Genomic DNA, 1,153,433 nt, shown 5'->3' on the forward strand with positions numbered 1-1,153,433 from the left:
GCTGAACCTTACAGCAACAAATATTTCTGAAACATTACAACAATATCAGGAGGTTCTAGAGAATGGCAGAAAGCAAATGTGGTACCAATCTTCAGAAAAGAAAAACACATTAATCTTGGCAGTTACAGTCTGCTAAATCTAATTTTAATCCATAGTAAATTAATGGAACAATTATTAAAGATCTGTGTTTGTACAGGCACTCAGATGCCATGGTGAGGTGTGTCACAGTTAGACAGACAGGGAGCCAATGGTGCCAGACAAGCTTGATTGCTTTGTTTGACAGAATTACAAAATTAGTGGATGAAGGAAACTTGACACGCTTACTAGATCTGTATTTTAGTAAAGCATGTGATAGCCTTTTATGGAATGAAACCTGACTCTAACAATTAACTCAGATTGGCTTGGATATAAAAACTGTCACATGGATCAGGGACTGGTTGCTATCCATGTGGCAGTATTCATACCTAAGGATATCTACTTGTGGGGTACTGCAGTGATGTGTATCTTATTTAAGATCTTCATTAATGATCTTGAAGGAATGTGTAAAAGGAACGTTAATTACATTTGCAGAGGATACTAAAATGGGTGGGTGTTGCAAACACTCACGTGGAAAGAAATAACACAAAAAACCCCTAGAGAAATTAGAAATAAGAGCAGAAAAAAGCAAAATCATATTCAAATAAATCATTTGGGGAACATAATCTGAAGCACTGATTTGCTGATTTGGGAGAGAGAATTCTGGCAAGCAATAATGCTGAAAAAGCACTTGGACTGACATGCCGATATAGTTTGTTCAGTAAAGTACTGAATTTTTAATCTGAAGGCCCAGGATTCAAGCACCTGTGTAGACAAAAACATACGGATGCTAGGACAATGAGTGTAGTAAAAGAATCTGAATAGTCATGAAATTATATAACTGTTTTGATGCCAAGCCATTTTTAAAACTTGTCAGTGCGACTTGGGAGTATCACATCATTTAGCACCAAAGACCAATATCTCTTTATATGTATTTGTGGATAATCTAAGCATTATACCCAGATGCACAGACACTTTTCTTAACCTGTGTATTACATAATTTTTAACATTCGTTTTAATCACATGTCGAGGTGTTACTTAATATTGCATAGCAGAGTTTTATTTGAAAAGGAAACTCTCAGGATAGATCTTGTATAACTCTTAAAATCTAGTTCTGTTTCCCTACTGAAATTTGTCTTATTCTTTGGCTCAAATACTTCTGTTTTGCTCTTGTGGGTGCTAGAATATAGGCCCTGATCATATTACCAAGAAAGCAAAGCATTAACTTGTTCTTTTTTGTGCATTCGCTCCTCTTTCCTGCTCATAGCACACTAATAATTACTTGAGGACCCTGATTTATCAAAGTAGTCTAACTGGGGTGAACCATAAGTACAGGAAAACATCTGTACTCAGGATAATACTTAAGCATGTGCTTAACTTTAAGCGGAAGCTTAAGTGCTGTCCTGAGTAGCAACGGAGATAAGCATATGCTTAAGTGCTTTCCTGAATCAGGGACCAAGTTAGGCAAGCAGGATTTATCCCAGTGTCCCATAAACAATATTGGGAGTACAAGGACTGTGCAGATGTGTCTGGTGACTGGGATATAATTTGGTATACTGTTCATTGTTATATTCATGGCATACACAAAGAAGTTAGATAGAAACATAAAATGCTCTCTCTGGAAGAGCAATTTCTTAGAATTCAGAGCAAGAACACACAAGAACCAAAAAACAGGGAGAAAACAGGCTGCTCCCTAAAACACAAGCACAACTCACCCCACCTTACTCTAAGCTGCTGGCTACAGACTGACTCCTGTCGCTCCCATGCTTCTCTACAGAGCCCCCTGGCCTGCAAGCAGGACCAGGAAGCCCCACTCTTAAAGTGGTAGCTTGCAATCCTAACACAGTCCTCACTACACCACACTCATATATGAACACGTACAGTGCGTGCTATGTACCTTATATTCATGAGTTGGTTCTCTAGAGGGGAGTCTGCTAACTAAGGGATGCTTACCCTGCAGTTGATTAAGTCACTGGGGATCTTGGGTGAGGAAAGACTGCAAAGACGTAGCCCTGGGTGCTTTGTAGAATCAAGTTTACTACTTTTTCAAAACACCACAGAAGCACTTGCCTTCTATACATGTGAAAAGTTTGCCTCTATATATTTCTTTTCTTACAGAAAACATTTCAATTTTACATCATTCGCACAAAACAAACAAAAAAATCAAGAAAAATATTAATAATTTCAGCAAGCACTTCCCAGCCCAGAGGCCCTTTACAAACATCTAAAATATAATAAAGTATAAACTAACAATAACAAGATTATACTATCTATTATTACTTACAGCTGCATAGTTATAATTACCAGAAGGGTGGAGGCACACAGCCCCACACCTTAAGCTTTCAACCTGGAGAGGAGACAGCTGTGGTTTTGTCCTTCTCCCCGTGGGCGCCAGAGTTGTATAATTTTTGGTGGTGTCTAGAACGGATCCAAGCAAAGCCGTCCTGTTCATAGGACAGACCAGGGCAACTGCCTCAGGCCCCGCGCTTCAGGGGCACGCGGGGTCCAGGACGGCCTTGGGGGTTAGTGAAGGGCCTAGCGCTGGTAGCAGCGAGTGACCTGGCCCAGCCCACTCCACTCCTCCCCCACCCCCAGCTCCCAGTGTCGCTCGGGGGAGGGGGCGGAAGCTGGAAAGAGGTGGGGCGGGCGCTTGGCAAAGGGGTGGAATGGGGGCGGGGAGGGGCAGAGCAGGGGCGGGAAGAGGCAGAGCGGGGTGGGCTGGGTCTCTCACTGCTACCGGTGCCAGGCCCCTCGCTAACCCCCCATGCCGCCCTGGACCCCACATCCCCCTGAAGCGCGGGGCCCGGGGCGGTTGCCTCAGTCTGTCCTAAGGACAGGATGGATCTGAAAATATCAGCCCAAACATTGGTGGAGCCAGGCCCACATTCCTGAATATTGGTGGTGCACGGGCACCAAGGGCCCATATAACTCGCCATCTATGTTTCTCCCAACTCGAATCTAGCTAACCCACACACCCTTCTCACCTGCACTGCCAGTCTGCTTCCTCTCCTGCAAGAACTGCAGGGGGAACTCCTGGAAGGCAGATATTGGAGGGGACAGAAGGCAGACCTAGGAGGATGGGGTGGATTGGAGGTGGGGAAGCAGGAAGTGTGGGAGTGTAAGAGGGACATAGATTGGGAGGATGAAAGTTCAGTAGGGGCGTGGGGAGTAAGAGACTAGGGGGAAGGCATGGAAAATGGGGCTAGGCAGGGACTGAAAGGGATGTAGGTGGGCACTGGGGGAGAAGTTAGGTACAAGGTTGGAAGCTGATGGGAAGCACAGGCAAGGAACCCATGAGATAAGGTAGAGAGGTGGGGAACTCGGGCGAAGATGGGGATTTGGTGGAAAACTGTGGGGAGGCAGCTGAAGCGGAAAGAGGAGAGCAGTCAGGAAGAAGAAGCAATGGAAAGAGACAGAAAGCTGGAGGAGGTAGGAGGTGTTACTGGAGGCTTTTTAATACGAGTATAGCTGTAGATAGGTGAGTTATGCAAATAGTTAACAGAAAGTGCATCATTTACTGGCGTACAAAGATATGTTACATTGTTTATGAATTTGTCATATCAATGAAGTTAGTGTTGTTGCACACTGCAAATACCTCATTTTGCAAAGCTCTTAAAATGGTGTGAGCCGCTGGAATGGTTTGAAAGTGACTTGTTGCTGGGTGTCCTGACGCCATCCAGCATCTTTACAGTGTTGCTAATCCCCCAAATTCAAAACCCGGTAGTCAGACCCCCAAAACTCATGAGATTGGCCCACAAGGCAGGAGATTTGTTTAAAAAGCCCAAACAATTATACTGTGTTTTTTGGTCTGTCTTGATTTTTTAACTCCCCTTGTCCACCATGTGTGTGCATGTATGACTTAGTGTTCCCAGTGTTCCCAAATGCATAGCATGGTGCTGGCCTCCACTGCTGGCTGTCTGGTGGTGTGGCATTCCCAGTGTTTTCCCCAAAATCTAATTAATTGTGTTCCCCCCTCATCCCTACATCTACCCACCCCCAGCCCATCAAGTAAATATGCAGCTCCCCAACCCTCAGTGCTGCCACCATATCAGTACTGCCCTCCACCTCTGCTCCTCCAGCAGCTGCAGAAGTTCTTCATCCTCCTCTCCCTACCAGTCCTGGCATTGCAGGAACATAAGAGCGGCCATACTGGGTCAGACCAAAGGTCCATCTAGCCCAGTATCCTGTCTACCGACAGTGGCCAATGTCAGGTGCCCCAGAGGGAATGAACAGAACAGGGAATCATCAAGTGATCCATCCCCTGTCGCCCATTTCCAGCTTCTGGCAGTCAGAGGTTTAGGGACACCCAGAGAATGGGGTTGCATCCCTGACCATCTTTGGATAATAGACATCCATGGACCTATCCTCCGTGAACATACCTAGTTCTTTTCTGAACCCCATTATAGTTTTGCCCTTTACAACATCCCCTTTCAACAAGATCCACAGGTTGATTGTGTGTTGTGTGAAGTACTTCCTTTTGTTTGCCTATTAATTTCATTGGGTGGCCACTGGTTCGTTATGTGGAGGAGTAAATAACACTTCCTTATTCACTTTCTGCACACCATACATGATTTTATAGATCTCTATCTATCTTGGTCATCTCTTTTCCAAGCTGAAAAGTCCTCGTCTTTTTACTCTTTCCTCATACGAAAGCGATTCCATACCCCTAATCATTTTGTTGCCCTTCTCTGTAGAGGGTGACCATATGTTCCGTTTTGGCCAGGATAGTCTCTTTTTAAAGCTCTGTCCTGGCTGTCCCGACTTTTTTGGCAAAAGTGAGCATTTGTCCCATTTGCTCTTGCCAACTTGATCAGTTGGCAAGAGGAAATGGGACAAATACTCGCTTTTGTCAAAAAGTGAGGTGTAGAGGAACATGTAGGGGGAGCGAGTGGCGATGCCATTCCCACGTAGAGGAGGAGGCAGGGCTTGGGTGGGGGACAAGCAGGGCTCTAGCGAGCAGCAATGCCAGCTCCAGCCTCCAATGGGGGGGGGGGAGGGAAGGGGGGAGGGCTAGCCCAACAGTGTCCAGAACGACATGCAGTATTCAAGGTGCGGACGAACCATGGATTTATATAGTGGCATTATGAAGTTTTCTGACTTCTCATTTATCCTTTTCCTAATGGTTCGTAATATTCTGTTTGCTTTTCTGACTGCTGCTGCGTATTGAGTGGATGTCAGAGAACTATTGACAATGACTCCAAGATCTCCTTCTTGAGTGGTAACAGCTAATTCAGACCCCATCATTTTGTATGTATCGCTGGGATTATGTTTTCCAATATGCATTACTTTGCATTTATCAACATTGAATTTCATCTGCCATTTTGTTGCCCAGTCACCCAGTTTTGTGAGATCCTTTTGTAGCTCTTCACAGTAAGTAATTTTGTATGGAGAGGGGAGAGGAGAGGAGCAGAGAACTGACTGACTCATTGTATGACCTGTTGGGCTCTTTCTGCTCCCTCTCCCTGTTTCCCCTCAGTAGCCAGAGTTTTTTGGGATAGAGGATGGGGGGAGAGCTTTGCCTGCCTCTTGCAGCCACCCTGATTGGCTGCTCTTCCCTTAGGAGGCAGGGCAATGGGGAAGGCAGCCAATTAAATGGGTGTTTCCTCTTGAGCATGGCTGAACATCCCACCTGAGTGGGAGCTTCTCAGACTGGTTCCCTCAGGGGCTAAGATCTAGTTACTTGCCAGAATTGGCAGCATTAGTATAATCATCCTCCTGTCAGAAGAGCTGGAAGGGGAAGTCCAAGGAGAGGCAGGGCAGGGAGGGAAGAGGAGAATATGCAGGCTGGGGTGGGGGAGGGAATGAGAGTGCAGTAGGGTCTCAGAGAGGGAAGAGGATGAAATTTGAGAGCCCTTGTGTGCAGAGGGAGAGGAAGCTAAGGGAAGCTGAGAGGTTGAATGGAGGGGTAAGAGAGGCAAATAGAGCTGTGGTCAGAGTAGCAGGAGAGAAGTGGGGAGGACTAGGAGGTTTTGGATGGTAGGACCAATGGAGACAGGAGAGAGTAAGAGAAAGGTATGGAAAGCTTTAGGGACAAGGTGGAGAGCATGGGCATCAGCTTCGGATGGCAGCTGAGGAAACCTGGAGGTGCATGGTGTTGTAGGAGCAGCAGTGATCTGTATGCTCTGTATAACCTGTATGTTCAAAAGGTGTGTTACACCTTCACCCCCTTTTTGTCTCCTCTCCCTCTTTGAATACCTGTGAAGTGGCTTTCCCCCTCCCCCTTCCTCCTGGAATTAGGGTGACCTAGGGTGACCAGATGTCCCAATTTTATAGGGACAGTCCCGATTTTGGGGTCTTTTTCTCATATAGGCTCCTATTACGCCCCACCCCCGTCCCGATTTTTCACACTTGCTGTCTGGTCATCCTAGGGTGACCAGACAGCAAATGTGAAAAATCGGGACGGGGGTGGGGGTAATAGGAGCCTATATAAGGGGAAAAAAAAATCGGGACAGTCCCTATAAAATCGGGACAACTGGTCACCCTACCTGGAATGCTTGTGGAATGAATGGGCTGGTTCAACAGCTGGAAGATCAGAAGAGCTCCCAGGTAGACAAGGTATCTGGGACTCTAATTAGGCAGCGATCACAAACCCAATGCATGGACACTGCCTGAGGTGGAGTGTGACCAACCAGTCATCTCTAGTCACAGGCCATGAGGAGCAGGTCCGTAGAAGGGGAAGGGGCCATGTGCTCAGCAGTGCACTCACAAGATTGTACCTCCGGTGAAGGCCCTTCACCCGGACTGCCCAGCCAGAGGTTCGCTGCGTTGCATGCCATCGTGCCTCGGGAAGACATACCTTCATCACACCATCCATTGCTGCGCTGCGGGACACTTACCTTGAAGGATCCTGACATCTCCAGTACCGTGCCTGTCCTGGGAGCATCAGTATGCGAATATGAGTGTGATAGCTTAGATATCAATATAATAAACGTGCTGCTTTCTGCCAAACTCTGGTGGGTCATTACTCCACCCTAAGCTTACTAGCTGACCGAGTTTCGGGTAACACATGGGTGTGCTCCTCTAGGAGCATGGCCAAAAGGGCAGTGCTGAAGTGCAGGAGTGCTGGGGTGACCATGGGGGCACTGTGCTATCGTGCAGGATAGGGAGGGGGGCTTTCCCTTCCCCTCACTTTAATAATAATGAATATTTGAGTATTTTTTGCATTAGAGATCCCCCTGAGAACAGGGTCCAGTTGTACTCCACGCTGTACATACACACGGTAATAGACAGCCCCTTCCTCAAAGACCCTACAACTTCACCTGCTGGGGGGGGGGCACAGGCAAGCGTCTCCCCGTGTCTGTGCCTCAGTTTCCCCTGCCCCCCTTTTGTGTGCTTCGGAGGCTAAGCTGGTAGGCTCTGTGCGGGCAGGGCCTGGCTCCGGCTGTGGGCATGTACAGCTCCTAGCACCGCGGGGCTGCAGTGGGCGCTAGCGTGCTGCACGCCGTGTCCTCAGACCCTAAGCCCGGAGTCAGGGGGCCCCGGGCGAGGGTTCGCCGCCCCCGGAGCCCTAGCCCGTCTCCTGCCCCTCCGAAGGCGCAGGGGGGGGGCGCCCCCAGCCTCCCCCCTCAGTGCGCGTGCCGCGCGGTAGGTGGAGCCCGCGTCCGCGCAGCCAGCACTGGGCTCCGGAGCCGGGTTTTGCGTGCGGCCGCCGGCTGGCTCTCGGCTCCGCCGCCCTCCCGCATCCCCAGCCCGGCTCGCTCGCTCGTTCGCTCCGGGGCTGCAGGCGGCGGCTGGTTGCCCGGCTCCCCGGCGATGAGGAGGAGGCGGCTCCCGCCCGCCCGCAGCTGCCCGGCTCGCTAAGGAGGGGTGGGCTCTGCCGGGAGGGGAAGGGGCGGCGGCGGCGGCGGGGGGGGCCCGAGGAGCAGCAGCCCCGTTGGCCCCGGCAGCCCCCTGCAGAGCGAGGCGGCCGCGCGGCGGGGAAGGCGGCTCCGAGCCCAGCTGGTGCCGGCGGAGGAGGTGGAGAAGGCAGGAGACGCGGGGGGAGGGGGGATGGTTTTTTCTCCCGGTCTCTCTTCCGCGGCGTCTTTGCTCCGCGAGCAGCGGCAGCCCGGGGAATGACTCTGCCGCAGCCGAGCCGCTCTGCTCCGGGGGGTGCGCGGGGCCGCCGGCCGCTGCCCTGAGCGCGCTCCGAAGTTGGGAGGCGAGGGCGCCGCCGGGCTCGCCCCGCTGGCGGAGCGGCAGGACCAGGAGGCAAAGGAGCGACTTGGGGTGCTTGCCCCCCCCCGCCCCCTTCCCGGGGCGGCCACCCCGCGCCCATGGCTGGCTCCGGGAGGCAGCGCGCCGCCGCCGCAGGTTGCTGATGGGGACGGAGCGCTCCGGACCGGACTGAAGGTAACTGCTCCTAAGGGCCCCCCCCGCCATCGCCTCCCCCGCCCCCTGCGGAGCGCGGAGTCCCGCCGCCCCCGGGGCACCGAGCGGGGCTGTTTCCCCAGGATAGTTTCCTCCAGGAGCCGCGAGCGCGTGTTGTCCTGGAAATAGCGCGGTGCGCATCGCGGGCGGCGGTGCCGTGCCGTGCCGCGGGCAGTGCCTGGTGCCCGGCCGGCGGGGAGCGGTGCAGGTGATGGCTCTGGGCTGCAGGGAGGGGTGGCTCAGCTTGGGGAGGGGGGATAAAGGAGACCCGATGGGGTTTTATTTTATTTTTCCTTCTCTTTCCCCCCCCCCCCCCTTTCTGGCTTCCCTAGGCAAGGCACCGCGTCTGGCTGCTGGGTTTGTGGGTGTTCTGCGAAATGCCGGCTGTGCAAACCCTTCCGTGGCTGGCTACCAGGGAGGGATGCCTGGAAGGGTGGCCCCAATAAACCACCACTTTCCCGGGCGGCGTGCGAGGAGGGGGCGCGAGCGGGGATATTCGGGTTGAGCTGGGGAGTGTGGGTGTGGGGGGAAAGAGGTTTTCATCCTACCTTCCCCAGCCTCTCCGGGCACCTCCTCGCCCGGCAAGGGGGGAGAGACACGGCTGAGGTAGACCACAAAGGATTTTAAGAGCCATCAAAGCTTGTCCCCCTCCCCCTTGGAGATCTGGATTTTGAAGCAGCCCCTTTGCCTGCTACAGGAGTAGGGCTGGCGTACAGCAGAGCGAGGGATATGTGAGCAAGAGGGGCCGGCACAGAAGGGTGGAGGATGAAAATTACATCCCTTTCTTGAGCGCTCGCTTTATTTTCCCATTTCATTATTTATTTGCCGTTCCCTTGCAATCATCCTGTGACTGTTTAACTTGGAAATCTGGTTGCACGGCTGCTGATTGGTACAGGCGGTGAGCCCGGTTGAGGAACCCGTCCCCATATTCTAGTCTAACAAAGCTCGGCGCATTTAGTGCTCGTGAAGATGTTAGGTGCAGCGCCCCAAAATCTGCACTGTGTCCCTGGGATTTTGTCTTCGAGGGCTGGATCTCATTAACAGACTTAAGTACAATGTCGCCAATGGCAACAATATATTCCAGGATCAGTTGTTTTGTTCATCCCCCACCCTCCCCATAGAGGCACAGATGTTTATATTTTCGCGAGAGAGATTGGGAGCTAGGTATAAAAGGAACCTCTCGAGTAGGCTTCGCCTGTGATTTTTCTCTGCGGTTGTTAAAACAATTTGTAAACCGCCGAAGAAATGAATTGCTGTGTATCGCTGCAACAATCGTAGTTACAGCCAAAACAACTGATGTCTGTTGTATTTACTTTCCCATTCACATTACTCGTTAGGAAGTATTAGAATTCTTGCACTCCCGGTTTGGATTCCATGCAGCCAGCTGCTTAGGAAATGTGGAGATGGCTAGAGCCGGGGAAAGGGGGAAAATGCCTTCTGTGTCTTGCTATAAGGCAGATAGGCAGCCTGCTAGTTATAATTGCTCTCTGTATTGTTGCACTGATTATTCCAAAGCATTAGATCAAGATTTTCAAAACCAAGCCAAGAAAAAGAAATCATTCTTCAATGAAGTCCTTTGAAGGCTTCTCCATTATCATTTTGAAATGCTATCTAGTAAGAGAGCGTAGCCAATACTAGCTGTTCGATATTGAGAAATAGTGGGGGTTTTGTGGAGCCAATATATCATAATTTCCAGGGTTTTGGGGTACAAAAATGCTTCCACTGTGTATTCATTTTGGAAAAATTCTTCTATAGATTTATGGGCTATATAAAGTGTACAAGTTAAAGGGATTGCTGTCCAAAAAAGAGAGAAAAATCTACCCTGTCCTTATTTAACAGCAAGAAGAGAGAAAAATCCATGTATCAGTGCCAATGTTTGGTTACAAACTTAAGGTTAGTGCTCTATTATGACTGGTTTTTCTTAAGGTAGAACAACTCACCTCAAATTTTAGTAGCCGCAATATTAATAGTGGTGATACAATCCCTTTGTTGTGATTCAAACTGCTGCTGTTTTGGTGTTTGTTATAAGCCTGGTTTCCTTATTTAGCGTAGAGCACTAAAGGTAACTGTATTGTCTCCTGTTACTACACCAAACCAAAACAACAACAGAGTGAACACAGATGGAAAGCCTTTGCATATCCATTTCCAAATGTTCTGAGGTTCTTAAAAGGAAAATATTGAATTTTGACTCACCCTTCACTCAGATTAATTAATATGTAGTTTATCTTTTGGAATGCATGGGGTGAAAGGAAACATTTAATATTAGTATAAAGCGTGTTTAATGGCAATCCAGGTTAGCCAAAGAAAAACAGTGAACTGTAATTTTTGAATATATATAAGCAATTTAATACTGTTTAGCAAGCGTAAGGTTACCAAGTCTCCCTTCAGCTATTTTGCTCCACAAGACAGGAGTTGGCTGTTGAGGGAACATGGAATGATTTGTTTCTCAATCTAGAAAATTCATCCTAAGTGTTTCCAAGGCTGTACATTTGAAGATTTGGTATCATCAATGTCCTTTGTTTCCTAGCAGCATGTGTTCCATAGTATTCATACATTCCACAGGTTGTGATGTCATCAGAGTTGTGTCCATCTCTATTGTAGAGTTTAGCCGAAGGTGATGTGGTAGGAGTGCTTGAGTTTTGTTTCCCAGCTGCTCTTGTTAATTAAAGAATACAGCACACACCCTGTTGCTTCCCTGAGATACAGTTGGTTGTATTGTCTGCAGATGATAAAAGAAATGATTGCTTCGTTAGGTACATGTAAAATGTGAGCAGAGTTTAGGTGAAGATGTAAGGTCTCCCATTGAATCTACTGACTGGACAGTGGTACATTTTCAAGTGTTACAACATAGTAAATTACAAAGCTCCTCAAGGTATTTCACAGCCTTGTGAGAGAAACCAGATCATTCTTTCCATAAATTGGAAGATCTTTAAAAATACTTGTGCTAGATGAAGTCTGTTATATTGAATGGGGTTTTTGGGTGTGTGTGCTTTTTTCAATCTCCTTTTTGGTGAGTTTATAAACGTGTGGCATGGACCTCATTAGCCAACACTGTTGTTTTATTAGACATAATTTCTGGTGATCTGAGAAGATTAAAGAACATTAAAATAGATTTGTTTCCATTATTTTCTAATTCATTTAGGATTTATGGGAGTGGATAACCTACGAAACAATTAAGAATTAAGGATGGGCAAACTATATTAGTATTTGACATTTGTATAGCGTGTCTGACTTATACACTTGGTCAGTGTGTCCAACCAAGAATATTTTCCCTGCCCTGAGGATTTTTCATGTTGGAAGCATGAATAAGTACAGTGACAATAAAAACAAGTATGATCTATAGAGAAGAGTGTGGTCATTGGAACAGGAATGGGGACATTAGAACTGGGGACATTTCAGGAACTTTTGATCTAAGTGCATGTGGGGAGAGAGGAGGACTGGTGTGCATTTACTAGAGGATTATTTTACACATACCTGAAATAAGGTGCAAAGACAGGTGAAGGAGGTGGGACTGAGAGAGCAGGAAGGGGTTATAGGAAGAGATAGGGTGTGTAGACTAGCGTGGAGTTTTGGCCAGAAACGTTACCTGGACTGCAATCTGTTCATTTAAGTTTCACGTGAGTGCCGGCTCTGTATTTCTCTTGGAAAAAATTAAGTTGCACAGTAGATGTGAGAGGTTCTATGCTAGGATCTAGGGTGATTCTGGCTAGAAAAATCCTTCTCTTGGTATGCCCCTATCTAGAGAAAATCCAGAAATAATACTAAAAATTTTGATCTCAGAGATGCTTAGGTCATGCTGAGTGCTGGGTCTCATAATCTTAGTAGATTATTGGGGAGAGTTCTGGGGCTGTTGGATAGCATAGAGATGCACAGAGACTTGCCACTCTTTTGCTGCTATCATTGGTTGGGCTGCTTGTTGTAGTGGGATTAAGAGGCACCTACTACATGTGTAAGAACTCAAATGACCTCACTCCAGTTCCTTGAACTTCTAGCTGTTCTCTGCTGCTGTCTTTTTCCTCCTACAGCTGCCCAGTTGATATAGCAAGAATACTGAAAATGCACCGTATCTAGATCTAAAAATGGAAATATTTATAGTGTGAAGAACCACGTTCTGGCTTTGTTTGTAGCCATTTACTGTCCTATGGGATATTTATAGAACACTGGGACATTCTTTGTCATTCTTAAGTATGGCCATGCCAGCCTCTGGTAGAAAGTTTTCACAACTGCTGTTTGGCAAGCGTTTCAAGTTACAGCTCCTAACTCCTTATGTAGACACCTATGCAAATTTTCTAATTTTCACAGGCGCTGAGCATCCAGCAGTAACCATTGATTTTTTTGAAGACTCGCAGAGCTTATGTGTGCTCAGTACATCTGAAAATCAGGCCACCTACGTTAGGTGCCTAAACAGAACTGTAGGAGCCTGACCATAGGCACCCACTTTTAAAGTCTTGGCTATTTATCTAGAGAGAAACTGACTTGTACTCAAATCTTTGATGTGATTCCTTACATCCTAAAATTGTATTCCATTGTCCATACTGTAGCTCTGAGTTAGCTGTAGTTGGAGAAATGCACAAGATACTTAGTTTAAAACACTTGTCATTTGTCATATTCCTGTATGCCGGCCACGGTGCTTTAAAGTTGGATTGTGCGGGGACCAACTCGATCTTAAGTTTGGTTGTCCCCAATTAATTCCTCATTAACGTCAGCAAGAAGCAATTTCATTCCAGACTACACTTTGTGTAGAGTGCGTATGTAGATGTGTTCTTGCTCCCCCTAAAGTCAACAGTGGCAAAACTTCTGTTGAATTTAATGGGAGAAGGTTGGAGCCTGGAATTAAGTATCTATGTCAATATAGGGCCAACTGGCAGAGGTGAGGCAGAAAAGAAATGTGATAAATTGATGGGCCCATTGCGCAAATTATGAGTTCCTCCATTTAGTGGTGTATATGAGGAAGTTGAAGCATGAAGCCAGCTTCCAATTTCAGCTGCAGAACGGATGTGTTGGTCATTCAGTGCACCAAAGGTTTGCTTATGGTAGGGTAGAAGCTTGCCTGGCAAGCAATAACAAGTTAAATTTCTCTTTTCTAGACTACTTTTGTGGTTGTACAACAGCTCTGTCCAATGGGATTTATCCTAACTGATTGAAACCACCATTCATTTCCTCTAGGAGAGACTGGGATAACTTGGTGTACATAGACTAAAACAAAACACGTTTTGAAATGTCTTTGTTGCGGATCATGGTATGGTACAAATTAATACCATACAATATTGCAATTCTGCCACCAGTTAATCAGAATTTCATTGCCACGTTTTTTCATTTATACTTCAAACAATTTGCATACCCTTCCAAGGGAATACTATTGAGTTCAGCAAGAGTTGGATTGGACCTTAGGGGTTGGAAGGCGGGTGCATGTGTAAAATATATATGTATGCGCGTGAGTATATATTTGAACATATAAGCCAACAGATCATTTTGTTGAAAACTTGAGCTGTTGGAAAATATTGTGACTTCTACCACATCATCTGTAGTTAAACACTTCAGTACAGAAGTGCACAACATCTGACAGCGTAGTCTGTAGAATATATTGTGTGCAATTGAAACAAATTCAGCTAGGAAACCTAACACAGATCAAGTCTTCGGTTTCTGGTTTTTTGGAACCACTTAGAATGAACAGTCAAGATGGAGAAAAGAATATCTATTGATCAGAATTGAAAAGGACTGACACTCAAAGGAGACCTAGCTACAGTATTGTTTCAAATGTATTTCTATGTATTTTCAGCATCACTGTTCTAGCAGTTGATATAATATTTCAGTCTTAATGAACCAGTGTAAATAATTGAGAACTTGAAGTCTGCTCTGTGTATTTTTAAAACTGTAGTGGGAACATATAAATGAAAATCAACATAGGTTGCATTTCATGGGTCATGAAAGGAATCTGGCTCGAAGGAGAGTAAAGTTGTATTTAGAAGCTGTCACAGTCTGATATTAAATTACGCATATAATTTAAATGCCTAATTGTCATTAAGTTTACATAGCATCTGTTAAGAAATAGCATAACAACGTCAATTTTATGAAATGATACCTTTTATTTGGTAAATACTACAGTTAACATTTCAGTGATTAAACCGGAGGAATTCTAGTAATTATAAACTGAATACTTCAAATCTAACTCCCATTGCAGTCAATGGCAAAACTTTGACTTCAGTGGATACAAGTTTGGGCCCTTGGTTTAATTTTTCTCACTACATTTGCTTTAAGCAGATTAAGTCAGATCCTCAACTGGTATAAATTGGCATATGCTGATTACACCATCTGAGAATCTGACCCACTGTATCTGAACTCAGGGGAGGGATAGTTCAGTGATTTGAGCAGTGGCCTGCTAAACCTAGGGTTGTGAGTTCAATCCTCGAGGGGGTCATTTAGGGTTCTGGGGCAAAAATTGGGAGTTGGTCCTGCTTTGAGCAGGGGGTTGGACTAGATGACCTCCTGAGGTCCCTTCCAACCCTGTTTTTCTATGAATCTACAGCTATGGGAATTGAATGTTTCTGAAACTTAAGTCAAACATCAAGACTAAAGGGCCTGATTCTACAAAAGAAGCTCAATGATTGTGATTTTATGACCATGTGGAGTCGCACTGAAGTCACTGGGGCAGTGTATGGGCATAAGGGTCTTTGAAGGATTACTGACTTAAAGTGTGTGCATATAAGTGGCTCTTTTATAATTAGGTCCCTCATAAATGACTTATTTGTTTGGGTCTTCACCAAGAAGTCTGAAGGAATGCCTAACATAGTGAATGCTAATGGGAAGGGGGTAGGCTTAGCAGATAAAATAAAAAAAGAACAAGGTAAAAATCACTTAGAAAAGTTAGATGCCTGCAAGTCACCAGGGCCTGATGAAATGCATCCTAGAATACTCAAGGAGCTAATAGAGGAGGTATCTGAGCCTCTAGCTATTATCTTTGGAAAATCATGGGAGACGGGAGAGATTCCAGAAGACTGGAAAAGGGCAAATATAGTGCCCATCTATAAAAAGGGAAATAAAAACAACCCAGGAAACTACAGACCAGTTAGTTTAACTTCTGTGCCAGGGAAGATAATGGAGCAAGTAATTAAGGAAATCACCTGCAAACACTTGGAAGGTGGTAAGGTGATAGGAAACAGCCAGCATGGATTTGTAAAGAACAAATCGTGTCAAACCAATTTGATAGCTTTCTTTGATAGGATAACGAGTCTTGTGGATAAGGGAGAAGCTGTGGATGTGGTATACCTAGACTTTAGTAAGGCATTTGATACGGTTTCGCATGATATTCTTATCGATAAACTAGGCAAATACAATTTAGATGGGGCTACTATAAGGTGGGTGCATAACTGGCTGGATAACCGTATTCAGAGAGTTGTTATTAATGGTTCCCAATCCTGCTGGAAAGGCATAACGAGTGGGGTTCCGCAGGGGTCTGTTTTGGGACCGGCTCTGTTCAATATCTTCATTAATGACTTAGATATTGGCATAGAAAGTACGCTTATTAAGTTTGTGGATGATACCAATCTGGGAGGGATTGCAACTGCTTTGGAGGACATGGTCATAATTCAAAATGATCTGGACAAATTGGAGAAATGGTCTGAGGTAAACACGATGAAGTTTAACAAAGACAAATGCAAACTGCTCCACTTAAGAAGGAAAAATCAGTTTCACACATACAGAATGGGAAGAGACTGTCTAGGAAGGAGTACGGCAGAAAGGGATCTAGGGGTTATAGTGGACCACAAGCTAAATATGAGTCAACAGTGTGATGCTGTTGCAAAAAAAGCAAACATGATTCTGGGATGTATTAACAGGTGTGTTGTGAGCAAGACACGAGAAGTCATTCTTCCGCTCTACTCTGCTCTGGTTAGGCCTCAACTGGAGTATTGTGTCCAGTTCTGGGCACCACAATTTAAGAAAGACGTGGAGAAATTGGAAAGGGTCCAGAGAAGAGCAACAAGAATGATTAAAGGTCTTGAGAACATGACCTATGAAGGAAGGCTGAAAGAATTGGGTTTGTTTAGTTTGGAAAAGAGAAGACTGAGAGGGGACATGATAGCAGTTTTCAGGTGTCTAAAAGGGTGTCATAAGGAGGAGGGAGAAAACTTGTTCACCTTAGCCTCTAAGGATAGAACAAGAAGCAATGGGCTTAAACTGCAGCAAGGGAGGTCTAGGTTGGACATTAGGAAAAAGTTCCTAACTGTCAGGGTGGTTAAACACTGGAATAAATTGCCTAGGGAGGTTGTGGAATCTCCATCTCTGGAGATATTTAAGAGTAGGTTAGATAAATGTCTATCAGGGATGGTCTAGACAGTATTTGCTCCTGCCATGAGGGCAGGGGACTGGACTCGATGACCTCTCGAGGTCCCTTCCAGTCCTAGAATCTGTGAATCTATGATCTATAAGGAGTTGAAATGTTTGATTCCAGTGCCCCAAAAGCTGATTTCTCCTGTTCTGAAGACTGACCTAATGGAGGTGAAGCTCTGAGCAATTTGTAAATCTCCCGTGAACTACTTACATTTTTAATAATCATATATACATACACACAATATATAGTATCTTTTAAAAAGATGTCAGTCTTCTCCCTAACGACCCTTTCACCCATCCCCCCCACTTACCAGCCAAGTAGCTAGTTATAGATGTAAATCTACTGTTTGAACTTTTGAAGGGGACCCTCTGCTCAAAATTAGAGGGATAGGAACGTTTAGCAAATCCAGTGATTTCTGTTAGACATGAGGTAACATTATTTTTCATTCTAACTATTGAAAGTGGAAACAAAATGCTGTTTGTTGAGATGTTGTAACTTTCTGTTTTTTGCTTTAAAATGCTTAAATTTTTGGAATTGTGTAGAGAGAAAATGTTGTTTTGCTTTTTATTTTTTTCCTTTGTTCCTTCCCTTATGTGTTAAAGATGTAGGTATGAAGAAAAGAAAATCTTGGGTCAAAATGCTCAAACATGGCTGCCTGAAGTTAAGCAACAACATCCAAATTTAGGCACCTAAATAAAAGTGGCCCAATTTTCCGAAGCACTGAGGAGCCACAGATTTCGTTGAAGTCTGTGTGGGCTCTTGTTTATGTATTCCTGCAGCCTCTTCCCACTCTGAAGGGATTGGACCCAATCCATCTTCCATTGTGGTCAATGGGAATTTTTCAGCTAGCTTCAACTGGAATGGGATTGGAACTGTAATCTCATCATGAATGTAAATTTCACAACTACTAATGGTGGCATCCCAGGATTGACTTCAACCGGAGATACATTACAAAGAGCCATTAATCTTACGGAAAACTTTGGGGGGAAAAAACTATTTAAAAAATGGACGGGGATGCATCATTTTGCCAGTATCAGGACTTTTATGTACAAACCATGTTTTGTTTTCAAGTTTATCACCAGCTTTTTAAGCTTTGTATTAGTGGAGTTAACTGGAAATGGGCAAAAACAACAACAAAACCATGATTTGAGGGATTTCTTCAGTGGATGGCACTCATACCGCCCAAAAGTTTGCTTACAGCACTGTTGTAAAACAAGATGAGACCTTGCATTTCAGATTCCAAAGATGATTTAAATCAGAAAGGAACTACAGGAGTTCCAGAGTTACACAGGTTTAAATCTGAAATAAGCAAATTGCTCATTTTGTGCAGAAATGAATAACATTTTTTTTAAAAGCTGGGGATAAAACATTTAAATTAAACAGCTGTATCCATATCTGTGTGGGTCTGCTTTCCCATTGGAATGAGGGAAAGGCTGTACGTTAAAGGACATTAACACATGGAGCTCTAGAGCAGTTGACCTTTTTTTAATGTACCAGATTTGTTGTGCTAGAGTATGCCACAAGAAAAGGGAAACATGAAGTAGAAACTATACCCCCGTTCTATTTGATCGGCTTGTATTGCTGTTTACAAGTCCTGCAGAGGCAGTGTGTGTTGCTATTCAGTACAGCTCCAGAAACTCAGCATTAGCTTAAGCCTGTGAGAATAGGGGAGGGACCAAAGCCCAGTTTTTGATGTTCTGCATGGGTGGGTATCCTGAATACTAAAATGCATTCCATTGACAGCTGACCCCGTAAGGAGATTTTTCAATGGCTCCCTGTTTTTTTTTCACCTTCCTTCCCTCAAAGCTATTCCAAAGGATGGTGGGGGCGGGAGGGGGGAGAGTCCTCATAGTCATCTTTGTGAATAGATTTCACCGCTGGGTAGAACTGAAGAGGGTTTCAAAGATTGTGTTTAACTCCTTTGCTTTCACAGAATTTTGGCCAGTATTTGTGTCACAGTCTGACACTTTGTCAGTTCAAAATGATGCAAATTCCTGTCAATTACTTCAGGGAGGATGGCTATCCCTTTTTTTTTTTTAATGAGCCTTAAATACTACAAATTTTGTACCAAAAATGTCTGCCATATAACTTAAAACCCTTGGTTGCTGTTTTATGTATGTATGTGTTTATTTTATTTAGTTGCATCTGTATTTTTCAATAATAATAGGGTACGGTATTGGGGACTATGCCAAATGGATAGCTGTGTTAGGCTTGGCTTTGATGTATTTACTCACATTGAGTAGTACCTTACTCCTCATGTAGCCCCATTGATAGGACAAGTATCAGAGGGGTAGCCGTGTTAGTCTGAATCTGTAAAAAGCAACAGAGGGTCCTGTGGCACCTTTGAGACTAACAGAAGTAGTGGGAGCATAAGCTTTCGTGGGTAAGAACCTCACTTCTTGCATCTGAAGAAGTGAGGTTCTTACCCACGAAAGCTTATGCTCCCACTACATCTGTTAGTCTCAAAGGTGCCACAGGACCCTCTGTTGCTTTTTATTGATAGGACAGTTTGTGGTGTAAGGTGGTATTCAGTGTAGGGTGACCAGACAGCAAATGTGAAAAATCGGGACAGGGGGTGGGGGGTAATAGGAGCCTATATAAGAAAATGACCCAAAAATCGGGACTGTCCCTATAAAATCGGGACATCTGGTCACCCTAATTCAGTGTGAGTGAGGATGTCACAATGTGGGCCTTGAATCATTAGAAAGAATCATAGACTCATAGACTATCAGGGTTGGAAGGGACCACAGGAGGTCGTCTAGTCCAACCTCCTGCTCAAAGCAGGACCAATCCCCAACTAAATCATCCCAGCCAGGGCTTTGTCAAGCCTGACCTTAAAAACCTCTAAGGAAGGAGATTCCACCACCTCCCTAGGTAACCCATTCCAGTGCTTCACCACCCTCCTAGTGAAAAAGTTTTTTCCTAATATCCAACCTGGACCTCCCCCACTCCAGTATGTACTCCATTTTCTTCCAGAGGAAGTGAATAGTGTGAGCATGAGACATCATTGATGTTTCATAGTGTAAAGCTGCTGTAGTGGGAGGTCATTTCTGTTCTCTTTAATGGATACCATTTTTCTTTTTTTGAGGGAGGGGTAAGAAATATTAAATATTGTTTTTTAAACCTTGGTTCCAAAGTAATATATGCATTCTCATGCCAAATTCAGTTTGATAGGTGTTTTAAATAGCTCTCAGCTTGTTTTATGGAGAGGTAAATTGTTACTATAGACAAGTAGTCAACAGTTAGTACTGTAGCATACTTGGTGGAGCATTAGAAATGGATTGACCAATCAGGACCTGCCTCTAGATAGTACGTATGTATAACAAACACCGTGTGGAAGATGGCCCTTCCATGTGGAATAGTGTTCATTTTGGAACCTTGGACTTCACGCATAAAACTAGAGTGGTGTTCTAGCACTCCTAATTTGCCAAGAATTGCCGGTGTACATCCCCCGTCCATCAAGGGCTCGATCCCGCTGTTCTTTCTTCAGGGTCAGACTCTGTTCCCCTGAAGCTGAGTAGAACACCTTACTCTGAACAATCCCATTGATTTCAGCGGGAGTATACTTGAGCAGTAAGATAACACTTGGTGTGAGTCAGGATCTGGCCCTCAGTTTTTACTCAGGCCTTATTAGGCACAGCTCTAATGACTTCATCAGCAGTTTACCTGAGTCAGACCAGAGAGTCTGATTGTCCCTTCCCGTGGGAAAACCTGGGTCTCCAGTGAGTGCCCTGTTGCCATATGGCTCCCTTGGAGAATGTGTGACAGGGCTCCTGAAGCAGACATTTTGCGGCCCGGAGTGCACTGTTAAGGCGGCTCCCCATTGCAGGGGAAGATAATACAGTTTGGGTCTGTATTATCCTTCCATCCTGGTCTTTGGAGGGGGTCAATTTGTTTCCCCCATAATCCTGGCCCTGCCCACTCAGCCCCTTCCACCACGTGGATCCCAGTACCCATAGAACACCCTCCTGAGAAATTTGTGTGGGAGGGAGAGCTCTGGGTGTGGAGAATCCCACAGATGTAGGGGCTGCAATTTGGCCCGGAGTAAGGATGTCCAGGTTGGCCCCAGAACTCATGTAGTTTTGAGGCAAAGCAGATGTGTCTCTGTAGCATTGCTGGAAACATGAAAAATTAGATCATAGACTTAGAAGTCTGCATGATATACAAGCTACCGGTGACTACTTTATCTCCATCACATCACATCATGGGAATCTGGCCTGGCCGGTGCAGATCATAAAGTCCAGAATTCTTGGGCTGATTCCTGCTGTTCTTAAAGGATAGTCTTGCTGCAGTCAAAATAAATGGTAAAGCTCACATTGTGTGTTCTGGCCACGATTCCTTATTTAACCCGAACTCCAGCTTACCGCAACAGGAGCTGTAGCCAAATGAGTGGATGATCGAGAAAGGAGAGCTCTTTTTTGTAACTTAACTATATGTTATAACATCTAAGCAGCCACTGATGTTGGTGGTTCCTTATTAACTACTGAGGTTGTTAATTCTGTCATCAATCTACACACAATATATTGATTTAGCAGTGGTGGTGTTAATACAAATGAATTGTATCACAATGCCTAAGAGCCTCGATCATGGATTAGGACCCCATTGTGTTATGCCTTTATATCAATCATACTTGGATAGAATGTGTGCAGCTGTTTCATTTCAAATGAAGAGGGACTGCCACCGTTTTGGGCAAAACTATGGTTAAGTGGCTGGAGTAGACCGGTCCGGAGAGTAGCCAGCACTTACCAGAAACCCTAATTAGTAGAAATCCCATGTACGCTTGACCTTGGCTATTGAGTCAACCCTCAAAGAAGAAAGAACGCTAAAAATTAGTATGCCATCAACACTGCACTTTTATTATTTGACGTTATTAAGCAAACTTGGTGTGTATTTCTTTTTTGAAGCGTTTGATTAAATGTGTGATCTTATCTTGCTGAAATAGCCCGCTGGGCTGCAGACACTGGTGTTCAGAAATGAAATTTGTTTAGAGACTCTGAACAGACATTTATTCAATGAGACCTTTCTTGAATAATAGATGACAGTGAGATAGCTGTGCAATGACAGTTTTTTTTCCTGCCTAGAGAGGGTGATGAGAGAGAGAGAGAGAGAAGAGAGAGGGAATGAACAGATAACACAAGTGCACAAGAGCAAATAGGCTGTATGCACGGGAAAATCAGTCTATCATACTTTGTAGCAGAAATGAGAAACCTTACAAAGGTTGTTGTTTACCTCTTAGGACCTGATCCTGTAGAGTTATATAGGTGTTTAATTTTATGGACTGTATGTCAGTATATCTTGAAGCCTATGTAATCCTTTGCACACCTATTTGGTTGTATATAATAAACATTTTTGCTTAATTGACATTTAAAGCCTGGGGCCAGATTCAGCTACCATTACTCACAACGAGTAATACTAGTACAGGTGACAATCTGGCCCTTAGTATTTACATGTTATGTTAGATCTGATGCTGCTTAAATATGGTCTCTAGATAAATGTTCTCTTCAACTTCTCCAGGTTCTTGTAGATTCCAGTAATATACAATCATAGTGCTTCCTTATGAAATCACAGTTACTATGGCACTTCCAATCTAATTATGGTAAATATACTCATTCCTGTAAAGTAGTCCATGGTATGTTATCTGATGTATGCAACATATGTTTTTCCCCCCACCAACACACTTCATTGTAATTTTCTGTGTAACTCCTAGGTTCACAGGGATGAGATTTCATTGAGTGTTTGGCATGCATAGGATTTCCAGCTGCTGACACATGGTTATGTTCCTTACTTTTCCTTATATGTGGGGCTGACAATGAACATAAAATACCTAGCAGTATTTTTACATGTTTGAAATATGACCACACACACTGCTGTCAAGTATGTTCTGAGGGTGAGAAATGGGACTTTTAGAGCAACTTATGCTTTCCCTGTTTAAAAAAAAGAAGACTTTTTTTGTTTTTTTGTTTAAAAGGAAGTTTGCTCATGAATGAAGCAAGCCCTGGAGCACCTCTGCTCTAAACCTGCATTCTGTTCCATCCTGGTTTTCCCCTGCACTGAGCAGCAGTTGTGTATACTCTTTTATTTCAGGGCAGAGTGGTGATTAAGTGGTTTTTCCTCCTAGAAATAAAACCAAAGCTGCTGCTTGTATGGGTCAGTCGAGGATGTGAGTTCATTGCCTTAATGATATGGCAAGGTGTGGCCTTTTGAGTCCGCTAGCGTCTGATGCTCCAGCTGCTCGTGTTCTGTGCTCCCCGATTAGTTGGTCTGTTTTCTGTAAAGCTATATTAAGTCATGTGGCCCAGATCCATGACGGTACTTGCGTGTCACTGCAATACACAAAATTTCTGCTTGGCTGCCACTTCACCCAATAGGCCCCTAAAGTCACTTGAAGCCATTCCACTGCATATAAATCATGAAAGAGTGATGGGAGCAGGGGGACTAGCCCCTGGGTCTCCCAAATGGTTGCCTTTACCACCAGGTAATCCAGCTGTTCTCTCATCAGTTATTTAATCGGAAATGGAACAGCTTCAGGAGGAGAGACTGAGGCAGCCCCACATCAGAATAGTCCAGAGTCCAGTGGTTAGAACACTCTCCTGAGAGGTGTGGGAGACCCCTGTTCAAATCCTATCTCCTCCTTTGGCAAGATGGGGGCACTGAACTTTGATCTGCCACATCCCTGGTGAGTGCTCTAAGCACTGGGCTAAAGGTGGGCCGCTCCTCCTCCCACTGTTGTGTGTGGAGTGAGGCAGGCACCTAACTCATTCTCACAAGGAAAAATGTAGGTGCCCAACGTGCCTGCCTCCAGCGCAGGTGTTCCTGGCTGTGGATCAAAAGCAGAGACAGGCGCTTCCCTACAGCTTGGATTTAGGCACCTGTCTCTGTAGCAGGGCTGGGCCTCTCCCGTTGGCTAGCATATGGGGGTTTTCTTGTTTTTTCTGGGACATCTAGCTTTCCCCATGCATTGGATTGGGAGCCTAGGTGCCTAACTCAGGCTTTGGGGGTCACATTATTTCTGTCACTTTCTAAAAGTGACATGTTGTGTGAGCATCCCAACACCGAAGTCTCTTTGTGGATCTGGGCCTTTATTACTTTCAATCACGCAGAAATTCTTCTTTTCTCAGCATAACTAATCCCAATGGATGTGAAATATTTTCCTGGAGATTACAGGAAATACAGGAATTTGTGCGTCTGGGAGCCCAGTGCATTCTGCTGTGACTTTTGATTGGCCTAGCTAGGAGGTTACTTCTCACGATCAGGCTATTTGGACAGTGAGTTGCATTGTCTCCTAGTGTATGGGAAAGAAAGTCATTGATAAATATGTGGCATATAGGAAGCTTTCCCCAAACATGGTTTTGAGGCATTTGTCCACAAATCTACAACTAGATATCATAGGAGCAGTTTTTTCCACTATAGGAAGAGTGTGGGAGTTAGAAATGGGGAACACCAGAATGAGCTCTCGACTCGTATAACCTCAAATGGCTAATTTTACAGAGGTTAATTTATAGAATAACAAGGGCTGTCAAAAATCGTCATCCCTGAATTCCTGGAGGGTGTCATTTGGGCGTAGTCCGGTGTTGATGGCCGGGTGGAGCTGTGCCGTGTTGAGCGAGCTCAGGAAAGGATTCCCCGTGGTTGCTCTGCAGGAACATCACTAATACAGCTCTTTCCAGGGCTAGGGTGACTAGACAGCAAATCTGAAAAATCGGAACGGGGGTGGGGGGTAATAGGAGCCTGTATAAGAAAAAGACCCCAAAATTGGGACTGTCCCTATAAAATCAGGACATCTGGTCACCCTATCCAGGGCACAGCTTATTCTCCCTGGCATAGGTGTTGATTCCATGGGTGCTCTGGGGCTGGAGCACCCACAGGGGAAAAAAGAGTGGGTGCTCAGCACCTACCAGCAGGCCCCGCCGACCAGCTCCTCCCCCTTCCCCCAGCGCCTCCTGCCCACTGCTGAACAGCTGTTCAGCGGCGGACAGGAGGCGCTGGGGGGGGAGGGGAGGAGCAGGGGAGGAAAGAGGCAGTGCGAGGGTGGGGCGTGCTCAGTGGAGGGGGTGGAATGGAGTGGGGCAGGGGTGGGGCCTTGGGGGAAGGGGTGGAATGGGGGTGGGGCAGGGGTGGAGGACCCCCAGGGAAATCAGATAGTCGGCACCTGTTCTCCCTGGTCATATGCCCACTCTCATTCACTCCACTGGGCACTGGAAGGGGCCCTATGCACCCATGAGTGAGGATGGAAGGAGCAGTTCCTGTGCTCACTGGAGTGCAGGGGCTGCAGATGGGCCTGTCTATTACATGCACTATGTAAGGGGCAAGGGAAAGGAATCTTCTGTCCTCTCCACTCCCCTGCCTGAGGGGTAGGCCCTAAGGTGAGACCCTGCATATGGATGTATTTTTACCTTAGAGCCATTTCCTCACCTTCAGAGAAGTTTATGGTCCGATTCCATTCTGTACGATTGAAATTGGAAGTCCGTAGATAAAATGAAGCTGAAAACTTGGCCAGATTAAATCCTATTTGCCATTTAATTTTCTCTAGAAATACATGGCCTAATTAGGTTCTCAGATAGTGGCCCTATAGGAAAATTGCAAAGCTGAGCCTCTGTAAAAGTCCTGGTAATGTGTTTTTGAAATTTTAATGATCATTTGAAATAAAATGCACATCTTCATTTTTCCTCTTTAGGTGAGACACTTCAGAACAGCAACATTAAAAAGAAGTATTAATACTTAACATTGTAGCTACTAAAAGGATTGTAAAGTTAAAAGGTCCACTGCAGACAAATTTCAAGAGTGGCTTTAAAAAAAAAAAGAGTAAATTTTATCTGGCATCCGTTGAAGTTTAACGGAAGTTAAGTTTTAATTAAAAAGGAAGAGTGCAGCAGGGTGGTGATTGGGTTACGTGCCTGTAGTGTAAGTCTATGTGCACATGCAAGTCCTGGCTCGCAGCCGGAGACTGCAGATTGCATTGCAGCTGCCCCTTCCCCTTTTCCAGGGCTGTCCGAGAATTGGTTAATCTGGCTGCTTGTCGCTCTGTCTCACTCCTGCTACTGAGAGGCAGATACCTAGCCTGCACTCCTTATCTCTCTTGTGCTCGGAGGGATGTTGGGCAGGGTGAGGTGAGCAGACAAAGGAGCCTGGATTTAAGAAGGGGACTGGTTGTGGTGGAATTGGGATGCCCACTGGGTAGTGAAGACTGGGGCTTCAGTTTGGTTCCGCACTTTGCACTGCCACTAAATTCATGCAATTAAAATAATAATAATAATTCATAATAAGGGTGTCAAAATCTGTCCCTACTGTGAGCTGCCCCTTTTTCCAGATGTGGATCCATTGACTTCGCTGAAGGCTACTGATGGAGAGAAGTATTGTTCAGCGCAAATAAGGGACTTGGATTCTGTCCCCTAGTGAGCGCTCACAGCACAGAATAGTAAATAGCACAGGGCCAGGTTCTGCCACCCTTTCTGAGACTGACTAGCACTTGACGAGAAGTCTTGTTGATTCTAGTGAGGCTGCTGACAGACTAAGTTGCTACTCAGCGTAATGGCAACAGAGTCAGGTCCACATTTATTGACCGTCGTTCACTTTGGAAGGCCTTGCAAAGTCCCTTCTGTGTCCCTGTGTTTCTGCTACAAGGTGCTAGGAGAATATTGCACGCAGGCTTCTGGAGCCTTGTGTGTGCAGGAGGTCAGCATGCTAGTGTGTGCTACCGATACCTGAATGTCATGCCAGTACGGCCTCTGCTTTCACAGGCGTTTGCAAACAAACAAACAACCCCCCCCCCCCCCCCGCGTCCCCCCCCTCAAAAAAGCTGAATAATTGGTGAAAGTCTGTTTGAAAAAAGACCATGGGCTGGATCTTCAGGCGACAAGCCACCCGCTTTGTTTTAAGGCCGTAAGACTGAAGCTGAGGATTCTGACTGTGGCAGTGCCTTTTTAAAGGGTTTGTTTCATCAGCCTACTCCAGTGCAAGGTAAAAGAGTCATGGTCCCCGTACTACAGGAAAAGCTAGAGCAGAATAAAGCAGCACGCTTGATAGGCTGCGAGCGTGTTCAACCGGTGCTTTGTGATCTGCTTATGGGGTTCTGAGTGCAGAGTAAAGGGTTGGTATTGATGTATAAAGCCCTAAGGTCCAGGTCCCCCAAAGTAATTAGGCTCCTTACTTCCTTTGAGTTCATTTGAGGATCTGGGGCTAAATGACCAACAGCCTGCCTACATGAGAGATACTGCCTCTCTCCCTATGCTATAGTGCTGCAGTTTAGTTTGAGTGCCTGTGCAGACCTTGACATGCATTCTCCCCCCCCCACACACACTGCCCCCCCCCAATCTCAGAAGGAATTGTTCAGAAGGAATTGCTGTCAGGAAGTTCTTTGGGAGGGCCCTTTTCTTGTGGAATGCACTCTGTTCCCCCCTCCCCCAGCCATCTTGTGCACAATATCTCGAAGCTGTTGACTTCCAGTGAGCACTCCTGCAAAGCTCTCCTTCGGTAAGAGCTGTGGAGGAAGTCAGTGCTACACAAAGGGTGACAGGCAGGCAAAGTGAGGAATTTATTATTATTTATTTCTAGTATTGCAGTAGCCCCTAGAGGCCAGGGCCCCATTGCAGTAGCCCTGCACAAAACATAAAAGAGAGGGATGGTACTTGCCCTGCAGTGAGAACAAACTAAGTAAGTTATTAAGCTTGTGCAGCTTGGCTATTTGCTTACCCTGTTTTGTGAGGTTGCTGCTTGATTTATGTGCATATTGGTTACATTGAATTATTGGTTCTTAAGTTAGTATAGCTGCCTAGGGTGCAAATTAGGCACCTGTTGTCATTTATTAAATACATCCTCTCTAGACTTTGGGCTCCTATCTATGGTTGACAGGAGAGGCTGTCTAGTCTCTGTTTAATCAACTGTTTCTAAGACATCTATCACCTTGCTATTTATGGCCCACTCTTGCATGTTTCTAACTTTTTTTTTTTTTTTTTGGTCTCTTGGTAGAATGGGAGCAGTTAAAGATGTACATGTTTGCAGGGTAGGCATTGACGGTTGAGCTGCTTCCACATTAAACTCTGTACCCTCCTCACTGGTGTCTTGTTAGTGACTGGGGAGGGAAGTTGAAGATCCCATTGGCCAGTGTTCCCCTTTCAGTAAAACAGGTTTGAACTTCCCAAGGGCCTTTGCTTGTCTCCAGGTATGCAATGACTGCTCTGTTTTCTTCCAATCCCTGCACCACCGTTCTCTAACTCATTACACAAAGTGCTTTTCGAGATCCAAAGTACGAAAAGGTGATATAGAAAGACTTAGACCACTGTAATGTGGTGAAAATATTTAAATTAAGGAAGGAGGACATCTTTCATCAATAGGGGCACATAGAATAACCATCAGTAGGAGTGCCCCTTTGTGTAACATAGACCAGTGCTTTCTGTAGCCAGCCTTCAACAGCTGGAGAGGCACAAATTAATCACATCATGATGTCTTTGATGGAGATGCTGGGAGCCACAAATTAATCACATCATGATGTCTTGATGTTTCTTTGCAATATTGGTGTTGTGCTGTTCTGCAATATGGGGTGATGTTGCATGGTAGAAACAAGAAATCAGCATGGACTGATGCAAAAAGATAAATGAACATCCTTGCACCTCTTTCTATTTTATGACAGGTTTCAGAGTAGCAGCCGTGTTAGTCTGTATCCGCAAAAAGAAGAACAGGAGTACTTGTGGCACCTTAGAGACTAACAAATTTATTAGAGCATAAGCTTTCGTGGACTACAGCCCACTTCTTCGAAGAAGAAGAGCTTATACTCTAATAAATTTGTTAGTCTCTAAGGTGCCACAAGTACTCCTGTTCTTCTTTTTTCTATTTTATGACTACTGCAAAGGTGGGAAGGGGGGAATCCTTGTTTTCCTTTTTATCTATTGCCCCGAATATAGGTCCCTGTTTCATTTATATTTTGGAAGAAGTCATCACTGGGAAATGGAGGATCTCATTATCTTTCCTATTGCTAGGTCTATTTGCTTGGTACTTCTTGCTCATGTATTATGGAGAGACAGTTTCCTTTCTCTAATTAAGGTGAAACCTGCTTTCCCTTATAATCCTGATTTTGACTATTTCTCTAAAATCCTCAAAAAGGTCCTTTCCGCTTCATGTTTTGTATGTTTGGTCTCTAGCCAGCCGGGAATATTTTTTGCCAAAATTTTGCAGTGATTCAGATGAGTCATTTTTGAGATGGAGTTTGGACTTAGCAAAATAGGTTTTAATCAAGTTTAGAAAATTCTAATCCCCCAACGCACAACATCTTACCTCAAAACTGGCTTTGCCTAGAAACTTCAAATGAAGTTGATCTAGTGCATTTAATTTTGAATTGACTATGGGCATACTTGAGAAATAATTCAGCTGTGATTCAGGAATGTTAGAATAGTGTGTGGAATGCTGGGCTTCTAGGCGTTCATTTTTCAGAATGTGTACTCTAGCCATTTTCCTAACAAAAAGACAGCGTTCAAATGTATACCATATTTGCTGCAGATTGAAGTCAGCAAAGTTCAAAACTGGAAATAAGGCACAATTTTTTAAAGAGGGTAATTAACTATTGGAACTGATTACCAAGGGAAGTGGTAAATGTTCAATCTGTTGGAATCTTTAAACCAAGAATTCTAAAACGAATGCGCTAGTTAAGAAGTTGAGTTTCATGCAAGAAACACTGGGTGAAATTCTGTGTCCTGTGCTGGAGTTGAAATTAGATGATCACAATGGTTCCTTCTGGCCTTAGAAATCTATGAATATGTAAAGAAAACCCAAACAGAATCCCAGAGTCAACTCATCCCAGCCCCCGTCATGATTTGTGCTCTTGCTAGTGAATAGTGCAAAAATGTTCTGTGGGTATTCAGTTGAACTTCTTCATGAATTTACTTCAGCCGTGTTTACACTCCTGTTTTGTTTGCTTTGTGTGAATATTTGAATTATCACATTTTGCTAGTGTGTATTGTTTATGGAAAGCAAATTTCAAAGTTGCACTGTGAGTAGTTGTGTGGGAATTGTTTGCCTATTTGTCTGCCCAGGGACCAGAAACAGTACCCTGTGACTTCCCAATCAAATAGCGATCATACTCTCAGAGAAAAGTTTGCAGTCAAGTCATAGAATTTAAAACATTTGCAGAAGAATCTGTTGAGTGGTTGTGAACTGGAGATGTTGATCTGCTCACTGATCCTCCATGAATGGAAGAAGAGGCGAAAGTACTCTGATTATTAGTTACGAATTATTAATTAATCTCTACAAGCAGCAAGAGCACCTAACTCAGGAACCTACTTCTGGCATTCTGGGCCCCCACTGCACCCTACCAAAAGGGACTGTGTAATAAGGAGAATATACATCTGATCCTGCAGAGGTTCCCCTTAATCCTTCCTGGGGAAATGAAGTCCCACTGAGTTGAATGTATTGTGAAGTCATTTGAGTTCTAAGGAGTTAATTAAGATACCAAGTGGCAACAGTTATACAAGTGTCTTTGGACACAGTTAATGATTCAATATATACACCTGGGGGAATTCTGTGCCACTTCACAATGCAGAATTTTGCAGAAATTAATGTTTTTTGTGCAGAATTTTCTATCTCCCCACAGAAATGGGCTGCAGTGCTGCTGGCTGCCAGTGGGGGCCGCTGGATCAGGTAGAGCCCAGCTCGCATGTAGAAGACAGTGCCAGGGGGAGGGCATGAGGGGTGGAGCGCAGGAAAATCCACACAAGTCTGGGCTGAGCATCAGACTGTTTTTTTTCCCTCTGGATTCCTGGACTCTGAGGGGTGGGGTGGGGCATCTGGGCTGGGGGGGCACCCAGCTGAACTCTGGGGGGAAGGGGGTGCAAGTATCTGGGCTGGGGGGGGGCGTGGCTAGGCTCTTGGGGGTAAGGAATTTGGGTGTATTGGCCGGGAGGGGGGCTGCAGCTGGGCTCTGGAGGGGAGGGGTTGTGGGTGTCTGGCCCCCCAGCTAGGCTCGGGGGGGAGGGGAAGAGAAACAGGAACTGGGCTGTCAAAGGAGTTGCTTTAACTCTCTACTCCTGGGGGGATTTTTGTGGCTCTGAATTGTTACAGACATACTTGCTGACAGGTATTTTGCAATAAATTACCAAAATAATTGAAACTGGCATGATTATGTAGTGTTATGTTTGACAACATTTTCAGAATTTTGCAGAGTTTTAAAGTATCGTGTGCAGAATTTTTATTTTTTGGTGCAGAATATTTTTATTTTTTGGCGCAGAATTCCTCAAAGAGAAAATGTACACAAACCGCCTACACCAGATTACGAAACTAATCGACATGCTTTGTCTGCATGCTAACCAGGGTGGATAAAAGTCGATAAGATAAAAAATAAAAATAAAATGTATTGGATTTTTATCAGATTTGTTATTTAAATTTTAAATTAAATACAAGTTTATTAACTAAAAGTATTAAAATTAAATTTGAAATTGACAGTCTATATTAATGCCTAAACTTACTATAATATATTAAAATTAATTAAAACAAAAGATAATGTTAAGCAGTGCGTGTTTGCTGTCAAATTTTAAAGAAAATCAATTCACTGAATTGGTGGAAGTCACTGGCTAAGCAGCTGGAGCCAGAGTTTGTTGATGTGGTAGAACTGCTTCTGACAGCAGTAGCCTCTTCTGCAGATACAGAGAGAATATTTTCTTTGTTTCAAATGGATTAAATTTGTTCAATTCAATAAGTAGTTTATTAAAAGTTAATAAACCAAGTGGGAGTTGAAAAAGCAGGAAAGCTTGTTTTTTTTCTTCCACACTGTGAATAAAAAACTAGGTGTGAGAGGGTGTGAAATCTACTAGTTCTAAAATCTTGAAGACATGGTGACCAGAAACAACCAGTTCAATTCACTAAACACAGCACACAAACTGTTTAATAAATCAGTGAGTTTTAAATGCAAAACACGGATTGATAAACTTGTGTCCAGCGCTTCTAAGGTAGTTTTATTTAATTAAAAATGCTGTTTGCGTGCATTTTTAATTGAATTTGAATTTCCATCCAAATGGAGTTTGACATACATCACAAATAAAATATTAATCATCTTGTAAATAACAAGCACACCCGTTGCCATTTTCTAACATAATAAAAATGTAAAAAATAAGAATTTGAATAAATTTTAAGCTATATAATTGCTTACATAAATATGTATATCTATAATGTATCCTCCTGGTTAGCACAAAGAAACACCAAATTTAGTGTAAGGGTTGTATTTAGTTGCAAATCAACATGTTTTAAGGGCTGCTAACTAATGAGAATCAACCTTTCTTTAGAAAAATAGATAAAAAGTACAAATGCAAAACACAATTAAAATTGATTATTTAAATCAAGGTTTTCTGCTTGCTGATTTAAATTGCTTTGATTTAAATCAGCCCACCTTGACAATAACCTTTTGTTATTTCATGAATTGCACTTGCTTTTGGGGAGGTTTGTGCATGAAACCAATTATTTAATCACATTTCAATTCACCACCTAAAAGGCGGATACATAAAGTGGCTTCCTGAATCATATGATGTGCACAGTGGGCCAAGGGCTGCCGATTTGTGAAAGACCTTAGAAGAGTTCTTGGATCCAAAAATAACATCTCTTACATACTGGACAAGAAAGGAAGATGGAAGGGAAGGGAAGTTCAGAGGTTACTGTTAATGCAGAGGCAGAGTTACGTTATTTGGGTGCCTTATCCTTATATTTCCATATTTACAAATGCTTGGGTTTTTTTTTTTTTTTTTTTTGCATTCATCCATGGCTCTGAATTTCCTGGGCTTCCAATGGTTGCTTTTCCATGGTTGCAGTGGTCTTGTAAGCTTGCCTGTTTGTTTTTTTGCTTAACCCTTAAATTACTGAACAAAGTTTTTTGAGAGTATCAAGGAACTTGGAAAGCTTTCCAGGAACCAGTGGTCTGTGTACTTTGCCTGGTATGCAGGCTAAGGAATTGGGCATCCATCGGCATCCACTACACCCTACCAAAATGGACTATGTCATAAGCACCAACTGCAATGCCAGTTAGACCGATGGAGCCCAGAAGTGCCATTGCTAGGGCCCTAAAGAGCCACATACTGTACAGACAAAGAGCCATGGGATGAGGTTCATTTGTGCAGATGGATAGTCTGTAGAACGTGAACGTGGTTAGCACACATTGACTTTAAAAGGCTTTTGTGACGATGCTGGAATTTGATGCACAGGACATGTATACTTCTGCCTTGTCTATTTATGCCACAGGTATCTCCTTAAGTAGGTATTTCTATTGTACTACTGCATTTTCTGTGATAGAAATGGAATTTTTTTTAATAGCAGAAAAAATAGAAAACCAATCTCTAGGGCCTAGAAATTCATTTCCAATTTTAAATTTAATCTGTGTGGCAAACTTGTACCTAATGCTACAGTGTCAATCCAGCCAATGGCTGAAAGTTTATTCAAAGACATTGAAATAACATATGGTCCTTAAGGGCCCTGGACCCTTGAAAAAAACTCTCCATTACTCCCAAGGGCCGGTGGCTGATGTTGAATTAGCATAAGGCACGTTCCTTGAATGCTGCAGAAATAAATAAAAGCACAATGGAATCTGAATGACTGGCAATTTTCCCTCTGTTGTTTTTAGCCACTTGTAAACAATTCATCTGTGCTCTACATATTGTGAATATATCGCTTGTGACACCCCGTGATGTGTTTTTGCTACTCTCCTTTTCTTTTTTCATAGTAATCTTTCCACGTAGAGACACACTACCTCCAGTCATAAAGATTGAAATGTTATTAAAAGCAATTCTAAAGCGATGTTAAAAAGGCAAAGGATTAGTTAATACATCGTGGGGGATATATCTGCATTGACTTCAGTGGGAGTTACCATTATTATCTGTATAACAGTAGTGCCAGCTGAGGTCAGGTCCCTTTGTGCTAGGACTGTGCAAACACATAGTGGGTATGTGTATGCTGCAATCTGGAGGCCTTATTAACATCTTTTTCTTTATAAAGGTTGTAAACTTAGGGCAAAACTATGTCTTGGGGATGGGCACATGAGGAGAGAAGAACAGAGGCAGATGAACAGCAGTGGTTCCTTGAGTCAGTCAGCCCCCAGTAAAGATTCATAGATTCTCATGCTAGAAGGGACCATTGTGATCATCTGGTCTGACCTCCTGTATAACGCAGGCCAGAGAACTTGCCCAAAATAACTCCTAGAGCAGGTCTCTCAGGAAAACATCCCCCCTTGATTTAGAAATTGTCAGTGATGGAGTATCCATCATGACTGTTGGTAAATTTCCAGTGGTTATTTACTCTCGCTGTTAAAAATGTACACTTTATTTCCAGTCTGAATTTTTCTAGCTTCAATGTCCAGCCATTGGATCATGTTGGACCTTTCTCTGCTTGATTGCAGAGCCCATTATTAAATGTTTGTTCCTGTATAGGTGCTAATAGACTGTGATTAAGCCACCTGTTAACCTCCTCATTGTTGAGCTAACTAGATTGAGCTCTTTGAATTTATCACTATAAGGCATGTCTTCTAATCCTTTAATCATTATTGTGGCTCTTTTCTGAACCGTCTCCAATCTGTCAACATCCTTCTTGATGAAGATGAAGACTGTGGGCCTGCAACGTGCACTTAGGGTCTACATGGCCCTTCAGTGCTGCTTCCAAAAGGAGCAGAATGTGTTCCCCTCCATAATGTCTGCTGTGGATGATAGAATAGGTACATGAGGGCTGGGCCTATCTCCATGCTCCTGAGATCAATGGAAAGATCCCACTGGCCTGGTTTTCTGAGGGCTCCCAGGTCCACCCTGATTCCAGTGGGAACTGCAGCTGACTATCCCCTTTGCAAATCAGACCCCTGCCATGTTAGCTGGGCTCTGTGCCTAGAGCTCCAGAGACTGCTAGATCACTATATCTTGCCCTGCTTCTGCAAGGTTATATTTCTTCTTCCCAATTCTGGCATAGTCATATAAGACAGGACAACATTTTTTCTTTACTTTGTGTTGAGTCATTATGAAACTCACGCAGAACTCCAGTAATCTGAGAATTAACATGAGGGAAAACTATAATTCTAGTGTCTTAGACAGAGTCCTTTGTATACACAGCTCACACCACAAGCCTATCAGTATTGCAAATGTGATGTGCTAAACCTACTGTCCCAGTTTCTAGCTACTTAATGCTGGTTTTCTGCCTGGGCTGTTGGTTTTATTTTTTAAGCAGGTGACTACATTCTTAAACTGCCATTTCTCTTGAATTAGACATAGGAGTATGCTTATGTGGAAGAATTTATTTGGACTAACATAGAAATACATGCTGCAGCAGAATAAGTGAACAAAGGAACACGCTCTGCTCCTTTTATTTGACTTGTGAGATCCTTGTACTTCAAAGGTGCTTACTTAATGTGATGCCAGTATTTATGGACTCTCTGGTAGCTGTTGCATTCAATTAAGAGCTAGTGACCTCAGCATTCTAAATTACAGTATGTAAAGCAGATACATTTGTAAGCCACCTTCTGCTATTGAAAAACTTCGTTTTTTAGGCTTTGCCAAGAAAAGAAAATCACATGTATACTGACAATATGTCTTGTGTAATACTATTGTTTGTGTCTGCTTTAATGTGACTTACACAAGCTTATTTTGTGTAAATGTAACATTATGTACATCTTTTTGTGTGGCTAAAAGGAAACTAAACAGTTAAATACTGCATATCGGATAGTTATGAAGGAATGTTTAAAAGTCCAGATCATTTTTAACTGAAAATGTCATTGAGTTTTCACTTAATTGTAGATTAAAAATTCACTTTTTCATTTTACATGTAGTTGTAAATGTCCTATCCAAACAATGAATCAAATGCAGCCAGTGTAGTCTTAAAGGAAAAAAATACCATGTTTAATTTTTTAGCTTTGTTGTTGAAAATAAATAGTTATAGTGCAGATGTTTTACTGTGTTCTGTTGTTACTAAGAAGGCCTTTGGCTTCCTCATTTTGCCAACCATGTTTCAAAATAAAATCCCTGAAATGGACAAATAATATATATCTTGCCCTGTACCCGCCTCCCCCCCCCCCCATAATATTATGATCCAACGTATATGTTTCATTGCAATTGTTTTAATTCAGTGACACTATGTTGTTCTTATCAACATGGGTTAAATGTGCCATACCCACATTTAGGTGTTTTGTTTTGGTTTAAATTTTGTGTCTATTACTTAGCAAAGTTGGCATTAGCCCCAGTCTCTTGTGGCCAAACGAAATGCTATGCACAGATCTGCCTGCTTGGATTAAACCAAAACCCATAGAAAAAGGTGTATACAATTTGAAACATGCATCAGAGAGGCCCTGATTTGGGAATGCACTTATGCATGAGTTTTTCTATCCATTACTTTCCAGGACAGCACCTACACATATGGTCAAGTCCCATGGGATTTAAACACATGCTTAAATTTAAGCATCAACCTTTATTACCGGTATATCTATCTGCTTTAGAATATGTTTTTTATTTTTTCAAATTTAGCAAATTCTGAAAAAAATAAAAATAAAATATAAACAAATCCTAACTGTAATAAAGAAAATACTTCCGGTTGAATCCTGAAGGTAAATCAGGATCCAAGTTAATAGAGCTTTGATATTTGTATCTTAAAAAATAAATTGGTTGAATTTGGGGCAGTATATTAACACTGTTTTTAAGTTAAGGATACAGTTGAATAATGTCAGCTAAAATTTGATCTGTTTTAAAACTGTAATGTAGGGAGCATTTTCCTCCTGGATTCTCATCCTCAATCTTCATTTTTGCATATTTTCTCCTCTCGTTGTGAGAAACTTAAATATTAATTATTTTAATGTGGGCTTGTGTTCCCTCTGGTTTTGCAGCAGCTGTTAACACAAACTGTTCCTAGAACTGTTCTGACTTCTGTGAGGTTGATTTTTCAAGGGTTTTTTTTTGTTAATTTCAAGCTCCATTAGAAAAATTGGGGCATGGGGAATGCTTGACATACGTATGTAAAAGGACAGCAGTTGCGAAGAACAAATTTATTTTCAAGCTTCTGAGCAATGAGAAGTTAAAAGTAGCACATAATAATTTGATTTTTTTTAAACCAAACTGTTTAATACGTGTAGATTGCGTTCAGTTCATCAATGCCACTCTGTTGCTGCTCCTTAACATTTAAGTAATGTGTGAAAACTGGAGAGTCAAATGACAACCGTAATTTTTAGCTGTCTGTGTAAAAGACAGTCAAGGCTGCAAGTATATGTAGAACAGGGGTTCTCAAACTTGGACCCCTCAGGGGGTCACGCGGTTATTACATGGGCGGGTCGCGAGCTGTCAAGCTCCACCTCAAACCCTGCTTTGTCTCCAGCATTTCTAATGGTGTTATAAATTAAAAACACGTTTTTATATATTTAAGGGGGGGTCGCACTCACAGGCTTGCTATGTGAAAGGGGTCACCAGTACAAACGTTTGAGAACCCCTGATGTAGAACCTCTGGAGAAAATTCCAAAGGTAGCAGAAAGCTACTATATATTACTCGGAAGCTGTAGCAGTTAACCAAGCTGGCAAGTTTTCGCGGTGTGTGGATTTTGCCCAAGTAAATGATAAATTCAGTAAAGTAGTTCACGTGGGTAGTATTTTCCCTGTCTCTCTCCCACCAGCCTGCCCTTAATCACTGAAGAGACCTTTTTCCTTGGAGATAGGTGAAAGATCAGGAGTCGTGCTGGACCGTAGATCTTTATTAGGAATTCAAGCACTATGTATTTAGTTCCTTTCACCGCTTTCACAGGAGGCAGACAGACTCTTCCTCTGTGGTATGAAAAGGTATGAGGGGTGGCTGGGACATAGCCTCTTACCGTCAAGCTTTCAGATTCCAAACCTTTCCTGACCATTTGACATTTTTCACAGAGCCAGAATGGCAAGACCCCTCATTCCATTTCAGCCCAATCTCAGCTGCTAGAGGTCTTTATGGCATTGCATCCTTGGCTAGCCATTTGTGTGTCTCTAAGCTACTAAGACATTTCTTGAGGCAATGACTATCCAGGGAACATATCCCTTAGCAATGGAAAGGGGGACCTGCCTTAGGATAGAGAGTTGTGGAGCATGGGAAATAGAAAGCCCATTTAGACGGCAACTTCTTTAAGTTGTTTAATAACTCTCTTTCATGAAGGGTCTTTCTTAAAATCTAGGACCCTCTTCAGCAGGCTGAATTAATTAGCTTTGCCTTCTGCAGCTTGTTTCCAATGGAAGGCAGTGGATGAATACTTCTGGATTGTTTCTTGTGTGGCCATTTTAGATGTTCAGTTGAGAGAAGGTATGTATGTCAAACAATATCCATCAGGGTAAAATTTGTCAAGCAACTTTCCAGGTTTAATATTTTTTCTGCATTACTCATTGCTAAGGGGAAACCGATCTATTCATAAGATGTTTTTTTCTGGTAGGTTTTCTCTAATAGTAGCTTTTTTTGTGTGTGTGTGAAATGTTTGGTACATACAATCTGTAGGTATTTATGCTGGGAGCATAACTTCAAAGAATGTTTGTCATTTTAGCTCCATTCCCGATGTTGCTGCAGCTTACCTTTTTTGTAAATAATAAAATAAGTGTGTATTGACATTTAGTGAATGACACTTAGTTATCATCTTCGTGTAATCACTCTTTGTGTTTAAAAGAAAATCGAAGATTAATAAGCAGTAATTGTTGCATTCGATCAACATTAGTGGTGTTTGAAAGCCAGAATTACAAATGCTGTAGGATTTGTTCTTTTCATTGGTCCATAGGTATTGTGTGATCTGTTGGTTGACTGGAGAGAAACTAAAGTAAGGTCCTGATTCAGCACAGCATTTAAGCATGTGTGATAATGTGATTTAAACTTGCCCTTAAAACAAACTATGAGTGTGAGCTTAAATGTTTTGCTGAATTGGGCCCAAGAGTCTGATGCTGCAAGACATGGACTTTTATTTCAAGTTGAGGTGACTCAGCATCACACAGGAGGTGCTCAGTGCGCTGCAATAATGGATCCAAATACAGCAGGAGGAACTGGTGAATATTACATGTTGAGCAAAGTAGAAGTTAAACAGGGTCACCAATTAACCGTCTCTCTTTGCTTACAGGTAGTAAAGAAAGTCAGACAGCTTTGCTTTGGTTTAAGGTTGCTTTAGAATGCATCCCTTCTTAACAAACTCAAACATTTACTGAAGGTATTTCTCCTGTTTTAGGTGAGATGAACTTTTAAAACTATTACAGTAAATAAGAGACTAGTAAATTCTGTTTCAGGATGGGACAAATGGAAAGTACTCCACTTAGGAAGGAACAATCAGTTGCATACATACAAAGTGAGAGATGACTGCCTAGGAAGGAGTACTGCGGAAAGGGATCTGGGGGTCATAGTGGACTACAAGCTAAATATGAGTCAACAGTGTAACACTGCAAAAAAAGCAAACATCATTCTGGGATGTATTAGCAGGAGTATTGTAAGCAAGACACGAGAAGTAATTCTTCTGCTCTACTCCATGCTGATTAGTCCTCCGCTAGAGTATTGCGTCCAGTTCTGGGCACCCCCGTTCAGGAAAGATGTGGACAAACTGGAGAAAGTCCAGAGAAGAGCAATGATTAAAGGTCTAGAAAACATGACCTATGAGGGAAGATTGAAACAATTGGGTTTGTTTAGTCTGGAAAAGAAAGACTGAGAGGGGACATAACAGTTTTCAAGTACATAAAAGGTTGTTACAAGGAGAAGGGAGAAAAATTGTTCTCATTAACCTCTGGTGATAGAACAAGAAGCAATGGGCTTAAATTGCAGCAAGAATGGTTTAGGGTGGACATTAGCAAAAACTTCCTGTCAGGGTGGTTAAGCACTGGAATAAATTGCCTAGGGAGGTTGTGGAATCTCCATCATTGGAGATCTTTAAGAGCAGGTTAGCCAAACCTGTCAGGATGGTTTAGATAGCACGTAGTCCTGCCATGAGTGAAGGGAACTGGACTAGATGACTTCTGAAGGTCAATTCCAGTTCTATGATTCTATGGAATATAAAGTGAGATATTTGGAATCTCTTGCACTGCACTGATCTTTGATACTTTCATTGTGGCAATTATTGATGCTATGTGGAGGTGCACTGGGGTGAAACAATTGTTTCTGGAAGAGCGGGGATGCTAGGTCTGCTATTTCTAAGGGGTCTGTTGCCTACCTGGATTTTCATATCCTAAATCCCATTGGATCAGACATATGAGGTAATATATGAGTGTTATTCAGAGTCATATAAACATTGATCAAATCCAAGAAGGTGTTAATCTCTGGTTTGTACCTGTGCTTGATTTTTTTTTCTTGGTTACATCAGAAATTTCAGTAAAATAATATTTAATCAAATTTTATTATTTGTCCTATTTTTGTTGGAAAATGTTAGCTATTGCATCAAATTACTGTTGTAAACTAGTCTGTTGTTAGTTTTGTACAAACGAAGGTCAAATTGATATACTTGAACATAGCTTCCACTAACATAAACAGCCATTGCCTATTTTTACCTCCTGAAGACCTGGGCTTTGCTGATAGATTTTGTATCTTTCACAAAGAGAGTGTAAGTTATGTGAACTCTTTACAATCCAAAGTAATAAAAAAGATAAAAATTGTCACCATTTCTTCCTTATCTCATCACAAGACTGTTTCCCGAGTAAAGTATGCACACAGGCTTTAGTCCAGTGAAATATGCAGATATAATTTAATTTGCATACATTAAAAAACTTAGCTTAATTAATGATTTAAGACTTTTTTTTTCAGCTGAAAGCCTCTTTCACATTTTTCCTGATTGAATTGCCTATTCTATTTAAATCAGGCTTTGATAGTGTTTCTTGTGCATTACAAAATTATACTGGTAACTTTTTGTTACACCTTTTATCAACATGACTAATTCATAACTGGTTTCAGTTTATTATTAGCTGTAGATGTATTGTAGAGTACCACTTTCCCCAAAGTAGAAATTGTAAAGTGCTTGTATGATGACCGTTTCTTTAAAAGCGTGTCCAGGGATATCCCTATAGAGTATAGAGATACATATGGTAGATGAAGATAGGAAATACACCACATGTGAAAAGAACATTTTAATATTAACATGGAGAAAAATGCAGTATGCCTGGCTTGTGATTTCCTTAGAAATACAAATATAAACCACCACGCCCAAGGCAAGGTTCTGTTTGTTGCATGTTGTAGTAAAGCAACACACAGGAAACATTTTAAGCTAGCTCAGTGCTAAATAATTTAAGAACCTTATTTTATTACTGTCCTAACATGAATTTTAAATTTTGCTATTTTCAGTGTGGGTTTCTTATTTTTCTTGAGGGGAGATAAGAAAATTGGACATTATTTGATATGTGACTACTTCCCGTGTCCCACATTCCATCAATAGATATCCTTCTGGAGTACAGTAAGTGTTATGGCATACCCCATAGCGTTCCATATTCACTGCAGTCAGAATTTCCAATTTCCAGTCATCAGCAATTTCTTCAGAGAAGCAAACCTGCCAACCTCCTTGAAAAGCACAGTAGTCCATCTGGTCCTCAAAAAGCCAACAGTGGATGAAGATATTCTGTTAAATATCATCCCATCTCCAACCATCCCTCCACTGCCTCCCAGCGTATTTGCATTGTGAGTTCAAGGCCTTAGATCCAGATCCTCAAAGGTATTTAGGCTTTAGTCCTTAGCTTCAAGGCTGTCAGTAGGGTCAAGACTCAGCAACTGCATTTTCTCCTTGACCTGCCAAGACAACTTTGTTCCTCCAGGGTAGCGCATTTCACAATCCAGGAGAACCAGAGGCATCGTTCTCAGTTGAATAGCTCTGGCTATGAAATTAGATTCCAGAGGGGTCTGGCTGCTTTCAGGGCATGCTGCGGGAACTCCTTCTTTAACAGGAAATTACCACCATAGCCAAAGTAATAAGGGAGAGAGTTTAGGGGGAGCAGGAGAAAGCCACAAAGACATGCACGCAGAACCCTCTCCTTCCTGAGAAGGTACAGTGCTAAACACTGCTCAAGTCCGTACAGCCCTCACTGATCCGTGAAACACCTACTACCATAATATCGTAGCACTCTGGGAAACCCAAAGACAGGTAGAAATGACCAATTTGCTTCGCCTATCTAGGCTTCGTTCACCCACCCTGCCGGTGCAGGGTTTACTGGTTGCAATCCCCCAGCACCCGCAGGGACCTCTGTGCCCCAGGGTTGGGCATTGGTGCTACTGTGGTATCCAGCACAATGCCGCGCTGTGTGTATGCGCTGTCCATACATTCCATCCTGTGTGATACTGCCATGTGCACAACGGAGGGGGTGGCAGAGGGGGGAATTAGTCCCTCTCTGCCTCTAGGATATGCAGCCTCGGACAATGGGGCTTCTGTGGTTCAGGCAGTGTAGTGTTACTGCGGGAGAAGCCGAGATTCGGAGGGGTTAAGTGTCTTGCCTGGGGAGGGCTGTGGCCTCACAGATTAAGCGTGGCCCTGAGAGTGGGAATAATCGTTTAAAGGTTTACGATTTTCATGGCAACCGATCTGATTTTATTTATTTATTATATTTATGCCAGCAGGAGCAGTGTGTGCAGGGCAGAGGGACACCGGGCAGCTCAGCAGCATGTCTGGAGCAGGAGTGGGGAGAAAAAACCCTGCAGCAGGAACTCACATGCAGGGCAGGGGTAGGACCAGGAAGAGAGGATTGTGCTGCTGTGGGGGAAGAAGGGGTGCTGTAGGTGGGAGGGCAGATGAATGAAGAGCAAAAGGAGAAAGTGGGATTAATGTTTTTTCCAAAAGGTGTAACTCTCTCCCTCCCCAACAATTTTCATAATGAAAACTGCTGAAAATGTTCACCCTCTTCACGTGTCAGAATTTGCTACCAGGCTGTTACGCAGCTGTGGAGGCATCTCTTTTAAGAGGTGGTCACACTATAGAAAGAGCTTGAGAACCCCTGCTCTAGAACTGCCATCTGTCTAACAATTTCCGCTAGCATTAAACACACTGATTGTTTCTTTCAATCATTCTTCACATTCTACCCCAGCTCTCTCTTCTCTGTGTAGTGCACCTGGCTAAACATGCAGAGATTCTGAGACACCATTTACTGCAAGCAGTTAGGTGATAGAATGTAAACCAAGTTGTTACAATTACCAACCTTGGCTCAAATCCTGCAAACACATGTGTGTGTGCTTAACTTTTTAGCATGCAAATAGCCCCGTTGATTTAAATGGGGTTTCTCGGGGGCTTAAAATTAAGCATGTTCCATGAGTGTTTGCAGGATTGGGACCTATGTTTGGAATACCCTGACATATTTTAGGGTAAGGTTCTTTTTGCATATCAGTAGTGTTGCAATTCCAAAGAGAGAGGGAGGCTAAAGAAGAAACGAATGGGATGAGAAGAAAAAGTTAACATGGATTGCTGAGAACAGACAAAATAATGCATTGCAGAAAAATCTTTTGTTTTCACTGAAACATATTTGCAAAAACATACAAATGCCGACATTTGCTCTTGAGCACTCTCAATATTCTTCGGTATTAATTGAACCAAGGGCTAAAATTCCTACTTTCAGTGGATTCGTTTTGTTTTTTGAATTTTGCAAATTGATTAATATTTTCATTTTGAAAAGCGATGCCGACTCAGCAGAAGATGTGATCTTCTAATTAGCACATGTCAGGATTAGAATTAGTGTTGAGTTGTAATTAGCATTTGTACATATAGCAAAAGACCCAGGCTAAGCTTGGCCGCAAGTAGAATAAAATTATAGGTAGGGCTCTAACTTGGCTCTTCCCAGCCCTGCGCCTGTAAGTTTTGGGAGAAAAGCACAGTACACAAGTGTTATGTTGAGCAACACATGGATTCTAGTGGATTAATTTCCAACAGAAGAATTACATACAAATGATTGGTATGTGTTATGCATGTTAAATAACCACTTTTATGGGCCTGTTGGAAATTAATATAGCTAATTGCCACACACTGACACCCTTCAGCTTAAGGCATTGAAGTGGCAATAGTTTCTTGGCTAGATCTGCTAGGGCCCATGCATACAGATTAATGTTTCTGAATGTGAAAATAGGGTGCATCTCTAGGTCAGTATAGTCCTATTTTGATTCAGCTTCAAGTCCTTTCTGTGAAGAGCAGGATCTCACACTGCATGTTTCTCATCTGAGATTATTTTTGCAGTGAACAGTCATCGCATAGATGGTATGTAACTTGAGTGTCCAAAACACTTCATTGCATACTGGCATCTGGGCACTTGAGCACAATATTGCCCTCTACCCCCCCCCCCCAGCAAACAACCCCCTCCCACACACTCATTGTAATAAATCTATACACACCTTCAAGCTCAATGCATAATTTAGGAGTTGATCTCCAATTGTGGGAAATGGAGAGCAATAATACCTAACTCTTGTACTGTATTTTTCATCAGTAAATATCAGAGCATTTTGCAATTTTTAATGTATTTATCCTCACAACAGCCCTGTGAGGTAGAGAGAGATTATCCCCACTTTACAGCGTATTGTGTCGGCTGGTGATGCCAGCTAGTTCCAAGCAAGAAAAAGCAAGAGGTTTGGAACACGACTGAGCACTTATCACTCTTCTGACATACTCGGGGAGGTTTATAGGGATTCTAATATAGAAGGTAATGGAATCTGAATGGGAATGGAAAGCAGGCTTTTCCTCCAATGGTGGTGATAAACCAGCTTCATTCAAAATAGATGGAAAGTAGACATAAATGCTTGGTGTTGGAAGTAAGAGCTGTTTGTCATTGAGATAGTGAGGGGAAAGTATATCAGATAGTGTTTTATCCATGTAATTAGGTCAATGTAATTGAAGCCAGTTCACTTGTTAGTGAACATTTGTCTAACAAGTTTAATTCACTTCAGTGCATCTAAGTTTAAACATCAAGGGGGAAAAAGCAACTCAAGCAGGATTTTTTTTAGTATGTGTGTGTGTGTGTGTGTGTGTGTGTGTAAATATTTGGGAGACCTGGGTTCTAGTCTCAGCTCTGCCACTGGTTTGATGGGTGACCTGGGGCAAGTCACAACCCTGCTCTGTGCCTCAGTTTCCCCAATTGTGAAATGGGGATAATGCTACTGACCTCCTTAGTAAAGTGCTTTGAGATCTGCTGATGGAAAAACACTAGGTAAGAGCTAGGGATTAGCATTGGTTCTGAACTAGACCACTTGAGCAATTCATTCCCCTTCAGTTTGCCTCTTGCTTATCCCTATTTGAAGGAACACTCCATGTTATGGACCCAACATGTATTTTTGGATGGAGCCGCTAAGAAGAAAGAGGACAGCATGGACCTGATTTAGAAATGCTTTCTTGTGTGTTTGATACTGTTGCTTATTTGCAAGGAGCTGGCCTGTGGATTCAGAGAAGCATTAAGAAACATCCCTTTTCCTGAGCTGCCAATGTGGTCTGAAAGTGAGAGCAAGGGCTTGGCAATCCAAAGGCGGGGAGTCTGTTCCCAGCTCTGTCACAGACTTTGAGGTTGTAGGCAAAGCTTCACAGCTCTCTGCCTCAGTTCGCTGGTCTGTAGAATGGGGGTATTAGCAGTGACTCATCAAAACACATAAGCATATGCTTCATTTTAAACCATTCCTCCTTGTTTAGTCCAGTTTTCAGTTCACTTGGCCTAATCCTTCCCTTTCTGCCACCTCCCCACTTTTATAACATACTGTTGACTTTGTGAAATGGAATCAAAGGTCAGTAAAAGTTACCTTTCTGGAATTAAATGGGGTGTCTGGACTGCATTTTAAAAGCCTGAATAACATGAGCTCTTTGTAGATCAGTGGTTTTTGCAGCAGGCATACATTTTTCATGAATAGCACAGCCAGTAATGCAGAATATGCATAGAAATTCCCAGTGCACAAGTTATTATTAATGCCTCAAGGCTGTTAGCATACAGTTTGTCCAAAATTGTTTAGGAAGATTTTCCTATCTGTTGTGTAAATATAGTACTGTGCATGTAATTTTTGTCTTCTGAGGTTAACACTTAGCCACTTATAGATATGTTATATGTCCCTGAGATGTGTAAAGACGAATGTCTTAGTCATAGTCAACTGGCCCAATGAGAACAGATGAATTTCAAGATATGCCAAGTTAAAAGTGGTATAAATTGCTTGATGTAGAAGGGAAAGAAAATTAATCTCTTTAAGATTGTTTAATTTCTCCAAGAAGAGCCTTTTTAAAACACACTTTTGACTTCCCTATTTGGCTGTTTCTGAAAGCAAAAAGAAATGGTTTCAAAGACCAAATCCTTTCCAGTTGTTGACCTTTCTTTGAAAGGTCATGTTACACTTTATAGTAGTGCAAACCCTGAGAGATCATTCAATAAAATAACATTAAAAGCTATCATACATCTGATTTTCAAATGAAGAACTAGCACATCTTACCTTCCAGCTGAACAAATAAAACCTGTAGTAGTTTCATACTGTGATCATAACATAATTGAAATGATATTGTTTCAATGTGCAATTCAATAAAACTAACCACAGTAGTGGGGTTATCGATTTAAATTCAGTTAAAGCAGTTGAAATATTCAGTTCAAAATATTCTGATGAATATCAGCTTTGGTAATATGATTTTCTGCATTCAGGAGCAGAAAATAAATTATCAGTCTGAAATATCTGATATAACCTTGGGGAAGGGCTTGCTTTAGTACAGTTGGCCTGGTTGGTGTAAGCTTTTACATTTTGATAGCATTCTCTCTTATATTGCATGTGTTTCAGGTAAATACTTGTTGTTTCATGTTAACAATTGATCACTTAATTACACTTGGCCAGATTCCACAAATACTTTTTGTTTGAACCAGTTGCTTGTTGTGGGCATGATATTTTGTCATGTAAACGTGAATGCTCTTCTGAATCAAAGGGAAGATTCTCTGGTAATTACTTGGGTATTTCCAAGTGTAATTAGCAAGTTATCTGCAGTGACATCTAAGTACAACATATGTAGTCAGCATGCAAGTAAATAAGAGCTTTCATGGTGTTTTGTGAATTGTAAAATAGGGTTGTCCTTTTAAAATGCTAATTGTAGTACCCCAGGACAGTCTTATACAGTGCACTAACTTTCCAGGCTACTTCCAAAAGGTCACTTATGAACATGGGAAGCTATGGAGTAGAACATTTCACATGAGGAGATATGAAAAAATGTACTCTACCTATCTTTGTATATTGTCTTTTACTCTGTGCTCCTTACCGTAGTATTTAAGCACCTTCCAGTAGTGCATTAAGCAACATAACTCATGTCTGTCAGGTGGTGTTGGTTCTCTCATCCTCTCCCCAGAGGGAGAAGTGTGTGCAGTGGAGTGATGACTTATTTCTGTAGGTTGGGGGGAGGCAGCAGAAATAATCCAGTCCTGGGAGGCTAAAGTGCCCTTTTTCCCTATTTTTACCCCACTCCCAGGAAGATCCTACATTATGGCCATCGTCCCTGTGTCTGATGACTAGATGAGGCTATATGTTTATTCAGTCATCACCACCCCTTAACCAGCTGGAGAGGAATCATGACTGAATGACAAAGGACACCAGCTCTGCTTGCTCATGGTGACACACAGGGAGGCCAGTGCCTAGACAATCTTGAATACTGGTGCTCTCTTACAATATGTGAAACCTCTCCAAGACAAAACAGATCCATTGGTTGTTTCATAAGTATTCTTTACAGCCCACCCACGTTAGGGGACTCGGGGTGGGGAGGCGGGGAACCATCTGGAAACAAGGAAAGGAAGTGGTGCTGTGCACTTGTAAAGCTAAACTGACTTACAAAACGGAAGGACACATTTCAGTTCAATCTTTGTGCTGCTCTAGCAAAGAGACACAGGTGCTGGCTTTTTCCTGTGCCCAGGGGTGCTCAACCCCCATTCAGCCCCAGGCCCCACTCTACCCCGTCCCCCAAGGCCCTACCCTGCCCCACCTTTTCCTGCCCCACTCCCCCACCGGCCGTGCCCACTCCACCCTTTCCTCCAAGGCCCCACACCTGGCCTGCCTCTTCCGGCCCCGTTCTGCCCTGTTCCCGCTCTCCCCCTCCCCCCAGTGCCTCCTCCATGCCGCGGAACAGCTGATCGCGGCGGGTGGGAGGTGCTGGGAGGGAGGGGGAGGAGTTGATTGGCAGGGCCTCCGGCAGACGGGAGACACAGGAGGGGAGAAGGGGAGCTGGCTGCCAGTGGGTGCTAAGCAAAGTTGGTGCCTGTGCAAAGAGATAAAAGACAGTTTAGGGTCAGACCTTGGCCTCCTGCACTGAGCCCAGGAAAGCAAGGTTTGCACAGGGGACCTATGTGCAGGCTGGGGGAACGGGAATCCTCACTCACAGTCCAGCTGCAGGGTGTGACGCAGCGGAGCTGAGCTCCGCTCTCAAGGAATGGGGTCACTTCCAGGCCTCCCGCCGTCCTCCCCAGCAGAGCGCACCAGAACAGGGAGAAAGGATTCCGGGACAACTTTCAAAGTTACTTTTTGGTTCCCAGGATTTGAAATGGACCCATTCTCCCCCTCCCCCCCACTCTTCTGTGATTTTAATGGAATTTTTTTGCATGTGAAAATCCAGTTTTCACTGGAATCCAGTGCAGTTTTGGGTAAATGGAAAACTCTCGATAATGATTTAGGTAAACGCTTCTATTAAAAAAGTATAGGAAAAATGGAAAATGTTGATAATGTTGACACACGTTTGCAAAACATTTAGGTTTGGTTTTGGTGCACTTTATCACACAGAAAAAAACTTTTATCAGGTCTACCCCCGTTGTGCAGTCATGGCTCCAGTAATCCCACTTCCCATATCCCTTGCTCCCCTCATTGCTGTGAACCCCTGTTTTCTGCCATGCGAGCAGTGTACAGATTCCATGTCTATCTTGCACCTCTTGTCTTCCTCACACCTCCATGAAGCTGCAGCAGTTCTGCTGCTTTTCAGGCCTTTCCCTCCTGATCCTAAGGGTACAGTTTCTGCCCGTAAGGTCACTTTTCGATAGATGTATAGGTTTCAAAGCAAAGGCTTCTCTCTTTTCTTGCGTTACTAGTGAAATGCTTCTTAATTCACAAAGTTCCATGTAACTATGGTTATTTTCAATTAGATGGATGAAGTCATAATGGCTGTTTATCTAATGCTTTCATCAAAGTGATAGAACTAAGGTTGGATTTTCAGAAGCACTCAACATTGTACTAACTCAGCTCCCACGGACGTCACTGGCAGGGTTAGACAACTCTGAGTGCTTTTGAAAATCTCACCCTTGACTTTCTCAGCTTTTACCTGTGAGCAATATAAAATATACAGATTTTTTTTCATTCCCTATTTTAGCAGATCTATTGTATACACAGTGACTCCTATTACTTTTGTATAACTTGATTGCAGCAGGCATTTTGCTGAGCCATTGTACTCCGGATGAATGAGCTACATTAAATATATGAAGCTGGCTTTAAATCTTTGACCTGGTCTATTAAGTTTTACTTCTTCCCAGTGAACATGTATTCCAAGATTTGTTTCATAACATGTGCAATATGGCGGTGATGAAATAGTTAATAACCAAAAGCATGTGGACAAAATCTTTAATGAATTTAAAATTCGATTCCTTGCGTTTTTCTAAAATACTTTTATATTCTTAGAGACACAACCCATTTTTTCTTTCAGCAGCACATCTAAACAATTTCAAAGTGAGGACAAAATAAAGCCAGAGCCAGTGGTAAAAATGATGCCTCCTTGAAATGTTCTGAGTGCTGGAATTTATTTTATAATAGCAGCTAAGGAGGACTGTGCCCTAAAAAGCAGGGAATGAATAGTGTCTAAATCTGCTTTAGGAGAGAGCTTGTTCATCAGACTATACCTCACTTTCCTTTATCTGTCACTCTGTAAATAATAGGGAGAGTTCCTTGGTTGGTTGTACCCAACATGTACCAAATATAGCGTATAATCAACCAGCTGGAGTTGTTCTCATTCGATCACAAAATACCTTTCTCCTGGCAGATCTGTTCTCTGTTTTTTATCATATGAGCCAGGCAGAACTGTATAGTTTGTACAGTAACTTTATTAAACTTCAAACCAAACAGGGACCTATGGGATACATTTTCCAAAGACTGTTTTTGCACCTGCAGATTAGAATACTTGAACGCGTAACTATGCACATCAGTAGCACCGCTTGTTTAAGCGCTGACCAACAGACATACAGGCTGCATAATCTTGTTTTGTAGGATTTGCACATACAGATACACCTCTACCTCGATGTAATGTGACCCGATATAACACGAATTCGGATATAATGCGGTAAAGCAGTGCTCCGGGGGTGGGGTTGGGGGGTTGCGCACTCTGGTGGATCAAAGCAAGTTCAATATAACGCGATTTCACCTATAACGCAGTAAGATTTTTTGGCTCCCGAGGACAGCATTATATCGGGGTAGAGATGTAGTTAGGTGTGTTAGATTTGCACCCACAGTTCCATTGCAAGTTGGAAAAAGTGAAAGGGCTGATTTTGTAGATGCAAAAAGGGAGGACAGGTCTCAGCCCCGTGGAAAATGTGACCTCCGTCATGCACTGTAAATTATATGCATATTTATATCGTATGCATACGCACATGCCGTATTTTACAAACTCATTGGAGATTAAGGAGTTAATAAAATCAAAAAGCTCATAAAATGGAACATCTCAGAATCACAGCTGGTATGGCGCATAAGTTGCAGAGTGGTGCATTGAGCCACTTTCTTCTTGTCCTTCCAACCCTTGCAGAGTGATTTCAAATGCACAGAAGGCATTTGAATGTGAAGGGCTGTTGACCTGTTCTTCATTGACATCACTTCCGTTATGTGATACTTTTCCACCGAGAAAATGGCTCTTATGACTGGTCATTTGTAAGACTGGTATAGAGATTGGTTCTACTGTAACTTGTTTGCTCCATGTGTGACAACTTGCATTGTAAAGGACCCTGTTCTGCATACTTGCTCACCTGCATCTGGGAGTCAAAAGTTCATGAGGTTTAGGTCTAAGTGTTTCCCTGGCATTTTCATTGAGAAGGTGGGTAGGAAAGAAGCCAGAGGTTCTACCCTTCTCAAACCTACAGATTCCTGAGATAAGCATGGGGCTTCTATGTAGCTCTCAGTCCTGTGCATGTTCCTGGAGAAGGAAAATTCCTTTCACCAGACCCAGCATTTCCCAGAAACATTTGGAAATGGCTCCTGGTTGACTCAGAATAATTCAGAGGCAGAGTAAAATGTGTGTCTGTTAGCCATGCATGTAAATGCATTGAAGTCTACTTTCTCTTATAATATTGCTGAGAAATCGTACCAGTCATGCACAAAACGTGGATTATATTTTCCCCCAAAGGCCCATAACTGGGTTGAATAAAAACCAGTTTTCACTGGACAACTCAGACACTTCTCAATGAGCGATATGTCCATATCAAATTTCAGGTCTCCCCTAACCCTTTGCCACACAAGCCTACCTTCAAAAAATGTCACAAGAATACTTTATATAATGGAGGAAATGGGTCCTCCCTCTTTCCATACTCTTCCTAGTGCTAGTGACTTAACAACATTTGCAGACGCTCTTCTAAAAAGTGACCTTTGGGAAGAGAGCCAGCTTGGAGAATTTCATCCTGAAAGATGAACATTTTGGAAAATTAATAGTGATTGAAAATGGGTTTAGAACAGAGAGTTTGCGTAAGTCTGTCACCCATTTCAAAGAGCAGAAGTGCAAACCTGAGTCTAGTTGTTAATTACATTTCTGATGAAGCTGTTTTGAAACAGAAATTGATTTCACATTCTGTCACCATAAACATAAGGGTATCATCACAAATTCATATTTTTGCTACTTGCTCTTTATAAATCCTAATTCTCTGTTTGAGAGTTAAACAGTTGCAGATAAAAGCACTTTGAAATGATGATGGTGCAAACTGATGCAGCGCCACTGAAGTTAGGGGAGCTATACTGATTTACACCAGCTCAGGTTCTGGTAGCAAATGTCAGCTTCTTTGAAATGAGAAAATGCGTGAATATCTCATTAGTTGAAGAGAACACAACATGTATGTGTTGTTTTAAAGAACTGAAGTCGCACAGTTTTTGATGTCTGGTGTAAGGGGGTTAAATTGTTTTCTCTAAGGAGCGAAGGTTGATACTTTGTCAAGGTACCTTATGAAATACAGTAGCCTAAATACACTCTGCAGAATTGGGGATGTGCTAGAAGCTCTCGGTGTTTTCCAGAAACTACTGATTAAAACTCCATCATCAAATGGAAGGGAAGGCTCTGGTGGCTTCCCTGCTGCCGTGGCTACTGTTCAGACATTCCTATCAGACATCTGAGCCCTGGAGCTCATAAAAATACTTCAGGACAATGGGCCAGATCCTTGGCTGGAGTATATCAGTGCAGCTCCCTTGAAGTAAACAAGGTTATGATTTACACCAGCTGAGTATCTGGCCCATTGACTTTAACAGATCTAGGCTAGTTTCACCTGCTGACGATGGGGCACAATACTCCGGATTGCATCGAGTCAGATATTTTCAAAGTAAATTGCCAGGGAAAGGAATCTGACTCACCCTCTCCCCACTACAGTGTCTTACCCACAATCCATTTCAAAAGTCACATGTTGAAGTCCACGCGATGCTATCAATAGATTCTATATATTGTTTCAGCAATTGGCTGTAAACGTATCCAGTGAACCACACTTGTTGATGTTGCCTGTTACTTTGCTTGTGGCTTGAAGAAACTGGGTTTGTTTGAATGAGAGGAAAAAATAGATTCCTTCCTCCCTTTATTCTGTAAGCGCATGCGCTGCTAAGACAGAAGCTTTATCACAAACTCAAGGAGATCATTTCTGCAGGAGCTGTTTGTGGAATTGCCGGTAGCACATCACTTTGCAGAGTCCTACTGGCTGAGCCTTAATTTGCTACAAAGTTACAGACGATTAACGCACATGTTCACTTCTGCGCTAGATGTTGACCGAATTTCCTGGAGCATGAGTTATTTGCTGTCACATTGTTCAAAGTTTTAGAAAGACGTGTGTTTTTGTTATTAGGTTTAGATTTTAAAAGGAGATGTTGATTCGATCATGTCTGCTTGACCTTGACAGTCACCCAAGTTGCGGAATAAGCAAGATTACAGGATAGTCTGTGTCTAAGAGTTCCCCATGAGTTTTCTCATGCAGTCTTGCCCTAGTGTGGCCTATTAAAGTGGTAGAAAACAGAGTCTCATTAATAAAAAAGAAAGCCAACGCTTTTGTAATCACTCCAATTTTTGGCTTCAGTTTGTATCGCACAGCACCATGCCATTCAGTGGATGCGCTCTTAGCACGCTGCACAGTTCCATGGGATCTGTGGTATACTCGAATGCTTGAGATCCTACTGAAGAGTTAAGGGGATCTGAATGTTCTCAGTTGGACACATTCAGAGGCTGGATCCCTCTATGGGCCCAATCATCTCACACTGAAGGCAACAGGACTTCCATTGACTTAAGTGAGGGCTGGATTAGGTCACTTCTTTCTTTATTGGCATAACTATCTGGGTATTGAAAAACCAGCTTGCCTGGAAGTTGGCTCCTTCTCTGACTAGAAAGGGTGCAGATAGGGAGCAGAGCAAAGGTGCACAGCAGATCAGGTGCGGTTTCTTTAAGAGAAGGGAAGGGTGGAACTGGGTCAAGGTGCAGAGTTGAGGGCAGTGGGCCTTTTGCCTACCCAGGAAGGCAAAGAAAGAAAGCAGAAAGAAGTCCTGGCCAGAGGTGGTGGTCAGAGTGGGGAATGATTTGTTTGGGAGGATTATCAAAGTGAGTGGGGGAGCAGGAGAATTAATTTATATGGGGGGGGCACAGGAAGGGCTGGAATTGGATTTTATAGTGTTGGACATGAAGCTTTGCTAATATAAATTTAAAAAGCCCGCATGGAGGTGCGCAGGGTTGGTTATTCAGCTATTTTTGCCTGGGGCTATGACTAATACTTGCTTGAGAATGTGTCCCAGTAAATTTTCAAGCCCCGAGTATTGTGTGCATGCATGGACATGAGTATAATTCAGAACGCCAGGGTATATTCCTACCCTGAGCCTCTTGTACCAGTTACTTAAGGGAGACTTTATTGGTATTTAGCCCCTGTTGCTCATGAAAGGAGCAAGTGTCCAAACGGAGTGCCTCCCTCTGTCCTGGAAGGAAATGCCAAATGTTTTTTGTCTTGTTTCTTCCACCTTGGAGCTCATCAGTTTGCACCATGTATGAATTGTTAACAGGTTAGCATTTTTTTCAGAGTAGCACCAAACGATTAATTATAATGTTGTACAAAATTAATTGAAACACAATGTAATCCCTGTTAAGGAAGGTCACTGGAATGATCTTAAAATAGACCCCAGAAGAAATAGTTGAAATCTCTCAATAGAAAAGGTTGGCAAATTTCCTGTGCCAGTCCTCAGAGAGGCTTTCTTTTGCTATTAAAATATGTTCAGCTTTGCTGTGTTCTCTCTCAAAACGCCTATCGTGCGTGGGGAAGGAAAGGCATCTTCACTATCATGTTCATATCTGCCAATGTTATGTCCTCCTCTGTGCAGATAATTGGGGTCAGAGCCAAACACTAACTGATAGGGGATCAGTCATCCCATCATTGTTCATTACCAGGATCCTTGCACCTTCCTCTAAGGCATCTAGTGCTGGCTACTGTCAGCGATGGGATACAGGACTAAATGGACCTTGGGTGTAATCCTGTCTGGCAATTCCTGTGTTTTTATCATGGATCTAAGACTGAGAAGCTTCACCCTTTTGCGTTCCTGCCAGGCACACAGTCTCCATAACAGAGTATATTGATGGCAATTCATTTGTCATATGCATCTTGCATGATGCTTAAGGAAATCTCTAAAAAAAATAATGGAGAAGCAAGTTGTATCTGTGGTGTGGTTCCATTCCTAAAGCTCTCCTTGCTGCATTGGACAGCTCAGAATTGTTTTATTAGCATTCCTTTCAAGCTGTGTTTTTGGGACTCCTTGTTGGCGAGAGTCACTGCACACTTTCCTGCGTGAGATGGGGAAGTTGAACAAGGCCGGCTCACTCCATATCCAAACCACTCTAAATACATGTAAAAAGCAACAGAGGGTCCTGTGGCACCTTTAAGACGAACAGAAGTATTGGGAGCCTAAGCTTTCGTGGGTAAGAACCTCACTTCTTCAGATGTCTTGCATCTGAAGAAGTGACATCTGAAGAAGTGAGGTTCTGACCCACGAAAGCTTATGCTCCCAATACTTCTGTTCGTCTTAAAGGTGCCACAGGACCCTCTGTTGCTTTTTACAGATTCAGACTAACACGGCTACCCCTCTGATACTCTAAATACATGGTATGTCTTCAACCCCCCATAGAGGGGTGATTGTTGTGCACCATTCCCAAGTGCGGAGGCTGCAGTGAATGCATGTTTTGGAATCTGCAGAAGGCAGGAGCTGCAGTTCATCTGCCTGTCCATTCCTGGTTTACAGTCTGCTGCAGCACACCGCAGGGGGATACCACTTACCCTTTTATAGCACTTTAATCATCTGTTCATTAAAGGGCACCTAGACCTTCCATTTCTCCACTCAGCACTGTCTCATTCATTTGAGTGTGTTTGCTAAGTTCTCCAAGCTTTCTGTTAGAGCTGGTGCAAAGCATTCAGTTCTTAGTGCATACCAAACACATGTGAAACAGTACAAGCAAAATTCGTGGAAAGACAAACACCCCAGTTTCACACCAGGTTCAGGTACAGCACTACTCCACAGTCCTTGCTATTTTCAATCTTAGTGGCCATGCCCGTACGTTGTTCATTTTTTTCTGCTTTCAGAGATCTTTTAAAGAAAAGCAGGTAATTTTGAGGTTGAAGTCAGATCAAAGTTTTCTCTGGTAATGTGAGGCTCATTTTGTTGGAGAGTTGGCCATTAATGTTAGGCCTCATCTGCACTAGAAAACTGCACCGGTTTCATTTAAATTGGTTTTTAAAACTGTTTAGCTAAACCACTGCCACACCCCATGTGGACACTTTTATTTTGGGTAAATAGTGGGTTGTTTTGTTTAGCTTAAGCTTCTTCCTATGCGACTGAAGTGAAACCCAAATAAGCCATCCTTAAAGCAAAGTGTCTGCACAGAGTTTGTTCTTGTTTGCTAAATTAGTTTAAAGTCACACTGTTATCTAAACCAGTGAAACTTTCTCATGTAGACAAGGCCTTAGGCACCTGTTTGTATTTAGGTAGTTTCAACAGTGATTAGATGCATAGCTTTATGCAGCCAAGTTCAAAAGTTGGGTTCTAGGGCAAAAATATTGAGCAAATATAGGGATGGACAGACCTCTCATTTCTTACTTGTGCCCATGGCTTTACTTTTCATGAAAATGTTGAGCCATGTGGTTCCATTTGAAAGTTACAACTCATGTAGAAGTGACTTCAGGACAATTGGGTTTTAGCCCGAGCTTGTCGGTGTCTTGTGGATGGGAACACTTGCCATCTGGAATGAGTCTGATCTTTTTTTTTTAAGTAATGTCTACCACATTTTAAAAAGTAAATTGCTCTTTGGAAAGTTAAAACCACGTCTTATTGACAAAGTGGAAGTAAACGTGGACAGAGCAAACTTCTGGCAGCCTGAGTACGAAGTACAGTGACCTTTTTCAGGCTCTGGTTTCTATTTCAGCATTGGGAAGTCCTTTTCTCTGACTGCAGACAAATCGCCTTCCAATCAGAGGCTAGATGACTGAGATCAGAACACAACTAGAAGAGCTGCTGCGTTGCCTGATGCTATGATTCGTCTCCTGACTGGAACTGTTTTTTTTCCAATTTACCAAAAGGGTGCCTTGGAAACATGCATCTCCAAGAGGGCAAAATCTCTCAAAGAGAATCCTTTGGATCTCAGACCTGGGTGAAAAATGACTGTTTCCATGGCAGTATATAGTTCTAAAGAGCTGAGACCTGCAGCTTCTGTTAACAGGCGCTCATAGAAGTGCGTTTCAATAGTGCTGAGGAACAACTGTGTAAAGATAGAATTACCTACCTTTGTGAAAAGTTAACCTCGGTTGTGATGAATCTCATTGCTTCATGTTGAGGTTACCGCTGCTATTCAGCTCTGGCCTTGTCTTCGCTGCTAGGAAAGGTATATTTTTGACCACATAATGTATTGGGTAACCAAGAATTGGGCCTCATCTGCCAAAAGTTGTAAAATGCTATAAAATGGGATTTATTTTATTGTGCTTATTTATGTAGGATTTATACATCAAGGCATGAAAGGCTTTAAAGGCAGTAATTGTAGTGAGTGCCATTCACAATACTATCTGTTAGGGTAAACATTACATTTGATAACGTCTGACTGTCACCTTTGTGCGAGGTGAGGACAGTGCCCCGGCAGAAAGAATGAACTAATGTTTGACTAGATTTCTAAGACTCTACCCAGTTTTTGTATGTTAAGACACAGAGGGCCCTTTCTGCTTTTCAGTGTGGGTACTATGAAATGGGCACAGACCAATGCCATCCAGAATTGGCCTGTCAGGGTAGAAGTAGGGAGAGGAGATTCAGTGACATCATTACCCCACCTGAACCTGGGAAACCTTTCTACATCAGTAGTGTACATTTGGTGTGGGGAGAGGGCAGAGAATCATCAGTTTGGAAGGTTTCTTCTTTAAGGGACAACAAGTTAAGAACTGAGAAGGCTCAGGTGTGCATGGCAATAACGTCTCCCTTAACTACCTGGTCTGAGATACGCAGGGTGGGAACGTACCTATTTCAGGATGGTAGGTGTAGCAAGAGCATGGCTGTTCTACATGGCATCGTTCCCCTAAGGAGGGCCCGGTGGAATTTCCCATAGGCACGAATGCTGAAGCTGTCAGCATGTAACCACCTGCTCTCTACGCTCTGCCCTCAGAAGGGGCTCGTGTAGCACCAGCTTGGGTGAGAACACTGCTCCGAACAAAGTTATGCTGCCATGCGGGGAGAAGGTTGGTGCAGAGGGGCCCCCTCTCCAGGCACTTGGAAATTCCAGTGGTTCTTGCGATGTTTGTGGGATTGGAGGGCCATGTCCCGTTCCCCATGACAAGGCCAACATGAGATTGTCTCATGATGCCTCAGCAGCTCCATGGCTTCACCGTTTTCTGAGTCACTTCTGAGTTTTTCTGCCCCAGGGGTTGATATGTAAAAATCCAACCGTTTGCGGTATCAGGACCTTACTTTGTAGTAATGGAAGCCTTACGCATGTGCTTAGGGACCAAAGAGAAATGTGGTTAGCAGCATACCTGTTCCATTTTATTGGAGAGAATGGACAGGCCCAACTTTAAACCATGTACAATGCATCCTTGTGACATGCCCTAAAAATGCCTGCAATGGTAATGAATAATAAATATCTGACCCTGTTTCACACAGAGCTGGAGCGTGTTTTAATATGAGGAGTAAATGCTTTTGTACGCACTGGCTGGGCGACGGCACATGTATTTCTGAGATAAGGGCACCAGAAAGAGTCTGGCATGCCGCTAGCATCTAATAAAAGTTGTCGTTAAATGTGGTGAGAGTATTACTCTGTGTTACTGTGTCAGTTCCAGCTGCAGGGACACTAACAATGGCCATTCAGTTTCTAAAATAAAAAAGGTCAGGGTCTGGGGTGCCAGTGAAAGGGAAGTAGCTGAATACCAAGGTGTTCCTAGGAGTGAAGTAGCACATGCTAAATTATGAATGGACAGCAAAGCTATTGTACTTGCAAACAGGCTGGTGTTTCTTTAGTTCTAACCAATTAGAGCAGATTTGGTCCAGGTTAATTGCTTGGCTTTCGTCTTACAATAAAAAAACTGTAAGCAGTAGAGCAAAGGCTATCTGATGTTTTGGGGGTGAAATGGTGAGGAGTGGGGACATGAGGACCTGCCTGAGAGCGCATAACAACGTGGATTCAGACACTGCATAGGCAATGGTAACTGGTTGCTAACTCTGAATGTATTCAGTCTAGTGACAAGTACTACTCTGGAGAATTGTTAACGGTCGCAGACTTTGATTTCATTCAGTTAAGCTGGTGGTAACCTTTTTAAAGAACTGCTTGGGACAAAGCCAGTAATTCTAGTCGACTGGATTTTAGAGGAATTAAACAGCAATTGCTACAGCCCAGAAAACCCACCAGCTTGCTTTTTTTTTTTTTCCCCTCTCAAGCAAGAGCTCTGCTTCTCCTCTGCCTTTTGCCTGTGAAGAGGGAGCGTGGTCTCTTAGCTGCAGCAGAATGGGAGTGTTGCGATCCTGCTGCACAGGTGCAAAGGACTGTGCTGTCTGTTGCATGTGACTACAGCTCTCCATTCTGCTTTGGGGTAGCACACTATGCTTCCACCAGTGTAAATGGCTGCACAGGCCCATGTAGAGCAATGTCGGTTCTAATTAAGGGCTCAGTTGGGTTGTATAGTAGGGTTACCATATTTAAAAAATAAAAAAAGAGGACACTCCACGGGGCCCTGGCCCCGCCCCTTTCCCACCCTGGCCCCGCCCCAACTCCGCCCCTTCCCCACCCCAACTCTGCCCAGTCCCCGCCCATTCCCCAAAGTCCCCGCCCTAACTCCCCCTCCTCCCTCCCAGCCACGCGAAAAGGGCTGCCCAAGCGCTACCGGCCTCATGGTTTGCCGGGCAGCCTCCATGCCTCCGGACCCTGCGCCCCCGGCCGGGCACTTCCCCTCCCGGGCTCCAGCTGCTCTGCTCCTCCCCTGACTCTTCGGCTCTGTTTAAGAGCCGAGCGCTCCGGCTTTGGCAGCCCCCTTGCCTCCGGACCCCAGCCGCCGGCTGGGCACTTCCCCTTCCCAGCTCCAGCTGCTCTGCTCCTCCCCTGACTCAGACTTCGACTCTGTTTAAGAGCCTGTGCCTCCGGACCCTGCGCCGCCGGAGCAGAGCAGCTGGAGCCGGGGAGAAGTGCCCGGCTGGCGGCTCGGGGTCCGGAGGCACGGGGGCTGCCCTAAGCCGGTAGCGCTGGCTCGGGCAGCCCAGCTCTTAAACAGAGCCGAAGTCTGAGTCAGGGGAGGAGCAGAGCAGCCGCGGGAGGGGAAGTGCCCGGCCGGTATTTTTCCCGGACATGTTTGGCTTTTTGGCAGTTCCCCCTGGACGGGGGGTTGATTGCCGAAAAGCCGGACATGTCCGGGAAAAACCAGACGTATGGTAACCCTAACTGTATAGGTGTGGCTCCAGGAGCTGTCTCAGTGCGTGTAATTGCCTCCTGGAGCTCCCTAGCATGATTGATGCCGTGGTGTGTGTCTGGTGTCACCTACTTTCAGGAGGTCAGCACGCACTTCCCTCTGTGGCCAACCAGCTCAGCAGGCTGGTGGAGGGAGAAGCCATAGACTTGTCTCCTTCCCACTCCGTGGTAAGGCGCTGCAGGACTAAAACCTGGGACTGTGGTGGTTCTAGGCGGCTGACACTTCCACGTTACCATTGGACGCTCAGGCTGGGTTTTTGCTGGAGGATCTTGTGAAGCTAAATGCTTCAGGACGTACCACCTAGCAGGGTCTGAGTGATGGCCCCCCGCAGCCGACTGATTGGGTCATGCTGGTATATGAATGCATGTGGAGCTGTCAGAGCAGCGATGCAGACTGCTTGCTTCCACTTCAGACCTTGCCTTTTTGTGGAGTCTAGACTCCAGCTTCTGACCCTGGTTCGTCCCCAACTCTGCTGCTTGCCTTGTGTCGGTAACCCGGTGCCTGACGCTGACTCCTTGGTATCCTGACCTAGATTGACCCTGACGCTGCGACGTGTCTCCTGACTGCCACTTGGTAACAGAGCGACACACACAGGACACCTCGCCTGGCCCTGGCACCCTCTCTGCCCCCCTTTCTGCAGGACTCGCGTTGCTGCCCTTCTGCTGTCCTTGAGTTCACCTGGACGCAAGGCGCACAACCATGGCCAGTCGTGTGCAGGGGGCAGGTTACAAAGTGAACTGGGCTTCTGTCCGTGGTGCCAACTCCAAGCCTTCAAAAATCATGAGTCAAGTCCCCCGAAGTCATGAGATTGGCTTAACTGTCATGAGCTTTTAAAGAAATGATAAATGTTGGGATCTTTTTATTTGCCTTCTGAGCTGTTTGCCTTGAGGGGTCATGCGTACAAGCTTTTCTCTGCAGTGATGAGGTAGGGCTTTAACAGAAACATCTGATATTGCAAGACATGCCATGGTGAGGTTTGCAGCACTGTGGGTGCGATGAATCTCTCTTATCGTTTCATTTGTCACGCCCACCAAGGATCCGATCTCAGTGTCAAACTTAAGATGAAGAACAGGAGGACTTGTGGCACCTTAGAGACTAACAAATTTATTAGAGCATAAGCTTTCGTGGACTACAGCCCACTTCTTCGGATGCATATAGAATGGAACATATATTGAGGAGATATATATACACACATACAGAGAGCATAAACAGGTGGGAGTTGTCTTACCACCTCTGAGAGGCCAATTAATTAAGAGAAAAAAAACTTTTGAAGTGATAATCAAGCTAGCCTAGTACAGACAGACAGTCTGTCTGGTCATTCAGTGACAGACCTGCGGGTGGCTATATTACAACAGAAAAACTTCAAAAACAGACTCCAACGAGAAACTGCTGAGCTAGAATTGATATGCAAACTAGACACAATCAACTCCGGTTTGAATAAGGACTGGGAATGGCTGAGCCATTACAGACATTGAATCAGTCTCCCCTTGTAAGTATTCTCACACTTGTTATCTAACTGTCTGTCTGTACTAGGCTAGCTTGATTATCACTTCAAAAGTTTTTTTTCTCTTAATTAATTGGCCTCTCAGAGGTGGTAAGACAACTCCCACCTGTTTATGCTCTCTGTATGTGTGTATATATATCTCCTCAATATATGTTCCATTCTATATGCATCCGAAGAAGTGGGCTGTAGTCCACGAAAGCTTATGCTCTAATAAATTTGTTAGTCTCTAAGGTGCCACAAGTCCTCCTGTTCTTCTTTTTGCGGATACAGACTAACACGGCTGCTACTCTGAAACTTAAGATGGAAATAGAAGGAAAATTATTTATTTTCAAAGCTTGTACCCTGAGAGGATGGCCCACTGCTGAGAGAGAAGGGACAGCTGTATTTGTACAATGGAGTCCTGGCCCATGACTGGACTCCTAGGTGCTATGATAATACAAACAGTAAATGATAATAGCCTGGGACTTGGGAAACCCAGGTTGAATTCCATGCTATGCCACAGACTTCCTTTGTGACCAAGTCACTTGGCCTCTCTGAGCCTCAGTTTCCCATCTGTAACATGGGAATAACAGCACTTCCAGGTGTTGTGAAGTTGAATTCATTAAAGATTGTGAGGTGCTCAGAGACTATATTAATCGGGAAGTGGGGTACCTAAGTACCTTAGACTGTGTCATTAGAATATATTTATTTTGTGCATTTACTTCATGATGTAGGCTATGTCTACACTTACGGCGGCGTGTGGCGTACAGGCACTAGATGTGTAGCTACGCACTGCAGTGAAAGGCAGGCTACGTCCACAATGGTCTATGCTGGTGGCTGCTTCCGGCAGCGGGGAGGTAGTGGGATGCTACATTGCTGAAAATAGCAGTGTAGATGGGGAATCACTGCTTGGGCATGCAGAGAGCCATGAATGGTACGTACCTTGAGGGTTCAGGTGTGTAGGGAACTGTACTCTGCTCTCCTAAGTAGTGCCTCACTGCTACACTGCTGTTTATACCCAGGATGGGGGGTGGTGGTGTAGCGCCAGTACTCTACGCGGTGCCACGAGTATAGACATAGCTTTTATTTTTAATTCACTCAGAGATTTAAAACAAATTCGAACCCCCCTTAAATCTGAGTCCTTCTGTTGTTTTGGTAAATAGAGACTGTTTCAAAAATGTATGCCATATAAACTACGGGCCAAGGTGGGTCCCTTGACTTGTGCCACACCAAGTGAGGGAGTGTGATGCAAGATACAATCAATAGAGCCTTAAATGTTCTTCCCATGCAGCGATAAAGGCCCAGATCCTTGAAGATATTTAGGTAGGAAGTTAGGCATTTGGGAAAGTTGGGGATCTGAGCCAGAGTGCTTAGGTAGTGCAGTATGTCACATGTGACATATCCTTCTTCCTGTAAAACCAGCAGTATACCATACACAATCTGGAGAGTGGAATAGGGAGGAAGCTAGCGGAACAGTGGGATGGGGTCAGCTGGGAAACCATTTGCGATGAATGCTTCCCAAGCTAAAGGCCCTGAAAGTTATTGTTGCCAGAGGTGCAACTTGTGGTGTGCTGGCAACCTAGATAGTTGACAGGCAATTTATTGTAAGAATTCCCTCTAGCTGCTGACAGTTTACCAAGTCCAGTATCAGGAAAGGTCATTTACTGCCCAAGGAGATATTGAGGGATTTTTTCCCTGGCTTCCACAGATTCCCTATGGTGGTGTCTGTCTGTGTGTGGAGTTGGGTTGGTTGGTCTTTATCGGTGTTACTCTGCCCTGCTGCTTTTTGTATTGCCAAGGGCTGGGCTGGGCTGGAGGGTGTTTGTCTCCATGTGCCCCACTCCTTGTGACATGTACACTTGTGCATGAACAATGGCCTGCTGCATTTCGGTCACTCTGCTCACGCCATCTCATTCCTTTTTCTAGAGGAGGAGACCATTCAGCCCTAATGGTATGTTTGGGAAATGTGTAATTTTAGGGAGTGTTACTGAAAGCAGCGTCACATAGTAATGGCTCGAAAGGTAAATTGTAAAATCTCTCATGGGAGACTTGATCCTTTTGAATCACTGACCAGAGCATCACACGTCCACGTGGACACCTGAAAATTGCAGGTGAAACTACTCTGCTAGATTTAGTGCACGGATCCAGTGAAACTATTATTTTACAAAATTACAAAAAGTCCCCCCTCCCACGCCAATATAAATAAATAAATACAAAAGTAGGCTCAGAGGGCCTGGTTCTAAACCCATTAATGTCAGCAGGAAACTTTCCTTTGACTTTCATAAGCTTTGAATCAGTCCCCCAAAAAGCATACTATTGTTTTGTTGCAATTGTGTTGCAAGTGACAGACAAAGAATTCTGTGTAAATGCTGTTTTTAAAACCATTGCCTCCAGGTTGAGGCTTTGAGACAGATGCTTTTCTCCAGCGTCTTGCATGGTGACTCACACGGGTGAGAAGCACTGACATTCCACTCTGGTAGTGTTTTATACCTGCTTCTCACAGGTGATTTGACGACTGGGTAACTGAGAATCAGTCCCATGTGCCCTAAGTTTCTGTGCAAGTTGTAAAAATGCTATAAACTGGGATCTGTTTTATTGTTTATTTAGGATTTATATAAAAATAAATAGACGCACCTATCCTAAGTGCTAGGCGCCTCTGACACAAGTTACAAGCACAATAAAAATTAAAGAGCAGCTTTGCCCTCCTTTCTGACAGCCAACAGAGCTTTGCTTTATCAAAGGGAATGCTAACCCTTAAAGATAGTATTGTGAGTGGTGCTCATTATGGTTATTGATTTAACCAATCTTCTAGGCACTGGTATGCCACAAGCACATCTTTCATCTACAGTACTATTATTTATTTGTACTACAGTTGTTCCCAGAGCTTCCAACCAGGATCAGGGCTCCCTGCGGATACCTGGTAAAAGAAAAGCTCTCCGAAAAACTTACAAACTTTTACGGTGTAGCCGCATTTTTTTTAATCCTGTGTAACTCTGGGATAAAGTATGTGAATGATGCTACAGGCTACAAATAAAGGCTTCAACTTGCACTGCTGATCGAGGTGAAATTTCCAGTGTTCCCAACTCTCTGAATTTCTGTTGTAAGCTTTCAATATTTGGTATTTTTCTTAAAGTCCCAGCTCCTGGATTCATGTGTATTACAAGAGAATCTCAGCTTTCATTTAAAATGTAAGTTTCTAGCCCTCATAGTTGCAGAGAAACGTTTGAAAATATGAACCATATAGACAATGACACCAATAAAACGATCCCCAGAGTTGTTGTTTTAAAAAATCTCATGACTTTAAAGCCAATCTCATGATTTTTGACTATTTCAGGTTGGCAGTATTGCATTCCCTATAAGCCATTGGCTACAACGGATGCAGGGAAAGACTGTAATGTGAATTTGGGCAGGACAGCAAGTTTGTTAGTTTCTCTTTCATCTTGATTTTTGCTCTCTTCCTATGGCCAATCACAATAACTGCAAAAGAAGAGTAATTATTTAAGTGGTTGCGTTGTTCTTCTAAATACTTTCTTGGGAACTTTATTTTGACTGTTGGGTACAATGAGAGTTTAAATTAAAAGCTCCAGTTTGTGAACTATATGTGACTCAAACTATGATAAATTACTAAATATACTGGATACCGTGGGCTTTTGAACAAGGAAATATACTCATTGCAGAGGAAATGGAGTTTCCAGTAAATGGAGGATAGCGACAGTGAATAAGAAGACATGAGAAACTACTTTCAGTCTAAGACATTTGGCCTTCATCACTTTATTACGACGTTAAATGAGATTTATTTATTTGATGTATTTATTATTTCTTAAAGTGTCCATCTCCTGATGGATTATCTGGAATGCAGTACCAGATATTTAAAAGAAGGTTGTGCAGCCAGCACAGACACAACAGACCAACAGCACTGGGCAAGGCGGGTGGTAGGAATCCAAAATGGAGGGCTGGAGACAAAAGGAGGGTAAAAAGGGATATAGACTTGACTTTGCTGGGTCAGCATCAGAACCCTACTCGGGGAAGGATGGGGTCTAGGAACTGAGAAGGTCCAGCTGTCAGAAGGAAGCATAGAGCAGAGATCAAAGACAATGCGTGGGATCCCTGTTGCCCTGAAGGTGTAAGCTCTGAGGTTGTCTTCACTGCCAAAATAGGGGTTTTATGCAGGGGATAACTAATGCATGCTATAGCGGTCTCTTGCTGCAAAATCCTAGCGGAGACAATGAACCTGTCGTTTTTATCGCAAAGTAGTTTGGCTAAATCCTCTCTATCTGCCCCGCCTGGGGATGACCTCTTAGCTACACCGCAGCAAGAACTACAAAGCCTTGTCTGCACTAGGGTTTTTACAGTGAGCTACAGCTAGCGCGCGTCAGCTGTAAAACACAACCCTTTTGCTGGTGAAGACATGGCCTAATGAGGGTGGAAGTTCAAATATTTTTAACCTTTCTCCTGCTTTCAGCGAATCAGTGAAAATATTATCAGTGAGTTCAGTAGGAGTAGCATTATATTCTATTTGCAAGACAATGAGCCCCATTTTGGTTATTTGGATAGATGTGGCCCCTTGCTTTAAACAACAACAACGACAACTTGAGATAAAAGCTTGTGGAGAAAATGATGAATGCAGTAATTTTGGATTAGAATTTACCCTTCCTGCCATGCCCACATCATGTAGACAAGTAAATTTTCATAGTCCTTTTTTAATATTCTGTTCTTTAAATCCATGGCTTAGGTGTGAGATGATTGCTGACATTTCAGCTCTGTCTTCATATTGTATTTTTTAATCCGGAGCTAGTGCTTGATTTTAAATAAATACAGATGAGACAACTCAGCTGACTCCAATAAGTAATAATAAGGATTGCAGGTTTTATTCTTTTCAGTATAATTAATAGCATGGTATATGAAGGACCTTTGCAAAGTAACTTTTCTGTAAACTCATTATGGTGCATTCTTATATAAATTGGTATGCAGAATACAGCTGACTACGTCCAGGATCTTGCATAACCAACATAATCACATTTACACTTGACAGGAATCTTATATTTTCCTGAACAGACTTTCACCCTCTGCAGTTATACGGTTATTGTCTTTTTCCAAAAGCAAGATTGTTAGGCAGAGCAGGGCTTCAAAAGAGGGGTGGTATTATATCAGAACACTAATAAATGATGTATTCCTATCTTCCCTACTCCACTTCCCAACTAATTTGTAACCAACCTTTTAACGGGACACAAAATATGCAGGCCAATTGCAGAAATGTGTTTAGCTTCGTTTGATAGCATTTTTTTTCAACACAATGACAAAAGAAATGTCCCACATAGCTAATTACAAATATGCAGGGCAAACAAACATGCAAAGGGTATATAAACAATGTTTTTATAAATATAGTGCTGTGAAGTCCACAGCTATAAATAGCGTGGATAGAAGGAGTGGGTGCATGAAGGAATTAAGATTATATATACATAGACTACATAACCTATATGCTAGATATTTTATATCACTGTATCATATTCATGCAACTGCTGACTGCAGTATTTCTCTGATCTTAATTATATACCAGGGAATCTTCAGAACATGACGTGGTAAACATTCTATTAAAGTAGGAATCCTGGGCATGATACGAACGATGGTCGGGAAAGCTAATTACTAAAACTTAACTAAAAATAAGTGGTTGCCTAGCTCACCTTCTGAAAACGCATCAACCCTTTGTTTCACTCCCAAGCTACCATTTCTATAGGTAAAAATACATATGGATCAGCCATATAGAAATAGCTATTTAATCCCTTCTAAATCACTTGAAGTTTATCTGGAGAAGCTGCTCATACAGAGGGAAAGTGAGCCTTTAAGGGTCCCGTTCTGCAAAATATGGACCTGCTACTGTGTACAGGATCCATTACCCACTCCGTCCCTCTCCATCCACAGACCAGAGGCTGGAACTGGCTACCAGTTGCTGTGATGCTGTTCAGGGGAAATCCAAAACCCAGGCTTCCAGATGCACCTGGATAGCTCAGGCAATCATGCGTAAGTTGTCAAAACAATGCTGCAAACAAAAATGTGCATCTGAGCCGTGTAGAGCATGCATGCAATGAGCTGGGGCCATCTGCAACCTTGTATCCCTCTGTTGCACTGAAACAGTACTTCGTAATTGGCATACTTCAGCTCCATCAGTGCTTCTGTTGTGTGGTGACTGTTCCTTCAGCTGGAAAGCTGGAACATTTCATCACTGTGATAGGCTTAATGCACAGCTCTTCGGGCCCGCACAGTATGCGAGTCACTGCCCTGATGTTCCCCCACCTAATATACCCACTTTTAAGCCTGTACGGGGGTAGAATCTTCCATTGTTTTAGCCCGAGCGAGGTGCAAACCACTTTGCACGCTGGTGCTCCTGTGTATGTTGCCTGCTGCTGGGATGCAGAGGCAGTAGTACTGTCAATTCCTATAAAGAATTTGCCCTTAGAGATATCATTTTTGAAGCCAGGCTTGTGTTTCTTAGGTTACATTTGGGATTGTGTGGCTGCATTCACTCCCAAGGCCTCCCCCCCCCTTCCCCATCTCATATCATATAAAACAATAATCTCTGTCTGCATGAAATAAAAGCCACAATAATGAAGCTATACTTTCCTTCTTGGATCAGACCTAATTAAATTTTGTGTCATCCCCCCCCCCCCCCCAGTAGTCTTATGAACACCCAGGTACAGGCTTGGAATCAGGTACAACTTACATGCTGCTTTAGGCATCAGGATGTTTTACCGGCAGGTAGAATATTGGCAGCATTCTCTAGCAAACTTTCCTGAAATAGAGCTTTAACTCCAAGAGAGAAGTCACCTTGGCGTAACTCCTTGACGTCTGAAGAACGGACGCTTTAACGGCTTACCCTTTTCTACCAGTGTGCTGCAGAGTCAGTATTGACAGCGAGGTCAGGCCTCAGCGGGAGGCGCTGCAGTCAGCACTGGGGCCAGAGACAACAGTTGCTGCCATCTGAGCCATCCTGCCACCTGTCCCACTGGTATTGGTCATTGATCAAGATCTGGCATTTACAGAACTGATCTGATATCCTGTGCATTAAGCTTGTATCTATACTTGAGAAATGAGATGTGTCCCATGCTATTCAGAGTAACTTTTCACTCTGAATTACTTGTTCAGTCAGAAAAATGGATCTTTATTGATACGCTAGTGCAAATACTCAGTACCACAGATCTAGAGTTTAGCCTCCAGTGGCTTACGCTGACGATTATCCCTGCCATACTTCTGTGGCTTGTGCTTTGGTCCAAGGGCTTCCTGCTTGCAGGCTCAAGCTCTGTTCTGTGAGCCTATGCGTGTGTTGGTTTTTTTTAAACAAAACCTAAGTGCAGCTGAAACTCCCTAATGCAGTGTTGTTCCATCCCAATTTATTTGCTTCATGAACTGTTTTTCTGGTTTTGCAAAAATAGCAATTGGTAACTATAACCCTGATTTTACAGAAGTTTACGTGTCTTGCATGTTTTTACATCGGGTCTGTTTTTCAGTCTTCTGTACATTACCTTTTAGCATGGTGGCATAGTATCTGTTCTGGGCAGGTGATATTCTTTAATTGGAGTATGTTTACTTTTTGTTTTTTGCCAAGTTTTTCCTTAATTTATAGCTTGATGTTAACTTAATTACATTTATTTTGTGTGTGTTTGTTTTTCTTTAAATCTTATAAAAGTATAACAAAACAGGTGGTTGTGGGGTTTTTTTTTTTTTGGATTGCCAGTCCTGTCCAATCTTTAGTTAATTTCATCAAGCACTAATGTGGTTTTTTTCCTCAGAGACTGCTGATTGTTTGAAACACTGGATCCAGAAGCATGGCTTTTAGATTCCTCTTTCTCACAATCAGCAGACATGCTACAGACCACCTTTCTCCTCCCTGGGTCTGAGGCTAAACTGATATTAGTAGGTTTAAAGATTATTTCAGAGTTAATAAGAAGAATGTTCAGTTATTTGTATCGCTCCTGACAGATTATGCAAATATTGCCTTTATTGTAACATCTTGTACAATTCAGATATTAGATGTCCTTTGATAATTTTACAAGCTGTGTTTTGCCTAATTATTTGGTTCCTAATTAATTCAGGTTACATTTCACATCAGGACAATACAGTGTGCAGTTCTATCTGATGTGCCATAGATGCTTAGGAAGGAATTTCCAGCAAATATGGATTCCTAGGCTTGTATGGGCTAGCAGGCTGCTTGTGGCAATAGATTTCTCTCACACCAATGAAAATAGCAGGTGGATGACTTTCCGATCAAGAACCTGGCATTTGATTCACACGGTTAGCACAAGATATGTGTTAGCGTTTCAGTGGAAAACTAGGCTGCGTTGCGAACTCACATGATTTTATTGTGAGTTTTGCAATATTAAGTGTTTTTTCTTAAAGCCCCACAACTTCTGGAGTCCTCCGCTTCTGAGTGAGAAGCTCAGCTTTCATTTAACCTCCTCCACCCCCAAGTTTCTAGCCCTGTTGGTTGTGGAGAAAACCTTGAAAATCTGACCCCTAACAGCTCAACAGGTAGAAGGCCAATAGGAAGACTCCCGAATATGTGTGATTTTTTTAAACCAGTCTCATTTTGGGGGGCTTGACTTATGATTTCTGAACACTTGGGCTTGGCAATCCTGCATTAGCTGGCAGTAGCAAAGGGTAGTCAGAGCGGCGCCAACCGAACACTTTGGGGGAAAGAGACTGAGGTGGCAAGGCCCAAGTACCCACTTTCCCCACCATTTTCCACCCAAATGGGTCAGCAGTGATCTACTTGGCCAAGGATCAATCCGTGAAAGGCCTCAGTACTGCTTGAGCAAACAGCAGCAGGGGACAGGGGCAAGGACTAGGAAGGGCCATCTCTCCCCCTCAGACATACACTCAGCCCTTGGAGAGAGACGCTGATGAGGGAAGTGTGGTCTGAGTTACTCCTGCCATTAACTACATGCAGCTGTATCCCTGCTCATCCCTCGGAAAGGTCCCAGATCTCTCTAGAAGACAAAAGCAGCTGAGCGGTGGCAGGTACTTGTGGTTCATCCCTGGTGTTTAACTGTGGATGGTTTGTTTAAAGGGGACTTGACTTCCTGGGGAGAAAATGGCTGTGACTGGACCATGAGGAGAGCAAAGGCGGCAGAAAAAATGACGCACAGAGGTCTGACTCTATTGGGATTCTTGTTTGGATTTTACTTTTTTGAAGTTATGAAATAAAAAAGGTTAATAGAAAAGGGTTAAAATATATATATTTTTAAATTTGGGGTTAAACAGTCAGGGGGTTATTAAAAAACCCAAATCAAAAAAATCCACCAATGACCACCCCACCACACACCACGGAAGGAGGCGAAGATTTAAAAATAATTGGAATTAGACAAAGGTAGATGGGGCGGGGGGTAAATTAATAAAACTAAGAAAAGCAGGGGGTTATTTTTGGAAAAAAAGAAGGAAAAAGAGGTTAAAATGAGGAAAAATTGAAATAGGCTCCTGCTCACATGGCTGCCATTACCACAGTCTGTTTAACCGATTTATCCCCACAACACCCTTTGATTGTCCCCTTGATACAGGCTGGAAACTGAGACACAGAGAGACCAGTTGAGTCACTGAAGGTCATGCAGGAAGTCTGTGGTGGAACAGGGAACGGAACCCAGGTTTGCCACTTCCCATAACTGTGGATCGTTCTTCTGGGGGTCATACACAACTTGTGCTCTAGCAACCCATGATCTCCCCTCTGTAACTGTGGTCGTTCCCCTTTGTGTGTGTTATGCCCACTTGTTGCATCTTGTCATAAAATTAGATTGTAAGTTGTGGGGGCCGGGGACCATTTCTTTCAGAAGCTCCAATTCTGCCAAGACTTTTGCACGTGCTAGCTTTGCTCCCTAGGAATAATCCCTTTGAAAGCAATGGTACTGTTCAGCTTCACTTGCTGTAAGTCTCTGCAGGGTTAGAGGCTATGTTGGTATACTGCTTATTAACACAATGGGATGCTATTATGAGCGAGGCTTCTGTGGGCTGCTGTAAGTGTGATTCTAGTAACAATAGGATCACTCACTGCATCAGTTGTAGTTTTTTTAACAGTACCATGCTGGCTTAGCAGAATAGTTTTGCAGGACGGTCCTAGAAGCTCTTTCTAACCCCCCGTTTGGGTGCTTGGCAGGAATCTGCACATTTCCTAACTACGGTGTATAAAAGTGGCCTTTCTAGTTGCTGTTCCATCTTCCAGAAGTATAAGTGCATGGGGAAGGTGAGCCATCCCGAAGCCCCTTCCTAGGATCACCGTCAGGGTGTTTTTATGATCATCAGCAGAGCCAGCTCTGAAAATCAATTCTGCCTTTTGTTAGAATCAAAGCCTCGCTCTCCTCATTTTATCTGTGTCCATGTCATCTTGAAGCGGTCCAGCTGCACACCTTTGATGTCAAACAGGTAATTAAATATTACCAGAGCAGGACTGAGAGTTTCAGGAAATTACACACCTTATTTGTACTGTGTGGAAATCATAAACTGCGATCTAAAGCAACTGTTTCCAGGTGGGGGAAACCTACAGTTGATGGAACCCTATGAATTTCAGCAGGATTCTCTGGGGACCCTGAGATCAACGAGGTCCCTTGGACAGATAGAGCCCAGAGTAGTGCACCATGGCTTTTGGACATGATATGCGACATGTTACTGCAACTGATGCTGTTGCCAGCTTTTGTGTCCTTCATGCATTATTTAATAACTTTTGTTCATTTGGGTTTGTTTGCGTTTTTAAATGTCTCTCCCTTATGCTGGATTCTTTCTGTGATTATTTATTAATCACCTAGCAGTCCCAGTCATGGACCAGACCCGCAGTGTGCTAGGCACTGTACAAACACAGAACAAAAAGATGGCTCCTGCTCCAGTGAGCCTTCTGCATTCTATGCATGCATGTTGGAGGCTAAGAAGCGGGTGGGGGGCTGATTTCCCACGGCTGTATGCGGGGGTTCTCAGTATTCAGGGCTTCCGACAGAGGTAATTGTGTTTTCCCCTTTTGCTTTTTCTCTCCTCTCTCTTGAACTCCTGAGCTGCCGCACTGAATTTAATATTTTAAATCGGCAGAAGTCAGTGTGTTGAGGCTGGAAGATACATTTGGCTTGACAAATAAAGCTTTTGCTCCCGGCTAGTGGGTGGGCTGTGCTTGAAGAGTGCCTCTCAAATTGATGGGTATCAAAGCCATTGTGTGTGAATGTTATTTTACAAGTAGGGAAAATTGTCCTGATCACTTGTTATGTTTGTTCAATCTCGAGTAGTTGGTATCTTTTTAAAAAGACCAAAATTACTCAAAATAACTGGATTTGCAGTAGTGAAAGTCTGCTGTGAAGTAATTTTGCAATCATTTTGTTGACTGAGACTGCTGTATGTTATATTTCTGTTCCAGCTGTCTCCTAAGACTTTCTGGAAATGAGATCTTCTACCTCATGAGCTTGTCAAAGTGACTGCATTTTAATCCAAATGTGAAGAGATCAGTCAATTTAATTTTCTTGGTGATCAGCCCAGCCCTAGTGGCTTTCACAGAGCGTTCAGTTAACTTTGCTGTAGGATTGCTCAGTAATCTGCACTGACTAAATTAATGCGGGACAGTCAGAGTTTTTCTGTTTGGGGACAGTAATTTTGCTGTTCATGCCCATTTTTCTATTACAGGCCATGGGGAAGGTTTCATTCTCCATGTCGAGTACTTTGACTTTGGATAGGAACACAAGGCTGATATGGGGAGATATAGCCACGCTTCAACCTTCTGTCTAGTCTGCCATTTCTTCCCAATGGGACACATTCGTGCCTCAATTGCATGTACTGTATCCCCAGTGGTTCAGGAGCGTCCGAAGTCAGAATTTTGCCCACTAAACCCAACTTCCACATTCCCTAAGTATCTGTAGCTGCACTGCAGCAAATCCCTCTTTAGTAGATCTAGGTTGGGTGGTTAGAAAATCACTGGAGCCTACTCCATCCTCTGGAGGTTTAATGGAATGCTTTCTGCAGTGTGCCCAACTCTACAGTTAGAATGCGGCATGCTATTTTTCTCTAAATGCTGCATGTGCGAACGTGAAGTGTTACCCATCAAGCTGTTGTGCCATGCGTACTTATCAGTCCAGCAGTTCATGTATTGCCTGTCCCAAGGGCAGAGAAGCATTGTTTTTTGCAAACCAGCTGTGGTTTATCCAAAACAGAGGTGAAGTTAAAGCAGTAGTTCTATCCAATAAGCTCTCCTTTCCAAGAAAAAAGGTTTCCAACAGGTAGTTCTGTGCGTTGCTTATGCAACAATAATCTATGGGTGAATGAGTGGAAATGTTGTCACTGATCAGTTCTTTGCAGAGGCTGATATTGGTGAGCTCTTAATTTGGGAGAAGGTACAGTAGGCACTTAGCTTGTATCAGTAAGAGGGAATGGCTAGAGCATGCATAAGAAAGATGTGAATGTGATACAGCCCTAAAAGGCACTGAACAAAGCTGTAATGCAAGATACAAAACAAAGTTTAAAATCTTGACCAACCTTGAACAGCTGTGGGTTTCCGTTTAGGAAATGGTTTGAAGCTAAAAAGAGATTAGAAAAGTCTACCCTTGATATAAGGTCAGTAAAACTACAAAGAATAGCAGCTCCTCCTCTAAAAGTAAAACATGAGTGGAAAGTAGAAAATGTTAGTAAAGCAATGACATTTGACCTTAGGCAACAGGTAAATATTTCATAAGAGAAAATATTTTTTCCCTCTTCATTTTAACAGGGCAAAAGGTGCTCAATTTCTGTCTCCATTCTAAACCGTCCAAAGTGATTATTCTGTTTGACTCTTGCAGAATTTAGATAATTTGACATTGCGCTACTAAGGCCTGGTCTACACCTAAATATTAGATCAGCCCAATTGGATTGCTCAGGGCTGTGAAGGATTTTGCACCTTAGTCAACCTAATCCTTAAGGTAGATGCGGCAAAGTTGACAGAAGAATTTTTCCACCAATCTACCGGTAGTTACTGCCTCTTGGAGAGTTGAATTGATGGGAGGAAAACCTAGAGTTGCCAGTTTTGGTTGTACATTTTCTTGGAGGCTTCATCACGTGACATAATTAATTTTTAATTATAGATTGATCTTTAATTTCCTGGAGACTCCAGGACAATCCTGGAGGGTTGGCAACGCAAGAAACCCTTCTGTTGATGCCCATCTTCTATACTATACTGATAGGAGCTATGAATCTGTAGCCGCTGTAATGTAGACATGGCCTTAGATACACTAACAAATATACACCTCTACCCTGATACAACACGACCCGATATAACACGAATTCCGATACAACGTGGTAAAGCAGTGCTCCGGGGGGGCGGGGCTGCGCAGTCCGGCGGATCAAAGCAAGTTTGATATAACACGGTTTCACCTATAACGCGGTAAGATTTTTTATATCGAGGTAGAAGTGTACAGTGACTACAATCAAAGTCAGTGTTCAGAGAGAATTTGATTTTTGGGCAGTGGGTGAAGTCCTTTTGATCTGTGACGATTGTACTACTTCATGCTGTATTTTAAAAGCTGTAATTTTCAACACTGTATCGCATATTTTATTCTAAAAATAATAATTATTCATCTTTGAAAGAAATAATGAGAAACACAGGATAACTGCTTAGCCTGTATTTCTAGTAGAGCTTTTTTGAATAAAAGGGTGTTTGTCGTTAAATGGCCTTTTTTTTTACAAAATCAGAATTTTTCAATAAAAATTACTGGCAGTGCAAAATAAAATTGTGCCTATTTTTCATTTTTTTTTCAATTGTTGTATGAAAATTTAGAATTTTTAAATTTTGATAACATTTTGATGCAATTGTTAATGCCAATAAAACTATTAAACCCCCCCAAATTGGAAAAAGGTCTATTTTGAACATTTCAAAATTAAAATTTTGAAAATTTTCACAAAAAATGTTTTCATTTTCTGACAATCTCTTCTTTCTGGAGACCTCTGAACTGTTATGGAGAACTACACTGAATAATCAAATACCCTGCAGACCTTTGCTTTTCATTTCAGATGTTTACTTGCAATGAGAAATAAAAGGATGTCTACCTGACAAGGTATGCTTCCATATGTGCTAAATCTGGGCTTTTACTAGTGGGGGACAAACAATTTTTACAAGTTTAGTATTGGAAAGAGCAATGATGCATCCAAAAAGGCATATCCCGCTCGGAATTTGAAAACAGGCAAAATATATTCAGTTGTAGCATTTACTGCTGCCATTATAGAACATTTATTCTTCAGGGATCAATTTTGAGTCTCTGCAACAACAACCACTGAATTGGGTTTTGGGGAATTAAAAGATTTTTGTTTAATTTGTTAGCTGCCGAACTATTAACTTATGAATGTAACCCATCGTAAGCCAGGATTTTCAAAGACGTTAACCTAAGGAAATTCAGTGGCGGGGTGGGTGGTAGTAGAGCTGACTGAATAATTGTATTTCTCTTTCAAGGCTGAATAGAAAATGTGTCCTGCTCCTTCTGACCCCGCAAAAAGAGTTTGAACCAGAATTGAATTTTTCTGTTTTTTTTCACACTGATGTGAAAATGCTTGTTCAACCCAGTAAGAAACTTTTTTGAATAATTTGATGTAAAACAATATTTTTCCTTTTTAGTTTGGGGTCATTTTGGGGTGTTTTTTCACCCTTTTAATTTTTTTAAAGTTAACTTTTGGTGGAAAACACCATTTTCAAACAAAAAGCCGAAGTGTTCTGTTTTAAAAGAATACAAATTTCAAAATGGCTGAAATGAAATATTCAATTAGAAATGGCCAAAATGAATCATTTTGACTTTTTTGAGATTTTTTTCATTTTTTTTCCCAACTAAAATGATTTGCCGAATTTGATGTGAGTTCACTAATAGTTTTGGTAACCAAAAAATCATTTCTTTGGTGAATTTACTATTCACTAAAAAAAATATACCCTGCTCTACATGCTAATATCAACAGTGCTGGGAATCCCAACCCTAAAGTGTATGTTGTGTAGCACAGGCTACTGAGGGCTTATAGACACTTTGAGCAAGGATATTATATTCTGAAATCTTAGTGCCCATCTCTCTCTCTTTTTTAAATCATAATATAATCTTAAGGTTGAAAACACCTTTAACAAGTGAACATTCTTTCATTCATGGTAATGAAGCAGGATGTTTCAACCGGATTCTTTCTGCAACTGCTCTATCTCTTAATGAGATGTCTTGCTTCTGAGTGAGAAACAGCCAAGACTGTGTAAGCGAAAAATGTGACAAAGTAATAAAATTAGATATTTGACACAGTCATGATGAGCTGCTTTCATTATTATGACAATCCTTATTTAATTTCTATCATCATGTTGTTTTCAGTGTTGTTATGAAAATCAGTCACCCAAAGGGAATTGTTTCTAGAGACATGGAAAAATATTCCCCCCACTACTAAGTGATAGGAGGTAAAATGATCAATATTTGCCGTGAGGAGTATGGAGAGGGACATTTTGAAAACCACTTCAGTGATTTAGGCACCTAAGTACACACTTTCAAAAGTGACTTAGGCCCAGGTCTTTGAAGGAATTTAGGCACCCAAGCCCCGTTAATGTCAATGGGAGTTAGATCCACAAAAGTGTTTGTGTCTGGGCCTACGGAGTCTAAACGCTTCTCTACACTGTGCGTTAGTCCACACTAGAGGTGTAAATTCTAGTGCTCACTAGCGTGTTACTAACTGGCGCCCTGTGCACATTAATGCAATACTGTTTGAAATGGACTATATTAATGTACTCTAGGGAACTGTTAGTGAATGCCAGGAGGGTACCTATGGGCCAGTCAGTGTGCAACACCCTATGTGCATTAGAATTTCCTTCCCTTTAGTGTGGACTAATGCACAGTGTAGACAAGTCCTAAGACTCATTGCGAGTCAGTGGAATTTAGGCTCTGAAGTCAATACAGTGCTTGTGAAAAATGTTATCTAAGACTTTAGGAGTGCAAGTCCCACTGAAAGCCCCTGGGATTTGTGCCTCAAAGTCCCTTAAGCACTTGACAATCTACCCCAAAATGATTGTGAGCTTATTTCCTTGACTGAAACCAGATTGACCTCTCTGTGACCAAAGATCATTCTTCACCATATCTGCCCATCGTCTTTCATTCAAAAAGTCGAAGCTGCCCAACCGTTCGTGTGTGAGCATTAGCCAGGGGACGAGAAGCTACTTTTCCCTAAAGTAATGTCAACATTTTAATTATGGAGATTTAGGAAAAGAGAAGCATTTTTCCTGTTAATACGGAATGTATTATTGCTCCTTAGACAAACTGGGAAATCAATTCTTATGTTTTGCAAAATAAATTCGCAGGCAAATGGATCTAACATTGAGCTGCACATAGGGAAATACATGAGCTTGCTGCTGGCCACACGGATGTGAAAAAGGGCCCACTGAGCTTCTGCAGGGCTTTCACAACTTGCCTGCCGCAAAGGTTAATCTGGTGCCTAATTCTGCTATTAAAATGTGCAGTTGATATTGTTGGAGCTGCGAGGCAAGGCCCGGGTCTGTAGAAATCCCCATATGTGGAAAAAAATCTCTGGTTTCTGATGAGTTGAGAATTTAACACAGATTTTTCTCTTGATTTTTATTTATTTATTTATTTATTATTAAACTTTACAGTTTGGCTGGTTCCCAAGTACCAGGTAGTGTGATAGAATGAAAGAGGAGAGTCCAGAGAAGAAGTGACTCCACCAACCTCCTTCATTAATCACATATGTAGGATACAATAAAGTGAGATGCAGACTTTATGAAATCTAAAAGGATCATCACCAAAAACAACTAGGGCCAGATTTTCAAAAGCACTCCTCACCCAGAGGTTTGTGTTTTCCTTATGCCTAAATGGGAGCTGAGCTGTTTTGAAAATCTGACCCTTAGGGCAAGCACTTTTGAAAAAACAACCGAATTAGTGTTAGCTACAAGTGCATGGGGAGGGGACAGTTTTCAACTTTCTGCTCTCACTTTTTAACTCCAATAATTTTAGGCCCAGGTTCAACAAGACACTTAAGCCCATGACTAGCTTTAAGTTTTGGTTAAATACTTTTCTGAATCCTAGCTCAAGTTAATGGTAACATTAAAATTATGACCATATTTTATTTTATTTTATTTAAATATCAAGATTTTATACCATTTCACTGCTAGTTGGCATACCAGTGAGATCCAGCCAGTGGGTTTACTCATAGTGCTCACAGATGTATGTTTGGAACTTCTTGATGTTTTGTGTTAAAAGAATGTTACACACTAAATAATGATGTAAGCTTGAAAACAATGCAAACACAATACTTAGCTCCAGAGATTCTTTGGTTATTAGGATAATGAAGGCACTTGTTAATGTCCTTAAATTTAGGGTAAAAAATGGTGTTTGCTGTGTACTGCTGTTGGCTAAAACATTTTTGGATTCTTGTAGGGCAGCTTAATTATTTATCCATCAAATTTAACCCTGCATCTGTAAAATCATTTCACTTTAATCATCTCTCTCATGCTTCTGCATATTAGGGGGTAGCCGTGTTAGTCTGTATCTACAAAAACAACAAGGAGTCTGGTGGCACCTTAAAGACTAACAGATTTATTTGGGCATAAGCTTTCGTGGGTAAAAACCTCACTTCTTCAGATGCATCTTAAGTGCACTCGATATGCACTTAAAAAACGTTCACTCTGGTCTTATGAAGAGAAAAATGATACATGAACATGCCATCCAGTGTAACAAAACGGAGCCAGCTTTGAGGATTTATTAGAGCTGAGCATCAGCTCCTGTTTGAGTAGATATCTGCCCTGTTTTCAAAACTCATGATGTAATTTAGCCTTCCACAATACAGCTTACATTCCTGTGGAAGTCAATGGCAGTTTGCTGCTTTGAAATACATTGTAATATCACTCATGAATTCTCTGCAATCAAATTGATGAAAAGAGAGAGCTTGGAAGAGAAACCAGAAGTGCAATGAAAATTGCTCATTGAACATTTATTTAAAACTTCTAAATTGTTAAAAAGAGAGAATGACACTATCCGTAATGAGTGAAGTGCCAGCAGAGAGGCACAAAATCCAACCTCTAAACAGAAACCAGTGTGCTAGATGCATCTGAAGAAGTGAGGTTTTTACCCACGAAAGCTTATGCCCAAATAAATCTGTTAGTCTTTAAGGTGCCACCAGACTCCTTGATGCTTCTGAATGGCACTCTTATGGAATAGCTAGTCTTAACATAGAAGAATAGGACCACATAGAATAATAATATAACCCCATTTCCCGTTTACCAACACAGCTTACAGAAATTGTTATATCTCTATTGTTCCTATCTCAGGCTTCTTCAAAGAAAAACTACAGAAGTAAGTAAATACTTTCTTTAAAAATATTTCTAAAGACAGAAAGTTATGGAGCAAAGCCCAGATTTTACAATAATATGTCAGCCTTGTGTGGGACTGTGTACTACTGGTGAAAAGAAACCCAAAGTGTTTTCATCACCATGCTATAGTACAGTAAATGGAAGGAACCCCAGCAGCCCCTGCTGGAGTGGCAGTGGGTCTCTTCCTGCCCTACGCAGATCAGCGTGGACGTGGAGGGTAGCATAGGGGTGAGCATGCAGCTAGTTGGCAAGGTCCCACTGGATGTGTATTTCCCTGCATAAGTGGTGTGTTGGTGTTACTCCAGTCCATAAGCTCTGAGTAGTGGCTGTTTGGTCCTAGCACACTGGTTTCTGTTTAGTTAGGGTTGAGGGAACAAGTCCAGATAAAATCAGAACTGCCCTGAAATGTTAAAATGTTTCTGAAGGTAGGGTTACCATATGTCCGTTTTTTCCCGGACATGTCCGGCTTTTCGGCAATCAAAGCCCCGTCCGGGGGGAATTGCCAAAAAGCCAAACATGTCCGGGAAAAATACCGGCCGGGCACTTCCTCTCCCGCGGCTGCTCTGCTCCTCCCCTGACTCAGACTTCGGCTCTGTTTAAGAGCCAAGCTGCCCGAGCCAGCGCTACCGGCTTCGGGCAGCCCCCATGCCTCCGGACCCTGCACCGCCAGAGCAGAGCAGCTGGAGCCGGGGAGGAGAAGTGCCCGGCCGGCGGCTGGGATCCGGAGGCATAGGGGCTGCCCGAAGCCCGAGTGCTACCGGCTTCATGGTTTGCTGGGCAGCCTCCAGACCCTGCGCCCCCGGCTGGGCGCTTCCCCTCCCGGGCTCTAGCTGCGCTGGGGAAGCACCGGCCGGGGGCACAGGGTCTGGAGGCTGCCCAGCAAACCGTAAAGCCGGTAGCGCTCGGGCAGCCCTTTTCGCGTGGCTGGGAGGGAGGAGGGGGAGTTAGGGCGGGGACTTTGGGGAAGGGGCGGGGAAAGGGCGGAGTTGGGGCAGGGCCGGGGTGGGAAGGGGGCGGGGCTAGGGCCCGTGGAGTGTCCTCTTTTCTTAATTTTTAAATATGGTAACCCTACTGAAGGGCCAGAGGCTGCGCTAAACCGTTAAAACAAAATTCCTTTCCTTGGCCACTCTGCACTATCCAGTTCTAGTCAGGACCAGAAGCTAAGTGCTAAGATAGTGTCAGGGAAGCTGTTTCCATGATATTCCTCCCAATCCTGCAAGTACACGCAACCTTACACAAGTAAGTAACCTTGCACAAGTCATCACACTAAAGTCAACGGGCTACTCGCATGCATGAAGTTTCTCATTTGTGTAAGTCTTTGCAGGGTTGGGGCCATAGACCTTTCACAGTCGCTGCTTTGGAGCATGAGGACTTCCCGCACATGCTCTTTCAGATTGAGAGGACAGGAGCAGGTTCCAATTTTTGAAAATCTCCATTCTCTTTCCTTCATCTCCCCCAGCTACACTCTCCCATCCACATCCTCATGCTCCGCTTTCCTCTCCTCTTCTCTACACCTGTCCAGTTCAAGCTCTCTTCTCCGTTCACCTCTTCCCCCTAGTTCTCTCTCTCCGGTGGTGATGGAGAGTTGGAGGACTCTGGGTCTTTAGAAAGTGCAATCTCATTTCCCCAATCTGTGCTCCCCGCTACTGGTGGACACTCAGAGAGGCTGCTTTTGTCTTTGCTGATGGTAACAGGCAGCCGACAGGCTGTAGGCGAAGATGACTCGACTGAGTAATGGCTGCCGGCAGGGAGCAAACTTGCAAGGAGAGGAAAGTTCTTATACTCCCTCCAAAGCCCAACTATCCCTCTAGCACCAGTAGTTGGGGGAGGGGAGAGGAGAACATGGCTCTGCCCAGGCACTCTGGAGAGCCAAGAAGAAAGGCCCTTTCTCAACACTAGTGCTCTTCCTCCAGCCCCACCCACATGTCTTTGGTTTGTGTGCAAAGCCTTGTCCCTTCTCCAAAGAGTGCTCATCCAACTGCAAACAAACTGCCCTAGGTCTGCAGGATCCAGCTAGGGTGACCAGATGAGGGGAAGAAAATATCGGACACATGGCGGGGGGGACAGGGGGGGTGCCCGCCAGCAGAGCAAAAAAAAAACCCTAGTCCTGCCGGCTGAATAAAAAAAACCCCAAAAAACCCCACAGTGCTGCCGGCGGATATCGGGACAAAATGCGTGCCGACCAAAGATCGGTCGGGACACTGGACAGACACCGAAATATCAGGACGGTCCCGATTTTATCGGGACGTCCGGTCACCCTAGATCCAGCTGAATTGTGCTGCCGAGCAGAATTCTCCCACTCGGGGTTGCCTCAAGAACTGTGGGGAACAGCAGAAAAGCACAGGCTTCCTGCTGCCATATGCGGAGTTGAAGCTTTGCCCTCTGAATCGCTGGTGACTGCAGTCCTGGCTCACCAACCAGTACGGAGCATTGTTAGTCGTTGAGGATGACTGGCCGTCTAGTCATGGAGGAGCTACAAGAAGCTGTTCTAGTTGCAGGGGAGAGAGAAGATGGTTAAACGCTTTGTTAGGAGGCTGAGCGCAGCACCCTATGTTTCACTGGAGAGCTCGCCACCTCTCTCCCCTTTGGCATGCTCTGCTTTTCCTGGAGAACCTGAGAGTTGTAAAATCTCAGCAAGCTATTGACTATCTCACGGGCTGTTGGAATGAAATAGCTCATGGAGAACAAAAAATGGTCCTTTCGTAGAGGTACATCTTCTCTGGAGAGAGACGCAGATGGGGACTTGGAAACTGATGCTTGGCTGTAGCCACTGCCATTATTCACTAGCTTTCATGAGCAATAAAAAAATCCATTCTACAAAAACAGAGCGTCTCTTTCTTTTGACCTTGGTGTAAAAAAGAAAGGAGGAAAGTGACTCGCACCAGAAGGCATAATATTTAATTAGGAAGTTAAACTTCACTCACAGACAACTATGTCCAGATGTCTCAAATGAGAACTTTTCAGGGGCCTGAGTACCATTAGCTGAGCCGCATGTAGCTAAGAACCTTCCTGGGAAACGAGGTAGGTCGTTAACAGGTGTGGGGAAGAGGGCAGGAGCTGTAAGTATTCTATTGATCCCTCTAGACCTGCTGACGGATAGACTTTTTCCCTTTGATTTCTTTTCTAGGACTGTAAGCCCTCAGGGGGACCTTTGACGAGAACATTTTTCAGTAATCGGTACAGTTACATTTTAGCCCCAGTTATGTTTGCTGACCTTGTCCGGTGTTGGTGGCTGTTCGTGTCAGATTCCACCTGCAGCGGGATCTCTCCCCTGTCAATTGGCTGAGCTGTAAGAATGGTTTGGAGATCTTTTAGCTGATGCGTTAGCCGTGAACAGCTTAGCTGAGGGAATTTTTCATGTACAGCAAAGTTGTCAGCAAAATTGCAAGACAAACTACCATCAGCTATCTCCCTTATCGACTCTGGGCTGCTTAATTTCTGTTTCACTCTGCTAAGATAACTATGTTGTGGGCTGCATGTAGTTGTATTGTATAATTCTGGAACCGCATTGTCCAGTATTATTATTGCGTTAGCTGATTCTGAAATGTCATCATCTACCAGTAGTACTATAGCGGGTGCAAATGCATAGGCAGGAACGGTGATGCTACTTCTCTGCCACAGTCTCCCACTCTGGCCTTGGGCAAGTCACTTTGTCTCTCTGTACGATAGTTCACCATCTGTAAACATGGGGATAATAGCACTGTCCCAGTTCACAGGGAGGTTGTGCCGGTAAATGTCTTATATCTATATCATGAGAGGCTCAGATAAAACAGTGATAGGGTCAGAAAAGTACCATAGATAGGTTCCAAGTAGCACCTCTTCCAGTTAGGGATGGATTTCAGCTTCCACTTTACAGTAATGTTTTTCATTGCTTATAACATACTTATATGCCCAGTGTATTTTTTTATGGGGGATCTCTGCCCAGAAGGGAATACGAAGAGAAAAGATGAGAACAAAATTCAAATACTATGGTGATAAGCCCCATAGAAATGCCCATAACTAAATTATTTATTGATATTGGCCAAAACTGTCAAAAATGCTGAACGATTCTGGGTACCTCAGTTCATGGGTAACTTGAGGTACTTGAAAGGGGCCTGATTTCAGAGAGTGTTGGCATCTGCCTGCCAAAAAGCAAACCTCTTTGAAATGTGTCCAGCTGGGCACCTAAGAATGAAGGCATTCAACAAAGTAACTTGCCCGTTTCTTTTAGAAGTCAAGCAGTGTATGGTAATAAAACACAACCACCTTGATCACTTTTAGCTGATGACTGTATTTGAACCAAAGTGCTATAATATTTTGTAATGACAAATAATTATATAAGCCATTGAGTTATTTGACCATTAAGAGGGTTAGCCTCAATGCGAAACATATGAAAATATGACACTGTATTTTATGGTTCAGATTAATAAGAAATGCTTACGCACACAGTAAGCACCCTTTTATAGATTACTCAAACACAAGCTTGATGATGCATTGTACACAAGTTTTAGAAAACTGTAGACCTAAGCAAAGATTTACTGTATCAGCATCTGAGTGAGGGGAGCTGAGCAGAGTGCAAATAAAGTAGAAAGATGGAATTGAAAAGGCAGTTTGGGCAAATATCTGATCATGTCCATATGGTGAACGAAGTGTGGTTGGTGAAGTGACGGGGCCATTATCTCCTCAGTCCACTAGGACAAGTTAATGACAACCAGGAAAATCGTTTGAAAGGTCAGATGCAATCTCACTGGATAGTGCTTGAGTCACTAATGGCAAATACCTACACTTCAAACTTCAGAGCTAAATTCTTCCTGTCTGCAGAAACTTTAGTCTAATGGCGAGAAATGTCCTCAGCCAGGCTCCAATTCAGCAAAACATTTAAGGGCATGCTTACGCACGTCCCTAGTCAGGAAAGCACATACTTAACTTTTAAGAATGACTCTGGTCCAGTGGTTAGGGCGCTCACCCAAGAGGCGTGAAATGCCTGTTCAACTCCCTTCTCCTCATCAGATGGGGGAGGGGGGCTTAACCTGGGTCTCCCACATCCTGGGTGAGATCCCTAACCGCTGGGTTAAGGTTATAAGGTAGGCAGCCTCCTCCTCTCACCTCCCTTGGCTGTTTATGTGGAGTCAGGTGTGCCCCACCCCTGTCTTGCAAGAAATGGCATAAGCACCTGGCTCCTGCAGAGAGGTTCCCAGCTGTGGATTGCAAGCCGAGATAGGCACCTCCCTCCGGCCTGGACTGTGGTGCCTAATTTCCAGAGGGGGGCAGGGCTTAACACTCCCCCCCACGCTGGCATCTGCTGTTGTCTACTTTCCATGACTCTCTATCTTGCATATTGACTTTTGTGGATTCCTTTCGCGGGCACCTCTCTCTCCTCGTGCATTGTATAGGGAGCTAGGTGCCAACCCCCTGGCTCTGAGCACTGCAATGCCTGAATTCCTTTGTGGATCTGGACTCGTCCCCTGTGGACAACTTAGCTGCAGTTACTGTTCCCCAATTCACATCTAAAGCTTTTCAGAGCCTCATGATGTTCCAAACTGCTAGAGCTTTGACTAGATCTGCAAATTCAAATACAAAACAAAGTTGCAATGTGCTGGCTTTAAACGTTCCTAACTGTAAAGTACTGAATCATTATATCTCAAATATGGCTTTTTTTTTTTTTTAATGAGTCTGAATAAGATCTATGAAGGAAAACCAAAGCTGAGAAACAGTGGTTTGGTAGTTGTAAAGGTATGATGTTTTAAATTCAGCAAATGTATCCTTTGCTGAGACATCCTTAATAAATGAATTCTAAGAGTGTTTCACAAAACTGGACAGAGGAATTGTCAGCCTCCTATATTAACACATTAAACACTCCAAAGTTTTAAACTACTGAATTAATTTCCTTCAAGGTTGTTTGATTTTCTAAAGTCTCAGGACCTCAACTGAACAAGCTTGGCTTGTAGCTTCTCCCTCTGGTTTTGAGCAATACCTGGGCAGACCATGTGCAAAAACGGTGTTCTTTTCCTAAGTGTGTAACTCAAACACATGTGAACTGACTGCCTCCCAATAATTATAAATGCATTACAGTTCCTATGAAAGGTAGCACTCTCTTCCCCCAGTCGTCTGGTTTCTTAGAGTGACGTTGATTGATTCCTTTTGCACTGGATGTCACTCTCACGTAGTTGTTGGTGGATAGCCTTGTTTAAACAGGTGTGTCTAGCAGGATGGTTTGCAGGAAGATATGAGCTCCTTCTCCAAAGTGTTCTGTACCAAGAGCATTCTTGGAGGGAGCATTGCCAAATGACACCTGGGGTCCAACAGGCAAAGGGTCATGGTGGTCCATGGGGTGGACTGCATAGCAAGAGTTGATTCCTGAGGTCATTGGGCCCTAGCCCATTGAAGAGGAGGACCTTGAATGGCACCTTCAATTTGACTGGCAGTGAATGAGGCATGTGCCACTTTCAGTTTAGAACAAACTCAGTCTAGTCACATGTCCAGAATTAAAATTTCTCATTAGCTCATGGCTAGCTGTTTGCTGTTCTGAAAAGAACATTGTACTGTAGAACAAGACACACCATTTACAGGAGTTCGGCCTGTCCACTTCTGACATGCAAATGGAATTTAATTTTTCCCCCTGCCAGGTCAGAGAGAGGCTTCTGTTGAAATCTTTTATTATTTTTTTTTTCTCAAGGGAAATTTTGTTTTAAATGCCTCATCCCTTTTAATCTTCTGGAGAATTGTGGTTCATGCTTGTGGTCACTAAACCACTCACCATTCTTTGAGTTGACTAGCAAAAGGATAATGCAGATTTCTTACTCCCAATATCAATACAAAAAGCCAAATTAGCTATTTCCAGAGTTTACTTTTCCTGAGCCCGAATGTTAATAGCTCTTGAAAAGTGGTTGTTGAGAGTAATAAACATCACACTGTGTGCTCGGGTGTCACCGGGCCAGCTAGAGGAGAAGTTTTTAGTAACATACAGGTAAGGTTACAATCATATTGCATCTTGTGGTCATTGCCTTCTGCGGTATAAATATACGTAATGATCTTGTTAAATGTGATACATTCCATTTCACTATATTGACATTTCCATTTTAGTGCGATATACCTGTCTGGTAAGTCTATCTTTAATGCCTACCACAAGTATAAAAATCATCCTGGGAAAAGGAAAGCAGCCCACTTGAAGAAATGGTAGGTAATTTAGGGTAGTATTACTTCTGGGAAAGTTTTATGCTTGAACAAATGTTGCCATTTCTCAGAGCCTGTATAAACCTTGGAATGTGTTCTGTAACCAGCCTAATAAAATGGCGGTCAGGCCGTGAGAAAAGATGCCGCTCTACCCATGGGGAACGGCATTCCTTTTTATTCATTTAATCTATGGACATAGTCACAAGGAGCTGAGACTATATTATGCTGGACTCACCTCTTAGCACCTGAATTTAAATCTTTATTAAGCTAATTTGAAGATGCAATCGGAGCCTTTTGGGAACAGAGCTCCACCTCGGAAGATCACACTGCCTTAAACAATGAGGCACCTTTTAAGAAGCTGCAATGCAAGAGATGGCAGAATTTAAAATGCAATCATTGCTATAATTACCAGTCTGTCCTATGGGAGCATGCTGCCAGTGAATGGGGTATACAGTGGTGAGAGCGTGCAGGTTATAAGCTATCACTGGGCTTGCAGGGTAGGGGCTTTGTAGGATAGTGTGTGATCTGGGGCTGGGAACAGTTAGTATGCAGAGAACTAGCTTAGAGTATGTTGGGGTGAGTTGTGCCCCTCTGCCTGAGGGAGCAGCCTGCTTGGGGTGTGTCTGCTTTTGTTTTGTGTGTGTTGGGGTTCTGGATTCTAAGAAAGAAAGTGGTGCAGCCCCACAGAAAAAATATTTTTTGTTTTTATCCAACTTTTGTGTATGCGCCATGATTGTAACGTGAGGTGAGTAAACTACTCTACTCTTGTGTAAATTACAGTTGGTGGTAAGTTCCATGGCCCAAAGATTTAAATTCCCTCTCCCATGAAATGAGAAAGCAGAGGTACAAGAAGAGAAAAGGACTCGTTAGTTTGTTTGCAATTGTCCCCCTCTGCTGCTGGGGGCGCTAGCATGCTGTGATGCACTATGGCTCAGAGTTCTACTGCTTCCTAGAGGTTTGCACGCCCAATTCCCATTTATTTTAATGAAAATTGGGTATCCAAATCCCTGGGGACTCTAACCCTAACCCTTCCCGGATCACCAGTAGCGCCGGGCTAAGCCTGATGACAGTTTTGCCTCTAGGTTCTGTAGGGTTTCTCTCTGGGGAACTCCCAAGGAGCACTTCCCCTTGTGGCTCAAAGGAAAAGGTTTAATTGCTGGAGCTGGCAGGCAGGGGAGGGTGCAAATGCCCTAGGGATAGTGGCTTCATAGATACTTACAATAAACGGTTGCATTCATTCCTATCCTGATTTCTAGGGAGCACCCCAGTAGGGTGATACACAGCTAGGCTTGGCCCAGGGGGCTCCTCTAAAGTGTCCTGGATCCTTTCCTTTATTAGAGAACAGCTAATTATCATCAGCCAAGATTCTTCCTGTTGTCTCATCTCGTCCTCCCTCTGTTTGTTTGCCCCCTCTTTCTTTTTCCAGTGAGGAGCCTGCTGCCAGAGCTGCCTCCTAGCGCTCTGCTCCTGGCCTGTCACCCATCCCCGCTGCCGGCTACCCAAATGTCCCCTGTGCAGCCAGCTCCAGACCCTGCCTGCTGCTCCTGGCTCTCGCCCACTCCCCTTTGCCTTCCAGGTGTGGTGGCCTTTTCCCCCTCTCCAGACACCTGGGACCTCTGCTGACTAGGCGATGAATTGGATCATCCAGTGGGCCACTCCCTGCCGGCAAGTCAGGTGGGAGCAGGTACCCACTCATGAGTTAGCAGGTACTCATCATTTGAGACCTCTCCTTCCTGCTTCCTTCGTAAGTCACTTCCTGTCAGACTGCGGTAAGATCTAAAGGCCTATTTAGACATTACACTAGATCATACACGTTATGCTAGGCCACTTATTGCAACTAACCACTAGAACCTTGTGATTAAGCTTTCATCATGTATCTGTCTAGATGTAGGTACTTATCTGTCCCCTATCACCACAGTATCTGGGCACCTCACAGTCTGTAATGCATTTATCCTTCCAGCACCCTGTGAGGTAGGCCAGTGCTATTATCCCAATTGTACAGATGGGGAAAGTGAGGCACAAGTGACTTCCCTAAGGTAGAGCAGAGACCTGAAGCCCAGTCTCTCGAGTTAGAGGCCGCTGCCCTAGCCAATGGACCATACTTCCTCCCTGCCTCCTTACTGGCTAAAACTGACATTTGGAACTCGAAGTGGTCGCAGAACTTGATCTTGCCTCTGCTTACTTCGAAGCCAAACTGGGGTTTGTCCGAGTAAAGAAAACTAGATCTGGGTCAATAACCCTTGAACAGGTTGGATGAAAAAGTATGAAAATTAAAAAAAAAAAGTCACAGAAAGGTTAAGCCAGGCTCGGGGGCCATCTGCTGTGATTGACCCTTGTGAAATCAGCTGGATGGACTCTGACCCTTGTGTGACATTAGTGCATGCATAGGCAAAAATGAAAATGCTCTTCTCTTTCTCCTCTGGAACCCTCCCACCTGCTGCTGCTAGCCTCCCCTAATGTCCTCCTGACCAAAGCTTTGTCTGTGTCCCCTTCCCATCCTGCCGCTCCCTGCTCAGCCTTCAGGGGAAGGAAGCAAAATGCTGGAATAGTTCCTCCACTTCTCCTCAAAAACTGTTTCCTACCTTGAACACTGAGGTGACACTGAGGGACGGGGGGACACCAGAAAGTAAAGGGAGGGCGTAGAGGGAGAGAGAATGATAAATTAAGAGTGTGCGCGGAAAAAAGAACAAATTCCAGTGTGTGTGAATAGACTTGGACAGGGCAAGGAGATTGGGGGGTGGGAGGGAGGGCAGTGTGCATGTGTGTCTGGTTTGATTGGGGAGAGGGAAGTGCAGTACTGGGTGTGTAATTTTGCAGGGAGCAGGTAGTGTATATGTGGGAGGGATTCGGTGGCTGGCTTCTAATTCAGCTGTAGCATTTTAGGGAGGAAGAGAAAAAATTGAGACTTCCCTCCCCCCCCCCACGTATAGTACCCCTGAAAAGTCTGTGCAGCGTTCTAGTCTGCAGCATAGAGTTCTAGTTAGCAACACAAACTTTAATCGGTTGTTAGCACATAAGGTAAAATATCATCTCTGGGTGTTTTGAAAATAATAAAGTCAAGCTGCCAGCTTGTTCCTTTATGACAGACATCTATATTTCCGCCAGTGCCTGCTCCCGGAGGGCACTGTTTGTGCAGCGTAGTATGCAGATTAAACTGAACCTTGCTCTAAATAAATAAATAAATAAAAAGTCTACGTCCTCCATCAGAGCCCTGACAAATACAATTGGTAACTTTTGTATATGAAAACAGGCTGAGCGGGAAGCAGCAGTTATAGATTATTAGGAGTAAATACGAATTGACATGGTAGACAGGAACGGCTCTGAATCAGCAGTTCTGTTCCATTGTGTCGTGCTGATTAAAGGTCATTTAGAGGGCATAGGGACATGCTGGTTAGGCCTATTGTGTCCGTCTGCACATTAATGACCACTGAGATCAGAGGCAGTTGAAAAAACACAGGGATGAATTCTGTTCTCAAATCCACCTGCGTAAATGCAGAGTGACTCTACTAAAGCCAACGGAACTACCCTGGGTTTGCCCCGGGTAACCGAATAGATGTCCCTCCCCCCACCCCCCTTTTCATAAAATCCTGGGCTTGGTTCACTCCTGCTGACAGGTTGAATTGCCTGTCCCTGAACCAAAAGTGGCTGCTTGGCTGTGGAGGGATATGTCCCTGAGGGAAGGCTGTGGGATCTGGTTGGGAGGGAAGTCTTATGTGACAGTCCGGTTCCATCCAGAGACCATATTGACCGCAGGTTATCTGCCATTTGCCCTCACCACGTCTCCCCAGCCAGGCAGCAGTTGGGGATCTAGATGGGTAGGTCAGTAGCCTTTTCCTGACTTGAACCATGTCGCTCAGTCATAATTGGCTCATGGTTGAGCCTCCTGTCACTGATGGCAATGGAAGTAGGTGGCAGTATTGGAATCTTTGCATCTAGTCCCTGAGGTTCCAAAAGTCTTTGCAAAAAGTCTGATACTAAAGATGAAAATGTCGGTGTTCTTTCTAGCTGGACAGCATTGTACAGCATGTTCTTGGCACCTGTATTGGTTCTTGTTTCTTAACATGGTACAAAACGCGTTACTGGTGTATAACTTGCTGTTTCGTCTCACTCCAAACAGGCTTGGTAAATATAGTAGTGTCTTGTTTTCATTGGCAGCTTCCCACAGTGGCTGGCAGCACAGGCCGACCTGAAGAAGCAAGGTGTCGTGTAGGGTGTGTCTACACGGCACAACTCTTAGGGCGTCATGTAAATAATACATGTAACTAGCCCCGCCAGCACGAATCTAAATAGCAGTGTAGACAGTGAGGTTCTGCTTAGGTGAGTAAAGACATGCCAGAACCTTAGGGCTCTCTACTCACCCAAGCAGTACCTCCACCGTCTACACTGTTTTTTTTGTTTTGTTTTGTTTTTTGTTTTTTTGGTTTTTTTAGCAGCGTAATGTTCTGCTGCCAGAGCCGAAAGGCTCAATGCTGCTGGAGTCTTTCCCCACTGCTTTCCAGAGCCCTTGCCGCCAGTGGTGTGCAGTGTGGACATTTCTCTAGTTTTACCATGGATATGAGAGCTAGATATTCCTCTAGTCCAATCCCAGCTGCGCCACTGATTGATCCTTTGGCCTTGGTCAAGTCACTTTATAATACTTGGCACTTACATAGCACCTCCTGTTTGAAGATCTCAAGTTGCTCTATAAACATTAATGAATTAAAGTTCACAGCATCCCCTGATAGGTGAAGTAGTATTGTTCTCATTTTCGTAGTTGGAAGGATTCAACTGTCTACATGAGGGATTTTTGCACTGCTGTGGCTGCTGTGATGTAGGTAGGCCGTGCAAACCCCTAGGATAGATGTAGTGCATCAGTACAAAGCAGGGATTGTAGTGGTGGGTACAATTTAACCCTGAGGCTAAGCTACACCAGAGCAAAAATCCCTTGTATAGACTGACCCTGAGGGGCATAGAAAAATGTGCTGATTTGCCCAAGTGTCATGGCAAACGTGTAGCAATGCAGGGAGCAAAAATCCACATTTTCAGGGACATGGTTTTGTGTGTGCTCACCATTTAGTCACCTCACCATCCTCCTGCACTTATGCCTATACTGCAATTAAACACCCATGGCTGGCTTGTGTCAACTGACTTGGGCACAGGGACTCCAGGATGGGGGAGGGTCCCAGAGACCAGGCTCTAGCCCAAGCCTGAACATCTACACCGCAGTGTTTAGCCTTGTCAGATCGTCAGCTGATTCGGGCCAGCTGCAGTCATGCTGCATGTCTTATTCCAGTGGAGACGTACCTTTAGAGTCTCTCTGTTCCTTGTCTGTGCAAGGAGGATTTATTTCCTTACCCACCTCACAGTGGCATTGAGAAGATTGATTCGTTAATATTTGTAAAGTGCTTTGACGATGGAAAGCACTATGTAAATGCAAAGTGCCTGATTTTCCCCTCTCGGTGTGAAATGGGTGTGATGTGTCAGATTCATATTATAAGGCCAGAATGGACCATTGTGATCATCTAGCTTGACCTCCTGTACCACACAGGTCACAGAACAACCCTGAATTCTGTAATGCCACTGACTTCAGCACGGTTATTCCTAACTCTAATGGGAGAGACGACTCAGATTCTAAATATTAGAAGTAGGAGTTGAACATTTTTTATTCTCTGAAACTAAATGCTTATTTTATATATGTGTGTGCATGTGTGTTTGTTTGTGTGTATGTATTTTTCACTTTTATCAAGTATAACAAGATTCACCCTGCCCCAATAAAAATAAATAGGTTTGGGTTTAATGCAAATATTTGAGTTCTTGTTCAGCTTTGGGAGGCCACATGTGAGGGGGTAACACAACTTAGCATTGTGTTAGAAAGCAATGATGAAAAATCAGAACCAGATCACTACTAGCTGAGAGGCACAGGAAATGAAACAGAAGGTAGAATGACCCCTTTGCTGAAGAACAGGTCTTTCAGGTTGATGGAATGTCAGGCGAGAGGAACAAAAGCAAATGCTTTACTTGTGCTGAGTAAATATCTTGCAAAAGTAGGAGTAAGGAAACCTTTCAGAACTCCATACGCCTTTCAGCAAACCTACCGATTTCAATACACATGAGAAATGGAAATCAACAGCTAGACTACAGACACTGGCATGCCTTATGTTTTGAAACATAAATTACCGTTGCTGTAGACTAAAGGATAAAATGGGGTTGACAGTGGGGATAATAGGTCTTGGACTGGAATTAAGAGTTTTCTTTTAAACAGTAAACTAAGATTACTGCATGTCAAAACACAAAATGCTGAGCAAATGTCAATAAGAGAAGGCTTTACTTTGAAACCTTAGGGTTGGTGAACTATGACTGTGGTGTTTCCATAGTTTAATATCAGTATCAGACATGATATTGTGTGATTATAGCTAAGGCTAGAAAAGTAAGCGTTCAAACAGACAGGCCATGCAGCAGAATTAAAAACAGGTGTTAAACCGCATTTCAAAGACATTACCACTGGAAAATGTATTTTTTTAAACTGTCCAGACCTCTATTGGTTTACATGCCTTTTCTCTATGCTGTGTATGACTACATGATACCCAGCTTCTGAATCTATTACCCTTTGGGCACATTCTCAGTGTTGCCAACTCTTGTGATTTTTGTCATGAGTCCCATCATTTTTAGTGTTTTTTCTTAAAGCTCCAGCTGCTGGAATCATGGGCTTGCAATGAAAATCTCAGCTTTCATTAAAAAAAAAAATGTTTCTTGTCCTCATAACTGCAGAGAAAAAACTTTGAAAATGTGAAGTGAGTATACCCTACGGCTCAAAAGCCAGGAGATAGATTAAAAGAATCCAATATTTATTTAAAAACCAACAAACAAAAAACCCAAATCCTCCTGATTTTCAAGCCAATCTCCTGATTTTGGGGAGGGGCAGACTTGTGATTTTTGAACATTTGGGGTTGGCGATTCTGATTTCTGCTCCTGCCCTTTCCCATTGCAATCCAGGGAGGTGGAGCACATTTGTCTGAGAGTGGGATATGGACTATTGCATGCCAGAATTAGACATACCTTCTACAGAGTAGTCAGGGCCCACTAACCCAGTGAAGGACCATCAAAGGCCTAACCTAACCTAACTCCTCATGGTGCTGTTATCCCTAGGGCCTGTTGGCACATATTTCCTTGCTGCAGTGAAGGATTTTGGTGCACGGGGAACACGGGTGGATCTAAAGATGCTTTTTGCCTAGGTAATGCTGCACATTTTGAGCAACGTGGTCTGTTCTAACTTGTCATCCTTTTACTCCTCTGTTTTGTTAGAGGAAATTAATAATTATTATCTTCAGGATATAGGATCAAGTCTAGCTTCAATCGATGAGGCTCACTTTGAAGTTAGGGGAATTGTACTTTCTTACACCAAGGCTGAATCTTGCCCCAAGAATGAAATCCTGGCCCCTTTGAAGTGAATGGCAAAGAGCCCAGTTGACTTGAAGGGGGCCAGGAGTTTACCTCTAGTACTTTTGCAGCATTTACAGCTAATGAGTTTTCTGTATCATGGCAAACTGTGAAGTATAAACCAAAGGCAAGAAGGGCCTCAGCCATTGCTAATTGCAGTGGGGAGCACATGATCGCTCCATGGTTTTGAAACATTTTGATTGTATTTTCCCTGTTCAGTCCTGATACAAAGCTAGCTGAAATCAGTGGGTGTCTTCCCATTGTGTTCAATGGGCTTTGGAGCAGGCTCTTAGCATAGAGCATCATGAGGCAGGTTGCTTTGTTGCTTTGTTCTTAAATAAAGATTTGTTTCTAAAGCCTAGAGGGGAAATATAGCTAGGTCTGAATCCACAAAACATCTCCTAGTTTTCAAACTCATCTCCTGTGCTACAGAAGATAATGCGGTATAATTGTTTCAGGCGTAACTGTAGAAGACAAGCCATGCTGGGTCAAAAGCACTCCGCACCCACAAATGAAGCCAGAGGAGGGTCATTTTGAGACCAATGGAATCTGCTGGGTGCTGAGTCCTATTGAAAACACCCTCGTTTCTCTTAGGTGCCTTAATGGCATAGTAGGAGAGCTGAGCTTCAAATCAAGAGGTGAGGCCTGCAGTAACTCAGCCAGAGGGTACAGTCCTATTACAGGAGTGGCTGGGTGATGTGCAGGAGGTCAGGGGTGGGCAAACGTTTTGGCCCGAGGGCCACATCGGGGTTGTGCAACTGTATGGAGGGCCGGGTAGGGAAGGCTGTTCCTCCCCAAACAGCCTGGCCCCCGCCCCCTATCCGCCCCCTCCCACTTCCCGCCCCCTGACTGCCCGCCTCAGAACCTCTGACCCATCCAACCCACCCTGCTCCTTTTCCCCTGACTGCCCCCTCCCGGGATCCCCGCCCCTTATCCACGCCCCCTGACCCCTGACTGCTCCAACCCCTATCCACACCCCTGCCCCCATACAGCCCCCCCCCGGGACTCCCACCCCCTATCCAACCGCCGTATGCTCCTCATCCTCTGACCACCCCCTCCCGGGATCCCCCACCCCGAACTGCCCCCCAGGATCCCACCCCCTTATCCAGCCCCCCCGCTCCCTGTCCCCTGACTGCCCTCCCAACCCCTATCCACATCCCGGCCCCCCTGGGACTCCCACAGCCAACCCTCCCTGTTACCCATCCCCTGACCACCACCCCCAGAACCTCTGTCCCATCCAACCGCCCCCTTCTCCTTGACTGGCCCACAGGACCCCCCGCTCCCTTACCCAACCCCCCTGCTTCCCGCCCCTTTACCAGCAGCAGGAGCTCGCAGCCGCGACATCCGGCCAGAGCCAGCTGCGCTCCCCACGCTGCCCAGCAGGCGTGGCGGGGCAGAGTGTGGCCCGCGTGGCTGCGGGTGAGGGGCCGGGGACTAGGCTCCCCGGCTGGGAGCTCAGGGGCTGGGTAGGACAGTCGAGTCCCACAGGCCGGATGTGGCCCGCGGGCTGTGGTTTGCCCACCTCTGGACTAGATGATTGTGCTGGCCCCTTCTGGCCTTGAAGTCTGTGGGGAAGTCTACACTGCAATAAAGAACCCCATAGCTGGCCCGAGCCTGCTAAGGTGACCAGAGGTCCTGATTTTATAGGGACAGTCCCGATTTTTGGGTCTTTTTCTTATATAGGCTCCTATTACCCCCCCACCCGATTTTTCACATTTGCTGTCTGGTCACCCTAGTGCCTGCAGACTCTGTGGGGCTTAAAATTACAGTATAAGCATTCAGACTCCAGCTGGAGCACAAAGCTCTACACTGCAGTTGTATAACCCTGCAGCCCAAGACCCGCAAACCCGAGTCAGCTGACCTGGGTCAGCTGTGGGTGTTTTATTGCGGTGTAGACATGCCGTATGAGTCTTTGAGCTCATGAAAAACTGGTCCGAATAGTGTTTTGGTGTCCCCCCTGCCCCAAACCTCCTTTAATGCACTTCTCCTGATTTATGATGTCCAATTCTGATGCTAAACCAAAAATGTTTTTGGCTGGTATTTAATTTCTCATGCTTGACAGCGTTCATGATAAAAAGTCTTTCCCATGCTTTGCACTCCAGCACATCTCCGTTTACTGCTCATACGACAAAGTTTTTTAATTGGAGTTTCTATTTATTTGGGTAGCAGATGCCAGTACGGTATGACTCTGTAGCAGGTTTACATCTTTTGCTGAGTTAATGCGTACTCCTGCAATAAGCTGCCTGAAACAAAAGTGCTTGTTTCTTGTTATGGTCAAATGCAAGATCTTTGGGGGCAGGGACCATCCGTACTGTGTGTGTACAACACCTCGGTCAGTGGGCTACGGTCCATGACTGGGGCGGCTAGGTGCTATTGCAATAAAAACAATACATGTAATTGATCACAATGTGTTTAAAATCTGTTTGTTTAATGTTAAATCTCAATTAATTTTTAAGGAGAAAAATAACTGCATGTTAATTATGTTCCAGAAGAATCTAAGCAAACCAATGTCCTTACCTATGGGAAGATGTTTAAATGTTCTCTTCCTTATATATATTATTTTTTCATGAAGGGCCAAATTCCCCCTTGTAAGTAAGCAGGCATGACTCCCCTTGTAGTCAAGTGCCCCCTTTTACACCGGGGCTGAATTTTGTCTGAGACCCCTCTGGACCTTGAGAATTACTAACATGGGAAATCCTGTAACAGTATCAGAATTGGAATAAAAGCAACAGAAGCATAGTAATTCTGCTTACAATATGTTAACCAGAATACATTCACAATTCTTTCTACTTAGGGACACAATCTGCTTGCTGTATTATGCCAGTAGAGATAACCCTTAATTCCTCTCCTATCCGGTTTTTGAATCATTTTGTTAAACAAAGGCCTTTGAGTCTTCCTTTGTTGCTGAGAACAAATGGTGAGATTTTCGGAACTGTAGCTACTTTTGTTATTCACAAATTCCAGAGCCTTTCAAAATTCATCATCATTCACATTCTCAGCTCCACCACACAATCAGTCATTATGTCAGCAGCTGCCCGGGGAGTCTCACTTCGGCTCATTCAGCCAAATAATAAGCATCAGGACAACCACTACTGCATTTAATAATAATAAATAAGTAAGCAATAATAATAATAATAATAATAAATTATTAATAAATACTAAATAAATAAAAATGATTAATAAAATAAGCACAGAGCCATGTTGCCGTCTTTTGCTTTTTGACACGTCTTTGCCTAAAAGTCAGTTCTGTGTTTGTGGCACAACTCCTCACTCTGTTTTATGCATATATTAAAGTAAATATGTGCATTTCAGAAATTAACTGGTTTTGTCTGAACGATGCTTCAGTAATGCAAAAGCTTCTAAAGGCTGTGCTTTTCAAACAAATTATAACATTTGTTCTTCAGTTCTGACATAGGGAAAACACCCTCTTAGTGTCAGCGGGAGTTGGAATTCTACCCAATTTCAGGATGTATTTGGAAGGCATTATTTTACACTGGCATAACTTCATGGAAGTTCTTATGCATTTTAGCTTGCTCACATGTTCTACTATACACAACTCCATTACTGATATGTTAATGGTATGTATTTAATACATCCTATCAAGTAATATGATGATGTTTGAATCATAGACTATCAGGGTTGGAAGGGACCTTAGGAGGTCATCTAGTCCAATCCCTTGCTCAAAGCAGGACCAATCTCCAATTAAATCCTCAAATCCCCCCCCCAAGGATTGAACTCACAACCCTGGGTTTAGCAGGCCAGTGCTCAAACCACTGAGCTATCCCTCCCCCTGCCAAGGATTGTAAATGGATAAAATGTCACTGGTCTGGCTTTATATGATTTGTTTTTTTATTTTTCTTAAGTATGTGTTGGAAGTAGTGCAGAGCTAACTAAAACAACATCATAATGTTAGTGTGATGCTTTCCTTCTCCTCCTTCATCATGACGAGGAATGTAATTTTCAAAGTGAAGCAGGATTAGTCTTTTCAGTTTGAGGTGGCCTCCTGTACAGATGTATGTAAATATGAAACAGAAGTTGAGTCCAAATTACGGTTGCTGTAATCTGCACAGTACTTGACTAATCCCAACTAGATTGATCCAGATGTCTTGCTATCCAAAAGTCTTAAGTGATAGCCAGTGTTACACCATGCGTGTGCCATCACCTCGTTAATCTAAATAAAAATTGGATTTAAACACTGATGCAAATGAACAAGGTAAAGCTGCAGTTTGCTTTTCAGTCACAGACGGATTTGGATGCATCAGCCAAGAAGTGATAGAAATAATGTTAAAAGGTCTTTGATTTCTCCTTTGTTTCTCATAACAGCAGGGGGATGTCTTACATTCTAGAGGGTTTTTTTTGCATTTGTCCACCTTGAGAAGCTGTTACCATTTTTAACTCTCTATTTTAATGCAGGAGCAACCCTTCTGAACAATCTTGATTAGACTCTTCTGTTTAAACCTGAGCATGCGGCCATATGAGGCTTTCTTATCTAACCCATTCTTGGTCCCGTTAACTTATTGGAGAAAAAAAAGAAAATGTAACTTAATTGTAGTTTTGGCTTATTCTTTTGAGTAAGGCATGGAGAGTGTGTATATAACAATTACATTATTTTATTTAAACATTGCATAACATAGCAACAACAGCCGCCTGTATACTGCTGCCTGCCACAGTCTGTCCTGCCCCCTGCAGGCAGGAGCTCTGAGCTGGCATCCTTTGCTCTGCAAGAGAGGATTGCAGCCTATGATGTAGATGGTTTGCAGTGTCTCATGACTGAATAGGCCAGACAGGAGCTCTACCTTCCAAAATGCAAGGTGACCTTTGGGCTTTGCAGCCACACCTCCATCACTACATAATAATCGCAGCTGCTCCACACAGTGGATGCTGTTAATTTTTACCTTCAGACATGTTAACTTTCTTTTTTCTAGCTTGCGTTTGAAAGTGAGAATGCATTGCTTTTAAATCACATTGAAATAGTGATTTGCTCTCAAATTGTATTATTTTATGTATGGTCTGTGTGTGTTCAGGTGTCTACATGTTAGATTGTAAACTGTTTATAGCCGATGCCGTATCTTTCTTTTCTGCTTGTATAGCAAGTTATCCATGGGGGTCCTTACTCTGAGTAGAGTGTCTATTGCAACAGAAATAATAGTTGTGTGTCTTATTGCAATCTAAGGCTCTGATCTTGTAAAGCACATGTATGGCTTCAACAGGACAGCTCCTGTGCTTAAAGTTGTACATGTTTCTAAGCATGATGCTGGCTCGGGGCCAGAATGCAGTAAATGATTAGGACCTGTACTTTGGACCAAACTAATGGTGTATCAGCACACAGTGTGTTTATAAGCAGGTTATATAGTGTACATTTTCTGTGTTCTTCATCTGTATAAACTACAGAGTTGTACAGGTCAATACAGGCCTCCCTTGGCCTGAGATGTATGGAAGAGGCCATATGTACGTAAGCCAAAATATAATGGAGAATGAAAAAGATGGAACGAGAATGGAAACTATGCTGAGTGTATAGATCACGCTTGTTAGACACCCTTATCTGTGACAGCATTGCAAGGCTAGGTGCCTGCGGATGAAATTAGTATTCTTGGCGAAAAAATTGTTCTAACACACAACGCACAAGAATGATTTTTCTTTAACATCAGGCATATGTGGTGACCTGTTATAATTTTTTAATCTTGAATAGTTGTGTTTATCAAGGCTTTAACGGCGCACAGTTGGTGGTCAAATCATTTCCTAGCGATTCTGAGTCGTGGGGCGGGGAAGATGGAAAGAGGAAGAATCACAGATTAGAGAAGGCTTTATTCCCCTCCACAAGTTATTGGTGAAACATCTCCCCAATGAAACACTGATTCACCTATATGGCTTGTCAGCAGCAGGGATTGAACCTGGGATTTCTGGATCTTAATGCAGGTGCCTCCAATACCTAAGCTCCAGCTCTGTTAACCAAAATGTAGCAGGCTTGTCAATCCCTTGCTGGCCTAGCCACCACCAGAGGCGGATGGAGTGCCACATGCCCACCAAGTGGCATGGCTTATACTAATTTTCTCACTCTCCTATGTCTGCCCGGAGTCCCACTTGTCCATGAATGTCTTGTCTTGTCTCTCCACTCCTCCCATTTTCCCCTTTTGCCTGAAAAGCTTCGGGGCATGATACAAGGTACATCTTTTCCCCCAGGCTTTTGAAAATGATGAAGGGAGAACTGTACGGTGAGGAGTTTTGGAGAGGCAGGGCTGATGATGGGTTCTACATTGGACGGTATTGCTGCATTTTAGTTTTACCGGAGTGGTGTTCTTGAGTTACGTCAAGGGCTCCAAGACTCTATGGATAGTTGGTCTTTCTTAGAATTTGTATAATCCTACCACCCAGAATGTGCAATTACATCAAAAAAAGAGATGGGGGCAGGGCAGAGAGATTTCATTTGCACATCTCCTGGAGCAGGCGCTGTTTGAAAAGTACCAAATGTTTTTCTCGTATTTTTTTTGTAATGTCCCATTAATGTTTTCATTTTTTTAAAATGAAAAACTGAAAACCATTTCAGTTTTAGGTGAAAACAATTTAAAACTGAAAAATTTTGACTGAAAACTAAAACTTCTTTGGAAGAAAAAATGCATTTTGGTCAAAAAGCCTGTGTGTGTTTGCGTGCGTGTGTGTTTGTGTGTGTGTGTGTGTGAAAAAATAGTCTGACTTAGGCATGGTTGCAAATCCCGTGGGTCCGGAGTAGTCAATAGGTGGCCTCTGGGCAAAATCTGGACCGCCAGACGCTTTTAAACGGACCCCAAAATCTTTTCATTTACTTATTATTTATTATTTTCTTTGGAGTCTCTGGTTGACTAGACCTTGACCAAGAAATTTGGACCTTGATAAAAAATAATTGATACCTCCCCTCTCCCCCCCCGCCGCAGGGCATGTAAGGCCAGCATGAGTCTGTCCCTATGGGGCGCTGCTAGACACTGAGGTAATGCACCCTGCACCCTATCAGAGGGGAATGAGTTTCCCACTGGCCTACAGTCCTCCAGAACCCTCATAGGTGTCACACAATGCCTTTGGAGACTCCCACTGGAGTCCCTCCATGCCCACCTGCTAATGGTGACTGTCTTTATAAAAACAACACTATCGCCCAGACCTAGTAGCACAATAGATTTTTATGTGTGATTTTTTTTTTTAAATATTCATAAAGAAACAATAAAAAACCAAAAAGGTAAATGATGTACAGCTTGTAACTGAATGTTGCACATTTAACGGGCTAGCCAATAAAATTATATAATTACACGACTTTACAACTTATCAATGTTACAAGACTAGACAATACAAAATTAGACAATATAACACAGTCATAACATGTTGGGGGGTAACCAGAAAAGAAGTTACATATATAAGTAGGCAAAAAAGGGTAGTGTGTGAAGGAGGGAAAGAGTGGAGTGGTCAGCTAGAATGGAACTCTGACATTATTTCAACCGTCTCAGCATTTTTCATCCAAATGTATCAAGAAATGGAGTCCAAATTTTGTCAAATTTATAGAATTGCTCTCTAGTCAACAAGCTATTCTTTCTTTTCCTGCTAAGTCAGACAGGTCCAAATACCGCTCTGTTCTGGCAGAAGCCTCTCCTCCATGGTTGTAAGATCATGCGCTTGGTGATCATTGCAGCCCTCAAGTACCAAAGTCTTCATAGTGGAGTTAAACCCACTGTAGTAGGTACCTAACCTGTGATATAATTTTCAGCTGATGTTTGGTTGTTGAAGCCAAACACTGTTTTCACTCTTGTTTCCTTAGCCTCTTCCCACAGCTGCCTGGCTGTTGTACAGTCCCATAGCATATATATCAAGTTTCTTTTTTCTTTATTACAGCTCCAGCAAGTATCAGAGGACAAAGCCCCCATTTTGCACAGCCTCTGCAATGTCCAATACATTTTGATTATAATCTTTTGCTGTGTCAGGCATAGTCTCAGATCCACAGAGAAGCATTTTTATGTAGCCTGTGGATTAAACCTAAAAGCTAGAGGCTGATAGGAAAGCTGACGTGCGTGGGGAAGGAACCCCCCGGAGAGGTCAAAGGTCCTGGTTCCCACTCACAGATGCTGGGAAGGGGAGCTTGCTTGGACTCCTACCAGGATGCTTTTCCTGGACCCTGCTCAGCCCTGCATGTTTCATATTTGCCTCTAGGGTTAAGTGTGTGATTCATTTGAAGTTCCCTTCTCTGCAGCTAGAAAGGAGAAAGGGTTGTCCTCCTCTTTTCCCCACCCCATCCTAGTTAGTGTGGAAATGGGTCCACAATCTCCCCCTTTTTGGTGACTTGGCTGCTGCAATTTTACCCCACTTCCAGCCTCTGGGATCCTTCTCCCCAGGAATGGTACCAGCAGTGCCTTCCCCTGCATCTACTCATAACAAGCCACAGCAGACTGTAACCGAGCCTTGTCAGTTTCATTGCTGTCTTCCATGTTGTGAATAGCGTGGAGGGTAGTTGCCTCCCGCCCCCCACTCGAGCTGTTTGGCAAAGTTCTGTGTGTCAGTAGAGATGGGAGAGCTGTCTGCTTGCAGAGTTAGGAACTTAGCACTGCATTGATTCCCATTTTCAGGGCTGCGTTTGCAAATATAAGAGCTGAAAACCTGAGGCCTGATTCCCTTCTCATTGGCATCAGTTTCAGGCTTGTTGCTCTGTTGACTTCAGTGGCGTTACCACCGTCTTACGCTGGTGTGAGTAGGATCAGAGCGAGTTCTTTGGCCCTCTAAAAGCTAGAAACTGAAATTCTGCAGAAGCTGATGAATCAGGCCCCTTCACTTGCTGGCAAATGTTTACTACTTGTCGCTGGTGAGTGGGAGAGAAGAAAACTTGAAGCGCTCCTTTGAGAATGCTGCGTTTTGCTGATGAGGTATCAGTTTAAAGCTGAAATCACCCTGGGACTGTGCACTACAAATGTATTCTTCCTGGGACACCCTGATAGCTGTCTCTTTGAGTTGTGGAATTGATGTTCTTTCTGTGACTGTGGGCCAGATCCTGCTGTCTTGGCTTAGCCTTGACTTGGATGGAAATGTCACCTGTAGGATTTGGCCAGAGATTAGTGCCTGGAGGATGTTCAGTTAGTTGACCCAAGAGTGAGGAGTGTCCTCATTGCTCTCAGGTCTCTGTAAGTAAAGAGACCTCTCATTTCAGACAAATATTTACCTCCACCCGGGTGGATCGGATAGGAACCGATCTTTTTATTGCTGTAATTTACTGACATCAAAAATGTTGCGTCATGAAACCATGACTGGGGAATTCTCGGTGACAGATCTGAGCCTTATAACACACAAAACTTCCCCTGCATTTCTGTCCATTAGCTTGAGTCTCTGTCACACGTTTTGAGGGCAGGTGTTGCACTGTTAGGCGATGAGGATTTAAATCTCTGGCGATGCTATTGCCGGATGATGTGAAGCTTGATAGGCATCAGATACGTGTGGGCTGCCGTAGTTTTTCCATGGAGTAACAGGCAGTTAACTAGCTTTATGAATGGCTTTAAAAGCATGTATGTTAAATTATTAGAAACCATACTTGGTCCTCTTAAATTTACTGTGAGTAGAGCAACCAACTAGCGTATCTGCTGTTAGTACAATGAATAGGCCATGGGAATGCATAAAATATAATTTTAAAAGGTATTAAAGTATTAAAAACTGTGTGGGTACCGTGTTATAATGAATGAAACACTGGTAGTTGGCTACATTGCAGTAAATTGGAAGCTTCTGTACATATGGCTGAATTTTGTGTAGGAGTTGCTTGTAATGTGTCTCGTGTTTTTCAAGGGTGAGAGCATCTTTTCCTGACGGAGGTAGCAGCTGTGACTGCTGTGCACAGATGTGAAAAAACACTCCAGGTAAATGAGAGATGCAGTGTTGTTTGAAGAGCAGCTGCTGTTAATTGTCGAATATTTGTGCAGGATCCCTCCTACTTTGTTTTGTAGAAACCCTGGTGGTGAAGGTTGCTTCCCTCTGAAGAGTGTTGTATTTTAATTAACCAATTGTTTCCTTGTTTGTTGCTGGGCTTCTTGGCGGGGGTGGGGGCGAGGGTAATAATGCGCATCTATGTATATGTGTATTTTATTTTAATCAGATAGAGGGGTAGCTCCCCAGGGAATATTTCTGGAACTTTGTGAAACATTCCCTCTGACAGGCCTGGGTACAGTGCAGTCCATTTGCTTTTTGTTGTAGCTACCTCTGATATAGCGATTAAAGCCACACCCAGTAATGCAGGTTGTGCTGCAGGAAAAACAAGCACCAAATTAGTCACAGCTAGTGATGTAAACTAGCGCTTTGCCTGTCACCTGAGATGTGGTGCTTTAACGGGAACAGTTAAATGCTCCAGGAGTATTTCTAATCCTGGAATGTTCATCGGGTTTTGTCTGTTTGCCTCTTTCTAAAATTAAATCCTTTTCAGCAGTAATTGATTTTTGGGAAGGAGGGGAAAATGTTTTGGTTGAGGTTCATAAACGGGGGTTTTGCTCACCACATTTGGAATGGGAGTTTTTGCATTGGGATTCATGGCTCTTCTCTGTCTCCTTTTTAGATTACTACATGCCAATTCTAAGCAGTGTAGAGTAGAAGGCATTAGCAAAACCATGAGTGTACCAAACCTCTGAAGGGAAGGGTTGAAAGTTTCTCCTGCAGGCAAAGAAAATGAGGGGCCCCAGACAATCTGGTGGATGAATCAAGTCAGATGGTGAGAAGCCTGCCTCCAGCTCCTGTCACTGGATACTGGTGCTTGTGGCTTAGTCAAAGAAGGCAGAGCCCCAGGCCTCAGTCACAATTCATTAAAGTGGAAGGCTGGACTAGGTATGCTTTCTTTTTACAGTATCAAAGAGACCTAGTATTTGTTGTCAATCATGATTTTTTTTTTAAACAAATTATTTTGGTACATATTTATAGCAGTAGGGTGCATGCAGCATGGCAGGTAGGCATATCTCAATGAGTTGTCCTTTCCACTTGCCTTTAATGTTACACTTTTCTATGACTCTTAAAACATCCTAAAAATATAAGTTATTCCATGAACAAAGTGAAAGTTTATGCACTGCAAACCACTCCAGGATTGTAGTATCATATAGTCTCATCTCTGTTTGCCAGAAGATGGGAATGGGCGACAGGGGATGGATCACTTGATGATTACCTGTTCTGTTCATTTCCTCTGGGGCACCTGACATTGGCCACTGTCGGAAAGCAGGATACTGGGCTAGATGGATCTTTGGTCTGACCCAGTATGGCTGTTCTTGTGTTCATCGCTCCCAGCTGACCTTCTCTATACTATTTATTATATTGTATGCTTCTGTTCTCTTCCTTCTCTAATTAAACATCCTTTCAATCATTCCTCCTACGGAAACTTTTCCAGGCATTTCTAATCATTCTTTTTTTCTGTCTCTGGACCCCTTCTATTTCTGCTGTAGCTTTTTTCAGACAGGGTTAGCAGAACTGAACATCATCTTCCAGATGATCTTCTAAGCAATGTCCTTATCCTCTTTAATTACTCCTTTAACAACCTGGTAGTCCAGCTGATTCCCAGTTCTCTCTGATTCCCTGCTTCTGATATCCTTAGAAAAAATTGTGATATATATTTTTCAGCTGTTGGTGCTGCAGGTTCACTCTTACCTCTCCTAATTTTTATCTCACATTTTATCTGCCATAATTTATTGTCCTTTCTGCTGCCTTCATTTGAGCCGCATTTCCATTGGCTAAGAGATATCGGTTTGTCTCAGATAACTTCGTAATCTTGCCATTTAATCAGGCTGTGCTTTTTCCCCCTTGCCTTCCTGCTTCTGGTTTACTTTAGAGGCATGCATACCTTCTATGAGTCGATTGTGACATGCTTAAGGAGCCTCCATTCTGGGTCTGTGGAGTTCAGTTTCCGCATTTTTTACTTCCTCATTGTTTGGGGAAAAACCCAACCTTTTTTAATTTTAGTGTAACTGTTTTTGGTAACTTTCCTTTAACAAGGATATTGAGGGTAATGATACTGTGGTCACTATTATAAGTGTTTCAGTTATAGTTACTTTGGGTTAAGTTGAGAATAGCCTCTCATCGTATGTATTATGGAGCTAGCTAGTTACAAGAAGCAGTCCTTTAAGCTATCAGTAAATTACTTCTCTAAATCACATCTCAGTGGGGCATTTGATCCATTTAGATACAGGTATTTGAAGTCACCCATTATTACTGTTTTTCAGTCTCTTTGATTCTCCACATTGTACACTCATCCGTATGTACTCATAGGTATGCATCCGAAGAAGTGGGCTGTAGTCCACGAAAGCTTATGCTCTAATAAATTTGTTAGTCTCTAAGGTGCCACAAGTACTCCTGTTCTTTTTATTGTACACTCAATATCTTTTTCCTGTTCAGAAGGTTACGTTTAGAGCTGATGGAAATTTTTCAGATGAAAGGGGTATTTTCATTGAAAAATGGCCTCATTTTGAAAGAAAAAGTTTTGTAAAAAATCATCATCATTATAGATATTTTTCATTAAGCACAAACTGTTTCACAATTTTTAAAAATGTTGTTGAAATGTTTATTCAGAGGGGAACAGAAAATTTTCAGTTACTAAATACCGGGAATTTCAATAAGTTAAAAGTTTTGGTGACCTCTTTGATTCAAAAAGAATTAAAATAAAATCTATAAATATCATAGAAAATTGCTAGTCTACTTCAAACTCCATGAAAAGAAAATAGCTTTGATTTTGTTGGAGATTTTTTTCTTTTTTCAGCCAGCCCTAATTATGTGTCTTTTCTTATGACTTGGGTTGCGTAGTGTGTGGTCCTCTCCATTTGGCAACTCTATCTCATTAGAGGCTATGGAATCCCTTTAGATATAGTGCTACTGTCTCACACCTGCTATCTGACCTGTCCGTCCTGTAAAATTCGTAGCTAAGTATTTTGGTATGCTGTTGAGTTTTGTGATTCCATCATCTTTCGGAGGTTCCTGTCATGTTAAGGCCCTCTTCCATTGCCCAGCATTCCAGTTCAACTCCTTGTGTTTTTAAACTTCTCACAATTGGTATATGATCATTTGTGGGCTTTATTTTTGGCTAGATGCTCTTTTTATTTAACTTTTTTTGTCTGACATCCTGTTATGTTTGCAGAATGCAAACCTCAAGTCAACCTGTCCCACCTCCAGCTACCGATACCCCTAGCAAATGTCCTTCTCTGAACTGAGTGCTCCTCAGACCTGTTGGTTTTCCTGTTCCTTAGTTCAAATAATCCCCTAAACAACATCAATGTTCTCTGCCAGCATCCTGCTTCCACTTTGGTTAAGGTGGAATCTATCCCTTCTTTAGAGGCTCTTCCTTCCCCGAAAAGTTGCTCACCTACTTGTTATACATTGTGAATACGGCTGTCAAGCGATTAAAAAATTAATCACAATGAATAGCGTGAATAAAAAATTAATTGTAATTAATTGCGCAAATAAAGATTAATCACAATTAATCATGCTGTTAATAATAGAATACCATTCATTTAAATATTTTGGATGTTTTCTACATTTTCAAATATATTGATTTCAATTACAATACAGAATACAAAGTGTATAGTGCTCACTTTATTGTTATTTTTGATTACAAATATTTGCACTGTAAAAAACAAAAGAAATAGTATTTTTCAATTCACCTCATACAAGTACTCTAGTGAAATCTCTTTCATGTTAAAGTTGAACTTACAAATGTAGAATTATGTACCAAAAATAATTGCTTTTAAAAATAAAATAATGGAAAAATTTAGAGCCTACGAGTTCGTTTAGTCCTACTTCCTGTTCAGCCAATCGCTCACAAAAACAAGTTTGGTTACATTTGCAGGAGATAATGCTGCATGCTTCTTGTTTACAGTGTCATCTGAAAATGAGAACAGGCATTCACATGGCACTGTTGTAGCCCGTGTCTCAAGATATTTACGTGCCAGATGCACTAAAGATTCATATGTCCCTTCATGCTTCAACCACCATTCCAGAGGACATGCGCCCATGCTGATGATGCGTTTTACTCAATAACAAACCAAAGCAGTACGGACCGACTTACGTTTGTTTTCATCATCTGAGTCAGATGTCACCAGCAGAAGGTAGATTTTCTCTTTTGGTGGTTCGGGTTTTGTAGTTTCCGCATCGGAATGTTGCTCTTTTAACACTTCTGAAAGCATGCTCCACACCTTGTCCTCTTCAGATTTTGGAAGGCACTTCAGATTCTTAAATCTTGGGTTGAGTGCTGTAACTATCTTTAGAAATCTCACATAGGTACCTTCTTTGCATTTTGTCAAATCTGCGGTGAAGGTGTTCTTAAGACGAACAACATGTGCTGGGTCATCATCTGAGACTGTGGTAACATGAAATATATGGCAGAATGTGGGTAAAACAGAGCAGGAGACAGACAGTTCAGTCACAAATTTAAATAAAATAAATATTTTTTTAATGAGCGTAATCAGCATAGAAGCACGTCCTCTGGAATGGTGGCTGAAGTATGATGAATGTTTAGCATATCTGGCACATAAATACCTTGCAATGCTGGCTACAAAAATTGCCACGTGAATGCCTGTTTTCATTTTCAGGTTACATTGTAAATAAGCGGGCAGCATTATCTCCCGTAAATGTAAACAAACTTGTTTCTCTTAGCGATTGGCTGACCAAGAAGTAGAACTGAGTGGACTTGTAGGCGCTAAAGTTTTACATTGTTTTGTTTTTGAGTGCAGTTATGTAATAAAAAAAATCTATATTTGTAAATTGCATTTTCACGATAGAGATTGCACTAAGGTACTTTTATGAGGCGAATTGAAAAATACTTTTTTTTTGTTTATCATTTTTACTTTGCAAATATTTGTAATGAAAATAATATAAAGCAATCACTGTATACTTTGTATTCTGTGTTGTAATTGAAATAAATATATTTGAAAATGTAGAAAAACACGCAAAAATACTTAATAAGTTCCAATTGGTATTCTATTGTTTAACAGTGCAATTAAAACTGTGATTAACCGCGATTAATTTTTTTGAGTTAATCGTGTGAGTTAACTGCGGTTAATCAACAGCCCTAATTATGACCCTGAAGTCCTTTACCTACCTGGCCCCACATGTAGAAGTAGAAGCAGAATCATTTCATAGAAATAGAAAAATGTACCTGTTTAGCCTTTTTCTTTTAAAGTGATTTTTTGGGGGGTGAGGGGAGGGGGAGGAGGTTGGTTTAGCAGCTCCAAAGGGATTAACCCTGCTCTTGCAATCCAGGGGAATTAACCCACTTCCCTTTAACCTGCAGATTTGATTGGTAACTCTTCGTTTAATCAGGGTTTCTCTGTATTAAATATTACCTTAATGTGATAACAAGGGCAGGGAGCGGACATTAGCAACCACACAAGCACTGTACAATTACTAACAAGGAACTTCTTTTCACTTAGGGCTTGTCTACACTTACCGGGGAATAGACGAGCAGCGATCGATGCATCAGCAGTCGATTTAACAGTTTAACAGTCGATTTAATCGACCGCGGATTGCTCTCCCGTCGACTCCTGTACTCCCCCAAATCGAGACTAGTAGGGGGAGTCAACGGGAGAGCGTCTTCCGTTGACATCGCATAGTGTGGACCCCGCGGTAAGTAGGTCTAAGCTACGTCGATTTGAGTTACGCTATTCACGTAACTCAAATTGCATAGCTTAGATCAACTTTTCCCTTTAGTGTAGACAAGGCCTTAGGCTTTTAAGTGGTGCTTTGGGGCTGAAACCCCGGGGTGTGGTCAAGCCAGGATGGGGCTATGTGTTGAATGTGCACCATGGCGGAAGGAATGTGACTGAGAGCCATAACTTTTTCATTCTTCGACTTCTGAATATTGAAAATGACAGGGTGGGGTTTTCTAGAGCCCTTGCTGGTGGCCTAACTCTGCTCTTATTAAAGAATATGCATGAAATCCTGGCCCCACTGATGTCAGTGGCAAAACTTCCATTTCATCCAGTGATGGGAGCTTGGCTGCTGACTCTAGTGGGGGCAGAGTTAGGCCAGCACTGGCTTCTATTGCAAATCCCACCCTTATCCTATAATATTATCTGAACAGAAGTCTTTTGTGTTTGATAATCAGGTGTCCTTTTTCATACGAGACACACTTTGGAAGTAAGCATATCAGGTAGATATTATTTCCTCAGCTTATTTATTATTTTCTAAATAGTTGAAGTAGCACTGTTATAATAGAACTCTTACATTGTGACTGTGTATCCGGGTGAGAAAATCCGTGTTTTACTCGTGCTGTTTATTGCTTGGAAGAGGATACACAGGTTATTTGCATTCAAATATCCAAAATGACTTTCAACTATTTGGTTAAAGCACAAAGAAGTCGTTCATAACAGACTGAGATTTTAATAATTTAAACTAGCCTTCCACCTAGGAAAAATTGTTAACAATATGTATGAAAGGGAACTGACTGTTGTGTAGGATAACATTTCAAAACATAACTACTCTTCATAGATTTCCTTACAATCTTTGGACTTCTCTAGTATCAGATTTTCTTCATGTAGCTGGCTTTTTTCCTGTGGTCTCAACACAACTGGAGTTTTTCTGAGTTGAGTGACATGCAAATGTTTGCATATGAATAAATTCATCTTTTTAAGATTTCCCAGTGGGACTCTTAACTATGCTTAGTCTGTTTATCCACTCAAATCGGCTGTTACAGTGTTTTAAAACTTGAAATCATAACTGCATCTAAATTTCACCATGAAATAAAATCTAAGTGAGGACACATGTTAGTAATCAAAACAAGTTATTTAAAAAAAGCTCTTGTGTTGCAGAGAGAGAGAAATCTTTTGCAGAAAAGTATTGACAGGCTTTGATCAGTAAAATGTTAGGGCAACATTTGCAAATGCGGGTACCTAAATCTGCATTTAAGCACTTAACTAATTTGACCTGGTTTCCAGAGGTGCTCAGCAAGCTAAAAATCAAGTCAGATGATTTAGGTTTTTAACTGTGGATTTAGATCCCTAGCCTGAGCCAGCTGGGTGTGATCATATAGTGGTGCGGTTGGAACTGCAAAACTGTTCATGGGTCTCCTAGAATTCTACATCTTACGGTATCTGAGGCCCGTCTCATAATGAGACGTGCCGCTGTCTGCTGGATCCTTTCATTCCACCAAAGGAAGGAAGTGTCCAAAAGAAGTTTCCTTCCTGAGTCAGTCCTCCTCTCCTGCCCCTTTTCACTTGAATATGCAGTTTGTGAGGCTAAGGAGCAGGTCCATTCGGTAAGCAAATGGAGCAGTGATGCTGCAGAAATGAGAATTCTCATCTGTTAATTTTATTTCTCAATTCTGCAACACCAGCTCAGGACGACCCTTCCCGAAGCTCACAGACAATTCAGTAAAGTGAGGAAGTATGGCCAAGACTTTCAAGTGACAAGTGATTTTGGGTGCTTGAGTTATTGGAACCCAACTTGAAACACTTTAAAGAGACCTGATTCTCAAACAGTGAGTGCTCAGTTTCCTCTGACAATCAAGTCCCTGTATGGAGTCATGAGTTGTACACCATAATCGCTAGTCTCTTTTGAAAATCTTGGCCATACTTCCTAACTATACTCCTGCCTGTATTCCCCTCTAGTTATGGGAATTAAATAACCAGGTATTGGTTAGAAGTTCTAAAGAATTGTAAGTTACAGTATATTACAATACTGTGGTGGCCATAGGAAAAATACGGGGACATATTGTTGGGGATTGCGAGTGGAGGAGCTAGAAGTGGACTGTTGCTATCAGTTGAGAAAGGAGGAGCAGCTCATCTGTTCTGCTTTGGTGTAAAAGGTTGCAGAAACCTAACAGTAAGAATTTAATACCTTCGGTGCTAAATAGGATTTTTGTGCTTTGCAAGTCTCGGGTTGTTTTTTAAATTGAAATTATTTCTACTTCTAAGCCACTCTGAAGTTACTTCATTCATGTGGTGTATTTTTCCCACCTGCATGTGTTAGCACAATAATAAAAAAGGAAACCTGTGATCCCATTGAACATGTGCACAGTGCTGCTGTATGGTAGCCAGTCTTTTCTAATGACTCTTCCTTTTTTTAATCAGTACTTTGAAACTTTACCGGCTCTGCCACCCAACTGTAATTTCTATCACCTGGTTCTCACTGCAGGAACCATCCCTTGTTTTAAACCAAGATGAATTTTTGCCTTACTGAGTCTGGTTATTATCTCACTTCAGTGTTTTCAGATGTGTGTACACTGGGAATTCAGAAATGACAGCAAATGTTGTTTAGAGTGAAGAATTTACCCTCCCATTTTAAGCTTTCATTGCTAATTTTACCTTGCTTCTTTTATTCTGGGACTTTGTCCTATATTTGCTTTTTAGCAGGTTGAAAGATAAGCAGCAGCATGAAAATGGCATGCTCTGGCAACTTGCATTTTTAAATGCTGTTAGTAGTTCTCCTGCTTGCTGTCAGGTTTGTGCAGGGTCATTTTGCTTATTTTAGTTTCCTGGATTACAAAGCTTTGCTGCTTTTACTGTTACCTTCCAGCTGACTCCCATGTGATCCTTTTGATGTATGAGATGCAGAAAATGAGCGAGAGTGAGGGAGACTGAGAAGAGCACAGTTGTAGTTGGAAGAAGAGATTATAAATGATAGGACTCAACAGGTCTATAAGCAGAAGGAATTCAGGAAAAAAAACAATAGAGCTAGTTAAAGCAAAGAAAGAGAAAGAGAAAAACGTTAAATTCAAGCATATGCTAACATATGCTTTATAAATTGGTGCGGTTTATATGCAAATACAGTAGAAGAAATCCTGGCCGCATTGAAGACTATGGCAAAACTTCCATTGATTTCAGTGGGGTCAGTATTTCACCTAGTATACCTAATACTTTTTGTGGACACCTTGATTCTTGTTTATATTAATATGGTAGAATAGTTAGAGCATGAGTTGGGAGGCAAGTGTTTGACAATCTCTAGTGTTTTGCCATACTGCAGTCATTGGAACCAACTAGGAATAATATTCTATTTCCCTATAAAATGAGGTGCACTTTGCCAGCGTTCACTATAAGTAAATTTCATTTTACCTGAGCTAGAAATAAAAATAGTATAGTAATTATCAGCTCTAGTGCCAGTTCTGGGGATTGGTTTGTACTGAAACATTTTACTCTCGTCGTTTAAACTCAGTGGGAAGTTCTAACTGTGTTTTGTGTAAACTGTCTTGTGTCCTTTTTCTTTATTGTATATAAAATCTTTGCTGAATATGTATTTAAGGTGTCTAAATTTAGGCACCCAAAAATTGCCAGTGAAAGTTCACCATTGGAAGTGGTGCTATTAACTGCTTAGCTGTGAAGCATTACCTTGAGTAGTTACTGTAAAGCGATCTCTAAGGTTGCTGTTGAACTTTGTGTTCTGAGAGGCAAGACGGTCCAGTGGTTAGGACAGTAACCTAAGATCTGAAAGAAGTGGGTTCAAGCCCCTCTTTTCCTTTGTGAAATGGGGTAAGTCACAAAGTTGCTCTGTGCCTCAGTTTCCCATCTGTAAAATGGGGACAACAGCACTTCTCTGCTTCACAGGGATGTTCTAAGGATTAAAGATGGTGAGGGGCTTGGACGCTATGGTAATGCGAGGCCATATAGGTACTGAAGACAGATGGAGCCAATGCTTTCTGTGTGGAAGAATTTCTGCAACAAACTTAATTAACAAGCTTATTTTGAAGTGTTTTGTTCAGAGAAGTTGAGAGGGTCATGAGGGCTCTAGGGAGGTGCTGCATGGGAGTTCAGTTGGCCTCTGTTTATTTTCTCTTTTAATGATCATGCAGTTAGTAATTTATACATGGCTGGATCTAAGGATGGGCAGGCAAGGCGGTTGCTCTGGGTGCCAACTTTCAGCGGGTGGTGCACTGGCTGCTTTTTCCTTTTGCTCCACTGATTGGTCAGGCTTTTTTTGTGTGCGTGCTTAGCCACTCCAGGGAGCACTGAAAACTCTATCCATCTTGCCGGCAAAACGCCTGGGGACAGCCCAGGATTTCTAAGTCAAAATGAATTGGATCTTGTGTGGCGTTCCCCTCTTTCTGAGTGTTGGAGAGACTGCCAAGGCACCTAAAATCCAAACGAATATTGCAAAGGGCATTTCTAGCTGGTGGGATCAGTGTCAGAGAGTGAAAGATGTGGCTTGGATCTCCTTGGAAGTCAGCCTCAGTAACAGGTTTTCTCCCTGTTAGACATTTTTAAAATATCTCTGTTATGTTGGTCAGAAAGAGTGATGCTTAAAACAAGCATCTGGATCACTTCCTGGAAGCCACGAGTAACATACATAATACTTTTGAAAGCTGGGGGAGCCAAGTCATAGTCTTAGAGACAACTCAGGAACGGTTGATGTAGAAGTGCTAGAATAATGCCATGCCTGATTGTGGAGTGAACCTGGGACCTCTGGCTATAAAACCCTGAGTCCTGCTGGTTGGGCTGAAAGACCCCTCTCTCAGCCAAGGCTTTAGCAAGCTCATCAGCTTTTGTGTGGCCCAGTCACCCCTACAAGGGAAGGAGCAACACCCTGAGAGGGTGCGGGTTACTTTGTGAGAAAGGAAACGGTAAGTACGTCATGCATGTTGGGTCTTCACCGCTGCAGGAGTCCCCTGTGCAAGGCCACTTTGTCAGCTGGACACTTAAACCAATTGTACCTCTGCTTCGTGGTGCAGGAACAATGCGAAGCAAAGTCCATGGGTGGTCCACTGCGGGCCACACCTGCAGTTAAGCTGACACTGTTCCATTGACTTCAGTGGAACTGCGCTGATGTACAGCAGCTGGGTCTCTGGCTCCCTCGACTCCCGGGTCGCTACGGCTGACTTGCAGCAGCTGGGAATCTGGACTTCTGAAATAAATAATTAAATAATGCACGTCAGGTACATCTGGCTGTGCCTAAGCCTACCTTCCTCCGTTAATTAGCTGGCTGATTACTTGTAGGCAGGCTGAAAGTATTCCTTTTGAGGAGATGCTGACAGCTCCTCCTTGTCTGCAGAGTATCCCCGATAGTGGGCTCTGTGGTCATTTACTTTGGAGCTGGCTGTTGTATGACGGTGAGGATGTGCTGGTTTACTGTACGGGGGCATGGGCTGCGGCCTTTAGGACGGTGTCTGACTCAAGTATCCATTGTCTTCACCTGCCAGGGCTGCCATTAACTTGACTGGGAGCAGAATCTGGCTCTGAACTTGACCCATCGCTGAGGCCAGGGACCAAAAAGGGGACACTTGCCATTTGACACATCAGATGGCCCGGCTGTCACGACCTTATTGTTCTGAATTTAGCAGGGCAACACCTGGCATCATCTGAAAGTGGGTGAGGACATGCTAGACCTGCGCTATCCGTACCCTCGTTTCAGAGCTCATATAACAATGAGCTCCTGTTGCTCGTCCCACCTACTCCCACGCCTGACGCCGTGCCCAAACTGGGCAATCGGCAGATTTCACATCGGGCCAGCATGCTTCTTCCAATCCCGCCTCTGCTGGCCCGGGGTGATGGGTTGACATGCTATTGTTCAAGAGGGAGGCGGTATTGCCTACTTCCCAACTGGCACTTGGATTCCACAACAGCGTCTCTCAAGAAGGATGGTGTGCCACTGGCTGACAAGTGCTGCAGCCACACTAAACGCCTCTCCTGGTACATAGCACCAGCAGTTAGAACGAGTGCCCCATTCTGTGCAGACACCGCAGGGAGTCTGTGAACAAGAAAGGCCGCCAATACAGCATATACATATGGTAATATCTAGACCCATAGGGAGTGAGGTAGGAATGGGAAGATCTTCTACCATATTTCCTTGCTTTCGGAGGATTCACTTAGTCTCATAGGTGTACATTTTCAGCACAGTGTGTGTTGTGATTGAGCCATGCAACTCTTATTGGCCGTAATGGGAATCTCTTGGCTCAATCCCCACACTCTGTGTTGAAAATGTACCCCCTAATGCTGCCATAGTTTTAGACTATCAGAGACGCTAACCCAACACTATTACAGTCTGTGGTATAAATACATAGTTAGATTTGAAAACATTTACTCAGCAGACAGAGAAGACAGAAGTGCTACAGGTTTCCAAATTAGTACTCTGCAGTGTCCAGATCTGTAGTTTGTGCGGCAGCTCTTACACAGTATGGGGGGAGGAAGCTGATCCGTTTCACTTTGCTCACTGGGCTCACCAGAAGCCGCTCTGGGAAGAACAGAGCCTGGGTCCTGTGCATGTGTTAAAACCGTGCTGTGTGTTTTGTGAAGTGCTTTGAGCATCTCTCAGTGTAAGGACAAGATTTTGTGCAGGTTAGTCCAAATCCATGCCTAGTTTCTAAACTTGGGGGCTCAACTCCCCGTAGATCTGAGCCAAACAGAGGACACCTGAAGAGGGCCATGAGCGTAAGTGCATGAGCACATGGTCTCCACCCCCTTGTCCTGTGGTGCACGGTGCCGAATCAACACCTCCTTCTTGGGGAGATCAGTGGGTGTTTGCAGTCATGTTTTGGAGAGTCATCCTGGGCCAAGCAGCAGTAATTCTTGGTTGGATTTCTGATCAGAATTGTGCTAGACCAGAGTGAAGCAGCCCATGCACAGAGGCAGTTCACCTGTGACTCTTATCCACTGTTCTTGAACCACCCTTCCTGCCACTGAATTCCATGGTGTCTAGGGGGAACATTGAAGAATGCCCTTGTTGTCATGTCACTTTGGCTTCCCTCCACTTCTCCTACAGGTCGGTACACGGCACACTGCAAGTGGAGAGCAGCACGCAGGACTGTGGAACCAAGTGTCCTATCGTAGGTGCCCATGTCTGACAACCGGGCACTGTGTTTTGTCCTTCATTGACCTAAGCATTGTTCTACTAGTTTAACAGCCGTGATTTCAAATGTATGTTTTATTCCATTATACTAAAGGTGTTTCCTCCTAAGACCCAGAATGGTTAGAAGTAAATAGTAATCTATCGTGGCAAGTGGCAGGTCTACAAAGAACATGCCATCACTAGTCATTTTTAGCACCAGCATGGGCTTCTATTGCGTTGTGAGAGCCAGAATCTGTGAAATCCTATGCATACGGAGCAAATCAGAGAATTTTAATTATTGGAAGATGGGCGCATAGGATCAGCAAGTCATGCAAAGTCTCTCTTTAATACAAAGCTCTTTCCCTTAAAGAAATAGGGAGAGGAGGGAAATCTATCTTCGGTTGAATAGCTTGAATGATACAGCAAAAAGTGATGATTTAGTACAGGGGTCGGCAACCTTTCAGAAGTGGTGTGCCGAGTCTTCATTTATTCACTCTAATTTAAGGTTTCGCGTGCCAGTAATACATTTGAACGTTTTTAGAAGGGCTCTTTCTATAAGTCTATATTACATTCAACAATAGTTTAGTTATATAAAGAAAATAAGGTTTTTAAAATGTTTAAGAAGCTTCATTTAAAATTTAATTAAAATGTAGAGTCCCCTGGACTGGTGGCCAGGACCCGGGCAGTGTGAGTGCCACTGAAAATCAGCTCACGTGCCACCTTCGGCACGCGTGCCATAGGTTGCCTACTCCTGATTTAGTACATGCTTTAAAATGTAGGGGATATTTTCATTATAGAACCCACCTTTAAATAACATGTTCTGGGATAAAAAAAAATAGTGGCTTCTTTGTGTGCAGGCTTTTATTTGACATGGTTGGGTAGGCGATTGAATCCCACTCCTGCCTCAGCTTCACCGGGTACTCGATGTTCTCCACAGTACCTCAAGCTGAAAATTGATTTCCAGTCAATACTGTGCAATGATTCGACCCGCTCCATAATCAGCCCCACTCTGTGAATGAAACTCATCAGGGGAGGCCTGATTATTGTCTCTGTTAGGGTTGACCTGATTGAAAGGGCTGTCAGGCTCTCTGAAATTCGGACACTTTGGATGTTTGCTATCAGGAATTATCTGTGCTCGCAGAAGGGGCTAAATTGAGCAGACATGAAGTGGCTGGTGCTTTACTGATTTATTTATTTTTTTCTCACCACAAGTGGGTAGAGCAGGGGCAGATACAACCTTAGCTCCTGTGTGCCAAGCATTTGAGTAACACCGCTCTAGTACACATGCAGCTTTCTCTGATCCTGGTTCAAGTTAACTTCGGTGCACACTATTTTTATTTTTTTAAAGAAAGCTCATTTCAGATGATGCTAAGTCCACAGAGGAGTTTGTTTACCTGTTTAGGGCTAGATCATGCCTTTCAGGCCATTTGTACACGCAGGCATTGCACTGATAAACTAAAATTACTTTCAAAACCAATTTAGTTAAGCCAGCCTGAACACTCTTTTGTATTGGTATCAGACTTGGTCTACCACTTTCGCTCCCATCTGTACATTAATGACACAAGCTAAACTCCTGTAAGCCAGGTTGAAATCATTTAAAGAGGGTCCAGACAGGAGTCTGCACCAGTTGAATGAAATCCGTTTAAAAGCACATCGTTAATGTGGTGGAACTGCGTGTACAGAAGAGGCTTTAGGCACAGTTCTGTGCTGTGGATGGCAGCACAGGGGGGAACCCCACGGGTACTACCTCCAGGAATGCTACCGCCAGTTTCCCATTCGGTCGGGAGGCAGGGGCCACAGGACATCACAACAGCTCTGTATCAGGTTCTGTGTCCTCTCCCTATGAGTGGTGGCGCTAAAGCCATGGCCTCACCTATACCCCACCACTCCCCAACCTCTTTTTGGATAGTTGCTCCCAGGGAGGAAGAACTCAGCCACTGTTCTTGAGCTGCCCTGAGCGCAAGGGCTATGATTCTGCTTTGCTCAACTATGGACCAGGAATGGGATGTGTGTGTGTGTGTGTCTCTGTTCCCTCCTGTGCCCTTGCAGAACTGTGTTACGTAGGAGCCTAACAGTCTGGCCCTGAATAAACACATGGGATCCCTAAACTGTCCACAAGGCAGCAGGAATGGTTAGGAACAGTTGTCAGTCTATGGACAGTGCAAAACACAAGCCAAATCCTTCTACTCCCCAGCGAGAGCATGTGACCACCATTTAAAGTACACCACCCTGGGAGATACGCTAATCATGGAGTATGGAACGTGTTTTAAGTTTGACTGCCAGCAGGACATTTTGTGCCAGCATAGTAAAGGGCCCGTTAGTGTTTTTGCAGTGAAATGGTGCCATGTGTTGCCCATTTTTAAAGACTTTTTTTTCTTATATGACCATAAATTTGCCCTCTTTCCTCAACCCCTACACAGGACCATTGGAGACCCTAAAGAAACAAGACGCTGGCAGTTTTTTACCCTCTCCCCTCCCACTGGTATATGGATTTCAGCTGGGCTGATAATATATGTATTGACAAAGTCCAGTGTCCCCTGACATGACTATATGGCACTGACTTGTTAGACTTTATTCAGAGGCATCTCTTTGACATATTCAAGTGGTACTATTTTAAAAAGTACTCAAACCTGTGTTTGTTTGCTAGCAGTGCGGGAATATTTTTAAAAGTCAGGAGGCGCAGGGGTATCAGAAGTGTGCGTTTCTGTTTTGCTCATTCCCAGCCCATGCACGTTTCGCTGGCAGTGCCACACCAGAAAACTTTGCCTTAATGAAGAGCCATATAGTTAATCAATAGTTGGGCCAGTCTAGTTTGTGGCACTGGACTGGAAAAAAAACCATCTTTATGGACAACTGTCCTGCCACTGGCTTGACGGAGCGGGGATGAAATCCTGGTCCTATTGAAATCAGTGGCAAAACTTCCCTTGGCTTTAGTGGGGCTAAGATTTCACCCCACAGTTCTGTTAAATGTAGGCACTGGAGGCTTTAATATATTGAAACCCATGGCTCTTCAACAAGACTGTCTACCCGTTCATAATGTGCTAAGCTGATAACACTGATGTAGAATTATGTCGTCAGGGCCAATGTCCTGCCCTCATGGAAGCCAAATGGCAATTTTCCCCTCGGCTTCAAAGGGTGCAGAATCAGGCACTTAGTGCACAATATCAGGTACAAGCATTTACATAGCTTTTTTTTTTTTAGGGCCTCCTTTAGCACATTATATATGGAAATCTGCTTCTTGCTCGGAGTGGGAGTTTCTGCCAGGACTAGAACCTAGGTCTGTGGGGACAGGGGGCTGACACTGCCATACTGCTGCCTAGCAGCTGTGAAGGGCCTCTATGCATTATCACATAGACCCTATGGGGATAAACACCACCTCGGAAGGCCGGACTGGCAGCTTACCTAGAGGCCCTAGATTGGTCCAGGTGCCCCAGGTAAGCTCAGGAGGTGTCTGTGCAGGAGAGGACTCTTCTGCCAGCTGCAGCGGTGGACCTGTCTCTTGGCTCTGACCTTCAGCGCTGTTCCTGGCCTCTGACCCTTGATGCTCTGGCCATTAGGCCTGACAGCTCAAGCCCTGGTTGTGATGGTCGGAGGTTTTCCGGGGAGCACAGAGGAGGAGGTCAGCCGTGACCATCTTTGTTCTCAGACCCCACAGGATCCTGGGGCCTGTGGGCAGGAGTGGGAGACACTAGATGAAGAGAAGGGCATACATCAGACCCTCCCGCCATTACAGGCCCTGCAGGGAACATGGATCAGCCCAACCTGAGGCTGCACCCACTTTCCTGTGGGATGTTTTCCACACTGTGGTGCAATAGCAGGGCAGTTGCCGGGTAGGCAGTTCTTACAATCACAATGGCACTGTGCTGCAGGGAAATGGAGGGGCCCTGGAGCTACAGCAGAGGCATGGAAACCTCCCTGTGAACCCATCTCTGCACATCCCCTGAGATCCATGGGCTGTGAATGGAAGCCCCTTGCGCCTTCTTTGAAAGGACAAAACCACACTGCGACTGAGGAGATCTGGGGAATGCCTGCCTGCCCACAGCTCACCCCACTGTAATGGACAGACTTCTTAGTCTATTCGCTTTCAAGTGGAATCTGTTGACTGTGGGTCAGATGCTCAGCTGGTGTAATTTGGCAAAGAGTTATTGACATCAGGGGAGCTACTACACCAATTCACACCATCTGTGAACCTGGCCTGGCATCTTCTGATGTTCCTGTATTAAATATTTAGTCAGAAGTAGTGTGAGCAGATAAGTGATTTTGATGGTTCAGGCAACAGAAAGAATTATGTGATCTGTTATGTTGAGGATATAGAATTTATAGCCTTATGAAAGATTCCAGGATTGGGTGCTGGCATATATTCTATGGAATGTCTACAACTGTCTACTATTAATGGGCGAACTCTTAATCTGTGTGATAAATACTGTGATTGACAAAGATGTAAAATGACAGGATTTATTCCCTCCACTATGACCCCAAGAAGCTAGAGTTCGTCTTTGCTGCCTTAGTCAAAAAATCCATTTGGTGGAACAAAATATACTAAAATATTGCACAGCAAACGGCTATAAAAATGTCGTTTGAATATCACATTTGAAGTGAATTATGCTCAGAACAACTGTTGAACTTAGCTAACCTTTATGAAAACTTCCAGAGAAAATTTAAGGGCTAACCTCCTCCCAGTGCTCTGATATAACTGATGTTTAATGTGTTAAGAGGTGCTAAGTGGGGGCAAAAATGTGGATGTGTTAAGTCGATGTGAAGACATACCCCTCACAGTACGTTAGCATTTAAGAAGAGAGAGACTAGGAATTTTACTCTTTACTAATGCAAGCCTTCCTAGTGAATTCCATGGGATAACTCCCTTCCCAAGCTTATGTTTTCCACAAGGCCTCTCTGCATCTGCTGTTTTCCCCGCAACCAAAGGGTCATGCCCACCTCCCTAATGCCCAGGTACAGTTAACAAGCTACACCTGCCTCAATTAGTCAGCAGGAATTTTATTTGGGGTTTTAACACCTGTTAACAGCATGGCAGGGTCAGCTGGGGAGTTCTGCAGCCTTATGTGGGATTGTATATCCTGCGGTGCTGACACAGGGACACATGCCAAACTGGTATTTTCACCACCAACCAATTCCAGGTAATATAGGTAAAGAATGTTTCTTCCTGGAAAGGTACATAAAATGTCTTTACACAAGAAAACCGTTGGTTTAATATCACTCGTTTAGGACTCAAAGAGGAAGGATGGTCTTGTGGTTAAGTCACTAAACAGGGATTCAGGAGAGCTGTTTTCATTTCCTGGCTCTGGCATAGGTTTTCTGTCTGACCTTGAGCAAGTCATATACGCCCAAATTTTCAGAAGTGACTGTTGACATTGGATGCCTCAGTTTATGGGTGCTCAATTTGAAGCATCTCACAAGGGCTTGATTTTGAGAGGGTGGGTTTTCAACGCCTTCTGAAAACCAGGCCACTTCAAGGTGTGTCTCGTTGGATGAGCTGACCCCAAATCTCTAGTTCCTTGAAAACTCTTTGTCTCATTTCCCCATCTGTGAAACAGGGGTAATGATACTTCCTTTGTCTGTGCCTGCTCTGAGCGGTCTAGATTGTGTACCCCTCCGTTCAGAGGTGATCTTTTACTGAGTCTGACTACAGTGCAACGGGGCCCTGATCTTGATTGAGGTTGCTAACTGCTACCATAATACAAACAATAAATGGGAGGAAACCTAAGTTCCCTCTAAGCTGCGCAGCTGCCCAGCAGGCCATCAAGTGCCACACACTTCGGTGCCTCCCCCCCACACACACTGCTGCGCTGCTTCTGCCCTCAAGCTGCTCCCGGGAGTCTGCTGCTTGCTATGCAGAGTGGGGAGGGGAGAGCAGGTGCTGATGTCAGGGTGTCTCACTCCTCCTGCCTCCCGGTACCCCATCTCTGCAGAGCGGGGGAATGGGATGTGACAGAGCTTAGGAGTGGGATGGAGGGAGCTTGCTGGTGGCTGCTGCTGTCTACTTTGAGTGCCAATCTACTTATAAGGGCAACATACTTAAAGGGGCAACACGTCTCTCTCTCATACACAGAGTCTCTTGCATCTGAAGAAGTGAGGTTCTTACCCACAAAAACTTATGCTCCCAATACTTCTGTTAGTCTTAAAGGTGCCACAGGACCCTCTGTTGCTTTTTACACTTCACTGTGTGTGTCTCTCTCTCTCGCTCACACACACACACATACACACACTGTTTTTCACACTCACCTCTCAACACATACTTGTGTTGTTGTTGTTGTTACTTCTTGGTACTTCCTGCAATGCACATATATTCTCTGTAATTTTATTCTTTCAAAGTGCTGTTATTTGAGTTTTTCGCCTGGTCTATTCATTTCATAATTTTTATTTCTCTCTTACGCTTAAATTTAATTCCTTGAGTAGTGAGTTCTAAAATGCTTAACCTGTCCTGGCTGGAGTAATTATCCCTATGGTAACTTTAAAAAAATATATATACACCAGACCCTCACTAGAACACGCGTCTATATAGTGTGAATTCGCATATAATGCGGTCGCAGCCATGGATCCCAAATTTAATTACAATTCATTTTAACGCGGTCCCTGCTTTAATGCGGTCCCATGCATGGATCCCAAATCCCGCGTTCTAGCGAGGGTCCGGTGTATTATATCTAGGTTTTTTGTTTCTACTGGGGGCGGACATCCACACATTGCCTCGGTAATTTGGTGCACGTAAAAAAATTCATTCCACACATGGATGGAAAAATATTAGAGGGAACATTGGAGGAAACCATGGTACATGTTATCTCTCATAACCAGTGTAACATCTTGTGCCTAAAAGGCTACCATATCTGTGGCAAATTGGTCTCAGGCAATCATGAGTCAGTGTAGCAATTAATAGGTGATGTGTAGATTGTCCAGACAGCCAAACTTTCACAGTTTTCTTTTAGTGCCAGTTCTGGATATCCCAATCTACATAATCTCATTACCTGCTGAAGCTTTTTATATTTTCATTTAATCAGTTTAGTGGTGCAGCATAGTTCCAGCAAGACAGGCTGAAGAAAATAAAATTGACATGCAAAAGCCCTTGAGGTGTTCAAGGTGCTATACTAGAATAAAGAACTGCTGTTGAAATTTTTGTAAAGTTGATCACATCATTGCTTCAGTTACTGAATCAAAACCTTGAGTTCTTGTTCTAAGATCCATATTTAGCCTTACTGGAAAACAGCCTTAATTTTGTTTTGTGGCTTTGTTTTGTTCTTACAAATGTGTACTGAAAGAACCACATTCAAAGTTGTAACACATATTAGCCAAGTGGCTTTAGATCCATTTTTTTAAAGCAAATTTGACCAAAATGGGCTAGAATTAGTCCCAAGAATGTATCACTTAAAAGTTTAGAGGTAGATTCATCAGAATTTTCTTTTGATAGACAAAATATACATCCATGTTAAAATAGTTTGGCAATAAAAAGGATGTATATATTTTAGATGCACAGGGGAGTCTCACTCGACTGTAAAATTGAGCATACTAGTATTTTTTTGAGAAGTTAACTTGACAAGTTCAATGGAAGGGCTGGGACACAAAGCAGCGTTCTCAGGAAACATAATACAGTACGTAGCACATAATGCTGAAATTCTTCCACTCAAAATAGTGGGAATAGTCAGATTTCAGTTGTAACAGGCAACTGAAAAGTTTATACCAGTGATCTTCTGTGCCATCGTTGTGTTGTAACTACTCTGATGAAGGTGAGCTTGGAGCCTGCAGTTTAATTGAATGAAGAGCCCCTTAATTTCAGGTTCTGGATAAAGTGCTCCTTTCCTGCACATATAGAAAAGGGATACTTCTCTTATGGCTGTATTCGATTTTCACTTACAACTCTTTCTTGTCTACATCACATCCCTAGTAACTGTTGCTTGCATCTGAAATGGGTTATCCTGTATTTGTGTTGTTATAGATACATGGGATGCTACAAAACTGAGCAAGTCTCGCAAATGTCCTTTTTGTTTCTATGTTTGATTTAATTCTTTGAACCTCTTAGAAATGAATTACAGACATTATTTCCTTAGAGGTTGATTTGTTTGTGGTGTTTGATGGAACAGTTTGAAAAGACCCATTATATATCTGGTGGAGGATGAGTACATCTGTTAGATCCAGTGAACTTGCTTGGCTCAAGTGCTTTTAGGCTCATAGGGAAAAATCTGAAAAACTGTGTTTTTAATGCACAATGGCCTCTTTTTATTTTCTGAGAAGATATTCCCACTCCTCTTTCTTCTAGAATTAGGAAGGTCTTTGTCACTACTGATTAAGTTTATTCCAATAATGAAGAATCACAACATGAATTTTTAAATGGTTCCACTTTATGCTTTATTTATTTATTTTCTAGCGTGATTATAAATGCATGAGAAAATGTATGGTTACTCAGGGCAAATTTATCATTAGGCAATGATTTTTATGTTCTAAAGTTTACTTATAAATCTACATGCCAAAATGTTGAAGGGTGTACATTTTGGACCTGCATGTCTCTTCCACTTTTGGCTGCAGGGAGCAGTTGCAATTTATATAAGGCACAAGATGGTTTATAAGACATAGGAACAGCAACTTGACTGATGAAAAAGGCAACAAATGGATGTCTCTCTATTTCATGCTTTAATAATTGAATTTAGCCTCCAAATTTAGCCCAATAACTCTTAAGGGCACAATTGGATTTTCTGCAGCGTTTGATTGTTAGACTATTTACTAGCTTCCGCAGAGAAAACCTTGAAATATCATTTTAAAATATGTTCCCCGAGAATCTGATTCACTTTGCATCCTTGTAGCAATCCTGTCAAACTCCAAACTTCGCGCTCTCTCTCTCGCTCTCTCTCGCTCTCTCTCGCTCTCTCTCTCTCACACACACACACACACACACAAAAAATAACTGGACGTAGATCTGCACAGAAAAGTAAAAAAAAAAAATACCAGATCCACTAGCAATGTCTCTTCTGTGATGCTATCTCCCTGACCAGTGGGAATGGAGAAGTGGCTGGCTTGTGCCCTGAAACATTAAGGTTTCTATCGTTTCTAAGTGTGGCTTAACATTCTATTTAATACACTTGTGGATGCTCTCATTATCCATACAAATGTCTAACCATCTTATGAAACCTACTAAGCCCTTGACCCCAGCAATGTCTTGTGCCATTGAGTTCCGTAAGTTAATTATTTGCTGTGCCATGGGGTGTGTGTGTGTGTGTGTGTGTGTGTGTGTGTGTGTGTGTGTGAACAAACAAAACAAACCCCTCTAATCAGTCCCACATTTGCTACCTTTCTGTTTCACTGAATGTTCCCTTGGTCTCGTATTTGATAAAGGATAGATTGGAGCGCCTGTTTTACCATTCGAATACTATTAATTATTTTGCGTACCTCTCTTGTGTACCCTTTTATTTCTATTCACTCTGTGCTAAACTGTCCCAATATTTTTAGTCTTTCTTCATCCAGAAGTCTCTTCAGGTGGGCAGTGTCTGAACCCTCGACTGTATTTGCTTTGAGGCACGGTGACCAGAATTCCATTGATACGAGGGGATTACAAAATTGCCTGTCTCATTCTCTGTCCCATTCCTTATGCATCTTACTATGAGTGAGGAAGGATAGTCCAGTGGTTAGGGTACTAGCCTGGGACTCTAGAAACCAGAGTTGGGATCCCGGTTTTACCATGGGCTCCCTGTCTGACCTGCAGCCAGTCGTTTTGACCCAGATGCACAAAGCTATTTAGGTTCCTAACTTCCATTGATTTCAAATAATGTGATCTGAAATCAGTGGACATTAGGAGCCTAAGTAGCGTTGTGGGTCTGGGCTGTAGTCTCTTTGCTCCCTCTCTGTGCAATGCTTCACAAGGGTGTTGGGAGGATAATGCATTAAAAATGGTGTCATGCTCAGAACCTGTGGTAATGGGGCCAGGTAAGTACCTACAACAGAACTGAGTTGGCTTTTGATCTCCACACCTGCCTGGAGATCAACCGTCTCTGCTCAGGTGTCCACAGTGGTCCCAGGTCTCTCTCCTGAGTGGTTACATTTGCTGGCCTTCCCACTTTGTCTTCCTCCCTGGCTCCTCGCTACCACGCTAACCAGGCTCTTTCTAGCCCTACCTCTGTCTCCGCGACAACACCCTGTTTGTCTCCTCCATGGGACAGGACCCCCTTTTACAAAGGGAATCGCCATTCCGGGGTCACTTTGAAGGCTCCTCTCTAGCAAGCCACAGGAGGGTCATCGGGCTGACAAGATTCCTTCCAAGTAGAACTGCAAGCTTGGCTCCTCCAGCTACGTTGGCTTTATCTTGCTCCCTGTCCTCTCCTACCGTGCCCCAGCCCGTGTTCTCAATCAGTGACAGGAAGAGGAGGACAATCCAGCCGGCTGCCTGAGCGGTGGAGCTTGTTCATTTACAACAGCATCCTGTTCCTCACAAGCCACGTTAAAAAGCCTGATTCGAAGTCAGTTCAAGTCAGGGGACGTCTTCCCATTGACCTCAGTGGACTATGGATAAAGCCCCAAATGCACAATGGTAGCTGTGATGCAATACTCGCGTACAAACAACAGTATCTTAATCCATCTGGGTTAGGGCTGTGTGTTTGTGAATGTCAGGCCATGCTGGTGTGCATGTGGTTGGATAGACACTAGAATGTAATGAAAGTTTGGGGAAACCGAGGCACCTGAGTGTTTTGTATTGATGATGAAACGGCAGGAGAAGTGTATTATGTTGGGCTGCATGTAAACATAGGCTTGACTAGTGATTTCCTAGATTTTTGGGGGGAGATTTTCAAAAGGGCCCAAGAGATTTAGGACCAGAAGTCCCAGGTACTTTTGAAAATCTCCTTCTTGAGCAACCTTAACTTAAATTTCTTCTTCGGGTGATTGCTCATGTGTATTCCACTATAGGTGTGCGTGCACCGGTGCCGGAAGTTTTTCCCTTAGCAGTATCAGTAAGGAGCACCGCTGCAACCCCTGGAGTGATGCCGGTATATTGCACCATAAAGGGGGCTGCATGCTCCCCGCACCCTCAGTTCCTTCTTGCCGCCAGTGAAGGTAGTCGGAACTTGCTCCAGCCTTGGCTGCAATGCTTATAGCCTTTAGTGGTATCCAGTTCGGTCGGACGAAGCGGGAGCATGAGATCTGATTCCGGGCCCTACTAATGGAGTCGGCATTGGCACCGGCGCGTCGACCACCTCAGTCGGGCCCTGGTCCCGTGGAAAGCCGCCCTTGGGCACCCATCAGCACTCCCCGGAGGTATCGGATGTTGAGGTACCTTCCTGAGTAGAAGGGCCGAGCTGAGGCCCGCGTCGCACTTCTACTCCACAAGCTGGGTCTTCTGCAAGCGAGTCTAACTCCTCCGGTCTCGGGGACCGTAGAGGTGATAAGAGGCGATGCCGTTCCTCCTCGAGCCAGCCTGAGAGGAACAGGTCTTGCCGCCGTCGGCACTGACGCTCGTACTCTAGCGCCCGTCGTCAGAGACGCCCGAGAGTCCCTGGCACCGAGGCGCATTGGCCACAGGTCCCGAAGGGAGTCCAGAGACAGCTCCTCTGACATCTACCTGTCCTCATCGTCTAGGTTGAAGTCTCGGGGCGGGAGACGTCATGTTAGAGACCACTACAGTCGTTCGTACGGCACCGTGCGCTCGTCCAGGACTTCGGCGGCGGCGCGCAGCCGTCCCTCCCCGGGCCGCTCCGCTCCGCTCCGCAGGAGCAACCGGCTCTGCCAGGGCCCATGCGTCACAGTGCCAGGCTGTTCCCTGACAAGGACAATGGTGCCAGTGGGCACCGTGGCCTCAGGGACCCGCACAGCCGGGATCCCGCTCCGTGGCGGGAGCCTCTCAGGCCGCTCGGCGTCGCCTCCTCGGCACCATGATCTGGCCGTGGGTGCCGAACCACCGGCACCAACCTCGGGATAGGGCCCAGACGTCGACCCACCAATGCCTCCGGCCTCTCAGGAGGACTTTAAGGCGCACCAGGAGCTGCTTAGGAGGGTGGCATCAAACCTCCAGCTCCAGGCCGAGGAGATGGAGGAGCCCTCAGACACTTTGTTTAATGTCCTCACCTCCTCGGCACCGGGGCATGTGGCCCTCCCGTTGTAACAAGGGGTGGCCAGTATCACCACTGGCCTCTGGCAGACCCCGGCCTCTCTTGGGCCCATTTCCAAGAGGGCCGAAAGGAAGTATTTTGTTCCCACATAGGGGCATGAGTACCTATACGCCCACCCAGCTCCGAACTCTTTGGTGGTAGAGTCGGTTCACCACCATGAGCGGAACGGCCAGCCCGCGCCCACCCCCAAGGACAAGGACGCTCGGTGGCTTGATGCCTTTGGAAAAAAGGTTTATTCCTCCGCGAGTTTCCAGCTCAGAGTGGCCAACCACCACGCGCTACTGAGCCACTATGATTTTAACCTTTGGGGATCCCTTCCCAAGTTCGAACCCCTCCTCCAAGACAAGGACGGGAAGGAGTTCCGGGCCTTGGTGGAGGAAGGTGCTGCGGCGGCAAAGGCGATACTTCAGGCAGCTTCCGATGCAGCGGACACAACCGCCTGTTCGATGGCTGCGGCCGTCTCCATGCAAAGGGCGTCGTGGCTTTCGCTCTTGGGCCTGTCAGTGGAGTCCCAGTCCATTGTGCAGGACCTGCCATTCGACTGCAGGGCTCTGTTTGCGGAACAAACGGACACACGTCTGCATGGGATGAAGGATTCCCATATGGCCTTGCAGACGCTAGGCCTGCTAAGGACAAGCCCAGGCCTCAAACCTCCACTCCTCCGGCTCAGGGCAGATACGAGCCCCCACCTAAAAGGCAGAGGGAGCAGAGGTGTCGATCCCAACACCAATCCCGTTTGGCCCCATGACCCGGCCCCTTAAAGGCCAAGAGGCCTGGGAAACGGCGTTTTTGACTCGTTGCGGGGGGTCACCGGGCCTGTCGCCAGTGTACCCGCCCCCAGTTAATAAAGTTGAGTTTTGCCAACCGTTTATCGGCATTCCGACTGCAATGGTCCCGTATAACGTCGGACCGATGGGTCCTCAGCACCATCTCCCAAGGGTACAGGTTACAGTTCGTTTCGCCCCCTCCCCACCATCCTCCGTCCTGGGAGCCAGCCGGGGACCCCGGAGCATGCCCTCCTACTCAGCCAGGAGGTAGAGCGCCTTCTCTCCCTGGGAGCTGTGGAGAGAGTACTTCGGGAATTCCAGAGCAAAGGTTTTTACTCCAGGTATTTCCTCATCCCCAAGGCGAAGGGCGGGCTTCGGCCTATCCTCGATCTGCGGAATCTCAACCAGTTCCTGGTTCGTTGCAAGTTCCGCATGGTGTCCCTGGCCTCTATTATTCCCTCCCTAGACCCAGTGGATTGGTTTATGGCTCTGGACCTTCAGGATGCGTACTTTCACATCCACATTTTCGAGGGCCACAGGCGCTTCCTCCGTTTCCTGGTGGGTCAGGACCACTACCAGTTTACGGTCCTCCCCTTTGGCCTTTCTACTGCCCCCAGGGTCTTTACAAAGTGTATGGCGGTGGTGGAGGCCCATCTCAGGAGAAAAGGGCTGCAGATCTTCCCCTACCTCGACGATTGGCTGCTCAAAGGCAAGTCTCAGTCTCCGGTGCAGAAGCAGATGACCTTTCTGCTAAACACCTGCGCAGCTCTGGGCCTAGTGGTGAACGAGGAGAAATCTATGTTAGTCCTGGTTCAGCGTATAAGTTTCATAGGAGCGCTGTTAGATTCCCGGGTGGTCACGGCCTCCCTCCCATGGGACAGATTCGAGACGCTCAAAGCTCTCATCGCCTCGGTCACGGCCTTTCCGGTAACCACGGCACGGGTGTGCCTCCAAATCCTAGGCCACATGGCAGCATGCACCTATGTGGTGCGACATGCCAGGCTCCGGATGAGGCTCCTCCAGCTTTGGCTGGCCTCCCGGTACTCCCAGGCCAGGGACGGCCTGGACAAGGTCGTCACGGTGCCACCAACGGTGGTGGCAGACCTGCAATGGTGGTCCCTCCCGAGCAACATGCTCCGCGGTATCCCCTTCCGAGAGCTCCCTCCCTCACTAGATCTAGTGTCGAATGCCTCGGACCTGGGCTGGGGAGCCCACGTGGGGGACTTCAGGACCCAGGGTATGTGGTCACCCGAGGACCTGGCCCTGCACATAAACGTCAGGGAGCTCAGGGCCATACGCCTGGCGTGCATGGCTTTTTGCCAGAACATAGAGGGGAAGGTGGTCAGAGTCCTCACGGACAATACGACCACCATGTATTATGTCAACAAGCAGGGGGACGCGCGTTCCCGGGCCTTATGTCAGGAAGCCCAGCTCCTGTGGGAGTTCTGTATAGCCCACAACATACTCCTGTGGGCCTTTTGAGCAGGGTTTTCTCCCAACAGCATGAGTGGTCCCTGCACAGGGAGGTGGCCAGGTGGATCTTCCTACAGTGGGGTACTCCCCAGGTAGATTTGTTCGCCACCGCCCAGAATCGCCAGTGTCCCTGATTCTGCTCCAGAGCGGGAGATGGCGACGGGGCGATATCTGATGTGTTCCTGCTTCCATGGTCAGGGCCCCTCTTGTATCCCTTCCCGCCCTTCCCTCTGATAGGCAGGGTCCTACAGAAGGTGAAGTCAGACGGGGTGCGGGTTATCCTCGTAGCCCTGGACTGGGCCCATCAACATTGGTACGGGACCCTACTGCAACTCTTAACGGCCCTCCCCTCGCAGGCTGCCGCTCCATCCGGACCTCCTCTCCCAGGAGGAAGGTCATCTCCTTCACCCCAACCTGGCCCCGCTCCACCTGACTGCGTGGCTGCGCCATGGTTGAATGAGGAGGAAGGGAGGTGTTCTGAGGATGTGAGACGGGTCCTGCTGGAAAGTAGGAAACCCTCTATGCGTCGAACCTACCTGGCCAAGTGGTATCGGTTCTCTATGTGGGCGAGGGATAGAGGTTCCTCTCCCTCTTCTGCATCTATCCAGCTTGTCCTCGATTACCTCCTGTCCCTTAGGACCCGGGGCTGACGCCCTCCTCAATCAAGATACACCTAGCGGCCATCTCAGCTTTCCACCCCCCGGTGCAAGGCTTTTCGGTGTTTTCACATCACATGACGTACCGGTTTCTAAAAGGGTTAGATCGGGTATTCCCTTACGCCAGACCCCCGGTCCCGCTCTGGGACCTGAACCTAGTGCTCTCCCGCCTCACAGGGCCTCCTTTCGATCCTTTAGCCACGTATTTGTGGTCCCACTTATCATGGAAGGTGGCATTCCTGGTGGCTATCCCCTCAGCCCGCCGGGTCTCTGAGCTCAGGGCCCTGACCTCTGAACCGCCGTATATGGTCTTCCACAAGGACAAGGTTCAGCTCCGCCCTCACCCCGCCTTTTTGCCAAAGGTAGTCTCGGCTTTTCACATGGATCAGGATATTTTCCTCCTGATCCTCTGTCCTAAGCCCCATTCCTCCAATGAGGAACGCCGCCTGCACATGTTAGACGTGCGCAGAGCGCTGGTCTTTTACCTGGACAGAACCAGGCCAGTTAGGAAGTCCCCCCCCAGCTTTTTATTGCATCGTCTGAGCGCATGAGGGGGCGACCGGTTTCCACCCAGCGGATCTCCCGCTGGATCACCTCGTGCATTCGCACCTGTTACGACCTGGCAGGGGTTCCCCCACCTCCTATAGTGAAGGCTCATTTGACGAGAGCTCAGGCCTCGTCAGCAGCCTATGTGGCTCATGTCCCTATTCAGAACATATGCAGGGTTGCTACATGGTCCTCTGTCCACACCTTCTCCTCGCATTATGCGATCGTCTCCCAAACGAGGGATGACGCCGGGTTTGGTAGGGCGGTGTTCCGCCCAGGTAACCCATAAAACTGAAGACGTAAAACTCCTACTCACCTCCATCAGGTATAGCTTGGAGTCACCTATAGTGGAATACACACGAGCAATCACTCGAAGAAGAAAGGACAGTTACCTGTTCCGTAACTGGCGTTCTTCGAGATGTGTTGCTCAGGTGTATTCCAAATCCCGCCCTCCTTCCCCTGTGTCGGAGTTGTCTGGCAAGAAGGAACGGAGGGTGGGGGGAGCGCGCAGCCCCCGTTATGGCGCGATATACAGGCTCCACTCCAGGGGTCGCAGCGGGGCTCCCCCACTACGGGTACTGCTAAGGGAAAAACTTCCGGCACTGGTGCACGTGGCAAGCACGCACACCTATAGTGGAATACACCTGAGCAACACATCTCGAAGAATGCCAGTTACGGAACAACTCACTGTCCTTTCTGAAGTATTGTATGGATCCATGTGTGTATGAATTCATATCTTATATACATATATTCATACATCCACATCCCAAAGCACTTTATGGCAGAGTGGCTAACTTAGTCCCAGTATCCTGACCAAATTCCACTGAGTAATTACTTAGAGAATTTTTCACTTGACCAGTTCCTCAAAATTTCCCTACAGTTCTGACACACTATGGCATTCTAATTCACTTCCCACTCAACTGTTGTATAGTGTTGCTGTTCAGACTTTGATTCATCAAAATAGTGAAGTACCTGCCTACCTTTAATTATCTGTTTATGTTCCTTGTTGAATTAGGGCCTTAATGCTGAGGTGGCTCCTTATCAGTGATGGGCAAAATGATCTTATAAAATCTGTAAAAACACTTTAGGGAATCCTTGGCCGAAAGTTGCAGTATAAGTATCTGTCATCATTACTATTATTGTTTTATTATTCTCTGGACTTTCCCCCTACGCTAGGATAAGATGGACCACACTAATCTCAATTCTTATCTGGTGTTCTTTTCATTAAGATCAGGATAGAAAAATCTACCCTATGAAATGGTTGGTTAGCTATGAGATGATACTTTGGAGTTTATTTTTCATAGCGTGCTAAGTATATCCTTGCCTTCGGCAGTACAAGACATTGTCATGCTGTCAGAGTACAGAAGTACCAATTTAAAAAAGTTTCATGTTCCAGCCTTAAATACAGTGAGATGGCAAATGAATCTGGTGGAAACCTTTAGGCGTTCGACACCTTTGTAAATAATATAGAAAAAACGTAATTTAGCGAGAACGCTGATTATGCACAGTGTCCCTCTGCTGTGCTGTCACCCACACCCTCAACCTTATCAAAACAGCTGTTAGAAAGAGGATCTGTGTGCTGTAAACGGAACACCATCAACTTTAAAATCACCTACCTGCCTAACATCTTTCAACCTGCTGTTACAAGTAACACCTAAAATGACTATGATTGAGAGAGGAAAAAAATCTTTCTTATTCTGTTCAGTTTCTTCACAGTTTTGCAGCACTTTGCAAAGAGTCATTTTCCCTGCTTCTCCTCTATATTTAGTTAGACGGTTTCCACCATTGTTTTTGTGTCTTTTTTTCCACACAGGAACAGGGAAGAAAAGAACACTTTTTTAGAAATAGGAAAATGACAGTAAAATGGCAAAACTGGCAAATGTGTAGTACCTGAAACTATCTTTAACTCTTTTTTTTTTTAAATTAGAATATATTTCAAGTTGGTCATGTCCCTTTAAGCATGAATTATGTATCCAGGTCCTACGCAAACTGGATGCCAGGTGTGCTATTTATATATGCAACCACTACAAAATTTGAATAAACTATTTACAAGGTCCTTAACTTGTGATCACATCATGGAGCGAAGGTGTACTGTACCTCTTTGCTCATTGCTTGCTCTCTTGTAAACATGCCAGGCACCTTGCAACGCTATTTGATCTTTGTAAAGGGATCCACAGACTTTCCTGACAGCTGCATGCTGTGTACTCACTTAGCTGTCATTCATGAGTATGGAACATGAGGTCCTTTGTTATGCACAGGTGAGGCAGGAAAAAGGGGCGGACATAGAAGTGGAAAATAAAGACACGGGGATAATGTTTTCAAATGTCTTTTGAGGGGGGAGGGGCATTCCCCTTGTCTTTCTTTTTCATGGCCCCATTGCTAAGGATGGAGATGTAGTCTGGTCCTTATTGCATGCAGCTTTAAAGGGATTATTGTCTCAGCAGATCCACTTTGCTCCCTGAATAATGCTTGGTTGGCACTGTGCTGGCACAAGGGGTCAGTTGTGACCCTGCATTTCCCCCTGGCCATTTTGTGCCGAGGGAGTATGAACAAGCTAATATAGCCACTCAGGCAAAGTTCTCAGCTCATAATCAGGCAAAACTCCCCATTAGAGACAACACGACATTTCCTGCAGCAGTCTGAGAGGAAGGAGGGTCCAATGGTTAGAGCTGAGGAGACCCAGGTTCAGTTCCCTGCTCTGTGTCAGACTTCCTGCGCTCTGTGCCTTAGCTCTCCCCAGTATAATGGGGTAACAATATTGCCCTACCTCACAGGAGTGCTGTAGTGATTGTGAGGTGCTCAGACACGTCAGTAATCGGGGGCTGATAAGCATAACACATGCTTTGCCCTGTCTCTTGGCTGTCGTCTCTTTGTTTCCTTTCAGGCAGTAAGTTAGTTTTTCCTTACAGACCCTGTTAGGGTACCCAGACCTCAGAGCAATCCTAAAACACCCTGAGCAGAAAGGGTGAAAAGCTTGTCTGTGGCTTGGTGGGCCACCTCCTGTGCCGTGTTCGTCTGGCTCACGATAGGGGTAGAGAGTGGTGATGAAAATAGCCCGAGGGACAGCTACAAACAAAAGGGCAGGGGCTTTTCTTTGGGTTGTCAAATATCTTGGAGCCCAGAAAGAGGGAGTTTAGGAGGCGGAAAGGAGCCATTGATACAATGTCAGAATAGATCCAATGTGGTGTAGGAGATGATCTGTGCTGTGCGGCTCACTCCTCTCTGCTGTGGTGGCTGAGCTCTCTGCGACATGCACCTTCCTTTCCCTTCCCCATCAGTGGAGAGTTCGCATTGGAGCGTGCTCAGTAAGGGTTGACGTTTGTTCCTTTCCAAGTGGAAATAACGGGGTTCCCTTTAGAAGTGGGAATTATTGATGAGATGACCAACCTGAGGAAAGGGCAATTTGTTAACTGCAAACTAGTCCAGTCCAAAACCTCACATAGCCATGACCCTCTGAAGCTTGGATGTTGGAACTTAGAGTGAGGGAGGAATAGCGCAGTGGTTTGAGCATTGGCCTGCTAAACCCAGGGTTGTGAGTTCAGTCCTTGAGGGGCCCATTTAGGGGTCTGGGGCAAAAATCTGTCTGTGGATTGGTCCTGCTTTGAGCAGGGGGTTGGACTAGATGACCTCCTGAGGTCCCTTCCAACCCTGATAGTCTATGATTTTATGAACTTGCCTGAGGTTCTAGGGGGGATGTGGAATGATGCTGTGGAGTTGGTGCTCCCTTCTTCTAAAGCCTCTCCAACTAGATCTCGTCCCTTCTTCACTCCTAGAACCAGAGGGGATGATCTGGCCCTTCATGATACACAACTTCAGATAACCAACACCCTGGTTGCCTGAAGGTTGGTTTGTTCTGACAGCAATAAACATTATACAGTTTCCTGCCCTTCTGAGAAATTGACTGATTTGGATGTGTCCAGAAACATCTAGGTGACTGTATTTCTAACGTATTCTAACCTTACTTATGTTTTCCATAGCAAACAATATCTTGTACTGACAGTTGCAATATAGGCTCGCTGAAGACGCTTGAATTCTTTTCTTTTAGCTGAGAATGGTAAACTAAGCTTAGTGTCTGAGAAGTCCGTTCTGTTTCCTAACCTTTTTCCCTTTAGCAAACAGGCATCTTTTATTTCAGGTGGCACAAGCATATACCCAGCCCTGTAGCTAACACACGTGCAGTATATATTGATATTGCACATGCAAAATCTATGTTAAAAATCAAGAACTCAACATTTAGGAAATGCCAGTGTTAAAGTTGTCCATTGGTGCGACCAGCTCACTTCTATAATTAGCTGGTCAAGCTGGCCCTCTAGATTGGCAGCAATTATGCATGATGAAGTATCGGAGACTTTTGGGACCATTCCTGGGTCTCTTGCTGCCTGGGTTTGTGGATTTCGGGTGCACGGCATGAGGACTTCCTACCAGCTGACTCCTTCTCCGCGAAGGAAGCTCGCGTGCATCCGTGCAGAAGGCAGCAGAATTCAGCAAGGAGAGGAAAATGAGGATACCTGTTTCTTAAATAGGAGGGTTGGGATCATCAGGACGTCCTTTGTTAGGTTGGCTGCAGGTCTGAGGAAAAGCCATGCTCAGATGGCTGAAGGGCGCACCATCGCGTGGATGTGGGTATGTTTATGCTGGCTGCCATATTGTAAAACCGCGAGAGAAAGAAACAAGCTGCCAATGTGTCCTCTTGCTGAGTCTGTGTTTTAGCAAAGAGTATGCCCGTGGCAGACAAGAATATCTGACCATATAAGCAGTGGGGCAGCATTCGCTCCACACCATTCCTGAAGGGCTTAAGGGAGCTAGATGGGCCAATTAACCACATAGGCAGTACCTGGAGGAGAGCCAGGGCTCAACAGTACTTAATGAAGGCTGAAGCTCGTGGACAGGAACAGGCAAGGCTTCTATAAAGCTAAGAGGCGGAGAACAGAAGGGGGCTGCAGGGGCAAGCAGTCTACTCTCACTCCCTGACAGGAAGGAGGGGTTTTGGAGATTCCAGGGTCTGGCAGGTACCGAAAAGGGGAAGCAGCCATGGGCAGTGGAGGGAGCTTGGACAGATGGTACACTTAGAGGTGCCAGAGGATAGGAGGAGGAAGTAGGAGAGAGCCCAGGGAAGCAGCAATCAGGTCTGGGAGTAAGTAGACCGTAGTTGTGGAGCACAGGGTCCCTGAGCTGGAAAGCAGAGCAGAGGGTGACTGGGCCTAGATTCCCTGATCAGCCCCTGGGGAAGTGGCACGGCTTTGGGCGTAGGGCTGCCTGGAAGGGCAGAGGGACAGCTTGTCCAGAGAGACATTCACAGACCCTGGAAGGGGCAACTATAGTGAGCTGGCCACAGGGCCAAGTCACGAAGAGGGACAGCCACGCCGCAAAGAAGATGACTGCCCTGAGTCCTGGAGAGTAAGATTGAGACACCAGGCTGAGGGACTGCAGGGAGGGGCGTCTGAGCATGGCGAGCTAATCCCCAGAGGAGCCAGGAGGGAGGTGTGCCAGCTGTGAGTAATGAACCCTGTTACAAGCAGGACAAAGTGTGAGTATTTTGGTAAGGTAGGGTCTCAGAGTGTTGTTTCAAAGCAGAGTCTGACATAAAATACACAGTGGAGCATAGATGTCTGTTCTGCAGAATGGGAAAAATACCTTTTATCCTTTCCCCCAAAGGGTATGGGTGTCCGGCTGTTCAGCTTCTGGCCAAATAGGTTATTTTAAACGTGTCTAGGGGCCTTCAAGGCAGATTCTCTATCTTGTTCTGCTCCCTTTGCGCCACTCAGGCAATGCAAAGGGAGTGGAAACCACCTGAACACTGCTACTAGGGGTTCACCTGGCACCAGGGCAGTTGCCCATGGGCAGAGAGCTGATGTAGCACTCTCCTACATCGCCTGCCCCAAAGGCCCCTACTGCTAGGCGTGTGCTGAAGGGTACTGTCACAGTTCAGGGCAGCTACCTTGCATAATCCCTCTCTCCAGCAAGGGCACCCGCTCTAGACTCCTGGCTCCTCAGCCGTCAGCTCACTTGCATCTCTTTCCCTTGTGACTGAAGTGTTTTAGGGGTTTGGAGAGGGTCCCATATGAGGAGAGATTAAAGAGGCTAGGACTTTTCAGCTTGGAAAAGAGGAGACTAAGGGGGGATATGATAGAGGTATATAAAATGTTGAGTCATGTGGAGAAAGTGGATAAGGAAAAGTTATTTACTTATTCCCATAATACAAGAACTAGGGGCCACCAAATGAAATTAATAGGCAGCAGGTTTAAAACAAATAAAAGGAAGTTCTTCTTCACGCAGCGCACAGTCAACTTGTGGAACTCCTTACCTGAGGAGGTTGTGAAGGCTAGGACTATAACAGGGTTTAAAAGAGAACTGGATAAATTCATGGAGGTTAAGTCCATTAATGGCTATTAGCCAGGACGGGTAAGGAATGGTGTCCCTAGCCTCTGTTTGTCAGAGGGTGGAGATGGATGGCAGGAGAGAGATCACTTGATCATTACCTGTTAGGTTCACTCCTTCTGGGGCACCTGGCATTGGCCACTGTTGGTAGACAGGATACTGGGCTGGATGGACCTTCGGTCTGACCCAGTACGGACGTTCTTATGTTCTTATGTTTTGAGGCTGTGCAGTCCCCTGACTATACTGTGATCTCCCCCAGCAAAAGGCAGACTGCCTAAGATAAGCCTGCTTCAGCTCTCTTCTCAGAGGCTATAAACAGCATAATTGCCCAAAGTTAAGGTACTACACAGTTCTTTCTGAGCAATCACATTTATTCTCAAGGAAAAGGCACTACAGAGAAAATGTATTAAAAACAATAAAAGAACCTACACCCATGCTGATTAGCTCACCAGAGATTACCCCTTCACTTGGTGATTGGTCCTGCAATCCCCACACAGGGATTTTTCTGTGGTTACAAGTTCATCACAGAACGAGCACCCAGCCTGGGGCAGGTCCTTCCAGCAATTCCCTCCGGGGAGTCACTTTACTGACAAATTGGAATAATAGTCAAGGATCACAGTTGGGGCAGCCTACAAATGCGAAATCTCTAACTATGGGTCTTAATCATAACGAAGCAAGTGTTTGAGCTCCAATCCTAGAAAGAGTTGTCTGTCAAACTTATCATAGCAAGTGCCAAGATCTGAACAACGGCCAGCCCTGTTAGTCAGGGACAGAGAGAGGAGACTTCTCTTTGAGGGTCAAATGTTTTCTAGAGGGGAGCTTCTGCTATGATATCCCTGGTTACATTCAAGTTCTGTCGTGAGACAAAATAAATAGGGTGAGTCATTAAGAGGAGGTTTCACTTACTAGGTTCTGAACAAGGCAGGAGATTTCCATCGCCATTCAGCAGTGAAAACCTGCCACCATCAGAAAACAATTTAAAATCCTGGAAAATTACTAGGGAGGTTTTCAAAGCCACCTAAAGGATCTGAACACCCAACTGCCATTAGAAATTTATGAAAACTGGGCATCCAAGGCCCTGTGGCAGTTTTTAAAATCATACCCAAGATGTATATCCATCTCTTTAGGGCCTACCTGTCAAGGGTACCATATGTGGAGGGATGCCAGAAGTTACCTATGTTCCATAGAATGTGGTGTCTCGTCACTCTTTTTAAAAATAATTATTGAAAAGAATCCCAAAACAGGTTTTTGATGGAGTTATTTAGGCTAAAGGAAAGACCACCACATCAGTAGTTTAGTATGCTTTGGTCTAATTCTGGTCGGGGGCTGGGTGTATTGGTGGCTGGGTGGTGTTGGTGGCATGTGATATGCAGGAGGTCAGATTAGATGATCTGGTGGGCCCTTCTAGCTTTATATTCTATGACTGTATGACATCATTTTAAGTTTCCTGAATGAATAGTTTTGGGTCTTGGGAGTCCCATGTTTAGGCCTTGGCACGTTGAGAATTATGGTATTTCTTCACACAATGCACAGTCAACCTGTGGAACCCGTTGCCAGGGGATGTTGTGAAGGCCAAAACTATAACAGGGTTAAAAAAAAACATTAGGTACGTTCATGGAGGTTAGTTCCATCAATTGCTATGAGCCAGGATGGACAGGGATGCAACCCCATGTTCTGGGTATTCCTAATTTCTGATTGCCAGAAGCTGGGAGTGGACAACAGGTGATGGATCACTTGATCATTGCTTGTTCTGTTCGTTCCCTCTGAAGCACCTGCCATTGGCCACTGTCAGAAGACAAGATATTGGGCTAGATGGACCATTGGTCTGACCCAATATGACTGTTCTTATGTTTGGATTGTAGAAATCTTAAAGTCCCAATGGTGACACCAGCCTTCATCACCCACTTGTTAAATTAGGGTGAAGTAGAGATTCTGCCCCACATGCTAGACAGGGTGCACTAATGCACACTTGACTTAAGACTGTATTTCTGTGCCCATTATAAACCACTTTCCCGGTAGCTCGTAACTTTTAGAAAACTTGTTACATTTTCAAACAGATAACCACATGCTTTTCCCCCATGCTGCCTCTCACACTTCAGAGGATTTTGCCACAAACACCACATTACTCTCCTTAAAACTCTCCTTTGCTGTCATGCCTACAAAAAACATGGCATGACATGGCAGCTGTGCTGCCCAAAATTGTCTCATTGTTTCCCTGGGTACTTTGTTTATCTCCACCTGTTGTCCACTGTCTTCTATTTTAATTGTATGTCCTTTGAGGCAGGGACTGTCTCTTTGTTCTATGTTTGAACAGCACCTAGCAGAATGAGACACTGGTCCATTACTAGGGCTCCTAGATGCTACCGCGGTGCAAATATGGTTCGACGATAGAATGGTGATACAGGCAACATAAGAAGCTATTTAGAATATACGAACAATTATTAATAATAATACCACATTAGCTGTAGATGTATGTTCTCCTCGTGAACCATCCATGGCATTGCCTTGACGTTAATGTAAATTCTGCCAGGTGTCCAACAGTCTATAGTTCATAGGCTGATTCCAAGAGTGTTCACTGTATTGTAGACATTGCATGAAGCTTGCTTGTTACTAGATGGCAAAGAGTATGCACACGCTCCTTTTTCTTTTCTCAGTTGTATAGCTGGACATATCGCTGTTGATATGGTCAAAGATGCACAGAATAATCCAGACTATTTACTCTCCTAATTGCCACATTAAAAGATAGAGCTGTATTCTGTAAATCTTCGAGGATGAATATTAGAAGTTCTCTGATGTTCTGGAAAATAGACACTGTTAAAATGGATCCAAAAGGTCTCATCTGCGAAGACTTTTCCTTCTTTTCTTTTTTGTCTCTTTTATTTCGTTGGTTAATAGATCATTTTACAAGCTGCATTCACCACATCCTGCCTGCTAGATGACTCCGACTTGGAAATTTTCATGACAGTGGAGACGATCCAAAGCAGAATTTTTGCACAGTGCCTATGGCTCTTCTCAATCTTAAAATTGTCTCAGCCTTCCAGACCTCAGATATTGGTTAGGTATCTGGCTGATTGTTGAGGTCACAAATCAGGTTGAAACATCAAGCCTGATAATAATAATAATTAATAATTAATAATAAACAAAACCCCTAAGAAAATGAGTGTTCTATAGATTCTCAGGAGCTAGGGAACCACAGACTTCCCATGCATGCAGCACCACAAGTAATTCATTAGTTTGCATTTATGCTTTGAAGATGAAGAGCACTATATAAATGCAAAGTTTTACATTCCTATTTAGTAGTGCTGGTGGAAATATTTTTTGAAACATTTTCTTTTTGACCAAAAAAGACTTTACACGGAGAACAAACATTTTAATTTTAGTTGCAGTTTTTACTGGCTTGTCAATTTAAAAAAATGTGGAAAACTTATGGGGGAAATTAAAAAAAAAATTCCCAGCAAAACACAGTTGGCATTTTTTGATAAGTTATGATATTTATCATAATTTGATTACAGCTCTGTATTCTGGATCTTTTCATTTCCCCCATTGGGGCCACACCACCTGTCACCATTCCTAGTTCCCTGTGACTGGAGTAAACCATGTGTATGTCTCCAGGATAGAAAGGGAGAATGATCCTAGCCTCCGGCCTCCTGAATGTAAGGATACTTGTGGTGGTGCAGCTGGCCTCTGGTAGTCCATTAGTTGTGTCTGTCCGCAGTTACTGGGCTCAATGCAGAAGAACCTGGGTTATAGAGGACGTCAGACTACATGTTTAATGGTCCCTTCTGGCCCTAGAATCTATTAATCTAATCCAGTGGTTCTCAATCTGTTTACCATTGTGGGCTGCCTATGCAGCTCTCAGTGTTATGTGGGCTGCATCCACTAGGGTTACCATACGTCCGGATTTTCCCGGACATGTCCGGCTTTTGGGGGCTCAAATCCCCGTCCGGGGGGAAATCCCCAAAAGCCGGGCATGTCCGGGAAAATCGGGAGGCTCGGCGGGGGCCTCTTTGTCCGGGGCCGGGGCATGGTGCAGGGGGCCGGGCTGGGCGCGGGGCCGGGAGCCGGGGGGCGCGGTGCCGGTCCGGGCCCGCGGAGCCGGGTCGGGGAGCCGGGCCGGGCCCGCGGAGCTGGGAGCTGGGCCGGGGTCGGGGAGTGCGCCGGGCCCGCGGGGCTGGGAGCCGGGGGGTGCGCCGGGCCGGGAGCCCGGGTCGGGGAGCCGGGGGGTGCGCCGGGGTCGGGGAGCCGGGGAGGGGGCCGGGGTCGGGGAGCCGGGCTGGGAGCCGGGGTCGGGGGGCCGGGGCGTGCGCCGGGGTCGGGGAGCCGGGGCCGGGGAGCCGGGGGGTGCGCCGGGGCCGGGGAGCCGGGGCTGGGAGCCGGGGAGTGCGCCGGGGTCGGGGAGCTGGGCTGGGAGCCGGGGTCGGGGAGCCGGGGAGTGCGCCGGGGTCTGGGAGCCGGGTTCGGGGAGCCAGGGGGTGCGCCGGGCCGGGAGCCGGGGTCGGGGAGCCGGGGGGTGCGCCGGGCCCGCGGGGCTGGGAGCCGGGGGGTGGTCGGTCGGGGCCGGCACCCCAGGGCCCGAGCCGACCCAGGCTGGAGCCGTGGGGGGACCAGCCTGGGCCGCGCCTCCTCCCCCCCCTTACCTGCTTCAGGCTTCCCGCGAATTAAATGTTCGCGGGAAGCAGGGGAGGGGGCGGAGACTTTGGGAGGGGGCGGAGTTGGGGCGGGGGGCGGGGGCGGGGCTGGGGGTGGGGGCGGGGGCGGGGCTGGGGGTGGGGCCGGGCCCCCGGGGAGTGTCCTCCATTTGGAGGCACAAAATATGGTAACCCTAGCATCCACACAATAAATATATTACCTGTATGGCCTTGAGGATGTCACATGGGCCAGAGCTGTGTGCTAATTGGGCTGGGGGTTGAGAACCACTGATCTAATCTGTTTATCCAGGCCTCCCCCCTCTCCCTCCAGAAATGAGTGTCAATATGATGATATGTGGAACAGGGCACTATTCCAGTATAGGGTGGCAGAATCTGGCCTTTATTGACCACTTACCTGATGCTTTAATATCTATAGGGGTCTGTGTCAAAGTGCTGCAAATAAGCCTCCATTTTCCTTTCTACCAGAACATCTTTGGCCCCGTTGCTGCAAAGCTCATGTGAATGTGCCTTATTTAGACAGGTAGCCCTGTTGTTTTCAATTAATATAGACTACTCATCTGATTCAGGGTTGTAACACGAGAGCCTTTATGAACATACAGTGGTGAAAAGATATGCGAGGAGGGATTTATTCCTCTAAAAATTCTAGGGTGAGACTGTCACCCCTGCTACTGTCCCTGTACATTGCTTGTAAAGGCCCTGTAGGGACTGGGGAAGAATTCCATCCCCTGCCTGGTACAGGTGCCATCTAGGGTGTTTAACTTTGTAAGGGGGCAGGAAGAAGGGTGTCAGGGTTGGTCAGTGCTAGGGACATTTTAGGCTGCACTGCTACTGACAGAAAGCCCAGGCCAGGTTGTTGTAACTTAGACCAGCCCACTTTGGGCATCCTAACTTATATGGGGGCCTTTCCATCTTCTGGGGTAAGCCAGGAATTGGGAGTGTGTAAACGTGGCTTTAAGCCACGTGTCTCCCCCGCACCCACGCCCCTCAATCCAGGAGCTGCAATCTCGGTGCTTTGTCCCCAGGCAGTACAGCACTGAATATCAGCTCTTAACATTTTTCACCTTTTCAATCCCAAGCATATATTAAAACAGAGAATATGAGTCATCTGGTATATTTAAGAGCAAAGCTTCAGAGAAAAGATCTCTTAAATTGTCGTTTCCACTGGAAGTTGATAAGCTTATTAAATATGCAAAAGTGAACGTGTATCTCAGGCAAAGCCGACGTATGACCAAGCAGAGAAGACCAGTCGGAAATATAAAATATATGTAACAGTGAATTTAAATACCATACTAAATCATTGCCATGCCATTTTATTGGACATTGTTTCATAAACGGTGAAAGCTTTAGCTATCATATAAATCTGTCTCTTAATAGGCAGTGGTTACATTTCTTTATAATTTATTTCTCTGATATGGCTCAGCAGAAATGTGCCTTCCATGTAACTTCATTGATATTCCACATTTTGTTGATTACAGCAGCTCAGTTTTTTTGCCATTCCATCTCCCCTGGTTCCATATGAGGAATATTGTCTTGGTGGTGATGGAAGAGGAGACGAGCTATGGGAATGCATGTGAGGGTCCCAGCCTTGTTGACCGCGGGCAGGGAAGTGGTAGACTTTTTACTAGTTAACTGTGGGGAGTACTGAGGTTTTGTAAATTAAAATGGGCTTCCAGGGACCATTGTGCATTCAGAGTGGCTCCAGTAAAAATTTATACCAGTGCAACTGAGATCAGAATTTGGCTTGTGTCTCATTAACATATATTTTAATGGTAGAGTTGAAATGCATTTGATGATGGGTCTTGCACTAGTGTGATGTGTTTAAACGGGAAACTCTGGGACATTATGGGGTGGCTTTCATTTCAATGCAGTCTAATTTTAAACCCTGTAATGTAATTTTAATGCCCCATTTTGCTGTTCAGAGTAACTTTAACCACGTCATGTTTTTCATGTATATAAACAGAGGTTGATCAACCGCCATTGAGACTGGGCACTGTCATGATTTAGCTCAATACTACTTTTTTGAGTGCTTAGCAAAGTCACTTGGTATGAACATGGAAATAGTGGTGAGTTTCTTCAAAAAAACAATTTTAAAAGACCCTGATTTACTTGAATCCAGTTGGTCAAAGTTTAGTGGTATTGTACAATACCAATGATGGAGAATGCTGGCCAACTTTGCACTCCACGTGGCTTTAAGGATGTTTCAGCTAGAATGGCCTCTTCATAGCTGTTCGGTCTGTAAAGGCTGATAGTATTCTAGGGTTGGGAATGAAGCCTCCATCCTGCTCTCACTGAAGTGAGTTGGTGTTTTACCATTGATTGCAGTTGGGATAGGATCTTTACGAGCTTGCTAGCCATTTCCTTTTTTACGTTTGTTTCATCCGGTGGCTATGCACAGGCTACGGAATTGAAGATTGACAGCTTTTATGGGGATTAAGACACGCTATAGTGCAGACTGATGATACAGTCCTAATTTTTACTGATTGCAGACCTGTGTGTAAACTGTGTGACTGCTATACTAAATTTGCATATGATCTGCTCAATAGTAATGACTGAAAATTTGAGCCGTTGATACATAATACGCATGAAAATAGATTACTTTTTTAGGGTTTTATTTTATTTGTGTGCATAATTCTACATAAAACCAGATAAAAGGCTTTATCCACAGTAGAAATGTTGCTGATAATACAAAATACTTGATGAAAACATATTGCCACCTAATATTCTATTAAATGACTACCACTGTTTTTTCGTGCTGTTTAAAGGATCATGTTCTTCCTTTTCAGTTGTCTGATGTTTGTTCAGCCAACATTCTTTCTTTGGTGAAACGTTTTGAATGTCTGTGGAGAAGTACTAGTGTGAATGGCTCTGAGCAGAGATTTCTCCATGCTATATCACAGTTGACACGTTTTGGCTAAACTATGTCTGTAATGAGTCATGAGAATAAGAGGGAAAATGGAGCTGTTTGCTTTTCTTCAGCATCAACTGCCAGAGGTTTTATTTTCTTATTTCGGGTCAGATTATTCATGAAACAAATTTATTTTCTTGGCCTTCCAGTGGTTCCACGTCTTCCACTCATAGTGACGTTGAGTAGTGTCTACTCCTTGGAATCCCCTGGGGCCACTCAAGAACGAAGGTACTGCCCACCATGGGTAGCAGTTTTGTATGCATATCACACGGTTTAATAATCCTTTTATTTTCCTGGTATTTTCTTGCTGTAATCCATAAAGCTCTGGAACTCTTACCCCAAGTAAGACAAGACCTGCTGCCTCTCGATTTACTTTCTGGATTAAGTTTTGGTGATGGAATGTCTGTTTGTGTTTCATCTCTTAAGGCATCTTGCATTCTAGGAGCTGGCAGGCATCACACCTAGTCCCAGAACCATTCATCCTATGCAGCACAGAAGCAGGCAGAATGCGTGTTTAGGCAGAGGAAAATGCTCAGAGGTTACCTCTGCTTTTTCCTCCACAGTCATTCTAAAGCTTTATACTTAGACTGTAAGCAGTTTGGGGCAGGGGACTGTCTTTTGTTCTTTCTGTGCAGCGCCTAGCACAGTAGGGTCCTGGTTCATAACTGGGGGTACTACTGCAATACAAACAATAAATAGTAATGTTCTATCACCAGCTGGTGTCCCATTTGGAGGAACTACTGGAAGCATTCGTAGTCCCTCATCCTTGCTGTAGCCCAGCCATAATGTTGCATCTTTAGAATCCTTGTATTTCACCAGCTGAAGGAGACCACTTTTCTTTGTCGTTGAAGGCGCGGACACTGGCTCCTTGCTACAATTGTACAGCTCTTAGAACGTGGCGCAGGGAGTTTGACAAGCAGCTGTGTCTTTGATTTTTACCCCCAAACACTTTTTTAAAGGTTCAGTTATAAATATTTCATTAACAGTGTACCTCGGTTTTGCAGATTCAGAGTGCAGTACCAGTGTGTGACTGAGACTCATCCCTAGATAGCAAGACATCTCAATGGCCAACAACTACCTTTTGTGTCATTTCTGGACCCCTTTCATGAGGTTTGCATGTTCTTCCCTAGTCTCTGTTCTGCCTCCTCATTTCACATTTCAGCATCACCGTCATTTTGCTTTTGTTCATTATTTTTCCTTTCTACTCTTTTCCTCCTCTAAAACCCTTGAAGTAAATGGGAGTCTTTCCATTCATTTAGATAGGCTGTGAATCAAACCCTAAACTCTGTCAAGTCTTAATCTCTGTACCTAATGGGACAATCCCATAACGAAAAGCAAAAGACTTTTATATCTAGAGATGAATGTTTCTCTACTATGAGGTAACCCATAGTTCCGGAAAGATGTTGGGTGTGAGTTGCTTATCTTGTGTATGAAAAACTTTGAAAATGCTCAAACTTAAAACAATGAAAATTGTTTTTAAAATCAAACTTGGCTTGATATTTATTTCTTACAGAAATCTAAAAAATAAGCTCAGGCTGAATAACATCACTGCAACTACTGAGATATGCTTATGCGAAATTTCGAATAGGAACATATGGGTAAAGTGAACTTTTTTTTGAGCAGGCTGAGTTCAAACATGGCTGATTCAGTTGACTAACTTTCTCAAAACAACAGCAATAAAACCAAGAACCCTACATCTGGGAGGTGGCCAAGTATGGAAAATATCAGCCCCAAATGAATTTGATTTCCTAAAACTTAGAAGCTGCAGGAAATGTGGGCTTGGGTACAGAAATTCAGTCTTATCTAGTGTGCACCTGACCTTGACAGCACCGCTACACGTATTATACACTAGACTATGGGGCAGAATCCCTGCTTCACTCCTGTTCTGGTGTCTCTGCCAGCAAAGGTTGGCTTTGTGCAATATATTTTTGATTACAAGAGGGGAACTTATATGTAGCTATTTGTGATTATAGAATCTATCAATATCAAATCTAAAACTGAAACCAATCTAGTTTTTGGGAGAGGAAGGCTCATCCAGTGGTTAGGGCACTAGTCTAAGGTTTGGAAGATCCTGGGTTGATTCCCTGCTCTGCTACATATTTCCTGCATGACCTTAGACAAGTCACTTAGCCTCTCTGTGTCTCAGTTCCCCATCTGTTAAAGGGAGATAATAGCACTGCCCTACTTCATAGGGATGTTGTGAGGAGAAATACATTAAAGATTATAAAGCACTCTGAGATCTACTGATGACAAGTATTATGTAGATTCCAACCATCCCATCCAGAGTGTTTATAGAATGTAAACAGGTGTGTAATTTAGCATATACATTTAGAAGGGGATGAAAAGGAGCTAAATTATTACCTGAAGCAAATGTGTAAGAACATGTATTTTTACTTGCTTATGCTTGTTTTCTTATAAATATGCCAGGCTACTAATGATAATACATAATTAAATGAATATTAGATTAAAAGATTTGTAACAAATGCAAATCTAATTGGTTAATCCAGTTATGTTTGGGGGGGATAGCTCAGTGGCTTGAGCATTGGCCTGCTAAACCCAGGGTTGTGAGTTTAATCCTTGAGGGGGCTATTTAGGGATCTGGGGCAAAAATCTGTCTGGGGATTGATCCTGCTTTGAGCGGGGGTTGGACTAGATGACCTCCTGGGGTCCCTTCTAACCCTGGTATTCTATGATCTAATGTGACCAGCATTTTGTTGGAAAAAATACATTTAGGTCCCAGACTAGGAAAGCACATTCTTAACTTTAAGCACGTCACTAGTGTAATTGCAGTGAGACTGCTCACATGCTTAAAGTTAAATGTGTGCTTAAGAGCTTCACTAGAGGGGACTTAATGCTGTGTTTTAAGCCCTGGTTCAGGTTGGCACTTAAGCATGGGCTTAGGTCCCATTGATTTCAGTAGGATTTAAGCACATGCTTAAAGTTAAACGTGTTTAAGTGCTTTCCTGAATTCCCTTAAGTGGTAAATATATCTGTAAATTAAATGACAGATGAGTGTTAGCCACTGGCTTGAGATGATAACCCATCCTATTTGAAATGCAAAGAGAAAAGGAAAGCTGCATTTTTGTTATTTGGTCAGGTGTGTCTAATGAAAACTGCAGCTCCCAACCGCAGAACTCTTCGGTCACAGATATTTAAGCAAGTTATTATAACACTTATTCTTGTCCTTTCCCTGAAAAAGTATGGTAAAGATTTGCAAGATGCTTTGTTTATGCTGACTGACTGCAAGCAAAACTTTATAATTTATTTATTTATGTTTAAATTTAGGATGAAACCAAGCAAATAAATTTAAAAGGCTGTTTAGAAGCAGTGACCTTGTCAAATACACAGAGAAAATGTGTTAGCTAGAATGGTTTATGATCCACATCTGTGTACCAATACAGGTGGTAATTAGAATATAGTTGATTTCTCTGGAATGAGAAATGGAATGGATTAGCTTCTTGGTGGCTTTTTATATTTCACAACTTGGAAGTTTTTTGCCTTTTTTTTCTCCAGAAGAAGCAGCAGGTTTACTCTAAAAGCCCCTGGGAATAATCAGTGTGTTTAGCTTTGTGTTCAGTGTATTATTAGCACACCGACAAGTTGTCTATTTTGTTACTGGCTTACACCGATCACAGTAGACCCGTCCGTATGGGATTCCACACTTCAGTGGGATGATACAGTTCAAGGCCAAAACTTTGATCCTTAGATGTCCAAATCCATGTTAAGGCATACTATAATTATTATTTTTAGTAATCTGAAGAAGTGAGGTTTTTTACCCACGAAAGCTTCTGCCCAAATAAATCTGTTAATCTTTAAAGTGCAACCGACTCCTTGTTACACCTTAGAGACTAACAAATTTATTAGAGCATAAGCTTTCGTGGACTACAGCCCACTTCTTCGGATGCATCCGAAGAAGTGGGCTGTAGTCCACGAAAGCTTATGCTCTAATAAATTTGTTAGTCTCTAAGGTGCCACAAGTACTCCTGTTCTTCTTTTTGCGGATACAGACTAACACGGCTGCTACTCTAAAACGACTCCTTGTTGTTTTTGTGGATACAGACTAACACGGCTACCCCCTGATACTTGATATAATTATTATTATTTATTATGTTATGATGTATGTGTACTATCATAGCGCCTAGGAGAGCCCATCAACGACTAGGACCCCGTTGTGCTTGCTGCTGTACAAACACAAATGGCCTAATTTCCAGGTGTCTTGAGCACCTGTAGCTGCCATTGGCTTTAATGGGAGTTGTGGGCTTTCAGCAGCTATGGAAATCAGGCAACTGTTATGTAGATGCCTCATTGTGGACTTAGGTGCCTAACGCTGAGGCACCCACATTCAAAAAGGTTGGGCAAGCTCTTCTAAGAGTGCTTGCTCCCTTGTGGTTAAGATACATATGGCATTTCACTGTAGAGTTACCAGCAGTACAGGCAATTGCTCCAACAATTTCCCCATAAATCAGCCTGTTTGCACTTTTAAGGTGTAACATCTCATGAAGCACAAGGGCTTCATCCTGTACAAATGTTATATGAGTAACTGGAAAGCATGCAGCCCCAGTTCTGAAATGAGATAAAGCTGTGTGTTTCGGGACCTCGCAGTTAGAAATTCAGATCTTCCGAGTTCTCACTAGTTTGGAGCTGTGTGTATTGAGTTTTGGTTTTAGTCTCTGCTGTCACTTTTGGGGGGGTGAAGAAAATATTTTTGTTGAAAAAAGACGTATCAAAAAGGTACAGCTGTTTGAAAGTTACTCAGACATATGGTGTATTAGAAATAGTGCCAGCTGAGATGGATTAGCAGGCTGAGTTCAAGCGAGGAGGTCAAATATGCAAACTGAATGCAATTTATCTTATGGTACTGCAGTTCATCACATAGCAGTAGAAATAAAGAAATAACACACACAATAATTTAAGAGTAACTGGGAAAAAAAGGTGAAAACAATAAAAGGCTTCTGATGACATCACATCACACAAGTGATCAAAACCAGGATGATTTAAGGGACTTTCATAACACCTGTACCCAGAGATGTCTTTATGTGTATATAATGTATTTCTGTTTTCTTTTGCAATTCGCAGGTCAGAATAAAATGATTACCCACTACTCCTGTATATTAGTGTGATGTACGTTCCCACTAGGGAAGTATTTCCAATAGTTTCCTCTGGTTGAATTTTTACAACTAAAGTGACTTTTAAATGGCATACATTTCGGTTAAGCATATTGGTGTCACGTTAATAATAAAAGAGTACGACAGACCTATCCTGAGATGTATACGATGTAGAGAATCGGAGCTAAACATAAATTAGGAGATGAGTTTTCATATAGTGCAGCCTTGTCACCAGTGGGGAATCATTGACTAAGTGGAGTGAACCACTTTCTGACTTTCTCCCCTGGAGCCACTGTGATGAAAAAAGACCATGGTGGCACTCTTCTAAGTGAACACCAGCCCTTATAGCCCTGGTCAAATGCCTGTGGAAGTCAGTGAAAAGGCAGCTACTGACATCAATGGGCTTTGGGTCAGACTCTTAAACAGGGCTGTAACAGAGTTATGGGGCGACATGGAAGGTACGTTTTGCCCCCATGCCGCTGATCTGTTAGTCCTGAAAATGGGAGGCATTATGAACAAACCAGCTTTTCTTTCTGCTTGTGATTTCACTTTAACTGGTTTGGTGAGGAGCACTGGCAGCGTCAAAGACTTGCTTATGTCAAAGTTATTTTGAGACGTGATCCCTGCATGACCCCTTGAGTTTGCATGTCAGTAACTTTTCCTTACCCCCAGCTAGGAAATATTAACTAGAACAGGCTGCATATTTCTCAGTGCCTCCACAACACATGCCCAGTTTCCCGTTATGGTATGAGTGAGCTTGGTGCCTATGAAAGGTCCTGAGAAGTGGATTCTTTGGTCAATAAAAGTGACCAAAGAATGGGTAGCAGCCCTCTGAACATTCCAAGGCATCACTTCCGCTGTGCCTTAGTTGTTCAGTCTTTGGCCTGGGTGCTCACTCTTCCAAGAAGGATGTTGGTTAATATCAGTTGTGTGGGTGTTTTTTTGTGACTTGAAATCCTGTGTAACGAAGTTGGGATTTTCAAAGGGGCCAATGGGAATTAGGCACTTAGGCCCATCATCTCAAGGGTATTTTGGCATCTTATTCCTAATGAAATCAACAGCAGTGAGGTGCCTAAATACTTTTAGGGACCTGGTCCTGAAACCCTGTTGCAACTCAGTATTTGCAATTCACATTAGTGATCTCAGTCACCCATGTGACTGAACAGCTGTCAAAGTACAATTTTTGGTCACTGCTAACTAAAGTTAAATTAGAACCATCAATTAAACCGGGCAGGGCGCTTCCTTTACCAAATCCTTGAGACACCTCGTTTCCACAGTTCATCTTTTGCTAATACACAGTTGTGCTCAAAGGTGTAAAAGCTCGAGAACTAAATCATAAAGATGCCCAGTGTGTGTGAAAGCGCAAACATTGAAATAAATAAATATGACTTCTTACTGAAGGAGAAGTGCAGTACAGTGTTTGTAGTAATTATCTGTGTGAGGACATTAGCATTTTAAAAACACACTAGGCAGGCATGAAGAAACAGATGGCATTTTTAGTTTAGGGTGCAGGTGCTTGTTTGGGTGTTCTGTGGTAGGTTTACTGTTTTTTGTAGGAATTGTGAGGGGTCTAGATTTTTATCATGCTACATGTTTTATGGCACATTTTAAATGTCTATAATATAAATAGCTTTGCCATCAACAGGCATAAATGTCAGGCTATTGACACATTATAAAGGTACAAATGGAATGTAATCTGGCATGCTGGTTCTGGTGTTGAGACTTAATAGTCCATCTGTATCATTTATCCCAGTGGGAAATAACACAGGATGTTGCCTTGTAATTTTTTACTACTGTATAATAAAATGTAACCATAATAAATGGTGTCTAAGCAAATAACATAGCAGATTCTGGCGTGTATCCAGTTTGTCTTCACCACTTAACTTAGTTCAAGTTTTTCCTTTAAGCAGCTATGTATTCTAAAGGTTCTGACTGGATACGGTTTGCATTTGGATTTCTTTTTAACGTGGTAGATAGCAGAGGAGGAGACGGATACCAAGCCAGATCCATCCCTTATCCACCATAGGTAGAGTCCCTGGAGTGAGACAGGCGATAGATTCGTCCCTCCATGTTTTCATTTACAGACTAAATCCAGGGTCTCTGCCCTGCATTTCTGTCATTATGCCTACTCTAGAACTTGAACTCCTGTGCCACGTGTCCATGCAGTGGCACTTGGATAGCCTTGTGATAAGAAATGGGTTAAGGGCTTTCTTCTGCAGCGAGAAGAAATTGTGTATGTCACATGTTTCAGGAACAGAACTACAACGTTCAGTGAGGAGTTACTGTACTGACATTTTACATCATCAGGTTACAATGCCAATCTCCTTTTTCCCTCTAATGGGTTTGGGGCAAAGTTGGACTAGTTGGGTCACTGGCCAGGAAGCAGAGCTGCAAGCAGAAGTCTTACCCAATTTGCCTGTGTACCTCTGTAAACCTTGCCCTTCTCCCCTGACCTGCTCCATAGACAACAGCCTCTCCTGAGCCATAGTCTGCTCCCTGGTTCCCATTGAGAGAATGCTTCACCTCCCTGCCCCTGGCCTGCTAGTAGAGACATACCCTACTCTGCCTCCTCTCTACCCCACTGTGAGAGAGACAGCCCACCTTTGCTTTGCTTGTTAGCTTCTCCCTCCTGTCCCGTCTGCCTCTCTGCTGCAGCTGGCTGGCTTTGCAGGGTTGATTTTTTTTCAGGGGAACCGTTGCTCCGTGTGTGTGTGTGTGTGTGTGATGATACTTGTGGTGTTGCTTGGTTTGTGTTTCTCCGGTGGAAGACAGTAAGGTGGCAGGTCACTGCTCAGGTCAGGTTGCCTTATTGCTGGCCATATGTGGTCGGGCTGCTCTGTATCTCCCAGGGTCACTGGAATAGGCCTCCCTTGGAGATGCAGTCACATGCTCTCCAGCCTATGGATTTCGGTACATTCCTTCCTATGCTGCGCTTCAAAATGAAGGCAGCCTCTAGGGAAACAACTTTTGCAGAAATTCACTAGATGTAACACAGTATTAACTCGGAGGAGCAGCCCAAGGACACTCTCTGGCTAATGGGAAGACAGCGACCCCTTTAAGGGCAGTACATTGGGGGAAACACAGTGCCCAAAGCAGCAGTCTCTGGGAGGGTGTGTGCCTCGATGCTGTTCCCTGCCCTTCGCTGTGGTTTTAAGATGCCCTGAGTGTCAGATGTTAGAAAGTGCTCAGCACCTGTTTAGGTGCAAATCTGGGCCTTGTTTAGGTGCCTAGATGGATGCTGAGCACTTCCCAACATCTGGCCCTTAATATTGCAAGTGTAGAAAAATACAAAAACATTATTCTGTGTGTATTCGAGTATTGCACGTTTGTATAAAGAGACAATTAACATTGAAATGAGAGAGGCTTTTGAGTCATCAAGTAGATACAACAGACTGTATCATTTTCTTGATTTTCATTTTAATTAGGATTAATCATTTTTATCTCCTAAATACTTCGCCAGGAATTTACACGAAGCAGAAGAGTTTGGAGAGTGTTATGCCAACATAATATCCAGTGCTTGAAGAAGAGCTGTTAAAATATATTGCTGGGAAATCGCTGTTAACTAAGCTGTAAATATTGCATAGTTCCAAACTGTGGATCAATTTTGCTCTCCTCTATGTATGAGCAATCCCCATGGGCTGCAGTAGGTGTCAATCTAGGGTGAAATCCGGGCCCAATTGACGTTAGGATTCACTGCATATATTTTTCAAAGGGCAGAATTTCACTTTGGAATCTAAGCTGCTTGCAGTGATGGTATGTCTTTTTCTCTGATTGGCTTTCTGTGCTTTATAACATACAACAAAGAGTCTTACTATGGGAAGAAAAACTGCTGTGTCGACTGGAGGTGAAAATTCTGCCCTCTAATTTGATCTTTTAAAAAATGTGTAATTTTCTTAAACGGTAGAAATTGTAAATATTTCCTGCCAACTCTAGCAGAACCAAATTTGATCTGCAATGGGCCCAAAGGGATGTGTCATGGGTAGGTTCTAAGCTTGTAGTACATTCACATAGTGAGTTTGAAAATCATTAGGCATTAGAGCAAGGAGGAGAGAGAGAGCCAGAAAGCAAAAATTGCTGAAGAGGAAATTGTTCAGGAAACCTACCAAGTTATCCTTGGGTTAGGGAAATGAGCTGCTCCGTTCTTTACTGCAGAAGTGTTAAAATGAGAGCCAGCATCCCCTCTGCTTCGAATCATTAATCTGTTATGTCTGGGCTGTATTTAGATTGCTAGACTGAATCCTCTTCTGGCCACTATGGGCCTGCGTCTGTTCCAGGTGAAGTTAATGGGAGTTTACCATTAATTTAATTGAGAGCAGGATTGGTGTTACTGTAATGCACCCTGTTACAGAGTATCAGTGGGGTAGCCGTGTTAGTCTGGATCTGTAAACGCAGCAAAGAGCCCTGTGGCACCTTATAGACTAACCGACGTATTGGAGCATGAGCTTTCGTGTTAGTCTATAAGGTGCCACAGGACTCTTTGCTGCATGTTACAGAGGATAATGTACAGCCCTGTGATACGCAGCCATAGTGGTAGGCTCTAACATTTTAAATGGTAAACCAAAGTAATCCATAATATGAGCTACAGGCAATTGCCTCTAATTCTTGCCGAAGATTAATTTAGCATTGCTATTAATATTTTATGTGCTAACATTGTTTGCGAAGGCTAAAAGCTTTATTCATTTTGCACACTTTTACTTTTTCCATCCTTTCTTTGTGAAACGCGAAATTCTCTCTCCTTTTCAGATTAATTGTATAGAAGGCAGTTTAATAAAGTTCCAGCCTCGCTGTGTTTGAAGGACTTTGCTAGTAATCTGCGGAAAATAGATCACATTTATTTTGACATTAGTGTGTTAGATTTTCAGGAAAAAGATAGTTAGAAATGTAACCTTTTGTAATATCACTGGTTACATATTAATATTTTAAGTATCTAAACACTTACATATGAGGGACTCGAGTTTCTGACTTGCAAATGTTACTGTAGATTTTCAGTACATAATCCTATTAAAATTTAAGAGCATGAGATAAAATGGCCCATTTACCCTGAAATTTGTGCATATCTAGTTGGACCATTTCTTAAAAGTTGTAAACATGAGGTTGAGAAGAATGTATGAGTATCAGCCTCTCTGTGGAAAGTGGCAATTGAAGAAGAAAGAGCTAACAAGATCGATGTGTCTCTAATGTACCCAGCAAGTGTGAAACCATTCCTTTGGAAGATAAAAGAAAAGGGTAGGGGTAGCGGTGTCCATGTGGAGAGAGGAGTCGTTTTGTCTTTATGGAGCTTTGTACAAATTCATGCATAAGAAGTGTGAGAAGTAGACTTGCTGACGCCAGCACAGCGTCCTGTCTTAGCGCTTCACCCAGCTTGTATTGGCAGGGCTGAATTGAGGACATCTGTGGCCCTACACCCACCCTATGTGGGGACCCAGGCTAGTCCCACCTAAATGGGAGCTCAGCTCTGGTGTAAGTCGAGCCTCACATATGGCAGCTGAGCACTCTTGAAAATTTGACCCTTGGTATAACTGTGTCAACCATGTTTCATTTGTGTGGCTGCATATGAGCGCTAGGTACAGTATGAATTGTTCGATCTGCACTTTGCATTTGATAAATCAAGTTGGTTAGTAGTTGACCAGCTTATTACTGGAGAGGCAGCATGACTGAGGGGCTAGGAAGCTGCATTGGGAGATAGGAGAGCTGTTATATTCCCGAGTCTGCCGCAGACCTGCTGTGTGAGCTTTAGCAAGTGCAACCCCCTCTCCATGCATTTATTTCCCCTCCCACCTTTTGCACATCTTGTCTATTTAGATTGTAAGCTCCTTGAGGGTTTGTTTTTTTGAGACCAAAAAGGCTTTCATCTCCGTTGAAGCTTCTAGGGGCTGCTGTGATGCTGCTAATAATTGTTAACTTTAATAGCGGTTATCAAAATAGTTCCGTAGTGGAGGATGGTAATATTTGTGTTTGAAAAGCATGTTGCATGTTTGTTAATGTAGTTCTAGTAGGTTGAAGTTCATATTGTGATCCACAGGACTGGTACAGCAAGGGCAGTGACAATGGAAACTTCCCTACACTATCGCATGATTGGTTTTCGCCATGACCTGGATCTAGGAGTTCTTCAGACTGGGTAGCTGTTCGTTTCTCTCTGCTGAGACTTAGTGATAGTGGCAGTGGTTTTTGTGTTGTGGGCAGCAATCTACCATACGTAGGACCAACGCTAAATATATGTAACATCTCGCTAGTTAAAACTAAACTGCACGCACCAAATAACTGAACCAAATGCATTTTGTAGAACATTAACCTCATGCTCCTCATTCACTGAGTTCACTTATTAATTTACAAAACTCACAACACCCTCAATTTTGAAAAGTGATTTTTTGGGGTGTCTAATTTGTGGCACCTTAAGGGCCCTGATTATTAGAGATTGGGTGCTTGGCACCTTTAAATTGTCTAAAGATGGGCACCCAAAATTGAGACTCACTTTTGGAAGTTTAGGCCAGTGGGTCTCCCAGCATTAGTGTGAATGTTCAGTAGTCTTCTGTTTTGCAGCATTGGTGGAGTAAAACAACCTATGCTTACATCATCTATATCTTGTTGAATTGGTAGAGTAGATGGCATTTATCATTGCTTCTTCTAAGAATACTGTCTGGGGTGGTGTAGAAGTCAGGAAGCCAGAATAGTTTTAGTTTAATTGTCTTCATCTTGGCACATGTAGAGGCTGAGTGGTGCCCTTGCTCCTTTACACAAATGCATTAGTCCCAGAGGATATGGAGACATGAACCTTTAGAGCACCGGCAGGACCATTAGCAGGAGTTGACTGTGTTGATGCAGCTGTGCTATCCATTTAGCAGTAATCTTGGCAGTTGTGGCCTGAGTGTAGATTATTTGGATTGTTCTCCCACCGTGGGATGGAGTGAGAGAGACAAGATTCCCCACTTAACCTGGCTCTTCATCAAAGAGTCCTGGGTGATGCCACTTGTCAAAGTTCCAAGATGCACCTGGAATCTGTTGTGTCAGGCTGCAAACAACTGAGTTAGAAACAACACATGGTTTTTGAGAACACATTGGATAAGTGCAGAGGGTGGGGGACTAAGACTTGGAGAGTGGCTAGCTTGAGTGGGATGGGGCAAGAGGGAACTTCTGGTCTGTGTGGGGAATTAACTGTAACTCCTCTTAATGTTAACGAGAGTCAACGTTAAAACAACACCCACTGTATTTAAACTGTATCCTGGGGAGAACAGGATGGGATACCATGTACTTTCCATAAGTTAGGGCTTCAGATGACTCTGAATCCAAGCAGTTCCTCTGCCCTGCCAAATACTTTGCAAAGTCTGTCTAGCGCACATCCATTTGGTTGGTTCCTTGTGTGATTAAAATAAAAGGAATCCCCAAACTACATTAGAAATTGGCATGTGAATAGTGTGCAAAGGGTTATGCCAGCTCAGGGTAATACATCTGGAATTTGTGGGGAAGAATATTCTGTAGCCAGCACTCTAGTCTTATAAAAGAAGATGCAGGGGGTGAGGGGAAACATGCACTGAATGGGAAACTGACACAACAGAGCCATAAACCACTGTACATTGTGCTACCTGTACAATTTTATATACAGGGAAATGTGAAATCAGGGGTGTTGTAAATGAAATTAAGAGCCTGTTGTTTGAATTTTATTTGAAAAATTGTTGCCAGGTAATTGGGAGGCAAACAAATATTAACTGCTTGAGACTATTATGGCAAACCATTGTTTCTGCCATATAGTGCTGCAGTCAGATAAAAGTGATTCTCCAGTGGTTTTTTAAAGCATAGTGTAGTGGCTGCTATAATATATAACTGCCGTAGTCCAACCAAATCACACCTTGTCTAGAAATAAAAGCATGTTGGATGTTCCTCTTGAGGTGTTGCATAGACTATTCTGCACTTGTAAAACCGTATTTCCTTCTCAAAATCATCCACTTTGAATCAAATTCCAAGGCTGGAAGCAGTTAGCATCTGGTTCTTTCATGGGCAGGGTAAAATGACAGCTAACCTTACCTTGAGCCCAAGTACACACTTCTTTCTTTTTGCTGAATAACGACTGTAGGATCAGACCCCTTATAAAAGTTCACATTAATTGTTCCTGTTCATGTGTACTTGTACGCTGTGGACAAACTTTAAAAAAACGGCAGCCTGAAGGTTAGTGTCATGGGGCAGCTGCCCTGGATGGGGCGTTAGGGCTCAGTCTGCCCGTGACTGTCTTATGAAGGTCCCATCTGGGGGTAACTGATTGATTAGTAAATGAGCATCTGGACCTAATAAAGGTTCCCCACGCTCAGTTAGTGGGGAGCTCCTAAGGGAGGGAGGACGCTCCTGTAGAGAGGAGCTCCCGGGAGAGGCCTTAGTCAGAGGGTTGAGCTGGGAGCCTAGAGGGTGACCTCGGTGGGGAACCCACCAGAATGGGGAGTGTGTAAGATGAGAGCCTCCTAAATGGGTGCCAGCAGTTGACAGTTACCCAAGCAGGGCTGGATTTCCAATTAGGCACAGTAGGCCCGGGCCTAGGAGTGCTTTAGCTCTCTAAAATTGTATCCAACACAAAGGACAGCTGTAGGCAAGTGGGGGAGGAGGGCACTGAAGATGCTGTGCTTGGGGCGTGTAACTCTAGCCCTGGATCCAAGAGGGTCTGGTCTCAGCCATGGGTCTCCCAGTCACTGACTGGAAGCCCAGCCTGGCAAGGATCACCCCTGTCCCTGGAGTAGAGTCGCAGGGGATGGACCTCCCTACCCCTTCTCCTGAGAAGGATCCTACTCTGGCAGATGCAAGAGGCCTACCAGCAGAGGCAGAACCGAGAGATCTCCTGAGGAAGAGTGTGGTTAGAGGCGAGCACTGAACTCAGGTGTGGGACAGATGGGCTAAGATCGGCCTGGTCACCCAGCTGAGATGTTGGGGCGAAGGCTTGGTTCATGTTCTGCGTTGGCTTTTCTGTTATGAAATGAGACTGACCATAAAGGAGTGTTCTTTAGCATTTAGTGAACTGTCTGGACTTGTTGATACCCTGGGTGAGGGAAAAGTCAAGTAAGGGCTCACCTGCAACACCACATCCACCTACAAGGGGGCGTGCCCGGTCAGCCATGAACCGTGACCTATAGGCTGCCAAGTCCACACTTAGGTTCCTAGATAAATTTTCCTGATTTTCAAAAGTCTTGAGCATCTTCAGCTACAGTTGACTGCTCTTTAGCATTGCTGTACAGCTAACCAGAGAAGATCGCATTAGAGTCCTAGGCTAACCACAAGACCAGCCTTCCTTTCACAGCGCCAAAGGAGCAGAAGAATATGAAGAATTGGGTTGAAATCCTGGCTTTGCTAAAGTCAAGAACACAGCTCCCATTGGCTTAAGTAGGGCCAGGATTTCACCCATGTCACCTTGTATAGCTCCATTAACTGACCCAGGTTCAACATTGTTGCGCTGAAATTTGCTAGCATTTTATTCAGTAGGGTCCTCACTTGTGGACGGATATCCCTATTCAGAACAAGGCTCATTGGGCATCACTTCAAAGGAAAAGGGCCTCTAGTTCCTGGATATATCTCACTCCAGTGGTGAAATCTTGACCCAGGGAAGTCAGTGGGGCCAGAATTTCACTATAGGTTGATGGTTCTGAACCCATGGTCCTTGGACCCAGTAGTGGATTAGTCACTGGGCCTATGGGGTCTGTGCCCAGGAGCTCTGGCCAACTGGGGCTCCCCGGAGTCCCAGGTGGGCTGGTGAAGCCCTCACACCCCGACCCAGCTTCCGGACAGTGGCAACGAGGGGAACCCCCACACCCCCGACCCGCTCCCTGGTGGTCGGGCAGGGCAAACCCCTGCGCACCCAACCCCGCTCCCCACCAGTGGGTGCAGGAAGACCCCATTCTCCTGCACCCTGACTCTAGCAGAAGCTGGCTGGCCACAGGGGAAGCCCCCAGCACCCCCCACCCTGTCCCTGACAGAAGCTGGCCGGCAGCAGGGGAAGCCCCAGCACCAGGACCCCTGCTGCGGCCCTGGGACTGGAGGAGCTCTCGCTACCTGCCACAGCCTCAGGGCTGGGGAGCTGTTACTCCTGCTGCAGCCTGGGGCCGTGGCAGGGGGATAGAGCTTCTCTGGTCTTGGGGCTGTAGTGGGGGGGGGGGGGGGGCGGGGAGGTGGCAGGGACCCTGGGTGGAACTGGGGCAGGACTCTGGGGAAGGGGCAGAAAAGGGTGGGGCCATAGGCAGGGTCACATGCAGAGGGGGCGGAACCACAGGTGGAAGGGGTGGTGAGGGGCCCCCCACTTGCTCTGGCTCACGGCCCCAGGAAACCTTAATCCACCTCTGCGTGGACCACCTCTGGTTTGCAGATCCGACTATGATTAGAATGAAATTTCTTGATAAGCACTTAGCAGAGAACTTGGATTCTGGTAGAGGAGATGACACAGAAGAAATCTCTTTCCAATGAAATAGTCCATATTATGAAAGATGTAGAGAACCGCTGCTTTAGGTGATTCTTTGGCAATGACTAGACTTCATTAACACTGGATTCCACCTTACTGGGACTTAACGGCTTTTAATTTCTTTTTGTCATTTTAATATGTGACTCATAAATGAAATAAGTCATTGTCCCCTCCCCTGTACGTTATAGAAATGTAATAGATGTGTAAATAAATTTGGAAAGAAAACTAAGGCATAAAAACTTGTTCCTGCACCTCTTGAGTGGAATAGTTGATATAAAATGGAAGCAGCTTTGCACCTTAGAATTATATAAATACAAAAATGTTTCTGATATGGAACATAAGTACATAGCCCTTTCTTTGCCAATGTTGTTTTCTCTCCTTTTCTTTCTAATTGGCATTGAGAGCTGTCAGTATTTTCTTTAATCTAGGGGAGGTATGCACCCTGGTTGCTATCCGTAAAAAGATATGCTCTGTAAATATTCACATTAAAAATTCACATAGTCCTTACTAAACCAGATCTATATATCCCGGAAGAACTGTGCTAATCGGTGTGTGTTGTGAACATGTATCAGAAAAACATTTTCATAGCTGTGTAATAAGTCCTCAGAGGCAAGTGCAAATGAGCCTAATTTTTTTCTTTTTTTTTTTTTCTTCCAGAAATGCTGATTTCAGTAATTTGCAAAAAATAGCGTATGGATTTTTAGCAACTGAAGAACAAGATAAGGTAATTATTAGTTCATAGAGTCTAGCCTTCTTTGTTAGCTGTTGCAAAATGTTTGAAGCACTGGTATAGATAACTGTGTCACACTGTGCAAATCTATAGCAATACTGTCATTGCTTATGGCATTAAAAAATGTCATTTCGTAGGCACAGTCCTATTTCTTTACAGTGCTCCTTTTCCATAAGAGCAATGTGGGAATAAAAGTAACAAAACAAGATGTTGATGAAATAAAAAGACGCAGACTATCACACTGTGAAATGATGCAGCATGCATATGGGTTAAAGAGGTGAAAGAGAAAAACAGGTGTTCATACGCTCCAGTGAAAAAGGCTGCGCAATCATCTACCTGGTATAGCTATTTAGTATACTTGTATAGCTTTGGGCAAGTGTGTTGGTCCCTGTTTCAATCTCTAGCATGAAACAAAATGGTGGTCATCGCGCTTGCATGAGCCATGCTGCTCAGAGCAGCTCCTGACTGAAGGGATTGCAAACAGCAGAAGGGGAAACCATGTGCGTTACCATAGCCTCAATCTCTAGTTTCTTTGCCAAGCTGCTCTGCAAGATTGGGAGGGTTTTCTCACTTGACCTGTGCGAGCTCTGCAGAGCTCAAGTCACCCATGGCTGGCTTCCATTGTGTGTGGGCAAGCACTCCTTCCTCTTGTGATTCCAAGGCAAGGAACCAGGGGTGCAGACTTCCCTCTGCGCTGGGATGTAGGGGAGGGAATGGGTCCCAAAGGTAACTTTCAAAGTGGGGAGAAATCAGAGATGCCACAGTGTGTAAAGTGAAAGGAAATACATAGATTGTATGTGTTGGATGTTTTTAATATAAATAAGCAAACTTTAGGAACTAACCCACCAGAAAATGTAACCAAAATGCAAAGAACCTAAGGAGAGGAAATTACACGAAGATCAGGAAAGAGCCTGCAGAAACATTTAAAGGATTCGTATGAGACATTATTTCACTGCTCTCTTTTGAAAACTGCAGTGGAGTGATGACTTAAATTCTCTACATCTACATTGCTGCATCCTTGATAAATTAGCACAATGCACTTCGGTAGTGATCAATAAGCAAAGACAGCAAAAATAAATAGACTACAATATTACAAGGCTGTATTTTGTTATGTAGGCATGTGTATGCTTTAGAAATGTATATATTTCTTGTCTAGAAGTAGATCTAGCTCCTCATTCATCAGGAAAGGCTGGTAGAGGGAAGTGTGCTGTGAGAGAAGCAGAGCCTTTGATCACAGCAGTGTCCTGAATGGTGGGTGGGGATTCCATGATTAGGGGACCTATAAAGAAGCCAGCCAACAAACAAAGCTGAAAACAGGAGAGTTTGAGGGGGAGTTTGTAAGGGGAATTTGGGGAAGGGTGTGTGTGGTGGTGTGGTTTTGTTTTGCGTGTGGGTTGGTTTTTCTCTTGCCAGGAGTTTAGGCGGGAAAACTATGACAGATACAGAGGCAGCACTGGTTGTGATCCAAGGAATGGATGAGACAGTGAAGATAACCGGATGTGGAAGCTGTGGGATGTACATTATCCTGGAGCAGGGACCCGAAAAGAGCTTTGTTTGTTTATTTGTATGAAGTGCTTATGGAAGAGAAGATCCGAGGTCTGGAGATGCAGGTGGAAACTACGGATTGGAGAACTGTGAGGGGAGACCGCTGGGTGGGGAATGTGGCCAATGGAAGCATGTGACTGGAAGAACCAGGCAGAGGTCAAGACTGGCTAATGAAGGAGAAATAGAGCTGAGTTACAGGTTTGCTGAGCTGGATAATGAAGGCGTGCAGCAGGCAGTTACAGAGGTGGGAGAGAGAGGCAGGAGAGAAGAGTGGATAGCCCTACAAGAAGAGGGGATGAAGCAATAGAGATAGCCAGAGTTCGGAGCCCCCAGAGGATAGAAGATGACTCGCAAAAGATTGCAAGGAACAACAAAAAGAGAAGAGGACTGGGAGCCAGAAAGAACAGGAGGAGGAAGGCCAGAGAATCACACCAACCCCAGGAAGAGGCAAGTCTACATCACTGGGGACTCCCTACTAAGAAGAACGGACAGGCCTATCACCAGAGCTAATCTGGATAACAGAAGGGTGTGCTGTCTGCTGGGAGCTTAAGATACAGGATGTGGACCTGAGTGTGAAGTGGGGGCCTAATGATAGCAGGAAGAAATCCAATTATTGTCCTTCACATAGGAACAAATGGTACACATTGTGCCAAGCTGGGGAAGACGCTTAAGGAATTGGAGGTCTGGGTGATCTTCAGTGGAATTTTACCTGTCCCTACAGGAGAAGAATGAAGGTGTGACAAGATTATGATGATGGACAGACGGCTCAGGCAGTGATGCTGTAAGGAGGGCTTTGGGATGTTTGACCACTGGGAGGCATTCACGGACAGAAGACTGGCACAACTGATTAAAAGAACTTTAAACTGGGAGTTCAGGGGAGACAGATGGGAAATCAAGAAAGCGAGGATGCAGCAATGGAGAAAGGAACAGCAGAGGGTAGGAGAATGGACATTAAGAGGAAAGATAGTGCCAGTACCGATAATGCTAACAGGCAGGACAACCTTGGTTCAGATGATCATGAGCTAGTTCAGTCTACACTAAATGGAAGGATAAACAAAAATAAGTCTGCAACAAGGGTCTTTGATTTGAAAAAAGCAAAAAAAAAAAAAAATCAGGGAATTAGGGGAGTGGATTGGACTGAAGAACTCAAGGATCTGAATGCGGAGGAGGTTTGAAATTACTTTGTCAGAGTTCCTGAAGCCTGCATCCCAAGCAAGGGGAAAAAAATGCGTAGGGGAGGGTTGCAGACCAGCCTGGGTGAGGAAGCATCTGTGACATACCTGGGCACAATCCAGACCATTGAGTAGCTGTGTCACCCCTTCCCTGTAGCCTGGGGAGGGGGGGGCCCTTTACAATGTCTTGCTGCTCACAAACCGCCTCCAGCATGCAAGCCACTCCCAGCTATGTCTGTGTGTGCTACAGCCAGCCAGCCACCCCTTGGGTCTCACCAGCCTTACAGATTATCACCTGGTGTCCCCAGCACACTCCCAGTCCCACGTGTTCCCCCAGAGACGCATGTCCTGTACTGCCCAGCCCTCTCCTGGACAGTGCAAATACACTGAGTGTGTTATTTCTTTAAGGGAATAATATGCATACAACTTGTTACCCCACATGGAGTTACCAGACACTTCAGCTTGAACACACTGGTTTAGAGAAAACAACTTTATTAACTAGAGAGAGAGAGAGAGAGATTTTAAGTGAATACAAGTAATGAGGCATAAAAGTCAGAAATGGTTACAAGGAAAATAAAGAGAAAACACTTACTGCTGCCTAACTTTCTCACCCCATGCTTTCAGCAGCGTTACTGACCAAACTCTTTAGATCAGGACCCCTCCCTCAGAGTCCAACAGCTGCTTTCTTTGTCTGTTCAGGTGGAGTGACTGCGATGGGCAAGGAGAGAGAGAAGGGGGGTGCCTTCGGGTGTTTCCCCCTGCTTTTTATAGTTTCAGTCCCCCTCTTGAAAAACATTTCCAGCTGGGAGCCAGGCGACAGACGGTCTGTGTGGAAGGGAACTCCATGCTGTTTCTTTGCTAAAAATGTAGATTTTTGCCCCTGCCCCCTTTTTCCTGCCAAAGAATGGCCAATTAGGTAATGGTCCATCAGCCTTGTTTACACCTGGCTGAGGCATCTTCTTGACCTTTGTATTCAAGGAACTGGTTTCGCCACTCCCCAGACTTATTTGGAAAATACACTTTTAGTCATGATCTCAGTTTGCTTATAACTTCATATATTCTGCTGCTATGTGCTCTTTGCCATGATGTTATTGATCCAACAAATTTGGCGTTTTCAAATGGTACCTTATAAGGCATACTTTGTGCGAAGATAGATACAGTAGTGTGTTTTGTGTGAATACAGGGGTATATTCCATCGCAGCATCTCAAACAGGTTATTAAGAGAAAGCAGGAATGGAAGATGGGATGGATCAAAAAGGAAGATACCTCTTGGAGGTCAGAAAGTGTAGGGGAAAAGTGAGAAGTGCCAAAAGCCAAGCAGAGTTGGACCTTTCAAAGGAATTTAAAACGAATAGTAAAAGGTTCTATAGCCATATGAATAAAGAGAAAACAAGGAAAGAAGATGTGGGACCGCTAAGCACTGAGGATGGGATGGAGAGTAAAGATAATCTAGGCATGGCCCAACACCTAAATGAATACTTTGTCTCAGTTTTTAATATGGGTGATGAAGAAGGTAGAGATAGTGGCAGGATGGCTAATGGTAAATGAGGATATGTAAATTACCAAATCTGACGTGGAAGTCAAACTGAAGCATTTTAAGGGGACCAAATCGGGTAACCTGGATAATCTCCATCCAAGAATATTAAAGGAACCAGCATATGAAATTGCAAGCCCAATAGCAAGAATTTTTAATAAATCCATAAACTCAGGGGTGGTACGCTATGACTGGAGAATTGCTAATATAGTACCTATTTTTAAGAAAAGGCAAAAAAGTAATCCAGGAAACTACAATCTTGTTATTTTGATCTCAGTTGTATACAAGGTTATGGAACAAATTTTGAAAGAGAAAGTAGTTAGGGACATAGAGGTAATTGGGATAAAATACATCATGGTTTGTCAAAAGGTAGATCGTGCCAGACCAACCTCATCTTCCTTTGAGAAGAATAACTGATTTTTTTAGACAATAGAAATGCAATAGATTTAATCTACCTGGATTTCAATAAGGCATTTGATACATTTCCACATAGGGAATTATTAGCTAATTTAGAAGGTGAGGATTAATATGAGAACTGAAAGGTGAATAAGGAACTGGTTAAAGGGGAGACTACAATGGGTCATACTGAAAGGTGAACTGTCAGGCTACAGGGAGGTTACTAGTGGAGTTCCTCAGGGATCAGTCTTGGGACCAATCTTATTTAACATTTTCATTACTGACTTTGGTACAATAAGTGGGAGTGTGCTAATAAAATCTGTGGTGACCCAAAGTTGGGAGGTGTTGACAATATGGAGGACAACTGGAATGTCATACAAGAAGATCTTGACGACCTTGAAAACTGGAGTAATAGAAGTGGGATGAAATTTAACAGTGCAAAGTGCAAGGTCATGCACTTAATGGCTAACAACAAGATTTTTTGCCAAAAGCTGGGGATGTATCAGTTGGAAGCGACAGAGGAAGAGAAGGACCTCGGTGTATTGGTTGATCACAGGATGACTATGAGCCGCCAATGTGATATGGCTGTGAAACAGGCTAATGCAATCCTTGAATGCACCAGGCAAGGTATTTACAGTAGAGATAGAGAAGTGTTAGTACCATTATACAAGGAACTGGTGAGACCTCATCTAGAATACTGTGTGCAATTTTGGTCTCCCATGTTTAAGAAAGATGAATTAAAACTGGAACAGGTGCAGAGAAGAGCTATTAGCATGACCAGAGGAAACCTACCTTATGAGAGAAGACTCAAAGAGCTTGGCTTGTCTAGCCTAACCAAATGAAGGCTGAGGGGAGATATGATTGTTCTCTATACATACACCAGAGAGATAAATACCAGGGAGGGAGATGAGTTATTTAAGTTGGAGACCAATGTGGACAAATGGATATAACCTGGCCATCAAACGGTTTAGGATTGAAATTAGATGAAGGTTTGGAAGAGCCTTCCAAGGGAAGAAGTGGGGGCAAACAACCTAACTGGCTTCAAGACTCAGCTTGATAAATTTATTGGGTGGGAAGGGTATGATAAAACTGCCTACTACAGAGAATTCTTTCTCATATGTCTTGCTGGTAGGGTTTGCGTTCAGGGTCCACCTGATCACCATATTTGGATCAGGATGGAATTTTTTCCCAGGTCAGATTGGCTGAGACCTGGGGGTGGGTGGGAGGTTGCCTTCCTCTGCAGCATGGATCACAGGTTGCTTGCAGGTTTAAACTAGAGTAAATGGTGGATTGTCTGTAACTTGAAGTCTTTAAATCATGATTTGAGGATAACTCAGTAACTCAGCCAAAGGCTAGGGGTCTATTACAGGAGTGGGTGGGTGAAGTTCTGTGGCCTGCAATGTGCAGGAAGTCAGACTAAAGCCAGATGTGACCATCATGATCACCTAAAATCTGAGTCTATGAAACATACGGCTGCTTCAGGTCCTTTTATAGTGCTGTACTGTGTTTGCAGTTTAATACCAAATATATACCTGGCAAGAAAACATGCAGGGAAGATGTACGGACCAAATGTTTAGCCTCCAAAAAGTGTTTAAATATAACTGTTGGTCTTTTTACAGAAATATCACCCTCTGTAGTTTCTGCTCTTACAGATTTCAATTGCCTTGCTAATGATGATGGGTGAAATTCTTTTAGCAAGTAATTGCATTAGGAATTATAATGCTGTTTAAAGCTCCATGAGAACTTCTGTCTTTGAGATCTCCCTCTCATCCAGCCTAGTTTGCTTTTTTCTCTTCACCTGAAATAATTCAGAGACAAGTTATCTGTAAATGGTAATTGGGGATAGTTGTCTATTAGGATTTGAACACTCATTGTTCTGAGTGCATGCTCTATTATGCATGTCAAAAAGGGAGAATCACAATCTGTTTTTTTCTAAAATCATGTAAGTCCCTGAATTTTAAAAAAAGGAACAATAAAAAGGTATTAATGGCTCCTGTAGAATTATATTTTAGATATCCTGCAGGTTACAATAACATGCTGTATGTTGGCAAAGAGAGAGATTATGCTGCTCTATTGTATTTTACTTGACATTTTGATTACTTGGTGCTCCTTTATAGGAAAGTGAAATATTAGTCCCTAACTTAGCTGAGAAATTTAAAATAATTTCAGTGAAACCATTCATTGTTATTTATTATGGTTTTGGAGTGCTTACAGTTGTAAATCAGATTTTAAACTCGATTGCTGTTTTCAGATAAATAAGAAACTAAAAAATGCCGCAAAAATACAGCATGGCTAAATGCTTTCCAAGGACTTGGAAAGTAACCCTGTATGCTGTAATGGGATGTGACTGTAGATCCTCAAACATCTGAATTATTTCCATTGGTTTTCTGAAATGCTGTAGACACTATTGATTTAGAATTTAAGTAGGAGCAGTGCAGTATTGTAAGAAAATAAGGCTATGCATGGTGCAAACAAATAGTAATTGGTATTTATTGTCATATTCGTCTATTTGATGAATATGTAACATTTATTAGCCTCTCTCATTCTCTCTGGGATCAGGCAGTAAGTAGTGAGCAGTTCATTTTAGCTGTGGAAGGATTCCTGGCTAATCATTTGGCTGGATAACTATAGGCGTAGATCAGCTGGGCATACAGTAACTACTAGGTTTAACAGGGTTTTTACATTTTGTGCATTGTGGCACTAGGTAACGGCAGCTCTGGTTGAAGTATGTTTTGTATATTTACATTGTTCTCCATCATGTTGAGCAAATCCCAACTGCTGGGCGTGAATTCTTCCAGGGTAGTGTTTTCTGCAGCTGTCTTGATGGATCATTGGGGCTGAATCCCCACCCATATAAAATAGGAGTCTTAATCTTGAGGCTCATACATTTGGCATAAGGGTCCCTTATAACCTCAGAAACCAGGATTACTCAGAGATACTGAGTTCTAGAAACCTGGCTATGTTTTATTCTTTGCATGACCAGGCCAAAGTAAGACTTTCCAGGGCTCAAGGGCATTAATACCACTCCCAACTCATTTTGTATTCAGTGCCTTTTTTTAACTGGTTGGCCATGACATTAAGATTTCTAATTAATTTAGAAACCACAGGCAGTTGAAGAGAGTGAACAATGTAATAACTGGGCCATCGGGCAGAGTAAAAGCACATCAATTATTCAGGCAGTCTTTCCTGCTCTTTCCATTCCTGGAGATGTGCTTGCTGTCAGTGTGTGTCAGCCATCCAGCAAATGCCCTTCAGAATCTACATGCATAAACACTGGCCTTTTGAAATCTGCATGAAGATACCTTCAGCATTTGGAACGATAGCTGCCAGTGCAATGAGGAAAACGTGAACTGTCTGGCTGCTGCTTAGTGCCTTAAACAACATTTTGAGTTTCCAGTCAAAACTGACTGTATCACAGGAACCTCTGGAAGGAATAACTAACTCCTCAAAGAGGTTAGCCATATCCTACTCATTGGAAAGTAATAGAACAATATTACTCTAAAATGCTATGCGCTTTTGAATGTATTTTTCTCTGAACAGATGAAGACCAATATCTTTAGAAAATATCAACCTCTCTTCTTATTTCTCTGAAATCCCCGAAGTGCAGAGTACATGGATTCCACAGATAGTTCCCTGGGAAATTACCTTGACTGGAACAGACACAACTACTGTATGCAGATGAATGTTAGTAAGTAGAGCAGTTTTCCCACCAAAGGCAGTCCTTTCTGCTTTTTCCCAGTCACTCCCATCGCTTCAAGCAGAACGTTACCCCATGCGATTCAGCTTAGAAGCGTGAAAGTTTGAAAACTAAGATGCTTTTCTTCATGTGACTTAATAGATTTTAAGGAAGCATTATGATCATTTAGTGAGTCTGACCTCTAGCATTGCACAGGCCAGAGAATTCCAGCCGTGATTCCTGCATCGAGCCTGATAACTTGTGGCTGGGCTAGAACATGACTTTTAGAAATGCACACATTCTTGATGTAAAGATTTTGTATAATGGATAATCCACCCGAGTGGTGAAATGGAACTGCAAATAAGGGGCCAGTCCTTCTGAAGTGAAGTTTTGACACTGACTGCATTAGGAGTGTGAGGTTCTGTTCTGAATTACAACTGGCATTGTCCTGTCTAAGCCTGTTGTTGGGGGCAGCCATATTGCTTTTAAAAAGTGCCGTGGTTCATGACAGCACCAGTACTGTATTGATGTTACTAATGATATAACTTCCTGGCAAAATGACCACTTCCAGCTGCAGGTTTGGACATGCTAGTTGTAATTAATAGTGGAAATTTAATTCTCTGATCTATGTGACCATTTAAGAATCAGTTCTTCCCATGGAAACTCTTTCAAATCTGTCTCACTGTTTGCCTGAGCAAAACAGATAAAATAGTTTTGCCTTAATAGACTTGGCTGTAACTTAAACACTTGAAATGATATTAGACATCCTTTCTCCATTAGCATTGCACGTTGATCCTGACCATATATCAGTTGAGCTCAGTGTTCATTAAATTAAAGGAACTAAACTCTGTCGACAAATGCTTTGGCTAAATGGTGCCTTCAGTGTACCGAGAACAAGAATGCAATTAGCTGAAATGTATGTTTACAAAATTTTAATTCCTGGGGAGTATCTTCTCAAATTGCCTGTTACAGTTGTTTGGCTGGCGAGCTTTCCAAGGATTGTAATTTGACAGATTTTGTAAAGCTTGGTTGTAACACATGTACAATGGAGTGTTTAACTGATCTATTATATAGCTGAATAAAACTAAAGAATATCAACTCTGTAGACAGACTGTACGGCTACATGCCCCTTCACTGTCTCCAAAAGTAAATGCACAAGCCTTCTGACTTGTAAAATTACTCCAACAACATGCTTTATGGATTAATTTTTCTAATTTCCCTCACCTCACAATTCTTACTGGATTTGATCTTCAATCCTTAGGATGATCCCGAACGTCAGGTGTTTAGTCTCACAGTGCCAAAGTCCTTGCGCGGAGTGGATTTGCGTTTTGCACACAGAGGTAGTGCACAGGCCTGTATAGTTTGCTGTAATTGGAAACAGGAGGCCTTGCTGGGCTAGAAGGTCCTGCATTTTCAAAACCATCTGAGTTACTTAGGAGCGCAGATCTCATTGGAAGTCAATGGGACTACTTGTGCTTCTAAGCCACGTAGGTGCTTTTGCAAGCTCCACTCTTCGGCCTATGTTTTCTAAAGTGACTGGTGATTCTGGATGCCTTGTTTTTTGGGGTATCTAGCTTGAGACACCATAGAGGGACTGGATTTTGCAGAAGGTGGGTGCTTAGCATTTCTAAAAACCAGACTCCTTTAAGGTGTCTCAAATTGGGCAGCCAAAATGATAGGTGTCTAGAATCACTATCCACTTTTGAAAGTGTAGCCCTTAACTCAGAGGTGGGCAAACTACGGCCCACATCCAGCCCGCGGGACCGTCCTGCCCGGTGCATGAGCTCCCAGCCCCTTCCCCACTGCCCCCCCTCCCCCACAGTCACGCCGCTGTGCGAGCAGCGCGGCAGTGTGTCTGGCTCCGGCCGGGTGGCGCGGCTGCCAGACATGCTGCTCTGAGTGGCATGGTAAGGGGGCTGGGGCTGGATAAGGGGTGGGAGGTCCTGGGGGGCAGTCAGGGGACAGGGAGCAGGGGGTGGTTGGATGGGGCGGAGGTTCTGGGGGGCGGTCAGGGGATGGGGTACGGGGGGGGGGTTAGATAAGCGTGGGAGTCCTGGGGCAGGGGTGGGGGTGTGGATAGGGGTCAGAGCAGTCAGGGGACTGGGAGCAGGGGGGTTGGATAGGGGGTGGGGTCCTGGGGGCGGTTGGGGTGGGGGGGTCCCGGGAGGGGGTGGTTAAGGGACAAGAAACAGGGGGGGTTGGATGGGTCAGAGGTTCTGAGGGGGGCAGTCAGGGGGCAGGAAGTGGGAGGGGGCGGATCGGGGGCAGGGGCCATGCTGTTTGGGGAGGCACAGCCTTCTCTACCCTGCCCTCCATACAGTTTTGCAACCCCACTGTGGCCCTTGTGCCAAAAAGTTTGCCCACCCCGCCTTAAACTCATCCTTTTCAGTACTCAGTATTTTAAAGACTGTATACTCAATATGCCGTTGTCCTAAGTGACACTCAAGGTAACTAGATCTGCTTCCCCACACCCCTTCCATTTGTTTACCCTGGTCATTTGACAGCACTCTGTAGGAAGTCCATTGTACTTCTGTGTGGATGGGCAATTCCACCCTCCTGCATTATTCTGAGCTTTCCGAGCTTTCCGAGTTGGGCTGAGTGGGACACTCCATAAGTGAGATTAATAATTAATACTTATTTCTAAATAGTAAATTAATAGGTTGCAAAGAGGCTGGCGGGGATGGGGGCGGGGTTGGCACTCTCAGGGGATGGAAGCTACCCCAAGGGAAGCAGCAGAGCGTAAGTTGTTCCAGGAAAATGAACAGCTTTCTAAAAGCATTGCAGCAGCTGCATTTCGCCTGGAGTCGCTGGGGCAGTGCACCTCTGCACGATCTCCAGGAACAGTCCAATGGTGGAAAAGCCACAGGTTGATTCAGTGCTTAGGCCTAGCTCCTCAGAGGTATTCAGGGTATTACAGTAGAGTCTCAGAGGTAGAACACCAGAGTTACGAATGCACCGGTCAAGCACACACCTATTTGGAACCGGAAGTACGCAATCAGGCAGCAGCAGAGACCCCCCCGCCCCCAAAAAAGCAAATACAGCAAAGTACTGTGTTAAACGTAAACTACTAAAAACATAAAGGGAAAGTTTAAAAAAAAATGATCTGACATAGTAAGGAAACTTTCTGTGCTTGTTTTATTTAAATTAAGATGGTTAAAAGCAGCATTTTTCTTCTGCATAGTAAAGTTTCAAAGCTGTATTAAGTCAGTGTTCGGTTTTAAACTTTTGAAAGCACAACCATAACATTTTGAACAGAGTTATGAACTACCTCCATTCCCACCGTGTTTGTGACTCTGCGGTTCTAGTGTAACTTGAAAGTTAGGAAATCTTTTTATCTCCCAAGTCTGTCATGTAGTTGAAAGATTATAGTAAGGCCAGAGAGAGGAGGGAAAAGAGCAGATAAGAAAATGTTGTAGGCAAAACAAAACTAAAATAGTTCATGGTGCTTTTAATTTTCATGGTCCTGAATATTGATTTTGATCTCACCCTGTACTGTGTAGAGTTTATGGTGTGGAAAGGATAAGGCATTTTGAGTGTGCATAGATAACAACAAAATGGCACCTATTAACTTCAAGCATTACTAAAATGTTACTTTGTGGGCTAAGACGCATAGTGTCCGTATTTATTAGTTCATTTTATTCTTACTGTATGCTAGAGCACAGATTTCTTTGCAGCTATTTTTTGTCGTTTCCATTCAGATGAAGAGTGCGTTTTGGACGTATTGGGTAAGTAAGCATTTCATGGGCTTGGATGTCTAGCGACAAACATTAAACACTTACCAGAATAATATAATTTGCTTCCTACTTACTGATTGCAGGATATAAATGGAATACTCTGTCTAATCTGTTTGGCAATAGCTTATAGACCTGTTGAATGATGGAGAATGGACTAATAAAGACCAAGCTCTTGATGGAGTTTGGGCTACAATTTATCAGCCCCACAGCCATTGGAATAACACATGACTTTGGTTGTCCGATTCAGTGTTTCTCAGTCGTTTGGATACCAGGGACTGGTTTGCTGCCTTCCTAAATTGTGTCAGGGAGATCTCAGGGACCAGCGTCGGTCCATGGACCAGTAGTTGAGAGCCACTGCTCTAATTCACATGATGGCAGGAGGTGCGAGGCTCCAGAGCACTGCTGCAATGTAATGTCAAAGCGTAAAATGCATGGAATGTAATAGGGTTGTAAAGATGGTTGAGAGTACAGTGCTGTTGTTGCATGTGCTGGAAGCCATACTTACTGGGCCATATTCAGCTCTTGGAGTCATGCCATTGAGTTCTTGGAGCCAATGTGTTTAGTTGGCAGGGCACTGGACTGGGATTCAGGGGACCTGGGTTCTGTTCCGGACTCTGCCACTGATGTGCTGTGTGACCCTGGGCAAGTCACTTCACCTCTCTGACTGTTTCGCCTTTTGTCTGTCTTGTCCACTTCAGTGCTTTGGAGCAGGGACTGTCTCCTACTATCTGTTTCTACAGTGCCTACCACAGTGGGGTCCCAATATCAGGTGATGCCCTAAGGAGCTACTGTATGACAGATAATAATAAAGTATTAATTCCCAACAGTGTAGCTGACGGGGGGATTTGGCAGAGATTGTTCAGTTATGAACAATGGACCAACTCTCACAGCCCTTACAAAGGTCCCACTTGGGCCTTTTGATCACCTCACAGAGGGTCCTCTTAGTGTGTGGATCTCATTTCCCCCATGCACATGGAAACGGGGGGAACCTGTTCCCCAGCAACATTTCCCCTTTCCCGCAACACTGCTCAGGGTGCTCCATGAGTCCAGGAATTCATGTGGGGGAGGGATGGACTAATGGAAGAGTGAGTGAACTGGGGTGATTCCAGGTAGGGCACATGGGGCCTGTTTTTTAAAGGTGTCTAAAGATGCAGATAATGTCCTGTTTTCTTTCCTTCCTCCTCCTCTCCCCCACAAGTCCACATTCAGGTGGGACTTCCCTGGAAAGCTAATACAGCCAGGTTTTGTGCTCCTTACCATATCCCTCAGTACAGGACACCTCTCAGGACAGCCACCAGGTTTGTGGGTCTGACCCTTGATTTTTCTCCCAGGTTGTGGAAGGAAAGCGGGAAGACAAACCCCATCTCCCCAGTAGAAGGCATAGGGAATATCACAAGAGGACCCTGACACTGGCCCTGATTCAGCAACACACTTGACTTCACTGGGAGCTATATGTTTTCTTAAGTGCTCTGCTGTAATCTGGGTTATCGGTGTGTTAACGCCGAGAGGTATGATCAGAACCTCCCTATTCACACAGTGCTTACCCAGGCAAACAACCAGTGTCTCCACTAGGAATTTCCTGGGTGAGGGACCTTTGGGATTTGGTCCCAGTCCACAAAAAGAAGAACAGGAGTACTTGTGGCACCTTAGAGACTAACAAATTTATTAGAGCATAAGCTTTCGTGAACTACAGCCCACTTTTTCGGATGCATAGTTTAGTCCACGAAAGCTTATGCTCTAATAAATTTGTTAGTCTCTAAGGTGCCACAAGTACTCCTGTTCTTCTTTTTGCGGATACAGACTAACACGGCTGCTACTCTGAAATCTGGTCCCAGTCCAATATTTTTTTAAAATATTGTTTTTTTTTTATTTTAAATATTGACAATGACCAATGCTTTCTGTACTAACTTGCAAGTAAAGTCGTCTGGGAATATGTGGCTCACACACACATCACATGCCCCAGACAATACGTGGATATATCTCCCATGACAGGTGATTGCATTATTAGGAGGATGGCCCTATAAATGAATAAGGTGCATTTATTTGGGATGTAAGAAGATTTCCGCTGAGGTGGTGGAAATCCTCCCTTGTCTCAGATTTTACTTAAATCTTTGCCTCCCAATTGTGAAAACTGTTCTTGAAAGAGAAGATACCTGATCAGATCAAGACACACAACTAGAACTGAAGACAAGGAATGACTTATGTTCTTCTGTTTATGTTCTGATTGAAATGAAAGGGGGTGAAATTCTCAGTGCGGATGGCTTGAGGTTTAGTTTTTCACATGGCATGAGATATTCATTAGGAAACGACATGGCTGACTGGGTCACCTACAGTCACTTGGTAGGAAGGCAAGGTGAGTGGAAGTGCAACGTTTTCCTATATCCCCATCTCTCCCCTTCACTCCCCACCAAGGGCTCAATTGTGGCTTTGCTGCAAGTAAGGGCAGACCTGGGGAATGTATTGTGACTCAGTCTGGTTCCTGGTTCCCTGCCTTATTCTGGGGTGAGGTGATGGAGGGGGATTTATCTTTTCCAGCCCTACGGCTGGCCCAGTTACTTCCCTTGGTGTGTCAGCTCAGCTGCACTGGTTGATGCGTGGAGCTGGGGGAGAGCTCTCCGACCCTGTTGGTCTACTTCCCACCCACCTGAAGATGTTAAATCTTCTCTTGCCCCCCTGTGGTGCAGGTAGTCTGTGCAAGGGAGTAAGGGGGTGTTTTATCCCTCCTGAGTCCCGTTTGTGCGTGCGTAACACCATTCACATCTGAGTCTTCAGGTCTCAGAATGTAGCAATTTGATTAAAGTCTAAATCAGAAAACGTCTTAAAACTGTGTGTCCTTCCATGCAAACTAAATTGAAGGGTTTAAATGCACTCAGTTTGGCTTAGTCATTTCCCTGCGGTTCATGACTGTACTTTTATATTTAGGCTGTGTACTTTGTGAAACAAACTGAATTGACTTGATGATTTGTTTCACAGAAGTTGTACGGCCTGAGGATGAAGTTTGAAGGGTTTAGTACAGTGTAGAAATGGCAGTGCCTGTAGAACTGCGAGGGCCTGATCCTGCTCCCATAGAAGTCAATAGAAAGCCTGAATTGATTAAAGGTGCATATATGCTGCCCCTGCAGTTTGTACTACAGGGGAGTGAATAGCAATGCACACCAAAGCGCGTGGTGTAACTCCCCTGTGTGGATGCACAACTAAAAGGTTCCCACTTTGCATTAATGTCGTCCTGTTTGAAGAGAACTATGTGAATACAAACTTAACAATCTTTTCGTTCACGCCGCAGCGGCCACATCGGGGAGGTATGGTGGAGCCCCGGGGGCGCTGTAATTCTCATCCAGGTGGTCTGAACTGCAGGGTGGTGTTGACATGCCCTAAATGAGAAGGGGCAAAAATTCCTCTGTGCAGTGGCATCCCTTGCAGCATAGCAAAGTGACATTACCGTGTGCATGTTTCTTTACTGCAGAACAGAGAGGACCAGTCCAAATTTTTGGGTGCCCAACTAAAGGCAAGACAAAATTAAGGGACCCTTCTGAAAACGTAGACTCCACATTAACAAGCCCTACTTCTAGATTCCTAAAAATGTGAGAGAAAAGATTCTATCTGATTATATTAAGATAAAGATATTTTAAATTTAATAGCTTTAGGTACGTGGGTTTTTTTTTTTTTACTATAAATATACCCCAAAGGAATAATTCTATTTTTAAGAGGAGTTTAGTATTATGATGATATGAAAGTGTATAATTTATTATTCCAATTGGAGGTGAAGGAATTTAACATGTCAGATTCTCTATTCATTACTCCAGCAGTCAGGACTAACAGGCTGTTCCTTCACATATGCTGTCAATCATTTAGATAGACCAATTATAGATTCAGGTTTGGATTTTTTAAGCTTTAAAAGAAAAAATTACAGTAGAATAAAGTACAGTACGTGAATGGGGAAAAAGTCCTGAGACAAGAATGGTCATCGCCATTTTTATAAGCTTGTGGCCACAATTCTAATGCTGCATTGAGCCTCTCCGCTATAGATTGTCGGCTTGACGTCAGAGATGCTTCTCCTGTGGCTCTGTGTAGAAGGCAGGAGCTGTTATGCCAGTTAGAAGTATATGCAAAAAAAAAGGGGGACCAGGATTTTCAAAATGGAAGGCCTAAAGTTAGGCTCCTAAATCCATATTTAAGTCCTGCTCCTGCAAAAACTTACACGCCTGCTCCTCTCTCCACATTGTAAGCAGTTGATTAGCTTCAGTAACACTAGTCGCAGCATGTAAGGTTAAGCACATTTGTAAGTCTTTGCAGGATTGGGGTTGTAGGCTCCTAATAAGGCCCTATTCCTGCACCATTGAAGTCAATGGGAACAGGATCAAATCCTAAATTACCTGGTTTTGAAAAGTGTTGTGTAGCCAGCCCACTGACTTGGATGGGAGCTGATGGGTGCTCACTACTTTTGTAAATCAGGTCCATTATTTAGGAGTGTAAGTCTGGAGTTAGGAGTCTACAAACCTCATCTTAAAATTGAATTAGTGCTTATGGGTATATTTATAACTAGAATACTTGTGGTGTGTATTTTGGTCAACGTAACTTAATGTAGTCTAATTGGTTGGGAGCAGAGATAGGCTAGCTCTAAGTGCTTTAGAAAATCTCACCCTGGATTTCTAGGGGTGAAGGCCCAGAGCCTCATCTCATTATGCCACATCCTCCTGGGGAGGAAGAAGGGATATATTTTTCTAATTAGAGAGGTTTCAATGAGACACAGAATAGGAAACAAACTGGAGGAGGAGGATCTGCACCCACGTTAGCAAATATCCAGCTTTGTCCAATCTCCCAAACCGAAAGGCTGATGCCCTAAAGTTAATAGGTTCAACTGTGCCTTCAGCTTTTTCACATCACGCATGACTGGTGTGTAACAACGGGCACCCTGTCTTTTGGACAACAGTGTTACCATGTTATGGTGATGCCGTCATATCTGAAGTGCAGCATATGCCAGGACTTCAGGTCAGAGCCTTCAAATTGACAGCCATAAATTTCTCTTTGGTTTTGACTTCTCTGAAACAAGGGTGTGAAGAAATTCTGTGGCTCTTGGAATCATTGAAATCTCTTACACTGGGAACCGATTTCCTTTTCTCCATTTGGTATTTAAAATGTGCAGCATATGCTGCTGAACAACTTGAGTCTCTCTCTCTCAAATGTCCGAAAAGACTGAAGGTCACTCGCGGTCTTTATATGGTGAGAACTCATGAGAATTGTTTATTTAAACTTTTTATAAAAGCAGCTTTTTTTCATGGCCTCCGTCCAGTAAACACTTATATGCATATGTATCTTAAAGCATGTGAGTAGCTCTGTTGACTTTCATAGGTTTAATCATATGCTTAAAGTTAAGTATGTGTGTATGTTTCTGCAGGATTGGGGCCCTTGTTTACAGTTTTCTTGTATGCTACAAATGTGGCTTGCAAGATTTGTCTACATATATTGGCAACTTGTAGAGGAAAAATAAGGTAGGAGTGAATGAGATGCCCTATCTGAGGTATGATAATTCCTTCAGGCAGAAACATCCATTTCAGTATGCAGTGTTAAGACACTATAAAAGTGTCTAGTAATTATTATTTGAGTATGTGCTCAGTGTGTATCCCACCATAGTGCATGTGTGCCCAAGGTATTCGATTGTTTTTGGAATACCCATGTCTGTTCAGGCCATGCATGCACCCAGTATCTCCGCATGTTCCCATGCATGGGCATACAGGGCAGAGCCGCTGGCAACCTCTCTCACTTCCTTCTTATTACCCGTGGCAGAGAGATGGAAGCTGGTGAGGGTCTAACCCACAACTCTCTTCAGTTTAACTTCTAAACTACGTTTTGTGAAGAAATCCTTCTTCACGTTTTTTAATTTGTTTATTTTTAGGTGGCCATTTAAATACAAATAAAAGGCCTATAGGGTACCGCCTGGACACTGCTCCCTGTACAGTGGGGCTAGGCACCCAGTGCCAACCGCCACGGTGGATTCTAAGGCTTCAGGGTTTAATCCCTGCCTGACCTGTGGCAGACTCATCCCCCTGGTTTGTGGGTACAGACGATATCTTTTCTGTCTGAGGAAAGGTACATCCCCTTGCTGCATAAATCCTTCTTGTTGAGGACTCGCAAGTTGAGGGGCATGCGGCTAAAACTTTACCTGCTCGAGCAATTGCCACACGTTGCCGCAGACCCAGCAGAGACATCCACCTCAGCAAGTGCCTCTCTCTCAGCTGGCACCACACTCTGGTCCTGCATCAAGCAGAAGACAGGGAGGAAAACCCTATCAAAATTGGCCTGGGGCTCATCAACGTCAATTGCTCTGACAGCGGGGCTGCCAAGGCAGCCGATGCCGACAATGCCTTCTGGCACCAACAGATCAGCGCTGACCTCGGCAGCAGTGAAGTCCTCTTGAGAGCTGACACCAAGAGGTAGGACCAAGTGGAGACCAGCTGTGGCTCCAAACACAGAAACGCTGCCCATAGAAAGGAACAAAGACATCATTGCTCCTGGGACAAGGCGTCTAAGTGCACTGCCAGAGGAGTAGTGTTAAGCTAGCTGACACTGCCAGCACTGGCACCAATTACGGGCCCGAGGTGCACACACCCACACCGAACTGTTGGAACCCCTCCAGGGATGTCATTGATCTTTATACAGCAGTGGGGCCAGAGTTGAGAACATCACCCCTCAGCACCACTACTCTCAGAATATTTCTCTTCATCACCCCTGCTCAATCACACAGTCCCACTGGTGTCAAGCAGGGATGCCTCTGCACTATGCTTTGAAAGTGGCTTTTGAGTTGTACAGGAGACCTCCCTCCAGGGCACTGACCCAGCAGAGACATGAGTGCCAGTGGGCTGATCAGCCAAACCCAGGCCAGTACCCAATCAATGTGCCACCTTGGCCATACTGGCCCTAATGGGCACCATCATGCCACATGTCCCATAGCAGGTCCCCTTCCTCCTGATCCAGGAAGCTCGGGGGTTAGACATACCATTGCTGCCTAGACCGTCAGTGCTGATAAGGTAGTCCAACCAGCCCCTGGATTCCCTGACTCATCATGGATACCCTGGATATAGAAATGATGGTCATACAGAAGAGAGCCCCTAAACTCTTTGACATCCTAATTGCATCAGATCACCCTTGCCTATCAATGAAGGCACGCTGGAGCTGGCTAAGGGCTCCTGGGGAACCCTGACCACAATTCAGCCAATGTACAAGGAGGTGCAGAAATGCTACCAAGCGCCCCCTAAAATTTTCAAGTACTTTTACGCCCCCATCCAAATCCCGCGTCGTTAGTAGTTGCAGAAGCGCCCATTGGCCTGGAGCGGTGAACTGCAGCCAGTGGGAGCCGCGATCGGCCAAACCTGCGGACGCGGCAGGTAAACAAACCAGCCCGGCCCTCCAGGGGCTTTCCCTGAACAAGTGGCGGCCCTAGTTTGATAACCACTGGTCTAGAGCTTGGACCCATCAGACTGGCCGGTTCTCCAAAATTCAATAGTATGGAACTTCACAGACAGCATGACAGCCATGACTACATGAACAAGCAAGGGGGTGCCCACTCCCCCCACTCTGCCCAGAAGACATTGACTTTGGGAACTGGTGCCATTGGAACGAGGTAACACTGATGGTCCTTCACCTCCTGGCAGTGACTTAGCAGACTTCCTGAGCTGGATGTTAGTGACCAACCAGGAAAGGTTATTGCACGGATCAGGCACAGAAGCAGTCTTCCATCAGTGAGGATTCACCACAATTGACGTATTTGCCATGAAGGATGACACACAGGGTCAGCACTTCTGCTCAAGAGGAGGCCTGAATCCAGGGTCGCTCTCAGATGCTTTCCTCCTGCCGTGGAACAGTGGTTGGCTGAATACCTGCCCACCAATCCCCCTGATTTTCAGAGCGATTTCCAAGACCAAGAGACAAAACCACAATCATTCTGTGGCTCTATAATGGATGAATCCGTTTCAGCTTCCAGATGTCCATTCCATGCAGGAATGTCTGATCCAGTCTGGATCCGCACCATGGATGGGTATTCTGTCCAAACCTGAACTAACGGCAGCTCATGCCCTGGCTGGCTCTGAGCACCATGGACAGAGACTGCTCCCTACAGGACCAGGAGATCCTGATACAAAGCAGGAAAACCTTTGCTGGAAGAATGGATTCTTTAAAACATCAGAGGTTCTCAATGTGGGCAGCTCAGAAAGGCTTGGCCCAGGCTTCGGTACTGCACATTCTTGACTACTTACTACATGTCAAGGAGACTGGTCTTTCACTCAGCTCCATTAGAGTCCATCTCACAGCGATTTCAGCTCATCACCCACCTATAAATTGTGCTCAGTTTTCTCTCCTCTCACAGTATATTAAAGTTTCTTAAAGAGCTACGACACACTTCTCCACCTGTCGGAGAACCCACTCCTGCCTGGGACCTCAAAATAGTCCTCCAGAGGCTGGAGAGCCTCTATTTGAGTCTCTTTCTGAATGCTCCTGCACCACCTCGCTCTGAAGATGATCTTACTCTCCTGGCTGAAGTGATAGTGACTAGGTGTGATGGGGTCCCTGGGATGCAATCTGGACTGTGGGACTGCTGAGCTCTCTATCCTACCAACTTGGGCTGCCTCTCACACTGTGATGCTGAAGTCAAGTTACAAGTCTCTGACAGGTACTGCACTTACACAGATATCCACAGGCAAGGACACACCCAACTGAGTTACATGAATGATCTCCCAGCCACTCATGAATCATCAATAGAGAGGTTCCAGCCAATTTCCCCAGCTCCTCAGCCTTGCACCCCAGAAATATACCATCTTGCACTGCTCAAGGTTCCCTTGGACAGTGCAAACTCATTAATAAGTTTACCACTTCTTCATAGGAAAGTGGACATGCACCAATTTGAAGATACACAGTTACAGTAGGGTAAGGAACTGTTCTTTAATACTTACTCAACGGGTCTGAACCTGATCTCACTTACACAGGCTTTAACTTGGCATAACCCCACTGACTTTGATGCATGTACTCCTGATTTTACTCTGCTAACAGGAACAGAGGGTCCTGTGGCACCTTTGAGACTAACAGAAGTACTGGGAGCATAAGCTTTCGTGGGTAAGAACCTCACTTCTTCAGATGCAAGAAGTGAGGTTCTTACCCACGAAAGCTTATGCTCCCAGCACTTCTGTTAGTCTCAAAGGTGCCACAGGACCCTCTGTTGCTTTTTACAGATTCAGACTAACACAGCTACCCCTCTGCTAACAGGGAGACTAGATCAGGCCCACTGTCTAGAAGTTGTTCACCAGAAAATCATTCTACTTATTACGAAGGAATAAATGCACTAGGAAGCTAGTGTGTTTGCAGTTTAGCATAATAACGTGCTTCCCTTTATCATAAGCATGCACAAATGCAGCCCCATGGTCTCTGATTCTCCTTCTCTCTTTGCATGCCAGGCTTAGCCAAGAGAAAAAAACAATCTAATTGGAAGGCACTTTATGCTGCTGAAGAACCTCCCTTTGGCATATGTTCAGAGGATGAAGGTGCTTCTCCTTCTGTAAGCCGGGGCTTCCTGGTGTGAGATGTATGCAAGCTGCTTGTGTCTCTTCTCCTTCCAGGAGCAGCTGTGTTATTGTAAGCCCCCTGAGGAAGGCAAGCCTGCCAGTCTCTCTAATATTTAAAGAGTCACTTTGTCTCTCCTTATAACTACTTTAGTTTACTCAAGTGATAGTTTTGTCTGCAAATCAGTCTTTCTTTTAAGCCACATGTTCGCAATTTTAAGGTTTTAAAAAATCCTGCATAAGCATTTTTTATTCTTTAAAAAAAAATCTGCAAAAGTACAGTCTCTTTTTATAAGTGTACGTGGCTGTTTACCACATTAGAGTGCACAAGTTAAACCTCTTCATTTGCTTTATATGCTTATGATTTTTATGTACACCCCCACACCCACCAAGTAGGCCTAGTATATACATGTAATTGACAAGTGTCTTCATAATATTTAACCTGGGATGCAATGTTGGTATTAGACTTCAGAGTATTGTAGCTGTAACCTTCTACAGACTCTGCCGAAGAACAAAGGTCATTATTGCGGTGGTATGTATTTGTGTGCTCGTCACTGTACATACATGCAACGAAAAGACAGTCCCTGTCCTCAAACACCTCACAATCCAAGCGTAAGATGAGCGACAACAATGACCAGATCGGGCAGCACAAAGCATGGGTGAGACGATGGTAAGTGTACCATGCAGCGATCGCAGCAAACCGGCTGCCTCGTCAGTGCCAAGTCATTTGTAGGCATCACAGCAGAGGTGAATTTTAAGGGGAGGTTTGAAGGAGAATACAGGACTGTCATGGCTCTGACGCTTTTCCCGTGCATAAGGGGGTGCATAAGAGAAAGCAGGAAGGTTATTACTTTAATATAACCCTGTGTTATTTATTTATACATAATCTTGATAGTAAGGCAAAATAATAATGGGCCATGTCCTCTGCGACAAGTGGAACTACGCCAGTTTCCACCAGCTGAGGATCTGTCCCAACATTTAGCGCTCACTCAGTACTTTTCATCTTCAGACTGCTTCCAAACGTTAACTAATTAACCCTGCTGGGGAGCATGCAAGTAAGTATTATTATAATCATCTTGCAGATTGAGAAATGGGGGAGAGCGAACGAGATGGCAAGGACAACATTTTCTTGCTAGCAAGGAGTGTAGTTGGGTAGGCGTTGCTTTTCAAGGGATAGGGTGTGAACTCTGCCTCCGGGCCAATAACCTCTGGGATTTCCCTGGCTGCCGGCACCCCAGAGACCATGGGCTAGATCCCCCCCCACCCCCAAGAAAGGACTTAAGCATCAAACTACCACCCTAGGCACCTCAAAACCCCAGGATCAGGCCCCACAGGGAGTCACAAAGCCCAGCACAGCTGCCCCCAAACCCTGTAGGTGCCTAAATTTGCTTGGCACCTAAATGTTTGCCTGAGGGGAAGTAGGGATTTGAACTAGGATCTAACATGTCTTTTGTGAGCCTCCGAGCCACTGGGCTATGGGATATGCTGGGGTGGGGCTCCCTCGTCTCTCCTGTTGAAGCTGTTCCACTGTGGATAAATAGTTAATAAAAGTCGTTGGAGCAGGAGGACTGGACCTGGGTCTGCCACTGCCCAGATGAATGCTCTAACCCCCAGGATACGGAGTCATTCCCATGACTGTTCTCCCTCTGGCCCCATTCATCTTTCATTCCTTATCCAGACTGGAACAGATTCAGTAGGTGAGACTGAGAGACCCCGCCCTCTGCTACACACACGTCAGAATATCCCATATCCCTGGGCCCTCACCTGAGATGTGCTTGAGTCTCTTTCAAATCTCTTCTCCCCCTCAGCTGGAGTGAGGACTTGAACCATGGGTCTCCCATGTCCCAGGTAAGGACCCTGGTGACCGGGTTAAAGTTATCAGGGAGAGTGGCCTTCTTGCAAAAATGGTGTAGGTGCCTAACACCAAAGAGAGTTCACTGCAGAGAATCCCAAGCAGAAGGAGGCACCTCCCTGCAGCCTAGATGTAGGCACATATCTCCATGAGAGGGGCAGGGCTTAGCACACACCCCTTGCCAAGGCATCTCCCATGGGCTAGCTTAGGCAAGGAGCTGCCTAGCATGCTGACTTTGTGAATCCCATTCTCAGGTGCCCATCTCTCCCCATCCGGCACCGAAAGCAGGTTTTGTGAATCCCAGTGATTTTCCAGGAGCCTAAAAGTTAGGCTCTGAAATGATCAGTCTCATCACACCTAAGTTTCTTTGCTTGTATAAATAGTGATTGAGTAAAATTATGCTAGTGCATCAGGGTTGGCAGGATCTGGCCTTATACTATTATGTATGTTGACCATGAGTCAAGAAATAAAAGTAGTTGTAATTATTTCCTGGTTTACTTTATTTGTGTTGCTGTGGAACACCAGACAAAGTGCTAAATACAACCTCTTGAATGTGAACGCTGAGGCCTTGTAAGGATGCTCTGGAACATTGCTTTTCATTGGAGAAATGTGTTACATCTGCTGTGTTTATATTAGATGTAGAATACCACATCAGCTGAATCAGTGACTGCATTCTTAAAAAGAACCCCTGGAAGATGACATGTAACAGTGTGAAATAACTATTAGTTAACTGTAAAACGTCGGCGTAATTTGAGGCTGGGGTGGACTCTCTGCTTGCTGACCTTCCCCATCTTTGCTGTGTGTTAGGAAGTGAAGCAGTGTTTTGTTGCATTCAGGATTACAGAATTTCAAAGATTATGAAGATGCTGTTGTTGGCCCTGCTCCTGCTCCCAGTGAAGTAACTGGGCGTTTTGCAATTGGCTTCAGCAGGAACAGAGTTGGACCCAGCATCAGATCCTCAACTATTGCTGAGGCCCATTTGGTGCCCTTTGCATTTCCCCCAGTCCTGGCACTGCTCTGCCCCACCCCAGCAGTCCCTCTTATGAAGGTTGCTTGCAATGTTCGGCCAATGGCCACAAGAGGCATCACCGTAGATAGGGCGCATGGGAGATTCCTACCTAGAGCCATAGGACTTGCCAAATGGGATCAGATCCACAGTCCATCTTGCCCAGTATCCTGTCCCTGACGGTGACCAGCACCAGTTGTTTCAGAGGAAGGTGCAAGCAACCCTGCAGGACGTAACAGTGGGATACACTGTCCCAGGCAAGTTTTGTTTTAAACCCCATTAGTTGGCTTATGCCTGAAGCACATGGACTTATATCCCGTCCAGACCTCGTGTTTATTAATGTTCACTGGCCATGCCTCCTATTCTACTGGTTGGGAGGTGGGGGTCACTCGGGAGCTGCCCTGCAAGAATACCTGTGTAGTCAGGAGCCATTCGTTCAGCTGACATAATTTATGTTGGGGTGAGGCTGTCCTGAGAAGCTTTTATAAGCCCTTGCAGTGAAACTGGCATTTGCCTGGCATGTCCAAACACAAAGACAGCTGCTAGTGGTGTTCCCTTCAGTGTTGTTCCCCTCTCCTCATGCCACTTTTTGGTATTGTAAATCTTCGATATGGAAAATGGATGCGAGTGAAAAGACATGGGAGAGCTTCATTTCAGAGAGTAGTGGGACTGTAAAGAGATTCCTCTGGATGGAAATCTGCAGTGGATTGAATCCTAATCCCTGCTTTGTCCTAAAAACTCTCTTCAAGATGCTTTATAAAATTGGATTTTAATATATCCTCTCCCACCCCATGCCCCTGACATACTCAGTGGAGATTACTCTGATGTGGCAGATAAAGTCAGTGTATCAACCGTTATATTGATATAATTTGATTGGAGAAACACCCTAGGACTTCTGAGTTGGCTTGAATGGGAATGGAAGACAGCACCACACAGAATCAAGCCCATAGTGCATAATTGGATTTGGGCCTGACTCTGCAGACCATATTCAGATGAGTAATCCCATGGAAGCTAATTAGACTCCTTGCATGTGTCAGGTTTAGTAGTCGTTAGAATAATCAGAACTTCTTAAAATAAAGAGCAAATGCATTTACAACAACATATTTTAGACTTATTCAGAGAGGCATCTTGCCGGAAAGATCCTGGCTCTGGTACAGTGTACTGAAATGTTTTGCGTACAGATTTAAAACGGCTGTCTTCTGAATTTTATTTCTAAAGTGCACAATAATTACATTATTGTGTAAGAGATTGTAAGAGTTTATGTAGCACCATTTATATTGTTCTGTACATATAAAATCCCAAGACTGCTGTTTTCCCTGCTTTTAATTTCCCACCCTTTATATGACTTCAACACATGTCTGAGTGCCTGAATCTTTCTTTCTAGCCTTGAGACAGTGCCATTTCTAAGTTTTCAAATGGGTGATGTGAGGCTCTCTTGAGGCTGCAATCAGATATGTTTATGTTAAATGTTAGTGTTCCGTCACTTCTTGCCATCTCAAGAGTGAAAAAATAAACGTAATGGGCCTAGATTTGTTGCAGTCCCAAAGCTGAGAGAGGGTGTGTTGATCTCTGACTTAGTTGCATGTTTCTAATTTTATAGGCTCCTCTTGTTAAACAATTTTTTAGTGTAACTAAGAGTTGTATTAAATATTAAACAAATGGCCTGATGATTCATGAAGAGGGTCCTTAATGGGAGTTAGAAATTTAGTCTCCAGCTGGTTTCAGTATAATCTGTGGTAATATATCCAGGGTCAGAGAACAACTTCACCTTCAGATAACTATCCCGTGGCCAGAACTTCCCCACTACACCCAGGAGTTCTGGGAAAAACCTGGTTAGTGCCTTCTCCACCTGAGTGGAGAAACAAGTTGATCTGAGTAGCATAAACCCTAAAAAAAATCCATCCCCTTTGTGAGAGTCGTATGAGCCTATATTGTGGAGACCACACTAATGATTAAAGGCTGCTTCACTCCTACCCTAGTTGCTCTCATGTAAAGGATAGAAAACGTAGCACGTTCCCCTCTGCAGTGTTTGGTTTGTGTGATTCCCCACTGTTGAGAAATGGTGGAAGATTTGGCTGCTCCAAGCCAGCAGAACATGGGGAAGCACGGCAATGTCTCTGAGCAGGCCCCTGTGACTAGCGGTTCCTCCCAGAAGGCCTGACTTTGGACCCCTGAAAGCAGTGAGATGCTCAGCCTAGATTTTATGCTAGCTGTTTCAGTGCCTAGGCTACTTCCTTCAAATAGAAGTTACCAGAGGATTACCCCTTCCCTGGGCGGTGTTTTGCTTATCTTGGGAAGAACTCAACTGGAGACAGCCGGAACAGGCTCCCCCAAATCCTCTTCTTTCCCGCCTTTGTCTCACAACCACGTGTAGGGTAAGAAATCAGTCGGTCAATACAGATGGATCAGAGTATCAGGAATGATCTTTCCCAGAAAGAAATTACCTGCTGTATAGTGCACAGAGCTGGGGCGATGAACATCTTCCCTCACCCCCACCCTTACTTCTGCAAGGTTACCACTGAATTAACTCCTGGCCTGCCTTGGGATTTGCAGTCTACACCTAGCAACCAGGCCTGCTCAGGTTATGTCTACACTGCAGACTAGTGCTAGTGGGGTTTGAGCTAGTGTGCTAAAAATAGCCGTGTGGACCTTTGCAGCTTGGGCTAGCCACCTGACCCTCTAGGTGTGAGGCTCAGCTCCAGCGTCCGCACTATTTGTAGCACACTAGCTTGAGCCCGGCCCGTGTGGGTTTGCCTCCCAGCTGGGAGGCTTGCTGCCAGCTGCCGTGTCGCTGTTCTCGTGCTGCCTTGAACTGGGCCGTGCACAGCGTACCGAGCCAAGCGCTGCTTGGAGTGTCACTTCAGAAATGACCAAGGATTGTAAGCACCGAAATGCTTGTGGAAAAATCCGCCAAAATACTGAAAGGGAGGAACTTCATTTCAGACTGCTGGTTAATGATGATTGGTTTCTATTGTCTAGTCATTGTGCATTCCCACTAAATACCGATAGCTGGGCCGCAAGTCCGTCCTCAAGCTGATTGCTTGTTTGAATCTGAAAAGCCTCCCATAGTTCCTTGCCCCAATAGCGATGCCACCTTTTATTATTATCTGTTTGTGTGTTGCTTTGCCTTGGCTTACTGTGTGGAAGCTAGTGGCCTGCTGGCTATGCAAATTACTCTGAGAGCTTTGTTTGTTTGTGAGCTTTATGCAGATTAACTTATTTGACAGTAAAACATTATCTTGGCTAAACATGGAAATTCTGCTTCTGGCCTGTGAAAAGTCACTTTATTTAAATAAGCAATTTGCATAATATGTTCTTGAATGAATTACTGGAGAAGCAACTCCTGGAGTTTACATTTTGGCTCAGTTTCATCTCAAGTTTGAGCTGTAGCCGATTTTGGTCACTTCTGTGTTGTGCAGGTTAGAGCTGTGATCATCCACACAAAACAGCAGCGGGGCCAGACTGTGCCCTTGGCAGTGTGGAGGCCACAGGGCGCCCCGGGGGGAGCTTGGGGAAGCAGTGACTCACAGGCAATGATGTAGCACAGCTCCTAAGCACGGGCTTAGCTTTAGGAATGTCGGCGGGACTACTTCCATACTTAGATGCCATGCTTAAAGTTCAGCATGTGCATAAATACTTGGTTGAATCGGGGCCATAATGCCAGACCTCGCAGTATGCCGTGTGAGCATGCTCGTCGCACCACCCCTTAGAAGAGTGCTCCGCATGCTGCCTTCGCAGCTGGGCACTGCAGAAGAGGTAGGGGATGACATGATCCTGCCTTCACCCTGCCTTTTCTTTTTGGATCACTTATTCTCTAACGGACTCCAGCTCAAAAATGAGCAGAGACTGCAGTTGTACCTGGCACCAGCCACGGTTGGAAGACAGGGTACTGGGCTAGAACAGTCATTGGTCTGACCCGCTATGACCATTCTTCCGTCCTTGGGCAAGGAAGGCAATGGTAGGAGAAAGTACAGGGGCACAAGCAAGGAACAAGGGCAAGCCACAATCCAACTGAACATAATGGGGGCGGGGATGGGACCACAGGAATCCATTCAGACTCAGTAAAATAACTCATCCCTTGCAATAGAGGTGTTCTTTAAATGTCCCAGGGAGAAAGCTTAAAATCACTTAATCAGCAATACGTGCACAGACCCCTGATTAACGAGGGGGGGGGGAAGAGAGAGAAAAGAAAATCCAAGGTCTAATTTTAAAAATTATTTAATCTACTTAAGTGGCGTTAAAAACATGCAATTAGTAGAGTATGCAAATGATTACGCAAGCAGAAATTTAGTATATAATTGTAAATTATATAGACAGCTGCAGGATATCAGTAGACATATGGCAGAAATGTAAATAGTTTGCTCACACTTCAGTGACATCCTACAAAGCTGTATGTAAACTTTCCTAAGTGAAGATAGAAAAGATGATTTACTAGGAGAGAGAATTTCCAAGAGAAATAATCACAAATATAATAATCTGAAACTCATGCAATATAAAAAAAATGCTCCATTTTGCAACACTGCATTTTCACATAGTTAATGTATACCAAGCAAAGAGTCAGATGCGTTTAGAAGATATTGATTATCCGATTGCTGAAACAGTTGTAGATCACAGCTAGCTACTTCTCCATGGGATTTGTATGCTTGCTTCAGTAGAAATTTATGGCAAATGCTTCATTTGTTAAGGCTTAGCAGAAATTATGAAGCGGGGTCTAAAGAGAGAGGAATTCAACAGTGAGCGTTAAATTCCTGAGTATAAATTCATATACCATTGGCCAAATCATATATTTCATACTCCAGCAGAACTCCCATCAAAGTGAATGGGGGATATGACCATGGACTAGCTGAAGGGGTTGGTGTTGCACACATCAAAATGTAAGGCTTTAAGGCCAGGTCCTAGAAAGTATTTAGGGGCTGTGACAGGGTGGGACTCACCCCCTTGGCGCCTCCTGCTGGCCGTGCTGGGAATTAGCTCTTGGTTGCCGGTGCGCCTTCCTCTAGTGATGTCTCACCGTCTTCACTTCTCTGCTCCACCTCTAAGACCCGCGTCACTCCCTGGACCGCGACATCCTCTTCTGGGCATGGCGCTCCGATTGTGCCCCACTCCGCCTTTTCCCCCCTTCCGGGGGAACCAGCTGTCTCTAGTCCATTTACTTGCTGCTGTGGCTTACTGCAGCCCTCGTTCTAGCCCCTCACCTCAGGGGATAAACTGCAGTCTGAATACTGGCCAGCCCTCTGTGGCAAGCAGGGGAAAAGAAGAGGGGGGGCGGGCCCGTCCACCACTCCGGGCCCTGACGCAGGGCCCATATACCCAGTGGCCATGTGCTGCTGCTACTCTAACTCCCACCGCCTATTTCCCTGGACCACTTCCCCATAGCGCTAACCCCTTCCCAGCCCTTTGTATCAGGGGCCTTAGTCTGGCCATCCTCAGGCTGGTGCTCCCTATTGTTCCCCTGACCCTGCCTAGCACTGCTCTATCTAAGGTGCTCGTCTAAGGCAACCAGTGCTTCTCTCTTGCACTCCAGGGAGAGACTGCTTCTGCTTTGTTGAGCAACTCTCCTTATATGGCCATCCCTGGCCCTGATTGGCTGCTCCAAAAAACCTTCCCCTGATTGGCTCTCTACAAGCCCTCCTCCCATTGGTTGGCTTTTGCGCAGCCTCTGTGAGGGCTGCTTTAATCCTCCATCTTCCCGTGTGGGGCAGCCGCCCCACCACAGGGGCCTATCTCCCAATGAGAATTGGGGCCTCAGTATTTATGTGGAGTGCAGTGATATTAGCTATTGTATTACACTGGAAATCAACCAAAGTGTCAAAATATTTAGCATTGTTTTGTTAGGGACTGCCCTCCTTGTGCTTTTTGATTCATCTAGGTCAGGGGTCGGCAACCTTTCAGAAGTGCTGTGCTGAGTCTTCATTGAATCACTCTAATTTAAGGTTTCGCGTGCCAGTGATACATTTTAATGTTTTTAGAAGGTCTCTTTCTTATTGTTGTATGTAAAGTAAATAAGGTTTTTAAAATGTTTAAGAAGCTTCATTTAAAATTAAATTAAAATGCAGAGCCCCCCCAGACGGGTGGCCAGGACCCGGGCAGTGTGAGTGCCACTGAAAATCAGCTCCCGTGCCGCCTTTGGCACACGTGCCATAGGTTGCCTATCCCGATCTAGGGCAATAAACAATTTACCAGTCCACAGCTATTGAACAGAGGGTTTCCATCTTATAGATTTTGAGTAGTTGTCATGCAAGAGTAAATGCTGTATGGTATACTTCTTAACTTGAGTTCTGCACAGATTTCTGTTTACTCCTTTTGTAGTCAGTACCACAATGTTAAAGGTTCAGAAAACTCATTATTTCTGCTTCGCTGGTGAAGTTCAGTGGTTTAATTCTTGTAAATGATCAGCTTTCTTATCATGTTTAATTTTTTTTAAGGATACAGAGATTAGTGTTTCTATTCCAGAAAAAAAATAAGAGACGAAAATCAAAAAAATCCAGACCTCAAGTAATGTTTTAAAAGTACATTTCACTAGGGAGTTTTCCTTAACGATCTTTCAAAAATGACATGATGGAAAATTTGGGTCATTAATCACTGATGTTATCTTTTTGTTGGTTTTATGAACATTTTTTTAAAAATTAAGATTAGCATCTGGTTCAGGCTACAAAGTATTTCTAGAATTGTAAAACTTTCAGTAACCATGAATTACTTAACAAAATGTGTGCGGGATTAAATATTAAGAAAAAGGAAAAACACTGCTAGCATTGTTCTTTAATAGGTGAGCTTATCTGCTGTAATTGCTAAATTATGTCACTGGTATTTCCTTAGGCTAATAACTGCAAAACATGATGCACAAATCATTCCTTGAAATCAGCAGTCGTCAAAATATAAGGTTTTATATTACAACTGAGATTGAAAGCAACAAAACTGATCTTTAACAGAAAAATTACTTGAGAATGATCTGAGTGACTTGCATTGAATTGGCGGGTTTGAAATGCTCTGAGTCAAGCTGTTCTGAGGTGTTAGCAGTAGGTCACTGTAATTTCACTTTTATTTGTAAAGACCTAATTTCTAATAGAAATTATCCCCAGTGCTTCCAAATAAGAAATTGGAAGCTTTTGAATATTTTACCCTCTGCTTTCCACTCATGAAGTGTAACAGGAATGCATCTCAACGTTGGCCTGTTGGGTCTGTTTCCCTCCAAGTCAGGGTGATGTTCTCTGCCAAAGAGATGTCTCTCTTTCCCCCTGCTCTCCCAAAATATCTCAAGCTGGTGTGCCTATTTCCAGCAGCCGTTTTCACAATTCAGCTTGGAGAGGGACTGTCCTAAGAAAAAACCTCTCAGTTCTCTGTGTTATAGGTCAAATTTCTGGTTTTGTCCATTTACACAACCAATCTTTTACCTCGTCCTTTCTGTACCAAAACTTCCTGAATGTCTGTCTGCCCCAGATGCATCATAACTTTCCAGAAAGGGAAAACACAATAGGAAGAGAGATGTGGCAAACAGCAGCTGGTAGTTATAAAATGGACCTTTAAGGAATGCAGCTATAATTTTGTCTCCCAAAAATAAAGGGCCAATCTCAGATTGACATGATGGGAGAGTGGGGGAATTCCTAGAAGATGGCAAACCTGCACTGCAGAGAATTAGTGGGGACCAAGAAGTCATAAAGGAAGGTGCCTTGGTGTTTGCACTTGTTGTTGCTCCTATCACAGGGCCTTTCCAGTTCAATGTGGAACAAGTTTGTTTCCTGTAATATCCAGATTGAGTGGCCTGTCCTCTTGCGTGTAGCCAAGTGAGCTTCTGGATCATTGTCTTGCCACAGTCCAGCAACTCTGGGATCTTTCTAGATGTGGGTGGAGCAGACATCACAATCATGGTGTGTGTGTGTGCTAAGTTACCCATCAGGGCTGATTCTCTCCCTGGTACGCTTGTGGAACCCATGGTTCAGAGTGTTACAGATCTCCCTCTGTGCCCGATTGTAACGGGGTCGCACTCTCCTCTCGTGAGTGCCTCCTGGCCAGGTGCGTGTGCCTGTGCTCTTAGTCTGCAGTGACCTCTGGTGGTGGTTTCTCTGGCAGGTTTTCAACGACACAGCCCTCCAGCTGAGTCACACACAGTCTGTATGTGGAACAAAGAAAGCCCTTCCGAAGTAAACAGTCCAATAGGGGCCTATCCCAATGCCCTTCCGTTGGTATCTCTGTAGCCCTCCCCAGGCTCAGTCTTTAAATAGTCTTAGCCCTGGTATGAGGCTGTGCTCCCACGGCTTCCTCCTTGGAGACACTGTCTTCGCCGGCTCCTGGCCTTTCTGATCCTAGGTGGGCCATTAAACCATCCCATCCCTTTCCGGAGGTATCAAAGCACCAAAGCTGGGGTTGGTCCTGCTGTAAGCAGGGGTTTGGATTAGATGACCGCCTGAGATCTCATCCAACCCTACTCTTCTATGATTCAAAGGCTGACCCTCTTCCAGGTCTTCAGCCCTTTTCCTGGGCTTATGCAAATTCCCCTTCTTCGGACCTAATGCTATTTCCCTAGTGGCTAATGTGGGGGGGATCCAGGTCCGCCCACTACTCAGAGTCCCAGCCTAGGGACCTTATGCTGCTGTGCCCCCTTTAAGTTGTCACTGTGCTGCTGCAGTTCACAGGCCACTTCCCCAGGGCCCCAGCACCTTCACAAATGCTTCGCCCTTACACTAGGGCTGAAGCCTTTTACTCAGTCCCAGCAGCCAGCCAAGTGCTCCTTCTTGATCCCCTAGTCCCTGCCAGCAACTGCCTCGGGCTCAGTGCCAGCAGCGCTCCAGCAGCTCCTTTTTGTGCCCCTGGTCTCTGCCAGCAACTGATCTGTCAGTGGTTCTGCCGCTCCCTCAGCCAGCAAGGAACACAGTTCTCACTCCTTCAGCTCTAGGCATCAACTGACTGTCTCTAGCTTGCTTTTATATGGTCCTCCTTGTCTCTGATTGGCTGCTCCTTGCAGTTTCTCTCATTGGCTGCTTCCCCTGCAGCCACTCTAGGGAGCTTGGAGGACTTCTCTACTGCTCCTTTCTAGGACAAGGTGTGGTAGGACCCTGAGGCCTCCAGCCAAGCTGTTGAAGACAGGCTGTTCGTGGGCTTGATCTTACGAAAGAGGAATCTCAGCCATCCTGGTTGAAAACACTGGGAGAAGGACTTGATGTAGCTATTCCGTAGGAGACAGGGGAACGTCTTGTGAGTCAAGTTTGGGCTCTAGAAAGCATGTTATGGTTCTCTTTTATGTGTAACCATGTGTTTCCAATGGCTTTACTTACTCTCATTTGAATCTCTGTTCTGTGATATTAAGCTTCTATTTGCAGTGAAAAAAAGAATATATATGTTGTGTGCGTGAAGCGGGGTGGGGATCCTGAGTTGGATCTAGGAAGCTGGTGTGTGCTGTTCCTTTGGGAGCAGAGAATCAGAGTGCAGCGAGCTGAGTGGATCAGGGGGTGGGTGCTCCAGAAGGAGGGCGCTGGGGTTGGTGTGAGCCAATCAGTAACCGGCACCAAGAGAGCGGGGCCTGCGGGGGCCTGGCAGGCCGGGCTGGTGTTGCCAGAGGCAGGGAACTGATCCCCGGCAAGTCCAGACCAGGCACCCTCATGCTAACGAGAGGTTAGTGAGGTGCCTCACAACCCTGGGAACCCCTGGAAGTGCCTCACAAGTGCCCCATGAGAAACCCAGAGTCCTCTGAGCAAACCCCAAGCATCCTGGTACTCCCCCCACCATTGATAAAACGGGTGTATTTTACCACTGTGAGGAAGCCGCCTTAAAACAGACGTTATCATTTACAAAACTTTTTTAAAAAATCCATTCTCTGTAGATTGTGGTAAGTTGCCAGACGAAGTATTCTTGGCCATTTGTCACGCGTGTTACCACTGGTCAGTCTGAAGGCTGAGGGATATGAGGAGGAGTTCTAATGATCAGGATCGATTCACCAAAAATCATGACTTTCCAGCAGTTTGTGTGTCCTCTTTCTCTTCTAGCTTCTTGTTCACAATTTGCCTTTCTGCTTTCAGCTCTTCAAATTCATACTTCTCTGGCCCAATTGTCATAGGCCAGGGGTGAAATTAACCCATGTCTGGAAGTATATTCCTAGATTTTTTTCCTTGACTAGATTTGTCTTCTTTCCTTCCCTTGACTAGATTTAAAGCCTGCCAACCTGGGAAGACTTGCTGAACCAGGAACCCATTGCTCATTCTGACCCTTGAAATGCCAACTGACCACTTGGCTGACTGAGTTCAACACCCCAAGAAAAAGTAGACTATGCCACATACATTTAAAATTATTTACTATCAAAAATGCATCTGGCAAAACTGAATAACTTTATAAAAATTGTCAAAAACCTGGCAAGTTTAAGGTAGTTACTAGAACAGATCCTTCTATTTGTGTGATACAGATAAGAAATTCTTTTCTGTGGGAACACTGAATATTTTTCTGGTTGCTTAGGAAGAATTTTAAAATGTCTGCCTCTCCTTAGATGCAAGGATTTTGTCTGTGACATGTTCCCTCCAAAGGGAAGGGAATTACAATGAGAGGATTGTAAGGGACTTTGTATAGGTGTGTGAAGGAAAAGTTTTGCTTTGAAACTGTGTTTTCCCTAAATAAAAACACAAATAAAACAGACTGTATTGCAGTTACCACTTCTGTAAAAATTATCACATACATTTTTGGACACTATTACACTAAGTTATTGAAATGAAAAAACAACAACAACAACAAACCCCTGAACCTGTTGTTTGTTCATTATCTTTGGTTGCCAATGAAATACAAAGAATACATCAGATGCCAAAATATGTGCATGGCATTACTAGGTGCTGCAAAATCAAGATGCAGCTTGCATTGTTTCCTGAGAAAGTTGCGATAAGCTGCAGACACAGGTCAGCAGAAAAGAAAAGGTGGTGTTTTTTCATAGTGAATAGACCCCACATTCGTTGCTTTTCATTCTTCTGATATGACAGTTCCTTTGTTATTCCTTCCACCTAAAGTCTATCATGTCATTCGGAACAATGGTGCCTTTTTGTAGCAGATGACAGATGTAGCATTCTTTGCCACGGGACTGGGAGCATCTTGGTGCTTTGTTCCTTCATTAGCCTGTCGTGTCTTGTAATCAAAGTATAAAGATGCTTTTAGTCATACGTATTTCTAAAGTACAGGTTGTGTACAATCTGAGCGGTGTGTTTTAAGTGGAAGCTCACTTTCTAGGCGGAAGTGAATCCCTTTTGGTAAACAGTATATTACAGTTCAAGGTAGAAAAGTGTGGCCTTGTGAAATCCTAACTTCCTTTGAGCAGTCTGGGCTTTTTACTGGCTTATTCTAAATGCTTTATCCCACTGATTGTGCCAAGAAGCTCAATAAACATTGACACCCCCCCTCCAACTTTTATCTCTGCAGACACAGATCATCATTTTAGTTACAGCAGTGCTCATTTTTCAGTCCCACTGGTATCTCTGTTTGCCTAAGCAATACAGCGGAAGTGGTTTGTGGCAGGAGGTCCCAGTCGGACCAATAAAATAAACTGAATTATTTTGAAGACACCTAGGGGACCTCAACAGGAATCAGACTTCTGCCACACTCAAGATCTGATTCTTGATATGCTGTAGAAATATCCTTTGTAGGAACAGTATTCAGCCGCCACCTGTGAGTTGATTTGGGAGGGCAAGCTAAAAGGTGGTCTAGGTAAAAGGAACTTGATGCTATCACACTAAGAAAACTATAGTGAATATCTTTATTCTTCTAGTGCATGATCCAGCACTGATTGGATTAGATCCAGCATTGGTCGAGGCCCCATAAGAACACTTAGAAATGAATTCCTAAAATATTAAAACATGCTTTTAGCTTCTCCCGATGAAAGTGCAGGTGGTACGTATATAGTGTTGTAAGCAGCCCAGCCATCACCCCCTTCTTCTTTCCTTCCAACCCAAAGTTTCTGTTCTGCTGTCCTGTTCTATATAGATTCATACAACAGTGTCATCAGCATCCTTTCTGAGTGCTTTCCAGTAGTGCATTAAGCAATGTGACCAACATCTGTTGTGTTTGGGATTTGGGGGGGATTTTTTTAATACTATTTTTTTAATACTTTTTTTTCATGGTGGAGCTACCATGAAATCATAGATTAAAAGCAGTGCATGTCTGCAATTTATTTTTGTTTAAATGAATAGCTTCCTATATGTCTATTCCTTTTCCTCCTCCCTTCCCTGTTCACTTGGTATCCACCACATACTGTACTTATCTTCTGTCTTTGAAGGAGTCTCTTTTCTCCTTTCCAGTTCTCCTTCCTGGGAGTGGCTTCTGTCCCTCTTTCCTTCTCCGCTGGCCCTTCTCTTCTTCTCTGTCCTCCACCTGATGGTGGCTGCAGTGCAAACTAGCCTGCCTTGGCGCATAGTCTGCACTCAGGGGGGATGAGGAGCTGTGCGGATTCAGGGCCATGCTTACGCACTCAGCAGCCGCAGTCTGTACCAGCCTGGGGGATAAGTTGTTGACTGGGAGATGGAAGGAAAGGAGCTCGGAGCGTCTCTAGGGAATTGTGAGGAAACCTTGGGTTTTTGGACAACTTTTTACTGTGTGGTGGTTTTTTTTTTTTTTTGCGTGGGGGGGCAGTTGATAACAAGTTGAAGTTTTCTGATACAAATGGGTTTATTTTTTTTCCTATACATTTTCTGGGGAACCCCCCCCCCATACATTCCTATTTTGTGACCAGCTCTATTCCTGACCTTTGGGAGACCACGGTCAGAGAGGGGGAGTGATGCCACAGAGCCAGCACTGGCCCCTCCTGGCAAGGGATCCTCAGGCATTGGTACCCCTCTCGAGGGATGATTTGTGCCTTGAAGATTAAGGCCAGATTTTTGAAGGGTATCAGCATCCAGTAACTCCCATTGTTCTGAGTGATGTTCTCAATGGGAGTTGCTAGGTGCTGAGAACTTGGAAAATCCAGGCCCTGTGTGTGGGCACTAAATCCCTCTGAAAATCTATCCCCAAATGATTCTATCTTAATCCAAGTAAAGCAATACCTTGCTCTGCTGGAAAGAAATATTACTAATGAATCTTGGAACATACCTGTTGATAGAAATAGCAATTTCTGGCAATATCTTGGGCAAACCTTAATGAATTAAGTGTAAGTGTCTTAGAAGCTCATTGTATTATAAATGCAAATGTTTGTGTGTTATTGTGGGGTTGTATGGAACTTTTCTAGGATCCATGACTAATGTAAACTTTGGAAGTGTGACAAGCTTCAAAAGTCTCTTTGAAACAATGTGCTAGACAAAGTTAAGTGGGATTTCTAGGAAATTCTTGGGAGGAGAGGAAGGCAACTTCTCACCTTCAGACCTTACCTTTGGAGTTGTGCCCTGAGGAGAAACCCGTTGTCTGCTGATCACCTGTTACATGAGGACCAGACCAGAGGTCCAAACTGCATAAAAGAGTGAATCTCAGATTCACGAGTATGCTTGTTCTGAGCTGAGAGCTGTTATGAACTTGTGGTACCTTAACTGTGGGTAATTATGCTGTTTGTAGCCTCTGAGGAGAAAGCAAAGCAGGCCTGCTGAGGAAGTCTGTATTATTGGGGGATTCATAGTGAAGGCAGGAAACTGTGCAGCTTTAAAACCCCAGTGTGGAAGGAGTGAGATGCTTGTTTCCTCCCAAGAGCACTGATGGCTGGGGAGCCAGAAGCCCAAGAGTGGGTGCCCTGGCTGGACTATAGAGGGGGAATACAGGTGCTGTGGCCCTGAACTGTGACACCTGTTAAACAAACAAACAAACCCAAAAACAAAACCTCAGTTTTTTTCCAGCTTCTACTTGTTGATTGTCTTGACAACCCTACCATCTGGGCTCATATATATGGAATTTGCATATAAATTACACTGTTTACTAATGCATAATTTTTTTCCATTGTTTTGGGCTGACATATTTCACTGTGTGTAGAATTTGTGTGTTTTGTCATCTCTCAGAGAAAACTCAAAAGAGCTTATTCATATTTACCAGGCATTTAAAAATGCTCTTGTCGTGTCTATATTCAGAAAATTTTGGGAGCAGGGTCGTCTGTCATCCAATATGTACTTCGTACTAAGTTTGCGTCTTGTGTCTGTGTATAACTTACACATGAAGCACAAATGACATATGTTCAGATTTTTAGCAAGCTAATATAGTTTGGTTAGAGCTGCATACAATTATGTAATGAATTCTTCAGTGTAAAAGTTACAGCCCGGAGGTTTCAAAGTGGAATGTTGATAAAAGATTTCTAAAAGATTTGTGGTTGAGCCCACTTATAAAAATAAATCTTGATCCATTTTTGGCAGAAAAGAACCATTTTGATCCAAACAATAAAATATTGAAAGACTCTCAGAACTATTTTCATTCCCGTTTACAGAACTGCACATAGATCAAGAGGAAAAATTATTTAACCAGTGAAAGCTCATTTTCATTTTAATAAAGAACCTGTAATGTACATTTTTATTATTTTAAAAACATTGTTCTGTCTGCATCTGATGGCTTTTAATTTGCCGAGGTATTTCCTGACCCTAAGCTTGACTTTTGTAAATAGTCTGCTGAACCCTGGCTTACCTTTATAAAATGTGGCTAGCTAGCGAACTTATATAAAACTGCAAGCAAACAGCCTTCGACTCTCCCGAACGTACAGAGAGTTTCAGCTATGTTTGTGACATTGATTTCTTTTAATAGATTTTTTTTTGGTTTGCTTTTCCTTCCCAGGTGTTTCTTGTGGTTTCTTGACCTGTTCTTTTTCTTCTGCTTCTGATATTAAAGAATCTCAGGACAATGACTGCTGATTTGTACCATATATACATCAATATCTGTGTTTAACAAGGTTTCATTAAGGGCATACTTTCATTTTTTGGTCTGAATTTCCTGTCTTTCATAGGTTCAAAAGAATTTTAATGTTTTTTGCACCATAAAGTAACTGTTTTCCTTTTGGATATGAAGCCTTTTAAAATAATTGCGAGTTCGGTATTCTTCTCTAGCATTAGCTAATGGGCTTTTGAATCAATGACTCTATTACCATTATGTTTCTGATGTTCCAGAGAAAATAAAACAAAAGATTAGTCATTTTAACTCCATCTTATGTTCATAGCCAAGATTTGTCAAAAAGAGACGTGTAAAATAAGAAACTTTGTTTTTAAAAGGGCTAGGTACCCAGAAGCTCCTATTGGCTTCTGTATGAGTTGTTAGGCACTCAGCAATTTTAAAAATCAGATTGCTTATGTAAAATGTTCAGAGGTACCTAAGTCACTTAGGCGACTCTGTCCCTATTGGCGTTTAGTGAGAATTAGACTCAGATTCTTGAAGGGTTTAAGCACTTAGCTTCCACTAATTTCAATAGGAGTTAGGTACCTAAATACCTGTTAGGATCTAGCCTTGAGTCTGTTTGGTTATCTGGTCACTTTTGAAAATTTTGCCCTCGGAGCCTAACGTTAGACTTCTGTTATTGAAGGTCTTGGCTATGGAGAGTAAAACAAAAAAGTAATAGGTGACTTTTGAAAAGCAACTAAAGGATTCAAGAGCACAAGTCCCATTGAAAGTCATTTTTGAAAAATTCCGCCTGGTCCTCCAAGGGTGAAATCTTGGCCCTATTGATGCCAATGGGAATCTTGCCATTGGCTTAAATTGCCAAGGATTTCACTGAATAGGATTAAAGGGACCATGTGCCCTGATACAGTTTAAGGTCACAGAATGAATAAAAGCTTCCTACAAAGGCAGCCTCAAAAGTCTGAGCCAAAACCTCCTACTTGGTATGAAGTCATCCCTCCTGACCATTCCAAAAGAGTCCCATGGAAGAGATACTGAAAAAATCAACAAAAAGCATAACTGGGAGCATGAGCTATGGAAGCATGAGTGTAGTCAGGGAAAAGTCACATTACGCTGTATTCCTTCTCTCTTTCTAGGGTAACTTACGACTGAAAATACAAAGCAAGTTGTTGCTTCTCTGTCCAGCAGCAACTTGCTATTGGCAGAAAGCCACCCCTTGGACTGGGATGAAAGCACACAGGGCCATCTGCAAACCTTGAGTGTGTATGGGCTGTACCTTTCACTGCAAAGGACTCAGATACTGCTGATTACAGGCATCCTGAGCTCGTAATCTAAATGCTGCCATATGGGCTGTGGTGGTTCTTCAAGGAGGTTTTATCTATGTTTTTGGCTATCTTCAGGGGACGGGTGGGTGGTTTCAAGCAGGACGCTTACTATAAACATTATTTACGTGATCATCAAGGGTCTAATTCTGCAAACACCTGTGCACATGCATCACTTTCCTTGTGTGAGTAGTGACATATCAGTAAAGTGATGCATGCGTGTATTTGTAGGAGTCCTGTTCTTTAATAGATTTGGATCAATTGCTGCCCAAATTTAGTAGTAGTATTTCCTACCACACACTATGAGACTTGGTTAGCCCTACTGTGTAGCTGTGAACGGAAAATAAGATTCTCCTGCACGGTGAGGATGATGGCTTCCTGTTTATAAAATAGTGACCATTCAGAACATTAGGGAATCCCAGGTTCAGGAACTAATGAGCTATAATTGGCCAAAGTGTGATGTTCCTATATACTACCCAGAGGGGAGGTAGCATGATAGAGCCTGTTTTAATCAACTTTAATTAGCTCATTTCTTTATTTTTCCTTTTGTGGTGACAGAAGTCCAGTTTTATCATATATGATCAAAGTTATCTTGGGCAAGACAGCTATTCCATGAGCCTGATCTTATTCATATTAAATTTTGTACCAAGTGATGTCCAACTCAGCATGTCAGAATGGAGATGACAGCTGTTTGATGTCCACATTAGCAGCTTTGCTTAAACCATACAACTGGGCAAAGGGATCTTTGAATAAATGCTTCTTTGACATCAAAAGCAAAACACAATTAAGCCAAGTTGTGTAGTTTCTATAAAATCACTGTCCCCACCCTCTCTGCTAGGCAGAACTTGATGTGTTTTTAAGTGCAAATTGAAGATGAGATAATAATTAGCATTTTGTTCATTTGTCACCTTAAGAGAGGAAAGGTCAAGTGTAGTCTGCATGAGAACTATTTTGCCTTGCATTTTCCCCTTGTAGTATTTAATTAGCTTTTTCCATACACTGTTGGGGGTGGGGGGTGGGGAAGAGATGGCACTTTGAATGAGGAAGTTTGAATAACTGGTTTGAATAACTCATCTGTATGACTATTTTGTTCTCCTTCAGAACATATTTTGTATTGGTTAACAGGCTTACTCCATCCCTTTGCTCCTCTTCTGCTTCAGACATGTTTGTAACTTGCCTGGAAAGGTATGGAGTTTGAAATTGTGACTGCTTTTTAAACAGAAATATGTAGCTGTTACTAGTTTTCATAAGTAAGGGTCTTACTCAATAATTTTAAAAATGATGGCACAGTATAGTAAAAGTCCTGCAAGTTAGAGGAAATACCCAAAACAGAAGGCTTGCAGCTTCCACATTGTTCTCCAGGAATACTTGTACGTATTTACATAAGCAGTTCTTTTAAATTGATGAATTATTCCTCAGTTTGTGCTGGTAATATTTTTTTGTTTGTGCACATTGTTTAGCTTTTATCCAAATGAAAAACACTAGATAACCAAAATTGTATATGTTACTTGATAACAGTGATCTATGTTCAAACTCTAATATATACGTATGCCATTAACTGTGCTTCTTTAATTCAGCTGACAATCTTTCCTTCCAGACTTACCAGATAGCTGATGATGGCAAAGCCAAGTGAGATCTGTTCTTACCTGACTGTCTACATCTGATGTATGCTGCCTGGTGCTCAAAACACCCATGATGCAGACTATTTTAAATTAAGCTAAATTGGCTGAATCCCAAGCATTTGATGTACGCCCGCTTGTCCATTTATCCTCCCCGTTAAACCAGTGTATCAATATAGTTTTAATCCCTATACATGGTTGCTTTCTTTGCCTGCCATCCCCTCATGTGCTGGGAACAGCTTCTGTTATGAGTAACAAGGAATTACAGTGCTGGACCCTTAAATTTCCAGATGCCTTGTAGGACAAGAGTATAGTTTTATTTTTTACAGGAGCTCTGTGATATTCAATGGAATTGACCCCACAGGACAATGGATCCTTTGTGGGAGGGTTGGAACTTTAAGGCTCCAGCCCGGAACATTATAACACTTCTTTAAGTAATACTATTTAATAATACAAGATGGCATTGGAACAGTCTTAGGTAAGCCACTAACAAATCAAAATGCAAACTGAGGTTCTGTTGGTTACATGGCACGATATACCTTAAACATTTCTCTCTCCTGTTCATTACACATGTCTTCTAATGCTTCACAATTACATAATGTTTTCTTTAAAGCAACTATGAATTTTGTTTATAAGAGATCGTTATGTGCAGCTGGTAGGGCAAGTAACTTATTAGGTTATTTTTGTTCCAGAATACAATTTACATATCTGCATTTTCAGGTATGTACACATATATACAGATAGGTGTATATATATATGAGTGTAATATAGCGTAATGTAATGGAGAACATTTCAATAACTTGTTGGTGTAACATAAGAGTGTTAAATTGTTACATTAATTAACTTATTGGACCCTAAACTATTGTTTAGACTTCACAAATTATGGGCAAAGATGAGCCCTCTGCTGTGCAGGTTTGCAAGAGGGGGAATGGGGAACAGCACTGGGGTGTGATGCTAAATCCTTCATCCATTAAACCAAGGACAAAATTCTCAGCAACTTCGGTGGGTGCAGGATGGTAGCTGTAATCAGCCACTGATCATTAACCAGTAAACTTGCTACCCCAGCTCATGTACCTCTCTCCCTAGTGCTGCTGTTGTCTGCAAGTTTGGCCAGCCAGAACTCGCTGTGCCGTGTGCTGTAGCAATGACATGCACTAGAGGGGAGTGACAATGGCTCTTTTTTTTTTTTAATGGAGCAGCAGTGAGCTGTGCTCCCTAGTGCATCCCCCAGTACACTCACAAAATAAACCATCATACTCTGAGCTGACCTGCTCTGTCAGGCTGGCTCAGTCCAAAGCAAAGCTGTTTCCACTGCATTTACCCACACCCGTAGGTGGCTATGTATGGTGAGGGCAAGCTTTGTGTTTGCAGTGTATGCATGTGATGCTGCAAACACAAAGCTAAAGAACAGGATCACTTTTCCCATGCATACATACCTTAAGAGTAATGCCAAAGTTAAAATATGCCAACTCTGCCATGTTGCCTATCCTAGGTATTTTAAGCCATGCATTAAAGTACATATTTAAAAAGAAAAAAAAAACCAGCACAACCTAATATACAATATTTGCAATTTCATGATGCTGTGAGAACTGTAATCTCACAGATATTTCCTCCCCCACCTGTGGTTTTTATTTTAGGTGTGAGCCAAAATTTGAAATGCTTCTAAATCCTTTCTTTTTGTCATCTTTATTTTATCCAATAATGCAAAGATCGCTGAGAGGATTGCGCAACCTGAAAATGTTAATGTTTAAAGTTCAGTGAGTTTTGAGTTACATGTGAGCTAAAACATCATCTCAAATTTTTCCTGGAGGAAAATAATCTATTTTGCATTTGCATATAATTCAAAAACTCCTGAAGAAAGTTTGCTCACATTTTCCAGAACAGTTCACCTCTGGGCTAAGACTAAACATGGAAACTTTCTGCCACAAAGGGAATTTTTCAGAAGGTTCTGAGCATGTGCAAACAGGCAGTTATAATGAAAGCCCCAATGGAGCCTAAGCAGAGCAAGTTCTGCTAGTCTCTTGCTAAATTACTATTCTGTCTTCACAAAAAATCATGTGCAGTTCAGGTTCTATTCTGTGACTGAATGTTGAGGAATTGGAGATTGAGGGACAGATTTTCAAGAGCAACAGAGGGTCCTGTGATATTCAAGAGATCAGCACGTTGCAGCTCCCATTTTTTTTTTAACACAGGCTTCTTGGTGGGGAGCCTTTTTTGAAAATCGGGGCTCTTACTTATATGCCTAAATGGCAGCTGAATTCTTCTGAAAGATCTGGGTCTGCACACAATTCTGCCAAGATGTTTGAGGCCATGCAAAATTGATTGGCATGTTCCAAAAAGTTCTTCCTTTAGAAATGCAAAAGTACTTCATGTCAAAAAATTAAGGCACGCAATCATGGTAGTCTACCACTGAAAACAGTTAGTGTCTATTTAAAATGAAGAGAGGAAGACAGAATTAGTATCCGACCCAGAAAAAAAGGGTTTAGAATGTCTTAGTACAGTCAAAAAGTGACCATGGCTTTTTCAGTGATATGAGTACATCATATTATTTCTAACACGTGTCTGTATTCATGCTATTTAATTGTCGTTACAGTAACGATTCAAAAGTCAATATTGTATTCAAATGGGGATCTCAGTTATTTCTCTGCCGTGGGGTTCCAGCTGAGATCACATTCGGCTTTAGTTAGAGCTGAGCGAATAGTTCATAACGAATTATTTAAGCCAGCTCTACACTGCAAATTTTGCCATCATAGCTACGTTGGTCAAGTGTGGTGAGGTGTGATTTGCAACTAAAACTGCACTGACAAAAGCCCCTACTGTAGATGCAGTTACACTGGCAAAATCACTTTTGCTAGTGTACCTAATTTTACTCAGAAGGCCGGAATAGGCTATGCTGACAAAAATACAGTTTTGCTGGTATACACTGTGTATACTAGAAGTACTTTGCTAATAAAACTCTACCGGCAAAGCCTTCTAAGTGTACGCCTTGCCTGAGTCAACACCTGTAGCCTACTTTCTGCTCTTGAATTTGTTATTCAACAACTTTGATTTAACCTTATGGATGATTGATCATGGACTAGGCAAGTGTTCAGTGCTCACTCTTGAGGCTGGATTGGTTCGTTGCGATTGCTTGTATAAGTCGCATGGGATTGTTTCTTTTCTCTAAGCAGGTATATGCACAAGCCGATCTGGTATAAATGTAAGCTACTCTTTCCAGAAACATTTGCATGTGTGACTTTGAATTTCATTTTCCATTAAGGTTTCTGCAAGTAAAACTCAGTCTCTTGGATGTACATCAAAAGCAAATGCAAAAAGGGCTATGGAGATGACTGAAGAGAATTTGTTTAAAAATTCAAAGAAATTTTCATGGATAATAATTTTGCACTCTTACCTGGCTGTAGTTTTTTATCTGATGATCTTCTTGAGAAGAGCTTATTACAGTTTTATTACTGCTTAAGAAACTTTAATAATTTCCCTAAATCTCTTAGTGAAAATGCCACGTAATTGCTATTCAAGTTGATCTGTCAGACATGGTCTCATATAAAGTAATCTCTCTTTTAAATAATGAGTTTGAAATCATTGCCAAAGTTTGGTCTAGAGAACTGGAGGGGATGTTACAGTGTGTGACAAACTGGGTTACAGGAGAGCAAACATGGGCAAAACAAAATGGGAAGATTTTGCTAAAAATGTGTGAAGCTGCATGCCGTCTTGTTCTGCCTGTTGTTTCTGGGGTCTTACTCCTAGGGGACATCACTGGGAAGTTGAAGGGGAAGAGTCTGCCATGGGGGCAGGGTGCCAGCGACACCTTTTGAACCTCTGAGCAATGATACCGTTCTGTCGGGTAACGTCCAGGATGAGCCACAAATGACAAGCTGCTGGTGAAATCCCCAGTTTGCACTTAAATGCTCCTATGGGTAGAGGGATGGGTCACACCTTCTTGAAATCAACGTCACTGTGCCTCTTCCCTTTGAGTCCCGCTGACAGCTGTGCCTGTGTCCCAGAGATGCTTCCACTGATCGTCTTCTTTTGGCCCCAAACTCAGTTTCATCAGGGATTTCTTATATGCCGGCTGACCTGCATTAATCTCTGAATAATATACTGGCTACAGGTTGCTATAATTGAGTTGGTGTCCATCATATAATTGATTCTGTTACCTTTACACTCCTTTCCCACCTTTGTAAAGGAATTGTCTTTGTTCTGGTCTTTCTGCCATTGCTGCGTGGCCTGTAATGGACAGTCAGTTCTCCCACTTCTTTTCCCATTTTGGCCTACTGGCTAAAGAGCAGAAATTGGGAGATGTAACCTTGGCATGTCTTGGAGTCTGGAGAACGTTGAGTTCTCTCTCTCTCCTATTCCACTCGATTTGATATTTCTAGGCCTCATCTCTGCTCTACAGTGCTGTTGATACACCCAAACATATTCTCTTGGGGAACAAAACTGCTTTAGTTATTCAGCAGAGACTTGTAATAATTAGCCAGCACTTACTTAGTGCTTTCAGCCTCCATGCACTTGAACAATGTTAATTGGTTAATGTTCACAATACCTCATTGCTGGGGATAAGCAAGTATTATCCCCATATTAGAGAGGAATAGATACCCTGGCTGAATTGCTGGGGGAAATTCCCTTTCACTTACACAGGGATCTACTGTCACCAGGTCGACACAAGACTATTAATGCCTCCATCTTCAAGGTATCTTCACTCTTCAATATTTGTATCGGGGTAGCCGTGTTAGTCTGTATCTACAAAAAACAACAAGGAGTCTGGTGGCACCTTAAAGACTAACAGATTTATTTGGGCATAAGCTTTTGTGGGATGCATCCGAAGAAGTGAGGTTTTTACCCACGAAAGCTTATGCTCAAATAAATCTGTTAGTCTTTAAGGTGCCACCAGACTCCTTGTTGTTCTTTAATATTTGAAATTACGTGTAATAAACAATTTGCCCTTGCTACAATGAATACAGTGTTTTTTAAAAAATCAATTCTTCACCCCCCCCCTTGCAGTTTGTACAGTATGATTGGAAGCTCTTTGTTCTGTGTGTGTACAGTGCCTAGCACAGTGAAGTCCTGGTCTTTGACTAGGACTCGTAGGTGCTACTGCAGTACAACTAATTAATATTAATAATGCCATTTCCTGTTTACAGTTACAACTGATGCAGTTAGCTTAAAATATCCCTATTGCTGATGAATACAAGAGATGTTCTCTCGGTTACATGGCCTCATTTATTTTGTTCAGGAGTAAAGCTTGCATATTTACCATAGCAACTCTACATCGCATGAGACCTAAAGCAAGCAGTGATTTAGGATGTGCCCCGTCAAAGTAGCTTTTCATCAATCTACAATGTGTACCATGTTCCCTTTATATGTTGTTGTAAGTAAAAGAGATGTTCTATTTGTTTTAAAGTAAACTTTAATTTTAAGGTGTGTTATGTGAGTTTTCTGCTTCCTATCTAAAAAGTGAGATCAGGGCGTGAGGAACTATATCCCAGAACTGTGACGCATTGCCACTTTATTACTGTGATGTCTTCATGATTTCAGTCAGAGCACCCTGGCTGTAATGAGACACCTTTGTGGAGACTAGGTCCAAATCTGCCTTCTGAGGCTTCATGGCGAGCTTCTTCTTTTTTGGTTTACAGCTGTCCCCAGGATGGCGATTAGTTTAGTTCATTTTGCATGTTAGTTTCAGTCAGTTTAAAATGTGCAAATTAATAGCACAGACTGTGGGCAGGATTCTGATGCGGTACACTGAAAGTACAGCTGTAATTCACTTCTGATTTATTAATTAAACCCCACCCCAGCACTAGAGGCTGCATTATGTGCTGTTGGTTGCCAGCTCCCTGTAGTATAAATGCCATCAGATGCATAAAGTTACAAATTGCTTTCATAACTTTCACAACTAATTGGTAATCACCCTGCAGTTAATGGAACAGGGAAAACACCTCTTGCTAAATGCATTGTCTTCATTTCCTCCTGCATAATTTCCAGTATGTAGAGATCATATTCTACATTGGCCAATAATAGCAACACTACAAGAAAGGGCAGATGGTAAATTTCAACCATATTCTTGCTTGTGTTTCTCTCTTTGAGTTCAAACATAAATACGCTAGTCAGTTCTCTAATGTCCTTTGTCTGGTGTTGCTTTGTGCATAGCTTTAGCGTTTTACTGCCAGTTAGTTTCCAGTAAACCTTCCCAGCTAAATCTAAGTGATGTTGCAGACAAGTTTGCCGGAGGCAGTCCTGCTAAAGAGTGGGCTCTGTGCACTCAGACAGATGGAGGATTATTTTCTGAACTATAGTCACCTGTGATTTTTAATTGAATAACTCTCCCCTAAATGTGCAATTAACCCAAACATTCAGAGCACCTTTGTAAAACTAGTTGAGTTGGAGGATTACAGCTTGTGATATAATAATTCTAAAAGTCTCCCCCCAACCCCCAAATTGGAAAAGCTACAAGAACTTGCCTCAGGAAAAATTCCATAAAATTGTATCAGCATTTAAGAATTAAATTAGTGGCCAGCAGTTGACGACACAAGAATTAAGTCGATGGCACTGGACGGTGTGACACACTTTACCTCTATCTATTGATAGATTTCACAGGCACTAATGTTCCCTAATAAACATCTGAAGGTAATTTCAAAGAGTGGGAGAGGTTAGCGGAGAGAACAGAATGGTGGTTTGTAGTTAAGATTGCCCATATATTAGATAGCTCTGACAGAGCGTGTAATTAACTTTTTAAGTGTTTATACTAAAGAATAAATAACTAGTAATACATAAGGCTTGTTATAAATGTTTCAAATAAACTCTGCTTGTGCAGGATTTAAATCAGCAACTTGAGATTTTCCGAATTATTATTGTTTTTAAGAGAAGAGATTTAGGTACAATCAGCAGCTTTGTTCTGTCAATCTACAGAGAGATTTTCAAAGGTATTTAATGCCCATTGAGGCACTGAAATGAATTGGCCTGATTTCAGGAAGGTCACAGCACGGAGGCTCCAATTGGGCATGTGCTTAAGCAGTTTGTGGAATTGGGGCTTCAGCAGTTCCTGTTCTCAGTAGGAGCTGGGTGCCGTGCAGAGCCCTCTGAAAATCTGGCCAGTTCACGTGGGTGCTTAACTGGGAGCTGAGCTCCCTTGAAATTGTGACCCTAACTCCTCTACGATCTATGATTTTATAGGCAGTGTGTCAGAATAATAGATCAGATTCCTACACACAAACACAAAGCAACAAAGAAGAAACACTTCTAATATAAACATTGGTACTGTCTATTTGTTATGTTCAGAAATGTTATTGTTGCACAGAATAATTCAAGTATTTATAGCTAGTATTTCAGCCAGTACTTGGCTCACAGTGGTTGCCTTCTTTCAAGTCTCAATTGAGTCATGTTTAGTTTTACGCTGAGTATTTCTTTCTGTGCTCTGTGTAAACCTTCTTATACAATGAAAGGCAGGCAAGCAGGTGGGTGTTTGGGACGTGCTGAAAAATTGGGAGCCAGACCCCTGCTGATGTAAATTGAAGTCAGTGGAGCTGCAGCAGCAGTGGGGAATTTGGTCCTTATTTCATTACTGGTGCAGTTAATCCAGATGCAAAAGGCCCTAAGGCCTAATGCACTAGTTAAGACAGTGCTGGAGGCAGAGGTGGAGGGAGATTGGAGTAGAGGTGGACGAGGAAATCTGATGTTCCATAGATACGCTGCACTCTTCCCCATGGGACATTCACCCTCCATTGGGCTTGCTAGGGCTGGGAAGATTACTCCAGGGTTGCCCATGACCAACAAATGTGGTTTTAAACACCACTGCCTTTGTCTGTTTAAAAATGTGTTAATTACACCTCATCCCAAACACCGCTCCTGGCAGACTTGCTCATTGTCTTTGTCTACGTGGGGCCCCAGTTGGAGGAGTCTCTTTCAAGCAGCTTTGTTGCCACTCTGGGGCCATGTGGAAAGCATTCTTCTCACTTACCCTGCCATGGTGGAATCTTTGAGTTGGGTAATGAGATCTGGATTTGCCTTTCACCGTAGGACTTAAATGGTAGATGTAGGACCTTGTGCTCCTCCTCTATACTGAGGGGGAGGAGGGCAGGAGATTTAACTCTCGCTTAGGAGAATGCACATATAGGCATTTGAACATTTTACATGTTTTCTTTTACTCAGTGTTGTTGTAGCCGTATTGGTACCCGGATATTAGAGACACAAGGTGGGTGAATGAATATCTTTTATTGAACCGACTTGTTGCTTCTTGTTCAAGTTTGTCTCTCTCACCACACAAGTTGGTCCAAAAAAAGATATTCCCTCACCCACCTTGTCTGTCTTTTACTCTGCATTTAAATTCCTTGCCATCTAGTGGAGAGATAAAGAAGCGATAACATTGTCAACATTGAGGAGCATGGTATATATTAAAAGGCTATAGTTTCCATTGAGCAGTCAGAAGATGGTGGCATGAAGTTATTGTAATTATTGTGATGAGAATTGTGCTTTCAAAGACTCTTCAATTATTGCAAACTGCACTTCTGGGATATGTATGGGAAGCAGCCATTTTAATTAGGAAGATACGCTTGGAAATGAAAAGTCATTTTTAATGGTAATTTCCTTTGTGAATGTTTTACTGACCAGTGGAATGTATTTATCACACAGTGCTCGCAGTAAAATAGGTATTTATAGGTTAGTTTTCAATTAGATATCATGACTTGTAGAATTGAATTGATTAATGATTTTATCTGTATATTGGTTGGGGTAGTCCTAGGGAATGATAGGCCTATTAACTACTTCAAGAGGGGCCTGACTGAATCTTTTGTCTTTCTAATAATAATAAATAAAATAGCAACTGTGCTCTTATTTAGAAGAGGAAAATTAAGAGGTATCTATAGCAAATCTGAAGCATGGATGACTGAAGATGTTTTAACAAATTTGGATTTAAAGAAACAAGTACATTTTTGCCTGTCATATGCCATTGAAGTTCTTTATAAATAATTAATTTAAAAAAACCCCATGATGTGACTCAATGATTCTGAATGGAACTTGGAAGGCGTCAACCAGTGATGACAGATTTATGATATAAGTATGTGTGACCCCAGACTGGCTGTTGAGATGGCTGGGCAGATGCATAAGGAACATCATTCCACAAGGGAACACTGATTTACAAGAAGCTAATTTTTAGAAGAGTGGTGGGGTATAGAGATTAAAAGAATGCACATCGCTAGCTTATATTATTACAGTAGACATCAGTTGGGAGTTTGGGGAATATATTCTTATTCTGTAGCCCAGAGATTTATGCATGTAACGCCGATTAGCTTTATTAAGTTCCTTACTGAGTTCTTTGTTCCCATCTGCCTCAAGAGTTTTTTACCCTATTAGCATTTGAAAATGCTCTGCAATATACATTTTAACATTTTCCAAGAAACTGCCTGACTTAAAGTCCATAACATTTTAATGCTGGAAAGAATTGGACTTAAACATCTGTCTGGATATGAAATTGACAGAGAGGAGATAAGAGCTAGTGGTAACATTGTCTGGAAAAGCTGTAAGATGTCACAATATATGCACAAATAAAGGTATTTTTGATGCAGAATTGTAAGAAGCTAGTGTTGCGATAAGATTCTTCTTTTTATTGAACTGTCTTGCCAGAAGTATTTCCGCACAGTCAATATTCTAAGGTGGGTGGGTAAATCCAGTAGGAAATTTGTGTGTGCACGCATGCGTGCTATTAGGCAAGCTAAATATTTGCCTGACAAATACTCATCCCTATGCAACATGACCAGGAACCCTGAAGCTGGTAGCATACCCCCTGGTGACCCAGGTGCAGCTGTAAGTCCTGAACACTGGCCGCTTGCTCTGAGCTGCATAAAACCAGAGGGAGGGGGCGGGGGTGGAGGAGAAATCCTGATAAACCCACTCGCCTAGCTTGAGTCAGCAGGGAGAATAGACATCTTGTCAGGCTCCCCACACCCTCACTTTCTTGTCTTCAGTTGTCTTCAGGCATGTATCAGGAAATTGGCTGTCTTCCCCCACTCTAACTACAGCTTTACAAGGGTGACACCTGAGTCATTCCTTCCACTCAGATTTTCATATAATGGACGCCTGGCCTGCTCCTGCATCTTGTGTTTTTAGGGACTAGGAATGTAGGCCTACTCCCTCTACCAAAGCCATCTTGTCTGCCCCATTCTACAGCAGCTGTGGCCAACACATCACCCCTGCTTCTCCTTCAGGTCCTTGAACCTTGGGGCCATACAGACACCCAGGGCCGGTGCTTCCACTAGGCGACCTTAGGCGGTCGCCTAGGGCGGCAGGATTTGGGGGGTGGCATTTTGCCGTCCTCGGCGGAAATTCGGCGGCGGGGGTCCTTCCGCTCTGGGTCTTTGGCAGAAATTCGACAGCAGGTCCTTCACTCGCTCCGGAACCCACCGCCGAAGCGCCCCGAAGACGCAGAGCGGAAGGACCCCTGCTGCCAAATGCTCTGAGGAGGAGTGCTGCCGCCTAGGGTGGCAAAAACCCTGGTGCCGCTCCTGGAGACACCCCAGAGTTCACTGATTTAGTGCACACATCCCAAAGGCTTGAATGGGCCTGAGGGAGTTGTAATTGAAGACCCTTACAAGTATAGAAGTGTATGTGCGCTCTAATGGGCCTGCACTGTCAGACATTCAGTTCAAGAATGGGGGGAGAGAAGGCAGATTCCCCTCCTCCCCACCCCTCCGCAAAAAGTCTCTATCCAGAGAGGGGTTAGGTCAGATACACGTTTATATTTGGAAGTCTGAATACAAACACCTTGTGGATCCAAAAATGGGCTATTTGCCACTTGCTAGTTGCTTCCTTCTAAACATATTCTACATATTTTTACACTTTGAAAATATTTAATTATCCTTAAAAGAATCTACGATATTTTTACTTTTCCAAGTCCATAGGAACCCACCAGTGCTGAAAAAGGCTGACATTCTGATTCTCAGGTTTTGTTTCTGTAATAGAGAATAAGGGGATAATGGACACACACAGAATAGTTTTTTTCAATCTTCTCATCATGGCAAGCTTTATTATTACTCTGAATCCCACTGGCTTTTATTAAATTGTGCTACTGTTTGAGTTTGTAATATCAGTGCTTCAAGAACCGCCCTCTGCAGCAGTTTTTAATAGTCTACGTGTTCATTGTTCACCAAGTGATCTTGAAAATGAACCAAACTTTGCATTGATCCAGCAAAGTTGCTAAGTTTACTACTAAGCCTGATATAATATATATCAAATCACACAGATTTGAGATCATCCTTGATAATGTACAGAGGGATGAAACAAAGTGCCTATAACATCACTCTTGGATTTCCTTAACAAAATGGACTTTGGAAATGCAGCTTCAATTCAATTTGCATTTGTAAAATAAAAGTGTCATGCCATACGGTCCAATGGGAAATTTCCATGGCACTCAGGTTCTTTTAGAAGTGTTAATCAAATATTCAGTTGCAGTGCACACATCGTTTCCAGCTTTAAGTAGATAGCACTTGGGTTCAGTTTGGTATGAAAGTAACATACTGTTGTTACTGGTACCTTGAAGAAATACAATGATCGGACTATGGAAATATTAAGCTGTTTTGAACTGATGCTTAATGATGTGAAAAGTAGTTTTTAATTCGGTTTCTCTCTCTCCTCTAAAACTTGATGTGGCAATCAGCAAATCATTACGAGGTGGGTTTGTCTTGACCCGTTTGTGGTTCTGTGCAGTACAGGTGACCTTTTCAAAACTGCCTAAGGGATTATGACACCATTACATCTAAGGGGAATTGGGCATCTCAACCCTGTAGGTAGCTGTGAATATCTCAGCCTACCTGTGTCCTCTATTTTTCCTTCCTTTTTAAAAGGAAATGTAAGGGCCAGATCCAGGGATTCAGCATGCAGCCCAAAGATTAACCTTTCTGCTGGGTATCTCCACAAGGAACCAGAGGAACAGGGTGCTAGGGTGCTGCTCCAGATGTCACAATGACTTGGTGTCCATGTAGTACTTGATGTTCAAAACAAGACCCTGATATTGGAGAGTTTTGGGATAGTGGATCCATTGCCTTCCCCCCCCCCCAGCACTAAGTACCAGTGGAGCTGCTGCCATGTAGAAGTTGCCCAATCCCTTGGGTCTGACAGGACATCAAGTGCCCGCACTACTTCCGCCAGAGGGAGCCCAGAAGTTTCTGTGCATATAATGTTATTTTATTGATTTTAATATGAGAACCACAAACTCAACAGACACTCAACTTTTCTCACCCCGACTGTCTTTTGTGATGAATTTTCTGGTGCTTCATCTCTATGAAGAAACTTCTCATTTAAAATGTTATAAATATTCCCCCAACACACAACTGAGCTGCATCTACACTAACACTTTTGTTGGTCAGGAGTGTGGAAAAAAAACACACCCCTGACCAACATAAGTTGCACCAACAAAAGCGCTGGTGTGGACAGTGCTATGTCAGTGAGAGACGCTCTCCCGCCGACAAAACTACCTCCAATCATTGAAGGTGCTTTACATATGCTGATGGGAGAGCTCTTTCCTGTCGGTGTAGAGCGGCTACACAGGAGACCGTAGAGTAGTGCAGTGGTACAACTGTGCCGTTGTAAGGTCTGTAGTGTAGACAGAGCCTTAGCCTGTGGAATTCATTGCCACAAGACTGTTCTGTTCTGCATCAGAGGGGTAGCCGTGTTAGTCTGAATCTGTAAAAAGCAACAGAGGGTCCTGTGGCACCTTTGAGACTAACAGAGGTACTGGGAGCATAAGCTTTCGTGGGTAAGAACCTCACTTCTACAGATGCAAGTAATGGAAATCTCCAGAGGCAGGTATATATCAGTGTGGAGATAACGAGGTTAGTTCAATCAGGGAGGGTGAGGTGCTCTGCTAGCAGTTGAGGTGTGAACACCAAGGGAGGAGAAACTGTTTCTGTAGTTGGATAGCCATTCACAGTCTTTGTTTAATCCTGATCTGATGGTGTCAAATTTGCAAATGAACTGGAGCTCAGCAGTTTCTCTTTGGAGTCTGGTCCTGAAGTTTTTTTGCTGTAAGATGGCAACCTTTACATCTGCTATTGTGTGGCCAGGGAGGTTGAAGTGTTCTCCTACAGGTTTTTGTATATTGCCATTCCTGATATCTGACTTGTGGCAATATACAAAAACCTGTAGGAGAACACTTCAACCTTATGGCAATATACAAAAACCTGTAGGAGAACACTTCAACCTCCCTGGCCACACAATAGCAGATGTAAAGGTTGCCATCTTACAGCAAAAAAACTTCAGGACCAGACTCCAAAGAGAAACTGCTGAGCTCCAGTTCATTTGCAAATTTGACACCATCAGATCAGGATTAAACAAAGACTGTGAATGGCTATCCAACTACAGAAACAGTTTCTCCTCCCTTGGTGTTCACACCTCAACTGCTAGCAGAGCACCTCACCCTCCCTGATTGAACTAACCTCGTTATCTCCACACTGATATATACCTGCCTCTGGAGATTTCCATTACTTGCATCTGTAGAAGTGAGGTTCTTACCCACGAAAGCTTATGCTCCCAGTACCTCTGTTAGTCTCAAAGGTGCCACAGGACCCTCTGTTGCTTTCTGTTCTGCAGAGATTCCTGTACACCACACACCATCATAGAATCATAGAAGATTATGGTTGGAAGAGACCTCAGGACCAACCCCAACTAAATCATCCCAGCTAGGGCTTTGTCAAGCTGGAACTTAATAACCTCTACTGATGGAGATTCCACCACCTCCCTAGGTAACCCACTTCAGTGCTTCACCACCATCCTAGTGAAACAGAGGTTCCTAATATCCAATCTAGACCTCCCCCACTGCAACTCGAGACCTTTGTTCCTTGTTCTGCAATCTGCCACCACTGAGAACAGCTGAGCTCCATCCTCTTTGGATATAAACTACCTGCAGGTAGTTGAAAGCTGCTATCAAATCCCCCCTCACGCTGCTTTTCTGCAGACTAAATTAGCCCAGTTCCCTCAGCCTCTCCTCATAAGTCATGTGCCCCAGCCCCCTAATCATTTTCATTGCCTTCTGCTGGACTCTCTCCAATTTGTCCACATCCTTTCTGTAGTGGGGGGCCCAAAACTGGATGCAATACTCCAGATGTGGCCTCACCCATGCCGAATAGAGGGGAATAATCACTTCCCTCGATCTGCTGGCAATGCTCCCACTAATGCAGCCCAATATGCCGTTAGTATCTGACATAACTGAAGGAAAGAGTTTAGCAGGATTTGGTGGCCTATTCTATGCTGGGGTGTCTCTCTGAGGCTTGTGGGGGCCGCTCTATGGCAGGTATATGACCTCCTGGGGGGTCCTAATCGCTGTGTTCTCAGCACCACACCACACTTGCTGCCTGGACAGACAGCAGCTGCAGTGGCCTGGCCTGAAACTGAGTGCAGAGCTAGACAGGGTGTGGGGCTGGGCTGGTTCCATGGGATGGGGGACTGAGGGCCAGGCAGCAGCCGTTTCTCTCTCTTGAACTCAGCTTCCTGTCAGTCCTGGACATATAGTAATTAGGAGCCACAGCCCTCCCCACAGCGGCCCCTGCAGGCCCATGAGAGACACTGCAGCATAAAACCAAGCACCGAGTCCCTCTGCACTAGATCGTTGCAATCCAAACCGAAGGGACCCGACTACAAGTGTTGGGTTCGGGTATGGCAGGAAAACAACTCGATGCGCTCGGGTCTGGTTTGGGTTGGCTCTGGTCTGACTGGGTTCAGATCAGGTTTTAAAATTAGACCTTAACAGACCTCGTCTTGTCACTGTCAGCAACGGGATACTGAGCTAAATGCACCACTGGTCAGATCCACTCTGGCCATTCCACGTTCCTATCCTTTCAACCATAGTGCATGATCAGAAAGCGAAGAACAAATGTTTTTCTTGCCAAAAAACAAAAAAATTGCATTAGGATAACATGAACCTGTCCGTTGTTTAAAGTCACACACTTGGCATGTATGCTGTCCTGAATGAGGGCTGGCCATGAGAGGAAGAGTGCTTACTGGACATTCACAGTCTAAGGGCCTGATCCGCAGCCCTTTCCTTGACTTCAGTGGGTTTGGGATTAGGCCCTAGGTTGTTTTCCTTAACTTCTTGTATATATCCTTATGAGTGATGTGTGCTGAGACGCCACACGTACAATTTTAATTGAAAAGCTGTTGGGGGAAGAGGGATGGTGTGTTCTTTATTCATCATCTAGAGAGCCTATTTGGTATTTTACAGCCAGTGTGTGTACGGTAAATATGGTTTTCATTAAAAAGGAAGCATTGATCTTATCACATTGATGATAGCTCAGGAGTAGAAAATATTGGCACTTATTGCAATAAAGTCAATATTGTGATAAGTTCTTCCTTTTTAATATAAACCTTTGCACTATGCTTTCTAAAAAACTTAGGATTTTGGGGTTGGGTTGATCTGAGTCCAGTATGTTCCCCCCCCCCCCCCACACGTTATAACCCTTGTTAACTTGTCAAGTACATAGTGGCTTATAAAATTTTAAAGCTAATAGGATGCTCTGTAGGGATCACAGCGCTATAGTAGATGTTTGAGTGCTTCCTAAGATAAATAAGTCATGAAGTCATGGAAAGTTGCAATTAAAGGAGCAAAATCAGTATTTTTGAAATACTGTGCCTGGTCTCATCTGGCTTTAACAGATAATCAGGGCTGGATGATGTCCATACTTAAACTGGAGGTATCCAAAGGAAAAGGGAGTCTGTGGAACACGTCTCTTTTTGGGCATCAGACTGATATTTACAGATCTCAAATAGGATTATTGTTGATAGAGAGAGCAGATTCTCCTTCAGCTCAATAGATAGACATGTTGCTTTTGGATACCAAAGTCCCTGATTCAATTTCTTGCTGGAATGGCTTCCTCATAAATAAGGATAATCCTTCATTTGATGTTTACTCAGTTGGTGACCTTCTTGTAGTCTGCAGAATTCACATAAGGCATTGCAGGTTATATTTCTTTCCAGAATGCACTTTTGCATTAGCTGTTGTGATTCAGATGGCGCTTTCATTCCCAGTCCCTATTTTCAGGGATTTATAACTTTCACAAACCATTAGTTTTGGGAGCAAAATTTCTCAGATCTGGTCTCAGCAGTGAATTTGTTTTTCTGGAGGAGTGAGCAAAAATTCCAGCCAGCCAAATTTGAGGATTGGACATTCCCATGAAGAGCTCGATTCTGAGCTCATGAAGTCAATGGGAACTTCGACATTAACATCAATGGGATCACAGCTGGACTCTGAGACTTTAACGGTAGATACCTGAGTAGTCCCATTGACTTCAGCAGCACTACTCAGGTGTTGAAAGTACAAACATAGGGAAATGTTTGCAGGAATGAGGCCTCCCTTAAGTATGTTGTTTGGTGCTTGTTGTAATATGTTATTTCTTGTTTTCCTTTAATTTCTCCTTTTTTGGCTTTGAAGAATCAATAAAAATGCAAAAGACATTCAATATTAAAGCAGAGGTTTAACTGCAGACAAATCAGGAAATTTTATAATCAGTGTTTCTGCAACAACATTCCATCTCCTTTGTATGTTTACACTATAATAAGGTATTTTATTATGCGGTTACATAGACACACACAGACACACACACAGAGATAAAAATGTCTGAACACGGGCAGTTTAAACTGAACGCAGACATACAGAATTATGCTTACTTAATTGGGTTGGGTCAGATGTGCTGTGTTTTTATGTGTGACTGCTTCTCTTCGAGTTCTAGTCTTAGTAGGATGGCTTGACCTGACCAACGCCTTTGGGTCCATACCCCACCATCACATCTTTGCCAGCCTGGGAGAGTTCGGGATGCCAGAAACCTTTATCCAGATCCTCCGGGACCTCTACAAGGACTGCACCACCACCATCCGCGCCACGGACGGAGAGACGGACGCCATCCCCATCTGCCGCGGCGTGAAACAAGGATGTCCCCTTAGCCCCATCATCTTCAACCTGACCGTGGAACCGCTCATCCGAGCCATCTCCAGCAGCCCGACCAGCTTCGACCTGCACGGCAAGAAACTCAGCATTCTGGCCTACGCGGATGATCTGGTCCTGACCGTGGACGACCCAGAGAGCCTCCAAGGTATGCTAGATGCCACCAGCCGAGCTACTGACTGGATGGGGCTCCGCTTCAATGCGAAGAAGTGCGGAACTCTGCACATTGACGGCAGCAAAAGGGACTCGGTGCAGACAACGGGGTTCCAGATCCAGGGTGAGCCCGTCATCCCCCTGGCAGAGGGGCAGGCATACCAGCACCTGGGCACGCCAACAGGGTTCCGTGTCCAGCAGATACCCAAGGACACCATCCAGGAGATCTTGCAGGACGCCGCCAAGATTGATGCCTCCCTGCTGGCACCGTGGCAGAAGATAAACACCCTGAACTCCTTCCTGATCCCACGCATCTCGTTCACCCTAAGGGGATCCGCCGTGGCGAAGGTGCCCCTCAACAAGGCAGACAAGATCATCCAGAAGCTGGTGAAGTGGCTGTTCCTTCCCCAGAGAGCCAGCAACGAACTGGTCTACATCACCCACAGGCACGGCGGTGCCAATGTCCCCTGCATGGGTGATCTGTGCGACGTCGCGGTGATCACCCACGCCTTCCGTCTGCTGACATGTCCCGACGCCACTGTGAGGAACATTGCGGCGAACGCCCTGCGTGATGCGACAGAGAAGCGGATCAGCAGAGCCCCCTCGAACCAAGACATTGCCACCTTCCTGAGCGGCTCCCTGGATGGGGAATTCGGATGGGACAGGCACGACATCGCTTCACTGTGGTCCCGCACTCGCAACGCCACGCGTCGCCTGGGGAAGCGCATCGGCTGCCGCTGGGAGTGGTGTGAGGAGCGCCAGGAGCTGGGAGTCCGGGTGACGCAGATCAGGTCCGACGACAACACCATCATCACCCCGACGGCCAGGGGCTTGCTGGAGAGGACTCTGAAAGCCGCCATCCGCTCGTTGTACGTGGAAACCCTGAAGCCTAAACCGGACCAGGGTAAAGCCTTTGAGTTGACCAGCAAGTGGGACGCCAGCAGCCGCTTCCTCGCCGAAGGCGGCTTCACCCGTTTCGCCGACTGGCGGTTCATCCACCGTGCCCGGCTCAACTGTGTCCCGCTCAACAGAGCCGTCCATCATGGGAACAGAGACAAGCGTTGCAGGAAGTGCGGCTACCTCACTGAGACCTGGCCCCACGTCCTGTGCAGCTGCAAACCCCACTCTAGAGCCTGGCAGCTGCGCCACAACGCCATCCAGAACCGCCTGGTGAAAGCCATCCAGATCCGCCTGGGGGAGATCTCCGTGAACTGCACCATCCCCGGTACTGACAGCCAGCTACGACCTGACGTGGTCGTCACCGACGAGGCCCAGTAAACATCATCCTCCTCGACGTCACGGTCTCCTTTGAGAACAGGACTCCGGCATTTTGCGAAGCCTGAGCTCGTAAGCTGGAAAAGTACGCCCCCCTGGCTGACACCCTGAGAGCGAAGGGCTACGAGGTGCAGATGGACGCCCTGACTGTCGGAGCCCTGGGCGCCTGGGACCCCTGCAACGAGCATGTGCTGCGGACCAAAGGGATCGGTTGACGCTATGCACGTCTCATGCGGCGCCTCATGGTCTCAGACGCCATCCGATGGTCCAGGGACATCTACCTCAAGCACATCACCGGCCACCGACAGTACCAGGAGGCGTGATCCAGAGTGACATCATTCTCCCACTACGAGAAAGGGACCAAGTGACCTTCTCCGTTGGATCATATGAACTGGAACCATAAACTCCCTAAACATTAAATCTCACCAAATGAGGGTCAATCCATCCTCATCATCATATCCACTCATTATACTTTATATCCGAACATAGCCACTTTATGAACTTCATACCCTCATATCTCAATGTCTGTACTTGGACCCATCAACCTTTTACCCCCAATCGGGGATATTGCAGATTATGTATTCCTCATGCCACTTTATCTTAAACCAAACTTTGCACCCTCGATAATCTGTATGTTATTCCCTGATAACCAGAAACTTCTAGGCTCAAACTCTGTTCACTATTTTTTTTTTAACATCATCTTAATAAAATTTTTAAATCTGAGCGCCTCTCAATAGTGCATTAAATAACGTGACTAGTCTCTGCCCCATGTTGTTCCCTCATCCCCTCCCCATGGGGAGAAATAGTGCTGTGGAGTGTCTTGCACAGACGAGCTTTACCCTTCTTCTAGAGAGTTCCATTGTGCCACGGGAGCAGAGTTGTTGGCCATCGTCTTCAGGCTCTTTTTTGGTAGCCTAGTGCCAGGCCATTGAGCGCTTTGAAGATATGGACCAAGAACTTGCTTCGCTCTTCTGTGGAAAGCCAGTGTAGGTCGTGGACGACAGGTCTGATGAGTTCCTGAGGAGACGTGCTGCTGCTGTGCTTGAGTTGCACAAACTGCAGTTACGTTCCAGTGGGCCCCATCCTGCACCCCGAAGAACACACAGAGAGAACCCTTTGGGTAGAGAGCACAACCCTTGCGTGCAGCAGCATAGCTCAGCCAAATCTCTGGCCCCCATTCCCTACCTTTGTGGTGTCGAGGACCTGACACCTCTACCTTTAAGGACTCTGTTTCTGAGCCATTGCTGTTAAAACAAACAAAAACGGATGCTGTGGAAACTGCTCTTCAAGGATTTGGGGATGCTAGTGAAATAAAGGCACGTGCACTTTGGCATGAATCTTTGTGAAGAAAGAAGAGGTGGTGGTGGGGAGTGTCTTGCCTTTGTTGAGTCACTTCAAATTTACATTGAAGTGACATGCAAAAAGATGAGATTCTTGTTAGAGCACCGCCCCCACCACCACAATTATCCCCTGGGGAAGCAGTAACTACTTGTCTATTTCCATGTCTGTTCCTCAGCGACATTTTTCAGTAGGTCAGTTCATTGTGCTGCAATCAATAGTGAGCTTGCTTTAACCAACTGCACTAAAGATTAATGTTCGGCTGTGCTAATTGGTGGAGTTTAGAGATGAGTGACTTGGCAAAGGTATGAAAGAATTACAAGGGATTTCCCTTGTATTTGTATTAACAAGGAGCCCTAATATATACGAGTGTGTTTTGTTGTTGTTAATACTTATCACTCTGTTTTTAAAGAGACAAAGCAGTCTGACCTGATGTACACCGACCAAACTTCAGAACTCACCAGTCAAAAATTACAGCTCAAACTTCTTTGTTAACTAGCCGACTTTTCATTCTCTGGATTACTCCATAGTAGAGCTTCTCATTAGCTACCTTCCCTCCATGGACCAGTGATGGTCTACAAACTGCAGCTGGAGAAGCGCTTTTAGATAAGATAGCAGCATCAACAGAGACTCGTCATGAGGTTCAGTTGCAGTTCACCTTCATTTATACTCTTTCTGGACAAAAGATTTGCAATGCCAAACGTCTACCACTGAACAGGCTAGTCAAGATGCAAGTTTTAGAAAAATAATGAAAACGAATATGCAGTATTGTGTAAGTGCTAACAATTCAAGAGTTATCCCGTTCTGTGTAATATTTTCAAAGGAGCCTAAGGGAGTTAGGCACCTGAATCTCATTCAGTCTAATCTTTAAGTTGATAGATCTCAAATATAGGCAGCGATTTCCCCGGCACGGAGAAACCTGCCCCTTAATCACATCTGTCCTCTCCACCAATTACTCCATGTTGCTGCCAAAATCACTCATCTTCCCTGCTACCACCCATAATCCCTTGCTCCAAACCCCACCTATCCCACATCCCCCACTTCCTGCTGCTCTGCCCACCTCAGCCAACAACCTCTCCCCAGCTAGCAACCCTCCACTACCCCCATGCGAACTACCCTGTCAGCCCCTCCCAACTGCCTCTCCATAAACTGCTGTCTCCCCCGAGCCTGTGCATTCCCCATCCATTGCTCTTCTGCTGCTGTCTTCCCAAGGACTTCTTCTGCTTCTCTAGACACAGTTCTCCTAAATCCCAGGCCTATCACTGCCCACTGTGTGCCCCACTAACCGGCCCTTGCTGCCCTCTCTCTGTCACTCATGTCTTCCCCTGCACTCCTAATCAGCACCTTCTCAGGGGTGCAAATCTTCTGTCCAAATGATTTGGGGAGATGTAGTTGGATGAGGGAGCCTGGCCTATAGAGGACAGCGGGAGCATGAGGCATGCAAACTACAATTCCCATGAGGCAAAATGGCCCCTTTGGGGCCAAAATGTTTTTTGAATTTTTGCCCAAAATAGCTATTTTCTGCTGGAGAAAACCCCATTTTTTGACCAGCTCTAATTTTAAACTAGTGATTATGCTTGAACTGACCTATTACCATTCTTTTTAGAAAAAGCTTTAAAAGGGTTAAGGTTCCATTTAAAAAAACCAACCAACCAACCAACCCAGCATACAAAACTAGGCCATTGTGAATCTTACAGGACCACAAGTAAGGTCACTCAAACAACTTTAACTCTGGCCCTCTAGGACGGTTGCACTTCTGTCTTAGATTGTAACTTTAAATCTGGAGAAGGTACTGAAGTTTTATGGTGTGTGGGCGGATTATGGAAGATGTGACCTGGGCCGCCGCCCTGGGGCCCGAGCCAGGCCTGAGCCGCTGGGGCCAGTGCCGGAGCCGCTGGGGCTGCCGGGCCCTGCTCAACCTGGGCCGGAGGGAGCCACTCAGCCAGGGCCGCACCTCCCCGGAGCTCTCCTTCCCCCCCCCCCAGCTTACCTGCTGCTGCCACCCACCTGCCCCTGCTTCTTTTCAGACTTCCCGCGAAGATCTGATTCGCAGGAAGCGGGGAGGGGGAGGAGCAGGGGGCGGAGCGTTCAGGGGAGGGGAGGAGGGGGAAGACAGCTGCGGGGCCGGACGGCGTGGTAAGGCTGCAGGGGATGCGGGGAGCAGGGAAGGGGCTTTGGCTGCCTAGCAGTGCTTGGCCGCCGCTTTTCTGTCTATAAATAGCCGACCGGGGGGAAATCCCGGACATTTTTAGATTTTTAGAACCCCCCCCCCGGACGGCTATTTATAGACCGAAAAGCCGGACATGTCTGGGGAAATCCAGACACACGGTAGCCCTAGTTTTCTGTGTAAGGGCCATAACATCATGAAGGCGCTTGTTTGAAAATGTTACATGTAGGTGAAGAAGGGCAGCATTTGTGGCAGGGCGGATGCGGGGGTGACATCTCTGTTGCACAGAAGAGAAGACAGATAGTGTGGGGATAGGCTGTGAAGGGCCTTAAAGATGAAGACAAGTTTCTGTTTGTTGCCATACCAGAGAGAGAGAGAAAGAAAGAGAAGGGGGAGCCAGTGAAGAAATACAAAGAGGGGTGAATGGTCAAACCACACACTAGAAAAAGGATCTTTGCAATAGCATTTTGCATGGGTGAGCATGCAGCAAGAGAAGAGAATGTTGCATTGGCCGAGATGGTGAGAACCTGGATGAGCGTCTTAGCTGCATGAATGGTGAGGAAAGACTGTATCTTAGTGATGGAACTTAAGTGGTGCCAGAGGCCTTCAGTCTCCTCACGCAGACAGTGTAACCTTGCCTTTCAAATAGTCCTATTGATTTCCATGGGCTTGAATGTCCCTTGGGACATGCAGGCATGCAGGGGCATAAGGGGCGGGGGTAGGAATCCCCCTTAAACACCCAGAACTAATGTCGAGGAAGGCTACACAGGTGTTTAAGGGGGATTCCTACCCCCCCCCCCCCTTATGCCCCTGCATGCCTCCACTCCACCCTGGGGAGGTGGGTAGAGCCAGCACATAAGGAGTGGCAGTTTGCTTCTGGCGTGGACCAACAGCAAATTATGACAGCAAGAGAAAAAAGGGAGGGAACTGTGCACTGCTTGGGTAGCATGCCGTGCTCTGCCTCTCACACAATGGGACTACTGCAGTTAATATAAATATATGGAGCTATACCTATCTCATAGAGCTGGAAGGGACCCTGAAAGGTCATGGAGTCCACTCCCCTGCCTTTGCTAGCAGGACCAAGAGTACTGATTTTGCCCCAGATCCCTCAGTGGCCTCCTCAGGGATTGAACTCACAACCCTGGGTTTAGCAAGCTAATGCTCAAACCACTGAGTTATCCCTCCCCCCTAAATTGTCTCTTTGCTGTAGGGCGAGTCTCAGAATGGGGCTGCCCGAGTATGGAGAAAGGTATTATGCTTCATCTGGTCACTTGTGCAATGAACCTTCGTGACAGATAATTGTCACAGAGCATCTCTTTTTCTGTGGCCATGTTAAGGTTGTTTGAGCCCTGACTTGTGGCTTATCATGGTTCATATTTTTTCCTCTTTGTTATTTTTGTTTTTAAGTGAAACGTTAAGTTGTTGGTTGAGAGTGTTTTTTTCAAAAGCAAGAGTTAAATGGCCAACACTCATCAAAAGTCAGTAGGACATGGGCACTTAACGGCCTTAGTTGGTTTTAGAAATAGCATCATAAAAGTTTGTGTCTACGTTTTTAAAAAAACTGCTTTTAAGGCTTTTTCTGAAAGGACTGACGGAACATCTGTTCAGCCTTAACTCCAAGGTAATGGTATTTCTTGGGTGGCTCTTGTACTCATGATTTTATAGATTTTGTTTTTTAAGGCTGAAAAGAGCAATTCAGATTGACTAGTCTGATTTCTTGCATAATACAAGCCATAGAATTCCATCTAGTTCCGGCATCAGGCAATATATCGTGTATACACCAACATGCAGTAAATCACAGTTCCTTCTGACTAATTTCTCCCATTCCTTTCAGGAATATTTAGATCCATTTTGTGCTATGTGAAACTCTAATGAAGCTTCCTCAGAGACGCAAGCAATGAGAGGAAAGGTGACATGAAAATCAGACCCAAATATAAAGTGTCTGACACAATGCTGAGATTTGCTAGTGGAAAGTCATTTTAAGAATGCTTAATTGGTTCTACGGAGTAAATGAGTATGTAAATGTTTGTAGTTCTGGGCTGCTCGGAAAAATTTCATTAAGAGGAATATGACTATGAGAATTAATTTTACTTACATATAATCAACACTCAGAGCTGACAGGCACCGAATGAAGAACGTGAGGCACCACAGGAGCTTTTGTTGCTGTTGTATATATGGTCTGGCACCTCATCTGCGTTACCTTCCTTTTCTGTTTTTTCTGTATTGCATATCTGTGAATATATTTCATGAGACTAACCTTCTCTCACTTATCATGAATTCCTATGTAATTGTGCCCATGAGGTGGCCAAGTGTAACAGTGCATTGGTACATTGAGTTATAGGTAAGCATTACTGGCCTGCATCCATGCCAGTAATGACCAATTAATGACCACTGACGTAAGCTAATGAGAAGCCAGGGGTGCTTAATGCTTTAACTAGTTATTGCCTGACCAAAACAGAACTATAGAGAGGGGGGTTATTATTTCTGTGGAGGTTTTTAATGGATATTTCAGATGAGTACAAAACGGACTGCACAGGTTGGTGGATTGTAATCACACTGTACATCCAGTCGGTGTGTTTCTTTGTAACAGCACCAAAAAATGTGCAAAAATCCCAGCTCTTGATGGGAAATAAGAGATCATTAAGCAGCCATTCAGCGAGGTGGGCGGTCACTCTAAGGACAGTGGGTGGGAGTTTTTGAAAGTGCTTAGAGCTGGTGTAACTTGTCTCCTATTGAAACCAATGGGAGCAGCTTGAGTTATTATTAGGAAAGTCAGGACACTTTTGGGGCCTAAATCTGGATCTAGGGATGTAATTTTCCATTTTGAGAATCTTGGCCTATTTTGTTATTTGTGGTTCCCTGATATATTAATATACATGTCAGTTTTATTTTGTACTTTGTGTACTTGATTCTCCTATGATGCTGAATGATGTAAATCCGGAATAGCTGCATTGAAGTCAATGGAAACTGCCTGAGAAATTAGGGAGACCACTTCCCAGCCTATAGGGCCAAGAATGAGCCCAGTTCTGCCCAGTGACACTCGTTCAGCCCCATTGACATCATTAAGGTTGCACGGATGTAACTGAGGGCAGAATTTGTACGGCAATCTTGCCAAGTACTTAAATAGGTGCTTATGTGTTCTCTGCCTGTGGCATACAATAGTCTAGTTTCCTGAGGGCTGGAATACTCTGGTCTAATTCTGGTTGTCGGGTTTAGCATGTGGGTGATGGGTGGCCGGTTGCGCACCGCGGGTCAGACTGGATGATCTGGTGAGTCCTTCTGGCCGTAAAATCTATGACACTATGAGGTGAGTTGTACCATTAAAGTCAATGGGTCTTCTCACATCTTAAAAGGATACACATGCTCTATTGGATTGCCGACATAGCTGGGGCATAGTGTTGAAACAAAAGAGGAAGAGCAGGTGAAAAAACGACGTAATGTAATCCTAAATGTAGGAAACTAGGGACCCGATCTTGCTCTCATTGACTTCAGTGGGAACAAGCTCCAGCCTTATTTTAAACAACTCTGGCATACTCAACCCATAAGTAGCTTTAACAGAGATTGTGGATCTGACAGTGCCTCACTCACTCTGACCTGTGGGGAGCATGCAGAATGTTTCCTGTATGAGCACATTCATCGTGGGTGTGGGAATTGCTTGGTCACCCTGTATGTCTCTCAGCAGCCAGTTAAAGTTAGTAAGGGGAGAACACTCTTTCCTCATACCTGCTAAGACATAGCGAGAGACGGGGGGAAATGCTCCATCCTTTGCAGCAGCCAGGCTAAGAGATGAGAAAATGAAAGAATAATGGGAGATCCCTTTTGGCAGCCAGGGGAGGGCATAAAGAGGAAAGACTCCTTCCTTTCCCAGAAGTTAGGACACCAAAGGGCTAATCAGAGAAGGGAAACAGACTATGGCAAGCATGTTTCCAGCATAGCTCCTCATTGGGCCACTCTTGGCACTTTGTTACATCTCTTCAAATCACTGTACGTAAACAGCTAATTAGAAGCACAGGAGAAACGTATGTTTTCCATTGCACCATATGACAACAAATTGAAATGAGTTCACTGCTGTGTTGACCAGAAGACACTGTATAAGGCTTTAGAAATAAATCAGTATGGCTAAACTCATAATGTTGCTGATGTGTTTTGTGCAAATTCCATGGAACCAAAACCTTGTGAGAGTTAATAATGATAGTATTCAACAGACTATCCTAGGGATTTCATAACCATAAACAGTATATTTACCTTTAAATAAAATTCTCCTTTGACCATTGCATAGTTTTCTTATATGATTGGAACCCTTACACATCAGGAGTGAAATCTTGGCCCTATTGAAGTCAATGGCAAAACTCTCATTGACTTCAGTAGGGTAAAGATTTCAGTCCATATTTACACAATCATATGACTACTATGATTGGATTTTCTAAAGAGCCTAGGAATTAGATGCTCAAATCCCACTGACTTTCAATGGAAATTGGGTGCCAAATCTCCTTTGGTTCTTCTGGAAATGTCCTCCTATGTATTTTTTAATATATAAATTACTCTCAAGTAATGTATAAGTGAAACAGATATTCCAGCTGTTTACATGATTTGTAATGTACAATACCAATAAATGGGACTATTTAGATTGATAGTTCAGCTAGAGAAACAAGGGGACTTTATACTGTTAAAAGAACTTGGGCATTGGGCACTTACTACGGCTGATAAAACAGGTGATTCAGAGAGCCTAACTGGGAAGCACCATCTGCTGACTCCAGGTGTTACTGTGACACGACAGCTAGCAGTGGACTCTGTTTAGTTAGGGGGAAAGTATTGTTGAGATTGAGTGACACAATGAGACTTGTTACAAAACTAAGAAGTGCAAGTGAAAGAAGGAGATGACACCACGGCTGAATGGGGGATGGTCAAAGTAGATTTTGCTCACCACAGACTCAAACTGTTATTTTGTCCTGTTCTGAAATGGGAACTCTCATCTGTAGCAGTTCAAAAGTTATGGTCATGTTTATTTTAGCAATTTTTAATCTGTAATCTTCTTTGCCCAATTCTACTTTCAGTTACCCTGCCTCAGGGATCCTAGTTTTCTGTGATAAAACCCCCAAAATTCTCCCATAAAAAACATAAAGATTTGTGGTTTTCCGTGTTTAAAATGAAATGCGGAACTTTAGTTTCAGTAGCCTATATATGTATATCAGTTGAACACAATGTTTCATTGAAACAGTGGAACCCCATTTGTCTGATCTGATTGGGACTGGGGCTAGATTGGATAATCAAAAATGTGGTTAATCCAGAGAGCTTCAGCCCTGGGTGGCAGGGTTCGGTCTTCAGCGGGAGCCCCAGTTTGACTAGTATGGGGAGGTAGATAATGGAGGCTCGGATAAATGGGGTTCTACTGTATGTTTTTATTTTTTCACAAAATGTAAAAAATAAAGATTCTGTGTAAAAACACAAATTCCGCATTTTTCTGCGGCACACAGATTTCCAGGATCCCTGCTCAGCTGTAATTCCTATTGACTTCAATACAGTCTTTGAAACACAGTTGAAAAATGTATGAGAGTATCAGCCTCATAGATGCTAATGGCCCCTCTCTGCTCTGAGAGACCCTTCCGTGAATCAGGATCTCTGTAAGAGGCAGGGGAGTTGCTCAGGATTCGTGCTAGTATAAATGAGGGCAGAACTTGGTACAATCCCTGTATGTACAGTGGCAGTCATTCCTTGGCATCCACTGAGGTTTTCTTTAGTTTTCAAGGATGTTTGACATTGGGAAGGTGTCACATACTATCAGTTAAACTTCAGATATGCACCTGCTTACACTTATTTGCTGTGCAAAATCAGGGACAGTTCTGCCACCTTTAGTCACATTGACTAGTGCCTTACTGCCCAAATAGACTTGCTGATTTCGGTGGGATTATTCAGAAGACGGTACTAGTGAACTGAATAATGGTGGCAGACTCTGCCCCTTGGAGACATTTAGATAAAACATATTATGTATAATATAATGCCCACTGAAGATCGTATTTTGAAACCAAAGAGTAGTGGGGGAAATGATCGGCTAAAAGCTCCCATCTGTTTTCTTTGACAATAATGGACCCTGACTCTACTCTCTCAGGTTTAAATCTGGAGTAACTCCACTGAGGTCGTTGTAATCGCACCTGTGTAAACTAACTTAAGTGAGAGCACAATAACCTCATCCAAGGTCCTTTGGCCTAAATTAGCTGCAGCTGGGTTGAGATTTCATTTAAACTAAGATCTTGTGACCCTCACCAATGACAGAGCTGTAAATCTAACAATAAGGACGATGAGTTTGGATAAATATAAGGGAAACATATTTTGAACTTTAACAATTCCTGTTCTTCATGTTCACTTTCACATTTAAATCTTACTTAAATGTAGTTGGGGACAACTCCTGAGGTCTTTGAGGATATTCTTCCTGGTATTTTTGCATTTTTTCTTATTATTTTTGTATTCTGCAGTGTTTGGCAAAAAGCGTCAAAGTTAAGAACTATCCCATGCTTAGTGCAACATCGTGGGCACAAATTATATTGTTTCAAATAAGGAAAGTTGCCGGACACTGAGCTGCATCAGCACAGACCTGGCTCCACTGAAGTTAATGGAAGTTTTGTCACTGGCTTCAGTGGGCCCAGGATTTCACCTCTTACGTTGAGGAGTTCTTTATTGTAGGTCACAGGGCCATGTGAGCTTGTCTCAAGGCTAGATCCCTTACGATTTAGGCTAAGAAAAGCTATTGGATAGTGGAAAAAAATTGGTTTTGGTCAGAGGATACTGTTTAAGCCATTTACAGTGCTGGCCATTCTAAAGGTTCATATATTTTTAAATGTTTGGTCGAAGGATTTATTTATTTTATGTAGATTTTCCTAGCTTTGGCTTTAAATGGCACTGTGTATTGGCTCACTGGTCGGAGGGCACGTTGCATTGCTCTATGGGACACTCAAAGGTTCTGTTTCCAAAGCAAATCATGTTGTTATTGAGGTGACAGCACATCAGTGAAGAGCTGCCTTTTTTCCTGTAATAACTGTTATGGAAACAGAGTAGTAAATCCTGTGGCAGCCCACACACATAGAAAGAAGCAACAGCAGCCATACCTCATGCATGTTGAGGGGTGGTCCAGGGGACAAGGTACTAGCCTGGAAATCAGGAGGGGCCGGTTTCTATTCCCAGCTCTGTCGCTGACCTTGGGCAACTCTCTTTCCCTTGCCATCCTTTGTGTGTCTTGCTTAGTTATGCGTCTGCCTGGTGCCTAGCAGCATGGGACCGCAATCACGGTTGGATACTCTAGGCACTACTGTCAAAGAAATGAATAACTACATCAGGGGGCAGGGATAAAGCACAGAACCTTTAGCAACAAAAGTACAAGCCAAAGAAAACCTCTGGGTAGCTGTGAATTTTCTGAAAATTGATATCCTCTTTGTAGGCCAGCTGGTTCTTACTGTCCAGTAATAATAATGCATATGTAGCACTTTTCACCCACAGATATCCAATCTCTTCACAAAGATGAGTAACTATCCAGACCCCTGTTCTTACAGATGGGAATACTGAGTCGAGGAGAGATTCGTGACACTGTGAGTGGAAGAGCCGGGAATAAGAGTTCTCATTACCAATCCCATGTTCCAGTCCCATGTTCCAGACACCCTGCCTTCTCCCAAGACAGCTGTAGCTACCAGAACCTACTGCCTTCACAGTGTGTTAATGGGAGTCAAGCGTGTGCATAGACTAGTACAATGGTGTGATGATCCTAGGCTTTCTAATATTGGCTTCTTTGCCTATGTCTTTATGATTTTTATTAATGAACTTTTACGTGTTAAATCAGGAAACATAGACGAGTGGTTTTTTTGAATTGCCAGACAGCAAAAAGAGCATTATTATAATAGCAGAAAGAGACAAATGGGGAAATGCTTGTAAATTCATGATTTGAAAGCAAATGTATTTATATTCAAGGCTAAAGAAGAAGAAAACAATTATTTGAACACCCCACCCCCAGTTGCTTTGGCCATGGAATGCTGGGCGTGGCTGTGAGGTTCTCAGAATGCTCAACAACTTCTCTTAAGGGAAAGGTTAAAAGGTTGACGTGCTTCCCGCTGAGATAGGTGGGATGAGTTCCAGTACCTTATAACGATTGTTACACAGCACTGCAGAGTGTTGGTTATGTGAGATCCTGCGGGATCTTTTGTTTGATTGGAGTGTGTTTTCTGGTAACCCCAAACCAGATTGTGGTTCTGCCACAAACCCTGAATAAGGACCAAGCAGCTGTGTAGCACTCCAGGGACCGTATTGTAACTTGGTTGGAATATGGCTGCTGGTTTTCCCAAGGAGCAAGTAATTCCCACCAGCCTGTATACCAGGGGTAGATTGCTACATCCTCCACACTTGCCAATATGAGCTGACTGGCATGCTGGGGACCACAATCAAGTTCAGCAGAGGAGGGGGAGGACAGTCGCATGGAAGCTGTTGTTCCCCCGTCCTGCTAGCTATGATACAGGTACCTTTGTGCCTCTTTGTGCAGGTGTGTTACGCAGGTCCCAGTTGTGCCCCAAATATGTTGTTAATATTTAAAATTAATGATCCCTAATGTCCTCAGTAATGTCATTGAATCTGGGCGTGGAACAAGAAATTGCAGATGAAGGTAACATTGTGCAGCAAATAATCCTGTTGCTCTGAAATGGTTTATACTGCTTTGACTATCCAGGGAGAAGCAGAGGCAAGAAACAACCAGGTTGCAGATAGCTTCACATCTCCAACCCCCTTTTTTCATTACTATGCAGTGCAAGTGCCTGTTGGCACAAGGACAAATTCCACTGTAAATTATGTGTGATTTACATGAGAAGCTCATTAATTCTCTCACACCAGATTTAGGTAGTTCCATTTGTAAAAGGTGTCGTTTTAAACACTGCCCAAATATATTTGCTTCTATCTGCTGACTCAGTGTGTGCTAAAAGATGATAAAACAATAAAGCGGGTGTATTTTTTTAAGTAGATTTACCTTTCAGTTTGGAGGTCAGGTCTGCTACACACTATTGGATGCAGTGTTGTTGTAGTCATGTTGGTCCCAGGATATTAGAGAGACAAGGTGAAGGAGGGTAGTATCTTCAGCCCTGAAGAACAGCTTGCCGTAGCTTGAAAGCTTGTCTTTCTCACCATCAGAAGTTGGTCCAATAAAAGATATTCTCTCCCCCACCTTGTCTCTCACACAAATTGAGTCAATTTATGTTAATTTTAACTGTCTCAGAATGCACGCACAGAGCTGGTCCTAATATTCCTTGTTAGCACCTCCGGTTTTTCCTTCTCCTGCCTGACACCAGCGTCTGTTATGACTGTACATCAATAAGCCAAACGTCACACACTGGAAAAATAAGCAAGTGATGCCAGCAGCAAGACTCCATAAGTGCAAATTAAGCAATGAGATGTGGCTATGCTATTCATAGTGTCCAAATTACACGCGGCAATCCCATTGCGTTGACGTGTGTGTGTATGTTCTACAGAGGTGTGTTGCCAGCTGCAATTAACACATTATCTCTTTCATGATGTGACAGCACTTATAGATTTAGAATCCTTTTGTGCAAAGGCAAAATCATTTAGTACAAATTGTGTTCATTTCAGGTGTCATTGCTCTATGCGGGCCAGTGTCTGCTCCCAGCGACACCCGAGTGAAGGTGAAGTAACAGAGCCTGAATACTCTTACAGTGGGATTTTCAAAAGCGGTCATTATTGGCCCGACTCTGTTATTGCTGAAACTGCCATTGGCTTCAATGGGATTAGAACTAGGCCAGGGCTGAGTGCTTTTCAGAATCCCACTCATATTTGTGCTGTATAAATAACATTTGCATGACAGAACAATGCAAAAATCCTACTTAGAATGATTTTCATCACCAATGATTTTCATATGCAATGCCACAGAAACAGGCGTTCTGAATGCATTCACCGCCCACGTGTCTTTTCCATCTAATAGCCTGAGCCCGTTACAAAAGTAATGTTGAGTTCAAAAAGAGCAAGAGCGGGCCTGAAAGTAGCATTGTGGTTTTATAGGCATGCAAGTCTCTGCAAACCAAGACATGTGCTGGGGAGGGGGGCGTAGGGATGGGGCAAATAAGGAAATCAGACACGATTTTTGCAAAGGGAAAAAAAAAAGCGCTCTTTTACTTCTTGCCTATACTGAGGTGTATAAATTTGACTGCACGGGAGGTGTTCATAGCGGTTAAGCAAAAAAAAAAAAAAAAAAATCCTGTGTGGCCAACTGGCATACAAAAGAAGTTTGCAGTGGAATCTATACCTGCCCTTGATATTTCTCCCGGAAAGATAGTTTTACAGCCCTGACAATCAAAGGAAATGTATGAGACTTCAACAACGAGTTAATCCAGTCCATAACTCTCGTTTAACCAAACCGCAGCATTAAGCAGCATGAGCATTTCACATAAGCTGAAAGAACTATATGCTCATTTGCAGTTTTTATTTATTGTTTTAATCCAGCATCTGGATTCAGTTGTTTTCTGATGTAGAGCTGGCACTGAAAATCAGATGATGGCATAAGTGTTCTATCATAGATTCACGTGCGGCATGGTTTCAAATTGCTAACGATAATTATTTAAAATGGGCAGTTACTCTTAAAAATTTTCAGGCTGATTCAAGCAGAAAGAGCGGGACAAGCTGCCAGACTCACCTTTGAAGTCTCTGGCCTAAGGAAACTGTTTCTTGACATCTCATTACTTTCCTCCTATTATTAAAAACAAATGTAGACCTCCTACACGTAGATTAACAAATGTAACACAATTGATTTACAGCAGTTCAGAAGAAGAAAATAGGCTGCATTGTTGTGAAGCTGTGTTTGCCAGGATATCATTCTGCATATTTTATGTTTTCTAAAGTAGCAGCACAGGACAAGAATGATTTTTTCTGTAACTGTAAATCCACTGTGATAGCCATACAATTATATACATATTGAAACAGTGTCACTGAGAGGGAAACACCCACTATCCCTTTCTAGCCCAAACATCTGCAGGTGGTGGTCTTCATACTTGCTTATAGTTTGGCTGAGGAGCAATGTGGAGGTTGTGTGTGTGTGTGGAGGCAGGCCGGGGGGAGGGGGGATTCATTAATCCCTAATTTATAAGATGTCCACAACAGACCTTCTATGACCTCTGTTCTGTCCCAGGGCTGGAAGAGATGCATCACTTGTATCGGCTTTATGGCCACTGATTCCATGTAATTGTAAACGCAGCTGGCCTTTTTTTCCTGACAGAAAACAGTTTTTTTCCTAAAAGAAAATTTCCACAGGAAAATGTGTTTAAAAAAACAAAACAAAACACATGCAAAACAAAACTGAACATTTTTCAATTTTTACAGAAAAATTGTTTGGGTTTTGGTTTAAAAAATGTTTTTCACTGAAAAACTGCAAGACTTTCACAGGAAATTTAAAACCATTTTCTTCAAAAGTCTCTACAAAAAAAATAGACCAGCTGCATCTCAAACCCAATAGCAATCCCTCCTCCGTTTCTTCGGACTGTCTCCAACTACCTTATGTCAGAGCCTAAGGAGAGTGGAATAGGGTAGCATGGTGGGGTTATGTGGTGGTGGAGTAAAGACCTCGCAGAGAGCCATCCCTCAGATCACCACCACTAGCAATAGTGCAGTGGCATTTAGAGACCTCCTGACCGAGCTCATGGCAGAGTGAGACCCCACAGTGATGAATGATCTGGAAAAGGAAGTGAAAGGTGAAGTAGCAAAATTTACAGATGATACAAAATTATTCAAGACAGTCCAAAGCTGACTGCAAAGAGTTACAGGGGAATCTCACACAACTGGGGAGTGGTCAACAAAATGGCAGATGAAATTCAGTGTTGATAAATGCAAAGTAATGCCCATTGGAAAACGTAATCCCAACCACACATATAGAGAGATGGGGTCTAAATGAGCTGTTGCCACTCAAGAAAGAGATCTTGGAGTCATTGTGGAAAGTTCTCTCAACATGCGGCAGCAGTCAAAAAGGCTAATGGAATGTTAGGAACCATTAGGAAAAGGATAGAAAATAAGACAGAAAATATCATGTCACTCTTGGTAGTATGCCCATACCTTAAATATTGTGTCCAGTTCTGGCTGCCCCATCTCCAAAAGAATATAGTGGAACTGGAAGAGGTTCAGAGATGGGCAGCAAAAGTATAACTGGGTTCACAACAGAACTAGATAAGTTCATGGAAGATAGGTACATTGATTGCTGTTAGTCAAGATGGTCAGGGATGGACTCCCATGCCCAGAGCAACCCTAAACTTCTGACTACGAAAAACTGGGAGGAGCACGCACGGGTGGATCTCTCCAAAGTTGCCCTGTGCTGTAGTTCTGTTGCCCTGAAGCTCTGGTACTGGTCACCGTTGGAAACAGGATACTGGGCTAGACAGAACATTGGTCTGACCCAGTATGGCAGTTCTTATGGTCTTATGATTATGCTGCATTGGGGCTTTCTACAGCACATGCTCAATGAGTGACTTCCACCCTATTAGCTGGTCACTACATAAACTCAGTGTAAACAGGCTGTGTTTTACTATATGAACTGAACAACATTTTCCTATAGAACCTTCTTTTCACAACCCCAGCACTCACACAGCTATAACACGAAGTAATTTATATTAATTGGTTTATATTGGCTATACATTAGATTTGGCAAATTGTTTTAAAATTATTTCATATTCTTCCTGAGAAAACTCTCCAGTCTGATCTGATATTTTTTTTTTTTGTAATTTATTTTGAAACTGTCCCAAATAATGACATGAGGGCTACCCTCTGAAAATGGATAGGTCCTAAAGATAGATTTAAAACATGACATTCCCTTGGATGGGCTGAGGGCCAGATCCTCCTCTTGTGCAAATCAATGACACTCCATCAAAGTCAATGGACCTGTGCCAATTTACGCCAACCGTGGATCTCTCTTGGGTGTGTAATATCATGTGAGTTACCATGGCTCCTCAGGGTCATGTTGTAATACAGTGTAATTTCCCAAAGAAGTCAAACCCCTTTGATATTTCCCCCCTTCAATATTTAGTGAAACTTTTTTTTCATTTAATTGAGGGTAGATATGTATTTGTTTGTGATTTTTCATCTGATATTGCTTGTATATTATTTCTATTACAGGAGTCTTTAGGCGCCCCCCCCCCCCCCATGCAAGGTGCATAGTTAGTCCCTGTCCTGCAAAATGTACACTGTATGTAGACAAGACAGACAAAGGGTGGAAGAAGGGACAGACTATTTTCCCTATTGTACAAATGAGCAACTGAGGCAGCCTAGAGATTTTTACGGTCCCAATTCGGCGAAGACTTATATACGTGTATTACTTTACACATGCGAGCAGTCCCACGTGGCAAAATAAAATGGAAAATCTGTCACAGTTTGTACTTAAGTTTATGTGGGACTTACTCTATATGATAGCATTTGGCAAAGTAAAATAAATAAAACCTATAATGTTTCTTGAGAAATACTCTTCTCTATAGAGAGAACATTTAGGTGTCTGTTCATCTGTTAATATGAAAAAAGAACTCCCACATTGATAGGAGGTGAGAGCTTAAAACTTGTCTCTTTGTGATTGTGCAGCTGAGAGAGAGATGAGAAAAGAAACCTCCCTAGATGTTTCAAATGTGGCATTCCTACGTAGTGAGTCATGCATTTTTATTTCTTCATGTTACTATATAATATACATTGGCAACGTATGTAGGTCATTTCATCAAAAGCAAATCACTGAAGATTATCTGTAGTTAATATTGTGTAAAATGAGAGGGGGAAAGGGTATGACCTGTAATATGACAAGGTATTAAATTCTTACGTCAAAGAAATAAGCTGGACTGCTGTCCAGCTCTCGATTGTTTTGCCAAATAGATTTCAGCTAAGTGAGGCAAATGTTGATAACATAAAATTAACGTTGAAGGCACTTCACTTTAGTATGTTGAGAGACAGCATCCTGTTTTAGGCACTGATTCAAGAAAGCACTTAAGCACCTGTTTAAATTTAAGCACATGCTTTTAAATCCCTTTGGCTTCGGAACTTTAAACACATGCTTAAAGTTAAGCACGTGCTTCAATTAGAGCTGGGAGGGAAACTGTTTTATAAGATTTCAGAAATGTTCCCTTTCTGCACTGGGACGAACGTGAGTCTTTCTGAAGGTTTTAATGAAAAACAAGACAGAGATGACACCCACCCCAGACTAGACAAATGCCTGGTGATCAGCTCACTTATCTGGAGTGTGGGAGACATAGGTTCAAATCTCTGCCCTGCGTGATTTGGAATACAGACATGAACTCAAGTCTACCCCATACTAGGTGAGGATCCCCTAATCTCCAGTCCATTGGCTAGGCTAGTCTGGGATGGATCGTTCTCTCTCAAGTTTTGACCAGAAATTCAACCTTGGACTAGAGAACCCATCATGACACGAGTGTAGTGGAATCTAACCCTTTCCTGTGAAAAGTTTTGGTTTGGATGAATTGGCATTGTCCAATGAAAAACTCTTGTGTTGAAAAATTCTTGATCAGTTCTAGCTTAAATGCTTTCATGAAGAGTGATATTTTCCTGAACTGGGGCTGTAATGCTGAACTGCAGTCTGGAAAAAAAAAGTTAACAGAATAACTAAACCTTGTGGGTCTGTTTCTTTTCTGTTATGCTGGTTTTTTGCCAGTGTAACTACATCGATGTAGCAGAGTGACACCAGTTTAATGGATTGGAGAATCAGGCTCTGGTTGTTTTTTTTAAATAATCCTTGTTTCAATGCCATTTTTTACATTTTCTTTGCTAGCTGTTAAAAACATCACTGTAAAATCCATGGAATATGAGACTGCTCTTTTTCCAACACGGTGTTCATTTAATTGAGTAATTGCACCATCATATACCTCAAGTATCATCAGCCCAATGTACCGGAGGAGCCCTGGGCCACTGAGAGCTTTGTGTTGTCCACTTTTGTAACTGTGTGTGATTTACAAGGCAGATCATCAGACCACTGCACAGCGGAGCTGGCATTCCAGATAATGGAGATCTTAATAAAGAGAATGAGAAACAGTTGCTTAAAGCATCTAAACCCCTAACTACAAACAGACCAGAGGAGACTCAAAGCAACAAGAGATTGACATCTGTGTGACAATGCCCATACTGGACTTGGGTTTATAAGTTCTTAGGTGGGTAAATCATATAATCTACCCACCCCTTATGTATGGGGGTGTGTCCCAATCCTGGTATGACAAGCCGCTGTGTGTCCCAATCCTGGTATGACAAGCCATTGCCACCTTCTCAAGTCTCATGCAATGGCCACAAGGAGTGACTTAATATATTTTTTTAAGTTAATGGATTTCTCCAAGATTGCTTCAATTTTTCGAGTTTTTCTAGTGGGTTATGTCTAAGCAGTATGTGTCTTTAAAACCATAGTCCTGACAGCAGTAGGGCTTCTGTTCAACTTTCATCCCCGGAGTAGTCCCACGGAAGTCAAGACCAGACTAAGAACTATTTGGGAGAAGCATACTAGTTCCTAAAATGTCTAGACAGGTCTTTCATTCTTCTGTGTTTTGTAAATCTTTGTCTCTGGTTAACAAGAGTTCTTTAATCAAAGTAATACGAAACAATAGTGAGATATGAAACTATGGGTAAAATTCTGTTCTCAATGCCATTTTCTCTAATAAGGAAATACATTTTTAAACTCGACTTCCCAAAGAGGTGGTGGGCGCCGGGCACTAGGTGTGGTCAATCCCAAATGGATAACATCAGATTGAAGCGGAGCAGAGCTATCGACTGAGCCCAAGATATGCCCAAAAATCCGTTATAAACTGTAAAATTTGGATGTCTCGATGTCTTAGGGGACTTGTATCTGAGGATTTACTGTAAATTACTGTACATTTGGAGCACAAACCAGGCTCCAGCCCTGAGTGATGAACAGCAATTTTTAAGGCAGTGTGGTGCAGCCTGTGGCTGTCAGAACACTTAGAAAAATCAGGTGATAAACAATAAACTGGTCTCAACCTTATGCATTGCTACAGCCCCGCTGTAATCGCTGTACCCCGTGCTCCTCACCATCGTGTCTGAGGTCCTGCGTTGAACTAGAAGTGAAGATGTGCAATGGAGAGCAGAAGTTGGCCCAAAATGCTTCAATCATGAAGTGCAGAGATGATAAATGTTCATACACGCTGACTGAACTCTCAGCATCTTGTCTCTGTTCAGTGGGGTCAATGAAAAAATTGGGGTGGATTTTCCTGAGGGAAGTCTCTCCTTTGACTTTTCTGAAGTCTTGTTCAGGAGTCTGGCTGAGGTAGTTCTGAAGACTGCATTTTGTAACGGAGAAACGGACGAGTGCTTCCCATCCACTACAATAATAGTTTCTAATATTAAATAAGAGAAGCCATTAAGGGAGAACCTCACATGTCATGGAGGCTAGGCATTGTTATATGAGTACGTTCCCCCTGCGTAGTCTGCCTGCTGAATTCATTACACGATTTCACAATGGATAAAGATTAGAACCTTGTTTATATTTCTAGGAACATTTTTGCTGAAAGACAGAGATAAGAAGTAGGGAAAATAGTTATATTGAACTTATTTGGTTTCTGGGGCTCTGACAGACAATGGAGGCAGTAATTTCAAAGTCATGCAGTGTAGAAAGGATTTACTGTCACTTTCAATACTATTCAGGAAACAATGTGCATGCAGCCTAGATAGCTCATGATAACTTATTTGTGTTTGAAAATGGCATATTGAATAGGCATAGAAGAAAACTGCAGTTCTAAACCATGAGGTTTCCATCTTCTCTAGGATAAGAGATGTGTTTATAATACATGCCAGCTAGCCAATGTGGTGATCCCAGTGTAGTCAGGAGAATGTGTATTGGCACATGTACAATATAGTAGGGATTGGATCAATCCCTAGGAGCTAAAACATGAACTGCCCTGTCTACACTAGGGTTTGTTAGTTAGCACATGTTAAAAACACATATTTTACTCTAGTGAAGAGAAACCTTCCTGAAGTGGGAACCCTTATAAATTGGGGGAGATTCTGAACTGATTCTCTACTATAAGTAGCAGTCCTTTGCAGTTGTGCAAAATGTGTGTAAAAATTGAGGTAAAATGCAAACAAATCAGAATGGCAGCACGTCATACCCACTTTGCACTCACTCTGCGCAAGCATAAACAAGCTGCCGTGCAGCAGAAATTCTGGCCCTTTGTATGTAGTGACTTATGCTGCCTTCCCTTGCTTTTGTGGGGACAGGGAAGCATCGCGTGCAACTTGCCCAGCTCCTCTTCCTTCTGTCCCCAGCCTGCCCTTCCTCCCTGCCTCCCGCAATACCATGAAGCTTCAAGCTGATGGAACAGTCTTGCCATGAAGTGGCACTCTTCTCTTTTCCAATCCTAAGTGTAGATCCTTGGGTGCAAGCTACACTCCATTAAAAGAAATGGAGGGGAGCACTGGGGTTGGACTGCAAATCTGAATGCATATGGGGTATAGTCCCTAGGATATTGTAACTGTATGCCACTGATCACATCTGTTATGCCATATTCATTCAGCAAAAATGTAATTGCCGGGCATTGCACACACATGTGGAATGGTTAACATATCCTCATGCCATCAGTTTCCTTTAAATTCATTTTTTTCTCTATAAAATGGCTAGAGCGGCTTATGGGAAAAAACAATAAAAAGAATAATACTTTAGTCGAGCATTAGCTACAGTATGCTATTTGCAGCCTAATTTGACAGTGTTATGCTTTAAAACTAGGATGTATTGACTCCTTTTTTTTTTCATTAGATGCCATCAATTTCGACATCTTCTGCTTTTGCTCCTTTTGATCAGGCTGAAGGACCAGTCAGGATTTATCCAATTTCGATGCGTCTGTCTTTGTCAATTGTTTTGCCCTGCAGTTTTCTTCTATGCAAATAGGCATGGAGAAGCTGGGAAATGTAGCTAAGTGAGCAGGAAATACAGATCAACTTCATGCTGTTACTGGAGAAAATGTCTTTCTGTAGACAGGGCTGCCCAGAGGATTCAGGGGGCTTGGGGCAAAGTGGGGGAGCGGACATACTCACCGGGCGGCACTCCGAGTCTGCGGCAGTGGCGGCGGGTCCTTCAGTCGCTCCGCGTTTTCGGCAGCACTGAAGGACATGCCGCCGAAATGCCACCGAAGACCCGGAGCGACTGAAGGGCCCCCCGGCGCCAAAATGCCGCCCAAGACCCGGACCACCGCTGGGTAAGCAAAAAGGCGCCTCTAGCCAGGAAAGGGATTCTCGACCAGGGCTCACAGGGCCCCTGCGGGGCCCAGGGCCTGAGGCAAATTGCCCCACTTGCCCCCCCACTCCCCCCCCCGGGGCGGCCCTGTCTGTAAAGGAGAATGGAAAATGTAGACTATGCCAGTGAAGCTTACGTTATCATTTTTGAGTCTCTGTGCTGGAGGGGAGGGGATTCTGTCCCCGAGTACTTTGCAAGGATGAATCTGAACATTTTACATGGTAGCTAATATATTGATATTGAAACTGGGTAGTGGTGGAGGGGGCAAGTTACCAGAGCTTTTTTCTTCAACTGTACATTTACCTTCAGAAGATGGTCAAATGGTGCAGAGAGTGGGAGCTGTCCTGGAGAATTATTTGGTACATATCTTCTTCAAACAGGACTATATGAGTGCGAACTAGGGACTTGGTTAGTATCGGCAGCATCCGCGCGGGGGGGTTACAGCACAGCACTTTGATGTACACTGCTATTCCCGCCATTGTAGTCCAAACTGGGGGGCAGTGTGAGCAGGCCTTTGGATTGTAAGGTCTTTGGGGCAGGGGCCTATGGAATCCTGATACATCAGCAAGGCAGTGGTGAAATGACAATGGGATCTCTTCTTCGAAAGACAGACTGGAAGTCAGAGGTTTGGGCAGTGTTTTTTGTAGGCTCTTAATCTTTAGCTTTATAGCGTGTCTGATGATCAACTTTCCTTTTGTGTATGCTGCTCGTTAGTCTAAGGTAACATGTTACTGTAGAAAGAGAAGATTTCTACTATTACTGCCATCAAGATACACTGCTTGAGTCAGGCAGCTTGGTCCTGAGCTATATTCAAAAGAAAATAAGGGCTAATATTTTGGACACCTTTTCCATTTTCCTTTCTATATCAAAACCACCACAATTCCCTTCTCGCGGTGAACTTTCGGATCACCACAAAGATCACATTTTATTTTCTGATAATTTTTCAGTTAGAGATCAAGATCCATCTGCTGTGAGTAAACTAATCTGAGTGATGTTCATCTTGGGATTCTGATTTTCCCCAGGCTTTCTCCTATGACACACTATGGAAGGAAATCTGTAATGAGTTTAACGTTTACCGTTTGAGAAATGAGTGCATCTGAACTGATCATGCACAGGGCTGAGCTGTGGGTGGACTTTGACAGGAAATTCTGGTATTACTTTCATGCAGATGATGCTAGCTGAGCTGGAGAAAGAGAGAGCTCCCAGGAATGAATTTTTAAATGAAGAAGGGGAGATTTTTGAAATTGACTGTTTCTCTGTAGGCAAACCACAATGCATATAGAGCTAAAAAACAAAGCATTAAAGATGGAAGAAACTTATTAGATTATCTAGTCCACTCCATACATTTTCTCTAGTATAATGTATATATTTACTGTTCTGATCAGTTAAAATTGAACTGATTCAGGTGATTTTTCCATCCCTTCCCAGGGATGACTAGTCCAGAATCTAACAGAGTGATGGCAAATACTGTAACATTCCTGATTCTGTTAGTCGCACAAGTTGTGCACACATAGAAGTCAATGGAGTCAATTCTTATTTATACCTTTGTAAATAAGAGCAAACTACGTACACGCATCCACATATGCAAAATGAAACGTGTGTGTAGGTATTACTTTTAGTCTGATTAATGCCTAAGGGGGAGGGAAATTATATTTGTATGGGTAGAAGCGCTGACTTCTTTTAAAACAAACAGTATATAAGGAAGTACAGAAGGAAAAGCTAATGACATAGAGGAAAACCATGGATTTTATGTGCTATTTCTAAATCCTGATTACCAGCATGGAAGTGGAGGGAAGCTGAGAATAATCAATATGCAGCTCTTTGGCTGTTAAATGACCATATGTCGCTGAAATCACTTTAACTGCAATAGATCCTATTCCTGACGTTCACTTCACTCTCCAGAAATCAAGTGTTTAGGAATGGCCCCCTCTTAATTAAATCACTGTGCATATGGCTGTAACCAAACAAATTATTACGTAGTTTCTTTAGCATTACTAGTGATGGACATGCTCTGTAGTGTCTTTAGAGCAAGGAGTCTGGGAGCCAGGTTTCCTAGATTCTGCCACTGATTGAGTTACCTGCTTGATCTTGGGCAAGTCACCAAGAATATATCTCCACTGCATTGCCACCTGGGTCAGTGGGACCTGGGCTTCTGAACTTAGTGTTTGTTCCAAGCTCATGCTTGAGCATCCACACTGCATTGTAAATCTGGGTTTACAATTCCTGGGCCTGGGTCTCCCTGAATGTGTCCGTTCTGCACTACGCAGACTTTCTGATTCAGGTCTGCAGCTTGGGCTGTGTCCACACTGCAAAATGACAGGCCTCGGAACGGAGTCTCTTATCAGGACTCGGGCTGTGACTACCCTCCTAGCACGATCCTAGGACCTGGGTCCTGAGTGCTTACTGACCAGAGTCAGACTGATTTGTGTGAGCGGGGAAGGGGACACTTTGGCTCAAACCTGAGTCTGAGCCCAGGCTGATGTAGTATAGACATAATTTTCCCATCTGTAAAATGGAGATTATAATCGTTACGCAGTTTTGTAAAGTGCTTTGAGATATTCAGATGAATACGTATCTCTGTAAGTGATAAATATTTTGGTCTCAATCCTGAAACTGTGTCCATAGATTTGCGGGACTGGGGCCTAAAAAAGGCTGATCCCATAGGTATTGCAAATGTTGGTATGTACAGTAAGACTGCATGTTGTCATGTTAATTATTGCAGAAACCATTACTAGACTTGAGCAAAATATAGCTTTTAATGGTCACTATTTTCCATGCATCATCACCATTTCCCCTCATTTATGAAGAAGTTAATGCTAGAATAAGAGAGACCTCCTGCTGTGCATTGTACAAAGATGTCTAGCTCAATTATTTCATCTTCTGAAAAGTCCTGTGTTCATCTCGTCACCAAACAAGAGCTCTTTCTCTCTGACCAACCCTACCACTCAACTTGGCAAGATTCAGCTTTGGACCTTCCATTGTAGCGCTCTGAGTTTAATTTTTGAATAAAAGTTTCAAACACTACAGGAAAAGAAATTTTATGAATGTTCTAATTCACCCTTCCCCCCCATTCCCCAGGAATGTCCCCAATTAGTTACTAGGGCCTGAATGCACAAAAGGAGTTGGGTGTTGTGACACTCACAATGCCTAATTTTTAGGCGCCTAGAAAATCACTGCGCTTCACAAAGCCTGAGCCTGGCGCCTAGGCTCCCTGTGAGATGAATAGGGTGAGAGATATGCTGAAGAACAGGATTCACAAAAGCCTGGATGCTAGGCGGCTTCCCACCTAAGCTAGCCAATGGGAGATGCCAGCTAGAGAGTTGGTGCTAAGCCCTGCCCCTCTCACGGACCTAGACACTGATCTGCTTGTGAATCTCAGCTGTGACCCCTCAGCTGGAGTTAGATGTCTGTGCTTTTTCAGCACAGGAGAAGGACTAATGACGGTTTAAATATTTATCCACCGTGGAACAGTCACTGGGGCAGAGAGACAGAGTGTGGGAATGCCGCTAGTGGAGTGGTTGGGGCACCCACCTGGGAGGTTGGGACACTCTGGGTCCTGTTGTCAGTGCAGTGGCAACGCTGCTCCATGCTGCTGTTCTGCACTAGCAGAGAGTGCAGCTTGCCCATTCAGCAAACCTGGATGTTGTTCATACCGAGAAACCACAGGCTCGGTTCGGTGGTGAAGGAGCACGGCCAGGTTTATTGTCCACAAAGCACAGTACCAGCGCCCGACTCCGTGGTTCTAGGTACGCTAACGTGTGTGCCTGTGCCAAGGTACCCGCTCAGTCAACACACCAGGATGCTGTCCACTTGGCAAGTACTTCTCCTTTTATACATTGATTCAGACAAGGTACTCATTGCGCTCCAGATGTTGTTTGTTACCGGCCTTACCCTTGAACCTGCTAGTTCGAGCAAAACAGCCTTATCCTGCCGTCCCATCTTTTCACGGGGTGCACCACTGGGCTGGCGCCTCCTCCTGGTACCTGGGGATTAGTCCAGGCCGACGCCCCCCCCGTCCGCGGTTCGCACATAGTCACTCCGTCTCGGCTGTACGCCAGCAGTCCCAGGAACTGCAGCACCCTCCTCGTAGCTCAGCCCCTATCTGTCTCCCCGTTAGTAGCCCTAGGCAGTCTTCCCCACTCACTGCCTTGCTGCCATTCGCCCAGTGGCTGGTAGGGGAACCCGGACCTGCCCTCTTCTCCGGGGTCCAGCCCAGAGACCCTCAGCTCAGCAGTCTGCACCTTCTCCCTCTGGCCTCACTGCTCTATCCCTGGGCTGCTTCCTACCACTGCTTCCCCGTTTTTTTCCTGGGCATACCAGTTCCAAAAGCCTCCTCCCTCTTCCCAGGGAGTGATTGCAGCCTACAGTTTCCACTCACTCCTCCCTTTCTCCTGGGAGAGTCTGCCTTTTTCCAGTAGCCTCTCTTCATTTCATCTCCTGGGATTTATAGCCCTCCCCCCCCATTCCTGCCCAGCTGAACCCCCTTAATTAGCAGCTTAATTGATTATTTGGCCCATCTGGCCTCTGTGAAACCCTGCAGGGTGAGTGTGGGGTAGTCACCCCGTCACACCAGCCTTATTTGACTCCGGGTCGGTGTGTCCCTGTTCTGTCTCCTAGGAATGTGTTTACGCTATCACTTGAGAACTCTGGGTGTTCCCGTACCATCCTCTCAGGTCAGGAATGTGCTTCCTTGGTATTCACTAATACCTGGGGTGTTGCCATTGAGCCAAGGCCAGACCTCCTCTGGTTCACAGCCTTTGGTTCACACTTTTAGTTATGCCTTGGGCTCCAACCACTCTTTCATTGGTTATCAACAGTGGGGCAGCTTCAACAGGAGTGACTGAGGGCACCTCCACAGCAGAATAGCCCAGAGCGCAGCAATAAAAACTCTTGTCTGGGTTGGCGGAGACCCAGGTTCAGTCCCCCCATCTCCCCCACCAGAGCGGGGGAGAAGATCTGAACAGGGAGTCTCCCCCTCTTAGGGGAGTTATAAGGTGAGCACCACAACCACCACCTCTTTTTCTGCCTGGATTTTGAATATGGCTCTGAGGTGGCCTCTGAGCATGTCTTCCTGATTGGGCTCCCCAGGTAACTTAGGTGGACAAATCCCTATCTTCCTCTGGTTTGTGAATCGCTCTGGGGCTTAAGCGGGAGATAGGCCTAAAGGGTGGCATCAGTGGTCTGCTCAGAGGCAGAAACATAAGTACCTAGGGAACTTTTACCCTGACATCTCAAAAAAGATATACTGGTACTAGAAAAGGTTCAGAAAAGGGCAACTAAAATGATTAAGGGTTTGGAACAGGTCCCATATGAGGAGAGATTAAAGAGGCTAGACTCTTCAGCTTGGAAAAGAGGAGACTAAGGGGGGATATGACAGAGGTATATAAAATCATGAGTGATGTGGAGAAAGTGGATAAGGAAAAGTTATTTACTTATTCCCATAATACAAGAACTAGGGTCATCAAATGAAATTAATAGGCAGCAGGTTTAAAACAAATAAAAGGAAGTTCTTCTTCACACAGCGCACAGTCAACTTGTGGAACTCCTTACCTGAGGAGGTTGTGAAGGCTAGGACTATAACAGAGTTTAAAAGAGAACTGGATAAATTCATGGTGGTTAAGTCCATTAATGGCTATTAGCCAGGATGGGTAAGGAATGGTGTCCCTAGCCTCTGTCTGTCAGAGGGTGGAGATGGATGGCAGGAGAGAGGTCACTTGATCATTGCCTGTTAGGTTCACTCCCTCCGGGGCACCTGGCATTGGCCACTGTCGGTAGACAGGATACTGGGCTAGATGGACCTTTGGTCTGACCCGGTACAGCCTTTCTTATGTTCTTATGAGATCTTAGGTGCTGAGTGAGTTTAGGTGCCTATAAGGGTTAAGTGGGAGTTCTATGCATCGCAGTGGTCCCGAAACTGGGACTTAGGTACCTAACTCCTTTTTGTGCATTCAGGCCAAAGTCAGTTTTTTCTTAAGAGGCAGAATTTGTGCAATAAGTGGAGCAACTCTCCAAATTCTGTATAAACGTTAGGAGAGCTCGGGCTGAGAGTTTGCCCAATGGGAGAAACTCTTGTGTCATGATAGCGTATCATCATGGTGCAATGCAGTGTCATGATGTTACATTGCAGTTGCTGATGTAATTCAAACACATGGTATGTGAATGTAGTGCTTCGGAGTCCCTGTGAGTTTTTTTCAGGATTTATAAGCATCCTGTAAAATAGGCTTTCAGGATGTGGTAATCAAGTTGATTATAAGGGGGAAAGGAGAAAACAAACATAAATTAATGCTAAGAAATTCCAAGTTAAGCTGAACCTGCACTCTTATCTCATGGCTTTGTGGGGGGAGGAATTGCAAGAAGGTGTCAAGGACAGATTGCCACCATTAACATTCAATTCCTGACATTGGGGTGGGGGGATTAAAAAGATTTGCGGGTATAAGGGTGTTTCTTTGATTATTTTTTAGTATTTAATTTCCCTGTTTTTTTCTTTAATGGGAAGATATCAAGAAGCAGCCTTCCTTTATGGGACGTTTATAAAGCCAAGAAAAAATAATTCAAGGCTTTCAATAGGTAAAATATAACTTTTAAGTAAACATTTTTCCTTGCCCTAAAAACAGTGCCACAAAACTTTGTCTAAGAGTGCAGAATTAAAGCTTTTCTTTAGTTGCATTCTTTTTTGTGGCTCTTTGAGAGATGTCAAATAAATAAAGAATGAATGTATATTTTATTGATTTATTTACAGAGACTAGAACAACTCTAGCATTACATACTCCATTTTAAGACCTGTTCCACAGTGTCAGTAATAAAAAGTATTTTGAAAAGTTTACTAGTCAAGAGTTTCAAAAATAGGGGCCTAACTAGCTGTTAAATCCATATTTGGGCATCTAAATAACGATCATATATAAATGGGCTGTGCACATTGACTGTCCGGTTATCAAACTCCCCCCCTCCCAGCATATCTCAAAAATATCTCAATCTAAAAGCTTCCAATCTGCTTTAAACGTAATACCTTGATGAGCATCCATGCAATGGACCATTTTCATTAAGGGCCAGGTGGAAAAACTGAACTTGCTAGGTACTAAGGTTTATATTCCATGGAGGTCTCTGTGAACATTTTTAAATCCATGGGCGATCCTGCAGATGCTACATGAATTGTGAGAGTGGCTGGCTAGTTGTAAATTATGTAGGACCAATAATTAGGGAAGACCGTGAGAGAATTTGCATTTTAAAGCTAATTTTAACTATCTCTTTCTCAAAACAAGAGACACCTCCCCCCGGCTCCCCGAAATCTCCTTTCCCTCTGAAATTTGCCATGACATTTTTTTGGAAGAGGAGGAAATAGTTGGGGAAAGGGTGATATTAATCTGACACAATGTCTAGAGATATAAAAGTGTGATAACAGGTTTGCCATTATTTGAAAAGTCTTTTAATGTTCATTGGAACATTTTACCTCAAAGATGGCTCGGACTAGAAACTCCACATAAGTTCTCATTCATTTGTGCTCAATGAGATCTAGTGCACAACACTATTTTTAGAAAATTGGGGGGGGCGGCAGATTTTTCAATGAGCTCAGCAGCTCCTAAGAAGAACAAAGGGAGCTGAGCTTTTTTGAAAATCTAACCATGACGATCTTCGGGTATTGACCACGAAGATTACAAGTTGTTTGAGTGCAGTTTGTTCTTTATCTGGTTCATAGGGCAGCACATACGGAATTTATAGATTTGACATAGAATCACAGACGTGTAGGACTGGAAGGGACCTCAATAGGTCATCTAGTCCAGTCCCCTGCACTTAGAATAGACTATCAGGGTTGGATGGGACCTCAGGAGGTCATCTAGTCCAACCCCCTGCTCAAAAGAGGACCAATCCCCAGACTGATTTTTTTTTTTTGCCCCAGATCCCTAAATGGCCCCCCTCAAGAATTGAACTCACAACCCTGGGTTTAGCAGGTCAATCCCTTCCCGCACTTAAAGAAGGACTAACTAATAAATATGAAGCCACAGACTCCAACATATACTTCTAAGGTCCACAGGCATTGCCTATGGAGCTTACAAACTTAATAGGTTTTTCCTGCTGATGAAATAAGGTCTGCAGGCTATAAATTCTGTTCTGATTACTGCGAACCCCTTGCAACATTTGCAAGACAAGCACTTCAGAGACTGTGATGGCCTGACTGCATCTATGCACCTTATAATCTCTACAGGCATCACCTCTAGTGCAAATTAAAATACTCCCTGAGCCCTTCATTTCAGGTTTTATTGAGCTGACAAACTCCTCTGGCAAAATGATACGTTATGTAATCTCCGCGAGTTAGTCATTCATTTCAGGGCTCATGAAATTTAAAAGCCCATCAGGCCGACCAGAAGTACTCGTAAAGTCTGAATCTTTCCTTTCCGGTCCAGAGATTTTAAAAACTCCAACAACGAGCTGATGGCCATTAGAATTTGTATGGGTTCCTTCATGAAAGGAGTTGACATATCCTCTGGTAAACCAGTGGGCTAATGTCACCTAGCACCCAGTTTCTTCTGGGACTCCATTAAGATTTATAACAGCCCTGAATCCATCCTTTTAGGACACAGGAAGTTTACCAGTTCCCTGGGGAAACTCACCAATGTTTATAACTCTCCTCCACTCTGCATTGCTGTGGATTTTCTTCCTGCGAGTGGTACTCCTCTCTTCCACTTGAGACCAGCCAGCTTCCACCTGCAAACAGACAATTTTGGAAACATCGACTACAAGTGAAAATGTAATACATTGTACAGACAGATTTTGTGTATCTTCAAAAACTCACCTTGCAAATTACCACTGGCATTTTGACTTAAATGTAAAAGGACCCCTTTTAACTATCTGTTGGTTTTCTTAACACAACCTGCACATCTCATGCTTGTGTGCCCTATTTGGTATTAATGAAGTGTCAGAAAATATTTTCACAGCTGGGGGAGTGCTTAATGAAAAGGTTAGATGTCGGTAAAAGTTTGGTGATGGAGTGGTTTGTCTGGAGAAGCACAGGAGTGGTTAAGTCAGGGTCTGGTTGGATGAATAAGTGGCATCTGCTAGTAGGAGGTGGCGTTTTCTATTTCTAGCTGCTATCACTGCTGAAATATCTGGGTGTGCCCAGTTAGATGAATGGAGAACTGTATGCCCATGAGGCATAGAGGAGAATTTCAGGGTGGCAAATACATTTCATTTACCTGCCAAGCTATTAAGGAACAAGTGGTAAGAACTGCCCCTGCCCCTGTACTCATGGAGGCCCCGCTAGGAGCAGAACTGGTGCGGTTCCAGCACATGAGGAGAGCACACACTGCCTCATGCACGATGCGTGCTGCAGAGATCTGCTGTATAGAATCACTCTGCTCTGCAATGCACAGGCGATGTGGCATAGTTGGGCTGGGGAAAAGGCAGGGATGTGCAGAGCGGGGCTCATAACAGTTCTTGCTGTTCCTTGTGCATCTACCCAGCACATAACCTGTAACTCAGGCTGTATCCCGAGCTCAGGATTTATCCCTCAGCATTAATTGCTTTTCAAAGTCATAGGGCCAGATCTTTGCTTGGTGTAAATGCATCCAGTGGAGCTAAACTGATTTATACCAGCTGGGGATTGGGCCCATAATTCCGAAAGCTACTGCCTGACTTCTTGCATGTTTGATTCCCTTAAACTCTCTTTTTAGGACATTGCTCAGATAACATACAACACAGATGCAATATTTTTCAGTATAAATTTTACTTTGAGGGGGAGATTTATTTGGGGGGGGATGTAGTCAGGGTGTTATTGTTTGAAAGCTGTGATGTAGTGGTGCAGGGTTTTAGAGCATGGAGAGCTTGATTTATAACCCTGAATAGTTAATGGGAATAAGTCATAAATTACAACATTAGGCTTGCTGCAGGTTTGATTTCTGCTGTATTTGGTGCAAGACAGTGGAAAGCAGGCTAAGCAAGCAGCCTGTTTTTCTTTATTCACCCCCCAGCTTTTTATACACCGAGTTAACATCATTCTGAGAGGCCAAAAAGAAACATTTTCATTTCAAAATTACTGAAATTGAGAAGAACAGACTTCATTCCTTTTTTTGTATTTGCCAGCAGCCCAGCTCCCCATGTATGCGTGACCACTGCACTATGGCTCCAACTCTGAGTCATTAATCAATGCCAACATTAGTACAGAGATAAGGTTAGGAAGTAGTAGGAGTGACCGGCAGGATAAATTGCCTACAGACAAGCTTGAACACAGAGACACTCGAATGTTAAAGAACTGTTGGGAAAGCAGGACATAGGCTGTTACTGCAGCAAACGTTGGGTATGCGTATCGCTCTGCAATGCTCTGATTACCCTGGCTTCACTAAGATGCACCCAAAGGCATTCAGGCCCATATCTTCACAAGCATTTAAGTGCATAGCTCCCACTGAAGTCAAGAGTTAGGTGTCTAAATACCTTTTGAGGATCTGGGCCTCAGCCCCCTAAAATTTGTTTGCCTACCTGCTGTGGCCATAATTCAGATCCTACAAATGGGAGGGCTGGTATTTTCTGTCATTGTAGCCTCAGATCTTTAAAAATGTCTCCGTAGTCTCATAGAAACACTAATGCAGAGCCCCAGTGAGCAAATGAGAATTGCTGCCGTGGTGTGCTGGGTAAACGCTCTGCCTGCGGAATGAACGACGCCCTGCACCAGACCAGCCTGCAGACAGTCTCGTCTGTCCACACGCCAGCCATTTCCATGGGTTGCTTCTCCTTCAGTTGAATTCAAAGTGTTTGTCAGTGGGAGTCAGTGGGACTCCTCATGTGCCTGAAATGTAGCATGGGTGTAAAGTAGTGGAGGAACAGAATGAAAGTTAAGAATGACAAGGTGGGAGAAGTAATATCTTTTACCTTTGATCTGGAGGGGGAGGGTTTGCAAGGCTAGGGAGAGCATAAAGGCAATGGAGTATTTCAAGTGAGAAATTAGGGCACAACCGTTGTTAATAATATATTTGATCTTCCAGCCAGAAGTAGGAAGGCTGGTCTAGTGGACAGGGCACCCTATGTGGGCTAAAGAGACTTGGGTTTCATTCCTTACCTGTAAAGAGGGTGAGAACTTGCCTGCCTCAGAGGGTGGGGTGACAATACAGTGTATTCATGATCGGAAGGTCCTTGAGTATTAAGGTAACGAGAGCCATATACTGAGAGAGAGGGTACTTCAGTAATTGTTTGAAGGATAAATCAGTAACTTGTCATAAGGATGTCACAAAAAAACCTACCCACCCTCTAATGGCAAAGTGTAGCAATGATAGATTGGGGGCACAGCTGATACTGGTTGGTATTAGAGGAATGCTAACAATTGCTCTAGGTATGGTGGTGGCTCATTTTATCCCCTCCCAACTTTGGTTAAAGAGTAGCAGCCGCCCTCTGTCAAAACAATGCTTGAGGGGAGGAGAGAGGGGGGTTTACACCCTTTGGGCAATAATTTATTACCTCACCTGGCTTCTTAGACAGTTTTTGTCCCAGACTGGAAAGTGAGGGCTGTTAAGTGCTTCTCGGATGTTAAGTTAATTGTCTGAAAATAAGTGCCTGAGGGTGGATCAAGTATTGTCTCATCAGTATTCCGTGCCAGAAAACAAACCGGGGGAAAAGAAACACCAGGAACCTAGGAAGACAAGTAGAAGAGTAAGAGGAAATATGACTCTGCTGTGTAACTCCGCCATAACCTGCTCTGAGCATAAGCGGCCAGCAAAGTGTTCCTGATACCCTCCTCCTTGTTTACCCTTGCTGCATGGGACATCTGTCATGAGGTTGCGTCTCTTCAGTGCAGTGCAGTGCAGCGGGATTTATCTTTTTTCCCTTGAGCAAATCTGGAGTGAAATCTTTAACCTATTTATTGTGCCTGTTTTCAGATATTGCAAATCCTTAAAATTCTACTGCTGATATTGTTTCCTTTCCCTATTTCTTTGACTTATGGGGATGCTAACCAGGTGTTCCTGGGTTTCCCTTTAGCGATTCACGGGCATCCTTTGACTACTACACAGGATGACTTTTAGTTAATTTTTAGACAGAGGCCTAGTTGTGGTAGCAGTCATGAAATGTTGATGCAAACATATTAATTACAGGACGGCATCTTACATATCAGAGATTGGAAAAACCCAGTTAGATCATAAGCATCCACCCATGTGCAGAGATGTAATATAGTGCCCAGCTGGAGGAATAGTCATATTTGAAAACAATACATCTTATAACTCTTCTTTTCTCTCTGTACCATGAAAAACAAACCAAGAACCATAGCCAGGCTCTGTAATGAGAGCATGTTTGTTTGAAACTCAGGGCTGGATTTTCATAGAGTACAGCACCCAACAGCTCCCATTGAGGCAGGTGAATGAAATGGCCAGATTTTCAAAGGGACTCAGAGAAGAACGGGAGCTGCTGAGCCATTTTTGAAAGGTGGTTTTGTTAGGTGCTGAAATGGCAGCTGAGTTCTACGCCAGCGTTTTTGCCGCCCCAAGCGGCGGAAAAAAAAAAAAAAGCCACCATCAGTTGCACTTCGTCGGCAGCTCTACCGCCACCGCTTCATTATTCTTCGGCGGCAGGTCCTTCCCTCCGAAAGGGGCTGAGGGACTTGCCGCCCCTCTCCGTTGGCCGCCCCGAGCACCTGGTGCCTGGAGCCGGCCCTGGTTCTACTAAAAAATCCAGGGCTTTGGAGCGGAGCCTGGAGCGTGGAGCAGCTCCGGAGCAGTGGAGCTGCAGGTTTTTGCCTGGAGCTGGAGCGGAGCCTGGAAAAATCCATTGCCAGCTGTGGGTGTTGGGCATCAGCCTGGTCCCACCTTATTAATAGGTTTGGTCCCAGTGTGTAAACAGATTCATGCCTGCTCGCTTTCCTGATTGAAGTAAATTCGTACTCCCTTCTTTGCTCCTATTAGAATAGCAGAGCCAATAGATTTTCATATATAAAACCTTTATCACTTGTGATGTCAGCACTAGGAGGTACTTGCCTGACTTTCATATCCCAATTGAAGGACTGGCAGGTAGAAATGCAATCCATGTACTAGTAAATTGAGGAAATTAGATATAAACATGAAACTATACACAGCGATTTGTAGTCACTTTGGAAAACGTGCATGTGCTTCAAAAGCCCCTTCAGATTTTCAATACTGATCTCTAAGCCACTAAAGTTACTCTCCTTTGCTTGACTAGTAAGCAATGAAAATAAATAGAATATGGTTGGAAAGCATTTGAAAATCATTGCTGTTTCTTTAATAAATGCTCACAATCTACATTTAATGTCTGTCTGATGCACAATCCTTGACTTATGCCAAACCTCCACATTTCTCTACTATCCATCTCTTAATGTTACCTTTCACTCAGTTATTACATGCATTTCAAAGGAGCCCAACACCTTAATGTCTGTGCATCTGCCGTGTAACTCATTCATCAGGCAATTTCAGACTCATAACCAATAGCAGAGTGTCTGAACAGCCAATGCACTACACCAAGCTTAAGAGCTAAAGTAGTACATTTGGACTCAAATGTTCACCAATATTCAGCCAGTAGGCTTTCATTTATGACTTTGCCAATGCTCACACAATAACACAAATTTAATAACCTCCCTGAAGAAAAGTAAATACATTTAACATTGGTAATAATTTGACTATTGTTGCTGGCAGCAAAGAATGAGTTTTTGAGGCAGCCCAGTTGTCATATCCCATGAGGGACAATGATGATGAAAGAAACATTGCAGCATTCTCCAGCGCACATTTGATCCATCAATCATCCAGACAAAGTGTGAACTCCGAAACTGTTAAAGTGTGAAATCCTCTCCTTTACTTAGACCTTTGAGTTTACTGGCTTTAAAGAAAACAAGTGAGTCAATTAAGAACAAAACTGAAAGTGGAGAGAGAAAAAAAGTATTAAAAATATTAACTTGACATATTCAGGTTTGTTTGATAAGGTAACAGACTGCTAATATTTAATTTTAAAAGCCTGGCCACTCTTCAAAGCAAACTTATTAATAACATAAGTCATATTAAAGCAAGCTTTCATTAGGCAACAGCTTTCTCATAATTAGTTTCAGCAAAAGAATCTGCTCTTAAAGAAATTACAGCATTATTCTACTTTGGTAACAGAACTTTTTGATAAAGATTTTTTTTTCATAGGGTAACTCCAGAGAATCTTGGCATTTCACGGTGAGATAAAGTGGGACTTACACATGCTTGGCAAAATTCAGACCGGGGTCCAACTCTGTGTTGAGTTACATCCCATGAGATTCCATGGACTTGAATGTTGTGATAGAATTTAGACTCTCCCTACAGCGAGCAGGTGTGGTTTCTGGGGAAGTCACATTTTTTGGTGATGAAAATGCTGGTGTTAGTTACCCATTGAATGACTTGTCAGAAAAAAAGGTGTGTGTGATGGAGTAGCTTTGATCTGGAATTCATTAGGTGTGTGAAACGAGTGTAATTTACACGCCAAGGTGGAGGAATGGGGGATAGTAGGAACAGCAGCTAAGAGGAGGAAGTCAGATGAGGCAGCCTCCCTGCCTGATGTCACACCCATTGCACGCCCAGATTGGTGCAAGTTGTACTACTCTCCTGCTGATACACATTGTCTGACCAATTTAAATCCAGTGTATGACTTACAACACTCTGTACATTGCCAGAGAATTTGACTGATTTACTTTTCCCTTGGTATTTCCTTTTATAATGTTTTCTCTCCTAAATTTCATAAAGAAAATGGTTATTGGCTGTTGGAAAAATAAATGGCTATAAAGATGAGATTTTCAAAAGAGGCCAATGGAGTTAGAAAGTCTCATCTAACCAAGTTATTATTTCTAACCCTGTGTAATCTCCTACCATGTTACGTATTTGACACGGGAGAGTAATCATCCCTAGTTCTCTGTAATGATGGAAGAGTAGTGCATATTGTATTATTCTTTGGAACACATATATTTTAAGTGTCTGCACGCTGGAATTCACATCTGTATTTTACCAGAGTTTGTATATCCTGGGTGAAATGAACAAAGTGTGGAAAGAAAAGAGTTCAGAGGTGATATTGGAAAGAAGCAGTAAAGAGCTACCATATCATAAGAACATAAGAATGGCCATACTGGATCAGACCAAAGGTCCATCCAGCCCAGTATCCTGTCTACCGACAGTGACAAATGCCAGGTGCCCCAGAGGGAGTGAACCTAACAGGTAATGATCAAGTGATCTCTCTCCTGACATCCATCTCCACCCTCTGACAAACAGAGGCTAGGGACACCATTCCTTACCCATCCTGGCTAATAGCCATTAATGGACTTAACCACCATGAATTTATCTAGTTCTCTTTTAAACCCTGTTATAGTCCTAGCCTTCACAACCTCAGTCAAGGAGTTCCACAGGTTGATTGTGTGCTGTGTGAAGAAGAACTTCATTTTATGTGTTTTAAACCTGCTGCCTATTAATTTCATTTGGTGGCCCCTAGTTCTTATATTATGGGAACAAGTAAATAACTTTTCCTTATTCACTTTCTCCACACCACTCATGATTTTATATACCTCTATCATATCCCCCTTAGTCTCCTCTTTTCCAAGCTGAAAAGTCCTAGCCTCTTTAATCTCTCCTCATATGGGACCCATTCCAAACCCCTAATCATTTTAGTTGCCCTTTTCTGAACTCTTTCTAATGCCAGTATATCTTTTTTGAGATGAGGAGACCACATCTGAACGCAGTATTCAAGATGTGGGTGTACCGTGGATTTATATAAGGGCAATAAGATAGTCTCTGTCTTATTCTCTATCCCTTTTTTAATGATTCCTAACATCCTGTTTGCTTTTTTGACTGCCACCGCACACTGCGTGGACATCTTCAGAGAACTATCCACGATGTCTCCAAGATCTCTTTCCTGATTAGGGTGTAGCTAAATTAGCCCCTATCATATTGTATGTGTAGTTGGGATTATTTTTTCCATTGTGCATTACTTTACATTTATCCACCTTAAATTTCATTTGCCTTTTTGTTGCCCAATCACTTAGTTTTGTGAGATCTTTTTGAAGTTCTTCACAGTCTGCTTTGGTCTTAACTATTTTGAGCAGTTTAGTATCATCTGCAAACTTTGCCGCCTCACTGTTTACCCCATTCTCCAGATCATTTATGAATAAGTTGAATAGGATTGGTCTAAGGACTGAACTTTGGGGAACACCAGTAGTTACCCCTCTCCATTCTGAAAAGTTACCATTTATTCCTATGCTTTGTTCCCTGTCGTTTAACCAGTTCTCAATCCATGAAAGGACCTTCCCTCTTATCCCATGGCAGCTTAATTTATGTAAGAGCCTTTGGTGAGGGACCTTGTCAAAGGCTTTTTGGAAATCTAAGTACACTATGTCCACTGGATCCCCCTTGTCCACATGTTTGTTGACCCCTTCAGAGAACTCTAATAGATTAGTAAGACATGATTTCCCTTTACAGAAACCATGTTGACTTTTGCCCAACAAGTTATGTTCTTCTATGGGTCTGACAATTTTATTCTTTACTATTGTTCAAAAGCTCCACGTCCATTTCCAGCAGGCAAGAGAGTTCACCTTCTTGACAGCTTTCCCTTCAAGGTCTTTAGTTCAGCTTTTAGTTGGCATGCTCATTAACAGAGCCACTATGAGGAAGGGGAGCCAAATTTATATTCTGTCAGCACCTCCCGGGAGGACCATGCTAAACAAATAAGTTTTTCACTATCTCTCCCAGCTTCCTCGTGATGGCTCAGGTTTGCAGGGCTGCTATAAACCCCAATAAATATAACAGCCATTAATAGCTGATTGCCCCAAGGGGTTTATGTAATCTCAGGATTACGAATGCTAATTCCTTTCTCCAGTCATGTTTCTTTATTTTATTGATTGGTGAACTGGCTGTAAAACTGATTTAAACGAATGGCAGCACACACGATGGTGGCCTGTTTGATGCCAAAGCACTGGTTGGGCGGAGTGGTGCTGAGCCAGTATTTGAAAAGGGAGGGGCTGGGAATCGGAAGTAGTTACTGTCGTTAGTACAGTTTCTCTGATCATTACAATTGCTCTTTTTATTGTGCTGCTTCTACAGTAAAACCTTTCTAGTACAACACATCTCTCTTCCTCCCGCCTACACTCGCAGGAGATGTGCATCCCATTGCAAATGTTTCTTTTTCTTGAATGTTAATCTTCCTCACAGGGCCAGTAGACCATTTGGATTTGCAGGCCCAAGACTGGATTGAAGTGGTGTTCAAATATGCAGCAGAGGCAGTGAAACACAACGGTGCCTTTCTCCTGGAAGGGCTTGTGTTCTACATGCAGAGGGGTCTTCTTTAATATTAAGGCAAGGCACAGGACATGTGGGCTGCCCTCTGGATCCATGAGAGGGAAAGGGACAAAAGCTAATCTGGAAATTCCATGCATGACAACCACCACCACCCTGAAAAACCAGAGGAACAGCCGTGCTTCTCCTGCATTCTGATCTGAAAAGGTGGAGAGGGAAATTAGACCGGCCACTGCCCAGTTGCATTGAAGTTAGGGAAGAAGAAGCAGGGAGCTCCTTCCCTGTGCTGTTGTATCCCACAAAGGAGGCTGTCCTAATGTAGCTGCCTGTGCTCCTTGAGCTGAAAAGGAAGGCACCTTTTGATGCCAGCCCCTCACACCCAGTGGCTTGTGGGTGGCGCAGAACCCTGGCACTCTCCACAAAAGCTAGCTGCAGAAGGATGGCACTGGGAGGAGTGCGCTCTCTGCCCTTTGAAAAAAAGTGCATCAGTGACCACTGATGAGCTCGTTTCCCCAGGGTCTGCTGGGGGCATGATGCCTGCCTTTGTATTACAGGGCATAATGCCTCCAGCCGGTGCTGATTGGTGGCCTCAGCCCCTATGCACCACAGCTTTAAGGCAAACATGTCTATATACAATATAATATCCTGCAAACACAAGTATATAGTAAGATTCCAGGACTGTCACTCTGAAGCCTAGAATGTCTGTTGAGTCAGCGCAAAGCAATGGCAGCAGCTGCAAACGTGGTGGGAAGCTCTTTTTGTTCAGAAAATCCTGGTTTCATGGTCTGCTACCATCCAATTTTTAAGTTTTTAGTCATTTTGACTTTATGAATTACACCCAGACAGTGTTCAGCTCAGGAAAGCATGTATCTATGCCATACTATGATTCTTGGACCACTGTGACAGCAGAGGTGACTCAACCAATCACCATCCTTACTCTGCAGTTTCTTTGCATGTAACAATTTCATTGGTTGCATGAGGGAGACTGCACATACGGTGGAATTCTTGGCCCAACTGCCAGAGGTCTTCAAAACCACCCATGCAACAACACAACCAGCACACACAATAACCCCGAACACACGCAACTCCTCATTGCAGCACACACTCCTCAGTCACCCCCCACACAAATCAACACAAATCTTCCAGGATTGTCACTCTGTCTGTCTGTGTCACTCTGAAGCCGAGATATTCTAAACAGAAAGTGCCCTCAACCATGCTTGGAAACAGGATTGAGGCCTCAGAGACATTAACTGAGCCCTGAAAGGGTGAAACTCAAAGCAGTGCAAGGAAGTGCGAGGGAATTTGCTGTAAGAGTTAAGGCCTGGAAGTGCTCTGCTGATTTACAAGGGATGCCCCAGGCAGCTTGTTAAGCCAGCTTTCCATCAGCGTCCTGTTGCCGGAGTGGCATAACCAAGCCTACTGCCAGGGAGACTTGGGGCTGCATGTTCTCACAGCTCTTACCGAAGCCTGAGAGTTATATGGCATAGCAGCTTATTCCCTGAAGGAAAAAGAATCAAGTATGTGGCTGAGTTTAATCATCTTTAAATAATTCTTGTAAATTTTGAAAAAAAAAAATCGTAGAGAATCTTATTTATGCTGGGCCTGAGATTCAGAAGAGCTCTGCCCCCTTTGAGCGCAATGAGTGTGCCGAGCGCTTGTGAAAATCTGGCCCGCCATGTCTTAATGCGTGTTAAACTCAAAGGCACAGCATCCTGCTTTTTTGATCTCCCTGTTTAGTTCCCCCCCAAAACAATAATGTAAAGGCATAGGTGCTTTACAACAAGAGTATCGTTTTAACAACAAGGAGAGTTTCAAATACACCTAAGAGATGTGGGAGCACAGAGCTCCTCAAATGGCAATGGGACTTGTGCTCCTAAATCCCTTAAGCTATTTTCCCTTCTCTCTTTAAGCTGAGTCTGCTAACTGGGCAATTCCTTGATCATTAGGTCAGCGTGGCAGTATATAGAGCACTCTTTAAACCCGAAAAATGACTTCATTTCCAAAGGCAGCAGTGAAATAAATCCTGATGTGTGGGTTGCTCAGTTTGTTATATTGTGGATATTTTAGTATTACCAATTTAGAATTAATGAACATGGCGGAAGTGCTGTAAATGGTGATTCATAATTTGCTGTATGGTATTGCTTACTTTTTTTGATTTGTGACTAGGTACTAAAGAAACATAACTCAAGTTACAGCTATAAGCTGTAGACAGATGAAAATGTATGTAGGCTAGTCTATATTTAAAGCAGTCTGTGAAGAGCACATCTAATGAGCCATCTTTTTTCTATCTTAAAATAAATGAAATGAAGTTGAACAAACGCAGAATAGAAAACATGAGACATCAATGAGCTACAGTCAGTGTTTGTAATGAAAAATGTGCACTTAATTCCCAGAGCAGAGAATGCAGGTGGTAGAGTGTGTGGAATGCCTTTGAAAGTGTTGCATGCCAGCTACATCTGAAAGATATCAAAACCAAATCTCCTCGACAACGCTGGAACTCCCATCAGCTCTGTCAGAGAAAATCCTCTCAAAGTGGCTGCTGGAGAACAGCAGACAGTAAGCGGAGTTGAAATGTGTTTCATCCTAATTTCAGAGCTGAACATTCCCCCAAAGCTTTATTTGAGAACCACCGTTTACAATGTAGCCTTCGTGATTAAAAGATTGAGCCACCCAAGCCCATCGCTTCCCCTTTCTATATAACAAGCTGCAGAAGGTGACCTCTTGGAAAGGGTGCAGATGTCTACAAGCAATGGCCACTTTCCCATGCATCTTCTCCACTGGAGATACTCCTGCCAGCGAAGTAGAATGGCTAAGGGTGAGTGGCTGCCAGTTTTCAGGCTCTCTGCGCTGCTGGCCTGCCTACCACATGTGCAGTCTCTCCTCTGGGGGGTCTCCAAGCCAGAGGAATGTTCCAGCAGTAACTTACTGTGGAGCATTTTCATCATACGGAATGTTGCCCTGAAAGCGAGACCAGGCCTCTTAGACAGACTATTCCCAGTCATCCCACTGGGTGGGTCCGTCACCCTTTATCGGCGCTCAGTGCATACTCTGCAGCCGCAGCAGGGCAACAAAGGGCCATGTTTCTTCAGAGAATCCCACCCCATTTCCAGATAATTCTATGACTTATTGGCCCTTGATTTGGTGCTCACCTCTCCACAGAGTTGAGTACGGAAACAGAATAGAGGCATTAGTCGTTATTCCCAAATTTATTAACATATGCTGATTTTTCTTTTCATTTAGCTTTCTTAGTAGCAGCTCAGAGCTTCCTGATTTGGAACCAGTAAACGGGCTCGTTCTTTCAGGACAACAGGAGTGGGCAGTGGACACTGGATAAAGACATTGTCCTCGTCTGCTTTTATTGCAGATGTACAGTTCCTGCAGATGGAGCTGAATGCCAACATGCACATATGGGCTAGATGCTGCTCGGGGGCCTGAGGCCGATCATTACTGCTGCTGTCTGGGTCGCAGTTCCCAGTGGTCGTTTTTCCTGTCTGATTTAAGGTTGAGTTGTGCCCTGAGGGCACAGCCTATGGTGAGAGTAGTGCGGACGGCAGCACTGTCTCAGGGACGCCTCCCAAGCTCTGTGCTGCACAGAGGGAGCACGCCTACTGTTGCATGACTTTACTGTCCTTATACACTGGTTGCACTCTATGGGCTGGTGCAATGAGTGGTGGAAAGGGTCAGGATCACAGCTGCCTTTGGAGTCCTGGATGCCCCCAGGGCTGCACAGAGGGATGGCAGTCGTACTTGGTCCTTTCACAGCCTTAGCCCATCGTGGTACCTTGGAAAGGGCCAAGAGCAACCAGCTCGTCAGACAGATCATTAGATTTGAGTGTCCCTGCATTTAGCTGTAGAAGCCTTGCCAGCGTAACTGGCTGATTCCAAACTTAATTTCGTGCCAAGGTCTCAGTTCTCAGTCTGGACTGCTCTTGTGCCCCAAGCTTAACTAATGCAATGGAAAGCGACTCGCACGCGTGACTTAAAACCAACTCATCAGAGGGACCAGATTCAGTATGATGGCTTGGGGGGAGGGATGAGCAATAATTACACTTTAAAAAAATGATTATCAGAAGATAATTAATCGTGAAAATTAAGATTATCCGATTAATCTTTGCTGCCCGGCTGAGTCTCAAAGGCTGCCAACATGAAAACGGAAGTAGCGTCTAAAAGGCAGTGGTTGGGGTCGGGGAGGCAGTAGGAGGTGCAGTGTTGCAGGTTTGAGCAGAGATAAAGGGGTGGGGCTGGAAGGGTTCCAAAGCACTCGATGTTGCTCTAACTGTGAACCAGTGGGAGTTTTACCACTGACTTCCAGAGGAACGGGGTGAGCACTTTGAAAATCCTCCTGAAAAGACAGATGGGTGTATTAGCAGAAAATATGTAAGTAGCAAATTACGTCAGATTATCAGAGTGCCTGAAGCGATGCTGCTGGTGCAGCCTGGAGAGAGAGAACAGAGATCCAGGGTCACATTTTCAGAAGTGTCTCCGGGCTTGTCTGCAGGCAGGGGTGTGAATCTACCCTACACAGTCTGATGTCACTAATAGTCCATGTGGACCATGCTGTTGCTCATTAACTCATTAGTGTGCTTTGACGTAGAGGGCCACATCAGAGCGCCCTGATGAACAGTTAATGCATGTCACAGTTAGTGTGTGGCAGGTTAGTGTGGGATAGCTTGTCATGGACTAAATGTTCCTGTAGACAAACCCTAAGTGACTTAGGAGCTTAAGTTTCCTTTTCAGAAATGATGTAGATACTTAAAAGTCAATGGGACTTAGGCTACTAAGTCACTTGGGTGCTCTTGAAAATATTACTCAAAGTCTAGGAAATGAAACAATTAAGAGACGTACATATTTTTCTTTACAAGCTGGCGAAACTGACTATTATTCCAACGCATGAGCCCAATACTAAATTTGATGACATCAATGGGCATTTTGCTGCTGACTTCAGTGGGAGCTGGTCTAAGTCCCTCGTTCGGGATTGGAAAAGGGAGTTACAGAAAACGAAAGGCCTCTACAGTGTTATGCCTTTTCATCCTGGCCTCTGTTCACATGCATTTAATAGCTCTTGTTCATTATGCTATTTACTTCTCTATAAAAGTTAGCATTGCCTTCCTTGTTTTAAACATTGTGTGTGGGACTTGTCCCACCCCACGGTAGGCACCTCACAGACTTTATCTCTGTCTCCTCCACTCCCCGTTGTGTGCGCCTCCCTTTTCTCCTTCCACCCAATCTCCTCACTGCTGGAACAACTGGGGCAGCATTCCTGTGTTTCTCCAATTCTCCTGTCTCTTCTCCCTGGCCCCTGCCTCTTAATTTCCCCTTCCTTTACTGTTCGGTGTTTTTTTTTTCCTCTGTAATTGTGCCACTTCACTCATGACAGTGCACTGGGGATCCAGTTTATATGAGAGATGCTGTACCAAATATAAATGTATTGGATCATGTCCCTTTGGCAGGCCATATGCTTTAATGGAGTGCACAGTGAATGTCGTTTATGTCAGGCTAACGGATCTGTGGTTCAGTTTGTCCCATGATGTGAGGCTACTGTCAGCACATAATGTGCTATGTGCCCATTAAATATATTTTGACAATTCTGAGTGGCCATGATGTGTGTCTGAGGCATGTGTTGCACCTTTTGTTCAGCCACACTTGCTTCCCCACTCATCGCGCTCTGATCTGGCATGCGTTCTTGGGCACAAAACTGTAGGCAGCTCTGAGAGCCATGTGGTGCCTATGTGCCTCCCCAGAAGAAATGTCATTTTGCACTGCTAGGCAGGCTACTCCGTTAATTCTACCCACCCTTAGCTTAACTTGTTTTGCAACCCCCTTTGTCTTGCTGCCTTTCTACATTTACTCCACAGTGAGATCAGGATGTAGTGGAGGTGTTGCAGATGTGCCTCATCCTTACGGAGTCTTTTATGTTTCTTTGGACTCGGTTTTACAATTTACTTTGTAAATTAATGCGGAGGAGGATGAATTACAAAAAAATAAAATGCACTGTAGCTTACTCTGTCTTAGAAAAGTACTGCTTTCAACACTCTCGAGGTGTTCTGCCAGCTGATCTCTCTGAGGTCATGAGCTTAGACGTTTGTGTGGGTAACAAAAATATACAGATTTATCAAAGTACATATTAAAAAAACCAAACAAATGAGGAATTGTGGATTTCAGGAGATTCGGTAGGCCCTTGGGGGTAGCTGTACGAGGAGAAAGGCAATCACAGGGAGTGTTGCTCTAAGAGGATTCAAAAGAACATTTTGGCAACCATGCGTCTCAGAGGTACCTGCAGAACCACCAGACAATGAACAACTCTCCAATCCATTTGGCAAAGATTTGGAGTCAGCCAGACTCCACTTAAGATACATGATGGCATTTCAGTGAGTGATGTCATATTAAGGCTCAGCACAGACACAGCTAGGCCCCAAATTCAGCATCCAGATGAGGAAAGCTGGAAGGTCAGTGACTGGTTAGTAGGTACTATGGCAGGGCGGTCTCTAGAAGATGTCTACACACTGTCAACTACTTCCACAGTAAGACCCCGATTCAGCAAAACACTTAACTTTGTCAGTGGGACTTAAACACAGTCTTAACATTAAACATGTATTGAAGTGTTTTGCTGTATTGGGCCCAAAGTCCCTTTCAGAATGACAGCTCACCTCCAATCCTATCTATTAATTTAATCCCCTGCCCCCAATAATCTTACAGAAAGAGGTCTATGAGTTTTTAAATTAAAAATAAAATATCTGAGCACTGTAGAGATGAACACCTATTATTGTTACAGGGACATTTGGGGCCAGATTCTGCAACCCTTTGTTTCCTTAAGAAGCTCTTCCTTCTTCAAGCAACCCTGCGGATTTCATTGGGAACTATTGTATGATATGCACCATTCAGTGAGTGTGAGTGGGTGGCAGAATCTGGTCTCATTATCTTGTGTGCTGTATTAAAACTTTGTAATTAAAAGGGAAAAATAGTTTCAAGGCATTATTTTTTCATATAATCTCTCTCAACAAATGTATCTTTTTGAAAAGTCGTCAGCACGGAGTATATCTCTGCACAGAAGGAGAAACAAACACTGGGTATGACATCAACTTCATTCTTTCTCAGGCTTGGGAGATAACAGTATAAAACATGACATTTAACATCAGGCTTTTCTAAAGGCTTCTTGATAATTGTGAAGGATCCCTTTGTCTGAACCAGTCACTTTCACGGCTCTTCTGCAAAAACGTTGAAGGGAAAGATCAAGAGAGACGACCCCTCCCACCTGGTTTGGCAAATTGCACAATGGGGTCAGTTTAGCATTGTGCCTTGCCTTGAAAGTGACATGGTGCAGGCGTTGGTTGGTAGGAGGAATGGTTTATGCTGGTCCAGTCCTTGTTCTTTTTTTCCCCCATCAGAACCAGAAATGAGCAGGTTCATTATCACAAACACACAAACTTGTGCTAAGGTTTATGGTTGCCTCAGATTAAGTGGGTGGGGATTTCATGGTTTTGAGAAATAACATAGGGCGCCTATTACCATCGCTTACCATGCTGAGGAGTATTGTCTCATTGTTACCTTGAGCTCTCCCTTCCTGTTTGCTGTGTCCACGTGTTGTCTCCTAGATTGTAAACTCTTCAGGACAGGGTCTATGTTCTTTTGTTAGGTGTGTACAACGTGCAGTGGGGCCCAGATCCATGATTGTGGCTCCTAAAGGCAACCATAATTAGCATGGGGGAAACATTTTGATTCACTGTGGGGTGCCACATGAACTAAAAATGTACCAGCACCATTGTCAGACAGCCACATATGACAAGGTATCCCTTTGGTGGCACTGTATATTGGGCCATCCATGCATTGCCAGGCTTGTTTGTCAGTGTAAGGGCATGAAGTCAATGTAGGAGTTTTCTTCAAATTAAAATAAAAGTGATCTTAGTTAAAGCAGGGCTTTATTTCAACCATGCAATGAATGGTAGCTATTATTTATGTGATACTAGGTGCTAGATGCCTCATTGTTCTAGGTGCTGTATGTACATATGGCGAGAGACAGGCTCTACCCCCAAGAACTTTCGATCTAAATAGGACAGTTACAAGGTGGGAGGGGAAATGAAGGCACAGAAAGGAGATGTGACTAGACCAATGTCAAAATAGCAAGCCAGTGGCAGAAACTGAAATTGAATGGAGGTCTCCTGAGTCCGAGGCCAGTGCCCTACCCACAGGACCACTCTCCAACAGTAGCACACAACAAAATAATGCATTAGGTAAGAAGAACCCTTGCAGTTTCAGGGAATTAGACCAGGAGTAGGATTTGGAATATAGTGTAACTTGCATTGGAGGGAGTTTGGAGTCCCCTCGCCCCCTTAAGGATCATCTTGAATTCTTAGATTCAAATGTGAAAATGCAAAGTGAAACTCAGGTTTCGGGTTAACCCCATGGAAAATTGTCCATTTACATGTGGTTTCAAGTCAAAGCTATAAACCCAGAAAAGGATCTCGTAGGTTATACTGCATCACTAATTGAATAGGAGTCAACAGTGTGATGCTGTTGCGAAGAACGAACCATGCCAGATGAACCTAATTTCCTTCTTTGACAGGGTTACTTGCCTAGTGGACATGGGATAAGCAGTACATGTAATATACCTTGATTTTAGTAAGGCTTTTGACCAGGGCCGGCTCTAACTTTTTTGCTGCCCCAGGCAAAAAAGAAGAGCGCCGCCCTGCCGTAAGACACCACCCCCCCCAGTGACTCACTGCTGACCCCTCCGCCCCCCCGCCGCTCCAGGCCGCTCAAACCCCCGCCCCCCCACCCAAGCGCCGCACCGGGCCGCCCAAACCCCAGCCCCCCCGAGTGCCGCACCGGGCCGCCCAAACCCCCGCCCGCCCCCGCCCCGGAGCGCTGCGCCGGGCTGCCCAAATCCTTGGAGTGCCTCACCGGGCCAGCCAAGCGCCGCGACTCCCCCTAAAGCGCCGTGCCTCACCGGGCCGCCCAAACCCCCGGAGTGCCGTGCCGCTCAAACCCCCGCCCCTCCCCCTCAAGCGCCGGGCCAGGCTGGGCTGCCCAAACCCCTGCCCCCCGAGCGCCGCCAAATCCCCTATCCCCGAAACACCCCCCGCGCTGCCCGGCCGAAACAAAACGAAAAACAAAAAAAAACCCCTCGAGCGCCGCCCCGCCGAACAACAAAAAAAAAACAACCACCGCGAGCGCCCCCCCCCACCCCAACATTGGACTCCCCTTCTAAGCCTGGAGCCGGCCCTGCTTTTGACACAGTCCCCCATGACAGTCTCGTAGGCAAACTAGGGAAATGCGGTCTAGATGAAATTATTATAAGGTGGATGCAAAATTGGTTGAAAGACCATACTCAAAGTGCTGTCAAACCAGGAGGATGTATCTAGTGGGATCCTGCAAGGGTCAGTCCTGGGTCCAGTACTATTCAATATTGTCATTAATGACTTGACTAATGGAGTGTTGAGTATGTTTATAATATTTGTGGCTGACACCCAGGTGGGAGTGATTGCAAATACTTTGGAGGAGAGGATTAGAATTCAAAATGACCTTGACAAATTGGAGAATTGGTGTGAAATCAACAAGATGCAATTTAATAAAGACAAGTGCAAAGTACTACATTTAGGAATGAAAAATCAAATGCAAAACTACAATCTGGGGAATAACTGGCTAAGTGGTAGTAATGCTGAAAAGGATCTGGGTGTTGTAATCAATCAGAAACGGAATGAGTGAACAATGTGATGCAGGGGCAAAAAAATGCTAATATCATTCTGAGCTGTATTAACAGGAATGTTGTATGTAAGACACGGGAGGTAGTTGCCCTGCTCTACTCAGCACTGGTGAGACCTCAGCTGAAGTACTGTGTCCAGTTCTGGGCACCCCACTTTAAGAATAAAGCAGGGTGGAGAGAAACATTGGTCTCTGCCCAAGAGATTCGAGAGACAAGGTGGGGGAGGTAATATCTTTTATTGGACCAATTTCTGTTGGTGAAAGAGACAAGCTTTCGAGCTACACAGAGCTCTTCTTCAGGTCTGGGAAAGGTACTCCGAGTGTCACAGCTAAGTACAAGATCGAGAGGTGATGGCTGAGGAGCCAGAAGCCTAGAGTGGGTGCTGTTGGTGGACCCTGGATGGGAAACACCGGTGCAGTTTCCTGGACCTGTGTCATAAATATTTGCCTCTCTTGACTCTGCACCCCAAGTCTTTCTTGTAAACCAAGACGGTTTGAACTCTTCACCAGCTATATTAAATGTAAGTGTTTCCTGCCTTTGCCTTTTCACCACTTGTGCCCTTACAAGCTCTGCCTCTCAATCAAAATGAACACAGAGGGGCAAAGAGATATTGTGTGTAGCGGAACCATGTAGTCAACATTGAAACCTAGGATCTTCGGGCAATGTCTTGGGACAGCCCCTCCGGATTCTAGATCAGGACTTCAAGGTAACAAAAGAAGAGTCTGCTGCCAAAAAAGCCACCCCAGGGTCTACCTTGAGCTCAGTGCATGCAGGCCACATATTGAGTGAGTGGTGTGTGAAACTGGTATAGTGCAGACATGTGCCGTGAAGCTCAACCCAAGCTATCCGGATGGTAGTGCCTTTATTTAAAGAGTGCCTGGTAACTGGTGAAAGGACACACCCAAAAATACATTGGGAGAACTACTGCCCAGAAGGGTTAAGTATGTTGGACACAAGATATGTCTAGTTCTGAGTTGATCACCCAAAATCCTATTGTTGTCCAGGCCTTCTCATTTATGTTTGTAAGGTGTTTGCATTTAATTGTGCGCTCTGCAGGGTGAGGAGGAAGGTAAGACCCAGGAAGGCAATTGCTTCCTCAGTTAGAATTAAATATATGTCTAGCCTTAGGAACTATGTGTTTTAATGGAAACTCTTCTGATTTTTAAAATAAGAAAAGGATAAGGGGGAGAGAGATATTTAGAACCAACTATAGGTGGTCTATAGGTCCAGAGGCATTGAGGAGTTCAGCAGCTCTGAAAATCAGTCTCTTGTTAAAATTTAGCTTTATGATTAAAAGCTCTTTGCTTTATTCCATATAAAATTAATGTTATTAATTTGCACATCTAGGGATTGCGTCCACATGTATTGATTGCATATTGATGTTTTTATTCTGTGATTAAAATAACTCTGCCTCTTTATACTACTTTGGCATAATGAAATAGTTAGCTATCCTGTACAGCATTTGGTAATTCATCCCGTTACTTAAGCTTTACGATCTTTCTTTTTAATTAATTAGGGCTGAGCGTACTCACCTTGAAATCAGTGAGAGTTCCGCCATTGACTTGGATGGAACTAGGACTTGGGACTTACCATTGACTTCAATGGGCTCTGGCTCGGGCCCTCCTAGAATGCTTTGAAATTAGAAAGTGCTATATCTGTGGCAGGGTCAGTATTATTATGGGTGGACAGACTCGTGCTAGCCCCGTTTGAGCTGGTGCACTCAAAGGAGCAGAGTGGAGGTTGCAGCTCGGGCAGCAGCTCAGGCTCTCAAGCCCAGCCTACCCCCTTGGATTGATCTCGGAGGGCTGCCCGGAGTCTCTGCCGGAGCCACCACAGCCATACTGCTATTTTCGATGTGCTAGCTCAAGCGAAGGTAGCCCAAGTCTGTCGACGCAGCTGACAGGCTTGCTCCGAGCTGCAGCGGAGACAATAACCTCTATGTGCTGCTTCGGCAGTGCAAATCGGCCCTCTCCACCCAGTTTCAAGACTCATAGGACTTCTCTGGTGCTGAGGGAACACTGTAGCATCTCCTAGGGTACCTCCCTCTTCTTTTCAGGTGCTGTGGCTAGGGCTGGTGGTACAGTTGCATGGCTAGTTGCTGGAGCAACTCCTTGGAAGCTCAGGGCAACAGGTGCAAAGTGGACTGAAGTGGTGCCTACTCTTGCAGTTTTATCACAAGTTGTGTTATTTAGTGTTTTCCTTAAAGCCCCAACTTCTGGAATCAAGTGATTACATGAGAATCTCCACTTAAAATACACACACACACACACACACACACACACACACACACACACACACACACACACACACACACACACATCCCAGAATGTATTATTATTTTTAAAATCTAATCATTTTTGAGGCCAGACTAGTACTTTTTGAATGCTCGGGGTTGAGAATACTGAGAGCAGCTTTCAGGCTGCTCTACATTATACGGTGTGGCGTGGCTCAGAGACCAAGGACTAGAGGAGAGTGAAGTTGGCATAAAGCCACCGTTGCACTACTCCTTCCTGATCTGCTTTAGGTGCAAAAGGCTGTACCTGAGAACTGGACCCTTAATTATTCCAAACTTCATGTGTTTCTGATTTGTGTGCATCTTCCATTCCATTCTGAGAAATTAAAACCAAATAAATGATTGGCTTAGATAGCTTGTGAAATATAACACCTTTCCAAAATAATCAGGGAAGCTAGTTATTAAACTCACCCCTTTATCCATGGCTTTAAGGTTGCTACCTCAATTAAGATAGGAAAGGTGTATGGTTCAATCCAGCTATTCATGAACTATGTTGGTGGTTTTGTAAGGTTTCATTTGAAACAATATATCTGAAAAAAAAAAAAACCAACAACAACCCAACAACACTGTTTACTGGTGGTCAGTCCACCCATGGGTGATAAGTTTCATCATTATCTGCTGGCAGAGAATTTAAAACCAACAGATCTATTCCTTGTGGAGATAAAGCTCTTGCAAGCACCTAATTATCAACTCATCTGTTTTGATGTTAACATCCTCTTAGCCTCTGAGAAGCAACTATTTTAAAACACTCTTGTGTCAAGAACTTGGGACTATATCCCTGTGCTTGTTTACTGGCTTGGCAGGCTTGCAGTCAGGGGATGATAGAAAGGTGCAGACGTTTTACAAAGTTAGCCCACATGTCAGCGGACATATTTATTTCACTATTTATAGAGTTGGATTTCCATGTTAAAGGAAGATTACCTCCTCCTGTACAAACACAGGTCACCCTTGCAACTCTGCCCATTAGAGCATCATGTTAGTTGCAGAGAAATGAGAGAGGAGAATTTGCACACTTATACCTCCCTTCCACCTGCACTACTGGGTCTTGCATTGGGGTGGGAATAAACAGCGGTTCTGTGCCGAGATAAGGTTTTGTGTGCTTGGCCTGCATTGCAGTGGTGGTTGACAGATAGCCTGCAGTGTGGGGTCTGCTGCGCATTTGCAGTGCTGCCATGACGTTAAGAAAGAGAGGCGGAGATGTGAGTTTTGGTGGAACACAGGCCAGCAGTTTTATCAGACACCAGAACAATCAGATGTTATAGGCATGTAATCTGTGTTCTATTCTGAGAGCTACAGAGCCTCTCATCCGCCTAACGTTATACACAATTCGCAGGTGTCACTACCCCTAGTACTTACATTTGCTGATGCTAAACTCTGCAGAGAAAGGGCTCTGCTTTCTTCTATGACTTGCTCAGTTTATTGGCCCTTAAGAAAAAAAAATCTGCTATGAAGAGAACTCAAAGGGTCACATCCTCTCCCTACCAGCCTACCTGGCCTGCAGAGAGATCTCTTGCCATCAAAACATGAGTGGGTGGAAGATGTTAGATAGATGCGTTCCCAGTGGGGCAATGATAGGTGATGCTCCCATTCTTCCAAAAATGTCATCAGCAGTGTCACCACCTGCCACATCTCTCTCTGACCCAGTTTCTGAGATCTCGCAGTTGCAAAAGGCATTGAGAGCTTCCCTTCAAACCCAGCCAGAAATAGCTGCTGGCCATGGAAAAAATATTTTATAGCTTCTCCCAGACCTCAGTAATTCTACCTCTGTTCGATTCAAGAAGTGTTTTCCTCCCTCAAGATACAGTGGCATCTGGCCGGCCTCCTTTGTACTTCACGTTAAGTGGAACTGGATGAGGCCAGTGCCTTTCCAATGACAGGCTTTTTGGGCTCCACGCCCAGCTGAAAGTGCAGTCCCACTTGGACTCTCTCTTTCCAGCCCCAGGCACAATTCTGAGGCTGCAGCTCCACATTGCTAGTGGCCACCTGACTCCTGGGAAGGGATAATAATGCCAAGGCAAAAACAGACACGTGGCACGGAACAGAGTGAACAAGGAGCTCCTCGGAAGATGCACAATACTATCCCCCCACCATGTGTGTCTCCCAAACTCCCCATCGTTACCCAAATCCAACAGGGATGGGTTCCAAACTGACTAGGGGGAAACGATAGCTGTATGAAACACCATGGAGAAATAATACCTTGTGATGAGCTGTTCGTCCTCTTTGTACGGTGTAGAGCCTGACATCCGAGGGTGAGTGTATAAACCAGGAGCTGGCCAGCTGCACCAGAATTCACACATCCCTTTAGTCAGTCTCTGAAAAATAGAGGGGTAGTTTCACTTGTATCCTTTTGTCATTAGATTTTGTCCAACCATATCCTTGTGCTAGATTCCCTGCCAAACAGAGCAACCACATGTGCTTCATAAACTTCATCTTCTCTTCCGCTATCCCCACGTCTTCTCCTTGTTCTCTTCCTCCTTGTGTGTCATGTCTAATCTTAGCTATTTCCGGCCAGGAACCTTTTCTCTGCAAGCAAAGCAGCTTGTGCGTTTTGAGAGCTGTATAATAAAGAATTATTAGACGTGTCCCTCCCACTCTAAAAGCTGCAAAGAAAGTAAAAATAAACACTGAATGGAACAAAAGATAATCAAATCTTGATGAACAAACCCACAAGCAGTTAGCAGAGTAACTATAATGTCTCCAGACATCTGTCCTCTCTCCTCTGCCAGCTCTCCATATGGCTTATCGTTTGTATGCTGAAAGCAAAGAGGAAATCCCCCATGAAATGTATTGCTTTGTTTGATGGGTCCATGCTCTGCCTAATCATTGCCATGATAAAACCTTGAAATTGGCCTCCTCATGCTTAGAGTGATGGAACACTTCATCATACCAAAAACCGTCACAGGCTAAGAGCCCAGAAGGTATCTGGTATCACAGCAGGGTCCAAGTCTGTGCAGGGGATGAAGCAGTCAGTGAGCACAACTTTGTTTGTAGGGAAATTTACCACCCATAGAAAAACCCAGATGGTTGGAATCAACTGGGGATACAGGTAACAGCCAGAATGTAGAGTTCGTATTGCAGATATCCATCATGTCCTTTCCCTGTGTGTCTGAGTTTAGACAGCCAGAGAGTCTAAAGACCGACGTGATATGCTAGTCCGCCAGCCTGCCCCTCCTACGAAAGCAGGACACTGCGAGGTACTGTTTGTGTTTTCAGACTCCCGAGTTCTACTGCACAGAACTAGCTACAGCAACAAGAAGGAAGTATAAAAACTACACCTGGCTAGACAGAGACACGTTTTTAGTAAAAAGTTTCTCCCAAAAAAGTGACTCTCTTTATCAGAATATCTAGACATTTGAACATTTTTGACCAGTTCTACTGCAAACCCTACGTGAGAGAGAGAAAAGTGCCAAGGGTCTAGTTGGCTCACGTCTTATCAGTATGATACAGGTACACACATGCAAGTCCTTCTGATTATGTCTTGCACTGTAGTTTATCCTGTTCTGTTAGACCTTTAAAAACATAGGAATTGCTAGACTGGGTCAGGCCACTGGTCTATTTTTTCCAAAGTCCTCCCTCCAATAGTGACCAGCACCCCCAGCATCAGAGAAACAAGCCAAACACTGGGCTGATATGGGATTACCTGCCCGCCGGGGATGTTTCCTCTGAATGTCTCAGTTTCTGCTATAAATCTCTATTTTATTTAGACATTTATAAAATTTAAAATACTGTGATGCTCTTGGCCTTGCAGAAGTCTTGTGACAATGAGTTCCACAGTCTAATTGTGATTTGTCTGAGAAAAGTAATTCCTTGTAGCAGTTTTGAATTTACCCTGTTTAAAATTCATTGCATGCCCCCTTGATCTTTTCTTATGACACTATGACTAACAGTTCCACTTCTACCTTCTCTATACCATTCACTATTTCATATACTTTTATCACTCCTTTTAACATTGTTTTAAATGCACTGTTTGTTCCATGAGCTTACAATGAGCTATGATCTGCAGTAGTACATTTTGCTTATTAGAAAAGGCATCTATAACTCACTCATGCTTTGACAGTCATTAATTATTGGCTCCCTTTTGGGCCTATGGGATAAATAGATTTCACCCTTACTTCTATTTTCTACAAGCAGTGATGTTCTTCATTTCTATCATTCCCCTCTCCCTGCCCTTGAGGAATATAAAATTGCTTGTTAAATTAACAAACTACTAGCTAAATGCCCATTAAATCTTAACTAACCAATCAAGCAATGCAACATTTGTGGTGCTAAAATATATATATATATTTATTTACAATTCTTACAGTAAGAAAATAAAAATGTTTATGTCCTGAGAAAGAAAGTAAAGCATTCTAGAAAACAGAAAAAAACCATGAAGTAAATGTCCTTTGGCTGCGCTATAATTGCAAATTCTGACCGAGTTTGCCATACACCAAGGCATGTCTGGTGTTCCTTCATATGTCATTGAGTAGGGCTGCAGCATTTATTATGGGTCACGGTCCACAAGATTGCGGTATTCTGGTCATGAAGAAATTCATTTGAATCATGGGATTTTAAGCACAGATCATTTGTGCAGAAAGGGGATAAAATAAATTGGGGGAGCCATGAACAACAATGATTAAAATTTATTGCAGAAGTACTGTAATTGGTACCTCAACTGAGAGAGAAGTGAAGTACTCCAAGCTAGTTGTATTAAATGTTCATTTCTAAGAGGCTGACAAAGATTTATGGCTTCTTTTCTGTAAGTCCCATTTAGTCCTCGTGGCACTACATCTTTCCTGATGCATATAAGAAACAGTTAGTGTTAATGGCAAGACAGTTTCTGTCAAGGATACCTTTAACATTTGAATTTTTTGGGGGGGAAAAAGTTAGCAAGTCTTAAACTACTTTCTTTTTTAAATGATGAATGATGTATGCAAAGTGTGCCGTAGGTGTCCATTAACACTCCTTAAACCAACAACCTAGGTCATCTTCCTTTGGTGAAAAATGCCTGCCAAATTACAAACTCTTCTGATGATGCTGGTGTCTTTGGACCCTTCAGGAATTTAAGTCTCAGACAAATCTAAGATATTAAATCTGGAACAATGAGGCTTCTGCCTACCATTATTATTGTAGCCTTCCTGCACATGTGGGACTTGCTGTGCTAAAAGGCATAGGTGCGATGTTGTCATCTTTGACGTGTATTTAATACCTCTTATAACTAGATATAAAAGAACACAGAGGCCCTAATTCTCCTCTCACTCATATCGGTGTAAAACAGGAGCATCTCCATTGATTTAAATGCAATTACATGAGTGTAAAGCCAATTTGATGAGAGAAGAGACAAGCCCCGCTTTGCACCTTGTGTAGCTTTATATACTTGGGCAAAGCGGATGAACAACAGGGCTTTCTTTTCTTCAAAAATGGATGTTGCAGATTGGGGTCCTGCTCTTGTCTCTTGTCCAGTTACAAACAGCTCAGAGTTCTTCTTCTGGTAAGCACCTTGTGTGGTTTATTTCACAGTGTCCTTTTAGAGAGGCATGCAGCCCTGTGTTTACAATCACACATACTCCTTAGCTTCTCTGGCCAAGGAGGAGGAAGATCCCTCTAGGCTCTGACTCTGAAATCCTTCCTCTCTCTTTCTCTGTCTTCTCTTTGCACTTCCTTCCTGGGTCTTTTCTACCATCTGCCTAATAGGCTAATTAGCCTCTTAGTTCTTCTCAGCCCATCCCAATCTATCAACTAGTGACAGCTCCTCTAAAGCCATTAATGAGAGCTGCAGTGACCAGAGTGCTGGCTCAGCTGCGAATGCCCAGTACTCTGCCACAATGGACTCAAAACAAAACATTTTTTTCCTCCTGGAAAAGGAAGGGGAAGGAGGGAAAAGTTGGGGGAAGGAGAAACTAAACAAAAATCTTGTTCTGATTCTATTTGATGGTAACTGAAAAATTTTCATTTAAAAAAAATGGAAAATTTTGAGCGATCTTAAAAAAAAATGGTGACAATGTTTGAATAGTACAAAAAGGCATTTTTTGTCAAAAAGAAACAAATTTTTTTGGCCATCTCCAGTGTGAAACATTGCCAGATCGTAATGGTGGCATTGTACACCTGCTGTGCACTGCTGTGAGTTGCTGCCCAAGCCGGTGGAGAATCAGTGTATTACTCTCTACAATCATCCTTCACATTCTAGTCCTTTCTATTAGCCTCCTGGAACTCATGTTCATAGTTCAGAAGTAACAGAATCTGCTTACAAATTCTGCAGTTCTGTGCTGATCTTTTTGCTCAATCTTTTCTGACGTTGGTAGTTATGTAGCCGGTATTTATTATTTTAGCAATGTGCTTATAGCCAACTCTTTTCTCACGACAAACCTGGTTTCAATGCATGCAACCATAAAAGATGTGTAGGGGGAGGGGTCAGCACAGCTTCAAAAATGGCTGAGCTCACTGGAGCCGAGAAGACCAAAATGGCTGAAAGGTATACAGCCCCTTACTGGGGTCTTCTGTGGTCAGCTAGTGCTCGTTTATATCTCCTTGTGTGGACCTAAAGTATTTAATAATCTGACCTCTCAGTGTCTTGTAGTAATTTATCCATTGTGCACAATTCTAGCTATCTAATATATCCTGAATGTGCCTATGGTAATTTACGGATTAAAGTTACCACCCCATAGCTTTTGGGACTAAATTATTTGATATTTTGGGGTTAAAAACCTGTTCTGAAATAAGCTGGAGATGTATTTTTCTGTTGACTGGATATACAAAAGCTACATTAATAAACAGGAGAACAGTCCAGCAGAGTTCAGTAAATCAGACCTTAATTACTGATGTTTGAAGAATGCATTGATGCCTTGATTTAAATGTTGTTTAAGACATATTTTGCTATTTTGTTTTGTATACGCTACCATGTTGTCAGCAAGAACAATTGTCTGCCAATCAAAGTCAGGGCATACCAGTACACTGCTAAACATCACCTTGTTCCGTTATCTCAGATTGTCATAATTAAGTTTTCATCCTGATAATGCTGTAGAAGAATCAATTAAAACCTGTTTTATTCTCAACATACAGTATTTTGACACACATGACAAGCAGCAATGTTCAGGAGAGGTTTCTGTGCAGTTTTCTAAGTGATACATGATTTCAATGTTATTAAAACTATTGAAATTAGTAGTATTCGTCTCCACTTCAATTTTTTTTTATAAGGGAAAAAACTCTTTCAGAAGCTGGAGAGAATAAGGTGGAAATATAATACATGCTAGAAGTAAGAATGGGTTAGAACTGCTACAGAATGAGTAGATTTTTACATCACTGTTCCCTTGGTTAGAGGTTTATCAATATTGGTGCTGAACAATATTGATTTTGCTTTTCTCTATCGCTATAACATAGGTCTGCTTTATACCAAGGAAATAGAATTCATATGTCTTCAATCCACAGTGATTTTCAAATGGATTCCCCTAGGAATTGCAAAGACCTATGTACAGAATTGTTGGATTTGTACAGATGAGCTCTAGCTACTCTGGTCAGCCTTAAAGACTTTTCAGTTTTGCCTTTGATAACTAGAAAACGTGATCATGGTATTTATGATGTTCCCTATTTGTCCCTATACTGTGTTAACGTTAGTTACAATGACAGTGGGATTTCTTTAAGGGTGGCCACTGTATTTTATATAAACTACATCAATTTAAATCACACCTAAGAGAATGTGAGTGGCGATAAGAAAGGCTCAATTCCAGTACAATCTTGTAGTGTATTGTGGTTATTCCGTGAAACTATACATGTGGCACTGGCTTCGTTAGATCGGGTGAACCAGTCTGAGTGACATTCCGTCTGAAATTGGATAAAGTCACGCTGCTAAGTGGAATGCTGATATTCTGAAGGTGCTGGGTCCCTTCTGAGTAAAGTACCATGGGGAGTAAGGAAGGCAGTTATACTGATCACAAGTTATTCAGGATTCATATTTTTAAGGGACAAATCAGTGATAGCAGCTTTAATAGCAGTTACCCCCTGACATGAGCTTTCGGGGCTAGACTGCTCACCTGGACAACATAGGGGGCCTGTCTAAGTGACTGTACAGCATCAGTCACTTGGAAAGCAGAGACTCAGATTGGGTCACAGAAAGATCAGTGAAAGAACACTTCAATCTCACCCCTACCTTTGAAAAGTGAACATGAGTGAGTGTGTTTCAATGCAGGTAGAAGGCAATGTACAGAGAGAGTGTTGTAACACAGAAAGCCGCACAGAGGCGAGTACTTGAACCAATTGTGTGCCTCTTGATAGTTGCATTATTGGGACACCGATCTGCTTCTTGATCTTTTTCCTCTTTTGTTTAAGTAGCTCTGAAGTTAGGAGGGGTGGACAGAAAAGGGTTCTCAGCCCATTCTTGGCTGTTTGCAATAAGGGAGTTTTCTGCTTCGGAGCAGATTAGTGAGAGCTAAGTCAGGTGACAGCAGGAAGTGGATGTTTCATTCGATAGCAAAATGGCTTTGTGGCTGAATTTGTTGTCCTTTCACAGGATAATTCCCAGTCACTTATTAAATGTGCAGATTGTTCTTGAGAGGGCTGTGTGCTGGGGGTCTTGTCCACGGGCCCCTCAGCTTTTCTCCACCCACCTCCATAAAACCATCTGCTGCTTCTTGCTGTGACCACAATCCTTTGTTGTCTGCAAGGATTTATGGGAGTGGGATCGTGGGAAGAAACAGTGATGCGGGTTGGAATGGTGGTGCTGGGCAGTGGTTGTTAGGTTTGGGGGGTCTAAGTTGGGGAATGGTGCTGGGGGGGTTGGAGGCTGAGTGTGGGGTACTTAGTAACAGGGCACTGTGTGGGCATTGGCTCTGGAGGCTGTAGCAAGAGGGTGCTGGTGGCAGAGGACAGAATACTCCCTTCCCTCCTTGCACGGGGTTCAGCTCCAAGGAAGGCACTTCTGAAGGAAGGCGTAGAGCCGGTTGGGCAATCCAGCGGATGGAGCCTGTCTCCAAACCTTCCCCAGGAGGCGGTTGCTGGTAGTACTGTGTGTGGAGGGGAGGTGCGGGCAGCAGTAGGGGCGTGAAGTGTACTTCTCCTTTCCTCCATGTCTCTCCTCTCAGATCTGAGTTACCACATGCGAAGAAGCAGGCTGATATTGGTCTAGAGAGGGGTGTTGGGCATCACTCTCACCAAGGGTCCAAAGTTAGCGTTTTTGGTCAAGGCTGAAAAATGTTTATTTTTTCCCTCCACGTCCCTCCAGCATAACTGACTCCTGTTCACTATAATCACCCAGAGCCCTCGCTCAGCCCCGGGACCATGGGGACAGTCAGCAATGGGATTCTCTAGGATATACTCCAAACCTAACTCACATACTAAACGTGGGTACAGGGGCAGCGTGGTGTGGGTTACTTGGGTTCCTCCCTCTGCCTCTAGCTACAGAGGTGGGGTCTCAGCTGCTTCTTTCCTCCTGCTTCAACGGGCTTGCCTTGGTTTATGCAAGGGGGTAAGTTTTGGAGGCTGTACTTGGGAGGGAAAGGACTAATGACTGACTTTGCAGAAGCAGGCTCTGTAGACCTCAAAACCACCTGGACTATTGGGAGCCTCAAAACCACCTGGGAGAGGACTATTGGGAGCCCTTCAACAAAATCCAGCCATGCCTCTGAAGGGAAAGATGAGGTGATTTCTGTACCTCTGTCCCTACATCCCCCTTGCCAGAGATGACTTGACTTTATTCTCTAGGCTCATACTTCTGAAGACCTAATGTTTTGCCTTTTGAATGGATCAGATTGCTCCAAATGAAGAAGCATTTTTAGGGGGAAAAAAAAAGAAGAAAAATAACACCACCAGGAGAGGAGATACCTAAAAGGTTCCCATCCCTGTTCCTTGTCAAATGCACACGCTGCACACTCTGGTGCATGGAGAATAGTTTCTCATGGATGAATAATAAATACTTGTCCTTAGTATGAAGCTGCTTGCCAAGCAGAGCTGTCCAACTCCCTGCAAGCGTTTATGCCTGTATTATCTCCTCTGCACTCTGGGCTAGGCACACCCTTGGCATAGCTTTTTGGTTTGTAATCACAGACTCAGAAGACAAATGACTCTGGAAACTCCTTGTTAAAATATGGGCAACATGTTGCTGACCCTCCACACCCTCTCCCATCCCACCCACGAGATCCAGCTTGGGACTTCAGCCCCCCAGAATTGAGATCTGCTGAGATTTAATGCATTGGCTTTACATCGCTGCATTTGTCACCAAACTGACAGGCTGCTCATGGCGCTTGAATCCAATTTATAAAGGGTTGCTGCTGTTTTTGTCCAGTTAGGAGGCAATCTTTGGCTGGGTTTTTGCCATCCTGATTCATGTACGGTGTAATCATGAATCCGAATAACCAAACCTGTATTCAATTTATCCTGTGCTCCCAATGGAAATAAAGGCTGAGAGAGAGGGAGCACGGAGTGTGGAAGGTAGTAATGGACAACTAGATTAGGAGAGAGATTGAACCAAAAAAATAATAGCCCTGCCGAGTGAGTGACTATAACCGGAGGAAGGGGTGGGCAAGCTGAACTGGAGAATGTTCCTTGATAGAAAATGAATGTTAGGAATCTTCTTTTCTTTTGTTGTTGGCAAAGTTAGATCAGCTAGAGATCTCGACCTTCCTTTAATTGAAATAAGTATTCTTTTTCAATTTATTTATAACTTGTTTTGGGTCTCTTCATGTATCGTCATGCTAGAGAGAGAGACTGCTATAAATGTAAGGTAAGCGTTGGGTGAAAGGGCCGTGATGTCAGATTTTTAGCCATCAGTTGGCTCTATTACATCTGATACATTTCCCATCACAGCCTATCTGTGTTCTCTCTTGCTCAATTCCTGGCTGGAGCCAAGTGCTAAAGAATGACACGATATATCTTTCTGCACAGTTTGCCAATTGTGGTTACTTTTGAAGCCCGGTGCTCTATGTGAATCTCCCTTCTAAATGGGAGAGTGCAGACAAAGGAGTGATTGCTTTAACAAAACCTTAGAATCTTTTTTTTTTTAAGTAGACACTCATAGTAGTTATGACAGTTATCATTTATTGTCTGTCCTGAATGGCTTTTCAAATTATTGGACGGAATATTACTTTTATAACCATTTCTTTTGCAGCCTGATCATAAAGTACAGGGATATAGCTTCATGTCCACTATATTTAGGGTGAGATTTTCAAAGGAACGGGAGTGTTGTCCTAACTCTGCTCATTGATCAATGGGAGTTTTACCATTAACAGGAGCAGAGGTAGGCCAGTACTGAGTGTTTTCAAAATTTCCACCTGTGGGGTGTCTGAAACATGAACTTACTCTGTTGCTCTCCATAAAAGAGGATTCCCCCTCCTACCCATTGATCTCACACAACAGTCTTGTATGTGGAACAAAATTTGGCTAGCTACAGAGCTGTCTTGCAAAACACAGCGGCTGACACTTCCATGCACCAGACAATTTATCTTACTTTACAGGTGACACAGATGCTTATTTACTTCTCTAGAATCAAACCTAGTATCCAAAAGTAACCATTTTTTCCAGACCGCTGTGACATTTTACCTCTGCTTAATTATGCCACTGGACTGGGGATAAAATCAGAAGCTAGCTTTTCCTTGTAATAATCCACATAATCTAGTAATTCTCCAAACGTATTAAGGCAGAAGATAAAAAGTCCTATTAGTGGAAGGGCAAAATATCCAAACCGCTTTCTAAAGAGCCATTCTAACTATGCATGTCATTTCATTCTCATACTTCGTGTTATTACCAGAGCCTAATTGAATGATATCTTTGCATTAGATGCCTGACTATCTGCTATTTTGAAATTTGACTTTATATATCTCTCTATGTATGTGTGCGTGTGTGTGTGTATAACATTTATTTATTTTCATAGATATTGTCATGTTAATTTTTTTTTAAGTTACAAAATATCACTGAAAGGTTTCAAACTTCTGTAAAATTCCTTCAATTTTGTAAACTGCAGTTGAGACTCCTAATGTAAGTAAAATCACTCACAATGGCCCCCATCTGACAAGGACTTGCATACTTGCTTAATTTCATGCATTGTGAATTTCAATAGGAGATGGATGACTAACTCCCATAGGCTCCTTTGAAAATCCAAGTTTATGATTCATCCCATTGACTTCAGTGGGACAACTCTCAGTGCACAAATGTAAGCACACACTTAATGTTTGGAGGACCACACTGTACAGAAGACCAATAAAGGATGGTGACAATAGCATATTAAAATAATTATTTTTATAAACATATACATTTTTGAAAACTCAGCACTGGAAAAGTTTCTGCTGAAAACATTCCAACTTTGCTTTAAAAAAAAAACAACAGAGGAAAAATATAAAAAGAAAACATGATGTTGGTGTTCATGGTATCCAGGCAAACTGGCTCTCTTCATATATGTAGTCAGCAGAACTATCCATAATACATATGGAAACTAAATAAATAGAAAGTGTGAAAGAAAGATATACTTGTTTTGTCTTCTGTAAAGTCTCTCTTTAAAACGTTAGAGCAGAAATATTGCATCATCTGCTTGGAACCTTAGATAACCTCCCTTGGTAGGAACAGCCTTCAATTCCCCTTGGATCTTTTAGTGACTGATACTCTATAATGGGCCATTAAGGAATGTGTTTAATTTGAGGCTTATCCAGGCAAGCACATCTTAGATTGGCTAATTTCAAAATAGGTGTATTTTCTCTTTTGGCTGCTTAATGCCCATACTCTGTCTATGAGGCATGAAAAAGAGGGAAAGTATATCACATTCCTTCTTCAGCCACCCAAAACCAGTTCTCTTCTCTAAAAGCATGCTTGTCCTGATTGTCCTAGCAATTAATTTCTGCAAGAAAGCACTCAAGGAATTAATTACATTTTAGCCTTTCACCACCCAAACGCTTTATTATTTAGAAATTTTATAGTACCCTTTAAAATGGACACTTGCTCAAAATGGTTTGTTTTTCTTTGAAAGAACAGGTGCTTTCTATTTAAAAATCAGATTTTGGAGGGTTAATCATTCACCTAAAGCCCCAGCTTATGTTTGCTAAAAATGCCATGGCATGTTTTGCAAGAATGGGGGTTTTAACCTGGAGGTTCTGGTGAAATTCCAGTTGGTTAATGAGTTCTATGTATCTAAATTCCCCCTTGTAGTTTTAGTTGGAAATGCTGGACTTCACTTACTTTTTTTTTTTTTTAAGTGTAGTATTTCTGGTACATAATGTCTGCCTTGTTACACCCAGAGAATAGCAGCTATTTCATTGTGGGGCCGTGGATCCGAGGACTGTCACGTGCTTTGGCATCCTTCCCAAGGAAAGGTACCTTAGGATTATACGGTATTCTTTATTAATGGCAAAGGAGATGTAGTTGGTGAGCTACATTCCGATCTTGAGACCAGTGGACAGATCCTGGATTTATACCAGTGTAAAGGCTCAGAAACTGGCACCAACTTAGTCATTTGGGCATATTGCTCAAAAGGTGGTTGTGCGGTGTTAGCCAAATTCTCTAGTGTCCTCCTAGCTAGCTACTGAAGGCTAGGGGAAGGTGGCAGAGAAAGGACAGAAGAGTCCATTTTGCATCCGAAGGCATCAGTGGGAGCATTGCTAGTGGGTTCAGTGGCATCCAAGTTGAGCTATAGAATTCACCCCTGTGGTGGTAATCTTGGAAGAGTTTTAGGGGAGCGATAACTTGAAGCTCTCTTGCTAGTGATAGCTGTTGGGTCTCTGTGACAGTGTGAGTAGCTAAGGCTGACACACCACTCTATGCACTTTGGAAGTGCACTTTGGAATTGGAACTGTTTGCAGTGAGGATCCAGGGTGAGAGAACCCTACCCTGTCACAGTCTCCTTAAACATGGCCGTGGTTTCTTACAGTAATTGTAAAGAAATTGATGAGGTGATAGTTTAAGTACCAAGTGATTAACTAATTAGGTGGCTAATTCAGATGAGAGACAGGTGGGGGGAAGCCCAGAAGGAAGGGCTGGAGTAGTCCAATAGCTCAGAGAGGTGAGATCTTGGCTCCCTTATGTCCTATGCCGTGGTAGTAGTAAAAGCCTGGTGGAACGGCCTTATGCTGGGGGGAAGAAACATTTGTAAAGCACATTGTAAATAAAGCACTCGGTGTGGACTTGCCACTGGTGTGTGTTAAGGACTGCACTGTTTGCAGTGAGGATCCAGGGTGAGAGAACCCTACCCTGTCACAGTCTCCTTAAACATGGCCGTGGTTTCTTACAGTAATTGTAAAGAAAACAGATCAGTACCTAGGAGAGGAAAGATGGTCTTGTGTGTAAGGTAATGAAGTGGGGATTCAGTTCTCATCCTTGGAGCGGACTGTTCCTGTGTGGCTTTGAGGAAGTCACTAAAGAACAAAAGTGGCTAAAGTTTGGCTTCTCAGCCCATATTTAGGTACTGAAATAAACGGGCTGATTTTCGATCGGGCTGAGCCACCCAGCCTCTCCTGCTGAGGCCAGCTGAAAAGCAGCACACTTGAGTGCCTAAATTTCCAGGTTAACTTTAGACACCCAAGTTTGAAAGTCGTAGCCTTAATCTCGCTGAACCACTGTTCCTCTTCTGCAAAATAGGGGCAAAATTATCTTTTGCCCACCCTTTGCATATCTCGTCCATTTGTATTGTATGCTTTTTGGGGCAGGAACTTTCTCTTATTATGGATACATACAGCACCTAGCACCATGGGGCCTTGGGCTGGGCTGTGGCCTCTAGACACTACTGGACTGCAAATAATAAACGTGCCGACACAGAAAAAAATGCAATAGGTAAATATTTGTTGTTTCCAAAATCAAAGGAACCATACTTAATTTCAATTATAACATGAGGAAAATAGTGTGTTTAATGTGGAAGATAACCTTTTTTTTTTTTTTTTTTTTTTAGTACCACTCTTGTTTTTGCTTTAGGGAGCTGTGTGTGTATGTGTCGTAGCCACCTTTATTCTTATTTCTGCTGCTTATTTCATTTTGTGGACCTATCACATCTGATATTTAGATTTAATAGTTCTTGGTTTCCATATTTATGTTTATTTCCCTAACACAAAAATTTCTTTCTGCATTACTGCCCTTATCTCAGGTTTCAGAGTAGCAGCCGTGTTAGTCTGTATCCGCAAAAAGAAGAACAGGAGTACTTGTGGCACCTTAGAGACTAACAAATTTATTAGCGCATAAGCTTTCGTGGACTACAGCCCACTTCTTCAAGAAGTGGGCTGTAGTCCACGAAAGCTTATGCGCTAATAAATTTGTTAGTCTCTAAGGTGCCACAAGTACTCCTGTTCTTCTTTTTGCCCTTATCTCGTTATTTAAATCTGTAATGACATTGCTTTTCTCAGCTGCTCCTCCAAGTCAGACCGCATGAAAACACTTTTTATGTTTTGCTCACTAGTTCCCTTCCCTACACATGCCCTCCTCTTGGGCTGGTCCACTGACTTTGGGGATTGTGTGTCAAGGACCCGAGATGAGTCATCCTTCTAATATAGAGAACATTTATCCTGGCCACTTGTGTTAAGAAGTGAACTCAGATTTCTAAAACTTGGTATTTCTCACTTATTAATCCCTGGTTTTTGAGAATATCCACAAAAGAGCTGATAATATACCCTCAACCAGGCAAGGTCAGGAATGTTTTGAGTTTTATTCCTATCAATACTATTCTTAATTTGTATCATTTGGTTGAATAATATAACCTTCCTAATGTTTTCCAAGCCAGTTACACTTTAGTAATCACATATACTTATCTTCAGCATAGACCTAATTGATATTATTTCTCACTGAAAACATCAATGATGGCAAACCTGTCCTATTGGCTTGCAGTCTATTAGAAATAAAATTATATTAAATGTCTTGTGGGGTGTGAAGAAGTTAACTCAAGGAGAGTTTGCAAGAAAATCATCCTGGTGTAAAACATAAATCTGTTTTAGACTTAAACTACATGTCACCTTCCAGCCAAAAATAGCAATGATAATTAAAACCCAATTTGCTACTAAACATTAATAGACATTTATTATATCACAACAGATTGGAAAGACAATTAAACTTACCTTTTTCATATAGAACTTTCTCCTTAAAAAATTGTTACCCACATGGAGTTTGTTGCTATCTCATTTGCCAGTAATGTTTATACACACACACATTTTCACTAGTTTAAAACTGATCATTGATCTGATTGTCAGCATTTTTTTAAAATCAAAACCAATCTTGGGTAAACTATTCTTTAATTATAAAGCAGAAAAATAAAGAGTGGGCACAATCACATTTTCTTGGTTCGAAGAAACAAGTATCTGAGTTATTTATTGTCCATTTGAGAAGGAAATAGTGACCATAAGCACAGCTCATAAATGCGCTGACGTGACTGGTGTCCTGCATGTACACAAAAGGTCAGTGCAACTGATCAGCCAGGTTCTGTTCCTGTAAAACAAACAGAAAAATATTAATGAAGGGAATGAATGGAGATACAAAATAATTAGGCAAGTCTGAACTGAGGTCACAGCCAGGTAAGGAAATCCAGAATTAAAGATAACCTTCTAGCCATGGCGAATGCCATTATATCCAAAGTATTGTAATTCACCTGTTACTGTCTGTCAGAGGGCTAGAGCCATTGGGCCCCTGAACCTACTGATCAGATAGACTGAAGTGCACACCGAGGGAGGTCCAGATTGCCTGGCATCCTCAGCTATTCATTTATTTCTTTTTTTTGTAGTCTATTGTTAATATACTAAGAGCACACTGTGTCTGGCCCATGCCTGTTGTGTTGGGCAGGGGGATGGGTAAGTAAGGGCACCCCACCTCCCCCCTCCCCCGGCATGATGCACGGAAGGGTTGATCACAATATTTTCCTGTGAGCAGAGTCTCCTTGGTGCTTCCTCCCTTTGGGGAAGAAAAAAATCAGAAAGGGGTAGGGAGGAGACTGTGCCATAGGCCCCCTCACTCCATCTTGCTGGCAGACCTGGGCAGATGGGCTCAAGGGCGCAATCTGTACCATCCTGATGAATGGCACAGTTTACGCTCATGCCCCTGTGCACGACAGACAGCCCTCTTGGGGCAGTGGGGCTCTGCCCCGCCCCATACGCGAGTCAACTGCAAATTGCTCTGTCGATCCCTGTGTCTGTTCCAAGGCCCTTTGCTTTCTGTGATTCGGTGTGGAACTTGGGGCCAGCTGCAGAAATGAAGCTGAGGAGAGTGAACGGTGTCCAACTCTGCTCTCCATTCTTACATCGGCAGACGTTGGTCAGCATGGGTTAAGGAGCACCTTTATAATGAGGGAGAGATTGAGGCCGAGAGGGAAGGCAAGAAGGAAAAGGAGATCAAGGTGGAGGAAATGATGCTATGGAATGTTTTAAACAGATTAAAACCATTTCATTTAATCAGTAAGCCTAGAGTCACTTAGTTGAAGACATTTTCCTAACTCTCAAACTTAGAGGCAGCCACTTGATCTTTCATTTGTTCCCCATACTTTTCCTTACCATACTTACTCCAACAGAGTCTCTCTTTATTTCTGAATTGAAAGTGAGACCTAATGCAGAATCTGTGATACCACAAGGAAGTTTGTGTGGAAGGTTGGTTTCTTATGAGAGTATCCAGTTCTGAGAGCTCATTCTTAATCTTTCCCTGTTTGCTGTATAGGATGCTGATCAGGTGGTTTCGCAGTTTCTAATAAATTTGTTAGTCTCTAAGGTGCCACAAGTACTCCTGTTCTTTTTGCGGATACAGACTAACACGGCTTCTACTCTGAAACCTGTGATACCACAGTTATACCTAACAAAACACTTGAGCTTAGGGAGAACCAACTGGACCTGTGTGAGAGAGATTGACAATGCTAGCAAAAGGAAGTTAGAACTGCACGTGCTGAGAATATATCTCTGTAGACATGCACATGTGTGCGTCTACCCACCCAAGTACATTTAGTTTTTCACAAAATAATTGTAAGGGATGCTTTGCGTGTATGTGCAAATAAGCAGCATTGCCAACGCCAAGTGTTTAAATATTATGAGCCGGGCCTCAAGGAATCATGAGATTGGCTTACAAGTAGGGCTTTCAAACAATAAAAAAAATTAATCACTATTAACTGTTAGACAATAACAGAATACCAATTTAAATTTTTTATAAATATTTTTGGATGTTTTTCTACTCTACACTGTAGAGTGCTCACTTTATAGTATTACTTTTTATTACAAATACTTGCGCTGTAAAAAAAGGATAAACAAAAGTGCAATCTACAGGTCAAAGCATGAAGAGGCATACAAGTGATTAGCATATCTGACACATAAATACCTTGCAACACCAGCTACAACAATGCCATGCAAACACCTCTTCTCACTTTCAGGTGACATTTTAAATAAGTAGTGGGCAGCATTATCTCCCATAAATGGAAACAAACTTGTTTGTCTTAGCAATTGGCTGAACAAGAAGTAGGACTGAGTGGACTTGTAGGCTCTAAAGTTTTACATTGTTTTGTTTTTGAGTGTAGTTCTGTTAAAAAAAAAACATTTGTAAATTGCACTTTCATGATTAGCGATTGCACTACAGTACTTGTATGAGGTGAATTGAAAAATACTATTTCTTTTATCATTTTTACAGTGGGAAATATTTGTAATAAAATAATATGGTGATCACTGTACACTGTATTCTGTGTTGCAATTGAAATCAATATATTTGAAAATTTAGAAAAACACCCAAAATATTTATAATAAATTTAAATTGTATTCTATTATTGTACATCAGTGCAATTAAAACTGCGATTAATCACAATTAATTTTTTTAATTGAGTTAATTTGTTATGGGTTAATCACTTGAGTTAACTGTGATTAATTGATAGCCCTAAAAGTCACAAGATTTATAAACAAACATACATTTGGGGTTGTATATTATTTGCCTTCTGTTTCTTGAGCCCCTATTGGTTACAGTCCCACCTGACCTTCCACTTACGTCCTGGGGCAGCTAGCCCAGTGCGCTACTCGAGCAGAGCTTGTGTGTGTCCATCCACGTGAGCTGGGAACTACACTTCCCAGCTCAGCAGTGTAGACGTACACTTAGAGCCAAAACAGTTTCTAATACACACAGCTCACTCTCTTAGTTTCATATGAAACCGCCCTGCTCTGAGTCGTGAACCTGGATTCAGGGAATAAATAAATCGTAGATTGCTTAAGTTTCCCTTTGACCTTAAGAAAGGGCCAAAAAACTATATGTAGCCTACAGGGGAAAAAACCAGTAGACTTGGCTGGTCTGCATTTGTGTTTGCTTGTCAAGGACTTGCTAAATCTGAAATGAATTAACTCTCTTAACATTTGACAGTGACCTTGCACGTTGTTTTGCTGTAAAGCTATTACTACATCCAAAGGATTCGTTGTCGTTTTAAATTCTAGGTTAAACAGGTGGTGCATGGGACTATATTTGATTCAACAACAGTTCCAAGCTGTTCGGACTGCTCATCGCAGGGGAATGTAAATAGCATTGTAGTGTTATTTAAGAAGCTCTGATAAACTGGTATTTATGAGATGTTGCCACTGTTTTTGCTTACTGTACACCTTTGAAAATATTTATGAAGAGAAGCTGCATAATACGTAGAGGAGAAGTAAAGGAATGGATTTAGTGTAGTTAAATAACATACTATATAACAAGTGAATGGCACCCAAACTTTCAGAGCGACTGTACTGCTTCCCTGGAGGAAGACCTGGGCTATGCCAGCCAGCATTTGCTGCCTCCCATTTAGGGATGTAGGTGTGAACATGCAGTGGACAATTAGGGCATATCTACATGGGGCATTAGTGCGCCGTAAGCCAGCGCCCTAGCTTGTCATGCAGTAACATCCCATGTGGACACTTCTCCAGGGCAGTAGAAGTATCGTAGTGCACTTTAATGTTCTGCTGTTGAAATGAAAGGACATTAAATGCGTTACAGGAGTTTGTGTGCTGTAGGGGTGTTCATGTGGGACGTTCCTGTGTAGCAAGCGAGTGCGCTGTAGTCACACCCTGCTTGGGGTGCACTCATATGCTGTGTAGGGAAGCCCACAGCTATTTTAAACCCAGTTCTTGCAGCATAGAGACTGGGGTATGGAGCAGTCCAAACTCTCTTGAGGGTTAGTGAACGAATAATGAAAGGGATAAGCAGCCAACTATTTGTGCTTACAGGCCCAAGGGCGCAGAATTGGGATCCACAGTAGAAAAGGGAAACTGTCTAGTTGAGCGGGTGGAAACATTTCAAATTCTGAAATTTTTCTGTTGGAAAAATGGAGACAGTTTTTGTGAAAACTCTGAATTTCCTTGCTTGTGTGGTTTCACGTGAAACTTTGAGAGGGACAATGTCAGGTCAACCTCAGCACCAAATCTAAGTTTTCAGGCAAATCTACCTTTACAATACCTCAGAAATGTTTACGTGGTTATTTAAAAATTCCAGTGGAAAGAGTTTTAAAGAAATAACTATGTCCCTGCAGTATTTACAATCTACACATTGCAATGTGGTGGTAGTGGAAGCATGAAAGTGAAAATGACTTGAAACTGGTTGGTGGGGAGGGAGCAGAGGAGGGAGACATTCTCTTTTCATTTATTTATTCCACTCTGTATGCATCCGAAGAAGTGGGCTGTAGTCCACGAAAGCTTATGCAATAATAAATTTGTTAGTCTCTAAGGTGCCACAAGTACTCCTGTTCTTTTTGCGGATACAGACTAACACGGCTGCTACTTGAAACCTCTCTTTTCATTGTTGGAACTGAAAGAAATGCACAAAACATGGAGAGAGAGGAAAAAAAACACAAATGTTTACAATTCTTTCTGTTTTTAACAATATAAAGTTGTGTTAGTAAGACAGGTAACTTTTTTTTTTAACTTGAACGTTTCTTTTTACTTTACTTTAATATTGTTTGTAATTTAGGCATTTTTTTCAGAGGGTATATTTTTTCCGTTTTGCTGCATTACCCCTCCTATCTCTCCCCCACACTGAGTGAAATTATGAAAATATTTCCTGAAGTAGCTTCTTGTTAAATGACAGATGTTGAAAATGGAGACCTGCATTCATCCTGGGGCTAGATTTTCCCATAATCACTAGCATCAAAGGGTTAATTACTTGCAGGAATTTTCTCTTGCAAACACTGAATTTAATCAATATCTGTGTAAAGCATTCAGCTTATTTCCCACTAAGTAAGCAACTTTTACAAAAGACAGAGATAAGAAATGCAGTGCTGTTTTTCTATTAAAGAATACAAAGCTGTGATGCTTTGTTTGTTTAAAACTATTAGGCAAGTAGTGTCTGGCTGTCTGGCTGACTAGCTTTAGTGCTACTGAAGATCTAAAGAAAAAATAACAAATCAAGTTATTATTGGGTACTTCCAAAGCTGTTTACTCTTGTGCATAATTTCAGTATGTTTCTTCCATAGCTATTAAATTATATCCATGCATCCTTAACAGGGATAAACATCACATCTATGTTAAATTGGATATTAAATTTACTTTTCTTTTCTTTTTTAATTTTAGTGATTGATAATGGGGCTGATTCTTGCACTTTGTGTGGTCTTTTGCCCCTGTGCACTATGAACACCTGCTTGATTATGTAACAATGCCAAATCAGAGTGCTGGTATTTTACACCCACTTTGCACCACTGTAAATCATCACACATGGTTTAAGGCATTGGCACGTCCAGTGACTCAATGCGGTTTGAACACATTTTATTTGTGCTGCTGTAATTCCGCTTTGAAGTCAGCACATCTAGCCATTGACTAGCTCTTGTCAATTTCCTTATTTCTTTTTCCTCCCTTAGACTAATGTCATTAAACTAACACAAGGACTCCTTGGTGTGCTGGTTGATATAAAGCACTGAAGAATGGAGTTGTTAGGTGTTGCATCCATCAGTATATCCATAATGTCAAGTATCAGGGGGTAGCTGTGTTAGTCTGTATTTACAAAAACAACAAGGAGTCTGGTGGCACCCTAAAGACTAACAGATTTATTTGGGCATAAGCTACAATACCCACCTAGGGAAGTGAGGAAACAGATTGACAGAGCAAGACGGGTACCCAGAAATCACCTACTACAGGACAGGCCCAACAAGGACAATAACAGAACACCACTGGTTTCAGAGTAACAGCCGTGTTAGTCTGTATCCGCAAAAAGAAGAACAGGCGTACTTGTGGCACCTTAGAGACTAACAAATTTATTAGAGCATAAGCTTTCGTGGACTACAGCCCACTTCTTCGGATGCATATAGAATGGAACATATATTGAGGAGATATATATACACACATACAGAGAGCATAAACAGGTGGGAGTTGTCTTACCAACTCTGAGAGGCCAATTAATTAAGAGAAAAAAAACTTTTGAAGTGATAATCAAGCTAGCCGAGTACAGACAGTTTGATAAGAAGTGTGAGAATACTTACAAGGGGAGATAGTCAATGTCTGTAATGGCTCAGCCATTGACTATCTCCCCTTGTAAGTACTCTCACACTTATTATCAAACTGTCTGTACTGGGCTAGCTTGATTATCACTTCAAAAGTTTTTTTTCTCTTAATTAATTGGCCTCTCAGAGTTGGTAAGACAACTCCCACCTGTTTATGCTCTCTGTATGTGTGTATATATATCTCCTCAATATATGTTCCATTCTATATGCATCCGAAGAAGTGGGCTGTAGTCCACGAAAGCTTATGCTCTAATAAATTTGTTAGTCTCTAAGGTGCCACAAGTACTCCTGTTCTTCTTTTTGCAGAACACCACTGGCCATCACATACAGCCCCCAGCTAAAACCTCTCCAGCGCATTATCCACGATCTACAACCTATCCTGGAAAATGATCCCTCACTCTCACAGACCTTGGGAGGCAGGCCAGTCCTCGCTTACAGACAACCCCCCAACTTGAAGTAAATACTCACCAGCAACTACACACCACACCATAGAAACACCAACCCAGGAACCAATCCCTGTAGCAAACCTCGTTGCCTACTCTGTCCCCATATCTACTCTGGCGACACCATCAGAGAACCCAACTACATCAGCCGCACCATCAAGGGCTCATTCACCTGCACATCCACTAATGTTATATATGCCATCATGTGCCAGCAATGCCCCTCTGCCATGTACATTGGCCAAACCGGACAGTCCCTCCGCAAAAGAATAAATGGACACAAATCGGACATCAGGAATGGTAACATACACAAGCCAGTAAGTGAACACTTCAGTCTCCCTGATCATTCTATTACAGATTTAAAAGTCACTATCCTTGAACAAAAAAACTTCAGAAACAGACTTCAAAGAGAAACAGCAGAACTAAAATTCATTTGCAAATTTAACACCATTAAGCTGGGCTTGAATAGGGACTGGGAGTGGCTGGATCATTACAGAAGCAGCTTTTCCTCTCCTGGAATTGACACCTCCTCATCTATTATTGGGAGTGGACTATATCCACCCTGATTGAATTGGCCCTGTCAACACTGGTTCTCCACTTGCAAAGTAACTCCCTGCTCTCCATGTGTCAGTATATAATGCCTGCATCTGTAACTTTCACTCTATGCATCTGAAGAAGTGAGGTTTTTATCCACGAAAGCTTATGCCCAAATAAATCTGTTAGTCTTTAAGGTGCCACCAGGCTCCTTGTTGTTTTTATATCCATAATACCTTTTAAAGAACGCTCATCTTGAACAAGTATCGCACAGTACATTTTTGGTTCCTAATGCCTTAGTTTCCTTGGGCTCTCTGCTTTTCAGTCAGTTCTGTTCTGAAGAGTTGTGCTTTTGTAAATCACTTTAGTGCGATGCTTGACAGCAGATCAGGATGTGATGCTTATGGTGGCATCCCTGCAGCCAGAAAGGTCAGTGTTCAGCAGAACCTTCTTGTAAATTAATGCAGCATGCCTTTGCCTGGTGGTTCAAATCCAGTCCGCTGTAGGTCAAATGTAACTTTTCATTTGTTTGCATTGGAGGTGTGTCCCTTGCCTGCTATCAATAAATTAAATGTTCTACGCTGGACAATTCATAGCTGCTCTCTCTCATTGTCTTTGGCCAAATATTACCTCCAGAGAACCCAGTAGATGGGATTTGTTTTATTTTGCGAGCCTCTTTCTGCTTCTTGTAATGCTTTTTTTGAGTGTGTTCCTCCAACCCCCTTTCCCCACCATCAAAAGGCTTGACCCGTAACAATTTCATTTTTACCCCTACAGATGTTCATTGTATTTAGGAGATATAATTTAAAATATTCAATCATTTTGTTCCATTTTAGAAATTAGGCTTAAAATGTTGTAAGTGGACGTGATGACTCGTGGTTAGAATAGCAAAGCCCTGAAAACGTGCATGATGCTGAGACAGAGATCATCACTAGCAGTGTGACCGTAAACAAGTCGCTTGACTACCCACTAACCTTGGGCTTCCAGTCCTCCCAGCTGCAAAGCTGGGTAAAAGCTTTGAAAAACAAGTGCCACCATTCAGTTGAGTGAGCAAATGACAGCAGGAGGAAAAAATAGTTCAGACTAAACTGTGATACAAGCAAATATTTTTTGTTGGAAGCAATGATACTTGGTTATACAGAGTATAAATCAGAACAATGCGGGGTTTGATTTAGCAGGGACTGAAGGGCAAAACAAAGGAAACATTGTTATGTCCAAGCTTCAGAAATATACCCAGATAGCAGTGGCATGCAACAAGCTTTTTCATATGCTTTTTGGCTCACACTGGGTTTTGTGTAAGAACCAAAGTTGGCAAAAACAGCAAGCATTGCTCAGACAAGAATAGCCTATGCTGATGACAGATTTTGGAGAGATTTTTAATTAGGCCAGTGCTGTGAAGGCTACAAAGTCTTGGGACTTCAAAACAAATATTTTACAATTGATCATATTTTACAAATCGGTTTTAAGCAGAAATCACCACTGCAGTCAATGGGGAATTTAAGCTTAAAACTGGTAGCATGATTTAACTCTATAGTTGTTGTTTTCTTCAAGGTTTGGTTCACTATATCCTTCAATCCTCCTCTATGAGGACAAAAAATGGTGGCTAGTCAGAATCTTTCTTGCGATTAAGAAGGGGACTGTTTCCATTCAAACATACAGTTTCCAGTTTCCCTACACTTCCCTATATAAGAGTGTAGGTTGGATCAGAACATTTCATTGGGTCCCCAAATGAGTAATTGCAGGGCTGAACTGAAGTTGGTCGAATGAGGTGCTGATGGGCAGGCACTGTGACGGGGTTGGAAAGGAGATATGGACGCTTTCATTCCATGACCACTGGGTCAGAACCTGGCCTGGTTTGAAGTCAGGGACCCAGCGCTTAGTCCGTCTGATGTCTGTTCTGAAGGCCTGAGTAGAAAGTCCCAAGCCAGGTTCTAGCCGACGTATCACACAACCCCAGCACCATTGGTACGGACTGGCCACCCAGGGTATGTCTACACCACAATAACAGGCCAGTCACGGATTTCCAATTGCAGTATAGACGTACCCTCGGAGGCAGTTGCAAAAGAGAGGCCACGGGACAAATTAAAAGGTTCCTGAAGGTAATGATTGTGGCTCTGTGTGGGGCTGCCCGCAGAAGCTGGCGCTGCTTCCCCCTGTATTGGGCGTGGCTGTATGGAGAATGCCAGTGTCCGGAGCTATCCCTTTGGTGGGGTCACAAGGAGAAATAGACGAACCCACCCATCCCCCACAAAAAAGCCTTTGCAAGCCAAACATCTCCAACAGGAGGCCTGTGGTGCATGTGCCAGGGTATATCTGTGACCATGCATGGCGCTGCTCCGGCTGACATACCCACACATGGCTGATGTACCCGCTGGCCTGTGGCTGGGACTGTGTGTCAACACAGGAGAGTAAGGGGAAGGAAGAACTCCCCTTATTCCTCGCTGAGGGCTCCATACTCCTTATTCCCTGTCTTGCAAAGCTGAGCTGGCATTGGGTGTGTTGTGATTTGCTGCTGCTGTGGGATAGCAGGAAGTTCCTACCCACCCAGAGTAAAGGGGGAAGCAGAGAGGGCTGGTGCCTCAGAGAAGCGTCTGAGTCACAGCGCCTTCTGGGGCTACTCTTGGAACAGGGCAGTTTATGCTCCGCCCCTTGCTCAGGGCTGTGCTTAAAGGCACGGTCGAGCCCAAGTGCCTGACTGGACTCTCGCATGTGCAGTCCCTTGATGTGCACATACAACCACAAGGGCACGCTCTCCTGAATGTATTGGTGCCTGTGCTTTGGCTCTGTATGTCAGGCACTGGAGCGGGAAAGTGGGTTATTGGGGTTACAATTCACCCCTGTGCAGAAGGCTTCCATGAGGTCTGGCCACCACATAAAGCCATTGAAGCCCTGGCTCAAGGCCTGGCCCTCTGCACAGGGGTACATTGTGTGTTCCTACCAAACAACTAATAATGGCCTGTGAGGGGAGTGATTCTCAACCTTTTTCATTTGCAGACCCCTAAAATAGCTCGAACGGAGGTGTGGACTCCTTTGGAAATCTATTGTCTGTGTATATAATTGAATTCTGTTCAGTCAGTTTTCAGTCTGTCTTTCGCAGACCCTTTAGACGTAGTCTGCGGATCACAGATTGAGAACCACTGTGTTAAGGGAGCCCCTGTTTATACTTAAACCTGCTTGATTGCCATGCACTAATCACCTGTTTTTTGTTACTGACCTCGCTCTTTCTCTTTTGTTTGCAGGTCTCGATTCTGGATATTGGTTGTGGGTTTTTTTTTTTAATTTTTATTATTATAATTTTTGGTTGGCTTTTTCCCCTTCCCCTGTGGATGTGAATTGAGGACCTACGGAGGAGCTCTGGACGAGGGAACAGGAGGACGCTTACTTCATTTTATTTGGAAACGCTCGTTGCCGCGGTACCTTCAAGTTATATTCCACAGTCATGTGGTCATCACAGCTGCTGTTCTTCACAATGCTCTTAGCACCAGCAGTGCATGGTAAGAGAGAGGTGGGGGGAGTTGGTGGGGTGCTTAGGTTTTTTGCCTCTATCATCTGTGTGAAATTGATTTTTCTAGGGCCAAGGGGACCTAAGGCAGTGAGGAGGCCAAATCCCATTGAAACTCAGTAGAGTTTGGCACCACACTCCTTTACATCTCTTTGAAAAACCCAGCTGATATTATTGCAAAATAGGCCTGCAATAAAGAACCATTATTCGGCCTTAGGTAAAAAAGCTGTTTATGAACTAAACTGCTTGATGCGCGTGAGGTCATGTTGGAGATTTACATTAGACAGTCTGTCCTGTACACGATAGCTGAGTTTCTGCCCTGTGCTCAGGGCCAGCACGCAGGGTAGGCACCACTTAAGTCACACCTTGTCCTGGCCCTGTGCATGGGGGTTGAATTTCACCCTGTGTGACTAGATATCTCTGAGATGCATTGTACAGCGTAACCTACATTAACCACAGCTACAGAGAGGATGGGATCTCACTAAATTATCATCACTGTTGCTGTTAGCACACATATTAACGTGCCACGGTGGCCATCGTATTTTGTATTATCTTAAGCAAGTAGTTATAATCTATCCTTCATCACAGATTAAGGAAAAGTGAAAACGGATCCATCTCACTATGTGGATAGGGCTTATAGGGCAACGTTTTTAACAATAGGAACCCAAAGTTAAGCTCCGAAAATAATTGGCCTGATTTCTAAATTGCTGAGTGCCTAGAAGAACCTGCTGGTGGGGGGGAGGGGATCAGCATTTTTGAAAATCTGGCAACTCCATTTGGGGGCCTTAAGGGGAGCTGAGCTCTTTTGAAATTCTGGCCTTAATGTCAGGTCATTGGGAGCACGCTGGACAATCCAAGCCATTGATTTAGGTGTAGGCTTTAGGCTCCTAGTTTTGAATATCTTGGAGAGAATTCCACATCCACTCTCGGCACGTGGTAGTTTCCCAAAGCTAAGGCTTTAGAGTTAGTGGGGAAGGAAAAACAACAACAAAAATACATAGTGCATCGAGTCTACTGGCATCGCTTTTACCACCTTTATGCCCTAGAGCGCTCTCTCTCTCTCTTAGTGTTTAAGCAAACTTTCCCACTGATTTCAACATTTTAATTTATAATTAAATGGTGTCAAAAAATTGTGGCTGGGAAAAAACCCAAGCTATTATGGAAGGAGCTGTTGGTTCTACTCAGGAAGTTAAATGGTAAATGTTGTTTTGCAAATCTTTATAATTAAACAATATTAATAGTTAAAGCAATTCACAATTTAAATGCCCCTCTGGCAGTTTTGGTTTTAGTCAGAATGCCAGTGTAGTCTGAGAGCTCGCTTGCTAGTTTTGCTGAATGAAAATGCCAGAATACTAGGAGCCAAGTTGCCCCACAAATGAGCAGACACCAAAGATGCAAAAACTGTGGGGGCCTGATTTTTCCCACAGATCTGCTCTTTGGCGAGTCATTTACTCCTATGCAAACTGAGTGGAAAGCATGGCTGGTGGGAAATCAGGCCCCTCGGTGTTAGCGATGACCCTTTGTAACCCACCCATCAGTGTGTGTTACATGTCCTCCAGTGTGGCTGATCCACAGAGGTTATGAGTCTGTTACAGCTGCAGCACCTGGCTTTTTGGTTCAAGTGGTATGAGCTCTGGAGAGTTCTGGTTCAACCCCTGCTGGTGGCCAAGCCAGCAGCCATCCCACCAGAGCCTGGACCCACTGCAGTTCATGGTGTTTCTGCTAAGAGGAGGGTAATAGGAGTAATTTGTGAGCATGCATTTAGCCTAAGGTAGGGGGAAGGGTGCACCCACTAAAATATGAGTTACGCAGAAGGTCAGAGTAGATGATCTAATGGTCCCTTTGGGTATCAAAATCTGCGAAGCTCAATACCTGCTGCTCTTTCTGGCCCTATCCCGTACCATTTGCACAGCAGTGTATCCATGAGTGGGGTGGGGAAGCAGATTAAGTGTGGAATTTTCTGCTCTCCAGTTTGAGGATCATTTTGGAGCGTTTGTGTAAGTACACACAGCGGCCAGAATTCAGCCGTGTGCTAAATATGAAATTGATCTGGTTAAGACCTTCTCATTCTTGTCTCCTAAGAGATCTCTTTAATGTAGACAGAAGGTTTGCCTGGGAAGCTGTTTTCTAAGACCGTATCAAGATTTAATGTTTTAGATTCTATTGTTACAAACTGTGAAAGTATCTGGTGATCAGGATAATTCCAGGGATGTGTATTAATTGGTGGGGTTTTATTTGTATTGGGGTATTTTTTGAGTCTTATTTTTCAGGTAATCTGATTGCCCCTTCTTCCATCTGCAGCTTGTACATTACGCTTTGTTCTTGTATGTTGGGACAATGGAAGGATTGCTGCATATATAGATATATATCTAGGCATGGCCCATGCTGCCATACATTTGTTTTTGTGGCTACATTTTCCCACCTCCGATAAATGTGTAAGGTTCAAAGTCACACAGTTGTGTAAGAAGACGTGCCAGGTATACCATTTCTGGGCGCATATTCTGTGCCTCAGGTTGTGATTTCAGGTGTGGGGTCAGAGGACGCTTGACTGCACTGCTGTGTGAGACGAAACAACCCCCTAGAGACGCTGCCTGAGTGGGATGCTTTCATGTTGCTGTTCAGCAGAAATGATACAGGGAAAAAACCTCAATTGCTGCATTTCCTTGGTGATATTGTCATGGTTGCTGCACCATAAACACCACCCAGACACAGACCTCCAGTTTTGTCCAGTGCTGCTTCATGCCTCACATACCAGTGAAATTCTCCCTGCCCGTAGGCCTGGGTTTGGGCTGTAGTGGGACTGAAGTGATGCACAGGACTTGTGCTGGCCCTCTGTACCTCTACGCAAGACCATGACCTGCTAATTTATTCAGTAGGAAACTCCTTCACTGCAGTCCCGTTTGAAAGGTGATGCTGCTGCCCTAATGAAGCCAGTCAACCCAAGAGTTGACCCTTTGCTGTGTTAGCTGCACCCAGTACACAAAGTTCTAGAGTTAGCTGAAGTGAAAAACAGCAACGTTAAAAGAAAAAATAACATCGTAACGTCGGAGGGCTCTGGAATGACGGGAATTTGCCGCTGAGCTCGCTGGGATTCATAGGAGTCATGCAGTATCTGGGGGAGATGCACATTTCGGGCCAGACTGCAGCCCAAAGCCATTGGCTCTGCTCTGCATTTGGGGAGGGGATGACAAGGGGTCTGCTGCAATTCCTCTTGGGGGCTCTGCAACACACGGCACACAGCTGGATCTGCCACTCTTTGAAAGGTGGCGCGTGGAGAAGGGAGTGTAAGACCATGGCCCTGCACCCACCACTGCTGGCTCCCTTTGAAGAGAATCCCTTCATTGTCCAGGGGGTACAAGGTCCAGACTTGTGTCTGGCCTTTGAACAGGACTTTCAGGGAGCATTGTCTTCGCTCACTTGCCCCAATGTGCACCTGAGCAAGCCATCTGCAAGCTGTACCTTAGCCAGTTCTGGAACAAGCATGTTTATTGTAGATGGATAATGACCTTCTCAGATGTTACAGCCCCACCTCGCCAACCCCACCAAGTAACCTGCCCTCCCCCCAACGAGGTGGATTTCTTTCCGTCTTAAAAGGGGTGAACAGACAGAGCTCCATGAACTCCATTTGCTCTAATGCCAGTCTAATGTGGAAAACACTCAGACGCTGATGATGGGCAGCAAACCCCTAGGCTGCCCTGGCATCTTATTTAAACACAAATGTATTGCTAAAGGTGAGTTTAGATGTAAAGCTTCTCAGTGCATTGGATAAAAACAAAATTCAGACTTCTACATCACTAACCAGCATGCCGAGAGAGATGCAACGCAGGCCGAGAGAGATGCAACACAGGTGTGTGTGGTCTGAAATTACACTGATCTCTAACCAGATAATGATCTCTTACTTCGAACCTCTTAATAGCTCTGAAAAAATGATGCAAACCTCTGCAGCCCCGAGAGATCTATACACTGAATGTCTTGTCACATGATTATTTTTGGTCCCCTTTTGGATTTCCAGAAACCAGGATGCCCAAGAGGATTTGTACTCCAGCCAGATCTAGCAAAATCATTTTCAACTGACCTCTGTATATTTAGGACATGGGCTATCTTGGCTTTCTGTTTCAGAGAACTAGTCTAAGCTGGGGCTGAAGTACTGTAACTGTTGTTTGCCAGGCGGAAAAGCAATTTGCAATCCTGTCCAGTCATGCATTGCAGCAGCTGGGAGGAGAGGGTCCCACCTGCTATTCTGTTCCCAGCCTTCCTAAGGCCTTTGTACCATTTACTGCCATTTTTGGTGCAGCTGTGGGGGGAGGTCTCTTCTTTGTAAGGAGATGGCGTTCACAGGACAAGCTGATTTCTCACTGCATTAGCAGGTCAGGGTACAGGGCCAGGTTCTGTGTTGTTTTTGGTGGGCGCCTTGGAAATATTTATTACTCAACAAGACTGGAAGTTGTCTGGTGACAATGATACTGTTAAAGCAATCAGCATTATCTTTCTTTGGGAAGTATACGATGCCAGCAAGCTGGTCCTTGGTGATAGAGAGCTGCTTAACGTGAGCTGAACGTTTGCTTTCTTACTTTTGGAAAACTGTGGAAGCACGGCCACCTTTTAAAATACATACTATGTTGCTTTTACACTTGTACAAGTGTTATGTTAGCTTGTGAATGGAGGGTAATTGCCTTTTGTATGCTACTCTTTATATAGTCACAGTGAAATACAAGAGACATGTTTTATTAGTTGTGAAATAGCCAAGTTGACATCCAGGCTTCTGCCTAACTTCATTGTTTTAAAAGATTAATCATCCTTGAAATATTTATAATATTTGCTAGGCTAGGCAGTTGGTATTACTGCAGCAGAGCCACCATTTTTATAGGAGACGAGGTGATGAAAGAAAAGCTTTTCCTAGTAAAAGGGCTGACCACAGATGTATACCACAGGGTTTTTATTAGCAGCACAGTACTAAATTCAGGAGTATTAAATTCTCCAGCTGATGGCGGTCTGATCTATAAGCCGGTAGAGGGTGAAATTCAACCCTGCAAAGGTCCTATCCACCACTTAATTCTCACTTAAGCCATTAAGTGGTGCAAAGGGCAGTGTGCAGGGCCCTCTCTACACAGGGGTGAATTTCACACAGAGTAAATAGGGGGATTTCTGTTTTTTTTTTATCCTTCTTCTTCAGTGTTCTGCAACCGTGCCTGCTCAAAGAGTTCTTACACACCAATGCATTATGGAGGCTAAAAGCAAGCAAAATCTTCTTTCACTTGCAATCCACAATGTTTGCTAGGCACATGCAAATTTGTCATGAATTTCCCAGCTCTCTCACACCTAGAAAACTAGATAGTAGCTATGAGTTGGCAAAGCATTCTGGCTATGAGCATGCAAATAAACATATCAAGGGATTACCACCTCCTTTTGTTTTTCAAATATGTATGTTACATCGATCCAGAACACATGGGTTTTTTGTTCTGGACCAAAGCATTGTACAACACTGATTTAGATGAGTCTACTTGCTCTCACTATTCTAGAAGGAAAGTGGGATTCTTAGGCTTGGTCTACACTAAACCCCCAAATTGAACTAAGGTACGCAACTTCAGCTACGTGAATAACGTAGCTGAAGTCGAAGTACCTTAGTTCGAACTTACCGCCGTCCAGACCCGGCAGGCAGGCTCCCCCGTCGACTCCGAGTACTCCTCGTGGCGAGCAGGATTACCGGAGTCGACGGGGAGCACTTCTGAGTTCGATTTATCGCGTCCAGACTAGACGCGATAAATCGAACCCAGAAGTTCGATTGCCTGCCGCCGAACCAGCGCGGTAAGTATAGACAAGCCCCCAGTGAATAATCTGTATGCCACTACCCGTGATACGTGACCAGCTTGGAGCTGTTGCATGGCAAGCCTGGTGCCTGAGCCCTGGCAGTCAACTAAATGTGTGTGCTCTGAGTTCATAGTGGTAATTAAGCCATACAATATGACAGCATGCGAATTACAGTGTGGTAATTCACCCACGAAGCATTTAGGCACAAAGGATGAAGGCCAAATGGCCTTTGTGCATCTAAGTGTGAATTATTGTACCATAATTTACTCTCCATCACATTTGACTGTAATTTTAAAATGTTTTTGTTTTATTTTTTTCCAAAGTTATAAAATGCCCCAAAATATAGTATTGAGAAGTCTAACACACGTTCACGAAGAGAACAGCAGGAGAGAAAGACAGGAATTTGCTGGGTCCTAAGGTCTCAGGAGTTGTTTTAGATGCATTTATTCACCCTAGCCACTAAATGAGTTTTGTGATGTGGACACCTGCCTGCCAAAAACTGCACTGGGATCAGCAACTCATTTCACATAGGCTATCAAACAGTCATTCTGTAGGGTAATTTATTTCAGTTACTTATTATCTGATCTCGATGTGATCTGGAGACCTTATCCCAGGGCCAGTCTTCTGAGCCATTCAATCTCTGTCTAGTTCATAAAGTAGACAGACACCCCCACAACAAAAATCACCATTACAGCTGGCAGCCTTGTTACCAGTCTCAGCAAAGGTTGACTAATCATAGAGACTGCACTGTCTGGAGCAAATTGGCAGCAGGGTGATGCTGCTGCTGGTAAGTTTGATCTGCTGTAGCTCACGTCACAAGTGTCATAAAAACAGACTCTAAAAATTGGCACAAAAACACTGGGAGAAAATGATTGGAAAATGCCTTAAAACCTTACATTTAAAATGGGTTCTGTTCTGCAGGAAAGGGTTGTCTTAATGATAAGAATGCAGTGTTGTTCATTGGAATTCATTCTGTAGGTCAATACATCCTTCTGGGACAGGTAGTCATGGGTTGCTAACATCACTGCGTCACGTGCTCATAGCCATGTAGATACATTCTTTTAAACCAAACAAACCTGTGATAGACAGGGTATCAGAGCAGGTGATCTAAGCATCCCACCTGGCCTGAAACACCATGAAATTACAGAACACCGTTTTATTGTAGAGTAATTCATCTGCCATTCAAACAACATCAACATTTTTGTCAGCTATGGGTGGAACACCTGTAGCTAAGATTGCCTAAGTGTTCCCGTTATAACAAGAGGCCATTGCATGTTTGATATTTTCTACACTCTGACTACAGATAGTGAGCTCCCGGAGCGCGGAACTGTTTTCTTTGCTTCTTGTCTATGTGGCATCTGGCACACTGGGGCCCTGATCCTCAATTAGGTTCCTCGGTACTACAATAATACAAATAATGGATACTAACTGCAGATGTTTACCTTTATGAGAGAGGTGTCCCTGTTCTTTCCCTCCCTTCTAAGTTATTCCTTTCTGGATTTGTTACAGTATTTATATCTCTGTCTTTCTTTCTGATAATGCTCTTAATGCTGAAATGTGTAGCGGAAGGAAGGCGACCCATTCGTGGCTAGCCTGGCCCTTGCCCTGCACCAAGTGCAGTCTGCATCAGGGCTGGCTTGCAGTCAGTGCCCATGGGAAATGCAGGCACTGTGTGTTACTTGCCTCTCTGGGCATGCATGGTGTTCCGAAGGGGTTGGAGCCATGCCGAGGGAGATCAGTACAGCAAGGGGAGGGAGGAGTAGGCTGCATCCCCGTCTGCATGCTTGTGAACTAAGAGAACATTTGTCTTCCAATTCCTCTCCGAATCCCATCAGGTCCACCTGGGATGCTGTGCTCCACACTGGCCTTACTGTTGTGCTTTGCCTATATAGAAGAATTGAGCCATAACTGTCTGAGCAGTGGCCTTGTCTATAGTTTGTCATATTATTGCATATTCTAAAGCTACTCTTCAAAAGGTGGCAGTAGCATCCATAATCGAAATGACATTTGAAAGTGCTTTAACTTCTGGAAACATGCTGAGCAATGAGATTCTGTGTGGCACCCCATGGGATGGGGATGGCTCTGAGCCACCTGTGTGCCCTCCCGATCTGGAGGCTGGAGGGACGCTCCCTGGCATAATTTAGATTGTCCCAATGGCCTGTCTAATTTAGAGCAGCCTGGGCTCCTACCCTCAGTCTCTGCTGGGGGGTGTTTCTGAAAGGGTGCAGTACTCACTCCCCTCTGAGCCTGGAGAGTTCTGGCCTCCTCCTCCTCCCTGCTCATGTGGAGAGTCCATTGGGGGTGGTGGGACTAACTGCTCGGGGAACAAAGGAAGCACTGTGTGCCCAGCCCTTGCTCAGCTGGGGTAACTGCCTTGCCCCTTCTCAGAAACAAGCACATCTTGCCTTCAGTCGTTTGCTTTTTTGGAGCCCAGCACATCGCATGGGGGTGGGAGGAAGAAATTCAGCCCACGATTGGTGAGGATAATGTATTTGCTGCTCTCTCGTGCATTGCTGCTCACCTTCAAACTGTTCTAGACGTACGTAGCATCATAGCTACTGCTCCAGTTAGATTGGGATTGTTCTTCTCTTATTACAGCTTAAAAATGGGTGAGGGTCATTTATTAATGTTTAATTGTATTATTCTAAAACTGGAGGTTGCAAAGGGCATGATTTAGTAATGAGAGTGGATCACAAATCCACCGCCGCGCATCCTGTCTTGTGTGGTACGCTCTCTCAGGAGAACGCTAGGCAATCAGACGCTTTAGGCTGGCGACAATAGCGCAGAACAGTTGGAATGGCCCCGGTAACTCAGCAGCTTTGTAAATTACAGGCTGTTGTGAACCTTGCTGCATGGCAGAATCTCTGCAGGCAGATAAAACTAGCGTGTCGTTATAAAAAATAGAAGGCTGATAATAATCACACAGGGTGTATACCACCTATATCACCCAACAGATCCTCTCTGTTCCTTTTAATGTGTGGCCCCTCTGGTAGGAAGGAGGATTCAGGCATTGAGGCTGACAAAATCTCATGTGGAAAGAAGTCCCGTTATTCCACTGGCTGAGACACAGATTTGCTTTGCAAGACAGAAGTCGGCCATTAAAATAACAAGATGGATTTATGGCCAAAACCTGTTTATCACTGAAATAATGTTTTGCCAACTTATTTGCCCACATAGCAGTGTGTAATTGGCAACATGTTTCATGTGAGAATGCTCTTTTTTAATAGCTGAATCCCATCTTCCATCCAAATCCAGGTCACTGAATATTAAAAACCAAGCAAAAAGCTAAACTTTTACACAGGTGAGTCATCTACAATGTGACTAATGGAAGGGTTCTATTTTTAACACTTCCATTTCACTGACATGAATTGAAATCTGTCCTGTCATTGCTGTCTGTGATCTTACAGGCATGTTTAATTAAAATTTTTACTATTAGTTATCATTGTGAGGGATTCTAGGGACTCCAAATTAATAATGTTTGGTTGTTTTACTTCATTTGATTGAAAAAAGAAATTGGCCTGTTGGTCAGAAGCCAAATACATAATAAATTTCTATAATCAGTAGACACCTTCCAGCCTGCATGCACCGCTGACAGAACTGCTTGGAAGTCATATATTATAATATCAGACAGCCATAAAAATAAATAAACTCTAGTTGCTTGTTTCCGTGCACAGCGAAGAGAGCACACTGAGCCGGCCTGGCACGGATACTGACTTTGCGAGCTGATAAACGCTAATTGGTAAGTGAATATTCTGACAGGGTCTTAACTCTTTAATCCTTTCTACTGCTGCCAGACGTGGAACGATCACCTTGATACACTCCAGCTCTCCCTTGTATTTAGGCTGGAGTACTCAGCGGAGCTTAAGGGAGTCGGGCACACAACTTCTGCTGGAATCCAACAGGATTTGGGTGCCGGACCAAATTAATTAGGAATTCAGTTGTCCAAGACATACTGTTGATAGGATTTACCATTAAAACTACTAAAACAATGGAACGAGAGCACTCTTATAGCAAGTAAAACAACTGTCGCCTTTCAATGTGGATTGCTTTCACCTATAGTTCGATATGTCTGTCCTGTTCAGTTGAATAACCATGATGCCCATTACCATGAACAAGGTACAAGTTGAGCATACAGATTTCATAGTTCCAATGAGCGGAAGGGGGCATAACATCCTATCTAGATACCTATGTGCCCTTCTTGGCTTACCACCTTACAATCTATTAATGTATATATCCTCACAACACCCGTGTGAGGCAGAGAAGTGGTATTATCCCCATTGTATAGATGGGAAAATAAGGGACAGGATAGAAAAAGTGACTTGGAACCTTTGGCTGAGCTGGGAACTGAAATGAAGTCTTGCTTCTGACTTCCCTACATGATATGGTCTTCGTGCATCTAGAGAACTGGATACTGGTGGAGGTAGAAATCCTGTTGGGAAGAACACAAATTATTTGATTAATCCTGTGTGCATCATGAGTTGATGCATCAAAGGTAAGAATGTCCTAGCAGATTGCAAACCTTGTGGAAAAATATGATGTCCCATGGATCAAGCCTCTTGATAAAAGTTGGGGTAGGTGGATAAGAGTAAGGGCAGACCGGCACATAATCAGGTCACCTAGTAATGTTGTAATGATATAAAATAATTACAGATAAAAATTTGCTATTAAAATTATTATGCCATTCACAAACTTTAAGAGGTTTTATGCGTCCTTTTTTTGGCTACAATTATTGCAGGCTTATTCAGGTGTATTTTATAGATAGTCAAGTGCTTATTTTATTCCTAACATTTTTTTTTTATCCTGGTGGAATCTTAGGCTGAAGGAAAAGGGTGATTTACCTGAAAGTTATTCTTTAAATATGCAAGCTGACAGTAATGCAACAAAAAATTAACATTTGCAAGTCATTTTCCAAATGTTCATGCTGGGAATAAACAGCCCAAGTACCAAAAAACCCACCAGTAACCCTTCAGTAACATTAACAGGGCAATAGAATCACTGTATGGAATCCATGGCTTTGCTTGCTGACCTCATTTCTCTGCTCTGCCATACATGTCAGAGATCGTCTAGGCATCTTTGAGCCTGCCTCAGTGTGGGGAGTGGACTGGATGACCTTTTGAGGTCTTTTCCAGCCCTACAGTCCTATGTGTCTATATAGTCCCTCTTTACCCAATCTTTTCTATTTTCCTTATAGTTTAAAATCTCTAGGGGCTGCATGGGTGAGCTTTATAATCTCAGAGTCAGGTGATTTTGTATGCACTGAGACTCAGAAACTCAGCACTGTGGGGGCAGAGGAGGTATCCTTTGTTTTTAATACAATCCCCTTTTTTGGATACTAAATTTATAATGTGCATAAAATACTTGACCTCTGGAGAGGTGCTGACATGTCGAGCTGCATCATCCCTTGTTGGCCAGTTGATAGAATGGCGCTGAAAATAACATTTAAGCAGGTCCTGTGTATTCATTATCGCTCTGGAATGCCATTGTGGTGAGAAGTTTAAAGTAGGGCAACCTTAGGGACGTAAGGAAACTGAGGCTTGGTCTACACTACCCCCCTAATTCGAACTAAGGTACGCAACTTCAGCTACGTGAATAACGTAGCTGAAGTCGAAGTACCTTAGTTCGAACTTACCTTGGTCCACACTCGGCAGGCAGGCTCCCCCGTCGACTCCGCGGTACTCCTCTCGCTGAGCTGGAGTACCGCAGTCGACGGCGAGCACTTCCGGGTTCGAGTTATCGCGTCCAGACTAGACGCGATAAGTCGAACCCAGAAGTTCGATTTCCAGCCGTTGAACTAGCGGGTAAGTGTAGCCAAGGCCTAAGACAATGAGATAGGAATGGCAGCAGTCATCAAACCATAGTATTGCTGGAGTTTTTAATGCATTAATTGTATAGAAGTCAGTGTAGGCTGTAGGCTGTGTGCATCTATGGAAACGGGGCTTCTGAATAAAAGCGGTCTGAGTATAGATTGTTTTGGCTTCTTCCTCCACTCCCACTTAAGCATGCACACACATCCAGCTCCGATTAGAAATTGTATGATCTACATTCCCCTTAATCTGCATAGCTTGATGTGATTTTCACTCCGGAGCTGCTGCTACTTCCTCCATCATTTTATTCATCTATAGAGTCACTGATTGATAGTGCTTATGTTAGCACAACATTATTTGTACATGATGATATTAATTTAAAATAATAGTAACCAATCAGGTAATCTGAAAATATTTCAAAAGCTAGTTAGAGCTGTGTAGAAGCATTGTAACAAATTATATGCTTTCGATGGACATTTGATTTTTTTCATTAAAAATGAAACCCCCAAAGCTGAAATATTTCAGCTATACATTTAAATATTTTTATATGGAAATGTTGCTGTGTTGATTCATGGCCCTTGTAGTTCCTATTGCCACATGTCCCCATTCTCCTCTGTGAGCTGGGTTCCCCATCCAGACCACATCTTCCATGAGCCATCATGGCCAGGGAATGCCATGATGCACCGCCTCCCTTTTCCAAAGGTGAAATTGTAGTGCATTATGGGAGATGTAGTCCTACCAGGGCTATCTAGAGAGAAGAATGTGGCCACGAGGCACCTGAACTACAGCTCCCTTGACACACTGTGGCAGTATTTCCAAATCAAAAGTAATTTTGTGGGCTGAAATTTTCAATATTCAAATTTCTGCTGAAAAAAAAAAATAATTTTCTGTTTGACAAAAATCCCATGTTTTGACCAGTCCGACAAACCCTGAACTTCACCAAAAGCTTGATCGAAGTTTGCTAGTAAGCATCCATATGCAATTGTAGTTGTAACCTATTTTCAGCTCAGTAATTTATTTTTTGCATGGTTTCATCCCTGAACTAGACAAATCTTGGTGGTTTCTTATATGTTCTGCCGTCAGGGGTGGCTTTCCTCTACTGTTTGACTTTATCCAAATCTAAAATTCAAAGCTAAATTTGGAGGGCGCCCCCAAAAAAGAATAAAAATAAACAAGCTCACACATATACCTGTGAACTATACACCTTTAATGCTAATACAATTTAATTGTCTCATATGCTGTGGGGGAGGGGTGTACAATGCAATATCCTACAAAAAGGGCAGTTAAAAAACAAACAAAAAGCCCCAACCATAGTTCTTATTGGCTGATGACAGTTATAACATTCTGGCAGTCTGTGTAGTTAGATACTACTATGTATCCAGTGTAGCTTCATGTTTGAGATCTCATCAGGGGTGTTATCCTTTAAAGTGTGTCCTGTGTGACAAGTTGAGTCCCAGTGCGGCATAGGCCTTGAAGGTATTTCCATATTGGCTTGAACCCTTTGTAATGCACCATCAACAACGGAACTCTCCCAGGCATAACGTGATACATGGCAACACTACGTTTTATTAGCAAATATAACCATTGATGCGTAAAGGCAAAGACAGTTAAGAAGCTGCTTAGTCTTTAGTGTCAATCCTCACAATGTCCTGGAAGATAACGGGTGCCTGCTGTAGTTGCACACCAGCATTCGCACATGCTGGTGCTGACCCAATTTCCTGTTGGCCTGCAGAGCAATTGTATGAAGAGAACAACTCCTATGTTCTCACAGCCAACCAATGTAAGGATGTGGTACAGTATTTACATAGAGGCAAGGGTGGGTATAATGCAAATGTTATGATGCCAATGAGGATACATGATACTGCCATTGAAATGAAATGCTATACGGCACAATTAGAGACAGGGTTTGATTTTCACAAATTTCCTGGACTTGACACCAGTTTCCTTAATGTGACACCTCTTTGTTCATACAGAATATCAAAATGGCACTTAAATTACCCTTTGAGTAGAGAAGGTAATAATAACCATGCATTATAATGTGTTTAAAACACAGTGTTGCTTCAGTCGGCGTTTCAGATTTAACTTTCAAATGCTTTTCATCTGCAGATTGCAAATTTGACAGACACTTTTTATTGGTTTTAGCCTGCAAAGACTATTTTAACTTCCTAAACGGAACAGTGTTTATTTGCATTTGGCAGGAGTTTGTAGCACAGTGAATTAGCAGTAAACTGATACTTAAGTTCTGATGTACATAGAAATTAATTCTTCACAGGTTTTGATTGTCTGCCTTTCTCTATGCCATCGTGTGTTTACACAAAAATTATTTCTTCAGAGCAGGGAATCCTTTTTCCTGTTCAGGAGCTTGAATAAGACTTTGCATTGAGTAATTTGCACAACTCAACAAAACCATGTATTAAATAAAAATATAATAATATTGAACGAGACTACTTTAGTGCACCAAGCAGATCATCTTGCGTGCTCTTAGATTCCATATAAGTAGAACAGATCAATGTTGATCTATAGTATATATTGTCTGGATGTGCCTAGTACAGAATGGCTATGCTAAATATTATCTGTATTTCAATTGTATATGAAATTAAAAATCCCACTGTTAACGCAGCATTGAGTCTGTGGCGTAAGTAATCAGAAATTAAGCAATGTAAAAATCCAGGTTCCAACAGCAAGGCTAAGTTGGCCATATTGCACCTGCTATCTAATGTAATATAGTGGGAATCTGTCGTCATCACACTTGCACTGTAAACTCTTAGGAGCAGGGTCTGTCTCTCTTTATGTTTGTACAGCACTTAGGAAAACGCAGCCCTGAACTCTAGGCGCTACCATACCAGTCCTGGTGAACTCTTACCATTCCCTACCCCCCCACCCAGGCATGCATTTTAATTAGGGCTGTCAATTAATCACAGTTAACTCATGCGATTAACTGAAAAAAAGTAATCGTGATTACAACAATTAATCGTGATTAATCGCACTTCTAACAATAGAATACCAATTGAAATGTATTAAATATTCTTGGATATTTTTCTACATTTTCAATATTGATTTCAGTTACAACACAGAATACAAAGTGCACAGTGCTCACTTTATATTATTTTTTATTACAAATATTTGCACTGTAAAAATGATAAACAAAAGAAATAGTATTTTTCAGTTCACTTCATACAAGTACTGAAGTGCAATCTCTTGATCATGAAAATGTAATTTACAAATGCAGATTGTTTTTGGTTACATAACTGCACTCAAAAACAAAACAGTGTAAAACTTTAGAGCTTATACGTCCACTCAGTCCTACTTCTTATTCTGCCAATCGCTAAGACAAACAAGTTTGTTTACAGTGACGGGAGATAATGCTGCCTGCTTCTTATTTACAATGTCACCTGAAAGTGAGAACAGGCATTTGCATGGCAGTTTTGTAGCCGGCGTTGCAAGGTATGTACATGCCAGATTTGCTAAACATATGCTTTGGTCACCATAAAGTGGACATGCTTCCATGCTGATGAGGCTTGTTAAAAGAATAATGCATCAATTAAATTTGTGACTGTACTCCTTGAGGAAAGAGTTGTATGTCTCCTGCTCTGTTTTACCCACATTCTGCCATATATTTCATGTTTTAGCAGTCTCAGATGATGACCCAGCACATATTCGTTTTAAGAACACTTTCACAATAGACTTAACAAAACGCAAAGAAGGTACCAATGTGAGATTTTTAAAAATAGCTACAGCACTCAACCCAAGGTTTAAGAATCTGAAGTGCTGTCCAAAATCTGAGGGACGAGGTGTGGAGCATGCTTTCAGAAGTCTTAAAAGAGCAACACGCTGATGGGGAAACTACAGAACCCAAACCACCAAAAAAGAAAATCAACCTTCTGCTGGTGGCATCTGACTCAGATTATGAAAATGAACATGTGTCAGTCCGCACTGCTTTGGATCATTATCAAGCAGAACCAGCCATCAGCATGGATGCATGTCCTCTGGAATGGTGGTTGAAGCGTGAAGGGACATATGAATCTTTAGCGCATCTGGCATATAAATATTTTGCAATGCTGGCTACAACAGTGCCATGTGAATGCCTGTTCTTACTTTCAGGTGACATTGTAAACAAGAAGAAGGCAGCGTTACCTCCTGCAAATAGTAACCCAACCTTCTTTGTCTGAGTGATTGGCTGACCAAGAAGTAGGACTGAGTGGACTTGTAGGCTCTAAAGTTTTATATTGTTTTACTTTTGAATGCAGTTCTTTTTGTACAGAAGTCTACATTTGTAACTTCAACTTTCATGATACGGAGATTGCACTACAGTACTTGTATGAGGTGAATTGAAAAAACGTTTTGTTTTGTATTTTACAGTGCAAATATTTGTAATAAAAATAAATAAAAGTGAGCACTGTACACTTTGTATTGTGTTGTTATTGAAATTAATATATTTGAAAATACAGTAAACATCCAAAAATATTTTAAATAAATGGTATTCTATTGTTTAATAGCGTGATTAATCACAATTAATTTTTTAAATCACACGATTAATCGTGATTAATTTTTTTTAATTGCTTGACAGCCCTAAATTAAATTATTTTTAATCAAAATGGGCTCCCTGCCCTCTCTCCCCACCAGTCATTGGCTGGTGCTGAATTGAGGACCGGGGCTCTGCCAGACCTTGTTTTTAGACTTTGGTTTTGAGGTGCCCTGGGCGATACCTTTTGGCCATACTCCAAAAGTAGTGTGGTTATTGTAAGGTTATTATAAACGAAATAACAACTGCTCTTTGTGTATGTGTGTGGGGAGGAGAGCAGAGAAATTGAGGTATCTGGAATATTCTCCCCCAGCAACTGCGTTTGGGGGAAAACAAAAACAAAAAAAAACCCAAACACTACCCACCCTATTTATTTGCTGTATCCTGGTGTATTCTAAAGCTTTATATTTTTAAGGCCAGATTTTAAGAAGTGCTCGGCACCCAGCAGCTCCCATTGAGAACAATGGAGAATTCCCCACTGACAGCAATGGGAGCTGTTGGGTGCTGTTTGAAAACCTGGTTCTAAGTCGCTTTCCAAGAGTACTAATGCTCTAGGGATAAGAGTCAGTTGAGGCAGGGACTGGATGAAGGGTGACTTCCACTTCCAAAGGCAGAGAAATGTCCCCCATGCACCCACTGCACAGCCATGTGACCCCTGTGCATTACTGTCTTTACCTTCCTTCTTCCGACACCTTCACGGTTCGCCTTTTTCGTGAATAATTATAAATATTTCACTTCCTCTACTTGCTGCTTTTGCTTTCCCTTCTCTTCCTTTCCTGTTCTTTCACCCCCCTCCTTCCATCCTTTCTGTTGAATGTCTAGTATCTCTCCCTTTGTCCATTTTTGTTTCCTTCCTTCTCCTTTTCCTGCATTGCATTTTTTCCCTTTTTCTGCCATGGACTTTCAGTCACTCCCCATTCCTCCTGACCTCTCCTTGCTGTTATTGCTCATTCCCCCATCTCCCATCGTTTCCAAAGTACAACAGACTATGATTCTAGAAAAGCTTTCTTTTTGGTAAATCATGACCGGGAGTTTGTTAGTGATAGATCTAATTTTTTTTCTGGACTGGCTATATTGATAGCAATCTGGGGCAGCATCACTACATTAGATACAGTGCCTGCACTGATGATTTCTGTGCAACTTCTAACCTTACTGTGATGCAAATAACTCGTGCCTTTAATGTCAATAGCTATGTCCCATGGAAATGCTGGGAACGTACACAGAGGGAACAGTTCATTGGATTCATGAGGTTTAGAAAAAAAAGTTTTCCTATTTAAAGTGTTGACATTTTCCTTCTGCAGCATCAGAGCCAGCTGTCAGATGAGTTTGGCTGGAACCATACAGTATGTGCTGGTGGAGGTCAAATCTTTATCTTGCTTACAACTTCTGAAGACCCCTAAAAGCTCAGGATATGTCTACACGGTAGCTGGAGGTGTAACTTGCAGCTCAGCTTGAGGAGACGTACCAGTGATAGCTCAATCAGAGATAGGGTGCCAAAAATAGGACTTAGCCCTGGAGGCTGTGAGTGGCAGGAGGGGATAGCCATCCCCAGTATGATCCTAGCTGAGATCTTAGGTACATATTCAGGTCAGCTAGCCCCTCCCACTGCTTGTGCTGATGTGGCCACACTCCTATTTATAGCACGCTAGCTCAGTCAGAGCTAGCCCGGGTATGTCTGAGCTGGAAATGACACCTGCAGCTACAGTGTAGACATACCCTCAAACACCAACAGGCAAATAACAAAGAACCCAACCTAGATTCTTTTTTGAAAGTCTCATGATTTTTAAGCCAGTCTTACGATCTTTGGGGGCTCATGATTTTCCAATGCTTTGGGTAAGCATTATTGTTACCATTTGAGCAGGCCTTCTGAATTCATTACCTGGTGCTTATGCTCTTAACTGAGTGCAAGAAAAGTTTCAAGCAAGGGAAAAAGGTCAAACTGTAGGCTCAAAGGGGAGGGCAGAACTTCCTGTACACAGCATGGGAAATAAGCAGAGAAATCATGGGGCCGCCCTAGTTCTCCAACTATCCTTGTGTGCCATGTGGCTGGTTGGTTTACGTTCTATGAAAGCAAACCTAAAATGGCCTAGGATAGTAGCCAGCCCTGGAAACACACAACCTCATCAGTGATGGAGAAGAAGTACATACCCATTCCTTCAGCCCCAGCCAAGGAGCCATGTGGATTCCAATAAGACCTGTAACCCAGTCACAGCTCCCCATTACCTGGCATAGGTGCTGGCACACAGACCTACACTGTGGGGAGGTTATGCAAGGGGAATATCAGTGAGGGAAATCCGACAACACAGCAGCATGAAGAAGAGCAGCCGATGTGGTACAATCCCCAGAGATTTTGTGCCATGTATCGTGCACGGGTAGTGTGGTTATAGCAATGAGCTTGTCCAGTCACTTCCTTCTGTAGACCCCTGGCTGCAGGATACCTGCGTCTATGGATGTTGTTTATAATAGAGCATTCGGGGCCTTTGCAGTTAAATATCTTTTTCTTCATTTGGTTGTGGAAACCACACACAAAAAACCAAAAACTTGAGGTGATATCTTGACACTAGTGAAGTCCATGGGAATTTTGCCGCCATGCTGGACACTGTACCCGCATATAAGAAAAAGAATAGCTCTTCCTTGAAGAGTGTATATGGGGAGATTTTCAAAGGCACAAAGAAGGGCAGGTTCCGTTCTCCTGCAATCTGAGTAAAGAGTGAAACAAGAGACAATTGTAAGGGAACGGGAAAGGGCTATAAATATGGCCCTCATTCTGCAAAGATTTACTTCTATGCTCCTTACTGCTGTCCATGCTGCCAGTGTATGGCATCATGAACCACGGGAGCAAGGGGTAGGCTGGGTCTCCCAGGATCACGATTGGCATTTTGACATCGCCAATGGTTATTTTGCAGTCTGGAAAGAAAGTCCCTGCTTGCAGCTTTCTGAACAGACCTGTGTTCCTAAAGATGTGCGCGTCATGCACCTTTCCTGACCATCCCATGTTGATGTTGGTGAAACGGTTCCTGTGATCCATCAGCGCTTGCAACACCACTGAGAAGTACCCCTTTCGGTTTATGTACTCTTTGGCAAGATGGTCTGGTGCCAAGATAGGGATATGCATCCTGTCGCCCCAACGCAGTTAGGGAACCCCATTGTGATAAAACCAGCCACTATGTACTGCACGTTGCACATTACCCTTTTTAGCAGAAGTCTGCTAATGGCCCTGCAAACTTGGATCACAACAGATCCCAAGGCAGATTTACCCACTCCAAATTGATGGCCCACTGACTGGTGTTCCAAGCTTCCATGGAGCTAACGCCACTCGCTTCTCCACTGTCAGAGCAGCTGTCGTTTTAGTATTGCTGTGGTTCAGGGCTGGGGAAAGTTCTTCACACAGTTCCTGGAAAGTGTCCTTATGCATTCAAAAGTTCTGCTCATCATCCCACAACCGCATAATAATGCGGTCCCACCAATCAGTGCTTGTTTCCTGGGCCCAGAAACGGTGCTCAACCATGTCAAGGTGATGCGTGACTGTAGCCAGCAATTGTGAATTGCTCTGTTCTACGTCTTCCAGCAGGGCTGCTTGCCCGGCATCACATTGTTCCACGAGGCGGCTCCAGTATCTGTTGTGTAAATACTGCAGGATAAGGTGTGAGGTGTTTGTAATGCTCACAAAAACAGTGTATAGCTGAGTGGGATCCATGCTATGGCATCTGCACGGGTAACCAAGGCTTATGAAAAAAGGTGCGAAAAAGGCCCGGTTTGTTTGCCGTTGATTTCAGGGAGGGAGGGAGGTAAGTGCATCATGGAAGGCTAACACCATGTCCCCATAAGCACTCACACCAATGTTTTGGTCCCATAATGCATCGCAAGCCCCACCCAAAATTCCATTCGTCTACGTGCACTGTGGGATAGCTACCCACAGGGCAGCGCTGCGTGCGTTGATGCAAGCCCTGCTAGTGCGGATGCACTCCGCCGGCACACTGAGCATAGTGTGGACAAGCAAGATCGACTTGCTTAAATCATAGCTCGATGTCGACTTACATAAAGTCGACTTAACTCTGTTGTGCTTCACATTTTAGGAGATTGAACCCATCTTGTTGACTTGCAGTTTTCATGTTATCCCTATCGTGTGTCTTTCGTAAGCCAAGATTGCTAATAGTGGCTTTGTGGTATGAAATAATAGGGAGTAGAGTGAGACCTGAAATTGATTTTCTGATCTGCAATGTGAAAGATCTTGGGTGTGTACATTCCTCCATTTCACCACATTACTCCATTCATTATTACTTTACTTTAGTTGGGTCAAGCATGTATTTTTTAGCAGCCACTGATTTGTAAGTAAACAGTTAGCGGAAAGTCTGTAAGAATGGAGAGGTACGAATCTCTAAAGATTCATTTCTTCTATGAATTCTTATTTTTTACTTTGTCTGTTCAAGACATATTACATGAGACTGCCTGTTGTGATGCATTTTAAATGTATGGCTGGCTAGGAATGCAAAATTATATCATTCTACCAAACACACAAGAAGATGTAGTTCAATGAGAAGTTTTAACACACTCCTGGTGCCATGTCACTTGGGAAGGAAAGGTCATATACATACCTTGGTGGTGCATCAGTAATGAATGGAGGTACCAAAAATGCAAAGTAAAGGTTATGAATTTGTATTTGTCGACATAGCTGTCTCCAGAAGTCTATCATTAATTAGAGAAATATTCCACTACAAATTATGAAAATTAGCAGGAGGCTGATTTCAGTTACTCTCATTTGCTCTCATTAACACTTTAGCATAATGCACACTGTAGTCAAATAAAAAATGGAACCTTTATTTGTGTCTTTTGAGAGTGCCTCAAAAAAGCGCCTTGATTTATACTCTACTTTTTAGTCTAATTAAAACTGATGATTAAAACATGCAAGTCCCATAAGATGACTCTTCTAAAGTGATTTTTTTAAATAAATCAAATAATGTTAAATGTTCAGGGTTATACAGTCTAAATAAAGAATGCTATCACTGTAGCTCATTACGCTGTGTATTCAAACTCCAGTAATTATCACCAACACCCCAGCTGGTGGGGAATATTACTTTATTGAAGAACATTGCACAAACTTGCTAAAAAAAAACCCAAACAAGTATTAATGTTCAGAAAGTCATGACCTTAGGCCTTGATCCTGCAGTATTGGAAAATTGATTGGCTTATGTTTTCTCAGCTGCGGCCTGTGGTGCAAAATAATTGAACAAAAATTTTGTTGTAGTATTTCTTCTGCTTCCCCTGTGTTATTCATATTCATGCTTTTGCTAGGGCCGTTTTAAAATGTATTCTTGCTTTTGTTGCTTTTCGCTGTAAATGGTGCTTCCATGTGTGTACTGTTCAGTGCTTCTACCTATGGTACGGAGATGTTCATGCTGTCACGGTGCAGAATCCGCTGTATAATTTGCTTTGCAGACTCAGGAGGGCTTCACCTTGCATGGTGCCTCCTGCTGAGCTGAGATGCTGGCAGAAGCAAGGGAGATCCGCACATCAAGAAATGCATTGTATGCAGATCTTACCCCTTTTCCACAGCACTGCTCCCACTGCCATGGACTGTATGGTGAGCTCTCCTGGGAGCTAGAAGTAAAACTGGGTGAATTTTTTGGACCTAAACATTTTTGGGGGGGAGAAATGCAGATTCAGTGACCCTGAAACATTTTGCAAATTTGTGTTGCTTTTGCCAACCTGCTCTTGTCAAAAAGCAAACAAAAACTGTATTTTTTTTAAATGAGATGTTTGACGTTTTAAAAGAGATTTCATTTGCTTTTATGGGATTTGGAGCACTCAATCTAAACAAAATGTGTTCATCCTGAAATGAAATGTGTGAATTAAAAAATATGTTCTGGTTTTGGGTCAACCCCAAACTAATTAGTTTTCCAGTTTTTCAGAGTTGCCAGTGATCTGAAAAATCATTTATTTGCACAGCTCTCGTTCTGAGTCTGTGAGGATAAGTAGGCAGGTCAGGAAGGAATGGATGCATGTCCCTCCCAGCTGGTTCCATGAAGTTCAAGGCAAAAATGTATACATCCTGTATTACTTTTCCATAACTCACTCTCTCTGTGGTACAGAGCCCATTTTTCAGAGGGGGTCATGGGGCATAGGAGTCAGTCTGCTAGAGGATGAATGGGGGGAGACCCAGAGCCAGTGCATTCAGATATCCCAAGCAAGCTGCAGACCCCCAGGGATTTGTGTGTTTGATGGCTGGTTCTTGACAGAATGATTCAAGAGGAGACGCTGCAAAGAGAATAAAGCTTGCAGAGATTTCCTACCTCATCCTGTGTGTGTGTTCCGCCCCATAGCACCTCACAGGAGCTTGCAAGTCGGAGCCTTCAATCACGTGAATGCAGCCTGTCTTGTTCCAGTATAATACAATATGCCCTTTAAAATGCGGTGTGAGCTCTCCTGCTTTTATGTGGTACTCTAGCATCACTCTAGATTAACGGTTGTGTTCTGCTGTCGTATTAATGGTGCATAAGTTGGGTTTGATTTCATATTATATTTTTGGTGAGCGATTTGGACAAGCCACACAATTTGGTTTATATTCAAGATATATCACCTTGTGAGATGCTGTGGAAGATGCTTTGCTGAGTACCTTCCAGGCCCATTGGCTCTTATTGCAGCTAAGACCATGCACTGTTTCTGGTCACGTTACCTGTACATGACGGGGAAGTAGAGTGTGTCCTTTGTGAAGGGGGCAAAAATTGAGCTGAAAAGACTACTGCTAATGGCCTGGACTAGTAGCCAAAAATTCTGTCTTATAACAAAACAGTTAACAGTGCAAAGGCCGAAATGTGTGCTGCAAAGTGTTAGAGGGCTCGGTATCCAAAATGTTTCCAGTGGCTGGTCCCCTGAGGCCTCACTACCTCCCCCCCCACCCCGCTTCAAGAAACCACACAGCTAGATCCCTGGGAAGGACCTTGAGGTTTGTACTCCCTCTGAGAGACTCACAGGATTTCAGTCTCTTTCACTTGCGGAAGATGACAGTCTAGGTCTGGCAGCCCAAGGCTGCCCTCATTTATGTGGTGCAACTCCCACAGACTTCAAAATGCAGATGTGTAGCAAGGGAGATTTGCTGATGGACTGGTTTAAAGCTTGTAATGTCACTATTAAATATCAGGTGCTATCATTTGATGTGATTGTGTAAGAATATTGAGCAGGTTGTAAAATACTAGTGGTAAAATATTTTCATAGAGACATCAACTGCCTATTTTCACGTCTTTCTACCTTGCAAAGTAGAGGGTTTTAATCCAGTGTGCTTAGAAAGGAGTCAAGAAACTACAGAAACAGATATCAAGGTAAACTGAATGTTTAATTTTGCTTGTTTTGGAATCCGTGTCCTTGAAATGAATTTTGTGTGCACTCTATTTTACATCTGAAATAAAATAATAATTTCTCCTAAATGTATCTACGGTGTATGTACCCATTTGTCTCAACTACTCACTGTTCTTTCAGAGAAAATCTTATTGATTCTGCTTAGATTTCCACTATCATAGCTTAACTATGCTTTTTTTCATGAGATGTCAGATTGGCACATAGGTCTAGATGAGGGCAGTCAAGCGAGTAAAAAAGTTAATAGTGATTAATCGCAAGACTAATAAAATTAATTGTGATTAATTGCATGATTAAAAACAATCGTGATTAATCGCATGATTAATCGCACTGTTAAACAATAATAGAATACCATTTATTTAAATATTTTTGGATGTTTTCTACATTTTCAAATATATTGATTTCAATTACAACACAGAACACAAAGTGTACAGTGCTCACTTCATTTTTGATTACAAATATTTGTGCTATAAAAAACAAAAGAAATAGTCTTTTTAAATTCACCTCATACAAGTACTGTAATGTAGTCTCTTTTTCATGAAAATTGAACTTACAAATGGAGAATTATGTACAAAAAAACCTGCATTAAAAATAAAACAATGTAAAACTTTAGAGTCTACAAGTCCACTCAGTCCTACTTCTTGTTCAGTCAGTCACTCAGACAAGTTTGTTTACATTTGCAGGAGATAATGCTGCTCACTTCTTGTTTACAGTGTCACCTGAAAGTGAGAACAGGTGTTTGCATGGCACTGTTGTAGCCGGCGTTGCAAGATATTTACATGCCAGATGTGTTTAAGATTCATATGTCCCTTCATGCTTCAGTCACCATTATAGAGGACATATGTCCATGCTAATGAAGGGTTCTGCTCGATAACGATCCAAAGCAGTGTAGACTGATGCATGTTCACTTTCCTCACCTGAGTCAGATGCCACCAGCAGAAAGTTGGTTTTCTTTTTTGGTGGTTCGGGTTCTGTAATTTCCACATCGGAGAGTTGCTCTTTTAAGACTTCTGAAAGCATGCTGCACACCTCATCCCTCTCAGATTTTGGAAGGCACTTCAGATTCTTAAACCTTGGGTCGAGTGCTGTAGCTAGCTTTAGACATCTCACATAGGTACCTTCTTTGCATTTTGTCAAATCTGCAGTGAAAGTGTTCTTAAAAGGAACAACATGTGCTGGCTCATCATCCGAGACTGCTAGAACATGAAATATGTGGCAGAATGTAGTAAAACAGAGCAGGAGACATACAATACCCCCCAGAAAGAGTTCTGTCATGAATTTAATTAACACATTATTTTTTTAATGAGCATCATCAGCATGGAAGCATGTCCTCTGGAATGGTGGCTGAAGCATGAAGGGGCATACGAATGTTTAGCATAGTGGCATGTAAACACCTTGCAATGCTGGCTACAAAAGTGCCATGCGAACACCTGTTCTCACTTTCAGGTGACATTGTAAATAAGAAGTGGGCAGCATTATCTCCCCTAAATGTAACCAAACTTGTTTGTCTTAGTGATTGGCTGAACAAGAAGTAGGACTGAGTTGACTTGCAGGCTCTAAAGTTTTACATTGTTTTGTTTTTGAATACAGTTACGTAACAAAAAAAAATCTGCATTTGTAAGTTGCACTTTCACAAAGACATTGTACTGCGGTACTTGTATGAGGTGAATTGAAAAATACTGTTTCTTTTGTTTATCATTTTTGCAGTACAAATATTTATGATAAAAATAATATGAACTGAGTAATGTACACTTTGTATTCTATATGCATCCGAAGAAGTGGGCTGTAGTCCACGAAAGCTTATGCTCTAATAAATTTGTTAGTCTCTAAGGTGCCACAAGTACTCCTGTTCTTTTTGTGGATACAGACTAACACAGCTGCTACTCTGAAACCTTTGTATTCTGGGTTGTAACTGAAATCAATATATTTGAAAATGTAGAAAAAAATCCAAATATTTAATAAATTTCAATTGGTATTTGATTGTTTAGCAGTGGGATTAAAACTGCGATTAATTTTTAAATCACGATAATTATGTTGATTTAATCGCGTGAGTTAACTGTGATTAATCGACTGCCCTAGTCTAGACTGAATTGTTCTGTATATTGAGGCACACTTTGAATGGGTGTAAATAGTGACTGAGACCCGCTGTGCATCTGGCCCCTTAATGGAAAGTCTGGAGATTGGAAAATATCCTCTCAAAATACACAATTTCTCTTGGCCCCAAGGTAGTGAAAAATGAATTGTCCATATCCTTTCGGCGTTTTGTAACATGCTGAGCGTGGTTGTTGGTTAGCCAGAACCCTTTTCACTGACAAAAGAATGTTGTGGCGCTAGAGAAAAGCCAGAATGAGAGACACTTCACACAGGTCACCCGTGTCTTTGTCCCTCTATTTAGAGTACTTGGTCCGGTTATCCACAGATTGCAGTACTGGGCTAAACCCTCCACTGGTGTAAATCCGTTGTGGATCTATGCCAGTTTGCACCTGCTGTATATTCTAAGAATTGTGCATACACTGGGCGTGTAGCAGCATCCAATTTTCTGTCTATTGCCTCTGTTCTAATTTATGCCGGAAATGAGCCTTGTCAGCAGGTGAGCCTCTGCATTCCTTCCCCATCTTAAAGATTCATACACAGAAGAAAGACACCTGTTAGGACACTTGTCTCTAATCCAGCAATTTAGGACCCCAGTCAGCTCCATAGAAGTCAGTGGAAAGACTCCCATTGACCGCAGTGGGGATTTGGATCAGGCGCTTCCAACGGCTCTCATCACCATGGTATCTGAGTGCCTTGTTGTCCCCCAGAAAGCCCTAATTACGTGATATGTCACTTTGGACCATGACTGTTTGTGGTTGTATCCACTGGGGACTGTCTTTCCATGGAAAGGATGATCCGGTGATTCGAGTGCTAGTCTCGGACCTGAGACACAGACAGTTCCCTGCTCAGCTAGGTAGTGGAGATGCATCCTACATAGATGGAGGGTGGTTTTTTCATTGATGTAGTTAATCCAACTCTCTGAGATGCAGTGACTAGATCGATTGAGGAATTTTTCTGCCTATCTAGATGTGAGTACTGTTGAGAAGGGGGGTTATGTCGATCTAAAGGCTTCACCCAGGGCATGACGTTTTTCACAGCCCTGAGCGATGTAGCTAGGTTGACCTAAGTTTTAGGTGTAGACCAGGCCTTAGTTTCTCTATACTGAAACTACCCATCTATACATGGGGATACTGCAAAAAAAGCAAACATCATTCTGGGATGTATTAGCAGGAGTTGTAAGCAAGACACGAGAAGTAATTCTTCTGCTCTACTCTGCGCTGATTAGGCCTCAACTGGAGTATTGTGTTCCGTTCTGGGTGCCACATCGCAGGAAAGATGTGGACAAACTGGAGAAAGTCCACAGAAGAGCAACAAAAAATATTAAAGGTCTAGAAAAGGTCTTTTCCTATGAGGAAAGATTGAAAAAAATGGGGTTGTTTAGAAGATTGAGAGGGGACATAACAGTTTTCAAGTTCATAAAAGGTTGTTACAAGGAGGAGGGAGAAAAAGATTGTTCTCATTAACCTCTGAGGATAGGACAAGAAGCAATGGGCTTAAATTGCAGCATGGGCTGTTTGGACATTAAGAAAAACTTCCTAACTATCAGGGTGGTTAAGCACTGGAATAAATTGCCTGGTGAGGTTGTGGAATCTCCATCATTGGAGATTTTTAAGAGCAGGTTGGACAAACCCTTGTCAGGGATGGTCTAGATAATACTTAGTCCTGGCAGTAGTGCAGGGGACTGGACTAGACGACCTCTCGAGGTCCCTTCCAGTCCTACAATTCTATGATTCTATAATCGCACTGCCTATCTCACAAGGGCGTGGATTAAAAATTGTGAGGTGCTCACTTACTGGCAATACTCAGGTACTGGGAGCCATATAGGAGATATAGAGTTCATTTAAAAAGATGTGAAAAATATTTACATTTATTCCCATCATAATTTTACTGAGTGTTTTTTGGACTGTATTAGTGCAGCATTCCTAGGTATGGAGGCAAATATCAGATGACATATAACCAATTTTTTTCTTTCCTAAGGAGGGCTAATGATTTCCATATGCATTTTTAATTTTTCTTTTACTGTTACTGAACATGGCAGGCAGATAATTTAGTAGTTTTGCTTCCTTATTGGAGGAAGTCTCTAGTTTAGCAAAATCAGGTCTGTTTTTACATCTCATTCTCATAATAAAAGGAATGTGAAAGGAGTTCCACTGAGTTAATGAAAAAGAGTTTTATTATAATAGCTACTAAAGGTGAATTTTAAAATTTATTTTTTAATGAAGCCATGGAAGGCACGGGCAATATTAACTGTGTGCTTAGATCTCCTTTTTAAATGAAAAATACATCTGCTGGTGTCCTTTTGGTTAATGCATTTAGTAAACAATTTGAAAAGTGAAGAGCTTCAGGAAGGGGACATGGAATTAATAAGCAGAGAGGCAAAACAATAGGTTTAAATTGCATGGTTCCAGTGAAAGATTGTAATTGTCTTTTAACTGTACAGAGCTCATGGACCCTGCAACAAGTATTTAATCTTCCAAACTGTCATAAATTCGCTGTGTGGGGAGCTGAAAATGAAAGGGGCACTCCAAAAATGGCTAGTGGTTTGGTTAAGCGCCACAAGTTTGCATTCAAGGAGTTTCTTTCACATCCGTTCTGTTGTGGGGGGCAGAATGTGTCCTTTCTACTCCATCACCTACTGCCTAAATCTGAGTGTGTGCCTTGAGCCACATTTCACCTTGGCTATTACAGCTTTTTCTCTGTGTCCTCCTGCTGACACCCTAGCTCTCCCCAGTCCATCCATTACAGTGCAGTCCCACTGATGAGAGCACTTGCCCCCTCCCATAAATCCCTTCACTCACTTCCCTGTCTCTTTCTGCATCACGTTCAAGCGGGGCAACCGCACCTTCATAGCTATTAGAGAGACAAGGTGGGTGAGGTAATATATTTTATTGGACTCACGTCTCTTGTTGGGAGAGACAAGCTTTTTTGCCACACAGAGCTCTTCTTCGGGTCCGGGAAATGTGATCTAAAGTAGCCAGTCCAATACAAGATACTACCTCACCCACCTTGTCTCTTAATATCCTGGGACCATCACGGGTACAACAACACTGCAAACCTTCATAACTGTGCTGTTCCCCCTAATGTAGATCTCAGTCTGTTCTTTCTCCTTACTTTCCCCTCTGTCTTTTCCCCCATTCATGGCTTCCCACCTTTTTCCATGCTGCTTTCTGCATCCTTAAAATCCTTTTCTTCTGCAGCTCCTCACCCGCCTGATCTTGTCCACCGTGTGACTGCACACCTTCTCCCGCCTGACTGTCGCTCTCTGTTTTGGTCAGTGTCAGATATTAAGGTCATCTTCTTTGCTTGATAAGGTGCCATGTACACTTATGGCCCTACAGACATTAATGATAATAACAGGGAGAACAATACAGCAGAGTGGATCTGGGAGGAAAATTTGTGCTTGAAGGGTTGAGAGTTTATAACTGTTCCTTATGAAACTTTGTCCCTTGTACCGTTTTGACAAACTCTGTCACTTTGGGAAGGGAGATTTGAGGTCATGAAACAATTCATAAATCGCTTCTCCCCGTATCCCTGCTTAAAGTGAGCCGCTCCTGTTGGCACTAAGAGACGCTGTAGTGCCGCATTAATGTCAAAAGCATTGAGATAAATGACAGCTACATTAATTGAATAGGCATTTGGGCTCAATTTGAGATTCTAACGTTTTTATAGGTACACTGAGGGGTAGCAGTGAGAGGTGTGTTGAAGTGTATTGGCAGTTGATATTAGCTGCTAGGAACTTTAATGTAAACACAGATGCTGTATCTGTAAGTCATGAAACAAAGGTGATGATCTTGCGTGTTGCAGCGCGCCCATCTTGGAAGGCTACATCCCAACTGGGCCCATCCGTTTCTTTAGATACTGTGAAGTTTAACAAGAGCAAGAGGATACAAGCAAATGATGATAATACACCTCTACCCTGTAATAACGCAACCCGATCTAACACGGGTTCGCATATAGCGCGGTAGCAGCGGAGCTCCGGTGGCGCTTTAAAGGGCCTGGGGCTCTGGCTGCTGCAGGGAGCCCCAGGCCCTTTAAATCGCCGCTGGAGCCCTGCTGCTGCTATCCCGGCGCTGCGGCAGCAGGGCTCACCGGCGATTTAAAGGGCCCAGGCTCCCCGCAGCAGCCGGAGCCTGGAGCTCTTTAAATCACCGCCGGAGCCCTGCCGCCCGTACCCCGCTATAACGGGGTTTCAGCTATAACGCTGTAGGGATTTTTGGCTCCCCATGATGGCGTTATAGCCGGGTAGAGATATACCTAGCTCCTATATAGAGCTTTTCCTCAGGAGATCTCAAAGCACGGCACGTAGGAGATCATTATCCCTGTTTTACAGATGGGGAAACTGTGGCATAGAACAGCAAGCGATTTGTATAATGTCACCCGACAGCTGATCTGGAAATTTAACCCAGCCCTCCTGAGTCCCAGACTCGTGTTTTATCCACTAGGCCAGACTATCTCCTGCGATAAATCTACATGTCAAGTAGCTTTTGAATAAAGTATAAAATCTGTTTCTTAAAGTCCTTATTCCTTGACCTATTACAATGAGCAAATGCAAGTTGTTTTTTAACCCTACTCTTCTACCCCACTCACAACTGATATAATGCATCTGAACATTGACCCAACCCCATTTCAAACCAAGGTGGGTCTTTCCAGTACATGAATCAAAGCTTAACTCAGTGGGTGGTTTCACTCTCCTGAGTGGATTGCTGCTTTGGCTTTTCCCCTCACTGTAAATAGCAGGGTCCCTGGTTCAGAGAATTCAGCAAGCCGAAAATCAAATACTTGGCACAGCGGTTGGCCTCTCTTCATGGTAGATTCCCAGAGTCCAAGGGAATTAATATGGAGGTCACCAGTGGAGATAATAAACCAGGCATCCATTAAAAAATGACTTGGTTATTGTTCTCATAGTGTGAATGACACTCACTATGCTTTAAAGACATGGCAAAAGTGATTATCACTGTGAGGGGGGGGAAGTTTATTATCAGGATCATTAATAACCTGGGACTCAGGTTCTCAAATTACAATTAGCTCCTCAACAGCTGTGACCTTCATGAGTTGCTCATTATTGTTGATCTCACTAGTTCACTCCATACCGTACCTCTCTTCAGAAATAGTTCCTCTGACGGCATTGACCCCAAGGGTCCCAGTGAGAAATTAGTCTTCAAACAGTCATTGTTACTTCTGCCTATAAAGTGTAACACTTTCTTGTATTAAAAATGCAGTAAATTGTTAATACAGCCGTTGTAAATCCAGCTGTTCAGTCAGATCCCAATTAGCATGATGGCTATTAGACTTCTGGAGACTCCTGGGAGCAGTTTATAACTGACTAAGCTTCTAAACAGTTGCAAACTCGCTCATAATACTGAACTCTAGTCTGCCCTGTGTACAGTTGGGTTGTACTTCTCAAGTGAGTTATCGACTGAGAGAAGAATTTAGATCATCAGGTTTTATTCATCTGAAAAAATCTTCACCAAAAAAACCCCAAAAACAAATCCACCACAGGAGTGTGCCAGAAGTGTAACCTCCTTCCCTTCTCACGCTGTCTTCTTGGGAAAAGACACTTGGTTCCAGAATGACATACCAGTAGGTACCTTTGTGAATTTGGGCCTTGGTCACGCCCACCCAAGTATGCTCCGTAGAGTTGCGGACACAGCATTCCGTGGCAGCTGGTGGAGAGAGAAGTTGTAATTTGTTTCCAACTCCCCAGAACTGCATGTGAGGTGAAAGTACCAGTCCTAATTAGCTCTCAGGAAAGCTTTACTGAGGTCTTTACTGAAAGTCCTGCTGCTGTAGATGTCTCCAGACTTGAATCCTGCTGCACTTGCTGCCTGAGATGGCTTTGGACTGTCTTGCTGCTGTTGGTGATTTAGAAATCTTTGGAGCTCTTTTTACTTACCCAGCCAGCCTCAAGGACTGAGGGTTAGTGTAGACATTTGGAACAGCTTATTGTTTTTATTACCCCCATGATATCCCACTTAGTAAGAACTGGAGCATATGATAAGCTTTGTTTTGTTTTATATTGTCATATATATTTAATATAAAGACATTATGTACCATTCATAATTCTTGTTCATTATTCTTATTCGTCACAGAAGTTTAAAGGCAGAATGTAGCCAGTCCGGATAGTAAAGGAACTGAGCATGGCCCCTCTGCTATAACAACACAATTACCCTACCTGAGAAGTAGATATGGGCAGGAAATGGGCTTAGAATCATAGGGTTTGAAGGGATATTTCAAGACTAATTTAGATACTGTGGCTTCTTATAATTGGTTTGTATTGTGTTGCACGTGTGCATTTAATTTTCTATCTGATTGCTCACACTGCTTTTTACACCAATAAAAAGAGAATTCCAAAATATACGTTAACCACATCTGAGAGAACAAGCAAACCAGGTTTTCTTAGTTAGCAAGAATTCAGTTTATTAGTTTGTTGTGTTGGGTGGATACGTTTCACAACAGGCGAAATGTAGTTGCTCTTCACAAATAACTGTTTTACTGGGCAGGCATTTTCGTATGTATCTCGGGCTGTATAAAGTAAGTATGTGGTTTTGCTAGTTTTAAAAACTATTCTCATACTTGAAACTGAAATAATAACGGGGCAATATGGCCATGGCTTATTTGCTTTCTGAAGTCAACTATCGAGTTAATCAGAGTAAAAATAGCATGTATGATCTGAAAACCATATTTTGTATACCTGGCTTCAAGTCACAAACTGCTATTTCCTTAATTTTTAGGAGAGGTGGAGATTATAATAATCCTCTTATAATAAAGCTCTTCTCATGCTTTTCGTCAGTAGATCTCAAAATGTTTTACAAAGGAGGTTGGTACAATCATCCCCATTTTACAGATGGGGAAGCCGAGGCATAGGGCGGTGAGGTGACTTACCCACAGCCACACATGAAGCTGCAAGTAGAATCCAGGTTTCCTGAGTCCAGTGCTCTGTCCATGAGGCTATGCTGCCTCTCTCAAGGTTGGCCAAGTGGTTAGAGTGCTAGCCTGGGAATTAGGAGACCCTGGTTCAATTCCTTGTTCTACCACAGACTTCCTGTGTGACTTTGGGCAAGTCACGTAGCAGCTCAGGGCCTTGTCTGTACAATGGGAATATTAGCACTGCCCTGCCTGATGGGGATGTTGTGAGGATAGTATGTTAAAGACTGCGAGCGAGGGGGACCATGCAAGTACCATAGGTAGGTGTCCTGTAGATGGAGGCATTTCTGATTAGGCTGTAACTTGTTCAATACAAAGGAAATGTGGAGATTCTCTAATACAGAGCTGTTGGTCACTGGCATGATTATTCTTCACCTTCAAGGCCCAGCTGTTCTTCCTATGAGTTATTCCATCCAGAAGTGCTTTCAGCTGTGTACGGTGGCTGCTTCCTTCAAGTTCACAAAGGGACGTTCTAACCTAACAAGCAGTATTAGTCACTTAAACTGAGGATTTCTTGAGAGACTGCTGTAAACAATCTTGAAGAAGAAGGTACATATCAAGTTTTGTTTGAGGCGTGAGGATACATATTCTAGGTCACTAGTTCTTGGAAAAGCCCCTTGTGGACATGATTTTTATTTTTAGTATTATAGGAATCCAGTGTGAAAATGTGTTCAGGATGTTGCTAATGTCAGTAAATTTCCAATCTTCTTATCGATCTTGTCAGTGTCTTGATCTTTCTCCACCAGTACAACAAAATACAAAGAGTGTGCAGATATCTTTCATGTTGACCCACAGTAAACTAGCCCTGGTGCTTCCTGGACTGCAGTGACACGCGCTGCCCATAGAGCACTGATGTGGATTTACAGTGAGTGGAAATACTGTTATTTTCAATTGTCGGCATCCTACACTTGATCAAACAGATTGTGAAATGGTGCGGTAGAAAACCATTATAATAATTATGAGAAAAAATGTCTTGTCTTAATCTGAATATGTGGAACTGTCTCTGAGAATTGAGTTGATTCCATATGCTTTGGTATGCTCCATCCTGCACACATCACTAGTTTTAATAATCCATGGAACAACTGTCGGGGCAGCTGACTAGTTTGCAGCTTCGGAGCCAAAATGCTCGGAATGGAATGCTGCCTTCACTGAAATCCGCATCAACACTTCTATGGTCTTCAGTGTGGCCAGGATTTCACTCCCTGGGTCAGATTCAGCCACTGTTATACATACCAAAATATGTATAATCCCATGGATTTCAGTGAGGTTACTTGAGTCAGGTGTGTGAGCAGGCTAAAATCTGTTCTCCGATCTGTGACGTTGCCTGATGAAACCAGCTATCACAGGAAATTCAACCCCCAACACCAATTCAACACGTTTTTTAGCACATACCTAACTTAAGCATGCAAGATGTCCTGCTTAATTCAGTGAGATTATCAGTGTACTTGAAGTTAGGCACATGCATAAATGCCTTGAGAATTTTAAATTTGTAAAGTACAATGGCATAGAAATGAAACGCACTCTAGCCATGTTTTGCTGTCCCATGCCAGACTGTGTAAATCAGCTATGTTCACACCGTTCCATGAGTAGGGTTGCATTCTCTGTAAAATGCTATCCTGTTCTGTGGGGCTTTTTACTTTTGTTTGTTTGTTTGTTTTTCCCTTGCCTAACTAACCTTAGAGACAGGTCTTATTGTTTCTAAAGCACATATTACTCAAATTCCTAAAATATAACGATTTAGATAGCTCTCTAAAACAATCGGAGACATTAACATCTCAGTGTAATTACAGCACTCATTATAATTTGCAGGGGAGGTGGGGCGGGGGCAAAGAAAGACAGACAGACAGAAGTAATTCAGGGGCCAGTTATTATTAAGCCATAGATATAGCTTTTTAGCTGGAGAGCTGCTTATATCATACAAAGTATGTAAATGCCCTTACACAAATAATATTATCCTTTTGGCCTTATTTGTTTGCTGCTGTGGAAAGTCTGTGACCCTGTAATGTATCATTTCCAGGAACTTGCTTTCTGTATTTCATGATTGATTGTAAAAATTGAGGGCCTCTGTAGCTTGTTTCTGAAATGACACTCCAGTTGTGTTTGTAGTCCGTGACTGCTTTCATGTTACAGCTCTCACATGCAGTTTCACATACCATGGTAAGAACTCTAGAGTGGGGGATTTAACTTGTGGTTGGTAAACCCATAATTGCAATGTTCTGTGGACGGAGATCACATCATGTACAGTTTACACAGCATATACATTCAATTAAAGTTTGGTAAGTTTTTGCCTCCAATGGAGGACAAGAAGGGAATCCAGCCTGAATTATTGCATGGATCCCATATGAACTTTGCTGGAGAGGAAGCAGCAAAACCTGAGTGATTTGTATTAATAAAATCCATGCTAGAGATCATGGGGAAATGTTTTATCATCATCCAGAACTACTGTATCTTTGTTATGGTGATTTAAAATGGCAAGAACAAAATGAAGCCTTGAAATTAATTTGACTGTTAAAATGTAAAATTGCCTTGATCTTAAAATAGGGCCACGGAGTCCAATTAATTCTTTTTACACATCGATATAAGTGTTTGACAGCTGCACCTTCCTGTCGGTTATAGGATGTGTTGCATTTGATGAATAGTTATTGTATAATTAGGCCTCCAGGATGGTGGCCGAGCCCTGGGAAGATAACTAGAAACTTGCTGCTTTAAGGCTTGGGAGTTGGGTTTGGTAGAAGGTGTGAATCCATGGGCTGGAGGGGGTGTCCAGTAGTGGGGGGAAAGGGCAGGGCAGGACTCCTGTCTAGAGTGAATCTGGTTCCCTAAAGCCACCTTGTTGTAGGCCAGAACACCTCCCTGACCCTTGCACATGGGCTTCTAGCCAACCCTACTGCCAACAGCTGGTTCCTGGGCCAACTGATAGAGTGGGGAGCAGAAGCAGGGAGTCAGGTTGGATAGTCACGGAGGATGAACCCAGAAGGTTGTGTGAGGGCTGCAGTGTGGAAGGGGAAGGAAGAAAACAGCTATAGAGGCACAGATTGCACACTGTGGTTCTTGTATTGAGGAAACAGACAGCAGAGTTGAGGCATGTTGTGGGAAGACTAGAATTACAGTGTATTTCTTTCTTTTTCCCTTCATGGTGCCAACACTGAGAAGGGCATTATCAGGTCTATTTCACAGGAGTGTTGTGAGTCTGAATAAATCAGTCTTTATGAGGCACCGTGAGTTCCCTGGAAGGAACACAAGATACACTACAAGAATGAATTCCTTACCAGTAATTATCTCTGTCAGGATACCCACTTCCCCCATTCCGCTTCCACCTGGCTCCCTTGCTGTCTGTATATACGATAGCTGCTGCTGAAGGACACTTCTTTAGGGAAGGAGGGGAGCGTCTGGCAATATGCACCCGCCCCGAGTCACAGCCTCTTTTGCCTCCTGGATTTCTGGTCGGTGATGGTACACCCCACTCCGCACAGACTGTAAGGGGAACTGCAAGTGCTCAGCACATCTGGAAAGGAGGTCGCTTGTTGATGGTCGATTTAGGTGCCTAATTTTGGACACACAAATTTGAAAAAAATGTGCTCAAAGTCTATAATGTAAGAGTGTTTTCGAAATGTGGTCCTCTGCATGACCTCTTTGCTCCTGTCTGGCCGTGCCCATGATTACATTTGGCCTTAGTGTTTGAGGTAACAGGACAAATATTAAAGGAAAAATTTGGAGCAAAAGCAAATGGGGGGAGGGGGTGCGCTGCAATTATTTAAATGATTAAAATAAGAGATTACCTGGGAAACTGGAGGTGTGTGATTTTGTGTAATCACTGGTGGTTATTTTCTGGTCTCCTTTAGGCCCTGTGCCACCCCATCGTAACAATGTTAGGGGGAGAGGTGATTGTGTTTCTATCAAATAAATTAGCCTCTCTGGACACTGCTGATTTGATTCTGCTCTGATTCACATCTGCGTTTGTTTTTTCCTTCTTTCTCCTTTCTCCCTCCCATATCATTTTAAATCAGTTTGAAGATCATTTGAGACCCCGTGGGAAAGGTAGAGAAAGCCAGTACCCAGTGCGCTGGCTGCCTTTGCTGTTCATGGACAGCGTTCTCATTCCCTCTGACAATACAAGCTATGTTGACCTTTGTTGTCTAACCATTATACCCACTTTGTATCCTGAATATTACATGTGTGGCAGGGAAGTTTTGTAGATTGCATCTGAGATGAAATGATTGTCCTGGTGTGCAGTAGAGGCAGCAAGTTGATGTGGGGCAGTGGGGGAAGGATGGGAAGTTAAAGTCATTCCCTTCTTTCTTATCCCTCATCCTAAAGGAAAAACAGAGAAAAGATGGAGCTGGTAACCATTCAGGCCATATCTGCACTACAGATATACCCCTATTTTTGTATCCAGTTTGTGACAACTTCTTTTAAAAGGTTGCAGCAAACCCCACTGAGATGTGTCCACAGAACAGCTTTCTTTTCTTTTCCCCACCATGTGTGTCATCCATGACTGTGTCCCAGCTGCTACCACAGCCATCTTTGGATGAGTGAGTTCTGGGACAATCTGGACAGATGTAGAGTAGCCAGGAACTTAGCTTTCTTTCTCGGCTGCACTCAGTGTTCCACTCCAACACCAGGAGTCCCAGAGGGGTCTTTTGAGTGATGAGCTATTTTCTGTGCTTGAGGACTCTGAATGTGGAGTTGCACTTTTTCATACTGCTCAGTTGAGGCTGGGTTCTCTCTCTATCCTGTCTGTGAGTTAGGATTTACAATAAAACGAAAGGTCCAAAATGCAGAATCTTTCCCATTAATGCCTCATGAGTTCACAGCAGGTGATTTACTAATTGGGACCAACCAACTTCTTCATGGCTGTGTCGATCATCTTTCTTGCAGCAGTATTGTCTGTCTGTTGGTCACACATGCGCACACCATTCCCTCTGTCTTCTTGCTTCACTCCTAGCTGGTGTGCTGCTCACACTGGTTGGCCAGTGTTCTGAGAAGCCCCTGAAGGGAATGGAAGAGCAGCACCTGAGCATGCGTTTTAATAGGTCACTCACTCTGAAGCAGGACCCTTAAACAGCTGGATAGAGCCTAATGATCCCATTGGCATTGGCAGGAAATCTGGGCCACTTGTGAGGAATGCGTTTATTTGTGCATGGGATAATTTACTCCTGTGTTTGTTCCTTCTGACCCTTTTCTTCAGTGCTTTGAGTTTCTTGTGAGCATTTCCCCGTCTTATGGAGCAATTTCCTCCATGCTGACTGAATTTTCCATTGTGTGGGTGTAGGTAACTGGGAGGGAGAGATGCTAAACCTTTTCACAAATTGGGACTGGCCTGCTAACCCCATAGTGTCAGGCCAAAGCAGTGCCAGAAGGGGGCTATCACTAATGAAGGCAAATAGTTTACAATGTTTTCCTCATGTGAGGGCATTCTGTTATTGCCCTTCATTAGCCAACCTTACTATTCCACACTGAGTGGTGGAGGGAAAGCAGACAGGGCTGCCGGTGGAGTGACTCTCTCACAGGCATATCTTAGAGACATGGCCCCAGGTGGCTTCTGAGCCGGGGCAGAGTCTGCACTGGACCTTCGGAGAGGCACATCCAATGGGAAGGTGCAAAGGCAGGGTTTGTGTTTTTGTGCTGCCTGGATAGTTGATGGTTGTAGGGGCCACAGAGGTGCCTAAGGTGAGTTAGAGCAGCCCCGGGGCACTTTGAATTGTGGCAGCTCTCCATGGCTGCCTGGGGCTTGTGCAGTCCAGGCTCCCCAAAGCACTGAGTGGTATGGGCACACCCTTCTTGCCCTGGTCCATCTCCAGCGTGGCCTGCAAGGAGGTGCAGGATGTGTAGGGTCACTTGTGCTGTCCCTGTGCCGAAGGAATTCTTCCCTGGCATGTGGAGGCCACAGCAGGGTCCAGGACTGAGCACGACACTCCTGCATGCAGCCTCCCATCCTGTGTGCCTGCAGCCCAGCCAGAGTTCGCTTCTCAGTGGAGATCAGCCTAGACTCTATAGTGCCTGATGAGCAGGGGCCGCTCGCTACTTCTCCTGCTGTTCCCAGCCACGTGGAGCAGCGGAGAGGGAAGGGGTGTATGTGTGTGTGTGGGAGTTAGCAACCTCAGAGTCCCGCAGGCAGGGTCGGTGAGGATCTGTGGGACAGGGCAGGGGAGAAAGGGGGGACAGACAGCACAGGATCTGTTGTGGAGAGCAGGGGCTAACATGGAAATGGAATGGGGGGGACAGGGGCCAATGCGACCTGAGGGAACCCTTCCTCCAGCTTCACTCCCACCCAGCAACCACATATCCCACCCTCAGCAATCCCTGGGGGGGTGGTGGTGTGCATTATCACAACACCTAGGAGCCCTGGCATGACGTGATCCTCCATCCCCATCTCTTCTGAGAGGTGTGGAAGGAAGGCAGGCCTGCCTCCCGTTGCTCGGGGCAGCCGTGGGAGGGAAAGGCAGTGTCAATCCAACACCTCCCACCAGCACCAGACCTGCATGGCTATCTCGAAACTGATATGTGGATTGTTGGCAAATTAGCTCTTTTGCGTCATCTGTCACACGTGGGGCTGGGGAACACTCTGCAACCGGGCACTTCTCCAAAGCAAAGACTCACCTGCCGTTGGCCACTGTGAGTGGTGCTCCAGAGGAGATGCGAGCAGGCTTCTCTCAGCTGCAGCGCTGGAGGCCATAGTACTGCTGAGTCAGTCCCAGCATTTAACATAGTTTAAAAATCATTTTGAGGTAGGTGGGAGGGAAATTAAAGACATAGGAAGCCTTAGTGCAGGTCGGAAAATGGGTATGTGGAGGTGAGAACTTGGCAGTGTATCAGGAATGGGAAGGAGGAAAAAGAAAGTAAGTGGAATATTCGCTGTCAGACAGAGAGGATGTATCAAGTGGAGTCCTGTGCTGAGTCCAAAACTATTCAACATGTTCACTAATGACTGGGATGATGGACTGGAGAGTGTGCTTGTAAAATTTGCAGATGATATTAAGCTGGTGTGTGTGAGTGTGTGAGCACTTTGGAGGACAGGATTAGATTTCAAAATGATTTAGATAAATTGGACAATTGGTCTGATATAAAAAAATGAAATTCAATAAAGGCAAGTGCAAAGTATTGCACTTAGGAAGGAAAAATCAAATTCATAAATAAAACATGCAGAATAAGTGGCTAGGCAGTACTACTGCAGGAAAGGATCTGTGGGTTATAATGGGTCACAAATTGAATCAGTAGAAAATGTGATACAGTTGTGAGAAAGACAAATGTCATTCTGGGATGTATTAACAGGAGTGTCGTATGTAAGAGACAGGAGGTATTTGTCCCATTCTTCTTGGCCCTGGTGAGGCCTCAGCTGGAGTACTGGGTTCAGTTTTGGGTGCCACACTTTTAGAAAGATGCAATCAAATTGGAGAGAGTCCAGAGGAGATCAGTAAAAATGATACGATGTTTAGAAAACCTGACCCATGAGAAAAAGTTGAAAGAATTTGAGTGTGTTTAATCAAGAGAAGAGAGGGACATGTTAACAGCCTTCAAATATGTTAAAGGCTGTTACAAAGCAGACAGTGATCAATTGTTCTCCATGTCCACTGAAGGTAGGACAAGAAGTAATTGGCTTAGTTTGCAGCAAGGGAGATTCAGGTTAGATTTTAGGAAAAAAACTTTCCAACTATAAGGGTAGTTCAGCACTGGAGCAGAATATGTGGGAAGGTTGTGGAATCCCCATTACTGGAATTTTTTAACAGCAGGTTAGATAGATGACCTCCTGTCACGGATGGTCTAGGTCTACTCAATCTTTCCTCAGAGCAGGGGGGGTGGACAAGACGATCTCTTGAGATACCACTCTGCGCTACATTTCCATGCCCGTGATTAAGGTGAAAAAAGGTGCTTGTGTTTGAAACATTTTCTTTCATTTTAGATCAGGTCTTTTAACTTAACTTTCTTTTTAACCTAATCTAACTCCTTTTTAAGGTTGCCAGGTGTCTGGTTTTTGATAGGAACGCCTGGTCGAAAAGGGACTCGGCTCTGGTCGGCGGCGTAACGGGGCTAAGGCAGGCTCCCTGCCTGGCTCCCAGAAGCGGCCAGCATTTCCGGCTCCTAGGCATGGGGTAGCAACGGGGGCTCCGTGCGCCCTGGCCATGCCTCCTTCCAGGGGCCAGACATGCCAGTCAGAGCCCGCACCCTGAAACCCCTCCCACACCCCAACCCCCTGCCCCAGCCCTGAGCCCCCTCCCACACCCCAACCCCCTGCCCCAGCCCTGAGCTCCCTCCCTCACCCCAACCCCCTGCCCCAGCCCTGAGCCCCCTCCCACACCCCACCCCCTGACCCAGCCCTGAGCTCCCTCCCTCACCCCAACGTCCCGTCCCAGCCCGGTGACAGAGAGGGGGGCTGGAGGAGAGGGAGGGGGGATGGAGTGAGCAGAATTGGGGCCTCAGAGAAGGGGCAGGGCAGGGGTGGGGCCACAGGGCAGGGGCTGGGCAGGAGGGTGGGGCAAGGGTGTTCAGTTTTGTGAGAATAGAAAGTTAGCAGCCCTACTCCTTTTGCACGCAAAGGGACATAAACAACTGATACAATTTTTGCATTGCTATAATATTTGCACAGGACCATTTTCTAATTATAATTATTTATGGAACATCACAGGAGTACATGGCACCTTACAGACAGAAGTGAAAGGGTCTGAGTATTGCCATGCACCTTGTGTAGTCATTTACTCCTCTGCAAAGTGAGTGTAAAACACGCCCATTCTAGTGTTTTGCACCCATTTACTCCCAAATGACTATACAAGATGCATAGCGTAGGCCCACTGTCCCTGCTCAAAGAGTTCATGTTCAAAGAGTCAGATTCTGATCTCTCTTACACTGTTACAACTCAAACAATCCATCACTGTGGATTTACACCAGAGTAACTGGTTTTCGAATGTGCTGCAGAGTAATCACATTCCGCTGCTCAGGGTGCGTGATGTTTGGGCTATCACATTGCTGTGCTCAGCTTTTGGCCTAATGCCGAACTTACCCCCGGCATGATGATATCCCAGCAAGACACAGGCCTGCTGCAGTGTCTTTATTGCCTAAATCTATACATTAACTATAGAATATTATTGATCCAGCGTCACTGGATCCCTCAACCCTCATCGCATACGGTATCTGTGACACGAAGTAAACATTTCAGAGTCGATTGTGTGACAATATTAACAACAGATTTACCCTCCTTCGGAAGTCTTTGTTTGCTGAACTGCAGTGATATGTTCTGGTTTCTTAGCTGCTTGTCTTTTATAGCACAAGAATCTGATCATCTTCTCCCTGTCTAGCATTACTAGAAGCAAGCTGTTTGGTTCTCTTTCTCACGGGCAACTGCAGGAATCAATCACAGCTCCCTGATGTGCAGAGTAACAAAGGCTATGAAGCCCTGTTCATTGATTCAAAGCAAAAGAGCCAAAGTGTATACTTTGATTTCAGAGAAACCACACCCTATGAGAGATTTACAAGGTTAGTTTTGACCGCTCTTATTAGTTGTGACTCTCGAGATCTGGAGCACTTTGGCATTAGAGAAAAGTGAAAGAGAAGTAGTCAGGCCTGATTTAATTTTACATTAATAAAATGTGACTTATAAATGCCACTATAAGGCAACTGTATCCACTAGAATGTTTGCAGTGTTGTTGTAGCTGCGTTGGTTCCAGGATATTAGAGAGACAAGATGGGTGAGATATCATCTTTTACTGGACCAACTTCTGTTAGTGCGAAAAACAAGCTTTCAAGCTACATAGAATTCTTCTTCAGGTCTGTGTAGCGGCAAAGCGTGTCTCTTTCATCAACAGAGGTTAGTCCAGCAAAAGATATTACCTCACCCACACTGTCCCTCTTCTAGAATGGTAAGGCTGTCATTTTAAAATGGCTAACTCTGGATAGGGTACACATTGGTAACGAATGGGTTATCAACCTTTACTGAGATTTTGACAAAAGCTCCATTCTGGATCTAAGGACTCCAACAAATCCTGGTGCCAGAGGTTGTAATGTATTATGTGAATCAGGAACGTATTAGTTATACAAACAACCAAACCATGCATCCATTAAGGACTCCTAATAGAAATTTGTTTTAGGTTGCATACTCTGTATATGGATTCATGCTAATTAAAGATGAAGTATGTCTTTCAAGCAGTGTGTGTCTATGGGAGCGTGTATATACACAACCTAGATCTTTAATCACATTTATTTTTAACTTAAAGGTGAACTGAAATACAAATATAAACAGCAAAGAGTCCTGTAGCACCTTATAGACTAACAGACGTATTGGAGCATGAGCTTTCGTGGGTGAATACCCACTTCTTCGGATGCATGTAGTGGAAATATCCAGGGGCAGGTATAAATATGCAAGCAAGAGTGCAAGCAAGCAGTATGCAACCCCGACCGGGGTTATTCTATCTACTACCCAAGATCCACAAACCCGGAAATCCTGGATGCCCTATCATCTCAGGCATTGGCACCCTCACTGAAGGACTGTCTGGATATATGGACTCCCTACTCAGACCCTACGCCACCAGCACTCCCAGCTATTTCCGTGACACCACTGATTTCCTGAGAAAACTACAATGCATTGGTGACCTTCCAGAAAACATCGTCCTAGCCACCATGGATGTAGAGGCTCTCTACACAAACATCGCACACACAGATGGAATACAAGCTGTCAGGAACAGTATCCCTAATGATCTCACAGCGCAACTGGCTGCTGAGCTCAGTGACTTTATCCTCACACACAACTATTTCAAATTTGATGACAATATATAACTTCAGACCAGTGGCACCGCTATGGGCACCCGCACGGCCCCACAATATGCCAACATTTTTATGGCTGACCTGGAACAACGCTTCCTCAGCTCTCGTCCACTCATACCCCTTCTCTACCTAGGCTACATTGATGACATCTTCATCATCTGGACCCATGGGAAGGAGACTCTGGAAAAATTTCACCACGATTTCAACAGCTTCCACCCCACCATCAACCTCAGCCTGGACCAATCTACACGGGAGGTCCACTTCCTAGACACCATGGTGCAAGTAAGTGATGGTCACGTTAACACCACCCTATACCAAAAACCCACCGACCGCTATGCCTACCTTCATGCCTCCAGCTTCCATCCCGGACACACCACACGATCCATTGTCTACAGCCAAGCACTGAGATACAACCGTATCTGCTCTAACCCCTCAGACAGAGACCAACACCTACAAAATCTTCACCAAGCATTCTCAAAACTATGATACCCGCATGAGGAAATAAGGAAACAGATCAACAGAGCCAGACGTGTACCCAGAAGCCTCCTACTGCAAGACAAGCCCAAGAAAGAAACCAATAGAACTCCACTGGCCATCACATACATCCCCAGCTAAAACCTCTCCAATGTATCATCAGTGATCTACAACCCATCCTGGACAACGATCCCTCACTTTCACAGACCTTGGGAGGCAGGCCAGCCCTCGCCCACAGACAACTCGCCAACCTGAAGCATATTCTCACCAATAACTACACACCACACCATAATAACTCTAACTCAGGAACCAATCCATGCAACAAACCTCGATGCCAACTCTGCCCACATATCTACACCAGCGACACCATCACAGGACCTAACCAGATCAGCCACACCATCACCGGTTCATTCACCTGCATGTCCACCAATGTAATGTACACCATCATATGCCAGCAATGCCTCTCTGCTATGTACATCGGCGAAACTGGACAATCTCTACATAAAAGGATAAATGGACACAAATCAGATATTAGGAATGGCCATATCCAAAAACCTGTAGGAGAACACTTCAACCTCCCTGGACACACAATAGCAGATTTAAAGGTAGCCATCCTGCAGCAAAAAAACGTCAGGACCAGACTTCAAAGAGAAACTGCTGAGCTTCAGTTCATCTGCAAATTTGACACCATCAGCTCAGGATTAAACAAAGACTGTGAATGCCTAGCCAACTACAAAAACAGTTTCTCCTCCGTTGGTGTTCACACCTCAACTGCTAGAAGAGGGCCTCATCCTCCCTGATTGAACTAACCTCGTTATCTCTAGCATTACTCACTCTTGCTTGCATATTTATACCTGCCCCTGGATATTTCCACTACATGTATCCGACGAAGTGGGCATTCCCCCACGAAAGCTCATGCTCCTATACGTCTGTTAGTCTATAAGGTGCCACAGGACTCTTTGCTGCTTTTACAGATCCAGACTAACATGGCTACCCCTCTGATACTTGACAAATATAAACAACTCCTTTAAAGTCCAAAACATGAACAGAACGTGAGCCTGCTGCAAAGCCACAATATACACGTGCTGAAGGTGACATCTATCTATGCGGACTAATCACGGTAATGAGCAATACATATGGCAATAAGTGCTTGCGGCATCCAGGCCTTAGATAACTTTCACTTGGCTCCATGTTCAAGTGCATGAGCCTGGTTTTGTACTCATTCTGATTATACAGTCTAAGGGAAATGAAGAGACAGGTAAGAGAAGGCAGGAAAAGGGATTGGTAGAGGAATAGAGGACAGATCTGATGATCTATAAACATTTCCCCCTTTATTTTATATTGCACCAGTCTCACATCAAAGGTTAAGTAACCTAACATAAATTTAGAGATTAGCTAACAGACTTTGCATTATCGTAGCTCATTAGCTAACCCTATTAGAGAGCAAAACTACTGATAAATAGCCGTGAATAAACTGGGCATCCTTTCAACAAGCATCCCTCCGTATTGGTGCCTGTCACTGAGAATTCAGTGAATCTTCAATAAGGAAGAGCTACTGTATGTGATAAACAATGGGTGAGAAAACAATTCACATGCTAAAGCCATTCTCTCTATATTACAGAACAACACATTAAAAATCTTTTGAATTATGCAGAGCATTGCTCATTACTAAAACAAAACTCTGACTGGAATCTCTCCCTTGATTTGCTCTCAACAATTTCTTCCCTCTCCCCAAGCTGTCTGTGTTAGGTCCACATAGATTTAAAAAAGCTACCTCTGTACTTCTTTGCCAACTCAGAAAAAGTACATAAAGCCTAGATATAAACCTTCAGTACATGGACTGGCTTCTAAAAAGCTCTCTGGAGACCTCTCCTGGGTGCCTTTTCAGACTCATGGAAATTTTAAATGTTCCACGTTAGATATTTCAAGCAGTCTTAGGAAAGAAAAGTCTGTTTCAAGACTCCATCATCTCATTAAGAATTGATCATGTTGCAACTTTTTCCTATTCACTCCTTCCACCACCATGTGAGTCAGAACATCAGACACTTTTTCATTGAACTTGGGAGCATGAAACCTTCCTCATTGTATAGTATCTGCATCCATGTGTCGTGGTGTGGCCATCTTTTCAGGTACTACAGCACCAGGCTGGAACATTTCTATGTCACAAAGACCTATTAACCTCCTGACTATTGTAGTAAGTGGGTAGGACCATTCCTATGCTTAAAGTTAAGTACGTGCTCAGATACCTTGCTGAACTGGGACCTAAAAAGCAGAATCTAAAGTGGTATGTTGGGGGTTCCATCCAAAGTCTCTTTCGTTTGTGATTTAACTACTAAGCTGGATCTGACTTTAATGACGTTTAAGGCCCCGATCTAGCAAAACACGTAGGCATATGCCTAGCTTTAAGTACATGAGCAGTGTAGTTGATTTAAATGGGACTCAGTCAGCCTCACCTCAGTCCCTGGAAAAATCATGGAGCAGGTCCTCAAGGAATCAATTATGAAACATTTAGAGGAGAGGAAAGTGATCAGGAACAGTCAGCATGGATTCACGAAGGGGAAGTCGTGCCTGACTAACCTAATTGCCTTCTATGATGAGATAACTGGCTCTGTGGATGAGGGGAAAGCAGTGGATGTGTTATTCCTTGACTTTAGCAAAGCTTTTGATACGGTCTCCCACAGTATTTTTGCCGCCAAGTTAAAGAAGTATGGGCTGGATGAATGGACTGTAAGGTGGATAGAAAGCTGGCTAGATCGTCGGGCTCAACGGGTAGTGATCAATGGCTCCATGTCTAGTTGGCAGCCGGTTTCAAGCGGAGTGCCCCAAGGGTCGGTCCTGGGGCCAGTTTTGTTTAATATCTTTATTAATGATCTGGAGGATGGTGTGGACTGCACTCTCAGCAAGTTTGCAGATGACACTAAACTAGGAGGCGTGGTAGATACACTAGAGGGTAGCGATCGGATACAGAGGGACCTAGACAAATTAGAGGATTGGGCCGAAAAAAACCTGATGAGGTTCAACAAGGACAAGTGCAGAGTCCTGCACTTAGGACGGAAGAATCCCATGCACTGCTACAGACTAGGGACCGAATGGCTAGGTAGCAGTTCTGCAGAAAAGGACCTAGGGGTCACAGTGGACGAGAAGCTGGATATGAGTTAACAGTGAACCCTTGTTGCCAAGAAGGCTAACGGCATTTTGGGCTGTATAAGTAGGGGCATTGCCAGCAGATCGAGGAACGTGATCGTTCCCCTTTATTCGACATTGGTGAGGCCTCATCTGGAATACTGTGTCCAGTTTTGGTCCCCACACTACAAGAAGGATGTGGAAAAATTGGAAAGAGTCCAGCGGAGGGCAACAAAAATGATTAGGGGTCTGGAGCACATGACTTATGAGGAGAGGCTGAGGGAACTGGGATTGTTTAGTCTCCAGAAGAGAAGAATGAGGGGGGATTTGATAGCAGCCTTGAACTACCTGAAGGGGGGTTCCAACAAGGATGGAGCTCGGCTGTTCTCAGTGGTGGCAGATGATAGAACAAGGAGCAATGGTCTCAAGTTGCAGTAGGGGAGGTTTAGGTTGGATATTAGGAAAATATTTTTCACTAGGAGGGTGGTGAAGCACTGGAATGCGTTACCTAGGGAGGTGGTGGAGTATCCTTCCTTAGAGGTTTTTAAGGCCCAGCTTGACAAAGCCCTGGCTGGGATGATTTAGTTGGGGTTGGTCCTGCTTTGAGCAGGGGGTTGGACTAGATGACCTCGTGAGGTCCCTTCCAACCCTAATATTCTATGATTCTATGTGCTTAATTGCTTTTCTGGACCAGAGCCTAAGGCTGGATGTTTGTTGCAGCCACAATTATTGTGACCAAAAAACTTGTGAAAAGCCACCTTGTCGTCGTCCTCCTAATCCCTCCTTGAACCTTTCCTGTGCTGTGATGCCTGTAAAAACTCAACCCCGGCTGTGTCGCTGGTGAGCTGTAACCATTCCATGTCACACCACCGAGCAGGCGCCCCTTCTTGGCCACTCACTAGGACTGTGCTGGGGGAATCCAGGCCTCTGGGCTCTTGATCCCTGGTGTGTTTCAAGCTCCTTGAAGCTTGAGTTGAGTCCAGCCACTGCCCCAATCTCGGGGTTCCTACACATGCAGAGGGCGCAGACCTATCTGGCATCACCCTCCGAGTGCTGGAACCCACTGTCCAGCCGCCGGAGCCCAGAGAAGGGATCATCGGTGTCCAGGCAGGCAGGGTCCTCCATCCCTTTGCCTCCCTTACCCCTGCAGCAGCCTCCCTCATCTTAATTTGGTGCAAGCTAGCTCTTTCCCGGCCTGAGTCCCTTTATCGTCTCCTGCAGAGGTCACCTGCTTCTTTTGTTCTGCTTTTTGGTAGCTTCCCATTACTCTCCAGCCCCCGTCCTTTCAGACGGGAGCAGGAAGTGTCTGCTCCCAAGCAGAACAAACCTATTGCCCCCAAGATGTTTTACTTTGAATGGATGATCGCTGAGTGCGGATCACTCACCATTGTTTCTGGCCTGGCAGACGACTGGCTAAGTGAGGATGGATCCACCTACATGTAGACTTTCCCTCACATAGTCATTTCCTTATGCAACTCCATCAATCATCCACAATTCAGAAGAGAACCTCCAGGTAGTCACACTGACCATCACCATCTCATTGTTTCCTTGTGCTCACTCTTGTCTCTTTGTTGTCTTGTTCTTATGCTGTCAGGTTTTCAGGGCAGGGACTGTCTTTTTTTTTCAGTGTGTGTACAGCACCTAGCAAAATGGGTCCCGGTTCCCTGGTCCCTAGTCGGGGTTCCAATGTGCTACGTTAATACAAATCAATGGTAATGATTATAGGGATTTTTATAAAACATTATGGTCTTTTTACCCGGCTAGTGTTATTTTTATAGGCTTTTAAACTACTACTTAGAGGAGAGGAAAGTGATCAGGAACAGTCAGCATGGATTCACCAAGGGCAAATCATGCCTGGCTAACCTAATTGCCTTCTGTGAGGAGATAACTGGGTCTGTGGATGAGGGGAAAGCAGTGGATGTGTTATTCCTTGACTTTAGCAAAGCTTTTGATACGGTCTCCCAGAGTATGGGCTGGATGAATGGACTATAAGATGGATAGAAAACTGGCTAGATGGTCTGGCTCAATGGGTAGTGATCAATGGTTCCATGTCTAGTTGGCAGCCGGTATCAAGCAGAGTGCCCCAAGGGTTGGTCCTGGGGCCGGTTTTGTTCAATATCTTAATTAATGATCTGGAGGATGGCATGAACTGCACTCTCAGCAAGTTTGCAGATGACACTAAACTGGGAGGAGTGGTAGATACGCTGGAGGGTAGGGATAGGATACAGAGGGACCTAGACAAATTAGAGGATTGGGCCAAAAGAAACCTGATGAGGTTCGACAAGGACAAGTACAGAGTCCTGCACTTAGGACAGAAGAATCCCATGTGCTGCTAAAGACTAGGGACCAAATGGCTAGGCAGTAGTTCTGCAGAAAAGGAGCTTGGGGTTACAGTGGACGAGAAGCTGGATATGAGTTAACAGTGAACCCTTGTTGCCAAGAAGGCTAACGACATTTGGGGCTGTATAAGTAGGGATATTGCCAGCAAATCGAGGGATGTGATTGTTCCCCTCTATTCGACACTGGTGAGGCCTCATCTGTAGTACTGTGTCCAATATTGAGCCCCACAGTACAAGAAGAATGTTGATAATTTGGAAAGAGTCCAGCGGAGGGCAACAAAAATGATTAGGGGGCTGGGGCACATGACTTATGAGGAGAGGCTGAGGGAACTGGGATTGTTTTGTCTGCAGAAGAGAAGAATGAGGTGGGATTTGATAGCTGCTTTCAACTACCTGAAAGGGGGTTCCAAAGAGGATGGATCTAGACTGTTCTCAGTGGTAGCAGATGACAGAACAAGGAGTAATGGTCTCAAGTTGCAGTGGGGGAGGTTTAGGTTGGATATTAGGAAAAAAAATTTCACTAGTAGGGTGATGAAGCACTGGAATGGGTTACCTAGGGAGGTGGTGGAATCTCCTTCCTTAGAGGTTTTTAAGGTCAGGCTTGACAAAGCCCTGGCTGGGATGATTTAGTTGGGAATTGGTCCTGCTTTGAGCAGGGGGTTGGACTAGATGACCTCCTGAGGTCCCTTCCAATCCTGATAGTCTATGATTCTATGATTCTACCCACAGCTTTGGTCACGGAAAAAAGAATGAAAATATTGCATGTTGTGATGTTTCCTGTTTATTTTAAATGCAAATTAGGACTTTTGGGGTGGATGGGGGTTTCTATTGTGATGAAGACACTATGGCATTTCCCACTTTTTTGATATGACAGCCAGCGTTAATGACATTACACTGAGATGGTGTGTGTCACACCTGCCCTGTACAAGCTGCGCTCCTGAGGTTGAACATGAATAGCAAGAGCTGATGGAGCTATGGATTTTTGAGGTTGCATCATGTTGTGATGTCATTATAAAAATGCCTTCATGTTTGCGTCCAATCGGTCTGCCAGTAGGGCGTAGTTGGACCCGTGTGAATACATGGAATTCAGAAACATTCTTACCATTTGTGGAACTTTTCACCCAACTCTGGTAGGAACGTCTGTCTGTGAAGAGTCTCTTTTCTGAAGTCTACAGATGAATTATCTAATACTTTCCATTAGGGCTGTCAAGTGATTAAAAAGATTAATCGTGATTAATCACGTGATTAAAAAGATTAATCGTGATTAATCACGTGATTAATCACACTGTTGTTAATAGAATACTATTTATTTAAATATTTTGGATGTTTTCTACATTTTCAAATATGTTGATTTCAATTACAACATAGAATACAAAGTGTGCAGTGCTCACTTTATATTTATTTTAGATTACAAATATTTGCACTGTAAAAAACAAAACTAAAAATGTTTCAGTTCACCTCATACAAGTACTGTAATACAGTCTCTTTATCATGAAAGTTGAACTTACAAACGTAGAATTATGTACAAAAAATCTGCATTCAAAAACAAAACAATGTATATCTTTAGAGCCTACAAGTCCACTCAGTCCTACTTCTTGTTCAGCCAATTGCTCAAACAAGTTTGTTTACATATGCAGGAGATACTGCTGCCCGTTTCTTGTTTACAGTGTCACCTGAAAGTGAGAACAGGCGTTCTCATGGCACTGTTGTAGTGTGCATCGTAAGATATTTACATACCAGATGTGTTTAAGATTCATATGTCCCTTCATGCTTCAACCACCATTCCAGAGGACATTTATCCATGCTGATGACGGGTTCTGCTTGATAACGATCCAAAGCAGTGCGGACTGACGCATGTTCATTTTCATTATTTGAGTCAGATGCCACCTGCAGAAGGTTGATTTTCTCTTTTGGTGGTTTGGGTTCTATAGTTTCTGCTTCTCAGTGTTGCTCTTTTAAGACTTCTGAAAGCATGCTCCACACCTCATCCCTCTCAGATTTTGGAAGGCACTTCGGATTCTTAAACCTTGGGTCGAGTGCTGTAGCTATCTTTAGACATTTCACATTGCTACCTGCTTTGCGTTTTGTTATATCTGCAGTGAAAGTGTTCTTAAAGCGAACAACATGTGCTGGGTCATCATTCGAGACTGCTAAAACATCGCGTGAGTTAACTGCAATTAATTGACAGCCCTGCTTTCCATGCTTTTGGCTGCCAGGGCTCATCTAACGATGGGTTTTACTCTATGGTCTCTAAGGTGCCACAAGTACTCCTGTTCTCTATGCCTAGTGTGGTCTGTGCTGGACCAGGTTACTGAACTTTGAACAAGGGAAAGGATTTCATCATGGATAGAGCTGTGTGGGAAATAAAAAAAAATTGCAACACACATACACACAAAACCGGGCTGGGGGGAGGGAAATCCAGCAGTTTCCTGATAAGTGAAACATTGTGCAGCTTCCCATCAAAGGCTTTACCATTTTCTGCTGAAGTGGGTGATGTCTGCAGGCAGAAGACTGCCATTTCCCTAAAGAGCCGCCTGTTTTCACTATGATGACTGTGATTTTATTTTTAACCTAGGGCAAATGTGTGAAATTTTCAGTTTAGTCCCAGGCTTTAATTCCACTTCTATTTTTTAATCAAGGAAACCCCCATTGGTGGAAATGGCGAAATTTTGTTGTTGGCCAGATTCACAAATAGTTGCATATATTTCTGCATTTCTGAGGCATTTTTGGGGTGAAATTCTGATCCCATTGAAGTATCAGAGGGGTAGCTGTGTTAGTCTGGATCTGTAAAAAACAACAGAGAGTCCTGTGCACCTTTAAGGCTAACAGATGTATTGGAGCATAAGCTTTCGTCACATGCATCCGACGAAGTGGGCATTCACCCACGAAAGCTTATGCTCCAATACATCTGTTAGTCTTAAAGGTACCACAGGACTCTCTGATCCCATTGAAGTTAGTGGGAGTTTTGCCATTGACTTTGATTGTGCCAGGAATTCACTTTTGGCCTGGGTGTATAGCCTAAACCAGTTTAAAGGATTACAAGTAGTGGCTTGACATGGGTACGTCGGGTTTCCATTGTCAGGTCAATATCAAGGAGATACTGTTAATTTATCTACTTCTGAGTGTCTGACAATAGACTAATCGATACTGTGCATTGGACTATGGAGACTCTAGTTAACAAGTTCAGGCCTGCACAGAGCAGAGATGGAGGGATCCACTGATAAGCCCCCAACTTCAGAAAAGCAGGTGGCTTTAAGGGTCTCAAGTTGAGCACCCCAGGTCCCTCGGAACCGTTGGAAATTTGGACCTTTGAGTTTTGCCTGTTTTCCACCCCAAGCCATGCAAATCTCTACCAGTTTCAGGTTTCTTTATTAAAGGTTCACACAGTTACAACTAGTGGAAAGAACACATTTTCTCTAGTTATTTATGGCAGCGACTCAGAGAAACTGTGATGTCTAAAGCACCAAAACAAATCCATTTGTTATTTTAATGATCTACAGTTCAACTATACGACGAACTGAATATGGCTAGGTTTCAACATCTGGATAATTTTCAGTAAAATGAAGTAATAAGGATTGAATCTCGTTCTCCTGAGTAGTGCTTTTGGTTTTGGCCCCTAGACACCTATAAGTCTTTTGGAACTCCAACACAATACAAGTGTCTAATATGGATGGCTAGATTCTTCTTTTTCTTCGTCTCTGGACAATTGTTCAGGTTTCATACAGCTCCTCTTTCTGGGCAATGACATAAGAATAGATTTAATGCAATAGTAAACAAGTCCATAAACAGTACAAAGCAATCCTTATCTCACCATTCATCATTTCTTTAATAATGCAAATATTTTTACAGAAGCTTTAATGTTTCCCTTTAGGGACTACTCAAGGGACCACAAATCCAGATTAAACTTTAACTTTGAAGAGATTTTAGGAATACATTACTTTAAATCATTCTATGCTTCAGTAAACTCCAGATGCACCCAGCTGCTCTGACTCTCATCTCTTTTACAGAGTTTTCTATACCTTTGTGGTTCCCTTGACTTAACTGGAACAGCTCCCAATTTACACCCTAGTGAGAGAAGAATCAGACCTGTCTCTGTTGCATTATACTATTTCCTGTCACGGACCGATTCTAATGTAGACTACTAAAGGATCTTATTCTTCTCACACTTACACCATTTCTGCAGTATAACTCCATTGATTTTGTTGGGGCTGCTCCTGATTTACAATGGTGTAAGTGAGAGGAGAATCAGGTCCTTATAATTTGTATTTTTCCAGCTCAGGACTTTTGACTTGGGATTGCCACACCCAGGAGCCAGATTTCAATGTCAGTTACAGATTCTGATGTCAGTTACGCCAATGTATGTCTAAAAAACTCCATTGGCTTCAGCGCTCCAGAATTACACCAGTTTAACAGAGATCAGAAATTGGTCCATTGTTTTAAAGTTGACATAATCATAAAGAAAAGTCTAATATCAAGTATATAATATGTACTTATAATACATACATAATATATGATTCAATAAAAACTATAATTGGGACTAATGAGGAGAATTATTACTCTTTTCTCTTTAAAAGCTTGTTCTCTTACAATTAAACCCTGAGCACCAGTCTGTTTAAATGCCTTTATGATCATGAATACTGTGATGGTATAGAAAAGTTTTTATCTAAGCACAAGCCCTCCCCCCCCCTCAAAAAAAAACCCACCCTACTGAAGACTCCTATAAAAAGCTACAGTAGAGTCATTTAAATTGTAGGTGTATTTTGTTACTGCTGGAATTGTACTTGCTTCACCACATTAATTTGTCGCATGAAATTTGAGGCTTCAAGGTTGTGCAGCAATGTCAAAGCCCAAGGCATGCTACCTTTTGAAGAGGCAGTTGTGGGTCTATCCAGATCTTCTGGACTTAGGCCCAAGTAACTCTGACTTGGATGCAATACAATATAACTGTTCACGTTAGAGTAGCTCCTGGAAGTCACAACAAAGGTCAGGGCCCCTTTGTGCTAGTACCATATGGACACATAATAAGAGGCAGTCCCTGTTGCTATGAATTTACAATCTAGCTCTTCAAGGGAAGTCTTAATTTCTGCATTTGATGGATGGGGAATCAAGGCCCTGTGAGTTTGTGACACAGGGTCACCTAGCGAGTCTGTGTCAGAATTAAACCCCGCTCTCCTGAGTGTAAGGATCTAGGGTCTAGAACCAAGGTCAGAAGAGCCTGGGACAGCCGATGTTCCCACAGTGCCATCAGGAGGCAGTGCACAGGCACAACCAGGGAGCTCTGTAGAGAATAGGCACCGCAGGATGTACCACCCAAGAGACCCAGAGTGACTGCACCCTGCACCTCTCTGATTGGCCAAGCGCCCTATTTAACCCTGGAGAGTGTCCATGAAGTTGTGTGGGCCTGCTGCGTCTCCAGGCCTTATCTTGTCTCCTGAGTTCTGGCCTCTGATCCCAGCCTGACTCTGACCCCTATTCTTGTCTCCTGATTCCACCCTGGTACTATCTCTGATCTCTGCTCTCCGACCCCAGCCTGACTTCGCTCCCGACTCTTGCTCATTGAACCCAGTGCCAGCAGTTCCTCTAACTCCTGTTCACTGACTGTTGTCCCTGACATGTGGACCACAGCCCAGCTGTGACCACTAGGCCAGACTGCCCACACCCTTACTCAGAGTCTCATTCCAGTGCCTCCAGTACCAGATCATTCCCTAATACTAAGGGGTTGTTCAAATTGGGAATTTAATTTGGATTAAGGAAGGGAGTGAATTTAAAGCACAATAGCTATTCCTAATTAATTCCAGGTGTGGACATTCTTATTCAGGAAGAACAGTGTCCACAGACAGGGCTGTGCAGGAATAGTTATTCTAGAATTGTTATTCCTGTGTAGATATTCTAGGATAACTCCATGTGTAGACTAACCCAAAACATCAGTGGTGCTTGCCTGTCTTGCAGTTACCCCTTGGAAACTATATGTTGTGTGTCCAATTTCCTTCCCTCTACAGTAACGCCTCACTTAAAGTCATCCTGGATAATGTTGTTTCGTTGTTACGTTGCTGATCAATTAGGGCACATGCTCATTTAAAGTTGTGCAATGCTCCCTTCTAACGTTGTTTGGCAGCCGCCTGCTTTGGCCACTGCTTGCAGGAAGAGCGGCCCGTTCATTTGCCCTTCTTGTGCGGGCGAGCAGGGCATTGCAGTGCTGCTCTAGAGGGTGGTGGTGGTTGTCGCCTGCCACAGAGATAGAGGCCAAAAGCGTGAGATTGTCCTGTTCTCGCTGGCAGTGTGAACAAACATAAACATGCCAGGAAGGTCCAGGCTGTGAGTGAAGAGCATTCACCTGGCTCTGTCCCATCCAACCCTAGCCCCTTTATGCTGCTACGCTGTTCCCGCAGGTCCAGCTCTGCTTTGTTCTTGTGAAACCTCCCCGGGCCTGACGCCTTCATTTCTTGTTACTGTTCCCTCTGCGCTTTATCATCCTGCTCCCACTGCTGGGCTTTTGTCCCTAGGTGTCTGAGCTTTTGTGGGTTTTTTCTCTCTCTCTCTCTTTAAGCATCCCCACCCTCCCTGTCAGTTTATATTCCCAAATAATCCCCCATTCCTCATCTCTTGGGATCTAGATCTCCTCACACACACATCGGCCTCCCCTTACCTCCCCTCTCCATGGCTTTGAGGTCGCGTTCCCCATGTGGCCCTCTGAATGCCATGACCCCAATATTTCTTCCTTTTATGTCTTCCAGGATATTCCTGTACCTTTTCCCCCTCCCAGACCTCTCCTTCTTGTCTTCATCTTTCTCTACTTAGGACTGATCTGATGCTGTGGTATGGGAGAATGCTCTCTGCACTCAGAGCTGGGGGAGACGGGAGGGGAAAAGCGGAGGACCTGTGAGCTGCGAGGGGCAGAGAGGTTGCAATGTACGCACAGACCATCGTCAGCCCCTGGTGGTGGAAAGCTGGGGTGTAGGAGCAGCGGTCATTGAGGGGCACTGGAGTGGAGCCGATGACTGGCTGTGGGGCTGCAGAAGGGATGTGCGTTATGCCCTGGGATGCTGTGTGAGACCTGAGCTTGAGAGGTGTTTAGAAATTTAAAACAAGGAATGTTCTCAGTGAATGAAATGCAGATGGGAAGAAAATGAACCTTCAGGAGCCGAGCCTGGGGACGGAGGTTGTAGTGCAGCCGGCAATCCATTCCATGACGGATTAGCTCAGGCCAGGACCTTGGTGAGCTGGAGAGCCTGGCAGTGTGAGCAGTGCCCCTTTGTGTTTACCACACTCTGCTCATGTGCCCCTTCTCCAACATAAGGGAACTGTGTAGTTCAAACGCTCCAGCATGGCCATGCAGGGACATTTATTATTTCCCACTCACGTAGTCTAGACGCGAATCCCCAGTGAGGGTCACTTGAGTTTTCTAGTGGGATAGATGAAGCAGCTAATGGCACCAGAGTCTATATGAAAGGAACGTAGATGGAAGTTGCTGTTAAAACTAAGGTCCTTGTAGCTGTTTCTTGTTTGGCGTACAACAGGAAGCTCCAATTGGCCAGGTTATGGTTAGGGCTGCAAAGGATAGGTTTCTTGGCATGAGGGTTAGGGTTGTAAAAGCGTAGGGCTCTCTTTAGTTTAGCATCCCCAGCCAGACTCTAATTAGAGACCTTCTCTTAATTCCAGTAGCACCGCAGGAAAGCCAATATCACCTCATACTACTGCGGCTCAGTTACTGAGAACAGAACATGGTGGTTTGACACGAACAGGGAAGCAGCCTGGGTCCATTTTAGCAGGGCACAGAAACACTAGCTGAGTTTCACATGATTTACATTCCAGTAACAGCTGGGACTGAAAATCGCACTGGTCCCAAGTCCAGGGCATGGCACCAGTGCACACAGATGCTCCTGGACAAAATTCTGATATCTGAGGAGCCAATGACAACTCTAAGGTCTGTTGTCCCATGAACACACTTTGAACCCTTTTAGTACCATTATTTATATTACAATAGCACCTGCCAGATCTCCCTGAGATCCCTGTTGTGCCGGTTGCTGTATATATACATTGTAAGTTCTTCTTCTTCTTACTATCTAAGGGCCTGATTCAGGAAAGCATATAAGCATGTTTACCTTAAATCATAAGCTGCTTATGTCCCATTGAAGTAATTTTCTGAAAAGGGATAGATGTAAACATGTGCTTAAGAGCTTTCCTGAGTCAGGACCTAAATAGACCAGGCAAGCAAAGGGAAGGAAAAAGGAAGTAGTATTATTTCCATATTACAGAAAGGGAACTAAGGCACAGGGAGATGAATTGACTTATCCAAGATCATCCAGGAAGCCTGAGATAGAGTGGGAATCAAACCTAGATCTCCTTGCTGAATCTTGCAGTTTTACCCCGAGTTTCTGCTGTTTGGTGCTTTACTTAAATCCCAGGCTCCTGGAGGCAAGTGATTATTGACACTGAGATTGTCACCTAAAAAATAAACCCAACATTTCTAGCCCTGAAAAGCCCGAAAATATCACCTGAGTGAAACACAAAGGGTCAGAAATCAGATAGTAAATAAAACCCTTTTGGTTTTCTAACCTCATGATTTTTAAGCCAATCTCATGATTTGTGGGGGGCTGACATAATGGCAATGCTGAAATCAAGTGCCTTCACCACAGGACCATCCAACCTCCCCATGTGCACATTCACTGCATCCCAGTGGTATACAACGTTCATTCATAGCCCTGGTGGCTCCGGAGACAACAGACTTCGGAAATACATCCTTCAGATCACTATCTCATTACAGACTTCGACTTGAATATCTACGAGCTTCTATCAGCCTTTATCTTGCGAGCTACTAGAGTTAAAGATAAATGTAGGGGCCTGATTTACTACTTTGTTACTCTGGTTTTATGCCAGCGCAGCTCCTACAGTGGAACCATACCAGTGTTAAATTAGACTAATGCCATGGTGAATCATGGCCTTTATACAGCAATTCCACACCCTAATAATGATATTGCTGGCAGGTGCGTCAGAGGCAGGCCAGTATCCGCCTGGGATCTTTAACCCTTTCCTGTTCTGGGAACAGTGTTGTTTGTTTTTTTCCCCCTACCCCACAGCAGTAACATAAGCAGAAAAGGATGCACAGTTCCTAACTATTAAATATTTTCAGTCTGGGTAGTGAGAAAAAGAGAGTGATTTCTATCTTCATATTGCAGTCATGAGTTAGTTTTTCAGCCACTCTGAAATAACAAGCATTTCAGAGAAAGAGGTTTGACAAACCAGAATTAATATGTGTGAGTAATTAAAGGGGATTTGGAAAGGGAAGAATCCTTTTCAGTTAAATAAACATTTGCAGTAATAGTCTTTAAATGAATTTTCACTTTCCACTAATATTCTTCTTGATGACAAAGGCCAGAGGGGAAAAAGAAGCATTTAGATGTATGTTTATATACTGCAAATTAGGGCACTAGTAATACTTTGTTTTAAATAGAAAGAGCCAAGTATTCTAAACAAGGCCTCAATGTAGTAAAGCACTTAAGCCTATGCTTAACTTTAAGTAAGTGCTTAAGGCCCAATGACTTCAGTGATTTAAAGTTAAGCACATACTTAAGCAGGCTTCCTGAATAGATTTTTTTTTTCTGAATCAAGACCTAATATGGGGCTGTTGGCTAGTGAGAAATTGCAAACACAAAAACATTTCCCTGAATTTGTAGGGGGGGAAATGATGCATTGCACTTGAATGTGGGAGCAGTAAGTTATTTAACTGGGCAGTTCCCATATTGTTACCTGCATAGAATTACTGAAAATAATTATTCTTTGCATGTGCATTTTTCTGCATCATTGCCCCAACATGTGCACTTAAAATGCACTCTGAAAATCTGGCTGCAATGTTTTTCAGGGGAAATTACACATGAATTCTAATTAAAAACATCAACCCACAATTTCTTTGAAAGTACATCTGCTGCCATCATGCTTCTAACTGTAATGAAGCTCAGCAAGTCTGTAGCAACCGAGAATACATGTAATTTAAAGGATATTTTAACATTTGATGAAGTGCAGCAGTAATAACTACGAGCCGATGCCCTGCAGGCATGACAAGGGGCAATTATGTTTTGAGGTCAAAAGTGAAGGGGTCAGGAGGAAAGCGAAAGATTTTGATGACTTGTTTAATTTTCCAACTCTAGAAATTAACAAAGAAGAAGAAATTCTGTATTGCCTAGATAAATCCTGTCATTACCTGTTACCATCTCACCCTCAGTTACTGCTTGGCCCTGTGTAATTTCAGCAGCATGAGGTTCCATCGTAGGTTGTCCTGGATGTCGTTACAAAAGTAAAATTGTCACCACATCTGCCTTCAGCAGTGTTGAGTAAAACACCCTGCTGCTGTTCTTACTGAGCACTAGCCAATAAGCAAGCTAACTGAAATTAAACAGAGGAGGATAATAGGACAGTTCTAACATTTGGATGTGAAGAGACACTAGCCTCTTACCCTTGATTTTCGCACCTCATATCCTTTAGGTCAAGATTTTAAAAAATAAGTGAATCTGGATTTAGGCTCCTGAATAAAGCACTTGATCTGAATACCTGAATAAGGTGCTTGATTTCAATAGGAGCTGTTGGGTATTGATCTATTTTGAAAATCAGTGTGGCAGGAGGCATTTCAGAGTCTTTGGAAGTTCTCACAACATCCAGGAGTCATGTTGAGTCTGGGTCATTCCTGATTTTGTCTGAAATAAAGCACTTTACCCCGCTCAGGTGATGGGTGCCCCTGAATGCTCCCCACTCCTGTCTGCCCCACAAATGGACAATCAGGTCATTTATTTAGGAGCCTCTATAAGGATCTGTGTGTGAGATGGAGATTGTAAAGATGGGAGATTATTCAAAAGCGGGTGGGGGAGGCATTGGTTTGAAATTGCCCGGCTCACTGGTGGTAGGTTGTACTAACTACTGCTGCACTCTGAGGGGATATTTTTAAAGTTATATCAAAGGAGCCTATAGTATATGGATAGACAGCTTTTTTTTAAAGAAAAAGCATTTCTATAAATCGAACTATGGGATGCTTGTAATGAGTGTTATCCTTCATGTTTGGATTTCAACATATGTGATTTCATAGCAGAAATCTTTGCAATTCATAGAGAAATCAAGGGAAATTGCTTAAGTGAGGTTATTATATAGGACCAAAACATTAAATAATAATAATAGATTTGCTTAAAAGGACCTCAAAATATCAAACACTTGAAATATTTACTGCAGCCGTCATGAAAGATGAATGTGATATGGGCTACACTAATATTTGGAGGAAGCCGGAAAGGGTGATTAATAGTGATTTCCATAAAACATAGACAGCAGCCTTTGGTAATCACACTGTGGTATCTGAGATATATACGTTTTCTTTCCAATAGAGAGAGGAAATAATTATCTATGGTGCCTTTAGATATGTCCTCACGCTAAACCTAGAACATAACTATAGTCGCACAGCACATGTGGTATCGCTATGTTAATGTTGTCTTTTTGAGGACCAGCACTCATGTCCCTGGGAGGTTATTGTTTGAGTAGCCTATGTCAGAATACTGTTTTCCAGGACATTATAAATAATGTCTGGTCATGTTTGAGTCTGGCACAACATGTGCTAGGGCAGCGTGTGCTATTGTTGTCCCTTAATGGGAAGTAAACCATAGATGTTTCTTTGGAAGCGCTATATTTGGGGATTAACTTTGAGTGTTCAGCAGATCAATGCCGTACAGACTCCATCTTCCTTCTGTATCTTCCAGTAGAGGTAAGAAACTGAAATGTACTCTCACACCTCATTGAAAAACATGCATACTGCTTTTATTAATCCTCTATACATTCACAGTAATTGCAAAATCAAATTCTGCAGTATCATGAGCCCCAAATATTGAACCGTTACTGTCTGTAGAGTCAACTTCTGTAGCGTCAATTTGAGGTTGGAGCAATAGGGTCAGACTGAAATCCCTCAGTTAAACATATATTCTAACAAAACCATATTATTAGTAATAACTCCCCATCTTCAATTTACACCAGTTGTGATATGAATGAGGTTCAACAATATATGCTCAAGTTTGCCATTCGACAGATGTGTCAAATTTGTACATGTGAACACCAGATTGGTTAATTTCTGTTTGTTTAAATTTGGTATTCTCTAGCCACTTCATTTTGAACTCCAATTTAATTTAACAGCATAGATTTGTTTAAATAAATAAAACAACCCAACAACGCAGATCAAGTATAGAAATCAAAAGCAGAAACCTACTTCGGAAAGTATTTGATTTAGAGCTCATGTATAACGAGGTGGCGACAGGGGTGTCAGAGATACTTAGACCATGCCTCTCAAGCCGCTGAGGTCTGTGTATGTGCCCCAAAACCCCAAAGTAGGGCAAACAATGACCAAAAAGTCCCTCTTCAGTGCAAGCTTCCTCTTCGTTATGTGTAAAACACAGATGGCTACTGTCTGCCCTGAGAGAAAATCCAGATTGCCAGAGGAGCCAGCCAACAAACAGAGCTCCAAAACTCAGCCAAACCAGCAGACATTGGTTGGACTCTTCATCTTGCCACTGTCTCTGGCAGCTAATAAGAGTTCTCTGAGGACTTGGCACTAGGAGGGAATGAAGTCGGCCCTATCTCTGTGCTAAAATCCACCATTCTGCTCAAAAAGTCAGTGATAGGTATAAAAATTGCTTCAGTGAGAACTCGCACAGCTCTTCCCCAAAAGCTGGTTGCCTTTGAGAGGGGCCAATACCAAAGAAAATATGTGCAAACAAGAATACTTCCCTGACCACTTTTTAGCCCAGTGTTCCACAAAACAGGGTGAACTTTCAGACCTTGTATCTTTGCGATTGGAGCTCTGCAAACCCTTCCAAATTTACTTTAAAATGGAGTTGCAAGTTTCTTGTGTGTGAAAACCACCTGGGTTGGCAGGCACTGATGTTCCAACATGTTCAAATTTCAGCAAACATGGTTCCCCATCCCCCCTGCCCTCTATGGTTGAGTTGAAGTCTCTGGTGAAACTAGAGTTGCCATCACATGACATAATCTTTAATGAAAGATTAATTTTGAATTCCTGGAGTCTCCAGGACAATCCTGGAGGGTTGGGTAACCATTGGTGCAACAGAGACATCAAGAAAACAATAGAGTTCTGATCTCTGGGAAAGACTGTTCTTTGTGTAAAACTGGGATACATTTATTTTATGAGCTAAAACATGAACTAATACTAAGGTAATTAGAGAAGGAGTGCACAGCCCTCTTTCAGGAGTTCACAAGGATTAGACCACAGCTCTGATACAACAACAGAACTCTGATCTCAGGGTAATCCTTACCAGTGTCTAAATGCCAGAATATATTTACTGGAGCCAGAGTACAAATGAATGACAAGGTAGTGTGCACTGATAGAACACTATACAGAAATGAATGTAATATCCTGGGATGCTGCTTGCCAGTCATAGAATATGAGGGTTGGAAGGGACCTCAGGAGGTCATCTAGTCCAACCCCCTGCTCAAAGCAGGACCAATTCCCAGACAGATTTTTACCCCAGTTCCCTAAGTGGCCCCCTCAAGGATTGAACTCACAACCCTAGGTTTAGCAGGCCAATGCTCAAACCACTGAGCTATCCCTCACCTGTCAGTCACTCAGACACAGGGGTGAGGACAGGAAGAAAATATATTTTCCCTGGCTGGATAGGAGGACCCTGCTCTTACTGATTAAAGCCAGAAGAAAGGGCTTCTGCTAAGCAGGCTACTGATCATATGGGAGAAACTCAGATCAAGAACACAGGAGAAATGCAATGTGCCTTGACGCAAAGAGTGTATCCTGTGATGTATCCCAGTAGACCAGGATCAAAGATGAAGTATACCACACATCTCATTCCCATACATTTCATAGTTATCCACATATAAAAATTACTCAGATTTCTAGGAACATTTGAAGGACCTGGGCAAAATTCAGGTATACACAGACGCAGTTCCAGGGCTTTTTTTGAGTGCTTGGTGGGTGGGATTTTGAAAAGTACTCAGCATTGGCCTAACTCTGCTTCCATTGAAGCCACTGGTAAAACCGAGGGAGGTCATTAGGGAAATGTTATCTACGGACACTGGAAAAGCCATGTTCCCTCACAAAGAGTGCCATGCAAGAGAGACCGAGCACACAGAACCCTGCCATTTAAAGCCTCATCCAAAAGATAATTTCCCCACTTAAGAGCAATAAAGAGACGTGGAATTTGGTAACTGTGTGAAGCTTTTCGCATAGAACATAATCATAAAATAATTTGATGCTTAAAGTTCTTGTAACTTGTGAAGGCTATTTGTTTAAAAACAAAACAGAATGTCCCCATGGTGTAATATTGAAGGAAATAATATATCTATCTCTTTTGTAGCACTTTTCAATCAGTAGACCTCAAAGTACTTACAAAGGAGGTCAGTTTCATCATCCCCTTTTTACAGGTGGGGAAACTGAGGTACAGAGTGATGAAGTGACTTGTCCATGGTCACCCAGCAGTTCCATGGTAGAGTCAGGAATAGCACCCAGGTCTCCTCAGTCCCTGTCCAGTGCTCTAGCCACACTGCAAGGGTAGTCAAGTACAGGTATCACCTAGTGCCAAACCCTTTAGAAAAGGTCTTACTATACAGTACAAAAACAATTAAAAAGGCAGTGTTCCTGCTCTTAATCCTATTCTCCACGCTGAAGATAAATGCTTTGTTTTATCCTCTCTAGCTTTCAGTCGTGCCCCCGTTCCTATGGCCGTGGTCCGACGGGAACTGTCCTGTGAGAGCTATCCAATAGAACTTCGCTGCCCGGGAACAGATGTCATCATGATTGAAAGTGCCAACTATGGTAGGACCGATGATAAAATCTGTGACTCTGATCCTGCTCAGATGGAGAATATCCGCTGTTATCTGCCAGATGCCTATAAGATTATGACTCAAAGGTATGGTATTTAACATTCTTTGCTTGTTGGATGTTTGATTTAATCCAGTACGTATATATGCATTGCTGTGTGTTTGCATGAGATTACACAGGTACTAGGAGTTTGTGCATGTGGGTACAGTGTAATGGTCATAGGCTGTGAAATGAGCACATTCCATAGTATGCTAGGATCAAAAGAGACATGCTATAGCTAATATTTGTGACTATTGGTAGGTCACTCTGATTCTGTCTCTTCCTGTGCCTTGATCTTGTGTCCCAAATGCCTGAATATTGAGGCATTTATTAGCTAACAGAAATCCTTTTCTTTTGTGCTCCTTTCCCGTTTCTTGTGCTGTTGTCAAATAGAAGGTTGTAAAGTTGATTTAAGCAATACACGCTGTTGATTACTCGCAGTTTGCCATGGTCATTATATACAGAAGCTAAAATCCCATGCAAGATGACTTGATTTATGCTTTTATGGAAGCCTTTCTATGATAGGAGTCATGTGTACTGTATCAGCTAAGCTTTAAGTGCCAATCCTGAGTTTGTGCCATTTCACTGGGAGGTGTCCACCTACATGGAGTTTATTTGCAGGACCTGGGTTCAAAAATGTAATCCAACATGGTTGTGAAAAGCAATTGTTAACTGCTAAATATTTCAGGATATTTTCTGGCACTCAAAATGTTTGCGAAGGATTCACAAACTCTTGTTCCTGTTCAGTTAATCACATTCAGTGTGTTTCCCTTTGTAACTACACACAGAATTATTAAATACAGTTTATTATTGATTAAGAAATAATAAAATCAGCATTGTGTGGTATTAACAATATCAACTTAGGCAAAGTATGCTCATTGAAGTCATGACAACATTTATGTAGCCCGTAATGATTAAGGTAATGTTATTTTTGGTGTAGTGTAATACACTTCTGCCCTTCTCTTCCACTGAATGAAGCCGCATGAAAAAAAGTAGTTTTCAGTTGTATTTGACACATTAATGTGGTATTTGTTTTAGCTTTACTTAGAATGGTTCAACATTGGGAGTATAAAGTTGAAAATACCAACGGAGTGGTCTCTCTTGACAACTTTTGTTGCATGTGGAAAGTAAGCCTTTTTGACTCAGAATTTCTGTGTGTTTAAATCAAATCCTTAAGTGCAGATTTTTGTTGCGGCTATCTGTGGGAATTTGTTCATTACATTTCTCCTTAAAATAAAGAGCAATGGCAACAACATCAAAGCAGCTGGTTGCTTGGTTGTGGTGGGATTGTAGTGGAGTTATGATAATTCTTTTGTTGAGGACATTAATGGCTTAAAATAAAAGCCGTTAATCCATTGTGTGCAGGCAAAATAAAAAAAAAAATGTTCTGCCCCCGTAGGGCCAGAAGCAGATATTTTTTGGTATCTGGTGGTGTCCACCACGTGCCAGCCTTTTCCCAAAAATATATGAAGAAGGCCTAGTGGCTGCCCAGCATGCTGCAAATCTGAATGAAGTGTTAGCCATGAGACTCAGTGCCAGGACTTTGGAAGATATGGTATGTCTGTGGGCTTTAAGAAACCCCTATTTTGATGACTAATCTCTAGCTCTTGTTGCCTCCACCTGATCCAAGTTGCTTAGCAAAAACTCGTTGGGTTAGCAGAAGGCTTGTGCTGATCCTCTATCCTTCTCAATAGTGCAGGTGATGATGTGGCCATTATAGGTAGGGTACTTTGGTTAGAGTGGGAAAGGTAAAATGGATACAGGGAATCCTACTAAATAACAATGTCCATGGGATCTGGCCAAAGCCCATTGAAGACAAAGGGAGACTCAATAAAGCATAGCCACTTATTCCATTTGAACTGTTGGACAATTGTAATGGACTTTTTTTGTCAAGAAGTGCAAAGTTACAGTATTAACTAGCCACCTCTGAATTCCACAAAAATAACTGAAACATAGTTTTCATTGTGGGAGCAGAAAAAATGGTTGCATTTTTATACCATTTTTTTAAAAAATCTCCATTAATTCAAACAGCTGAAACAATGTTAAAAGGAAACCATTATATGACAGAACTAACACATTCCCAGTCTACCAGTTTTCAGCTCAGAATACATGTTTGGGGATTGGTCCTGCTTTGAGCAGAGGGTTGGACTAGATGACCTCCTGAGGTCCCTTCCAGCCCTGGTAATCTATGATTCTATGTTTACAGCTGAACCTCGGAGAAGAGTCGTTTGCACCAGAGGAGCTTACAGAATGGGAAATGCCATTTTGTCCTAAAAAGCATCTATATGTTGATAGATTATTGCTTATGATCAGTGCCCCAAGTGCCAAATTCATCGGTTCAGCAGTTTTTATGCTGGATTCACAAATGAATGCAGATTTTAATTCCACGAGTTTGGCTTTACTAGTAATAATAATATTAACAACAATAATAACAACAAAAGAACTGGAAACCAAATTCCTCCTGACAAGGAATCCTGTGCAATGCAGTCTGCGAGTGAAAAGGAAATCAACACACATGACACACACCTCTCATTCACATGTCAATTAAGTACTGAATTAATGAATACACAGTCCCACTGTAGGTTTGCTAGTAGCTTTATGACTGTAGTCAATTCTTAATCAGCAGCTCTGTGTGCCCAATTTCATATGTATTACGTTATTTCTGTGGGTTGGTTGTGAAAGCAAGGAAGTGTGTGTGACAGAAGTGTAAGTGTGTGAAACAGCATGTGAGTGATCAGATTTATGGTAGATATTAAAAAACACTCAAAAACCATCCAAGTGAGTCTGTTCCTTTCTTCTCTGTTTATTTAAATTAATTTTGTAGCTGGAAACATGGGGTTATTTGGGAAGGGAACACCATAAATCTGCGGGTGTGTTCGTGGAATCTCCTGGGCAGTGAGAACACAAGCAGCGCTTATTGGAAGTGTTGCAGTACAAATCTCAAAAATCTTCAGAGTATTGGTCTAGCTAAGGAAAGTTTAAACAGCTTGTGGGGAGCTATTTTATAGGAAATTAAATCTCTGTGGCCTCTCCATTCTGTTTCTACACTTGCCAGCTCTTCCTTCCAGCATTAAAGCAGCAGATGCCCATAAAAGCTCAGAAAGTCCATTTTGGATTGAAGTTTGTCTGGTATAATTAGAGAAAATTGTATTTCATAGAATGTTTGCTTTGGAGAAATGACTTTCTGAGGACTATAACAAATGATTGAATTCAAACCGTGTCCATTATAAATGGAGTGCAGTGTACCATGGGAGATTGTACTGTTCTCCCTCCAGCAACTGTGCCACAAAATTAACATATCATCCATCCAAGCAGTTGGGAAGAGTTAGGCAGAATTGGAAAAAGCTGTGTCACATTTTCATTTAAAAAAAAGTCTTTGACTTTATGGCATTAACATTGCAAATGATTTAAACAAAAAAAGGCAGAAAACTCCTTTGATTTGTTTCTCTTGAGTTTCCCCTTTGGGTGCTTTGTCCCTGTAAGAGCCCAGATCCAGCAATGCATCTAAGCATGTGCTTAACCTTCAGGATGTGAGTAGCCCCCATTGAAGTCAATAAGGCTGTTTGGATATTTGAAGTCACACACATGCTTACGGCACCAATTCAGTAAAGCATTTAAGCACGTGCAAAGTCTGTCCTTATTCAGCAAAGCACTGAAGCACATGCTTAATGTTAAGGGTGTTCCTAAGTGCTTTGCTGAATAGAGAGGGGCTACCGAACCACAGACTGTCTAAGTATATTGCTGGGCCAAAGCCAATGGAAAGAAGGGAATGCCAAGGAAATGCTCATTCTAGGGTTTTTCAAAATATATATATGGTGGGGGTTTCCTCACTGTATTTTAATGCTTAATTTTAAACAAATCAATTCACTTGTGGTAGCCTTTCTATTGGGCTTTGACCTTGTGTGTTTTAGTCAAAGGGAGGAGGAGGAGGAGGAGCAGTAAAGTTAAGAAAATACAGAGAAATATTGATTTGTTTTAACTTTAAAGGTAAGCTCAATATTTTCCTCTTTTCTCAAAATATCAGGGCCGCTGGGATCCTCCTCCATTTGAACTGCCATGTGCGGTTGGGGGGGGGGGGGGGAGGGAGGGGATTGGGTTATAACCAGATCATACCAATAGGTGGAACTAAGGATCAAAGGGGAAGCGTTCATAGGCTTGCACAGCTGTTTTTAGAATCAAAACAAAACTGCTTATGCCTTCTGGAGGCCCAGCGTATTGATAACCATTATCTGGGAGCGCTCTTCTCTTCCCTACATTGCAAAGAGCCCTGTTTGCAAAGGGACAGGCTTGCACGGGATCCTATTGTGGGACTTCTCTTCCGGGTTGTGCTATCACGTGCCAGTGGGTTTACGTGCTGATTGAGAATGTTTGTCAGCAGCACCACTGAGGATATGAAGCTAGCGGCTAGAGAGCATCTCGCTAGTGCAGCCCTGTACTGGGGGCAGTGCAAAGGCCCCCAGCCCCAGCGGAAACACTATGGGCCTCCTGTTCTGTGCAGGCACAGTGCCTCCCGGAGCTGCTTGCTGCACCGAGTAGTGCAGAAACTGCAGTGTCTATTCTGCATGGGGTGGCCAGCCACCTGTCCTCTGCCCCGCTGCACCTTTTTGCGGTGCCCCAGGGGAGTATTTAGGGTACCAAAGGGACTGCACCCTGAGTACAGTTCTCTCTGGTTCTTACATGAGCTGTGCAGAGAGGGATGGGGAGTATCAGAACTATTTCTAAAAACCACCTAGGAGGCATAGTTGGTAGCTGCCAGATGTCCAGCAGGGGAATAGTTGTTTGAAGTAGGTTATTCCTGGATTTTTTACTCATTTCTGTGGCTCGTGCTATCACTCTTTCCTCTGGTTACAGTGCTGGTAGTGCCCCAGTGACTGTATAACACTGTCAGACAACAGTTGTCCGTGGGCAGAATCGAACCTGTGGCCTCTGGAGCTTAGTGCATGAGCTTCTACCTCATGAGCTAAAAGCCATATGGCTCCTAGTTAAGGTGTGTGTGTGTGTGTGTGTGTGTGTGTGTGTGTGTGTGTGTGTGTGTGTGTGTGTGTGTGTGTGTGTGTGTGTGTGTGTGTGTGTGTGTGTGTGTGTGTGTGTGTGTGTGTGTGTGTGTGTGTGTGTGTGTGTCGCTCTCTTCTCCTTCCTCCCCTCCTGATGGGACAGAATACCACACCCAGGAGGTATGTGGGATACAGGCCTGGAGTAAGAGACAAGTCAATGGGAATGGCAGTCTTGACATGTCGCATTGACTTCCAGGCACAACATCTGGCCGTAGTATAGAGTCTGATTCTACGAGATGTGGGGTGCCCTCAACTCACCCTGTCGCCTGAAGGAGTTGGGGGCACTCATTGCCTTATAGCATGGGTAGATAACGAGGAAGCTGTCTGATGCAGCCAGAAAGACATGGCTGAGATTTACCATCTCCTGAAGACTTGATTGTTAATATGTTTTGGTTGGTTTCTGTGAAAAAAAAAATCACAGTCTAAAAATAATGTGATGATGATGACGATGATGATGCTAACAATGTGCATTTTGCGGCACGTTCTGTCTGAGAATTTAAAAACACTTTTCCAGCTCTTGGTACAACTTACCAAGGGTCCTGGTGGATTCTCCATTGTCTCGATGACCACTTATAAAAGATCTGCTCTAAGAGGAATTACTTCAGGGAAGTTTTTTGCCCTGTGTTCTACAGGAGGTCAGACTTCTGGCCTTGGAATCTATGAAAATAATGAACTAAGCTCCCCTTATGCAATAGAAGAGGATTGTTACCTTATTGTACAGGGGGAACTGATGTGCAGTGAGCTTAAGGCCAACAATTTGCAAAAGTGGCTACTAATTTGGAATGCCTCTGTTTTGGGGTGCCCCGTTGACACCTTTGAATCAAGTGATGTTCCTTAGGTCCCATGGGAAGTGTGTGGAAGGGACACAGATCACCACTCACCCTGTTTTATGCCTTAAAGAAAAGATCACGCTTCCACTAGGATTGAATTAGAAGACTTCAGCTAAGTTGTAGCACAGTTGTGTCATGCTCTACACAATTAATGACACATTTCTCAGAAAACAAAATGGAATGTTGTTGCAGACTTCTATCACAGGGATGTTGTAAGACTTAATGCACTGGTGCTTACACAGCTGTGTATGATCCACAGATGGAAAGCAGGATAGATAGGCAAACTATTATTATTGATAACTGCAGCATTTCCCGTAATTGGCAGGAATTGTAGATTTTACCCAAGAGAGAATAGAGAATATTGAGATTCACAGTGCCCTGATTCTGATCTTTGAACCTCAAACAAAACCTTACCAGAATTCTGGTTAGTCTGTTATTTGTGTCTTGCAGAAAGACACTTTAAAACAAGGCACAAAGTATTTATTTGAGGAGCCTCTGTCCCAAGCTTTAGCAATTTGTATGTTGTAGTTAAAAAAAAAAATCCATAGACAGTTCTAATGGAGCAATATGCATGAAACTTCCAAATCATCATGCCCTTTCCAACCCTCCAGCACATCAGAAAAATACTCTCAGCAAGGAAGAGAGCAAGTACCAGGCTGTCAGCCTGAGCACGTCCGCTGTTTGCAGCTGCCATGGTAACAGATATGTAGAGGGGGTGGTTTTTAAAGTACTGCAATTAGGTTCCTACCCATGTGAAGCTTTATATATATAAAAAATAATACCCGAGACTGCTCTAGTTGCCAGTGCAGATGAAAGTACCCAGCTTAATAAGCAAGCCAGCCATGCACTGCCTGACTTTCCTGACTGCTTTTAACGTGTTACCACCCCCGTATGCACAACTCTTTGCCATGATCTGGTTTTAATGTGATGAGGGCACAAACAGCTGACACGGTGCACTTCCAAAAGGAAAGCTCTCAGCCTTCTCGAGAAGCATAGATGGAAAAGAAGTGAGCTTGGCTACTGCTGTTGCCTGAATGTCTAGGAATAAAAAAGGATCCAACGTGACACCCAGGCTGTAATCCTGAGTAATAAATGTCAGACAAAGCTCCCTCTTTTGAGGGACCTGGTGTCATCTCTTCCAACTGTAACTATTGCATTCTCCAGCTTGACAGCATTCCTTCGGTCTTCTCTTAATTGAGCCTTAGCCAGCTAGCTCTCGCCCATAATCCAGCTCAGTCTCTGAGCCAGGTCTGGAAACAAGTTGATGGAGATCCAGAAAGCATAAGGACTTGAGGTAGTGTTGGAGTGGCCTCTTCTACCATCTCAGTGATCATTCCCCTGAAATGAGAGACAAAAGAAGGGATTATTTGCGGGATTGGCTATACCCAAAGACAGATTGCGGAGTAAGCGCTCAACTATTGTTTCTTTGCAAGGAGCTACTACAGTCCAAAACAACAGCAAAAACCCAAACCACAAAGAACAAATGAACAAACCCCTGCCAGAGTAAAAATAACACAGGCAGCAGTTCAGCAGCAGAGTGAGGGTTATCCAATTTATCACACCACATGCAGCATGTGTGATTACCATGTGGTCAGGTGGCATACGTGTGCATTTGGTGCAAGCAATTCATGGTCCTCTGAGAATGAGTATGGGCTCTTGGGACCAGAGTGGCTGAACTGGAAGAGCTAAGGGAGACAGAGAGGTACATAGATGAGACTGTTAGAGATGCAGTAGAGCAGTTCCACCGGCAGTCAGACAGTCTCTGGCTGTTGAGAACTATGAAAATCTTGGGGAAGGAGAACATCAAGCAGGAGTGCAGGTAAACAATCCCATAGTTGCGACCTTCCTTGCAAATGATGTCATGGTATCCTCTTGCACTGAGTATATTCCTCCTGGGGAGAGGACTTCTGTTGTTAGGAAGAGACAGGTAATAGTAAAGAGGGATTTGATTATTAGAAATGTAGATAGTTGGAATTGTTATGATCGGGAGAACCTCATGGTGAATTGCTTATGGTGTGAAGGCTGCAGACCTCTCGAGACATCCAGATAGACTTATGTGCAGTGCTGGGAAGGAGCCTGTGGTCGTGGTACATTTAGGTATCAATGAGATAAGGAAAGATACAAGAGAGAGATCCTGGAGGACAAATTTAGGCTGCTAGGTGAGAGATTAAAGTCCAGGACTTCCAATTTTTGAAATGCTTCCAGTTTCATGCACAGGGCCAGTTGGACAGGCAGAACTGCAGGATCTCATTGCGTGGATGAGACTAAGGTGTTGGGAGGAGGGATTTAGGTTTATTAGGAACTGGGGAACCTTTTGGGCAAGGAGGAGACTATACAGGAATGATGGGCTCCACCTAAACCAAAACAGAACCAGATTGCTGGCATGTAAAATGGAAGAGGTTGTAGAGAAGTTTTTAAAGTAAGGGCTGGGGGAAAGTCGACAGGTGCCGGGGAAAACATGGTTTGGACAAAGACATCCCTGAGGGATGATTTATTAAAGGGGATATTTTATATCCTAATAAAGGACAAGAGATAGAAATTGATCTAGTTCAAGTGGGAACTGAAGAGAAACGAAAGAGTCCCATTCAGTTACATCACATGAAGGCAGACAGCTAAAAAGTGACATGTCTAAGTGCTTGTATACAAATGCTGCAAGTCTAAATACTAAGATGGATGAACTTGAGTGCCTGGTATTAATTGGGCATATTCACATAATATATCTCACAGAATCTTGGTGGAATGAGGATAATCAGTGGGATACGGTAATATCAGGATACAAAATATATCCGAATGACAGAGTAGGTTGTACTGTTGGGGGAGTGGGCACTATATGTGAAAGAAAGCACAGAGTCAATTAGAGTAAAATCTTAAATGATTCAATCGGTACCATAGAATGTCTCTGGATAGAAATTCCAAGCTTGAACAATAAGAGTATAGTAGCAGAAATATACAACTGACCATCTCACCAGAATGGTGACGGTGATTGTGAAAAGCTCAGGGAGAGGCTACAAAACCAGAAAACACAAGAATAATGGGGAATTTCAACTATCCCCATGTTCCCTGGGAGCATATCACCTCAAGACGGGATGCAAAGATGACATTTCTAGACACCATTAATGACTGCTTCTGGGAACAGCTAGTCCTAGAACCCACATGGGGAGATGCAATTCTTGATTTAGTCCTAAGTGACACACAGGATCTAGTCCAAGAGGTGAATATCGTTGAAATGCTCTATAATAGCAACCACAATGCAATTAAATATAACATCTGTGTGTGTGTGTGGGAGGGGGGAGACAAAGAAATCCACCACAGTAGCATTTAATATAAAAAAGAGGAACTACACATAAATGAGGAAGTTAGTTGCATGGAAATTAAAAAGGGACAGTCACAAAGGTGAAATGCCCGCAAGCTGCGTGAAAGCTATTTAAAAACACCATAGAGGCTCAAACTAAATGTATATTCTAAATAAATTAAACAGTAAGAGGACCAAAAAAAAGGCCACCAAAACAGCCATGTAAAAAAGGTCTTTAGAAGCAAAAAGACATCCTTTACAAATCTGAAGTGAAATCCTAATGAAGAACATAGAAAGGAATATGAACTTTAGCAAGTGAAGTGTAAAATTATAATTAGACCAAAAAAGAATTTGAAGACCAACTAGCAAAAAAAACCCCAAAACCTTTAAGTACATCAGAAGCATGAAGCCTGCCAAACAATCAGTGGGGCCACTGGACAATTGAAGTGCTAAAGCAGCACTCGGCGAAAACAATGCTATTGTAGAGAAGCTAAATGAATCTTTGCATCAGTCTTCATTGCAGAGGTTGTGAGGGAGATTTCCAAACCAGTGCCATTCTTTTTGGGTGACAGATCTGAGGAACTGTGCCAGATTGAGGTGTTAATAGAGAAGGTTGGAGAACAAAATAATACACTAAACGGTAATAATTCAGCAGTTCCAGATGGTATTCACACAAGAGTTCTGAAGGAACTCAATAATGAAATTGCAGAACTATTAACTGTGGTATGTAACCTATCGCTTAAATCAGATTCTGTACCATATGACTGGAAGATAGCTAATGTGACTCTGATTTGTAAAAAAGGCTCCAGTGGAGATCTTGGCAATTACAGGTTGGTAAGCCTAACTGTAGTACCAGGCAAATTGGTTAAAACTATAGTAAAGAACAGAATTATCAGACACATAGATGACCACAACATGTTGAGGAAGAGTCAACACAGCTTTTGTGAAGGGAAATCATGCCTCACCCATTTATTAGAATTCTTTGAGGAGGTCATCAAACATGCAGACAAGGATAATCCAGTGGATATAGTGTACTTTGATTTTCAGAAACCCTTTGACAAGGTGCCTCACCAAAGGCTCTTAAGCAAAGTAAGCAGTCATGGAATAACAGGGACGGTCTTCCCATGGATCAGTAACTGGTTAAAAGACAGGAAACAAAAGGTAGAAATAAACGGTCTGTTTTCACAGAGGAAAGAGGTAAATCACTCTTGGGGGAATTCTGTGCCAAAACATTAAAAATTCTGTGCCAGAAAATTAAAAATTCTGCGCATAATATTTTAAAATTCCCCTCCTCTTCAGAGCCTAGCTGCGGGATGCCCTCCTCCCCAGTCAAGACACCCACACCCCTCCCTCCCAGACCTGGTGGCGCCCCACCCAAGCCCAGACACCTACACACCCTAACCCCCCGAGTCCAGAGATCCACAGGGAGAAACAGCCTGATGCTGCGTCCCGGGCTTGTACGGAGATTCCTGTATCCTGCCTTCTTCCTTTAGGGTGTGCTGAGACCTGCAGTTGCCAGGACCCCTCCTGTTCTCTCCCCATGGCAGTGTCTTCTATTTGTGAGCTGGGCCATTCCAGGTCCAGTGGCCACTAGTGGTGGCCATCAGCACTGCAGCCCATTTCTGTGGGGGAGGAAAAGGAAATTCTGTGCACACAACATTAATTTTATGCAAATTCTGCATGTGCAGTGGTGCAGAATTCCCCCCAGGAATAGTAAATAGATGGGTATGCCAGGGACCTCTACTGGGACCAGTGCTGTTCAACATATTCATAAATGATCTGGAAAAAGGGGTAAATGGCAAGGTTTGCAGACAATGCAAAATTATTAAAGATGGTAAAGTCCAAAGCTGACTGTTAAGAGTTCTAGAGGAATCTTCCAAAACTGGGTGTCTCGGCAAGAAAATGGCAGATGAAATTCAGTGTTAATAAATGCAAAGTAATGCATATCAGAAAACATTCTGAGTCTACCTATAAAAAGATGGGGTCTAAATTAGCTGTTACCACTCAAGGAAAAGATCTTGGAGTCATTGTGGATATTTCTCTGTAAACATCTGCTCAATGGTAAAGCAGCAGTAGTCAAAAAGGGTAACAGAATGTTAGGAACCATTAGGAAAAGGATAGATAATAGAACAAAAATGTCATAATGCCACTATATAAATCCATGGTACGCTCACACCTTGAATAATGCATGCAGTTCTGGTTGCCCCACTCAGAAAAGATATATTAGAATTGGAAAAAGTACAGAGAAGGGCAACAAAAATGATTAGGGACATTGAACAGCTTCCATATGAGGAGAGATAACAAGACTGGACCTCTTCAGTTTAGAAAAGAGTCGACTAAGGGGTGATATGATAGAGGTCTATAATATGAATGATGTGGCTAAAGTGAATAAGGAAGAGATCTTCACATAATACAAGTGGCAGGGCCACCAATGAAATGAATAGGTAGCAGGTTTAGAATAAACATAAAGAAGTATTTCTTCACATACTGCACAGTCAACCCGTGGAAGGCCAAAAGTATAAGTGGGTTCAAAAATGAATGAGATAAGTTCATGGAGGATAGGTCCATCCGTGGTGGTGTCGTGGTCAAAGACACCCACACATTGATTTTAGTTCAAAGACTCAAGCCTGAGGCCAGTTTATTGACATACATACCAATGCATTGGGGTAATAGTCTGAAGACTGCCACCCCTAGGTCAGCGTGCAGGCTGCCTTTATTTAATCAAACCGCAAGCACAGTACAAATTATACGTCATTTGCGAGAAATTAATGTTGGGGCCTGCCCCCCTATTCCTGGCACCTTCCTTATTATTTTACGAGAATTGGGTGCATATTAGGTAAGGGGTCTCTTGGTGGTTTCCGTTATGGGTGTTACTTGGCACCACTTTGGGGGTATTTCTCGTCAGAGTACATATTATTTTTCTGGGGTTTTACGGTTATGGGCATAGGGGGTTAACACAGGACGCCCAAAGAAGATATATGATTGGCTAATTTTGCAGATAGCTGGAACTACAGGAGAAGTTGGCCTTTGCAAAGCAATTTCTTCATATAAGCCATTACTATTGTTTCATCAGTAAGCAGTTATTATGGTTTTTTTCATTAACAAGTGGTTATCATGTTGCTAAGGCCTTTCACATGGCTTCCTTCCCCTCCCTCTTCTGGTCATGACCCATGACCGAGTTTGGCAGGGAATTGTACAGCTTAGTCATGGTCAGGCCCTGGCCTGTACTGCCTTTTGTAAGGGCAGTCAGTATATCGAGCCTCTGTCAGAGAGCCTAATTTTTGGGCTTTCGGTGTTACTTTGGCTGTCATAAAGAAGGCCCCCTAGTTCTTTTTTCCACAGTGGTTAACTAAGATGGTCAGGGATGCAACCCCATGCTCAGGGTGTCTCTAAGCCTATGACTGCCAGAAGCTGAGACTGAACCACAGAAGGGGGACCACTCCATAATTGCCCGATTCTGTTCATTCCCTCTGAAGCATTTGGCACCGGCCCCTGTTGGAAGTCAGGTTAGTGGGCTAGAAGGACCATTGGTTTGACTGGGTGTGGCCATTCTTATATTCCTGCCTTCCTGGAAAAAGCTGCTAATCATTTCCCCCAGTAATGAACAGACTAGCTTTCCCATTGGCCTTCACCATCCAAAAAAGACATCAGACCAGGTTGTAGGTCGGCCACGGGCTGAAGTTGACTCAAGAACTCAGCACACAGGACTGGCTGAAATTTAAGCAGAGAAAACTCCATTTGTCCTTTTATCCATGTCTGCTGCCATAGAAGCTGATAGCTCTGACTCTTCAAAACAAAAGAACCAGGTAATCCCTCTCATCACACAGTGTGTGTATTTGTCACTGTGCAGAGATCACCCAGATCAGCAGACTGTCCACCACGGGGAATCGGTTTCCTGATGAGTGCCTGGCTCACACTCTAGTAGTGGAAGTGAGAATTAAGCCTCCTTTACCTCTTGCCAAGTCTCCATAGAAGATTTTGATATGAGTTGGTGCCTCCTTTTTAAAATGTGTTCCTATTCCTTTTCTGCTGTATCGCTTCACATGAAGATATCTTCCAGTGATAAGTGAAATAACACTACGATTGTTGGGGGTAAATGTAAATGTGTGTTTGAGGGGCAGATGGGAGGGCTCGGATGCTACTATGTCAGGACTGGGCTAGAAATGTCCTCTGCATCCTGAAAACCTATCCTGCGCTGGCTGAGTGAGCAAGGTGCTTGGCTACTATTCTGAACATTGTGGGCTCAAGTCTCACTCCATCTCATGCTGAAAGGCCACCTTCAGTTCACCCACCTGCAAAATGGGTACCTGATCCATTGGGTTAGAGCAGTCAAAGGCAGTCAGATGTGAAGTCGGCCATCAGGGCCAGCTCCAGGCACCAGCGGAGGAAGCACATTCCTGGGGCGGCACATGCTAAGGGGCGGCATTCCGTCCACTCTTGGGGTGGCACAGTCCGGGCGTCTTTTTTTATTTTTATTTTTGCTTGGGGTGGCAAAAATGGTAGAGCCGGCCCTGTCGGCCACATCACTCCCTTGTGTACCATTGACTGTGCAACTGGTGTGCCTTTACTGCATCAGCCTGATGAGCCATTGGCATGGGGGAACTCTGACTTCTGTGGGGTGGGTTGTTTCATGAGTGGATGAGCTTTATTCTTGTAAAATGGTGGGGGAGGAGCATGGTGGGAAGATGCTCCTGTTATAATTTTCTCCTGAGTGTTTGAGGCTTCTTGGGAGCATCAGCTACTAAATAATACCTGTGCAGGAAGAGTTTGGCACAGGGAAACATTGCTGAGATTGAAGCATGCTAGCTGAAGAAGGTGTGCGCCATTTTTGTTATTACCTTGGAGCATATGAGTGCAAAAGCACAGAATAGGAATTCCATTAAGCGCAAATGAGGGATGAAAAAGATTAAATCTGAAGAGCTGGGAACTGTTTGGATGAGTGTCTTAAATGACCCCCTCTCCCCAGTGCACAGTAGGATTTTCTGACCATTACTTGTAGTGGAAAATGTCCCAGTGCAATCTATGTAACTAACACAGAGTGCTAGCTTAATAAGGGCCAGACGGGGGCGTTTGTTTATTTGGGGACATCCAGGAAAATTAATCCAAATTTAGTAAAGGTATGAATTTGACGTGGATTAGTTAAACCACATTAAACCCTTATGTGAAAATCCTCATTCAGAATTAAAGTAGCCTTAACTGGGTTTAGTTTAATTAACTTTCAAATTGAATTAAGCTAAAAAGGGCACTTTAATTTTGAATAACAGCATCCTCACAGGGATTTAATGTGATTTAATTAATCCACTTTAAATTCACACCTTTTGTTAATTCAAATTAATTTTCCTAGTTGTACCCATGTAGCCGAGTCCTGGCTACCTTTCCCCTATGCTGACTAGTACCCCATTCCTTGGGTAATGTCATTGAATTTGGTGGGTAAGGTATTACTCAACATGAGGATTGCAGTTCAGCCCTGCAGCTATTCTTCTCCACAGTTTCTGAAATCCATGCTTTATTATCCAGAGCATCAGCTAAGGTTTTCAAAAGCAAGAGAATAAAGTTAGGCATTCATATCCATATTAAGAGATGGAAGTAAGAGGTCTGGTTTTTCAGAAGTTCTGAGCACCTAGCAGCCTCCATTGGATCGGCCTGCATCCTCTTCCCTTGTCCCCCTGCAGTCACCCAGGGCAGAATGCCACCCTAAATGTCCCACAGTGTATGTAACACACATCCCTCGTGACCCAACAGTTAAGGTGGGATTTCTGATTGTCAGTAATACATTGATCTGAAGCATTGTGTGCTAGGCACAAATGAGTCATATTGATTTATATTGTCTAAAAATAACAAAGAACCCAGTGTGTATATATTGCTAAGGATGAGTACAACATAAAAGGAAGGCAAATAGGAACAAAATCCAAAAAGCGGAGGCATAAAATGAGTTACACCTAGCAAGGACATAAAAGGAAATAAGAAAAGGTTCTATAAATACATTAAGAGCTAGAGAAAGTCTCGGTCTTTTTAGTCAGAAGGAAAGCTAACAACAGATGGCATCAAAAAGGCTGAGGTGTTCAATGCCTATCTTTCTTCAGTCTTCACTAAAAAATGTTAATGGTGACCAGATACTGAACACTATTAATATTAACAACAAGGGGGGAGGAACACAAGCCAAAATAGGGAAAGAACTGGTTCAAGAATATTTAGATAAGTTAGATGTATTCAAGTCAGCAAGCAGGGACTGCTTATAGGGTACTTAAGAAACTAGCTGAAGCAATCTCGGAACCATTAACTATTATTTTTGATAACTCATGGAGGATGGGTAAGGTCAAAGAAGATGGCAGAAGGGCAAACGTAGTACCTATTTATTTATTTTTTAAAGAAAGTGGAAAAAAGCATACCTGGGGAATTACAGACAAGTCAGCCTCATTTTGATACCTGGAAAGGTATTGGAACAAACAATGAAATAATTCTCTTGTAAGTGTCTAGAGGATAATAGGGTTTTAAGTAATAGCCAACATGGATTTGTCATGAACAAGTTATGCCAAACCAACTTAATTTTGTTCTTTGACAGGGTTACTGGCCTCATCGATGGGTGGTGGGAAGCAGTAGGTACAATTTATCTTGGCTTTACTAAAGCTTTTGACACATTCTCACATGACATTCTCATAAGCAAAGTAAGGAAATGTGATCTAGATGAAATTTCACTGTAAGGTAGGAGCACAACTGGTGGAGAAACTGTACTCAGAGTGGTTATCAATGGTTCACTGTCAAACTGGGAGGACATGTCTGATGGGGTCCTACAGGGGTCTGGTACTATTCAATATTTTCCTTTATGACTTGGATAATGGAGTGGAGGGCATGCTTATAAAATTTGTGGATGACACCAAGCTGAGAAAGGTTGCTAGCACTTTGGAGGACAGGATTAGAATTCTGAATGACCTTGACAAATTAGAGGATCGGTCTGAAATCTACAAGATGAAAATCAATAAAGAAAAGTGGAAACTTCTACATTTAGGAAGGACAAATCAAATATACAACTACAAAATGGGGAATAACTGGGTAGATAGTAATACTGCCAGAAAGGATCTGGGGGTAATAGTGGGTTACAAATTGAACATGAGTCAACAATGTGATTTAGCTGCTAAAAAGTGTTGTGTGTATGTATGACACAGGAGGTAGCAGTCCCACTCTGTTAAGCACTGGTGAAGCCTCAGCTGGAGTCCTCTGTCCAGTTCTGCATGCATTAAGACAGTAAGAAAGATGTGGACAAATTGAAAACAGTTCAGAAGAGAGCAATAAAAACAATAAAAGATTTAAAAAACCTGACCTCTGAGAGAAGGTTAAAGAAACTCGCCATGTTTAGTCCTCAGAAAAGAAGACTGAGGTGGGACCTGAAAGCAGTCTTCAAAAATGTTAAGAGTTGTTGTAAAGAGGACTGTGATCAGTTGTGGCCCGTGTCCAATGAAGGAAGGACAAGAAGTACTGAGCTTAATCTGCAGTTAGGTAGATTTAGGTTAGATATGAGGAAAAACTTTCTAAGCATAGTTAAATATTGGAACAGGCTTCCAAGGGAGATTGTGGAATCCCCATCACTAGAGGTTTTTAAGTACATGTTGGACAAACACCTGTCAGAGATGGTCTAGGAGGTATACTTAGTCCTGTAGCCCTATATTTATATGATTGTGTATGTGAATGTGAGCGGGTGTGTGTGCTGTGTTACCCCTCTACTTCACTGTCTGTCTTGAAATAATTACTAAAGTGCCCATGAGGTAAGGGAGAGACAAGGGGGGTGAGGTAACAGCTTTTATTGGACCAACTTCTGTTGGTGAAAGGAACAAGCTTCCAGACTACACAGAGCTGTTCTGCAGGTTTGCGAAAGGTACTCAGCGTCACAGCTAAATACGAGCTGGGGCAGATGGTTTAGCATAAGTAGTTAACAAATATTCTAAGGGACCATCATGACTGACAGGAGTATTTCTGTATCAATGTATTTTCTTTTGTATATACAAGCTTAGTTGGTTTGTGCCTGAGGTCACAAAAGGGTTTTTACACAGAGGATAGTGTATTCTCCAGGATATTTCAAAGCTTTCATTCAGTGGATTTGATGACATCATTATTCATTGAACCATTGGGGTTTTACTGTATATCCGTTTGTAAAATCCACACTGGGCATACCTGCATGGGGGGATGAGGGGTGTGTGTGTGTGTGTGTGTGTGTGCGCATAGAGAGAGAGAGAGGGATCTATATGTCTATATCATAGAAACCTGGAAATATATCTATAGATATCTGGTGCATGCGCACATCTATGCACACTTGCAGCTCAACAGCCTTATTGGCTTTGTGTTTTTGCAACCACTCAGCTAATTTTAAATATTTTTTCAACTTTAACTTTTTGCCAAGATATCTATTTTCTCAAGATACCATGTGATGGCAAAGCCGAAGAGGATAAAATGCAAGAGGGTCTAGAACTGCAAATCATTTGCTTCCAATGTCAAAAATTAAAATAAATGACTAAAGCAATCGTACTTGACCCTCAGTTCAACATGATTTTGAAATTAAAGGATAAATTTTGCCAGCAACATAAATTATTGTTTATTTCAGTCTCTTGGGAATGTGGCGAGGCAGGGGGCGGTATGAAAATATTTTACGTTAAATCAGTGACTAAGGAAAAGGTTTACTTTTTTTCTGATTGGGAGGAGTGTTTTATTCATTGGTAAGTGGAGGGAGTGCTGTGCGCAGGAGGTTCCTGCCAGAATCTATGATCTGGAAAGAGGCAGATTATGGGATTTATGATCAGAACCATGCTCTATGCTCTCTACACAGAATAATACATTGGTGTTAGTTCTATACAGTAGAAGGTTTAATTCAATTGCGGAGTCCTGCTGACATCATAAACTGAGAGACAGCAAGTAGTTTATGAGCAACAGTAGAACCTTAGGACTGAATTATGGTCTTGGTATTCGGTCTGCTACCGGGTATTGCAATTTCTATTACACAGTATATTATACAGTTTTACTCAGTGTAGACCCAGTGACAAAGAAGAGAAAAGTTTATTGCCCAGGCAGTGCAAGGGGTGGAATATGCTAATATAAAATGTACTGTACTGCAAAGCTAACATAAGGGGAAGGAAATGAATATAAGGAAGTAGAGTTGACTTGGAGCAAAGGTGTTGGGACAGGAAATGCTCAGCATAACTCTAGTGGTCCATAGTGCCAGTGTCCTGTCTCTGGCAGTGGTCGGTACCAGATGCTTCAGAGGAAGGTATAAGAACCCAGCAGTAGTAGATGGTGAGATATTCTCCCACATTAAGTCTCATCCTGATCTCTAACGATTTGAGATTGGCTTAAACCATATCCCTTTCAGATTGTTCGTGATCATGAATTATGATAACTCTGAGTATTCTTGATAACCGTATAAATATCGAGTTCCTTTCTGAATCCCGTTACGTTCTTGGCCTCAACAGCCACCTATGACAATGAGATCCACAGTTGTGCCGTGTGAAAATGTGTTTCCTTTTGTCAGATTTGAATTTCCTACCTTTAATTCCATTGCCTGTCCCCTGGTTCTTAGTTATGAGACAAGGAGAACAAAAGCTTCTGATCTGGCATCTTTGTGACATTCATTCTTTTACATGCTTTGATCATGTCGCCACCTATTCATTTCCTTTGTAAGGTCAACAGTCCCAATCTTTTCAATATCTCCTGCTATGAGACTTGTTTCCAGGCTCTGATCATTCTTGGCGTTCTTCTCTGAACCCCCTCTAGTTCTGAAGTGTCTTTTTGAGATGGATTGATCAAATATATTGACCATTATTATTTAATTTTCACGGCTCTAAAAAAGCCATGCACTGGGACAGAATACTCTATTCATGTCTGCTTGAATTATCAGGAATAATTTACAAAGTGGAGCATGTCCACTAAAATGAATGAATAAATAAGTGAGTTTATGGAAAAGTCCTGCCAAGTCTGATTGGGGGCTCTTCTCCATAAAATAATTAATTCATTTTTTTAATCATGTTAGTTCTTTCAGTGTTTCTTTGCAGTTGAGTGTCTAAATATCTTCACCATTAATTTCATTTCCTCGGTGTCGGTATGGGAAATCTTGATTGTGTAACCTGTTTTGCCCTCAGGTTACATCTTAATCCCTTTATCCCAGGGAACACCCTTGGATTTGGCAAGTACTGTGAGATTTTAAAATGTGTAACATATTGATAACATGTATATGCAATTAGGGCCTTCAGGTTCCTATTTGAATTCTGAGCATGTAGGACATTTTTGTTCTTTCAGGGGAGAAACTTCTCCATCAAGTTTTTATGCATAATTTCATTTAAGTATTGCAGGAAGAATAAGGCAACTTTGGCATAGAAACATGGGCTAAGAATCCATCACTTATTTTATGCTCACAAATGTTGTTAAAGCTTTTATAGAAAAAATAGGACATGTATCAGACCAGCTAAAGCTCAATTCCAGCAGTCGTTGGTGAGAACTGAACTGAAATTGAAATAACTTAATGTTAAACAACTTAAATCCACATTTGGTATGATGGTAGGAGGGAGCTGTTTTTTTTTTTCTTTTAAAGTGTTGGAGTGTGAGATGTTGCCAGAGACTAAAGCCACCAATGTCTTCCGTGTGATGATGGTCATTAACAGCAATAGGTCACCCTGAAATGATCTTGAAAATGGTTGTGAACTGCTGGTGTAGATGGAGCTAAAACGTTTTCAATCCCACTACAGAAAATGCGATTTGAAATATCATGGCATTAAGTGTCAAGAATGACCTGTCTAATGCTGCTGAAAATGGGTCTGCCCCATCGAGGCTAGCAGTTAAGTGCTTTTCAGAAATAATTCAGGTGCATCCTTTGATGACAAAAGCAGTCAGTGAAAAGCTGGTTTCCTAATGTATCCATCTGCCTGTATGCTAAGCTTTCTGTGGTACCAGTTCCTGTGCAGTATTTACAGAGCAATAGGAAATAAATGATAGGTTAGTTAGATGAAGAATTTGAGTTGTCTGTATAAAAGCTTTATTCCTCCTAATTCCCATTGCATAAGAAAGCTGTATAAATACATTCGGTAAGTAAATGTGTATATATAAATATACAAGGGGGGGGTGTGTATCTATCTGAGAGAGAAATGTACAGCAAAATACATACAAAGAAACATAAAAATAAATGACATACTCAACAGTTTTCTAAAAAAAGGCACTTCAATGCTAACATCTACTGCATCCTTGGAGAGTTCTCCACCAAGCAGAATAGATCTAACATTGAAAGGGAAAAGAGTATATCGAGTAGCAAGCTACAGCAGTGCACCAAAACTTAGCAAGCAGATAATGAAATGACTATGCTAGCTATGTCATGAGGAGCTGAAAACTGTGTTTATTGTCCATTATGTACATTATTCATCTTTTAACATGTGCCCGTATTTTACTGTGATGATTCTAGGTTTCTTTTCAAACTGTGAAAGAAAGAAAACTCCACCAGTCCAAATTTTCATTAGAATTGTTCTGCTTCAAAACTTAATTTTCAGATGTATTTGCTACTGCTGCTCTTAGTTGGCACATAAATATCATGGACACTTGAGCTCAGCACCTCCAAACCATTCTGAGTCTTAACCACCTGTTGCACACAGTGAGATAGTATTTTGAAGTGCCAAGTTAATTTGCTAATGACAGCCTCTCTTTGGCCAATGGAACCTGCCTCACAGGAGAATTTAGCCATTGGATTATATCTGCCAAAATCCCCCTGGTACACCTCATAGATTATTCTATTACATTTAATATCCACTCGCTGTTAAGTGGTGGTAAATACTTCGGATTTTGCGTCAACATTTTCCGTTTCCTCTTCATGTTAGATCCACTCTGCTTTGCAGAGGACTCCCTAGCCGTGCAGTAGGTATTAACCTCCAAATCCTTTTCTTTTAGAACAATTCCAGGAAACCACCACATCTCACTGGGAACTGTGGAACTAAGAAAATTGTCTTTGTAATTCCAAATGGCTGAAACATCCTTGTAATTTAGCTGCGGGTGGCACAGACATATTTCGGTCGTCCACATTACAAAAAAAAAAAAAAAAGATGCCCAGATCCTCAACAACTATAAATCATGCTAACTCCATTGAGTTGAATGAGACTGCATTGATCTACAACAGCTGTGGATCTGGCCCTGTAAACTGTAGATTTCATGCAACTATAGTAGGTGTCTTCTGCTTCCAGAAAGCCTCAGAGATACACCTCTACCCTGATATAACGCGACCTGACATAACACGAATTCGGATATAACGCGGTAAAGCAGTGCTCCGTGGGGGTGTGTCTGCATACTCCGGCGGATCAAAGCAGGTTTGATATAACGCTGTTTCACCTATAACGCGGTAAGATTTTTTGGTTCCCGAGGACAGCGTTATATCGAGGTAGAGGTGTATTGCCACCAGTTGGCATAATCAGTGCCGATTCTTTTTTCAGTGGATTCCTATGATTAGTTAATTAAGTTATAAATGCTGCAAGATGTGAGCAGACATGCACACACGGACACCTCTTTGAAGTCAATGGAACTTGTGAGTATGTGTCTGATGGCCAAGTCTGGCATCAAGGCACTGCCGGCAATATGCTTTGAGGCAAACATGAGAGAGAGACGGACAAACATCTTGAGGCAGTGGAAGATGTGATTAAACAGTAATTAGTCAACTGCAAAACGTTTGTATGTCCAATTGGTTTGAGATAAACATCCCAGAGTCTGGACAGTTATTGGGATGGTAAAAACATGTTAGCAGGCCTTTCTGCTATCCTTGTGCCCACCTCCTTCCCTTTTATCAGTAGTTCCCACATTCTCCCACTTTGTGTGTGTTCCTCTTAGGGGTTGGTTAGACTAGCTGTCTTCCTTTAGCATGTCTCCTCCTCACAAGATTGGTCTCTGCCATTCAGCGCACTGTGACCCTAACAGCAACTTAATGCCAGAGGGTGAGGGACTTACTGATATCGGGTAGTGAGTTTTATCTGGCCTGACCAGTTCAGTGTACCCCAACTCTCCAAAGTCATAGCCTGTATCCGGGTATGATGTAATATATCAATAGAAAGCTAATAACAGACTGATCTTTAGTAGTATTGTGTGGTGTAATTATGGAGGGCAAATGTAAAATTACAAACATATTGGGAATTATGTTCTTAAAGTGTGTCTGCCAGGCAGGGCTGAAGTTACTCCACCCTAGACAAAGGAATCTGGTTCTGCCATCTTGAAGGTACTTCCAAGGTAGTTTGAGACAAAGGTAAACAGAACCATCAAGCTAATAAGGGGAGGAGATGACCACTCAGTATCACAGCATCGGAGGGCGGGGGAGATTTCAGGAGCAGATCAATTTGCATTTTAGCAAACACCAGCAGGGGAAGAAACCAGCATGGAACTTCCTTCATCCCCAGACTCCACAGCTTCTTCCTCACAACCTGAATTAACTTTACTGGGGGCGTAACATTCAGCAGAATCCATTTCAAAGGTTCACTGGACGATAAAAGAGAAGGGCAAAGAATCCCAAAAACAACAAGGAGTCTGATGGCACCTTAAAGACTAACAGATTTATTTGGGCATAAGCTTTCGTGGGTAACAACCTCACTTCTTCAGATGCGAAGAAGTGAGGTTTTTACCCACGAAAGCTTATGCCCAAATAAATCTGTTAGTCTTTAAGGTGCCACCAGACTCCTTGTTGTTTTTGTAGATACAGACTAACACGGCTACCCCCTGATACTTGACACCATGCAAAGAATCCCAAGTTATCTTTCACTGAAGATCCTGACCAAGGCAATGGTCAGTCATTTTGCTGGAAGTGTGGTAAGAATCTGACCTTGAACCCAGACTGTAGTTTTGTTAAGTCTAGTCTCTAGAAAGTATTTTTCACTTTTTTTTCTTTGTAATCATTACTAACTCGTTCCTTTGTACTTGAACTCACTTAAAATCCGACCTCCTCTTGTTAATGAACTTGTTTTATTTTTAGTTTAAACCGACCCTGTGTTGTGTGTGAAACGAAGTGTGTGTTAACTCCAGTGAATGTGATAAGTTGTGCAGTGAGTCTTTTAAGAGATGTAATCTAACCTTATTGTTTCTCTGACTGGTCCAGGAAAGGGCTGGACTTTGCAGAGCACATGGGTTTTGAGAAAAGCCAGAACTGAGGGTTTGGGGTCATCTTACCCGGTGGAAGCAAGGATGGTGGATACCAGAGCATGGCTGGGGTGTAACAAGCTGGCTGCTGGATCAGAGCTCTGATACACAGCTGCTTAACACACACACACTCAGTGCTTGCTTGTCCACTGGCTGTCTGTGTGCAGGCTTTGAGCCATAGCAGCAGAGCATTTAGTGCATCCAAGGTTACAGGGCAGGCAGTGACACAAACTCTCATTGGTCTGGATAGCACTCCAAAATGTGACACCCCCTACAGTGTTTTCTTCTCCGCTCCTGTACTGTCCTTCCTTCTTTTCTATTCAGGAGGGTCCTAATGCTTTGGGACACACTCACTAGCCCTTGAGTTGTGCCTGCTAACCAGGCACTTTCCCAGTTTACATCGTTAGCCCTTCAAGACAGGGACTGTCTCTCACTATGAACGTGTACAGTGCCAAGCACAATGGGGCCCTGATCTCCAGGTGCTATTATAATGCAAATTATACTAATGTTTAAATACTTCCTCACGCTGCCTCAGACTGCATTGTGGGATAGTAATACCCCTGAGCATATGGGATCCTTCCCCCTTTCAACTATATTTCAAATGGACATTCATGCTTCACTGATGCTGCAGATATGCAGGACCAGCTAAATTCTATTGCAGGTTGGAAGGCACACGATTACATGAACTGGCTGCAAATACTGCTCAGTCCTTAGCCTGGTCAACTTTTGTAAAGATGTTTACTACTCTTTGGAGCAGAAACAACACTGAGGCTATGTCTACACTGCAAAGCCTATGCTGGCATAGCTGTGTGTCGGCATGGCTGTGCTGGCATAACTCCCTAGTGTAGATGCAGTGTGTGCCAACAGACGTTTTTTCTGCCAGTCTAGGACACCATTTTCCTAAGGACATGATTTATGTTGACAGAAGGGGTTTAGATACTGAGTATTTTTACTGAACTCAAAGGGATTATTCATGTGAAAATAGTTACTCTTGTGTGGAAGTATTTGCAGAATCTGGCCCATTGATTTCTAGTGTCTCATGCTGCTGATCTCATGAGACCATGAAGGAAAGAAAGAGAGAAGGAAGATAAAAGTGCAGGGTAGTTTTAAAGTGAATCCTTCGCTTTAAAAATGGTTCTTTTCATAATGTAGTAAATTCATTAGTTCTGCACAGTGAAGAAGGAAGTTGATTTATGACTGTAACCATCCTGAATTGACAAACAAAGCTTCTTGAAATGTAGTAGCCAAAATTAAGGCCTCTGCAGGCATCAGTAGGTTAGAACACTTAAAACAATGTAATCATTTATTTGTTACAGATGGGAGAAGGTATTTCTAGAGTGATATGTATTACTTCAAACATATTTTAATATACAAATGTTTGCATTTGTGCGGGTGATTGTAACAGTTGACTACTGATAAATGACCAACACAAATGGCCAAGGGCAACAGATAAAATAAGGGACACATGAAACAGATGTGGGAGCTTCCTTAATCCAGTTAGTCCAGCAATTCAATCCAGGTTGGAAGAATGGCTGGTATTCTTCCTATGCGTCTCTACTGTAAGACATAATTAAAAAACCGAAAGGAAGGTGTTGAATAGCGCTATGTAAACTGGGCTGAAAATATTGTGAACCGTGCATGTTGTTATTATTTATCATTTATATTGCTGTAGCACCTAAATCATGTGAGGCCCTATTACACTAGGCCCTGGACAAACATAATTCCCACCCTGAATTTGTTACAAGCTATCATATCACGTCGTCTGGGCACTAACCTCTTCAATTGAAGTGGCTTCGGTTTAGATTCTTCTCTTTAAATTGGGCGCTATCCAGAAAGGCCAGGAAAAACAAAGGCAATTTAAATTGTTGAACACAATCTGATAAAGAGAGGCTGAAGGGATGGCTCAGTCACTTGGGTGTTAAATTAAAGTTGTTTTTGTTGTTCTTGATGGATTATCTGTTTTAACGTTATTACAATTTATTTTGATTTTGTTAAGAGGGGAAAAAATGGAAATGACAAATCCATGATTGGAAGAATTTGAATAATAAGGTGTTGCTCATACATACAATCATTATAAAATATTATTTTATTGCTTATTTTTGCTGCATTTATAAATGTATTGTAATATTCTTCCTTTTTACATCGAGAGCTTGTGTGTGTGTGTGTGTGTGTGTGTGTGAGAGAGCGCGCGCGCATGTGAGTCAGGAAGCTTTCAGCGTGTACACAATAGTGTCAATAACTACAGTGAACAAATGGTTTGAATTCTGTGACTCTGGTCTGTAGCTAAAATGAAGGTGTTAGGCATTCCTAAAGAAAAGAGGGCTAATCTTGCATGGGCATATCTCAGACTATATTAATTACACACCTCTTTGAGGGGCCAATGCTGATGAATGTATGGGAAAGCTCTTTACTTTACTTCAAGCAGCCTCAAGAGTGTTAGTAGTGTAGCTGAGATGTCTATAAAGGAAGATTCAAGTTGCATTATAGTGAGGGAACAAAGGACCCTTTTATTTAAAAAAAAAGCCTCTGATGGTTGATCGGGGCATGATCGAGCCTATTATGAAGATCTGCACAACATATTGTGAAATGGAGTGATTGGAGTCTGTGTTGTGAGTGGAACCTGGGGAGAGAAGCCACTTCTCAACTTTCTCTCTGTCTGCCTCCTGCCCGAGTGAATTCACTATTTTTGCTGTTCCTCTTACGCTCACAGTACCTGCCGACACACAGTCCTGCACCACGATTTTTAATAACTATGGGGAGCAGCCAAGATTTTCAAAAGTGCTGAGCGTCCAGTAGCACCAGTTGACTTCACTGACACATAGACATGTAGGGTTTGCCAGACTAGATCAGGTCACTGGTCCACGTAGTCTCCAGCAGCTCTTGTTTCACAGGAAGGTGCAAGAAGCCCTGCAGTAGGAAGTAATGAGAAAACCTCCCCTCTGGGAAAGTTAGTTAGAGATCGGTTTGGGTTTTAAAACATTTACTGCTGTATAGCTGGATAGTCTTGTTGTACAAATACATTTCTAATCATTTTATGAATCCTTCTAAACAGTTGGCTCCAATGTTATCCTGTGACAGTGAGGCCCACAAGTTAATAGTGTAAAAAATGACCTTCCCAACACCCTTGCCAGGCTGTACAGCTGTCTGGCAGTACAGGACCAGGATTTCCGTCATCTGGAAGAAATCCAGCATGCTGATCTGACAGAGAGGGCCCACTGTTGCAAAAGATGGAAACTTCAACCTAAAAGACAGTTTCCAGCTGCTTCCGTCTCTACAATCCATCTATACTTCCTGAATGGGCACAGGCTGGATCACGACCCAACGCCTGGGTATCTGGTGTTACATGGGACCGTACCTTGACTTGCCAGGAACGCCTTACCAAGACCTCACTGAAAATAAAGACGGGAAACAACCTGATCAGCAAACTAGGGGGTCCTACTTGGGGAGAAAATGCACACACACTAAAACTCTGTAGCAGAGTATTGCTCTCCAATGTGATTCAGCTGCCCCCCCCCCCCCCCCCCGAGTGCTAATAGACACTCAGCTGAATGAAACCATGTGTATAGTGACAGGTACCAAGAGACCAACCACCCTGGCCTGACTGCTGGGGCTCTCCAACGTTGTCTATCCAGACATCAGGCAACAAGTCGCTGTGCAGAATTGCTCCTTAAAGTGCAAGACATGCCACATCTACCCGTCTAAAGATGTGTTTAATCCACTGAGCCGCCGTTTTAGCTCCAGCATCTCATTTGGGTGGTTGCCCCCAAGGATCCTCAATATCCTCTCCAGCTGGCATACTAGGTGGCAAGGACAAAATATATCCTAATATAAATCTGTTACAAATAATCAAACCTATCCGAAAATAAGCAACTTATAAGAAAAGATCTATCTATCTATCTATCTATCTATCTATCTATCTATCTATCTATCTATCTATCTATCAGCAAGCAGGCTAGCCTTAAATGTATCTCATGTACCTATTATGTACGTCAGGACACTTCTGTGATTGGATTATTTACCTGTAGTCAGAGCTTCCCCTTAAACTCTATTTTGAGCTCCTCAAATACTTGTGGTTTTTCCGTTGGGCCGTTTATCTGTTCAAAGTTCATAGGTCTCAAGCCTTATGCTAACTTGCTGAAGGTAATGTCTTACAGGACATAAGCCTGTAGGTTTCTTGCATTACTGCTGAATATAATGCAAAGCAGTAAATATAATGAAGGCAGACTAGCCCACGCTACAGTTGTTGAGAAGCTAAGATCCCTGCTCCGAAGCAAACGCACTGTTAGCATGTCAGGCTGGGAGGGCAAAGCAGTGTGAACTTCTCACACTCGCTGCTCCTGGAGACTCAGCCCCCAAATTGCATCAAGAAGAAGGAAAACTTTAAGGGGTTGATACATTGTTGTGGTGGGTTTTTTACTATGTATAATAGACCTACTGCTCGGAATAAGAGTTGGAGTCATTCACAACACTCCATTGCCATGTAACAAACCACTGTCACTGCCTGTCTTTGTAACAAAAATCTTCAAAGAAGTGGTAGTTGGTAAGTATAGTTGAAGCCTCTTAGGCATTCCGCATTCCAGAGACCATCCTGATAATGGCCATCTGTGCGCTTACCTCAAGGCCAGTGATGGCTTCTCTCCAAACTGTACAGCAGCAGGCATTTTCCGAAATGGAATGATCATACAAAACGGTGCCCTCCAACCGCGACTGTTTGTGATGCAATGGCGGCTGATATACACGATAGCTATGTAATCAGTGTACTCGTCCCCGGGCTGTGACCACGGTGTCAGAAGGGGTGAAAAGGAGAAATGTGTGATTCTTTTGGGTAGAACGTGGCTGGTAACGTCAGTGCAGTAGGAGGCTGGGGAGCTGGGTTTGATGCGCTTTTGTTCAGCAGCACCAATTTCATGGCTAATGTACATGGTGTAAAAAATTAACACCTAGGAAGGACAAGGACAAGGTCCCTTCCCAGATGAGAGATGTCAAAGACAGCGAGGAAGACGTTGTACTAAGTCATCCCAAAAAGGCAAACAACAGCACGGCAGCAACCTATCAACTGAGACAGTCCAGCTGCTGTCTCTGTGCTATCCTCATACTGACAGTTTCTGTGGCAGTGTCTTGCACGAGAGTGGGAGGAACATTCTGTTATCTGGATAGCAAACTCAGTTGCTGTTCAGGAGTACATAGTGTACATTTAGTCGATAGACTTAGCTTCATGGTCAAACAGCGGGGCAGCACTGAAACCGCGTAGGGATGGAAGCTCATCATGAAAGGAATTGGCTGAAAACATATGTGAGTTTGTATGACAGATGCCAATGCCCTGTTTAATCAGCCTTCTTTCTCTGTAATTTAAGGTCACCAGGTTTTTGACCCTAGGCAGTGGAAGCTATTGAGGAGTTCAATGAGCAAAGTAACAGAAGAGAGATTCCTTCTGTGTGAGGCAATACATGTGTGCTTTGGATTAAGAGAGAACAAAAAAAAATGGCACCACAAAAATTCTGGAAAGAAATCATGGAGACACTGAGATTGTGCTTCAATGTTGGGTGTAAATTTGTCTCTTGACTCCCCTCAAGCCATGATGCTGAAAGATCATTTTTCAGCTAATGGCAAAGTTGTGCTAACTGTCTCCATTCCAATTACTACCCAAAACTTCCCATGCTGCAGTCTCATTTTGATCAATCTTGTGAACGGAGAGAATTCACTCTGATGACCGCTACAATGGTTACTGGTATTAACTTGCCATTTTTAATTCCATTTCCTGCTTAGTGGCAGTTTGAAGTAATTAGCATGGGAGATATGTGTACTTTAACATTTATTTGTATAGGACAGATTACTTGGGAACATTAAATAAAACTCTATGACCAAGGACAATGAGGCAAATGTAGTAGAAAATTCAATATTTGCAATATTTCTTTGTAATATAGATGATCATATCAAGAGATGTGAAAATTCTTAGAATCTATTTTGTGATGCTTCAGACATTAGCATGGTATTATAGAGGAGGTACTGGTCTTTCTATTGCCAGCTTTTGATTCTAAGCTCAAGTTTTGATTCTTTCTATTGCTCAATAAAAGGGGTCTTGCCCTTGAAATTTGGTAAAGGCTTTGGCCAGAGAAAAACATTTTGGCCAGCTCTGAGGTGCCTGCCACATTTCACCTGTGTGTGGTTCTGTGTCACCATCTATGAAATAAGGATAATGGCATTTCAGTTGCCTTGCAGATGGGCTGTTAGGGTTACAGCACAGTGCTTGAGAATGCAAAGTACTTTAGCGTCATCCTTGTTGTTAGCTGTTACATGGGCATGGTCATCAACCTCACGGTTCGTGCATGTGTTAGAGCACTAAGAATGTCCTCAGGCGGTTAGCTTAGTACACTTCCAAAGTGCACTCCACTAGTGCGCACAATGGCATTCCTAGTGTGCAGTAGGAGTGTCCACACAGGGAGTTAGTGCGGAGTATACCAGCTACTGTGAGCACTTTCCCCATGCAGACCAGCACTTAGCCAGCCAGTTGGCCTCCTTTCCCCCCCCTCACAGGGAACTCTCTATCTCCCAACCACTGTCTTTGGGGAAGAGCAGTGTTGGCTGAGCTCTGGTCCTACCAGTGGTTCTATCCGCCAGTTCCTCCATGTCATGTCTTGTTGGTGTGGCTGCGAGGAGGGCCACCTCTCCCTCCCCCAGCAAGTCCCCAGGGCTGACAGGAAGCACCTTGAATCCCATCCCACAGGGCTGTCGGTGAGAGAAACTCCCACAGCACTTAAGCCTGGGTGGAAGCAGTATTTCAGAAGGCCTCCTGCAGTAGGGAGGGAATCCTTTGTGGTTGCCTAGCAATCACACACAAGCATTTACTGGGCTTCAATTCTTGGAGCGAGACTCCACAACCTCCCTAGGTAAGTTTTTCCTGTGTTTAACTATCTTTGGGCTAGAAAAATTCTTCCCTAATATCTAACCTAAATCTCCCTTGCTACAAACTAAGCTGATGACTTCTTGTCCTTCCCTCAGTGGACTTGGAGAACATTTGATCACCGTCCTCTTTGAAACAACCTTTTACATATTTGGAGACTGTTATGTCCCCCCTCAGCCTTCTCTAGACTAAACATGTCCAATTCTTTCAACCTTACCTTGTAGGTCAGGTTTTCTAAACCTTTTATCATTTTTGTTGTTCTCCTGTGGACTCTCTCCAATTTGTTCACAGCTTTTCTTAAAGTGTGGTGCCCAGAACTGGGCACACTACTTCAGCCGAGGCCTCACCAGTGTTTAGCAAATAGGGACAAGTATCTGAAGACGTGAGGTTTTTACCCACGAAAGCTTATGCCCAAATAAATCTGTTAATCTTTAAGGTGCCACCAGACTCCTTGTTGTTTTTGAATAGGGACAATTACTGCCTGTGTCTTACAATGCTCCTGACTTGTATTCAACCCCCAGATCCTTTTCAGCAGTACTGCTGCCTGCTCAGTTATTCCCCATTTTGTAGCTGTGCATTGGATTTTTCCCTCCCCGGTGTAGTACCTGGCATTTGTCTTCATTGAGTTTCATTGTATTGAATTAGTGATTTCAGGCCCTGAGGCATAGGGCGGTAGCGTACTGAGGTCAGGTAGTAGCAGGTGGGCAGTACTCATGGTGGACCCAGCACTGAGGCAGCTGGGCACGGTCAGGATTAAGTTTATTTTATCTATGGTTTCTGACAGCCCAAAGAATTAATCTAAATGGCAGCGACAAGCTTTGCTGCCTACCTGAGGGTTGTGAGATGTTGGGGGTGAAGGGACATTTGGGAGAGGAGAGGCGCTGAGGAAGAAGAGGAGGAAGGCATGTGGGATTAAGGTAAGGGGGGATGTCTATTGGAGTTAAGCAGAGAGGAACTATCTCTTTATGAGAGGTCAAACCTGTTGAAGGATCTATACCCCAGTCAATCTCCCCCAGCTGTGGGAGAGGAGGCAAGCCTTTTGTGTTAGCACCTTTCAGTTCAAAATGAGATTACTCCCATAAGGTGAGATGTAATTTAATTCAATCTGAGAGCCTCGTTCAGGCAGGGCTGAGACATTAGCGCTGCGTTACAAACAGTCCGATGACTTCACTCTGCATTCATTATCCTTGCCCATTCTCTTGTCACTCCTTCCATTTTCCAGTTGATAAGAGCCTTCTACCTTTCCATTTGGCCAATTAGATGCTGTAAATTCAGCGACAAGGGCAGCATTAAATTTCTAGGACGTGTGTCTTATCATGGAGCTCCTTCCATGTTGCTAACAGTATTTGATTCATACTGAAGGAAAATTGATGAGCTGAATCCTCCTCACATAACAGCTTCATTGTTAACATCTCTTGTTCTCTCTCACCCCCTTTTTTCCCTCCCATTCAATTTGTCAAGCACACTTTAGGCAATCAAAGGCCAGAAAATCACTTTCATTCTTGAGGAAGATATTCTGTGTCATTTTATCTAGATCCAGAACTACTAATTCTCTGAAGAAAAAGCTAATAGAAACGGGGACTTAGTGCAATGGTTGCAGTTTCACGGTGTCTCGCAAGTCAAGTTACTGTGGAACTGCAGAGATGACACCCCTCCATTCAAGATTAAAGAAAACTCCCTTGCACGCTTGAGAAGCTGTGGGTACAATTACCTTTCCCTTTGTGTTAGTGTTTAATGCAAAAAGGCACAGAGCCAGCTCTGAGGTGTAGTAGACTGGTAGGAAAGCAGCTTTGAAAGTGTGTAGTTTACATGCTGCGGAATGTGCACATGTAGATGTAAAAGAAAAGAGAAATATAAAGTGTTGAAATGAGCTTTTAACAAATTCTAGACTGGCCGTAGCATCAGCATGAACCGAAACGCACTCTCACAACATCGGGAAGGCAGAATTCCAAAAGAGTTTAATTCTTGTGTGTTGTGTGTATATTCACACTGTGCTTGTGGATTGGAAGAGAGGTCGAGATCCTCAAAGCTATGTAGGCACCTAACTCTCGCTGACATAAATGGAAGTTAGAAGCCTAAATACCTTGCGGAATCTGGGCCACAGTCCCCACTATGGAATGATATGTTAGTAACTAATTCTATCAGGGATGCTGGAACAATTTTTATAGCGCAGGTGCTGAGAGCCATTGAACCAAACAGTACACCCTGTATATAATGGAACCCACTTCAAGTCAAGGGGTGCTGCAGATCACATCCCCACCCCTGCACTCCTAGTCCCAGCACCTATGAATTCTAATACAATGATATTACTAGTACCCATTTTAACACTCTCTTGGCAGAACATAAAACCAGTAATGATTATCTATTAATCATATAGGCACAGGCCTAGGTCAAGAAGAGCACTTAAACTCTTAAGGTCCCGGAAAACACCTGCACACATGCTCAATCTCACTGGTGTCAGTGAGACTTAAGCATGTGCTTAAAGTGAAGGTGGGTTTTTAGCAATTCTAGTCTGTATGCAAGAATGGATGGGAATATTAGTAATTATAATATTACACAGTTATGTTAATAACAAGTTCCATTTGATGATATTAGTGGTTTTGCAAAGGGTAATTTCTGTAACTGACCTGTTTTGCAGGTTGTAATGGGTATAGCCATTGGTCCATATGGATACCACTTTATAGACATACTTCATGGACATACACTTTACATCCCCAATAGATTCCTTTTGCAAAGGCACATATGACTTCAAGGCAACATGCCTATCACATAAATGGAATCCAACTTGAATAACGTATATCAAGTGACATGTCATGAAACATGATGGAAAATCTAAATGTCCCTATTTCTGCTCCAGTTGAACTGAGAATTTTGCTCTTGGCTACAATCTGAGCGGGAACAGGCCCAAAGAAACTTTGGGATAGATCCTTAGCTTGTATAAATGGTCATAGCTCCACTGATTTACATTAGCCGAGGATCTGTACTTTAGAGTGGTGTTCTGCCCATTTTATTGGGATTTCTTAAAGTTCCCCATTGTAGCACTATCTGTCCATTTATTTATAATATGTCAGTGCATCCATAAATGGTACTAGGGACATTCAACCATTTCTTTTCTCCGTTTCTCTGCTGTCTTCAGTGGATTTACAGAGATAAATATCAGCCCCCTGATGTACTTTTAGGAAAGGAAGTAAATTAAATTATTTCATACGCAGGAATCTGGTTTCCCCCCATCGTCCTCACATTCTCCCTGCCCTGGCCACCACCTGTTCAGGGACATTAGAAAAGAAGGAAAGAGGAAGAAAAAGAAAACTGCTACCATAATTTAAATCAGCTGAGTGGGTATATGTTTTTTACTTATATTTCTTAATATGTCTCTTGTTTTAGCAGTTGTAACCTGTCAAGGGTCTCTCTGTGGAAGGAGGTTGTCTTTATAAGGCTGACAAAAGTACGGATTCAGGGGCAGGTCTAGACTAGCTGCCAGCAACTGGCGCCCTAGGCGAACCATGCAGTCGACGCCCCACACCCCCAAGCCCCAAGGGCAGATCTAGACTGAGGTTTTTGGTAAAGTGGGAAACATTTTGCCCCTTTTTTACTTTTAATGCTTTTTAAGTTTTGTTTGTTTGTTTTTTTAAACAGAGGCTTAATTATTCGGTTTGTCTGTCTGTCCAACCAATGTTTCTGAGATCAGATAAAATAGAGACACAAATTTTTTCAGAATAGATTTGTACACGACAGCTAGATGATATTTCAGTCTGATTTCAAATAAAAATGCATTAAAAACATTAATTATAATTTTTATTATTACAAATCCAAAACCATCCATTATGCTATCCTGCTTTAACTGCCATTACCACCACATCCAATATAGAAAGAAATAAGAAAACTCTTCAATGAACTTTAACCTGTATGTACAAAACACTCAATAAAAAACACTCTTTGCTCTTAAAACATGAATTTTCTTGCTTTAAGTTTTGAAAATTCAGTCACTAGTTCTTTTAGATCCAGTTTTCCAGCTATTTCATGCTCTATTGATATTGTGGCAAGTCCAACAAGTCTTTCTTGCACCATTGTTGAACGCAGATATGTTTTTATCAATTTTAACTTTGAGAAGCTATGTTCCCCACTAGCTACAGAAACTGGCAAAGTTAAAAGAATGCGTAGAGCTATAAAAATGTTTGGAAAACTATCTGTGAGTTTATTTTCACAAACAAACTTCAGTACTTCTTCAGGAGTGGAATGTTTCTTAAGTCGTCTTGAAAAAGCCTGAAGCTCACTACACAAATCTGTAGCATCAATGTCTTTTGAATTTTCATGAGTCAATGCTGACTCCAGTTTAATACAAAATTCTCTTATCTGTTTTGCTGTTTTGCAAGCTGTGGATATCATATAGAAAGTCAAATACTGACTCTAGCTGCTGCAACTGTTGAAATCTTTCGTCAACCGAGTGAATAGTAGTATCAAGGACTGCAAAATAGAAATTCACTTTGAACCTTTGTTTTGGGTTCTGAATGGGTGTATCTCGTCCTCCATATGAAAACTGCTGTTTCTTTTGCCAAATGAGAAATGGCTCTGGTTCAAATTCTGTTGGAAAGTCTATTTTTTTCAGCAAGCTGAAGAGAATCTACCAGTGTTCTTTCGAACCCTTCATCATTTCTGAATTCCTCCAGAATATTTTTAGTTTACTGCAGTTTTTGAATAGCAGAATGTATGTTTAAGTTCTTTTCCTGAAGCTGCTTACTAGTGAGGTTAATTTCGAAAAGGATATTATACCACAAAATGAGTGAAGTCACAAATTTGAATTTGGAAAGGTCATTTGCATGAGCTTCTGCATCATTGCCAGATGATCCAGTAAAGGTAGTGTCCTCAGAAATTTCAGTTAGGGCATCATAAATGTTTCCAAGTTCATAGTGAAGAGGCTTCAAAGCATCAATGAGACTCTCCCATTTTGTCTGACTAAGTGGTTTCACAGTTAGAGAATTCACATGGCGAGTCAGAATCTCCCAACGGCGTGTTGAGCCTGAGAAAAACACATAAACACGTTGCACCTGATCAAAGAAACTGCATGCCTCCAAACAGCATCTAGCAGCATCATTGACAACCAATGATTCAGAGAATGCGCACTGCAAGGAACGAAAAAGGCCCTACAGCGTTTACACGGAAACAAAATGGCCTTTTTCGACATTATAACCCAACACCAGTTGTTTGGAAAGTAATCCTCTTCCTCACGGTTACCCGCTTGGAGTATGATGTCATCACTTTCGTAGTCTGTTAAGCGTTAACGATGTTACTTTTCTTTTATGGACCTTATTTATTACATGTGAACCAGTTATAACAAAGAAAAGTTCATAATTATACAGCCCGATGATAACGCTAAGATTTAATAACGCTTAAAGATACTCACATTTTGGATTTATAATGCTGAAACACAATTTTCCACAGTATTGGCTCGATTATTAACCATCTCCCTGTGCCGTGTGTTAAAATGACCGTTTGACATGTATCAACTTGCAATATCTCCACTCTACATGAATTTCCAGCTATGCGACTTTGATGTATCTTCGAGTTAGGTGTCACTAGCATTGCAGCTCTTGCTGCTGGCAGATGTGTTTCATTGTGGCTGAGTTATTGCTTATCAAAATTGCAGAGTGGGTCGTCATGACCCTACGTCGCAAATTAAAAAAAAAATCACTAAAATATTATTTTTGCAGTAAATAAACGATTTGACATATTAATACATTCTCAGACATGTAGAGAAATGAATTATAATTAATATTCCCTCCGTATGTGCACGGGAATTGAAATAATGACATCTTCGTTATTTCATTTGTATTTTTGTTCATCTTTTTCTTTTTTTTTTTTTTTTTGCCTATATGGACAGATTCCATTTGGAATTTTTTTCCTGTAGTCCATACTCATCATAGTCACAGTCCTGTAAAGCAGTTGCTTAGTGTGAGAAGAATTTTATAGTTAATAATTCTGTGTTCCACTGTTTTTGCTCCTTTTCTGCTGCAGTGACCTATGTTCCAGCCCTGTATTCTCTCTCTCTCTCTCTCTCTCTCTTTCACTCACTCAAACTGCAATAGAACATCTGAATTACAAACACCTCGGGAATGGAGGTTGTTCATAACTCTGAAATGTTCCTAACTCTGACCAAAACATTATGGGTGTTCTTTCAGAAGTTTACAGCTGACGATTGACTTAATACTGCTTTGAAACTTTACTATGCAGAAGAAAAATGCTGCTTTTGACCATCTTAATTTAAATGAAACAAGCACAGAAAGTTTCCATACCTAGTAAATCTTTTTTTTTTAAACCTTTCCCTTTATTTTTTTAGTATTTTACGTTTAACACTGTAATCTACTGCATTTTTTATTTTTTTTATCTCTGCTGCTGCCTGATTGCATGTTTCCAGTTCCAGATGAGGTATGTGGTTGACAGGTCAGTTTGTAACTCTGGTGTTTGTAACTCTGAGGTTCAACAGTGCTTGATTCATAATATATTTTAATAACTTGAGTAAACTGAGGCATAAAGGGCATAGTGAAAGGATAACAAATTGGGTTATTTTGCCAGATGTGATCTTGGGGCTTTTTGTTTGGGGGTTTATTTAGAATATTTGTTAAATTTTGTTTGCTTGTTTTGGGTATCAAAAATGCATGAATGCAATCATTCTGAAATGCTAATTCTATTCAAGTAAAAAAAATATATATAGAAGTTGAATTGTCAGTCATGTGTACTTACTATGGATGTTGTCTTAGCCTTCAGACCTGTAGATTCTGTTGTGTTTTTAATTTAGATAATTGGATTTGGCGCTTTTGGAGTGTTTAGGTGATATTTTCACCCTGGCTGTCTTCTGGTGCTCACAGCAGCATTTGTTTTCTCCATCAGGGACTTTTTTTTTCTTTACACCTTCTCTCTAATGTTCTTTATGTTACTGTAGAACTCTCTGCAGAATATCCTTGGCTCCAGGCACCGATCCAGCCCTGGTGTTAGCTCGGAGGTGCTGATTTGCTTTAATCCCTTCACACAGCTAATTTATTTTTTACTTACTGTCTTCGGGAGATCAGAGCTAATTATTTTGACTGCAGCTGTGTGTGTGTCTAAGAGAGAGAGAGAGAGCATTTAAAATTGCAGTGCAAAAATTCTTCTCTGCTTGCATTAACTATTTGCAGTTTCACAGATCCAAGAGCTCCGTTACACTTCTGGGTTTGTATTTAAATTTGGGGCAAAGATACTTCCCTAACACATCTCCATATGCTGTATATGTGTGTCATTTTCTGTTCTGCAAGCCATGGAACCAAGCTGCTGTGTATGTTTTCTTATAAAGGAACCACCTACTGTACCTATCAGCTGGCAGTGGTGAATTTATCTTCACTCCAGTGTGGCTTTCACTGATCCCTTTCCTGAAAGTTTACAGACATTATGGTTCAGGCATGCAGCCAACAGAGAGGATTTGTGTTGGTGTTTCTTTATTTCAGTGCCAAAGTAGGATTAGCTTGCCCTGAAAGGAGGAAAGAGGTGAGCTAGAAATGCTTGACCTGGTCTTTACTAGCTAGTTGCTCTTTATTTTCTTTTGAGCATTCCATAAGCCTTTCTTTACTCACATGGGTGAGAATAGATTAAAATCCGTGAAGACCTGCTAAAGCCATACAAATCTCCTTGCCAGCTTTATTAAACCAAATCCAACACCTCCTGGAAAAGGAAGGGGCCATGCCATTTTCTCCATGAGACTTTGGGATTGGTTTTAGAGCTTGTTTGTGGATAATTTACGTTCTGTGGGCAACATGTAGGAAGAGACAAATTACCAATTAATTAGCGCACTTTTCTAACTGCATCCTGATGACTTCCCCTGACTTTGTGCTGTGTTTAAAGATCTCCTTGTTTGCTTTTGACTGTGTTTGGGTGAGAGCTGTAAATTCTCCGTAACCTATCTGTGATTTGTTCGGCTGTGGCATGAGCAGGGAAAACAGGGACAACTCTTTGATCTCTGACATCGTGATATCAGCAGGGGAGAAAATAAAAAAAGCACTTTAGATTCAAGTTGGATTAAATTAGTTGGAATGTAAATTGACAGAGATTTGGCAGTAGATGTACAGTATAAAATCACTATCCCTTTGAATCAAGTATGAGTGTTTTCCAGTGATGGAAACAAATTTGCCCTAAAGCTTTTGTCTAAGAAAACTGGTACAATTCCAGGCAGAGAACATAACATTTACATGCCAAAACTAAGGATTTCTAGTACTATGAATGCATTAAAAATAATCATAATAAAATAATAATAAGGTGTCTTAATACATCTTGTGAGAAGCACTTTATTTTCATTTGGAACTCATAACATTTATTTTATCTGCATTTCCTATTAATAGGTTATTGGGCTGTTTCTGAACCAAAAACAATTTGTGCCTTTCTCGTTGTATGACAATTTGGTTTGTTTGTTGATTCCTTCCCTAGATTGCGTACTAAACAAAAATAGGGTAGTTCATTTAACAACCAAAATATTGCAAGATATAAATCCATAATATGGACTAGCACAGTAAGATCTTTAAATCTTCACAGTATGTTTGATTAGAATACGCAGAGTATGAACAGTTACATTGACACAACAAAAGCCACTAAGGGGTCTCACTGTTTCAGTGATCAGTGAACTAAGCATGTGCCCAGCGCTCAGCTGTAGGCCATACTTTGAAGGAATGAACATACCGCCAAGGTGTTCAGGTTAGCAGACCATAATGTAAAAGTCAATACATACATTTCTATACCCAGTAAACACTATACAAGCTTCTTAAATACTGGTGTAAATACAGAAACAAGGAGCCTTTAAGGCCTTTTGAGTCACCTGCTATAAACCTTATTGGAGAGATTTGTACCGGAGCCTGTCTATAAGAATTTCTCACGTGGTAGAGATGACACACATTCTAAATTGTTTGCGTGCAGATCATTTGTGTGAGAAACCCAACAACAGCTTTTCAGAGAGACTAAAGATGCTGGTTGACGTCAGAGTGGAATGAGGATATGGAGGTAGAAATTACCACTTTCAAGGTGGAAATCAAACTCAAACAGCTTAATAGGACTAAATCAGGGATGGGAAGGTGGGGGAGGGGGGTAATCTCCATTCAACAATATTAAAGGAACTGGCACATGAAATTGCAATTCCAATTGTAAGGATTTTTAATGTATCTTTAAACTCGGGGTTTGTACCCTATGACTGGAGAATTGATAATATAGTTCCTATTTAAAAAAAAAAAATAAATGGAACAAAAATGAGCCAGGAAATTACAGGCCTGTTAGTTTGGCCTCAAATGTGTGAAGGTCTTGGAACAAATTTTGGAAGAGAAAGTAGTTAAGGACATAGAGGTGAACGGTAATTGGGATAAAATACAACATGGTTTTACAAAGGGCAGATCATACCAAACCAACTTGATTTTCTTCTTTGAAAAGAGAGCTGATTTTTTAGACAACGGAAATGCAGTAGATCTAATCTACCTGGATTTCAGTAAGGCATTTGATACAGTTCCACATGGGAAAATATTAGTTACATTGGAGAAAATGGGGATTAATATGAAGATTGAAAGGTGGATAAGGAACTGGTTAAAGGGGAGACTACAACAGGACATTCTGAAAGGTGAACTGTCAGGCTGCAGGGAGGTGTCTAGTGGAGTTCCTCAGGGATCGGTCTTGAGACTGATCTTACTAACATTTTTATTAATGACCTTCACACAAAAAGTGGGAGTGTGCTAATCAAATTTGCAGGTGACACAAAGTTAGGACATATTGCCAATACAGAGGCGGACCGGAATATCACACAAGAGGATCTGGACTATATTGAAAACTGGAGTAATAGAATTAGGATGAAATTTAATAATCCAATGTATAAGATCATGCACTGAAGAACTAACAACTAGAGTTTTTTGTTATAAGCTAGCGTATCAGTTGGAAGTGATAGAAAAGAAGAAATACCTGGGTGTATTGGTTTATACAGGACGGTGTGGGCCCCTTACTGAATGAGGGAGGCAACCTAGTGACCGAGGATGTGGAAAAAGCTAATGTACTCAATGTTTCTTTTGCCTCTGTCTTCACAAACAAGGTCAGCTCCCAGACTACTGCACTGGGCAGCACAGTATGGGGAAGAGGTGACCAGCCCTCTGTGGAGAAAGAAGTGGTTCAGGACTATTTAGAACAGCTGGAGGAGCACAAGTCCAAGGGGCCGGATGCGCTGCATCCGAGGGTGCTAAAGAAGTTGGCAGATGTGATTGCAGAGCCATTGGCCATTATCTATGAAAACTCATGGTGATCGGGGGAGGTCCCGGATGACTGGAAAAAGGCTAATGTAGTGCCCATCTTTAAAAAAGGGAAGAAGGAGGATCTGGGGAACTACAGGCCGGTCAGCCTCACCTCAGTCCCTGGAAAAATCATGGAGCAGGTCCTCAAGGAATCAATTCTGAAGCACTTGGAGGAGAGGAAAGTGATCAGAACAGTCAGTATGGATTCACCAAGGACAAGTCATGCCTGACTAATGTAATTGCCTTCTATGATGAGATAACTGGGTCTGTGGATGAGGGGAAAGCAGTGGATGTGTTATTCCTTGACTTTAGCAAAGGTTTTGATACGGTCTCCCACAGTATTCTTGCCAGCAAGTTTAAGAAGTATGGACTGGATGAATGGACTATAAGGTGGATAGAAAGCTGGCTAGATCATCGGGCTCAATGGGTAGTGATCAATGTTTCCATGTCTAGTTGGCAGCTGGTATCAAGCGGAGTGCTCCAAGGGTCGGTCCTGGGGCTGGTTTTGTTCAATATCTTCATTAATGACCTGGAGGATGGCGTGGACTGAATGGCTAGGCAGCGGTTCTGCAGAAAAGGACCTAGGGGTTACAGTGGACGAGAAGCTGGATATGAGTCAACAGTGCGCCCTTGTTGCCAAGAAGGCTAACGGCATTTTGGGCTGTATAAGTGGGGCATTGCCAGCAGATTGAGGGACGTGATCGTTCCCCTCTATTTGACATTGGTGAGGCCTCATCTGTCGTTCCCCTCTATTCGACATTGGTGAGGCCTCATCTGGAGTACTGTGTACAGTTTTGGGCCCCACACTACAAGAAGGATGTGGAAAAATTGGAAAAAGTCCAGCGGATGGCAACAAAAATGATTAGGGGGCTGGGGCACATGACTTATGAGAAGAGGTTGAGGGAACTGGGATTGTTTAGTCTCCAGAAGAGAAGAATGAGGGGGGATTTGATAGCTGCTTTCAACTACCTGAAAGGGAGTTCTAAAGAGGATGGATCTAGACTGTTCTCAGTGGTAGCAGATGACAGAACAAGGAGTAATGGTCTCAAGTTGCAGTGGGGGAGGTTTAGGTTGGATATTAGGAAAAACTTTGTCACTAGGAGGGTGGTGAAGCACTGGAATGGGTTACCTAGGGAGGTGGTGGAATCTCCTTCCTTAGAGGTTTTTAAGGTCAGGCTTGACAAAGCCCTGGCTGGGATGATTTAGTTGCGGAATGGTCCTGCTTTGAGCAGGGGGTTGGACTAGATGACCTCCTGAGGTCCCTTCCAACCCTGATATTCTATGATTCTATGATCACAGGATGACTATGAGCCACCAATGTCATGTGGCCGTGAAAAAGGCTAATGCAATCCTAGGATGCATCAGGTCAGCTATTTCCAGCAGAGATAGGGAAATGTTAATACCATTATACAAGGCACTGGTGAGTCCTCATCTGGAATACTGGGTGCAATTCTGGTCTCCCATGTTTAAGAAAGATTAATTCAAACTAGAACCAGTGCAGAGAAGGGCTACTAGGATGATCAGAGAACTGGAAAACCTGCCTTATGAGAGGAGACTCAAAGAGCTTGGCTTGTTTAGTCCAGCCAAAAGAAGGCTGAGGGGAGATATGATTGCTCTCTATAAATACATCCGAGGGGTAAATAGCAGGGAGGGAGAGGAGTTATTTAAGTTAAGCACCAATGTAGACACAAGCACAAATGTATATAAACTGGCGAAGAACAAGTTTAGGCTTGAAATTAGATGAAAGTTTCTAACCATCGGAGGAGTGAAGTTCTGGAACAGCCTCCCAAGGGGAGCAGTGGGGGCAAAAAACCTCTCTGGCTTCAAGACTGAGCTTGATAAGTTTATGGAGGGGATGATATGATGAGACTCCTACAATGGCATGTGGCTGATCTGTGACTGCTAGCAGCGAATATCTCCAACAGCTGGTGACGGGACACTGGAAGGAGAGGGCTCTGAGTTACTACTGAGAATTCTTTCCAAACTGTCTGGGTGGTGAGTCTTGTCCACACATGCTGAGGATCTAACTGATTGCCATATTTTGGGTCAGGAAGGAATTTTCCCTATTCCCTGAAATTGGCAGAGACCCGGGAGGGGGGGGAGGGAGGGGAGGGGCTTCGCCTTCTTCTGCAGTATGGGGCATGGGTCATTTTCAGGTTTAAACAAGTACAAAAGATGGATTCTGTGTAAATCCTGTTTACATCGCAATTTGAGGAATTCCATAACCCAGCCAGAGGTTATGGATCTATTGCAGGAGTGAGCGAGTGAGGTTCTGTGGCCTGCAATGTGCAGGAGGTCAGACTAGATGATCATGATGGTCCCTTCTGGCCTTAAAGTCTATGAGTCTATTGTAAGGAAACACATATGATATTTAGGCTCGAAGGGCAAGATTTTCAATAATGGAAGCCTAACTGTATAGCTCCTAAGGTGGGATTTTGCAAAGTCCTTAGTGTTGGCCTAACTCTGCTTGCATTAACATGAGTGGGAACGGAGTTCAGACAGTGTTAAGCACCTTGGAAAATCTCACCATTAAGGGTACATCTGTGACAGCATCTCGAGTAGGCATCGCTGAGCTAGCTTTGATCTAGCTAGCTGGGATACCGGAGCAGTGAAGCCATGGTCGTGCAGGCTATCCCCCTAAGTAATTACCCTGGGTTCCAGGAAATGCACAAGTCTGCTCTGAAGCCTGTATAGCCATGGCTTCACTGCTCCAGGACCCGAGCAAGCTAGATTAAAGCACGCTTGCGTATGTCTACCTACTCAAGCTGCAGTCACACCTTGTGATGGCAGTGTAGACATACCCTTAGTCTGTACTGAGGTATCTAACTAAATAGCCTGGTTTTCAAAAGTGTTGTGCACCCAGCAGCTCTCACTATCGCCTGAAACCTTTGGTGTGTGTGTGTGTGTGTGTGTGTGTGTTGTGTTCACATCATAGTGGAGGGCAATGGTATAAATCAATGCTGATGGAGTTTAGGTCAGGAATTCCCCCGGCGTTGAGGGTGCTGGTGACTGAGGACACAGTGCCAGGTAAATCAGTCATTATACACCCATCCCATCAAACCCTTTCCCTAACTTAGGGTTACCATTCGTCCGGATTCCCCCGGACATGTCTGGCTTTTTGAGCTAAAAATAGCGTCCGGGGGGAATTTGTAAATGTCCGGACTTCCCCCCCCCCCCCCCCCCCCATGCACAGCGTGCGCGGCTAACAGGGCAGCCGGCCGGATGGTGCCACTTACATGGGGCTCCGACAGCCAGAGAGAGCCCCTCCTCCTCTCCCCTGCAGCAGAGATCACTCCCTACCTCCCTGAATTCAGAGATCACCTCCGGCAGTCTGGAACTCCTCCCCCACTGCTGCCCAGCGGGCCGGGACGTGGCTCAGGCCGTTCCTAAGCAAGTTCACAGAGACGTTAGGCGAAGGTCAACAACAAGGGGGCCAGGGGGTCGGAGAAGGGGCAGGGAGGTTTTGGAGGGGGCAGTCAAGAGACGGGGGGGGGGGGGGGTCGGGAGTTCGGGGGGGGCTTTCTGGGGGTGGGGGTGTGGATAAGGTTTTGGGCAGTCAGGGTACAGGTAGGGCGTAGAGTCCTAGGGGGCCACTTAGGATGGGGGGAGGGTCTCAGGAGGGGGCAGTCAGGGGACAAGAGGCAGGGAGGCTTAGGTAGGGGGTGGAGTCCTGGGAGCAGTTAGGGGCATGGGTCCCAGGAGGGGGCAGTCAGGGGACAAGGAGCGGGGGGAGGGTTGGGGGTCCTGGGGGGGGGAAGTAGGAGGGATAGGGGCGGAGCTAAGGCAGGACGGGGGCGGGACTAGGACGGGGCTCCTCCCATCCTCTTTTTTGCTTGCTGAAATATGGTAACCCTAGCATCTGTATAATTTAAATTTGTGATCATTTGCCTCAATAGTTATCATAACTGCTAACAATAACTTACAGGCCCGGCTTGCAAAGCATAAGAATATCTAGCGTGCTTGCATATCTGCCGGCAGCTTGTTTTCCACCCATACATGTGGAAGCTGGGATGATTTAGCTAGTTCAATCAATACAACAGAAAGAGAAGCACTATTCACTTCAACTCATGCACTCTGATCCTGCAGACACATGCAAGGTTCTTCCATCCATTCGTGTTTGCTGGATCAGGAACCATAGTTTGCTTTTTTGAAGCTTTCAGGATGAAACCTTAGCCGCACTGAAATCAGTGGGAGCTTTGCCATTGAGGCTGTTAGAGCCAGGGCTCCACCCTCGGTGTTTAGAGGAAGCAGTGCTGGTTTTCTAGGGTTACCATATGTCAGTTTTTTCCCGGACATGTCTGGCTTTTCGGCACTCAAACCCCCATCCGGGGGGAATTGCCAAAAAGCCGAACATGTCCGGGAAAATGCCGGCCAGGCACTTCCCCTCCCGCGGCGGCTCTGCTCCTCCCCTGACTCTTCGGCTCTGTTTAAGAGCCGAGCGCTACTGGCTTCGGGCAGCCCCCATGCCTCCGGACACTGCGCCGCCGGAGCCCGGGAGGGGAAGTGCCCGGCTGGGGGCGCAGGGTCCGGAGGCAAGGGGGCTGCCCGAAGCCCAAGCGCTACCGGCTTCACGGTTTGCCGGGCAGCCTCCAGACCTTGCGCCCCCGGCTGGGCGCTTCCCCTCCCGGGCTCCAGCTGCGCTGGGGAAGCGCCGGCCGGGGGCGCAGGGTCTGGGGGCTGCCCGGCAAACCGTGAAGCCGGTAGCGCTCGGGCAGCCCTTTCCGCGTGGCTGGGAGTGGGAGGGAGGAGGGGGCGGAGTTAGGGTGGGAAGGGGCGGAGTTGGGGCGGGGCCGGGGGTGGGAAATGGGCGGGGGCAGGACCCCGTGGAGGGTCCTCTTTTTTTTATTTGTTAAGTATGGTAACCCTAGGTTTTCGGATGTAGTAGTGGCAGCTTTTGTATGTGAAAGACTCAGCTTGACTTTAAAACAAGTAAGTTTCTCGCCCTTATTGCAGAACAAAGCTTGAAAACGTGATCCCTAAAAGCTCAAAAATCAGAAGGCAAATAAAAAGAACTGTTAAGCCAATTGCACGATTGGGGGTTGGTGGGCTGGCTCATGATTTTTGAATGCTTGGGATTGGTGATATTATGAAGTTGTCACTAACAGCAAGTTTTAGCCAAATCGAATTCTCTGTTTCAGCCCAGCACTGTTTGTTAGATAACTTTTAAATTTGAACCTTTTTACATGGTTGGCTATAATCAGTGGAGTGTAAAATGACAAAAAGAAAACAAAAAGCCTCTCCCTGAGTAGTTATGAAATGCATTTGTCTCACTCCGTAATAAAGCACTGTACTAAAGAAAACACTGATAGTACACTGGCAAAATAGCTATTCTAACAAGTACATCTGTATCCAGTTTATCATTTCACATAGTTTTGGTGGTTTTTACTGTTGTACTAGCTATGAAAATTGTGCAGAACTCAGTAGCCATAAATATAATCTAGGTTTTCAATTAAACGTCTCCACTTACAGATCAAAGTTTTAAGAAATGGATTTGACTGCAGCCATGTACTTTTCTTACAAGATATTACGTTAAGGTATGGGCTGGGAGGGTGAAAACCCATTAACAGTTTGCATTGAGCAATTAATCATTCTTTGTCCTCCAGACATGGTATAATAATAATCTCAGCAAATGCAGCAGTGCTATTGCTGTGTTCCATCTCCTTCATTCTTTTGTCTTGCAACTGTATCCAATGTGATCAAACAGCTCTCACACTCATTCCTATTACATAATGCCTGAACAAGGTGGCAAATGCTTTTTTTTAAGCTATGCCAAAGTGAGTCAAAATTCATTGAAAATTGTTTTCGTCAAGCATTCATTTAAAGGGACAGACTGATCCCTTGGGGTGTATCCCCTGACAGATATATATTGCCTTCTGGGGACTTTGGAGTAATGAACCAATTTTTCTCCCCAGGGAAAACTACAAAAAACAACAAAATAGAACCTGTTCAGTTTCATATGTAAAGGTTGTGATGAGATCAGTGTTCTTTTTAAACTAAGTCATATGTAATGCAATTCTCATGTACACCGTTGTTTAAAAACTAGATCACAAGAGCTCATTATGGTAAACTTGGTGTATTAAAGTTTTCTATCTCAGGTGTTTCTAGGTTATAAGTATAACTTTTATCATGAAAGCTCACTGATAAAGCAAGTTAATGATGGTTGTGAGCTTGTCTTATCCCTCCAGTTATGTCAGCTCAGCATTCTTTACTAGCTAGGGAGGGAAGTCAAAGTGGTGGTGGTGATTCAATAGAGGCTGTCACATTTTCTTGGGAGTCACTGCTGAGCCTGTTCCTTAGCATGGTGCTAAAGGGCACTGGGCAAGTGTATTTGGAAGAGCTATAGAACGTGGGTGCTGACTGCACTGAGCTTTTAAATGTCTCTGGCATGTTTTGCCAATTAGGCAATTGTATTTTGTCTATTTAAATTCACCCTACAGTTTCAGCTGGAAGCAGTGTTCTTCACTTCCTGCCCTAATCTGTTACATATTGTTGCTGTGCACTGTTTAGCACCTGCCACATTCCTCCCCAGCTTGAGATGCACCTAACTGATGAGTGAAGTAATTCCTATAGATAGAGTTGGCAGAATTTGATTATTTTTTAAATATGTTGATGGATAATATCAATGTTTATTTGTAAGCATTTTTTCAATGTTTATTTTCAGAGTTGTGAAAAATTATGGGTGGGTCGGAGGGGGTCAGACAATAATTTTACTGACAGTAGGCATTGAGATTCAAGAGGGTGAAGCTTTACAACCATTAAAACATAAATTGTCAACACCACATGTCAAAATATACAAGGTAAATATCCTGACATCAAACACTAAGTTCTCAAGGAACAGTTTTCTTTCTTTGACTATCTGTAAAGGTTGATTATTATTGATGGAAATATTTATTTGTTGATATTTGTGTGAAGGGTGAAAACTGACATTTACTGACCCTCACTGACAAAAATCTAATCCTTCTAAGTCTACCTCTAGGTGTTATAGTCTGAGGTTCATTCCAGCTGAGAAGCACGATAGAAAGTTATGCCATTAGTAGTATCAACTTCTTTGTTGTTTTTATTTGGTGGTGGGGTGTGTGTGTGTGTGCGTGCATGCGCATGTGCGGGGTGGGGGGAAGAACTGATTCTTGACTGTATAATCGTGTTGGTCCATTGTGAACAATGGCTTATATTATCACCCCTGGTGACAGTGATGTCACTTGCCTCTTATGCTTGTACTGTTAAATGATGTACGATTCTATTTTCTATTACTGAGTTATGTGCCTATCTTACTAGCTCATAGAGTAAATAGGTGTTCTGTACTTTGGATGCAATTGATTTGGTCACATCCAAACAAGCATAGTTCAAGCTGCCAAAAGTTGGATCACTTGCATTGGACATGTGTCCTAATTGTATCAGTTTTCTGGCATGGTATTCTGTAGAGACTAATTTCAAATTAGTCAAATTTCAAATGCTGTCTAAACATACTAGATTTCCCATCAATTACTATGCTAAATCTTTGACAGACTCTCTGCCAATCTTTGGGTAAATGCCACCCCATATTTCCATTTGAACAGCCAAATGGAGACGAGCAAAATGAGAACTACATTAACTTTCCAGGGTGTACTGAATGTGAAGCATGGGTAATTTCAGAGTACAAGTATGTTTGAGGTCTCTGAGCTTTGTTGGCATTCTGGTATTGTACAATACAATAGCCCTTGATTGTGACAGTCTCTTTAAATGCTTTGCAATCAGTTCTTAAAGTTCCAGGGGATTGTGCTAGCACTCAGTTTATAGTGAAGTTTCCCTAATAAATACAGACATAAGGGCATTTTGGATTGGAATGTTTTTACAGAAAATACATTTGATCACAAAACAAAGAACCCCGAATCTTAGCTTTGCATTAATTACTGCCATCATTTACCCCTGAACACACCTAGATTTAAAGCTGTTGTTTTATCTTTATACAGTTTGAAAAGTTCAAGCACAACTAAAGTCTTTTCTTTCATTTGTTCTGTCCAGTGTGATGCTGGGCTTTTTTCTTTAAATTAGTTTAAAAAATAATGAACTATACGTAAAAATGTACTTAAATTCTACTAGCTTACTATTTAATGTTTTTTTCCCTTTAAGGACTGGTTTGTGCACAGGTTTTTTTACCATTTTGATATGGCGTAAGGGGTATAATTTCTGTGCAGATATAGTTAAATCAATACAAAAACTGTATGTGGAGAAGTTCCAAATCAACATATGATGGTTATGGGAGAAATACCGATCCTGTTGAAGTCAACAGGAGTTTTTAATGAAGCCAGGATTTCACCCCACATACTTACATGGGAATGAAGGTTAAAGAAAAAAAATATGTCTGATCAATGGGGATTTGATAATGCCATGTCGATAGACATAGCATAACTCATGAAAAGAAAAAGGAAAATTAATTAGGGAAAGAGAAACCATGATTTATTGTTCCAGGGTTTGTATTTCTTTGTCCCTTAAAACTAATGGTATCTTCAGTGGTTCCATTTAGAGTAAGCAGATATTAAAGAGGGGAGGCAGAGTTGATTTACCACAATTGGTTCATAATGGCTAGTGGATAAAATTTGTTGTTTGCTTCTATGTGGATACAATCAGGTAAGATTATGTGAATGAATGTAACTTTGCAACAGTTTATACCAAGATAAAAGCCAGGACTTCTTTTCTAGATTAGTCTGAATGGAAGGGATTTTCCCTTGGGGTTAAAAATCTGGTGCCTATGTAATTTTTAACAAAATGTAAATATTTCTAAGGAATTCTCAGTACTCAGTAAGCATTTGGATTCTACATCGATAGGTGCTATAGAACCCGTTTGGCCTTGTATATACTAGAAAAGTGCAATGGTAAATAGCCAATTTATGCTAAACTGACATAAGTAAAATTAAACCAGTATTAGTGCATCTCATCTAGGGGCTTGCATCAGTTTAACTAGATCAGTTTTTAAATGGGTTTAATTAAGATGGTAGACTTTTCTAGAATCATAGAATATCAAGGTTGGAAGGGACCTCAGGAGGTCATCTAGTCCAACCCCCTGCTCAAAGGAGGACCAATCCCCAACTAAATCAGTTTTCTTTTTAAAACATTTCTTTTTTTTTTTTAATAAGGAGATATACCCATCTCATAGAACTGGAACGGACCTTGAAAGGTCATTGAGTCCAATCCCCTGCCTTTGCAGCAGGACCAAGTACCATCCCTGACAGATTTTTTTGCCCCAGATCCCTAAATGGCCCCCTCGAGGAGTGAACTCACAACGCTGGGTTTAGAAGGCTAATGCTCAAACCACTGAGCTATCTCTCTCCCCCACAAATAGACAAGGGGTCACATTTTTAAAAAAGTGCCTAAGGGTATGTCTACACTGTACAATTAATTGGCTTTTCTCTTGATTTTAGCCCAAATTCCCCTACCATCCACCCACACAAACCTCTGACCCAGGTTTGGAGGTGCTTTAAGGTCAGATTAGCTTACATGGCTTGGAATATAGGTTAGAACCAGGTTTCCCCTTTAATTTGGCCTAGAACCCACCCATTATGCAGTGAGGACATGGGCTAAAACACCCAAGTGCTGATAGTCCTCCAATTTCCCACAGTTCCCCCCAAAGGAGAGGCCAGACACGACTGACTGGGAAAGAACCCTAGAGTGTCTCAGAACAAAGAAGCGTGGAATATGTCCCCAAACACACCCAGACAATAGCAGAGACAGTGAGGACACAAGTATCAGAGGGGTAGCCATGTTAGTCTGGATCTGTAAAAAGCAACAAAGAGTCCTGTGGCATCTTAAAAACTAACAGATGTATTGGAGCATAAGCTTTCATGGGTGAATGCCCACTTCGTCAGATGCATGCGTGTATTCACCCACGAAAGCTTATGCTCCAATACATCTGTTAGTCTTTATGGTGCCACAGGACTCTCTGTTGCTTTTTAGTGAGGACACAGTAATGAGATTAGGGGCTTTGCAGTATTGCTGTTCACAACTGGTCTAGTCTAACCTGGGTACTCAGAGCTGAGTTCCAATCATCCCTGTTAACTATCCAATGAGGAACAGACCGTTAGTGACTTAGCCACATAATTCCCAAGACTTTCATTGGAATTTAGGCAAAGTCACTTAGATGCTTTTGACAGTATGACCCAAGGAGGGAGATAGATTTCTAAGAATGCTTTTGTAAATGACAAGTGATTATTTTACTTTATTTTCAGTAATTGAAATTGCCTTTTTTTACATGATTTTTTCAATGGAGACCTCCCTCTCTTCGCCTCCCCCCTCCTGCCCTTTATTTTTAAAGAGAACTGTTTATTAGGTTTACTTGCGGATAGTGATCCATCCATGCCATGCCCTGTCACCCAATCCCAGCTTCTGACAAACAGAGGCTAGGGACACCATTCTTGCCCTAGTGTAGTGTACTAGTTATTCTTAAGCAAAATGTATGTATTATGTGGCAGTCACATAGAATTAACATAGAATGAGAGTTGCTTTTTAATCCCTTAAACAGGCCTGAACAGTGAAGAAGTGTGCTCATTCAAGACAGTGCAGGGAAGCCATAGTGAAAATAGAAGGCTATATTGTTTAAGAATGACTGAAGGAAGCTGCAGTCTGTATTACTCTTTCCGCCTTTCTTTACCCCAAAATGACCATCTTAGGAGGAGCCTTCATTCACTCTTTAGATGTGTTCTTTTTCATTGGGCCTACTTTGAGGGGAATGGGGGGAAGAAACATTGCTGAATGCCTCCATATGAGGACTGGTCCTTGTTGTGGCAGTCAGGTTAACGCATGACACACACACAGAGCTATAGTTCTTCCAAAATAAGAAAGGTATCGACCCAAACGAACATTGACATCAGTCAAACAGGATTGGTCACAATAAAGGGTTGGTGGATGAACTTGAATGTACAACATACTCTGAAATCGGAGGTTCTGACACTGCAATCACATCCATGCAAGCAGATCCTATTGGGCTTTGTCAGGGTTCAGGGGGTGTGCCCACATAGAAGACTGGGCCCAAATTACCCTCGTCTCATATAGATATAGTGTTCTCAGACCTTCAAGAGAGCATCCATCACCGTACTGGTGACATCAGGCCATGAGTTCTCATACCCTGTGTTCTTGGCAACAGAATAAAGGATTAAATGGAAATTAAAATCCACCTGGAAAGGATTTCTATCACCCAGTATGGATTTGGAGTGAATAAGGGATTTGATTAATGCAGTTAATACAATCTTTTATCATACCCTACTGAAAATGATTAGCTAGGGTGGCTGGAAGGTCAGATAGCGATGGTGAGGTTAAAATGGCTGATTCAATTCTGGAATATTTTGCTTTGAATTAAGCAAATTCCAAATTGCTTGAAATCCTACTTTTCTGACTGGTCCCTTTTCATTTCTGGTGGAAGCTTTACATCTTCCTTTTGTATCTCCTGTACTCCAAGACTCTGTCTTTGCCTGCTCCTCACACCCCATCCACCCTGTACCCTCTCTCTAGTATGTCACTTTGCTAGTCTTCAGCCTTAGACTCTACTTTTCTGGAAACAACACCTAATTGTACCTCTCTGCCAATGCATTCACAAAGCCCTGTCTGCTTCCCAACACATGAGCATCTTATGCTTCCTACCACCCAATCCTTCAAAGAAAGAAAGTCCTCCTCTTATTGTGTATAAAAGCCCTATCCTACTCCCCTGGAGTCCTATTTGTCTCTGACTTCACTCTCAGTTGAATTCAGACATTAGATCTGGTCAAAAAAATGTTCTGTTGTCTGAAAAAAGATCACAAAATGGGACTTTCTGAAAAAACATCTGTGTGATCCAAAAAACCCAACCCATTTTGTTCGGAATAAAATTTGATGACATTCTAACTTCACTGCCCCACAAGGCCAGACATCTTTGCCTTACCTTGGATCCCCAAAGCACTTGAACCTCTCAAAAGTCTTTTCTCGTGTAGTATTGTTGTAAAGCTATCATCCACTGTACAATATGGGCATTGTCAAAATGCATCCCCACCTTGATCTTGCCTCTGCTCTAATCCTCCTCCAGGCATGAGTTAGTTCCAGTTTTGATTATTCATAGATTCTAAGGCCAGAAGGGACCATTATGGTGAATAGCACAGGCCATAGAACTTTTCCAAAATAAGAACTTCCCCAAAATTCCATGATCAACTGAAATTCTTACTCTTTTTATTTAAATGCTGCAGTAAGATTATGCTCTTACTGCTGAAAAAGTGATCATAGCGCTCTGTGATAAAGATAGTTATAACTATAGGGTAATTTACCATCTCTTAATTTACCTAATACCAGATACAGTATATTTAACTCGGAGAGTTATGTAGTGGCAGTTCGTGGTTGTTTATATGTACAACTGATAGCATGTGTTACACCCTATATGTAGGTTATTCTTGGGCTTGGAAAGATTATATTTTCATCAGTAAATGTGGGTAAACATCGATTTCACCGTATACATAGAAACCAATGGATTTTTTTTCCATTTGTAATAACTGAAATTTACAGCTAGGCTAAGTCAGAAAAATGTTGCCTAAGACCTTATGAGAGTGTGATGTAAAGATATTTACATTGTATATTTTATCATGTGATGTTGACAATTTGTGTTTTAATGGTTATAAAGCTTTAACGTTGTGAATCTGTGTCTATTGTCATCAAATAATTGTTTGTCGCCTGTTATTGTCTGACCTCCCCATAATTCCCCACAACAGAGAAAATTAAAATCGATAAACATTGAAAAAATGCTTAAAATACACATTGATATTGTCAGTCAAAATGATAAGAAAATAAAACTTGAATTCTGCCAAGCTTCGTTATTCTTAAGCAAAATGCCTTGGAAATGTTAATACAATTAACAATTAAGACAGGCAGTGTGGCCTAATGGGTAGTACACTGGAGTGGGAATTGGGAGATGTGGGTTCAATCGTTATCTTTGCCACTTGTTTTGCTGGTCGATCTTGACTTCAAATATTTACGTCGCAGTTTCCCCATCTGTGAAATGGGGATAATTATACTGACCTTCTTTGTAAAGCACTTTGAGATCTACTGATCAAAAAACACTATGTAAGAGCTAGGTATTGTTGTTATCCCTCAGTATTATATCATGGCAATGTTTTTGTTTGTTTTTAAACAAACAACCTTCATAACATACAAGATCTTTAAGCCTTACAAAGAGCAATGGTACTGTTTAAAATTTATCCCCAAGAGTCACCAGTAAATCCTGACCATGAACCGACTCTGCAGGTTTGAGTAATCAGGAGTTGTGTTAACCCCTTTGCAGAATTCCTGCATTTTAGATGCTCAAATGCACTCGTTCTTTATTTTCCTTAAAATTCCCCCGGTACCCAAGAGTGCTGTTTGCTGGAGATCACTATTGTGTTCCTGAGCTGCTTATTCAGACCTGTAGGGATCCCTCCAAGTGCTCCAACAATGGCTGGGATCTTCTTTGTTTTCGTTTTCCATCGTCGTTCTACTTTGAGGCAGAGTTCTTCATTCTTCGCCAACTTTTCTTGTTTCTTTTTGGTGTTTCTGTCTGCTGCTCTGGCAATACACTTCTACCCCGATATAACGTGACCCGATATAACCCAAATTCGGATATAAAGCGGTAAAGCAGTGCTCCAGGGGTGCATGGCTGCGCACTCCAGCGGATCAAAGCAAGTTCGATATAACGCGGTTTCACCTATAATGCGGTAAGATTTTTTGGCTCCCGAGGACAGCGTTATATCGAGGTAGAGGTGTATCAATTAACATGGGCTTGTTTATCGTCTTTTCTACAACAGCTGTGTCTGACCTGTTTGCCTGCACAATTTGGCTGTGATAGTTGCAAGATCCCATAAAAGCTTAGCCTCTTCTGTCTCTAGAGCACTTTCAGTTTGGTGGGCGTAATACTGCATGGTGCTTTTACGTCCATACTTGCGACAGAGGCTCCAATGCAGACACTTGGTGACCTCATTGTGTCTGTTCCTATGTTCTTAACCAGCCAGGCTCCTGCAGGCACTCAGCATATGCTCCATTGTCTTCCTTTTCGGAACACGTTCTGCAGTTCAGGGAGCAGTTCTGTCGGTCAGTTTTGTTCAGAATGTGATTAAGCCGTAAGGACTGCTTCTGTGCACTCAGCATGAGGCTCCCTGTCTCTTCTGAGGTATTCTTCTGCAAGCCATAATGTTGTTAATCTTCTATCACTAATGTGTTCAGTCTCTCTCCACCACTGTCTATGCATTGATTTCTGTGTAAATCTTTTGAGTCTTTCTTTGGTGATTTGCTTTCTCCTTTCTTTTATGCTTTCTTGGCTGAGCGTGTATCCCAGCCTATCACTTATTATTGCAACCAGATGATCTTTTACTCTGGTTGACTTATACATTTTGATGTTATATTTTTCATTGCCAATTGTTTCCTTCACAGACAGTAGATTCTTTCCTCCATCACATCATTGGATGTATGTCCTGTCTGTGCCTTGATTGATATTCATTGTTCTGTGCATCATTAGGAGTTTTCTTGTTTTGGATGTCAATTTTTTTTCTTCTCTTCTTGATTCTACATGATCATTCCAACAGTGCATCACCCAAATAATTCTTTGAGTTGAGTTTTGTCCTCAGAGAATTTACTATTTGTTTGTAATATTATTTCCTCACTTCTTCTTTGACTTCCTTATGTTGTAACTCCGACAGTTCCCTGATTCCAAGCTATTTGCAAGGGACGTGTTGAGAGATATCTTGGATAGTACCGTTGTTACCTTGCATGCCATCTGATTGTACCAGTTTGCCCCTCTTTACTGATGCAGATGCACATTTAGCCAAGCCAACCCACAGCTTTATATCTTCACCAGACATTTCAGCATGTGTCATCAGTTTCTGTATCCCCTTTTGTGGCTGTCCATATAGTTTCAGATCATCCATGTGTAACAAATGATTAACTGGTGGTGGTTGTTTGCTGATATGAAAACCACTCTTTATTTCTTGGACCATCCATATCAAAGGCAACATGGCTACCACAAACAACACTGGGGATAAGGAATCTCCTTGAAAGAGATTCCTCTTTTAATTCAGACCTTATCAATGATAGTCCCTTTCAGGTAAAGTTGAACGTTCTAATTAATCATAGATGGCTGCAGAAAAGAAATGATCTTTGGATGAATCTGGTGCATTTTCAGTTTCTCAGTCTGCGAATGTGGGACACTGTCATATGCTGATTGGTAGTCTATCCACACCATCTCTAATTTGTTGTTGTCCTTTTGTATTGTTTTGCATTTTCTGTGATCCTTTTGTTCAGCCTGAAGTGGTCTTTTGTCCCTTTCATGTTTGTTGTGCTGCCTTTTTGCTCAGGAGGCAGCATTCCATTGCGAGCTAGCACTGTCCGGATCTTCTTTGCCAGAATTGCTGTTTCAGGTTTCCAAATAGTTGGTGTACACGTGATTGGCCTGTAATTCATAGTATCACTGGACCTGCCTTTCTTTTTCTGTGTAAGGACAGTTCTCCTTGTCACCATGCATCTTGGGCATCCGTTCTTCAAATATTTATGTTGTTGTTGTTAGGGGTGAGTGCTCAGTTATTTTCTAGTGGCTATACATGGTGTTTCTGTATCAAGGTTTCAAGGGTTAAGCTATATGGATATGTAGTCACAAACTTATTTAATTTTGTTGCGGTATTTATAACCTCTTTGAAAAGACATTCTGCAGCCCACAGTCTCACATGTCAAAGCTAAAAAAACACCTTTGCCCCTTTATCCATGTATTAACCATAGCTTCCAGTCTTCCAGTATCTTTCATTCATTTAGGGCCTGCACTCTGCTTAGTTTGAAGTTGATGGGAGCTGGATTGGACTTATAAACACTCTGTCAGGACTGTCATTAGCTAATTACTATTGCCTTTTGTGGTCAAGCTTTCTTTTATGAGTGTTAATTAATCATGAAGACCTCTCTTATTTGGAAAAATGGGACTGCAATGGTGAGATAAGATCTTATGACTTCTTTGCCAGGTCTGCTACAGTCTTGGACTCTCTTCCTCCTGCATACCAATCAGCTCTGCGAGAGTTAGCAAATCACCCTTTGGGTGAGAAACTGAGCAAGCCGTTTCACAGTTTGGGAAAAAAAAAATGCCGCTCACTAACCCCCCTTCCACACACATTTTATCCTGTCTTTTCTTGCAGGGTGCTGTCAGTATTTGACTGATTCCATATAGAGTTCTCTGTGATTAGTTGACATAATACCTATTGTTCAACAGGGTCATTCTGAGGAAAGTGCACAGGTCTGGGAGTCAGGTGATCATGAGTTCTCATCCTGGCTTTGTTGCTGACACATTCTGTGGTATGGAGCCTGTCATTTCAAAAATGGGGGTAACAATATTTACCTGATAGCTCAGTTAGGTTGTGAGATTTTATTAGTCTGTGTCTGTACAGTGCTTTCAAGTGCTGTACAAACAACTATTCTTAATATTAGCCTCATTGAGTTTTGTTCTCCAGTCTGAGTGGGAGCTTAAAGTGATTTCCTAGGAGCAATTTTATTTTGTACTTTATCTCTAATATTACTGTTCATATTTTTTCTTAAGTGATGTCTTGATGCAGATTTGTATTGTGTCTGTGCAGGTGGCCATTAAAAGATGATAGCTATACTCACAATAGCCTTTGAAAAGTAAAATCAAATAAAGGGACCTTTGCTACTAATTCCCCTCCCCCCCCCACACACACTTTTGGAGGATTTAGCAATAGTTATTTTATCTGCTTTGAGCAGGGGGTTGGACTAGATACCTCCTGAGGTCCCTTCCAACCCTGATATTTTATGATTCTATGATTTTTTTTCTCCTTAACGCCATTAGCATAGTTGATGTTGGGCTGGTGTTCTCTCCCCCAGGCAGGTATCTCTCAATGCTGTTTTGGAAGCATTTATCTTTTCAACTGAAAAAGGTTTTCCTTCTTTACCTATGGTTCCAAAGAGGATGGAGATCGGCTCTTCTCAGTGGTAGCAGATGACAGAACAAGGAGTAATGGTCTCAAGGTGCAGTGGGGGAGGTCTAGGTTGGATATTAGGAAACACTATTTCACTAGGAGGGTGGTGAAGCACTGGAATGGGTTACCTAGGGAGGTGGTGGAATCTCCTTCCTTAGAGGTTTTTAAGGCCTCGCTTGACAATGCCCTGGCTGGGATGATTTAGTTAGTGTTGGCCCTGCTTTGAGCAGGGGATTGGACTAGATACCTCCTGAGGTCTTTTCCAACCCTGATATTCTATGATTCTATGACCTTCTCCTACTATGGATTGAGCCAGCTATTGTAACTTTAAGGGTGGAGACTGGCAACATGATGTTTTCCCTGGGAATTTATTTTTCTTGCTGGGGATCAGACTAGTTTCTGTTTAAGAATCATGGATGGTTAATAGTGAAACCAAAGTATTTAAATTGGAGGGATCAAAATATAAACTGTTTACAGGTGCTTTGTCTACTTCCCATATAGAAGCTGATGACAGCCATCTTGGTCTCTCTTTAGATCTATATCAAGTTTATAGTCTATGTATCATATGAAAAGCACAGGGATGGGGCAACTGAATTAATGCTCTTGTTCTTTTCTAATTAAGGCCCTCTCAATCCAACAGCTGTTTCAAGCACACACTTACCATGAAGCAGACGAGCAAGTCCCATTGCTTGGGAAAGGGGCAGTCTTAGCACAAACACCCCTGGTCAGCACCTCTCCTTGGCTAGCTTAGGTGGGAGGCTGCCTAGCATGCAGGCTCTTGGGCATTGCAGTCTAAGGCACCTATCTTTCCCCATTCGTTGTATAGGGAGCCGAGGCACCCCACTCAGGCTTTGTGAATCACAGTGATTTTCTGGGTGCTTAAAAGTTAAGTGCTGTGACGCTCATTGTCGCCACGGTTAACTTCTCTTGTGCATCCAGCTCCAGTCCCTAAATATCTGGAGTAACACCATTGTTCTGGAGTGGTCTAGGTGTCATTCTAAACACCCAGCAAAGCCATCTGGAGCTCCATTTTTGAAATGACAGGCTCAGTACCACAGAATGGGTCAGCAACAAAGCCAGGATGAGACCTGTACTAAGAAACTTTCCCACTCATCAGCAGAAATTCATTATTTTGGCAATCGCTGAGCTCTGTGCTGCCCATTGCTGACATATGTAACCTAGCAAGCATTGTTAAGAGGTCTTCCATCTTTTTTTGAACCCTGACTTGGTATGATAGTTTAACACCTATAACTGTAAGGATAACTCCTGTTACCAAAATTCAAGGTTATTGCTAAGATAACTCCCATCCTTCCAGCTTTCTTACCTTCCTCTCCGACAGTGATTCATATTTGCTGACCTCCTACACCCTCCTGGTCAGAATTAACATCCCCCTACTCCTGGACCCAACTATTTTGCTTCCCCACTCTTGGCTTCCCTAACATTTCCCCTACGTTAGGAATCACTCTCTGTTTTCTCCTTTCCTGCCTTCGGGAGTGAAACAAAGCTTCCCTCAGCTGGATGGAGATTGCCCAAATGTGGATTAGTCTGAAGGCATTTTTTCCCAGTATCTCGCTCTTACAATCAAGGGGTTTCTCACATGTATTAGCCAGGCACTTTGAATCTCACTCAGGTTCAGACTGTCACAGCTCGACCACCCCGCTTCAAGACATGGCTACTTTTTCCTTTATGAATTTCACCTCAGCTTAAAGCCTTCTTTTTCATATGAATGATCCTTAAAACATTGTTTAATACCGGGCACTGTATGAAGGGCACTAGGCAAAAATTTATCTTTGCCGAGTTCACATGTAACATGCTGCTCATTAAACTGGAGTCAAAGGATTAGAAGAAATTGTGTATATGTGTGTGCGTGTTTAAAACATGCATGTATTTATACTGTGTGTGTACATCCTCAGATATAAAATAGTTAAGTTCTTACACTGCCCATAAAAATTCTCCAGAAAAAAAACATCAAAGTGAATTAAGTTCTATTGAAATAATCTTTCTTACTGTATGTGGTTTATGTCCCAGCTGAATCCTCTGAAAAGCCAATGCAGGGGGTGAGAAGGAGAGAGAGGGGCCCTTATTTATATGAAGTCTGTACCTCTGTTTGACTTTCTGCTGCCAGAAACAGAAAGAAAGGCTTCCATAGTGTGTCCAAGCTTCTGGTGAATAGCTTCTTTGGGTGCGGAAGTGAGATCCACAGATCCTTTCAGATGAATAGAACACTTAATGAGTGGTTCTCTGTTCTGCACTGCTGGAATGAGACACATCCCTCTTTCTAGGTCACTAAGTTAATCAAGTCAAGGATTTCTGCCCATTGTCCCCCTTATCAGCCACAGCTGCATTTGCATTAGGAAGCTTTCTGTTTCTTTAAGCTTTATTCATGGACTGATTAAATCCTCTTTCACGTTTGCAAAAGTAAATGCCTAATGCACTATATAGCCATCTCCCAACTCAAATAAAAACATATAGCAGAATATATTCTGAACAAATAAGAGGGGAAAAATTCATGTCTCAATTTATCTGATGCCGAGCGCTTGGACCTAGGGAGAAAGTAAGTTGTAGCTTAAGTGTTTAATATGTTGTGATTTTTAACTTGTCTGTGTGGTTGTTGCTTTGCCCTGACACTGATGCCACACGACATACAAGGGGGGCTGCAAAACTGCACCTCTTCGATGTCTGTGAAAATAATATGTTGTATAGTTTAGTCAATTTTAAACATTTCATTTGTTGCAATTGATTAAGTAAAAAATTGTCTTAGCAGCAAGGTTTTACTTCCCTGTGATGATTAAAGGAAAAAGTAAGAGGAAGGAAGCTATCATTGTTGCAAAAAAGCTGCCGTTAAAGATTTCCATGTGCTGGGGGAATGATGTAAAAGCTGACCATCAATGTCGAGTGGAGATCTTTTCTTTTCTTTTCTTTTCTTTTCTTTTCTTTTCTTTTCTTTTCTTTTCTTTACATTCACTCAATCTCTCATCATTAAGAGATCTACCTCTCCCCATCAAGATGTGGTCATGGCTCAGTTTCCCCATTGATTCGTAGTCTCCCTCTTGCTGGTTGGGTACTTTGGCCCTACAACTAAACTAGAGAGATTCCATCATGTTTGGGTAAACAGAAGTCCAAACAAAATCAATAGTCTTCCGAGCCCCCTCTGCAGGGCCTGTGCCATCTTCTCCTTTTGAATCAGAGGGGTTCACAAGTGTAGGGGTATAATTGCACTACCCCTAGGTGGCCCTTCTGAGTCATAGGGAACTAATGACCTCCATGTCCCATAACACCGGCCTCTGGCCCTAGACTGTAAACAACTATCCACGCCCAAAACAACTCTGTCCATATTGTACCTTCCTCAGGGCTACTATTCACATTTCCTGTTTCTGTGGATGCTGCAGGAAAAGCCCCTCTGTGAGCAGCCCCGCTAGCATCACCCAGGGATTCCCCTCATCCCCCTCCCCACGGTTCCTTGCCCTTCCTCTTGTACCCCCTTCGGAGACTCTTTCAGGGAAATCTTCTACTCCTTCCCAGGCTCTCTACCGCAGCCTGGCCTTTTCCACACTCCCTCAGCAGGCCGAGCATCTGCAGGCCCTCATCTCTCCTTTACAGGGCAAAAGGAAACTCTTTTACCTTTGTGCCCTGTTTCCCAGCATGCATTGCTGCCAAGTCCGCAGCTCCCAGCAGACAACTCACAGCCTCCCTACATCAGCTTTGCGACCCCCCACAACCCCGCTTTGGGTCGGGATCCCCACGGTTACAACACCATGAAATTTTGAAATCGACCAATTTTAAAACCCTCTGGCCATGAAATTGGTCAAAATGGACTGAATTTGGTCAGGTCCTAGTGATGTGATACTGGCAAACGTCACTGCTAGCTATTGTAAGACCTGCATAGACATTTTGTTCTTGACTATGACAACCAATGGTCGTATTGCATTGTAACTGGGTGCCCAGCATTACTTCTGCAGTCGTCTTTGAGAGAAAAATCATTTGTAAAAGGCTCTGCTCATTAGTTCCTTTTTAGAGTGTGAAATTATCAGAGTTGAGTGTAAATTTGTATAACAAATCCCCAAATCTGACAGTTTTTTTTTTTCATGTTTCCCTGCACTTGGGTCAGACTGGCAGTTTCTTCCTTCTCACTGAGACACCTCATCCTAAACACAGGGTCTGTCCCCTGTCCCCCCTGCCATCTACCCCACCATAATTCCCTCTTAGCCTGGTGTTCTCTCCAGGCCATCAATTTACCTCATTTAGTCTCTGATGTCTACATATAGATTCCGTCACTTCCCCACCCTGTGAAATACTGTAACCAGCCAGATTTGGAGAGGGAGCAAGTACCTCCCTAGGACCAAGGGAGGGAGGGCCAAAGTGAGGAGAATGCACTAGGAAAGGCCAAGGAGGATAGAAATTGTGAAGCTAAAAAATTTTTATTACTGGGGAAAGATTAGGATATTGAGGCAAAAAGGTGTGTGGGAACCGGAATTTTCATTTTATGGCATATTCTGCCATTCTGAATCAGAACAAATCTGAAGAATTTGAGGTTGCCTGAGAAATTGAATGTGTGATTTTTTTAATTTTTTTTTGTAAATAGAAATGTGTTGACTTTAAAAACATTCTATTGTTTTTAATATTCTAATGTACTATACTTATCTTATAAAATATAAAAGTAATATTAAATGTATTTCAAACAAAGTCATTTCACCAAGAAAAATGGAAACACTTAATTTTTACACACACACTTTCCTTGCAATCAACACCTACCTGCAGAAAGTTTCAGTTTCTCCAAATCGGCATTTTCTGACAGAAAAATGTACAGTTGGAAAGTTTTTGACTAGCTCTAGTAAAGTATGTGTATTAAACTACCAAGCTCTATTGATGGGACATAGATGCATGTGCGGATTCATGTCAACTTCCACCAAAACAAGGAGACTTGTGTCGGTTTTGAATGTAGACCAGGCCAAGAGACGATGGGTCAAATCCTCAGCTGGTGTCAATTGTTGTAAACCATTGGAGCTTCACTGATTTACACCCTGTGAGGCTCTGACCCAGTAACTGTAGAAGATAAAACTGTCTCAAACTTCTATAATGTATTCAGTGGCAGATGACAGCTAAGCTAGTGATTTGAGTTGCTTAACAATTCTTATCGTTTGCCGATGTTAATGCTTGGTTTCAGGAACTGCCTTGTGATTAAACTTCTCTAATTACAAATATTCATTGACATCAAGAATACTCCTTGCATGCCCCTAAACTGCAATACATTAGCTCCCATTTACTAGTTAGTGTTGTCTGCTGAGTCCTCTCCCACCCAAAGCTGTAGTTCAGCTAGTTAGCTGCTGCAGTGCTGATCTACATAGCTTTTGTAGCAGTATTTTTCTCATTAAAAATGTAGCAGCTATAATTGATGGAGTAGGAGGGGAAAATGAAGTTTCTTAGTTGCTTTAGTAGTCAATTGGAATTTTTAAGTGGAGAAACAGTGATGGATATTACACAAAACCCTTCAGAACAGTGGTTAACAGCATTAGCAATGGAAGTCAACCATGGGTCTAGGCTGTACAGACACAAGTATTCAATGTCTGAATGATCAACTTCAACTTATTCAGAATAAAAAAACTCATGACATTCGAGAGGCCCATTTGGATAAAGGGGATTTGACTACCCTGGAGAAAGTCCATAAGAAGGAGCAACTAGAATGACAAAGGATTTAAGGCAAACGGTTAGGGAGACTTCAGGCTTCTGCCTGTGTTATTCCATTGGGGTTAATGGAGTTACATTGGTGTAACTGAAGTAACACCGTCTAGAATCTGTGTGACCTTTTGTGGATCATCCAGATCAGTAAGGGGTTCTGTCACTGCTTGTCTTGTAACTTTGGGTCTCTTAATGCCATGCTGCTCGGGCTCAGAGCTATGACACCAGTAGCCAGCCTACATGCGTAAAGATCTCGCCCTGGCTTCCACCCACCAAGTTACTCCTTGAAGGGTGACCCCAACAGCCTTTCTGATCCCGAATCTCCGCAGGTCAATCCTCCAATGTCTTAGCTATCAGACACTTGGACTTTTTCCCTTCTGGTTCGTCACCCTTGAAGGTGTGAAACCTACCCCCAGTTATAAGTCCACTCCACCCAGATTAAACTTGCTTGGGATAAAAATAAAGAAAATGTGTATCCAATGGGAAAGTCACACCTTAAAAAATGAAATAGTAAGAAAAAACAAACACATCCAAGCTAGGCAGAAAATAACCAGAGAGAGACACCTCAGGCGTCTATAAGTTCTCTGAGACAGGGGTTTTCTTTTCAGTTTCAGTGTTTTCCCATTAACTTTAATGGTCCACCATTATCTTTTCCTTGGTTGTACAATGCTAGGTGCTTGGAGTTAGTTTCCAGTAAAGAACTAGCCTGGGCAGTGCCCCTGCCGGATTGCTTCCCCACACTGCTGGGAGGCGATGCTTGAGTTGCACCGCAGTAACAGTGGCAATTTTCTACATATGCCTGCATTCATAACAGTAACCTGGATACAGATATCCTAATGACTGTCAGAACATTGCAAGCTTTCCTAAGAGACCTTACTTAACATATACTTTACTACTGAGGGCATTCTGTGCCAAAAAATAAAAATTCTGCACACAATATTTTAAAATTCTGCAAGTTTTATTTGTCAGTAAATAAATGCGGAGGCTCCAGCATGGCAGTGGGAAGCACAGGCCACTGGCTGCATGAAGGTTGAAGATCACCCTGCAGCCCCCCACACCCCCAGGACGTGGACTCAGCGGTGAGGCTGCATCTGACCCTGACACAGGACAAGACCTGGGCCTGTCTCAAGGCACGTCTTCACTACCTGCCGGATCGGCGGGTAGCGATCTATCTATCGGGGATCGATTTATCGCATCTAGAGTAGACGCGATAAAATCGATCCCCGATCGCTGTGCTGTCGACTCCAGAACTCCACCACAGCGAGAGGTGGAAGCGGAGTCGACGGGGGAGCGGCAGTGGTTGACTCGCCGCCATCCTCACAGCCAGGTAAGTCGACCTAAAATATGCAACTTCAGCTACGCTATTCGCGTAGCTGAAGTTGCGTATCTTAGGTCGACCCCGCCCCGAAGTGTAGACCTAGCCTCAGAAACACTGTGGGGCAATGCCCCTCTGTACCAAGTGCACCAGGTGTGGGGCAGGCAGGCTCAACCAGACAGGATCCAAGTGTGGAGGGGCTCAGTAGGGTGTGAGGATCCAGATGTGGGGTGAGAGTTCTGTGTGGGACAATCTGGGTGCAGGCAGCTTAGTGCGGGGTTTAGGTGTGGGGATATCTGGATGCACAGAGGCTTGTTGGGGGGTGAGGGGGTTCCAGTGCAGGGACAATGGAACTCTGCAGGGGTTTCCAGGTGAAGGAGGTTGGGGCTCAGCGGTGGGGTCTGGGTGTGGGGGTCTCAGCGGGGGGAGGGGTCTGGGTGCTCGGGAAGTAGGTCTTGGTGGGGTGGGGGCCTGGGTGCAGCTACTTGGGGGTCTGGATGTGGAGGCTCAGGGTGGGGGTTTGAGTGGGGGGAGCTCAGTGGGGGGTGGTCTGGGTGCAGGGGTGGGGGTATGGAGGCAGGGGGTCTAGGTTCAGGGGGGCTCCAGATGCAGGGGTTGAGGTTTAGTGGGGTTTGGGTATGGCAGGCTAGGGGGTTCTGAGTGAACGGGGTGAGGCTTGGTGGGGGTGTCTGGGTATGGGAGGTCCGGATGCACAGGGGTTGGCTGAATAGGGGAGCAGCTCCCCATACAGTGACCTCTCCCCCCACAGCTGAGGAGCGATGGGGGCAGGAAGCAGGGGAGGATGCTGAGCTTCCTGCAGCTGGGGGGGGGCGGGATCCTGGCAGTGGGTCTGACCAGCCCCAGCCACTCCTTGCAGAGGAAGAGGAAGTCCTGTCTTCTCCTGCCTCCAGCCCAACTGGGACTAGCAGCTGATTCCAGCTCAGGGTAGGAGACACTGGCTGGGGTGTCCCCAGATCTGCGGTGATTTACCTCTCTGCCAGCTGCTCCAGGTGCCTGAAACGATGTACTTGCACTGCCAGGGAGTGGTGCGTGACTGCCCTTGTAGCTTCCCTTTGCTTTCCTGTCAGAAAGTCATTTTTCTGCAGGCAAGCAAAGAAATCTGTGGGGGGACATGAATTCTGCGCACATGAAGTGGCACAGATTTCCCCCAGGAGTAATATTTCTACACAACAGCATTGGATATACCCATTTGATTCAATTGCTTACTCTTTGGGGTTCAGACCCCTGTTGTCCCTTTGGGGTGCTTGGACCCTGATTGTCAGTCAGGCCTCAGCGCCAGAGTTTTGAAGGTATTTAGGCACATGTAGGTGTCTAGTGGGATTTTCAAAAGTGCTTAAGCATCTAACACCCATTGGAAGTAGATGCCAAGGAACCTTTGAAAATATCCCACTAGATGCTATCTGCAGCTTTGTCTACATTAGAAAGTTTTACCAGTGTAGCTAAATCTGTTTGGAGTGTGTGTTTGTTGGGGGGGGGGGGGGGAATCACTCCTCTAACTGATATAGCTATGCCAGCAAAGGTCCTAGTGTAGAGGCAGCTACATAAGCAAATAAGCTAATTCAGAGGTAGAGCTTATTTGGTTTTGGTAACTGGTTTAAGCCTATATTGGCAAAAGGACTCTTGTTGACATTATAGGTTGCATCTCCACTATGTTGGAAGGGTTGGGGATTTCTGCCTTACAGCTCTATTGGATATCTGTACCAGCAAACTCTTTTAAGTGTAGACAAGACCTGCATCTTTACATGTCTAAATACCCTTATGAATCTGGCCCTAAGTCTCTATTCTTTGGGGGAAACAGGAGCTGTAGCAATATTCTGTATTCTCATCTTGATGTTTAAGGAGATGCATATTGAGATCTGCTAATTGAAATCCTTTAATGGGGACAATATCAAGGTGAAGGCTTCGGTTTAAGTTGATTTTCAATGTGAAGTAGGTTTAACTTCTGGGTTTGTTTTAACTCTGTTTGTTTTAATTAATTGCTGTTATGCAGTGGCTAGGCAGGTGGCCAACAGGGACTACCGATCTCATTAATACCCCTTCTCTATTTACACCAGAAAATCAACAGCCAACCAACCCCCTCAATGTCTATAGTCTACATGCAACTACTTTGGGTAACCACACGTTCCCTTCACTGTCCCTTGCATCCTCCTCCCTTCCCATCATCTATGTATTACACCCACCCGTTGCATTTTTTTCCTCGTGGACCCAGCAACTGCATGAAGCTCACTGCAGGATCTGAGCCCTAGATGAATGTAAGCTCTTCAGATCAGAGGCTATCTCTGACTCTGTGTTTGTACAGCTCCTACCCCGGGGGTGGGGAAGGGTGATCTTGTTGGTAGTTAAAATAACGCTCATCAGAAGAAATGTTTACGTAATACAAAATCTGGTTTTATGTGTGTGTGTGTGTGTGTGTGTGTGTGTGTGTATATATATATATATATATATATAAAAATTAAAAATAGTGAAGTCAGACCATAAGCACAGCTGAACAAATGTACCGTATGAGCTATTATTATTTTTTTTGCTCTCAAACTTATAGCGGACGTTTCACCAAACAGAAGAAGAAAGCTGTCATCTTGCTATGAGTTCGTGTCAGTTATTTCATTTGGTATAACGAGTTCCAGGTGGACAGTCAAAATTGCTTTCACTCCTAATGCGTGTGTGTGTGTGTGTGTGTGTGTTTTGTAAATACAAGCTGGGTTTTACTCTTACATCATCAAGTGAAAGGGCTGACCATTTATCACACTCAGAAGTGACCCCTCCCAAAAAACCATGTTTCTTAGCAATGGGTATCATAATACTCTTCAACACAAACAGGATAAACCAGTAGCCTGATTCACTGCTACATTACTCCACTTTTCCACTGAGGTAACTCAGCTGAAATCAGTGCAGTTACACCAGTGTCAAACTGGAGTGACCCACAGGTGAATTGAGCTTGGTATTTCCTTTCCTGGAAATGAACTGAGGGCTAGATTGTACTCAGCTGTATATGTAGTAGTCCTGTTGATTCTAATTAGATTACTCATGTGAGTAACTATTCACCAGTTCCTGTTTTCCAGTAGAAATTGGCTGTTCAGAAATCATCTTACGTCAGTTTAGGTCGCCACTTAAATCACCGTAATGAAACTGGTTTGGAATAGATGCTGTGGGTGGTTTTTAGTTTTGTTTGTTTTTTTCCAGCATTGCTGAAGAACAAACTAATTCTTAACTGTTGCATGGATGATGATATTTTATCTCCTTGTTTGGAATAATAGGTAAGAGATCCGCATAATTAGCTTGAAAAAAGGAAAGAGAACTAAATGTGTCGTGCTTTGTTTAGATGTAAGTACAGGTTGGATTCCAAGGACCCAGCTGCAATTCTGAAAGTGGATAAAAGAGAAATATGCAGAGGGGGTGGGGAGAAATAAAAATAAAAAATACAGGGGAAGGAGTAAAGTTAAAAGCACAAAGAGTTACAGCTGGCAGCTTTGTTAGCAGGCCCAGCATAGGTAAAGAACTGAAGAGCTAGGGGAAACTTCAGTCATTGTACCCCTAAGTTATGTCTACACTGCAATTAAATGCCCATGTCAGCTGACTCGGGCTCAGACTGCCGGGCTGTAAATTTGCAGTGTATATGTTTGGGATAGGCTGGAGCCCAGGCTCTGGGACCCTCCCCTTTCACGGGGTCCCAGAGCCCTGACTCCCGCCTGAGCCCGAATGTCAACACTGCAATTAAACAGCCTGGTGTGCCTAGTCAGTTGACACGGGCCTGCCGTGGGTGTGTAATTGCAGCATGGACATACCCCAGTAGTAGGTCGTGCAGCTTGGTTTGAGAAGTTTGGTGGAGCAGCTGTGGGATGTATGCATCCTGGCTACCAGTGTTGTACCATTTGATTTGGTTCTTTTTTCCAGTTATATCAATTTGTGGCAGAACAATGGGGCCTTAGGGCCCATCGCTGCAGGCTGTGCTAGTCACTGCTTTGGGGATGGGAAGGAGATTGGCCAACGCTGGTTGGGTTTTTTTCTCCTTCCTTGCAGCTCAATCTAGGGGTTGGATTTTGGGCAACTGGAGGTCTGGAATTCTCTCCATTCTGGGGGTCACAGTTTGGACCTATGTGAGAGTCGTTTAGTTGTCACAACTTTTGGCAAGTGCCTGGTGCATGAACTCATTGCTTTATGCTCCAAATCCAACAAGGTAACAGTGGGCATCCTGGGAGCATCTCCTTATGAGATGGGGGCATTGTATCTAACTCCCTTGGGGCAAATGCGAACCAGGGGCTGAGGCATTACCCTGGGGAGGAGGGAACTGCCCTGCTAATGCACTTGATGGAGGTGCTGGCTGGGGGTCAAGGTCCCCTCTTGCCTCAACCCCCAAAAGGGGAATGATGCTAGTGGGCAAGAGGAGGCATCCAGAAACCCTCCGTGTGTGATGATTGGCTCCCTCTTCTGTGGGAGCCCCTGCGTTGACTAATAAAGTTATGGCCTGGTTAAAATACATATGACCTGTCCTTGCCTTCCTCTGTGTGGTGAGCACACCAACAGAGACCTTGGTCTCAAATTCTGTGGGGCATTAGATATTCCGGATGCATGGAAGGGATGGTGCCTCAGTTGAATACCCTTGGTCCATCCAATTGAGAAGTGGCAGCTGTAGGCTCTGAGGTGAATTCTATTAAGTTCTGTGTGCACCAGATTGGTCGAATGGAAGCAGCGATCATGTGGTCTGGAGGGAAAAGGTATCGAGTGGGGTAGAATGCCAGGATCCTGACAGCTATGACAAAGTTGGAGAAGTTTCCTGGGATGGGGGGAAAGGGCAAAGCTATGGTCTTTTTCATGTTCTGGCCAGTCCTACTGGTTCAATTAAAGGTGTGGTTTTAAACCCATTTAGTTTCACCAGCACAAACCTGTGTGTGGACACTCTAATTTTGGCTTAAGGGAGACTTATTTTGGTTTATCTGAATTGATTAGAAACAAATTTTGTCTAAATTGATATGAGCCACTCTTAAACCGGTGTAAGAGTATCCACACAGGGGTTTGCACCAGCTTAACAAACCCAGTTTAATTAAATCAGTGCAGATAAGGCCTAAGATTTCTCCATATTGCCTTTACTTAACAGACATTTTCCAGGAAGGGCCCCTGACAAGCGTTTTGGGGGTGGGTGCCCACAAGCGAGCAATAATCTAGCTAGCTCTGCCCATATTTATCTAAGATTATTTCTACACTTAAATCACTGCAGTAGTAAGACCAGCCTTAAGCATTTATAAGGTGCCAGTGACCTTGGTATCCCGCTAATGTAGAGATTTAAATCTGCCCACAAATTCAATTCATTGCCTTGGCATCTCTGCTGGCAGACCAGTAAACAGTTTCTATGCAGAATGTGATTTTCTAGCTTAGGAATAGAGCCATTCAGATTAGAACTCAGCGTTTTAGTGAGAAATGTCTAAAACGTTTACATAACCTATTTACATATGAATGCAAACATTACAGACTTTATATTAACAGCCCTTGTTGTTGCTCATTACTATGCATAGAAAAAGACATCACAATTTCCAGTAGTGTCTACAAAATTATAAATATGTGATAGAGTAATTACTGATTTGGAAATCCAAATTATATTAAAATGATTGTAGCATCTGTGTCTCCAAAAAACCTCTCCATTTGTCAATTCCAGTCCTTTATTACTCAGGCAATAAACATGATTCTGATGTCTGTTTACATAGTTCTTTATTAATCCCCTATTTTTAAAGACTTGATGCCCAAGTATTGGAAATCAGCCTTTCGTCCCCACAAAAACAATGAAGGGAGGGGGGAGAGAAATAACAATAGTCCTTGTGGGATTATTTTGATGGGCACTTTTCTATGTGTGGGTTAGTCCCATTGCATGCAGTAGCTGGATGCAATTCAAGTCTTCCTGACTTGTGTATGCCAGGTAAAAATTGAGGGCCGTATTCTGATGGCCTTACTCACGTTGAGTAGTATCTTACTTCCAACAAAGTCCAAATGGAGTCATTGGGGATATTTATGGAGTAAGGAGCTAGTCCGTATGAGTAAGAGTATCAAAATCTGGCCTTCAGTAAGTAAGTAATAATGATACCTAGCTCTTATGCAGCGCGTTTCATCCATAGATCTCAAAGCGCTTTACACAGGAGGTCAGTAGGGTTGCCAACTTTCTGAGTGCAGAAAACCGAGCACCCTTGCCCTGCCCCTGCCCCACTCCTTCCTCAAGGTCCCGCCCCTTCTCTTAGGCCCCGCTCCCAATCACTCCAGCCCCCCTTCTTCCATCACTCACTCTCCCACACCCTTGCTTGCTCATTTTCACTGAGCTGGGGCAGGGGGTTGGGGTGCAGGAGGAGGTGAGGGCTCTGGCTGGGGCTGCAGGCTCCAGGGTGAGGCCAGAAATGAGGGGTCCAGGGTGCAGGGAGGGGACTCTGGGCTGGGGCAGGGTGTTGAGGTGGGGGGGTGGGTGAGGGCTCTGGCTGGGGGTGCTGGCTCTGGTGTGGGGCTGGGGATGAGGGGTTTGGAGTGCAAGAGGGGGCTCTGGGCTGGGGTTGAGGGGGTTGGTGTGTGGGAGGGGGTGTGGGCTCTGGGAGGGGGTTCAGGGCTGGGGCAGAGGGTTGGGGTGTGGGAGGGGGCTCAGGGCTGGGGCAGGAGATTGGGGAGTGGGGTCTGGGTGGCGCTTACATCAGGCGGCTCCTGGAGGCGGCCAGCATGTCCCCGCGGCCCCTAGGCACAGGGGCAGCCAGGGAGGCTCCGCTTGCTGCTTGGCCTCGCCCACAGGCACCACCCCCACTGTTCTCATTGGCCGTGGTTCCCAGCCAATGGGAGCTGTGGAGCCGCATGGAGCCAGGGCAGGCAGGGAGCCTGCCTTAGCCCACTGCGCTGCCGACCAGACTTTTAATGGCCCTTCAGCGGTGCTGATCAGAGCTGCCAGGGTCCCTTTTCGACCGGGCATTCCGGCTGAAAACCGGATGCCTGCCAACCCTAGCGGTCAGTATTATTATCCCCATTTTACAGCTGGGGAAACTAAGACCTAGGGAGATGATGTGACTTGCCCAAGGTCCATGGCTGAGCTGGAGATAGAAGCAGGTCTCCTGAGTTCCAGTTCAGTGTTCTATCCACTAGGCAACACTGCTTAAAGGAATTTATTTACTGCCCACTGTAATTCCTCCATTAGCACCCAACTTATGACAGCAGCGAGTTCCAAACTGTCCTGCTGGGGGTGACTGGGCTCTTGCAAAGTCAGTGGGAAGACTCCCATTGACTTCAGTGGGACAGGATTTCACTCCTGGTTTTGAAAAGAACGCTGTTTGTGCTCCAGGCTACTTGAAAGTCCTTATTTCTTTTTCCTCCCCTGCCCGTTCCTTCTGCTAAGTGCTACCACTTTAGCCACAGTCTTGCCTCTCTGGGTGCCAGAGCCTTTGCCCTTTCCGCATCGATTGCTGAGATCATCTTACCGCTTCTTGCACCTCCGTCACTATTCAAAACTCACCTGAAAACCTGCCCTGCATTGCTAGCCTCTTAATTTCTTTTTACCTGTTACACTAGCTGCATTGCATACTCCCTTACCTGTATCAGCTGTTAGCTGAATGGGTCATGTAGCTTGTATACAAAGCTGTAATTCTCTGATTTCTGTAACCTGTTTTGAGATGCATGGGCATGAAGGACACTATATACAGAACTTATAACAATATTACTAAGCAAACAGCTTCCATTCCAGCCTTTCTCCAAAGGTCATGTATGCTATTGGACTGATCATAACTGGCTAAGCATGAATGTCCAAGGTGGGGACAATTAACATACACAATGAGCCTTCTACCGACCATCGTTCTGTCCCTGGGAATGGCCAGCCATGGCTCATATGGGACTCACAAGCACTGTGCTAGGCTAGAGCTGGCATTGGCAATGACCTCCTCAGAGGTCGGCAATGAGAACAGAGCCACGTGTCCGTCTCCAAGTGGACAGTCAAGCAGAGCTGTGCAAGACCGCGCTGCTACTGCAACATGCACCCTCAGAGCTTCAGCTGGAGTTGTGGCTGAGTCAGCCAGAATGCCATCATTGGCTCCCGTTCCGGCCCAGCCCTCACTCCATCCCTCTTCACAATGCAGCCAGGGGCTCAGAGCCCTATATTAGCATAGTAATGTTTTTGGAAGCCAAAATGATGTCATGAGAATAAAGCATTTAGCACACCTGCGGAGACATTTGAATAACATTCAGAATAGTTCTTACTGCAGGAGCGATGAAAGATCGGAATTGACAAATGGTGTGTGTGCCACAGATAAAGAGCATTATTTATTTACTCGGCGAAGTTGGAATAAGGCTCTCACTGTCTTTTGAGAAAGATGGCACAATATTTGTGAAGGCTGGGGACCCCACGGCTGGATTTTAGCCATAACTCTCTAGCTCCAATTTTTCTGCAACTGCCTGGTGGGTCGGCAGCCTTTAGTTAGGAACCGGTTCAAGTGAACTTACAGATATGAACTTCCATTTCTATTGTAGGGATTATTTGAATTGGTCAATATTTTAGTATTTCTCTCTGAATCTGTTTACACTACACTGTTTCTGAGCAGCATCCGTGTGTGCATACTGGCCAAGTCAGTATAATGAAATCATTTTATAAGTGTAGAGTATTTGGGAACATGAACGTGAATAATGCTTTAAGGAGCATTTACTGCATAAAAATCCTTTTCATCTTCCCAGCAATTGAGCAATGTTGAACTTCCAGGGAACTGCTGAAAAATGGACGGGAGTTAATTGGGTGCTATATGTGGCTGAATGTCCCCTTTGACTTATGGGACAAGCACTATTTGCACTAATAGAGGAAATACAATGCCTTCATTGTTTTTGTTTGCCTTTTACTGCCCTTGGGACTTAAAGTTACTCAGTCTTGTCCACCAAGTCTGAATGGTATGTTATCTTTAGTGCATTACGGTCAGTATGTTTTTTCTGTGTAGGGGGCATGATTTACCATCTTATTTTTTCCTATCTATATTTGTTTTGTTTTTTTAAATATTAAATGCAATATTTGAAGTCCTGTAAACCTGAATGTGATGATGCAGAGTCGGGTGAATAGTGCAAAAGAAAATCCGACCAATAATTTGAAATCTTGCATGTTTTTGCCTAGGCGAGTGCTGGCTTTTTGTGCTTGCTTTCTGTGATCTCATGGGGAATTAAGTTTTAAGAATAAAATTTTTGAACAAAGTGAATTACAAGTTGCTTGTATGAGGCGTCATGGAAAACAACATTTAAACACACCTGCACAAGTATTTCCACCAGAATTCCTTACAAGTGTATGTAGTCCTGGAATAACAACACCACAATGCAACGTGTTTGTGTGGTTAACGCACTGGACTAGTTTGCAGGAGATTTGGGGCCTGGCTCTCCTAGGTCCATTGCGGATATTCACCATGGCCGTACACATGTGAATAGTCTTGGTGAAGTTATTGTTATTCCTTTTTGATCTGAGTGGCCAATCAGAGTTCGGGGCTGTGGGGATTTTCCATTGGGAAGCAGAAACGAATGATGGAGTCTGGTATTTCCTTTGATGCAGTCTAATTTATTTACTCATTTATTTATTAACTCCACCCATCACACGGTTTAACCCAGCTCGTAACACCAGTCATCAATGTATTCATGTACGTGAGCTGTTTAGCTGATACTGGAATGAACACTATATAGAAAAATCTATAAACAAACAAGAATTAATCAATCAGATCAGCCACAATTAGTTTAGACCGCTTCAGATATCTTTAATCAATCCATAAACATTGAAAAGATATCAAATTAATCAAATTAAAAAAATCTACCCCACTTTGAAACCAGTTTGAGTCTCACTGTTGCAAATCACATTTAACAGGGTACATCACGTGTGTGCTAGGGGTTCACACAGATCTGTTTCCATCAGCGTAACTACACCAGTGCAAAAAAACCCCCAAAACAAATCAAACCCAATATAGACAAGGTAATAAACAAGAGTGAGAAGTCCAGTGGGGGCTTCTCCAAATCTTCCTGGACTTCATTTCTTGTTCCCTTTGCTTAGGCTCCACCTGGTTAGTTTTAATGGTTTCTGCAGTGTACCTCTGGCTGGGCTGGCAAGAGAGTGGTATCCCTCAATCTGACGCAAGTGCACCTCTATAATTAGACATCAGGGAATGCTACAGAAGGAAATAGTCAGCCCTATCCTTGCCCCAGGAGAGTGTCTGTCACCTCTGCACCACAGCCTTCACCTGCCTGAGAGAGCAAGGGATTGATAAATATAAATGTAAACATGCACACACAGAATTGGACACGGTAAAAAGCCCAGTGACAACTAGCAAAGGCGGTGGTGTCCTCCGAGGGCTGTGATGTCATTTGAGGCACAGTATTTCACTGGAGCAAAAAACCACAGCCCTCATGTCCACACTGCCCACAAATCCATATTTCCTGGCATTCTCAAGCGCGGACCTGAGGGCTGTTGAAGTGTTGCACAGCACTGGCTCCTCACACTGTTTGTGACTGCCATCTTGGACTTGCTTCTCATTGGGTAGAAATCCCCGTAGTCATCACTGAAACTTTTACAGCTTGATTTTATGTATGTTTAGTAGAAGAAACCCGACTGTCCAGTGAATCTAAGCCGTTGGCTCTGAGTGTGCGTTTGCAGTTGCTTTGAACACTTTACATGCTTAGCTTTATTGTTTGTGAAAGGCTAAGGACTGGATTGCTTCCCTAAACCAGCTCCTTCACCCCACTGAAGTGAAACGGAGACCATAGAGGAGCGAGTTATGGCATTGAGGGCAGAATACAGGGGTGTGGACAAGGTTTTTAGCCAATGGGAGGGCGTAGAAGCAGTACATTTCCGATCTGTTGTAGAGAACGTAGAGGCAGCCGAGATGCATGCGTTGGAAATGGGTGGAAATGACCCTGAGGAAGGAAAGATGGTGGCACTCTGTATGCCAATACAGAGAGGAGAGGGAGGAGAGGCTTTAGGAGGCAAGAAGAGGATTTAGGGATTCTTAATGATCTCACAAACTATTATTTATTATTAATCATGTTTATTCTGGTAGTGCCTAAGGACCAACAAAGAATAGGTCTCCACAGCGCTAGGTGCTGTACAGACATGGAGTAGTAGAGAGACCCTGCCGCAAATACATATACCTAGACAAGACAGACACAGGGTGAACTACTCTCCTGTGATGGTCTCCTAATAGCATGAGGACCCTTCAATATACACTCAGTTATACTTCAGTTACCCAAATAATATCTTTCTGGTCCAGCTCCTATTCAAGACAGTGGGAGTCATTGCACGGACTTGAGGGGCAGTTGTTATCAAGCTCTTCATCCACAGATGATACATTAGCAGCGTAACATTTATGCAGGTCCAGATTGTAATCCCCTTATTCACACTGATGGGCGCTTACTTCCCCGAGTAGTCCTGGGTGAATAGTGACTTCTTACCCATGTGATTAAGGTGTTTACAAGGTAGCACATACCATGGTCTCCATCCTGGCAAAATGAACAAGTATGTTGTTCTCATTCTAATGCAATTTGAAGGAATCTGTGGCGTGAGGGGGGAAGCATTTTTGGGGGGGAAATCCCACTGCAAGATGTTTTTTTAAAACCCTCAAGTTCTCTGTCAGAAACCATGGGTTTTAATTTAATTTTATTATTTGCTTTTGTTAAGTAACAGAAGCTTAATTAAGTTCCTTCTGAATGTAATAAAGCAGTAGGGCCAAATGTAGGTCAGTCCCAAGTAATAGTTTCATTGTGTTGGCAGCTGTTTAACTGATGCTCACGTGTTAAATAAAAATACTGGATTCTAAAAAAAGCTAAGTGGTGTTTTCCATAGGTTCAAGGCTGGAAGGACCATTGTGATCATTGAGTCTGACCTGTCTATAACACAGGCCAGAGAAGTGCCCCAAAACAATCCCTAGAGCAGACCTTTTTAGAAAAAAAAAAAATCTAATCTTGATTTTAAAATGGTCCGTGATGGAGAATCCATCCATAGCCCTTGGTAAGTTGTTCTAAAGGTTAATTACTCTCACGCTTAAAAATGTATGCCTTATTTCCAGTCTATCTCCAACTTCCAGCTTGTATTCTACCTTTTTCTGCTAGATTAAAGAGCACATTGTTAAATATTTGATTCCCATGTAGGTACTTATAGACTGTGATCAAGTCACCCCCTAAACTTCTCTTTAAGCTAAATAGATTGAGCTCCTTTAGTCTGTCACTCTAAGGCAGGTTTTCTAATCCTTTAATCAGTCTCATGGCTCTTCTCTGAACCCTCTCCAATTTATCAATATCCTTATTGAATTGTGGGCACCAGAATGGGACACAGGATTCCAGGAGCATTGCCACTTTTGAACCTAGTTACTCAACAGTGAGGTTCTGAGATTGCTGGATGTCCAGTGGTCTTTAATTACTCACTTGTGGAGTCACTTGTTTTCCTTTGACCAGCTAGTATTAAATTTTTTCAGTAATAAGTCTCTGCTTTTGTTTCTGAATAACTGATGCTGAAGTTGTGATGTCAGTAAGATTCACAGGACGACATGCTTGACAAAAAGGATGGCATTATCTGTTAATATAATACAAGAATTCTCCAGATATCTTGCTATCACTCTCTTTCATTAAATGTGAAAGTTAAAGACAGAAATGATACTATATTTTGTTCCAGGTCTGCTTCTGACATTCCAGAGCTCAGTCTACCTATCAAGCACCCACCATTCTTCTCAAAAATATTTCCTTCTTTCTCTGAAGTGTGGAATTTCCCCCCAAAGTTATAGGATTTGTAAGGCAGTACAGTTGAGTGTCGGTCGTGCACCAGTGACAGGCTTCAGGTCCAATGTCCTGCATTATGGTCAGAGCTAGGAATTTGATAGCACTGGAGGAGAATTGTGAGTTCCCACTTGCCAACAGGGCACAGGTCTTTCTTCTAGCACTGGGAGATGGGTGTGAGAAATTGGCCTCCAAAATGCGTGACAATAATGTGTAGAGAGGTCATTTTTCAAAGATTCCAAAATGAATATTATAATTGCTCTCTCTCCATATTGGACCCACTGCTCCAAGGCACCTAAAATTTCAAATACATTTAACCAAAACCACAGCATAGATGTGAAATACGATGATTTGTGGAGTTATGTGGTTAATTTATCATGCACCTTTGCCCTCTAATCCAAATCCGCAGGACTTATGTTAGTAGGCCTGCGTGGCTTCCACCAGTCACCATTTTACAAAGTCAACCTGGCACAGAAATGTTTTGTCCCCTCCAATTTAGAATTTCCAGTTCCTGCCCCAGTTGCATCTGTCTAAGGCTCAGGATGAGTGAGATTCAGTACTGATCCAGTGACAGCTTTTTCTTTCCATAAACATATCAGAGCTGGATTACCAGAAGAGCTCAGTTTCCATTCAGGCACCTGAACGAAACGAGGAGGTTTGCAAAAAAACTGTCACTGCCTAGGAGCTCTCGTATGGGAAGTCCTGTGTACTGAGCCCTCTTGAAAAGCTACTTTATTTAGGTGCCTAAATGGGAACTGAACCCTATTGAAAGTCCAGGCCCGGTTGTGGGAGATGAGCTTTTCTGAAAACGTGGACTTCACCATTTCATTTTACCAAGGACAATTTAACGTTGCATGTATAGGATAGTATTTAATTGTCTATAGCATTTAGAATATTTTTTGCAAAACTCAGCCAACTAAAGAAAAAACATCCTTGAGGTTTCCCAAGGCCTCCAAGGTTTTATTGTTCCTGGTTGGTGTTATCTCACAAAGGTTCAGTTCAAAAGTCCCCTTATCTATCAGATTGTTCTCACCAGGGCATGTCTGTCTGTCTGTCTGTCTATTTTACACTCTATGCGGAGAGTTACACTGTGTGGAACAAGCCTGCCCTTACTGGAAGGGTGAACAGGTCGGGTGAGGGGATGGCCATCCAAGTATGGTGCAAAAGGCATTCTAGGGCCTAGGGCAGGCTAGGTCCAGGCACACTAGGGGAGGGCACTCTGGTGGGTGGTCACAGTCGGTAAGCATGTGTGATGCCTGGCCTCTCTCAGTGTTCTATTGAGTGCCTCAGAGGAAAGCGGCTTCGTTACTGCTGGGCAGAGGTTCTGGACAAAGAGGCTCCCAAGCTGCCGTGTGCATGCTCAGAAGATTCTACCTGTGGGCACAAAGTAGATGACTACTTTTTAGACAGTGATAGTTTCAAATAACTCTGCTAAGGTTAAAGATAATCTACCCTTCACTTATCCAAATCTTTTGACGTGGCTGAACTGAGATGGAAAGCCCATGTGCACATCCCCATAGACACAGGCCGCACTTTATTTAACAACTATAGTGCCACACAGATGTCTTCCCTTCGCTCCTAAATTTCTTGGGGGGCGGGGGGGAGTTACCTAGCTTTGCCTTTCTGGACTATGGGCTGTGTTTGTTTATACTCCATCTACTCAGTCAGTTATTGGATCAAGTTTGAGCTGGCGTTCAATACAAGTGAGTTTAGCCTAAAGCATACTTTACCCGGCAATCTAGAGGTGGAAGGTTAGTACATTAAACCCGCTCACACAAATGTTCATAGCACACTTGGATACTATGTTTTCAACCCAGAAGTGCCCTTTAATGTTTCTCTGTCCTTTTGCAGTCTTTGCTGATTGGAAGGAGGACACACATGACTGGTGACCAATTACAGTGCGATAAAAAAACGGCAACAGAGCTGCCAGTAATTAATTGTGGCCAGACTATTTTTTAAACCTTACGTCCCCAAAGTGACACATTAATCCACAGAAATGCAGTGGAAAGAGTGTCTGTCTTCCTCCCTTTTGTTAACGATATTACTGAGAGAACATCGCCTTTTATGAACAATACTTTGACAATCTCACGTTCACTGTTACTTTTAATTAAATTAGAGTATAATTAACTTTCACTGATGAAAGAGGGGAGGGGAAAAAAGCCCAGTAGCCTTCCCTTGAGAGTGACAACAAAGGAAAATTGAGTCCTTTATTCATCCCTCCTTATGGACAGAGCAGAATGCTTACCATAACTAGCCCTTTCTATCCACACAAGCACACTTAAGAAATGGCTGGAAACTCAGGAATGAGAAAACACGAGATAAAATGTTTGAGTTGCCATGACGGAGAGCCATTGAACGAGGTGCAAAGTATGCTGCCCCCTCCTCCCAGTGTATTTACTTACTTTTAGATTCATGGCCAGCTCTTAGACAAATGTGAGGTGCTCCCTGCAGACAAGGTTGGCTCTCATTAGGAAGTGCCTTTGCTGTCACTTGAGTCAATATAAGATGGATCAACTAGTGGAGTCTTTTGGTTCTTAACTCCTCAGCTGTAGAAGCTGGGTCTTTCCAGCTGTGAGTGGCATGTTCATTATCTCAGGATATGGGGGGCAGAACGAATGCTATTGTACCTCTCTATCAAGTGACCTATAACTCAACATTAGCTCCAGATTAGAGGTTGCTGCCCACTCAGCAGATACGGTGGGAGTTATGTTAGTGGTGGGGTTGGGGGTTGAAAGTAAAAAGAGAATCTTTGTAGGGAAAACAAAGCTCTGAAAGGCTTGTTATCTCCGCTCTCGGATTGTACTGTGAATATGTGTAAAGTATATTTTTTTATCTGGGTGCTACTGAAGTTGACAGTGTGGGAATAAGAGAGCTAGTTAGCTTGATACATAGATATGTGAAAAGCTAGGGTGTGCTTTAAAAAAATAGGCGAAGTCAGTAGTATTGTTGCAGGTCACTGAGCAAAAATCTTTCATACAATGGTGCCCTGTTTCTTTGAAAAATCCAATGCCACTTGCACTGTTTAAAAATAAACTTTCCTTGTGCCAAAATCCTGCTCAGCTTATCTGGGCATGGGGAGCAAGGGGGCATAACCCTGTACTGCCATACAAAGCAGCCATGCTCTGGGGCTCCACGGAGATGGTTGTTCTGTTCTGCAGGAAGCTGGAACAGAGGGGACCAACTTGCATGGGGACAGCAGTTTTGGAGCTGCTCGGGGTGATGGTGGCAAGTTCATGGAAATACATTCCTTGTTCCCCTAACTGCCTAACACTGATCCTGGTGCTGGCTGTCACCCAGCTGGGGAGCCCTGGAATCGCAGCAGGCCATGGTCTGTGTAGCTCCAGTGGATCAGGTGGGGGAGGAAAAGAGACAGAATGGAGCAAGATCCCTCTGTTGTGCTGGGAATTTGGTTAGCCACTAGGAGTGGAATCTTCTCCTCTTGCCCTTTCCAATTATCAGGCATGTGCCTGTCTCTGACTTGGTGGGCCCCCTCTAAGATCATGGTCTCACATCTTATTTAGAGCCATCTCTCCATGATGTTCTCCTTGAGAATTTGACCCAGTCTCTGCCTCTTACCACCCAGTGGCAGGTAGGGCAGTCAGGCTGGATGGTCATGGACTCTACCGCGCCGAGCTGCTGGGGAGGGAGCAGCATGCATCTGTCATTGGCTTGATTGTGAGGGGATGCTGTCGCAGAACCTGTGAGAGATTGTGGGTCGGGTATGAGGCAGGAGAGAATGAGTCAGTGGGAAGGAGGGGGTGTGTGGCATTTTGCTGGAGGAGACAGGAGAGTGTGTGAGAGAGGATGAAGATGCAGAGAGCACAAAGAGTTTGGAAAGGAATGATGGCGGGAGAGAGAGGAGAGTGAAAATGTGAATGGAGGCGGAAGAGAACACAACAGAGGGAAAAGCAAGATGGTGGAGAAGAGAAGGAAAGAGAAAACAGTTATTACACAACATAGGAAAACCATGCTGAGGGGGAAAGAGTTTGTGGAAAAGAGATAATAAGATCCATGGCAGAGGAAAGATGGGCATGGGAGAGTGAAATGCAAAGAGAGAGGGGAAAGAAGTGCAACAGCGACGAAGGATATTAAGCATGTTTTACTTAGTAGAAAGGGTAGATGGAAAATGATGCAATACCTCGCCAAATTTAAGTTTGTTTGTGTTTCTAAATGAATGGGATGAAATGTGCTTTGAAAGTGGATTAAGTTAAACAGGATCAAGGCACTCTTATTCCAGAATAAGAGTGTTCACACATGGAGTTAATCAGGAATAACACCATGTGTAGACAAGCCCTATTTAGTTCGGTCCCCATGGAAATACTCATCCAGAGGTATTTTGTTACAGAGTCTGGAGTCTGGATCACTTGTGGCTTGGGCTGGTTCTCTCTCTCTCTCTCTCTCTTTTAATTTTTTTTTAAGTCTTATGTAACAAACTGGGGCTGAAGGTAGATGAAGGAAAAACTTGCTCAAGTAAACCCAACAAGACTTAACAGCAATCAAAATAATGCGTAATTGTGATTCTTTCATTAGGACTGGATTTTTTATTTTTGGCATATTTCTACAGAGAGCCTTGAAGAGGCTGCAGTTAGTTCACTTTGATCCTGTAAGAAGAGAGCTATCCAAAAGCGCTAGGCCCCCTGATAGATAATTAAACCTGTCAATAAAAAAACAACAAAATGCAGCAGGTAGCGAGACTCTTGTGCAAACATTATACATCCCTGATCGTTATACCTCAGGAAAGGTTAGGAAGTCAGCTGTTCTGTGCTGAGAAAGAGCAACATAAAAGGACCATTCATAATGAAGAAAATGTTAGAGAATATCATCTCCCTGTCACCGCCCCCTCCCCTTTCATCCTTTGGAGGAAAAAACAACAACAACCATTTCTGCTTAGGGATTCTTTGTTTCTGAAAGCTAAACACAAACAGAGACTTTCCATTTGCTTTTGAGCTGCACGTTATTGAAAGGAAATGTGGTGAGCCAAAGACTTTTCTCTTCACTTGTGTTCCCCCGCATGCACCCTCCCCCCATGTGCAGGCCATCATTTGAACTCTATTTAGACGCCTATTTTGAGTGAAATTTCTCTTTGCTTCCTATTTACTTTCTCCAGGCTATTATTTTCTCCCCCCTCAGTCCTCCCTAAAGGGTTGATTTGGAAATATCACATATTGACAGGGGAGAACGCACTCCTAGCTGACTTATTGACTGTGACAGCTTCTTTGCTAAGGTAGCCATCCAGAGAGGAGATTTTGTGTTTCAGAGAGGGAAAAGGATATCTTGCAGCGTTGCCATGAAGGATAATGAATTAAGCCTCTCTCTTACTGTAAACCCATTAGAAAAGTAAAATAGGCCTCGAGAAACAGGCTTGGATATTGATGTCTCAGCTATATTTGTGTGTCTGGTCATGTGGAGCCCGCCCTGCCTTTGCAGAAATATGAAGTTTTCTGGGATTTGCAATAATGAATGCAGACATGCTCTCTTGGCAAGCACACGTAGACATTAAAGAGGTCTCCTGTTATAAACATCAGTAAATAGAAGATACCCAAAGTTACAAATGGAGCTGGTAGTGACACCTATGGTTAGAATCGCCAAACACTTCCCAGTATAAACCTCTGTTTTCAGTCACTTATAACTTTGCTGAATTTTAACCGTTTGGGCTGAAATTCTCCATGCCGGGTCTGTGTCTCCGACTGATTTTAATGTGAAAGATCCAGCAAAAATAGTTCAGCTACATGGGAGAGCAAAGTTGGGAAAATATATATATTTTTGGCTATGTTAAAAAAAAAAATCCAACAATTTCTTGAGGAGGTTTAGCAACTCCAGGATTTGGCATAGGAACTTGAAATTTGGCAGGGGAATGGTAGTGGGGACATGTAATTTTGTTGTCTCCCCCCAGCCCCCCATGAAAATTCCCCCAGATTAAGCTAAATTATAAACCTCTGAAATTGCTATACTCAATGGGGTTTGGTAGAGACTTGCTGCTAAAACCTCTGAACGCTCCATAGGCACTGAGCATGCGCCATTGCTGGAGACTGCTCTGATTTACAGGAGTATTAACTTGCTGCTCATAGGATTCTCTACAGTTCTGAATTGCTGGAGCGTTCTGTTCTCTGGCCACCTGCTCTCTCACTCCCGGCATGCACCCACGCCCAGGGCTGGGCAGGGCAGGTCAAGCAGGCAGATTCCACGGTCTTTTAGGTCACCTTACATTCTGTGCGGACTGACAGAAAATACCATCTCAAAAATCAACAGCTCTCCTTGCACACTTTGTGAACCACACCCCTGTCAGAGTGACCACATGAGTCCACCTCCAGGGAAAGGGGTGAGGGCAATGCATGCATAACGTGTACCAGAATCTACGGGCAGGGCCGGCTCTAACTTTTTTGCTGCCCCAAGCAGCAAAAAAAAGCACCACCCCGCCGAGCCCCCCCCCCCCGAGCGCTGCGCCCCGCGCCGCCCCCCCGCCGAGCGCTGTGCCGCCGGAGCCCCCCCCCTCCCTGCTATACAATCCCCAACTTGGTGCGCCAGAGGTTGGTCCTGGCAGGAGTTACCAGAATCGGAGTCGTCCTGGATAATGTCCGGGGAGGCAGGGTGGATCCCCTGGCGATCAGTCTGCGCATGGGGCCCTCCACCCTTCGAATTCCCCAGCGTTTACTTCATAGGGTTGCCAACGTTCTAATAGCAGAAAAATGAACACCCTTGCCCTGCCCCCGATGCCCTGCCCCTTCTTTGAGCCCCCCCCCCCCCCCATCGCTCACTCTCACCCACCCTCACTCACTCGCTCATTTTCAACAGGCTAGCTCAGGGGGTTGGGAATTGGGAGGGGTTGAGGGCTCCAGCTGGGGGTGCAGGCTCTTGGGTGGGGCCTGGGATGAGGGGTTTGAGGTGTAGGAGGGGGCTCTGGGCTGGGGGGTGGGGTGTTGGGGTGTGGGAGGGTGTATGGGCTCTGGGTTGGGTGTGCGGACTCAGGGGTGGGGCTAGAAATGTGAGGTTTGGACTGTGGGAGGAGGCTTCCGGCTGGGGCAGGGGGGCTGAGGTGTGGGGGTGTCAGGGCTCTGGCTTGGGATCTGCATTCTGGTGTGGGGCTGGGGATGAGGGGTTTGGAATGCAGCAGGGGGCTTGGAGTGGGGGTAGTGCGTGGAGCCACCTGGCCACCCCTGCGCCTGCGAGCCACTGGACATATTGCCGCTTCCGGGAGCCACATGGAGACAGGGCAGGCTGGGAGCTGGCCTTAGCCCTGCTGCACCACCAACCGGACTTTTAGTAGTGCCCCCACGGTCCCTTTTTGACTGGGCATTCCGGTCAAAAACCAGACACCTGGCAACCCTAGTACTCCAGGAAGTGAGGGCAGCCTTATCGCCCGTCTCCCGGGTTTACCTCGAGCAGGTTCCTCAAGAGGGTGTTCCCCACCCACCCCTCAGCCCGGGCTCTCCAGACCTTTTCACTGTGCTCCTGCCCCGTAAGCCCCACCAACCGACCCAGATGCACACCTCGAGCTGGCTGCGCAACCTGCAGCTAGTTTGCTTCTGAACCGCGCCAAGGGCAAATCTGGACACGCTCATGTGCGATACTCTCCTCATGTCCCACCCGGACACTAAGTGGCGGGACCTGTTGCCACCTATTGAGGTGAGGAACCCTGGTGGGCCAGCCTGTATTCCGCCGGGAATATTAGTTGATGGCTCCTTCATGGAGCCGTGACCATGGGTGTGTACCTGGTACAGTTCACCTCTATCCCTGATGCCTATTCCTTTTGCGGGATGAGGGAGTCCCTAGCACATGCCTACCTTGAGTGCGCTAGGTTGCAGCACCTTTTCTGGATCCTTCTGGGACCCAGGTTTGCATTTTTGGCTGCACTTCTCCCCACACCTTGCACACTCCATCCGCGGCCCCACCAAGCTGTGAGACGTCCTCGTCAACCTACTCTTAGTGCTGGCCAGAGCGGCCATCTATAGCACCCGGGAGAGAAGGTTGGCTGAGGGGTTCTCTGCGACTGTGGGGCCTCTTTCTGTTCCTCTCTCCATTCACGTATCCAGGCAGAGTTCCTCTGGGCGGCGTCCGCTGGCTCCCTTGACACATTTGAGGAGCAGTGGGCAGGGCCAGCTCCAGGTTTTCTGCTGCCCCAAGTGGGGGAAAAAAAAAAAAGCCGTGGCAGCGAGATCTCACCGCTCCACTCTTCAGTGGCAATTCGGCAGAGATCCTTCACTCCGAGAGAGACTGGGGGACCCGCCGCCGAAGACCCGGACATGCCACTCCAATAGCGGCCGGAGTGCCGCCCCTTGGTATTGGCCGCCCCAAGCACCTGCTTCTTTAGCTGGTGCCTGGAGCCGGCCCTGGCAGTGGGTGCTGCCCGGGGTTCTCTACTCAGTGTCCCCTTCAGGTTCCCTACTTTTGACCCTTTCACCCTCACACTTGTCCTTGTTATTTTTTCTGTTGTCCCCTGTATTCATTTGAGTCCTGGGCTCCTCCCCTTAGGCTGAGGGAGGGGCCTTTAGCTCCTGGAACCCAATAGATCTCTCTGCTGCTGCATATATTTCACAACCACTTTTCTTTCTTCTGTACCTTTTCTGCAGTGATTGTGGCAGTTCAGTTCAGCTGGACAGGCCACCAGTGCGCTTAGTGGTTTTGAGTCTAAAATGATTAATTCTGAAAAGCCACACTTTAGGATTGATCTTCTATTTTATGCCATCTTTGCATTTCGGTGGTAACAAATGTATTGCCTCAAACTTGGTTAACCTCTCACTAATACTGAGCCAATGCTACTAATGCCTTGTGTTCCTGCAAAGACGTAAAATAAACATTACCTTGCAGAATATCCTTGTTTTAATGTCTGCAATGTCAATACTGTGTTTCTTCCCCATCCCCACCAAAAGATGACCTTGTCACTTAAAAAGCATAAGCATGTTCATAAAGAAAAGCCATGCAAATGCAGCCAAGGGAAATGGTGCTTTTTAAAGCCTGAATCAGGGGAAACAAACCGAGTTGAGCCCTGCAGCTAGTTCGGAATCTGACTGAACTGAAATGCTTCCTTCAGTCCCACTGCCTACAGCACAAGCAAACACCAAATTTATATGCACTGTTTCATGTTAACAGCCTAGAAAGGCTTTTTGAAGTGGAACAAGGAATTGTTCTACTGAAATGTACTCTAGATGTAGGTGTACGATTTATAGTTAGTGCATTTGTTATGTTAGATCGGCACAACTCTTTTGGGGTAAATATTTGTCCACATTTTGAATAACATTAATGGATACACCGAGAGATTGGGGTGGGGGGAATAGCTGGAGTGAAGTGCTACTAAATAATGGTATTTCTTATAACTGAGGAAAGGACTCTTTTTTTTGCATTAATTATGGGTGATTCCTGTTTTGGATGCTCAAACGAAGGCCTGATTTTCAGAAGAGCTTTGAGTGCACTGTTCCCTCGAAAATCAGGGTCCAGCTATCTCAAGTTGGGTTGCACTTTAGCAAATGCAGACTGCTCAGATTTTACTTTCTACTTTCCCAGCTCTCAGGTGAAAACCAGAGAGCAAATTGGTTCTATGATGACTGACTCCTAGGGTCTGATGAAGAGCACTTTCGTACTAGGATCTGGATACTAGGATCTGACTGCCCTGTCTCATCTCATCTGTAGGCATTCATCCCTGGGCAAAGTGGGTTCAACACTCTAGAATTCTAATCTGGAATCATTTTACCCTCTTTGCACAGCTATAAATGACCGCACAAGGCCAAGGCAACGGAGAATCAGGCATTAGATTTCTTGCAAAATGGAAAAGTAATGGTGTCTGAAACTTCCCTGCACTTCGAACTTGTGTACATATGGAGTCATTCCTGATTAACTATCTCTGAGTAACTCCACATTGGGACTCTTTATTCCAGAATAAGTGTGTCCCCATATGGAGTTACTCAGGGATAGTTAATCAGGAATAACTCCATGTGCAGACAAGTCTTAAATCACAGTGATTAAGTGTGTGGTGTTCCCAGTGAAGGGGTGAGATTGGCATTCTCTCGGCTGAGTGAGACAAGACCCCACTCCCCCTTCATCTTCCCCTGTCCATGCTAGGGAGTTAAAGTGGGAGAAAAATGACTGCAGGTAGAAATATGCGTTTTGGGGGGGGGGAAAAGACGACTTAATAAAAGATTACAGCTCCCTGTCAGATCTCATAGCAAATGGAAATAAAGAAAGCTAAAAGCACCTTAAGTTCTCCTTTGATGCTCACAAGTCTTCAAACTCGGTTTGTAAAATGCTGCGACTTAGCAGCTAACAAAATGGGTATTGTTTATCTATACTAGTGAAATCGTCTATCCAGCTTCGCAAATCCCCTCTGATCCCCTCCCGCGCTCATTCTCAGCTTGCATGGTGTTAGAACAATTGAAGAAGGGGAAAAAAAATTAAGATCCCCCACTGTGCAAATATTTCTTTGGAGGAGGCAGACGAGGTTATTTAGTCTGGGAGAGCCGCCATGTTTGGAAATGTGTTCTGTTGACTTGTTTTCCATAACAGCTTAGCTCAGCCGTGTTCTGGACTTGGATATGAAGAGCTTGAGAGCAGGGTCAAAGAGTGGCTAGTTTGCGATATGCCCTCATATTGTTGGCTAGTTCTTATTGGAAAGGGTCTTTTTCTACCTGTCCTCCAGATGAGAGATTGTCAAAACCACAGATAAAACAGAGAGCCATCTGCTGTGATGCTGGGGCATTCCAGTCTGAACCAGCTGGAGCAAGGGAGAAGATCCTAAGATCAGACATATAGAGCTGAAAAGCAGGGCATCCCAGACTTTTCCAGTTTAGGGTCAGGCGGCCACTTGGAGAAGATCATGTACACATGAACAAGCAGGAATCAGTCACTGGGGCAGAGCCCAAGCAGGGCAGAAGGACAAATGCTGTGAATAGAAGTAGGAAACCACAGGAGCAGAAGGGGAAGTTATGGGGATAGAAAGGGAACCAGAACATTTTCAAAGGATGTTTTCTTAAATAAGTCTGGGGGCCACTAGAGGTTTTTATCCCATCTCTGGTGAGGTTTAGGTGATTTTGTCTCTCTCTCACCTTCTAAACATCTGGGAGCCCAGGTGGAACTGTCCCTGGCAAAGTGTTTTAAAGGTCACTAAGAATGCAGTGGAGCTAGAGAATGAAAGCAAGGGAGGGAAGCTGAGGTGGGATGGAGGAAGAGAGACAAGGAGAAGGGAAGAGGAATACATTTAGAGAGTGGAAGAGAACTTTGCAAGGCAGAGAACAGGGAGGCGAGCGCTAGGAATCACATATTGAGGAAGGATGGTCCGGTGCTTAGCGCACTAGCCTGAACCTCAGAGACCGGAGTTCCATTCCTTTCTCCGCCACTGGGTCGCTCTGTAATACCAGGGTATAAAATATATTGGAAGGACAGAACAGGTCGTGCTGGTGGGGGAATGGCACTATATGTGAAAGAAAGTGTTGAGTCAAATGAAGTAAAACTCTTAAATGAACCAAACTTTACCCTAGAATCTCTATGGATAGTAATTCCATGATTTAATAATAAGAACATAGCAGTAGGGATATACTACGGACCACCTTACCAGGATGGTGAAAGTGACTTAGAAACGCTCAAGAAATTAGAGAGGCTATAAAAATTTAAAAAATCAATAATAATGGGGGATTTCAACTATCCCCATATTGATTGGGTACATGTCACCTCAGGATGAGATGCAGAGATAAAGTTTCTGGACACTTTAAATGAATGCTTCTTGGAGCAGCTAGTTCTGGAACCCACAAGAGAGGAGAGGCAATTCTTGATTTAGTCATAAGTGGAGCACAGGACCTGGTCCAAGAAATGAATATAGCTCACTTGCTTGGTAATAGTGACCATAACATAATAAAATTTTGCATCCCTGTGGAGGGAGGAGGGGGACACCAAATAAATCCACCATTGTAGCATTTAATTTCAGAAAGCGGGACAACACAAAAATGAGGACGTTAGTTAAAGAGAAATTAAAAGGCCAAAAGTGAAATCCCTGCAAGCTGCATGGAAACTTTTTAAAGACACCATAATAGAGGCTCAATTTAAATGTATCCCTCAAATTAAAAAAACAAAACAAAACAAAAAACAGTAAGAGAACCAAAAAAGTGCCACCGTGGCTAAACCACAAAGTAAAAAAGCGGTTAGAGGCAAAAAGGCATCCTTTAGAAAGTGGAAGTTAAATCCTATTGAAGAAAATAGAAAGGAGCATAAACTCTGGCAAGTGAAGTGTAAAAATATAATTAGGAAGGCCAAAAAAGAATTTGAAGACCAGCTAATCAAAGACTCAAAAAGTAACTGCAAAAAAAAAAAATGTAAGCACATCAGAAGCATGAAACCTGCTAAACAACCGGGGGAGGGGGGCTCTGGATGATTTAGATGCTAAAGGAGCACTCAAGGAAGACAAGGCCATTGCAGAGAAACTAAATGAATTCTTTATATCAGTCACTGAGGCTGAGGATCTGAGGGAGACTCCCAAACCTGAGACATTCGTTGTAGGTGGCAAATCTGAGGAACTGTCCCAGATTGAGGTGTCATTTGAGGAGGTTTTGGAACAAATTGAAAAATTAAACAGTAATAAGTCACCAGGACCAGATGGTATCACCCGAGAGTTCTGAAGGAACTCAAATGTGAAATTGCAGGACTGCTAACTGTGGCACGTCACCTATCATTTAAATCAGCGTCTGTACCAAATGCTTGGAGGATAGCTAATGTGCCATCAATTTTTTAATGGCTGGTAAGCCTAACTTCAGTACCAGGCAAATGGGTTGAAACTATAGCAAAGAACAGAATTATCAGACACACATATTAACACAATTTTTGGGGAAGAATCAACATGGTTTTTGTAAAGGGAAATCATGTCTCACCAATCTACAAGAATTCTTTGAGGGGGTCAACAAGCATGTGGACAAGGGTGATCCAGTGGATATAATGTAATTAGATTCTCAGGCCTTGGCTACACTTACCGGCAAGTTCGACGGCTGGAAATCGAACTTCTGGGTTCGACTTATCGCGTCTAGTCTGGACGCGATAAGTCGAACCCGGAAGTGCTCGCCGTCGACTGCGGTACTCCAGCTCGCCGAGAGGAGTACCGCGGAGTCGACGGGGGAGCCTGCCTGCCGAGTGTGGACCAAGGTAAGTTTGAACTAATTCGAAATAAGGTACTTCGAACTTCAGCTACGTTATTCACGTAGCTGAAGTTGCGTACCTTAGTTCGAATTAGGGGGGGTAGTGTAGACCAAGCCTCAGAAAGCTTTTGATGAGATCCCTCACCAAAGGCTCTTAAGCAAAGTAAGCTCTCATGGGATAAGAGGGAAGGTTCTCTCCTGGATCAGTAACTGGTTAAAAGATAGGAAACAAAGGGTAGAAATAAATGGTCAGTTTTCAGAATGGAGAGAGGTAAATAGTGGTGTCCCCTAGGGGCCTGTACTGGGACAAGTACTGTTCAACATATTCATAAATGATCTGAAAAAGGGGATAAACAGTGAGGTGGCAAAATTTGCAGATGATACAAAACTACTCAAGATAGTTAAGTCTAAAGCAGACTGCAAAGATTTACAAAAGGATCTCACAAAACTGGGTGACTGAGGAACAAAGTGGCAGATGAAACTCAATGTTGATAAATGCGAAGTAACACACGTTGGAAAACATAATCCCAACTATACAATACTATATCAATAGGCAGAAGGTTTAAAACAAACAAAAGGAAGTACATCTTCACACAGTGCACAATCAATCTGTGGAACTCCTTGCCAGAGGACATTATGAAGGCCAAGACTATAACAGGGTTCAAAAAAGAACTAGATAAGTTCATGGAGGATAGGTCCATCAATGGCTATTAGCTAGGATGGGCAGGGATGCAACCCCATACTCTGAAGTGCCCCTAGCCTCTGTTTGCCAGAAGCTGGGAATGGGTGATAGGGGGATAGGTCACTTGATGATTACCTGTTTGGTTTATTCCCTTTCAAGCACCTGACATTGATGATGGACAATTGGTCTGACCCAGTATGGCTATTTTATGTTCTTAATCTGGTGGATGACCCAGTGCTCCCAACCAACCTTTACACTTTGGGAACTAACTAATAGTTATTGCTGGTAATTTATAAGCTACTGTCACACCCCTCCCTCCCTTAATGCTTGATCCTTTTTGTCTGTTTGGTGGTGTCCGTGTCCCAGATCGCACACTGTGCTGGAAGAGAGTGAAAGATTCGCATTCGAATTCAGGACCTATGCTGAGAATGTGTGTTTGGAAAGTTGCTGGGCCCAGGATTGCCAACTCTTGCGATTTTATTGCGATGCCCACAGTATTGGGGGCGGGGGTGTTGGTGGTGTTTTTTTTTAAAGCACCAGCACCTTGGTTCATTTGCTAACATGAGAAGCTGAGCTTTCACTTATAAAACAAAACAAAAGCAAATTTCTCGCTGGCATGGTTGCAGAGAAAACTTGAAAATATGAAGCGAGTGCATCCCGCAAGGCTATAGAAATCAGAAAGTAAATAAAAAGAACTCACACTTTATTTATTTATTTACATGTCATGATTTTGAAGCCAACCTCCTGATTTTTTTTGAGCCTGACTCATGATTTTGAAGCATACCTTTTACATGCATTATTGTTCTTCTATGTAACATGGTGGGGACTGTCCATGAAGCCATAGACACTATGGATTAGCCCAACACTATTGCATTTTGAAAGGCACATTGAGCTCAATAAAAGCTTTTTGTTGGAAGTGAAATTTTGGATTATGTTCAAAGACTCTGCTTGGAAGCCTGCCTGCACACACTGTCCTAACTATCTGTATATCCTTGCCAAGCCACCTGTCTCGCAGTAGCAAGGGTGAGGACAACAAAATTAGCCCTCAAGTTAATACATTTATTCCTCCATTTATATGATAAAAGTAGTCTCTTGTCTGTGACAACCATCGGCTGGCATAAATCTCAATAGGCAAACGTTAGAGCATTCCAGCCCTCTGGATTATCTGTTATCCCGCTAAATTGCCTGATGAGTAGGGTATCAGGTTTTATTAATCTTTCTGTAATTTTTTTTTTTAATATTGAGCTTAAGGCACTCACTAATGAATCAGTTTTAATTTATGGGCTAAAATAAAATCCTCATTAAGGCTGACAAACTGTAGCCTCAGGTAAACACAAAACATTTCCACTCAGAGCTAAATGAGTTCTGCTCTGGATGCTGGTGCTTCTGCCAATAGAAAGGTGGGGTCAGAGGTCCAATGTCATATCAGAGGAAGAAGCATTTTAGTGAAAGTAACTGCAATGCTCTATCCCCGAGGAATTCTATATCCAGTATGGAAAGGGATGAAAACGAAGGAGTATATTGTCATTTTTCCCCCTGAACAAACACTTGCATCTGAAGAAGTGAGGTTCTTACCCACGAAAGCTTATGCTCCCAGTACTTCTGTTAGTCTCAAAGGTGCCACAGGACCCTCTGTTACTTCAGGAATATTCTGTTTAGAACCACTGTTTGCTAAATTAGTCTGTATCCCAAACCCATTAATCAAATATTCCAATAGCTCCTTTAGGAACATACCCAGTGCAAATGTATACTTTGGATGCACATACACATTTTTCAGTAACACTAAGGGGAGTCAAATGGAGGCCGTATCTCTGGACTCAATACTGCAACCGTTTATACATGCAAATAACTTCACTTACGTGATTAGCCCTGCTAACATCAAAGAGACTATTTGCCTGAGTAAGGTAGCTCTTGCCTCAATGTGTCTGTAGAATCGGCTCTCCAGTGAGAGCAAGCTTACTTTTGGAAATATGTAATATCTGAGTCACGTGCATTGCAGCTCTGTATGACAAATGTAAATGTACTGTGTGCATTTGGGTGTAAAATACCATTCTTTAGGCATTAAAGCAGAACAGCTTTGTTCTTTAGACTGTTTACTTGATGATTGATTGTTTCTTTCCTGTTTGTCACTGTTTCCAGTCACCTTTTTGAATTATATGTCATTATTCTATAAACGCTATTTAAAGGGACACGGTTGATATGAATATCAGATTCTTGTTCATTTAAAAATATTTGTGTTTAGTTACAACTAATACTAATAACAACTGATATATGTTGATTTACTCTTTGCATTTTGTCTTGAACAGTGCAACTTAAAGTTACATTAGATTTCTGTTCCCATTCATTTTAGCAAAATGCAGTTGAGTTTGGATTTCCAACATTGACAGAGAGTGTTTTTAAAAAATACAACTCCTGTTTCCAATGAAATAAAAACAACATTAAAACATTTACAAGCAAAGAAAAGCCACAAAATGTTGGGTTTAAATTATGTCAGCATTTTTCAATTAATGGGTACAATAATTTATAATCAAGTCACTGACACAGTCAATGCAGTGCTTTGTTTGTTTAGATTTTAAAGATTGATTATTGTCTTACTGACTATGGATAATCTAGTTCCAAATGTTGGGCCCAGTTGTGCAACTTTGCTAGTCATCCTTGAAAGGGTTGTGGAATTAAGTCTCTTGTCTTTTGAACAAGTGTCTCTATAGTGACGTATCTGTGACCATTTAGTATAATGTAAGGCCCTGATCCCGCAATCACTAAAAGACGTGCAAAAGTGTCTGCAGGATTAGGGCCTAAATAAATGAATCTGTCAAGGCTCATATTCTTATGAATAATCTCGTTGACTTCAATGGGAGCCCCTACAGATATGAGAGTCTGATTGCGTAGACCCCTTGTAGGATCAGGACCTCAGTGGATATTTCAGCTGCATGCTACATGCTTTACATTTGCTGTTGATATTCGGGGTACACTGAATGGATACACTTCAGACGTTCACTTGTATAACTGTCATACAAAAAACAATAAAAATGAAGTCAAAGCTTAAAAAAAGAAATCCCAAACAACTTAAAATTATTAGCTCTCAGTAGCTTAGATGGAACTAAAATGATAAATAATGGGTAAAAAAGCACTTGAGTGACATAAGAGCCTATGCCCCATTTTCAAAAGCGATGTACTCCTACGCTCCATTGAAAGTCAATGAGACTGAGGCAGGGAAATCACTTTTGAAAATGGGACTTAGATGCCTAAGTAACTTGGACTCTTATGAACATTTTACCCAACATCATCTCCATCTGTATTTTGATTGTCATTGTCTTTGCCTTTCAGATGCAGTAATCGTACACAGTGCGCCGTGGTAGCAGGCCCTGATGTGTTTCCAGACCCTTGCCCGGGAACGTACAAATACCTGGAAGTGCAGTATGAATGTGTTCCTTACAGTATGTATAGTAATATATTTTCACTTCTCATTGATAGAGATCTCATTTTGCTTGCAGATTAGGCCTTGAACCCATGGGGGGAAAAAACAAACCACAATTCAATGGCAAAATTGGCAAAAGTGTATACACCACACCAGATTCAGTTGATGAAGGTTTGAAAATCTCACTCATTGTGTGATGGATGCTCCTGTTAAATGAAACACTACTATTAATTAGGGTGGTTTTTTTTTATTGCTCACTATACAGTTTTCTGATTGTAATTTGTATATCAAAGTTTTTTAGACTGATCTATGTTATTTTAATTAGTGCCATTTTATCGTTACCTTTTAAGTCCCATATTACATCTCTTTGCAGGGACAAGCAAATAGGAAGCTAATTGATGAGAGCATAATGTTGATGGTAGGAATTATGAAACTGTAAGTTTGTGAATTGATTAAAGGAATTTACATGCAGGCCCTGAAAGCCTTACTTTTTTTCTAGGTTTAGAAAAACTTTCATCTGTGGTTGTTGTATTATATTTTTAATAGAGCAAAATCAGCATTACCAAAAAGTAAAGCATGCCTCAGAATTTGCTTTTCATAGCAGCAGGACTCATTTACAATTCTGCTATCAAAAAAATTGTGTATCGCAAAGAGGAATATAAATATTTGGTTAGCAATAGTAAAGAATCAAGTCATGCAAAACTAAATCATTTCTCGGTTTCTTACCCTGGATTTCTTAAAGCTCTCAAATTGTGCACCTCAGGGAACAATTTAGGCAAAACTAAAATCACCCCTGGTCTTCCCTAATTAGTTAAATATGTGTGGGATCGAGTAGTGAGAGCCAGCCAGAAAACACTTCATTCTTCTGAAGTACAGCAATTGACCCGTGGAAGAAGATAGCTGGGATCATAAACAAATAGGCTCGTGCTTGGATGTCAAGCCACAGCTGAAGGAATGTGTCTTGGAAGTGACAAAAATGATCTCCTCAGGGAAAGTTATGAGCTTCCTTGGTCATGCTTCCAGTCCCTCAAACTGTACGCACCTCTCACCGAGGAGCTGGCTGCCCGTCGGCCCTGGGGACTGAAAGGGTTGAAAGGTGATGTGGCTGTCGATAGATGGCTGGAACTGAAAAGTGAGGGATGCAATTAAAACAAAAGCACTCACTGCCCTTGTCCCTGAACAAAAGTGACGTACTCTGCCAAGGGACCCTTAGTCTGTCTCAATCAGTTGGGGGAAACAGGGCTCAACATTAGGACTATGTCCATGTCTCAGTATTAAAAACAAAAACCATGAAGCTTCTAGATGCAACAACTGATGTCTTACATTGGGGCTGATTCAAAACCCATTGAAGGCAATGAAAAGATTGACATCCATGTGCTTTGGATGTGACCCATAGAGCTTTATACAAAATGACTAGTTTGCAGGTGACCTACTAGCAAGGCCGTGTTTCATTTCATTACCAAAAAAAAAAAAATTGTGTGTGGGGGGAGTGGGGGTGAAGAGGTTGTACTTACCGTAAGTCGTATTTCTTACGATTTGCAATTTACATGGCATGTATTATTTCCTCCTGAGATCATTCTGGTAAAGAACTAGTCATTACCAATAGCCTTTGTTGCATAGAAAACAAAGAAGAATAGTGGTGCATTGTTAGAAAGGTAATATGTGAATATTATGCCCTGAGGTGCTAATCGGTCTTATGTGCAAGATGTAAAATAACTCTTGCGGCAGGCTATTCTGTACCAAATGTACAGTAGGGACTGAATGTTTTTAATGATCCAAATGTGAAAAATGATGCCTTTAAAATCAGGTTACGGTGTTTGTATGGCTGTGGGTTTTTTAATACCTACTGGAGTAATCTTTATATACTGCTGGAGGCGGCGATAATCATTGTGGTGAATTCTGACTTTTCCTAGTTCTGATTTGCAAAATTGCAGCATTTGTGATTAACATTTTGGGCCAGATCCTCAGCTGGTATATAGCTCCATTAATTACAGAGAGCTACACTGCCATACCCCAGCGAAGGACCTGGCACGTTGTGCGGGAGTGTCCGTGTCCATGTGTCCCTGTCCCCCCAAAGGCAACAGGGTCTAGTGAACTGAGCACAGGGCTTTCACACCAGAATTTCTCGATTCTGTTCTTGTCTGTGTCTGGGGTTGGCAACGTGTTACACTTCTGTAGTAGTTTGCAAACACTATTTAGTTATGTCCCACAACATCCCCATCGCATGAGGCAGGGAACAATCACCCTGTGGCTTTCACAGTGAAAGTCGCAAGAGAGTGTCAAGAGCAACATTACAATCCAGGAGTGAAATCTTACCTCATTGATGTCAATGACAAAACCGCCTTTGACTTTAATGGGACCAGGATTGAACCCCAGAACTTGTGCTTAATCCACTGAGCTGCACTGCCCCTAGGGAAGTCAATGTGAGTTTTGCAGTGTCTGTTTCCTCTGAAATAGGGATAACACTTTATTTACCTGATTATCTATCACATGGCTTTCTTGCTGACTGTGAAGCTGTCACACCATTTACTAGCAGTCTCATTTGCAGACTTGTAGTGGTGTATGGGGGAGGGGTTTATCCTCTGAGAAGACAAACAGGCCAGTCATCTGACCACCCATTCTCTTCATGTGAGAGCACCATCTGGGTCACCTTTGAGGAGGGACTCAGCTGTGGAGATGCAGTGAGGCCAATTCTGCAGCCACAACCATTAGTAGGGCATGCTGTGCACATGCAAGTATCAGAGGGGTAGCCGTGTTAGTCTGGATCTGTAAAAAGCAACAGAGGGTCCTGTGGCACGTTTAAGACTAACAGACGTATTGGAGCATGAGCTTTCATGGGTGAATGCCCTCTTCGTCAGACGCATGTAATGGAAATTTCCAGAGGCAGGTATAAATATGCAGGCAAGAATCTCCATACTGATTCTTGCCTGCATATTTATACCTGCCTCTGGAAATTTCCATTACATGCGTCTGACGAAGTGGGCATTCACCCACGAAAGCTCATGCTTCAATACGTCTGTTAGTCTTAAAGGTGCCACAGGACCCTCTGTTGCTGTGCACATACAGTTTGCAGCACTCATCGGCTGGGGTAAGTGATAAATGAATGGCTGAGTGAGACCTCTCTCTTCGTGCTGGTCTACACTATGGGGTGGGGAGGAATGATCCAAGTTATGCAACTTCAGCTACGTGAATAACGTAGCTGAAGTCGCCGTATTTAGATCTACTCACCATGGTGTCTTCACTGTGCTGTGTCGACGGGAGATGCTCTTCTGTCGATTCCCCTTGTGCTTCTCATTGAGGTGGAGTACCGGAGTCGATGCTAGAGCAATCGGCGATTGATTTATCGTGTCTATATTAGACACGACAAGTCGACCCCCGCTGGATCGATCACTGCCCATCAATCCGGCTGGTAGTCTAGACAAGCCCTTCCTTGCATTTGTTACTTTAGACCATATTAGTGCCAACACACTGTGTGCAGTGATGGTTGCCATCTTTTGGCCAGTCAAACACAGAAGTTATCTCTACCCATGGCTATTCTCCAGTTTCTTCCAACAAGACCTACCTAGTCGCTCCTGCTTTGGGTTTAGTCTAGACGGTGAGGTTTAAGCTGCCTTTTGAGTGCCTTACAAGTTAAAAGTGGCTTACACAGCACCACTGAGTAAACCTGAATTCCTTCTTGTCTATTTGCCGAGGTAAAATGGACTATAGTTTTTGGGTAATTTCCTGCTTCCATTGCAGATTTTCCGTGGCATAGTGGGGCTATTCTCAGGAACCGCTTGGATTCAGACTGTTACTAATGCCGGAAACCTAGTGCCCTGTTACCTTTTTGAACTAAGCTTTGCAATGTGCTATTCTCCTAAAGAAGTGCATCAGCTTTTGTAATTAAGGCATTAATGTTTCATCACACGTTCCATTAGAATGTAATCTCAGCCTGCTAGGTCTAAGTTGTCGGTTTACTCCGTAAGGTTTCAAATCATGGGCTATATATGTTTCCGTAGCATTAATGGAAATATTCGCTGAACAGCAAAGGAAAGTTGAGTATATGTTCAAGTAGAGCAGCATTTGGGAATTGTCTGTAGTGTGATGCTATAGCTGACCTTGAGCACTGATGCTCAATAGAACACTGTTGTGCCTGTTCCCTCAAAGAAAAACATATGGAATATTTTAAACTCTCTGTTGGTTCCCCCGTCCTGCCTTGCATTGGTTTTGTTTTTTCTTCCGTTTCTCCAAATTTCCATAACTTCCATCAGTTGCGGGAAGACTTGCTGGTGACAGTGCATTGTCCACTGAAACCCTCTCCATTTCTTTCTGAAAAATGTAGACTCTTAAGACTTTACCAGCCCATGTTCTCTTTTGAAAATGGCTGCTGTATTATATATCCTGAGTCCTCCTTTCCGCCAGCTTCACTCACTCTGGGAATTATTTGTTTTAAGAAAAAAAATGGATCTGGCTTCTAACGAGGGATAGATTGTCCTGACTTCTCTCCCCTCTGGCTAAGCAGGGCTAGTCAATATCAACAGGTGACCAATTCTCTCTCATGCTTAGAATAGTCCCCTATATTTTTAAATGCTGACAAGGTGATGGGGGGTGGGGGGGAAGGCAACATTTAACTATCAGTCATCTCTTTGTTAAAGACTGGTTTAAAAAAATCATAGATGTTGAATTCACATTTCCCTGTTGTGGTATTGATGAAAAAAGGGTAATTTCTTTGCTAGAAATACTCTTTTTATTGCCGACAGAAGAGTGGGTTGGCTTACATATCAATAAATGTGAAGGATGTTAAGTGTGATGTGGGAACAGAATTCAATAAAGTTTTATTGTATCACAAGTGGACAGAAGTGCGTTTAAAAACATTAAATGAAAGCTCACAATATCTGCTCCACTGGACCTTAGGGCCAGTGAATAGACAGATAATTGAATAATGACAGTTTTAAGAGAATCCAAGCACTAGAAAGCAATCTGATATTTTTATTGCTTTAAGATTGCTGAGGGGAGGGAGAAGATGAGAGAAAATTGCAACCTGAAAACAATTTAATGAAACCACTTCTCCCAAGAATACTGGTCTTAATTATTTTTCAGTGCCATACGATTTTTGAATCCTGTATCCTCACCTCCCTTGCCTTTCTTTGTGAGGGTTTCCTTTCTGCAGTTCTTAACCACTGACAGCTGAGAAACAATGTTTTCAAGCTCTCACTGCAATGCATTGCTGGGTGCCAGTTTTTATTACATAAATGGTCCTGTGGTTCCTTCAGATTCCATCCCTCTGGGTTATTTCCTTCCCAGGGGGCAGGCCATCCCTCCATGCTCTCCCCACATCCCCCAAGAGAAAATAACAAGTGTTCCTAAGGGGTTAAACATGGTTGTGCACACTGTGGTTTGGTAATGAAAGCATCCCTGCTAAAGCAAAGCTTCCCGTGTTCTACTTAGTTAAATGAATGATTTGCGTGCGTAGGCTGGGGACCATAAAAATACTAACCTAACCACCCATTATGGTTATTTCTTATTCTGAGCAAAGAATCTTTACTTTGTATCCTGCTGACAAACTGCCTTTCTTCCAAGGCATACAATTTCATAGGCATTGCAGCCAAACAAACAAACGAAATCAAAACAAAACACAAAAATCAGTTTTGTATTCATTGGAATTCCCAGATTCCCTTGTTAGTTCTTTTTCTTCCTCGGAGTCAGAAACAAAGGATGCATTACTTACCCCACCAATCTCCTTTCACTGTATTATTGGTGGGGAGAGTGCACATTTACAAGTGCTAACAGAAATGTGCCCTTAATTGAAATAATTTAATACTATGTGGATTTTGCAAATCAGCAGTCTCTTAGCCTGCAGGTTTAGAGACCAGCATAGACGTGCACACAGTTTTCAAGAATGAAATAAAAACTGATGCTGGTGTTCAGGAAGAATAAATATTTTAGATGAATCAAAAAACTTAGGAGATTGAAATTTAAAACGAAATATTGAATGATACTCTGGGAAACAGATTCACAAATAAGAAAGGGTATTTTTCCTTCCTAGGTTTGGTTTTAAACTTGAAGGCCCAATTTAAAGGAACTAAGCCTTTTTAGTAGGTGTTAGTGGGCATAATTTATGCACACATGTCAGAGGCCTGCTGAAAGCAATGGAGGTGTTGGAGCTTCTCAAAAAAGAAAGATTGAAAAGATCTGTTGTAATGGGTTGATACGCAACCTAAATATTAGGGTTGCTACCAGCTCCCCCTGTAATTTTCAGTGTGCTCCTAACAAAGGCCCATTTAAGCAGCTCAAAGCCATGTGTTTTTTAAATTTCTTTCTGATGTGTATCAATCTGCACTAAGCATTGCCCAACCAAGGAGCCCAGTAGGTCTCATAGAGGAGAGGTGACTGGGGCAATCTCTTTCAGGGAAGGTAAGTCTTTATTCTCTATCTAAAGTACTTACTTGGTTCCCCTTATTGTAATATTTGAGCATCTCATATCTATTTATCCTCATAACACTCCTTTCAGGTAGAAAGTCCTATTATCCCCCTTTAACAGATGGGAAACTGAGGCACAGAGAGGCCAACTGATGTGCCCCAAGTCGTACAGGAAGTCTGTGGCGGTAAGGGATTTGAACTTAGATCTCCCAAATCCCAAGCTAGTGCCCTAGACTCTGGACCATCCTTCCTCCCCGTGTGTTCTCTTAAATGCCCCTGTTGGTTAGCTGCAGAAATGGCAACACCATCTCAAATGAGTTGCACATGCTTCATGGCAGTAAGGACACGGCAGCATTCTCTCATTGTGGGTACAGCTGTACTTAAGGAGTGTGTGCTGAGCAAACATCCCACACCTAGCTGCCTTCTGGTCCTCCCATTGCAAACGTCAGAAAAGAAATCTGGGAAAGAGAGCTGGGATCTCCATGAGCCTGTCCGCTGATCTCTGATTGTAGAGCTTGTATTGCACAGTGGTGATGTGTCAAGGGCAGTAAGAACACGGCTTGTTGGACATGTATTAGCACTTAGAAAAAAAAGCTTATGGCTTTTAAAGTGAACCGATTTTTTATGGAAGAGTCATGGAGAAGGAGTATAAACCCAACCACTGCTTTTTAATTTTTTTAACAGAATCACTTGTCAGACTATCACCAGCACTTTAAACTAACTTCCTGATTTATAGAGATTGATCGATCTTAGACCAATCATAGACCAGACTTTGATCTGCACATCCTCACCGTTCAGAGGTGGTCAAGGTTTTGGGTCAGGTGCATTTCCAAGCTAAGAACGTAAGAACAGCCATAGTGGGTCAGACCAAAGGTCCATCAAGCCCAATATCCTGTCCTCTGACAGTGGCCAATGGCAGGTGCCCCAAAGGGAATGAACAGACAGGTTACCATCAAATGATCCATCCCCTATCACCCAATCCCAGCTTCTGGCAAACAGAGGCTAGGGACACCTAGCCATTGATGGACCTATCTTTCATGAATCTATTTAGCTCCCTTTTGAACCCTGTTATAGTATTGGCCTTCACAACACCCTCTGGCAATGAGTTCCAGAGGTTGACAGTGCGTTGTTTGAAAAAATACTTTCTTGTGTTTGTTTTAAACCTGCTACCTATTCATTTCATTTGGTGGCCCCTTGTTCTTGTATTATGAGAAGGAGTAAACAGCACTTCCTTATTTACTTTCTCTATACCACTCATGATTTTATAGACCTCTATCATATCCCCCTTAGTCGTCTCTTTTCTAAGCTGAAAAGTCCCAGTCTTATTAATCTCTTCTCATACAGAAGCCGTTCTATACCCCTAATCATTTTTGTTGTCCTTTTCTGAACCTTTTCCAATTCCAATACATCTTTTTTGAGATGGGGCGACCACATCTGCATGCAGTATTCAAGGTGTGGGCGTGCCATGGATTTATATAGAGGCAATATGATATTTTCTGTCTTATTATCTATCCCTTTCTTGATGATTCCCAACCTTCTGTTCGCTTTTTTGACTGCCGCTGCACATTGAGTGGATGATTTCAGAGAACTATCCACAGTGACTCCAAGATCTCTTTCTTAAGTGGTAACAGGTAATTTAGACCCCATCATTGTATATGTATACTTAGGATTATGTTTTCCAATGTGCATTACTTGGCATTTATCAACATTAAATTTCATCTGCCATTTTGTTGCCCAGTCACCCAGTTTTGTGAGATCCTTTTGTAGCTCTTCGCAGTCTGCCTGGGACTTAACTATCTTGAGTAGTTTTGTATCATCTGCAAATTTTGCCATCTCACTGTTTACCCCTTTTTCCAGATTGTTTATGAATATGTTAAATAGGACTGAGCCCAGTACAGATCCCTGGGGGACGCCACTACTTACCTGTCTCCATTCTGAAAACTAAGAAATGGTTTGGTGGAAGAGGTAGGGCATCGCCAGGGAATGTTTTACATAGGGCATCACCAGGGAATGTTTTACATATTCTGGAAGTACTACTGTATTATGATCTTAAGGTTCGTGAGAATCATGGATAATGGAGAGATCACACAGGCTGGGTGGAATGTTAGCAAGAGCGCTCCCAAAGCTAAACGTTGCAGTAATCTTGATTTTCAGAAGAGGGGGGGAAACTTTTTTTTTTTTAATTTGGCCAGAAGCAAAGTTTTGTTCTTTGAGTAGATGCAACAGTGTATTCCAAGTAGGTGTATTCCATAATTGCAGCCCTCACCAAGACCCATATGAGCTCCAAAGCTCCTGCAGCATCAGTAGCTGTAAAAACAATGGCTAATATTGAGAACAATGGGAGCTGTTGGGTGCTGAGCACTTTTGAAAACCTGGTGCCCAAACGGGAGCTGAGTTCTACTGAAAATCAGTCCCTTAGTGTTAGAGAACAAACTGGAGAGACTTAAGCCATCTATACTACTGTGTAAGGCCCCAATTCAGGAAAGCACTCAAGCCCATGTCTGTCAATCCCTGTTCAGTATCGCACTTAAGCATATGGTTAAAACCTATTAACTTCAGTGAGACTTAAGCATGTTTTTAAGTTCTCTCTTAAATAGGGATGCTGTCTTGAGAAGGGGCCTAAAAGAGGATTCCATGTCTCTGCAATAAAACTGGGGGGGGGGGAGGGGAAAAAAGGAATATTTATAATGCTCATGACAGTTGTGGGCATAGAGCTGACAATCTGTCCCTCAGGGGGAAGAGGTGATGGGGAACCTGCCTAGAAAAAACAAACAGTTGATCTTGAAGACTGTTTTTGCTGAATTTGTCCCAGAATGTTCAAACGGAAGATAAATAGCTTCAACATTCTAACCTCACTTGAGAGAGGGAAATCTGTGTGGCTGGGTTGTTCTCTAACTGTAAAATTATATTTAGGCTTGGAAGGATTAGTTTTTTATTGGTAAATGTCAGTAAACATCAATTTCACTGTACACACAGAAATCAATGAAAAAATATATCCATCGATGGTAATCAAAATGTACAGATAGGTAAAGTAAGAAACGAGCTTCTTGAGAACTTATTAGAGTTTGGTATAAGGATATTTGTGTATTTTAACTGTTATAAAGCTTCAACTTTTCAGAATCTCTACATCTACCATTATTAAATATTTATTTCCCCCAACCCCATTGTGTAACCCCCATAATATCCCACAACTGTGAAAATTTAAATTGATTTTAAAAAAATGCTTAAAACCCATAATTTTGCACAACTTTGAGAACTTAAATACTTATAAATCTGCAAAAAAAAATGCTTTAAAATAAACACGAATACCCTTCCAATACAGAGAGAGTGTAAGTTTTTCTACAGGTTGGTTGCTCTCTCCGCCCCTTTCCCCCAAGTGGCACAATTCACAGTTGATGGAGTTAGCAAAGTGTCAGAAGCAGGTTCAGAAAACACCAGCAACCATGTCAGTGTGTTACTTTATACTAAGAGGGGAGAGGAAAATACTGCTGGTGTGGTGTATTTCTGCATTTGGGCATCTTTCTTGACCTCCAGTCAGCCACTCCACACAGTGCCGCAAACATCTAGCAGGGTTCGCTTCTTCTTAGCAGTCTGATGGAAAAAGGGGCCAGATGATATTAATTTTGTCTTGGATGATACTGACCTAAGTTAAGCATGCTGTCTGTGATGACTCTATAAACCAGGCTTCTACAACAGTATGTACATGAGAGAAGACAGTTGATTGTCATGATATAATGTATGGAAGGAAAAGCTCCCAGGAATTGCTTACAACACTTCATCATACACACACTGATACTCATGTTAAATGGCTTTTCACAGTCAAAATCAGCCCCAATCTCATTAATTATGAATGGCTGTTGTGTGACAGATGGTATGTATTACTATTTTTAAGAATGAGTGATAAGTGTAAAATGAGAAACACATGTTGCATGACAGCTTTAGCTCCCATGTATCGAAGAGAACCAGCTTTTCCCCCGGTTGGACAGCATCCTGTTTTAATAACCTTAAGATGGAGATCATGAAATATACCGGGGTAGGAAACACTGGACAAACATAGACTCTGATGTACGAGGATGCACCTCTCACTGAGCTCACTCAGGGTTTCACCTGTTTGTGCCAGGGCTGCAATTGGCCTTTCTAGTAGGAATATTGATCAGGCACATGGTTTTACTAAGAGCCCTTAGCCTGTGGAGATACACAAGTTTAAACAATGTGTCTTGAAGGGAATGAATAGCTTAGGTCAGTGCTTTAGCCAACGGTTGACATACACAAAATTTATAGTATTCTTAAATAGTCTGATTTCCTTCTAAACATGTTTCTATAGTGTTACTTTCTTCATGAAATAGGTTTCAGAAACTCTTGTACATGAACAATAATTGGGGCGGGGGGAGGGTAGTATAAACAATTCTTTTAATTAGATGTAGATAATAGGCTTGTGAATACTTTTTTTTTATTTTGCTGATCTGCAGCCAGATAATTGTCAGAATCAAGCCTGACCATTTCTTGCAAGAGGAGGGCCTAACACAGTAGCAAGAGCACAGTAGTTACAAAGTCTTTATTACTTTTACAAAACATATTCCATGAACTTAAATACTGTAATGTGAAACGTTATAACATGAAGCTGCATGTGGTCAGAATAAATGGATCAAATATATTTTGTGATACAGTAGTAGCCTTTAAAAAATAAAATCCTGTTGATTTGTTTGCCTGCGTGCTTACTTGTAAAGTGAGTTTGCAATGTGTAGGAAGTGTAACCTAGTGACATTTCTATGGCATGTTCTTTTCTCTTAGGGCTGAGATAGGGACTGAAAAGCACACATGTACTTCATTTTACCTTTTTGTATTCAAGCTTAACATTCATAATACAGCAAAATGTTATTTTTGCTTCTTTAAATCAATCGTATTAGTTATTCCCTTGTTGAATTTGGTTCTTATTCAAATACACTAACTGCTGTCCTTGAAAAGAAATTCTGGCTCAATTTCTTTAGAACTCAGCCTTTCTTTAGTGCCTTGATAACAGTGTTATCTTATTCCGTAATGCTTCACCATACAGAGTAATCTAAAACCCAGGGAAGCATGCCAAAAGATGCTAGAAAAAAGGGCCTTTACAAAAGGCTGGACTTTTCCCTCTAACATTGCAGAGTTTACATTGCTCTCTCTTATTCAAAGAAAATGAATAATTCAAAATAAATTTGGAAAGTAAACAGAGCAAGATTTGTTTTTGGAAAAGTGCATTAAATTTGATAACGTATTTTAGTGGGTAAAAGTTCTTTCCTTTTCAATGTTGTCAGATTAAATTGGATTGCACTACTCTTTACTAGCCAAGGGGTGTGTGGGGGGAATTATTGCCCCTTGTCTTTAGTCCCATCTGACTGAGGCTATAATAGGCTCTTGAGGACATGTCCTACTAAGGTATTCTGGAAGGTTTCCCCAGTCTAAAACCTCCCCTCCTCACCCAGATCCATGGTAGCTGAGCTTGGTGCAGTGAGCTTGTGTGGAGGCTAAAGAAATTCTCCTCCATAGGCTTCAAAATTACAATAGACAGTCTTGGTCACAGGTACCCAACCCTGGATGTTGGCACTATCCCTACCACTCAGCTTTCCCGTGGAGGCACAAAGCACCCCTGCTTCCCCTATAACCCACTCCTCCCAACCGCCAAATCCAGCTGCATGAGGATACATGGGGGGACAAATATCTTGTATCTGAGGTCCTCCATCATCAAAGAGGGGATTCATTAGGGGTTGCCCCACAATAAGGAACCATCATCAACCATAACATATACACAAGGAGCAAGAACCCTATTCTACCCTTAAGAGACTTCCAGAGTGAAGTAATCCATCTCCTTGCTGACCTATCACAAAGAAACAGTGGCTGTCATGAGAAGACCCCTGTATTCAGGGTGAGTGTCACCCTCCACCTTACGATTGTCCCTCCGCAACCTTTCCACACAAGATAAGGACTGTCCATGTCAGGCTAATCTACATGCCCACGCTGCTGCAGCCACCATCCCAGTGCCTCTTAGAACAGATTCACTGCCTTCCCAGCGCCTTGAAATGACAGCCACCCCTTCTGTCCCACTAGAGCGCCAACGCCTTCTGCACGCTAGGTCAGGCAAGTGCCAGCGGGCGATGGCCGGGGGTGAAGAGACAGATGTACCTTTGGGATCTGTTGGAATAAAGTGCCTCTGCTCCAGAACAGCAAAATGACAGGGTACCACTGCCAGAGCCGATCCAGAAGGAAATAATCACCTAGGCCTTCCCTTTCCTCAGGTCAGTCTTTCTCACGCCCTGTGTGTCCAGATGGCCTGTTGACTGAGCAGCCTATTCCACAGGGAAGGTGTTGTCTCTCAGGTTTTGTCTCCAAGACAGTAAAGCTGGTTCCCCCTATGCATACATTTTCCACAGATTGAGAGAGCAGACTTCAAGGCCTCCTTGTTATATCTTTTCCCCTCCTGATGGTTAACTAAAGCCGAAGTCTGGCACTTTAGGCCAGTGGCTGGAAACGGCCTGATCTAAATCCTTGTCTTCAGGATGGATCATTAACTTTTTCTGCCCTGGCGGTGTGGGAGTGGTGTACATTCCATCACGTTGGCTTTCCCCACTTCATAAAAACATAGGAACAGTCACGCTGGGTCAGATCAATGATCCATCTAGACCAGCATCCTGTCTCTGACAATGGCAGAGCCCACTGCTTCAAAAGCAATGAACAGGTCATTATAGAGTGATCCATCCCTTCTCATCCAGCTTGCAGCACTCAGAGATTTATGGACACCCAGATCATGAGGTTGCATCCCTGACCATGTTGGCTAATCGCTGTTGATGGACCTATCCTCCAAGAACTTATCTAATTCCTTTTTGAACTCATCTGGTCCTGGTGACTTATGTGTCAGTTTGTTCCAAAATCTCCTCTCTTGACACCTCAATCTGGGATGGTTCCTCAGATTTGTCACCTAAAAAGAATGGTTCAAGTGTGAGAATTTCCTCACATCCTCTGTAATGAAGCCTGATGCAAAGAATTAATTTAGCTTCTCTATATTCCTTGTATTCCTTGAGTTCTCCTTTAGAACCTCAATTGTCCCAGGGCCCCACTGGCTGTTTTGTAGGCTTCCTGCTTCTATGTATTTAAAAGAATACAGTTTGTTTTTGTGTTTTTAGCTAGTTGCTATTAAAATTCTTTTTTGCCTTGCCTAATTATACTTTTACACTTGACTTGCCAGAGTTTATGTTCCTTTCAATTTTCCTCATTAGGATTTCACTTCCAATTTGTAAAAAATGCCTTTTTGCCTCTAGCCACCTATTTTATTCTTCTGTATACATGATTATTTTTGTTCTCTTACTGTTTAGCTTATTTAGGGTATATATTTCATTTGAGCCTCTATGGTGTTTTTAAATAGCTTCCATGCAGCTTGCAGGCATTTCACCTTTGTGACTGTTCTTTTTAATTTTCATGTAACTAGCTTCCTCATTTTGTGCACTTCCCATTTTTGATGTTAAATGATACTGTTGTGGGTTTCTTTGGTATGTTTCCCCCCGAAAGGATGCCCAGTTTAATTATGTTATGGTTGCTATTACCGAGAAGATCATCTATATTCTATTATTGGACCAGATCCTTTGTGCCACTGAGGACTAAATCAAGAATTACCTCTCCCCTTGTGGGTTCCAGGACCAGCTGCTCCAAGAAGCAATAATTAATGGTGTCTAGAAATTTTATATCTGCATCCCATCCTAAGGTGACATGCATCTAGTCAATATGGGGATATTGAAATCCCCCATTATTGCTGAGTTTTCTGTTTTTCTAGCCTCTCTAATCTCCCTGAACATTTCACAGTCTCCGTCACCATCCTGGCCAAGTGATCAGTAGTATATCCCTACTGCTGTACTCTTATTATTCAAGTATGGAATTTTTATCCAGAGAGATTCTGTGATACAGTTTGATTCATTTAAGATTGTTACTATATTTAGATTACTATATATACTATATATAGATTACTATATTTAACTCTCTGCTTTCTTTCACATATAGTGCCACTCTTCCACCAGCACAACCTACTCTGTCATTCCTGTATATTTTGTACCTTGGTATTACCATGTCCCATTTATTATCATTGTTCTGCCAAGTTTCCATGATTCCTATTATGTCAGTATGTTCATTTAATACCAGGCCATTTGCCCATCTTAGTATTTAGCCTTCTTGCATTTGTATACAAACACTTATAAAATGTGCCTAATATATAGTTGTGTCTTCAGATGATGTAATTGAACAGGACTCTTTTGTTTGACTGTTTCTCTTCAGTTCCCATCTGTACTTTATCAACTTCTCTTCTCTGCTCTTTACTAGGATATAGAGTATCTCCTTTAATAAATCCTCCCTCAGGGATGTCTCTGTTCAAACCATGTGCTCCTTGGCACCTGTCGGCTTTCTCCAGCCCTTAATTTTACATGCCAACAATCTGGTTCTGTTTTCGTTTAGGTGGAGCCCATCTAGTCCTGAATGAACTGTTCCCCAGTTCATAATAAACCTAAATCCTTCCTCCCAACACCATTGTTTCATCCATGAAGTAAGATCCTGCAGTTCTGCGAGTGTGATAGGCCATGTGTATGGAACAGAAGCAATGCAGAGGATGCTACCGTGGAAGGCCTGGACTTTAATCTCTTACCTAGCAGTGTAATTTTGGCCTCCAGGATCTCTCTTGCCTTTTCCTATGTCATTGGTGCCTACATGTACCAAGACCACAGGCTCCTTGCCAGCACTAAACCACAATCTGTCTGGATGTCTCAAGAAGTCTGCATCCTTCACAGCCGGCAGGCAATTCTCCAGGCAGTTCTCCTGGTCATCACAAATCCAGCAATCTGTATTTCTAATAATCAAATCCCCCTTTACCGTTATCTGTCTCTTCCTAATAAAAGGGTCCTTCCCCCTGAGAGGTATCCTCAGTGCGAGAGGATACCATGACATCATCTGGAGGGAGTGTTCCAATTATGGGATCCTTTCCTCTGCGCAAGTTTGATGTTCTTTCCCTAGGGGCTTGTCTCCACTTATTAGTGGATTAGCGTTCTGGTGATCAATCCACCGGGGATCGATTTAGCGGGTCTAGTGAAGACCCACACTAGACTCCCATCGACTCCAGTACTCCACCGGAACAAGGCGCATAAGGTAAGCTGATGGGAGAGTGTCTTCCGTTGACCCAGCGCGGTGTCTACGCAATAAGTTGACCTAAGGTACGTCGATTCCAACTGTGTTATTCACGTAGCTGGAGTTGCGTAATTTAGGTCGACTTAGTCCCGTAGTGTAGACCTGCCCTGAGTCTGTTCTACTGTGTCCCTGAAAGTCTCCTCTATGTGTTTGCCTGTCTCCCTCAGCTCCTCCAGTTCAGGGACTATGGTCTCAAAAGTCCATATGCCGTCTCTGAGGGCCATGAGCTGCTTGCGCTGAATATACTCATATGCCGCCTGCTCATATGTGCTGCATTCAGTGCAATAAACTGGGTAGCCCCACTCTGCTTCTGGACATCTGCCTGCAGTATTTTAACTCTGGCAGGGTTTTTAAAATTATTTTGGGGGGAGGTGTTATTGGCTTAAATTTAGCGTATGTTTGTTAGGCCTCTCACACTCTGTCTCTAAACGCCCCTGTTTGCTTCTCCTGTTCGCTAGCTCCTCTGGGTGCTTAAAAGCTCACTTTTTAAACCCCTGTTCTCCCTGAGTTTTCCCTGCCCCTTTGTCTAGGGATCCTAAAGAGCTTACAAATCAAAGGAGAGCACATTAGCGCATCCTCAGTAAGCTCCCACCCTAGCCTAGCAGGCCACTTAGCTCAGCACACAATCCCCAAAACAGACCACACTATAACCTTCAAGCAATAAGTAAGCAGAGGACAAGCAACCTAACTGACAGCCTCACCCAATGATCACCAGAAGAGCTCCCTTGCAAGACTCCGCTGTTTGCGACTCCTGGTTGCTAGCTCTTTCCTCTGCCACCCTTCCCTCTCCCCCCCCCCCGCCATTTCTTCTCTGCCAAAAATGCTTCTACAACCACTTTGTCCTTATCTTAATTAAGAAGGACTCAGTGATGACTGTATCTCCATTTCTATTTAATACAAAGTCAGGTATCGTGTCCTGCAACCTGCAGCCCCTGGGAATGGACCCCATGGACACACACATTCTGAAAGAATCGTCATGGGGAGGAGTCCCAGATGCCAAGGCTAGCTAGCTGTCTGTCTACTTAAGCTTTAGATCCAAGGGCGCCGAAACAGGGGGGGCAGGGAGTCATGGCCCTCCCACTTTTTGAAAGTGGACAGGCCTGGCTCCATCCAATTTTCACCATGGGCCTCCCCACCCCTCCTCTTCCCCCCGAGGCCACACCCTCCTGGCTAGCCCAGCAGCTGGAGTGCTGCACCGCAGACCCTTCACCTACCCAGGACAGGGGGGCCGAGAGCAGCCCCTGGCCCATGTCCCCGTCCCCCGGGCTCCCTGCCCACAGCAGGTGGAGGGTCTGTGCCAGGGATCCACACATCTGCCCAGCCGTGTGACTCTTACCATGGCCGGGCTGTGGCTTCAAGGCCCTGTCCCCCAGAGCTGCGCCGGCAGCTGTTGGGAGCCGCGGACCCTCCACCTTCCCTAGGTCGGGGGGCCTAAGGGGCAGGGACATGCGCTGAGGACTGCACTTTGCCCCCCACACTGGGCAGGTGGAGGGTCTGCGGGTCCTGACCCTCTCCGGCTTCCAGCTTGGCTGGGGGCGGGGCCTTGGATGGAAGGGGCCACGGAGGGGCAGTGGCCCATGCCCCCCCCACTTTTGGGAAGGCTCCAACACCCCTGTTTAAATCACACCCACCTGTATGGTATCTGAGCACCTTACAGCGCTGAAGTAGTCCATGTAAGAGATCTACACGAAGGCCAGATTTTCCACTTCTCTCACTGTGACCAGAGGCAGAAAGGGTTCATTACGACCGCATCTCTCTCTCCTTGCCCTTCTATTCTTATTCTCCTTCGTTCTTCTGTTTCGCCCCGTCCTGCCACAAAGAAACAAATCCTGCTGGCGATGGCTGAACTATCTTGAAAAGTCTAACTCCAAATGTCATTTTTAAATCCGCCCTTCCCCATAAGTAGCAAAGCCCCTCGTGGAAAACCAGATTCTGGAAGAATGTCCGCCTTTCCACTTGTAGGATGCAGGAGCTGCAATTTATCAGTCAGCTCAGAAGTTCTGCAAGTTGATTCTTACCACTCGCCCTTGTGAACAGTCCTGAAAAGCTACACCGCCTCCGAGATGCAGAGTTAACCCGGCTTGATGCCTGCATGGCTGCTGGGGTATTGATATTCTGTTTTAGTTTGGTCAGTCAATAAGGTCAAGGGGTTTAAATTTTATCTGGTTTTCATTGGTGTTTGCCTGAAGTAAAATAGGTATCCAATTAAATTTTCCAATATTGAACAAGCATGGAGTGGTAGCATCAGCTCTTTCACAAATGGATATTAAATTACATCCTGTAAAAGTGGCTGAAGACAATACCCAGCAATAACATGACCTAGTTATGTGTTTATCGAATTTACAAGACAATGAGATCCGATTTCTTTGCCAGCTGCATGGTAGCTAATGGTCAGTAAGAGAGCCTCAGAATGAGAAGATCTTATGTTCTATATGGTGGACTCAACGCTGAGTTTCAAACCTTCCCCACCTGAATTGTGGTTCCAGTGGTAAGGAAAGCATGCTTCATGTAAGACTAACAATACATTGGCCATGTGCAGTGATGAGGAGCCTATTTCTATGCTGATATGATTCCTTAGACTTCGGTCATGTCACCCGCGATGTACACCGGCGTGAGAGAGTGGAGAATGAGGCCTGAGAAGACAGATGCAGAAGCCTAAAATGGTGCTTCCTCTTCAAACTGACAGTTGTATTGCAATCACCTGTCTTAGCCACATCACGCAAGCTCTTTAGCAAAGTGGCCTGTCCAGCTTGGTATTCTAAAAACTCATTATGATAACCAGCAGGATGGAAAGTCTGTGTATTATATTAAGTATTCAGTTACACATTATTTCAGAAAACAAAGAAGTCAATTAGATCTTTCTTTCAGCGCCTGAAGAGGGTTTTCTTTCAAATGAAATAGTACTGATTGTTTTCAGTCAATTCAAAAGTAGGCATTGACGTTCCAAAGAGTGATATTTACCAGAAAATTTAAATTGGAGGCACAACATGAAAATTAATGTTTTATAATAAAACTTTCTTTGGTTGCTGTTTTCAGAGTGAGTGGGCTGAGAGTTTAGCCCTGTTTACCATAAATAATGTGTATTTCGGTAGCACATTTCGTTTGAGGATCCCTAATTTCTTTCACACGCGTTAATTAATTGAGTCTCACAACATTCCCCTCTGGGAGAGGTGCATAAGCCAGATTTCACCTGCTACTGAAATGAAGACATTGCTGAGGTGCAAAGTGGCACCTATATAAGTGTGCACAGCAAAAGTATGTAACTGTTTAGGACAATAAGTGAAGAATATGCCATACGATTGTAAAACTCCTGCTTCTAGTTCTGAAGGGCAATGATATATGGACCTTAAATCCAGACTGGATGTTTCCCATCTTGGGCCTTAGGCTAGTTTAAGGTTAGAGGGAACAACAAAGACTCATTTCTCCAGCAGGGTGATTTAAAGGGGGAGGGGGGGAAGCCGCTTTTTGAAGCCGCTCAGAGGTTTGAAATGTTAGAAGCAATCCTGAGAGGCAGGTGGTGTGCGTAGGCTATATGTATACACACACACACACAAGTGTGTTTGTGCATATGTTTATGAGTATTTGCATATAAAATTAAAAAGAGAAATTGCTTCACCTGCCACTGAATTTTGATCATATTAGGGTAAAGGAAAGCAGCCAGGTAGACAACTGTGAAATGTCCAGTATATAAATAGGGAACATAGTGGATACTTCAAGCCTGGGCGGATCTTTTGTGCTGTGCATCTAAGAGAACTCACATCCCAGGGGGAGGGAGGGGACTAGGGTAACACTGCATGCTGACACCCTCCCCTGCCTCGTTCTTCCTCTGGCCAGCACCACCCCAGTACACTCTCTAGGCTAGAGCTTGCAAGGTGATCCTCAGAGCGCAGCCGTACACCTGTCCCCTGCAGTGCCGGCCCTGAGGCAATTGTCACTCAGCTGCAAAAGGGGCTTTTAGGGCCTCTTTACGCCTCTCCGGGCCTTTTACATGGCATAAAAAGAGTGGAGTGGGGGGGAGGATCTCACCCCAATGCTTAAACCACTAAGCCATTCCCTCCATCTCAGTTCAAACCAAAGACTTTTCTTTCCACATAAGATAGATACGAAATGGAGGGAACCTTCAGTCCTTTACACAGGCCAAACTTCCATCGTGGTCAGTAGCTATTTGGGCTGTACAAAGGTCCAGTCCAAAACCAATCTAAAGTTTACTGGAAAGGCCCCTATTGACTTCAGTTTTGAATCAGGCCCAATGTCTGCCAATCCAAGCCCATAATTTCCACAGATACCCTATAAATTACCACCACAGAGCTATATATTTATAGCTAGGAAATTTAAACAAGACTTTGTTAATCTACTGACTGCCGCTCTTTCCCACACCAGGGTAAAGTATTTCAAGGGCTGTAGGCAGGTGAATTCCATGTTGACTATCCCTCGTGTAGGACTGAATTCAAATATTTAGAACATTTTGAGACAGGCTTGCAGGGTAAAACAAGACTTTTTCAAGTCTGCTCATGTTTCAGTTAGGTTTAAACTACAAGTGATGATTGATGTATCCTTGTCTGATGGTTATCATGCTAACGGTGCTTTGCAGTGGACATCTCATACTGTCTGTCCTACTCCTGGCTGCACAGGGAGCTGACTAATTGTAAAAGTACAAGTGAGAAAAACAGTGAGCTTGACAGGAGAACTTTACAAGTGAAATCGTAGATTAAGTAATCTTCTTTCATAAAGTAAAGCACCATCTTTATTTAAAATTCTTGGATTCCCTTGCTCCTTGGCCCGAAGGTCTAATCGTTGACAATCTCTCTGTTAGAAGAGTGACATTTTAAAATGTCATTTCTATTTACTTAAGATGGAATTTTGCCAGCAGTATTGATGTAAGGATTTAAATGTCTTTAAGCAAATTGACCACATAAAATAATAATAAATAGAGTCCATTGACTATGGGTTCATGTATCTTTTATCGTAAGCCTATAAACTTGTAGGCAGATTCCCAGCTTCTTACTATAAATTTCTTTTTGAGAATTGTAGCGGTAATAAGAAAAATAGATTACTCAAAGGAATCTTATTACTGTTGTTCCCTGGTGCATCTTTATTTTTCACCATTGGTATGGGTTTTTGTTTGGTTTGCAAAAGCTAGCAGTTACCATTGGTGACATGAAGACACTGATGGCACTTGCATCCCTCATCGAAATGAATGGGATTAGCATTTCTGGAAATCAGACTATTCCTCTAATTCATGGAGGTTACTGTAGAGCCACTGGGGTGAGTTCATTCCCTGGGTTCCTCCAGCTTCTGGTGGCAGACCCCATGCTGCAGGTTCCAAGCTGTGGAAAATCTGCCTGGAGCAATGCCACAGAGCCAGCAATGGACTTGGGCTTAGAAGCAGCTGGTGCAGCCCAAAAGAGGGTAGGCTGGTTTGGCAGGGGGCCAGGGCATGTGGGACATCTCTGGAGACTCCCCTGCAGGTTTCTTCTACAATATGCAGGCACAGTCGAGGTTCAGAGCACCCCTCTCCTGCTGAACCCCGTGTAGGACAGTGGATAGCAGGGGTGAAGGGGGTGGAGTCTGTGATCATGGAGGTGAATCAAGCCTGATATCTACCCACATTTTTATACCCTAAATAACAATAGGTAACATGGTAGGCAATGCAGAGCTGGAAGATACGTAGCTGGCAGGGGTCGCTTGCTGCTCTGGCGCAGTCCTGCCCAAAGGTGTGGGCTTTCTGCCAAGTGGTGCATAAGACTAGCAGATATTGGCATTCAGTGGGGCATAAGGGCACCTTGGGTGTGCCATGTACCGTGGCCCAGGTGGGGAGGTAGTACAGAACCCACTTCCACTCTGCTGCCACTTCTCCTGAACAGTCCTCCATGCAGGGAGCATTCTCAAGGGGCCAGATCTACTGGCTTTCCAGCTTTCCTGTGCTATCCCAATGGGGACCTGGATTTCATCCATAAAGTGCTATGTTGGAGCTACATGTACATGTAATTGGTTAGGTACAAACAGCTGCCCCTCCTCCTTTCATAGCATATTAATTGTAGAATGGTTGACAAATTCTAACTTGTGTGCCATTTGGTTACAAAATAGCTTTATTACATTGTTTTTTTTTTCTAAAAATGTGCTCAAAATAAGTTTTTAAATTTGAAATATTCAGGTAATGTACAGTAGCAAATTCTGGGTTTTTTTCCACAAAAAATTGAGTGGATTGTCTGGGCATCAGCTTTAATTCTGAAATCAGTTTACAACATATTGTGGTACTGCAGGGAATTTGGATTGAGGTTTACAGTTCCTAAGGGTATGTCTACATTACAAACTGAAGTTGAACTATATTAGGTTACTTACAGCCACCACAGTAATTACTGCGGTGGTGCATGTCCACACTACCTTCCGTGGGTTGCTGGTGCACGTCCTCACCAGGAGCGCTTCTGCCACCTAAGAGGTACAGTGTGGGGAGCTGAGAGCCCGGTCTCTCAGCTCCACTGGCAGCTCCCTGTCAGGAGCCTGGCTGCCCCCTTGGTTCCCGGTGGGCCTGCCCCACTCTTCGGCCCCGTTCCCTGCTGGGAGTGGGGGCGAAGCTACCCAGGGCGTCTGACCTCCTTTTCTCTGCTGGAAGTGGAGGGAACTGGGCTTCTCACCCACAGGGAGTAGGTTTTATCTGCCCTGACTTCTTGCCCTGCCCACTTTCCACCGGGCAGCCTTGTCAATTTCATAGCTGAGTGAACCGTGAAATTGACAAGACAGCGGATGTAAGTAACACAGTGTCTACACACCCTAACTATGCCAACATAAGCTTTATGCCTTTTGTGGAGGTGAAGTTGTTATGCTGGTGTAATAGGGCACTTATATCAGTGGGTGGAAGGCTGAGTATAGACACTGACATAATTAGGTTGATGTAAACTATTTTATGTCGACCTAACTGTGCAGTGTAGACCAGCCCTCAGTGTGTGAGGTGGAGGTGGTCGGGGGGTTGGTTCTACATTATACTGAATGAAAACATAGTATGCTGTTTATAAAGATACTTGATTCTAAAGCTGTCCATTGATGTTTTCGATACCCGCCTTAGTTCTGAGTCTTAGTGTATGAAATGCTGACAGTTTCATTCTATGGTCCTGGAGAACATGTGTACTGAAAAGTGCTGAATGGCACTCTTGGTTTGGAAACTAGGCTGTACAGAAGACAGGATGTGTAACAGTGTTGAAAATCTAATCAGGAATGCTTCATGGGGTTGCAAACTCATTGCTGGCTAAAACGTTTTCACAGGAAAGTGAAGCTATAATTGCCCAAGGTCATGATTGCGAACGCTGTGTTACTGTGCAGCCTCCTGTCGGCTAACATTTACATTCCCGTTTCCCTCTTGTAATGTAGCCATTACATGGCGAAAGGTTAGAGGACTGAGCAGAAATTCTGATTACAGTCAACACGATCAGCATTCTCCACACTCAAATCCCGAGCACGATAACATTGTGTGTGGCAACAGCACTTTTCTGTATTGGCTGTGTAAGCAGGACCCTTTCCCAACCTGCTCAGTCCACGTAGTCTCTACTATATGTAAAGTCCAAACTCACCCTCTTCCTGGTATGCAGTTTTATTAATAAAGAAAGCAACAATAAGACAGCATGAAGGTAAATTACAAGATTGCTCAGTCTACCAGGGGTCGGCAACCTTTCAGAAGTGCTGTGCCGAGTCTTCATTTATTCATTCTGATTTAAGGTTTCGTGTGCCAGTCATACATTTTAATGTTTTTAGAAGGTCTCTTTCTATAAGTCTATAATATATAACTAAACTATTGTTGTATGTAAAGTAAATAAGGTTTTTGAAGTGTTTATGAAGCTTCATTTAAAATTAAATTAAAATGCAGAGCCCCCCGGACCCGGGCAGTGTGAGTGCCACTGAAAATCCGCTCATGTTCCGCCTTCGGCATGCGTGCCATAGGTTGCCTACCCCTGTCTAGACCCTCTTCCCACAGACCCCACCCTATCTCCCTTGCTTGTGAGTGGGGTAATGAGTCATCTACCTCAGTGAGTCAACAAACCCAACGTAACCCTTTCCCAGCTGGAATTCATTACCAGTCCATTTTTCAATTGTTGTTTTTTTAAACCTTGGGTTTACTAGAACAAATATGCAAAATTAATCTCAAATATAGTCTAGCAGGCCGAATTTTGAGGTCCTTAGTCAATTTTTATTCAGCCTTACTCAAGCTAAACTCCTCGTAAATTAATAAAAGGGTGTGTGAGTGAAATTGATTTTAGGATTTGTTCCACCATTGAACACTACCACACACAATTCTGAATCTTCACAGTTATAGGTAAGGCTGCGATGGCAAACCACTCAGTTAGGAAACTCAGAGCCAAAGACTCCATGGCTTCCTGAACTGACCCTTTTTGTATTTGTCCCTGCACATGTTCCAGTTTGTAAAACCGTTCTTTGTTCTGAGACCCCTGGCAGGACAACCATATGTGCTACGGTATCTGTTGTAAACATAGCAGGGCAGAATTAAGGACACACTAACAGGCTTAACTCCGTGTGTTCTGTTTGTATTGGTGTGCTTCAGTATCTATTTTCCTGGCGCTTTTGGTTGTTTCATGTCTCTTCTCTCAGGCTAACACTAGAACCCTGTCGCCTTGTTGTCTTGCCGTGTTCCTGATGTCCTGTTCTCACCGTGCCTTTTCAACCCTTGTAATGGTGATGGGTCTGTGGCTTTCCAAGGTGTCATCACTGTAGTGCCTCACTACTCCCGGGGGAGGGATAGCTCAGTTTTGAGCATTGGCCTGCTAAACCCAGGGTTGTGAGTTTAATCCCTGAGAAGGGGGCCACTTAGGGTTTGGGGGCAAAATCAGTACTTGGTTCTGCTAGTGAAGGCCGGGGGCTGGACTCGATGATCTTTCAGGGGCCGTCCCAGTTCTAGCATAGGGATATCTCCATAGATAGGGATATCTCCATATATTTTATATTACCCTTTGCATTATGAAGAAGGAAAATATTATAAACCAGAGCCTCATCTGGTGTGAACCAGCGTTAATGAAGCTCTACCAATTTACCCAAGTTGAGGATCTGACTCTCCATTTTTCCTACGTCAATACTATATACTGTGAATTCTCCCACAGCGACCAAACTGATACCATAAAGAGGAGCAGACTGCTGAGATTACCAGGCAAGAATCTAATTGCCAAGAAGCTGTCAATAACCTCCTGTTAATCGGAAACCTGACCACAGAGAGGCTTCATATGACAAAGTACGGGGCAGATTGGGGCTGGGTCTCTGCGATAGCAGTGAATGAAGGAGAGGAAGAGCCAGTGTGAGTGAAGTCCAGAGCGAAGCTGGCTTTGTAGCACCTGGCACCAGCGGGGCATGCTTCTCAAAAATATGCCTTCCAGCAGCACTGACTGCAGCTTGGGCAGTGTCCCTTTTCCCCTTCACCAGTTGGCTCAGACCGTTATGCTCTCTAATTGTTCCTACATGATGCTAGGTTTAGGCCTGGAGGGATTCCTAGCAGTACTGAGTGCCAGAGGCGAGGGCTAGTTCTCAGCTCTGTTCTTTTGCCATTTCCAGATGGTTGTGACTGCCAAGGACTGCCCTGAAAACACGACTACTGTGATAATGGGGTGCAGAGGACAGACTTACTCCTAAGCCATTTCAAGTCTTTTAGTGATTGGGGGCTTGACTTGCACCAGGAAGCGAATTGGATTGGCAGCCTATACAGAGCATGGAACGCAGGTCCTCTCTCTATTGATCTACCTGATCTAAATGATGGGCAGCTCTTCTTTGCACTAACCCATTAGAGCAGACTAGTCTTATAGTGACAAAGGTAACAATAAGCATGGCAAAGCCCACCTGGGCAGGGAAAGGGCGAGGTATCTTGATGAGCTGAAGAGCGAAGGAGGAGTTTCTGACCCTGGTGGCTTTCTGGGAATCTAGCAGCACCGAGTCCAAAAAGACCACGACATTGCAAACCACCTTAATAGTTGGCAGGTGAACTTCCTAGTGGAGGCTAAAGTGATAACCCCTCAGTACCTGAAAATGCCTCCCCCTGCCAGCAAGCATCACCTCAGTCTAATCCAGACCAAGCCCATTCCAGCAAGCTCCCAGCCAAGGCCTGTCCCAGCCAGACACCGGGAGTGCAAGAAGATATCTCTGTTTGCACTCAGAGAAAAGGTGTCAGAGAGCTGAATGACAATACCCTATGCCACAGCACTACATCACGTCCCACAGTGGCTAACTGCATGTGCTGAACCAGAGAATTGCCAGGATTGAACCCTGTGGGACTCATAGGAGACGCAAAATTACCCATCCTACGTGTCAGGGATCTCTGACAGGAAATTACCATGAAGTGACTCCATCCACCCTTCCTTACAAGGTCCAGCAGGGAAGTTATTGCCACCTCAGGTTCAGTATTTGCTCTCCCTGGCCAAATGGCTATCCATTATCATCATGAATGACTGTGAACTGCAGAAAGATAGTGAGGATGCGGCTACAGTCTGGTCCTTGGGGTACTCAGGGATGGTGTGGGAGACCCATCCTCAAATCCCTACTCCAACCGCTCTTGAGGAGGACTGCATCAAGGGGTGAGGTTGAGAAAGCCCCATACCAGAATATCCCAGAGCTCAGTGGTTAGGGTACTTCCTTGTAATGTGGAAGGCCCAAGTTCAGATCATTTTTCCACATCAGGCAGAGAGGGGAACTCTATATCCCAGAGGAGTGCCTTACTCACTGGAATAAAGCTTTAAAGGGAGGCGCACCCTCTTCTGGACATTTTGTGAATCCCTTGCTTTGGTCAAAATGCCTGAAAGATTAAATGGTTTGTTTCAACATTACCCAAATGTTTGGACTCATATTTTTGTCTCAGAAATGTTGAAACATTTTGATTCATTTCGACTTGAAATGTTTTTGTTTTCGATTCGCTGATTTTTTTTTAAGTGCCATTTTTTTTTCAACCCCCCAAAAACTTCTTACAGTTTATTTTTATTTTGCAATTTGCCAGTGAACTGAAAATTCCATTCTGGACCCAGCTTTACTCCTGAATGCTAATCCCAGCTGGGCAGTGGCCTCACGCTAGAACTTTGGTCAGGCCACAGCAATGTGTGTTACAGTTTCCTCAACTGTAAAATAGGCAAGGATTTGGGAGGTTTTATTTGGGCAATGTATGTTCAGTGCATTGAACGTGCAAAGTGCTACATAGTGTTACAACAGTACAAGAATTGTCCCTTAATAGCGTATTTCGCAAACTCCCCAAGACATTGGTGTAAACAGTCACCAATGATTGGATACCAGGGAAGCAGTCCGTTTCCAGTTTTTAGTTCTCACCCATTTGTCATGACAGGAGTGATACAACAGCCTGCCCCTAAGGTTCCCAGAGGCTTAGAAACAGAGGCATCTGCTGGGGTTATGAACTGGTTAGTGGCTCAGCTCAGCAGCAGGGGATCCTGTAAACTGATCAGATCTGTCTTTACCTATAGGTTTCACAGCTGTCATGGGGAATGCTGTATTTGCTGTACAGCTTCAGGGGTGATAGACTTCAATCCGTATTTGGATGATATTGTGTCACAGGACTGGAGCAGAAGATGATCAGAAAGACGGATTTGGTTGGTTGGTTTTCAGTTGGAGTATGTTCGATTTTGGAAATGTTCTAAGAAAAGAGGGTGATTATTTTTTTCTTTGCCTCCCTTGAATTTAGTATGAAGTGTCTGTAGAGACAAAGCTGAGAGGTTTCCGCCATATTTTACATTCTATTCCACTGGCATATTCTGACAGCAAATGTTCTCCCAATTATACCCAGGTCTTTGGTTTCAAATTTAATCTATCCTATGACATATATATTTTAAATCATATTTGTCTGTCACAAACAAACCTTTTCCCACCCTCTTTCTGTATCCCACCTGACATCTTGTGCAGTGTTCATGTTATCTGTGACATGGTCAATGGTGCAACCTCATTCCTTTCCATCCACACCTCTCTCAGCCATGGATACTACGTGTTGCTAAGAGTTAGGGAGCTGCAGTATTTGCAGTCATTTCTGGTAGCCTTTCTTCTGCTTGCAATCAGGGACTGATGCCTACACGTGCCTTTCTCAGGCGCTAGGTTGCTTTTGTGCCTGATAGATCCCTTGCCACGGTGATGGTGAGGCGCTTTGGGGAACCTCTGAGTTGTTGGAAGTCCTCTTTCTCCTCAGAGACGGAGAACAGATGTTGATGGTGAAAAGAGGAGGGATTTTGGCTGTTTTTAGGTGGGTGGGTGTGGCCGGGGGAGCGCCGAAATTGTAAGAACACCACCCCCACAGAAGCCCTTAATGGCACAGTGACAAATTGACTGTTGCCCTGCACCTGACCTGTTGATTTACCTCAGTGCAGAGTGTGTATAAAGCACCTCCATTCTGATCTGGACGTACTTCTGGTTTGGCAGTGGAGATTCAGGCCCACAGTGTCTGGTAACTGGTGGGAGAAAGGGCTGGCTCAAAACCAACCTGCCCTGGAAAAGAGAGCAGCATGAGTGTTAGAAACTGTGTATTGTCCTGGCAGGGACTCCACAGCTGATGTGCACACCTGCACTCCTAACCATATGATGGGGCATCCAAAGCCGGGCTTGGGCCGGTGGCATCACACTGTTGAACTGCACTCAAACTAAAAGATCCCTCTACTACAAGACACACATCCCCGTGTCAGCTGTATCTCCCAGCTGCTTATGAACACATAGTGTATCAGCGGAACCATTTAGCATTTTTTCCCTTCCTCCGTTTCAGCGTTTGACACAAGAATCGGCAGCACCAGCTGTGATGAGTCTTTTTTTGTTGTATTTCTTTCTGCTGCTGTCAAAGAAATCAGTATGTTGCCTTTTATGTAACCTATCAACTTTAGCTCTCTCTCCTACCTTTCTTTTTCTTGAACCATTAACCTAACCTGGAGTGATTAGGGAGTGCATTGGCGTTTCAGCGTACCGCTGTGTGAAAAGGGCAGTCGGCTCAGACGCCAAAAGAGACTCGTTGGACCTGAGTGTCTGCACCATTATAATGGATGGCGAAACTCCACCGAGGCTAACCGAGTTATACCAGTGCAAACCCCGTGTAACAGAGTGGCAGTCAGGCCCAATGAGTTTAGAGTAATAGCATGCAATCTCTTCATTAACAAATGCAAATGTGATTGCTGTATGGAAAAGAATGAGGCTGAGAAAACGCTGTATGTTTTGGTGCTGCTGTATATTTTAAGGAATGCATTTTCCATTATGAAATATGGTCTATATTTAAAAAGCAACAGAGGGTCCTGTGGCACCTTTGAGACTAACAGAAGTATTGGGAGCATAAGCTTTCGTGGGTAAGAACCTCACTTCGTCAGATGCAAGGTCTATATTTAATGCATGTGGACGAGGTATATGTGGTTCACTGGCTACACAGCAGACTGAATATTGACCTACATTGTTGAAAGTGCCTAGTGCAAAATGTGCAGGTGTCCAACTTGAGACAACTTACGTTTTCAGAAACTGCTGAGCACCCACCCGCTGGGAATCAGGGCCCTTTTTAAAGGCATCTCCCGGGCATCTGATTATTGTGGCGCCCAAAATCACTAGGCATTTTTGACAATTTAGGACAGCGTTTCTAAAGCTGTGAATCAGATCTGCCACCTTCATAAATTTGTCAGAAGGGAGAACAACAATATTTACTTTCCTGTTTTTTTTATTATTATTATTTCCACGTTTTGTGTGTTAAGAAGATGAAAATAGTATAAAAGAGCCCAAAGGCAAGAGAGTTTTAAAGGGAGACAGTCAATTTAAACTGGTTCAAAAGTTACACTTTGTGTAAACAAGGTTTTTGTGAAAGCTAGCGCCAATAGGCAAGTTTTCACATTTATTTTTCCGATTCCCGTGCTGTTTTTTTTTAAACAAATAAGCATCTTCCAACTGTGTTTAAAACCCAAATATTGAAGCACTAACAACCACAAAGTGAAACAAGATTCATCGATTATAAGGTTACAAGGGACATTGTCATCATCTAGTCTGACCTCCTGTGTAACAGGAAGCTGACTTTCTTAGCCCAGCTGAGAAAAATGCAAATAATAATAATAATAAAATAAAATAAACAAAGTTCATAATATCATCAGGTGTTTTGTTTTGTTTTAACTTCTTTCATATTTTCGTAAAGAAATCTATTTGTGTAATCCACACCCACTCAGCTTGGTGCACTGTTGTCCTCTAATGGTAGCTGGGCCATGGGTAGAGGTCGATGAGCCTGCTACAACCTTGTTTGACAGAGGTGGATCTTTTAGTTCAAGTCTCAGAGGCCCATGCTTTAAAATCCAGAGGTCTGTTGTTTGATCTCCACTTCCAGTGATCCTGCAGACCTCCCAATGCCAGAGAAGTGGTGTTCCATTCACATTTTAAGTTTAAGTTAAGAGAGTCTCTTATGTATTTTTTTCTGAAATGACCAAAGGAATTGAATTTGTTAGGAACGTATCTACAACAACATGCACAGGCTGCTGGCATGACGATAGCCCTCCATACTGTCAAGTCACAATATGGGGATCTTGGCCTCCATCCCTTTACTCTCTGAGTAGTCCTTACTCCTGCAAATAGGCCTAATGATTCGTTCGATTGGGGTTCTGCAGGACCGTGCCCCTTCACATGGCATTTTTAAGGCTGGGGTTGGAAGGAAAGTATATCTATCTTTTTGCCATCACTGGAGTTGTTTAGGAACAGGTTGGACAAACACTTCAGGGTTGGTCTAGGTATACTTGGTCCTGTCTTGGTGCAGGGGGCTGGACTTGATGACCTCTCAAGGAATCTTCCAGCCCAATGTTTCTGTGATTCTCCCTGTATATTATTTTATTTGCTATTTTGTTACTCTGCAGAAATCATTTTCTACCACAGAGGCGTGCGTGGGGAAAGAGCAGGTTGGATTAACCATAAGCATCAACTTTGACAGTTGCCTGCTGAGCCAAGTGGTGTCCCATGGCCACGAAATTGTGAATTTTGCAAACTATGACAGTTTTTCTTCACTTTGGACTGGGAAAAAATATATATTTTTCTCCACAAACATAGCACGCACTTCCCCACTCCAGCCATCCCCCATCTCCTCCCACCACCAGCCATACCATTTTCTCCCATTCTCCTCACTGTGCTTTTGTTTGACTGCTGTCAAAAGCACCACCTTTTCTCAACGCAGTTATACAGTGGGTTTGACTTGGGGGATACATTCAGGCACTTTCGTAGTTTCAAAAGGTAATTTACAAACAAAAGAACCCAGGTGATGCCGCAACTGTAGCAATGATCTCAAACTCATTTCTTACAGCGCCAAACATACTGCATTGTAGTGATACAGACGAGACAAAACAAAAACTACCCTTCAAGGTCCCCAGTGCTCCATCTGCTCATCTCAGTTAAGACATGTTTTAGCTTGCACAAGAAATGTCCTCCCTTGCCTACAACTCAGTGTAGCTCCATTGAATTCAGTGGGCCAAATCATCAGCTAGTGTAAGTCACCTTAATGCTATTGGACACAATGGAGCTATGCCAATTTCCTCCTCTGAAAATGTGGTCTTAAGATTCTGTACACCTCTCTCTTCCTTTCTTATTACTAGCACGGCTGTGAGACTGGACAAAAATAAAAACTGAAGTGAAGCCTGAATTCTTTTCCCTGGTTAAATTTTGCAAGATAAATATGTTCTGCTTTTAGATGAAAGTGGGCATCACTAAACTGGACATATTTATTGAATTGCCTCATAGCAAAATGTGTCTCCTCCATTTTCACATACTTCCTCTACCCCCCTCTCTGGTAAGGAATGTTTTAATCTACTGATGACAGGGAGAAAATGCTACATTAGCCATGACATAGAGAGAAGGCACTATTCACTGGCTGTTCCAATAATGTATATTGTGCAGAAAATACTTTGCAAGAGCGTAATTACCCTGATTTCAAATGCTTAATATATGTAGGTTAAGCCATTGTAGAGAACATAAGAACAGCCACGCTGGGTGACACCAAAGGTCCATCTAGCCCATTATCCTCTCTTCCAACAGTGGCCAATGCCAGGTGCTTCAGAGGGAATGAACAGAACAGGCATCATCGAGTGATCCACTCCCAACTTCTGGCAATCAGAGGCTAGGGTCACCCAGAGCATGGGGTTGCATCCCTGACCATCTTGGCTAACAGGAGTATATAACACTTACTTTGTCCATCTCATTCATGATTTTGAACTCAGGCATACACAAAGGGCTGCTCTGGACCCTTATGAACTCAGACATTTTCAATTAGAAATGGAATTAGTCTTTTTTCATGAATGGTGAAGACGGTAGGTCTTAGTATGCATAGTGCTAAATTCATTGAAAATAAGACTATTTCTGTGCAGTAACTACATGTATGTTATTTATAATGTGTGGTTTTCACAAGCAGGATATCCTTTTTACTTCACTGCATATACCAGTTTAAGCTAAAGTGCTCTGCTGTGTTTCTTTAAAGTGGCAGTGCCCAGTTCAATACAAAGAGGTCCTTACCGTATATCACTTTGACATAGTTTGTGCCAGTTCATTTTAAAATAAACCAACGCAACACGTAATTTAATCCTCCACTGCCCCCAGTTAAAATGAAATCAAGGAGACAAATGCTGAATTCTATGCTTTTTTTTTTTTTTTTAATTAATCCCTACACAAGCAAATTCCCCTTGAAGTCAGAGTAAGGCCTGCATATATGTTGAGAGCTTCAAGATCTGGTCTGGCGTGACCAGCTCTACATTAACTAATCAATGTGTGCGTATGTCAGTACGGAAACACATTCCAGCATCATGCTTCCTAAGGGAGTGTTAGAAATGATTGGGGATTCGTATTGGTTGCTAAAGCGTCAGCCACATGACTGTGGATGTGAGGTGCACTGCACCGGCCACCCTGGCCACAGCTGCTCTTGCTCTTAAGAGTACAGATGTGCAGAAGAGGCAACCAAAATCCACAGAGACGCATGCATATGTGGCAACTGCTACCTCCTTTACAAGGGGGCAGCATGTGCTCCCACCAGTGCCCGCCGGTCAGGGAAGGGGGGTATAGTTGGGGTATGTAATGCTGCCCTCAGAGAGAGAAAATAGTTACATTTTGGCTGCCTCACAGTCAGGTGTGCAAATGTGGGAAGACTCTTTACATCCTACACATGTGTACCCCACTTCACACCCAGCCATTTGTGAAAAGGTGTTACAGACACTGCTATGGGGTCTTTCCTTTAACCATCCCCACTGTTCATATCCTTCTCTAAAACATCTCTCAGCTGCAGCTTTGTGTCTACCCCATGGCTGAAGCAGTCATAGGGGCATCGTTTTTCATGACATTTTAATAGGCGGTTTTGTCCTGGCAGTGCCCATCTCCAGTGATAGGGCAGGGAATCAAACCCAGGTCTCCAAGAACTTAGACCAGTGCCTCAACCACTGGATTGTCTTTCCTCTTTGACTTAGTGGTTAGAAGTTTCAAAAGCTAAAGCTGCTTGATATAAGTTGTAAGATAAAGTGAAGTTTCTTAAACAGTTTTCTGTGACGGTTCCTTTGGCGCGTGGTGGATGAGATGCACACATTTCAGTACGGCAGCCCTCAGGATCGCTTTCTGAATGGGAACAAGTTCAATCAGTGTCATTACCTTTGTGTCGCACATTGCTTAAATATATCGCTTTCCAGTTAATTATCTTAATTAAAAACAGAAAAGGTCACACCTTTGCTTTGGTGGTAAATGTATTCAGAACAGTCATCTTTTATGTGTATCGTTACAATTTGTTAGATTGTTAAATTTCGTCCCAAAAGGCCAATCCCTTAAAGAGTAATGTGTCCAGTTACACCATTCCCTACACTTCACTCAATCTCCAAAATGAGTCGTGACCAAACATCCCTCACATCCAACTGTTCAGTATGTATTTGGCTGCCTCCCCAAGCAGTTAGAGGGGAGGAGAAAAAGAGAGAGAGAAAAGTTTCCCAAAGACTATTTTGTTTTGTTTGGTGGACACCTTTTGTGGATCATAAAAAAATCCCTTCACTACTGCATCATGTTATGACTAATGTAGATACTATTGAGAAAGGCACATCATGCTTGCCTCCTCTTTTCAGCCCTTTTTAAAGTGGTGTTAGACCTACTGAGAATTATGAAAGGGAAATGCAGCCATAGGTGCTGATGTCAGCACCATGCCGTGTGATCGAACAAGAAATATGGTAGATACTTTAACTCACAAAGACATGAGATACCAGCCAAGGCTTACATTACTGCAAAGCTGAGAGCTTTTCAAAAATATTTTCTCTGAGGAGAATCAGATTTCACTCATACTTCTCTCAGCACAGACATGCCTGAGCAATGATTATTAGCTTCTTTTTGGACCTATGCAATCCACTATTATACAGCTAGTCCTTTAGCTGGCAATATGACAAACAGTTCATTCTTCTTCTTGATGGAAATATTATCAAAACACATGGAGCCTTGATTTAGCTCACCCCCAAAGCAAAAATATATCCTGTAATTTTGCAGACTTTTTTCACCTCCTCATTCTTTAGGGTGAGATACTTCCTGAGTGCTATGAGAGTCTGTTGGCATCCCCAGATTCACCTCATGACTGGATGACAACAGATCTTAATGAACGTCAGGGTTTTATCCCTTTTGAACTCAAACAATAAGTCATTAACATCAATCTAGCCAGGACGATACAAGGAAATATGCAAATTATTTCTAACTAGGTACAGTCCATGGGATCCTGCCATGTTGCCAGCTTAGTCTTTAATGCCATAGATGTTGGACATTCCTGGAGTAGGATGTATTCTGGATATATGGTTATTAGGATGAAAATATCGGCATTACATAATCAGATTAGGATCAGAATTTCATGAACGGCCACACTAAATATACAAGTGACAGACTGAAGCACATCTACAAGTGGGTTCTATAAAATGATTCTCAAAATGGGCAAGCATATTTCTGAGACCACTGCTTTTCAACGTTTTATCTTTTAGTATTTTTAAGATGTAGCTTATTTTCTTTTTTATGGAGGAGTCATGTTTAATCGTGGTGCAATCTAATAGGGCCCCATTCTTCAGCTGCCATGTTGGAAACGATAGCAATTCATTTGCCAATAAAGTTTTGCAGGATAAATGGAACGCATAATTCAGTTTCATACAGCATTGAACAGACTGCCCGAAGCAGTCTTACATTAATTCATCTTGCTGCTTATTTTTAATAGTCACTATAGATTAAGAAGGTACTGCTATTTGTCTTATCACGAGTTAATAGCATTGCAGACTGTTTTACGCAATCAGATCATATGTGCAAGTGATGCAGTTTTGTTCAGTAAAAATTATTCACCTCTGATGAGCCAATCACACAGCATATGGAAATATTTTTCCTGAATGGCTTATCAGTGATGAATAGGCTTTTAGACCTCATCTGCTATTCAGAAAGTTACTTTAAATTTGGGAGGGGCCTGCTTCAGTTTTGAGATTCATGGCCATAAGAAAATATTTCCAACTAATTCTCATAGATATGTACTAAGTATATAACACTACTTGCTTTGTTTTGTTTTGTTTTCCACTGAGGTAAATATTGACACTTATTGTCCCTTTTAGTGAAATATCTTGACTGAGGAAAAAAAATTCCTCTTGGATAAATTAAATGTAGATATTCAACTCAACAGAATTCAATATCTGCTTAATGAAATGTTCATCAGGAAATTCACTCACTGTGACTAGGATGAGAGGTATAAATGATTAAAAATCCACAATATGTGTTACTGGATGAATAGAGTTTGGAGAAATCTGAACATAGAGTGTTTCTGCAACTTGCTTGGGGCCAGTAGAGTTGGGCACAGTTTTTCAGAGGAATCGTTTATTCACCAAAAAATGAAGTTTGGGTTGACCTGAAACTGGTTATGACTTTGACATACATGGTTTTAGTCCTTCAAAAAATAGCTGGAGAAGGTGGTGATGGTGGACCCTGGCTTTGCTCCCCCCCAAAACAAACAAATGAAAAACCCACACAGCTTTAGCTAGATGACTAGGGCACTGGCCTGCAATGTAGCACATCTAACTTCAAATCCCTTCAAATTTGCAACGGACGCAAAATGGACTTTTTCATTTGGCCAAACATTCTGTACAAATTCAGATTTGGTTCCACCCAAATCAATCTCCCCACCCCCGATTGATTGATTCATTTCGGAACGGCCACCAGACTGAAAAATCAGTATTTCCCTCGCTCTAGAGTGGCCATCTGAATGGGATTGTATGTTCATTGAAGTTGGTACAGGATTTTCAGCACTTGCATAATTGGGTCTATAACATATTTTTTGTTTGCTTTTTGTTGTTGTTGATTTTAACATAGGCCTTCAGAATCAGATTCAAAATAACATTTTTTCCCTAATACAATATAAGGGCCCATTTTTAAACTTCTGTATGCCTAAAGCTTGGCAATTAAGTACATATTTTAATGAGTCTGAATGGAATAATAGAACACCAGGGGAAAACATTACTTATTTATTTGTATTGCGGTATTAATCAAGAGGCGCCAATCAGGGATTAGGACCCCATTATGCTGGGTGTTATACAGACATATGACAAAAAGATGGCCCCTTCCCCAAAGAGCTTAAAATTAAGGTCAGGTCTAAACTAGAAAGTTAGGTTGACCCACTACGTTGGTCAGAGGTTTGAAAAATCCACACTGCTGTGCCATGTAGTGAAGCCGACCTAACCCCAGTGTACACAGCGTTAGGTCAATGGAACAATTCTTCCATCAATTTAGCTACCATCTATTGGTGGGTGGATTAACTATAGCGATGGGAGAACCATTCCCGCTGCTGTAGTGAGTGTCTACACTGAAACGCTTCAGCGGCACTCCTACAGCATTTCTAGTGAAGACACAGTCATCATAAAAAAACGCACTAGGTAACTTGTGAGCAAAATGTAACTATTATGGTCACACAGGTGTGGTCCTAAAGAATCTCTAGTGGACAGCAGATAGTGCTCAACCATGGGCATTCTAGTTCCTGATTAACTAAATATTATATAGAGTTTACTTTTGATATTACTAAGTAAAAAAACCAAACCTGTGTACTATTATGTTTAGTATTACGTTCAAAAGAGCAGACTAAGATCACTGTTTACATGTGAAGGACCACGTTAATAGGGTGGAAAGTTTGACAAATCAATCAGATGAACGGAAAGCTAATAGAAAACTCCCATGAAAAAAGCATTGGTTTCTACACCATCCTTAGATATCACATTTAAGAGTTTAATTTAGAATATGTCTGGTAAAAGCATTTGTGGATTATTGACATTTTCAGTCTGCCCACTTCAGAGTGAAATTCGTTAGGAGGTAATAATTTTGGAGTCACATTATAGGAAGCATTGTAATACGAGGTGCTTGAGTGGCACTTTCATTCACTGGTGCATGGGTATTATTTGAAAAACATAATTTAAAAACTGAGCCACTGAGATTACGCTTGCCTCTTATTAAATGAAGGATTAGCAGCACTTCATTTGCCCAGAGAGACAGATGGCTGTCAGGCATTTTTGCTGTATAATACGTAAAGATTTTAATGAAGACCATATTGTGGAGATATAGATTGTGTTTGTTTACTGAAGCACTTTTATATCTTCATGGCAATATGCACATTTCAAGCTAAATGTGCCCCACAAGAGGTCTTGCCCTGTTGCATCGTTTTAATTGAAAGAACCATGCCTATGAAAAGATCATACAATGGGTGCTGTATTGGACCAATACAAACAGGAGCGAAATCCTGTCCTTCAATGGAGGCAGCCAGCACATGGAGGATGAGCCAAGAATCTGCCTGGTGACAGCGTTGTGTGTGTCCGTATTCCAGCTACAGGGCATGGGGAGCCCCTGGGTCCGTTGTCTGGCTCACTCATGTCCAGCAGGGTACTGTTCTGTGTTGCTCAATACACAGAAGTAGCAATTCCTTAGGTTTTCTCCCCCCCCCCCCCGGCTCTTTTGCATCGGTGCGGGATTGGGCAGGATCTAACCGTGGCGGTGTGGTTTTAATTATGCATTGGGAAAATACAACAAAGCAGAGATTCAGACACACTGAGGGTTTCAAGCCTTTCAAGTTTGTTTGCCAAAATAGTTTGTGCCGTCTGTATGTTGTGCTGCCTTTTTCTGTGGGTTTTTTATAAGCTTGCTGTGGTTTTTAACTGCAGATAAGAAGGAATCGAGTATGTGCACTACCAGGGCTTATGTCTGTCTATTGAAAATCTGCTGTGGAAAACTTGTGCTACTTTCCCTCCAGCCTCCACAGTCATCTCAGAACGTCCCAGTGAAACCCCCGTGTTCCATCACAGGTTTGGGGCCAATATTAGTATTAACGATCATATCTAAACAGATCTTCCCAGGCAGAGTAGGGTCTTGTATGGATGTCTTAGCCCCACACCCTTCTTCCTGTCAGACCCTTTCCCGGGGGCAGGTTATCCTGTAACCTATGCAGGGTTTCTTAGGCATCAGATGCCGGCCACTAGCAGAGACTTGACTAGATGATCTATCAGTCTAATAAAGGTACAACTGTTGGTATATTCCACGCTACCAAGACTCTTCCTAGCTATGGTAACTTCTCAGAAGGCATTGGCTACTGGGTATGCTTTGGTCTCTTGGATTTAAATGGATGATTTACTTACTTGAACCTTCTTTGGACTAAATCCTGCAGAGAGGCCAAGCACCTAGGCTTCTTTCTGTTTGGGCTAGAGAGGTGAGAGCAGTGGGGAAGAAGTTTCTGGTCTTCACATCGACAATCAGAATCCAACAGCTGCTATCAATATCCAAAACAAATAACAATATCAGCCTTCCATGCAGACCCCAGTGCCACTCTGTCCACTGTGGTGTGGTGTACTCATTTGGTACTCACTTGCAGACTCTGCGTCATATGTTTCCCTTACATGTAAAAACCCACAGAAGGGAGGGAGAAATCATTTGGAACAGCAAGATTCATCACAGACTTCCACCCTGCCTCTTTGTGATGTGGGGTTGGCTGTGGATTCTTAGCTGCCATGTAATGGAGCGTGAGGAACACATGGGGCCTGGGATCTATGGGAAAATGAAAAGCCTGTGGGTCTCTGGCCATCCTTGTGCAGCAGCCCTGACTCCATACCTCTTCCAGAATCCTCTCCAAAGCACTGTCAGAACAGCTGATGTGAGGCTATTGGATGGACAAAGTCTGCAATCTTGTAGGGGGGACAGTATAACCTCAATGGTGGTCATAGAGACCATGTTGCTCTATGCAGCAGCATCTTACGGGACTGAGACTAGCTCAGTCTAACTAGCTCAACTACCAGAGGAGAACAAGTCATAAAGAGCAAAATGCTATCCTGCACTTGCCCCTTTCAATTCAATCCCATCCCTTTTCCCCGTAGGCATCACAGAACATGAGTTGTTGGCATTAGTGCTGATTCGGTTATGTGCACTAAGAGCAATGGACAACATAGTAGTATTTCACTTCTGCATGATAGTGGATCAACTCATTTTTTCTCCCCTACATGCGTGGAGCAGAACCTAATATGGGAACCCAAGATTGCATCCAGATCAATACAGTGGACAATACAGTCCCTAACGTCAAATGAAGACTCTTCACAAAAATTATGTAATTATGTGGTTTTTTGTGAAGGACGCTAACAGCATTTTTTGGATTGTTACTGTCTGATGTGGGAAATAAGCTAACATGGCAGGAGAAGTCTAACGCAGAAACCGAAATGTGCATCTGTGATACTTCTCGGTGTCCAGGGAATTGCTACATCTGCTTACAGTGTGACAGAGCCAGCTCTGGGCCCACTGGCAGAAATCCTCTGCTCACCACTGGCAGCACAAGAGCTCTGCTCTGGGCTCCGCCTGCCCCACTCTTTCTCCCTACACAGCCACTTCCTGACACTCTGCACTCAAGCGCTCAGCCCCTTGTCTTCTGGACATACATAGCATACCTGGGGAGAAAGTAACTTAAAGGACTTACCGGTACACCGGAGTCCTGAGCAGGAGGCGGGGCCTCATCCAGAAGAGGCGGGGCCTTTAAATCCCGGGCCCTTTAAATCGAGATTTAAAGAGCCCAGGGCTCCGGCTGCAGTAGCAGTGACTTGGGAGCCCTGGACCCTTTAAATCAGGGCAGGAGCAATAGCTGCGGCGGCGGCCGAGAGCCCCGGGGCTCCAGCGGTGATGTAAAGGGCCCAGGGCTCCGCTGTGGTAGAGGCGGCCAGAGCCCCTGGCCCTTTAAATCACCGCCAGAGCGCCGCTGCCGGAGCCCCAGTGTAAAAGGCTGCTTATATATAAATAAATATCGAACAACTCCTTCAACTCTCAGCCTACCCGCTTTCTCAAGCTCCCTGCCCCCAGTGTGTGGCTTTGCAGTGCACCAAGAACGTTAACAAATGTGGGTTCTGGCAGATCATGGTTTGGACCTGAGGACCCCCAGCCACCTCTTGTTCATATCCAGAGTTCAAGCACTTCCCCTGCTCTCAATGGTGGCTGTTCACCATGGAGAGAGGTGTAGGACGTAAACCAACAGGCATTGGGATGGCTGATGCAGTCCTTCACTCCCAGCTCAAACAGTTTTACATAGAATCATTGAATTGTAAGACTGGAAGGGACCTCAAGAGGTCATCTGGTCCAGGCCCCTGCACTCATAGCAGGACTAAGTATTATCTAGACCATCCCTGACAGGAGTTTTTCTAACCTGCTTTTAAAAATCTCCAATGATGGAGATTCCACAACCTCCCTAGGCAATTTATTCCAGTGCTTAACCACCCTGACAGTTAGGAAGCTTTTCCTAATGTCCAACCGAAACCTCCCTTGCTGCAATTTAAGCCCATTGCTTCTTGTCCTATCCTCAGAGGTTAAGAAGAACAATTTTTCTCCCTCCTTGTATCAACCTTTTATGTACTTGAAAATTGTTATCATCTCCCCCCTCAGTCTTCTCTTCTCCAGACTAAACAAACCCCATTTTTTTCAATCTTTCCTTGTAGGTCATGTTTTCTAGACCTTTGATCATTTAGATTTATTTTTAAAAAAATCTCATTTTTTATGATGGAATAAACACAGACCGGATGATCCGTTCTTGATAGCATTTTGTCACTAAATAAAATCCTTAACTTGAGTTAAACAAAGGGATAGATAGGGGGCTGGGGGATGGATGGATAGATAGATAGATGTAAATTTTTAACTCTTCTTGAGGGGAGAGGAAAATGGAGCCATCCTCTCTTAATATACTATCTGGTGTGACACCTTTTATAAAAGCTGGAAAAGCACAGGACACAATTCTTTAGTTTTAAACCTTCCCCCGCCCGCTGTATTCTCCTTTAAACAATTCATCTTTGAGTTGTCTGCTCCTGTTGTGTGTTTGAATGTGTAGCAAAGTCTCACCTTTCCAGTCCAAGGACAGTTATAAAACTGGAGTGTTATTAAATATTCAAACCCAAACGAACACAGCTGGCACAAGCCCCATTGCTGCTATGTCCTTTGAGAGCGTACCAAACTCTGGTGCAACCACACCCTGCTCTCCAGAACTGCCCTTATCTTCAGCTGAGCAAAAATGGAGCAAGAGAGGGTCCTAAGAATCTGGGCTAAGGTTTAAATTGATGAAATGGGAAAGCGAGGGACCAATCAGCTCCCCCACCAACCCTGGCTGACCAATGAGTGGATAGAGTCTCCAGAGGAGGAGGGGCCATCTTTTCATTCCCCCGGTATGTGCTCCCCTCTCTCTTCTACTGGGGCTATCTCAATCACTTCAAGACCCATCAAGTTTCCCAGGCATTGGGGCGGGTACCTACACCCCTGTTATTCCCTTGTGTGTGCTACCAAAGTGGAGAGTCCCATGCAGGACTGTACTTGTGACACAGTGGTGGCTGTCTCCTACGTGTGCCCTATGAATGGCTGAACAGAACTATACTCGTTTCTAGTTAGATATTAGAAAGACAATAGTTCATGTTATATTTTGCTCAAGTGGGTTAATTGTGCTGGAGACTATTAAGAGGCAATTTTCAGAGAGACGACCATTCAGTGCTGTCAACATGTTTTTTGTTAATGGGAACCCTGGGTGTCATCATGGAATCTGTGTATTTATTGTGGCAATAGGGTGACCAGATGTCCTGATTTTATAGGGACAGTCCCGATTTTTGGGTCTTTTTCTTATATAGGCTCCTATTACCCCCCACCCCCATCCTGATTTTTCACACTTGCTGTCTTGTCACCCTATGTGGCAACTATGGAGATCAGATATAGTCCTTGCGAGGAGTACATGTGAACTATACTAGTCAAAAGAAACATCAGAAGGAATTGGGGTATGGAGACAGTAACACGTCCCAGGCTTGTACAGTAGTTCTTTGAATTGCTGCTATGCTAGCATAGTGATGTTGATATTAATGGTGGCCATGTTGGAAACAGCACAGGAGGTGTAGGGGATACCGTTGATCCGTGCTAATGAGTGCAGTAACAAGAATAGGTGTAGCAGGACTTGTTGTCAGAGAAATAAACATGTCTACAGTTGCTTCAGTTGTGATGAAGTGTTAGGACAACCTCAATGATATATGCAGCATGTGAATTTTGTGAACTGAAATCTTTATCGTTAAAGTACTGTAGCCCATTCAAACGTTGCAACTATGACACGGACTTCTCTGTAATTAATGCTCTCTGACCAAATTGTTAAATTCTGTGAATGGCAGTGCTGATCGTTTTTAAACGTCATTCCATAGTACACTATGAAGGAATCAGAGATATAGTGAAAACTGCTCAGTACGTTTAATTTTTTCATATTATTATATGATACGCGAACCAAGGGACACTCAGTGGGTTAAATTCTCCAGGCTTCCAAGATACCTCAGTGCAACTCCTTTAAAGCCATGTGGAGTTGCACCAGTATAATCAAGAGGAGAATTTGGCCCATTGAAATTCCAGAGCAATAAATTTAGATCCAATAGGAGGACATACTTATTTGCTTGACCTATGGAAACCACCAAGCAGGAGGTGGTCATCTACTGTGGCTGGCATTTTAAAAGGATTGGATACTGTTACAACCACTAATAATGTGTAGTTCGGCAAGGTAAGTATAATGAATTCTTCACAATGCTCAGCTGGTCATGAGTAAATTCTCTCCTCCAGCCTGTTTCCCCCTACCTATAGCATTGCACAATTGTTTCAGTGCATTATGAAAGGATTTTGCCATCCTCTGAAGCATAAATTCCTCTCCACTACACTGCCAGCAGTACAGTAGGAAAGATAGATCAGTAACAATTCCTATGGGGCTAGAAGCTTTGAGACACATCACCTATGCCTTTAAAAAAAAACAAACCTCATTTTTCAAGAAAATGAATTATGGCCAGCTACAGCCAGGTGTAGTGTTGGCAGGTGCTGTGCAAGTTTCTCTGTAACTGCTGGGTCCACTTGGTTTTAATCCTGACTGGTCGCATCACTGCTTTTGCAGTGCTAGTGTCACCCTCTTTCCTGCAGAATCAGCCGTGTCGCTAAGTCCACTGAGGCCTTGACTGTGGACAGCTCGAGTCATTTCACTTTTCACCTCAACCTGTTTTAAGCTAGACATGAATCTGAGCCAAGGCCCCACATCCAGAGACTACTGAACTTTGAAGAAATTTGCAGCAGGATCTGCCCCCTATGGGTGGCTCATGCTTCTTTCCCCATCAGGAGCTGTACATTGAAACACCATATATAGAATAATAGATATAGATAATATTCAAATCCTGTTCCTGCAATTTTTCTCTTTGAACTTGGAGAGCTGGCAGGATCAGTCTCACAGAGGAGCCACGGCCTGGAAATGCCTGTTGCAAATTCTTGGCAGGCTAAAAAAAACCACATATACCTTCCTCTGTGGTATTGTCCCTTGTCCTTGGAAGTGTCTCTCTCTGTTCTCTGAACCTCACCGTGCTGCCAGTAAATATTCACTTCTCTCAGAAAGCAGTGACATCCCTCAGTGATATTCTATGGGTTTTGTTGTCCCCTCCACCTCCAGTGGATGAGGCACCAAGAGCCCAGCAGAACAGAATTTGGGTAGCACGTAAGCCATTTCCAGCCTATGGCCCTAGATAGATGTATTCTTATTTTACTTTTCAGTGAAACACCATTCACATTGCTATATAAAATATGATTGTTAGCAGTAACAGTAGTATTTAGGTTGTAAGTCTACTTCTGATCATGATACAGATGTCCAAGATTAAGACTGGTGCATCCTTACCTATGAATACAGAAATCACATTATCTACAACAGAATCATTAACACGTCATAATTTGCCAACTCTTCTCATACAGTTACCATAGGTATCTCCTAATTCTAAGTGCAGGGAGGAACTGTTAATTTCAGATGTCTCTGAAGCTTTCAGTAGTGCTCTGTAAAATGTTGACTTTTTAATGGTGAGCCATTTGGTGTGTCTTCTGTTGACTGGACTATGGCTTATTCCCTGCATAATTAGCTATAGCTCTCATTCAGAGTGAATTCATGCAAAGTGTTCCTCTTACCTCTCCTGTTGTCATCAGTTTTAAGATGTGTTGTCTGTTTTGTTGCTGTTGTGTTAGATGGATCACAACTTCTTTCTTAAACTTTGATACTGCAGCAGCTGACTTTGTGTGTCTCTTATTTTCTCTGGTGGGGTCATAGAAGGTGTTGGTTCTTTATCAGGGCTGTTTCTTGTCTTCAGTGTGCTTTCCTTCCCACGAACTAGTGATTTTCAACAGATACAAGCATGCTAGCAGTGTCATATAAGCTACACAACTAAAGCATGCATTACCATGCACCAGTGACTTGGTTCAGATTGACTGCACAACTAGTGACCTCATACAGTGCAAGGTTGTGACACAAGCAGGAGGGCAGACAGGAAATAGGTCAATGCCTCATCTACTGTAGGAACATCAAATTTACCTGATGCCAACAGCAGCTTGAGAGCTGATTGTTAAACCCCTGCCTGTATTGTGGTCTTAAGGAGAGGAAAGGGGCCTGCTATCTGCTGATTCTGTGCAAGGGTGACTGTGACCAGAGTCCCTCGGGAGTCAACTGAGGTCACTCAATTAGGGTGAACTGCAAAGAATGGGGCAGACAATCCCCAAAGCTGGTGGATATTCCAATATGTAGATTTACCAACCAGCACAAAACAGCTTCTTTATTACCTCACTGATTGCCCAGAAGCAAACAACACAGTTCCCTTAAAGTGACCCAACTTCAGGCCTCCACCCAGACACCCAGGATTACTGAAAATCTTATTCATCATATAAGAAAGTTCTACCAATCCCAAAGGATCTGACACATTACCTCCTAGGTTAATGCATATTCCAGATCTTACCCAAATACACGCTTACAGCCAGTTCTTATTAACTGAACTACAATGTATTAAAAAAAGAAAAGGGAGAGAGATTGGTTAAAAGATCAGTATACACACAGACATGAGTACAATCTTGAAATTCAGATTCATAGCAGAGATGGTGAGCTTTGTAGCAGGAAAAGAGTTCTTTTAGAATTTAGTCCATAGGTTATAGTTCAGTGTCCAATATCATATTCAGGACGTTCCAGTTTAGGATTGGGACCTCAATCTTGCGACTCAAACTTCCCCTGATGAAGCTTAAGTAGATCTGAGATAAAAAGGATTGAGACCCAAGGGTGGTTTATACAGTTTTCTAGCAGCCACTTGATCATAGAGTCCTGGGTGAACAATAGGCTTTTGATGTAACCTTCTGTTTCCTAAACCTCACCGGTAATTAACTACATGAATGAACATAAGATAATTTATCCAGTAAGCAGTTTGTGATAAACTTTAAAGAGGCATATAGACAATGACATTATTGCACCCAAAATTCATCTACATGTTAATATTCCCTTTTGATATCTGAATCAATAGCTATAGTGACAGACAAGAACTGTCTGTTTACATGGCCAGCATCTATAAGTAAACACATATAATTAGCATCACCTCTAATTTTCTAACAATACAGGTTTTCATTTCAAAGTTCTAGCCTATTTAGCATTGGATGGCCCTAATTACCATTTGCATACTTTCTAACGTGTTCAAAGGTTGGCTTTGGGTTAGTTAGCCTGCAAGCTGTTTAACCCTTTCTGGCCATGTGTTATACTTTGTATAAGATTCATTGCAATTATATAACAGTGGTAGCAATAATGATTTTCATGGTTATATTTTAATTAGCATCATATATAGGAATGGTGCATATAAAATGGAGTAGTGCAGTGGAAGGGAAAGCATAGGGCATCCATCTCTTCTAAGACTCTACACAAGGCTTCTGGGTGTAAAGTCTATATCGGCTCTGCAAGCATGGGCGGCAGGTGAACAAGCTGTTGGGGGAGGCTAGCTCCCGGCTCCTCCCCCTCTGCCCAAGCCCCCTCCCCTGCCTCCATCCCGTCTGCCCCCTCCCCTGCCAGAGCCCAGAGTACCCCCTCCTGGACCCCGCGAACCCCCAGCCCCAGCCCCGGAGTACCGGATGGGCAGTGCAGCTGGAGTGCCCCCAGCCCCAGCATGCTCGGCGGGCAGTGAGGCCGGCACGCCCCCAGCTCCAGAGCGCTGGGTGAGCGGCACAGTTCCAGCACCCCCAGTGCCGGGCAGGCAGCGTGTCGTAGCCCCAGCCCCAGGCCTTGTCAGCACTGGCACCAGCCTGCCTGCACCAGCCTCTCTGCCCCGAAGAGCGGGAAGGTAACTGGGAGTAGGCAAGAAAGTCCTCGGGGCACAGCATGGGCGGGGCCATGTCAGGCACAGCCTCCCCCAGCCTATGATACCCACCGCCTATGTCTGCAAGGGCCTGATCCGAAGCAGATTGACTTCAATGGATTTTGGCTCAGGCCGTAAATGCTTCTTGGGATAGGCTGTAAGGTTATGGCACCAAAGCCTTTCAGCAGTGTACACATGTGCTGAATAGGTTTGTTCCAGCAGTGAGGGGCTCAGGTCTGCTAAAAAGGATGAATCTCATTGAAAGCCCTATAGTGCCTGATAAACAAAATAGGTGTGCGTTACAGGAGATGGGCTTTTTGGTAGCACATTAATATTAGTAACATGTTAATATTTTAACAGCCATAAATATTTACATTCATATTTACAACTAGTGGTGTATTTAAACCCTTCCCATTGTTTTGTTGTTAATGAGGGAGGCCATGATGACGATGATGATTTTGTAAGTGCTGACAGCATGCTTGGTTCTGCACAAGACCTAGACCCAAATCCTGTGAACACCTAGGTACCTGTGTGACTTTACTCACATGAGCAGTCCACTCAGGGCCAGTGGAAATACTCTCCTAGGTAACGTTGTGCAGGCTGATTTGATTTTTCAGGATTTGAGCCAAGACAGTCCCTATCCTGAATAGTTTATTCTATCTAGAAATCTGTTTCAACCCTATTTCAATGAATAAAAATCTTATTTTATGCTCTGGGCATGATCCAAAGGCAATGGAAAAATCTCTGAGTTCAGTGGACTTTGGATCCGGCCCTGATTGCTTTTAAGATTGTAGTACAGCTAAGTCACGTGCCTGCATTTTATTTAGTGTATATCAGAGGAAAAGATGTTTTACATATTTATATATATATATAACATTCACAAAATATAGCAATAACTGAAGTAAATTTATAATACTTCCTTTCATTTGGAAGAGGTATAGAAAAGTACCTGGCCAATACAGTACCATTAATCTATTCTCTTTTCTCCTTTCTCTCTTTACTTCTCTCTCTACAATAGAAGTGGAACAAAAAGGTAATTAAATACCTTTCAAATTATATATATTACTTATTTATAGGCTAAGTTATTTAACAGTTTAACGTTTAGTTGAAATACCTTTGTCATTAATTCTCACTTTTTTTTTTTTGGTTAAAGTTTATTTAGTTTCTCTGCTGCTCAACTTCACAAGATAATATATATATTTTGGCTGAAAAGATTTACTGGTCTAGTTTTCTTTCTCAATCTTCTACTCTAAAAACATGATTTTTTTTAAAAAAAAAAGACCTTGTAGACACAGTGCCCCATACATTAGCTACTGTAAAACAGTCACAGCTTCATTGGCTCCACTGGAGTTCTGTCCATTTATACTAGCTGAGGTTGTGGCCCAAAATTTCGTGTATCGTTTGAATTTGTGATTTTTCCCATGTTCTCTCTTTTTTTCAGGGGGCTTAATCAACTTCTGCACTGTTGAAAATAATTGGTTGACTTCTAATCAAGAAGTGATAATGCAACTGCCCTGTATACCAGCCCCATGCTAATAGAAATGTCCAATGGGACACTTGTGCCTGCCCAGTTGTTATGTTTCAGGTCATCTTCATACCGCAATCACACACACAAGAACATTGACTCAATTGTAATATGTGATGAGCCCCCTCCAACTCACACGGACGTCAATGGCAAAACTCCCATTGACCTCACGGAGAGTTCGGTCAACCCCCTGGGTATTGTGCCCAGAACTCACGTAGCTTAAAGTCATTCTTCCATGTCGATTTGCATCAGCACCAGGGTCCGCCACTGGATCAGTTGCAGGAGTAGGACCTCGGTGTGCACTTGAAATTTACTTTGTCTCCATCAATTTGTTTTTTATATTGTAATATCCCGTAGCACTCCCTGTATGCCAACACACATACATTTGCAGTATATTCTTCCCTTAATACAGATGCATAACTCCAGTGAATGAGAGTTAAACAGGGCATCAAAGGGAGAATGTAAACCCTACACTGCACTGTAGTTTGCTGTCACATGCTGCAATCATTTCACTGCTTGCCAGGTTGTGCTCTGGCCCACGCTGTGTGTACTGCACTGTAGCACATAGTTCTCCTTCAGCTTATCAAAGATAAGATTTAAGTGTTACTTTAATTCTTACGTCGGCAGGGCACATGTGCTGTGCCTTCTCCTAACCTCTGTCCATGCAACATATCACCCTAAAATCAAACCAAGCCAGCTGATCCCTGTCCCATTTCCATTCTGAAGTCTGAGCAGCAAAGCACAGCTAGCCAAACCGTTCCTGTATGCTCCTCTCATGTAACCATAGAAGGTATATGTTTTAAGTTTGAATACTACTGTGTTTAACAGGACATTTTTAACTGATTAAAATCTAGACTTGGGTTCCTCTCCAGTGAACTTTATTCTTTTCCTTCCTTTCTTCCTTCCTTGCTTCCTGTCGTTTCTTTCTCCTCTCAGTATTCATCCATTGTTCATTTTTAATTGTGTGGACTGCATGTTCTGTGTGTTCTGTAGCAGCTTCAAAAATCATATTGCTAGTTATGGCCCATACTAGGGTATTTTTGTCTTCCTATTTGCTTTCAGTGTTCCTTTGAGTTGCCAAGGGATTTGCCTCTGTTTTGCTATGGTACCTTTAAAATATTTAATTCCACCTGGGCTATAAGGATGGGAATTTTTTTTTTTAATTTCCATTTCTAGGGCAATCTTCAGCAGACTGTTCAAATTAAATATATGGAACAATTCCCCAGAAATTTACCCCTTCACCTAGCAGGTATAGATATAGTGTAGAATATAATCTGAAAATACAAACCCATAAACCCCTTGGGAATACATATTCATTTCAGAGTTTAGAAAGGCGTATAGTCCAAGTAAGTACACCAGTAAAAATAGATTCCAAAAGCAGTAAGAAAATGCACTGATGTTGATTGAAAAGGCAGCAAAAATCAATATGGAGGAACACGTCCTGTTCTAGACCACTCACTGCCTGTGGTGAAGGTAACCTGCAAATAGACTACATTTGTTGTGGGCTGATCCTACTCTGCTGCAGTTAGAACAATTAGAAGTTAATGCCAAACTATCAGAGCTCTTTTTAACTTTCTTTTTTTGTGTTTAACTCTTTTCCCCTCCAACAGTTTTTCTTTGTCCTGGCCTACTAAAAGGTGTATACCAGAGTGAACATTTATTTGAGTCAGACCATCAGTCTGGGGCTTGGTGCAAGGATCCTCTACAGGCTTCTGACAAGATTTACTACATGCCCTGGACCCCATACAGAACTGACACCCTGACGGAGTATTCTTCCAAGGATGATTTCATAGCTGGGAGACCAACGACCACCTATAAGCTCCCTCACCGGGTAGATGGCACTGGATTTGTAGTGTACGATGGGGCTTTGTTCTTCAACAAGGAGCGAACCAGGAATATAGTCAAGTTTGACTTGAGGACAAGAATAAAAAGCGGGGAGGCTATCATAGCAAATGCCAATTACCATGACACCTCTCCTTACAGGTGGGGAGGCAAGTCCGACATAGACCTAGCGGTGGATGAGAACGGGCTATGGGTAATCTATGCAACAGAACAAAACAATGGCAAAATTGTCATTAGCCAGTTAAACCCTTACACCTTAAGGATCGAAGGGACGTGGGATACAGCCTATGACAAAAGGTCGGCTTCCAACGCTTTCATGATCTGTGGGATTTTATATGTGGTGAAGTCGGTGTATGAAGATGACGACAATGAAGCCACAGGAAATAAGATAGACTATATTTACAACACTGACCAAAGCAAGGATAGTCTGGTGGATGTTCCCTTTCCAAACTCGTACCAGTACATCGCTGCTGTGGATTATAACCCCAGGGACAACCTCCTTTATGTATGGAACAACTATCATGTGGTGAAATATTCTCTGGATTTTGGACCACTGGACAGCAGATCAGGTAAGGTTCTGTGCTAAGTTTTGCTTTTGTCTTCCATTATCTATAACCTGAAGCTGGTTTGTTTTTTCTGTGAAGTTCAAGTATATTTCTCTTTGATTGCATGTGTGTGTGCATGACTTAAGGCCTAGTTCTCCTCACCCTTAATGCTTAGCTGCTTCAAAGAGACACTTTACTGTTTACAGAACATTTTCTTTATAGCTTACTTTGAAAATAAATGGAAATAGGAATAAATTGTCAGTGATAAGCCTGAGCCAATCTTCAAATATCCAAGTTCCTGTTCAGATCATCAGAATCACCAGTGGAGATGCCTGTTTCATTGTATTTATTCTATCCATGAATCCCCCTTGCTTTTATGACCATGCCAGAACATTACTTTTGTGAAACATAGCTCAGATGTTGCTCTCATTGTAAATACCATGGGGCAGATCCTCAGCTGGTTTAAATCAGTGTAGCTGCAGTGAAGTCAATAAAATATTGAAGAATGACATGAGCTGAGAATCTGAGCCCAGATATGTGCGTGCATATGTGCGCGCACACACACACACACACGTTTTGTTTGTTGTCCTGTGTATTCGTGATTAATTTCAGAGTAGGAAACATGATCCAGACAGGTTTTTCTTGTTTCTCTGGGTCATTCATGTTGCTGTTCTGTTAAAAAATAGTTTGGGCTGGTCATATTGTTTAAATCTTAATAGAAGGAAATTATATTCCATCACTAAGTAAAGACGAAAGCTTATGCTCCAATACGTCTGTTAGTCTATAAGGTGCCACAGGACTCTCTGTTGCTTTTTACAGTCCAGACTAACATGGCTACCCCTCTGATAAGTAAAGACTGGAATCCAACTTCCAGTGGATTTCCATCAGACATCATCACCATAATTATATTTGGCTGATTTTTTCATTAATTTGGATCAAATTCTTCCTTGTACATAAGTCTAAATCCAGAGTTACTCCATTGTCAGTCAATTTGGCTCTAATTCACTAAATCATGCAGAAGTCTCAATTATTTTCTTTTAGGTTTTAAAGTGTTTACTCCTATACAAACTATCTGCAATAATGATTTAAATTCAGTTTATCTATGATAGATTATATCTTTCCTGAATGCTGAGCAGGTAACAGGAAAAGTAGAATTAATATAATTTAGAAGGTGAATCATTTAGTTATTAATGTGTTGTTTTTTTCTCCTAAAATGTTACCATTCTGTTAAATACGATGACAAAGAAAAGACTATGGGCATGTCTACACGAACACGTTAGTTGGCAGAAAGCTGGGGTCTGAATCTACCTTGCACAGTGAGGCACACTCACTGTCTCTGTGGACCCTGATACCACACTGTAAAAGTTCCCTAAGCACTTTGGTCTGCTCCCGTGTCCAAGCTAGGTAGATCAAAGTGCACTACAGAACTTTTAGTGCACCACGGCAGCGGCCATGTGGACGCTCAGGACTTGTCTATGCTACCCCGCAGTTCAGACTACAGGCATCTGAATAGAGGTGAGCACCAAAATGTTGTGCTGTAACTCCCTGTGTGGATGCTGCAGGCGCAAACTAAAAGGTTCCCAGTTCATATTAATGTAGTCGTCTTCTAAGAGGACTTGCAAAGTAGGAACCTAACTGTAGGACAGTGTAAGACATGCCCTTCGGCAGGGCTGTGGAAGGATGTTTCGCGCCCTAGGCGAAACTTCAACCTTGCGCCCCCCCGTCCCTGAGCCCCCGCCCTGAGGTGCCCCCTCTGTGGCAGCTCCCCACCCCCTACCCTGAGGCACCCCTCCCCCGCCCCAGCTCACCCCTGCCCCGCCTCCTCCCCAGAACACCGTCGCTGCTTCACTTCTCCCGCCTCCCAGGCTTGGGGTGCCAATCAGCTTAGGCGCCGCAAGCCTGGGAGGCGGGAGAAGTGAAGGAGCCACGGCGTGCTCGGGGAGGAGGCGGGGCAGGGGTGAGCTGGGGCGGGGAGTTCCCCTGCGTGCCACCCCTCCTGCCCCCCTTGCTGCAGGGGGCCCTCCCCGCGCTCCACTGCCCCAGCTCCCTCCGCCTAAATGCCGGCGGCGACTGGGGCGGCCGAAGATCCGGCCACTGCGGTCTCTGCCAAAGAAAATGGCGCCCCCCAAATCCTAGCGCCCTAGGTGACTGCCTAGGTCACCTAAATGGTTGCACTGGCCCTGCCCTTCGGGGGCGGAAGGCTAACGCGGAGTAGATTTACACCCCAGGTTGCTGTAAACTTAAGTGGTTCCTATAGACAAGTCCTGAAGAAGTCCCGAAGAAGTAGTTCAAGGTCTTTAGGTTGCAGGAGAGGAGTAATACAATGTTCTGATCCCTCTGATCCATCCATTTCTCTGTATTCAGGCTGTGATTACTGTGCACAACAATACTTTTAGATAAAGAGATTTTGAATGAAATTGTGACTTTGCAAATCTGGGAATGAGCAGAAGTGAAAATAAGTTCCAGCCCTACAGCAAAATGCAGGGAAATGAGGAGAAACATGAGACAAAAGACCCGGAGTTGGAACTGTGAGAAGGAAGAACAAGGAGAGTGTAAGGGTATTGATCTATGAAAGATTTCAGATGGGGAGAAAAAATGAAAAGTATTGCTTCACTCCACAAGTTAATGATGAGCACATACTTTGTGAGTGGTGGAGTGAAACGGAACAATATGTGAGTTATTGGTCATCCGAAAGGAGCAAAAATCAATTGCATTCTTTTCTTATTCTAGTGTATTTTATCCTTTTTGAGAAATCTTTTCCATATACTTCCATGGAGTCAGTGCTGTCCCTTTTCAGATGGTGGCTGTGGACCGTAATTGAATCTGTTACAAAAAAAATTAATCTCGCCTTCAGTGAAAAATGAGGTGGTTGCAGGTTTGTGAACAAGAGAAATATTTTTTTGTTGTTCTTTCCTTTCTGAGCTCAGAAGTTCAGAGTGAGAACTGAGCAATCTTTGGGGCTATTTGGATGCTGTGCTTAGTGTTGCTTCATTATAGAGGTAAGGGCTATTCGTGACATTTTGATCTGGATTTGAAGTTCCCCTCATTTTAGAAGAGTTTCGGTAAAATTAAATATTGAGTGAAAATTAAAATTGCAGGTGGAAAACATTTTACTGGGGGAAAATATTTGTTGTGGAAAATGGCAAGAATTGTTTGAGATTCACTTCAGGTAATTTTGCAGTTGCAACAGGGGATTGACTGTCACCAGCTTTAGGCCTTCCCCTTCCTTCCCCTCCTACCCCCCAAAAACCTCCCCCCTCCTGTTTGCAGTTGTTCCAAAGCATGGAATTTAACCCTGTTGGAATACATCATCCTGTGATGTCACAGGTCTCCAGGACTGCGTGGGACTTGTGAGGTCATTGATCCTAAAAAATGATGCGTTCTCAAATAGAGAGCCAGGATGGGCCAAGGACCCTTCACAAAGACAAATAAGTGAACTTGGCTGCAAAATTCCCCACACAGCCTCATTGGTGGGGTCATTATTTTACTTCCAAATCCAACAGACTCACCCATTTCTGAGTGAGTGGGTGAGTCGACGTTTACTAGACTTGTACATTTGGATGTGTTTGTGGATAAGGGAGAGAATCTTCATTCTGTAGAGAATGTCTGTGGCTCTTTCCTTCTCTCATGAGTTAAGGCCCAATATACTGCACTTTGAAGTCAATGGGAGTTTTTTACGTTGACATCAGTGGGTATTGGATCAGGCCCCAAAATGTCACCTTTAACAAGGAACAGCACAACAGCTGAGGAAGCGGACAGCAATAACAGCTGTAGCAGTCTGGTAAGCAGTGAAGGAATCTGATCTCTTTCTAAGAAAAATTCATGGATAGCTTAATATTTTTTTTTCCTGTTTTAAAAATGCCTGAGATGTACAGTGCCTTTACAGCCAATTGGTGTCTTTAGTCCAAGCACGAAACAGTTAAGTAGCACTTTCCTATAACGTCACAATTTCAGAGTAGCAAAACATGTAAACAATATGTGTTTAATTAGAAAATAAAGAAAAAGATGATAAAATTGATGGGGAGAATTGCCTGTTAAAAATCAATTAGGAGAGAAGTTTAGAAAAAAAGGCCTTTGAAAAACAAAAGTTGCCGGCAACAAGAAAATTGATTCATCACACAACCTAAATAGCGAGTAGCATATTGGAAATATATTTTAATAAAAACTCCAAGCATACAAACATAAAAACAAACAACCAGGTGTTTGAGTCTTTGCTTTCCTTGAGATAATCATTCTTTTTACCTTCTCTCAAAACAATCTAGAGGAATAAGTCTTTTAATTGCATCCGTTTGTTTCCCCCCCAATTAATACTTTTTTGTGGACTTTAATTGAAAGGTGCATCTCCAAATGTAGCTTTTATACACATTGGAGAGCACTGCTATAAAAATGTTTTCTACATGCGATTGCTGAAATGAAACAATAGGCCTTTGCTCCTTGCAGGGAATCGGTGGCAAAGGATCATGGGAATTCAGCAGCTTGGCCTCTGTAGTGATTTAAAGAAGTAGACAAGGGGGCACGTTGAAATCTTAGATCTGTAGCAAAGTCAAGTGAAATTCAATTGAGCTGGAGACAGCCAGTTCAGTGCTTTTTACAGAGTGAAACCAAATATTGATTTTTTTCTCAAAAACTGCTAATTAAATGCTGCATTTTAAGGAGTTTCCTCCCTTTGTTATTTTATTGGGAGCTGGATTCAATTTCTGTAAAGGAATCTTTTGAAGAAAGGTCGGCTTAGGGTCCACAAAACCTATGAAGCTGATTGTTAACCCATATCTCCAGGAGGTGATATTGGATAGAAGGAAATGATCTATCCCTCCTGTTCTTCAGTCTCTACTGGGGCCATTTGCTTCATGGATGCCTGTCGGTGGATTGGTCCCTTCTTATATCGATCTTCTGCTAGTCTGTTTCCTTGCCTGTTGGGTGGAAGTAACATTGAAAACGACTCTCCACTTCCATCAGTATTCTCCATAACAAATGCTCCAAGAACTTCAACTAAAATAATAGTGTTCATGTTCTGGTGTACCGCTGGCAACATTATGCTCCAGAATTGAGCTGAGGACAAAATTGTGAGTGGCGCACATGAAATAAAGACCCTTTCCTGTACCTTTTATGATCCTATTAACCCGAGCTATTCATTCTGATCACTCCCGTCTGGTGACCCAGATGGCATAAATCATCTGAAAAACCCCACCCTTGTCTCCTTCTGTACTACTGGAGTAAAACAAGGATGGCGTTTGGACAGTTACACCCACGGATAGGGTGTGGTTTATCCTCCACAGTAGCAGTGCTGCCTCTGCCTCCTCACCGAGGAGCAGTCCTTGAGAACTCCACTCGTTATGTGAGGTCCTTCGCTCTGCTCTGTACCCCTGTAAGAGACAGGTATAGTCTAGCCTGCTGACATTTGAGCCTGTAGGTGTAAGTAAATGCTACTCGGCGTGACTGAGACCTGCAGAATTGATCCCTGAAGCCCCAGCCTGTCCCATAACAAATGCTGGGATTAAAAATAAGTAATGTTGCTTGTCAGGATTCAAGGCCATGCATCAAATTCCACTCTTACCGCAGTGGGAATCCAGAGTAATCTCACTGGTTTCAGCAGAGTTATTGTGGATTTACACCAATGTCACTGGGAGCAGAATGATTGTACCAGAGCAATCTGTCCAGAAACACGTGTTCACCCTCTAGAGAAGAATTTTCTGTTGTATTTTAGGTGTAATTCATGCTGGGACATACATATGCAGGGTTCAGGGGCTAGTCTAATGCAGTCCTTTTTGACACAGATGGACTTCTGCCACTGGTGAAAGGTGTGGGGGGGTGGGGTCGGGGTGGGGGGGGTGACATAGTTTCTCCTGACCTGTACACTCTTACAGTAAGGAGTGTAGGGCTCTCCGATGTTGTATTATTGCAGGGAGTTAGTTACATGTGACTGTGCAGGACACGGTGTCAGTTTTGAACAGCTACAGTCAAACCAATGAATTCTTGAATCCATTTCTCAAGACATGTCCAGTTTCCGTATTCTGGGCAGGTGAAACAGAATAACATATATTCTGCTTACCTCTTCTGTGGCAGAGCTGAAAACTAGTTGGTTTGAGCTCTGACATCACTGCAATTAACTGGAGATATCTACACTTCAGTTAGCCTCCCCTGAGTCAGAGCAGCCAGGCTGCAAAATAACTCTTTGAGCTGCACTGAGTGATTGGAGCAGTTGCTGATTTGTGCTAACTCAAGCTGTCGCTAGACCCCTGCTGGGCCAGCAGGCTTGAATTTAAAGTGCCATCACACTCCAGCTAAAGATTCTTGCCTGTGTGTGGGTGTTAGGTTAGGGGCAGCACTTGAGTTAACTCTGCAATGAAGACAAGCCCTTAAGCTTACCCTGGATACAATGGTGGTGACATTTGTTGGCAGGGGAAACATTTTGAGGAAGTGTCAGTTGTTGTGGGTGCACCCTTAGTTGTGAGGGCATTAGCTCTCCGGGTGTTAAAATGCTTTGCTTTCTCAAGCTCTTACTGGGACTGGGTTCATCTGCTGCTCCTAGCACTTCAAGAAACAGAGGTGGATGGAAATGCCCACAGTTGGTTGGAGATTGCCTCCTTTACTCATGGCAGTGGCCCACACCTTTGTCAGTCAACAGCCACACTTCTGTGAGGTGTTCTAGCCAGGCTAACTCTGAAGGCCCTTGAGCAGCGTAAGCTATTATTGAATGGGGCTGCATGGTCTTTTAGGTAGGCTAGAGGCTACCAAGAGCATGTTACAACTATGCCGCCTAATCCACACTGGTTGCACAGCCTTTCTCTGGAGTTGATTACTATCTGTAAACTCTAAATGGTCTAGCTCCGAGTTACCTTAGAGACCACCCATAAACCCTGATGTGACACCTGAAACCTGCCCTGCTTAGGGTGAAACCTCCCGGAGCAAGATTGTCTGGCGTGCAGAATTATCTCCTGCTGGAAATCTCTCTGAGTCTAAGCATATCTATTTTTAGAACATGATGCAAGATTCACGTTTTCATTCAGTCTTTTTTTAGTAACTGTGAGTGTTGGAATTTCCTTGGCAGTCAGTTTCCTAGCTGGAAACCCTCCACTCTGATTCTGGTCTGTTCAGGATAGCTGATTAGTTTGCTTTAGTGGGCTTAGAAATATATGCTTCCTGTTTTGGAGGAACTGTTTTATTCTCTTGATCTAAGCTATGCCCAGGAGCCCATCCATTACAGTGCTGTGTACCTGACAAACGTGAAATTAATAAATAGTTATGCCCCTCTGGTAACATGTAGCATTCATATAATGCCTACATGTGTGTTGGAGACTTCTATATATTGTATATTAGCACTGTGTTTTACCAGGCATGCAGTGAAATGTGGTACTAAACTATTGTACCTACCTTTGACATTTAAAAAAATGCACAGAATGCATGTTAAACTTTTATCCCAGGTTTGTGTTTAGTATTGGAGTAGGCTCTCTTGACGTGTGATGGCAACCATTTAATTCAGTAAATTCCCCGGCTTCTTCTTTGTCTTCTTTTTTTAAGCAGTTTTACAATGCAGATAAGGTGAACCCTCTGTCCTTAAAATATGCTAATTAAGTGCATTTGCGTCTCAGTTAAAAGATGTGGCTGTGTAGTGATGAATAAGAACTTTAAACACATATGACACCTCGTTAAAATGTAATTTTCACATCATAACTCTGAGCCCTTTACTTTGACAGCTGAGTAATGTGAATGGTGGGCAGAGAATCTTGAACATTTTCACAGCAGTCACGTGCTAATAGGTAGCTGAAAGCCGCTTCCTGCATTGTTCAGCTTGAAACATCCTTGCCAGGGAAATACATCAAGAGAGCTGTAGAATTTTAAATCACGCTTGTGTACAGGATATGAATTGCTACAGTTTCAAGATCCCAGGGTGATAAGACACATTTCCTGTCTTTGAAATTTAATCCAGGCTGCATTTCAAAATCCAAACTGAACCTTGGTGTTGTACATCTCCTTATGCTGGATGAGGGCACTATTTCAGGGGGCTGCTAGTTGTTAATTGCAGATGATTCTGTATTTTTATTTTCCAGTTGATTTCCTCTGAGCATCCCCAGCTCTCCTCTCCAGCTCTTCTTCACCGCTTGCAGCGGTTGCTGTTGGCCTACGTACATTGTTGCTGGAGTTGTTATAGGAAGCCCAGCCATTGCTTAAGGTAGCAGTCACATGGGTGTTCATGATGAACTAAATTGTTGGCTTATAGTCTTTAATATCTCCCTTTTTGTGATTGTGTCCCAGTAGTTGAAGAAGGTTACCCTTTAAATAAATTGTGTTCCTTTCTGCTGTGTAGCCAGAAGGGTCTGTCAGTCCTGGCGAGGTCAAGAATTCAGCCCAACTGACTCACTGTGTTTGGAATGACACTTGCACCTTAGTGTTAATTTGTTGGTCTAGCTACTTATTTAAAAGCATCAAGCTAATGAGATAACGCCCAAAGACCAGTTAATACATTTGTTGGACATTACGGCGTCTGCCTTTTTTTCTTCTTCTTTTACTCATTAAAAACGGTGCTTGTTAAAAATGATAACGTAGTACTATTGGCAGCTCGTATAACGGTCATCCTGCCATTCAGCAACCAACACTGGAGTGGGAACTTTCTTCTGTCCTGCCTTCTCATGAGAACTCTCAAATTCCTGCAGTGCGAGATCCCCAATATTCCAAATGCTCCTTTTGTGGAGCGGCTCAGACATTTCACTAGAGCTTGGCTTGCACAAAGTGAGAGTCTTCTCGGCCTGTCCAGGAAAAACAGATGTGTGGCTTCTTGCTCCCCTGAAATAAAATCATCCTCTATAAATGGGAAATAGCTTTGCCGAGGGGAGATAGAGGGTTCATAGTATTCCCTCAATCACTACTCTTCTCACTGCACCTATTCACATCGTCCTGAAGAAAATGTCACAGCAGTCCAGCCAGTGGGAGAGTTGGACATATATTTTGCTGCTTCGAAGACCCAGCTGTATCTCTCCGGGGTTTAAAAACCACTATTGTAAAGAAATGTAAATTCACCATCTAAAAACTACAACAAATAGATAAATGTGTTTTCCTTTCACCAGTTACTTATGATCATTTGTGTATATCCACATGCTACACCTCCCCAGTATAGTATGTTTTAGTGAGGGCTGAGGTTTGATGATCTTTTATTTTCCCCCAGAATAACTTTTTCATATCAGCTCCAAACAGGGTGGATTTGATTTAAATCATGATTTAAATCACTAGTCAGGAAGACTCGATTTAATCATGGTTTTCTCCATAAAAGTGCATTCTTTTGGTTGTTATAACCTTAATACGTATTCTTCACAACTCAGAGATAGATGTAGGTTTCATTTTTAGAAGGTACACGCTATACATTTTAAAGTGATTTATTTTGAAAACTTTTCAGATTAGTTTACAGCTATATCAGAAAATGAATGATTGTTTGGTTATTTCATTTACCAAGGTAATTGAAGCAGATATTTATGATGTCATTGGGAGGTGAACTATCTCCAATTCAACAGGTTAATCATTAAGGGTTCGTCTATACTTACCTCCGGGTTCGGCGGTAAGCAATCGATCTTCTGCGATTGATTTATCGTGTCTTGTCTAGACGCGATAAATCTATCCCGGAAGTGCTCGCCGTCGACGCCGGTACTCCTGCTCTGCGAGAGGAGTACACCAAGTCGACGGGGGAGCCTGCCTGCCATGTGTGGACCCGCGGTAAGTACCTTGTAGTTCGAACTAAGGTACTTCGACTTCAGCTACGTTATTCACATAGCTGAAGTTGCGTATCTTAGTTCGAACTGGGGGGTTAGTGTGGACCAGCCCCAATATTTGAAGTATTTTCTTGCCATTCTGTATTAGGGGGAGAACATCAGACAGACATTTAAATTGTTTTATTTAACTAAAACAACAATGTTAAGTATTCTGGATTTTTTTTTCTTCAACATCAAACATAGTATTTTAACAAAACAAGCATATGAATTTTTTAATTTAGTTGAACATTCATGTTTTTTAAAACCAGGTTTGTTTTTGCTGTGACTTTCTTTAAAACATCATCAGCAAACATATATTTCTTGAATGGTTCACCCTTAGCTTTGAAGTATATTATAGTTGGCATTATGGATGGATGATTGCTAGATGTCCATGCCATAGCCAACTCCTCTTCTTCAACAGTTAAGGTTTGACCCTGGTAGCGAGTATTGAGAATATTTGCAAGAAAATTAGCTGGAGATAGTGTTTGTCCCATTCTTTTTTTTAATGCTTGTAATTTAACTCTGTCATTGCATATTTCTCTTTTTAAGAACTCATTCAGTTCCTTCCAAATTTCAACAGAGTCAGCAATAAAACAGCTATTTCCCTGCATTTTGTTCAAGGCTACAGAAATAGGCTTCAGGGTACTCAGCATGTGTTCAACATTTCTCTTAAGCCCAAGTTGAGAACTTGGGCTGTGACCGTGCCATCTATTTTTTCACGATTTTTTGCACAAACTGTCATCAGATTAGGCCAGTTCTTGATATAGTGCTGAAAACAGGCCACTAGCGTTCCATCACACATCTTGTGGTAGAGTTAGCTTGGTTCCTCCCACTTTTTTCAGAGCAGCTGCTGCAAAGTGGTTGTTATGGAAGTATTTTGCAATTTCAACAACATTGGCCTTTATTTCTGGAACACTTTCTCATCCTCAGTGCTCAAAGCACTAACATCTGTAAGTGTTATTATCCAGGATGGCTTGATTTAAATCACAGATTTTAATCATGATTTAAATCAGCAAGCAGGAAACCTTTATTTAAATAATCACTTTTAATCTTATTTTTTATGTATATGTTTTAGGTTTTTTTTCCTAAAGAGGAGTTGATTCTCATTGGCTAGTAACCATTCAAATCGTGACTTGCAACTAAATACTTTAAATCTGGGGCTTCTGTTTTGCTAACCAGTAGGATCTATACACATTTATTTAAGCAGTTATATAGTTTAACATACAGAAAAAAGTATCTTTGTTTTTACATTTTTGATTGTTAGAAAATGGTGAATGATGCATTTCTTCTTTACTAGACAACAATTAATTGTTTACTTATGATTTGTGTGAAGCTGCATTTGAATTAAAATTGGAAATAAATTAAAATGCACAAAAACAGCTTCTTAAAAATATTCTTTATTATTTTTATTATTACTTAAAGAAGATTTGCTTAAATGTGCTGGGATATATAAGGAAAAAGTAAATGTATCAAAACATGTTTTGCATTTAAAACTAACTGATTTATTAAACAAAGGAAGTATTAGCTGTAGTTTGTGACTTGAACTGATTGTTTCTGGTCACCATGTCCTTCAAGATTTTAGAAGTATTAGATCTCATCTGCCCGCATTTAATTTTTTTCATAGATTGGAAGAAGAAAACAAGCTTTACTGCTTTTTCCCTCAGTGTCTCAGCTTTGAATGAACTAGTCATTGAACTCAATTAGTTGAATAAATTGAAATGAAGAAAATATTCTCTCTGCTCCTGAAGAGCCTACTGCTGTCTTAAGGCAATTTAGCACTTCAGTGGGCTCCTGTTCCAGGTGCTTAGACAGTTCAGTGGTCTGACTTCCTATAAAACTTCAACAGCAAACATGTGCTGCTTGTTTTTTATTATTGTTTAGTTTAAATTGCTTTGATAAATCATATTAAGTTTAGGCTGTAACATAGATTGTCAGTATTCCAAATTTAATTTTGAATGGGTTTATTTTAAGGAGAAAAATATATTTCATTTAAATAAAAAAATCCCTAGTTTAAAAAATATTGATTTTTATCCACCCTGATATTATCCCAGTTTTACAACTTGCCTTCCTAAGGATAGAGATTTAACATACTTATTGGCAGAGGCACTGTGTTATAGTGGATAAATCCACCATCGCCTTGGAGATCAGGGGTCTGTTACCCGTTCTGTTACAACCTGCCTGTGTGACCTTTGGGAAGTCACTTACTCTGTTACTCACTTGCTGATCTAGAAGATGGACCTTCATTGGCCCATCCCCTCTTGGGCTGAGGAGGAATTTTGGGGGAAATTCAGGAAGTAAAGTAATAATGCGATTGAGGTCAGTGGGAGCTCTGATTTCACCCCTCATCCCTGAGTTTCCATCCATGCTCTGGCTGGTTCAGAGGAAAACACATTTTTGACCTACGCACCCCACTGTAACACTGCATTTAATCACACACACACACACACACACACACACACACACACACACACACACACACACACACACACACAATTTAAAATGAACATAAACAAAGGCCAGCTCCGGTGCCTAAAGAGACGAGAAAGAAAGATACAACTATGCACTTTTAATGTGCACTTTATTTGTGAAATAACAATGGTGATAGGTGTCTTATATGAGCCTAGGCAGAGAAATAGACAAACAGCAAAACTATTTTTTTCCTGTGTGTTTTCCTCCATTGGCTTTGAGGAGAAAGAACCCTAACTAATTGTTAAATCGAGTAAATTTCTTCAATATTTTACTCTTCCTGCCCTTGAAAACTGGCTCTGGTATGAGACAGTGCCAAGAGTTGCCTATATTTCAAGTTTTGTGACGCAGGTGATTTTTGTTGGCCAGATCTAGAAATATTAGACATTTTACAAATGATGTCATAAAGGAGCCAATATTTCCGCCTCCAAAAGTACTTACCCTATTCAGTCTGAATTTTCAGGAAGATATTCTGGTTTTCAATGACACTTAACCCTGAAAAATAGAAATACATGTATTTATTTACTCACTTTTTTATTGTTGCCAAGTGGCTTAAAGTCTTCTTTATAATTGGACTGTAGCCATAACTTGAGCTATGGAGAGGAGACCAACTATATATAATAAAACAGTACCACACACTTGACGGCCCAGAACTATAAAATCTAAGGCCTCTAGGTCCAAAAAACCACAGGTCTCTATCCCTGGACCTAAAGGTTGATGTCTGTTTGTTGTAGAAATAAACTTTTGTGTTTTCCACCCCAATCTTCAAGCAACCAAGAGATGGCAGTTTACTTATGCACAGATAGTCCAAGATTCAGCAATGCAATTAAGCGCTTGGTGAATCAGGGTGGTGATGGACAAACCTGCTTCTTCTGAAGTCATGGTAAAACACTCCTGTTACCATCAGTGGGAGCAGATTTGTGTCCCCAAACTATCCACTGCAAAATTTGCAAATAGCCTGGCTAATATAGAACTATTTTTCTCCAAATGTAGCTGACACACCAGCTGTCAAGGAGCTGCAGTTTTCACATGAGCCTAAAAGAGTTAGGGGCCCAAATACCCATTGTAAATCAATGGGGTTTAGGCCACTGTCTCCCTTAGACACCTATAAAAGTGCCAACCATACTTATATGGGAAGTGTTTTAAAGTGGTAGTACCAAGATTGTTTTGAACTAGAAGGAGAAAAAGAAACTTTAGACCTTTTTGCTGCTCTGGCATTTTAAAGGGGACTGAAAGGGGGACTAAATTTACACCCAGTGTCTGGCACCTTCACAGTGCCAGAGAAGTGGAAAAGGGCCTCAGTATAAAAGATAATATGGTTCTCTATGTTCGTACAGTGCCTAGCACAGTGGAGCCCCATTCTGGTTGAGGCCTCTAGATGTCACCACTTCCATTGTTAAATAAAAGCAATAATGGAAGAGGTGGGAAATAAAGTGCATCAGAAGGGACACAAAATGTGTTAAGTTAATGGAAAAATGTGCACTCTTTCATTGCAGAACAAAGCTGTGTACATGCATTTTTAGTGCACCTTTCCACCAGAAAATACATCTGTTTGCTACGGCTTTGGAACCCTCGTACAATGAGTGGTCACTTCCAAACTTCTTTTTATATCCACTGTGTTTTTATCTCCTCAGTCCACCTTGCTGTACCTAACTTAATCATAGGACTCTAAATAAAAAACCCCACATCTGTGATGACTCAAACCTTCTGTCATCTAACACAGAGTCTGTTTGAATGGGTTTACGTCTTTTGCATTAGAACGATGTTCTCATCAACAACAAAATTGGAACTAGAATGTGAAGGGTTAAATGTCACCCCAATTCATGCAAATAGAAGTGCTAGTCAGTGAACAACAATATGTAAACTTTGCAGAGTGAAAGTTTCATCTAAGTAAGAAAGAAATGTAGGTTAGGAAATCTGTTCAGTAATATTCAGTATACAGTAAATGTCCTAAAAATGGAGGGTGGTTTTTTTCTATCAGTATAGAAATATCTCTATAATTACTAGTTAATTATATGCCCTTTCTTTGTACTCTGAAATTTCCCTTTCAAAGTAGCAACCTTCTGATATTCTTTTTCAAAGCACAACAAAAAATGTAGATTAACCAAAGGCTCCTGCAGAAGGTAACCTTCAAACCAGTGTGTGGCTCAAAGAAGCCAAATCAAGCATCATGTTTGTGCTCCCCCCGCTTCTTTCCCTGAATGTTTTCAAAGTCTACTACAACTATGATGCCTTGAACTAATACTAACAGTCACATTGTCTCTTGTTAGTGAAGGAAAGCTCTGTCTTTGAAAAACCGTATTTAATTAGATTTAACCCCCCCCCCCCAAACTCCTATATTAAGGAGATGCTAAGGATGCAGTGTTAAGCACTTTGAAGCCAGGGAATGCCAAATTTAAGGTGATACACTCAACCTTAGCCCCATTAAAATACTGTCTTTCTTCGTATGATCGTATGTCTCTTTTCCATACATACTGTGTTTCAACAGCCTTAGATACACAGGGAGAAAACACTAGGTATTAAAGGGCTCTTTAATCTAGCAGAGGAAGGCAGAACAAAAACCAACAGCTGGAAGTTAGAGCCAAGCAAATTCAGATTAGAAATATGGCATCTATTTTTAACAGGGAGGGTGACTAACCACTGGAACAGACTGCCCAGGGGAGTGGTGGATTCTCCATCTCGTGGTGTCTTCAGATCAAGATTTGATGTCTTTCTGGACATCGTGCCTCAGTAAAACACAAGTTAATAGGTGAATATGGGAGGAGCCGTATGAAATGTATGGCCTGTGCTATGCAGGTGGCCAGATTAGATGTTCGAATGGTCCCATCTGGCCTGAAGATCTAGGAGCGAGCTTTGGGTGCTGGTTAGAACTCCGTCCTCCTCTCTGTGCCAACCTGGAAAAAGCGCTGTGTGTCGCTCAAAAGCTTGTTTCTTTCACTAACAGACGATCATCTAAGAAAGGAGATTGCCTCACCCGCCTTGTCTGTCTAGAGGCAATTAGTCATTTATATGAAGAGAACACATTAAACCTTACTCATTCAACATAATTTAATTGAGTGCACAACACAGAGTAGCAGTGAAGATGTGCTGGCATTTACAGGCTACCTAAAGGCCTGATCCAATTCAGACTGAAGTCACGGAGAGTCTTTTTTCATCGACTTGAGTGGGAGGTTAAGTTTGCAACCAAGGAGTGGGTTCAGGAAGTAGAGCTGGCAGGTTCAGAGCCTCAGACATGCCAAGGAGGGAGCAGCAGTGACAGGCGTCTTGTTAAGAGCGAGTGGTGGGAGGGTGGAACTGACTTATTGGTGGGAGAATGAACGTGTGCCTCAGTAAATTGAATAAATATTCATCTTCCAGAGTGTGGCTAAAGGGAGGAAGGGAGGGAATGAGGTCCAGTTATTTTTTTCCTTCATTCTACAAGGCTGAGTGTGTCTCAAGGATGCATTTCAATCCATGAAATCCTTTTCCAGGCTTTGAGTCATAAACAAAGTGCCAGAGCCTTCCCAGCACCTGCCTATCCGCCCTCACTTTTTTCATGGAAACTTGTGCTCTGCCAGTTTTGGGTTCTGGTATCTGACTTGAGTAGCGCTGTCACTCTCACTTTTAAGAGTCCATCACTTTCACCTTGGGGTTCTGATCCAGTTGCTCCAAGAACATCCCTCAGATGGACAGTCAAAGTTAGGTAAAGAGTCAATGAGATCGATTACATGTAACTAACTCTCACTCTTGTAACAAGCAAATATTTGGCAGTTATTCCTATTATTCAGTGGGGAAAGGGAAAGTGTAAGAGGAGAAGCCAAATATGTCCCTTTTTCTATAGCCATTAGTCACTGTTCATCCTGAGTTTAGGCATACTCCACCAGCTAGACACATTGCATTATCTTTCCCCCGCAAACCACACTCCCGCTTTTCCCTCTACAGCACCACTTACCTCTTCCAGCTTTTCCCTTATGAAATCGCACAGCCCTGTGTTCTGACAAAGACAGGAGCTAGTTGCTTGACTCAAAGGTACGGTGGTCTGACACAGAGTGGGCACGTCACCTGCATTCTCTCCGATCGGCCCTGGCAAACTAGAGAGCCATTCATGCATGCCTTGAATAGCTGGACTGGACTTACACAATTAGATGGGCAATTGAATTGTAGTCAGCTATTCAGTGCTTCAAAACAGCTCATCAACTAGTGTTTAGGAAAGACACCGGGAATAGACTTATAACTTCCTAGGGTGTGAAAAGCTCAGAGAGGCTTTGCTCTTCTCCTAGCATATCTACAGTCTTTGCCCTTTTTAATTTCTCTCATTGTACCTTATGGAATCTATTATTTTAAGTGAAGAACAGATTCTCGCATCCCAGGCTTGATTAGGGGAGACACTGATTGTTTTTTTGCTAAACCTACTGCAGCTGCTCAGTAAAGAGCAAATGATCACATTCCTTGGTCTATTCCCAGTGTCTTTCCAGAACATAAGCAATGAAAAGCTATTGTTTAGTCCTGTATCGCTGCCTAAAGCCCAATTGCTCCATTGACTGCGTTAATTTATTCCACCTATTCAAGGCAACTACTATGCCAACCCCAATGGGCATGAAGGCAGGTGACTTGCCCATCTTGTGTCAAGGCCTCTGCCTAGCTTCTGTAGTTTTCAGCTCTGCTGCTTCTTCCCTTTTGAGTCCCAAACAGCTGATAGCTTTGTGACGATACAGGAAAAAAAAGCGACTCCCGAAAATGAAATACCCAGTTTGCTTATACAGTGCAAGGCTGTTTAAATTGAATCCCATGTTATAGTGAAATTGTCCTTAAGTCTCATTTCCGCTCAGTGTATCTTAATCAAGCAAAAATCCTGTTATATCGAAGAAATCCTGTTATTATGAACAATCACTGGGTTGTTTTAATGGACACAACCCTTTTAAGTAAGCCTTTGTCATCTGCGTTGCCCCTTAATCACACAAGTCAGTTCAACATAAAAAAGCAGGACAGATATTGCAAGTGACTTGAATTCGTATGAATAGTTGTTATCCATTCCAGCATGTAGCATCATGTTTTGCTTTTCTGATATCTTAGATTGTCCTCCAATGAAATTAAATTTGCTTCATAGCAAACTGAAATTCACCATGGACTCAGTCCTGAAGTGTTCAGGCAAAACTTCCACTGGCTTCAGAAAGTTTGCCTGAAGCGCTGAATAGAAACTGTGAAAGGACTTCAGGCTTTGGTCCTGTAAGAGTGTTTCACTTTATTACTATGCGTACATGCCCAGCTAACAGACGAACCATCCAATGAGCATGGACACATTATACCAATGTTTTACCAGTGTTATTTCACATCACAAGTTCTTTGTTGTCACATAGCTGCCATGCCAAATAGATTAGGAAGGTGTATTTTAGGTTGCCATGTGGACAGGAAGGTCAGTCTTTCCCTTTCAAACAGCTGGCATTTCAAGATCCTTTGCTAGATGGTCCCACCAATCTCAGGAGGTTTTAAAGTTGTCAGTAGAGGAGGAGGAATCAGCAGTCGTGGCCACCTGGAGAGGCAGAAGTTGAAGGGGCAGGTTTTATGGAGATCAGAGCTTCTTTATACCTCCTTGCATCTTTCTCTTTGTCACTTGGGAGGTCATTATTTAGACTGGTGCATCCCTAGGATGAGGAGTATTGAACTGACTCTCTTGCATGGTTAGGATAAGTAGGATGAGTTTTGGATCATTTGCTGTAGATGGTGACCTCTTGGGCAATACATCATGAAGCCCTAATCCTATTCCAAATGCTATTCAGGTCAATCCGGGATCCAAGTCAGGTGTACTCAGAGGATAGCGAGCGGAGACCTGGAACCACTTGTCCTGTGAAATCAGAAACTGAGAACTCTCTGTTCTAGTGAGAAAGGAAAATAGATAGTTATATTCTTGAGCTCACTGTAAGAAACAAAACATCCTTCAGATCCCAGGGCAGCAGCAAAACTGGACAAGCAGTAGGAGACTCTGCATCAGTCTCCAGATCTGAGAAAACCAAAACCAAGGTTGCCACAGTTTGAGAAGCAGCAGGATCAAAAGACTTACTATTGCTGACAGATGCCCAGTCCTATGGCCCTTACAGAATTGCTTGGCCATGGCCTCTGTAGGTTCAGGCATGAAGACAGTGTTCATCTCTGTTTCCTTTTTCCTGAGAACCAAGGACAGTGGCACTGAGGGCATCCAACACATGGCTTTGTGAGTGTTTTGTTTCCAAAGCAGCCCTGCATCTGCTGGGAGCTGGTGCTTTGGAGGGTTACCTTTCTTCTGGGGATGTGAGTGTCTTTTGCAAATGTGACTGATGTTCTGCAGCAGCCCTGCAAAGAAGGTAAAGAAGCATTATTCCCATTTTACAGATGGGGTAAATGAGGTGTAAGGACATTGACTTGCCTAAGCTCAGACTGCAGGTCACTGGCAGAGTCAGGAATAGTATTCAGGAGGCCTGACTTCTGTGCCCTGCTTTACCCAAAAGAGAGCACTATCCCAACCTAATTATTTACAGTCCTTGTGTTTCATTCATGGGAAGGAGTGCTGCTTGCTGACTCAGCCTGAAGTGCTCACTCATCCGCTGAGCTGTTTAACCAACAACCAGCTGCATCAGATGTTTATACTTCTTGACTTTGTTCATTAGTTTGAAAAAAAAAAAAAGCTTGCAAATCTGTGGTGCAGTGCTGCAGAATGCCGGTAGTAATGAAGATGTTAATTAACAATATTGAACAAGATTTCGAGAGATGAGTTTTAATAAGTAGTGCTAAAAATATTCATTCATTCAAAAGTATTCATCCCCAGAATGAACACAATGAGCACCAGACAAATGAGAACAATACTCAAGGCCCACGAGCTGCTATGTTAGAGGCGTTTCATTTCTGAGTCACACGAGAAGCAGGAATTTCAGACTGGCTCATTTAAAAGACGTTTTGTAGAAGAGAAAGTAAAGAATCAGCATATCAACCAGGTGCCCTGTTCCTTTCATATCTCTGGCTAGTTCTGTCTTGCCCCAGCTGGCTCCAAGACCCTGGAGTGGGAAACGCAGACAGTGTATGTTGTCACCGACTGATTTTCTGTCACCGGCACCTACAACCTGGGGTCCTCCAACAGAACCCCGGCAGTGAATAATCTCTCTTCTTGTCATAATGTGTGTATGTGTCAACTGTCCTCCTCAAGATATAGAAATCAATACTAGATCAGTCAAATCTACAGACATTTCCACAGGACAACCTCCTTAGTGCTCTGTAGCCCAACAATCTGCAATCCATTCTACTGAAAACGGAAGGGGGTGGTTGTGGGAGACAAAATAAATGGAAAGGGAAGGTGTAGAGGTGCAGACTCACCCCTGCGGCGCCTCCTGCTGCTCGTCCAGGGAATTAGCTCCTCCAGCCGTTGGAGCGCCCTCTGCAGGCCGGTGATCTGCCTGTCCTCTGGCCTCCGTGTCCCTCCCTGGACCCCGGTGCCCTTTTATCTGGGGTGCTGCCCCCTGGCAGTACACCCCCTCAGTACTAGGGTCTCCCCTCCCTGGGGAACCCCCACCCACTATCCCTACCTCACCTCAGAATAAGGCCACTGCCAGTCACCAACTAGCCCCCGCTTCCTGGGGCAGACTGCAGTATAGGCCACTCATCACAGGCAAGGTTGGGTTTGGACCTGCTGCCTTGGCCTACCCCTGGGCTGCCAGTTGGAGCGCCCTCTGCCGGCCGATGATCCGCCTGTCCTCTGGCCCCCGTGTCCCTCCCTGGGACCCCCAGTACCCCTTGGCCACCTACTAGGCCAGAGCCTGGGGCTTTCCAGGCTGCAGCTCCTCAGCCTGTCCCCAGCCCTGCTCCACTCAGGTACTCTGTCACTAGCTCGCTGCAGCCAGGCCCTTCTCCCACTGAAGGCAGAGAGAGACTCCCTGGCCTCTGGCGCACAGCCTTTTTATATAGGGCCAGCTGTGGCCTGATTGGGGCATGGCCCAGCTGCGGCCGGTTCCCCAATCAGCCTAGTAGCTTTTCCTTTGCCCCAGCCCTCTGCCAGGGCTGTTTTAAGTCCTTCCGGGCAGGAGTGGGGGACCACCCCGCTACAGAAGGGAAAAGGTGAGGGGCACAGGGCAGGGAGAAGTGTAGGAGGGGCAGGTGTGGGGTGAAGCTGAGACTGTGAGGAGGGAGGAAGAGGGGAGGGTTCAAGCAAACAGCTAGTTAGCAGAGGGCAGAGAACGGCCTGTCAGAACTGTAGAAAAGTCTCTGAATGTACAGAGGACCAGAGATTCCCTGCTTCGACTGCTTCTGCCCCTGCTGCCTGGAGTCTGGCTGGCTCCTCTCTGGATTTTTCTCCCAAGCTTGCATTGTGGCAGGAAGGGGAGGCATCCCTTGGTACAAGTGCCTCCAGAGTAGGGAGGCTCTTCCATACACATCTTAGGGTCTAGTGGAGTGCTAGGGGGAAGGGTGTCCCCAGCTGGGCCCCATTTTACCCCTTTCCTGCAGCACAACAGTCCCTGCTTTGGCTGCTTTTGCTTCAGCAGCTGGAGTCTAAGAATATTTCTTCAAAAGAAAATAAACCAATAATTGTGTTTCTCACGTGGGCTTTATATTAGAAGGGGTGAGGTGGAGGAATCAGGTTTTACAGGGGCTTTTAACATGTATGACACAGTTATTCAGAGACTAATTAATCATGAAATGAGCCATGGACTGTGTTGTGGCTTCTTGAAGGGAGATCTCAGTCCTCGTCAGAGCTTTTAGATGGAAGATCATTTTACAGTACGTGTTTCTACACGTAAGAGAGTCCCATGTACCTGTCCACACAAGGTAATTGATGTGCCAGCTTGTCCCTTACATCTCCAAATACTCTTCATCCCTTACTGAGTAGACTAGAGAACATAGATTTTACTTACCGTGTGCTGGGCGTATGTCACTCTTCTAACAGAAGAGTTTTACCATTGAGTTTGCTATTGCGTACTTAACAATAAAAATGAGTGATGTTCCATTCCGAGCTCAGTCTCCCCGGAATGCAACAGTTCTTCATTGTAAGGGGAGAACGTGTAATTAATTTTTAATTATTTTCCCTTTTGCCAAAATATCTTCACAAAGTGCAAATTAAATTATTTAACCTTGACAAGCTTCTGCCAATTAGTCTCTGAAAAAAGTGTGTGTGCGCGTATATATAAACCTGTGGAAATCCAACGGAAATGGGAATGAAACTCAAAGCAGTAGTGGTCTATGTGCATAAAATATTAAATATTTCACAACTGTCCTTGTGGTATTCTAAAGGATCCCCGTCCTTCCATTTTAATAGTTAACGATTAATTGAATTTTAGTTATTGAATATTTCTGGTGGCCCTTATGTTGAAATGTAAGATGGGCAATTTAACTTTGAATTGATTTTTCTTTAATTTGAGCTTTGTAATATTTAAACATTTACCTCAGCTGTGCTCAAGTTTCCTGAATTATAGACAAGAGTAGAAAGAAGTATTCATTAGACAAACACTTGTTTATTAAACAACATCAAGATTTGAAGAGTTTTATATTGATTTTAATTAATGAAAAACTGAGCTTGTAGCAAAAAATTATTAAAGACACTTCCAAAACACTCAGAAAATCTGTTTTTTTTTTTTTAATCACCACTTCTCAATCTGGCTCTTTGTCCATGAGGATCTCAATGCCCATTGAAATCTACTGAACACTTTTCAGTCTATATTGGATCAGGATCTAAGGTCCCAGTCTATGAAAGTCCTCAAGCATATGCTCTTTAAAGAAAACATCTGAATGATGCAGTTGAAGTTACTGGCCCTGATTCAGGGAAGTACCTGTGCTCAGGAAGGTTGCTTTAATTTCTCTGAAGTTTGAGAGGAAAGTTCAAGAATGCTTTTAACATTTGACTCAAGAATTCATTGTTGTGGACTGGTTTCCTTGTTTAAATACAAATAATGTTATTGTAAAAAGATTTTTAGATTATAAAGTCAGAGGAGACTGTTGTGATCATTTACTGTGTATAGCACAGGCAATAGAAGTTCCCTGAACTAAATCTTTTGCGAAAAAATATTCCATCTTGATTCATTGTTAAAAATTGGTACTTTATTTCCAGTTTGAATTTGACTAGTTTCAATTTCCAGCCATTTGATCATGTTAATACATTTGTCTGCTCGACTGAAGATCCTTCTGTTATCAAATTGCTGTTCCCATGTAGATATTTATAGATTGACTTGGAAGGATTAGATTTTTATCAGTAAATGTCAGTAAGCATTGATTTAACCAAACACACTCAAGTCAAAAAATAAATAACTAAAAATCCATCAATGATAATTGAAATTTACAGATAGGAAAAGTAAGAAAAATGATGCTTGAGAACTTATTAGATTTTGATATAAGAATATTTACTTTGTATATTTTGAGATGTTGATATTGACAATTTTTGTTTTATCGGTTACTAAGTTTTAACTTTTTGAATCTCAGTGTCTACTCTCATTAAACACGTGTCTGACCCTGCCACCATAATTTTCAATTATATATCTATATCTAGCGATCTATATAGATAGATAATAGATAGATATAAAACCAAATAGTGCCAAGCCTACTAATAGACTGTGATCAAATCACCTCTCAGTCTTGCAGCTCATGAGAGGATTGTATGCTAGGAAAAGGGTATAACTGCATCTCTGAAAAGTTTAATAGCAGACCTGTTCAGCATTGATAACTCATCTTTTAACAGGTTAAATTAGACATTACTCTGCAATTCGTAAAATTGGAGGAACTGCCATCAACTAACAAGTTGTGGGAATTAATGTGTAAATATGCATTTGGAAAAATGGTCTTTGCAAGTTAGGTCAGTTCCCATGGTGGGCCGACTTAATTTATTGTTATGGCAGATAAGTATCTACTTGGCAGCTTTACAGACGCAGTATTTTCTTTTTCCATGTATGAAAGATTCATACACAATGGATCTATTATATTAGATACAAACATCATTCATTCCTGCTACCTCTATGTTTAGATTGAGATAGACCTGATGCCAATTTTTTGTTTGTTTGTTTGTTTGTTTGTTTGTTTGTTTGTTTCCCGGCATCCTTCCAGTCAAATTATGGGACACAGATGCATTTCCACCCCTTGCTCCATATCTTTTTTGTTTTGTAGGGTCCCTCTGGAGGATTATTGTGCAATAGAGGTGTGGTAGGGAGGTAAAGTTAATTGTCTCTGTTGACTATCAGAGGGGTAGCCCTGTTAGTCTGGATCTGTAAAAAAGCAACAGAGAGTCACCTTTAAGACTAACAGATGTATTGGAACATAAGCTTTCGTGGGTGAATACCCACTTTGTCGGAGGCAGGTATAAATATGCAGGCAAGAATCAGTCTGGAGATAACGAGGTCAGTTCAATCAGGGAGGGTGAGGTCCTCTGCTAGCAGTTGAGGTGTGAACACCAAGGGAGGAGAAACTGCTTTTGTAGTTGGCTAGCCATTCACAGTCTTTGTTTAATCCTGAGCTGATGGTGTCAAATTTGCAAATGAACTGGAGCTCAGCAGTTTCTCTTTGGAGTCTGGTCCTGAAGTTTTTTTGCTGTAAGATGGTTACCTTGACATCTGCTATTGTGTGGCCGGGGAGGTTGAAATGTTCTCCTACAGGTTTTTGTACATTGCCATTCCTGATATCTGACTTGTGTTCATTTATCCTTTACATAGTGACTGTCCAGTTTGGCCAATGTACATAGCAGAGGGGCATTGCTAGCACATGATGGCATATATAACATTGGTGGACGTGCAGGTGAATGAACCGGTGATGTTGTAGCCGGTCTGGTTAGGTCCTGTGATGGTGTTGCTGGTGTAGATATGTGGGCAGAGTTGGCATCGAGGTTTGTTGCATGGGTTGGTTCCTGAGTTAGAGTTGTTATGGTGCAGTGTGTGGTTGCAGGTGAGAATATGCTTAAGGTTGGCGGGTTGTCTGTGGGCGAGGACTGGCCTGCCTCCCAAGGTCTGTGAAAGTGAGGGATCATTGTCCAGGATGGGTTCTAGATCACTGATGATGCGTTAGAGAGGTTTAAGCTGAGGACTGTAGGTGATGGCCAGTGGAGTTCTGTTGGTTTCTTTCTTGGGCTTGTCTTGTAGCAGGAGACTTTGGGGTACACGTCTGGCTCTGTTGATTTGTTTCCTTATTTCCTTGTGTGGATATCGTAGTTTTGAGAATGCTTGGTGAAGATCTTGTAGGTGTTGGTCTCTGTCTGAGGGGTTGGAGCAGATGTGGTTGTACCTCACGCTTGGCTGTAGATGATGGATTGTGTGGTGTGTCCGGGGTGGAAGCTGGAGGCATGAAGGTAGGCATAGCGGTTGGTGGGTTTTTGGTACAGGGTGGTGTTAACGTGACCATCACTTATTTGTACTGTGGTGTCTCTGTTGAATGACATTGGGCTGCTGCTTCTTAGCTCATAAAGATCTGGAAAGCAACCCCTGACCTTCCCCAGAAGGTGTATAGAAAATCAGGAGCAGTATGTTGGGATAGCTTTTGCTAGGCGCAGGGGTTCTCAAACTGTGAGTTGGGATCCCAACGTGGGTTGCGACCCTGTTTTAATGGGGTTGCCAGAGCTGGCATTAGACCTGCTGGGGTCCGGGACTGAAGCTGAAGACAGAGCCCCACTGCCCGGGGCCAAAGCCATAAACCTGAGGGCTTCAGCTTTGGGCAGTGGGCAGGGCCGGCTCCAGGCACCAGCTAAACAAGCAGGTTCTTGGGGCGGCCAAGGGAGGGGGGTGGCAGGTCCCTCACTCCCTCTAGATGCGAAGGACCTGCCGCTGAACTGCTGCCGCCGATCGCGGCTTTTTTTTTTTCGCTTGGGGCGGCAGAAATGCTGGAGCCGGCCCCTGCAGTGGGGCTCAGGTTATTGGCCTTCTGCCTGGGGATAAAGCCCTTGGGCTTGGGCTTTAGGCCCCTACCCAGGGGTTGTGAGAGGCCTTGGCTTTTGCCCTGCTGCCCAGGGCAGCTGGGCTTGGGCGGGCTCAGGCTTCAGTCCCCTCTCCTGGGGTTGGGAACTCATTTTTGTTGTCCGAAGGGGGTCGTGGTGCAATGAAGTTTGAAAACCGCTGTGAAGTGGCAACATCAGAATAAGCAGGTCCTAGTCAGGCAGTTTTGCTGCATTTTGCAAGGAAGCCAAGAAGCAATTCTACTCTTGACATAGCGAGTCTCTTCTTAGCTTCATGCTTTTAGGCTGCAGAGCCTCTTTCTCAAAGCCTGTTTACACTGCTCGGGGATGGCCAATGAACCTTAAAGCAGGAACATGTTACATTTACACACGAGCTGATTGAAAAAAAATGTGATGGCGTAGATTTCTATCGGAAAATACGATTTTGTTGAAATCAAAGCATTTTACAGGCAGGTGTCCATTTCAACAAATTTTTGGGTGGGAAAGAATATAAACTGAATGTTTTGACTTTCTTGTTTAGTTTTTGATAATGTTGGAATGCTTGGTTTCAACTTTATCATTTTGTTTTGACTTTTATATTAACATTTAATATTGCATGTATGTATTAGGCAATATTATATTTAAGATTTTACACTGGAATGCCCCAACATTATTGAAATTGAATGTTTTGATGGTTCTAAATCATTTTTTTCAGGAATTTCCATAAGTTATTTTGACTTTTCATTCCAATTCTGAATGAAAAGAAATGTTGAAATATCAGAATTTCCCATGGGACGGAAATTCCTTTTTTCCAACCAGCTTTAATTTACACCCATTTTCTGGACCCTTTATGCTGCCAGAGAGGTATAAAATAGTCTTGATGTAGATCAGTGGTTCCCAAACTGGGGTTCGTGAACCCCTGGGGGTTCATGAAATGTTACAGGGGGTTCTCAGGAAAAAATTACCTAATGGCGGACAGAGCTGTCCCTAGGGACTCCAGACAACACAGGGCCAGCAGCCTGAAGCCCCTGGACTCCCAAGAGCTAAGCAGATCAAAGCAAGCATATCTATCATACTGAGGAGATTTAAACTTCAAGACTCCTTATAAGAAATGGAAAAGGGAGGGGGATATTTTTTGCTGTTTTTAAAATTAAATAGGCAGGTAGTATTGTTTTTTAAATTATTATGAAGAACAAATTTAAGCTTTGTTGTAACGTGCGTTGTTTGCCTGGACTACTCAAGACCTGAATGCTTATGTAGGAGGAACTCTTTGAGTTGGCTTCTTAAATACCTTCATGCTGTTTCAAATCTGATACTCCTTGATGAAACATAGGAGCTTTGTCTTATAACAGGCTTATTCAAAGTGATACAAGCTACGGAAGTGAGATCTTGGAAGAGTGTTGCCATTTTCATAATGTAATAAAAATAGTTTAATTATAAATAATAATTCATAATTAATAGTGTGTAATAAGCATGTCATAAAAACACATTTTATATTTCCAAGATCACTGCTTTTATAATTTATACTCAGGTAAAGGAGAAAATCCCTGGAAATATTCATTTTTAGGAGGGGGTTCGCGAGACTTGACATTTTAGTGAAAGGGGTTCACAGGTTGTTAAAGTTTGGGAACCACTGATGTAGATGAGACTCAGGCCCTGTATCTTAAAACCAGTGTATACTTAGCACAAGTAGACAGGTGGCATGATGTGGGGGAAAGAAACTTTCCTCTCCCACCCCCAGGCTGTGGAGCCATGTTACGGCTTCTATCATAAACTTGAGGTTTTAAATGCTCCCTTAGCTCCTGAATTCTAATGTGTGGGGGGCAGTGACGGGTGGAGCTACCTAATAGCAAAACCACTTCCTGTACTCTAACGCAGCCGTGCTGCATAGCACCTTGCGGGGGGTCCTCAGGATGTGCAAGGAGTGCACTGCCCTGTTAGGCCTCTCAAAACCTGTCCCCTCCCTTGCTCAGTCCAGTGTGTGATGCTGTGACAGTCACAGTTCGATCAGTGCGCCGTGCGGAGTAGCATGGCACACCATGAGGTAGTGCCAGTCGGGAGGTATTACCCTGCATGAGGTAGCAGGATGTGCCCCTATGCGGTTTGCTTTCCAGACTGATCAAACAGAGCCTGAGTTTCCTGAGTATTAAGTCATAGTGCAAGATCCCTCACTTTTCTCTAGCTTTGACTTTGGGCAAGGGGAAGCAGGCACACAGGGTGAACTGGTGGGTACTCACCCTCCCACCCCCAATCCTGCGAGACATGGCAGGAAGGAATCCCTGTTTTTATAAATCAGGTGTTGGTGCTTGTGCCCGGAGGTGAAGTGTTAGGCATATGTTATTAATGTAAAAACAAACCCGTTAGCTGTGTAGTGGGAACAGATCTTTTGTGTTTCACTCGGACCGTACTTGAAACCGAGTTAGCTAACCGTGATTGTCCAGACTTTATTTACAGCCTAATATAAAGCTGTGCTACATACGGCAGGCGTTTCACTTCATGCTCGCATGGAGAGATTGGCATTCAACAGTAGATGCATCATGTGCCAGGTTTTGTGATGGCTGGATGCATCACACTAGCAATTAACCAGCAAGGGGAGCGGACACACACATAATCAGAGAAGCTGCAGTTGAATATGTCAAATGCTGGGAAAGGAAGCGTGAGATATTGGTGGCCAGCGGAGCTAAATATAAATCATAAACTTAGCAGATTGTGACCTAGTCAATGTTTGGAGGAAAGACCTCCAAGGAACAGCCAAAGTGCTGCAGGAAGTCAGCCCAGTGAGCTGTTAACCATCACAGACTGAACTGGAGCAGGTACACAGACGGGTATACATTCAGGATGCTGATGCGATGTCCCATATCTTGATGCCAGGCCTATGACTTCCCAGACAGCCATTGCATCCTGGCCTATACCCAATGTCTGCTGAAACCTGGTGGGCTGAGAAGCGAGTAGGAATACAGCCTCAGCCAAGGCACCGCCCATGGGAGCCCTGATTGGAGGATCACCTGGCTCCATCAGTTGGTCCAACCATGCTATTGACTGAGCATGTGCAAGCTGAGATTTTTCAAAGGCTTATCACATTGACAAATTTGTGTAGATTTTCACAGGAAATGCAAAAGTCACATCGCTGAGACAGTGACCTCCCTCCTGCCAAAATTCAAGTTCCTGCTGCAAAGCATGGGGGCACTAGAACGTCTCAATTAAACAATTGTAAGAATTATTTTAACACGGCAAAACAATGATTTAGTTGGGAATTGGTCCTGCTTTGAGCTGGGGGCTGGACTAGATGACCTCCTAAGGTCCCTTCCAACCCTGATATTCGATGAGTCTATGAATGTGCTTTTCCCTCGCCTCATTCCTAGAAGTGGCAAAGCCATTTCTGCTGAAACTTCTGAAACAATTTCAGCCTCAGGCAGACATCCAGCATGGAAAATTTCAGCCTAAATGGTCAAATTTTGGGAATGTAATAAGTAAATGCAAGCAAGGTCTTGTAATGGGAAGTGCCAAGAAACCTTAATAATAGGCAGAGCCGCCAACTCCACTTATAATAAAGCAATTTTGATTACAAAATTGAGAGACGATCAAAACAGATAAAAGGGAATTAGTGTAAAATCCAATCTAATAAAGTGTCTGAGTGAGCATCCCACTAGTCCACTCCTTACGGTTGTTATGTCTCAGTCCTTCCAGCTTCTCTCTCTCTGAGTCTAATTCTGCCTCCCTTACTCTGGTAATATTCTCAATGAAATGAAATAAGGGGCCCTTTGGTGGGATTACAGCCTCAGCTCCCCACGTGTCACTGAATTCTCTCTGTTATGCTGCTGTGTCACTTTCATGTTCAGATCTGAACCGTTTGCATTATCATTCTAGCCAAAATCTTGTGTTTTGCATCCTCATAGGGGCAATGATATTTTTCTCATTTCACTCCACCTTATCGCCTGCTCCGTTCTGCCCATGTTACTACTGTATTGATTGTATTTTAAATTGAATTCCAGACCCCTGGTCTGCAACTGGGAGACAAGGACTAGATGATCAAAAGGTGTGTACTGAACTGACATCAAAATGTTCCTATACAATTACTACTCGACAGCAGCCTACCCTTCAGTTAGACATACACCTCAGTTGCATCTGAAGAAGTGAGGTTTTTACCCACGAAAGCTTATGCCCAAATAAATCTGTTAGTCTTTAAGGTGCCACCAGACTCCTTATTGTTTTTATCTCAGCACTGATGCTTCCAGTGCACTCATTCGTATACGACAGTTTACTAGACTAAAATTTGATGAGTAGAACTACTGACCTCAGATGACCCATTTCTCTGTGTCAGAGACCTCATATTCAGTAGGGGCCCATCCTGGAAGAAATCAATGTATTTTTTTATAAATGTTTCAACTCATTACCTTTTGGTGACTGACATAATTGTCTAATTTCTTTCCCCCCTCTGTAATCAGTGATTCATAATGAACACATTTAAACCATTTTATTATTTTAGCTCAGAAAAGTATTTAAATGGATCAAATCTTATTTAAAAAAAAAAATAAAGACTGCTGACTTCTGATGGAAAGACCACAGGTTCACACTTGGATTTCCTCCCCTGAGTTTTATAACCTCCCCATTCACCCAGTACCCCATAATAAACGAGTGTACCAACTTTCAAGATTCTGGGTCAATCGTAACACAAAAGTGAATTGTTACAGTCAGTCAGTCACTGTGTTGCAAGCCTCTGTATTAGAAACCACTGTAAAGTGTCAATTTGTGCATTCCCTACACAATGGTTTCTTCCCTGTTGAATACAGTTCATTACCATTTATATAGCTGTTCTTGTCCCTGGCTGGCGTGATAAGGGCAGATCCTCAGCTAGTGTAAATGGGTCCTGCTCAGCAGAAGTCAGTGAAGTTGCACCAATTTGCACCAGCTGAGTACTTGGCCCTTTGTCTTTCAGACTGGGCTATGTCATCTCCTCCTTGGTGTGAGGGCAACTTGCTTGTCACTTGTCTAATTGTCAGTTAAATCAGAGTATGGTATGCCAGCATGTTTTAAGCTCCCCTTGTATTTATTTGTATCATCTGTAATCTCTCTGTCTGAGTAACTCAGACTGTCACAACATTAATATATGTGTAGTGTATACCATTAATAACTTATATATTAATAGCATCTAGTATGTATATATCGTGCTAACTGAAATTAGCATAATTTCATTATATTCTGTATATTTATGCATTATAACAGGTTCAGGCTTTATAGTATTTGTGATACTGTATCACATTTGGAAATATATTAACTATATTTTCTGACACTATATTATATATATACATATACGCTGAGTTGCATAATATCCCTAACCATTGTTCTGACCTGCCCAACTGTTGTGCAAGGGAGTTATATCTTACTTAGAGCTGGAGCCTGCAAGCTGTCATCCACTCACTGGCAGTGAGATCACATAGAAGGATAAAATCCCTCAGAACCCCCATATTTGAATTTATATCCTTAAAAAGAAGGCTATACTGGTTTTAAAAAAAGACCTGGTTTAGAGGGGAAGTGAAGGCAGCTGTAATATATATATAACAAATGGATGAAAGGGGAAGATGATAGTAGTGAATAAAAGTCAGAAGTTAGAAATTGTAGAAAATTGATACAGGAAGCCAAGGAATACACGGAGAAATGAATGACTAGCAGAGCTTAGGAAAAATAAGGAGTTTTTATAATATATTAGAAACAAAAATAATCCTGACAACAGTATTGGTCCATTATTAGATGGAAATGGGAGAATTATCAATAATAATGCAGAAAAGGCAGACCCGTTAAACAAATACTTCGGTTCTGTCTTGGGGAGAAAAAACAGATGTAGTCTTATCCTATGATGAGAACACTCTTTCCATTCCCATTAGTATTTCTGGAGGATGTTAAACAGAAGCTACTAAAGTTAGATGTTATTAAATCAGTAGGTCCAGGTAAGTTGCATCAAAGAGTTTTAAAAGAGTTGGCAGAGTACCTCACTGCACCATTAATGATGATTTTTCACTAAGTTTTGGTGCACTGGGGAAGTTGCAGGAGGCTGAAAGAAAACTAATGTGCCAATTTTTAAAAGGGGTAAGCAGGATGACCCAGGAAATTATGGGCCTGTGAACCTGATATTGATCTTAGACGAGCAGCTGGTACAGGAGTCGATTAATAAAGAATTAAAGGAGGGCAATGTCATTAAGGCTTACAGACAACCCCCCAACCTAAAGCAAATACTCACCAGCAACCACACATCACTGAACAAAACCACTAACCCAGGAACCTATCCTTGTAACAAACCCCGATGTCAACTCTGTCCACATATCTATTCCAGTGACATCATCCTAGGACCTAATCACATCAGCCATACCATCAGGGGCTCGTTCACCTGCACATCTACCAATGTGATATATGCCATCATGTGCCAGCAATGCCCCTCTGCCATGTACATTGGCCAAACCGGACAGTCTCTACGCAAAAGAATTAATGGACACAAATCTGACATCAGGAATCAAAATACTCAAAAACCAGTGGGAGAACACTTTAACCTGTCTGGTCATTCAGTGACAGACCTGCGGGTGGCTATATTACAACAGAAAAACTTCAAAAACAGACTCCAACGAGAAACTGCTGAGCTAGAATTGATATGCAAACTAGACACAATCAACTCCGGTTTAAATAAGGACTGGGAATGGTTGGGCCATTACAAACATTGAAATCTATCTCCCCTTGTAAGTATTCTCACACTTGTTATCTAACTGTCTGTCTGTGCTGGGCTAGCTTGATTATCACTTCAAAAGTTTTTTTCTCTTAATTAATTGGCCTCTCAGAGGTGGTAAGACAACTCCCACCTGTTTATGCTCTCTGTATGTGTGTATATATATCTCCTCAATATATGTTCCATTCTATATGCATCCGAAGAAGTGGGCTATAGTCCACGAAAGCTTATGCTCTAATAAATTTGTTAGTCTCTAAGGTGCCACAAGTCCTCCTGTTCTTCTTTTTAGGAGAAGAGAGGTTATTTTACCTCTGTATTTGGCAGTGTTGCAACCACTGCTGGAAGATTGTGTGCTGTTCTGCAGCCCACAATTCAAGAAGGATGTTGACAAATTGATGAGGGTTCAAACAAGAGCCATGAGAATGATGAAAGGATTAGAAGACCTGCCTTATAGTGATGAACTCAAGGAACTCAATCTATTTAGCTCAACAAAGAGACTGTTAAGAGGTGACTTGATCACAGTCTATAAGTGCCTATATGGGGAACAAATATTTGATAATTGATTCTTCAGTCTAGCAGAGAAATGTCTCATGAAGCTAGAAGTTGAAGCTAGACAAATCCAGACTTGAAATAAGGTGTAAGTGTTTACTGGTGAGGGCAATTAACCAGTGGGCCAATTTACCAAGGGCTGTGGTGGATTCTCCATCCTTAGCAATGTGTAAATCAAGATTGGATATATATATTTTTTCTAAGAGATCTGCCCTAGGAATTATTTTGGTGAAGTTCTCTGGCCTGGGTTACACAGTAGATCAACCTAGATGATCACAATGGTCTCTTCTGGCCTTGCAATCTGTGAATCGATTTAAAGGACTATGCTGCTTAACATACACTCTTTTTGTATCACCCTTGCAATATGTGACTCCTAGACAGGAGCATGGCACTCCTTTTGCAGGCACTTTGATTGGTTCACAGGGAGCCATAGAGAACATTCAGTGCTGAGGTTTCCTTTAAAAGGAAGTTGCAGTAGATCATTGCAAGTACGCACCCAACAGCTGACCTGTCTGTCCAACACTTGAGGCTGCATAGGGCACCCCTTCCTCAAACATTCTTCCTGACGCCATATCCTTTTTGTGCTAAATAAACTACGTGCTGGTGTGATTTTGCACGATTGGGCATCTGAAAGGCCGCTTGGCTTTCTTCAGATGTTTGCTCCCTCGAAAAGTGTTCATAGCCCTGAGGAAAATGTGAGATCAGCTCTGAATTCTGGACATTTAAGGTAAAACCAGTCAGTGTTGCCAACTCTCGGGATTCTATTGTAAGTCTTGTGGTATTTGGTGTGTTTCTTAAAGCCTGAGCTCCTGGAATCCTGTGATTATATGAGAACCTCAGGTTTGTGTTTTTATTTTTTCTAATCCTCATGGTTACAGAGAAAACCTTGAAAATATGATCCCAAAGGCCTCGACCACCAGTCAGCAGATAAAAAGAAACCAACAATTATTAGTATTATTTTTAAATGTTCATGATTTTTAAGTCAATTTCATGATTTTGGGGGGGTCTCATTCATGATTTATAAATGCTTGGAGTTGACAATACTGAAACTTACTATGGGCTGGCTATCAAAGTACTGTCATTTCAAGGCTCCCATGAACTCCTGCATTTAAACATACTTTTTGTGGTGGTTGTATGATACCAAAGTTTATACCATTAATATGTAATCATTTTAATCAGTCACAATGATTTGGGGTGGAACTCTGCCTTTTTTACCCATGAAGCTTATTAATGGATATCAGTCCCATAGACTCAGGGATTGAGCCATTTATCCCTAGCTCATGTGTTCTGTAGCCTTCCACACTTCCCCCTCTCTGAGACCTCTCCCCTTTTCTGGTCTCTTGCACTAACAGAGTTTTGTGCTCATTGAAGCCTCTGCTTACCCTGAGCAGAAAGTACCAGTTTTTCCAAAAAATCTAGCTGCAGTCTTGAAGATGTAAAGCTTTTCCTTCATCCCCAGATGAAAGCCAAACCCCAGAATTGCCTCTGTAGCTTTATTTTCCTTTCTTGTGTATATTCAATTTACCTGATGATAATAATTTAATGGTTCCTCAAATATGGCAATTTAAAAAGCAAAATCGATTTCTAATTAAGATGTGTCTGAAAGGAAACAAATCATGCTTGGCTTGTACACAAAGACATCCCCAGTGAAGAGTCCCTTAAACGCACTTGGAAAAGATTGACTGCCTCAGAGAATAGTGTAACCTTGCTACATAAGTGGCACTTTCAGGCATCTCAAGCAGTGGCGTATAAATGAGATAGACCTTTGGCTTGCCGCTCGCTGTGTGCTTTGTCATGTTTGCCCAAGGACTAATGACCGTTCTTAGCAAGGCCTATTTTCTGCAGATCCTAACTGCGTGTTATTTTAAAGAATGCCACTTATTGCCACAGTGTGTTCACAACTAATTACTTCCACATGAATGGCTTTTTATCTCTTACCTCTATTTTTTTTTCTTAAGCTGCTTATGCAGCTGAAAGAATTCCTTCACAGTAAATGCATTGTACATTAATCATTTTAATGTAGGCTCCTGAACACAAAATAGCAGGTTCTTCTGGGTCCCCTCTGTATGCCAAATCCTGTAGCAGAGATGGCCACCATCGCCAACTTCATCTAAATAAAACGATGCTGCCTTGAAAAACAGAGCAAAGCTGAGGACTAGCTATTGTTATAGTGATCAGTACTGTCGATGAGAATCCTGGGATGGGGTGCGTCTACCCTGTGGGGCCAATAAGGAAGCCCCATCTGCCGCTACATGTCACTGAAGCCCATTAGCTTTGCACTTACTAGAGAGATGGATAAGTGTTAGTAGGACCTAAGCAGAGCGATTGGAGTGGTAATGAACAGTCTGAAGAAGACTTTCTTCATTGGAAGACTCCTCTAATGGTCTACACTTCTATTGGTCAAGGTTAGGTATGAGAACCCCTCTCTTTCTTAGGTCTCCATCCTGGAAGGAGGGATCAGCCATGAGGATACATTTCCCCCCTAGCAATTTGCCCAGATAAGAAGAATCCCCAAGTCTCCATTGTAGTGCATGTCATAGGAGGCCAGCTTCCAAGTTTATGATACACTTTGGCACAGAGCATAAGAACATAAGAACGGCCATTCTGGGTCAGACCAAGGGTCTATCTAGCCCAATATCCTGTCTTCTGACAGTGGCCAGTGCCAGGTGCCCCAGAGGGAATGAACAGAACAGGTAATCATCAAGTGATCCATCCCCTGTCACTCATTCCCAGCTTCTGGCAAACAGAGGCTAGGGACACCATCCCTAACCATCCTGGCTAATTGCCGTTGATGGACCTATCCTCCATGAATTTATCTAGTTCTTTTTTTTAACCCTATTATGGTCTTGGCCTTCACAACATCCTTTGGCAAGGAGTTCCACAGATTGACTGTGCGTTATATGAAGAAATACTTCCTTTTATTTGTTTTAAACCTGCTGCCTATTAATTTCATTTGGTGACCCCTAGAGCGTGGAATCACAGGTCAGCTCACACACAGCTTGTTTTCTGTGAAGTCTGTAGTCTTTGCCTTCAAATATTTGCTACATAATCCATCCGTAAAGATGACTGTGCTTGATTAAGTGACCTGGGTTTAAATGACTGAACAGTGTGGTTTTTTTCTATACATCTTAATTTTTACTCTGTGCTCTCCATTGTTCTTAATGTTTAAACACTAAGCATTGCTGCCTTTCCCTCTACTTTTATTCCTGCTCATGAAACACAGGGTGATGGGGTTCGACTTCATTTATTTGCTCCTGTCCCTGCATCGCTGGTGGTGATATCAACAGGGCTCTGGGAAACTTATGTGGTGGGCTTATATTTTTTTTCCACAAAGAATCTTCATTACAAATGTGTATTTTGTGTGGTGAGGGATTTAATAGTAACATTTAAAAATATTTTACTGCTGGGACTGGGGTATTTTCCTTCTGTTGCTTGTTATTAGTGTTGGTTAACTGCTGTCATGGTGACATTTTCCAAGAACAGCCCATTAGAAAGAGGGAAATAGAGAAGTTACAGGCCTACCATCACATGCATCGCCTTTACAATGGACGACTGACTGCCTCTCTAGCTGTACTGGGTAGTTTTGATGTAGATTGCACTGTGAATCAACAAGGACCATCCCTCTTCATCTCCTGCAGTTCTATCAATGCAGAGTAAACCAATGGACAGGGCCTGGAAGAGCACAGGAAGAGGTGCAGTTGGTGAAGTCCAGGAGGTCTGGGTGCTGAGGTCTGAATGGCAATTCTGTGCCCCTCCTTTCCGTTATGCTGTCTAGAGAAGTGTGAATTTCTGGCCCTTGGTTTTGTGCTGCTCTGACAGATTCCTGTTCCATAGAGGACAAGCCTGTATCTGTATGTAGCCTTAGCACCCTGAGGGCCAAGATGCTGCTCTGGCCAAGAGAAGGCGCATGCAGGAATGCAACAGGGAAAGTCCCTTCAACTCCAGGGGCACCTGTTCCAACCCCCCCCAGAATGAACACACACCCACCGGAAAAGTACAATGAATTATAGGAAAGGGAAATGTTTATTTGCAGAGGAATGAAAGGAGAAAAACAACAGGGGGAGATATAGGGGGAGCGGTAAAACAGGGTTGCATTCAGCACAAGGTCCCACTAGCCTAGTGGTAGCACAGTCTGAAAGGGCAGACACCGAGCAATGTGTCTACACACAGAGTTCAGGAGTCCTGGGCAAAGTTCCAGTCCAGTGGTCAGTCTTGGGTGATTAAGAGGATAATGAAGAGGTCTGAATGCAAGATCAGTGGTTAGCCTACTGGAGAAAATGGCTTAGGATATGGCAGGGGTGGCTGGCATACCAATGTGTAAATATCTACATTAATTAAAACTACCATGAGATTTGACTTTAAACAAATCCTGTTCATCCTGCGTGGAATTACTGGTTGATTCTGTTTCAGAGGTCATGTAACATGTAACTGAGGCTAATTTGAATATTAAGTCTACTACAAAGGGAAATATTCAGAACCAAACTCTCTCTCTATTAATTTTGCTGTGACATCTTTCTCTTGGAAGGACCAGGAGCCTGAGGCAAAGTGAGCTGAAGAATTATAAATTGGGCTGAAATGTACCCTCATTTGGAGCGTACTCTGTAGACCCCGGTGGCCTTAATTTCATCATTCTCTGTGTTTGCACTCATCTTTTTCGGAACCAGACAGATGCACTGCAAACTGTACAATGTAACGGGTCTCATCAGCCTGGATCAAGCGGTCAGGAATTCTAACATTGCCTCTGACTCTTGGTCTGATGTTGGCTGTACAGAACAGTGCGGTTGTAGCACCAGCACTTCGTCATGCAGATTACAAACAGCAACATGAGTGATGACAATGCATAGGATATGAACATTTTATTTTATTTTATTATTATGGTAGCACCTGGAGGCACAAATGAAGAGACTCATTGTTTGAGGCACACGACAAAAAAGACAGTCCCTGCCCCAAAGAGTTTACGGTAATATCATGGTGAATTTCTATTTATAAATATACAGATTGCAAGAGATTTGGGTCCCAAATTTAGAATTTCTGATATTAGGAAATTGCATTTGACAATCAGTGAAATTTCTTTGCATTGTTGTAGCCATGTTGATCCCAGGATAGGAGAGAGACAAGGTGGGGGAGGTGATATCTTTTAATGGACCAAGATCTGTTGGTAGAAGGGACAAGCTTTCGAGCTGCAACAGAGCTCTTCTTCAGGTCACCTGAAAAGATCTTAGATATTTCACTTATTAATGGGTTAAGTCCGGTGTGGGTTGAAGATTAATATAAAGGGCTAAATTCTGCTCTCATTTACAGATGTGTAATTCCTTTGGGTTCTTTATGGCTGCACAGGTGTGATCAAGGGCAGGATCAGGCCCAATGTATATCTGCCAGTCTCGTGCCACATGGAAATGAATGAGCCCAGAACTGGAGCAAAAAGGAACAGATCCTAAAACCTCCTGTATTACTCATTGATGAATGAAGTACTGAGAAAGGACCCTGTGAAGTTTCTAAAGCCCACAACTCCACCAAAAACCCAATTGTTACACTCTGGGCATTAAAGTTCTTTTGAGTTTTTAAATCCGCCACTAAGCCATGCTGATCCTTGTTCTTAAAAATGTTGGTCATACTGGCAAGGAGAGTGTGGGCTCCCCCTGCTGGCTTTGCAGCCTTTAAGGAAGGGAAAAAGGACAAGTCCCAGAGATTTGACAGTGATGTTGCCAGGTGCCACAAACATGCTGGCTCCCATCAGGTTAGAAAAACTCTGGAGAAAGCTCCAATGTTTGGCAAATGAAAAGATGGTAGATAGGTTTTAAAGGTGTATTGCGAGCCACAGGTGAGGAAAAGCACTGAAACAATTCAGCAATACTGGAGTGTCTTTGAAAGTTGTGTTCAGGCTATTTGGTACCTGCTCATCTTATTGGGAATGGGGAAAACTTTGTACTGCACATTATTGGATGATATAAGGAGACTACAGATGCCCTCTCAGTGGTTATGACATGGACATGCCTATTCTTGCGATAAACTTTTATGGTACTTCCAGCATCTGAATATCAAACGGTTATATTAAAAATTGTCATTGATATAGTAAGTTTATAGTTCTAATAATAATCATTGCTACACTAGCTTTACAGTTTTACTTATTCATTGATACCGTGGGTTTATAGCTTTAATAATTAAGAACTTCCCAATGCTTTAATTTCATTTTCTCTGGGGTGGGAGAAGGAATTGATTTTCAACCTTTGAGAGGAGTCCAACAGAGTTTTCTTTGATCCAGTTAATGAGCGCTGTTATTGGCATCCCAAGTAAATTCAGAAATAAAAGCTCCCCCTAGCATTTTTAACATCCCCCCCAAAAAATGTTGTCACCCCACTTGATAAACATACTCTAGATAAAATCTTTATTCCTCCGTATTGGCTGAAGAATCTGTTTTTATTCAAATCCTCACTCCACTGAGGAGGAAATAGCCTGGGATCTTTGAAACCTTGCTCTCTCTGTCTTGAAGAATTGTCCATATAGATACGGCTCTGATAAGCAGTGTCTCAGAGCTTAGTTAGTAAGTGATTTCCTTCTCTTCCCCCCACTCCACCCACATCAAGCCTAAAATCCTGGCTCTTTAGAAGACTTTTGATTGAGAGAGAAAATACGAAAGCGGTGTGCATGTCTGTCAGAGTTTGATCAATTTGCTCAAACAGCGCAGTTTTTCAGCTGACAGCATTTTAGCACTCAGAGGGGAGTTGTCAAAATTTCTCTACAGGCAGCCACGTCCTTCAAGCTAAGGCAAACTTTATAGTGTCTTTAAAAAGATAAGGTGGCTTGAATCACCACTCTTTTTAGTTCATGGAGAAAGTGTCCATCCCCACCCCTGGCCCCATGTGACTTCTTTACTGCATAAATGTAATGTTCATATCTTCTCTCTCTTGACTGCATCCTTTAGGCTTAAGTATCTCTCTCTTTATGCTAGGACTTTGAACCACAGAAAAGTCCACCCAGCTAACTGAAAATACTGTCAGGCATGCTGTATTGCCTGCTTCAAGACTGGAGAAGATCAAAAGAATTGATTAAAAGAAGTGAGAGTGCTGTGACCCAATTAGAAAAGAAATTGCACATTTCTTCTTGCGTTTTCTTAATGAGAGTAGTTCATAGAAATACCACAATTAAAAAGTCTCCTTTGACTTCTTATTATCCGGCAGTCCCATTTGTATTGCATCATCTCAACAATAATCTTGATGAGCTCACAGTCATGGAAAGTGTGAACTGTCCAGAGATAAACAGTGTACTGCAAAGATGTTTGCCCAGCTTTCTCAGGGTGACCACTTACATGCATTTTAGTGGATATACATTAAAACATGTATGTGGCTTCTGGTTGTCTTGATTTGTTAAGTGTGACTGCTTTGCTTCATTGAGCCCTTTTACTGTTAACATGCTAGAAGTGCAAGTACACAAATGCAAGGAGCCTGGGAAACGGGAATGAAGCACTGGATGTGTTACATGAAGGACTGCAATTATGGTCCACTGGCAAAATGAATATCCTAAGTGGAATGCCAGTGCAGATGTATTCAGTCTTCCTAGGAGGGACAGGAAAGGAAGGGGTGGTGGAGAGGGGCGCTATACATCACTAATGTATACAATGACAGTGAGGTACAGTTTGTAAATGAAGCCTGTTTGTTAAGACACATACAAAGGAAAATAAAAGTGAAATTAGACTGGACATCTGCTACAGGCCAGGAAGTTGGGAAGAGAGTGAGAATGATGAATTCCTGGACCAAATCTCAGTGTTTGAAACTACAGGACTCTTCCATTACCATTTCTGTGCTAATGACTCACAAAGCCACCTGTCCACTTGTGATCTGTCTCTAGCCATCCAATACAGGATCTCAGCCTGTCTCTCTGAGAACCCCTTCTGAATGGTTTGCCATTGCAATTTAAGCTTAACATGGTCAAAACTGACATCCTGATCTTTTCCTCCCGAAACCTGCTCCATCTGTGTTGACAATGACATCCTTAATAATAAAGGGACTGTGGCCAGTGGTAGGTATAAACACGACTGGATTTTTAGTACTGAGAAGAGAAATGGGTGGATATATTGCCACTGGCTTTTAGTAACACATTTGGCTTAGTGTTATGAAAACAAAGGCCACGTCTACACTACAGATTTGTATCGGTTGCTCAGGGATGAGATAAATCCACACCCCTTAGTGACATAGATACACTGACCTAACCCCCAGTGTTGACAGCACTTTGTCGGCAGGAGAGCCTCTCCAATTGACATAGCTACTGCCTCTGGCGGAGGTGGATTGACTACGCCGACAGAGGACGCACTCCCGTTGGCACAGGAGTGTCTTCACTTAAGAGCTACAGCGGCACAGCTGTGCCGGTGCGGCGATTTACGTGTAGATCTGCCCTTACTCTCTACATTAATTCAAACTGGCTTGGTGATGACCACTGGCAAGATTGAAAACTGACCTTAAGCAAAGGATCGATTAAGAGGGTGATGGGTATTGGGGTATAGCAGAGAGCCTTGTTAGCTCTGATTTTATTTAATATCTTAATTATTAATGTAGGAGAGAGAGTAAAGAGTGCGTTAACAAAATTCACAGTCGATGCTACATGGAGAGGAACTGTGAACGCCAATGAGAGGGGAGAGATGATGCAAAGGGCCCCAAAGAGGTGAAGTGTGTGTGCAGAAAACCTACCACGTGAGATTCTGTTTGGACAGTGTGAGATCATGCACCTGGGACCAGATCATCCAAACCACAGATCTTCGATGGTAGGGAGAGTCCTGGAAAACTGCAGTACGAGAAGAGACCTATGTGACATTAAGGGTACTATCCAGACTGCTGAACAGTTGTGTCCCTTGAGTTCTCCAACATGGGGTGCTTTTACACAGCTTCGCTGTGAGATCCACCACTCTCGGTCTGGTCACATCCAGCCTCCATCATATAAATTACTCTCAGCTGAACCATAGGATTGTCATAGCCAGCCACTCCTGAATTATATTGCAGAGAAACACCAGCAAATTCCCAGTCCCAGACTTGTCTCCAGAAATGAATCCCTTGTACTGCCCAGCATTATCCTTCTAGACAATACAAGCTCATAGAACAGGGGTGGGCAAACTACGGCCCACGAGCCAGAGCCAGCCCACCAGATGTTTTAATCTGGCCCTCAAATTCCCGCTGGGGAGTGGCGTCTGGGGCTTCAGCCAGAGAGCAGGGTTGGGGGCTGCTCCACGCGGCTCCGAGAAGCAGCGGTATGGCCCCCCTCCAGCTCCTCCGCGTAGGAGCAGCCAGGGGTCTCCACTCTGCATGCTGCCCCTGCAGCTCCCATTGGCCGGGAACCGCAGCCAATGGGAGCAGCAGGGGCGGTGCCTGCAGACGGGGCAGTGTGCAGAGCCACCTGGCCACGCCTCTGCATAGGAGCTGGAGAAGGGACATGCTGCTGCTTCCGGGAGCTGCTTGAGGTAAGCGCCCCACAGACCCTGCACCTCTGAGCCTCTCCCTGTGCCCCAAACCCCTGCCCCAGCCCTGATCTCCCTCCCGCCCTCTGAACCACTCGATCCTAGCCTGGAGCGCCCTCCTGCACCCTAAACCCCTCCTCCCCAGCCACACCCCAGAGCGCGCAGCCGGAGCCTGCACCCCTTCCCACACCTCAACTCTGTGCTTCAGCCCTGATCCCCCTCCTGCCCTCTGAACTCCTCGGTTGCAGCCCAGAGCACCCTCCTACACCCCAAACTCCTCATCCCCAGCCCCACCACAGAGCCCGCACTCCCAACCAGAGCCCTCCCCCCTTCCCCCACATCCCACTCTCCTGCCCCAGGCCACAGCCCCCTCCCACACCCTGAACTCCTCATTTCTGGTCCCACCCTGGAGCCCGCACTGCCAATCAGAGCCCTCACCCTCTCCTGCACCCCAACCCCAACCGCATGAGCATTCATGGCCCGCCATACAATTTCTATTCCCAGATGTGTCCCTCGGGCCAAAAAGTTTGCCCACCCCTGTCATAGAAAGTCCATCATTTCATTAATAGAAAATCATACGCACAGATCCTGTTATCTCAAATGAGTTCCCCAAACACTGCAGTCCAAACACACTGGCTTAAATAAAACAATAAATCAAGTTTATTAACTACAGAAAGAAAGATTTTAAGTAATTACAGATAATGAGGCAGAAGAGTTAGAATTTTGTTACAAGAAAACAAAAGGTAAAATGCAACTGATATGTAACTTAACAGGCTAAGTGAAGTCAAAGCAAAGTGTCTCTCTCACCACATGCTTTTGCAGTCTTACTGGCTGGATGCCTTTCAGCCAGGAACCCTCCCCCAGTTCAAAGCTGTCCCTTTTTTCAGGTGTTGTTGATGCCATGAGCAGAGAGAAAGGGAGGAATATTTGGGGACATCTGTTCCCATTTCTTATACTTTTCCTCCTCTTTGGGAATGATCTTCAGCTGGGCTTCAGGGGACAGAAAGTCTGTTGGTATGGGCACTTACAGCTGTTCCTTTGCCAAAATGTCAATTTCTCTCTCACACCCTTTTTCCTGCCAAAGAATGACCGCTTAACCAGGTCATAATCCATTTGATTCTGTTGACACCTGGCTGAGGTGTCAGTTGCCTTTTGTATCTGAGGAATTGGTTTGTGCCTGTTTTTCTAAACTGGAAACAGGTCTCAGTACAGTCATAGAGTAGAATGTTATCATTTTATGTATAATGTTGCCGCACACATTTTATCAGGACAATAATGACCAGCAGATTATGAGTTTTCAAATGATACTTCACATGGCATACTTGGTACAAAATGTATCATGGTCTTGTAAAAGGGGTGAACATAGGGATCCAGACGGTCACAAGCTAACAGTAATCATGAATGTGCAGTGCTATATGGCAGCACAAGAGACTAACTGCCTTGGGTTGAATAACACTGCAGAGCAGAGAGTTGATACTGTTCCTTCTCTCTGTGCTTCATTGCTACCACCCTTCCTCAGTGATTGAAGGCAACAGGACTGTTCATGGAGTAAGTTACTATTCAAAATGAGTAGGTATGTAAGAATCTGGCCCCATGAGTAGTGTGAGAGTACACCAACAGTAATGCATGCAGTTCTGGACTGCAGACAGTGTTAAATCAATACAGGCAGTTCAAAGAAGAGCAACAGAAATGGTTAGGGGACCTCGGAAGAGTGATTTTTTTGAAGAGAGATTAAAGAGTTACATACAGTGTAGCTGAAATAAGCCACAGTTAAGGGGGGTCTGTAACTACATGGAAATATTACTGAGGAGTAAGCAGCAGAGACTGAGATTATTTATTTAGGCTGATATACAGAGGTGTAACTAGGAGAAATGGGATCTGATTAAGAAAAGAAAAGTGCAGGTGGAATTTGAAGGAAATCTTCCCGACAATGAGATCTAGTGTATAGTGTCCCCAGGGAAGGAAGGGACGGACGGTCATTTTGGACATTTTAGCTTAGTTTGGACAAAACACTACATGCACCAAAGGCAAAAGTCTTGCATCGGCAGGAGATGGACCGGATGCCATTGCATAGTGTTGGGTTTTTTCTATCTCTAACCTGCACTGACCCAATCTTACAGTCCTGTCTGAAGCAAAACGCTCAGTGAAGCCTGACCCACAGCCCATTGGAGTCCCAGCGGACTTTTAGATCGGGGGAGGGATAGCTCAGTGGTTTGAGCATTGGCCTGCTAAACCCAGGGTTGTCAGTTCAATCCTTGAGGGGGCCATTTAGAGAACTGGGGTAAAAATCTGTTTGGGGATTGGTCCTGCTTTGAGCAGGGGGTTGGACTAGATGACCTCCTGAGGTCCCTTCCAACCCTGTGATTCTGTGAAGATCATTGTCCTGAGAAAGGGCTGCAGGCCATGGTGCCACAATTTTCAGGTTAAATTCAGTTTTTGAGGTTCGACAAGACAACATCTGTCAGGCACCACTGGGCCTAGGACCAGCTGCTGGCCTGCTTCCCAACTTCACTGCTTGGCAACCAGTGAGCCCAACGGCTTTGGAACTGACCGAGTGGCCACTGCCCCGGACTGGCTGTCAGGGCTTAGTAACCCTGTTTATAAGCCCGGCCTCTGCAGCAGATCAGTGGCTGCTCAACACTTACCACACCCGTAGCTGCTCCTACCCTTATCCAGTCCCTGCTCTAGCCTGCTTCAGGTTCCTGTTTCCAGTCCCTGCTCCGGCTCTGCTGTAACCCCTGCCCTCCTCCAGCGTCAGACTTCTGGTTTCGATCACCGGCTCTGCCTCAGGCTTACAACACAGGAATACACGCCTCCCTCGGTTCTGCCATTTGTCTTCTGCCCCTCTGGTATGCTGTCCGCTTGCTTCCTGGACTCTGCCCACCCTAGACTCTCACTTCCATCACTAGACCTATCTGCCCATGGCCCTGACGGCTACAAGATCTCAGAGCAAGGTGAACTTAAATTATCTTTCCCACTGCTGACCTTGCTCTGTGCCGTTCTCATTCACGAGTTCTCATCTCCTTCTGGGTTCAGATTGTTTTTGTTGCTCTCCAAATCCCCCTCTCCCTTCATCTCCTCTGCACATACCACTTCTTTCTTTGTTTGTTTTCCCCAGCTAAAGCGATTGGGAAGTGATATTTCCTAGCATAGCAAACACATCTGGGAGTGAAAGAATAATTTAATGTGTCATGTTTCCTTTAGCATGCTGGGAAAGCTCTGGAAGCAGAACTTAGAAAACATAAAGCCCTGCAGGTCAGCGCTCTGGCTCAGTGCTCTGGGGAAAGGCTGATGTAAAGAGACTGCTTTGTTCCACAAACTGCAGCATATTCCTTGGTGCTGTGAGTCAGGTCAGGAGGACAAGATTGAAATATTCCAGCTCCGCAAGACCTAGAAGGATCATTTTCACCTGAGATTTAATTGCTAAAATAATGGGGGAAGGGTTTTCTAACAGGAGGCATTACCTATTAAGTTGTCATTATAATTAAACACACACACACACACACATACATCTCTCTATCTATCTATATGTTTTAGGAGTGTGTATATATATAATTCCTAAAGCCCATAGGCACCTTTGGAAATCCGCAGTTCCCACTCAAGTCATTGGGGACTGATTGCTCAGGAATTTTGAAAACAGGGCCTCTCGTATTTAGGCGACATAGACTCCAGTCCTGCCCTCTGATCTCCACAGTCGGACCCACTGCACCTTCATGAGGCTCCTTGGAAGACAGTGGTGTTCTGCATGAGTGCCAAGGTCCACCCAGGGAAATCCGATTGCACGGCCGAGGCCTAAAGGTGGAATGGGAATTCAAAAGAGGAATGATGCATTCTGAGAGCAGGTTAGCCCATTTTATTGTGCTGTCGGTTTACACAGCCAGTGCCAGATACTGGTGATATATTTCCATTTTGTTTTCAGAAATGAGAAACTTGCATTATGAGGGCTTAACTAATTATCTCCCTCTCTCATCTCTCTTCCTTGATTGTGCTTTCTTTCTTTCTCGGACCCTGCTCCTCCTTAGCGCCCAGCAATGCTCCAAGCCAGCCGCTTGCTCTGATAGTGACCAATATCATAGTAACTCTGCATCTGCTTGGGAGGCCATGGCTTGCAGCCAATCTTAGTTCTGTTCCCTAGATCATCAAACTGCCTTTCTAAAGAAATAAGGAACCTCTACCACCCTGGATCCCATAACCAAGGAATCTACATGACTTCTGTGAATAAAGACACCTTGTGTTTCAAATGTGTTTACTTATACTCAACTTACGACAGCATTAAATGTAATACATAGCTAAGCCAATATATTCAGTGCAGTATTGCAGTTTTGTTCCTCTCTGCAACAGGCGTAATATCCATGGATAAGAAATGTTTGCTTCCTATGCCTGTCATAGCCTGGGAAGTTTTGGCATACCCATGTGAGATGAATTAGGACAGGCCTGTAGTATTTCTTGTGACTAAGGTGCATGACTCTGTGCGTTGGTTTACTATGAGTTACCTTGTAAGGAGTTAGATCAAAAGAGGGTTGCTAAGGGAGGAAAGAGAAAACAATGTCACAGATAAGAGTCCTTGAGGAAATAATGGGGAACCTGTTTATTGGGGAATACCCCCTGCCTGACTCCAGCCAGGCTAAGGACAGTTCATTCTTCCCAAGACTAAGCCTACAATCAAAAGGCACATGCTAAACTGTCGAGGAACCCAGGCCTAGAGAAGGGATTGAGTGAGTGGCCCGAGGCAGCCATGGGAGTGTCAGTGAGCGCTGGGAGGGAGAAACGGGTAGCAGCAGCAGTGAGCTGCTCGCAGTGTGGTGACGGAGGTGAGTGGTCAGGCTGAAATGTTCGAAAGCTGCAAGGAAAGAATAAGGGTCAGGGAAAGGGAAACGCTTTACTCTTTGCTTTGCATGCGTTGTACCTGGGGGTGAATGAATAAATAATGCTTTGTTTCGAAGAAGCTGTTTTTGAGTCTCGTTAACCACCCTCGCTGGTCATAGGTCCCCTGAGCGAAAGGGCGGACCTGTCAAACCGATTTGGGCCTGTTGCATTAGCACAGGTGGGGCTGCATCCCACAGATCCAGTACCAATGTGGTTGTCCCGCACGGTTCCCGCTAGAGTGAGGTGCGGGAAGCCAGGCCTCGTTACCCGAGGGGTACACTGAAGACAGACTGAAAGGCTTCAAAGGCGCAGTTTGTCCTGTAAGCCTGACAACATGGTTTGTGGGTTTTCTGTACACTTGTTCCTTTGAGGCGACCATTTTCTGTAATCCTATTCATATAAGTCCAGCATTACTAGACGTCTGCAGAGGGGCAGGGCTCGTAATACATGCAAACATTACTACTCAGGGATCTGGTCATCAGACTATACAGTACTGGAAGAGTGTAGTGGACAGTATCCTTTTCCTTTCAAACCTGTGTCTATCATCTACATAATGTACATGAGCTATATAGCCTGAAGGTGGCTTTAGTTGCTAATGTTGTACCTTTCCAGCCATACTGGTGTGCATTTTATACTTGCTGTCATTCCCCACACAAAATGCAAGAGGTAAAATAGCAAAAGAACAGAATTACTGTATTATTAGATCCCCTCTTTAGATAGGTGGTATTCTCGGATTTCCTCTATAGGAGTCATTAAAGACTTACGGGGGGAAAATAAGCCCCGTGGGAGAAAAACTGAGAGTTCATGTTAACCAAAGGAGATAAGGGGAAGAAGGCCTGTTTTTCAGAAGAAAAAGGTAAACTAGGTAATAGTTGCATTAATAAATGAGGAGGTGGATGAAATCCATGCAAATTCTAAAATGACTTAATTAACTGCTTTATAAAGTCTATCTGTCAAAAGAAAGCTAAAGAAAAGAGGTTTAGCCAATAGGGAAATGAAGGAAGTGTTTTAAAAATAGTCATTGATAAAAAGCCAGTAACGGAGTACTTGGAAGAATCTGAACATAGGCAGATTAACAGACCTGGAGGAAATTCATCCTATGATGCATTAGGAGTATTTGTTAACAAATGTACAGCCCATTAATAATAATCCTTTTCTTGAAAAGTCATGAAGAAGTGGGTGGTTTCCAGATGACTGATAAAAAAAGAAACAGGGTGCTAACTTTCAGAGAAAAACTAATGATCCTGGCAATTACCATCCCGCAAAGTAAAATTAAATTGCTGGTTAAATAATAGCTCAAATATTAACATAAAAATTGGTTAATATCTAAAGGATTACAAAACCATGACCAAAAACCAGCATTCATTTATAAAGAACAAACTGGATTGCTTTTAAAAGTGGAAGGATTAAATTAGAAGATGAAGCAGACACGGTAAATATAGTGCAATAGTAGATTTTAGTAAAGCATTTAATATAGTGTCTCAGGAAATCTCTCACAATTGATTCAAATTGGCTTGTCCAGGAGCATGTCACACGGACTGAAAACTAGTCACATGGGCTGAAAACAAAGCCGCAGGGACCAGTGTTAGAGTCAGTGCTATTTAACTTCTTATTAATGATCTGGGAGAGGTGACAAACAGTCTAAATTAAATTCACAAATGATGCTAAATTGGGAGGTGTTGGAAACATCAGTTGGGAGTGAAGTAATACAAAAGAACCGAGAGTGGTTAGGAATGTGAGCATGAAATTAAAGAAAATTCCACTTTCAGAAATGCAAGCTAGCATATCTCAGAAAGTGAGACAAATACCATAGGTGATCTGTGGGAGGGTGAAATATAATACCAAAAGGAGACCTAGATTCAACTGAACAAGAGTTTGCAATCTGATATGATGTCAACAAAGTGTGGTGCAATGCGCACCTAATACAGAGAGGCAACATGTAGCAGAATAAGAAATAAAATCTCTCCAGTCCAGTGGATAGAACACTCAAAACCTATGTGACTTTGCCCACATTAATTAATTTACTCTGTGCCATCTGGAATTGGGAATAATGCTTCCCTACCTGCCATGGGTATTGTGAGGATAGAATCCATTAATGACGGGTGGGCTTAGATACTGCAGTAATGAGGGATGGATAAGTACCTTAGATAGATGAAAATTTCATAAGGAAAACACCCGAAATAGCTTAGTTCTGGCTATCTCTTCTCTAGAAACTGGAGGGAGTTCAGAGCAGAGTGACAGAGCAGACAGTCTTCCTGACTGCAAAAAGAACAAGGAGAACTTGTGGCACCTTAGAGACTAACAAATTTATTTGAGCATAAGCTTTCGTGGGCTAAAACCCACTTCATCGGATGCATGCAGTGGAAAATACAGTAGGAAGATATATATACACAGATATACAATATACAAATACTCACCAGCAACCACACAACAAAAACACTAACCCAGGAACCTAGCCTTGCAACAAAGCCCGTTGCCAACTCTGTCCACATATCTGTTCAGGGGATACCATCATAGGACCTAATCACATCAGCCACACTATCAGAGGCTCATTCACCTGCACATCCACCAATGTGATATATGCCGTCATGTGCCAGCAATGCCCCTCTGCCATGTACATTGGCCAAACCGGACAGTCTCTATGCAAAAGAATAAATGGACACAAATCAGACGTCAAGAATTATAACATTCAAAAACTTCAACCACCCTGGACACTTCAAAAACAGACTCCAACGAGAAACTGCAGAATTGGAATTAATTTGCAAACTGGACACCATTAAATTAGGCTTGAATAAAGACTGGGAGTGGATGGGTCATTACACAAAGTAAAAACTATTTCCCCATGCTATTTTTTCCCCCTACTGTTACTCATGCCTTCTTGTCAGCTGTAGGAAATGGGTCATCCTGATTATCACTACAAAAGTTTTTTTTTCTCCTGCTGATAATAGCCCACCTTAATTGATTACTCTCGTTAGAGTTGGTATGGCAACACCCATTTTTTCATATTCTCTGTGTATATATATCTTCCTACTGTATTTTCCACTGCATGCATCCGATGAAGTGGGTTCTAGCCCACGAAAGCTTATGCTCAAATAAATGTGTTTGTCTCTAAGGTGTCACAAGTTCTCCTCGTTCTTTTCGCTGATACCGACTAACATGGCTACCACTCTGAAACCTGTCTTCCTGACTGAAAACTGATAGATTGGGAAACTGTCTCCAAGGGAATTCCCACCATTTGAAATATTTAAAGAGACACTATCAACTTGAAATTTATTTTTTGTTTTCTTTGTTTAACAGTTAAAACTCTAATAATGACACCTGCTCCTACATTTCCTGCCCTTTGTGTGTTTTTTCAATCACATTTTTATGTTGCTGTGTGAAAGATTCACACACACAAAATGGGGAGAAGTTGCTCACTGAGGGATAACAGTGAAACTGCTGGTACGTGGAATGATGCCACCTGCCCAGAGTGAACGAAGGGGACAAAAATAGAGAACTGTTTTTGTTTTGCTCCACTCTCTTTCAGCTATACTAAACAGTAATGTCAACCCCAAGCATTCATAAATCATGAGCCAGGCCCTCTAAAACCAAGAGGTTGGCTTTACAAATTATGTGCTTTTTGAAAAAAAAAATTGTTTTTTTATTTGCCTCCTGGTTTTTTGTTTTTGTTTTATCCTTAAGACTTTGTTTTTCACCTAGTCTTTGCAACCATGCAGGCTAAAATCTTAAAAAAAAAAAAAAATCCTGAGTTTCCCTCATAATCACATGACTCCAGAAGCCCAGGCTTTCCAAAAGTATGCCAAATATTTCAAGCCCTGTGATAGAATCATGGGAATTGGCTACACTAACAGCGGGAGATAAGCATTGTCAGACCGTTTGTATTATTTTTTTAGGTAGATCGTGTTTAACTAGATAGACTAGATAAATTCATGTTTGTTGTATCTGTAGTTTCTGTGACTGGTCCCTAAAATTGTCGATAGTGTTTTGTACCTTATGAAGCAGCCAACGGAGGAGAGTCTGGAGATGGCCTGTTGCGCCACTTGACAAAATGGATGTCTTTCGGCCCGTCTGATGTTTTTGTACAGTGTTGGCTCTAAAATTCATTGCACAGCCACTGAGTTTATTTTTCATGTGTCAGACCTAAAAACAAACTGCACATGCTGTATTCTGTAGCGCGCGTGTACACGCACACACCCCATTTGTGCACCTGACCGCCTGCAATTCATCATGGCTCTAAAGCCTTCCTCTCATTCCCTCTCAGTATTCATTGACATCATAAAGCCCAATTAGGCTTAATGAGTTACATTCTCCCAGCTTCTATCAATGACCATTACTCTTACCGCTACCCTTAAACAAAAGAAGGTTGGTTGGTGTGCCTCCCTCATTTTAATCTCTCCCCCTTTTCCTGTTGCCGTCAATGGGGAGAAGCCCATCAGTGACCTTTGATCCACAATCACTGACTTCATTTCCTGAGCAAGTGAAGCATGCAGCCGCTTTGATGCTCCCTCAGACATTGCTAATGTGGCGGAGGAGAACAATGACAAATGAGACGAAGGGGGAGGGAGGGAGAGGGAAAAAGAAATCCGAATGAAGAGATTAGATACGAAATTGGCAACTTTATCATTCGATTCCTCTGATGATTGCATTTGATTGCTGCTTACATTTTTACCTGAGAACCAGCTTCAGAAACACCAGATGGTTATAGACAGGATGGGATTTGAAGCGGGCAATGCAAGCTGTTATTATTCTAGGCATGCCGAACTTTTCATCAGCAAAAGAGACATCTTGACCTCTGGTATTCCATCAGTAGCAGAGACTTTACTTTTTGGATTTTTTTTTGTTTTTTTTTTTAATGAGAAATGGGGTTATTTGTGTAAAGAGATTCAGCGACTTTTTGAATTCTCAAAATACTTTGGAAAATGTCTGCCTTACTTTTCAAGCAGTGTTTTGCCTCACACAGCCATGGTTCCCACTAGGGTTGCCAACTGTCTAATCACACAAACCCAAATACCCTTCCCCTACCCCTTCCCCAAGGCCCACTCATGCCCCGCCCCTTCTCTGAGGCCCCACCCCCCACTCCCTCCATTCCCGCTCCCTACAAGGGCTCCGGGCTGAGTCTCGGGCAGGGGGTTGGAGTGCGGGAGGGAGTGAGGGGTGTGGGCTCCAGGAGGGAGTTTGGGTGCGGGAGGGGGCTCAGGGCTGGGGCAGGGGGTTGGGGTGCAGAAGGGGTTGTGGGTTCTGGGAGAGTGTTTGGGTGCAGGAGGGGGTTAGGGTGACCAGGTGTCCTGTTTTCGACTGGAACTCCCGATCAAAAAGGGACCCTGGTGACTCCGGTCAGCACCGCCAACCGGGCCATTAAAAGTCCGGTTGGCAGTGCTGCGGGTCTAAGGCAGGCTAGTCCCCGGTCTGCAGGAGTGGGATTCCACCCCTGAATGTAAGCAGACCTTTGAGTTGGCTCTGCATGTTGTTTCCTGTCTGAGAACGGGACATCAGTCAACCAGAAATGTAGTAGGTTGGTCTCACCTTGTCACAGCTAGGCAGACTACAATAACGGCATCTTGTCAGAGGTCTGGTGGAGCTGTGAGTGCTAGAACAGGCTGTCTGGAGGTTAGTGTATAATTCAAGCAGTCACTCATAATATGAGTGACCAAATTCAGCTCCATGTTCAGCTCTGCTTCCAGACCACAAAGCAGTGTTCAGCTGAAGTAAACACCAGAGCCAATACAGATGTAAGGAGGACTGCTCCCCAGGAGGTTCCCAATAATTTTCCTATCAAGGTGATACAGCAAGATACCTTAATGTTCAGGTGTTCCAGGTGAGGCTGGTATGCCAAGCTGTGGTTGAGTTTTACTCCCAAGTATGTGCCAATTGGATGGAATAGCAGTCGCTATCTTTGGACATGGATCAAGATGGTTTAATTGGCAAGGGAATTGATTAGGTAGAAAGTAGTTGTCACACTGAGAATTAGTCTCCATTGCTGGAAGTGGTCAAAGTAGCTGTGGTTCTCTTCAATCCTATGGAAGTTGTTTGCAGTGTCAACAATACTGATGTCAGCATAGCAATACTCTTTGGCCTGCATTTCGGGAAGGTTGTATGTGTATACATTGAACAAAAAGGGACGAAAACTGACGCTGGTGGAAGCCCATTGTGGAGTCCTAAAAGGTGACTGAATTTTTCCACGACTCACAGGATGACGCTTCAGTCGCTAATCATTCCATGGATGAACCACACCATCAGCCTACAAGAATAATTTGCATCAACTTGGCACTCAGCCCAACATGCCACATGGTGTTGTAGGCTGCTGTCAGAGCAATGAGGACAGCACCAACTTTCTTCCCTGTCTCAGATGTGTTTTCTATCTCCTGAATCAGACAAAGTACCTGATCTTGGGTGCATCGTCCTCTCCTGAATCCAATCTGATCTTAAGGCAGCTGGGGATTGACTCCCTTATTAATCCACGTCAGGATTCGTCTATCTGTCGGTTTGTAGGTAATACTGTTTGGAGCTGTCAGTAGTTTTCATGGCTTGGGGACAGCTTCAACTTCTGCTCTGCACCAGACTTTCGCGATGCTGCAATTCTGGGTGCCATGATTCAGAAACCGAAGCAACCAGCTTTTGGTGATTGGCTCAAAGAGAGAGACGATCTTGTGGATGTTATCTAGACCAGGAGCATTGTTAGGCTGCAGCTGATGTATAGCCCGGTCAAGCTCCTCTAGCCTTATTCCATCCACACATCATCAGTGAATCTCCAATAGAAATGGTGTGAATTAAAATTTCCACAGTAGACTGAAGGTCCTGAGAAAGTGATGACAGGAGTGGGCCAGATGGCAGGTGGAGGTTTGTAGATGTTTATAAAAGATTTGGGTCTGTCACTTTTATAGCCTGCCGTTCAATGACATCATTAGGACCCGATGGTGAGACTAGAGTGATGGAGTGACTCCCTAATGTAGGATGCCATCCTGTGGTAGAGGGGAGACACAACTGCAAAGCCAGGGATTGATAGTTAGGTGTCAGCTTTAGAGTGTGTTTCCTGAAGCAAGCTGACATGTGCTTCATGTTCTACAGCCAACTAGGGAAGGATACCCCTCTTGGCCACTGAGATTCCAATGCTATTGAGGGCAGCAGCTTGAGAGCCGACCCCAGTGCTAGGGTCTCTGATGCTGGCCATAAAAGGGACCACACTGGAGGATGATTCTTTTCAGCTGTATTTGTCTTTCACTTTTGACAATGAGAACTTGAGCTCCAATTGCGTATTTTATCTACTTCTGTTTTGCGTTTTGCTACTGATGGGGTGGGGGGGGGCACATAAAGGTTGTAGACTTGCTTGAAGTAAACACCAAATACTGCCAGTGTTACAGTACTTGCCACAAAAATGTCGTACGTGCAATACAATTGCAAAAGCTGGCAACACTGCATGAGGACTGAACTAACAAAACGATGGCATTATTGAAGACACCAGAAGTAGAAAATGACAGCTTTTTCAACGGACAGAGACGGCGTCGATCTGAAAGGAGAAAACAGTTGAGAACAGCTGATGAATTAACTTTTAACTATATATATATATATATATATACACACACACCAAGAGAGAGCGAGAGGACTGTTTTACTCATTTACAAAAAAAGGTTGGGTCAGATCTTCAGCTAGTGTAAATCAGCATGACTCTGTTTAGCTCCATGAAGGAACATCAATTTACATCAGATGAAGATCTGGCCCGGTGTAAGCGCGTGGGACTCACCCCTGCGGCGTCTCCTGCTGGTACCTTCTGAGAATTATCTCTCCAGCCGTTGGAGCGCCCTCTGCAGGCCGGTGTCCCGCTTTCGCCAGGCCCCCATGTCCCTCCCGGACCCGGTGCCCCTTGCACACCGGGGTGCTGCCCCATGGCAGTACACCCCTCAGTCTCTGGGTCTCCCCTCTCCGGAGAACCCCCAGCCCCTATCCCCGCCTCGCCTCAATCGCAGGATACTGCCAGTCACCAACTAGCCCCCTTTCACTGGGGCTCACTGCAGTCTGTATAAGCCAATCATCACAGGCAAGGGGGGTTTGGACCTGCTGCTTCTAACTATAGTGGAGCTGTCCCTCTGCAGCCCAGTACCCTCTACTGGGCCCTTACTTCAGCCTGAAGCCTGAGGCTCTGCTAGGCTGGAGCTCCCCAGCTCCCTGGCCCTTCCCCAGCACTGCTCCACCCTCAGTACCTTCCTCGACTCCCCAGGCAGCCTGGTCCCGCCCTCTCCAAAAGCTAGAGAGAGAGTGTCCTTGCTCCTGGCTTCCCTGGCCTTTATAGGGCCAGCTGGGTCTGTTTGGGGTGTGGCCCCAGCTGCAGCTGCTTCCCAATCAGCCCAGCTTTCCCCCTGCCCCAGCCCTCTCCAGGGCTGTTTTAGGCCCTTCCAGGAAGGAGTGGGTGACCACCCCGCTACACCCGGTATATGGAAGATGAAGGGAATAAAATAGATTACAAGATATGAAAATTCAGAGTGGAATCCTGGCCCTGTTTGAAGTGATGGGAGTTTTCCCCCTGACTTCAACTGGGATGGCATATCACCCTTCAAATCTAGCATAGGATCCTAGGGTGAAATCCTGGTTATAATGAAATCAATTCCCACACTCCTGTTTACTTCAATAGGGCCAGAAGGAAACATTGTGATTGTCTAGTCTGTTGTTGTACGTAACACAAGCCAAATGACTTCCCTGAACTAATTCCTGTCTCAACTAGAGCATATCTTGTAGAAAAAAAATCCACTCTTGATTTAAAAATTGCTAGTGATAGAGAATCCACCACAATCCTTGATAAGTTCTTTCAGTAATTACCCTCACAGCTAAAAAATTGGGCCTTATTTCCACTCTGAATTTGTCTAGCCTCAATTTCCAGCCATTGGATCTTTTAAAAGCTCTTATAAGTTTTACTTCCTCTTCCAGTATTTCCCCGGGATTGGGTCCATGACCTCTGGCACCATAAGTGAGAGCCATACCTCTAAGTCATTAAGGTTTTGATTCTGCAATGTATCAACACCACACTGGAGGGAGACCAACGAATTAATTTCTATCGCATGACTGAACAGTTATCAGATGGTGACTTCTGTTCACTATTGACATTGAGTGAGATATAAACACGCAACTGAGAAGTGAAAGTCCTCTTAATGTGTTAACAAACATGCATTTGCATGAAGCAAATTTCCCATGATAAAGCACTCAAAAGCAAATGTAGAGTTTATGACATGCCAATAGATTTTAAAGCTGAATAATATACAATTATTGAAGTGGCTAATAATGCAAATTATGTGAGTCAGTCTCAGTGCATAGCAGTAAATATATGCCGTTCCATGCAGGCACTCTTTTTTTCCATTTAATGTTTTACACCCCTGACGAGATGTTTTCAGTATATTGCTTATACCAGCATGGTGCGCTCTTCGTATTCTTGGATGTCATTATGAAGAACCCTGAAGACTGTACCAATTCTCCACTGTCTCTGAGGCTCGCTTGAAAACTGCTTGGAGCAACAACTGCAAATGTCAACAGGGAGCCATATTAATTATTTGGAATGTGCCCCATAAGAGGAATCAACTGTTTTTATTACAGCATGAATATTACTTGAAACGGGAAGGTTATTCTAGCTGTTATCATAATCTATGTATCATTAACTTTCCTTGTTTAGAAAAAGAGATTAACAGCCCAGAAAATTGTTATAGTAAATAGATGAATTATAACATGTTTTTATTATAAATAAAAGTTTTTCAATATAAGCAGTTACCTAGTGATCCATTGGAGAAGAATGAAGTCTTTAACAACTAAAGAACTGCATTGTAAGGTTGACTCTTAAACGGCTTTCATTCATGTGAAAGTGACTGTAATTCTGCACACCAGAGTTTACATCTACTGCAGACCAAATGTCAAACCACTATTTGTGGTAATTGACGCCATACTTTCAGTAACAGCTCTTGTAGGCAACACATGCAAAGCTTGCTATAACCTGGAACTGCTCATTTTCCATTTTGAGTCAGGTTAACAGAATGAATGTTCTTTTCCTCCCTCAAGTTTGAAATACAGAATCTGCAAATGAAACTGGATATGAGTCCATATCAGAGAATGAAATGCAAAATTCATTATGAAACTGCAACTAGCCTTCTCTAAAACAGGTCATATTGGATCCCAGAAGAAAGGTGGTGATGAGCAAGCATGTGGAGCCTTCGCTATGAGTGGCAATGGGAGATATGGCTAAATTTAAACATACAATAATATCTGTTTGGAGGAAGCAATTTTTTTTATATACATACTGAGAGGTGAAATATCCTCCATAAGGTTAATCTTCAACATCAATTTCTGTGTGCAAGAAAAATACCCGATAAAGTAGAATGTGTTTGAACCTGTTGTTGGTCATGTTTTAAGTGTGTGGTGCGACATGTGTGTTGAACTAAAATCCTTACAGATCTGAATGTGAAACAGTAGACACTGAAACCCTTGATTTGTCCACAGGGCAGGCACACCACGGGCAGGTTTCCTACATTGCTCCACCAATTCATCTTGATTCGGACCCGGAGAGACCGCCTTCGAAGGGTGAGTCCGTGACACAATCTGTGTCTGTGGGCATGGTCAGATAGCCATAGGCATGAATGTATTTTATTGGTTTGTGCAGAAGAGCCTCCATGAAGAGAATTACGGTGTGCCATCCGGGGCACTCATTTGGGCAAATTAATTCCATTGACTTAAACAGAGTTGCACCAGACATAGATTTGGCTCATGCTCTCCATTCCTTGTGTAGATTTGAGATTACTGTATTATCCCAGGGCCATTTAGTTCTCCCACGCAGTACTTTATGCATTTATGTTGGAGAACTGTCACCCTTAGTCCTCGCGCAACGCTCCCTCGTTCCCTGATTCCACTGCATAGCCAGTTTTGTAGGGGACTCTTTCTGCGCTCTCATGCGGGCAGAGGTGGTAGAGGAACAGGGGGAGCTGATGGATCTGCAGCTACTCAAGGGTGGTGAGGCCGCACCAATGTTACTCCATTTCACAGCTTGATTTTGGAGAATTCTCCCCCTATCTCATCAACTCCTGCAAAGTACAGTACGTTTTTGGCCTTGGCTTGGGAAAGCAGATTTTCCCCTAAGGGATGTACTCAGATTGTTTACAGAGTTCTTAGATCTTTTCTGTGCTTGTTTTGACTCCGTCTGTATGTGTTCAGGTATGTCAGCTCTAAGGTACCGAGTCAACTGTATTTGGCTGCATCGTAGTAAGATCTATAAGTTAAAACCAAAGATGGATATGGAGAAATCTCTTGCTCATCCAGGGGAATGCATAGGAATATTTACTTTAAAAACAGGGTGGTCCTTTTGGGGGCAGGAGAGTAACATTTCATCAGGGAGCGAGTGATGATGATCTGTAGATGGAAGGAGAAACTAAGGACACAATAATTGCCACCAAGAAAATTGTTTAGGAACCCCTTTAAATACATTTGAGTAGTTAAGAAATTCATGGAGATGAATTTCTGTATAGGCAGCTTATTCCATAATTACCTACTGCAGTATAATTGAGACAAGACATGGCACTCAGTGGACCTCGGGTCTGATCCAGTATGGGAATTCCTGTCCTCCTCCTGTTACATAACTATACAACATGGGCAATTTCACATGCAGACGTGTTTCTCTGAGTGCACCATGTTTAAAACGCAACATGCAAGTGCAAGGTTGAGTACACTAATATGTGACACCATGTGGGTAGGACCTGTTCCTAAATTGCCTCAGCTAGTGCACTCCATTAACACAGAGGGCATGCTAGATATTCATAGAATATCAGGGTTGGAAGGGACCTCAGGAGGTCATCTAGTCCAACCCCCTGCCTTCACTAGCAGGACCAAGTACTGATTTTGCCCCAGATCCCCAAGTGGCCCCCTCAAGGATTGAACTCACAACCCTGGGTTTAGCAGGCCAATGCTCAAACCACTGAGCTATCCCTCCCCCATATTCAAAGGGATGGTTCAGCAGAAAGACACAAATGGCAGGCGGTTGCTGTCTCTCTACACTGACTCAGCTCATTGATTACTATCACATCAGAACTTTCTTCTTCCCTCATCAGATTGTTCTTATCTGTTGGTGCTAAACAGTGGTTTTGGTGATTTAAAAACATGAGGGCAAATCAGTCCCTGCCCCCAAAAGCTCACACTCTAAGGCTGTGATCCTGCAACTAACGCAGCACTGGTGGACCCTGGGGCCCATGTGGTGCCCTATTGTCGTCAGTGTCTGTGGGAGCTCAGTAAAGTCATAGGGCAGATTTGGATACCTGTACCCCAGCTGATGAGCATCTTACTGTGTGAGTAGTCCCATCAGCGCTAATCAGTGTGAGTTAGTACATCAGAATCTGACTCTGAAAGGCTTCTTTTGCCTTACCCATCCATTGCCCCCAGTGTTCGGAGACTGAGAAAGTCTCAGCCTGTGCATGGGCACTGAAACATATCCTGCTCCCCAAAGTTACCCCTGAACTTTGCAGCCTAAATTCAAGCATATTCTGTGTGCAGTGCTGGCCCCATTGAAATCCATGGAAATTTTGCTATTCATATCAATGGGGTCAGGATTTCACCCTCGAAATGTACGGCCTCTGCTGTCTTTCACTGTGAATGCGAGTGCATGCGTACACAGTGCAGCAGTAAAGATCACAAACAATTGAATGAGTCTGACTATATATGTAAGCAGTTTCTTTGTTTTTGCTGCTTGGAGAACGCGGTTGCATTCCCAACGGGTGGGACATGATGGTCAGTGGCCCGTTCTCCATCTCTCGCCAAAAATGACTGTTCTCATGGAAGAAAGTGGACTGCTTCCAAAACAGGTGATGCTGATCATCCAAAATCCCATAAGGCTTTAAACTCCTGGTTCAATCTCTTCCCCATCGGAGTTCGCCTTTAGTCCAGACTGTCTTTTATAGTCTAGATCTTCAGCTGTTTCTCTATTGCCTCCAAACAGTGCTTGTAACTTTTAAGATCTCTCAAAATCATTTTGTCAACTATGTGCCCTGTTTTAACAGAGGACTCCAGCAAGGCAGATGATGTCTCAGGCTGGGTGACTGAAACACCCAGCCTCTCATAACTTTCTCTGATATTAGCTGTGGTGATTCAGAACTTATATAGACTAGCTCCACTTAAATCATCCCCATGGCTTGCTGCAGAAGATCAAGGAGGACTGGGTCAGCAGCAGCCAAAGATGGTGCTGTCATGGGCGTAGCCACTGATGCAACAGCCCTGGGCCTATAACAGTTCTATGCAATTTACTTTCAGGAGGGCATAACTCATCCCCTAGGCCAGGTCCAGAATGACACATCCACATGCTGACGAGAGTCAGATGAGCTGGAGAGACTGGTGAGAACAGGAAGTGGCGTGCACCCAGCACGCTGCTGGCATTATGCCTCCGTGGCATGGCCGCAGTGAAAAGGTTTTCAAGCAGTACTTGCTCAAAGAGCTGTGGTACATTATGTACTTGTATGGCACTTCTCATAGACCTGCCCAGTAACTCTGATTGCACAGGTGATTAACATGGGTGGGTTTCAGTGGGGATCATTGCCCCTTGTGTTGTGCCGTCCAGCGCAGGGGTCCGTGAGGCTCCCCTGTGTCATTCTGTTACTGGGAGGGGGCTCAGAAACCCGGGTGATGTGCACACTGTAGGAAGCTAGGCAGATGGGAATGAGGCTCTTCCCCTCCCCCCCCGAAGAAGATGCTGTGGTTCTGCCCTCAATCACCATTGTTGGGGTTCCCCCAAGACCTCTTCCACGCTGTTCCCCAAGATCTCGGTTTGGCTCCAGTCTTTTTTATTTATTTATAATGGAGATATCCCATCTCCTAGAACTGGAAGGGACCTTGAAAGGTCATCAAGTCCAGCCCCCTGCCTTCACTAGCAGGACCAAGTACTGATTTTGCCCCAGATCCCCAAGTGGTCCCCTCAAGGATTGAACTCACAACCCTGGGTTTAGCAGGCCAATGCTCAAACCACTGAGCTATCCCTCCCCCCTTTCTGACTCAAGTTCCTTTATTTGGCAGAGAGCAAAGCTACGGTGAGTTGATCAGACTCAAGTGTAGGGGGCGGATACTGGGTATCCTACACATCCAAAGTTACCCAGCACGTCTCTTCCTTTTTACACATCACATTGTATTTACTATACCTTGTGTCACATGCTTTGGGGTTGGCTTGGGCACTTAGTAGGAACCAATCCCTGTGCCGCATGCTCTGCCCAGGCACTGTCCAGGTATGACTTACTCTTTATCTAATCTTACATTTCAGGCTTATCTTATCCACTGTTATCTTGTCCATTGTCAATGGTTCACTGGGGGTCCCCCCTTCTCTGAACTAGTGCAGACATGCTGTTCCCAGCCTGCTGATCCATTTACTTCTCTCATCCTGTCTCCCAAGCAACAAGGCTTCACCCATGTCCAGTTACTCATGTCAAGTCAGGCCTACATTGCACTGCTTTAGTTGTTCTTCTCTATATTAGCATATATTTCATCTGCATCATATTCCTGTCCTTCTGTGCTTTCTTTTTATAAGTTCACTACTGAGCAACACATTCCCAAGACCACAGTAGTAATCATTTGAATCACTGTTAATCCTAGGCTCAAAGTACAAAATAGGGTGCACGTTTACCTCTTCTGCTATAGTCCACCAGGGTGTAATCTCACATGATAAACTTGCTCTGCCTTTAAAACATCCTGTAATTTTAATTTTGCTTTTATTTTAATCACATTATTAAAAAAAAAACTGGTGCAAAATATAAAATCTTTTCATTTATCACCGCAGGAAATTTAGGTGTGGAACAGAACATAGGCCAATTACAATAACATTCGCTGGGTCCATACCAGAAGTGGTCCTCTTCGGCCACCGCATAATACAGTAACTCCTCATGTAAAGTCGTCCTGGTTAACGTTGTTGCCTTGTTAGGTTGCTGATCAATTAGGGAACGTGCTCGTTTAAAGTTGCACAATGCTCCCTTCTAACGTCGTTTGGCAGCCGCCTGCTTTGTCCACTGCTTGCAGGAAGAGCAGCCCGTTGCAGCTCGCTGGTGGGGGCTTGTAACCAGGGTGGACCAGCAGCCCCCCATCAGCTCCCCTCTTCCCTATGTTCCCTGTGCTGCAGCCACCCAGCAGGCTATCAATTGCCGGCAGTTCAGCTGTCCCTCCCCCCACTGCCCTGTGCTGCTCCTGCCCTCTGCCTTGGAGCTGCTCCCGGAGACTCCTGCTTGCTGTGCAGGGGGGAAGGGGTGTGCTAATGTCAGGGTGTCCACCTCCCCCCTTCTCCTGCACCCCGCTTACCCCTTCTCCATATAGAGCAGGGAGGGGACACGGACGGAGAGAGAGCTTGGGGCAGCAGCTGCTGTCTCAACTTCCTGATCCACTTAAAAACACAATGCACTTAAGAGTGGGTCAGCTTACTTACAGGGGCAGTGTGCATCTCTCGCGCTGTCCCACACACAAGGTGTGTGTCTGTCTCTGTCTGCTATGCTGTCTCCCCTCTGTGTTTGTGCTGCCTTGTGTGAGAGGCTACATTAACAACAATGTGTTAACACTTGAGGGAACAGCTGAGTGCTAGTTCATCATTTAGCAGTAAGGCATTCCCTGGGCAATATCCCTCCCTCTGACTTCACCACCTCAACTAAGCTTCACAATCATCATAGCTGTGAACAGTATTACATTGTTTGTTTAAAACGTATATTGTGTATATATCAATATAATATATAACAGTAGCAAAGAGTCCTGTGGCACCTTATAGACTAACAGACGTATTGGAGCATGAGCTTTCGTGGGTGAATACCCACTTCGTTGGATGCAAGTATTCACCCACGAAAGCTCATGCTCCAATACATCTGTTAGTCTATAAGGTGCCACAGGACACTCTACTGCTTTTACAGATCCAGACTACCACGGCTACTCCTCTGATACTATATAATATATAGTTTTTTGTCTGGTGAAAAAAATTTCCCTGGAACCTAACCCCCCATTTACATTAATTCTTATGGGGAAATTGGATTTGTTTAACATTGTTTCACTTAAAGTCACATTTGTCAGGAACAGAACTACAACGCTAAGCGAGGAGTTACTGTCATGGGTAGCAGCAGCTTAGGCTTTGAGATGATTCATAGAATCATAAGTTTTAAGGCCAGAAGGGACCACTGTGGTCATCTAATCTGACCTCCTGTGTACCACAGGCCAGAGAACTGCTCTGACTTACTGATAAAAAGCGCTGGGTATTTTCACTATCACTTCCCCCTCTTCTCCTCCTCTTCCTCCTGCTCCCACCACACCATGTTTCTTTGACACTGTTCTTCCTTTTGGCCTTTGCTGCCTTTGCCTCCTGCTTCTGTTTTGACTGCCTTAATTTCACCTTCATGTTACCTCAGCACTTAATTAACCACTGGGCACAGGTTGCTATTGCATTTAACTGCAGTAGGAAGAGCATTGTTGTCCACCTTGCAGTTTTAACTTTAATCACGCTAATACTAAAGAAAGCTGGGCTACAAAAATAAAAGCCTTCTGTTTTTGCATATGTAAGCAAAAATAAATTGTACGTTTTGAGTGCTGTTGCTGCTGTGATTATATTCAGTTGCAACTTTCAGCTGACAGATTTATTTGTAACTATCTTTTTTGTTATCACTGGTGACGTTTACCTATATTATTGATGTATGCAATGCATTTTTCCAACCCTTCACTTTACTGAATAGAGTGTAAACTCCAGTAGTTTACTAGCACATTAGTGTCACCATACATTACAAGGTAATTACCTCGAGCCACCGCTCTATATAGAAACATAGTAATGGCACTGTAAATCATTTAATAAAAATAAGGTCCTAGATCAGCATTCACTTTTAAAGTTATTTCTCCTTCCCCACTCCCCATTAATTAGAAAATATGGTTTTAAATTAGTTTCATACATGAAACACCCAGAACCATTCTTTTTACATCTACCTTTAGTAAAACAAACGGGACTATGTTGCAATAATTTTTATGTAATTATTTATATTTGTTCATATGCAAATTAATTCCAGAGGTAGCTGAGACAGTTTTCTCTATCGCTGAGTCCTAGAACTGCTGGAAATCAGTGCATTGCTCTATTGCTTCAGATGTAGTGTTCCAACAACTATGGCTTTGTCTTATTCTTCATGCATGGTCCTGAACTTGTTAACTGTCTGGACTGAGGGCTCATGCATAAAGATAAGGGAAACTCTATTTACTCTTTTGAGTTTTAGTTCCTGTCCTCGATAGATAGCTATTAGCCTTTCATATTTAAGAAGCCTCTTTCATTCGCTCAGACAGTTCCTTCGTTCTAAGCATTAAATGTTAATCACTAATTTGTGACATCAAACCCTTTCTGGATCCCCAGGTTGTGATCTCATAAACTAAGGATTATAACCTACATTACAAAAATGGTTTGTTTGTTTCTGACAACAGTAAAGAAGTTCAAAGATAAGCGGGACTCTAGTGTCCTGGCTTCAAAGGAAGTTTTACAGAATTAACGTACATAGCAATAAATGAAATGTAGTGTTTGGAGTGAAATTACTCCAGGCACTAAAATACAAGGAATGAATTGAATTAAACTCACTGAATCCACATACTAAAGCTATTTATAAAGTTTTATAGAAGCAGATTTTGCTCTATATGTGGAATTATTTTAAGCATAAAATATATCCCTGGCTCTAAAGCGAGGCAGACAAAAGCAATAACCTACGTTGCTGAGATACTGTTCTGCAAACTGTTCCTTCAGGTGAAGCCTGTGGGGAAATGGGTGGCTCAGGGGGATTGTTAAAGTTGAACTGAAATTGTTTCAAAACATATTAATACACAAGTCAAACTTATTTAAGAGCCCCGGATTTACAAATTAATAATAGGTAAGTTAAATAGAGGGGACATCCTGTGGGCTTGCCCTCTTTCTATGAAGATTTCTCCAGGCAGCAGTCCAGTGTAGACTTCCAGTCAGATCCTTGGTCTCTTCTTTGAACCTTAATCTGTTTCTTTAAAAGTGGAAGACATAATGGAGTTTATAGACCTGCAAAGTACGGGGGGAGGGGCAAACCAAGGTCGAAGGGCCTTGCCTCATAGCAGATGATGACCCTGGACATATGCACTTTTGGTCACAAGATGCTAAGAGATTCATTCCCCCTGTCACTCTGGTGTCTCCTCTATCCCCACTCCATATTTCATTGCCTTGTGGTTAGAACCCCACAGGCTTTATTGTTGGCAGCTAGGTCACAGCCATGTTTCCCTCTTTTTTTTCCATTTTCCGTGATTGAGCTGCACTACAATAGCCGCCCCCTTGGGAGAGAATGCTCTTTGTTCTTTAGACTATTCTTTTGTTTCTCTCTGGGGCCCTTCCTTATCTTTCCCCCAGACTCCCTTCAGTTAGTTATGGCCATAGCTTACTGACTGCCTCCTCTTAGCCATGTTATTTTCCTGGGAGGAGAGGTTAGGTAGGGGACTAACCAGTTCCTGTTAAGCTATGTCATCAACTTACAGAAACTCATCCAGTGAGGTGGGTTCTTGGGAGCTGAGAGCACAAATGTTTCCTCAATGATCGTTCAGTTCAGTTCAGTTCAGTGAGCAAGCCTGACAAACTGATGGGGGGAAAAGTCAGACCCCCCAGGTATCTGTAAGAGGAGAGCTAGGTCTTGCTCACAGTAAGGCCATGTGCTGTGTGAGAAAGTGGGACCCTGCACCCATTTGTCAGTACTGTCCATTCCCGTGCTGGTTCCAGCTTGCTATGTAGTGCCGGACCATTTCTGCCATCTCTCTCCATCTCCCAGAATGAGGCACATTTTTTCCTCTTTGCTGTTTGATAGGAAGCCTTTCACTTCCAGTGAGGAAGGCCAGCTTTGTAGTTGGTATGAGCATAGTGAGATGATGGGGAAAATCTTCACAAGTCAGAAGTTTGGTCCATGTCACAGTAACACATTCACTTAACGATGAGGGTGATTTATCATTCAAGACCTGAGATCAGTCCAGGGATGGTGCATAATAATAAACAACAGTGATGACAATCAGTGTTGTACACTATGGCTGAGAGATTTGGTTTCCAGTCTCCATCAAAATTAATGGGAGTTGGTCATCGAAACGGCTTATACAGCTTTGAAAATCTCAGTGCACATGCATGTTGGGGCACAATATTACAACTATTGATAACCCTTTAAGGTGCCAACATATAATATTGTGAGCTGGTGGCTCCAAACACAATCCACACCAGACGTAACACAAGCCTGATTTATGCACAAAAGGAGCTCTCAATGAAGCACCACAAAATCCAAACCTAAGCCTTCTCACCAAGCTTGGATGCTTTTAGGGTTCCTCTTTCATGGATGCTCAGCCCACTTCCAAGGAGCTCTCTTTCTCTCTTGACTCGCTCCCTTATAGCTGAATGGGATAACGAAAAATCTAAACCCAGCAAAAGTTATTTAGCATTTTCCAGTGGGAATACCCCTTGTGGCTTTCAGGCAAACACAGCATGATCCGCATACCTAACAAATATTGCATACGTTAAATGCTAGGTGGTTATTCACAATAATGATATCATAGATGGATTAATGGTATATAATAGCATTGCTTCTATAACCAAGTTCCCTTCAGCCCAATGTTTTTAACAATTATTGAGACTTGAATTAGTGAAAATACCCCTCCACACATTTCGGAAATTACATATGGTCAATTTTCATGTTACTTCCTGAACTGGTTAGAGCTTTTAGTACAGGGGTCGGCAGCCTTTCAGAAGTGCTGTGCCGAGTCTTCATTTATTCACTCTAATTTAAGGTTTCGTGTGCCAGTAATACATTTTAACGTTTTTAGAAGGTCTCTTTCTATAAGTCTATAATATATAACTAAACTATTGTTGTATGTAAAGTAAATAAGGTTTTTAAAATGTTTAAGAAGCTTCATTTAAACTTAAATTAAAACGTAGAGCCACCTGGACCAGTAGCCAGGATCCGGGCAGTGTGAGTGCCACTGAAAATCAGCTCGCGTGCCGCCTTCGGCACGCGTGCCATAGGTTGCCTACCCCTGTTTTAGTATATACAGCAGAACCTCAGAATTACTAACATCTCCGGAATGGAAGTTGTAACTCTGAAATGTTCATAATTCTGATCAAAACGCTATGGCTGTTTTTTCAAAAGTTTACAGCTGAACACTGACTTAATACAGCTTTGAGACTTTACCATGCAGAAGAAAAATGCTGCTTTTAACCATCTTCATTTAAGTGAAACAAGCACAGAAACAGTTTCCTTACCTTGTAAATATTTTTGTTTAAATTTTCCATGTTGTTATTTTAGTAGTTTACATTTAACACAGTGCTATTGCCTGATAACGTACTTCCAGTTCCCAAAGAGGTGTGGGGTTGACCGGTCAGTTGGTAACTCTGGGGTTCTACTGTAGTTTGTCATTGTTTCTGGTGGTGGTGATGGTTGTTTTATTGAACTTATCTCTTCGTTGCTATGGCCAGTGTTTTTTAAAGCGCTCAGCACCCACAATCAGACCCAGCTCTTCAAAATTGCTTAGCAGGTTGGGAGCTGAGTTCTTCTGAAAATGTGGTCATAAGTGGTACACGGGGTGCTGCCCGGTGCTGAGCCCTTTTGAAAACTCCGATCCTGGTGTAAGTGCCGAAATGGGAGGGGAACTCATGAAAAATCTGTCTCCAAGTGTGGATACTGAGTTCTTGAAAATCTAGTCCTGAGCTTTTATGAACATCTGGCTGCATGAGCCAGATTCTGCCCTGCTTGACACCCTACAAGCCCACACTGAAACCAGTAAGGTGGATGGCGGGGCTGAGTTTTTTTGGCCCATACCAGAATGTTTTATTTATTTTAAAAAATAAGCATAGCAAGTGAATATTAGGGACTTGGACTTGTTAAAACAAATCTCCGGGAAGCTTTTCAGGAAGCCTGCAGTGTTTCAGTTTGTTTTAATGAATGCAGCCCAGTCTACACCCTGTAACTACTGATAGTCACAAACTGTTAGTTGCGTGCCTTTCACTTTTAAAAAAAATGCTGTTGAACTGTTGCACTTACTTCCTTCGAATATGTGTTTCCATTTGAGAGGGGCACCGCAGGGCATTGCTGTTTATTTATAAGCTAACAGTGTTCTCTCCAGCAGAAAGCACGAGCTAACAGACTTTCTCAAGCAGGCGCGCTAAATCCAGCCTGCAGATGGAAAGTGGTGTAACCCTGTGTTTACACTTGAAAATATTGATGGAAGTAAGAAAAACATCATTTCACGTTGAGATTTTAACTGCTTTTAAACAGCATATTTTCCTATTGTCCTTAATGCTTAAAAAGGGATTTTTTTATATATTTACACCAATTAATCTTTGCATTGTAACGGAGTTGTCCCTTGGAGATCAGCATGTGTTTTAATTTTAAGATCCCTAGAAATGTTATTCTTTATAAGTTGCCTTGAGCTAGAATATTATGCGCTAAGCTTAAAACAGACACAGACTTCTACCCCAGAGATTTTCTTGTCTAGAGTGCTTCATTTTACACTTTGCACTGTGACATCATTGGTGGAACTTTTCATTCTCCCACCTGACACTGGCAACAGCTGGCGATTGGAACAATGACATACACTCAAGCAGCACTAATCTAAAGTGAATGTCCTATTAAAAACCCAAACAAACAAACAAACAAAAATCTGTTAACTAATCCATTGTGGAAGAAGAATGCCATTCTATATACAACACGAGCCCCTTCTCAAACAATCCTATCACATCCCCCACCCCCCAGACTAATTTTTTGGCCAAACTTTCTTCTGGAATATTTATAGGGCAAATAACTGTTTTAAATGAGCAGATGGGGGAGGCAGAAGTCAAGCTGTTAAATTAATAAACATGTGTGGTACTTCATCAGTAAAGGAGTCCATTTTGGCATTTTTTCCTGATGATTTGTATGGCCTATCACCATTGCACCTGGTGCAGGGACAATAAATGGGCACTTAATAACCAAACAACGTGCAAACTCCTTCCATTATAACTTCATTATGTCAGAAATAATCGTCTATAACTAGATGTCAAATACATAATTTATGTCTGGCTCCCTTGTGGAATAGTGGCCACATGAATGAATGGCCCCATTAATGGGAAGGAGCTTTTACCGTAACTTTCTCTCTCCTGGTACCTGGTCCATTTTGTCATCTGGTATTAATTCTGAACCGATGCAGTGCTCCAAAAAAGGCCTGTTATATTTATATTTGTGTAATCAGAGAAGAGGGCACATAAATCATACATGAGATCAAATTTCAGGTCCAATGACTTCCATGGCGCACATCTGTTTTAAAAAGAATAGTACAGGTCTGTGGTAATTTTATGGAGACGCATAAATGTCCCTCCTTGTACCCCTTTTTGAGACATTAAGAGGGTTCCTGGCTTAGAATGTTAGTGAACACTTCCTCTGGGAGACTTCTGATGTGATCAAAGAAGAGCTTGGCTACTGGAAAGGCTTCATCTGTCACAGTGACCATTTTAATCGTCAGCTGCATTTTGCTTCTTTCTTCTGTTATGTCAGGCTACACCTACTGCTAGGGGTGTCCAGTGACATGGGTGTTGACATATGTTGTCAACACTGGAAAAATTAAGGGCTTTTTGTTGTTGTTCATTTAAAAGATCCCTTTGAATGTACATGCAAGCACCGTTGGTAGGAGTTTAAGGGCCTGGTTTTGCAAGCCTGGCTTGTGTTAAGTATTATGTATTTACATGGGTGGGTAGTTCCAGTGGTTTCCCTCCTGTCAGCCTCCCACAAGGGACTGTGTTCCTGCCATGTTGTAGGTTGTGAAGTGTTTAGGAGGCAAGTTGCTGTGGACCCTACATTTATTTCAGGGTTAAATGGGAGCTGTTGGATGCTGAACTCTTCTGAAATCTGACCAGTACAGTAGTGATGTGAGCGTTGTTTGGCAAAGGTCTGGAAGTGCAGGTTGAGTCAATGGGCCATGAATACGCTGTGCTGTCAGAGGAGACGCTGTCACGTGTCTTGAGTATTTTTAGAACCCACATGCACAATCTATTCTAATCAGAGTCCCTACACTCCAGAATTGCAGTCTTCCTTTCTGCTGCGCTGTTTCAGCATCACCTGGGAGAGGAGGCTACTCCCTGGGAGCTGGTCTGCTTTAGCCGATACAGTCCAATGTCAGACAGGCATCCTGGCAGCAGCAGGTAGGGAAGGGAGGGCGATAGGAAAAAGAGGAATTTGGCATGAAAGCATTCTAACACCTCTGCAAGTATCTGAGATCGGTGGTGAGAAGGCATGTGTTCTGTTTCTTTCTTGCCAGTTGAACTGAAGTGCTGAATTCCCTCCAGTTACTTGTGCCACTGTTCCACTGGTCTGTTGAATTAGCATCACAAGCAGCAGTCTTCTTCTCAGTGAGACGGGGAAGAGGTGGAGAAAGGCTCTGCAGAGTGGCAGACGTTCAGCAGTGGTGCTAAGAGAAACTTTCGTGTTAGTGAAAAGGTCTAGGCCTCATCCTGCTGCCCTTACTGAAGACATCTTTTGGCAAAATTCTCTTTGAAATCAATGGCAGTTTTGCCTGAGTATGTCTGGAGCAAGGACTGCAGGATTTGGGCCTTTGGAGACCACAGAGTGCAGGAGAAGAAAGGAGACAGGAGATGAGGGTAGAGAAAAGAAAGGAGAGAAAGAGATGAGTAAATAAGTCACTCATTACTCACTTCTGTCCACATCCCTCTTCTGCTGTTCCTCCTTTCATTTTGCCATCCTCTGCTCATTCCTTTCTTCTCAGAACTCACTCATCCATCTGTGGAAGGAGATGTCTCCTCCTGGTCCTGCTTCATGCAGAGAAAAACCGGCTGCTCTTTTGGTATTTTGGGAGATTTTGCAATCTATACTGAAAGTGAGAGAGAACATTTTCATATGCTATCTCTTTTTATGATTCTTTGTATACAACCAAAGCCCCATAAGCATTTAACCTTGACACAGAACTTTATTAACAGTTCATTTGGGCCTGTACATGGCAGTCACAAATGTGTAAGTAACCCATTGGCCAATGTTTCTTGGGATAACCATTGATTTAGGTTGGGTTTAGTTATGACTGTCTGTTGTATGATCCTCGCCTGTTGACTGCTTTATACAACTGCATTAGCCTCAGTCTCAATGAAGGCCATTTGCTGGCTTGGACATGGAAAAAGGAAGGGATCATGGATATCTGCTAATGGAACAGTGCCTAAAATATGAAACAATGAGGAAGGTCTAGGGCCCAGTCTAGATTTTTTTTTTTAAACTGGAATCTAGACTATCCTTTGGGTTAGAACTTTAATGGTAGAGTGCATCCGGATCCCAGTTTCTGGGCAGACCTGCTGTACAGTAGAACCTCAGAGTTACAGACACCTCGGGAATGGCGGTTGTCAGTAACTCTGAAATGCTTGTAACTCTGAACAACGCGCAGTTTGGGCTCCAGATCCAGCAGTTGACCCTCCAGGCCAGGTTTCAGCAGCAGCTGCGTTCCCTACTCAGCGCCGTGAGTTTGCAAGCTGGTCCCCCTCCGGGCAGGTAGGGGTATGGTGTGTGTGTGTGAAAACAGCGTGTCTCTCGGGCGGGGAGGAAACCAGCATGTGCCTCTCCTGGCAAGGGGAGGGGTGAAAGCTGTACAGACCCCAGCCCTGGTCTTGCTCTGCTGGCTCCGGAGTTGCCTTGGGCTGGCAGGCCCAGCATCTTGGAGGGTGGGGGTGGGGACAGGCAGCTCAGATGTGCCTATCTTTCAGATGCAATACAGGAACAGTACAGTATTTACTTTTTTTTCCTCTCCGCTGCTGCCTGATTGGTTACTTCCAGTTTCACGTGATGTCCATTTGACCGGTCAGTCCATAACTCAGGTGTTCGTATCTTTGAGGTTCTACTGTACTTATTAGTGACCTGCAGTTCAAAGAACAGCAAACCCTCTTTTTCAAGGTTTATTTTTTAACAAGTTACTGTAGCAGTTGGTTGTAGCTTACCTTGTAGGAAACAAGAAATCTGTTTGTACCTCTTTGTCATAATGATTATAAGGCTAATAATTATTTTAGTCATCTCAATACATTTTTTTTATTTGATGGATGAAAAAAATATACAGTTAACAAGGATTGAAATGTCAGCTACCTTTCAACAAGCCTTGTAATGTCATCTAACTTTTTAGCAGAGTTAATGAACTAATAAATTTGTTAGTCTCTAAGGTGCCACAAGTCCTCCTGTTCTTCTTTTTGCGGATACAGACTAACACGGCTGCTACTCTGAAATGTTTCCCACTGTCTCTGTGAAATGATTTTAGGATTAGCTCATGATTGAGATGTACATATTTAGCTAATGCAATATTAATGCCTCCTGAATCTTTGATTTATCATTCAGAATCTATCATATGGCTCTTACGTTAGGAGAAATACCGCGGTCCTTTCTGTTTTGGGAGTCTCCTCCTGGAAAAAAATTTGTTTGTACCTTTCCTCAGTTACAGCAATTACGGTGTGACTTAGGTAACAAGAAAAAGCTGCTAGGAAGTTCATTTTGGATAGACTTCCTTACTAATGCAGACCACTTCCTAGTAAAGAGAGCTTCCCCTTAAAAAAGTTTTAAGAGGCTGAGCTCTTCAGGAAAGGGACTGTCTTTTTGTTCTGTGTTTGTACAATGCCTAGCACAGTGGGGCCCTGGTCTATCCTTGGGGTTCCTCGGCACCACGATAATAACAACCATAAATTCATCCCTCGTCTAATTCCATTGAAGTCTAGGGATAAATTTGGCCCAGTAGCATTAATGAACTAATGTCTCCCTGGTATAAATAGTAGAAAAATAAGTGAACAAGTGACTCAGAATTACCATGTGCCTAGGTCATGCCAACGAGGTCACCGGTTAGTGAGTATCAAGCCTCGTTGACAAGATGTCAAAGAAGTTAATAAAGTGCAGTGGCACTCTTTAGCATTGTCCATCTGTCTTTCTGTGCTTCATGCAGTTTAGATGTATCTTAATGGTTGATGAGCTGGTTTAATGTGTTCTAATTGGAGCTCATCAGATTTAGCCATGATGTGATCACACACTGAAGAGTTATTAAAATCAACTTCCCATGTGCCTTTGCAAGAAAATGTGTGAGGCACACATTTCTCATTACTGCTGTCATCTGGTACTGTGCTGCATCGAAACAGAAAACGTGCTCATTAGGTGACTCCTCAAGGAGCCTTCCCATGTGATTTAACTTTTCATCTGTGAGTAAACAGAGCTTTCAAGCCAGGCAGCTGGTGTTTGTCTTGAATCAAATCAAAAAATGATTTGAGAGGAGAAGGACAGATATTCACCTGAGCATCAGGGAGACTGATGCCTCTCAAATGTTCCCTCTTTGAGCCCAGCTCTTTGGCTGTTGTGGTTTTCACTCTTACCTTCATCTGTTGTTGAGCAGAGGGAATTCTAGTTGTTTGGCATAATAGAGTCAGGGGGAGAGTGCCTTTTGGGAGTAGAGTGCCTAACTGCCGTAGGCCCTTTTGAAAATCCCATCCTTAATAAATATGTATTCAATAAAGATAAATAGATTGATCAATGTTATGGAACCTGGGTCATGGCTCCATAGTTAAGGCTGTTACCTGGTTCCCAGCAAAGACCAAGACACGGGTGGTCAGGCCTAGTGGGCAGACCGGTGGGCAGCCAGTCCTACAGGCCAGAACTGGAGTCAGGAACCAGGAGTTAGAGCCAAGGGCCAAACCTGAAGTCTGGAACCGATCAGGGGAGCAAGGCTGGGAACAAGACAGGCACATGAGCAATTGCAGGTACAGGGTTATGTGTTGAGCACCCATTTGCCTAATGTTGCTGCTGAGTTTAAGACCACGCAGGCTGGTTCTTCCACCCAATTGGGTGGTCTGGCCAATCATGTGATTCTGCTGCAAGCCAGCTGTGATTCAGCTGTGGGGCCTCTCTTGCTCGCTAGGGAGCTGGTCCTGGTCCTGATTCCTGACAGTTCCATTCTATCTTGTCGTTTTGACTGGGAAAATTGATTTGGCTTGATAATGACTATATTTACTCAGAAGACATGTGAGTCCCTCTCACTCAGAAATGGCTTGTGAGTGCCTTCAGACTAGCCATGTAATTATATCTGCTTGAAAACCAGTGTGAAGGCTGCATTTGAAGAAACAGGTATGGTGCTTGACGGAGGTATTAGCAATGGTTGAATGTAATTGTAATGATTCTGTGCATGTAGGCATGTTGGAGTGTGACTGACTGTGAGTTTGGGTTGCGGAGTTCCCTGGGGTATGAAGAAACAATGGGAGGATGCTCTGCATGGAGAAGTCCTTGGCGTAAACCAACCTAAGAGGCTATTTGGGCTAGGGTGTGTGGAGAACTGAGGGCACAGTTCTGTCTACGGGCTTTGTGCTGTGTTTCTACAGCTGCAGAATGAACCAAAAACCCTAACTAGGGGAGATGAGTTTTGGACAAGACCCTACTGTGTGATCGTTGGTGGCTGGGGAGTGACTATCTGTTTGTAGTGAGCATTCTGCCATCTGGTGGCTATCGGTGGCGGAGGGAGAACATAAGGGTCTTTCTACAGCTGGCGGCTAATGGAGACCTTGATCTTACTCAAGGGGTAGAGCCATGTGCAACAGAGATTACACACAGATACAGACAAACATATCCTATAAAGGAATCAGATTGTTTCTCCTAGTGGATGGGAAAGAAGGGAGAATGAGAAGATAGCAATTGCTTCTTTTATAAATAATATTTTGAGGGATTCATATAGTCTGGTGACGGGAGTCCCATATATATATAAAATCACAAATTGACTGTGGAATTTGTTTATTTGTACCAATGGATCCCTGGCAGGATGGCACCCAGTTCTTATGGAGAAAAATGGTCAAACTGTGTTCATTGAAAATTGCTCTGATTATGGATACTAGCAGTTTCATATCTTGGGTTTACAATCAGAATTCCACTGCAGGCCTGCCTTCATCTTTATTTCATGTTAAGTGCTGTTTTGCATAGGAAACATTATTTTTTAAAACGTATATGTACACACATGCACTAACAGACATGAAGCAAAACACTGGTGTAACTGAATAAACAATACCATGGCAGTTTAGGAATAAATGAGAATGAGCATCATCAGGTCATTTTAAAATTCATACGTTTTAATTTGTGAATAAAACACATATATAGTTTCTAAGTTCCTGAAGGCCCATTGTAGCAAATCCTACATACCACTGAAGTGTAACAAGCGTATTTATATTTTATGGTGCTTCTCTATCAAGCTGTATTATTCTGGATTGTCCAGACTCCATAACAGTTGCTAAGGAAAAGGAACATTATGTTAATATTGTGTAATAATGACTGTGCAAGTTGGGTTCTATCACACAGGACAAGTTTAGGAAAAAAAGGTGACGTTAATGCACCATTTTGACGAGAGACTTGATCACCTGCAGCTTGTATTTTAAAAGAGAAAGAAAGTTTGAAATCAAGAAGCCATACAGAAAATGAGAGCGAGACAACAGAACATTTTAAGAATTTATTGACAGCACTTTAAATTTACTTAACAGTAGGAATCTGGAATTGGCTTCACAAAGAAGAAATCTGGCAGGGGCAAACAAAAAGCATTTACAAAACATTCTAGGTAAAGAATATGTCTCTCATTAAGCATTCTCGTGAACAGATGTGTTGAGCATAGAAGCAGTACCTGGGTCTTTAATTCTGCTGTTTCCTGACCAAATGATATCTACAAAGAGTTTTAAGTGCTCTCTGAATCATTTAATGTTTGGGTGGGTACAGTAACAAGTTACAATAAAATAATATGCTAACATGATAAAATTCCAATGTATTCGTGTAACTGTATAGAATTAAAGAACAAGTCAGCATCACAAGATCATGATTTCCATGGCAGATAATGTAAGATACAAATGCTGTGTAGATAAGCACTATAGAAATGCCTGTAAATAAAATAAATAAGGAAGGATGTTGGCATTCTTCTTAAAGGGAAATTCTAAAATATGTCTTCAGTATCAGAACTGCCTTTGCATCAAACGGGCATGGAGAAAGTGGTTCAGATAAAATAAGAACTGTCCTGAACTTTCACTTAAAATCCAATCTATCCCTTATTACATTATGTGTGTTCTGTATAACTAGTGGGTTGTGATACTCTCAATATCACTAGCAAACAAGCAGGAGTTGCCATGACATGGCACCTGGAATTTCCCAGAATCACTAATCTTGGGAACTTCAATAACAATAGACGCTCACTGAGGGCAGAAATTCAAATCGTCCGTATTTAAACAAAGTTTCTCCCAAGAGTAACTACTAAGGGCCAGAAACTGAGAGAATCTAAAGCTGAGTTCAGCACCTAGAGCAGCAAAGATCAGAACCAACCAGCATCATCTCCTCCTACACCTGTCCCCCAGTCTGGGCTGAAGGAGCACAATTTACCCAACTAGGAGCAGCTCCGTTTTCCCATACGCTAGATCAGGAGCTGAGTTCACGAAAACACTGAGGGGCATAGGGCTATTACACCTTAGTAAAATTTTGTTTATCATTAACTTCAGCTTGTGGTCACTCTATTCTGTTAGTGTTAGGATCGTCTTACCTTTTAACTTGTAGGCTCTCTAGGACAGGGATTGTCTCTCTATGGGTATTTTTGCAGGGTCCAACATGATGGGGCCTTTGATCCTTTGTGGTGCCTTAGAGCACTACCATAATGTTAATGGATAATAATACAAATATTTATAGCTTGCCATGGGTGTGTCTACATGACTAATAAAGTGTTAAAAGGACAAGTCCCTGGCCTGAGTGTGTATCCTCTAATTTAGACAAAAACAATACAATATGAGAAGAGGTGAGATGCAAAAAAAGCAGCAGTTGGCAATTGGACGGGTGTCAGCACTGGAACACTAATTGAGAGAAATGGATGTGAAGGAGGGATTGAAAAAAGGAGAGGGAAATGTCTCGATGCATAGGAAAAGGGATTGGGTGGGAGGAAACAGGAGCAGATATATAGGTGTGGGTTGGAATGGTCTGGAGAAGAGAAGCCTGGACTTCATGAGGAAAAGAAAGGAAGCTACTAAAGGAATCTGGGAAGGGACTAATCGGCTGAGAGCAGCAGGAAAGGTGAGCTACATGGAGGAGGTTGCAGCGTTAGAGGTGACAGTGGATCAGTGGTTTAATAGTTGGGGAAGAGATGGATTCTAGAGATACGCAATTATAAAGTAAGACATTACAAAATGTAATAAAAGGCTGCAAGAAGAGGGCTGTTGCAAGGTTACAATTGCCCTGGATGGCTAAGCCAGAGTATTGTTAGACAGAAAGAAACAGAGAAAGGTGGAGAAGAAAGACGAGGAGAAAGATGTTTGTTGGAAATTAACATATCAAAAAGAAATCTCAGTCTCCCATCTCAAGAGCTGCTGAAGACTCTGCTATATGAATGTTGGTGTGAGCTGGTTTCCTCTCCCTGTCTGAGCCAATCAGAACATCTTTCAGGATCAGGAGAACGGTCCACTGGATGTGTTAGTAAATCCCCATATACTAGCGTGTACTGGCGAGGTCCGGCTGAGGACAGTTGTGATAGTGAAACTGTCTGTCGTGGTTTGCTACCAAATGTTTTGCCGAAAAGCAACGCCACATATGTGTAGCAGCATTGGCTCACCAAAATTACCCAATCAGAGCAAGTTTCCACTGGTCCATGCATGGCAACTTCCCTTCACATTTCAGCAGATTTTATTTTCTTCCATTAATAATTTTGCTACCTCTGACCCAGCAGCCTTTATGAACTCCTAGTCGGCAGTCCCGTTAGCTCAGACAAAGGCTACACACAAATTTGCTCTGATTTAATTTAGCTTCAACCTGGTCCCAATCAACTTAAATTAAAAATGAAATAAAATCTGGTTTAAATTGACATAAAAGCCTCCACACAGCAATGGATTAACTCAATCGTTTATTAAACCACACCTTAAATTAAACTGGCACAACTCTTTCTGTAGACAAGGTTACATCACTCCTTGAGTCCATTCTCTGGTTGGGTTTTTAAATATCATGGAGAGAAGTGAAATGCCTTTCTTGCCCCCATTTACCCACCTTGCACAATTGAGGGTTTCAATCCAAGGAAGACTTGAACACTACACCCAACAACTAATAAGGATCCCCAAAGCCCAGAGCAGATTACTCATTGTCCTCCTGAGCTAAATCCATTGAATTATAATGGGCAGACTCAGCCTCGAAGGCTTCATTTGCACCCCTTCCTTGTCAAGGCAGACCCTGATGACTCATAAGGTCACAGTCAGACAGTGGTGTACCAAGTACAGGCTCATTCTTGGGACACTCCATTCACAGTAATCGACTGACAGTTTTAAAAGCATGTGCCCCCTTATGGCCTAAGTTTCATTCTTATCTTTGAGACACATTGCTGCTCTTCGTTTTGTTGGTTGGATAGTTGCAGTTCGGTGTCGATGCCCCGACTATAAGCACCAGGGCTGACACTATAGGTATTTTGCAATCGTTCATTTAAGTAGCTGAAGCTCCGTGGGGAGAAGTCTATGAAATGGCATACGCCCAACCTCTACACTGGAGGGCTCGTAATACAGAGAGTTTAAAATGCACAAGTGAGTGAAAAAAACAACAACAAATCCCTCGTTTGATTATTAGTGATGTAACTTAGCCCAAGTATATAAAAACAAATAACACAGGATGAAATAGTCTACAAGTAGGAAATTTAGAGGTAATTCTATGCAGGTGTCTTGCAAATTAATTTACTTTATTTCGTTTTTATTTTCTCTTTCCTGTTTTTTTTTTCTAATGAGATTTTTAATCAAGCTTCTGTTTTGTTCTCAGACTAAGCCTTTTTTAGCCTACAGATGTATTTATTTATTGTACGTTTTTGGAATAAATGGAGACATGACTGAAGGGCAGTAGGCGCTGAGCATAATTTTGTAGGTGAATTCTTGCTTTTGAGTTACGGTTCAAGAGGCTACCTTACCACATGGTGTTTTAATATAGTTTGACCTCAAACTTCTCCTCCACTTGGCTTCACTTATGCAACGACACAGCTGCTGATGGGGAGTCATTTCCTCCAGGAAAGCATGCCATGCCAGCAGTAATATTCAGTACTAATGACATATATAATAGTTTAAATAGTCTATTATTTTTATTTTACTTTTGAAATCATTAAGGGCAGCTGCTACTCATTACTGAGTCAGACAAGCTATCTTGTTTTCTAGATCAAAATGTCTTCTCTTTATATTGGAATGAAAGTTTGGCACTTTGATGCAAATAAGATTAAGAAATAATGTACAAATAATTTTAAAAATACAAAAAATGAAAAAAATGCCATAAAGTAAAACTTGAAAGACATTTTTAGAATTCCCCAAAATGAAAATTTTCCCAAATGAATTTTAATTTTTATTTTGAAATATATTTTTCCACAGGAAAGTCCATTGTAATTGACACACTTTAAAAAAAATGTTTCTATTTCAAGGAAGATGACATTTTTCATAAAAAAATGTTTTGAAAAATTTCCAGCCCGCTCTAGTAACTAGTCATCTTTAGGTCACGAGCCCGAAGCAAATGCCGGACTGTAGTGGGTGACTGAAAGCCATGATGCTTTTCAGAGGCACATGTGAAATACGTTGGTCACAGACCTGTTAAAGACATGGAAGTATTTACATCACCAAACTGTCCTCACAGTCATTGTTGATTGTCATCCTGGGTTGTGGTCTTATCAAGTATGCTCCTGGAGTCTGAACTACTCCTCTTTAAGCACAGTCCCTCTAAAGCGGGTTTGGGGTACAGTGTTTTAAAGGTATGAATGCAAAATTCCTCTATTCATGCTGTACCTGTGCTGGGAATGAAGAGTTTCATGACCCAATCCTGCAAATCCATCCCCTTCCCGGAGCACTAAATTATCAAAACTATGAAAATACACGTAAAATTCCAGGCCTAGGGAATGTACAGAAATACCAATTTTTTCTGAACCAGTTCAGTCCACCTCTTGTTCAGAAATAATAATAATAACTTAATAATTAATGAAGATTATGATGCACACTTCACGTTGAATGATAACAAAATATGTTAACACCTTATGCTTAACCATCTGTTTCACCTTGAATTTAGCCGTGAGACTCTGAGTACCTTTCCAGACCTGAAGAAGAGCTCGCTTTGGCTCAAAAGCTTGTCTCTGTCACCAACAGAAGTTGGTCCTCCCTCCATTTTGTCTCTCTCATAATATCTTGGGGCCAACACACCTACACCAACACTGCAAACAGTAATACATTATCTGACTTGCATCTGAAGAAGTGAGGTTCTTACCCACGAAAGCTTATGCTCCCAGTACTTCTGTTAGTCTCAAAGGTGCCACAGGACCCTCTGTTGCTTTTTACAGATTCAGACTAACACGGCTACCCCTCTGATACAGTAATACATTATGACAGTCATCTCTAACGTCAGATTCCTTCTGAATTTGTCAGCTGTTTATTAAAGAGGAGACATTTCTGTACATTATCAACCCTACTCTCTTGGATGTCCAGTTTGCCTTTACTAGTAGATGAAAGTGGGCATAATTAGCAGTGGGCAAAATTAGGAGGTTATAGCTTGTCGGACAGCCAACAGAAAACCTAAGAAATTATAAGTAACATCACCCATTGTCATTTGTAGTCCTGATATGATTGAAGTCAGCCCAGGTTTCCCAACTCTGCCGACAAAACCATTTACAGATACTAAGTGTTATTAGTAAAAATTCTCTTCCTGAAAACAAAAGGAAAAATTTGGCATAAACTAAAAGCTGTTCTCTGTCATTTAGAGACCAGATTTTATTATTTTGTTTTGTTGGTCTGGGTATATGATTAGTCATTTCATGCTGTCATGAATACGTCCAAGTTCCTTGGTAAGTGATTTTCAATTATGGCACACTATAACCTTCCGGTTATTTATTTGGCATACTTACTCTAGGTAATGGGAAATGTTCTCGTTGGAACTTTACAAGCTCTGGAGGGTTGCGCGGGGAAGGGGATCTAATCATCTCAGCTGGCCTCTTGTTGCTGACACAGCATAATAAATGTAGGTGGTAGTTTCTAAAACAGAAAGACAATTGCTAGAAAGACATGCTTTATTTTGCGCACATAACAGTGAAATGGGACATGTAATGCCTCTGTTGTATTTATTGGGCACCATTGTCATTTATCCACACACAGGAATGAGGTATATATTTTTTGCACTTCCTGTTGGAGTGTATGTTCAGAAAAAAATCCATAGAAAAATGGCACATGAGCAATTTGCTTTTGCAATCAATATCTGGAGATATTAGCATATTCCTTCTGCTTATTCGCACAGTGATAAATTAGACCCTGGAAGTATGCTCAGAGGGGTTTTAGAGAACACTGACACGGGGGGGGGGGGGGCGGAGGGGGAAGAAACTATGTGAATAAAAAGCATTTCAGCCCCGGTAGTAGCCTATGTAGCTGGCTCCAATGTGGAAGTCTTGCAGCAATTCAGTACAAAAGGAAAAGAAGAAGAATGTGGGAGGAAAAGTAAAATACCAGAAGACAAAGAGTTGCATGAACCGCTAATTAGTGCAGATTCCACACAGCCACAAAGGAGAAAAGCTAGGAAGCTATTGGAACAGCTTTCCAAAGGTCATGGTGGAGTCTCCATCACACGCTCGGGGGAGGGGGTGAACGGGTGGGAAGAGGGGGGCAGGGGTGGGAAGAGGCAGGATGGGAGTGGGGCCCTGGGGGAAGGGGTGAAGTGGGGGCAGGGCCTGGGGCAGAGTGTGGGGGGTGTCAAACACCCCCTGGCAGATTAGAAAGTTGGCGCATCTGTTTCTGAACTGTCCCCTTCCTCGCGCCCCCTCCCCCCAACATGCTCCTTACATTGAATCCCATCCTGCGAGGCGGTGAGCATCACTTCCATGGTGAAGTCAATGGGAGGTTCAGAGATCAGGGACACACACACACCCCTACCTTGTCCTGAAGAACCTACTGTCTGTAGCCCTCTCTTGTCTCGTCCTTAGATGGTATGCTCCTTGGGGCAGACGTCATCTTTTTGTTCTGTCTTTGTACAGTGTCTCGCACAATGGGGTCCAGGTCCATGTCTAAGGCGCCTCAGCACTACGTTAATATAAATAAGCAATAATATTCTAAGTTGAGCTCAGGGCCTGATCGTCATCTTTCTCAGGCGTTTACAGTGTCCTGCTGATTCCTAATGCAAACAAGGCATAAATAACAAATAGCTTCTCATATCTGTAGCCACATTTGAATTAACTTGATGTCAGCATGCACCATCATGCCCGTTACGTTTTTATTTCAGACACTGGCTTTGCCTCCCGATGGTTTCTGTGATGGCAAGCTTCGGAAGGCATAGCTCTCTTGGCATAAGTATGAAATAAGTTGGCAAGTAACCTCTGGAGGCTCCCCCGTGCCATGCCCCCCAGCTGGGACTGCAAAACATCCGGCCACCTCCAGCTCTTTGATCTTCTCTTTGTTCTCAGCAAGGAAACAGGAACTGCAATTTGCAAGCAGGTTTAAGATGTATGGCAGCCTGTGTTTCTTGTATCCTCATGGTTGTAGATCAGCTATTGCATCTCCGCACCTTGCTAGCTAACAGGAAAGAGGAGGAGGCAGGGTGTAAGTTTAATGTTCTGTGCAGTGGATTGTTTGTCTAACCCCGATTCTTGCATTTAAAGTCAAGGGACATGCATTTCATATGGTGTTTTTTTTCCCCAAGGCTGTTTCAGGCCAGCTGAGATGTGTTCTGAATGGGCACTCCATATACTGATACATGTTAAGGGGATCAGAGTATGAGACTAGAGATCAGAATCAGATCAGCAGGGAAAAGACATCTCAACCCACTGTCTAGTGACCTCAGGAGACAACTCCAGAGTTTTGTAATACATTATAGAGGATGGGATGAGCGAAGAGAGGAAAACAGAGGTCTCCCAAGGACTCCCCTGTGGAGATGGCTGCAGAAATGATTGAGTAATTGATCACTCCATTTAGGAACAATGACAGTGTAGCAGAGCTGTTTAGGGAAGCTGACATTACTAATTGGATAGCTGAGAGTATTCTGTACGATAGACAATAGGGCAGCTCTTTAAGGGTCAGGTGGTTTGCCTTGTTACAGCAGCAGTTTGAGATAAAGGGGAACCAAAGGTATTTCCAGTGGAGGGACTGAGCAAGACTTGGCTTGCCCTGAGTCTATAATCACCCTGACACTTGTTTTATGCTTCTGTTCTTGTTGGCAGCCAGTATTCCCAATGTATATGTGCTGCTATTCCGAAAAGCTGGGAGGTGGATTATTAGAGGGGAAATAATCTAGCGACGGGATTTAACCTCTACAGAAGAAGGGGGTTAAGCACATGATTTGCTTAAAATGATGAGAGCAGCTGAATGTAAGACTTCTGAGCTTTACACAGAGTGCAGATTATAATATACTGCAGCGCCTCCTTCATGAGTAGGGAGAAGAGAAAGCAGAGGAGAGTTTTCAGCCCACCGAAATGAAATCACTTACGTGCAGGGTTCCATTCTGTTGGAGTTCAGCCATGCCTGAGTAACGCCAGAGAGGAGTTTTGTGTGAGTGAACTTAATTTTGTCCACAGCAAGAGGTCTATTGTTTGCAAATATGATGGAATTCCCAAGCAGGGTGATATGATCCTCTTTTCAAATCATACCTCTGATATGGATTCTTGGGGGGATTTTTATCCCCTGGACTGTGAGGTGACAGGAAGTGGTAGAAATTGCTAGGTGGTATTTAGGAGGTGGGTTTAAATGGTTATAATCTACAAGCTCCCCGGGGAGGTGGCTGTAAATTACTGCTTACTGTTGGTTCTGAGGAAATCTAGTTTTTTTTTGCTTTCACTGTACAGTATTCTGCTGTTTTCCCTCAATAAATATCTGAAAACTTCTGGGGAAAAGAGTACCACACAGCACTGTAAGACAGTGAGGGTCAGTCAAAACACATTGCATTATTAGGTTTGAACTACATGTTACGCTGACACTGCTAGATGCAGATCAAGCTCCATCAAGGGTTAAAGCATTCCCATTTGGATGGAGATGGTGGGTGTTTGGTGGTGCAGAGAAGGGCTTGGATTGGATGCAGTTGACTTGAAGGACTGGGAAATGCTACTGTAGTATCTCACTAAGCCCCGAAATAAAATTCAGCTCACCTGCCAGCATCCCCGCAAAGAGCAGCGTAAGTGCTACACTTTTACCTTAAGTACTATAACCATTGTCTCAGTCATTTGAAAAATCAGTAGAACATCATTATTCTTCATTGGTTGCCATGGCACTCAATGCATTCCATGTACAAAGTATAGAAGTAAATTTGTTTTACCTGGAAAAAGTAATTGACTATTATTTTTTGTTTTTAAGAAAAACTTGAACCTTTTTTTCCAGTTTGTACCTTACTTTCAGTTTCCTTCCTATGCATGCCCATGCTGAAGATTCTTAGCTGGTAAGATGACCAGCAGCAATCTGGTTAAAGATGTTGGCATTCATATGTTTATAATTATGGTGGCTAAAGTTAGCCCTCAGAGTTAGCACCTGTATATAATATCAGTAATGGATCTTCATTCTTCTTCTAGCACTTGTCTCTCAGCAGGCAGATTCCAAAAATCAGAACTGTCTCACAATATCACACACACCAGTGATTGAGCTCACTACCAGAGTAACTGAGTGAAGTTCTCTGGCCTATGTTATGCAGGAGATTAGACTAGATGATCTAATGCTTCCTTCTGGCCTTAAAAACTATGAATCTGCATAATCCAAAGACATCTCTTCTTCTTGCTAAGGGAGCGGTAGCATGCTCTGATGTGGGTTCTGTAATGACATTTTGCCTGACTACATTCCCCCTCCAGTTTCTTTTGGATGTGGTATCATTTATTTCCTCCCCAAGGCTGTTGGTTAGTGCTTCCACGTGTTATTAAACTGCTGCCATAGTCAGCACCAAACATGGCTGTCTTTCAGTGATGTATGTCCTTCAGTGGTCTGTGAATGTTTTCTAGTTGCTCAGAGAGTTCCTTCTCTAATACAAATAAATAATAAAAATAATATGCGAAGGGACTGATTTTCTTTGGCACTGCAGCACTGGTAGTCATTCACATCACTGTTCTTATCCAGTAGCATTTTACACCCCCTCTTCACTACTTTGCACTGGGGTAAATGTCTACACCAGGTGCAGGACAGAAGAGTATGGGGCCCTAAACCCTTCAAATGCCTGGCTTTTCCACTTCAACTGATTTTCTGTTGTTCCAGTTTGTTATCGACAAGTGAAATGGAAGCCTTAGTGTTCAGTTCTAGGCAGCTGTTCATCCAATACCCACAGCAGTGTACTCTGCGGGTATTGGGTTATTTAAAAAAAACAACCCAGCTCCTCCCCTCTGTAGCAAGCTGGGGCTCACCGGTGCGGCACCTCCTGCTGGCTGGGAATTAGCTCGATTCCAGCCTCAGAGCGCCTCCTGCTGGCCGGTGTCTCCCCTGCCCTTACCTGCCCCTCTGCAGTCCTTTTATCTCCATCACTTCTAGCCCCATGTGCCTCCCAGACCCCAGTGCCCCTTCTCTTAGGGTGCTGCCCCACAGCACTGCCCCCACACTCTGGGTCTCCCCTCTCAGGGGAACCCCAACCCCCTATACCCACCTTGCCTCAATGGCTACTGCCAGTCACCATCTAGCCCCTTCTCTCAGGGGCAAACTGCAGTCTGAAATGGCCACTCATCCCTGGCAAGGGTTGGACCTGCTGTCTTTCTAGCCCAAGCTGCCTCCCTGCAGCCCTAGTACCTCCCCTGGCCTTTAGCAGGGCACCAGCCTGGGGACTCACCAGGCCAGAGCTCCTCAGCTCTGCCTGCCCTTCCCCAGCCCTGCTCTGCCCCAGGTACCCTGCTTGCCCAGGCAGCCTGGTCCTCTCTGCTCCCCAGTTGGAGCAAGAGTCTCTCCCACTCTCTCAGCCTGCCTTTTTATCACGCCAGCTGTGCCCTAATTGGGTGCAACCACACCTGTGGCTGACTACCCAACCCGCCTCCCTTGGCTGCTTTTAACCCCTTTCTGACTGGAGTGGGGTGACCCCCCCGCTACACCCTCTCCTCTCTTCCCACCCGATCCCCGGAATCAAGCTAGCGCCATGCTGTATCTTCCCTGAAACCCCACACCGATCACATGTCTCGCTTACCGCAAAGGTTTCCTACTGAAAATGTGGCTTCTACTGAGGTTCCCAGGCTCAGTCTCTGTATGATCTGTTACATCCCAAGTACCCAGACCACTAGCCCCAAATGTTACCTTTGTGAGATATATTTTCAGCGAAGACCGACATGGGAGTGGCTGGATCAACTTGCTGGGTCCATCCGGTAACATTCGCTAAAAAAAGAAACCAAATCTGTAACCTGGTGGTGGAAGAGCTTTGAACTTGGGAGATGTTGGTGTCTTACTGGCCTCATGGTTAAAAGGGCCCAGCATTGTATCCATGATTTATAGACATGAAGAATGGTGTGTTTTCTTTGATAGGAAATTGTCTGTCTCCTGCTGCATATTTACGAATACAGGGGCAATGGAGAGGATTAGTCAACCCTTCCTGGGAAACGGTGGGGTTATGTAGGGAGAGTCCAATGTTAACTGGTAGTCAGTGATCAGAAGGGTCTGGGGAGAAAAGGGGAAGGCTGGCCCAGTGCTGGCTGGGGGAGGAGGGAAAGAAACAAGGCCAAAGCAAGCTAAAGAGGTAGAAACAACTCTAAGCCGAGGGCATGTCCCACCTGTGCATGCTGTAAATGAAGAGCAGAGGGTGGTCGGGATATTCAGTAGTGCTCTGCAGTTGTTGTAATGTTATAAAAAGACATTGGGCTAGATGCTGCTTCCATTCAAGTCCCCGACTGCCCTACATGTCTATGACTCTCTGATCACTAAATCAGTGCTAGGTGTGAGCGTAGCAAACAGAAGCAGACATTTTAAGGGCCAAACGCAGAGGTGAGTCTATGAGACTCTTGGGTTGGTTTAGCCTCTTTCTGCCCCTTACAGAAAAAAATTATACCTATTTATATTCACCCTATCAAAGACTGAGTTAGTCCTTGTTTAATTAAACTGATGCAACTCAGTGTAAACTGGTTCCGTTAAAGCAATGCAAACCCGTGTGGGCACTTTTACGTCAGTTTAAGAGAGGCTTATTGCATTTTAGCTTAAACCTGTTCTTAATCAGCTTAAATTAATTGAAATAAGCCACTCTTAAACCGAATTAAGAGTGTTCCCACAGCCCTTTGCATGGGCTTAAGTAAATCCATGTAAAAGCACATAATTCACATTCACTTTAATGTCCCTTATGCTGCCAGAGCCCTGCAAAGACATCTTTGTATAAATAAATACCTGGCTCTTGGATCCATATTGAGAACAGGAATGAGCCATTTGAAACGCAAATAGTGTGTCAGGAGGAAAGGCTACATACATTACTAATATGGTGGGTGGTTTTCATGGGAAACACTTCCCTTGATTCTATTGCTTTTCTTCCTTTCTGCAGCTTGATGCTGTTGATTACGAAGGGGGAAGAGGTTAGGATGTATTAGCTACTTAGAAGCTAGAGACAACTCACAATGCCAGAAAGTAAACTTAGTTCTGATTAAATTTTAATTGCTCCCAAGTTTCCACTAGTTACGTGCTTTAAGTTTCACACCATCAGAAAGCACTCATCAGCCGATGTTGTGTGTAAGAGGAATTTGGCTGATGTTAGCGAAATGCTGGAGACGATCCAGGCCACGAGAGTTGCAGTGTATAATAAGTCTGAAAATTTGTAGGCGTCTGAAATAAAAATTGAAGACCTGGAAATAGCAATAACTGGATACAATCCTCTTCTAACTGAGAAAAAGTCACAACATTGAGAAATTGCAACCAACACCTGGAAAACAAGTTCAGGTTAAGAAATGCAAAGTCTGTCACGGGTTCACGGAAGTGTTAAAACAGGAGATGGTATTATTAGGTTTTTTATAGTATTTTACTTAAGGGACGTGTATACCTCCATGGAAACCTTGGAGAAACATACTATTCTGAGGCAATTTGGCACTTGTCGTGTATCTCATAAGTTCCAGGTTTTCATCACTTGAAAGCAGGATCATTCTTCTCTAGAAAATCATTTGCTCCTGCTGCTTATTCCCTCAGTGTTCTCTATGACATTGTAATCCTTGTCACCACCTGGTTCTTATATTGTCAAGAGAGGGTCATAGCTACAACTGGGGGATAAACAGCAGGAGCAGACAGACTTGTAAGTAGCAAAGATTCATTTTTCTTGTCCCTGGAGTAGTGAAAAAAAGATGAAAGATGGCATATCAGTAGAATTGTTTGTAAATAAGATGTGTTTCAGAGTTCAACATGTCAAAATCAGCTTTAAAAGGTGCGGAGATGCATGATTTTGAATTTTCTCTATAGTTCCTCCTATTGGGTCTATTTGCAGTATAGTCTGTATGTCGTATGTCCAATGTGCAGCTTTCTGAATGAAGAACACCAGCAATCAGTGTTGGATGAAGAGAGGGGAAATATTCTTCCTCTAATATTTTATTTTTTAAAATTACCCCCTTTATCGGGTAGATGGTTTGAATCTGATCTGAGCTGGTCTGATGGGAAATAAATGTGAGTTTGGCTTTCAGGGTTCAACACTCATATTTCACCTGGTTTGCGTTTCTCTACGCTAGGGTGACCAGATGTCCCGATTTTATAGGGAGAGTCCCGAAATTTGGGGCTTTTTCTTATATAGGCTCCTATTACCCCCCTACCCCCTGTCCCGAGTTTTCACGCTTGCTGTCTGGTCACCCTAACGGAAGCTTTCTTACCTGGTTAAAAATGAAATGGGACAAATTGGCTTCAAATATGCATTGCTGCAACGTGACAGAATGACGTCTGCTCTGAAGGCCAGTCCATTATCTTTTCATAAATAACACCCTGTAGCTCTTATGTGGTGCCTTTCATCAGTAGATCTCAAAGCACGTTACAAAGGAGGTCAGTATCTTTGTTATCCCCATTTTACAGATGGGGAAATTGAAGCACAGAAAGGGGAAGTGACTTACCCACAGTCACCCAGGAAAGAGCCAGGGCTAGACTCCAAGTCTCCTGAGACCCAGTCCAGCAGTCTATCCACTAGGCAACACTGCCTCTCATAAAGGTCTTGGTGTTTCTGGATAATCACACAGGGCCAGATTGTGATACTGTCACTCACTCATGTAGTACCTTACTCCATGTGAAATCCCACTGAAGTAAATGGGACTGCTGGCAAATGGGACTGCCGGTACTACAAAATGTGGAGTGGGTATTGGAATCTACAGTAATGGAAATTCTGGCACATGGGATTATCATTATATTTTAGCCTATATCCACCTTACTTATTTTCCCGTCTTTCTCTCTAACTGCTACTGCTGCTTAGTTTAACATGGGACAGCCTGTTCACAAATATAAACTCTTCATGTATTTTAAAATAGGCCTAACTTCTTTATGGTTTAGTATCTGTCCTGCAACTCTATTAGCAGTAGTTGTGTGGAGAGTGTGTGAAAACAATCTAACCTTCAGTTGATTTTTTTTTCTATCAAAAGATTATTTGGTGGAGTTTGTGTGAAAGGTGATTAAATCTCACTTCAGTCCTTGGTGAGACTGAACTTATTGACAGTGCAGACAGAGAGAGATCTACCTCATTTCAGTATTTGATCATTGATATTTTGTTCTTGGATCTATCTTCTCCTCCTACAAGAATGTCTGCCCTGGAGGAGAGTATTAAAATACAGCCAGGGCTCAGTGGGGTCCTCCTGGTAGAAGCTGTCCAGGAGAGGAATGGGATGAATGTCACCTGGATGACCCGATGTTGCTAATTTTTGGTGCTACACTAGCTGTCTCTGTCTACACTGCATTGTAAACCCAGAGCTTGTGGGACTCGGTGTTTCCAAGCCTGCGCTTGAGCATCCGCACCACACTGTACAAACCTGGGCTTACAACTGCTGGACCTCACTATACTAACAGACCTTCGGGTCTATGACGTGAGCTGAGTCCACACTGCAAAATAACAGGGCTTGGACCCGAGACTCAACGGGACCTGGGCTCTGACTCACCCCCCTAGCAGGGTTCTAGGACCCAGGTCCTGAGTGTTTGCTGACCTGATTCATACTGATTTGTGTGTGCACAGAGGGGGGCTTGGGTTAAAATCTGAGTCAGAGCCCAAGCCTAGTGTGCAGTGTAGACACACCCTTTGTGTGGATAAGTGTTTGCAGCTTTGACTTGAAGAACAAGAACCTGATTCCACAAATTGTTTAAGCCCGTGCTTAACTTTAAATATAGATTTTAATGCTTTGCTTAATTACAGATGCCACACTGAAGTGAAGCTGGAGTGTCATGATATTGACTGGACCATACAATAGCCTAGTGCCTCTAGCTGTGTTAGCTATTGTTATTATTGTTTATTAATCCATAAACCTCCCAGGGAAAAAAGAAAGTAAATCTAAGCTCCTGAAAAGATGCTTCAAATCTTGTAAAGTTTTAGAAGACCTGCAATGCTGTTCAAAGTCTATCACCTCCCCATTTAACATGGCATTTTCTCCCGATTACCAGTTATACAATGCAGTTGGTTATTACATGGAAGAATAAACAAACGTCTCCGTTAGTGGATTTTGTTACGAAGTTGGGCATAAAGGACACTTTACCGACAATAGAGACAAATGGCTTGATGCTTTATCGCAACATGGGAGGCAAAAAGTTGGTGGCGGCTGTTAGATGTCTTATTGCCAGAAGATTGGGGAGAAATATGGCAGAATGCCATCTCTAGTTTTTCCAGAACAAGTCTTGAGCAGATATTCCTGGACATTGAAATACCTACTTAAGCAGATTTAGCTGACCATGGTAAATGCTAGCATGCTGCTAACCTTGTCCAATGAATAGCAACAAATGGGCACTACATGTCGCAAAACACGTAATACACAGAAAATGGAAACCCAACCCATCTCCACTGCAGTCAGATCATTGGACACAGCTAGTATGGAAAATAACTGTATATGGGTGACAAAATGGGGAAAATACACTAAAATGTGATGTCATGTAGAGGCACTAAACTGGTTCTGATCTAGCAATAAGTAGTATTACGCATATGGCGTGATTATGAAAAGCAGCTGTGGGCAGGGGCACACTCCGCTCCTGTCTCTGTCGAGACAAACAAACTAACTGGAGACCTTCTACAGACAAAACAGACAGTTATTGATTTTCAAAGGCTGTTCCCACCGCTCCTGAGACTAGCAGGGGAGAGACCTCCTGGGGCCTTGGCTCTACCCTACCATTCTCTCACTGTCTCTCTCCCCTCTTTAAACTTCCTTCATGTGTCTTTGTGCCGTCCAAGTTCCTGTTAACTCTCCCCAGCCTGTCCTCAGTCTATCAATCTGGCACAGTTCCCATATTCAGGTGAGCGTGGGGCAGGGACTTGAAGTTGCAGTGATCAGCGTGCTGGAGAACTCCTGTTGCCCAGGACTCTATCACAGTGACATTCTGTAAATTACAGGTGGGATTTTCCAAAGAAGACTGAAGGTGTTGGGTGCCTCACTTCCTTACGTGTTTTGAAAATGCCACCTCACATGTGTAACTCACGTACACTGATCTCATGCTGTGCGGAGCCTTTCCTGTCTAAAGACAAAATATTGCATGAGAACAAGGTTAAGATTCCTAACTGAGTAATGTGATTTGCCAAAGGGCTGAGCACCCAGTTTGAAATCAGTGGGGGTTGTTCAGCACTTTTAGAAATCAGGTCATGTATTTGGAAGTCTAATTTCAAGTTCCTATTTTTTAAAAATCTGGACAGAAATGTCTTGGGATTTGTGTTGATTTTTTAAGAAATGTTTAATTAAAATTAATAGAAAGAAACTGTTCAGGGTCCTGGTTGGTTAGTTGTCAGGGCATAGGGATGTAGAACTTCCAAATGGTGTCATAGGTACCAGGTGGACAACCTTGGTAGGTCTCAAACCTCAAGCTGTCACCTATTCCTGGCGGTGGAATCTCACAACTCTTTCACTCTCTGACCGGTCCCCAGGCTCCAGTCCCATGTGTAGCAACCCTGATTTATCTCAGCAGGTCTGACTTATGTCCAGACACTGGAATCTGTTCCCTGCATGGCAACAACAGTGGAAATTAGTGACCACACAGCCTCCTTAGAGCAAAGTATAATTTATTTAGAACAAAACGTTTAAGAGAAAACACATCTCAAAAACAGTTAAACACATGCATATCTAGCTTACCAGGTGTTAAACCATCTTCCACATAGGTACTCTGGTAGGACTAGTTCCCATGTGTCAGACCCTGCTCTGATCTAGGCTGAAAAATCAAAGAGATTCATTGTGGAAATGTTAAAACAGTTCCTTTTGTTTCTGAAATGTCAGAATGATTCCTTTCAACATTTCACCGTTTTTTTCCCTTTGACTGAAAGTAATTCTCTGCAATTGACGTGAATTTGCCAAATGTTACAGCTGACCCAAATTTGCATTTTTCTGTGAAAAAAGTTTCACGCACTTCTAATCAAGACCTTTTCAACTGTTTCTAGCTTTTCCCAGTCTGGTAAAACAACCATGTCACTTTGCTTATGGCCTGGAAGGATGCCATTGTCTTTCATGTGTGTGCTCGGATATTCTTATCTGGGAAGCCATTGCATCACCCTCCTTTACAGAAGTCCTTGTATTGGAGCATTATAGGTATATAATAAACATTCCACTATCCCCAATATAAGTTAGATCAATGCATTCATACAGGAAAGTGTGATAGCCCCATTATCAAATTAGTACGTCAGTATTCATTAAAACATCATTACATGTCAGCACCAGGTCTGTCACAGACAGCACTTAGTATTCTGTGGCAATACCCTGTCCATCACCTTGCTCAGGGAGAAGGACAACATGAAATGAATTTGTTTGAAAAACTGAGATGAGTGTGACTTTCCCACAGGTACGGCTCAAACTGTGCTTAAGAGTTCTGATCCCCACTCTTCACATGAATCATAGAATCATAGAATCTCAGGGTTGGAAGGGACCTCAGGAGGTCATCTAGTCAAACCCCCTGCTCAAAGCAGGACCAACCCCCAACTAAATCATCCCAGCCAGGGCATTGTCAAGCTGGGCCTTAAAAACCTCTAAGGATGGAGATTCCACCACTTCCCTAGGTAACCCATTCCAGTGCTTCACCGCCCTCCTAGTGAAATAGTTTTTCCTAATATCCAACCTAGACATCCCCCGCTGCAACTTGAGACCATTGCTTCTTGTTCTGTCATCTGCCACCACTGAGAATAGCCGAGCTCCATCCTCTTTGGAACCCCGCGCTCCTTCTTAAGGTAGTTGAAGACAGCTATCAAATCCCCCTACCTCTTCTCTTCTGCAGACTAAATAAGCCCAGTTCCCTCAGCCTCTCCTCATAAGTCATGTGCCCCAGCCCTCTAATCATTTCTGTTGCCCTCCGCTGGGCTCTCTCCGATTTGTCCACATCCTTTCTGTAGTGGTGGGCCAAAACTGGATGCAATACTCCAGATGTGGCCTCACCAGTGCTGAATAGAGGGGAATAATCACTTCCCTTGATCTGCTGGCAATGCTTCTACTAATGCAGCCCAATATGCCGTTAGCCTTCTTGGCAACAAGGACACACTGCTGACTCATATCCAGCTTCTCGTCCACTGTAACCCCCGGGTCCTTTTCTGCAGAACTGCTGCTTAGCCAGTCAGTCCCCAGCCTGTAGCAGTGCATTGGATTCTTCCGTCCTAAGTGCAGGACTCTGCACTTGTCCTTGTTGAACCTCATCAGATTTCTTTTGGCCCAATCCTCCAATTTGTCTAGGTCACTTTGGACCCTATCCCTACCCTCCAGCATATCTATCTTTCCCCCCAGCTTAGTGTAATTTGCGAATTTTCTCAGGATGCAATCCATCCTATCATCCAGATGTTGAACAAAACTGGCCCCAGGACCGACCCTTGGGGCACTCTGCTTGAAACCGGCTGCCAATTAGACATTGAACCATTGATCACTACCCATTGAGCTTGACGATCTAGCCAGCTTTTTATCCATCTTATAGTCCAGTCATCCAATCCATATTTCTTTAAATTGCTGGCAAGAATACTGTGGGAGACCATATCAAAAGCTTTGCTAAAGTCAAGGTATATCATATCCACCGCTTTCCCCATATCCACAGAGCCAATTATCTCATCATAGAAGTCAATCAGGTTGGTCAGGCATGACTTGCCCTTGGTGAATCCATGTTGACTGTTCCTGATCACCTTCCTCTCCTCCAAGTGCTTCAAAATGGATTATTTGAGGACCTGCTCCATGATTTTTCCGGGGACTGAGGTGAGGCTGACCGGTTTGTAGTTCCCCAGATTCTCCTTCTTCCCTTTTTTAAACATGGGCACTATATTTGCCTTTTTCCAATCGTCCGAGACCTCGCCTGATCACCACAGGTTTTCAAAGATAATAGCCAATGGCTCTACAATCATATCAGCCAACTCCCTCAGCACCCTTGGATGCATTTTATCCAGCCCCATGGACTTGTGCATGTCCAGCTTTTCTAAATATTCCTTAACCTGTTCTTTCACCACCGAGGGCTGCTCATCTCCTCCCCATACTGTGCTGCCCAGTTCAGCAGTCTGGGAGCTGACCTTGTCTGTGAAGACCGAGGCAAAAAAAGCATTGAGTACTTCAGCTTTTTCCACATCATCTGTCACTAGGTTGCCTCCCCCATTCAGTAAGGGTCCCATACTTTCCCTGACCTTCTTGTTGCTAACATATCTGTAGAAACCCTTCTTGTTACCCTTCACATCCCTTGCTAGCTGCAACTCCAATTGGCCTTTGGCCTTCGTGATTACATCCCAGCATGCTCGAGCAATATTTTTATACTCCTCCGTAGTCCTCTGTCCGAGTTTCCACTTCTTGAAGCTTCCTGTTTGTGTTTAAGCTCACCGAAGATGGCAGTGTGATAGTGAAAGATAGGCAACAGTGGAATGTTGTCCTGTGAAATCTATTATTAGTAGTTAATATTATTATTTTAACATCCTTATTTTATAAAACACATTCCAGTCAATGAAAGATGCCCTGGGTCTAAGTTCAATCATTAGCAGATTTGAGTATCTTGTAATTGAATTTTATTAATGTGTTCATTTGTTGTTGGCAAAGATAGGCACACAACCCCAGTTCTAACACTCAGTGCACATTTGAAAGAGGCTGGAATCACAAAAATAATGTTTTGTGCCAACGTATCCCCACAAAAGAAGTACCTTTAAAGGACACTAATTATATTGAACCAGGTGTTCCAAGTGCCAATCCCCCATTGCACCATTTTTCATGTGCGATTTGATCAGGTGCAATTAACTCTAATCACATTCTGGTTTGTGTGGGAAGAAGGAAAGAAGATACATGCAGCTCATACTTCTAACAACACGTTGTGTGGAAGCATTGTCTTTGCCTTGCAATCTGAGCCTCACACCACCATCGTAGTTTGGTCTCTGTAAAAAAGGGATAAGAGGTAAAACGTGGCAAACGTTATCTTTGGGATGCGACAAAAGCAGCCAGGAAGAAATCTTTTTCCTAGATCCTATTGTGCAGGAGGCCACAGTGGGGGATTCTTCAGACAGAAATAAGATGATAAACGTGAACAAATGCTTGCAATGTTGTGGGCTTTATCTGATCTCAATACCAGGATGCCTCGTGTGGTGAGCTCTCTTTAGTCCACTAGACCCCCTACCCTGAGTATATAACAAGGGGGTGCTGGCAATCTCAAAGCAGGCACTCCGGAGGATAGATTAGGCAATGTAAGAGACAAAGGCCTGTATGCTCCCCTCCTGCACAGAAGCGCTTGGAGGGGAACAAAGTAATTTAAAAAACCCTGTGGCTGTGACAGACTAGCGGAGCCTGTGTGATTCCCCTGAGTTCAAAGGACAAGCAGAGATGTGAACTGACTGGAGTTTAGGGCGGAGAGTGAAACAGAATGCAAGAAGCCATGGCTTGGGGCCCAAAGCTCACGGGTCCTGCAGAGATTCTCCCTCTGTGCTTTCCTGCCCTATCCTTGTCTAAGGTGGGATGAGTTGCTAGTCTACTATTGGCTGCAGGCCAATCTCTAGGTTCCGGGGCCTCTCCAAGGGAATCGCAGAGTTGAAGTGGGAGGTGTGTCCTAGGTATAGGTACTCTGATGGCCCCCATCCCCATAGCACCTGGCCAGCTGAGCTCCTAACAGAGTTACATTTGAGCATTGTTTGGTGGATCTTCCAAAGTTCTTGGGATGGGGCATGGATGGGGGCATGTCTCTTCATGAGCATGGCCCCAGCTACTCGTCAAAGCTAAGGGTGCTTGTTCGACCCAACCCCCCCCCCCATTTTTTTTCTTTCAATTTTTCAGAACTGCCAGTGAACCCCAAAGTCATTTGTGAACCCAGCTCTAGGGATAAGTGTCAGAACTGGTGTGTCTACACATACAGCGCTATAGTGGCGCAGCTGCGGTGCTTAGTGAAGACGCTGACAGGAGAGCTTCTCCTGTCAGTATAGGCACCCCATCTCCTCGAGAGGAGCTAGCTCTGTTGACGGGAGAAGCCATGTCCGCGGGAGTTTGGTCAGTATAACCGCGCCGCTCAGTGGGTGGATCTGAAATGTAAACCAAGTTTCTGTCAGCTGCTGAAGGCAGCGCAGCATGCATTATCCGCCGGGGGATTATCGAGGTCCCCTGTGGAGAAGGTAGGCCGCTGCTGCTGTTGTTCTCTTGGTATTGGATGAGGCAGTGCACAAGCTGGGCTGGGCTGCTTTCGTATTCACAGTCTGGGTTTTAATATATTAAGCCACCAATGTGATGCACAAAGAGAAAACAAATTAATTGAGAAAGGGGAAAGTTTGTATTTATTAAATGAATAAGGAAAGCAAGTGTCATTAGGCTAATGTGCTGTCTAAACATTGCTTTGTTCTCATGTTACGTCTCCTCGTCTCTATTCTTGACTCTCGCAGCACATGGACATCTCATTCACCACACTCCCATGCCCGGCTAGTCTGATTCTTCCCACGTGGTTATTAAGCAAATGACGTGTCTCAGCCTCACCTCAGCTGGATAAAAGTGGACACACAATGCTCTGTTATGTCATTAGCAGAGCCCTGCATGCTTCAGCCGACAACCAGGTCGTCAAGCATCCTTGGACACTATTTATAGTGCAACAGAGACAATTAATCTAATATCTGATTTTAGATTATGCTGCCTTCCCCCCCCCCCCCCCTTTTTTTTTTTTTGCTTCGTGGTTAATATTTGTTTTCCGTTAGAACACACTCAGCAAAATTGGACTCATCAAATTTAGTACCTGTTCACCTCCTCGCTCGCATTTAAAAGTCTGCTGGAACTGACAGCGCTTTATTTTTCCTCCCTTTGCTCAACCCCTTCTGGCTCCCTGCCCGCTATCATGACACCAGCCTATGGAAAAAGCACACCACACTTTGAAATAGAAATCATCCCGGGGTTTGGGTTGGTTTTTAAATAGTTTCCAATACACCAATCCCCTTTGTTGCAGGTTCCGTGGGATGATAGTGAACCTTTATGCCTGAGAGCTCCAAACCAAAGAAAGGAACCGTGCTGCACAAGACAGCATCTGTTTTAATGTTCCCACTGATCTTTATTACAGAGACACTCCCAGTAGCCTGTTAGGAAAGAGTGAAGGAAAACAGGTTTCTATTCTCTCAGCTGGGGAGCAGAGAGTCACTTTCTCAACTGATGAATAGCAAAAGGTCCCTTTTCCTTTGAGACTCACCTTTCCCCTTTTTACATGGCCCTGCCTTGTTCCCTAGCTGGGAGAGTATTCCCACATCCAGGGCAAACACCAAAGGGTGTTAAGAAAAGTGCAGGAAGGATTTGCTCTTCCCTATTGGGCAACTAAGTGTGTTTGTTTTGGGACTCTAGTCTCCATGCCTGGCTGTGAATACACCCTCTGCTGGGTGGGAGAAGTTCCATTCAGTCACTCAGAGGAAAGACTCTACCTTTCTCCTGCAAGCTCCCTGGGAGCTGGTCACAGTGCTCTGGTAGATACCCTTGACTTAGGATATGTCTACACTGCAGTCTGAGGCGTGGTTGCAACACAGGTAGGCATAGTCAAGCTAGCATGGCTAAAGATAGCAGTGTAGATGTGGGGTCATGGGCTTTAGCATGGGCTGACAACACCAATACGTACCTACGGTCCCCAATGTGCTTAAGCCTGAGCCACCGTGTCTACACAGCTATTGTTAGCCATGCCGGTGTGGGCATGTTTACCCGAGCTGCAGCCATACCTCAGATTGCAGTCTAGACAGATCCTTAGACTTAGAGGTGACCGGTTCTACCCATGGGAACCTTGCAGGAGTGACTGAATTGACATGGATGTAACAAAAGCAGAATCTGGCCCAGGAAATGTAATTCCCATTGCAGTCCGTTATCTGTCACTGGAGCCAGTAATGCGGAACAAATGCTGCCTCTTGATTACTTCTAGTATGTTGCTCTCTTGGAGACTGTTCCCAGGCATCTTAGTGTCTGAGTTTTCTGAGTATTGTGCCCTGGAAATGAGCTGGAGACTGTGTGTTGGTTTTAAGTGAATCGGTGTCCCTGCTTTCAAATAATATGAGACTTAATAAAGGAAAATAACAGCTTAATTCAGCATCGTATCCTGTAGGTCAGAGGGCCTGGCCCTGTACAACTGACTGATGCCAAGAGGACTAAGTGGTCATATTGAGAAAATGCATAGTAGGAACATAGGGATTGCCATAGTGGATCAGAGCAGTGGTCCATCTAGCCCAGTATCCTGCCTCAGAGAGTGGCCAGCACCAGATGTTTCAGAAGAGTGGGGAAAAAACCCTGCAGTAGCATTTATGGAATAACCTGTTCCTGGAGAAGAGTTTCTTTGAACCCCATTAATTTAGAGGTTGTATCATGCCCGGAATTAGGGTTTAGATTCCTTGTAAAGCTCTAGTTTGTTCTTATAATTAGAAGAACAGGAGTACTTGTGGCACCTTAGAGACTAACAAATTTATTAGAGCATAAGCTTTCGTGGACTACAGCCCATATGCATCCGAAGAAGTGGGCTGTAGTCCACGAAAGCTTATGCTCTAATAAATTTGTTAGTCTCTAAGGTGCCACAAGTACTCCTGTTCTTCTTTTTGCGGATACAGACTAACACGGCTGCTACTCTGAAACCTCTTATAATTAGTTACTATTATAACTCTAGTATTCTGGTTGCCCATGTAAATGTCTAAATCTTTTTCTAAATCCTACTAAACTTTTGGCCTCCATATCGTGTGCCAATGAGTTCCACGTGCTAATTGTGTGAGAAAGTTCCTTGGATCAGTTTTGAATTTGCTACGTTTCATTTTCATTGATTGTCTCCTCCTCCTTGCAGTGTGAAACCGGATGAATAACCCCTTGTGGAATATGCTTCTGTCAAATTACCAGCTTATTTTTAATGTTACTGTAATCCTCAACCAGAATATCTCTTGCATGTGTTTTTCAATTCTAATAATCCCTAAACTGAATTGTAACCAGCAACAGAGCCTGTAAAAAAGGTGAACTTTAGAGGAGAAGGTGAGTGTATAGTCCAGACATTAGCAATTTTTGTTTGCACCTATAGTGATTGCAATCCAAGATCTCACATTTGCCAAGAGAAAATGCAGCTACCAGAGGGCTAGGTCACACATGAGCAATGTTATTTTCTGCCTAGATTGTCACATGAAAATCCTGGTGCAAAGCAGGGGGATGATGCGGTGGAAAACAGCTCCTTCTCTGTTCAACCTCTGCTGTGCCCGATCCAATATAGGATTCTTTCAGAGGGAAGGGTCAGTGGTGGAACATCCCCATTGACCAGGGAAAGAGGGCTAATTACCACAGCGGCAACACTCTGCCTTCTTGCAACCTTTCCATGGGAAATGTGAAGATCTGGGCTACCGTTGTTTCCTGTCTCAAGAATAAGAGACAAGGGTAGTGTCCCAGGTACCTTTCGGTGGAATTTGTTGGCAAATGCTGGTTTCCTAACTGACTTCTTCCATTATATTGCTAATATCTGACATTTTCTGATCTTCCAAAGACAAAAAAAAAAAAACCCCTCTGTCTCTCACTTTAAATGTGTATTTACCTTTTGCTTTATTTAATCAATTTTTATGGTAGATGTACAGAATGAAAGAACAGCCCGAAAGACAAACCCCTGGCTTCCTGATGCTCATATTTTTGAGACTTTGTGTGTGAGGACAGTTCGAGGTTGTTAGGCCAATAAAATTAGCCTGCTTTGACAAATGCACAGCAGGGCCTTAGCCTCTGAAATCACACTTTTTAAACTCATCTAAACTTCATTTGGAGCTAGCATGTTCACTGGTTTCTTTGCCGATAGTAACAGCAGCTGGAGGAAGAAACCAAATAGCTGGGCTATGAATTTTGTTATTTGAGTTTGTTTCTGAGGGGATTTTGGTGTTGTAGCGCCTGTGACCTGCCAGACCATTCTTTCCTTATAAACTATCCCTTGAGCTTCAGCCTTGTGCTTCTTCTCACTTACATTTAACGTAATGGAGGGCAAGTCACTTTTGGTAACCAGAGTAAGCTAGGGTGACCAGACGTCCCGATTTTATCGGGACCGTCCCGATATTTCCTTGTTTGTCCCGCGTCCCGACCGACGTGCGGTCGGGACAACCGGACAAACAAGGAAATGCCCCGAGCCTCGAGCCCGGAAGTGCTCGCGCCCCCCCCCCCCTGCCCCGACTCCGCCCCCTCCTCCCCCGATTGGCTCCCTCCCCGAATCCCCGCCTCTTCCCCGGGCTCACCATTCCCCCTCCCTCCACAAGTGCTGGAGGGAGGCCTGGGAGACGCAGGGGAAGCGCGGGGCCGGGGTGAGTAAGAGTCCGGCCTGGCCCCGAGCAGGCAGGACTCGGGTGGTTGGGAGAGGAGGGGGGCGGCCCGTGGGGCCAGGCGACGGGGGAGGAAGCGGCCATAGCGCTCGGCGGCTCTGGCGCCCCCGAACCCCCCGAGCCGGGGCCTGCAGCAGCGCGCACGCTGGGCCCAGCCCCTGGCTAGGCACGTCTGGGCTGCCCAGCTGGTGCTATCGCGCGGTGGCCCCGGGGCGGAGGCATCGGCCGCCCAGCCCCGTTCGTTCCCCTGCGGGACGGGGGGGCTGGGGCCTGCTGCCCCCACTCCGGGGCCGCCGCGCGATAGCACCAGCTGGGCAGCCCAGACGCTGGCCAGGGGCTGGGCGCAGCGTGCGCGCTGCTGGGTCCCCGCAGCAGGCCCCGGCTCGGGGGGTTCGGGGGCGCCAGAGCCGCAGCCGCGGAGCCCCATGGCCGCTTCCTCCCCCGCGGCAGTGGGAGCTGCAGCAGCGGCTGCTCCCGAGTCCCGCTGCCCCGGGGGGAGAACAGCCGCCGCCTGGCCCCGCGGGCCGCCCCCCTCCTCTCCCAACCACCCAACTGAGTCCTGCCTGCTCGGGACCAGGCCGGACTCTTACTCACCCCGGCCCCGCGCTTCCCCTGAGTCTCCCGGGCCTCCCTCCAGCACTTGCGGAGGAAGGTTTTTTTTTTTTTTTTGGCCCCGCCCCCCGCCACGCCCCCCCCACGTCACCCCCCCCCCGCGACGCCCCCCCCCCCCCCCCCCCCCCCCGCGTCCCGATATTTTTCTTTGGTGATCTGGTCACCCTAGAGTAAGCCTGGTTCTGAGCTTTCACAGCATTGTCATCATTATTACATAATGTCAGTTCTGTGTAGGTAATGTAAATATGCTGGAGACTGGTAGGTTGTTCAGTGTAGGGAAACCATTGCAAATAGTTTGTTTTCATTTTAGAAAAATAGGGACACTGGGATGCCTAAAGCCCACTAAATTTATCAAGGGCTCCTTCTCTGTTGCCATATGCATGGAACGTGAAAGGCCCAAAGCTAGTAACATTATAGGTCATAGAATCAGAATAGTAGGACTGGAAGGAACCTCGGGAGGTCATCTAGTCCAGTCCCCTGCACTCATGGCAGGACTAAGTATTATCTAGAGCATTTCTGACCGGTGTTTGTCCAACCTGCTCTTAAATATCTCCAACAATGGAGATCCGCAACCTCCCTAGGTAATTTATTCCAGTGCTTAACTACTCTGACAGTTAGGAAGTTTTTCTTAATGTCCAACCTAAACCTCCCCTGCTGCATTGCTTCTTATCCTAAACCCATTGCTTCTTTTCCTATCCTCAGAGGTTAAAGAGAACAATTTTTCTCACGCCTCCTTGTAACAACCTTTTATTTACTTGAAAATTGTTATCATGTCCCTCCTCAGTCTTCTCTTTTCCAGACTAAACAAACCCATTTTTTCAACCTTCCCTCATAGGACATGTTTTCTAGACCTTTCATCATTTTGGTTGCTCATCTGTGGACTTTCTCCAATTTGTCCACATCTTTCCTGAAATGTGGCACCCAGAACTGGACACAATACTCCAGTTGAGGCCTAATTAGCATGTAGTAGAGCGGAAGAATTACTTCTCGTGTCTTGCTTACAACACTTCTGCTAATACATCCCAGAATGATGTTTGCATTTTTTGCTTGTGATCCACTATGACCCCCAGGTCCCTTTCTGCAGTACTCCTTCCTAGGCAGTCATTTCCCATTTTGTATGTGTGCCACTGATTTTCCTCCCTAAGTGGAGTACTTTGTATTTGTCCTTGTTGAATTTCATCCTATTTACTTCAGACCATTTCTCCAGTTTGTCCAGATCATTTTGAATTTTAATCCTATCCCCAAAGCACTTGCAACTCCTCCCAGCTTGGTATCAACCGCAAACTTTATAAATGTACTCTCTGTGCCATTATCTAAATCATTAATGGCAGATGGGCAAATATCTCTCTAGCAAATATTTACCACACAAATGAATTTCAATAGATTAGAAATTGAAGTGGAAGATATCAAAGTACAGCTTGCTATTATTTCCTTGTTTTGTTTTAATCATAAGAAATATAAAATGAGTCTTGGTCTATGTGTTAGAAACGTAGAGTGCTTCTTTAGCAGCGTATTGAACCAGTCATTTTATCCTGCACTTATGCTAAAATCTGAACAAAGAGTCTCTGATGTCCTTTTTTGAAGCTGATCCAAATCGCATGCTTCTCTTGCTTTTTTTCCCTTCTGGCTTTCTGGTATATGTTCATATCTTGTGTCACTAATAAAAACATTTGAAATGTGTGCAAGTTTAGCCACCTAGTAGATTTTTTTTTAAATGACAAGTTGGGTGCGTACCAGTTTGCTGTGTATGTTTAAGAGACATTCCTTTTTTGATCAAACTGTCACTTTTGTTCCATACAGATGGCAGCTATTAGTTCTTATTAGAGTTACTCAGGGAGAATAAGATTAAACATTTTAAAATTACTCCGGAGGACTTTATTAACCTGATTACATTACTTCAACATCTTACGTTTTCTTCTTACTGTATTGACGTTCAGTTTCTTCTCATTGTATTGATGTTCATTTCCCCATTACAAATATTGACGTCTCTCCTTTTTATGGGCCTGATTCAAAGCCCAGCAAAGTCAATAGATCATCTTCCCATTTACTGCAAGATGAATTTTGGGCTTAAACTCCATGTACGGTGCCAGGTGTTTGCCTCAACTAACTTTTGCAAAATACAATTTAAAAAGAAGTCTGATTTGGTATTGGGTTTTAAAATTAGAAATTAGCATTAGTGTTTTTCTCCATGTTTTTATTAACATTTGATTTTGAAATCAAGATTTTGGGTAACACTTTCAAAAGTGCTTATGTGACATCACAGTCTGTGTCATGGAAAGTTAATAAGACAAAGCCCCTTAAAGCACCAAAGTTAAATTTGGGGGAGGGGAGGACTTGGGTTCATAAATCACTTAGGCTCAGAGCCTCAAAGGTATTTAGGTGCCTGATTCCCAGCGAGGGGTAGGCTGAAGAGAGTCTACCGCAATGTATGGGTTATATGGTAGGAATCCTGCAGCCTTTGAACTGGAATAAATTCAATTCCTGGCATAGGAGAGTGTGGGTGATGGGCAGGTAGCACCCCTCCTGACACAATTCATCCATGGCTCTGTCTTCATTTCACTGCTGTGTCCACATCAAATGTCACCCCCGTCTCAATGGGTGGTGAAACTTGATGGGGACAGTGGTGAAAATGGTGGCCTTAGCAGCGAGAGAAGGAGACATTCGCAGAAGAATACCTGGTAGCTCCTCCCGCCTGTTGGAGTCTCTGGCACTCATTGGCCAGCCGGGTGGGAGAGGGGGTGTTGATTGGCCAACATTCCCCAGTTCCCAAGATTTCACTTAGGTTAGGAGCCGTATGGAGCCTCTTTCAGCTCTGCTCTAGTAGTGCATCTAAATACCTTTGAGGATGTGGATGGAAGTTAGGTGTGCTGGGCCATGGGCACTTTAGAAATTATTGCCCTTTGCCTTTTTTTGTTTGCTTTTTAATTCTATCTATCTATCTATCTATCTATCTGAAATATACTGTATGTGTATGTCTATTAAAAACCTGCTACACTGCAGCAACGTTTGTTCACAATGTTAATAGCTCATTTGGTGTTAAAGCCCTGTGTACAATATCAGTCCTCCATAAAATCAATGTAGGGCTCAATCCTGTAGTCAGAGGCGTGAAAGCAGATCCCTGAAGATGAATAATAACACTACTGGACAGAGCTTTACACAATATTTAAATACCTATGCAAAATAATGAAGCATACTGGAAGGGATCTAAACAGTGCCTTATGGTCTGTGAGGTAAAATGCTTTATTTTGAAAAAGCTCTGAATATTGATGTTCTCATAATAGACTCTTGTCAGCTTTTTGTAATGTGTTCACATGAGAGATTCGTTTTCTTTAATGCAAACAGATTCCCTGCCGCCCTCTCCCCTTTCCCCCTGCCCCCAAAGGAGGAAGTTAAATCACAGGCGGGTTTGATGAAGTAACATGAAGGGTATGAAATTATCCAAGCAATGAAATTCAGAATCAGAAGCGAATCAGAGTCGGAAGCCTTGTCCGCTCTTCATTCTGTAGCGCCAAGTTATGGGAGAGGTCTCAGGGCCGTGACAGCACTGCATATCCAGTACTTGCCACAGCTGGGCACAAGAGGGTGAGCTTTGAGGACAGGGAGGGGCTGCCTTTTCTCGGCATTTCCCTGCTCCTGGAGGTTTAAATCAGCAACTCTCTTTGTAATGTAATCTATTTACAACCCATGAAGGAGTACACCATAAAAGAAATAAATAAAAGCCCCTACCAGCGGAGACTAGGCAGAGCACAGTGCCCTCTAGAGAAAAGCACTCAGCAGCAGTCAGATTTGCCTTAGCAATGGGAATTTTTTATCTGTGTTGGAACACCAGTGCCCTTGCGACGCTAGGGAAAATGCATGGTTTTGGCGAGGGACATAAAGCAAACTTGTATGTGTGTGGGGGCGGGGGGTGAGGGGGGGTTATCATTCTTGTTGCTGTTTGACTAGGCAAAATCATTATTAGGGATAATAAAAGGACAGTATCAATTCAACAGCTAATATGTAAACAAGAAGCCCTGCTTTCAGTGCTTTGTCTATGTAGTGCAGTCTGATTTGCATCTTAATGTAGTTAATCCACACTTGGGTTGAAGGGGGAAAAAAAAGTTTAAGCAGTCTCCCTGTGACAGTTTTGCTTTTTCTGACATTTTTCTCTCCCTCTCCCCTTTTTAATTTCAACTTGCTGACACATCAGCAAAGCAGGTTTGCTCAAATCCCTAGCCTGAGAGCACCTGGGAATCGAGAGAATCTGAAAATATTGTCATGGCAGATATATAGTAAACAAGTTGCATGCGAAAAGCATTCTTTTCATTATTAATCTCCTCAGTCATCAGGCACAAGGAAGAAAGCCTCCATGGCCTGCTTCCATCCCACCCACCCACGCTGTACATGCATGTACTGCAAAGGTTTGAAGCTACATCTCTGTAGTTCCAATGTCATTTTTTTTGTTTTGTTTTGTTGTGCCTGCTCTCTTTCTCAAGTCTAAGCACAACACAATCAGTTTTTAAATATTAATATGAGATTTGCTGGAGTGCATCTTGGAAGCATTGAGTCACTGAGAATTGAAAAACATAATCTGTGCTTTTGAAAGCCATCCAATTCCGTTTTATTTACAGACTTTGAGCCATTTCGCAAATTGAAAAGCAACCATCCAGCCATTCCATGTTTAAATTATTATATGTTTAAAAGATCCCAAGACATTTCGCAGTGGGCAATAGCCCATTTCATTGAATACATCCAGATCAAAGACTTTATGCACAAGGATAAGAAGAGAAGTTCAAAAAATAGTTATTTTTCGGTAAAGTTATATTTATATCCTGCATTGAAAAAGCAAATATGGTAGCCAGGAGTCAAAGTGCAAGGGGACATTCTGTCGCTGAGATCTTTGGCTAATGGGCGGACTCACTGTGGGCTTCAGCTGCATTGATTAGGTCAGTCACTATCATCCCCTAAAGCCACTTGGTCATAACCCTTCAATTTTGTGGCACTCAGTCATGTTTCCATAGGCTGAAAGGCAGCAAATACAGACACAGACTACTGCTGTCGAATGGCAGAAAAAAAAGGATTTTGTGTCACTGACTAGATATAAAGTATGCAATTCAAAATACAGAGGAAAATACAAAAAAAAAATAGATAAGATGCAATAAAATTACAGTTACTGAATAAAAATGCCATGGATCGCTCTCCGAAACAGCCAAGAAAAAATAATTTTCTACATTCAATATTTTTTTACATTTGCTTTTTCTCTCAAGAAACTAAAAGCCACGTTTCCCCTTGAGGGTGCAATATAGTTAGTGTAATTAAAAAACAACAAGAACCTCCCCTGAAAATCTTGACCTGCAGTAAATCTATTCAAGCTATTTGTGTGTGCGCGCGTCCGCTTAAGTGGCTAGAATGAAAAACTGACAGTATCTGTTGCTGAAATCAAAAGTGATTTCTACAACAATGAGATATTAGGGAATTCCTGCCGGTTTTCTCTTTAATGGAGTTTGAGGTATGCAAGTTGGAAGACAACGTATCAGATCTGCAACCAAAGCTCTGATGGATGTGAATCACACTGGGGAACATAGATTGTTTAGGAGGTTAGACGTTCCCTACATACTTTACTGAATAATATGTAGCTGTTGTACCCCGGGGGTGGGGGAGGGGGAGGGAATATGATCTTCCTTTTTGAAATAACATGTGACATAAGAAAGGCAGATCTGATATTTTAAAATATATTAATTCAAAATAATGCAGCCACAGACGACAGTATTTGCACATAAATGGAGTGATTTAAAGCTAGATCGCCTAAAAATAGCTCTTCGACTGACCTCTCAGATCTGTTAGATGAGTCCATTCACAATAAATCCTGATGCACTGTCTATTGGATCAGCTCCTCTGTAATGTTTCCCTGTTTACCAGGGCTCCATAGTTAATCTGCATTTCTAAAAACAACACGATTGTGAAGAGACACTACCTTCCCCTGTACTATAAATGATGGCCCAGTTTTAATTTCTGTCCAAATCTTCAGAACAAATTGCAAAAGGTGAGAGTAAAAGCTTGTGATAAATGTTCTTATTAGAAGGCTTCTGGAGAGTGAGAGAGATTCACAGAGACATCCTGGGCATTGAATAAGAGAGAACAGGTAAGACTCTGGGTAAGGTCTTTATCTAGCCAGGGCCCAATAGAAGCTGAGAAGGGTGATGATATGATATAGCACTTTCCTAACTACCTGGTGCCAAAGCCGGGGAAATTCTTAACATTTCCCTTTGTTAAATGTAATGGGCAGTAGTTAAATATTTAAATCTGGTTGCTGTAGCCCCATCGTTGGGCCAGGAATAAAGTCTTTTTCGAATGGCTCTCTACGGGCTTACATTTTAAACGGAGATGTCAGGTCCTCTGACTTTTTGAAAAAGATCAAAGGTGGCAGGTATTTTGGAATGAGACTGAACATTTATTTCCCAAATAAAAATGTAATGGGCCCAATAAGAGAGCTGCTGGGTGTTGAATAGTGCGGATTGGAAAATGGGTATTATTCCCACAGAAAATTTTCACCTTTTTATTGGGGAGGCGGAGTGGGGGACGGGGAAATTCAGCCCAAACGAGAATGTTTTCAGTATTTGGCCAGAAGGTTTTTGACAACAACTCAAAATTTTCCATGGAAGACAGAATTCTTGTGGGTAAAGTTTACTTTAGTCAAGAAGCTACATTTCCATTGAGAAACAGTTTTGATGGGAAAAAATGTGACCAGCTGTAATGCTGAGCTATTTGGACCGTCTGGTTCCAAATGTTTAGTGCTTGGAATATGATTAATCAACTCATTGAGGCAATGTGGTTTAGTGGTAGAGAAGGAGGCTAGCATCTTGCAGTAGAGCACAGCCTCTTTTAGGTTTCACCCCCTTGAATTTTATGGTCATTCTGTTTTTCAAATTAATTTAAAAAGCTCAAAGTGATGTTTGGATAAATCACAATGTTTTAACTGGCTTCAGGTTGAATCCAGGTAAAGCTATCGAGTTTGCAGCAATAAATCCTGTCCTGCATTCATAATTCACCTAAAATTTGGTCTGGATCCATGTGAACCTCTTTCCATGTTTGTCAAAATGCTTGTGAATGTTTGGACCAGCCTCCCAATTAGCTTGTTCCAGTGACTGCCCACTCATCTTAGATGTTATGGCAGAGATGGAAGAACTGCTTGTCTTAAAGAATTGGCTTGGCTTGGTTTGGGTCCATATTTCCAAAGAGTTCAGTTATAGAAGACCTTGAGCAGACTATTGAGACACAATCCCATCACCCAGGCATGTATGTATCCCTTCAGCAGCCCCGGCTACTGAAAGAGTCCAAGAGAATTATATTGTACTCTTGGGTTCCTGTACGTCCCTGGATCAGATTTATCCATGATTGGCAAGAGAGCCCTTGTATGATGGAGACCAATCCATAGGTTTGGTATGAGAGACACTTGGCCTTCCTCTTTAGTAAACACAAGTAATTATTCCCGTTCTATACAGTTAATTCTGTTTATTGAAATGGAGGGTAATCTGTTTTTGCTGCTTCCCTGTGCCATAGCTAGTCTGTGATAGTAGAATACAGGAGCCAGTATTCAAATGGCTACAGAGATATATAGCTAGCTAGCTAGACACATATACACATTACCTGGGACAGCACGGGACAGTGCTGCTCTTCACCTCATGTACCAAAGAGAATATTTCACTCAGTGGTTAATCAACAAGTCATATTCCAAGATAGTTGCTCATATCATTGTTAATAATGCTGGTACATATGCAAGGCTTGACCCAAAGCTTACTGAAGTTGCTGAGAATCTTGCCATTGATTTCAGTGGAGTTTGGATCAAATCCATAAAGAAAGAAACAGAAACAGGATTGGTTTTTCAATTAAAAATATTGTTTCTACTAAGATTAAAACAAATGCAGTGACAAGTGTTGGACAATGCCAATAGGAAACTAATTCACTTAAGGAAGGTTTACAAGACAGTGGAAGAGAGAAAAACAGCTGTTTTGATTTGTTTAACTGTTTTAAACCAGAATGTTTTTTTTTCTTTCAAGAGGTATCTAAACCTTCCTATTAAGCATGTCAATATATCTTGTTCGATTGTTTGATAGACAAAGAAAGGAAAGGAATGAAATGCTCTAAGCAAAATAAATATTTATCATATAGAAAAAGGACAAAATCAGCAGAGAAAGACCTTTAGGTTTTGAGTTTCTAACATCCTTTCACAAACCGGCAATGCTGTGTTTTCTTAACACGTAAATAATTGTGAATGCAGACACAGAAGATTTGTATGAGAAAATAACTTGATTGCTCTAAATTTCAATGGACGTTGAACTGTTCAATTTCATTCTAAATAGTTGTTTCAGTGTTTTCAGTGGGAGACCTGTTCACAGCATCCAAACTGCTGAACATGCATGGTTTTGGGGGCCTCAACATCTGTTTGAATGTCATGCTTTCTCCAAGCTTGCTGTAAAGCCTTATAGAATCACTTAGTTTAGCTGGATAGGGTGACCAGATGTCCCAATTTTATAGGGACAGTCCCGATTTTTGGGTCTTTTTCTTATATAGGATCCTATTAACCCCCCCACCACCACCACCACCCCTGTCCCGATTTTTCACATTTGCTGTCTGGTCACCCTAGCTGGACATCCTTTGTGAAACTACAAGCACTGCCTCACCTTCCTCTGAAATGAGGAAGCACTGGCTCTTTGTGTGTGTTTATACTGGAACAAACCTTTAGATTCACAGATTCATAGGTTTTAAGGTCAAAAGGGATCTTGATGACCATCTAGTCTGACATCCTCCCTAACACGGGGCATAGAACTTCATCCTGCAATTTCTACGTCACCTCTTTCCAGAAAGATATCCAGCCTTGATTTAACTTGTTTGCTGGGACCCCCTTTGAAAATATTTCAAGCAGTGACGACCCTCCTCCCCCCCCAAAAAAGTGATACCAAATTAGTGTTGATACTCATAGATATCGCCATCCTTACTTCTGCACTGATGCTGGTGGCAGTACTGCCTTCAGAACTGGGTGGCCAGAGAGAGACAGCTGCTGAATCTCCGCTCCCCCTCCAGCTCCCTCTTCCTCCCAGCAATATTTTTGTGATCTCGCAACCCCCGTACAATAGCCTTGTGACCTGCTTTTGGGTCGGGACCCCCAGTTTGAGAGATGATTTAAAGGCTTCAAGAGATGGAAAATCCACCATGTCCTTAGATAAGTTGTTGATGCTTAGACACCCTAAAAGAATACCTGGGCAAATGAAGTTCTGGTAATTACAGGCACTCTTGCCTAGAGTCAAAGCATTTTATAAAAAGATGAGTCTTGCAGTTTTTAAATCAAGATGTGAGGACGTCAGTCGCTCAGCCAGAGGTTATGGATCTATTGCAGGAGTGAGCGAGTGAGGTTCTGTGGCCTGCAATGTGCAAGAGGCCAGGCTAGATGATCATGATGGTCCCTTCTGGTCTTAATGTCTGTGAGTCTAGTGTACGGCCACTGGTGAACACAGCCCGGTGTCTGACAATGCCACAAAGGAGTGAATAACCGAGTCTGAGATGACATGTGGGATTCTTCCTGTGTCAGGAACCCACACAGTGATCTTAGCCCAACTGAATACAGCTGAAGTAAAAAATAAAGGACATGGTTATTCCACAGGCTTGAAAACACTGCTTGTTTTGAGCATAGTCCTTACCTGGTCTTCACTCTGGCAAAATTCCCACCGAGCCTAATGGGAGTTTTGCCTGAGCATGGACCTTGAGGTTTGAACTCCGTGTGAAATTTGAGAAATAGAAAGAGCAAGGAAGATGGGTCATATCTTTTCCTCATACAGTCAGCCCATTAGAGAGGTCTATATATTTCCTAGTGAGTTGCAGCTCTCCTGCTGAGGATCTTAGAAATGCCCTTTTGTAGCTGTCACGCTAGTCTGAGCATGTCTGGAAAAGCTAGTTTTATATTATTGATGTAGATGTTCTGTATATGTATGGGACATGGGGAGAAAAAATCAAGTATTGCTTTGGGTTATCTGGGGAAGTTGCCTAAACCAGGGCTCAGACTTTCCCAGCAGCTCTATGGATTACATTTAGCGCCAGAACGATGCTCCATAGAATCCAAGTGTAGCGTCTCACAAATGTTCTGCATCTCAAGCTTGTTATAGAAAGCTAAATTTACTCTAAATCTAACCTTCAACTCTCAAAATGGCAAAGCATAATAAAACAAGCCGTAAAAATAAAATAACCATAAATATGCATTTCTAGTTATAATAAGGTTAATGATTTTTAAAGGTTACTGCTCCTCTGTAAGAAAACATTGTATTATGAAGTAGTGTCTTCTATTAAAATAGCCCCATGCAACACTGATTTTCTCCAGGTTTAAAATTTACCGTTTCTTGGCAGTGTGGATAAATCTGAGTATCTCATCTATATTCTGTACTGCAGAACTTCAAGTAATTTTTCACAAGTTGCAGTCTATTCATGGTTTTACTGGGATTTAAGAGTTATTTATATGTAAATGATTCCAATCTCAGATTCTTTTCCAACTAAACAATTAAGTTGGTTTTAAAGTACACGGATGTGTGAGTGAAATCTACTGTGGGAGCTTTCTGTGTTCTATAAAACTCACTGCTATTAGTATGGCAAGCTTGTCTTTTGGAACTCATTATCACGGTGACTTGTTCAATAATTAGACCTTTGAACTGAATTCAGTAGTATCCCATCCATCTAATTCTGTTAGGTGACTTCAAACCAGTTGTTTCATCCTTTCTTATCGTTTGTCCTTTGCATGATGTGAAGCTGAATTCAGTGCTGAGATTGTTTTTATTTATTTATTTGTAAAGGTAACAGACAAGCACACACACACACACACAAAAGAAAGAGAAAAATACCCTTGAAACTGGTTCTTGTATCAATGCCCAGGGGTCTAGGCAGATAAAATAACTGCCATTTTATGACTATGGGAACATATTTGTAAATTCTCCATGCCTAGCTGATCAAATAAACCTTCCGGAGCTGCAACCTAAAAACAATATAGTCCAAGATTCACAATAACTATTGCTAAAAGGCAGGCTCAAAATTTCAACCCCCTCGAGATTTCTGTTCAAGTCAATGGGAGCTGCTGACCACTCATCACTTTGAAAACTAGGTCACTTATTGAGTTGCCTGAATATGGACTTACCCCCTAATTTTTGACACCCATGGATGAAAATGTTGGCCATGTATACATAGGCATTAATTCTGGTATTGTTCTCCAATGACTGCTTGAAAAACAATTTGTCTTTTACACCTACACTCAGAAATGTTTGTAAAAATTGAGTGGTCACTCATAACTACAGGTCAGTTTTGCCTTAGGTGCCTTAACTAATATAGACATGACCATCTCTATATTCACACTACTTAGTATATGTTATTCGGCAAATTAAAGGTAATGTGTAGTTACCTAAGGCAACTGGAAACATCCTAATTGCAATTTTCTTTCTTTCTTTCTTTCTTTCTTTCTTTCTTTCTTTCTTTCTTTCTTTCTTTCTTTCTTTCTTTCTCCTATTGTAAAATAAAAGCAGGTGAAATTTGACTGGGCCATATTTGCTGAAGTTCACAAGAACCTTTTAGCCAGCGGTAATTTCAGATGGAGAGCATATGTAGCCTGGTGTTTTAGTGCAGCTTTGAACAGAAACAAGGGGAAACCTGGTGATTTCTGTGAAGTTTTGCTTTGCCTTGTTTTGAGATTCATTCAAACCCAGAACACAGGGTGAAAGTGAGTCAGTGTGAACATGCTGGAAAATATGATCAGCAGCCCTGTGGTGGATTACACTTCCCTGATTTTCAAAGCCGCCTCCTGACAAACCCAGGTCTTGTATGCACACGTATAGACCACAGTGTTTAATGCTGGCAAGTTAGGGTCAGGAGGTTAATAATAAAGGGCCTGATCCCCCAAAGGTGCGAAACACATGCAACTGATGCTGGATGAAGAGCTCGCAGGGTTGTGCCCAATGCGATTGTCATTGAGGAAAGCCATAAAACAAGTACATTGAACTAATAATGTGATCACAGAAACAGTGATTTTTTTAAAAAAATGTAAACAGCAAGAAATTGATAATGGAATCCTATAAAAATCTCCCCAATAAAAACTTAAGATTCATCCAAGATGTTTAGCTAGCTAGTCATAGTGCTCAATATAGAAGAGAGAGATTGTTTTCCACCTGTGTAATGGGGAGGATTGCCTGTCCCTACCATGCAGGGTGCTGTGAGGATCAATACATTAACAATGATGAGGTGCTCAGACACTACATTCATAGACTCATAGAAATATAAGACCAGAAAGGGACCTCAAGAGGTCATCTAGTCCAGTCCTCTGCACTCACGGCTGGACTAAGTAAAGTGGTTGTCTCCAGGGCCTCAAGGGGTATATTTGCTTTTATGGAGCAAAAGCCAACATATCTTTAAATGGTGTTGTGAAACTGGGCTTGTGGGCCTCTTGTTCCTCCCCAAACTGGTCACTTCATCAAGCCCTAGTTGCAAGAGAGGAGCAAAATGTTACACCAAGCGAAAAAGCAGGTGGTCTCAGTCTCCTAGCAGAAGTGTATGATATACTGTCATGGGGTGGGGCACAAATGTCGCTGCTCAGTGAGGAAATGTGGTGGAAAAGGCATCCATTCCTTCAATGGTGGGGATAAGAGGAAGCCAGTTCTTCTCTACCCTTGTGCATTGTGTACTCATTGGAATGGTGGCACTTTAAATGAATGCACAAGATACAAAGCAGTAGGGAGCCAGGCCCCACAGCTCTGTCTCAGCCTGAAGTGCAAATTGTAATGAAGAACCTAATACGACTGCTCTATTTGGTCAGCTTTTCGGAAGTCCTAATCAGTGACAATATGTGGGTCTAAATAGCCGGCAAAATAATGTAATTACAAGGGGACTGTCTCTCCATATTTTCATACACAATACTTAGCAGAGCAATTATGCAACACAGAGCAGGTTAATGTTGTTTTAAATTAGTTAACCTCTCATTGCTGCCGGGCCCCTCTTGTCAGTAACAGTTGTAATGGCACATCTTTTTAATGATTAAACCATCAAGGAATGTGCTTTCTGTGAGGTGTTCCTTTAAGGCCACCATACATGCTACGTTGTGAGGGCGCCGGTATTACTGGTAGGATCAGGCATTAGCACGGGAGTTGTTACGGAATGTAAATGAATTCGTTCCATAAACCACCTCTGGGCTAATCCCTGGATGTGCGCTTGTGGCTGGAATGACTCCGCACAAGACAGGACTGTTGTCAGGCACTGCAAGAGGGTGATGTAGACATGAAGGATGTTTCACTCCGTCATTGGTGGTAGTCATTAGTGCAGTTCTGCACTAGGGCTGACATTGAGCGGGGCGCTGGGAATCTCTTTGAGTAGCAGTTCCTGGTCAAGGCTTTTCTAGTTCAGCCACAGTTAGCCATCCATCAGTTAATACCACTTTGGGAAGATCTACTCTAGTCTGTTGTCATTTTAGATACTTCTCCGGAGGCGTGGTAGAATTCAATTTTTAGTTCTTGATCATTTTGACAGATCATATTGATGTTTATTTGTAAGAATCATTTTAGATTTCTATCAATTTACGTTTTCAGTTGTGCAAAATTATAGGTTTTAAGCATTCCCCCCCCCCCATTTTATCTATTTAAATATCCATGGCTTTGGGGTGGGGGAAGGTCTGACAATTATTTAGCCAGTAGATTTGAGATTCAAAAAGTTAAAGCTTTGTGAACCATTAAAACACAAATTGTCAACCTCACATGTCAAAATATTCAAAGTAAATATTTTAAATCAACAGATCATGCCTGTTTTTACTATTCATTTCCTAGTCCATTTGTAATGAGCCTCATTCAAAAGTGTAAATCTCTGGATTTTTGACACTAAGAAGTTCTCAAGCGGGATTTCTCTTATTTTACCTATCTAAACATTGTAATTATTATCAATGGACATATTTTTTTCATCGGTTTGTGTATGTAGGTGAAGTCGACATTGGCTGAGATTTAGTAATAAAAATCAAATTCGTCCAAGCCTATTTATATAGCACCCTGGCCTAGAATAGTCAGCAGCAGACGGATTCATAAGGAGTTAATGTTTGATTGGAAGAAACCGAACACCTCCTATTTGTTTTGTAATGTAGTTGCACTCTGTAAGGAGAGTGTTTTTGCTATGCTTTGGGAAGGACTATGAAAGCCTACCTTTAGCAAAGCTGTAATTAATGAGTTGTTTGGTACTCGGACACAGTTTTGATGCAGTCGCTTCCTGTGGTCCTTGCTAATTTTGTAGAGAAAACAGTGCATCATGAAATATTAATGTGTCCTCTATGTTAGAACATCTCAAAGCCAAAGAGATCAGCAATTGGACTTTTTTTTTTTAACGTACTTTTGCTTTGTTTCAGAAGTATCGACATCTGGGGCGCATGGCATGGGAAGCACCACCACCAGCACCCCTCTTCTCCTCACCGCCACGAGCACCGGGCGCACCACCACCACCTCAGCCGTGGGCAGAAGGAACAGGAGCACGAGCACGCCCTCGCTGGTGGTGGATGTCCCCGATGAAATGACTACACCCCTTCCACCTGCCTCCTCCCAGCTCCCCGCTGTAGGGGCAGAGAGCTGTGAGGCTGTGGAAGCCCGTGAGATCATGTGGTTTCGGACCCGGCAAGGACAGATGGCAAAGCAGCCGTGCCCTATGGGGACAGTAGGTGAGCCCCATTGAAATGGCCTGAGCAAGCCATGTTTGGATGCTGGGTGGTGATGTTATTATATAGGAAGTCAGACTCAATGATCTGGTGGTTCCTTCTGGCCTTTAATTCTGTGATGCTGTGCCTCTGTCTCCGTTTGTCTGGTTCTTTCAGTGACTTGGTCAGAGATCTGCTTGCTACTACCATTTATACCGTACACACCGTCTCCTGGCAGGCAGGCCCACGTGGCCTGTCACCAGTGGGATAAGCTAATGGTTATTTAGGAAGTGTGGCAGCAGCTGATGAACTCCCAGCTGTATGAAGGACCAGCTCCTGAGTATGCCTACCACTCCCTGCGAGATCCTGAACACCTTCAGCTCCCAGTGAAAACAATGGGAGGGGAAGGCTGCCCAGCATCTGGCAATATCAGGCCTTGGTACCCCAAGGGAAATGCCCTGTTGAGTACATTATGCAATACACTTTATTGTCTTTATTCTGTATATGGATGAGCCGTGCCTGGGCTGATTGCTGAGGTTTTGGTTGTTTGAAGTTTATCCTAAGTCTTATCCTGTGCCATGGTGGGATTTTGGCTGTTTCCATTGATACCATTTTAAAGATTGTGGCCAAGATTCTCAAACTGGGGTGCATAAAGTTGGGCTCCCTGATCCATAACTAGGCACCTAACTGGGAGCGGCTGATTTGTCAGAACTACCACACAACTCCAGCACCCACTGAAGTTCCGGGGGGAAGGAAAGTCAGATTCCCCCGTCAAATACATACAGGAGAGCTGGCCAAAAAATGGGATTTTTTTTTTTTGAAAAGCAAAAGTTCAAAATTATTTTTTTCTCTGACATGTCAAACAACTGGATTTTTTTTTTTTTTTCGGCCAAAATGTTTAAGAAAAAATTGTCTGGTGAAAATGTTCAGGAGATTTTTAGCCAGTTCTAGTCAGGGACGGATTAATCTTTTTTGGGTCCTGGCACCCGGATGATGGCCCCACCTCCACCCAAGGCCCCACCCGTGCTCCGCCCTGAGGCCCCGCCCCTGCACGGCCTCTTTGCCCCAGACCCTGCTGGTGCTCCACCTCAAGGCCCTGCCCCTGCTCAGAGAGGGAGCTGGGGTTGTATCCCCAGTAGACTAATGTATAAGGCATTAGCATGCTATATTAGAGACTATGGGTTCAAGCCCTGTCTGGGGTTAAAAGCTCTTCTCCCTTTTTGGAGGGAATGAACGACAGGGAATAGATCACTTGATGATTACCTGTTCTGTTCATTCCCTCTGGGGCAAGGTGGCACTGGCCACTCTCAGAAGACAGGATACTGGGCTAGATGGACCTTTGGTCTGACCCAGTAGGGCCATTCTTATTTTCTTATTAGAGGAGAAAGCGGCAGGTGGGGAAGAGGCCGAGTGGAGGTGGAGCGAGCAGGCAGGGCCTCTTTTGAGCATGGGCCTGGTATTGGTGTCGTAAACCTGGTACTGGTTCTAGTATCCAATTTTGAGAACCTGTATGCCAATAAGATATGAGGAAGGTGGCGGAAATTCACTAAAGAGCAACAAAAAATTAATACAGGGTTAAAAGAAGTGGAGAAAAGTTTAAAAGAGCAAAACATGTTAGGTCTTAGTTTTTCAGTGCTGTGCAGCGTGTGTCATCATTTACATCTGTGTGCACTGCTTCTGATCCTTCTTTCACACCAGGTGAAGTGAATAGAGTAAAACAGATATAAACCCTGTGTTTGTGAGAGGAGAATTGGACCCAGTGAGTGCAGAGTGGGCATAAAATAGTACTTCTGGTGCCTTTTAGAGGCACTTTATGCAGATGTAAATGAATACACAAAGTTTAGGTCATTGGAGGATCAGGCCCATTGCTCAGCTGTCTGACGACCAAGGGGAGAATAAAATAATCGTCTATAAAGTCCTGGTCATAAAATGAAGGAAAGAAAGGAAGCAAAAGAAAAGTTAGGCTGAATATCAGGAGCCATCTCCTAACAGCGAGGTCTATGAGGTTGTGGAATAGCCTTTGTAGGGAATCTCTCTGCCCCATTGCATGAATTATAGAAAACTAGATTGGATGAAGTATTTTGGAATATGGAAAAATTCCCCACAGGCAGAGGATGGTCCAGAGCGGCCAATAGGCCTTTCCTAGCTCTAATTTCTGTGATTCATATGATTCATTAAAGCTGCCACGTGTTGTCAGTGCACCTGTTCCTGCTCCCTTTGAAGACATCAGCAAAGCACTCTTTGACTTCCATGGGAGTAACATCAGGCCCCACATCTCATTTACTTCCCTATTGAAAAGTTTGGCTCTTCAGTGCAGAGCACCTTATGGGATGCAGGCTCTTTAATCTAACATCTCTGCTTCCTTGCCTTCTAAAGATGTCTTGCTGAGCCATTGAGACTGAGTTTCTCTTTGTCTGTAAGCTCCTGGTATATTTTGCTGTTCTTTTTCAGGAGAGTGCTTAGGAAGTATTTCCCCTAAAGTCCCTTTTGTCACTAGGTGTGTGGTGGTGGGGATGAGGGGAGCGTGAGTTAAAAGGACCGTATTGCATCTTATTTGTAGCTATCAAACTTGGTGTGTTTCCATCCATGCGGTTCCAGGGCCTTACAGTGCCGCAGAAGCTTCATCAAACGGCAGGGGAGAGGGATGGTGAGTCTGAGGGACTGATTTTGGAGTCACAAGGGGGCAAAGCAACGAGAAAGCCTTGCCTGTTGGTTAGGGCAGTAGCCTAGGACTTGTGGGACCCAGGTTCACTTTCCTCCTCTGTCACGGGCTCCCTGTGTGACCTTGGACAAGGCAAGTAGTCTGTCAATGCCTCGGTTCCTTAGCTGTGAAATGGAGATAATGGTACTTCCCTACTTCCCAGAGGCATTGTGAGGATAAATACATTAAAGATTGTAAGGTGCTCAGATACTATAGTAATGTGGGCCAGACATACCTTCCCATTGAGGTCCTCAAAACATAGCTTACATGGGTTGCAAATGTTGGGTACACTTTCTCTCATTATGAAATGATTGAAGCCTGTGAAAATAAACCCTGGCTTATTAACACATTTGCTAGCAGATAATAGAGTCCTTCCTGTGTTGTCTTTTTAGGTGTTTCAACTTTCCTGTGTCTTGCTCCTGATGGGATCTGGGACCCACAAGGGCCGGACCTCAGCAACTGCTCTTCTCCCTGGGTCAACCACATCACACAGAAGGTAAAGTTCTACTGTCGAAGAACCTTCATTGAGCCTGTGTGCTGGGGTTTTGTCGGTTACATTGCATCATATTTATCTGACATCTCTGGTACCAAAGGTGACAAAGGAAACAGTGCTTAAACCAAAACATAATAATAACAGATGTGATGGCCACACCAACAACTTGTGATGCCCTGGCACAAAAGCAAGCCATCCTTGGGTTATAGAAGGGGTGGAGCAGGAATTTTAAAGGCCTGGTGCCTGTAGCACTGGGAGGATGGGGAAAATTGGAAAATAAGATTTAAACTAACGCAGCCAATTAGAAAAGGGAAAGGAGAGGAGAGACCTTGAGTTTGAGGGGGTAAAGTGATACAAGAATGTTGAAATATGAGATTATCAAGAAAGGGATCTTTTTCCCTCATGTGTCCTAATGATTTTTCTGGTTCTTTGTAACCATAGAATAATCCTGTAATGAAATCTTTCCCAATGACACAATTGCACAGTACAATTGGGTTTCCATATTGAAGACTGGCTCGCTATTTTCAATTTCTCTTAAGGCATGAAAGCCTAGTCCCTGTGAACGTTTCTGGCGCTTACATTCTGGCCCCCAGTGCAGTCAAACAATGGCTTTTGTTACTTTTGATCAGACTTTCCACCGCATGGAAAACTACAGAGAGAATAGTTAATGGGGATGTAAAACCAGCATTCCAGAGCAAAGGGAACTAGGAACCGGAGTATATTGGATCATCCAATGGAAATAAAAACAATCTACCCCCTATCTTTTGACAAAGTTCTATGATGAATGTTTTGTAGCTCTTCATCATTTATCAGTGTTAAAAGTACATTAACATGTGACAGTAAAAGCTCTCCGACTCAGAAAGGAACAGGCCCAGTTCGGCTGCAATACACTGAACATTTTTGTTATCAGTGCTCAGTGGTGCTGTCAGCTGACTGCATTACAAATGGAGACCAGATGTGTGTTTACACCACAGAGTCTGCGGGCTGAATCCTTGTTATAGCAATTGATGTGAATTTATTCACTCCTTATGACTCAGTAAAAGTGTCCGGGTATGACACACTAGCTGTGCGGCTGCGTGTCTGAAGGATTGCTCGTCCGAGTAGGCCTTGCAAATGAACACTGTGGAGAGACCCTGCAGGAAACAGCATTGCGCTTTTGTCTCTCTCTCGCTCGCTCTCCTTTTTTAACTACCTTGAGGCTCAGTAACCCGGCCGGACCATTAACACAGCCACCCCCCGTAGGTGGCATGACAGATAAGCTGTATCCCCTCCCTAAAACATGGCAGGATAATGATTAGTACTGCTCTGCACACTGCAAAAATCGGGAGCCTGGTGCCCCTCGACTTTACTGCAGCACGGCCCGGACAGAAGGGTAGGTAACTCTCTCACGATGTGATCAGACTGGCTGATTAATAAAGACCGTGTTTGCTGCCATTAGCAGCTGTGCGGTTTTTATTTTATTACCCACTGGCTTATCCCGGAGGGGTTAATATTACTCATGCTAGTCATAATTCATCTCGGCAGCTGGGAGTCCTCTTGCAGCTTGCTGAAGATGGCTGGGCCATTAGCCGTGTGCAGGGCGGGGGGGAATAATAACCTGGACTGGTGAAATCCCCATCAAGATTAGGCTTATTTTATTTCACACCCCAGATGTCATTTGGGCAGTAGAGTGGTTCCGTTTCATTTGTGAGGCGCTTTCAAAACAGGCTGAAAATTAAGGGCCAGGTTTTCAAAAGTCCTCAGCATTGACGACGGGTTCCCCAAAGCCATCTGCATCCAAGCAGCTCCATTCTTCTTCATGGGAGCTTAGCACTTCGGAAGACTTGGCGCTTTCATTAGGTGCCTAAGTGGGAGCTGAGCTCTTTTGAAAATCCAGCTATGTAGGGCCCTGATCTGAAATAGACGGAGGTGAGTGGAAAAACTCCCATTGACTCCAAAAGGCGGTGGCCCTGGTTTAGGTGTCTAAGTGGGCACTGCTGGACTCTTCTGCTAACCTGGCTGTAAAGGCCCAGCCACCTTGCTGCTCGGAATGCCTTAGCCTCTTGGATCTCCATGGTTCTGTTCTCCCCTCTGCCTCTCCTGCCAGAGACGTGGGGGGAGCAGCCCTGCTTGGAGGAGGTGGCAGCACTGGGAGAAATACTCCTTTGGCAGAGATGGGCTCTGCCTGCGTGCTCCCTCTTCCCGGCCCTCATGCTCCTGTCCCATTAGAGTTCCTCCTACTGTTGTCTCTGGGATCCGGGCTATAGAGGCAGAGGGTGGGAGTCCCCCCTACAGCATTCAGTGAAACCGTTAAGAGCTTTAGTCGATCGGGCCTCTTAATTTTGTGTCCCTAAAAATAGGCCGGCCCCCACACAATAAAAAACCATCACTGACTCCTTATGCTGCTTTTAGGATCATTTGCTCTTACTATGCACCGGCCATTGACCCGCACAGAGCACAGTATTAAAAGTTTTACAATCCTGTATTAGCTTCCATTACAGTCATTGTGCTTGATGGGGATTCGGAATGGATATCCACCGCAGCAATTCATTGGCCTCCTGACATTTACTTTAACTCTATTGTAGATGCCTACAGTGCCCTCATAACACAGCAGGAGAATAAACTTGCCAAATGTATTGAGTTATGCACTGCTACATGTAGTAAGAGGCAGCAGAAAGGTCATCTTTGGATCCGTTGCATTGTCCTGATTTTGAGGTCATGTTATCGGCCTTACGCTGTTTGTTTTACCGCTGGCTCTCATCAGTCACAGCCTTTCCGCCCAGTGTGTGATTTCTCTGAAGATGTCCCGGCGGCCGTTTTAGTTGTGGGTGCTGCCTGGGAGAACAACTGTCTCCTTATCTCATCTTCTAGCCGTGTGAAAAAACAGCCTCCTTTGCATCAGAATATTCCGGGCCATTTCTCTCAGATAGGAGCGGAAAGTAAACAAGCAGGAAACGAAAAAATGAATAAATAAAATACATTTAAATACAATTAACCCCCCCACACACACACAAACACACACACACACACATATCCAGGGTACACAGCTTGCTTGTTCACATTACTGTATGCCAAATACAAAGACAGACAAAGATTTGTGTGTCACCTTAACGGTGACACCATTGCAGAAGCCTGAGGTGACCTATGCAAGAAAGAGGCACGTCTCTGAGCAAGGGAGATCGGGCAGGGACTGGGGGCAGGGCAGGGATTTGTGTGTGGTAGGAATTTGTTAACAGAGCGAGAAAAATGAGTTCCCTCTGCTCAGCCATCTCTCCCTCCTCAGCTTCCCTCCCTCTTTCCCCTCCACCACCGGCTGTTTGGATGAGGTGGGAGAAAACAGTGTCCATCTTTCTGTGCTCCCGTTTCTGTCTTCTCCAAGCCTTGGGCCCATTTGTAATGTTTGTATCGTGATCACACCTAGAGCTCCCAATCAGGATCAGGGCCCAAATGTATCAAGCACAGGATCTACAAAAAACAGAGCCAAACACATGGTTTTGTCAGCCTGACAGGGACAGCAGGAACGCTACTTAGACGAGACATACTCACTGTTAAGGGACATGCTCCATGGGGCCAAATATGTAGTCTTTACTTTGTGCTTATTCAGTTATTGACACCAATGGGAGTTTTACATGCATAAGGACTACAGGGGAGTCGCATTTTACATGGGGGTTAGGTTCTGAAGTCAGCACGTAAGGCGAAAATCGCGTATAGTCAAACGCTCATTGAGTGGAATGGCGGGCGGAATCGCCCACACTACAGGTACAGTATTTAAATTGTTAGTTTTCTCTTTTTTTTTTGTTTTGGCGAGCGCGTATAGTTAAAATTGCATAAGATAAATGCACCTATGATGCAACTCCACTGTATAAGATAGGGCTTTTATACAAGAATTGCCTTTCTTTAGGAAAATAAGCTTCACCCATTAAGGTTTTTTTTTTTCTTCCTTTGGTTTGTGGAACATCGCTTTCAAAATTCTGTTATGTTTCCCTAAAGAGTCTATGAGCAGGCGATATTTGGGAATTCTCAACTGTGCTGTTGTTGCTGCACAGCGGTTACATAATGAATGTTAAGTGCGAGTTTGAATTAGATGGCTATCCAGTGTGCGTATGGACCCCAGAATTTTAAAGATGATATTCTAGGAGTGCACATTGGAATGAATGTGGCTATATGCTTATGGTACAGGGAAGGTGCATTGTGGGACGTGAAATTGTGTGCTGGTTATACAGGTATTGGGATGCAATGCCAATCTTCACAGCACAGTGGGTGGAATCTGTCTATCTATGTAGGCATTTTTATTTGTCATATAATGGATTCAATACATTTCATAATTTACAAATTTCATGAAATTCTTTGCATAAAGTATTTCAATTTGTTTGTCATTGGTTCTTCACCTCTGGCCAGTCGAAAGTGTCTGTCTGTCTGTGGTATGTCTGTCTATCACTCAGTGTGTGTGTGTACACGCAGACATAGGTGGGTGGGTGTACTATATCTATCATTCTCTATGCAGGGGTTTGAAACTCATTTTTGGAGAAGGCCAAATTCCATTTTATAACCTGGTCCCTGGACTGAGGTCTGAACTTGGGCACCTCTGCTACCCTTAAAGGATCTCCCATGGGTATCAAGAGGGGGTTGCACAAAGATAAAGTGTAGCTCATGGCCCTTGGGGAGGTTTTCAGATTCACGCAAGTGATGCCGGAGCCCATGTCATATTAACTTTTAATCCCTTAGCTACTTTTGAAAATCCCTTGCTTAGTATGGTAAGTAAAGCCATGGAGGAGTCTGAAGTTGGCTCTTAAGTCCATGTTCAGGCATCTTGGCCAAAGCACTGAGCAGTGGCTCTGAATAAAGTTGGTGGGAGTGGTGGGATGTTCAATCATTTGTGAATGTTGTTACTGACTTAGGAGCCTAAGTGAAGATTGCCAAGTTCAACTTCAGGTTCCTAGTTTGGAAAATCCCGGGTAAACCTTTACTGTCATCTTCATTATTAGGAGTTATGTCCTATTCAGCCTCGCTCAGTGGGAAAGTATTCTCACCTTAAGACCACAGCTATTTCTGCCCTTTCTCTCTCTCCTTTCTCCATCCTCCTTTCTCTGTCTTCGTCCCCCATCTCTCTCTTTGTTTGTCTCTCTTAATTTTCTTCCCTCTGCATCTCCTTCCCTGCAACTGCTCCCAGTCCCCACCTGCATGGGCTTCTCACCCAGCCTGTTCCCCGGTCCAGCTGATAAAATGATGGGCAATTAAATGGTTAATGATACCATGGAGAGTGTTGTCATTAGGTTTCAGAGTCAACACACACTCCAGTTATATGAACAAGGAAGGAGTGGGGGTGTCAGCATTCCTTCAGCTATTGCTTGACTATCTGCAGACTCAAGGGATACTTCTACGCTGCAAAGAAAAACCCGTGGCGTCGAGTCTCGGGGCCTGGGTCGATTAACTTGGACTCATGAGGCTAAAATTAGCAGTGTAGACGTTTCCACTCAGGCTGGAGCCCAGGCTCTCAAATCCAACCAGGGGGAAGGGTCTCAGAGCCTGGGCTCCAGCCCAAAGTGAGAATGTCTACACTGTGATTTGAATCCCCACAGTCCAAGCCCTGCAAGTCCGAGTCAGTTGACCTAGGCTCTGAGACTTGGTACCGTGGGTTTTTCTTTGCTGTGTAGCGGTACCCAATAAGACAATCCTTGCTTCTAATTTGGAAGGTTAACTTCACGGTCGTGAGGGCTAGAAACGTATTTGAAATGAAAGCATATGTAGGACACATGAGTGTATCAAACAGGCGAGGTGTTTGACACCTCTGATCAACGGTGTTTGTCTCGCTAATTTGTTTGTTTGTTCTGATTGTTATTGTGCAAGGCTGTGGGAGATGGCTGTAGTGGTCAATAGATGATCGTCTTCTATAGAAGCTGGACTTTGTGACTGCTCAGCGTAATAGATAGCTTCAGGCTGCACCTAAGTGCAAGCTCTGGTTTGCCTGCTGTTAGATATATGTGAAGTAATCATTAGATAATGTACTTGCTGATTACAGTTGTAAACAGAGGTGGATTCACTGAAGCATTTTAAAGACAGGTTTTGACTAGATCTGACTCTTGTGACTGGAGACCCGAGTGATGCCAGGAAAGTGACCCTAATGTTAACTTCATCTGGTGCAGAGGCCTTATGTAGTTGTAATAGTTTCCAGCTCTTACCTGTGGGTGGTTCCAATTTTGATAGAGTCCTAGCACAGCTTGAAGATTGTTGTGTGCTCTGGAAGAAAGTAAGTCATAAAAGACTCCTCTTCCGCATGAGAACGATAACAGCAAAGATGTGGTTGAAAAGAGTTTTATAGCCTGGAAGCTCAAGAGACATTTGTGTGATATTTATTGTTGGCCCCACTGACCTATTTCCCCATTAGAAACAGGATGGCAGTGAGCTTTGGGGAAGGAAGTTTGCTGAGAGATGGTGAGCTAACCCTAAAAACAGCCATACGGATCTGCGAGGCAATGGAACAAGCCAAACTGCGGTCACTAGCTTTCCATGAAGCGGAGAGTCAAGGACGCACACATGAGGGTATCGCTCAGAGGGGCACAAAGGACGGACATGAGAAGAAAACCCAGGGGGTCGCAGTCAGCACAAGGAAGAGCACAAAACCAGAAGGCAGGCTGATGTCTGTGTAGGAATTGACGAAGTGAATATGCACATACAGACTGTCTAGCATCTGGCCAAAAGTGCAGCATGTGTTGTGAGTGCAACCAATTTGCAAACCCATGCAGGCAAAAGGAAAAGGTAAATGCTTTGAAGGATTACATTGATAACCTCAGTGGTGAAAAGCTGTACAGCGATTCCATATCGCAGTCGTCATTGGCAAAGACTGGCCTATTACCCTTAAAGCCCAGGGAATGGAAATTGCATATAAAGTGGACGCAGGTACTGTAATCAAGGTGTTACCGGTATGACTGTGACACATTCTGACTGAGAGATGCCAATTTATGAAATAAGCAAATATCCTGAGAACACACATTGCCCTGTTTCTGCATCGGGAAGATGCTGTATCACCCTGATATTTGACATACAGAGAAGTAAATGCTGAAATTGTTACAAGGCCTGGAATACATATCTTAGGCCTAGAATCAGGCTAGCCATTGGAACTGATGTTTATTTTAGGAAGACCAAAGACAGAGTAGGCCCACTGCTCAGTGAAGAGGGAGAAACAGTAACAGGAAACTTGGAAATGGCAGAGATGCTTAATGACTTCTTTGTTTCGGTCTTCACCGAGAAGTCTGAAGGAATGCCTAACATAGTGAATGCTAATGGGAAGGGGGTAGGTTTAGCAGATAAAATAAAAAAAAGAAAAAGTTAAAAATCACTTAGAAAAGTTAGATGCCTGCACGTCACCAGGGCCTGATGAAATGCATCCTAGAATACTCAAGGAGCTAATAGAGGAGGTATCTGAGCCTCTAGCTATTATCTTTGGAAAATCATGGGAGACGGGAGAGATTCCAGAAGACTGGAAAAGGGCAAATATAGTGCCCATCTATAAAAAAGAAAATAAAAACAACCCAGGAAACTACAGACCAGTTAGTTTAACTTCTGTGCCAGGGAAGATAATGAAGCAAGTAATTAAGGAAATCATCTGCAAACACTTGGAAGGTGGTAAGGTGATAGGGAATAGCCAGCATGGATTTGTAAAGAACAAATTGTGTCAAACCAATCTGATAGCTTTCTTTGATAGGATAACAAGTCTTGTGGATAAGGGAGAAGCGGTGGATGTGGTATACCTAGACTTTAGTAAGGCATTTGATACGGTCTCACATGATATTCTTACCGATAAACTAGGCAAATACAATTTAGATGGGGCTACGATAAGGTGGGTGCATAACTGGCTGGATAACCATACTCAGAGAGTTGTTATTAATGGTTCCCAATCCTGCTGGAAAGGCATAACAAGTGGGGTTCCGCAGGGGTCTGTTTTGGGACCGGCTCTGTTCAATATCTTCATTAACGACTTAGATATTGGCATAGAAAGTACGCTTATTAAGTTTGCGGATGATACCAAACTGGGAGGGATTGCAACTGCTTTGGAGGACAAGGTCATAATTCAAAATGATCTGGATAAATTGGAGAAATGGTCTGAGTTAAACAGGATGAAGTTTAACAAAGACAAATGCAAAGTGCTCCACTTAGGAAGGAACAATCAGTTTGACATATACAGAATGGGAAGAGACTGTCTAGGAAGGAGTACGGCAGAAAGGGATCTAGGGGTTATAGTGGACCACAAGCTAAATATGAGTCAACAGTGTGATGCTGTTGCAAAAAAAGCAAACATGATTCTGGGATGTATTAACAGGTGTGTTGTGAGCAAGACACGAGAAGTCATTCTTCTGCTCTACTCTGCGTTGGTTAGGCCTCAACTGGAGTATTGTGTCCAGTTCTGGGCACCGCATTTCAAGAAAGATGTGGAGAAATTGGAGAAGGTCCAGAGAAGAGAAACAAGAATGATTAAAGGTCTTGAGAACATGACCTATGAAGGAAGGCTGAAAGAATTGGGTTTGTTTAGTTTGGAAAAGAGAAGACTGAGAGGGGACATGATAGCAGTTTTCAGGTATCTAAAAGGGTGTCATAAGGAGGAGGGCGAAAACTTGTTCACCTTAGCCTCTAAGGATAGAACAAGAAGCAATGGCTTAAACTGCAGCAAGGGAGGTTTAGGTTGGACATTAGGAAAAAGTTCCTAACTGTCAGGGTGGTTAAACACTGGAATAAATTGCCTAGGGAGGTTGTGGAATCTCCATCTCTGGAGATATTTAAGAATAGGTTAGATAAATGTCTATCAGGGATGGTCTAGACAGTATTTGGTCCTGCCATGAGGGCAGGGGACTGGACTCGATGACCTCTCGAGGTCCCTTCCAGTCCTAGAATCTATGTATAACAGGACTTGACTCAGAACATCATAACTTAAGTGGAAAAATGCTTAAAGGATTTAGGGACGTTAACAGTAACATGGCAAGTGGCCTTCAGTCTGTGCGCCTTTTTAATCATATGTGCAGCCAGCACCTTTCCTGTGGCTGTGAGGAGCAACTTACAGTGGAGGAACCTACAGACTCTGGGTGCATTCTGCTGGCAGTGGTTGGAGAAAACTTTTGGGCCTGAATATGCCAGCGTGAGGCGGGGTTTCTATCACTTGCCAGCCAGATGTGAAATCTGTGGGGGAAATGGCAGGGTTCAAAGTCTTCACCCTTCTGGATGCATCAGATTAGTTTTGGCAAATGTTCTTAACTCAAGAGAGTTCTTGATGGCATTTTAATGTCTTTTGACAGGCTCCATTTCCAACGCCTCTATTTTGGTGTTTGTTTAGCCTCTGTTATATTCTATAGAACGGTGTAGCAGCTCCTGGGCCGCATAGATGCTTTTATCATTTGGGACAACACAGAATAAGAACCCAATGACAGGCCTGTATAAAATTCGGTAGGTTGCTAGGGACAATGCACTGAAACTGAATAAAACGAAGTGCTGACTGCAAAGGAAGAAGACTCTTGTATTTGGCGGACTCATCTTCATTACAACCTGGAGACCTACTTTAAACACAATGACCTGTGGCACCTGGAAGGATACAAACACATGTGGCCTAGAACCACTGGGCTCACTAACAATATGATGGACGTACAAACACAACTGCAGGAAGCAGTGGTGTTTCTGAAACCATCTACCGACTCAACTCCACACACACACACACACACACACACACACACACACACACACACACACACGAGAAGAAGAAGAAGAATTTCATAAGCCTCACTGAAGGTCACCCGTTATTTTAGGAATTAGAGGAAATGAAAGATAAAAGTTTAAAATGAATTGTTTTAGAACAAAAGGGAGGAATGTGTGGAATAGCTGTTACCATTCTGCAAGACTACTAGCAGTATCTGAAGAGGACAAGAAGTCAGCCACCATACTAGAATGCAGAGCTCTTCGATTGCTCATCAGAGCAGAGAGTGGCAGGCACCTTTTAAAAGTAGAACCTGGTCTTGGTGGTATGAGATGCATGAACAGTAAGGTTAAAATAATTTAATCCTTGAATATAAGTTGTCATTGCTTTAATGGAAAGAACAATTCTCTGAAGATGAGTATATGAGCATCTTCACTCTGGTTTCATTAAATCAGACAGTCGTCGCTGTTGAATTGATGGTAGTTATTCATTTATAAAGACAGTTAATTGATTTACGTGGAGACAGAAGCTCTGCCTGCTATTTCTGTTTCTACAATCCAGCATTTACATAGGCACCCAAAATGGGTGAACAAGAGAAATATCTGATTTTGTCTATTGGACGATAATTTGCTAGTGGCCTTTCACCCTGGAGGGAATTGGTAACTTCGTTTATACCCGCTTCTGTACAATTTCCCTTCGCCCCAGTGCAAAGCCAGCAAGGTAAAACAGCTCAAGGTAAGGATGAAAGCCCAAAAAGGAAACGAATGTGCCCGGGCAATGCCAGGTTCAGGTTTGGTTTAGGTGATACTGAGATTCAGGAGTCTGTTAATGATGCAGATATTAAAATCTCTAAACTCCAGTATATTCCAAATAGCCTATTTGCCGGTCCCTACTGGAGGCTCCTCTGTGGCGGCACAGGAAAGCTTGGTCCCTTGTTTGAAGTTGACTTTGTGTGTTTTCATGCTGCCAGTCAGAAGATGCAGTAAGCTATTAAATTCAAGCTTTAAGATTAAACAGTAAAGTGATTGAGGTGAAGCACTCCCGCTGTTTAATATGGCTCCCAAATTGCAGCAATGGCCAACGTATTAAACGGCTCTTCTTTTCAGCAGTGCCTTGAATGGCTGAATACGTGTCTACTTATTAAATCAAAGTTATGAAAATTGCTGTTTGTTTCCTCGTTAATGTGGGTTATAGCAGTCTCATTTTGTTCCTTTTTATGAGAAGTCCGTTTTGCTGTGGAGACCAGTAGCTGAAATGTAACTTCTTTCTCCATCATCAAGTAATCTGCTGGGCTTGAGAGATACTGTTATTTTGATGATAAGCCCATGCATAGTTACACACTGATTGTGCGAGGGCAGGTATTGAGATGTTACCGTATGGCTGAAGAAAACAGGAATTCCATTGTGCAATTCCATTTACGGCAGCTGCACCTACTTTCCCACCTCCACATCTTTATTTTTGTTACAATAATTGCTGGCAAATTTACAGTACAAAGGAATACCGTGCCCACAGATTCCAGTACCGTGCAGTTATAGGGCCTGATTCTGATCTCACTGCACTGGTGGAAATGGGGAAGCAACTCCACTGAAGTCAGTGCAGTCACACTGGCAAGAAAGCAGCGTGTGTTTAATCAGATTCAGCGCCACTGATTTTAAATCATGAAATCTTTTGTGCTGTGTTTCCTGCTTGAACCTTCATTTTGCAAAACAGTTTGCTGTCTTAACTTGCTGTGTGTAGGAGGGACTGCAGAATGATTAAAATAAAAGACAAAATTGCTGCATTGCTGCAGGGAAAAATTGCATAAAATTGTTAAACATTTGCATCACCCTTTAATTCTTCTGCTTTGCCCACTCTGACACACAGCTGTCTTTCACAAGAAAATGAGTAATTTAGGTTAGCATACTTGCAAACTGAGACAGATTAAAACATAGGGGTAATTGAAGATATTTACTTTCACAGCAAAGATCCAAGCTGATGGTACAATGAGCCTTATGCATGCATCTAAAAGGAGAAAATACGATCCTTTTCCTTCTACACTTTTTACCACTTAGCCAGGAACAGTGAAACATCTTTCCGTTTTCTCCTGTCCTTCAACTACTAGCTGAAGTCCGGGGAGACAGCTGCCAACATTGCCAGAGAGCTTGCAGAGCAGACGAAAAATCACTTGAATGCTGGAGACATCACATATTCAGTCCGAGCCATGGACCAACTGGTGGGCTTGCTGGATGTGCAGCTCCGAAACCTGACTCCAGGTGGGAAAGACAGTGCTGCGCGCAGTTTAAACAAGGTAAGAAGCGAAGGCCTTGGGAACGGTGAGGAGGATAAGCAAGAGTTGTGCTTTCTCCAGAGAGGTGTTAGAAGGCCTCACTATTGCCAGTGTTAGAATGTGATTCTTTCTAAGTAGATGGGAGCACATGGCCGTTTTCATTTGCAATGTATTTTTAGTCTGTCGAGTTGTGGAACAGTTGTTAATGCCAGGTGTGCTGCTAATGTTGGAAAATGTCTGCACTCAAATGCTTAGCAGAATAAACTCCATGAGGCTGATTTTGTTCCCAGCTACCATGCATGAGTGCAACTCGAGAGAAACTCTGTTGAGGCAATTGGAAATATTCTGGATTTACACCTATGCGACTGGTAGTGGAATTTTGCCCAGTGAATCTATTGCTGAATCCATTTGTGAAATGCCCCTCATACTCTAAACCACACAATGAGGGATCTGGGTTTATAAAAATCCTAGCCAATGAATTTACCTTGACGGGAGGAGGGGAAAGGTATTTGGAAATGACAAAGTGAATGTTAATTAGCAAAACACTTTTATTTAAAATAGCACAACCTGGCAAGGTAATTTAACATTGGACAGTTCTTTTTATGTCTAACTTTTTCCAGGGCTACCTTTTGTATCATATGATTACTGTGTAGTTCCTGTGATGTCTAGATGGAAAATATTGTTCTCTTGATGGCAATTTAAATGTTAAAGATCGGGAAGTGGTTGATAGTTGAATTCTTAGCTGTGGAGTTCATACAAATAAATTTGCTCCTTTAAGGTGAAATCCACTCCTGTGTAAAATGTCATCCTAGGGCTTACACATCACTTAAGTATCAGTTTAGCCCACAAAATAGGACCTATATGGAATTAAAGTGGTAGTTCATATAGACCTTGCATTGGCCCTTAAGACAAAGAATAGATCCCTCAGATTGACTGAAGAAGTGAGCTGTAGCCCACGAAAGCTTATGCTCAAATAAATTTGTTAGTCTCTAAGGTGCCACAAGTACTCCTGTTCTTTATACACAGTTATGTAGACCGTATTATTAAAACGAGGTACCAAATTCTGCTCTGAGTTACACCATTGGCTTTAATGGCAGAGACATCTGTGTAACTACGAGCAGAACTTGGTTCCAAGGTTAGATTGAGTCTGGGGTGGGGAGGGGGAATCACAGATACACCAGATATTTTCTGTGTTTACTGTATTTTGGGATGCAAACCCAAATAATTCTATGAAAAGCAAAGTTCTCTCTTTGATATGCATTATTATTGTCGATTTACACTGTTTTAAGCACAAAGGATCTTTGGATTGTTATAGCGAAACCAAAAACAACTCTAGGAATTAGAGTTCTGTGCATCCTGTTCTTTGCATGTGCTGTCAGCTGGGTTAACTTGATGCTATTAATTAATATTGCTTCAAGCTCTCCTATAACAGTGCGGGCATTAACTGTTACAGGGCCATAACAGTGTGTACTACAGACCTACTGCAAAGCTTTTAGATACGAAATTCTGTTGATATCTGACAACATTGGGTAAAACTGGCAATTACTGTCACATACTAACTGGTTACATGATTCTCATTTGCTTGCTACTTTGAATATTGCTTAGCTACATACAGCATCCAGTCACCTTTGCTTTGCAAAACATATGTTTTTAATCCTTGTCTATTTCACCTTCTGACATTTCTCCATTTCTATGAAAATGTGGTTGTAGCTAGAGGGGTGAAGAACATAACAAGACAGTGTGTTTCTAACTCTGCCTTGCCTTCCTGTGGTCCCCTCTAGCAGTTTTCCCCCCTTAGGTTTCCACAGTCAACTAGTACAAATCAATTGTGCTGCACATTAAAATTCTGGAGTGTGTGGAGTCCTGCAAATCAGTGATACGAGTCAGTGATCCAAATGACAGGCTCAGTAATTTACTTGCTCTCATTCCCCACTTAATTCTTTAGAGGAGCAACTGCTCTATGTTCATTTAAGAACGCATGGATTAAAGCTGGAAGTAGTTATTGGGCAAACAATAGGCAGTAGAGTCACTGCTCCATTATCCCCTTTGCTGATCAAGGATAATGCACCGAAAAGAAAAGAAAAAGTAATTAGCAAAGACTTTGCGTTTTGTTCTGTTTAGTCAGAGAGAGCAAAAGAAAGCAAGCAACAGCCATCAAATATTCGTTTAATCGTTAGGAGAAATGTGTAAGTCCACCGAAAGGACTTCGCTCAGGACTTGGCCTGAAAACGGGGCTCTTATTTTTTTCATACAAGTTGATGTAACATGAATTGAAATGAACTGGGGTGATGGTAGAGCATTGTTTTCTTTTGTTAAAATTTTAACTACGTTAACAGACACTAGGGAGATTTTAGCATGTGCCAGCAGCAGCTTTATGGCCCAGTTAGCTCACACACCCAGCACTGTGTCGGCAAGCCCAAAGATAAAATAGCCTGAAATATTCAGCCTGATTCTCATTTAACTGTAATTGACACCTCTTTAACAGCCCTTTACGCTGTCAGACCAATGTAAAGGAGCCTTGTGCAAATAAGAACAAGGCTCGAAATCTCTGGCATTGTCCGACATGTGCAATGTTTGATTTCAAATTTGCAAGGTAAATTTAGCTTACAGAATAGTTACAGTTTGCCTCAAGGCCTGCTGCCGTAACTAACAGCTGTGTGGCAGTTTCCAGTCTGTGCTTTCCTGAAAAGAACTAACCAACTGTTTCTAGAGCCAGTCCTTACAGCGTTCCACTGCTGCTTAGCTTGCATGTTCTCCTAGAAACTCATCAACAGCGAAATGATAGTTTTTGTGTAGATGGTTTCTTTATTTTTTTCCCTTGTTTTCTTCTGTCACTAACTTGTTTTTTCTATTCCGTCTTTAATCTGCTGTCTTTATGGATTCAGCTTCAGAAAAGGGAGCGCTCTTGCAGGGCCTATGTCCAGGTATTTCTAGTGTTTTTATAAATCTGTCAAGTTGTTTGACTGAATGTCTGGTGCTGTTCTTGTGTCTGTGTATCTGATCACTCTAGCCTTTGTGGCAGCAAATTCTCTAGTTAAGGCTACAGGATAACATTATCATTCCGCTTTCCATTGCTTACAACTTTCAAGAATGGTTGGGGCAGAAACTCACTAGAAAATTGGGGGAAAGATTGGAGAAAATTATTTCAGCCACTTTTTGAGTTATCCAAATGGGGAAGGCAGTTTTTTTGTATATATTATTAGTAGTATTGTTATTATTTATTAATCGTGTTTATTACTATAGTACCTAAGGGCCAGCCAAGACTGGCACCCCATTGTGCGAGGTGCTGTACAAACTCAGGGTAGGTGATTGTCCCTTCCCTGAACAGCTTACGATATACATAGACAAAAGAAACACAAGGTGGGGGTAGGGGTGGAGCACACCAGCAGCGTGAATAATGAGATGATGGCAAATAGTGTGTTGGTTCCACTTTTCGAGGTGGGGGAGCTTGGTTTTAATTAGGAGGGGATCAGCTAAATGGAAGGGCAAGGGGATGGGGCACATGACAGGGGAGAAGAGGGTACGAGGGGCAGGTGTGAAGTGAAGCTGTGGAAAACACAGAGAGGGCGTGGGGGGTTTGGAGCAAACAGCCAATCAGCACGGGCCAATCACCCATCAGAACCGTAGGAAGTTCTCTGAGCGTCCTGAGGTCTCTGCTTTGGCTGCTCCTGCCCCTATAGGCTGGAATTTCCAGTCGGCTCCTCTCTGATGTTCTCCTTCTAAGGCCACTTGGAGAGGTGGCGGGGAAGCACCACCTGGTTCCTGGTGCCCCCAGAGTGCAGGGGAGGGGTCTACCTTACACAGATCTGGGTTGGGGTGGGATATGGGAGAGGGGTGGCTGCAGCTGGATCCCATTTTAGCCCCTCTTCCCCGTGGAGCAGTCCCTGCTTTGGCTGCGCCTGTTCCGCCTGTGCACATGTATTTTCACTTTAGAAAAGTAAAGTAAAGCTTCTGTGCACATTGGTCGCTCAAAAACTACTGAATGACACATGTGGCTTATCCTCATTAAGGAATAATGCCATGTGGGGGTAGCCTGTCCCCCTTGGTGTGGCTTAAGCCCACCCCCTTTTTCTCTTCTGGGCCAATACTTGGAGCAGCTTCTCCTCTCAAGGTTTGGGACTTGTGTTCCTTTCTGGCACCTGGTGCCTCCACTCAGAGGATTCTCACTGGTCCAGATACTCATGGGTGGTCTCCCTTGAGAAAATCAAGCTGGCAAGGGGTGTATAGTCCAGTCCCCAGGACCATAAAAGTAAATAAATGTAACCCCAGCAAAGGAATGGTGTACCCAAAGTAACAGCATAAGGGAAGGGGTTTTACTGAGAACAGGAAGATGGGAGCTGAGGAAAGAAAGGGTTAAGGTTAACTAATAATTACCAAATGTTTATAACTAAGCCACACCCCCACCTCCTAAATCTCCCAGACTCCTCCAAACCCAGCTCCCTGCCTGGCAACTGGCCAAAGCAGATGGCACAGGTGAGATGGTGTACCTTGAGATGGAGTACAACTCTCTAGTGCAGCAGGCAGTTCAGAAACAACTCCCACCGGGAAATGTGCCTGCTTAAATCAAGCTGCTCCAAGTATTAGTAAGAGCAAATGCCCAGAGGAGAAAAACGGGGAGGGCTGAAGCCCCACTCAGGGGGAGGGGCTACCACCCACTGGTGTTATTCCTTAATGAGGATCACAAGCTAAATATGAGTCAGCAGTGAAACACTGTTGCAAAAAAAAGCAAACATCATTCTGGGATGTATTAGCAGGAATGTTGTAAACAAGACACGAGAAGTCATTCTTCCGCTCTACTCTGCGCTGATTAGACCTCAGTTGGAGTTCTGTGTCCAGTTCCGGGGTCCATATTTCAGGAAAGATGTGGACAAATTGGAGATAACCCAGAGGGGGGCAACAACAATTATAAAAGGTCTAGACAACATGACCTATGAGTAAAGATTAAAAAATTGGGTTTGTTTAGTCTAAAAAAAATATAATGGAGCGATACCTATCTCATAGAACTGGAAGGGACCCTGAAAGGTCATTGAGTCCAGCCCCCCGCCTTCACTAGCAGGACCAAGTACCTCACAACTCTGGGTTTAGCAGGCCAATGCTCAAACCACTGAGCTCTCCCTCCCCCCTGGAGAAGAGAAGACTGAGAGGGGACCTGAAAACAGTTTTGAAGTACATAAAAGGTTGTTACAAAGAAGAGGGAGAAAAAATGATCTTGTTAACTTCTGAGGATAGGACAAGAAGCAATGGGCTTAAATTGCAGCAAGGGCGGTTTAGGTTGGACATTAGGAAAATCTTCTATCAGGGTAGTTAATCCCTGGAACAAATTGCATATGGATGTTGTAGAATCTTCGTCATGGGGAGATTTTTCAGAGCAGGTTAGACAAACACCAGTCAGGGACGGTCTAGATAATACTTAGCCCTGCCTTGAGTGCAGGGGACTGGACAAGATGACCTCTTGAGGTCCTTTCCAGTTCTATACTTATATGATTCTATCATTTCTTAATTTTAAACTATTTTTGTCCAACTCTCACAGCACCTATTTGTCACAGAGGATTTGCCACAGGTGAAGTTTCAGTTTTTTTGGGACCCATCCCTGTAAATCCTCCTCCTGTAGAGCGTCCATGTACTTTAGTAGGAGTCTGTACAGAGAATATGCCAAATTGTGCCTTGGGTGTTCAGCTAACCTGGAGTTTCCATATACAACCCCCCCCCCTAATCTTTAGAGTTCTCATTTAAAGTGGAACAGTTATATTGTACCCTCCTCAGGTAACTCAGAAATAAGGAAAGAGTTTTCTTCAAACTTTCCCCCCAAATCCACCTGATGGCTGAGACCAGTCATGGAAAACTTCAGGTGAAAGGGGACATTTGTCATAAAGTGATGACCAGTTGCAAGCTGTGGGCCTGATTCTGCAAAGACTTACAAGCCAGCTTAACTTTAGGCACTGCTAGTTGTCCTAGTGGACAGAGCACTGGACTGGGCTTCCATTCCTGGCTCTACCACGAGCCTGCTGGGAGACGTTGGGTAAGTCACTCCCTCTCTATGTGCTTCAATTTCTCCATCTGTAAAATGGGGATGTAAAGAGCTTTGAGATCTACTGATGAAAAGCACTAGGTATTATTATTACTCAGAGTCTTTGCAAGATCAGGATGATAGTGCAATTTGTCCTGTTACCTTGACTATAGATCCAGTGAAGCTTATAAAGCAGTATGTGCAATGTGAATGAGTTAACTTTGCAATAAGGAACACTTCTTTTTATCTCCTGATTTTTGTGCGTTTAATTTTGCAGTCTTAATGTTGCAGTAATGCAGGATTTGCCATTATTCATATGTATATAATATACACAGAGACATTAAAACAAAACACACATTTATGTTTAAGGTCCCCTCTGTACATCTGTACATTTCTAGTTTCTGCACCTACAAACCATGACATCTTATGCTATGATACGCTTTACTTTGCCAATGAATCCTCTAGCATTTCTATGACTGTAAAATGTGTATAAAACTGCATTCCTCTTCATTACCCGGTCTGATCCCTTTGGGTATGGATAGCCTGAGGTGTGTGAGAGTTGTATGTAGCCCCACCCCAGCTAACTGTCCTGGTACACTGATTTCCTTTCATCAGTAAAGAGAAGTAAATGTTTTCCATTCCTCAGGCTGAGTACTCTTAAGATTTCAGAGAGAGTAGCCAAACCCATTTCTCTTCTTCTTCGCTGTCTTCGAGATTTTGCTGTGTAAAAAAGAAAAAGCAAACTCTTAGATTTTTTTTTATTTTTTCCTTTGGCCAATAATGTATAGCGTATTTAACATACTTTTAAAGAAATGTGGAGGCTGCAAAATAAGGTCTGCATCCTGCAAAGACTTAAGCTTATGCTTAACTTTAAGCATGCGCGTATTTCCCTTTAACTCAGTGGGGCTACTCACGTGTTTAAAAGTTAAGGGGTGCCTTCCAAGGTGATTTAAAGTAAATTGAATTAATGTTACTTTAATTCTGAATGAGAGCATCCACATAGGGTCTTAGCATTGTTTAACTAATCCACTTTAACCTTGCACATTGAGTTAATTCGGATTAACTATCCTTAGTGTCCCCCTGTAGACAAGCCCTTATACTGTACAAAGCTCTAATAAACCTTCTGAAGAGAAGACCCATGGGATGGAGAATGGAATGGATGACCTAATTGATGTACCCACCCTAGAAGAGTGAGCTAGCATGCTAAAAATAGCAGGGTAGCCACGGAGTCATGGGTGACAGGATGGGCCTAGCCACGCCAAGTATGTATCTAGGGTCCCAGACGGGATCGTGGCTAACTGTCTTACCACTGTGACTACACGTACCCTCTGTGCACCTGAGTTCTCCATCTATACACTGCTATTTTTAGCACATTAGCTTGATCAAAGCTAACACAGGTATGTCTACCGAAGTTGGTAATTACACCTCCAGCTACAGTGTAAACGTACCCTTATTGTCGAGGGGTGAAATTCTGGCCTCGTTGAAGTCAGTGGGAGTTTTGCCATTGACTTCAGGAGAATCAGGATTCCACCCTTGTAACATGATTTTGTTACAGAGATGAATATTGCCATGAATTGGAATCTTGTAATTAAGTTTCTGTGCACAGTTTTGAAAATGTACCTTTTACTATTGATCTCTCTAAACAAGGGACAAACGCAATAGGAAGTTGATATGAAGGATGTCCAGTAAATGCAAAGCCAGCAATGAAAATAACTGATATTTTAGGAGGTTTAATTTGGGATGGATGGATAAATTGATTAGAGTTTTGGTGGTTTCCTCATCATGGAGGACATAAATAAGTAATTTTTATAGACCTTTAGTGATGGGTAACTCTGTATAGCCAATACTTGACACTGGCAGTGGTCTTGAGCAAAGATGTATGTATAATAAAAAATAAACCATATCATATATGGATTCAAATATATTGCAGAGTTCTTCAAATAAATGTACTGTATCTGCAAATATGTTTGTGAGATTATCAGCCCATCGCTTTAGATAGTAGTATAGTGAAAACTAATATTGATTTGATAACTTGTTTGAAAAATGTCAAACCCAGTGATCTTTACTGTAGGTAGAATTTGCTGCTTCTCCTCTTTTCAGAAGTCGATGTGGTAACCGCTCTTTTTTTCTTCTTTCAAAAAGAAGAAAACAAAAATCACAACCCAGCCAAATCCGCCAATCTACTGTAGTGGCAACTCAAGGCATCAGCATTGACACAACAAATACATGTTGGCATAGGTGAACAGACAGCTGTCCAAGGATTTGGAAGTCAGAACTGATATAAGGGAAACCGTCACTCAGAATTCTATTGCATAATAATTACATGCAGTGAGAGAGGCCTAATCCACCAAGGGAGACTTATTTGATGGGGATCACTTGTTATCAGGGGAGATAGTTTCATGCAGAAGATAACCATATACCAGTTGAAGATGAGATGAAAGTTCTGTATGCAGAACAAGACTGTATTTTTATTACTCCTGCTTGTAAGATGGTCTGGAATCATCTTGTGAACACAGAAAACTTCCAGGACGTAATTCATTCTCATTAGCTGGTGTTGAACTGTTATTCCACATCCATTCATCATCATTATTATTATCATTGCTATTATTAATTTGTATTCTTGTAGCACTTAGGAGCCCCGTCATGAACCAGGTCCCCATTGTGCTAGGCGCTGTACAGACACAGAACAGAAAGATGGTCCATGCCCTCCAAAAGCTTACAATGTAAGAAAACATCCCATAGTTTCTCAAACCCAACCTCTTTATCATTCACTTCTCTTGGCAACCTATTTCAGGTGTGTCGCAGAATGGAGACTAGAGTAGAGAGTGTGATTCACAACGAATAATGCACTTGATTGGTTTAGCCTCTTTTTTTCTCTCACAGACATTCTAGAAGCAGATGGAAATTCCCTGTAATTTGTTCAGAATTCATAGTTACTCAGTTTTATGGAGGGTTGTTTCCTGCCCCTTTCTTCTTTCACACTCTGGATTGATTGTGAGAAGTTTGCTTCAAGTATTTGATTAGGGTTACCATATTTCGAGCCTCCAAAAGGAGGACACTCCACCGGACCCCGGACCCACCCTCAGCCCCGCCCACGCCCCAACTCCGCCCCTTCCTCAAAGTCCCCGCCCCAACTCCGCCCCCTCCCCTGCTTCCCGCGAACATTTGATTCGCGGGAAGCCTGAAGCAGGTAAGGGGGGTATGGGGGGAGGAGGAGCGGCCCAGACTGCCCCCCCCGGCGTTTCCAGCCTAGGCCGCCCCCCGGCCGAGCACCCCCTGGCCCTGCCGGCCCCTGGACCCCCGGCCGAGCATCCCCCGGCCCGCTCAGCGGCCCCCAGCCCCGCTGGCCCCCCGGCCCGCTCAGCACCCCCCGGCCCGGCCCCCGATACCCGGCCGAGCACCCCCTGGCCCCGCTGGCCCGCTCAGCACCCCCCAGCCCCGCCTCCGGACCCCACTTCTCCTACCTGGGCTCCAGCTGAGCTGCTCCTCCCCTCTCAGAATGTAAGAGCCGAGCTGCCGGCTTCGGGCAGCCCTCCCCTGCCTCAGGACCCAGAGCTGGCTGGGCACGTCCCTTCCCCGGCTCCAGCCGAGCTGCTCGGCTCCTCCCCCTCAGACTTACAGAGCGAGCTGCCCGAGCCAGCGTTACCGGCTTCGGGCAGCCCCCCCCGCCTCCGGACCTTGCACCGCGGGAGCAGCTCAGCTGGAGCCGGGTAGGAGAAGTGCCTGGCTGGGGGCTCGGGGTCCGGAGGCAGGGGGGACTGCCCGAAGCCAGTAGCGCTGGCTCGGGCAGCTTGGCTCTGTAAATCTGAGAGAGGAGGAGTGGAGCAGAGCCGCAGGGGGAGAGGAAGTGCCGGCCATTTTCCCGGACATGTGTGGCTTTTCGGCAATTCCCCCCGGACGGGGGTTTGATTGCTGAAAAGCCGGACATGTCCGGGAAAAACTGGACGTATGGTAACCCTAATTTGATATTCAATATTTGACATTTGAGCTGAGATCATTGGTTGTGATGGGCCTCCTTAGCAGGCTTACGGCATTGTTTCCACTGTGGGGCTGGATGTATGTAACTCCTGAAGTCAGGAGACCAGGCTGGCAGAGATCACTGGGGCTTTGAATCCATCAGGGAGAAGAAGCAGGTAAGCAGGGCTAGGAAGGCTTAGAAAAAATTAAACCTTTGCCTTTCTTGGCCACAAAATTTATGCTCATGCACAAGGGATGGTCCAGTGGCTTAGTGAGTCTAGGACTTGCAAGAGCTGCATTCAGTTCCCTCTTCCCCCACAGGCTTCCTGTGTGATCTTGGGCCAGTCAGTTAAACTTGGATCCTGAAAGTTTTTTAGGCTCCTAACTTCCATTGAGATCAATGGACATTAGGCATCGCGATACCTCAGAGGGTCTGGGCCTTACCCTCTGTGTGCCTGAGTTCCCCATCTATACAATAGGGAATGATTATTATCATGCCTGTCTTTCGTGGGCGTGGTGACATAAATACACTAAAGGTTACAGGTATTCAGTTGCTACAGTAAAGGGGGCCACATAAGCACTTCAGATACATTAAAAACTATTTGTCTCCTGCAAGCTTTATTGACTATGGGCAGAGTTTAAAACCAGGGCTCAATGGGAGCCTTGCTGCATATGCCGTGTAACAGAGCTTGTAGATGTGCTGCCCCAGGAACAGAGCAGGAACCGGACTGTGATGCTGAGAGTTTCAATGGGGTCTCTGATTCATCCCCCTTTTGCTCCAGGGTGTACGTGGTCTTGCTCAGCCCTATCCCTGGGGTAAATTACTTCCCAGTTGCAGCCAGCAGGAGGCAGCGTCCTGGCTCTGCTTGGGCTGTTCTCACCTACCCTGCACAGCTACTGGGAATATGAGTGGTCCGCACAAGGAACTCAGGTGGCACCTGACACCGCTTGCTCCATATTGTGGGTGTGTAGTCAGGGTTTCAGTTGCATGCGTGGGCCTCATTACAAGGGGTGAGATCGGATCCTTGTCTTGCTTGTGCAGTTTGAGCCAGGGCTCTGGTGAACAGTGTGCATAGCCCCGACTCCCGACCGTGCCATGCAGTGATCCCTTCGTGTATAAAATGAACCACTAGGAGGGAAAATGCTGAAAGGAGAGAGTGTCACCTTAGCCTCCCGCAAGTGCTTTTGCCAGTGAATCCTAATTGCTTTAACATTTATAGAAAGTGAACACAGTGGCCAAAGCAAATGGTTTTAATCTGGGTGGGAAAAACCAGCCTTCGCGGTATTTGTCTAGGTCTAGCTGAGACATTTTCCTTCCGCAGATTACCAGGGTTTGGCCAGCACTCCACTCTTTATGTAGGGTCCATCTGCCCAGCAGCAGGGAGGTGGCATTCCCAGCTCAGGTAGATGTAGGCACGTTGGTTTTGCTCAGTCTAGCAGCATGGGCAGCGCCTCCGGTTAGCCACCCGAGACCGTACCCGGGGCTCGGGCAGGATTGTACTCTGGCGACGAGTCTGTGCCACTGTAGCCACACAGGTGGTTTTAGGTGTGCGCTTGAGCAGAGCTAATGTGTGTGTCCACCTGAGCTGGGAACTACACCACCTACCTGCTGTGCAGACATACCCTCAGTCTCCTTCTGGTATTCTAAGTCAGAACCATACTGTTGCCACACCCCAGAACTATAACTGCTTTTCACTCCTGCAAGTGCCATTTTCTCACCCATTAGAAGCTGGATGAGACTTTTAGCTTTACCTTACCGGCGACAACAGTGGAAGTGCTCTGAAGGTACTACCCATGCAGTAAAGAACACAGGCTCTTCCATGAAGCGAATAACTTCATTTCTAAGATTCTGGCCTGTGTTCTTTGAGTTCTTGTCATCTCCAGTCTGTGAAGATTGCTATTGTTTTGATCAAAGCGGTCCCTTTAGTGCTGATCCTCAGGTATCACTCTTGCGTGTTTCTCCCTGACGATATGAGCAGTCTGGATCATTGTAGTAAGAGAAAATGATCAACTTTTCTCAGCGGATCCAAGGCATTAAGTTCACAACTGATTAAAGGAAGAGGTCTTTTTTGAAAACCTAATATCTGTTGGCAGATAAAAGATATGTCTGGGATTAGTCTGTTGATATCTAAAGTGGCTTAATCCTGCCGGTCCCACTTCTTATTGATGCCTGCTTGTGTCTAAACCAAAGAAGAATCTTGCCCCTTCATGGCAGAGTGTACATTGAATTATGCCACATTTACTTGTGTACTTGCAGTGCACGTGACAAGAGAGATGTTAACCTCCATTTATAGAGCGAGAAACAAATTAATGAGGATTCTCAAGTTCCTTATTTGGTCACTTAATTGGCTGTATGACAAAGAGCTCCGTGGTGTGAGTGTCAAACAACTTTTGGAGTCCTCTAATGATTTGTGCTTTGCTTGCCTCCTGATGCTGTTCTATGTGGCCTGTCAGGTTGGATATCCTTGTTAAAGTGGCTGGAATAAATTGGCTAGCAGTGTGCATACAATGTAGTATATTAACTATAGCAACAGGGAGTACTTTTAGCAGCTTTTCAAGAGATCTAGATGTTTGCCCATAAGCATCAAAGCGGCCCAAACTTTCATTTCATATAATTAAAAGGACATCTGCAAGTAGTTGGATTCGCAGCAGGATTTTGTGGGTTGGTACCCTTGGTTAAAACTCTGCGAACTTAATATATTTCACAGCTTGAGCAACCTGCACTTGATTTGTGTCAGGAAGAGAGAAAATACCCTGTGTGTTTCTGCTGTGCTGAGCCTATTGTTAGGAGAGAGCAGGAGCAAAGAAACAGACTTGAGTCTATCTTTGGAGTCTAACCTTCTCTGCATAAATATGGACAAGGAACATGAGTGCATACTTCTGCGACAGGGCAACATCTACACGCAGGATAGATGTCTCCTGGAGACATACTCGTGCTAACTCTCATGAGAGCTAGCACACTAAACACAGCAGTGTAGTCACAGGAGTCAGGGGCAGTGGCGGCAGGGGCTAGCCCCACTGCGTACGGACTCACAGGGTTTAGGCAGATGTGTACTAACCTGGGGTGCTGCTGCCCATCCTACTGCTGCTGCGCTATTAATATTAGCCCGCTAGCTCAAATGAGAGTTAACACGAGTCTACGGAAGCTGGGAATCCCAGACCTAGCTGATAGTGTTGGATGTAGCTTAAATAACTATAACTAAACTATACCATCTGGAAAAACGTCCACAAGTAATTATAGCAAAATTGAAATATGCTGTGTTATTATCTGGGATTTTGGTTGGAGTCGGCCCTTAAATCTGTTGACACTGGGAAAAGTCTCAAGACAAACTGCCATAGATGCTACTGGGAGATGTCGCTTTTATTTGGACAGTTGGAAGAATGCATGTCTCCGATTCCCTGGCAGTTCCCTCCAAGGATGTGGAAAATCTGTCAGAGAAACACATGTTGCGTGCAAGCATTTTCCTCTCTCTCTCTGCAGCTTTGCTTACTTCCCCTAAGTGAGGAGCTACCTGTTGTTTGTATGCTCTCAATTCCCAAATTAGAAGAACAGCAAATATAGGTGATTCATAAATGCAATCCTTAGAAAGCTATTCCACATGGAAGACCTTATGAGAGGAAATAGATCATATGTTATTTCCTTCTTCCTAGTCAATTCCTTAGAACCTTAGGGTACGTCTTCACTACCCGCCGTATTGGCAGGTAGCGATCGATTTATCGGGGATCGATATATCGCATCTCGTTAAGACGCGATATATCGATCCCCGAACGCACTCCCTGTCGACTCCAGAACTCCATCGGAGCGAGTGGCGGTCGCGGAGTCGACGGGGGAGCCGCAGCCGTCAATCCCGCGCCATGTGGATCCCAGCTAAGTCACTCTAAGATACTTCGACTTCAGCTACGCTATTCATGTAGCTGAAGTTGCGTATCTTAGATCGATCCCCCCCAACAGTGTAGACCAGCCCTTAGAACTGCTGATCTTAGAACATTCCTTTGAATGTGCTAACTGCAAAGCAAAAACCACAGTCTCCAATTTATAGCCTCCTTCTCTTTCATAGGTCTCCTACTTTTTAGTGATCTCCCATTAAAAGATTATTTGTAGTTCAAAGCCAAGCTTATGAAACTGAGGTGCCTAGAGCTAGGTCCCTAAATGCTTATTAAGGGCCTCAGCAAGTGTCCTGATTGCATCAAAAGCCCTCCCATTGACTTTAACGTCAGCTTGGAGCACTCAACACATCTGATAACCGGGCCACTTCTATTTCAATACTTAAATTATGGATTTTGGTGCCCAGACTAAATATGAGCATGTTAGTTTTAGTCATTAAGGGCCCATTAGGCCCTTAGGAAAATCACAGCTTAACATCAGGATATGTTCTCCTGTTGTTTTTCCCTTGAGAAAGATCACGCTTTTCCTAGACCCAAACTGCAGATCAACGTTGACGCCATCAATCACCAGTCACGTACTATAGCACTAAATGAAGACCAGTGCTTCATTCATAGACACACTTCTCAGACAGGTGTAGAGGGTGATGGGAGAAATTAGCTTCTACGTTTTAAGCATTTTTTAGAAAAACAATTAATCACTCTTCAACCAAACTCAGGCGAAGCGCCTGTTATGCCATTTTACCGCATATTTCACAGCTGGCCTCCCTTTGTGAAATTGTGTCTAGTGCAATACCTGTGGTTTGACTAAGGAAGAGCTTTAATCTGGATTTAAAAGAGTAATTTAGGAGGAAAGGAGTTGTGTGATAGTGAAGAGCCTTATCAGATAGATTAGATTTCTCCCACCGAGAAACAGAATGCAATGACATCATTTAACTAAAATGACATTTTTCTTGTTTAACAATAGCTAAAAGAATACTATGCTTGTCTATTTTAGATCTACTGTCCTAGCATAGGCTGATGACTGTTCCAGTTTGACTTGTGACCCTTTTATACAGATTACAATATTCTCTTCATTTGATATTCCAAAGGGGCCAGACGTTTCCTAAGCTGGTCTATTTCAGTGCATTCACCTTTCCAGTACCATGTCTCCTTGTGCACCCAGATCAGTGCTTTCAGTCTGCCCCCCTTATCTATGACGTCTATTCTACTCAAGCATCACAACATATATTCGTAGTTAATGGGAGTGCTCCTCCACTGATGGCACTCTTTATGCCCAGACACAATGATCACACAACTTCCAGCAGAGCTTTCTGGCCGTGTCATTGATCCTAGTTTTTGCTCATTTTATTTCGGGGGCTTGCAAATACTGATGTGTTTTGGTTTGCTTTAAGAAAAGGTATGTTTTTTCATTGTGTTTTTCAGAGCAATATATATGATAATTGGAAATAACACATAATAGAAATTTCATAAGCAAGAGATGAAATTCAATAAAGACAAGTGCAAAGCACTTCCCTTAGGAAGGAAAAAGCAAATGCACAACAACACAATGGGAAATAACTGGCTAGGAGGTAGTACTGCTGAAAAGGATCTGGGGGTGATAGTGGATCACAAAATGAATATGAGTCAACAATGTGATATAGCTACTAAAACGGCTAATAGCATTTTGGGGTTCATTAACAGGAGTGTTGTATGTAAGACACAAGAGGTAATTGTTCCTCTCTACTCAGCACTGTTGAGGCCTCAGCTGATTAACCGTGTCCGGTTGGGAACCACACTTTAGGAAAGCTGTGGACTACTTGGAGAGAGTCTAGAGAAGAGCAACAAAAATGGTTTAGATCAAAGGTTTAGAAAACATGACCTCTGAGGAAAGATTAAAAAACTGGGCTTGTTTAGTCTTGAGAAAGTCCCACCTGGCTATTTATCCTTAATCAATGAACACTACAAGAGCAGAAATGTGGGTTTGACTCACAGAGCATTGTTCTTCTCTCTGAATTCCTTGAAACATACCCAATTGTTGAGGTGGGTTTTCTTTGGAGAAGGAACTTTTTCCATTACCAGTATTTGCCAGATGTTGTTAAACTCGGGGGAGGGAGGGAGGGTTCTTCCAGCAATTTGCAACAGAGCATCAAGCTGCAAATAAAAAATGGGTTAATATTTATGTGCATGTTCCTAATGATAATAATTAATAATTAATGACCAGTGTGCCTCACAATAACACTGAGTGTCACCAATCAGATCAGGGCCCCATGATAGGCCCTCGACAAACGTGATGGGAGATAATTCCTGCTCTGAAGCACTTATCAGTGACACATACAAGTCAAACAAAAAGTGGAAGGGAAAACACACATGAGATGACTTTCCCAAAGTCACCAAGCAGGTCAGTGACACAGCCAAGAATAAAACCCAGGCTTCCTGAATCCCAGGCCAGTGGGCCGTGCGGCCTCCCACGGAGCAGAGAAACTCACCTCGCCTCCGTCTTTGTTGCTTGTGATCCCTCGAGGAAGAGAGAACGTTGTCTCCCATAGCTGCTGTGCTACCACAATACTCTACATTCACGATTAATACACAAAGAAACAAGGGCAAGTGCTGTTTGAGCAGCCGACCGTAATTGAACAACGTTGTAAAGCAGATTATTCACCCCCTTGCTGCAGTGTACTTTCCTCCTTGACCCAGCGGGCACAAGAAAGCGGAGAGATTCATTATCCTCCCTGGTCTCGCCATTTACTTAAAACAAGTATTGCTGCAAGACAAACCCATCGGTTGTTTCCTGTTTAATTTTGTTTTCATCCAAAGTAGCCCTGCATGCAGCTGATTCTGCTGCTGGTGGCCAGAGGAATCTAGACCTGGTTTTGAGCAGCTTAAACAAAGCGCCTTATCGTTTTAGAGCACAGTCCTTTCTTCCAAGAGGGTCGTGTCTCTTCGAACAAGGAGAGTAGCGTCTGAATGGACACCCTTTCTGGCTGATCGAGTCGGCAGTTGGATTGCATGCAACAGGAGGGCAGTGAAGGTTTAGTTGTGTGTTGTGCAGTACCCTGTATGCTCCCTGTAGAGCCACAGGTATTAGCCAGGGTTGCACAAAGATTTCTAAAGCAATACACAGTGATATTAATCCTCATGCATCTGTGATGGTGTAAAGTGGTGATGATGTGTATAGGAGCAGTGGGAAAGATGTCCAAGGCTAGACTGTGGTGTGTAGTCACAGCCCTGAGCAGGCACTGCAGAGGCTCACGTTCCTCGCTCAGCAGATACAATCCTTCCAGCAAGTTTAGAAGAGTATGCATTCTGCACCACCACCCGGGATGGGGTGGCACACTCCCCTGGCTGCAGCAGGAAAACTCTGCTGGCTGGTGCAGGAGGGCAAGGCAAGAACACACCATAGAATATCAGGGTTGGAAGGGACCTCAGGAGATATCTAGTCCAACCCCCTGCTCGAAGCAGGACCAATCCCCAGACAGATTTTTGCCCCAGATCCCTAAATGGCCCCCTCAAGGATTGAACTCACAAGCCTGGGTTTAACAGGCTGATGCTCAAACCACTGAGCTATTCCTTCCCCGATGCCTCCTCCTCACCTGCTTTGGGGTGGTGTGTGCCTTTGGGGTGCACTCCCTGTAATTCCCTGAGCCCCAGGAGTTCAACTGTCCCCGGCACAGAGGTGGGCTAGGCGTTCCTTGTGCCCATCGACTCCCTGGACCATGCCGAGCACAGGGGCCAGACGCAATCGAGCTCTCAATGAGGAGGGAAGCAGAGAGAGAGATTGTGTGCATGTGCGCACGGGTGTGTGTTTTTACACACAAAGTCCCTATGGCCCAACTTGTCCATGAGTACACTTTGATGAATCATTCTTTGTTTGCAGTGAGTTGTCTGGAGCTAGAGAATAAAATTATCCTTAGCTGAAATTGGTTTTGTTGTTCAGGACATAGTGGGTTAAATTTACCTTGTACAAGCTGGTAAGCTACAGATATAAATATGGCACTGAGGGCCAATTCTGTAGTCCTGACTCGGTCCTTAATGTTAAGCATGTGCTTAAGTGTTTTGCTGACTCAGACCTGCTGATCCTGCTGCCGTTGAAGCCACTCAGCATGTTTTTCTGAATAATGACTCAGCACAAACTGGGAAATATTCTCGGGGTTTGTCCCTAGGGGAAGGTACTTGGACCTCTAGAATAACTTAACAAGATCCAAAAACATTTTTAATTAAACAATGTGTGGGAATCTTTCCATTGGCTTGTGTGGGATTTGGAGATGGCCGTTACACTAGGGAACTGGTGGAATCATCTTGCATTATAGAGGTGTCAGGACCTATTGAAGCTATCCTAGGTTGTGTTTGCCTTGTTGCTTCCATTGTGGCCTGTCCTGCTGCTAGTTCCTGATTGGTTAATGCTGTAATGTGAGTTGTGTGATGTAATCCACGTTCAGCCAAGGGATGTAATTGCTAATAATATGAAAGAGCCTTGGAAACGTCGAAGTTCTGTATTGATAGATTTTCTAACCAGCAGGATCATAACAAGAGCAGTATATTAAAGCCCCAGTTCCACCGTCCGCACTCATGCAAAACTCCCAGGAAGTTAGGACTGCAACACAATTGTTGTTGGGTGTATATGATAGGAAGCTATCTGCATGATGTTTTCAGGTCTACCTTAAACGTATGCTCTTTTGCAAGAGAGGCCAGTTTGAAATGTCCTGTAGAATTGGAAGAGTCAAAAGAGGAATTCAGACCTGTTTCCCGTAGAGCCCCTCTGACACTCACCACTTTGGTTTGGACCAAGGTTTTATCATTCACAGATGAGACGATAGGAAGGATCCATCCCTTAGTAGTTGTGTTGGGTTTTTTTTCAATTTTTCAGCTGATGGCCTGCTCTCAAGAGGCTAAAATACATGTTTAAAGAGCTGAGAATTGTAGGAAAGCCACCAGTTTTCTGAGGTCAAGGTTGAAATGCGGTGGTACTGTGAGGCACACAATCTGCTCCCAGACTGCACTGTAACAGGACCGGGGTGAATGGATTTTACAGCCATCAGTGTTTTCCAATGTCAATTCCCAGTTAAAAGCAAGGATTTTGAGTGTAGAAAAGACATTTGTTTTCAAAATGCAAAGTTTAAAGCTTTGGTGGAGTGGTAGTAAGACTTATGTGGCACCAATATATATGCAGACTCCTAGATTTAAAACTGAATGACTGTCACTTAGCCAGAAACTCTCACTAGACATTTCTAAAAGGCAAGAAGATAAAAATAAACACACAAGCAAAATGCAATTTTACAGAACAAAGCAACTGTCACAAAGGAAATCAACAGGATATGTAAAAACAATCTTTTCGTAATGTATAATTACTGTAAAGCTCCTAATTAGTTGCCTGTTGACAATAATGTATTTTAATATTAATTTGTAATTTATGAAAAGGAAGAATTATATTTGGATGGATGGATTGATTGATTGTAATCCCAGGACAAAGCCAGGGAACAGTGAGTTTGCCCTTGTTTGGGAAAGATTTCTCCTCTATAATTTGTTGTTGTTGTTGTTACTATATGTATTCCAGCAGTGCCTAGGAGTCACAGACCAGGGCTCCCATTGTGTTAGGTGCTGTACAAATTCAGAACAAAGAGATGGTTCCTGCCCCAAGCAGTTTACAATCTCTGCATAAGAAAAGAGACAAGAGGTGGATACAGAGTGGGGAGCACAAGGAAACGAGACAATTGTCTTTGTCTCTGCATCAGTCACTGTCAGGGGTGACTGCAAGGTTACTGATATTTGCAAAGGTGCCTGGGTCGCAGCGACTTTCAGTGGCAGTTGTGCACCTGTCTGTCCTGGCCATTTTCCAAAATCCCAACCACACCTCTATGAACTTGACCTGACTCTACTGAAGTTAATGGGTTCTGTGTTAACTTCTATGGGAGCAGGAGCAGGATCTATATTTGTTGCACTTGGCCTCACATATAAAGATTTGCACCAAAGATAGTTCCCTCTATCATAGCTCTCCTCTGTCTGTGTTTACACTCCTGGTATATTAGTTATCTTATATACACCCCAGGAACCTCGGGTTTACTCAGTGCAGTGTTGTGGGCATGCAAAGATTGTGGGGGAGGCTGATCGTAGCTGTGGGAAGAACTGGATGAGACACCCACCTCCCCAAGTTCTGTTTTGTATGAGGACTCAGAAAAGGTATTTGGCCAATCCTGCTAATTTTTATACAGTTCTTATCAGATGAGCTGTATGGATTAGTGCTTAAAAGAGGATGTGGGGAGGGAAATGGAAACGGAAAATGTTTAACACTCAGAATAATAGTAGGGACCAGTGGGAGTTTTGGTTTGTTTATTCATTTAAAGGAGCCTACGGGAGTTAGGAACCCACATCCTTTTAATGGGAGTTGGGTGCCATGCTCTCTTAGGCACCTTTGAAAATCCCAGCCTTTATCAGGATCATCAGTGTCACTTGGGATACTCAACACCCCCCACCCCCTCCACAAACACCCCCACCTTGAGCCCATTTTCTATGTTTCAGTCCCTGTGTTGCGGCTCTCAGCCTTCTGGCTGAGGAGGGCTAGGAGTTGGCTGTCTGGGTCTGGAGCTTGGCAATGCTGCCCCCCCCTACCGTTGTGATGATTAGTTGTAAGGCACTCACTGTGTTTGGAGGAGCATTCTGCTTCTGCAGTTTTCCCTGCCCCTCAGGTTTGTCTACACAGCTGCTGGGAGCGTGCCTTCCTGACCAGGTCACTAAACTCATCCTAACTCTGCTTAAGCTAGATCACTAAAAATGACCATCTGGATGTTGCAGCGTGGATGGCAATCAAGGCTAGCCACTTGAGTACCGTCCTGCCTGACCCATTGGGTACCCGCTCAGGTGGCTACCTGGAGCTGCATCTACTCTACCATTTTTAGCACGCTAGCTTGAGCAGAGCTAAAGCGAGTCTGTCTGTTTGGGGTTGGGAGACTCAACTGCCATGTAGACATAGCCTGACTGACCAGGGGGCAAGACAGCTGGGGGCAGGAGTCAAATCTGTATAATCCATGTACGGTCCAGAACTCTCCTGTTAAGCTAAAAGCCCAGCCGTTGGATCAGTGCTTTGACTAGCACTGTCAATTGTTCTGGTTACCCATATTTGTTCCATTGTCCTCTTCCTGCAATCTCTAGCTCAGGAGAAGCTGTTCCTTTAACAGCTGTTTGGTTTCATTTAAACACCTACCTGGGCCCTCGTTCCAAACCCAAACATTTCATTAACGCTTAATCTCCACGGCCTTGCCTGCAATGCTATGCCATAATGAAGTGCTTTGCTCAACAATGTAGTGCTAGGAAGGTTAGGTTAATGCACTAGACTGGGTGAGGGAGTGCTTCTTTGGGAAAAACAATGGGCCAAATTCAACCCTGGTGTAACTCCTGTGCAGGCAGTTTTACTGGGTATTTTCAAATCTGCTTCAAAGCCCATTGAAGTCTGTGGGAATCTCTCTGTTGATTTTAATAAGTTTTGAATCAGATCCTAATTCATCGGTGATATACATGTGCTGGCGTCAGTGTAGCTATCCGATCTGATTGCTGACTCTGCAAGAGAGTTTGTGTAATATCCAGTTAATGTTCTGTCTTTCACAGATGTGCCCGCACACAAAAATTCAAATACACATGAGAAAAAAATTAGTTTTTTAAGAGCAGAATGTTTGTAGCAGATGTTGTACTACTACTAATGCAAGTATTTCAGCATGTTTCAAGTTTAGTCAAATATGCATTACTGACTAACCCAAACCCAGGAGCTAGAGCTGTAGTTAAGACTAATTCTTTCTACCATTCAAATATTTAAAAAAAATAAAATCCAACATGATGTTTTAGCAAAGATTTAAAGGGCCCATTAGTAGCGGGCTAGATAAAAGTAATGCAAATTGTGTTCTGCATAATAATGTTGAGGGTGGGTGTGGGGAATCATCATTTTCTGACTGTTGTGCCTAATTACTTTCCTTGAATATGGGATCTTTGCAAGAAAAACACAGCCACGTTGCATAGACATGCAAAGCAAAATGGGCACGGCTTTGATCACTCAAAAATAATAACACTTCTCTTTGCTCTTTTGGAAGACAAAGCTACCGATGTAAGCTACCAAAATGTATGAAACATTATTCAGATTGGGCTTTAAGATTTAAAAATACTGAAAAAAATACCTATCCCTGTGTAGTTTAATGAGTCTTTTTGACTGATAAATGTATCATGTTACTTTAGATTCAGTTGCCAAACTTCCAAAGTTTGTATTATTATTATTATTATTTATTTCATTTTAAAAAATAGTTTGAAAGTCTAGAAGCTAAATTTCTCGTTCGTGAACTCCAGACTGTTGTTGTTGTTGGTAGTCCATTGCTGACGATGATGATGATATTACCTCAGTTCTCATCTATGGCTACGCATATGACTCTGAAGACCGAACCTTTGGCTGTGTAGGAAGTCCTACACTGGGCATGCAAAGTCTGTATCGATGATGTTTGATGATGCAGCATTGTGGCGCCTTTCACATGCAGCCTGGAGATGATTACGTCGATCCCTCTCAAATCTGTTACGTTCTGATCTTGTCAGAGACCGTCAGTAAGCCCTGTTCTGAGTCATTTGCTCAAGTTCTTGGAGATTCATGCCAGCCCACTGGAGACTGCTCTTCAGGTTATCTTTGAAGCACTTATACGGACAACCCTTCTTTCTTTTTCCCTGCCTCTGCTCTCCATACAAGATCTGTTTTGGAAGAGGGTGGTCTTCCATTCTGATGACATGGCTAGTCCACGTAAATTGTGCTCTAAATTGCATTGCCTCAATGCTGGTTGTGTTTGCTTGCTCTCTCAAGGACCTTAATATTGGTCACTCTGTCTTGCCAGTGAATGCTCGTTATTAAACAGGGGGAGCACATGTGAAATTGTTCAGGCTGTTTAATGTGCCGTCTATGCAGAGTCCATGTCTCTGATCCATACAGAAGAGATGTTAGGACCACTGCACTGTAGATCTTCAATTTGGTGGTGAGATGAATGTTGTGTTGGTTAAGGACTTTTGTTTGGAGTTGGCCAAGAGCCTAGCTGGCATTACTAATTCTGGAGGCAATTTCCTTATCAAGGGAACCATTGCACAAGATGACGCTGCCCACATATTTGAACTGATCCACGTTTTTCAGCTGTGTGCCTTGGATGAAGATGGCTGGCACTAGAGCATTGGATTGAGGTGCTGGTTGGAACAAGACCTCTGTCTTCCTGAGACTGAGGGTGAGGGCAAAGAGCTGGGATGCTTCAGAAAACCTATCAACGATGACCTGAAGGTCGTCATGTCCATGGGTCATCAAGGCGCAGTCATCTGCAAAAAGTGCCTCAAAGAGAATTCTCCCCAGTGTCTTGGTCTTAGCATTGAGTCTTCAAAGATCCAAGAGGAAACCATTGAATTGGGAGTGGATGTATATCCCCTGATCCAAGTCCCTCGTGGCATGGCTGAGCACACTGGCAAAGAATAAATTGAACAGTACCGGAGCAAGTATGCTGCCTTGCTTCACTCCATTCGAAATTTTAAACGTGTCAGAAGAGTCACCACTGGAGAGCACTTGCACTGACATGGGGTCATGGAGCAGATGGATGATTTGTATGAACCTTCTTGGGCAGCCCAGTTTATATAGAATAGCCCATAGACCCTCTCTGTTGACCATATTAAAAGCTTTGGGCAAGTCGATGAAAACTGCATACAGGTCCATGTTCTGCTCTAAACATTTTTCCTGGGCATGCCTTACAAGAATCATGTCCATAGTACTATGACCTGATCTGAAACCACACTGTGCTTCTGGCAGATTCTCTTCATATGGTTTCAATGAGTCTTTTCAGTAGAATACAAGCTAATATTTTCCCTGCTGTACAGAGGAGAGAAATGCCTCTGTAATTTGCGCAGTCAGCTTTGCTGCCTTTGTTTTTGAACAGTGATACAATAATAGCATATTTAAAGTCTTATGGCATTTCTTCTTCCTCCCAAATGCTACTCAAGATGTCAAGGAACACCTCGATGGCCTTGGGGCCCACTACTTTATACAGTTCTGCTGGAATACCATCCTTTCTGGACACTCTGCCAGAGTTCAATTGTTTGATGGCTTTTATGACTTCTTCAACTGATGGAGGGAGGTCAAGTTCCTCTTTGATGGGTTTCTCAGGTAACTGATCAAGGACTCGCTGATCAACCCTTGATGGCCCAATGAGTAGACTATTGAAGTGTTCAACCCATCTCTATAATTCCTTCCCTGTCTTTGATGAGGGCTGTGCCATCTGCCAACTGCAGGAGCGTTGTGCCTGATGTAGATTATCTGTAGACTGCTTTGAGAGAGTCAAAGAACATCTTTGCGTGGTTCGTATCCGTGTAATGCTGAACTTCTGCAACTTCTATCCATACTGTAAAAGCTGGGCTCGGGGTCTGGAATGTAAATGCTTGACACTAAGAAATAGATTTTGGTGCTGGAAAATCAACATGTCTGGATAGTATGGGTATAATTCTGACTCCATTAAAATAATCGAGAATTTCGCCATTGATTTCAATGGGACAAGAGGTTCACCGTCGTTTGTAAGTGGGGTGTAGGACAATGTCTCTTGAACGTTTCTGGCCTGATGTTCAAAAGCTTCAGTCAACTATAAAAGGAGGTCCTGGGTGCTCAGCATTTCTGAAAGTCAAGCCATTAATCTCAAGGGGAAATGAGAAATATGGATTTCTGTGATATACTTTCTAAATGGCAGTGCAGGATAATGGGGTTCTGTGAAAGAAAAGGGTCAACCAATCCTCTGCTGATGATAGTGACTGGTGACACCAGAATGCACTATGGACCCAAAGTGGTTATTAATATAATTGCATTATCTCATTAAAAGTGTCATTAGGATGTATCCTCCTTCAAAACCCTCCTTAAAACTCTCCTTCGCCGTGAACACTACAACAACTTTGACAATAGTTAGGTAGCTGGTGTGTTGAGAGCACAGCCTATCATATTGACCAGTAGTGTCTCATTGTTTCCTTGTACTCCCCCTTCTCTGTGTATCTGTCTGTTGTCTCTTGTCTTACACTTATATTGTCAGCTCCTTGGGGCAGGGACTGTCTTTTTGTTCTGTTTGTAAGGCTCCCAGCACCGTGGGGTCCTGGGCCATGATATGATAAATAAATAATAATCAAAACTGCTTAGTCCCCAGGACTGGAACATCTTGAGGTCTTTGCTTTTCCCTGGGCTTTACTGCAAGCTAATCATGTATGGAGCAATTCACCATAGCCGTGCATTGTCTGTTTTTTTGTCCCAGTGCAAAATGGATGTGAAAGGATATCACTTGATCAGGTAGTATTTTATCCTACCTCTGCACAGGTGGACGTGACTGCAGAAGGGGCAGGGCAGTGGTGAATCCGGCCTCTATTGCCACATCCTTCTGGTCACGTCATTTTAGTCCCGGGGCTCTAGATCACTTCCTAGAAAAAAGACCGTGCCATATCTCTTTGATAAGTCATGTTGTAAACCTAGGTGGGGAAAAAAAAAAGACCCAGCAAAGACCTCTGAGTGGTGAGCTCCTTGGGGCTGCAAATTGCCGAAGTCACACAGGGTTGTCCTTGCCGCATAGAATAGCAGTAGATGTGGGTTTGATGGAAAAACATCAAGAAAGGCAACTTCATCTCAAAAGGCAAATTAGTTGCTGGTATTAATTGGCAGTGGAGGTGTTTCATTATGAGGCAGGATTTTTTAGCAGCTAGTAACTAGTAACCATGAAAACACTAACCAGCAGAAGAAAACATTCGCTGTTTTCTTTTTCTCCCCACAAGCAGTGAATTTTGCTAGCCAGTGCTCTGCTGGTTCCCATTTAAAAACATGCGAACTACACGCACCTTGGGCTAGCCGTGGTTAGCAACTGAGCTGCTGTTTTTAGTCAAGTGAAATCTTCACAATCAATAGGGGCTGAGGACTGTAATTTATGAACCACAAGAATTGCTCAGTTTAGTTTTCAGCCTAACGTGCATCCAGATTAATCCTTGGGAAGTTCACAATGGGAGGGCTCTGTTTTACTTTGCAACCTAGGGCACAATGTACACGGCAGGAAGGATATAAGTTGTTACTACAGTGAAGACTGTTTACTGACTGGAAAGATTTGAAATGTGATGCCCTATGTAAACCTCTAACAGCACCTGCCGTGCCTTTGGATGCAGGCACACCTGAGAATTATAGTACCATGGCCCCACTACTTACGATAGAGAGCAGCACAGAGGTGGTGGTGATGGTGTGTTTTTAGAAACAGTAGCTCTGGTATGCATTAGACACTCTTCATGTTGGATAAGCAATGTGGGCTGTGGAGCTAACTCTCCCCTTATCAGGAACAGATCTGTTTGCTGTCCTGGGTCTAAGTCTTAATTCTGGATCCAGTAGACACTGTAACTACCAGCATCCTGCTTCACAGGGATGCGTGGTTTCCTTTGTGTGTGTTCAGAGAAAAAAAATTCTCACTTGCTCTGAATTCAAAGCTATTGATGAGAAGAACCTTTTTGCTGACATTCCCTGGCCAAAGGGAAAAATAATGGGTAGCTCTACTGTAGATTGCCCGCAGGGGTGAGGAGATGGGACAGTACTCTGCTTACCTAGTCAGATGAATTTGTAGATAGCTTGACAGCTCATGCAAACTCACTGGAGCCCTTTCTCACTCTGCTTTTCTTCTTTGCAGGCTATGGTCGAGACAGTTAATAACCTCCTGCAGCCGCAGGCTCTGAACGCATGGAGAGACCTGACCGCGAGTGACCAGCTGCGTGCAGCCACCATGTTGCTGGACACAGTGGAGGAAAGTGCCTTTGTGCTGGCCGATAACCTCCTGAAGTCGGACATTGTCAGGGAGAACACTGACAATATCCGTAAGTGACCGGAGCTATTGGAAACACCAAAGGTGGCCAGGGAGAGGAAGAGAGATGGAAACAGGCTTGGAATCCTGGGTGAAGCCCCGGTCCCATTCATGCCAATGGGGGACCAGGATTTCACCCTCTAGCTCTAATGTAGTACAGCTCACTTCATCTGAATTAAATTCAACCTCTCTTTCTCCATACGTGTTAAATAGATGACTCTTCCTTTCCTGTTTGAGTGTCCCTCTGTCACCAACAACTGTGGAGTAAAGCATGGGGGTTGAATGGTGTTGTCTGCTTCCCCTTGGGTGCGACTTTCAAAACCTTCCCTTCAGTAATGTGGATTCTTCCCTCTAGCTCTTTACTAATGGTAAAATCTAGGAGTTGCAGGCACTCAGCACTTTCTCAAGATTTGGCCCTATCAGAGGGATCCAGCCATGAATAAATTAGTTGAATTTTTGTGTGTGGTATAACTGAATTGATGGCCCATAGACAAGGCTTCCCTTTTAGCCAGTAGGATTTAAAGATGTCAGTTTTGTAAGCAGTGGGAGAACCATAGCTGGATGGACAGATTCGGCAGTGAAACCCATTGATAGTGAACTCTGGTATAGCCGGATTCCATTGATAGTGAACTCTGGTATGGCAGGACTCCATTGATAGTGAACCCTAGTATGGCGGGACTCCATTGATAGTGAACTCTGGTATGGCAGGACTCCATTGATAGTGAACCCTAGTATGGCGGGACTCCATTGATAGTGAACTCTGGTATAACCAGACTCCATTGAGAGTAAACTCTTATCTAGTGATTTATAGTGAAACAGAATGAAAGTTGCTGATTCAGTGCACTGCCCTGGAGAAATTACATTTCAGCAGGTACAGAACCCCTCTTTACAGCCAAAGCCTCAAGTCCTTCCCAAACAAAACTCCCTTTATTGTTATGAGTCATTATTTGCTAGGCTTCTGTGATGGCTGCATAACATTAAAGGACAGTCCCTAGGATCTTAGAAATTTGGCTGACTAAGGTCTGAGTAAGAATTGCAGGTTTTAAGTCCTAGTCACCCTATTCTGTGGGGGAAAATACTTTATAAGTGCTTTTGCTGAGTCTACATGTGTGTGGTTAGGTGTATTATGATTTATCTATTACTTGTGTTTCACTGGTGCCTACATGCCTGGGGCCCACTGGGCTATATGTACAAACATAACAAAGAGACGGACCTGCCCTAAAGAGCACGGACTACGTTTTTCAAAAGAGCTAATGGAGTTAGGCACCCAACTCCCATTGCATTTCAGTGGGACTTGGACACTTACATCCCTCTCTTTTGGAAATCCCAGCCATAATCTGCATCTGTTATATCAGCGAGAGCACCAGCTGACAAGGAGATGGTTCTTGATCTTACTTAATACAAATATAGTCAATTGAATTCAAGTTTTTGTCTTTATTTAACTGAGGGTTGTTTTTAATTAAAAAACAAGCGAGATGGACAATGCCAGGCCTCCAGCAGTGCTCACGTAAAATGAGAACAGCCTTTCTTTTCATTTCTTTGAATGCAGATGCCGAGTGTCGATAAAATCTACAGAATGTACCAAGAGCCAGTGGCAAACTACCAACACTTTCAGATGTTCATGTTAATTGTTGTCTTTAATATTCTTGGGTGCTTGTTTACATGAACTGGTTGTCTTTGTCTACTACAGAGACTACATTTTATTTGCTATTTTTTTTAAATTATGTTTAAACCTTCTTCGGGGAAGAAATAAGCAGCAGTCCAAGGCAGAGTCTAGCATGAAACACTGTACGTGGATTCTAGTGTTTGTATTTTCTTTGGAAAACAGTTTTGTAACTTAGCTGTATATCATTATTTTGAAATAGTGACTTTTCCCCCTCTGTGTTACAATTCAGTAGCTCACTTCTCTCTTGCTAACAGAACTGGAAGTTGCAAGGCTAAGCACCGATGGGAATTTGGAAGACCTGAAATTTCCACAGAACTTGGGCCACGGAAGCGCCATCCAGCTGTCGGCAAATACATTGAAACAAAATGGTCGCAATGGTGGGTGCTGAATTTTGAGGCCTTTCACACCTTTTGATTTGGGTCACCAATGGGTTACCTTTAAAAGTAGCCTGTAAAGTATAGAATAAGTAATAAATAACGGTTATAAGCATGTTGCAGACATGAGCCGTAGAAGTTGTAGTCGTTATAAGCACATCTGTTGAAGGTATTATAGATAGTTATAGTATCAGTAAAAGGTGTTATTGATGATGATTGATTGCAGTAGCACCTAGGAGCCCTAGTCATGGACCAAGACCGCATGGTGCTAGGTGCTGTACAAACTCAGGTCAAAAAGACAGTCCCTGCTCCAAAGAGCTTGTAGTGTAAGTAGAGCTATAGCAAACTCTTTTTGTTTTGCGTTTGTACAGTCCCTGGTCCATGACTAGGACTTCAGGCATTCTGATAATACAAATAAATAAACTATACTCGCAACAGTAATACGTAACCTATTGACCTGTTGGATTCTATAACAAGTGATTAACTGTTTATTACAATATCTATTAAGCATTTGTTAACTCTATATAAACCCTTCATGAATATACCCTTGATATGAAGTGTGACCTTAACTTACTTTGCTGAGATGCACATTTTTAAATCCCCTTTCTCTCCTGGCTCTATCTGAGGAAGGCAAGAAGCCTACAAATCCAGATCCAATTTTTCTGAGGGTACATGCACATAGGAAGCAGCACCAAGTCTCAGAGCCCGGGTCTACAAACTCCAGCTTGTGAGGCTCATACTATATGGCGCTAAAAATAACTGTGCTGACACTCAGACAAGAGCTTAGGCGTTAAGCCCACCCCTTGCCCTCAGACCCTGAGCCGGAACAGCTACATAGCCATTTTTAGCACTGTAGGACTCGAGTCTGTAGACCCAGGCTCTGAGAGTCGTTGCTGTGAGTTGCTACTTGCCATACAGACGTACCCTTAGCGGCCAGTCAGGCCTTACCACATCACCAGAGACTCAACACTACATCTGTGGGTTTGAATTGCATGCAGAGATCTAGTGATTCATTCTGCAGCCCTCAGATTTGTTTCCCCTGCTTAGAAGCAATACCAGCAATCCTTTGCTGCAGGAGAAACAGGAGTGCCTCATGCACAAAACAGATCAAGCCTGTCTAGTAGCACTGCACTTGCGTGGGTATATTGATAATCAGTCATTTGGAGTTCTTTCATAAGGTGCCGTGTAAATCTTGCTTTAGTGCATATGGATTAATGTTAAAATAGTAACTACATTTTCCTCCCAACTCTGTGATGTCCTAATACCTTACAGATCTTTTCCATTCCTTTGACTGGAGCTTCTAAAATAGTCAATTTTATTTATTTCTTTTTTACTTTTGAGCATCTATAAAACCTGTGGTGCACCAGACATGTTTAATATTAATTAACTCTCCCATGCCCTTGACTGCATGCTAAATCAACTGATTGGAAATCTCTCTTACTGCCAAGTGACTGTCAATCTTTGCAAGTGTCAAGGCTCTGTAAATGTGCCCTGGTTTCGTAAATCACGCTGCAAGTGGGCCAATGGGGAATGAAACTGAGCCTCAGAGGTTCGTTAGCATCTGTGGCCTATGGTGAGAAACGTACATAGGATAAAAGACGTATTTGAAAAACTGTTTTGAAGTACTGCACTGTACTAATATTTGAAAGATGGCGGGGGGGGGGGGGGAGGGAAGCCCAGTAAACGATAACCACGCGAAAAGCCAACACACCAAAAAAGTTCTGAATCTAAATCCTCAGTATCTCGATCTCTAAAGCTTACGAGTCTCTTGATAGGCTATAAATTAAAGATGATGTTAGATGGGAACGGTCTTGAAGCTGCCAAGTCGTTCATTTCTAGTTCAGTCATTTGAGCAGAAACATTTGTGGATCTATCTGTATAGATCCACTGTAGCCCAAACCGTGAAGTGCCAGGCTGTGTTTGTACTATGGGGCTTGACAAATTTCTGTTTATGAGATCCATTAAAGTAAAGACTCTGCTCATTTATTTTATTGTTCTGTAATGAGTGTGTATTCTGTGGGGGTTGCTTTTAAACATTAGCTTGCATGTGTGTTTGTAAATGCGACAGTACTTTGATCATTGCAAACTAGGCAAAATATAAAGCCATAGGATAATATAAAGCTAGGTAAGCGAGGTTAAACTATTAAGAATCCTGAAGACGTTGAGCCTTGGTCTGGATTTATCCCCGAAATTGCAGGATGAAAAGAGAATATTTAATTGGGTGAAATCCTGGGCTTATTGAAGTCAATGGCCGAACTTCAATGGACTTCAGTGGGGCTAGTATTTCACCATGTGTGGTTGGACTTTAGAAATCTGTAGGGAAAGAGAAACTCTTTGTAAAAGCTTTGGAAGACAGAGGAGAAATCCGCATTACATGCTGCTAAGTCTGATGACCAGAATAGACTTGGACTCAGATGTTACAGCCCAGGACTGTGATAACATTTTCTATTCTTTCACTAGACCAGATTTTCTCTTTAAACGACTTGGCATTTTTCCCGCTGGCAGACAGGAGTAGCTCCAAAAAGTCAAAATGGCATTGGGCTTTGCTGTTGGGAAGACAGTGATCACTGTTGAGAAGGGTCGTTGATACCACCAGCTGATTTACCCTATGTGGCAGATATATCCGAATTCTGTCTGCCTTTGTTAGCTCCACTTTGGAAGTGGTAACAAAGGATTCACCAAAAGACCAGATCCTTATCTGGTGTCAATCAATATAGTTCTGTTGTTGTCAAGGGAAGTGCCTCAGTTTACCCCCGCTGAGGATCTGGCCTAAAGCTATGAAATAAATTTGGAAGCAGTAATATCAATCTCTCATATTTAGGCACTTCTGTTCACCCTGAAGTCTCCCCAGAACACAGGACATTGGAAAAATCACTAGACAATTAATATAGAAAGGGCATTTCAATTTTTGTAAAGTTTACTTTAGTTACAGAAAATAATCTTCAAATAAGATCACCATATTGTATCGCCATTTCAGGGCTACCTACCTTCTCCTCTGGCACAGGTGCAAATACATTGACCTCGTTGTCGTTACTGCATGGCCTAGTGGACAGATCACTGGTCAGGGGCGTAGGGCACCTGGATTTTAGTCTTGGCTCTTCCCGACCTTTAAAATGTGAAGAATGATACTGACCTGCTTTGTGAGGTGCTTGGAGATCTACTGGTGAAAAATGCTGTAGAAGTGCTAGGCAGTATTGTCCCACTGGGGAATTTCCCCTCAAGTCGTCAATCAGACTCTGTTCCCCTTGGCAATTGCCATCCTCACATTATTAGGGTATTGTGATAGTCTGCCTTGAAATCCCGCAAGCTGGGAAATGTACCGTCATAGCTGCCCAATCCAGTAGTGGAAAGACTTTTTTTTAAATAATACTAATAATTATAAAGGAAAACGAACTCACTGCCTTCCTTATTTTAAGATCTTTGCAATGATGGGCCAAAAAAGCAGTAAAGAGGATTGCTTCAGTTAGAAACCAATTTGCTGGTAGTGTGGGTTTTATGGAATAACTCTAGCAATGGAATTAAATGGAAAGGGAGAAAACCTGTTGAAAAAATGTGTTTAGTTATAACTAACATTTCACAATTTTTCTCTTTTGTTGCTGATTGTTTATGGGTAATTTCTGACCCACTCCCGCCCCCCGTTGTCCCTCACCCTACAGTCTTGAATGGAAATACTATTAGGTTGTTCAACAAGTTGCTCTCTGTGGCTTAGATTGTCACTTTACAGTGTGTCCCAAGGATGAAAGTGGCACTGCCCAAGGAGCAGAGCAGACAACAAAGGGTCATTTCTAGACACCCAACTCCTCACTGCTCCTTCTTGCTATGAGAGGAGTAAGCTACTTCACCTCTTTTCCATGGAGCCGGTTATTCCCACGTGTCCCATAAGCTGCAGTCCCTCCCAATTCCCCATCTCCCTTCAGTTTCTTCCTGCCCACTTGCTCACAGAGAGAAGTATCGGATAAGCAGCTCTCCCTTCCTTGGACAACTTGATGGACCACGTGGAGTTCTGGTATTTGCAGTGACAGTGGGAGTTGAGTTTTCTGTGCCAGGCCTCAATGCTTTTAACTCCTGACTTCTGTTGCATTCACAGAGCGAGCCAATGGTACATTATCTCTTTAGCAACACAGGCTGGACTGTTCCCAAAGTGCACACACCCAGCTCTTTGTTTCGGCAGAGTAGACAAGATGGAGGAAGTCATAGCTAACCGAACGCTTTGCTTGGAAGGGACAGTTGTTATCTCTAACACAACTTTTGGGCTGGACTGGTCTGATCTCTAACTCCTCTCTGCACTTTGTAGGTGAAATCAGGGTGGCTTTTGTGCTGTATAACAACCTGGGTCACTATCTCTCCACGGAGAACGCCAGCATGAAGTTGGGAACAGAGGCCATGTCAACCAATCACTCCGTCATAGTCAACTCCCCTGTCATTACCGCAGCAATAAACAAAGAGTTCAGCAATAAGGTTTATCTAGCTGATCCTGTGGTGTTTACAGTCAAGCACATCAAGGTACGGGAGCGTGGGGGCATCAGGAAACCACACATTTAAAGAGATTTTAATTTTATTTCTAAAGCTAATGCAGCAAAAGTTCTCAAGTTTGGCCACCTGAAGCACTCAGTAGCCTTGGATTAAATTTTGAATTATGTGTTTGTTACTTTGTGCCTAATGTTTTATAGATAATGTCTCTTTTACATTGTACTAATCAGGGTCTCCGTTGTGTAGAAGCCCCATCATTCAATTGCTAACTCATGTCACTCCATAATTAAAAGCTACCAATATATTAAAATGGTCCAAAATATTATTTTATCATGGTGGCAGGGGATATTAGAGGGAACAGGATTTCAGTGAAAGAGGACAGTTAGCCCTCCATTAGCCAAGTACTGTAATTGCAAAAGTTGATTGCTTAAAGAAATTAATTTCTCTGCTCTGCAATGCAAATGAAGCAATCTGGTTCTGAAGAGTTAAATTTAGTCTGTGGCTGAAATTAATCAAGAACAAAGAACTAAGTTGGCAGTAACAAAGAGAGCAGCAACAATCTAACTTTCTCTGGCATGTACAATACTTGACATATAAACTGTTGCTGATTGTTTATATGAAATGAAAGGGTAAGAGTTACAAACTCTGGGGAAAGAGAGTGCATTTAGAAATCTCAGAAGCCATTAGAATTTTTATTGCATTTATTCATTTCTTTCTGCAGCAGTCAGAAGAAATTTTCAACCCTAACTGTTCATTCTGGAACTATTCAAAACACACAATGACAGGGTATTGGTCGAAACAGGGGTGTCGGCTCCTGACCACAAACAAGACGCACACCACATGTTCCTGTAATCACCTCACCAACTTTGCAGTCTTGATGGCACATGTGGAAGTCAAGGTAGGCACTGGAAATCTCGGAGCTGCGTGATTAATACAATATTGCTTTGTTGCTGGGAAGAGAGAAACATTCGGTGAGGTCGCTGTCTGAAGGCGATTCCAATCACCGAATCTGTCACTCTGCCCGGGTTGTTTGTATGTCACGCCGATTAACTTCAGCACAAGTATCCCAGGGCTGTGGCTGGCCCATAGTGTGACCAGCTGCCAAATGAGATGAAGAACAGGGAGCAGTGAACTTCAAAAGGCTGGCTGTGGGTGCTGCATCCAAACCCATGACGACAGAGAGCTCAATGCTGCAGTCTTTGCTCATGTGGGGTCTGACTGTGCCCTGGAGACCCAGCTCAGCAGTGTGGCTGGTGGGGAGTAGCAGGAGGGATCTGCCTTGCTGGGGCTTCCTGGATCCTAAAGATCCCTGTGATGCTGACAACGCTCTTTGGGGTGTGTGGCTTACTGCCCCCTATGCAGCCAGTCAGCACCTCGGGGCAGAACTATGCCTCTCTCCCTTGCCCGGTGCCAGCCCGGGTGCGCCGGTAAGTCACTGCTTGGAATTCTGCCTGCCTCTGTTTCAGGCTGCGCAAGGAAGGGGAAGTTCCTTTCACCCTCCTTGCCACATGGCACACTCCTGTTAGGGCCAGGTGGTCCACGGTTAGCCCCATTGACTTCAGTGGAGTCACTTGCTTTGAGCCGTATGGCGTAACCCTTACTCACGCCAATAGGACTTTTACTCACGTGAATCATCCCGTTGATGGTAGAACTACCTGTGTCAGTAACTGCTCCTCAGTGTGCTCACGGCTTGTAAGGTGGAGACGTCCGCTTAGGTTTGATGCACGCACAGGCGAAAGGTTGAGTTGGTTCTTACATTATCTGAACAGGTTTGCCCATCTGTACTGGAGATGGGTACTCTGGAGAGAAGGACTAGGTGTGCTTTTTCTAACATTGTAGCTGAGCTTGTAAAACAAGTTATTAGCCCAGTTTAATTACTATTCTTTAAAAGGGAGTACCTCATTTTAGTCTCTCTCTATATGGATAAATGAATCAAGGTTCAAAGATCATTTTAGAGAAAAATCCAGTTTTGGTCTTTGTTTTGCTTCTTGTGACTAAACATTTGCTCGTATTTTTTTAAACACATACATTCTGCAAGCTATAGGCAGGACAATGATACATTTAGTAGGCCTGTATTGAACAATACAGCTTCATTTTCAAGTCTGCTGCAATGCATGTGCAGTAGCTACTTTTCACAACAGTTGTATTGAGCCACCAGCCCATAGTGATAATGTTACGATCGAATGGCACCGGTTCCTCTGATACTGAATACTGTCCAAGTGACTAATGGATCCGGTGTGTTGCCAATGTAATGTATGAATCATAATGACGGCATTGACATTGTATTGGGTCTTAAGGAGTTTGTCACATCAAACAATGACATTGGTGTTGTTGTTTTTTTTTCTCTTTTTTTCAATGGTGGTATCTTTTATATTAACTAATCATTGCAATGCTATTTTGTATTGAGCATATTAGGCCATGTTTCTGCAATTAGGTGTATAGGGAGTCCCATTGGCTTCAGTGGAGCTCTGCATGAATGCCGGGTTCTGTCTACACAGATCCAGTTGCAGGGCTAGGGCTCTGTTTTGCATACAGCATCTTCCATACAAACTCTACGAAGACAGTCAGATAATTCAGAGCAGTTCAGAGCTGCTGCTGTAACTACGGAGATGTAACCGCAAATGCTGTTATGGTATCCAAGGAACTTCTGAATATTTTTCCAACATTGCTCCTTTGTCTGCTTTTGTTTTTATGATTTTTCTAAAGAGAATTTAAAAGCACTGCATTCAAATATGCATTAAGGCTCTCTTCTGAATGACAGAAGCGATGCAAAATTGAAACGAGGAACCGGCAGCTCTATTAACAGTCATGTAGCACACTTGTTGCGCCAGGGTGCAACTGGGCAGAGCTGGATAGGTTGAGGATAAATGGGGAGAGAGTGCTGCCAGTTACACGGATAAAGTTCCCATTGGCTTCCATGGGACTTGCTGCTATGCAATGAAGAGCAGAATTTGGCTTTACGTGACTTCAGTGACTGCCTGGGATTGGCCAGCTAAAGGCAAATCGAAGGTCTGTATTTAGCTTGAAGAAGCGAATATTCAATACAAATGTTTTACAAATGAACGCAGTTCTGCTGATCAAGCTTAGTTTTTTTGTAGACTGTCCGGAATTATTTGGATTTACCAAAAGCGTGTGTGTTTGTCTGGTTGTCACCTGTCCGGAGATGAAAAATATGAAGTGTCACTGAGGACAGAGGTTGCGTCTGGGAAATGTGGGTAATTTGGATGGGGATCTGGACAGCAACTAACAGCTTGCAACAAAATGAGGAGGGTTGAGGGGAAAAAGCATTTTAGACTTTTTCTGCCCCTTGACATGCTGTTGCTAAGTGCAGAGTCCAGCCCTATTCCTAATAAAGATTTCAATGGAGCTCTATAGGTTGGTTATTGTATGGTACATAGCTGACACCAAATAAGCCAGCTAACAAAGGGATTGGTTCTGAGGACTATGTTCAGCTTTTACTCAGTCTTCATTAGGGCAGCTCTCACTGAATAATCATAAGGGTGAAATAAAAACAGAGTAAGGCCCTCAGGAGCTGATAAAGTATGCCAGGCATACAACGAAAATGAATCCTACTAGAGTTTAATTGAGGAAGAAGGATGCCTCAGTGATTAGGGCACTAGTATGGGACCATGAGACTGGAGTTCAGGTCCTTGCTCTGCACAGATGTCCCATGTGGCCATGGGCAAATCCCTTCCCCATTCTGTCTCTCTATTCCTCATCTGTAACATAGGGATCATTACTTCACAGGGGTGTTATGAGGGTAAATACATTAAAGATGCTAAGGGGCTCAAATACCCCAATAATGGGCCCATATAAGTATAATGGAGCCTTAGATAATAATACCTTGCTCTTATGTAGAGCTTTTCTTCAATAGATCTCAAACTGCTTTACAAAGGAGGTCTGTAGCATTATCCACATGTTGCAGACAGGGAAACTGAGGCACAGAGAGTGCAAGTGATTTGCCCAAAATCACCCAGCAAGCCAGTGGCCAAGTTGGGAATAGAATCCAGATCTCCTGAGTTCCAGTCCGGTGCCCTATCCACTAGGCAACACTCCTTAGACTGATTCACATCATGTTAGTCTCTCTTGTATGTTAACTAGTCTGTTTTCATGGCTGTAGTGTCATGTTCATTTTTTATTTGGCTATTGCCAAAACACCGTTGCTGCCATGGTAAAGACAGCTCTGTTTTGTTGACTGTAACCTAGAAGGGCAGCTTGCTGGCATCTCTCTGGTTCATAGATCATTACAGTCTACGTTTAGCCTGCAGTGTGGAGGGGAATTGGTCTGATGGCTTCACGTGAGTCCAGAGAAGTAAGCCCAGTATGTTAAATAGGATGCAGGATAAAATACAAGGGAGCGTTTGGTGCAGAATAATTTTGTGGGCAATGAATAACTTTTCAGAGCATGGTCCTTCAGGAGAGATGTTAAAGTAAAGGAAACAGCATTTGCTGTTGTGTCTGTCCAAGAAGCATGGACTTAGGGGTTCCAAGTGCCAGTCAGGTAACAAAGGTCTCTGTTTTCAGCAAAGCACTTGGGCTGTTGTTAACAGGTGTTCTCCTCCACCTGCACATCATGTGAATCAGAAGGGAAATCAGATTCCATCTGGCTACCCTGTGCCTTTAAGGCACAACCTCTAGTAAGGGAGCGGTCCGGAGAAGCATTGCCTCGGGGCAGCAGAATGTTCACGGAGAGCGCGCACACTGCTGCGAGTACCCTTGTATGCGGCTTACTCCCCATACCGTGGCCCAGGACATTGGGGAGAGATGTGGCTCCCCTTCCCCACTACATGCGCTTGGGGTAATAGGATGAGTGAGGTCCCAGATCTCCTGGAAGCACAGAGATTCAGCCTGATCCTTATGGAGGAACACTAGGGTTGGCAGGTGTTATGTTCATGGCACACACCGAGAAAAGTCAGATTAAAACCAAAATGCACTTGCTGGAAGGTAACACTGCTTCATTTCTTAGAATTTAGAATGTTAACCCACAAGAACCTCAAACCAGAGAGAGACAATGCAGGCTGCTCTCTAAAAAACAAAAGAGACAACTTACTCTACCTTACTCTAGGCTGGCCTTAGACAGCCTGACTCCTCTGATTCCACACTTCCCTGGAGATCCTCCTACCCTGCAAGCAGGACCAGGAAACTCCTTAGGATTTGAATTAGCAGCTTATAATTTTTACAGTTTTCAATATACCATCAACATCTCCTTATATCCTCACCTGGCTACCTGAAATATCCTACCTAATGACAGAGAATACAGCGTATCACGGGGAACAGACACCTGAGCCCCTCTTCTTAATTTAAAGTCGACAGCACTACAATTTGACAACTGTCACTTCCGGCCATGAATTAGCTCCCTCCCCAGTAAGATGGTAATGCTGTGTGTTCCTCTAAGGGAGAATTCTGCGGACATTCCATGAGTTATGGGCTGTGCTTTAATTATTAGCATATGGGGGGTGGGGGAGAGAGGTAGGGACTCTGATGCATTCAGCGAATGATTGATAGCCTTCTGCTTCTCTACTCAGTAATAGCTATATGTCTGTGTCTTAAGAAAAAACAAATATCAATGGCTGACCATTAGAGCTGTGATTTATCTGTGTGTCTTAAGACTGGGAGTTGATGGGATCAATTCCAGGCTTAACAGGACTCTACTCAATTAAGGAGAAAGATTTTTTTTAAAGATGCTATCTGCCTATTAAAGTTAGTTGAGCCTGGAGCTGGCTTTATTCATCAAATTCAATGGGCTCCCTGCCAAGTTTACATGACTTTCCAAGATCCTGGGACTCTGAAAACAGTAGAGTCTCCCCAGATGCCCCCTCAATTTAAAAGGCACTGAGTTGGGTGCCCTTTCTCCCATACATAATACTAAGGAATAACCCTGTGCTAGGCCATCTCCTCCAGGCCTCTGGAACATAATACATGGAGTAAGGATAATCACACAAGCTGACTTCATTCCCAGCAGGATATCTTTTGACAGGCATGGCAGGCAGTCCCCCACGGCAATTGCACTTACAAGTCATGGTGTGAATGGAAATTCACAGGCTATTCCAGAAATGCATGCTGTAATTCAAAGAAAACCCATGTCACATAAGAGTTGAAAATATTGTGGTGTCTCTGCACAGAAGTACAAAATGATGTACTAGTTATGAATGATCATTTATATGGTAGTATCACTGAGAGATCAGGGCCCCTTTGTGCTAGGTGCTGTACAAAGATAATAAATGACAGGCCCGGCCTCAAAGAGCATACAGTCTAAAGAGACAAGACAGGGCCATGTTGGGAGGGGAGACAGAGACACTCGGCACATTAGTGGCCGAACAGGAATAGAGTCTCTTGTGTTCCAATCTAGTACCCTATCTGTGGATTACATTGCCTGCTGTTACTCAGAGCTCTTCCACTGATTCATAATATCTTTGTCAGGTATAAAAATGATGTTTGCCATCCCTGGTTATCTAACTATTGTACTCTCCATCTACATAATGCAGCATGCAGTCTACCTTATGGAACCACAATATTTCCTGTCTTTCCGAGCATGTACCATTGAAAATTAAAATTTTCATTTCTCGTTTAGATGCCTTCAGATTTCCAAATAAATCAAACACCTTTCTGTCAGATTATAAATAACTTTGGATGGTTTTATACAAAAATTATTGCAAGCAAATGCATGAATCTGTAAGATGTTATTATGACCCTTAAATGCAATAAGACTACAGTAGTTCTTACGCCCTGGAAAAAAGCACATGGTTAAAGGACATAAGCCATTCTATCTGTGTAACAGCTACAGAATTATCTTTCAAAATTTACAAGCTGATTTTCATAAAAGCAAGTACTTTGCATCATAATGACCATAGCAGATGCATCTTAAATGTACCATGGGAAAAATACGCAACCAAAAAACTAGTTAAATGCTAGTGGGAAAATCCATTAAAAAAGACCCAACTGTGTGAGTAAGAGTAGCTTAAGGTAGACAAATATTGCTCAGCAATGTGTACTGTGCTCTACAAGTCGCTATTCCAACAAGATGCTTTAAGTGCAGCAATTAATCTGAAGCTTTAAAATGTTATACTGTGCTACACATAAATTACATCATCATCAATTATTTTGGAAGTCAAGGAACGAGGAGAGTTGAGGAGAGAAATGAACAAACATTTATAAAGTCTAAATGGAACGTATGGGTCTATTGCCTAAAACCAATCTCTGAATTTTGGATCTAAAGAACAGGCTAAACTCATCCCTCAGTCAGACATACATTAACATTAGTGGGGTTGATGGGCAGTATCAAAAAGCAGAATTATGCCAGGGTCTAGAACATATTAAAATATCAGAGCTAAATTCTGAAGCTGCTGTATTGTACATTGAGTAGGGCAAAGGGATTTTGCACCTGCGAAAGGGTTAAGTCTCTGCAGAAGAGTTTTATTATGCTGACTTATTCAAAAATGTGTTAAACAAGGAGTGTTTCAATTAAGCAGAAAAGTTATTAAATCAGCTTGTCTTCACTGGGTTTTTTAAATGAAAAATAAAAGACTATTTGAGCGTGTGTCAAGAACAGGAACCAGGGAACTTAATGGAATCAGCAAATTAAGAGATGTAAGAGACATATTCAGTAATCCATTACATCCCTTTGCCAGTGAAGAATTGTCACTTACAGAATATTGTGGGGTGATTTGTCTAGCTTCCCTTGGGAAAATTACTCAACCCTTATTGTTAAGAAAATATAGCTTACTCTCCTGACTAAATTTTCATGGAAGCACAGAAATTGTGGCTGGAAAAACTGAAATTGTCATGTAATCTATCTCTACAGTGTCAAGACATAATTGTATGCAATAGCATATCCTGAGCATTAAATCACTCCAGATATAGTCCTTATAACAGTTCTCATGGGTACCCGATGTTCAGTCTGAAAGATCATATGGTTTCCAGATATTCAGCCAAAATTTTTCTTTGTTCCTATTAGTCTTATTTCTATCTGACTGAACTGCTCTAAAGATCTTCTCTTTCTGCCTCTTGGGTGTTTGCACCATTTAGACTGCATATTCCCACACATAGTCACCTTTTGGGTGTCCAACTGGGGACACTTTGGGCCTGATTTCAGAGGCTCTGAATCTGAGTCCTTCCCATGCTGCCAGATAATGCCTGGAGTATGAACAAGGCTCCACCATCCCTGTCTATCCTGGGTCACTATTTGCATGCCCTCTACACTGTTAAGAATCATAAGCTATTGCGTGCTTTTTAAAAAAGATCGGCTCTAGGAATTGTTTGGGGAAAGTTCTCTGGTCTGTGTTTTACAGGATGGCATCCAGGAATGATCCCAGCTTTTCTGCCGCTCTAGGCGGCGTAACGTCCTGCCCCGAAATGCCACCCCCCACAGAGGCAGCGGAAGGTCCCGCCGCCGAAATACTGCCACGGTTGCCGCCCCCCAAATTGTAGTGCCCTAGTTGACCGCCTAGGTTGCCTAATGGGCTGCGGCGGCCCTGAGGGTATCAAAGATGATTACAGAGGCTACCCTTCTGGCCTTGCAATCTATGAATACGTTTTCCTTCTCTGAGTACTGTTCAATGGAGGGATTCGTTCAGTTGGCCCCCTTGTATGTCCCTTCAGCCCCCAGTAGTACAACTGCCATAGCAGATGCTCTGGCTTCATTCACACAGCTCTCAGATATTTCCATCTTCTTTTCTGGATAACTTCAGAGATAAGGGGGTGTTGAACTCTGACAAGTATCAGCACTTGTTATATATTCATTCAATATAATACCTAGTATTGTCCTGGAGTGGTTGCTGTCACAAGCATTTAGATATCATCTGTACCTTTGGTGGATTTCCAGCTTTCACATCCATATGCTAAGATGGAAATAATATTTGAGTTAAAGAGTCGTAGTTTGATCTGCAAATTGGAGATTTCTGGTGACCAATGATGAATGCAGCTGCCACCTTGCCAGTTTGTGCCATTATTTCCTCCTGGACGACCCCATTGGCTTGTGCATTACTGAGTTGGGCACTGCCAGGCTTCTCATTAGATTTGTTTTTTCATGACTGATTATTAATCCCATCTGTTTTGCAATACTGGACAGTCTTTCCATCTTTGCTTGAACTTTGGTTGAGCTCGCACTTAGAAAAGCTATGTCATAAGGCTAACGGCATTTTGGGCTGTATAAGTAGGGGCATTGCCAGCAGATCGAGGGACGTGATCGTTCCCCTCTATTCGACATTGGTGAGGCCTCATCTGGAGTACTGTGTCCAGTTTTGGGCCCCACACTACAAGAAGGATGTGGAAATATTGGAAAGAGTCCAGCGGAGGGCAACAAAAATGATTAGGGGGCTGGAGCACATGACTTATGAGGAGAGGCTGAGGGAACTGGGATTGTTTAGTCTCCAGAAGAGAAGAGTGAGGGGGGATTTGATAGCAGCCTTCAACTACCTGAAGGGGGGTTCCAAAGAGGATGGAGCTCGGCTGTTCTCAGTGGTGGCAGATGACAGAACAAGGAGCAATGGTCTCAAGTTGCAGTGGGGGAGGTCCAGGTTGGATATTAGGAAACACTATTTCACTAGGAGGGTGGTGAAGCAATGGAATGCGTTACCTAGGGAAGTGGTGGAGTCTCCTTCCTTGGAGGTTTTTAAGGCCCGGCTTGACAAAGCCCTGGGTGGGATGATTTAGTTGGGAATTGGTCCTGCTTTGAGCAGGGGGTTGGACTAGATGACCTCTTGAGGTCCCTTCCAACCCTGGTATTCTATGATTCTATGATCAGCAAAATCTAGATTTTACAGTGTATTGCTGTGAGCTATGCAATGGCTATGTTGTATCCTTCTACACTTTGCCATTGACTTCATTATGAGACAATGCCAAACAGTGGAGGTAAAGAGAACACATCATCATTGGAGACCAGTGTCTGCGTTGAATCATTCACTCAGGCCTGCATTTACTTTCATATGCTGCATCTTGATAGAAAGCCTTGATGCTGTTAACTACACCTCTACCCCAATATAACACGACCCAATAGAACACAAATTCGGATATAACACGGTAAAGCAGCGGCTCCGGGGGAGGTGGGGATGCTGCGCACTCCGGCGGATCAAAGCAAGTTCGATATAACGCGGTTTCACCTATAACGCGGTAAGATTTTTTGGCTCCTGAGGACAACGTTATATCGGGGTAGAGGTGTATTTTAGTTGGCATATCACAATGCTTCAAGATGTTCCACAGTGAATTGCAATGGTGCCAAGCTCCCACAATTCCAACTGGAGTAATAGCAGATCTGCAATGGGCTCGTTCTTATGTTGGGCACCCAAAAATAGAGACAGCATCCTAAAATCAGTAGCCATTTTAGAAGATGTTGACCACGGTGTTTAACTCTTTTAATCTTTCCTTATAAATCAATCTCTCCGGCATTGCGTGTGTTGCCTTTCTCTGGACTCCTTGTTTGCATACCAGAGTGTCCCAAAGAGCCAGAGGCAGTGTTCTAGCTGCACTCTTGCCTGTGCTCTAGAAACAGTTGTTGTGGCTTATTTATCATTGTAGGATTATTATTATTTATTCCAACTGCAGCTGCACAAAAGCAAGCAAGGCCTCAAGTGTATCCCCAACCTGTGAAGTGGTACTGTCCAATATTGCAATGACTTTCTGTGCTATTATATCACATTGCAAGCTCATATCTAATTACTTACTAGGCACTCTCTCTCCCCTATGTCCTTTTCAGCATAGCTATTTTGCATGTATATCCCTCTCACCTGCATCTCTGTTTCTGTGTAGTTTCTCCAGATGTTTTAGCTTGTATTTTTTCCAGGGAGAGCTCTGTTATTTCCTTTCCATATTTCTAACCTCCCTGTCCCTTTGTATTATTTATGTACTCTTCAATACTGGAAACATTAGTCCCGGAGTCCTCACGCATGGATAGGCTCGGCAGAATTCAGCTTTTATTTTTTATAATGACGATGAATAATATCAATGTTTATTTTACACTTTTTTTTATTTTTTATCTATTTACATTTTCCCACTTGCACAACACTATTGTTTTTAAGCATTTTTGTTCTATTTGTATCCATATAAATGTTCACAGTTTGGGGAAATGATGTGGGGAGGGGGGATGGTCAGACAATAATTATTTAATGACAGAAGACTCTGTGATTTAAAAAGTTCAAGCTTTATAGCCATCAAACCACAAATTGTCAAATCTCACGTCCGCATTTACAAAATAAATATCCATAACTCAAACTCTAATAATTTCTCAAGCAGCACTTTTCATACTGTGGATTTTGATGATTATTGATGGAAATATTTCTTCTACAGTTTGGGTGTACAGTGAAATCAACGTTTACCGACGTTTACTAATAAAAATCGAATCCTCCCAAGTCTAAGCATGGTTGGAGATGTTAAATTAAACGGGCGGTGACAGCATTTTGTTCGCAGCTGCTTCCTCTACCCCAAACCCAATAGATTGTTTTACTCATTGCCCTTTTTTACAGCCAGTTCTCTGTGGAGAAAGCCACAGGAAGGGGCCAGAGGGGCCGGAATGCTTCGCACTCCTGGGTTCGGTGACTTCTTCCTTCTTCCATGGAATTTAAACAGCACTAAGCTTCCCCCTATTGATACCTTCACAATCAACATCTTCCTCATGGGGAGAACGAGGTTCAGGGTGACTTCCTCTCTGATTAGATTCTGTACTCTCTGGAACATGCAGTTCTGCTGTGTGTAATTGAGGAATCTCTTTGATCCGCGTGCCCAAGATCGGTTTCATCCCGTTCCCTCCACTAAATAAAGACACTAAACTAGGGAGATGGTTGTCCCTAGGAAGAATGGCGGCAGAATTTCTCAGTCATGACATATTTTGACCTCTCAGAGTGGCAATAGGATGTCCTTTATAGATACCATTTTAATAAGAGTTGGATTCATAGATTCCAAGGCCAGAAAGGACCATAGTGAATATCTAGCCTGACCTGTGTAACACTAGGGTTACCATACGTCCGGATTTTCCCGGACATGTCCGGCTTTTGGGGGCTCAAATCCCCGTCCGGGGGGAAATCCCCAAAAGCCGGGCATGTCCGGGAAAATCGGGAGGGAGGGAGGGCTCGGTGGTGCTCGGCCGGGGCCTCTTTGGCTGGGGTCGGGGCCGGGCCGGGGTCGCGGGGCCGGGGAGCCAGGCCCGCGGGGCCGGGAGCCGGGGGGCCGGTCCGGGAGCCGGTCCGGGGTCGCGGGGCCGGGGGGTCGGGCCCGCGGGGCCGGGGAGCCGGTCCGGGGTCGCGGGGCCGGGGAGCCAGGCCCGCGGGGCCGGGAGCCGGGGAGCCGGCCCGCGGGGCCGGGAGCCGGTCCGGGGTCACGGGGCCGGGGTCGCTGGGCCGAGCCGGGGGCCGGGAGCCGGGGGGTGCGCCGGGTCGGGCCGGGGACCGGCAGTGCTGGGCGGGCCGGGGGTGCTCGGCCGGGGGCCGGGGCCGGCACCCCAGGGCCCGAGCCGACCCAGGCTGGTGCCGCCGGGGGGCCAGCCTGGGCCGCGCCTCCTCCCCCCACAGCCCCCTTACCTGCTTCAGGCTTCCCGCGAATCAAATGTTCGTGGGAAGCAGGGGAGGGGGCGGAGACTTTGGGGAGGGGGTGGAGTTGGGGCGTGGGCGGGGCTGGGGGCGGGGCCGGGGCCCCGTGGAGTGTCCTCCATTTGGAGGCACAAAATATGGTAACCCTATGTAACACAGGCCAGAGAACTTGCCCAAAAGATGAGTGTTTTGAAGAAAATCATAGGGCAGGATTGTCCCTTGGCCCTCAGATAGGTAACAGAGTGGGCAAGCTGAGACAGTGCCAGGTGTCCTGCCATCTGGCATAGCTGCCCAAAGGCTGGACCCAATAGCAGGCCGCAATGTGACCTGAGCACTAGGGCTGTGTGAGGCTAGATCAGCTGCTGTAGCTCGTCTTTCCAAATAGAACAGAGACAGTACTTGGCCAAAAGCTGTTCGTCGTCGCTCCACTGATGAAACGAAGCCAGAATGAAGGCACAAGAAAGATGCAATCACTGGGCCTGAATTACCTCTCGCTCACACCTGTGTAGCACTCATTTTGCAGTAGTGAAGTGACACCTGTGTAAGTGAGACCAGAATGGGACCCCATAGTGTTCACCACACACTGTAGCCATGGTAACCTGCAGTTCAGCTTTTCACTTAGTAACATAGAGGAAGGTGACAACTTTATGTCCTCTTTACAGTTTAGTGTTTTGGCTGTTTATAATAAGGGACAGGACTGGCTGATTTCAGGGCAACTCCACGCCAGCAAATCCCCTCCACATCTCTTGTTACTGCTCTGAGATTGACTCCACTAACGTAGAGCGCCAAAGAGCACTTTTCATCCCGGTATCCTCACTAGCTGCCCGGTCCGGCGAGGTGCTGACTGCCCTCAGCTTCCGTTGACTTCAGCGAGACGTGAGGATGCCCAGGATTTCACTGGATTGGGCTCTCTCTCCAAAACTGTGAACTCGACCTCCTAAGCTCCCATCCCAACAGCCAAACCAGGTGGTACAGATCGCAACAGCCCTCTCACCAGGAGCAGTTAGGGCCCTGGTTCAGCAAGGCACTAGATCATGTGCCTAACTTTAAGCTCATGAGTAGACCTACTGAAGACGACCTTGCTGACCTGGGATACTGGGAAATATCTCTGATATTTTGTGACCCCTGCAGTGCTCAAGATTACCGAGAGCTTTGGGACCTTGAAATTAGTGATGCCAATGGGTTAGTAATTGTGCATCTCGACACATAGCAACCAAACTGCTTTGGTACTTACACCCTTATCTTTCAAGATGGCTGCTTGCCATCATGCCAGTAACTCTGGGGTGACAAGTCCTTGCATCTTTTGGCAGGTTTTTAAAAATGACTGGGGAAAAGCCAGATGTGTCTTGGAGAAGGTTGTGTGTCAGCTATATCTGGAGGGATCATGGGGAGACTACATTTTAGGGGCTAGAACTTGCTGAGTGACCTTCTATAAAGAGGAGGGAAGATTTAAGTGTGTGTCTTAAGGAGACACCAAACCAGCTAGGAAGAAATGTCTCAGGGAACTAGAGGCTGGATGAACCGGGTACCCTGAGGTACATCTCCCATTGTGTACGAGTGATTTGGAGCCTGAAGCTGATTTCAAACTGCTGTCAATCAGTCCCATGGCAGTCAGTGGCATTACACCACCGCTTCAGATCAAAAGCAGGCCCTTTCTATCCGTGGTTAGGGCTCAGTTGTTCCCCTTGGGCGTAGTCAATCTGAGTTGGTCGCACAGTGCCATGCTTTTCATGGCCACTGTTGGTAGACAGGATACTGGGCTAGATGGACCTTTGGTCTGACCCGGTACGGCCGTTCTTATGTTCTTATGCTGCCCTCAGGAGGCATGGAGGGGCTGTGCACCTGCCCCCCACTACTGCACCCCTTGTGGAGAGCAACTCACTCCCTGCCCTCTGCCATAGTCTGCTTCCCACCCTGTCCCAGATGCCATGTGTACCTGGGGGAGCAGGTACAGAATAACCTGTGTGCTCCCTCTGAGTGCAGGGCTGGGGTCCTGACCAGTTCTTACCTGGGTCATGCAAGGGGGAGGGGAAAGGCTCCTTAATCCCTCCCCCAGCTACATGCCAGAATAGCCACATTTTGGGGAGTTGATCCTTAGTGTTCAGCATAAACTTGCAGTTTTGTACACTCAACAAGCGTTTCCCCGCGTTGTTTATACCAGTGCGGTTTGGGTCGGTAGATCTCGTCCCTGGCTTTCCCAGGAGTTCGGATTCAGTTATTAGTGTGTCCTAGACTCAGAGACTTTAAGGCCAGAAGGGGCCACCGTGATCATCTAATCTGACCTCTTGTACATCGCAGGCCACAGAACCTCACCCACCCACTCCTGTGATAGGCCCCTGCCTCTGGCTGAGTTAGTGAAGTCCTCAAATCTTGATTTAAAGACTGTCTATAAAGCCCCCGGGATCTCACTCTATCTGTGTAACATACCGTAGTGAGTAAATGCAACGTGGACATAAGGACGACGGGCTCTCGATAACACACTGTGGTTGATAATAGTTTTAAAAGGAGTAACGGGATTCCAGTCCATTCTGGGCAGCTACAGATCTCAGGAGCAGTGTAAAGTATCCACCACTGCCAGCTTAAATCTGGCCCACTTGGACCGATGCCCAATCCATGCTGCTGCCTTCCAAGTCAGCTCCCGCTGGTCACACAACAGCCATATTCCAGCCAGCCAATGACACTTTCTGTAATTACCATTTGTCATTCCTCCACCCACAAGCATGTTACTGTCTCCCTTCCTAAAGGCAAAGATTAGCTGAACAAAAGCACCCCCCGCAGCCAGCAGCTCTGTTTCAGCACCATTTACCTCTACTGAGCTTTTTAAGAGGGAAAGAGAAAGGACCCTTCATTTAAGGGACAAGCCATTCTGTCATAAACTGACATTCACTAGAGTTGGCTTTTATTAACTCTGCTCTGGAGCACAGGCAGTGCGCTGCTGGAATCGTCATTCATCTCTAACACATTTCACAGCCTGAGCAATTTCTGGGCTGCCTACTCACCCTGCTGTGGACTCGGCAGCCAGGTCTGTGACACACACACACAACGGTTTTCAAAGCCGCGATCTGTTTCAACCAGTCTGCTTCCCACCCACGCAACTTGGAGCCCAATCCAAAAGCTGTGGGAGTCCAGGGGAGTCTTTGCGTGGACGAGGATCAGGCCCCGAACTCCAACCCTAGATATAAAACTTGTCACAAATACAAACGTTGTTGGGTTGATCGGTTTGTTCTTTGAATTTCATCAAGCACTTTGTTTCTGTAAAATAAACCTTTCTAGAGGTTTGGAACCCAGAAAAGAACAGCTCCAAGCTTGAGCAGTATGGTGACAGAGCACGGAGAGCCAGCCACTGACCCGCGATGCTGCTCACTGAGGGTATTCTACACTGCAGTGTAAACCCAGGGGTTGAACTCAGGCTTCCACCAACACATAAATTGTGCTAACCCAGGGCTCGTACCCAGGGTCCCAGACCACACAGGGATGGAGGGTCCAAGCCCAAGTCAAGCTGGGACCCAGGGTTCAAGTCCTGTTGCTTTGCAGTGTAGATGCAGCCCCGCTGGACTCATGCCCTGGATGTCTGCCGAAAGTATCCCATGGGCCAACTTTCTTTGTCCTCTGGATGGTCGATTTTCCCACATTGCCCCACAGGGCTAGCGCAGCCCCATTTTGGGAGGGTGCTAGGAAGTCTGGTTAGACTCAGGCCTGCAAAATGCAGTGTAGATGCTGGAGTCCCAGTTTGGGATCCAGGGTGCAACAATTCCTAACCTGGGGTTACAGATGAGTGTAGATGCTCAAGCCCTAGGTTGACAAACTCGACGCGAGTTCTACCAACCCTAGTCTTACGCTGCAGCATAGTCGTAGTTAGGCACTAAGTAGCTCCCCCACAGAATCCCAGAGAAGGACGTTCAGAAGCTCAGGAAGGATGTGCAAAGGGAAGGATCGAGGGCTAGCGGAGCTCAGGGGAAGCCAGGTCTCTGGCTGGTGAGATCGCTTCCTCTTCTTCTCCTTCTCCCTGAAGGAAGTGCTGAGGACTGAAGGACACTGCAGGTGGAAATGCCACACGGGGTTTGTGCGGCAGCGTGGCGGAGATCACATCAGTACAAACTCACAGAGGTGTTGATAATCAAGGGACATCCAAGACTGTTTTGGAGGGGCCTGAGGGTGGCTGCCCTGTTACAGGCGCTATGTGTGATATTTTATGCAAAGTAGTTAATGCGTTAATTTACATTTTTTAAAATAAGTTATATATAACCATAAACTTCAGCGTAATGAATGTAGAGGTTTAGTGCTCTTGAAAGGCCAGTTTAACGGTCCTGGTCAATGAAGTCCTCATTTAAAAGCTGGACAAGCTTCCCACATATGCTGCCTCACAATCAGGCGTGAGCTTTGCTCTGGAGGCTTTGGGCACTTCGTCTCTAGGGGTAACAGTCTCCATGGCCCATGCAGTCTTTGGCCTCTATGCTGAGTCTGAGGGCTTGTCTACATTACCCACTGGATTGACGGCCAGCAATCGATCCAGCAGGGGTCAATTTATCGCGTCTAGTCTAGACGCAATAAATCAACTGCCGAGCACTCTCCCATCGACTCTGGTGCTCCACCAGGGCGAGTGGCGGAGTCGATGGGAGAGCGTCAGCCGTCGACTTACCGCAGTGAAGACACCGTGGTGAGTAGGTCTAAGTACGTCGACTTCAGCTACGTTATTCACGTAGCTGAAGTTGTGTAACTTAGATCGATTCCCCCCGTCCCCCAGTGTAGACCAGGCATGACAGTCATTGCAAAGTGTGATGCTGAGTTTGTGCGGTGGGAGCTGGAACTGACACCCACAAACTCATCCCAAATAGGGGCCATCAGGCCTCTGTTGGACAGGAGCTTGTAGTGGCCCACAGGTGAAAGGCTCTGTAACAATGCACTGAGGCGTCCAGGCCCCCAGGAAGTGCCCGTGTCACACCTTTGAGAATGAGGCTTGCTGCCTGGAAAGATGCATTTATCAAATCAAGTTCTGATCTTTCCTGGAGGCTGCACAGACAGAACCTTCCACTCCCTGGCCCGAGGGCAAAATCTCCCACCTCTGTCTTCTACCATCAACTTCCCCACCCAGTTCTTACAGGCACAGTTCCCATTAACCAAAATGACAGCAATAAAAGCACAACAATAATACAAATATTAACACAACTTCCCAGCTCGCTTCTACATTCCATGTTTGGCAATATAAATTCATTCCAACAGTTACAATTATCCCAGGGTTCTCATCCTAACTTAAGAGGGTGTCATATTTATGGTGCTATACAGTGACTGCTGTCAGTAGGAGTGGTGAGACTAGATCCCTTGATCTCCTGGCTCCCCACCCAGGGCATGCACCCCTAGGTGTTTGCTGACTGGGATGGTGGCTCTGCCCTCTCTCCTACAGCAGATCTGACTGTGCTAGAGCTTGGGTACTGGAAGGTGAGAGTGATGATCAATAGAAAGCAAAGTGGGCCAGTTTGGTCTTGAGGTGCGGTGATGCACAGCCTCCTTTGGCTTGCACTGAGCGGAGGGAGGGCAGGCAGGCAGGTACAAGGGGCCATGCCTCTGTTCAAGGGCTGTGCACTGGAGATCACCAGCACAGCTCCTTACTAATCCTCCCATAGGTGTTAGCTGCCTGAGAGAAGAATTATCTTTTTCATCTGCCCCAAACTACCCAACCCTTTCTCAGCTCAGTCCCTGTGTGGTCCAGAACCAGTGAAGGATAAGAGATCTCTTCCCCCCGCCCCCTATACCAGCATTATAAGTGGCCCTGGTTACAGAATCCCTCTGACCTCTCCTCTTCTCCTCTCCTGCATGGTCCTGTGGGGCTGTCGGACCGTTTTTCACCACCTGGGGAGTGTGCCTGAGGATCTGACTGGACAGCCTTTCATGCCCACTTTGCACTCGGAGGTGTAAATAACTCTGCAGGCAGCTGAGCAGTGGAGAAGCGAGACCTGGGTTTTTATTTATTCCACACATGCTTGGTGTGTGCATGGAGCCAAGCGGGTAAAAGGAACAGGCTGCGTCCTCGCTTATTCCACGTGAAGCCGGGGCGCTCTGCTATCCGACGAAGAAAAACTCTGGAAAGCTCCCCATGTACAAGACTGACTTTTTGTCTGGAGTGTTACTGCGTTTGTGCTGTTAGCCTTGGGCAATCGATCCACACTTTCCGAAGTTCACCTGATTGTCTCTCCCCTTTATCTGTCTGTGCCAGCCGTGTAGTTCCCGTGTCTGTGTCTCGCAGCTCTCTGAAGCTCTGCCTAGCGCTGCCTTCTAATCAGGCGAGCTGGCCTGCTTTGCAGCGGGGCTGTTAGGGGAGATGTTATCCACCGCTTCCCAGCCGCTTCTTGCAAAGCAGAGCAAAGGCAAGGATCAGGATTTGTATTCACATTTTTGCACCAAGTTAAGAGGAAAGTAACGCGTGTGGAATTACACATAGATAAAACAATGCACCTCTGTCAGGAAAAGAATATGCCCTTTCTGCCTTGTGTGTGCAGTGGGGATGGAATAGACATAGAATATCAGGGTTGGAAGGGACCTCAGGAGGTCATCTAGTCCAACCCTCTGCTCAAAGCAGTGCCAATCTCCAGACAGATTTTTGCCCCAGATCCCTAAGTGGCCCCCTCAAGGATTGAACTCACAACCCATTTTGTTGCTGTTGCAATAGACATATGTTAAATCTGTGCCCTTGTGGCACCTCTGCAATCATAGAGTCTCTGAAACCTTCCAAATTCCCAAGAAAAATGGCAGGAGTGCTGTGGGAATAAAACCTCCCGTAATCTCTGTGTAGTCACAGAGTTGACTCTTTATAAACAGCCTCTAGGGGGAAGAAAAAAGTCACTCACCATCTTTCATTCTCATTTGATGCCTATCAATCGTGCCGATAAAGCCAAAGTGCTGAAAGGGTTTGAGTTGTTTTTGATGGGTGCTGACATAGCAGGAGTGTATATCAAGAAGTGCCTGACACTGATGTGGCTTTATCATTGGCAGAGAGGCAACAAAAAGGGTAAATGAATCAACTTTCCCCTCCATCTGTCATAGACTTTTCCCCATTGCAAAACACCATGTCCTTCGCTTCCAAGATGAGTGCCAAGCATCCGTGCTCTGGTTTGGGAAGCAAATGCACGGACAAACACAGAAATAGGTCCAGTGGCATTTTATTGGTGGACCCCAGCATCCTGCTTTCCACCGTAAGAGCTCCTGGCCTGCCCCCTAAACCAGTCTTTGCCGCTGCTGTTTTTCGGGCATATGGTAGCCTGAAAGGGGAACATCCCTGCAGTTGTGACCATGTGGACATTACTTCTGGGTAAGCAGAAACTAGACCACATCGCAAGGAGGAACACACAATTTCTGAGCCACATTCAAATCCTGGTTAAATGTGGATTTAAAAACAAAATGGTTAATAAAAGGTCTCTGTTTATCCAGGATATTGTTCCGATATATTCATTTTGCGTTCCCAGCTCCAGGGTTTGATAAATCAATATTTTTTCCCCTTCCCTTGTGAAAAAAAAAGGAAAATAACCCCTGTTTTTGCCACATGCTGGGCATGAGACATACATTATCTTAATGATCCCTGCAACCCAATCTTGGGATTTGAGTCTGAGGTACCTGCCCCACTGCCTTACTGCTGAATTCACAAACAAACCCAAGCAAAGAGAAAGGGAGAGAATGGAGTGCGGCTTTCAGGTTGTGGCTACATTAATGCAGAACTCCATTCTGGGTAGTTTTAGTCCTAATACCCTTCATTAGCTATCGGTCCCTTGTGCCAGTGCTTGGGAAGTGGATACAGGAGTCTATCGAAGGGTCTCAGACAACCTGGCTTTTTTCAGTATTGATTAGCTGACGTGCAGCGTGTGACTGATTCTTTTTCTGTTTTGTCTCCAGCACAGCGACACAGTCCACGACCTGCTCCTGGATGTGATCACGTGGGTCGGCATTCTGCTGTCACTCGTCTGTCTCCTGATCTGCATCTTCACCTTTTGCTTTTTCCGCGGGCTCCAGAGTGACAGGAACACAATTCACAAGAACTTGTGCATCAGCCTCTTTGTAGCCGAGCTCCTCTTCCTCATCGGGATCAATCGAACGGATCAGCCAGTAAGATACTTGGCGTAGAAATATGGAAGCATCTCCTCCCACCTTCCAGTGGAGGTAGCTGGGCCTGATCCTGGAGCAAGATGAATGTGGATACACCCTATACTCATGCTCATCTCGTTGCAGGATTGGGGCCCTGTTTGGTAACCAACAGTGAAATCCTAGTCCCTTATGCTCAGTGGCAAAATCCCCATTGATGTGGATTTCACCCCAGATGTCTGTTTAAAAAGTATATACCAAAGGTGTGTGTTGTTTCATGTTTCCCCAGCAACAACACAGTAATTCTCAAGAAGATGCTTTCTATTATAAGCCCTCCTTTCTGATCCAAAGCTTATTGAAGTCAATAGGAAACTTTCTGTTTACTTCTATAGGCTTCCGATCACGCCCATATGATTTCCTGAACAAATTATCCTTGGGGGCTGAAATTCCTACTGTTTGTTCTCCACTTGAATGTTTCTGAGTAGTGAGTTAAACTCCATCTGGTTGTTTTTGAGAAAACCTCAACTTGAGCAAAAAAAAAATCCAAAGGAAAAAAAGGCATTTTTCACAAGACTATTTCAGGTGCTCTGTTTGTGCTCACATACATCAAAATGGCTCTTTTTAAAGAAAAAGCCTTCAAACTTGGCAAAGACTAAGGATTAGCACCTTTGACGTCTGTGAAGCAATTTGGTTTACAAATCTCCGGGTTCTAAGCTTTGAAATGAACAAATTCTGCACGTTCAGTCTGCCGTATTCTACTGACTCTAAAAATGCCCGTGACACACTAGATAGCAGGGGAAACGTACACCATATAAAAGCAGTCTCTTGTGTGGAGCTCTGCAGACAGGCAGAAATATTACTGCAGTGATTACACATTCGCCATTGGGTATTTTCGTCCCCACAGTCCCTCTTGGGATGGCACCTTCATCGGAACGGCTGAGCCTACGGGACAGTGATATTCCCACAATTGCTTCTGGGGCTTAGTCCTCCTGGTTGCTGGGCTCCCATGATGTGTACACTGCCCTCAGCTGCCATTGAAGTCAGTGGGAGTGGAGGGTGCTCCGCACCCATCAGGATGGCTCAGCATCTTGCAGGATGATTGAGTTCTAAGAGCATCTACAGAAACCTCAGCTCGCTTACTGAATGTGCCATCGTTCAGAGAAATACGCAGAGGGACAGATTCTGTCCTCCGTCCATAGGCAGCTCAGGCCTGATATGTACCAGAAATGATGCAGGGGGTGGGGCTATGGGTTGGTGGCAGGAAAGGGTCAGGGCCATGGGTTGCCGGCAGGAAGGGCAGGGGGTGGGGCTGTGGGTCCATGGCAGGAAGGGGTCAGGGCCATGGGTTGCCGGCAAGAAGGGCAGGGGGCAGGGCTGTGGGTTACCGGCAGGAAGGACAGGGGGCGGGGCTGTGGGTTGCCAGCAGGAAGGGCAGGGGACGGGGCTGTGGGTTGGTGGCAGGAAGGGGGCAGGGCCGTGGGTTGCCAGCAGGAAGGGCAGGGGGGTGGGGCTGTGTGTCTGTGGCAGGAAGGGGACAGGGCCGTGGGTTGCCAGCAGGAAGGGCAGGGGGGTGGGGCTGTGTGTCCGTGGCAGGAAGGGGGCAGGGCCATGGGTTGCCAGCAGGAAGGGCAGGGAGTGGGGCTGTGGGTTGCTAGCAGGAAGGGGTCAGGGACATGGGTTGCTGGCAGGAAGGGGTCAGGGATGTGGGTTGCCGGCAGGAAGGGCAGGGGGTGGGGCTGTGGGTTGGTGGCAGGAAGGGGTCAGGGCCGTGGGTTGCCAGCAGGAAGGGCAGGGGTCAGGGCCGTGGGTTGCGGGCAGGGGGTGGGGCTGTGGGTTGATGGCAGGAAGGGCAGGGGGTGGGGCTGTGGGTTGGTGGCAGGAAGGGGTCAGGGCCGTGGGTTGCTGGCAGGAAGGGCAGGGGGTGGGGCTGTGGTTGGTGGCAGGAAGGGGACAGGGCCGTGGGTTACCGGCAGGAAGGGCAGGGGGTGGGGCTGTGGGTCCGTGGCAGGAAAGGGGCAGGGCCGTGGTTGACAGCAGGAAGGGCAGGGGGTGGGGCTGTGGGTTGCTGGCAGGAAGGGGTCAGGGACGTGGGTTGCTGGCAGGAAGGGGTCAGGGACGTGGGTTGCCGGCAGGAAGGGCAGGGGGCGGGGCTGTGGGTTGGTGGCAGGAAGGGCAGGGGGTGGGGCTGTGGGTCCGTGGCAGGAAGGGGGCAGGGCTGTGGTTGCCAGCAGGAAGGGCAGGGGGTGGGGCTGTGGGTTACCGGCAGGAAGGGCAGGGGGTGGGGCTGTGGGTTACTGGCAGGAAGGGCAGGGGGTGGGGCTGTGGGTCCATGGCAGGAAGGGGGCAGGGCCGTGGTTGCCAGCAGGAAGGGCAGGGGGTGGGGCTGTGGGTTGATGGCAGGAAGGGCAGGGGGTGGGGCTGTGGGTTGCTGGCAGGAAGGGGTCAGGGACGTGGGTTGCTGGCAGGAAGGGCAGGGGGCGGGGCTGTGGGTTGGTGGCAGGAAGGGGTCAGGGCCGTGGGTTGCCAGCAGGAAGGGCAGGGGGTGGGGCTGTGGGTTGGTGGCAGGAAGGGGTCAGGGCCGTGGGTTGCTGGCAGGAAGGGCAGGGTGTGGGGCTGTGGGTTCCCAGTCCATGCAAGGCCCAGGGAAGTGATCTTTGTGCCGGGTTCTCCACAGAGGCTGGACTTGGGATTCACACCCACACGCCGGGGGCCGGCAGCAAAGCTGGAGCACAGTATATCTGTGGCCATTAGGGACTGTATCAATAGTTGCTGCTCTTACGCACCTGCTGAGCAGAGAATTTTAATCACTTACCAAAGCCCCCACCTATCTCTTACACAGCACTTTTCATTAGCAGATCTCAGAGCGCATCCCAGATCTCCGCACACCAAAATCTGAGATGGTCCAGCCCGATGGCGGCTGAACCAAAAGCCCTAACGGTTTCAGTCACCTGCCGTGCTTCCCAAAGCTCTGCTGCTGGTGTGGCCAGTGGGCGAGGCAGGTTTTCCTTTCACTCCTCCGGATCCATCCATTAGCGTATGAAAGGGGAGGTGCTGCCCTTGCTCTCTTGATCAGTGGCAAAATGAACATTGACCTTGATGGGAGCATGACTGCCCTGACACTAGGCTTTTCCAAGGTGCCTAAGGGAGTTAGGTGTCCAACTCCTGTTGACCTTTAACATGGTTTGGGTGCCTTATTCCCTTAGGTTCCTTGGAAAGCCCCAGCACAAGTCATGTGTCAGTGCCCTTATTGGAGATCATTTCAGTAATTCCATCTCCATGTAAAAATAGAAAAATGGCATGTTCTTTGTGTTTTTAAATTCCATTTCGAAATGGTATGCTCATTTGCAAAAGCATCCCCGCCCCTTGGTGAGTGTCTCTAGAAATATGCTTTGTCGGGGTTCCAGTCTTCATTTTCCCCAAACAGCCACTGCATATACTCCATATTCAAAGCCACGAGATCCTTCCCTAACATAGGGGCCCTCCTTCAGTCCTGGCTAGTGTATTCTCATTATTACTGACACCTTTTTCACTGGCAAGCTGTTGCAGCAGGGAGTTTCACCTTTTCACCATTTTTTTCAGTAGTATACCAATGTGTTCACTCTCTTTGTAGGCGCATGTGCTCCTCTAGCGCATGGCCAGGTAAAATACAATAGAAATCCTGGGCTAGAGCCCCATGGCTCTGGGGAGAAGCTGAAGATTGCAGAGATCATTGAGGTTATGTTGTCCATCCCCTTGTCAGTGCAGGCTTGTTCCCAGCACTGTATTTGTTCAGGGCCAGTTTGATCTCAGTGGATGTCTGTGAAATAAGGTCTTGCACTGGAATCTGTATTTTCACATTCCTCTTCCCTGACTTTTTTTTTTTAATTCCCTTATCTCATCCCCTCACTAAAACTACTGAGCAATGGAGCTCGCAGCATATGCCCGGCCCTGCTGACAGCACCCAAGAGCATTTACATGGCATGTCAACATCTGGAAACTTGCCCACGCAACAATAGTCAACAGAGGCATCAGAAATAGAAACATGGTCTTTATGATTCCTCAACACAAGCCCCTGATGTATTGAGGCAGTTAGCCGTCAAATCCAAACACATGCATATATGTGTGTGTGTCTATGTGTAAATAATATATGTGTCTATATATAACAATACATGTATAATACATATATTACACAAATCTACATTATCTAGAGAATTATACACATGCACATGTATATAAATATATACATACATGTGTAAATAATACATATGTATATTCTATAGACATATAACTTATAAATAATATACATTCTCATATAAATGTATATTATATTTTAAGTATAAAGATATTTAAAGTGATCTGAGATTTTGTTCTCATAGAATGTCTATTTATTAAACCAAGGCGTTAGAATATTTCTGTGTGTTAATCCTGTTTTATATTGATAGTAAGAAGCAGGGAACAATTGCTTCAATGATTTGAATCTGAATACGTCCCCTACTAAGAATCCAGTTTGATATTGTGGGAGTGCAGGAGCTGGGTACAGGGGTTTCAGCCAATGATATGCTTAGGATAATGTGCATAGAACATAAGTTTGTGTAAACTAAAGCCATGTACACCTCTACCTCGATATAACGCTGTCCTCGGGAGCCAAAAAATCATACCGTGTTATAGGTGAGACCGCGTTACATTGAACTTGCTTTGATCCACCGGAGTGCACAGTCCCGCCCCCCTGGAGCAGCACTATTTACCGCGTTATATCCGAATTCATGTTATATTGTGTTGCGTTATGTCGAGGTAGCAGTGTGTATATATTTATACACATACAGAGAGAGATTCTAGGATTAGTATCGTGTGTAATAACCAAGGACATCAGTGGTTTTGTTACGATGATTGTAATAATTTTGTTTGGGAGCAAACCTGTGCCTCTGTTTTGTTCTGTTTTTTTGGACTCTCCCAGATCGCCTGTGCTGTGTTTGCTGCCCTCCTGCACTTCTTTTTCCTGGCGGCATTCACCTGGATGTTCCTGGAGGGGGTGCAGCTGTACATCATGCTGGTGGAGGTGTTTGAGAGTGAACACTCGCGAAGGAAGTACTTCTATCTGGTTGGCTACGGAATGCCCGCGCTCATCGTGGCCGTGTCAGCGGCGGTCGACTACAGGAGCTATGGCACAGATAAAGTGTGAGTTGAACTCTGCCACACTTGGACCTGTGGAAGAGAAGCAATGGTTGTTTGTGGGACTTTTCTGGGGAAGGACCTGCTCAGTTTCTGTGGGCTCTGATGAGAACCAGACTGGGAAATTAAGGACCTGATCCGAAGATCATTGGAGTCAAAGGAAAGTCTCCTGTTGACTTCAGTGAGCTTTGGATCAGGCCCTCACTGTTATTAATCTGTTTTGTGCTTATCCCTTTACTAACTATGACTCACGTCTGCTATAGTAATGGCTGTGGGCCAGAAGTAATTGTGCACTGGCAGTGGAGCCTATGGGATTGCTCCAGAATGACTCCTGGTTCCAACAGCCCTGCAGGTGTGAACAGGCTGAGAGTTAGGCCTGACAAGACCATATTCAAGGTCTAGGCTAGTGCATCCCCAGCCCCAGCCCCTGGACTCACTGCACTGAGATTCTTATAAGGGCCACAGCATGACATGCTGATGAATGGTCACTGCACCCTTCACCCCGATTGCTGGCAGGCAAGAGAGTAGGTGAAGTGCTGCTCAGTTGGTGTCAGCTTCGTTGGGAAACACGGCAACCAAGAATATGCACCAAGTGCAATATAAAAAAACGTGACTAGCAGATTTTGAAAGGAAAACATTATACCAGACATTTCTCAGCTTAAGAGAAGCTGGTCTGATTGGTCTTCCTTGGCACACGCAGAAGAAACACTGGGAAACGGCCATTGAATGATTTAACAGTTCAAAACCAGGAAACACTTGTACTGGCCACACCATATGGTCTGCTGTAACCTCTCGGGGAATGTCCAGGGCTCATCTGCAACCCAGGGGCTGCCACAGAGGCCAGATCCCTGCTGGAAAAAACAGGAAAGAGCATGAATAGGTTTTTAATTGGCAGTGAGTGAAGGTGAGCAGATCCACTTACCATGCTAACCTCCCCCTCAACCCCTAAACGAGCAAGCTCTCCAGCTTTCCTTTCCACATGTCCCTTATCTCCCTGAGCCCCTTGGAGATCTGTGCTCACCCCTGAGGGTCGACCGCTGTCCTAAGCCTGAGGAAGTCCCGATGACAGTACTGTTCCCTCTGGATGCTGGCCCAAACACATAGACTTTAAAGCCAGAAGGGACCATCATGATCATCTGACCTCCTGCACGTTGCAGGCCACAGAACCTCACCCACCCACTCCTGTAATAGACCCCTAGCCGCTGGCTGAGTTACTGGAATCCTCAAACCTTGTTTTAAAGACGTCAAGTTACAGAGAATCCACCATTTACACTAGTTTAAACCTGTAAGTGACCCGTGCCCCATGCCACAGAAGAAGGTGAAAAAATACCCAGGGTCTCTGCCAATCTGACCTTGGGAAAAATTCCTTCCAGACTCCAAATATGATGATCAGTTGGACTCTGGTGGCGAGACCCACCAGGCACACTGTAGTAACTCAGAGCCCTCCCCATCTAGGGTCCCATCATTGGCCGTTGGGGATATTTGTTACTAGCAGTCACGGATGAGCCATATGCCATAGTAAGTGATCGCAGCATATCACCCCCTCCATACATTTATCAAGCTCATTCTTAAAACAAGTTAGGTTTTTTGGCCCCACCACTCCCCTTGGAAGGCTGTTTCAGAACTTCACTCCTCCGATGGTTATAAACCTTCACCTAATTTCAAGCCAACATTTGTTGATGGCCAGTTTACATCCATCTGTTCCTGTGCCAATATTGGCCCTTAACTTAAATAACTCCTCTCCCTCCCTAGTGTTCGTCCCTCTGATATATTCATAGAGAGCAGTCCTATCTCCCCTCAGCCTTCGTTTGGTTAGGCCGAACAAGCCAAGTTCCTTAAGTCTCCTTTCCTGGCTGGCTCTGAGGTACCCTGGGCCCCACTGCCCCTCCATTGGAGCTGCACCGCTAATGACTTCACAGCCTTGTGCTGCCTCTGGCCACCCTCCAAAGAGAAGGAGGTTCCACAGCTCAGAGAGGCCAACCAGCAGCGTGCCACCTCTGGCTGCTGCTTCCAGTGCTTGGGAGACTGAGATTCAACAGGAGCTCAGCCAGCCTCCCGTGTGTCTGAAGGGCAGGGAGTTTTCACACAGTCAGGAGGAAGAGGGCAGAATGCCACAGAGGCAGCCTTCCCCCCCTCACCATTTCCGGGGGCTCCCCGCCACGTTCAGATGAGAAAAAGAACGTGGCACCCAAATCTCAGACCTGTGTTTTAGGGACAAATGACCAGTTTTCCTACCTCTTCGGAAAATTTAAGTTTAAATAAGAACATAAGAATGGCCAGATTGGGTCAGACCAAAGGTCCATCTAGCCCAGTATCCTGTCTACCGACAGTGGCCAATGCCAGGTGCCCCAGAGGGAGTGAACCTAACAGGTAATGATCAAGTGATCTCTCTCCTGCCATCATTATCATGGAGTAGCTGGTCCCTATGAGTAGATCAGGACCACCGCCCCTGTGTCACAGCAGCTGGACCCAACTGAGTCAGTTAAAGGGAGCAGGGCTATCCCTGGGGCTCTAAAGGCCTGTCAGAGGGCAGGAAGGGGAGGAGTGATTGGGACAGGCTGTGTGGGGGGAGAGAAACCATAGGGTAGTGGAGGGTCCCTGGAACAGGGGGCCTGGTGCTCAGAGAGGAAGCCTGGCGCTGGTGTTCCAGAAAGATACGTTTGCTGGCTGGGATTGCGAAACTGCAAGGAGTAGGGACACCAGAGATCCCTGGGAAGGGGAGACCATGAAACCCTAGGACACAGGGTGAGCTGAGGGACTATTGTGTTTGTTTTTATTTGGCTGGTAAACCTGCTTAAAGGATCCTGGGCATGGCAGGCTATCCTTGGAAGCTGGGGAGAAACCCTGCCAGGTCACACTCTCTTATTATCTTTGTGTTTATTAGGCGAGCACCTGGAGGTCTCAGCTGTGCCTAGGTCCCGTTGTGCTAAGCGCTCTGCAAACATATAGTAAGAGCCAGGCCCTGCCCCAAGAGCTTACAGTCTCCATAGTCAAGACAGACAAATGGTGGGGGAAGGAAGGATTGTTATCCTCATTTTGCAGATGAGGAATGGAAGCAGAGCGAGACAAAGTGACTTGCTCAAGGGCACCAGTCTCCTGAGTCTCGGTCCAGGACCTTAGCCACACGACTGTCCCTCTTCTCTAAGAAAAGAGTATTTCTCATTTAAATGATGGACCATTGCATTTCTAAAAACCGTCTTCTATACAGTTACCAGGGCTGTCAAGCAAAATAGGCAGTGACTGGAGAGTGTATTAGACTCTTTGCAAGTTGGGATAGCTACATCATTTATAATTATGAACATTTTTAAATGTTTTCATCAGTACTGAAACTGGTATCAAAGCACAATTTAGATGATCATGCAACACTGTCTAATGGCAAACAAAAGGAAATTTCAGCCTTTGATTTTCTCTGCTGGCTCCCTTATAATGACAGTAGCAATGTATTTTATTATTATTTCAATTTCTTTTGTGAGGCCTATGTTTTCCCATTCTTTTTGGCTAAGATGCAGGCACAAAGAGAGGGCAGACAAAACAGCGAGCCAGTGGGGCTCCAGAGCTCTCTGTGACAACCGCTCAAGGCACAGCCGCAGTGACAGCTAGTCCTGCATCAGTTCCATTTGCAAAATCTCCACCCAAAAACAATAGCGGCATAGATTCATAGACTCATAGACTCATAGACTTTAAGGTCAGAAGGGACCATTATGATCATCTGGTCTGACCCCCTGCATGCTGCAGGCCATAAAACCGTCCCTACCCCTTCCCTGGACTCTGCTGTTGAAGTCCCCAATCCTGTGTTTTAGTGACTTCAATCGGCAGAGACCCTCCTGCTAGTGATCCCTGCCCCATGCTGTGGAGGAAGGCGAAAAACCTCCAGAGGCTGAGCCAATCTACCCTGGAGGAAAATTCCTTCCTGACCCCAAATATGGCGATCAGTTAGACCCCGAGCATATAGGCAAGAGTCTCTAGCCTGACCCCTGTTAGCCATTATACTATTTACCCACCATTGCTTGGTATTCCTTGACTACTATGTTTTACCATTAAACCATTCCCTCCATAAACTTATCTAACTTAATCTTAAAACCAGACAGGTCCGTCGCCCCCACCGTTTCCCTCGGAAGGCCGTTCCAATATTTCACCCCTCTGACGGTCAGAAACCTTCGTCTAATTTCAAGCCTGAACTTCCCCACGGCCAGTTTATATCCATTCGTTCTCGTGTCCACATTAGTACTAAGCTGGAATAATTCCTCTCCCTCCCTTGTATTTATCCCTCTGATATATTTAAAGATAGCAATCATATCCCCCCTCAGCCTTCGCTTTGTCAGACTAAACAACCCAAGCTCCTCTAGTCTCCTTTCATACGACAGGTTTTCCATTCTAGTTGGATGCTTCTAGTTCTTTGCTGGAGTGACTCTGTTATCTAGCGGAGCTGTTTATGTTACGTTACAATACCGGGAGATGGACTTAGATTGCAGCTGAATATTTACTTTGTGTGCAGTCAGCAGGTGCGAGTTCGGTTTTGAGAAAATATTCTTCTTTGAACTTTCAAAAATCGTTTCAAACATATGTGTTGTAACAGAAGGGCTTGTGGAAGGTTTACCTGCCTTTATAGAAGGTTTACATTTGGGGGAACTTTGAGTGGCGCACACAGCATCAGGTAGGGGAGAGTACATTTTCAAGAATTTGTCTATAAATGCCAAGGTTCCTATCAAGCTAATCAAAGGAGTTTCACCATAGACCTGCCTTCAGGTCTAAAGAATAGAAGAGACAATAAGCGTCTCAGGGTTGTCTTTGCAGTAAATCATATTCCTGAGCTCCCAAAGTGTTTCCACACCGGGACCCCTACTGCATGCCTCCCAATGAGCACAACAGCCCTCCCTGATGTTTTTGCACCTTAAGGTTTTGCCAGGGATAAGGTAAGGCAGGGGCTTAGCACAAGTGCATCCATTACCCCTTGTCATGGTACAGCTGGACTAGCTACATGCACATGGAACAAACCTTTCCTTAGCTGTGCGCAAATCTAGCAAAAATGCCAGCACAAAATGTGCAGAGCATGTATGGCAGGCAATTCCCAAAGGGTCATAACTTGGAGGGGATCGAAAGGAAACAGCAGCGGAACACTGCAAGCCCCTCTTCAGTGAGAATTATTTGCCAGCCAAAATTTAACTTTCTACCCACTTAGATTATCACAAGGACTCTGTTAATAATGGAAATCATTAATAATAATGTTCCAGAAAGTCATAATTCCTGTCCTCTGGTGCTCTGAGAATGACTGACCCATTTTTCTCCAACTTTAAACAAAATAAAAAGTCACCTTTGTATAGAGACCACAGTTGGAAAATTTCAGAACTATGAGCCGCAAAAAACATGGATTAGAATGGAAACTGGCAGGGGAGAATTTTAAAGCAACATATTCCATGTATGACATGGGTACAGGCCAGTTATAGCTGTTATTGTTACTACACCACACTTCAGTAACAAACATACAAACTGAGGAGCTAGGAAACTTTTAACAAGTAGGGGCAGATTTTCGTCTCAGTTACATTGTTAGAAATGTGAAATAACTGTATTGGCTTCAGTGGATTTACTTCAGGTTTACACTGGTGTATACAACTGAGAATTTAGCTTGTAAAATCCAGTCAAACTGTCACTCCAAACCAGATTACAGAGTAGCAGCCGTGTTAGTCTGTATCCGCAAAAAGAAGAACAGGAGGACTTGTGGCACCTTAGAGACTAACAAATTTATTAGAGCATAAGCTTTCGTGGACTACAGCCCACTTCTTATGCATCCGAAGAAGTGGGCTGTAGTCCACGAAAGCTTATGCTCTAATAAATTTGTTAGTCTCTAAGGTGCCACAAGTACTCCTGTTCTTCTTTTTCCAAACCAGAGCCGGCTCCAGGCACCAGCAAATAAAGCAGGTGCTTGGGGCGGCTAATGGAAAGGGGCGGCACGTCCAGGTCTTCAGCGGCAATTCGGCTGCGGGTTCCTCACTCCCTCTCGGAGGGAAGGACCTGCCGCCAAAGAATGAAGCGGCATGGTAGAGCTGCCGCCGATCGCGGCTTTATCTTTTTATTTTTTTTGGCTTCACCGCTTGGGGCGGCAAAAAAGCTGGAGCCGTCTCTGCTCCAAACTCATGTCACCCATCCAAGGTCACAACAACATTGTCTTCTATCTCTGCTTGAATCCTTAAAGGTGTAAAAATTGGCTGTTGATTTCCACCTTGCTTATTACCTTGATGGTTCTTGAAATATCAGACCTTAAAAAGGTAACATTTTAGTACTGTATATGGAAAATTTTAGAGATTTCTCAAGTGCATTAGTTATTATTTTGATTTCTCCTCCACACATGCACTAATAGTGTCTGGCTTTACAGCTGAGATGATATGAAAATAGCAACAGTTACACTAATGAAAACACCCTTTTATGAGGACTGGTTGAAAATTTCTGTCCAAATTGCTTTTCATTAGAAAATTGGGGGTTTGATAAAATGAATGTTTTCACAAAAACAGTCTGCTCAGAGTTTTTCATGAACAAACTGAATGCCCCAAACCTGAAATATTTTGATTTGGATCTGCTGCTGCAGTGTCTCATGGGAGTTGTAGATCAGTTGACTCCTTTCCCCTCACCCCATTTTCCTTTATGGACTAGGTTCATCATCCTGACTACATCTCCCCCTCGTCGACATGATATCACAGTGCATTGTGGGAAATATAGTCTGACCAAAGAGTTTGGACTATAGTGGAGAATGGGAGCATGAATCACGCAAACTACAACTCCCATAATACACCATGGTGGCATTTCAAAATTGAAATATTTCAGTTTGGGACAAAAATATTTTGATATTCAAATTTTCACTGAAAAATAGAAATTTGGCCACAGGAAAAACTTTTTCCAATCACCTCTACTTTCAGGAATTTCTCTGTATCAGGTGAGGCACATACAGAAAGTTTTATTGACCCTCAGCTGGGATGAACTACATAAATTTTCCACCTGTGAGTAATACAGCCATTGTATATTCAAGCCAGAAAAACCTCCTTTCCGTGCTATACCATAATTTTGTCTTGCTATTTAATATACACACACATAAAATATTATGCAAACACTTATAAAGCATAAAGTATTTGTTTATAATCTGTAATTTCAGAGTGGGCAATTTTATCACATTCTAGCAGAGGAAAATAAAAACATACTAGATGTTTTGTATAACTAACATGCTCCATCTGGTTGATGGATGATGATGTATTTTACTGTATAATGTTATTAGAAGGGTAGAACTGATTAGAATTTGTGGTGAACTATATGCCAGGCATACATAATTTAATTGTGAGAAGTTGCTTGGTTATTTGTGAGACAATCTGCAGAATATATTTCTTGCCTCCCCCTATTTGGTATTTGTTTTAAACAGAGTTTATAGAGTTTCTAACATTATTTAGAAAATGTGTTTTTCTGTCTAGCATTTGGTCCCAGGAATCATATGTCTCTGAATGATCAGCTTAGATGCCTAATGTAGGATTTTGTGGTTTGTTTGTTTTTTAATCTGCTGCTAGTATAACACATGCCCAGATTATACTGTCAGAAATGGTCATCTGCTCCTGTTTTATTCCCTTCTTCATCATGTGTTGTTTATGGCTTTCCATAGCATCCCATGCTCTGGTATTCATATTGACATCCTGCAGTAGCTGTTCAATAGGGATACTATTTTAAGCTTAATTACATCAGGGCCTGGCATTGACTTTTTAGCAGTAGTTCACACCAGCCAGATTAGGAGACGTGGGGCTAATTACTTTGGTTTATGATCTGCAACGAGGCAGCTGCATGTTGATTACCTTAAAAGATTTCCCCATTTGGAGCCGAACGGGGCTATCCGTGACAGCCAGCTGAGCAGGATTTAGCCTTGTTTTATCTATCATCCCTAATACATGATATTTAACAGTGCACCTAGATTAACAAAAAAAGGTGTGCATCTCTCCCCTGGTTGTGTGTTGTCTCGTATGAAAAGGTGAAATGGATAGAATCCCATTGCAGACAGTGGGTGTGTCTACACTACAGTGGGAAGTGAGCTTCCCAGTGTGGGTAGCCAGAGTCACCCTAGCAGGATTTGAGCTAGTGTGCTAAAAAAAGAAAGTTGTGAGTCCGGTGGGGACCCAGGCTAGCCACCCAAGCTCAAGCTGATGGGGTTGCAACAGCTATATGGTTATTTTTAGTGCTCTAGCTAACAGGCATGTTAGGTCATGAACAGCTAGTGCAGTCTAGGTCTCCTTCTTAGCAGGGTGAGAGAATTGAAGCTCTTACGGATAATTGAAAGCAAACGTCATGAACAACAAACAAATCACCACCTGGGACTGGTCTCTAGTCTAGCTGTAAAATAAGGTTGAGTTTGATGATGCTGCATCATTTGTTTTGGCCTCTCTGATGGCCAAATCCTTCCTTCTAGTTCCCAGACCAAGTGTCAAGCTGTGTGCTGGGTGGATCTGCGAAAGGAAGGGGGAATGTTTAGACTGTTTTTTAAAAAAATGTTTGTAACGATGCTGTTCTGGCGGGACCCAACTGAGAGTGCCAGTTCAGGACCAATTGCTAAAATGGGGCAGTTACAGCCCAAAGCTGGGGGTTTTCCACCTCTAAGGCAAACCAAACCAGCCAGACTAAGAGGACTTTGGTCTCACCCCACTGGCTAACCACAAGTCACACAAGCAATTCCCTTAGACACTCCAGTTTCCCAGTATCACCACCAGTGCCACTCGTTATGAGGACAAATGGTTATGAAAACCAATGCCCCAGTAAAAGAAAAAAGGTTCTCCTGATCCCACAGGACCAAGCCCCAGACCCAGGTCAATATACAAATCAGATCTTACCCACAAATCATGCTGTCGCCAATCCTTAAGCATCTAAAATCTAAAGGTTTATTCGTAAAAGGAAAAAGATAGAGATGAGAGCTAGAATTGGTTAAATGGAATCAATTACCTACAGTAATGGCAAAGTTCTTGGTTCAGGCTTGTAGCAGTGATAGCATAAACTTCAGGTTTAACTCAAGTCTCTGGAATACATCCCCAGCTGGGATAGGTCATCAGTCCTTTGTTCAGAGCTTCAGTTTGTAGCGAAGTCCTTCAGAGCTATGAAGCAGGATTGAAGACAAGATGGAGGAGAGGCATCAGTCTTTTTATAGTCTTTTCCAGGTATAAGAATACCTCTTTGTCCTTACTATGGAAAATTACCGCAAAATGGAGTCTGGAGTTACATGGGCCAGTCCCTGCATACTTTGCTGAGTTGCAAGGCATATTTGCCTTTTCTCAATGGGTCAGTTTTATAGCTGATGGTCCTTAATGGGCCATCAAGCAGGCTAGGCAGAGCTAACACCAACTTGTCTGGGAAGTTTCCCAGAAGCAGAGCATAAGTTTGAAATACAGACAGTATAGAGCCAATATTCATAACTTCAACTACAAAAATGATACACACATATAGACAGCATAATTATAACCAGCAAACCATAACCTTGTCTTAGACACCTCATTTGACCCCCTTTATATAAGATTTGGTGCCACTACAGGACTTTGGTTGCAACCATGTTCTGTATGGTCCCAGATTATACCAATAATGTCACAACGTTGAAAATAACTTTTCCCTGTAATGTAGTGTGAGCAAAATACCTGAGGGTATGCAGGTGGCAGAAAGGTTTGATTGACTCCCATTTTAGATGGTGGCCCCCATCCAGCAAAATATTAATGCATGTGCTTAACTTTGAGCATGTGAATTGTCTTGCTGAATTCAATGGAATTACTTACATGCTTACATTTAGGGAGATACTTAAATGTTTTCCTGGATCAGGGCCTTAACTGGCTCTCTTTTGGGATGACCTGCATAACTCACTTAAGTAATGTGGCTAGCCAAACCCGATAACAACAAACTGTCCTATCACCATAACCCCTCATGTATTCTATACTGATGCCCATCACAGAGCTCACGGAAGAGGAATGAGGCATTGAAAATCTTAGTATTTTGTATTCAACCTACTTGTAGGTAAACTCATCCTGTGGTGAGCCAAGTCCTTTCTGCATCGTGCTAGGACTATATGTACCTTTTCTTTTGTTTTGTTTTTGGGATGCGATAAAGCTAGATATCAGGTGACAATGATAGATCTATCATAAAGTTACAGCCTCTAACTTCAGTCCTTTTCCGCTTCCAGCTACCTATATTTTATGCATCATCATATTGTTGCAAAATAACTGCGAACTACAGGGTATGCCTTTGATAGGGCAGTGTGCTTGTTTTATCTTCAGTTTTTACACTGCATGCTCCCTGCTTGCTCAGGCCCGTGGGAGCAATGTGGACACTGAAATGGAGTAAAAAGAGAATGCATATTCCACCCTTCAAAGGCATGTATTATACATACATATCCAATTACTGCTACCACACACCGTGATGGAGGCTCTATAGCGATATGAAGCAAACTCCCAAACTCCCATGAAGAGTATGATCACTTAGATCTCTTCAAATGTTATGGTCCAATGGCAGCTAATGATTGTTTATTGGTTCCATTTAATGCACACTAGGGATACTTTAGTGTTTGATTTCTCTTCATGCAGAAAACAGAGCAAACCCTTTGTAGCCTTTATTACTTGCAAAAAAGCCTTGGTTGAGTATAGCTAACTTGTCACTGTGCGAGGAAGGAAATTAAAAAGTGAAGAAAAGCAATGCCACACAGCACTTTAATAGCACAGCACTGAACGTGTCTGTTCATCTCTTTGGAGAAGAAGGGAATGGTTTTGTTGTTTGTAAAACGTATGGGGCATGCAGCATCCGTGGAATGTCAGATCATATGATATGCATTGTGCTAAAAGCAGAAGCATCTCATTTGTTTAATGGCTGTTGGAATATAAACTTGCAATATGACAAGTCCGTGTTCAGATGGCAGCTGGGTACCACGGTCAGAAGTAGTTCCGCAGCCTGAGATTAGCAACTTTTGGAGCTGAGTTGCCTGATTGCTTCCTTGTTTCAAGGAGTTCATTTATTCAGCTCATTGTGTTTGTGCTTTTGTTTGGAAGGAAAGAAAAGCTCAGTGTGGTACTTGTCTGATTAACGATTTACTTCTCTGGGAACGAATTGGCAGGATGCCCAAGTTTTGATGTTTTGTTCTTAATTTGCATTTTTAATGAGGTCTGACTAAATGGGTTCAAAGTTACATCACTATAAAATGACCACAGAAAGATTGACTTTTTTACCCCCTCATGGATTAGACATATTACTGCAGAGTTCCATCTGAGTCATTCAAGAGAGCGGTACTTGGTTTCTTAGAAAGAGACCTTTCCGTTAGAACAACTGCAAAATTGCAATGCAACCTTTAAGGGTTGCATGGCAAAAAGAACCTTTGCTAATCTTGACAGTCCGTGCTCCAGTCTTGTCTGTGTGGAGTGTAAGCGTCTCAGGGTGGGCGTTGTGTCCTGCTCTCTGTTTGTATATGTCTAGCACAATGGGACCATGGTTTGGCTAGGTGTTATCATAGTCCAAATAATAAAAAATAATACACTTGGACCTTGGCCATTCCACAGCCACAGAATTTGCCACAGAAGCCACCCCATGACCGAGATTTGTGCACTGGAATCTATGCACCAGATTTTCAAAAGAGCTCAACAGGGCACACTTCCCATTGAGCGTCTGAGCCACTAACGACTTGGCTGCTCACAAAAGAAGTCACTCACTTTGTTCTTCCGTTGAGCTCACAGTAACCCTTTTGCAGTGTTGTATTTTCCCCCTGTAATGTAAGACAGAGTGGGAAAGGTAAACAGGTGTAGCCTTCTAGCAGAGAAGGAGAAATGTGTGCATCAACATGCTTTTCTGGATTATGCAGAATTCAATTGAAAGCCCTGTTTTCATTGCCTGATGGTAGTGCTGACAACTAGAGCTGAGTAAATACAGCAAAACACCACTCTCAAACATTCCTTCAGGTTCTAAACAGCTGTGGGAATCAGCCATCTTCATGCCCCTCACTGTTCACCATCCATGATTAGTCACAGTCCATTGACGTCAATGGAGTTGTGCTAATTTACACCAGTGGAGAATCTGGCTCTGGGACTGTATCACAGTTTTGCAGGTGAGGCATATAAGCAGGCAGGATGCATGGTTTGCGGGGCTGCCAGTGGATAGGAAGGGCACAATGCTGGCCTTGAGGAACAGGGTATAGGTCTGAGACCTATGATGAGAGAGTCTGTGGCCAAAAACAGCACCAGCAGCTGTGGCCATATGGCCATCAAGCTAAAAACGGGAGTTCTGCCACCCTGCTCGCCAAGAGCTAGTAAAACTCTAAGTACTCAAGGAGGAACAATTTGCTTTGCCGTTGTAAATGTGCCATGCTCCCTCCACCTGCTTAGCAGGATTTGCAGAGGCAGTGAGATGTGGTTGTTTTGCCTGCTGACAGATGCTTTCCCTGTTAAATGTATGATACACTTTGAAATACTTGGAGAATTTTTATTTTAAAATCACAAAAAATACCCTATCCTTAACTGACAATATTGTTATAAGGTACAGCATCAGTGATGGGTTTGGCAGATCCCGTGTTCCTGAGTGAATTTAGAGTTGCAGTGTTATTCTACACTTCCCCAAATAATTACCTGTCAACCAAAAAATGTTCAAGTAAAATGAACAAAGGGCCAGATCCTTGGCTGGCATAACTCTTTCGACTTCAATGGGGCTATACGGTGTAGCCTGACCCAAAAGCTCCCCAAGGTCTTCATCAGCACCCAGTACTTTTTGGTATAGGTTTGCTGTTGCTCCCTCTCCCGGCGCCCCGCCCCGGTGAAACATGCTTTGAAAGGAAGGATGCTCTTGAGGTTAAGATATCAGACAAGGATTCATGAGTTCAGTTCCTGCCTCTGCCAACACACGTGCTCTGATACCTTGTGCAAATCATTTTGTGTCTCTTTGCCTCAGTTCCCCATCTGTAAAATATGGGTAATAATACTTCCTTTGTCTGTCTAGTCAGTTTCAACTGTAAGGTCTTCGGAACTGGGTCTGACTGTGTGTTTATACAGCACCTAGCACGGTGGGGCCTGATCTCCGCTAGAGCCTCTGGAAGCTACGGCAATACACGTAATAATACATTTTAAAACAAAAAGGGTTGAAAATCACTCATTGTGCTCAGCTACTGCCAGACACACCTAAATCAGTTTTAACGTCAACTAAGGCAGCAGAAACCCAGAACTCCCGTCTTGATATTAAGAAAGCCTTTTCAGTGTGTCTCTCACATTAAGATTTTGATGAATGACTTCAGTTCCAATTCAGGAGTTAGAGCCTAAGTAGCAACTATTTTTTAATCTCTCTGCACTCCAGTTTCTGTTTTGGCTCGGTGCAAATATCATTATGTTTGTGTAGTAGGTTTTATAATCATTTTAGATTTGTATAGCCATTCAGACCCTCAGGCTATGTCTGCACTACACACTGCTGGTGGCTGGTGGCAGTGTGTAGGGTATGTGTAGCTACACGCCGCAGTGACTAGCGGCCTGCGTCCATGTTGCGGTGTGTAGCTACACATGCCAATGAAAGGCTCCGGCAGGGGGGGAAGCAGTGGAAAAAGTCTTCAGCATCTGACTGCTGCCAGAGCCTTTTACTGATTCCAGAGTCTTTCCCGGCAGAGGGGAAAGGTTCCAGCAGCAGGGAGCTGGTGGAGTCTTTCCTCACTGTTGGACCCTTTCCCTGTGCCAGAGACTTTTCCAGCAGATGTGAAAGGCTCCACAGAGCAGAGGCAGCAGGACACTGCACTGCCAAAAATAGTCGTGTGGGAAGGGAGGCACTGCTTGGGTGAGTAGCGAGCCGTATAAAGTATGTACTCGGGGACATACCCTCCCTCTTCAGGCGTGCCTCACAGTCTGTGCTGCTGTTTATACCCATGCTACGGAGCTACTCCGTATGTACCACGCCCAAAGAAGCCAGCAGTGAAGAGGTGCCCTGGGTTGGTAAAGTTGGGAACACACCTGAATTTTCTACAATTTTGAAATTTGACGGTTTAATTTTTGATTTTGCGAATCCTAAAATTCTTCAGTGTAGAAAGAGACGGTTGTTTTCACCGTAGCATTTCAATTCTAGGCTTTGACCCCTTCTCTGGATCTGCTGGCACAGACCCCTGTGCTCATCGGCTTAATCCGCACAAGGGAGATTTAGGCTAGATACAAGAAAAAACTTTCTACCTGTAGAAACTAATGAAGTATTGGAAGAGGTTACCAAGCAAAGTTGCGGAACAGGTTTTTAAGAGCAGGTTAGACAAACACCTGTGAGATATGGTCCAGAGTTACTTGGCCCTTCCTCGGTGCAAGATGATAGGTAAAATGACGTCTTGAGGTTCCTTGCAGCCCTACGTTTCTCGGATTCCTTGTGGAGTTGAGTTGACTAGGACCCAACCCAGATCCAGGGATCAGAACTGCTGTCTTACACTACATACTCTCAGGATAAATTGATATGCATAATTGTAGTCACTTTATTTAATTAGGAAATCCACTTAATTTCAAGGATAAAAGGATTTTTTTTACAATTTAGTAGTTTTTCCCTTATAAACACGACTTTAATGAGTAACATGACAAACACGACAAGACATTATTATTTTAAACATCATATGTAGCTTCCTCAGAATTTATATTCATCCGTCTTGTAACGAGTCACTTCCATTTTATCTTCCTGTCATCTTGAATGAACTAGAAATGGAAATATAATTTCCCAGGGGCCTTAAAAATTGGGGAAGTATTAAGTGCAGCTGAAATTAAGTGATTAATAATTTAGTTTTAGGTCATGAATCAGCTTTATGTGATACTGAAGATCATTTGCAACCTTAGAAACACTAGTGGCAACAATGCACTCGGGAGGTTCAGGGCGGTAAAACCTCTAAGGTGAGGCTGCTGAATCTAATTAATCTAATCTTCAGTCCTCCGGTACCAAAATTTATTTCCTTTTTGCACCAAATTTCCTCAGATCTTCTTGACAGAAAAACGTCAGCTCGCTTGACAGTTGACTGGCAGGTTGTGTTGCATCATAATTGGGGAGAAGCTAAGAGATTTAATGGTTGCTCATAGTTCCTCCTCCCCCCCCCACATTTTTTTTTTAATATAAGGTTTTCTATGACAGATGCAAAAGGCCTTAGCAACTAGGCCCTGTGCCTTTCCCCCCCCCATGCTTCCTCCAGAGGTAATTATCTTCCTCCATCAATAGCACTGTCAGAAATTGGGCACATAATTCAGCATTTAAATGAACAAGCAATGTAATATTTCCTGTCTCCCAGTGGAATGTTTTGCAGCTCACATTCTTCTCTGTCACTCGCTCACTCTTGATGTATGTCCTGCGCTCAGTCCTTGAATGCCTTCTATCCCCTGTGTTTCATTACAGATGTTGGCTCAGACTTGACACCTACTTCATTTGGAGCTTTATAGGACCAGCGACCTTGATAATTATGGTAAGAACTCCTAATTAACTACTCCATCTCCCAGGTCAAGAAATAAAACTTTCACTCTATATCTTGAATTTACATAGATTAATTTGGGGAAAGCATGTTCTTATCTGACCCCACCTAACACAAGCAATTAGACACTCATTATAAGAGATTCCTTGCATTCTGAAATACTTGATCAAAACCTGCTGGAGAAAGGAAAGTATGTTTCAGTACGAGCTTGTGCTGTGGACACTTGCTCAGAATAGTCTCTTGCAAAGCTTGTTTGATGTTATCAGACGTTTAGAAGCGCTGGTCTCTATTTTGACATCACTGTATGCTCATCCCTTTGAATTCCAGAGTGAAGCAATACATCATTTATGCACAAAGGGAAATCTGAAATAGGAGTGAAGTCAAAATGGAAACGATTTTTTTCTCTCGCTTTAGAAGTTAAAACAAAATAAGTGTAACTTCACAGTTAACACACTTTGTCACCATATCAGATAACATAGCAACAAGGTAAAGAACCAAACTTTAGAGACAGCTGGAGTTTGCTCATACTGAAATCACTGCAATAAGGCTTACATAAATCATGCTTTGTTTTAAATATAAAGTAGTTCAGCCAACACAGCAAAGAATGAGCATACTCATTGCAATGCAGACGTTGTAGTTGGTTCTCATTTCAATCCAGAGTGTTTCATTAGCCATCCAGGTGGAGGCCTGTGCCACTTGCTAAATCTGTAGTGACTATCATATGTCACACACAAAAACAGCCCAATTGTGTGCAAATCAGGGGATCGTGCTGTTTGAAGGATGTAGTGGCTTGCGTATTTTATACGTTTCTCAACAGAACCATTAATCTATATTTTTATTAAATACATTTATAAAAGGCCTCTCCCTCTGTGATTGCCGCCTCTCGTCTGGGTCTTTGGTAACTCATTTCCAGTCACTGGGAGCCTCTCTAGCCTAGAGCTAGTGAATCACAATCTATCTTTTACAGCATAGACCAAGCTCCTTTTCCCAGTCATTACATTGTACTGTCTCTTTAACAATCACTTGCCCGCACATCTCCTACGTTACGCTGTATTTGAAAATGTATACTCACCCCTACCCCGGGTGAGGGCAGCCTTGTGTTCCTTTCCATGGGCGCAGGTGAACAACAAACCTGGAATGGTTTGTCATCAGTATGCACCACATAGCCACAGAAGAGCAGTTACAGCAAACATTTTTAATTTTCCATAACATCACTTGAAACACTGCTTTTGGTGTAAGGGCTGGCTTCATCCAGCACCACAGCTTTGTGGAACTCTATTCTATTGCTGTTCTCTCATTCGGGAAGCTGCCTTGCCTAGAATACTAGGCAATCATCTATGATTTAGTCTCTATAAAACTGTAGTGAGAACTAATTTCCCAGAGCAACTCATCTGTTACAAAGAAAAGACTCACTTCCCCCTCCTCCAGGTCTGCCGTGTAACACAACCTTTTTTTTTTCTTTCTTTCTTTCTTTTTTTTTCATTCCAGCTTAATGTAATCTTCCTGGGGATTGCTCTCTATAAAATGTTCCATCATACTGCCATCCTGAAACCTGAATCCGGCTGTCTCGACAATATCAAGTAAGTGGCCTTTTCCCCCCTTCTCTCTCTCTTTTGCTGTTTACAGCTCCCTGCCTCTTTGAACAGAGTATATTGTAACAAACCCTCCTGACAGAAATGACAAGAAGGGGTGATGCATTGTCTTTATCTCATGTGATCCCGTTTTTGACTGCAGAAGTGGTTTATTATGAGCAAGAACGGGTGGATGAGGATGAAGGCCTGTCTTTAAAGGGCCCTGGTATTAGAGTGTATTTAAGATGAGTGGTGGCAGTTTTCATTCAGTTTTGCATAGCACAGTTGTGCGTGCCCGTACTGAAAAAGACAATGGCCAGGTTCTTTAAAGTAAGATGGAACTGCAGCTAATGTAAGATGGAATTACAATTTGGTAATTATTATTTTAGTACTGTGCAGAAAAGGAGTGGAAGTGTGGATTGCTATTGCTTCTCTCGGCTTTGAGTGCCACAGCCTACTTCTGATTTGTTTCTCTCTGCAGTAGATTTATTGGCTCTTATTCTGTCCTCAGTCCAAACCTAAGGTAACCCATATGGCTTTAGTGGCGCTGCTCCAGATTTACACTGGAGTTCCTAAAATCAAATTTTTGTGCTCTCTGCACAGCACGTATATTGTTCTTTACTTTGGTGAGCATCCAAGGCACAGCATCATATTGTCTAGCTATTGATCGAATAGAATATTAATGCCCGGCAGTGCCTGCCTGTGACAATGCCTATGGCTTTAATTGCATGCTTTACAAATGCAAGTGAGATTTCAGGTGGCAGTGTGTGATAGGATGTAGAGTCAGCTAATTAATAAGACCATCTAATGAACTTTGTAGGGAGGAAATGGTCGGCATCAGCACTTTATTGTGTATAGAGCAAAGCAGAACAATATCTGACTCCGCTAAAGGGCTCTCTCATCCCCGCTTTGACAGGTGGGAGGAGGGAGAGGACAGGAAGGGAACTCATTATATAATGACTGAATAGCACGTTTCTCCAAGAGGTTATTGTTGCTGCGGCTGTATCTGCTCTCGCAGATGGTGCTTTCCTTTAAACTAGGTCAGGCCTCGCCGTAAAATTCTCAGGCTGGACAGGGGTTTGAAGTGCCCAGTAGTGCCCCCAGCACAGCTTTCTGGTTCCAAAGACTGGCTCTTTGTAGCAGGGGCGGGCGTGGCGCAGGGCAGCGCCGACAGCCGCTGGAAATTGCAGAAGGGGAGTGGAAGCCTTGCAGAGTGCCCCTCACCCTTCCCCACAAGCCGCCAGTGACCCCAGAGGGTAGCCCCTGAGATGTGGGGGTTCCCGGTAATTCTGCAGGGGTGGCGCAATAGAGCAGCGACACTCGGCATTAACATCCAATGCGCAGAGGAGTGGCGCTTCGCCATCCACCAAGCAGCATGGCCACAGAGGCATCTCTGCTGGGGAGTGAGGAGGGGGAGCCTAGGTTGACATGTGAAGAGGAGGGCATTCCGCAGGGTTGCTCTGAGCCCCATGGGGTTGAGTCCAAGGGCTTGTCTGAGCTACATATGCTTTGCCAGCATAACTATACTGGTGTAAGGAGATCAGCTGTACCGGGAGAAGGATTTTGTTTCTGGTGTCACTGTGCCTACACTAGGGCTTTTACTGGCATAGCTATGCATGCGATTTTTTTCACACTGCTAGCCGACAGCTATGTAGTGTAGACTAAGCCTAAGGTTCCCTGTGCTTTGTCTGGCTCTGTGCCGTTAATCCCCCAGTCCCTGCCCCTTTTTCCCCTCAACCAGCTCCCTTCCCCAGGGGGATAATAGGTTGGGTCTTGTATCCCTTCAACCTCACACTATATTTTTTCTTGTCGTTTTTTCCTTTCAGTTTTTTCCCATGATGCCCCATCTCTCTTGTACATCACCTACCCATGCTGAACTTTCATTTCAGGGTCAGCAGTACATGTCTCTCTGCTGGGTTTATTTCATTTACCTCTTAATACAGTTGGCGCTTCCTTAGATGTCCGGGGCAATTAGAATTATCTCTTTGAGCAAAGCCTATTTTTTTCCATATTCTCAGCCTCTGCATTCCAGCTCAGATGGAAAATCTCTGGAATAAGAGAAGAGTTTATTTGGAAACGGAGCTTCCTTTGACAAAGTGTGGCAGCCTAAACAATCGCTTGTCCATAGAAGAGGCTGTAGGTGCGGGGAAATGGCTTAGCTCTCTAAGATCCCCCTTTCAGCCCCTTTTATGAGCTCCTCAATGCAGGACATTTCCCAATGGCTGGGGGAAGGTGGGAGCAGACTGTGGAGCTACCAGATCCACCGGTTTTGTCTCCTCTTTGCTTGCGGAAGCAGGGGGGTACATGGCGCCCCGGCAAAGCGAGGTGTTCTGGCATGGGGAACTTGGATGTACAGGTGATAATACGACAAAGAAGCTTGCAAAGTTTAATTTTATGGGTGGTATCTTTTACATCCATTTCCAGTCCCTTACTGCTGTCCGTTCAGTTCAGTGACGCTTTATTGGCACGACAAGTGTTGCCAAAGCCGCTGTAAGAAAAAGCCACTCTGTTCAGATGTGTGACAAGTTACAACACCCCTTCCCCACCCCCACCTCCCCGGAACGTGGTTATGTCCTGTGTTTCAGCTGTGATCCCCTTTGGCCGTGTGTCATTACTGTCCATTCCTGATCTGGTGGCAGGCTGCTAGGTAGCACAATGCCCTCTCTTCTGTCAGCAGTATTTCAGACTCTTGGCTATATTAGGTACTAGGAACAATCAGTCCACTTTAAGAGCGTAGACGATCCAAAGTCCAAGTCAGTGGCAGTCTTCCCATTCATTTCAGTGAGCTAGGGATCAGATCTTAAATCAACAATAAATGTAATAACACTCGGGACTAGCAATTTTACTACTCATATTATATCAGCTGTGTAGACCTGCTGTCTGAGAAGAATCTTTTCAAGGTCACCTGGCCAGAAAGCTCAGAACTGTTCTAAATTAAAATAATAATAATAATAATAAATTAATATCATAATTAAGGCAAATATATCAGTAATCTACTGAGTTATCTTTGCTTGTGCTAATCTCTAATACCTTTGTTAAAATGCCAGGCATTTATATTACAGGTTATGTTAGTTACAGTGTCATTGTAAAATATGGTATAGGTTCTTTGGCAGACGAGTGTCTATTCCTGATTTGACTAAAATAAAATGCTTTGAAAACACAAGCAATAAAAATATTTTTAAACATCTTACTGATATCTTTCCAAACCTTCATTACCAGTAACATTCTTTATTTTAAAATATGTGAAAGACATAAATTCAGTCTATTTAATTTACCAGAGAAAAGGTTAAGAGGTTACTTGATCACGTTCTGTAAGTACCTACCTGGAATTAGAAATTAGATTCAGGCTAGAAATAGATGCAGATTTATAACACTGGAGGTAATTAACTATTGGAATATCTTCTCTAGAGAGGTGGTAGATTCTCCAACACTTGAAGTCTTTAAATCAAGTTTGGTTGTTTCTTTCTGAAAGATATGCTCTAGCTCGACTACAAGATATGTGCTTCATTCAGCAATCACTGAGTGAAATGCTATGGCCTAAATTATACTGGAGCTAATTAGAATGGTCCTTCTTTGTCTTAAATCTATGAAAACAAAATCTATGTGGTTCCAATAAATTCGGCTGACGGCTGTGAGCCCTTAGTGTGGTTCCAAAATGTTAGATCTCCGATGAGTATTATTTTTATTTTGTTTATTTTTTGTAAACAAATAAGGCCTTTTGTATGAAGAGCTTGACTGTGATACTTGTGTGACAGTTTTACAGCATTAGGGGAACTGAATGGAAGTTTGTTCTCCCACTTCATTTCCCGTTGCTGTTCTGCATTAAGCTATGGTGAAGTTCTCGCAACATAAATCCTCAGGCAACTCGACAACTACAAAATAGTCAAATCCCTGTGGCGATGTAAAAATAAAAGCTGTAAAATATTTGAATAGGCAATTAATAAGCACCTTGGCAATCTGGTGCTTGCTTATGTCGCTTTAAGCTTGGAAATACATTACGAAACGTAGAAAATGGATAGCCAAATAACTCCACTTAAACGAATCAACTTGATAAGCCCCATGGTGTCCCCTGGGGTACCGTGAATTACCGTGCCAACAGACGAGCCATTGAAAGGGCAGCGTCTGAGCCAGGTGCTGTATGGATGAAGGATTTCTGCAAAGTTGTAAAAATAAACATCCCGAGCCTTAGACCGTGAGGTACAGTCACTTTATTATTCGGCTAACATGGCAGAATCTGAATGTCCAGCAGTTTAACACTCAGCATCCATGAGTTATGCTCAAAGAGTCAAGGAAACACTTTGACATCTAGATGGTTCAGAAGCTGCCTCATTCTCACCCGTGTTCCCTTTTCCAGGTGGACAGGCAGTTTCCAGAAAGTTAAATCTATGCTCTGTTAGTTTGTAGCTTTACGTCTGTGTATGAAGCCTTCCCCTGATCTCTGTCCACTTGCTTGTCCTTCGACTGTGTTCTCATTGGAACGGGGAGCGTGCTCCTTAAGTGTTAGGAAAGAGTCCAGCACAGAGTGTGTGCTACCAGTAATAAATAAGTCCAGCACCCTATCTTGGCTCTTCGGGCATGTCGTTTAGTATGGAGAGGTAGCAGCCTTTCCATGGTCTAGGCCAGACTTGATCTGCCCTGTAATTCCAAATAAAAAGTTTTCATCTTGTATGGGAAAATGTATGATCTCATGGAGAACCCATAAGCACCGCAGGGCAGGGCCAGTGTCTACTTCTGTGGGTGAAATCCTGACTCTGCTGATGTCCATGGCAGAACTCCCATTGACTTCAATAGGGCCAGGGTTCGCCCTGTGTTTATACCATGCCTAGCACAACAGGACACTGTGCCTTAGCTGAGCATCTGGGCACCATCATGATGTACATATTAAATAATTATAACTAACAAGTTTGTAGCTGGGGTCTTTTGATAAAGCTGGTTTTAACTCCCTCTTCCCCTCCTCAGTAAGTTTAAAAAACAACAACCTTCTTTGTGTTTTCAAATATTAAGGGTTCAGACTCAGTGAAAACTACGATTGTTTCGGAAGGTTTTAAATGAATGGAATATTATGAAATGGAATAAAGAAATAAAATGGCTCCATCTTGGAATCTTCTCACATCTCTTTGTCCTTCATGAAATTCCAGCCAAGAATGGGTTTTGCTGACTAGCCCTCTTCACTGCAGCATTCTCACTCTTGAAGTTATTTAAGCCATATGCAGTGTTGCCAGTAAGAACTACCATAACAAGTGTTCTCTAGGTGCTGATCACTAAATTATTAGGTAGAGCGGTAGGTAGATTAGACAGTCGTGGCCATAAACTTGCGCCCACAAAATTGCTGCCATTGAAAAGTATGCAGGAGTCTCGACAGGCAGAGGAAAGAAAAAGTCAGCTGAGAATGTCTCGACTAGTTCTGTCAGGGCGAAATTCACCTCTGTGCAATGGGCCTGTTTTGGGGGTTTAAGTGGGCTGGAGTAGTGCATAGACCTTGTGAATGAGAATAAAATTAACTTTCAGGGACCAAAGCAAAGGCCCTAGCAATGGTGTATTGCTGGTATACACTGCTCTGTCATAAATAAGTGCTGTCCACCACCATTCCAAACTCACTGGGATAGTGTATTGCCTGTAGATGGATGAATCATCCAATCTGGGGATTGTGGCAACATGAGGAGTACCCAGCTGGTGAAAAGCCAATCTATCTGCCTCTTATGCCATGCCCATGCTCCCACAGCCTCTAGCACGGAGATGAGAGAGGATGGAATAGAACAACATTGCATTCCAGAGATCTCCAGCTGGGAGATGGTCCCTGGCAGGGAGACATTACTGAATGGAACACTTTAGAGCAGCTCTGACGCTGTTCTAATGTAGCTTGAACCAGGGAGCCGCAGTTAGCCCCTGAGCAGTTGTCCCATTGTGCCCACTGGATGCTGGGCACAAGAGAGAATGTGGCCCAGATTTTCAGGGGCCTGGTACACATGTGTATTTTTTAATACTCACATGAATCCAGAATGCCTTATAGACCGAAGGAATGCATATTGTTGTGCAGTTAGGCCCTGATCCAGCAAGGCACATGGGTAGTCTCACTGATTTCAACGGAACCACGTAGAGTTAGGCACATGCGTCGGTATTTTACTGGACTGGGGCCTTGATGCATTCTCTTCTCTGCTGGCCTTTGCAAACACTGTAAACTGCCAAGGCTTGTTCATGTTTTCAGACATTTTTCTATTTGTTTAATATCTGTTCTTTGTGAAAAAGTGTTACTGCAGAATGTTATTTCCTATGGTCCCGTCCCCCCCCAAAATGGCTGTATCACAATTACATTAGGTTGATAAGAGGCATGCTCCTTAACCAGAAACTATTTAAATAATGGTTATTCTGATCACAGAACTGTTAGAAATGGAGGGTGCTTATGTTCTTCCCCTGGGATTGCTTTCCTCATCCTACTGCCATTTGAATTACTTTCTTTGCAGTCTAGTGTCATTGGGAATTATGCATGACATCATTTTGGGGCCGTTACAGTAACCAAAACTGATCCTATTATGAAAGAATTGGCTGCAGGGATGGAATGATTATTTGATTAATAAAAGGCAGATTTTGTAATTAGATTGAAAGAATTCCTCAATGGGATTGGACACCTGCCATACCTAAAGTTATGCAGGAATCTTAATGTGCTTCCTAATGGCTGGAGGGGAGGGAGTGAAGCCTGCTTCATCATACTAGAAAAGGAGAGCCCATCAGTCATGCATTCTATTTTTTTTTAAGCATGGTAACATTTTCTTTGAAATCTCAGTGTGTGTTTCTCCCTCGCCCCGCCCCCACCCCCACACTTTTAATTGTCCTGCTCTCTATCTGTGGTTAGGTTTGCTAGCATTCCATTTAGCCAAACTGCTGTCACTGACATTTTTCCATGGTGCAGTCTGTGGCTATGAGTTTTATTTTATTTATTTTGGAAGGGTGAAATATATGCTTTTATAGCTAAGTGCAATTACAAACCCATGAAAAATGGGAGTTTTCAATTTGTTTTAACTCTCCTTCCCTTTTTCCATGCATTTTGCGCCGGTGTCATTTTATAGACATAGTATACAAAACCTGTCTCAACATTTGCCTTAAAGTCAGTTGGATGCCCTTTAAAACGTAATTAGTGTGGGCCTTCACAAAGAATAATAATAAGTAGGACTGGAGAGTTGTGTTCAATGAAAATGTCCATCAAAGGAAATCTAGGCACGTACAAAAAGCATCCTCCTAGGAATTTATTTCTCATTATGTTAGTTTTTGGTACCCAAACTTTCCACTTGTTGGTTAGTTCAGTTTTTAAAAGGGACCTCAAGATAGTTTTATCCCAGCATTCAACCCTTTTACCTGCATTTACCTGCATCTGTGTCAACCTGCTAGCATCCCTCTTTCTTTAGCAATACAACAAACATTGAATTAACAAACTGAGGTTCCATTGGATCATTATTTATTCTCTTTGTGCAATTTTCTAAGCGAGAAAGAATGGTGTTAGTTCCTGAGGCCTCAATTCAGGAAAGCATATGCTTAAATTCCATTGAAATAAACACTTAGGTGCTTCCCTGAATCAAGACCCTAAGGGCCTGATCCTACACAGCAGTGAGCCCTGTTATAATAATCGGGCCTACAAATTTGTGATTGTAAAAAAAGTAAGGAATCAAAATTGGTGTGTCAAATATTAGGCCTAATTGGTGGACAAAATAATGAAGGGTAGCCTGTTCCACCCACCATTCCCTTTGTGGGTCCTTCAAGAAAGAGCCGTTTTTGGAGGGAGGGGGAAATAAAAAAAAAGTAGGGAACAAAAGATGGATGCTACTGGCAAAGCAAGCTTCACCATCCTGGCTGCTAGCTACATCATCTCCTGGGATCTCAGGCCTTCACCATCTTAATCCTAAAAAATGTCCTAACCGAACCAAGCCAAAGAAAGGTACCTGAATACCATCGCCTCCTCTCACAGTCCAACCAAATCCCAAATCCCACCTAAGATCAAATCAAATCAGACTTTAACCAGCTCAATTAACTTCTTTTCTTTTCTCTTCTCCAAAAGGACAGTTGTTACTGCTTTTGATACCCTCTGAGAGATGATCAAACAGGGGCTTTTCCTTCTAAAACGCTCTAGAGCTAAAGCGAAAAGAAACGAAAAAGTGGTTAAAATGAAAGCCTTATTTAATACTTTACATTTCAAAGGTTTTAACTGTTTTTCCCTTCTTTTTTTTCTCTTCCATACAATTTTTTAAAAAACATTAATGATGTTTGCCATAGTACTAAGCAGGCTGAAGTCTCTATATACCAAACCCAGACCTTGTTTAACACTATTTAATGTTAAGCAGTAACTGAGTTAGGTTAACACCTTTGGCCCATTTATTCCATCTAAATTAATACAACCGTGCACCCAATGGGATGATGAACATCATCAGTTCCTCCACGGGAGCTGAGGATGGATAGAGCACTAAAGTTTTACAGACAAAAAAAATAGTCCTTTCAATATTTAATTTAAGGGAAACCGATTTCTGTCAGCCAACTACAATAATTATTTTCACACTCTTTTGTCCCACAATGAAGAGCTATATTTCTCATCTCGGAATTGTCATTTGAAGAGACATGTCCGGCAGCCTAGTGAGCTGTAATAGATTCTGTCACATAAAACAAGGGCAGCACAAAATGTGATTGGCGGTTGGGGAGAGTGGCTGTTTGTCTGTTTCCATAGGAGGGTACCAAGAGCAATGTTAAACTTTCTAGGCTGTGGCACTCATTGCTTGGGAAGGAAAACCTGACCCCCATATTCTCTCATTTTTGGCACCCAATTTTATAAATTCTGGCCTAATTTTCAGAGGTGCTGATAACCCACAACTCCAGCTGAAGCTCCTGGCAACTTTCACTCTTCTCAGCTTTCCTGGAATGTGTTGAGTCCTTGTGGTTTAATCAAGTGTCTCGCAATAGTTAATCTTTTTTCTTAAAGCCCCAGCTCCTGGAGTCACGTGTTTATGTAGGAATTGCAACATTCATTTAAAAATAAGTTTCTAGTCTCCCATATTTGCAGAAAATATGCTTGGAAATGTGGGTCCTAAAGGCTCAAAGATAGGAGGCAAAGAAAAAAACCACCATTTCTTATTGTTTAAAAAATCTCTTGATTTTTTTTTAAAGCCACTCCTATGTCTTTTGCAGGGTCTAATTTATGATATTTTAACATTAGTGATAGTCTAGACTGTACTTCTCAAAATCACATTCTGGTGTGTAAATTTGGGCACCCAGAAATGAAGCCACTAAAAATGAGAAGCCACTTTGAAAAAGTGCCCATCTAACTTTGCTCCCCATTTTCATGTCGTGTTCTCCATGGATTGCCAAGGCAGCAACAGCTTGTGATTAACTCATGAGTCTGTAAATGACACATCAGTTCATATTACTACAGCCATGGGAAACAACTTCTTTTGAAATTAACTGATCCAACCAAAATACAGTGACCCAAATCCTGGAATGTGTTGAGCACCTGCAACTGCCATTGAAGTTGGTGCATTTCATCGATGATGTATTATATATGGTGTAGGTATAGTATACGCTCATTTTCATATTTTAGTTATGCATCATATTTAAAGACGCAGTGTGAGTAGTTCAGTTCTCAAAATTAGGGGTTTTTTAAAAGTACCTAGAAAACCTTTAATAAATTGGTTTTATTAAATGAAATTAAATTTAAAAAGAAAAATAAATATTCATCTACAGAAATGTTTAATAAAATCTATGCTCAGACACAGCATCATGCAAAACAGAAAATGAAACTGACTGATCCAATCTGATTGAAATGCGAGAAAGTAAACAAATTGCTTTCTGTGCAGTGAAAAGTAAGTTAGATTTTAATTGTTTAAGCTTCCTTCCACTTCAATAATAAGGAGATTAGGTCAGTAAGGTTGGTAAGGATTTTTTTTAATGATTTGTATGTTGAGTGTCATTTTACCAAAGCCAGTTTAATTTTTCAGTAGTATAGTTGTGGTTATGAAATCAAATGAAAATACAAAGATAATAAAGATCACATTTCAGATCCGTATATTAAATCTTTAATTTCTGTAGCAATTTGTATTATCATCTGAAGACACAATTCTTGGAAATGGTTAATGATGCTGCAGGCTCTGGAAGCACATATTGTACCAGCTTCAGATGGGGACTCATCTTGCAGAATAGAAACATTTTAATCCTTCATTCCTTCTGCACTGACAGTTGCCTATAAACATGCAATGATCATGCTGTATAACTTGCCGCCTGAGGGCTCCGTCCTACAGGGTGCTGAAGGCCGGGGAGAAAAGTGCAGAGAACCAAAGTATTCGTGCTCAGAGTCTGCTCAGCCCAGCACCCGAGCTGGTTGTAAGGCCCAATCCGGCAAGGTGTTCAGCATCCCTCAATTCCTGTCAGTGGGGAGATGAGGACGATCACTAAGGATCGGGCCCATTGTTCCGAGACCTGTGCACAGTGCTAAATAATGGGAGATTTTGTGCATCTGCACTGAGCCCTGCTGAGTATTCGGGAAGTGGGTGCGATGGGGATATGCCAGGGCATTGCCAAGGGATAAGTGTTGATGTGCAAGCCAGTGAATGCAAATGCTTATTTGCAGTAGTAGAAGTGACTATTTCTATTACCCTGTACCCCAAAGCCCTACTGCTGAATTCATAATAACTTGTAGTGAATTAACTAAAATAGTCATAGGTATTAATAACAGTGATTGTTAGGATTTCCATTTACTTCTACTAACCAGGAGGAGAGGCTATTCGAGCACATCATTGAGAAGGAAGAGTGAGAGCAGGGCCAGCCACCGGCACAGCTGTGCTTCTAATTCTGTCCTTCCCAGACTGTGTAAGAGTCTAACCAGCCCGTTTGACTAATTATAATCTTTTTGAAACTACAGGTTCAAATCACGCTGCCTCCAGTGCTCCCTTCCAAAGTAGACAGAGGCACATGAGAACCTACACTGGGAAAAGATATCTCATACTAAGGAACAAATACATATGGGAGCCATAACCTAGCTAGAGACTGGAAATAAAGTGTAAAGGTTTAACAGTGAGGGCAGCTTCCCAAGGGACAAGGGGGATTCTGTGTCACTTGGAAACTTTACAGAAAGTTCCAGCTTCACTTGGAAAATGTTCAAGTGTCTAGGGGTACGTCCACATGGCAAAAAACCGAACCCACCTGCAGCAGCGAGTCTCAGAGCCTGGACCTACAGGCTTGGGCTCAGTGGCCATGTAGCTATAGATGTTCCAGCTCGTGCTGGACCCTGGGATCTGAAATATGGGGGGGAGGGGCGTGTTTCACAGAACATCTAAATGGCTATTTTTAGTGCCTTAGCACAAGCCCGAGTCGTAGACTCAGGCTCTGAGACTCACCTTGGTTTTTGCCATGTAGACAGAGCCTAAGTGATCTAGGTGCTTTTGAAAATGGGTCTTAGCTCCTATGTCACTTACCCCACATCAGGGGTGATATATTCACCTAGTTTTGGTTAGATGATGAAGTTACTGGGTGAGGGTCTCTGGTCTGTATTGTGCAGGAGGTCAGACTGGGTGATCATAACGTTTCCTTATGGCCCTATAATTTATAATGCACGTTGGCACAGTGCTCTCACAAGCTTAGCAGTCAGCTTACTACATCTTTTTGAATCTTACCGAAAGCACCAAAGCACCATGTTCAACAGCCCTATGGATGGCTCAGAACTCCTGTCACTCAACCCACATCTGCATCCCCGCATGATCAAATTTCTAATATGCAAAACCAGAAAAAATACACTCATCTGCTGCACATACACCAAATTAAGTGCTTACGAGAGTCCTACCAAGCAAACATGCCACATATTGGTATAACAATATGCAAACACCTTAAAGGAAAATTGCTAATATTTGATGTCATTGAAATGAAAAACCACCTAGGATTGCATTTATTTTTATGTGCGTTTTTGTCCAGATGGTCACGTTGATTGCAACATCATATTTTGTCCATTCCTGTTGGACACACTTTTAGGTTTTTTGTGGAATGTTTTTATTAATAATAGATTATCTGTTTTGGGTTTTTTGTTTTTTTTTGCTTGTTTAGCTATCGTTTTCATGATGGCTTACATTAGTGTTGAATGGCAGTAGGAAGTGCTAATCTTTCCACTGACAGGTGTCTTCCTTCCAAAATAAAAACCAATCAATAATTATCGATTGAGAGAGTGTCTTGGAAGATATTAAATACTCGAGGTCTTTCTATGAAACCATTCATCAAGATTATTGTTTTAAAAATTCACAGATTTAGTATTTTATCTGCAAAGCCCTGCTTGAAAAATGCAAATGTGGCCAAAGTCTTTATCGAATCTGAATCATGCGGAAACAATCAGATACATGGTTATACTTTACTGTGTTTTGAATAATTATGGCACGTCTTTGCAAAGTTAGAAGGAAGGAAATAAACAGGGTAAGCAATTTTGAGGGCAATTAATTACTTACAGAAATTAGATGAGCTTAACAAAATTGCTCTTTTCAATTACAATAATTAAGAACAAATCTCAGAAAACAGGCCAGATCTTTTGCAACAACCTCCTGTTGAAACAAAAGGGAATAAGAGGGCTCATGTTATAAGATATAACCAGGCAAATGATGCAGTAATTCCAAGTCCTGTGCCTGAATGACCTAAGAAGGTGGCCTAGAGTGGTGGATATTAACTGGGTGAGATCTGCAAGACTGTGTGAGGGAGTTAGGAGTCCTACTCCCATTGAAAGTCAATGGGAATTGAGTGTATGATAACAACAGGCATTTTTGAGGATCCTGCCCTCAAGTGACTTGATCCTGTTTGTGGCTCTGCACAGACATCTGCCTTGGGTTCAAATTACAGGTGGGCAAGCCTAAAGTGGTTCTGATCAGCACCCAAAAGCTCATAGCTGTGTTTCCCCATTGCCCTACCCTTTGTGTCCTCATTGACACCAGTGTGACAGAGCACTCCCATTCTGATGACATGCACCCACCTGGCGATCAGTTTGCACTGGTATAGGTGACTGCCCCAGGTGTGGGAGACTGATGAACTGGGCTCCAGATCCTTGCCCAGCATTTACCTGAATTATCCACAGCTTATTTTGCTCCTCTTCTAGGGCCACTCTCTCTTCCCCTCGCAGGCTCCTTGACCTCTCTTCCCCCAACAAAAGTGCCCATCCTTCCTACCTGAGATAAATTCTTCACAGTGCAAGGAGCCTGCTACCCAATTGAAACATCTTCAGTGACTGGGTAACTAGCCCACTCACCATTGTAGCTATTTGGCAACAGCTGGCTAGGCTGCTGTATCTTCTGGGAACAAGGCTGATGGGCCGATTACCCCACAATATACCCAGAGGGATCGCCAAAAAGCAGGCAATCTAATTTTTCTCTTTTTCTTTTATGTGCAGTAGGATCTTGAACTCTCATCTGGGCCTTCCTGCTGATTCTGGCTATGTTAATCCAGTAAAAGCTATTCCACAGATGCAGTGCTTAATTTGTGCCAGGGTTTGCCATAAATTACTGCATCAGTTACGAATGTAAAACAATTGCTTGAGCCCCTGCACCTCTTCCCTTCCAAATGTAGCACTGCAGAGATGTCACCCTACAGGGCAGAACCTGAGAACATGGATTTTGGCCTGCCTTCTTGCAGTTTAGTGGCAGCCAATGCAAGTTATTTTAGTCATCAGAATGGGGAAGCCGAGGAAGCATTAAGGGACTAGGAGAAAAGAGAGAAAATCTTGTTGATGATTGTGACAGTGTAGTAACTGAAAAATGAAACTGGTGAAACTCTTTCATGAAAATCCAGGTGACGCATATTAGTGGTCTAAGAAATTTGATTAGAACATTTGGCTTGATGCCAGCCAGTCATGTTGGATCTTTGTCACAAAACGTGAAGCCAAATCCTTTAAGTAGTCCCTTATTGCTGGCTATTGATTTTTCAGAATGAAGACACTCCTTCACTAATTAGCAACGAACACATTTGTTTTCTGCGAAGAGCTACTCTGGACTTTGAGTCACTTAGTGTGGCTTTTCAGAAGTTGGCTCAATCAATTATTGCTAGCCCTAAAACTGAAGAAAAAAAACACACACTATATCTCATGGCAGATATGAATGGAAAATAACATCACGTTGTGTTTTAATTCCTTCTAGTTTATGAATACAGGAATTCCCATCTTAGGGAAGCTACAGTTTAACCACTTGCCGTGAAAATGAATTATGCACATTTATTTCAAATTATTTTGGAGGCGCACGCATAACCTCTCTGCTTTTCAGAGCATTGGTCACCCATAGAAGCCAAGTAAGGTTCTACTCACTTTGGGCTCATTTCTGCCATATTTGCTCAGCAGAATACTTATGCTCATAGCGATTACCCATATGAGTAAGGATTTTGGTATCGGCACCCTTTGTCCACATGTTTATCAAGCCTGAAGACCTTTTATTGGTCTCAGAAATAAGGGGAAACACTTTGAAATGTCATAGGTATTTTTAATTGTGTCTAACTGCACAAATCATAGCATCTATTGTTGGTTATTTATGTCTTACTTTAATGCAGTGGTTCCCAAACTGGGGTTCGTGAAATTTTACAGGGGGTTCTCAGGAAAAAATTCCCTAATGGCGGACAGAGCTGTCCCTAGGGACCTCGGGCAGCATGGGGCCAGCAGCCCGGAGCCCCTGGACTTCCAAGAGCTAAGCAGATCAAAGCAAGCCTATCTATCACACTGAGGAGATTTAAACTTCAAGACTCCTTATAAGAAAAGGAAAGGGAGGTAGATATTTTTTGCTGTTTTTATAATGAAATAGGCAGCTAGTGTTGTTTTTTAAATTATTATGAAGAACAAGTTTAAGCTTTGTTGTAACGTGCATTGTTTGCCTGGACTGCTCAAGACCTGAATGCTTGTGTAGGAGGAACTCTTTGAGTTGAGTTCTTAAATGCCTTCCTGCTGTGTCACATCTGATACTCCTTGAAGAAACATAGGAGCCTTGTCTTATAACAGGCTTATTCAAAGTGATACAAGCTACAAAAGTGAGATCTTGGAAGAGTGTTGCCGTTTTCATAATGTAATTAAAATACTATAATGATAAATAATAATTAATAATAAATAGTATGTAATAAGCATGACATAAAAACAAATTGTGTATTTCCAAGATCACTGCTTTTATAATTTATACTCAGGTAAAGGAGAAAATCCCTGGAAATATTCATTTTTAGGAGAGGGTTTGCGAGTCTTGACATTTTCGTGAAAGGGGTTCACAGGTTGTTAAAGTTTGGGAACCACTGCTTTAATGGGATGCTTTCTGTTCAAAGTTGGCTGAAAAGTTAGATTTTGTAAAAAAAACAAACAAAAAAACTTACCTGATACCTCATAAGGCCAACAGAAATTATTCCAATTTTTTAAAAAATACAGACTTACTTCATTTGTTTTTGTCCCAGCTGCAAAAAATGCAAGCAAACAGTATAAATAGTTAAAGTAATTGAATTTCAAAAGTTTTTTCAAGTTTTAATAATCTAGGTTGCTAGTAGCACATATATGAGTAGGTCTGTTTGTCTACAGGATATTACTTTGAGGTTGTCGATGTCCCTTTGAAGTGCACGACTGTGCTGTTCACTTGCACTCTCACATTTCTGGTCATTCTGTCTCAAAAAATACCGATTGGGATTATAAAAAGAGCCTAAGTCAATAGGGTTTGTGCTCCTAAGTTACATAAGTGCTTCAGGTATCAGAGGGGTAGCCATGTTAGTTTGAATCTGTAAAAAGCAACAGAGGGTCCTGTGGCATCTTTAAGACTAACAGAAGTATTGGGAGCATAAGCTTTTGTGGGTAAGAACCTCACTTCTTGCATCTGAAGAAGTGAGGTTCTTACCCACGAAAGCTTATGCTCCCAATACTTCTATTAGTCTTAAAGGTGCCACAGGACCATACGTGCTTCAGGAAATCCCATATAGAGCAGAAATAGAAGGGGTCAGGAGACTGGAGATGGAAATGATTAGAACCATAGATTGATTTCTGAGTGAACTAGAGACCGGAAAGGTTGGCACTATTTATTTAAGGGAGAGGATGAATAAGAGGATCCTCATCCATGAGGGGGTCCTAGGCACTATGGTAATACAGTGTGTGATGGGTTAGATCACAGAAACTCCCTGGGGGCTGCCAACTGATGTGCCAAGACTACTTCTGCCCCTGCCTTCCCTGCCAGCTTGGGATTCCAGAACCCTGCCTGGTTGTGCCAGACACGCTTGCCGGCTACAAACACAGACCCAGGTCTGAATCACGTCCCACAAATTGCAGGAGTAACTGAAAGAAGCTTAAGAAATGTTCCTGTCTCGAACACTCAGATGCCCAGCTCCCAATGGGGTCCAAACCCCGAATAAATCCGTCTTGCCCTGTATAAAGCTTATACAGGGTAAACTCATAAATTGTTCGCCCTCTATCACACCGATAGAGAGAGATGCACAGCTGTTTGCCCCCCTCTTCCAGGTATTAATACATACTCTGGGTTAAATAATAAATAAAAAGTGATTTTATTAAATACAGAAAGTAGGGTTTAAGTGGTTCCAAGTAGTAACAGACGGAACAAAATAAATTACCAAACAAAATAAAATAAAATACGCAAGTCTATGCCTAATACAGTAAGAAAACTGAATACAGATAAAACCTCTCCCTCAAAGGTGTTCCAGTAAGCTTCCTTTTACAGACTAGTCTCCTTCTAGTCTGAGTCCAGCAATCACTCACACCCCCTGTGGTTATTGTCCTTTGTTCCAATTTCTTTCGGGTATCCTTTGGGGTGGAGAGGCTATCTCTTGAACCAGCTGAAGACAAAATGGAGGAGTCTCCCAGGGGGTTAAGTAGACTTTCTGTTGTGGGTGGACACCCCTCCCTCCCCCTATGTAGAATCCCAGCTACAAGATGAAGTTTTGGAGTCACATGGGCAAGTCACATGTCTATGCATGACTCAGAACTTACAGGTAGCAGCCATGGTTCACATGCTACCTTGAACGTCCTCAAGTAGACTTCTTATGTGGATTGGAGCCTTCCAAGATCCATTGTCCTTTAAGTGTTTCTTGATTGGGCACTTAACTTGAAAATTCCTTTCTATAGATGCTGCCCAAATACCTTACTAAGGGTACTTAAAAATCAAACCAGTACACAGTCAATATTCATAACTTCAAATACAAAAATGATACATGCATATAAATAGGATGGATAGACTCAGTAGATCATAACTTTTACAGAGATATGTTACATGGCATATGTAGCATAAAACACATTCCATTTATGTCAGATATACATTCACAAGCATATTTCCATAAAGCCTTATGGGGCGGCAACGTCACACAGTGTGTGTGTGTGTGCGCGTGTGCAATAAAATATATATAATTAATAATAGGGGAGATGTTTAGAAGTTGTGATCCTTTTCAGGGTACTCATGACTCAGTCATGTTTTTAGCCCCCTGCCTTCTGTGAGTGGCAAAATGCTTGTACTTAAACTGGGTGTCAGTTCCCTGACACCATCAGCCCGTTACCCACCTAAGAAATCTCCTCTGGGCTATTCCAGCCCTTATGTCACCTTGCAGGTTAACAGTTGGTGTGCCCTGGTCCCCAACCCCCTTTGCAGTGTCCCTCTGTACCCAGCCCCTTTTCCATTGAATAGTCAGAGAGATACCAGGACTACTGTCCCCAGAGAAGAGTGTGCACACCAGCTTGTATGGTTCAACTCAGGATCAGCACCTAGCTTAGTGTCACTGCTCTAAGATATATTGACAGTGAAAACAACAATAAATGTATTAGCAAAGATTCAAGAGGCACGAAATGTTGAGAAAGGATAATGGAAACAAAAGGTTACATATAAAACAAAATCATAACACGATTTCTGGAGACTAAACAACAAGCTAACCTTTGGTCTAGAGAAGTTTATCTCCCTTAGATGTCTTCTGTAGCATTTTCAGCCAAGCCTGGTGGTGATCCCATTTTCATGAATGTAACTGATTACTTCTTAAGGGAAGGATAAAGGGGTGTCTTCCCGGCCTTCTCCTTGTATCCCCCAAAGTGCAGTGGTTGTATCCAGAGTCAGGATAACCTCCTGTGGCTTATTCTCCAGTGTGTTGCCTCCCTATTGACTTCACTCTCCCCTCCCCATTGACTTTGTGTGTAAATGAGGCTTCCACTGTGTGGGCTGAACATCTTTTGTTTGGCAGAAAACCTGTCTGTCAACTGTGCCTTAATACAGACTTCGGGAACACGTTTTTAGTAGACATACATAACTGTGTGCCTATATTTCGCAGTGGTATCAATGCCCAATGTGATCCCGGCTTTCATTTAAGACCTCACACATGACATTCTCTGGTGAACCAGAATGTACAGACCAGAATCAGGATATTCTTGTAACCCCCTTGCCAGTTGGCATTGAGGGATTAGGGCAGGGGTTGGCAACCTTTCAGAAGTGGTTTGCCGAGTCTTCATTTAATCACTCTAATTTAAGGTTTTGTGTGCCAGTAATACATCTTAACATTTTTAGAAGGTCTCTTTCTATAAGTCTATAATATATAACTAAACTATTGTTGTATGTAAAGTAAATAAGGTTTTTAAAATGTTTAAGAAGCGTCATTTAAAATTACATTAAAATGCAGAACCCCCCGGACCGGTGGCCAGGACCCGGGAGGTGTGAGTGCCACTGAAAATCAGCTCGCCTGCCGCCTTTGGCACGCTTCCATAGGTTGCCTACCCCTGGACTAGGGTCACAGAAGCATAGGCCAAGATTTTAAAAATCAGATGCCTGTTTTATCCCTTGCCATCCCTTCTATATCTGGAGAGCTGCCGGATGCTCTCTGCTTTGAAAACCAGGCCATTTAGTTAGCTGCCTAAATGGGGATGTAGGAGCCTAACTTTAGACACCATTTGGTCCTGCAAACATTGCAGGGAATACAAGAGGTAATGTGGACACTTCTTTCTCACAATGTAAGAACAAGGGGACCCAGTGAAATTGAAAGACGTGTAACTTAAATCTGATTTTAAAAGATTTACACAACACATTCTTAACCTATAGAACTCATTGCCCCAAGCTACAGTTGAGGTTTTTGTTGGATTCAAAAATGGACTGGACATTTATATGGATAATAAGGCCATCCACTATTCTGTCAGATAGATGAAAAGAAATGTGGGGATTTAGATCCTCATGTCTCAGGGCATAAGCTAATCATTAGTTGCCAGGGGTTAGGAAGAAACATATGGAATTAGATGGGGGTACACAGTATTTTAAATATGGACCCTCTACTGATTCTTTCTATGTGTGTTACAGTTTGAGGGATAATTTATGTTCATTTCACCAAAACTTGGGGTTGATTTTTACTTGCTTGTATCGTATCTAAGTATCATGCCAATGCTTTATAGCTCTCAGCTACATTTTCCCTCAGTCAGGGGTTGGTAATGTATATAATTCCAAGACTGTAGTCCCTTTTCTGTAATTTCTTGTGCGTATCGCAGGCAATAACACTACACTAGTAATCATAACAACATACAACACCCCGAACGTTACCAGGAAACAGGTTCTGCTCTGTTGTTCAGCATATGGGAACAAATATTTACATGTGAGCTAATCTTCATAAAACTACTTTAGTTTTGAAATCAAAACAAAAAATAAAAACGTAAGTGACGTAGGAGCCTACGTCCCCTGAGCCAGAAGTCTAAAACCAATGGGAGTTAGGCACTTAACCTTCTCAGGTGCTTTTGAAAATCCACCAAGGGCCTAGCTGCATCTTTAGGTACCTAAATACCTTTGAATATCTGGTCCATGGGATTTAGGCTCCTAACTGTCTCAGTCACTTTGGAAAATGGGTCTTAGACTTGTAAGTCACTTAAATGTTTTGAAATTTTTACCCTTAGGCGCTTTTGAAAACTTTAAGCTAAAAGGCAAATCCAATGATTTCACATTTTGTTTACACAAAGATAAAAAAGACCCTCCAGATACCTTGGAGAAAGGCCATTGCTACTCACTCCAAAACTTAGGAAAGGCTGTGTCAGCTGAAGCTAAGACACGTGACTAAGGCTACGTTTACACCCTACCCCCCGGCAGCAGCATGTAGGGTATGTATAGCTACATACCGCAATGAGAAGCCTGTTGCATCCAAACTGTGATGTGTAGCTACACATGTCAGTGAAAGGCTCCGGTGGGGAGGAGATGCAGCTCCCCGTGCCGGAGCCTTTCACTGTCGAGAGAAAAGGCTCTGGCAGGGAGAGGCAGCGGGGAAAAGCCCAGCTTCACACTGACTTACAAAATTCAGAAAACTGTTTACGCACACTCTTCCCCTTCACTTCCCATGGCTTATTGAGGAGGGGAGCAGACCTGTGGACAAAGCCATGCTGGGGACGTGTGGAGGGAAAAGGTAGCTGCCCAGGTTGCTTCTTGCTCTACCTAGTCACTGCTCCACCCTCTGCAAAATATCTGCATAGCCCCTATCCATGAGGCCATGGGGACAAGGGACCAGCCAGGAAAAGCTGCGTTGAGTGACATGCTCCTTTCCCCAGCCACAAACTGGCCAGCTGAGCTGCTGAAGGAGACCACACAGAAGGCCTGGTCCTGTCCCTTTTGCCCTTGTCTTGATTGCCTCTGCAGTGATACTTCTTGTGGGTCCTCCTCCTGGGTAGCTGGCTGAAGTGTGCTGCCTGCTGCTTTCCCCTCCCGGTGCCCTCTGCTAGGAGACACTGTGGTCCGCACAAGGGGTTGCTATCAGCTGGGCAGTGGTGCCTGTCCTCTGCCTGGGTACCAGGGTTCCCAGCTGTAGCATCAACAGGCCCTAGCAGGGGTCTGTGAGAGGGCTGGCTGCCCTGATGCTCTCGCAGCCCCTCTGAGGCAAAGATGGTGCAGTGCATGGAACCCCAATTCAGCCCCTCCCCTAAGTTACAGTCAGAGCCCCTGCTCGTGGAGGGAGACAGAAACCAACAGGCCCTCAGACCAGGGGCTCGCTCTGTAGACTCTTGGTGCCAGTAGTAAGCTCTCTTTACTCTGCCCTCCAAATGGGAATCCTACCCCATTCCCAACTCCCACTCCTTTCCCCAGTGAAACAACCCACACCCCTCCGATAGCCTCCCTCACAGGCCCCAACCCAGTAACCCTCAGGCTGATTCCTCCTCTCTGGCCAGTTCCCAGCCACCACCCTACCTCAGAGCTGAGACCCTCACATCAGTGCTCACTGCTTCCCTTCCGCACCCTTTGCTTCCGCTCCTGACATGACCTGTCTCCCCCAGCAGCGAGGAGAGGGGCCACACCAAGAGCACAGGCCGGGGAGTGACACACGTGTTTGCTGGCCTGGGAGGATGGTTCAGGGTGGAATTCGCTCCAGCCAGGAGTCCCAGCCCAGCAGTCAGAAACTTCCCTCATACTCTACCCCGAGCCTCCCTCCCCAGCCCCCACAGCTTCACTGCTAGAAAGAAGTCCATATTATGAAGTCAGGTGTCGTTGGCTTTGCCCCTGGATGGAAAGCTACCCCAAGCATCCAAACACAGCAGAGATCTGCATGTAACCATGACAATAGCTTCTTCTGCACGCAGCCTGGGCCTGCATGCTGCCAAGCAGCAGAGGCCACGTGTAGGGAAACTGGCCATCCTTGGGTAAGTGAGAGCATGGCTGGAGTGGAGGGAGGCCAGCGCAGGGTGCACAAGATGGGAGGTGGTGGTCAGATGCTGGAGAAAAGCGATGGGGAGATGACAAAGCGCCATCACCAACACCACGAGGCTGGTGGTAGCTCAAGCTGGAGGCGGAGGGGGTCTGCCAGCCCAGTGGTGTTGGTGATGGTGCGGAGGCGGGAGTCGACTCTGGCATGGGGTGTTGTGCGGTGGAGTTAGCGGAGGTGTGAGTGGGTGCACAGGCAGCCTGACTAGTGGGTTGGGCGGGGTTTCTGGACCATGACTGGGGGAAGCTTTCCCACCTCGCTCAGGGCCCAGTCCTGATCTCACACCCAGGTAACTCCAGTGACTTTCCATCTTGTTTGGTGGGCAACATTGTTCCCCCTCCCTGCCCCCCATAAAATGGAAGTAAATAGGTCAACACTTTCCTGTCTCCTTGCAATCAGCGGAGAGGGTTTTAGACGATTTTGATGCCATTATCTTTAAACGAGGATAATGTCGCAGTCTGACTCATAAATAGGCAACCTGGGAGTTACAATTATGAAAACAACTAATAATAAAAAGATAAGGCTTCTATAGAACATCCAAATATATTGGACAAAGAATGCCTAAGGTACAGCGAAGCTTGCCATCTACACATATCAAAGCTTTCCAGGATGACTACATTAGATTTCCTCTATTAATGTTCTCCATAGACAGCAATGATTTTTTTAAAAATAGATGTCTAAGTCAATTGAAATTTTATAAGCAGCAGAAGAAGACTGCGGCTGGGGAGCTACAGAACTCAGGGAATGACGGCTGCTTTCATAAGTGATGCCAGGATGCTGCTGTTATTTAGATCCTCTGATAAGTAAACCGGTCTGGTCAGTGTCTGGGGGGGACACCTGAGGAGGAGGCTGTGGCATTCTTTTTGGTAGGCTGGGAATAAGCTTTGGTTATTTCTTACAAAATATTCTTTCTGGCATTATATTCTAATGTTGGTGTTCTTGTCTTTGTCTATGCATTCTTTAGCTATGAGGATAACAGACCCTTCATCAAGTAAGAATGACCTGAATGGCTGATAAATCCCATTTATCAGTGTGGTCTCATGAACCAGCTGGCAGATCAATATTGAAAAATCATTAAAGCTTCTGTCATTCACGTTTGAGGCAGAAGAGCAAACTGTGCAGGAAAATGGCCAGGCATACAGCTTCTAGGCAGAGTAAACATGCTGCATATGTATTGCCAAACAATTGTCACTTTATCTGCTTCACAATTCCTGATTGGACATCACCCGAATTCACTGCAAATGTTAAAGCAATCTCGTGTAGTACAGACTTGTTATACCAATAGCAGCTTTCTTGTTTCATTACGCTCTGTCGCTCTGTGCATCAAGTGTGTTGTGCTGGTAAGGAGGGCTTTGGCTTGGAATTCTTAATGCAATTTAGGGGTAAATTTTCAAAGTGATGCATGGGTATTAATCCATATAACTCCGAAGCTAATGGGGGCTAAATCTCTGTGCAAGACTTGGAAAAAATGTCTCCTTAAAGATGAGACTGCACAGTTGTCACAAATTGTCAATTTCAGGCTTTCAATCGTGCCAACATTTGATGTTTTGTTTTTCCATTTCTTTAGAATTAAATTATAAAAAAGACTGTGAAAAACTTGTAACAGAAACACAAGTCTGTACAAAGAGCTAAAAACAAAAGGAAGCAAGAAACTTACAAATTATGCACTTTATATCAACATTTCTTGTCCTGCAATCAAAAAAGAAAAAAGAGAAAAAGTAGTATAATGGAAGCATAACAACTTTGCAATAGACTTTCAGTTTGTTCTTCTGGTGAAGAGTCCTTTCTGTTCATTTTTTTCAGTACCATTGTCATATTCTCTTTCATTTTTCAGTTCTCTTTTCAAGGGTAGGGGATGGAGCAATTTTATGCAGTTTCCACCCCCTCTTTACCTCCAGGTCTGTTTTCTACATCAGAACTTTGTATATTGGACAGGTTGTGCTGCGTGGCTCCTCTAACCCAAAGGTTCCTTTCAGCTGCTAAGGTAGCATATTTCTGTTACTACCATATAAATGGTTCACTCTTTCCTATGCATCTCTGTAGTCTGAGGTGCCCTCCTTAGACTCAAAAACTGGCTGAAACTGGAGATAGGGTCATTTTCAATTACCATTTCGGTCATTTTTAAACGACCAAAATACACAAGGACACAAGAGAAAAATCTTTGTTTCGGCATTATTATTATTTTTTTTTAAATGACTTGATTTTGCAATTAAGATCATAACGTGGTCTCCTTGCTGGTGGAATCTTGGCAGGAAAAATATTTAAAACAGCCAAGCTATTAAACTTTATCAAGTGACCGCCTTTCCGAAGGATTTTTGAGACTGCATTTTTAATTTGCATAGTGCTAAATATTTATTCACAGAATTGACTGGAAATGCTTCAAAGGAGCTGGTTCTGGTTTGCTAGATATATAATAGGGATTTAAAATTAAAAAACTGTCTAAATAAGTAGTTACCTTAGTGGAGCTCTTCTGGTCGCATGGATAAATACATGTTTTATGAACTTCAGTGGAAGATATAATACTGTATTTTCTTTCTAATATTTAAAGAAGAACAACGAGAAACTTTGACACAACAAAAGTGTGTTTCTGTTTAGGACAAACCCTTATAAAAGCACAGGAATTCAAAGTGAAGGCTGACATGTTGCCCTAGTGGCATGACTATAAGATTGGCATCCCCAGCTGCAAACGACTTGGCTTTCTCACAGGATTTTTCACCAGCTCTTCTCTCTCTCTCTCTCTCTCACACACACTCTCTCACTCTCTCTCCCCCCCCTTTCCCTTAGCAGAATGCAAACCCAACTCCATTCTATCTCAAGCCAAGTTTTTTTTTCAAGCCTGCAATGTCTGAGGAGGTTGAAAATTAGGCAGAATTTGAGCTCACTCCTCCCTATCAGGACCTTGAGCCTTCAAGTCCTTCTGCTGTTCCCAGCAGATAGCTCAAAGCTGTTGCACTCCAGGACTGATGTAAACAGAGGACACAGACGACGTGAAGCGTTATGGTGTGGGCCTCCTTGCTCAGGGGAAGTCAATCCAAAGCCTCTCTCAAAGAAGAAGAGTTAAAAAGAGGAGAGGTGTGAGTGGAGAATGAGCATGTCTGGGCAGGCTTTCAGGCCTGAGTCCCCCAGGTTTACATGCTATAATTCCATTCACTTTGGTAGAGTTACTCCTGACTTACACCAGCGTAACCTAGAGGGAAAGCTGGCCCTTGGGCTTAAGAGTGATCCTCAAATGAGGCTGCTTGCCCTGCGTTCCCCACTTTGGCCACTAGGTGGAAGTTCCCATGGTGCCTGCAGAGTAGCATTCTCATTAAGGTCCAATCCAGCGTTCACTGAAGTCTGTGTGATGACTCCTATTCATTTCAGTGGGCGCTGGAGCAGAGCCTAAGGCAGGACTGGGTTCCCTTCTGCTCCCTGTCCTACTTTTCACGCTTTGGCTTTTGGGTACCCCTATGGAGTAGCGTATCAACCCCTCCATGTGACTTATCATTTAAAGTTTCAGTGTCGCTTGGGATAGCTTTGCCCCTTCTTGGATGGCGGTTCCGGCTCTCCTTACACTGAGTTAACAGAAGTAAAACACACCAGCTGACCTGTTTATCCAAAGCTCACAGTGCTTGCCTTGGTTTCTCAAAAAGGAAAAGGCTGTGAACCGATGTCTGGAGTCACTTCTTACCCCTACCGCCCATCCTAGCAACCCAAGTGAAATGCATTCTTGAGGGGAAGCAGCCACACATTGAGAATAGTCCTCCCCCCACCATTAAACTTCAGAACAAAACTCGGAAGTAGAAGCACAGCAGGTGAACCAAGTCCCAGAGCCTCACCAGCCACGTGTAGTAGTTTTACCTTGTTTTAACTGGCAATGGTAAAGTTTACCAACAAATCAGAAACCAGGGGAAAAAAACAGGAATAAAGGTGTCTTAGTGACTGTTAAATAGGGAGCATTTAAAGAAGCTAATCCAACTTCAGCAGTGAAACCCATGGGGGCTAACAAAACAACTCCTTAAAAGGGTTTTGTTTTGTTTTTGTTTTGTTTTTTCTCAGCCATTTGCAGAAACAACATCTACATATCATTTACATATTCACTGCTACTGCATTAAAAATGTTTATGGTACAAATCTGCTTTGGTTAAGATAAGTTTCTGTCCTCATAACATTTTCATTTTTGTATCTTTCCTCAAGCTCAAAGATTAGTAAAGTGCATGGAATTTGATAAGCGCTTTTGTCAAACAAAAAAACAAAACCCAACACCTCCTTGTAACTCTATCTGATTATTTTTTCTTCTGCTAAAATGATAGTGGAATATAATCACTGCTAGTAGATGTGCTAATTCCTCTATGGATCAAAGACCAATTCCTTTCTGTATTTGTTTTCTTTCTCTCCACAGGTCATGGGTTATAGGTGCAATAGCCCTACTCTGCCTCTTAGGACTGACCTGGGCCTTTGGACTTATGTATATTAATGAAAGCACAGTCATCATGGCATATCTCTTCACCATTTTCAATTCTCTGCAGGGAATGTTTATATTCATTTTCCATTGTGTCCTCCAGAAAAAGGTAAGACAGATTATTCCGCGCTTCATAGTCGTGATACAGGGTATTTCGTTGCCTAACAACCACACTATAATGTTACCAATGTGCCTTGCATTTTTATTGAACAGACATGTTTCTATTTACATAATAAGGGCTGTATTTAGATTGGAAATTGGAGAGATGCATGAGAATGAGATACTGAATGAGATGCATGGCTGTGGCATAGCAACGTTCAGGATGTTGGAGATCACATTATCAAATGCAATACAAAATGGTAGCATGTAGTTTTGAGGGAGGATGTAATACCCGTGAGAGTTGTTTGCATTTTAGAGGCCTGATTCTCCATTCACTTACTCCAGTGTTACACTGAGACAACTTCATTGGCATGAATGGAGACATCAGTAACATGAATGAATTTCCTTCTGATTTACATGGGTATAAATGAGAGAAGAATGGGGTTGTGTATCTTGGCTTAATTTAATGCAAGAAAGCACTCGGGAATTGCCTGTCTATATAGATGTACATATCAGGTGTTAATAGGAACTGCTTCATTTATTTTTTTTAAGGGGAAGATTTTCAAAATTTTGAGGTGCACAGGTCCTATAGCACTACAAGGTATATATAACAACTATTCCAAAAAGTCATGGAGAGGTTTTTAAGATCCATTTTGTACAGCATGGAAATTCAGGCGTATGAAAGCTCTTTAAAAAAATTAATTTCTTCTACCAATATTAAATATACTTTTGGAATAATAAGGCCAATTTCTCTTTTCAGCTTACAATAGAAAAGAATATCAGAGGGGTTGCCGTGTTAGTCTGAATCTGTAAAAAGCAACAGAGGGTCCTGTGGCACCTTTGAGACTAACAGAAGTATTGGGAGCATAAACTTTCGTGGGTAAGAACCTCACTTCTTGCATCTGAAGAAGTGAGGTTCTTACCCATGAAAGCTTATGCTCCCAATACTTCTGTTAGTCTCAAAGGTGCCATAGGACCCTCTGTTGCTTTTTAATAGAAAAGAATGTAAGCACTTGTAAATGTAGACTCCGATCCTGCCTTGTGACCTGTGTGGCTGGAGAATAACAATGTAGGATTGAAAAGTTTCAGAGTAGCAGCCGTGTTAGTCTGTATCCGCAAAAAGAAGAACAGGAGGACTTGTGGCACCTTAGAGACTAACAAATTTATTAGAGCATAAGCTTTCGTGGACTACAGCCCACTTCTTCGGATGCATATAGAATGCATCCGAAGAAGTGGGCTGTAGTCCACGAAAGCTTATGCTCTAATAAATGTAGGATTGGGGTCTTGCTGAAATTTGATCCTGTTCTCCACCTACAGGCCACATCCAAAGCCCATTGAAGTCACTGGAAAGACTCCCATTGACTTTAGTGCACCAGGATGTAGGGGCTTGACCTTGCACCATTCGGCTGAATGGGTATCCTCCCATTGACTTGAATGGGAACAGGAACAAGCCCTGGATGAGCCGCAGTGTACTGCATTGCAGCTGGTAGGGTGACAAGTAAAGCCTTGGCCAGCAAGTTGTTTGGAAGCAGTTTGAGAACCAGCTTGCTAAATCGTCATGCTTTAAAACTGGAGAAAGAAACTTGGAGTCAGATTTTTGTTCCATGTCATTTCATCTCCGGAGCGATCCTCATAAGAGACTTGAATGCTTTAGTTCAAATCCAAGTTTGTGATAATGATTCTAAAACTTTTTAACTTCCATGCATAATAATAAAAACGTAGGAAGATGCTGAATACTTTAAAGAGACAAGTCAGGTGAACAGAGCAAATACTGTCAGAAACATCTTTAGGCACCTACAGTATCTGCAGTTGCCTAAGGAGCCATCAATGTTCTGGGGATTGCCACCTAACTTTAGGCTGCTGTTTATGAAAATATTGACCTAAAAGTTTAGAGCTGCTATTTAGTATCTCAGGGTAGCATAATGCAGCATCGTTGACTGCACAGTATAGATTGGTTTCAAGCATTTCATGAAGGTAAGAAACTAAGCAGACCTATATATGTATGTATATTCATACGCCAAGCATTTACTGATGTATTGGCATCAGGCGCATGATGTGTTGTTACTGGTTTAATGATAATGACCCAATTCAGCAAAACACGTAAGCACATACCTCATTTTAAGTACATGAGTAGCTCCATGGAAATCATGAGGACTACTTATATGCTTAAAGTTAAGTGCATGCCTAAATGCTTTGCTGGCGTAGACTCGGTAAGAGCAATGTAGTTACTTAGTCACTTTTAAGCAGCCATATTGCTACAACCTACGTTAAAAAAAAAAAGAAAACACCAAAATTCTCCACCAAATCCACTGCGGTTTAGAGGAGAAAAGAAAACTCTGCTTGTAAATGGGCTGAAATGAGCCAATGGCATTTTCACTTAAATGTGGAGAAAATGATAGCGCTTCTGAGCCTTAAGGAGAGCCAATTTTTCTTTATTACAGAATGTATGTGGAAATGTTAATTTGACCTTTTAATAAATGAATCATTAAGGGCTAGATTCTGATTCCCTTATTCACATTGAATAATTCACTCTGCAGGCAGTCGCATTGTCGTGGGGCATCAGGCACCACTCAGCGTGAGTAAGGGGAATTAGCCTGTCCCATATTAGGCTTTGTAAATTCTACCATCTATATACATGATATATCAAATAGAAAGGAATCCCACTAATCTCAGTCAAAAAGAGCAAACAGGGATGACATGAGCATGCCCTTGAAACAATTCTCTGCTGAATACGCTGTTCAAAAAGCATTTGCATTTTATCTGTGCATCTGTTTCAGTGTTATTTGTAGTATCCTCTAAGCTGTATAACGATGACAAAAGAATGCAGTTATACCCCGAGTACCTATACATCTCCAGTGCCTCCTGAGGTCAAAGGCCTGCCTGCCTTTCCAGCACTGACTATGAGAGGGCATCTGATAGAAGTGCAAATCTTGTTGTGTGTTACTGCTGCTCTATATTTCTAACAATTGTCTGAGCCTTTACTAGTCTATAGATACCACAGATTGGGAAAGAGGGAAAGCACTTAAACACATGCCCAGGTCCCATTGGGTGTGTCTACACTGCCTTGTAAATCCGGATCTATGGGACCTGGGCTTGTGGACTCAGCGTTTCCAAGCTAACGCCTCGGTATCCACTTGCATTATAAATCTGAGTTACAGTTGCTGGACCCAGGTTCAGGGGTGCTGCGGGTTCTGCCACACCCCCTGGCTTGAAGTAAATAACAAACACCAAATGCATGGTTTCCATGGCTACCATCATCAGCGCCGTCGCTATAAAAATTGTTCCAGCACCCCTGCCCAGGTCTCAGAGCAGGGCTAACGCAGCCATACTGCAGTGCACAGACCTTCTGACTCAAGTCTGCGGCTTCAGCTGCGTCCACACTGCAAAACGACAGGGCTTCGACCCGAGTCTCAGCAGGATTTGGGCTCGGATCCACCCCCCAAACCTGAGTCATACCCCAACCTTGGTGTGCAGTGTAGACGTACCCATTGACAGCTTTACGTGCGGTCCTAAATAGAGATTCTTTTGTGAGCCTAGGCACCCCATTGCTTATTTTGGAGATCCTGATGCCCTTACCTCAGTCCAGTAGCACTTATTCCATGCATAGTGCCATTGACTTCAGTGGATCTGCCTGTAGTGTATTCAGCAGAAGGACCATGTCAGAATCTGGCCCGTTAAGTGCTAATTTCAGCAGATGCTGCTGAGGTGTGGGTTGTGCTCTTTTGGTGTTTGTATATTTCTGGGGAGACGGGAGCTTCATTTCTCCATTAAACCTGTTTCAGCTCTCAGTGTTTTGGGTTTGCTCTGCTCTCTGACTCTTTAATGATTCTAGTCAGATTACAGTGTTTCCTTTTATGAAGAAGTTGGATTTCTTTCAAGTCTGTGTTTCCTGTAAACCCTGTTGCTCTAACTCTCAGCCCTCTTGCAAATGTTTGTTTTCTAGCACAGCACCGCTTAATGGCATTATAGCATTGTGGCCATTCCAGCACCGGATGCCTATTTTACACTCTTTGGCCAGAATCTCTCCTCTCTCATGCCAGTTTTACGACAGTGTGCTGTCGTTGATTTCAGTGGGGTACTGCTAATTTACGCCAAGGTAGGGGAGAGGAGAATCCAGTCCAGTCCCTGGATTTTGGGAATCTCTTTCCCTGAACCAAGGGGTTGGGAGAGGGATTATTTGAGTGGGGGGGACATTTTCTGTCTCTCACGGACTGGAAAATCAGCACATAGCTGTGGTGGGAAGCAGTTGGTGGCTAATTAAAGGAATTGAATTATTTTCTCTCAGCAAAGGACTGATTAGGCACTCGAGAGCACATTGGGCACTCATGGTATTGTGTTTGTCTCAAGCTTTTATGGAAAGGCCTAATAAAAAAAACCCTGTAATCTGCTATTTAAATAATCGTTTCACAGATAGGTTTCTGAAATGCCCATAGGAAGAGTGGAGAGAGATTTAATCAGAGAGCAGTGAGCATAGTGTGCTCACAGACTAACCTCTGCCGGTTTCCTACTGCATTTACATTTCACGTGGAGAAGTAAAGTGGCCTTTTTTCACATTTGTGGCACAGCCTGAGATCACCCAGCTCAGCAGATGACCCATTTTCACTCTGGCCTCTCCCTGGTCTCCATGCATGTGCAGTCTAAATTATACACACACTCCAAACTTTTCCAGTGCCTAGAGCCTCAGCTGGGGTATGTCAGTGTAGTTCCATTGAAGTCAGGGGAACGACATCAATTTTTGCCAGAGAAATTACCCCATTAACTCCTCAGTCTTGTCTGTCATATTATAGGGCTTTATGGGGGCGTTTGCACCGTTCCCACCAGTTCTACACACAGAAGACTTCATTTCAAAGACTGTCAGTTTCACAGTTTTCTGGAGTTTGAATATATATATGAAATCAATTCCTCTCATACGTTTCTTTTTTTGTAATTTTCCTCCTAGTCCCCTGCCAGAAGCAATAATTTGTAGCACTGTGATGAGCCAATATGCCAGTTCATATCAAATCTATGAAGATATTAATTTTGGGGCATAAATAGAATGTCTTTAGTTTCTCTCATGCTGCTTTGATGTGCCTCAGAGGTAGCTAAATTCGACTGATATCGGTGAACCGCTTTCCTACATAAAAGCCGTCCCTTATGACATCATAAATGTAGAGCTAATGTGTTAGGAGAACACTGTTGAAAGGTGTAATGGAATTCTTCTAAATGCACAGAAACAGCTATAATTTTAATGAATCATAGAGGAGGAAAAAAACTATTGAAAATCTTTAGTCTCAGGCTGGAGAGGGAGTTGCCCACTAATGGAAATGACTGTTTAATTGGCTAGGTACGTAAAGAATATGGAAAATGCCTGCGCACACATTGCTGTAGTGGGAAAAGTACGGAGAGCTCCATCGGCTCAGGAAAAACATCTGGGTCACGGACTCCTGGACGATATTCCACAGGCTCACAGGTAAACCGTGTATGTTCACCGGCATGGAATGCTTCTTACCTGCCTGCTAATATCGTTCTTTGCATCGGGTGATCTGTAGGCAAAGGATTCATTTCTGGAAATGAGACATCCTCTTGGGCAGGTACATCACTTTGTGCAGTAACAATCCATCAGTCAAGGAGGCTTCATTTGCTTGTAAAACTGATGGGGGAATAAGTTGATTATAAAACTGATTTGATAAATGGGCAGCTCAAAGACTTCCTGTTTGGTATCATTCTTTCCCTTCTGAACGTCATGGGTCACACTCTGCTCTTTGTTATAGGAGTGGTAATCTGTAGCAGTTCCATTAGAAGTCAAAGGAGCTGTTTCAGAGTTACGCCAGTGTCATGCAAAACAGAATTTGGCCCCATGCTTTCAGATGTGACATCCCTGAATCGAGCATAGTTTGGTGACCTTAGGTTGAAATTACCATTAGCATCCCTTAAGCAGTCCTTAAATGAATTGAGGTGAAAACAAAGGTGTTTTTCCCCAAGGCTAAGGAATGTGTGTTTTATATGACAAGGTTACTGTGCTACCCCAACAAAATATTTATGCTGATAAAAAAACAACAGCAGCTAAAAATCTTGTATAGGCTGGGTGTTGAGGCCTATCACTTTCTGGCAATAGTTGTTTTAATCTGTTGGTTTACTCAGTTTCCATAGTTTATGGATCTCTGCAAAGAATCAACTGAGATTCAAATAATAATATTTATTTTCTAAATTTTATTATGCTCTGTTCATCCAAAAAATCAATGTTTATTCTGTTTGGGAGTTTGGCATTTTACTCCCTAACTTGTCTAAGGATGCTGATTTATGAAGAGCAGTTCATATAAAACAAACTAGCTGACTCCTTAATCAAGAGAAACCAAACACACACTTATTCTGCATTACTAAAGGATCTAATTATATTTGCCAATTCACCTATTAAATTATGACAGAAACATGCAGTGAATAACAGTTTATAATCTGTCAGGAAAACATAATTTGTGATTTATGTTGTCTTGGAAGTAAATTGTTATTTATTTTAAGTTTTCCAAGGTGTCATTCAAGAGTTGTATTCTGACATCTGCTAGGGACTGCACACAGCGCATATAGTAATGGAACATGGAGCCTTTAACCTCTTGGTCAAAAGTGTCTAGTGGTGCAGATTTGGCCAGTGGTCTGCCTATTGACTACCTAGCATGTCTTACATATACAACACTCCCATTAATACACCCCAGAATGATATTTGCCTTTTTCGCAACTGCATCATGTTGTTGACTCTCATTCCATTTGTGATGCACTATAATTCTCAGAGCTTTTCCAGCATTACTACCACGTGCCAGTTTATCCCATTTTTCAGCTGTGCATTTGATTTTTCCTTCTTAAGCATAGTACTTACCACTTATCTTTATTGAGTTCATCTTGTTGATTTCAGATTACTTCTCACATTTGTCAAGGTTGTTTTGAATTCTAATCCTGTTCTCCAAAGTGCTAGCAACCTCTCCCAGCTTAGTGTCACACACAGATTTTATAAGCATGCTCAACACTGCATTATGCAAGTCGAGACCCCTACTTGCTACACCCTCTCAGTTTGACAGCAAACCATTGATAACTCTCTTTGAGTATGGTCTTTCAACCAGTTGTCCACCCACCTTATATTAGTTTCATCTAGAATACATTTCCCTACTTTAATTATGCAAATATCATATGGGACTGTATCAACAGCCTTAGTAAAATCAAGATGTATCATGTCTACTGCTTCCCCCCATTCACTAGACCAATAACCCTGTCAAAGAAGGACATTAGGGTGCTTTGGCATGATTTGTTTTCAACAAATCCATGCTGGCTATTCCTTATTATCCTCTAGGTTCTTACACATTGATTGTTTAATAATTTGTTCCAGTATCTTTTCAGGTATCGAAGTTCGGCTGACTGGTCCATAATTCCCTGGGTTCTTTTTCTTGCCTTTGTAAAGATAGGTACTATGTTTGCCCTTCTCCAGTCCTCTGGGACTTCACCCGTCCTCCAGGAGTTCTCAAAGATCATTGCTAATGGTTCTGAGATTGCTTCAGCTAGTTCCCTAAGAACACTATAATGAATTTCATTTTCACACCCAGGCTAGGCTAACTCAGGTGTTCAGACCTAGGTGCCAATCAACCAGGTGAATTGTGCAGTGTGGCCATAACCCTCTAGCAGTCCCTCCAAACTAAGGTTGAGACACTTTGGCGGGTTTGTGCTTGGATTCCACTCCAGCTTCCTGTCCTGTGCTTGTTTTCTGTATCAACAGAGGACTCCAGTCTCTGCGGCTGGCCATCCTGCACTTCTCACAAGCATTACAACACACAAATAAAATTACAGCAGAAAATGGATGATGATCCTACAGGGTTATAGAGAGTATCTAATGCCATTTATTTAACATTTGTGACACATTGTCTCGGTGTGTTTTACAGAGAAATGACATAGGATTGCTTGGAAGCATTCTATTATTTTATAGCAAAATACAAGCTGCAGGGGAAGATAAACCACATAAAATATTTTCCCCTGTTAAGATACTCCAAAACATCATAATTAATAATCAGGAACAATTACGCCAAAGAAATTAAACAAGCTTCTCCACCATTAGTAATTAAATATTTAAAAGGGTCGCACTTTACATTAAAGTTCCATTCATAAAAATGTTTATAAAGGCTTAATAAGCGATTAATAGATGATTTAATACCGGGTAAATCAATTGTCATAGAGTCCAATGGATACTTAAACTGTGACTCATTAATAGGAGTGGGAAACAGTTTTCCCATCCCATGAGAATTTGATATTTTTTTCTGATCTAAATCTCACAAATTTTCAAAAACCAAAAATCAATTTATAAAAAAAATCAGTTCAGTTCAATCAAATAATTTCATTTTGATAATTCCAAAATGTTTTGTTTCCATTTCAAGGTTTGTTTCACCTTTCGTTAGCGTACATGTCCGAACATTTCAAAACAAGAGGTCTGTTTTATTCAAAACACTGAAACTTTCCTGTTCAACAATCTCAAAACTTTATTAACCAAAAATGTTTCGAGTCAGGTGTTTCATAAAAACTATCACTGTTTCTCGAACAGTTTCTGTTTTTCCCACCAACTGGCATTTTCCAATGAAAAAACGTTTAATTGGAAAATTCCCAACCAGCTCTGTTCATAACCATCTGTTGCACCTTCTGCTGAAACGTTTACAACTATAGCGCACACTGCTCATGTCTGTGACCTGCTTATGACGTCTAGTAACACTTTATAAACCATTTATAAATGGAATCTTAATATAAAGTGTGACCAAAATGGGTTATTGTAGAGTTTTCAGCTGGGATTTTCAAGAACCCTAAGGCTCGTGGACACCTGCCTACCTCCTTTAAAATTCCTTGGAAGTCCCAGGCTTCACATTTCCATAGTGCAGAACAATGCTTCCCCTCCTTGTGCCATCTTACCCATGTCATAGGTGAGGGCTGGGCAGGTGTCTCCCTTGCGCTCATCTGTGGGTTTCTCAGTGTCCTTGGAGGTATGTGGATGTTTTCCCCCACATGGCAGAATTATTGACTCACAGTGTCATAGAATCATAGAATATCAGGGTTGGAAGGGACCTCAGGAGGTCATCTAGTCCAACCCCCTCCTCAAAGCAGGACCACTCCGCAACTAAATCATCCCAGCCAGGGCTTTGTTGAGCCTGACCTTAAAAACCTCTAAGGAAGGAGATTCCACCACCGCCCTAGGTAACCCATTCCAGTGCTTCATCACCCTCCTAGTGGAAATGTTTTTTCCTAATATCCAACCTAAACCTCCCCCATGCAACTTGAGACCATGTTCTGTCACCTGCTACCACTGAGAACAGTCTAGATCCATCCTCTTTGGAACCCCCTTTCAGGTAGTTGAAAGCAGCTATCAATCCCCCCTCATTCTTCTCTTCTGCAGACTAAATAATCCCAGTTCCCTCAGCCTCTCCTCATAAGTCATGTGCTCCAGCCCCCTAATCATGTTTGTTGCTCTCCGCTGGACTCTTTCCAATTTTCCGACATCCTTCTTGTAGTGTGGGGCCCAAAACTGGACACAGTACTCCAGATGAGGCCTCACCAATGCTGAATAGAGGGGAATGATCATGTCCCTCGATCTGCTGGCAATGCCCCTACTTATACAGCCCAAAATGCCATTAGCCTTCTTGGCAACAAGGACACACTGTTAACTCATATCCAGCTTCTCGTCCACTGTAACCCCTAAGTCCTTTTCTGCAGAACTGCTGCCTAGCCACTCGGTCCCTAGTCTGTAGCAGTGCATGGGATTCTTCCATCCTAAGTGCAGGACTCTGCACTTGTCCTTGTTGAACCTCCTCAGGTTTCTTTTGGCCCAATCCTCTAATTTGTCTAGGTCCCCCTATACTCCCCATCAGCCCCAGTGACGTTCTGCGTTGGGGAAAAGGAGAGGTTGCCTTACATCCTTTGTACCTGAGCAATACCTTTGATTGTGTAGGATTCTGTTAAAGATGGAGGCTGATAATAAAACCATCTGCTTTCCATTTGCTGTCAGCATATGGGGATAAGTAGCTCAGCACAGCAGTTTGCAGGCATGAAGCACAGTCACACACACACACACACACACACTCCAACACTTTACACACTTCCCTGCCTAACCCATCTCTTCGGGCGGGGGTTATCATGTCCCAAACTCCTTATGTGTGGCTGTTCTCTGAGCCTGCTGTGCTGGGTCTGTCCAAGCTCATCAAAATGGAGGACACCTTCCATGTTTGGCTACGTGGAAAAGCATAATGCTTACTGCTCTGGGAACTCTCCGGGGCTCAGCTCCCATGCACTGAGGAGCACGGACTCTTTGACACACAAACTAGGAAAGATGAGGCTGCCCATGGCGACACTACAGTGCAAGCCATATGTATTTCGGCCCTCGTTCTCCCACTGCCATATACCCCAATGAGATGCTGGTGTAACTCCTCTGAAATCAGTGGAATAACACCATCCTCATGCTGAAGCCGCGCAGGGGTGATTCAGGCCCTTTATTATTATTGTAGTAGCATTTTTATACTTTAGCTTGCAGCTAGTGCATCCTGAATCGTTCTCCCCGCGTCAGGAGACAAGGAGGGATGACGGAAGCCACAACCCCAGATTGGGTTTCCCCATAGCAAAGGCGGATCACGTATGCAAGGCCCATGACAGTCCCAGTTGTACAGCCGTGCAGCAAGTTCATTTGGCCACCTCTCATCCTGACATTCAGCAATGCAGCTGGGAAATATGTCTCTTTGGACCCTCCCTCCAGATAACGGGGAGAAAAACAACCAGCAATCAGGAGCCAGATATTCAAAACAGCTCAGCACTCAACACCTCCCATTTAGGCATCTCAGTAAGTGACTGGGTTCTCCAAAGGGGATCAGCTTCCATCTTCAGGCACCTAAAAGAAATGACCAGATTTTCAAGGAACAACAGGCACTACTCAGTTCTGAAAAACTGCCCCTGCTCGCAGCTGCTTAGACCATTGGAAATCTGTCAGTAGATTTTCCAAAGCACAGGCTTGGGGATGAGGCGGTGTGGTGCGAGTGACAAAGGCAAATGCCCCATGACCCATCTGAAAGACAAAACAGAAGACCGCTAAATCCGGGATAACACAACAAGACCCCTTCAATAAATGCTATGCCATAAATGTCAAAATCTTCGCTGTTTTTCATTAGGGGAATATAACTTCTCTTGTTTTGTGGCTGTATTTATTTCTCATCTTCCCCACAGTGGATAATAAACCTCTAGAAAACTTGAGCACATCCAAAGATGCCTAGACATAAAACAACTATTCCAGTGTACTTGAAAAAAAAACAGATACAAATCAATATACAACAAGGGAATTTTAGAAGTATTCATGCTATTTTCTGTGAGTTAGTTTCAGTCATTCAACACTACACGGCTGGAACAATATCTTGCATGGAGGTTATTTTGTGCACGGTCTGTTCTGCTTGTTTATTAATATTTAGAAAATATATGCTATCCTGTGATGCACTTCTTATTTGAGATACAAATTCATGTTCTGAAGCCAGGCAGCGAGTGTCTGGTATGCAGGGCCAGTGCAAGGAAGTTTCGCACCCTAGGTGAAACTTCCACCTTGCGCCCTCCCACCCCCCAGCCCTACGGCAGCTCCCTGCCCCCCCCCCTTGAAAGCCCCCCCCCCCAGCAGTTCCCCCCCCCCCGGGGAGCCATGTGGCAGCTCCCCACCCCAGCTCACCTCTGCTCCACCTCCTCCCCGAGCACGCCGCCCCCGCTCCAATTCTCCTCCCTTCCCAGGCTTGTGGCGCCCAACAGCTGATTGGCGCCGCAAGCCTGGGAGGCGGGAGAAGTGGAGCAGCGACGGCATGCTCGGGGAGGAACGCTGTAAATAAAAAATTGGGGGCACCGCTTTTTGGCGCCCCCAAATTTTGGCGCCCTAGGCAACCGCCTAGTTTGCCTTAATGGTAGCACCGGCCCTGCTGGTATGCAATAGGCGGGTGATAGCCAATCAGAAACTGCTTACTTACAACTGGATAGGAAGATGTCTCATCCTCTAGACATGCCAGTAAGCCATCTTTAGTGAGGCAGAAAGAAATCTATCTGCAGCTGCTAAAAATTCATTACCTATGTGGTTCAATTCCTCTTCAGAGCCGGATCCGTAGAATGTGGAATGACACAGTTCGAAAGCAGTCCGAGTCTTCCTTTATTACCGGAGATATAAACAGTTCAGCTTCCCTCAACAGAGGTAATTATAAACTGTTTTTCCTATCTACAACTTTTATGATTATTTTTCAAGTAGTCTGAAATTTATTCCCCCTTCCTTCTCCCCAAACCTCAAATTGTGCTGGACCTTATTCCCTGTGATAAGAACGTTATATCACAGAATGAAATGCAGTTGGAGTGCAGTGTATTCCAGTGTCCGTTAACTGGGAAGGGTTTTTTATTGTCGGGGTGGGGGGGTTGGTTGGTTGGTTGGTTTTTTTCCTTATTTTTACACATGCATTTTCAAGAATATAATTTCCGAAAAAGTTAGGAATTTAAAAAGAACTTTTGTCCTACGGTCGGACAGCTAGAGCCATCAGATGGTGAGCCATCAGGCCTCATTGCTAGCAGTAAAAATGGGCAGTTATATGGCTGTATAGTCTGTTAAGCCACATTGTCCCAGGTATAAAGCAATTTCATAGTATTTGTGGAAGTAACAAGATACTGCAGAACACACACTTAAGACAAACCTGCGCACTTGGAACAAAATAATTGTGAGTGATCTTAATATCTAGAATGAGTGCCTGACTTATGTGAGCTGTTCAGAGCTCTGGGAGGGAAACATTATCGGATACGTGTAGCAATGGAGTAATGCTAAACAAAATACAGCACCTATTGCAGTGTGAAATCTTGGCACATTTAAAAAGGTCTCCCACTGAGCTTTTTCCAGGAAAAATGATGGTATGGAATTATTGGGTCTACTAACCTTCCCAAGCTGCCCTGTTTTGCCTCTAGTTAAATTATTTTGATGGCTAACTGTGGGCCGAACCCTAAGGGCTGTACTCCAAATCCTGAGGGCTGTACTTGGTGCCAAATTCTGCTCCTTGTTTTACAACAAAAATCCACCAGATAAATACTGGTGTAAACAGAGGACAAGATTCAGCCCTCAGGGTCTGATTCACCTCTCGTTTCAACCAATGTAAGTCAGAAGTAATCCCACTAAAATCCATGGAGTTGTTTCCATGTAACGATGATGTGACAAGAGACGTAAGACTTTGGTTCTTATTTGGTCCTTATTCAGGCAAAATTCCCATTGACTTTACTTTGAGTTTTGCCTAACTAAGAGCAGGTGGGGAGGGCGTGAAGATTTTGAGTCTCTAATTAGTGATGGGTCACTACAGTGCTCTAGGAGATCAAAAAGGTTGGACTGAGTTCCCTTACTCTTCAGATACATTCCCCGTAACCTTTTGAAGGAGAGAGTAGGTCAGTAACCATGAGTGTGTGTTGCTGTCCCATCACACCCACTTGTCATCAATGGTTTTGACTTGTTACTATAATTGTTTGCAGTTAATTCATTGAAGCAAAGGGTAGATGCACCGCCATGACAGAAACTTCCTTTACGTTTGTTTGGTCCAAGCAGGTTGCCATTTACACCTCTTTCCATCCCTCACAGAGAAGGGAGAGGGGCTGTGTGGCTTTTGTGGTGCTAATTAGGAGGGTTTTGCTTTGCAGCCTGAGGGAGTTTGCAGCCAGAACCAACCTGCCCCATCCACCACATAGTCTCAGCTGTTCTCTCTCCGGTGCATGAGATGTGAATCCCTTCAGATAATGCAGAGGTTGACTTGCCCTCACATCAGGGCTGCCCAGAGGATTCAGGGGGCCTGGGGCAAAGCAATTTTGGGGGCCCCTTTCATAAAAAAAGTTGCAATACTATAGAATACTATATTCTCGTGGGGGGCCCCTGTGGGACCCGGGGCCTGGGGAAAATTGCCCCACTTACCCCCCCCCCTCTGGGCGGCCCTGCCTCACATCCATGTAGAGTGCAAGCAATGCTTTTGCAAGCAGGATGTCTTGGGTTCATGAGGGGAGGAAGGGCATCTTTCCTCTGTCAGCTCAGTCAGTTTTGTTCCAGAATGAAAATGGCATCTTAAACTGAGAAAATCGGGATATGGTTCCAAAGTGGTCACCCTCTGCAGCTTCCTTCCAAGGCTGGCAGGACAACGTTAAGAGATTCCCACCCCAGCAATATTTTTAAGTCCTGATTGTGCAATCCTGATTGTTCTGCCTTTGGTTAGCACCTACCCGTGGAGTTGGATACCATATTCCACATTTTCTTTTCTGTTGATAAAAGTATCAGTACAAATGGGGACTACAAAACCACCTTGGGAGTTAACACCTTCGAAGAAACATGGGACCTCTTGTTACAAAGGGTGCTAGGCAAGAACATCATGTCTGAAATTAACACAACTCCTTGAGACTGGCTGTAAGTTCATTATTAGGCAGCCTGTTTATAAAAGGTACTCATTGACTGAAACATCATTCCTGTGGATTTGGAAGGGATGTCCCCTCTCACGCTTTTTGACCAAGTCTTAGCAATGTTGTTTAACTGTATTTGTATAAGTTATGTTCCCTTTATAATTAACCACATTCTGTTCTTTGGTGTCCTTCCCCATAGTCCCCAAGCAGCTGTCGCATTCACCGCTTTTCTAAAAAAAAAATAGACTCCCTCCACACCAGAATCTCTCTCTATCCCTGGCTACTATCTTGTCTCCACTGTTCCCTTTTAAGCATCTTTTTTATGTAGGGTGACCAGACATCCCGTTTTTAAGCCCTTCTGCAGGTGTCCCGACTTTTTCTTAAAAATGGGGAAACTGTCCCATATTTTCTGTCCGTCCCCACCACCAGTACTGGCGGGTCCTGCTGCTGGACAGACCCCTGCTCACCAGCCGCCTTCTCATCAGCAGTGAGGGGGGATGGTCCAGTGGCCGACGATGGGGGTGGCAATGCAAGGCTGGCAGCGGGGCAAAGCTGCAGCGCATGGGGCAGAGGCTCCCCATGCTGGTCGGTCAGCACAGCCCCCCACTGCATGCCAGCTCTCGGCCAGCAGGGCCCTGCCCCCCGTCCCGTTTCCGGCCGGCACTGGCTGCACGCTGCAAGCTGTGGTGGCTGGTGAATGCAGGCAGGTTACATGTTGTCTCCGTTGCCCACCTATCCGCCCTTTATGTGCTCCCCCTCACTGTCCTCTCCCTGCTTTGCCCCTTCACCCCCCCCCCCAGCCCTGCCGCTCCTCCATACCCCCACCGGCAGGGCACGTCCTGCTCCCAGCACTGTGGGGAGAACCAGCCCCTGGTCGGGGCGCTCAGCTCACCAGTACCCTGTCCGGCAGCTCCTTCCTTCCCCCACTTCCTCTGGCTGGGCCGGCGCCCCGGGAAAACCCAAGATCCTCCAGTTCGGGGCGCTGGCCAGGAGGAGCCGAGCCCTGCATGTGCCAAAGCCCCGTACAGCTCTGGCACAGGGACGCCTCCACACCCCTCAGCTAAGCTCTGGAGTGGGGAAGTGGGGAGCGATTTCCAGCCTGGTCATGCCCTGAACCTGCAGGCTCCACAGCAGCCCCCGGACAGGGGCTTAGCAACCTCTTCACCCCTCACCCCCCACCCCCCACCCTGGGTCCTGACCCCAGGTAGCACGGGGCTGCTCCATCCCCTAGGCACCCTCCCCTGAGCCACCTCTCTGGCCGGTTCGCTGAAGCCCCTGCAGTCAGGTTCCCTGGGCCCTGGTGCACAATCCATCCTTAGGGCTTAACCCCTTCCTGCCTGCGGCGGCAGTTGGGTTATGTCTGTGGCTAGCAACAGCCTGTGCAGGCAGGAAGGGATCAGGTGCTTCCAGCCACAGAGAGAGGAGGAGGGAAAAGAAGAGATGAGCTCCGCAAAGACACAGGCCAGGTTCGTCCCCTTCCCTCCCTCCCCCGCCCTGCAGCTGGAAGCAGCTCCAGTCCCTTCCCTCCCGCTCAGTGCTGAAAGGCTGCTGCTGGCCACATTCTGGTGTGAACTCAGGCAGAAATCTGGGGGGGGGGCATGTGACCCTGCATTCCCCCCCACGTGTTCCCTCAGGAAGACGCAGGTACCAGGAGAGGCGGTTCCGTCCCAGGGTTCCAGCCAGGCATGGGGGGCAGAGAGCTCCAGGCAGGGAGGGTGGGGTCGGTTGGTCGGTCACCCCCCTCCACACCCCGTGTGAGAGAGGTGTACATGTGTGTATCACCCCTCCCTGTGTGAGTGGGGGAGTAGGGGTGTGTGTGTGTCACCCCTCCCTGTGTGAGTGGGGGAGTAGGGGTGTGTGTGTGTCACCCCTCCCTGTGTGAACCCTAAAGTCTTAAAGATAAGGAGGTAAATAAAAAGAATCCAGTTACTCAGCATTTCTTTTTAACGGGGGCTCAGTCAACTTGATGTTAATTTGAACGTTTGTACTGCCTAGTTCTGATTGTTTGCCATTGAACTCGCTTGAATACGAGTAATTTTACCAGGTGTCCCGTATTCAACATAGGGAAATATGGTCACCCTCTTTTTATGTGTTCATCTGCCTCACCAAAACAGCCCCTTGCCAATCTGCAGTCGGGGATTGGTCCTTGCCATAGTGCAGCTGCTGTGGTGAGAGGATCGCCTCTCTCGTTTGATTATAGATAGGCTTGGAAGGGTTGGATTTTTATCAATAAATGTCAATAAATGATTTCACCATACACACACAAACCGATGAAAATTATTTCAATCAGTAATAATCGAAATGCACAAATAGGCAAAGTAAGTAAAGTCTGCTTGAGAACTTATTAGAGTTTGATTAAAGGATATTTACATTTTATATTTTGACATGTGAAGTTGGCAACTTGTGTATTAATGGTTATAAAGTTTTAACGTTTTGAGTCTCAGGGCCTACTGTCATTAAATAATTACTGTCTGACCCCTCTGTTGCTCAACCCCCATAATTTCCTGCAACAGTAAAAATTCAATTAGATACATAATTCAAAATGCTTAAACCCCCTAATTTTGCATAACTGTGAAAATTTAAACAGATAAAATCAGAAAAAAATGCTTTAAAATAAACATTGGTATTATCCATTGGAATTATTAACACTTACAAATTGAATTCTGCCAAGCCTCATTGTAGCTCATGTGCTCTCTTTAATCTCAGTTCTGCTGCCAATTATCACATCACATCCTTCTCAAACCAGGTGCCTTACTCACGCTGTTTCAATTCTGTCTCCAGGCTTGTCCCTTTATTGCGATTAGCAATGGACATCGGTCCACCATTTGAGTTGTGTACCTGCCAGTCTTACTAGTCCCTTTCTTTTCTCTCTTCTGTCTTCCTGTGAGTCTCTGGTTTGAGATCAGCCTGAGGCATCCCATCTGCACTAACGCATCCCCCTCTGCAGATATAACCCTGTCTTCATTTTCTACCAGGAAAGACTTGCTCTGTCATGACCTCTTCCAGCTCTGTATGTCCAAACCGATATTCCACTCACTGGTGAAAGAACCCTGTCAACTCTAATGTCACCCCTTCACCTCCTCTGTTATTCTAGTCTACTTATCCTGTCAAGAACTTAAGGCTTGGCCCAAGCTCCCTCTCTGGCCTCTCTGTGTGCCACATTTTCTAACTGAAAATCTGCTGACTTTCCCCTCCGAAATAGCATCGGCACTAAGAATCATCCTGATCATTTCTTGGTGGCAACGTAGTTATAGATTAGTCCAAAATACACCAGACCTGGTTCTCCTTTCACTTAGCCTGCTTTACTCCAGTGTAGGTTACGGTGGCATTGTACCACTGTAACTCAGGAGGAAGTGAGTGGAGAATCTGACCTGTTGTCTTCTTCTACATTCCCAAAAGCAAGAGCACATAACCATCATAATCAGAAATCCCTAAGGACCCCCTGCTTGTTTCAGGATCCAAATTCACAGTGTCTTTCTAGTATTCAGTCTCCACATCTTTCTCTCCCCTTTTTCTACCACAAATCTGACTTCTTCTCTCTCCACTCTGAGATTCTCCGTCCAGAAATAAAACCTCTTATTGATGGGACTGTTTCCATTTCGCAGTTTCAAAACTGTCTTGCCTGTAACTCCAGTGCTTTGTGCAGTAAAACCATCAGATCTTAGTTCTGGAGCCTTTCAAACTCCCCAAAATGATGCCTCTTCTTTAGTCTTGTCATCTCTTCCTTGTGCATTCCTGCTCTGTAACATCTCTGCATGACACAGTGTAACTAGCTTTACCTCTATCAGCCAGGAGTCAGCTTTAATCTGCCCTGGGGCATTCTGTGTGAATGGTGCTGTGGAGCGTATTGTGTTGTACTCCTCCTCTGCCTTGGAATCCGTGCTATCGTGGTGTAGATGTCTTTGCGTATAGTGGGCTGACAATGATAAGAGTCAAACTGAAAAAAATGTCCTTTGTAAGAGCATGAGTTGAGGAACGAGTCTCTCTTTATCTGTATGATGTTCATGGGGCAAGAGGTTCTAAAGTTCTTGATTTACAGGTATAACACTGACAGGTCACAGTTGTTGGCCAGCAGGATCAAACCTGGGACTTCTGGAGCTTAGTGTAGGAGCCTCTACTGCTTGAGCTAAAAGCCCTCTGGTCCTTAGCTAAGGCTGTAGACCAGACTCATTAATCTCTAAGTGGTCTCGGTGCCTCTAGATGGTAACCCCGGAGGTGTGTGGGTTACACAAGGCTAACACGTCGAGCATCTTTTTCGGTGATAACTGTGCCAAGAGCCTACAAGTGCAAGGTAGAGTGTCACAGCGTGCAATGGCAGGTGTATTATATGGACTGTGAAATCAAAGTGTAACCACCTGCTTGTGTCCCCTTCCCATAGCCATCCCTTTGACTGAACAATCTCCCAAGTCAGCCCCCTCTTGTGTACGTGTCCCCTTTTAGCCCGCCGACACAGCTGTACGTGAAGTGTGTATTATTCATAAACTGCAACTGAACTTCAGTAATGGGATGTAGAGGGATGTACTGACATGAGGGAGCCCCTCTTCTTCTGGAAAGTGGGAGGTACGGAAGAATTGTGAGGGGAAGAGCTCTGCAGTGTGGTCGTTTCATGCATGGGCCTTGTAGAGCGGGTAACGGTTTAGGAGCTGCTCTCTTGTAATAGCGTGTCACGTGGTACAGAAATAGGGAAGCTTATGTTGCTATTATTATTTGTATTGCAGTAACACCCAGGGGCCACAGTGAGGGCTCAGCACCCCAACGTGCTAGGCACTGTGCAAACAGGCCCTGCCTCACAGACCTTCCAATCTCCATCTCAGCTTTGAGTTAGATTGCTTGAAAGTAGCAGTTATTGCCAGCGTGACAGAGACCTCATGTGTGGGGCTGATGGTTCTGCAGAAAACTTTTGAGTAGATCCCGAAAAATGGGTGCAGAGTAACAGGGGACTTGCGTAGAGAAATTTGAACATTCCTTGTGCTGCAATCAAAGTGCAGAAGAGATGTCTCTCCTCTTCCTCCCCTACAGATAAGTGATGTGGCACAGAGAGAGCCGGGTCGCCTTTCCCTGTTTATTCCCACCTAGCAGTGACTAATCCGAACATCCCCGTCCTTTCCATTTTTCTGCTGTCCTACGCAGCCTTTGAGAGCGCTCTCCATGAGGACGCTGGTGCGTTCTGACAGCCTCCCTCAATAACCAGTCATGTAGCAGAGCAGCGATGTGGCTCCAATCCATTTTTCACTCATGTCTTGTCAGAGCCATTATTGTCTCTCTCAGGGTACCAGACTGTCAGAGTAGAAGAAATTTCGTAATAAATCGTACGGCACCTTATTTGCATTCAGGTTTCCAACCATATTTTTTTTTAATATAGTTTTGGAGGAAAATGCAAGTGGAAAAAAATGTAAATGGGGGTTGTCTGCTGTTGATGGGTTATCCAAATGAATGTTCCTTCCTTTGGAAAGGCAGTTTAGTCACCGAGAGAAAGGCTTGTGCAGTAGTTTGTTATTGTCACCACATACTATTTTGTTAACATGAAGTGCGTCGAAGGTGCTGCGCCTGTCCATAAGAGTTGTCACATTAAGGGAACTATCAGTTCACTGATTGCAAATGTTAATCATGTCTTAATATATTTTACCCTTTTGGAAAATAATGGGATAGAGATGATACCAATAGAGTTCTACGGAATTTAAACAGGGGTCTAAAGAAATGAACTCTAAAAGCCTGTAAAGTTGAATAGAGAACTATATCCCTACTCTAGAATTCCATGCTTGGCGTAAGAATGCTACAGAAAGGTTACTGTTCCACTTCTGTAGAAAATTCTCTTCTTGCCTGATTCCCTGTATACGTGAGCTGACTTGCAAATCCATGTCAGGCCCCAGTCCTGCCATTAGATCCATGCAGGTGTGTGCCCTTATGACAGTCAGAGACCTTTGGGACTTCATAGGTTTTAAGGCCAGAAGGGACCATTATGGTAATCTAGTCTGACCTCCTGCATAACACCGGCCAGAGAATGTCACTCACTGATGCCTGCATCATAACTTCCAGTTGAACTACAGCACCTTTTTAGAAGGACATAAAGAGATCCTCACTTTCACATTTACCGAGAGGATTTGGGCAGCATTTGAACCCAGGACCTCTCACAACCTAGGCAATAGTCTTAATTTTAGGCAACAACCCCCCAAAGTGCCATTTGTGTAAAAGTGCCAGGCGTGGGCATCCATCCAAACAGATTCAATTGCAGGATTGGGGCCTAAATGTGTAGGGGCACTGTGTGAGGGGACAGAAGCGGCGATTGTTAGGGGCACAGTGCTGGTGTGAAGTAGGGAATGTTTAAATATGGACAGGCAAGGGTGCATGCGGGTGTGGGAGACTGTGCATAGATGTGTATGTGTGGTCATGTACATGGAGGACAGGTCAAGAGTTAGGGCCAGAATTGCCACATCTTAAACCATGATCGTTGTGAAGTCCAGATGCCAGGTCGTTGGTGATTGTGATTGGAAAGGAAAAATTCTCTTCCTAGTTAGAAACCACAGAGCCACATTCAACCCCCAGTCACTCCCATGTAAAACTACTGAAGTATGGTTTGTAGCCATGTAAACAAGGGCAGAATTTGCCCGTTTCTTAGGAACCCCATCCATTATATTTGAAATCAATGTTTTGTTTTCTCTCTGCCTTATTATTCCTGCTCTGTATTTTTATGTCAGCCACAAAGATATAATCTCAAGTGTACACAGGAAAAGGGGGAATGATTGGTACTGTTTTCCGAGATAATCAGTTTAATGTCAAATTCATGCACATTCCATCATAATGAACAGAACAAACTGAGCTCAAATTCAAACAGTGGGAATCTGACTCAGAGAGAAAATTAAAATGAGCAACGTTAATATCCTGATTTCTAACCCAAGTGAGACCTGATCGGTCTCAGAACGAAATCTCCTGTCAAATCCCTCACCCACCCCAAAATATAATTAAGTTGTGATTTCCATTCTGAAACAGTATCTGCGCAGTGAACTCAGCAGGGACTGCTGCGGTATATGTCGAGGTGGGTGGGTGAAATTTAACATTCTGTCCAGGTGGCCATGTTAGGCTGAATTTTTAGGTAGCAGGCTTTCAGAAAATGCACTGAAACTTTATGTTCTCCATGCAGCAGAAGTCTGATGTGGGACTTTGCCCCCGGTGTCAGTGCTTGCACCAGTGCCCTAGCATGGTAGTAAGGGGGCACTGTTAAATTCCTGGTACTGCAGATACTCTACTTCCAGTTCTTGCCATAACCAGAATTTCCAAGCACTTACCAAGGACAGAGATGGGTTCTGTTCAGATTTTCGGCAAAGCTTCATTTCACCTGAACTCAGGTGCGCACACACCCTCACACGGATGTCACATGTCACACAAACAGTGGCAGCTGCGAAATGTCACATGAAAGTAGCTCAGGACTCCAACTTGAAGTGGTTTCTACGGGGCCTGATGTGGTGGGACCCTGATCCTTGATGCTACTGTAATACAAATAATAAATAGCCATCAAACTGATCCTTCCTGTGAGATTCAGACAGCGCCAAGAAGATACCTGCCCATCTGCTCCTACACCCTGAAATATGCAGACCATTCAGTGGCAGCCGTGTTGTTTCACAGTGTAAGCAGGGATACCTCTTTCCATTTTTACCTGCTTTTTATGTATGCAAGGCGAAGAAACAAGCAGCACGTTAGAAGATTTACCGCAGAGGGACGGAGAAGGTGTGGAATTCTAAAGGAGTGGGGGAGGCATTAAAATACACTGAGTGGGAAGGCCTTTGGAGTAGCATCGCACCACTATCATGCAGGTGAACCTACTTTGTGTCCCCATCTCTCTTCTCCCCAGGCTGACAGAGGCTGCGATTGCTGTGGAGACAGCATGCCCAATCACTGGAAGTGTCTGACGTGACCCACCAACAAACCTCTGTGTTGAATTAATAGAGATAATATGAATGTTCTTGGAACGCATCTTTACTGAATCAGAATTTCTCAAAGCTCAGTGTCAAAATTAATATGGCATTCACCACTCCAACAACTATCCTATGACGTTTAAGAACATGGGAACTGCCATAATGGGTCAGACCTGTGATCCATCTAGCCCAGTATCCTGTCTCTGACTCTGTCCAGTACCAGAGCATCCGGGGGAGTATACAGAAGAACAGCCATTGATGGATCTGTCCTCCATGAACTTATCTAGTTCTTTTTCAGATCAAGTTATACTTTTGGCCATCACAACATCACAGGGCAGTGAGTTCCACAGGTTAATGGTGTGTTGTATGAAAAATACTTCCTTGTGTTTGTATTAAACCTGCTGACTATAAATGTAACTGGGTCACTCCTGATGTTTTGTATTGTGGAAAGGGTAAATAACATGTCTCTGTTCTGTTCCACACCATTCATGATTTTTATAGATCTCGCTCACATCCCCCCTTAATCATCTCTTATCTAAACTGGACCCAGCCCTAATCTTTTTAGTCTCTCCTCATGTGGAAGCTGTTTCATACCCTGGTTCATCTTTGTTGCCCTTCTCTGAACCTTTCCAATTCCAATCTTTTTTGAGATGGGATGACCAAAACAGGACGCAATTTCAAGGTGTCAGCACACCACGGATTTATATAGTGACATTATGATATTTTCTGTCTTATTTTCTATCCCTTTCCTAATAGTTCTTAACAGTCCCTTTGCCTTTTTGACCACTGCTGTGCGTTAAGCTGTGTGTTAAGCTGAAGTTTTCAAAGAACTATCCAGAGGTAATAGCTAATTTAGAATCCATCCCTATATAGTTTTCGTTAAGATTATTTTTTTCCAGTGTGCATTACTATGCATTTATCAATGCTGAATTTCATCTGCCGTTTTGTTGCCCCATCACCCAGTTTTGTGAGATCCCCCTGTAACTCTTTGCAGTCAGTTTTGGACTTAACTATTTTGAATTATTTTGTATCATCTGCAAACTTTGCCACTTCCCGGTTCACTTCCTCTTTCAGATCATTAATGAACATTTTGAACAGCACAAGACCCAATACAGATCCTTAAAGGACCTTGCTGTTTGCCTCTCTCCATTGTGAAAACTGACCATTTATTCCTACCCCATTTTCAGCTTTGTGAAATTGGCCATATTAATTGAAATGTAACACTAATGCTCACTGTTTAACATATTTTTGTCAAATAAAAGCGGAGCTTTGGCTGGCTCCAAAAGGCATCCCAGTCATTCTTTTTTGCCCGTAGACATGGTGGTGGGAATGCATGGCCTTGTGGGAATTTCCACTGCTAAACGGAAAAGCAGAGATTAGCCAACATTGCAGTATTCAGTTCTGTATTTGGTTTAGGCTGGGACTGGATTCAAGTTTGAGGCAGAAGGAAGGCTAGGATTTGGATTTAGCAACACTGAAATATTGCCAGCTGATGATCAGATGAGCTTATGAGATTTTCTGGTCCCTTGAGCAGGTTCTCATGAGATTTGGATGGCATCCAAACCACAAAATAAACCCACGCCCAGGACACATACCCTTTGGATGTGACCTGGAACCAAGTGTGAAAGTGAGTCTGAGTACTCAAATCCAATCTCCGCACCCTCCATTTTGAAGGGGTTCAAATTCAAGATTTTCTCTTTTGATTCATCTCTCTTAAAAGTGTTACTTTATCGCTACAGCATAAGATTTTACACGAATTCCAACCCTTACACTTAGTAATATAATCAAAGTGAATAAAAATGAAACAGATGATTAACTGACTCTTACACCCCATAGACAGACTAGTCACACACAAGCTATAAACATCTAATCACACTGTTGATATTCAGTGTAATTTACAGCAATTATTACATGTACTGAGATAGAATTAAGTAGCTTTTTAACCAGTTTATTAAACAAGGAAATGTGCTTCAGCGTATACAGAAAGGAGAGTTACTACTCAAAGGTGTACCTGCAAGTAAAACAAAGTCTTGTAAACGGATCAATAAACCTGAGTTGCATGGGTTTATCATGCATTTCCCACACCCATTAAAAGGCATTGTGATGGCAATGCACAGTAAGCAGACATCTTTGGAATTACTATGAGATCGTGTAAGATGGCTCATGACATGGTGTGATCATTTCACATTCCTCCCTCAAGCAAAACTGGGTTATCACAGTATATCAGGATTCATGAGAAGTCTAGCAAGAGCTTATGTGTTAAATGGAAGTTTCCATTCTGAATCCAAAAATGTGTGCGGTGCTCGTATGTAAACTTCTGGAGAGGCTGGTAACCCTGCTGTAAGACCTACTTTCCTCCGAGCTGTACTGTACTAGCATCCTGGCTCTCTCCTGCCAACCTTTGAGCAGGCCTTGACATGGGATTGCCCAGTGAGGTGTTCTTCTGCACAGTTACCCCTCTGCCTCGGGAGAGTTTCTGGTGTGGCCTAGCACCCAAGTGAGCAGTGGCTGCTGCTGCTTTCACAGTCACGTTCTCTGGCTCTGTGCACCCAATGGCTGTGGGCCCAAGATTTGATTTCAGTAGGACCCCAGGCACAGAACCAAGACTGGCTGAGCTACTGAATCTTCTGTTCTTCGAAGGAGGGGCCAGGGGTGCCTGTTGACAAAGGAGAGGACATATAGTCCCGTTGGTAGGGAAGAAGAACCCAGGACCTCTTGCCGATCCACAGAGAAGTAAAGGGAGTAAAGGAGAAGTGAGGAGGGTAGGGGGATATCAACCTTTTTGAACTTTTTTGTACCTGAATAAATGTTGGAGTTCAGGTCAGGAACTGTGGCTTGATTGGGCTGGCTCCATTATTACTCAACTGCTTCATCCATCTCTAGTCGTGTCTGCGAAATGACTGCCTGTCATCACTGTATCCAAGGTACATAAGAAGAACTCCAGAAATGCCTCAGTCCAGCGTGTATCTTTCTAAGGTTATAGCGTGTGTAAATTCCAGGCAAGATCTGAACCAGTTCTGGCTCTCATCTCTAATCAGGTTTCCAGTCTGCATCCCCAACTCCCAATAACTTAAATGGGAGCTAGTGGGTAGTCGGTGCAGCATAAGGGAATGCTCTACCTTTCAGAACTGGGCCTTATAGAAGCTGTAAAAAAGCATTCTCATAAAAGGGGTTGCAGTTTTCCAAAGCATAATACCAGTAGAATAGAAAAATGATTTGCACATTCATCAGTGGCCTAACTGCAGTGACTCATAACCAGAACAGAATTAATATAGCTTCCATCTGTCTCTACAAGACCTTTCAGAAACCACAAGTCAAACTATTGTTGCTAAGTAGGTGGCACCAACTTGTAGCTCTTCGCTTCCTTGCTATAAACAGCATAGTGTTTTCAAATGCATTAAAACCCAAAGAGCAGGCCAAAGGGAAAGTAATGTAAACAGGAAAGCAAATGCTGAGAATTAAAGCCCCTGGATAGCAAAGCACTTAAGCAAGTGTGGAGGCCCATTGCAGTCACTGGGCCAGATTCTCAGCTGGTATAGATCAGCATCAATCTTCCAATCAAAGAGCTTTGCTGATTGACACCAGCTGACACAACGGGGTTACTTGTGCATGAAGTGTTTAAGAGTTTTGCTGGTTCAGGGGTTAAGTCTGCAATAATAATATTAATAATAATAATAGGATTGACATACTTAATTCTTAATGCACAGCATTAAAATGCTTATTCTTGTTATTGTGACACCTTAGATGGTACATGGCACATTTACCAGATGTGCATGGCCAGTTGCCAAACACAGAGCCAAAAGTCAGACAAGGAAACCCGTGCCCCGAAGAGCCTGCAGCATTCCGGTGTGATGTTGGGCAAGTCATTTAGATCTCTCTGTGCCTCGCTTCCCCATCTGTACAATGGGGACAGTTGCCTTGCCCTGCTTTGCAGGGTGCCGTGCAAATAAACACATTAAAGTCTGTGAGGTGCTCCCATAGGACGGTGATGGGGGCCAGGCGAGTAAAACAGATCTAAAGCTACAAATAAGCTGAGCAGTGGTGGGTTAACACAGACCGGCTTTGTGGGGGGGATGGGTTCAGAAAGGATTAAAGGAAGAGTGGGAGGCTGTCAGAGTTATGAGTGAGTGAATGAAGGGAACCGTCGGGAGGGAAAGTGGGTTGAAGGCCTAGCAACCCAGACAGGGGGTGTGAGGGAAGGTGGGGCATGAACTGCAGCTCTAGTGCGGGCACACACTGTACTGTGCAGGTGGGGAAAAGGCACATTTGACGAGCTCGTCATGCGTTTGCCAGGAGAGCTGTTTCTCTCTCCTATGGGAGCCTGTCCCTGTGCTGTGCCATTAGTACAGCTCTGCTGCGTAGCAGGGGCAGGCTGTGGAGAGCCAGTACTCCGCATCTATGGCTCTTCCACATCAGAACTGGACAAAGCCTCCTTGCAGCCATCCTCCTGTGGGCTGAGGGATTGCACAGGCCAAGGGATCCTCCCCGGAGGCGTGAATGGAGAAGAGCGCCAGAGGCTGCAACATGGGGGGAGAGGATTCTATCGCCAGCTTCCCCCTGTGAATCTCCCCAGCTCATGGCCCATTTTCTGGGGCTCTGCACTGGCAAGCAACTTTGGCCTTTCCCCATGAAGAGCAGATAAAGTGTGTACAGCGTTACCACTTGCCGGCTGTCCAACATTGGCTGCCTCTGCCCTGGGTTCTTAAATCTGGTACCCCTGGGCACTGTGTGTCCCTTCAGTGGCCATTGACAGAACTAATGAAAATAAAATATTGGCCTCCCACCAGCAGCAGCCACTGCAGAGAGCCGGCAGGAGGCCCCATCTGCCTGAACTGCTCTACTGTCTTCTGGGGGCTCTGAGATCTAGCTACGGAGCCGTCGAAGCAACAGGGAAAGCAGCCAGAGGCAGAAACCAGCCCTGTCAGTGATGTAATTTTCCTCCATCGCAGTTACAAGGAGCAGAGGTTCACACTGGAAAACCAGGACCAGTGCAGGGGATGATTTGGGGGTGAGGGGACTCTTTGAAGAGGCAGGTGTGGGTAATTGTACTAGCGAGTGTTTGAGACGTCGGGCTGGGGAGTGAGGGCTCACTGCATGACCCCGTGGGACAAGGGAGAAAGGGCAGCGTGGCACCGTGTAGCTCTGAAGAACTGGACCATGAATGTTATGTGCCATGCGAGTGTCAGCTGGCGAGGCGGGTGTATCAGCGGATTTCCCAACCGACTGCTTTGTGCTGGGCAACCCCTCCCACCGTGACATGGAAGTGGGTGTCTGGTGGGTTCCTCTACAGCAGGGGTGCTGGGCCTTGTGCGTGTAAACCCAAGGGAGAAAGTGATGAGCAAGACTGGGGGCCAGGGAACCCAAGCTGTCTGAATGAGAGAGTGACTGTGCAGCTGCTAGCAGTTGTGAGGCCTGAGAAGAAATCCACGGCTAAGTAGCTCATTTGCATGACAATGCTTGCACTTCGGCTGACCTCCCATCAGACCCACCCATTCTGTGAGACCACGTTTGGTCTTGAGAAAAGAAGACTGAGGACATCAAGTCTGTTAAGGGATGTTATAAAGAAGACGGTGATCAATTGTTTTGCATGTTCACTGAAGGTAGAACAAGAAGCAATGGGCTGACTCTGCAGCAAGGGAGATGTAGGTTAGATATTAGGAAAACTTTCTAGTTGTCAGGGTAGCTAAGCACTGGAATCCCCAGCCTTGGAGATTTTAAAGAACAGGTTGGATAAACACCTTTCAGAAATGGTCTAGGTTTATTTGGTCCAGCTGCAGCCCATCGGGCTGGATTTGCTTCCAGCCCTACTTTTTTATTATTCTATGATGATTATTGTTATTCCAGTATTGCTCAACCAAGATTGAGATCCCAGTTGTGCCAAGCATGGTGCAAACAGAGTACAAGTCAGGTTCTGCACTGAATAGTTTGCAAATGTCCCTTTTTTGTCTAGCGAAGTAGATGCACTGGGGACGTGAGCTGGATATCGCTCAGTAAGGAGGACTGCACCTTGCACTTAAACTTAGATGTGCCTATCACACCGTGTAGGGACTTTCAAGTGCAAAGGCCACAGAATCCCTTGATTATTTGGGTCTTTGACGATCTTGTTGACCCGGGCGAGGGATCAGATGAGTTTTCCTGTTTCTCTTTGGTGTTTGTTCTTTGGTCTTCCCCATTTTGGCCTTTTCCTTTGAGTCTTTCTTGAGAAGTTGGCTATGTATTTATTTGTTCTTCCTATGGTGCCCATCACTGTGGTTATGTGGATGTTAGTCAAAGTTGGGTCATTAACATTTCCAGTTAAGAGAAGCAAACCCACTAGGCTTCCCTTCAATCCCCAGCATTAGAAATAGACCTGTCCAGTCAGCTAAGTGCCCAGTGTTTAATTTCTCTACAATTACTGCACAACTTGGGCAAAGAGATGAGGCTTGCAACGCTCTCAAAATGGATTGCAGGTGCTGCAGGATTTTCCATTGTTATGAATTTCTTAATAGTGTTTTGTTTGCTGGTCCCAGGATAAGAGATCTGACCTCACCTTCCATGTCTCTCTTTATGGTGTTTTGTCATGAAAGGTGACTCTTTTTGCAGAGCTCTGCAAGACCGTGCAGAAACTGGTCATGTCATGGTTCAGCTAGTCTAGTAATGTGTTTCAGACAGTGCTCAATGCTTGACGCTTCAGAGGAAGGACTCAGAGTGGTCCCATTTGTGCACTGCTCCATGAGGGAAGGGGATTTATGGTCTGAGGCCAGAAGGTGAACAATGAAAATACTCTGAAGCATGAGGATTGATGACCCTTCTCCATTTTATCTTAGGTAGATGAAAGAAAAACCCTCCTCATGAAACAAAAACTCCACCCTTCTCAGAAATGGTTCGCAACACCAAAATAAATAAATCAGAACATTAAACGAAACCGTTACCAGCAGTGCAAAAATCACACCAAGCAGGGGCCAAGAAAAGCCAAACAGAAAAATGAAGAAAGGGGGAAAGCCCAGTAGGCAGGAAGGATGGTCTGACGGTCAGGTCACTGGCCTCAGACTGAGGAAACCTGGGTTCAAATCCTTCCTCTGCAACCAGATTTCATTGGTGACCTTGGGCAAGTCACTTGAGTCCAGATTCACAAAGGTATTTAGGCTTCTAACTTCCACTGAAATTGATTTATTGGACCAACTTCTGTCGGGGAGAGAGACAAGCTTTCAAACTTACATTGAGCTCTTCAGAAGAAGAAAAAGAGCTCGATGTAAGCGCAAAACCTTTTATGCCTCAGTTTCCCATCTGTAAAATGAGGATAATAGCACTTCCCTATCTTACAAGGACAGTCTGAGAGCTAAGTAAGCAGGTAGCACCAAAGCCAGTCAGACACTGGGCAGTAGAAAGCCACTCCCAGGCATGTGTAGGAACATAGGTCCATATCACACCTGAGGGAACTATGGGTTCAAATTGAGTTTGGATATTAGCATGAGCAATAGGCCCAAAGCATGTGACCAAAAAGAGTAAGATAATGAAAAAGAGGAATTGTTTGTGTTCAAATTGTAGTGACCCTTGAAAACCAGTGTTACCTTATTTAAGGTTTGAGCTAAATAATAGAAATGAAGAAAACATGGTTAGTTGGGTACCAGGTGCAGTAAATAATTAGTTATAAAAGTTTATTTAGAAAGGAGTGCTTAGTCCAATATAGGGTTACCATACGTCCATATTTTCCCAGACATGTCTGGCTTTTTAGTTCCTAAATCGCCGTCTGGGAGGAATTTTTAAATATCTAAAAAGGTCCAGGAAAACACGGACGTATGGTAACCCTAGTCCAATAACTAGGAAAAAATACAGCAAGGTAAGATAAGAAGACAACTTTGAAGAGAATTCGGCCATTAACCATTTCATCAGGCTTTAGCTAAGGTCTAATAACCAGCAATGACATCACTTGTTTGTTATAGTGTATTCTAGGGGTTCTTTGTCAGAGCTTTTCCTTACCCCTCTGGAGTCATGCCATGATGGGAAGGTGTCTCCTGGACCTGATCCTGTTGTAAGTATTTTGGCCAATGCTTATAACTGTATTGTTGCCCTGGTATAGTGTATAGATGTATGCATTTATCTTGTATTTTGGATGTAGCCAACAGCTAGTGGCCTTTGAGACTAATAAAGGAATGCGTGTGCGGAAACTGAATCATGGTGAATCTTGATGAACTTATTAGGAAAATGATTTTCAACAACACAGGAGATCTTGTGGTTTGGCTTACCAGGCCACTAGAGAGGGTGCAAAGGACTCAGGTGCCCTAAACCAAATTTGTTCATCTGAAGCATCCAACTAGTCCTATGCACTCATGCAAGTGGACTGGGTCTGTTGTGATTTTAGACAGTCAAAATTGCACATGTCCTCCTCGAGTTCCCAGAAATTGAGATGTTTAATGTCACATTTTAATCAGTTTTTGGCATTCAGGTCCAAATACAATTAGCCGGAGTTTGTACTTTGTTGTATAAAACAGTAAATGTGTACAGAAATGAATAATGGTTCTGTATATTCTGAAAAATGCTGCAGAGATGAACTAAGCAAGAATCAACAGGAATAGAGGAGCAGGGCTATTATTTTCGTAGTATTTCCAGCCCCACAAACTAGAAATAGCACGTGAGAGCCAGTCTCCTGGTATGTCTATCGTGAGCATTCTTGAAGTGCTACAAGAGAGTCAGACGTGACATTTCACATGGTGAACCAACATGCACAGGATTTTTTAATGGCATTTTGTGGAGGAAGTTGCAGGAGCAGGGCTGGCAGTTCTGGAGAGTTTGTACAGCACAGTGGTTTTGTGGTCCATGACTTCGGCTTCTGACCATTCCTGCAATACAAATAATAAAGTATAAGAACACGAAGAAAGCAAGAGAGTTTAAAAAAACACAATGGAGGGCAGAAATTAGAGAGTTAAAAAGAAAATCATTTTGATACTAGTCAAGTCTAAGAGCCAGTATTCTTGGGGTTCCAAATCAAATAACAACACCTCTCAGAGACATAGGGGACAGATTTTCCTGTAGTTCTTAATTCTTAATAGAAATTGGTGGGTGCTGCCTAAATGGAGCTGAGTTCATTTGCCCTTTTAAGTGCTACTATAGGGATGTATCAAGCTCCTAAACTGTATCCCACTGGATATAGTTATCTGGCCATCATAACAACCTGAGATTCTGCTGAATTCACCTTGTATTTTTTAAAAGATAACAGTGCAGTTCTGAGAGAGGTGTGAACTGATTCACTCATCTCAATAGGGCATTAAAAGGACACCATCAACTTAAATATCACAAGTCTGTCTGAATGTGTTTTACCTGCTTTACAAGTGACACCAAAGGGTATTATTGTGGCTGAAAAATATCAAAGAAAAAATATTTTCAGGGTTTTTTTCCAATTTGTTTCCCATGTGCAGTTTTCAGCAAACAATATCATCACTGTTTCTCCTGGAACAGCCATTAGGTCATCAGAATCCTCCATTGTGTCCCTTCCACACAGCAAGCAACAGTTGAGAACAAATTTTTAATAGGAAAATATGATGGTAAGACCAAAAAAAAAAGGCAGACAGACTCAGTGGCCGTTGTAATCCTGAATTTACTTCTAACTTAAATTTTTAAACTGACCATATTTCAAGCTGATGATGCCCCTTTGACTCTGGAACCTAATGATGACATTTGAAAAGCGAGCTTTCCTAAATTAGGCTTCCAGAATACACACGCTAAAGGACACACAGTAACATGTCAAATGTATGTACATAACTGCACACACAAATAGCCAAAGAGAAGTGGCAGGAATACTGGTTGCAGTAAAAGAGCCTTGCAATTTTTTTTTAATTTAATGATGATGAATATAGGAATAACTTTACTAACAAAGGACTTGGTTTTACAGACACTTACCTCTGTGCATGTGAGTAATACCACTGAAGGACTTGGGAGCTTCCAGCCAAATTTTCAGGAGTTTTCAATGAATTTTGTGCACCCCACTTGAGATCCCTTGTATCTTGTATCAGAGGTGCTGAGTCCTTCTGGTAGGGGAGCTACAGATGCTGAGCACCTCTGAAAATCAAGCACAAGGCCCCTGATCCTCAAAGATTTTTAGGTCCCTAACTGCCATTGAATATCGATTTCGGTGGGAGGTGCCTAAATGCACTGTACCTTTGAGGATGTGGGCCCAGGTGTCTCAAATTGGGCATGCAGAATTACGAACGTTACTGCGAATATTGGCCTTGTTATTACACAAGGGCCTCAATGCTGCCCTCAGTCTGTGTGCAAACCTTCAGTCGTTAGGAGTAGTGGGCCTGTTCTGGATCAAGGGCAGTGATAAGTAGCTGGAAATGTGTAGCCTCATTCCAGGAGACATTATTAAGGGTTAATGTAACCCCCCTGCACAAAAAGAGGTTGATGGCCCTGCTAGAAAGTTGTTGTGCCTATTACAAGCTGCTGTACTCTATCCCTCCGTGCTCTTCATGTCCAAAGCATGCTTTGGTGCTGTACAAAGACAGAGGAAGACACAGACCCTGCCTCTAAGAGCTTATGTTTTAAAGAGACTTGAGCTCTGTTACTAAAGCCGGTGTAATGGAAGTTTAGTGCTTGTGAAAGGGGCAATCAGTGTAGACCGAAGTCTTCTATTTGTCCTCAGACCAGGGAAAAGGTGGGCTTCCACAGCACTACAAGCTTCCTCCTTGCTGCCTTGCCAGCATGCCTGCCCTGAAGGAACAGCCTCTAGATTGACAGAGGTTCATTCGGCCTCCAGTCCTTTTCAGCCCGGACTAAGAGTACCAACTCAGGGGCGGGGTATTCTGAAGTGGACACCTGTGCCCTGATGGAGCTAGGTGTGACCTGGGGAACCATAGATGTAAGAGTTGGCAATGACTTCATGGGTCACCCACGCCTTCTCTCTGCCAGTTCAGAATTGAGTGCTATGGTATATTTTCTAGCATCTTGTCAAGCAATGGGGCTTCCAGCCTTTCCTTGGGGGATTACTTCTCAGACTTGTTCATCACACTGCCAGTCAGTATTTCCTGATAAAGCAGACTGGCTTTTTAATTTCTCACTTGCATTCCCAAAACTCCCAGCAAGATCCCACTAATTCACCTCCTTGCTCTCTTTCCACTTACCCAATGTGTATATCTATCTGGCTCTTTCCTGCTGCATAAATGCATCCAGGTCCCTGATCTTTTAGTAGCTCTTCTCCAAACTCCTTCCATTTCCTCTACATCTGTCTAGTAGCGCCTCACCACGAATGGCATGGAATACTTGATGCAATATTCCAGATGCAGTCACACCGGACTCCCCTAAGAAGGGGTTATCATCTCCAAGCTCTGTGATGTGAAGCCCATATCTCCCCAGTCCATTTAAATTATGGAACAGCCATCGGGTGGTGCTGTCTGTCAACTGGGCTGAATTTCAGCTGCTGACTTAACAATGAAGGACTTACATTTTAACCATGTATTCCCGTAATATGTGGTAGGAAAGAATTCTGGTGGATGGGACTAAATAAGTTATTATCTGTTTGTTTTCACTTGTGAAGGAAAGTCTGTTTGTAAAACATAGATCCCCTTTGAACTAACGATTGCCTCTGCACTTTTTACCAAACATACTTTCATCCCAGAAAAATTATGATTTCTAGCATCGAGGGTAAAGACTTGGGGATTGTACAGTTACTCATTTTTCTAGTGATGTGCAAAATGAATCCCAGTACCGATTGTCTTCTAGTTTATTTGCCCTCTCTGCTGCCTGAAGCTATGTTAGCCAAGATTTGTTCCAGAGATTTCAATGAATGATGTGGCATCCTACCTTTGGGAGATCCTAGGGGCTGCTGTGATTTTAGGATTGACAGCCGTATAATTGGAAGTCGGTCATTAGGTGGATCAAATTTAAAGAAGAAAATGGAGGGCAAGGCAATTTCTGAAAGCAGAGCAGGCTTTGGGGAGTATTAGACCCAGTGCTGTATTATTGCAGAACAGTCTGAAGGTAGTGACTTTGGAGGAGGAATGAACTGTGATCTGTAATCTGGCTGTGCACTAGGGAGAGCTGCAGATGTCAAGGGGATGGAATCTTTTCCCATAGCCTAGAAGAGTAGCAGAGCTTCTCCATGGCGACTCCTGCAGACCCAGGGGAGTCGTCAAGAACAAGAACAGATTGGAAACAAGGCATAACTTTTTACCGGCGCGAGTAATTAACCACTGGAACAATTTACCCAGGGGTGTGGTGGATTCTCCATCACTGACCATTTTTAAAGCAAGATTGGATGTTTTTCTAAGAGATCTGCTCTAGGAATTATTTTGGGGACAGTTCTCTGGCCTGTGTTATACAGGGAGTCAGACAAGATGCTCACAATGGTCTCTTCTGGTCTTGAAATCTCTGGCAAAAACCCATCTCCATGCAGTGGGATCTGACCTGCTCCGAGCATGCCTCCAAAGCAGGGACCTTCTCCCCCACAGCTGTGATTGGAGACACACAGATGGTGCAAGGCACCCTGCATGGCAGAACGACCCCGCGGTTCCGCACTCAGAGCCTGTGGGGGGAGTGGTGGGCTGTGTCCCTAAGAAATAAATAAGAAATAAATGCAACTAGAAGGGATCTGAGATAACACGAAAGGACATGGTACCAGTATATGAAGGGTGTACACATTCAGGAGGTATGGTGATGGTATGGCTGTGTCCTGGGAACACACACCCCCTCCCGCCTAGCCCTCCAGGGTCCCAGCCAGAACTGTGGAAGAAGCAAAGAGAAGACCATCCCACCAGAACCCTTCCCAAGTTTGGCCGAATTCAGCGCATTCTGGGTCAGAAGCTGGAGAGCACCGTGCGAATAATGTCACATGCCGTATAGAGAGTTTATGGGGCAGGTTTTCAAAAGCTATCAGGGCCCATTTCCAAGGGCTCAGCACCCATTTTTGCAACATTTTCAAAGGGCTCCTCATTCAACATCCTGAGCTCTTCTGAAAAGCTGGCCACTCACTTTGGTGCCTGACTGGCCGATGGGCCCTTGGAAGTCTGACTCCAGATTGGGGTTCTGAGCAGTTTTGAAAATCTGACTTTCTGTGTGTCTTCCGATCCAGTCACAGAGCTTCAGTTAAAGGGAGTCCCAGACACTGGGATCTCAGCAGGTATAAGGAAAAGGAAATGTAAACAATAAACATGTAGGCTGAATATCAGAGGAAAGTCCAGGATTTGCCAGTTAAACTCGAATGGCCAAATGATTGAAATACGAACTGCAAGTTACAATCCTGCACAGGACTCTGGTCTTAAAATATCAGATGCAAATATGTGCGTGCGTGTATATATATCTCTTATTTCTGCATTAAAGCATGAAATGTTTAATTTCAGACAAAGATGGCCTAGAGCTTTAGAACCTCATTTGTTGAAACTCTATTTCACTGCAGTCAGTATTAATAGCTTCTCAATGAATAGATTAGATGCTGCAAGTGACAACAAACCTATTTGAGAGAAATTTAATAGGCAGGTTTATTGAAGTTTATTAGCTCAATCTTGTTGGCTATTAGAAGAACAGAGCCTGATACATCTAAATGTCAAAGCGTTTGTTTGTGGGTACCAGCAAAATGCTGGAATACCTGTCCCGCCCCCCACCTCACCCAGTGAACGTGTCTCATTTGACTCTTCATCATTTCATTAACTGTTTGAGTAAATTGAATGAGAACTTGAATAAGAGAATCATTTACATACTTCTGCCTGTGAAGGACATTACTGAACACTGATAAGGAAAGCTCCAGTCAGAGCACTAGGTCTCGCTCAGACAAGCTTTCTTTCCTGCTTTGTGTGTAGGCAAACAAAGAATGTTTAATTTCAGACAATTTGCAGAGAATGCAGATAAATACATTTATACCAGAATTAATAAAAACTGGCTAGAATTCACACACTTCAATCAGCATAGCCCAGCTATTTCAGTACCAGCAGAATTAGAAAGTTGAATTCTCTTCTAGAGTTTAGCCTTAGGGAGTTGGAATAAGAAATCCTCTCAAATCAGGCATTTGTATTGTGAACTTGTGTTTCTCAACTCATTCACCAGTCTCCAAAAACGAATGAGAATTTCCTACCTCAAGGTCACGCTCAAATAACGTTAGTGAGTGAAATCTTTCAACGAGAGACCCATGACTGTGGTTGGTCTAGGTCAGGGGTGGGCAAACTTTTTGGCCTGAGGGGCACATCGGGGTTCTGAAACTGTATGGAGGGCGGGGTGTAGTATATTAATTTGCTCCCCATAGGAATGTGCTACTTATCATGTACTGCTTACCGCTGCCAGTCCTGGTGCTCTGAGCGGCATGGCAAGGGGGCGGGGGGCAGGGAGCAGGGGGGTTGGATAAGGGGCATAGGATCCCGGGGGTAGTCAGGGGAGAGGGAGCAGGGGGCGGTTGGATGGGGCAGAGGTTCTGGTGGGGGGGACAGGGAGCAGGGGGGATTGGATAGGCGTGGGAGTCCCAGGGGGCCTGTCAGGGGTGAAGGTCTGGATAGGGGTCAGGGCACTCAGGGGACAGGGAGCAGGGGGGTTGGCTAGGGGGTGGTTAGGGGCGGGGGGTCCCAGGAGGGGGCAGTCAGGAGACAAGGAGCGGGGGGGGTTGGATGGGTCGGGGGTTCTGAGGGGGACAGTCAGGGGGTGGGAAGTGGGAGGGGGCGGCAGCCAGGCTGTTTGGGGAGGCACAACCTTCCCTACCCGGGATGTGGTGTATTAAATTGTTCCCCATAGGACTGTGCTACTTACGAAGCATCAGGACTGACAACCATGAGTAGTACATGGTAAGTAGCACATTCCTACGGGGAACAATTTAATACACTACACCCGGCGGCTCACACAGTGCTGGCGGCACAGCGAGCTGAGGCCGTGGGGGAGGGGTCAGGGGCTAGCCTCCCCGGCTGGGAGCTCAAGGGCCAGGCAGGACGGGCCCACGGGATGGATGTGGCCCGCGGCCCGTAGTTTGCCCACCTCTGGTCTAGTTCAATATCATTGACCCCAGCAGAAGAAAAGATGGTCCAGTGGTCAGGGTACCAGGCTGTATTCCCTGCTCTGACTCAATTTTTTTGCATGTCCTCATGCAAGCCACATGGGGTTAGATCCACAAAGGGATGTAGATGCCTAACTGCCACTTCAGGTACCTGAATCTGAAATTTAGATCCCAAATTCCCCACTCAGCTGTAGGCCTCTGAAGTCGCTAGGCACCTCGCTGTCTGCTGGCAAAGTCCCCAAGTTGCCTGATTTGAAGCAGGAACTTGAACCCAGGTCATCCAGGAGATTGTGCTAAGCACCAGGCTATATAGTTATTCTCTCTCTCTCTCTCTGGCCCAACGACGATTAAAGTATTTCATGTCAAGTGGAACAGCTTCAACAGGAGAGATGGAGACTCACCCCAGAATCCTCCAGAGCGCAGTGGTCAGGGCACCGAGGTTGGAGGGCTGGGTTCCAGCTCTGAATCAGACTGAGTGAGGTCTCTCACATCTCAGCGAGAGCTCTAACCTCTGGGCTATTGGGCATAGGGGCGGGGGAGGCAGTGCCACCTTCTCCTCTCTGTGCTGTGGGGTTTTTTTTATGAGAAAAGGCTGACTTGACTTAGGGGCCTCACTCCAGTGGAGGGTTCATGGCTGAGAATCAAGACCAGAGTCGGGTGCCTAAGTCCCTTTGAACCTTCTCCTGGAGCTAGGTGCCTAAGCCTCCCCTCAGCATTTCCTATTGGCTAGTTTAGGCAGCTCCCTGTTCAGCATGCTGGCTTCTGTGAATCGCAGTCTTAGGTGCCTAATTCTCCCCATGCCCTGCAATGGAGGACCTGGGGGCCTAAGCAGGGGCTGTGGATTTTACTGGGCAGCTAGATGTTGCAACTGTAACCCTAAGTCCCCTTTGTGGACCTTGCCTTTAGTCTGGGTCTTAGTTCCGCAGTTGTACAGTGGTACTTCCTACCTCACAGGGGTGTTGTGCAGATAAATACATTTAAGACTGTGAGGCTCAGAGATACTGTGGTCATGTATCATCGAAAGATACACTGGCCAGTGCCAGCTGCTGCAGGGGGTAGGTACTTACCTATACAATACTATAGCATACTGGGGTGGGAAGGGGGTTGAGGTTTCTTCTTTTTGAAGGGCATGCTGGCTAAGGCCTGGACAATTTTAGACTGGAATGGAGAAGGGTTGAAGCCAGGCTTAACAGACTGGGTATGTAAGTATGTTATTAATTGCACAGGGATGTGATCCTAGAGAAAGGCACATCTCTCGAGTAACTTTGTTAATTGCTTTTGAAAGGTAATGCTTTTTCACCAAGTCTGAAGAAGCACATGAATGCATTTCCTTTCTGGTGCCCACTGGGTAGACCAGACAGACGCTTCAAGTTCATTTAAAGGCCTTCCGCACTGCTTTGTCAGCCAGCTGTCAGCAAGAAGTTATTTGAATTGTGGTCCTGAATGATATAGTCTAGACTTGAGTGACATCCACCTGTCAGCTTCCCTTTCATTCTTTGCTTTCATTGAATGTTTAAAAGCATACATATAGTTCATGGATGTGCAGTTCTCTATTAAACTCTCCCAAAATTATTTCTTCATTCAATATCCTCTTGCATCAAGGACGTGAATTTCTGTCTAGCAAAGGGGGAAATAAGGTACAATTCACGTTGCACACTATAGCTATAATGGTATCTACTTTCATATACACACAGAGTAGATAAACTTAACAATGACAGGTTTCGGAGTAGCAGCCGTGTTAGTCTGTATCCGCAAAAAGAACAGGAGTACTTGTGGCACCTTAGAGACTAATAAATTTATTTGAGCATAAGCTTTCGTGGGCCACAGCCCACTTCATCGGATGCATAGAATGGAACATATAGTGAGGAGATATATACACACATACAGAGAGCATGAACAGGTGGGAGTTGTCTTACCACCTCTGAGAGGCCAATTAAGTAAGAGAAAAAAACTTTTGAAGTGATAATCAAGATAGCCCAGTACAGACAGTTTGATAAGAATTGTGAGAGTACTTACATGGGGAGATAGATTCAATGTTTGTAATGGCTCAGCCATTCCCAGTCTCTATTCAAGCCTAAGTTGATTGTATTTAGTTTGCATATCAATTCAAGCTCAGTAGTTTCTCGTTGGAGTCTGTTTTTGAAGCTTTTCTGTTGCAAAATTGCCACCTGCAGGTCTGTCATTGAATGACCGGACAGGTTAAAGTGTTCTCCCACTGGTTATTGACTGTTATGATTCCTGATGTCAGATTTGTGTCCATTGATTCTTTTGCGTAGAGACTGTCCGGTTTGGCCAATGTACATGGCAGAGGGGCATTGCTGGCACATGATGGCATATATCACATTGGTAGATGTGCAGGTGAACGAGCCCCTGATGGCATGGCTGATGTGATTAACAGTGTAAAGCCTTTCTGGGCAGTTATAGTCAGAAGAGTGACTGTAAAAACTGGCATCATGGGGTTTGTCATTTGTTCTCCCTCGGCTTCTGTATCAGATTTGCTGAGTTTACAGTTCAAAAGATGATTTTTCGAACTGACAGCCCGGCTGCCTGGGATCTAAAAATCATTCCTCTTAAACCTCCACCAATAATAAAGATTCTTGTTCAGAATTTAGCTTAGTAAAGGCCATGCATGGAGAAGACTAGAACTTGGTTCCCGCTTTAGTAGCTGTGTTGGTTCTGCATTGCTAACAACAGTCCAAGTTGGCTTTGTCAGTAAAATAAACAGCTATGACTCAAAGATGCCCACAGAGTTGGTATGTTGAGTACAGCTGAGTGAGTATGGCAAACGAATAAAATAAAAAAGGGGGGGAGGGCACACAGTTATTTGGATTGTAGAAGAATTCATTTGGACTGTATTTGCACCCCTTTTTATTTGCTTTGGGTACATATTCTAGCAGATGACTTTCCTGACAGGTACTTTTGCCAAAACAACAAATGTAAGCAGAATATTTGTGAAATGCAGATTTCAGATTCATCATGTTGACTTTTCATTGAGGAAACCTGATTCTAACAACCAGATGCAGATGACAGTTGCTCACGTTAAATAATAAACTTGCCTCTGAAGTGGACCTCCCCAATCAAAGGTCGACTGTGAGTAAGGGTATCGGAATCTGGCCTTACAAGTGACACTCATCCAGTCCAGCAACAGAAAGAGATCGCGTGACAAATCCAAAAAGCTCATCTTTAAAATATCAAACGCTCTCACAGACCAAGAATAAGTCACTGAATAGATCCAGCAAGTCATTCTGAATAACACATCTGAGAAAATTGTGATCTGTCTGCTGACAATTCATGAACAGAAAAAGAGGTGAAATGGTTGAAACAATTATTTGCTACGAATTATTCACCCAACTCTGGTGTTGAGTAAGAGAGTGCCATTTCACAAGGTAAATCTCGGTTTATAATCACAGTGTATGAACGCTTTATTGGAGATAACCTGTAACTGAGTATCTATGAACTTTGAAGGTGCTTAGAATCTCAACCAGGATCTAGATCGGAATTGCACAGCTTCCTCTTCAGCTATATATTGGCTTGAACCAAATCCTAGATCAGAACTTTTGCGTTGTTGAAATAGAAATCTGAGTATTGCTGTTTCTTTGTGTTGTGTTGTTCAGAGTTACAACTTCTGATCCTGGTATGCTGTGGTTACTAGCCTTTGGCTACTGGCTCCGTTTTTAGTTGGCTCCTCTCATTAGACAAAGACACCCCAAGATGTGTGTCTGGGATGACCCTTGATTCTTTCTGACTTCATGGCCACACGCTTCCATGTAGAGTGCAACAGTGTTTTGGAAAGCAGAATTAAGGTGCTATCGATAGCATCTCTTCAACTTACAGAACCCCGGGAATTTCCACTCACAGAAGCTGACAACCAGTCACATGTAACTAAACAAATACATTATTTGTTTGCCAAATATGCACAATATGCAAGTGCCATGAGAAACCGAGCAGAGAGGTTTTATGCAAGGAAGGCTATCACTAAATTCTAGCTACATGAAGAAGATATTGGGGGCATATCCTCAGCTTGTGTAAATTGGCATTGCTCCATTGAACACAATAGAGCTATAAGTGAATAAATAAATAAATACAAACTATGAACCAGATGCTTCTGGCTGAGGATATTGGGCAGACAGCCAGGGAGAAGTCAGACAGCACATAGCAAGAAAGGTTCCTCATGCTGAGTGGAATCAGAACAGGCATTTCACATACACAGCCTGCTTCCCGTCTACTTTGAAACTCACACACCCCGGCCTTCGCTAGCAACTTTCAAAGCACCTTTCCCTTCCAACCTGTCACCCCACTCCCCACACTTCCCTATCAGCGAAGTCCGCACTCTGTTGCCATAACGGCTCCCGCAGGCTCTGTTGCTAAGTGCTCTAGTTTGTCTGGTACGCTGTTTCTTTGGGGAAATAATACGCTTGTCTCTCGCTCCCTTTTCTTCCCAGCCACTTGTTACAGAGGAACTGGAGTCTTATGGAAACCTTTGATATTTTTAGAAACCCTGCTGCTCGGATCACATGTTTTCTATATTTGGCTTTGCTCATTATTTATTACCAAGGACGTTTTCCTGCAAACAGGAGGGTTGTTTGTGAGTTCACCTGCCCCCACTGCTCATTCCTCATCTGAAATCCTAATCCCGTTTCTAGTAGCCCTGGTGGTTGCCATGGTGATGTTGAAGTGTCACAACGAAAGCAGGATGGGAACTCAGAAGTGTGGCTAGTGTCAGGGGGTTGGATTTTTTTTTTATTACTGACCCTCCCTTTTGAAAAGAGAGCTCGTCTTTTTGATTATTATTTTGGGAATGAAAGCTTTAATTATCGGTCATTTGGAGCCCCCGAACCCCCCAGCAGTCACTGGAGCTGGGAAGATTGTGCTTCTGAGATTGATTAATAATAATACCCATCTCTTATATAGCACTTTTCATCCACAGGCTTGAAAGCGCTTTACAAAGGAGGCCAGAAGCAGAAGGGAGGGTCTTGAGGGCAAAGTTAGGAGCTGGATCCAAACACTTTAATAATATCATTATGTTTTATTTTCTTGTAAAGACCAAGGTTCTGTTTGCTTTGACCCTCCCGTTTTTGGGTCCATGATCCCAGCCTTCTTTTACAGTGGGGAAACAAGCAGGGCCAAATTCTGTGCTCAGTTACGTTATAAATCCAGATTAAACCCTCTGACTTCCACAGAGTTAGTTACTCCAGATTGGCACTGCTGTAACCAAGAGCAGAATTTGGTCCCCCCAGTGAAATGAAATCATTTTTAATGGAAATGACCTCAGTAAGAAAGAGGAAGACAGAAAATAAGCTGCTATTAATCTTGTTTAGTATATTTATACGCAGTCTGTGTGAGGTCAGTTTCTGTCCCTCTCGCATTGGAGAGATATTATTCATTAAGAGTCAGATTTTCAGAGTCTGATCAACTATGTATTTTTTTTCAAGTTTCCCATCAGAGGCCAGGTGTCCATTTAAATGAAATGCTGTGAGTAGGCCCTAACGTACACAGGCTGGTAGTTCACTTTGTGTTGCATTGAGGCTTGGTTTTTCAGGAAATCCACTTCCATGGTAAAAACAACGAGGAGTTGATACAGACTAACACGGTTACCCCTCTGAAACCTGTCACCTCCATGGTAGAGTCCCACGGATGTTACCAACTGCTGAGTATCCTATGTGAGATGCGTGAGGGGGTGGGGTTCAGTCCAGTCCCTGGTGCGCAAGCGTCAGCATCACAAGAGAGAGTCTCCAGGTTCCTCACACTAGCCCCTTCCATCAGCAGTAAATCCACTCCAGGCAAGACACCCCCCAAAGGGGCAAGGCCAGAGCCATGGGCATCCCTGCCCCCCAACCAGCAAAGGTGGTAACGTTACCCCTCCTGAAGGGCAGAATTCCTCCTCCCGTGGGGTGGCAGAGCTCTGCACTGCACCATGCCCAGGGCTGGGCCTCCAGGGCTTGGGCAGCGTGTGCTGTACAGACGGGACCATTGGAAGGGCCTGTGTTAAGCTGGAAGCAGGAGTTTCAGTGGATAACCACAGGCAGTTTCCAGCTCTTTGTAACAGAGTGAAATATACAAATAATGTATATTTATTTATCGGCACATAATGACATGGAGCCACCTCCTGGGCCAACAGCACAACGTGACACATGGACCCTCCTGTCTCGGGTCTGTGTCAGCTGTGCCCCAAAATGGCTGCCACCCTCTCCCCCTCTCACGTATGTTCTTTGTAACCCCTTCTGTTCTGTAATTTTTTCCCTTTTGTTGCTAAGTCATGTTCTGCTTCCTCTCCCGCAGTGACTCTCCCCTGCCCTCCAAACTCCCCACTCCCTCCCGCCCTCACCACAGGCCTTCATGTTGTTGTGACTGGGGGGGTCCCTTGGCATGCCCCACGGATGAGCTGAGCACCTCAGGAGCGGAGGCGGCTGCCTGTTTTGGGGGCTGCAGTGGAAGCAGGGAGGGTAGGCTGGTGCCTTTTGAAGAGCCAGCTACACCCAGGGCTGCACCTTCGCAACAGGTTGTTGAAGCAGAGGTGTCATTCTGTTTTCTTCACCCCTACTTCTCTTCTCCACTGTCCTGCAAGCCCCCTCTTGCCTGCTGTAGCACCTCTTGCCCCGTCAGGGGCTGCTGACCTGGCAGGGAAGTGTGATAGACCAGGTTAGGCCAGGAAGTAAAGAATATGTATGCGCTTGACTCTTCCGGCCAGTGACCGAGGGACTGTCCCTTCTCCCTGCTCCTAGTCTGAGGGTTGGTCTTTGGTAATGATGCTGTGATCCCTGTCAGATTTTCAACTGCCCCGTCTCATAGATGTGTATTCCTGCTGCGAATTGGCTAAGGCAGGGGAGGGAAGTCACTGCCACACGAACCAACTTCCTTCCCTTAGACATAAGGTAGGTGTCTCTGATTACATGCCGAAGAGCAAAAATCCAGGAGCTCGGTCTCCTGAAGTCTAGCATAAAGAACAGGCTGAGTTGTGGCCCATCAGCTTCCTCTACAACTAGGTTGTAGTTTCCAAAATGACAGCCAACGAGGACGGGAGTGAAAAATGGTATTTGCAAAGGCAACGTAGAGCCCTGGAATAGGAAGATCTCTATGGGCTGCCTGGTCCCGTCTGTAGGAACTCTTGAAAGAATTATGGTGCTTACGCCTGAAGGGTACATTGTTGTTGCACAGTAAGCTGTTACTGCGTAGATTTAAAGCACAATGGATAGAATTGTACCTGCTCTATTGTACATAAATAGCTGCTCCCGGAATAAGAGCTCTCATAAGTGCCCAGAATCTTATGGAAGCCAACATTTTCCATCCTTCCTTTTTTATATATGTTCCGAGTGACCAGTAAATAAACCCTAGTCAACAGTGAAATTTGAATGTATTTTCATGTGAGTCATTGTTATTGTTTGGTTCATATGGCACTTTCTGGAGACGATCCCCTCCCCGCATTGTGTAGACTGTCACCTTTTGTCATATCCTTGCTTAGACTCTGAGCAACTAGGGAAACCGCCATAAATGTGGGTTATCAGCATTCCAATCCATTTTCTTTCGCATCGACTTGGATTTGTGCATTGTCAGAAACATCTGTGCTGCTTTAGTGGCATATAGTTTTCAAGTCTAATTAGCTGGCTGCTTGTAATCAGGACTATTTCAACTGTTGTCATTCTGAATGTTCTTTTTTCCTTTTTTTTTTATACCATATTTGCCTGATTGACCTTTTTTTTTCTCTGTCTTTCTATCGGGCTGCTCCAGGAGCCATGGCTAATCATCTTATAACCAATGCTCTGCTTCGTCCTCATGGCACTAACAACCCTTATAATACATTGCTCGGGGAATCGGCGGTCTATAACAACCCTTCTGTCAGCATGTACAACACACAAGGTGTGCAGGAGTTTCTCTCTGATTTTTTCTAGTGAGAGTCCCATTTTATGTGGCTTATATAGGCCCATTTTTTCTTTTTTCCCTTTGTCCCCCCCCCTCTGTTTTTTTGGAACCGGGTATAAATAATCTTTCCTCTCATCTCAGTACATTTTTCCATTTTCCTTAGGTTTTTTCTCACTAGCCCTACCAAATGACCAGCTTCAGTTTGATAGCCACTCATCAGATCCATTCAAATATCTGGGGTGGTTTTGATTCTTTTAGTTTTAGTCATCGGTGTGTGTTTTGTCCGCTGTATCCATTTATCGCTTTGTTGTCAGTTCGTTTCTTTGTTAAATCATTCGTTTTAGAAAGAGGAGCACCTTTCAAGGTAAGTGAGGTCAAAATGGCCTTTGATACCAAGCTACTATTGCTTTTGGAATAGCATATAGAAAAATAAATTGTTAATAGCTCATCAATGTATCTATCAGAAATTATGCATTAAAAAAAAACCACCCTTGAGCTCTAAGGGGGATATGGAAACAGAAATCTAGACCATTCCAAAGAGAGCAGATTTTAGAGTGGGGGTAATAAATGTATTGTCATATAAATACATGCAAACTACATGTGCTTTAAGGAGACCAAATAAGAGCTCCAGGAAACTAGAAACTGGAATCAAATAGCAGCAAAGAGTCAGTTGGACCTAGTCTATAAGATTCTACTGCAAAAATCATTCCCTTGTGACCTATATATTTGTCTTCTTTATTTGCTCTGGTTGCATGAGTAGACCATGTTTGTAAATGAGCATCACAATGCTTTTTGTTATAGATACGTCTATTTACAAATGATATGGGGAATAAATCTGGTATTTGGACGCTTGATCAGGTTGCATCTGTTAAGTTTGATAGTTCAGTCTTTTATCCATTTTTTCCCCCCTAGACAACTGAATCATTGGAGAGTAACTCTGCTTGCAAACACAAATACTTTCTAAAATGTCAGCTCTCTTTATTTGCTCCTCTTCTAATTAAGGTGTCCCTTTGCAGTAAGGGGTCTCATAAGAAAGTGAATAAATAATGGCAACAGTGCAAGCAATAAAGATATGTTGTAATATGCAGCGTTGTTTATAGTAAAATTATATATTGACTTGTATCATTAGGGTCTTTTCATTCCAACCGCAAAGGGGAAAGCATATGCATTTGACCTTTTTTCTGTTCATAAATTTCTTGAACCGTACTAACTTCTCACAATAAATTAGATTGCACTAATTCTTGTTAAAGGAACTAACATTAAGCGTGAATTGCTCTGAATTTTAAGAGTTTGCTATATCACAACTGTTGAAGCAAGTTTTGATAATCTGTACAGTTTGGGAATGTAAATATTTATATTTTCTTGCTGGAGAAGTGTTAAGGTTGTTACTGTTAAAAAGTTGCTAGGCTTTAAGATTAACATCATTTTACATCTGCTTTCAAAACTAGCCAGGGGAAGTTTTAAACTGGGTTATAGAGGTACTGTCTGGATGGCAGCAGGAAATGTCGAGTCAGAATTTGGCTTATTGTAATCCCCAGTTTTCTTAGCTGTGTGTCTCAGCTCTACAAATCTGCTCAGGGCTGAAATATGACAAAAAGTTTTTGCTAGAAAATGCATTTAAAAAAAAAAAAAAGGTCATCTAATTTTAAGGCCCACCTGCTAAGTTTGTTGTTTGCACTGAGTAGAACCTCATTCCACAAATAGTTCCTTTGATTTTAAGGTGCTACTCAATACAAGGGAGCAGAACTGGGGCCAGAAAGGTTATAAGTATGCTAAAAGCAGACCTGTTCAGGGTTCAGTCAATAGAAATTAAAGAGAACTCCGTGAGTACTGATGCGAGTTAAGCCACTGGATATTTACCATTGACTTCAGTGGGAGCAGAATTGAAGTCGGTATTTCTGGGAGACTACGAGTTTACTGATAACCATAAATATATCACGGGAAGTAAGAAGTGTAATAGATAGGAGATAGGATATCTCCATATATTATATTATATTATATTATATTGCCTTTGAAACTAAGTGATTGTCTCTGGGCAGGAATTTCTTCGTAGTGTTTGATGTATGTCCCTATGAATTTTAGAGGAGTCCATATTGCAGCCCCAAGTTAGTAAATACAGATTCCACAAAAGGCCTTATGAATCCCATGGGATTCATGCATACTGACCCAACAGCCAAACTAATGGAGCCATTGTGATAATCTATTGAGTCAATAACACATTTTATAAATATCCATTTGGTGCAACTTAAGCATGGCTTCGTGTGCTTCCCATGCACTACAAATTGTCACCGCATTTGGGTTTGTCTTGACTAGGATTTAATGGTTACAGCATGCTAGAGAACATCTTCTAGCTAACATGTTCTAAAACTCTAATGTAGACAAGGCGGTGGCTTCTTGCACCTCCCTCTGAAACGTCTGGTATTGGCCATTGTCAGAGACAGGGCACTGGGCTGAATGAACCTGGGGTCCAAACCAGGGCAGCAATTTCTGTGTACCAGTGTATGTTAGCTACCTTCTCTGCTCTAGACTTTTATAATGTGCTAGCTAAAACATTCTAGCCAAATGACACTAAATCTTAATCAAGTCAAGCCCTTTGGATCTGCTATTTCTGGGCAGGGAATCTCTGCAGCGGCTCTCCCTTGCAAAAACAGAGTTGAGCACTGCTTGCAGGAATCTGTTTTCACAAGTATTTGACTTCAGGGGGAGCTGTGTATAGCGCACTTGCAGACCACATGCCCACCTAGCACTCTGTACTGCAGCACAGTTTTGTCTGAGAACAGGTGTTTGCCATTAGGGTCCAAAGCCCATGGAAACCAATGGAAAGACCCTTCAGGTCAGGCCTTAGAAGTCAGTGGTGACACTCTCAATTCCTTTGATGGGATGGATTTGGCCATAAAGGAGTGAATAAGGTAGTAGTTGAGAAATTGAGGGGTTTGCTGAACCATAGAGGTTGCCACAATTTGGACCTGAGAGAGGAGGTGTTTTCACTGGATAGACTGAAATCAATTTGAGTCTTGGATAAATGATGGGTGTTTTATAACAGCTTTCATGAAAGATCATTTTAATAGAAGAAGGAAATAAGATAACATAAATGAGGTGTGCCACAAACTAATACAAAATGGGAAATTGAAAGTTACAACTTCATCCTCATCTTTGGTATGTTTGGTTTAAAAGCAAACAGATAAATAAATGCTTCATTGCAAAAGGTTTTAAAATGCCAGCACGCCCTGGATGAACAAAACCCCACAGTAACAAAACAGTGTGTGCAAAAGATGGAAGACACAATAGTTTAGCAAGGAAATGTGTTTCAATTTCAACTGCCGGGGTGGTTATAACTAACAGTAAGTAACAACATTCATTCTAATGGCATTAAAGGTGTCTGTCTTTCTGAGTGGGGATTGCCAGTTTAAACTTTACATTTCCAGATGTTTATTCTTGATCTGTGTTGCACCCTAAAAATGTAAACTGAGATGGAAAAAAATTCAAAAAGGGATCTTTTTTAAAAGTAAGGTTTATTATTGTGCTCAAAACATTTTTTTGTCTAAAATGTCAGTATTTTAACCTGCAACAAACCATGTAACAGATTCATATATTCTGGGCAGTGGAAATTATTTCTGTTAACTCTTTTTTCTGCATATCATCAATTTGCTTTTTACTCATGTTTCTCCTACTGTCGCTGTAAGCTTACTTGTTGTTTTTTCTTTCCTTTTCTTCATGCTGTCGTTTAGAGCCCTACAGAGAGACAAGTATGGGAGTAAAGCTAAACATTGCATATCAAATGTAATTTTTTTAGTTCACTTTTATTGCATCACATATAGATGATGTAGTTATTAAAAACAGTTCATTTCTCACAATTCTGAAAACAAAAGAATAAAAACCATATGGATTAATATATATATAGTTATATTATATATATTGATACAGATTAGATGCTTTTGTTGTCTATTTTCTTTTTTGTGTCATTTACCCAACATAGGTTCTAAGTCTCGTGTAACTGTGTGTGTGTGTGTGTGTGTTACATTGTTTTAAATTAAACATTTTTATTTGCAAAGTCATAAACCTTTTATCAATTTATATGTTATATTTCATTATGAAACTTACTCTATTTCAAATGCAATCCATCCACTTTATTTTCCTACAGAATCTTCCAGCCTCCAATTCTATGCATTGGCCCCAGAAATAACAAGCAGTGTCTTCATGCATAAGTTTCTCAGCCATGACCATCAAGCAGACACTGTCGTAACAATCACTCATTACATACAGTCCTTCAAAAATATTTGCTTTTTATTTTCCTTAAACGTTGTGGATCATTTACGGAGACCTTCTAACATGAAAATAAATGGCTTTGTTCTATGTCTGTGATGGCTAGTTTATTTTATGCATAACTTTCCTTGTTTGTTTGGAAATACATGATACAACAATATACCGTATGCACCAGAAATCCAAAATAGGGATGACATATTCAGGACATTTCACTCAAAGAAAGAACAAAGTCTGCAGTAGCACTTTCCAGTCTTAGATAGATATCCTGAAAGGACTGCATCACAGATATAGACTGAATCCTATATTTTCAGAAGGTACACTAGCAGTGTATTAAGAGTTTTTCTTGCTGATGTGAATGACCATTAATCTTTGTTGTCAACACAGAGCTGCTCTAATCCACCACTGCTGGTTCAGTGTTGTCTGTGTTTTTTGGCAGCATCTGAATGCACTAACTGAAAAAACACATGGAAAGTTTCATACAGTCTCATGCTGGGTGTTCATTCTAGTGATCACAATAGTCATTAGCATGATAGCTTAACATGCCAGGACCTGATTCTCCTCTCACTTAAACTGGATTTACTTCCCTGGCTTCAAAGCAGTTACGCTTTATCTACAGTGGTGTAAGTGAGTGAAGAGTCAAGCCCTTGGTTTTTATTTACAATGTTAGTAGGCTTATGGAAATTTATATAGTTCATTAAATAGTTTCAACAAAACCAACTCATTCCCAGAAGGCACTGGCCTAGTTTCTGCAGTTATATATGTATTTTTTCCTGTTGTAGGTCCAAAGTCCTAACATTACAGGGATACATTTTCAAAATGGCAGGCAATCTTATAACTGGCTGACTCATGCAAATGGGAATTATGTGACTAAATACCCAAGCAGCCCTGATGAACATGCACCCCATCACATCTACAGTGCCTATAATCCTTACAGCTGCACTGTCCCTGCTATTGAACAAAGCTACCTAATGAAAAAGTGAAACTCGGAAGCAGCTTTTGAAAGAATATAGTGTACGGAGCTTGGCAATAACAACGCGCACAGAACTGTAATCCCTAGCATATGACTACGATATAAAATTCACAGCACAGCATCATGCAAATAATTTTGGTCATGCCCTTGTAACAGAAGGGATGTGATGTATAATTTTAAAAAATCAAATACACAAGCTAGTCACCATGAAGCAAAAACTATAAATTATATCCATGCAACTCCATTGCATCAAATGGAGTCGCATTAAATGTAAGGAAGGTAAGAATTTTTCCCCAAAGATCTCACATATGCAATCAGTTTACTAAACCATATTTTGGGAATGGGCTAGCTACGCTGTAAATACAGGTCCGCCGCTTATGTAACTTGTCATCTTTCCATTGAAATCAGTGGTGCTAGGACAGTTTATACCAGCTGAATATCTGCCCCATAGATTTCCTAGTTTTAAGGAACATATAAAAGAAGCTGAGATAGCATTTGGGAGCAGCTATGTGTGATATGAACAGGAGCTATTTGGAGAGGGGCTGTTCCTTCTCTTAAGCTACTGACAAATCAAGTGCAATACCTGATACCAGATATCATTTTCAGTGGAAAAACCTTAATCTTATTAGCTAGAGCTCTTGTTCCCATGTAAAAGATTATTAAGCTTTTTTGTTTTTTCCATGATGCTACTATTGTTATCAAACCCAATCTAATTTTTTTAATTTTGTTTGATATCAATTTTTACACAGCTGCTGTGTTAACGTAGCAACACAGTGCAGCACTGATTGATTAAGACAGTGTGATGTTTGTACGAGTCCTGCGCGAATGTCCTGTTTTGCCCAAGTCACCCTCTCTTGTGTGATGTTTTTCAGAGGGGCTTCTGAACAATGCCAGGGATACAAGTGTCATGGATACTCTACCACTGAATGGTAACCACGGCAACAGCTACAGCATCGCCAGTGGCGAGTACCTGAGCAACTGTGTGCAAATCATTGACCGTGGGTATAATAACCACACCGAGACTGCCCTAGAGAAAAAGATCCTGAAGGAACTCACCTCCAACTACATCCCTTCCTATCTGAACAACCACGAGCGCTCCAGCGAACAGAACAGGAACCTGGTGAACAAACTCGTCAACAACATTGGCAGTGCGACCGAGGACGACGCCATCGTCCTCGACGACGCCACCTCCTTCAACCACGAGGAGAGCCTGGGCCTGGAACTCATCCACGAAGAGTCCGACGCCCCCTTGCTGCCGCCGAGGGTTTATTCCGCTGAGAACCACCAGCTGCACCACTACACCAGGAGACGGATCCCGCAAGACAACAGCGAGAGCTTTTTCCCCTTGCTAACCAACGAGCACACAGAAGACCACCAGTCGCCCAACAGGGATTCTCTGTATACCAGCATGCCCGCGCTGGCTGGCATGCCCGTCACAGAAAGCGTTACCACCAGCACCCAGACCGACCCCCCCACGGCCAAAAGTGGTGATGCCGACGATGTGTACTACAAAAGCATGCCAAATCTAGGCTCCAGGAACCACGTCCATCAGCTACACACTTACTACCAGCTGGGGCGAGGCAGCAGTGATGGTTTTATAGTCCCACCGAGCAAAGACGGGACTTCCCCCGAAGGGAGTTCCAAAGGACCTGCTCACTTGGTCACTAGTCTATAGAAGATTAAGCAAAAATGTAAAACAACCAACATCCCCTCCCTCTCCTCCCTAACACCTGGTTTACTGTTCTGAGTTAATACAAGCAGTGGTAATATTGTGCGTACTCCTAAATCTTCGTGCTGTTCTAAAAAACAAACAAACGGTCAGACTTTTTTTTTTACTGGAATTTTTAGGCCAGCCCGGGGAGAATAATAACTGATGAAATTCCACCCCTTTCCTCCCCTCCCTCTCTCAGACAGACTTCATTATGTTAATGAAAGAGATACAACAGATAATGGCACACTTCGTGGCCTTCTCGAGTTATGCTGTGTTTGTTTAAACATCCTTGATGCTCTGTTGCTATTATTACTGAGGACCTGATTTAAAACAAAAATAAAAGGCCAAAACGTGCATTTGAAACTAGTAGCGATGACGCATCTCGGTGGGAGTGCTGCACAAAGAACAAAAAACAACAGCAAATAGCAAAACTGTTTATTATGAATCTGTATCACATAATGGTTTTTGGTCACTCACAACTTGATTTAACTGCAGCGCGCTTAGCTGTGGGAGCAAACAAAACAAAATCTAATGAAACGGAAGGGAATTCTAGAATTATATATGCGACGCGCATATTTTATGTTTTGCTGTATTAACTGATGATAAAAAAACTAATGGCAGAAAAAAAAATTGAACAATTTCTATGTAATGTACAGATACTAGCATTGCACATATAGTCTGCTTTTTGTTCCTCCAGAACTTGCGTCCCTGTTAATGTAGTGGAAAAAAAAAAAGAACTTTTTCTGTTGTGCTGGTCTTGCAAATTTGTCTACCAGTAGGAGCAAGGTTTTTCATAAATCCTTTTTTGCCATTGTTTTCTTTAAAAATTTCACTGGGCAAAAAAAACAAAAAAACAAAAAAAATTCACTTTCTAAGGCTCGGATTCTAGTAATACGATCACAAATTCTTTCCAACCAATGGAATTTTCTTTTTCTCATGCTTTCTCTTTCTTCAGTCGGTGTATTGCCAACAGAAATTTTGCAGATTAGAGCAGGGCAAACTTTATGTTTACAGTGCACAACCAGTAATAATAATAATAATATGAAGCGTATTTGGCAAGCCGTCCCTCACCCAGGCAGTAGGCACGGTACTAGAAGCCAAGAGATCTCTTATAGTTATAGCTGGGCTTCTGCATGTGAAAACAATATCCCTGTAGGAGTTAAGAGTCTTCAGGCCTCAGTCTGGTTCCCAATCTAGGCACATGTACTGCAGTGGTTAAAAAAAAAAAAAGAAATTTGACTGTCTTATAACAAGAATTTGAAAACCAACTATTTTGAAGTGATTAAAAAAATCCTCTGTTCATTATTTTCCTAACAGGAAATTTATTTATTTGACAGGATTTGAAGTAATGTAGGCTTTCCGGAGGTAAATTAGCAGCACAGATTATAATTTTTTTTTAATTTATGATCCATTTTGTATGGTCTCAAAGTTGAATGACCTCATTACTAATATTTGTTGTAAAAGTGAAACTTGTTTGCCAACCAATAAACAACTGATTAAGATTTAGAAGATACTGGATGTACTGTACGACTAAACTTTCTCTTCATTTTTCTCTCCCTTCCTGTCTTCAGTACAAGAGTTTTGATTCCTTTAGGCCACGGGTGAGCAGAGCCAAGGAAAGGAGCCCTAGATGAATAACTTAAGCACAAAAATTATATAGCTATGGCAGACTGGAAGGTTCTAGAAAATCTAGCTAGGTGTACTTTGTCTTGGGGTAGGGATGAGATGAAGTGAGCCTGCTTTTTAGCGGGTTACTGCATAGGTCTAGTGGGTTTCTACGGTCTAAACTAGCCTATGACATGAAGATAATTTGAGTATAGTATTTCATGTGTTGTACCTTTTTAGCACTGCAATATCCATTATATCTTTTTGGTACTTTGGTTCTTCTGATGTTACACTCAGTTGGTAGTGTGGCAAAGAGTAAAACAAGTCCACATTAGGTCTCCCTAGCCACCCTTTGTGGTCTTTATATTTTAATGGTGTGGACCAATGAGAAACAAGTTATCTAAAAAAAAAAAACCACTGGATCCTCCCAACCATTCCATGGTCAATTTCAGCCACTTTACAAAGACCTCCGGTTTCTAACAGGAGCTTGATGGTCCCTCCGAGTATTTAACAGGAAAGACATATATAAATTACTTTCCCAATCTGGGGTGTCTCCTTTATTTGTGTTGCTTGCCGGTGTATTGCCATACCAAATTCTCCTCCAACTCACCTTGAAATTATTTTTTGAATAGAGCACAATTATATAACTTTCCCAAAGACAAAATATGTAAGTTAGAAAAATCAACACAATAGAACAGAAAGATTGACAACAAAAATAAGTGCCTCAGGGCACCCTCAGCACTGACTATAAAGTGACTCAGATGCTAATTCTCATAGAGCTGTTGTGCATTGCTCTGTCGAGGTCTGGGCCTGCTTCCATGCAAGTCAGTGGCAAAACTCCAATTAACTTCAGTGAGAGAAGAAGGACTTGGGGTGGGTAGGTGATGTCTCCATTATTGCATGCTTTCCCTGTTTGATGAACAAAATATGTTGGCTACACAGTTCTAAACTATAGGCCACATTCTGTTATCCTTTACTCACCCTGAGTAGTACTTTATTCTGCAAGATGCTGTACTGACTTCAGTGGCATTACTCCTGAAATAAAGTAGTAATCCACATGAGTATTTAAGGGTATTAGACTCTGGCCCTGAGAAATCCCAAACAACACAACACCACACACTACTCGTTATCTGGGTGGCTGCTGCTAGCCACTTATTCAGATTGGAAATATGTGCTGAAGGGAACCCCATTTTTGAGTGTAGGAGGTAACCCCAGAGAGCTGGCTGAAGACGCTAGATTTTACACTCAGTAACAAGCAGCATTCTCCTTCAATGGAACAATTGTCTTTGTAACATTGTGGGAAACATTTACAACCCAGTCTTCCCTCTTGGTCTTGATGCTGCCAGCCTGATGCCCTAAAACTTGCTGCCCTTTTTATTATTATGGGGTCAGTGTGATTGAGACAAATGGCATGCTGTAGATTTACACATGCAAAGGTAAAGACAATTTCAGCTTCTCCATGGACATAACTTCAGTCCAGCGAGTCAAGTGGACATTGTTGATGATCTACTATGCTTGAATTATATATATTTTTGAGAAGGACAAAACCTTCAACAGCAGCAGACTCCCAAAATGCTTGTAGAAGGACATGGCAGAATTAAATTCATGCAGAGGGTAAGATCTTTCACAGTGATTGTTGTCATAATAAAAGGCCAGCGGTTAATAAAGGTGGCATTTACTGGTGTGTCTGATGTAGAACAAGAACTCTTTTATGGTTGATACATTGTTCTATCAATGTATCCTAGTGAAAATGTTATCCTTGTGATGTTGGCAAGGTCATGGTCTCCCTACCTTATTCATTCCACTTTCCCTTTATTGAGGACTCAACAGTCTTCCTTCCCCTCATCTCTCTTATTTTCCCTCCATTTGTCAATCCATGCTCTCTCCTCTAACTTCCCTCACTTCTCCACTCTCTGGGTACAGGAAACACTTCATTTTACACTTGTCTATATTCATCCCATGCCAACCTTGCATTACAGTATCCATTCTTATGGATGTCTTACAGACATTGAAAAGGTTGACTCCCAAAATGGAGGGGATAAAAATTCTATTTATGTTAATTAAATTAATCCAACATAGTTTTCACAGAGTCACAGAAACGTAGGGCTGGAAGGGGACCTTAATTCCCCCAGCACTGAGGCAGGACTAAGTAAACCTAGACCATCCCTGGTGAGTGTTTGTCCAAACTGTTCTTAAAAACCTCCATTGATGGGGATGCCACAACCTCCCTTGGACGTCTGTCCAGAACTTAACTCCCTGGGAGTTAGACAGTTTTTCCTAATATCTAACCTGAATCTCTCATGCTGCAGATTAAGCCCGTTACATCCAGTCCTACCGCCAATGGACATGGAGAACAATTGATCACCATCCTCTTTATAACAGCCCTTAATATAGTTAAAGACTTGTATCAGGTCCCCCCTTAGACTTCTTTTCTCAGGACTGAGCGTGCCCAGTTTTAAGCCTTTGTTGCTTGGTTTTATTTCTTCACCTTTACTTTAAGGCATGGTCCCATGTTGTGTCAACCATTTGGACGCTGACATGGTGAAGGCTACTGTATGCTGACCTACAGTCGCAGCACCGTGGATTATCCTGTGTCAATGAGTATCGATTTTAACTGAGCTACAATGTGTTGATGTCATCTGCATAATCTGCAGTCCGTAAAATTGAACTCTGAAGTTCATGAATTCAGTCCTTGGAGTCTGAAAATTTCTGCATGTAGCAGTGAGAACGTCAAAGCTGCTAAGCACTTTCCAAGTATAAGAATATTTTGAATACAAAAAACATTTGGAAAGCACAGCAGATAAAAATAACTGAAGTGTGTGTTTAGGGGTGTGTGTGCACACGGGCATGCCTGTGAGAGAGACACAACAGTCAGCAGCAGTGAATGCTGTAGTTTCGGCTATACATTAGTTTATATTTTAACATGCTCAGAACTTTCCAAAACAGAAAGCTTTTGGGCTGAATTTGTATGCTTTGCCTATACTAGAAGGAATTTTGTTTCCCAAGGCTCTGAAAAAATTCATCTGCCTTTTTGATTTATGGGGAAATGAAAAAAGAAATACATCTTTCCAGCCTAAAAATACCTTCATCACACTTAAAGAAAACAAAAGGAGGGGGTCAGGCGTCAACAAAAAACGGATAAATGGATGGACGCTCCCACTTTTTTGAAAAATTTGGTCTGAAGTTAGGTTCCTAAATCCATTTTTAGGTATCTGAATAAGTGGCCTGATTTTGAACAGTGACTGAATTCAGTGGAGCTGCTGACGGCTTTGCACCTTTGAAAACTAGGCCTCTTACTTAGACTCCTAACTTCAGACGTCCCGTTTTGGAAAAATCTTGTTCACAATCCTTACCTGGAGTGCTTACTTTGCTGGGATTGGGGGAAGAATGAAAAGCATTATATGATGTCTGCTTTGTGATTTTAGACAGCCCTGAGCAACAGGCAGTGGGTAAGCTGCATTCTCCAGGAATAGCCCTGGGAGGTGCTGTGACGCAGGGATCCTTGTAATTTGCTGCTGGGCTGCATGTTAGAGAACCGAACCGACTTCACCCATTTCCCATCCCTTCCAACCAACCTTCTCTGATGGGGAAGCGGAGTGTAGACAACCATTACTTCCATGTAGTTCTTTGTGTGGGCATGTTGCAGAGTAAGCTATAGGTAATTGCCGTGACAGCTCGCTGGCACTCACTAAGATTTCAACCCCTCTGTCTATAGGCTGACTGCAGATTGTCTCTGTCCAGCCTGTTTGGCATCAAGGCTGCTGCCGAGATAATTTGCATTAGAGAAATCGTGAAAATCTGGATCTCTAGAGAAAAAATTAAAAGAAGGCTGTCGAGAGCTTTTATAAATATTTTACTTTCCATTCTCCTCCTCTCCCATAAGGGCTGTCTCTAAAGAACATCTGGCTTCTAAATGTCTCTTCTGCAGCTGGGGATCAGTAGTACGCAGCCGTAGTATGGCTACATCCCCTCTTCCTGTCAGAGCACCCCAAAACTGCAGACAGGAAGGGGCAGAGGTGTAGGATGTACTATGCTGGGCCTATGCCACCAGGCAAAACCCCAGGCGGCTGCCTAAACTGGCTTCCAGTAGTCCAAAGCAGGAGGGCTGGAGGCCATGATCTGGCCCGAACTAACTTCATGTATAGCTGCTTATCTAAAAATAGCGCAGCTATGTAATGTTACTGGAAACTGAATTGCACCGCCAAGCTTTGCAATTGTAATAGTGCATCCTTAACGTAGCAGTCGCACTGGTTTCTTGCATCACACACACACCTGCGCAGAACAGCGTACACAAAACAGAACACCCTGCAGACTTCCACAAGAAACAGGAATAAAAAGATACCTTTCCCTTCTAAAAACTGGCTATGGAGACCCTAAGAGCACACAAGCTTGAACTGCGATCGCTGCTAGTGTCCCTCCTCCATGAAAAATAACGGAAAAGGAGGCAAGCTCATATTTATTTGTAGCTATTTAACCTCACTTGATGCTGATTTTGGTTAGTGACTATTGCAGGGGTGAAATGTTATAAGATATTAATAAGCATAGAAGTGTAATGCAGTCTGGGGGTCTTCTTTATGGTGTAGAATTCTGAACATCCCAGGGCACAACATTGAAATCAGATAATCTTGTTTTGTTAAGCACTGATTTTTATTTCCTCTGTATTGTTGTTTTGAGTCTTAGAAGTGGAGATCAGCAGAGACAAAATTACCAATAGCTCTGTGATCGGGGAAGCTGTTGACCATTCCTGATACGTCATTGAAGTTAGGTCAATTTATACTATTTTCATCTGTAAGAGCAGTTGGTCTGGGATCAAAACAACCAGAGTTTTGCATACTCCCACAGCAGTCAGTGAGCCAGATCCCTCGCTGATCTATGTCAGCCCAACACCACTGAAATCAGTGTAGGTCACATTGATTGACACTAGCTGGTTATCTTTCAAAACTGCTCCGCTCCAAAGATTTGGCCAAAATTTGATGCACTCTGAGTACACTGTAGGCTTTCTCATACAGTAATCACTACACATGTGGATATCCCTGTGACCTACTCAGGAGCTCTGGTGTGCAGTCATTACAGGATTGGAATCAGAGGGAGTACTCTAAAATGGCTCTGTGTAATTGTGTGTCATATGGAAACGGGTAAAAATCACTGAGAGCAACTGCCTAGCACCTAGGAAAGGTGCTCTTTTAAGCTGCCAGACACAAGCATCACTCCATGTATATAACGTTTTATTTGTAGGATAAGGAAAATCTGGAACGATAGAGAAAATATTAAAAGAACGCTGTCAAGAGCTTTTATAAATATTTTACTTTCCATTCTCCTCCTCTCCCTTGTCCCTCCTCTCTTCCTCCCTCCCACCAATACCAGCAGAGGAGTTTAAAACAGTATTTGTTTCCCTGCATGTTTCGTCATCATTCATTTGGTTCTTCTTTCTAATATAGCCCGATAGAGCAGCATGCATCTATAGTCTTCCTCTTGTCTTCGCCCCAAATGTATACCAGAAAGTAGCATGCCAGCTAGAAGCCAGCCCCAAGTGAGAATACAACGTAAGTGTAGAATAATACGTGTAATGTGCACAGCTCAGAAGATGTTGCACAAAGCGTATGGATAAGAGCCGATGCCGCAATAGGCAGCTATTAGGGTTGGTTCAAACACATCTGGGACCTCTTCCAAAACCATTCACTTGCTCCCACAGCCTGGCAACAAGGCGGGGTAATTCCCTCCTCCTCGCTGCCCTGAATTTGCTCTGCGATGCTGCTGTGTGGCGGGGGACAGGGAGAGAATGGGTGATGCATGTGTACGTGTTTGGGGAGTAGCTAAGGGTACGGTGGATGATGTTTACCTGTTAAAAAGGAAGAGGAGGACCCATGATTTGTCCCAGGCGGTGCTGTGATAAAGGGGAGACCACGTGGTCCCCAGAGGGTTTGAGTTACAAACCCAGAGGCCTCAGTCAGTACAAAGCAGCTCATATACCTTATAGTGTAGCACCAATGCCTGAGCAGTAACCATCGCTCTAGCGTTTCAGCCCGTTCCTGCAGTGCTAGGGCCAATGCAGCTGGCGGTTTGGTACCAGTGTCTGAACATCCCCTGGTGCCAGACGCAGACGTCCGTGGAGCTTTAGTCTCCCTGAGGAGGAACAATAAACAGCTTGACGTTCAGTCAACAGAACTTGAACCCAGCGTGTGCGTTGTTACGGACATTCTGAGCATTCGCCTCGTGGTTGGAAAATGCCGCACAATAGCCCTGGGCTAATAAAGGGAAATGTTCTTTCAAACGTGTGCACTGAACAGGAAAAGATGACTGAAGTTCAGAAAAAAGAACCATCAAGTCACTTCTAAGGAGGAGCCAATCAGAAGGAACTTTGCATGTGCCTTCTAATTGGTTCATCAGCAGTGCATAATTGTTTTCACTACTCAGTTGGAATGAGTCAGTATAGACCAACTTACATATACAGTCTCATTGGTTAACGTTACTCCCCTACTGCTGAACTCTGGTCAGGCAAACAATTGGATCTACGGACTTGCCAAGTGAATGTTTCTAACTAATCAAGAGTCAGAACTTCCTGCTTTTATGTAACAAAATCTTATGGGTTTCTCCACAACTGGAGACTGATACAGAAATCAGGGAGGAAAAGGTATCTATAGAAGCTACTCATTTTTGGCAAGTTGTAAGAACATATGGATGATAAACGAAACAATATGTATACGACGTCCTAGGAGATATATTCTGTTTAACATGGAAACATTGTAGACTAGCCAAGTTAGTTTTAATTTGGAAACCTTTTGTTTCCAAACTGAAATAGCTATTACAGGTGCCTGCTACTTATCAATCATATAATTCATGTACACATTTCAGCTGGTGATATTCTTACCCAAAAACATGCCAACAAAACATTTTCTTAACTACTAGCAGTTTGCTTGGTTTCCTTTTCCTCTGTGTATATTCTTTTCTGTGTCTATTCCTTAAATGCTCTGTACAATCACATGTAAAACACCCAAGCTAAAAATCTCAATAAAAAACTCCATAAGGATGAAGCAGCAAGACAGTGCAGTTATTATGAACTTGAAGCAAAGGGTTGATTTTTTGACAGAGCTTTTTAAAAAAGAAAACCGAAAACTCACGAAGCAGCCATCTTGCTCAATTGATATGCAAGCGAACTCCTCAGCCGGTGTAAATCTGAATAGGCCCATTCAAATCACTGAGTTACAGATCTGGCTGGCAACGTACTTCTTGAAAGCCAAGTCACTAGTTAAAAGGCCTGTTATTTCCCCAACACAAATTAATCTGCCTTTGCTTGATGATCTGCTACTTGGTCTAATAGAAGACCCCCCTACAAATAAGCTTGCCCTGGTAAGCAGAATAGAGGAGACAGGAATTTTGTCCTTATGCTGTGCAGTATTTATGTCATCTCTGTGATGCTATATGTGGTAGTGGTAACACTAGCTTTCTTCATGTCCATGTCCAGTGTGTGTAATGTATTATTATATGCAGTTCTGTGGCCGCGAGAAAAGCTAAGGAGTGCCAAGAAAGTAACATAATGCTGCCCTTCACATATATAGATGACCCAATATCTAGTGTGCCAGTTGTAATTGACTGCATGTTACCCTACAACTCTAAAAAGGTTATTACCAGCAGCAGGACAGTCCTTGGGTAAATTATGGCTGTAATAAAACTGTTTTCAACCTGTCTCCCGCCACTTACCTTTGAGGCATTTACTTCAGCATTTAATTTGGATCCCAGTGGCAGAAAATCTAAAAGTCTGCTTCCAAATGCAGCAAGATGTTAACACGCTCTGAGGACCTTGTATAATAGTTACAACAAAGATCTCACCTACTTCGATGGCTGTGAAACACCATTGTTTTCGTTGGAGAAAGCTTTTGGGGAGAGCATCAAGAGATAACAACCAGACCATGAATCAATTGGTCCAACAAAAGACTAATGGGAATTTTGAACAAATCCCCTACACAATAATAATAATCCTGGCGTATCAGTTAAAACTTAGATTCCCCCCCCCATTCTAGCAGTAGGGGGGGGGGGGAAATAAGTCCTTTGTAGTTTATTCTTGCTGTGGTTATTACCTTGTCTGGCTTGAATGTGCCAAGAACATTGTTGCTTCAGTTTCACGTCCCTTTCAGTCACATTCGATGGCTAGCTATAAAGAAGTGAGTGCACACTCGGGGCTAGCCTGAGAGAACTAACAAGATGATGCCTTATGAGCCAGCTCCAAACTCAAATCAGCATTTTAAATAAAATGGGCTGGGATAAGAACTCCGGCGCCCTGCGTTCCACCACCTTTGCAGCAGGAGAATAGTGGCTCAGCTCTTTCCGCTGGAGTCTATGCACATGAGTTCTCTGGAGGGAAAAAAGTCAGGGACTAGGGCTCAGTGAATTATTTTTAGCAAATAGTAAATTGACTGAAAAATGCATTTTGGGGCCACTGAAACTAATCATGAATTGAGTGAATTAAAGTGAATTAAGTGAATAGTTTGGGCCCAAAGAAATTATTTTTTTTAAAAGTCAAAGTGGTTCATTTTGACCATGTTTCAAAATGACATTTTGTTTTGAAATTTAGCTACATTTATTTATCAGAGGGAAACACAAACAAAAAGGGTTAAAAAAAATCCAAAAATGAAACAAAAAAATGTTTTTGGGTTAAACAAAACATTTTATTGGACCTGAAACAAAAAATATTTTTGTGTTTTTCATTTTGGTGAGAAAACCCCCAAAATTCAATTTCAGTTTGAATTTTCAAATTCTTTTTCCAGATTTTTTGGTCCTGACCCACCCAAACAAACAAAAAACCCCACACAATTATTTGCTCAACTCTTACAGTGCTATTGGTTCCACATAATCAAGTGGGCAATGAAATCTGAGATGAGCCTGGCCATTTGACGGATTCCCCCTTCTGCCCCCAAAAGCAGGGAATGCAGGTCCCAAATGCATGTTCTGCATGGAGATACACTTGTAAAAAGGAGTTAAGTAGCTAAAAAGCAAACTGCTGTTAGCTTTTCCCTTCCAGTTTCCATGCTCCATTGTGAAATTATTATGGGGTTACCACTGCCAACACGTGTTGCCACAAGGGGGTTTGAGACACACAGTATTCCCATATGGTTGGACTAGGAACTAATTGTGTGCTCTCAGAGCCTGTGCTGTGGAAACACTTGTCAAATGCTGAGTTTTTAAATGGTTAACAAAGAAACATGTAAATGAAATGAAGCATAGTGACCACAGTGAATTCTTAGTTGAAGTCACACACAGTTCTTTACATGTTAATAATTTGATACAAATACCAACAATTCCATAAAGCCTTTCCCCTGATGGACTCCAAACACTTGACACATGTTCAGGAGTTCAGCATTCCCTCGGGAAACTGAGGCACTGAAAGTTGTGACCCTCCCAAGTACATAGCGTGTCAACGGCAGATTCGGGAGTCCTGTGCCCTAACCACTAGACCAATGCACCCTCCTCGTTAGCTTTACTGATAATGGATCAACTAGATCTGATTTTCAAAAGAGTCCAGCAGCACGGTTGAAAACAACGAGAAATTTTCCCCATGTCCAGAAAGACTGATGATGCACTGCCCTTGCTCCTTTGGCCAAGGATCTCTAATGGGACTCTCTTTGAAGCCCAATAACTCTTCAGTGACAAGTCTGTGCTACTGCGGTGCATCCTGATGAAAGGCACACTCTTCCTTGAGTCTGAGTATGCCTCACTCGCTTCACCTGCTCCCAGAGGTCATCATCCTACCAGGTTTTGTTTTCTCCAGTTGTCTCTTTTTAGGTTGGTGATATCCACAACGGAACCCCAACGGAGACGTAGCCAGTACTGAGTAGGGTTTGTATATGACAATGTCACACTGCTAAACCAATCAGTTTACCTCCTAATTCCCCAGACCATCCTTTGGGATTCAGCTTCCCGACCTGTGTTCTCCGCTCTGTATTTGTGCGTTTGATTACTCCATTATCTTTGTCCTTACTGAATCTCCTTTTATACAGGTCAGACTATTCCCCAGCTATGCAAACCCATGCTACATTGTTTTGGAGACTTGCAGTAATATAAAGTATGAACTTGATTGCCTGCAGAAATTGTCTGAAACTTACCAAACGAGATTCTTATAAGGACAAAGGTAAAGTGGTTCCACATAAGTTAATTAGTGAAGCCTGTATAGCTTTAGATTCAGATACTGAATATCTAATCTCTGACCTTTTTTAGTAGCCATATTACAAGCTATCTATCTAATCTGTGTTTCTCTAGTTTCCTTAAGAGAATGCCTCAAGGAACTAAATGAAATGTCATATAATGATATACTATGCCCACTGCATTTCCTTTATCCATTCAGCTTATTATCCTAGCTAAGAAAAATAATTCAAGTTAATTCACCATAATTTTTTATTGGCAAACCCATTTCATCAATTATGTCACCTTCTTTTTCCGTAGATGCTTACAATGGACTTCAGTATTAAGGACCCAATACCGCAGCACTGACTTCAATGGAAAGACTCAGTTCCATCTGTGGGTGTGGGATTAGGCTCTAATTGTGCTAGAAATGTACTGAGTATTGATGCTAAGCAGAAATGAGAGCACTTCACTAGTTCTGTACTTCCTCTCTCTCCATGTTTTCCCTTTTCCGGCCTTCTGGGGACCTCATCTCTCCGCTCTGAGAGCCAGTGTTTCCATATTCATTCTGTTGGGCCCTTTAGCACTCTAGGCTGAACGTCACAGGCTGCCTGATGAGCTGAATATTTTCTGGTAGTTCGTCTTTAGCCTATTTACTGCCTCGTAACCTCTCTGTTTCCTCATTAACTACGATTGCTTTAAGCTGTGAGTTACTCTTACGCTTCTTAAGTGAAGGCTGCAGCAAAGTAGCTATGAGTCATTTCCTCTGTCACCCTGACATCTGTTATTTGCTCTTCCTGCCTGTTAAATGCACAACCTACATTTTATTTAGTCATCTCCACAGCCTCTGATGTACCTGTACACTTCCTTGTTCCCTTTTACGGCCTTTGCTCCTACAGGTCCTTAACATCCTCCTCTTTCCCCTGGTAATTTCCCCTTCTTCCCATGTTACCGATTAGCTCTTTTTGCTCTAAATAATTTCAAAGTGTCTGCTTTGCTAATTGCTCTAGCAATTGACTGGGTGTAGAAATGAAACATACTGGCCTGTAATTCCCTCATGTTCCCCCTTTACCCTGCCAAAGATGGATAATCCCAATTAATACATCAGTTCAGTATGGTTAAAGAGGATGACCCAGTGGCTTATTAGAACCCTTATTTCTGATTTTCTAATGACTGTCCTATAATTAAACAGGATAAAAATAAAAGAAATCAATAAAGATATTTATCAAATGGAGAATCACTATATCAATTCTTATCTTGAGGCTTGCAGATGGAAGGAATTATGGATTCACTAAAGCAATGCTCCCACCACGTCCTTCGTGCTAAAGAGATGTTTCATTTAGTGCACATCAGCAAGAGGACAGCAGCATTTTAGGAACCCACAACGTAGTCATCCAGGTAGCTTAGTCTACAGTCAGCTTTACCTGGAAATTTACCTTTGTTCATGCTATACACACAGAGAAGTTAGATGAAAACATCAGACATTCTTGCTGGAAGGTTGCACCATAACACTTCTTTATATCCTTAGAATCCAGAATTAAAATACTCGGTCATCAAAACACAGAGACAAAGCAGACTTCTCCCTAAGGCAGAGAGCACAAGTAACTCCACCTTGTTTTAGCCTGGCTCTTTCCAAACCGCCTCTGAATGTACCCTTCACTACAATGCCCCTTAGTCTGTGTGAGGGACCAGGAATCCCTGCTCTTAAAGCGATAACTTGCCATTCCAACACAATCCTCAATACACCTTGCTGGGTCAAAAGTCTTCCTTTGAGTTTTGGACCATTTGGTAGCATCAAGCTTTCCAGCCTGGTTGGACAGAATCCTGGCATTATTCTTTGTAAGATTTGTGGCCCAATCTGCAAAACCTTATTCATGTAAGTAATGCCATTGACGTCAATGGGATACTGATGTAAGTAAGATGCATGACCAATGGTTTGAAGGATCATCCTTCAGTTTTCTGTGTGAGCCAAACATGCAGCTTCTCAGGTTTCCAGTAGTCCCCAGTCTGGTTTTAGAGAACACCTGTATTCTGTTTTTAAAAAAAATACATTTATTTTCACTGGTTTCACATAACAACTGATTTATTGCAGGGCTCTCCCTCTTGTTTGCTTAAGACAGCAAGGTATCAGAGAATTATATCACTTCCTTTCTCATGTTCCCTCCCTCTCCTGTATTTAATAGTAGATCTAGCTTATTAACCACTTCTGTCAGCTTCAATCATAGAATCATAGAATATCAGGGTTGGAAGGGACCTCAAAAGGTCATCTAGTCCAACCCCCTGCTCAAAGCAGGACCAATTCCCAACTAAATCATCCCAGCCAGGGCTTTGTCAAGCCGGGCCTTAAAAATCTCCAAGGAAGGAGACTCCACCACCTCCCTAGGTAATGCATTCCAGTGCTTCACCACCCTCCTAGTGAAATAGTGTTTCCTAATATCCAACCTGGACTTCCCCCACTGCAACTTGAGACCATTGCTGCTTGTTCTGTCATCTGCTACCACTGAGAACAGTCTAGATCCATCCTCTTTGGAACCCGCTGTCAGGTAGTTGAAGGCTGCTATCAAATCCCCCCTCATTCTTCTCTTCTGGAAACTAAACAATCCCAGTTCCCTCAGCCTCTCCTCATAAGTCATGTGCTCCAGACCCCTAATCATTTTTGTTGCCCTCCGCTGGACTCTTTCCAATTTTTCCACAAATCTATCTTTTCCACAAATACTATCTTTACTGTCATTGGTCTTCCTGTCTGCTTCGGTAGACTCAGAGATTGATGGCAAAAAGGCACTGTTTCCCAGAGGGAAGATAGTCTAGGACATGTGACTGCATGGGGTCCCAACCTAAGCTATTGGAAATGCTGGCCGTGGAGACTGCTGACATATGACGTGAGTCATGTGTACTCTGTTCTAGGAATTAAGAAAAAATAACTAAAACTAGATAGGAAAAACAATCACCTTTCAGTGACACTAGTGTAAATCTAGAATAACTCCATTAAACTCCGTTGGAGTTCCTTTGGATGTGCGTGATAAAACAAAGCAGAAGCTGGGTCAAAGTGTTGAACACTTAGCTGTTCGGAGTCATCTAGGCGACGAATCACAAGACTGGGTGCCTAAAGTGAGGCTTCTAAATCCACAGTGAGGCACTTAAATTTTCAAAAGTGCTGAGCCTCCAGCAGCGCCCATTGGCTTCAAAGGGAGCTGCTGGGTGCGCAGCTGAAAAAACATCAGGCCATTTATTTAGGTGCTGAAATGTGGCCATAGAAGCCTAGTTCTGGGCACCCATTTGTGAAAATCTTGGTCCTAGTAGTGCTTTGCAAATCCGGGATCTAACTCTCTTCCCATGTGAGAAACGATAAAAACAAATAAACTGGGAAGTCAAGTCAGCACTAGCTGAACGTTCATCTGTCAAAGCGAGAAGAGATTCCAGGTAAGCAGCATTTTTGTGTGACCTTGTGACAGGGCACGCTTGCCCCTCACTGATCCTGCGGGGGTTAACTCCACCCGATGGGCTGAGGAGGCCACACCCCCTCAGCCCTGCTGGGCACGCTCCAGCTGGAAACCAGGTATAAAAGGGAACAGCTCAGCTCAGTTGGGACTGACCACCAAGGAGGCAAGACGTATGTTGCAAGCTCCAGCCTGGGAGCTGCTGAAGCCCTAGACCGCAGGAGCCAGGGGTGCAGAGACACCGGCGGATATCCAGGTACCTGCAGACACCCGAGAGAGGTCAGAACCACTGGCAGCAGCACAGGCCAAAGGACCCGGAGATGTCCAGATATCTACATTGGGAGATACAGTAGGAAATGGCCCAGGGGAACTAGACAGTGGACCAATTATAGAACCAGCCATTAAGTCAGTGTGTTTCAGTCAGATCCCCTGGGCTGGGACCCGGTGAAGTAGGGAGGGCCCAGGTCCCCCTAATCCGGTTACCCTGACTGGCCACTAGACCACACAGCCCTCGGAAAGAGGGAAGCCTTATCAACTCTGGCCACTAGGCCACACAGCCCGGCAGAGAAAGGGCAGCCATATTTGACTCTAGCCATTGGGCCACACAGCCCTGAGAGAGGGCAGCCACATTGACTTTGGCCCCTAGGCTACACTACTCCAAGACAAAAGGACGATTGCGCAGACTTAGTCATGGGGCTATAACAACCCTTACTTTGCCACGTGACAGACCTCAAAAATTCTTCCCAAATGTATTGCTTTTACTTCTTAGTGTCACATATATTCCATAGAATGTGCATTTTTAAGCATAAGTATTTCAAGATTACATATGCTTTTACACTTATTTGTCTAAATCAGGGGTTGGCAACCTTTCAGAAATGCTGTGCCAAGTCTTCATTTATTCACTCTAATTTAAGGTTTCGCGTGCCAGTAATACATTTTAATGTTTTTAGACAGTCTCTTTCTATAAGCCTGTAATATATAACTAAATTATTGTTGTATGTAAAGTAAATAAGGTTTTTAAAATGTTTAAGAAGCTTCATTTAAAATTAAATTAAAATGCAGAGCCCCCCCGGACCAGTGGCCAGGACCCGGGCAGAAGATTTCCAAAATCTAGAGATTTCCATTACTTGCATCTGAAGAAGTGAGGTTCTTATTCACGAAAGCTTATGCTCCCAATACTTCTGTTAGTCTCAAAGGTGCCACAGGACCCTCTGTTGCTTTTTACAGCATTTATTTGTGAAGACATTAAAATATGTAAAATATATTGGCTGCTCCAGTTCAGCTAATGAGATTTACCCCTTTTGAGTGAAATCAACTAGATCAAAGTAAAACCTCAGTACCTTAGAATTAAAATACAATTTTTCCTATTCTAGCATCATAAAAAGGTTTTCAGCATGTGACTTCCCATAATGCTTGATCATTCTGTTTCAGTCAGTTTTGTTCAGTGAAGGGACTGAGTTCACAACCTAGGGTTTCACTTCACGCACTCACTGAACCCAAACTAGCCCAGTTTTCAGACTTGTATCCTAAATTTCAGACGTTTAGCTACTGTCTTGGCTTGCAGGGACACTGAATCATTACAGTACTGCTTAAGTACTGTAGTTAGCATTTCAAATTCTGAAGCAAGCATATCTCAAAGGCTGCATAATCGCATGGAAAAATAATTAAAGCCAGAGAGACCATGAGTGGTCTTGAGCAAAACTACTTTCCCCGGAAGATAAAAAGGTAGTAATCATACAGTTTCTTTATCGTGATGCGCAGTGACTACGCAGGCATATTGGCAATGTAAAATAGCTGCAAGTGTGGCCCAATGGGGACACATTGCTACGATTCATCTATTTATATAAAAGGGTCATTCCGTAAGTGGCTGTTGATACCAGCTGGAGACAATGTGTCATACTAAACAGGGTTGACTTTTTGCACCCAGGCATTTTAGCTGACAACAGTTCAGAGTTGTAGTTGGCCTTGACAAGCCTGGCACTACAAGGAGGAACAACACAACCTGCAGTGCTAGGGGAGGGGGAAATAAATGAGAAAATGCATCCCACTGTTATAAAAAGAAATCCCAAGAATACACATGCGTGCCGTGCAGCTAAATGGGGAAGCATGGCTCCACAGGTAGCAACAAGGTGACATCTACCTTCCTAAAACTAGATGCAATACCCTTATCATGCTGTATGTTTAACTCTTTTAGAGTGCCGGGTTTGCCTGCAGTCAGAGGGCGGGAGAGGAGCTAGTGTGTTGTGTGCAGTGATTTGTATGTGTCTCTTGCCTAGTTCTGTCCTCATGCCCCTGAGGAAGTGAGATATGTTACTGAGGTTCTCTGCCATGGAGAACTCTGAGGAAACCTCAAGGAAGGCTCGGAAGGAGGGAAGGGAAAAGGGGGTCAGTCCTTTCCCCAAATCCTGGGGATGCCCCAAGATCTGGATGGATCTTGAAGGCTCTGCCAGACCCAGGGCTGTTGGGGTGAAGGACTTGTGTCACTCACCTCAGCTTCAGTCATTAGACAGGGGACAAAGATTTTCTCTTGAAGTACCTCTAGCCCATCCGAGACCCCCAACAATGAAACTTCCGTCCTACCACTGTAAAGCTCAACCCACCCTTCCCAAACACTGCTCCCTTGTCCCACAAACCTCGCGTCCTGCCCTCTCCCGCCCCCCCCCTCACTTCACAAACAATCCCGCCCTCATCGCCCACTCTTCCCTTGCCTCCAGCCCATTCTCCTCTGTCCTCCTGTGAAATCACTGCAATGGTCCCTCTGTTTTTTATCCCTTCTCCTATACCTCCCACTCCTAGAGGGGCAGAGTTCAAACCCTAGGGTTTCAGGTCAGGCACCCAGGGAGCCAAAACTAGCCCTGTTCTGGGCTCTGTACTAAATTTCAGTCATTTACCAACTGTCTTGTCTTGCAAGGGCACTGAATCATTTCAATACAGTACTGCTTACAGCCTCCTCTTCCCTCTATGCCCCGTGCCTCTCCCTTCCCTCCCCAGCTCCCCTCCCCCCGACACCCTGTGCCTCTCCCATAGGGTTGCCAGGTGTCCGTTTTTTTACTGGAACGCCCAGTCGAAAAGGGGCCCTGGGAGCTCTGGTCAGCACTGCCTTTAAAAGTCCAGTCAGCGGTGCAGAGGGGCTAAGAATATAGAATAGAAGATTAGGGTTGGAAGAGACCTCGGGAGGTCATCTAGTCCAACCCCCTGCTCAAAGCAGGACCAACACCTTGGCTCCGTGCAGCTCCCAGAAGCATCGGCATGTCCCCCTCCAGCTTCTGCACATAGGGGCAACCAAGGGCCTCTGCGCACTGCCCCTGCCCCAAGCGCCAGCTTTGCAGTGGCCAATGGGAGCTGTGGGGCAGTCCCTGCGGGCAGGGCAGCTCACAGAGCGTAGGAGCAGGAGGGGTGACATGCTGCTGCTTCCAGGAGCTGCCTGAGGTAAGCGCAGCCTGGAGCCTGCACCCCTGACCCTCTCCTGCACCCCAGCCCTGATTCCCCTTCCCACCCTCTGAACCCCTAGGTCCCAGCCCAAAGCCCCCTCCTGCACCCCAAATCCCTCATCCTCGGCCCCCAACTGGAGCCTTCACCCCCCCCACGCCCCATCCCCCTGCCTTAGCCCGGAGCCCCCTCCCACACTCCCAACCCCTCAGCCCTAGCCTGGAGCCCTCTCCTGCACCCCAAATCCCTCATCCCCAGCCCCACACCAGAGCCCTCACCCCCCTGCACCCCAACCCCCTGCCCAGAGCCCCCTCCCACACCCTGGGGAACCCCTCATTTCTTGCCCCACAATGGAACCCACACCCCAACCCCCTGCCTCAGCCTGGAGAACCCCTCCCATACTCCAAATCCCTTGGCTCCACCCCCCATCCCAGAGCCCCCTCCTGCACCCCAAATCCTTCATCCCATTAAAGAGAAAGAGAGAGCTGGGTTTTTCAGATTTTCATTTGTGCCCCTCTCTAATTAGTTTGTAACAGCAATTATATGGAGTGCATAGTTGAACAAAAGCTGGAAGTATACCGAGCACAGGACGCTGCTCTAACACATAAGCATCCTTCTAAATGCAGTAGCTAATGGGACCGAGAGAAACTTTAAATGCTCTACTCGGCTGCATCTTGCACAGACAGAACGTACAAGCGGCGAGACCTCCTTGATCAGTGCAGAGGGAAGCATGCTGCCACGGGAGCCTTGAGCTGTGCTCTGATTGTCAGAACTGATTGTACATCAGCCACTTACCCACAGCACTATATTAAATTGCCACGACACCAGCTCCTGTAGCTACCCCTGAGGCTGAGAAGAGCCTCTCCTTTCAGAGGGGTTTTGTTTTGGTGGGTTCTCTGGGCTGAAGCGGCTTTGGTTGCCAAGTCAATTTAGGGCCCAATTCCACTACCTTTGCTGACAGTGAATAGCGTCTTCCCCTACAGGCAATCCCATTTAACTCAATGGGCCTACTCACGGGGTACATAAGGAAGGGTGGCAGACTGCGTGCTTTCTGATTCACTCTCCCAGCCTTTCATACTCAGTGCTTATCAGGTATTTATTCAGTATATATGGAATACTTGATTGCTTGTTTCTGCTGAGGTTGCTTGACCCCTATTTAGGACTACATAATGCTGATGGTGATGGAAGCAGCGCCACTCCCTCAGTACAAGCATCAAAGCACCCACAGTAGGGACCCAGCATCCCGGCTGGCCACTGGACTCCCACAGCAAGCAATTAAGGCAGAAAATAGCATGTGAATAGGCTTTGCTGGCTCACAGATTCCAAGGCCAGAAAGGCCCATCGTGACACCATCCAGAGAACTTCCCCAAAATAATGCCTAGAGCAGATCTTTAGAAAAACATCCAATCGTGATTGAAAATTATCAGTGATGGAAATTCACCACAACTCTTGGTAAATTGTGCCAGCGGTTAATTACTTTCACCGTTAAAAATGTATGCCTTATTTTCAGTATGAATTTGTCAACTTTCAACTTCCAGCCATTGGAACAACCGTTCTCTGCTAGATCGAGGAGCCCATTACCAAATATTTGTTCCTCACATAGGTACTTATAACCTGTAATCAAGTCACCCCTTAATCTTCTCTGTGTTAAACTAAATAGATTGAGCTCCTTGAGGCTATTACTGTAAGGCAGGTTTTCTAATCCTTTAATCATTCTCATGGCTCTTCTCTGAACTCTCTCCAATTTGTCAACATCCTTCTTAAATTGTGGACACCAGAATTGGACACTGTATTCCAGCAGCAGTCGCACCAGTGCCATCTACGCAAGTAAAATAACCTCTCTGCTCCTACTCTAGATTCTCCTGACTATGCACCCAAAGCTTGCATTAGCTTGTTGCCTGAACTTTAGATAAGTAATCAATATAATTAATTACATAAAGAATCCCCAGTTATCCCTTTGAGGGTTGACAGGTTCTTGCCCCAAGATCAGGCCCAGTGTTATTTAAATTATTATGTAGTTGGGAACCCTGATTTGTACAGTTGCAACACTCACACGATAGGAACTCTTTTATATTTACAAATATGGTTTATTAATACATTTAGCACAATCACAAACACCCCAACTTTGTACGACAGATAGAGATACTACAGAATGTACATCTACACACCCATATACTCACACTATCCCTTGTAGAACAGCCATCATCTTCCTCATCACCATCACCTTCCCCGTCATCACCAGTGGCCATCATTCTGGCACCGCCCAAGGACTACATCTCTCTCTCCTACCACCCCTGGGCTGGGATGCCACTTTTATAATAGGTTACACTGATGCAACTATGTTTGAGACATATTCAGTAGGGGATTTTTCCCTTTTTCCTTATTTGTATTTTCTCACCTTACTAATGTTGAAGTGTTTTTTTTCCCTATAGGTTATATTAATGATCTCAACTTATTATCATATATGTCAATTTGTTACCATGGCCTTTGTTGTTTCTATCCTAACTAGTTATTTCGGTTTGTTCCGAGTTGTGGTGTACCGGTTAAGTTTAAAAGGTTATGAACTTAGGAAAGCCCCTATGCCAACCTGCTTTAACACATCCTTTATGTTAAAGGTCGCAGCTATACATGGACCTTATGCTTTAGATCATCAACTCTATCTAGGTGGAAGGTCCCAAACATAGATATGCTAACTTTTCCTTAGCTCACCATACAGGATGTGGCCTGCAGGTCCCTTGTGTTACAGCCAAAATATACTCTAATATAAACCTATACACCTATTATAATAAAACAAATAATCAAACCTATCAGAAAATAAGAAACTTATAAGAAACTATATATAGGCAAGCAAGTCGGCTAGCCTTAGATGTCTCTCATGTACCTGTTATGTATGTCAGTTCGTTGCCACGACAGTTCTGTGGTTGACTCATGTACCTGTGGTGAGAACTTCCCCTTAAACTCTATTTTCAGCTCCCCAAATACTTGGGGTTTTCCATTGGGCCGTTTATCTGTGCAAAGTTTATCTGTTCAAAGTTTATAGGCTTTAAGCCTTATGCTAACTTGCTGAAGCTAATGTCTTACAGGATACAGGCCTGTAGGTTTCTTGCATTACTGCTGAATATAATGCAAAGCAGAATATAATGCAAATCAGTAAATATAATAAAGGCAAGCTAGCCCACTGGGCTACAAGCTCTTTTGGCCACAGTGTCACAGTGGGGGCTCGTGTTCAGCTCATTATCTGCCATGACCCCCCTCCCAAACCTTTTTCAGAGTCACTGCTTCTCAGGATCAACCCTCCATCCTGTAAGTACGGCCTGCATTCATTGTTCCTAGAGGCATACATTTTTCAAAGAACCGTGGTAAAACATATTGTTTACTTGTGCCCATCTTACCAAGTGATCCAGATTCAGTGACCTGTCCTCTTCATTATTTGCCACTCTCCAATTTACGTGTCATCTGCAAACTTTATCAGGGATGATTTTATTTTTTCCTCCAGGTCATTAATAAAAAGGTTAACTAACGTATGGCCAGGAACTGATCCTTGCAGAAGATCACTGAAAACATTCCTGCTCAATGACGATTCCCTATTTACAATGTCATGTAGCCAGCTTTTAACCCCTTTTAATGTGTGCCATGTTAACTTTCTAGTTTTCTAAGCAAAATGTCATGCAGTACCAAGTCAAATGCCTTATAGAAGTCTATTACATCAACATTAGTACCTTTATCAACCAAACTTGTAATCTAATCACAAAAAATATATCTAGTTAGTTTAATTCTTTATTCCCATATATTACATCCCATATACTAGGCTTTATTCCCATATATAAGCCACTCCATTATCTTGTCCAGAATTGATGTCAAAGAGGCCTATAATTTCTTGGGTCAGCCTGTTTACCCTTTTTAAATATTGGCACAACATTAGCTTTCTTCCAGGCGTGTGGAATTTTCCCAATGCTCCAAGACGCATTGAAAAGTCATCATTCATGGGCCAGCAAGCGTTTCAGCTAGCTCTTTTAAAACACTTGGATGCAGGTTGTCCACACTTGCTGATATAAAAATGTCTGATACGAGTGGCTGCTTAGCAAGACTAGACGGGTGAGGTAATATCTTTTATTGGACTAACTTCTGCTGGTGAAGGAGACAAGCTTTTGAGATACAAAGAGCTCTTTTTCTGGTCTGGAAAGGTATTCAGCGTGTCACAGCTAAACACAAGGTTGAACAGATTGTTTAGAGTAAGTAGTTAGCACATAGTCTAAGAGACCAGTCAAGGTGAAGTAGCCCGTTAACACCTCTGCAATCATAGGCCAAAAGAGGGCAGTGGTTAGTAGTTTACAGATTGTTGTAAAAAGCCATAAATCCAGTGTCTTTATTGAGACCATGATTTTTAGTGTCTAACAAAGATATGAATTTAAGCTTGCCTTTTGAAGGTATTAGTGCAGGTTTCCTTTGAGAACAAGGACTGAGAGGTCAGATATGCAGTGATTGTTTTGTGAAAAGTGTTTGCCCACAGGTGATAGGGTATTTTTGTCTTTTATTATTTTTCTAGGAACCTCCGTCTTGCAGTGTCCAGTTATGCCCACTGGACACTGCAAGCTTATATGAGTTCCTCAATTTAACAAAGAAATTGATATGTACCAGGCTTGTTCTCTCAAGGACAGTGTCTGACACACTTCAAACCAAACACTCTGCTTCAGGTCGAATAAACAAACAGATTTATTAACTATAAAGATAGATTTTAAGTGATTATAAGTCGAAGCATAACAAGTCAGAGTGGTTACCAAAATAAAATAAAATAAAATATAAGCACGCAGTCTAAACTCTCAACCCTATTAGACTGGGCAGCAACTAGATTAAGCCGTTTTTCTCACCCCACTGGATATTGCAGTCCTTAATATACAGGTTTGTTCCTTAAACCTGTATATTGTTCCAATCTCCTGTTCTGGAGTCTTGTCTTCTTCTCAGTGTCTTAGTTGCTTGCAGCCTAGGTGGGGGCAGGAGAAGAGGCCAAACATATGGCCCCTCTGTCTGTTTTATACCCTCAGTCCATGTGCTTGGGGAGCACAAGTCCAGGCATGTCTGGGGCATTGCTGAGTCTCCAAGCATGGTTGAACAATTCCCCTGGGGTGGTCTCATGCAGGTGAGTCATCGCATTGTAACTACCTTGCTGGACAAAGGCTGTTAATGGTTGTTTGACACCCCACCCGGGCGTTGGTTACTTTCCTTGCTGTTGCCTCTAGGGAGCTAGTATCTGGGTGATTCCCCAATGTACAGCATGTTTTAGTGACAACCATATTACACAGTTCTCATAACTTCATAGGCATTGATGATACACATATATGATAGAGAAATGACTTTCAGCAGATCATAACCTTTCCCCTGATACATATAAAGCATGCCTTGTAAGGTAAGATCACGATTATATGAAAATGAAGAATATGTGGGTTACAGCATGCTCCCCCAAGGTATAGAATGTCACAATGGGTTGTAGTTATTTAATGATTCCCGGTATGGGATGGTAGGTGGCAACCAGATGTGTGCGGTTGAAGGGTTGTTTTTTTCCCCCTATATTGAAGCAGGTTCTCTCAGGGCATTTGGGTGGCCTGTTTCATGATGCAATCTATTTTTCTGGTGGTGTCCTAGTTTTGTGAAGGTGGTATTAAGGTGTACATCCTGGGCTTTCTCCTCAGAACATACTCCATGGTAGCTGAGTGTCTGGCTGTAGATAACAAATTTCCTAGTATGTTTGGGGTGGTTACTGGATCTGTGAAGGTAAATGTGGTGGTCTGTGGGTTTCTTGTACATACTTGTCTGTAGGGGGTCCATTGTTGAAGCTGATTGTGGTGTCCAGGAAGTTGATGCTGGTGTGGGAGTGTTTTAGAGAGAGTTTGAATGGATGGATGGTGACTGTTGAAGTTGTGGCGGAAATCTGTGAGGGAATTTAGGTCATCTGTCCAGAGCATGACTATATCATCGATGTAGCTCAGGTATATCACTATTTCATGGTGCTTTTGTCCAGAAATGCTTCATTGAGATGGCCGATGAATGGATTGGCATATTGAGGAGCCTGCCTAGTACCCATCGCTGTTCCGATGGTTTGAAAAAAATGTTCATTGTTGAATATAGAATTGTTATGGGTGGGGACCAAATGGATGACTTTGGTGATGTGTTTGTGATGGATATCTGAGTGTTGTCCATTGTCTTATAGATATTTGAGGCAGGCAGCAATGCTGCCTTTCTGAGGGATTTTGATGTATAGGGAGGCGGTATCCCAGGTGGCCAGGATAGTGTTCTGAGGGAGATTGTTAATATTGCATAGTTTCTGGAGGAAGTCAGTTGAGTCGCAGAGGAAATTGCCCCTTTGTGAGGTGAGTGGTTTGAGGATGGTTACTATGAGTCCTGATTTTCCTTCACTTACAGTGCCATGGCCAGATACGATGGTCTGCTTGGGTTCCCTTGTTTACGTATGTCATAACCATAAAGGGAAGGGTAACAGCTGTCCTGTGTACAGTACTATAAAACCCCTCCTGGCCAGAGACTCCAAAATCCTTTTCCCTGTAAAGGGTTAAGAAGCTCAGGTAACCTGGCTGGCATCTGACCTAAAGGACCAATAAGGGGACAAGATACTTTCAAATCTTGGGTGGGGGGGGGAAGGCTGTTGTTTGTGTTCTTTGTTTGGGAGTGTGTTCGTTCTCGGGACTGAGAGGGACCAGACATCAATCCAGGTTCTCCACATCTTTCTAAACAAGTCTCTCCTATTTCAAACTTGTAAGTAAATAGCCAGGCAAGGCGGGTTAGTTTTCCTTTGTTTTCTCAACTTGTAAATGTACCTTTTACCAGAGTGTTTATCTTTGTTTGCTGTACTTTGAACCTGAGACTAGAGGGGAGTCCTCTGAGCTCTTTAAGTTTGATTACCCTGTAAGGTTAATTTCCATACTGATTTTACAGAGATGATTTTTACCTTTTTCTTTAATTAAAAGCCTTCTTTTTAAGAACCTGATTGATTTTTCCTTGTTTTAAGATCCAAGGGGTTTGGATCTTGATTCACCAGGAGTTGGTGGGAGGAAGAAGGGGAATGGTTAATTTCTCCTTGTTTTAAGATCCAAGGGGTTTGGATCTTGATTCACCAGGAGTTGGTGAGAGGAAGGAGGGGAATGGTTAATTTCCCCTTGTTTTAAGATCCAAGGGGTTTGGATCTGTTTTCACCAGGGATTTGGTGAAGGTTTTTCAAGGTTTCCCAGGAATGGAATCCATTGAAATGGTGGCAGCCGAACCAGAGCTAAGCTGGTAGTTAAGCTTAGAAGTTTTCATGCAGGCCCCTACATTTGTACCCTAAAGTTCAAAGTGGGGATCCAGCCTTGACAACGTATCTTGGGAAGCATGTAGAAGGTCCCTGGGTGGGTTCATGGGCGATGAGGCTGTAGACTTTCTCGTGGAATTGGTTGGGGAATGATTTCATGATATCTTTAAATTCCTGGGTGAATTGTGGTGTTTGGTCTTCTTTGAGTTCTTTATTAGGTGCTGTCAGAGATTGGTCCTGCTTTGAGCAGGGGGTTGGACTAGATGACCTCCTGAGGTCCCTTCCAATCCTGATAGTCTATGATTGTGATGGATGTTACATTTGTTAACAATTTCACAGTCAACTATTTTCCTGAAGCAATCAATGTAATGTTTCAAGAGTGTGGTTTTGTTCACTGTGGGGTATCCAGTCAGATGATACTTTTTTCTTATGACTGTCGGTGGGGATGTGGTAGTTGTGGGTGGTGTCATCATTGTCCTGAAAAAAATTATATGAGGCAGAGTCAGCAAACTAATTCTTCAGTTCTCCACAAGCCAGTACGGTATCAGGTTCTGTGGTGGGGCTGAAGTCCTGTCCCTTGGAGAGTACAAATAATTCAGCTCCAGTTAGGGTAGTCTTGATAAATTGATGATGTTAGTGTGTCATGTAGTGTCCATGTGGTGGGTCCTGGTGCATTGGTTTCTCCCAAAGGTGGTGTGCCATGGGCTGTGGAGTTGTTGTAGTTGGTTCCACTTTTTGTTTTTTCTGTTGAATGGCTGTCATCAGTTTTTAGAATAGTTGTTTTGGTTTTCTTGTATGCTCTTCTGGTAGGTTTCCTGATATTTTCCCTTCCAGTATGAGAGTATGTGATGATTTCTTGTTTGAGGTGATCCCTTCTGGACCTTCTAGTAGCTGCTGCTTAATGTCCTCCTGAGATCCTAGGGGAATGGAAAGAATGTTATCACATTATATGACCTACATCACTCCTTCCACTTGGCTTCCTCATTTTGGCCAGGTGGCAGATAGCGTGAGAATAGCTTTCCTTGTGCTGTTTCCTACCCAGTGATGGATAGTAAGACAGGTCCTCTGGCCTGTAGGGATGTGTGGAAATTAAGTTAACTAATGTAAACCTTAAGAATGCGTCCATGACAGTCTAATTCTCCCTGACTTGGTTCTACCTTTCCTAAACTCTTCTTGAATGTCATATTAGTCATAAAGAAACCTACATATATCATTTTGCCACTAACACACCATGTCTCCCTAGTTCCCAACCTGTATCTATAAAAAGCAATGCTTTCCTCTCAAGGTTGCAATTATTATAAAAACAGCTGTAAAATACAGCACTTAGAGAAAAGTCTGTGAAGCACCCTTCAGTTAATACCTGATATCAAAACAAATCTGTTTATTTTGCAATGATTTATACAAATGGTCTATTTATAATAAAACTTGCTTAAACAAACCCCAGCTTAGATGGGGATAGTAAACCGTGCATGACGGTCTTACTGGGAAGTGTTCCACAGTAAAATAAACAGAGGCTGTAGTAAAGCATGTTCATCCAGTTAAGCATTATAGGGGTTTCCCAATGCAGAAGAAAGCTGGAGCTCAAATGACAGGTAGAGGACGTAACTAAAGCACAAAGGAATTATTGTGTCAATTAAAATCAGTGTCTGGATGTACTCCTGACTCTGTGTGCAGGAGGCATGTCATGTATGCAAAAGGTACACGCCTCCCCTTTATAACTCTGGTCATGTCTCACCTCATTCTCATTTCTCTGCCATTGCAGGAGTCTTGGGCATTGGTGCACCTCAGTCCCTCCTGTTCTCTATCTGTAGCACATACCAGTTTAGTTTCCTACAGGCTATAATGCTCTGGTCTAATTGCAGTTGTTGGACTTGGTGTTGAGGTGGCCTGTGATGTGCAGGAGGTCAGACTGGATGATCTGCCTTTAATCTCTATGACACTGTGATACTAGGCTCTCTGGGCAAACTTCACCTCAGTGCAGAGGCCTATGCACCACTTAAACTCTCTAAAATTGGGCTTAAGTGGAACTTTACTATTACGTAGACCTTATATCGCGATTGCTTTTCACCTCTTAGAGCCTGTCTTCCCTAACTCAAGTCCCACTGAATGCAACTTGTCAGCTACTAACACAACCACCCTCTTATGTGGAGGCAAGCTAGCGCCACTTGAGTGCTGCTAGTCCTCTAACACCTTCCCACAATCCCCCTCATGTCCACTGAGGACAGACAAGTTCTCCCACAATTCACTGGGAAGGAATTCCTAGAGTGGCTCAACGCACTGCAGCACAAAGAACTATGGGATGTGTCCCTGGGAGACTTAGCACCACACCACGAGTGAGTGCGGTGCCAGTGCGGACACAGCAGATCGAGTGCTATTTCACAGTGTGGTCACTCTCACTCGAGAGGAATAACTTGGAGTGTAGATCCCCTGAGTTAACTCTGCTGTGAGGACATGCACTTAGCGCAGCAGTCACCAGAAGGGCATAGATCAAAATCCACAAAGGAAGTTAGGCCTCACTTGTAGCCCAGTGACTAGGGCACCTGACCATGCTGTGGAAAATCCTGATTCAACTCTGCATGCAGGTGGTCCACACACCCTAACAAAGCAGAATTGTGGGAGGAGGCTCTGCTAGCCCTTAGGAGTTAGCAGGAGCTCTCAACCAACCTTCCTTTCTCCGGCCAAGGCAGACTCTCACTGCCTCATTTGAGCTGCATTACAGTCCATTCTTTAAAAAGTAGCTATTTAGTTTCTGCAAAGTTTGAAAGTGCTGTTGGTTTTATTTGGTCTGGGTTTACTTTCTCTGATCTTGTTTTTAGCAGAAGGTGGAGGAACACGAGAACAGGAGCCACGCTTTAGAAGAGTCCCAATGGAAGACAGCGTCATCTAGCAACGACAGGAAGTGCCCCAGGACTCCCGGGTTCTATACCTGGCTTCAGTGCTTAATTTGTAATGAAAGAGGTGCCGGGCCGCAAGCAATTTTTTTACTTTCATAACTGTCGCAGCAAGCCCAGAGGTGCCGGGGCTACCAACGGCCAAGCCTAGTGGTGCCGGGATTCAGCCATGGCAAACCCTGGCAAGCCGTGGCAGAAATTAAGCACAGCCTGGCTTGTTTACCCATTTGCTCAGAGTTAACTTCTCTGTGCCTCAGTTTGCTCTCTCTAAATGAGATAGTAAATCATAGTTCGCAGGGAGTGTTGTGAGGCCCAGTCAGTTAATGTCTGCAAAGCACTTGGGGATCCTGGAGTCTTTAAGTAGCTCTGCTGAGACGTATTTTTAGAAAGGCTTTGTTGTGTGAACTATCTAGCCCAGCAGAACCATAACGTACAACACAGCTCTGGGAAGTTTTTTTTTTAGTGGCCTGTAAGGGGTCGGACTTACCCCTGTGGCGCCTCCTGCTGGTCGTCTGGGGAATCAACTCAATCCAGCCCGGAGCGCCCTCTGCAGGCCGGTGATCCGCCTTGTCCTTCGCACTGGCCCCCCGTGTCCCTCTCAGGACCCCGATGCCCCTTGCTCTGGGTGCTGCCCCCTGGCAGTACCCACATACGCTGGGTCTCCCCTCCCAGGGGAACCCCCACCCACTAACCCCACCTCACCTCAGCGTAAGGCCACTGCCAGTCATCGTCTAGCCCCACGCCTGGGGCAGACTGCAGTAAACGCCACTTATTACTGGAAAGGAGGGTTTGGACCTGCTGCCTTGGCCTACCTCTGGGCTGTCCTCTGCAACCCCCAATACTCCTTGGCTTAATACTAGGCCGCAGCCTGGGGCTTTCCAGGCTGGAGCTCCCTAGCCCAGCTCCACTCAGGTACCCTGTGTCTAGATCCCTGTAGCCAGGCCCTTCTCTCTCTGAGTGCAGAGAGAGACTGTTGAGCTCCTGGCTCCCAGCCTCTTTATACAGGCCACAGCTGGGCTCTGATTGGGGCGTGGCCCAGCTGTGGCTACTTCCCCAATCAGCCCAGTCTTCCCTGCCCCAGCCTTCTCCCAGGGCTGTTCCAAACCCCTCAAGGCAGGAGCGGGTGTCCACCCTGCTACATGGCCGCTAATGGATTACGTTTTCAAGAGTGGCTAGAGATTTTGGCTGGCCTGAGATTCGGGTTCCCAACTTGAGATGCCTTAAATGGGCTTGACCTGTGGAAACACTCACCTCTGAACATTAGGGCTCATTAAGGAGTCTCCAGTTGGGCACGATAAAATCGGGGGATACGGCGTCACTGGTCGCTATTGTAAATATTGCTCGGTGTGTAAAAAGACCTAATATGGGGGGGGGGGGAAGAAATGTACCTTATCGTTCAAAAATGAATGAACTGTCACCACAGTACTTTAGTGTGTAATTGTCACTTGTAAATAGAAAACATTTAACATCAACTTCTCTGACAGCTCAGTAAACAGAGCACTTCTGAGTGAAAACTGATCAGATTTCCTTCTCCTATGTAAATACAGCTGGTTTTTTACAAGTGAGCCTTATTCTCCTGAGGACAATGATTACAGCTGTGTGAAACGTTTTCACCAAAACTTTTTCTGGTGGAAAAAATGCAGATTCAGTCACACCGAAACAATTGTTTTGTTACTTTTCAAAATGGCCAATGAACTGAAAAATCTGTTAGTCACCCACTTCGAGTACTGCTGCCTCTTTCCATTTAGTATTGTGAAATGAACCTGGAACCCCACTAATTATCCGGGCCCCTTCAGGGGGTTTCTCAGACTCAAAGTCCACACAAGCATCATGTAGCTGAGTTTTCCCACACCGAGCTTATATGAACATGCAGCAATTACCGTGAACTGGGATAGAGCCTGGATAGACAAAAGGCCACTTGCAGTTAATTCTGCTGACATTTTTTTCATTACTTAACAGAATTGAATTTGTGGGGCCAGATTCTCAGGCTATGTCTACTTTTAAAGAGCTACACAGCTGTGCGGCTGTAGCACTTCAGTGTAGACACTTGCTACAGCAACTGGAGGGGTCCTTCATTGCTGTAATTAATCCACCTCTTAGGACTGGTCTACACTGGGACGGGGGATCGATCTAAGATACGCAACTTCAGCTACGAGAATAGCATAGCTGAAGTTGATGTATCTTAGACTGATTTACCACGCGGCGCGGGATCGATGGCCGCGGCTTCCCTGTCGACTCCGCTTCTGCCTCTCTCTCTGGTGGAGTTCCGGAGTCGACGGGGAGCGCATTCGGGGATTGATTTATTGCGTCTAGACGAGACGCGATAAATCAATCCCCGATAGATCAATTGCTACCCGCCAATCCGGCGGGTAGTGAAGATGTACCCTTAGACAGATGGTAGCTAGGTCGACAGAGGAATTCTTCCGTCGACGTTGTGCTGTCCACACTGGGGGTTAGGTCAGGGTAGTTACGTCACTCGGGGGTGGATTTTTCACACCGTTGAGTGTTACTTGATGCACATTTTCAGTGTAGAACAGCTCTTAGCTGGTATAAATAGTCAATGGAGTTATGCTGATTTACGCCCTCTGAGCATCCGGCCCATGGTGTTCACACGGATATGGCAGAATTCTCTGTGAAGAAGGAAAGACAAATGTCATCTTTCTGGTCCGTCAAAATAAAATTTAAAGCCTTAAAACATCAATTCTAAACAAACCTCAAAACTGTCCGTTTGTGTTTAGCCAACTCTGGCTAGATGGATAGACAGAGACATGCCCCTGCGTGTGTGTGAGAAAGAGAACATGAGACTTATGCTGTGTGTGTGTGAAAGGGAGAGAGAGAGAGACTTGTCTGAGAGAGAATAGGACTATATATTATACTCCCCTCTCTCTATATGGCAATATATAATAACAGAGAGAGCATATGTCTTGATGTGGAATCAAGTTTTTGTCAGCAGAAGTTTGCCATACTATTCAAGAGGGAAAGTCACCAGTGAGATCTGCAGGCAACTAACAAATGCAAACTAAGGAAATCTTTGCTCCACACCACATCATCATTTATTCTACATATGCCACATATTTAACAACAATAATTAATTCAGAATGATTTTGGCCCCAATCCTGCAAATATGCACATGCTTAATTGAGCAGAGGTTGCATTCAGGCATAAGTGTGTGCAGGACTGGGGCCACAGAGCATTAATTAACTTTTTCTTTTTAATTATTCTTTCCTAATTAAAGCCAGACTTCCTTATTAACTGTGAGTCCCACTGTACAGACTCTTGCAGAAGAAGAAAATTCAATTATCTAGAATAACTTTCCCTATATATGAAAATAGCTCAGTTCTAAAGCCTGGAATCTCAGAGTGAGCACAAAGCATGTGCATGTGCTGTGTGCCCTACTGGAAAGCCAGAAATCTCCTTTTTCCAGGGGTATAAAGTTGTCATTTCTCGCTCTGATGTGCCATGAGGAGTCGCCCATGCTGAGCGTTGTGTCAGTGTAATTTTGGGGGTGAAGTCCTACCTGTGGAAAAAGAAGGAAACATTTCTCTGGCAGGTTGATTAACTGAAACTGGCCATTGTCTGAAGCTGCTCAGATGTTTAGAATCCTAGAAGGCGATAGCCAAGTGACAAACTGCGGAGCCATGTGATGAATTTATTTATCATTTCTCCAAGTGCCTTACCTGCCCCCTAATCTATCTCTGCAGGAACAATTCTAACTTTTGGACTTCAAAACAGCCACTTAAAACTCTAATTATAACAGAAAATGTTTCCTATTACCCACCATATATGGATGTCCCTGCCTCCTTCATGCTGCCAATGTTAGATACTTTCCTGAACGGTGCAGTTCCTTGGGCTGTGTGATTACATGAACATCTCAGCTTTAATTACGAAATAAAAAAGAGCTTCTACTCCTCCTGGTTGTGCAGAAAAGGTTAAAAAATGTGCCCAATTGTACCCTTGTACCCGAAAGGCTCAAAAACTAGATGGTAAATAAAAAACAACCCCAAATATGTACATTTTTTTTAATAATCTCATGAGTTTTGGAGGCCTGACTCATAATCTTTGATCCCTGAGGTTGGCAATAGTGAACACCATACACAGGCGTTAATCTGTCATGGACCCAGTGATAGGTTTAAGGTCTGATATGGGAGCATTATTCCACTGGAAAGCAGACAGTCCCCGGTTTTTCATTGCAACACACAGCATTTGTTTCTATTCCTGGAACTTCCCATCATATTGACCCTTAAGCTCTGAATGTTATGTCTAGAAGAGTTATTGTTTCAGGCATTTACAATTTATTCTTTATAATGCTCTTCATTCAGCCCTGTAGAATTGGCTACCTGGTAACTGAGGGCGCCTGCTTTAAAGACAAACCAAACCCAAAAGACTCCTGATAAAAAGTGTAAGTCCTACCCAGTGCGTGTGTGTTGAATACGTGGCATGCACAAGTTACATGATGGGGTGGTGCGATTTCAGCACTCATTTGGGGAGACCTGCATAACTCATGCATGGCTTCCGTACTCACAAATAATGAAGCTGTCTTAAAAATATGCTGATAATGTGTGTGTGTGTGTGTGTCCCCGTCCATCTGTCCGTCCTTCCAGAGCCCAGACTTTCAAAAGAGTTCAGTTCTCAGCAGCCCCCATTGCGAATTGTTGGAATTGTTGGGTATTGAGCGCTTTCAAAAACCTGGCCCTAGTAAGTCAATGGGACCACATGCCTTTCCGCCTCAAGGCCTTGATCTTGGGCACCAGAGTCCACTCCCATGAATCTGACTGAAGGCCCAGAGCTGAAGTCTTCAGTTCAGATCTGTTCTCATGCCTCTACCTATTTTTGTTGAGCCTGCTTCATGTGCCCAGTGCGGTGATAGTGTTACTCAAGCAGATATTATCCACTAGAAAATTGATTGAAAACTGCCACTTTATTGCACCAGGGCCTCAGAACAGCCTTCAGACAATCAAGACACCCAGCCAATACTGAACTGATCCAAAATTTTAATTGGCAAAAGGCTCTGTATCCCATTAGTGAATCCCTGAGCCATCCAGTCCCCGCGGGCAGAATTCTTATTTAATCCAGCTCGAAGTCAATAGTGATTTACGTTTCATTTACTTAAACCATCTTAACTGAACTTCCACACTCCTCAGGCATGGAGTGAATCTTAATACATTGTAATTACTGTACTCCGATTGATGCAATGCTATGAAAAGCTATCACAGAGAGTATTAATAAAATGTAAATTATAAAAAACAACTTGGTATTGCCAGAAATTAATAATGCGCTAGATTTTCTCTTACATGCTGCTCATTACAGACCTGCCTTTGCGCTCTCTATTAAAGTGAGTTATTCAAACTATTTGTATAGTTGTGCTCAGTACGAAGTTATATACTGTATGTTTATATCCCAGTTAGATGCACTGCATGGGAATTTTATTAATCTGTTATTTCTTTCAGGCATTGATTTTAGTGGCATTGCTGTAATGCTCATATGACAAAAATGAACAGATTGATTCTACACGTATGGATTAGTTCTCTTAAGAGTTGAGGGTAGGTAGGTTTACCTTGCACTGTAACAATAGAATTCATCGCTGTATTATTTACAAGAGCCACAGAGTCTGAGTTACTATGTAGATGTACCCTAGGAGGCCTGGTGAGAAAGGGCTGCTGGGGAGTCAGACCAGGAGATGCGAGCTGTCACAAAGAGGAGATGGTTCCTGGGCAGGCCTGCAGACCGGAGAGCAGGAAGGGTTTTGCTTGCTGGCAGCACCAAGGCTGGAGAGGGCTGAAGGCAGGAGGAGCAGCAGCAGAGGGCGATGCCTGCTAGGCTTAAGCCAGAGAACCAGAGCCCAGGGCCAGAAAGAGTGGAAGGAAGTGGCGCAGCAGAGGGCTTACCTGCTGGTGTCACCTTGCTGGAGAGCTGGGTCCCAGAGGAACCATGAAAGGCTCCTAGATGAGAGCATTCCCACTGGGAAGAGTGGGGTTGTGCCCCACACTGACGGGCTGGGGTGGCTGTCCCAGAGGAGGCCTGCTGACCAGTCCAGGTGTGGTGGAAGGCACCAGAATGGTGAGAATGGGGCTGAGTTTTTAAAGACTACATGCACAGGGTTGATGTGGACTATGTTGTGGGGGTTTGGGGCTTTTGGACTGTGGTTTGCTTAATAAACTGTTGAGGGACTTGGCGGGGGGGCGGGAAGGGAAGGACCAGGTGTCATGTGGCACAGAGCACAATGTCTGCAGGAAGACCCAAGGTGGCAGTAATGATGGGGGCACCTATTCAACAAACCTGTTTGGCAGTGGGTTGGAAGAAACTAGAGGGGAGGAAGGCTCCCAGAGAGAGAAACTGGATGGATCCAGGGATGGACGCAGCAGCTAAACAGACCACAGTGGGTATGCAGACCCCCGACTCAAAGGGTGCAGCGGATGCAGAGGCAGAAGCAATAAGGCTTCAGGAGAAGGTGAAGTCTGCAGAGCAGGGCTGTCATGCCACTTTGCAGCACCAAGAGTTTCTGCGGGAGAGGCACCTGGACACTGCTGAAGAGAAGGCTGACGGCCGATCATGGAGGGTGAGCTTGAAGAGGAGTGAGACAATCTGTGGGCCCAGCTCTGTGGCAGAAGGCATCTCTACCCATGGTCTTGAAGGGGTGGGTATGTGATCGGCTGTGCAACTCCCACAGGAACTGAAGGGGTTCATGTGGGCCTGAGAGGCCAATTAACCTACCTGGCAGCACCTGCCAGAGAGAGGGAGCAAGCCAGACTTCACTGACAATGAAGCCCAGCTGGGAAGGGGCTGTCTGGTGATTATAAAGCCAGGACGTTTGCAGTAGGAAGACGCTGACTGGGGAGCTGGCTAAGATGGGCTGGGCTGGATGGAGGGAAGTGGCTGGGCTGTGGTTACTGAGCTAGGGGTTATTAGACTGCTGGCTGGCTCAGCCTTTGGCTGACAGGCTAGGCAGAGTGAGACCGGAGAGATCATGAATGAAACTGAAAGCAGGCCTGACAAGGAGGCTAGGGAAAGCACTTTGGAAAACAGGAGGCAATCAAGGAAAAGAAAAGGGTGGATTCTTTGGAATCAGAAGAAGGCCCAGGAAATAGGAGGTCAGGAAAGGGAAATGGTGAAAATTACGTAGTAGTCAAATCCCTAGGTAAGGATATAGACAGGGGATATCAATGCCTTGAGGAATGCAGAGTGGATTTAAAAAGTGCTGGAGCTATAGTAAGAGGTATGAAACTACCTGGCAAAGACTTGTTAGTGGAATGTAAAAACCAAAGAACAAACAGGGAAGCTCCTTAGGACAAAAGTGTGAGGTAAAATAAATTGTCAACTGCCCAAATTCCTCACAGAAATAAGAGGGGCAGCATATGGTGCATCAATTGAAATAAAACAAGGAATAGATGAAGATAAGGTGATAACTGCTAAGAGGCTAATTAGCAGAGGAGGATGTGATAGCAAACCCTCAACAGCTGTGCTGGTCACATTTTAAGGAAAGAATTCTATCAGAGTAACTTTAGGGTATCAGGTATTCTGGAGTAAGGCCTATTTTCCTCCTCCTGTGAGATGTAGCAGGTGCCAAGGATTTGGTCATGTAGCAAATAATTGCCTAGGGACAGTTCAGTAAGTGTGGAGGTAGATAGTCATACAATAATTGTGAGGAAGGGACAGAACAAAAATGTGGCAATTATGGAGGAAAACACTTAAAACACGGTAATGTTTCAGTATAGGCACTACCAATGACGGTGGGAGGGCTTCTCCTGTTGGCCTAGGTAACCCACCTTCCTGAGAGATGGCAGTGAGATCAACATAAAAGGTCTTCCGTTGACCTAGCATTGTCCACACCAGGAGTTAGGTTGGTATAGCTACATCTCTGAGGGGGCATGGATTTTTCATACCCCTCAGAGACATAGCTCTACCAATGTAAAGTATCAGAGTGATAGCCGTGTTAGTCTGAATCTTGGTGTTCACACCTCAACTGCTAGCAGATCACCTCTCCTTCCCTGATTGAACTAACCTCGTTATCTCTATACTGATTTATACCTGCCTCTGGAAATTTCCATTACTTGCATCTGAAGAAGTGAGGTTCTTACCCACAAAAGCTTATGCTCCAATACTTCTGTTAGTCTTAAAGGTGCCACAGGACCCTCTGCTACCAATGTAAGTTTGTAATGTAGACCAGGCCTGAGGCAAAGCGAGCTAGGGAAATAAAAAAAACTAAATTACCAATAACATCTCACATGCAGAAATTGCTATGAGGGATCCTAAAAAAAAAAAAAAAAAAAAGAGGGGAGTGGGGGAAGGAAAGCTGATATGGGGAAAGGGAATAGCCAGCAACAAATTAATGGGAAGGAAGTAGTGAGTGACACTGGACTAAAAGGTGCTGACATATTACTTACAGAAATGGAGAGATGCGTTGCATTTATGATTGAAGTAATCAATTGTACATCTCAAACAGGAAAGAAAACAGAGAAAATGAGAATTATAATTAAAGCTACTGCTAAGTACCTACTGGCCAGCAACCTGCCAGTGGAGCCACTTCATACTTTCCTAAGTGAAGGAAATACTGACAGTTAAAAGAATGGTGGTGACTCTTTCAAGCTGAAATGCCCATAGCCCAATGAGCAAGGGCAGGAATGAAAGAAAAATATTACTGATGTGACAACAAAGCCTGATATACTATGCATACTAGAGACTGGGTTAATAGAAAAAGTAGACTATAAAATCTCAGCATATGGCTTATATAGACATGATAGAGAAACAGGAGCGTGCGAAGGTGTCTGCACCTTCATTAAGGAGAACTTGAACGGCCTTGAAGTAGAGGTTAAGAAGCTAAATATTGAATCTAATGCTATTGAGATAGCAGTACAAAGCAATTCTGCATCTCTAAGATTTATAATGTCTATAACCCATGCAGAAAACTAGAGGCTATGGACCTGAAAGCATTAATTGCGGATGTCCATGCCCATTCATTATCTGTGCTGGTCTCAATAGTCACAACAGATTGTGGGGAAGTAAGAAAAAAATATTACAATGAAAAATGTTTAGAGTAATTCTTTGGAAAGAATAATTTAGTAATATTAAATGATGGAGCACCTGACAGGTTCAATATAGCTGATGGAAGCCTAACATGCCTAGATCTGGAATAGCTTCAAGTACCACAGCAAGTAAATGCAGCTGGGAAATTTACAAAGAAAAGGGAATGCACAGGGATCACTTCGCCACATTAATTACATATCAAGAAAAAAGAAATACTGAAGACAAAGATAAGATCCCCACTTGGAATTCAAAAAAACCAACAAATTGGAAGCAAAAGTGAGGAACATATGAATGAGCAATGTGTAAATGAAGATACTGGAATTCTGTAGTTATGTTACCAAGGGACTCATAAAGGCACCCAGCCTAGCTATTCCTAGGATACCAACACTACTTAAAGATAAGAAAAGTGATCCCTGGTGGAACAAGGAATGTGAAATGGTAATTAGGGAAAGGAATAAGGAGTATAAGACAGCAAAAGATTCCTTAAATAACGAGGACTTACACATCAAAAAGGCAAGGCAGTTGCACAAAGGTCTATCAAAAGAGCAAAAAGAGAAAGCTGGAGAACATACTGTGGGAAAGTAGATAAAGCTAACAATTTAGCAGAGGTATCTACACAAATTAGGAAAATGAATGAAATAACAAGAGCCACGTAATGCCAAGCCTTGCAGTTGCAGGGCATGGAGTAACAAGCTGCAACAAAGAAAAAGTGGAAATTTTGGCCACCATATTTCAAAATATCAGTAATGATGAGAAACAGAGGCTAGAAATTAGGGCGAGGAAAAGAACATTCATTAAGGATAATCATGAGGTGATGAAGAGGTGGGAGGAGGATGTAGATATTATTTTAAGTGAAAACTTTAGTCTGAGAGAACTCCAGAAAGTGCTAATAAGGAGCAAAAGCACCGCACCAGGCAAGGACAAAATAAACTTTGAAATACTTAAACACCTAAGTGAAGGAAGCTTGAGGATGATACTAAAATTGTATAATAACATATGGCGCAAAGGTGAAATACCTAAGGACTGGAAACATGTGATTATTGTCCCAGTGAGGAAACCCAGTAAGTTGCACTCAGGGCCCGAGGCATACAGACCAATTGCCCTCACAGCATGTTTAGGTAAAACCATGGAACGAATGGTAACGGAAAGATTAGTAGCACACCTAGAAAGAAATAGGTTCATAGATGGAATGGGAAGTGGATTCAGAAGACGTTAGGCGTGCGATTGCCCACACTGTAAGGATAGAGATAGAAGTACAAAAAACAAAAACAAACCAAAAAACCCAAATCATGAGAACCAAAGAATTCGTGATAGTAACCTTTCTGGACACAGAAAAAGCCTACGATGTATTATGGAGAGAGGGACTACAGTAACTCCTCACTTAAAGTCGTCCCCGTTAACGTTGTTTCATTGTTACGTTGCTGATCAATTAAGGAACATAGTCATTTAAAGTTGTGCAATGCTCCCTTCTAACGTTGTTTGGCAGCCACCTGCTTTGTCCACTGCTTGCAGGGAGAGCAGCCGGTTGCAGCTCGCTGGTGGGGGCTGGGAACCAGGGTGGACTGGCAGCCCCCCATCAGCTCCCTGCTCCCCTAAGTTCCCTGTGCTGCAGCCGCACAGCAGGCTACCAAATGCAGGCGGTTCAGCTGTCCCTCCCCCCACTGCCCTGTGCTGCTCCTGCCCTCTGCCTTGGAGCTCCTCCCTGCCCCCCACTTGCCCCTTTGCCATATAGAGCGGGGTGGGGACAGGACAGGGCTCAGGACAGAGAGAGCTTGCTGGCTGCAGCTGCTGTCTCAACTTCCTGATTTTTTTTAAAGACAATGTACTTAAGAGTGGGGTCAGTGTACTTAAAGGGGCAATGCACATCTCTCTCTCTCTCTCTCTCTCTCCCTTACACACTGTGTGTGTCTCTGTTTGCCATGCTGTCTCCCCTCCCTCCATTCATGCTGCCTTGTAGAGTGTGAGGCTACATTAACAACAATGTGTTAACCTTTGAGGGCTCAGCCAAATGCTAGTTCATCATTTAGCAGTAAGGCATTCCCTGGGAAATATCCCACCCTCTGACTTCACCACCTCAACCAAGCTTCACAATCATCATTGCTGTGTACAGTATTAAATTGTTTTAAAACTTATACTGTGTGTTGTGTGTGTATATGTGTGTGAGTGTGTATATATATATATATACACACACACACACACACTATATATATATATATATATATATATATATAGAGAGAGAGAGAGAGAGAGAGAGAGAGAGAGAGAGAGAGAGTTTTTTGTCTGGTGAAAAAAATTTCCCTGGAACCTAACCCATTTACATTAATTCTTATGGGGAAATTGGATTCATTTAACATCATTTCGCTTAAAGTCGCATTTTTCAGGAACAGAACTACGTTAAGCGGGGAGTTACTGTACTTCATAAGGTAGCCTCCTTGGGTATTCGAGGGAAAATGTACAAATGGATAAGGGACTTCTTAAGCAAAAGAACGATATAAGTCCAACCAGGTACTGCTTTTTCCAATGTATATTCAATTGCAAATGGAACTCCACAGGGTGGGGAGGGGTGTAATTATCTCAACCCTCTTTAACATCATGATAAATAACCTCTGTAAGTAGGTGAGCACAGGAATAGATATTACACTATTTGCTGATGACTGTGCCTTGTGGACCAAAAGCAGAAACCTGGAAAGTGCCGCCAAAAGACTCAATAATGCGCTTAAAAGGAGTGCAGAATGGGGACAGAGACGGGGCTTCAAATTCTCCACAGAAAAAATGAAGGGAATGATCTTCACGTCAAGGAGAATCCAAAGAGATGTGACGTTGTATCTATACAGCCAACAGCTAAATGTAGGGAACAATTACAGAGCCTTAAGTGTGATATCTGATAACAAGCTCACATGGAGGATCATATTGAAAATATGAAAATCAATGCACAGGCCGAATTAACTAACTTCAAAGTCTCTCAGGAACATCCTGGAGGGCAGATAAGAAAATGGTGGTAATGCTAATTAGACCAATTCTTGAGTATGGCGGCCATGCCTCTGGATCAGCCCTGAATACAAATCTGAGAAAACTAGACCGTTGCCAAGCACAGGCATTGCATATTGCATGTGGTGCCTTTATTACTAGGCCTCTTGTGTACTACAGCCAGGGAAATGCCCAGCAGTGGTAGAATGAAGCTCCTAGACTTAACCTTTTGGGCCACCGTACTAGGTACTAGCAAAGATGACAACACAAAGCTAATCTATAATGACCATTGGGAATTAAGTGGTGGCCGAGTAGGACAACACAATCAAAATTCCCTATGTAAGTAGGGTACGGAAGTAGATAAGGGATCTTAATGAAAAGAGAGGATTGAAAAAGACCAAAATCTATAGCGATGGGAAAATCACTAGAAACCGCCTCCCTCCCCGACATAAACATGGAATTATATAATGACATAAATAAAAGGAGGAGACTGATAAATATACAAGATATAGCAAATCAATATATTTGTGATAAGTGGGAACGCTATTGCCAGATATATACAGACAGCTCCAAAGAGGAAGGAAGAGGAAGAGTGGGAACAGTTTTCTGCATGCCCTCCCTCAGATTCAAGAAATCTATAAGACTAACTAACTTTGTATCTGTCTTTACAGCCAAGCTAACAGGGATTATGCTAGCACTAAACTGGGCTTTAGATATGCGGCCAACTGCCATGACCATCCTGTCTGACTCCTTATCAGGGCTGCAGGCAATTGAGAGTGGTAAATCTGACAGCCAAAAATGATATTCTTCATGAAATATTACTGCTAACAACTGAACTGGTGCAATTGGATATATCCATAGTAATGGTGTGGCTCCTGGCACATGTAGGAATTGCAGGCAACACATTGGTGGACAAACAGGCAAAAAGTGCTATTAATCATGAATGAGTCGACCTAGCGATCCCCTTAAGCAAATTGGAATTTAAACACCTCATCAAACATGTGTTAAGGAAGGAATGGTAAGGGCTGCGGGCAAACAAAACAAAGGGAAAATATTCCAAGAAGTCTGCCTGACAGTTGAAAATGTTGCAAGGCCCTGACAGGAAGAGCGAAGCGGCTCCATTTAGAATTCTAACAGGACATTGTGGATTAAATAGTAATTCATTTCTAATTATCATGCACAAAATTGGACTATGCATTATATGTAAGGTCCAGGAAAAGATAGATCATATCTTTTGGGACTGTAAAGACTGTATCAGTGACAGGAAGTATTTCTATAGGAAGCTCAGAGGCCTTAAAGTAACAATTTTTCTTGCAATATCTATCAAGGATGCAAGGAAAATGGGACCCAATTAAAAAAAAAGTTCCTCTGCAATTCTTTAAGAAGACTGGGAAAGGTCCAAGTCTCTAAGTCACAAGCAAGATACAAAATACAGTGCATGGTGGTCATAGACAGAGCAAGCAAATCTGCTATGCTACAAAACCGAAGAGGAGGAAGAAGAACAAAAAGACTGGAGGATGAGTCTGCAGTCAGTCTCGGGGGGATAACGGTAGGAAGCGGCCCAGGGAGGCAGCAAGGAGTCTGAGGGAGCAGACCTTGGATGCCAGCTACGCGGTCCCTGGGCTGGAACCCAGACTGGAGGGAGGGCCTGGGTTCTCTAACCAGCCACGGAGGAAGGTGAGGTGAAATCCCCTGAGGTAATGGTCATAAGGAGCACAGACTCCAGAGCCAGATGGAAGACTTGCTGGAAGGTCATTGGAGAACAGCTTGGTTGGACTGTTTCTCACCTTGGAAGGAGTGGACTGAAGTGTGACCTGGCCCAAGGGCCACGCTGCAGGAAGAGAGACCGTTGGCAATGGGTGCTGTACAGAGAGACCGCCGCTATGCTGTGCCTGGCCGGGAGGAGGAGCTCCTGTGGTTAGTGAACCCTGACACTGGTGCTGTACAAACAAAACAAAACGACAATCTCTGCCCCACAGAGCTTACAATCAAAGTATAAGACAAGAGACAATTGTCATGCTGTCCGGAGTGACTCAAAACTGTGAGTGTCTACCTCAGGGCAGACTGCTGGACATAGGGCAGACACTCCAAGCTTGTAGTGTGTTCTAGAATTAGATTTCATCATGCCAGTAACCAGTGTGAACTCCTGGATCACTGTAACACTCTTGCCATGGAGTCACAGACAGTCCCCTTAGACACTCCATCCAGCCTATCTTCCTGCCCAGACAAACTGGATTTTGTGATAGTCACATACACCAAAAACCACAGCACATCAGGTTGCTCCCAGTCCTAAGAGACCAGTCACTTACCCCAGATCAATTGGTACTCCAGGTCTTGCACCAAAGACAACCCTGGTTGCCAATTTTATGAATAAACTAACTAAATGCTTATTAGCTAAAAAAAGGAAATGAGTTAGTGAGAGGTTAGAGCTGGTAACATTTATGTACAGGTGAGTCACAGTTTGTAATTCCAAATGGTGGCAGTAAGGTAATAAACTGCCAGTTTCCCAGAAGTCTTTTCAGGGTACCCAGGTTGTCTCTGGGGATCTCCGCTTTGCATCTAGTACTCTTCCCTGTAAGAGTCCAAACAGTCCAGAGATGAAGAATCTTTCCTTGAATCCACATTTATAGCTTTTTCTGATAGTGTCTCTACCCACGTGGGCTTTTCCTTTGATGACAGTGAGTGAGGAATGTACTTTGAGTCCTTGGCCTCTGGTCATCACACAGAAAATGGCCACTTGCTTTGAAATGAGCATTTTTCTGTTACATTTCTTCATTTGCATATCACAAGGCTTTTTTCTTGTCTGATGAGTTATTTAGCTACAGGGTTATTTACAATGTAAATGTTTGCTACTACATTATAATGGATACAGATAAGTAAAAACAATGCATATAACATGCCATTCGTTTTCATGAACTTTAAACATCAAATACATTCTTCTACACTTAACAATTACATTAAATACTAATACACAAGTGAGTTAACCTCAGTACACTCTGGCATGACCTGATCTGACAGTGTCACAACAACAGGTGGGTATAGCCTGGTAGATGGGAGAACACCAAGAATACTTTGAGGGACTCAACAAAATCGTGGAAAAGGAGAACCAATAGATGCAATTTCTCAGAGGCTATTTGCACACCCAAATAAGTGCCTTCACAAGAGGTGACTCAAAGAAACTAAGTAGCCACAAAAAGAAGAACAGGAGTACTTGTGGCACCTTAGAGACTAACAAATTTATTAGAGCATAAGCTTTCGTGGACTACAGCCCACTTCTTCGGATGCATATGCTGTAGTCCACGAAAGCTTATGCTCTAATAAATGTGTTAGTCTCTAAGGTGCCACAAGTACTCCTGTTCTTCTTTTTGCGGATACAGACTAACACGGCTGCTACTCTGAAATCTGTGTGTTCTGGTTCTCCAGGAAAGAGGGGAACAGGGAGCAGTTATTTTGTGAGAAGCTTAAGCCAGATATGAAAAACCATCAGATCATACCTAGAGATTGCTTCTCTGAAACCCCAGATATGTAAGGAAATTAGGGAATGTCTAAGAAGCAGGGCCGGCTCTAGGCACCAGCAAAGCAAGCAGGTGCTTGGGGCGGCAGATTTGCAAGGGGCGCAAGAATCCAGCCTGGGAGCTGAGAACCAACAGGGGCCCCTGGGAGCTGTAGTTCCTTGGTTAGCTCCCTGCCTATAGAGCCAGCCCTGGAGCAGGGAAAGAACTACATTTCCCAGCATTCCCTTGGCCACTAGCAAGAGGAAAGGGTGGGGGAAGGAGTATGGAACTGAAATCTGCAGCTTGCTGTGAATGGTAGGAACAGAGACGCTCTAGGTTTTTGCCGCCCCCCGCACCCCTGTATTGCCCCAGCCTGGACTCTCCCCCGCCCACACCCCCTGCCGCCCCAGCTCTGGCCCCCACCTGCACTCCCCTGCTGCCCCAGTCCTGGGCTCTCCCCTCACCTGCACCTGCTTCTGCCCCAGCTCTGGGCTCTCCCCCACCCGCACCCCCTGCCGCCCCAACTCTGGCCCCCACCTGCACCCTCCTGCTCCCCCAGTCCTGGGCTCTCCCCCTCACCCGCACCCCCTGCCGCCCCAGCTCTGGCCCCCACCCGCATCTCCTGCTGTCCCAGCCCTGGGCTCTCCCCCAAAGAAGGAATTGGGGGGACTAAATGGACAGTGCACCTCTCTATCTGAAGCCTAGCAAGGGAGGTATGTGGATCCCAGTAGAATTTAAAATGAAAACTAAGGGAGGGGAGGCTCTGGACCTGGGCAGCTTTAGATACAGTACCAGGCACTTCTGAGCCATGGAAGCAGAAATTGACTTTTCCTTTCCAGATTTAGCTAATATTCAGAAAGGGAATCTAGCACCTGCCTTCCAGATTTGAACACCCTCAAAATTCAGGAGTGCTCAAGCTCAATTTGGGCAGCTGTTACTTCATTTCCCCCAAATCAAATATACTGATCCACTGTAACTCGCTGTAGAAAAAGTAGAATAAATTGAGCAAGAAATGCTTCCCAGTGGTTATTAGGACTGGAATTGCTGTTTTCAACAGCTATTGCTTTTTATTATTATTATTATTATTTTTTAAGTTTTAGTTTTATTTGTTTAAAAGGAAGACAGTGATATTACATTGGCAAATTCCCCATAGAAACAAAGAATGGAACAAAAGAATAATAAAGGAACCTCAACTTTTTCTCATTTATGTAGGACAGTCTTATAATATGCATCCAGATATCCTCCAGTCACACAAGCTGAAAATTGTTCCACTTTACTGCAGTTCTGTAACCATATGGGAACCAATCCTGTCTGTGTTCTGTGCACATCCAAAATTCCTGCTGAATGACCCGCCCTGGGAGCGAGTTACCAGTGACCCAGGCCTGGGGCGGCAGGAGGGTGCAGTTGGTGGGGGGAGAGGGAGAGAGCCCAGGGCTGGGGTAGGGGGCAGCCAAAATGTTTTTTGCTTGTGGCAGCAAAAAACCTAGAGCCGGCCCTGTCTGTATGTATAAATATCTTCTGTGTGTTCCATTCTATGCATCCGATGAAGTGGGCTGTAGCCCATGAAAGCTTCTGCTCAAATAAATGTGTTAGTCTCTAAGGTGCCACAAGTATTCCTGTTCTTTTTGCGGATACAGACTAACACGGCTGCTACTCTGAAACCTGTCAATAAATTCTAGAAAATACTCTCTGACGGTCACCATTGCAGGGACATTTTCACTAGGTTCTGTTGTTGTTACAACATGCACCATTAAAGTCAGTTGATCCATATGGCTGATGTCAGGTGTGCAGTCCAGAATAACAGAGTAATGAGTTGCTGACTTCAGATTTGCCACAATCTTCTGTTTGACTTTTGTTGCCAGTAACAGTATGATCTCATTTTGAATTGTTTTTCCGAGGTCGTGGGGTGTGTCCATTTCTTGGGTGGTGACTCTTCTTAGATGCTCCTGGAGTACAGCATCAACCTCAGCCATCAGCTCCACAATTTTAAGGAAGTTTCCATTGTTTGGCACATGCAGCTGATCTGAAGTGCCACACAGTGCTAGGTTTTGGGTAGCAAGCATTCTCACAATGGCAACGAGCCTTTTCAGAACATTTTGCCAGTGAAGAGACTCTGATGCAATCTTCTCTTGATGCTGATCATCTGTGGTGGTCTTTAACCTTATTCTCATCTCAAGCTCTTTCCACCTATGGAATGCTCTCTGGTGATTTGCTGCCTTCTCATGGCATGCCAGATTTCTAGCCAGATTTTTCCAGTCCTTTGTTCCTGTAGAACCCAATGTAGCTGGAACATTAGACTGGAAGGGTTTGCAACAAAAACAGGATGCAGCATTCTAGGTTTTTGAGTACATAAGCCATGGCCTCTTCACTTTGTCACCATTGGGGATTTCACACCAGTAATGTGTTGGATGGAAGCTACTATTTTCATTGTCTTTGAGGAACATGAAGTTTTTCACTTGCTGTGGCCCATGCAGTACAAGGAAGTCCCTCAGGCTCCTGCTCAAATGGGTCCACAGTCCTGGATCATCTAGATTTAACGAACTAAACTCAGCAGCAGCTGTTTCTTGCGCCTCCACCACACTCTTCTCTGATCTACACTTTTCTTCAGGAATGGGCATGGTTACACCCATTTGAGATGGAGATATGGATGCTGCAGTAGCTGCCAGGTCACCTGCACTCTGACTAACTGGAAGATCAGGCATCTCCTCACCACTCACATCCTCACTGGGGCTGGAAGGCTCATCGTGAACATTTGTGTCTGTGTATCTCAGGAGAGCTCCTTCCTGCTTAGATAGAAAAGCTTCTTTTGCTGGAACATTAGATTGGAAGAGTTTTCAAGAAAAACAGTATGCATCATTCTGGGTTTTTGAGTACATACAAAGGCCTCTTCACTTTGTCACCATTGGAAATTTCACGCCAGTAATGTGTTGGATAGAAGCTTCTATTTTCATTGTCTTTGGGGAACATGAAGTTTTTCACTTGCTGTGGCCCATGCAGTACAAGGAAGTCCCTCAGGCTACTGCTCAAGTGGGTCCACAGTCCTGGATCATCTAGACTTAAGGAACTAAATTCAGCAGCAGCTGTTTCTTGCACCTCCACCACACTCTTCTCTGATCTACACTTTTCTTCAGGAATGTGCGTGGTTACGATATGGATGCTGCAGTAGCTGCCAGGTCACCTGCACTCTGACTAACTGGACGATCAGGCATCTCCTCACCACTCACATCCTCACTAGGACTGGAAGGTTCACCGTGAACATTTGTGTCTGTGTATCTCAGGAGAGCTCCTTCCTGCTTAGATAGAAAAACTTCTTTTGCTTTCTTTCTTTTTCTGAATGCTGCCCCAGAGAGGTGTTTTCTTCTTTCACTAGGACGGCTGTTCTGTGCCAGCTAGAGTGGCTCTCAACACTCAATTGAAGGGGACAAATAAGCAGGCTGGTAGCAGAGTCTGTGAGGGAAGATATCAGCGTCTTAAGGGCCTAACTGGCTCCTACTATTTCAGTTGACTGCCTGTTCTCCTCAAGTGGGTTCAGGGAAGCAGCAGGAAACAGGAAGCTCCCTGAGAAGCTGGTGTTAATCAGTCCAGGCTCCTGGGGGTGCTGGAGAGGTACACAAGAAGCTCCTCCTCCTCTCTCTCCCTGCAGCTCCTGCTGCTTTCTGTTATTCCCTCTCACCTTTTCGCCTGCCTGTTCTGTCTCTTGTGCCCTCCTTCCTCCAGCACAGCACTCCACCATCTCTGTGCATCTCGAGCAGAGAGAATACATAGGCACCCGCAGCAGACACAATTTTCTACACTCTGGGTCCTAGTGGCGCCCCCCCCCCACAGTCTGGCACCTGAGGTGGCCATCTCAGTTGGCCTCATGGTAAGACCAGCCCTGTCCTGTGGGCACGGAGAACCTAACTCCCATTGAGGTCAGCCAGGGAGGCTGGATGTGCACATTACAGGAAATAGACTGTCAGGGCAGCAGAATCCACTGAAAAACGGCATATTGCGAATTGCAACGCAGGCTCTCACTGGATGGCTCTTTGTCCTGCCTCTGTTGGCTGGAGCGTGAGCAGAGCTTTATGAGACAGCTGCTGCGGCTGTAGCCAGCCATCGAAGCGAGTTTCCCATCGTCTCTCTTCTGGCCATGGATGCTCGACTGCAGCAGCTCCGCAGAGGTCCCAGCCTCGCTCTCTAATGCCCTTTCTCCCCGTGCTCGCATGGCGCTTCATGGACCATTGAGTAGCCTCATGACAACATCCCAGTTGTGGACACAGGCACCAGCCACCGATTCCCCAAGCCAAAGTCCCCTTGGCAATCCAGGGAGCCTTAGCCTGGGTTGTCTGGAGCGCAGGGTTTGGCCCCTGGTGACTGCAGACACTGCACCTGCTGCACAGCCGCCCGGTGACTCCTGTGACCCCTCTGCCCATCAGCACTCGGCTCTCCCGCATTCTGCTGAGCGCCTGAGATCTGGGGGAACAGAAACCCTTTGTTAGAGACGGAAAATCTCCTCCCAGGAACACTCTGTCAGTGGCTGCCAGAGGCCTTCCCTGTGAAACCCCAAATGTGCAGCCCCTCGGGTTCCCACTGTGGAGATCTCTGCTCTTTCACTGGTCACCTGTGGCTGCAGTCTCTGACGGGGGAATGTAGAGGGGTTTTTGCCAATGATCCCTTCTACAGCGCCCATAATGGGAGGAGGTTTGGCCTTGTGATGTGAGGCCTGGGTCTGAGAATCCGGGCTCCTGGGTTCTGTGACTCTGGAAGGGGGCGTGGTCTAGTGGGTGGAGCTGGATTGGTTGACAATGAGTGAGAGGGGCTTGTGCTGAAGGACCCTGGTTCAATCCCCTCCAATTCCTGTGGTGTCTACATGTGGCCATGACTTTACTTACCTATCAGTGTAGGTTGTTTAGCCTATTCCTGGACACATTCTCACATCTGCTGCTGGCCATCCTGAGATGTAGGTCCTTCATCCACACAAGGACATGGCTCATCAAGGTCGATCCAGCAGCTCCCATCTGGTCTTCACCTCCGCAATGGATGGTGAGCTCTAACCTGACCAGAGAAAGACAGGGTGGTGTTCTTCAGGGGAATACAGGTTAACAATGCCCATGGTTCTTTCCCACTAGAACCACATCTGAACAGAAAAAGCCCTTCAGCCAATGATTTACTTACACTTTGAAGGGGTGAAATTCAGCCCTGTGCAGACAGCCAGGACAAGGTCTGTGCATCACAGCGGGTTTCAGTGGCACTTCACTGCACCGGTGCTGTGAGTTTTCCTCCTGGATTGGAACAGCCAGTGGGAATCCTGTGAGGTACAGAGCAGAGAGAGGTTTGGGCCACAACGTTCACCTCAGAGGCTGAGCTTCTGCAGACTTTGGGGATGTTCCCATCTGAGGAGGATGATTTTGGCCAGCCCTAGTTCAGAGCTTTCAGTCACCTCAACCGGTGATTCTCTGGCACAATTGAGCTAATGTAGCTGAACTTTTCAGGCCTTGCCCCCACCTCCGACACCCCTTGTACCTCACCATTGCCCTCTAACAGCCCCTGTCCCTTCTCTTGATCCCTGCCAAGCCCAAATACAGAGCCTAGCTCATGCTCCTCCTCTCCTAGCCCTTCTCCTTACACGATCTTCCCCTACCTCTGACAAACTGATCACCGTGCCCTTCCCCAGCTCCTGGAGGAATCATGGCTCCTCGGGACAACCTGGGAATGGGTGGCTTCTACCTCCGGGTGGGGTGTGTGGTTTTCCATCTACGCATCAGTGAGAGCCAGTACTTCTCGATTTTACAGGATGAGGTTACGGCTCCCCAAGCCGGGCCAGCTGCAGGCTGCATTGCTGTAGGCGACATGGACAGATCCCAGAACCTGGAAGGCAGAGGGGGGAGGAAACCCCTGCTCATTTCCCTGTCAGAGCCCCCTTCAAAGACGGGCCAAGAGGGGAGGAGAGGACGAAGGGCAGAAAGTGAAGCTGCCCCTGTGGAGAGGGCACTCCTGTAGAACCCACTCCAGTTCCCAGCTCTCCCCCACATTGCTAGGTGTGACCTTGGAGAGGTCACTGCATCACCTTCATTCTCTGTCTGTAAAATGGGGGGTACTAGTCCCCCCACAAGGAGGAGAAGGGAGGAGAGTCCCATTGTGTGTGATGAGCTCGGACACTCTGGGCCTGGATTGTGCAAAGTGAGGGAAGAGACCCAGAGTTTGCTCCCTAGACCCTGAGGAGGAGGATGGGATCAGAAGGTCAGCCAAGGGGGATGGGTCAGGAACTGCTGCAACAGATGGGACTTAGGGATTCAGTGAATGCGAGGGGCTTTGTACCTCTCTTTAGGAAATGGCTTCCCTCTTGCCATCAGCAGACCGGACACTATCTGAACGCCTTCCTAGTGTTCTCGAGGGGCTCCCTTCATTCTTCTTGACGGTGACCCAGGTCGATAGCTGGGAAGTTCGTAGAGGCCGTTCGTATCGTGGCATGAAATCAGTGGGAAAGCTACATTTAGCAAAATAAAGGTGTCATTGGCCTTTGCAAACTCGGAACTGATCTGTCCTCTCAATTGACGGTACACGTTGACAAGGGGATGAAGCGCGCCATCGTGGTCAGGTGATCTATGAGAGTCAGTTCCATCCTGTGGCCATTTGAATCAGTGAAATGAAATTCCTGGCAATGGTTGCCCATGGCCAGGGCAGGGTCTCCAGAGGCCTGAGATGCCAAGAAGTTTGATGTGTGGTGCCTTGGTGAAAGCGCAGAAGTCACGTCAGTCAAGCTAACTCTGAATTTCAGGCCACATCTGGCACCACCAAATGAAGTGGGCCCTGGTGGTCATAGTAGATGCGTCTACTTCCATGATGAATGCTGAGCCTCCGAATAGGTGCAGTGGGGAAGGCAATTCTGAGCTGTTTGCGGACTTGTTGGAACTTGGGTGACCAAACGATTGTGGCCGTTATGTGGAGGAGAGCTCTGGTGGGGGTTACTGGCTCTGAGATCCCTGGGCGGAAGCAACAGTGAAGCGGGTGAAGTCTAGGCAGCGCTGCTCTTCTTGAGGACTTCAAACTTCGTCCCATCGATGAATGGCTTCCACTTTATTTGGATCAATCGTAACACCTTCCGGGGAGAGGATGTATCCCAAAACCTCTCAGGAGAGTTGGCTGGAGGTACGCTTGTCCAATTCCGTGTTGAGAACATCCTGCCGAAACCTCTCCAGGTTCAGGTGTGGTGCGCGTGCTGCTCTGGGTTCTCCAGAAAGAGAAGTCTGTCACCTGAATAGATGGCACTGTGTGGATCCACAATGTTCCCAAATACATCACTGATGATGTGTTGCAAGGTGAGGGGACCGTTAGTTCGCTCAAATGGCATATCAGACAGTTAAAATATCCATAGTGTGCTTTGAAATCTGGTTTCCATTTGTCCCCTGCCCAAATGAGTATTAGATTGGAAATCCTCGCAGATGAAGTTTGAGGAACAACTTTGCAGATTTCCTGTGAGCCAACAATTGTGGGATTTACAGCTGGGGGTAATGGTTCCAAACGATCACTTTTTTCAGGGGCTGATTGTCTAAAGAGAGGCGTAGTACAGTCCCACATTTCTTCTTCCCAAAAAAGGCCTGGGCACCCGTGGGAAACGCATGTTTGCTCATAAACTCTTAGGACCAGTTTTTAGAACTGTACGCAGGGAGAGCCACTAATTCTGGTTTCAACAATGTGTAAATACTGGTGAAGGCAACTTTCAACCAAGGCTGTAGGTCAATAGGGCAGTCATAGTCCCGGTGCAGAGGTAACGATTCCCTATTTCTTTCAAGGGTATCCATGTAATCCGGGCATTTATCAGGAATGCCAGGTGTCTGAGTCAAGAATGGTGGAGTAGGTCCAGGGGCGGAGGCTGGTTAAAGGAATTCCAGCATTTTCAGTCCTTTCCATTGCACAATTCCAGTAGGGGCAGCATCGGGCCAGGCTCAGGTAGTGAGGTCATTGTTCACACCTGCTGTGGTGTGAGTAGTATAAGGGCCCTACCGTAAATCAAACCATAAACCTGCCCCTTGACCCCTTGGTCCCCCCCACCTGTCACTGGAAGTCCCACCCATGGGGGTATTACTTCTGGGGTCAATAAGCCACCTGACCGGAAGCAAGGTGGGTCATGTGACCCCTCTATGAACTCCCCCCACCACCCTCTACCAATCAGGAGGGGTTTCGTCCCGAAAGGACCGCCCCGAGAGGAGATTTTGACCAATCAGGGTGACTTCCAGGGCGGGGGTGACCCATCCGGAAGTGGATCGTGTGACCCCTCTAAGAACTCCCCCCACCGCCCTCTACCAATCAGGAGGGATTTCGTCCCAACAGGACCTCCCCGAGAGGAGATTTTGACCAATCAGAGTGACTTCCAGGTTGGGGTGACCCCTCTGGAAGTGAGTCGTGTGACCCCACTAAGAACTCCTCCCAAGGGCCTCCGCCAATCACAGTGCAGCACCATTACCCCATAAGTCCCAGCGCCAGACAGACGAGGCGGCCATCTCTTACCAAGGACACGTGTTTTCGAAATCGCGGAAAGGCTGCTGAGAGGAAACAGGGACTCCTTCACTACCCCCGTGAGAACTTTGGATTTTGTTTTAGCCCCAAGCACCTTTGACCATTCATGGAGAAAACGCTACATCAGCGACAGTTCCGAGGAGGAGGAGGGAGCGACCGAGGGGAGCCCTTTGGCCCAGCCGTTGCTGGATATGCCGGAACCTGACCCCAAAACCCTCGTGAGACACCCCGATGAGCGAGACGGTCTCTCTTTGTCCACCCCCTCAGAGGTGGAAGGCGATTGAGGCTTGGGGGAGTCACCGGCGGACAAGGCAAACGGAAAAGACGGCGCTCAGGTAAATGAATGATTAAGAAGCGGCAGTCGAGGAGGGGTGGGTAATGGGGTAGGAACCGGGGGTTGCGTATATTAAAAAACAAGCAGTGGGGGTACTTACACGGTTTCTTTTCTGAAAATTTCTCAACAGCTCGACGATGCTTTTCTAGAGGACCTGCAGGCCCTGGACAGCGTTGCATCAAGCAGCGAAGATGAACCGGGCCCACCATGTTTTTGCTCAACGCCGATACAAGTTGTTGAAGAGGACTCTGTGGATGATGGCTAGGAGGAGTTTAGGAGGCGGCTTGGCATAGAACTAACTGAGCCAGTGCCACGTCGTGAGCGTAAAAAAGTCATGCGGACTATTGGACGCGTTGCTGTTTATGCTATTCTTAAACACTGCCTTAGGGAAAAGCTTTCTGAAGATTGTCATAGATGCGCCAGGCCAAAGGCACCATGACTGTGTGACTTGGACTTCAGTGGATATAAACTGCAAGCTCCGGGGCCTGTGTGCTGAGCTGTGTTTGGAAGCTTATTAAACACTGTTATTGCCATAGGTTCTGCTATGCAATGTCTGTGCCTAACCCAAGAATATTTAGCGCAAGGGGTGACCTTGATAAATGCTGTGCAATTCAGTGCAGACCCTGACCGTGTTCTAAAGAATATGACCAAACCGGAAGATGCCTGCTTACAGCGTTATATTGACCGTCTAGTCCGCACAAAGAGTTCCAGAACCCTGCTTAAGAAAAAAACTATTGGTAAGAAATCTAAAAGGATTAAGTTAGAGAATGGTGAGGGGACAAACATGCGATATAAAACTTGGTAGCTGTAAATTTTTGAAAAGGGGGTTTGTGACTATCTGTGTTTTGTTAGAAGGCCTTTGGCATTTAGGTGAGCTAAAAGGTTTTAATGAAGCAGTTTGGTTTGTTTTCAAGGAGCTGTAAGTTTTTTAAATACAAAAATAAATTGTTTGTGAGAATTAGCTCTTGTGTTTTTGTGTGTGTATAGCAAAAAGCTGAAATGTATGTTGTGGTGGGAGGGGGAAAAAATCCTAAAAATGTGCTTACAATAAAACAAACAAGTCTAATTCAGACAATAGAGTTAATATGGAGATATGCCTATCTCATAGAACTGCCTTTACTAGCAGGACCAAATATTGATTTTGCCCCAGATCCCTAAGTAGCCCTCTCAAGACTTAAACTCACAACCCTGAGCTTAGCAGGCCAATGCTTAAACCACAGAGCTATCCTTAGTCTGTTGAACTAAATGGGTTTAACCACACACACACCCCTCACTGAATAGCCAGGGTGACTGCAATTACTTACCCTCGTTGCTATAGGGTTACATTTGATGGGAGTTCACCCGTAGTAAGGGGTGGGTGGGGGTGGATGGTGAGTTCTGCTTAATATGAAATGAAATTAAACCTCAGGAATTCACAGATGCTATTGGACAGTTTAAATATAACCCCTGGGGTTGGTGGAACGCTATTGGACAGTTTAAATATGGCCCAGGAGTTGGTTGAATGCTATGGGTCATTCTTTCTAGGCAACAACCCCACCCCCCAAACTTTAAGCATGAAAGAAACATGTTTTAAAAAACAACCAACCCCCAAGACATTCATTGATATCTGCAAAGGGCCCCCACTTGGAAATGGGTACTGTTTAATACTGTAAGACAGCCACAAATGTATTTTAACTTAAAGCGGGGGGGAAGCCCTGTTGTGCAGACAAAATGGTTTCACTACCCCAGATCACAAAAGGGAATGCTATGGGAGGGGTGATTAAATTAACCGGTTAGCAACTGTGTTGAAGTCTGTTGGAAACAATGGGCTAAGATGGTATAAAAACCTCAGGTATGCTGGAGCTTGTTCTTTTCAACAGAAAACTTTCTTGAATAGCTGCTGGACTGCAAAAAGAGGTAAGACTTGCTGTTTTTAACTCTGAAACTATATATTATATAATGCCACTCTTTGCCCAGGCTGTCTTAGTAAATAATGGTGCCTATGTTTATTGCAGTGTGATCTGTTTAGCGTGGAACCAGTAACTTTAAACTGCATTTCACCACCAGGCCAAGGTTAAAACCATTTTAACTATAGTTGTGCTTAATACAGTTGAATTAAAAAAAAAAAAAAAGTACTCCACAGGCTGTATAGGGATTAGGGTAATACTAACTAACATTTTTGTTTGTTCTTGAACCTGAAGGCCCAAACACACACGAGGGGGAACAGAACAAGCATGTGCCTGCAACACTTTATCCCATAGTGAAAGGTAACTTTATTTATTTATTTTTTTGCAACAGGCTTTTAAATGCATGTGGGTTTTTGAAAAGTGTCTGGCTGCAAACTTGGTTTGGTGTGTTTTATAAAGCTGCTGTTTTGTGTGTGTGTGTGTGTGTATGTGTGTGTGTGTGTGTGTGTGTGTGTGTAATATGTGCATGTATGTTTACAAGACGGTTTCATGTGTTTTATAATAATGTTGTTGTTTGCTCCACAGTACAGTCAAAACATGAGATCCTTAGACCAGAGGGAAAACAAGGTGAAAAGAAAAAGGAAAGACAGCTGAAAAGGAAAATTCACCAGCATCAGTCACTGATGGATAGATGAAGCCCGGTAAATATATTTTGCTTATTGGTTTGGTTGTTCTATGAGGTTTTGTATTTTAAGTAAATACAGAGGTGTGGGTGAGAGATGGTAAAGTTCAGTTTTGTAAAATGTTGTTGTTGTTGTTGTTGTTTTCCCCCTCATAGGCCTGGGCAACTCTTCTGACAATGCAGTAGTGCTCGATGACATTAATGGTAGAGTAGGCCCTGATGATTATGTACACTTACATTTAGAGAGCCGTAATTCAACTAACTCTGTTTTCGGTCAAAAGAACTAGGGATGAGCTGTCTGCTGAGGATTTCTTAAATCAGACCTCAAAGCTGCTACAGAGCAATAGAGAGTTGCATATCGATGGGACATTGCGCCTCGTTGTGACAGCTGTAAAAACAGGGGTGGAGGCGCTCGTAGAGTTTTTTTAAAATTGTATCCTTAATAGTCAAATTATTCATTAAAAGAGACCGTGTTTAGTAGACCTGACTTACACCGGTACCAATTTGTGTTTTGCGGGTGGGCTCTTGGCCGTCATGTCCGTTGGTAAACCTACGGACTTGGAATTTTTAGCGGAGGCGAGAAAGTTACATGAGAAACTGGGGTGGTCAGATCAAAAAAAGGTTATGCCCAGCGACGTAGCAAAGTGTGAACAGCATTTAGGAGTTAACATACAGGTGGTGCTGTATACGGCGAAAGGCGGCTGGGGCTTTTTTAAAACGGGGGGCACAGTGTAACCCGAGACTTATTTTATCCTGTTGCACGATGAGCATTACTATGGGGTTCTGGATGTAAAAAAGTTGTTCAAAGCGAAAAATTATTGTGAGTTTTGCCACACGGTGTACAGCCATGACCACTCTTGCAGGTATCGTTGCCGCCTCTGCTTGAGCGTAACGTGCTCAGACGGCGTGGGCGTGCAGCAGCGGTGTCCTAGCTGTAGACTGTATTGTCGGTCCAAAGAGTGTTTAGTCAGACATATCGACTGTGCATCAAAAAACCAAGTTGAATGCCTGTCTAAAACTTTGTGTGAGAAGTGTCAGTCTTGATCGGTGGTGATGTAGACGGTCACCTCTGTTTTATGGACAGCCTTAGAAAGCCCGAATTTTCAGAAAAGTATATCTTTTTTATGATTTCGAATGCACACAGGAGACCGAGTTGCACACTCCCAATTACATTTTTGCTATGTCCCTAAAGCCAGAAAAATCCTGGGAATTTAAGGGCGATGAGTGTCTTTCTGTGTTTAAGACCTTTATTGGCAAAGAGTTTCGGGACTACACATTCCTAGCACACAATTCTAAAGGTTATGATGCGTACTTCGTTGTTAGACAGTTACTCAAGGAAAAGATGGGCTAGAACTGATCACTCATGGTAGTAAACTAATGTGCGTGGAACATAAGGCCCTGGGCATTTGTTTTATAGACTCTTTAAACTTCTTGCCAATGAAGCTTAGCAAGCTACCGCAGGCGATGGGGGTTTGAAGGGTACGCTGTGGCTAAGATCTATGAAATCTGGAAATTTTAATGAAAAATCTGAAACTCTTTTTAGAGTACATAAAATTACACCTCCACCAGAAACAAGAGGCTTCAGGGTATCCCAGTTGGTGCACAGACGAGGAGAAACAAAATAAGTACGTTAGCGATTTCTACCAGAAAGAAGGCGTGCATTTACGCCAACACGAGATCAGATCAAACCCTGCCAAACGCCAAATCGCTAAACTGTTTTTAAATTCTCTGTGGGGTAAATTCGTCCAAAGATCCAACCTACCCAACACCAGCATCGTGAGAGACCCTGACGAACTCTTGCAGTACCTGTTCTCCCCCAATTATGAGGTTTCATCCTGCGAGTTTATCGATGATGAAACAGCGTGCATGGCATGGAAGCACGCAAAAGAACGGTACTCTGTCTCTGGCAATACCAATGTTTTCATAGCCTGTTTCACCCCGCTTATGCCCGCTTAGAATTATACAGCCTCCTAGAAGGTTTGCAAGAGCGGTGCCTGTACCACGACACTGACTCGGTGATATTTGTGAAAAGGGAGGGTGACTGGAATCCCCCTTTGGGGGATTATTTAGGGGACCTCACGAGTCAGATCCCGCCAGATCAACACATCACCAAGTTTGTGTCGGCAGGCCCGAATACCTATGGGTATAAGCTGTTGGGTGGAAAGGCCTGTATGAAAGTCAAAGGTATTACCCTAAATGTAGCAAACTGCGAAAAGATCAACTTCGACAGTTTGAAAGATCTAGTCCTGGACTATTGCACAGGTCTGCTTTGACTTCATTATTGGTAACAAAATGGTGACCGCGCCGAAGCTCCCAACTTCCCCGGGGGCGTAATATATTTTCTTTAACGGAGCCATTGGTGTAGACGTGACTGTTACTGGTACCGTCTTTTACTACCACGAGTATGAAAGGGGACACATTCATATTGACACATTTAAATAAGTTTTATTAATCGCCTGGTTTAACACAACCTTTTACAGCCACCTGTAGAAATGGATGCCATGACCCCTACCATCAGGGAGTCTCAGATGGTTCATTCTTCCATTTTGTCCTTTTCGCCTTGAGATCTGTGTCTCAGACATGAGGAAAAACAGCTGACGCACGATATATTTACTCCCACAAGGCTTCCGATGTGTAAGTTCTTAAAGGCCTCTAAAAAGGCATCGTCGACCTGTTGAGAGATTTTCAGAAAAGAAACCGTGTAAACACCCTCACTGCTTGTTTTTTAATTTACGCAACCCCCGGTTCCTATTCCATTACCCACCCCTCCTTGACCACTGCTTCTTAATCATTCATTTTACCTGAGCTCCGTCTTTTCCATTCGCTTTGTCCGCCGGTGCCTCCCCCAAGCTACGATCGCCTTCCACCTCTGAGGGGGTGGACAAAGAGAGGCCATCATGCTCATCGTGATGCCTCACGAGGGTTGCGGGGTCGGGTTACGACTTATCCATCAACATCTGGGTCAAAGGGTCCTCCTCGGAACTGTCGCTGATGTAGCGCTTTCTCCACACAAGTTCAAAGGTGCTCGGGGCTAAAACAAGTCCGAAGTTCTCCCGGGGGTGGTGAAGGAGTGCATGTTTCCTCTCAGCAGCCTTTCCGTGATTTCGAAAACACGTGTCCTTGGTAAGAGATGGCCGCCTCCTCTATCTGGCCCTGGGACTTACGGGGCAATGGTGCTGCACTCTGATTGGCAGAGGTCCTTGGGAGGAGTTCTTAGTGGGGTCACACGACTCACTACCGGAGGGGTCACCCCAACCTGGAAGTCACCCTGATTGGTCAAAATCTCCTCGCAGGGAGGTCCTGTCGGGACGAAACCCCTCTTGATGGGTAGGGGGGAGGGAGTTCTTAGAGGGGTCACATGACGCACTTCTGGACCAGTCACCCCCTATCCTGGAAGTCACCCTGATTGGTCAAAATCTCCTCTTGGGGTGGTCTTATCAGGACGAAACCCCTCCTGATTGGTAGAGGGTGATGGGGGGAGTTCTTAGAGGGGTCACACGATGCACTTCTGGACTGATCACCCCCCAACCTGGAAGTCACCCTGATTGGTCAAAATCTCCTCTCGGGGCAGTCCTATCAGGACGAAACCCCTCCTGATTGGTAGAGGGTGATGGGGGGAGTTCTTAGAGGGGTCACACGACACACTTCTGGACTGGTCATTCCCCGCCCTGGAAGTCACCCTGATTGGTCAAAATCTCCTCTCGGGGCGGTCCTATCAGGACAAAACCCCTCCTGATTGGTAGAGGGTGATGGGGGGAGTTCTTAGAGGGGTCACATGACCCACCTTGCTTCCGGTCAGGTGGCACCTTGACCCCGGACGTAATACCCCCGTGGGTGGGACTTCCGGTGACAGGTGGGCGGGACCAAGGGGTCCAGTGGCTTGATTAAAGGGGCCAAGGGGCGGGGTTAGGGTTTGATTGACGGTAGGGCCCTTATACTATTGCTGTGTCCCTGTTGTATATGGCCCACTTACTTGCGGAGAGCCTGCTTTTCTGCAAAAAGTTGCACCACCTAATGTTACATGCTGCATCTGGTAATTAGGCTCAGTGGTTGGAGCGTAGGTCGCAGGGAGGTGCAGGATTGTGCCTAGGCTAAGAGTGGTGCTAGAATCATGGTCCAGGGACACACCAGGGTCAAAACCGAGATCAGAGTCCATCGACAAAGCAGAAGCAGAGATAGTGTCCAAATCCAGGCCAGAGGTCGTAGCCAGGTAGTCAGAGACCAAAGATCAGCCAAGTCAATGTCAAGCCAGAGTCCAGATACAGGCCGAGAGTCAAAGCCGGGTAGTCAAAGTCCGAGTGCTTGGGGAAGATCAGGAGGAGAAGGCAATGCTGGAGCGGGTCGGTGGGGTGCCTGGAGCAGGACTAGAGAAGGGCAAGGAGAATACGGAACCAGGGTGGGTAGCCAACATCTGAAGCCAAGAAGGGTCACGCCGAAGTCATAACCAGAGACCGGAGCCAAGGGTCAAGCCAGAGTCAACAGCGAGGAACCGGAGGGCAGGGCAGGGCAGGGCAGGGCAGGGTGGTGCATGCAGGCGGGAACCAGGATGACTTACAGGTTCTCCTAGGCACTGCCCAGCTGGAGCTCTAGAGCCCCCACATTGGGGGACTCCCTTCCTAGGAATAAAAGAAAGAGAGCAAGATGACAAAGATGTCTCTTACTCTGGGGTCCAAGCCCAGGGGAGCTCCCACCCCGGCATTGTGCCAGGACCCCATCACCCTCCTGGTTCCTTTCACACTCAGAGACCCCCTAGCAGGAGGGGAGAATAACGGGCAGAAAGCGAAGGTGCCCCTGGGGGAAAGGGACCAGCCTGGGACCCAGTCCAGTTCCCAGATCTATCCCCAGGAGTGTGTGACCAGGAGCACAGCCCTTCCTCTGTGTTTCATTCACCACCTGCCAGATGGGGAGGAGCTTTCCTTGTCCCAAGGTGCTAGGGGGGAGTTTCATTCCTGGCTGGGAAGGGTTCAGATACCGGCTGGGTGGCTTGGGCCCCAGGTGGGGGATGGTCAGACATTCACTGCGGCAGGGTGAGACGGGTCATGGGAAGGTCTGAGCAGTGACGGCAGGGGAGGGGCTCCACGTCGGGCCACCCCTCCCAGACTGCAATGGTTCCTGAGGATAACCCCTGGCTCTGCGGATGCTCTCGTTTCTGGGCCAGCCCCACGGCCCTGACAGCCTGATGCTTCCGAAACTGGCCTCTGGGCATGGGGGCAGGGACCGTAACTGGCCTGGCCCCAGCTCCAGGGGTCGGGGAGGGGCATGGTGGTGAGAGCGAGGTGCTCGGCCTGGGTATCTCTCAGTGCTGTGGGGTTTATGTCCACTCCCGCCAGCCCTTCTCCCCCAGGCCCAGTGAGACAGAGCAGTACCTGCGGCAGGGAGTGGGAGCTTCTGGTCATGCGAGGGGGGAGAGGGGACTTCAAAGTTGTCCCACTGCGCACAGCCCCAGCAATGCTTTGGGGACCTGGCGCAAGCACCGGATGTAGAACAGGTGCGCCATGATCGTCGCGCTAACATCCTCCTGCTGAAAGGGAACAAAAATCAGTCAGAGACTAGACACCCATGGCAACGAAGGGCATTAACGGCAATGGGAACCGGCAGAATTTCCATCCCACCCCTCCCCATGTCTGAGGGACGGATTCCCGCACCCAATCCCCGAGACGAAATCTTGTCTCCTCTCTAGTGACCTCCAACCCCTCTCTCACCATTGTGGAATGAACTCCTGCCCCCATTCCTCTCAGGCCCCCCATGAGAGCTGTTCTACCTCCAAACCCAGCTGGGGGTTCAGCTCCGCTCCCCAGAATCCCCTCAGCCACCCTCGCCTCCTCCACCTGAGGGGCTGGGAGGCTCTGGGCAGTAGTGCCGGGGGGTGAGAGGATGTGGACACCTTTTCCCAAGGGACGCCCCTGTTATTAAGATGACGTCATGGACAGTGGCTCTGGGGCATGGGGCACTTGAGCAGCCTCTGCTGACTGACTCCTCCAGTTCTCCCAGAGCAGGGGGTGGCTGGGATAACACGATCCCAGAGCCCTAGGAACCGGCTTGAGGCCCTGAGCGGTGGGAAAGGCTCACAGTGGTCACATGGGGAATTGGCAGCCCCTAGTATGAGCAATGGCAGCGTGTCGTGTTGATGTGATGAATGTTAGGAAATAGCCTTGCTGGAGAGCTGGGTCTGCTCTGCTTTGAGCTGCTCAGGGGACAAGCTGGCACCGACCAATGGCACCTGCCTGGGTTCATCCTCTCCTTGCTCCCAGGTCAGCGCGTGGGGATGGGATGGGAATGACTTTCAATGGCCTGGAGGTGAAAGACCCTGGGGCTCCCTCCCGAATTGATCCTTCTTTGGTTACCTCATCCCCTATCAGTTGGCCGGCTTCCCCCAGGATGGAGTATGTTAGCACCAGCGCAGCCTGGCTGATACGGATCTGGGGGTCATGTATTGCCAGAAGCGCCGCCTGGATGAACGATATTCTCTGGCCTTCTGAAAAGATCTGTCCAAAGACCTAAAACCAACAGCACCACAGCCCTTGTTAGTTGCCCAGAACCAGGCTCCAAATCCCTCTAGTATCTCACAAGGTGAAGAAGAGTCCTGGGGCAGCCAACCTTTGGGGTCCCATGGACCAAGGAACCCCCGTCAGTAAGAGGTTGCAGGCACTGAGGAATAGCTCTTTCTGGAGCAGGATTCACCGCAGGTGCCATGACATGCTGGGAATGTGTCTGCGCACTCTGGAACCAGCTCACACAGACAAAGGATCCCTACTGCTCCCAGCAGCGATATCTCCTGCAGCTCACCCGCTAGAGGAAAGGGCCTTTTAGATCTCCTTCCATTCCCGCTCCTCTCCCCACTGACATTCCCAACACCAACTAAATCATCCAACAGATTTTTGCCCCAGATCCCTAAATGGCCCCCTCTAGGATTGAATTCATAATCCTGGGTTTAGCAGGACAATGCTCAAACCACTGAGCTATCCCTCCCTCTCCATAACACACTAACTGCAGGGGGAGACAGCTCCACACCTGAGCTGCTGCAATGCACCAGCGGAGAGTCCTTACCTCTCCCACCCTGGCCATATTTCTGTAGGCCAGGCGCTCGGTGTCCTGGAGCCTGTCCTGGCACCACAGATGGCTCGCCTCTTGGATGTTCAACCCTGGGAAGAGAGACACACCCATTGGGGAGGGTTGGAATCCGGTTTTAGTGCCTGTTTCCTTCTGTTCCCTTTGCTGGGTGAACACTGGCCGGGGTCCTCGGGGCACCCAATGGACCAGGCGGCTAAGTAGCTGAAGGGGGATTTGTCTCATTCATCACAGCAATCATGGACCCTTATGGCCATGGTGCTCTGGGAGTGGGCGCCTGTTAACAGTGGTGTCTGATACTGAGAACCCACCCACTGAAGTCAGGATCTGGCCCTAGCTACCCAACTGGTGACATCTTACAAGCTTTGGTCCTTCTCCTGTGGTCCCTGCCCCTGCCCTCATGGTGGGCTCTTTCCCTCCACGTGTCTCAATAGCTCCGTTCCTGTCCCCTCACCAGCTGGCTGCCCCCTGGGTGGGCTGATTTCCCTGGGCTGGGGGGCGGAGCCAGGATCTGAGGTAAAGCTGCCAATTTCCCTGGCATGTTCGTCCCCTTCCTCTCTCCCTGAATTAGGGAGATGAGTGTAAGACATCATCTAAGCTGCGGTCGGTCTCAGAGGAGGGGGCTTCTTTCTGTAGGGTCTCTTGGCCAGCAACTGGGGGGCCCAAAACAGGGGCCTTGTTTCCATTGAGGTCCCTCTGCCCTGCTGCAGTTGGTCTAACAGAAGAGGCCTTAGTTCTATTGGTGTCCCAATGGCCAGCTGGAGCTAGTCGCCAAGGGACTCACTTCTATGGGGCCCCATTGCCCAGCTGGGTTTCTTACCCCTCCTCTGCAGCAGGAGCCTCTGCAGCCAATGTAGCCCGCTCCTGGCTTGCTGGCTGATGTCGTTGGCTGGGTCCGAGATGTACAGACCCAGCTGCAATACAAAGTTGCCCGCCTTAGGGAAATCGGAGGAGGTCTGGTGGGAGGAGAAGAGGGGAATCCATCAACAGTGTCCCTTCAGCTCCCCAGCTCCTCTGGGCCAGAGCTCTGCTCCCATCCATCTGTAGGAGGCGCTGAGGGAGAGGAACTAGAGCCCTCTTTCTCTCTGACCCCAAAGGAGCTTGAAGCAAAGGGACCAGGGAAGGGCCCTCTATGAGCACTCGCTGCCAGGCTGCTCCAGAATAACAAGGGCCTTGAGGCCAGCCCGTGGCCTGTGGAACGCAGTCCCTCACGGACCCAGGGCGGACCAATTAGCCAGGGGATGAGGAACTTGACTCAAGCCCTGACTCTGCAGGATGCTGGGGTCAAAGGTCACTTACGTCAAATCCGGGCAGGGAGGTGGCAAATTGGAGCAGGGCAGCGCTGCACCGTAAGGCTCTAACTCTCTCCTGTCTGTTTTTGGACTGGAGCCAGAAATAGACGTGCTGCGGGAGAAGGAGGCAGGGGAGGGTCAGCGGGCAGGCGTACATGCTCTACAAACGAGCCTCTCCCCCTCCCATGGGTCTGAGACATTGTGCCCAGGGGGGAATAGCTGACTCCTCATGTGGGGGTTCATGACACTGCCCACGTCTTGCTGGGCACAAGCTCATTATCTCTCCAGGCTGGGACAATGTTCGGTCTTGGGGCTGGTCTATTTGCTCTGAACTCCTGATCCATGAACAGCACGTCAGGATCAAGGCACATGCCCTGGACCCCAGACCCCGGCTGCAAAGGCCTTGGTAAGATGGATGGAGCGGCCGTGAGGACAATGCCTCCGGGAACTGCAGTGTCCCTAGGACAGAAGAGCTGATTCCCTGAGGCTCCTTCTGTATCTCAGGGTCTCCCTAGAAAGGAGCCAGAGACTTTTCTCAGAGGCCCATGTCCTGCATCTCACAGGGGTTTCAGTCTCTCAGTCCCCAGCCAGGCCTGGTGCTCACTGTTAGTGCGTAATGCTGCCATGCAGAGCTCTGGCTGACACTCCCAGCTCCTTCCCCTGCTCCCCCGCGCCCGCGCCCCCGCCCCGTGAGGCGTAAGGGTCCCAACATGGCACTGCACTGACAGCTCTGGGAACGTGTGGCCGCTTGGGTCCAAGCTGGGAGGACACAATGGAAATGTGACTCTTCTAGTCTCTCCTTTGCAGCCCTCCCACGGGGTTCAGGGGAAATTCCGCCCCAGACCCTCCCATTCTACTCACCTCCAAGAGGTGCTGCAATTTGTCTATGGTGGGGGTCTCGGTGAGCAGGCATCCGAGCATGGTGTCCAGGCCCTCTAAAAAGGTGTTGTGCAGAGCCTGCAAGAAGAGGGAGCACCCGTCAGTCATGGGACATGGGGCTACACCAGTCAGGGGACCAGGGGGGTTCTCGGGGGAGCCCTGGCCAGACCCAAAAGGCACATCCTGGCCTCTGCCATTCCCATCTCTCCAGGGACACTTAGCAAGAGTTCAGGGCCGGATGCCTGCTGCCTCTTCAATCCTTGCTCTTAGCAGTTCTCTGCGCAGGGCCTGGCACCCAGCAGACTATGGAACAGCCAAACCGCAATGGGTGGGAGGTAGGATCCCCGGGAGAGTCCAGGCAGCAGAGCAGAGAATGAGGAGAGGGAAGGCTGGGTTCAGCCACAGAGGGGTAACACAATCCCCCCTGGAGGGAAGGGGCCCTCCCTGAGAGTTTGTGTTGTCCCCCCTACGCCCTGCCTGGGCCTGTTCCCAGCTCTGCTCACCCCTCCCCTATTCTCAGCAGCTCCATCAAACCGAGGGAGCAGGGACCAGAGGTGGCTCCTGCTCCTGGGTCGGGAGAAGTAGGATCATGACCTACCTCGAAGTAGGGGTTATACCGCTCAGTGGTCATGGTGAATATGGAATACATAAGAGCCCGCAGGAGGCGTGACTCCAGCTCCAGGGCAAGCGGCGGCTTCAGTTTGCTGGCAGGAGAGAGGAGCCCGTGTTATACTTGGCAGCACCGGAGTGGCACTAGCACTGACAGGGACATGACCCCCCTCCCCCGCATTGATCCCCTCCCTATGGCCACTCTAACGTTATGGGAGTGAAATCACCCCGCAGCCAGGAAAGAGGGGAAGTTCCCACCTCCTCTGCTGGGGGACGCGAACAGCCACAGCTGGGGGTAATCTAGAACAGAGAGGATCTGGGACTCCCGGCTCCGGACCCGATCAGCACCAGGGTTAGGGCAGCTGGATGGGAGGGTCCTGGTACCTGAGGCTGCAAACCGCGGCCATGGAGCTGGAGATGACGGAGGTTGGCTCTGGCACCAGGGGCAGATTTTCAATCAGCTCCTGAGAGACCCCAAGAAGATAAAATCGCATGTGAGACTCAGGCCCCGCAGACCCACAGGCGCTTCCCAGGGAGGAGACCAAAGTGCTCTGCAGAAACAGCCAGTGTCACCCCCACCCCCAACCAGCTGGGCCCCCCATTCCGCCCATCCGTCAAACTTCCTTCCCCCTCTCCCACCCAATTCCTCCCTCCCCTCCCCTCCGGCCTTACAATTCCCCCACTGCCAGCTCCCGATCGGTGTCAGAATTTCCCCCTTCCCTGCTCCCCAGCCCTCAGCGCCAGGAACTACTGTCGTCTGCTCCCCACTCCAGCCCCACTAACTCTTCCTCCCATATCTGGGTCCCTCGCCCCAGGGGCCAGGCACGGGGTCCCACTCACCGCAATGCTCTCCACGAGGGCCACCTTTGAGAAGGGCGGCTCCAGGGTGTCCCGCCGCTGCTGCTGTGCGAAGAAGCACAGACGTGGGATAGCATTGAGGAAGCAGAGCTGTTTGGCCCTGTCCTGCAGCAACTAGGAGTGGGGTGGGGGAGAGAGAGAGACGGTTAGGTAGGGACCTCCCCACACCACCTAGAGCAGCTCCAGGGCTCAGGAACCCCACGGGGTTGGACAGGGAAAGCCGCCCCGCTTCCCGAACCCAGTGTCGCCCTGCGCAGACTGGGGTTGTAACTGGGACAGTGTCTGCGGGGAGCGGACACCTTGGTCTGCGTGAGACAAATACCCCCACTTTGGGGTGCCAGGTAACAGGGGAGAAGTGCCCCCCACTGGGGGTGAGGGATTCTCTGGGACAAGACCCCCCTGCGTGGGTGGGGATGGAACAAGGGGCAGGACAGACTCCGGGGCAGCGCAGCTGGGGGATTTTTGTACCTCAGCTCTGCCCTGGAGGTGCCCCTGGATGACCCTCATGATCTCTTGTTCAGGGGACTCATCCTCCTCCTCATCCTCCGCCTCATCCTCCACCTCCTCTTCCGCCTGCTCCGCCTCCGTCTCCTCCTCCTCCTCCTCCGCCTCCTCCATCTCCTCCAGCCGGGCACTGGGGCTGGACTCCTGGCTCCTCTGCTTCCTGTAAAGGAAGCCGCAGAGCCACCTTGCCCGGCTCCCGCCCTCTCCTGGGTCCCGCCGACGTAGCATGACCCTGGGCCACCTCCGTTTGGGACCAGAAGGTGCCTCAGGGCCTGCTAAGGGAGCTGGTGTTTTATTCTTCCTCCAGAAGGTCAGGGAGCTCCTCTGGTTTGCCAGTCCACAAGCCTCTTCCCCGCCCGTGGAGACAGAGGGGCCGCTCTCCTCCCGGAGAAGCCAGACGCTGCTCCCTGCTGGCTCCGGAGCCACCTCCCCAGCCTTCCGCCTCAGCATCCGCTTCAGCCGCTTCATTCTGGAACCGAGTGGGGAGCAGCCGTGAGTCTGGGCTCAAGGCAGCCTCTCCTTAACGGGCCTGCCTGCTCCCCTGCCCACCTCCCCTCTGCTGAGGCAACTCCCCCACACCGCACACCCCACCCCAGGGCATGGGGCTGCCGTCCACACACAGTGGCAGCAACTCACAGCACAGGCAGCTCCCAATGTTCCCCCTCACCAATGGGGCCCTGTGATACTGGGAGAGTCTCGTCCTTTCAGAGCAATGGGGCTCTCCGTTAGTTTGGACAAGCAGCTCCCTCCACCACCCCAATAGGCCCCGCTCCCTACCAGGCTAGAGAAAGAGCAGAACCCGGAGAGTCCCCAACGAAAGTTCGTTCACAAGGTGCCAATCCTAGGAGGCAGGAGTCGCCCTCAGTTCCCACTGATTTCACTGATTGCGGTTGTGGGTGTTCAGCACCTGGCAGGTTCTGCCCTTCCCAAAGGCTCTCAATGTGGGGAACAATCTCCTGCAAGGGAAGGGCTGGGAGCCCTATTGCTGGGCCATTCCCACCACACTGGGGATGGCTCTGGAGAACTCCACTCACTTGCTCTCGATGGGAAAGAGTTGGATGGAAGATGCTCTCTTCCTCAATCTCCTGCACCCAGGTGGGCAGAAAGGGTGCTGCCCAATGCCCTGCCCGCAGGTAGGGGGTAGAAGCCAGGAGATCGAAACTGGCTGTGAAAACAAGATGATGGTTTATTGCCAGGCGAAACTGCCAAACAAACCAGCCAAAACTTTCCTAATAATCTAACTCAGTTGCCATAGCAACACAAGATGCTATTACCAGGGCAACCAAATCCACAACATCTAGAAACACGTGGAGACCAGAATGTATCATTTCAGTTCACTAACCACCAGGGCCGGCTCCAGGGTTTTGGCCGCCCCAAGCAGCCAAAACCAAAAAAAAAAAAAAAAAAAAAAGCCGCAGCCGCGACCGCGATCACGATCGGCGGCGGCAATTCGGCGGGAGGTCCTTCACTCCGAGCCGGAGTGAGGGACCGTCCGCCGAATTGCCGCCGAATACCTGGACCTGCCGCCCCTCTCCCAAGCGGCCGCCCCAAGCACCTGCTTGAGAAGCTGGTGCCTGGAGCCGGCCCTGCTAACCACACATCAAATTTCCTTTGTTCAAGAAATCAGTTAGTTTGAAATGCAAAACATTTGGATACAACTTTTTTCTTGTGCTTCTCTTTCTAGCTCTAGCATGACCTCGGTGTGTGACCAGAGAGAAGTCACTTCTTTTCTCTTTCCCTCTGTATCATGGGGATGGAGAAAATTCTCTAAGTCCTAGCAGGAGAGAGATTTGAGCATGTCAGGCGTGTTAGAGCCCTTGTGCTCTAAAGGACAATGAGTGATTGTTGTTGTTTGGGGCATTACCTAGGGAGGTGCTGGAATCTCCATCCGTACAAGTTTTTAAAGCTCAGCTTGACAAACCCCTGGCTGGGATGATTAACTTGCGGTTGGTCCTGCTTTGAGCAGGGGGGTGGACTAGATGATGTCCTAAGCTCTGTTCCAGCCCTAGTCGTCTATGATTCTATGAATAGGTAGCCATTAAAACATGTTGACTTGCTGGTTTTGCAGGATACATAAAAACAAAAAGGTTGACTGAAACATTTCTTTTTTCATTTCAAACAAACGGAGGTAAAGACGTATCTCTAGTCAATGCATTGAACTGATTGTTCCTGGTCATAATTGTCCAACCAGATTTTCGAAGTACTGGTTTACATCTCCTTCTCTCTAGTGTTTATTCATATATTACAAGAAGAATAGAAGCCTTCATCCTTTTTCAACTCCCAAACAGTTTTTTAAATTGGAATGAAGTAGCTGCATCAACTGAAATGAAGAAAATATTCTTTCTGCACCTGCAGAAGAAGCTATTGCTACCAAAATCGGGCTATTTCAACAACTTCTGGACCCCCAGGTGCTTAGCCAATGACTTCCAACAGTTCAGTGATTTGACTTCCTGTGAAACTTGGCAGCAAACATGGACTCCTTTATATATGTATTTATTTAAATGAGTTTACTAGGCTAGAGCAACTCTAGGCCTTAACATAGCTTGTCATAGTTTTAAATTTGATTCCCGATAGGTTTGTTAAAGAAACAAACTGTTTTTAAATTTACATTTTAAAAATCCAGGATAAATAAAAAAAAAATCCCTTTGGGGGTTTTTTGGTTTTGAAATAGCAATTGATTGGTATTCCCCTTGATTTTAGAAGAACTACTTCATTCGAGAGAATCATAAACTGCTCATATTCTCTTAAAGGAGAGGAGGCAGCAAAATTCATATCAGTAATTTGTTGTGCCTTATTGCTCAGTCTTAAGCAAACAGGTGTCCGGAACTCTAGTTAGTCTCTTTTATGGAGGCCAAACTAAGAATCATAGAATCTTAGAAGATCAGGGTTGGAAGGGACCTCAGGAGGTCATCTAGTCCAACCCCCTGCTGAGAAGTGGTAAGAGGAGCAGGAATATTGTCTCCATCCCTGAACCAGTAGCAATTGCACCGGATATTGCCACAAAACCTACATTTTATTGCCAAATTGCCTAAGCCATTCCTCTTCTGCGCTTCCTGGTTTCTACGTTTCAAATCTACAAAACCGTCCCCTTGACAGTCCCCGCCCAGGTGGTGCAGCAGGCAGAGGAACCTTAGCAGTACCACTGTGGCACCAGAGGTAACTCAGCCACCTGTCGCTCACTCACTCCACTAACCCTGAGCATCAACCCTAAGCCTGAGGCCTGCCTTGGGCATCGCTTCCACGGAAACTTGCAGGTTCATTTACTGACTCATGCAAATCACCTGTGGAGAGTTCGCACTGACTGGCGGAATTCACTCTCAAGTCACAATGCCCTTCAGCTCACAGCACCAAGGTAAGGGGCACAGGTGGAAATCAGGCTTTTCTGGTGATGTTATTTTCCAAATGTCACCAAAATCAACAAGCTTCTTCCCACTGATGCATAGAAATTCCCTGAAATTTTGGATTCAATTGGATGTAGCCTTCAAAAATAATCGCCTTAGCGACAGACAAACAAATCCCATTGAATTGAGTCTTAGGCCTCACTGCACTCAGCCAAGAGCGCCTGAGTCTCCTCCCTATGAACTCAGCAATAGCCCCACACTTGGCCGATCAGTGTGGAGACTCTCAGACCTGGAGGCGGAGCATTCTCAACACACAGGCAAAAGCACTAGTTGCAACAGGAGATCACTATGGTGGAGATCACCATCAGTGCACAATTCCAGCCCCACCTCTTTGTGAGGCCTCCTACAGTGACAGCTGGAGCACAGCCCTCCCCTCCCCAGGAAGAAGAGCAGAGGAAAGAAATGAAAGAAGAGAAAAGAAAAGAAGAGTCAAGAGGGAAGGAGGAAGAGGGAAGCAAAAAGGGACAAATTCCAAATGCCCCCAACAAGTCTCAGATTCATAAATTCCAAGCCCAGAAGGAACCACACTGGTCTTAATTTCTGTTTCACATCGGTCATGGAACGTCCCTCAAAATAATTCCCATAGGAATTCGAGCAGATTTTTTAGTAAAACACCCAATCTTGATTTTAAAATAGGCCAGTTGTGGAAAATCCAGCACAACTCTCAGTGAATTGCTTCAAACTCTGATGTTAAAAATGCTCGCTTTATTTCCAGTGTGTATTGGTCTAGCTTCAACTTCCAGCCATTGTCTCCTCATAACCTTTATCTGGTAAAGTGAAGAGCCCATTAGTAAATATTTGTTCCCATAGGCTCACCGCTTAACCTTCTCTTAGATTGAGCTCCTGTAGTCTGTCACCACAGGGCAGGTTTTCTAATCCTTTCATCATTCTTGTGGCTCTTCTGTGAACCCCTCTCTGATTTATCAGCATCTGTCTCAAATTGTGGACACCAGAAATGGACAGAATATTCCAGGAGTGGTTGCGCCAGTGCCCAGTACAGAGATATCAAACCTCTCTACCACTACCTGAGAATCTGCTAGGACAGAGTCCCCTATCTCGTACATAGAGCCTATATTTTTTCTTACCTTCTACACAGATGACGATTTCTTTCCAAAAAATCCACACAGAAATGGAAAAATATCCAAAAGAATCTCAACACCAACTGTCTCTTGGTCCTCAGGGAGAGACCACGAGATGGAGGCTTGCTGCAGCAAGGCTACAAGGGTCTCCGAGGTTCCCCTGCCCCGCATCCCTGTCCTGCCTGGCTGTTGTCAAGGGAGCTCTGTGAGGTTACAGCCACCTCATCATCTTTGCCCAATAGGCTGAGTTCCTGCCAGAGGCCTTTGTGAAGTCATTGCCACACTCACCATTCCCTGGCAGGCCTGATGCCTGCCCCCGGCCAGCCCGGTTGGATGTTTGAGCTGCACCCCGGATCTCCCCACTTGCTCATTATTGATTCTGGAGAGCAACCAGGCCACCCAGTAAAACAGCAGAGTCTGTTCCTCACCCAACACTGAGTTTTCATAGAGGCATCGGTTGTGAAACAATTCAATCTCTTAATCTGGCCTCTATTTCACGGGCTATGAAATTTCACACTCTCAGCACCCTATTAAGCCCAATTGCTTGTAACTAAAAGGCTCCTTCCAGAACGACACCCAGTTGTGATGGTAGGACACCAGGAAACAGAGACTCCAGCTCTCCCCTGGGGAATTTGTTCCAGTGGCTAGTCTCCCTCGCTGTCAAAAATGGGTGCCTTGCCTCTTATTTGAATTGCTCTGGCTGCAGCTGACAGAGGTTGGTTCTTGTTGTGCCTTTCTTGGCTAGATCGAATTAGCCCTGCCCCGTGAAATCTGATCTCCCTGTCCTTCTGGGATCCCCCCAGCCAGAGAACCCAGTACGGGCCTCCTAGCTGTTTGTCTGCCAGGCTGGGGAAGGACTTCCTCTCCGTGGGGATATCAGATGCACCTGCAGAGGCAATGCAGAAGTGAGTGCGCTGCATCAGCCCGGCGTTGGGCTCAGGGCTTTGGCCGTGGCAGCTTCTGCTCCAGTCACGTCTCTGGGCAGCGGCGGCTCCAGGCACCAGCACTCCAAGCGCGTGCCTGGGGCAGCAAGCCACGGGGGGCGCCCTGCCGGTCCCTGAGAGGGCAGCAGTCAGGCAGCCTTCGGCAGCATGCCTGCGGGAGGTCCGCCAGTTCCGCAGCTTCGGCGGTAATTCGGCATGCCGCCAAATCCACGGGACCGGGGACCTCCTGCAGGCGTGCTGCCGAAGGCTGCCTGACTGCCGTGCTTGGGGCAGCAAAAAAGCTAGAGCCGCCCCTGCTAAGAAGATGCGACTAGATTTATTTCTGTTTATTTCTTATTGGCTTGTGGACTCCTCTGAGCTAACCTCAAATGCTTTTTGTTTTGTTGTAACCTTTAAGCTGGACCTCAGAATGTTTTCTTGAGGTTTAAATTTTGTAAATGGGTTTTCTAAATCTAGCAAAAGCCTAAGTTCCAGATGGTCCTGTGGCACCTTTAAGACTCACAGAAGTACTGGGAGCATAAGCTTTCGTGGGTAAGAACCTCACTTCTTCAGATGCTAGAAGTCTGAAGTCTTGAATCTGAAGAAGTGAGGTTCTTACCCACGAAAGCTTATGATCCCAATACTTCTGTGAGTCTTAAAGGTGCCACAGGAACCTCTGTTGCTTTTTACAGATTCAGACTAACACGGTTACCCCTCTGATACTAAGTTCCAGATGTATTTCTTTCTTTTTGTTTTTAATAACATTTATCTTTTTTTAAGAAAAGATTGGATTTTTGGTGTCCTAAGGGGTTTGTGCAGGTTGTTTAATTAGCTAGGGCAACAGCTACTTTCCTTTGTTTTCTTTCTCAGCTTTTCCCCCAAGGGGGATGGGGAGGAGGAGGGGTGAAAGGGCTCGAGGGTACCCCACAGGAAGGAATTCCCAAGTGAGCCTTCCTGGGGTCCCAAGGGTTTTTGTTTGTTTGTTTTTGCCCTTGGGGGGTGGCAGCATCTATCCCTCCAAGGTCAGAGAGAAACTGTGACCTTGGGAGTTTAATAGCAGCCTAGAGTGGCCAGTATCAATTTTTAGAATCCTTGTGGGCCCCCATCTTCTGCACGTGACGTGCCAGAGTGGGGAATCAGCCTTGAGAGAGCTGCTATAAAATATGCCAGTTGCAGCAGCCCCTAAAGCACCATCAATCAGCAGGGCTAGCCAGAGCCACAACACGCTCTGGCCATTTCTCACCCTTGCACTCTAGTTTCTCATTGTCGTTATTATGATAGGGCCTAGAGGGTCCATCGGAGATAGTAGGCTCTACTCACACCCACATATTCAATGACAGTGCTCCAAAAAGCACACAGTCTACATAGACAAGGCAAAGGGTAGAATGGGAAGCAGAGGCACACAGATAGAAAGTAACATGATTAAGGTTACCCAGTAAGGTAGTGGCAGAGCCACGGTTAATATTCTGGGCTGAGATCCACAAAAGTATGTAGATGCCTAGCTCCCTTTGAAATCAATGAGAGCTGGGGGCCTAAATACCTTTGTGGACCTGAGCCCTGATCTCCCGACACCCAATCAAGTGCTCTGTTCACTAGATTATGTCTCTACCACTCCTCTACACTAGGGCTGCAAAGGAGAGGTGGGGCAGAACTGGCTATGTCAGGTTAGCACAAACTGCTAATTGGGAAGATGCAGGTACTTCTCACCACCTGTGTGCCACCTGCATAGCTCACTGAATCCAATGTCTCCTCATTAGGACAAAATCAATCAATTATACCCAGAATCACCCTAGAAATATATATTTTAAAAAAAATTTAAACCCACGAATGGCCAAAAAACCCCACAGAAAACCACTAAAATAGTGTGTAAGACTCACCACTGGTCTGGCACCACTTCCTGGTCACTCTGGACACTAGGTCTTGGGGAAGACACCCCCTTCCATGGTTTGCACATCAGCGCTCAGATTCTCTCTCTGGTCTGCAGCCCCTCTTTCAGCCCTGGAACTGCAGCGTCCTCTTCGTGACTCAACCCTCCAGGAAGGTCACTCCGTGTTCCCCTCTTTTGGGGTTCAGTCCTTCAAATCCTGTGTCACTCCCAGAGTGTCCCAAACAGTCTTCCTGTTCCCTGCTCCACTGGTCGAAGCCATGCCCTTGGTGGCTGATAGGGGAGAGCTCAGGCCTGCCCACTACTCTGGGTTCCACTCCAGGGAACCTCCACCCAGCATTTGGGGGCTTTCCTCTCTCTGCCCTCATTGCTCTTTCCCTGGACTGCTTTACCACTCCTGGTTCCCCTCCTCTGTCTGTGGGAACCAGCTCCAAACCCTCAACTCTCTTCCCAAGGAGTGACTGCAGCTAATACACCTCTGCAGCACCTAAAACATTTCTCCTTCCCAGGGAGTGACTGCCCTTTCCCAGCAGCAGCCCACTTGCAATCGATTCCTGCTCCCTGCTCTTCCTCCAGGTGTGGCCTGTGGAGTCCATATGCCTACCTGGCTACCTTAGCCTCTTCCAGTCCTGTGTAGGAGGGACACCCCATCACAACCCCCAACATCTGTAAAAAGAAAAATCCCCGAACTGAAAAAGCTATTTTCAGAACCTACTCTGAATATTGGCATGTTCACTCATTACTCTAAATGCAAGTCACCTTAATTCCCAGTTCAAACACAGCTGACACACACACATATATATAAGGGAGAGGGCAATGCTAAGATACTGCAAACAGTTACAGTTCACCCAGGGATAAACCTTCAGGGTATCACTCAATTCAGTGCCCCAGAAAATTCTAACTTTCCCACTGAAGTTAATATCGGGGACTCTGGGGTCAGCTTGTGTTGTCTCATAGACTCATAGACTTTAAGGTCAGAAGGGACCATTATGATCATCTGGTCTGACCCCCTGCATGCTGCAGGCCACAAAACCGTCCCTACCCTTTCCTTGACTCTGCTGATGAAGTCCCGAAATCCTGTGTCTTAGTGACTTCAATTTGCAGAGAACCCTCCTGCTAGAGATCCCTGCCCCATGCTGCGGAGGAAGGCGAAAAACCTCCAGGGCCTCAGCCAATCTACCCTGGAGGAAAATTCCTTCCCGACCCCAAATTGTCAGTTAAGCTGGTGTAAATGCAACAACTTTAATGAAGTCACTCACTTCAGATTTATGAGAGCAGGATTTAGCCTTGTGTCTCCTTGTGCTTGATGGCAACTGAGGTAATTGTCTGTGCTCTGATAATTTTGTCGCCAATTTATAAGGAAAAACGATCCTAAATAAGTGCTCATAGGGAAAAAATGTATTAAATTAACCATAAAGGAGTGAGAATGAAGAAAGGAGATAAAAAGCCCGAGGATGCACATTTACAGGTAAAACCTTCCAAATAAAGGTATTATGTCTAGTAGAATTTTTCCGACATTTTCTGATGAAACTTAGTTGAAGTGAAATGTTTTGCCAAATCTATTGCAGATTCGAGAAAACTTTTGGGGAAACATAGGTAGGGTTCCATTCAGTGACTAGCAAACATAATACTGCCAAGCATATCAGTTTCACATGTTTCACTTCAGGAGCAACTTAATTATGGCGTTTCTTGACATGAGTGTGCTTGAATTAGCAACCTTAAAATTCTTTTAACAAAGCGTGTGTGTAATTGTCTAGGGTTAATAAAAAACAAACAAATGAAAAAGAAAACCCAGAATTCTATCATGTAGTATCATATTGACACTCACATGGTTCATCAGCTGGTGTGGAAACTTTATATCCATTGCAAGGACCTCTGCCATTTGAGCTAGTGGTCTAATTGATAGCATTAGTAGATTGTCCTATTCAATGTGGCCCAGAACTAGAAGGGGATGGGACAAACCCTTGGCCAGTGGGCTGCAGAGGAATGGTGAGATTCGAGAATCATGGGTTCCATTCCACACTGTAGAGAGAAGTGTGCTCTAGGGGCATGGGCCCTTCCGACAGTTCCCCACAAGCTTGACCCCTTCTGCTCCATCCCCTCTGACCTGTCTTGGTTTCTTTCCCCCTCCAACTCCTTGTCACAGTCTTTTTGCCTACCTACCCCCAGTCTTCCCCCCCAGGCCTTCCATCTGAGCCCCAAAGTCCTCCCACAGTTCTTCATCCCAGTCTCCTTGTCCAGGAAGCCCTAGACTTGCCCCTGCCACCAGTTCCCTGACCTATTCCTCCACCCCAAACTCCTTGTCCTAATCTACTAAGTGCAGCACTTGTATTTTCTTCACTGGAGTCAGGAATCTTCCTCCTCCATGTTGTCTGGTAGCCAGCAAGAGGATCATTGAAAGCACAGCAAAGGGCATTGCTCCTGGTTCCTGTGCTTGGCTCCACAACATCCCATAGCAGCCAGGAAAAGCAATCCCAGGGAAAGTGCTGCTCCGCCCCCGTTGCCCTTGACTGTAGCGTGGTCAATCACTGTGGGGGGTTTGCATATGCACAGTCTGGCTGGCATATAGGAGCTGTGAGCAACTGGAGCGTGCTCAGTGCAGACAGGATCTTCAGAGGATTGATCTGCAAGCTGTAGTCTCTACTAAGCAGATGCAAATGGAGATTTTTCACACCTTATAACTTAATACCCACAATGGGCCCTAGGCCATTTTCTTGCACAGTTACAGAACCCAAGAACATATGTGAGCAATTGTTCCCTTCAGCGTTACCGTTTTGTCACCATTGTGAAAGGAATGGTGAATTTCACTCTGAGACGAGTGTATCACAGACCTAAATTATATAGCTCATCACGGTTGTACATTTTGATTTTTACTGTATAAACGGTGTATCCCTTTTGTCTCTGGTTGCTAGTGGATATCTTTGATCAGTATATGTTGGATGGTATTTAGTACAAGTCTTCTGCTCTGATGCTTATGCAGAGTGGTTTGAGTTAGTGACAATGAATGGCTGACACGGGCTTTAAAATATTAACATAAATATTCATTTGCTATGTAGGTTTTTGGAGTAGTGGTAACTCACTGGTAGTAAATGTTACAGGTTCCCCTCTGGTCTCATCCACAGAGGATGGGAGTGTTCGCAGCCTTCGGCTTCAGAGCCTTGATTCTTTAGTTCCACCTACAATGGTGCATGCTTTTATCTCGAGAAGTCCCTAGTGTGCCAATCACAAACATCACGGGAATCTGAGGTATAAACTGCAGAGAAACAATCCAAGTGAACATGTGAGAAATTAGAAATCATAATTTATCCATTGTGTGGTGCAGGTCCACAGAAATGAAGGGGTACATTTTCAGCTGCACTCAGCTTCTCCATCGGCATCTAACTGAAGAGACCATGTTTTCAAAAAAAGTCTGATAACCAGCAACTCCCGCTGAGTTCGATGCTGAGCTCTTTTGAAAATTGACCTCAAGGTAAGTAGGTCCCTCACCTCATAAGGTTTCATAAATGCATGTTGTTCAATTCAGCCCTCTTTCTTTATCATCTGTCTTGCCTGATATCTGGGTGCATCTGAACGAGTCCCTTCTTTCCCCATTTCTTGCTTTGCTCAGATTCTCATTTTTGTCATCTACATTTTTCCAGAGATGGCCCAGAACAGCAATCTAAATCCCAAATCTCCAAAGTCTGAGGAAGTCTAGTTGCAAATTCAGATGCTGGGTTAGATTGTGGCATTAGGCAGAACCTCGAGCAAGGGACGGTATGTAAGCTGCAGTAGCCCACCTGGTGACTCAGAGCTGGAAGGCCCACACCAGCAGCATGGCTCCGAATGGCTCAGCTGTGTTAGCTGGTCCACCAGGGGTCAGAAATAAAACTCCACCTATCCCCTAATCACCATCTGTGGCTGTGCCAGGCAACTGGCCTCTACTTACTCCAGCAGGCCCAGATCCAAGGAGCCCCCGTCATGTCACCCCTGAAGCACAAAGGGGCCACAATGGTCCCTAGGGAATTCCACTGTAGGATAAATGCAAATGGGTGATACTGTTTGCTGGTCATAAGGAGCGGTAGTAGGAGAATGAAGATCAGACCAGCCCCAGGCTGCTGTAGCCTATGTTGAGTCCTCTCCAGAGATGCAGATGTATCAAAGCTACCTCTGTCTTCCCCTGTCCTTCCTTCTGGGCTGAGCTGAACTCAGCCTGGCCAGGGCACAGAATTAGGGCCAAGGTACCTGTTTTGTGGTGAAACAGAGGAATTGAGTGAGCAGGGTTATAAAGCCAGCACCATTAACAGACACTACATTCCATTAATTTAGAAAGAGAACGCCTCATGAAAACAGCTTTTTGCTATAAACCATTGAGCAAAGGCCATTTCCGTCTCCATGAGCAGCTCTGTGGGAGCCCAGAGCTCAGTAAGATTTCTGGGCTCCAGCAAATGACACACTCGGACGATCTTCTTCCTTCCAGGGATGCCAATCCATCAATGAGGTGCTTCAAAGTGGACTTCAGAGTAACTGACAGTGCATAAAGTGCATATTTCCCTTCCCCTTCTCCTCCTCTCTGGCCGCAGGAAAACAGCTGTGATCTCCCCATCCTTGGCTTTACTTTAACCCATAACTATGTTAAGCTCGTTTCTGAATATTTTCTTCCCTGAACAATGGCATCCTTGGACTAAGCATTCACTGCAATTCACTTTGAAGAAGTGGGTTTTTTACCCACAAAAGCTTATCCGAAATACATCTGTTAGTCTTTAAGGTGCACCGGACTCCTTGTTGTTTTTGTTGATGTGTTACTCTCCTACATCATACGATCCTCCTTTCCCCCGATGTTGCATTACCTCCCAGGAGGTATTGCCCAAAGAGAGCACACAACGGTAATTTGTTACTGGATACAAGTTATTTTGATACCAGGATATTTATTTGCACCTCTTTCCGAGTACCTGCTAAAGCAGGAAAAATAGATCCTTGATTCTATAGGTCCCTGACCAGGTTTGCCTCTGCAGCGCCCCCTGTTGCCCACCAGGGTATGACTCACCCAGCATAAAATCTCTGCTAGCTGGACACTGTCTCTCATGGGGTCCACTGTTGCAGTGCGTTAGCCCTCCAGGCAAGACACAGTTCAGTCCCGCCCTTTCCAGGATGTTGGTCCCAAAATGTCAGGAGGAGCCACAGCTCAGAACAGGGTCAATCAACAATCCTTTAGCGGGACCCCACCCTTCTCTTCAGGGTGGGCTTAGTCCCCTCCTTTGAACTCCCCTCTCCATGCCTAACATCTGTTGTACGTGGAGCAGGGCAGGTCCTGTTGGCTCCACATCTCACATTAACCTTCTCCTTGCCACTGTGGGGCCTGTCTGCCATTATAGTCCCAATTGTACCAACCCATATGCAGAAATTGTTTAGTTTAGGAACTGAGGCCGAGAGACATTAAGGTCAATAATGTCAACTCATTTGAGATTCCTTGGACCTGACCGCTCAGGTTCTTCACATTTTATAGCACTTTATATGTTCAAAGCACATCCACTAAGAGACCAATTTGAAATTTTTCAGTGCAATCCACTCTGGTACCTGAGCAATCGAATGCAATTTACAGAAATCAGCATCATTCCATTCCGCTCTATTTCTCCATGGAATAATCTTTCCAGGAAAGTGGGAAGAGCCCCACAGTTTGAGGCCTTGGACTGGAATAAACACTCAGAAATAGACTGAAAGGAACAATCCCGTTCTGCCAGGATTAAGGATTAGGTCATTTGACATGCTTTTTTCTTTCCTCTCAGTGCTGTGACTCAGTGACTCTAAACAAGGAACCACCAGCAAACAATGTGTCTGTAAGACTATTCCTTGCTGTCCCCACTTCCTTTCACCTTATCTCCTCACTGCTTCTATCTCCTTCCCCATGCAATCTCCCCATCCTCAAGAAGCCATCCCTCCATCTACCTGCCTCTCTAGCTCCAGCCCCAGCTCCTTCCCCCCTATACTCATCCAATGAACCTTTAACCACTGTGCCCCAAAGTATCTCACCTCCTGTTCCAGGAGCTCCTTGCATCGGGCTTCCACACGCTTTCCTCCACTGATGCTGCTTTTGCCAAGGTTTCTAATGACCTCCTCCAGGAAAATTCTCAGGATCTGTACTCTGCCATCATGCTCCTTGAACATTCTGCTGCTTTCTCAATCATCCTCCCCTCCTTCGTGTCTTGTGCTCCTTTGGCTTTTGCCAAACTGTTCTCTCTCAATTCTCCTCCTTCTTCTCTGGTCATCCCCTCAGCATCTCGCTTGGTAGCTCATCTTCTCTCAGGCCTGGTCTACACTGGGTGGGGGGGTGTCGATGTAAGATACGCAACTTCAGCTATGGGAATACTGTAGCTGAAGTCAAGATATCTTATACTGACTTACCTCCCGTCCTCACGGCGCGGGATCGACGGCCGCAGCTCCCCTGTAGACTCCGCTACCGCCGCTCGCTCCGGTGGAGTTCTGGAGTCGACAGGGAACGCGTTCGGGGATCGATATATCGCGTCTTAATGAGATGTGATATATCCATTCCCAATAAATCGATCGCTACCCGCCGGTACGGCGGGTAGTCTGGACATATCCTCACACTCACCATGGGAGTTTCAAAAGGCTCTGTCCTCTTTCTGTTTTACACTCTCCTGCTAGGTGAGCTCTTCCACTCAGGTGGCTTCAGTTACCATCCTTACACTGATGACTCGCAAATCTACCTTGCTTGCCTCTATCAATCCAATCCCACATCTCTCTGTGTCTCTCTAACACCCACACCTCAATGGAGTTGCTGTACCCGAAAATTTAACATATCCCAATCTGAACTGCTTATATACTCTCCCTAGATGCTGCTTTTTGCCATTTGACAACAGTGCCACCCTCCTTGCACTCAGGCACATGATCTGGAAGTCACATTTGTTTCCTCTCTACTATGCTAGGCACTGTACAAGCACACAGTGGGAGAGAGTCCTTGCCCCCAAAGAGCTTCCAATCTAGCTAGCTTAGCCCTGGTCTACACTACGAGTTTAGGTCGAATTTAGCAGTGTTAAATCGAATTAACCCTGCACCCGTCCACATGACGAAGCCATTTTTGTCGACTTAAAGAGCTCTTAAAATCGATTTCTGTACTCCTCCCCAGTGAGGGGATTTGCGCTGCAATTTGACAGTATTGGCCTCCGGGAGCTATCCCAGAGTGCCCCATTGTGACTGCTCTGGACAGTGCTCTCAACTCAGATACACTGGCCAGGTAGACAGGAAAAGGCCCGCGAACTTTTGAATTTCATTTCCTGTTTGGCTACTGTGGCGAGCTGATCAGCACAGGTGACCATGGAATCCCAGAATCGCAAAAGAGCTCCAGCATGGACCGAACGGGAGGTACTGGATCTGATCGCTGTATGGGGAGATGAATCCGTGCTAGCAGAACTCTGTTCCAAAAGACAAAATGATTAAGCGCAGCCAGACACCAGGGTGGTTAGACGAGCGCAGCAGGGTGCACTGTGCATCAGAGAAGCTTTGAAAACCAGTTTCATGACCAGCCAGGCTATGGTGTGAAAGTTCTGTTTGTTTCTCCCTGATGAAAACCTGCCCCTTGGTTCACTCTACTTCCCTGTAAGCCAACCGCCCTTCCCTCCCCCCTTTGATTTCCGCTTGCAGAGGCAATAAAGTCATTGTTTCAAATGAATGCATTCTTTATTGATTCATCATATAACTGGGGGGATAACTGCCAAGGTAGCACAGGAGGGGTGGGGAAGGAGGGAAGCACAGGGGTGGGGTAGTTATAGGGGCACCCCCTAGAATGGCATGCAGCTCATCATAGAAGCGGAATGTCTGGGGCTCTGACCTGGAGCGGCCGTTTGCCTCTCTGGTTCTTTGGTAGGCTTGCCTGATATTCCAGGAGAACTGAATCTCCATTAGACAAAACTTAAAGAAAGGAATGACCTAGAGTTACTCCCATTTATGTCCAGGCACTCCCGACCGACCTCACCAAGGCCGGCCAGGAGGAACCAGGAGACAGCAGCAGACAGTACAATACAGCTGCTAACCGTCTTTGCTAACTTACAAAGGCAAGGAGCTGCTGCTATGTAGCACTGCAGTACCGCGTCTGCCAGCAGCACCCAGGAGACATACGGTGACAGTGAGCTGAGCAGGCTCCATGCTTGCCGTGGTATGTCGTCTGCACAGGTAACCCAGGAAAAAAAGCAAGAAACGATTTTTTGTCATTGCTTTCACGGAGGGAGGGGGCGCTGACGACATGTACCCAGCACCACCTGCAACAATGTTTTTGCCCCATCAGGCATTGGGAGCTCAACCCAGAATTCCAATGGGTGGCAGAGACTGTGGGAACTGTGGTATAGCTACCCACAGTGCAACGCTCTGAAAGTCGACGCCAGCCTCGGTACTGTGGACGCACTCTGCTGACTTAATGGTCTTAAGTGGGGACACACACAATCGACTGTATCAAATCGATTTCTAAAAAATTGACTTATATTAAATCGACGTAATTTCATAGTGTAGACATACCCTTAGACAAAGGAAGTAGTATTGTCCCCATTTAACAGATGAGGTACTGAGGAACAAAGAGATTGATCAATTTTCCCTAAGTCACACAGGAAGTCAGCGGCAAAACCAAGAACCAAATTCAGGTCTTCTGAATCCCAGAGCAAGGCCTTGATCATGAGATCATTCCTTCCTCTGAACTTAGGGTACTCTCTATGGACTTTACACCTCATGGGTTCATCCACAACAAAGACCACAAACGCTGTTGAAGCAAATTCATTTAAAATATCAGAAAATACATTGCTGTTTTCTCCTATCTGTATTACTATCTGCACCTCACATCTTTTTATTTGTAGGGGTTTAAAAGAGACTTTCTGGGTTGTGAAGTGAAATCAGTTGGGAGTTGGATATATAGCCACAAACACAGAACACCTGCTACACGTAGTAAAAACGTAGTTGATAAAATTCAGTGCCGTGGCATTTACAAGGACTCCTGCAATCTCTGATCCTGCAGGTTTTCCATCTTTCATCTGACACTGTCAATGAGGAAATTCTTAACATTTGGCAGTCCACATGTGTTCGATGTTGCCTATTTTCTAAGGCATGTATATATTTGTTTCCTTCGCTTCAGGGCCGGCTCTGGGTTTTTTGCTGCCCCAAGCAAAAATTTTTTTGGCTGCCCCCCCCCAGCCCACCAGTGGCCCCCCCACCCGTACCCCCTGCCACCCCAGCACTGGGCTCCCCCCGAAACATGGGATCCGCTACCAGCACACAGCGGCCAAGCCCTGGCCCAGCCGTGACTCTGTCCCCATGCGGGTGGAGCTGTTGGGCGGCGCGGAGTGGGAGTACTTCCAGGTGGCAGTGCGACTGCGGGGTGGAGAACACGGCCCCTCCCTGGGCTTCGCGACGCTGCTGGTGGCCAAGGTGGATCAGTTCGTGCTCACCGCCCTCACCCCTGACATGCTGGCAGCCGACGACCTGGAGAGCCCCCCGGACCTGCTGCTCTTCGGCCTCACCACGCCCTGGCCCAGCCCCGGCGAGCGGGAAGGCGAGGATCTCCGGCTGCGGGGCTACCTGCTTAGCACCGACGAGCCCAGCCGGCCGCTCACCTCTTCACACACTCCGAGAGCCCCTCTCACCACCGCCACAGCCCGGGCTTGGCTCCAGGGGACCCCGCTTCCCTCCCTCCCTGGCTCCTCGCACACTCCCAGCAGGGCTGCCCAGAGAATTCAGGGGGCCTGGGGCAAAGCAATTTCGGGGGCCCCTGACATAAAAAAAGTTGCAATGCTATAGTAACATGTATTGGGAAATGTAAAAAATAATTAGTGAAATAGATTAAAAAATTAATTTGTATTAAACATTCAATGCTGTAATGGTATGTATACATTTGCAATTACATAATGGGCTGTCAGATGGTGATGGTGATGTTTGGTGCCAATGGGCTGACGCTGCCTGGGGGTGGTGCTGCTGTTGCCCAGGGTTGGGTGGGGAGCTGGGCTCTGGGTTGGGGGGTACCCGGCTCACAGGGGCTGGGCTCAGGGCTATGGGGAGATGGGGTCAGGGGGTGTCCGGCTCAGAGGGGCTGGGCTCGGAGCTGTGGGTCAGGGCTGTGGGGGGATGGGGTCAGGGGGTGTCCGGCTCAGAGGGGCTGGGCTTGGCGCTGCTGGTCAGGGCTGTGTGGGGATGGGGTCCGGAGGTGTCCGGCTCAGAGGCACTGGGCTCGGAGCTGTGGGTCAGGGCTGTGGGGGGGATGGGGTCAGGGGGTGTCTGGCTCAGAGGGGCTGGGCTCGGCGCTGCGGGTCAGGGCTGTGTGGGGATGGGGTCCGGGGGTGTCTGGCTCAGAGGGGCTGGGCTCGGAGCTGGGGGTCAAGGTTGTGGGGGATGGGGTCGGGGGGTGCCCAGCTTAGAGGGGCTGGGCTCAGAGCTGGGGGTCAGGGCTGTGGGGGGGATGGGGTCGGGGGGTGCCCAGCTTAGAGGGGCTGGGCTCAGAGCTGGGGATCAGGGCTGTGGGGGATGGGGTCGGGGGGTGTCCGGCTCAGAGGGGCTGGGCTCAGAGCTGGGGATCAGGGTTGTGGGGGATGGGGTCGGGGGGTGTCCGTCTCAGAGGGGCTGGGCTCAGAGGTTGGGTGAGGGCTGTGGGGGATGGGGTCGGGGGTGCCCCGGCCCCTTACCATGCCGCTTACCCCTCTCCCAAACATTGCTGCAGCCGCCTGGTGTCTCCAGCGGGGCCTGAGTTCCCGCCGCTCGGCCGCAGCTCGCAGCCCCGCCCCCTTACCGGCTGAGATGCTGGGGGATGGGGGAAGACGGAGGGGGGGGGGAGCCTTGGACATACTCGGGGCCTGGGGCAAATTGCCCCACTTGCCCCCCCCAGGCGGCCCTGACTCTGCGAGCCCCTCTCGCCTCTACCGCAGCCCGGGCTCGGCTCCAAGGGGCGCCGCTTCTCTCCCTCCGCGCTCCTCACACACTCTGGGAGCCCCTCTAGCCTGGGCTGCAGCAGCCGCGAGAGGGGCTCCCGGAGTGGGGGGGAGGGGGAGCGGCACCCGGGATGCAGGGAGGGAGATGGGGTCCTGCTGCCATGCCGAGTCTCCCCAGGGCAGCGCTGTACAGGGCGTCCCCGGGCTGGGCAGGGGGTGCGGATCCCAGCTCCCGCTGGCAGAGCGAGTGGCTGGGCCAGGGCCGGCTCCCGGCAATGCCGCCCCATGCAAAAAAAATATAAAAAATAAAAATAAAAAAGGGAGGCCGGAATGCCGCCTCTTAGAAAGTGCCGCCCCAAGCACGTGCTTGGAGGTCTGGTGCCTAGAGCTGGCCCTGATGGGAACCCATTCTATCCTAAGGGGACTGGTGGCAGGTGGCCAACCAGCACACCAAATGGCTCTGGTGTTGGTTGCCATTGCCAACCCAAGCAGGGGCACGGCCACAGGGGACATATGGGAATATGCTTAGGGCCACGGATTGTCCTGGGGAATGGCCAGGAGGAAATTCTTACTCCCACTGCAAGTTTTCCTCAGGGCTCTCTTAATACTAAGTACACAAATCCCATGCAACCGCATTCACGTGTTCTTGCAAAGGGTGCGAGTCAAGGGAAAGAGTGATTGCTTTTAAAGCCGCTAAACTCTCCTCTCTGTTCCCCACCACATCTTTTTGTCACTAGGGCTGTAAGAGCTACCTTCTCTTTTGCAGCCTTCCTCCATCTCATCCATTCTCCATCTATTTTCCCGTCTCATCTGACAATATACCCTTCATTCCTTGCCTGTACTGCTAATCTCTGCTATTATTTGGTATTTAACTGCTAAGCATTTAGGAACCGAACTTGTATAAATAACAGTGTATAAAATCAGGCCTCCCCAAAAACCTAGGCATGTGCTGAATGGTACCCATGTGAGTAGAGGCATTGAAGTCAACTAGTGTATGTAAAGTCAAACGTGCATATATTTTTGCAGGATGGGACCTACGGTTGTATCCAAACTGTATCTGCTAAGCCAAGGACTCTCAAGCTGGGGATTGCAGCCCCAAGAAAGGGATGTGACCAAGTCCAGAGGGCCATATGCCTCCTCCCTTACTGCAGGGTGAGATGAGGAGGCTTGGAATATTTTTCAGTTGTGACACGAGGTCACAGTATGGAAAAGATTGAGACGCTCTCCTAACCTTTAGAGATTTGTCTATCGCTAATTGTAACTGTGTTTCTGTCTTGTGTGATTTGGCTATTTCAATAGCCAACCCTTATTTGAACTCTGGGATGTTTGAAGACGTCAATACTTCATGCCACTGACCTTTTGTTACCTTCTTTTTTTGGTCCATACTAAATGCTTTTCAATCAGATTTCAGTACACTTCCAATGTCATGTAGGCTCTGACAAAGTTTAGCTGCCACAAACTTAATTTCAGATTCCAGCACAAAGCCATTGTAATTAATGTTAATGAGGAAATTAAATATTTGAATTTTGATCTTGGTCTTCAGACGTAGAAGAGATGTAGTGTTCACATAGGGGAAATCACAATTAACATTCAGGTCAGACAAGACCTACAAATGGTACTGAATGTTCAGCTCTGATACATTCCCAGAGGCTGCTGGAAGCGCTAGGCATAAGATCCGTTTGCATATAAACATATGTGACAAAACTGACAAGCCAATCATGTATAATTTAAATAGTTGCAGATTACTACAAGGTGTTTAGCACTGGCAGAATTGGCCACATGGAGGCTGTTGCTATAGGAGCTGGAGTGGTGTTTACATGATGCAGAAGAAATCTGAATCAACACACATGCAAATGTATCTGCAGTTACTTTATAGGAGTAAAGTTTTATTGTCCATAAAAGAGTCTTTATAAAGCAATAGACCAGATTATCTGCTGTGGCCAAATTGTGCTCAGCACAGCAGAGAAGGAGAGGCCTTCAAGGGGCCAGTTATAGTTTCCCTGACCCTTAGCCTGGCTTTGATCCCAGCTCAGACTTTGGAACAGGTTAGAGTAGCCTCAGGGATTGTTATAAATGAGCGGGGGTGGGGGGGAGGGTCCCTTTTGTGGACATGCAGCCAGCCAGTTGGCTATGGAATCCTTCTTGGTGGTGGTTCTCTACTTGCTTTACCTGTAAAGGGTTAACAAGCCCACAGGTAAAAGGAAAGGAGTGGGCACCTGACCAAAAGAGCCAATGGGAGGGCTAGAACTTTTTAAAATCGGGGGGGGGGGGGGGACTTCCCTTTGTCTGTGTGTTCTGGTTCTCCAGGAAAGAGGGGAACAGGGAGCAGTTATTTTGTGAGAAGCTTAAGCCAGATACGAAAAACCATCAGATCATACCTAGAGATTGCTTCTCTGAAACCCCAGATATGTAAGGAAATTAGGGAATGTCTAAGAAGCAGGGCCGGCTCTAGGCACCAGCAAAGCAAGCAGTTGCTTGGGGCGGCAGATTTGCAAGGAGCGCAAGAATCCAGCCTGGGAGCTGAGAACCAACAGGGGCCCCTGGGAGCTGTAGTTCCTTGGTTAGCTCCCTGCCTATAGAGCCAGCCCTGGAGCAGGGAAAGAACTACATTTCCCAGCATTCCCTTGGCCACTAGCAAGAGGAAAGGGTGGGGGAAGGAGTATGGAACTGAAATCTGCAGCTTGCTGTGAATGGTAGGAACAGAGACGCTCTAGGTTTTTGCCGCCCCCCGCACCCCTGTATTGCCCCAGCCTGGACTCTCCCCTGCCCACACCCCCTGCCGCCCCAGCTCTGGCCCCCACCTGCACCCTCTTGCTCCCCCAGTCCTGGGCTCTCCCCCCGCCCGCACTCGCTGCCGCCCCAGCTCTGGCCCCCACCTGCACTCCCCTGCTGCCCCAGTCCTGGGCTCTCCCCTCACCTGCACCTGCTTCTGCCCCAGCTCTGGGCTCTCCCCCACCCGCACCCCCTGCCGCCCCAACTCTGGCCCCCACCTGTACCCTCCTGCTCCCCCAGTCCTGGGCTCTCCCCCTCACCCGCACCCCCTGCCGCCCCAGCTCTGGCCCCCACCCGCATCTCCTGCTGTCCCAGCCCTGGGCTCTCCCCCAAAGAAGGAATTGGGGGGACTAAATGGACAGTGCACCTCTCTATCTGAAGCCTAGCAAGGGAGGTATGTGGATCCCAGTAGAATTTAAAATGAAAAGTAAAGGAGGGGAGGCTCTGGACCTGGGCAGCTTTAGATACAGTACCAGGCACTTCTGAGCCATGGAAGCAGAAATTGACTTTTCCTTTCCAGATTTAGCTAATATTCAGAAAGGGAATCTAGCACCTGCCTTCCAGATTTGAACACCCTCAAAATTCAGGAGTGCTCAAGTTCAATTTGGGCAGCTGTTACTTCATTTCCCCCAAATCAAATATACTGATCCACTGTAACTTGCTGTAGAAAAAGTAGAATAAATTGAGCAAGAAATGCTTCCCAGTGGTTATTAGGACTGGAATTGCTATTTTCAACAGCCATTGCTTTTTTTTTTTTAATTTTAGTTTTGTTTAAAAGGAAGAGCGTGATAGTGCATTCCCCATAGAAACAAAGAATGGAACAAAAGAATAATAAAGGCACCTCAACTTTTTCTCATTTACGTAGGACAGTCTTATAATATGCATCCAGATATCCTCCAGTCACACAAGCTGAAAATTGTTCCACTTTACTGCAGTTCTGTAACAATATGGGAACCAATCCTGTCTGTGTTCTGTGCACATCCAAAATTCCTGCTGAATGACCCGCCCTGGGAGCGAGTTACCAGTGACCCAGGCCTGGGGCGGCAGGAGGATGCACTTGGTGGGGGGAGAGGGAGAGAGCCCAGGCCTGGGGCGGCAGGAGGGTGCAGTTGGGGGGCGGGGGGGGGGAGGGAGAGAGCCCAGGGCTGGGGTAGGGGGCAGCCAAAATGTTTTTTGCTTGTGGCAGCAAAAAACCTCGAGCCGGGCCTGTCTGTATGTATAAATATCTTCTGTGTGTTCCATTCTATGCATCCGATGAAGTGGGCTGTAGCCCATGAAAGCTTCTGCTCAAATAAATGTGTTAGTCTCTAAGGTGCCACAAGTACTCCTGTTCTTTTTGCGGATACAGACTAACACGGCTGCTACTCTGAAACCTGTCAATAAATTCTAGAAAATGCTCTCTGACGGTCACCATTGCAGGGACATTTTCACTAGGTTCTGTTGTTGTTACAACATGCACCATTAAAGTCAGTTGATCCATATGGCTGATGTCAGGTGTGCAGTCCAGAATAACAGAGTAATGACTTGCTGACTTCAGATTTGCCACAATCTTCTGTTTGACTTTTGTTGCCAGTAACAGTATGATGTCATTTTGAATTGTTTTTCCGAGGTCGTGGGGTGTGTCCATTTCTTGGGTGGTGACTCTTCTTAGATGCTCCTGGAGTACAGCATCAACCTCAGCCATCAGCTCCACAATTTTAAGGAAGTTTCCATTGTTTGGCACATGCAGCTGATCTGAAGTGCCACACAGTGCTAGGTTTTGGGTAGCAAGCATTCTCACAATGGCAACGAGCCTTTTCAGAACATTTTGCCAGTGAAGAGACTCTGATGCAATCTTCTCTTGATGCTGATCATCTGTGGTGGTCTTTAACCTTATTCTCATCTCAAGCTCTTTCCACCTATGGAATGCTCTCTGGTGATTTGCTGCCTTCTCATGGCATGCCAGATTTCTAGCCAGATTTGTCCAGTCCTTTGTTCCTGTAGAACCCAATGTAGCTGGAACATTAGACTGGAAGGGTTTGCAACAAAAACAGGATGCAGCATTCTAGGTTTTTGAGTACATAAGCCATGGCCTCTTCACTTTGTCACCATTGGGGATTTCACACCAGTAATGTGTTGGATGGAAGCTACTATTTTCATTGTCTTTGAGGAACATGAAGTTTTTCACTTGCTGTGGGCCATGCAGTACAAGGAAGTCCCTCAGGCTCCTGCTCAAATGGGTCCACAGTCCTGGATCATCTAGATTTAACGAACTAAACTCAGCAGCAGCTGTTTCTTGCGCCTCCACCACACTCTTCTCTGATCTACACTTTTCTTCAGGAATGGGCATGGTTACACCCATTTGAGATGGAGATATGGATGCTGCAGTAGCTGCCAGGTCACCTGCACTCTGACTAACTGGAAGATCAGGCATCTCCTCACCACTCACATCCTCACTGGGGCTGGAAGGCTCATTGTGAACATTTGTGTCTATGTATCTCAGGAGAGCTCCTTCCTGCTTAGATAGAAAAGCTTCTTTTGCTGGAACATTAGATTGGAAGAGTTTTCAAGAAAAACAGTATGCATCATTCTGGGTTTTTGAGTACATACAAAGGCCTCTTCACTTTGTCACCATTGGAAATTTCACACCAGTAATGTGTTGGATAGAAGCTTCTATTTTCATTGTCTTTGGGGAACATGAAGTTTTTCACTTGCTGTGGCCCATGCAGTACAAGGAAGTCCCTCAGGCTACTGCTCAAGTGGGTCCACAGTCCTGGATCATCTAGACTTAAGGAACTAAATTCAGCAGCAGCTGTTTCTTGCACCTCCACCACACTCTTCTCTGATCTACACTTTTCTTCAGGAATGGGCGTGGTTACGATATGGATGCTGCAGTAGCTGCCAGGTCACCTGCACTCTGACTAACTGGAAGATCAGGCATCTCCTCACCACTCACATCCTCACTGGGGCCGGAAGGCTCACCGTGAACATTTGTGTCTGTGTATCTCAGGAGAGCTCCTTCCTGCTTAGATAGAAAAACTTCTTTTGCTTTCTTTCTTTTTCTGAATGCTGACCCAGAGGGGCGTTTTCTTCTTTCACTAGGACGGCTGTTCTGTGCCAGCTAGAGTGGCTCTCAACACTCAGTTGAAGGGGACAAATAAGCAGGCTGGTAGCAGAGTCTAAGTGAGGGAAGATATCAGCTTCTTAAGGGCCTAACTGGCTCCTACTATTTCAGTTGACTGCCTGTTCTCCTCAAGGGGGTTCAGGGAAGCAGCAGGAAACAGGAAGCTCCCTGAGAAGCTGGTGTGAATCAGTCCAGGCTCCTGGGGGTGCTGGAGAGGTACACAAGAAGCTCCTCTTCCTCTCTCTCCCTGCAGCTCCTGCTGCTTTCTGTTATTCCCTCTCACCTTTTCGCCTGCCTGTTCTGTCTCTTGTGCCCTCCTTCCTCCAGCACAGCACTCCACCATCTCTGTGCATCTCGAGCAGAGAGAATACATAGGCACCCGCAGCAGACACAATTTTCTACACTCTGGGTCCTAGTGGCGCCCCCCCCCACAGTCTGGCACCGGAGGTGGCCATCTCAGTTGGCCTCATGGTAAGACCAGCCCTGTCCTGTGGGCACGGAGAACCTAACTCCCATTGAGGTCAGCCAGGGAGGCTGGATGTGCACATTACAGGAAATAGACTGTCAGGGCAGCAGAATCCACTGAAAAACGGCGTATTGCGAATTGCAACTCAGGTTCTCACTGGATGGCTCTTTGTCCTGCCTCTGTTGGCTAGAGCGTGAGCAGAGCTTTATGAGACAGCTGCTGCGGCTGTAGCCAGCCATCGAAGCGAGTTTCCCATCGTCTCTCTTCTGGCCGTGGATGCTCGACTGCAGCAGCTCCGCAGAGGTCCCAGCCTCGCTCTCTAATGCCCATTCTCCCCGTGCTCGCATGGCGCTTCATGGACCATTGAGTAGCCTCATGACAACATCCCAGTTGTGGACACAGGCACCAGCCACCGATTCCCCAAGCCAAAGTCCCCTTGGCAATCCAGGGAGCCTTAGCCTGGGTTGTCTGGAGCGCAGGGTTTGGCCCCTGGTGACTGCAGACACTGCACCTGCTGCACAGCCGCCCGGTGACTCCCGTGACCCCTCTGCCCATCAGCACTCGGCTCTCCCGCATTCTGCTGAGCGCCTGAGATCTGGGGGAACAGAAACCCTTTGTTAGAGACGGAAAATCTCCTCCCAGGAACACTCTGTCAGTGGCTGCCAGAGGCCTTCCCTGTGAAACCCCAAATGTGCAGCCCCTCGGGTTCCCACTGTGGAGATCTCTGCTCTTTCACTGGTCACCTGTGGCTGCAGTCTCTGACGGGGGAATGTAGAGGGGTTTTTGCCAATGATCCCTTCTACAGCGCCCATAATGGGAGGAGGTTTGGCCTTGTGATGTGAGGCCTGGGTCTGAGAATCCGGGCTCCTGGGTTCTGTGACTCTGGAAGGGGGCGTGGTCTAGTGGGTGGAGCTGGATTGGTTGACAATGAGTGAGAGGGGCTTGTGCTGAAGGACCCTGGTTCAATCCCCTCCAATTCCTGTGGTGTCTACATGTGGCCATGACTTTACTTACCTATCAGTGTAGGTTGTTTAGCCTATTCCTGGACGCATTCTTACATCTGCTGCTGGCCATCCTGAGATGTAGGTCCTTCATCCACACAAGGACATGGCTCATCAAGGTCGATCCAGCAGCTCCCATCTGGTCTTCACCTCCGCAATGGATGGTGAGCTCTAACCTGACCAGAGAAAGACAGGGTGGTGTTCTTCAGGGGAATACAGGTTAACAATGCCCATGGTTCTTTCCCACTAGAACCACATCTGAACAGAAAAAGCCCTTCAGCCAATGATTTACTTACACTTTGAAGGGGTGAAATTCAGCCCTGTGCAGACAGCCAGGACAAGGTCTGTGCATCACAGCGGGTTTCAGTGGCACTTCACTGCACCGGTGCTGTGAGTTTTCCTCCTGGATTGGAACAGCCAGTGGGAATCCTGTGAGGTACAGAGCAGAGAGAGGTTTGGGCCACAACGTTCACCTCAGAGGCTGAGCTTCTGCAGACTTTGGGGATGTTCCCATCTGAGGAGGATGATTTTGGCCAGCCCTAGTTCAGACCTTTCAGTCACCTCAACCGGTGATTCTCTGGCACAATTGAGCTAATGTAGCTGAACTTTTCAGGCCTTGCCCCCACCTCCGACACCCCTTGTACCTCACCATTGCCCTCTAACAGCCCCTGTCCCTTCTCTTGATCCCTGCCAAGCCCAAATACAGAGCCTAGCTCATGCTCCTCCTCTCCTAGCCCTTCTCCTTACACGATCTTCCCCTACCTCTGACAAACTGATCACCGTGCCCTTCCCCAGCTCCTGGAGGAATCATGGCTCCTCGGGAAAACCTGGGAATGGGTGGCTTCTACCTCCGGGTGGGGTGTGTGGTTTTCCATCTACGCATCAGTGAGAGCCAGTACTTCTCGATTTTACAGGATGAGGTTACGGCTCCCCAAGCCGGGCCAGCTGCAGGCTGCATTGCTGTAGGCGACATGGACAGATCCCAGAACCTGGAAGGCAGAGGGGGGAGGAAACCCCTGCTCATTTCCCTGTCAGAGCCCCCTTCAAAGACGGGCCAAGAGGGGAGGAGAGGACGAAGGGCAGAAAGTGAAGCTGCCCCTGTGGAGAGGGCACTCCTGTAGAACCCACTCCAGTTCCCAGCTCTCCCCCACATTGCTAGGTGTGACCTTGGAGAGGTCACTTCATCACCTTCATTCTCTGTCTGTAAAATGGGGGTACTAGTCCCCCCACAAGGAGGAGAAGGGAGGAGAGTCCCATTGTGTGTGATGAGCTCGGACACTCTGGGCCTGGATTGTGCAAAGTGAGGGAAGAGACCCAGAGTTTGCTCCCTAGACCCTGAGGAGGAGGATGGGATCAGAAGGTCAGCCAAGGGGGATGGGTCAGGAACTGCTGCAACAGATGGGACTTAGGGATTCAGTGAATGCGAGGGGCTTTGTACCTCTCTTCAGGAAATGGCTTCCCTCTTGCCATCAGCAGACCGGACACTATCTGAACGCCTTCCTAGTGTTCTCGAGGGGCTCCCTTCATTCTTCTTGACGGTGACCCAGGTCGATAGCTGGGAAGTTCGTAGAGGCCATTCGTATCGTGGCATGAAATCAGTGGGAAAGCTACATTTAGCAAAATAAAGGTGTCATTGGCCTTTGCAAACTCGGAACTGATCTGTCCTCTCAATTGACGGTACACGTTCCCAAGGGGATGAAGCGCGCCATCGTGGTCAGGTGATCTATGAGAGTCAGTTCCATCCTGTGGCCATTTGAATCAGTGAAATGAAATTCCTGGCAATGGTTGCCCATGGCCAGGGCAGGGTCTCCAGAGGCCTGAGATGCCAAGAAGTTTGGTGCATGGTGCCTTGGTGAAAGCGCAGAAGTCACGTCAGTCAAGCTAAGTCTGAATTTCAGGCCACATCTGGCACCACCAAATGAAGTGGGCCCTGGTGGTCATAGTAGATGCGTCTACTTCCATGATGAATGCTGAGCCTCCGAATAGGTGCAGTGAGGAAGGCAATTCTGAGCTGTTTGTGGACTTGTTGGGACTTGGGTGACCAAACGATTGTGGCCGTTATGTGGAGGAGAGCTCTGGTGGGGGTTACTGGCTCTGAGATCCCTGGGCGGAAGCAACAGTGAAGCGGGTGAAGTCTAGGCAGCGCTGCTCTTCTTGAGGACTTCAAACTTCGTCCCATCGATGAATGGCTTCCACTTTATTTGGATCAATCGTAACACCTTCCGGGGAGAGGATGTATCCCAAAACCTCTCAGGAGAGTTGGCTGGAGGTACGCTTGTCCAATTCCGTGTTGAGACTATGCTGCCGAAACCTCTCCAGGTTCGGGTGTGGTGCGCGTGCTGCTCTGGGTTCTCCAGAAAGAGAAGTCTGTCACCTGAATAGATGGCACTGTGTGGATCCACAATGTCCCCAAATACATCACTGATGATGTGTTGCAAGGTGAGGGGACCGTTAATTCGCTCAAATGGCATATCAGACAGTTAAAATATCCATAGTGTGCTTTGAAATCTGGTTTCCATTTGTCCCCTGCCCAAATGAGTATTAGATTGGAAATCCTCGCAGATGAAGTTTGAGGAACAACTTTGCAGATTTCCTGTGAGCCAACAATTGTGGGATTCACAGCAGGGGGTAATGGTTCCAAACGATCACTTTTTTCAGGGGCTGATTGTCTAAAGAGAGGCGTAGTAGAGTCCCACATTTCTTCTTCCCAAAAAAGGCCTGGGCACCCGTGGGAAACGCTTGTTTGCTCATAAACTCTTAGGACCAGTTTTTAGAACTGTACGCAGGGAGAGCCACTAATTCTGGTTCCAACAATGTGTAAATACTGGTGAAGGCAACTTTCAACCAAGGCTGTAGGTCAATAGGGCAGTCATAGTCCCGGTGCAGAGGTAACGATTCCCTATTTCTTTCAAAGGTATCCATGTAATCCGGGCATTTATCAGGAATGCTGGGTGTCTGAGTCAAGAATGGTGGAGTAGGTCCAGGGGCGGAGGCTGGTTAAAGGAACTCCAGCATTTTCAGTCCTTTCCATTGCACAATTCCAGTAGGGGCAGCATCGGGCCAGGCTCATGTAGTGAGGTCATTGTTCACACCTGCTGTGGTGTGAGTAGTATAAGGGCCCTACCGTAAATCAAACCATAAACCTGCCCCTTGACCCCTTGGTCCCCCCCACCTGTCACCGGAAGTCCCACCCATGGGGGTATTACTTCCGGGGTCAATAAGCCACCTGACCGGAAGCAAGGTGGGTCATGTGACCCCTCTATGAACTCCCCCCACCACCCTCTACCAATCAGGAGGGGTTTCGTCCCGAAAGGACCGCCCCGAGAGGAGATTTTGACCAATCAGGGTGACTTCCAGGGCGGGGGTGACCCGTCCGGAAGTGGATCGTGTTACCCCTCTAAGAACTCCCCCCACCGCCCTCTACCAATCAGGAGGGATTTCGTCCCAACAGGACCTCCCCGAGAGGAGATTTTGACCAATCAGAGTGACTTCCAGGTTGGGGTGACCCCTCTGGAAGTGAGTCGTGTGACCCCACTAAGAACTTCTCCCAAGGGCCTCCGCCAATCACAGTGCAGCACCATTACCCCATAAGTCCCAGCGCCAGACAGAGGAGGCGGCCATCTCTTACCAAGGACACGTGTTTTCGAAATCGCGGAAAGGCTGCTGAGAGGAAACATGGACTCCTTCACTACACCCGTGAGAACTTCAGATTTTGTTTTAGCCCCGAGCAACTTTGACCATTCATGGAGAAAACGCTATATCAGCAACAGTTCCGAAGAGGAGGAGGGAGCGACCGAGGGGAGCCGTTGCTGGATACGCCGGAACCTGACCCCAAAACCCTCGTGAGACACCCCGATGAGCGAGACGGTCTCTCTTTGTCCACCCCCTCAGAGGTGGAAGGCGATTGCGGCTCGGGGGAGTCACCGGTCGACAAGGCAAACGGAAAAGACGGCGCTCAGGTAAATGAATGATTAAGAAGCGGCAGTCGAGGAGGGGTGGGTAATGGGGTAGGAACCGGAGCAGTGGGGGTACTTACACGGTTTCTTTTCTGAAAATTTCTCAACAGCTCGACGATGCCTTTCTAGAGGACCCGCAGGCCCTGGACAGCGTTGCATCAAGCGGCGAAGATGAACCGGGCCCACCATGTTTTTGCTCAACGCCGATACAAGTTGTTGAAGAGGACTCTGTGGATGATGGCTATGAGGAGTTTAGGAGGCGGCTTGGCATAGAACTAACTGAGCCAGTGCCACGTCGTGAGCGTAAAAAAGTCATGCGGACTATTGTACGCGTTGCTGTTTATGCTATTCTTAAACACTGCCTTAGGGAGAAGCTTTCTGAAGATTGTCATAGATGCGCCAGGCCAAAGGCACCATGACTGTGTGACTTGGACTTCAGTGGATATAAACTGCAAGCTCCGGGGCCTGTGTGCTGAGCTGTGTTTGGAAGCTTATTAAACACTGTTATTGCCATAGGTTCTGCTATGCAATGTCTGTGCCTAACCCAAGAATATTTAGCGCAAGGGGTGACCTTGATAAATGCTGTGCAATTCAGTGCAGACCCTGACCGTGTTCTAAAGAATATGACCAAACCGGAAGATGCCTGCTTACAGCGTTATATTGACCGTCTAGTCCGCACAAAGAGTTCCAGAACCCTGCTTAAGAAAAAAACTATTGGTAAGAAATCTAAAAGGATTAAGTTAGAGAATGGTGAGGGGACAAACATGCGATATAAAACTTGGTAGCTGTAAATTTTTGAAAAGGGGGTTTGTGACTATCTGTGTTTTGTTAGAAGGCCTTTGGCATTTAGGTGAGCTAAAAGGTTTTAATGAAGCAGTTTGGTTTGTTTTCAAGGAGCTGTAAGTTTTTTAAATACAAAAATAAATTGTTTGTGAGAATTAGCTCTTGTGTTTTTGTGTGTGTATAGCAAAAAGCTGAAATGTATGTTGTGGTGGGAGGGGGAAAAAATCCTAAAAATGTGCTTACAATAAAACAAACAAGTCTAATTCAGACAATAGAGTTAATATGGAGATATACCTATCTCATAGAACTGCCTTTACTAGCAGGACCAAATATTGATTTTGCCCCAGATCCCTAAGTAGCCCTCTCAAGACTTAAACTCACAACCCTCAGCTTAGCAGGCCAATGCTTAAACCACAGAGCTATCCTTAGTCTGTTGAACTAAATGGGTTTAACCACACACACACCCCTCACTGAATAGCCAGGGTGACTGCAATTACTTACCCTCGTTGCTATAGGGTTACATTTGATGGGAGTTCACCCATAGTAAGGGGTGGTTGGGGGTGGATGGTGAGTTCTGCTTAATATGAAATGAAATTAAACCTCAGGAATTCACAGATGCTATTGGACAGTTTAAATATAACCCCTGGGGTTGGTGGAACGCTATTGGACAGTTTAAATATGGCCCAGGAGTTGGTTGAATGCTATGGGTCATTCTTTCTAGGCAACAACCCCACCCCCCAAACTTTAAGCATGAAAGAAACATGTTTTAAAAAACAACCAACCCCCAAGACATTCATTGATATCTGCAAAGGGCCCCCACTTGGAAATGGGTACTGTTTAATACTGTAAGACAGCCACAAATGTATTTTAACTTAAAGCGGGGGGGAAGCCCTGTTGTGCAGACAAAATGGTTTCACTACCCCAGATCACAAAAGGGAATGCTATGGGAGGGGTGATTAAATTAACCGGTTAGCAACTGTGTTGAAGTCTGTTGGAAACAATGGGCTAAGATGGTATAAAAACCTCAGGTATGCTGGAGCTTGTTCTTTTCAACAGAAAACTTTCTTGAATAGCTGCTGGACTGCAAAAAGAGGTAAGACTTGCTGTTTTTAACTCTGAAACTATATATTATATAATGCCACTCTTTGCCCAGGCTGTCTTAGTAAATAATGGTGCCTATGTTTATTGCAGTGTGATCTGTTTAGTGTGGAACCAGTAACTTTAAACTGCATTTCACCACCAGGCCAAGGTTAAAACCATTTTAACTATAGTTGTGCTTAATACTGTTGAATTAAAAAAAAAAAAAAGTACTCCACAGGCTGTATAGGGATTAGGGTAATACTAACTAACATTTTTGTTTGTTCTTGAACCTGAAGGCCCAAACAGACACGAGGGGGAACAGAACAAGCATGTGCCTGCAACACTTGATCCCATAGTGAAAGGTAACTTTATTTATTTATTTTTTTGCAACAGGCTTTTAAATGCATGTGGGTTTTTGAAAAGTGTCTGGCTGCAAACTTGGTTTGGTGTGTTTTATAAAGCTGCTGGTGTGTGTGTGTGTGTGTGTGTGTGTGTGTGTGTGTGTGTGTAATATGTATATGTATGTTTACAAGACGGTTTCATGTGTTTTATAATAATGTTGTTGTTTGCTCCACAGTACAGTCAAAACATGAGATCCTTAGACCAGAGGGAAAACAAGGTGAAAAGAAAAAGGAAAGACAGCTGAAAAGGAAAATTCACCAGCATCAGTCACTGATGGATGGATGAAGCCCGGTAAATATATTTTGCTTATTGGTTTGGTTGTTCTATGAGGTTTTGTATTTTAAGTAAATACAGAGGTGTGGGTGAGAGATGGTAAAGTTCAGTTTTGTAAAATGTTGTTGTTGTTGTTGTTGTTGTTTTCCCCCTCATAGGCCTGGGCAACTCTTCTGACAATGCAGTAGTGCTCGATGACATTAATGGTAGAGTAGGCCCTGATGATTATGTACAGTTACATTTAGAGAGCCGTAATTTAACTAACTCTGTTTTCGGTCAAAAGAACTAGGGATGAGCTGTCTGCTGAGGATTTCTTAAATCAGACCTCAAAGCTGCTACAGAGCAATAGAGAGTTGCATATCTATGGGACATTGCGCCTCGTTGTGACAGCTGTAAAAACAGGGGTGGGGGCGCTCGTAGAGTTTTTTTAAAATTGTATCCTTAATAGTCAAATTATTCATTAAAAGAGACCGTGTTTAGTAGACCTGACTTACACCGGTACCAATTTGTGTTTTGCGGGTGGGCTCTTGGCCGTCATGTCCGTTGGTAAACCTACGGACTTGGAATTTTTAGCGGAGGCGAGAAAGTTACATGAGAAACTGGGGTGGTCAGATCAAAAAAAGGTTATGCTCAGCGACGTAGCAAAGTGTGAACAGCATTTAGGAGTTAACATACAGGTGGTGCTGTATACGGCGAAAGGCGGCTGGGGCTTTTTTAAAACGGGGGGCACAGTGTACCCCGAGACTTATTTTATCCTGTTGCACGATGAGCATTACTATGGGGTTCTGGATGTAAAAAAGTTGTTCAGAGCGAAAAATTATTGTGAGTTTTGCCACACGGTGTACAGCCATGACCACTCTTGTAGGTATTGTTGCCACCTCTGCTTGAGCGTAACGTGCTCAGACGGCGTGGGCGTGCAGCAGCGGTGTCCTAGCTGTAGACTGTATTGTCGGTCCAAAGAGTGTTTAGTCAGACATATCGACTGTGCATCAAAAAACCAAGTTGAATGCCTGTCTAAAACTTTGTGTGAGAAGTGTCAGTCTTGATCGGTGGTGATGTAGACGGTCACCTCTGTTTTATGGACAGCCTTAGAAAGCCCGAATTTTCAGAAAAGTATATCTTTTTTATGATTTCGAATGCACACAGGAGACCGAGTTGCACACTCCCAATTACATTTTTGCTATGTCCCTAAAGCCAGAAAAATCCTGGGAATTTAAGGGCGATGAGTGTCTTTCTGTGTTTAAGACCTTTATTGGCAAAGAGTTTCGGGACTACACATTCCTAGCACGCAATTCTAAAGGTTATGATGCGTACTTCGTTGTTAGACAGTTACTCAAGGAAAAGATGGGCTAGAACTGATCACTCATGGTAGTAAACTAATGTGCGTGGAACATAAGGCCCTGGGCATTTGTTTTATAGACTCTTTAAACTTCTTGCCCATGAAGCTTAGCAAGCTACCGCAGGCGATGGGGGTTTGAAGGGTGCAAAGGGTATTTTCCACACTTGTTTTTAACACGTTCGAAAATCAAAATTACGTGGGGCCTATGCCCGGTATGGAGCACTGTGGTGTAGAAAGCACGATGCCCAGAGAAAAAGCAGAGTTTCTCGACTGGTATCCAGACCATAGCTCTGAGACGTTTGACTTGCAGAAAGAGCTCACATATTACTGTCAGCAGGATGTAAAAATTTTGAGACAGGCCTGTATCCTATACAGAAAAGAGATTATTAAAATGACGGAGAAGGGAGATGTAGTAGAGAAAGAACCTGGTAAATTCACTGAGATAAAACTGTATAGATCCATTCCGGTACATAACACTGGCATCTGTCTGCATGGCTATGTATAGGTTTGTTTTTTGGAGCCTAACACGGTAGCTCTTCTCCCTCCGGACAACTATCACAGGCAGAAAAAGAGATATTTAACCCCATCTAGTTAGTGGCTGTTGTATATCTCTCACAAAGAAAATATACAAATATGGCATGCTTTACAGGATGGGGAACTATAGGTAGGGCCCTACTTTTTAGACGGTTATGCCGATGTTGATGGGATACACACAGCCTGTGAGTTTAACGGGTGTTTTTTTCCCACGGCTGTGTCACTTGTTATTGTGAAAAAGCACAAAATCCTATGACGGGAATATCTTTCGGTTTCTTTATTACAAGATGCAGCTCAAGACCGACTATCTGAAACGACTTGGTTTTGTAGTGAGGACTCTTTGGGAGCACGAGTGGGAGGTGATGAAAGAAACAGACAGGGAGCTTGCAGACTTTTTAAACCGAGCCCAGTTACCCCAGCCTCTCGTGCCTAGGATGCTCTTTTTGGGGGAAGGACAAACGCTATCCGCCTATATTACAAGCCTAACCCCGGGGAAGAAATCCACTATTATGATTTTACCAGCCTGTACCCTTTTGTAAACAAAACCAAAGAATACCCTCTCGGACACCCCGATATAGTCTGACACATTTGGACCCCTTGCAAATTATTTTGGAATTGCAAAAGTTAGTGTACCCCCCACAAGGCCTCTTTTTCCTATTGTTACCTGTCAGCGTGGGTGGCAAGCTTATGTTCTCGCTATGCCGAACCTGTGCGGAAACCGAGCAGCGGGAGACATGCACCCATACTGACGAGGACCGGGCCATCCTGGGGACGTGGAGCAAGGTGGAATTGAACGCGGCCATAGCGAAGGGGTACGCGGTGGCTAAGATCTATGAAATCTGGAAGTTTTAATGAAAAATCTGAAACTCTTTTTAGAGTACATAAAATTACACCTCCACCAGAAACAAGAGGCTTCAGGGTATCCCAGTTGGTGCACAGACGAGGAGAAACAAAATAAGTACGTTAGCGATTTCTACCAGAAAGAAGGCGTGCATTTACGCCAACACGAGATCAGATCAAACCCTGCCAAACGCCAAATCGCTAAACTGTTTTTAAATTCTCTGTGGGGTAAATTCGGCCAAAGATCCAACCTACCCAACACCAGCATCGTGAGAGACCCTGACGAACTCTTGCAGTACCTGTTCTCCCCCAATTATGAGGTTTCATCCTGCGAGTTTATCGATGATGAAACAGCGTGCATGGCATGGAAGCACGCAAAAGAACGGTACTCTGTCTCTGGCAATACCAATGTTTTCATAGCCTGTTTCGCCCCGCTTATGCCCGCTTAGAATTATACAGCCTCCTAGAAGGTTTGCAAGAGCGGTGCCTGTACCACGACACTGACTTGGTGATATTTGTGAAAAGGGAGGGTGACTGGAATCCCCCTTTGGGGGATTATTTAGGGGACTTCACGAGTCAGATCCCGCCAGATCAACACATCACCAAGTTTGTGTCGGCAGGCCCGAAAACCTATGGGTATAAGCTGTTGGGTGGAAAGGCCTGTATGAAAGTCAAAGGTATTACCCTAAATGTAGCAAACTGCGAAAAGATCAACTTCGACAGTTTGAAAGATCTAGTCCTGGACTATTGCACAGGTCTGCTTTGACTTCATTATTGGTAACAAAATGGTGACCGCGCCGAAGCTCCCAACTTCCCCGGGGGCGTAATATATTTTCTTTAACGGAGCCATCGGTGTAGACGTGACTGTTACTGGTACCGTCTTTTACTACCACGAGTATGAAAGGGGACACATTCATATTGACACATTTAAATAAGTTTTATTAATCGCCTGGTTTAACACAACCTTTTACAGCCACCTGTAGAAATGGATGCCATGACCCCTACCATCAGGGAGTCTCAGATGGTTCATTCTTCCATTTTGTCCTTTTCGCCTTGAGATCTGTGTCTCAGACATGAGGAAAAACAGCTGACGCACGATATATTTACTCCCACAAGGCTTCCGATGTGTAAGTTCTTAAAGGCCTCTAAAAAGGCATCGTCGACCTGTTGAGAGATTTTCAGAAAAGAAACCGTGTAAACACCCTCACTGCTTGTTTTTTAATTTACGCAACCCCCGGTTCCTATTCCATTACCCACCCCTCCTTGACCACTGCTTCTTAATCATTCATTTTACCTGAGCTCCGTCTTTTCCATTCGCTTTGTCCGCCGGTGCCTCCCCCAAGCTACGATCGCCTTCCACCTCTGAGGGGGTGGACAAAGAGAGGCCATCATGCTCATCGTGATGCCTCACGAGGGTTGCGGGGTCGGGTTACGACTTATCCATCAACATCTGGGTCAAAGGGTCCTCCTCGGAACTGTCGCTGATGTAGCGCTTTCTCCACACAAGTTCAAAGGTGCTCGGGGCTAAAACAAGTCCGAAGTTCTCCCGGGGGTGGTGAAGGAGTGCATGTTTCCTCTCAGCAGCCTTTCCGTGATTTCGAAAACACGTGTCCTTGGTAAGAGATGGCCGCCTCCTCTATCTGGCCCTGGGACTTACGGGGCAATGGTGCTGCACTCTGATTGGCAGAGGTCCTTGGGAGGAGTTCTTAGTGGGGTCACACGACTCACTACCGGAGGGGTCACCCCAACCTGGAAGTCACCCTGATTGGTCAAAATCTCCTCGCAGGGAGGTCCTGTCGGGACGAAACCCCTCTTGATGGGTAGGGGGGAGGGAGTTCTTAGAGGGGTCACACGACGCACTTCTGGACCAGTCACCCCCTATCCTGGAAGTCACCCTGATTGGTCAAAATCTCCTCTCGGGGTGGTCCTATCAGGACGAAACCCCTCCTGATTGGTAGAGGGTGATGGGGGGAGTTCTTAGAGGGGTCACACGACGCACTTCTGGACTGATCACCCCCCAACCTGGAAGTCACCCTGATTGGTCAAAATCTCCTCTCGGGGCAGTCCTATCAGGACGAAACCCCTCCTGATTGGTAGAGGGTGATGGGGGGAGTTCTTAGAGGGGTCACACGACACACTTCTGGACTGGTCATTCCCCGCCCTGGAAGTCACCCTGATTGGTCAAAATCTCCTCTCGGGGCGGTCCTATCAGGACAAAACCCCTCCTGATTGGTAGAGGGTGATGGGGGGAGTTCTTAGAGGGGTCACATGACCCACCTTGCTTCCGGTCAGGTGGCACCTTGACCCCGGACGTAATACCCCCGTGGGTGGGACTTCCGGTGACAGGTGGGCGGGACCAAGGGGTCCAGTGGCGCGATTAAAGGGGCCAAGGGGCGGGGTTAGGGTTTGATTGACGGTAGGGCCCTTATACTATTGCTGTGTCCCTGTTGTATATGGACCACTTACTTGCGGAGAGCCTGCTTTTCTGCAAAAAGTTGCACCACCTAATGTTACATGCTGCATCTGGTAATTAGGCTCAGTGGTTGGAGCGTAGGTCGCAGGGAGGTGCAGGATTGTGCCTAGGCTAAGAGTGGTGCTAGAATCATGGTCCAGGGACACACCAGGGTCAAAACCGAGATCAGAGTCCATCGACAAAGCAGAAGCAGAGATAGTGTCCAAGTCCAGACCAGAGGTCGTAGCCAGGTAGTCAGAGACCAAAGATCAGCCAAGTCAATGTCAAGCCAGAGTCCAGATACAGGCCGAGAGTCAAAGCCGGGTAGTCAAAGTCCGAGTGCTTGGGGAAGATCAGGAGGAGAAGGCAATGCTGGAGCGGGTCGGTGGGGTGCCTGGAGCAGGACTAGAGAAGGGCAAGGAGAATACGGAACCAGGGTGGGTAGCCAACATCTGAAGCCAAGAAGGGTCACGCCGAAGTCATAACCAGAGACCGGAGCCAAGGGTCAAGCCAGAGTCAACAGCGAGGAACCGGAGGGCAGGGCAGGGCAGGGCAGGGCAGGGTGGTGCATGCAGGCGGGAACCAGGATGACTTACAGGTTCTCCTAGGCACTGCCCAGCTGGAGCTCTAGAGCCCCCACATTGGGGGACTCCCTTCCTAGGAATAAAAGAAAGAGAGCAAGATGACAAAGATGTCTCTTACTCTGGGGTCCAAGCCCAGGGGAGCTCCCACCCCGGCATTGTGCCAGGACCCCATCACCCTCCTGGTTCCTTTCACACTCAGAGACCCCCTAGCAGGAGGGGAGAATAACGGGCAGAAAGCGAAGGTGCCCCTGGGGGAAAGGGACCAGCCTGGGACCCAGTCCAGTTCCCAGATCTATCCCCAGGAGTGTGTGACCAGGAGCACAGCCCTTCCTCTGTGTTTCATTCACCACCTGCCAGATGGGGAGGAGCTTTCCTTGTCCCAAGGTGCTAGGGGGGAGTTTCATTCCTGGCTGGGAAGGGTTCAGATACCGGCTGGGTGGCTTGGGCCCCAGGTGGGGGATGGTCAGACATTCACTGCGGCAGGGTGACACGGGCCATGGGAAGGTCTGAGCAGTGACGGCAGGGGAGGGGCTCCACATCGGGCCACCCCTCCCAGACTGCAATGGTTCCTGAGGATAACCCCTGGCTCTGCGGATGCTCTCGTTTCTGGGCCAGCCCCACGGCCCTGACAGCCTGATGCTTCCGAAACTGGCCTCTGGGCATGGGGGCAGGGACCGTAACTGGCCTGGCCCCAGCTCCAGGGGTCGGGGAGGGGCATGGTGGTGAGAGCGAGGTGCTCGGCCTGGGTATCTCTCAGTGCTGTGGGGTTTATGTCCACTCCCGCCAGCCCTTCTCCCCCAGGCCCAGTGAGACAGAGCAGTACCTGCGGCAGGGAGTGGGAGCTTCTGGTCATGCGAGGGGGGAGAGGGGACTTCAAAGTTGTCCCACTGCGCACAGCCCCAGCAATGCTTTGGGGACCTGGCGCAAGCACCGGATGTAGAACAGGTGCGCCATGATCGTCGCGCTAACATCCTCCTGCTGAAAGGGAACAAAAATCAGTCAGAGACTAGACACCCATGGCAACGAAGGGCATTAACGGCAATGGGAACCGGCAGAATTTCCATCCCACCCCTCCCCATGTCTGAGGGACGGATTCCCGCACCCAATCCCCGAGACGAAATCTTGTCTCCTCTCTAGTGACCTCCAACCCCTCTCTCACCATTGTGGAATGAACTCCTGCCCCCATTCCTCTCAGGCCCCCCATGAGAGCTGTTCTACCTCCAAACCCAGCTGGGGGTTCAGCTCCGCTCCCCAGAATCCCCTCAGCCACCCTCGCCTCCTCCACCTGAGGGGCTGGGAGGCTCTGGGCAGTAGTGCCGGGGGGTGAGAGGATGTGGACACCTTTTCCCAAGGGACGCCCCTGTTGTTAAGATGACGTCATGGACAGTGGCTCTGGGGCATGGGGCACTTGAGCAGCCTCTGCTGACTGACTCCTCCAGTTCTCCCAGAGCAGGGGGTGGCTGGGATAACACGATCCCAGAGCCCTAGGAACCGGCTTGAGGCCCTGAGCGGTGGGAAAGGCTCACAGTGGTCACATGGGGAATTGGCAGCCCCTAGTATGAGCAATGGCAGCGTGTCGTGTTGATGTGATGAATGTTAGGAAATAGCCTTGCTGGAGAGCTGGGTCTGCTCTGCTTTGAGCTGCTCAGGGGACAAGCTGGCACCGACCAATGGCACCTGCCTGGGTTCATCCTCTCCTTGCTCCCAGGTCAGCGCGTGGGGATGGGATGGGAATGACTTTCAATGGCCTGGAGGTGAAAGACCCTGGGGCTCCCTCCCGAATTGATCCTTCTTTGGTTACCTCATCCCCTATCAGTTGGCCGGCTTCCCCCAGGATGGAGTATGTTAGCACCAGCGCAGCCTGGCTGATACGGATCTGGGGGTCATGTATTGCCAGAAGCGCCGCCTGGATGAACGATATTCTCTGGCCTTCTGAAAAGATCTGTCCAAAGACCTAAAACCAACAGCACCACAGCCCTTGTTAGTTGCCCAGAACCAGGCTCCAAATCCCTCTAGTATCTCACAAGGTGAAGAAGAGTCCTGGGGCAGCCAACCTTTGGGGTCCCATGGACCAAGGAACCCCCGTCAGTAAGAGGTTGCAGGCACTGAGGAATAGCTCTTTCTGGAGCAGGATTCACCGCAGGTGCCATGACATGCTGGGAATGTGTCTGCGCGCTCTGGAACCAGCTCACACAGACAAAGGATCCCTACTGCTCCCAGCAGCGATATCTCCTGCAGCTCACCCGCTAGAGGAAAGGGCCTTTTAGATCTCCTTCCATTCCCGCTCCTCTCCCCACTGACATTCCCAACACCAACTAAATCATCCAACAGATTTTTGCCCCAGATCCCTAAATGGCCCCCTCTAGGATTGAATTCATAATCCTGGGTTTAGCAGGACAATGCTCAAACCACTGAGCTATCCCTCCCTCTCCATAACACACTAACTGCAGGGGGAGACAGCTCCACACCTGAGCTGCTGCAATGCACCAGCGGAGAGTCCTTACCTCTCCCACCCTGGCCATATTTCTGTAGGCCAGGCGCTCGGTGTCCTGGAGCCTGTCCTGGCACCACAGATGGCTTGCCTCTTGGATGTTCAACCCTGGGAAGAGAGACACACCCATTGGGGAGGGTTGGAATCCGGTTTTAGTGCCTGTTTCCTTCTGTTCCCTTTGCTGGGTGAACACTGGCCGGGGTCCTCGGGGCACCCAATGGACCAGGCGGCTAAGTAGCTGAAGGGGGATTTGTCTCATTCATCACAGCAATCATGGACCCTTATGGCCATGGTGCTCTGGGAGTGGGCGCCTGTTAACAGTGGTGTCTAATACTGAGAACCCACCCACTGAAGTCAGGATCTGGCCCTAGCTACCCAACTGGTGACATCTTACAAGCTTTGGTCCTTCTCCTGTGGTCCCTGCCCCTGCCCTCATGGTGGGCTCTTTCCCTCCACGTGTCTCAATAGCTCCGTTCCTGTCCCCTCACCAGCTGGCTGCCCCCTGGGTGGGCTGATTTCCCTGGGCTGGGGGGCGGAGCCAGGATCTGAGGTAAAGCTGCCAATTTCCCTGGCATGTTCGTCCCCTTCCTCTCTCCCTGAATTAGGGAGATGAGTGTAAGACATCATCTAAGCTGCGGTCGGTCTCAGAGGAGGGGGCTTCTTTCTGTAGGGTCTCTTGGCCAGCAACTGGGGGGCCCAAAACAGGGGCCTTGTTTCCATTGAGGTCCCTCTGCCCTGCTGCAGTTGGTCTAACAGAAGAGGCCTTAGTTCTATTGGTGTCCCAATGGCCAGCTGGAGCTAGTCGCCAAGGGACTCACTTCTATGGGGCCCCATTGCCCAGCTGGGTTTCTTACCCCTCCTCTGCAGCAGGAGCCTCTGCAGCCAATGTAGCCCGCTCCTGGCTTGCTGGCTGATGTCGTTGGCTGGGTCCGAGATGTACAGACCCAGCTGCAATACAAAGTTGCCCGCCTTAGGGAAATCGGAGGAGGTCTGGTGGGAGGAGAAGAGGGGAATCCATCAACAGTGTCCCTTCAGCTCCCCAGCTCCTCTGGGCCAGAGCTCTGCTCCCATCCATCTGTAGGAGGCGCTGAGGGAGAGGAACTAGAGCCCTCTTTCTCTCTGACCCCAAAGGAGCTTGAAGCAAAGGGACCAGGGAAGGGCCCTCTATGAGCACTCGCTGCCAGGCTGCTCCAGAATAACAAGGGCCTTGAGGCCAGGCACGACCCTGCCAGCCCGTGGCCTGTGGAACGCAGTCCCTCACGGACCCAGGGCGGACCAATTAGCCAGGGGATGAGGAACTTGACTCAAGCCCTGACTCTGCAGGATGCTGGGGTCAAAGGTCACTTACGTCAAATCCGGGCAGGGAGGTGGCAAATTGGAGCAGGGCAGCGCTGCACCGTAAGGCTCTAACTCTCTCCTGTCTGTTTTTGGACTGGAGCCAGAAATAGACGTGCTGCGGGAGAAGGAGGCAGGGGAGGGTCAGCGGGCAGGCGTACATGCTCTACAAACGAGCCTCTCCCCCTCCCATGGGTCTGAGACATTGTGCCCAGGGGGGAATAGCTGACTCCTCATGTGGGGGTTCATGACACTGCCCACGTCTTGCTGGGCACAAGCTCATTATCTCTCCAGGCTGGGACAATGTTCGGTCTTGGGGCTGGTCTATTTGCTCTGAACTCCTGATCCATGAACAGCACGTCAGGATCAAGGCACATGCCCTGGACCCCAGACCCCGGCTGCAAAGGCCTTGGTAAGATGGATGGAGCGGCCGTGAGGACAATGCCTCCGGGAACTGCAGTGTCCCTAGGACAGAAGAGCTGATTCCCTGAGGCTCCTCCTGTATCTCAGGGTCTCCCTAGAAAGGAGCCAGAGACTTTTCTCAGAGGCCCATGTCCTGCATCTCACAGGGGTTTCAGTCTCTCAGTCCCCAGCCAGGCCTGGTGCTCACTGTTAGTGCGTAATGCTGCCATGCAGAGCTCTGGCTGACACTCCCAGCTCCTTCCCCTGCTCCCCCGCCCCCCCCCCCTGCCCCGTGAGGCGTAAGGGTCCCAACATGGCACTGCACTGACAGCTCTGGGAACGTGTGGCCGCTTGGGTCCAAGCTGGGAGGACACAATGGAAATGTGACTCTTCTAGTCTCTCCTTTGCAGCCCTCCCACGGGGTTCAGGGGAAATTCCGCCCCAGACCCTCCCATTCTACTCACCTCCAAGAGGTGCTGCAATTTGGCTATGGTGGGGGTCTCGGTGAGCAGGCACCCGAGCATGGTGTCCAGGCCCTCTAAAAAGGTGTTGTGCAGAGCCTGCAAGAAGAGGGAGCACCCGTCAGTCATGGGACATGGGGCTACACCAGTCAGGGGACCAGGGGGGTTCTCGGGGGAGCCCTGGCCAGACCCAAAAGGCACATCCTGGCCTCTGCCATTCCCATCTCTCCAGGGACACTTAGCAAGAGTTCAGGGCTGGATGCCTGCTGCCTCTTCAATCCTTGCTCTTAGCAGTTCTCTGCGCAGGGCCTGGCACCCAGCAGACTATGGAACAGCCAAACCGCAATGGGTGGGAGGTAGGATCCCCGAGAGAGTCCAGGCAGCAGAGCAGAGAATGAGGAGAGGGAAGGCTGGGTTCAGCCACAGAGGGGTAACACAATCCCCCCTGGAGGGAAGGGGCCCTCCCTGAGAGTTTGTGTTGTCCCCCCTACGCCCTGCCTGGGCCTGTTCCCAGCTCTGCTCACCCCTCCCCTATTCTCAGCAGCTCCATCAAACCGAGGGAGCAGGGACCAGAGGTGGCTCCTGCTCCTGGGTCGGGAGAAGTAGGATCATGACCTACCTCGAAGTAGGGGTTATACCGCTCAGTGGTCATGGCGAATATGGAATACATAAGAGCCCGCAGGACGCGTGACTCCAGCTCCAGGGCAAGCGGCGGCTTCAGTTTGCTGGCAGGAGAGAGGAGCCCGTGTTATACTTGGCAGCACCGGAGTGGCACTAGCACTGACAGGGACATGACCCCCCTCCCCCGCAGTGATCCCCTCCCTACGGCCACTCTAACGTTATGGGAGTGAAATCACCCCGCAGCCAGGAAAGAGGGGAAGTTCCCACCTCCTCTGCTGGGGGACGCGAACAGCCACAGCTGGGGGTAATCTAGAACAGAGAGGATCTGGGACTCCCGGCTCCGGACCCGATCAGCACCAGGGTTAGGGCAGCTGGATGGGAGGGTCCTGGTACCTGAGGCTGCAAACCGCGGCCATGGAGCTGGAGATGACGGAGGTTGGCTCTGGCACCAGGGGCAGATTTTCAATCAGCTCCTGAGAGACCCCAAGAAGATAAAATCGCATGTGAGACTCAGGCCCCGCAGACCCACAGGCGCTTCCCAGGGAGGAGACCAAAGTGCTCTGCAGAAACAGCCAGTGTCACCCCCACCCCCAACCAGCTGGGCCCCTCATTCTGCCCATACATCAAACTTCCTTCGCCCTCTCCCATCCAATTCCTCCCTCCCCTTCCCTCCGGCCTTACAATTCCCCCACTGCCAGCTCCCGATCGGTGTCAGAATTTCCCCCTTCCCTGCTCCCCAGCCCTCAGCACCAGGAACTACTGTCGTCTGCTCCCCACTCCAGCCCCACTAACTCTTCCTCCCATATCTGGGTCCCTCGCCCCAGGGGCCAGGCACGGGGTCCCACTCACCGCAATGCTCTCCACGAGGGCCACCTTTGAGAAGGGCGGCTCCAGGGTGTCCCGCCGCTGCTGCTGTGCGAAGAAGCACAGACGTGGGATAGCATTGAGGAAGCAGAGCTGTTTGGCCCTGTCCTGCAGCAACTAGGAGTGGGGTGGGGGAGAGAGAGAGACGGTTAGGCAGGGACCTCCCCACACCACCTAGAGCAGCTCCAGGGCTCAGGAACCCCATGGGGTTGGACAGGGAAAGCCGCCCCGCTTCCCGAACCCAGTGTCGCCCTGCGCAGACTGGGGTTGTAACTGGGACAGTGTCTGCGGGGAGCGGACACCTTGGTCTGCGTGAGACAAATACCCCCACTTTGCCAGGTAACAGGGGAGAAGTGCCCCCCACTGGGGGTGAGGGATTCTCTGGGACAAGACCCCCCTGCGTGGGTGGGGATGGAACAAGGGGCAGGACAGACTCCGGGGCAGCGCAGCTGGGGGATTTTTGTACCTCAGCTCTGCCCTGGAGGTGCCCCTGGATGACCCTCATGATCTCTTGTTCAGGGGACTCATCCTCCTCCTCATCCTCCGCCTCATCCTCCACCTCCTCTTCCGCCTGCTCCGCCTCCGTCTCCTCCTCCTCCTCCTCCTCCTCCGTCTCCTCCTGCCGGGCACTGGGGCTGGACTCCTGGCTCCTCTGCTTCCTGCAAAGGAAGCCGCAGAGCCACCTTGCCCGGCTCCCGCCCTCTCCTGGGTCCCTCCGACGTAGCATGACCCTGGGCCACCTCCGTTTGGGACCAGAAGGTGCCTCAGGGTCTGCTAAGGGAGCTGGTGTTTTATTCTTCCTCCAGAAGGTCAGGGAGCTCCTCTGGTTTGCCAGTCCACAAGCCTCTTCCCCGCCCGTGGAGACAGAGGGGCCGCTCTCCTCCCGGAGAAGCCAGACGCTGCTTCCTGCTGGCTCTGGAGCCACCTCCCCAGCCTTCCGCCTCAGCATCCGCTTCAGCCGCTTCATTCTGGAACTGAGTGGGGAGCAGCCGTGAGTCTGGGCTCAAGGCAGCCTCTCCTTAACGGGCCTGCCTGCTCCCCTGCCCACCTCCCCTCCGCTGAGGCAACTCCCCCACACCGCACACCCCACCCCAGGGCATGGGGCTGCCGTCCACACACAGTGGCAACAACTCACAGCACAGGCAGCTCCCAATGTTCCCCCTCACCAATGGGGCCCTGTGATACTGGGAGAGTCTCGTCCTTTCAGAGCAATAGGGCTCTCCGTTAGTTTGGACAAGCAGCTCCCTCCACCCCAGTAGGCCCCGCTCCCTCCCAGGCTAGAGAAAGAGCAGAACCCGGAGAGTCCCCAACGAAAGTTCGTTCACAAGGTGCCAATCCTAGGAGGCAGGAGTCGCCCTCAGTTCCCACTGATTTCACTGATTGCGGTTGTGGGTGTTCAGCACCTGGCAGGTTCTGCCCTTCCCAAAGGCTCTCAATGTGGGGAACAATCTCCTACAAGGGAAGGGCTGGGAGCCCTATTGTTGCGCCATTCCCACCACACTGGGGATGGCTCTGGAGAACTCCACTCACTTGCTCTCGATGGGAAAGAGTTGGATGGAAGATGCTCTCTTCCTCAATCTCCTGCACCCAGGTGGGCAGAAAGGGTGCTGCCCAATGCCCTGCCCGCAGGTAGGGGGTAGAAGCCAGGAGATCGAAACTGGCTGTGAAAACAAGATGATGGTTTATTGCCAGGCGATGGATAAATTCAGCCTAGCAACTGGGGTTCACAACACTGACCTACAGCCAGCAGGACACCTCCCATCTCCAGGTCTCCTAGTACCTCACACACATTCCTGTAGCGTGATGGTCTAAGGGCTCTAGGGCAGTGTCCCCAGCCCCACTGATGGAAACAGAGGTCTTGGCAGGAGAAGCCACTGCCTCAGGGTCGCCGAGGGAGTCAGGGATAGAGTCGGGGACGGAGCCTTTGTCCGGGCTCCCGCACTAGCCACTAGAGGAACACTCCCTTCCAGAGCTGGGAAGTGCCAGCGGGACTCTATTCCCAGTCTCCCTGGCTCTGAGTGTGACTGAGGAAGGGGGTTGGGAGTCTGGACTCCTGGCTTTCATTGGCGGTTTTGCTCTATTCCCAGTCTTCCTGGCTCTGAGTGTGACCTATGGAGGTGGTGGAATCTTCATCCTTAGAGATTTGTAAGGCCCAGCTTGACAAGAAAAAAATCATCTATTTTAAATTAAGGGCAAAATTTATGACAATCTCTTAAATAATTTAAATAGAAGAGGAAAAAATAACATTAAGTGGAACATGTTCACTGCCAAGTTTTTAAGGCAGTCACACCACTGACGTGATAGCTAAGGCCCTGGAAGCAAAGTTAGCTGAAAAACTAACCCAGCTTTGGACAGCAATAGCTTCCTTGAAAGGGGTAGAAAATATTTCCTTCAGTTCTTCAGTGCAGTTTATTCAAATAGTTCAGTTCAATTGACTAGTTGGTTGAAATTCAAGAAAGCCATTGGGAGTTCACAAAACAGGCAAACTGGTTTTCCTCCATCAATCTATGCATAAAAACGAGGTGTGAGGGGATGGATCTACTAGTTCATCAATCTAGTGTTGTATCCTTGGGGGCAGCAGGTTTAGGAAGAAATTACTGGAGACCAGAGAACTGTAAGCCTTAAAAAGCAACCATTTATTTACACACACTGAACTCACCAAACCAGGCAAAACTTTCCTAATAATCTAACTCAGTTGCCATAGCAACACAAGATGCTATTACCAGGGCAACCAAATCCACAACATCTAGAAACACGTGGAGACCAGAATGTATCATTTCAGTTCACTAACCACCAGGGCCGGCTCCAGGGTTTTGGCCGCCCCAAGCAGCCAAAACCAAAAAAAAAAAAAAAAAAAAGCCGCAGCCGCGACCGCGATCACGATCTGCGGCGGCAATTCGGCGGGAGGCCCTTCACTCCGAGCCGTAGTGAGGGACCGTCCGCCGAATTGCCGCCGAATACCTGGACCTGCCGCCCCTCTCCCAAGCGGCCGCCCCAAGCACCTGCTTGAGAAGCTGGTGCCTGGAGCTGGCCCTGCTAACCACACATCAAATTTCCTTTGTTCAAGAAATCAGTTAGTTTGAAATGCAAAACATTTGGATACAACTTTTTCATTGTGCTTCTCTTTCTAGCTCTAGCATGACCTCGGTGTGTGACCAAAGAGAAGTCACTTCTTTTCTCTTTCCCTCTGTATCACGGGGATGGAGAAAATTCTCTAAGTCCTAGAAAGAGAGAGATTTGAGCATGTCAGGCGTGTTAGAGCCCTTGTGCTCTAAAGGACAATGAGTGATTGTTGTTGTTTGGGGCATTACCTAGGGAGGTGCTGGAATCTCCATCCGTACAAGTTTTTAAAGCTCAGCTTGACAAACCCCTGGCTGGGATGATTAACTTGTGGTTGGTCCTGCTTTGAGCAGGGGGGTGGACTAGATGATGTCCTAAGCTCTGTTCCAGCCCTAGTCGTCTATGATTCTATGAATAGGTAGCCATTAAAACATGTTGACTTGCTGGTTTTGCAGGATACATAAAAACAAAAAGGTTGACTGAAACATTTCTTTTTTCATTTCAAACAAACGGAGGTAAAGACGTATCTCTAGTCAATGCATTGAACTGATTGTTCCTGGTCATAATTGTCCAACCAGATTTTCGAAGTACTGGTTTACATCTACTTCTCTCTAGTGTTTATTCATATATTACAAGAAGAAGAGAAGCCTTCATCCTTTTTCAACTCCCAAACAGTTTTTTAAATTGGAATGAAGTAGCTGCATCAACTGAAATGAAGAAAATATTCTTTCTGCACCTGCAGAAGAAGCTATTGCTACCAAAATCGGGCTATTTCAACAACTTCTGGACCCCCAGGTGCTTAGCCAATGACTTCCAACAGTTCAGTGATTTGACTTCCTGTGAAACTTGGCAGCAAACATGGACTCCTTTATATATGTATTTATTTAAATGAGTTTACTAGGCTAGAGCAACTCTAGGCCTTAACATAGCTTGTCATAGTTTTAAATTTGATTCCCGATAGGTTTGTTAAAGAAACAAACTGTTTTTAAATTTACATTTTAAAAATCCAGGATAAATAAAAAAAAAATCCCTTTGGGGGTTTTTTGGTTTTGAAATAGCAATTGATTGGTATTCCCCTTGATTTTAGAAGAACTACTTCATTCGAGAGAATCATAAACTGCTCATATTCTCTTAAAGGAGAGGAGGCAGCAAAATTCATATCAGTAATTTGTTGTGCCTTATTGCTCAGTCTTAAGCAAACAGGTGTCCGGAACTCTAGTTAGTCTCTTTTATGGAGGCCAAACTAAGAATCATAGAATCTTAGAAGATCAGGGTTGGAAGGGACCTCAGGAGGTCATCTAGTCCAACCCCCTGCTGAGAAGTGGTAAGAGGAGCAGGAATATTGTCTCCATCCCTGAACCAGTAGCAATTGCACCGGATATTGCCACAAAACCTACATTTTATTGCCAAATTGTCTAAGCCATTCCTCTTCTGCGCTTCCTGGTTTCTACGTTTCAAATCTACAGAACCTTCCCCTTGACAGTCCCCGCCCAGGTGGTGCAGCAGGCAGAGGAACCTTAGCAGTACCACTGTGGCACCAGAGGTAACTCAGCCACCTGTCGCTCACTCACTCCACTAACCCTGAGCATCAACCCTAAGCCTGAGGCCTGCCTTGGGCATCGCTTCCACGGAAACTTGCAGGTTCATTTACTGACTCATGCAAATCACCTGTGGAGAGTTCGCACTGACTGGCGGAATTCACTGTCAAGTCACAATGCCCTTCAGCTCACAGCACCAAGGTAAGGGGCACAGGTGGAAATCAGGCTTTTCTGGTGATGTTATTTTCCAAATGTCACCAAAATCAACAAGCTTCTTCCCACTGATGCCTAGAAATTCCCTGAAATTTTGGATTCAATTGGATGTAGCCTTCAAAAATTATCGCCTTAGCGACAGACAAACAAATCCCATTGTATTGAGTCTTAGGCCTCACTGCACTCAGCCAAGAGTGCCTGAGTCTCCTCCCTATTAACTCAGCAATAGCCCCACACTTGGCCGATCAGTGTGGAGACTCTCAGGCCTGGAGGCGGAGCATTCTCAACACACGGGCAAAAGCATTAGTTGCCACAGGAGATGACTATGGTGGAGATCACCATCAGTGCACAATTCCAACCCCACCTCTTTGTGAGGCCTCCTACAGTGACAGCTGGAGCACAGCCCCACCCTCCCCAGGAAGAAGAGCAGAGGAAAGAAATGAAAGAAGAGAAAAGAAAAGAAGAGTCAAGAGGGAAGGAGGAAGAGGGAAGCAAAAAGGGACAAATTCCAAATGCCCCCAGCAAGTCTCAGGTTCATAAATTCCAAGCCCAGAAGGAACCACACTGGTCTTAATTTCTGTTTCACATCGGTCATGGAACGTCCCTCAAAATAATTCCCATAGGAATTCGAGCAGATTTTTTAGTAAAACACCCAATCTTGATTTTAAAATAGGCCAGTTGTGGAAAATCCAGCAAAACTCTCAGTGAATTGCTTCAAACTCTGATGTTAAAAATGCTCGCTTTATTTCCAGTGTGTATTGGTCTAGCTTCAACTTCCAGCCATTGTCTCCTCATAACCTTTATCTGGTAAAGTGAAGAGCCCATTAGTAAATATTTGTTCCCATAGGCTCACCGCTTAACCTTCTCTTAGATTGAGCTCCTGTAGTCTGTCACCACAGGGCAGGTTTTCTAATCCTTTCATCATTCTTGTGGCTCTTCTGTGAACCCCTCTCTGATTTATCAGCATCTGTCTCAAATTGTGGACACCAGAAATGGACAGAATATTCCAGGAGTGGTTGCGCCAGTGCCCAGTACAGAGATATCAAACCTCTCTACCACAACCTGAGAATCTGCTAGGACAGAGTCCTCTATCTCGTACATAGAGCCTATATTTTTTCTTACCTTCTACACAGATGACGATTTCTTTCCAAAAAATCCACACAGAATGGAAAAAAATCCAACAGAAACTCCACACCAACTGTCTCTTGGTCCTCAGGGAGAGACCACGAGATGGAGGCTTGCTGCAGCAAGGCTACAAGGGTCTCCGAGGTTCTCCCTGCCCCGCATCCCTGTCCTGCCTGGCTGTTGTCAAGGGAGCTCTGTGAGGTTACAGCCACCTCATCATCTTTGCCCAATAGGCTGAGTTCCTGCCAGAGGCCTTTGTGAAGTCATTGCCACACTCACCATTCCCTGGCAGGCCTGATGCCTGCCCCCGGCCAGCCCGGTTGGATGTTTGAGCTGCACCCCGGATCTCCCCACTTGCTCATTACTGATTCTGGAGAGCAACCAGGCCACCCAGTAAAACAGCAGAGTCTGTTCCTCACCCCACACTGAGTTTTCATAGAGGCATCGGTTGTGAAACAATTCAATCTCTTAATCTGTGCCCAGTACAGAGATATCAAACCTCTTTACCACAACCTGAGAATCTGTTAGGACAGAGTTCCCTATCTCGTACATAGAGCCTATATTTTTTCTTACCTTCTACAGAGATGATGATTTCTTTCCAAAAAATCCACACAGAATGGAAAAATATCCAACAGAAACTCCACACCAACTGTCTCTTGGTCCTCACGGAGAGACCGCGAGATGGAGGCTTGCTGCAGCAAGGCTACAAGGGTCTCCGAGGTTCCCCTGCCCCGCATCCCTGTCCTGCCTGGCTGTTGTCAAGGGAGCTCTGTGAGGTTACAGCCACCTCATCATCTTTGCCCAATAGGCTGAGTTCCTGCCAGAGGCCTTTGTGAAGTCATTGCCACACTCACCATTCCCTGGCAGGCCTGATGCCTGCCCCCGGCCAGCCCGGTTGGATATTTGAGCTGCACCCCGGATCTCCCCACTTGCTCATTACTGATTCTGGAGAGCAACCAGGCCACCCAGTAAAACAGCAGAGTCTGTTCCTCACCGCACACTGAGTTTTCATAGAGGCATCGGTTGTGAAATAATTCAATCTCTTAATCTCGCCTTAGCGACAGACAAACAAATGCCGTTGAATTCAGTCTTAGGCCTCACTGCATTCAGCCAAGAGTGCCTGAGTCTCCTCCCTATTAACTCAGCAATAGCCCCACACTTGGCCGATCAGTGTGGAGACTCTCAGACCTGGAGGCGGAGCATTCTCAACACACAGGCAAAAGCACTAGTTGCCACAGGAGATCACTATGGTGGAGATCACCATCAGTGCACAATTCCAGCCCCACCTCTTTGTGAGGCCTCCTACAGTGACAGCTGGAGCACAGCCCCACCCTCCCCAGGAAGAAGAGCAGAGGAAAGAAATGAAAGAAGAGAAAAGAGAAGAAGAGTCAAGAGGGAAGGAGGAAGAGGGAAGCAAAAAGGGACAAATTCCAAATGCCCCCAGCAAGTCTCAGATTCATAAATTCCAAGCCCAGAAGGAACCACGCTGGTCTGAATTTCTGTTTCACATGGGTCATAGAACGTCCCTCAAAATAATTCCCATAGGAATTAGATTTTTTAGTAAAACACCCAATCTTGATTTTAAAATAGGCCAGTTGTGGAAAATCCAGCACAACCCTGAGTGAATTGCTCCAAACTCTGATGTTAAAAATGCTCGCTTTATTTCCAGTGTGTATTGGTCTAGCTTCAACTTCCAGCCATTGACTGCTCATAACCTTTATCTGGTAAAGTGAAGAGCCCATTAGTAAATATTTGTTCCCATAGGCTCACCGCTTAACCTTCTCTTAGATTGAGCTCCTGTAGTCTGTCACCAAAGGGCAGGTTTTCTAATCCTTTTATCATTCTTGTGGCTCTTCTGTGAACCCTCTCTGATTTATCAGCATCTGTCTCAAATTGTGGACACCAGAAATGGACACAATATTCCAGGAGTGGTTGCGCCAGTGCCCAGTACAGAGATATCAAACCTCTCTACCACAACCTGAGAATCTGCTAGGACAGAGTCCTCTATCTCGTACATAGAGCCTATATTTTTCTTACCTTCTACACAGATGACGATTTCTTTCCAAAAAATCCACACAGAATGGAAAAAATTCCAACAGAAACTCCACACCAACTGTCTCTTGGTCCTCAGGGAGAGACCGCGAGATGGAGGCTTGCTGCAGCAAGGCTACAAGGGTCTCCGAGGTTCCCCTGCCCCGCATCCCTGTCCTGCCTGGCTGTTGTCAAGGGAGCTCTGTGAGGTTACAGCCACCTCATCATCTTTGCCCAATAGGCTGAGTTCCTGCCAGAGGCCTTTGTGAAGTCATTGCCACACTCACCATTCCCTGGCAGGCCTGATGCCTGCCCCCGGCCAGCCCGGTTGGATGTTTGAGCTGCACCCCGGATCTCCCCACTTGCTCATTATTGATTCTGGAGAGCAACCAGGCCACCCAGTAAAACAGCAGAGTCTGTTCCTCACCCCACACTGAGTTTTCATAGAGGCATCGGTTGTGAAACAATTCAATCTCTTAATCTGGCCTCTATTTCACGGGCTATGAAATTTCACACTCTCAGCACCCTATTAAGCCCAATTGCTTGTAACACACTAAAAGGTCCCTTCCAGAACGACACCCAGTTGTGATGGTAGGACACCAGGAAACAGAGACTCCAGCTCTCCCCTGGGGAATTTGTTCCAGTGGCTAGTCTCCCTCGCTGTCAAAAATGGGTGCCTTGCCTCTTATTTGAATTGCTCTGGCTGCAGCTGACAGAGGTTGGTTCTTGTTGTGCCTTTCTTGGCTAGATCGAATTAGCCCTGCCCCATGAAATCCGATCTCCCTGTCCTGCTGGGATCCCCCCAGCCAGAGAACCCAGTAGGGGCCTCCTAGCTGTTTGTCTGCCAGGCTGGGGACAGGACTTCCTCTCCGTGGGGATATCAGATGCACCTGCAGAGGCAATGCAGAAGTGAGTGCGCTGCATCAGCCCGGCGTTGGGCTCAGGGCTTTGGCCTTGGCAGCTTCTGCTCCAGTCACATCTCTGGGCAGCGGCGGCTCCAGGCACCAGCATTCCAAGCGCGTGCCTGGGGCAGCAAGACACAGGGGGCGCCCTGCCGGTCCCTGAGAGGGCAGCAGTCAGGCAGCCTTCGGCAGCATGCCTGCAGGAGGTCTGCCAGTCCCACAGCTTCGGTGGTAATTCGGCATGCCGCCAAATCCACGGGACCGGGGACCTCCCGCAGGCGTGCTGCCAAAGGCCGCCTGACTGCCGTGCTTGGGGCAGCAAAAAAGCTAGAGCCGCCCCTGCTAATAAGATGCGACTAGATTTATTTCTGTTTATTTCTTATTGGCTTGTGGACTCCTCTGACCTAACCTCAAATGCTTTTTGTTTTGCTTGTAACCTTTAAGCTGGACCTCAGAAGGTTTTCTTGAGGTTTAAATTTTGTAAATGGGTTTTCTAAATCTAGCAAAAGCCTAAGTTCCAGATGTATTTCATTCTTTTTGTTTTTAATAACATTTATCTTTTTTTAAGAAAAGGATTGGATTTTTGGTGTCCTAAGAGATTTGTGCAGGTTGTTTAATTAGCTAGAGCAACAACTAATTTCCTTTTTCTTTCTCAGCTCTTCCCCGGAGGGGGATGGGGAGGAGGAGGGGTGAAAGGGCTCGAGGGTACCCCACAGGAAGGAATTCCCAAGTGAGCCTTCCTGGGGTCCCAAGGGTTTTTGTTTGTTTGTTTTTGCCCTTGGGGGGTGGCAGCATCTATCCCTCCAAGGTCAGAGAGAAACTGTGACCTTGGGAGTTTAATAGCAGCCTAGAGTGGCCAGTATCAATTTTTAGAATCCTTGTGGGCCCCCATCTTCTGCACGTGACGTGCCAGAGTGGGGAATCAGCCTTGAGAGAGCTCCTATAAAATATGCCAGTTGCAGCAGCCCCTAAAGCACCATCAATCAGCAGGGCTAGCCAGAGCCACAACACGCTCTGACCATTTCTCACCCTTGCACTCTAGTTTCTCATTGTCGTTATTATGATAGGGTCTAGAGGGTCCATCAGAGATAGTAGAGAAAGCATATCTCCTCAATATATGTTCCATTCTATATGCATCCGAAGAAGTGGGCTGTAGTCCACGAAAGCTTATGCTCTAATAAATTTGTTAGTCTCTAAGGTGCCACAAGTACTCCTGTTCTTCTTTTTGCGGATACAGACTAACACGGCTGTTACTCTGAAACCTGTCATTAAGTAGCCACAGGGTGAGAGGCATCCCTTAGCAGTAGAAAGTGGTTGTAATGATTGATGGATTTCAGAATGTGAGGAGGTTACAGATTGCGTGTCCCAAGAAGTGACACCAGACCAGTGTTTAATAGATTTGTTAGTGATCTGGGAAAGAGGGCGAACATGAGGTAGCAAAGTTTGTGAAGGACAGAAAATTATTTAGGTTAGGACTAGAGAAAACAGGAATTTCAGGAAGGTATAAGAAAGATGAACAATTGCACAATGCAGGACAGATACAATTCAGGGTAGACCAGTACAAGGCAGTGTGCATACTTGCACATCTCTGCTCTTTACAGAACATGAAGAATATGACGGAACCACATGTCACAACTGGGTTCCAAATAACACTGTTTACGGTTTCTGAAATAGAAGACAGGGAGATCCACTAGAGGGGTCTCAAACTATTAAAAGGGACACTAACCAATTCCAAATAAGGGAATGCGCATAGGTCAATTTTTTTGTTCCAATCAGCTATAGACTGGTTGTGCCTTCTACATTAGCTGCAGCAACTCAAGAAAGACCTGGACATCATTTTGAAGAGCTCAGCAAAAAACATCTGCTCATTGTGCAGCAGAGGTCAAAAAGCAAATGGATGTTGGGCTGTTTTAGGAGAACAAGACTCAAAATATGATTGAGTCATAATCTAAATTTATGATACAACTTCACTTTGAATGCTGTATTAAATTCTGGTCCTCCTGTCCCAAAAATGATACAGGAATGGGAAGGGCAAAGGACGTGATTAAATGGATGAAAAGACATCTGTATCAAGAGAAGTTTAGGAATATTAAGTTTAATGTGCAGACAAGGGGCAACATGACAGAAATATACAAAACAAGAAATGACATAGAACAGGTGAATTGAATGTTCCAGTACACCGACTTGGATAATACAAGATATGAGGGTACTCAGTGAAATGAAAATGCAGCAAATATAAAAGCCATTAAAGGAAATACATTTTTACACAGCACATAATTAACCCAGGGAATTCACTGCCACAAGACACCAATGAGGTAGTATTTAGTAAGATTTAAAAGAAATAGCTCATATTTATATGGGTAACTAGAACATCCAGAAACACTAACTAGGATAAAAGTGTCAATGTGCACGTACACTCCCTTACTTCAGGGCTTAAAGTGGCTAATAGCTGCCTTGTGTTAGGAAGAAACATTCCCTGCTGATATCTTAGTGCGTTTTTGTTCATTATGGGGTTTCTTGCACCTGCCTTTGAACTAACTACTGGTCATTGCAGGAGACATTTAGATATCTCGCTAATAAGATTTTTTTTCCCAGTTAAGTTTGGTTTAAATCCTCGTCTCTATTTTACGCATATAGGCACACACATACAAACACTTAATCCACCTAAAAAATGGCGTTAATGTTAGACTTGCATGGGAAAGCACTTAACAGTCAGGAAGGCTTCAAAAGCTGAACCCCACCCATTTGTTCGTATACATCATGCGATGCATCCTCTGGGGTCTTGCTCGTTCATTGTGTGCCTCAAAGTGTGTAATCAGGGTGCACGTTCCACAGGAGACTCACGTAGCCACAGATGATCTTAGTAGACTCATTTGAAGCTTGTTATCAATATGCCTGTGTGATGGAGAGTACAACCCCACAATGAAGAAGAGGTTAAGGAGCAGCTCTGGGCCCAGGCGGGTCCTGCCCGGCCACACCTGCAAAGCCTGCACAAGCTGGAGGGGGAGCTTAAAAAGGGAAGCCGAGCAGCTCAGAGGGAGGGGAAACAGTGGAAGGGAGCAGAGCTGTGCTCTTGGGAAGGTATAGCCAAGAGCTCTTACTGCCTAAGGCCTGGCAAGGCTGACCTGACAAAGCCTACAGAGGCGGGACTGGTGATTGATTGTGAGCTGCCTACAATTGGGCGCTGGATTGGAGTTTGGTGGAGATGATGGGCATAGACTCCCCACCACCCCCTAAAGAGAGGACAATGATAGGAACCTATCCTTCGGCAGGGACCATGTTGGTGAAGGCCCTGAACATACAAGGGTCCAGACTCCAAGTCCCTGACCTAAGAGAAAGCCCTGGAAGGCGCCTGAAGGCTTCCCCATTATTGGATGGGTTTTTGTGTACTCTGAAAGGAGCGGAGTGGAACATGTAGCCCAGCTAGAGGGCTGAGTTGCAAAAAAAGGGACAGACCACCACAGGGCAGAGATACAGTGGGGGGAAAAAAGGGGATGTCACAGAGTAAGAGAACCTGCCACCCCTCTGCCTATCTAGTAGGCCACAGTGGCAGTGGTTTGAATACTGGCCTGCTAAAGCCAGGGTTGTGAGTTCAATCCTTGAGGGGGTGACTTAGGGATCTGGGGCAAAATCAGTACTTGGTCCTGCTAGTGAAGGCAGAGGGCTGGACTCGATGACCTTTCAGGGTCCCTTCCAGTTCTATGAGATAGGTGTATAACACAGCATGTCATAACATCAGTCTTCTGAGCCGCAGAGCGGAAGGAGCTCACCATTATCTAATGTTTGCACTTGTAGCGAGGGGCCAGACTGCTAAACTTAATCAGGTTGAAAACTTTGTAACTACACGAGTAGCCCCATTGATGTCAATGACACTACACGCAGAGTAAGGTACTTCTCGGCGTCAGCAAGGGTGGCCGAACTCGGCTCAACGTTGGCTATACCTTCACGAGCAGCACAGCGTGCATTCACTCAAAATGTGTCTTTCAAAGGACCGTTCTTGTCAGTAAAATTACAGCACAGCCACAACTTGCAGCAGCTCAACAGCAATCAAATCCAGCCCAGTTTTCACTGGAACAGTCAAAGGCGTTTCTGCCCTAGGAGAGCTTCTTTTGGCGGTAGAGCCATTTAAATTGTACAAGAAATGTATCTGCGTTATTGCCAGCCCCAAAGTTCAGAAATCACGAGTCAGACCCCAAACTGTCATGAGATTTAAACAACAAGAGAAAACTCATGATTTTTGAGTTAAACACTAAATTGTGTTTCTTGGTCTGTCTTCTGATTTTTTGTTTTAACCTCTCCCTGCTCGCTCCCAGTGTGCATGTGACAATTAGTCTTGCAAATTTCATAATTCTGCAGTAAGGATTGATGAACCAACTGATACTGTAAGCTCCATTGTCGCTGCCCGACCGAACCAAAAAACCCCCAAAAATCCCTGAGCGCCCCCCGCCACCCCAAGATTGGCCGCCCCTGACCAGGTGCCACCCCAAGCATGTGCTTGGTTGGCTGGTCTCTGGAGCTGGCCCTGGGTTCTGCAGCTCCATCAGCAATGTCTTCCCCATAAGTGCCAATGTCACACCTTTGAGAATGAGACTTGATTTCTAGAAAGATAATGTTATTAAAGCAAGTACTGACCTTTTTGGAGCATACAGAGGCAGGGTCTTCCACTCTCTGGGTACCAAGGCAAAAATCTCCCACCATTGCTGAGAGCTTTGGAATGTTCTGAGGAACAGAGCACAGGGTTGAATGGGAAATACTTAGACCCACCTCGACTGTAGCTGGAGTTAGCAAGCACATGTGTATTCATTCTCTCTCGTGCCTGGTGCTGAAGCTGTTCCACTGTGGATAAATAATGAAAGAATCACTGGGGGTGGGGAGGGGAGATAGACTGCACAACTGTGGGAATGACTGCAGCATGGTGGTTAGAGCACTTACATGGGATGGAGGCGACCCAGAATCCAAGCCACTTGCTCCAATGGCTTGTTAAAGTCATTTATCCACAACGGAACAGCTTCAGCGCCAGAGGCTGAGGGTGCCCCATATCAGCCTAGCCCATAGACCAGCAGTTAGAGTGCTCACTGGAGAGGCGGCGGACTCCATTTCAAATCCCTTCTTCTGAGGCAGAGGGGGGACTTGCGTTAGGGGTCTCCCACATCCCAGGTGAGTGCCCCTACTGCTGGATTAACAGTGCTGAGGGAGGGCCCTTCTCCCAGCCGCCCCACAGTGTTTTGTTTAAGCTTCTCTACAAGGGCCTTGTTAGAGGGCTTTCCCTTCACCCTCTGCCCTGGTTCTTGTCACGCAGACAGAAAGCAGAAGACCAGAAGTCCGAAGTGCAGGTAATGCGATGTTTATTGGGGTTAGTTCCAAGCAAACCTATCCAGAGCGCTACACACCGGCCGAATCTGTTCCCCAGAGCGTTTACCCCGTGTCTCCCTTCCCAGCTCTGATGCCACAGAGCCTTGCCTGTGTTCCCATTCCCCCCTCCCCATTCCCATTTCCCACCTCCTCCTCCTCAGCAAGCCCAAATATACTGCAGTGCATGCCCTCGGTCCCACCCCTTACAGCTCATGGTCATGTTCCGTTTTGGGGGGTCGTGAGTCTAGGGTCTTTGTCCCACCTCCTTTGTACCCCATGGGAGGGGTAAGGAGTGAGGTTTGTGTACTGGCCAAGGCCAGGCCTTTCTTTGGTTTTTAGTGTTTCTTATGCCTCCCTCTCCATCCCCCCTTTGCCTCTCCCAACTGCCTGCTTAACCATGGCTTGAGAGGAGCCAGGCAGCCTTTCAGTGTTTGCTCATATATTACACTCCCACCATACTCTGTAACACTTTAACTGCTCTTATTCATTCCCATTACACTAACAAACCCACCTGGCTTCGGCAAAAGCAACATACACAGTGTCTCTTTGTTCTGGGTAAGGATCCCTTTGTTCACCCGTAATTGTGTATATAGATCAAAAATGAAACAGGCAAGCGAAACTGAAAATACTCTCGCAGGCAAGAATGTAGGCTTGGATCTTACATTGGCACTAGCACTCCTAACAGGCCTGAGCCGGTAGGGGAGCTGAACAAGTTGAGCCTCAGCGGACAATTTACTAAATTTTTTGCGAACAGGGGCTGCTAACAGGGAGTTTCGCAAGGGAGTTCTCCAGGTGAAGGAGGAGCAATACAGCACCCTTTTGGGGACCGTGTGCTGTGGCTGGCAGTTGGAAGCTGTGAGCTTCAAAGGAAGCTTTGAAAGCTAGAAGCCTCTGGTAAGTGGCTGAGCCTTAATCAGTGGGCGGGGCATTCATACAGGCCAGGGCTTTATAAAGCAGCGCACAAGCGACCAGGGAGCTTTTGCGAACAGGGGCTGCTAACAGGGAGTTTCGCAAGGGAGTTTGGAAGGGGGCGAGGGTCCCTTGCCGGTTCTATCTGTTTTCTCTTTATTCCCCTTAATACCTATAAACCAACTACATTCAAAACTTCTTGCTTAAACAACCCTTTCAGCGGACAGGGGGCTGCAGACGGGAGTTTGACAGAGGGAGGCTTACGATGGTTAGGAAGACCCGCAACACCTGTGCCAGCACTGCTTCTGTCTCCTCCACCTGTGCCTGTAGCCAGACAGAGCGCCTGAGCATGGATGCTTCTACCCAGATCCTGGTGTGGTTTTGCAGAGACTGTAACTTGCAATTTCCACTTACTGATATCCAGGCTGGGGGGACCATCCAATGTGAGAGGTGCCTGCTGGTGGAATCTCTCAGGCAGCAGGTGGGAGAGCTACAGGAGGAGGTGGCTAGGTTGAGGAGCATCCGAATCCACGAGCAATTCCTGGACAGTGTCCATGTGGAGACAGCTGAGGTAGCTGTCCCAGTACACAGGACTGCTGATACACCACTGGTGGAGGAGGAGATGGCTCAGGGTGGACACAGACAGCTGGTTACTTCTGGCAGCAGGCAGTGCTCCACCCCAGCTCCGAACCCTCCTGCCGTGGTTATAGGTAACCGTTATGCTCTTCTTGATACAGGAAAGAAGGAATCACTCCCTACAGTAAAGGAGGAGAAGCCTCGTACCCCTAAGGCTGGGAGGTCTGCTGCCACCACTGCAAATAGGAAACGTAGGGTAGTGGTGGTCGGAGACTCTCTGCTGAGGGGGACAGAGGCGCCCATCTGTCGCCCTGACATTTCATCTCGGGAGGTATGCTGCCTGCCGGGAGCCCGTATCCGAGACGTTACGGAGGCATTGTCGAGGATTATCCAACCCTCTGACTACTACCCCATGCTACTCATCCATGTGGGCACAAATGATACTGCGCAGTGTGACACTGAGCGGATCAAGAGTGACTACAGGGCTCTGGGAGTACGGGTGAAGGAGTTTGGAGCGCAGGTGGTATTCTCTTCAATTCTTCCTGTCAAAGGTAGGGGCCCGGGCAGAGACAGATGCATCATGGAGGTGAATGCCTGGCTGCGAAGATGGTGTCGCCAGGAGGGCTTTGGCTTCCTAGACCACGGGATTCTATTCGAGGAAGGACTGCTAGGCAGAGATGGCGTTCACCTTTCGAGGAGAGGAAAGACCCTATTTGGACACAGACTGGCTAACCTAGTGAGGAGGGCTTTAAACTAGGTTCGACGGGGACAGGTGAGCAAAGCCCACAGGTAAGTGGGGAACATGGAGACCGGGGAGATGGGTCGGAAACGAGAGGGAGTGTGGGCTATATTGTCAGAGAGAAAGGAGGGTCAGGACAAAACTGGGAGGAAAGATCAAACCAGCATCTTAGATGCCTATATACAAATGCGAGAAGTATGGGGAATAAGCAGGAAGAACTGGAAGTGCTAATAAATAAATACAACTATGACATTGTTGGCATCACTGAAACTTGGTGGGATAATACACATGATTGGAATGTTGGTGTGGATGGGTACAGCTTGCTCAGGAAGGATAGACAGGGGAAAAAGGGAGGAGGTGTTGCCTTATATATTAAAAATGTACACACTTGGACTGAGGTAGAGATGGACATAGGAGACGGAAGTGTTGAGAGTCTCTGGGTTAGGCTAAAAGGGGTAAAAAAACAAGGGAGATGTCATGCTAGGAGTCTACTACAGGCCACCTAACCAGGTGGAAGAGGTGGATGAGGCTTTTTTTAAGCAACTAACAAAATCATCCAAAGCCCAAGATTTGGTGGTGATGGGGGACTTCAACTATCCGGATATATGTTGGGGAAAATAACAGAGCGGGGCACAGACTATCCAACAAATTCTTGGACTGCATTGGAGACAACTTTTTATTTCAGAAGGTTGAAAAAGCTACTGGGGGGAAGCTGTTCTAGACTTGATTTTAACAAATAGGGAGGAACTCGTTGAGAATTTGAAAGTAGAAGGCAGCCTGGGTGAAAGTGATCATGAAATCATAGAGTTTGCAATTCTAAGGAAGGGTAGAAGGGAGAACAGCAAAATAGAGACAATGGATTTCAGGAAGGCAGATTTTGGGAAGCTCAGAGAGCTGATAGGTAAGGTCCCATGGGAATCAAGACTGAGGGGAAAAACAACTGAGGAGAGTTGGCAGTTTTTCAAAGGGACACTATTAAGAGCCCAAAAGCAAGCTATTCCGCTGGTTAGGAAAGATAGAAAATGTGGCAAAAGACCACCTTGGCTTAACCATGATATCTTGCATGATCTAAAAAATAAAAAGGAGTCATATAAAAAATGGAAACTGGGACAGATTACAAAGGATGAATATAGGCAAACAACACAGGAATGCAGGGGCAAGATTAGAAAGGCAAAGGCACAAAATGAGCTCAAACTAGCTACGGGAATAAAGGGAAACAAGAAGACTTTTTATCAATACATTGGAAGCAAGAGGAAGACCAAAGACAGGGTAGGCCCACTGCTTAGTGAAGAGGGAGAAACAGTAACAGGAAACTTGGAAATGGCGGAGATGCTTAATGACTTCTTTGTTTCGGTCTTCACCGAGCAGTCTGAAGGAATGCCTAACATAGTGAATGCTAATGGGAAGGGGGTAGGTTTAGCGGATAAAATACAAAAAGAACAAGTTAAAAATCACTTAGAAAAGTTAGATGCCTGCAAGTCACCAGGGCCTGATGAAATGCATCCTAGAATACTCAAGGAGCTAATAGAGGAGGTATCTGAGCCTCTAGCTATTATCTTTGGAAAATCATGGGAGACGGGAGAGATTCCAGAAGACTGGAAAAGGGCAAATATAGTGCCCATCTATAAAAAGGGAAATAAAAACAACCCAGGAAACTACAGACCAGTTAGTTTAACTTCTGTGCCAGGGAAGATAATGGAGCAAGTAATTAAGGAAATCATCTGCAAACACTTGGAAGGTGGTAAGGTGATAGGGAACAGCCAGCATGGATTTGTGAAGAACAAATCATGTCAAACCAATCTGATAGCTTTCTTTGATAGGATAAGGAGCCTTGTGGATAAGGGTGAAGCTGTGGATGTGGTATACCTAGACTTTAGTAAGGCATTTGATACAGTCTCGCATGATATTCTTATCGATAAACTAGGCAAATACAATTTAGATGGGGCTACTATAAGGTGGGTGCATAACTGGCTGGATAACCGTACTCAGAGAGTTGTTATTAATGGTTCCCAATCCTGCTGGAAAGGCGTAACGAGTGGGGTACCGCAGGGGTCTGTTTTGGGACCGGCGCTGTTCAATATCTTCAACAATGACTTAGATATTGGCATAGAAAGTACGCTTATTAAGTTTGCGGATGATACCAAACTGGGAGGGATTGCAACTGCTTTGGAGGACAGGGTCATAATTCAAAATGATCTGGACAAATTGGAGAAATGGGCTGAGGTAAACAGGATGAAGTTTAACAAAGACAAATGCAAAGTGCTCCACTTAGGAAGGAAAAATCAGTTTCACACATACAGAATGGGAAGAGACTGTCTAGGAAGGAGTACGGCAGAAAGGGATCTAGGGGTTATAGTGGACCACAAGCTAAATATGAGTCAACAGTGTGATGCTGTTGCAAAAAAAGCAAACATGATTCTGGGATGTATTAACAGGTGTGTTGTGAGCAAGATACGAGAAGTCATTCTTCCGCTCTACTCTGCTCTGGTTAGGCCTCAGCTGGAGTACAGAAAGGGATCGAGGGGTTATAGTGGACCACAAGCTAAATATGAGTCAACAGTGTGATGCTGTTGCAAAAAAAGCAAACATGATTCTGGGATGTATTAACAGGTGTGTTGTGAGCAAGATACGAGAAGTCATTCTTCCGCTCTACTCTGCTCTGGTTAGGCCTCAGCTGGAGTATTGTGTCCAGTTCTGGGCACCGCATTTTAAAAAAGATGTGGAGAAATTGGAAAGGGTCCGGAGAAGAGCAACAAGAATGATTAAAGGTCTTGAGAACATGACCTATGAAGGAAGGCTGAAAGAATTGGGTTTGTTTAGTTTGGAAAAGAGAAGACTGAGAGGGGACATGATAGCAGTTTTCAGGTATTTAAAAGGGTGTCATAAGGAGGAGGGAGAAAACTTGTTCACCTTAGCCTCTAAGGATAGAACCAGAAGCAATGGGTTTAAACTGCTGCAAGGGAGGTCTAGGTTGGACATTAGGAAAAAGTTCCTAACTGTCAGGGTTAAACACTGGAATAAATTGCCTAGGGAGGTTGTGGAATCTCCATCTCTGGAGATATTTAAGAGTAGGTTAGATAAATGTCTATCAGGGATGGTCTAGACGGTATTTGGTCCTGCCATGCGGGCAGGGGACTGGACTTGATGACCTCTCGAGGTCCCTTCCAGTCCTAGAATCTATGAATCTATGAATCTATGAAATTACTACATTGAATGTAGGCAGACAAACACCTGTCTTCTACAGGCTTGTGCATCGCTCTGGGCCATAGGACTCTGGATGCTTGGCTTGGGGCTGCGCTGCACATGATCAGAGGCAGACACATAGGTACCCAGCGAATTTTTACTGCAAACATTTGGGCACCAAGTGAGTTTAGGCATCTATAGGTTTTGGTGGCAGCTGAGTGGCGTTTCTATGAATTCCAGTGGGGCCTGATTTGGGGATTTAGATGCCTGAAGTGGCAGGTGCTTAACTCCCTTTGTGAACTAGCCCCTAGTGCTTTTGAAATTCCGACTAGGCACCTATCTGCATCTTCTCGCACCTAGATACCTAAAAATCTAGCCACTAAACATCTTAAAAATCTAGCCTCTAGAGCCTTCAATAGGCATCATTTTTATCATGCTAGCTAAATAACAATGCTATACCAATGCACATGCAGCTAGCTACATGGTCTTATAATGAAAGCTGTAGTCCCAGCCCTCGATGCAGCATTGCTATGTCTCAATGTTATACATAAAGCGAGTTCACAGAGTAGTAGAGTGGAATAATTTCCACACGTTTGGGATGAATAGATAACCCACTTTGGCAACTCTAAGTGGAGCCACTTGTGAACTGCGCTGCTATCAATCATCCCAAATGAACAAAGAATCAATGGGTAATCCCACGCCTTACCGTTCCACTTATCTTCATAACTGCTGCCCTGCTGGTCCCACTGGGGTATCATGAAGTGCCTTCATGCACTGTTTGGTCCATGGTAAGTAGGCCCCCTGGTGCTTGGCTTTTAGAATGGCCCTCAGGGTAAACAATAGCACTTTATAACGCTCAGCAGATGCAGGTAGGGGAGCGATTATAAATATATTAAAAAGCATCAACCAGTGTTAAGAACTCACTGATGTTTTATGATACATGGATATCAAAACCTGTGTTCAGACTGGTTACTACACTGAACAGAGGAATAGATCACCACACTGGCCAGTCAACCCCTCTCCTGCCTCCCAGGCCAGAAGAAGTAAGTATGTGGCCACAATTAGCATTTCGGTACTGTCTAGTGGCACATCATGTCAATGCTGGGCAAAAGCGAAGAAGAGTTGAAAGGCTTTTGATCCACCGAGACCTGAGATTGCAGTGCTGTGTTTCACCTGCAGCAATTGGCAACATTGCTCGAGATCCAAACCGTCAGAGTCTGCTCCCTTCAGTCTGGCCTGCATTACAGAATGCTGCCATGTCTCCACACCGCTGAAAGGGATCATTTAAGGAGACATGATGTGTCCTTTTCTACACTAACGGTTAAACTGTGCTTAGCAGCAAGTCATCCAATTCTATTGTTGGCTGCTGTACTCAGACAGTCAAGAGTATTTTAGCATAGGCACGGCGTAACTCTAGGCAGAGGAGATGTCATCCGCTCTTCCAGGGGTCACAAAAAGAAGCCAGAACTCAGTCCAAGAGAGGAATGGAGTTTCACAATGTGCTCGCTTGGATTCTGTTATGGTACTGGAAAAGGTTACCCAGGTAGGTTGTGGAATCCTGTCACCGGGTAGACAACCACCTGTCAGGGATGGTCTAGGTTTACTTAGTCTTGCCCCAGTGTGAGAGGAAGGACTACATGTCCTCTTGAGGCTCCTTCCAGCCCTACTTTTATATGATGATATGCTCCCTAATGCAGAGCGCACATACTAGGCCACCCTGGTCATTTATGTCCCACATTTGCCCTTTTGCTTTGTTTTTTTGGCGAGGGGGGCAATGGCAAAGAAAAACAGCCTCAGAAGAGACTCAGTTCCTGGATCTTTTCTCTTGGGGTGCATACTCCCTTCCCATAACTCCTTTCCAGGTCATCACACACCAGTTATTCAGGCTTTACCTGGGTTAAGCAAGTATCACTCTTCTTGATGTAGCATCATTCTTATTTGTTTCACCTCTAAGGGCCAAGCAGTAATTTCCATTCCAATCCCCCAATGACCTACCTTTTGGGGTGCATTGCTTGTTGGATTATGGTGTGTTGTGTGTGTGATTTTTTTTTTTTTAAGGATCTGTTCCCACTCAGACATAAGGAAAGGAAGGATGGTCTTGTGTCTAAGGAAAGGTTGGATTTTCCGGCTACTTTACCCTGCATACAGAATTCAGAAGGATTGGGGGTCCTGTAAAATTAAGGGGCCTGATTCTGCTCTTTTTATCGGAGTGACACCAGCCTCGCTCTACTTCAGTAACGCCCGCGTAAAAATTGGTGTGACAGGCCCAAAATTAGTGCTGATTCCATACTGGGAGCTAATCTCATTGACTAACATGCCGTAAATTTTTTTCACAATGTGGAATATTTTTTTGTTATGAATTCTAATTCTATTATTACTTGCTGTGCATACACGCTAATAAAGTTAATGGATACAATGACGCCCTTATATAAATACAGCCTTCCACTACTTTTAACATAAATGTAAAGAAACCCACAAAGCAAAATCTGCTTTACAAGCCAGATTTTTCAATAGAGCTCAGCTCCCGTTTAGGTCCTTAAAAGCCAGATTTTCAAAAGGGGCTCAGCGCCCACTGAGAACAATGCGAAGGCTGCATGACAAATTGCAACCCACAAAATCTCTATATAGCTAAGGAGTAAACTGTAAAGGAAAACTGCAGTGACATTAGACAGTTTGTGATGGAGAAAGCTGCCATAAGCAATGTTGGAAGTCCAAGGGTAGATCTATTAAAGGGCGATCTTTTTTCTTTCTTTCTTTTTTTTTTTAAAGAGTGTTAATGGTATTAAACAACTCTAATGGAGTTATAAAATCCCTTATTAAATTAACCCTTTCCTGAGCAAATTCTCAAAGGGATTATACAGACGGCAAATCCAATTGCAAGGTGCACACTGCAGAGTTGGCTTCTAATTGCCTTGATCTTAGAGAGGAGCATTCCTACCTCAAGGCAATGTTTTTGCCAGAGTTTTATCTGGAACCAAGAACCCACAGAACTGAAGGCTGCGGAACTCCATTTTGGTCAAATGAACTTAGGTGGAACTTGTAAGTGCTGCTATTGATACCTTTAAAAGCATCACCTGGTGTTAGGAAAGTGGCATTGCAAAGGTGACATTTCTTGGCTGAAAACTACAGACTGAGGCTGACCGCAACGTTTTGTGAAATTGGTGCCCAATTTGCTGAATCGTTTCATTAAAAAAAATCCAAGTTGTGGTTCCACAGTTTCAAAGCAAAACATCGAGTTTTGAAATTTTACTTAATTTTAAAATAGTTTCAAAAAACCTCAAAGCCAAAATGGAATGTTTTGATCTGGGTCGAATGAAATGTGGGGTTTGCCTTGACATTTTTTCAACTGTTTTTTTTTTTTTGCTGAAAACTTTGAAAACATGTGTTTCGGGTCAACCCCCAAACCATTTTTGTTGTTGGTAAAGTCAGTTACTTGCACAACTCTATGCACAGCAGCTTCCCATTGACGAGTGGGAAATTGGTAGTGCTTGGCGGGGGGTGGGAGGGGTTTGTTGATTCTAATCCTGGTTCCTTTGTTACATGCGTGGTTTGCTGGTGGTGGGCCCTTTACTTTCTTCTGGGCAGAGGAAGTGAGGTGGAAAGCTTTGAATTTTCCATATAACAATGAAAAGCTACACGCCTGGAAATGGGGAGCAGGGAGGTAGTCGGGAATGTCAGATGGAGGGCCCCAATTGTCTAAAATTTGCAAGGGATAGGCAAAGAGACTACAAAACTAATTTCCAATGGCCAGGAGGTCAGTCTAGTCCTTTTATACTGAAGCATTAAGGAATCAATCAGATGCTGGCTTGCCATTAAATCTGGAGTTTATGAAGAGATTATCTTTTTACTGGAATTCTGCAAGTCAGATTAATAACGTGCCTTTTATGGCATCTTAAAATAAAACCTCTTCTGTTGGAGTTTACAGTGGGCTCATAACCTGCCTCTGCTTTTTCTTTTTCTGCTGTTTCTGCAGCCAAACTCTCCACTGCTACAACTGCAGTGGGACCCAGTTTAACAAAGATTTCCAGCAGGCCCTCTTGCTGTTTTTCCTATGCATCCAAAGGGGAACTGCAACCTCATGGTCCTATTCTACACGATGATGATTTTAAAATAAAGATTGCCCCATAAATGTCTGTAGGGATTTAGCCTTCAATGTACTAAGACCATGTGAAGTAACTTATATCGTCATTAATCCGACAGGTGACAATTGTTAAAAGCAAAAACACAGCACTAGAGTCCGGGGCGATTGGACTGATTCAATCAGAGGAAGAAGCAGCATTTGTATCAGGGACATCTGCCCTCAGAGTGAAACTGATGTGGGTAAAAACCTCCCTGAGGAAGGTGATTGTGCCCACAAAGTTGGGTTGGGGATAAAGATCTGGCCCTGCTCCTGATGAGTTTCTTACTCAGTCTGTTGAACTGCCAAAGAAACCCCAAAAGGGTACAAATTAGTCACAGTGACTCAAATCGACATGTAAGACCTGATTGAATAAGTCAATGATGACAAGAAAGACATTGACCCTATAATGCTGCTCGGCATCGGATTCAGTAGGTAAGTTGCGATTGGTGGAGAACTCAGATGAAATGCCAATATTCTGTGCTACTAATTTGGGCTCAGTCAGGATCACATCCCATTGTTCTCGAATCTGTTGAATGTCATTGATAAGACTTTCAATGTTATCCCTCTCAACATCAAGTGTAGCACTACATGCTTCAATTACCAGATTAGTTTGGTAGATCATTGTAAGTAGCTTCATCCACAAGGATGACATCAGAATGCATTCAAATTTGGACATGTGCTTCTGAACAGACTGAAGTTCAGTTCAAGCCTGTGCAGTGAGATTGAGAGATTCAAGTTCATTTAAAGCCTTTCTTACTGAATTCAAATGCTGAGCAACTGGTTGAACACCATCAATCCATGCAGACCAACTAGTTTTGGACATCCCATGCAGTGAAACAGGAAGATATTGCTTCAGAATTTCCCACCTTTGTGGACTGCTACTGAAGAGATTGTACGTTTGCTGAACAGTTCCAAAGTAAGTAATTGCCTCCTTGCATGATTCAGCACAGTCAATACCTACAAGATTCAGTGTGTGGTTTCCACAGCTGGAGGAAATACAGTTGGAATTATGCTTGAGCAGAACTGCTTGCACACCTTGGTACTTCCCAGCCATATTAGATCCATTGTCATAGGCTTGACCAATGCAGACTTGAAAATCTACCTTAAAACCTTTTAGAATTGCTAGTACTCGAGCAGCAATTTCTTTTCCAGTTTTTCTCGTGAAATTATCAAACAAAATAAAACTTTCTTCAAATGAAAATATTGAGCTGTCTACAACCTTAACATATCGAATAACCATAGTAGTCGGTTCCTTGTGAGAACAATCAGGAGTGGCATCAACAATGATTGAAAAATACTTGGCATTTTGAATCTCATCAAGAATTGTTGTTTGTATGAATGACCCACATGGCTCAATAAACTTGTTTTGTATGCGTGTGGAGAGATAATGGACTTGCATGCATGCACTTTTGACTGTCTTGCGATTCTCAAACACATTTAACATGCTCTGATAAAAGTAGGTCATATTTGCTGAGGAGCTCAACTATGCCTAAAAAGTTTCCATTTGCATGATCACCAATACGTTGACTGGAACCAAAGAAAGCCAATCCCTGCTCAGAAAGAAAAAGGATGACATTCAGGGTGCGCTCAAGAAGTTTTTTCCAGTTATTAGTTTCTGTAGAGATTTCAGTCAAGAGTAAATTCTCAACTGAACTTTCAGCTCATGCTGCCCTACTGGCTGATTTCCATGCAACATAGTTTTCTTCGTGTGACGTTGAACTCTCATGTGATGGTATTCGGTCTTTCAACTTCCTCCAACCTCTGTTGATGTTCCATTCTGATTGATCAGAGAGAACTGATGCATTTGCAGCACTGTTGTTCAAAATCAGGGGGTAGCCGTGTTAGTCTTTAAGGTGCCACTGGACTCCTCATTGTTTTTGTGGATACAGACTAACAGATTTATTTGGGCATAAGCTTTTGTGGGTAAAAAACCCATCTGAAGAAGTGGGTTTTTACCCACAAAAGCTTATGCCCAAATAAATCTGTTAGTCTTTAAGGTGCCACCGGACTCCTCGTTGTTTTTGTTCAAAATGAAGCAGGGTGCACAGTACAGAGAGTTTTTCCGTACTCCAGCATAACCAGTCTCTTGTGCAATTCTCACCATTTGGAAGAGTGTTTGTCAGCAGACGAGAAAGGAAAGCATTATTATGAGCATCTCATAGAATGTTACTTGGAATTTCAAAACAACTAATTTGAAGAAAAGATTGCATTGGGGTAGCATTGCTCTTGTCAATAATTCCAATGTCAGTCACAGTCAAACCTGTAGTACTCATGAATTGTCTTGCTGTGTAAGATCTACATCTTCCTGTTGCTGTTGTTTCTTGATCGTACACAGGATCTTCCGCTGCATCTGTTACTGTTGGCACATCTCCTTCTTGACTACTGTCCTCATGTTCAGGTATTGGCATTGAAATATCACCTGTCACAGTTACGGAGTTTTAATTATCTGTAGCATTGTTTGTTGGGTAAGATGTATTGTTTTCCAGTGGTTTGAGAAATGCAGTTATTGGCTTTGAGCTCTTAGCTGCTGCTTTGCTCAGTTGTTTTCACCATCTCTTGCTTGCACCACTTTCAAATCTCCTCTTCATAGTGATCTATCTGGTCAATATGTAGCCTATCCGCACTTGAAATATTCAGCTGTAAATAAGTAGCGTATCTACATTTGAAATCTACTGTAAACATGTACACAAATGCTGAAAAGACTTAAAACGAAGGAATACTAATTAAGAACACAAAATGAAACAGTCAGACAGGTTATTATCCTTATCACTGAATCAAAACTCAAGCATGCAAGTTATAATATAACAGGCTGAGCTGAAGACAAAGGGATGACATATAGTAAACACCAACACAGCTACAGACAGAGGGATATGCACTGGAATGGGTTACCTAGGGAGATGGTGGACAGGGCCGGCTCTGGCTTTTTGGCCACCCCAAGCAAAAAAAAAAAAAACCCTGCTGAGCGCGGGTGCAGGGGGACTGGCTCGTGAGGGGGAGGGGGTGGGAGAGAGAGAGAAGGGGGGCAGCCAGGGCTACAGCGGGGCGCTGCCACGCGTGCCGTGCCATGCCGCCTGCCAGCAGGGCTCCGCTCCGGTCGGCGGGGAGGGAAGGATGAGGACTGCCCTGCAGGGCTTGCTGCAGGACGCTCCCATCCTCCGCGCCGCCGCCCCCTACAGGGTGGCCGGAACAAACAAACAAACAAAAAAAAAGCGGCCGTGCTGCCCTAGGATTGGGCGGAATGCCGCCTCGTTCAATCTGCCACCCCAAGCACCAGCTTGCTCAGCTGGTGCCTGGACCCGGCCCTGGTGGTGGAATCTCCTCCCTTAGAAGTTTTTAAGATCAGGCTTGACAAAGCCCTGGCTGGGATGATTTAGTTGGGAATTAGTCCTACTTTGAGCAGGGGGTTGCACTAGATGACCTCCTGAGGTCCCTGCCAACCCTGATATTCGATGAGTCTATGATAATGTCCAAAAATTTCAAACATGTGTCCTCATGAAACTCACTGTACAAGATTGTCCTCACAAATTTTCACCGTGAATCTGGGCCTATAGACTACGAAAGCCCAAGATGATGGCCAAGCTACCAAGCTAGGGGTCAACCAACCAACCAGTCACCTCTTTTAGCTACCATATGAAGATACTGTAATCATGAGGAATTCTCACACACAAATAATTCCTTAGTCAACTAGACACAAAACTATAATGACACTAAAATTTAACAATTCTCTCTTTCAGCACACACTTGATCCAGCACCAGCCACTAGTAATGGTTTGTTTATATAATCAGCTGATCTGAGAGGACACGTTCATCACGGTCTAATCTTGTGCCATCAGAACCGATATATTTTTATTAATGTTTATGAATATTTTTAATTCTTTAATATGACAAATTCTATATCAGTTAACAAAAAAAAATGGTTTTTTACCAATTCACATCTCTTATTTGCTAAAATTTGCAGCTCTAAGCTGAGAGAGTGTGTCACATTTTGGTCCGAGAGGGATGCGCATAAAAACAAGTTGCAAAACTTATCAAATGCCAAAAAATTAACAAGTGTCTAAATTTGAGACCCCCTTTGAGCTTGAGGACCAGGCCGAATGGCCCTCCTGGTCCCCCCTCTGATTGGCCTTGTCTGAAGCTGCTTCCTTCCAGTTGAGATGATAGGCTGTTTAGTAGCCAATAGGGGAAGGAGTTTGGTGAGGGCACTACAGCTGGTGTTAAGAGGCAGTGCTGTGCAACCCCTTCTCTGCTGCCCCAGTCCATCCCTTCCAGGTGGCTGCAAATTACTGGGGAGGGAGAAATACCATATTGGTTTATTTCATCCAGGATAAAAGATTAGGGGTGGGGATTAGGTTTGTAGGAATCCCCACACCAGCACAGATCACACCAGGCGTCCATCTAGCTCTGTATATTGTAACCAACAGCAGCCAACACCAGCTGATTCAGAGGAAGGTGCAAGAAACCTTTGTTATAGACTGACCTGCTCCCTGAGAACATTTCTTCCTAAACCCCATTAGTTTGAGGCTGGCTTACGCACCAGAGCATGAGAGTTTATATTCCCTACCAATACTCTTGGGATAGCCCTGAGGCAATGAGAAGACAATGGAGCTACTGCATTTTATATCAGTGGCAATCTGGCCTTAGCTTTTATTTGATGTTGTATCCCAAGGTGGTTTTGTTATCGATTTAGAAATGATGCAATTCTTTTTTGAATCTTGTGGTAGTGAGTTCCACAAGCTTATAATGCCTGGTGTGGAAAAAAAAAAAACATTTCCTTGATTGGTTTTAAATTTTGCTGCCTTTCAAATTTCATTGAATATCTCCCTGCTCGTGTGTTAAAAGAAAGTGAATAGTAGTTCCCAGTCCAAGTTTGCTATGACAGACATTATTCTGTACACTTTTATCATGTCTCAACTCATTTCCCCCCTAAAGTAAAGAGACTTTTTCCACATGGCCTAGTGGGTCACTTCTGGCCAAAAATTATTATTCTTATTCTAACGCTCGAAAAGATTATGGAAATTCAGCAGATATTTTATTAATGACAATTTCTGGTGATGTTAAGCAGATATGCAAGTGACATCAGGGTCTCTGTCCCTCCCTGGATGGCTTCTCCTCCCTCTCTTGGATTACATAACAGCTCTTGAAAATGCCTCCAGGAGACAAGGAAATGCAAAAGGTAAATGTAGGAATAGCATAATGGTCAAAATACTTAATGTGAAACAAAATGAAACAAAGAAAAATTTGTTAGAGCTAAAGCTCAGGAAAATATCCTTACTGGGTCTAGAGAACTAGCTCCTCACACCTCATTAAAGGGACCGTGTCATGATATTTATCACTATTTTTAAAATCCATTTTTCCTGCTCACCGCTTGTAATACCCATTTGGAAACATGAAATTGAACTATTTCCTCACGGCAAAATACTGCTCTTAGATCCACTTGGTAGATCGCCACTCGACTGTACTGCTCTCCTGATATGTTCACAACAGCCGTGTAGGTTTGGCCATGAACTTGGTTTTTTTTTTTTTGCTCTGTGGTTTACATGTGTTATACAAAATTAAATGTAATCCTACTATTCTCCTCTTGGGCCCTCCCACACTTCGCCATAGGTGGGAGTCTGCCACAGCAATCTATGGCAAGTATTATGGTCCATAGCTCAGCATTCTGCGGCTCAGAAGATCCGGCTTGTTTTGCCTGTTCACTTGCTGTGTGAAAGTAACTTCACCTCTCTGTGCCTGTTTGTACAGTGCCTCGCACAATGGGGTCCTGATCCATGACTGGGGCTCCTTAGGCACTTCGGTAATACAAATACAAATAATAATAATATATAGACAAAAACAATGAGGAGTCTGGTGGCACTTTAAAGATTAACAGATTTATTTGGGCATAAGCTTTCGTAGGTAAAACCCACTTCTTCAGATGCACGGAGTGAAAATCACAGATACAGGCATAGATACATTAGCACATGAAGAGAAGGGTGTTACCTTACAAGTGGAGAACCAGTGGTGACAGGGCCAATTCAATCAGGGTGGATGTGGTCCACTCCCAATAATTGATGAGGAGGTGTCAATTCCAGGAGAGGGAAAGTTGCTTTTGTAGTGAGCCAGTCACTCCCAGTCCCTATTCAAGCCCAGATTAATGGTGTTAAGTTTGCAAATGAATTGTAGCTCTGCAGTTTCTCTTTGAAGTCTGTTTCTGAAGTTTTTTTTGTTGAAGTGTGGCTACTTTTAAATCTGTTATTGAATGTTCAATCCCTGTAACAAACCCTGTTGCCTACTCTGTCCCCATATCTACTCTAGCGACACCATCAGAGGACCCAATCACATCAGCCACACCATCAAGGGCTCATTCACCTGCACATCCATATGGCAGGGACCTAAGCACTGATTCAGGCACCAAAATCAGCCCTTAGGCTCAGCAAATGGGTATTTAGGCTCCTAACTTTGAAAGCTGGACCCGTTACATTTTTGTATAATATTTTGCTAATGTAGAAGCACCTCTCAACCCTGTCCGCACTGAGCTCAAAGGGAGTTTTGCCATTGGCCACAAGACTGGGCTCAGGGTCGGATTTTCCAAACGTATCGCTTATTTCATGTTAAAGTAGAAAATGGTGCAGTGCACTTTGAGGACTCTACCTCTCAAGGACCGTTTTATTTTACCATCGAGATGAACAAAGTGTGGTGCACAAAGCAGCAAATACACTAGGCAAAACCTGTTTGCAGGACAAGAAGTAACTTCCCCACAGCCAAGTTCTCAACTAAAGCATCCCATGAAATAAAAATTATATAGCAAGTTTGCTCCCAATTTCATTGGAGATGGGTAAAACATTAACTCTTGTCTGGCATTTTTTTTTACCAAATAAATCTAATTGGAGGGAACCATGGCTGCTAAATCCAAAATGTAAAATCACAGGAAAGCAACTAAATATTTGTTCTAGTAACCTATAAATTGAACACTTAGCTTGTCTGTATCTCTTCCTATAACTGTAACCCACTTAGCTCTGCCCTGTTGTGCATATTTACATATTTCTTTGATCTTACATGCATATTACTTGACGATTTTAAGGAAGCTACCAGATCCAGCTCTCTCCTGCTGCTCCTCGTCAATCTAATCTATCCTGACTGCTCTCATGATATACAGAGCCCTAATTCTGTCTATTTATGGACTAACTGGAAACCCTCCTCTGGGAGGAGCTTATTTTATAAACGGTCAGTCCTCTAGTTTGGATTTTAACTCTCAACAAACAAAGCTCTGGAGAAGAGAGAGGAACCAGAAGTAGGTGGATTTTTAAGCCAAAAGGAAAAGAAAGGCAAAGAGATTGTGGACGCTACCTTCTCTGAAATTAGAAAGAGAATGGGGAAAAATGGGAAGGAACACAATAGTTACTGTAAATTTGCTATTATGTGGACTAGGGATTACATGTTTCCTTATTACATATATGTGCTATATATATTTGCCAGGTTTCTATTAAAGCTACTACTTAATTTTTTCACCTATATTAAATTACTATTGAGATCAAGATTGCCTGCCTTTGTCACGGTTCTGCAATAATCGGATGTACAATAGATCTGTGGGTCATCTTGATATGCCTCCGCCTCTCCCTGGGTGATGTCACATAGATGAACAGATTAACTATTTCCAGATAAGTTTAGTTCCAGATTAACTATAATATAAAATGATAATTGTATAATGTGTGCAGGGCCGGATTATGACATTCTGAGGCCCTAAACTATGTCAAGTGTAAGAGCCCCCATACCATAAAAAACAAATGGATTGATTATTTTCACAGAAAGGCCATTAAATACATAAACACGAAAGCTTTATATTTGCATGTATACAAAGGCGAAGTGGTAAAAATAGAATAATAATCTAACTAAAACACATGTCTTGCAATATGCCTGTTTGCACTATAAAATCGTTTCAAATTAACATATTTTCGTCTATGATTTCTTAATTAGTAGGTATGGAAACTTTATATCTACAGCCACACAAAAGCAGTTACAGTTACACAGACCAGCTTACTTAATGGAAGCAGGACAACCTGCAGTATGTCTGTTTACCCATCCCATTCATTTTACCACTGAAATGTAAAACATTTTCTCTTGTGATATTTGGAGAGCAAAGACATTGATGATGTCCTCAAATGATAAGCTATGGAGTTTGTCACTTTTGATGCACAGAATGCTTAGGGCGGATAGCTTTTCTTGCAGGATTTTCTAAGCAGACATTGCTTTGCATTCGCTTCTCTATCTTCTGTCTCCTCCATGACCACTAATTAAGCTCGAGTAAACACCTCGGATACACAGAGTGACAACAAGCTATATGTGTAAAAGAGAGAGAAAGAAAGAATTTACCAGAAAAAGGACTGGTAATCTCTAGACAGGCATTGAGAAAGTGAGAAAAACTTGCCTATATTCAAGCAAATATAATGAATATTATAGGCTTTAATAGCCTATAAATCATATATACACATAGAATGAAATAACTTGCTCACCAAGTACTCAGAATATTTTGTTATATGTGTATATCTTCCTTCACTTCTCTCAAAACCCTCTATTTATCCTTTTGTCAGCACTCTCTGATATTTATTGTGAAGGTTCCTGAAACTGACAGAGGGAAGCCAACACAAATTTATCCTCCTCAAGAGCCACCCGACCCAAGTCCATAAGAGGATCACTTGCAAACTCAATCATGTGACGCACGGATGGCGCATGAAGCAGAAAGCGGCGTGCGCACTAAAATACCCAATTGTACGTATGTACAGATCAAAAGAAGAAAGAACACACGAACAGTTAAGAAAACGAAGAAAAACAGGAGCAAAGGCACTATACGACTGAGGGTACATCTACACTACAGCGGGGAGTCGATTTAAGATACGCAAATTCAGCTACGTGAATAGCGTAGCTGAATTCGACGTATTACAGCCGACTTACCCCGTTGTGAGGACGGCGGCAAAATCGACTTCTGCCACTTTTTGTCGGCGGCGCTTACTACCACCTCCGCTGGTGGAGTTAGAGCGCCGATTCGGGGATCGATTGTCGCGTCCCGATGGGACGCGATAAATCGATCCCCGAGAGGTCGATTTCTACCCGCCGATTCAGGCGGGTAGTATAGACCAGGCCTGAGTGTGCTGGACGGTAAACAAATGATGGTGGTCTTCCAGCTATTATCGACCCAGGGGGACGCTATACATGATGTCACTCCTAGGATGAGTCCCATACGAGTATGAGCTTGACAGATTGCTTCACGACACTGTCATCTCTGACATCATATTTTTCCCAATTTTATCGGCAGTGAGATTATTTATAATAAATATAATAATCTTATAATTTATATGAAGGCACAGTCAGAATTTTACCAGTACCAGCTGGCAAACAAAACCCTACCTTAGGAGACTGATAGCAGACTTACTTGTAGAAATACTCATTTTAGAAGTGCAATTGTCCCTTTTTACTCACCCCGGCCTCCCACCTGTCAATAATGAACAATTTGTGAAAGGTAAAAGGGTAGGGTAAAGGTATTTGTGTAGCCAGATGTGTATATTTTTGTCATATTTGAACCAAAATGTCTCTATTTAAAAAGAATCTTCTTTTTCCCACATCTCCTTCATTTATCAACCGATTTTGATAACATTTGAAAAGGAGCCCGTTTTTTTCTTTTTTAGAGGTCCCACATATTGCGAGGCCCTAAGCTGTAGTTTAGTTAGTTTATGCCTTAATCCAGCCTTGAATGTGTGCCGTGGGCATGAGTCCTTGTTGTGGCACTTTCTATTCTCATTGGTGTCATGAAAAGGAGATGTTAACATTTGTAATACCCAGTGGTGGGGCTTGTGGAACTTTTTATCAGTTGAACGTCTTAAATCATCTGAATTTGGATTGGAGAGCCACCAGCAGCGTTTTCTCATGGGCTGCCGAAGCTGTGTAGATGGGGAATAGGAACGCATTTCTAATCTCAATAAAGTACCTTGGGGAAAGGTCAAACTCTTGCAGGGTAGTTTTGCCTGTCACTCGGCATACTGGGAGCCCAAGCACCTTGGGTTTGTGACCCAGATTGAGTTTGTTATGCACAAAGTAACCGTGTGGCTCCTTTCTCCTGACAGGAATTGATATTACCATAGGGAGGGGGAAAATAACCCACTGTGTTTAATCTAGAGGAAAGATTCTGCCAGCCCACACTCATTTTGAGTTAGTAGCTTACTATGCATTTCCTCCCACTCCTTTCAATGGGACTCATTGCAGAGGGAGGTGTTTCATTGGAGTCAGGGTCAAACTACCTTTAGTTCTGCATGGTCCGTCCCTGACATGCTCACACTGGTAAGCGGCTCCTCACAGCTGCAGCCCCACTGAAGTCAATGACTTGAGAAGCTGCCCCCCCCGTCACATTGAGGTATCAGAGCTTTACAGCAGCTTCTCTGAGTTCTGCCTTGAGCCACCTCCTTCGAGCGGCACTCTGTTGTGGGTGGGATTTTCAAAAGCTCTCAGCAGTGCCCTCTCTCGACTCCCATTGAAGCCACTGGATGCTCTCCCTGTGACTGCAGTGCTTCTGAAAATCCCAGCCTAGATTATGTTACAAGTCACATGAGTAGGCCTCTGGGTCCAGTTTATGGGTCATTGTAATAAAGAGTGTCACATTCTTAGTAGAGGTACACAGTGGTAACTGCACACAGTCTCACCGCATTAGTAACGGCGACAAGGCTCGGCGGGCTGGTGGGATAACCGCAATACTCAGGTTTGGGGAGCGCAGAGACCAGGTCAGATGCTGAAATGCTGTGTAACCAGAGTGAGTAACGCTTACATTTTAATTTAAGAAAAAAAACATTTGTTAAATCCGACCTGCAACATGCGCCACTGTTATACGGGCAATTGCTCCTTTGCTGCGGCTGCCACAAAACTTCCCGGGAAACTTCTTTGGGAGCCCCATTGCGAGACTGGAAAAGCATCACACCAAATAAATCACATCTGGTGGCCCAGCATAGCGATCACTGAAACGAACTTAGATTTACCCCTGTGTTAACAAATTTAAAAGGGGCAGGGTGAGAGTATAATGTATATATCTTCAACAATCTGAGCAAAGGCTGCCAAAACCCATCTATCCCCATGGACTACAGAACAAGAACACATGAGTGAGTGACTTCTTGTGGGACATTTTCTTTAAAAAAAATTTCAAGACTATAGCCACTTGGTTATTCTTCAACATGCATGTTACTAGATTCAGTTCAGAACTGGCTGGCTATACCTGAAAACCAAGTGAATGTGTTTCACCCATAGATTGTACCCTCTGAGAGTCTGGGGTTTACTGCATAACTAAGCTAGTGGGAAAATCTCCATGGTGCCGCTTTTAAATTCCTTGGTTGCTGGGTAAATTATAGCTCGTTTGTGTAATAACTATGCTGTGCCATCAGATGTAATTTTTTTTTGTCTTCTGTTGATTATTTACTCTTGTTGAATACTAATGGATAATAATTTACCATTAGTGGAGATAGACTGCCATGAAAATGATCCAGACTACAGATCATGCATCATGGTACTGCAATGGATTTTGCACTCTCTCTTTCCCCCTTTCCAAAAAACCCATTATATCTTTTTCAGATTTTAAGCCCCTACTTTTGAGCTAGGTTTCAAACTAGCCTCCACTTTTGCAGGTGCAAGTCCACCCATCTAGCTGCCTCACTCCCTGACAGCACAGATCCGTCCAGCTATTCCATAGCATCATTCTTTTTGACCACTTAAAGGTGTGTCATTTCGATGCCAAAGCCTTGTGAAGCATTCAGACTCCCAGCATATTCCGAAACACAAGCTGAGTGGTGGACAAGGAAAATCCAACCCTACCATGCTCTGTCGTACCAAGAGAAATGTGTAAAATATGGGAGATGAATACAGAGTCTATTAAACAATTAACAAAATCCTTCTGCGTAGAAGCACACAGATGCCGCTGTGTTGGGGTGCCCCCAAGTACGCCATAAAGACAAAAGGCAGGCAGCATCTGGTGCCTTTTTTAAATAAAATCTATAATTGTGTTCTAGGCCTTGTTGTCTGTGCATGATGGTAATGGGCCTGCTAGGGATAATTAGCTGACAACTGACAAAAGAGGCCACTCTAGCTAAGAGGAGGCTGGGTGCCAGGGTCATTAGCTGGATTGGGCAGCGGCCATGAGAACTTGCCGCTATGTGACTGACGCATGAGAGCCAGGAAGGTGGAGTTTGCTCCGTTCTGTCTGAATGCCGTGGGTGCTGGGAAAAGGAAGCAGGGTACAATAGAAGCAAATTAAGCAGGGCTGGCCATTTCGTAATTCATCTTAGTCCTGTTGCTTGGATTTAAAGGTTAGATCAATTCTTAATAGGCACACAGGGCCAACCCCTCGCTCTTCGTACTCAAGTATTGAATAGTCCCTTTGAAATCAGTGGGACTGTTTGTGCCAATAAGACAAACAGGATTTCCCTCTGAATTTAGTGCCGAGTGGGATTTTGAGTGGCCTAACTCTTTCCCCACTATCGTTAATGGTCAAATTCCCCCTGACTTTAGCATGAATGGAGGTAGGTCACCACTGCGTGTTTCTGAAACTCCCACCAGTGCTGTTTCATTGAACTGAGCATGTGGCCTTCAGGGATGTTAAGGGACTGAGATGATTGTAACTATCGAAAGCAAGAGTCAGTCCTCTGTGCTCCCTGGACCTGATCCAGTAAACCACTTAAGTGTTGGCTTAACTCTAAGCCTGTGAGTAGTCCCCTTGCTTTCAACAGAAGCACTCACAAGCTTCAACATAGCAGCCAACTTTTGTGTATCGTTTATGCAAATTGCTTAATGGGATAATATACATATTTATAAATTTGCATACACAAACCAGCTTACAGTCAACACGCCCTAGCCCAAGCAATGCTGGAGATAGGGCATGGACCTCCACAAAACCTGGCAGTGGTGGATTGGGGAAAGTTGGCGTCTGTTTGGGGTTGTTGGGTAGCGGGGTGGCAATGGAGTGCCTGGAGTTGCTGGGGGAGGGTGTTGGCTTCCTGGGACTGTATGTTGGGGCAGGCAGAGTGGGGACAAGGCCTTTGGAAAGGCTCCACAGCCAGGGAAAACTGAACTGAGTTAATCCTCCAAGGTGGGCACTTGAAACAGCCTTACTGACTGCAGCTGTGCTCGTCTCTCTGCTTCATCCTTCCAGCAACTCTCATGGGAATCTCTCCCTCGCCCCCAGCTACCATTTCAGGTGGCTGGTCTTATCCTGCCTCCCTGTAAAAGAGACAGTGCCTTGTAATCCATCTAACAGAGTCACAGCCTGAGAAACCGCCCTGCACAAACCGGTGGCAAAATCCTTCTGTCCTGAATCGCATTGGGCCAGCACCTTGGCCCTGGTTCCGGCTGCTTTGGGCTGCATGTGGCAGCCATACATAACCGCTGGGAAGCTGCCCTAAAGGCGTGTCATGACCCCAGGCTTCCTACTCCCTAATTTGGTTACCTGTGGCCACCACCAAGCTTTATGCTTGGAAATTTTATATTGTGTCACCCTCTCTCTGCGCCCTTGTTCCAAGGCCCCTGTCCCCAGGACCGGGGCACTGGTTAGTTGATATGGAAGGTGCTCCTTGAAGGCCAGGAAAACCTAGCCACCACAGCTCCACTCCAGCTTCAATGAACAAACTCTTACTTCATTATTTCACAGATGGGGAAAACACTCTGGTCAACATTTGGTATATAGCAAAACCACAGTGGCCATCTTTTAAGGAAGCATACTTTTCTAATGTCTGTATTTTTCATGTAGAACCCCCTTTACTTGAATTGTTTGCGCAAAAAGAGGTCTAGATAATTGGGGGAGTACCTGGGTGGGTGATTCACCATGCCAGAAAACACACCAGGTTCAAATAAAAGGGAATTTTCCCTTAAAGGAAATTGGAATAACGGATTTCTACTGTCAAATTTCAATATAACTGTACTCAGGGAGGGTCAAACAGGTTTTTATTTTATTATAAATTTCAATATAACTGTACAGCTCTTATTATCTGGCCCTTCAGATATAAATGAGAGGAGAATGTTTGAAGCTAAATAGAGAATGTAGATTTTGTATTTTTTTAGATCCGATTTATTTTGCTATGAGTGTGAGGGGGGGTTCAGTGACCAAGGGTAGCTACAGTTTGGAATGTTGTGCAAACCACTCTATGCCGGATCACAGTTCTCACCTACACAACCAATGCACATGGCGATGCAACTCAGTGGAGCTCCTGGAAAATTTTCCATCCAAATATATTTCCAACAGAAAGTGGCTTCTCAACTAAATGGAAATTTTAATTAAGAATCTATGTTCATAGAAAATGTTCAGTTTTTCTATTGTTTAGTAGCATTTTGTGGAGGAAGCTGTAGGAGGAGAGCTGGCTGTTATGGAGAGTTTGTACAGCACCTAGCATGATGGGATCATGATTCACCCCCACGACTAGGGCTCCTAGGTGCTACCACAATGGAAATAATCATAATGATAAAGGCCTAGGTATGAAAAATTTTATAAAACAGTAAAGTGTAACCTTCTCTCTCTCACCACTTCACCAACATGAATTACTTTACCCCTGTGAGGTAGGTCATGGTTGTTCCTGTGTGGCAAATTGGAGAATTTGGAGTATATTGAAATTAAGGTCCACATTTTCAATAGTGACCTCTAATTTTGGGTGCCTCCGTTTCTGGGTGAAGGCAATGGAGTTATGTTGGTGTGGAACTGGACTGAGATAAGACTCAAGCTCTCTCCATCTTAGAGATGGACCAGCTCTAGGCCATAGTCCTATACTATCATTCAGCATGAGTGTGAAAGTGTATAGGAGAGGACTTAGGGTCTTCTCTCTACGAGGGCTTCCCGCATGGCAGGGCACAGATGGAATGGTGGGAGGAGTGAGGCCAGAGGGTTAACTACTCTTCAGAGCTACAGATTCTCTCACCCCCCCCCCAGCTCGATGAGATGGAGGGAGTGTAGGGAGCACATGGCCTGCCTGGAGTGCCCTCTTCAAAAGGGCTCTGCAGCCACTTGGTGCCCTTGGGGAGTGAGTCCTTAGGTCCAGCCCACTTTGTGCATCTGTGAAGCCCTGAGATTCTGGCTGGGCACCATGCTCCAAATTGATCCCCTCCACTGGCCTAAGTAATTGTGACTGGTTCCTTTCTCAAGCACCTCATTATATGCCAGCCAGCGCCACTGGCTCCTCTAGGAATGGAAGTGAGCAGGCACTAGGACCCAGATCCAGGGAAGTTTGGAGCTTAAATACCTTGGCAGGTCTGGGTCTAGGTGAGCCTGGTGAGAACATCACTGGGATGTCATTAGGGCTCTATCAAGGCTGGCCTGGCCTTGCTTGATTCAAGCAATGCCTCCCAGTGGCAGGGAGACCATAAACTCAAATGCCATTTGCCATTTCCTCCTGAAATCTCCAACTGAATTATTCCCGTGGAGGACCAGCCTCACAGTGCTGAAGATTCTCACATTCACATGTCACTCCAGTCCCCTCGTCTGTCACCATTACCTTAGTCATGTCATTTTTAAAAAAAAAAACAGCATGAAGAGGCATTTTTAGCATCATGAATGGCTGATTAGCATACAATTACTTGGAGGGATTAGATCGTTTTCATTTGTCTTGGCCCTTCTTTCTTTTTTTCATTCAGACAATACTCACAGAGCAGCTATCACGAACAGGCATATCCAAGCACAGAGCATTGTGGATACATTGTCATGCTGGCCTGCTCATATGCTTTCCCAGCACTGAGGGCAAGGTTGCATCATTGAGCCACTGACTACGTTTGAGGAGGGGAAGGGGCCTCCAAGACACATGGCGCCTGAGACCTTCCTTCGCTTTCTAAGAGCACGGGAAGAGTGCATGCAGCAGGAACGGCAGCTGCAACCTTTTACAGAGGGAATTTCAGTGCTTCCCCCTGGGCCAGCTCAGATCCACCGGCTGGTGCAGAGTGGTGGGGAGATTATGGTCTCGTGATCCACCATGCTGGGGAATGTAACATACCATTGCTAGACTCCCTGGACTTTGTGCACCAAAATCCTAGTTGTTCCCTTTTGAAGTCAATGGAAAAAGTTCCCAGTGAGAGTTTCACTGAGCCCCAGAAGCAGAGACCAGGATTGTGACTGGACACCAAGCAGGGATGGGACCAGTCTCCTTTCCCCCTTACACACCCAAACATGGTGAGGCACAATAGAGCCAGGAATTCAGCTTTACTGGCCGCATCCACAGCTGGTGTAAATCACCATCACTCACTTGAAATCAAGGGAGCTTTGTGGACTTACAGCAGCGGAGAATCCATCCCTACAGCTTGGTGGTTGCACCTGAAATGGTGTTTCAATGGGACTGGCACAAATCGATACCTGCGTCATGGCTTCAGTTTCCAAAGTTCCTGAGACGAAGTGCAATTGGAGAAACACAAAGAAGAAAGAAACGGCGCAAGCACGGCATCAGTAAGTATTGTCATTCTGAAGAGACCGAGATTGGCCACAAGGCAAGCGGTATGTAACCTCTTTATTGAGCAGGGGCTGCCGGGTGTAATCTCCGGATGAGATGACTTTGGGGGACAGAACACTCAAGTCAATGGGGTTCTCCCAGTGTCAAACTGGGCTGAGGAGAATCAGGCCCGGGCCCGGGCCACCATAGAAATGAATATTTTGGACTTAAAATGCTGCTGAACTGAAAACTGCATCCAACATTTTGAAAAGCAGGAGCCTAACGTTCAATCGCTAAGCTCGTATTTAGGCAGCTAAATACATGACCATAAGTGTTGAGCGTCCTGCAGCTGCCACCAAATTCAATCAAGCTTCAGTGAGAGCTGCTGGATTGTCAGCACTGTTGACAATAAGGCCACTTACTTATGGATCTGGTCCAACGCCCATTAAAATCAATGGAAAGATCCTATTGACTGGGCTTTGGATAAGGGCCTGGGTGCCTAAAGCGAGGCTCCCGCATTTGAGACCCTGGCCCTTCAGAGCTCAGGGAGCAAAGCTAGTCTCCTCAGCCAAGCAAAACTTGAGCCAACCAGAATCTGAATTGATTTTTGGTCTGCAAGATTGTAAAGAAAAAGCGATTCCATCTCCACACACGCAACCCCCAAACATTCCTCCAAAACTTATTTTAGTTTATTCCCCCTGCACAAAAGAAATGACATTTAGTGAAGCTCCCTTCACCTACATCATCACTGAAATGATAGGACAGTCAGAGGAGAATTGGAAGGAGCACTGGCAGATTGACTGAGGTGGATGGAATCCACTGATATCGTTATAAAAAGAAAAAAACTTTGTTTTGCTTTTTAAAAGCAAAACTTTCCATGCTGCTTGACTCCCCCTAACCCCCCGTTCCTTTGCTTCCTAAAGAAAATACCCTGTTTATTTTTGTTTGCATTTCACAGAAAATAAAACGGAAGTGCAGAACATTTTACTTTTGTGTTTAAGATCACAGGGAAAGAAGCCCCATCATCTTTTATAGTTCCTGCATGATCTCGGCTTAAAATGAAATGCCTAGATAATGATTATTTTAAAATAAAAACCCTACCCTAAATAAAGGGAAAATTATTCTACTACTGTATATATGTATGTATAAATGAAAACCAATAACTGAATACAAATAAGAGTGGTAAGAAATATTTTTCCCAAAGCAGTTTTCTATTCCCTAACCAAGTCATGAAAAGTGTTGTCTCTCCACTCCTAGTTTTATATTGCTTCTTTAACCAAAACAATGAGAAGAGAGATGAAAAGATTGAGGAGGAAATGGTAAGTTATTCTTGAAGGTAATACTATCAGGTCTGTTATCACATCACTGGCAGGGCGACAAGAGCTATCAATGTGCATTAGTTGTGCTCTGGGTGACATTTGGTGCCTTAAAAAAGCTGAACAACGTTGGTCCTAAATTAACAGACACATTAATGATAATTGAATACACTGTGTGATCTCCTGTAATCAGACAGAATTCTTTGCAAGAAATTATAGACACACCCTTTTGACGCCCTTGCACTAAATAACCCCTAATCTGGGAACAGCCCCATAGAGTTTAATGGGCCTACTGATGGAACAATTGAGTAAGGGTATCAGAATCTGGACCATACGAATTGGTCTGTATCTGCTGATCCCAGTGATGGCCACAAATATGCCAATGGAACATCCATATATGTGAATAGGAGCTAGGCATGTGCATATCTGTGGGCAGAATTGATACCTTTGTTTTTTAAATAATGAATATGAACATGGCCTTAATGCCCTAAACAGGTACTTGCAGAGAACTCCATGTTTCGTGAGCATGATGGCTCGTTTGCACTCTGAATGTGTGTTTCACGGGCATATTTTAGCTCTGAAAACTTTGCCCTAAATAGTTCTTTTTACTCTCTTACTATGTTTTGCAGCTGTGAACACGGGAAATGTCACATATAGGAAAAAATTGTTCTGCACAAATGTGTTTACATGTGAGACATTATTTTCACATCGTTCTAATCTGTTTTGCTCTCTCCCAATAACATTGTTGTTTAGCACAGACTGTAACACTTCTTGGCATTTATTTAAGGAGTGATACTACAGGAAAGTAGGTATGTTTTAGCCACAGGGGCCAAAATCTATAATCTCGCTTTCCTCTGCTTTTTGATCCAGATTTTTCAAAGTGCATGCACGCATCTGCATGTGTTTGACTTGCATATCTGCAAATAGTGGCCCTGATTCAGGACTGCATTTAAGCATGTCCCATTGAAACCAATGGAGCTTAAGCACATATTTAAAGTTAACCACATGCTCAAATGCTTTCCTGAACTGGGGTAATTGGTTTCTGAGACGTGCATAACGACATGTAGATATGAATCCAGATTTGCTCTTTGGGGACTACAGACATTGTGGACACATACTCTCAGGCACGTGTTGGCTGCTCTCTTAACTGACACCCAGGGGATTGGACCGGGCACTTCCACAGCTAAAAAGGATCCAAGCTTCTGTAGCGAGAGGCAACAGCAACTCATATCATCTGTGGCGCAGCAGAGACGAGGCCATGTAACACAGTTACCAGTAGCAAGCTTACGCATGCACTCCTCGAAATCTGACCCTCAAGATCTATTGCCCCCGGCCAAGGTGCTTGTAACTTCGGTTAAAGTCAATACCAGCCATGTGTGCAAAATGCACACACCACTAATTCATTGACTCAGTAACGATAGTCAATAACTGTTCTCTTTCAGTCGTTCAGAACCAAAGGCTGTAGCCGGGACCACATTAAACATCCTTGGCCATTTATACCTGGCAGAGAGATGGCACCCCATAGGATTCCGACTTAGCCATTCTAGGCATTCATTGCATCCAGGCTTGATTGTTGCAACTCTCTGAACCGAAATAAGAAACCACCAGTGTGAGAAAAGCGACTCTTGGTTCAGAACACAGCCGGCCAGACCACTGAGAGCCTGTTACCCCAGACTCCCCGTTGACCGAGCTAATTCCAGGTTTTGATTCCCATAATTTAAACCTTCTATGAGAGTGACCAAGTCACCTGAAAGGCTGCCTTCCCTGTGTGTGCTAATGACCTTTCCCTCCCTTCCCCATCCCCAAGAGACCGTGATAACAGTATTGTCAGCTCCAAGACTGAAATGTGTGTGTGCAAGAGACAGCTCTCTCCGAAACCAGGCTGCACCCCAGAGTGTCCTCCCATCGCACGGCATTAGCAGTGGGAGCCCCAAAATACCAAGGTCAATGTTTTCAAGCAGTGACTAGTGACTTTGGATTTTTCCATTGGGAGTACCCAACTCAAGAGACGCTTAAAGGGACCTGCCTTTCTGAGGCTGGTGCTCTGGACTTGCTAAAAGTCCAGGCAACGGGAAGGTGTTTCAAGGGGAGCAAAGTAACAGCCTCACCAACCGTGTATTGCTGTCATCGCGCGATGCCCCGGAGCGCCCTCTTGTGGCGTTGTCAGTCTCATGCAGTGGGGTCATTAGCCACCCCACCAGGTCCTCTGGAGTCCTGCCCCTTGCATGGCATTAATGTTAACGTCCTAAAGAGTGTCCTTTGGTAGCAAACCAAAATATCTTCTGTCCGATCTGGGGTCTTCCTTCACTTCCTGTCCCTTCACAGAGTGACATCAAACAAAACAATAGCCAACAGATTTGGGATTTCAGTCTCCTGATTCCCCTGTGTCATCTGTCCTATTGTCAGAACACTGATCGGTGGGGCTCTTTCCCTCAGTCCTGTCCCCTCCCTACCAGCTGACCTCAAAAGCTCATTCTGGATTCTGCAGCTTTACGCCTCTCTTCCCCCTTAGGTCCTTCTCTAGCCACTGCACCCAGGGTCTTCTGTCCGCTGGCTCCCCTCCCACAACTGCTCAGAACCCCTTCTTGTATGGCAACCACCCACCTCCTCCCCAACTCGGCCTGATACTGAATTGTAGGTGCAACCAGGTGGGCTAATTGGGGTCTTAGGCCTCTGTTAAGCCTTGTGGTTTATACATCCCCTCACAGGCACCCAAAATAACTAGAGACGCTCCCCAACTTACACAAGCGTTCTGTTCCAGAACGTTTTGCGTAACTCAAATTTTGCGTAAGTCGGAAACATATCTCTGACCATTACGCCAAAAACCCACAACTCCTAGTTCTAGCTTACGGAACTGTTTCCATAAACTCGGATTTGCATATGTCGTGTTTACGTAACTCGGGGAGCGTCTGTAGTCATTTTTGAAATGCTTGGCCTAAAATCCAGCAATACTGTGGCGTTCCACTGCTACTGTCAAAGAAATACCGTACATGGAATTAATAGCTTCAATCCATATCAGTATTAAATTTGCTCATTCCTTTGTAATAATAGCATTTTATAGTAATATCGTATAAAGATTAGACCTAGAAAATAATTCATAGTCCTATATAAATAACGTGCTATTTTTACAGTATGGAAATAAAATATTTCAGACAACACAAGACTCTTGAATATGTTACTTTATGCTGTTACGCATCTCTAAGTAAACAATGAACCAGATAAATAATCAGTCACACTCTATGAAAGCTAAACTAAAAGATATACTTGTTGCCAAACGATATACAAAACAAAGCTCAGATAATTAATAGCAGAATTTCCACTTAAGCAACCTGTCTCATTACACTTGTGGTCGCTAAAGAACGCTTCTTTTATTGTACCAAATGTGCAAAGCCTTTTTAAAAGCCCAGCACAGTATAAAATGTTGCCATAGCTATCTTTTTACTCAATGCTTGATTATTAGACTAGACTACACCTATGGAACTGTCTACATCTACGATAATCCCAAAATTCCTTTCAAAGAGTGAAATGTGCATAATATTTTTTTTTCTTTCAAGTCCCAGTCCCAGGAGTGTCACCTACTGGTGAACTGACTTTGCTGAATTTGTTATTTCAGCTGACGAAAGGGTTCAGAGTAGATCTGGGTGAAATTTTTTGCACCATTTTTTTTCCAGTGAAAAATGCAGATTAGGTAACACCAAAATATTTCGCGAATACATGATGTTTGGGGAATTCTTTACAATTATGTTCAATTGTTAATTAAAAAAAAATCCAACCCCTCCAAAGTTTTGTTTTGACATTCCTAAATGACTTGTTTTCATAGTTTGAAATGGTTTTCAATTTGAATTAAAAAAAAAATGAAAAGAAATTTTGAAACGTTTTAAAATGGTTAAAATCTAAGTGGTTTCTTTGAATCAACATCAGAAATTCACAGAGCACATATCTGCACCAGTCCATTCATGAACTCAGAGACAAAAAGTCCTCAACGTAATTAGTAATTTCAGGTTACTGAAAACAAGTACACCTCTACCCTGATATAACGCAACCCGATATAACACGAATTCGGATATAACGCGGTAAAGCAGCGCTCCGGGGTGGCGGGGCTGTGTGCTCCGGTGGATCAAAGCAAGTTCAATATAACACAGTTTCACCTATAACACGGTAAGATTTTTTGGCTCCCGAGGACAGCGTTCTATCGGGGTAGAGGTGTATAATACTAATTCCTTCTTAATTACTAGTGATAACTTAGAAAGTCAGCTCCTCAGGTGGCAACGCTTTGTTGAAGACGATAGGGTTAAGCCAATTTACAACAGCTTGAGAACCTGGCCCAGAATTATTAAAACTCTTTTCAATTGTTGTTAGAAATTACTTAACAATTTTAAATTACTAATACCAAGGAAAATAATTACTCTTGATTTACAAGTGATTACTGAGAATTACATAATTATAGTAGCCAAATTACTTAGGACGCTTTAATGATTGGTACGTAATAAAATAATTACTTTCCCCCATTCTGTTTACTATGACTTACCGAAGAATGATGGTCAAGGTTTTCAAAACCGGGGCTGTATTCACAACAGGATTTAAGTACCTAGCTGCCACTTCAGGCACCTAAATCCCAGAATCATGGGCTCAGAAAGAAAGGGAGTGACCATGCACATGATTCTGCAGCCTGGTGGTTCCAATAGTAGAAGATCCAGGATCCAGTCCCCCTGCTCCAATGATGCTTTTTAATTATTTATCCACAGTGGAAAAGTTTCAGTAGGAGAGATGAGGGAGCCCTGCCTCAGAATAGCTCGTAGCTGGGCACGCACCTGAGAGGTAGCAATGCCCAGTTCAAATCCCTTCTCCCTCTGAGGTGGTAGAGGGAACGAGGCGTCTCCCACATCCCAGGCAAGTACCCTAACCACTGGGATAAAAGTTATAAGGGAGTTCCCCTAGTCGCCAGCAGGTGCCTCGTGCCAAGAGAGGGCCCTCAGCAGAGAATCCTAATTGGAAGGAGGCTTAATCCCTGTCACTGTCCAAGCATGCTGTGTGCTCTTCTTTGCATGGGGATATGCTCAGAGCATCCATGTATCGGGGCCATAGCCCCCAGGCAGATCCGGCTTCACAATAAAGGACATGCACAACAGCCCATTGAGTAGCAAAATTTTCGGGTGAGCAAAATGTTTGGTAACTATTTGTTTGGATTGCCTGGTAAGGGGGTGTGTTTTGCCTGCTTTGCCTAACCCTGCAAAACCTAGAGAGCCACATCTTCTTTCAGATTGGGTTCAGCTGCCTCTTGGAGTTACCTCTGTGGAGGGGGCGGGTTAGCCTCTGAATGACTTTTAATCTCCAACATTCTCTTTCTTTTTTTAACCCTCGGAATTCTTTGCTACCACATGCAAAAATGTGCCATGCTGACATTAAGGGATTAATGCTTTTCATTTCAATACCTACAATTCAATTATTTTCTTTTATCCAACATTTAAAATGACCAGGTCTAATGCTAATTACTGATGCATCATCTGACAGCTGGAACAGAGCCTTGGTGGCCTGATATAAGTATAATGTAAACTGCGTTGACATGAGTGCAGAGAATGGTGTGGAGAAAGTGAATACAGTTTATGCTCTCTGTATGTGTGTATATATATCTCCTCAATATTTATTCCACTCTGTATGCATCCGAAGAAGTGGGCTGTAATCCACGAAAGCTTATGCTCTAATAAATTTGTTAGTCTCTAAGGTGCCACAAGTACCTCCTGTTCTTTTTAAGAACCAGGGGTCACCCAATGAAATTAACAAACAAAAAAGTACTTCCCACAATGCCTGGTCACTCTGTGGAACTCATTGCCAGGGGATGTTTTGAAGGCCAAAAGTATCACTGAGTTAAAAAAAGAACTAGATAAGCGCATGGAGGATGGGTCTAGCCATAGCTATTAGCCAATATGGTCAGGGATGCAACCCCATGCTCTGGGTGTCCCTAAGACTGATTTCTCGAAACTGGGGCTGGATGAAAATGGGACAGTTTTGCAGAGTGTTATGGGATACTTGACATGGGAAGAACAGAACTGTGGGAAGAACATAATACATTCAGTTAACATACCTTCCCAATACTTTATTGTAATGTATATAATATTAATATTGTGTGCATAATACTATTAATGTGGTGTATAGTACACCTAACATGTATGCAGTGGCTAACAGATTATATCATTAAATCATCAATGGGAGCTTTTTAAATAGTTGGCAATGCTTGTGTCTTTCATCCTTGTACATACACACACACACACACACACACAGCCAAAATCCTTGTTTACACTCCGTGCTCAGCACTTTTGAAAATAATCATGTATCTGATTATTGAAAATGATCATGCTGTTAAATATGGATTTAAGAGCCAGCTCTATCGTCCCAGCTTTGAAAATCTTGGCCCTGAATCCAAATACATATCTAATTTTGCTCAAAGCAGCTGAAATCGAATGGAGTAGTTGGGTGCTCAACCCCTCTGAAATCAGGCCTCTTTTTTAGATGCCTAAATATGGCCCATATCACACACATGGAGGGTCCCCTGTACATACAGAGCTCTCACCATGCATGCAGTCCTGTCCCTATTTCCCTTGGACAAAGCAGAAACCCAGAGAGCCCCTTCTCTTCCTGTGAAGAACTCCCTTTTTTTTACCTATCCTGCTGTCCCCCTTATGCCCTGCTGCTAGGTGCTTCAGTGCTGGCCAGCATACCACGTCCACCAAGACGTCACTCTGATGTCCAGGGAATGTCGGAACAGAACAAAAATGGAATCCTGTCACCAGCGATTCCAAAGGTCATCACCAGAAAAGAGCCAACTGAGACAGGCTTAATCATTACCTGACTTTGTCCTATGTGAGGTAAGCAATAAATATCCCTCCTCCCCCTGCCCTATGCCTTAATGCCTGAAGGTGGAAGCCCAGCAGCTAAATGGTTACAATAACATTTTAGATTGCCTCTCTATCAATGAGGGTTCAGAGGCATGTACCTTTCCCTTGTTCTCTTCCATATCTGGCTCTCTAATTTGACATCTGAGATGTGTTTATAGCTACTTCCCCCGGCAAGTCTTATTTTTACGTTTTGATTTTTTCCCAACGTGACAGGTCATAGCAAGACATTAGGGGAAAATCTGTCCTAAAGCATAAACTTTTGATGGGGTTTACATTAGTCTGGACACACAGGACAGCGGGAGCTAAGCTTGGCAGGAAGGAAGGTTTTGTGACTGTTACTAGCCAATGTCTCCTGTGACCTGGGTTCAGTTCCTGTCTCTGCTAAAGCGTTCCTGTGTGACCTTGGTCAAATCAGTTAATCTCGCTGTGCCCCAGTGCCCCATTTGTAAAATGAGGGTGATGCTACTTGCCTGCCTCACAGGGGTGTTGTGAAAACAAATTCCTTAATGTTTGTGAGGTGCTCAGGTGCCATGTAAACAGATAGTGAGGATTTCAATCTGAATCCAAACTCCCATTGATGACAGGATACTGGGCTAGATAAACAACGGGCCTGATCAAGTCTGGCAGTGCCTATGAAGCTAATTATCAAAGGGGTAGCCATGTTAGTCTGAATCTGTAAAAGCAGCAAAGAGTCAGATATATGCATCCGAAGAAGTGGGTATTCACCCACGAAAGCTCATGCTCCCATACGTCTGTTAGTCAATAAGGTGCCACAGGACTCTTTGCTGCTATGAAGCTAATGAGGGTTTTGCCTCATAAAGGGTGTATTCCTTGCTACTTTTCTTCTGTAAAGGGACACTGCCAAAGATTTTAGACTCAAAATGTGACCAAATGTCACTTTACATCTTATGTTGGTGCCTTTCATTTGAGGTGATGAAAGCACTTTACAAACAGTCGTTAAGGTTTACGTGATCTCTTTGACTTCGTTAGGAATGAACGGATGCTTCTTATAGATGAGCATGCTGCGTGTGGTGACTGGGGTGGGTATGCTCCCCATTCGTGTTTTCTATTCCTGGTTCCTGCTCCCTAAACTCAGCGTTCCCGTTGCTGTTTAAGGCTGTGTGTTGTGCATAGCATTGGGTGTGAGCAGCTACTCTGGGCCCATTGCTACATATCTGCTGTTCGGATGGTTCTGTTCTGGTCAAACTGTTGCTGACCTAACTGGTTCATGGTTATTACATGGTTTGATTGGCTCCCGACCTGCATGTCTTGCTTTGTTTTGGTTTTTTGTGTGTGTGGTTTTGCATTGCTATTGTGTAGTGCAGCCGAGTGTAACATTATTGCAATGAGTGCTTCTATCCCGCAACCCATGCCGCATGCACTTCGTTCGGCTGTTGTCTGGTGGTACTGTAGTTGGAATTTTTGGAACTATGTGCAGATCAGGCAACTCTCCAGTGCTGCTAGGAAATTATAATAGGATTCACTTTGTTTCTCTTCTTAGGAATCCAGTATCAATCTTTACCATAAGACAGACAGACAGAGAGACACACACTTAGCAATTTCAATTTTTTTTACCTGAATAACACTCCAAAGATAAACCATTACAGCACAGGTGTTCCCAGGTGCCCTAGCTAGACTAACATCAATAGAGATTTGGTATTTTCCTTTAAAATGAATAATGTAACACAGGTCCTAAAATATGCCTTTATACCTTATCAAATAAACACAGGGATTGGGAATTCTGACAATTGGAGATCTTCTACTTTCACGTAAACTTACCCTGAGTCTTGATATATTGATAAATATACAAACCGTTTGGCTATACCGCATAACCAGTTGTTTCTGCATCCACAATACTGAGCACTCCCACAATTTCAAATAAGAAAAAATGGACGATTACTGTAGGGGTTAGGCTCACACGCTATCTTTGGTTCAGTGCTGTAATACAGCTCACAAAGACATTTGACCTCCAGTCTGCGATTCCTCCTTTATGGTGTTTTCCCTATCTCAATCCCACTGACTACTACAGGAAAGTGTATTGAGATACACCCCACAGATTCAGTCTGGGTTACCTCTGGCCATGCTACCCTCTCTGGCAGGGTTGGGTTGGATCTGACTGATGCTCAGAATGGCTATTAGTTCTGTACCTTTGACAGAACTCGCTATGATTGGCCAGGAGCTTCCAGCGTCTAACGGAGGGGCTATGTGTGTACAGGCAGGAATGTTTGCTGCTAATGAAACCTCCCACACCAGCTTCAAAACCTTTACTAAGCATGGTTCACAATGTTTTCCTCTCTCTAGTGTGTTGAAATAGCAGCTGTTTGTTTGCAGTCACTCAAGACCCACTACTGCCACCTTGTCTGGGAATATTTCCATATCAACTCAGAGCAAGTAGAAACAGCAGCTGTAATTACAGCAATAAGGTGTGGTGTTGTTCCCCCTGCCCCAAGCACAAAAGAAAAGAAAAGGAGGTTAAACACAGATTTTATGACTCTTAATATGTATGTAAACATGAGCAGTTTCAATTGCCAACCTTTGAGGAAGTGATTTTCCATGTAAGTGGATCCTGGATTTTCTCTTTGGTGGATTACAATCCGGTTATTGGCAAATACGTGTGGCTGAAAGTCTGCAGCTTGTATTGACTGGCAGCACACCATTTGGGAGGTACTGTATCAACGACGCCCTTTTGGCTTAGTCTCTGCTCCTAAGATATTTCAGAAAGTGATCTCGCAACTCTTGGATAATATCCAGGGTGCATGTTGCTATTTGGATAATAATAATAATTAATGGAGATATCCTATCTCCTAGAATTGGAAGGGACCTTGAAAGGTCATCGAGTCCAGCCCCCTGCCTTCACTAGCAGGACCAAGTACTGATTTTGCCCCAGATCCCCTTGGCCCTCTCAAGCATTGAACTCACAACCCTGGGTTTAGTAGGCGAATGCTCAAACCACTGAGCTATCCCGTTATATTGCATTATATCGGGGTAACGGCAGCAGGGCTCGGGTGGAGATTTAAAGGGCCGGGACTCCCCGCAGTGGCCGGAGCCCAGGGCTCTCTAAATCACCGTCGGAGCCCTGCCGCCGCTACCCCAATAGAACCCGGTTTCACCTATAACGCAGTAAGATTTTTTGGCTCCCGGGGACCGCGTTATATCGGGGTAGCGGTGTATTTAAATAGAAATCCTATAGGCTATAAAGGTCTTCCGGTTGTTGTTTTATTATGTTTTTTTTTTTAAAAATACTGACCATATATCAAATCCTGAGATTCGGGATTTTTAAAAAAGATTCTGGAGTTTTAAAAAAGTTAATACATTGACTTGTAATAGTATACTATAGTACTCTTCATGTTTTTCATTTTTTACTATACTTTTGTATCGTTGTATGGAAAGGTTTCAGTGATGCGGCCCTCGGGCCAATGTACTCGTCCTCATGTGGCCCTCGAGGTGATTTGAGTTTGAGATCCCTGGTATGGACTAAAGAAGCAAAGCAGGCTTTTGAAACCCTGTGTCAAGCCCTTTGTCGGATCCAGTCCCATGCTTTGATCCATTGAATCCTGTAGCAATTCCGACTGACGTGTGCAATTGGGGTCTGGCACAGTTCTGCTCCAGGAGAGATGGCTGGTTATATTTGCATCCTGTCCTCTCGCCCCGAAGGAAGTGAAGTATTCTAAGGTAGAGCTAGAGTTCTTGGCAATGGTTTCTGCTATGGTACGCTTCAAGTTCTACTGAGTGAGAAGACATTTCACCTTAGAAGTGGATCCCTTGCCTATTCTGGGCATCTATTATAAAGCCATTAATCTGTTGAGTATGAGGCTGCAGGAGTGGGTTATTCAGTTGTAGAAATATGACTTTGATTTGGTGCCTTTCAAAGGAAGACATCATTTACTTGCAGATGCTCTTTCGAGAAATCCTGCTGGGTTGGCTCCCTCCTATGCAGAAACAGCACAGTAACGGTCCGCTTTTTCCTGAAATATATGCCAATTGATTTAGGGCAGAGCGCTGACTCCACTCTTCATGATGCTGAGTTTGTTCTCCCTCACCAAAAGGCTTTGTTTCATTATTTTAAAATCAATTTCATGAAAATTGAGACAGTGCTGCCGAATGTTTCTATTTCCAGGAATTGGGATTTTCAGATGGCAGAACATTCCAGCAGACAATTTTCAACCAGTTTTAGCTGATAGGCTTGGACTGGGCCAAGGTAAGGCCCTTAAACCAGCTCTATCCCAGGTAGGAGGTTTCGTGCACGGGGCAGGGGAGGGATATCATGGCCCTTTCCCACTCTCTTTATGCTGCCAGAATGGCATCAAAGAGCCTTAGCATAGTTGAGAATCAGCCCCAGGGCTCCCAGACCTAGGCTGATGGGAACTGACAAGGCTCATGGCCAAAGATGTTTTCCCATCACTGTCAGGGTGTTAGGTTGCTTGGCATTTAAGCCAAAACAGCCATTTTCATTCCATCCTTCTTTCAAATGCACGTTAACGCCCCCTCCCCTGTGTTTGCCAAGTGAAAAGAAAAATAGAAGCCCCTCAAGTGTCTAATATTTCCAAGTGACTGATTCCCACAAAGTGTGCAAAATAATTAAACTATAAACCATCATTTGCCACTGTCCTTTTAAAATAACGAATGGCATTGGCTGCCAACTATTTCCACCCAGAATATCGCCAGCTGTTCCCTTGGGTATGAGGAAGTGGGAGTTCAAGACCGTGCTGAGTCTCCATTACAGAGTTCAGCCCTGGTGTTTAGGATTAGAGCTTTAGCGTTATGGAAGTCTGCTGAAGTGGCTTTGGAAGAAGCCTGGTGGAACAGCTGTTTAATAGAGTATCACCTTCCTGGTGCTAGAGAGGCAAATCTCAGTTGTGCTGGATGGAAAAAGTAGTTCATATAGTTCCTAGACGAGCTTTCTTGTGGAAACACAGCCCCGAGTCATTCCAAGCCCATTGCCAGAACTCCTGCAGAAGCAGAGAAGCCTGTGAATAATTGTCTGGTCCATCTCTGGCAGGTGTCAGTTTGAAGATGAAAATCTACTGTGAATTCCAAAGATTGCAGCGAGATGATCTAATTAGACAAAAGAAAGCCAATGTGTACAACTATCCCTTTGTAACCCCGCCACTTCCCTCACTTAAGGGCTGATTCTGACACACGGGGGCTTGTGACAAATTCTGTCATTTGGCTAAAGTGAGAGTGACTTGCCCATTTTAATTAAAAATGTGATTTTTTTTAAAAAAAGAGAGCGGAGGGTTTGTATTCACAATTGGGAAGGAATACTTTTTAATTGAGAAACGGATCCTGCTTGAAACTGATTCTAGAGTATGGTATTTAATACTTCCTGCCCCAATAAAAAAGAAAATTAATAGACTCAGTGGGAAATCTAGATGACATTTAGCTCTGAGTCAGACTATTATTTTACACTTGGCATTGATATGAGTCAAAATGAGGCCACAAGCGTGAGACATTCTCAGCTCCTTGCAAGTGCCAATTCCCTTTTTATTCCCATGATCCTTGCTCAGAGGCTTCCATTACTCCAGCACTCAATCACAGCCGCAGCAAACGGAGGTAAGAAATTGTGAATCCACTTCAGGCCAAACGCGGGTAAAAAATTCATGCGACTCCTCTATATTTAAATGCACGCCTATTGCTCATATAGGGAAAGTGTAGTTGGCAGGTTATATACCATACAGAAATTGGGCCAGATTGCTTATTAAAAGCATTTTTAAAATTAAATATATATATGTAGGCCACGTCGGCTGCTTAACATACAAGCATCTATCCTATGGAATATGGAGGATGGCCAATTTTGCATTATTTTGAGTGTTGTCACATACATGACAGGTAAGGGATGGATGAAATATACGAGAGAAAATAAGAACTGACATGTACCACTTTGCAGCTGAAAAGGATCAAATATTATGTTATTTAAAAGGAAGAGAAATAATAGAAAATTATTTATCCATAATATTAGAAAAAGAAAGAAAAGGCTATGAATGGAAGAAGTTTAGGAGAAAAATACAGCACGGGGCTAACTTAACCAGTGTTGTACATGGACACAACTCCATTGATTTCAGTGCTAGTGGTGAATCTTGTCTCTGGACTACAGTCAAGGGGAAAATCATAAAATTGTCCCTCCTCAAGGAAAAGCAATAAAAGGTTGTAATCCGTGTGCCTAGGATTCTGGGAAGAACTGTAAGTGCTGAAATAGCATGAGGAAGGATATTATCATGAGGTTTAGGCCCTCATCAAAGCACTTAAGCAATCAAATTAAAGTCAATGGGACCACTCGTATGCATAAAGTTGATCACATGCTTAAGCATTCTGATGAATTGGGGCCTTACAGACTAAGGGTCAGGCCTTAGCGTGCCAGTGAAACATTTGCCATCTAGATTTAGAGCATCCAAGTGGTTATAAATTTACCCAGTAAGCTGTTCCAATGGTCAATATCCCGCACTGTTAAAAAGCCACACCTTTATTTCCAACTTGAATGTTTCTAACTTCAACTTCCAGCCATTCGGTCTAGTTATGCCTTTGTCAGCTGAAGAAGAAAGAATTGCAAAAGGAGAGATCCTTGTCAAGGGGGTTGGTTATTGACTAGGAGTGTGGCTGGTGAGACAGAATTCTTGAAATGGTAATTCAGGAGTAAATATGGCCTGGATTGATGTTTTTTTAAAAAAAAGTGAATCCCCAAATCCACTCTGCTTCCATGAATGCTTTACAATTTGGAGATCCTGTGGAAAAGTGCCCTCAGCTGGGCAATCCATTCAAACTTATCTCAAACGACCACTGTGTGTATTGTTTCTGGATATAAATTGGATTGGTTAGAATCTCTGGCACTGTTGTGAAGCCCCAGGTATGGGCCTGGTTTACCATATAATAAGAATTATTGTCCTGCGTGTGGCATTATATAGGAGTTTACACTTCCAAACCATTTACAGCCATGATCTGATTCTCCTCACAATACTCCTGGGAAGTGTGTAGATAAGTAAGATTAGCCCAGTTTACAGTGAAGCAACTTGAGCAAGGTCACGCAGCAAGGCAGTAGCAGAGTCAGGATTGTGATGAGAGAGTGTCCCTGACTCCCAATCCTGTCCTCCTTTCTCTAGATCCCTCTGCAGCACGGAGGCTGGGCCACCCAATGGAAGCCACATGCCCTGGAGAACAGGATCCAGAAAGCCAGCACGCTAGGTGGGAAGCCCCCTCAGGTAGCCAATCGCAGATGCCAAGGAGAAGGGTGTGTCTGAAGCCCTGCCCTTCTCAGGGAGTTAGGCAGCTAAGTCCTTTTGTGGATTTGGGCACAAGTCCAAATGAGACCAGTTGTGCCATGCAGGGAGTTTGCTATATGAGCAATGCCACAAGAAGAGTATAAAACAATGTTCTTGAACACAGATTGTGTAGCATTGTACTAGCTTTATAGCTATGGTGGAAATTCATTTTTTAAGATTTATATCACTCTGATTTGGTCAATTTTTATTTGTAGTCATCAAGTTGTTTGAAGAACAGGAGTACTTGTGGCACCTTAGAGACTAACAAGTTGTTTGAGTAGGTAGCTCAGATCAAGCTTCCTGTAGCCCTAGAAACTAGAGGACTATCCCTGGGATATCGACCAGGAAACTCAATTCTGAAGCAACAGAGGGTCCTGTGGCACCTTTAAGACTAACAGAAGTATTGGGAGCATAAGCTTTCGTGGGTAAGAACCTCACTTCTACCACTCTGATACTCAATTCTGAAGGTCCAGCTAGAGAAATATAATTTGAATCTGGGGGAGCGGGGAAGGGGAACATACAACATCAGCGGCAAAAGGGCTTTTTAACTAACTGGGCTGTTTCATTACAGAGCCTATTTTTTCTTTCATTAGCTCTTAAATAGACGTCCAGAGACAATGCTGAGAAAGATTCCAAAAAGCTAGGAGTTTTTTTTTTTTTTTTTAAACCCTTGACACACAGCAGAGAATATTTCAGAGCAGCTCTCTGAGCTGACTCGGCATTTTCAGGATGTGGAAACCTCATCTGAATACCAGGAAGAACATCTCAGTTATAGGGCTTGTGTAACAGCTGGCATGTTTCACTCTGCTGAGGGGAAGGGTCTCCTGTTTCAGAAGTCAGTCGCATTTAGCAGAGGCTTGAGCTCAGTTTCGCAAAGAAGAGAGCTTTTGTCCCTGCAATCTTCTCTCTGAGGTGACCTTTAGCTTTATAATCTGATAGTCTCTGAGGTTTGCTAATCTGGGGTTTCGTCAGTAGTAGATATCATGTGTCAGCAATCCTAGAATTGTGCAGCCCCAATTTAAAATAATTGTGCTGAAGCAAAGATAAGCAATTGTCTCCCACTGTAGGGTTTTAATAAAACTGGTGTATGATAGGGCAAGTATCCAAACCAATTACAACCTAATTGACCCTCTTAAGAGTTCCGTCTTATCTCAAAGCTCATTCTTCCGCAGTCACGCTCATGATATCTTGTGGCTTGGAAAGCCTAGTTCTTAATGACCCATTATCTATAGCATTCCTGTTCCAGATAAATAAATGCAAGCCCACACCTCTTAATGGATGATGGATTTATGTTACATTGGGCAAAATTGGCTGGCAAGATGGAATCAATCTGTTAAAGCTTAGTGAAATGAGTAAGTTAGAGGGAAGCTGAGTATAGAATTTACCTTGACATGGGAAACAATTTAGACAAGAGGAATCCATTGTTACCAGTGTAATACTTCTTGGAGTATGAAAAAGCCTTCAAGAAATAATTATTCTCTCTGTATTCTGTAGTAACAAGGAAACAATAAGTCACTGGCAAACTGAAGTCACCATTTTCTATTAAGTATAAATGGTTCATTCAGTGTTAATGGCTGCAAGAAATAGTGCGGAGAGTAATGGGTGTTCTATGCTAATCTGCTCAGGGAGCGAGTGGTGTCATGCCACTCTTAGCACGCCCTCTACTGGTCAGTCCAGGACGAGACAGTGTCAGCTTCAATGGAATCTGGTTTAGTCACCCTCTCATATGAAAGCATGATCGTATCCAGCAGTGCTAGGTGAGGGCTCTGGTAAAATAGGATATACAAACACAGGCACTGTTTGCTTTCAAAGCATAATGATGAAGACTATTGTATAATAGCTTGGGCTGAGAGAGAATTGGACAGTGAGTATTGGAAACAGATAGATTAATCTGTCCAAACGGCATGTGGTAGTTTAGCTGGCAATGTGTTTTGAATTCAAAAGAGATTTACCATTTGCTCCTGGGTGGGAAAAAAACAATAATCTATTTTTCTACAGGTAATGATGCCTCCTTCTCCTAAAGGCTACGATGAGATCCAGCATATCATAGCATCAAAAGCAGAGCTGGATGGGCTTATCAAAATTTCTGGGTTCATGGAGCATTTCTGAGTACCTTTCTCCAGACTGAATCGATCTTTAGGTTCAGGATTGCTTCATTTGGGAAGCCGTCTTCCTCAGTCAGGCCTTGTGCTGTGTAGTTAAGTATGGAGATCTTGCATTTAACAATTACATTATTTTTATTAAAACATTATGTAACACAGCAGCAAGAAGATTCAACTAGCCACTGTCTTTTCTGCCCCTGCAGTCCAGAACCCAGTCTTCCAAACTGAAGGCTGACATCTGGTTTCTGCAGCCATACCCCACATCTTTACATAACAATATCAGCTCCACATATTCCCCTGCCTTTCTTTTCGTGACCTTTCCTCCAACCAGCTGAAACTAGTCTATCTCTTCAGCTCTCTCCACAATCCTTAGATAGTCCTCCCTGACGGACAGCCGGGCTTGTGTCTCTTCTGACGGTGACTCTCCGTCAGGGCTCTACCCTTTTCCCTCACCGAGGGTTGCCAGGTGTCTGGTTTTCAACCAGAACGCCCGGTTGAAAAGAACGCCGGTCAGCACCAGCGACCAGGCCGTTAAAAGTCCGGTTGGCGGTGCTGTGGGTCTAAGGCAAGCTAGTCTCTACCTGTTGTGGAAGCGACAGCACCTAGGCAGGAGGTCAGCAGATCTGGCACCTAGTTCCGCACACCCATTGGCCGGGAACCGCGGCCAATGGGACCAGGGGAGGTGGCGCACACTGGATGAGAGCAGCATGCGGAGTCTCCTGGGCCTGAGCCTAGGAGCGAGACCTTCTGGCCGCTTCTGGGGCACAGAATAGTGCCAGGACAGGCAGGATGCCTGCCTTAGCTCCGCTGCGCCACTGACCAGGAGCCACCTCGAGTCCCAACCCCCTGCCCCAGTCCTCAGCCCCTCCAAGCCCCTCTTCCCCGGCCCCACCCCAAAGCCTGCACCCCCAGCCAGAGCCCTCATCCCCCCTGCACTCCTACCCCAGCCCAGAGCCCCCTCACACACCCTGAACCCCTCATCCCTGGCCCCACCTCAAAGCCTGCAACCCCAGCCCAGAGCCCATACCCCCTCCTGCACCCCAACCCCCTATCTCAACCCGCAGCCCCCTCCCGCACTCTGAATCTCTTGCCCCCCCCCCACCGGCCTGGAGCCCCCTCCTACACCCCAAACCCCTCATCCCCGGCCCCACCCAGAACCCACACTCCCAGCTGGAGCCCTCACCCCCTCCTGCATCCCAACTCCCTGCCCCAGCCTGGAGCCCCTTCCCACACCATGAACCCCTCATTTCTGGCCCCACCCTGGAGCCCATACCCCCAGTTAGAGCCCTCACCCCAACCCCCTGCCCCAGCCCAGTGAAAGTGAGTGAGGGTGGGGGAGAGCATGTCACTGGGGGAGGGGGAATGTAGTGAGTGGGGGGTGGGATCTCAGGGAAGTGTGGGGCTGGGGGTGGTGCCTCGGGGAAGGGGCAGAGCTAGGATGTTCGGTTTTGTGCGATTCGAAAGTTGGCAGCTGAACCCTCACCTTTTAAAGATCCTTTGAGCTGTGTGGGAAGTGGCTTTCCCATCTTGCGAATATTTTTGAGAGTTCAAAACATTTTCCTGTCTCAAATAGGGATGGGTAAGAACAGCAGTGAAACAAACCTGCCACGGACCGTGGGTATGTACTCGGATGGCTAGTCTGGGCCGCCATGTCTACACTGCTGTTGTTACCCATGCTAGCTAATTAAAGCTAGCATGGGTATGCCTACTTGTACTACAATCACCTCTTCCTTTACAATATAGGCATGTCTTCGATGCTCATGTAATTCTAATAATCCGGATTACAGTCCTTCTCTGAGCTCCCCATGGGCAGAGTCTCTCAGCACTTTCCGTTATTCAGGCCTGTGACTAAATGTCTCACTTTGGCCCTATATTTCTTGCCCGGCTGACTCTTGTATAAGATGGTATACATTAAGCCTCTGCCTTGTCTTCCATTAGTGACGGTATTGTTTCCAGTTCAGTAACAGCCTTAAATACGTAGTCTCTTTGGTAGCCAGTATATAACGCACCAGTGGATAACACTGGGGGATAGGGAGTTAAAAGCGTTCAGGTGCTTTCAAGGGCTGATTGAGAAGCATCCATCTATCTGCTGCTAGGGATGTGAGGACGCTTGTAATACTACGTTGGCTTTTCAGTCATTACCTACCACAAAATTACAAGCTTTCCACTTCCTGACAGGTTATGTCATATGGCACCTGCACTGTTATTGCTTGGCTTGTCTACAATTGCTTTTTGCACTTCTCTCTTGTCCCACACTTCCCATTCCAAACGGGTCACGTATCGTCTCCTGCTCGGTGTTATTTGGGACAGGAGAGCTACTGCCTTGGGGCCTTGAAGTCAGGGAGGTGACTCTGGGGCCATCACCTGCAATATTTAACAGTAGCCAGCTGCAGTTTAGAACGAAAGCCCTTCCCTCTCCAAACTCCCAAAGGCAACCCTCAAAGTACAGTACTTCTACAAAGCCCATGAAAGAGCTCCAAAGGGAATAAACAGGAAGGGGGGGGGAACCCTCATCACTTTGTACCTCCAAGCACGTCTTTGGGTGTTTTTAATGTTATCATTCCTTTACCGTAAAGGTTGACCTCTGGCTGTTAAAGTTGTCAGAATCATGCTTGGCAGGCCTTCACTTTGCAGGCATTGTTAGCCGAATCCCACACTCATGGCTTCTTCTGGGAATCCTTAATGGACTTAATGGCAAAGAAGAAAAAGGATTAGGACGCAGATGAGTCACCACCGTGTCCAATCAGTCATGAATTTGGCTGGCATTTTCAAAAGAGCCTAAGGGGTTTAGGCACCCTACTTTCTCCTTAGAAAGTGTGTTGATCTATTAGCCTATTTTGTTGTTGTTGCTCACTTGACATTGGATTCCAACTTCATACAAACATGCCTTGCAACGCAGATCGTATGTACACTTCCTCCACTGTAGAAACGTGTGTTCACCCCTATATTTTTCGAGCCAATTCTTCATTTGAAATTTAGGAGTGGGCCCTTCTGGGTGCCTCTTACGGCACTTAGCACATAGGGCCTTGACTTTGAGTGAGGCCGGGGCGCTGCTGTGATATATAACACAATAACGAGGATTTCGTTTGTTTATTAATGAGGCCCCTTGTACAGTATGACTATGACTTATAAATATTTCAGAGTGGGATTGTCAACATTTGAGTAGTTGGGTGCTTAGCTCCTCTCACCCTAGGTTCCTCCAAGAGGAACTATAGTCCCAGGGAGGAACACATTTGGTTCTCTAGCTCTATGGGTATGTTTCACATGACGAGGGATTTGGCCTGTGTGCCAGACTGGGTGCGAGATCAAGCAGTGTAATGGATAATTTGATTACCCATCAAGGAAATGGGGCATTTTGATGCCTGGTGATAACAGAGCCATGTGTAGCCCTTCCTCATGCCTCCTCCCTTGTGCTTGCTAATTGGAGTGGCTTCTCCCCCGAGCTCAGCATCGGGTGCCTCTAGTCTAGCTGAGGTGACTCCTCTCTGTGCCTGTCCTTGGGGAAAATAACTAATCCTACTACTTTCTGTTAACAAGGAGTAAGATGCAGCACACAAACAATAAAATACACCAACACAAACCCCTACAAATGAAATGCCACACTCAGAACTAACAATATAACGCAGGGAACTTTACTGGGGACAGGAAACAAAGGCTCTAGGAAAGGAAAGGATTAAGATGAACTAAAATACTAAAAGATCAACCATATAACAAATTCCCTATCTCCCTGCTTTCCCCAAGGAATGCAACTCTCCCAGAGCCCTCCCTAGCACCTTTCCAGGCAGGGTAGTGATCGATCTATTGGGGATCGATTTATCGCGTCTAGTGTAGACGCGATAAAATCGATCCCCGATCACTCTGCCGTCGACTCCAGAACTCCACCGTGGTGAGAGGCAGAAGTGGAGTTGACGGGGGAGCGGCAGCGGTCGACCCGCCGCCGTCCTCACGGCCAGGTAAATCGACCTAAGATACACCGAGTTGCGTATCTTAGGTCGACCCCTCACCCCCGAGTGTAGACCTACCCTGAGGATAAGCACTGTGATGAGTGCTGAAGCACTGTGAAGGTTGGCTGGCTTCCACAGAAAGAAAGGAGTTCCCTTATGGTGTATTCATTTTGGGGTGGGGAGGGATCCTCTCCTGGCTCCCCAGTCTGGAGTCCTGGGGAGGTCTTGGCTGGCCGGGTTGATTCTCTGCCCTCTGATCACTGGTCTCCACCAAGCTGGCACTCCTCGCTCACATACTGAATCCCCCCATAGTTCAAAGTGTCCCAAGTCCCTTGGTGTGGGGGTTTAGAATTTGCCACCTTTCAATTTCATTGAATGTCCTTTTGCTCTTTATGTGAGACAGGGAGACCAGAAGCTCCCAATCTACTGTCTATCGACCATTCACGGCAATTAGAATCGCCTGACAGTTGTACTTCCTATCACCAAATCTCCCGGCTGACCTCAGCTCAGAAAATTCTGGGCTGGTGCAGGATATGAGAGGCACCATACAATGACAAGACTGTTGCTGGCTACCTCCTCAGATAATGTGACTATGTAATCCAGTCATTTCTGCCTAACAAGTAAGTCCTGCTGTCATTGAGAACCAAGAAAGCTCCTGACCTGATTGAATGAACTTACGTTTTTGTGGTTTTGTAAGAATATCATAAATTGAGCCATTTGCCTTTGACCAGGTTTGCTTCTTCAGCACCCCCTTATGGTTCACAAGGATACAGCGTATCCAGGCATGGGTCTTTGCTGGTTGGCCACTGCCTCTCCTGCGGTCCAGTGGAGCAGTGCTTTAGCCTTCGAGCCAAGGCACAGTTCAGTACCAGCCCTCCGTGGTGTTAAAGTCCCAAAAATCAGGCAAAACCACACTAAGAACAGAGTCATCCAACCAACCTTCTCTTCAGGACCCTTCGGCCAATCACCTGTACTTTGACCCAGCGTCTGGCTAGGCTCGCCCAACCAACAAGCAGCTCTAGTAATGGGGCCATTTGGGTCCACAGGTTCTCATTAGCCCTCTTCTTGCCACTCTGGGGCCTGTCTGCCTCATCACAGTACAAGTATACCTACCACCTACAACTCAAGAATTGCTTTACAATCAATAAGGAAGAACTTCCCCATTTATCACATTCTGTTTGCATTAGCAATGTATAGCACAGGCAACAGGCGAAAATGTTGGCATTCATGATGGATAAGGGGGAAAGGAAAATGGTGTTGGTGTTATTTATTTTGTATTAGATTAGCAGTGGCCAGAGGCCTCTCCACCCCAACTGAGATCACAAGCCTGGTGCTAGGTACTGTACAAACACATAGCAAGAGCCAGCTGCTTCCCCCCAAAAAACTTAGTCTAAATGGACGGGCCAGACAAAAGACGGGAGAAAGGAAGTGTTGTGATCCCCATGTTGCAGATGGGAAACTGAGGCAGCAGAGAGAGATTAAAGGCTGGATTTTCAAAAGGTTCCTGTTGTTCTCAGGGGGAGATACACATGTTGAAAGTCGGCCTTCACTGACTAGGCCAAGGTCACAAGGAGTTCCCTCTGGCAGTACCCCAAATTAAACCTAGATCGCCTGACGCCCTACTGAGTGCTGGGACAATCCTTCCTCTAAAGGACTAGAGTTCTGTAAAACACTAGTCTGAACTGGTTCTGTGCAGCTGAGTGAACAGGCCAGTTCTCTAGCCTTCTTGTGCTGCTGAATTTACCTTCTTAATCAATCACTGATTTTCCTCTGGGATCAGTAATCATTTTTCTCCATACTCAATGAATTCTTTTTTGAATTTCCAGCAAAGACATATATCGTCCCCATTCTTTCCTTTGGTAGATTCCAATTGGATCAGCGCATATTGTGGTAATAAAGTCAAGTGTTCTGGCAGTGAATAAAAACCACTGTTGCACAGGAAGTCACTGGACCAGCACAGTTAGGCTCCTCCTCCTTTCCTTAATAACTTTGGGACCTGGGCACTACATTTGCTTATTTCCCTGGTGGGTTCTGAACTCCAGTCACCTGTGGATGTTCTAACCAGAGCCCAACATCCATTGCTGGTGAGAACTAATGCAGATGAATGAGAGATGATAGATGCTGGCTGATACCGTCAAGTAGTAAACTCAGATAATTGGCCAAAAATGTTGGGAGCCAGTGTTGTAAGGGGCACAATTAAGCGTTCCGCATGGACAACTCTTGATCTAGGCTGGTATCCTTAAAGAGTTAAAATCTAATCTACGCTTATTTTCTCTGATCGACAGACAATTTTCAAAAGGTGCAGTTTGTCAAGAAGTCATTCCTTTCTTCTTCTGTCTTTGAAACCAGCACAGGCAATTTCCTGCCTGCGATGGCATTCGAGACAGGAGATACCCTTGTCTCTGACAGCAAAGGACATTTGTTTCATCCAAGCTTTTCCCTTATCACTGACAACAATAAAATTGTCAAGAGTGTGATTTGAAACATCAAATTCAGTATGAACTTTTGTGTAAGCAAGGGACATTCGACATAATAACTTTTTCTCCACTCTGCACTGATATATAGGACATATGGATAGACAAATGGCTAGATAGACTGATATGTGTCTATATTAACTTATGTACAGACTACAAGCTCACTGCTGGATTTGTGCATTAGGAACCAAGAAGGTTATAATGAAGAGATCTTCTGAATCTAATAATAAATTTCCTTCTGTCAGCAAAGGTTTGAGATAATAACCTGAAGATTCTTGGAAGGGATAAAAAATGAAGACAAAGGAATAGAGATGCGGCACAAAGAAAAATCTCTTTTTTTCTTGGCAAACCTTGAAATATTGGCTAGCAAATTCTATTAACATTTTTTTTCTTCAAACAGAGAAGTTGACTCTGTTTGAATCTGATCCAAAAAAATCAAAACAAGATCTCTAAACTCATCATGACAGGAGAGTTTCAAAAGTGACTAGTGATTTGGAGTGCCTTAATTTTGGGCAGCCTAACCTGAGAGACCTTAAAATGGCCTGATTTTTCAGAGGGTGGGAGCTTAACACATTCGGAAAACACGGCCCCTTTACAGTGTCCCAGATTGGACCCAGGCACCCAAAATTATTGGCCACTTTGGAAGATGTTGGCCTCAAACTTCTCAAGACAAAGAGAGCTGGAACAAATGGTTTTAGCTAGTTTGCTGGGTGGAAAAACGGATCTGGCACATGAACCATGATATAAGCTCAGAAGACATCACTCTATCTGTTGTGATGCTAGCTACTGGGAACTCTTACAGAGCACCTCAGCATCATAATACTAGACGCAGGCATTGTGGCCAAGAAAAAGCTAACACTAAGTTTTTCCATCTGATCGTTTCAGTGGTTTGAGTCTGAAGGAGGTTGCAGTGTCTTGGGGTTCTTCAAGCTCTGAATTGCATGGACAGTGGCAAAGCCACCATTTCCAGGTTTGCCTCAGGCTATAAGATAAGAAATCCCAACAGCAGAAAAGGAAAAAATAAAGGCTGAAGAAAGCGACTGTGACAAAACCTCTCATGAAAAAAGTCCACTTGAGAAAACTTCCAGTGTGTGCTGGGAAATTATTTTAATCCACTCTCAGGCTGTGTTAACTACAAACACTGCTGCTGAGAGCAAGCTGGGTCTGCATCACACAGGTCAATATTCAATACTGAGGACAGCGTGTCACATTGCAGAGTTGTCAAACTGGGTGGTTTTATCATGAAGCAGGCGCCCCACCAAAGATCATGAGACTGAGATTAAAAAGCCACAATTATTTTTGAGTTTTCTTATTTGCTTTCTGGCACTGAATACTGCAGAGGTCATGTTTTCAAGGCTTTCTCCACTACCGTGGGGGCTAGGAACTGACTTTTTCTCTTTTAAATGAAAGCTGAGATCCTCACCTAAGCACATGAATGGAGCTTTAAGAAAAAAAAACCACATAGTATTGTGAGACTCACGATAAAATCATGAGTTAACAATCCCGAGCAAGGCCTTTGGAATCCTGTTGTGTCACAGGCTGAGATGGCTCTGAATTTGCTGGCATGAAGGGGTGGCCTAGGGACAGGATGGAGAAGGGCTCTTTATATGGGTCTTTCATCTAGGAGCCCCCACATAGGGACGGGGACCACAGTTGCAGCTCATATGCCAGAGTAATGGCTCTGCTGCAGCCATGCATCTTGTACCTGTGTTGATCCCTTTTATAGCAGAGACACATCTAAAGACCAAGTATTGGGGCATTTTGCGGCAGTAGCAGATTTCACCCATAAAGTTTAAAGCAATTCTTTATTACGGCATCAAAAGAGCATTTGTTATCATCTGAACTATGGTAGGATCTAGAGCCCCCAACTGAGATCAGGGCCCTGTTGTGTTAGGCAGTGTCCGGCTGCACTGAAGAATTCACAATCTGACTAGGTGAGCTAGACAAATACAGTGGGAGGGAGACAAAGAATAAGTGACTTATCCAAGCTCACAGAGCAGAGCCAGGAATGCCGGTTTATGCTAGTCACCACAATTAGACCGTACGGTGACATAACCTATGCAGCCAGACCCCACCCAACATTCTCAGACTCCCCAGCAGGGGGCAGTAGGCAGCACCACCTTCAAAAAGAACGCTTGATCTAGATTTCCATTCTCCCAATCTCTCTTATGCCACAAGTGCCAGTGGGAGAGGGGGGCAAAACACACAGCAATGTGATTCTCCTGTTCCAGGAGTATCTGAAAACTTGTGTCCTTGTGCCCACCAGTTGTGAATTTGTGACATTTTAAGTGGAATTGCAGATAAAACTGAAATTTAGAAGGTTCTTCTATTTTTTATATCACAAAAATTTTATCCAACAGTAAACTTATAGTTTATATCATTAGAACTGTGACAGTTAGAATAAAAGTTTCCACAATTCTATGGTCTGTCGATTTAAAACCGCAGTAAATGTCAGGAAAGCTAGTCACAGTATAAGAACTATAATATTGTTGTAAAACCTATTGATATACTTTTTCTTTACACCATTGGTAGGAGAGCTATATTTCAGTTCAGTAATCACAATTTGGCTGTATTTTATACAAGCATAGATTTACCATGCCACTTCTCTTACTTTGCATGATTCCCCAAATGCAACATACTGCCATGAAAAAAAATTGCTTTGAGGAATAAAATAAGTGAAGTGAATGCGTTATTAGATTTGCTTTTCTCAAAATTTAGATATATACTTCAGGAGTAGAGCTGGCTTAAGTATTAGCGAACAATTTATCTGTCAATTTAGCGCCTGAGCCAATGCCCACTGAAGTCAATGGGCGTCTTTCTATAGATTTCAGTGGGCATCGGATGAAGCCTTTACACCAGATGTTTAAAGGCATTTAGGTACCTAAAGATGCAGATAGACACCTCCTGGAATTTATAAAAGCTCCTTCGCATTATGGCCGAGACCCTCAAAGGTATTTAACTTGATCAGAGTCGATTTGAGTTAGGTGCCTAAATATCTTTGAGAATGTGGGCCTATACCTTGAAAAATCTGGTGCCTTGGTGCCTTTTTCTGTTTCCCAAATACCTGTTAACAGATTTTGATTTTTTCTAATTTGTTCAGTTATTCAATGGAAGATTCATGTGAATGTATTTCAGCCCAGAGTTAGCTCGCAAATGGTCACCTGTGACAACTGCTTTGAGTGTGTGCTGTTTGCAATTTGCTGTCTGGGCTTGTTGTGGGGTGAGTGTACCCCCTGCTAGCCCGGCAACCAAAGGGTTGAATACAGCATCTGCCCACAGGCCCAGCCAGAACTGATTGGCAACTTCACCACAACTGAGGATGAAAGAGCTACAGGGCAGGCAGGGCAGCTACCAGACAGCCTGAGGGACAGTGAGGAGACCCCTCCCACAGGCTGGGGAGAAGTCACCGAGTGTGGCAGCGCCTGGAAGAGGGAGAAGCAGTAGAAGAAGCTGAGGAAGATTGCAACGGGAGGCCGTAGCTCAGGCGACTGTGAAGGACTGTGGAGGATTGGTTGCTGTCTGTTCCCCAACTGGAGTCCAGTGGAGTGGGTGGGACTGGGTTTCTCTACCTTCCCCCAGCCAGAGAAGAAAGCTGAGCTGGTGTCACTCACCACGAGGAGTGCTGACGCCTTGTCCCATTATGGGGCTGTAGGACTTTGTCTGCACGGTCTCCCTGAGATGCCCAGGAACCTCAAGGAGAAGGCAGGAGATGGGGGCTAATTGCAATGTCTGCAGGTCAGGGCGACTAAAGAACTTCGGCTCTCCTGGTATCAGGCAGGTGGAGTGCGCTTCGGGAGCTGTGTTTGCACTTTCCTTGGCAGGCTGGGGCGTGCCGGCTTGGTAGGGGGCCCCTGGCAATGTGCAGCCCTGCACAGTTGCATAAACCTGATGGGCCTCAGATGTAAGAGAATCAAACACTACAAAAATCTATTTCCCTTATAAAGAGGACTTCATTACTGCCACTGCTTGGCCTATAGGGAGCTGGAAAACCACCTTTCGTGATGTCTTGTGCCACAGTCAACACTGGGGACAGATCCTCAGCTATTGTAAATTGTCACAGCTGGATTGAAGGCAATGGAGCAGTGACTAATTATACCAGCTCACGAGGTGGCCTTGAATGACTCAGTGACTGCATAACTGGTCATATTTGCCTCTGGAATATGTTCCTCAGTTCTAATGCACATGTCGAATGCCTTGCAACTCGTGTGCTCCACTCCACTCCACTCTAAGGGTATGTCTACACAGCCAGTCTTGGAGCCCAGATCTACAGACTTGGGCTTGTGCTAGGACACTAAAAAGAGCGGGTAGGTGTTCAGGCTTGGGCTTTGAAGTCTAGGGAGAGGGGTGGGCTTCAGAGCCTGAGCCCAAACATCTCCACAGCTATTTTTAGCACTGTAGCATGAGTCTGAGCCTGTAGCCCTGGGCTCTGAGTCTCACTGCTGGCGGATCCTGCTGGCAGTGTAGACATACAGTAGAAGATTAGGCTCTTGCGGGTAAGTTGCAGCTGTTTACTAGAAAGGTGGCAGGAAACTGGCACATGGAGCAGCACTCCAAGGAATGTGGTGCAAACATTGCCAAAGGTTTGAAGTGATATGGGGTGTCTAGGTTTCTAATGGGAGTCATCTTAAAAGGGCCTGATTTTCAGAGGGGGGGGGGTGATTGGTATTTTCAGATTCCTTGAAGGAATCTAAAATTGGATGCCCCAAAATTGATAAACACTCTTTAAAATTCATGGCTCTTGCCCATTAGTAGCATGTTATACCTTCTGAACTCTGCATCAGAAGGTGTTCTCAGTTGCCTTTTAAAACACACACATTGGCTTGGGGGGAAAAACCCCATTTGCAAGGCAGATTGTGAGCCCAGGGGAAGAGTTCTTAATCGGTGTGCGGTAGCCTGCTACAGCAAAGCCCCTAGGGGACTGAATGCCCACGACAGTGGCTGAACTGCCAACGCTTCGTGCTGCAAGGGTGTTTTATTTAATCAAAGCAATTTTATTTTTGCTTGCTGCAAGTGCACACAATGCTAACAGAACCAGGCTATTTATTGCTAATGTTGGTCTGGCCTGCAGAAAACTCTTTACAATGTGTAATAATTGTAATGCTAAACCCCTCGGTGTGTCAGCAAGACTGGGGCTCAAACCTGGGATCTCTAGATCTAAAGAGCACTAGTTTACGGTCTGAGCTAAGAGAGCTCATCAACCTGAACCTGTGTCCTAGCCACCACCAGAGGGGGACACCAAGCTGGTGTGACTTACATAAGGATTAATATAACTTGCACTTGTATAGCATGTTTCACTCAGAAAGATCTCAGAGTGCCTCCCAAACTCTATGGTTCTGTTGGAAAAGACCTTCCTGAATGCAGGCATGGGGATTTGAACTATAGCAGGGAGGTCTGTAGCAGGGAGACCTCTAATGGCTTTAATTCCCTACTCTTTGTCTTGAAGATCTGGTAATTGGGGCATAAAACAATGCCAGATGTCAGTTTCACATACACACTCTTTGTCTGATTTCCTCTTCCCTCCGCTGAAGGGCAATACAAAGAGATGGGCTCAAATTGTGAAGGTCAAATCCGGACAGAACGTTCCCCAAGTTCAGTGAGGTTCAGCTTTGGGGTTCTGCTCCAGGATGATCTTTTACAGCAAGCATCGGACCCACAACTGAAGTGGATGGAGGGATGACAGGCGCGTGCTGCATTGCAGTGTGGGAAGGGTATATTTTGGCCAAGAACCTTGGCCTATGAAAAGTGCCATGGAATCAAGAGTTCAGAAGCCAGCCATCTCCCTTTGTCTCGCTAGGTGGTGCTGGGTGCTAAGCCCTTTCTGAAAATGTGGTTCCTCCAGTCAGAAAGCACTGAATTGGGAGCCGAGCAATTCTGAAAATCCTAGTGTTCAGGACAGACAGAGGGGACTTCATTTAAGATCTTGTCCAAAAGATCACACATAGTCAACTGTCAATCTATTTCGGCATGTGTCTGTCACCCAAAACCTTAGAGAACAGGACTGAGCTTTTAGTCAATGACCATTCGGCTTCAAAAATGTTGCCAGGTAGCAGTGCTACATTACCTTAATGTTATCTGATTAGCACTAAGGGCACCACAGAGGACGTAACATGGGAGAGGAGAGATCTGACCAAAGATATGCCGAGTAGCATAGATTTTCTTAGAGTATTGTTTACATAACTACCGAGAGCCATGGGAAATAGGCCACAGTAAAAGGTGTGAAAGCGGGGCATTAGGGAAGAGATGAGTTATAAGTGTGGTGGGAGGGGGGAGAATGAAAGTAACTGGGGATTGTCTATAGAGCAACCATTTTTGCTGTCCCACATCTGCATTTTACATGGGACCAAGTGCAACATAACCAGGAAGGTTCTGCCAGCCCTTTAGGTCTGTTGTCTCTATGAATGTAAATGGACCATCACTCTCTCCTGAATCAGATTCTGTTGGATTTTTAAAGGCCTGTTTCAACTGCCTTATTTGGAGTTGCTTTGTGCATTCTGAAAGCTTGCAAAGCTCTGTTGCTCTGAAGGAAACTTGCATCTGCAGAATGACCAGATGAGGCTAAATGATGATAGAAGTTCCTCAGTTGGGGCTAATGCAGCCTTTTGAATTTGGCAAGCATATGAGTGAAAGTGATTACGATGAAACTGGAGAGGGCAGAGGACTGTCTGCATTTTCCAAAGGACCAGAGAAAGATGTCTCTCTTGTACTCAATGATGTGAAGGGAGAGAGACTTCACAATTCTTTGGCAAATATTGGGCAGAGTTCAATTGGTGCGATGAGACCACTTCGCATCTGTGTATCTTGGACTGTGACTTCATTCTAGGGAACACTTCACATTAATGGGCTATGATGGCCGGAGGCAGGGTTTTTAAAACCCAAATTCACACTCTCTTTATATCTTCTGTATTTCAGCTGGCAGAAATGCTGACAAGGCCACAGCTGAGATAAGTGCTGTACACACAAACAATAAGACTATCCCTGCTCTGCCTTGAAATCGAAATAGCCAAGATAGACAAAGGGGAGAAGGGGCACAGAAAGGGAACATGACTTGCCCCAGAGCACATATCAAGCTGCCAGGAAGAGAACTTAAGGGAGCTAAATTCTGGTCCAGTGCCTTGCACATGGATCACTAGTTAATATTGTGCCTCATGGCATAATATTATTTTTTCTGTTTCCTGGTTGGGTGAATTTCCAGTGGGGATATTTGTATATGCAAACTCAATTCACTTTCCACAAGCCTTTCTGCTGGTTGTAACAATTTGGGGGATCTGTGTGCAGCTTGTGAATGGTTTTGTTTGATACGGGGGACGCTGTATGTATCTGTCAGATGGCAGACTCCACTTTTAATTTAGGGCGTGTTTGCTTTCTTTTCTTTGCCTCCCTGTTGAGCTAAAACCCACGGGGTGATTATTGCACCTGTCACAGTTATCACAGTCCTAAAACTTCAGTCACCCACTTAAGTGGAGCACCTTTGGATGAGGACATGACTACCTCCCAGGGTAAATCAGCTCTTCAAGGCTGAACCGCAGGGAGTGGTAACTAAGCCATGTACCACCACTTGGAGGGCCTCCGGTCACCTGATGAGACTGGGAGTCACAAGAGAAAGGGGCCTGAGGGCAACAAAAGAAAAGGTCTCATCTCAGCCACTAGAAAGTGTGAGAAGAGATAGTCTGTTCTGGAGGAGAAGCCATGAGCAGGAGAGAGGAAGTATCCTGGACCGCCTAGAGGACCCTGACCTAATAGTATATGCTGCTTGAGTGGTGAGGAAACTGAGGCAGGAAAGGGTGTTTGTTTCACTATTTTGCCTAGATCTGTGCATTTCTTCTGCTATCTAAAGCAAAAAGTGTTTGGTTTTGGAACCTTTTGCAAAGGCTCCAAGTCTCACATGTCTCTGGAGAAGCAAACGCTCTAATTGGGTGCCCACAAGTCTGGCTCTCTGGGAAAGGGTGTGATTAAACAAGTGTGCGAGAGAAAGAGTGTGTGCACGCCCTAGTCCTGGGGGCCTAGAAGTGTGCCAAAGAGAGACCGAGGCTGAAACCTAGCTTGAAAGCACAGGGGCCCTAATGTGGGACCCAGACACAGCAGCCTGGTCAATGCCCAGCAGGGGGAGTCTAACCACAGCAGTGACACTGGTAATTCAATTAAATGTCTGCAGAAAGCAGAGACACGTTCATGAATATAATAACTATTTTTGCATGGAGTTCAGATGCAGAATATGAGGTATTTTGGACCAACAGTGTGAAAAGCAGTCCTAAGGAGGGAGAAGTGAACTATTTGGGGGGAAATAAGGTGACCCGTGGCTCTCCCCTGTTTCAGGGATCAAACCTAGGGTTGCCAGGACCCTTAAAAATCCGATTGGTGGCGTAGAGGGGGGGGGGCTGGGTTCCAGCAGCCCCTTGGTGCATGGGCGGCCTAGGAGGCTCCGTGTGCTGCCCACGCCCCAAGTGCTGACTAAGCAGCTCCCATTGGCTGGGAACCGCGACCAATGGGAGCTGCAGGGGCGGCGTCTGCAGACACAAGGGCAGCGTGGGGAGCCTCACTGGCTGCCCATGCACCTAGGGGCCGCAGGGACCTGTTGGCCACTTCCTGTGAGCCGTGACAAGCACCGCTGAGACCCCGCACCCTCTTTTGCACCCCAACCCCCTGCCCTAGCCCGGAGCCTCCTCCCACACCAAAACTCCCTCCTGGAGCCCGCACTCCAAGCCCCTCATTCCCAGCCTCACCCCAGAGCCCACACCCCCAGCTGGAGCCTTCACCCCCACCCACCAACCCTGTGCCCCAGCCCAGAGCCCTCTCCCGCACCCTGAACCTCTCATTTCTGGCCCCACCTGGAGCCCGCACCCCTAACCCAGAGCCCATACCCCCCCTGCACCTCCATTCCCCATGCCCCAGCCCGGAGCCCTCTCCTGCACCCCAAACATCTCACCCCCGGCCCCACAGCAGAGCCCGTACCACCAGCCAGGGCCCTCACCCCCCTCCCACACCCCTGCCCCAGCCCGATGAAAGTGAGTGAGGGTGCGGGACAGCGAGTGATGGAGGGAGGGGGGATGGAGCGAGTGGTGGGCAGGGCCTCAGAGAAAGGGTGTGGCCTCCGGAAGGGACGGAGCAGGGAGCAGGGCAGGGATATTTGGTTTTGTGCGATTAGGAAGTTGGCAACCCTAATCAAACCCTTTTGGTGAATTGAAGTATCTTAGGTGCTGTTGTTGTTGTTCATCTCCATTCTCTCCGTGACCAGATGCAGAAATGCCAGGAGAGATCCTGTTCTTGTTCAACTTCCAGCCCAGTTTGCAGATGTGAGGGCTGAACAGCTTAGAAAAGTTGTGGTTGAACAGCGGAGGCCAAATCATCAACGGTATAAATCAGCACAGCCCCGGTGACTTCAGCAGAGCAGTTCTGACTTGCGCCCGCTGCAGCTCTGTCCCTGGAACATTTAGATGCTCATCTGAGACGTTTGATTCACTCCAATCTCTTGAGGCTCCCCCTCAAATGAAGGAGGGTGGTCTAATGGATTGGGCCCTTGACTGAGACTCTAGAGGACTCTCTATTCCTGGCCTACTACCTGCGACCTTGGGTGGTACTGACCTGCTGTGACCTTGGGTGGTACTTTCGAAAGCACTCAATGTCCGCCTAACCCTGCTTCCCTTGAAATCAATGGGACTTCTGCCATTGGCTGGGAGGAGAGGTGGGCGAATGCTGAGGGCTTCTGAAAATCCACCTCCACCTCTGTGCCTGTGGTTTTCTGCTCCAACCTTGTGGATATCTTGATTATTTAGGTTGTACACTCTGCAGTGTGTGTGTGTGTTTGGGGGGGTTATCGATTTTAGAGAAGTGTTTTAATGCCTGCTTTATTCAGGGGAACTCCAGACTGCTGATTTCTCTTAAATCTACTTGCTTTTTTAAAAAAATCATTCTGCAGTGCTCTCTGCAGGGCAAGAGATGGGGTTGGATAGTTAAGGGTAAATATGGGGTGCAGAAGAGTGGACCCAGTGCTTGAGTGCCCCCTCATGGCTGGGTGTGTCATAGCAGGCTTATTTCCCCTGCTCCTCCCCTTCCAGCTGACAGCAGATGATCTGCTGATTCTCTTAACTCAGCCCTCCAGCCAGCTCACGTATTATTCCTGCCCCCTTCACAGTAAGGGAATGTCCTCGCCAAGAACTTGTCAGGTCTCTAGCCCCTGGCTCTGGGCCCAGTCGTCCTTGCATCCCTTATCTCCAGGTCCACAGCCTCATATTATGCATCTTTTTACAATAGGGCTCCCTGGAGTCCTCCAGCAAATCCCAACTGACAGTGTAAATGTAAACTACTTCTGCCCTCCTCAGGCAGAAACTTTCATCTCTCCTAAGTTCCCCTGTGCTCCATTACTCCACTGAATGCCTCCCTGGACTTCTTTCTTGGAAGTCCAGAGCCGGCCTCACCACCAAAGCTTGCTTCTCCCCAGTGGCTTTTTCCAAGTCAGAGTTCTGAACTCAGGGGAGGATCCCAAGACCTACTTTTCCCATGGGCTTCCTCTTTGCTGTGCTGATTTCCTTCCCTGGCCCTGCAGGCAGCTCTGCGACCAAAAAGGGACTTCAACGCTCTCCTTGCAACCTCTTCAATGCTGGGCTTCCTCTCTTTCTAGCACCGCCCAGCTCCTCCCTCAGCTGGGCCTGACGCGCACTCTGTACCTGCCACCAGGTGCCCTAACTGAGCTCTCCCGCTCCCCTTAACCCTTTCAGTGCCAGTGTGGGCATAGGAGGGAAGAGGCTGATCTGAGCACAGCAAAATAAGACCTAACAGAAGAGAGAAGCAAAGGAAGTGTGTTAGACGGGGTGTGGGAGGGGGTAAGAGCAAGATGCGTGAATGCAGTGCTCATGAACAATTTGTCTTAGTCCAAGGGTTGCAGCATATTTGCACATGTTTCTTCCAAATAGATGTGGTCATGACAATATAAACCATCAGGTCCTGCTCAGTACAGTCTTTGAGTTCAAAATCAAGATCTTAACGAGCTGTCAAGACACTGCAAAACGGCTAAGAGAATCCTCTGATAGCTGGTTTTTTTCTGGGATGCTAGCGTGTGAAGGAAGGAAAGAACATCTCAGTGTGAAATCTCCCAGGCCACATAAATGCAGTGTTTTGGTTTGCATCCTGCTCAGCTTGGCAGGAGTTCTCCAAGCTGGTCATTCCACCCCCTGTTTCCCTCCCCTCCGCTCTTTTCAGAAGCAATATTTTAACTGTGTTAAAAGAGCATCGCCCAATGGGACCCCAGGTGTGTAACAGGGCTGCTAGTGAGCCTCTGTCAGAAAAGAAAGCTGAGAGACTGAACTGATGTACAGATGAAGAGGGAGATGAAAGGCAATTGGGAGAGAACAGGAAAGGGGAGGCTCCAGAGCATTCTTGTACCAGGTGGTCAATAGACAGGGTTGGGAAGCTGATCATTTGGGAGTGATGCAGCTGATACGGTATCAGCACATCCTTGCAATTGAGAAGATGGGCTGGACCATTGCAGAAGCAGCAAAGTGGTCTACTGGCTAGATGCAGAGGCTGTTCCTAAAGCAACATGGCTGCTAACCCTCATGTGGTCCCTCTTGTTATGCCTGTGCCTACACACACACACACACACATGCTTTTCACACAATGCCTGGGATTACAGCCACGCTTTCGTTTCGACTGGCAGCAAGCCTGGTTAGCCAATGGGTTGCTCTCTACCATGCTACACTGCTGCGGTGCCAGCGTGGCTGGAGATCGCTGCTGTAATAGCCCCATCAGTGTAAACCGTTCTCCTAACCATGCCATGGCCCAGCAGTCACTGCTGAGGAAGTATGTGCCAGGCTACACTGCAGAGGAGTCGAGTTGGTCTAAGTCACTTCCCTCTCTGTAGCACTGCACACAGCATGGAACTGTTGTGGCCTAATGAAGCAGACAAAATGAAAAGGCCTGTGAAGAATCCTCATCCTCATGTAGAACTGAGTTCCCTTTCTGGCTCTGGCTCTGCCCCTGACTTGCTGTGTGACCTTCGGGCAGTCACGTCACCTCGCTGGGCTTCCTTCCTCTCCCACCCTGGGTCAGTCCTGTCATTTCAGCCTCTAAGCTCTTTGTGGCAGGTGCTTCTCTGAGAAAGTGTCTGTCTAGCACTTGGCACAAGGAGGCCCTGAGTTTTGTTTGGCACCTTTAGATGCTACTATAATACAAGGAATTAGGAATGATTTGAAAATCACCAGGATCATATGAGAGGGGCATATCCACAACTAGATTTATTGACCAGATCAGACCTTTTGCCGAGCGTGCTGTAGAGCAGCGGTTCTCAAACTTTAGCCACTCGAGGACCCCCATTTTGATTTAATTTTTTTTGTGGCGCCCCCAAGCCAGCTTCTAATTTTCCCTGCGAGTGCTCAGCCCCAAGCCCCGCCCCCATCCCACCTCTTCCTGCCCTCACTCCACCCCTGCCCCTCCTCTTCCTCACCTCTTTCTGCCCCCTCCCCTGAGCACGCCCTGTCCCCGCTCCTCCCCCTCCCTCCCAGTGCCTCTGGCACGCCGCTGAACAGCTGTTCCACGGTCTGCAGGAGGCACTGGGAGGGAGGGGGAGGAGTTGATCAGTGGGGCCGGCGGCCCCGGACATGACTCACAGATCCCCTGGATCCGGACATGACTTGTGGACCCCCTGGAGCACCCTCGCGGACCCCAGTTTGAGAACTGCTGCTGTAGAGTCATCCATACAGGCAATGTATTGCATTGCACCCTGTCACAGGTTGGCTGGGCCTTTCCGGAGAGTGAACTCAGCCTTTCCCATGAGGTAGAAATTATCCCCCAGCTGATCCGACTCTGGTGACTTAATCACAGCTATTGATCCCAGCTATGGAAGGGCCAGGACAGACAACATGGAGAGGGAAGAAAATTTGGGCCCAGATCCTCAAAAGTATTTAGGCTCCTAACGTCCAATGAAATCAACTGAAATTTGGAGCCCAAACCACTTTATGAGCATCTGGGCCTCAGTCAGAGCAAGGTGACCCAGGAGTGAGGAGCAAGAGAATAACCATCTCTGGGACGGGCTGGGGGACAGAAGGCTGAAAAAGGCCCACATGGCGTAGGCCAGGCTCCTGTGGGAGGGCCAGCAAGAATCAGGTAGGTCCCTGGGAGAAATAGCCAGTGTCCTTGGGAAGGGGAGGTACTGGATACCTGCTGGGGAGGCAATGTTCAGCGAGCGGAGCATAGATAAGCTCGTCAGTGCCTGGGAGCAGGAGTGCAGAGCAGGGACATTTGGAGGTCAGAAAGACTGTCCGTCTGTTTGTCTGGACTTTTGGTACCCCAGGAAGAGACTGAACTTAAAAGGTGACCTGGACAGAGGGCTGAGCCATGGAAGATGTAGACAGAGACAGGCCACTGTGGGGCAAAAAATGGTCAACAGGGGCTCTACAGACAAATATCTCTGCAATGCCCCATTCTGACAGCAGGGGGTGCCATGGCAGCCAGTGGAACTGCTTATACACCCACACACATTTTCTGTGTGGCAGGGGGAGGGAGGGACATAAAACAAATGTATCTAGCAGTCAGCAACCATTGCAAAAAAAAAACAACCACCCCAGACCACCCCACCCCACACCCCAGCCAGTGAGCTGAACTGTGGCGAACTAGGAGTAGGTTAAAAATACTTTGAAACCTTTCCAGTGTTGAAAGGAAGGTGATAACCCGTTGTGCAAAAATTTGAGGAAACTGAAGTAACACCAGTGTCTTCTACCCAACATGCCCAAGTATTCCTTCCAGCATATCTGTGGTTTTGATTTGTTAGTGTGTTGCTCGTGAAGGTGTACACATAACGAAGGACTAGAGAGAAACTGGAACCACACTGTGACTTAGACTTCGAGTGATATAAATACTGTTACAGGCGCTGAAACAAGTGTAAACACTTCAAATTAGCACCCGCTTTGTTTGCTGCTAAGAAGAAGCATATTATAGTTGGCAGAAGAATTAAGCAACATTGTAGCGTTAACACCCGAAGACAAAAGTTATAAGTAAAACCTCCACCTAGGAATGCAATAATGTTCCTTTAGGATATATCTAAATATGGGGCTATCCCCCCCACTCAGTAACTCTGGTAGGTACTTGCATATTATGATGATGGATGTGGGAGAAGGTAGCGCCATAAAATACAATGTAGAATTGAGGATGGCCAATCATAGTAAGATCTGTCTGACATTGGAATAACCAGAACCGTATTTTGCCTGTGTTTGTGGGGTGCATATTCTGTGCCCTCCTATTATTGGAGGCTACTCTATAGGTCTCTTGGAAGCCTTTTAGGATTAAGTTGTGAGAGCACCACTCCGCTGCATTTGGCATTTGCCAAGTAGCACATATCAAAACAGTACGGAGGGGAGGACAAGATAATTGTGTGTGTGTGTGTGTGTGGGGGTGATTGTGAATGAGCTTTGGAGCCTTTAAGGTATTGGTTCAGATCTGGCCCAATTACGCTGGTGGTAACCAAATAGGATTACTGCTGTCTGATGACTGTTCGGTGGCTTACTCTATTTGAAATAATACCCTGGTCTTGGACCACTTCCTAGGAGTTGCATCATAAAACCACTGTCACCTTGACCTCTCTGCTGAAACCACCAACCAGAAGTCTAAGATCAGCTGGACACAGTAAATGAACCATGTCTCGTGGGTGATCCTTCGGATCAAGGCTGAGGACCTCTTAGGGAAGCAGGGTACCTCTGACCCACCTTCTGTTAGCATAAGGAAGAACTCTGCCTGAAGCTGCTAAGTTAATTGTGCTGGCACGTGCGGCTTGTTAACCGCCACAAGGGTATGAGCGAGATGAGCATGTCCCTTTGAACAGAGGCAGTTGGAGGGGCAGAGACAGGGAGGTCCTGCATAGAGCCCTAGGAAGAACCAGACTTGGGAGAAAGCAGACTCTGAGGTAGTCCTGTGACTACTGTAGGAATTACCACTAAAGCCAAACCCAAGGAGAAGCATCGATAAACATTGTTTGGAGCAGGGTGGTAATGTCACCTGCTAACAAGATGATTAACTGAAACACTGCTGCTTATAGAACAATGGGATCTCTGATATGTTCCTGCTATGTTTACTATTGTTTAACCAGACTTCCTTTCAACAGGCTACAGAAATTCAGTCTTTGTGGATCTGATGCAAGGAGCACTGAAGGCACCCAGAGACTTCCCATGTTCTTCAGGGGGTGTTGGATCAGATGCTGTACGCTAAGTAACGGAGGAGCATGGCAGGGTTTTGTACATTCTCAGCAGTAGTCCCCACTGTCACTGAGCTCTGGTCACCTAGGACAGGCAGGTAGTATAGTTTATACTCCTGCTATGGATTCTGGAGGAGATTTCAAGTATGTCTTAAGGATTTAGGTACCCAAGTCCCATTGACCTTCAGTGAAAATCAGTGGGTCTTGGGCTCCTCCGTCCCTTAGTCTTTTGAATCATCTTGTGTGTTCAGTTTTAGGATCTTTATTCACAGCAGGCTAAAACCTGAGAAGTGCCAAATATCTGCAGTGCCTTTTGAAGAAAATAGGCCAAATCATGACTTCTTTCTTACATTTTACACTCCTTCCATTACTCAGACAAACTCCTATTGACTATGGAAGGACCTGAAGACTTGATCCAGTGAGATGTGTGGCTGACAAGCCGGTGCTCAGTGCCTGATGGGATCTGGCTGTGTATTTGTGTTGGCTGAAAGTGGTGTAAGAGCTGCCAACACAGGGGATTGAACCAGGGGCTTCCAGAGCTAAAAAGCAAGAGTCTCTACAGCTTGAGCTGAAGAGTCACATGCTGTCGTGCTCACTTACCCTCTGGTCAGCTACAGACAAGGGCATATAATGTAGTGGTCAATAGTTTACATAAGACTGTTGGACAGAAACATTCCCCCTTAGCAGCTAAGGCCTACAGCAGTTCAAATCTCAATTTATATGGCTGACATGAGGCATTGAACTGGAAACTTCCAGGGCTGGAAGCAGAGGCCTTTACAGCTTGAATCATACAGATGGGGTCTTGTGCCAAAAGCTGTAACAAACCCATATCCTCTGTGGATCGAACACAGACACACAGGACATACTGCCCAGTGGGTTACAGATGCAAATTACTTAGTATATAGTTTTACCATCATTGATCAGGATGTGTAATGTATGTAGGATTCTGGCTATTTAAGTGATGTGTACATTCTTTGACAGGGTAACCAGCATTGTAGATGGGGGGAAGTGGTAGATGAGGTATATCTTGACTTGAGTAAGGTTTTTGATACTGTTTTGCATGACCTCCTCCTAAACAAATTGGGGAACTATAGCCTAGATGGAGCTACTATATAAGGTGGGTGCATAACTGGTTGGAAAACTGTTCCCAGAGACTTGCATAATGACAGGCTTAACACTTTAACCTGTCTGGTCATTCAGTGACAGACCTGTGGGTGGCTATATTACAACAGAAAAACTTCAAAAACAGACTCCAACGAGAGACTGCTGAGCTAGAATTGATATGCAAACTAGACACAATCAACTCCGGTTTGAATAAGGACTGGGAATGGCTGAGCCATTACAAACATTGAATCTATCTCCCCTTGTAAGTATTCTCACACTTCTTATCAAACTGTCTGTACTGGGCTAGCTTGATTATCACTTCAAAAGTTTTTTTTCTCTTAATTAATTGGCCTCTCAGAGTTGGTAAGACAACTCCCACCTGTTTATGCTCTCTGTATGTGTGTATATATATCTCCTCAATATATGTTCCATTCTATATGCATCCGAAGAAGTGGGCTGTAGTCCACGAAAGCTTATGCTCTAATAAATTTGTTAGTTTCTAAGGTGCCACAAGTACTCCTGTTCTTCTTGTTCCCAGAGAGTAATTATCCATGGTTCACAGTCAAGCTGGAAGGGCATATCGAGTGGGATCCCACATGGATTGTTCCTGGTGTCCAGTTTAATATCGTCATCAATGATTTAGATAATGGCATAGAGAGTATACTTAAAGTTTGTGGACAAAACCAAGCTGGGAGGGCTTTCAAGTGCTTTGGAGGCTAGGATTAATATTCAAAATGATCTGGACAAACCGGAGAAATGGTCTGAAGTAAATAGGATGAAATTCAATAAGGACAAATGCAAAGTACTCCACTTAGGAAGGAACAATCAGTTGCACTCATGCAAAATGGGAAATGACTGCCTAGGAAGGAGTACTGTGGAAAGGAATCTGGGGGATATAGAGGATCAAAAGCTAAATATGTCAGCAGTGTAACGCAGTTGCAAAAAGAGCAATAATTCCAGGATGTATTAGCAGGAGTGTTGTAAACAAGAGATACTGACTAGGCCTCAGCTGGAGTACTGTGTCCAGTTCTGGGTGCCATATTTCAGGCAAAATAATAATAATAAAATAATTAATGGAGATATCCTATCTCCTAAAACTGGAAGGGCCTTGAAAAGTCATTGAGTCCAGCCCCCTGCCTTCACTAGCAGGATCAAGTACTTATTTTGCCCCAGATCCCCAAGTGGCCCCCCTCAAGGAGTGAACTCATAATGCTGGGTTTAGCAGGCCAATGCTCAAACCACTGAGCTATCCCTCCCCCCCAAAATGTGGACACATTGGGGAAAGTCCAAAGGAGAGCAAGAAAAATGATGAAAGTTGTAGGAAAGATGGGACGGGGGGAGAAATGGATTTGTTTAGTCTGGGGAAGGGAAGCCTGAGGAGGAAACATAACTGTTTGCAAGTACATAAAACGTTGTTACAAGGAGTAGGGAGGTAAATTAACCTCGGAGGATAGGACAAGAAGCAATGGACTTAAATTGCAGCACGGGCGGTTTAGGTTGGACATTGGGAAAAGCTTCCTAACTGTCAGGGTGGTTAAGCACTGGAATAAATTCCCTAGGGTGGTTGTGGAATCTCCATCATTGGAGGTTTTAGGAACAGGTTGGAGAAACACCTGTCAGGGAAGGGCTAGTTCAGTGGTTCTCAAACTTTAGCAACCCGAGGACCTCTGTTTTGATTTAAAAAAATGTTGCCGACCCCCAAGCTGGCTTCTAATGTTCCCCGGGAGTGCTCAACTCCTGCTCAGCCCCAAACCGCGCCCCCCCTCTACCCCTTCCCCTAAGGCCCTACCACTTCTCCACCTCTTCCTGACCCTGCTCCACCCCTACCCTCCTCTTCCCCACCACTTTCCACCCCCACCCCCCTGAGCATGCCCGGTCCCCGCTCCTTCCCCCCTCTCCCAGCACTTCCTGCACGCCGCTGAACAGCTGTTCCCTGGCATGCAGGAGGCACTGGAAGGGAGGGGGAGAAATTGATCAGTGGTGCCAGCAGCCCCAGACATGACTCACGGACCCTCTGGAGCTGGACATGACTCACAGACTCTCTGGAGTACACTCTCAGACCCTAGTTTGAGAACTGCTAGTCTAGTTGATACTGAGTCCTGCCTTGAGTGCAGGGGACTGGACTAGATGACCTATTGATGTCCCTTCCAGTCCTGTGATTCTATAACTATAATTCTAGAAATGTTGCACATTAGGTTAACTTCTAATTAGCAGCTGGACTTAGTCAGTTTCTTAGTGTGAACAGCTTTGGGCATGATTCATTGTTAATACGTTCATTTTCTTTGGCTGGAAGGAAGAGTGCTATTGTCTTTGTTTGTGTAGACTTGTTTTAGATGTTAGTTTTTGTCTCCGATTTGTATCAGTTTTGCAAATTGGCTCTTGCAGAGAGTGCTTGTCTGAAGGTATTGTGCTTCCCCTTTAAGCCTGTAATAATGTCACCGAGTTTCTTTTGAAGCTACTAATTAAAAAGAAAAAATGCTGCCTATGGATTTCTATCATGATGTCATCTGAGTCCACTGTCTCTCTTGCTGGTAGCTATCTGATTTGACTTACACCCATGACAGACAGTGTTTAAAAATAAGTTGCGGCACTTGTTTAATTTCTGGACTGATGAGAATAGTAATAAGGAGGCTCAAGTCCTGTGCTCCGATAGCTGCATGTAGAACAGCCAGGCTGACTCTGTATACCATCACCTTCATGCATTGTATAGGCAATTAACATAGACCCTAAAATAATTAGTGATGAGAAAACTTCAAAGGGCTTGGAGCTTCCATTCAGTCAAGCATCCAAACACTCGGCTCCTTATCCAAGCATGACAAATTATCTGAATCTACATTAAGAACAGTCTTCTTGGCCCTGTGTAGGTGTCTTTGAGTCTGTCGGAACTTGGAAGCAGAAAGGGGCCTGGCCTTTTTAAATGACCTACCATCCCAAGTTAAACAGTTTCCAAACTCCCCAAAAGTTTGGTTTCAGAGTAGCAGCCGTGTTAGTCTGTATCCGCAAAAAGAACAGGAGTACTTGTGGCACCTTAGAGACTAACAAATTTATTAGAGCATATGCATCCAAAGAAGTGGGCTGTAGCCCATGAAAGCTTATGCTCTAATAAATTTGTTAGTCTCTAAGGTGCCACAAGTACTCCTGCTCTTTTTCCAAAAGTTTGGGTGACTTTATTTTTAGGGTGAGGAGGGACAATAAGGGTTTATCATTCTATTTTTATCAGAACTATTTTACCAATACAGTATCTAGATAAGGAATTTAGTTCTGTTGTCTATACCACATCTCTAAACAAACCAGCATGCAAAAGATTATCAAAAAACATTACCTTTTGAATACTCAGGGTATTGGCTGAATTTTTCCACATGACCTCTGGAATAAGCAGCCCTGCAGAAGAGATGAGCTAGTATTGAGACATTGCTGGTGACTTCATAGCTAAGGCTGAATTGAGCCTTTCACTAAAAGCAGGATTAAAATTCCTCTATTTCACAGTTCAGTGAATTTAGTCTAGAAATGTAACAAAATTACTGTTCAGAGGATAATTGAATTTCCCTTGACACATTGGGGATAAATTCATAACTAAGTTTTCATGAGAAAACAATTACAAATCATTCACTTTTAAAAACTGTGTTGATTAAATCTCATTTTTGTTGGCTTCCCTCTAGTTGAAGTAGAGTTTACATCACTTTACCTCTTAGGGGCAGGGACAGATACCATGCCCACCCCGGCTCTGCCTAGACTTGGAAAAATGAAGCTTTTAAAAGTGAAGTAAGTTAACATGACCTGAGCCCCGCCGCTTAACACCAAATGTAGCCACATCTTAGCACCATTACCATCAACACAATGCTCATTTTGCTGAGGTACAATGGAGAGCTGAGGTGTTAACATGCAAACAGGCAGCTGAGACAAACAACAGCATATCTTCCCCGTAACAGGGGCCTCTCATCGTTCACTGACCTAGGCCTGTAGCTCTTGGGACTGGTTTGTCCTTCCTCCTCCCCTTGTTTGTAGGGAGAGGGTGTTTCTTCTCTTCTCTCCCCCACCATTCACAGCTGCGGGGAGGGGAGGGGAGAAGGTACCAGCAGCACTCGGGAAATGAGGAATGTGCCAAAACTGGGATCACAAATGAAGCAGCTTCTGGAGTCCCTAGGAGCTTTCTCACTCTTCAGCAGATTCCTGCAGCTCACCTGGGTCAGGCTCTGACCTCCCTGACCTTAGCTGCACTGTGGTGCCAGCAGTAGGTGGGATACACTCCCGTGGGTTTCTCCATGAGAAGGGCATTCAGAGCCACCATTGCGGTGGGAGGAGGGGAGAAATGGCAGAGGCTTGCGTGCTGGAAAAGTAACCAAGATCCAAAAGGCTTTGCAGGGTACATTTGCTTTGCAATATGATTCTGAGGGACTGGATAGGTATTGTGTGCTGGGTTACACGTTGGATTGGAAAGAGAATTTGTTATGAATTGTAGGGACCTTTGGACATTTTCTTTAAGTGTTTGGGTGGTAAGATGTGAACTGAGGTAGATGGGGACATAAATTTCAGCATAACTGGCAATATCCCTGCTTTTTAATGATTGGGAGAGAGTGACTTTAATTGTAAGCTAAGTGTATCCTGCCACTTCATTGATTGATGACTTCACTGTAGGTAACAAAACTATCGTTGACACAAGCAAACAGTTACAGGTCCCATGTTGTAATAGGAAGAGGGAAAGGAAGTAAAAATCTATAAGCACTTCCACAAAAGAAGTGCCTAATCTTGCAGGAGTGTCTCTGCAAGCATAGCATACGCCAATCTAAAATTAAAAGCAGAAGAGTGTTGATCTGCCTATATTTAGCCTGACAAACTTGTTTAGCTGCTGCTTATCAGAGATATTTGAAAAAGCAAAGCAGGTTGCCTGATACACCTCTCATATACTGCTTCATTGCATTTCAGTTAATTGGATTAGATATGATTGTATGTGCAGCAGTAATTTAGATCCTATCCGACTATCCTAAATGTTTAGTGTGATGAGTTACATTCCGTTATAAAATGACTGAACTGTCTGTCAGGAATAAGAAGGGGTGACATAAATAAGTGGTGTGAGAATCACTTAAAATAATGTACATTGCACAACTCTGAATGATGCCTAGAAATGTTGCTGACACTACACAATAAACCATTTCTTCCCAGAAAACTGTACGGAGTGCATAATTAGCCATGTGCTTTAGTGATTGTTCTACTAAGGAACAGTAAAAGCCATTTACAAGGTGAGAAAAGAAACCCAGTGAAAAGGCAGTCAATCCCTCTGAAGCTTTAAAGACAATTTAAATAGAACAAAACCTTTACTGGATCCAAATGATCTATTAAGTTATTTCTGCAAAATCTCTCAAACTCGCTTTATTTCAAGGCCTCTAGGAAGGCTTTTTGCATAGAAAGTTGTAAACATTCTTATGTATTTTTTTTAAATCATGAATTATTTTCTTAATGTCTAAGCAGGCCAGTTGTCCCTTTTGCAGGGAGCAAACATCTGGTTTTACTTTCAATGATGCTTGGACAGTGATCAAACAAAAAGGCTGCCAATTAACCCCCTGTGATCTTTGCCATGTGCATTTGATTCCATTGTTTTTCCATTTGATTTATTTCATTCAAGCTTGATATCAAATCCCTTACCAAATTCAGATCTAGCCATGGCTTCCCCAGTGCTCTGACAATATTTCAAACTGCCAGAGGACCTAGACAGTTGAATTCCTCACTGTTTGAGTCTGCAGTGAACTGATCTGAGAGATGTATATCTGGTATTTGGAATAAAAGGAATACACAATAGTAGTACTGTGCATAGGGACTCTGTGAAAAGGAAAACAGGGAATCAGCCCAGATTAGAGCTAAATCTCTGCAAGAAATACTGTACAGTAAGTGTAAATTACTTACAGCAATGACTTGTTCTGTAGCTCATTGCTAGGATGCAAGTAGCAATAAATCTAGTGTAACAGAATAATTTCAATATATACTTGTTGGTACTGGAATACATGATTAGTAATGTTTATATACTGGTTATTAGTACTACTAATATATTAGTCAAGAGGTTTGGAAATGTAATGTGCAACCACTAAGGGCTTGTCTACACTTACCGGGAGATCGACACACGGCGATCAATGCATCGGCAGTCAATTTAGAGTGTCTAGTGAAGACCCGCTAAATCGACCACGGATTGGTCTTCCATCGACTCCTGTACTCCACCTGAACGAGAAGCGGAAGGGGTGTCGATGGGAGAGCATCTCCAGTTGACATCGCGTAGTGTGGACCCAACGGTAAGTAGATCTAAGTATGTCGACTTCAGCTACGTTATTCACGTAGCTGAAGTTTCATAATTTAGATCGATCTCCCCCCAAAATGTAGACAAGGCCTCTGTCTGTCTTGTTACCATTATTTATTTGGGAAACATATGCAAACATTTTCACCAAGCTCAGATATTACCAAAGGCAGACATTGCTGTAGAAAACTTGTGTGTTGGGGAGGAGGGAATTGTGGGTTTTCTTTAAAAAGAGGTGTGACTTTAGTCTTCATGGAATGAGAGCCTGTGCCCTTGTCTAAACACACAGGTTGTACTGGTTTCATATATATCACTCTAGTTAAAGCAGGACAACCATGCCTAGTGGAAATAGTGTTCCAGATATAAATGTGCTCGTCACTATAATTTATTCCCATATGGGAAGGGGAATACGCTACAGTGATATATAGCACTTTGATGCTAGTATAACTGCCTCCTCATTAGGGGCTGTAATGTAACAATTTGAGTAAAAATCACACTCCTAACCAAAATAGCTATACTGGTACAAAATCTGGGTGTAGACCTGGTCCCAGAGACTTAAATCCTCTCTCTAGCCGCAGAATAAGTACAGCTTGGGTGGAAGGCATTTCTCATGAACCTTCTCAAGGACTTTCCATTCTGGCACAACCAGGAGGCCTGAGGGAATAACAGACCTCCATTTCAGTGTGAGAAGAAATGAGCAGATGGTGGGAGCAGTAGTCTCTTGGGGAGACAAGCTTGTATATAGATATACTCCTATCATGGGGGTATTGAGTGAATGGGAAAACTCAGATGGGGGAGGTTGCAAGGGCTGCTGGGAAGTTTCCATAATAACACTCCCTGAACCATGCTGTATTTAATGGCAAACTGCATCAAATGCCACCATCTTAGAACGCAAGCTCATAAAAGCAAGTGAGGGAGAGCAGTATAAAGGGGACAGGGGAAGGGAATCAATATAGAGCCAGTTGGGTCATTCTAAAAAAAACCCCTTTAAGGCGAATAAAAGTTTTAAGCAGAATGAGGTCTGCTGACATCAGGTGTGGTGTGAGGTATCTGTTAGTACACTGCTCGCGGAGCCACCAAACTTGCTATCAAGAAGGGACAAAATGAAACCATAGGCTAGAGTCTGATCTCATTCACTCCTGGGTAAATCTGGAGTAAGTTCACCAAAACCACGCCAGATTTACAGAGCGGTTTGGGGCAGGGTTTGTCTCTGTTTTGTTTGTATAGTGCCAGTAGAATGGGGTCCTCGTCTGTGACTGGGGTGCTGAGATGCCACCATAACAGAGGTAGTTGAGATCAGAGTTTAGTCTCCTGTTTTGCTGTAATATCTTGGATTTTTGAGATTTTGTTACATGCTCAGATATGAGTGCAGTACAAGGCTTTGAGTCAACAAAACATTTAAGCACATGCTTAACTATAAACATATAAGTTGTTCAGCACAGCATTGAAGCATGTGCCCATGATTTCAGTGGGTCGATCCATGAACTTAATGTGACTACTCACATGTTTAAATTCAAGTGTGTGCTTAAGTGCTGTGCTACTCTGGGCCTTTGAATAAACAGATTTCAAATAGCTAGGGCCAACAAGATTAAGGGCTTAAAAATACAGGGTTTGGCTAATTTGGATAAGGTTGGGGTAGGAGTCCAAAAGATATGAAATCCAAAGCTTTTCATGTTCAGTCATTCCCAATAAATAGCCCATAACAATTCATTAGCCCGAGAGAAATGAATTGATGGTCTCAGGACAGCTGCTCATAGACTAGTGTCTGGCAACACATGACACCTTCTCAGTCAGTTCAGCAGAGAGGCCCAGGCATGGAGTGGGCATGGAGAGACCAACTTACTCCAATGCTGAGAGTTGGTCCCCGGAGGAGAAGATGTTGTGGCCCAATTGCAGTGAGGAAACACTTATTGCCACTGCCCATGCGCCGCCTGTTCTATAGGGAACTCCCTCATTTTCAGGCATTATAGGGTCGCATCGAGAGGCTCCAACCAAGATAGCGCTTGTTGTACTAGGCAGAGTCCCCGCCCAAGTCCAACAGGTATTTGCAGAGAGTCTGAGTCTTCTGACATTTGAATTCATGTTTCTGACATTCTTTTCCCCGATACATGTTCTTACCCCATGTCAGCAAAACTATTCTGGCTCTTCCTGATGGAGGAGCATGTGGAACATTCTATGTCTTCTCAAGAGACATCATTCAAACATTTGGCTATTTATATCTCTTGTCTGTTGCTCACCATGTTAACTCATGTCTAGCTACTCCCCACCCCATCCACCCACAGCCTCACTCTTTTGTAGCACTTTCTCCTCTCTTTGATTTTTTTAAAGATCAAGACAGCTGGAAAATATTTTCCAAGTTTCCATTTAAAAAAAAGTTTCTGTGATGGGTTGGACTCCCCTGATATGCCACCTGATATGCTGGGGTCCCACTGATTCTGCCCATTCCACCAGCCTGGGTTTCCTCACCCTGTCCTAGCTGTGCCAGGCCCTCAAGCCTTCTCCAGTACACACACACAGCTGCAAATGGGCACAGACACACTGAGATCAGCTCTATGTGGGAGGAATGAGATTGGAGATTGTCCAGCATTCACATACACATCTCCTTTGGGGTATAAGCTCAAAATAATATTGCCTTGTGTTATAGAGAAAGATCTGCACAGCACAAGCTCATAAAAATTCACCCTCTCCCTCAATGTGGAGAGACAGACAGCTTTTTGCCTCCCTCCCGCAAGAAATGACTTGCACAAACTGGGTTTTGTAATAAACAAGAAATAAGTTTATTAACTATAAAAGATAAATTTTAAGTGATCATAAGGGATAGAAAACAGAACAAAGCAGATTACTGAGCAAATAAAACAAAACACGCAAATGAAGCTTAATACACTCAAGAAACAGGTTACAAAATGTAATCCTCCCCTCCCCCCAATGTTGTTTTAGGCAAGTTGCAGAGTTTCTGTAGCTTAGAGTTCCAGTTATTTCTCTTTACAGACTGGCCTGTGTCTCAGCCTGGACTCAATCTCTGCCCTTCCCTTCAGGTGTTTTTAGCAATCTCCTTAGGCAATAGAGAAGAGTGCTGATTGATTTACTCCCCAGCTGTAAATAGAATTTACATAAGGTAGGAACACTTCCTTTCCGGTGGAAAAATACCAGCAGTGTTCAAGGTGGTACTCTGTACCAGGTGACATTATCAGATGACCCTGCAGTGTCTCAGCAACAACCCAGGACGGTGGGAGATTAGTATCTTCAAAGTTCTATTGTCCTTCTGAAATGGCTCATTCAGGCTGATTGCCTACTGTCTGGTGGGCGTTCCCCCAAGTACACACACAGTTGTAACTGTTACATAGGCAATATTCTTAATCTCAGCTACGGAAATGATACCTGCATACAAACTGGATAATCACATTCAGCAAATCATAACTTTTTTCAATGACACCTCACGCGACCCATCTTGCATAACACGTATCTTAGTTATGCCATATTCCTCTCATAACAATATTTCTATGAAGAATATGGAGTGTGACATCAGTTTCCTTCTATGGGGGCTCAGTTTATGATGAATAAATCGATCAAGAGGTGTTGGTGTTTTGTGATCAACCTCTTTTGTACAAATGTGTGTAAGATGGATCCTGCAGGTTTGATGTGTTATGAGCATAATAAAATAGGGTATTTATCATGGCATAAACTCTGAGCTGGGTACGTCTATATATTGGGTAAACAAAGCTATCAAACTACCAAATGGAGGAGGAGATCGCATTACATCTTTGCCCCAGCAGAAGAGTGAAGCTTGGTCTGGGCTTGGCTTTTCAAGGAATACATGCAAACGTTTGCTGGACTATAAAGATGGGATGTGTGTGTAAACCTCAAGTGATAAGCAATTACGTAAGAACGGCCATAACGGGTCAGACCAATGGTCCATTTAGCCCAGTATCCTGTCTTCCAACAGTGGCCAATGCCAGGTGCTTCAGAGGGAATGAACAGAACAGGCGATCAAGTGATTCATCCACTCCCAGTTACTGGCGGAGACTAGGGATACCCAGAGCATCTCTCACTGAATTGGCTAATAGTCATTGATGGATCTATCCTCCATGAACTTATCACATTTTCTTTTGAACACATTCTAGTTTTGGCCTTCATGACATCCCCTGGCAAAGGATTCCACAGGTTGTCTATGCGTTGTTGTGTGTACCTCTCTGCTGCCTAGAAATTTCATTGGGTTTCTTGTCTTGTGTAAAGGAGTAAATGATGCTTCCTTATTGATTTTTATAGACTTCTATCATATCCCTGTTTAGTCGTCTCTTTTCCAAGCTGAAAAGTCCCAGTCTTTTTAATCTCTCCTCTTATGGAAGCTGTTCCATACCCTTAATCATTTTTGTTGCCTTTCTATGTACCTTTTTCCATTTCTAAAGTATCTTTTTTTTGAGATGGGGCAAACAGAACTGCATGCAGTATTCAAGGAATTGGCATGCCATAGATTTATATACTGGCATTATGATATTTTCGGTCTTATCTATCCATTATTGATGGTTCCTAATATTCTGTTCCCTTTTTTGACTGCTGCTGCACACTGAGCAGATGTTTTCAGAGAACTACGCACCATGACTTCACAATCTCTTTCTTGAGTGGTAACAGTAACAGTTAATTTAGATCCCATCATTTTGTAGGTATAGTTGAGATTGTTTTCCAATGTGCATTTCTTTGCATTTATCAACATTGAATTTCATCTGCCATTTTGTTGCCCAGTTGCCCAGTTTTGTGAGATCTCTTTGTAACTCTTCACAGTCTGCTTTGGACTTAACTATCTTGAGTAGCTTTGTATCGTCTGCAGATTTTGCGACCTCACTGTTTACCTCTTTTTCTAGATCATTTATGAATATGTTAAACAGGGCTGGTCCCAGCACAGACCCCTTAGGGACACCACTATTTATCTCTCTGCATTCTGAAAACTGACCATTTATTCCTACCCTCTATTTCCTATCAACGAGTTACTGATCCATGAGAGAACCTGCACTCTTATCCCATGACTGCTTACGTTGCTGAAGAGCCTTTGGTGTGGGACCTTGTCAAAAGCTTTCTGAAAATCTAAGTAGTCTATATCCACTGGATCGCTCTTGTCCACACGTGTGTTGATCTCCTCAGAGAACTCTAGTAGATTGGTGAGGCATGATTTCCCTTTACAAAAGCCATGTTGACTCTTCCCCAACGTATTGTGTTCATCTATGTGTCTGATAATTCTGTCCTTTACTATAGTTTTAACCAATTTGTCTGGTACTACAGCTGGGCTTACTGGCCTGTAATTACCAGGATTGCCTCTGGAACCTTTTTTAAAAATTGGTGTCACATTAGCTATTCTCCGGTCATCTGGTACAGCGGCTGATTTAAATGGAAGGTTACTTGCCACAGTCAGTAGTTCTGAAATTTCATATTTGGATTCCCTCAGAACTCTTGGGTGAATGCCACCTAGTCCTTGTGACTATTACTGTTTTATTTTTATTGAATCAACTTAGTGTATACAATATTGCTCTATTATAAAAGTGTATAGATTTGTTTTATGAAAGCCTATGACACACTGCAATTAATATAATACAATGTATGCTAATACTATATAAGGAATTATGCACACTCATTAATATAATGCTTTACAGTCTAATCAGAAAGAGGAACCGGTCTCCCAGAAAGGAGGAAACATCAAATCTATTTACCTGTCTCCTATGTAAATTAAGCATGGTGTAATCAAAATTATGAAAGCCCTATTTGCATACAAGGGGATGGGAAGCCCACAGGAAAGGAAAAGCAGCATCCTGCTTCTTGAAACAAGGTCACTGAACTTTAGGATATCTAAGCAAAGACAGAAGCCATCTTTGGCACTCATCACTAGATGGACACAAGGGAACAAGGCTTTCTCAAGCTGAGAAACCTGGGGGTTGGCATCTCTGGAAACTGAATCTAGGGTGAGAAACCTTCTTAGGCAAAGATCTTTCACTAAGGGAAACCAGCCCCTTTCACTTCTCTGGAATGTCCTGACTGAGTGGAAGTCAGCCATGGCTGGGAAGAAGGAAGTTTGGTGAAAGAAACTGTCTTGAACAAAGCCGTTACCTTGCCAGATTAAGTTTCAGGCTTTTAGAAAAAGTAAAACAATACAAAATACCCATCTATCTTCATTCCTTATGCTTCAACTCACTTAATCCTATGTATATTTTAATAAATTGGTTTTATTTTCCTGGAAAACTCTCCTAAAGTGTCAACCAGAGATTTCCCCAGTGTACAGGAATCACCTTGCGTGATAAGCGACAAAGAGTCCTGTGACACCTTATAGACTAACAGATGTATTGCAGCATAAGTCTATAAGGTGCCACAGGACTCTTTGTCGCTTTTTACAGATCCAGACTAACACGGCTGCCCCTCTGATACTTGACACCTTGGGTGATGTGAAGCTGATCTAATTGGCTCAGTGTCGCCCACTCTACCAACCTGTGTGGAGGCAAGGAGGGTCAGGAGCGGGCAGAACGGTCCCTGTGGGACAGCTTCACGTGGTGTAGACTATAGCAGCCTTTAGGCAGCTTTGTTATCCCAGTGTCCAGTTTGAATGGAGGATGGAGTAAAGTCGGAGCAGTTAGGGTTTTAGTCCACGATGCTTCATGGGTAGAAATAGAAACTGAATTTGGCCCCATACATAGCTTCAGTAATAGGAATCTATACTTACAAAGATGTAGGGGAAGAGGTGTTATGTGTCTGGAATGATAGGAGATTAGCGTAACAGGCAAAAGTTTTTGTTGTTGGTTTTTTATATCAAGTGGCTTTAAGAACACAGGGACTGAAGCGCAATATTCAAATCTGGATGCCTAAAATTAGGCCCTTTACTCAGTAATTAAGCATCGACATGTTGATTTTAAAGTCTAGACAAGTATTTGGGTGCCTAAGACTGGCATTTAGCCAAATCTGTGTTCAGGTGCCTGAATTTAAGCACTCCAATCTGAAAACTAGTCCCCAGTGGCTGTGGGTCTGTATGCCTGTGGGGTGCTTTTCTGAATTGACGCTGGGGAATCAGCTGAACATAACCTGGCAGGAAACAAGTAATAAGACAATGAGCTACTTAGTAATAGGCTGTGGAGCCTATAATAACTGTCAGACCATGGCAGATGGAGGCATATGTTTGCTGTGTGGGAGGGCAGGAGGAATAACTCCACATTTTTAGTCTTCTCCATGTGAGAAGCAAACCCATCACTTAACAGAATTGTCCACAAGTCTGACCCAAAGAGTGGTGCCACTGTTCGTGTTGCTTCTTGTCTCGTCGGCTCTGGGCAGCCTGTTGAAAGGCTCTAACATACTGCATATGCTCTCTGCGGGGATGACTGAAAAGGCTCCGTGCAGCAGTTGACGGAATAGAGGCAGAGAGAAAAAAGCCAAGCTGCAGGATGAGACAGTGGACGCTTCAGGGCAAATGTGACTGTTATCAGCTTTTTCCTAATAACAGGACTGGTGCCTATAACGTCTAGCTTGTTTTTCAAGATTCCCTAGGAGATGTGCTAGGCTTGATTTCCCGTCCGGCTGACACATGAATCTTGTAGACAGCGCACGTTGCAGAAGCAGGGCACTTTTGCCGTATTCAACCTAAAACCAAAAATAAAGGCTGGCTGCTTGTCAGTACTGTTCCTATCCTCCGGAACATGTCTAGGACAGCCAGGGCGTACAAAGAATCCGTTCCAAGCAGCTCAAGGAAGGTCAGGTTCTTGCAGAAAGGCAGGCAGATAGTGCGAGAAAGAGCAACCCTCTTTAATTTTCAGATCTGTTTCTATTGCTCCCTTCCATAAAACTTTGGGGACATGGACGAAATGGCATGCGCACGTACCTGTGCATGCAGCTTACCTCTCAGAGGTGGCGCAAGGAGAGCCATGTCCTGCAAATAGCCAGCTCCACACCCTTGTATCTCTCAGCAAATGTCTGAGAACGGAGTTGGCCTGTTCCCTGGCCCTGGAAGGTCAATAAACCGGGTTCCCTCAGGCCACCAGGGAGAGCGAGTTCTGCACGTAAGACTCCACCACCATTGGCTCTGTCATCATCTCCCTCATGTTTAAATCTGGGGCTTTTTATTTAAATGTCTCGGCTGACCTCAGTTGTCATCAAAGGGAGAGACGTTGCCTCCTAAGCAGCCTTGGCCCAAGTCCGATAGAGCTGTGTAGCTCAAATCAACGCTTTGAATTGCAATTGGAATTGGCTAGGAACAGTGACTGTGGAGTTACTATATCTTCCATCCCCATCTTGCAGGCAGACAGCTGCACAGGCTGCCACTTCCAAGCTCCCTGCAAATGGAGTCCCACGTAAGAGTACATCATGGGCAAGACACTGTCTGGTCTGGAGGTTATGGAGGCAGGAACTGCTGTGCTGAGATCTGAATTGGGGGGACACTGCTCCAAGGATTCAGCTGTGGTGCGGATGAATAAAGGCACCTTGGACACTGTTGCTCCTTGGCTGATGCCAGAAGCTAGAGAGAGCCAAGAGGAACTTTACTGCCAAACACTTTAGCAAGCACCCACAGGAGTGGGGAAAGGAGCGACCTGCCACACTCTCAGGGCCTCTCCCTAGCCTAGTGGCTTTTCTTTCATCTTCAGCCATCTCGCTCTCATTCAAGTCTCCCTCTCAGCTAGGCACAAGAAATCCAACATGCCACAGAAGTCGGGTGTGCTGACAACAAGCCATAAAGCTGGCGTGTCCGCTGCATGTGGGCGTCCAGGTTACCTTGCAAAATCCTGTAGCAGCCTCGAAGACCCCGAACAGTTGGATGAGAGCTCTTCAGAACACCACACGGGAGATCACACCCTTTGGAGACTCAGCCAGAAATGGCTGGAGCCAATCTAAAGTGACACTGTCTAGCACAACAGCGAACGTGAGGGATTAACAAAATCCTATGGTGAACTGCATGGGCATCTGCTGTCATATGTAAATAAGCCAGCACAGATGCCTAACTAGATGCATGTGGAAATAGTCAGGGGCAAGGGAGAAATCACACTGCCCTTTTGATATTCTCCAGTCCAGGCAGGCGGGCGCTTCCCATTAACAAGGGCATTCTGCAAAGAGCGAAGGACCAATTCCCTGCTTCTGAACCTTCCTCTTCCAAGACAGTTAGCAGATCCTGCAGAAGGGATTAGAGGCTATCGATGCACACCCAGTCTCCAGGCAATCTCATTGTCCCTGTAGCCCAGATGAGGTCAAAGCAGTCTGTCCTCACTCTACTCCAAAGGAGAAGGAGGTAAATATCTGGATATTTTGGACAGGAAGTCATATCCATCAGCTGCCAAGTGACCATGTATGGCTAGCAGAGTCTGGTAGTGAACTCATGTGACTTGGGTTTCATTGAGCAGCCTGTTACTCTTGCATTGAGTGGGGTGAATAGGAGCTTTCCATGTACAGTATCATCTCTGTGCCATTAATTATAGCTCCCCTGTGTTCTGTTTCTCCCAGCTGTTTCTACTCTCAGTTCTGGTTGGCTTTATAAACAGGGATGAGTGATTCTGGCATGAATGATAAATATCCAAGAGCTAGGTGAACAAAGGCTTGCCCCTAGCACAGTCAGAACTGGCACGAAATCCCATTATGGGTATTGCAGTGGTGCTAAGAGGCCCTGACCAAAATCAAGGCTCCATTGTGCTCGGTACCATTACATGCACATAGTGAGAGACCGTCTCTGCCTCAATGCGCTTACAGCCTAAACAGACAAAGGGGTAGGAGGGGAAACATAGAAGTGAAATGACTCACCCAAAGTCATGCACCAGGGCAGTAGCAGTGCTGGGAAAGAACTTAGCTCTCCTGACTCAAAGTTCCATGCGCACTCCCTTTATTGCTTTATCTTTTCCCTAATTCTGAACCTCGGTGGAGTGGGGACCCTTGTGTCCAGGCTCATGGTGCAACTCTGGAATGGATCCATCAAAAAGTTAATGATAGCGTTGTTAAATTTTTAAAAACAAATTCATCCATTCCTACTGCGCGTTAACATTCCCCTATAGATAAATAATGCAGGCCTTCTACAAGTACAGCCGCACAGTCATTAACCCCAGTGCTATTTGTTTACAGAACCACATTTTTAAAAGAACAAATGCAATTTATTCCCTGAAGTCTGCCAAGCATCCGTTAGACCTTAGATAAGTCAAGCCCTGCAACTCCCATTGTCCTCATGCTCCAGGATTTGAAAGTTTTATGCATGATCATATGACTTCTTTTCTGAAGCCATAGAGAAATTTCTGCAGACGATAGGGGAGACTCTAGCTTAAATTTAGAGAGGGGGGATAGTTCTGAAATGAAAACAGGGATCAGTGAGGTCCTGAACTTGGAACTGGATCTGCACAGGTTGAGCCTTGGCGCCCGGCCACAGCCTCATTCACTGTTCACAAAGGCAGATCCCATTGCAGGAGCCAAGCTCAAGATAGCTAATGTCAATAGTGCAGCAACTCAGAGATTGCTTAGGGCTTTTCTCCACTTACAGCCATGCCCGGGGGCAGCTGCGCCATTGTAGCACTTAGTGAAGACCCTACCTATGCTGACGGGACAGCTTCTCCCATCAGTGTTGGCACTCCACCTCCCCAAGAGGTGGTAGCTATGTGGACATTCCTTTGATGGAGTGCTGTGTACACCGGGGGGGATTAAGTTGGTATAACTACATTGCTCAGGAGTGTGCTAGGGCTGGTTTTGTTCAACATCTTTACCAATGATCTGGATGATGGGATTAATTGCACCCTCAGCAAGTTCGCAGATGACACAAAGCTGGGGGGAGAGGTAGATACGCTGGAGGGTAGGGATAGGGTCCAGAGTGACCTAGACAAATTGGAGGATTGGGCCAAAAGAAATCTGATGAGGTTCAACAAGGACAAGTGCGGAGTCCTTCACTTAGGAAGAAAGAATCCCATGCACCGCTACAGGCTGGGGGGGGGGGGGGGGGGGCGCGACTGGCTAAGCAGCAGTTCTGCAGAAAAGGACCTGGGGATTACAGTGGATGAGAAGCTGGATATGAGTCAGCAGTGTGCCTTCGTTGCCAAAAAGGCCAACAGCATGTTGGGCTGTATTAGTAGGAACATTGCCAGCAGATCGAAGGAAGTGATTATTCCCCTCTATTCGGCACTGGTGAGGCCACATCTAGAGTATTGCATCCAGTTTTGGTCCCTCCACTACAGAAGGGATGTGGACAAATTGGAGAAAGTCCAGCGGAGGGCAACGAAAATGATTAGGGGGCTGGGGCACATCACTTACGAGGAGAGGCTGAGGGAACTGGGATTATTTAGTCTGCAGAAGAGAAGAGTGAGGGGGGATTTGATAGCTGCTTTCAACTACCTGAAAGGGGGTCCCAAAGAGGATGGAGCTTGGCTGTTCTCAGTGGTGGCAGATGACAGAACAAGGAGCAATGGTCTCAAGTTGCAGTGGGGGAGGTCTAGGTTGGATATTAGGAAACACTATTTCACTAGGAGGGTGGTGAAGCACTGGAATGGGTCACCTAAGGAGGTGGTGGAATCTCCTTCCTTAGAGGTTGTTAAGGCCTGGCTTGACAAAGCCCTGGCTGGGATGATTTAGTTGGTGTTGGTCCTGCTTTGAGCAGGAGATTGGACTAGATGACCTCCTGAGGTCTCTTCTAACCCTAATATTCTATTATTCTATGATCTTTGGACTACAAGGGGTAGCAATATAACTAACCGGGCATATGTAGTATGGCCTGAAGATTCTGAAATCTTGTGCATGCTGAATTTAAGCTTGCCAGCTCAGTAAATATGCATTTTTGCAACCTCTTAAACATTTTGAATAAATCAAGGAAAGCGGTTTGAAATCCATCTAACTTTTGAGGCTGTATAGATCTTTAAAACAGTTACCGTAGCAATTATTGCAGTTTTATGCCATTCAGAAGATTTTTTTTCTTATCCTAACTTATTTATTGATTTATTTTGCTTCCTGTTCTCTGTATAATGGGGAATTATGTCATCTTTAAAGCAAGATATATTTTCTATTAAATTGGAACTTGGCATATGCTGATTCAAAACAGACATTGAGCGTTTACGATCCCCTATTGTGCTGAAGGCAGCTTATGTATGGCATATAGTCAAAACATCTTGATGAAGCATTTATGTAGTATATCTAGCCTCGGGGGCATGGGATAAGAGTCCCCTAAATGGGAAGCAAACTGTTTGCTCTGTCCAATTAGACAGATGAAGGAAGATCTGGATTTGAGAAAGATCTTTTTTGTTTTTTAAATGAGAGGCCGGATTGATATAAATGTAGGGACTTGGGAGGAGTTTTTCCTTGATTGTAGCGCCGGAAGGGACAATTATAATGATCTTGTCTGACCTCTGGCATAAGGCAGGCCAGAGGATTCTACCCAGTGATTCCTGCATCAAGCCCATACCTTGTGTTTTCAAAACACCTAAGGGGTTTAGGAGCACAAGTCTTGTTAAATGTCTGGACCTTACTCCCTTAGGCATCTTTGAAAATCCCACCATTCTTCACTTGGGTCTAAACAGCCAGAACAACGCTGATCCCAGGCCCTAGATGCTTTTACCCTCAATTAACAAGAGAGGCCTACAATCGCTACACCGAAACAAAATGGTGTAGCATTTGTACACCCATCCCTCTCCCCTAGGCACACAACCACCAAGCAGCAAACACATTACAAATCAAAATCCCTTCCCCACTCAAGTTCCCTGCATAACCATCACCAGCAGTCACCTCAACCCTCCCCAAATACTTGCTGAAAAAGTTACTGAGTGAGCATTGCTGTGTTTATCCATCTACAAAGAGCAACTGTCTACTTCCAACTTGATCGACTTTTAGTTCAGTTTCAGAAAATAAAACCAAGCAAGAAAGAACAAAAGTAAAGTATGTGCACGCGCGAGAGAGAGCCCAGTGTCTTCTCTGTACCAAGCTGTGTCATTCAGCTTCACATAACAGCAGATTCTCCAGCAGAGTCTTAAAGGTGCAGTGCAGCAAAAGCAAAGCTGTTGCATAGATAACTATGCATAACCAATATAGAATATCATTGACCCAAAGCAAAAAACATCCTCCTTTCGGATAACAAACCCCAAAGAGCCCTAATAAGATTTTTAAAACCCAGAAATCCTTGGGCAGGGAGGGATAGCTCAGTGGTTTGAGCATTGGTCTGCTAAACCCAGGGTTGTGAGTTTAATTCTTAAGGGGGCCAATTAGGGATCTGGGGCAAAATCAGTACTTGGTCCTGCTAGTGAAGGCAGGGGGCTGGGCTGGACTGGACTCAATGACCTTTCAAGGTCCCTTCCAGCTCTATGAGATAGGTATATCTCCATATATTATATCCAATATATCTTAGGAAAAGGGCATTTTATCTGCTCTTGCTATGACAAACTTTTAATAATTCTTAATTTAAATGGGAAGAAACATAGTGGAGTGCAAGCAAGTAAAATGAGAGTATCAGGACTGACTTATGCCTGCCTTGGAGGAGGGGATGATGGGGAATGGTGGCTGGAGGACTTGTAATATGAAATATTAAGCAAAGGGATTGATTAATTACTATTACTAATGAAATGTACTATGAGATTGGGATTTTATTGGGTCATAAATCTCTTCTCTGGCTTTGCTATGTAAATATTAAAGCCACCTCTTGCTGAGAGGGCTTTCAGCCATGAAAGGGCCGGCTGGACTCTGTCATAGGGCCTAATCTATCGAAGGGATAAGTGACTCTGGACGTGCTCTCAGTTGCCACCTTGGGGTCTGATTCGCCACTGTCTTGCCCATGTGCAGTCTCTTACCCCATTGGAAAGTGGGTGGAAGATGCCCCCAAATTGAGAATGGTGTGTGGGCCTGATCCCAAAGCCCAATGGAAAGGCTCCCCTCGACTTCAGTGGGCTCTGGATCAGGCGCTAAATGACTACTCAGGGGTGGGAATCAGGTCCATTGACTTCAGTGGGCGCTGAAAGTGTTCAGCAAACTTCAGCAGGTGGTTCGTCCCTTGCTCGGTCTGACCCATTAACAGATGGCCTATACAGAGGAACCTCTCTGACATTAGGCCTGATCCCAAGCCCAGTGAAGTCAATGGGCCCCCTTCTATTGTCTTCAAGGGGTATAGTCTCTGTGTGCCTCAGTTCTCCATCTGTAAAACAGGGATAATTCTTCCTTTCTCCTACCTGTTGTCTTGTCTATTTAGATTGTAAACTCGTTGGGGCAGGGAACGTCTCTGTATGTACAATGCCTAGCACACAATCAGGCCCTGATCTTGGTAGGGGCTTCTCAGTATTATTAATCCTAATACTGGCCCTTTGACAGCTTGAAATGAACTGGATCAAGCCTTTTTGAATTATGGAAGTGTGCAGTATGTGTGAGAGTGATTTCAGATCCTCTCTTCTCTACTCTTTCCCTCTCCACCTCTATAGGGTTCCCAACTTGTGTCTTGGCATTTTCCCCTTAGGATATAGAAATAGCCAAATGCTTCATTATAAAAACATGGGCTTGGTAGGATTTTTTTCCATTGGAAATAAGTGGGTACACTTTGGAATATTTAGAAACTGACCTGATAAGGAAAAAAATTAGCCGACTTACATGTTGGCTCATTTCCACTTGTCGAACGACTCGGTGAAAGCAGATTCAGGTAGAGACTCTTCAGTGCGCAGGAGATAGAATTGTGTTTTACCAAGTGAAAATGAATGAAAAGCGTCTCTCTCTTTTTTTATGTCACAACTCTGTCTCCTGTGGAAAGTTCTGGAACCTTCTACAGAAGGGCAGGCTTATGGGGCAAGATACAAACCAAGCATGTGACTTAGTTTTCCTGCAGATCTTTTTCTTATGCGCGTCTATCTCTAATTTAAATGGTGATTGTTTGATTCTTAAATTCTACAAAAGCAACTCACTAGCTGAAGCACCCCTCCTGGCTGGGCACAGCATCAATATACTCCAAGGACAGAAGGTACCATTGTTTTGACCATGTAGTCTGACCTCCTGTATTACACAGGCCAGAGAACGTCTCCAAAATAATTCTTTTAGGAGAACATCCAATCTGGACTTAAAAATTGCCCTAATTACTCTCCCTGCTTAATAAGTTGCACCTTGTTTTCCACTCTGAATTTGTCCAGCTTCAATGTCCACCCATTGGATCATGTTAGACCGTTCTCTGCTAGACTGGAGAGCCCACTACTAAATATTTGTTCCCCATATAGATATTTAGACTCATCAAGTCACCCTTAACCTTCTCTTTGTTAAGGTAAATGTTTTTTGCAGGGCCTTCTCCATTGCCCCCACCAAACACCATTCAGGCCTGCTAGTGCTCCACTTTGTCTTAGGACTTGGACCACTGGCCTGGTCATATTCTGTCCTACCCCTTCTGAGTTACCCAAAGTCCAAACTTAATGCAAAGGGACACACACTCTTCCACCCTTCCTGCCCCAGTCCTTAGCAAACTCTGCCGCTATCCCATGCTCTGCGGTGTTCTTTCCTGCTCTGATACAGTGGGCTGCTTCCCAGGGCTTTCACCCTGGAGGCCCAGCGCGCCTCAGGCTCCTGACCTGCAGTCTATCTTCTCAGTGCTTCAGGAATTACCTTCTCCAGTCAAGGCCAATCCCAGGGTACCAACTCCCTCCCTCAACTCCTCCCCTTACATCCGCCTCTCTCTCGTCTCATCTGGGTTTCATCCTTAATTAAACCTGATACACAGCCTCCAGGTGCCATCAGGGACACTAATTGTGCTCACTGGCTTCCCTTAACCCTGGCCAGTGTGAGGTTCATACACCCCACCCTTCACTAGATAGAAATAATCCCCAAGCAGGCTGTTACAGGAGTACCCAGAAACCTCAGCTGAGATTGGGACTTCATCGTCAGGCATTGTACAAGCACAAAGTAGGAGACCATCTTTGCCCTTCAGAGTTTCCAGTCACAATAGACAAGACAGACAAAGGTCACACAGCAGGTCAGAAGCAGAGGCCTAGACTCACTCCTGCCTGCCAGACTGGGGCAGGCGTCATTGGATTACACTGCCTTTCATCATATGCTTTATTAGTTTAAAAGACACTAGTGGGTGGTCTCTAAGCCCAAGGGCTAGGGAAAGATCAGGGCACATATACAGGGAATGGAACATAAATTGTGCTCTAGAGAAATCAGCTGAAAGACCTATGAGATGGAGCTTCTGTGCCAGCTAAACAAGTTGTAGAGTTGTAGGACTTGTAGAGGTCAGCCTCGTGGGTTACCTACAGAGGGTGAGTTTGGAAGACGGTGTAGATATGAGTGGGAGAAGGGAACAAAAGGGAATCAAAGCTGGCCTCATTGGTGGAGGAAGATCTATCTTTGCTAAACTCTCACCTCAAAAAACAGATTTTAGCCAAGATTTTCAAAGGAAAGAGGTAGAGGGTGGGATTTTCAAAGGCATCTAAGGGAGTTAGGCACCCAACTCATTGGAGCTACAAGGAAGTTGGGCACTCAACTTCCATAGGCATCTTCCAGAATCCCAGGCAGAACCTTGACAGGCTGGTTGGGGCTAGCTTTGGATGTGTAAGGGCTGCAGGAATGGAGGAGGGATAATTTTCCCCAGGGAAAAATGAGGTGTTTTGAAGAGGCTTACTGAAAATACTGCAGGGATGCCTTGTAACAAGTGAACCTAGCAGTAGCCTGGCACGTTGTGTCCTCAGAGGTGGCTCAGTGCCCCTGTCCCGCACTCACGTCAGACATGCCTTGTGCCACCCCGAGCTCTGACGTAGGAGCTGCAGCAGCTGGATAGCTGTGGTGCTTTTCTGAAATGCTGAACCGAACGCGAACCTGAAGAACAAAACACAGCCTGATACTAGCAAGGAATGTGTGACATGCGAGCTCTCTGAAACTCACAGGTTTCTCAGGAACTTGTTTTGCTGGGCAGGTAACTGGGATAGTAGAAGATGAAACTAGACTTCCTGTTCAAACATATGGCCCTGGTAGGAAATGAAATCCGGTGCTACTGCCTGTCTCAATCGCTAAGATCTAGCAGGTAACACGACCTGCTCACACCACATGTTCTTCAGATGCCGAGAGTTTGACACAGCTGCCACTTCCACTCCTTGTGCCTTAAATTGTTCTGTTGCCCTCTAGCTACGAAAGGACAGGGTGACTGCAGTTTTAAAGATCTTTATTCTGAACACTCCTCAATGTATAAGACCCCTCCCTCAGTCTAACGACAGCTACTGGATACCAGGAGGGAAATTAAAGTGACAGTGAAATAAATGTCTACCCCTTGACCCTGGCTGGAGAGTGTGGGCCTGATCCTAAACTAATGGATGGTAAGATGAATCCCCTACATGGGGGAAATCTGTATGGGGGAGAGTTTCTGCAAGAGGAACCTTGCGATGTTTTCACTGGGTCATTCCTACAGCTGGGCCAATAGCTCATTTGGTTGATTTGCTGGCAGTTCTGAAAAACAAAAAGTATTTGGGGCTCAGTTCAACCACAGTAGAAAATTCCAAAGAAGTCAGTGAAAAAGTTGACACAACTTGTTTTGGTTGAAATAATCACTTTGCTTCTGGACATTTCTAAAATAAAAGCAAAGGGCTAGACTGCTAGAGGAACCTCAACCTGGGGCCCAGACGTTAGAGCATTCAGCTGGGCTGCGGAAGACCTGGCTTCTGGTCTCTTCTCTGCCTGATGTGGAGAACAAATTTCAACTTGGCTTTCCCTGCTCTCGCGTGAATGACCTAACTACCGGGCTGCAGCGTTAGTCTCCCATTTGCGCACTCTGGCCCACTGACTATTTAAGTGTTTAAAACCCCGTAGAGCAACTTCAACAGGGGAGAGCGAGAGAGCGAGCATCAGTTAAGGATAGCCAAGGTGGTTAGGACATGCTGCTGGGAGGTAGGAGACCCATTTTCAAATCCCTTCTCCCTGCCAGGCAGAGGAGGGAATTGAATCTGTGTCTTTTACATCCCAGGTGAGCTCTGCCCATGGGGCAGTATCCCCTCTTCCTCCAGCCACTTGTGAATGGGAGCTAAGTCCTGACCTTTTTTTCTGGCCAAAATGATTGTGACTCTGTGTCAAATGCACCAATAGTTTCAGGTTGCCCCAAATTAATTTTTTGGGGAAATAAACTATTTGTCTGAAATTTCATCCAGCAATAGTTCGTGCCCATCACTCACAAGGGAAGGACTACCTCCGCTGTGTGGAAGGCTGAGATGGCCTGGCCTGCCAACTCCATGTGAAGGCACTCCCAGACACCAGAATTGTCTCTGCAAAGCATTAGCTATCTGTGCACTCTCCCATCTGCCCCAGCGCTCTGGCAGGAAATCCCCACCCAGCAGATGGCCCTAAAGCCATCTTCCTGCAACCTACAGTACAGTCAGGGAAAAGTGTTCAAGCTAATCTTAGCCAGGAAGTAATGGTGGAGCTGTCTGGGGAAAGATGCCATCCACCCTTCCCAGCTGCAGATCCCAATTCCCACATAGCCCCAGAGGGTCTTCTGCAGGGCCTGGATCAGGAGATCAAGGCAACAAAAGAAACATTCCTCATTTTGTGCTTTGGTTCCCCTGGGGTTTGGAATTGGCCGGGTTTTCAGTCCTTTCCCCTGTCAAAGGAGGACGGAGATCAATGATTTGGCTCAAAGATGACTAGAGGAAATAGCCCAGTGAACAGAATGGGAGCTGACTAGGTAAATTTCATCAGCTTTGAGAATCGCAACCTGGGGTCTTACTATGTGCACAGGTATAACTCCAACAGATGTCAATAGGATTTCTGCTTCTGTAAGGAGCTCTGTAGATGAGGGCTGCACACTCTTTGATCAGGGGTTATAAACCAGTGCTCGGTCTCTTCTTACAATCAGAATCTCAAGATTAAAAGGATTTTCTTTTGGGACTTGACCAGAGAAAGATCACAGGAAATTGTAGGCCGTTCTTGCTGCTCTGTGCTCCAGATGCTAGTACATTCTACGTGCTCAGGACAATGTTTCTATTTTATTGTGAAATTAAAACAATCTGTCCCTCTCTTCTGGGGAGGGGGAGCTTTTTGTGGCTTAGGGCTTTGGGGTCGCTATGGGTCCTTTCAGTGGGAGTTATGACAAGCAAATAACAGGAATCAACCCAAGGGAAAAAATATCTATAGAATGGGGAAAAAAGAGGAAGAAACAAGCAAGAGGGAAATGTATAATAGTCCACTCACGGTTAAATCCAATGACTGCAAATAATAAGTGCTGCTTCCCCAAGAGCAAAGGATCCAGGCATGGGGAGGAAACTATGCAGCACACCGTGGTAATGGGTAATGTGGATTCTTGCACATTGTTTTCAGGGGGAGAATTTTCCTCTGCTGCTAGGCTGTAGCTGAAAGAGGCTTCAGGTGACGCAGGTAGTTACTGTTTCCCATCTAAATGTCATGCAGTGCATATAAATAACAAGTTGATGCCTCTGTACCTGCAATTCAGTTGATCGCTTTCCTAATGATATGGCATATATCTAGGTGGGCAAAAACATACTAAAATAGCCACTTAATTGGAAACTGGTTAGATTTGTGTGACTAGGGTTTCTAATATGTCTCATGTTTGTTACAGCACCTTTTTGTTCTGAAGGGGTCCAAAGTGCTTTTCAAACCGGGAGCCTGGTTCTCTTCTCTTTACACCAGTGCAAATCAGGAGCAACTCCAGTCAGTGGAAAATATAAAACAGAATCTGTTCATCCAGAACTCAGTTGCAGCTACCCTATGGGTGAAATGTGGTAGTTGTCTTAATAGCATGCATTTAGGCAATGAAGAGGAATGCCATCTCCAATTGAAAGTGGAGGGGGAATCTGAGGTAGTCGCCATGCAACTACTCAAGGTGGAATTTGGCCAGGAAACAAGGGCTAGCATCCCCTCTCCTGCAAAAGTTGCTACGTGCTCCTTAACAAATGTAAGTGGAAAGGGACTTGGTTTTACCGTTCTTATGGGAGGCAGCACCTCCTTGCAGCACAGTTCCCGCCCCCCATTATGCTGGAACACTTATTCATACTGAGGCTTGCTCGACACTTAAATTTGGTCAATGGTGCTAGGTTGGTCTGGTGAGTGTGTGTGTGTGTGTGTGGGGGGGGGAAATACCCCTGATTATGCTGCCCTAACCGCTATGTAGACACAGCTCTGTTGATGGAAGAACACTCCATTGAATGGAGATAGCTTTGTTCAAGTAGGTGATGTTCCCAATACCGATGAAAAAAACCTTTAGTCAGTGAAGGCTGTATCTATACTATGGGGTAATGCTGGTATAACTATGCTGACATAGCTACCCCAGTATAACCTCCATAGTACAGACACAGCCTGACGCAGAGAGAGAGAGAGAGACTGCCACTTCCTATGGCTGCAGCATGACTTTCTGTAGTATTCTAGGGACACCCCCAGACTGAGACCCACCTTATTTGGCTTGGGAGATCTGACAAACAGCACAATTCAAGGTGAGAATGTCGAGGTTCTTATGCAAAATGCTTTGAAATGCTTGTACATCAGTAAGCAGAACTAGATCAGCTACTTTCCTTTCTGATCCATGGAAATAAGATTAACAATGAGACACAAACGCAGCCCTCTGCTTTCTGTTACTTCCAACAACTGCAAACAAACATGCAAAACAGGGAAAGATGAACTATCCCAGATGTATGAAAATCATTTTCTAAAGCACCTTTGTTCTTGCTGAAGTGCAGCGTGTACAATGGATTGCTATCCTTTCCAACTGAACAGATGAGGAAAAGAAACTATTAAAAAAAACCCCTGCAGGCAGGGAGGGACAAGAGACAGATCCTGCAGCTGGGATTAATCAAACTAGCCTGCAATTCATTTAGGAAAAAACATTTCCGCAAAGATTTCTACATGCGCATTCAGCCATGTTGCTTGCATTGCCTTACAGATGCTTAGGAATCATCTTCTTACACATACTTTTATTTTCTTGGACAGTCATGCAGTCTATGCTAGCCTCTAGCACTGGATGATTGCTTATTGGAATAGAGGCAGCTAGGTATGAAATGAACAAAGTGTATAACCAGCTTTTTCTCCTTGCTTGCTGTTTTTAATAGTTGTTGCCTTTACATTTCTAACTGGGCTTAGTGGTCCTCCTGCCCCTGTATTGTCCCATTAAAAAAGGGCATGTTGCCTGGAGTCACTGGGGATGCTTGTGTCACGGAATCACCGGGGGATGCTCTAGAACTACTCCCTACGAAGCCAGTCAGGACTTTGGGGGGAGCCTCCTCTCTCTGAGCCTACAGTCTCCAGGGCGAGAAGCTTCCACAGCTTCAACCTTCCTGGGTCTGACCTCGGAGCATTCAGCATCCCCTTCCACACTGTGCGCTTCCAGCCGTGAGTCCGCCCGGGCGGGGCTCCTGGGGCAGCCAGCGGGCCCTGCACCCCAACTCCGCAGTCAGATGTGACTCTTAACCAGCTGGGAAAACAGAAGGTTTATTAGTCAACAGGAACACTGTGTAGAACGAAACTTGTTAGCACAGAAATCAGTGACTTCCTGCCAAGTCCATCTTGGGGGGGAAGGGAGCCCAGAGCCAGGGCTCTGGTCCTCCCCCTGTGCCCCAAGCCAGCAGAGACTAACTCGCTTCCAGCTGGCTGGCCCCTTCCCTGTCCGTTGCTCCTCCTGCAGGCTTTGTCTTGCTTCCCAAGCCAAGAGTCACCTGGTCGCATCCCCCTCCGTGGTCTCAGGTTATGAAGGGGTGCCATAGCATCCCTGCAGGTAGTTGGAACAACCACCGCAAAAGTCTCACACACGCTTATTGCCACCACTTAGACGTTGGTGCAATACAAAGGGAAACTGAGGTGCACACAGCATTCATGCAAAACAGTAAGACTCACATGCAACATAACAAGGGAATATCTCCACTTCGTCACACCTTGAAAGAGAGTATCATCCATTTTGAAATGGCTCTTTTGAAATAACTGACCGAGAAGTAGATGGATGCTAAAGGAAGGTCTGTTTTTTTTTTAAGGGGACACTGGAGATAACAAATTAACAGGAGACTATTCACATAGAGAAGCCAGCAGCGACATAGACTAATGTGCAGAAGAGCTTTGATTTACTAGGTAACTTCTAGGAACACTTGTGATGAAGGGATCCTGTCCCAGCCTTCTCTAAGAATATATTTTTGACCGAAGACTGATGTCCTTCACAATCTAAGGTTGCCGCTGGCTTACACATTGTGTCCTGGCTCTTTGGAGTTAGATAGAACTGGTGCTTGGAAGATCAATACAAGGAAAAGAGACATGATCCAAAAGGAATGATTATTTTACAGCAGAATTCCAAAACTGTTACCAAGTTTTCTCCTCTTAAAATATGCCTGGAGAGAAACTTTTAGCAGTAATCTTTCAAGATGGTATTAACTGCCATTGACTTTATTACACTGAGCCAACATGAGACATGTGCATATTTTAATCACAATGTTTTAAGAAACTACTTCAAGGCAGTGAAATAATTATTAATCACTTCCCTGCAATTGCAGGGACCTCAGATGCTGGTTCACCTTGGTCCTTTCTATTCTCTGCCTGTGGCACATAATAAATCTAGGCTTGTGTGTCCTGTAATATTTTAGTCTCATTCCAGTGGTTGGTTTTAGTGTGCAGGTGTTGGGTAGTGTGGGTGGCTTTTGCTATACAGGAGGTCAGAGCAGATGCTAGAGTGATTCCCTTGTGGCCCCAACTCTGACTAGTTACTGAATAAAAAGGTGGGACAGTAGAAACACAAATGATGCAGAGCTGTCTCAGAATCAGGGCATGATATACCCAAGTCTGTTGTGCTGCGAAAGGCTAAGGAAGGACCCTATGATGTGCACTGCCCCTCAAACCTAGGACCGCTTTTATATCCACTCCTGGCCCAAGTAAGGGAGGTAAGAGTCATTCTAGGTTGAGCCATACTTCCTATGGCCCCAAGCAGCCTCTTTGGGAACTGTGGCACTCTCCCTAGGAACTGCAAGGCGGTAGGGTAAGATGCTGGCGCTACGTTATGTGAGGATTCACCTTATGCTGAAGGAATTCCTGGTTAAACCAGCTTTATGGTCCTCTTGGTCTACCAGAGCACCATGACAGGGCCATAGTGAGGGATAAGAGCTAGTCCTTTGAATTCATACTTTGGAGATGAAATAAAGCAGCAGGAATTATTGCAAGCAACTAGGACCGTGAATTGCTCAGAGGTCACTGTTGCTCTGCATGGGTTCTCATTGCCCAGTAAAGATCCATGTTTTGTATGCAGTGCTCCTAGCTGGGGAGGAAGGGTGGTCACTAGCCTAGTTTGTTGGGGGGGCTAGGCTGGGACTCAGAAGTCAACAATTCCTTGCTTGACCATCGACTTCTTGTGTGAGCTTGGGCAAGTCGCTTAGGCCAGATCCTCAGACAGATTTGGGTACCTGACTCCCTTTGAAATCAAGAGAAGGATCTGCGTCTTGTTCAGTCTGTGCCCCAATTGCCCATCTGCAACATGGGGGTAATAGCACTTCCTTTCCTCACAGTGGTGTTTTGAGAATAAGCATGTTAACGACTGAGGTGCTCCAACACTGCAGTTATGGAGACCACGGAGTGTCCTTGATGGCATATCAGCATGGCGCCTTGGTCATCGCTCTAACATCTAGGTCAGAAAATTGTGGGATCAAGTCTGTGCTTGGGAGGGGCAAACTGGTTTGGCTCAAATGACAATTGACTCCAGCTGTTGTTCAAAACTCAGATTTGAACCTGTTTGGAGGACTGAAAAATGCTGTTTTTTTTTACATGCAAGTGTTAACATTTTTAATGCACCTTCAGGTGGCAACTCTCATTACTACTGACCTGCCAAAGTCATGAAGCACCGCACCTCCTGCCTCTCCTAACACAAATATTTGTATTGTTCTTTAAACCTGATAGCTAAACCAAGCAGAGTGCCAGCTCCAACTCACAGCATGTCTCTCTTAGACGTTCTCTTCTGCATGTCATCACCTGCTGAAACTGGAAAACCTTCCAATTTTCTTTCCCATCTCTCTTGCTTGGCTTGAGAGGAGGCATTGATGGAGGACTCCAGCCATTGCACAAGGCATTCCAGGCAGTCTCAGCCCCTTTCAGGAGCCAGTGAGCTAGAGCCAGCCCTCTTACTGAACTTGAGGGGCACACCTGTGCCCAGCTCAGGGCCAGGCATTCCCCAAAGAAAGGTACCCAGAACGTGCCTCTAGGTTGCCTTGGAGATGTGTACTGGTCGGGCTATGACATCACATACAGCTCCACACAGTTGAGGGCTTAGATAGATTGTTGATGGGGAGTTTTTCCTTCCCTCAGAAGCATCAAGGAAAGGCCACTCGCAGAGGCCAATCTTGGACTTGATGCAGCCTGAAATCAAGTCCGACAGAGCCTGTAGGACACACAAACCAACTGGAATGCCAGGGGAGCGACAGGTTGTGCCTGATGCCGAGGGCTGGATTCTCCGCTTGCTTAAGCTAGTTTGACACCAGCTGTTTTGCTCCATTGACTTCAGGGGAGCTGCTCTTGATGTAGACCAGGGTAAGTAAGAGGAGAATCTGCTTCTCTCTTTGGTGTTAGCTGCATACTCTTCCAGCAGCGGCTTGGCCCCACACTCGCCCAACAGTGGTAGCTCCTCTCCCATTTTCCTGCTGCAAAGCATTGCAGCGCCATTCACTCCCATTTGGCCAGGTTCCCCCTCCATTCCCAGAGTGGAGAGCTGAGCCCAGCCCCACGGGACAGGAGCTGCTGCAGGGTGACTGCAAAGCAGGTATGCTCTGCAACACTCCCCATATGGTCCTCCCCTCCCTTCCAGCCCCAGTATCTCCACCCCCACGTAGATAAAATGAAGACCACAAAATTCCTGAAAAATCAAACAAATTATATATATCACCCCCCTCCATCTTGCTCCTTGGAGCAACTAGCTCATCTTGCTAGGAGTTTCAACTAAGCAGTTGAATTTAGCTGTTAATAAATATATTTTGTGACTGTTCTAATTGCACTGTAGAGTCTTCAGTAACATCTACTCCATAGATTGTATAAAATCCTCTATATAAGAAACTTTTCATTTATGTCTGTACGCTACAGACATATTTGTGCAGAACAAAGTGATCATACATGGCCTATCCCAAGCTGTTATGATTTGGGAAATACGCTCAGTTAATTAAACCAAGGGCAAAAGACATCTGCAAAGCACTTTGGCAAAATCTGTAGAGATTTCCAACCCCCCTTCCCCTCCCAAATCTGTAGGCTTCCTAAAGCAGGGATGATGCTTTTCATTTTCTATTCTATTTGCCTTTATTCATATTTTAATGCTAGGTAATACCATATGAGACAAGCAGGATAATTGAAAAATATTCATTGGCTTATTAAAGTGAATTGCCTTAGCTACTGCAAAAGTTTAAGAGAAACTTTTATGCAAACTTTACCGTTGGCTCAACTCAAAGCCCATTAAAGTCGATGGAAAGACTCCCATTAACTTTGATTGGCTTTGGATTGGGCATGAGTGTAACATTTTGTGTGTGTGTGTGTGTGTGTGTTTTTTTAAGCTGGCATCCTGATAATCCTTCCTTTTATCTTAATTTTCAAGAGAGAAGCAAATTTCTCATTCATCACCATAACCCAGATGCTATTTTCGTAGTCTGGACCTGTGGGGTGAATTGTAACAGGCCATCCTTTATCTGAGGCTTCACAGCCAAGCAGGCTAAGGCAGCACCGTAGCTGGAGGTTCTGGTGCAGTGGTTGGTACTGAAAAGGTTAAGAGTGTTGCCCCTTAAATGTTCATAATTAAGATTGAAAATCTTGCAGACCACTCTGGTAGGGGGGGGGAGTTTTTCTTTTCTCTTGGTGTGATTATTTCAGCCTCCCTGCAGACTCAGAAAGTCAGCAATTTACACTACGATAGTTATTTTCACAGCCAGAAAGTGTTTTCTTAAGTGAAAGCTTAGAGGCTGTAGAAAACAGGAAATCCCTGGGGAGGCCCTAATTTCTCAGAATTTGCAGACTTTTCGCAGCTGCAGATTTTGGTGGTGCCTGGGCATGACCTTTTGAGATATCTGTAAAGCTGCAATAGTCTAATCACAACAATAATTAATAATGCTTTACTTATAGTGTGTAATTTGTTTATATCTTACATCTGGGCTCTCGAAGGACTTTACAGACCTTCATTAATTAGCTCTTCCAGCCCCTAGTGAGGTGTGTAAGGGCTATAATGCCAGTTTTACAGATGGGCAAACAGAAGTCAATGGACTCCTGAAATCACCCACTAACTCCATCTTTAACCCTCTCCAGCCTCCTTAGTAACTGGTAGAGAGAGCATTAGCAAAGGACACCCTAGCCCTATCAATGGTTTCTCTGCTGTCTTAGCAATGTCTCACTTTGTCCCTCAATCAAGGGATGAGATGAGTTCCTGAAGCCTTTGAAAGGGTGTAGCTTACTCCCTCACCTCAGACCTGGTTAGCAACTGTGGCAGGTGGGTTGGAGGGATAGAGCGAAGGCCAACTTGCTCCCAGGGGAAGGGTATCTAGAGAAGCAAGGACACACCAGACCCAGATGGAAGATCAAACAGTGGGTGCAGGACATCATGTCCCTTTACCACCTGGCTTGGCCAAGGGTACATCTACACTACAGGGGGGAGTCGATTTAAGATATGCAAATTCAGCTATGTGAATAGCGTAGCTGAATTCGGCGTATCGCAGCCGACTTACCCTGTTGTGAGGACGGCGGCAAAATCGACTTCTGCGGCTTCCCGCCGGCGGCGCTTACTACCACCTCCCCTGGTGGAGTAAGAGCGCCGATTTGGGGATCGATTGTCGCGTCCCAACGGGACGCGATAAATCGATCCCCGAGAGGTCGATTTCTACCCGCCGATTCAGGCGGGTAGTATAGACCTAGCCTAAGTGAGGCACTAGTCTAGCCCTAACGCTCAACTGCCATTGAATTGAGTAAAAGGGATTGGGCCCGACGTATTATTGTGAGTTTACTGATTCATACAGTCCACTAGATCGTTCTGTGGCCGTTTGCTTTGTCGTTTCTACAGCTGGTCAAAATGATTCCTTTGGAATTAGGGATTTCTAAAAAATGAAAAATAGCCTTTTTCTAAAGGAGAATTTGTCACAGAAAATGTGCATTGCCTAGATATGTTGTATTTTTTGATTGAAAAAAGGAAAACCTGAAAAATGTTCAAAACTCAAGAGCGATGCACCAACAGTTTCTCTGAGCCCCCCACCCTAAAAATCCCATGAAAGAGTTTGAAAAAGCTGAAAAATCTTTTTTTTTCACAGAATTTGACATAAACTACTTACCACTTTCTAACCATCTGAAAATAACAAACATCTTCACGCGTCTATTTTTCATTATCATTTGTATTGCCATAGTGCCAAGAGCCCTAATCGTGAACTAGGACCCTAGAGTGCTAGGCGCTGTACAAACACAGAACAAAAATGGTCTCTGTTCCAAAGAGTTTGCAATCAAAATTTTTAGTCCTAGTCTTGTTTATTATCTTGAACACTGCTGCATATTTCACAATGCTGTAATATTATTACATTCCTGACATCAAGAGAGTTCTACAGTTGTCAAGATTCCTTTCAAAATACTATAGTAATTGCTAGTATGTTTTTCTTGCCAGCTACAGAATGTCTGTAATCTGCTTCTTACAAATGACTGCTCCCTGGGTGGGGGGAGTGGGGGGGGGGGAATAAATCATATATATATATTTTGGAACCACTGTTGATTCAATACTTAGAAAATGCATTGGTGGTAATATTGGCTATAATTCTCTTGAGATAGATTAATTATAAACATGTAGAGAGGCAATCAGGAATCTGCTCTTGCTGTGACATTGAACAAAGAATACCAAAGAGAAGGGAAGGGTGGCTTGAATTCAAACTAAGGCCTATAAAAACAACAAGGAGTCTGGTGGCACCTTAAAGACTAGCAGATTTATTTGGGCATAAGCTTTTGTGAGTAAAAACCTCACTTCTTCGGATGCAAGGCCTATACTATACAAGTACTATAAGGCCTATAATACTTCCAGAGGCCAGATGGCATACAAAAGAGTGTTAAGGACCCATTGTTGCAACAGGGGAGGGGTGTTGGCTTGAACAAATAAGAAATTAGAGCGTTATGCTCCAGGGCCTGCTAGACCATCCCTTTCCCTAATCATGGCACACTATAAATGCTGCATCAAAACAAACAATAGCATCACCCAAGCCTAAGGAAGCAATCAGATAGGGGGAGGGGCTACAAGGCAGCTTCTTTTGTGACATTCAGATGAGCAGGAGGCAGAAGTGGCATGGAATTACTGCAGGTCCTTTTCGTTTATTAGTTGCCTGTAGGGGTTGGGGGTTTGGGGGAGCGGAAGCAGAAAGAACAGGTATATAGAGATTAAGACCAGCATTTTCAGAAGTGGCCACTACTTCTAGCGGCGGCAACACATGGGGGGGTGGTATGTGTCTCCCCCCCACCCACTGATTTCTTGCTTGGCTTGTACTGAGCATGTGCACATGGACTGAGCATGCTCAGTAAAACTGCCGAAGCCGGCTGCCCTCACTCTGTCCCCCTCTCCCTCCCACTATCAGCAGCCACAGGTTGCCTCTGGCTTCTAGGAAATACGTCTACAAAGCAAAAAAAACCCTGTGGCACCAACCTCTCAGAGCTCTCACCTGACTCAGGCTTGTGCTGCGGGGCTACGAAGAGCCATGTAGACATTCTGGCTCAGGCTGGATCCCGGGCTCTGAAACCTGGCAAGGCAGGGAGGGCTTTGAAATGTGGGTTCCAGCCCAAGCCTGAATGTCTGCACCAAGAGAGCCACAGGAGTCCAATCAGTTGACCCAGGGTGAGTCTCGCTGCTGTGGGTTTGTAGCTTTTGGCTGTGTAGACATACCCCAAGAGCCTTCATTTCTGGTTGTTTGAAATTTCTTTTTCACATGGATCTTGGGTCACAAATGGGGGTCACAGAAAGTCATGGGCTACTTCTGGGGAGGTGGACGTAGTTGGTTTTGAGCTAGTGCATGTCATTAATACAGAAGAGAAGGTGTGCATGTGTACATGCTCACTTCAGTTGGGGGATAACAGAGTTAATGAGCACAGTAAGTGGTGTCACGTACGCCTATGGGATGTGATTGTGTAGCTGTGATTACACAGCACATTTTTTTCCCTTGTGTTGTTTTATCTGTCTCTAGCACCTCCTGGACCTCCAGCCTCTTCCACTTTCCCCCCCTTTTTGTCTTTTTCCGCTACAGGTTTTTCCCCCCCCCTCCTTAAATCCGTTGTAGTTGAAGGGCTGAATTCTGCTCTGATTTCAATGAAATTATGTGAAGTGCAATTCTACCTGTAAAATGAATACTACTCCTCCTGTTTAGAAAAACATCTTGGCACTTTGTTTTCAGAAAGAAACATGCTGGTGTGACTTTTGTGGCAGAAATTCCACCTTTTGGGAGGGTAGAATACAATATTTATCTGGATATTCTAGCTGGCTTTATTTCTTTTTTTAATGTCCGCTGCCGATGTTCAGAGGTTTGGAATATTAGAAATAGTCCCAGGGGAACTGAATTAATGGGCAGAGTGCAGGTTTGGTGGCTAAAGGTGCAGGAGACGTGCACCTTATTCCATGGCTCTGCAGTTTATCATGTAATTTCACTCCACACATCTAGCAATATCCCTAACCTCTGTTTGGGGGCATTGATTCATTACTGCCTCTGATGGGGAGAAGTTTGAAGAAGACTAGAAAAGGGCAAATATAGTGCCCATCTATAAAAAGGGAAATAAAAACAACCCAGGAAACTACAGACCAGTTAGTTTAACTTCTGTGCCAGGGAAGATAATGGAGCAAGTAATTAAGGAAATCATCTGCAAACACTTGGAAAGTGGTAAGGTGATAGGGAACAGCCAGCATGGATTTGTAAAGAACAAATCGTGTCAAACCAATCTGATAGCTTTCTTTGATAGGATAACGAGTCTTGTGGATAAGGGAGAAGCTGTGGATGTGGTATACCTAGACTTTAGTAAGGCATTTGATACGGTCTCGCATTATATTCTTATCGATAAACTAGGCAAATACAATTTAGATGGGGCTACTATAAGGTGGGTGCATAACTGGCTGGATAACCGTACTCAGAGTGTTGTTATTAATGGTTCCCAATCCTGCTGGAAAGGCATAACGAGTGGGGTTCCGCAGGGGTCTGTTTTGGGACCGGCTCTGTTCAATATCTTCATTAACGACTTAGATATTGGCATAGAAAGTACGCTTATTAAGTTTGCGGATGATACCAAACTGGGAGGGATTGCAACTGCTTTGAAGGACAGGGTCATAATTCAAAATGATCTGGACAAATTGGAGAAATGGTCTGAGTTAAACAGGATGAAGTTTAACAAAGACAAATGCAAAGTGCTCCACTTAGGAAAAAAAATCAGTGTCACACATACAGAATGGGAAGAGACTGTCTAGGAAGGAGTACGGCAGAAAGGGATCTAGGGGTTATAGTGGACCACAAGCTAAATATGAGTCAACAGTGTGATGCTGTTGCAAAAAAAGCAAACCTGATTCTGGGATGTATTAACAGGTGTGTTGTGAGCAAGACACGAGAAGTCATTCTTCCGCTCTACTCTGCTCTGGTTAGGCCTCAGCTGGAGTATTGTGTCCAGTTCTGGGCACCGCATTTCAAGAAAGATGTGGAGAAATTGGAGAGGGTCCAGAGAAGAGCAACAAGAATGATTAAAGGTCTTGAGAACATGACCTATGAAGGAAGGCTGAAAGAACTGGGTTTGTTTACTTTGGAAAAGAGAAGACTGAGAGGGGACATGATAGCAGTTTTCAGGTATCTAAAAGGGTGTCATAAGGAGGAGGGAGAAACCTCTAAGGATAGAACAAGAAGCAATGGGCTTAAACTGCAGCAAGGGAGGTTTAGGTTGGACATTAGGAAAAAGTTCCTAACTGTCAGGGTGGTTAAACACTGGAATAAATTGCCTAAGGAGGTTGTGGAATCTCCATCTCTGGAGATATTTAAGAGTAGGTTAGATAAATGTCTATCAGGGATGGTCTAGACAGTATTTGGTCCTGCCATGTGGGCAGGGGACTGGACTCGATGACCTCTCGAGGTCCCTTCCAGTCCTAGAATCTATGAATCTATGAATCTATAAGTTCAATTAGTGAATCACAAGCACGGATCATACACAGTGGAAATCAGAGGACTCAGATGGCGTCTTGTGGGTTAACCAGCAATTGTTGCTGTAGTGAAAGAGAACAGTTACCGAAGCTGCCTAACCACATCAGAGAGGCATATGCTGAGCTGCCGGGCACCACAGGAGTCTGCCCAGAAGGAGATGTACTCTTTAATATTCAAGATCTGATTAAATCATTGGAATCTTTCCAATATGCAAGCAGCACAAACTTTCAGCTGTGTTGTTTATTAGGAGCAATGGAACTGATAGGGATATCACTTACCCCAATATACTGCAAGGGATGTTTTGAGAATGCCATTTGGAATTTGAGGAATGAAATTCACTCATTAAGGAGCCTGATCCGAAGCCCATTGAAATCAGTGGGAAAAACTCCCATTGAATTCACTGGGCTTTCGATCAGGCCTTAAGTCACTGCAAAAATGGTATTCAGCCAACAACAAATCGCAAATGCCTTTTAATATTGAGCTTCTGATCATTTCTACAATTTCCCTACGCTGTTTTCTCCACCCTTTGGGATGTTTTTCAACAAGTTTGAAGACCTTTCGGTTAGAAGACCAGGTGCTTTTTGTATGTTCTCTATGGTTATTTCTACTGCTTTGTCTTTTACTGTTTTTTGCTTCTCTCCTTTCCACCTACCCTTTCGCTAAATATAGGTATCTTAAATATGTAGGAGAAAGAAAGGCAGTTAAAAAAGAGGCAAAGAATACCGAAATCAAGATACTGCATGTACCTGGCAAGCAATTACAGCATTGCCACTTTTCTTAAGAGATTCAAGCCAAAGCCCTGATCTTGCAAAGACGTGCACCTTTTCGACTTCATGAAGTAGTCCCAGTGATATCATTCTTCTCATTCCCTCTCAGTGTTCCTGTGTTGCTTTCAAGTACATCATTGTCCATTGGAAAAGTCATCTCAGCTGGGGTGGTAAAGAAAAGTTTCTCATTTCTCCAGTGTCTTTAGGTGCATAGATGATCTCTGAGCGAAGTTCTCCTTCTGAAAATGCTTGATGTCATGGAAGTTCAGGGCTGAAGCTTTGAAAGAAATACATCTTGCTATTGTTGAATTTGAGCTTTCCAAGATGATAGAATCATAGGACTGGAAGGGACCTCAGGAGGTCATTTAGTCCAGTCCCCTCCATTCATGGCAGGACTAAGTATTATCTAGACCATCCCTGACGGGTGTTTGTCTAACCTGCTCTTAAAAATCTCCAGTGATGGAGATTCCACAACGTCCCTAGGCAATTTATTTCAGGGCTTAACCACCCTGACAGTTAGGAAGTTTTTCCTACTATCCAACCTAAACCTCCCTTGCTACAATTTAAGCCCATTCCTTCTTGTCCTATCCTCAGAGGTTAAGAAAAACATTTTTTCTCCCTCCTCCTTGTAACAACCTTTTATATACTTGACAACTGTTGTCTCCCCTCTGTCTTCTCTTTTCCAGACTAAACAAACCCAGTTTTTTCAATCTTCCCTCATAATTAATGTTTTCTAGACCTTTAATAATTTTTGATGCTCTTCTCTGGATTCTCTCTAGTTTGTACACATCCTTCCTGAAATGTGGCACCCAGAACGGGACACAATACTCCAGTTGAGGCCTAATCAGCGCAGAGTAGAGTGGAAGAATTACTTCTAATGTCTTGCTTACAACACTCCTGCTAATACATCCCAAAATGATGTTAGCTTTTTTTCAACAGTGTTACACTGTTGACTCATGTTTAGCTTGTGGTCCACTATGACCCCAGATCCCTTTCCGCAGTACTCCTTGCTAGGCAGTCATTTCCCATTTTTTATGTGTGCAACTGATTGTTTCTTCCTAAGTGGAGTACTTTGCATGTGTCCTTATTGAATTTCATCCTATTTACTTCAGACCATTTCTCCAGTTTGTCCAGATCATTTTGAATTTTAATCCTATCCTCCAAATCACTTGCAACCCCTCCCAGCTTGGTATCGTCTGCAAACTTTATAAGTGTACTCTCTATGCCATTATCTAAATCATTGATGAAGACATTGAACAGAACCGGACCCAGAACCAATCCCAGCAGGACCCCACTCGTTATGTCCTTCCAGCATGACTGATAACTACTCTCTGGGAACAGTTTTCCAACCAGTCTTGCACCCACTTTATAGTAGCTCCATCTAGGTTGCATTTCCCTGGCTTGTTTATGAGAGGGTCATGCGAGACAGTATCAAAAGCTTTACTAAAGTAAAGATATACCACATCTACTGCTTCCCCCCTATCCACAAGGCTTGTTATCCTGTCAAAGAAAACTATCAAGCTGGTTTGACACAATTTGTTCTTGACAAATCCATGCTGACTGTTATGTATCACCTTATCTTCTAGATGTTTGCAAATTGATTGCTTAATTATTTGCTCCATTATTTTTCCCGGTATAGAAGTAAAGCTGACTGGTCTGTAATTTCCCGGATTGTCCTTATTTAAACTTTTTATAGATTGGCACTATATTTGCCCTTTTCCAGTGTTCTGGAATTTCTCCAGTCTTCCATGACTTTTCAAAGATAAATGCTAATGGCTCAGATATCTCCTCAGTCAGCTCCTTGAATATTCTAGAACGCATTTCATCAGGCCCTGGTGACTTGGAAACATTTAATTTGTCTAAGTAATTTTTAACTTGTTCTTTCCCGATTTTAGCCTCTTCTGATCCTACCTCATTTTCACTTGCATTCACTATGTTAGATGTCCAACACCACCAGTTTTCTTGGTGAAAACCGAAAGAAAGAAGTCATTAAGCACCTCTACCATTTCCTCTTGTTATTTCCCGCCCTTCATTGAGTAACGGGCCTACCCTGTCCTTCTAATGTATTTGTAGAATGTTTTCTTGTTACCCTTTATGTCTCTAGCTAGTTTGTTCTCATTTTATGCCTTGGCCTTTCTAATTTTGACCCTACATACTTGTGTTAGTTGTTTATATTCATCCTTGGTAATTTAACCTAGTTTCCACTTTTTGTAGGACTCTTTTTTGAGTTTTAGATCATTGGAGATCTCCTGGTTAAGCCAGGGTTGTCTCTTCCCATACTTCCTATCTTTCCTACGCAGTGGGATAGTTTGCTCTTGTGCCCTTAATAATGTCTCTTTGAAAAATTGCCAACTGTCTTCAATTGTTTTTCCACTTAGACTTGCTTCCCATAGGATCTTACCTACCAACTCCCTGAGTTTGCTAAAGTCTGCGTTCTTGAAATCCATTGTCTTTATTGTGCTGTTCTCCCTCCTACCATTCCTTAGAATCATTAACTTTACCATTTCATGATCACTTTCACCCAATCTGCCTTCCACTTTCAAATTCTCAACCAGTTCCTCCCTATTTTTTGAAATCAAATCTAGAACAGCCTCTCCCCTAGTAGATTTCTCCACCTTCTGAAATAAAAAAAATATATGTCCAATATATTCCAAGAACTTGTTGGATAATCTGTGCCCTGTTTGTTATTTTCCCAACAGATGGCTGAGTAGTTGAAGTCCCCCATCACCACCAACTCCTGTGCTTTGGATGATTTTGTTAGTTTTTTTTTTTTTTTAAAAAAGCCTCATTCACCTCTTCTTCTTGTTTAGGTGATCTGTAGTAGATCCTTACCATGACATCCTTGTTTTTTATCCCTTTTATCCTTACCCAGAGATTTTGACAAGTCTGTCTCCTGTTTCCTTCTCAACCTCAGTCCAAGTGTATGCATTTTTAATATATAAGGCAATAGCTCCTCCTTTTTCCCCCTGCCTGTCCTTCCTGAGCAAGCTGTACCTTCTATACCAATATTCCAGTCATGTGGATTATCGCACCAGGTCTCTGCAATGCCAACTATGTCATAGTTATGTTTATTTACTAGCATTCTGAGTTCTTCCTGCTTATTCCCCATACTTCTCGCATTAGTATATGGACATCTAAGATACTGATTTGATTCTCCCCCCACCCATGTCTGTCTTCTCTCTCTCCTTTTTCCATGCTACAACAGCCCATGGGTTTATGATGGGTTTTTCTTGTCAAAGGCCAGTAATTTGGCCAACATAGAGCTTAGCTGTGCTTGAGTCCAATGGGTGCCCAATGGGGTCACGTTCCACAGAAGCAGAGGAACTAAGGCCTTAGTTCAAATTATGAGTCTTAAAAGATTTCACGCTGATGTGTTCAGGTTCTCAGCCTTGACACACTACATATTCCATAGTGGATCTTCCTCAATGATTTTCTGCATCGATGATTCTGTAATGTGCTGTTCATAGGTGGCAAGGCCTCCCCAGTGGTCGTGAAAAGGGTAGTGAGATCCATGTTGCCAACATCAAGGATAATGAAAGGTACGAGATGAGAGCTCTGGACTTTTATTCACTGACTCTGGTGCGGCTTTGTCCTGGACACCCGTTGGAACAAATATGGGGACGGGATGGGGAGAGCTGGCCCTTTAAAGTTGACCTCCACTGGGTAGCTGGAGCCTAGATTCTAGAGAGTCTAATCCTGGCCCTGACAAAAGCTGCTATATTTTCAGAAAGAAGGCCGCGTTGACTGCCTGACTCTCACTCATTAAACCCCACCCCACCCCCCCGAGTGACACAAGTTAAGAGCTGGTGTGGACATCGTTACGTTGGTGGGAGAGATTCTCCCACCAACGCAGCTGCTGCCGCTTGCGGAAGTGATCTGATTATGCCCACGGGCAAGCTCTCTTCCATCGGCATAGAGAGTCTTCACCAGAAGCGCTGCATCACTATATGTATAGACAAGCCCTGACCTTTCAAAAATGGTGAAACAGTTCTTAAACCATGTGTCCTCATGCTGTAAACTTTATTTAACTGTTGTGGTGACTGTCATGTGCATTTGCACATGCTACATACATTGAATTCCCCTGCGGCTCTCTGCTGCTCCGTGCAATTGCAGAATGTCTCTTCCACTGTTAAACGTTGAGTGTCACTCGTCCACAGGATGATTCGCTGTCCCAGACTTCTCTCTGATAACAAAGCGCAGATGCAACAAAATCCCGTCAAGCAATTTGCCTGCCGTCTTTGCTTTAGCTTGTTAGAAACAGAAGGCTGCATTCTGCCACCAGCCTTAGTGTTGTTCTAACCCAAGTTAGTTTGCTCAGAGGCATCTGTGAGCGTAACATGGAGATGCAACTCTGTGCACGGGGACTGGAGAATGCCAGGGAAGCAGAGCCGCCAGAACGCCTATGAGTTCATTATTATTAGTTCTGTATCCCCACAAGTCTACTCCCCATGAATATTTGATAAAGCCCGAGAAGGTCACTACAGCTTGTTACTGTACATATGGCATTTCTGCATTTCCCTGCTCTGTGTGCGTGTGTGATTTTTTTTTTTATCTTTTAACCATGGCACCCAGCCAGCTCCTTGTCTCTCTTCCTCCCGCTCCTTGTTAATTCTGAAAACAGAAAAACAGGCGGATTTTATTATTCATTACAGGCGAAGAGCTGCATGTATTATGAGAAATTCTGACTCTGAACCCATCTCATGTTTTGTTGGGGTGTGTTTGGATCATTATGGAAACAAGTTGGGCCATAACAGTTTTTGGTGGTTGTTACTATTTCGATGACTCTAACCGTGATACTGGAGTGTGGGCTTACATTAGGGTAGGAGAATTATAATTCTTTTAGACTAGAACAAATACTTTGCCGTTAGGTTTCAGCTTTTATCCATGGATCTCAGTGCCTTACGCAGAGCCCAAGGTCCAGTGTACTCCAGCAGTGGAAACTACAGGTTCCGGACTCCAAACTGCTGCACACTGGGAGAACTTCCTGGGGTTCCTGCCAGCTGGTCCCCTCCGCCCTCCCAGCAGGACTGAATCTGGGAGCATGGGGCAAGCAAGCTGAGCAGAGGCGGCTGGACTGTCATCCTGTTCTGTTTCCTTACAGAATACAAAGTTGTTTCTGGTGGTGTGGGTGAGTGGGTCTGGTCTGAGGGGAACACACACTGACATGCACTGCAGAGCACTTTGAGGAGCCCAGTTTCCCAATATTGTGTAAAAAAAGCCCCAAGGCAGACTTACCCTGTCCTGCACAACCTCATACTGGGCCGGTGAACAGGAGCGGCAGAGGGTTACACAGGTATGAATGAAATCTCACCACAGCCGTAGAAGGGAAGGAAGCATTATTTTTACCCTCAGTGCACAACGGAGGAAACTGAGGCATGGAGAGAGGCAATCACCCAAGACGGTGCACAAAATGGAAGAGCTGAGTGTATCCCAGAGGGTGGCTTCCCAGTCCTCTGCCATTAGGAATGCTTCTTTTAGCCAGCCGAAGGGCACTACTGCTGCTGTTTGCAGCTGAAATAGCCTTTCAAAACCAAACTTTTTGAAAACCTCCCCAAACACAACTCACGTCTGTTGCCCAGCAAGGTGGGCGCACTGCACCATGGCATGTTGCCTGAGATAGCTTCAGCAGTGAACTGATTGCCCCAGTGAGTATCTCTCCATAGTCCTGCAGACAAACGTCCCTGGGGAGTGACAGCAGAAGCTGGGAGCACGGGAATGCCTTATATAGGGAGCCCAGAGGAAGTGGAAATCAGTAATGGGGAGTATTGGGGAGAGAGAGAGGTGAGAGAGAGAATAACTGACTGGAAACAGTGAGGCTCAGAAAAAGGCCTGGGTCAATGAGAGAGGAGTGGGGAAGATGGACCCAGACAGAATGGCTGAGGGATATGGCCCTGCAAAGCTATCTCAGGCAAGGGGCCAATGGGACTGCTGTCCTGCCTTCTCTTCTTCTGTTGGTATCAATGTTAACCTGCAGCACGGGGATTTATGAAGCCAGATTGCCCACAGACCATTCCTCACTCTTTCCTGTGAAGACATTGCAGCTGTAGGGCACTGCTCTGATTTCAGATGCTGAGGGCATGTCTTGTGTGTTTTAGCTGTTCTTTAGCTGGCATAATGCGAAGCAGTTGGCTGTTCATTTGTCCGATGAACCTATTAAGTTCAATAGCATTATTGTTGGCAGATAATGAAGGGAAAGTCGTCTTCACAGGAGAACTGGTATCTTTGGTGGCAGGGGCTGTGCCTTTAAGGGCTGAGGTTCCCAGACAAAGAGTCTGGACGGGGCATGGTGAAGCTCTTTCTCTGCACAGCCAGTTGGAGCCAGACACCAAATAAAGCAGAGCTCTTGCAAGCCCTTTAAGCACCAAACACTACCCTGTCCACCTAGCTGACTGCTGTGAGAACCAATCCCAAAAGGATGTTGCCAATGTCCTTCTAAGGTTGCTTCGGTCACAGCATTTGGAGTCTGCTGGGAAATTGCAGCTCCACAGAAAACAAAGGGCCCCCTTGTTCACTACTTCTATAGTGCTGCATGTTGTGTGCCTCTGTCTGTGCTCGAGCTATTCAGAGTGCAGCTGGGTGACATTTTTCATCTGAAACTTTTTTCGGCAAAACATGCAGATTCGGCAGTACCAAAACGTTTCACGAATTCAAGTCGGTTTCACCGAATTGTTTCAGTCAAAACAAGTAAGACCTAAAAATCAAAACATTTCACTTTTCAGTTCAAAGCAATTTTTTCTATTTCAAAACTTCCTTTAATTTTCTCCTCTTTAAAGAGTCAAGCTTAAAAAAAAAAAAAAGATTGGAATGACCAAGAAGTTTAATTTTGGGTCGAACAAACTATTTCATTCCACCTGAAACACATTAAAAAAACAACAACAACATCACTCTTTGATTCACCAACAATTTCAAACAGTCAGCACTTAGCAGGGTAAGGTCCTAATCCTTTGGGTTTCCTAGGGAGACTCCCAATTATGAGTGCTAGGACATAGACTGAGTGGAAGAACTCATTCCATGTGGACAACTGAACAAAGAGCTGATGGTTATTAGTTAAGGTCACTACTGAACTGGTCTGGACAGGGCCTACTCTGAAGTCACTAATCTAATGTAATCTGCTGAAGGAGAGGAGGGGGAGAGTGGGTAGGTTTGTTGAGTGAGAAGCTCAGTACTTAGGGGTTGATTTTCAAAGGCACAAATAGCAATTATGTGCCCAACAGCATTTGAAAATCTCCTTAGCACCAACGCAGCAAGGTGTCAAGCTTCTGACATGAGTAGTCTCAATGCAAATTGTGTGCTTACAAGTAGGCATGTGCTAGTATCGTACAAACTGGCCGTTTATTGACTGACCGTGAGATATTCAGATGTGGTTAGCATTGGTCTGACTCTGCTCCCTTTGAATTTGGTGAAGGTTTATCATTGATTTCAGTGGGAGCAGGATTTGACCCGCACTGAATGCTTTTGAAAATCCTCCCCTGGATGCCATCATGTGAAAGAAGTGCCTCCAGAATCCACTTTACAAGGGATGCTGAGATTGGGGAGTGCAGATCAAGCATTACAAGGACTTCTGGAGGTTGGGGTTTTACTTTGGTAACGTACTGCACAATTATTCATTTCAAATTGTCCAATGAATTCATTCCCTTTTCATCAGAAGTTCATGCTTTTAATATTGAATCAAATGAAAAAAAAATCAATGATACCAGATCACTGTGACAACGCTAAATTTCTCTTGCCAATATTTGAACATAAGGAAGAATTGTTTAAGGAAAGAATTATTCATTTCCAAAACGTCCTCATTTCCATGAGAGCTCATTTCTAGTATTTAATTAAGCGATGTTGTGAATGATATCATATCCTTATGGTAGAATGAAAAAGCCTCCACACCCCGCCTCATTGTTTTGAATATTTCAGCTAATTAGAGAAACAACACTTGTATGTAGGAAGTATTATCTAACATTGTAGAACCTAATTCCCGTTTTATTTCGGGGAGAGGAGAAGAAGAGAGGCTAATGGAGGAAGAAATGTTTAAATAAACAGCTTAGAATAAGTACAGATGCTCAAATGAGTCTTTTTATTCATGAGGCAGAGGTTCATCCCACGATGGAGCCTAGATTTTCTCTCGCTTACTATCCTCCTTTGGATTGTTGGAGCATAGCGGAGCTTTGATTGAACACGTTTTCTAGCATATGAATGGCAGATTACACATGGGCTGCAGAACAGTACAGAATAATCCAATGGCCGTGCCACTGGCTGGAAAGTACAAGCTAGTAAATTTCAAAGAGGGCCAAGATCATCCTCTTTCATGCAAAAAAGCACTCAAGGCACAAAAAATGGTGCTGAGGGCTAGGTGTGATGTTACCCAGTGACACCACGTAATAGGGTGTTTGAAGGGCCAGGCAACCTAGTGGTTAATGCACCTAGCCTTTGGCCCCTTGCCTCTCTGTCTGAGCTGTACAGGTGCCTCGTTCCTTATCCTAAGCCAGCAATGTTCTGACCTCCAGCTGCCTCTGGGCTTTAGCCCTTAGGGGGATGTGGCAGGGAGACCTGGGCCCTCCCTCTCCACTAGGTCCCAGCCCAGGGCGCTATGGGAAGCAACATGGGCAGACCTTCACTGCAGAGAGTCTGTCACCTCCATCTTGCAGCCTATCCACCACCTTTTGCCCGGGCTTCTGAGCCCCTTCTAACCCACTCCTCCAGCGACAGCATGCTCAGCAGGCCTGGAGGCTTGGGGTACCTGGGCCCAGTACTGCCTCCCACCCCCTTCAGGCCTGGTGTGGGGTCTGTGTACTCTGTCAGGCACCATCGCACAAGCTGTGCTGCTACAAAGGAGTTGTGGGAAGGTCTAGTGACACTCACTGGTGCACTGCCCCTCCCAGTAGCCTCCAGGACAGGGACAAGCTTGGTGGAGGGTGGGGAGTGTCAATGCTGGATAGGGTGGGAGCAGGTGTAGTCAGACTGGCTCTGTGCCCCGGCATTTCCCCACTGTCACAGGTCCCACAGGAGCGTAGCAGTGCGGTGTGTGAGTTAGAGCAGGCCGCAGGAGTGCCATAGCCAGCAGTACCCCAATCACAGGGAGAGCACAAGCTGCAACCCCTCACTTCCTGAGCTGGGCTGATGGTGGGAGAAACGTGACCGAAAGCTGGAGAGCGCTAGGCATGCTCTCTCGCCCTCCCTGCTCTGTGCCCTGGCCCAGTGGGAGCGGTTATGTCCAGTGGCGGGTAAGGAGCGGTGTCCGAACTGCCGTCGCGTCTCTTCATTTAATGCACTTGCATTTATCTCCTTCACTCATGGGAGAGGCCGGGCAGGATACAGCCATGCTTAGGGACCTCTCCCTCTCCCGTAGCCAGCCTACTGATGCCAACAGCCCAGAGTGGACAGCGGATGGTGTGGCAGCACTGTGCAGGCCATGGGGTACCGTAGATGGTGCCCGTTGCAACGTGGAGACAGGGACTCCACTGCAGGTGACTGACACTTCTGAACAGGCTGCTATAACCAGAGTCCCTGCTGCTAGCACATTGCATCGCCAGCCAGTGGGGCTGCTGTAGGCGCTCTGGGCTGGCCATGAACGCCGGCGCTGGAGGGCTGCAGGAATGCTCAGCAGTGCACAGCTCCTATGGGTGCTATTCCCCAGCAGCGCTCGGATTTCCAGCGCCACGAGCTGCGCAGACATGGGTTGTCATAACTATAAAGGGAAGGGTAATAGCTGTCCTGTGTACAGTACTATAAATCCCTCCTGGCCAGAGACTCCAAAATCCTTTTCCCTGTAAAGGGTTAAGAAGCTCAGGTAACCTGGCTGGCATCTGACCTAAAGGACCAATAAGGGGACAAGATACTTTCAAATCTTGGGGGGGGGAAGGCTTTTGTTTGTGTTCTTTGTTTGGGAGAGTGTTCGTTCTCCGGGAATGAGAGGGACCAGACATCAATCCAGGTTCTCCACATCTTTCTAAGCAAGTCTCTCCTATTTCAAACTTGTAAGTAAATAGCCAGGCAAGGCGTGTTAGTTTTCCTTTGTTTTCTCAACTTGTAAATGTACCTTTTACTAGAGTGTTTATCTTTGTTTGCTGTACTTTGAACCTGAGACTAGAGGGGAGTCCTCTGAGCTCTTTAAGTTTGATTACCCTGTAAGGTTGATTTCCATACTGATTTTACAGAGATGATTTTTACCTTTTTCTTTAATTAAAAACCTTCTTTTTAAGAACCTGATTGATTTTTTCCTTGTTTTAGATCCAAAGGGGTTTTGGATCTTGATTCACCAGGAGTTGGTGGGAGGAAGGAGGGGAATGGTTAATTTCCCCTTGTTTTAAATCCAAGGGGTTGGATTTGTTTTCACCAGGGATTTGGTGAAGGTTTTTCAAGGTTTCCCAGGGAGGGAATCCATTGAAAATGGTGGCAGCCGAACCAGAGCTAAGCTGGTAATTAAGCTTAGAAGTTTTTATGCAGGCCCCTACATTTGTACCCTAAAGTTCAAAGTGGGGATCTCAGTCCTGACATGGTGAATAGCGGTGGGATCATTTTAAACCCAAAAGCCAGTGAGATTTTTTTTTTCCTTCTAGCTGCTTGGAAAGCCGAGCTGGAAGTAGATAGATGCATATCTTATCTCTCCTTGCCTGAAGGCAGAGGTGTTAAGTTTTTTTTACAGGTCCTTTGTTAAGAGAAGGGTTCAATTAGCAAATGACTGGTAAAAGGTATTTACAAGCTGAATTGTTTTTTTTTTTTCTTTTTACATCCTCGGGAGTAGCTAGTTAGAAAGTTACTGTTAACTCTGCAGCAGCCAGAGCTGAGAGCTTCCCAGTTTGTCAACTGCAAAGGGGGTGACCCAGCACAAGAAAACAGGAAAATGACTACCAAAGAAGAAAAAGCCAAAGAGGAGGCCCACAAGAGAGAGATAGAGCTGAGAGACAGAGAGGAGAAAGCCAAAGAGGAGGCCCACAGGAGAGAGATGGAGCTAAAAGAAAGAGAAGAAAAAGCCAAAAAGGAGGCCCATGAAAGAGAGATGGAGCTGGAAAAAGCCAAAGAGGAGGCTCACAAGAGAACTATGGAGCTGAAAGAAAAAGAGATGGAGGAGAGAGAAAAAGAAAGGAAGCATGAACTGGAAGTGGCAAAAGCTAAGCAGGATGCACCAGCCAATGCTAACAACCCCCCTCCAGGTACCACTTCCCATCCCAGAAAATTCCCCATCTACAAGGCAGGCGATGATACTGAGGCCTTCTTAGAAAATTTTGAAAGGGCCTGCCTTGGATACAGCATCGCTACAGACCAGTACATGGTAGAGCTGAGGCCGCAGCTCAGTGGACCCTTAGCAGAGGTGGCGGCTGAAATGCCTAAGGAACACATGAACAGTTATGAACTTTTTAAAAACAAGGCCAGACTCAGAATGGGGCTAACACCCGAGCATGCCCGTCGGCGGTTCAGAGCCCTAAAGTGGAAACCCGATGTGTCATTTACCCGTCATGCCTACTACATTGACAAAAATTGTGATGCCTGGGTATCAGGAGCAAATGTTAAATCTCTGGAAGATCTGCTTTCCCTAGTAAAAATGGAGCAGTTTTTAGAGGGTGTTCCTGAGGAAATAGAAAGGTACATCCTAGATAGGAAGCCCAAAACTGTAACTGAGGCGGGGGAGATTGGAGCCCAATGGGTGGAGGTGGCAGAAAAGAAAAAAACTAGTAGCAGTTGGAGCGAATACCAGAAGGGGCAAGCCGAAACAAAACCTTACCACCGGGGACAACCCAAGGCCCCACCCACATCCCAAGGGAAACACCAGACGCCTTCTCACCCCACCACAGCAGTATCCACCAACCAACATCGTCCCAGTGATACCTTAGCAGGGCGATGTTTTAAATGTAATGAACTGGGACATATAAAGGCTCACTGCCCCAAGAACCCCAACCGATTACAGTTCATTACACCCCAATCACACCAAAGATCCCCAAACCCAGATGCCTCTCTCATACCCTCGGAGCGAAGGGAAACCTTGAGAGTGGGCGGAAAGAAGGTTACCGCTTGGAGGGACACTGGGGCTCAAGTGTCAACTATCCACCAATCCCTAGTGGACCCCAAACTCATCAACCCAGAGGCTACAGTGACAATTCAACCCTTCGTGTCACAATCTGTAACCTTGCCTACAGCCACGTTGCATGTCCAGTACAAGGGCTGGTCAGGAATGTGGACTTTTGCAGTCTATGACAATTATCCCATTCCCATGCTGCTGGGAGAAGACTTGGCCAACCATGTGAAGGTAGCCAAGAGGGTGGGAATAGTCACCCGCAGCCAGGCTAAGCAAGCTTTCACCCCCATCCCTGTTCCTGAGCCGTCCACCAGGGCCCCGTCTGTGTTACCGGAGACCCAGACAAAGGTGGTGGAACTGGATCCCCTGCCAACGACTGCAACAGCCGTAGTGGATCCAATCCCAGAGACCCAGCCAAAGCCAGTCCCAGAACCGGAACTGGCAACGCAACCAGCACCAGAACCATTGCCAGCCCTGAGTCCAGCGCTTGCAAACCCGTCTACAACTCCAACGCCAGAGGGCACCAGCGAGCCTGAATTGGCAGAAGCAGCAGATAACCCTACCCAAGAGGCTCAGCCAGAGCCTGAGTTACCACATAGTGCTCCAGCGGACAGCAGTTCACAGTCAATGGAAACAGCCCCAGCACCTGCATCGCTTCCAGAGGGACCAAGCCCCAGTCCACAGTCCAAGGAGGAACTGATGTCTCCAGCATCAAGGGAACAGTTCCAGGCCGAGCAGGAAGCAGATGACAGCCTTCAGAAAGCTTGGGCGGCGGCGCGGAGCACCCCACCGCCTCTCAGCTCTTCTAACCGATCCTGGTTTGTTGTAGAACAAGGACTTTTATACAAGGAGACTCTTTCTGGTGGGCACCAGGAAGACTGGCATCCTCAAAGGCAGTTGGTAGTTCCCACTAAGTATCGGGTAAAGCTCTTGAGCTTAGCCCATGATCATCCCAGTGGCCATTCTGGGGTGAACAGAACCAAAGACCGGTTGGGGAAGTCCTTCCACTGGGAGGGAATGGGCAAGGACGTTGCTAATTATGTCCGGTCTTGTGAGGTGTGCCAACGAGTGGGAAAACCCCAAGACCAGGTTAAAGCCCCTCTCCAGCCACTACCCATAATTGAGGTCCCATTTCAGCGCGTAGCTGTGGATATTCTGGGTCCTTTCCCAAAGAAGACACCCAGAGGAAAGCAGTACGTACTGACTTTCATGGATTTTGCTACCCGATGGCCGGAAGCAGTACCCTTAAGCAACACCAGGGCTAAAAGTGTGTGCCAGGCATTAACAGACATTTTTGCCAGGGTAGGTTGGCCCTCCGACATCCTTACAGATTCGGGAACTAACTTCCTGGCAGGAACCATGGAAAGCCTGTGGGAAGCTCATGGGGTGAATCACTTGGTTGCCACCCCTTACCACCATGAAACCAATGGCCTGGTGGAGAGGTTTAATGGAACTTTGGGGGCCATGATACGTAAATTTGTAAATGAACACTCCAATGATTGGGACCTCGTGTTGCAGCAGTTGCTTTTTGCCTACAGGGCTGTACCACATCCCAGTTTAGGGTTTTCACCATTTGAACTTGTGTATGGCCGTGAGGTTAAGGGGCCATTACAGTTGGTGAAGCAGCAATGGGAGGGGTTTACGCCTTCTCCAGGAACAAACATTCTAGACTTTGTAAGCAACCTACAAAACACCCTCCGACACTCTTTAGCCCTTGCTAAAGAAAACCTAAAGAATGCTCAGGAAGAGCAAAAGGCCTGGTATGATAAACATTCCAGAGAACGGTCCTTCAAAGTAGGAGACCAAGTCATGGTCTTAAAGGCAATCCAGGCCCATAAAATGGAAGCGTCGTGGGAAGGACCATTCACGGTCCAGGAGCGCCTAGGAGCTGTTAACTATCTCATAGCCTCCCCCACCTCCAACATAAAGCCTAAGGTATACCATGTTAATTCTCTTAAGCCCTTTTATTCCAGAGAATTAAACGTTTGCCAGTTTACAGCCCAGGAAACAGATGATGCGGAGTGGCCTGAAGGTGTCTACTATGAAGGAAAAAAGGATGGTGGCGTGGAAGAGGTGAACCTCTCCATGACCCTTGGACGTCTGCAGCGACAGCAGATCAAGGAGCTGTGCACAAGCTTTGCACCAATTTTCTCAGCCACTCCAGGATGGACCGAACGGGCATACCACTCCATTGACACAGGTAATGCTCACCCTATTAGAACCCCACCCTACCGGGAGTCACCTCATGCCAAAACTGCTATACAAAGGGAGATCCAGGACATGCTACAGATGGGTATAATCCGCCCCTCTAAGAGTGCATGGGCATCTCCAGTGGTTCTAGTTCCCAAACCAGATGGGGAAATACGCTTTTGCGTGGACTACCGTAAGCTAAATGCTGTAACTCGTCCTGACAACTATCCAATGCCACGCACAGATGAGCTATTGGAGAAATTGGGACATGCCCAATTCATCTCTACTTTGGACTTAACCAAGGGGTACTGGCAAGTACCACTAGATGAACCCGCTAAGGAAAGGTCAGCCTTCGTCACCCAGGCAGGGGTGTATGAATTCAATGTACTCCCTTTCGGGTTGCGAAATGCACCCGCCACCTTCCAAAGACTTGTAGATGGTCTCCTAGCGGGATTGGGAGAATCTGCAGTTGCCTACCTCGATGATGTGGCCATTTTTTCTGATTCATGGGCAGAGCACATGGAGCACCTGGAAAAAGTTTTCGAGCGCATCCAGCAGGCAGGACTAACTGTTAAGGCTAAAAAGTGTCAAATAGGCCAAAACAGAGTGACTTACCTGGGGCACCAGGTGGGTCAAGGAACTATAAATCCCATACAGGCCAAAGTGGATGCTATCCAAAAGTGGCCGGTTCCAAAGTCTAAGAAACAGGTCCAATCCTTCTTAGGCTTGGCTGGATATTATAGGCGATTTGTACCCCACTACAGCCAAATCGCCGCCCCGCTGACAGACCTAACCAAAAAGAAACAGCCAAATGCAGTTCAGTGGACTAATGAGTGTCAAAAGGCCTTTAACCAGCTTAAGGCAACACTCATGTCTGACCCTGTGCTAAGGGCCCCAGACTTTGACAAACCGTTCCAAGTAACCACAGATGCGTCCGAGCGAGGCGTGGGAGCAGTTTTAATGCAGGAAGGACCGGATCAAGAATTCCATCCTGTCGTATTTCTCAGTAAGAAACTGTCTGAGAGGGAAAGCCATTGGTCAATCAGCGAAAAGGAATGCTATGCCATTGTGTACGCGCTGGAAAAGCTACGCCCATATGTTTGGGGACGGCGTTTCCAACTACAAACAGACCATGCTGCGCTACAGTGGCTTCATACCGCCAAGGGAAATAACAAAAAACTTCTTCGGTGGAGTTTAGCTCTCCAAGATTTTGATTTTGAAATACAACACATTTCGGGAGCTTCTAACAAAGTGGCTGATGCACTCTCCCGGGAAAGTTTCCCAGAGTTAACTGGTTAACAATTGTTTTTGGAATGAAACATATTGTTAGTTTTTATATAATCAGTCGTATGTCTAAAGGTACATGTGTCTTATTAACTCTGTTTTCTCCTAAAACTCCAGGAAGAAATCACAGCCAGTGTGGAACCGAACATCCAACACTATCTGTGATTTGGGGGGCGTGTCATAACTATAAAGGGAAGGGTAATAGCTGTCCTGTGTACAGTACTATAAATCCCTCCTGGCCAGAGACTCCAAAATCCTTTTCCCTGTAAAGGGTTAAGAAGCTCAGGTAACCTGGCTGGCATCTGACCTAAAGGACCAATAAGGGGACAAGATACTTTCAAATCTTGGGGGGGGGGAAGGCTTTTGTTTGTGTTCTTTGTTTGGGAGAGTGTTCGTTCTCCGGGAATGAGAGGGACCAGACATCAATCCAGGTTCTCCACATCTTTCTAAGCAAGTCTCTCCTATTTCAAACTTGTAAGTAAATAGCCAGGCAAGGCGTGTTAGTTTTCCTTTGTTTTCTCAACTTGTAAATGTACCTTTTACTAGAGTGTTTCTCTTTGTTTGCTGTACTTTGAACCTGAGACTAGAGGGGAGTCCTCTGAGCTCTTTAAGTTTGATTACCCTGTAAGGTTGATTTCCATACTGATTTTACAGAGATGATTTTTACCTTTTTCTTTAATTAAAAACCTTCTTTTTAAGAACCTGATTGATTTTTTCCTTGTTTTAGATCCAAAGGGGTTTTGGATCTTGATTCACCAGGAGTTGGTGGGAGGAAGGAGGGGAATGGTTAATTTCCCCTTGTTTTAAATCCAAGGGGTTGGATTTGTTTTCACCAGGGATTTGGTGAAGGTTTTTCAAGGTTTCCCAGGGAGGGAATCCATTGAAAATGGTGGCAGCCGAACCAGAGCTAAGCTGGTAATTAAGCTTAGAAGTTTTTATGCAGGCCCCTACATTTGTACCCTAAAGTTCAAAGTGGGGATCTCAGTCCTGACATGGGTGCTCCCTGCCAAAATGCCATTTCGAGTTGCCTAGACCCAGGCCCCGTTGTGTTCCACTAGCAGCTGCAGACCAAGACCAGCTTTCAGTGGGAGGTTCAGTCTAATGGTCTGTGCACAGGACTAGGCTCTTGTCCTGGCTCTAACACGGAGGCCACTCCACACCAGGGACCCCAGGATCTGGGGAATGCAAAGGCAGTTTGTTTGGACTGCATCCATAACACATTAGTCTTGCCAACAAGTAAAGAAGCCCGACCCTTTCATGAGGATGTATGTCCATGTTTGAGGGTTTGTGTACATGGTAAAGCTTAACCAGTTACCCTGGTTAAATTATACAGGGTATAGTTACACCGCTCTCATGATACCTCTGTAACTCCCATGTGGACATACTTATTCCAGTACAGAGTGGCGTTTTTCAGTTTATCTTCAATCGTCTCGTACACAACATAAATTAAACCAGAAAAATACACTCTTATACCAGAGTAAGTGTGTCCACATGGCGAGTTAGGCAGGTTTCATTATAGCAGTTTAAAGTAATAATTTAGCTACTAGTGGTATAACGTGTCCATAGACAAGCCCTTGGCATGGCTGCAGCATACTTTTCCAGTAAACTCAAAGTATCAGTTAAAATCTGCCACTCCCTTGTCCCTCGGCCATGGTGTGAGAGTGTCCAAAAAAAAAAAAAAAAACGGTGCAAAGCCAAACGAAGAGAAGCAAGTATGGCACGTGGCAAGCTAGAGAACAGAGGAGGGAGAGCCTAGGAGCAGAGGGCTGTGAGAATGACTTCCCCTACCTTTGAACTGAGCCAACGAGTCATTCCTTATTCTGTCCTTGAAAAATAGCAATGCCATTCTCATGAAGGTTGTTTAGAAAACATGAGGTCGTAAAATGGGAAAGTCGGGGAGCGGGGAGGGGGGAGATGTGTGTGGGCGGGAGTGGCCAGGCAATTTTCCACTGTTTTTCTCCGGTGGTTAGACTGCTTTATTTAGCCTTAAAAATGGACTCTGATGGAAACAGCTGAGCCTATTTAGCTAGGGTGACCAGATGTCTCAATTTTATAGGGACAGTCCCGATTTTGGGGGCTTTTTCTTATATAGGCTCCTATTACCCCCTACCCCTGTCCCGATTTTTTACACTTGCTGTCTGGTCACCCTATATTTCATAGAATCATAGAATATCAGGGTTGGAAGGGACCTCAAGAGGTCATCTAGTCCAACCCCCTGCTCAAAGCAGGACCAATTCCCAACTAAATCATCCCAGCCAGGGCTTTGTCAATAGCTGACTTCTTTTAATAGCAGGTTATCCCACAAATGTCTGCCACCGGGTGCTTTGCACATTGGTCTGACCCAACCGGCTCTGGCCACCCTTGGAAACAGGTCCGACCTAGTCTGGCAATCTCTGTCTTCCCCTCTGTGTTCAGAGGTGACTCCGTATGGAGTGCAAGCGTATTGCAGCCAACCGAATGGATCCTCAGTCACACTTTGTATCGAGGTTCCGTTTATAAAGAATTAATTCATGTTGAACAGATGTTTTAATAGACAGTTTAATAGGTCAGTAGGTTGCTTGCAACTCTGGCTTATCACCATCTGTAACACATGCTGCCACTACGTTTCCAGCCATCTATAACACCTAGATATTATAGCGCTCAAGTCTGTAAGATGCCTATCAGTCATATATTAACCCATTAGAAACCATTCATATATGGAACTTTAATACAAAGTGTGACCGGATTCTATGTGCAGGCAGGACAGAGTATGGTAATTATTTTAAAAGCCTCATTTGTGTGGCCTTTAATAACTCAGGACCCTTATGCTAAAGGAGCTCTGAGGAGGGATGCTGTCAGAACGTCTTGAAAGCAGCAGCACCAGAACTCAACTGAGAAGTGGGAAGGGTCAGAGCCGGCAAGCGAGGACACGGGTGAGAGACGCAGGCCCAATCTGGAGCCGTGATTGGGTGTCGACAATGGGGACATTTTCTTAAATGTAAGTGGGGGAAATTGCAACCCAAATGAAGATGATTTCCTCGCCGGGAGCCAGCGAGGCTGGTTATTGGAGGAGCTGGAGCCCTTAGTGAAAGATGTGGCAGAGCTGTTCTCTGCCGCTCAGTGTAATCACCCAAGCCAGCCTCCTGAATGCAACTCTGAAATTTCATTTGACCTGATTACAGCAGTGAATGGTTCTAGCCCAGATTGGCTAGCCAGGGAGAGGGCACTGTGGGTCCTCCTCACATGCTCCCCACATACATTTACCCAATCTTCAATTTTTCTTTAATCAGCAAAACATTTTCCTGCAAATGTCCCATGGTCAGACTGAGATTTATCTTTGTGAACAATCCATGAGAGCGCCTGGGAATTGGCTGGTTCCCCTCCTCACCATCTCCCCCATTATCCCTGCAGAAAGACTGGTGAAGATGTTTCCTCTGAAAATTCCTGTCCCCCGACAGGAGGGGACCAGAAGGCTCCTGCCATCAAATGGTAGAAGAGGGGTGGGAAGCCTCCCATTGTAAAACCCTGCTGCCTGGCTTGGGGGGACCCATTTGTTCCATTCAGAGTTGCAGGAGGGAGAGGAATATGTGTCTGTCCCAAATATTCAGAGGCAGAGACAAATGCGTGGCTTTCTCCCTCCTTTCTTCCTTTCTCAGGGGCTCATCCCCAGGTTGTCCTGAAGAGCCATGATTCCTCCAGGAGCTAGGGAAGGGCACAATGACCAGTTTGTCAAAGGTGGGGTAGTATGAAGAGAGGGTCTGAGACTGGAGGATAGTGAGCTAGGCTCTGTATTTTGGGTTGGCAGGGATCAAGAAAAGGGATAGGGAGCTGTTAGAGGGTAATGGTGAGGTACAAGGGGTGACAGAGATGGGGACAAGGCCTGAAAAAAGTTCAGCTACTTTAGATCAACTGCGCCAAAGTATCAAGATTTTGGCCTGTTGAGGTGACTGAAAGCTTTGAACTAGGGCTGGGCTAAAATCACAATCCTCAGATGATGCCGAAAGTTGGCCTCTGAGGGGAACATTGTGGCCCAAACCCCGCGCTGCTCTGAACCTCGCGGGATTCCAGCCGGCTGTTCCAATACACGGTGAAAAATACACCACTGAAGTCCCACGAAGTCTGTGTCAGTGAAGTTCCACTTAAAGCCACTGTGATGCAGAGGCCTTGCACTGCCTGTTCGAATGGGTGAAATTCAGCCCTGTGCTGAGTGTGAAGAAATAATTGGCCAAAGGCCTTTTCTTTTTGGATTTCTGTCTAGTGGGAAAGAACTGTGGGGATGTGTAACCTGTATTGCTCCCATGACTGGTGCTAGAATGATGCGAAGAAGTGTTGATGCGCAGGTTGATTACTGCCCCCTTCCTTTGAATCTACCACCTTCTTCTCTTTTAAAATGTATATTAAGGGCACCCAATGCTTCAGATGGGCATTCTCGGGTGTGGAGACTGCATCAGCCCGGCCCCTGAATAAATAATAATGAATGAAATATGCAGACACTAAAGTTCTGCAGCCAAACTCTCGGAAACTTTCCTCTTCAATAGAGGATTAGGATTTTATTTTTAATTGATTTAAAAAAAAAAATGCTAAACAGCTGCTGCACTGTAATGAGAGGAAACAGAAGCGGAAAACTAAGAGAATGTTACTTAAACAAATGAACAGATGCAGAGAGTGGAAACGCAGCAAAGCAAACAAATGACTACTTGGAGTAAACAACCTAAACGCAAATGGAAAGAAACAGGAAGGCTCTTAACATTCTACAGTTAGGTTAAAGCAAATCACCACACGTGCACATAGTTTTACACCCATGCTCACAATGATGAATCTCTTGTCAGGGTCTGAAATATAGATGTATGATTTCCCACAAGCTTGTTATGTTAGTTCATTTTGCCTCATACTGCCCGGGTGAGACAGATATTATCCCAATTTCACATATGAGGAAACTGAGGCACGGAAAAGCAAAATGACTTGCTCAAGGTCTCTCGGTGAGTCAATAGCAGAAAGAGGATCTCTCAAGTCCCAAACCACACAACCTTTCCTTAACATGACTGAAGTCAAAAACACCCCATCACCTGTGGGCAAATGCTTTTCACAGAGCAATCACTTCATATCAGAAGTACCTGTCTGTAGCGGGGTGGACACCCGCTCCTGCCCTGAGGGGTTTGGAACAGCCCTGGGAGAAGGCTGGGGCAGGGAAGACTGGGCTGATTGGGGAAGTAGCTGCAGCTGGGCCACGCCCCAATCAGAGCCCAGCTGGCCTGTATAAAGAGGCTTCGAGCCAGGCACTCAGTAGTCTCTCTCTGCCTTCTGAGGGAGAAGGGCCTGGCTGCAGCAAGCTAGAGTACCTGAGTGGAGCAGGGCTGGGGAGCTCCAGCCTGGAAAGCCCTGGGCTGTGGCCTAGTAGGAGGCCAAGGGGTACTGGGGGTTGAAGAGGGCAACCCAGGTGTAGGCCAAGGCAGGAGGTCCAAACCCAACCTTGCCGATGATGAGTGGCCTATACTGCAGTCTGCCCCAGGGAGTGGGGGCTAGTTGGTGACTGGCAGTGGCCTTATCCTGAGGCGAGGTAGGGATAGTGGGTGGGGATTCCCCGGGGAGGAGAAACCCAGAGAAAGGGGTACTGCCAGAGGGCAGCAAGGGGCACTGGGGTCCTGGGAGGGACATGGGGGCCAGTGCGAGGGACAAGGCGGATCACTGGCCTGAAGAGGGTGCTCTGGGCTGATTCTACAGATGACCAGCAGGAGGCGCCGCAGGGATGAGTCTGACCCTGTCCTTGTCCTCAAAGGAAACCTGCACAACACCTTGAAAAGATGAGCCTGGGAATTTAAATTCATAATTCTTCTAGACACTAAAAATCATGATTCCAGCAGACCACACTGGTTTTATGGCTCATTATATCAATTTGTAACCCATGGACCCTGTGTCCTATCACTGAGGAAATGTTAATTGCTCACTTCATTTTAAGTGATTTCTTGCAACCTGTGTTAACCTCTTATGCATAACAAGCTGTCTCACCTTGTATTTAGCTGTGACACTCTAGTTACCTTGCCCAGACCTGAAGAAGAGCTCTGTGAAGCTTGTCTCTTCCTCCAACAGAATATCTGTCCTCAGCCACCTTGTCTCCTTCACAACCTTTCCTTAAGCACAAGACCCAAGACACTGTGAGGAAAATCTGCTCCTGGTGGAAGTGTGCATACCTGCACTGCTGCCGACATTCCACCCAGTTCTGCAGATGCAAAAGGCTGGTTTAATTTGGATACGCTGCCTTTGGTTATGCACTTAAGCCTAGCCAAACTTTTTAAAAATTCATCCATCACTAAAATAATCACCCAGAATTTAAAGACCCAGTCTTGGATCCCTCCCCTCTATGCCATGCAGGATAGCCTAGCTCCTCCTAGTCTTATTTGCTAAACACCACCCCAGGATAGCTCTTTGGTTTCTTATATTCAAGTAGTACCTAGAGACCTCAAGCAAGAGAAGATTCCTCATGTGCTAGGTGTTGTAGAGACACACATTTGATGGTTCTCAGGACATCCATGACTGAGAGTCACCTTGTTAGCCCCTGCCTCCAGCATACGAAAGTCTTGGCTGGATGTCAGCTTCCTAACACAGCCTCTCCTTTAGGTTATGCAGCCCCACTCCACCTTTCAGGTTAACAGTAAGCATGACCCCAGTCCTTCTGAAGCAGTCTCTGGTGCTTTGCAGCCCTTGACACTGGTTTCTCAGAGAAATCCCAGATCCTCTGCACCCAAAGGGGCAATGTACCCCATTTTACCTTAAACCACCACTCTTGTAAACCGCACAGCACTTGGATAAGACAGAAGTAAGTTTATTTAAGAAAGAATTAAGATTAAACTAGAAGTGAGAGAAAGCAATGGACATAACTGGCTACGACACAAAGTCATAAAACGTGAACCTGGGTCTACACTTATCAATAGTCACCTTTCCTGTCCCAAAGTAGGGTTCCCCCTAAAGTTCAATCTATTGCAGAGCTGGCTGGTTCACAAGAATCAGGGATCCAAATATTCACAAAAGCCCTTAAGATGTCCCCACAGTGAATGGAGAGAGTGCTTCTCTGCCCTCTGTGATGGTAGCTAGGTTGAGGGAAGAATTCTCCCATCAACCCAGCAGCGTCTACACTGGGTCAATGTAATTACATCGCACAGGGCGTGACATTTTTTCACTGCCTTGAGTGATGTAGTTAAGCCAACTTAACTTTGTAGCCTAGACCAGCCCCAAGAGACTAGTGTTAGTTTTGGTTTTGAGATGGGGAGCTGAGCGAGAAGCCAAACAGCTCAGGGAGTCCTGGTTTAACTCCCACTCCCCACGCAGGGAGTCTGAGAACTGCAGTGGGATCTAGTGCATGCGTCAGGCAGTTCCGACCCTGCAGAGTGGCAGGGATCCCACCCTGTGCCAGCTACTGAGAGCCCTCTGAGACCTCCACAGGACTCTGGACCAAGGAGCCAGGAGGGGACCCTTCCCCATCTAGGGGTGAAGACCCAAAAGGGGACCCTTTTTTGTTTAAGCCGGTTAACATTCACAGTGCTACAGCACTTGTCTCTGGACTCATTCTCAGTGTCCCATCTGCCTGGGAAGAGCTGGGGATTGGGAAGAATTGTGAGTGTTGGCAAGTGGGGAATTTGTTGATGTTTAGTACTTACTAGTTAACCCTAAACTTTTCCTTCCTCAGATCCTATTTCCCTGCCCCCCAGGAAAGCCCTCACTGTTGTTTTGGGATGTCTCTCTTTTTTGCTGGGGTTTGTGTTGAAGTACTTTGTTTTGTGTGTATTGACCTTTATACGCTGTCAGTAGTGGTAGCCTTTAATCACTTTCCCTATGGGCAGCGCCCCATGTTTCCAGGGCACAGTGAGGAATCACCTTGGGTGGAGGCACCCGACGTGACAAAAAAGAGCCTAGAACCCAGCCTGTGCTTGGAGAGGGGAGAAACCCCTGCAGGGAGCAAGCCACGGGGCAGAGGCTTGAGCCTCACCTGGGGGCAGTTGCTATACCTGAATGGAACCAGGATTTCCCCCCAGCTCCTCTGACTTCCAGGAACATTTACATCTGGAGTAACTTCATTGGAGTAATTTCAGTTTCCAGTTATACCAGCATAAATCTGGATCTGTCTCTGTGTAGTATTCCTGCAGCAGCAGACCATCTGAATCGCAAGTCTGTTCCCTCTGCTTATACCCACAATGAGAGAAGGTTAAAGTTGAGCAAGAAACTCTAGGCAAAAGATAGCGAGAACCCATTCTTCCCTATGAAGGCTGATGAAAGCACTGCTTGGTGCACAAGCAAAACACAGGTTTTGGAACTCTTCTTTCGCACCATACATTCAGAAGCGTCCCTCTCCCATACAGCTTGCTCACTTTTCTTTTCTGTTCTCCTGTAGAGTGTTTTGCACTCCCTGGGGGATTCTGCCTTTCTTGCTGAATCTGTTTAAATGTTTATCTGAACTAAAGCGACCTAGCTCCAATCCTCTTGTGTAGGTGCTTTGCGGTACAGCCACCATTCTGGATAACAGACACTACTATGTGGGTTTTTTCCCCTATTAATGGGCTTTGCACAATACATATATAGTATTTAGGGAAAACAAGCCATGAACACAGCTGCTAGAGCATCTGAAGTGACTGAAAGGAGAAAGTTGTTTGATCAACACTCAATATCGTGCCACAATGCTGCCTTCTCCACAGTCACGGATAGGGAAAGTTGCTGCCAGCTCACTGTTCTCTTTGTCTTCAGAAAGCTGACATTGTCCATTTCCCAACTGAGCAGACTACACTCTAGCATTGCTCTGTGTCACATCCTCCCTGGGCTGGTAACTGTGGTATCTGTAAGTGTGGAGTAAGGAAATGGAAAACTGGAATCCACAACAACGCTCACAGCTGCCTGTTCACTAAACTGATGGCTGTATGGCCTCTTCTGATAGAGGCACAAGAAAATTCCTGAGTAAAGAGCAAATGTAAGTCATTGATGAATTCTACACCTTGACATTTTGGATGATAAGAGAAAGAGAAGACTAGCAGTATTTGACTTTTGTAAGGCATTTAGACAATTTCATATGCTGTTATCTCTGTTTTTTAACTCAGTGTCTCACCTTACATACTTTTAAGATTTAACAACTTTATTTTTAAAGTTTCCCTTTCCCTACCTTGCCATCACTTACGCTTTTAAATTAAACAAACAGCACCAATTAAAATATCACACATATTCCATACAAAATATGCCTATGGCAATCCGAATTGCTTCATTAAAATTGGGACAGCTGACCCATGGCTTACTGGAGATTGGAACAGAAAGTGTCATTTAAAAGTGGGGAGAGATTCATTTAGATTGTAAACTCTTTAGGGCACTAACAATTTTTTTTTCTTTTGGTTGTATGTGTCTACAATGCCTAGCACATTGGGGGGGCTCTGAGCCTTGATTGGTGGCCTCTTTGTGATGCTCCAATTAAAAATCAATAACTGAGGTGGGTGTTTAGCGAATAAATCTCCCTGGAGAGTTAAGGCATGAAGGTAGAACTCCAGAAACCGTGAGTGGTGCATTAGTTTCAAATTCACTGTAGGAGCCAAATTCTGCTCTTGGATGTGGGCATGTGAACACAAAGAAGGAGTGTTACTAATGATCAGTTACTGGTGTCCAGGACTGCTGGGTCCTAGTCTTGGCTTAGGCACTAATTCACTTTGTGACCTTGGGCAAGTCAAATCTTTGTCTCCGACGTCCCATGATGTTCATACAGCAACACTTACCAGTCAGAGAGGGATGTCGTGAGCCTTATTTATTCATTAATTATAATTATCATCAATAATTTGTGTTCTGGTCCTGTCTACGAGCACCAGTCCTGGGCAGGGCCCTATGTACAGCACCTACCACAAATCACAGCACAAAATGGCAGACTCTGTCCCAAAGCGCTTGTGAAGCTCTGAAGGAACGAAAGGCCTCATATATAAATGCAAAGTCAGCTCCATGGCAGCTGAAGGCACGTAAAAGAACTGAATTTTGCTCAGCATTTGGCTACCAGTGGGCAGTCACAGCTACATCTCTCGCTTTCTAGTAGGTTTTTATACCGTGCCTGTCTGGGTGCCTTTACTCAGACATCTAGCGGGGAGCCCCCTAATTTCAAGTGAAGATCAGTCCCTGTTTTGTTTTGACGTCACAGGCAATGAAAGTGGGGGACAAGGGGAGAACCTCTATCCAAACAGGCTGCTCTTACTTCTGCCAACAAATGGAGGCAGGTATAAACCGTAGGGCTACATTCCTTGTTTAATACCAACTTATCAGTGGCAATCTAAAACTATATAATTACTTTTTAAAACTGCAGGTGCATTTAATCTGATGCACACGCCTCCAGGGGCTCCAGGAGTGTTAAACCAAGGTCAGGGGGAGCTTTTCAATAGAGTGGCTGAGATTCTATCTCGACTCCAGTTTGTTAACAGCAATTTGTGAAGCTGATGGCCTGCCACCGTTGCTTTTATTCCCTCCGAAGGTCTCCCCCTGGTCCGCGGCTTTCTTGTTTAGCAAGCAGCATTATTGTTTCCTGCAAAACGAAGGGAGCAGAATGAATTGGGCAGCTTGCACACAAGACTGGCCAAAAAGCTGTTGTTAAAAAACATATTAGTCTTTGACATCAGCATTTTTCCTTTTCTAAACCACGCACACAACAGCAAGAGCCTAGTAGCTTAGAACTCTGGGTTCATTGGGCAGGTGGCCGAGGCGTTGTTTGGGTGAGGCTCAAGAAAGCGCCCCTGTTTGGCCAAGCACTTTATGTGCTAAAAGTTAAGCATATGCTGAAGCCTCAAGGCAGTCAATGGGACTTTAGCACGTGCACTTAAGTGTTTTGCTGCAGAGGGATGGATTGATTTGAAGCAAATGCTTGTGATTTCCTGCATTCAAACCTGACTGGGTATTGCAAGACAGGCCGCAGAGCAAAGAAAAACCTGCGGCACCAAGTCTCAGAATCCAAGTCCATTAACTTAAGCTTGTAGGGCTCGGGCTGTGCGACTAAAAAGAGCAATGCGAGTGTTTGGACTGTAGCTGGAATCCAGGCTCTGAAACCCGGCAAGGGGGAAGGCCTCCGAGTCCAGCTCCAGCCTGAGCCTGGATGTCTACACTCCAATTTTCAGCCTCGCCGCCCAAGCCACTTCACCCAGGCTCTGAGGCTTGGAGCTGCTGGTTTTTCTTTGCAGTGTAGATATCCCCAGAGAATCTTCCAGCTCTGATGGCTTACAAACATGGGCTGGTGATAGGAATTTTGCAGCCTTGGATGAACTCTGTGATATGCTTGTGGGCGGCTTCTGACAGATTTCACTGTAGCACATTTTGGGGTGACCTGCCCTGCTGGGGGTGGATGAAGACTCTTGTCCCAACAGGGTGGGAGAGAGTTTTGCCAGGTGGGTGGGAACTGATGTACTTGGGAGTGAGATGCTGCGCTCAAATACATGTGTTACGTGTCTAGAGAGATAGCCGTTGGGTTGGGTTGGGGGGGGGGGGGGGGAGGGGGGTCTGGGCAGCTGGTGCAGGTGCAGGGTGGACCAGTAGCTAATTGCTAGATGGATCAGGAAAGGTCAATTCTCATGTTCATCTTTCAAGTTAGGGGTGGGTGAAGATGGCGCACATCTACATTTTCACTAGCGGAGGATTTTTTAACAGACAAAGGTATTGATGTTGATTTTCAATAGGTCTGGAACACTGGGGAAGTTCCAGGAGACTGAAAGAAAGCTAATGTGCTAACATTTAAAAAAGGATAAATGGGATGACCCAGGTAATTATAGGCCAGTCAGCTGACATTGATCCTGGGGCAAGGTAATGGAGTGGCACATATGGGACTTGATTAACGAGGAATTAAAGTTGGGTAATGTAATTAATGCCAATCAACATGGGTTTACGGCGAATAGATCCCGTCAAACTAACTTGATACCCTTTTTGGGGAAGATCACAAGACTTCTGTAAGGAATTTGACTTGGTACCACATGACATTTTGATTAAATAACCAGGAAGATGAAAAATTAACATGGCACACTTTAAATGGATTAAAATCTGGCTGACCGATAAGTCTTCAAATGTACTTGATTCCCTGTTTATCATCACATGGGTTGTTTCTAATTGGGTCCTGCAGGATTTGGTTCTTGGCCGGATGCTATTTAATGATCTAGAAGAAAACATAAAATCATCCCTGATAAAGTTTGTAGATGATGCAAAAATTGGGGGAGTAGTAAATAATGAAGAGGACAAGTGATCTGGATCCGTAGGTAAGCTGGGTGCAAGCCAACAATGTGTTTTAATATGGCTAAATGAATACATCTAGGAACAAAGAATGTAGGCTGTACTTACGGGGGGGAGTCTCTCTATCTTGGGAAGCAGGGACTCTGAAAAAGATTTTGGGGTCATGGTGGACAATCAGCTGGACATGAGCTCCTTCTGCAACACTGTGGCCAAAAGGGCTAAAGCAGTCTTTGGGTGTATAAACGGGAATCTAGAATAGGAGTAGAGAGGTTATTTTCCCTCTATATTTGACCCTGGTATGACAGCTGCTGCAATGTTGTGTCCAGTTCTGGTGTCTACAATTCAAGAAGGATGTTGATAAATTGCAGAGGGTTCAGAGAAGAGCCACAAGAATGATAAAAAGATCCGAAAACATGCTTTATAATGATACGCTCAATAGATTTAGCTCCTTCAGCCTAACACAGACAAGGTTAAACGGTGACTTAATTACAGTCTTTAACAAATAGGGAACAAATATTTAATAATGGGTTCTTTAATCTAGCAGAGAAAGGTCTAACATGCCCCAATGGCTGGAAGTTGAAGCTAGACAAATTCAGACTGGAAATAAGGTGTACGTTTTTAACAGCCAGCTGAGAGAAAAGCAGAAGCCACAAAGCAAACTCAGGCATGGATTTCTGACACTCCTATAGTTTACCCTGACACTTTTGTCCATCCGATGTCGTCAGCAGAAATTCCAACAATCCAACTCTTCTTTCATCCTCCCGCACTGCCATCTCTACTGTATAAATGCTTCTCCCAGAGAAAACTCGGCACTAAACGTATTGCATTCACTAATTAGAATAGCATTTACTACTTAAGTTTAAATTCCAATGTACCAATCAAATTTTATTTCCTAATTGTGCTACATTATCACTAATTAGAATAGCAGTTTTTACTTAATGGATTATATTTAAATTAAGATGCTTCCATCCAATGTTTTTTCCTACTTACATTTTAACTAATTGGCACAGCAATTATTAAGTTAGGTTTAAATTGAAATATATCAGTCTGTTAGGGACTCATATGATAGGACGCCTACAGTCTGTGTAAGACTAAGCAGAATGATTAAGATACAGTCCAGGTAATTAGTTTTGGAATCAAAATAATTTCCTAAGCGTTTGAATAAAAAATGGAGCACATCACACTCCCTTGGCGTGCTACTGAGGAGGACCTTATTATGGGCTCAATATGAATGTAATATGGTATTATTACTAATCCATGCAGAGAGACTGTGGCCAGTTTTGCAAACAAGAACATTTAAGCCCCCAAGTCAGGAAAGCATTTAAGACTCATTGAATTAAGGAATAGGATTTAAGCATTTTCAACTCTGGCATGTACCTTTGGAAAGCTCCGCCACTGACATCAATGAGACGTAAGCATGTGCTTAAGTGCTTGGCTGAATCAGAATGCTTCCTGAATCAAGTTCTCCTAGAAAGCCTGTTCCTTGCCCATCTACACTTTCGTAGAAGATTAGGTTGGAAGGGATCTCAGGAGGTCATCTAGTCCAACCCCCTGCTCAAAGCAGGACCAATCCCCAACTAAATCATCCCAGCCAGGGCTTTGTCAAGCCGGGCCTTAAAAACCTCTAAGGATGGAGATTCCATCACCTCCCTAGGTAACCCATTCCAGTGTTTCTCCACCCTCCTAGTGAAATTTATATTTTTCTTCTTCATTTATTTACTAAGGCCTTAAACCTTTCACCTCTCAGTTACATTTCTACTTGAGGTGGCCGTGACCTCATTGCATGAGATGCAGTTGCCATGGCCGTTGCTGTGATGCTACACAGAGAGAGCGCTGATATCCCTTCACCACCAAACGACTTTGCAAAGCGAGAACCTTGTTTAAACAACAGCTTTAGCTAAGAGAGCTACTCTGGGCTTTAGACCACAGCCCTGCAGAGGGGCCAAGTGGAGCTGCCCCACCCCGGGGAGAGCTTGGGGAGCTGCAGACAGTGAGAGCAGTGATGCTGGAGCAGCACTTAAAGGGTTTCTCATGCCCTCTCTTCTGCTGCTGCCCAGATGGGCCCAACAGGATCAGGGGGACTACACCGGACCCTTGCTAGAACGCGCGTCTATATAGCTCGAATTCGCATATAACGCGGTCGTGGCCATGGATCCCAAATTTAATTACTTTAATTGCAATTCATTTTAATGTGGTCCCTGCCTTAACGCGGTACCACGCATGGATCCCAAATCCCGCGTTCGAGCGAGGCTCCGGTGTATTACAATCATCTGACCGATAATGTAACCCAAAGGCTACTGCCAATCAGAGTAAAGAGATTAGCATGGCCACTTTGGGCCCAGTTCTGCCACTCTTACGGGGAATTGTTGAGAATTAACTTTGACCCCTAAACACTTTCAGCCAATCAGAGAGCAGGAAATTGCTTTGCTCTGGGTTAAACACAGTACTGCATCCCTGCACATCGATTGGCTGAGGTTCTGTTTCCCTAGAACCATTTCTGTGTGTTCATACTACAGCTCTCATGCAGGAACACATGTATAGATTAGCGACACGTGCACTTTCATGTAATCAGTTTTGCATATACACAGCAGTGAGCTAATATCTTCCCTGTAATCCAGATCAGGCTCGGTCACATTCTCAGGCGCTGTAGGAGGTTCCTATGGAAACCAGGGCTGTTTACCATAAGCCAATGTGTCTGTATTAATCAGGCTGGAGAACAGAAAATCATCCCTGATAAAGTTTGCAGATGACGCTCCACAGTTTTTAAAAGATGATTTTTCATTTATTTGATTTTTGTTGGCAAACATTTGTATAGAAAATGTTCATTGTGGGGTGGGTTTATTCAGATCCCACCCGCCTTTTCTTCCTATCTCCTTAGTTTTGTTTTGTCTCTGAAAACTGAATGTTTCATTGTGGAGGTTTGTGGGTGATGGGGGCAAAATCCTGAACATTTTGGTTATTTTGTTCGCCCCCCCCTTTTCTTTTTTTCTTTTTTAAGAAAAATGCTTTGTTTGAAAGTTCGTCAGTATTCTAAATGATTTGTATTAGGAGCGCTTCTGGGGAGTTCCTCTTGGCCATGAGTCGGAATTCCAACACCACTAAGAAGGGAGCAAATACCTAACACAGGGGAAAAGGAAGCCCACTAATACTTACTGTTGAGTCTCAAATTATAATACTAGCAAGCAGCTGAGGTGAGATATAATGATCAAATCCAAGTCCAAAAACTAAAGTGGAAAAAACAAAACCACTTCCCAGAATACGAACCTGCTGATGAACCTGTAAAAGGGGAGGTAGAAGGTAAACTTAAAAGCCCCTTAAAGCAGAGAGAGATTTTTAGAAGAACTCAGAACCCAACAGTTTCTATTTAAGCACCTACATGAGTGGGCAGGATGTCAAAAGAGTTCAGCACCTAGCAGCTCCCATTTGTCATGAGCTGTTGGGTGCTGGGTCCTTTTGAAAACCTGGCCACTTGAGTTGGATGAGGTCCTTTATGCGGGATCCAGTGCACCTGCTGTCCAACGGGGTTATGGGAAGGCAGCTGGGCCTTATAAAGGAGGCGGCTATCCACTGACCTCTCTCAATCCAGGGAGGTCAGGGTGCTGCTCAAAGAAGCCGTGGCAGAGGCTACGGAGAGCAGGAAACCAGAGGGGGTTTTGTTGGCTGACCTCCCTGAGTCTGAGAGCGTGCGAGTGAGATGAAGGTCGAGATCCATCTAGGAAGGGCAGGGAGTGTATGCGGGGAGAAGACTGGGACAGAAGCAGAGCTCCAGGCCTGGCTGAGGGCACCAGAGCTATGTATGTTTTGTGGTGACGGACGTTGAGGATTGTTTTGAACCGTTTGGTATCAAACCAGACCCAAGCTGGGGTGGTGTGAGCCATGAGGAAGCTGGGCTGGAGTTTATTCAGGAGCCCCGAGGGAAGGGGAAACTGGAACGGCTCATGCAGAACCATCCCAGGTCATGAGGAGGGACTCAGGAGGGGATACACCCCACTAGAAGTGCTTACGTGGGAGCTGAGATCTCTTGAAAAATCTAGCTCCAACTGTGGGTGCTGCTCTAAACTGAACCCTCTCTGCAGTGTTTAATAATACATGTCAAAGCAAAGAGATTTTGAAAATGAGTTTTTCCCTCTCATACTGACCAAGATCTTAATATTAGGGCTCCACAGCAGTCGGTGTAATCAAACGCTCCGAAGGGGAGAGGAAAGAAAGGGAAAAGTCAACAGCAAAGCACGCTAAACGAGTGAGAAAGATCAGCTTGAGAGGTAGGAGGTGATAAGCCACTCCAGAAATGAATGATTTGAAAGATTGAGCATGTCCTTCATTGTAATGCCGCTATAGACGAGAAGGCAGATTGCTGTGTGATTATTCTTAACGTTGAACTATGAGAAGATTTTATCTATTTTCATTCCAATTTACTCTGACTTTGCAAAATAGCTTTTCCCTGAAGTGCATGTTCCCTTTTGCAGCATGATAAGAATTTTAGAGTCTTATAAGTATAAAGAAAGGTTAAAAGTCCAAATTGTGATATTTTCCTCCTCTTGTATAACTTCCAAGGAGCCAAATGGATCCTTCAAGATTTGGTTTATTTTTGCTTGGTTTTTATAGCTGTTGGCTAAAAGTTTGGGCCCGCTCTATATTTCATGCACAGGCAAAATTCCCAGGATTGGATCCATAAATTTTACAAATGCATAACCTTAAAAAAAAAAGCATGTATTTTAATGCCTAGATAGCTGCACATATCAGAAGCACCTCTGCACATATCTACGTTCCATCTTCTGGCTTAGTAAGTAATAACAAGACTTGGACCTCTTGGGGTGGACTCACAGCTGATATAAATCTGTGGAGTTAGTGATTTGAAGCCACTGAGTCTCTGGACCGCACATTCTATGCTAGAGGTGACTGCATTTTGTTTGTGGATCCCTAAACAAAGTCTAGTCTGTAATTCAGTCAAATTCCCTGATGCTGGCAAGAAGTACTTTTGATGAAATACTGTAACAATACTATAGCTAGTTGGAACATTTCCAATTGACTGAAATTTCACTGAAATAGGCTCTTTGGCCACAACTGAAACGTTTCATGGAGAAGTATTGGGTTTGAAGACGTTTTCATTGGGAAAGCTTTTTAAGAGGAAAAAGTCATATTCTATAGCTTGGGGATTAGGATGCTGGTCTGGGAGGTGGGGGACCCTGGTTCCAGTCCCTACTCTCCCTGATTTAAAGTGAGTGGAATTCAAAAATCTTGCCTCTGAATCAGGCAATGTAGGGACTTGAACCAGAGTTCTCTATGCCCCAGGCAGTGCCTGGATGAGCAGGTGTTACATACAAAGCTCTGGTTTCAGTCCAGCCCCAGATATTTTTATGTGATTCCATTTTCATAAAAATGCTTGGAAGATTTTGGTTTCATGCCAGTGTAGAACAAAACCAAATTTTGAAACCTTGAAAGTTCCAGTGAAACCAAATTGTGATCTTCTGGTCATCTCCAAATCGTATACTGTACATAAACGGACTGGACCGCTATGCACGTTTAAAGAGATGGGGGAGTGTAGCTAGGTATAGTTGTGCATTGGTATTAAAGCCATAGCCTTACTCATGGAGTAAACCCCTACTCAGCATGAGTATGGGTGGGAGCATCTATCCTTTAAAGTATTATTTCTGTTCCTTGAGAACTTGAAATGAAAACTAATAAGCAAAGTGTTATTCACAGCGTATGTTACAAGCGGTTTTAACAAAGCTCTGAAATTTGTTAGCTTAAACACCGTGATCTTGGGCAGAGTTTTGTTTAAACCTGATTCTGCTGGAGAAATACCCATTTCCCTTTTTGAAACTTCCTCAATGGAATTCCCCCTCCTCCTTCACTGCATGGAGACTTGACGACAAAGCTCTCCTTTGGAGATAGTATAATGCAGCCATTTCCTTAGGAATAGGATAGGTAGTTGGACAATCTTCTGGGAAAGTTAAAAATGGGAGGTGTGCAGGGTAAGATTTAGCAAAGTCTTGGTAAAAAAATGAAACTTCAACTTTCACATTTAAATAGCAGTATAGCCATTTTGAATTCTCCTTACCATTGTATCTGAGCATGTTGCCATCACACACGAGTTTGTCTCTCATCGCCCCTGCAAGACAGATGTGTACCCACATTTTGCAGGTAGGGCACAGAGAGATTAAACCACTTGCCCCAAGTCAGGGAGTGTGTGGCAGAAGCCAGAATTGAACCCAGGCGGTTAGGGCACTACATAGGGGCCCTTTCTGCTAGATTGTGCCCCTTTGTTAAAGCTTGGGAGGAACCCAGGTAGAGCAAAGAGAGCACGTGCAGGAAATGTACCACCTGTCCTGGGAGAGAAAAGGTCAGGTTTCAGAAGGGATCTAGTTTCATTGATATCAGGGAGTTTTTAAATGTGAGTGGAGTCTGGACGGCACCAATGTTGGCCACTCAGCCTTTGTTCCAAAGATCTCCTTTCTACAGCTCTGCCTGCCTGTCGCATCACCTATTGCTAACGAAACAGCACCCGCATACAAGGTCACCTGAATCCAAGAGAGAGGCTATTTTGCCAGCTTTTTGTAACAAGAACCATGGAGGGACTCTCGCCAGCAGGAGCTATAGATGAATGGTGCAGCCTGCATATTTTTGCTGGTATGCTCACCGCCCTAGCAGGGGTCACTATGGGCAACCACTTCCACAGACCATTTATGCTGCTGTGAGGAATAATCTGCCTGTGTGAGAGTGTTTAGGGTGGGGAGGGGCTACAGATATACAATAGTGGCACCATGGCCGCGTAATGGGGGCCTTTCTTTGTGGAGTCAGAATTTAGTTTCTAGCTTCCATCCTCTGCGCTCTTGGCAAACAAGCCAGGCATGAGGTAAATCCTCTTTTAGGTTCAGTACCTGGTGTGTGGCACAACGAATGTGGCGAGCGGAAGGTCTCTGAGGCGGGAACCGTCTCTGTGTTTGTCTCTGGCAGACACCCCTAGCTCAGGGGTGGACAAACTACGGCCTGTGGGCTGGATCCGGCCCAGCATGGCGGGGTCCTGGTCCAAGAGCAGAGCTCCTGGGTGCGACAGGGGCACAATCAGTATCGTGTGCTAAAATGTGAAACAGACCAATCACCAGCCACCGTACTAAAGATTGGTCAATGATCTCTCAACATGCAGAGGAACAGCGCTGTAGATGTATCTGTCGGGTGCTTCTAACTGGCCAAACTCTTCTAATCCAGCCGTGCAAAGGGGACAGGCAAATGGCTCACTCAGCTAGGGACTCCCCTTGCACGGGGACCTGGCTCTGTACCACCTGCTCATAGCGCTGCAGGGCCGGGGGCAGCCGGATTAAGCGCCAGGGATCCCGCACTGGCAGACTGGGCCTCTGGCAGGCCCCTCCAGCTGGGTTCGGTTGTGTTTTCCATTCACAAGTGGAGATCTGCACTTTCAGTCTGGCAGACGGAGAGAGAAACTCCGTGAGAAAGGACCGAAGGGAAATGCCTGTGAGAGAGCACGTCGTGTGCTGGAACAGGCTCCCCCTGCTGAACACACAATAGCTGCCTCTGTGCAGATGTCAGAGCCTTTAGAGACTTAATGGGGTGGCAGGAAGATACCAAATCCATAGCTATACACCGGGGTGGCCAACCTCACTGACCCTCCAAGCCACAAACAGCCAACTTCAGAAGTTCTGCCGGGACTGAAGCCCCAAGTCTCCCCTCCCTGCTGGGTAGAAGCCAGAGGTGACGCATAGGGAGGCGCGTGGGGGCACCCCAGATTTTTCCCTGCTCTGCACAGGTGCCGGCTTCTAATTTTCTCTGGGGGTGCTCAACCCATGCTCAGCCCCAGACCCCTCTCCCATTCCACCCCTTCCTCCAACCTCTCACCCCTGCCCCACCTCTTCCTGCCCTCACTCCACCCCCGGCCCCACCCCTAGCCCAAGGCCCCATCTCTTCCCACCCCACCTCTTCCTGCCCCCACTTCAACCCGCCTCTTTCCGTCCCCTCCCCCAAGCGTGCCCTGTCCCCGCTCCTCCCACTCCCTCCCAGTGCCTCCTGCATGCCATTAAACATCTGTTCAGCTGGGACCTGCGGCCATGGGGAGAGGCAATGGCAAACATCTGGGAGCTGCAGGAAGAGATGCTGCTTTTGCTGCTGCCTCTTCCCACGGAGGTAAAGCAGCAGCCCCTCCGTGCAGCTCCCAGCTGTTCGCCGCTGCCTCTCCCTGGGGAGCTAACACCTGGGAGCTGCAGGGAGGGGCCGCTGAGGGTAAGAGGGGAGGCATGCTGGGTGGGGCATGACTCAAGCTGTTGCGGGGGGGGGGGAAACACACCTTTAAATTGTGCCCTCCCCACTCTCAGCAGGCACCAGTTATCTCTGGCAGACACCCCTAGCTCAGGGGTGGGCAAACTATGGCTGGATCCGGCCCATCAGGGCATTGGATCCGGCCTGCGGGATTGCCATCCCCATGGCGCCGCGGCCCCCACGCTGCTCCCAGAAGCACCCAGCACCACGTCCCTGCAGCCCCTGGGGGGACAGAGGGCTCTGCACGCTGCCCTCGCCTGTGGGTACCTCCCCCTGCAGCTCCCATTGGCCGGGAACGGGAAACCACCAGGGGCCGCAGGGACGTGGTGCCGGCCGCTTCCGGGAGTGGCGCGGAGCCCGCACCGCTGGCACCCCAGAGCCACTCCAGGTAAGCAGTGTCGGGCCAGAGCCCGCCTCTCAAACCCTTCCTGCCCCCCAGCTCCCTGCCCTGAACCCCCTGCCGCACTCCTCCCTTCACTCCTGCCCTGAGCCCCCTGCTGCACCTCGCGCCCCTCCTCTGCCCCAACCCCTTGCCCTGAGCCCCTAAAAGCACACCGCACCCCCTCCCACACCCTGCACTCCCTCCCACATCCCAACCCCCTGCCCCAGGCCTACATTCATGGCCCTGCGTGCAATTTCCCCACCCAGATGTGGCCCTTGGCCCAAAAGTTTGCCCACCCCTGCCCTAGCCCCACAAACCTGCTGCAGGACAGAAGCCCTGAGCTCCCCGCTCCCAGACTGCTACGCAGAGAACGGTGGGGGCGGGGACATGGGGAGCTCCGTGAGCCACACGCGGCCATTCCTGCTAACACGCTGAACGTTCTCAGTTAATCCCACTGCTCCTTGTGATCTGTTACTGCCAACGTCTCGTCTCCTTTTACAGTGGAAAGAAACCAGTGCCTCCTATAGCGAGTACAGAAAGCAGTGCGGTCCGTGTCTCCCAGGGAGTCGCTGTTGCTGCAGTGGGTACTGGATGATGCAGTGTGTCTGGATGCCAGGAAGGTACGTGCTAGAGGAGGAGAGAGCGATAGCAACAAGTGTGGAAAGGCGTTGGAGGAGCATGGCGGGTGTTCAAAAATCTTTTAGCTACAAGCAAAATGGCCAATGAGCCCTATTCTGACACCACTTCTGGGTGACCTTCGCAATTGAGACTTTAAATCCCAGTTCCTTCTTTGGTAAGATTTAAGGGTGGGATTGTCACAGGAGCCTAAGGCAGTTAGGAGCCAAAATTCAATAGCATTAGGCACCTACTTCCTTTAAGCTCCTTTGAACATTCCAGACTAAAATCCAATTCAGCTGCCAATTGTCTTCAGTTGGGGGAAGGGGAGAGACTCAAGTCTGTGCTAAAGGAAAAGAACAGAAGTGTCCAAACAGTAATTGTATTATTTTAATTGCTCTGATATACACGATAGTTTTTGCTATTGGTTTTGTTCCTTTACATGGTTTCTGCCTGATCTTTTTTTAAAGCCAGATTTCCAAGTGGTATCTACAAAAACCAAAGGTACTCAAAACCAGGTGCAAGCTGCGATTACTTACAACAAAAAACCAACACAATCCCAATTTTGCTGAAGCTAAGAGAAATATAACTTTTGTATGAGAAAGCAGCCCAAGGCAAACATCAGCCAACTCCCAGTCTGAGCAGCGGGTCATAAAGCAAACCCAGAATCTGCACAACTGCAGAAAAACAGAGGGGAATACAACATTTGAATGAGAGACGGGGGGAAAATAACTTTTATACATGCGTGACAAGAAAATCGCTGAATAAAACAAATTCAACATCACTGCCAGCATGGCTTGTTGCCCAGCAAAATACAAAACAGCGCATGTAGAATGAAAGCAAAGAAAGCCACTGATTTCCAGAACTGGAAGAAATGCAAGTTACAGAACAGGTGCAGGGGAGCATCTTGGGGATTTTACCAAACAGCGCTCAGGAAAGGAAAGAAAGTCAGACAGAGAACTTGTGGGAACATGATCAAGCAGAATCAAGTCAGGAAAATAAAAGTAACAACTGCACAATCCCTTCTACCGATAAAGCCCAGGGGTCCACAGACCCAACATAAAGCCTAGTTTTTTCTCTACGCTCCGCAAATAGCGGTTGCACGGTATTAAAAGGGGAAAACATTGCTTGAGTCTTTGTCAGCTTTTAAAATTTCTCTTTCCTACTTGGCTCCCTTTTATGTATTTTTTTTGTTGGTGTTTATTTTAACTCTATACACATTTATAAAAATGCACCCCCCCCACAAAAAAAGGAAACAGAAAATGGGTTATTTATATATTGCACAGAAGCCATGGTTTCTGCAGAGCTTTCTTTGCAGGGCATTGAGCAGGGCAATCACATAGCACCCGGATCCTGCAAATATTTACACACGTGCTTAACTTGGTGCACTGGGGACAGTTCCAAGCGTTACACACGTTTGCAAGATCAGCGCTGAGCTATGAAGCTACAATGCTATATGATAATGTCTTCAGGAATCCTTGCTCATTTGAATGAGATTCTTCATATTGAGTAATGATCTGGAACGACAGAGCTCCCAGTGGAAAGACAGTGTGTGCAATTCTGGTCATTAAATCCCAGGTGCTGTTTTGGAGAAGCAGCACAGCATGACAAAAGGATTTGGGGGATTTCAGATGAAAAAGTATATGATAATTGATTGCAGGGTGCAGCATCTCATTTCTATAGGAGTGATTGTGGAGCTACTTCACATTTGATTTTTTTTAAATGCCAAAATAATTTTCACTCCACAGGTTTTAAAAGAGGATTTTTCATTTATTTGATTTTTTTTTTTTGGCACACATTTGTATAGAAAATGTTCATTGTGGGGTGGGTTTTTTCAGACCCCACCCACCTTTTCTTCCTATCTCCTTAGTTTTGTTTTGCCACTGAAAACTGAATGTTTCATTGTGGAGGTTTGTGGGTGATGGGGGCAAAAACCTGAATATTTTGGTTATTTTGTCCCCCCCCCCTTTTTTTTAAAGAAAAAATGCTTTGTTTGAAAGATCGTCAGTATTCTAAATGATTTGTATTGGGAGCACTTCTGGGGAGTTCCTCTTGGCTTGGTCTTATTAATAATAACTGATAGATATTATATAGCATGCTTCATCAGGAGATCTCAAAGCACTTTATAGTGGGGGGGTGTCAGTATCATTATGCCCATTTTACAGATGGGAAAACCGAGGAACAGGGAGGTGTAGCGACTTGACTGGCCTCAAAACGCCCAGCAGACCAGGGGCTAGAACCTACATCTTCGGCATCCTGTACTCTAAACCACTCTGCCTCTCATAAATTCTCTGTCCCGTTCGTACTAATACTATATGTAAAGAAGAGTAACTGTGAAAAACTTTGCAATGAGGAACTAAGTCCTGAATGACACTGATGCTGCAAACAGATCTGTCCACATACTGCAGGCAGCTGTTCATACCTGGGCCATATTTTTAACTGAAATAAATCCACATTTGGTCCAGCGCAGACATTTCCTCCAAGCTCCATAGGGACAAAAATTGATGGAGGGCGGGATTTTTTTAACGCTCTCAGGACTAGTCTACCATCTCTCCCAACGGACTCAAGGATAAAACTCCTGGCAACTTCAGTGGGAGATGAATCAGTCTTATGATGAATGCTCTTGAAAATCCCCCCCCCAAAATTAGGGGTTTTAGGACAATGCAAACCTCCCAGAGGTGGGCTGGAGTAGATTTCCTTATCTAAAACACACCACTGCACAGTGCCAGTCATGCACACTTGTTAGCATAGTCGTGAAAGATTTCAAATCAAAGAATGGTTCCTTTTTGAAACCCACAGAATAACAGCTGTCTACATTTTCCAAATTTGCCACCAACAGTCTTTCTCACTTTTTGACCAGCGCGAATCAATACTTTCATTGATTTAATGGGTTTCTTACAGTAGATCTCTAAAGCCCAGTTAAGGATGGCGTTCCATTGTGCGAGGTGCTGTACAAACACTGAGTTGTAGGCGGTCCCTCCCCCGAAGAGCTTACAATCCAAATAGACCAGACAGACACAGGGTGAAGAAGGGGTAGAATACACAAGCAGCGTGGCAGCAAACGGCAGGTTAGTGCCATAATTTTGGATGGGTTTAGTTAGAACAGGATCAGCTGAATGGAAAGAAAAGGGGAGGGAGACAGGGCAGGGGGGAAGGAGGGGCGAGAAGCGGTGGTGAAGAGACTGTGGCCATGTCCACACTACGAGCTGGGAGTGTGAACCCTAGCTCGTGTGCACATACTCGCACTGACTCAATAAGAACTAGCGGGAGTGTGACTAACACTGTCGTAAGGGGAGTGGCAGAAGAGGCCACGTCCAGTACGTACCCACAGGGTCCAGGTGCTGCCGCTCAAATGCTACTATTTGTTCTCGGTCTCACTGAGCTAGTGCGAGTAGGTGTACATGATCGGGGAATGGTGCCCCAGCTCTGAGCACAGATGTAGTCTCTGAGCGATGGGAGTGGGAGACTTTGAGCAAACAGCCAATCAGCCCAGGGTGGGGCAAGTCCCATCACCACGGTGGAAAGGTCACCAAGGGTATGTCTACACTGCGTTAAAAACCAAGGCTGGCTCGTGTCAGCTGTATCAGGTTTGCAGGCCTTGGGCTAAGGGGCTGTTTAATTGCGGTGCCTGAGTCCTACAACCCTGCCAAGTGGGGGCGGGGTGTTTGTGTGTTTGTGTGTGTGTGTGTGTGTGTGTGTGTGTGTGTGTGTGTGTGTGCCAGAGCTTGGGCTGAAGCCTGAGCCAGAACATCTACACAACAATTAAACAGCCCCTTAGCCCGAGTCTGCTAGTACAGGCCAGCCATGGGTGTCTAATTGCAATGTAGACATAGCTGCAATGTCCAGAAGTCCTGGCTTTGACTGCCTCTCTCCCAAGTGACTGGAGTCTCTGGATGCAGGTCTGTCTCTGTTTTAACCTGTGGTTTTGTGAAACTTGATGCAACCAGAGTTCTGTGATGATGGTGAGCAATTTATGTAGCTAATTTAGCCTCTCTCTGTCATTTATTCCAGATCAAATTTGGATTGTTCCAAATGTGTTGATTTTTTCAAAACTGTTGATCATCAAATATGTCCTGCGAATATATTTCGGTCTGTTGACTGCCCATGAACTTTTTGCTGTGACTAGTAGTTCAAATATTCACTGTTCATGTTGTGTGATTGGTCAACTGACATTGCACAGTTTCTGTTTGCTATGGGAATGGGCACACGGTACCAATTCTGCTCCTTTATTGGATCACCAAGAATTTATAACGAGGAACGGGGTTTAAATGAGTCACAGTACCATGACATTTCAAGTGCCACTCCTCATGTAACATTTCCATGTGTGTTTATGGTATTTTCTCTTTCTGCAAACATTCTTGTGAACAAAAATTCCCTTGCACTAAATTTCAGGGAGAGAATAAGTTGGGACATACATAATGTGAAAGCAAATGAATGGGGTTTTATTCAAACAAACTTCTGTCCATTCTTTTTTTATCAGTACTTGCCCGGCTCAAATAACAGCTATCCAAGATTAAGCAGGCTTTTTAAAAATAATTAAAAGTTTCTGCTTTTGCATGACTTTTATTGACATCATGCCTGCATGTGCGTGGTGGAAAGCGGCTCCAAGCCAATTACGAAGAGAGGAATATCGTACAAATCTCTTCTTTCATTGTGACCTTTTGCCCGAGAAGGTATGGTATTGATGAAATTCATTTCTCCCTAATCTGCTTGTAGACAGCCGGATAGCTCCATGTTCAGAGGCCTTCTGCTTCAACACACTGACCCTGCTTTTGGGGGCAGCAAATTCAAATCCCGGCTGCAGAATCCAGCTTATTAGATGGTGGTGAATGCATGGATCTCTTTTCGACTGTCTGTAGGATGGTGCCAGTGAGTTAGAGGAGCCCTCTCCTTAGGTGAGAGGAAAACAGCAAAGCATTATAACCCACAAATTAAGGCAGATGCAAACACCTAGCCAGTGAGAACTTACAGTTATTGTATTCCAGTGCTGTCTGGCTAAGACAACAGGGATGTCCATGCTCACGCTCCTAGGGGTTATTGGGATGTATCAGGTTGGGATGGGGAAGAGATGGTACTCTTCCCAGCCCCATTCATGAGTTTGTGTTGATATTCACGCTATGCTTATGAGTGCTCTCTGGGCTTTGCTTCCCCTAGTGGGGCTTGTTCATGGATTCTGCCAATCTCCTCTTTGATTGGGGAAGGAGACGAGTGGTGATATTTCCTCAGTGCCACCAAAATGAGATTCACTCACGGTAAATAGCGTGGCTCTGTGACTCTTCCTCTCTTGCATGAGGAACAAAGTAGTTAGCAATGGTGACATTTAGATGATCATCGCTGGGCAGCTGGGTGGACAGGGCTGGTCACACCTCTCCCAGCCACTGGCCCAGGCTCATCTCTGTATCTGTTATGCTTAGGTCACATCGTGAAGTTCCTGCCACAAGCATAGACGGAAACTTGAGAACTGACATTCTGGAGAGCAAGATGGCCGTGTCAGAGAGTGCCGGGACAGCGTTGGGGCATGTGCTGGCTCTTCCCAGGGCAGGTCTAAGATGGCATCAGTCAGCGTGGTGGGAGGAGAGGGTAATAATAGCAACACCTCACTTTTATAGAGAGTTTTTCATCAGCCGATCTCAAAGCACTTTACAAAGGAGCATCCTCCCCATTTCACAGATGGGTAAGAGTGTGGCTTTGGCTCCTGTACATATCCCATTGAAGAGAGCTTTGTGAGAGCCTGTAAAAGATGGATGGATGGAAGAAGAGGTACCTAATAAAGCAAGACCTGTTCTATACCAGATCGTATGAAGAGAGCTCTGCCTTGGCTCAAGTCACCTCACCAGGCAAACGATAGTGAACATAGGAACACAAGACCAACCAGAATGGGTCAGACCAATGGTCCATCTAGCCCTGCATCCTGTCTTCTGACAGGGGCCAATGCCAGGTGCCCCAGAGGGAATGAACAGAACAAGCAATGATCAAGTGATCAATCCACTGTCGCCCATTCCCAGCTTCTGGCAAACAGAGACTAGGAACACTCGGAGCATGGGGTTGTGCCCCTGACCATGGCTAATAGCCATTCATGGAACTATCCTTCACAAACTTACCTAGTTCTTTTTTGAACCCCCTTATACTTTTGGCCTTTTCCCTGGCAACGAGTTCCACAGGTTGACTGTGTTGTGTTAAGAAGTTTAAAACAAACTGTCTGCCTGTTAATTTCATTGGGTGACCCCTGCCCGGTTCTTGTATTATATGAAGGAGTAAATAACGCTTCCTTATTTAATTTCTCTATCATATCCCCACTTAGTCATCTCTTTTCCAAGCTATGAGACCCAGCCTTTTTAATCTCTCCTCATACGGAAGTTGTTCCACACCTTTAATAATTTTTGTTGCTCTTCTCTGTAACTTTCCAATTCTAATATATCATTTTTGAGATGGTGCGACCGGATTTGCACACAGTATTCAAGCGGTGAGCATACCGGGTATTTGTATAGTGGCATTATGATATTTTTGGTATGATTTTGATCCCATTCCTAATGATTCCTAACATTCTGCTAGTTTTTTTACTTCTGCCACACATGGAGCAGATGTTTTCAGAGAACTCCCCACAATGACTCCAAGATCTCTTTCTTGAGTGGCAACAGTTAATATAGACCCCATCATTTTGTATGCATAACTGGGATTATGTTTTCCAATGTGCATTGAATTTCATCTGCCATTTTGTTGCCCAGTCACCCAGTTTTGTGAGATCTCTCGATTTAACTATATTGAGTAATTTTGTATCATGTGCGAATTGTGTTCATTTTCTGTTTACCCTTTTTTCAAGATCATTTTTGAATATCTTGAACAGCACTTATCCTAGTACAGACCTCTGGAGGACACCATTATTTACCTTTCTCCCTTCTGAAAACTGGACATTTATTCCTACCCTTTGTTTTCAAGTACTTTGCCTGGTACTGCACTTAGGCTTACCAGCCTGTAATTGCCAGGATTGCCTCTGGAGCCTTTAAAAAAAAAAATTGTCACGTTAGCTATCTTCCAGTCATCTGGTATAGAAGCTAATTTAAATGACAGGTTTCGTACCTCTGTTAGTAGTTCTGCAATTTCACATTTGAGCTCTTTCAGAACTTTTGGGTGACTACCATCTGGTTGTGGGGACTTTATTACTGTTTAATTTACAAATTTATTCCTAAACCTCTTCTATTGACACCGCAATCTGGGACAGTTCCTCAGATCTGTCAACTAAAAAAAATGACTCAGATATGGGAATCTTCCTCACATCCTCTGCAGTGAAGACTGATGCAAAAAACTAATTTAGCTTCTCTGCAATGGCCTTATCGTCCTTGAGTGCTCCTTTAGCATCTCGATCATCTAGTGACCCCACTGATTGTCTGGCAGGCTTCCTGCTTCTGATGTACTTAAAAAAAAATTGCTGTTAGTTTTTGAGTCTTTGGCTAGCTGCTCTTCAACTTCTTTTTTGTCCTTCCTAATTATTAAATTATACTTGACTTGCCAGAGTTTATGCTCCTTTCTATTTTCCTCAGTAGGATTTAACTTCCAATTTTTAAAGGATGCTTTTTTGTCTCTAACCGTCTCGTTTACTCTGTTGTTTTGCCATGGTGGCACTTTTCTGGTCCTCTTACTATGTTTTTTAATTTGGGTTACATATTTAATCGGAGGCTCTATTATGCTGGTTTTTAAAAAGTTCCCATGCAGTTTACAGGCATTTTCACTTTTAATTTCTATTTAACTAGCATCCTCGTTTTTGTATAGTTCCCCTTTCTGAAATTTAAAATTATACTCTTGTGGGCTTCTTTGGTGTACCTTCCCCCCAGTGAGGATGTTAAATTTAATTACACTGTGGTCACTACTACTGAGCAATTCAGCTGTATTCACTTCTTGGACCAGGTCCTATTCTCCATTTTTAGCATTAAATCAAGAATTGCTTCTTTCCTTGTCAGTTTCAGGACTAGCTGCTCCAAGAAGCAGTCATTTATGATGTCAGGAAACTATCTCTGCATCCTGCCCCGAGGTGACATTTACCCAGACAATATGGGGATAGTTGACCCCCCTCCCCCCCCCCATTATTATTGAATTTTATAATTTTATAGCCTCTCTAATGTTCCTGAGCATGTCACCATCACCATCCTGGTCAGGTGGTTGGCAGTATATCCCTACTTCTATATTCTTATTATTAGCACATGGAATTACTATCCATAGAGATTCTGTGGTACAATTTGATTCATTTTACTTCTACCATATCTGACTCTGTGCTTTCTTTCACATTTAGTGCCACTCCCCCATCAGCATGACCTACTCTTTTATTCCTATATATTTTGTACCCTAGGTATTACCGTATCCCATTGATTATCATCGTTCTACCAAGTTGCTGTGATGCCTATTGTATCAATATCTTTTAATACCGGGCACTCAAGTTCACCCATCTTAGTATTTAGACTTCTAGCACTTGTGTACAAGCACTTATAAAAGTTGTCATCTTTTAGCTATCTGCCATTATGTGATCTATGAATGGGACTCTTTTGTATTTGACTTTTTCACTTCAGTTCCTATCTGTGCTTTATCAACTTCCGTCCTCTCCTCCTTACGAGGACATAGCGAATCCCTGCTAATAGAGCCTTCCGTAAGGGCACATGGTTTGGACAGGGAGACCTCCAAGTGCCAAGCCATGACTTGAAGATATAGAGGTGCTGGGCCTACAGTACCCAATGGGAATAAATGTGCAGTAGTTTCACCAGGGCCCCAACCAGACACATGACAAGGAGAAGAGTTTGCATCTGTGCTTCAACCTTTGTTAAAATGAATGGGAGACTGGCCTGTAACATAGTCCAAACTGCCGAACCACTGAAGGCAAAATGCTGCCTGAGCACAGACCGTGAAATACCCTTTCCACCTCATAGAGTAACCCCAAATTCATCAGTGTGCCAGCGTCTGAGAAATGCTGATGTCGTACAGGGAAGGACATATCCATTGAAGTCAATGGAGCTGTGCCTGCTTCAGTCATGGGTGAATGGTTGCAAATATTTGCATAACTTATAGGAATGTAAATATTATTACTATTTGATCAGATTGACAAAGCAATGATAATTCTGCACAGAGGTAAGACCTATTCATTGTCCTAAAGAGGCCCCAGTCGAGATCAGGTCCCACTGCACTAGGTGCTGTATAAACTCATAGCGAGATACAATCCATGCCCCAAACTGCTTACAATCGAAATAAAAGCTGAGAGGCGAAACAAAGGCACAGAGAGGTGAAGAGACTTTCATAAGGTCACACAGGTTGGTTTTAGAACTCCTGACTCATATTCAAGTGCCATAACCACTATACCATCCTGTTTATTATTGTCTAGCTAAGAGAAGATACTGGGTGACAAGACCAAACAAATATTGCTATGTTTTAATTTTCCTTTTTATGCAAAAGCTTCACCAAATACTTTATATGTAGGCATGGTACAATTTGATTTTTATAATTTCAATGGATAATATTGAAGTTCAGTCTGAGTATTTTGTTCAACTGCTATTGATTTAAATTTTCACAGTTGCACAAAATTAAGGATTTTAAGCGTTTATTTTTATCGATCAAAATTTGCACAGTTTTGGATCATTATGGGGGGGTTTAGATAATTAGGGGTTGGGTAATATTGATTTAATGACCGTAGACACTGCATTTCTAAAAAATAAAGCTTAATAGACTATTAAAACATAAAACGATCACATGTCGAAATATACAAAGTAAATATCCTTAAATCAAACTCTAATAAGTCCTCAAGCAGCATTTTTCTTATTTGGAAATTGGCAGCTAGGCACTATTACCAATGGGAATATTTTTTGTTGGTTTGTGAGCGTATAGGGAAATTGACACTTGCCAATAAACCAGCTCTTTCCAACTCTGTTCATAAAATATGGGCCAAATGGTAAAAGGGGTGGGCCACCAGCAACTTCCATGCAGAGATTCGCTTTGATGGGAGTTGCATGTTCTTGGCATCTATATGTACCACCCTTGATAAGTCAACTGCCTGGGATTCCTACATTTCATCAAATTGACAGTAGTGGTAGATTATAGATCCGGGGGTTAGACCTACCAGCTGAGGAGGAACTGGGCCTTCCTGCATTCTAATCCTATGGTATTGACTTGCAGTGTGACCTTGGCCAGTTTACTTGACCTCCTTTTTTTAAGTCAACACAGATGGAAAGGTGGGCAACAAGCAGGGGCCTCACTGAAATCCAGGTGCTACACCTACTCTGAGTGTTCCTGTGTATATAAACTGTAAACCAACTGGTCAAATGAGACTAATACATTGGCATGACACTTGAAGCAATTTACATTGAAGGAGGGGACTTGGCTAAAGTAACTTCATAAACCTAGGTTTCAGAGTAGCAGCCGTGTTAGTCTGTATCCGCAAAAAGAAGAACAGGAGGACTTGTGGCACCTTAGAGACTAACAAATTTGCATCCGAAGAAGTGGGCTATAGTCCACGAAAGCTTATGCTCTAATAAATTTGTTAGTCTCTAAGGTGCCACAAGTCCTCCTGTTCTTCTTTTTTCATAAACCTAGATCCCTTTACACACAGGAGTAACTTTCTGCATGTTGGTACTTCCACTGAGTTCAATGGGACTACTCAAGTCCATAAAGTATCAGAGGGGTAGCCGTGTTAGTCTGAATCTGTAAAAAGCAACAGAGGGTCCTGTGGCACCTTTAAGACTAACAGAAGTATTGGGAGCATAAGCTTTCGTGGGTAAGAACCTCACTTCTTCAGATGCAAGTAATGGAAATCTCCAGAGGCAGGTATAAATCAGTGTGGAGATAACGAGGTTAGTTCAATCAGGGAGGGTGAGGTGCTCTGCTAGCAGTTGAGGTGTGAACACCAAGGGAGGAGAAACTGCTTCTGTAGTTGGATAGCCATTCACAGTCTTTGTTTAATCCTGATCTGATGGTGTCAAATTTGCAAATGAACTGGAGCTCAGCAGTTTCTCTTTGGAGTCTGGTCCTGAAGTTTTGTTGCTGTAAGATGCCTACCTTTACATCTGCTATTGTGTGTCCAGGGAGGTTGAAGTGTTCTCCTACAGGTTTTTGTATATTGCCATTCCTGATATCTGACTTGTGTCCATTTATCCTCTTGCGTAGTGACTGTCCAGTTTGGCCAATGTACATAGCAGAGGGGCATTGCTGGCACATGATGGCATATATAACATTGGTGGACGTGCAGGTGAATGAGCCAGTGATGTTGTAGCTGATCTGGTTAGGTCCTGTGATGGTGTTGCTGGTGTAGATATGTGGGCAGAGTTGGCATCGAGGTTTGTTGCATGGGTTGGTTCCTGAGTTAGAGTTGTTATGGTGCGGTGAGAATATGCTTAAGGTTGGCAGGTTGTCTGTGGGCGAGGACTGGCCTGCCTCCCAAGGTCTGTGAAAGTGAGGGATCATTGTCCAGGATGGGTTGTAGATCACTGATGATGCATTGGAGAGGTTTAAGCTGAGGACTGTAGGTGATGGCCAGTGGAGTTCTGTTGGTTTCCTTTTTGGGCCTGTCTTGTAGCAGGAGGTTTCTGGGTACGTCTGGCTCTGTTGATTTGTTTCTTTATTTCCTTGTGTGGGTATCGTAGTTTTGAGAACTGCCCCATGTGGCAGGTAGGATTTTAGACAGGTTACGGTCCTTTTTCCTTTGTAGAGAAGTGAAGTGTGTAGAGCTCCTGTCTTATTTTAGTAAAGTCCATTTGTGTGGAGGGTTGGTTATTTATGAAAGTCTCCAGGTTGGAGAGCTCTTTCTTGATGTTTTTCTGTTTGCTGTATAGGATGCTGATCAGGTGGTTCTTCACCAAGCATTCTCAAAGTTTGCTAACCCCTGAATTATAGGGTCGGCTTACGAACGGGTTATAAAAAATTTCCATTTTTACTTATCCATCTTGGGGGGGTCGGCTTATAAACGAACCTGCTTATGATCAAGTATATACGGTAATTTGCCAGTCTCTATGCTCATTCTATATTTACTTGTCTTGAGCAAAATGTAGGGAAATAGACCAAGTATGCAATGGTTCTGGATGTGGACCATAAGCCACGATGAATGAAGTCAGCCAGCCAAAATCAGAACACTTTGGAGTTCTTGTTATCAGGCAATGATTATTGTGTGTGTGGGGGGGTGTCTCTAGACAGTGTTGCATTCAGGATCCCTAAGGTGAAAGAGGAATGATTGCTCCCCCGTCCCTACCATTTGAATGTCCTGAATGACAGCCTGTCAGTTAAAATACACAACTAGAGGTAAGAACGCCTCATTCTGTGAACAGAAGAGAATGTTGACAACTAGAGCCCTCCAATCCCTCAGACAGAGATAAACACCTACAAGATCTCTGTCAAGCATTCTTAAAACTACAATACCCACCTGCTGAAGTGAAAAAACAGATTGACAGAGCCAGAAGAGTACCCAGAACCACTTACTACAGGACAGGCCCAACAAAGAAAATAACAGAACGCCACTAGCCGCCACCTTCAGCCCCCAACTGAAACCTCTCCAGCGCATCATCAAAGATCTACAACCTATCTTGAAAGATGATCCCTCATTCTCACAGATCTTGGGAGACAGACCAGTCCTCGCTTACAGACAGCCCTCCAACCTTAAGGAAATACTCACCAGCAACTGCACACCATACAACAAAAACACTAACCCAGGAACCTATCCTTGCAACAAAGCCTGATGCCAGCTCTGTCCACATATCTATTCAAGTGACATCATCATAGGACCTAACCACGTCAACCACACCATCAGGGGCTCGTTCACCTTCACATCTACCAACATGATATATGCCATCATGTGCCAGCAATGCCCCTCTGCCATGTACATTGGCCAAACTGGACAGTCTCTACGCAAAAGAATAAATGGACACAAATCTGACATCAGCAATCATAACATTCAAAAACCAGTAGGAGAACACTTCAACCTCTCTAATCACTCAGTGACAGACTTGAAGGTGTCAGTTTTGCAACAAAAAAACTTCAAAAACAGACTCCAAAGAGAGACTGCTGAACTCGAATTAATATGCAAATTAGACACAATTAACTTAGGCCTAAACAGAGACTGAGAATGGTTGGGTCATTACACTAATTGATTTCCCCCCCCCATGTTAAGTTCTCCTCACACCTTCTATGGGTCATCTCAATTATCACTTCAAAGTTTTTTCTTCTGCTGCTACTGATAGCTCATCTCAGTTGATTGGCCTCTTACAATTGGTATGTGTACTCCCACCTTTTCGTGTTCTCTGTATGTATAAATATCTTCTGTCTGTGTGTTCCACTCTATGCATCTGAAGAAGTGAGCTGTAGCCCACGAAAGCTTATGCTGAAATAAATTTGTTAGTCTCTAAGGTGCCACAAGTACTTCTGTTCTTTTAACTAGAGCCCTGTAAATCTACAGATATCTGCTTTTTATCGCAGATATCCACATCTACATATGCGGATCATTTTTGCAGATCCACATTCCATATTTAAAGCCCTGCAAATCTGCAATTTCCTCAGATCTTTTTCAGATCATGGATCAGCTACAGATACAAATTCTGTATCCATGTAGGGCTCTACTGACTACATGAGAGGGGAAGGCAATTTGAATAAATGGAAAAGAAAAACACAACAGTGCAACAAAAATTGTTCTGTTCACAGAAAACTACAGGGGAGCTTCCACTACCTACACAATTGAATTAGAAACAGCCCAACTGCATCACAAGGGAGTATAAATTCTGGATCTAAGTGACTGATGGAAGCTAAAGTACTGAAATCACTCTGCACTGAGTTTCCAATTCCCAGGGTATTTTAATATCTACAAAGTGATTTAGGTTTGAAATGCTATAATGCATTAAGGATTTGGCTATCCTAGTAATAAAGAAAGATGTTTTGCCATATCTTTGTAAACAAAGCACCTTAAACCACATGATAATAACTGCTCCCATTCACTTTATCTAATCACATCTCTGGTAATGCTTTGGAAATAGAGAGACAAGAAGATGTTTTCTTTTTTCAGATCAGCTCTGTGTGGCTCAAGCTCTGTGTAGCCCCAAAATGTGTCTCTCACCAACAAAAGTTGGCCCAATAAAAGATATCACCTCCCCCACATTGTCTCTCTAATTTCCTGGGACCAACATGGCTATAACTACATTTCATACATCTTTGAGGCATGGGTATAAAGTGAGCAATACCTTTAATGCATAAAAAGACATGTTAATACAATAACAATAATGGATAAATGTAGATGAAATGGATACATGGGTATTTACCCGACATTTCAAAGAATAACAGCAACCAGATCTTTTCATCAGGCCTGTGTCATTCAAAGTTAATTGGAAGGAGAGAAGGATATCACGGAATCTCATCCAAAGAACTTAGAGATGTCAATCTGAGTTTCTAAACTTCCCGTGAATTTGGCACCTCATTTTTTCACTTAGTAGTTTGGAGTCTCAGGCTAATTGAAACGGAATAATGGAATGGATAGGCTAATTTAGGAAGAAATTGTGTTTGAAACCATATTATCAAATAGATCACCCTCTACAGGAGAAAACAACAGAGGGGGAGTGTGACTTTAACAGTTGGGTAAAGATGAGTATTCAGAATGAGACAACTAAGGCTCGGGAAGATAATAGCTTGTCCATCGGGGCAATGTTGCCAATTAATGTTAATAGAACCACACAGAATTCTACTGTATTGTCACAGGGCATGCTGAGACTCTTCACATCAGTATGCCCATCCCTTATTAAAGAGGTGGCCAGGGAAAGGGGGATAAAGAGTGAAAGAGAACCAGGATCGAGGGCTTCCTGAAAATGACAGGCCTTTTATTTTTTAATTAAGCAGCATTTTTTCAAAAGCTGACAGCCCGGCAACTGAACAAATGTTGTTTACATTTATTTGTCAAGTGCTTTCTCAATAGGGAGCCTACACGTTTCAAGGCAGGGTCATAATGAGTCCTTGGCTCCTCCTCTGTCAGGAAAGTGACAGCAGCATTACTTACTTTTTTTTTTGCCCTGGTTGTTCATTTTATTACCACATATTCCTCACAAGCGTCTGTACATATTGAATTAAAAATGGAACCCTGTTCTTCTGAGTCAGAGTTTTCTTATTTTGGATAAGAATAGACAATTACAGCATGGGGGTTCTGATAGATAGAAAGCTCATCATTATTATCTTGTGGGTTTATCTATATGTGACCAAGACCAAACATCGTACTGCCACTTCTAGGTATGGGACAGCTCTGTAAGGGATATAAGGATTAATAAGTACTGATTCCTTCTGACCTTCAAACATCAGGAAAGCTCTCTGCTTCTGTTTATCTCAAATTAGGATCTATGTGAGAAGTAAAAACAATAAGAAAATGGTTCACATCTTGTAAGACACTTTGTCTAAGCACCCACAGATCAGGCAGGGTCTGGAGTTTCCCCCAATAATAGAAACTAAAATGGCTAAGTGAGAGTATTGTTAATTACCTAGGCAAGAATCTCTCATAATCTGCATAAGGGTAAAAGGTCTTTCTCTCAACCTAGCTGAAAAACACTTCCAGTTGCTAAGTAAGGTCACACCCTGCTTTTATGTGCAAAGTGGCCCACTGCACATTGGGAGTGGATCAAGAGATAGGTGAGAAAGCTGCAAATTAAGCAAATTAGAAATGTCTGGCTGTAAAATTGAAGGTCAAATTGGGCAAACTGCCTGTAACCCCCAAGAAATCGAAACCACATGTTTTCACCCCAAATTATAAACTATACATTGTTTTCCTTATAAATCAAATATACCAGAGATAATTTGTTTTCCACCCCAGATTAGAAGCTGCACCTGTTTTTGCCTTCTGAGTCAGATCTATATCCTTCTATATATGGAAAATGTCTCTTGTCCTATTGTAAGTCTTAAGTAACATAAAATGCTTATGTACAGCCAAAGAATGTGTGCAGGATGTCCTCCACATTTAGAACATTTGTAAGGGATTTTGTTAATTTTCACTGTAAACAATTGTGGCCCTCTAGATGTAATAGGAATTGTCTGGCACAAGGAAGGAGGACGGTTGAAAGATATAAACGAGAGTATGACTTTGGAACATTTAAGAGAAATTGCTTAAAAGGGGGGATCCCAATTGACAGTAGGGGCTAATAATAAAATGCAATCCTTGAAATGAATCAAACATAAAAAGCCTCCGATAAGTAAAGGACTGAAGAAATTTGGTATACACCATTGCCTTCTACTGGATATCGATGGAAGCAGCAGAAAAATGGATTGATCTGAAATCTGAGCTCTCACTTGGCATGTGTGCAAAAGGAAGCTCTGAAACTAGGGTATACAAAACTGAAGTCACCATGTGTTCAAGAGAGTTGACTGAACCCAAGAAGAAGCTGCAGAATCCTAAATGCGACCGACACCCAGACCAGTCATGTGGAAAGGACTCTCCCCATCCCAGGGTTAAAAGGCTGAGAAGTGGTGAAATTTCGTTGAGGAGATTGTATTTCCCCTTCTGTTTCTTTAATATAAATACCTGTAGGTATTGCTAAGGCTACACTCTGTAGTGAAACCTTGAGTAAGCATATTTTAGATTTTAACTCCTTTATAAGTCCAAGCAAATTGGTCTAAGAGAGACTTAAAACAATAACTTTAAACAATTGTTTTTAATATTCTAAACTTGTCCCTATCCGTTCAAACTGTACTAACCACACTCTTCAAAGCGCCTTAAAGACAAGTGCATCCTTGAAAGTTTGATAAAGGTGTTCGGTACTAAAGAATTGAGAAGTGATGATCGTAAGTAAATGTAATAAGAAATCTTGATAATTTCCATTGTTTCTTAATGTAACTGCTGTGCCTCAACTCCAGTCTGTGATAACTGCTTACAAGACTGTATTGTGTGTGTAGTACAAACATACTTTTTATCCCAAGCAAAAGTACTTCCAACAACAAAAAACACTCTGGGGCACTTTTAGCGGACAGTGCAATCTGGTCCATCCGACATTATCTCTGTCTAGCTTTAGGGAGAATTAAAAGAGCATCAACCAATATTGTGTCCACCTTGTATAATACCCAGTAAACCCTCAGGCCCAAACCCTCCAGTTTCCATTGAAAAAATCAATGGAGGTTAGGAGTCAAAATATTTTTGAGGATCTGCACTTCAGACGCTCCGCCTGTGCATGACCACATAAATAGTGGTTTCTGAGTTACCTTTGGGGGAATACTGTCATCACAGCCAAGAGGGCATTATTTAACACAGGTTATCAGCATAAAGATTTGGAGAAACACTGAGAAACCACAGAGATGGAGTGAGCCTTGACAAAAGGGCGGGAACCAGATGCCTAGATACAGGCCAAGTCAGAAGAAGTCGAGGAAAGCAGGAAGGAGTCTGAGCGAGTAAACCCAGGTAGTGTAAAACCCCCTGAAATAGTGCTAGAGGACTATTGGAAACCCAGAGACAAGGGGTGTAAGGACTGCAGAGCCCAGAGTCGGGGCAGAAGACCAGATGCAAGGTCATTGGTGTATTTATAGGGGGGACTCTCTGTTACCCTTGAAGGAGCGGGGGAGCGTAAGTGGCCAGGCTGAAGGGCACAGTCATGAGAAGCAGCAGATTGTAGCAGGGCCAGAGCCCAGCCATGGTGAGGTTTTCCAGCTGGTGAGTTTCAACTCCATTCTGGCTGCCAGTTCTGTCCAACATCACCCCGCCTGACATCAGGCAACATGTAGAATCTTCTCCTTAAGGTGCACGACATGCCACATCTACGCCTGTTTAAAGATGTGTTTAGTCCACCGAGCCGCTGTCACAGCACAAGGCACTTGGTTTGATCAGTTCCTTTAAGGAACATCAGTGTCACCTCCAGGTGGTGTGCTAGGTGGGAAGAATATTCTTCAGTCATAGCTAATGCCTATCTTGTGATGGATCCAACAGTCTAGCCCCATGGTTTTGATCTTCCATGCCCATCACTGGCTAACGCTCAGTCACTTCAGATGTGGAGCGATGAGATGTGCTGCTAATGACTATAGGTGGGATCTTTGTAACCCCCCCCTTTGCTGATGTGAACAGTTAGAAGATGTAGGCCACATATTTGGAGGGTGCACCCATTGGCAAGGGCTGCCTGGTTCCCTTGTGAATTGCACAATGCCCTCCCCTTAGCTGTTGACTTAGACTAACATGCATGACTTCACGGCCTATGTAAATGCAATTGCAATACATATAGATATGCAAATGTTGAAAGCAAAATAAAAAATAATACACGGTATGACAAAGCTTGGGTTATTTATAAAATGTTTCCAGAACAGTTTGTCCCAGTAGAATATTCTTAGAGGTTAAAGACAGGAGTAGAATTGGCCAGAACAGCATCTGGTGTAAATCAATACAGTTCAGTGGATTTACACCAGCTAAAGACTTGGTCCAGTATTTCAGATGTTGTCAGTAGTTGTTGTAGGTGCTGTTAGGGGACTGATTAGTTGGAAATGAATGGATCAGATTTTAAAAGGCTTTTTAGTTTTCTGGAAGAACTATAGTTTTGTTTTCATGTGATGGCTTTGCTTCTCTTCTTACATATTTTACATACAGCATATGGCTGCCTGGGGAGAGAATTTGCCTGTGTGTGAGATAAAATTATTTTCCCCTTAATATAAATTAAGTAAAAGAGAAGAAACATTTCAAAAAACATTTATTTTGTTTTCGTAAGATCTCTTGTTTCGAATGAAATTCACCCTGCCATGATTCCTGTGCTACACTTAAGTTTAGAGCTGGGTGAAATTTCTCGCCCAGATCTTTATTCACTGAAAAAGGAAGATTCCGCACTCTGTAATATTTCGCAGACTTGTGTCAAATTTGCTGAACTGTTCTGGTGCTGAAAACCTAAAAACTAAGAATTCCGAAAAAAATCAAAATGTTTTATTCTCACATTTTTTGCACCAAACATTTTGATAGTTGATTCAAGAGGACTTCTTGTCTGGAAATATACTTCAATTTTATTGAAAAGATTTTTTAACAGTTAAAAAAGCTTGAAAACAAAACACAACATTTTGTCTGACCCAAAATAAATTTTCTTTTTTTTTTTTTGGTTTCCTGAAATTTTTTTTTAAATGGTTTTGGTCGACCAGAAGAGATTTCTTTTCCAATTTTTTTCAGGATGCCCCTTGAAATGAAAAAGTGCGTTATTGGCACAGCTCTCTGTAAGTGGTGGGTAGGCCTTTTGTTGTCTCTCTGCCCGGGGTGAATTTCATCCTCTTTCGAAGCTGAATTGTCTGTGTCTGTGCAGTACACAGTTCTGCCAGCATCAAGAAATTACTGTGTAACCAAACCTATCCCTGCTGTAACTCCATTGAAGTACATGGAGTTTCACCAGAGCTGAATTTAGCTCGCTGTCCATAGTCTCTGGGCAGCGGGCTGGGTGTTTTCATTTCACAAATCATTCCCGCTCTGCTGTAGTGAGTCCACAAAGCCCCATTGTTCCTCCTCTCTGCATCAACTGAACCACATAAATGAGGTTTTGTTTCTTTCTAAAGTGAGAAGTGATCTGAATGGAGAGCTGGGTGCATCAGTAGGTGTGTTTCATCTCTCTTGTGGGTTCTTTCCATGGGGAATACTCTGTGTGGCTCTGAACAGCGAGTTGAGGGAGGGTTTGCTTATTTTACAATAGTAATGTCTGGATACACCGTTACGCTATTATTATGATCACGTGACAAGGATATTGCTGCATATTCAAGGCCAGATTTGAGCCCAGTGTTAGGAGTTTGTGGGGGCTATTTTTATAGTCCCTTTCACGGTAGCTGAGATACGTGGCATGAAAGAGGGAGCTTTTCAGGGGACTTAGAAGCACAAGTCTCACTGAATGTCAGTGGTGTTTGTGGATGCGGTTTTCAAAAACACTTAAGTGACTCAGAGCACAAAGCCCACCTTTGTCCTCCATGGAACTTGTGCTCCTGAAGCTCTTAGGTGCTTTGAAAAATCTCCTACTGAATGAAGAGAGAATTTCAGACCAAAGCGCAGGAAAGGTAAAAATAAAATGTAAAAAGATAAATAAATCTAGATTCCCTAAGGGGGGGGGGGGGCGGGAGGGGACATCTGTGAGTAACTTGCACAGCTTGCTGTAGCTAAATGGATTTCTTCAGTGTTGATAAATATGCCAGTGACACTTTCGATATAATCAAGGACTTCAGAATCTCCTAAATTTGACGATGGGAAGGAGATGATAGGTTCTACTCCGGTATTTAAATTAAGCTTACCAACCACTGCACTAGGTGATCCTTTCAAAACCTTGCTGATCCGTCATTTTTGTGGCTTATTTATTTTTAATTTCTGCAGATATTTGAGGGGATTGATTGCTCTTAAGCAGCTTCATTGCATTATTTTAGGAGCAGCCTCATTAGCTTCAGAAGCAGGCATAATTCAAATTCTGTGCATGAAGGAAAAAGGTGACCTTACTTCCCGAATGACAAAGAAAGAGTGAAGGAACCAAATCTCACAGCATCAACAATTCAATGTAGTTTGATGATACCAGTCTCTGCTAAAAACAAAAAACAAAAAGTACTGGACTCCATAGCACCCATAGCATAGTCTCTATGGGCATCCGGGTACCACAGATTTTCAAGTGATCATGTATTAAATTCAGTTATGTTTTCATTGATTGAAAGACACCTTGCGTTTCCATTGGCATTGTCTTTGCATTTGTAGGAACTACAGAAGTGGTAAATGCACCATAACGCTGAAGTGACTGAGATGTTTCTTGGTACAGAATAAGAGCCTGATTCATCGGAGTGCTCAAGAAATAGATTAATAGACTTTAAAGTCAGAAAGGACCACTGTTTCATCCATGGAATTTCATGGATGGAATTATTCTTCTCTGCTACCTAAGTGGAAGAAAGCAGGACTAAATATCTGGAAGCGTGGTACCTTTACTGCTCCTCTGAAACAAACCCTTCAACTGTGAACAGTTCGGTGGGCCAAGTTTACCTATGTCTGTGTAAATAACGGCACATGTAAGTTGCAAATGTGAGCATTCATGTTCCCATTTCTGTCTGGCAAGAGGACAAAAGATAGTTCCGCTCACCAGATTATTTCTGTTGGAAGCAGGATAAATCTACATGGGTGTAGGCCCTTGGGCCAGTGCGTCACCATAAGGAGTATATGAAAAACATAGGACCATGAGTTTGGAAATTGAAAAGTGGCCAACTCCTTATAAGGCAATCTTTACAAGAGTGAAAGAAATTTTGTTTGCAAATCATGCTCTCATCTGTCTCTATGTCCATCTCACTGGAGCTGCCTCTCTCTGGCTCCACCTCTGCTCTTGTTGGATTGGGCATTGTCGATGCAATGGACGCCATAGCAGCATACCTATCTTGCCATAGCTAGGCCAGCAAAACCCTATAGTGTAGACGCAGCCTACTGCAACAGAAGGGTTTTTTCCATGTCTGTAGGAACAGCACCTCCCTGAGTGATGGTAGCTAGGTCGACAGAAACACTTTTCTGTTGACCTATGTGTGTCTACATGTGGGGTTAGGTTGGCATAGCTACCATATTCAGAGGTGTGGATTTTTCAAATACTTGAGCCCTGTAGTTATGTTGACCTGAATTTTAAGTGCAGATGAGGCCTTTGTCTGCATCTCTTCTTCAGGCCTGCTATTGGCTTCCAGTAGCGCTGGCTGAAATGTTTTCATTGACCATAAGGGAGTGAAGGATTTGCAGGCAGCTCTGCTGGTTGTAATAGGGCTGTAGGCTGGTGGTGATATACTTTATTCTTGTCTAGGATTCATCAGCAGGCATGCTCCACCTGCGTAACCAGAAACTCCTGCGGGGAGTGTCATGATTCTTGGTGCCCTGTCTGAAATGGAGGTGTTATGCACTGACTACAGCATAGGGCTAAAATACACAACCGAGCTCTGGACTGCAGAAGGGATTGGATCTTGAGTCCATTCCCAAAAACCAGAGCCATCCAGTCCTCCAAAGAATCCATTTGTTAAAATAGCATGAGAACAACTAACTAGCTAAAAGTTCCATTGTTGTACGCAGTGTGGTTATAGCTGTGTTGGTCCCAGGATATTAGAGAGACAAGGTGGGTGAGGCAATATCTTTTGGTCCAATAAAAAATATTACCTCAGCCACTTTGTCTAGCTAAAAGTTCCTCTGCCATAGACTTGTTCTTGAACAGGTCTGCTATTTGCACTTACTTTGTATTGATAAGATGGTTAGGTAGTCATTGCTGTAGGTAAGAATTCTCTTTAAAAATGTGGTTTTGTTCTATCAGCTGGAAAGGGTTAAAGAAATTTTGCTTGAAAATCATGAACTGTGTTGGGAATTAACCTCCAAGGAAAGGACAAATCCATTAGGACTGTAACCAGATGGAAAGAAATTAATGCCAGTCAAATTTACGAGGATTACGTTACCGGCAACCAGGTCTGAGTCCACCAAAATGCCCAGTTTCTTTTTCCTGTTTTGGGGTTGAGTTAAGAGTTCTCACTTCTCTTCCACCAGGCTAGTAAAATTTCAAATCCCTGCCCAGTAAAAGTGCATGGGTTTTATGGCCTTCCCAACATTGCTGTGTAAAAGAACTGGGGCAGAGATGCGGGGAGAAAGAGAAAACTTGTGAAAAAGAAAGTGGCTAATTACAGAAAATAGACTTAATTTAGAAGCCATAGGTGCCTCTTTTATAAGCTTTTTGGTGAGCTTTTGCCCACAGTAAATTTATACAACCTTGAATAAACTGTAGATCTGTTTGCTGTGGCCTGCTCTAAACGGGGAGCTTTCCACACTATTCTGTTTACAGCAAGGAGCTCATATGATGTCATAAAACTAACAAGCCCCATGAAATTCCATTTCTGCTGTGAAAAACTATTGCTTCGGATTTGTTGTTCTTCTAGATCTGTATAAAAAGGGTATTTACAGGTTTGCCAAGATCCTTTGTGGATCCATCGCTTTAGTTTTAAGAAGGCGTGTGAGGAGGTTTAAATCTTTTGGCTTTACACTGCCTTCATTCTTTCCAGTCCTGTATTTCAGGTCTCATTCAAAGGCTGACACTCATTATCATGATTTCTTTTCAAAGGCCCTGGCCAAACCTATTCCAGGAAGACGATTTCATTGAAGTGAATGAGGCGGTGATCAAATTGAGCAGCCTAAATTGAATGAAGAGTGATCCATTTACACCTGCTGGTTGAATGGGAGTCACTTATGTCTCCTTTGCCTCACTGAGCATTTAAAAAAAAAAAAATCAAAGCAAAACACCAGAGCAGGAATTCAGACAATGGGCTCTAGAAATAAGAAATGATTGTATTGGGTGGAGATGACAAACAGCATGTGGGCAATGTGGTGTCACATTTAGATCAGTAAAATGGTAGTCAAGACGACTATATATTCTGTTCCAGGCATGTGTTTATTGCCACCAGCAGTTCGGTGTGCAGTATGTGTCAACATCTCTGCCCAGTCCACAGAGGATATGGTCTGTTAAAGCTCTTCGCTTGTGAGCCTGGCTGTTCAGCTCATACCAGTAGCTCTAGAGATCCTCAATTTAATCCCCAGCATTGATGGTTGTCTCATTAACCGCTTTGTGGTTCAAGCCCATCTCTAATGATTAATAATCTATTGCCATGTGTAGTGGGGCGACAAGTCACCCTGTGGCGCCTCCCGCTGGTCATCCAGGGAATTAGCTCTCCAGCCTTTGGAGCAGCCTCTGCAGGCCCGAGTCTCGCCTGTCGCTGGCCCCGTGTCTCTCCCGGACCCCGGTGCCCCTTTCCTTTGGGTGCTGCCCCTTGGCATTACCCCTTCAGCTCTCTGGGTCTCCCCTCCCAGGGGAACCCCCAACCCCCTATCCCCACCTCGCCTCAGTCTTGGGCTACTGCCAGTCACCATCTTGCCCCCATTCACTGGGGCGGTTTGGACCTGTTGCCTGTACCTACCCTTGGGCTGCCCCCTGCAACCTCAGTACCCCTTCCGGTCTTTGTCAAGGCCTGCAGCCTGGGGCTTTCCAGGCTGGAGCTCCCCAGCTCCTCTGGCCTTTCCCCAGCCCTGCTACACTCTAGGTGCCTTGCTCAGCTCCCAGCAGTCAGGCCCGTCTCTCTCTACAGCTAGAGAGAGACTGTCTTAGCTCCAGCCTAGCAGCCCCTTTATAGGGCCAGCTGTGGCCTGATTGGGGCGTGGCCCAGCTGCGGCTGCTTCCCCAGTCAGCCCAGGCTCACTGTTTTGTCCTGCCACCGCCCTCTCCCAGGGCTGTTTTAAGCCCTTCAGGGGAGGAGCAGGTGACCTGCTACACCATGACTATTGCTTCGCTGGATCAAGAGCAGGCAGAGACAGTTCCCAGGCACTATTATGCATCTGAAGAACATCCTTCAGTGTGGTGATAAGAGCTCCTCCCAACTCCCCATTAGCTTGCTAGCAGCACTATAGCTAGTGTATAGTTAGCTCCAGTGTATCATGAAGGTTTTGCATGCAGGAAGGTTGTTCCCATAGATAGCCCAGGTGATGGTGACTAACATCTCTCACATGTGGGCACCCAAGAACGGAAGGACTCGTAATCAGTGGATGTTTTGAAAATGTACATCTTAACCTCTGCGTCTCAGTTTAACCACCTGCAAAGTGGGGATAGCAACACCTGCGTAGCATGGGTGTTCTGAGCCTTCCTTTAGTTAATCCTTGAGATTCCTGCGTGCAAGGTTCTGTACAAGTTTCAATGCAAATACAAGGAGTATGGGAAATAAACAAGAAGAGCTGGAAGTATTAGTACACAAACTAAAGTATGACTTCATTGGCATCACAGAGACTTGGTGGGATAAGTCTCATGACTGGAATTTTGGTACAATGTTCAGGAATGATTGGCAGTAAAGAGAGTTCAGAAGTTGCACTGAATACACACACTTGTTCTGAGGTCCAGAAGGAGGTGAGAGGCAGATCAGTTGAAAGTCTGTGTGTGAAGAAGAAAGGGGGAAAAATATGGGTGATGTAATGGTAGGGTCTGCTATACACCACCAAATCAGGAAGAGGTGGAAGATGAGACATTTCTAGAAATAACGGATATATCTAAAACACAAGACCTTTTAGTGATGTGGGACTTTAACTACTCGGACATCTGTTGGAAAAGCAATACAGCAAAACACCATATTTCTAATAAGTTCTTGGAACGTATTGGGGACAGCTGTCTGTTTCAGAAAGTGGAGGTAGTAAACTGGGGGACAGCCATTTTAGGCTTGATTCTGACTAACAGGGAGGCATTGGTAACGAATCTGAAGGTGAAAGGCAATTTGGATGAAAGCGATCATGAAATGATCACTTTCATGATTCCTAAGGAAAGGAAGGAGTGAGAGCAGCAGAATAAAGACAATGGACTTGAAAAAAGTAAACTTTAATCCCAAGAACTGGTAAATAAGGTCCTATGGGGAGAAAATCTAAGGGAAAAAAGTAGTTCAGGAGAGCTGGCAGTTTCCCAGGGAGAAAATATTAAAGACCCAACACCAGACTTCCCAATATGAAGGAAAGATTGACCTCTTACTAATCCTATATGGCTCTTGAATAACCTGAAAATCAAAAAGGAATCCTACAAAACGTGGAAACAGCAAAATTGCTAAAGATGAGTAAAAAACAGTAGCACAAGCATGTAGGGACAAAATCAGACAGGCTAAGGGACAAAATGCTTTGTACCTAGCAAGGGACATAAGAGGCAAGAAGAAGAAGATCTTTAAATACATTAGTAGCAAGAGAAAGATTAAGGAAAGTGTAGGTCTACTTTGTGGGGAAGGAGAACTCATAACTGACGACATCAAGAAAACTGAGGTGTTTAATGCAAGCCAAAATAAGGAAAGAGCAGGTTAAAGAATATTTAGAAAAGTTAGATGTATTCATTCCAAGGTACTGAAGGAGCTAGCTGAAGCAATCTTGGAACAGTTAGCAATTATCTTTGAGAACTCCTGGAGGATGACTGAGCTCCCAGAGGACTGGGGAAGGGCAGACATAGTATCTATCTTCTAAAAGGGGAATGAAAAGGAAATTATAGTCTAACTTTGATACCTGGAAAGATAATGGAACATACAATCCATTTATAAGTACCATAGATTAATAAGAAATAGCCGGTATTGATTTGTCAAGAACAAGTCATACCTAACCAACCTAATTTCCTTCTTTGACAGGGTTACTCATCAAGTGAATAGGGGGGGAAGCAGTAATCATGATGTATCTTGATTTTCGTAAGGCTTTTGACACAGTCTCACGTGACATTCTCATAAGCAAACTAGGGGAATGCGCTCTAGATAAAATTATGACAAGATGAGTGCACAGATGGTTGAAAGACCATGCTCAGAGTAGTTATCAATGATTTACTGTCAAACTGGGAGGTCTATCTAGTAGGTTCCTATGGGATCAGTCCTTGGTCAGATATTATTCAATATTTCCATTAATGACATGGGTAGTACGATGGAGCGTATGCTTAAAAAATTGTGGATGACACCAAGGTGGGAGGGATTGCAAGCACTTTGGAGGGGAGGGTTAGAATTCAAAAAAACCTTGACAAATTGGAGAATTGGTCTGAAATCAACAAGAGGAAATTCAATATGGAGAAGTGCAAAGTACTTCACTGAAGGAGGAAAAATCAAATGCACAACTACAAAATTGGGAATAACTGGCTAGGTGACCGTACTGCTGGAAAAGATCTGGAAAAGGGTTAGTAGTGGATCACAAATTGAATATGAGCCAACAAGGTGATGCTGCTGTGAAAAAGGCTAATCTCATTCTGGGGTGTATCAACAGGAGTGTTGTATGTAGCACATGGGAGGTAATTGTTTCATTCTATTTTGTACTGCTGAGGCCTCGGTTGGAGTACTGTGTCCAATTCCCCAGGAGACACATTTTAAAAAAGATGGGGACAAACTGGAGAGAGCCCAGAGGAGAGCAACAAAAATGATAAAACATTTAGAAAACCTGACCTATGAGGAAAGGTTAAAACAACTGGACATGTTTAGTCTTGAGAAAAGAAGACTAAAGGGGGGACCTGCTAGTCTTCAAACATAATAATGGCTGTTTTAGAGAGGACTGAGAGCAGTTGTTCTCCATGTCCACAGAAGGTAGGATAAAAAGTAATGGTCTTAAAATGCAGCAAGGGAGATTTAGGTCAGATAGTAGGAAACCCTCTTTAACCATCAGGGTAGTTAAGCTCTGGAATTGGCTTCCAAGGGAGGTTGCGGAATCTCCATCATTGGAGGTTTTCAAGCATGTGTTGGACAAACACCTGTCAGGGATGGTCTAGATTTATTTGCTCCTGCCACAGCACTGGGGGCTGCACTTTACGATGATGTCTCGAGGTCCCTTTCAGGCCTGCATTTCTATGATTCTCTGACATTTGTTATGACTACTAGTACACCTGCTGGGGCTACGGGAATGGCAAAAAACAAAAACAAAAAGCAGGCAGAGGTTGACGAGGACAAACCAACCCAGCACTCTTCTGAAGAGTGGAATGGACAAGGGTTTGTTGGAGACCATGGCAAAACTAGAGCTGGCTCTTTTTCCAATTTTCATTTTGAGGGAATTTTTTTTTTGGCCACAAATAAAAATTTCAAGTAAAAAAACGTGGTAAATTTTCAAAAAAAGGAATTGATTTCCTCCCTGCTTTTTTTAGACCGTCCATTGAGTTGGTCCAATTGTTGACATTTCAAAAAACCTTTGTAAAAATGTGTACAGTTTTTTTTTTTTTAATCTACTTGAGGTGAACCCATGCTGAAAAATGACAAATGACCATAGACTCATAGACTTCAAGGTCAGAAGGGACCATTATGATCATCTAGTCTGACCTCCCGCATGATGCAGGCCACAAAAGCTGACCCACCCCCTTTCCCTTAACTCAGCTGTTGAAGTCCCCAAATCCTGTGATTTAAAGACTTCAAGTCGCAGAGAATCCTCCAGCTAGCGACCCCCGCCCCATGCTGCGGAGGAAGGCGAAAAACCTCCAGGGCCTCCGCCAATCTACCCTGGAGGAAAATTCCTTCCCGACCCCAAATATAGCGATCAGTAGAACCCCGAGCATCAATCCAGGGAATGCTGCCTCTTTAACAAAATGAGTGAAAGAACAGCTACTGGGGCAATGAGCAACAACACGGAGTCTTTCTTAGTAGCTCCCAATACGGGAGTGAAGCAATGTCTTATTCCTTTGTAACATATAATTAATACTTTCTGTGATCCCCGGATATAAATGAGGATTTCTAATCCCTATAGCTTTGGTCTGGTCAGTGCCTAATTTTAACTGGGATTTTTAAAAGAAAACTTTAAATTGCTTTTGCTTCTGTAATAATTTATTATCTGTTTTGACTTGTCCAATTGCTTTGCCAAAATCGCAGTGTCGTTTGTCATCCTTTGGTTGTGTCCCGTATCTGGTAATGGAGCACTGGTACGTCTGTTGTGTTGAAGAACTGCCAGTGAGTTTGCACACCGCAATAATGTAGCTCCCTAGCTGGGCAGTGCTAAATATGGATCGTCTCCTTTACCCTTTGCTTTCCTTAATTCTAAATTTGGTGTAAAATGGCATGTGAAAATTCTGCAGTTGAGTGGACAAGAGCTGAGGCAAAACCTAAGCTCAACTCCCCGGGGTCAGATCCAGTATCTCAGCTCCTGGAGTCATGTGATTATATCAGACTCTCAGCTTTCATTTAAAAAACAGTATGCTTCTAGCTCTCATGGACATGAAGAAAAGCTTGAAAGCGTGTCCTAAGTGTAATGAATACAAAGACGTCTGCCTGGCTCTGTAGGCAGCCTGACACAATAGCTCTAAGAACAGAAACTGCCCCTGTCTGTTGGTGGAAGCACTCTGCAGACCCTTCAGTTGCACCTACCTGCATCCATAGTTACTTAAATACCTTTAAAATATGCCCCCTCCTAGTGCAGCCTTTATGGAACTGGTTGCAAACCCTTTATTTGAAGGTACCATAATTTCCAAGATCAGGATTATTATTTTAAGTGTCAGAAGGAACTGATACAGGAAGTATCTTTGACTCTTTTTGCTTTTATTTTGAATTTGTGAGGTTTTTCTTTTCTTACACTAATTTGGTAACACGGTCTGTGATACTGCCAGCCCTGAGCATTCAAAGCTTATGAGTCAGACCTCAAAAAAATTGTTTTAAAAGAATCGATTTTGGGTTATTTTTAATTGTCTTCTGATGTCTAAACCTTCTAGAGTGTGCACGTGGGTCACATTTTCCAGCTTTTCTCTGCAACCATGAGGGCTCGGAACTTACTATTTTAAAAAAAGGAAAGGTGTGATTCTCATCTCTTCACCTGATTCCAGGAGCTGGGACTTTAAGAAAAACACAAAATATCAGAAGAATCGCAATAAAATCGAGAGAGCTGGCAACACTGTGTCTGGGAGCATCAGCCTGTCTGTATTCAATACCAACAAGAAACTCAGCAGCTGAAGCTTCATTTTTAGTGTAACAGCTCAGCCAGACGAAAGGAAACTCCTGGGCATCTAAATGTGTTTGAGCAGTTCAGTTCTTCTGCCCATTTCACAGCTCAGGAGACAGTTTATCTGCATGTTCTGGGGGACAGTTCTCTTTGGTTATCATAGGACTGACTGAGTTAAGATCTTTGGAATCTAGAGAGAGCTGCGGCTTCTGGTTGCAAGTATTTGGTAGCTGGGAAGGAATCAAGAATGAGGAGATTGCAAAAATCAGTTTGTGCATGTTTAACTGCCGACAAGGAGCTGGTATTAGGGGTGAGTAATCAGCAGCCCTTCCTGTGCATGATGATGGTAAAATGTGGAAATCCATAAGCAAGTGAGTACAAGTAAAGCTAAATATCCGGAGGGTTATGAACTGACTTGAGCTGGCCTCCACCACAGCATCTCCCACTAGTAAGGGAGATGCTGTGGTGGAGGCCAGCTCTTCGAAATATCTGCACCTCCTTACTATCTTTGCCTCTTTCTTGTCTGAGTCTAGCTTCAGCTTTTCAGCCACATGCTGATCTTGACTGGGCAATGAGCTAGTTGGCTCAAAATCCATTAAGCCCTGCCAGTGAGTCAGATACACAGCTGGGCGCTATCTGCATAGTGTTGACATTTGAGACCATGAAGTCTTGTTCCCCTCCACTTTCCTTCCCCATTGGCTTCAGATAGATGCCGGACAGTACTGAATGCCACACATCCTAAAAACCTGTGTCAGAACCTTAATAGAATAGATAAATAGAGTATAGATATCCTTCTCCAACCTCTGGAGAAGAGGAGGTCATCCGTTAACATGATGAGTGCCAAACCCATTCCATATCCTGGCTTGAAGACTGACTGCCAGGGTCATCTGTCTCCTCTCTTAGTATTCTGTGACCAACTGCCTAGGTTCTTTTTTCCAGCCGAGGAAATGTGTCCTTTATTTCTCTGTGTTTTCAGCAGTGCTGCACTGACTAAGGTGGAGAAAACAGAAATTGTGGGATCCTGGCTACTGCTTAATTAAAAGGATTACTGAGGGCAGAGGTTTCCAGCAAGGAATTTCAAATCTTAATTGAAAAATCAAATGTAGTGGCTGAGGGAAGCTTTATTTCTTTTATCATAAAACTAATAGCTGCTCACTAGCTTTATATGACATCTTTCTTCTGCCTTCAAAGATAATTGTGCTGTTTTGCAAAGACGTGCAGGGATGGTTTCGCTGCCTAGCAAAAAGGCACAGACTGCCATGTGGATTCGCTAAGCGTTCTACAATACGAAAGAGCAGAAGCAGGGTTCTATTGATCATGTACAGTAAATCAATTATTTTTTCTCCAACCAAGAGTGGAAAATAATTACTCAGAGAGGTTACACTGTGACCTCAAAGCGCATGGTAATATTGCAGCATTTGGCACTAGGTTCTCTATTTCATTTTTTGTCAAACTGCTCCCCCTTAGGTCAAAATCATTCACTCTTGATTTACGAGGCACAATTATTTGCTCACTTTGGTTGTTTAACACATCATCTTTTAGCTAGAGGTATGGAGAGAGAGCCTTTAAAGCATGTGGTTCAGCATTGCACCACCTTTAAACATTACAGGCTAGAGTCTAACAAACAAAAGTCATTTTAGCTTGGTGTTTCCCATAGATATTGGCTTGCCTCAAAATTCTCAATTTCAGTACAGCTGGGTTTGATACTGTCAAAACTTCTAAGGAGTTGGCTTGTTTAAATCCTCCAGCTGGCTTTGAAAAATCTCAGGCTTGAATTTTATAAGGAGACTTCAGATCTGAATCCAGGACAAGGTTTTAGAGCTGGCTTCTCGCTCCAAGCGAAGACCCTAAATGTAATGTAATGCTGTTATCTTGGTCATCATGAGGCTTTGAACCAGGTTGATCCTGAGTTGAAAATCCCGGTCTCTTCAGTTCAAGCTAAAGGGACAGGATTTCAGACAGGCACGTGTAACAGATCCATAGCCTCTGGATTGGGCCCAGGGAATTTTACTTAACATACGCTGAATGGTGGGTTACATCAACATCTCTGAACTTCACAGTATGCAAAGTGGAGGGGCCAGGCTCTGAGGTACTGCTGGATCCGAGAGCCATTTCTAGTTTTGATCTGTATAGCTAGCTATGGGGCTCACACCTACACAGCAAAAGCAGTGATGGATAATATTGTGTAGTGCATTTTGTGTGGCTAGCAGCGCTGTCTGACAATCCGGTTTTACGTCACAGAGATTCAGGAAGGTCCACACCCAGTGTATCTTATTTTTTCTGGAGTCTGACAGCCATTCAGGGATGCTGCTAGCTGCTCCCCTTTGGAGAAAGCCGTCAAAGGCTGGAGTAAAATGAATAAATACAGATCAAATCTTCAATCAATCAATCCATGAATAACTTAAAATAAACAAACAACATAAAGCTAAAATCATTAAATAAAAGGGTGGGGGAAGAAAAATGAACACTCACTCCCACTCCAGGTCCCAATGGGCTCAGATGTATGTTTGGGGCCTCCTGTTAGTATGGAGGCCCCAGCAGTAGCTAACGCTTGAGTTCTTGTTTTTGTTTTTTGTCTTGAAAGCAGAGATCTCCGTTATGCATGACAAATAGTGTATCCTTCCCAAATTGACAATTCTGTGTGTTCCACACAGTCAGCTAACGTCCCTGAGCACACTGAGATACAGGGAGGGATTTTTTTGTTGTCACGGAGGATATGTTTGTATAGCAGCTCAATGCTTTATATCTACCAGTTTCACTCCTTGGTGGAAAAGTATGTATCTGATGCTCTCAGTTATTCATTTCAATCACTGTTGGTGAAATACTATTTTTAATGTGATCTCTGACTCCTGGTGTACTTGCTTTATCTTTATTCCCTACCATATTGCCTGATCCCTATTTTTTACTCTTATTGGGTTATATACTGGACGCGACTAAGCCCATCCCTTTGGTTTAGCAAAATAATTTGCAGACCTTAAAGAACTTTAGAACTATTTACTAAGTCTCACAATATCCCTGTGTAGTAGGTAAATCTTATCACATCATTTTATAGAGGAGAACCTGAGGCACAGGGAAGTCATATGACTTATTGAGGTCATATAAGTAACCTCTGGAGAGACAGAAACTAAACCAAGCTGATCTGGGTGTAGCCTAATGCTCTACCTAGAGCTGGGTGAAACTTTTGATCTGAAACTTGTTTGGCAAAAAAATGTTTAGTTTGATCAGAAATGAATCATAGAATCATAGAATATCAGGGTTGGAAGGGACCTCAGGAGGTCATCTAGTCCAACCCCCGGCTCAAAGCAGGACCAATTCCCAACTAAATCATCCCAGCCAGGGCTTTGTCAAGCCGGGCCTTAAAAACCTCCAAGGAAGGAAATTCCACCACCTCCCTAGGTAATGCATTCCAGTGCTTCACCACCCTCCTAGTGAAATAGTGTTTCCTAATATCCAACCTAGACCTCTCCTACTGCAACTTGAGACCATTGCTCCTTGTTCGGTCATCTGCCACCACTGAGAACAGCCGAGCTCCATCCTCTTTGGAACCCCCCTTCAGGTAGTTGAAAGCAGCTATCAAATCTCCCCTCATTCTTTTCTTCTGGAGACTAAACAATCCCAGTTCCCTCAGCCTCTCCTCATAAGTCATGTGCTCCAGACCCCTAATCATTTTTGTTGCTCTCCGCTGGACTCTTTCCAATATTTCCACATCCTTCTTGTAGTGTGGGGACCAAAACTGGACACAGTACTCCAGATGAGGCCCAATTTCTTTTTAACTTAGAAATTTCTGAATTTCTTTTTAACTTCGAAATCGCCAACGAACTGAAAAGCCTGTTGTTCACCCAGCCCTAGCCTTAACCACCTTAAATTACTTGCTTACGGTTGGATGGCAGATTAATGGCAGGGCTGTAAACAGAAACCAGAAGTCATGATGTCCATTCACGCATGTGACCTTTCGGACACACGTTGCTGCCTTTGGCGGTCTGTTTAGTGAGCATCCCACATTTATCTATGGGTTTACTAAAAGGCTGCTTTCAGCAGATATATAAGCAGGCAGCTTTCTGTTCCATTGTACAGCTAATCTGTGTTAGTCTCTGCTCTTACAGACAGTCAAAATCCTATCTCTAATTAGGTCATTTCTCCAAACACATGCTGCTGGGTAGTGTAATATCTTCGGCCATTAACATTAGGAACTTCACCCCTACTGTCTTGTGACGAGACAGGTATAGAATGCCTCTGGGGTCTCTGTGCTGCAGTTTAGCTAAAAGGATCAGAATCACACCAACAGAACCTTTTACTGATTGCAAATTAGCCATCTTAAAGCCTTCAAGCTGCCTGTCGATGTAGGTCTAAGGGATGCCCAAGTAGTATCTCCTTGCAATCTTTCAGAGGTCAGCCATCCCCGGTTAACCAGTGCTGGCCTTTGGCAGAAGGAAGCTGAGAACTTGCTGGATGGGAAAAGATGTCGTGAGGAGTCTGCAGATAGCACTGTTAATTTCTTTAGCTGAACTGCTGTCTAACGGCAATGCAGGCAATCTTTCAGCCTTTACAATTCTTGAATACCTGCCTTGGGCTCCTTAATTCTCAGTTTTACAAGTGATTGGGACCGCAAAGTTGATTTCTATACAAACAAGGTAAACATAAAACTAGACCAATCTTGTCCACATCTCCCTCTGGCAGAAATCCACATATTCAGTTCAAAGAGCTGCTAGACTTAACAAACATGAATGGAGCGGATTTTTAGAAGGACTTTCTTACAGGGGTACAATTCCCATCAGTATTTTTATGCCAGTATAAACAAGAAATGATGGTGGAAATCTGAATAGTTGTGTTAGAGTCGTGTCCAAAGATCCCAATGGAGATCAGAGCCCCCTGGCTTGAGGCCCTGTACAAACCCATAGTGAGAGACAGTCCCTGCTCTGAAGAGCTCACCGTCAGAACAGAGAAGGCAGACAAAGGGTAGAAGGGGAAACGGAAAGGTGGAGTGACTTGCCTGGAGATGCGCAGCAAGTCTGCGGTTGCACCAGGAATAGATTCCATGTCACCTGAGTTCCAGTGTGCTGACTGACACTAGATCACACTGCCTCGAGATGCAGATTTTACACCTACACCCGGGAATTAGGAGGGGGAGCATGACTGTTCAGATTTGCACGTGCTACACAATTCCCAGCACACACTTGGCAGCCCCCAAATCTCTCCTGCCAAAAGGGGGCTCCTGTTTCCAAAATGTGGCTTATAATGGTGGCCCTTCAGAATTAACTCCTTGGCTGCCAACAGGTGGCTGCAACCTCCAACGGCTTTAGTATGATCTCTGTTAGCTAAGTCAAGTGCCATTTTTGCCTTTCAGATGTCACCAGCCTCCATTGTTTCCTGCCCAGTCCCTGGTCTCGCCAGCAGTTGGCTTTGCAACCATCTCCTCACTCTAGGCCCTTCTGCCTCTGTTGCCATGATAACCATGGCCCTCCCAAATCATCCAGCAGACCCCATTCCATGGCCCTTCCTCCTGCACCCACCATGAAACATGGCATCCTATGCATCCTTCCCACTCTACGGCTGTCTCTGACTAACCAACACTGTGAGTTCTTCGTTATTTTAATGAGCTCTAAATTCACACATGCCCCTGGGGGGAGGGATAGCTTAGTGGTTTGAACATTGGCCTACTAAGCCCAGGGTTATGAGTTCAATCCTTGAGGGGGCCACTTAGGGATCTGGGGCAAAAATCTGTTTGGGAATTGGCCCTGCTTTGAGCAGGGGGTTGGACTAGATGATCTCCTGAGGTCCCTTCCACCTTTGATATTCTATCCCTGCTCCCAAAAAGAAGTGAAATCCAAGTGGGTGTCAGTCCTGACTGGGCTTGCCCTGTAGGAACTTTTCCCAGAGTTCCTTCTATGGCCTTCACCTCCATGCTAAGCATGCACTGAGGATGCTAATGGAGTATGTAATGTTTTCATTTGCTGCTGCTACGCTGAATTCCAACCTTCCCGTTTCTCTATCGAAATGTGACTGCTGCTACTGCGTCCGTCCTCTTGCAAGCCAAATCAGGCTGTCGTGTTATCTCATCCCTCCTTTCAGCATCCTTAGAATGGCTACCAGTAACTTATCAGCATTCTGCCTTGACATTTAACGTTATTTATGTCTCGGGCCCTGGCTGTATTTCTGATTTGTTGACTCATTTTTCTTTACAAGCTTTATGATCAAGTGATTAAGGGGAGCTAGCTGCCCTAGCCTTTATCTCACAAGGTTTATTTTTTTTCTTCAGTGGGAGGGGATGGTTCTGTGCTGTGAAAAAGGGCTAATACACTGAGCTTCCGCTCCATTTAGTGTTGCTTTTATCATGATTAACTTTAAGTCCGTTGAACAATTTTTCATAGCGTGGCTGTGCCATTGTTGGTTTCCTGCGCTTATCTGCAGTGTCAAAAGGGAAACGAAGTATTCGGACTCAGCAAACATTGCAGGCAAACTGCCCCCTCCCCGGTGTGGATGTGACGGCATTGCCTGGGAAAGCCCTGACAGCTGGAAAAGCTTGGGATAGCGTGGGTTAATGCAATCTATCCAGAGCCAGAGACCTAACAGGGAGGCAGCATGGGCTAGCACCGGGGTCTCAAACACGCGGCCCGCGGGGTTATTTCCTGCGGCCGCCAAGCTCCTCTCCCGCCCCCGCTGCCCCTTCCCCCAGCGCGTCGCATCCCCACTCCTCTGCCTACCTCCAGGCGCTTCCTGCCGCCAAACAGCTGTTTGGCAGCACTTAGCGCTTTCCAGGAGGGAGGGGAAGGAGCGGGGAGCCACGCACTCAGGGGAGGAGGCGGAGAAGAGGCGGGGCAGGGTGGGGATTTGGGGAAGGGGTTGGAATAGGGGCAGGGAGGGGGCGGAATTGCGGGGGGACTTTGGGGAAGGGGTTGGAATGGGGTGGGGAAGGGGTGGGAAGAGGCGGGCCAGGGATGGGGCCGGGAGCGGGGGGTGCTTTTGTACCTTTATATGAAAAGGTGTCAGTGAGGCGGCCCTCGGGCCAATGTACTCGTCCGCATGTGGCCCTCATGGTGATTCGAGTTTAAGAGCCCCAGGCTAGCACATAGGGCAGTGGTGTAGGAGTCAGGAGCTCTGGGTTCTATTCCTGATCTACTGTGACAAAGTGAGTGAGGTTATATTAATCCAATAAAAGATATTACCTCACCCACCTTGTTTCTTTACTCTCCTGGGATCAACATGGCTACAGCTACATTACTTACAGCTGATCTGCTGAGTGAATTTGGGCAAGTCACTGCATCTCTTTGTGCCTCAGTTTCTCTCTAATCTCTGTTTAGACACTAAAATCTTTGGAGTATAAACTATTTCTTAGGTATTGTCTATGCTGAAACAGTTTGTCAGTTTAACCATACTAATGTAGTGGAACCAGCAAAACCCTGTAGTGTAGACACATATTACAGTGACAAAAGGGATTCTTCCATTGCTGTGGTAAATCCACCTCTCTGAGAGGCTGTAGCACTGTCTACACTAGGGCTTAGGTCAGGTTAACTATTTCTCTCCGGGATGTGAATATATTTTTCAGAACCCCGAGCAATGTAGCTGGGTTGACCTAACTTGCTAGTTTAGACCAGCCCAAAGCATGGCTGCAGTTATATTCGGGTATATACTGGCATAGCTATGCCAAATAAAAAAAACCACACCCCTAATCAACATATCTCTACCAGTATATTTTAAGTGTAGACCAGACTTTACTGTGTTTGTGTGCAGCACCTAGCACAGTGGGGCTCCAATCTGGGCTGGAGGCTGGTGGGCTCTTGCACTAGACAGAGAAGAGAAGCAAACTTTCAGTTCAAGTCCTTTTTAAGACACTTTCCTATGGGCACTGTGACGTTGCACCCCATAATGCTTTATAGAAATATGCTTATGACTGTAAACATGACATAACTGGAATATGTTTTATGCTAGATATGCCATGTAACATATCTTTGCAAAAGTTATGATCTACTGAATGTATTCATCCTATTCGTATGCCTGTATCATTTTTATATCTGAAGTTATGAGCAGTGGCTCTATGCTTGTATTTAAAGTGTTTGCTGGAGGAAGCACATAAGGCAGATTTGGTTAACATAGTGGGAAGGGGTTATTCAAGTAATCTGCAGTACTTAGCTAACAATGATACTAAACTGCTCAAGATAGTTAAGACCAAAGCAGACTGTGGTGAACGTCAAAAAGATCTCACAAAACTAAGTGATTGAGCAACAAAATGGCAAATGAAATTTAATGTGGATAAATGTAAAGTAATGCACATTGGAAAAAATAACCCCAACTATACATACAATATGATGGGGGCTAATTTAGCTACAACTAATCAGGAAAAAGATCTTGGAGTCATCGTGGATAGTTCTCTGAAGATGTCTGCGCAGTGTGCAGAGGCGGTCAAAAAAGCAAACAGGATGTTAGGGATCATTAAAAAGGGGATAGAGAATAAGACTGAGAATATATTATTGCCCTTATATAAATCGATGGTACGCCCACATCTCGAATACTGCGTACAGATGTGGTCTCCTCATCTAAAAAAAGATATACTGGCACTAGAAAAGGTTCAGAAAAGGGCAACTAAAATGATTAGGGGTTTGGAATGGATCCCATATGAGGAGAGATTAAAGAGGCTAGACTCTTCAGCTTGGAAAAGAGGAGACTAAGGGGGGATATGATAGAGGTATATAAAATCATGAGTGATGTGGAGAAAGTGGATAAGGAAAAGTTATTTACTTATTCCCATAATACAAGAACTAGAGGTCACCAAATGAAATTAATAGGCAGCAGGTTTAAAACAAATATAAGGAAGTTCTTCTTCACGCAGCACACAGTCAACTTGTGGAACTCCTTACCTGAGGAGGTTGTGAAGGCTAGGACTATAACAGCATTTAAAAGAGAACTGGATAAATTCATGGTGGTTAAGTCCATTAATGGCTATTAGCCAGGATGGGTAAGGAATGGTGTCCCTAGCCTCTGTTTGTCAGAGGATGGAGATGGATGGCAGGAGAGAGATCACCTGATCATTGCCTGTTGGTCCACTCCCTCTGGGGCACCTGGCATTGGCCACTGTCGGTAGACAGGATACTGGGCTAGATGGACCTTTGGTCTGACCCGGTACGGCCGTTCTTATGTTCTTATGTTCAATGGATCTTGAGAGACGCCAATCCACATCTGAGCTTTGCTGGGAACATTCAAACTAACATGTAAACAATGGTGTTGGCCTGTAAAGAACTGAGTCGTGCATGGACATGTGACTTGCCCATGTGACTCCAAAACTCCATCTTGTAGCTATGATTCTGCACAGGACAACACAATGGGTTTCCACCCACAAGAGAAAGACTATATAAGGCCCTGGGAAACCCCTCCATTTTGTCTTCAGCTGGCTCAAGAGATGGTCTCTCCACCCCAAAGAGATGCTTGAAAGAAACTGGAACAAAGGATAGTAACTACTGGGGGGTGAGTGATTGCTGGACCCAGACTAGGAGGAAGTCTAGTCTGTAAAATAAGCTTATTGGAACACCTCTGAGGGTGAGATTTACCTGCATCTAATTTCCTTCTGTATTAGGTTTAGACTTGCGTGTTTTATTTTATTTTGCTGGTAACTTACTTCGTTCTGTCTATTATTACTTGGAACCACTTAAATCCTACTTTTTATATTTAATAACATCACTTTTTACTTAATACTTGCTCTGGGTTAATTAATAATACCTGGGGCAGCAAACAGCTGTGCATATCTCTCTATCAGTGTTATAGAGGGTGAACAATTTATGAGTTTACCCTGTATAAGCATTATACAGAGTAAAACAGATTTATTTGGGGTTTGGATCCCATTGGGAACTGGGTACCTGGGTGCTGGAGACAAGAGCATTTCTTAAGCTGTTTTCAGTTAAGCCTGCAGCTTTTGGGGGACATGGTTCAGACCTGGGTCTGTGTTTGTAGCAGGCTAGCATGTCTGGCACAACCAGGCAAGGTACTGAAGTCCCAAGCTCCGCAGGGAAAATGGATTTAGAGGTAGTCTCAGCACATCAGGTGGCAGTCCCAAGGGGGTTTCTGTGACCCAACCCATCACAGGCAGTGTTTATTGTTTACAGAATGCCCACCAAAAAAACTCAAAACAAATTAAATCTGTCCAACTGAAAACACTAACCACACCCCCCACAGGCTCTTACCTGCCTCCAGCACCCAGGGAAGGAAGGCACACCCTTCGCATCTGACCTTCCGTACCCTGTTTCCTCTTCCTTATATACCCTGTCCAACCATGTGGCAGGCTGCAACCTCTTAATCCTTTCCAGGCTGCTGCTTTTACATGGCCTCCAAGCACAAGTAGAACAATAGCAAGTCACATGATCCACCATTGATGGCACACTTGAAGATGTGGGCTCACAGTTTGCTCTTACAGATGCAAGAGCTTCTGCATTGGGAGTAGAAGTTAGCTGCCAAAATTCAGTCATGGTAAAAGGGACTCAGGTAAAGTCAGGAGGATCAACCTTGGTCGTACAGAGAAAAATGTTGATATGTGAGCATTTGGTCACCCAGCAATGGCTATCAGAAGTGTGGTAGCATCCTTCTGGAAGAGGCAAGAAAGTTTAGTGATTACAACAAAGGCCTGAAAGTCTAAAGACCTTGGATCTTATTTCCAAGTTGAGGATCTTATTCTACAGTTGTGGGCGACAGGGGATGGATCACATGATGATTACCTATTCTGTTCATTCCCTCTGGGACACTTGGCATTGGCCACTGTCAGAAGACAGGATACTGGGCTAGGTGGACCTTTGGTTTGATCCAGTATGGTCGTTGTTATGTTCTTATGTTCTGCTGCTGGATTATTGTGTAAACTTTCATCAAACCAGATTGGGTCTGGCCCTACACCAATTGCAAGCGAGGGGAGAAGGAGCAAAGAATCTCCCACTTTTTTGTGCCTACATGGAGGATACAGACATCACCTCACTCAAGGATGCTTCTTCTTTCTAAATTTTCTCTTTTTCCTCTCCTTCATTTCTTTTTAGAAAATGGCATTAGGAAATTCCATACAAAAAACTTGATGAAGAGAACATTATAGCCATACAATTACATCAATAGGAAAACTGTACAAAATGCTTTGAAATCTGCATCATGTCTTGGCAGTACAATACAGTGGTTGACTCTAGCATGGAAACTTGTAATTAAAGATTTCTGTGGAACCCATGAAGGAGTTTTCACCCAGAATAACCCAGGAAGCTTGAACAGAAAAAAGAAAATTCCTTTGCAAAGATCTTTAAAGAAATGAATCTGTTCTTCTTGTGGCTCTGGGAACTGTGGCACAGCCACTGAGACTAACATCATTGACAGGAGTTGATACTTCAGTGTCCGGTGTAGTCAAATAGAATATGCAGAAACATAGTAATCCCCTGGGCTTGTTTCATTTTAAACAAACAAATAAGACATTTTAAGGGCTGGTCAGGCAATTGGATGGGAAGAGTAAGGGAAACGGCCCACAGAAAAAAGCAAAGGGAATTCAAAGCATCAAGAAATGACATATGTTGAAACAGTTATGAGCAATTTGAGGCAGGGGCTTTCCTTGTCTCTATGTTTGGCCAACCTGGTTGAGGCCCCGAGGTGGTCCTGCAATATAAATGTTGATTAATAATAAGTGGTGTAGACCCTGATCCTGCAAATGGACCCATGTGGGTGGACTCTGCTCATGTGCATCCAGTTGCAGGATGGAGGGCGTGGTGGACTCAGTTGTGTCTAGCAGCCCAGCCCATAATAAAGCAGAGCTAACCCCACAGAGGGAGGTATTATGCTATAGGAAGGCGTAATCCCTCTTGGAGCTCCCCAGTGCATAAGGGTTGCATGCCCGCTCCTATGCCCCACCCGCGAGATCACCTGCTGCAAAGGCTCTGCAGGGCCATGTTCCCATCTCTTCACCTTTTGGGGTGACTCGCATCCCTGAGGGCACTAGGAAGGTGTGGTTGGGGCTGTGAGGGAGGGAAGAGTCCTGCACCAGGCACAAGCCAGCCCTGTGTTTTGTCAAGTTAATGGCTGGAAGCTTGGCTCCTCTCCACACCTCCTTTGGTTTACTTTTGTCTGGCAATTCCCATGGCCTGTTTGCAGCAGAATTTCAGTTTTGCTCTCCGATAGGCACTATATGGCTGAATTAACATCTGAAAACAAATAGGCTTTTTTTCCTTCCCCTAAGTCAATTACTCGGCGCTATTCCAGGAAGAGAAAGGAGGTAGAAATTCCCTCAGATGCTAAATCGCTTTTTATGCTGGTCAGTGCTTTCCATCTTTGCTGTGTAGCAGGACGTAGTGCTGGGAATAGCAGAAGATTGTCCCCATCAATTTCTATTTGATCTCTTTTTTTTTTTACCACACTGCCTTTTAAAGATCTCTCTGGGCCCCTCCAGTCTGCAATGTTATATAAATACTGTGTGGTTCACTGGGCCCTACTGCACCTTCCCTTCTTTACATACCCTACGACAACATCACCAAACAAACTGGTTCTTTCTCAAGCTCCAGCCCCAGCTATTGGGGAATATTTTGCTGCGATGACCAGATCTGCCCTATCCTTACTTCCTTTGTCATTTTGCAATCTCCCCTGAGTACAGAGATGCCTGAAACTGACCTGCACTAAAAGCTAAGCAGGGACCTACTTATAACTCAGAATGTCCAACGGGCCGTGCCACGTGTCTAAAGTGAGGCACATGTATAGGTGGTGGCAGGAGAGGGCTCTCAACATCTAGCTGGATTTATTGCTTTACTGACATCAGTGAATGAGTTAATGGCCAATGTTAGGCGCTGGTCCATGGGGGCAGACCCCCTGTGCAGACCTCACATAGGTCCGATGGCAGGAACATGGCCTTAAAGGACATTTAGGGATGTCCGGGTCCCTCTCCCCTTTCTGGAGCTAGATGAGATGAAGGGCGGCTTAATGGTTAGTCTGCTAGCATGGGCCTGTGGAAGAGCTAAGATCAAGTTCCTGTTCTACTAAAGACTCTCTGGATAGGTCTACATTGCAATTAGATACCCACAGCTGGCCCATGCTGGCTGACTTCAGCTTGTGGGGCTTGGACTAAAGGGCTGTTTACTTGCTGTGTAGCCATTCACATGGATGAGGCTTTTTTTAAACAACTAACAAAATCATCCAAAGCACAGGACTTGGTGGTGATGGGGACTTCAACTACTCAGACGTCTTTTGGGAAAATAACAGCAGGGCACAGATTATCCAACAAGTTCTTGGAATGTATTGGAGACATTTTTTTATTTCAAAAGGTGGAGAAAGCTACTAGGAGAGAGGCTGTTCTAGATTTGATTTTGACAAATAGAATAGAATATCAGGGTTGGAAAGGACCTCAGGAGGTCATCTAGTCCAACCCCTGCTCAAAGCAGGACTAATCCCCAGACAGATTTTTGCCCTAGATTCCTAAATGGCCCCTTCAAGGATTGATCTCATAACCCTGAGTTTAGCAGGCCAATGCTCAAACCACTGAGCTATCCTTCCCCCACTAAATGTATATGGAGATATACCTATCTTATAGAACTGGAAGGGACCTTTCACAGCAGGACCAAGTACTGTCTCTGACAGTTTTGTTGTTGAACTCACAATCCTGGGGTTAGCATGCCAATACTCAAACCACTGAGCTATCCCTCTCCCTAGGGAAGGACTGGTTGAGAATTTGAAAGTGGAAGGCAGTTTGGGTGAAAGTGAACATGAAATGGTAGAGTTCATGATTCTAAGGAATGGTAGGAGGGAGAACAGCACAATAAAGACAATGGATTTCAAGAAGGCAGACTTTAGCAAACAGGGAGTTGGTAGGTAAGATCCTATGGGGAGCAAGTCTAAGGGGAAAAACAATTGAAGACAATTGGCAGTTTTTCAAAGAGACATTAATGAGGGCACAAGAGCAAACTATCCCACTGCATAGGAAAGATAGGAGGTATGGCAAAAGACCACCCTGGCTTAATCAGGAGATCTTCAATGATCTAAAACTCAAAAAAAAAAAAAAAAAAGTCCTACAAAAAGTGGAAACTAGGTCAAATTACAAAGGATGAATATAAACAACTAACACAAGTATGTAGGGACAAAATTAGAAAGGCCAAGGCAGAAAATGAGATCAAACTAGCTAGAGACATAAAAGGAAACAAGAAAACATTATAAAAATACATTAGAAGCAAGAGGAAGACGAAGGACAGAGTAGTCCCATTACTCAATGAGGTGGGAAAGACAATAACAGAAAATGTAGAAATGGCAGGGGTGCTGAATGATTTCTTTGTTTCAGTTTTCACTAAGAAGGTTGGTGGCAATTGGACGTCTAACATAGTGAATGCCAGTGAAAATGAGGTAGGATCAGAGGCTAAAATAGGGAAAGAACAAGTCAAAAATTACCGGACGGTCGAAACAACAGACTGGATTTCTACATAGATTGCTTCCGTCGACGTGCAAAGGCTGAAATTGTGGAAAAGCAACATCACTTGCCACATAACCTCAGCCATGCAGAACACAACGCCATCTACAGCCTTAGATAAGTTAGATGTCTTCAAATCACCAGGGCCTGATGAAATGCACCCTAGAATACTCAAGGAGCTGACTGAGGAGATATCTGAGCCATTAGCAATTATCTTTGAAATGTCATGGAAGACAGGAGACATTCCAGAAGACTGGAAAGGGGCAAATATAGTGTCCATCTATAAAAAGGGAAATAAGGACAACTGGGGAATTACAGACCAGTCAGCTTAATTTCTGGACCCGGAAAGATAATGTTGCAAATAATTAAGCAATCAATTTGCAAACACCTAGAAGATAAGATGATACGTAACAGTCAGCATGGATTTGTCAAGAACAAATCATGTCAAACCAACCTGATAGCTTTCTTTCACAGGGTAACAAGCCTTGTGGATGGGGGGAGGCGGTAGATATGGTATATCTTGACTTTAGTAAAGCTTTTGATACTGTCTTGCATGACCTTCTCATAAACTAGGGAAATACAACCTAGATGGAGCTGCTATAAGGTGGATGCATAACTGGTTGGAAAATCATTCCCAGAGAGTAATCAGTGGTTCACAATCATGCTGGAAGGGCATAACGAGTGGGGTCCTGCAGGGATCGGTTCTGGGTCCGGTTCTATTCAATATCTTCATTGGTCATTTAGATAATGGCATAGAGAGTACGCTTGTAAAGTTTGCAGACTATACCAAGGTGGGAGGGGTTGCAAGTGCTTTGGAGGATAGGATTAAAATTCAAAATGATGTGGACAAACTGGAGAAATGGTCTGAAGTAAATAATATGAAAGTCAATAAGGACAAATGCAAAGTACTCCACTTAGGAAGGAACAACCAGTTGCACACATACAAAATGGGGACATGATTTGCTAGGGAGTACTGTGGAAAGGGATCTGGGGGTCATAGTGGACCACAAACTAAATATGAGTCAACAGTGTAACGCGGTTGCAAAAAAAGCAAACATTATTCTGGGATGTATTAGCAGGAGTGTTGTAAGCCAGACACGAGAAGTAATTCTTCCGCTCTACTCCGCGCTGATTAGGCGTCAACTGGAGTATTGGGTCTGGGCGCCACAGTTCAGGAAAGATGTGGAGAAATTGGAGAAAGTCCAGGGAAGAACAACAAAAATGAGTAAATGTCTGTAAAACATGACCTATGAGGGAAAATTGAAAAAATTCGGTTTGTTTAGTCTGGAGAAGAGAAGCCTGAGAGGGGATATGATAACAGTTTTCAAGTACATAAAAGGTTGTTACAAGGAGGAGGGAGAAAATTTGTTCTTCTTAACCTCTGAGGATAGGCCAAGAAGCAATGGGCTTAAATTGTAGCAAGGGAGGTTTAGGTTGGACATTAGGAAAAACTTCCTAACTGTCAGGGTGGTTAAGCGCTGGAATAAATTGCCTAGGGAGGTTGTAGAATCTCCATCATTGGGGATTTTTAAGAGCAGGTTGGACAAGCACCTGTCAGTGATGATCTAGATCAGGGGTGGGCAAACTTTTTGGCCTGAGGGCCGCATCAGGTTTCAGAAATTGTATGGAGGGCCGGTTAGGGGAGGCTGTGCCTCCCCAAACAGGCAGGCGTGGCTTAGCCCCTGCCCCCTATCTGACCCCCCTCTGCTTCTCGCCCCTGACAGCCCCCTGAGACTCCTGCCCCATCCAACCCCCACTGTTCCCTGATGGCCCCCCCGGATCCCTGGCCCTTCCACCCCCCCTGCTCCCTGTCCCCTGACCATCCCCGGACCCCCTGCCCCTAACTGCCCCCCGCTGCCCCATCTAACCTCCCTCTCCTTCCTGACTGCCTCCCCCAGGACCCCGGCCCCATCCAACCACCCCTTCTCCCTGACCTCCCCCAGACCCCACGCCCCTAACTTTCCCCCACCGCCCCATCCAACCCCTCCTCTCATTCCTGACTGCCCCTCTGGTTCCCCTACCCCATCCAACCACCACTTCTCCCTGAGGACAGCGGGGGAGGGGCCGGGGGCGAGCCTCCATGGCCAGGAGCTCAGGGGCTGGGGAGAACAGTCCCGCAGGCCGGATGTGGCCCGCGGGCCGTAGTTTGCCCACCTCTGGTCTAGATAATACTTAGTCCTGCCTTGAGTGCGGGGGACTGGACTAGGTGACCTCTCGAAGTCCCTTCCAATTCTGTGATTCAGGCTTCGGCTGCAGCCTGAGCTCTGGGACCCTCCCATCTTGCAGGGTTCTAAAACCCGGGGCCCAGCCCACCCTGAACATCTACCCCACAATTAAACAGCCCCTTCTCCCGCATCAGCTGCCACAGGCCAGCTGCAGTTTTTAAATTGCCGTGTAGACATACCCACCGTGCGATCACTTCGTCTTTCTGGGCATCAGTTCCTTGTCTGTACAATGGGCGTAGGAGCACTTCCTCACCTCCCGCGGGTTGTGAGGGTAAGTACATTAGAGAGTGGGAGGTGCTCTGGAATGGGAGCTAGATAAATACTAGAGGGAGAGGTTGAAATTTCTGCCTGTTGTGTGAGGGGCTGGGCTCCTGAGGAAGCAGGGTCTTGGCCTCTTGGAGCACAGAGGGGCCTGTTGTGTTTCTTAGGGAGGATGGCTTGTTGTCTCTCCAACGGGGCTTGTGTGCTCATGCCATCTGCCTCAGGATATGGGGGCTTTGCTATGCCAGACGCCGGGGGTGGTAGACCTAATCTCAAGCATTTAAAAACAATCATATGGCTGGAAGTTCTATTTATTTGCCATGTAAGTTTGGAGTTTTTTGGGTGCACATAGGCCACGTTTTTAAAGATTTTCTCTGCAACCAGGATGGCTAGAAATGTATTTTTTTTTAATGAAAGTGAGATTCTCTCACAAACTCCTGGCTCCAGGAGCTGGGCATTAAATAAAACATCAAATACTGTGAGACTCATGATAAAACCACAAGAGCTGGTGACATGGAGTGGGCATGGACAGGTCAAAGGTGCTTCTTTTTTCACCCAATTCTCTCCAGTCTTGGGGACCCACATGGCCATCGTCCATGGTGATGGGATATAATCTTACCTGAGCAGGTAGGGGCTTTGACCTACAAATACAGAGGAAAAAAGAGGATCAATTGGGGGCTTTTAAATGACCCACAATCACATGTACATATAAGGTGGGATATTCAAAGGTGCCTACCTGATTTAGGAACATAAATTGCATTGACTTGACTTGTGATCCTAAGTCACTTAGGTGCTTATGAAAATTCCATCTATCGTGGTCATGATTTTATAATAAATGGTGGCCTAAGAATAGGCTCCGAAATCCATATTTAGGCACTCAAATAAGTGCCTGGTTTTCAGAAATGTTGGGCACCCAAGAGCTCCCATTGACATCAGTGGGAGCTGCTGGGTGTTCATCGGGTTTGAAAATCAGGGGCCTCACTTAGATGCCCAAATCGAGATGATGAGCGATCTTTCCAAAGGTGCTCAGCGTTGCCCTGACTCATTGCCCTGCATTTGAGTCAAGGGGAGTTGAACTATTGGTTCAGTGGGGACAGCGTTAGACCACTTTTGAAAATCCCACCTGGTCCCTGTGCAGCCTAAGTTTAATCTCCTGGCTTTGAAAATCCTGACCTTTTACTCTGCCTGCCCCCTTTTGTGTACAGTGACAGCACGAGTAGAGCTGCATGCTAATTAAGAAACACCATAAGAAATGGTAAGGCAATTGGGCAACTTACGCTTTGCGATGCCGAGCACCACCAGGCCGAATTTTAGGCACTTAGAAAATCACTGTGATTCACAAACTTTTGTGTCTGAGCTCCTAGGCACTGAATGGGGAGAGAGAGGGGCACCCTCGGACGGGATCCACAAAAGCCAGGATGCCAGGCAGGACGCTGCTTAAGCTAGCCAATGGGAGATGCCAACGAGAGGCATGTGTGCTCAGCCCCGACCCTCTCTGAGATAGGCACCTAAATCCAAGCTATAGAGTCATTCCGTCTCCTCTGGCCCAAATGACACAGAGAGAGAGAGAGAGAGAGCAAGAGAGCGCGGGAATGACTCTGCAGCCGGTGGTTAGAGCACTCCCTTGGGAGACCCAGGGCCCAGTTACACTGCTCCTGAGGGAGTCCCACATCAGAAGATCCGCTAGCCGAGTAGTAAGAACATTTTGTGTGAACTCACCTGAGGGGCCCCGGCCAGGAGGTAACCTTTGAGCAACCACGGCACATGATTTGGGTGGCTGAATTCCAATCTTCCCCTGGTTCATGAATAGCTCTGGGGCTTCGGTGGGAGACAGGTGCCCGGGCACTTAGAGTGGAGCAGGAGTAGGCATGCCCACAGGCAGAAACATAGGCACCTCGGGAACTTTGTACTGCAGAAACTTAGGCACCAAGTGAATTTAGATGCCTACAGAGTTTGGCAGAAGTTCTGGGCAGCACAGTGGTCCCAAAACAGGCAATTAGGTGCCCAAGGCCTTTTGTGCATTGAGGACTTCGGGCTGTAGGTTTATACATATTTGGAAATCTACTCCTTTTTCATTCTATTGTCATAGTAACAACAGCCTACTTTCTGTGTTGTCATGATAATAGCAATGATCAGCTTTGCCCTTTGTATTCTTCACAAACAGGGAAGCCGCTCTGTTAATCGGGAAAGACGACAAAACACAATAAATAATTGCAATGAATGCCGTTTTGTGCATGGCAGTGTTTATTATTTTGCATTCCCATGTGCTCAAATGGGAGGGGAAGTGGTTTATGGCACTAGTTATGCCACGAGATTGAAATCCGCCGAGAAACACAGCAGCTCCTCATGCAGCTTTAGTTGACAGTGACATATTTAACAATAGAAGCATGCTATATTGGAAACCATGGCAACACTGGAACACTATGCCCATGAGTGGTTTGTTTGGGGCAAAGACTGAATCTGGGACCTTTGGGTATAAAAGTATGAACCTCTCCTGGCTGAGCCAGGAGCCCCATCTCTGTTAAACCAAGGCAGTAGCAGGATCATCAATGCTGCGTGTAGCCCAGCCACCGCTAGAGAGGGACACAGCACCACACTGAGTCGATGTGGGTTACATTGCTCGTTTAAGGATGTCATGGGCCTCCCTGCCTTGGAGCTCTGGATGGGAGGAGCTGTGAGGTTCAGTCTTTCTCCTGCTGGGAACTCCTGGCTCTCTTTCTGGTGCCCACATATCAGTTTAGCTTCTCTGTCCCAGGATCAAACCCCAAATGGCCCCATATAAAGGGTGTCCTGTGCTCAAGTACTTCCTGCCGATCTGACTGAGGTATTTGTGTGGCCCCCTCATTACCATAGTGTCTGAGCACGTCACCCTCAATAATGTATTTCTTCTCCCAACCCCCGTGTGTGGTAGGCCACCGCTCTTATCCCCATTGCACAGGTGGGAAACTGAGGCATGGGGACACTGAGTGACTTGCCCAAGATCACACAAGAAGTCTTGTGGTGGAGTAGGTTGCTGAACACTGGTCTTTTGAGTCCCAAGCAAGCATTGTTAAACCCTGAACAATCCTTTCTCTTCAATAGTGAGTCATTCTTCCCTATGTTCCTCTGCCTCAAAGCTTCCCTCCCTCCTTTCAGTCTGCCGCAGGGCAGCCTGCACAGCCAACACTACATGTAGCTGTGTCGGTCCCATTTCAGACGGCTACATTCGATACCTTCCATTGTTGTGGTTGTAGCCGTACAGGACTTAGTACACTGGAAACCACCTTCACCAGACAAGGACACTCCACCAGAAAAGTAGATTGCATTGTGGAATGGGCCACCCAAATACCCCGAGACAACCTCCTTCGAGATGGAAATAACCTCCCTCTGACCACATACCCCTAGTTATCACCTACCACCCCACACTGGAGCCCATACTTGGTATCATCAACCAGTTACAACCCATACTCGATGGGGATCCCATCCTGAAATAAATCTTTCTTGAACCACCTCTTCTGGCCTTCAAATACGCGCCCCCCAATCTCTCCAAGCTCCTCATCAGAAGCAAGCTCCCCACAGATCAGGGAGTCTGTAAAGTGCCATCGGACTCCTCGTTGTTTTTGTGGATACAGACTAATGCGGCTACCCTTCTGACACAGATCAGGGCAACTCAAAGCGGTACTAGACCTTCCAGAACAATAGATGCAAAACCTGCAGACATATCTCCACTACTACAATGATCAACACCCCCCCCACAACACAGCTTTCAAGATCCATGGGCCCTACACATGCCTATCACAACATGTGGTGTACCTCATCCAGTGCACTGAATGGCCCAACAACAACGATGTGGGTGAAACCAGACAATCACTAAGCTCTCAAATGAACTCACGCAAGAAAACGATAAAAGACAAAAACACCCTGTCACCTGTGGGTGAAATCACTCTATATCTGACCTGTCAGTCCTCATCCTCAAAGGAAACCCGTACAACACTTTCAAAAGATGAGCCTGGGAGCTGAAATTCATAACTCTGGTGGACACTAAAAATCAAGGAATGAACCGGTACACTGGATTATTGGCTTATTAAAACATTTTGTAACCCACTAACTCCCTCTTTTTGTCCTCTGACTGCAGAGGTGTTAACGGGCTACTCTACTTTGAGTGGTCCCTTACAACACGAACTCCGTATGCTAAACGAGCTGTTCCACTTTGCATTTAGCTGTGATCCAGGGAGTAATTTTCCCAGACCTGAGAAAGAGGTCTGTAAGCCAGAGCCTGCAAAGGAATTGGCACTCTCCCCTTTGGACTGACACATCAAACACTGCTATTCTACAGGCTGCAGAAGCAGAAGGTGGTATTGGGTCCATTATCATCACCATCCAAGAACACTAAAAGCGTTAGTGCTAAGATCCTCGACGCTGCCTATGTGATTTGTATACCATTATCATGAATTAGAATTGGGTGTCCAAACCACTTATGCTGCTTTGAAAAATCTCATCCAAGAAGTTCAAATATCACTATCATGACCGTGGCAAATTCATTTAAATAGAATGGACATTAACAATGAGAATACTTTTTCCAACAAGCAAAGCACAGACCTGTGTTTAAAAGTCTACATCACATATGGATCGGCATTTGCTTAGATTTTGTCATGAGCTACTATGGCTAACAGGTGTTGTTTGACTTCTATTGCCCATTTGTTCAATCTCTCTAAAGGGTTGTGTTTATTTGTAATTCTCAGTATGATTTTACTGCTCACGGGGTGGCTTCCCGCTGTTAATTCAACATCTCTAACTTCCCCTAGAGGGCAATGAGACTGCATAAGATGGAGGAGAGAGCACCCATTCCATGTTCCACATGGTCAGGTAAGGTGATGAGTCATTCTTGAACTAGAGCCTGATTCAGCCACATGCGGGGATGAGTCATTCCTGTGCTAGGCTCCAGCCAATCCGCAAGCCAGGAGCTGGTCTGCTGACTCTCGGGGCAGGTATATAAGCCTCACAGCCAAACCAGTAGCTCAGTCTGCTTAATGTTGCTTTGTGGGTTGGAACTCTCCTCTGCCTGATAGTGGTGATGGACTCCATAAGTCTTGCGCTTGCTGCAGCCCTTCTCTAGACTCCTGATTCTGCTTCTGACCCCTGGGCCAGACCAGCCTTGTCATGGCTTCTGACTGGTGAGTCATATTTTGTTCTAAAGACACTGTAAGACAATTGAAAGGATCACAAGCCCTCAAATCTTGAGACCAATGGAAAAATTACTAGAGACACCAAATATCAGGGGGTAGCTGTGCTAGTCTGTATCCACAAAAACAACAAGGAGTCTGATGGCACCTTAAAGAATAACAGATTTATTTGGGTATAAGCTTTTGTGGGTAAAAACCACTTCTTCAGATGCATAGCAAGCTTTTTAACCCATGAAAGCTTATGCCCAAATAAATCTGTTAGTCTTTAAGGTGCCACTGGACTCCTTGTTCTTGTAGTAGTGACACCAAAGATGAACACACAAACACAAAATGGGAATGCCTTTTGAAGTTGATCAGATAAAAATTTCCACTGGCATCTTGATTGTGATCCCACAGATTGACTAGAGTTCTGTGCTATTGATGAAAGGGACAGGTAGAGGACTTTTGCCTCTTCTAGGTTCCTCTGGAGCACGGGGCAGTTCTGTTGTGTAGATGAGCTGTATCTCTGGTGTTGTTGAGGTTGGGTGGTTTTTTATTTCCCTCTTCTAAAAGAGAGATGGGGAAGTTAAAACACCATGAGACTACAATAAAACAACACACCTCCCTCCCTTCCTAGCTTAGTGGAGTCCTTTTAATCCTTGATTATCTCCTCTCTTCCAACCACCCTTTCCCTCCACTTTTGCTCTTCTGCACAAACCATTGTTCATTCCCACTAGGGATTTTCTGAAGCGCTCTGCGTTGACCAACTTACTGAATCAACTGGGTGTGTGAAGACCCCCTCCTCTATTAGCCACCTTACTCATTGTCTGTCCGGTCCTGGGTTAGCAGCGCCCAACAATGCACCACGGATTGTAACAGGAAGGGAAGAATTTGAGGAATGGTGGGTTTATAATTAAGATCCTGGATTGGGACTCGGATCTGGATTTAATCGCCAGCTGTGCCCCCAGACTTCCTGTGTGATCTGGAGTAAATAATAAAATTGCTTTGTGCCTTTCCTCCCTCTGTAAAATGCGGGTACAATACTTCCCTTGTCTCTCTTGTCTAGCTATATTGGGCAGGTACTTTTTTCTTACTATGTGTCTACAGGAACTTAGAACAATGAGACCATGGTCTGTTCAGAGCCTTTAGTTACAACTGCAATATAAATAAGAATAACTGTAGTCTACTGAGACTGGGTAGAATTTAGAGGCAGAAAGTAATTATCCAGGTTGGATATTTCTATAACCACTTATTATAGGGCCATGGAGATTGTGCTAGGTCTTCCAAAGAAAGCCAGATCCTCAGCTGGTGTAAATCAGCATAGCTCTATAGACGTCAATGGACTTGTATCTATTTGCACCTGCTGCACATTTGGCCCCTGGTCTCTGCCCCAGCAGCTTACAGTGGTAAATTGTAGATGTTACACAACATGTGGGAGTAACCAACAGGGAGAGGCTGGAAAGAAGGATGCAGGTAACAGCAATGTAGTCAGTGAATCACTCAGGTGACTGTGTTGTGAATGGAGAGAGGGGGCTGGCTGGGTGAGTCAAATCCCAGTGCACTGGCTGCAGAGGGGTAGCTGGAAAAAAGCTGCAGAGATGCTGTGTGGGAGAAATGAGGAGTGGGGAGACCTAGTGTGGAAAGGGGGTGAGGGACATGAGGGACTAGAGCAGATAAGTAGCAAAGGTGGAATTATGATGCACCTTGGAGCTAGGGTTGTTAACCCCCTGGAATTGTCCTGGAGTCTCCAGGAATGAGATTGTCGTGTGATGAAACCTCCAGGAACAGTTTCCCCTGACACAGAACTATAAAATGATCCCACGTGAGAGTGCAAACATCTTCCTTTAGTTCCCGCTATCTCGTTGGACAGAGACCAAGTACTATACAGTCAATATTTTAGATTTCCTCTTGTCCTTATTAATTGCATTAAGCTAGGATAAGAATGTTCCCTGGATTTTTTTCTTTAATGACACTGCTTCCGAGGAAGGTTTCCTCGAGCAGGGAAGTATTCTCCTTTATAGTTAAAATAATCAATGGCAAGACTGTACAGATTGCAAGAAGTTTATTTTTCCTTTTTTTTAAAAAAAAGGACCAGGAAATGAGTGAAAAGGAAAGGATGTTGCACTATTTTAAAAGCCAGAAAGGTTGAAGTAGCTGGCGGCAATTCCCATTCTGAAGGCATTGTTTCAGGATGTTGGAAGCATTTTAAAAAAGTCAAAGAAGATAGAAAACTCCTGCTCTTACTAGCTGGCTAACCGAGGCTAACACAGTTTGGCTCTTTGTCCCCCTCCATTGGCTAGACCCTGTTTGGAGGTTTGAGTCTGTTGTAGTCTTTGAACTACTGATCCTGGTTCTCAAGCTTTGGCAGTGAAGGCATATGCTTTAATATCTAGAGGTCAGGGATCAGTCCCCACCGATGACTTGACCAGGGGCATCACTATTGTAGCTTACAATGCTGGGTCACGTAGATTCTCAAGAGCTGTAACGGGCTTGTCAGAGAACACACATGAACATCACAAAGAGGCTCCTGCAGGTGCTTCCTCTGTTCACAAAGACGTAGCCAAGGGCCATGCTGTATGCCACAGCCCAGCTCTCTGAAAGGGGGCAGCGAGCCCGGGGAATACTGGCCTTCACTTCCTGGAGCTGCTGAATAATGACTCCTGCAGGAAGCAGGAGGTGCAGCCTACAAACCTGAAAAGATCAGAGAAGGAGCCCCAAGCCCACGGAGGGGCTGATACAAAGGTGCTGCCTAGTTCCCCATCTCTTATGGTTGCCATTGCTCCTCTGCCCACACCTTTGCCAGCCTCAGTGGAGGTGAGGGTTGGAAGCTGATGCCAGTAGTGATAGCATGAACATCCACCCAGAGAGACGCCTGGGGCTGGATCCAAAGCCCAGTGGAGTCCATGGGAGTGTTTCCATTTATTTCAATAGGCAGGTCCTTGGCTAAGTGGGCCGACCAGGTCCTAGCCCCAGGGCCATGCATCCCTAGCCCAACAGATACTGTAACTGTATCGAGTGAGGCGATTACAAAAAATTGTACAAGGGGAATGAGGGAGAGGCTCAAAGTTCCAGCACGCTACAAGTGTTGGTGCTGTCAAAGCGGCCACACGTGGATGCCGGGTGGGTTTTCAAGTATCTTAAAAATCCGCTGTGATCAGAAAATGAAGCTAGTTATGTGGGGGGAGGGATCTGATGCTCTGAAACAGCTTTACTTCCTATTGGCAACAACAAGGGGCCTTGCCAATAGAGAGCTGGACTCAGAGGAATTAATCTCACTGGCTGCAGGCACTTCAGGACCCTGAACCCAGCAGGGCTTCTAAAATGATTTAGAATCCAATGCAATAACAGGGGAGGAGGAGGCATAAATATCTTTCCTTGCTAATTTATTTTTCTCTTTCCTGGATGAAGTAATAGGATATAAACGGATGCATCTGATCTAGTGAGCTGTGCTACTTAGAGACATAGCTGAGAATGCTGATTAACCAATCAGATTGCTTAATTCCTCCCATTTCTGTTATCATGGTGTGTGCTGAGCAAGATAAAGGAATGCAGGCTCTGGAATGCCCCGCAGCAGTGTTTAATGAACATATTAGACAAATGTCATAAATGAGAACCTAACAAATGATCATATAAAGCAAGAACCAAGCTCTCCGCCTGCGTACGCCAGTGAATTGATGTCAGCAGGGTCTACGGGGGTAAAAGTGAAAGGAGAATTTGCCCTGTAGAATTTTCAGGCACAAATGGAGCAGGTACAAATGGTAGAGTAAGGATGGTCTTGTGGTGAAGGCCCTGATGGGGAGGTGTGGGTTCAATCCCCAGTTCTCCTATAGACTGTCTACATGACCTAGTATAAGTCAGTTGATCTGTGCCTCTATTCCCCCTTCAGAAAGCAAGATTAATAATACTACTTTTGTGTGATGGTTGGGGCCTCTCCGTGCTACTAAGACTAGGTCCAATTATATTGGGCATTATACAACCCCCTAGTGAGACAGTCTCTTCCCTGAAGAGTTTCCATTCTGAATGGACAAGATGGCCAATGTGTGGGAGGGCAAACGGGCATAAAGAGGGGACGGCCTTGCCCAAGATCATGACTGCAAGTTCTCTCAGGCAGATCCTGTCTCATGGTCCATCACAGTAGGATCTTGAATTTTGATGGAGCTAATAGTCAATTGACAATACTGTAACCATATTCGTCTCCCTTCAGTAAAATGCATTGAAGCCATCAGTTCTACTTAGTCTAGATTTTGTTAGCGAGTTGATAGGTAAACAGCTATTAATTTATCTGTGGGATTGGATGACTAAACTGTGCACAGGCACCTTATGGTGGAAGGAAGGGTTAGGGAATGAGTTATAAATTGGAGGTGCAGTTAGTATCTGGCTGTGGACGAGGTCACTGTCACGTTGTGGGGCAGGTGAGAGCAGGGCACACGTACTGGTTTGTGACTTGAGGGGCAAGTACCTAACTACAGGCAGTCCTGGGACTGAGGCAGTGAGTCCGCACCGCTTCCTGGTGTGGCGAGACCTTCCAGACTAACCCATCAGCGCCCACCAGGCTTTGAATCCAGCCCATGACCATCTAATGATTGGCCTGTGTAAAATGAGTCCAAGATGTCTGCTCAGTTCCTAGTGGACCAGGTGCCAGCAACATATAAACCACCAGACCCACTGGCACGGGGCTTGTTGGCAGAATCATCAGTCATGTCATGGCTGGGCTTGGTAAACAAACTCCCCTCTGACTCAGTGCTGCTCTAACTCTCCTTGACCTCCATAGCATCATCTGGGGAACACCCTATGCTTTTGACAATCCCACCTTTGGTTTCCAGGCCTCGGCCTTAGCACCTTTCAAGAGGAACTTACAAGAAAATAAAATTTATATAAAAACAAAAAAATTCAATGCATTTGTTTATAGTCTGAGGAGAATGGCAGTTCTGCTCTTTAACTTCCCCTCCTACACCATGCCTGCTGACCTCCCCAAACTTGGGAATGAAACAGTCATCTTGTCGCACTATCTAGCTGATTAAGTGTTGCCTGGAAATAGCGCCCTAACACACAATTGCCTTCTTGTCAACAGATTGTTTGTCTCATTTCTTCTATCCTATGCATTGCTATAACTTTAGAGAAGGAGGATTTATTGGAATAGCAATGCTTGGGAATAAAACCAAATCCTACAGTGATCTGAAATAATAGTCACATTCTTGATACTAGGTTTTTATCTATTTACTCTTATAAAATGACTCCTTTCCATGACTGCTTTGTCTCCTACCACATGGCACCGATTAGCTTTGCCCTGTCTTTGGGCCAGACTGTTTGACGAGCTCAGAGATCTCCTTTAGGCACTGAAACGAGAAGTGTCAACTTTCAGATGCCCAACAGCTGGACGATCCCGTTGTGTTGAAGTTAAAGCTGGATAAATTCAAGTTAGAAATAAGGTACACATTTCTAACAGTTGTGGTTAAGCATTGGAACAAAGTACCAAGGGAAGTGATGAATTCCCCCATCTCAAAACCTTCAGATCAAGACTGGATGCCTTTCTGGAAGAGTTGTATTTGTCAAACACAAGCTACTGGGGCCCAATATAGGAGTAACTGGAGGAAATTGTGTCCTGTGCTATACGTAGGCTTGGAAGGATTAGACTTTTAGTGATAAATAGTGGCTTCCCCACACAGACACAATGATAAATATTTCCATTGATCAAAGTTTACAGATGGGGGAAAACTAAGAAAAATGCTGCTTGGGAACTTATTATTTTTCTTTAGGAATATTGACTCTCTATTGACATGTGGTGTTGACAATTTTGTGTATTAACAGTTATAAACCTTTAACTTTACGAATCTCAACATCTACATTGAATTATTTTTTGACCCTGCCCCCATAATTTTCCTGCAATTGTGAAAATTCAAATAGATTAAAATAGGAAAAAAATGTTTAAAAGTAAACATTGATATCGATGAATTATTTAAAGAAATAGTCAAATTCTACAAGCCTAGCTATGCAGGAGGTCCAATTAGCTCATCTGATGGTCCCATCTGACCTTCAAACCTATGGACTGCTGGGTCCTTTTGAAAATCTGGCCATTTCATTAGGTGCCTACATGGAAGCTGTGGTCTTCTGGAAATCTGGCCCTTAAGCCTTTGGGCATGGCTCTAATTTTAAAACAGTTTTTTATAACTTTTTTGCACAGAGCCAAAGGGAGTTTGGAATGAGTAAGGTATAGCTCCATATTTATTTATTTCCTATCTCATAGAACTGGAAGGGACTTCAAAACATTGAGTCCAGCCCCCTGCTTTCACTAGCAGGACCAAGTACTGATTTTGCCTGAGATCCCTAAATGACCCCTGCAAGGATTGAACTCACAACCCTGGGTTTAGCAGACCAATGCTCAAACCACTGAGCTATCCTTCCCCCAATGGCAACATTGTGTCCTACATTCAGTCAATAAAATATCATTAGCAATGAAATAGCTCCTGGAAGCCCCAGCTGTGCTCAGAGGTCCACAGTGCTGGGTGCTGTACATACCCAGAGCAATAGACCAGGGGTTCTCAAACTGCAGTCAGGACCCCAAAGTGGGTTGCAACCCCATTTTAATGGGGTTGCCAAGGCTGGGGTTGGCCCTGGGCCCCTGCAAGTCTGAAGCCCAAGCCCTACTGCCCAGAGCTATGGTTACATGTCCCCCCACCCAGGGCAGAAGACCTTGGGCTTCAGCTTTGCCCCTGGCCTGGAGGAGGTGAAGCTTGGGTGGGCTCAGTCTTTGGTCCCCACTTCTGGGGTTGTGTAGTAATTTTTGTTGTCAGAAGGGAGTCATGATGCAATGAAGTTTGAGAACTGCTGCAATAGACAATCGTGACCCTGAAGATTATTAATCTAAGTAGACAAGACAGACAGAAAGGGGGAGGCAAGGAGTCTTAGCCTCCAAAGCCCATCCTTCCTCCTAAAATAGCTTTTAAAAAGTAAGCCCCATTCTGTTGGAATTACTCAGCTGAGCTACCCATTCAGACAATAAACTGTCCTTGAAACTGTCCTTGTTCCATGCAGGTTTGCTTTGGGATACAAATAATCCTTTCCATAATGCCAAAGAGCCCAGCCTGCTGGAGGAACTGCTTTCTTGCTGGCATTGATAGTTGGTAGGATAAAAGGGGACCTCATCCTTCCTGATCTTTCTGTTTGTGCCTGCTGGCCTCCTGGCTTAAACAAAACAGGGTCTATGCTTGGGAAATAAACTCTACAGAGGCCGCCTTAGCCTTAGCATTGCTGAGTGTTGGGCAAGCCTGACGTGTGCCTTTGGAGAAACAACCTCCTCTGAATCACATGCGGTCTCCTAGCTGAGTACTGCTTGAACTGTAAAGAGATCTGTAGCAAGAACAGCCCACTGGTGTACAAAGCCTGCCCTGAATGACACTTAGGGCACGTCACGAGAGAGCTCTGTCTTTGCCTCAGTGATGCACGTTATCCATGTGACACACTGCTGCTTGTTTCATATGAACATCTCCTAGAAGACTGCCAGAAACAGTTGTAGGTTTTCCAATGGGTGCATGGATCAGAAATTGGTCTGTTCCCTTTCCTCCAAAGTATCCTCTTGATTTACAGATCCTTCAGAGAATGGCCACACCCTCAGGAGGAGACCTCCTCTCAGAACTCTGCTTGCACTTGAAGTGGAGGGATGTCTTTGGCTTTGACAGTATTTCTCACATATACTGTGGGTGGGATTTTTCAAAAGTGCTGCACGTTGGCCTAACTCTGCTTCCATTGAAAGCAATGGTGACAACCCTGTCATTTACCTTACTGGGAGCAGAGCTAGGCCAAAGCTTGAGAGCATTTGAAAATCTCCCCATAACTTTTCTTTCCTTGAATCAGTTGTTATACAAATGCGTGTATGTATAGGCAATTTTTTTCCTTACCTGAATTCCATATACCTGCCTCTATTTCTTCTCTGAAGTTGGCATGCCTCATTGACGTTTACCTCAGGTAAGGAAATGTATAATTACCACTGAACTCAATGGGAGTATTTAGTGGACTGTATAACTTCGCATTGTGGTCAATGGAAGAAGTGCAGACGGGGACTCTATGGCTGCTACTGTGCACGTATAAATCAGCCTCCCAAGAGTTTTGTCACTTAAAACCTTAAAGGATTTGAACATTGGTTTCTGGACGCAGTACTGTTAGTGTCAGAAACTCACTGTGCCACATCCCAAGAAGGCGAAAGCACTGTATATCGTGCCAAAGACTTGTAAGCCACACCCCCTCTAATGAAATCTACTTACACATTTATGATCAGGTCTGGCTCTTTTTTTATTAAAATGACACATCAAGCCCCATCGGAGACAAAGTACTTCAATGAAATGTGCTCACATGCAATTCTTAAGCAATTACAAGTGACAAACATAACTGCCCCCAAAAAGCTGTAAAGATTTTTTTTCTACAGTATAGCACTATGGATTTTGGGGGAAAAAATCTGTTTAATTCTATGCACAATGGTCCCATTTAAGTTAATAATGCTTCTAGATTTATTGCCATACTAAGGAGTTCTCCCCATTTTTAAGAGGACCATTGTGATCTAGTCGGACCTCCTTACACTAAGTCTGGCTTGAACATCTAAATGCACCCACAGAATACATGGTTTGGCTTTTAAAAAAGATCACCTTTTATTTCTGTTATGTCTCTAACAGTACTGTATTGCCAAGTATTTTGGCAGTGTCCTACAGTTGGTGCCAGCAGGAATGAGTACTGTGCTTTATAAATTAAGGACCCAATTCTCAAAAAGCTACATTAAAAGAAATTGGCATCAAGCAGGCAAATCAGGAAATACTAGAATTAAGGTTACCCATGCATCCATAATATGCCCCCCTTGTGCATATGCTTTCCAATACAGCCTTTAATTACGTGATCACATAGTATTTTCTCTACAGGAACATGCATGGGGTGGAGTGGGCTCACTGAATGGATAGCTATTCAATATCTTTTTATGCTTTTCATTCACTGTGGTCCAGGCCTTATTCACTGCATGCCATTCAAATCCTTCACTGAGTATGGACATTATTTTCTTCTGGCCACTACTACAATGAAGAGTTCCATAGCACGTGAATGCTTCAAACATTAATGAATTTATCTTCACAACTCCGCTGTGAGGGAGCTGAGTATTATCCCCATTGTATAGATGAGAAACAGAAGCGTGGAGATATTTAGTCCAAAAGTGACACAGAGGGCCACTAATTTCAAGAGCTTCAATGAAGTGGGTGTCTAGGGCCCTTCTTCTCATCCCGCCCCCAGTGGTGAGTTGACTGCATTCAAATTCCTTCCTAGATTCCAAGGCCAGAAGGACTCTTATGATCATCTAGTCTGACCTCCTGTATAACACAAGCCAGAGACCTTCATCTGCAGTGGTGAGCAGAGCTACATGAAATCCTTTTTCAGAAAGTTTAGTTTCCAAAAAATGGAGTTTCTGTTGACCAAAAAATGAATTTTACACATTTGCCAAATCATTTTGGCCCCATTTTTTTAGGGCTTTTGATGTGTTTTCACCAGATGGTTGGAGGATGTTCTCTCCTTTTTTCCTCTCAGTCATTAGCCCAATGCTTAGGGCATTCACCTGGCATGTGGGAGATCAGAGTTCAATTTCTCACTTTACCTGGTGAGGTGGAGAGATGAATTTTAATCTCCCACATTACAGACAAGCACCTGGGCCCGCTCTGGGTATTTTAGTGTGGGGCTTCCCTCTCTCTCATGTTGAATCTGTTCTACTCTTTATAAGTAGAGTAAGTAGACCAGGAACTCTCATGTGATCAGTGAATGCCTTCATCACCAGGCTAAAGTTCTCACTCTTTCTTTGGTATTATGAATGACTGTGTATTGCAACTCAGAATGACCTCTTCCACCATCTCCTTGTCCCAGCCAGTTTGTGACTCTAATCCTTTAAAACTATGAAAACAAAATGTTTTGGGTCTGACATGTAATTTTTAGCCCAAAATGGAATTTTTTCAATTTCAATTGCTGAAATTTTTCTTAATTTTCAGGTTCAGTTCCACCTGTTGCTGGTTTTTTTTTTTCCAGAACTGTTCGCAAACTAACAGTTGTCTACGGAGCTCTAGTTTTGAATACACAGCATTTCTGAAAGTGAGACATCAGGTGTCTCAACTTGGTCACCCAGAGAATGAGGAACATATGTGGAAGCAGAGAAAAGAACTGACAGAAGGGAACTGCAATGCATGATGGTTGTTAGCAAGAGTCAGGCTTCGTAGAAGGGAACTGCAATGCATGATGGTTGTTAGCAAGAGTCAGGCTTCGTTAGCAAGAGACAGTCTTTGTTAGCAAAAGTCAAGCTAGCTGTGACCCTGATAACCCTGATAACGCGAGATTTGTAGAAGTGAGGATTGTGTGAGACGGGTGAGAAAGAACTGTGTAAGAAGTCATTGTGACCTCAGTATAGATAAGGTGTAGAAGACCTTGTGTAGATAAGGTATAGAAACTAATTGTATGTAGGCAAGAGTCAAAACAAGTAAGGAAATGAGATATCAAGATGGCCTATGTATAAACAAAATGCAGCTGTCCCTCATTATTTCTGTAATGAAAGGTATAAATGCTTGCTGTAATTAGTTACCAGAGAGAGACCTGCTTAGCTCTCTCCCTCTGCACATGTGAGAGTTAATAAAGCTCTGACTTGCTGTACCTAAACAAAAATAGTGAGAACTCAGTTTTTCTCCGACACATACAACCAGTGAACCACACTCAACGCTTTGCTTACCATCACATAAGGGGTATCAACCCTCTACTTCAGTCACTACATGCATTCCTGCCTCTGCTGCACATAAGGCAGGGTCGTATGACAACAGCAAAAGACCCCTCATGACTCTCCTGCTATCCAATTTGAAGTTCCTGTTCAAAACACTAGATTCTTGTGATGTGGCTAGGGTTTTTTCTGTTTTGATGTAGGCAGCCATGCATCATTACAATGAAATCACAGAAAAAAAAAATCATAACACCCAATAAATCTACTTGGAATTAATTCTGAACATTTTTCATTGCCAGTAAGTGGTAACAAGCCTCTATCCAGGAATCAGAACAAGTTTTTCTTATTTGCTTCCATCTGTCATGATCTGAATGCACAAGGCACCCAAATTGCTTGAACAGAGCATTGATCGGAGCTAAATTTGGAATGCCTGCTTTTTTGAAGGTGTCCCCAGTTTAAACATCTAATTTCTTTACTGGGAATCTCAGCCCTTTGTAAAAAACCTGCAAAAGTATACAATGACCTACATTTCTATTTGAAACAGTACTGATTTTCTGACTTGTCCATTCCTTTAAAAGTGACTGTTAGAGAGAGACCTCTCTTGTATATAGCACTCTATATGCATGTAGACAGTTGGCTAAAAGAATATGCCATCTACTAGCACACAGGGCTAGAGTCTGAAAAAAATAGGTGGGGGTGAGGCTGAGTCTAGTCACACCCAAATTTAGGTACCAAGAAAAATCACTGGGATTCACACAGCCTGAGGGTACGTCTATACCCAGCCGCTAGTTCGGCGGCTGGCAATCGAACTTCTGGGTTCGACTTATCGCGTCTTGTCTGGACGCGATAAGTCGAACCCGGAAGTGCTCGCCGTTGACTGCGGTACTCCAGCTCGGCGAGAGGAGTACCGCGGAGTCGACGGGGGAGCCTGCCTGCCGCGTGTGGACCGAGGTAAGTTCGAACTAAGGTACTTCGAACTTCAGCTACGTTATTCACGTAGCTGAAGTTGCGTACCTTAGTTCGATTTGGGGGTTTAGTGTAGACCAAGCCTGAGTCTGGCTCCTTGTACAATGAATGGGGAGAGATGGGTGACTCAGAATGGGATTCATAGAAGCCAGCACGCTGGGCAGCTCCTTGCTTAAAGTAGCCAAAGCAATACTGCCAAGCCAAGGAGTGTGGTAACTCTCCCTCCTTCTGAAAGAGGTGCCTAAATCCAGGCTGCAGGGAGCCGTCTCCCTCTGCTTGGGATTCAGATACAAACCCTCCGTAGAGATCAGGTGCCGCAGCTGGCTCCGCACTTTGGGTAAATAATGAAAGAATCATTGGCCAGAGAAAGCAACCACAAGAGTGGCTCTCTAGCCTGGTGGCATGAGCCCACACCTGGGAGGTGGGAGACCCAGCTGCAGGTCCCCCTGCTCTCATTACTGCTTTTTAAAATTATTGCACAATGGAACAGCTTAGTCATGAGACTGAAGGACCCATGCATCAGCATATCCCTTAGCCCAAATGGTGAGGGACTTGCTGGACAGAGGGTAGGTCCATGTTCAAATCCATTTTCCCCTCAGGTGGAGGGGGGACTTGAACTTGGGGGTTTCCTACATCGCAGTTGAGTGTCCTAATGGCTGGGCTAAGAGGCAACTCCTCCTGCTTTGGTCATTCTGTGTAAGCCCCCCTAGAGGGGGCCTTGATCCAGTAGGCAATTTCTGAGCCTATCTACTGGATTGGACCCCATAGGCAAGTTAGATGGAGGCATGTCCATCTTTCCCCAGTTAATGTGTTGCTCTGGCCTGTGTCTGCATGCCTGGTTTGGGGCTGCAGTGCACATGGGCAGAGGCAGAAACATAGGCACCCAGGGACTATTTATGCCAAACATTTGGGCACCAAGCAAATGTAGGTAGCAGGTGAATGGGTGCTTTGTGAATCCCAGTGGGGCCTGGTTCTGGGATATAGGTACCTAACTGCCACAAGCCCTGTTGTCAGTCTAGCCCATAGTGTGTAGCATTCATAAATCAATAGGTTCAATAAAGTTGTGCTGGTCCCAGGGTATTAGAGAGAAGGTGGGTGAGGTAATATCTTTTATTGGACTGACTTCTGTTGAGAGAGAGAGAGACAAGCTTTTGCGCTACACAGCCCTGAAGACCTCTGTGTAGACCCAAGGAAGACCTCTGTGTGACTCGAAAGCTTGTCTCTTACCAGCCGAAGTCAGTCCAATAAAATAGGTTACCTCACTCACCTTGTTTCTCTAAGGTTATCTTGGTTGGTTGGTATTCACTGCAACTGGTATCTGGTGTGCAGCTCTTAACACAGTGCTTCACCAATGTTATCTGGAGCCGTGGACCAGCAACTCAGCAATGCGGGGTGAGAGGGAAGCAGAGGTTCTTGAAGTTTTAATCCTCCGGTTTTTCAAGTGGAATGGTTACACTGAGCACATGGAGTTAAATACTGACTCTACATATGCATAAGTGTCTGCAGAATTGGAGTCTTAACATGCTCTTTGAACTCCTGACATCTCTGGCGTCCAGCCAGGCCTTAAGCTTGATTTCAGTCTGGCAGTCATCAGCAGTGCTCTGAGAAAGGAGAGAATCTTCTAGTTCCCTTTCCATTAAGAGGAGTTGGTGAACAGCACGGAGTTCCCTCTTCAAAGGGCTGGATACTCTACCCCATGATCCTTCTTAACGAGACACGACACTGTAATAATACAGTAATCCCTAGCTGGTATCTTCTGCTTTTCACCAGTAGATACCAAAGTACTTTACAAAAGAGGTCAGTATCACTGTCCCCATCTTACAGAGGGAATAAGCTCAGACATGGGGAGTGACTTGTCAAAGGTCACAGAGCAGGCCATTGGTAGAGTTGGGAATTAAAAAGGAGGTGCCCATAAATATTGCTGTAGCATTGATTTCCTGTGTTTTGTAGGCTCAGTAAATCTTGCTGTTGTGCCCTGCAACTGGCTTCCTTTGTTCAGAGCTAGTATAAAGGGCTCAATCAATAACCACATGCTAAGCACCACTTGCACCGTTATGATATACCAACATGTAAACAGTGTTGTCTAGGAATGCTTTGGATTTGCTCATGTAAACTTGGCAGGGGGTTGAGGACCTGGAATGTCTTAGGAATTGTAGTCAGTGGCAAAGCTGACTAAACAAAGACAGATCATTCAATAGGAACACATTTCTGGAGAGCAAAATGAATGACTTAGAGCTTTCAGAAAACACCTGTCTCTTGAAAATTTGGACATGGCATTGAAGGGGACACTATTATTCATGCATTTGATAGAGGTGTGATCGTCTCTCGTGGGTCAATGATGTATACAGCATGAAAGGTGAACTTGTGTTCAGCCAATACATAGGTTGGCTCAGTAGCAAATTGCTCTGGCATTATTGTTTCTCTTTGGGCACATGCTATATTACATTTTTATGTATTTGAATAAGGGTTAAAATTTTCTAGAGTTGACTAAATTTCATAGTTACGCTAAGGTAGCTTGTCAGGTCATTTAGGCCCCAGATTTATGGTTTGTAATAAACCCAACTTGTATAAAATTTAATATGAACACAAATATTCTTATGAAATTGTAAATCATTGCAATGAATAGTTCCTTGCAGTGTTCTAGATCCAAATAGAGCACTGAGTGTAGTGTGGGAGAGACAGAAAGTTAAACTGACCTGTCTAATGTCACTGACCTACCTGAGGTGAAGGAATCAGAAATGGTTAAATGAATTTTATCTGAGTTAAGAATTTAAGGTTATCAATAACTGCCTGGCTGGTAGTGGTCTAGTTGCTTCCAGTGATTAGGTGTGAAGGCGTGGCTATGGCCACACTACTGTGCACAGCCAACTATCAAGACCGCTGTGTGGAAGCTGACTTCGTAATTTCATCTTGAAGCAGTATCAAACGCTGACTAAAGCCAAGACACCTCTTTTCTGAAATAGTTGCGTCTCTCAGTATATCAGGCATAACCTTTCTAAAGGCAGGTCTACACTACCCACCTGAATCGGTGGGTAGAAATTGATCTCTCAGGGATCGAATTATCGCATCTCGTCAGGACGCGACAATCAATCTCCGAATCGATGCTTCTACTCCACCAGCGGAGGTAGGAGTAAGCACCATTGATGGGGGAGCCACGGAGGTCAATTTGCTGCTGTCCTCACAGCAGGGTAAGTAGGCTACGATACGTCAAATTCAGCTATGCTACTCGCATAGCTGAATTTGCGTATCTTAAATCGACACCCCCCCCCCATAGTGAGGATGTAGCCTAAGGAACTGCAGCAACAGGTGGTGTGGGACTAGATCTTGGATCAATGGTTCACTTCTTGGCAGATAGACAGCTCAGGTCTGCATCTCCTAGTCTCTCTGGATCAGCTCTTGCATGCCCCTCATATGGCTGTTCTGAACTGAAAGAGCCATCTTTGTTACAACAGGATATGTTGTGGTCGTGGGCAGTTTAATTTACATTCTTACTGTTGGGGTTTCTGGAGTTCCCCACCCTCCCCCTATGGATCTCAAGAACAAGCAGCATGCCATATGGTTCTGGACTGCCCTCTTTATCACCTGGATGGATGCGCTTGACTTCTGAAGCATGCTTACATGATAATGGCCACATCACTTACCCAGCATCTATCACGGCTCCTGCCATCAGAAGCCAGAAGAATAGCTGGAGCCAGTTGAATAACTTATTTGATGCATTTCACAATGTCTTTTTCAAACTATTTGACAATCCCCCATCATTATTCATGCTGCTGCTTGTGTAAATTACAGTAGAGTCTAGAGGATCAAAGTAAAGTCAGGGTCCTTTGTAGTAAATGTTGGACAAATACATAATCCCCCCCCCCCCCTTGAAGAGCTTGCAATCTAAATAGAGTCAAGGATGGGGAAGGTACCTAGCAGTGGAAGAACTTGTTCAAGGTCACATTGCCAGAGCAGGGTATAGACACAGGTCTCCATGGTGCCAGGCCAGCAACCTAGCCCCTGTCACATACCAAACTGGACACATATATTTGCAAGTTATTTTGCAATGTAATAACAGTTCACCCAGCTGCACTGGGAACAAAGGTAAGGATTTCTTTGTTCTCTAGTAAAGAAAGAGAATTGAAAAGGACACTGCCCACTCACATCCACAGCCATGTGACCAATCACCTACAATAAATTATGTAGCTGATATGGGTCCGGATACTGGTGCTTATGCATATATGGAATCCTCTCTAAACCATTGGGACTCTGCACAGGCACAAGGACCTGTAAGCATAGATCCAGTTGTGGGATGTGGCTAAAAGACAAGAATGGGATTCAATGGCTGACTTTTTGTCAGCATGGCAAAAGGTAACCGCTGGGGGCATCAAAAGCCTGTATTAGATGCAGTGTGGGTTAAAATCTATTAACCCTCTGGTAAGGAAGGGGTAAGAAATAAGGTAGCAAAATAGTCAATCAGATTAAGCTTAGTCTTACAGAGCCTGAAGAACTTCACAGGGACTTAACAAAGGTAGGTGAATGGGCAACGCAACAAAATACAAAGTTCTGGGTTGATAAATGCAAAGTAATGCATGTTGGAAGGAAACCTTGGAATTATTTATTGACCTTAAATAAACTGTCAACCCAGGAAAGGGATCTGGGCAACATGGACAACTTAGTGAAGACTTCCACTCACTGAACCACTGAAGTCAAAGGAAAACCAGAACTAGGAGAATAAATGAGATAGAGAAGAAAGATCAGGAGCTGTAGGTCGGACAACACAAGGGGATATTCAATTAAACTGAAATGTAGAAAATTCAAAATCCATAAAAACAATTTTTCACAACACACTATTTTCCCGCTGAACTTTGCCACAGCCTTCCACTGACCTCCTGAAATTAGCAATAATCAAAGGATAGAATATTTAGATGGATAACAATATTCAGAGTGAAAATTAACAACAAAAAGGGTATGGGAAGAGAACCTCAAGTTGAAGGGTTGAAACCAATATCGAATTGAAATTAGGATAAGATCTTTATGCCCCTCATATGGAAGGAGCAGGAGCCGTGTATCAGTTCTTCTCTATCCCATTGTACATTAGGAACGATGGAGAGGCGTTGCCAGTAAGGCTGGGTGGGGGGAGCAGGGAAGACGGAAGATAAGCTGCAGGACCAGTCCATGAACCAGGGAAGTGAGGAGCCTGAAAGACCCCTGCATCCATTTCAGCTCAGGACTCTGGCTCTGATAAAGCTGGACTGCCAGGGATTCCACTTTTCTTCTTTAATCTGAGGATCCTGGCTGCAGAGAGGACTTTGCAGTAGATGATAATACAAGCAGGGGCTATAAGATTTCTCTGTAGCCCTCAGTGCCGGAGATGAGACAAAGCACTTCCTCCTATAGTTGGACCCCCTCCCCCTAGACTTGCCTGGTCTTTACCCCTTGCTTGCATGAGATGTACATGGTCTCCATGGAACCTGAAGGAAGCAGGGATGGGGGACAGGGCCTGTCTTCACAATGCACAATCTCCTTACAGCAAACAGTTGAGGCAAATACTGTTTAGCATGTCTAAGGATAGTGGCAGAATCTGGCCCATAACTGGGAGCCAAAGAGGTGCTCTACAGGCCCCTAAGACAGGCGACAGAGCAACCCCACCAAAACAAATCCCAATATCCACATACAGAAGCACAAGCTGATGTCCATTACTCTCACCCAAAACACTTGAATGAACCTTAGCCTTTATTTATAGTCTCTAGGTTCCACACCGTTAGGTTTCATTGCCTTCTTTAGTCACACCTCTCTAGTCAGACTAGCTGAGCACGTATGCTCTGTCACCCTGAAGAAAATGTGGGCCGTCTGGGGATACACTAATGAAATGATGTAATTAGAAGGGTCACTAGGCAGCCTGGCCATAAATCAGTACATGTATGGCTCCTTGACTGTTCCCTGGCTGCAGAAGAACATGAAACCTTGGAGCTGTTTTAAGTCTGTTTGTTTTCAATAAAGTATTATTGATGCATGAAATTATTGAAGGAGCTCAAGGGATTTCCATGGGAGAATGCTACTATTCTTAGGGCTAGCACTTATGACAGGTGAGGAGGTAGAGGCTAATTATTGACCAATTAAACTTTATGGAGTAGTGCAGAATACCATCTGAGGGGTATTATGAAAGAAACACAAAACAAATCCATTTCTGGGACTGTGGCTTTTGTGAAAGAACTGATGTTGAATGAGTTACTGTGGTTTTATAAGGGCATGGGTTGCTTAATGAGAACTGGGTCACACGACAAACCCACTGGACTTCTATTCTAGCAGTCAACCGGGGGGAGACACGGAAAAGTGGGGTATATGCACACAGCATGTAATAGCACAAATGCTTATTTTTAGTCTAATCATTTCTCTAAATCAGTCTCTCTCTCAAGAGAATACTATACAACTTGGTTAATGTTCAAAATCAAACTTAAACTTGAAGTAAAAAATCAAGATCACTGTTAGCATGAAAGTATCAGATGTATTTTAGATTGATTAAACAGCAGAAGCTATTTAATTATAGATTTCACTGAGCCAGGGCCCCATTCCACGAAACAGTTGCATCCCTGCTTAAGTCCATCCCTATTCAGTAAAGCATTTTAAGCATTCACTTAACTTTACTGGTGTTTAAGTGCTGTGCTGACCAGGGAGGTCATGGCCTTAAACTGGCCTGGTCATTTATACCTCTCCTTTCTAACGAGGGAGCACTTGGCTGTTTGCAATGGTAGATGACCTTAACTAGTGACACAAGCAAAAATATCAAGAAATTGCTTGCGACTGAATTTGATTGTTAGTTCTCAGATATGGACGGCTAGAGGCCTTGCAGCTGATTCTAAATGTAAACCAAATCCCTTCTTGTTTTAAAGGTGGTTTAGTTAAGATGTGCCCTGAAGCTATATCTGGTCATTTGTTATCTAGTTCAGTGAATGTCATAGAGAAGCAGATTCATTTGGATTGCTTTTTCAACATATTGATCAAAGTATTAGTGCTGAAGGTGGGTTTGCACAGGCCTGTATTTCATTAATTTTAATGCATAGTGTAATGCAATACAAACAGTAGTAATTGCAGCTCTGTAGAGGAGATATTGTACCACCATGAAACTTTATTCTTAAGCTGCCCCACATGTAAATTAATCACTTATTTTCCAGAGCTCTTATTTTTTATCCTTGTCCCTAACCTTAGCCACTTTGGAGCAAACTCCATAAAGGAAAGTAAACTGTGGAACACAAATGGAACTGCTTGTACATCAAGTAAGATTAGAGGACTAGGAGGGTTAGAAAAAGGAAGGATTTGAAGGGCAAACGAGGTGGACAGAAAGCAGAGAAAGGGATGAGTGTCTTCCCATTCTCTGCAAATGAGTTTGAGGAAACCAGAGGGTAGTCTTCTAGATAAAGTCTATAACCAGTCCTTGATCTTCTTAGATGATGAGTGGTTGGAATAAACTAGGGACTGTTTTATTGTGACTGAGTCAGTCTCAGTTGTTGTACGCTAAAGATTGTGAAGTGCTTGAAGATCTGCTAACGAAAAGGGCTATATAAGACCCAGATATTTTAGTACTGGCATATCTGCATCATTCATTGACTTCAGTAGAGTGAAGTCCCACTGCTTTACACTTGCGGAGGATCTGGCCTGATACTTTCCTCTGCTCAACAACTGTAACTGAGCATTCAGCTGCTCCTAGGGAGCGTTTACATTCATCACTTATGCCATAATCCCGGCCCCCCCCCTCCCCCCCCCCAAAAGACCCTATAAAATGGCTTGTGTCACCAGATTGTATCATAGGTTTGGGTGGGTGAGTTGGGCCTTACAACAATGAACACCTCTGCTCCCTTCAAGAAGGGGAAAGGTTGCTCACAGTCTGATCAGTCTGGGTACATACAACGCAGCCTCCAGTTCCACAGTTGCACTCACAGGGAATAGGTCCTAGTCTGTCTTCCCCTAGTGAGGGATGGAGGATGAAGCTGTTTTGGGGTCTGTCCCTGTATCTAGGAGCAGCATCTGGAGTCGATGATCCAAGGGGCCTGGCTCTCCAGTCAGCACAAAGATGCTGAATAATCCTAGTCTCCAACAATGACCGTAGGTTTTTTTCATGTGTTCAGTTCGTGAAAAGTTTTGAGGATTTTTTTTTTTTTTGAGTGTTTGTCCTGATCTGGGAATGGGAAAAATTCTTGGATGGGAAATTCTCACTGGAGGGGAAAACCGTTTCCCATGCAGAGTTAATAGCATGCTTGTGGTGAAGTGCTTTGCTGGGGAAGGGTGGGGCCGGTAAACTCAGCACCTTGCAGGATCTAGCCCTATAAGTAGTAGTAATTAATAATGCATGGCACTTGACTTGAAAAGCAATATAATTAACATATCTATCTGACTCCATGAGGCTATTACAATAGAGAGACATAGACTAGGAAATATTCCATGTTAGATCTCTTCAGTGTATTTATGTTAATACTATCAGAATTTTTCTAGCTCTATTAAAAACATACTGGGTATTAGAATGTGGATATTCCAGACAGTAATACCTTAAATCAAGGTCCTCAAAGGAGCCATGTCATGCTACATGCAATAAAACAATAAGGAACTGAATCTTTGTATTAATAAAAGAATTCTTTGGTTGGTTTGGTGCAAAAACTCAGCTTGAAAAGAACAGTTCTCCCACAGTACCAGTTATAGGTACCTGACACGGTAAAGTATTAATGCAGCAACATATGGCTTCATCCCTTTTCAGCTGCAAAAGAAAATGTGGATTTTTTTTTAAGAGTGGAAATCCATTTGCAAATCAGCCAGCAACAGTCTCCGTCCCTAAACTCCAGTAAAATGGCCAAACCATCTGCATTGTGTGCAAACCAATGACTTTGGCTTAGCGCCTATGACATTATTTCCCATTAAATTGGTGGGAAGGAAATTATTCAGGAATTACAAGTCACTTTGGAAACTGTACAAAAGTGTGTGTATTTTTTCATGGAAAATCAAAGATGCAAGGTATCCATTTAGTGCATACAATGATCTGAATTAAGACCCGGGGTGAAATCCTGGCCCCATTGAAGTCAATGGCAAAACTCACATTGATTTCAGTACATCTGAGGTGTTTTTCTTCTTCCTTACCCCCCGCCAAGTCTCACTAATGCTTACATACGTGGAAATGCAGAGAAAATGACAGAACTGGAGCTTTTGCTGTGTTTTTTCAGAGTATAAGACCCATTCAGATGTTGTGAATATTTTGATACTCCTGGGTATATTTGATATCCATTGATAGCAGGAGAGAGCATGTTAATTAGTACAAATTAAATTTGTCCTTTTGCATTGCCTGCTTTCATGAGATTAGGGTGAGTCTTGGGATCTTTAAGACAAGAATCTGGGCTGAGCTTCTAAAATGAGGTGCCCATTACTTGCACTGGGGAACCTAGCTTTGGGAGGTAGCTGTACAACTATCTTTTACGTGTCATAAAGGGGTTTGAGCAGGGATGATGTCATCCTTAGTGTTTTTTCTTAAAGCCCTATCTCCAGGAGTCATGTGATGGAGAGAATCATTGTTTGTATTTTATAAAGTATACTTCTAGCCCTCATGGCTGCAGAGAAAAGCTAGAAGAAAATAAATAGTACCAATATGTATTCAGTTAAAAAAAAACCTCATGATTTAGGGGAGGGGCTGTCTCATGATTTTTGAGCACTTGGGTATGGCAGCCACTCATGTTAAACATGTCCTGAAGTGCTTTGTGGGATTGGGGCCCTGAAGTGGAAATTCGGTCATTTCACTTACTCTAATTCAGTTTCTGTTTGTTGCACTATGCTGTTTGTACCCAGGTAGACCTGACCTGGGTGGCCGGGTTGATTGGAGCCATGGGGATTTAGTTGGGGATTGGTCCTGCTTTGAGCAGGGGGCTGGACTAGATGACTTCCTGAGGTCCCTTCCAACCCTGGATTCTATGGGTGAAACCAGGGATCGGCCACGTTTGGCACGCAGCCCACCAGGGTAAGCCCCCTGGCATGGTTGGGCTGGTTTGTTTACTTGCCGTGTCTGCATTTTTGGTTGATCACGGCTCCCACTGGCTGCGGTTCGCCGCTCCACACCAATGGGGATTGGTCCTGCTTTCAACAGCGGGTTGGACTAGATGACCTCCTGAGGTCCCTTCCAACCCTGATACTCTATGATCTAGCAAAACTTCTGTATTGTAGTAGCACCTTGTGCCTGGCACTGTACAGTGCAGTACCCAAACAGCTTTCAGTTGAATAGACAAGACTGACAAAGGGTAGGTCATGAAACAGAGGCATGACATCACATAGCAGGTCAGTGGTAGAACCAGGAAAAGAACCAGTGTTTGACTCCAAGGTCAGTGCTCTAGGCACCTTACGGCCTTGCCAGTCTGCCTTTAATAGGTGTTTGCACTGTTGTAGTTGTGGTGTTCCCAGGATATTAGAGAAACTGAGGGAGGAGGGTATATCTTGTATTGGACCAACTTCTGTTGGTGAAAGACAAGCTTTTGCTCTTACACAGAGCTGAAGAAGAAACTCCTGTGTAAGTTTGAAAGCTTGCAGAAGCTGGCCCAATAAAAAAAAATTACCTTATCTGCCCTGTCTCTACTAGTGGCCAATACCTAATCCCCATGGAAGGGGAAACAACCTCATGTATTTAGCAAATTGTGCAATGTCCACCTAACCCTCAGAGTTGATCAGCTTATGCTATGAGGCATGAAGGTTAATTACCCATGTCGTTATCTTAACTAGCAGAAGTATCAACTGAATGAATGGTGGTGATCAAGGAATTCAGCCCCATGTAATGCACTGTCGGTCACATGTATCAGTCTAATATTGAATATGGGAAATGTTCTTGCAGAATCTAAGCAGATGTATATTGTAGCAGTGATAGTGTAATACTGAAATGACTATTACAAATTACCCTCCCTCCCACCCCCCAAAACCCCCTGGAAAATGAATACAATTAGTGAAACATTTGTTTTGCTATTTAACACACACAACCTGTGAATAACAATTGATGCCCTTTCACTGATCTGGGACAGCTTTCAGAAGACCGTCTGAAATTTAAATATCCTCTGTACTGTTGTCTGCTATGTAAGGGCCTGATCCTTCAGATCTTAGTCAGGAGAACCTGCCTTTGATTTCAGTGAGTTCTGGCTAATGGGACTACAAGAAAAGGCTGTTAATGAAGACAGCAGTTCTTAGTGTTGGTGCTTTCAGGGATATCATGGTCTCTTCTGTTTAGGTTCTTGCACTGTGCTCCCACGCTGTGTACCTAAACTCAAGTTGGTTCTGTTTGTCCCTCTAACGACAGCTTCCAGTCTTTCCTTAGCTGTGGTCCATAGAGACTATAAGAAGAAAGTCCACTGGGGTCAGCGAGGCTTTCCCTTGACTCCAATGGGCTTTGGATCAGGCCTTGCTGCTACGTTCCTACTACCACACAACTGCACATGTCAAACTACTCCTCAGCTGCTCTGGTTGTCAGGCTCAGATGTAGAAAGCTCAGTTCCTGTTCTGATGCAGATGATGCCTCCTCCAGGGGCCTACCCAGGAGTGAGATGAGCAGTTTAGAAATAGCTTATTCTGTTAGTTGGTGGGATAGCGCATCCCCGTGAAGAGGATTATACGGCAGTAATAATCACCTCCCTTTGTAAAGAGCTTTGAGATCTACTGGTAGAAAAGCATTATATACAAGCTAAATGATACTGTTTAAAATCTATTTGAGGTGTTTCATGCCTTATGGCCTTGACGCACCTAGCACTCAGTTATGCTGCAAGGGGTCAACCTGAAATAATTGCTGTCAATTAATCCTAGCTGCCTTCACGGCTTTGGAGAATCCATTGGGATCAATTGCCAGCAGGCTGGTGACTTTCCAAAGATGCTTGAAAGCAATTAGCAATGGCTGCGTCCATCCGCTCCTTGTGCTAAGCAGTGGGGCTGGATGGTATGTGTGTTAGCTTAGCAACAGGCTTTCGACCAGGAGGTGAGCAGAAGCCCAATGATTCCCCCTGGAAATCTCATTGCTAGGAACTGGGGGTGCTGTGTAGTGCACGCGTGAGCTTGCAGTGACAGTCCTGTCATCTGGGGCTAGGAAAGGTGACTAGAAGTGTGCTCGTAATAAATGCAATTTAAACTCTGTGGAATATTCTGCACACAGCATGTTTATGCTTTAGGGTAAATAACCCACACTGCAGGTAATGAGACAAAGGGCCTACTGGGTCATGGAAGGAAAAACACAGAGCTAAATGCTGCAATTCTCACTGTCCTATTTCAGATCCCTCCTTAAACTCTCCTCTGCTGGAATGCCTATAAACCCCCAGTACTGGCCAGGCAGCTGGTGTGCTGTTCCCATGCCTTCCAGGCTGACCAGCATTGTCATGGATTCCTTGTGCTCCCTTGCTGTGTGCACCTGTTGTCTCTTGTCTTATACTTAGTGCCTTCCCCAAAAAGCTTATACAGCCAATCTTTTTTTTCCCCTTTATATATTTGTACAGGGCCTAGCACAATGGGGTTCTGATCCAGTGTTACCCAGGATTTTGCTGAACCCAAAACTCTTGGTAACTTTACTCTTTGCAAAGTTTCAGAGTAGCAGCCGTGTTAGTCTGTATCCGCAAAAAGAAGAACAGGAGGACTTGTGGCACCTTAGAGACTAACAAATTTATTAGAGCATAAGCTTTCGTGGACTACAGCCCACTTCTTCGGATGCATATAGAATGGAACATATATTGAGGAGATATATATACACACACAGACAGAGAGCATAAACAGGTGGGAGTTGTCTTACCACCTCTGAGAGGCCAATTAATGGACGCCCCATCATCTCAGGCATTGGCACCCTAACATCAGGCTTGTCTGGTTATGTAGACTCTCTCCTCAGACCCTACGCTACCAGCACTCCCAGCTATCTTCGAGACACCACTGACTTCCTGAGGAAACTACAATCCATCGGTGATCTTCCAGAAAACACCATCCTGGCCACTATGGACGTAGAAGCCCTCTACACCAATATTCCACACAAAGATGGACTACAAGCTATCAGGAACAGTATCCCTGATAATGTCACAGCTAACCTGGTGGCTGAACTTTGTGATTTTGTCCTCACCCACAACTATTTCACATTTGGGGACAATATATACCTTCAAGTCAGCGGCACTGCTATGGGTACCCGCATGGCCCCACAATATGCCAACATTTTTATGGCTGACTTAGAACAACGCTTCCTTAGCTCTCGTCCCCTAACGCCCCTACTCTACTTGCGCTACATTGATGACATCTTCATCATCTGGACCCATGGAAAAGAAGCCCTTGAGGAATTTCACCATGATTTCAATAATTTCCATCCCACCATCAACCTCAGCCTAGATCAATCCACACAAGCGGTCCATTTCCTGGACACTACTGTGCTAATAAGCGATGGTCACATAAATACCACCCTATATCGGAAACCTACTGACCGCTACACTTACCTACATGCCTCCAGCTTCCATCCAGGACACACCACACGATCCATTGTCTACAGCCAAGCCCTAAGATATAACCGCATTTGCTCCAATCCCTCGGATAGAGACAAGCACCTACAAGATCTCTATCAAGCATTCTTAAAACTACAATACCCACCTGCTGAAGTGAAAAAACAGATTGACAGAGCCAGACGAGTACCCAGAAGTCACCTCCTACAAGACAGGCCCAACAAAGAAAATAACAGAACACCACTAGCTGTCACCTTCAGCCCCCAACTAAAACCTCTCCAGCGCATCATCAGAGATCTACAACCTATCCTGAAAGATGATCCTTTACTCTCACAGATCTTGGGAGACAGACCTGTCCTCGCTTACAGACAACCCCCGAACCTAAAGCAAATACTCACCAGCAACCACACATCACTGAACAAAACCACTAACCCAGGAACCTATCCTTGTAACAAACCCCGATGCCAACTCTGTCCACATATCTATTCCAGTGACATCATCATAGGACCTAATCACATCAGCCATACCATCAGGGGCTCGTTCACCTGCACATCTACCAATGTGATATATGCCATCATGTGCCAGCAATGCCCCTCTGCCATGTACATTGGCCAAACCGGACAGTCTCTACGCAAAAGAATTAATGGACACAAATCTGACATCAGGAATCAAAATACTCAAAAACCAGTGGGAGAACACTTTAACCTGTCTGGTCATTCAGTGACAGACCTGCGGGTGGCTATATTACAACAGAAAAACTTCAAAAACAGACTCCAACGAGAAACTGCTGAGCTAGAATTGATATGCAAACTAGACACAATCAACTCCGGTTTGAATAAAGACTGGGAATGGCTGAGCCATTACAAACATTGAATCTCTCTCGCCTTGTAAGTATTCTCACACTTGTTATCTAACTGTCTGTACTGAGCTAGCTTGATTATCACTTCAAAAGTTTGTTTTCTCTTGATTAATTGGCCTCTCAGAGGTGGTAAGACAACTCCCACCTGTTTATGCTCTCTGTCTGTGTGTGTATATATATCTCCTCAATATATGTTCCATTCTATATGCATCCGAAGAAGTGGGCTGTAGTCCACGAAAGCTTATGCTCTAATAAATTTGTTAGTCTCTAAGGTGCCACAAGTCCTCCTGTTCTACTCTTTGCAAAGGCAGTGGCAGGAAATACATCTATGGGGACACAGCCTGTCAGGCCAATAGTTGATGCAACCAGGCAAACAAAAGTGCTTTCACTCAAAGCTTCTACTTTAGCCTCCAGCACTTAAACACATCTGTTTAAGTTAGTAGATTAATATTTCTCCAGGGTCTTGAGGAGGTCTCGAGTGGATTCCATCCATCTGCAGGGGAACTTGGTGTCCAAGTGTTCAAATATCCACCGAGCTCAGATTTCTTCCCCTTTTTATACCCAATTTGTTAGTATTACGTAGCTTGTTCATCAATTTAACTTCTGCTCGGCAGCCTTAAGCGTGGGGTTTTCCATCCGTTAACCTATGTGAAATACAACTGCAACAGTTAACTACTGCCAGACTTTACATCTCGCAAAACCGCATGCTTTGGCAAAAAGCTCAAGTCAGGAGGGCACAGGGTCACGTTTACTCCTCTGACATCATTGCCCTCCTTCCCCCTGGCCTGTTTAGGCCTTAGCATAACTTTCTAGCTGCTTTCAGCAAGGAGCATAACAATTGGTATTCCCCCTGCACGCAGTGGTCTAGGCATGTTCCTGGGCTCTGGGCTACCCAAAATCTCCCCCTCCTATAGCAGCAGTGGAGCTTGTACTGCCGTAGCACCTACAAAGCAACAGTATATAACTTAATACTGCCCTGTTTGATACAAATGTGTCTAGTCCTCATGCCTCTGTGCCTCCAACTGTTTGATCAAAGCACGTGTGTAGCCCTCACTCCCATTCTGTGGTCTGACTTGCACTGCAGCTGTAACACATGATATGCATCCCCCAGTGGTTAGGCCACTAGCCAGAGATCTGGGTTCAATTCCCTGTTCCACCATCGACTTGCTGTGTGACTTTGGGCAAGTCACTTAGCGCCTCAGGTCCCCCACGTGTACAATGGGGATATTAGCACTGCCCTGCCTCATGGGAGCCTTGTGATGGCAAATACACTAGAGATTGTGAGGTGCTCAGATACCACTGCAATAAGGGCCAGATAAGTACCTCCGATAAAGGGTTAGATTGATGTACTCCATGAACAGGGTAGCACCCAACTGGTAATACTGCCACTTGCTTATTGCCTAATTCTTGCTGCAGTGATCTTCTTTCCTAGCTAACAACTGAACACCTGTTGCACAGAATCAGCAGCACTATGCTTGTCAGCTTATTTTAGGCCTTAGGGTAATGGACCCAACGTACAAATAAACTCAATATTGTGCATGCTGAAAGGCTTTGTTCTCTAGATGAGTAAATCAGAGTCTTTCCTGAATTTTAAAAAGATGGAGTGTTTGTATCTACACAGCACTGCCACCTGCCTTGTCCACTGTAGACTGGGAAAGGTAGACACGTTTTTATTGTTCCAGCTGTCTTACAGAGGAATTGCCCATGCTTATAAACCCATGTGAGTGCTTGAGAGAGTTGAGAGTTCAAAGAGAAGGCTGCAACAAAGACTTGCTGTCAGAAACCACTGTCTCTCCCATCACTTCTTCTGTGGCAAGGAGCACACAGGAGCAATAGCTTGCGCCTCCAAGAGTTAGTTCCTCCAGCCCTGGCCTGAGAACGCTGAGCCGTGGGAAATGTTTGGCAGGCAAAGCAAAACTCTAACCTACACATGTGCAGAATGTATCTTCTTCTGGTTTTCAGAAAAGGGATTTTTTTTTTAAAAAAGGGAGAAAATCTATGTGTAGGAAACTATTTGGCTGGCGAACCCAAACGGGGGAAATTTTGCATCGCAGGGAATGGGCCCAGACTTCCACAGGACCTAAGGACCATTACAGACCTCCCTACCTTTGCGCACTCTTCTCCTGGAGAGAGGGTGAGAGAACATGAACCACATACAACAGATGTTTGCCTCCCAGTCCTGCTCTAAGGGAAGGTGGCTTTCCGATACTATGGTTATTAGATAGAATAGAGCAGAACCAGGGCATTTTGTAAACTGATAAAGCAGTACCAAATTCCAGTGCACCTCCTCCTAGATCTGTGGCAATGTTTTAATTTATTCCATGGCTCTCTCAGCTGTGGGTCAGAATTAAAAATATATATATAAACCTTGCTGGGGTGAATTTCACCCTAGATTATGTCCCATAGCGATTGCTCTCCACTGTGAGGTTTTTAACTATGTTCTCCAAGCCACCTGGCACTCAGGTCTTGGCTCCCCAGTGCTGGCTAAGCAGCCCAGCACAGAAGCTCCATCAGGGAAGCCTGTAGGCTCTTTTGGGGGCTTGTATCTCTCTCCCTGGGCTTTGGCACTTGTGCTGTTCTCCAGCTAGCATCGCTGGCCTGAATGTCTAGCTTCCCTGGATGCAAACTGGATTTCATCTCTGGCTCACCAAACCCCGACTGCCTGGCTCCATTGGGCAGTGCTGGGAGCATGCACTCTAATCCAGTTAATTCCCTCATGTAGGGAATGCTGGGGAGCAGTAGGAAAATGTAGGCAGGTCCTGATAAGGCAAGGAGACCAAACAAAATGGCTATAGCAAAACAGCAGATATTGTGGCAAAAATACTGAATTTTGTGGCATCTTGAAAATGGCTAAACGATGTGGCTGTGGAATTGCCCAGCGCATAGCCCCTATTAGGATAAATGGGGCAGCTGAGATTCTGGGTAAACTCCATGGCAAACGCAGGCCCCTATTTATAAGTATTGAATACTGCAGAGGTCCAGAAGGATGAGAATTGATGCCTGCCATCTATCCATTGACAGGAGGAGACCATTCATCAATGCTGTTCAAGCTGTTTCTGTTCCATGTCCTGAATCCAGATTGTGCCAGATGGGCTTGGAGAAGCCAGCCAAGGCAGGCTGTCCTTGCTCCGGCACGGAAGGTATCGGAGTGGGTAGTAGTTGGCTAGAACCAGTGCATCCAGCATGGGTTTCTTCAGCGCTGGGGATTATTGCGTGTTGGAAGGAGGAAGGGAATATTCCCACTCTGAATGAGGCTTGGCTATTTCAGTCATCAGTTGTTCATGACTTTGACAAGCCCGGAAGAGGAGGGGTCGGATTAATTCATGGAGGTTAAGTCCATTAATGGCTATTAGCCAGGATGGGTAAGGAATGGTTTCCCTAGCCTCTGTCTGTCAGAGGGTGGAGATGGATGGCAGGAGAGAGATCACTTGATCATTGCCTGTTAGGTTCACTCCCTCTGGGACACCTGGCATTGGCCACTGTCGGCCAACAGGATACTGGGCTGGATGGACCTTTGGTCTGACCCAGTGCGGCCATTCTTAAGTTTTGGCTCAACAGTCCTTCTGCAGATATTTCCCTCGATGAGTGAACGTACTGATCTCTGGGGATGCAAGCGAGCAACTGCTTGGTGGGGTAGGCCTGTGTGCTTTGAGGAAGCTTCCCAGACATGTGTGATCAGTTCTGCTGAACAGGACGACGGTTCTTCGCCGCACTTGGTGCTCAGCTCTGCCGCAGGCTGCAGGCAGTCGGGACTGAGGAAGTGGTTCATTACCCAGGATAGCTCTTTGGGGCAGGATTTGGTGACCTTGCTGATGGGAAGGATCTTTTGGCCTGTAATTCTGTCTCAGCAGAGATGTTGAGGAAATTGATATGTTTTGTCTGGTGTGAATCAGCTGTGATTTTTTCCCACCATTGGCTCTTGAGTCTCCACCTGTCTTCATGCAGTGCAGGGGGTCAAAACCCCAAGGAGATGTGTGGGCGATGAGGAGAAAGGGGCATTCAGGACCAGTGTATGGTCAAGGCTAGCATACAGTAGTAATGATTCATTAGATCCTTTAAATTAAATTAATGGAGATGTCCCATCTCCTAGAACTGGAAGGGACCTTGAAAGGTCATCAAGTCCAGCCCCCTGCCTTCACTAGCAGGACCAAGTACTGATTTTGCCCCAGATCCCTAAGTGGCCCACTCAAGGATTGAACTCACAACCCTGGGTTTAAGCAGGCCGATTCTCAAACCACTGAACTATCCTTATCCTGTGACTGGAGTGGTGCTGTCCTTTAGCAGGTTCTGGAATCAGATGCAATCCATGAATATTCATGGTCCAATCAGGGCCGTGGGGGTGTCTTGTTGCTTGGGAGATTTGAATGTCTGACCATTGCCTTAATGAGGTGATGTCTGTCCCAGACAGTGTCTGGGTTGTGATGTCCTCAATCTTAACCATCCATCTGTGTATCCTGTCCAGGGTGTGACAGGCTGTGGAGGTTGGAGCAGAGAGCATCTGTGAAAGGCACAGAGGCAGGGGAGGAGAGGAGCTTTTGGGTTTTTTGTGCCTGATGCATATTGACAAAGCTGATTTGAAGTCTCCCAGGATGACAAGTCTGGGATATGTCATCAACAAGGTACCAATGAGCTCCTTTCCCATCTTGGTCTGATGTATTAAGTCTCTCCAGAGGGGAAGGGAAGAGGAGATGGGCTAGTACAGGGATCTTGGTGTCATCCAGCCAAGTCTTGGTAATGTAGGCTATATGGGTGGGCGGGGCAGGGGGGGGAGAGGGGCTCATTAAATGACTTCATCATTGTTTGGTTGACTGCAGATCTTGCATTGATCAAAGACCATCCCTTCTCAAAGCCCCTGTTTCTTAACATAAATCCACCCACTCCTGTCTCTTCCCCTCACAATCACACTACATTGCCTGTTTCTTCTTCCTGTTAATCTACCCCTTTCCCAACCATCCTCTCAAACAGCCATTTTTAACCCATCTAACTATGCCAAATCCTCAGGGCAACAGAAGCCAGGCACAAAAGGTGCTATAAACAAACACAACTTGAAAAAATTGTATCCACATAAGAGTCTGGAGTGACCCTCTCTGCTGGATTTTTTTCTACAACAATACTCAAACAGATTTGGATTTTCATGTTTAGATCTGAACAGTTTTCTTTTCTCTGAAGCTTTCTTGATCTTCCCCAGAAAGCAGTAGGACTAAACCTCACACCAAACATGGAAACCTTTCCAGGATTTTACAAACCATACATCACTTAATCAGCAGCCTCTGTGGCCGTGAGGAAGGAACATGCAAATTTCCCATTGAAATAACTTTTATCAGTAACTGCTGTTGTGGGGAGGAGGTAGGGGAAGGGGCTTGTGCAGAATTGTTCCCTATAGGAGGATGATCTTGTTTTTTTTTTTAATGCTTTGATCCATCTAGCTTTAAAGGTCTATATGGACAAAGCTTCCACCATGTCTGCTGAGAGAGTTTTCCAGTTGATCTCACTGCCAGGAAGTTTTTTCTTAACTGATCCATCTGGATGCAGCTCTCCTACTTACATAGTTTGGGTCTTTCTTAATAAAAGCATCTGCTTTGTAACTTGTCTCTAGGGTCTTTAATGGCAATACTATAAACATAACAGAAACCCTGCTCCCTTCCATGTTCTACAGTAGTGCAAACATCTGCGGTGCCATATACTATAACCATTCAGAGCTAATGTCACCTATGACACACACAGTGCTGCATCATTCATTTGATAAAGCTTTTTCTAAATGTCAGCACTGCAAGATATCCTCGACAGACCATAGTTGTCATGTGGTCAGCAGTGCTGTCCCATAACTGCTAGATCCAGACCAGGATCGGTAGAAAGAACCTGTATGGCAACATGCATGGCAGCTAAAGGTCTTTAGAGGGGTCACTCCCAATAATGGCAGATTGGAAGGGGACCAAATAAAGCCCAATCCAATATTCTGAATTGCAGAATCTTATCCAATTATTCCCACTGCAAAGTCAAACCCAAGAGGGAAAATGTGCATTGGACATGTTGGCCAAAGCAGTGGGAGAAACTGACTTTCCCAAAGGTTTATGGGATTGTTAATATCCATGCAGAACAAAGAGGCAGTTTGGTTTTAAGTTCTTTTCCAGAAGGTCTTCTTCTCTCCTTTTAGAATGATGAAGGTGTGACTGGCTTTGCTGGAATTCCCATTCATTGGAACAGAGCCTTGTTCCTTTAAACATAGTGCATAAATACCAGATGCACCTATTTGGACCAGCCATTAGAAGGCACGAAGGCGCATTCAATCAATCATAGAATATCAGAGTTGGAAGGGACCTCAAGAGGTCATCTAGTCCAACCCCCTGCTCAAAGCAGGACCAATTCCCAGCTAAATCATCCCAGCCAGGGCTTTGTCAAGCCGGGCCTTAAAAACCTCCAAGGAAGGAGACTCCACCACCTCCCTAGGTAACGCATTCCAGTGTTTCACCACCCTCCTAGTGAAATAGTTTTTCCTGATATCCAACCTGGACCTCCCCCACTGCAACTTGAGACCATTGCTCCTTGTTCTGTCATCTGCCACCACTGAGAACAGCCGAGCTCCATCCTCTTTGGAACCCCCCTTCAGGTAGTTGAAGGCTGCTATCAAATCCCCCCTCATTCTTCTCTTCTGGAGACTAAACAATCCCAGTTCTCTCAGCCTCTCCTCATAAATCATATGCGCCAGACCCCTAATCATTTTTGTTGCCCTTCGCTGGACTCTTTCCAATTTTTCCACATCCTTCTTGTAGTGTGGGGCCCAAAACTGGACACAGTATTCCAGATGAGGCCTCACCAATGTCGAATAAAGGGGAACGATCACGTTCCTCGATCTGCTGGCAATGCCCCTACTTATACAGCCCAAAATGCCGTTAGCCTTCTTGGCAACAAGAGCACACTGTTGACTCATATCCAGCTTCTCGTCCACTGTGACCCCTAGGTCCTTTTCAGCAGAACTGCTACCTAGCCATTCGGTCCCTAGTCTGTAGCAGTGCATGGGATTCTTCCGTCCTAAGTGCAGGACTCTGCACTTGTCCTTGTTGAACCTCATCAGGTTTTTTTCTGCCCAATCCTCTAATTTGTCTAGGTCCCTCTGTATCCGATCCCTACCCTCTAGTGTATCTACCACGCCTCCTAGTTTAGTGTCATCTGCAAACTTGCTGAGAGTGCAGTCCACACCATCCTCCAGATCATTAATAAAGATATTAAACAAAACCGGCCCCAGGACCGACCCTTGGGGCACTCCGCTTGAAACCGGCTGCCAACTAGACATGGAGCCATTGATCACTACCCGTTGAGCCCGACGATCTAGCCAGCTTTCTATCCACCTTACAGTCCATTCATCCAGCCCATACTTCTTTAACTTGGTGGCAAGAATACTGTGGGAGACAGTATCAAAAGCTTTGCTAAAGTCAAGAAATAACACATCCACTGCTTTCCCCTCATCCACAGAGCCAGTTATCTCATCATAGAAGGCAATTAGGTTAGTCAGGCACGACTTCCCCTTCGTGAATCCATGCTGACTGTTCCTGATCACTTTCCTTTCCTCTAAATGTTTCATAATTGATTCCTTGAGGGCCTGCTCCATAATTTTTCCAGGGACTGAGGTGAGGCTGACTGGCCTGTAGTTCCCCGGATCCTCCTTCTTCCCTTTTTTAAAGATGGGCACTACATTAGCCTTTTTCCAGTCATCTGGGACCAGTCATCCGGGACCTCCCCCGATCGCCATGAGTTTTCAAAAATAATGGCTAATGGCTCTGCAATCTCACCCGCCAACTCCTTTAGCACCCTCGGATGCAGCGCATCCGGCCCCATGGACTTGTGCACGTCCAGTTTTTCTAAATAGTCCCGAACCACTTCTTTCTCCACAGATCTGTCTCCTAGCATGGGTTCCATATTGCCTGCACTGGGGGAAAGCATCTGGAGTGTGCCAGAATACAAGCCTCACTTTGGTGCTCTCTTGGCAACCATCTGGCCATTGGTATGATTTGAACCTGGGACCCTCAGTACTGGATTGGGGGGACAGACCTCACCCCACCAAGGAACTGAAGCTTTGAACATTCACATCTGGATGTTGTTGGCAAACCATGCAGCATGCATATTCTGTTCTTTGAAAAATCAGATTGTGATAGCTGTGAAATTCAGTTCGATGATGAGCCATCAAAGTTTTGTCTGCCCCTCCCACATGGGAATCAGTTCACCTGGGGCCTGTACCCATATCCGGTTCTGTATTGACACTTAGTCACAAATTGTCTTGACAGACCTTTTGGAATTCCACTCTCATTTTGTGTGTCTTAAAAAGACAGTCATGCCAGGGGGTGGAGGGGAGAAAGAGGTCAGTTCAGAATTTTACTCCCTGCTATTGACCATTTAAACTGACATGCCATATTTGTAGTTCACTTAATGAAAGAACTGCTCCAATGATCTCAGCCACAAAATGAAAATTGACCAATGTTCCATTTGCTAAATGCACCAAAAATCTGTTCATTGGATTAAAATTGTGGGCTTCTGTATGTTGACCTCTTTCTTTTTCTTCGGGCAAGAATATAAAAAATAGATTTGTTATCCAATATACTTCACAATAGGTAACTTGGGAACAATCAAGGATCAGAAATGGCTGGGGTTATAAGTGACTACACTTAAGGACTTGTTGAAATCTAGGATTGCAATCACACAGATTTTTTTTCCCCCCCATGCCCATCTTTTTGCCTACAAACATTTGAGTCTCCCTGAGGTCTGTGAGAGAAGATTGTGAAATGCTGTTCCTTTCAGACAATGGGACATTGGAATCCTGCAGGGTGCATGCTAATCAGAGCTAAAACTGGTTGGATTCAGGAGACCGGCACTACACTTTAATCCATTAAACAGACACACAAAATCATACTTCCTATTAGAAAAATTATACAGGAAATTGACTGACTTCCTGCATGTTTTGTGAGCTAAAGAATTCATGCACTGAAGGTGTTAAAATGTGGTGTTTTTAATATGTTCACTTCCTTGCAGTCAGAATAGCCCCAGCCCCCTAGCTGTAGACAGACTGAGGCATGCCTCTGTTTGGGAGTTGTGCATTAGCTGTAATTATTACTATTAGCCATTATGACCCTATTACCCTGTGGTAATGCCTAAGCAGGTCCTTGTGCTGGATGTGTTGTGATAATGATGATTACACTTCTCAAGGATACATGAGACTACATAATGTGCCTTTTGCATATCAATGATGTTATACAATGGGTTTGTGGCTGATATTCCCCCACTGTTGAGGTTTATGTTAATTAAAATAGATCAACCCAGGGCTGTAGCAACCTAAAATCATTCCCAGTTAGAGGCTATTGGTAGCTTAAAGGAAGTCAATGAGTTGTTGTCCTCTTAGACCAATGCTGGCTGAGCAACGGTCAGAAACAGGAACTCTGCCACCGAAGTCGGCACCCCTGGCAGTGTCCGCAGGGGGAACTGTATCCTGCCCTCAGTGCCCAAGAACTGCCTCTTGCAGAGACAGGTTGAGGCACAGAGGTGAGATTGTGGCTTTAGATGCAGCCCTGAGCAAAGGGTGGTTTGTAAGCTATAAACACTGCCCCTTCCCTGCTCCCCAGAGGCACAATTCCCTCCCTGCCTCTCCCTTGCTCAGGGCGACAGGAATCTACCACTTGTCTATACCAGCAGCAAATGACACCGCTCCTTGCGCACTGTCAGCTGCACTGATGAGGTGCAGGGACTGAAGCCAATGTTCTTCTATTCCCCACCAGCCCCACCCACCTCTGTCCTAGGTTCCCAAACCCAAGGTCTGGTTGGCCTCCATGGAGGTGTATTCCTATTTACCCCCTGGCATGGACACATTGTCCCTGGGTGGGACAGCATGTGCAAGATGGCAGTGCTGTATCTGTTCTATGCATATATAGAAGAGAACTTCTGCTTCCAGTTTAATCAAAGTTGGATGAGGAGGGCAGCTGGCCTAGTGGTTAGGTCCCCCAAAGCTCCAGCTGTCACCTTGGTCACCAACTGAGCTGAATCTTCTGTCAAGAGGAAGGATGTCCCAGGGGCTAGGGAGTTAGCGAGTAGTCAGGAAATCTGGCATCACTTCCCTGCTCTACCACAGGTTTCTTGGGCAAGTCACTTAGGGCGATGTGACCAAAGGGATTTAGGTGCCTGCATTAGAACTTGAGAAGTTCAAAAACCCAGTCTAACCCTATAGGTGGCTGACGTTTTGCTGCTGACCATGTGCACAGCTGCCTAAAACTTGATGCATAGGCATCTAGCTAAAACCTAAGCCCTGGTGGGATCCTCGGACCAAGTGGTCCCCCCCATCTAACTGCTCTGCAGGATCTGAGCCCGTAGATACTTTCAGAGATGGATCATGTAGGTTAAAATGCCTGCTCCGAAAAAGGGTAAGGGATCTGAACCTGGGTCTCTCTCATGCTGGGTGAGCTGTCTGACCACTGAGCTAAAGGCTAGAAAGTCAGTGGTTGGTATGTGTGTTCCTGCACTAGCTTAGGTGCCTAACTCCCAAAGAAGATTCACAGCTGTGAATCCCAAATGGAGACAGGCACTGAAGTCTGGGCGGATGGGAGGCACCTAAGTCCCTTTGAGGGCAGGGCTTAGGACCCACCTCTCCCCTCTATATTTGCTATTGGCTAGCTTAGGCATCTTCCCTACTCAGCTTCCTGGCTTTTAGGGTCCACTAGGCAGCAAGGTGCCTAAGCATTCAACATTGCAATGCTGAAGCCAAGTCCTCTGTGTGGATCTACCCCTTGGTCTCTCGGAACAGGTAAAGGATACTTAGGTGGTGCACCACCTAACTCCTAGGTACCCTGTCACCCAGTGCTATCCTCAGACTTGAGTCTGGTGCCCAGGCTCCCTAGACTATACATGGGAGTTCGGCATCTAAGAATGGGATTTTTATGGAGATGGTTATTGGTTTTTTGTCTACTATAAACTCAAAGTTTTTTTGGGAAAAATAAACAACCTCACAATATTGTTCATGCTCATAACAAAAAAAAGGTGTGTGGAACCCCGGAAAATGGAAACGACCTCAAAATATCAACATCTGCCTTTATTTATTTTCACTTTCTTACTGGCGTACTTTCCTTTGGTGGAAACAGAAGAGAAGCATCAGGGTAACTCATCTCCAACGGACAGACTGATAGTATCCGGGAACTTGCTACTTCAGCTGCTTGGCCGCTGTTGCCAAAAGGGCTAACAAGTCATTAAAGGCCAGGAGAACGAGTTGGAGTCGAAAGCAACTTCTCCATGAAGCACTTCAGTAAAGTACTCCGAGCAGAGGTCTTCCCTCTGTGAAAGGCCATCATTGTGCTTCCTTTTCCCCCCTACCCTTGTCCAATGTCTCTAGCTTTAATACACTATGAACTTGTAGCTCTTGAGGCCCTGTCCCATGCCTTGCCCCAAGGGCCCCCCTTTTCTTGTGTGGCATACGGGGGAAATGCATAACAAAGTGGATTATAGGGGATGGAGCACTCAACAATTGCCCTGTTCTGTTTAGTTCCTTCTGAAGCATCTGGCATTGGCCACTGACAGGATAGGGGGCTAGATGGACCATTGTCTCACCCAGTGTGGCTCTTCTTGGGTTAGAACAGTGTGTACATCAGAGGAAGTGGAGAGTAGTGATACGTGAACCTCAAAAGGTTCAGCATTTTGGTTTTCAGTTCAGACATGTCCAATCCATTCAAACCATGAGCAGCTAATAAAGTGAGTTGGAAACTAGAAAGAACAGCCTATCTAGTGGTATATCAATGCTTCAAATTCTGGGCAAGTTAGCAGGGGCTTTGTCCATTTTGAGTAGGGTGGGAAATGCACGAGCAGTGCCGGCACTGGAATTTGAAAACGGCAGGGTAGGATCAGGAAAACCAGTGTACGGCAGGATGATCTGCTGAACACGGGAGAATTGGGAGGCACGGTGTCCCACTTCTGGACTCTGAATACTAAGAGTTTGAGAGTGAGGGTCAGGTACTTTTTTATCTGTTGAAATAGCCACACAGTTCATCCACTCATCAATACCTTGTCAAATTGATTCCTGTTCAGTAATATCTAAACACATTTGACAGTGCACAGTTGAATCAATGGATTATGTATTATACATTCCATAGCTTATTGTAAGCATATATATATATATATATATATATATATGAGATATCTACCAACCTATGACCTTAATACAGACACTGAACCATTATGGTACTCCTGGCAATCACATTTTCACCCATTTATGTGCTGTACCATCTGTGGCTTGTTAGCAGTGACTTTGTGGGCAGCTCACAAGATTTAAAACTAACCTTATATCTTGGTAACCTCACAAGATTTTCTCTGAGACTTTACATTGCACCTGGGAGCTCTCAAAACTGCCTCAGTGGCAACCTTATAATGTAATTTACCCCTAATTTTAATGTGCTAAATATATATAAGAGGCCCAGAATTTGGGGATGATAAAACGAAAAGGCTTGGCACAGAGGCAGAGTTCAGGAACAAAGGGCTCATGAATCAGCATCCTTGGATGTTTTGTACTGCAGCCCAATACGCAACTGCTTGTCAATTTCAACCACAGGGGAAATTGACAAGCCTGGTGTTTCTTGTAATTTTGATACATAGGTTAAACTTCAGAAGACTCTCTTCCCTCATGTCAGGCTACAAGTCCAAATCAATAGCTGTTTTTTATATAAAGGGATCCCTGAGAGTTCAGTGGCAGAGAGCAATGGTATTCTAACAAAGGGAATATAAAATTTTCCCCTAAAGGATTCTGTTACTGATTCCCACACTCACTCTGATTATCTGTATAATGGTAACGAATCCATATAGGTTCATCCACAGATGGGAATTCAGTCCGTGCATGAACTACCATGATTGCAGCACTCCAGTGCATATTGCTAAGGTCAGGATGAAGTGAGAGAACTGGGACAAAGCGTTCTGGGTTTAGGGTCTGGCTAGGGGAACAAACTTCCGCAGGAGATCAGGCACAGCCAAAGTCTGACTGTTTATAGGAAACTCTTCAAAGACTACTTCTTTGAAAAGGCCTTTGTACCATTAGAATAACGCTCAAAATTGGCACACCCTCCTCCTGTCAAAACCCAACTCACCCCTAAAAACAAATTCTAAAAAAAAAAAAAATCAAACCCTGCCCTAAGCAGAGATTTGCCCCCCAAAATTAAAGTGCCATGATGTCCTCTAGGGATTCCACCATTGTTACTTATTTTATTTGGAAGGTGCTCAGATACTGCGAAGATGGTCAACAGTATAAACCCCATAGACCGATGTGAGCAATGATTGCTGGGCATTGCCACCAATATAGTTTTAGTTAGGTAACACGTTGTGCTCACCACCGTGGTGCCTCCTGCAGGTTGTTCCAGAAATTAACTGTCCAACAGGACCCCCTCTGGTGGTGTCTTGCTCTCCATCCTTGCTTCTCCACCGTCTCCGCTGTCTGTGGGGACCCGCGTCTCTCCCAGACCGTGGCGTCCCCCTCCAGCTGTGCCCCAACTGTGTTGTCTTCCCCCTTCTGGGGGAACCGGCAGTCCTTCACCTGGCCTTTTGCCACAGGGGCAAACTGCAGTCCTTTGGCTGGCCACTTCCCTCAGCAGCCAGTGGGGCATAGTAGGGGCAGGCCCAGGACCTCCTGCTACTCTGGGCCCCAACCCAGGGACCCTATAGCTGGCAGACGCTCACTGCCTCTCCCTGCTTTCCCTGGGCCACTTCCCTGTAGCCCCAGCACCTACTCAGCCCCTGTGTCAAGGCCACAGTCTGGGAACCAGCCAGCTGGGGCTCCGCTTGCTCCCCTGACCAGCACTGCTCTGTCCCAGGTACTTCTTTCTACAGGCAACCAGTCCTCCTCCCTCAAGCTCCAGGGACAGACAGCTCTTCTCTACCCGACAGCCCCTCTTATAGGGCTCAGCCTGGCCCCTATTGGCTGCTTCTAAACCTTCCTCTGGTTGGCTGGGTTCTGTGCAGCTGCTCCGAGGGCTGCTTTTAACCCTTTGCCAGCCAGTGAGGGGCAGCTGCCCCGTCACAGTTAGCACTTCTATCCCATAGCATTTAACATTTGTGCCGCATTCTGGGGGTGTTAATGGACCTAATTTTTACAGTAGAACCCCCGAGTTATGGACAGCTCGGGAATGGAGGTTGTTTGTAACTCTGAAATGTTCGTGACTCTGAACAAGCCGTTATGGGATGCTCCTCAGGGCGGACCGCTCGGAGTGGGGTTCACAGCTCTGCAGTGGCTGCCTGGTGAGTGGGGGTGAGGACAGGCAGCTGGTTCTAGCCCCCTGGCTGCAAGGGTGATGAGCGAGGCATCCCGCGGTACCGCAGGGTCAGTGGGCACAGGGTGTGGCCCTTTAAAACTGAGCCACTCCTCCAGAGCGCGGCGTGCGGGCAGGAGCTTGGGCTCCAGCTCCGGCAGCTTAGACTCCAGGCCAGGTTTCTGTAGCAGCTCAGGAAGTTTCTTTCCCAGGCTCTGAGCTTGCAAGATTGTCCCCCTCCCAGTCAGGGGGGAAGGAGAGGGAGAAAAGAGTATTTACCACCTCCTACCTGTCAGTGGCTGCCCTGTGCCCTTGTGAGTAGGGGCGGCGATGGGGACAGGCAGCCCAGATGTGCCTACCTTTAAGATTTAATATAGGCACAGTACAGTATTTGCTGGTTTTTGTGTTTTGTCTCTGCTGCTTCCTGATTGGTTACTTTCGGTTCCCCATGGTGACCAATTAACTGGTCACTTGGTAACTCTGGTGTTAGGGTGACCAGATGTCCCGATTCTTATAGGGACAGTCCCGATTTTTGGGTCTTTTTCTTATATAGGCTCCTATTACCCCTCCACCCCCTGTCCTGATTTTTCACATTTGCTGTCTGGTCACCCTATCGGGTGTTAGTATTTTTGTGGTTCTACTATACAAAAACTTTGTGGGCCTGTTTGGGAGCACCTAGTTCCCAACCCAATGTTTAGTCCACTCGACCATAGTCCCTGTCCTGGGGCCTGATCCAGCTCCCACTGAAGTCAACAGGAGTTGGAGCAAGCCCATATACCTGCTACTTTTACAGTTTACTTACAAGGGTGCGGTAGTTTAATGAGGTGTCAGAGGGTGGTGTATTTCTCTCCTTACAGCTCATGTGCCCAGATTGCTTCACAGCATGTAATTTAAACTTTAAACTAAAGCCAAGAAGGATTTGGGGTTTCCTGGTTCCACTGTTTGCATTTGCCAGAGCAGGTGGGAAAGAGAAACCTCAGTAAAAATAGAAGGCTAGATTCTCTTGTCAGTTACACTGATATGAATCCAGAGCGTTCATTGCATCAGGCTTCCCCACCAGATTTCTCACATGCTGTGGGAGCGATCCCTGGTTCGACTGAAAATCCTGGCATGCTCTCCCCAGAACTTCTGGGGAGATGAGCTAATTGTATCCTATTCTCTCAGAATAATACCAGTACCCTGGCATCCCACTGTTTAGTCCATCCCAATGTTTATTCCAGTGGCTGTTCCGTGGCTCTGTATCGTGTCTGACAGTCCATAAGAGAGACCCATTAAAAACACAATGGCCCTGGGAGAGGAAAGATCCCATTTAAAAATACCAAATGGCTGTGAGATGGAAACAATATTTTGTGGC

The 1,153,433-nt window shown here is 44.4% G+C and overlaps 1 protein-coding gene and 1 long non-coding RNA gene across 51 annotated transcripts; both read left to right on the plus strand.

Moving 5' to 3' along the window:
- The first annotated feature begins 8,266 nt into the window (after positions 1-8,266).
- On the plus strand, positions 8,267-828,375 carry ADGRL3 (adhesion G protein-coupled receptor L3). Of its 50 annotated transcripts, none has more exons than XM_024100859.3 (27): positions 8,267-8,406; positions 162,489-162,555; positions 300,555-300,809; positions 364,694-364,907; positions 459,121-459,230; positions 506,444-506,458; positions 508,561-509,361; positions 566,418-566,498; positions 624,693-624,998; positions 628,068-628,171; positions 639,925-640,110; positions 642,975-643,013; positions 666,595-666,778; positions 668,686-668,808; positions 673,100-673,308; positions 673,997-674,173; positions 693,672-693,881; positions 698,791-699,011; positions 714,363-714,429; positions 715,924-716,015; positions 738,616-738,642; positions 742,032-742,200; positions 747,514-747,648; positions 754,293-754,389; positions 787,179-787,307; positions 791,039-791,090; positions 793,416-795,767. In XM_024100859.3, exons 3-27 carry the CDS (start codon positions 300,755-300,757, stop codon positions 793,474-793,476), a joined length of 3,864 nt encoding a protein of 1,287 aa, XP_023956627.1. In that variant the 5' UTR covers positions 8,267-8,406; positions 162,489-162,555; positions 300,555-300,754; the 3' UTR covers positions 793,477-795,767. The 50 variants fall into 50 exon arrangements, with proteins under 50 accessions (XP_023956627.1, XP_065451893.1, XP_023956629.1 ...); XM_065595821.1 differs by having other exon boundaries at positions 791,039-791,056; XM_024100861.3 differs by having other exon boundaries at positions 747,514-747,639.
- Positions 828,376-847,758: 19,383 nt separating this feature from the next.
- LOC135984086 (uncharacterized) lies at positions 847,759-849,907 on the plus strand. Its single transcript, XR_010601994.1, has 3 exons — positions 847,759-849,390; positions 849,519-849,584; positions 849,810-849,907. It is a non-coding gene; the product is annotated as an uncharacterized LOC135984086 (long non-coding RNA).
- The last annotated feature ends 303,526 nt before the right edge of the window (positions 849,908-1,153,433 follow it).

This window comes from Chrysemys picta, chromosome 5 (assembly GCF_011386835.1).
Source record: "Chrysemys picta bellii isolate R12L10 chromosome 5, ASM1138683v2, whole genome shotgun sequence".
NCBI lineage: Eukaryota > Metazoa > Chordata > Testudines > Emydidae > Chrysemys > Chrysemys picta.

Bases quoted from the DNA above. Each gene is read 5' to 3' on its own strand.
- ADGRL3 (XM_065595821.1), top strand. From the start codon at position 300,755: ATGTGGTCATCACAGCTGCTGTTCTTCACAATGCTCTTAGCACCAGCA. The intron at 693,882-698,790 runs GTAAGATACTTG...GGACTCTCCCAG, and splicing joins TCAATCGAACGGATCAGCCA to ATCGCCTGTGCTGTGTTTGC. The intron at 716,016-738,615 runs GTAAGTGGCCTT...TGCATTCTTTAG, and splicing joins GGCTGTCTCGACAATATCAA to CTATGAGGATAACAGACCCT.